General features: G+C 36.9%; 3 protein-coding genes, 4 long non-coding RNA genes and 3 pseudogenes across 21 annotated transcripts; 7 read left to right on the plus strand and 3 right to left on the minus strand.

The window, feature by feature from the left end:
- Positions 1 to 48914: 48914 nt before the first annotated feature.
- Positions 48915 to 91072, plus strand: LOC101084640 (annotated as a pseudogene).
- Positions 91073 to 309227: 218155 nt separating this feature from the next.
- On the minus strand, positions 309228 to 318449 carry LOC109502494. The gene is made up of 3 exons (XR_002161111.3): positions 317773 to 318449; positions 314003 to 314222; positions 309228 to 310928 (listed from the first exon to the last, which is right to left on the minus strand). It is a non-coding gene; the product is annotated as an uncharacterized LOC109502494 (long non-coding RNA).
- Positions 318450 to 369980: 51531 nt separating this feature from the next.
- SNX7 (sorting nexin 7) lies at positions 369981 to 681889 on the plus strand. 12 transcript variants are annotated; one of them, XM_045036260.1, is made up of 18 exons: positions 369981 to 370108; positions 370931 to 371015; positions 468041 to 468223; positions 474114 to 474224; positions 474748 to 474912; positions 476978 to 477176; positions 482869 to 483068; positions 485828 to 485914; positions 523150 to 523302; positions 553220 to 553292; positions 567620 to 567694; positions 597985 to 599307; positions 604117 to 604253; positions 606012 to 606127; positions 621014 to 621139; positions 647645 to 647714; positions 666767 to 666857; positions 680594 to 681889. In XM_045036260.1, exons 3-11 carry the CDS (start codon positions 468053 to 468055, stop codon positions 567658 to 567660), a joined length of 1200 nt encoding a protein of 399 aa, XP_044892195.1. In that variant the 5' UTR covers positions 369981 to 370108; positions 370931 to 371015; positions 468041 to 468052; the 3' UTR covers positions 567661 to 567694; positions 597985 to 599307; positions 604117 to 604253; positions 606012 to 606127; positions 621014 to 621139; positions 647645 to 647714; positions 666767 to 666857; positions 680594 to 681889. The 12 variants fall into 12 exon arrangements, with proteins under 12 accessions (XP_044892195.1, XP_044892186.1, XP_044892185.1 ...); XM_045036251.1 differs by lacking the exons at positions 369981 to 370108; positions 370931 to 371015 and adding exons at positions 441635 to 441853; positions 662338 to 662414; XM_045036250.1 differs by lacking the exons at positions 369981 to 370108; positions 370931 to 371015 and adding an exon at positions 441635 to 441853.
- LOC101084892 lies at positions 399442 to 400605 on the plus strand (annotated as a pseudogene).
- LOC123379725 lies at positions 617453 to 617545 on the minus strand (annotated as a pseudogene).
- PLPPR5 (phospholipid phosphatase related 5) lies at positions 652631 to 871631 on the minus strand. Of its 2 annotated transcripts, XM_045036261.1 has the most exons (8): positions 871468 to 871631; positions 867040 to 867114; positions 778066 to 778254; positions 735757 to 735889; positions 731282 to 731532; positions 692852 to 693028; positions 682779 to 682913; positions 652631 to 653360 (listed from the first exon to the last, which is right to left on the minus strand). In XM_045036261.1, exons 2-8 carry the CDS (start codon positions 867106 to 867108, stop codon positions 653328 to 653330), a joined length of 987 nt encoding a protein of 328 aa, XP_044892196.1. In that variant the 5' UTR covers positions 867109 to 867114; positions 871468 to 871631; the 3' UTR covers positions 652631 to 653327. The 2 variants fall into 2 exon arrangements, with proteins under 2 accessions (XP_044892196.1, XP_023114701.1); XM_023258933.2 differs by lacking the exons at positions 867040 to 867114; positions 871468 to 871631 and having other exon boundaries at positions 778066 to 778365.
- LOC111561782 lies at positions 795014 to 809262 on the plus strand. The gene is made up of 4 exons (XR_002744621.2): positions 795014 to 796001; positions 798018 to 798073; positions 806378 to 806464; positions 807610 to 809262. It is a non-coding gene; the product is annotated as an uncharacterized LOC111561782 (long non-coding RNA).
- An 86-nt stretch (positions 871632 to 871717) lies between the features above and the next one.
- On the plus strand, positions 871718 to 883495 carry LOC109502496. Its single transcript, XR_002161114.3, has 2 exons — positions 871718 to 872012; positions 881913 to 883495. It is a non-coding gene; the product is annotated as an uncharacterized LOC109502496 (long non-coding RNA).
- Positions 883496 to 999334: 115839 nt separating this feature from the next.
- On the plus strand, positions 999335 to 1042017 carry PLPPR4 (phospholipid phosphatase related 4). Of its 3 annotated transcripts, none has more exon segments than NM_001128199.1 (7): positions 999335 to 999594; positions 1022573 to 1022758; positions 1030161 to 1030290; positions 1032354 to 1032549; positions 1034175 to 1034232; positions 1034998 to 1035171; positions 1038130 to 1041119. In NM_001128199.1, coding segments are annotated over 7 exon segments (2292 nt in total). In that variant the 5' UTR covers positions 999335 to 999372; the 3' UTR covers positions 1039456 to 1041119.
- LOC123379713 lies at positions 999601 to 1002300 on the plus strand. Its single transcript, XR_006584585.1, has 2 exons — positions 999601 to 999845; positions 1001213 to 1002300. It is a non-coding gene; the product is annotated as an uncharacterized LOC123379713 (long non-coding RNA).
- Positions 1042018 to 1153433: the final 111416 nt, after the last annotated feature.

Genomic DNA, 1153433 nt, shown 5'->3' on the forward strand with positions numbered 1-1153433 from the left:
GTGATTGGAAGGCTAATTTGTTCAGGACTTGTACAATGATGAGCTTTTCTCAAAACAGAAGCAGCAAGCTGCTTCACACCAACGTATACTTGGCCCCTCTCCTGTCAATCCATATGTAGCAGATGCAGATAGAATCTGTTGGTTGGCACAAGAAGCTCTGTGCACATGGCTCCTATTTTTAAGCCTCTGTTGGTATCCATGTGCAGAGAATGCGGCCTGTTACTGACGGACTCTGAATCACTCCGAAAGGAACCAGACTCAGAAATCCATGCAAGCAACCTTGAAATGAAGAACTTCCTAGTGTGTGTGTGTGTGTGTGTGTGTGTGTGTGTGTGTGTGTGCATGTGTGTATGTATATTGACCAGGAAAACATGAATAATTCAACCCTCTCATACCCAGCCACTGAGATCATAGTACTCTAAATAGAATTGCAATGATTCCATGTAAATCATATCAGTCTGGAAAGGTTCAATGATTTTATTGACAGATTTTCTCTCACTCTCCACCTTTTAAAACAATACTATTACAGATGCACAGATATATGAATTAATGGCTTTTTGATTTTAAATAATTGATGCAAAAGGCCATAAGGGCAGCTTGCTATAATATGTCATTGTATGGAAAATAAAGATCCCAAAGATAATTTCAAAAACATGTTGTGTCCTGTCATTAATGATAAAAGTGCATTAATTGATTTGGCTGTCATCAAAACGAGAGAAGTTAGATGAGAGGTTTTCAAACTGGTTCCTAGAAAGTGAGAAAATGGTTACTTGATATTTTTTGTCGATGATTATAGTAATTCCTTATTATAAGTTAGCTTTTTAAAATCATAGGATAACTTTCAAAATACACTAAAATTCCTAAGAAGTATTCTTAGAGGAAAAAGGATTGTTATTCAAAAAACGTTTCATTTAAAAAAAAAATCCCTTCCCATATCTGAGCTGACACATTGTACTTTTATCTTTATCCCATTCTTATCCATACAAACAGTACCCACCCTTCATATTTTACACGTCCTATTACCCATAATACCTGGATTACATTAAGGAAGACCTAAGGTATTTCAGAACTAGTGAGTGATATGATGAAATAGAAAGATATTTTTGGAATAAGAGATCAAGAAAAGCAAGAGAGGAGCAAACATGATAGAGGAGGGTTTTTTAAAAATAATACACCCTATTCCACAACAGATGCATCTTGGGGGGCCCAACACCTGTAGTGTTATCCTTAAACTCACATACACTCTCTTGTCTCAGACTTTGATTTATAGATTGTATGTCAGTTTGGGAAGATACTGTCCAATAACCTTGACTTCTGCATCCATCTGTCAACCACCAGTCCTTCCCTAAAACCAATGATGTCCAGATGGAATTTATCATCTGGGTTGTAAAGCATTATTTTTCAAATGATGAAAGGCTTATAATATCAAATGAATGGATCTTGACCAGTATTTTTTAATAAAATAGAATAAAATAGAAAACATCAGCTTGTATATACAAAATATGGGGCGCCTGGGTGGCGCAGTCGGTTAAGCGTCCGACTTCAGCCAGGTCACGATCTCGCGGTCCGTGAGTTCGAGCCCCGCGTTGGGCTCTGGGCTGATGGCTCAGAGCCTGGAGCCTGTTTCCGATTCTGTGTCTCCCTCTCTCTCTGCCCCTCCCCCGTTCATGCTCTGTCTCTCTCTGTCCCAAAAATAAAATAAACGTTGAAAAAAAAATTAAAAAAACAAAACAAAATATGGAAGGGTATTAGTTTTGTGAAACATTTCTTTTGGTTATGTGTGTGTGTCTTTGTGTGAGTTTGTGTCTTATGGGTCATGATTCACATATGTTACCACTATGGGCAGTTGTCAAACAAGTTTGAAAGACACTGTATCAGCCTCTTATATTCATGAGGTGGACATGGCTAGTCCTCCCATCAAGCTAGTTAGTAATTGGCAAGTAACAACCAACCTAATCTCCCACTCAGAACCTTGCTACTTCCTGACTTCCCAGTACCAGAAGCACTCTGAGCCTGACCAGCTGCTAGATCAATGACTATTTAAGTGGAGTCTTTTGACATCATCTCCATTCTACCAGGGGATAATAAAAAAGAAGATCCAGATGTTCCTACCTCAGGGCATCTGAGAGGAAGAGAGATGATGACAGCATGCTCACTTCTCAGTCTATGCGTAGCCCTCACAATAAGGGAAAAAAGAGCATACCTCCTTCCAGAACTCTCTACCCAGAACCACCTGTTGAAGATAACCTGTAATCAATCCTATTTCCCCATAAATCTACCTTCACCCCTTTCATATGCAGTTGAGGATAAAAGTTTTGGCACAACCACATATATTCTAAATCAAGAACAATAGAATATGCTACAGTATTTGGCTAAGCGACCATAGTAAAAACCTGGCTCTGTCTCATTCTGGAGAAGGGGGTTTCTACAAATCCACCTCATGTATCCATACCAAAGAGGATGAGGAATGTATGAAAACCCATTCACTTTCCTGACTCCCATTTTTTCAAGATCATCTTTAGTTCATTTTTACCAACTTGTTATTACTCCTTTCTGTAATCTCAGGCTGTTTGACTCACCTTGGCTCTGCTCTTTGGCCTCTAGTCCTTATGTCAGATTCTACCTATCATTAAGCATCTTATTTGGACATGTTTCTCTGACCTGATCCCCAGCCCTCCCTTTAGGACAGAATTTTATGCTTAATGTCTGTCTCCCTGTGCTTTCTACCTTCCTACTGCATCACCTAGGTCAGTTAGATTATACTCTACAGCTGTTCTGGAAGAGGATAGGAAATTATATATAACTCTTTTCTGCCATTGAATTACCAGGACATATCCTAGCTCTCTTAGCCTCTGCCCATTACTACCTGTGCACTGGTGGAAGTTTTGCAAGGAGAAGGAAATCAACTACATGAAATAGGAATGAAAGACAGAATTAATGAACTGATGACTCTGTAACCTTTGCTTTTCCCAAGTTGGAGTATATATTATCTTCTCTACTCCTCTCTCACTTGTCATTTTTCTCTCAAGATTATTTCTAATGAGGGCTGTCTGAGATCATGGTCTTCTAGCAGCAGATCCTGAGCCCAGCAAGGCTTGAGGTGCAAGTCATTTTATTTCTCTGGAGAAACCCCTAAGGAAATGGGGGCAGCAGGATATAGAAGGGAAGAAGCCAAGCCAGGGGCACCTTTTTCATCCCAGTCCCGGAGTATAAACTATGTCTCAGAGTTTGAGAGTATGTCCCCTACAAGGCAAAGGAGCAGGATTTCTATACTTTCACACCAGTCGGTCTGTTGGGAACTGCACTGAGAAGGGAAGAGCCTGGAAGCAGTAAATGCTAAAGCCTAGGCACTTGTGCATCTCCTCAGTGTGAGGGGCAGGCCTCTGACGTTCAGGTGGTACTGGGCTAGGGGCGCAGGGAACTTGTGAAAGGGATCCTCGGGAAGCTAGGCAAGGCACATGGGTGTGTACTACAAAGGCCTATGCTTATAGCCTTAGTCTGAAAAGTTGAAGCCATTTTCTAAAATCACATAAGCATTTTGACTAGAGCTTCCCTTCCAATCAGAAGGAATCATGCTTCCCATCTGCTGATATTAGGATTAGAGAGAATGGTGTTGCATAGCCTCTGATGGGCTTGGCCAGTATTGGATGAAGTGGCCTAAAATTATTTAATGCCACTGAATGCTTCTTCTGGCCTATGCACTATTTAAAAAAAATTTTTTTAATGTTTATTTTTGAGAGAGAGAGAGAGAGAGAGTGTGTGTGTGTGTGGGCAGTGGAGGGGCAGAGAGAGTAGGAGACACAGAATCTGAAGCAGGCTCCAGGCTCTGAGCTGTCAGTGCAGCTCTCAGACTCACAAACCGTGAGATCATGACCTAAGCCGAAGTCAGACACTTAACTGACTGAGCTACCCAGGCACCCCCTTATGCACCATTTTAAATCTGGAATATGTATTACTTCTTTTTAACACATTTAATCGTCACATCAACCCAATACAATACATACCAGTATGTGGTTGAGCCAGGCAGTCTGACATTGGGTCATGTGCTTCCCTTCAGATAAGGTGGGTTCTGCAGAATTAGAAAGAAGAAACTCATGATTCCCAGGCCAAAATTCTATAAATTACACCTCTCCCTGACTCCCACACCCCAAATTAAAAAAAAAAAAAGAATCCTGAGTTAATGGATTGAGAGCCCTAAGCCTGACCTCATTAAGCTGGATTCTTTCTAATGTGTATAATCCATGACGGCACACACAGTGTTCCTACACTGGGGATGTCATAGTCAGAGGATGATCTCCAGTGTTCTAGGATGCTTTTCTCTCCCCTAAGGGAAAATCTTCTATTCTGATGAGGCTTCAGAGCAAAGGTATAGACCTTCAGAGATCCTGACTGAACCTTAACCAAGATTATGACACATTTTCAATGTGGAATTCACAATAAAAACAATGCCAAACTATAAATAAATATACTGAAACCTAACAATTCTTGGAATTTAGCCATGATGATCATTTCTTATTTAAAATATATCCAATTCTTTCAGAAAGGTATTTAATCTCCCTTTTTTTGGTGGTGGTGGTGGGGTGCCCCAACTCTTGGTATCTTAAGTACTAGAGTCTGACTGTTGAATAGTCAACTCTATCTCTCTTCTCTTCTCCCCACCTCACACTTTAGTACACACACACACACACACACACACACACACACACCCAACTTCACACACACCCTATACATATGCCCATTTCACACCAAAGTTAGTCAACTTTTTCAGTGTGCAGTTCATGGGCTTCATTAATCTCACATTGTAAGAAATAATATTTCCTCCTAGAAATAACAGAGTATGTCCCTTAGGAATAGATTTAAAAGCACATAGGTTTTTCTTTCACGCAGCTGCCAGTCTTTACAAAGAATAAGAGGCATGCCCTTTTCCCCTTACTGTGCAGTTGTTTTCTCAGGTATGATGCTCTTTGGTGTTGCTACAGTTTCTACTACAAACTGAATTTTCCCCCTGTTACTGCTGGTTTATAGTGTTCTCCCCTGCAGAGTTCCTTACCTGGTTTACTTCCATCAACAGCAGTTTGTGAGTCTCGGATGCTTTGCTGTTTATATTAAACTGAGTTTGTGTCAGAGAAGCTGTGAATTCACTACCAGAAGGCTATGATTCTGTCCTGAAATTGTCGTAGTTACCTGGTTTCTCCTCCATTATTAGTCAGTTACAGTTTGGAATTTTATTATATTAGCTATTTTATTGAGCTGTTTTCCTAAGTGCCATTTGGACCAGAATGGAATGTAAAGTATTTAACAAAAATACATGTATGAATGTAATTCTTTATCTTTCTATTTCAAAAACTGTTTTTCCAAATGTAGGATACATATTTTCTCCAGATCTTCATTTTAGGTATGCTTGTTTCTGTATTAATGAATTCCCTAGGTTTTAGATAACTAACTATTGGTAATATTTTTACATCTGTTCTCTTTACTCTAACATAACAAATTAATTTTGAATAAATGCCATCTCGTAATATAATGGAAATTGAGATTGCATTGCCTCTCTGGCATTGACTTTTTGTTATATGAGGGGCAATTCTATTAAAGTCACACCATCTTTGTCTTTCTAAGCCTTAGTTTCCCCATGTGCTCAGTGAGAAATAACATAAAAGTCCCCCTTAGTACTGTGTAGAGTAATGACAAAAATTATTGGATTAATGTTTGGAAAGTGTTTCAGAATTCTCTCAAGAAAGCTATTATGTAAGTAGCAAGTACTATTATTATTTTGCTATTTCAGCTTCCTTATTTTTCATTTCTCAAAGTCATTTGGGTCATTTACTATGGAATTTTCTGATTCCTTGACAATTTTTAATGGCTCTTTGGAGAGCCTTTTGAGGGCTGTTTAATCCCCTTGTTGATGATCCATCTGCTTGTGGAGTTCATGATTTTTTCACAACACATTAATATTCAGGATTAAAAAAAATAGTTGTAGCTATTTTGTACCTAGATGAAATTGCTTATCTTTTGGAGGAGAAATTTATGATCTTGCTTTTCAAATTGGATTTTTTACTTCTTGTAGGCTTTTTTTTTTTCATGTGGGGATAGGTAGAAATGGAGATTGGCAATGCCAATTATTAATGACACCATTTTGAAGAAATATAATTGAGGCAATGGTCCCCATATTATTTTCTGAAGCCACTCAAATGCTTTCTTCCTGTAGTATGGCAGTCTTTATGCTTTCTAGATTAGTCACAAATTAACAATGCCAATTCTTTGAGTTTGGAGCACATGCTATGAATTCCTATACATATATTATAAAATTTACATTTTCTCACAATTCCCACAATGGAAGAAAAGAAAAGGACAGCATATTTTCTGGCTTCCATATCCTCTAAACTCCTTTGAACAGGAGGTGGGACCAGGGGCTGATTTCTTCCATGGAATCTTATCATTGTAAAAGTTCTAGAATGGGTGAGAATGCTCAAACTGGTGATTTGGAGTGTACTGCTGCTTAGTGACAAAACTGTGTCTATAAAATGGCTTAAAATTTTATTCAGAGTTTATTTACACATGTAATTCCACTAAGTTTGCTCCCAAGCAAATTTAATAGACCTAAGTTTTACCTTTAGAGGTATTAAATACAGAAAGGGAAAATAGTCAAACTCAAGTTTCCTTGTTTAGGTAGTATTCTGAAAATAATTTTTTTTTTTTCTGAATGGACAATGTTAAGTGATTCTCTTTTCTTTTTTTTAATTTTTTTTTCAACGTTTATTTATTTTTGGGACAGAGAGAGACAGAGCATGAACGGGGGAGGGACAGAGAGAGAGGGAGACACAGAATCGGAAACAGGCTCCAGGCTCCGAGCCATCAGCTCAGAGCCTGACGCGGGGCTCGAACTCCCGGACTGCGAGATCATGACCTGGCTGAAGTCGGACCCTTAACCGACTGCACCACCCAGGCGCCCCAGTGATTCTCTTTTCAAAAAGTAAGTAGTACTAAGTTCTTATTCTGATAATCAGCAGTTGAAAGGAAATAATTAAGCATTACTCTTACTCTACTAACTACATTTTTTGGGTAAGCAGATAGCTCCAGCTGATGTTAATTATTCTTTTTTTTTTTCTCCAGAAGAATGACAGCTAATAAATGTGGAAAGAATTAGAAAGTCATAAACGTTCAATCCCCGATGAAATAATTCTTTGGGACAGTGGTTTCCACTGGAATAGACAATTAGAGGAAAGGTTGTTGGGGAAATTTACAGTGAGAGTTCAGCTGATAACACCTGAACTGCTAATCAGCTATCACTTTTATAGAAGGACCAACCAGTGTGTGTCTCCTGAGGAACACCACCACTGATGGACTGTTTTTAACACAAAATAAGTGGACTCTGCATTTAATCAAACCTCCAGAGCTAAATTCCATTTACTAGAAAAATAGAAAATAAAAATTTAAACACAAATAACATGACAAAAACGCACAGATACATCCAAAATGTGAGCCATTCTACAGTGTAAGTAGCCAAGTTTCTGTAATGAAACAATGATGGGGAAATAGGTACCAGAGACAAGGGACTCCTTTGTTTTAAAGCAAAGAAAAGGAATGTGTACATCTTGTATGAACCCTGATTCAGTTAAACTCATAGCTAGGGCATTTTTTAGAGACATTCAGGGAAGATAATTATGGAGTGTACATTGAATGATGGCAGTGACTTATTATTAATTCTTAGGTGTGATAATGGCATCATAATTGTTAAGGAAATGTCATATTTTTGAAAAGTTATACACTGAAATATATGAGTGAAATGCAAGGAGGTCTAGAATTTAGAATACTTCAGTGAAGATTTAAAAAAATGGCTACATCCAATGGAGAAAAATTTTGAGGCTTATGTGGAGAAACCATTATACTTTCTTCTTTTGCATATGTTTGAAAAGTTTCAGGATAAACTAATTTCTAAATGAATAAAAAGACATGTGCTTGAGAAAACACTTTATATTTCCTATTGTTTCACTGGCATAACAACGTCATTGAATTTTTATGCATTGTCACTGCTAATCAGTTTCATGAAAAATTGAGGGGTTGGGATATTCTCCCCCCTCCACCCCTTGGTAGCATCAGAACCACAGAATAGGGTTTTTTATTATTTATTTTTAAATATTTTTTATATTATTTATTTTTAAATTTATTTTTGCCACAAAGTCACATTAAAATTTTTTAATAAATATAAGACAGCAAGCAGTTGTTTAATAAAAACTGATAAACACTCATTTCCTTCACACTGTCAAAGGTTTGGTCTTCTGCCTGTTTTCCCATAGTTCTGTTTTCCAGTCTTACTCATCTGTTCTGGGATGAGCCAGGCAGCCTCGTCCTTCTGTACTTTGGTACATGTTAGTACCTTTGACTAAAATGCAGTCTCACTTTTCAACAGCTAAGCACATTTCTGCTAACATTTAAAAGTCTCAGTACAGGTACTCCATCATCTCTGAAAGTCAACTTGACTTCTTCCATCAGTTTCCTCAGTCTTCAGTGCTCCTTAGAACATTGCCCTTTTTAACTTTTTTTTGTGTATTAGTTTCTCTGCTGAAGGGTAAGATCCTTGAAGACTGAACAGGTACCTTGTCTTTTAATCTTTGTGTCTTCACCTAGCACAGGGCTTCACCTGTATTAGAAACTGTAAATGTTTTTTGAATAAATAAGTAAACGGACAGTTTGTTACTGTAAACCAGCTTCAAACGTAGGAAGTCATACCACTGAGATGTCCTTATCCTGAGAAATGTTTTTCAGTTTCTCTCCTTGCAGTCCCCAGGGTTTGTACTTATGACACCCTAGGCAGGAACACCAGAATTTGGCCGGCTTGGGTGTCTGGGGACTGGCTTTGGATGCTTTCAAATTTGTGCCTCTTTTTCTTTTAAAACTCAACAACGTTGACTTAGGAAAGGGGACGTATTTCCATTGTTTCCATTCCATTGCAGGCACCTTCTTTTCCTTCTTCTAGTTTTTACAACCAACCAGAGCATCACTTCCTGACAGCCTTTCTTCCCTGTGGACTTTCCAAAATTCATTTCTGTTTATTGTTTATTGTTGCATTATGTTAGTCTGGAATGGAGGGTGAACTTCATATTATTTCTCTCACCATACCATGTTATGCACATATCAAAGGCAACTTTCCCTGAAGCTGTGTCTGGCATCTGGGGACCGTGCTTTGTAGAATCTCTCTTTGCAGAGTCAGAGATCTGAGCCCAATGCCTATTCACAGACTATTTCCATTGCTGCTGAATTCCTATAGGGAAAACAGTAAAGATATTGAAGCCTATTGGCAGTTTTTAAAGCTGTCAGTTTCCCAACCCTCTTGGCTTGTTTCTGTTTCCCCAAAATGTGCTATATATCTTTCTGAAATTCAGGTGGGAGGTTCAGTCTCCCTTTGGGGCAGGAGCATAAACTTTTATGACTTTTTTCTCCCTTTAGATGAACAGATGTCCTCTGTTTACCTGAGAAACTCAATTTAATTCACATGGGTTAACTGAAAACTCATAAAATCCATAAATTTAGAGAAATCTGATAATAGTTCTTTACCTCAACTGATATTCAAGTAATTCTACAACTTTGAGGTGTTCCTTTCCCTTTATAGGTCAGGAAGAGCAGCATAAAGTTTACACAAGAGGATTCAGAGCCGAAGGATTTCAGTGAAAAGTCATAGAAATTATTTAAGGAGCCACCAAGAAGTGGTTCATGCCTCATTCTCAAGGTCCTTACAAAACAATTTAGATTTATATTCAATTAGAAAGTAAGAGAAATGTTTTCAGGATGAGGTGGAAAAACCGAGAAGGTATAATAAATTAAAACAGGCTCTAGACAGCATGAGAAGAAGTAGAGGTTGTGAGATAGGCAAGAGAATTGTGTCCAGTGTCCTCTACGGTATGGAGGCCAACATGGCAGCACCGATTTGTCCCTAGTACAAATAGCCGGAAGTGAGTCCAATAGGTTAATAAGCATTTGTTACTCAGCTTTTGGAATTGTTGCCAACTCCCTTTCAAACTAAAATTTGGATCACTGCAGATGACCATGGAAACACTTAGAAGAACAAATGTTATTTTCTCAAAGCACTTTAGTCTTGTAATTCACAAGAACAAAGAAATAAATAATGTCAGGAACAAAAAGCAACAGTCATGGCATAAAGACAAAGGAAAGAACACATATCAAGGACACACTCCCAGCACTTTTGTGGTGATTAACAGGGGGTCTTTGTTGCATCATCTAACCATTTTTGGATCTACATTGCCAGATTTCCTAGTAGGAAAGTAGAGTCTAAAAGTAAAATTCTAATTAGTCTGACTTCCCATCATGTGTGAAGTATCAAGTTCTTTGCTGGAGAAAAAGAAGAAATATCTTGAGGAACTCATGTTAAGTTGTCCCAGAGACAGTGTAGTCAGGAACAGTGGAAAGATGTTACACAGAATGTTGCCCACTGGGTTTCTTCTTAATACACATGCTAAGAACAGTCCACCAAGGAATGCCTCCATGCTTATATTTACAGTGATATACTGGAGGGTTTTCTTCCAACTGCTTTTTCCCTGCACTAATCTGACTATTGGAGATCTTATTAATTGCTTTGTCAGTGCTGTGGGAGAGCCTTACTTCTGGTGAGACAAGGAGAATTTAATGCTCTTGTAAGCAATAGCGAGTAGGAGAATGTAAAATAAAGTATAACCTAAAAAAAGGACATTTAAATTATGGAAAGATAGTTGCCAAAGGCCACAAAGGCACCTGGGAATTTTGGATTGGTTTAACGATGAATGACTTTTGAGATAGATGATTCTTAATAAGAATAGAGTAATAGTTATTATTGTGCCTGGATTAAAATTTTGGCAGTACTACTTCCTAGCTCTATGATGTTGGGCACATTATCTAACCTTCTATGTGTCAATTTCCACATATGTGAAATGGGAATAACAGTACCTGTCTCCCAGGGTAGTTAGAGAATTACATGAGTTAATATTTGAAAAGCATTGGAATGGTGCTCAATGCATAGTATGATACATGGTTTTTGTAATCAAATATTACCTGAAATTAAGTAAAAGTAGTCTCTGATCAAGGATATGTAGAGAAAATAAACTTTAACTTATAAAATTTTATTTCACCCTTCAAAACTCCAATTTTGTATTTGTATTAAAATGTGCTTTTTAAGATAACAACTAATCTGTGTATGTAATTTATAAATTTTAGGGGGCCTGTGCAATTATTTTTTGTGCTGGATCACAACAATTTGACAACCTGTGTTCCACATTAAGAATCTGTCTGTAGGGGCGCCTGGGTGGCTCAGTTGGTTAAGCGTCCAATTTCGACTCAGGTCATAATTGCGGTTCGTGGGTTCGAGCCTTGCATCAGGCTCTGTGCTGACAGCTCAGAGCCTGGAGCCTGCTTCAGATTCTGTGTTTTCCTCTCTCTCTGTCCCTCACCCTCTCATGCTCTGTATGTCTGTCTCTCAAAAATAAACAAACATTAAAAAATTAAAAAAAAGAATCTGTAAAATTGAAACATATTGTATAGGAACACGTTATGTATAGAGCATCTCTATGTTTTCAACATGATTAGTATTCTGGAAATGTTAATGTGTCTTGTCCATTTTTAAGAGGTGTTCTAAAAAATCTGAACTTCACAGAACCTCTCTAAGGGGAAACCTGATGTGCCATGTGATCACTTTCAGTTACCTCTCTTGGATAATAAAAGGGTTAACCACTTGACCAGCAACAAATCAGATTCTTCTCTTTCATGAGATGTGGAAAGAAGAGATAGAAGCTTTTGTTAGTCAGTGATTAGATCCTCAGCTCAAGGGTAATAGAACATTGGGACCAGTGTCAGAGTCACAGGTATACAAAAATCATGTGCAAGTTAAAGTTGGAAAGGAACAAATATTAAATATTTGAGATTTTTTCATTATGACAAATCTTTTTAGTGATCTTCCCAAGTTAACTTTTATGATCTCTGTTCCTCACAATCTAATGTTTCTAGGTTAGAGTTTCTAACCTAGGGTTTAGGTTTCTAGGGTTGGATGTTGGAAATTAAAAATATTAATAAAAACAACTAAGACTAGAGATTAATAAAGGAGCAGTTATATCATTGAGACAGTGGGAAAACTAGAGGAAACAAATTGCCATGGTTTGTGTTTATATGAATTAGAACTGTACATTGTAGTCACATATTTACTTTATATTTACATTATTTACATTACATGTTTACATTATTACTTTTTATTGAAATTACATATTTCCAGGTGTTTTCCTCAAAATTAATGACTGGACTATAATCTTTTCAGTTATTTTTAGGTAATATCAGTAGACCCATAAAATTCCATAAACATTTTTTAAGAAGCTATTTTCTACTAAGCGGAAGTTTTAAAATTCACATATATTCTACTCAAGCACAAAGAGAGATTTATAGGGCTTCAGAAAGATTTCCACAAAATTAGGCAGATGCTCACATATATTTGTGTGCATTTTTAAATGAATGCACCTTGTTGTACTCCATCTGTTTAGTACTTTAAACTCTTTCCAGAAATGACATCTCAAAGACTCAAGGAGCCTCACATGCACATATACACAGTAATACTTCAGACTTGTTTCACAGTGAAATAAAAGCAAAGTTGCCCAGGCAGTCCAGCTTAAATGTTTCTTTTATTAAGATTAAAACATTTTATAGAATAACACTATAATGTATTTAGGATCATTTTTCTTATTTACATGTGTTGTTCTGTCTTTCTCAATGTCTTTGGTTATAAAAATGTCCTATTATGTTTTAAATATTGCAGACCATCAGAGGGGGAAATGGCAATGATTTGTGCTTATTACTGCACAAAGTCCAGTAAAGGTTAATGAACTTCTACTAATAAAGGAATTAAATATTCAATTTAAACACAGGCCAGGTGAAGAATATAGTGATTCTTTTAAAATCTGCTATAATTATATCTAGGCATTTCAACCTCGGTTTCTTTCTTTCTTTCTTTCTTTCTTTCTTTCTTTCTTTTTTCTTAACTGAAAAAATAGTTAAATAGAAAATCCCAGATAAACAAGATGGTCTTGTTTGAACTATAGTCATTTGGTATCCATCTAGTAAATTTCATTCATCATCACTTTCAGAGAGTGAACAGGTTAGGATTTTGTGCACCATAAAGAAGAGCAAATAGCTTTGTGCAGCTGTTTGATGGAGACTATAGGATCACTAAAAATAAAATGATTTTCAGTTATGAAACTGAGATGTGGAGTAAAGGGTTTGACTTCTGTAGTATATAATATACTAGAGCTTAGGCCACAGGGCTAAGAGTTTGAAAAATAACACTGTCTCATGAAAATCACAATTTCCTTTAGTGTAAATCATGCAACACAAAACTCAATTTGTAAGAAATTCTTTATATAAAACCATAACAATTTACCTACTTAAAAGATGGGCATATATTGGGTTAGCATTTTAAATGGGATTCTAAATTAAGATGTCTCAGTTAAATTCCTCTAGATTAGAATAAGATTGACAGCCTTATTTTGTGTAAAAACTGCCAGTTTTGTGTTTCCTAGGAAAAATCTCCCATATTGAATTTTCTCCATAGAAAGCATGGACATCTGGAGAGGAAAGGATGCTCCCTGGGGAAAAAAAATTCACAGATCATTCTTTATGATTCTATTTTAAATAGAATAGACATCAAACCAGTACATGTATTCATTGATTTATTCACTTAATAAATATTTATTGGCTAAACATCTCTTATGTGTCAGACACTTCAAGAATCTTGTCATACAGTTTTGAGTAAAATAGATCAAGCGTTTACCCTCCTGGAGCTTATATTCTCAGAGAAAAAAGTAGAGAATGAATTTGTAATCTCAGCATAGTTATGAATAGAACCCTTTCAGTCTCAGTGTCCCATTGCAGTTTATAAACATCAGGTTTTTAATGTTTAGGTTTAGGTTTATGTTTAGGTTTTAATGTTCAATGTTTATAAACATCAGGTGATGATAAGTACTGTTGAAAATAACTAAGGAAAAGAAAAAGAGAGTGTGGTAGAAGGAAGGCTGTTATTGTTAATACAGAATGCCAGGGAAAGCCTTTTAATGAGAAATGAGCGAGCAAGGCCTGTAGGTAGTCCAGGGAACAGTGATTCAGGTAAATGCAATAGCAAGTGCAAAGGCTTTCAGGCCAAAGTGCCTTTGGACCATTCAAAGAGTAGCCAAGAGGCCATTGTGGGTTGAGTAGAGTGGTAAGGGGTAGAGGGGCAGGAGAGAAGTCAGTGCAACTTTTAAAGACTTGGGCTATTACTCTGAGTAAATAGAATTCACTATAGAAATTTGAAATGAGAATTAATACGATTTGACTTCTGTTTTAACAAATAATGCTTGTTATAAGCTGAAGGAGGATGGGGGTATAAGTAAGAAGAGCAGCTAGAGGGCTACTTGGGCAGTCTAAGCAGAGAGGAAGAGTAAATAAAAGAGGTTGATAGTGGTGTTATGTGGAAAGAAGTGGTTCAATTTTGAATATGCAGGCACTTCCTATACAAAATCTCCATAATAAATATTTTCCCACTAGAATACCTCTTAATTTTTTAATACCCACATTCCATACTATACACATGAAATATATCCCAATACATTTTTAAGACTATGTTAACGTACAAAAGATTAATATTTATGTTCCCAAAACTCAATAAAACATTTTTAGAAATATAATATGCATGAGAAATCTCAACTTGAAACTCAAAAACAGTTGCTAGAGTGTTGGAATCATGTGTAGGTATTAGAATAACAACCAAATATGAAAAAGAGGATGTTAATCTCAGTTGTTGCTGATGCTGAGAGGCATTGTAGAACCATATTTAGAAGGAATGATAAACATTGTCCTTAAGCATGAGGATGATAGGATGAGAAGCTTTACTTTTTTTAAGGGGTCCACCCTTTTTACTTATAGATAGAAAACATTAGAAATGTAAGTAATACTCCATTTTGAATTTTTTATCCAAGCATGTCAATTTTTTGTAAGTCTTCACTCTTCAAAGGTCTCTGCAAATACCCTAATGACAGGGAATCTATCAGTTACTCTGAGTCTCTTAACTTGTCAGGAATTGCACCAAAAGTGTCAGCACTATACCTTCCACAGCAAGTGACAAAGATAGCTTTAACCTTTTTCCCTTCTTCCTTCTCAACTTTTGTCAAGCTTTAAGTGTGTACTTTACTTGGTAAGTAAAGGTACTATAGGGAATTCTTGGATTTTTATCATAAAATTTTGCCTGTATTTTTTTCCTGACCAATATTGTTTACTGTTAACTATTTAAAGCATTTTACAATCTAATCAAACTTTTGCCGTGTTATAGGTACATTCTAGAAATTTAGTGGGGGGGCTTTTGGTTTGACATAATTTATTATAGTTTTTTTACAACAAAATAATATGAAATAGACTCCTGGTTAGCTTTTTGTGTGTGTGTTCAGAGCATCTAATGCTCAGAAACACTAATGTTAAGTGGAAAATGCCTGTCTTTCGAAAGTAGGGTCTGTAGGAAAGGATGGGTCAAGGGTGATTCCAAGGTTTTTAGCCTGAGCTAACTGAAGCAAAATTACAATTATTACATTGTATAGATTGCAGTTGGAGTAGGTTTGGAGGAAAATCAAGATATTCTTTTAGACATTTTGAGTTTGAGATGCCTCTCAGATATCTTAGTTGAGATGTGAAGTAGGTAGTTGAATAAATGAATCTGTTGTTCAGGAGAGAGAGCCAGGCTAAAGATATTATTTTGAGAATTACCAGTATGAAGGTTTCCAGTACTGAGACTGGGGATCATAATTTAAAAAATGAGTGTGAATAGAAAATAGGTTTAAAAAGAAAAGAGCCCTGGGAACGTTCATCATTTAAGACCAGAAAGATTAAAAAAAAAAAAAAAAGCCAGAGAAGGAGGTGAATATGAGTGGCTAGTGAGAAAGAGGAGATCCAAGGTAAAGGGGTCTGAGAAGCTGTGGGTACAAAGTTTCCTTCCTTTTCTTCCCTTCTATAGAAAGAGAAAGTAGTTAACTTTGTCAAATGCTGCCAGTTGATAAAGGCTGAGAATTGACCATTGATCAAACTTAGCAACTTGGAGGACATGATTTGGTAAAGGCTAATTCAGTGGAGTGGAGGGGAGGGGACCTGAACCCAGGAAGAATGGAAGGGGAAGAATTGGCAACCATGAGTACAGAGAACTCTTGAGCCATGTCATGAAATCATGACTTTCATTACAGAGAGGAACAAAGAAATGCAATTGTAGCTAAAAGGGCATAATGGGTCAGAAACGGTTTTTGTTTTTTAAGATAATAGATTCAATAACATACCTGTAATGCTAGAAGAAATAGAAAAATGGTCGGTATGAGAAAATATTGGTTATATCCTTGAGTGGGTTAGGATCTAAATTAAGTATGTGGGGTGTGTGTGTGTGTGTGTGTGTGTGTGTGTGTGTGTGTGTGTGTTGGGGAGGTGAGAATTTGCCTTGATAGGAACATTAATAATTCATCTGTAGTAACAGAAAGAAAGGCAGAACATCTGGGTATAGATGTAGGTAAATAGATAGATGTAGTGGTGGGAGCTCATGGAAAGTCTTTTCCAATTACTTTAAGTTTTCTCAGTGCACAAAGAAGTAGGTTCCTTGATTGAGTGCTGAGATAGTGCAATGGGTTTGAGGTTATAAAGAAAATGTGTTATCTGTAGGTTGGGAACTATTGGTGATGCCAAGGAAGATGGAGTTAACATGAAAACAGAAGTCATTGAGAACAAGGAGGCAAAATAAGTATGAGGCAAAGGTGTTGCAAAAGACATAAAAATAGAAATGGATGTTTTTACAGAGACTTGCCATAGCAAGCAGAAGAGTACTTTTTAAAACCAAGATGCCACAAGCCTTCCAAAGTGTGCTACCAAATGATTATCAATGTTTACAATGCCTTTACAGCAGACAAGATGGTAAAATGGGACTCTTTATGTTTTTATTTTAACTCAAATCCTAGAGGCTGAGAACAATACCAAAGGTACGAAGTTACCCTGTGTCCTAAATTAAAGAGCTAGTTCACCAAATCAGGACATGCTAAAAGGTGGTGAGGCTAGTTTCATCTCCCACCTCTAGTCTGTATAAATATAAAAGGTTGAAGAGGAATGAGAATATTGTAGAAAGAGTTTTTGCACTGCCATAGTTTCATCTCCTCCCTCAAGTGAAATAGCCTTCAAGGGGCCCTTCTCAGGGGATTTAAATGTGTTCCTCATAGTTTTGGCTTGGGATGGAAGGGCAAAGAAAAAGAAGATTGCTCTGGGAACAAGCTCTACTCATATCCCAGCAGCACAAGTGTACATGAGTTTCCCATAGGTCAAGCGGTCCTTGGAAGAAGGTTACCCCAGTATAATTTTAAAAGGGACCCCTGAGGTCTTCCAGCCTAGAGCAAGATACTTGAAGAGAAAAAACAAACCAATCCACATAAAGCTGCAGGTGAATTGTAGGATTCAGCAACTCCTGAGGACAGGAGTGGGTGGCAGAATGGTTAGTGTGTAGTGAGACGAGCAGCATTGCCTATAATATCCAAGAACTTTGGACAAGGCTTCCAGGAGGAGAGTCTCAGAAAGAGCAAAGAAGAGCCTGCTTAGGAAAAAAAGAGTTGCATCCAAAGAGTCCTGACACCACTACCTCAAGTAAGACTGAATATTTTCTTCCTAATCCCTTTTCTCCCTTGGCTGGAGCCAAAGGGGTCTGAAACTCTTATTACTGGAGTAAGCTAGGAAATGAAAGAGAAGAGAGAACACCATATTACCCTCCCCATAATAACCTTTCAAGCCTGAGACAGGCCCTACCTGGGGGAGGGGAGAAGACTTTACTTGGATTTAATGTTAAATTTAGGGTATGATATTTATTTATTATTATTTTTATATAATTGTTTATTTAATATTTTATTAAATATTAATTCATTAAATATTTATTAAAATATTTTATTATTTTTATTTGTTTAATATTATTTTATATAATTGTTTATATAATTGTTTATTTATTTTTGAGAGAGAGAAAGAGAGCACGAGCGGGGGAGGAGCAGAGAGAGAGGGAAACAGAATCCAAAACAGGCTCCAGGCTCTGAGCTGTCAGCACAGAGCCCGACGCAGGGCTCAAACTCACAAACCATGAGATCATGACCTGAGCCAAAGCCGGAAGCTCAACTGACTGAGCCACCCAGGTGCCCCTAGGGTATTATATTTAAAGGGACTGGCTCTTTCAGTACCTGTTCTTTATTTGAGGAGACTGGTTATCACCAAACCATCCTACATATATATATGGTGACAATACCTACTTCATAATTGTAATCTATATGTGTAATTATAATATGTAATAATTATATATAGCATACATATATAACATGTGTTTATATAATATGTAACAACATTATTATATAAAATTATTTAATTTTACATATTATATAATTATAATTGTAATGAAGATTAAATGAATAATGGATATAAAGATCTAATTCTCTTCCCTACCTTAAGATCAGGAACCTTTTCATGTTTCCTGTCCCAGGATATCACAGAGTAGCTCTCAATAAATAACATGCAGCCTGCTCTCATTTCACATTCATGACCACTAACCTTTAGAAGGTGATCCTAAGGGGCACTTTGGTGGCTCAGTTGGTTAAGCATCTGACTCTTGATATCAGCTCAGGTCATGATCTCAAGGTTCCTGGGATCAAACCCTGCATCCAGCTCTGCACTGACAGCATACTGTCAGTGGGATTGGGATTCTCTCTCTCCCATTCTCTCTGATCTCTGCTCATGTGGTGTATGTGTGTGTGTATATTTATATTTATATTTATATTTATATTTATATTTATATTTATATTTATATTTATATATGTGTGGGGAGAAGTATATACATATATATGTATATATATATATACATATATATGTATATACTTCTCCCCACACATAAATATATATATGTATATATAAAAGAAGGTGATCCTAAGACATTATCCTAGCCCATTTACTCCCCTTCTCTGATAGGAGCCATTCATACCCTTTTCCTTCTCCTTAAGTATCTCACAGTTTTTCCCCCTTCCTCCTCTGTGAATGTTCCTACAACCTTGGCATTACTCCTTTCTCATTATGGGGAAAATTTGCCCATGAATTCATTCCTACCTCAAACACTAAGCTAATGGACTTCAGAGTGTTTTTAGAAACAGAGTCCCATGGGTTTTTTTCCTAATGAAATCTTATGTAGAACACAAAATTAGAACTGTTCTAATTCAAGCACAGGGTAGAGTTGGAATATGTTGAGGTCTCAGAGCTCTGAATGCTGATCCATCCACCCCAATGGTTGCCAGACCAGGAGGTATTTCTAAAGAGAGTCGTAGAGAGCTCTCCCTTCTTGCTACTCTGTTTTCCATGCCTTCCAACCCAATCCATCATCCATGAGTTGACGTATGTAGAATAGATAGACTCATGCCTAGAATGTACTACATGCTTGATAAGTGTTATGCACCATTATTATAGCCCTTTCCTCTTCTTTCTTTCTCCTAACATTGGTTTTCCATAAAGTTTTTGGTCTCAGTCCCTTTATGTATTTATTTATTTTTAGTTCACACTCCTGCCCCAGTGATCTTATCATCTCATCTAGTGCCACCTGTCATTCTTCACAGATGACTCCCAGTTATTCACCTTTAGTCTCATCTCTCAGATCATTGATCAGCCTCTCTATTGATCAGCCAGAGGGTTGTTGCTGAATACTCTAACTCAAGTTTCTCCTCTTGTCTGGTTCCTCTTCCCTATTCCTGTTCATGATCACATCATCTTTTTCCCAGAAATAAAACGTGATGGTCATCTTTGAGTTCTTCATCTTCCTGAACCCGGTCAGTTGTTACATCATATAGAATCTGCCTCTGAAGGTCCAACTAACATACCTCCTTTCCTTTCCATTTATAGCACCACCAGCCCAGTTCAATTTATCATTTCATTGTTTGAGTGAATGCAATAAACATTGAACTAGTTCCACCACCTCCAGCCTTCCTGGCACAAATCCAACACACTCACTGTTGCCAGATGGATCTTCACAAACACTGCTCTGTTTATTATCCCAAATCCCTTTACCACTTAATTAAGAACATAGTCTTCTACCTAGGATTTCTGGTCTTCCACAATGTGTTCCTAACCTACTTTTTTCTTTAAAGTTAGTTATTTTGAGAGAGAGAGAGAGAGAGAGAGAGAGAGAGAGAGCGCGCATGAACAGAGGAGGGACAGAAATAGAGTGTGAGAGAGAATCCCAAGCAGGCTCCACACTGTCAGCATAGAGCCTGATATGTGGGGCTTGAATCCACAAACTGTGAGATCATGACTTGAGCCGAAACCAAGAGTCAGATGCTTAACTGACTGAGCCACCCAGGTGCCCCCCTAACCTACTTTTTAAAAAGTTTTATCCTATTTAATGTTTCATACAAATTTCACATTAAGACCAAATTAAGAAATTTGCTCTTTTATAAAAATACCTTGAACTAGAAATATATTCTTTTGTACTTTCTCTTTCTGCATCTAGAAACCATGTCTACTTCTATTACATTTCTAGATGCTCTTTAAGGCAGTGTAATGCAGGAAGTTATAACATGGACTTTGGGTTCAAGTACTGCCATATGAAGGCTCTATGATTTTGGGTTAGGTGCTTAACCTCTCAAGGCCTAAATTCTACATTTGTAAAGTGGGAATGACAGTATTTTATATATCATAATATTATTGGCAGAATTAGATGTGATAATATATTCTTCTTTAATGTTTTTTTATTTATTTTTGAGACAGAGAGAGACAGAGCATGAGTGGGGGAGGAGCAGAGAGAGAGGGAGACACAGAATCCAAAACAGGCTCTAGGCTCTGAACTGTCAGCACAGAGCCTGACACAGGGCTCGAACCCACAAACTGTGAGATTGTGACCTGAGCTAAAGTCGGACGCTTAACTGACTGAGCCATCCAGGCACTCCGATAATATATTCTTAATGTTTAAACCTATTAAGCAATGATACAACATTGTAAATACCAATATGTTTTCTCTTAAGACATCAGGCACAGTTCTGACTCAGGACCTCTATACCTGTCTCTGCCTGTAATGCTCTTCTCCTAGACCTATGCGTAACTTATTCCCTTAGGCCCCTACAAAATATAACTTCTTCAAAGAAGTCTTCCCTAATCATCCTAAGAGTACTCATTATTTCTACTGTTCTCTATCCCTTTGCCTTGCTTTTTTTTTCTTTAATGCAACTGACATTATATTATGTAGTCATTTATCTGTATATTGCCTGCCCCATTAGAACATAAGCTGCCTGAGTATAAGGTCTTAGTTCATTCTTTTTATTACCTAAAACAGTGCCTGGCATATGGGAGGCTATTAATGGATATTTATTAAATGAACAAATAACCAAATGAAATCAGTAAGTCTTAGCTTTAATAAGAGGCAGTTCCAAATGCTACTGCTGTAATATTTTTTTAATATTAGTTCTACTGGATTAGTTACCTCTTCTGTGGAACCTGCATATACTACTCTAATGAAATGGATGTTCTGACTTAGATATTTATGTCCATTTAGTACAGTGTGCCAGATCAAAAACTTCTCTAGGGTAAGAATACTGTAACTTAGAGGTTGGCATACATTTTCTGTAAAGGGCTATATAAAAATATTTTAGGTATTAGGGCATATAGTCTACCACAGCTATTTAACTCTGGTGAGGTAGCACAAAATCAGCCATAGACAATACATAAAAAATAGGTGTGGCTGTGATTTAATAAAATTGTATTTGTAATAAGAAGTGTCAGTCCAGATTTGACCTACCAAACAGTTTTCCAGAAACTGCTCTATTTTATCAGTAGCCTCCAACACAATGGCTTTTATATAGAAGTCACTCAATAATATTAAAATATTATTCAACAATTATGTCATATGTATTATGTCATATATAATGACATATTAAATCATAATTATGACATTTTATGTCACATATATCAAATGAGGTGGATAGTAGAGACATAAAGATAGTAAAGAAATTGTAATAGAATAATGGAAACAGCTATAATTTACTGAGCACTTGGTGGTACTCAAAGTTATTTCACTTGATTTTGATAATAGCCAAAAAAAAAAAATGGGTGTATGATGCTTTAGGAAGTAGCTTCTCCAGTTCATCAACAGAGAATAATAGTCATAGCAATAATGGTAGCTAGCAGTTTTTGAACATGTATTAGGTATTGGGCTGTAAACTATATGTACCAAAAATTCTGGTAACCAATTCCATTGTGTGTGCAGGTGCAAGTGTGCATGTATATGTGTGTGAATAGGGGGTGGTTTCCACACATATCCAATCAATTCTTAGATACAGGCCAGGTGTCCCGCAATTCAACTCAGTTTTGACCCTATCCACCTGGAGATAATGTCAGATTATACAGGTTAAGGGTTTTTAGTCCTAGAAGACTGTCCCCATCCCTCACTTCACATAACAGTCAAAAGCCAAGGTTATCACCTGTGCTTCTGACCAGTTGGCTATGGATTGAAGGTTCCAACATCCCTTTCCTTGGGTTTTATTAATTTGCTAGAACAGCTCACATAACTCAAATAAACATTTTACTTACTAGATCACTGATTTATTACAAAAGGATATAACTCAGGAATATCCAGATGGAAGAGATGCATAGGGCAAGGTATGAGGAAAGGGCACTGAACTTTCATGCTCTCTCTGAGTACAAACTCCCCAAATCTCCATGTGTTCACCAATCTGGAAGCTTTCTTTCTTTATTTTTTTAAATAAAAATTTTTAATGTTTATTTATTTTTGAGAGAGAGAGAGAACATGCGAGTGGGGGAGGGAAATAAAGAGAGAGACACACAGAATCCAAAGCAAGCTCCAGGCTCTGAGCTAACAGCACAGCCTGACTCAGGGCTTGAACTCACAAACTGTGAGGTCATGACCTGAGCTGAAGTCAGATGCATAACTGACCCAGGTGCCTCAATCTGGAAGCTTTCTAAACTTACCCTTCCCTTTGGGTGTTTATAGAGGTTTCATTATATAGGCATAGTTGATTAAATTATTGGCCATTGGTGATGGATTCAATCTCCAGTCCTTCTCCCCTCCCCAGAAATCAGAGAATGGGACTGAAAGTCCAAACTCTCCATTTAAGATTGGTTTCCTAGGCAACCAGCCCCCATCCTTTCCTTACTTGGGGGCTTTCCAAAAGCCACCTAAGTAACAACAAAAGACACCTTTATTGATCTCATCACTTAAGAAATTCCAGTGGTTTTAGGAGCTCTGTTCAGAAACAGACCAAGTATGTATTTATTACAAGTCACAATATCACAACATCATATAATTTAATTTGGTCCTTATAACATGCTTTGAACTAGGTAATACAATCACCATTTTGTAGATAAAGAAAATGAGATTCAACAAGTTTAAGTAATTTGCCTGATATCACATACTTGTAAGTAGTAAGAAATAGAGCGAAATCTGCCTGACTCCAAACCCTAGCAGAGTGATCACTATATTCTACTCTGAAGCATTTAAGAGAGGTACCTGCAATGATAGTATCATGATGGAAGAATGTAATATTTATGCTGGGAGGCTGGGGTTATTTGATTTATTGAGTAACATTTAAAATAAGTCAATATTAGAAGTCCTTTGTATTCTAGCCTCCTAAATCAACCTATTTGCTGCTTTCCCATCAAAACCTCCCAGATTACCCCAGCTGGATGGGAGCTCATGACCTTTCCTTTGCCTTTACTTCTCCACACCCCTCTCACTTCCTCTACTCCCTCAGAATCCTCTAACGTCCCTTTCTACTTACTCAGTTCTTGATCTGCTCAGTTATCACCATGCTCATGAATTCTTGCTTTCACTGATTGGCTCACAATGAAATCTATATTCTATACTCACAAAAATTCAGAAATAACAGAAGTAAAAACAATGAATCATCAAAGTAGTAATTAGTCAAAGTTTATTGTGCATGCACTAAAAAGACAGTTTGCCAATAAGATCACTGAAACTGAAACATGGAATGAGGCTCAGGGCTATATTGTTATATATCAGATTATATAGTGAGAAAGCAATGACTGTTACAGTGATTGGTTATAATATTACAGTTTCTTTAAATGATAGAGAATTGGTTAGTGGTTATGTCCTATCAACCTTGGGAAACAGTTTAAGTTTTGCTTACGATTTTCATAGGCATAAGCAAGAAATGACCCACGTTAAGTTAACCTTGCAAAATAAGCTTAAATTAAGCTTTGTTTGGGTGACTGAACTGGTTTTTGTCTGCACAGAGACTATTCAAGGCTGGTCTCTGTTTTTTGATTGTAATAGTCCTCCTTTTGGTCATTCCCTCAGCAGATTGAGAGAGTATGAGCAACCACTATAGTGTTATTCTTGGTTAACACTGTTGATTTAGTCAGGCTGAAGAGTCACATATTCAGTGTTTTTCTGCCATTTGAGTTATCAGATAAGGGAGCCATGTAGTCACTGTCTTCCATATTTCTGTGGTTATTGTTGATTTCATCCAGTTGTCTGATTCTGATGGATGCCATTTGGTGTGAAAGTGGCTGCCAACAGGCACTTAAAACCCTCAAGAGTAGGAGGAGGGGGAGCTAAGATGGTGAAATAATAGGAGGTCCCTAAGTTTGTCTTGTAACTTGAATATAGCTAGATAATTATCTAATCATTCTGAATACCCAAGAAATCAACCTGAGGACTGCCAGAGCAAACTGTACAACTAGAGGGAGAGAAGAGGCCACATCGAGGAAGGTAGTAAGTATGGAGATGTGGTTTGGGGAGAAACAGATCATGGGTGCTACAGAGGGGAGGGAACCATGGTTGCAGAGAAATGTGAGAGAGAGTGGAGTGCACAGGGATATGCACAAGGAAAACACATCCCAAAAGCTATTGGCTGGGGAAAAGAGAGGGGCTGATTTTCATGAGTTTTTACAACCAGAAGGGATCAAAGTCTGGAGTTCTAGGGTTGGTGGGCTTGGCTGGAATAGAGACCTGAGGGTGTTGTTCTACTCCTGGAGAGAAGGCAGACAAGTAGCACTGGGGCCAAGGGCACTGTCTGAGGATTGCCTCAGGCACACAGGGAGAGACTAATGGATCTTCTACCATCTGTGAGAGGTTGGCATTTGCAGAGATGCTTCTCCAGGGACAAAGGAGCAGGTGCCATTTTCCTCCCCCACCCCTCAGCACAGGAGCAGAGATAGCCGTTGAAGGTGGCTAAACTGGACACTGGTGCTTTAGCCTGCTTGCTCCAAATCTAATGTCCCCGTGTTCTGGCATGACTGCCCTTCTACGTCAAACCTGCGTTCATCCCAGTGTGGCAAGACCACCAGAAGACCAGCACAGCTCTCCCCCCACCCCAACCACAACACATCCCTAAAGTTTGGAGTTTTTAAAAGTCAGCAGGATTGTCTTGGATGGAGCCCAAAGTGCACTGTGCTGCTTCAGGCAGGCAAGCAGCCCAGAGACAGACTGCATGAAAACAGTGATCTGAAAAATATCTGGGACTCAGGAGGGGAAACTATTCACTCTCCTGGGGGTGCTTCCCTGAGAGCAGCAAGCAAGGAGACCCATCTCTAGGGACAAAGGAGCTGGCTGGTGCCATTTCTCTCCCCTGCAGCATAAACTGACTTAATAAACAACACAGTGCCAATATTGGCTGCCTAATCTGTTTACACCAAGCCCCACCCCAGTGCACTCTGCTGGTACTGCTTTTCTCAGACATGTGTGCCTAAAAACCAGTGCAGCAGGATTCTTCCCCAGAACACCGGCAGAAAACCCTGCCCATGACACATCTCCTGACCAGAGAGTTCTATAAGTCTTCAGTTCTAGTGGAAGTAGCATCAGGTCTCATTTAACAAGCAGAGCAGAGCACACATATTTAAAACTGACTACACTGACCAAGATCCAAATGCTACCCACTGCAGGCAAGGGGAGCCTCTGCAGAAGACTGGCCTGAAGGATAGAATAGCCAAAATGCAACAGCAGAATACAGGCAGCACACACCAAAGACACTCTCTAAAGCACAAGACCCTGGACACTGTATGATCTCTTCATAAAGTCATTACTCTCAGAGCAGGAAATACAACAGAAACACACAGAAGAAGACAGAGATGTAGATAAAATGCCATGATGGAGAAATTCATACCAAAAGAAACCACAAGAAAGATCATAGCCAGAGATCTAATTGAAACAAATATAAGTAATATGGCTGATGGAGAATTTAAAGCAACAATCATAAGGATACTCGCTGGGCTTGAGAAAAGAATGGACGCTATCAGGGAGACCTTTATGGAATAAATAAAAGAGTCAAAAAAACAATCAGACAGAAATAAAAAAAAATAAGCAACTGGGATTTGAAACAGATTGGATATAATGGCCACAAGGATAGAAAAAGCAGAGGAATGAATAACTAATATAGAAGATAAAATAATGGAAAATACTAAAGCTGAACAAAAGAAAGAGAGAGAATTATGGATCAAGAGAGTCGACTTAGGGAATTCAGTGAATCCATCAAATGTATAAAGAATTTCCCTGACAGCTAGTATCCAAAATCTATAAAGAGCTCACCAAACTCCACACCCGAAAAACAAATAACCCCGTGAAGAAATGGGCAGAAAACATGAATAGACACTTCTCTAAAGAAGACATCTGGATGGCCAACAGGCACATGAAAAGATGCTCAACGTTGCTCCTCATCAGGGAAATACAAATCAAAATCACACTCAGATATCACCTCACACCAGTCAGAGTGGCCAAAATGAACAAATCAGGAGACTATAGATGCTGGAGAGGATGTGGAGAAACGGGAACTCCCTTGCACTGTTGGTGGGAATGCAAACTGGTACAGCCACTCTGGAAAACGGTGTGGAGGTTCCTCAAAAAATTAAAAATAGACCTACCCTATGACCCAGCAATAGCACTGCTTGGAATTTACCCAAGGGATACAGGAGTGCTGATGCATAGGGCCACTTGTACCCCAATGTTTATAGCAGCACTCTCAACAATAGCCAAATTACGGAAAGAGCCTAAATGCCCATCAACTGATGAATGGATAAAGAAATTGTGGTTTATATACACAATGGAGTACTACGTGGCAATGAGAAAGAATGAAATATGGCCTTTGGAGCAACGTGGATGGAACTGGAGAGTGTTATGCTAAGTGAAATAAGCCATACAGAGAAAGACAGATACTGTATGTTTTCACTCTTATGTGGATCCTGAGAAACTTAACAGAAAACCATGGGGGAGGGGAAGAAAAAAAAAAAGAGGTTAGAGTGGGAGAGAGCCAAAGCATAAGAGACTCTTAAAAACTGAGAATAAACTGAGGGTTGATGGGGGGTGGGAGGGTGGGGAGGGTGGGTGATGGGTATTGAGGAGGGCACCTTTTGGGATGAGCACTGGGTGTTGTATGGAAACCAATTTGACAATAAATTTCATGTATTGAAAAATAAACAAACAAACAAACAAAAAAACCAAAAACCAAACAAACAAAAAAGAAACTGTAAAAAAAATAAAAAATAAAAATAAAAAAAAGAATTTCTCTGACAAACAAAATCTAAAGTAATTCATGGCCACTAAACCAACCTGGCAAGAAATATTAAAGGGGACTCTTTGAGTGGGAAGGAAAGACCGAAAGTGACAAAGACTAGAAAGGGACAGAGAAAAATCTCCAGAAACAACAAGAAAGCAAGTAATAAAATGCAACTAAATACATACCTATCAGCAATTACTCTGAATGTGAGTGAACTAAATGCTCCTATCAGAAGACATAGGGTGTCAAAATGGATTTAAAAAAATCAAGACCAGTAATATGCTACCTACAAGAGACTCTTTTTAAACATAAAGACACTTACAGATTCAAAGTGAAGGGATGGAGAAACATTGATTATGCAAATGGATGTTAAAAGAAAGCCAGAGTAGCAATACTCTTATCAGACAAACTAGATTTTAAACCAAGGAGAGTAACCACATGGAGAAGGGCACTATATCATATCATTTACTATATCATAGTAAAGGGAACTGTCCAAAAAGATTTAACAATTGTAAATATTTATGCCCCCAACTTGGAAGTACACAAACACATAAAACACTTAATAACAACCATAAAGGAACTCATTGATAATAATACAAAAATAGTAGGGGATTTTAACACATTACTGATATCAATGAACACATCATATAAACAGAAAATCAACTAGGAAACAATGGCATTGAATGACACACTGCATCAGATGGACTTAACAGATATAGTCAGAACATTTCATCCTAAAGCAGCAGAATACACATTCTTTTCAAGTGTACATGGGACATTCTCCAGAATAGATCACCTACCAAGGCACAGATCAGACCTCAACAAGAACAAAAAGATTGAGGTCATACCATGCATATTTTCTGACCACAATACTATGAAACTTGATACCATGCATATTTTCTGACCACGATACTATGAAACAGCCATAAGAAAAATGGAAAGACCACAAATACATGAAGGTTAAACATGCTACTAAAGAAAGAATGTGTCAGCCAGGAAATCAAAGACGAAATTAAAAAAAATATATATGGAAACAAATGAAAACAATGGCTCGAAACCTTTGGGATTCAGCAAAAGTGATCATAAGAGGGAATTTTATAGCAGTACAGGTCTACCTCAAGAAGCAAGAAAAATCTCAAATATATAACCTAACTTTACACCTAAAGGAGCTAGAGAAGGAACAACAAATGAAGCCTAAAGCCTAAAGAAGGGAAATAAAGATTAGAGCTGAAATAAATGATATAGAAGCTAAAAAGTAAACAACAACAACAAAATGGTAGAACACATCAATGAAACCAGAATCTGTGTCTTTGAAAAAATTAATAAAATTGATATACCTCTAGCCAGCCTTATCAAAAAAGATAATGGACCCAAATAGATAAAATCATTAATGAAGGAGGAGAAATAACAACCAACACCACAAAAATACAAAAAAATTATAAGAGAATATTATGAAAAACTATTTGCCAACAAATTGGACAACCTGGAGGAAATGGATAAAATCTTAGAAACATATAAACTACCAATACTGAAACAGGACAAAACAGAACAAGAACAGATTAATAACCATAAAAGAATTGAATCAGTAATCAAAAATCTTCCAACAAACAAAAGTCCAGGGCCAGATGGCGTCCCAAGGGAATTCTACCAAACATTTAAAAAAGAGTTAATACCTATTCTTCTCAAACTATTCCAAAAATTAGAAATGGAAGGAAAGATTCCATTCTAGGAGGCCAGCATTACCCTGATTCCTTAAACAGACAAAGACTGCAGTAAAAAAGAGAACTACAAGCTAATATCCCTGATAAACATGGATGCAAAATTCTCAACCAAATTCTAGCAGATTAAATCCAACAGTACATTAAAAAGAATCATTCACCACAATCAAGTGGGATTTATTCCTGGGTTGCAAGGGTGGTAAAATATTTGCAAATCAGTCAATTTGATACACTACATTAGTAAAAGAAAGGATAAAAATCATATTATTCCCTCAATAGATACAGAAAAAGCTATGACAAAGTACAACATCCATTCATGATAAAAACCCTCAACAAGATAGAGGGACATACCTCAACATCATAAAGACCATATACGAAAAACCCAAACCTAATACAATCCTCAATGGGAAAAAAAAAGTGAGAGCTTTTCCCTTAAGGTCAGGAACAAGACAGGGATGTCCACTCTCACCACTGTTATGTAACATAGTACTAGAAGTTCCTAGTCTCAGCAATCAGACAACAAAAAGTAATAAAAGGTATCTAGTTCACAAAGAAGTCAAACTTTCACTATTTGCAGATTACCTGATATTCTATATAGAAAACCAAAAGATTCTACCCCAAAATTGCTAGAACTGATATTCAAAGTAAGTAAAGTTGCAGGATACAAAATCAATGTACAGAAATCAGTTGTATTTCCATACACTAATAATGAAGCATCAGAAAGAGAAATAAAGGAATCCATCTCATACACAATTGCACCAAAAACCATAAGATACATAGGAATAAACCTAACCAAAGAGGTAAAAGATCTGTACTCAGAAAACTATAGAACACTTAAAGAAATTGAAGATAACACAAAGAAATGGAAAAACATCCCATGCTCATGTATTGGAAGAACAAATATTGTTAAAATCTGTAAAGCAATCTATAAATTTAATGCAATCCCTATCAAAATATCACCATGATTTTTTTCACAGAGCTAGAACAAACAATCCTAAAATTTGTATAGAACCACAGAAGGCCCTGAATAGCCAAAAGCAATCTTGAAAAATAAAATAAAAGCAAAGCTGGAGGCATCACAATTCCAAACTTCAAATTACATTACAAAGCTGTAGTGATCAAGACAGTATGGCACTGGCATAAAAACAGGCACATATATCAGTAGAACAGAGTAGAAAACCCAGAAATGAACTCACAGCTATCTGGTCAATTAATCTTCAACAAAACATGAAAGAATATTCATGAGAAAAAGGAAGTCTCTTTAACAAGTGGTGCTGGGAAAACTGGACAGCAACATGCAAAAGAACAAAATTGGACCACCATCTTATACCATATACAAAACTAAATTCAAAATGCATTAAAGAGTTAAATGTGAAACAGGAAATGATGAAAATCCTAGAGAAGAACACAGGCAGTAACCTCTTTGACATAGGCCATAGCAACTTCTTACTAGATATGTTTCCTGAGGCAAAGGAAACAAAAGTAAAAATGAACTACTGGGACTTTATCAAGATAAAAAGCTCTTGCACAGTGAAGGAAACAATCAACAAAACTAAAAGGCATCCTACAATGTGGGAGAAAATATTTGCAAATGACATATCTGATAAGGGTTAGCATCCAAAATATATGAAGAACTCATAGAACTCCACACCCAGAGGGGCACCTGGGTTGCTCAGTCAGTTAGGCATCCAACTTCGGCTAAGGTCATGATCTCACAATTTGTGAGTTTGAGCCCCTCATCAGGCTCTGTGCTGACAGCTCAGTGCCTGGAGTCTGCTTCAGATTCTGTCTCCCTCTCTCTCTGCCCCTCCCCTGCTTGTGATCTCTCTCTCTCTCTCTCTCTCTCTCTCTCTCTCTCTCTCTCTCTCTCAAAAATAAACATTAAAAAAAAAACTCCACACCCAGAAACCAATAGTCCAGTTAATGGGCAGAAGACATGAATAGACATTTCTCCAAAGAATACATACAGATGGCTAACAGACACATAAAAGATGCTCAACATCACATATCATCAGGGAAATACAAGTTAAAACTGCAACAAAATATCACTAAACACCTCTCAGAAATAATAGGTGTTGGTAAGGATGCAGAGCAAGGGGAGCCCTCTTACACTGTGGTGAGAATGCAAACTGGTGCAGCCCCTCTGGACAAAGTATGGAGGTTCCTCAAAAAGTTAAAAATGGAACTACCCTATGATCCAGATACTACTGCACTACTAGGTATTTACCCAAAGAATACAAAAATACTGATTCAAAGGGATACGTGTATCCCAATGTTTATAGCAGCATTATCAACAATAGCCAAACTATGGAAACAGCCCAAGTGTGCATTGAATGATGAATGCATAAAGATGATGTGATATATGTATGTATAATGGAATAGTACTCAGGTACAAAAAAGAATGAAATCTTGCCATTTGCAACAATGTGGATGGAGCTAGAGTATTACACTAAGCAAAACCAGTCAGTCAGAGATAGACAAGTACCATACGATTTCACTCATACATGGAATTTAAGAAATAAAACAGATGAACATATGAGGAAAAAAAGAGACAGAGAGGCAAAGCAGGAAACAGATTCTTAACCTTAGAGAACAAACTGAGGGTTACTGGAGGAGAAGTAGGCAGGGGCATGGGTTAAATGGGTAATGGGTTAAGGAGGACTCATGTAGTGATGAATCACTAAATTCTAAAATTGAAACTAATATTACTGTATGTTAACTACTGTACTTTAAATAAGAACTTGAAGAAAAATAAATAAATAAAACCCTAAAGCATATATATCACACTAGAGGGGTTAACATGAGGACTATAAGGAGAATAATAGCCAAGAACTGAATAGTTCTCCAGAGTGGAGATTCCCTGGAGTCAAGATTTAACCAATTAAATAAGTCAAATACACCATAATCAGATTCAGGTTTTCCCTTATGTCAACCAAGAAAAGGAGGGGGACATGAAAAGTACAAAGGCCTTTATTTGGGGTTTCAGAGTTGCGGTTCAGTGAGTATAGATTTTAGCAGCACCCAGAAAAGTGTTCTGCTTGTGGGGTGAAAGGAAGGGGTTTTTATGAGAAAGAAGGACAATTACATGACTTGGATAAAAGAGGAAAAGAAATTGTGGATTGGTACTACCAGGTGACCTACTTCTAGTTACAAATTGATCAACTATTCTATTGATATTAACAAAGGCAACTATTCATGGTATGCATTAGTTAACTTCTGTCTTCAGAAAGTCTATACCGTCTTATGGTCTGGATGCCAGTTGTCTTGTTGATTTTTAAAAACAATAACTTTAAAAAACAATTGTAAAATAACTGCCTCTTCTGGCCTAGTCCAAGGATCTTTTTGCCCAGTTTCAGAGTTCATTAGCCATTTTGTTTAGAGAGCAAAATGGCGCTTTTTTCAAAATGGAGTCTCTCAAGTGCAGAGGTTTTATACAATCCTACACTCTCTAAATCAATCTGCATTTTTTTTGGTAATATATAATTGGATTTTAATTTTTTCTGACTTATTTACATAGGCACAACATGATGTATTAGCAAACACATATCCTTATGATTATTTAGCACAGGATGAATATGAGGATGTTTTATTTCAGAAGGCAGTATTGCACATAAGCTTCTACCTAAATTAGGCCTCTATATAATGTGAGCAATCAGGTAATTTAATGAGAGGCATTTCTTTGGAAACAAAAGAAAAACACAAGTTAATAGTTCAAGGAAATTATAAATTCAGTTTCTGAGTTTGGAGAGCACCCAGTTGAGAAAATTTCTAGGTATCAGGTTTTAAGTATCTTCAGACAGAGTAAGGGCAGGCAGTGACAATCTGACAGATGTTCTTGGTTTTCAGTCTGAATGTTTCTTGTGATCCTTCTGGTCACATAGTCACATAGAGTGGTCACATAGCAACAGGCATGAAGATATCCACATGTGAGCTGTGATGATTTCTCAGAAGTTTATATCAAGTTGTCCAGCTTCAGCTTGCAAGGCTTGGGAAAAAGGTAGTTTTAGTTTCATAGTGACTCCAACTCAATATAGTGGGAGAAATTTAGAAATATTAGTTTGGAGAGTTCTAGCCAGTTGTAGGAGGAAACTAAAGGAATTCAAGATCCAGCTCAGTTTACACGGAGAAAACAGAACCTAAAAGACAATTAACAGCACTAAATTCTGATGTCCACAAAGGTATATCCTGAAACATAAGTTTTCTGTCTATAATCATCCCCATTTCTATCAAAGATAACCACAATAAGACTAATTTGTTTGCAAATTAAGATTAGTTTCAATAAACTTGCCCTAATTATTTACAGAACTGCAAGAATGGAGATTGACCGTACGGGCTCTTTTAAATCTGCTTTGCCGAACTTCTCAGAGGGAATCTCATATTGGACTTTCAAAAGTTTCTGGAGGCTAGGAAGGACATGTTCAGTTGTGCCTTGTTACAAGGAGAATAGATTCTTAATTAACTTACGAAATACAAAAATTGTCATGAAAAACAATACTATTTAATCAGAGTTTCTGAATTCTGGATGATCAGGTAGGAAGAAAGAAATAAAGGTTTCAACCTTTGTTGTAAAGAATTTACCAAATTTACCAAATTGCTATTACATTATAGGTAGCTTCAAAGAGAGGAGAAAAGGGGGTCCTTTAAATCTGGAAAACAAAACATTAAAAAAACAGCAATGTTTTAAATAAAGTATTAAAATTATAATCATCTTCATTGGTTCATTCATTGTTATATAATTAATTCTTATTTAACTTGCTCTTGGGTTAACAGCTTTATGAATCAGTTTTCTGTTAGTTTTATTAATTTTACCTCGTTCAGTGTTATGATCTTAAAGTTATCAGAAACCTCCTTTTTAGAGTATTATTTGTCAGGGTCTTTTCCATGAATCTCTTTGAAGATGAAGCGTGGCAGGAACACTTTTGTAAAAGACTCGGAGTAAAACAGTAACTGTTTGCAAATGACAAAAAGACTTAAAAATGGTCCCGATGAAAGATATGAGTTCATTATAATGCAGTTGACAAGGGAATTTAGTTATTTCTGTCATATAAATTTTAAAATTATAACTGATATCATTACACTAGGACATACCACATTTTAAGGAATTTCTTATAAACAAACTCTATATAAAGCTTTCTTATTTGACATCCTTTATTTTCTTATTTGATATCCTTTTTTTCTTTATTTTTTTAAATTTTATTTTATTATTTTGACATCTTTTCTTTTTTGACAGTGCTGCCAATGAAATTTAACATACACAAAAATTACATTATTATAAAAATTTTTAGTTCTTTTAATAGGGAAGACAAAATTTTCTTAAGTAATCAAAACCTGATAAAGACAAAACACAGTCTTTGTTTTCTAGATGTGTTACATTAAAGAACCTTTGTTTACAGTGTCCTATTAAGAGCAGACCAATAATTTGAGAAATCTGCCCTTTTAACATAGAGGAGATCAAATTCTAATTCTGCACCAGTATACTTTAGATACTAAAATTCTCTCTTTTTTTGTAACTTACTTAAATCCATTCCAATCTTAGCTTGGCCACTCATAAAAGCCCTTTCTTAAGATTTCTTTTCCACAAACCTAGAACCTTCTATATCCATTCAGCTTATTTTTTTTTCTTTCTGATTTTTGAACAATCATTTTACTTTAGAACAAAATTACTTTTTTATTTTCCTCTTACAAAAAAAAAAAAAAAACCCTGAAACAAAAAACAAACAAAAAACATATCCTTCATACCTTTCCTTATCTAAAAAAAACATGTTACACCAAATACTCAGCACACAGGAAGAGACAAGTGACATGCACTAGGAGAATCAGGAAAGACTGTTTATTCTGCACCCGTGCTGGCCCAGTGGAGTCATTCCCAGAGGCCGAGCCCCCAGCCCTGGCGCTGGCCTACTTTTCTGCCTGGCCAGCTTCTGGGTACTTGGAAACTTTCTATCAGCTGCACAGGTGGGCGGAATTGCCAAGGCTCAAGGAAAAAAAAGTGGGGGAGAGCACTTATTGGTTGTGCTATGTGAGCAGTCAGCTGATCGAGAGGCAAGCAAGATTTAGAAGCCAAAAGCATGCAAGGGGAGTATCCAGCCGTGGACATCTGGCTGGCTCCTTTTGTTATCTGCTTTCGCTGGCTTTCCTTCTCAAACATATTCTATTTTCTTTACCCTAATTTTAATATACAGTAATTTTCTTTTACCCTTATTTCTAGTTTTATTTTTACATAAAATGTTGTAAATGTTAACTATTAGTAATCTTTGCTTATAGTGAAAATTAGCAAGCAGGCAATTGTGAACTGTCATATACTAACATCCTGTAGTAGGTGAGCAACTGTATAAATATATTTCATAATTTCTAGAAGTATATTCTTTCTCATAGTTAATTTTCAGTGTGGCACAAAACATATTTATTAACACACCCAAATATTTTTTGTCTCTTTGTAAAAAAATTAAAAAGCCAAAAATAGATAAACTTAGTTTTATGTTTAACATTAATATTTATCTTACTTGGAAATGATTTAGATATTTAATGAATACCCCTTATATAGTTTAATGACATAAACTTTTATTTACATTTATTTCAATTACTTGCTTTTAACAGTTATGCTTATATTAGACATCAAACATCTGCACATCTTCTTATTTTTCTTGGCAAATTTTGAAGATATGCCTGCTTTTATTAAACCAACAAACTTGACTAGCTTTTATTTATCAAAGATTATCCCTGATTTTATGAATTTGAAAACCATTTTGGTTAGCTTCTGTATTTCTGAGACTAAACTTGATTTACATAAATGCTTGATTTTCTTTAAGCAATTAAATAGAGCTCTTTATAAAATAATTATGGCAGTGCCACCAGGAGGTAGAAAAATGTTACATATCTATGATATACATACATAAACTTACATAAACATACAGAAAGAGGTAAACAGACCTGATAGCTGTTGTTTTAAACATCTTAGCCATGTCTCAGTTATAAAACTGAAAAGAATGGTCGGATCTAAATTGTGTTTCTGGCAGATGTACTAAATTAAGATTACCTGCTCAGATGGCCGGAGAGTTTTACTCAAGACTTTTTTGTTTGTTTGTTTTTATCTGCGTGCTGTAAAGATCCTATTAGAGCTATTTTTAGAGTCATTTTGCTTTTTGAAGCTTTGTCATAACAATCAAAGAATGCATTCCATTGTTTCGGAGATGTTTAGAATCCTCTTTTTTAAGGGTGCCCCTTAAGGTGTATTTATTTAAGCTAATGGGTTCTCCAGAGTGGCTAGTATAATTCCAAAAGTTCACTTTACAAAAAGGCACAAGATCTTAATCAGAAGCAGGAGTTTTTGAGAGAAGTGGAGAGAGTTTTAGACCAGGTCCAATCCATCTTTGCCTTTAGATTCCTTAAGATGTCTTAACTATGAGGGAACATGTTTTTCAACAGGTGTTCCACAATACAGGGAATTACATGTTTCCTCCTTCTCTTTTGCACTGAGTAGAGTGACTTACTGGGAAGCCTTAACAAACAAATACGGATATGCACAGTAAAGTCACAGAGTTCAAACTGAAAAGAGCTGAGCTGGGATCGAAGAGTCTTGCTCTCAAACTCCATGTTTGATGAGATGAGAAAGAAGTGAGCTCAGTGGGTGCTTGTGGGTACCAGCTCATGGAGATCTTTGGAACCCACCTCTTTTTTTTTTTTTCAAGTTTATTTATTTATTTTGGGAGAGAGCAAGAAAGTGAGAGAGAGGGACTGTATGAGGAGGAGGGAGAGAGAGAATCCTAATGTCAATGCAGAGCCCGATACAGGGCCCGAACTCATGAACCTTGAGATCATGACCTGGGCCAAAACCAAGGGTCGTTCGTTTGCTTAACCAACTGAGCCACCCAGGCATCCCTGAATCCCACTTCTGATGCCAGTAAATGTCAAAAGTTCAGCAATAACAGAAGTAAAACCAGTTAACCACTGAAGTAGTAATTCATACAGGCTGATTGTGCACATGCCAAGAAGACTGTAAATCAGGAGCACTGAAAACATGGAATGGCTTTGTCTTCTCAGGGAATTTTCAAATCTGGTCCCTGTATGTTTTTTTATTTTAATAATATAATTCTGGTTGAAGAGGCATTTTGGTGCTTTTTTATTTTTTGCATAGCACTTGATAATGATACTTAACTTTATTTTGAATGTTTACATGTCTTATTTTCTCATGACTGAAATTTTAAAAACCAGATTCTGGCATGTCTTCTGTTTCTCCATCATAGTAACAAAATAATGATGCAAAATAGGCTCTGAAAGAAATGTATTTAATTGAGTTGAAAATACTACTAATAAATAATGCTTTAAAATACGTGATTTTTTTTAAAGAACAGTGCTTGGTAAATTAATGTATTTCTGTGATCTCCTAAAGGCATAAATTTAATGAGATAGAAGGGTCCGAGAAAGTATAATGGGACCAGGGATGCTTTATACAAGGGTCAATGAAGTAAAAAAAAAAAAAATCTCTGGCTCAGGATTCATTTTCTGCTTTTTGTATCTTAAATGAAAAAGCTCAGCACCAAAATAAGCAACCGAGTTATATTACTGCTTTAGAGATCCAAATAGCAATGTATAATGCTTGCCTTCATTGTTCACTCATAAAACTGTTATTTAACAGTCATCCCAGCCAGAACTGAACATCAATTAATAGTAAGATCTTACTGTGCATATGGCACTGTGCTAGGCATTTAGAAGGAGGCTGGAGGTACTTATTTTTACTTAATCTCTGCTCTTACTAAGCTTATAGTTAAGATAAATGCATTGAAAGGGGACCTACATATCCATACATGTATTAATGAGAGGTCTAAATGATAGGATACAGAATATGGGGGAAGAGAAGTACAAAACATTTGAAAGTGTTCCCTTGGTATTCTGTGTTTTGATGCCACTTTGAATAGATTTGTAGAAGGGAGAGAAGATGAGTGGGACTGGAAGTGCTGAAAAGAGAATAAAATGTAAATGTCCTTAGTGGGAGGGCTCAGATCTTGAACTGTTCTTGTATTTTCTTGCATTACTGGCATATAACTGGAAGGATCAGTAGGTGCTTCATAATCCTCTGGTAACTTTCCTTACAGTAAACCCATGACTCCCCAAAAACTACTTACCTTATTTCACTGACCCTATCACCTCTTCAGACTTGCTTTCTTTTTTCTCTCCCTCTTCTGTAGAGACTTAATCTTCTGCAAGTGTCCTCATTTCTCTTTCTAGGAACACTCTGATGACCTCACTAAACTGTTGAGATTTCATGCTCTTCCTGACTCTTTTTGGCCTCTGAAAACCTAGTTGCATTTTCTCAGCCTATAAAGAGGCACATAAAGTCCAGCCAAGAGTCAACAAGCCAAGATTCCCAATCTGTCTTCCTGGCTGACCTGGGCTGACTTCCCCAGAATGCTAGGGCCCTGCTCAATGATCTATGGGATTTGGCACAGGCAGTGAAGATTTCCAAACCAACACAAAGGAAAATCAATTCTGTTGGGAATTCCGTATCGAGACTCAAAGGTTTTATTTCTTCAACATATAAAATACTGTTGCATTTGTTTATACTTGAAGCAAGAAGGCTAATCAAAAGTCATGGAATTGGTGATTGAATCCAAATAGTAATTGTTAAGAAGTGGGGAATTAAATGCTGTGGTGAAGTAACCTTAGAGAGTTCACCAAAAGGTGAGAAGCCAAAGTTGAGGGACAAACTTCACACGTAAATTTTTGATATCGGTCCATGTCTTCAGTTAAATCCTCTTACATTTAAATTATTGCTCTTTCTCACTCTTTGTATCAGGTGAATAACAAAACCTGTTACTTTTATCTCAGAAATTACTATATTAATATCCTTCTCATCCGTGTTGACTTGGTTCACTTCTCTTAATTATTCACTTAATAAATACTCATTCAAACTGACTTTACCAGAGTCCATTTACCTCATTTACATCTGTGTTCCACATCCCTACAGGAGTTACTGTTAAGGACTTCATTGTGTTGTTTCCCCCCACCTACCCAATTCATTTGGACAAGCCCTGACTCCCCTTTGGAGATGGGGCCTTTGGGAGGTGATTTCATTATGAAGTCATGAGGGTAGGGCTTTTTATGATGGGATTATCATGCTTGGAGACATCAGAAAGCATGCTTGCTCTCTCTTTCTCTCTCTGTCTTTCTCTTTCTCTCATGTGAGGACACAGCAAGAAGGTGACACTGTGCAAGCCAGGAAGAAACCTCTCATCAGAACCCAACCAGGCTGGCACCATGACTGGGACTTCTAGCCTCCAGATGTAGGAGGACATAAATTTCTGTTGTTTAAACCACTCAGTCTATGGTATTTTGTTTTGGCAGCCTGAGCAGACTAAGAGTTACATTACTAAAAAATAAATATCGGGGGTATAAGTAATAAATCTCACGGTTTGTGAGTTTGAGCCCTGCATCGGGCTCTGTGTTGACAGCCCAGAGCCTGGAGCCTGCTTCAGATTCTGTGTCTCCTTCTCTCTGCCCCTCCCCTGCTTGCACTCTGTCATCTCTCTTTCTCTCTCTCTCTCTCTTCTCTCTCTCTCAAAAATAAATAAACATTACAAAATAAAATTAAAAAATAAGTTTTATTATGTTGCTTACTTGCTTATAAACCTTTGCTTGTTGGGGTATGGTTCATATTCCTAGACATCTAATATAAAGCTCATAACAATTCAGGTATTTACTCAGTGCTCCATTCACACTGAACTTTTTACTACTACCCAAACAATTCTTGTCCTATTACTACTCTAGGCATTTGCACATACTATACTGTTAACTCTGGATTTCCCTGTGTCTTAGTTAAAACAAAACAAAACAAAACAAAACAAAAAAACTCCTTGAGATCAGATTTCATAACCTTAATGAAATATAATATGTGATCACTGTGTACCCACAGTGTTTTCTTTGCATCTCAGTTGTAGCAGTCCTGGGTGCCTGGGTGGCTGATTTGGTTGAGCGTCTGACTTTGGCCCAGGTCATGATCTTGCAGTTCATGTGTTTGAGCCCCAAATCGAGCTTGCTGCTGTCAGTGTGGAGTCTGCTTGAGATCCTCCGTCTCTCTCTCTCTCTCTCTCTGCCCCTCTCCCATTCATGCTCTCTCTCAAAAGGGGGCACCTGGGTGGCGCAGTCGGTTAAGCATCCGACTTCAGCCAGGTCATGATCTCGCGGTCCGTGAGTTCGAGCCCCGCATCAGGCTCTGGGCTGATGGCTCGGAGCCTGGAGCCTGTTTCCGATTCTGTGTCTCCCTCTCTCTCTGCCCCTCCCCCGTTCATGCTCTGTCTCTCTCTGTCCCAAAAATAAATAAAAAACATTGAAAAAAATTTAAAAAAAAATAAATAAACCTTAAAAAAATAATATCAATTGTAACAGTCAGTCCTTAGACTGCTGGGGTACATCATTACTGTGTGTGGCCATAACTAATTGCTCTGTTGGACTCTGAGAGCTGGAAAGCAAAGTGCCCTTCCTTACTCATCTTCATGTTTATAATCCCCAGGAAAATTCCTGATACATATTAGGTACTCAATAAATATTTACAGATGGCTGGATGGAAGGGAGAAAGGAAGAAAGGGGGAATGAGTAAAAGAAGGAAGGGAGGAAGGGGAAAGGAATGATTTGGGATTGGCAGGTAAAGTTATAAGCTATATTAATTGATTTTTTTCCTTTCTTTCTTAGGAAATTTCAGATTTCCCTTCCCCTCCCCTCCCCTCCCCTCCCCTCCCCTCCCCTTTAGAGAGAGAGCATGAGCAGGGGAGGGGCAGATTGAGAGAGAGAGAGAGAGAGAGAGAGAGAGAGAGACTCCCAAGCAGGCTCTGTGCTGTTAGCACAGAGCCCAATGCAGGGATCAATCCCACGACCCTGGGATCATGACCTGAGCTGAAGTCAAAAGTTGGGTGCTCAACCGAGCCACCCAGGTGTGGCTTTTTCAGTTCCTAAATCAGCAATTTTACTTTCTAAATCAAAAGAGGAAAATAGTTTATTTCTTTAGTGGATAATTAAGATATATGTCTCCAAACCGTTGTCATCCTCAGTCCCACCCTTCTAATTCCCTAATTTTGGATAGCTGTGGACAAGATGATTTTTAATTCCTACTGTTTTCTACATACCAAGAAAGTGCATAGGAAACACAAATTTTTAGGTGGAAACAAGTCCACTGAACAATTATCAGAGGAAAGATACAATAATGCATAGTAATCATTCACTCACCTTGGCCTTTTGGGGCTCTTTAGTCAGAACAGATCTTGGATATTGTCGTGAACAAAAGAGCCAAATCTCTGTGTTGGGAAAAGATGAAGGAGGGATTGATTGGCATTTTTCTTTTAATGTATTTTGACAAACCTCTTCCCACATCATATATAATAAGGCTGTCTCTAAGATTTTCCATTTAGTATAAGATAAAATGTAAGAGGAAGGAAGTGATATTTAAAACTCAAACCACCTGTACCTGTGTCTGCCCTCTAATAGAGATGGTGTAACTTGTACCATTGGGGATGGAACAGTTTCTCTCCTTAGCAGAAGCTGGTGAGGGAGGTAGGCAATGTGAGATGGAGTATAAGTCTCATTGAAATTTACAAGAGAATTCTGTCTTTAGAAATGCAAACAAAGGCCCAGGGCTCTGGATAGGGGCTAAAGAAAGCACAATTTGTTGACACAGAAAAGAAAGAGGCTGGCTGGCTTCCTTCTTTCCTTTTTCTTTCTTCTTTTCTTTTCTTTTTATTTTCGCTTTTCTGTTCTTTTCCTTTCCTTTTTTCTTTTTTATTTTTCTTTCCCCTCTCTTTTTAAAATCTTATTTCCTTTTTTTTTTTTTTGATGATAATCAGTGAATAGAAAAAGAGTTTAGGGGGAGAGGTCGAAGAGCCCAATCTGTGGAAATATGTAACAGAACATTTCAAGAACAGAAGGTCAGGTATGAAATGACAAATTGAACATTTGGGTGTACTATCTGTCCCCCAAGTTCCAACAGAATGAAAGAAATACACATACACATATGATTGATACCACAAAAGTGCTGGAAAAAGAGAAAACAGTACTTGAGGATTTCAAGGAAATCTTCACAGACTAAAGGAGAATGATGAAGAAAAGTGAGAAGAGTCATTCATTGGCACAAAATAGCAGAATAAGATCAATTCTAAAAGAAGGACATCTAGAGGGGCACCTGTGTGGCTCAGTCGGTTAAGTGTCCGGCTTTGGCTCAGGTCATGATTTTGCAGTTCATGGGTTCGAGTCAGGCTCTGTGCTGACAGCTCGGAGCCTGGAGCCTGCTTTGGATTTTGTCTCCCTCTTTCTCTGCCCCTCCCCCACCCATGCTCTCTCTGTCTGTCTGTCTCTCTCTCTCTTGAAAATAATAAACATTTTTTTTTAATTTTTTTTCAACGTTTTTTATTTATTTTTGGGACAGAGAGAGACAGAGCATGAACGGGGAAGGGGCAGAGAGAGGGAGACACAGAGTCGGAAACAGGCTCCAGGCTCCGAGCCATCAGCCCAGAGCCTGATGTGGGGCTCGAACTCACGGACCGCGAGATCGTGACCTGGCTGAAGTCGGACGCTTAACCGACTGCGCCACCCAGGCGCCCCAATAATAAACATTTTTAAAGAAATTTTTTTTTTAAATGACTCCCAGAGAAGCTTAAAGTTAAATCAGAAAGAGCCTGAGTAGACTGGGGATGGTTGGCAGTCAGAAAGGTTGGGCCCAGATGGCATCATCATCTCTGTCCTGGACATTCACAATCATCATAATCTTTTTGCAGAAAATTTCACCAGGTGGAAAAGATTCTGTGTAGTGTAAGAAAGGAAGAAGTCAAGTCAGGATGGAAGTAATATTGCATTCCCGAGTAAACACGGAGTAAAGTATGAAGGAAAGGCAGTTCTCCCTATATAGCAGAGAAATATACTAAAATTCTCCATTGCCAGAGAACCCTGAGCCTTCCTGTGAACTTTGTGCTCATGTACCTGCAAGTCTACACAGAGCTTTCCTTCTGCCATTTCATTTAAGTGAGAATGCTGTTAGGATAAAAGGCCTGAAACAACTGCAGAGGAAAACTGAATAAAATAAAATAAAAATATTAGCAGCTACACTAATCAACCCCGTAACCATCAACTAATAAGCAAGCATTCTAATTATGGAATAAAGCCAATAATAGGAAAGAGAAGACAACAATAAAAAATGGGATAACTGATACCTGAGGAAACAGATAATTGAAGACATAAAAGAGAATTCTGTGAATGCCAGTGGAAAAGTACTGGAGGACATTGGGGAGGAAGTTGGTGAATGTGATTAGGGCATCTGTGTTGCTAATTGGTGCTTATGGAAGTTAGGTTCCTACTCTTGCATAGAGACTGGTAGATAGGGGCACTATTTCCTTTGGTGTTGGTGATTGCAATTCAAAAGGGTAGCTGTTAGGTGTTTGAAAAAGACATTTTTGTGTTATAAACCTGGTAAGAGGCTGGGAGAAGATTCACATGTCAAAGCGGCAGAGAGAGTGTTTACAGTTGCAAATTCTCTAAAGTAAATGCTCTTAAAAAAGGGAGGTCAAGAAGAAACATATCTAAAGAGCTGAGTGGAACAGTAAGTCCAGTTGGTCACCACTGTGTATAGAAAGTGGGCGCTGGGTAAAGGTTTCTTGATAGAATATAAGCTGCCTCTTTTTAAATTGCCATAAAACATCTGTACAAATTTCCACAAATTTATCTATAATTCTGAAGATCAGATGATTCACTAGTGAGATGTCAGCATGACTGATTCTTTCTGAAGTCTCTTGTGACGAATTACTTCTTTGCCTTTTCCCGATTCTAGAGACAGCATACACATTCCTTGGCTTGTGATTCCTTCTTCCATTTTCAGAGTTACCGGTATAGCATCTTCTCTCTCTTGTTTCCACTTTCACATCTTCTCTGACTCTGACCCTCTGGCCCCCTTTTAGGGACCTATTTATTGGGCCCAGCCAGAGAATCCAGGATAATCTCTCCATCTTAATTATATTTGCAAAGTCCTTTTTGCCACTTAAGGTAACATATTCACAGTTTTTAGAAACTAGGACATGGATGTCTATAGAGTGCCATTATTCGGCCTCCTACAACTTTGTAGCATGCTCCTTGCTTGCTGCTGTCAATTCAGGACCATTGATCTCACACTCTGCATCTGTTTCTACCCAACCTGTAGGTCTAGGAAAAAGGCTTGGGAAAAAGGGTCTACACATACATATGTAGACATGAGCACACACCACAGAATCACTAACATAGTCCCTTTGACCTGAACTGACAGTTCTCTTCATTGTATATCCGAGTCCATGTCTGAAACCCCAGAAAGCGTGACTTCCCTCGTGCTGGGGACTTCCTGGCCTCCCTAGTTGGAGTGTTATCTAATAGTCTTACCTATCCAGATGTGTTCCTGATGATGATGCTGGTTTCACTTGCAAATTCCCATGTAATGCTGAGCCCTCTGGTTTGGGATTTTAATTTCACTGGATAATGATCTTGGTGATTTTAAACATTTCCTGTTGCTTGTTAAACTGCCTGCCCGATTCAGCTCCAAATAACAGCTTTAAGTACACAAGTGAAAATTTAGCTCCTAGTATTTTACAACTACTATAATTTTAAAATCTGCTTTCAATTAAGTAACCTTGTAATTCTAAAAAGTGGTTGTGTTCCAAAGAAGTGCTGAAATGCCAACTGAATACAAGTCCACTTTATGTCTGGCAGAAACTGTATAGTTGTCATGTGGCTTAGCATTGAAAAGCTCATTCAGTAGTGGTTCTGACATGACTGGTATAGTGCGACATTTAATATTTGTCTTTATACATCTCCGCATGATGTCAGAACAATCTCCAGTAATCAAAAGAAATGAAAAGAGCTAGAATAAAGTATTTGTTAAATCTAAATATACAGAATTGACATTTTCAAGAAAATGTGCATAAGGAATGTATTGATTTAGGAAATGAAGATCATTTATGATTCTGGAAGCAGGGTAGCTTTGAGAATATGACAGTAATCTCTTTTATGTTGCCAAAACTCCATTTAAATGGAATCAGTTTTTCAATAATCTTGAAGGCAGTACCCCTTTTAGAGATATAGCCTAATAGGACTCAGTCATTAAAGAATCAAGTCCAAGTTTCATATAAAATTTCCTTCATATTAAAAAAAAATTAAAGTTAAAATTAATGCAGATAGTTGACCTTAGAAGTGAGATGTAAACTTACATAGAGTACTTGGAGATGCTGTTTACTGCAAAATATGCCTGAAATCTATCAGTTGATCACTTACTGGACTCCAGATGTGTGCAGTCATAAGAAAAAGCAGAATTGCTTTATAAAGAATAGAATCTGTCACAGTTTTATATATAAAATGTGAAGCCATATCTATGTTTTAAAATGAAATAAAGAGCAATTTATCATGAATGCTATAGCTTTTGTTCCCTTGGAATTGTTTATCCCATAATTGAGTCTTTCTTTTCTTTTTCTTTCTTTTTTTAAATAAACATCATTGAAACATTTTATCAGAGTTTCATATTTTTTGTTTATTTGTAAGACATTATATTTCAACAGATGCAGGTCAAAAATGTGCAAGTTTGGATTTTTTCTCTTTGTTATTTTATCTTATTTTTTCCCCCCAGACCATCATTCAGCCTTGGAGAATTGTTTTGATTAGAGAGAGGTCTTTGAGAGGGTTTTCAGTGCTTCATGGCTTGTGAAGGCAGGCAGGCAGTTTTCTTTTTGTCTTTTTATCTGGCCAAGGACATCTACATATTATGTCAATAGGCATACAGAAATTTGTAGGCTGGGGTTGAGCATAAATTTCTTTTTCTCCATAGACACAGAACTAAAAGTATCAAATTGAACACATTTATACATGAGAGGCCTCAGGATTTGTCCTTAGACTGCATTGGTGTATATTCTCCTTTTCAATATGTACTTTTTTAAATGCCAGGAGAAGTTTGAACAACGTTAAAGCAAATGCATTGATGACATCCACAGGTTTTATTTCAGTCCCTGGAGTTCTAGCTGTGGTTTACATCTAGCCCATGAAGCCTGATTTACTCACTAACCTTTCTGTTAGATACCTGGTGATTTTATTTTTCATCAGTGTAATGGTTCTATTGTCCCCACTAAAAGATACATGTTTAATTGAAACTTCTAAAGAGGATGTGAAAACATATATTTAAATATGTTTATCAGATATTGCAAAGAACTTTTGAGGTAGTCAAAAAATGTTTCAAGTGAAAAGAAAAAAGCCTTTATTTATTTATTATTTTTATTTTTTTCACTGTTTGTAGTGATACTGAATGGCATTGTTTTGATTGATGTAAAATAGTGTGATAAAGGCTGTTAGATGACTAGCTGGGATCTATCAACTTGAATTTATATGTGGAATAATTAACTTGATACTAAGCAAGAGCAATCCTCCAAATTCCAACATAAAGTTGTAACACCAAGCCTGGTATGAGGTCGTTCAATCAAACTCATTGTAGCAAATAGGTTTCTGAATGTGGCTTCTCCTTTCTTGCAGAGAATGGACTGATTATTTTCCCAAACAATAAACATGTTTGGTTTTTGAAACTGATTACTCTGTTGTCTCTATTACTCACAGATCAGCTGGCTCTATTCGGTAACAGAGGTAGGAGCTAAACTCATCTTAGTTGTTGCCCACAATTTATGAAGAGATAATCCAGTTCATAGGAAATGAGGTACTTCAAGTATTCGGCGAATAGAAAGTATTTCTCTGTCAGCATGGATTCAGGTTCAAATATGTCTCATACTGATCTCTGGACTGTTGCTGTATGCCACGTTGATCCATGCAGGAATAATTGTAAAGAGCTTCCAGGATTTCTTTTACTATCAGAAAAAAACACCCTCGAATCACTTTGCCCAAGGTGTATAGTGAAAAACATGAGTCTGAGCATTTTGAGCTTATAACCATGGATAAGGTGTGTAATTTGTTTGGTGCTGAGTTCTGTGACACGAAAAGTAAATTACTATTGGGAAGGATATGGCGGGGGAGATTCTATTATAAAAAAAAAAAAGATTTTTTTTTAGCAGCAAGGGTTTTTAAGGTTTAAATTTTTATTTCAAATGTGCTAGCTTGAATTTACTGATCAGTCCATTGTCATCCCTTAAAAGCATGTGGTTTTTAAATTGATGAAACTGGTGAATACAGGTTATGCCTTTTTCTTCTGTCAATGTTATGAAAATATCCTGGTGGACTAGAAGAATTGCCAACAAATTAAAATAAATAGAATGTCGTAATTTTTATTCACATTGAATAGCAAATGCATATAAAACATCCCTAAGATTGTACATATCCTTTGACCCAAAGAAGTTAAGAATGTGGAAAATAATCATGTGTCTGAGCCAAGATTTTGCTGCATAACCTTGGTAGATTAAAATGGGTAAAGTTAGGTAAAACAACTTGACTGTCTGTCTGGTTATGGTCTGAGTATATATATTGAGGCATATATAATCTAGCAAAGATTTAGGTAAGGTAGATACTTTACAGCAATGATAAACTGTTATATTCAGTAAAAATGTATCAAGCACCTACTATATGTCAGACACAACTCTGGGTACTGATGATAAAGCAATAAAGAAGACAAACAGGGTTGTGATCTTACTGAATTTCCATTATATATAGAAGGATTGACAATGATAGAAAAGCATATTTAACATATATTTTAAGGGAAAAATGAAGTGTCTTAACTTGGTTCCCTGGAAGCAAATCCAACAGCAGATGATTTATGTGCTATTATTTTATTAGGGAGTGCAATCCCAGAAAACAGAAATGAGGCACAGAGAGAGTGAGGCCAGGGAAGAAGGGAGAGTCAATAGTTAGAGAAGGCATTACTGATATGGTCCCCACTAAGTGAAACCAATGATTGGACCAGTGAGACTGAATCCTTCTCAAGAAGCCATATAAACTATATAACCAGACTCTGGAGGATGAGGGTTGGGAATAGAAAAGGGGCTGAATGTATCTACTGGCATCTCGGTTGATCCATTTTCCCCTGTAGGAAGTTAACTACTTCATACTTCCTGGTTACTCATTAGTGAGGGTGGACACTAAGTGGGTTCATCCGTAAGGATCCCCATGTCAAGTGTGCCTATGTGAAGCAGATCCGAGACCACCCAGGAGAGGCCTGAGCATCTAGGCATGTAGAACACTGGCTGAATACCTTACAGAGTAGTATGACTACTATGATCCTATCTGTGATATAGAAATTCTTATAATATTAACAATGATTATAGTTGGGTTTTGAGAATATGGTTTGTATTGATTTTATTTTATCTGTTTTTTCTATTTTTTCCTGTAGCATGATTGATTTTATAATAAGAAAAAATTAAAAATTCATTTTCAAAGTGTGATTTTATTATTCTCCATATTTAACACATTCTCATTTTCTCCAGTAGTTGGTTATTTACTTAGATTTGGCTTAATTTACCCAAATTTATTTTGGTAAATAAGATAAAAAAGGATTATCAGCTCCAGCAAGCTGCCAAATTAATTAATAATTCCCTGTAATCTGTATGTATAAAAAATGCTAATGATCCCACTGTCATAGGATATGATCCTGAACACTAGGAGCTTGCAAGTGATAAGTAAGATAGGAAATACATGTCAACAAATATATAAAACATATAAAATATTTAGCATGTTAAATGGTAATGAAACATTTTCTATGGAGATAGATGAAGTATTGAGTGGAGAAGGAGATGTGCGTGCAATTTTAGACCGGGTGACCAAAGAATGTCTTACTGTGAAGTCGACATTGGAGAAAGTGAGGAAAGTGAGAGAATGATCCTAGAGATAATTTAGGATTGGAAGAACTTCCCCAGGGAGGAAACAAGTGCAAAGCTTTGAGATGGGAGGGTGCCTGGCATGTTCAAGGGACAGCAAGGAGGCTGGGCTGGGGAAACTGAGTGAGAAGAAAAATAGAACTACAGTGTTTAATACAGTAAGTGCTCAATAAACTTTAGTTGAATTGCAATAAATCTAGTTTTGAAATTGTGTATATATAATATATAGTTCTAGGTCTTAGTATAATGTATGGCAGAGAGTAAATTGACAGAATTAATGAATTCTCTTATTCTTGCAGTTTCTAAGAATCTAATTTATATTTTGGAAATATTTCATAATTTCACAGTTTTATGTATTGACGCTTGCTGTACTTTGTTTGACTCCTTGTTAGATGATAAGTTTTATGAGAGCAGGACTATGTGTGTTTTTATTCATTAGTGTAGTTCCAACCTGGAACGCTTTTAAAAGAATAACTTGCTTGGGAATTTCAGGGACAAGTAAGTTCAAGGTGTACATAATGTAATTAGTTGGATTTAAATTCACTGTAGGGACACCTGGTTGGCTCAGTCTGTTAAGTGACTGACTCTTGATTTTGGCTCAGGTCATGATCTCCCATTTTGTAAGATCAAGCCCCATGTCAGACTGTGTGCTGACAGCATGGAGCCTGCTTGGGATTCTCTTTCTCTCTCCCACTCTCTACCCCTCCCCCACTTTTGAGTGTGTGTGTGTGTGTGTGTGTGTGTGTGTGTGTGTGTGTGTATACCTACGTGTGCACATGCTGCCTCTCTCTCTAAAATAATAAATAAATAAAATAAATAATAATATTTATTAAATTATTTAATAAATAATTAAATTCACTTTAAAAAAATTTTAAAAAGAGCAATCGTTGGTCTTCTAAGCAGAAATATTCTGAGATAAATTGTGGGAAGGATAGGGAAAACCATGTGAAAACAGGCAAAATGGCAGCATGATGAAGGCTCTCCAGATCAGATACATTGATCTGGCAACAGTGGCCAATTTAGAGGAAGGTGAACAATGCTCCTTCTTCATAGCTTCCTTCACTCTGGTGTATTTTATTCAGATATGTAGAGTGAAAATAAACCCATTTTTATTTATTTTTTATTTTTTTAATACAAAATTTATTGTCAAATTGGTTTCCATACAACACTCAGTGCTCATCCCAAAAGGTGCCCTCCTCAATACCCATCACCCACCCTTCCCTCCCTCCCACCCCCCATCAACCCTCAGTTTGTTCTCAGTTTAAACCCATTTTTAAAGGAACACAGAGTGCCAGCACGATCTTATTCCATATTCATATTTGGTGCCTCAAGGCTTTCAAGTAGAATTGTCCTTCTACTCTGAATGTTTTCCTCATTACCCCTCCTTTTGCCAGCTAGCCTACTCAGTTTTCAGGTTTCAGGACAAATACCATTTCCTCTGAGAAACCTTACCTGTCTCCAAGACTAGTTCAGATCTGCCTTCTTATATGCTCTCTTGGCACCAGGTTTTCTCCAGGATACCTTTCAACTGTGCTGCAATTAAATAACCACTAGGAAATTAAAGGTTCAGCTTGGTCTTCCCCATAGAGATACGTAAGGTCTGAAGCACAGGGACCATCTCTGTCTTGGTCATCTCTTTGTCTCCAATGCTTGGCACATCTTTGAAACATAGATGGTCTACAGTTAAGAGAGGTAAAAAATTAATTGTTCAGATAAGCATAATTTTAACAAAGGTCACAGAAAAGATCCAGTCTCAGTTACTTTTCTAAAGAGTCTTAATTTAAGAATATAAACTGAATCAGGTTATACAGAAATAAAGTGCCTATAAATGGGAAGAAAACAAGTTAAAGCTCTGACTGCTGGAGGTACTTCCAGTTACACTAAAAATATCATCTAGTATCTTATAAATACTCTGTCATGCAGATATGATCGAGTTAACTTACCTCACAGAAATAATGAAAATCTGTCATATATCAGCTTCTGCTTCTAGTAATACTCTGATGCCAACTATGTGTCTCTTTTTAAAGATTGTAATGCTTTATTTTTGATATTGGTTCAGCATGAAGTTATAGCAAACTACAGAATTCTGTTACAATTACCAAACACTGCATAATTTCTGTCTAATTATACAGAACTAATGTGCAACCTCTCTGTATTAATAATAAAGCAATTAACCTAAAATACCAAATTGGTGTGAGTTCCTTGACTATTTTCTTATTACCACAGTCTGTTCCTGGTTTTGAACAATTGTACATTGTACTTTATAAATGTTAACTGCAGATAAAGTTTATCTTTATATCTATTACAATAGCCTTCACACTCATCACCTCCAATGTTCTCACCTTTCCCATTCCCTAAATTTGTGTGTATGAAAAAGCTGACGTCTGCAACAGGAGTTCATTATAAATCAGATGAATTTATGGACAATTAGAAATGTTAAGAGACATAATATTATATTACCATAATCTTTTGCATTTATTTTTCTCCTTTTTTTTAAATACCAATAGATCTTGTAGGAGACACTTCCATTGTGTCTGACACTTCTGATGTTATGGTGTCAATGTAAGTATGTGTGAAAACCATTACCTTGTCAATTCTGTGATGTCAATGGCAACTTGATGTCAATGAAAATGTATAAGGTTCTTCCATTATCATTGTAACAGCTTCTGTAGTCTTTTAAATATATCAAAAGACACTAGTCTGTAAGAAAGACTACCGAAAATTGCTGCCTGAATTTCTTAAATTTAAAGCTGGGGTATTGCATTATGATTTCTCTTTGCAGACAGCAGTAGAAAAAATATGTAGAATCACAAATAAATAAAATAATAAGTAGGTTATTTTGTGGCTAAGGTTGTAAAATGACTTACTGTTTTGAATTTTTAGAATTCAAATGGCTGGTGCACATAACAGGGAAAATTCTTATTTATAAGTGGAAATAATGAAGAGAACTTCAGCTGTAGACAATGCTATGTTGAAAATATATTATGAAATACACAAAAAAGTAGGAAGGTCACTGGAAGCAATTACCTTACCTAAAATTATGCCCATCAAAAGCAGCAGTGTCCCTGTTGTGGTATTGAACTGTTCATGTAGTGATTTCCTAGGCAGAGAGTAATCACGGCATATCACTAATCTTAGGTAAATAACACTTAGGTCCTTGTGTAATAAAATAAGTATGGATTGCTTTGTACTTTCACACCATTTATGTTTCTTTCCCATATGTATCGTGTTGTTTAGCAAGGCTCACTCATTTTTTAAACGACTCTTTAAGCATAAATTTTGCCCCACTTTGCTTTGGCAGATGTTGAGTACTTCTAAAAGTACTTGAATGGGTACTTTTGCCATACAAAATGCACATGCACATGCACATGCACACAAATAGTGGCATCATTTGCTTTAGGTTATAATCATTGGAGATGATAGGATTTGGGAACTTATAAAATATTAGGAATTTGTTTAATTATTTTTAGCAGTTTGCCTATTAGATCCTTGGCATATAAAATTCTTAGAGTGAGAATAAATTCATAAAATTTTAGGAATATGTATTGTGTATATATACCCTGTCCTTCAAAAACCTGACATTGTGAAGGGGGAAGAAATTAAGTATATAGGTTGATTACAATTCCAAGAGGTACTTTTTTTTTTTCTAGATTTTTCATCCTGAAGTCTTGGAGACTTTGCAAAAGATAGCTATGTTAGTCAAGCTGTCTTAATGTAAGTGTAGGGTTTTCTAGGTAAAGAGTGTATGGAATGACATTATTAGAAGACGAAGTGAACTGATACATAACAAAAATTCTATCAAAATAGGTGTATAGGGGCACCTGGGTGGCTCAGTCCATTAAGCATCCAGCTTTGCCTCAGGTCATGATCTCATGGTTCATGGGTTCGAGCCCTGTGTTGGTCTCTGTGCTGATACCTCAGAGCTTGGATCCTGCTTCACATTCTGTGTCTCCCTCTCTCTTGGCCTCCCCCTCCCCTGGTCATGCTCTGTCTCTATCCCTCAAAAATAAATTTTAAAAAAAGTTTAAAAAAAAAAGGTGTTAGTGTAAATGATGTGTGTTTGTGTATGTATATATATAATCATATAGCCATGCTATAAGTTGATTCATAGCCATAAAAATACATTTTTAATTTAACTTTTAGAAATTTTATACCTTTATTTGATAATCAGCTGTTAGTTCTCATCTACATTAACTGTAGATTTTTGAAAATGGTGACAGGTACATAGGTAACCAATGTATAGAGCTTCATCCTTGTTAGGTTTTCTGGACCACCACACATGGGTACGATGTGGAACATCCCTTATTCCTCTGGCCCAGGCAGCTTTGTTATGCTTGGTGTCAATGCACATTTGGAGTTCCCATCTCCTTCATGGCAAATTTCCTCTGAGTGCCCATGAGCATGCTTCTTGAAACCCACTCTGTGGATGCGATTGTGAATGTTGATGGTATTTTCTCTGGTCAGTACCTCATGGATGGCAGAACAGCCCTTCTCACTATCCTTCCTTGAAGAAGCCATTCTGCCAGGCCCTGATTGGAAAAGCACATCTCATTTTTAATTTGGGGTCAAAATCTGTTGTCTTTATTATCTGGGTCTAAATTTAGCATCCCCCCTGCAAATCTTTACTGATTATTTGGGGGGGGGCATTTCAGAATTTGTAAAAAGGACAGAAAATAATCAAAGCTTTTAGATTTCAAATGAATTAATTTGCTATTTGTGAGCAACTTGATGAAAATTTGAGAGGAAAATTAAAGTGATTGAATTAGATAAGACTTTTAAAGATTATCTATGGATTTCAATGAATGTGTTGAAATATATAATGTGTATATTCCATGATTTCCCATTTGCAGAATAATCAGGAGTTGAATACATCTTAAAGCAGATGTGTGTGTGTGTGTGTGTGTGTGTGTGTGTGTGTGTGTGTGTGTGTTGCAGACTATGGAAACTTTTCTGAAAATGCCATTTTCTATCTTACGGCATGTACCAAAAGAAGATAACATTAAAAAGGAAACCATCAAGCTTAATAGTGTCTTTCAAAGATGAAAGCCCTGTAGATTAATTCTGGTGGATATATAATGTACTTCTTTATCTTCACCCATATACAGGATTGGGGTTGAGAGTGAGAGTGAGAGAAAGAGAGAGGATGAGAATGTGTGTGTATCATCTATCTATCTATATATCATCTATCATCTCTCTAAAGACGAAGGAAGCAATAAAAAAACAATTAATGGAAAAGAGAACAAGAAACTGTTGCTACCTGGAAGAAATAATAAATATTAGGCTGAAAAGCTCTGCTCTCAACCATGGGATTTGGCATCTCTCCAACTGGAGAAGACCCTTTTAGAAAACATATTCTCCTCATCACGGTGCTCTGTTTTCCCATTTGTGAGAGTGAAAGAGAAGGCATCACTAAGAAATATGTTCTCCAAACTTTTTTAAAACAATTTTCCAATTCTGAATCAGATACATCTTTACACAGCTTGAATCACATGCCAGCAGCATAGTTCATATCCCAAATCTAAGACATTGTAGGAAATTCAAACCGAATTTTCATTCTAAAGACAATAGTGACACTGAAAAGAAACCAGAGCTGCTTACCTCAAAATGTGAATCAAACTGTGCAAGTGGGTGGTGGTTAAAAATATTCACTAAGCCTGACTTGATTTTCTTTAGGATGGGTGATTGTAATTCTTCCCTAGCATGAACAGTTTAAGTAAATTTGGGCACCTTTGTTTGCATTAACTCATTGTATGCTTTCCTGAACTTTCTGTTTTATTGTTGTCAAAAGGCAAAGATGCTGAAAGACAACACACTCCAAACTAAAAGTTGGCTTCCTCAGCTAGGGCAAGCGTTATCCCTGAGGTCAAGGACTGTCTGAATCAATAACACACCATTCTGTATAGTTGAATTTAAATGGTGAGTCAGTTCACATAATCTAAATTCTTGTCAGCTGCAGAAGAACTCTTTAAAAATACCTTGCTGTCATCTATTTCTTAAAACTGATTAGCAGCAAATTACTAGAGACCATTCTATCAATGCATCAATATATCTTGATGCACTAGCGATTTGGGCAAGGTGGTGTTTTTCTTCATATTTAGCTGCTTATCAAGTACTTTTTGATACATACATATTTATTTTCAAGCACCATTTAGAAAATATTAACTAGAGTTGCTGCATCCACAGAAATTTTAAGCCACTTATTTTGTTTCCAATTAACAAATGTATTTCAAAGGCGGTGAAAGCTGATTAAAAAACCTGCCACACATCCACTTTATAATACAAAATAATTTATCTCAAATGAAATTCAAAATTTAAAAATAGACTCCCTTTGCCAAGCATATAACAGTTAATAATGCCTTGATTTTTCTTTTTTTTTAAAAAGGCATTTGCTTAAACTTTGACATATTTAGCACACTAAATTCCAACTTAAAAATAATTTTGTATAATAGTAAGTAATTCCATTGAGCTGAGTATATCTGGTCATTATTTCCCACCATTTATGAAGAACTTATAGTATCTCAGGGACTATTTTGTGTTATTTTATTCAGTTATTGTTTTATTTTTATTCACAAAAATCCTGTGAAGTGGGTATTATCTCCACTCTGTGGATGAGAAGACTGTTGTGAGGTTGAATAACTTGTCTTAAAATCTGCCTGGCTATTAAACTTTTAATTGGAATTCACACCCAGTTCTGTATAATTACACAGCCAGTGTATGTTTAACCATACCATTCTTCCTTAGAAAAATTATAGAATCAAATACTTCTTGCGGTATTTTATAAGTGTGATTCATCCCATGTCAAATTATGTTTTTTTTAAATTTTTAATGTAAACAGAGTAGTAAAAATGTGGAAATCTAGGAGAAGTGGGAAAGAGAATTAGAGAAGCAGGTCAGTTGATGGTGTAAGTAGGGTTGTATAGATGGTATTCCTGGTCCTTCTTTCTCAAATTGTGGTCTAGGACTTCTAGTTAGAAATGCAGAATCCCATCACTATGTCAGGCCCACCCAATGAGAATTTGTGCTTTAAACAGATCACCAGGTGATTCATCACATTACATTTTCAGCAGCACTGGGCTGGGTCACTGATTTGACAGAGTAGAAACTGAGTTGGTATTTTCACTCACTTTGGAGAGCTTGAGTTGACCTGCAGTACTGTCTGTAAACCGGGTTCAGTACTCTAATGAAGAGGGAGAATGCTCAGGAGGGCTTACCATGGGATTTAGATTGGCTAGGCCACCAGCAGTCTTTCTAGCCAGGCTCAGGGGAAATCATATGAAAATAGTAGAGACTTGGCAAGCTGCCAGCCTTATCACACTAGCTTCTTTTTCTTTTTTTCTGCCCAGACCCATGTCTTATGTCCATATATGTTTTCACTTCAGCTCCTGTCTGAGCATGAAGAGAACACAGCTGGATGATGTCAAAACAGTAAATGTGAAAAGATAAATAACTGGTGAGGGAAATTTGCCCCCCTTGGTGAAGCAGTGAACAAGTGTTTCAGAGAGGAAGAGAGGGAATGAAAGTGCATGGGTGGGGACCCCTGGAAGGCTCAGTCAGTTAAGCGTCCGATTTAAGCTCAGGTCATGATCTCATGGCTCATGGGTTTGAGCCCCATGTCAAGCTCTGTGCTGATACCTCAGAGCCTGGATCCTGCTCAGGACTCTGGGTCTCCCTCTCTCTCTGCCCCTTCCCTGCTCACACTCTCTGTGTCTCTCTCTCTCTCTCAAAAATAAATAAACATTAAAAAAAATTAAAAAAAAAGAAAATGCATAGGTGAAAATGTAAAGGATTTACTCAAGACCTCTCAGAATTAATATCTGTTTGGAATCTAAATTTAATACCTAGTTTGTCACTCAAGCCATGGGTTTATTTTTTATCTGAGCGTATAATTTTCATATCATCAAGAGAAAGGGAATCTTGGCTAGATGTAAACCTTTACTAGCAAAAGATTTTTAAAGTATTAATAACTTTTATTGAATTAAAAGGGTGTAACATTAAATTATAACCTTAACTGTCATAATAATATGGCATAATAGCATAATTATGATTAAATTATTATCACTATTACATCTGTCACAGATGAATCTCCTAGATAGATGAAAAAAATCTCACTTGTTCATTATTTTATCTTCCCAGCAAGTGTCCTACTGTCATGTCACAAATTCACATAATGTCCTTGAGAGCTGGATTTTCTGTTAGAAATTCAGAGTTAACACTGAAGTATGTGAAACCCACAGATGGCAGAGTGAAATTCCTACTGAATATACATTTGATGAGATTATGTGTCTCATTTATTCCAGCCACAAAAGAAATACTTTGTCCTTATGAACTGTGCTGCAGTTAAACTTGTTTTGGTGATAGTATGTGAATAAGGATGAACTGGGTTGAAAACTTTAAAGCTTAGGGAAGTCTTGTCTTTTTTACTCTGGAAACATAGATATTCTACTGCCCCTTGAAGCACACTGCTCTTGATGAGGTGCTGTCTCATTTCCTTTTTACTTTTAAGTTTAGAGAATACATGTGATCAAATATATACCAAGGTTATCATTAATGATTTAAAGAAACAAAAAAAAAGAAAGCTTACCTTTATATAGCATATACACAGAAAAACTTACTTCTATGTGTATTACTCTCTTTATAATCTTTATAGTAGATTTTTAACTGTGTATTATTATGATTTGCAAATGAGGAAGTCAGAGTGGTTAAATGATTTGCTCAAGGTCGCATAGCTAGTAAGTGGCAGACCTATGTAAGACTTACCTAGATGTTGGATGTTTAGACTATTTTTAATTTGTTCATTCATAAAATATTTATGGAACACCTATTATATTCTAAGTATTGTACTGCATACTGGTGTACAATAACAAGGAAAGAGAAAACCTGTCATTTCTTGAAGTTTGCAGTCTAATGGCAGAGGAGAAAGGCATGTAGGGACAGACAATTAAGTATGGAAAACTGAGTAAGTTCTCTAAAGGAGAGTTTAGGCAGAGGATCTCAATGTATTGAGAGTCATCAATATCTATCCCCAAACCAAGTCCTTGAGCTGGGGATTGAAAGAAGAAAAAGGAGATACTATCATGAAGCAGAAGGTGTGTGTGTAAAAGGGATGTGGTAACTGGGATAGGGTAATATTTTGAAACAACAGGAGCAGCATATATTCAAAGCCCCAGTGTAGCTGGGAGTTTGGTATTTTCCAATTACTACATGGTCAGTGTGGCTGAAGCATAGATGGCAAGGGAAAGAGTGGAGTGGTAAGTGATGAGAGGCAAGAACTTGACTATGCATGACCTTCCAACACCCTGTGAAAGATTTGAGTCTAAGGCAATGGGAACCCCCTGGAGAACTCTGTATGTTTTAGGAGTTGGGTGAAAATGGCAAGATGTACATTTTGAAAACTCACAAGAGCTGACATGAGTGGATTAAAAGGGAAATAAGCAGTGGTGAAAATCAAGAAGAGTGAAATTTGAGGCAGCTGGATTATGACTACTAGATACCCCAACTCTTTTTTTTAATTTTTTTAATTTATTGCTATATTTATAAATAATATACATATCTCATTATTTCCTGATTTATCAATTTCAGGCATTGACTTCCTGCTAAGATTGGTGAGCATTTTATACTTCCCATTTTATTTCCCAGTATTTGCACATTTATATTTTTACTTATTGTTACTATTATTTTAGTTTTGAATATAGTTGACACACAGTGTTATATTATTTTCAGGTGTACAGCATGGTGATTTGACAAGTTAATACATTGTGATATAGTCACCACAAGTGTAGCTACCATCTGTTACCATATAACATTATTATAGTATAATCGACTCTATTCGTTATGCTGTGCCTTTTATTCCCATGGCGTATTCCTTCCATAACTGGAAGCCTGAATCTCTCACTCTTCTTAACCCATTTTTCCCATTCTTCCACGCCCCTCCCTTCAGACAGCCATCAGTTTGTTCTGTATATTTATAGGTCTGATTTTGTTTTGTCTGTTTATTCATTTGGGTTTTTTTGTTTTTGTTTTTGATTAAATTCCACTTATGAATGAAATCATATGGTACTGTCTCAATCTGACTTATTTCACTTAGCACAATACCCTCTGGGTTCATCCATGTTGTCTGAAATGTCATGATATCATCTTTTTATGGCTATATATAGATATATATACATATATATGAATTATTGCATCATATAGTATTTCTATTTTAAATTTTTTGAGGAGTCTGCATATTGTTTTTCATGGTAGTTGCACCAATTTACATTCCCAACAACAGTGTATGAGGGTTACTTTTCCTCCACATCCTTACCAACACTTGTTATTTCTTGTGTTTTTGATTTTAGCCATTCTGACAGGTATAAGGTGATATTTCATAGGGGTTTTGATTTACATGTCCCTGATGATTAGCGATGCTGAGCAACTTTTCACATGTCTGTTAGCCATCTTTATGTCTTTTTTGGGAAGATGTCTATTTAAGTCCTCTGCCCATTTATTAACCAGATTGGTGTGTGTGTGTGCGTGTGTGTGTTGATTATGTACATTCTTTATATGTTTTGGATATTAACCTCTTCTTAGATACATCATTTACAAATATTTTCTTCCATTTAGTAGGTTTCCTTTTTGTTTGTTTAATGGTTTCCATCGTGGTACGAAAACTTTTTATTTGATGTAGTCCCAATAGTTTATTTTTGCTTTTGTTTCCCTGACTATAGGAGATTTATCTAGGAAAATGTTGCTATGGCTGATATCAGGGAAATTACTGTGCTCTCTCCTAGGATTTTTATGGTTTCAAGTGTCACATTTAGGTCTTTAGTGCATTTTGAATTTATTTTGTGTACAGCATTAGAAAGTGGCCCAGTTTTATTCCTTTGCATGAAGCTGTCCAGTTTTCCCAACACCATTTATTAAAGAGAATGTATTTTCCTCATTGTGTATTCTTGCCTCCCCTTTGTCAGAGATTAGTTGACCATATACTTGTGGGGTTTTTCTTTGAGTTCTCTATTGTGTTCCACTGATCTGTGTGGCTGTTTTGTGCCAGTACCATATTGTTTTGATTACCTCAGCTTTGCAATATATCTTGAAATCTGGAATTGTGATACCTCAACTTTTGTTTTTTTGTTTTTCCTTCAATATTCCTTTGTTTCTTTGGGGTCTTTTGTGGTTCCATACAAATTTTAGTATTATCTGTTCTAGTTTTATGAAAAAAATCCTGTTGATATTTTGGTAGGGATTACACTGAATCTGTAGACTGCTTTGGGTAATAGGGATATTTTAACAATATTAATTCTTTCAGCCCATGCGCATGAAATTTCATTGTTTGTATCATCTTCAATACTTTCATCAATATTTTAAAGTTTTCACCTCTTTGGTTAAGTTTATTTCTAGGCATTTTATTCTTTTTAGTGCAATTATTTTCTGAATTTCTTTCTGTTACTTCATTATTAGTGTGTAGAAACACTACTAATTTCTGGGTAGTAATTTTGTGTCATACAACTTTACTGAATTTATTACTTCCAGTAGTTTTTTGGTGGAGTCTAGGATTTTCTGTGTTTTCTATGTATAGTATCATGCCATCTGCAAATACTGATAGTTTAACTTCTACTTTACCAGTATGGGTGCCTCTTCCTTATGTGATTGCTGTGGTTAGGATTTCCATTAATATGCTGAGTAAAGTGATGAGAGTGGACATCATTGTCTTGTTCCTGATCATAGGGGAAAGCTCTCAGTTTTTGCACCAATGAGTATGATCTTAGTTGTCGATTTTTCATATATGGACTTTATTATGTTGAGGTATGTTCCCTCTAAACATACTTTTTTGAGTTTCATCATGAATAGATGTTGACTTTTGTCAAATGCTTTTTCTGCATCTACTGAGATGATTTTATGATTTTTATCCTTTTTGTTAATGTGTTGTATCATGTTGATTGATTTGTGAATTGAACTATCCTTGCATCCCTGGAATAATTCTCACTTGATCATTGTAAATGCCATTTTAATGTATTGTTGTATGCAGTTTGGTGTCATTTTGTTGAAGATTTTTGCATCTGTGTTCTTCAGGGACATTGGCTTATAGTTTTTTCTTTTTTGTGGTGTGTTTGGTTTTGGTGTGAGGATAATGCTGGCCTGGTAGAAAATGTTTGGAAGCTTTTCTTCCTTTTCTATTTTTTGGAGTAGTTTGAGAAGGATAGGTACTAACCCTTCTTTAAATGTTCAGTAAAATTCACTTGTAAATACATCAGATCTTAGACTTTTATTTTTTGGTAGTTTTCTGATTACTGATTCATTGTTGTTACCAGTAATTGGTCTGTTCAGATTTTTTAATTTTTTTTTGCTGATTCAGTTTTGGAAGATTGTATGTTTCTAGAAATTTATCCATTTCTTTTAGGTTGTCTGATTTGTTGGCATATAATGTTCTGTCATATTCTCTTATAATCCTTTGTATTTCTGTGGTGTCACTTGTTATTTCTCTCTCATTTCTGATTTCATTACTTGGGTCCTTTCTCTATTTTTCTTGATGAGTCTGGCTGAGGGTTTATCAATTCTGTTTATCTTTTCAAAGAACCAGCTCTTGGTTTCATTGAGTTTTTTCTGTTGCGTTTTTTTATTCTCCATGTCATTTATTTCTGTTCTTTTTAAAAAAATCTTTTTTAAGTTTATCTATTTTTGACAGAGACAGAGTGCAAGCATGAGCTGGAGAGGAGCAGAGAGAGAGGGAGACACAGAATCCGAAGCAGGCTCCAGGCTCCAAGCTGTCAGCACAGAGCCTGATGTGGGGCTTGAACTCACAAACTGTGAGATCATGACCTGGGCCATAGTCAGATGCTCAACTGACTGAGCCACCCAGGTGCCCCCGTTTATTTCTGTTCTAATCTTTGTTATTACCTTCCTTATACTCACTTTGGGCTGTGTTCTTTTTTCCTTTAAGTATTGAATTTTATTTTTATTTGAGCTTTTTCTTATTTCTTGAGATAGGCCTATAACACTGTATATTTCCCTGTTTTGCTTTATTGACCCATTCGTTGTTTAGTATTATATTGTTTAGCCTCCATCTGTTTGTGTTTTTTCCAGTTTTTTTCCTGTGATTTATTTCTAGTTTTATACTATTGTGATCAGAAAAGATGCATGGTATGATTTTCAGTATTATTAAATTTATTGAGGTATGTTTTGTGGCCTGACATGTGATCTATCCCAGAGAATGTTCCCTGTGCACTTGAAAAGAATGTGTATTCAGTTGTTTGTGGATGGATCTTAAATCCATCTGATCTAGTGTGTCATTCACTGATACTGTTTCCTTGTTGATTTTGTGCCTGGATTATCTATCCATTCATGAAAGTGGAGTGTTAAGGTCTTGTACTATTATTATATTACCATTAATTTCTCATTTTATGTCCATTAATATTTGCTTTATATATTTATGTGCTCCAGTGTTGGGTGCATAGATATTTATATACCTTTGTGGGATTAATCCCATTATCATTATGTGATGCCCATCTTTGTGTCTTGTTACACTGTTCGTTTTAAAGTCTATTTTGTCTTATATAAATAGTGCTATGCCTGCTATTTTTCCCTTCCATCTATATAGTAAATGCTATTTTTGTTATCCCTTCACTTTCAGTTGGTATGTGTCTTTTCATTTTTATTAAGTAATCTCTGTGCCAACATGGAGCTTGAACTCATGACCCCAAGATCAAGGCATGCATGTTCCAGAGACTGAGCCAGCCAGTCACCTCATCAATTTGTATGTGTCTTTAGGTCTGAGGTGAGTCTCTTGTAGGCAGCATATAGATGGGCTTTGTTTGTTTCTATCCATTCCACCACCCTAGGTGTATTGATTGGAGCATTTAGGCCATTTACATTTAAAGTAATTATTGATAGGTATGTGCTTATTGCCATTTTGTTATTTGCTTGCTGGGTGTTTTTTTTTTAGTTCTTGTGTACTAACTTTTTTTTTCCCCTTGCTGTCTTTTGTGTGTGTGTGTGTGTGTGACTGATGAGTTTTAGTGTTATGTTTGACTTTTTTACTCTTTATTTTTTTGTGTGTATCTAGTATAGATTTATGGTTTGTACTTACTATGAGGTTTATATAAAATGTCCTAAATAAATAGCAGTTTATATTAATCTGATGCTCATTTAAGTTCAAATACATTCCCCCAAAAAAAGAAGATGGGAAAAGAAAAGAAAAAAACACTTTGCTTTTCTTTTTCATTTTTTTCCTTTTTATTCCCTCTTCCACATCTTATATGTATGCTGACATATTTGACATCTTTTTATTCATAATTTTCTTACATTAAATGTGTCCATTTCTTTTCCACTTAAAGAAGTCCCTGCAACATTTCTTGTAAGGCTGGTCTAGTGGTGATAAATTCCTTCATCTTTTGTTTGAGAAACTCTTTATCTCTCCTTCAAGTCTGAATAATAATATTGCCAGGTACTCTTGCTTATAGTTTTTCTTTTTTTTTTCTTTCAGCACTTTGAATATATCATACCACTTCCTTCTGGCCTGCAAAGTTTCTGCTGAACAATCAGCTGATAGTCTTATAGGTTTTTCCTTGTAGGTAACTTCTTGCTTTTCTGTTGCTGCATTTACAATTCTTTAACATTTGACATTTTTTAATGTTTACTTATTTATTTTGAGAGAGAGAGGATTAGCAGGAGAGGGGAAGAGAGAGAGGGAGAGAAAGAATCCCAAGAAGGCTCTGTACTGTCAGCACAGAGCCAACGCAGGGCTGTCTCATGAACCCATGAGATCATGACCTGAGCCGAAATCAAGAGTTGACCACTTACTGACTGATCCACTCAGGCACCCCAGTATTTGATATTTTAATTATTATGTGTCATGGTATGGACTTCCTTGGGTTCATCTTATTTGGAACTCTTTCTTCGACCTGGATTGGATGTCTGTTTCCTTCGCTATGTCACAGAAGTTTGAACTACTGTTTCTTTAAATATGTTGTCTATGACTTCTCTCTTCTTCTGGGAACCCTATAATGTAAATGTTTGTTAACTTAATGTTATTCTAGAGATCCCTTAACCTGTCCTCATTTTATTTTTTTCATTCTTTTCTCATTTTGTTGTTGAGCTTGGGTGCTTCCCAGTTTCCTGTCATCCAGATCACTGATATGTTCTTCTGCATCTGCTAGTCAACTGTTGATTCCCTTTAGTGTGTTTTTTATTTCAATTATTGTATTCTTCAACTCTGATAGATTCTTTTTAATATTTTCTATCTCTTTATTGAAGGTCTTACTGAGTTCTTCATTCTTGTCTCCAGCCTGATGTATCTTTACAGATCATTGCTTTAAAATCTTTATGAGGCATATTATTTATCTCCGTTTTATTTAGTTCTTTTCTGAGGTTTTTTGCTTGTGCTTTCTTTTGGACCACATTCCTCTGTCTCCCCATTTTACTTGACTTTCTGTGTTTATTTCTATGGATTAAGTGGAACAGGTACTTCTCCTAAGCTTGAAGGAATGGTCTTGTATGTCATCTTCCTGTATGAGGACTGTGTGTGCTTAGTGACTTTTGCTGACTTGGTTGGAGCTGTGCCTGGCATGGGCTTTTGGTCGTGGTGATTTCCACATAGTGGGTGTCCTGTTAGGACAGCTAAAGCTCAATTAGATGCAGGCCAGGTGTCCTGAGATTCTATGCACTGAGGCCACCCTGGAAAGACATGTGAAGCTGATATGGGAGCAAGCTGGAGCACTCTGTGCAGGGAGTGCCTTGGCAAGGTGGCTGGAGAAGATATGGCATGCAACCCTGGAGGTTCCTGAGCTCTCTGCACAGAGGGTGCCCTGGAAGTATAGCTGGAACTAAAGTGGGTGCAAGCCAGGGGGACATTGGCTCTACACACAGAGGGCATTTTGGCAGGATAGCTGAAGTTGAAGTGTATGTAAATGCGGATGTTCCAGGACTCTCTGTACAGAAAGTGCTCTAAAGGAGCAGCTGTTGCTGAGGCAGGATACAAGCTGGGGGGATCATATGGTACTCTGTACAGAGGATGCCCTGGCAGCACAGCTAATGCTAAAACGGGCATGGGTCATATTGGTCCCTGGGCTTTCTGCAAAAAATGTGCCCTGACAAGATAGCTAAAGCTGAAGTGGTTGCATGCCATGTTGTTTTGGGGCTCTGTACACTGAGGGTGACCTGGCAAGACAGCTGATGCTGAATAGGGTGCAGGTTGGGGTGTTTCATGGTGTTCAGCATAGAGGGTACTCTGGCTGGAGGATTGGAGCTGAGGCTGATTCTGGCAGGAATGTTCTTGGGTGCCCCTCACAGGGGGCACTCTGGCTGGGTGGCTGGATCTGAAGAAGATGTCAGCTGAGAAGGTCTGGAGCTCTGCACTAACAAGCCGTCTGAAGCCAAAATGGTGTAGGCTTGAAGTGTTCTGGAATGTTTTGCACCTGTATCACCTTGGTGCAAAGGCTAGAACTATAGTTAGCACTAACCAGGGGTGTGCTGGTGTATACCACCCTGTCGCCACCTTAGTGGGATGGCTGGGGCTGATTTGGGGTAGGGGCCAGGGCTCACTGAGGTGGCAAGCTGGTTAGCACTTGCAGACTGTGCGTGTGTCTGTGCTTTCAAGGTGGAGGGGGAGTGTAGACCATGTGTGTTACCCCTTCCTACTGAGAGAGCTTTCCAGCAGCTACCCCCACTGCTTGGTAGAGGTCTAGGGCTGGCTCTTTTATATGCTAGTTGCTGTTTTAAACTGCTGCTTTTTAAACAAGAATTTAAAAAAAGAAAGCAAAAGGATTGGAGGGGCACCTGGGTGGTTCAGTTGGTTAAGTGTCTGATTTTGGCTCAGGTCATGATCTCACGGTTCATGGGTTCAGGCCCTGCATCCAGCTCTATGCTGATGGCTCGGAGCCTGGAGCCTGCTTTGGATTCTGTCTCTCTCTGTCCTTCCTCTGTTCATGTTCTCTGTCTCTCTCTCAAGACAGATAAATAAAAACATTAAAGTTTAAAAAAAAAGAAAGAAAGAAATAGAAAAGAGAAAGTAAAAGAAAAGGGAAAAGGAAGGAAGAAGAAAAGAAAAAGGGAAGGGAAAAGAAAAAGGGAAATGGGTTAGGAAAGGAAAAGAAAGAAAAACCTGGGCCTTATTTTCTGTGCCCCAGGATGACCAGGGCTGGTATCAGCTTCGGGGCCTGGGACTCATTATAGGGACCAAATCTTGCTCCCATCTGTACTTTTAAGGAAGAGGGGGTGCATAAGCAGTGTCATTTTCCGGTCCCTCTGACCTGGAAAGCATTGCTGCAGCTTCCCTGCTGTTTGGCACAATTCTAGTGCTGTCAGTTTTATGTTAGTTGCTCTTTTAAACTGTAGTTTTGTTGTTGTTGTTGTTGTTTGTTTGTTTTTTGTTTTTTGTTTTTTTCCCTGTGCCCACTGACAGAGGAATCCATTACAGTACCTCAGCACTGTCCCTTTTCACTGAAGTTCACAGGGTCAGGGGTGAAGTTTCCCATTGTTACCATGTCTCCATCTCTCTTGCTGTTGTCTTTTGCTCTTTTGTCTTTTGTTGTGCCCTCAGTTCAGTCAGCCCTTAGTTCTTGAGGAGGGGTTGTTCTATATATAGGTATGGTTTAGTCTGTTCCATGGGTGTGAGTTCAGAGTCTCCAGCATTGCCATCTTAGACCAGAATCCACGATTTACCCATTTTAATAATAATACAATGTTAGTTAAGCCAGTGTTTGCATTATTACATTATGATGATGATGTAAACATTATTGGCTGATCATGTAAATTAATTATGATTATAATTTTTGTTTCATACAACTTTTTGTTTTCTTGAGATCAGTAATTGTCTTCACTTTTCACTTGCTTAGATTTCTGTAGATCTCCTTAGGTAGTTTGCCAAATGTTTAAATGCATATCTTTATGTTTTTCCAAATTCACAAATGTATCAAGTGGATTCATTAGTTTCATTTTTCTCCCACACACCTTCCTTTAATGTCCCTTCGTCTCTTCTTCCCACCTGTATTGGTTGTTCTCTGTGCCGGCTGCTTAACTACACCTGCAGTCTCCCTTTACTCTTGTCATAGATTTACTTTCTTTGCTCTCCTCTGGGAAATTCAATGCCACTCTGACTTCACCAGATCATTTGTACTAATTTTTTTCCTTCTCTTTGCAATTCAATTCATCTGAGTTTGGTAATTCAAAACTCTGTGGGGCTAGGTATATTAAAAGTATTACTATATATTTTTTTGAATAAACTGGATACTTTGAATGTACAGATTCAGTTTTCTATAGTATTTTTCTAATACTATTTTTTAAGAACTTCTCCCTCTGCACCCTCTGACCTCTACTTTTAGACTTTATTAGTTGGGCATTGGTCTTTGTGGCCTCTACACTAAGCCTCCATTTTTGTTATATTAGTCTCTCGTTTTCTTATCATTTCTATTTTATATAATTTTTATTTTTCATTGAGGTAAAATTGGTATATAACATTGATATATAACATTATATTAGTTTCATATATACAACATAATAATTAGATTTTTCTATACACTAAAGTGATCACCACAATATCTAGTTACAATCTAGCACTATACAGCTAACCAACCCCCTGTACCCATTTTGTCCATTCTTCCCTTCTGATAACCACCAGCCTGTTCTTCTTATATGAGATTGGTTTTGTTTGTTTTGTTTTCTCATTTCTTTTGTTTTTTGAATTCCATATATAGGAGAGATCATATGTTTTTTGTCTTTTTCTGTCTGACTTATTTCATGCAGCATAATACCCTCAAGTTCCATCCATGTTGTCTCAAGTGGAAAGATTTCAGTCTCTTTTTATAGCTTTTTATTTCATTGTATTTCTATACTTCATCTTCTTTATCCATTCATCCACTGATGGACACTTAGGTTGTTTCTGAATCTTGGCTATTTTATTTGAGAGAGAGAGAGAGAGAGAGAGAGAGAGAAGGGGAATGGAGCAGAAGAGGAGAGAATCTTATGTAGGCTCCAAACTCAGTGCAGAGCCAGATGTGAGGCTGGATTCTACAACCCTGGGATCATGACCTGAGCGAAAATCAGAGTCAGATGCTCAACTGACTGAGCCACCCTCCATATCTTGGCTATTTTAAATAATGTTGCAGTGAACATTGGACTGCATATATCTTTTTAAATTAGAGTTCTTCTTCTTTTTTTTCCCTTGGATGCACAATAGTGGAATTGCTAGATCATTTGGTAGTTTTACTTTTGATATTTTGAGGAAATCCATACTGTTTGCCAGAGTGGCTGCACCAATGTACATTCCTACCAACAGTGCACAAGGGTTCCCTTTTCTCTACATCTTTGTCAACACTTGTTACTTTTGGATACTAGGCATTCTGACAGGTGTGAGGTGATATCTCTTTGTGGTTTTGATTTACATTTCCCTGATGTTTAGTGATGTTGAACATCTTTTCATGTGCCTATTGGCCATCTGTATGTCTTCCTTGAAAAATATTTATTTAGCTCCTCAGCTAATTTTTTAACTGGATTGCTTGTTGTTTTTTTTGTTTGTTTGTTTGTTTTTGTTTTTTTGTTTTTTTGCTATTGAATTGTTTGAGTTCTTTCTATATTTTGGATGTTAGCCCCTTGTTGTATACATGATTGGCAGATATTTTCTCCCACTGGTAGGTTGCCTTTTCATTTTGCTGATGGTTTCCTTTGCTGTGCAGAAGCTTTTTTGAGTTTGATGTAGTACCACTTTTTTATGTTTGCTTTTGTTGCCTTTTTTTTTTTTTTTTTTTTTTGGTCAGATCCAAATATTTGATGCTAAGACTGATGTCAAGGTGCTTACAGCCCATGTTTTCTTCTTGGAGTTTTATGGTTTCAGGTCTTACATTCAAATCGTTAATCCATTTTGAGTTCATCTTTGCATATAGTGTAAATAAGTGGTCAAGTTTCATTGTTTTGCATGTAGCTGTCCAGTTTTCCCAACACCATTCATTGAAGAGACTGTCCTTTCTCCACTGTATATTCTTGGCTCTTTTGTTAATTGACTATTATGTGTGTATTTATTTCTGGGCTCACTATTCTGTTCCATTGATCTGTGTATCTGTTTTATTTCAATACCAGGCTGTTTTTATTACCGTATGTTTTGATTTTAGTATAGTTTCGAATCAGGAAGTGTTATAGCTCCAGATTTGTTTTTCGTTCTCAAGATATCTTTGGCTATTTGGGGTCTTTTGTGGATTCATACAAATTTTAGAATTATTTGTTCTCGTTCTATGAAAAATGCCATTGGAATTTTAATAGGGATTACATTGAATCTATAGATTGCTTTAGGTATTATAGATACTTAATGATACTAATTCTTACATTCCATGGGCATGGAATATGTTCCCATTTTATTTGTATCTTCTTCAGTTTCTTTCATCAGTCTTATACTTTTTTGTGTACAGGTCTTTTACCTTCTTGGTTAAATTTATTCCTAGGTATTTTTTTTCCTTTTGATGAAATTGTAAATAGGACTGTTCTTTTAATATTTTCCTTCTGATAGTTATCAGTATATAGAAACACAGCAGATTTTGTATCCTATTTTAATTGGATTTATTTATTAGTTCTAATAGTTTTTTGGTAGATGTTAGGGTTTTCTATATATAGTATCATGTCATCTGCAAATAGTGAGTTTTAAGTCTTCTTTTTCAATTTGGATGGCTTTCTTTTCTTTTTCTTCCCTAATTGTTGTGGCTACGACTCCTAATACTGTGTTGAATACAAGTAGCCAGAGTGGACATCATTTTCTTGTTCCTGATCTTACAAAGGAAAAGCTTTCAGTCTTTCACCATTGAGTATAATGTTAGTTCTTGGTTTGTCATATATGGCTTTTATTATGTTAAGATCTTTTCTTCTATACCCACTTTGTTGAGATTTTTTGAATCATAAATAGATGCTGAATTTTGTCAGATACTTTTTCTGCATCTATTGAGATGACTGTATGATTTTCATTCCTCATTTTATAAATGTGGTGTGTGACATTGATTTGCAGATGTTGAACCATCCTTGCATGTGTGGACTAAATCCCTCTTGATCATATGTATGATCATATGTATAATCTTTTAAATGTATTTTTAAATTCAGTTTGCTAGTATTTTGTATAGAAATTTTGCACCAGTGTTCACCAGGGTATTGGCCTATGATGATTTTTTTTTTTTTTTTGGTGTTTCTGTCTGGTTTTGATATCAGTGTAATACTGTCTATGTCAAATGAGTTTGGATGTGTTCCATTAATATTTTGGGAGAGTTTGAGAAAGAGAGATATTAAATCCTTGAATGTTTGGTAGAATTTACTCATGATCCCATTTGACTTATTTCTTGGGAAGTTTTTGATTGCCAACTCAATCTCCTTACTGGTTGGTCTATTCAGATTCTCTTTTTCTTGTTGATTGTCTTAGATTGTTTCTAGGATTTTACCCATTTCTTTTAGGTTGTCCAGTTCATTGGTGTATATTTGTTCATAGTAGTCTCATGATCCTTTGTATTTCTGTGGTATCATTTATAGCATCTGTTTTCTCTCAAATTTTATTTATTTTAACTCTGTTACTTGCTCTCTGTCTCTGTCTCTTTGTTTAATTTGGAAGTCTGTCTAGAAGTTTGCCAAGTTTATTTATCTTTTTAAAGGATCAGCTCGTAGTTTCATTGATCTTATTTATTTTTTTTAATTTTTTTGTCTTTCATTTATTTATGCTCTGATCTATATTATTTTCTGCCTTCTATTGATTTTAGACTTCATTTGTTCTTTTTCTAGCTTCTTAAATTTAAAGTTCATTTGAGTTTTCTTGTTTCTTGTGGTAAGAATATCTTCATGAACTCCATTCTTAGAACTGCTTTTGATGCCTCCTATCACTATTATAATATTGTATTTACATTTCATTTGTCTTAAAGTATTTTTTGATTTCCTCTTTGATTTTTCAGTTGAGCCATTTTTTTTAGTAGCATGTTGTTTAATCTGCACATTTTGGGGGGAATTTTTCCAGGTTTTTTTCTTATAATTGTTTTATACATTCACACCATTATGATTAGACTATATCCTTGGTATAATTACAGTCTCCTTAAATTTATTGAGACTTTTATGTGGCCTAACATGTGATCTATCTTGGAGAATATTCTATGTGGAATCAAGAAGAATGTGTATTCTGTTATATTTGAATCTGGTGTTCTGTACCTATGTATTATGTTCATCTGGTCTAAGGTGTCATTTAAAGCCCATGTTCCTTATCAGCTTCTGCCTGGATGATCTATCCATTGGTGTAACTGTGGTATTTAGATCTCTATTATTATTGCATTGATGTCGATTTCTCTCTTTAAATCTGTGCATGTTTGCTTTATACATTTAGATACTCTATGTTAGGTGCATAAATATTTACAAGTGTTATATTCTCTTCTTGCATTGACCCCTTTATCATTATGTGCTCTTCTTTCTCTTTTATTAGAGTCTTTGTCTTAAATTGTGTTTTGTCTAAGTATGGCTATATCAGCCTTCTTTTCGTTTCCATTTGTATGGAGTATGTTTTTTCCCATCTCTTCACTTTCAACTTGTGTTTGCTCTCAGATCTGAAGTGAGCCTTTTTTAATCCATATACAGATGGGTCTTTTTTTTACCCCATTCAGCCATTCTGTGTCTTTTGATTGAAGAATTTAGTCCATTTGCATTGAGAGTAACTATTGATAGGCATGTACTTACTGTCATTTTCTTAATTGTTTTCTGGATGTTTTTGTAGTTCTTCTCTGTTCCTTTCTTCTTTCCTTGCTCTCTCCTGTTGTGGTTTGTTGACTTTCTTTAATGTTATGTTTGGATTCCTTTCTCATTATCTTTTGTGTATTTTCTATAAGGTTTTGCTTTGTGCTACGAGGCTCACATATAATACCCTCTATATATGATAGTCTACTTTAAGTTAATAGTAATTTAAGTTTGAACACATTCTAAAAGCTATGTGTTCATTCTTCCCCTATGTTTTATGTTTTTAATGAGTTTTTAATATTTTTTACTTAAAAAAATTTTTTTAACATTTATTCATTTTTGAAAGGCAGAGAGAGACAGAGCACGAATGGGGGAGGGGCAGAGAGAGACGGAGACACAGAAACAGAAGCAGGCTCCAGGCTCTGAGCTATCAGCACAGAGCCCGACGTGGGGCTGGAACTCACGGACCATGAGATCATGACCTGAGCCAAAGTCGGCCACTTAACCGACTGAGCCACCCAGGTGCCCCTGCATTTTTAAATTTTGTGTAATTATCCTTTAACTAATTATTGTAGTTATAGTTAATTTTACTACTTTTGTCTTTTAACCTTCATACTACCTTTATAAGTGGCTACCTTTATTATATATTTATACTTTCCAATGATATATTTTTAATTTCGTATGTTTCTTTGTTACCAACTAGTATCTTTTATTTTCAGCTTGAAGTCCCTTTAACATTTCTTGTAAGACTGGTTTAATGGTGATGAACTCCTTTAGCTTTTGCTTGTCAGGAGAATTCTTTATCTCTCCTTCAATTCTGAATGATAGTCTTTCAGGTAGAGTATTCTTGGTTTGATTTTTTTTTTCCTTTTAGCACATTGAGTATGTTGTGCCACTCTCTTCTGGTCTTCATAGTTTCTGTTGAAAAATCAGCTTGTAGTGTTATGAGGATTCCTTTGTATGTGACAAGTTTTTTTTTCTCCTGCTGCTTTTAAGATTCTTTAACTTTTGACATTTTAATTATGATGTTTTTTTGGTATGGTTCTTTTTGTGCTCAATTTATTTAGAATTCTCTGGGCTTCCTGGCCCTGGATGTCTGTTTTTTTCCACAAGGTAGAGAGGTTTTCAGCTATTAGTTCTCATATACAGTTTTTGTCCCTGTCTTTCTTTTCCTATCTGGGACATCTGGGACCTCTATAATATAAATGTTATTCTACTTCATTTTGTATAATAGGTCTCTTAAGCTTTCTCCCCACTTTTTAAAATTCTGTTTTTCCCTGGTCTGTTTGAGTTCTACTGCTCTTTCTTCTCAATTGCTGATTTTCTTTCTTTCTTTCTTCTTCTTCTTCTTCTTCTTCTTCTTCTTCTTCTTCTTTTCTTGCTTCATTTAGTGTGCTGTTGAACTACTCTAGTTATTTTTCATTTCAGTTATGGTATTTTTTATTTCTGTGACTTTTCTTTGGTACCCTTATATTTTCTTTTTGTTGAAATCATTACTTGTTCATCCATTCTTCTCCTGAGTTTGGTGAGCATCTTTATGACTATTACTTTGAACTCTCTATCAGGTCAATTACTTAACTCTATTTCATTAAGATGTCCCCACCCCCCGGTTTTCTTTTTCTCTTTTTCTCATCTGAAACCTATTCCTCTGTTTCCTAACTTTGTTTTCTCTCTGTTTATTTCTAAGTATTAGGTGTACCAGTCACTTGTTCCAGTCTTGAAGGAGTGCCCTTGTGTAGGCAATGAACCTTATTATTCAACATTGCCCTAGCTTTTGGTCCCTTGAACTGTTGTGATTGTCTAGACAGTCTGATTTATTCTTGATAGTTTCCAGTTGTTTAGTTTGTGCCAAGCTCTGTCAGTGTTTGAAAAGGAGGATCTTAGCTCATAGTTTAAGGCTGACTTGAAGCCAGACCATCAGGCAACAGCTTCCAAAATATACAAATATATAAAATCCTGTGGGACTCTAGTACTGACCCCTGCTGGGCTCCAGACCTGGTGATTTGAAGATGTCCCCTTGAAACATTTGCAAGACATTTGCAAAAATTGGGACTCCAGATGAGTGTATAAGCTTCTTTCAGCAAAGGAACAGGCAATGTGTATCGACGCCAAGGGAGAACACAAAGCTGGTATTTTCTGGTCTACATTCTCTGAGTGCTCTCCCATAGTCTCTAGTAATCCTGAAGTGTGCCTCTCAGGCTAAAGCTCTAGTTTGAGTAAATAGACTGTTTTCAAAGAATGACTGGGAGTTTGTTTTGTCTGCTGTTTGTGCTGTGCCATGGGGTTGGTAGCCTGCCAATGCTAGCAAACTAGAAGGAATGCAAAATGGTGCCTGCTGTCACCTCCTTCCCTAGAGAAAGTCCTAATAGACACCTGCATCTCTGGCGGATGATCCTAGCCAGATCTGTGTAATGAATCTCTTAAACTTGGTGAAGGTGGTTTTCAAATTACTTCTTTTGTACTGTGTCCTGGTGTGAGTGAGATTGTATGTGAGACTTTTAAGAGCAAAATTTCCATTCCCTACAGTCTTTTGGGTCTCCTGGATATAATCTTTGTTGGTTATCAGAGCCAGACATTTTGGAGGCTTGTCTCTTCAAGGTCCCAAGGGTTGGGGTGTTGATGTGAAGTATGAACCCTTCACTCCTCAGTGAAATACTCTGTATTTGTGAGATCCCTCCCAATTGTGGGACAGCATGTGTGTCACACACCATGGGAGTGGTTTTTTGTGTTTTTTTTTTTTTGTTGTTGTTGTTGTTGTTTTTTTTTTTTTTTTGGCAAGACCATTTTCAACCTCTCCTACCTATCTGGATGCAGTCTTTTTATCCTTGTGGAGGAGCTTTTCACCTAGTTTTCAGGTCTTTTTCAGGGAGAACTGATTCATATGTAGGTATAGATTTGGTGTGTCCATGAGAGGAGGTGAGCTCAGGAATATTTCTATGCTGCTGTCTTGAACCACTTGTATATGTTTTCTTTTTTGTCCTCTTTGTAAGAGTTCCTGATTTTTTTTCCAGTTCCATTCTTTGTATTAATTTGATTGCCATGTTCCTGATTTTAGAGATCAAAGATCATTCTCTTTTTCTCCTATTTTCTTTGATTTATGTTTTCTTCTGTTTTATTTGGGCACAATATCTCCTTATCTCTTTATGTCACAGAGAAAATAGATTATAGAGATTTAATAAAAGAATTTTCCATTTTCTTACGTCCCCTTCCCCACTTTTGATTATTTTTACCTCTAAATCTCAATCAAGAAGCTTTACTTAAGTGTCTTTTGATCTGGGCACCTGGGTGGCTCAGTTGGTTTAGCATCCAACTTCAGCTCAGGTCATGATCTCACAGTTTGTGGGTTTGAGCCCCGTGTCCAGCTCTGTGCTGACAACTCAGAGCCTGGAGCCTGCTTTGGATTCTGTGTCTCCCTCTCTCTGTGCACCTCCCCCACTCACACTTCATCTCTCTCTCAAAAATAAACAAACATTTAAAAAATCTTTTTAAAAAAAGTATCTTTTGCTCTGTGGACACCCATTAACATTTCAGTGGTTCTATACATGTAATGGCAGCATATGTGATTCGAATCAACCTTCATATTGAGAACAGCTGTAAGGAGGGATATGTCAAAGTAATAAAAATTTCAACTACACGGAATTAGAGTAACTTTGAGCTTATATCACCTAATTATATTGCCTCAAAATAATTCAAGGAAAATTAAAATAAAATAATTATAATTAGTCCATAGTCAGAGTGAAAAAAATTCACACCTCTTTCAGGAATTAACAGGAAAAGTAGATGAAAAAATCAAATGTTGATTATAGAATATTTTTTAGTGGTATGTAGAATATGATTTCACTAATATGATTAAAAAATGGACACTGTATATATCATCAATAAAGTGACATAAGTAAATTTTATGTATCTTTAAATTTTATATAAACTATATATATATATATATGTATATAATTGTACTCAAGGGCTGAAAAATATATTATTTAGAAGTACACATAGCATATTTACAGAAACTAACAACATACTGAGACATAATTATAGTTTCAAAATTGAAGCAGAGTGTATAATGTTAGTATAATGAAATTATGGTAGAAATAAATAGGAGGAAATTATTAGAAAGCTCCCCATCAGGAGATTAAGAAAATGAAAAAATAAAAGTAGCGTGAGTAGAATGATAGTGAATATTCTAAATATCAAATTTTAGGAAATTCACCTGAAGTCATAGTTAAATAAATGTTTACAGCCTTAAATTTATAAAATAGAAAAGAAGAAAGAGAAAATGCAATATGGGTGTGAAGTTCATGAAGTTGTCAATAGAATAGCAAATTTAACAAAGAATTTTAAGAAAGAAAAAACAAAGAGCAGATTACAAAAATAGAAACAAATATATAATAGTATGTCAATAAACTCAAAGAGAGTTGCAAATAGGTTTTCTCAAGTCTTTGCCTGAGTACTGATTGGCACATGTGTGAGAAAAAACTATCTGAGGCTGTGGGGAAGATCTGGTAAAGGAAGAGAGAGAATAATTCATTAGCTCATTTTAGATTGAGAGTGGTTTGTATTCCCACTAACCAAAGTGGAAAAACTCATAAACAGAATTTCATAGAGATTTGGTTAAATATTCAGAAGGTTATTGCCTTAATAATGAGTCTAATCCTAAATAACTAGTTTTTCAGATCTTGAAAGACTCCAACTGATTCTAAGTAACTAAATGGATGCTAGGAAGAAATATGATATCATTTAGAGAAATACAGCAAAATCCAGAAACTAAAAAGGTAAAATTGACAATCTTTGTGATCCAATAAAAATGACCAGGAATGGAAAGAAGCCTGAAAATAAAACCCATAATCAAGAGAAGAAACAACAATAAAAACAGACTTACAGATTTCAGAGACAATAGAACTACTAGAAGAGGACATTAATACAGGTATCATAAATATTCTTCATTGTTCAAGAGGTAGAGGGAAATATAAGCATGGTGTCATCAAAATTAGAAGATTTTTTAAAAAGTAAAATTAAATATCTAAAATAAAAATACACTGAATGGAATCAAAGTATATTAGACACTGAAGAAGAAAAGGTCAGTAAATATGAAGGTATACTAATAAAAAGTAACTAAGATGAAGGATAGAGAGAAAAAAGAATGGAAAAAGAGATGAACATAGCATCAATAACCCCTGGAATAACATCAAGTTATCTGATAGATCTAATTACAGTCACAAGAGGAGAGGTAAGAGTGGGAGAGAAAAAAATGCGTGAAAAAGAAATGTGCCCAGGTTTTCTAAATTTGAGGACAATTATAAACTTACATGAATTAGTTTCCTATTGTTTCTGTAACAAAATAACACAGAATTAGTGGCTTTAAATAATAATAATAATGATAATTTATTACAGTTTTGCATGTCAGAAGTCTGAAATGGGTCACACTGGGCTAAAATCAAGGTGAAGGTAGGGCAACGTTCCTTTCTAAAGAATCTAGAGGAGAATTCATGTCTTTTTCAGAATCTGTAAATTTTCTGCATTGCAGTATCTGGTTGAATCTCACAAGGCATTACTCTGACACTGACTCTTTGCGTCCCTCTTTCACTTACAAGGACCCTTGTGATTACATTGGACTCACTCAGAAAATCCATAATCTCTTCATCCCAAGGTGACTTGACTAGCAAATTTAATTCTATCTGCTATGTTAATTCCTAGTTGCTATATTATGTAACACATTCACATGTATTGGGGGTGGACATGGATATATTTAAGGAACAACTATTCTGCCCACAAAACACGTATCCAGTAAGCTTAATCAATCAACAGCAGAATAAACATAAAGAAACATAAACATAGCATCATAAGACAATTATTAGATGCAATCTGTGAAGGAAAAAATATTAAAAACAGCTATAGAAGGCACATGCAGAAGAACAAAGATGTGAATGAAAGAACACTTGTTTTCAGAAATTATGCAACTGAGAAGATTATGGAGAGACATCTCTAAGATAATGAAAAAAAGAACTGTCCACCTAAAATTCTATATCCAGCAAAATTATCTTTCAAAATGAAGACAAAACAAGACTCAAAAATTAAACCTGATATTTTCAGTAGCAGATTTGTATTACATAAATAAATACATACATACATACGTACAAAATTATTTAAAGAGAAGGAAAATGATACACGTTAAAGATTTGAATCTATACACAATAATGAATAGCACCACAATTTACCAATATAAAGTATATATATATATATTTTATTTTAAAAAGTTTCTTAGGGGTGCCTGATTAGCTCAGTTAAGTGTCCGACTTTGGCTCAGATTATTATTTTGTGGTTCACAGGTTCAAGCCCCCCATTGGGCTCTGTGCTGATAGTTCAGAGTGGAGCCTGCTTTGGATTCTGTGCCTCCCTCTCTCCCTGACCCTCCCCTGATCATGCTCTGTCTCTCTCTCTCTCAAAAATAAGTAAACATTTTTTAAGTTTTTGTAAACAGTAACTATTTAGACAAAATAAAAACAATATATTTCTAGGTTTATAACATAAATAGGTGTAAAATGTGTAGTGATAAAAACCCAATGGGAAGATGTAGAGGAATGGAAATATATGGTAAGGTTCTCATGCTATATTTGTACTGCTGTAAGTACCATTTGAAGGTAAACTGTAATAAATTAAAAATATATTATGTGATCCTTAGAGGAACCACAAAAGTAAAGGAGAGGTATAGAAAATAAGACAATATTGGAGATAAACTAAAATTATAAAAAAATATAGAAAATGATAAAATAAAAATGAACAAAAAACACATGGGACAGCTAGAAAACAAATAATAAGACAATAGATTTGAATACAACAGATTAAAAGGCAGAAGTTTCCAATTTCAATAAAAAAAGCAGTAACCAACTCTTTTGTTTACAAGAATCCCACTATACATAAAAATACATAGCTAAATTAAAAAGAAAAGAATATAAGAAGATATACTTTGACATACTAACCACAAAATCTGTAGTGGCTATGTTAATATCAAACAAAGTATACTTCAGAACAAAGAATATTACAAGACATTTCATATTGATAAAAGAGTGAATTCACCAAGAGAACATAAACTCTAACCTAACTCTAACCCTAATGCTAACCTAAGTGGTTTTGGGAAATTCAGATAGCAACATGCAAAAGAATGAATTTGCACCCTACTCACTAATTAACTCAAAATGGATTAAAGAGTGGACTTCTGGACCTGAAACCGTAAAACTCCTATAAGAAGACATATAGGCAGTAAGGTTTTTGACATCATCTTGATGATGTTTTAGGTTTAACATCAAAAACAGAGGCAGGAAAATAAAAAGTAAACAAGTAGGACTACCAATCTTAAAAGCTTCTACACAGGAAACCATCAATAAAATGAAAAATCAACCTATTGAGTAGGAGAAAATATTTGCAAATCATATATCTGATGAAGGGTTAATATCCAAAATAAATGAAGAATTCAGACAACTCATCATCATCAACAATAACAAAAGAAAAACAATCTAATTATAAAATGGGGTGGGGGGCGCCTGGGTTGCTCAGTTGGTTAAGTGTCCGACTTCAGCTCAGGTCATGATCTCTCACTCTGGGTTGAAGCCCTGTGTTGGGCTCTGTGCTGACAGCTCAGAGCCTGGAGCCTGCTTCAGATTCTATGTCTCTCTCTCTCTCTGCCCCTCCCCTGCTCATGCTCTGTGTCTCTCTCTGTCTCAAAAATAAATAAAAACATTAAAAAATTTTTAAAAATGGGTAGGGGAATTGAGTTGAGACGTTTACAAGGTAAACATCCAGATGGCCAAAAGTTACATGAAAAGATGCTCAATATCACAGGGAAATACAAATAAAAACCACAGTGTAATATCACCTTACAGCTGGTAGAATGTCCATTATGAAAAGATAAGGGGTAACAGGTGTTGATGAGGATGTGGATAAAAGGGGACCCTTGTTCACTGTTGGGGTAGAAATGTATATTGGTACAGGCACTATGGAAAACAGTATGGGCATTTCTCAAAAACTTAAAAATAGATCTACCATATGATCCAACAATTCCACTTCTGGTTATGTATCCAAAGAAAACCAAATTTCTAACTTGAAAAGGTATTTCCACCCCAATGTACATTGAAGCACGTTGATAATAGCCAAGATACAAAAAGAACTTAAGCATCGTCAATGGATGAATGGATAAAGGCTGGTATTTTATTTATTTTTATTTTTTATTTTTTATTTTTTTAACATTTATTCATTTTTGAGAGACAGAGAGAGACAGAGCATGAGTGGGGAAGGGGCAGAGAGAGGGAGACACAGAATCTGAAGCAGGCTCTAGGCTCTGAGCTGTCAGCATACAGCCCGACGCGGGGCTTGGACGCACAAACTGCGAGATCATGACCTGAGCCGAAGTCAGATGCTCAACCGACTGAGCCACCCAGGCGCCCCTGTTTTTATTTTGTTTTATTTTTTTTTTGAGAGCGAGAAAGAGAGAGGGTGGAAGGGAACGAGGGGCAGAGAGAGAAAGAGAGAGAGAATCCCAGGAGGGGCAGAGAGAGAGAGAGAGGGAGAGAGAAACAGACAGAGAGAGAAGTGAGGCTTACCTGAAGCAGGGCTCATGCTTACCCCAGGTGGGTTCAAGCTCACCAGATGTGGAACTTGAACTCGTGAATTGTGAGATCATGACCTGAGCTGAAGTCAGATGCTTAACAACTGAACCACCCAGGTGCCCAAGAATGGTATTTTATATACATATAATAGAATATTATTCAGCTATTAAAAAAATGAAGTATTGCCATTTGCGACAACATGAATGATGTTTTTGGTATTATACTAAGTGAAATATGTCTTACAAATACTGTATAATCTCACTTATATGTGGAATCTTAAAAAAAACAAGCTTATAGATTCAGAGAACAGATTGATGGTTGCTGGAAGTAGGAGTTAAGGGTAAGTGAAATGAGTAAAGGGAGTTAGAAAGTACGAACTTCTTGGGGCACCTGGGTGCCTTAGTCAGGTAAGTGTCTGACTCTTAATTTCTGCTCAGGTCATGATCTCAGCTTCTGAGATCAAGCTCTGTGTTGGGCTCAGTGCTGACAGCATGGAGCCTCTTGGGATTCTTTCTCTCTTCTCTCTGCCCCTTCCCTGCTCATGCATGCTCTCTCTTTCTCTCAAAATAAATGAATAAACATTAAAAAAAAAGAAAGTACAAACATCTTGTTATAAAATAAGTAAGTTATCAGTAAGTAGTGTATACCATGGCCACTATAGTTAATATACTGTATTGCATATTTGGAAGTTGCTAAATCTTAAAAGTTCTCATCACAAGAATAAAAAATTCTATAAGAATGTATGATGATGGATGTTAACTGCATTTATTATGGTTATCATTTCACAATACAAACTTCAATCAATATGTTGTACAACTGAACAAATATAAAGTTGTGCATCACTTATATCTCAGAAACAAAAGCAAAAACAAGTAATGTATGATTCAGCAATTCACCACTGCGTCTAACCCTAAAAGTGAAATCAGGGACTCAAACAAATGTTCATAGCAGAATTTTCACAAAGCCAAAAGATGGAAAGAGACCAAACATTTGTCCGTGAATAAATGGATAAACAAATATGGTATGTACATGTAATAGAATATAATTCAGCCTTTAAAAAGGAAGGAAAATTTGACATGCTAAAATATGGATGAAACTTGCAGACACTGCATGTTAAGAGAATTATGCCAAACATAAAAAGGACAAATATTTTATGACTACTTTTATATGAAGTGATTGGAATAATAAAATTCATAGAGACAGAGAATAAATTGGTGGGTGCCATGGTAACTAGAGGGAAAATGGGGAACTATTAATGAGTACAAGAGTTTCAGTTTGGGAAGATGAAAAAGTTCTGGAGATGGTTGGTGGTGATGGTGTAGCCCAACAATGTGAAAGTGCTTAATGTCACTGAATTGTACACCTAAAAATGGTCAAAATGGTAAATTTTGTTATATTTTTCCACAATGAAAAATACGATGTTACTAACATTAAAATAGCTCTAATTTACAACCATAATTATAAACGAGGTAGTATTTATTATTTGATATTATTATTCACCATTGCTTGAATGCAATTGAATATGAGCATCAAATTTATGAAAAAATATTACAAAATGTGTATATTATCTATACATGCTAGAGTTCCTTAGAAGGAAGTATGAATAGAACAGACAAAAAGATTTCTTGTTACATTTACAATTTGCATGTATTTGTTTCTTCACACATATAACCAAATTCAAAGACATAACCTGAAGATCAATTAAGCAAAAGAAAGTTAAATTTATTCTAACTTACTACTTATTGATTAATCAGACATACGTAAGATGATAGTGCTATGGCTCAAAATACTTATTTTTTCTATATCTGAAAATAGAACATCCCCCGTTCATGCTGTCTCTCTCTGTCTCAAAAATAAATAAACCTTAAAAAAAATTAAAAAAAAAAAGAAAAGAGAGCTTCAATCAAAGAGAATATAACCCACTATTCCTTTGTAAGTATATTGCAGAGTTTAATATTGCAAAGGACAGGAACTATTTTCCTTATGTCGGCATTGGGCACTCCTGTTTCGAATTAGACATCCTTAGTGTTAAGCATTAATTTTTATTAAGTGGGATATTATTTGGGGTGCTTTTGTTAGTAGTTCACTACCCTCTGCATTTGATTAGGTAGTTTATTTGCCATCAGTTGCATCTGTAACACTTCCCAGTCAGCTTCATCAATGAGTTACATTAGGAACTTGTTTAACCCTCTTTTCAAATCATTAATAAAGTTGTTAAATAAAATCAAGCTAAAAGAAATAACTCCTTGGCAGCCTATGAGGTGCTAAACCTGAACTGAAAATAGAACTGTTTATGATTTCTCTACACACAGACTTTCATCCAGTATTCAATCCATTTGATGATACTTTTATGTAGGACAATTGGAATTAATTTTGTTAGTTGCATTTCATGATGTTTTAAACTCCCATTGCATTTAATACAATATTTTTTTTGAGGGTAGGGCTCTGGAAAGTAGCAGTGCAGTTGGAACAGAAAATGGCACATTTTAGAAAGACTATGATGTTTCAGTATTAACTAAGTCTATTATGGATAGGAGAAATGAAGTAGAGACATCTTACACAGACACTTGAGTTCCTCAGGCCAAATGTCACTATGAATAATTTGATGTAAAAATAAGGACATTGTAGAGGTAGGAATAGGGGAGAAGTAAAACTGGAAGAAGAGTATCATTATTTTAGGTAGGTACTTTTAGATGGGAAGTTATTGATTCTAGATGAGTGCTGACCGTTAGAGCCTTTTGTGATGGAAATATTCCACAATTTGCACTCTCCAATAGAGTAGGCACTAGTATTTGCGGCTTTTGAGCACTAACAGGGTTAGTGCAACTGAAAAAGTAAACTTTTTAATTTTATTTAACTTTAATTTAAATTTAGATAGCCACCTATGGCTACTGGCTACCATATTGGACAGCACACTTCTAGAGCATTAAGGGAGCTGTACTGGAAACCAAAGAAATAGGAACTTTATACTTAGGGAGAGTTCTAATTTATATCTTACAATAAGGGGAGCTAGGTAAAGAGTTCTTTAGTTTTCTTCTTGCATGGTCACCAAATGAAATAAAAACAAGCTTTACTCACTTTGTCCACAGCATAATTAACTGCAACTTCCTTTGTCTCAAACCCATCAGAAACTGGAACATGGTAAATGGAACATAAGAGAATTAGGATTTCTCCTCAAGTAGTATTTTATTTTTATTTTTTAATAGTTTATTTATTTATTTTTGGGAGAGAGAGAGAGTGAGCAGGGGAAGGGCAGAGAAAGAAGGAGACAAAGAATCTCAAGGAGGCTCCACGCTGTCAGCACAGAGCCCAACGCTGAGCTCAAACTCGAAAACTGTGAAATCATGACCTGAGCCTAAATCAACAGTTGGACACTCAACCAACTGAGCCACCCAGGAACCCTTCAAGTAGTATTTTAAAATATACTTGGGGTCCCTGGGTGGTTCAGTTGGTTGAGCATCAGACATCAGCTCAGGTCATGATCTCACGGCTCATGAGTTTAAGCCCCGCATTGGACTCTGTGCTGACAGCTCAGGGCCTGGAGCCTGCTTAGGATTGTGTGTCTCCCTCTCTCTCTGCCTTGCCCCCATTTGCTCTCTCCCCCCCCCCAGTATAAATAAACATTAAAGAAACAAAAAATTTAAAAAAACGTTTAAAATATACTCAACTTGGCTGTTCATTGTAATGTTTTTCACGCACCTACTAACACTTTAATATATTTGAAAAAAAATTTGCTCACTAATTCCATTCATCTAGATAGCATTCATTCATGAGTATTTATTGAAAAATTGTTATATAGTAGACATTAAATTGGCTGTGATTATCACTTTTAAGAAGTGTTCAGTTTTTATCACTAATGAGTATCTGCTACTTACTTTCTAATAAATTAGATTTTTGTTTCTTTTCTCTGATGAAGTTTCTTTCCTGTTGAACATGTTCCTAATGCTGTTCTGATCCCATCTACAGCTTCTTAAAAATAGCAAGTGCTTTATGTTTTTTATTTATTAATGGATTACAATAGGTGTAGTATGCATGAATTATGAAAGACTTTTCATCAACTAAAAGTTTTATGAAAAAACTTATGAAAAATGGTTGCAATTGTTGTATTGGAGAGAATCAGTCTCTTTCCATAAGAGATAATCTCAGACTCAATATTCTTAGTATTTTTATTTCTAGCTAGAAAACTAGAACTTACAACACATTGATTGACAGTGAACAGTAATTCTATGTAAGGTTTATGACTTTATGATTTTATAAACCTGTTCATTCAGGTTTTTTGTATGTTCATAAGTTGTCTTTTCTTTTGGATAAATAATTAGGAGTAGAATTTCTGAGTCATTTGGTAAGTGTATATTTAAATATATAAGAAATACAAAGCTGTTTTTCCAGAATGGCTATATTATTTTCATTCCCATGAGCAATGTATGAGATTTTCAGTTGTTCTACATCCATGGCAGTACTTAGGGTTGTCAGCTTTTTATTTTAGCTAATAAATATATTCTGGTACCTCATTTTGGATTTAATTTGCATTTTCATGTGGCTAATGATGTTGAGCATCTTTCCTGTTGTTATATGCCATCAGAATCTCTTTAATTAACTGTTAAAATCCTTTATTATTTTGTTTTATAAATAGGGTTGTTTTCTCATTATTAGGTTATGGGAGTTCTTCATGGACAAGTTACTTTTCAAATATGTGTTTTGCAAATATTTCCTTTTAGTCTGTGGTTTGCCTTTATGTTTGTTTGTTTATTTTTGGAGAGAGAGAGGGAGAGAGCGTGTACAATTTGGAGAGAGGCAGAGAGAGACGAAGAGAGAGAATCTTAAGTAGTCTCCACAACACAGGGGTCAATCTCATGACACTGAGATCAAGACATGAGCTGAAACTGAGTCTAGAGTTAGATGCTTAACAAACAGAGCCCCCCAGGTACCCCACTTTTTGTTGTCTTAAAGATATCTTTTGAAAAGAAGAAGTTTTAATTTTAAATATGTCCAGTTTATCAAATTTTTATGGATTTTTATTTTTCTATCTTATCTAAAATGTTTTTGTCTAATCCAAAATCACAGAGATTTTCTCCTGTGTCACCTTTGAAAAGTTTTGGGTTTTACAACAGGGTCTATGATCCATTTTAAGTTAATTTGTAAATATGTTATGAAGACCTAGGTTCTTTATTTTTTTAAATGTATGCCCAGTTGTTTCAATTAAAAAGACTATTCTCTATCTGTTGAATTACCTTGGCAACTTTGTTCAAAAATCAATGGCATATATGTAAGAGTTTATTTCTGTACTCTCCATTCTGTTCCATTGTTCTGTGTGCCAGTACTTTACAGTTGTATAGTAAATCTAGAAGTTCAGAAATATAGTATAAAACTTATAATACATTTCCTGCAGTGCAGTTTTGCTGGAAAAGAATTATATCCAGTTTTATGTGACTGGGAAAAACTATCTATTTTTCTTTAATTTTTGTAAAATATTTTTCCTGGATGCAGAATGATGGGTTGACTTTTTTTTTCTTTCAGTACTTTAAAGATGTCACTCCAATTACTTCTAACTTGAATAATAGAGATATAGATCCTCCTTGTGTTTCTCTGGGATCTTGTACCTGTGGGTTGATGTCTTTAAACATTTTAAGGAAATATGTGGCCATATCTCTTTTCCTTTGGACTCCAATTTCACTTAGACTGTTAGAATATTCAGTATTTCCCCACAGTTCTTGAATTCTACACCCCTACCCAGTCCCAACCCTTTGTTTTTTCTTTGAGTTTTCTGACCAAGAAAATTGTATAACTGTCCATTTATTTAGGTCTTTCATATTCTTCATTAATATTTTGTAGTTTTCAGTATACATATCTTACACTTCATTTATCAGATTTATTTTTAGATTATCTCATTAAGTCCCTGGGTATTTAATACTTTTGATGCTGTTATATATGTGCTCTCATTCTCTTCCCTCTCCTAATTCTCTACATCTCTCTGTATCTCTCAACTATTTCCTGTCTTTAAGTTTGATCATTTTTATTGACCTATCTTTAAGTTTATGGATTCATTCCTTGTCTTTGTTAGATCTAGTGATGAACCCATCCAAGGAATACATCATATCTGATATTATGTTCTTTATGTATAGCATTTTCATTTGATCTTTAACATATTTTCCATTTCTGTGCTGGAATTCTTCCATTAGTCATTTGTGGTGTTCTCCTTTTCATTGTATACTTCAATTTATAATCATCGTTATTATAAAGTCTCTTTTCCACAGTTTTGACATCTGAGTCTGGTTCTCTTGATTGCTTCATCTCTTGACAATAATTTTGCTTTCTGTGTCTCACAATTTTTATTGAATTCCAGACATCCTGGGTATAACAGAAGATACAGAGGGAAATGGTAGTTATTGTAGGCAATAACAATGGGTACAACTTTTTGGCCTTTCATTTGGGGGGTGGGTTGAATCAGTCTAGTCAGGAATTGGATGAGATTTGAGTTGTTTGTTCTATCATTACATTCAGTTCAACACAGGCTCCAAATCAATTGCTACTTACCGCCTTGTACATAGAGTGCCGTAATGGTGGTGGTATTTCTGTGTTTGTGTTCCATGTGTAGCCTTCAGATATTTATCAGATATAAATATATATGCTCTTGCTCTTCCCCTACCGGCAGATGGTTGTTGCTTGTTAGTAAATGCCCCAGTCCACCCTCAGGCTTAGATAGGCACTTTGTATTGGGGCACTGGGAGTGGCATTCTCTTAACATTCCTGACCCTTAAACCCACCTTTTAGCAGCCAGACTCTGCCTTGCGTCTGTGATTGGTCTTGGGCAGAAGTTTCACATTCTCCTTTAGAACTAGAAGATTTCTGCTTGTGTCATTATAGGAACTTAGGACCAATCTTTGAATTTACTCCAGGATGAGAGTATTTTTATTCTGACCCCTGGTTGTTCCAGAATGAGATGTTAACCTGAACTTGGCTTTTGACAACTTGTTAAAGTTTAGGTGCTTCTTTTGTATGTGTTTGTATGGTGGTTGCTTCCTCCTCCTGTTCTCTGCGGTAGGTACGGCATTTCTTTTGCCTTGTCTCCCTTTGAAGAGGATTGTCTTTCTTTGGAATTCAGGTTTCTTGTATGTGGATAAATGGGACTTCTTACAGTGGGATTCTAAGTTAATGCATAGATTGTAAAACCTCAACTCTTTGATGGACTCAAAAAGAGTTATGATATTGTAGTTTTCTGGCTGTTTTCCTGTTGTTAGTGTGAGAGTGATATTGTTTGCAATTTCCATATTCTAAATACAAGTAAATTCTGTATGATTCGAAATAGCTGAGTTTTTAGTTGAAACTGTTCAAGGCACATGAGAATCAAAAGAGATCTGGTGGCAAAAGTAATAAAAATAAAAATAATAACAATAACAATAATAATAATAATTCATGTAAACTTATCTTTTAAAAATTCTTTATCCTTCATTGATAAGTAGAAATTTACTTAGCAAATCTCTTCACATTTCCACTCTATATAGGGATTCTTAGTCTTGATGATAAATATAATTTTTCTTTTTAAGGAAATGATGACTCAGTGAAATAAAATTCTTTACATTCCACTTCCCCTACAGTGGTACCCATGTATGTGTACCTGGCATTATGGAGGGTATGTCTGCCTCACTGCCACCCTCTGGTGTTTTCTATAATTGACTGCGGTAAACTTTTCTTATGCTGGCATGTGCTGTTCACTATCCTGCCATGACCTTCAGCAGTCAGATTCTGACTCCTTCTCCCTACTTTGGTCTCTGCATGTCTGCCAGTCCCATCTAAGCATTATCATGTTCCCCTGCTTACCATGTACAGGGGTGAGGCTCAGGCACATTAGCCAAGGCCTCTTATTCAGCCATTTGCTGGTCTATTGTTCTGGCATCACAGGAGGGCTGGGGCTTTTTACAATAATTGCTCTGTCCTTCTGGCTATTCCATAGGAAGAAAAGCACATGTTCTTTATCTTCTAGATCATAAAACTAAACCGAGAGTCCTATTTCCCTGTCTCTGCCTCATCTTTACCAAGGATAAGAAGGCCACAGTTTGAGATCATCAGAGGACTTCTCCTATGTTTCATGTAATTGTTCTCTATCTATTTCATATGTGCCCTCACATGCTGTTGATTCTGTGCTTCCTTTTGAACAAAAAACTAGCTTTTAGCTCTTTCCTTTACCTCTGGTGGTAGCCATCAGCTGAAAGGGTGAGCTGGTAGCAGTACCACCAACTCTCCACTCTCCACAGGGCCACTGGCCCATCCCACCCTGATAAAGCACACAGATGGGGGTACAAAGCCAAGAAAAGTTTTGTCATTTAATGGATTCTTGTGCAGTGTGGTGGCCACAAACGCCCAGTTCCTAAGGGTGCTACCTATGGCAAGCCTGTCCATCATGGTGCTAACCAGCTGAAGTTTACCTGAAGCCTTCAGCATGTTGCAGAGAAGTGAGCTGGATGCCACTGTGGGCTCTGAGAGCTCGGGATTGGTGAAGATTACAGATACATATTCTTTGAGTTTACGCTCATTGATTCATTCCACAAAGCTATCAGAAGAAATCCTGACACCCAGTGGATCAGCAAAGCAGTCCACAGCACAGGAAAGTACTAGGGCTAACATCTGCGGGCCACAAGAGCCATGGCCTTGGAAAGGGTCACAAGTTCCACCACACTATTGGTGATTCTCACCATGCAGCATGGAGAAGACATAATATTTTCCAGCTTCACCATTAGCAGCAATATAAGTAATGTTTGTAAAATTCTTACCTAATAAATAATTTAGGACAGTCATGTCTGCTTAAAAGTGTTCTTTAATTTGTCTGTTAAAATGAGTTGTCTGCAGATCGTTCCATGAATTCACTGTCAAATCATGAAATTTAAAGTGCAATAATGTTTGAAGACTGTAAGTGATGGTGTATCTTGTGTCTAGTAAGATAAATCCTTTTGCCCTTGCTTTATCATATTAGGGAGTTTATATGCCAGTGTTTAAAATGCTGTTTGGTATAATGGTGTAAAATAAAGTCTATAAAAGTGGAATGCAGAAACTAGCCATGTAGATTTGTTGGTGTATGTAATGCAACCTACAGCTTCATTGGGACGATGTAATGCTCTGCTGGTTTACTCTCAAATGGCTATTTCTAGAGGTTTGGTAAGAACAAGCTTTTAAATTTGGATTTTGCTTGGAAATGTGAAGAATATCCTAATCTTTTATCAGGATCGTATGCAGAATAATGTTAACTAAGCCCATATTTTTAGGTTGAATCTGATGTTCCATTTATGTAACCACTGCTTCTGAGAGAATAGTTTGAAAGAATGCCACCACTTTTCGGAGAATTAAATAAACCTGTTCAAGAGGTTTCTCTTACAAAGGAAACTAAATCCTGCTTAACCTAAGCAAAATTGCCTTGGTCTCCACAGGACCATTGAAGTTCACATAAAAGATGGAGACTCCTAGTTCTATCCCATGACTTCATGGGATCTGTAAAATACTGAATTTCATGCAAAGCAGTCAGTAATGGTATTTACACTGGTCTATATTAAAACTGATGGAAATTGAACGTTAGGTAAATGAGAAAAATTTACCTTAAGATTGGTAAGCTAGTAACGATGCTAGGATTGAGAAACCATCAGATAACCTTTTAAGTGTGAGGATAAAAAAATTAAAGTTAGCTTTGATTAGAATTTTAAAAAAGAAGAAGATTTACATTTTCATGTATTCTTGTGTGTGTGTGTGTGTGCGCGCGTGTGTGCGTGTGCGTGCGTGTGATTTTTGGAATTCAAAATTAAGAGAGGGGGATAGTAATGGATATATGACAGTACACAGAATGCATTTGGAGGGAGACAAGTATCCCAAATATTTAGTATCAATCCTGCTAATAATTTCTAAGTATCAGATACTATTCCTTGTATCTTATAAAGATGTTTTCAGTTTTACAAAAAAACTCATTAAGCAATTTGTACTATTTTAGAAACAGAATTAAGCAGTTTACCTAAGGGAGAAGTACACCAACATTTCTATTGACAGACGACAACACTGAGAATTGGAGTATGAGATTAATTTGAATAAGAATCTGTTGCGTGTTAGTGACAGAACCAGGATGAGAGCCTGTAATTCCAGATGCTCTCTCTGCTGTATATTGATCAGACAGTTTAGTTCAGGTAGATCTACTTTAATTTGAATAAAGTTGTTAGTCACTTGGAGATAGGCATATGATTCAAGGTGATTTTCACGAATTAGCTATGTGATCCCCAAAAGATAGAAATAAATGCTCTGTACTAAATAATGTGATAAAAGTAAGTTATACATATGGGAACTAAATTGCTAGGCATTATTGCTTTGACTGCGTGCTTAAAATGAGTCAGCAAGAGTACTCCTATTCAAACAACTCACTTGGTTTGGGGATATATTAACAGTAAAATAACAAGAAGCATTTAGAAAGTAATCCTCTCCGAATGTGCAACACCTACTTAAATTCAACTTCTATTTTTTATGGCTTATACTATATGGAGAATGATAATAGGATGAGGTTGGTTCAGTGAAGAGCAGAAAAATGGAAGGTTACTGCAGGTAGATGACACTGATCAATTTTGACTGCAGAAGTGATGCTGGGGAAAACAATCAGCGCTTTTGAATCTGAGTATCATTTTATTTTATTTTTTTTTAATTTTTTAAAATGTTTTTTATTTTTGACTCGAAGAGAGAGATACACACACAGAGTGCAAGTGGAGGAAAGGCAGAGACAGAGGGAGACACAGAATCTGAAGCAGGCTCCAGGCTCCGAGCCATCGGCACAGAGCCTAATGCGGGGTTCGAACTCACAAACTGTGAGATCATGACCTGAGCCGAAGTTAGACACTCAACCGACTGAGCCATGAGGTGCCCCAAATCTGAATATCATTTTAAAGTGAAGAGAGTAGATTTTAACAAGTTTTAATTTTAATATTTGGAATATATGAAAGAATGTATATAAAAACAGATGTAGGTTATGATGCAGATGTGAAAATATGTGAACACTACTTAAAAATTAGAATGGTACATTGTTTAGTTTGTTATGTGATATTAGGAGATTTGGTTAGTGTTTTCTTTGATTCATCCATGTTGTTACATGTAGCTGTAGTTTGTGATTTTTTTTTGATTGTATGATATTCTAAGGCAGGAATATAGCAGTTTTTCTGTGCCTTCTGTGGATGAACATTTATTTGACTTGTTTCCAGCTTCACAAATATGAAAATTTTTGTACCTGTATCCAAATGCACATGTATAAAAGTTCCTAGCAGTGGAATTTCTGGATTGTAAGTTATGTGAATATTGAGATAGTGGCATAGCACTAAATTGTTTTATGGTGATTGCATTAACTTGGAATTTCACTGTGAGAAGTTTCCTTTATTTACATCCTTTCTTTAACAAGGCTTTTGCGAATCTATTTATTTTTTTTACTTCTCAAATTTATTAATATTCTCATTTAATGCTTCTGCATCCTGCCAAAAATTTTGTCTTCAATATTTAAGTTTTTAACCCATTGTGAATTGATTTTCTGTATTTGATACAAAGCAGCAATTCTATTTCAGCCCTTTCTTATGATTATCCTATATTCCAGGCTTATTTATTTCCCTGTAATGTGCCATATCAGCTTTCTTATATATTAAGTTTGCTTATGTGTGTGGATCTGTTCCTGGACTCTATAAACTGTAGCAGTAGTGAAATTTTCTACTACTGCATTATCAATACTAGATAATTTTAATTACTATGGCTGTATAATAAGTTTATAAATGAAGAGGAAAGTTGTCTTCACCCTATTTGTTACTAGGACTCTCCTCATTATCCTGTTACTTTTTCCCTTCTATATAAATTTTAGTATCAGTTGGTCCAGTTCCTTGAAAAAAATCTACTTGGGTTTTGATTACAGTTTATTTGAAATAATTATTTGGGAAACCCTGAAATTTTGAAATACAGAATTATCCTTTTCATGTATCTCGTATCTATTAGGCATTCTATAATGATTTTTCATAAATGTTATATTTTTTCTGGATAGCTTATATAAAATTTTTGTTATTCATTTATACTTCTTCCTATATATTTGTAAGTATTATTAAAAAATCATTATCTTAAAATGTATGCTTGGTGTATATAAACACATTTTTATCTGTTGATCATATATCCACACAACTTACTAAACTCTCAAATTATTAATTGACAAATGCACCATTTGTGCTTGAAAAAATATGTATTCTGCCATTATTAGACAGAGTTCTAGAAATACCAATTAGGCCAAGTGGGTTGATAGTCTTATTCAAATCTTATATATCCTTACAGATTTTTGGGCTTCTTTTTTCTATCAGATGTTGAGAGAAGAATATTGAAATCTTTGACTTTGATTGGATTTATCTACTTCTCCTTGGGTAGTTGCATCAGTTTGTACTTCAGGTACAACTGATGAAGCTTTGTTATTAGTTGCAGAAACTCGTAGAATTGCTATGCTGTCTTGAAGAATTGACCCCTTCCTGGTTATGAAATGATCCTTTTTTATCCCTAATTATATATTTTGCTTTGAAACCTATTTTTTTGGTATTAGTATAGTCACTCTACCTTTCTTTGGATTAGGGTTGTCAAAGTACATCTTTCCCATCATTTTACTTTTAATCTGTTTCTTTACTCTTACAGTGGTTTTTGTTGTTGTTGCTGTTGGTTTGTTTTTTGTAGGCATCATTAAGTTGAGTCTTTCCTTTAATCCAATCTGGCAAATTTTTATTTTAACTGGGTGTTTTGACCATTTATATTTAATGTTTTTTATAAATATGGTTGGGTTTAAATATGACATCTTAATTGTTTTTTTCTGTTTGTCACATTTGTCCTTTGTTCTTCTTTTCTTCTTGTTTGATTTCTCTTGAATTGAGTAGTTTTTAAAAATGTTTTTATGACTGTTTGATCTCTTATATTTGCTGATTTGCTAGAAATATTTTTTAGTTCTTTTAATGGTATATAGTATACATCTTTGAGTACATAACCTATCTTTACACATATCATATAAAACTACATGCTAAGTAGGCACTTTGTGATTATTTTTCTACTCTCAGTTTTTGTTCTGTTGATGTTAATCGATTTTTCTTTTACAGGTATTCTAAACCCTACAATTTATTGTTATTGTTTTTGTTGCAATATTCAATTATATTTTAAAGAGATTTTTAAATTTAAAAATTAAAAATTTATGCACTTATTTCCATTTTGAGTGCTCTTCAGCTCTTGTGAAGATTCATATTTACATCTGGTATTATCTTTTCTTCTGCTTGCAGGATTCTTTTTGACATTTTTATATTAGAGGTTTGCTGGTGATTAGTTATTTTGGCTTTGTATATCTGATAGTGTTTTATTTTGCTTTAGTATTTGGAAGGTATTTTTGCTAACTTAACTTGTTTTTTCTTTCATTACTTTGAAGATGTCTGTCTACAGTCTTCTGGTTTGCATTGTTTCCAAAAAGAAATCTGCTGTGTTTCCTGCTAGGATTGTACCTTTCACAGACATTAGTACTTGTCGAAGTAGAGGAGGCATATAAAGAGCAAGACATCATGTATGAAAATCAAAGACTTAAAAGACCAAGAAAACACCACACATATGTTAAAAACTTGACATATTATAATATCAAATACAGATTGAAATGATAAAGCTTGAGATTAAGAGTTATAGAAATCCATGTTTGAACATTCTGACAGAAAAAAAAGTACTGTCAGGAAATGGAAACTATATAGACTAAAATAACAGACTTGAAAAAGACCCAAATAGAAATTCCAGAAATAAAAATACAATGACAAAAATGAAGAAATCAATGGATCAGCTCAGCAGTAGCATAGTACAGCCAGAGGACAGCATTACTCAACTGCACAATCATTAGGAAGAAATTACAAAGAAGGTACGTACAATGACAAAAGAGATGAAAAATAGTAAAAAGTATAAAGGATAGTTTTACCCCCAGAAAAGTGAAGTTTTAAAACATCAAGAATAAAAAAGAATAAGGAAAAAACCAAATCACATGTTAAGGAAATCATCACAGGGTGCATATAGGATTTTTTTTTCCAGTTAATTATCTAGGAGGAACCAACCCTCACAGATCTCAGTCTTTCCTCCCACCGTCTCATTTCTTAGGTGCAAGGATTAAAAGTTGATGACAGCTCTCTCCATGTTGTATGGGGTAACAATAAAGGAAAGGTTAAATTAGCCTATGCACGATGACAACCAAGAGATTCAGATTAAATTGAACAACGACAGATATGAAAACCAGTGAAATGGGTAGAGGTTGAACAAAGCTGAGTAGAGATGCTATTGAAGTAAGAATGTGTAAAAAACCTACAATGTATCTATAAACATTGTTGGACTCTTTGGGAGTGTTCACAGTTTACCTCTTTGCCTGGGGTGCCATGCATGGGTAAGTTAGGCAGTTTACTGATCAGAGAAGATATCTTTCAGGGAAATCATGAGCAAAACTGAGTAAGATGCTAGATAATACCAAAGTTGTAAGACAAGCATTTATAAATAATGTGTTGTGCCCACGCAAAAACACTCCCATTACTGCATCAGTCTGTAATAAGAAAGTCTTGCTCTGGAAGCTTTAAAACAGTGATTAAATGGGAGCCAGGCATTTGTTTGCAGTAACACCTGACATGTTTCTTAAATTTGGGGATTTTATAAAGAGACTAGAGATGTTTAATTGAGAATAGATGAAGCCCTACTACAGAGAACTGTACATACTATTGTATGACAGTTTATAACAAATTTAAATCAATGGTTTGCTTTTAACTTTCACTTCTGACAAAATGATATAACCTTTAGGTAGATGTAGCTAAAGGAATTATTTCTATTAGGTTTATCTTCTATATTTATCTTCTTTGTTCATGGCTGTACCTAAATTCTTCAATGCATACCTCATAGAGGTATGGTTGTTTCATTTTCTCTGATGGTTGTTTCATTTCAATGGAGCTATTATTAATAATATTTCTCTACTCAAACCTAGAGATTTCTTGATCTTTTATGATTGTGCAGAAGTTCTGTTTTCCAATTGTAATTATCATCTGAACATTCTCCATGCCCTTTATGTTGGCCTATAGTTGTGAAGCCCAAGAATGAAAAAATAAATGAGATAGTCCAAGTAATTAGTCTATTATTGTCTGACCCATATTAACTAGAACATTTAACCATTTGATTATCAGAAGAATGGATGCTGAGTGTTTCCTACATCAAAACTCCTTGAATGCAGGAATCAGCTCCATCTCATTCTTTTGTGTTTCTGGAACTAAGCACAGTATGGCATATATCAGAGCTACTCAATCAGTGTTGAATAAATGAGTAAATAAATGAAGTAGGGCCTTACCAACTTTAAAATGTATAATTAATATGCATACATATGCTGTTTAGCTATATATACCAGAGATGAAGCTTTAGTCAGTATTTCCAAAAGCTGTGTTTTTATGAATGTGCCCTAGATGAATGCTGAGATATTAAAATTCATACTATATATGTACATGATGGGTCAAAGGCATTTTAGAGAGTCATATCAGCTCATTTTTATATGTCTCACCATCTCTTATACTGTGAAGGCTATAATTTTCTAAAATCTCATATCTATTTTCATAGCCACACAGATATGATGTGGATGGTGTCAACCTCATTAGCTGCTGCTTTTTGAACCTAAGTAATTCTTTCTTGGATTTAGTTCAAAAAGAACTTCAACAAAATAGAAAAATACTGATTTGAATTTGCTTTTTGATTTAAGTTAAAACTACTCCAAATCAGACTTCTGTTTCGGGTTTGATTCAACTCCCGGCTCAAGAATAAGTATTAATTTTAGTTAGTAATTTTGAATTGAATCTCAGATAGAAACCAATTTCAAAGTATTTGTGTGAGGATTTTTTTTTATAACTGTGCTTTTTCCCTTTTTCTTTCTTTTCCAATAGGCATAAGTAAAAATTCTTTATAGTCTCCAACATGCCTGAGTATTTCCATGAATTTTCTTCTGCTTAGAATATGTATTGATTCCTTTGGAATACAATTCTCAGCTTTTGTGTGAGCAATAAAGGAGATTCAACATTATATTTGATAAAGGATATTTGGGGGCTGGTAGCAAGACCATATATTGAAGATATGTTCTGGCACCGTGATCTGGAGCGAATTGAATATACAGTCTTTGTAGATATTCCTTTTCACAAAGCACTATCTCTGAAATTTCTAAAAAAAATATTTTATAGAAATGGAATAAAATGACAATCTGCATTGCTGAATAACTTCTATAGTTCTCTAATACATTTTTTCCTGAGAAATTTTATAGAACATTTTGTTACTTATTCTGTGGCTGTGTTATTTTATTTTAATTTAGTTCTGTCATGTGAGTGATAAGCAGTCAAGACTGAAAATTTCCTGCTTTGCATTTCTCTGAATGTTAATAATTATACTAATTAGCAATTCACAACAAACAGGTCTCAGTCACATTGAATCATTTCTGCCACATTCGCCACAATTTTAGCATCATGAGTAAATTTCAGGCTACTGTTGTTGTCTTGGAAATGTTCTTCCATGAAAAAAACTCCTCCCTGAATCCATTCAGGTGTAAAAGAAAGTGCAGATCACTGAGGATGTAAACAAAACCAAAAAATTACCTTCTTTTTAAGGAATACATTTCTATACTCAATTCATATCCTTTAATTATGTATCAAATGAGTTAAACCTCTCATCTTCAGTTGTAATGTAGATTATTCATTAATCTAAGTCAGTATGAAATAACTTTGCCGAAAAATTCAACAGCACATATTATTTTGGGGAGACAATTCCCATATGGCTGGAAAAGTGGAAGTGCCAAGTGATTTAGTCTTTATTATGGATGGCTGAAATTCTAAATAGCTGAGATGGATGCTGTTCTCTTGTTTGCATAGCTGGGTAATTCCTGCTGGTCCTATGCGGCAGAGCAACTATCACCCCTTCTTGAAAAAACTGTCAGCTACCCACCCTGGACTTTGCTAACTGTCCTGCTTTTCTCCCCATTTCCAACTCACATAATAGGTTACAGTTACAGCTTTCTCAGCACTTATCTCACCGCTTTTGTTAATCTTGATTTTCCTTCTCTTAGGTACTGTTAGCTCTTTGTGATCTACCTGTGTATTCCAAGCACCCAGCAGAACTCCATGCACATAAAGATTTCAATGGATGCTGATGAATAAATGAATTGGAATAATTGAACATAACTTTAACAGTGTTTTCTGTTAATTCATTTATTACCATTCTTTGTACAAATACTTGAGTGTCTACTATGTGCCAGAAGAATATTGTGCTGTATGGAAATAACGACACAAATTGTGGGTTTAAAAAAACTTTTTTTTAAATATTTACTGTTGAGAGACAGAGTGCGAGCAGGGGAGGGGCAGAGAGAGAGTGAGATACAGAATCCAAAGCAGACTCCATGCTTTGAGCTGTCAGCACAGGGCCTGAAGTGGGGCTCGAAACACAGATCGCGAGATCATGACGTGAGCTGAAGTCAGACGCTCAACCAACTGAGCCACTCAGGCGCCCCCAAAATTGTGGGTTTTGTTACCAGAAATGATATGTGAATTTAGAATGAGTCAATATTTCCACTTCTGCCCTTTCCCCTTCAGTTTAATGCCCACCCTCACCCCCAACATGCATACTGTATAGTCTTTTTTTTTTCTTTTTCTTAATGAGCAGAGTAGAACTAATTGCATTGCACATATTTGAGTAGGGCTTCAATGTTGATTAAAAGTAACAGTGCAACACCTCCCATCCTGACCTCTCAGCCAAGAAACACTGTTTACTTTATCCAGCAATTCATTGGCAGATGGTTGTTCTGTACCCACCATGGATCAAGCCCTCACTGTGCTTAGTGCTTAAGCTAGAGCAGAGAACAAGGCAGTGTGTTACAGTCTAATGGAAGAGGCAAGTATTTGACAAATAATTCTTTAATTACTCTTGTGATTAATGTTATAAAACAGAATACAATGCAGAGAACATAAAATGTGGAGCTGGTCTTATAAAGGAGGTCAGGGTCTTTGCACTATTTTCTATACCTGGAAAGCTCTTCCCACTGTCATTTGTCCAGCTTAATTTTCAGGACTCAACCAAACCATCACTTTTCAGAAGACTTCCTAAAGTTCCTCCCCCAATTCTTTCCAGGCTCATGTAAAATAGATCTTTCTTTAAAAAAATTTCTCTCTCATAGAGTTTCCCTCTTGTGTACCTTAAAACCGGGTGTAATTTGTGTTACATGTGATCATATGTAATTATCCATTGCTTTTCTTTCTCACTGGATTACAAGCTCCATGAAAGTGCAGACCTCATTTCTTATGCTCACATACATTTAACAGAGTTCTTGAACTTAGCATGTGTTCAGTACACCTATTGCTTGAATGAACAAATGAATGAATTTATGAATGAATGAACTGCTATTGAAACTAGGTTCTGGACAAAAATGTGTTGGAACTAGCCAGGTACAGAATGTGGCAGGGGCATCTGTCTTCCAGATAGATAGAACAGTAATGGAACAGTATGTATGGAAGTCCTTGAAATGCCAGAAAGAAGGCTGGTGATTTTTGAAGCGATTCCTAAAGATTGGAAGGCAAGGGGTAAAGAGGAGAGGGGTACAAGATGAGATAAGAGGAGCCAGAACATGCCCCATCTTTCAGAGTCTTTTAAGTCATGGCATGGTGTTCGTATTATATATATTATATATGTAATGTGTAATTATATGTATATACGTATGTATGGTAATTATTATACCATATTGTAGTCCCACAGAAAAGGAAAAATTCATATTTCTATATCCCAAAGTAGCTAAGATGAGTACTACTTTTTAAAAATTTATTTCTCTATTTTTGAAAGAGGGAGAGTGAGAGAGGGTCAGAAAGAGAGAGAGAGAGAGAGAGAGAGAGAGAGATATCGAGAGAGAGAGAGAGAGAGAGAGAGAGAGAGAGAGAATCCCAAGCAAGCTCCATGCTGTCAGCTCAGAACCTGACACGGGGCTCCAACCCAGCAACCGTAAGAACGACCTGAGTTGAGACCAAGAGTCAGATGCTCAACCGACTGAGCTGGTGCTCCAAGATGAGTGCCCCAAGATGAGTACTTACTTCTTAATTCAGCTATTTGGAATAGTATTTTAAAAAGCAGATTGCTACTAGATATTATAGAATAGGCAAAATAATTTAGTGAAGAGAAACATGGTACACAGTGCATTCAAATTCTGTTATACCTTCTGTGGACCTGAAGAGCCTGTTGGGAAATAGCTGTGTAATGAGAGGCTGGCTGCTCCCACCCTTCCTCAAGTTTGCTAGAGAACTATGGCTTAGTGGTTTTTTGCGTGTTTTCCTCTATGCTTATTAAAAATCAGGAATGCTGTGAACAAATAGTGATGATAAACTGGAAATAGATTTTGTACCTAAGGCTTCACCTAACTAGTTAGCCTCTTTTTCCAAAGGCTTGAATATATAGTCATATGCGTGGTCTATACAATTACTTTCAAATACAAATGAGATTTGAGATTACATTTTATTTTGTCTAAACCCTGACTTTCAAACTCAGAAAATTATACTTTGGAGTCTGAGTGACTCCGTGAATCAATGTTTACAAACACAAACACATTGGAAGTTTGGCCTTAGGCAGGAAATATGCTGCATTTACACCAGCAGCTACAACTGTGAATGCAGAAGTAAACAAAAAAAGGTGATATAAAGAAAAAGATTGGCATTTTAGGTCTTCCTCTTTGTACAAGTCAGCTTCTGAGTGAGTTCTCATAGGTCATTTTGTTAAGCTGTGAACTTTGTGTTTTCTCCTTTTTAAGTCAGTAAGAAAACAGGAAGCTTTCTGTTTGGTGAACTCTTGCAAAGAAACAAACCCCTGGACATCTTGAACCATCTCTCATTTCATTAGATACAGTCAGACAAAGGTGTGTGTGCTCTCAGTGACCTCACTATCAAGACTTGTGCCTCCTGGAGCAGTGCTGAAGTACATTTCTTTCTAGTATGGGGTCTTGCGGATGACAGGCTCTCACACACTCATTGAATATGTCAAAGAACCCAGATCTTTTTAGGGCATTATCTTCTTGGTTGTAAATAGACATTACCCCTGTGGGAGAGTATTGGTTGTTCTCAGTCCCTGGAAGACCCCCAATTTGTGGTATAATAGTAGCTGATACCAGCTAGCATTCATAAATACTTTTTACTCTACTAATAATTTATTTTTCATGAAAAACCTAGAAAGTATAGTAGAGGAAACTGAGGCACAGACGGATCGTCCACAGTCACACAGCTATGAATCATGGAGGAGCTGGAATCTGGACACAGGAAGTGTGACTCAAGGGTTCTCCATCTCAGAGTCTCTGCTGTTTTGCTACTTGAAGGGGTGTGATACAGCTTTTTAGATGACATGCTGAGGAACATTTTTTCTTTTAATACTCATGTTTATTTTTATTGTATTAGGACATGCAATTTGTACATCAAAGTCATGATTTCATGGATCTTTATTGCTCAGAATAGAGTTAAGTTTTAAAAGCAAATTAGTTTATATTGATTTAAATACAAATAATTTTATAGTACACACAGATTTAAACAAATCTGGGACAAAACAAATGACTACAAATTGTGTAATATGACCCAAATCTCCTGAAGTACAGAGACCTGGAGAGAATCTGTTTGATTAGGAACAGTATGTACTGGAAAAATCCATGCTTTTCTACACTTCAGAAGGCTGTGTTATTTGACACATGCTTGTCACTAGGCTTCGTGCTCTGTTATTCCTCAACATAATGGCAACTATAGAGGCAGGTGCATGTTTTCTGGGATGATACAGCTTTCTAATTTTTCACAAAAAGACCATTTGTTATTAGGTTTTTAATGTTTCCAGTAACTTACTGCAATTTGATGAACACCTTACATATTGAATTATAGGTTGTGATGACCAGATACTACTTTGGGGTAGGGCTTGCAGCTTATAAACCTTTGTACCCCACACCTTACAGAATTAGAACTGAATATGTGACTTCTTTTTCAAATCTGGCAGTACATAGAATTATTTCTTCTTAACCCAGTTACCATCCCACCACATGAGATATTAAATTCCCTTAAATCCATATTCCTCTTTCTTCATTGTTTTCTTCCACACTTTTATCAAAGTGTTCTACTTATGGCAAATCTTACCCTAATTATAGAGCTGATGCCAACTAGTAATATAATAATTTCTTTATCCTTCTGTAGTTGTTACAGAGTGAGTAAATTAAAGGACAAAAGAATTATAAAAATTTAGATTGTTGTGCTTACTAAAAAGCAGAGTGATCTTTTATGGCTAAAAGAACCAAGTCTGATTTTGAGTCTGCAATATGTCTTGTCTGAAAAAGCCTCCAACTCTACCACCTGCATTCAATGACCAACTCATCTTCCTATAAAAAAAACTTCCAAAGCTTTGCTTCAAATTTTCTTCTCCATGAAGCTTAAACGTTGGATAAGACTAGATTCAGATTGGGCTATAAGAAAGATCTTTGGAGAAGTTCCTAGAAGCTCCTTCCAAAGATTCTCCCCAAATCATGGTCAAGGAGTCAGAAATTTCTTTGTTAGAGGTTTATTTCTCTGCTTTAAACAATTGTGTTTTTCCAAAGTACTCTTCCAAAAAAAAAAAAAAAAGGAACCAAAAAATGATGAAGGTAACTATACAACTATTCAGATAACACTATACTTGACTATGAAGACCTTGATATTTGTGTTGGCTAATGAATGTAAGTCCTTAAGGAAACTGTAAATTCTTTTAAAAATATTTTTTCATTAGTAAATTCATTTTAAATAGCTAAAACTACTACTAAATGAACAGAAGGATGTCATTCATAATTTTGTTGTCCTTGGTAATTTTCCATATTTGATGTAAATCTTTCTAAACTTATATATCATTTATATGTATATTATTTGATAATTTTTTTTCACCTAACAATGTAGTTTGAACATCTTCCCATGACACTTAATCTTCTTCTACAGTATATTATGTTATATTATTTGTGTCTTGAATATATCATTGCACAAATCATCCTCTTTTTTAATTATTTATTTTTTTAAGTCTTTATATTTATTTATTTATTTATTTATTTATTTATTTAATGAGAGAGAAAGAAAGCACGAGTTGGGGAGGGGCAGAGAGAGGGGGAGAAAGAATCCTAAACAGACTCCACCCAGTCAGCATAGAGCCCAAGGTGGAGCTCAAACACACAAATAGTGAGATCATGAGCTGAGCCGAAGTCAGGTGCTCAACTGACTGAACCACCCAGGCACCCCAGTTCCTCTTTTTGAAATTTAAGTTGTGTCCCCATTTTTGCTCTTCTAAACAACATTTCATGAAATCCTTATAATTAACTCTGAATATTATGACACTTTCTTTAGAATAAATTAGAATTGATTATCTACCACTCCTCCATCCTCCAAAACATTGGTAGGTGTGAAGTACAGTAATTTTGGAGTGGGAGTTCCAGGTGGCACTTCAGAATAAATGGAGGAAGGGTCATTGGCAGGGATACATGAAATGATGTGATGATAAACTGCCTGTTTGACAGTTTTATCAAAGAATTTCTCGTCCTTTATAGATGGTGTACAGAGTTGAAATTTACTAGCTCTGCTAGACAATGCTTTCTTTTTAGTGTTCATTTGACTATTCCACAGTCGTTAGTCCACTCCCTCCCAAAGGACTGTAAGCAACTTATGGCCCGGGGCTGTTACCAAATAAAGATTTAATACTTCCAAAAAGGAAATAACATCAGATCTTTAAGTCAGAATGCTGTCTTTACTAGTACTCTCAATGAGCAACTTTTTAAAGAACTGAGGTTGCTGTATTTCAGGAAATAGAATGATTTTTGCCTGCTATTGATCCTGAATTTGGCACAGTGCTAGTTTTTAATAATCATTAGTATCTTAAAAGGAAGGCTGATGTTCTGTGATAGAAAAACTCACGTAAAAACAAGTTATATGACTTACATTTTTAACAAGGGATTTTGCTTCGACAAGTATTTTTGTGAAGAGTTATCATTAGGATATATAATATTTCTACAAAATGATATAAATCACTAAGAGATCCAAGTAGTGAATGCAAATAGCTTTTTCTTGTGCAATAACAATAACTCAATAGAAATATCTAACCATGGTGCTGTTCGATGCTTTGAAATCAAATTAATATAATACTCTGTGCACAGTGGGTTTTTATATACTGTTGAAGAGTTCATCACAACTATACTGATGGGTCAGTCTCAATTTAAAGGGTATGAAATTCCTGGGGGAATTGGAAATCTTAAAGGAACCTAAGACATTGGCTCAAAACCTGCAAATGTATGCCATGTTCTTTAATGCAACTTGTTGGCATTGTCTATCTTTATTTTTGAGAGAAAGGAAATGCTGGCAAGCAATGTGTTTGCAACATAGTCCCACGGTACAGGTTCAGTTCAATAATTCAAATCTATGAACGAAAAGCAGAGCTTTTTCTTGGTACATTAATTATACTTTCACTAGACTTTAAAATGGAGGAGTTATGTAGACTTCTCTCCTTAATTCAACAATTTTCTAAGAGGTCACTGAGAGCTTTGTCTTTCCTACAGTATTTTTGAGGGAAAATGTGTTTTAATAAGTAAAATTATTTCTCAAGAGCTTGAGGACTTGACACTGATAGACCAGAGCTGAAGATGCTCAGCACTGCCGGAACCTTTTGCATTAGTTCATATCCTCAGGAGTTTTGGACTGTCAGTGCTGAAGGGTTTGAAATTGGGAAATATATTACTCAAGTTTGCCCATTAAAATATTGGAGGAAAAAAGTACTGAAGTTGCAGCTGGCGTGACATGCAGTATGTGACACTGGAAAAATGCTATGAATTTCAGGGGTTGTCTGAGCTTAGAATCATGTGATGTGACAAGTTAAGGCAATATAGTAGTGTATATATATATATATATATATATATATATATATATATATACACACACACACACAGCTGATTTAACAGGAAGAGAAAATTCCATGGAAAACCATTAGTGCATAAATTGTTCCTACCTTGAACTCCATGCTATTAATTCTTTGATGCCAAAAGTCAAATTTTGTTAGAAATGGACTATGCTCTGACACTCTGCCAAATGGATAGACACCAAAAAATGACATTAAATGATAGTCATGTTCTGACCAACTTACTAAAGCAAAGCTATTCAGAATTATTGTTGGCATGGGACTTGCCTGCTCAAAGTTCAGCAAACTTCATTGTCACAAGCACATATTTTGCTATTTGGACTATTCAGCATCATTTATATTTGGAGGAAGCATTCTAACATGCTATCCTATTTGATATTACAAATATATAGAAAAAAACCCTGAAACTTCCAGAGAGGAAAATGATGATAATGGTGATTTCACTTGAGAATGGATATAGAATTAGTGATAATAATAATTATCCTATTCAAATAGATTCGCTGACTTTTTAATGCACTCAGTGTGTAAAGTCATTTAAAAATAATACAGGGACGCCTGGGTGGCTCAGTTGGTTAAGCATCTGACTTCGGCTCAGGTCATGGTCTCACGGCTTGTGGGTTCAGGCCCCACGCCAGGCTCTGTGCTGACAGCTCGGAGCCTGGAGCCTGCTTCAGATTCTGTGTCTTCCTCTCTCTCTGCCCCTCCCTGCTCATTCTCTCTGTCTCTCTGTTTCTCTCTCTCTCTCTCTCTCTCTCTCTCTCTCTCTCTCAAAAACAAGTAAACATTAATTTTTTAAATAATATAAAGTACAGGATTTATTCTCAGGAATCTTGCAGCAGTTTGTAAATACCAGGCTCAGTTTCCCCCTCTATATCAGAAAAGGATAAAGAGCTACCCCTTGCCTCTCTTGTATTGTCTTTTAATATCCAGTTGTCCTTGGGCTTTATGAGAAATTCACTAACAGACCAACACCCAGCAAGAAACCTATACAATTATTTATGTGGTCCCATTTCTTTAAATATTTCCTAAAAGATCAAGCAAAAAGTGACACATCGAAGAACACACAATTCCATCCCTAAGAGCATAACCTGGGAGATTCTCTTTCTCCTCTCTTACTTATGGTCAGGATTAATGTCTCTTCTTCTGGGATATTCTTAGAAGAATGCCCTTGTTGAATTACCAATTCTTTACATTTGCAAAGTTCTAGGACATCTAGAAAGAATGTCCAGATATATTATCTCATTTGATCTTCACAACAACAATTAAATAGGTAGAGTAGATAATAATACCTCAACTAGAACCCATGTTTTCTGATTCCCAAGACGGGACTTTCCATCTCACCTCCAAATATGAGGTCAGAGAATGGGGAAGGTTGTTTCAAATGTCATGGTAGTGCTTCTTGGTGGTATTCATCAGACAGTATAATTCAAATTGTCTGCTATCCAGCTCCTGTCAAAAGCCTGGCTGAGACATTGGGAGAATAAATTTCTGGAGATCAATTTGGCAGTATGTGACAAAAGGTTTAAAAATGCTCCGATACTTTGACATAGCAATTCCATTTCTAGTAATTTATCATAAATGTGTGCAAAGATATATGTACAATGGTGGTAAGTACCTAACTATCTATAATGGAGAGAAATTTTAAACCTAAAAATCTAAAATTAAGAAATTGGTTAAAACAGTGTAATATATACCCATATGGTGGAATATGATAGTAATTAAACATCTTGTATGATACTATTGATTAGGGATAGTATTCCTCATATATTTGTAAATGAAAAATCAGACATAAAAATAGAATATAAGGTACAATAGCATCCTTGGAAAGAAAAACATGAATTTTATGCATGAAAAAAATATTGGCTTCCTATAGACAACAACATGTAAACAGTTATCTGTGGGTGATAGGGTTAGAGGTGGTTTGTTTACCTTTTTGTTTATCTGTTTCTGCGTGTGTGTATGTGTGTATGTATGTATGTGTGTGTGTGTGTTCCCATGGGGCATGTGTTACTTCTGTGATTAAGGTTCAAATGGCTCTGCAAAAAGAAAGCCTAGCTGAGAGAAGTGATACCCACAGAAGATGGCATAAGAAACATGCTGTCTAGCCATTTCTTTAATTCACAGTTCTAACCTTCTGTTAAATTAGAGCACATAAGTTATTTAAAAATTTTTTAAATTCAATTATGGAAAAGAGTTTGTCTTTCAAGTTTGGAATGTTTCCATCTAGATTGCAGAATATATGGGAAAGTTGTAGAAACCCATTTTGATTCTTTCCTCCCTTCTCAGGTACACCAAGAAGATGTACACAACATTTAAAAATAGGGGCACCTGGATGGATCATTTGGTTAAGTGTCTGACTTTGGCTCAGATCATGATCTCATGGTTCAGGGGTTTAAGTCCCATGCTGGGCTCTGTGCTGACAGCTCAGAGCCTGGAGCCTGCTTCAGATTCTGTGTCTCCTTCTCTCTCTGCCCTTCCTCCACTTGTGCTCTGTCTCTCTCTGTCTCTCAAAAATAAATAAAAAATTTTAAATTAAAAAAAATTAAAAATAAATATAAAAATTTTAAAAATAAATCTCAGTAACCATAACTCTTTTGGTTATCATATTTTGTTTCTCCTCTTTATTGTTTCCTTTTTTTAAAATTTTCAGTTTGTGTAGCATTATTAGATATATACCTTTTATTTTAATCCTCATTGTTTTTGAAAAAAGTGGTATAAATTAGGATAAAACAATAGCCCCCAAAGTGAATTTAAGGACAATTTTTTTTTACTATTCATATGAAAAAATGTGAAACAATACCTAGTTATGTGGCTGTTGTGAGACAGTAGAAATTTTAGAGGATAAAGTCAAAAAACTTATTTAAAACCATTAGGACACTGGAAAAATCACAGTTCCTCTTTATCTGTGACCCTATCTGAGAAAAAAAAATTCTAATCTTTATTTTTGAGAGAGAGAGAGAGAGAGACAGAGCGTAAGCAGGGGAGGGGCAGAGAGAGAGGGAGACACAGAATCTGAAGCAGACTCCAGGCTCCGAGCTGTCATCACAGAGCCTGACGTGGGGCTCGAATTCACCAACCGTGAGATTATGACCTGAGCCAAAGTCGCACACTTAACCGACTGAGCCACCCAGACGCCCCTGAGAAATTTTTATAATAATATGTGGGAGTGGAAGCTGCCGTTGTCTCACCTTTAAGAGCTATTTCTAACCTCTTTTATCCTTATCTTGCCTCCCCCTGGAGATACTATAAAAAGTTAACTGCTCACCTTCTAGTCTCCTCTATGGCTGGAAATGGCCACATGACTGGCATGTCTCTTGAGAAGATTTTTTTTTTCGTTAAAGAGAAGTAATTTCTCTTTTTCACTAAGAGAAGTAAATTCTATTTGCTTCCATCCCTTGTCAGCATCTGCTCCAACTACCTGTTCCTGCCTTGTTTTGTTTGGAACTATGAGAAACATTTTGTAAATACAAGTCGAAAGTGTAAGAACAAAGTCAACATGTCTGGAATGGTGGAGGGAAGAGTAGGAAGGAGCCTAGGCTCACTGAGCCACTAATACAATGCCAGCAACCAACTATGTCTGGACTTACTCTAGGAAGGAATAAACCCCTTTCTGATTAAACAACTGCTATCTAGGCTCTCTGTTACCTGCAGCTCAATGATCCTAACTAACAGCCAGTACCACAGAATTGTTGTGAGTGTTAAATTCAGTACAATAATGTATGTGCAATTGCTTTATATACTATAAATTACAGATTTGTTGTTATTTAGCAAGGCAGTAAAGAGCAATGGAAAATATTTGGATTTGGACTCAGATTTAGGTTTAAATCCTATGTGGTCAACTCATTCACTTATTAGACCTTGTTCATAGGAAAATAACCTAAACTCTCAATGTGTCACCTATAAAATGGAGATACTGAGTATCTCCGAAGATCATTGCAAAAGTCCTTTGCACAGGTCTTGATACATCTTGCTCAATTAACGTTTGTTTGAGAGAAAAATTAGCAAGTGGCAGTGGTGTGTGGTTTGCCCTAAATGAAGAGACTTCCTTTTTCTGAGTCCGATTACACTGTCCCTTGAACATTTATATCACTATGCAAAGTTTAGGACACTAAGAGATACTTCAGGATGCGTTACTAATAAAATTCATAGAAAGAGTTTTATTATCTTACTAAGTGTAACAGAGCCAGGCACCATTCTAAGGACGTCACATATACTGACTAATGTAATCTTCACAGAAGTCCTATGTGTTATTTTTTACCTTATTATACAGGTGAAGAAAATGCAGTACAAAGAGATTAAGAAATTCACCCCTGATTGCATACCTAAATAGGTGCAGGAATGAGGATTCAAGCTAGGCAGTCTGGCTCAAGAACCTGTGCTCTTAATCACTATGTTAAATCTTCTGACAAAATGATTAAGCACATTGCACTGTGTCCTGTATCTGAACATGGAAAACTGAATCTAAGTGATCCCTGCTTGCAGGTCAGGATTGTACACAAAGAAGAGAGTATAGGCCCGCTTCCCGTAGGTGGCTTTTTGGAAAAACATTGCGGACCATTCCACCCAGGAAATGGAGAGGCATTTCAATTTCTAGTGAATTGAAATGGCAGAAAGTGCAAAGTGCAAAATCCCCCTGGGGTTTCTTCACATTAGGCCTTGCTGGGCAAAAGTCCAAATCCAGGCTCGCTTCTTGGGCTTGTAAATAATAGGATAAAATACACCCTAAATAGATAGAGAAGCACTAAGAGGAACCCAGAGAAGAAGTTCTAGAATTTGTCTAGGCTGTTCATTCTTCCTTCTTATAAAATTTGCAGGAACTATAATGGAGAAGACTTGTTGGCATTTTGGCCTACTCTCTTCAGGAAATAATATTTATCATTGTCCTTTATTCCTATAAAATGAAAATTTCTTTACAGAGATATTAGTAGTATGAGACTTCAGTTCCCATTAGGATGTCCGTAATATTCCCCGGAGTAAGCAGGCTTCTTAGCTAGGCATAAATCTATGTGAAGTTTTAAGAATGAGCATAATTAGAGACTTACTTGAAGTGGGTATGATAGTTTTACTCTCCTAGTTTGTCTTCCTGTGTTGCAGAAGCTAGAAAATTAAAATATATCATTTCCAGGCTTCCTTACTGCTAAAGTTCTGGATGCAAATCAGATTCTGCCAATTAGAGGCACTTACATGCTATTGAAAAGGTGGAAATAAGGAAGGGCTAATCTGCATGCCACGTGAATGTTTCTACTGGCTGGTGTGATGGTGTATACTACATGGAATCCTACTTCCTGTTCTGGGCTTTTGTTCTGGGAAGGGCTGGCCTCATAGGTTTCCTGGGACCAACTTGGAATAGTTAAATCAAAGTAAAATTTGCAGGCAGCAAAGGGACTAGGATTAGGCAGAAAGAGGGCCAAATTTATTCTTCACTTCTTGTATGGAGTGAACAAAACTCAGATGTTTCTACGGGAAAATGTGAGCGTAAGGGCTTGTGGCCTTTCCATTGTGTTCTGCTGAGGCATATGCTGAGGCATAATCCAGCTATGAGGATCTGGGTTGAGACGTTTCAGTAAGGAGATAGATGGAGGCCATGACAGGTGTTCCAAGTAGTCTGCCTTCAGAGCCTTCAGAACCAAGGTGCCATATTAAGAGGGAATACAGATGGATTCTAGCCAAATGAAAAAATAAAAATGGATCACAGATATAGCTTCAGCAGACTATAGCATCTGAAGTCAGCAGAAGTCCTGAGATGGTGCTTGTTCTGGTCCATGGGAAACCCAGACTGGCCATATCTGGCTGAGATGAGTGAGGTTACAAAGCATTCCGTGAGGCATGAAGCTCCAGATCACTTCTCTTCCACCACTATATGCTGTGCATGTTGCCCATATCCCAGAAAAGCAGAGCAGGGCACTGGAAAACTAGACGGTTGAACATTTTAACCTAAGATGTTTGAGTACTGCCTAAAGGGAATGTTTAAATTATTGTATGAAAGTTTAGTAGATAGGATGAAAATTTAGCTATTCCTTCCCATCTGTTTTCCAGAAGGTGCATCATGAGAACAATCAGAACAAGTGAAGGACATAGAGCATCTATATATTTTCTTCTGAGTGAAGAACATATAAGTATCTTTCTGATTCTGTAGCATTGCCTCTTTTTAGTTTACTCTGATTACCTGCAGCCCTAATTACCTGCCTTCAATCTAGGAAACACATACAAAATGGAAGTTATTCATGGGTCAAATAGGATGCTTTCTTATCTGCATGAAAGGGGAAGAACTCTGTGCAGGGGAAACACAGCAATATTTCAGCTTTCCCTATTAAGATATAATGACATAGTTTTATTATTTTGTTTTAAGTTGATGGAATTTTCAGAACCCAGACTAAGCCATATATTCAAATTTATGTACAAAGACAATCAGGTTGAATCTACATTGATTTTTTAAATAAATCTGTGACTTGACTCACATGGTCAACATGAATAATCAACAGCTCACTGTATATTTCTCAGATGCCAGCTTCCCCACCCCACGCCCCTGCACTGCCCCCACCACAAGCACTGCAGGTGAAGGATTATTGTAAGAGGCCATCTGTGGTTCACTGACTTGCCTGGAGTGGGTAAACACTAAATGAACACTTTGTCAGCTAACATAACACTCATATCTTCAGCTTAGCTTCTTTCTCAGCCTCCCATGTTGGCAGAGTGCAATACCCCTTCTCTCCTTATTTATTTTTTAAGAGTTCCTATAATACACATAGATGTGTTCTTTTCTTAAAGTAGCAGTTATTTTCCAGACCAATTAAAAAAAAGGTTTTGCCTACTGAGTACAGTAAAACTCGCTAATTCTTTTGCTGCATAGATATGTTTTAAAACATATAGCTTTGTCCTACTTTTAGCATTTCTGCCCTTATTTAATTTAATGCCCTTACAAAAGTGACTCCTGTTTTTCCTTTTGAGATGTAAATAGTTTTGATTGCTTTGTCTTGGCTTATGTTAGTGGATCCCATATGCAAAGGCACCTGTACCATGTTCAGGGACATTCAGCAATTTGTCAGTTAACCCAGAGTATTACTGAGTGTGTTTAGTTAGAGCTAGTGAGCAGAACTTAGTCCCTAACCCTAATGTTGAAAGCCAGTTTCCTGGGAATCACTTTTGTGAAAAAGTACTGTAGAAAATAGGATTTTTCGTGAGAGTTACTTTTAAAAAATATCCAAATGATGATTACTGAAGGAAAATGTCAGTGTTCAGGATCTAGCTCCCTACAGCCCCAGTGCTAGTAGGATTTTCTTGAACTTTGAAATGTCAGGAAAATGTTGTTACCTATACCATAGGTAACTTACATTACCTATACCATATGTCCCTTGGTTATGTGGTTCCTACCACTGCTGTGTTGTGAGTCCCAGGCACTGTGCACTTGTTCATTGACTGACTGATTGATTGGTTGACTCCGTCATTTATTTAGTCAATTAGTCGATTTACAAACAGCAATGACCTCCTGGGGACCATCCAGATAACATGCTAGGTACTCAAGGACTGGAGGTACAACAATGAACCATATATCTTTGGCTCTCAAAGGGCTCCACAGTCTAACAGAATAAGCAAACACAGCAGGGGTCTCCAAAGGGGTGTGCATATCCATAGCTTGTACTAAACTGTCCATTGGGAAAAAACAATTTCTGCTTATAATTTTATCTAAAAATTCAGATAAGTATTGATTTCTTGATAGTCAACATATAGATTGTCATTGATGCCATAACTTGTTTTGAGTGGGAGATGGCCACATGTCACTAAGGTACAAGTTTTCCTTAAGGAAGAGTGGACTTCGATGATAGGGAAGAGTTGAGGATTGTATTATCATTTGTTTATTCACATTCAATTTATTAATACCAGTAAGAGTTTATTTGTGCCAGGTTTAGTGGATTTGTGGGTTAAAATCTCCTAAATGAAAGATTGTTTTATAATACTTTGTAATAAGACACGAAGTGACCATGAATTCTTTTGTACACTCATTGTACACTCATTGAATATCTTTTGACAGAATTTTTGAAAAGGCTACTGACTTTGTTACCATTGGTTAGTTTTGCCTCTTTTTAAATTTCGTTAAATGGAACCTTAGAGAATGGTAAGAGTGTTCTATATCTTGATCAGTTTACGGTTACATTGCTGTTTGCATATTAAACTAATGTAGCAGTATAGTTATATGCACTCTACTGTATGTATATTATCCCTTAATAGACAAAATAAAAATAAAAATAAATGCATAATTAACTTAAATTTCTAATACTGGGATCCCATGTCTGTACTCTGCTTCTCCCTCCAAAAAGAAAAGGACAAACACAAACCAAAAATGCAAGGAATTTTTACTTTGGATAAATTAATGAAATATCTATTCCAGCTATGACAACCGTTAAAAACTGGTATCAAAATAAACTGAATTCAGAATTGTATCTTTGAATTCTTACATCATAAGGATTTTAAGCAAGATTTTTAAAAAATGAAGTATATGTTATCACATTGTGACAACAAAGATAATACTAAATTTTATGACCTTTAGTGAAATTGAAAGTGAGGTTTTTCTAACAATATAAGGAAAAGTACTTTTTAATAATGTTTACTTTCATCTTAATCTCATCATTTTGGTTTCTATTTTGAACATGTATACAGTGTGAATAAATATTAGTATGGTAGTAAATGTATGTCATTTATAATTATACAAGTAGACATATTGAGTATGCAGGCAACATTCTTCTTTTTTTTGTTTTACTGATAGGGATATGTAATAATAAAAAACCTTTAGAAATGGCTAGTGTTGATACCTAGAACAATATGATAAGGGCTACAGTAGGCAAGGGGTATAAACAAGCCTTAATGGGGGCTTAGTGGCAGACCATACAGATTCTGTCCTGAATTTTGGGAAGGATCTTTAAGCCTTGAATGATGACTAGGAGTTAACCAGACATGCAAAAAAAGAAAGAATGGAATAGCATATTTAGGGTTTTCTATATAAGTATAATGTATGTCTCTAAATGTAACATAATGCATAAAAATACATACTATATAATATAACATATAAAAATATATATGTATATATACTTGATATAATGGTACTTTTTTATACCTATAATTAATCATATATGAATTTTTATTTTGTAGCATTTACTTTATAATTTTGAGCCTATTTTTTAGGTCACAATTTTTCAATCATGAAAAAATATAAGTCATAGATCTGTAAAGCCAAATGGGTACAAAAGCTTATAGGCAGAAAACAAAATCATAAAGCAGTTTGCATCGTATAGACTTATGCTCAGTTTTAAGGAGGAGTCAAAGAGATTTAAATAATGGAGAAACATTTTCAAGTTTGTGTTCAGAAGTTTCTGATGGCATAGGAGATGGCCCATTGGCATATTGAAATAAGATAACCCATGAGAAAGCTATTAAACTGTTATTCTTAAATTTCCTAGCATGCAGCGCAGTTTATATTTATTTTATTTTATTTTTGTTGACTTGTTTTTGTTTGCTTTCTCCACTAGACTGCAAACTTCATGTAGGTAGGGACAAATTACATTCATTTTGTTTTTAGTTGTATTCTAGTACCTACCACAATGTCTGGCGCCAAGAAGGGACTCAGTCAATGTTTGGAGAATAATGTTTGAGAAATATTTAGGAAGTATAACTTGCAAATTGTATTTGAGATCCTTAAGACATTTCTGTTCCTATTCTCCCAGTCAAGGCCATCGATCATAAGCTTTAAAAAAGGCCATTTTCTATTTCTGTGTCCTCCTTGAGAAGGAAGAGAGATTGACTGTTTCTATGTAAATGTGTATAGTGTGTGTGTGTGTGTGTGTGTGTGTGTGTGTGTGTGTGTGTGTGTGTTTGTGTGTGTGTGCGCGCGCGCGCGTGGGTGATGATCAGTGTGATGGTCAAAGATTGAAACAAAGGAGCTTGAAGTTTTGTGACCCTGAGCATGTCTCTTGCTCTCTCAGTTTCCTCACCAGTAAAGTAAGTAGAGTAACCATCACTTCGTGAGGTATTCTGAAGACTAAATCTAATCACATCTGGAAAGATTCTAGCAGCTTGTTTGTAGGACATAATTAGTTTAAGCTTTCCACTGTTCTCTCCAAAGTACATTTAAAACTGCTCTAGATACTGTAAAAGTAGAGTGATTGTATAAATTTATTACCCAAACTATGATACTTTGGAGAAGTCAAACTGCTGACCTGGGAGGGATATTGAGACCAGAAGCATAACTAGGATGGTATGGTCCATAATAGATGGTTATCCTATGGGTGAAGGATAATCAATTCAAAACAACTTCTGCTTATTTGAATTAAGGACACTATGAGTCGTTCTGTTGATTAGAAAGAAATTGGAAAACATATTTTATGGGTTTACCTTATTGAAAACATAATGCACCAAATAAATGTGAAACAAAGGGATTTGCAGAGTTACTAATGCTGCCAAAAGAATAATATATGTAACTTAAAATTGTTCTTCATAGTAATTATTACAATTTGTAATTTATATGAATTTACTTGTGTACAATTTTTGCTTTCATGGGCCAGGAGGCACAATGAACACAGGGATCATGTCCATGTTGTTCATCACGACTAAGCTCTGTCTATCACAGGTCCTGGTACATGGTAGCATAGCCCAAAATAAAAATATAAAGGAAGTGAATGGAAAGAATCACTATAAGGCTTTTACAAACAGTGATTCTGCCACCTGTTGGCTTTGAGATTTGGTAAAGTTTCTTAAACTCCCTCAGTTTCATTTCTTTCATCTGCAAAATAGAGATAAATGGTCCATCATGGTCTTGAAGGATTAAATAAAGATGTTTAAAGCGTGTATCTCTAATGCAGCTACATAGTATGTGTTTAATAAATGCTACCTGTAGTAGGGCCTGTTTGGGTAAATCAAATGGAAGCTAAGGGAAAGAAATTTACAAAACACTTATATTAGCAAGAGCTTCTCAGGAATAAATAGACAGCACTGGACAATTGACTCACTCAGGGTTTGAATTCTGACTTGCTGCTTTTGTGCTAGTGACTTTTCGGTAGACTATTCATCAAAGATAAATTACCTTGGACTTCAGTTGGACAGAGTAGGGGGCTCCATAGTAATGGGGATCAATAGATGGGAGTGGCCAGAAGCGTTAGTGCTGGTCCGATTTAATGGGTCTTGGAAAGAGTTGTATTAAAAGCTTTTAGGGGAAAGCTCCCTGTTGCTGCTTTTTGTACTCTGTCTAGTACCTTAATGAATGCTGCCATAAAAGAATGTTTTATCTCTGCATTATGAGCCCAGGTTTGACTGTTTGTGCTCTCAGAAGGATTTTAGCTGTCTTGGGATAAGATTTTATGAAGGCAAGAAAAACTCATATGGAAATATGCTTTTTATGATGAGTACTAATCTGAAGAAATTAACAGCCATCACTGGCATTAAATCCCCAAATCAGAGATTTTGGATTGATTAAAAATACACACCATTTAAACAACAGAATTTCACACCAGACTCTGATAGTATAATTATCTTTATATTATTGTAACATTTTGGGCTGAAGTATGGATTTGTTCTCTCAGATACTAAAAAGAGCTTTGGAATAACTTAACATAAAATCCTAGTAGAGTTTTGTGTTTTCTTCAAGGTCATTCATACCTTTTAAATCCTAAAGCTTATCCTTTACAATTATCAAAGGGTTATATTGTTGAATATTGATTTAATTTTTAAAATATGAAGGCAATATTGTACCAAGCATTCATCAATGTAATTTGCCTGACTTCTAGAGTGGGATAACATTGCAAAATTGCAGAGCAGAAGGCACTTCCTTTATGTGTTTCTAAGCTTTCCCTATCACATATATAGTATGTAATTTGCTTCTTAAGGATTTTTCTGTCTTGTTTTAGATTTTTTTTCTGGGTTGTTTTTATGACTGTATTTATATATGGAGCCAGCACTTTTCAGAGATCATTTAGAGCCCTTTTTGATACCCACTTATGATGGAGCTTACTAAGTCTGAGAAAGGAAGTATAGTATTGAATGCATTGAAAATGTTCCCATTCTTTCCTCTCCTATGAGTTGTTTCAAAAAGCATAAACTGAAGAGCCATTAGCAGAAGCAATGCTGTTAAATTCTTCGGTTGAAATGTATTATGGGGGGATGGCTTACGAGGATGTTACTGATAAATTGAAATTCTTCTTACACTCAGACAATTTTATTTCTATTTGATTTTATTAATAGCTTGTGCAATCTAAATCTTATGAATACACTTAATCATTGCATTTCAAAATATTATTCATTTAGAAAGATCAATTTCTGAAATATTTGATCCACTTTCTAGAATGTTACTATAGTAACACATTTTAAAACAATGATTCATTACATTATGTTTTTAAAATTATCACTGTTCTATAGAAAGTTGACTATATAACTTTATCATTTAAAATTTGTTTACCCATTAATTTTATTTATTTTATCGACTAGTTTCTTATGCTTTTATTATGAGCTTTGATTAATACCATAAAAATGAATAAAACTGACTGCTTTTGATAACTCACAGTATGTGTAGTGAGGAGAGGGTCACTGAAATAGCGAATATTATTAAAGACTTAAGTTTGTGTAGCTTCAAACTACTAGTTTACTGGACTGACAGGATATTTGATGTTAAAAATAGCACTTTTCATTTTTGTTTTCTGAATAGAAACTTACATACCTATTTAGGAAATTCACATTGTTAGTATTTTTGTGTATAAACTTTATCTTTTTCACATAAATTTATAATCTGCAACTGTTTTACATATTGGGTACATACTTTTTGTGCTCTTTTTTTTTCACTTACTCCTCTACCATAAATATTTTTTCATGTCAATATTTATATGGTATAATTTTATTTTTAATAACTGCTCATTCCTCTATTATTTATGTATGTCATGATTTAGTTAGTTGACTAAGGATATTTTAATGTGAACATAAATAATATTTTAATGAAAATTTTATAGATAAATCTGATTACTTTCTTAAGAAATACTGGAAATAGAAATACTGAAAAAGTTGGTTATAAGCATATTTTTATTTTAGAGAGAGAGAGAGAGAGATCTCAAATGTCCTTCAGAAGTTGTGCACTATACCAGGGTGTGCCCATGGTTTTTACACTTTACTATTCTTTTTACTGTTTTCTGTTTTTGATGAGTGAACAAATAGCATTTTATTTTGTCTTTATTTGGTTAATAATGGAATAGAATTTTCCATATTTATTAGTCATTTGTACTATTAGTCATTTGTACTCATTAATGACCTTTTCCTGTGTCCTTCTTTAATTCATAAAGTCTCAGAATTCTATTTCATAAAATGAATGACTACATTAGCTTTGCAAACTTGCTGTCTCGATATTTAGAATTAAACAAACAAATAAAATGGCTGAACCTATTAAGCATACAAAAATGGGAAACCCCATGCACCAGGAGCAAAGAGGTAGCTGAGAGGCAGAACTCTGGCCGATGATGATATGGCAGGCTACATGTGATGGAGATGGTGTACAGGATACAGTATTGCTACCCAGCTTGACTTCCATCTCCCATGGAAAGGCTGGATGTGAATGGCTATAATTGAGCCAGCCTTTGTTTTGACTCTGGGTGACACAAAACATTTCCTCTGAGAATTCAAAATCTACAACCTGTGTCTCCAATTAATTGGAGTTCAGTTTTACACTTTTCAGGTATTTCAAGAACCCCATGCTGAGAAATAAACATGAAAATTAGTCTCTGGTCATTGACACATCTCTGGTGTCTGTTGGAAGCAAATGCAGAGCTCTCTGGAGAGAGATTTCAAAAGCTGAGATGCTTGGAATTCCCATAATAACACCATGCTTTACGTAAGATAAGGCAATATCAAAGAAATTACAACACACAAGATGAAACAATTCACCATGAATAAGATTTAGACAAAAAAAAGAATTAACTAACACCTGCAGAACTTGAGAACATAGAACAGTACTATTAAAGAGACTATAGAATAAGTGTATTTAAATTTCTTAATGTGATAAAGTATAGAAAACAAGAGGACAAAAGACTGATTAAAAACAAATAGATGCAGTTTTGAAAAGGTACCAAATACAAATTCTGAAAATAGAAAAACATAGTCATAAATTTAACTTAATGCATGATTTAAAAAGCAGATCAGATGTCCCCAAAGTATGAGAGACTAAGCGAACTGGAAGAAGAATGTGGGAGGAAAATATCATAATTCAGCACAGAAAGACAAAAGAGATAGGGAGTATGAAACAGTGCTTTCAATATGCATTAATAAGATTACCAGAAGAAGTAAAAAGAAAGGCTCAGAATTTTCCAGAATTGATAAAAGTCAATTTCCAAGCCTAAAATGCACAATTTCCAGGAATCAGGAATAATAATAATAATAAAATGGTAATTCATGCCTAAATATCATAATTAAGTAAATGACATCAAAGACAAAGAAATTTTGGTATCAGAAAAATGTTAGTTAATTACAAATGCCCAACAATTAGACTAAAGTATTCCTTCAACCTCAACCATAGAGACTGAAAATACCGGAGTTACAACTTCAGAATACTAAAGTGTGAAAAACTGTCAACATAGAAACCTAAAATTAAATAACCTATCCTCAAGAATAAATTTAAAATGACATTTTAGGGAAACAAAGGCAAGGTGACACTCACAAGACTTACTAGAAAAATTATAAAGTGCATTTTCATTAAGAAAGACTTGAACCCAAAAGGAAGAGTGTAAGAGTCAAGGGGCAATGATGAGCAAAGAACAGATAAACATGTAGGCAAATCTAAGTTGATATTGGTGGTATAAATAATAATGACAGTAACTAATTTGGGTAATTAAAAAGGAAGATTAAATTATAGACAAAAATGACACAAAAGATGACAATGAGGAAGACTTGTATTATAGGGAGGTAGGTAGAGGATCAATTTTATTTTCAACATATATCAAATATATAATGTTAAAAATTTAATACTGGAAATTAGAAGTAGAATGCAGAACATCCTTACTAGTAAAATAGGAGGAAAGGATTAAAGAAATTTCATTGATCCAAAAAATTGCAGGAAAAGAAACAAAAAGAAGCATGGGGAAAGTATTGTAAATAAAATCACAGCATAATATGATAAGCATATATCTAAATGTCTGCAATCACATTGACATAAATAGAAGAAACTTACTAGTTAAAATATTAAGATTGATTGTATTTGTACATGAATATATTCAATACTCTTTGCTATTAACAAGAGATACAAATTAACAATAGTGACTGGAAAGACTGAAATGAAAGTAAAATAATGGAAAAAGATTTGTATGGGAAATGTTAATTAAAATAAAGCAGGTGTGACCATATACACAAAACAAAAAGAATGAGAGTTCAACTTTTTATTACGAATAAAAAAGTGTGAGGGTGGACACCTGGGTGACTCAGTCGGTTAAGCATCCACCTCTTGGTTTTGGCTCAGGTCATGATCTCATGGTTCATGAGTTCAAGCCCTGAGTTGGGCTCTGTGCCAACAGCACGGAGCCTTCTGGGGATTCTGTCTCTCTTTTCCTCTCTCTCTGCCCTTCCCCCATTCATGCTGTCTCTGTCTCTCTCAAAATAAATAAATAAACGTAAAAAACAGGAATAAATAAGTGGGTCACTGAAATATAAATTTATCAGAAAGACGCAACAGTACTGAGCCTATGGACATTTCATAAATATAGCCTCAAATATAGAGCATAGAGATTCTGTAATTGTTCTAAGGATGTTCATATATGCCCATTATATTAGGCTTGTTAATTGTGAAAGAAGGGAGGGATAAAAAAAAGAAGAAACAAATCTAGCATTGGAAGCACATTCTAGTAGCACAGCACCCTTCAGCTCAATCCATGCATATGTTTATTATTTTTTGTTTTGGCTAGTCTCAGAAATTTTCTCCTGAAAAAGCATAAAGTTATTTTTTAGGTTCCAAATTAAATATTGAGATTATGACTGGAATTGCATTGAATTTGTAAGTTAATTTTGGGGAAGAATTGACATTTTTCCATGAGTAACTGGATTTCCCATTAAGTAACATATTTCAGTATTTATTCAAGTTTTATTTGTGTCTCATATTTTTCTCATTAGTTCTAAAAATATCCCTAAATGTTAATATTTTTCTTACCTCTTTAGCATTTTGTTGTTCTGTTAATTTTTTATTATTTCTTATAATTCATCATAGCATAAGTGAAAGCTATTGATTTGTATATTTATATCTGGTGGCTGTTACATGTTCTCTAACTTCTAGTCACTTTTCAAGTATCACTCATGGTTTTTCTAGTTAGGTTGTAATATCATTTTGAAATAGAATTATTTTATTTTATTCTTTCCTATTGTTATACTCTATCCATATTTCTCTTTAATAATGCAGTGTTGAGAAATTTTAGAACAATAGTAACTTTGGTAGTAATAGTTGGCACCCTTCTTGTGTTACTAGTTTTTACATTGATGTCATCTATCAGTCTGAAATATATGTCATTATACTGAGAAATTAATATGCAATTCATGGTTTACAAAAATATTTTTTTAAAGCAGGAATAAATTAATTAAATTTTGTGATGGTCATTCACATTTTCTAATTTTGACTTTGAACATATGGCCAATCAACCTGCTCTGCCCCTCTCCCTAGATCACAATATAAAATAGAAATGTTTTCTTTTCTCTGTTCTTTAACAGTGCAGATATTATATTTGATGTGTCCTCTCCATACTAAAACAGTAAGTTCATCATTTTGAAGAGAAATATCTGACTTATTATTGATTAACATTCTCACTTAGTAACTCCTTTGGTTTGTTTTGTTTTTCCTTTGATTTTTGGTTACAAAAAATAATATGTATTTAAAGGGGAAAATAGGCGAGAGGTTTGCAAGATGGCGGCTTAGGAGGATGCTGGGCTCACCGCACGTCCTGCTGATCACTTAGATTCCACCTACACCTGCCTAACTAACCCAGAAAACCGCCAGAGGATTAGCAGAACGGAGTCGTGGGAGCCAAACTCAGACCAGAGGCCCACAGAAGAGGGTAGGAAGGGCGGCAAGGCGGTGCGCGCTCCACGGACTGGCGGGAGGGAGCCGGGGCAGAGGGGCGGCTCGCCGGCCAAGCAGAGCCCCCGAGTCTGGCTTGCAAAAGCGGAGGGGCCTGACAGACTGTGTTCCCACAACAAGCGTGACTTAGTGTCTGGGAGGTCATAAGTTAACAGCTCTGCTCGGAAAGCGGGAAGGCTGGAGGACAAAGGGAGGGAGAGCTGCTGAGCCCCCTGACAACAGAGCTCAGTTTGGTGGGGAACAAAGGCGCTCGCCAGTGCCATCTCCCCCGCCCATCCCCCAGCCAAAATCCCAAAGAGAACCAGTTCCTGCCAGGGAACTTGCTCCCTCTTGCTTGTTCGGCGCAAACACCCAACTATGCGCTTCTGCTGAGCCAAACCTCCGGCAGTGGATCTGACTCCCTCCCGCTGCCACAGGGACCCTCCTGAAGTGGATCACCTAAGGAGAAGCGAGCTAAGCCTGCCCCTCCTGCCCCTGTGCACCTTGCCTACCAACCCCAGCTAATACGCCAGATCCCCAGCATCACAAGCCTGGCAGTGTGCAAGTAGCCCAGACGGGACACACCACCCCACAGTGAATCCCGCCCTTAGGAGAGGGGAAGAGAAGGCACACACCAGTCTGACTGTGGCCCCAGCAGTGGGCTGGGGGCAGACAACAGGTCTGACTGCGGCCCCGCCCACCAACTCCAGTTATACACCACAGCACAGGGGAAGTGCCCTGCAGGTCCTCACCACGCCAGGGACTATCCAAAATGACCAAGTGGAAGAATTCCCCTCAGAAGAATCTCCAGGAAATAACAACAGCTAATGAGCTGATCAAAAAGGATTTAAATAATATAACAGAAAGTGAATTTAGAATAATAGTCATAAAATTAATCACTGGGCTTGAAGACAGTATACAGGACAGCAGAGAATCTCTTGCTACAGAGATCAAGGGACTAAGGAACAGTCACGAGGAGCTGAAAAACGCTTTAAACGAAATGCATAACAAAATGGAAACCACCACAGCTCGGCTTGAAGAGGCAGAGGAGAGAATAGGTGAATTAGAAGATAAAGTTATGGAAAAAGAGGAAGCTGAGAAAAAGAGAGATAAAAAAAATCCAGGAGTATGAGGGGAAAATTAGAGAACTAAATGATACACTAAAAAGAAATAATATACGCATAATTGGTATCCAAGAGGAGGAAGAGAGAGGAAAAGGTGCTGAAGGGGTACTTGAAGAAATAATAGCTGAGAACTTCCCTGAACTGGGGAAGGAAAAAGGCATTGAAATCCAAGAGGCACAGAGAACTCCCTTCAGACGTAACTTGAATCGATCTTCTGCACGACATATCATAGTGAAACTGGCAAAATACAAGGATAAAGAGAAAATTCTGAAAGCAGCAAGGGGTAAACGTGCCCTCACATATAAAGGGAGACCTATAAGACTCGTGACTGATCTCTCTTTTGAAACTTGGCAGGCCAGAAAGAATTGGCACGAGATTTTCAGGGTGCTAGACAGAAAAAATATGTAGCCAAGAATCCTTTATCCAGCAAGTCTGTCATTTAGAATAGAAGGACAAATAAAGGTCTTCCCAAACAAACAAAAACTGAAGGAATGTGTCACCACTAAACCAGCCCTACAAGAGATCCTAAGGGGGACCCTGTGAGACAAAGTCCCAGAGACATCACTACAAGCATAAAACATACAGACATCACAATGACTCTAAACCCGTATCTTTCTATAATAACACTGAATGTAAATGGATTAAATGCGCCAACCAAAAGACATAGGGTATCAGAATGGATAAAAAAACAAGACCCATCTATTTGCTGTCTACAAGAGACTCATTTTAGACCTGAGGACACCTTTAGATTGAGAGTGAGGGGATGGAGAACTATTTATCATGCGACTGGAAGCCAAAAGAAAGCTGGAGTAGCCATACTTATATCAGACAAACTAGACTTTAAATTAAAGGCTGTAACAAGAGATGAAGAAGGACATTATATAATAGTTACAGGGTCTATCCATCAGGAAGAGCTAACAATTATAAATGTCTATGCGCCGAATACCGGAGCCCCCAAATATATAAAACAATTACTCATAAACATAAGCAACCTTATTGAGAAGAATGTGGTAATTGCAGGGGACTTTAACACCCCACTTACAGAAATGGATAGATCATCTAGACACACGGTCAATAAAGAAACAAGGGCCCTGAATGAGACATTGGATCGGATGGACTTGACAGATATATTTAGAACTCTACATCCCAAAGCAACAGAATATACTTTCTTCTCGAGTGCACATGGAACATTCTCCAAGATAGATCATATACTGGGTCACAAAACAGCCCTTCATAAGTTTACAAGAATTGAAATTATACCATGCATACTTTCAGACCACAATGCTATGAAGCTTGAAATCAACCACAGAAAAAAGTCTGGAAAACCTCCAAAAGCATGGAGGTTAAAGAACACCCTACTAACGAATGAGTGGGTCAACCAGGCAATTAGAGAAGAAATTAAAAAATATATGGAAACAAACGAAAATGAAAATACAACAATCCAAACGCTTTGGGACGCAGCAAAGGCAGTCCTGAGAGGAAAATACATTGCAATCCAGGCCTATCTCAAGAAACAAGAAAAATCCCAAATACAAAATCTAACAGGATACCTTAAGGAAATAGAAGCAGAACAGCAAAGGCAGCCTAAACCCAGCAGAAGAAGAGAAATAATAAAGATCAGAGCAGAAATAAACAATATAGAATCTAAAAAAACTGTAGAGCAGATCAACGAAACCAAGAGTTGGTTTTTTGAAAAAATAAACAAAATTGACAAACCTCTAGCCAGGCTTCTCAAAAAGAAAAGGGAGATGAGCCAAACAGATAAAATCATGAATGAAAATGGAATTATTACAACCAATCCCTCAGAGATACAAACAATTATCAGGGAATACTATGAAAAATTATATGCCAACAAATTGGACAACCTGGAAGAAATGGACAAATTCCTGAACACCCACACTCTTCCAAAACTCAACCAGGAGGAAATAGAAAGCTTGAACAGACCCATAACCAGCGAAGAAATTGAATCGGTTATCAAAAATCTCCCAACAAATAAGAGTCCAGGACCAGATGGCTTCCCAGGGGAGTTCTACCAGACGTTTAAAGCAGAGATAATACCTATCCTTCTCAAGCTATTCCAAGAAATAGAAAGGGAAGGAAAACTTCCAGACTCCTTCTATGAAGCCAGTATTACTTTGATTCCTAAACCAGACAGAGACCCAGTAAAAAAAGAGAACTACAGGCCAATATCCCTGATGAATATGGATGCAAAAATTCTCAATAAGATACTAGCAAATCGAATTCAACGGCATATAAAAAGAATTATTCACCATGATCAAGTGGGATTCATTCCTGGGATGCAGGGCTGGTTCAACATTCGCAAATCAATCAACGTGATACATCACATTAACAAAAAAAAGAGAAGAACCATATGATCCTGTCAATCGATGCAGAAAAGGCCTTTGACAAAATCCAGCACCCTTTCTTAATAAAAACCCTTGAGAAAGTCGGGATAGAAGGAACATACTTAAAGATCATAAAAGCCATTTATGAAAAGCCCACAGCTAACATCATCCTCAACGGGGAAAAACTGAGAGCTTTTTCCCTGAGATCAGGAACACGACAAGGATGCCCACTCTCACCGCTGCTGTTTAACATAGTGCTGGAAGTTCTAGCATCAGCAATCAGACAACAAAAGGAAATCAAAGGCATCAAAATTGGCAAAGATGAAGTCAAGCTTTTGCTTTTGCAGATGACATGATATTATACATGGAAAATCCGATAGACTCCACCAAAAGTCTGCTAGAACTGATACAGGAATTCAGCAAAGTTGCAGGATACAAAATCAATGTACAGAAATCAGTTGCATTCTTATACACTAACAATGAAGCAACAGAAAGACAAATAAAGAAACTGATCCCATTCACAACTGCACCAAGAAGCATAAAATACCTAGGAATAAATCTAACCAAAGATGTAAAGGATCTGTATGCTGAAAACTATAGAAAGCTTATGAAGGAAATTGAAGAAGATTTAAAGAAATGGAAAGACATTCCCTGCTCATGGATTGGAAGAATAAATATTGTCAAAATGTCAATACTACCCAAAGCTATCTACACATTCAATGCAACCCCAATCAAAATTGCACCAGCATTCTTCTTGAAACTAGAACAAGCAATCCTAAAATTCATATGGAACCACAAAAGGCCCCGAATAGCCAAAGGAATTTTGAAGAAGAAGACCAAAGGAGGCATCACAATCCCAGACTTTAGCCTCTACTACAAAGCTGTCATCATCAAGACAGCATGGTATTGGCACAAAAACAGACACATAGACCAATGGAATAGAATAGAAACCCCAGAACTAGACCCACAAACGTATGGCCAACTCATCTTTGACAAAGCAGGAAAGAACATCCAATGGAAAAAAGACAGCCTCTTTAACAAATGGTGCTGGGAGAACTGGACAGCAACATGCAGAAGGTTGAAACTAGACCACTTCCTCACACCATTCACAAAAATAAACTCAAAATGGATAAAGGACCTAAATGTGAGACAGGAAACCATCAAAACCTTAGAGGAGAAAGCAGGAAAAGACCTCTCTGACCTCAGCCGTAGCAATCTCTTACTCGACACATCCCCAAAGGCAAGGGAATTTAAAGCAAAAGTGAATTACTGGGACCTTATGAAGATAAAAAGCTTCTGCACAGCAAAGGAAACAACCAACAAAACTAAAAGGCAACCAACGGAATGGGAAAAGATATTCGCAAATGACATATCGGACAAAGGGCTAGTATCCAAAATCTATAAAGAGCTCACCAAACTCCACACCCGAAAAACAAATAACCCAGTGAAGAAATGGGCAGAAAACATGAATAGACACTTCTCTAAAGAAGACATCCGGATGGCCAACAGGCACATGAAAAGGTGTTCAGCGTCGCTCCTTATCAGGGAAATACAAATCAAAACCACACTCAGGTATCACCTCACGCCAGTCAGAGTGGCCAAAATGAACACATCAGGAGACTATCGATGCTGGAGAGGATGTGGAGAAACGGGAACCCTCTTGCACTGTTGGTGGGAATGCAAATTGGTGCAGCCGCTCTGGAAAGCAGTGTGGAGGTTCCTTAGAAAATTAAAAATAGACCTACCCTATGACCCAGCAATAGCACTGCTAGGAATTTATCCAAGGGATACAGGAGAACTGATGCATAGGGCCACTTGTACCCCAATGTTCATAGCAGCACTCTCAACAATAGCCAAATTATGGAAAGAGCCTAAATGTCCGTCAACTGATGAATGGATAAAGAAATTGTGGTTTATATACACAATGGAATACTACGTGGCAATGAGAAAAAATGAAATATGGCCTTTTGTAGCAACGTGGATGGAACTGGAGAGTGTGATGCTAAGTGAAATAAGCCATACAGAGAAAGACAGATACCATATGGTTTCACTCTTATGTGGATCCTGAGAAACTTAACAGGAACCCATGGGGGAGGGGAAGGAAAAAAAAAAAGAGGTTAGAGTGGGAGAGAGCCAAAGCATAAGAGACTGTTAAAAACTGAGAACAAACTGAGGGTTGATGGGGGGTGGGAGGGAGGAGAGGGTGGGTGATGGGTATTGAAGAGGGCACCTTTTGGGATGAGCACTGGGTGTTGTATGGAAACCAATTTGTCAATAAATTTCATATAAAAAAAATAAAAAAATAAAGGGGAAAATAATGATTTGGGGAAATCGTTTTAGCGATTCTCTCAAAATATTTATTATGTGTTATACATGTGCTAGACACTATGAGGAACACACACATAAAATATTAAATTGTGAAATGATAATGAAAATTCTCAGACTTTGGCCATAATAATAAAAAAACAATTATAAGAAAAAAAAAGAGATTATTTGCACTGAATTGGACTAAAAACCCACTTACCTTTCCTTTAAAAATGTTTTCTTTATATACTACACTTTGGTTATAAGGGTCTTGTTCCTTATGCAGAGAAAACCAGTAGAGATAGTAATTCCAAATATAGCATAAGTATCTACTATTTTCTAAAACAAAAAGAATAATACATGAAAATTTTATACAGTGAATTGTCTATTTCCTGCTATCACGTCAGTTTCCTGATTTTTTTAAATGTCAATGCTGCTTTTCTGTATAGTAATGTATGCCTGACTTTTCTTTGCTTGATTGGTTGATTCATTGTTAAAATAGTCCAAGAGGACTGAACTATGATAGACTGTCTGGAGAGTCTGGTCATTCTCAGTGTAATGTCATCCAGTAGCATGGGGGAATTTTTCCACTTTCTCTCACACACATATAAACTGTTCCTTATTAAAGAATACATTTCCAAGTACGATACTGAGTTAGCATCATAGAGTTATAGAATTATAAGCTATAGTAATGATCATCATATTCAACAACTTCACTTTGAAGATATGGAATCTGAGGTTCAAGGTTAAATAATATTCCTAGGGTGATATAGATACATAGAAGCTTCCCTAGAACTGAAACCTCTCCCTCACTGCCTGTCCACTGTTTTTTCCACCACAACATGCTGCAGAATTTTAAAGGCAGGCTATCAGTTTTTAAAATTTAAATTGTAATTCAGAAAAGAAGGAAATAGTTTTCTTTATTTTTTTCTTTCTTTATTTTTTTTAGTTTTCTCTGTCTCCTAACATAACAAATTCCATTCTGGTGAAAGCTGTGTAAAATAAGGTTAGTTAAGTTACTAGAGAGTATCCAAGCCACTCAAACTTTGTGAAGTGATGGGGCGCCTGGGTGGCGCAGTCGGTTAAGCGTCCAATTTCAGCCAGGTCACGATCTCGCGCTCCGTGTTCGAGCCCCGCGTCAGGCTCTGGGCTGATGGCTCAGAGCCTGGAGCCTGTTTCCGATTCTGTGTCTCCCTCTCTCTCTGCCCCCCCCCCCCCCCGGTCATGCTCTGTCTCTCTCTGTCCCAAAAATAAATAAACGTTGAAAAAAAATTAAAAAAAAAAAAACTTTGTGAAGTGAGACTTGATCTCAGACTTGAATCTACTGAATTTGACAGATGCTTTTAATTTATGTTAAAAGTCTGGAGAGAGAGAGGAAAGATGAGAGACAGACGAAGAAAGGAAGGGAAGGGAGGGAGGAAGGAAGGGAGAAAAGAAAAGGAAAACTAGCATTAGAAGTATTATCAGGGAATGGATATTAGATGTAATATTTTACTTCAGAAATTATTGGAATTTCATCTAATGCATGGTGATGGGGGCATGTCAAACTATATTTACCTTAAACTTCATATTTTAATCATTTTGAATTTTTAAGTTTTATTTATAATTTACTTTAGTGTGTTCTCTTTTGTTAGGAGGCTGCCAAACTGTCTTCATTCTCCTAATATTCATCTAAATACTTTCCCACTTTCAGTGTCCTCTTGATTTTCAGCTCAGGTCATGATCTCGTAGTGTGTGAGATTGAGCCCCTCATTGAGCTCTGCACTGACAGCGTGGAGCCTGCTTGGGATTCTCTCTATCCCTCTCCCTTTGCCCCTCCTCTGCTCTCTCTCATACTTAAAATAAATACATTTAAAAAAATTCTGAATTTTTAAAGAAACCTGCCAGCATTTTTTATACACATTTTTTTGAGTGGGCAAGTGTACATTTCTTAATAGCTTAAAGGTGAAAATATATTTTCTTTCTTTTATTTTCTATATAATCTCAGCTGGACAAGTGTCAGATGGAAGCTTCTGGGATTTTCCTTATGTAGGATAAATCTATAAGGGAAGCTTCATGAGGGCAGATATCTGTTTCTTTGTTTTTGGCTTTTTTGTTTGTTTTTTGTTTCTGTTTCTTTGTGTGTGTGTGTGTGTGTGTGTGTGTGTGTTGTATTGCCAGAACCTGGAATAAGGTGTAACACATAGTAGGTACTTAAGAAATACTTGGTGAATTAATGAAAGAGAGCATGTGAATGTACATTTGCCCCTTCTTGGCCACTTTTTCCATGCAAGAATTTGGAACATGGGTATGGTGCTGGAGTCCATCCTGAGTCATGGATACTTGAACCACAGAATGGAAAGTTGGGAGAAACACAAATCTCAGAGTCACAGAATAGCTCTTCATGGCCTCCTTCTGACTTTGTTTCTTTTCTTTTTTTAAACATAACAATGTTTATCAGTTTCAGGTGTACAATATAGGGATTCACCAATTCTATACATCACACAGTGCTCATCATGACAAGTGCACTCCTTAATCCCTACCAACTATTTAACCCATCCCCCCACCCACCTCCGCTCGCTTTTTCCCTTTCCTTGTTTGTTTTATTTCTTAAATTCCACACATGAGTGAGATCATATGATGTTTGTCTTTCTCTAATTTTGCTTAGCATTATACTCTCTCACTCCATCCATGTCATTGCAGATGGCAAGATTTAACTCTTTTTTATGGCTGAATAATATTCCATTATATAGATACAGAGAAAGAAAGAAAGAAAGAAAGAAAGAAAGAAAGAAAGAAAGAAAGAAAGAAAGAAAGAAAGAAAGAAAGAAAGAAAGAAAGAAAGAAAAAAGAAAAGAAAAGAAAGATCTACTTCATATCTTCCTTATGCATTTATCAATCTATGGACATTTGAGCTGCTTCCATAAGTTAGCTATTGTAAATTGTAAATAATGCTGCTATAAAACATAGAGGTGCATATATCCTTTTAAATTAGTGTTTTCGTATTCTTTGAGTAAATACCCAGTAGTGTAATTGCAGGATCATAGGGTAGTTCTATTTTTAGTTTCTTGAAGAAGCTCCGTACTGTTTTTCACAGTAGCTGCACCAGTTTGCATTCCCACCAACAGTGCACAAATATTCCCTTTTCTCCATATCCTTGCTAACACCTGTTGTTTCTTGTGTTGTTGTTTTACCTATTTTTTCAGGTATGAGGTTATATCTCATTGTAGTTTTGACTTGCATTTCCCTGATGGTAGGTGTCTATATGTCATCTGTATGTCTTCTTTGGGTAAATGTCTGTTCATATCTTCTGCCCATTTTTTAATTGGATTATTTGTTTTATGGGCATTGAGTTTTATAAGTCCCTTATATATTTTGTATATTAACCCTTTATCAGACACAACATTTAGAAATATCTTCCCATTCTGTAGGTTCTCTTTTAGTTTTGTTGATTGTTTTCCTCACTGTGACGAAACTTTTATTTTGATATAGTTCCAATAGTTTATTTTTGCTTTTGTTTCCCTTGCCTCAAAAGACATCTAGAAAAAAGTTGCTACAGTCAATGTCAAAGAAGTTACTGCCTATGTTCTCCTCTAAGATTTTTATAGTTTCAGGTCTCACATTTAGGTCTTTAATCTATTTTGAATTTATTTTTGTGTATAGTATAAGAAAATGGTCTGGGGGAGCCTGGGTGGCCCAGTCGGTTCAGTGTCTGGCTTTGGCTCAGGTCATGGTCTCACGGTTCGTGGGTTCGAGGCCTGCGTCAGACTCTGTGCTGACAGCTCAGAGCCTGGAGCGTACTTCAGATTCTGTGTCTCCCTCTCTCTACGCCCCTCCCCTATTTGCCATCTCTCTCTCTCTCTTTCTCTCTCTCTCTCTCTCTCTCTCTCTCTCTCTCTTTCTCTCTCTCTCTCTCTCTCAAAAATAAGTGAACATTAAAAAAAATTAAAGAAAAGAAAAGAAAATGGTCTGGTTTCTTTCTTTTGCATGTAGCTGTCCAGTTTTCCCAACACCATTTGTCAGAGACTGACTTTTCCCACTGGATATTCTTTCCTGTTTTGTCAAAGATTAGTTGACCATAGAGTTGTGGGTTTATTTCTGGGTTTCCTATTCTGTTCCATTGATCTATGTGTCTATTTTTGTGCCAGTACCATTTTGTTTTGATTACTACAGCTTTATAATGCAATTTGAAATCCAGAATTGTGATGTCTCTACCTTTTTTTTTTCCTTTTAGTTTTCAAGATTCTTTGGCTATTTGGGGTCTTTTGTGGTTTTCAATTTTAGGATTGTTTATTCTAGTTCTGTGAAAAATGCTGTTGGTAGTTTGATAGGGATTGCATTAAATGTGTAGATTGTGTGGAGCACCTGGGTGTCTCAGTCAGTTAAGCGTCTGACTCTTGGTTTTAGCTCAGGTCATGATCTCATGGTTCGTGAGTTTAAGCCCCACGTCATGCCCTCTGCTGTCAGAGCAAAGCCCGCTTCGGATCCTCTGTCTCCCTCTCTCTCTGCTCCTTGTATGCTCTATCTCTCTCTCAAAAATAAATAAACATTTAAAATAGTGTAGAGATTATCCTGGGTAGTATTAATGTTTGTTCTTCCAATCCATGACCATGACATGTCTGTCCATTTCTTTGTGTTGTCTTTATTTCTTTCATCAGTGTTTTATAGTTTTCAGAGCATAGGTTTTCCACCTCTTTGGTTAGGTTTATTCCTAGGTATCTTATTATTTTTGGTGCAGTTGTAAATGGGTTTGTTTTCTTAATTCCTCTTTCTGCTACTTCATTATTGGTGTATAGATATACAACAGATTTCCGTCCATTGATTTTGTATCCTGCAACTGTACAGAATTCATTTCTCAGTTTTAGCAGTTTTTTGGTGGAATCATTTGGGTTGTCCATATAGACTATCATGTCATCTGCAAATAGTGAAAGTTTGACTTCTTCCTTGATAATTTGGATACTTTTTATTTCTTTTTGTTTTCTGATTGCTGAGGCTAGGACAGCCAGCACCATGTTGAATAAAAGTGGTGAGAGTGACCATCCTTGTCTTGTTCCTGACCTTAGGGGAAATGTGCTCTGTTTTTCCCCATTAAGGATGATGTTAACTGTGGGTTTTTCATATATGGCCTGTTTAATGTTGAGGTATATTCCCTCTAAACCTATTTTGTTGAGGGTTTTATCATGAATGGATGTTGTACTTTGTCAAATGCTTTTTCTGCATCTAGTAAAATGATCATATGGTTCTTATCCTTTCTATTATTGATGTGATGTATCACACTGATTGATGTGAGTACTGAACCACCCTGGCAATCCAGGAATAAATCCCACTTGATCGTGGTGTATGATTTTTTTTTAATGTTAGGTTGAATTCAGTGTTCTGGTGTTTTGTTGAGGATTTTTACATCGATGTACATTAGGGACATTGGCCGAGAGCTCTCTTTTTAGTGGTGTCCTTACCTGGTTTTGGTATCAGGGTAATGCTGGCCTCAAAGAAATAATTTGGAAGTTTTCCTTCCTTTTCTGTTTTTTTTTAAATACTTCAAGAAGAATAGGTATTAGCTCTTCTTTAAATGTTTGGTAGAAGTCACCTGTGAAGTCATCTAGTCCAGGACTTTTTTTGTTGTGAGTTTTTTGATTACTGATTCAATTTCTTTGCTGGTTCTGGGTGTGTTCAAATTTTCTATTTCTTCTGTTTCAGTTTGGTATATGTTTTTAGGAATTTGTCCATTTCTACCATTTCTACCAATTTGTTGGCGAATAATTTTTCTTAATATTCTCTTATAATTGTTTGTAATTTTGTGGTGTTGGCTGTTATTTCTCCTCTCTCGTTTATGATTTTATTTACCTAACTTCTTTCTCTTTTTTTCTTGGTAAGTATGACTGGAAGCTTATCCATTTCATTGATTTTTTTCCCAAAGTACCAGCTTCTAGTTTCATTGATCTGTTCTATTGGTTTGTTTTGGTTTTTTTAGTTTCCACATCATTTATTTCTGCTCTAATTTTTATTATTCATTCCTTTACTGGTTTTGAGTTTTATTTGTTGTTCTTTCTCTAGTTCCTTTATATGTAAGGTTAGGTTGTGTATTTGAGATTTTTCTTGCTTCTTGAGGTAACCCTGTATTGCTATAAACTTGCCTATTAGATCCATTTTTGCTGCATCCTAAAGGTTTTGGACCATTGTGTTTTCATTTTCATTTGTTTTCATGTACTTTTTAATTTATTCTTTTATTTCCTGGTTGATGCATTCACTGTGTAGTAGTATTTTATTTAAATTCCATGTATTTGTGGTCTTCCCAGATTTTTTCCTGTGGTTGCTTTCTATTTTAATAGTGTTGTGGTCAGAAAAGATGTATGGAATGACTTCAATCTTTCTGAATTTGTTGAAGCTTATTTGTTAGCCTAATATGTGATATTCTGGAGAATGTTCCATGTACACTTGAAAAAAATGTGTATTCCCTTTTAGAATGGAATGTGCTGAACATATCTGTTATATCCATTTTTTCCAATGTGTCATTCAAAGCCATTATTTTCTTGTTGATTTTCTGTCTAGATGATCTGTCCACCAATGTAAGTGGGGAGTTAAAGTCCTTTACTATTTTTGTATTTTTAGAAATTATTTTAATGTTTATTTTAGTGAGAGAGAGAGAGAGAGAGAGAGAGAGAGAGAGAGAGAGAGGATGTAAGTGGGGGTGGGTCAGACTGAGGGAGAGACACAGAATCTGAAACAGGCTTCCGGCTCAGAGCTGTCAGCACAGAGCCCAACGCGGGGCTCCAACTCACAAACTGTGAGATCATGACCTGAGCCAAAGTCGGATGCTTAACTAACTGAGCCATCCAGGTGCCCCACTATTATTATATTATTATCAATTAGTTCCATTATGTTTGTTATTAACTGTTTAATGTATTTGGGTGCTCCTAATGTTGAGTGCATAAATATTTACAATTATTACATCTTCTTTTTGGATTGTCCCCTTTATTATTATATAGTGTCCTTCTTTGTCTCTTAGTACAGTCTTTGTTTTAAAGTCTTTTGTCCAATGTAAGTATTGCTACTTTGACTTTGCTACTTTGGCTTCCTTTTGACATCCATTTGCATGGTAGATGTTTCTGTGCCTCACTTTGAATCTGCAGGTGTCTTTAGGTCTAAAATGAGTCTTTTGTAGGCAGCATATAGATAGATGGGTCTTGTTTTTTTTATCCATTCTGTCATTCTGTATCTTTTGATTAAAGCATTTAGTCCATTTATAATCAGAGTAATTATCGATAGTTATGTGTTTATAATCATATTATTATTTGTTTTGTGGTTGTTTCTGAAGCTTGTGTGTAATCATTTCTTGTCTTTCTTTCATGGTTTGCTGATTTTTTAGTGATATATTTGGATTTCTTTCTTTTTATTCTTTGCATGTTTATTAGTGGCTTTTGATATATGATTACCATCAGTTTGTATATAACATCTTCTGCATATAGCAGTCTATATTACATTGAACTCATTCTTCTTTCCTTCCCACATTTTAGGTATATGTTGTCATATTTTGTGAGTTCTTTGACTGATTTTTTTACATAAATAGCTGTGGCATTTATTCTGCCAGTCTTCAGGTCATTTACTGAGGTATTTAGGATGATTTGATAGTTATCTAGATGGGTCGATGGGACCAGGCGAGCCTAGGGTCTTCCTACTCTGCCGCTATCTTCAAGCCTACTCCTCTTTCTGACTTAGGATGAAAGAAAAATACAATTCTTTCTTTTTAAGAGATTTAGAAGGTCAGTGTTATTTGGAGGTTTCTGTAACTCACAGGTGAGCCTCATGCAAATCAATGAAGCATTGCCTTTTCTTTTTAATGTTTATTTATTTGAGGGAGAATGAGAGCACAAGTGGGGGAGGGGCAGAGAGAGAGTGAGAGAGAGGGAATCCCAAGCAGGCTGTGCGCTATCAGTGCAGAGCCTATCAGGGGGCTCAGTGTCACAAACATGAGATCATGACCTGAGCCAAAATCAAGAGTCAGATGCTTAACAAACTGAGCCACCCAGGTGCCCCTGAAGCTTTGGTTTTTAAAAACAGTAATCAGTCAAATTTGATGAAAAAGTCTTATAAATCTAAGGTAATACAGTTTTTTTCCCCCTTAGGTCAAAAATGAGTGATATAGACTTGATGAACCTTGTCAATTTGATATTTTCAAAAATGAAGTTAAAAGACCATACCATGTAGTGTTAAGCACTACATTTTTGGTATTTGATATAATAAGTGTGTGTATGTGTATTAAACCTAAAATATACTCCATATTCAAAGAGGAAAATATATTGCATTATATTTGAAAATATATTGAATATATAATATATATTGAATATAAATTGAATAGATATATTGAATATATAATATGTATTATGTATATATAGAGAGAGAGACAGGAAGGGACAGAAGGAATATATTTCTGTTCAAATGGGTGTATGTTGTGGCTATATTTGAAAAAATTAAGAAAGGAATAGTCATAATATTTTAGTAACAAGCTTAATGTCATTCAGGTGGTAAGAAGCAAATTTAAATCCTGACCTTAAGCCATGCAGTTTCCTCTCATTCATGCTAAAAGTGTATGGTAACCAGTTAAGGGAAGACATTTAGCCCCTCTAACCCCAATCTTCACCTTGGACACATAACATACTCAGATTAGACCACAGTTAATAGCCTTTGGGATATAAAAATTATATGATTTTAATTCAATATGTGTCATTGACAACATATGAAATGTATTAGTTTAGTGGCAAAATGTTTCATATAAAGATGAAAGGCCATTCACATTATCAGACCTCAACCTGTTTTATCAATGGTCAGTAGATTCCAGAATGAATGAATGAATAACTTTTTGGCAAGTACTTTAGTGAGTACTAGTATGGCCTAACTAAAGAATTGAAAACAACTCATATTACACTCAACACATTTTGTTGGTGAGGATGACTACATTTGTAGATAGAAAATTCTGTATACCCAGAGTATCTGGATTTCAGCAAGTCACAGGGCAAGTGTGTGGAAAGGAAAAAATAACAATGAAATAGTAGTATAGAATGGATGAGGCCAAACATAATAAGTGAGCTATCTCCAAACAATTGATTAGCAGATTGATATAAATCAGAACCAATACCATTGCTCTGTAGTCACATTCCACACTTCCATATTGTTCCAATTAGTACAGAAAATTTAAAATTAATCTTCACAAGTGATGTTACAAGATTAATAATGTGAGTCTAACTTATGGGTAGAGATGGTTTGCTCTTAAACTATTTTATATTTTCAACTTTAGCATGATGAATAAATAATCTTTTATAGCATGTGTCTTTGGAAACAACTACTTGTACCAAAAGAAAATAACATTTTCCTTAAAAAATTGTATGGCAAATTATAAAAAGATTGGAATTCTTCCCTACTTATACATTTCATTCTTCTTAAAGGTGTAGATAGTGTGATCTCTGACATTGAATACCAGTGACCTGGTACTGTGTACACATTTTGCCTCTTGAATGTCTAGCTAAGGAAACATATAGAGCAGACGTATGGGTTGGAAATCACGTGAGCTTTTCCTAATTGCTAGAGCTGGTGAATAGCATGTTTCTATAGGTGCTAAGATTTGGACCATTGCAGACTGATCAATCTTGCTTTGTCTGTTTTGTTTTAGTGACAGTCGGAGCAACACCAGAAACCTTGAACATTGTCAGCATTGTATAGCACAGAGCAGACAATTGTCATAATGTTTCCAGCTGTCACTGGGACTCTAAGCTAGATTTAGGGATAAATGATCATAATCATTATAGTCTTATATTTATTCCAGCCCCTTCATTATTAGTTCTGGATACGGCATGTTTATCTCTTAAATTAAGAATGATTTGTTCCCATGTAGTGCCTATCACTTGAGAATTTCAACGTGCTTTATGAGCGCTGGGCTGAGTTTATATCTAGCCCGCAACTTCTGCCAGAGCTCTTCTGAATCCCTTCGGAGCTCTACTGAGTGTGCTACTATTTCCTTAATGGCACTTCTCACTCAGATCATCTCTGTGGGGATGACAAGGAATTCTGCTGAGGTTTGGAGGAAAACGTGAATTTGAATTTGGAGCACTACCTCTTTAATCCTTCCAGCCCTCTTTGAAGTAGAGAAGTGATGAGAATTATTGCATCCATTTTCTAGACTGGATTTCACAATGTTGCCGTTGAAAGCATTTCTGCAGGAGTGACTTGTGACTTGCAGGCCTCCGGCCATCCTCTACCATATGCCATCTCCCTGATGTAAACTGAAGTGGGGAGAGAGCAGAGACACTCAGATCCCAGAGCTTGTTTCCATAAAATTACGTAACATTTGATTTTTAGGCATTTAAAATGGATGACTTAGTTTCTTCTTTGTAAGTTATGTATGTAAGGTGCTACACAAAATCCTTTGAAAGCAATTGTTTGAACTATGTCCATTTCACCGATCATTGTTGGGTTTCTTTCTTTCTTCCTTCCTTCCTTTCTTTCTTTCTTTCTTTCTTTCTTTCTTTCTTTCTTTCTTTCTTTTTTAGTATCTTTTATTTTGACTCTCTTATTTTTTTACTTTTGAGCCAATTTGTTATGGTATCTTTACTTCATACTTAGATTGTTATTGAATTACTACTTCATATCCATCTCTTCCTCAACAAATCCTTTTGGAACAATTGCATGGAACATACTGCCCTGCGGGCTGTGTTGGGTGAATAAGGGAAGGCAAAAGTGATTAATTAATTTATCTGGGAATCTGAAGCCAGTGTATGATTTAAAATAATGCTTTATATGCCATCTCAAAAATGCATCATAAATAAGTTGAAGTTTATATTTCACACACTTTTTCATCTTTGAAAAGATTTCAAATATATCTTCCCAACATAAATACACATGCACACACACACACACACACACACAAAGTTAAAGGGAAAAAAAAACATTCTTGGAACTATAGAGATAATCAGCACCAAAATCCTGACATTTTTTCCCACTCTTTCCTTGTGTTAAAAACATACCACTTCTGTCAGTTATTCCTAGATATTTTTTTAAATGCAGACTTATCCTTCTACCAAAATGGAAATGCCATTAAAAAAGACTTTAAAGTAGTTTTTAAAAAATCAGCATGATGGATTTTTAAATGTTTGTTCATCAATAATATCCCATCACTGAGACTACACTGAAAAAGCATAAAATTCTATTTGGGACTGCCGGATGCTATAATGGCCCAATGGCTACTTGCTCCATAAAACCCAGAGGTAGTATTTCTTATACACCTCATTCTCAGAATGCAGAAGTTGATTAATTGATGCTGGATAGTTGGCTATCATAAGCTATGACATTTAGTTCAGACAAATGAAAACAGGTTGAAAAAAATTGTGTGCAAAAGCATTGAAAAATAAGAACGGGAAAGGTCAAAGGGCAACAGGAAAAAAGCTATTTGACAGTTAGCTCATATTTACCTTATAAATGTTTTAATAATGGTTGATGCATTTTAATCTCTGACTGTCTTACACTATAAAGTGTAAGTCAATGTATAAGCTAATTGCAGCAAGCAAAAGTGGTATTTAATGCACTGGACACTTTCACTATCAAAGTATTGCATCTCTAATTAGTGTTTGTAACTGATGTGACAGCAGTTTATAGAGCACCAAAATAGTTCCTAATTTGTCAAGTGGGTCTGAAGCTTATGGCAGCTTTCTGATCATCTCCCTTGCCGCAGGACCTGAAAGCACCTTCAAAAAGCTTTCTCTCATTGATCTTTAGTCAGATGCTGACCGAAAAGCAGACAGCCCTGCCAGAAAGAAGATAGATAGGTGCTGCACTAGCATGAAAAACACCGCACCCTTAATGAAAAAGGTTCTTGCTTATAACTCATGTGTGTGTACAAACACATCCACACAGGGGGTTTCGATGGGGATAGCAGTCCTTCAAAATTAAGAGGGAATGCATTTGCTAGTTGTTTTTTCACTCTTCTCACATACAATTGCCCACCTTGGATGTCTGGAGTGTACTAAGCAGGCTATTTGTTTGTTCCCACATCGTTTTTTTGTTTGTTTGTTTGTTTGTTTTTTGGGTTTTTTTTTTTTTTTGGTCTCTCACTAAGGTGGAATGCTTTAATGATTAGCATATAATTTTCAGAAAGTCAGTGAGCTAATGCAGGCACATAAGATAAATACCAAGTTGGGGTTGTTCTCAGGATAAACAAAGGATTATCTGATACAAATTTTGAATTTGTAAGAAGATGTACACTACAGATTAAAGCCTCATTGGTGTTCTGTGACAATTCCCCCGCTATCCTTCTGATGCAAAGAGATGCTGTTAACCAAAATATATCAATACTGTATTTGCATTTTAAAATAGTTTATATTCTATGAAAAATATCCAAGAAAAGTTACTAGCCTTATGCATTTGTCAACTAGTTTTTAATTTGTCAAGTTAACAGAATGTATCACCAAAGATAACATGATTATTATCCCACCCACATCATATCCCAGCATCAGTGCAGGGCAGTACACCATTTAGCGATTTGAAAAGGGCACACTCTGAGCAGTTATGGGGACTAGCTCATTGAAAAATGCAATCATCCCATCAATAAGGAGAGAATGTTTTGTGGTTAAGCAAGACCAACCACCAAATTTTGCCTTTCTATTCAAATATTTTTATGCCTTCTAAACAGATCTTCAGAATTACAAATTGCTTTGCTCTACGTGTTAACTCAAAATCATTTCTGAGTCAATTGTAGTTTGAGATAAATTATGGGGGGAAACCGCATGCAATTTAGCTGACCGTAACAGGGGAAATTCAAGCCCAACATGACAAAAAATCATCACCTCACTCTCCATTCTCCTGTCTTATCTTCTTGTGTTTTATAGGTTGGGAGATGACCATTCTTTTACAAGAATCAGAAACTTGGGAGTATTCCTTGACATTGTATCTTGCTCACCTATGCTTCCCTAATCAACTCAGACCCAGTCCTTCTCCAAGTCTTAGATTTATCAGTTAATACTTCTCAAATATGTTTACTACTCTCAATCTTCACTGACACCAGCTTAATTTACCATCATCTGTAGACTGGTACTGCAATGACCTCTTTATGAGGATCCCTTTATCCTACAAACTGTTCTTAATGAATAAATCCCATAATGATACTCTTGCATAAAACATTTGGTGCAGTGGTTCTTAAGCTATTTTGGCTTAGGAGTCTTCCTTCATGTTCTTAAGGTTATTTAGTCCCACCCCCCTTTTTTGTTCATGTGGGTATATCTATTGATATTTACCATATTACAAATCAAAACTGAGAAATTGAAAATATATTTATTAAATCATATGCAATAGTAATTATTAGCACATTATAATGTACATAACACTTTTAGATGAAAAATAACTATTTTCCAAACAAGTAATGGCAAGAGCAGCATTGTTTTACATTTTGCAAATGTCTTTAAGGTCTAAATTAATAGAAGACAGCTGGGTTCTCATATTCCACTTCTGCATTCAATCTATTGCAATATGTTTTTTTTTTTTCATGGAAGCACATGAAGAAAATCCTGTATCTGAGAGATAAGTAGTTTGAAAAGGGAGACGTATGTTAATAACCTATTCAGATCATCTTTTTTGATACTATACTAAAACTTTTGTTCAACAAGTTTTATTTTTTTAAGGATAAAAAGTACTTATTTTGGGGGGGAAAGGTAGTTTTTGAACTTTTATTACACCAAAATGTTTCGTAAAGGTTAGTTGCATTTTGGAATCTGAAAACAGACCCATGAACTTTTTGCACCCTGATACATTAAAATTCATTGGTCTTTCTAGCCTTGTGAATGGATCTTTTACCCATAAGTGATTTTAGACATCATGCATTCATTTGGAAAATATTAGTGCACTGAGTTATGTAGATGTTCCCAGTGTTGACACATTACATTACACAGTATCAAAATACCACATTTGTTACTATCACTACTATATGTTTCAAAAGTGTTCAAGTGTTAGGAAGCTGGGAAGCTCAAGGTAGTGGGTATAAATTTTCCCAAATTCACTTGCAACCTCTAACTTTATCATTTATAACCATCAGCATTTTGCTTGAAGTGATAGGCTCACTTAGTTCATTTTTAATAAAATAATTGCCACATAGCAAGTCTGAATAACCCTAGTTTGTCCACAAGTCTTTCTTTCAAGTAAAAATGGTGTCCTGTGAAAAGGCAGCTAGTTCAGCTTGCAACTCAAATAATTGCACAATGCTTTTCCCTGAGACGACTACCATACTTGGGTGTGTCCCTGAAATGCTGTACTTCTCAGTTCATATATAGAATATTTAAAAGATGTATACTCAAAGGTTGATATTTAGCATAAGTGATCATTTTTCCTACTTTACCAGGATATTCTTAAGTAAAACTGCCTCTCTTTCCCTCCCCTCCTGGGGAGTTCAGTGGAGAATACAATATTAGTATAGTTTGGTGCCATAGCTTTGATTCATGCTAAGGTACCAGTAGTTTTCCTACTGTGTGTAGGAAGTAGTTCTCCAGTGTGTCAGTACAGCTTGTTCCAGAATAAACTATTAAATTCACAAAAAGTATTCAACTCTGAATATATTAGTACCACTTGTGTTTGTGATTAAGGATTCACATAAAATAATTTTTTTTCAATGAGTAGTTGGTGTATCACCAGACACACACGAACAAAATGACAAACAGTCCAAACACATCTGTGTATTGGTTCACTTGTAAGGCAAAAATACTATTCTACAGAGCATATATAAACTCAGTTTTTAATTTTTTTTTATTTTTTTAATGTTTATTTTTGAGAGAGAGAGAGAGAGAGAGAGAGAGAGAGAGAGAGAGAGAGAGCGCGAGAACATGGGGGAGGGGCAGAGAGACAGGGAGACACAGAATCCTAAGCAGGCTCCAGGCTTTGAGCTGTCAGCACAGAGCCCAACCAACGCAGGGCTCAAACCCACAGACTGTGAGATCATGACCTGAGCCAAAGTCAGACGCCCAACCAACTGAGCTTCACAGGCGCCCCTAAACCCCAGTCTCTATGTTTGCAGTGAAGTCTTTAATTCAACACTGTACCGTGTCATTGGAAATTGTCAGCGCCATGATTTCTTTTACCGCCTTTTCATCCAACAGGTATTCAGCAGTGGCAACTCTATAAGGCTTTATTAGTTCTTTTAACTATTGTGTGCATGCCTTCATCCGATGCGAAATATAACGTAACCCTAATGCTTTAGTGATTTTTTTCAGTTCTGGTGTGTAAAGTGGTGAGCCAATTTTGTCTCTAAAAGTTCATTTTTCTTATATATAAAATATTAAATTCCTTTTCCTTTCAACTCTAAATGATTGATCTAAAAATGATGCCACAGTTTCACTGGCACCATAATACTATTCCAGAAGTTCTGTTAACATCTATAAAGCTGAGAGAAATATAACTTCTGTCATATTTTCATTTCTTATTTACAATTTTGCCTAGTTTCTTTGGAGTAGATTCTTCTCTTCCATGAATCAGAGAACTCTCTGATATGTCAGCTTCATTGTTTTTGGCATCTTTAGACTTAGATGGCATAGTTGTAGGTTAACAAAGCAAGTCTTCTAATCTCTTTTAAAGTCAATGATGAGTCCTAAAATATAATAAAAATATATTGTAAATAAGCTATTTTATTTTAGAAGAAAATATTTAGGTATATAATAGAAACACATCTGGAAAAAATCAACAACTTAGAAAAAGTTTCAAAATTTAAATACACTGTAAAACAAGACGTGAAAGTATGCTTACTCGTTCTTTATGTGTTTCTGCACCAGTTGAAAGAAAACTTAAGGTTTTCAAAATAACAATTTGTTGAAAGATAATGAGGTTACAGAATTGTAGCCAGTATAACCAAAATAGCTAGTTAATGCCCAATAGAAATACTGATAATGTACTGAATTAATCTCTGAAAATACGCATATTTACATCTTTAACAAAACACAAAAATACACACAGACACCAGAAAAATGACATCATCATAGTCTTTGTAGCCTCTGGAAATCTCCACTCCATACTGTTAAAGAAAGGCTGTGTGAAAGGCAAATGGCATTTTAGAATTATGAAAATTGTTTTGATCCCTGGGACTCCCTGAAAGAGCCCCAAGGACTTTTAGGGGTCCTCGGACCACATTGTGGATTACTTTTTAATGGATGTATGCTTACGATTACAATAGAAATCTTTACATGTTTGAATAAAACCCTCCAAGATGTTACATCTCTGTAGAGTTCCATCCTCACCTCAAACCAGGCTGCCCAGATGCCACATCCAATCCTCTCTGGCACGGGGCCTTACGCCAGGCTCACTCTGCCTGACACACTCTCCACATGCCCGCATTGCCCCACCTTCCACCTAGTCCTCACTGCTTGGCTTCCTTCAGCTCTTCAGGCTTTTCTGATTCACAGCTATAAGGTGCAAAAGGGACTTTGTGCTCACAATTATACCCTATTTATTATTTTCAGATACCATCTGTGCTTTTCTTGTCATGGTGGATGACGACTTAGTTCTCCTACGCACTCCAGCCTACTCACTTGTCCTCTAGAGTTGGTACTCTAACAATTTTTCATTAAAACAGTAGTGTTGACATTATTTTGTCTATGTAAATATTGTTTACTGCATAGAAAAGTAATGTATTAAGAATATATTTCATGCCTTACAATTTTTCCCTGAGATTACTAAGACTTCTTTTTCCACATGTGTACTATACTATAAATATATATTAGAACATTTAAAATTTCTTTATCAGACCTAGCAGACATTTATCATTGAATTATTTTTTTCCAAATGTCAAAACATGTCATAAATCTGTCAGTCCAATTTCACCCTTTTTTATGCTTATTTAATTATTTTGGGAGAGAGAAAGAGAGCACAAGCAGGTCAGGGACAGAAAGAGAGGGAGAGAGAGAATCCCAAGCAGGCTCTGCACTGTCGGCACAGAGCCCTGTGTGGGGCTTGAACTCATGACCTGAGCTGAAACTAAGAGTTGGATGCTCAACCAACTGAGCCTTCCATCCATCCCCAATTTTTCCCTTTTTGAAAAAGAATTTTTTTTTTTTTACTAAAATCTGTACTGGTTAATTTTTAGGCCTGCTGCACAGCTCTTATCTTGGCTTCCTTTCATCTTAATCCTGTGTCGAATCTGCTGCTCCCTGGATCCCGCGTTTTTCCTTTTTTTTTTTTTTTTTTTTTTTTTTTTGGTGAAAGAGAAATTTTGATTTTCTTTATCCCTGTGAGCTAAATTGATTTGATTTTTGATTTGACTTTCTTTATCCCTGTGAGATGTTGCCTTTTTAAAAATTAAAAAAGAAAACTCTTTTGGGATCTTGGGAGAGAGAAAAGATATATTCATCTGGCTAATCTGGCATTTTTCTAAAAGAATCTTGACCCTAGAAAAATAATTTTGGACACTTATATGTAATATATAGGTCAGATATAGGGTGACTGGCTGTCTTGGTTTGCTCAAGACTAAGAGGTTTCCTGGGATGCAAGATTTTCAGTGCTAAAACTGGTAACGTTCAAGGTAAACCAGAACTATTGGTTACCCTAGAAATAGCTTCATGTTATGACTTGTGCTCCATCCTTCTAAATGGGAAGCACTTCTGTTATTAACAGTATTTCCCATGGGTTCCCATATCATCCCCAGATACATATTGGGTACTAATATGCATAGTGCACTACTCCAGGTTCCAGGCACTTCAGAGGAAACATGTCAAATATCAACCCTGTGAACTGTTCTGGTTTTTTGTCATATATACATCAGTTGGGTAAAGACACACATTCTAGAAAAGGATCTTTCCATTTGTCCTACTATGGCAGATTTTGTCCTTGAGAGTTTTCCCCCATGTCTCTCTGTATCTCTCCTGAAATGTGTGTGTGTGTGTGTGTGTGTGTGTGTGTGTGTACGTGTATATATATGTATACACACACACACACACACACACACACACACACACATTAGAAGACAGGACATTAAAATGCAACCAACAGACATTGTCTAATTCAGTGTCACTTCTGGGGGTTAACTGTATTCCGTGGAGAAACAAGCCAGGCACCACAGGCTTTAGAAACAGGATTGAAACCTCAGGGGTTGGAGTTTATGAGCTTGTCAGTGCCTCAGAAAAGGGGTAGGAGTACAGAACAAGCTCCAGTTCTTTTGGAGGAGAAGACTAATCAATGGGAAATTCTGGCAGAAAAACAACTATACAGACTGAGCCAACATGACTTAGTGAGCAGTTTTGGTGTGGAGGGCTCAAAGGCACATAGAATTAGTGAAGTATGGCTAATTCTTTTTTTCTAAACATTTATTTATTATTGAGAGATAGAGACAGAGCATGAGCATGGGAGGGACAGAGAGAGGGGGAGACAGAATCTGAAGCAGGCTTCAGGCTCTGAGCTGTCAGCACAGAGCCCTACGTGGGGCTTGAACTCACAAACCGCGAGATCATGACCTGAGCCGAAGTTGGACGCTTAACCGACTGAGCCACCCAGGCATGCCAGTATGGCTAATTCTTAATAACATGATCCTGGATGAGATAAAATGTTAAAGTATTTACTGTCCTGAGCAGTGTGGTCAATAACAAAAATAATGCGCTTACATATTACTTACCAGGTTCTAGATACGGTTTCTAGTGTTTCCTATGTATTAACTGATTTAATCCTCATGGTAACTAAATGAGGTAGCTACTATTATTGCTGTTTTTCAAATGAGATGATTGACACTTGATGAGGATGCCACAGAAAGCAAGTGAGAGAGCAGGGATTTAGCCCAGGGAAGATTGGCTCTGCCATCCACACTTTTGAAACTGCTGCCCCACCAGGAAGTGAAAGTAGCTGAATGGTCTTGGGGAAGGCTAGGGCCAACATGGCTAAGAATAGGCACTCTACTCAGGAAAAGAGGTGGGCCATGATGTCACCTCTTACCTGACCTCTTTCTCATTTTAGGCTCTTTCAAGCTTCAGCATATAAACGTATTCCAAGTTAACCCATCCATCCTTTGACTCTGTGCTCCCATTTATCCATCACCCCACCTCCTTTTTACCAGAAGAGATTCATTTTTACCCTTGCCATCTCTACTTGTTACTCTCTCATTCTTTCTGAAACTGCTTTCAGTCTCATATTCACCTCCAGCCCTACTCAGAACATTCTCTCCTGTTGATGAAACCAATACCTTAATAGCTGCCAAATTCCACAAACACTTATTTTTTTTTATTATGGAGAGCCTTAAAAACATTCAGAAGTGAAGAGAATAATATAATGCTCTCCTCCTATCAACATATAGACAATCCTGTTTCATCCATGACCTCATCCATTAGCCTAATCAGATTATTGTAAAGCAAAATCCTATACACCAAAACATGTCGCACATAATTAATACTTTTGTGTGAATCCCTAAAAGATAAACACTTTTTAATAATCATATTATCATTATGACACCTAAAAAATGAACAAGAATTTTAATATTATCAAATAATCTTGCAACGATGAACACTTCATCTTTCACGTGACATTCTTACCTTTTAACCCTTATCTTACACTTGACATCTCTGTAGCAATTTACTTTAATATCTTGAAATCTCTTTCTGTTGCTGTGCAAAAAAACAAAACAAAACAAAACAAAACAAAACAAAACAAAAAAAACTTCTGAGTTTTCATTCTGCTTATTTGATCCAATGCTACCCCTAGACCAGGCTTTTTGGGGCATCTTGCCTTTGCTTTTGAGCATTAGAGGCCACTCTTTGTGTCTTTTAATGTTTACCTCTCAACAGGGATGAAGAGTATCAGGACCAAAGGGACACATCCACTTATCATAACTTCTTTCCCACCCACTTATCCCACTCTGGGTACTTGGGCCACCATATTTTATTTGCCAGATGACTCTGAGACTGTTGATGTGACCAAACTGGGCCTCTTCCCTGTGCCTGTCCTCCCTGGGGGACATCCTACCAGAATGCACTCCCTCTAGGCCCAAAGAGTGGCAAAACAGTGGCATATGTAGGGGAGCAGGTTTTGATGGAACTTGGATTTGCAGGCAGAGGTGTCTGCTATCCATACACATGCACAAATCACAGATGGAGCCCAGGATTGAAAGAGAAAGTGTAAGATCTTATACAAACTTATTCTGTACTGTTCTGCAAATGTTAGAGGCAGGTACTCTCTTGTCATTACTTGTCATTAGCAGCCCCCTTTTTATCCAGCAAACACAAATCCTGTTCCTCAGGACTGTGTACATGGCTCTTTTCTCACTAATAAGTTCCCTGGATTTTCTTTTCTCATCTACTCCTGACAGTTCCCAGAAATGTGTCTGTGCCAGACTCTAACATTCAGATACTTTGAGTAGATTTGTTTCTCAGGTTTACCAAGATTTAGATCACTTTGGGGTACCTCAAGAGTAACTTGCTCACAATGGAATGTGGTACTACCAGCTCTTTTCTCCCTCTGTTGTACCATAGCTAACCAGAAATCTAAAATGTTCATAAGTGTCTGTCCAGGTATCCCTTTTCATCTATAAATATCCACTCAGTATCCAAATCCTATGTGCTGTAACTTTTTGACATCTGCGAAATGTGTCCACTCTGTAATCTTTTGACCTCTTGCCTTCATCCACACTTACTAAATTTCATTATCTGGTGTCTGTATGCTTTTAGCTTATCTTGTTTTTAGCTCTTTCCCTTGAAAACTATTTTCCATACGGTTATGACCGATTAAAATCCATCAATATCTCATCATTGCCTTCCAAATAGCATCCAAATTGATCATCATTGTATAAGACACTCATCGGGATTGACCCTAGGCTGGCTTTCCAAGTCAGTATTCCAACTTGTACCCACTGCTCTTCTCATACAGAACTGTTTGCCTGATCTGCAAGGCCTCTGTGACTCCGTCCTTTTTTTTTCCTCCCTTTTCTTCCTCCATGCCAATGTCTTCTCAATCTTTGAAGACAGCTGGTACATCCTTCAACTCTCCTGTCTGAGTTGCGTTCTCCTTCCGTGGAGCTCCCTCCTTCATAGCCCTCAGCACACTGTGATGGAAATTGCTTTGCTGACTGTCTCCCCTTCTAGACTTTTATCTCCTGAAGGGCAGGGATTCTGTCCTGCTTATCTTCATAGTCTCATAACTTAGTAGAGTTCCTGTAATTGAATAGTACTCTATAATTGAGTAAGTGAAAAAATGAATGGCAAAATTACAGTCTGGCTGAAAAATTAAAACTGTGAATTAATTAGACTTCTATTAGAATAAGAACTCTAGCATTTTTAGCTGTGTGAGTTGAAAGAAATTCCTTATTCTATCAGATGCCCAGGTCCTCATTGCTCAAAACAGCACATATGAAGATCCAGTGAGTTCGTCAGGTTTAATTGATTCATATGCCTTACCCACTGATATAAACAAAAGAGAAAATTAAAATTATTTTGATGTAGTGGGGTCTATGGAAGTGGAAGAACTGTTGATAATTCTACAAGAGTTGGGAACTCAGTACCTAAATTTCCATTTTTTTAATCATTCCAAAAACGTTATAGAGAGATTTGTTCAGTAGTATCTTTGAAGCTGGTTATTTCAAGAAATTTTCTTACTTATTTAGGCTTAAACCTTTGGTTTGGCTAGGCTTAAAATTATCAGTGACCAAAAACAAGACAATTAAATACTGATAGTGATAATGCCATTAGTAATAAGATTAATGTAACATCTCTAATAAAAATGGTTTAAAATCACTTTGGGACACAACGAAAAACTATTTCCAATCATGTAGTAGCTTTGGGCAGTTACAAACAATAGCTTTAGACAGATTTACTTGGTGGTCAGTAATAGAAGGGTGAGGTAGTTCATACTGTTGGCAGAAGTTACCTTCAGTGATAAGCTCTGCAAATATGGTTAACCTTCCTCTGTGTTTGAAAAGGGTTATTGAACACATTTAGATAATTCCAGTTTCCCATCCAGAGAACATAGCAATCACTGTCAGTAGCACTCTCTTCAAACACAAAGGATAGTGATGGCTGTAATCACGTTTCTAAAAATTTCAGGCCATGCCTGGATTTATTTGGCTACACACACTCAAAGGAAACCTTTGATGTTTCTGTTCACCTCTAAGGAAGGTCTACTTAAATAGGCCCTTTTCTACCAGTTCAGTTCTTATGACTAATCTTAACCATTGGTACATAAGCACAAAAATCAAAGAACTTTGAAAATGGGGAGGAACCTCATTGAGAATTTAGTATTTATATGGATGAGGAAATTGAAGCCCAAGAATTTTATGGAACTTGCCTTAGATTATACAGTTGATACTAGGGTCAGGATCAAAACTCAGTTCAACTGATTTTCAATTTGATATAGCTAGGCTGACTCTGACTCCAAAGTGTTTGGGAAGTTCCCAGTGACTGGATGAAGAAAGTTGATACTTTTCTCAGGAGGAACTTAAAAAATACTCTTAACAGACATATAAACCTTCTAGGGACCAGTAGTCCCAAGCCAACAGTTCCAAGGCCCAGATAGCAAACTTGACAAAATTCAAGGCTAGAGATGTTCTCCAGTGGAGAGGCCAGTCTGAGGAGGAAAGTCAGGCACAACAATTGGGCTTCCGATGGATGGCTGATTTCAGCCTCACATTGGTGCCTGAATAGCTGCAAAAACATGAAAAGCAGATACCAGATTGAGAAAAGGAACAAGGTCCAGGCTCCTCGTCTAGTATGGATTGGTTTGATATCTAGAAGCTAGAGGCTTAATAGAAGATGTTAGATGGATCAAAAAGATGGGACAGGTATTAGTTTGATGGCCACACCCAAAAAATCTAGGACCATCAAAGCTCTGTGCACCCTCCACGTAAAAGGCATCAGGGCAGTGGGGCAATTTCATCCTTTAACAATTATTAGAAAGGGCTCCCAACCTATCGTTGAACAGGATTTGATTCTCCTAAACTGGCATAATATGAAACTTTGAATCCTGTAATGCATACCTTCCACAAGTTAATGTGGATCCAAAGTTGATAATCTCTCTGGGAAATAAAGTCCACAGTGTGTTGTTTGCTTCTAAACTCTAGACCTGAGTATAATGTAACTTTCACAATCTAGTTACTTGGCCTAGTGGCTTTGAATGAAAGTTTATTATGCCATCACGGACATGTTTATGACCAGTTTTAGCCAGTGCAGGCTATAAAGGTACCTTTCCCTTGACCCAGTCAGTTAATTTTAAAATGCCTTGGGCCAAAACTCTCTGTGGAAAACAAGCTTCTGGAAACACTAGGTATAGTCTTAGTTTACGTCTCTTGTATCATGCTATTTCCCTCCATAAACAATAAATGTGGCTGACTTTTTCACAGAAATAGATGTGTGTCCTGAATTTCAAAGAATTCGGTACCTTGGATAAAAAATCAAATGTGTTCCTTAACCTTTTCTGTGGCATCAACGTGAACTTATTCTTTACTTGAGAATCCTCTAAGAAAGTATCCTTCTCATAGGTCATTTCAGTATGACCATTTTCTAAGTCATAGACACAAAGAAAAAAGATCTCTAGAATTACTTACCATCTGGTGACTAGTTCCTCCTGAAATGCCTTCCACCCATCCATATTTTAATATATTTTCTTTTAATCGTGTGAAATACCTCAGCCAAATATATTGGTTTATCAGTTATTTTCCCGGCTTCTCTAGGCGGCATTTGTCATATGAATATTCATTTCCCTTCCTTCTAGGTCTCCCTCTCTTGTTGATGACAGCTCCACAGTTGCTGAATTACTAGGTCTATATTTTACAGGCAGCGCAAAAGAATCGTGGACGTAATGTCCCCAGAGATCTGAGACCCTCCCTGTGTGAGAATCTGAAAGCTCATTTTATGGCTGTTGCTGTAAAATGGCAAAATACCAGACATAGACACCAACCTGGCATTTGAAACCAAATTGACAGCTGTAACGTAAGGAGAAAAAAATGTGTAAAACCTTTTTTCTTAGTCAAAAAAAAAGCTATGTCTATCTATATATAGATAGATACGCACACATAACAAAGTTTGCACATACTAGTGCTTATAAATACATAAACTACATGAACTGTGAATGTGATTCTAAGCCCCAGAAATACCTTTCTACAACCCACATACACAATCACTGTATCTTATATTCGTAGGCACAGGATCAAGGCACAATTGTAACGATAATGTCAGCCTTTGGTTTCAGTTAACAGCCACCTGCTACTAGAGCTGAGCAGTGAGCCTGTACTGTGGCCAACTGTGGCGATGTGGTTACATGGCAGGTTGTGGTGCTTTGAGGATGTGATAAGACACAAGTGCAAGTCTGAGCTTTCTAGGTTACCCCAGAGCTGTCAGTCACTCATCAATCCTCCAGATTTCATTTTCAGGACAAGTGGATGAAGAAAAGGAAACTTTAAAAAAGGTGTTTTCTTATTAGAAAAAAAAAAACAGAGTTGCCAACACAGATAAGTGATTTGGCAGCATATTGGACTTGGCATCAAGCTACACATTTCATTATGAGGTTTACACCTGACAAAGCTTTCATTTTAATTTCTTGAGTTTCTTGTCTTTAAAAGGAAAACGCAATCTGTATATTTCCACTTTAAAAAGTGTGCATATATATATGTATGATTCTCTTCTCCCTTTTTTATTCTAAAAATATTTATTGAACCCCTAGTATATGGTCACCATTCTATCAGAAATAAATGGAAATGCATTTAGAGCACCCTTTAAGAGCTAGAGGTTATCAAATGTGAATGAGGCCTCTCTGACCCAAATGTCATTTTACTATCTGTTTAAGAGACAAAGTGAGGCGATTCCAGATATATCACCTCAGTGTCATTTTTAGTTGCCACAACTTTTTCTTTCTACTATTTTAAATCAGTGGCTTTTTAAAATATTAAAAAGTATAATATTAAGGTTGGCAGTATTTCTAGTAAAGCATTTCTAAATTCAGCTGTACAAATGTGATTCACCAGAAAGAGGAAAAATGCCAATTACCAAACAGAAGTTGTTGCTCATGTACAAACCACATTTCTGAATATTTGTGTTTATTAAACAGAAATCCAAACATCTAATTTTAGTTTCCAGAGAAAAATAAAAGGAGAACTTGACTTAAAAGTGGGTCAAACTTGCTAAATTTATTTAAAAAAATAGCCCATAAGAAATAATTTTTAAATTTTTTTTAATGTTTATTTTTGAGAAAGAGAGAGACAGAATGTGAGCAAGGGAGGGACAGAGAGAGAGAGAGAGAGAGAGAGAGAGAGAGAGAGAGAGAGAGAGACAAAGAATCCAAAGCAGGGCAGGCTCCAGGATCTGAGCTGTCAGCACAGAGCCCAACATGGGACTCAAACTCACAGACCATGAGATCATGACCTGAGCCAAAGTTGGACACTTAACCAGCTGAGCCACCCAGGCCAAAGAAATACTTTTTAAAACTTAGGAGGAATTACAACAAAAGAGGGAGAAGTATATCTAAAATTATAAATTACCAAATATTAATCAAAAAGAAATATATACCAGAAATAAAATGTTTCCTTTTTTCCCCCCTATTTTCTCCTCACATATACTGATCTACCTTTCACTGGAAATTTAAGGTAAATTCAATGCTAGTGAAAGACTGAATAGAAACTCTAGGTTTAAGGAAAGAATAGAAGTCCATCAACTACTCCATCCCTTGGGAATATAAAGAGAGAGACTGGACAGATCTCCCAGTATCAGGGTCCCATCTGCCCTAAGCCAATGTACTGAATCTGGGGCTTCCTGTACCTCACACACCCTCTAAGAGAGGCAAAACTAAATTAATTTTTCCACCTCAGTTCCAAAACTTTCACACTGAAAACAGCTTTTCCTGGTCTTTCCCCCTTTCTTGCTGCCAACTCCTTCTCCATTCCTCTGGATCAAAATACAATAAAGGGTTTGTATCCTTTCAGTAAATATGACTTAGAAACTTCTATGCTGCATTCAGATTTGTGACCTCTGCTCTAGCAAATTTATTCTAAGGAAAAATCTTGTAAGCCTCCCAGAATACTATACAATTTTACATATGTTTCTGCTGTGATAGAAATTGCCATTTGCCCAACTACTTTTTATATAAATGCCCTCGAATTCCTAAGATGGTACAGTATGTTCCACCCACTTTTGTGACAGATGGAAGAGACATTTGGAGTTGTAAAATGTCTGTATGAAGAGCAGAGCCTTCTAATGTTGTCATTTTACCTCAAACTAATATAGTTTTCTCTACCCCAGTAAGGTGCTGAAAAATAAATCAAATTTTGATTGAGCTTCCAAATGCTTATAGAATTTGCGCTTTTCTACTTTAGAAGCCCCCTTTCTCTTTCCAAGTACTTTTCTCCAAGGCACTTTCAGTGGTCTACTAATACTGTCTTCTAGATTCTACTTCAGCTAAGAGCTCATTTCATCTCAAATCTGTCTTCATCCTTGTTATTCTTTTAACCTAGCTCACATTTCATACTGAGTGTGGCAAATGTATCCCAATCAAAATATGTCAAAAACAAATTCACCATCTTCCTGACCATTCATAACCAAATAGATTCTTGCTACTTTTGATCCCATAGCATACTAACACATATATATTTATATATTCACTAGTATATATATTTTTAACTTGAATTTGAATTCCCGCTTCTCTTGATTTCTAATATCCAACTAATTCCCGAGTATTACAGGGCTTATAGATGTATTTCTTGTATTTTATCTGCTCTTTTTTCAACATTTGCAACTTCCACCCTAGTTAAGGCAAATACCATTTCAGACCTGGACGATTACAAAATCTTCAGAGGACTCTCCCTGACCCTTAAATGCCAGAATACCACTTTCAGAATAATCTAACATAAAATTTTCATCGTATCACTGTGGTGCTCTAAAATATTCAGTGGTTCTCCATTAGTTAAAGAACAAAAGTCAAACTCTTTATCTGCTTCAGCAAGTGCTACTCCTTCTCCTGCCATTCTTTATGTCCAGCTAAACTGAAAGTCACGTAGGAAAGTGGACGAGGCATTAGAGTAGGAGTTAAGAGAAGTGGATTATATTATTTACTTGGTTTCTGACTGGCATACAATCACTGTCAAATAATGCAATCTCTCTGATTTTCAGACTCCTTCATAACATCAGGAGATGGGATCAAGGATAATGATCATAGGGCATGAAATTCCTCCTCAGTCTTAAATTCTATGATTGTAAGATCTAGAGTTTTCATTATTCTAAGAGTATCTTATTTATTTTAACTTTACAGAGTGGAATTCACACTAGACATACTACATGCCACTTCCTTCACCTGGAATGTCTTTCTTTTTTTTCTTATTTCCTATTTGAATAATGTTTCTCTTTCAGGGTCTTCCTCAAGTTCTAGTATACCCTTATGAAAGCTTTTCAGATTATCACGACGAGTTCTCCATTTCCTGAACTTCACCATATTCTGTTGCGCTTATTTTTCTTATCACTGATTTTCAATCTGTCTCAACTTTAACACGTATAACATATAATATTTAACATAGGTTTCCCGTTTTACATAATTTATAGCTGTTAATATCTTTCCCACTCCTTAGAACATCTCAACCATGACATTTCAGTATTCCAATACCATTTGATTATTATTCCCATTATCTCTGTAGAGTCCGAATGATTATTTCTTAAATCTCTTGGTCACTAAGTTTACTTGTTTTCATTTCCAACAAATGTGACCCTATTTTTCGGCCTTAGTCGTACTCTTCTATCTAGTTGCACTGCTTTTGTTCCCTTCTTTTTTAGATGGATTTGAATTCTCAGTAGTGATCACATATCACATCAGTAGTGATTGCTGGAGTTTTGTTAGGAAGGATTCTGAAGTTATTTCTGGGTTCCGCAGGAAAGAGTACCACAATGGATCAGTCGTTTCTTCTGTAGTGCAGATGTGGGAAGTGGCACCATAACTGCCATTCTTATGCCAGCCCTTGGCTTTCAGTATTCCACTGTATTGTATGGCATTGTCTAGAAAGCAGAGGGGTAAAATAGGGCTTTGGAATTGCAAACACAGGAATCCAGTTTGGTTAGAGTGTGGGCTCTCCCACTGCCATTGCATGATTTTGGCAACTAACAAGCTCTCATCTTGAGTTTCTTGATTGTAAAATGGAGATTTCGTGTATAGTTCCAGACATACTATAGGATTATTGAGTATTATTTAAAAATAATAGGGGCACCTGGGTGGCTCAGTCAGTTAAGCGTTCTACTTCAGCTCACGTCGTGATCTCACAGTTCCTGGGTTCGAGTCCCGTGTCCGGCTCTGTGCTGATGGTTCAGAGCCTGGAGCTGCTTCTGATTCTGTGTCTCCCTCTCTCTCTGACCCTCCCCTACTCACACTCTGTCTCTGTCTCTCAAAAATAAATAAACATAAAAAATTTTTTTTAAATAGTATTTGTGAGGAATGCTGGAGTGGCTCAGTCAGTTAAGCATCTGACTCTTGATTTCGGCTCAAGTCATGATCTCACGGTTCATGGATTTGAGCCACACATTGAGCTCTGTGCTGACAGTGCAAAGCCTGCTTGGGATTCTCTCTCCCCCTCTCTCTCTGCTCCTCCCCTGCATGCACATGCTCTCTCTCTTTCAAAATAAATAAACATAATAAAATAAAATAAAATAAAATAAAATAAAATAAAATAAAATAATATTTGTGAAACTATTCCATAAACTGATGATGTAAACAATATTAGACATTTCTATTTTGCCTTTTATTCTTACAAAAAATGTAGAAAACAAGAGAAAATATCATAATTTTATGATTCCAATAAAGCAATACTAGCATATTGATACATTTCTTTTCCCTTGCTTTCTCATATATCTTTTTACAACCTAGTCAGAATCATATTAAATATATTTTACCTTTGTTTTAAATTTAACACTATTTCATAAGTAGTTTCACTATTTCCATATGATTTTTTTTATAAAAGTCATTATTTTAATGATTACATAGCAATCATTTAGTGGATATGCCATAAATCTCTGAAATCTCTGCTATTCCTATTATAATTTTAAATATATCTCCTCTCTATTTTTTTTCCATGTGAAATTAAGCTAATTATTTGGTATAAATTCGTTCGGTTTAGGAATGTCACACTCATTCATGGATGCTGCGCGCATTTATTGACTACTTACTTCCAGGTACTGAGTTAGATTCTAGGTATATAATGGGAACAAAAATTATGACTCCTGTCCTTATCAAAATGTATAGTCTGATGGGAGAAAGCAGGGGCAGATATTTAAAAAGTGGATACAAATTACTTTAGAATTACAGATTATAATAATATTATGAGTGAAAAAACACATAATGTTATGAAAAAAAACATTTGAAGAATTGGAAGGTAGTACTTATTTATAATTGTGTGTTCAGGGAACACTACTCTGAGAATGTGTCATTTCTGAAGGACTAAAAGACAGAATAATGAAAATCTGAGAGAATTCAATTACTGGCAAAGTGAATTGTATGTGCCAAGGCCTCAAGTGGCAACACACTTAGAGGGTTTAAGGAATGAAGCAAGAGAAAACTGGTGTGACCAGAGCTTACTGAACAAGGAGGAAATGACCTGAGATGAAGCCTGAGTGAGGTCATGTGGCATGTTAGGCATTGTTGTTGCCATGAAATGTGGATTTTATTTTATGGATAAAAAGAAGATTTGATAGGTTTTAAAGAGGGCAGAGGCATGCCCAGCTTTGTCTGGCTACCTTTTAGAGAATAGTTGGGGACGTGTAAGAGCTAATGAAGGCAGAACAATAAAACTGTTTGCAGGACTCCAAGTGGGAGAAAATGGTGGCTTGTTTTAGAAAGTGGAAATGGAGATGGAAAGAAAAAGACAAATTCAGAATATGTTTTGGAGGTAGAACTGATAGAAGTTGTGTTAGATTGGATGTGGGGTTGAGCAAAGTGAGACTACAGAATGGCTCATTTGCTAACTGTTGTGGCTTTGTCATGTATCAGCTTGGCTACCCCAGGTTCTCCTTTGTGTGTGTTTCTAGTTAGGGTAGTCCACAGAAAGACTCTTGTTAGATTTGGAAGACAGAAACGAAGCAGCAGCCATTTTATAGCTCATATGCTATCCCTAACCTGCCGACTCACCTTCTTGGCCTGAGGCAGGGGCCTGTAACTGCTCAACTTGCCTCTAGATCCGTCTTCAGCTTCTGCAACCATGGGCCAGGTCTGTAACAATATGACACAGGGCCCTGGCTTCTGCAGGTCACCGCTACCGTCAAAGTCAAAGGTAACAAGAAATGGAAGGTTTCACTCTGTTCTTGAGGGTTTCATGTTAATGTCTGATTTCGAATGTTGCACCCTTCTTCCCTTCATGACTGCTTGACCTGTGGACTTGAAGCCCTAACATCAGACACAAAGACAGCCTTATGGAGAATACTGGACCAGCTCTCACAATTGTGTAAGGTTAAATCTCTATTACACTTCCCTTTATATATATGTAAAGATATGTGAGAGATACATATATATTCCCTAGTGATTTTACTTCTCTTGCTGAATCCTGATTGCCACATATAACAAAATACTTGTTTTCATTTGTAGCAAATTGCTTTGCTTCTGAAAAATTACTGGGTGTTGAGGGGAACAAGTACATCTTTATTTGTAGAAAAAAATGCCCTGTGAAAATAACGCTTTAAAGATTTTAAAGAAAATTGGGCTCTTACTAGAAGTGCAGGAAGAGTAGGCTCAGGTTCATGGGCCTGTTGTATTCCTAGAAGTTCAGAAACTTTGTAACACCGGTATGCTAGCAGAATCTGTGCATGATAGGAATAAAAGTAAAAGAAAAGAAGGAGGGGAGGAAGGAAAGAAGGAGAGAGGGAGGGAGGGAAGGATCAAGGAAAGGAAGAAAAAAATGTTTTGAAAAAGAGCAACATATTTAATAAGTAACTGATTTTAAAATAGACCAAATAACTAGTTATAAAATATAAAAACATATTTTGAATGAGTGTTTTCTTTTCTATATTATTTTTTAAGGAAGAAGTTATCTTAGTCTAAAAAAGAAAACACTTTCAATTAACTAACTATTACAATTTGAGTCCTGTTGACTCCACAGGCAGAAATTGTTGCATCTAAGACGATTAAAGAAAAACACACCATTTCGCTAAAATGTCATTTCAGTAAATCGATGTCAGATTTCATAGCCTTTAAAAGGCATCACTGATGAAAAAAAGCCCCTAGATCTTTAGACAAATGATCCTTCTGTCAACAGTCTATGGTAACTTTAGACAATACGTTAGGAAAGTGAATGCAGCACAGGTTAAAAGCAAACCAAAGTTATACTCAATGCCACTGTTACTTTAGCAAATGCATGCACCAGGTCTGTGCTTAGATTAGATGGAAAAGCATTTACTTTTACAATCACAGGAAGACAAGAAACATTCCCACCCATTATAACTGCAATATCTAGGATTGATAATAATAAAAATAAGTCTTCTCATAGATTAAAGGGCCAAATAAAGTGTTTCTTCATTCTAAAGTACGCATAGCATGTAATAACTAAGCATCTTTAAAAAAAATTTTTTTACTGTATTTTTGTGAGAGAGAGAGACTGAGGGCAAGCAGAGGAGGGGCAGAGAGAGAGAGGGAGACACAGAATCTGAAGCAGGCTCCAGGCTCTGAGCTGTCAGCACCGAGCCCAATGCAGGGCTCCAACTCACAAACAGCGAGATGATGACCTGAGCTGAAGTCGAACATTTAACTGACTGAGCCACCAAAGCACCCAAATAATTTAGTGTATCTTTTATTTTTTATTCTTTTCAACTTTTTTATGTTTATTTATTTTTTGAGAGAGAGACAGAGACAGAGTGCAAGTGGGGGAGGGGCAGAGAGAGAGGGAGACACAGAATCTGAAGCAGGCTCCAGGCTCTGAGCTGTCAGCACAGAGCCCGATGCGGGGCTCAAACTCACAAACAGGGAGATCATGACCTGAGCTGAAGTTGGACACTCAACCGACGAGCCACCCAGGAGCCCCAGTAATTTAGCATCTTAATAATGAATCAGCATACTGATATTTTAGCAACTTTACTGCGTATAGAATAGATTAAACACGAATCGGAAAATAGTATATACTGCTAACTTTAGTTCATTCACACAAATACTTATTGAGAACCTATGCATGCCAGGTATTGCACTAGAGACTGACTTCAAAGATGAATAAATCTACTCCTGGTCCTCAAGTAGCTGATAGATTAGTGTTAGCTAACTGAGCCATTCACTGAGTAATCCTAAAATATCTGCTCTTCTGCCTAAGTCTAATTAACCTGTCTTCAATTTCTCACTAGAATTTTGAAAAATAAATATGATTTAAAATTGGTTGTCAAGGCTTCCATGGAAACTGAAGTATTCATTCTACGTGCAAGGCAGGATTGCATTCCCTGCTCCCTTTAAAGATAGGAGTAGCTGCACTTGCTTTCTCCAGTGAAGTGGACCCAGTGGTATCCTGAAGGTTATACCAACTCCGATCACAAATTTGGTGAGCCTATAATTGAAAGTAGCCATTATTAACGACTAAATGATATAAACTGAGAAATGATTTGTATTTAAAACAGAGATAATAAATACTCAAAAGCATCAACTAAATTATATAAATTTAAAACATGCGGTGCCTGGGTGGCTCAGTCGGTTGAGCGTCTGACTTCAGCTCAGGTCATGATCTCACAGTCTGTGAGTTCGAGCCTCACGTAGGGCTCTGTGCTGACAGCTCGGAGCCTGGAGCCTACTTCCGATTCTGTGTCTCCCTCTCTCTCTGCCCGTCCGTCCCCTGCTCGTGCTCTGTCTCTCTCTGTGTCAAAAATAAATAAAAACATTAAAAAAAATTTAAAACAAATATATTAAATACTCAAAAGCATTATTTCACTACATTTTACTCTCATGTGTTTTTGAGGGTATTTCTATTATCTATATGGTGAAAATTCTGTATGATGGTATGTATTTCTTCTTTATTCCATAGTGATCATGTTAGTGACTTGAAATCAATCACAATGGGAGCATTTATACTCAGGTATTTGCAAACAGTACATACTAGTGGGTTTTTTTTTTTTTCTCAAAAATCTGGCTGATGAACATTTTCTAGAATACTACTGAGTAGGAGCATGATGTGTCATTTCTAGGAAGAATCTTCCTGGCCAGTGTGCATCCTTCTCCCTGCTGAAGAGAGCATTGTGGTGTGTATTAGATTAGAGCTTCATCAGTCTGGATGGGTCCCTGAGTGGAACCTGTGTCCTCCAACCCCAATCCACAGACCCACACCGGACTTGTTGCATGAAAAAGAACTCATTTATTTTGTTTCTTCTTTTTGTTACCATAGCCAGTCTTGACTGGTAAAAAAAAGAAATAGTAAAGTATTTCCAAAATCCTTTTTTTTCTTTTTTTTTCCAGAAAGTGGAGCCATTACTATAGTATAATACTAACTGCTGTGCCCACAGTTGCCTTCTGCTCCATAATACTCATCTTTATTTTTTTGTTGGCAGTTATCATCCATAAGGAGAAAATATTTGCCAAAAGAGAACTTTTCCTAAAAATTTTGTTCTTTTTTTAGGGTTATTTATTTATTTTTGAGAGAGAGAGGGAAAGAGAGAGCCCGTGAGAACAGAGGAAGGGCAGAGAGAGGGAGAGAGGAGTCTCAAGCAGGCTCCATGCTTAGTGCAGAGCCTGATGCAGGGCTTGATCTCATGAACAGTGAGATCATGACCTGAGCTGAAACCAAGAGTCAGATGCTTAACTGACTGAGCTACCTAGGCGCCTCTAAAATTCTGTTTCTTTAAATTCAGCTCACTGAGTTGGTCCTTTAAGTGGCCTCCTTTTACCTACTGGTCTGATTGTAAACAACTTATTTCTTAAAATCTAACAAATAAGAGTTTGGGTGTACTTATTTTCTTCCTTGTTAGTTACACTTACGTAGAACTCAGTTTGCTCATTAGAAGGCTGCTGATTAAGATGGGTGTAGTCACCACTGTGAAGAAAAATTCAAAATTCCAACATGATCTCACCCTTCATACCTAATGTTGAAATTTGAGAGCCAGAAAATTAAGACAGTGAGAAATAGAGATGAGACAGAGAGGGAGAGGGAAAGGGGGAAAGAGAGGAATGTGCTTTCAAAGAAGTTGAGAGTAATAATAACTCAGGGTTGCATCAGAGACAAGGTATATAAAGACATTCCATATTAGAGGCCTTTTTTCTTATGAAAAATGTTTTATTTTATAAAAAATACAAATTTAAGCCATTTTAGTCAATATTCTTAAACTAAAAAAACTTCCAAGATCTGAAAGCTATCAAGATAGACCTAATATTACAAAGACAATGAAAATACAAGGATTCCAAAAGCATGAGTTGGATGAGCTAGAACTAGAGCTGGTTGGCTAGACCAGTCTAGTTTCTTATATACTGGGTATAGAAAAAGTCTGGGCCTGACTGAAAGTGTAGGAGAAAATAGGAATACTGCCTACAGTGTTATTTACTGTGGACACAGGCTTGTCGTTCTCTCTCATAACTGATTGTAGGATGGAGACAGCTATCTAATTTATTCTGGAAAAAAAATTCTAGAATTACCTAAATAACTAAAATTATTATTATATACATGAATAGAGGGAAAAAATTGAGTTATTTGAATTATTTAAAAACAGGAAATGGAGCCTAACTTGGCACCAGTTAAGCCCAAGCCCCTAAATATGACTTTGGTGAGCCTTTTGCCTTGTTAAAATACATTGTTTTGTTATTGAACTCTAGTCTTTTGAGAGGCAAATACTCTCTCTGCTCACTGGTTCCTTTTCTTCTTCTACAGTCTTCCTCAAATGCTCAGATCTCCTCTAACCCAACTGAATCTTCGACTTGTACTGGGTCCTACAAAGAAATGCTGTCTTCTTCCACTGAAGTATCATGGTTTTCCAATAAGAATCTGTTTTTCTTCTGGTGCTTTCTAATCCTGACTGGATTCAATAATTAGTTGTTAGGCTCTCTACCAGATTGACAGAGTAGTCTGGAGTTGTGGTGCCTGAAGTGCAATAGTTAAACAAGTTATTGCAGTCAGTCTGGTCAACCATTTGGGTATCAAACAGTATCCATATATTGACAGAATTACATTTCATACACATACACTGTTTCCCATATATTCATATCCTATTTAATTGAGAAATTAGAAATTTATTTTGAAATATTCCTGAATTTGAACTAACCTTTTGAGCATGTAATCACTCAAAATTAAAAGTGTGATTTTTACTATACAGAACTTCTCTATTTAAAAATAGTGTGTTTTTCTTTTAATATAATTTTTTATTAAAACAATATCTATTACTTAGTTGCTTAGAAAGCTAACTGTTCTTATCAGTAATTATCCTTCAAACCAGTCTCTAGTTTCCAGAATTTGGTGAAATTCTGTCATTCATTGATACCTTCTTTTTCTAAACTAGGTATTCTGGACTTACATGTTTATATTCTTTATAATAATTTCAGATAGATTTTTATTAGGAAAAATAGATAGACAAATGTTCTTAAGCTACCATATCTAACCAGAAGTCTCTTTTTAAAAATGGTAACATCAAGAAGGGGTTCTCATGCTTGGAAACATTAGGAACCACTGGTGAGGAGGAAGAGTCACAAGGGGGAATCAGGAGACCTAGATTCTACCTTGGCCTTTGCTGCATGGATGCTACCTCTGCTGCAGCTGCTCTAGGATGACCGTGAAGCAGCTACCTGAGCTTCCTGTGCCTGTTTGCTCCTCAGTGAAATGAACACTCATGCCAGATGGTCCCTAGGTCTCCTATACAATGGTACTGTATTCCACTTGACAAAAAGAATAAGGGTGGACAGACCTCCTACCTATGTAAGATACCATTAAATTGGGGAACAGGAAGAAAGACAAGACTGGGTACTGAGGAACTAATGCCTAAGTTGAATGGAGAGGTAGAAAACAAGGTGCTAGTAGAATAAAGGAATCTTGAAGCTGACAGAGTCCAAAGTTGAGGCATAAATATTAAAGAAGCTTGCGTCAAGATCCAAGGAATACACCGACATGGTCCCAAGCGTGAAAGGAAAATTGACTTGGCAGGAATGATTTAAACAGAACAAGAAGGAGAGAAGATGGGAAACAAAGGCCGAGAAGTAGGTGGTTGTGGTAATTAAAACAGGAAATAACTGAAGCCTGGATATGTATCCTGGCAGGGGGAAGAGCAAAGACAGATTATGTCTCACTTAGAGTGATAGGGATGAATACAACCATATCCCTTCATTAGTTATCTGTAAAATACACTGGCATGCATGCAATATAGAGAAATGTAAATGTTTTGAATAAAGGGAAATTCTAAAAAAGTTCAGTGAGAGATGAGGCTAGGGGTCTGAAATAAGAGTTCCAAATGAATGCAGATGAATCTGAAAAACAAAAACAAAAACAAAACAGAAAGAAAACTCTGAAAAAGGCTAAGCAAAATAAACAGCGATTTTCAACTGGCTGGCTTTCTTCCTTGCGTTTGTGAGTCTAGATAAGGAGCTTTGTGGTGGTGGGAAGGCAGTGAAGCTTTAATTGCCTATTAACTGGCTCCTTCTGTTTATACCCTTTCTCTACTCTGTCGTCTATCCCCTGACTTGGCCACTGCCGCCTATGCTAAATGGATTCTGATCAGCTAAAACTCACACAGTAATTTAAGCTGGAAATTTTAGTTAAATCCAGTCAATTCCCCAACATCTTTTCAAAAGGATGAAGGTTTTAATCAGTACAATACAAGCCATGGGGAATATGGGAGAGATCAGGTCAGAATGTGGGTCAGAAAAACTATAGAGGAAGTGCTAATGGGATAAGGACGCCTGAGCTTTTTATCTTATTAGCGCTTCCCATGTCAAATTAGCAAAATGGTTCAGGCACTAAAGTGTTGAGATAAAATGTTCATATGGTATGTGTTCCCCAGAAGGATTCTCTGTGAGCCTCTTCTAAGGAGATTGAACTTTTCTTCTCTCTTCTTTTTTATCTTCAGAGGTAAGTGCAATTAGGTAAGCCAGACACATCTACTTTGTATCCCAGTGACCTCTGTGGAAATACAGCTTAATCAGCAAGACCACTGCATTACAAAATTCCAGGGGGCACCATTCACAAAGAAGCTGATGTGAATGGTGCCCCCTGGAGTTGTGCTATGCTGTGGTCTTTTATCCAGATAAATTTCCTTGTTGTAAAATGAAGTAAAAGATACATATTCCAGAAGCTGCACCTTGAAAATAGACTCCTTGCTTAGAGTAGTGCTATTTTTTTATATAGCAGGGGTGCATGTCAGTGTCATCTGAGTATCTTTTCCTTCTTTTTTTCTATTGAGATATTATTGACATGTGACATTATATTAGTTTCAGGTGTATGATATTATGATTCGTTATTTGCATAAATTGCAAAAGGATCACCATGATAAGTCTAGCTAACACCTTGAGTATCTTTTTCAATATTCACATACCAGGTCCCTTTCCAATCCTGTATTTTGAGTTGCATGGATAAATAATTAGACTTCTGTAGGATGTACACAGTTATTTTTAAAATCTGTTTACTCAAATAACATATATTAAGAACTTTTCATGTGCTAGACACACTGGCCTTTTCTAAGTTAAATGACATAAAAGAAGTGAAGCCCTTGGAACAGTATTAGCTCTGAATATCACTATTATTATTCTCAAACATACCAAGCTCCTTTTTGCTCCAAGACTTTTTTTTAAGCCACTGTTTCCCTCTGTTTTAACATGTGTCTCCCTCTTCCCACCCCCTTACCCTCCATGGCAAACCTTCTGAACCTCCAAGCCCCAGCTTAAAAATCACTGCCCAATTTTTCTATCTAAAGTAATGTCTCTGCCCTCTCTCTATTTTTACCGGTCTCTGCTCCACATTGGTTTCCCACATAGCACTTATCACCATTTGTCAGGATCTTATTGATTTATTTACTTATTTACTGCCTGGCTTACCCAAGGATGGGTAATCTACAAGGTAGGGAAACGTGTGTAAATATGGCAGAACCTCAGACAGTTTATTAAAAGAATACGCGAATAACTGATTGATCATGCCACTTTAATTTCCCCAAGAAAAATTCAGTATTCAGTTCACCTAGGAGTCTACTCAATTTGTGTGTGTGTGTGTGTGTGTGTGTGTGTGTGTGTGTGTGTGTGTTCTTGAGTCAAATTGTGAAACTGATTTTGATGGGGTGCAGTCAGTGTGTTTATTGATTTCTTCTCAAATTCGAGAAGGGTTTGAATTCAAGAAAAACGTACTGGCATATAAGTGGCAATCTCTTAATACTTTGTGGGAGTATGACTCTGTTGGTACCAGCTTCTCATAGTATCACAGCAAATACTCTGAAGCCTAAAGTCAAAATATGGAAAGTTCAATTATTGTATGTAAACATTCCTGATTCAATCACACAAATACAGTTTGTGTAAATGACAATATAAATATACATATGTTCTAATTTTTAGAAAGAGATGGTTTCTAGGGTGTTTCATCTACCAAATTGCTTAGACACTATCAGATACAATAAACAAAGACTATTATGCCCTGTGTAATATATTAAATGTATACAGAATTGTTTTGCTGCCACAAAAATCAAGGCACTCATATCGGTTGAATTTTTACCACTGACTGCTGTTCAAATCTGACTTAATCTGTAGCAGCCATGATGGCAGAGTCAAGTGGTGGGTGTAAGGTTGTCTAATACAGCCCCTTAGGAGACAAATGGGGAGAGGAACTGATTCCAAGAGAGGATTGTTTAGGCAGTCACACACCTCAAAGTTAATCTTCATTTACCAGCACAAAACAGTATCTGTGGAAATGAAAATAAGAGCAGAAAATTTAAAGTAGCTTTCACAAAAATATGAAATGATGATTTTGAGAAAATACATCTTGCTTCATGTAAATTTTTAATCAAAATTCACACTATTTTACTATATATAGGACTATATACATTTCCTCTTGTAACATAGTATTCTTTGAATTTATGAAGAGCAACAATTTTATTCTAAATAATCTTCCTAGTTTTAATTTTTTTTCTCTGATGTATACATAGGAATGCATTTCTGGGGTAATATGAGGAACATTATTTCAATTCTACTCTCTCTTTTCCAGCTTTCAAAATGTCTAAGTCTCCTCAGGCATGATTTCCCTGACTTAAGTTTCACTGGATAAGTAAGAGTCATTCCTTCCTTGATTATCCTTGGTCTGCAGTAAATATCTTTCTTTTTCTTTCCCTTTCTTCTCTTCCACCTTTTCCTTTTATCTTCCAAAAACCCATTATGATTTTCTCTAAACAACAATTCTCAGCTTCTTTTGTAGTTACACAACTGTTGTGAATATTAATGGTATCCTTCAAGGGGTATTATTTATAGAGGAAATATGGGTCTTTGATCAGTGTTTTTTCTTAAATAAAAACCTCATGCATTGTGGGTAGATTGTATTTCTCTTATGTTGGGCATTTCATTGCTCATTTCCATCTTTCCTTATATTACAGAGTTGCAGGCCGTTGGAGACTTTTAAGTTGTTCTTTTTTAAAAGCCTTTTTCCCCTTTATTATGTGATCTCTCTAATGCTGGCCCTGTGTATGGTGATGTCTGCCCTGGTTGGAAATCCTTTTGCTACACTCCCTAAAGGCAGCAAGTGATTCAGGGGGGAGTGTGTAATTTGTTTTGTACCGTGGAATTCCTGCCATGCCTATATGTATTTAGACCACAGGCAAACCAATAAAGTTGTCATAGAAACAAAGCATTTCATGAATAAATCAATCCATAACAAACTTGTAAACTTCAAACAACCCACTGTGCCTTAACAACACATCCGTTACATACACAAAATAATCATGTTTGTAATGAGCAATGCACAATATTATTCTTTCCCATACATTTGGTCCTGTTTGCCATCTTATAAATATTTCTTAATGTATTTTTATGCAGCCTGTGGATTCCTACTGAGCCGGAATGAAATAAGTAACTCTAGCTGGGCATGATAATACTGGAAAAGCAGACTTTTAAAAATGTAGCTCATGGTGAACCCCAGTTCAAACAGTATGCTTAGAATATCTACTCAGATGACCAGAGGGGATTGAAACCATGCCTAAGCAAAGTTTCCTCATTTTGATCAACTCCAGTGTTCTTTTTCACTTTTCAGTCTCCCTGTTTGGCTCTTAGTACCCTGTTCTGCATACAGTGTCTTCAGAGAATGTGCTTGACTGGCAGTGGCAGGAAGGGTAGGGATAAGGGAGCTATTTGAAAAATGACACTGATATTTTTTTTTTAAAAAAAGGACAAATGGTCTCTGCCAGAAACTATCATGACTGGATTGGAGAAAGAGAGCACTTTGAAGAGGAATAGAGAATATTACTGTGTAAAACTTAAATTCTTTTGCAGATGGTAAAAGGACAAGAAAAAGGCACATGTAGAAAAGGAGGTCAGTATAATACAAGTCCTCTGGGGCTTGTTTTGGCTTCCTGAAAACAACCTTTCTTATTTTCATTCTGAGTGAAATTCTCTCTGTGGCTTCATTTAGGTTCTGCTTCCCAGACATGGTATACTAGATCGCCTTGTAGAGGTATCTTCTATTCCCATGAGTTCTGTTACGGCCTTTGACCATGACTTCATTGTGAATCTCAGCCTAATTAGACACCTCCAGAGTGCCTGTAATCAGAGGAGCCTTCTATCCATACTTTAGGTATAGATGTGAATTTTATTTTCTAATAATTGACTTCTACTTTACTATGTTAATCTCACTTTCTGCTCACTAAGGACATCTGAGAAGATTCCATAACTTTTCAGTCACTGACAATTAATAAAATTTAGTCTAATCTATTTATAACCTCAATACTATATTTAAATCAAAACTCTTTCCTCTACCATCTAAGTGAGGAGGGTGGCTTCAGTTAACCCTCTTACTTTTCCTCTCCTATTCCAAAAGTTTATGTAGACTTCTGGGACATCTCAGTCCTTAAGGTCTGCTCGGTTTAGGCAAGAGGATGAACAGGAGAGGCTGAAGTTTTCTTAAGTTATTGGGCAGGCTCTTGCTCTTTCTGGTCTCTGTGCTTCTGGTGACCTCTACTACCAAGTGTTAGTCTTGTGAGGGTGGTTTTGCATGGTATCCTTCAGTCTTCAAAGCCCATCAGCTACTGATGACACCCTCATAAATGGGATGTGGAGGTTTTGTTGGGTAAAACAGTGTCCCCCTGAAATGTATGTTGATCTGAACCTATGAATGTGACCTTATTTGGAAATAGGGTCTTTGTGGATATAAGCAGATTTAATGAAGTCATACCAGATTATGGTGGGCTATAATGCAATGACTGGTAACTTTGTAAGGAAAGGGAAATTTGGACACAAAGACATAGGAGAAGAGGTGCCACATGAAGGTGGAGGCAGAGATTGGAGTGATGCATCTACAAGTCTAGGACCGCTGAGGATTTCTGGCAACCAATGGAAGCTAGGAAAAGGCAAAGAAGAACTCATCCCCTAGAGCCATCCCCATGCTCCAGAGGGGAGGATGGCCTGCCAACACATTGATTTCATACTTTTAGCTTCAAAAACTGAGAGATAGTAAATTTCTATTGTTTTAAGCCACCCAATTTGTTGTACTTTGTTACGGCACGCCTGGGAAACAAATAATGCGCTCTATACCTCAAACTCCCCTTTCAGATGGACGAAAAGAAGAAAATCCCTCTCAGTAGCCTTACAAACCTCCAGATCAGTGTTCCAAACTGAAGTCATTCTCTTTCCCTAAATCTGCTCTTCCATGTGGTGCTCCCCACCTCAGTGATGCCTTGAAAATTATCAGTTCCACTCCTCCTTCTTCCTTCCATCTTTCCCTCCCCACATTGTTGATTCTTCATTTCCTTCAGAGTGAAATCCAGTTTCTTGAGGTTCATTATGCTTTCATGTTTGTCCTCTGGCTACCTTGCTAGCTTCACCTGCAGCCACATCTGTACACGATACTTTGCTTCTTGTGTCAGACTTCCTTTAGTTCTTCACCCGCGCCAGGTAAGGGGGTGATCTCTGCTCCTTCTCTGGGCCCTGATAGCCCACCATGTAAAATAATCATGACGTTTTCTGCTCTGTCTCACTAACATTGAGGTCATCAGGTAAGGTGCTTGGCCTTATTTATCTCTTTCCCTTAATGCTGAGCAAGAAGCCTCTTCTGTTTGGAGCAATGAAAGGAGAAAATGCACAGTATGGGTGGAAATAAAGCCAAGGGATAAATCTTGAGAAAAAGGAGATAAAAGTAAAGAAAGACAGTGTCGCCTATCATAATGGGTTACTTCCACCTCCTGGAATGTCAGTTTCCACAAACACTGAAGGGATTATTCATAAGAGGTATGCAATATATACATGATAAATGGCAGACCAAATGATAACATACACAGATGGTTTACTATGTATCAGACCTATACTAAGCACTTAACCTGCATCTCTCATTTGATCTACATGACAGCCTCATGAGAAAGAGGTTTCCTTCTTATTAATGAAGCAAATGGGGCTTTGAGACATTAAGTAAATTTTCCAAGGTCACACACTTAGTAAGTAGCAATGGGATTTGAAGCCAGGTGTGTCTGAATCTGAAGATTATGATTTTAACAACTAAGATTTGTCCTGTTGTGTTACACGGGTTCTGATCATTATGGAATATTATTCTGTAACTGAGAAAGTGCAGCTGCTGAATGAAGTTTTTTTCTTATTGGCACAACATCAATCTAAAGTCAGTAAGGAATATCTTCATTAAGGAATATTCTGCTCGAGTTTCATACCTCAGCAATTTGTTTAATCTTTGCATCATGGAGAAGTGTGATAAACATTTTCAGGATATTAAGGAGAAACTTTTAAACATTTATGATGTGTATTTCCCTAAATATAAAGCAGGAATTGTTATTGAGGGTTGCTATATAGTATTACATGAAATAATGGAAAATGTTAATTTCCTTGTCTTTTGTCCACTTTCTCTTGAAATAAAAAGTTCAACGGGGTGCCTGGGTGGCTCAGCTGGTTAAGCAACCGACTTCTGGTTTTGACTCAGGTTTGTCAGATCAGGCTCCACCTTGAGTTCTGCACTAACAGTGTCGAGCCTGGTTGGTATTCTCTCTCTCCCTCTCTCTCTCTGCCCCTTCCCCACTCATGCATGCTTTCTCTGTCTCTCAAAAATAAATAAAATAAACTTAAAAATAGTTCAAGGAATTTTAACTATAGCTTGCATATAGTACCTTATAATTTATAAAAATGACTTCATATCTACTTAATCTCATGGGAGTAAAAATTCACATTAAGATATATTTTATATAAGATATACTATTAGCAGTAATTTATCTGACCAGAATATGTGGAGGGATGAAAAGATACAGCTTCTGAGGCGTCCTGACCATGAGTCTGGGCCAGATATCACAGGGCAGTGAGTGCCAATTCAATTCTGAGCAGATGCTGTGCTCTTGGTATCCCCAGCCACCCAGTGATCACTCACCAGCTAGCTGTGGACCACTGAACACATCAGGGTCAACTCCAATCCTCAGGGAAGCCTCATGAGCTGAGGATAGTATAAAAAGACTTGCTCTGGCTTATAGTTATCTTGGATTTAGGTTTCAAAGAATCAAACTTAGACTTTAAACTCCTAAAATTCACTGGGTCAAAGCAAAATCCATACTGGATTCTTAACCTGAGTACATATGTGCTTTTTTTTCCCCCTCAGTAGAATATCCATAGGATTCATTATCAGAGTGGTTTATGAACCAATAATGGTTAGGGATGTTTCACCTTAGGACTATTCTGAGAATTCTTATCAATCCTGGGTGCCAAAGAGTCTATCACAGTGATTCCCTCCTGCCTAGAAGCATTATGAAGTTCAGTTAACTCTAAAAACTTTTGAAAGCATTTTAAAGCTTTGTACAATTGTCTTTATTGTAGTTTTACTACCTGGATTCATTTTTGGATGATAATTGTGGCTTTTGACTCATGAATGGGGCTGTAGGTTTTGAGCAGTGCAAAGCAGGCATTTAAGATTATGGAAATTCAGGCTGCTTTGAGGGTCTGTTCATTGAAGCTCTTCCTTTTTGAAATTTCCGTGTAGCCATCTTTCCCACTTGAATTTCTATAAACCCTAAGTTGGAAACAAAATTGACCCATTAAAGAGGGGAGTAAATATTTATTTAATTATTCATCTGTTTCAGGGGGAAATGGTCCATTTTACACATCTAAGACATAATTTTGGTTCAATGTTTGTAGCCTGAGAGACCCAAGTTCACATTTTTGTGTTCTTTGCATTACTAGCTGTTTGAATTGGGAGATAATGATAGTGGAGATAACAGTATCTCATTCTCAGAATTGCAGTGACAATTAAATAACTATTTGGTAATATTTAGTGCATGATTTTTTGGTTGCAAGCATTGTACTAAGTGCTTTACATGAAGTATCTTAAACTTGAAATAACCCAGGTGAATAATGGCTCCAGGCCCCAAACATGGTCAGTGACTGAGCTGTAATACACATTGCCTAGTACATTACCTGGCAGATGGCACATTCTTAAAAAATATTAGCCCGTCATCCTCTTATCAGTTGAGGGGAAATAGAAGCTTTGAGGTCCAAAGTTTGACTTGCTTTTCGTTTCTCCTGGCTCCACCCAACCAGCCTCTAAGCTGCTCCTTGGGGCCTCACCCCCTGGCTTCCCCTCTTTCCAGCTCTCTATCAGAAAGGCGGATAACTTACTGAAAGGCATCTGCAGACATTATCTGGTAATTAGGCTCATTAATTTTATAGGAAATTCTTTAATTTTCTGTGGGGCCATGTTCTTGAAATGCATTATCTCCCTTTTATGACTTTGCTTGCCTCAGTGTCAGTAGAGATTAAAGGTAACATGCTCTGCTGGGAACAAACACAATTTTCCAGCAGCTGCATTTTGTTTTCCTTAATAATTAACAATTGCTGCTGACTAACCCTTGCAGCATAAAATGCCCACCTTCTCACAAAGGAGTGGGCATTGGTTTGAGGAACTCACAAGGGATATCAGAAAAAGAAGTGTGATTAAAGCATTAAAGATTTAGAAGTTGACATTAGGATGAAAGGTAGAATTACAGTAAATATAACGCTGTTTAACATTAAATAGAATGTGTTGTACTTGAAACAGTTGTTCATTTCAACATTAATTATTAAGGGAACCTGACAACTCATTTTTAATTCGCAACTAAAGGCACAGTTTCTTAAGATATAAATACAACAAAGGAGCTCAGAGGGTTGGTTCTTCTTTATCTTTAATGATTCCATGCTTTTTTTCTTGATATAATCTATAAAAAAAAATCATAATGGAATGTGCCTAAATTGTATAAACCAGGAATAGTTTGTGGTGAGCTGATATTATGCCACTGGACAGAGAGATTAAGAAATAAGTTAGGTTATATTGGAAATTGCTTCACAGATTAAGAAATAGGTTATATTGGAAATTGTTCCACATATTCCTCATGATTTCCATTTGAGGGTTTTCTTGGAGACACTAATTTAAAGGGCATTTGAGGCAAACTTTGTACTTTATGTTTTAAATCAATTTTCTTCTGGGGGCAAGGAAACATGTTCATCCTTTGCTTTTTAATGAGAGACAAAGAACAGATAATAGTGTGATCAAATAATGCACTGCCAGGGTTTCTATGTGAAATTGATAACTATTCAAATTGGATTTTAAATCTATGATCCATTAGAATCTGCATGCTGTTATGAGTAAAACTTTGGAGGAAGTTCTTGATGGCCAAATGACATTGGACAAATATACTTGCAGGAGAGAAGAAAGACAGCCCAGTGAAGGAATTTATGGTGGGGGAATTCACAAGGGCAATTTCAGTTACTCTTTCTGGTAAAATACAATAAAAGTCAGTAGTGCCACTGAGTGATTATGATTTATTTTTCACTTTAACAAATGCCGATGGATTGGTATTTGAGTGTTCAATTTAGCAGGGCTTGGGATAGCTTTATTTCATGACAGGAAGTTGTAAAATATTTAGGATCATCATTAAGAATCTTTGAATTTCATCTATTTAAAAAAAAAACTGAAGTATGAAAAGGACCAACAATAAGTCATTGACACACGTGTACTTTCCTTAGAGTATGTTTCTGTATTTTCCTCTCGTTTGAGTTTCTCATGCTATAGTTGCTCTATATGTACTGAGAGGGAAATATCTCTGATGTATGGTAGTGCTCAGTGTATTTAACGTATCATCACAGACTGTGTCTGTGAGCTTAGGCTAAGTTACACTTCAGTAACAAAAAAAACCTCAAAATATAGAGGCTCACGTTAATATAGGTATATTTCTCAGTCATGTTACATCTTTATCGAGGGTTGGCTTTGGCACTTCACTCTGGGACTCAGGCTGAAGGAGCATCTTCAGTATGAGGTATTGTTAGTGTCATGGCAGAGGGAAAAAGAAAGAGGGCAGAATCACTTGATGGTTCTTGAAGCTTCTGCTTAAAAATGTCATGTGTCACTTCAGCTTAAAATTTTTTGGTCAAAGAAAGTCACAAAGTAAATTAATTCCGATGTTATTGGTGTAGAGAGGAATAATCTGCTGTAGAAAAGGCGACTGCTTTCAGAAACAATAATAAAATTTGCTGTGGCACCAGAGTGGTTCATTTGGTTAAGTATCCAACTTTGGCTCAGGTCATGTTTTCACGGTTTGTGGGTTCAAGAACCGCACCAGGCTCACTGCTCTCAGTGCAGAGCCTCTTTCAGATCTTCTGTCCCCCTCTCTCTCTGCCCACCCCTGCTTGTGCTCTCTCCCTGAAAAAGAAAAAAAAATTAAATAAATAAATGAATAAATAAGTAAGTAAGTAAATAAATAAATAAATAAAGCAAGCCAGCCTGTCCTGGCTTTGTTTAAAAAATAATAATAAATTTGCTTCCTCTCCACATACACATATCCTGAAAAATTTCTAGGATTATACAACTTGAGATCTATGACTGAAAGTTTTTCTAGGGGATTTTAGGTTGAGGGCATGTACCCCATCCTCCCTCTGATAATCTTAAGAGGAGGATTATCATGCTGATTTTATAATAGAAAGGATTTCAGTAAAAATGATTTTTTATTTAGAAAAATTAAGCCTCAATCGGTGTGCTAGAGTTGTTGAGAAAACAAAATTCTGTCAATTGACCCTGCCCTCAGGAATATGGATCAGAAAAATTGGATAGGTCCTATCAATTGTAGCATGTGTTTATACTACCATCCTGAAATGCACATCCAGAATTAAGCATACCCTATGGCTATTAGGTTGGCTGTATTTCTCAGTGTGAGAGTAAGATGAAATAGTTACTACAAAATATAAGGTCATTACCCTATGTGGATAAAGGGGTAACTGCCCCTGAAATGAGTTATAAAAACCTCATTTTACAAAATAAGAAAATAAAGCATATTTACGATGACAGAGAATAAGTTTTAGAATATCTTTTGAATAGTGTCATAGAGTTTGCAAAGTGCTTTTACAAAAATCATCATTTAAAATATGCAGGGTATATATTATTAGCCTCATTTTCTGTGTAAGGAGAACTCGGGTTCAGTGAGGTTAAGTAAGTTGCCTAAGGAAATGACAGACCTGGGATTCAAACTCACACTTTCTACTCTAAGTTCAATATTCTCTCTACGAACATAAACAGCCTCCCAATACACAGTGCCATAACCTACTCACTCTCGCTATGGAAGGAAAAAAAAAAGGACAAAATTGGAAAATACATTATAATGGAAAAGAACATGGACTTGACTGTAGTCCTGGTTGTGGTACTTCAGCTGATGTTACAGTTTTAGACAAGTCACTTCAGCTTTCTATGCCTCAAGTTTTTTCACCTGCAAAATCAGGGAGTTGGATTATATTTTTTTCTCAAGGTCTTGTCCTAATAGTACTATTTTATAAATTTAAAAACTTACAGGGGCGCCTGGGTGGCGCAGTCGGTTAAGCGTCCGACTTCAGCCAGGTCACGATCTCGCGGTCCGGGAGTTCGAGCCCCGCGTCAGGCTCTGGGCTGATGGCTCGGAGCCTGGAGCCTGTTTCCCATTCTGTGTCTCCCTCTCTCTCTGCCCCTCCCCCGTTCATGCTCTGTCTCTCTCTGCCCCAAAAATAAAGAAACGTTGAAAAAAATTTTTTTTAAAAAATAAAAAATAAAAACTTACAGTATCTTGTCATTCACACTGACCCTAAGGACGCAGATACTTACCAAATTAAGGGAATGCATTTTTTTGGCACACTATGTAAAACCACCCTGACATTGACCAGCTTTGTCTTTGCTGTTAGCACCAGTAGCTTAACTTAAGCTAATTAAGGGGGAAAAAAAAGATTCATTGAGTCATGTCCCTGAAGTCCAAGGTGAAACATGCTTCAGACATGACCAAAAGCAAGGATCCAGGAAAATATTGTCCAGCTCTTTTTCTTTTGCTCTCTCGCCCATGCTTGCTCCTTCTCTCGTGTTTGCTCTCTCCTGTTCTTTTCTCCTTTTGTCTCATCACTATTTGTCTCTGGACAGCTTTAGTTTTTCTTATGGTTAGCTATCTTTTTTCAGTTGTTGATATATGGAGCATGTGGTCACTGGTAGCTCAAGAGGCATAATCTTCCAGCTTCTAGAACATAGCATGAAGGACTTCTTCTCCAGGTCCAAATTGGGAGAGCTTTGGGAAGGACTCTGATTAGCCTGGCTTGGACTATATGCCCTCCACTAGACTAATTACTGGCCAGGTGAATGTAAATTCTCATTTGCGAGGCCTGTGTCACAGCCCATGGCCGTGTATTTGGCAGGCCCTATAGAATCACATAGGGATGAGAAATGGCAGTCTCCCAAAGAAAGTGGATGCTGATTCCAGAAGAATGGGGAAGGGGCTATTGTTGGAAAAGCACAATAAATATTCACTGCACACAGTAAACATATATCTGAACTGTCTCACTTGAATCAGATTCCCAAATAAATGGAAGAGAACTTGATAATAAAACAGAAAATATTAAGCTCCAACATATGAGAGTAGAAACATTATCATGTACTAGACCCAGGCCATACTGCCCAATTCCTCCAATAAACTAAAGAGCACTTAGAGACAACCCATTTTTGACAGCATTCTTAATTTGAGGAATTGATTGCAACACACCCAGACTTCCTTTAGGATCCCATAAGAAATATCTCATACATATTTTTGTTTTACTTGTAAGACTGTTTCTCAAAGCTTGTTTTGGAGTTGTGAGAGAAAGGGTTCTATGGCTAAATGCTGTTGAGAAATGCTCCTTATTATGTTCATCCCTGGAGAGGGATAGGCTTCATAATCTATCTTAGTACATATAAGTCATAGTAAAGAGACTGTTTAAGCCAGCATTTCCCAAACACATTGGATTGCAGAACACCCAACCACACACACAACAAAGAAAGAGTGAAAGAAAGAGAAGAAATAGAACACTTAATGATATCCTGTGGAAGTTCCTTGGAACTTGGAACAACCCTGTTGTCTAGAGCTAATTCTTCCAAATGTCATGAGAAGCAAAACAGCTTTAAGTTACTTCTTCACAACAAATATCTTAGAATTTGCCAAATCCATAAACTCTTTGATATCATAGATATAGATTGTGGGATTTAGAGGTAAATTATACCTCCAACGTTATTACAAACTTACTGCAGAGAAATTATTTATGTGCAAGGGAATGTGTTGGACATTTGAAATCTAGAAGGGAACAAGACAGATACAGTGTCCTTTGAATTTTGTAAATACTAGCATGTCCCTTTATCTCTCTGAGCCTCACTTTCCTCATATGTAAAATTGAGATAATATTACACACTCCTCGGAGCTGTTTTGGAAACTACATGAAAAAGATGGTTGTCAAAACCGAGCTTAATCATTATTAAAAATGTTTAAATTAATTTCTTCCTGCGTATTATTGAGCGTCTGTTAAATGTAAGAGACTATTCTAGGTTCTGGAAGGAAGGGAATTAACACCAAAAAAAGAAAAATGATAATCTTGAGTAGAAAAATGCTTACAAAAATCTTAGTAAAGAAAATAACTATCTACACAAAGATAAACAATAAAAGGCAGCAAGTGGCATGAACCAAATGAGGGTCTCAGACATTAAATACCACACAAACTCTGAAGTGGGAGAAACCAGTGTCGAGGTGGTGAGTTCACAGACTTTATGGAGTCTTGGCACCCTTGAAGGAAGTAAAGGGGAGGGTGAAGAACAAATTAGGAGAGGAAATGGCATAAAGAAAGGCTTGGAGGTGAAAACAACCTGGTTTTCAGGAAACAGTGAATAGATGAATATGATTTGAGTGTATGAATTTGGGTAGCACAGGTAGAATATAAAGCTCAGTGTGTAGATGGTCCTGAGAATGAAATGCTTTGAATGCCAGACTGAAGCATGTGCATAGCAGATATTAGAGATTTTTAAGGCAGGAAAGTAGCATAACAAAGCTAATTTTTCCAGTCAGGTAATATGACAGTTGTGTGCAAGAACTTAGTTAGGTTTGGAAGGAAAATTTTAATATTTAAAACATTCTGGCTGATATACTTCTTTTTTTTTTCATTGAAGCATGGTTTATAATTAAAAACAAGTGGAAACTAAATGCCCCACAATGGAGAATTGGTTAAATAAATGGACTATCCAGTGGAATATAGCATAGCCACTAAAAATGATGTTTTAGAAGAAAGTAACAGAAAAACGTTCACTAGACTGAAATCAAGTTACAGGACCACAGTGTGTGGTGTGATCTCATTTTTTAATAAAAATATATGCATATATAAGCAGATAAAAAGAGGTAATACCACATAGCTTATCTTTGGGTAGTGGTATTATGGCTGCTGTTTATTATTTTTGCTTATCTACATTTTCTAAATCCTCTACAGTAAGTTATATTACTTTTACAGTTAGGACAAAATCTATTATAATTTTATAAAAGCTGACCTAGAAAAATCCCTGTGGATTTCTAGACTGTGCGGAGTGGGGGAAGCAGAAACGGAAGTAGCAAAGGAAATAGAGAATTCATGTAGAATCAGGATTATATACCAGTTCGTCAGGAAGGGGCTAAAAACTGTAGCATCTGCCAGAAGTGGAGCTGTCTGAACTCTCAGAAAAGACCTCTGGATTTGATGATATGAGTCATTAGTGGCGGCTCTTGAGAAGTGTGGCAGAAAGAAGAAGGAGAGAGGGTAGTTGCATCCCTTGCTTAAGATGTCTCATGACCATACAGCCAGCGCCTGAGCACAGTCCATTTAGGACAGGGACACGATCTCCCCAAGCACCTTCTGCGCTGGGCAGCTATTTTCTTGCTCCTGTCTTTGCAGTGGATGTCCCTCAGGACGGTTAAGACCGTTGCAAACTCCCTTAATGCAGCAGGTGCCTGCAGAGCTTGTTAAATGCAGATTCCTGGGCCCAGTCCCAAACCATCTGAATAAGAGTATCTGGGGAGTCTGCATTTTAAAAAGCCTCCAAGGTGATTCTTATGCACAGTCAAGTGGCAGTACCTCTGCGTTAGAGTGTGCTACCTGCCATGGATCTGGACGCAAAGTCAGAGAGGACCGAACCCGGAGTTTCTGTAAATAGCTCAACTGGGTGTTTTAGTCACGAATCAGTAAGTCCAGGATGTGGAGAAAATATCTTTTGGAATCCAGCAGACACCATGGCTTTCTTTGCATGTTTCCTAGGAGCCTGTTGGGGCTGGGCAGCAGTACACATCCAGAAGGTACGAAAGGGCTTGGCTCTTACGAGTGACAATCTGTTGGAAGAGGCTTGCAGTCACGTTTCCCAACTGGCCTGAGCTGGGAGCTGTGCAACTCTGCTACTTACAGGACACCAAGCGGCAATAACAAAGAAATCAGTGCGCTGAGGCTCTCTACCTATGAAGCTAAGAGCTGTCGTAAAGTGGTCAGGATTAAATCAGCCAAAGCAAGGGGCCTCTTGACAGGCCCATCAGGATTCAGATACCAAAAGTTCTTACCCAATCAAGAAAGGAGACAGGGGCACCCATCCATCCCATTATAAAACATATATAAAAATATGTTCTGTATTGTATTATGGCTTCCAATGACTTGCTATCCCTCTCGTAAAAGCTTTGTGTTCTCCATGCACTGACATCAGCCTTGCCTATGTGACTTACTTTGGCCAATCACATCTAGATGGAATTCATGTAAGCCACTTTCTTACAGAGATGTTAAGATCTGCCCTCTGATTCTGCCATCTCTCCTCTTTCCTTTCTGGAAAATATGCTTCTAAAGCATCCTGGGGAATGCATATCCACCAGGAAATCTGGTTATTCTTACTCATTCAGCATTGTCCACATACAGTGCCAAAAAGGTGCTTGTCTGCCCTGCTCTTGTCAATTAGAGCAGTAACTCCACTCACCTGAGAAGTGGGTGAACACCAACTAGTTTCCCTTTCTGCCTTCTGCACCACAGGTAAGGATCTTTGGGCAAGGGCTCTGACATTCCCAGACTCCTCTTTTCCTTCCTCTGACAGCAGCAGGTGCACATTCTTCAATACAAGGGACACACTACTTGGCATATCAGAGAAAATTCTTCAGTTTACTTAACAAAGCAATCTACCCTTTGAGATATTGCTCATTTTGAAGCACAGACCTCCAAATGCCGCTGGTAGGATCTAACTCCTAAAGTTAGAGATGACAAGGATCAAGTCCTCTCTTCACCTCTTGTTACCTGTCCGGGTAGAACAGATTTTCATCACATTGCTAAGAGTTGGAAGCAGTGTGATGGCTCCTTGGTAGCCAGATGTCATCAGAAGCTGTGAAACTTTTACTAAGTTTATGAGGTTGCAATGAGGAAAATAATTAGATTTAAAATAAAAAAGACATCTACCAGCCTTCTTTTACAAATTCCAGAGATGGTAAGAGCCTTGCAAAAACACCCCATTGCATTCTAGGCCAGTTCCAGGAGTGTCCTGATGATGGCTATTTTTGAACTAGTGGCGCATGCAAGGAAAAATCTGCTTTGAATGTAGATGAGTAAACAACTCAGTACATAGAAATTTGAATTACTAAAGAAACAATTTCTACATATTTCACCTTTCCTCCCATATTCTCACCCAAAGCCACATGGTTAAGAAAACAATCTGAATCTGAATACAGATAAGCTAACTACTCTAAACACATACAAAAAAGAAAGAAAAAAGAAAAATGTGTAAGAAAAATATTATTTAATTAGAAAGTCTTTCTTTAAATTAGGAAATTTCGTAAGATGTGTTGCCTTTTTTTTCTATTTTATTTTTGTTTGTTTATTTTTGTTTGTTTTCACCATGTACCATAAGCACCTTGTTGGAAGAAAACTATCAGATAGGAGCACCAAATAACAACTCATCCTTCCTTTTTGATGTAATGTGTAGCAGCCAGCCCGTCAAATAAAGGAAAGTGAATGAACTTGTCTTCCCACTGCTCTCTGGACCAGACAGTTAATGGGAGGCCCTGCTCCTTCTTTAAGAGATCTGACCTATTCAGAGGGAGACCATGGGACCACTTTCTCACATCTACTGGAAAGTGTAGCATAGGAGAAAGACATGGACTTTGTACCTAGATACTTGTAAATTTAAATCCTGGCTCTGATTCTCATTAGCTATATGAGACTAGAAAAATTAATTTCCCTGGACTTGTTTGACCATGTGCAAAAAATGTGACTGATATGTAATTATGAAGGTTAAAGATTATGTATATTACACATAGCTCAAATCTTGACCCATTAGATGCCTAACAAATGGTACTTATTTCTTTTTGTAGATTGTTTTTGTCAACAAAGAGCATCTATTTGCCCATTCATCTATCCATCCATTCGTCCATCCATCTCGAAAATCAGAGAGACATATAATATTAATGCTGGATCTTTGCCTTTTGCATGTCTCTTACTTACTGTGTTTACTATATATGGATTGTTGAAATTAAGCACATTATTATTTTTGTTCCTTCTGGGAAAAAAATACAGTATAAGCTTTTTAAAGCTTAGATATAAGCCTTAAGACCTTCACTTAAATGGACTAAGTTTTTTGAGGCATACTTATAAAGAATAGAGAAAAAAAACATACACTCCTACATTTTAGGTAAAAATGTGCTTAACATTGAATTTTTCAAACTTGAAATTCCTATTAAGTTTCTTTGTACTGCTGCACTAACAGTATTTTACATAAGATCATTTGTCTACACAATATGTCCTTATTAAATTTAATTGACAACTGAGAAAAAAATGTGGGTTCCCAATTTGAGGGAATTAACACTTTGAGCAAATAAGAATCAAACAAAACAAACCAAAAAAATTTTTCCAAAAAACCCACAGTCAAAACAAGATTATTAAAGTACAAAATGTACCTTGGTTATTTATTTTGACCAGGATTGTTTGGGTTTAATTATTTATGATAATAGTATACTTACAAATGTACTGTAGGCTATTTTGTAGAGTAATGAAGTTTTAGTAATATGAGCAGGCAATGCATTACTCTGCTTGCAAATCTTTTCTGAGAAGCTAGATATAATCTCTAATTTTTTAAATTGATAATTATGTTTGAGACTGAGTAAGGTTTGAGTGTATACTAGTTTGCAATATTCATATCTCAGTATTCTGTGTTTATTTTATGTTACCATATTTGTGCACGTGAGTTGTGTATAACTAAACAGAAGGAAATCTGTCTCAAAGTGTACATACTCTCGTGATAAAAGGCCTTACTAGTCCATAAAATCATGTGGTCTGTTCATTTCCTGCTACCTAATTGTGTAGTTCATTATATCTATGATCATTCTGTACCCTGGGGTAGTGGAGGGAGAAAGGGACAGACTATGGTTACTATTTTTCCCAGACCCCATTAGTACCCTGTCACACTTGGATAAAGTGCTGGGCATCTTCAGTTATGTATTAAATAATATTTGTAATATCTTTAGGGAAATACAGCCTCATCCAGAAAATGTAATAATTTCTAATTATTACATTATCATTAGAGAGTGTTTACTGATGGTACTGTTACCTATATTTCATTGATTCCCCATGAACCAAATGTATGTTAAGTCTTCATAGTTTTGCTCCTTCTGTAGAGTTCTCACTTCACACACCTTTTCCACATACCCCATTCCAATCCTCACCAAGCCATCAGTGTGGACTCCAGTTCTGAGGTCTTTTGGGTTTCTGTCAAGTTTAAAATTCACCGTTATCTAGATGTGATAGGAGGGACTTGAAGCATTTTCCAGAAATGTGTACACCAAAGGGATAATGGGAAGCAGGTGAGCAGAAGCCATATCAGTGACCTTTATCCACCACTGGGAGATGATACCATAAAGAAAAAAATAAATAAATAAGCTAGGGAGTTTTAGTGTGTAACTTTATTGAGGAATTCCATGATTTACTGTTCAATATAGCAAGGCTTATCGTGTAACTTAGCTGTAGAACTCCCTGATTTACTGTGAAGCACAGTGGGGCTTATCATGTAACTATTATATGAGAGTCTTGGCAAAGACATGGTTAGGGTATTGCAGGGCCCATTAAGAATGACTGACATGCTTTTCTCAAATGGACCAAAGCAGACTCTGACTAGCAAACACAATTGTTATTCTCAGCATCTGAAATTCCAGTATTTTAACTTTATTCGGCACAGATGTTAAGGGTAACTTATGTGCCTATTTTATCTCCCTTCATTTTATATCTAAGCTTCTGTTTTATAGTAAATTGCTATATGAGGTTTACTGTTTTATGATTCTGATATCCATTTTGCAGAATTTAAATTCTTTTTAAGAGAGACATTATGGCTAAAGAAGCAGCACATTAAAACACATAAAGCATGAGACATTTCCATCTCATGTCAGTCCCAGATTTAAGTCCTTCAGAGTCTCCTCTTGCCATTAGGATGAGATAAAAGCCCCATAGCCATTGTCACGGAGTCCCTGCAAGATAAGTCCTTGTCTGCTTCATGTCTTGGGAAGACCACTAAGTGGAAATATGAATATTCTCCAAACAAGGACTGCGTCCTCAAATATACTGATTTTTGCTACTCAAAAGAAGCTAGTATTAAACAGGAACAACTGAAAATGTCTTTATGCTAAAAGACACTATGTCCCTTCTGAAGAGTTACCCATGACTTGATTATAAATTTCATGAGGATGGGGACTGTGTCTTAGTGTTTAAATCTCCAATATTTAGCATGGTGTATGGCACCTAGTGGGTACTCAATGATTTTAAAAATATGAATAAAGCTGAGCTATTTGGGACTTTTCTAATTCACTGTAATTGTTTATCATTCCATATCTTTGCTGACTCCATTGTCTTTGCCTATACTTTATGTTTCCTCCTTCATCAAATGACTGACTCTTCTCCTAGTTCTAAGATTGGGATTGGAATAATTCATTCTTGTCCCCCTCTTTTTGATCCCAAAGGATCCAGTGTTAGATCGTTATCACTTGTCAAACTAAATTCCAGTTACATTTACATGCCTAACACCCCTTTACATTATTATTTTGACTGACAAAATCTATTACCTAATTTAATTTCTGCCACAAATTGGATAGTCAGTATTTCTTTTAATTGGATGAGTGAATGAAGTTAATGAATCATGGCCAATGGACCCATCTGTTGTGACAATGAATGACAAAAATACTAGAACTCTTTCAAGAAAATCTTTGTTTTAATTAACAGGTAGAAGTGATTAAGTCAAAGAATAGGACTAAAAAATGGGCAGTAAGTGAAATAATGAAAAACCTGACGATAATGATGTCTCAGAGGCAGCATATCATGGAGGATAAAAGCTGGGACTTGGGAGCAAGACTGTCTGGTCCAGCTCCTGATTTCTTACTAGCAGTGGGATCTTAGGCAGATTACTAAACCCCTTTGTGCCTCAGTTTCTTCATCTGCAAAATGCAGATCATACTTGCTTGTGGAATTATTATAAAGATTATATTAAATAGAAAGTGTTAAGAAAAATGCCTAATTAGAAAACATTATGTAGTAAATATTAGCTATAATAATAATAATACTCTTACCAAGAGAAAAATACCTAACCTATAGAAAGCATTATGTAAGTACTAGCTGTAATAATATTATTGTTACCTACTCTTCCCAGTCTCTTTTTAAGTTTATTTAGTGATTGTATCCTTCTTTGTGATTTAGTGTCCATAGAATTTTCCACGGGTGTTAGTGACTTAAAATTTCATTAATTGGAGATAGTAAAGGAAGCCAGAAAAATATGTGATATTTAGGAAGGAAAATAGAATTTGGTCAAATGAATAGTTAATAGGATTCTTTCAGATTGAAGTTTTTTAAAATATTTTTATTATATAATCCCATTTATATGAAACATCCAGAACAGGAAAATCCATAGACACAGGAGATTGGTGGTTGCCAGGAGCTAAGGGGACTGACTGCTAACAGGTACAAGGTCTCTTTTCTGGGGCAATGAAAGTGCTTTGGAACTAGATAGAGGTGATGGAGGATTGAAGTCTTTAGACTGGAATTCTCTAAATTTTATAGACAGTGATTTTATACTTATATCTCTGCCTGGAAAATCTGTTCTCCTCTTCATTCAGATTATGGCATCATAGCAAATGAATGTACTGTAGTATCCACCTGGTGGAAATTTGCCATTTTCATAGTGGTAAGCTAGTATTGGGAAACTCCCTGTTGGTCTAAATAAAAATGGATCAATAGTAACTCATTGAAAGTCATAATTTGTCAGAACTCTGAATTCCTTAAATAAAATGAAGTCCAAGAAATTATGTATCTATACTTAATTGTATGTATTCTAACATTTACAGGTTTTCCAAAATAATGCATATAATTCACTTACTTTTCTTAACTGCAATTGTTCTGAGTACTTTTTCTCAAGGATGGGCCTGTTGTCATGATGTCAGGAACTTTTGGTAATTCCAAGTCCACTTTTCCAGATATTCACAATGAGATGAGATACATATTCTGCCATTTGCTCCACTTTCCTGGCATTGGTGCACTTCCTGGCTGAGCCCTGGATCTCCTCCTTCACCACTCAGCCTGTTGGTGATTTCATCCAGTCTCATGGAAGTCAATATCTTGTAGAACTTGGAAATGCCCAAATTTTCCAATTGCTCTCCCCTGAACTTCATATTTATACAACCAATTTGTTAGCCTGCATCTCCACTTTGATGATGAATACCCATCTCAACATGTTCAAATAGAACTTTTTATATCACTCCTCAAACCTGGTTAAAACCGCTTTCCTCCATTCCTCAGTGGCAACTTTGTGTCTCAGTTGCTTGAGACCAAAAATCATTTTGACTCTTGTATTTACTTCATGCCCACATCTAAATGCTCAGAAAATTGTTCTGGCTCTGTTAACACATGGCCAGAATCCAGCCACACCTCACTACAGCTTATGCTGGAAACCTGATCCATACTACCATTACTGCCTGCCTGATTATTTTCATACTCCCCTAACTACTCTACAGGCGTCTACCTTGTCTTGCTTTAGTCTGTTTTCAGCTCTGCACCCAGAGTGATTCTGTTAAAATGTAAGGCAGAGCATGCCACTTTTTTGCTCAAAATCATCAAACGAACTTTTACCCTGGAGTCAAAGCCAAAGTCCTTATATAGGTATAAGACCTTCTGATCTACCCTCTTTCTATTGATGAACTTATCTCCTTGAACCTCCTTCTTATTTACTCCACCCTAGCCACACAAGACCTCTTTGCTTCTTGTAGATACAAGCTACACTTCCACCATTACATGAAGTGCTCTTGTCCTGATAGCACATGGTTCTCTCCCTAATCCCCATCAGGTCTATTCAGTTAGCACCTTTTCAGTAGCCCTTCCTGACCATCCTGTTGAACTTCACTTCCCACATTTCCTATACCTTTTCTCCACCTTACTTTTCTACCATGTACTTATCTCTTTTAATTCTACTATAGAATTTACTATAGATATTCCTTACTTTATGCTTATACCCTACTAGATACAAGCTTCATGAAGGGTGAAATTTTTGTATATTTAAATAATATTGTAGATAGCCAACCACCCACCAGAATCTCTGGTTTCCTGTGCATGCTATAGAAGAATCTACATTATAGACTGTACACTACAAAGTTGTTACTGAAATGCAGCTGCCCAACTAGGGACTGTAATTCCCAGCCCCTCTTGTATCCAGGTATGGCCAAGTGATGACTTCTTATCAATGGAATTTATATCTGTCACTTATAGTCAGGGATTTTAAGAGTCAGGTAATGCCTTCTCCTCGTTTCTTTTCCTATTTTTCCTCCTTCCCACATAGAACCACTGCATAGAGTGACAAATACACTTTTACAATAGTGTTCGGATATTTTCAGTTTCGGCTCATAATTATTTATGTACTTGGGGATGTCTATGTATAGTGTAAGGAGGTTTTAGTTTGAAGCATAGGGGCATTTTTCTTTTTCTTGAAGGGGCAATGGGAAAGATAAAAGCCAAGAAGATAAATTTTGACCCAATGATGAGATAACAGAAGATATGGAATATAACCGCCAAAAACAGCACTTCTTTCCTGGTTATGAATTTTTACTCATCTCATGTCTGTCTTGAAGAAATACAAAAAAACGGAGGGAGATAACAAGTGTATGATCTGAAAAGAGGTGTCTGTGTGTTAGGTAACCATTGCTGAGAGATAAAACCAAGAAAACCAATTAGATCTCTAAGCTTTAGAGAAAAAGGTCTTGTCCAAAGATTTAATATTTCTAACTTTAGCCCCTAGTGCCTTCCCTTTCTTATTGATCTCTGATAGTCTCAGGCTCACTTTCTTTAACAGTCACCCTAGCAACCCTATATCCCAGCAGATCTAAGAATTCTCTTTATGTTTTACACATAACTTAGTTGGGGAAAACAAGGCAGCTGGGATTTCTAACATGAAGAGATTTTCTTTCATAAGGGCTAGTTCCACTCTTTAGAACTAAGATATTGGACTCAGGATGGAGGTCAATAAAAATTGTAACCTACTTGTAAAATCGCTTTCCCTCTTTGGGGTTTCCGAACATCTTGCTGTAGTTCCAGGTATCATGAAGTGCACTGATGGCAGCGTTTCTGCCATTTTTATCAGATTTTGTCCATTGCATATGCTATAATATTTGTCAAGGTTGTTATTGACTTTAAGGTTCAATAAATGAAGGAAGGGAAAAGCAGGAGTTTGGGTTAGGGAGAGGCAGGAAAGGTTTCATTGAAGTCTGTAAGTCATTTTTTGTAATTTTAAAGTAATATCCAGGAGACTTTAGGCGGAAATTAATCAGGCAGTTGAAATACTCTAGGTAATATTATATTTTGCAATAATAAACAACAGAATGAAATGAAATATTATTCCACAGAGCTTAAGTTATGAGATGAAAACTTAAAAGTCAAATGCCTGAAAATATGAAAGCCTGGACAAGACTAGGATAAAAAAAAGACAAGTACCGTGTAATTTCTCTACAATTACAATCCCAAGATGATTAATTACTTTCTGTTTCCCAGAATTGATAACGTGTGTAGAGGTTGTGCAGCTCTAGCCATTTCTATTTAAGTGGTAAGTTACCATTTTTCTTTTCACCTAGTTGTTTTTTTTTTTAATATATGAAATTTATTGTCAAATTGGTTTCCATACAACACCCAGTGCTCATCCCAAAAGATGCCCTCTTCAATACCTATCACCCACCCTCCCCTCCCTCCCATTCCCCATCAGCCCTCAGTTTGTTCTCAGTTTTTAAGAGTCTCTTATGCTTTGGCTCTCTTCCACTCTAACCTCTTTTTTTTTTTCCTTCCCCTCCCCCATGGGTTCCTGTTAAGTTTCTCAGGATCCACATAAGAGTGAAAACATATGGTATCTGTCTTTCTCTGTATGGCTTATTTCACTTAGCATCACACTCTCCAGTTCCGTCCACGTTGCTACAAAGGGCCATATTTCGTTCTTTCTCATTGCCACATAGTACTCCATTGTGTATATAAGCCACAATTTCTTTTTCCATTCATAAGTTTATGGACATTTAGGCTCTTTCCATAATTTGGCTATTGTTGAGAGTGCTGCTATAAACATTGGGGTACAAGTGCCCCTATGCATCAGTACTCCTGTATCCCTTGGATAAATTCCTAGCAGTGTTACTGCTGGGTCATAGGGTAGGTCTATTTTTAATTTTTTGAGGAACCTCCACACTGTTTCCCAGAGCGGCTGCACCGGTTTGCATTCCCACCAACAGTGCAAGAGGGTTCCTGTTTCTCCACATCCTCTCCAACATCTATAGTCTCCTGATTTGTTCATTTTGGCCACTCTGACTGGTGTGAGGTGATATCTGAGTGTGGTTTTGATTTATATTTCCCTGACTTTTCACCTAGTTGTTTAGCAATTGTGAAGACACAGTTTGATGTCTAAGTTGAATATGAAGGTAGTTGCTCTCTTTATTTGTTCTTTGTTTCATTTCCTTAGCAAACTCAATAAGCTTTACAATAGGATTTGAGTTAGGAAAAATTAGGACCTGCACATTTACCCCCTAGTTTATCTCCCTCAAATTTAATTTGTGCAATATAACTTGGCCTTTATTTTTTATAGGGGAAAGTGCTTTCAAAACTTCAGAATGTGGCATATATAGATGGAAAAAAATTGGAAAAAGAAAATAGGTATAAAAGAAAAATAGAAAATAGAGAGGTTGAAAGGTTGAAAGGAAAATAAAGAGGTTGAAAAACCTTGAAAGGAAAGGTTTTATTGACAGCCTCTGGTTTTAATAAACCTGGGCTTAAATCCAGTTTATGAGCTCTTTTGATCTTGGTCAGTTACTTGTCATTTGTAAGCCATAACTTGTCATAAGCTGGATCATAATATGTTATAAATATAAAACTATATAGTGTATGTTAAGCAATTGCCATAGAGCTTTGCAATCAATTTAAATTATTGCTAGTTCACTATTATTGTGATGAAAAGTGAAATAGAGAAAAATGTTTGCACCATTCACGTATAGATCTTTATTATCAAATTTAAAAATATAAGAAGCAAATGCTCTTTCTTTCACAGTCTTTTTTCTCCTATGTTCTATATATTCACATTCTCCCTCCTTTTTTTTCTCAAACCACCAAGTGCCACTAAGGGTCATTGTAGTTCATTCCTGTTCTTTGAACTACATATACACCATTAAATTGCCAAAATTATGTTTAATATACACCTTCTTCTCTATTTTCAAGTCCTTAACAAATTCCCAGGTTATTGTATTTCCTTAATATTATCTTGACTTTACTTGGTTGAGAAATGCCATAGTTGGGGTACACCTGGGTGGCTCATTCAGTTAAGCGTCTGATTCTTGATTTAAACTCAGGTCATGATCTCACAGTTCATGGGATTGAGCCCCACATTTGGCTCTATGTGCTGAGAGCATGGAGCCTGCTTGGGATTCTGTCTCTCCCTCTGTGTCTCTCTCAAAATAAATAAATAAACTTAAAAACAAATAAGGGGCTACAGTTGGAAATGCCTTTGGTTCCCTGAAGATATCATTCCTTTATTCAGAATTATCCAGTGATTCATCATGTGACATCAAAACTTCTCATGAGGAAACTAAGGGTCTAAGATGTTGTATTCAATTTTCATTTTTTCTTTATTCTTTCAAGAAGACCATCTTTGTTAATTAGTTTATTTAACTTACCTTTTCCATGGGTCTGGGATCTCAGATTGATATTCTTTCTTTCTTTAACTACTTCATTTTCTTCTATTACTTTACATCAATCTCCTATAATAACTATGGCCATTGTGTTCCCTCTTCAGCCTAGACAGAATTTCTTTTTAATCCTGAGACTTCATGACATTCCTCTTGTGAAGTCATGCTCAAATTCTTTTAAAAAAAAAAAAAATTCAATCAAAGTTTGCCATCTGGTCAATCTTATATTGTACAGACCTGGCTAATGTAGTGTAACAAATACAGTAATGCTTACTAAATATTCCACGTGCTCCCTGCTTTTCCCAGCATCCCTTGAAATTAGCTTGAAGTTGGATGATGAGTTCTGGCTGGCAGTGGAAATGATGTAAGTCTGAGGTACTTAGAGGCAGGCGCTGGAAGCTACTTGGGATAGCAGCATCACCAGACAGTTGTATCAGTGTCAGCCTGAGTCCCTTAGTGGCCCACTGTCCACCCATCCCTAATCAGAGCTGTACATCTAGCATGAGTGAGACGTATATGCTTTTTCTGTAAAGTGGCTGAGATCTCCGAGCAAATATATTTCTCCAGCATGTCCTAGCCTACCCTAACTAATGTCCTTGGCTAATTAGACACAGTAGTAATTAACTCAATAGGACTAAGCCAACAATACAGGTGGTAGCACGGATTAACTGGCTATAGGCCTACGCTTCTCAAAGAGTAAAATTGTTTCTAGAAATGGAGACGTTATTAACAGGGTCAGAAGAAACATTAATAAAAGTGATGGTAATTGTACACAACTTTCCAGTATTGCATAGCCATGCATAGCACATTGTTGCCAATCATGAAATGGTGCCACTGATGGCTTTTGAACACTTGTAATTTTAAGGCAAATAACACATGCATTGGCTGGTGTTTTTCCCATCGACTTGTTAATGCATTCCTATATTTTGTATTAGTATCATTTTTCATACCATACCCTATAGAGTTTTTCACATTTGACCTAAGTTCTAAATAAAAATGTGCGATTTGCAGATGCTACTGTACTGTTTTCATCTTTGAGTGTGCTGCCTACTTTTCACTTCAGAAAAAAATGAAATCAACTCTCTTTTCTTTGATTCTTCAAGCTTAATTGGAATGAAACGCTCATGCTCAAATTAAGGGGCTTTCACTTAACTATTCTGCCTCATTTAAGAAAAAAAAAAGCCTTGTTAGCTAAGCTAAGACATGGTATTTGTGAATCCATAACTAGGAAAGCATGTATCACACAGCTGCAAAGCACAATAGGTATTTTGGTAAAGTTATATCTGTCCTAGAGATCTGCAGTGTGAGAAAAGAAGATGCAAAAATAGGATCCACTAAATAAAAACCAACCTTTGGATAACTACACCTTTCTTTTCTCTCTTACCTTGCAGCGGCACTAGAACATTGGTTAACATGAAAAACTTTCACCAAATATTCAACACTATAGTCACATTAAGTAGTGCTGTCTACCAAGTCCACAAAGTATATCTGGCCATCAAAAAACATTTAATTGTCATAGGAAGGAATGTATCTGAAATTCAGAGTAATTATATGATTTTGACAAGGTTTTAACTGTATCTCAGGGCAACTTTGTATTGATTTCTGTCTCAGTAACACATGATTTTGTGTCTCGGTAACACATATTTTGGAAAATTCTTAAAGGAAAATGGTCTGATTTTAAAAGCCAGATATTGTAAAGAAGGAGAGAAAGAAACTCTCCTTGTAAACCTGGTGGAGCAGATTGCCGGATTATCTCTCTCAAGTGAAACTGTTTTGAAGCAGACATGCTTATGGTTATCTTCTAATGGAAAGAGTTTGGATTTGTAAATAGGTGCACCAACTTCTTGACCCTTGGCTAGTTACCCTGTCCTCACACCCAAGTGTCACCTGACACCTTGGTTTCCTCAGGCCTCATATAGCATCCATTCTATCCTTTACATAGTTTTCTAATTTATACACATCTTTCCATTTCGGTCACCAGCTTTTCTCACATGGGTGCTGGCAAAAGTTCCTTAACTCATAAAAAAGCATGCATTCTGACTTGTACTCTGATCTACTCTCCAAATTACAGTCAGAACAAGCATCACTGCATCACAACACATTTGTAAACCACTCAATGGCTTTGAATTCCTTTTAGAATAAAACAAAAGTGCTTTAATGAGCCTAAAAGCAGAAGCTGGCCCCTATACAGTCTGACCTTGCTTCTCCAGTTTTCCTCTCATTTATTCCAGCCAGAATGGCCATTTCAAAGGATCCTCTGTATTCTCCATACTTCCTTCTACCACAAGGGCCTTTCTACATGCTACACCTGCATCTGGAAGTCTCTCCTCTCCTGCCACTCCCATCTCCCAACCAACCACTTCCTCTAATTGTTTCTCATGCATGGCTCAGAACCCAGTTTTGTCATTGCTTTTTCATTTTTCATCATGCATATTGTACGCTGTGTCTCTCATGCATGCCACTAATTGCTATAGCAGTTTTGTGTTTCTTTATATGAACAATTGATTAATATATGTCTCCAGTTAAACCCTATATTACACGAGGGTAAAACCTGCCTAGTTTTCCATTCAGTACTGCACATAGTAGGTAGGCAATAAACATATGTTGAGTAAATCGGTGTGTCTTTAGAAATAAGTCTCAGCTTGCTTATCTGTAAAACTCTCAAGCCTGCTGTAGGGATGATGTGAGATATTGTTCACAGTGCTTAACACAGTGCCTGGAATACCCTATGATCTCAATAAATTATAGCTATGGTAATAATAAAAGTACAAGGACCACGTGTAATTTTTTCTATTTAAATAGCAGCAAAGAGCCTATAGAGAAAATGATGGTTGTTTCTTACTTTATGTTGAATTTTTTTAAAACATTTTATTTTTATTTATTTTGAGAGAGAGAGAGGGAGAGAGAGAGCATAAGCGGGGGAGGAGTAGAGAGAATCCCAAGCAGGCTCCGTGCTGTCAGTGCAGAGCCTGACATGGGACTCGATCTTAGGAACTGCTAGATCATGACCTGAACTGAAATCAAGAGTCAGTTGTTTAACCAATTAAGCCCCCCAGGCATCCCTCTGTTGAATATTTAGTGAGCTAATGAGTCAACTCTCTTTTATCCAGGAAAAGTTCTGCAGTAGACAGAGAGGAAGGCAGGTGGAAATAAAATTATCAATTCCTACTGATAAAGCAGATACTGGAGAATGTAGTTTAATTCCAAGGCAATGATAGACCTCATAGTACTCAACTTCAGAATGAGGCTGCCACTCTCCCTAGTCATAGCTGGCACCAGGCAAGCAAAGGCCTTCTAGCATCTTCAGTGGCAGGGCCTCTACCACCAACTCTCCTGTGTGGCCCCAAGCTGCACAAAGAACTTTCTGCAAACAGGCAGATTACCAAAAAATGTGGGGATGTGGCTAAGCCACATACTGCCCGGTCCCTTCATCCACACTTACATCTCAGATAAATCATGTCTCTTTCCATGGAGATCAGTAAGTGAAAAAGTTGGGAGAAAGGCGAAAACTGTAATTCAAATGGAAACTTTCCACCGAAAAGGGAATCAGGAATGGACACTGAAAATTAGATTTCTTGTCTTGATGTATTAGGTGCACCTTCTTAGAATCCTTCAACTGCCTCTCTTTTCCCATCTTTTTTTTATTGCTAACCACACCAAGTTGGCTCTCACTTTTCAAGAGGCCAAATGACAATATTTAGAAATTCAGGAGCATTAGCTCCCAGTGGGTTAAACTTTGACTATTGGAAAGTGAGAAATGAGCAGGAAACAATTAGGTAGTATTTCTTTGCTTCCTCCCATTGTGCACTGCCCTGAGATGCAATGTCTCCTTGTCAGTTCTTTGGAGAAGTCTTGCATAATGAAAACATGATACATGTTGAGCCATTGTGCTGCATCAAATCACATTGCTTTCAGGTTTTTCTTGCCTCATTTCATCATTTTTGCTTCATCCTCAACACCCTTAGTCAAGACCTTCTGATTCAAGCATTTACACTTTAATCCTTGCCCTGGGCTTTACTTTCTGGAGGACCTATTCTAAGATAGGTATGCTTTGGAAATGAAATTTTGTAATAGAGGTGTTTTTTTTAAGTCTTTGTATATAAATGGGAGATGGCTAGTTGTTCCCCTATTATCCATATGTTCTCCCTTTCCTCTATCCTAATAAGACTTTAGCTGAGCACATTTCCCAAACTCCTTTTAAATTAGCAGTAGCCATGTGACAAGGTTCTGGCCAATGGAATGTGAACAGAAATGATATTTAAAATTGTTGATTCACATACTTAAAAAGGAGAGTCTGTCTTCTCATTCAAGAGAATTTCATCACTTCTCTTAGATCAAAAGGGGGAAGCCCTGTGTTAAAGATGGCATAGGACAGAGAAAAAGGAATTTATTAGTTCCAACTCTGTGGAGTGAGCCGTCAGTCAGACCTGGACTATTGAAGCTCAGACTGCTAAGTGAAAGAAACAGACTTTTGTTCTGCTTCAGTCACAGTTATTTTGGTCACAGTGGAGCAGCCAAACCTGTAACCAATCCTAGATGTATATATTATATTCCTTTTTTAAGTGCTTTTTTTTTTAAATTTTTTTTCAACGTTTATTTATTTTTGGGACAGAGAGAGACAGAGCATGAACGGGGGAGGGGCAGAGAGAGAGGGAGACACAGAATCGGAAACAGGCTCCAGGCTCTGAGCCATCAGCCCAGAGCCTGACGCGGGGCTCGAACTCACGGACCGCGAGATCGTGACCTGGCTGAAGTCGGACGCTTAACCGACTGCGCCACCCAGGCACCCCTTTAAGTGCTTATTAAAGCAGGGTAATTAGAGATACAAATCCTGCTGCTGCTCTGGCCACTCCTTCTCTTCCTCATCCTCTTCCTCCTCCTGCTCCTCCTCCTCTTCTTCCTCCCCCTTTTCATCCTTGTCCTCCTCCTGCTCATCCTCCTCCTCCTCTTCTTCCTCCTCTTCCTTCTTCTTCTCCTTCTTCTTTTAAGAATTCTAACCCATGTTGTTGAACAGGAGCATTTAGGAGGAAGTCAAAGTTGTTTCTCAGGAGGCATACAAGAAATTGCTCAAAGAGCTTCCTCATTAGACACTTCTAAGCCAGTTGTACATGCTATAGATAGAAGATTGAGCACATGGGCCAGGTCCTATGCGATTCTGGGACTGTGTGTACTTATGATTGTAATTTTTTGCAGCTTCATACTTAGCACCTGCAGTAAGTCAATACACTGTGAAAATGAAATTTTCATTGTGGAGAAAAATATTGTCATGGCTTCTATAGTATGGGTACAATTGAGAGGGTATACAGAGCAAATTATGAAAGAAGAAAATCTCATCCCTTAGGAAGAAACAGTATGCTCATGCACTAAATACTGAACAAGCAGGATTCCTAGGGAGTAATCACCTTGTCCTCACCTTGCCATAGAAACTTGGATAACCTCGTAAGTTCTCCATTAATATCCAAGTAATAAAAAGTCCTATATAGTCTCCTTAAGTATAGTCTCAATTAAGTAACTTTAATTTTTTTAATGTTTGGTTATTTTTGAGAGAGAGAGTGAGAGAGAGAGGCAGAATGCAAGTTGGAGAGGGGAAGAGACAGAGAGGGAGACACAGAATCTGAAACAGGCTCCAGGTTCCAGCCCCAAGGTGGCACTCGAACCCATGAACCGCGAGATCGTGACCCAGGCCTAAGTTGGACACTTAACTGACTGAGCCACTTAGGCGCCCCTCAATTCAGTAATTTTAAATGTCTAGTCCAATGTGTTAATCAGCACTTCAACTCTAGTCCCCTTCTCCCCCACCTGGGACTGGCTGACCTGCAGGCCTTCTGGGAAGAGGGCATGGTTGCCCTCCTCACCTGTTCTCTCTTCTCAGCCCTTTGTACTAGCTGCTCTCTCCTTCATCATGGTTGTGGAATGGCTATCAGGAAAATACTTCATTTTTGAGAAGTGCTATTCTAAGATGACTTCATACTCTCTGGACTTGGCTGGTGTTTAATACCACCACTTTCTCTTACAGAAGCTTTTGTGGTTTAACTGGAGGCAGTTGTGTGCCGTCCCTAATTGTGACTCTCAACATGGCCAGTAGTTCTTCTATGGATGACTGTCCCCAGTCCACCTTTAGTGATTTTCTCTGATAATATACATGACAGCTTCTTACTCCTGGGGCCTTTAGAAAGTGACTAACACAGGAGCCCTTTTAATACAACCACCAAGGTTAAGTATCCAGGATTTACCTTCATTTACCTAATTCCTTAATACAGATAAGGAATGCTTCTTCATCCTTGTCTTACTCTAGGATCAAATATGTTAAATGGAATATAATAAATTCAGTAGCTCTTTATTGAATGAATGAATGATTGAATAAAAAGCTTGTTCCTCTAAAATACAATCTTCTAGAACTCTGACCTTCTATAATTTCTTTGTTCATCCATACATCTAATACCCTTTCTCCCAAGTTCATTGATAGGATCAATCAACCATCAATCAACCATCAAGTATCTGGTCAGCATGTGCTTTTTAGAATCAATTACCTTGATGTTTAAAAAAAATATAGAGGATGCCTTTGTAGTAGTTTACTAGCATAATTAATTTACAATTTAACTTGGCAACTAAGACTACCCAGGAAAGATAATATAAGAACCATACTGTGTTTAAAAGTATGGAATTCACTGTATACACAGTAATCCTCACAAGACATAAATAAGGAGGCTGCTGTTTTCCCCCTAGAACTCCACTTTTATCTTTTATAAGCAGCCTTGCTTCCTTATTCATACCCCTAATTTTATACTTACTTCTTAATTATACCACATTCAGGTGTGGAAGCAGAATCAAATAGTAAGAGAAGAAGGAAGAGGGGGGAAAAAGGCATGGTCATGGTCACTGCTAACTTAAAAGGAGTTTGGGAAATGTGCTCAGCTAAAGTCTTAGTAGCACAGAGGAAGGAGAGAACAAGAAATGGAAGTGGAAAGAAGGAGGAGGAGGGCATGAAAAAAGACTACTGATTGCTGTCTATCACTTAACCTTGGTGCAGTGCATGTGTCTGTGTGTGTGTGTGTGTGTGTGTGTGTGTGTGTGTGTGTGTGTATAAATTAAAATTTCCAAAATAAGAATAAAGTACTGTTCCTTTTTTGCTTCTGCCATTTGTAAACATGGAGCAAGTTTCATTTTTAAGAACTTTCAAGTGAAAATGTTTGAGTGAGAGAGTAAATGATGCTCAACATTCATTCCCTGATCACAGTATGAGGACATCATAGAAAATATTTTCTCGTGTAATTTTCCTTCTTGTCACTTCGAAATAGTAATCATTGTTACTAAGTGAGGCTCCTGTAAGACAATGTGCTTTTGTCTTATCAAGGCAACAAGTTTTACATTAACGCGGTGGCTTGTTTCCTGCCACTAGCTGGGGTCAAGGGAAAAGTGATGTAGTGGTCACCTCTATCCATGTTCTGTGACTTTTTTCTTCCCCATTCCTTACACCTTCTACCACCACTCATGCAGGTTAAAGTTTGGATGCTCCCCTGGAGTCTAGGTATTCATAACACTTCCAAACATGTTTTAAAAAATGGTAGGAAATGTTATGGAAAAACTCAAAATTCCCTTTTACGAAAAATATAATTTGTCTATACTGATTTGTACATTTAAGATCATTATTATTGAGTTATTACATGTAACATGTAAACATAATACAACTGCATGTTCTGTGTTAAAATATTCAGAATGGCATTAAAATAACTCACATATCAAACTCCAACATGGGGATGCATTTAGGGATTAGAAGTGCAAGGGTGGCCTATTGTTCTTTCTTCCTTGAAATAGCTACAGAAGCTTTTGAAATGTGGCCCAGTGAGCCATTTTGCCAATATTGTCTTAGGAATTTCCTGAAGAATAATGTATTTATTATATATTTCTACAAACTATATTAAATGTGTTTCATAAGCTGTTCTTTTAATGCTAACTGAGCAGAGATTTGTTTGATTTTTATGGATTTTTATGGTTAGCTCCTCCCCACTTCCCATCTACCACTCTAAATCAAAGATAGGCAAGAGTTTTCCAAGTATTCTCCGAATTGTAATTCAATGCCACATCAGGGAACTTTAATTTCTGTTTAATATTTTCACTTCCATTTTCTAGAAGTATTGAATCACTCGGAGTTACACAGCAATTAGTGGTACAGTTGAAAGAAATTTAGAGTTTCTAAATATTTTCCTTCCTTAAGCATTTTTTTTCCAGGAAAAAAAATGTCATTTAGAGTAGACCTCTCGAGTCAAACTTAGGGAGGAAGAGATAGAGAAAGCAATTACAAGAGTGTGTTTAAGGTCAGAATTTCATTTTCTTTTGTGTTTTGGGCTTGGAGCTTTGAAGAGTAATTTTGACCTGCCAAGGTGGAGGTTTGGTGAGAACACTCTCAGTAGAAGGAACTCCAACATTCCCAACACTGGGGAGATGATTGGAGGACAGGCATGAGGAAGGAGGGTATTGAAATGTGGGTGAATATGGAAATAGCAATAACCACTGATAAGATTTCACCTTCTTGGCCATAGTGGCTGGCAACAAGCTGCCACTTGGTTGCAAGTTACTACTACTGAATGCCATATTAAGAACCAAGAATATCCTGCTAGCAACTCCTGGTAGTGTTTGAAGAGAGAAGAGATATTTACACAGTAGAGCACATTTTTCCATGAATTTTTTCTTATAATTTTATGGGGAAGCATAGAAATGTATAGAGGTTGCTAGCCTGAATAGAGAAGAGCATGAAAAAATGTCTCACCTCTGTGTGCTAGTTTCTTCAGTCACCAGATGAAAGTGCCACTGTACCCATTTTTTTCCCTTCATCACGTACACATACACATAGACACACATGCACACACACACAATTTCCCTGAGAGTATGGTCAATTCTTCTCAACAGTTTTCAGCAGCCAACTTGGATCTGCCAGTTGGTTTTCCTCTTGTAGCAGGAAAAACTGATTCTGGCTAACTTAAGCAAAAGGGAATATTCTTGAGGGATATTAGAAGATCACAGAATCTATAGAAAGCCAGATACCATGCTTGGGAGTGAATCTGTGCTGCAGTGTTTCCAGTGGCTGTGAAGCTGCAAATATGGAAATGGTCTCATAGCAAAGCTGTACACCCAAAGCCTGCTGCTGGGATGCCGGAGTGAATGACTCCGCCATGATTTCTTTCATGTGTCATGCACTCATGTTCACATTCTAAGCTAGAATCATTTGATAGACTGAGCTTGGGTCAAGTGGCTGCCTCTAGGTGAAGAGATGACTGGACAGGACACCTGATTTCACCCACACTGGAATCTACCCTCTGGAAAGAAGCTATTCCTCGCCAAATAAATGAAAGTGCTGGTAAGAAAGGAAAAGGGAAGCCAGGGGATTAATGAATGAAGTTACAACACATTGGACTGAGGAAGGAAAGCAGCAGCGAGGGGAACAGGGGCCAAATCACCATCAGGGACACCATGCCTCCACTCTTGTGCTGGAGTGAGTGGCCCTTCCAGTGAAGTGCTTGTGACCTGGAGAGGCACCCTTGATTTGGGAACTTTGAGAACTGTTAATCTTCCTTTTTGTTTCACTGCTCTGAGCCCTTTTGGCCCAGCAGTCTCTGTGCTCTGTGGTGCCTTCCTCAGCTATCACCTTACAGAGAAAGGTCTTAGGGTGTGGATGAGGAGTAGGACCTGATTATATGATGGCTTATCTCCTTCCAAACCTTACCTTGAGCAGATGAAGACAATTGGACTCCTTATTGCTGAAATAGTCTGAGACCCCACTATTAAAAATTGTAGGTAATGGCGAAACACTGTGAAGATTTCATTAAAGTGTGTTTAGGACAAAGAGTAATGCGCTGTCCATGGAAAAGTGCAGCCATTTGAAGACAGAAAAGGAACATAACAGGCAAGGTTTTAAAACCAAAATGGAGACTCCCTGGGCAATATTTGTTGTATAATTTATGTTGCAGACATTTTGAGCTACCTAATTGAACCATTTCAAAATGTCATGTAATCAATGCTTTCTAAGTGGTGTGGAGATATAGAACACATGCACACATTTGGCAAAACTTGTCAAAGTCTTAACCTATATTTCTGGAGGAAAAATAGATTTCTATATTAGAAGTTTGAACTTTATCTACTCCACATCCCACTTTGTGAAATTTACTTTCTGATGAGGAGGATTATAGATAATGTTTTCAATCCTTGTCTCACTTGAGACTTTGGAACTATATGTCTCTCGCTCTTTGTGGTGATTGTTGTGGCAATCTTCTTCCCGGCCTCATCTTTTCTTTAAGTCACATCATACTTCTTCCAGGCTGGCTAAAAATTACCTTTGTATTCGAGCCTCTATCTCCCTGCTCTTTCTGTTTCCCCATCCCCGGAATCTATCTGAAGTTGACTCTTAAGTAGAATTCTTCACTGATGATTTAGAAGCAGCTTATCCTAGAAATTGTGCAGGGGATATATACTTTCATACTTGGGCCTTATGCTTAAACTCCCAGAGGCTAGAAATGCCATAAAATGCTAACCATCTGACAGAGGGGAAGGAGTTAATTATTGGCCAGGCCTGGACCTAGCCTCATCTCATTAAAATGTCTGGTAATTCATTTGGGGCATCAAGGAAGAAATGAAAAGAAAACATCAGAAGGCTAAAGATGAAAGGAGAGCAATACAATAATAAGAGAGGGCTTCTAATTTCTCAACTGTTATGATTTTTTTTCTTTAAAGAACCCCCCCCCCCCGCTTCTGGTTTTAAGCCTGCTTTGTTGAAGAGCTATTAGTGTGCTGAGCCACAAGTCATTCATTGACAACAGCAATCAGAGTGGAATCAAGAGACATGAGGCCAAATTGGGTCTTAGTCACATTGGAATGTTATTTCCCAAGCATTGGACAAAGAAGTGATATGACTTCAAAGTAGATGAAGAGAAAGGTACAAACCAGTTGAAATACACACCCACACACACACACATACACACACACACACACACACACACACACACAATTATTAAACAAGCAGAAACAACCTCGAGTGTTTTTTTTTTTTATTTTTAACAACTTGATCTTTCTGTTTCTACTAATTCTGTGAATATACAATCTGTCAACAAGAAGATAGGGGATAGAGAGCATATCGTCATAAAGGAAGAACATGCAGAATCCATAAAGATAAAAGGCAGGGGAATGTTCAGTGTATAGCAAAATTGTCCAGGTAAATTGCAACATAGGAGACTTGCAGGGGACCACGGAAGAAAGGGAAAGATAATGCATAAAAGTAAAATCTATTAAAAATAAGAATCAAGAAATTTTTATTAACCTACTTTATGATGCTGTTGTGAAAATTTATATAACATATATAATTAGAATATCACTATACATATCCATGTGAAATGCTTTAAAAATGAGTCACATTCTATTAATATTAGATAGTATTAGAATTATTAAGTAGTAAGTGATAGTGGTCCATCAGAAGTTTCTTTAAAATAGGAAATTTATCATGAAAGGGGATGAGGACAGTAATAAAAAAGGTGGTGGATACAATATGGGGTAGTAGAAGAGTTACTACAGGGTTTTAATCTAGATCAAAGCAAACTATGGGCTACAGGTCAAATCTGCCCACTGACTATTCTCGTAAGTAAACTTTTATTGGAACATGACCATACCCATTTGTTTAGGGATTGTCTATGGTTACAATGGAAGAGTCAAGCAGGCAGCTGCGGCAGAGATCATATGGTCTGCAGAGTCCAAAATATTTACTGTCTTGCCCATTACAAAAAAGTTCGCTGATCCCTGCTCTAGATGATCAGAAAAATAAAATTCACTAACACTTACCATATGCCAGTTCTAATGTTACACTGAACAGCCCTATTAGGAAGATACTGTTATTATACCCCTTTAACAGAAGAGCTGAGTAACTTGCCAAGGTTAGATGTTGGTGGTAGAATCTAGGATTGCCAAATTTAACAAATTAAAATACAGGACATTTAGTTTAATTTGAATTTCAGATAAACATTGAATAATTTCTTTGTAGAAGTATGTTCTTTGTAATATTTTGGACATGCTTGTACTAAAAACTACTGATAATTTATATGAAATTCAAATTTTATTAGACATCCAGGGTTTTATCTAGCAACCGCAACCCAATCCAACTGGCTCCAGAGTCCACTCTTAACAAATAGCATACTGTCTCTCTCTTAGAAGGATGGTGGGATCATTTTAACAGTAATGGGGAGTCTCACAGGACACAGGAGGTGTTTTCTAGCTAGCAAGTGACAGAGTTAGTCTGTAATTTGAGAGACAGAATTGGCTTTTTTCCCAGGAACATCTTAAAGATGCAGTCTGACTTTGGGAAGAGATTAAATCGGCTATGCATTAGTTTCTTTATGGTATTGTCCAAATTTAGCCTAGTGCTCAGAGAGTAATTAGAACAAGACACATAGATTGAGTCACCTGAATGCAAGTGGTAGTGGAAACTAGAAATAAATGCTATGTCTGAGGAGTTCAGAGGTGGGTGTTGGCTTAAATCAGACTTGAAAAGTCCTTCCAGATCTTTTAGCAGTGCCAAGCTGCCAGTACTTAGCAGAGCTTTCAAAATCCATTTCACTTCCATAGTGAAGGCCCAGCCAGAATTACACCACAATTTCTCATCAGCATATAAGAAACAACTAATAGAAAAGAAAAGCTCAACACTTTCTCACAGAGTCAAAGGTCCTAAAATTTGTAGCTCTGACTAGACTGAAAATAATATTTCTGACTAAGAAAGTAAGTGCTGCATATCCTTTCTGTTCTGAGAGATGGAGCCACAGATGTGGGACGTAGGATATTGAATAGTGCACTCCACCGGGAGCAATAAAATGCAGCATGGGCAACAACTCACAGTTGACTTGGAGGTGTGGTGTATTGCTGTTGGATCACTAAGCCTGCTCTAATGGGTTATTTTTGCACAAAGCAGCTTGAACACTGTAAATGTTAGGTATCGTTATTGCAGTTGTTACAGGCAATAGTCCATGAGTCCAATTATATGCAGGCAGTGCCCCAGACACTGATTTTGCTAATTGCTATCCCTCAGACTTGGAATTCACTTTTATCCCAAGTGCATGTTTTTTAATGAAAGAATGAAATTTCTATGGAAGATACTGAAATGCTGGCACTTCGTGACATGATTGATTAGATTATGAGCAAGTTGTTGATTTTGAGGAAATAGCAATATAAGAAAAGTGAAATTATATTATTTGAAATGATAAATTCGTGCTTTATAGTCTGTCTCTATAGCCTGTATTTTGTATCCCAGGTAACACTCAATGATTTCTGACAATTCAGCAAACATTTATTGAGTACCTACTGTGTATTAGGCATGTGCTAGGTAATGTAGACATGGAAATGAGTAAGATCTGGTTCTAAAGGCATTCAGTCTAAAACCAGAGATGGAAATTTACTCAAATACAATCCATCATATAACAGAACCACCATGGTTGTCCAAAGGACAGAAAGGCAATGCTTCTCAAAGAGGTGAAGAAATATTTCAGGAAGTAGTGGCTGATCGAGCTGAATCTTAAGTTATGAAAGTATTTATCAGATGAAAAACAAAGGGAGAATGAGGCCAGAAACTCATTGTAGCAATGGGGAAACACACTGAAGGAAGAAGGAAAAATGAGGACAAAAGATTAGAAGGATTAGCAGAGGTTGACGGACTATAGCTTGCAGGCCAAATCCAGCCCAGTTTTTGTTTTTGTAAATAAAGTTTCATTGGTGCACAGCCAAGCTCATCCATTTAAGTATTGTCTATGATGGCTTTTGTGCTACAATGGGAATTGAATAGTTGCAACAGAAATGCTAAATATGGCCTACAAATGCTAAAATATTTCCTCTCTAGCCTTTTATGGGTAAAATTTTCTGACCCCTGGAATATAGCATCAACCCATATTAAAAAATACTTTGAGGATAAAACTAAAATTGTGGTATATTCAATAAGTCAGTCAGATTCACTATGTGTCTTCAGATTCACTGTGTGTCTTCTATGTGTTAGGCAACTGTTACCACAAATACTAATAAATGACTTAATCTTAAACTTTAAGTATCGCCAATGTAAAAGGAGAGAAAGACATTAGATAAATAGCTGCATAAAGACCATGATTAGTAAAAATACAAAGAATAGGGACATCACAAAAGAGGAAGTAATTATCTCTTCTTAGGTCCTCTGCTTTAGAAAATGGGCCAGGGCAGGGTGGCTGAGTGGCTTAGTCTATTAAGCATCTGACTCTTGATTTTGGCTCAGGTCATGATCTCTTGGTTCATGGTTTTGAGCCCCACATCTGGCTCAGGTCATAATCTCACAATTTGTGGGTTCGAGCCCCATGTCAGGCTCTGCACTTTTGGTGGGTTCAAATCCCACGTTGGGCTCTGCATTGACAGGGATTCTCTCTCTCCTTCTCTCTGCCCCAACCCCAACTCTTGCATTCTCGCTCTCTCTCTCCCCCTCTGTCTCTCAAATAAATCAACATTAAAAAGACGGGGCGCCTGGGTGGCGCAGTCGGTTGAGCGTCCGACTTCAGCCAGGTCACGATCTCGCGGTCCGTGAGTTCGAGCCCCGCGTCAGGCTCTGGGCTGATGGCTCAGAGCCTGGAGCCTGTTTCCGATTCTGTGTCTCCCTCTCTCTCTGCCCCTCCCCCGTTCATGCTCTGTGTCTCTCTGTCCCAAAAATAAATAAACGTTGAAAAAAAAATTAAAAAAAAAAGAAAAGGAAAGAAAATGGGTCTGGGCAACAAGTGGGCCTTAAAGGATGAGACGGAGTTGTTGACACAGAGAAATAGCATTTGCTCTGTTTCTATAACATAACTCCGAGTGAAACTTTATGATTTTTTTTACATTAGCATTTAACTCACACTTTTAAAGTCTATTTTGTGTTACTTTAAATGCCCTGAAACATAGTACAGAATGGGCTTATACTATTCTTTTGGCTATGGCCTTGTTCCAACATCTATGATTTTTCACTCACAGTTGTATACTACGATCACAGAAAAGTCAACAGTATGACATTAGAGATTTGAGTATTGCAAATTTCCAGTAGAGGAGGACTTTTGTTCCCATTGCTCCCAATCATAAACACACTGGTAATAATCTGATACATCTTAAACAGCCATTAAAGTGAGTATATTTAGTCTTTTAAGTCTTATAAAACTTTTTTTTTTTTATTATGGCAAGAATTGGTTGCATTGGTGTCAACCAGAATCTCATCACAGAACTCCCTTGATTCAACTTTTGGAATTTGTTTAGCAAAAAGATTAGGCATTAAAATAAACTGCAGAGGTGACATACCAAGACTGCAGGAAAAATTACATAGGGTTCTTATTTGTGAGTCAAGTTCCTTAAGTACTAGACTGTGATCTCAATCTCCTTAATAAAGAAGTAGGTTTCTTTACCACATGTTAAATTTAAACTTTGGTTTCAATTACTGTAATAAACTAATGTGACCACATGGAAATATATCTAAAATGTACCAAGTTAGACATCCCAGGGACTCTTCACATACACACACTGCACAAAAGTGTTTCAATAAAATACAAATACTAAAGTGTCATATATCCTTATATGCATTAAGGAATTGGATATTGCATTAGAAGATGTAACTTTAAAAAGCAAATATTTCAAAGATTTATCATGAGGTTTATATATATTTTTAAAATGACGTTCTGTGGTTCAATTCATATACATATTGTTTTTTTCAGTGATATAAATATCCAGATTATCTGGGCTGAGAACTTACTATGCAATTTTTAAATAACGACTGTGTTAGTGGCTTACCTCTAATTCCTTCAACAAATACCGTACTTCACTGGTAATTTTTGCTTTCTCAGTAATGCTTTAAAACTCATTTGTGTGGTTCAAAAATACAATGTGATCTTGCTATTTAGTTTTTTCTCTTTATCCACATTATGATCAGTGAAATCATAAGATACAGCTTTTACATTGCCATGCCGTAGAAATTAATGGGGCATGCCTATTTAATAACAGCAGGATGGAACATATAGGAAGAGGCTAAGAACTGGCACTTGATCCACACTCTTAGGAAAATGATAGTTTATGTTGACTCTGAACTCCAGCTTCCCACTTCGAATAGGATTCATTAGACTGCTCTCATCTCTGCTAGGCAAAACCCCACCAGGCTCACCTTGGTGCAGACCATCTGGGCTGGCATTATTGCTGAGTCTTCTTGGGAAGACTTGTGGTCAACTGATCCTAAGGGTGCTTCAAAAAAAATTTTTTTTTGAGAGAGAGTGCACGCAGAGGAGGGGCAGAAGGGGAAAGAGAGAAAGAGCGAGAGATAGAGAGAGAAAGAGAGAGAGAGAGTCCCAAGAAGTCTCCACACTGAACATGGCTTGATATCACAACAGTGAGATCATGATGTGATTCTAAATCAAGAGTCAGATGCTTAACTGACTGAGCCACCCAAGTGCCCCCTAAGAGTGCTTTTAATAATTTAGTCCTTAAAAAATATTTTTTGACTGCCTACTCTGTGACAGGCACTGTCCTAGAAACTGGAGAAACAATGAGGATACTGAGGAACTAAGGACAAAGTCACTGCCCTCACGAAATAGAGATTCTAGTTGCCTGAAATCTAAACTGCAATCTTTGTTTGTCTGTTTAGTTGTAATAGAAATGTGGGAGTGCAAAATATAAAATGAAGAAATGAAGAAAGGACAGTAATCAAGAGAGTTTCTCTGGAAAGTGGAAAATGAAAAGGCATGGTTTCTAAGAGTCCTTCAGAATAGCAACAAAACCAGAAAACGTGAATTACAAAAAAAAAAAAAAAAGGTTTAGTAGACCAAGTTTGGCTTCAATGTCACACAATATCAGCAAATGAATAGAACCTGAGCCTCTTTGAAATTAAAATAAACATTAAGGAAAAGGTGCAGGGTTGTTTATAAAACAGTTTACAAAGAAAATGTAAACATTTACATAAGAAGGTGCATTTGATAAGAAACATATGAAAAAATAAATTTAGTAATATATAGGTCATATTTTATAGGCTATATTATGATGTCATATTTTGTTATGAAAAATCCATAGGACATCATATATTTTTACCTCACAGATTCAGTGTTAGAAGAACTCAAACATGGCAAAGTATAGATGTAACAAATACAATGCAATCAAAAGAATAAGGTGACTGGAGCACCTGGGTGGCTCAGGTGGTTAAGCGACAGACTCTTGGTTTCAGCTCAGGTCATGATTTTGTGAGTTCAAGCCCAGTGTTGGGTCTGTGCTGACAGTGCAGAGCTTGCTTGGGATTCTCTCTTTCCTTCTCTCTCTGCCCCTCCCCCACTCATGCTATCTCTGTCTCTCTCAAAATAAATAAATAAACAAAATTAAAAAAAAAACAGTATCAGGTGACTTCAAATACAATGATTTTATATGAATATTATTTCATTCCTGTAGACTACTAGATCTCCTTAATATTGTCATCACATTTGTCTTTCCATTTGGTATTGAAACCAGAGTTCCCCATTACAACCCACAAATAAGAGTTCCCAAGCAAGGTTCTTTTTTGTTGAACTTCCAAGGAATATTAGAACACGGATATTTCTACTCCATTTGCCAAACCTCTTTCCATTTTCTCAGTATAAAGCTTTAAATGTACCTTCATTTCTTCCCAAACTCTCTTGCCCCATGTCAACCCCCTTGGTTCAGCCAAATGTCCCACACCTCCTATAGGAAATGCCAGGAATCTCTGGTGGGTACTTCGGTAGTTCTTAGATCCTCTTTGCCATCTTTTCCTTCTGTGAGATAAACACTTCTGTTGAATTGAGTTTGGGGAAAATGGTGTGTTTGCACTTTCAATTTATGATTCGATTTCACTGCCTTTAAGCTAAGACAAACACTTCCGAAGCCATTTTAAATTTTGAAGGAGGGTTTGTTTGTTTGTTTTTCCATAGCTGTAAGTAGATTCAAAAGTATGTGGTTATAATAGTTTAAAGAAACTGGAGTTCTAACAAGCAAAGCACCGCTTTCTGAACTCTGGAGTCACCCCCATTATATCTGGGGTCCTCTGGCCTGGAGATAACAATAAGAAAGATAAGCCTGGAGAAAATATACTTCCTCATTCCTGAGCCACAACAGGGGCATTTAGAGAGTAGAGAGAGCAGCTTTTCTTACACAGTACGCCTCATTAGAATCACCTTAGGCAACTTCTTTTCAAAACTCCGGTATTTGCCATTGGTATAGTTCCCAGAGATTTTGATATATTGATATTAGGAGCTTTCGGTGGATTTGTGGAATAGTTTTTGTAATGTCCAAGTACCATGATTTGAAAAAAAAAATTCATTTGAATGCAATCATCTTAAGACCACTGTGTTTGCAAGCAGCACCCCTGGTTCAATGGAATAATTTTTCTCTGTTTATTCCCTTAAAGGTTCACAGAAATAGAAAAACCATGTGAGATTTCTTGGTGCAATTTCTTCAAATATTGAAGTCTCAAATTTAGGAGGCAATATAAAAGGAAGAAAAGGAGGAATATGTTGTGCTGATTAGGTAACAAATTGAAAAACCATGGGGCATTTCTGCTTTGGAGAATGAGGCTTGTAGCAGTGGGAAATAAAGCCCTATGTAAATCAGTGATGGAATTAATACATTTTAAAGGTTATCAGAGCAAAACTGCTGAATTCTGTAGTTTGTCATCAGTAAATTAAATGCAAAATCACTAATTTAATTTGTGTGAATTACCAGTTGACTTCTAATGTATGGAATAATAAGAACTAATGCTACTTTATGAGCTGGAAATAAGATTTTTTATTTTCAAAAGAGCAAAAAGACAAGAAATAAAGTTGATTCAGAGCCCAAACAGTCTTTTAGTTATAGTAATTTGTTGACTTCTGGCAAAAAAAAATTCTGAGTTTTATTTTGCAATGTTTTCATTCAAATATAACTCAGATGAAATGTAGGGATGCAACTGACTTCCTTCAGAACTGGTCTGGTTCTGACCCACGAGAAGAGGATTCCAAGTCAGGGGAATGTGGACATACTGCAGTTTACCGAGGGGGAACCATCTGCACTCTAGTTTCTCATCCTTAAATTCGATTGAGAAGAATAAAAGTTGGGTGTTTCTTCTTTCATATGTTTTTCAGTAAGCATGAAATTCTGAACTGCATGAAATTGACTTAATGAAAGAGACCTTAGTGGCAGTATCTGGGATAGCAGGAAAAATTCAAATTCTGAACTCTAGAAAAAAATCAGAAGTACAGAATGTTAGAACTACAAGGAATTTAAGGGATTATCTTTGTCCACCTACCCACTTTGTAGATAATGAAGCAGAGACTCCAAGAGATGAGACATGGGAAGCTGTGTACCTAGTAAGGAGCAGAGCCTGAACTTAAAGCCATGGTTTGAAGCCAGGGCTCCTGACCTTTACTTAATTGCAAGTTTAAGAGATTTCTATTGGAAGGATACCCTCTTGTGCATAAATGTAATTTTCCCTTACACACACAAGCACACACACTCACTTATTCCTACTTTTGGGGGTTACTTGGGTAATATTTACAACTATGATCTCATACCTATGGTGACTGAGAAGAAACATACTGTGTAACAAAGGCTGCTTTCTCTTGGAGTCATATTTTTCCCTGAATGCATCCCTTGAGATGTAATGTGTTTAGTATCTTCCTTAGCTGAAGGGAATGGGGCGGGGGGGGGGGGGGGCAGGGGGGACTTGCTTTCAGAGAAATGAGCTACAAAGTGGCTTCCCTCTGCCTGTTCAGACACCTGAAGGATGTGCCTGAGCAGCTCTGGAAAGTAACTTTATTTATCTAACTGGCAAAAGAAGTAAAGGATAAAAACCCAAGAGGGCCTAACAAAGGATGAAAAGTAATTTTATAAATTGTTCCCATAATCAACTGATTTAAGAAGTGATGATGAATTCACTTAACAGACACTGATATAGAGGGTCATTTGGGTTTTAGTAGGTGGTGGGCAGCCTTGCGCTTCACTGGTCAGTTCTGTGGTACAAGGCTTTTTTTTTTCACTTTTTGCAAATGGATATTTAGCCATCAGAAATGCAATGATTCCCTTTCCCATTGAGTTATTAAAGCTCATTTGGATACATGCGACAGAATTAACAAAATAGGAATCAGAAGGGACCACAGTGAACATCAGAATCAAACACCACTCTTCATTTCATAGGTAGGGAAATAGTCCCAGTGACAAGGCAAGGTTCTCTAGGTTGATAAAAATAAGCAGGAATGAGAACCCATGTTTCCCGATGTCCATATTTTCTTGTGCCTTAAACCAGTCATCTGGCTGCAGGAATGGTATGTTGAGTGGTATGCAGGCTCTGGTAGGTGGGAGTCTCTGATGAAATCCCAGCTCTGACTCTTACAAGTATTATCCAGGTGAAGTTACTTACTTTCTCTGTGCTATAGCGTCCTCACTGTATCATGGAAATAAAATAGTTCTATCACATCAGGTTGTATGAGAATTAACAGGTTTAGCTCAGTAGGAACACAGTAGTAACTCTTAGCTCTTAGGAGGAGGAAGTCCTAGACCAGTAGCAGAGAATGATGGAAAGGAAATCTCTAGTCAAGAGTCCTCTACCTACAAAAGAATTCTTCCTAGATGTCTCTCATAATATGATGTTGATGATGATAATGTATTAAGCCACTTAATCTCTCTAATATTAAAATTTATTTTATTAAACTGAAGTTACCACGCAGATGTTTTATTCATTCAGCAAACATTCATTAAACACCTTCTACGTGCCACCTACCAGAGAATCGAAGGTACATAATATGGTGTCTCTGTTCTCAAAATTATTCACAATTCTGCAGGAAAATAAAATCCCAAAGGACGAAACACCATAATAGAGTGTGTGGCAAGAGCAATGTTAGGATATAATGTGTCTACATTGTAGGAAGGGGACTGAGTGAGTTTAGGTTTCATGGGAAAGATGATCCAAGTCTTGCAGCATGAGTAGGCATAACCCTGGAGAGGAAGTGAGGGGAGGGGGGCATTCTAAGCAGTAAAAAGAGCATGTTCAGAGGAAGAATGGCGTAACAGAACATGACATACTGGGGGAAGTACAGATAGTTCAACATGACTAAACTTGAAGTTTAAAAGGAGGAATGGAGTAAGGTATGACAAGTGGAAGTCAAGTCCAGATCATGAAGTTTCTTGACTGTTATGCTAGGGACTTCCAATCTTATCCTAAAGGCAGTGAGGAATCTGTATGCAAAAGGACATGGACCTTACTTGATCAGATCCTTATGTAAAAAAGGTAAATCTGGATGTCTGTGAAGCATTGATTGGAAAAACTGTTAAGTGGAAGAATGGAGAAGAGTTAACAGAAAATAAAAGCCAAATGAGGCAGGAGAGGTGAGAATGGAAGAGAAAAGATGGAGTTTGGTGACTTTGATGTGTCAAGAGTAGTGAGGTTGGTAGTGAGGCAGAGAGAGGAGTCAGGGATGACTGTTTGCTTTCTGGTTTGTGGTTCTTGGGTTAATGAAATGAAATCCTGTAGGAGGAATAGATCTTGGGAGCAGAAAGTTAGAAAAGATGTTGAATTTAACATTGCATATGTTTAGTACAAAGAACATATGAGACCTCTGTTTGAATTGGACCCAGAAGAAGGGGTGAATGGTAAGTATCAATTTGGGAGTTTTCAGGATTTGGGTAAAGAGCAGTCATATTCTGTGTCCCTGTATGGATTGGTAAGGCTGTGGTTCTCTGCATCCTCTGATTTGTATTTAAGTCACTGTTTTTAGTAATTTGTTACAACAGCCATAGAACACTAATAGATCTGACAACACCCAAAAGGTCTGGAGGACACAACTCTTTGTGGAGGTGTTGGTGCCCACGGGGCAGACTTTGGTCAACTGGGAAAGGAATTAGTGGGCAAATTCTTCTTCTCTGCTCTTCAATCTCTTCTGACACACTAGGATTTTATATGGTCTTTTTGAAGCCAACAGTGAGATAGCGAAATCAGCTGTATTGTACACAAAACTGAAGGAGCAATCTCCTTGTATTCCTACTCCTCACCCTCTGTGCTCATTCATGCTTCTCTGAGGTTGCACTTCCTACAGAGGTAATGGTGTGTAAGGGTTTGCCTCCCTCAGGCTGCTTTCTAAATGGTGTGGGAAAGTGATGACCGCTCCCAGGCATTTGGATGAGGCCAGCCAGAAAGTGTGTGCAGGGTGATCAGAAGAAGGGTCAAGGCACAGATTTCTGGGGAACCAGTATTTAAGATCTATGTGAGATGCAGGGAGCCTGAAGGAAGCTAAGGACGGGGCAGAGAGGGGGAAGTAGGAGCCATCAGTGGAATCAGAGACGCAGTGGTGGTCAGTGCGCTCAAATAAAAGAAGAATGGACGTTTTAAAATTAACACCTTGGAGGTCATTGCTGACCTTGGCCAAAACTAGAGACAAAGCCAGGTTACTGGAGATTTAGGAATGAATTGGAAGAGGTGGAATATAAGCAGCAGGTGTTGACAACTCTTCAAGGGTGTTGGTTATGAAAGTAAGAAGACAGTGGGATAGCTAGAAAATTATATTAGGTGGAAGGAAGGATTTTTAATTTCAATTTCCTTTTGTTTTGTTTTAAGATTGGAGAAACCTGAGCATATTTATATTATAAAGGAAATGAGCCAGCACAGAGGACTGCTTAAAGATTCACACAATAAACAAGGAGACCACACAGACATACATCTACTAAAAGAGTGCAGCATTTTTCTGTTACTTCCCTTGAATGCTGACCCAAATGCAGAAATGTGTTTCCCTCCCCCAAACTAACATCAGAAGTTTGGACAAAATATCTGTTTGAGGAGGTGGGCAGCTCTGTTTCTAAGTGAGTCACAGGAAAGCAACATGGGCCTTTCAGGGCTACTCTGTAGAGCAGATATAGTCAGTGGACTTGGCCCTTTGGCCTTCTGGCTTGAAACCAAGTGATCTGAGCACCCAGTGAGTTAAAACCAGCAGAAGGCAAGGTGCACTTAGGCTTCTGGAATGGAAAGAGATTTTTATTTATAAACTCTTCAGAATTCTCCTGTAGGTTATTCCAGAGGAATAAAGTCACAGAATGTGATGATTCTAGGGTAGGACAACCCAAGAACCTTGTTTCCATTAATGCTGTCCAAAACATACACACTCACACACTGAACAAGGATCAAATGAAGAGAAAGGTTGTACAATTCTCCCCTTTTAAGAACCACAGATTTTTAGTGCTTGGAGGACATTTTTAGAATGATTTAGTTCAGTACTCTCATTTTACAGTTGAAGAAATTGAGGCATAATAACAACATAATAATAACAGCATAAAAATAATAAATCATAGTTATAATGTGCTTTCACATAAATGAACTCATTTGATCCTCAGAGAGATTTTGAAAGAAAGGGAACAAAACCAAAGCAAAATAGAATGCATTGAAATTGCACCTTAAATATGTTACTTTTTAATCCTCACACTTTTATCAAATGGGAGCATTTATCTTTCTCTTTTTCCTGCTTGATAAGTTGAATAAACTGTTTCCATTTTACAGGTAAGGAAATATGGTGAAGAGATATAAAAGGATACGCTTGATGGCAGACAAATTTCCTGCCTCTAAAACTCATGTCTTAATCTACAATAGACCTCAGGATTCCTCGATTTCAGGGACTTAAAAAATATATATTTTATAACATTTTATGCTTGTCAAGATAGTTTCACTTACATAGTTTAATTAGTCATTATGACAACTCTGTATGATAGATGAAACCACAAAGGAACTGAAAAACTTGTTCAGTCTCATAAGTAGTTAACCATGTGCTAGTATTAAAGCAACAATTGGACTCTGAAGTTTCTTTTTTTCCGTAACAGTTGTTCTCAGTCCTGCCTGCAAATGGTAATTATCTGAGGAGCTTTCAAAAAAAAAAAAAAAAAAGACAAGTGTCTGGGCCCCGCCCCAGACTAACTGAATCAGCATCTCCCGTGAATGAGGGACCTGAGTGTCTGTATTTTTTTAAAACATTCCAGGTGATTCTTATAGCCTATGTTGAGAATCACTGCAACACATCATACATTTAGAGTTATTTTTTGTTCCACACAGTCTGATTTCCTCTTCTGCAGTAATAGCTAACATTTTAGTAGCATTGTAGAGGGAATGTGAGATTCACTGCATTTTAGCTCTCCACTGAAGAGAAACAGTGCTACTGTGTGTACAAGCATCTTGTAACATAGGTTACCAAAGTCCTATGGAATTGCCCACTCTAACAGCAAATAAGTAAGTAAGTAAGTAAATAAATAAATAAATAAATAAAATAAGATAAAGTAAAAAAATAAAGGAAAACAAAGTCTTCAACCTATGCTACTCTAAGGCAAACACTTTATTCATATGGCACTAGATGACAAACATCACATTGCATAGGTAAAATACAGAGGAACAAATATTACAAACAGAATACTTTTGTTCTAATTGCTGATGATGGTGGCTATGGCGTGAGCAGAAACTCCATTGCAGGATGAGACTCAGACGCAGATGAGCACAGAGCTTGCTGCCTCTTATGCGGGAGCCCCTCGTGTATTATTGCTGGTATCCATGTGTAACAGATAGTATTGTGCACTGAGCTGGAAGATAATAAATAGATGTGAGATGATGATTTACAGAAGGGTGCTTAGAACTCCTTGAACCAGCAGGAGAAGAAACTGGTGTTGCTACAAGGTTGTACTGTCAAACTCAAAATCTTTTTTTTCCCCCTTTTTCTCCAGAGGGTAATTTCTCCAAGAAATTACTTGCTTTCTTCCATATCATCTGGAAGTTTGGTGGTTAATTACTAAAACGCCTGATCCACAAGTCTCTATCTGTCCTATTTTTTTTTTCCTCCTTTTGGTTGACTTTCTTAAAAGAATGTCTCATTTTAAAAGAAATAATTCTCATTAAAACTGCCTGTACTTACGGGTTTCTATATAACTATTTCCACTTCCTTTTAGAATCCTCCCTTATTTAAGCTAGTGTGGCTTAAAGAAATTGTATATCTAAAATATATGATTTGAGATCTTAACGACAGCAGCCAAAAAAAAAAAAACAAACTTGAAATAGAAACAGTGAATTCTTTGCATGATTTCTTATGGCACAGTTGTTTTATTTCCTATGATTCTCCTTGACAGAGAAAGAAGCAATTCTAGAGAAAGTGATGGTGGTAGATATATTAATGTGATTAATGATATTGTTAGCTTGATGGCTCATCTGTATCAAATGAAAAATAGATTATTTGCCAAGACTCTGCTTTTTTAAAAAATCATTCTAATATTAAATATAATCACGAGATGAAAGCACTACGTAACATTGCCAGAAATGGAAGGTGATTTATTTAAAAGCTCATCTCAGACCAGATGTTCCATGGAAAAATGAGTTGCTGTTAGAGGTGAGTTTTATATATAGGCTAAGCCAACTAGCCCTTGCCTCTCCCTCATAGTGGCTTAGTTTAACACAATGATTAAGCACACTGGCTTTCTAGTCACACTAGTGACTATAAATGCCAGCTCCAACACTTGCTAGCCATGTGAGTTGGGCAAATAATGAAACCCCATCATGCTTCCGTTTCCTCATTTGTAAAAATGAGAATAGAAAGAGTACCCATTTCACAGAGTTGTCATGAAGCTTCAAGGGGCTAACATGCAGTGTGTGCTCCATAAATGTAAGCTGTTATTATGATCATCAATCTGGCATGTTCCCTTGTCAGTTATTTTGTATTCAGAAGGCTTGTGATAAGATATATACCTTCATGGGAAAACATGAGCATGATCTACCTGATTCATATCTCTGGTAATTCAGTCAATTCATCACCCAGGATAGGGGGTGCCAGTGTAGAGAAAAGGGAAGTCAAGGTTTGCTGAAGCGAGACTGTGAGTCACTGTCTGCAAGAGCTTGGCTATACAGAAAGCACTGGGGTGCAGGAGAGAGCATGGGTCTCCGACCAACATGCATTTGAGAATAAGCTCTGCCTCTGGGGGTGAGAGCTTTAAAAATTATTGGATCTCTCTAAGTCTCTGTTCACTCGAAATTAAAATGTTCTGAAGATTTAAATGTGATCATGTATTGTGAAATACCTAGCTACATGTTAGTGCTCACTTATTATCACTGTTACTATTTTTAATCTTAGGAGAGAAGATAGAGGGCACTGGACAGCTGGTATAGGGAAAGATTAGGAGCCATTGTAGGAGGGCAGGGGACAGATTTGGGACAGTTTACCAAAAGGGAAGTAGTCAAGGTCTTTAGACACCAGCTAAGCCCTTCTGTCCCTCTGCCACTCCCCGTGAGCTGCCAACAGCCATCATTCAGACAAGTATTACTGAGTCCCTGCTATGGGTTGGGCATTTTTCTAGGTGCCAACTTTAAAGTAGTGAACATGACAGGCAATTTAATAAGCACTAAGCTCTTAGGGAGCTTGTGTTCTATGTGCACTCACAACAGGTAAACAAATAAGTGAGGCAGACAATTTCAGAGTGTGAAAAGACAATAGGCAGAGAATGTTGTGGGACAGGACACCTTAGCGAGCGTCTAAAGAAGACCAGTTGCAGAGGTAAAATTTCACTGGTTTGGAAGGAGGAGGTGCCAGCCACATAAAGACCTGGGAAAAGAGCATCCCAGTCAGAGGGTCTTGAGCGTAACAGGCCTTGAAGTGGAAATGATCTTGGCCTATCCCCAGGCTAGTATGACAAACTGGATCATAGTGGAGGGAACAGCAGAACCCAGGTTGTGGAAAGACTTGAAGGCCCTGAACAGAGTGCTCTGTGAAGCCATGGGGGGCCTCCATGGGAAGCAGGGGAATGAGACCATGGATTTACAATACAGGCTCTTGCCCTGAGATCAAAAATAGCATCAACATGTAGCCATGTAGAGTTTACAAGACTCATCTCTATTCATTTGTTCATGGCAACAAACAAGTGGAGGTGGTGGAAATAGAGATTTTATTCTCCCAGTCTGAGAAATAAGAAAACTAAGGTTCAGAATGTGCAAGTGCCTCCAGCTAGATGCCTCATCAAGGCAAAGTAAAATTAGTTAGTGTCGGAGCCGTGGGGTCCAGTTTAGATTTTGGGATTCCAATCTTGAGCTGTATCTCTTACAAGGAATTCAGATCCCACTTGGCTTAGCAATCAGATTTATTATATTAACTATATATTTTAAATTTTGATTATTTTTATCCTGTTTGTTTTTCACACCTTTTGATTTCTATTCGATTTCCCATTAGATCCTGCCAACTAAGGGTAAACTCCTTGGATGTATGTGTTAGGCTTCTGTGAGTGGTAATAACCACAGTGCTACAAGAATCACTAGATGCATAAATATGACATGACTCTTTTCTCGCCATCTCCATCGTAACAGTGCAGACTGAGCATAACGGGAAGCCTAGTGAGTAGTTCAGATGGGTCTGTAGACAGAACCATGTCATGGACATCAATGAAGATTGGCCCTTCCAGACCGTTCTCACAAACTGTGCCTCTCATTAAAATGTAGGCACAGTAATTTGTACTATTTGCTAATCCCAGCATTTGCGATTCAGTATTTGAAGTGTTTACAGTTTTCCATTTACTGATGAAAAAATGCACGCAGCCCAGATTGACAGCAGTCAAAGACAGCTTTACATATGTGCTCCGACCAGGAAAATGAAAGGAATTTCTTTAAAATTTAATGAGAGGCAGAAAGAAACACTGGTTCCTTTCAAAACTGTAGGATTGGCAATACTGGTGATGGCACTTGTAGGGATTTAGCAACTGAAGGTATATATACACTTGTCATAATGGTAAAGAGTTAGGAAAATGAAGCTGTATTAATCAAACAAAGTAAAGAAAATTTTCATTAACGCATAGTTTGTAAGCGCCACATTTTTTTTTTCTGTTGGTTAGGAAGATGGAGGCATGCACTGGAAACACTAATTCTAATTATTACTGTAAGTGGGAGTTTTTGGCACAAGGTCAAGAAATAATAGGGGAATGTGTGAATCTCACTATTGAGCTGCAGTAAGCCTAATCATTTGAATAAAGCCAGTTGTTTTTTCTTGGACCGTCTCTGGGCTGTTCAGTGTTCTGGATGAATCTAACACAATCAGGCTGTTCTCTGGTGTATAACCACTTCCTGCTGACTCAGGGCAACTTGCTTCCTCTGTCGTTTATTAAAATGAAGCATTCATATTAAAACCCCATTTTTTAGTGATGACCAAATATACATTAGTAATGACATTATTAAAACTATTTTGTTTAAAATGAACTTTCACACTAACGTGTTGCAAAGCGGCACAAACAAATCTATCTAATTTCGCTGGAGATGGTTTTAAAAAGCTTGCAGATCTTTCTGGCACTATTACAGAAGGGGATTTGATGTGTGTTTCAGGAGACAATCTAAGTTTTTATGGCCATAAAAAATGAATACTGTTTCCACTACTCCACACAGCAAATAATGTATAATTCATGATTTTTCATTAACATGCAAATGTGAAATAGTGTCTTCTATGTTTGTATCTACTAATAATCTATTAAATATTTAGAAGCATAGTAAAGAATACTAAAAATATTTGGTCTGGATACTGTTTAAGTAGTTTTTCTCCTCATTTTTTATTTGTCCATATATTTACACATGTAAAAATGTAGGAGACACAGAGAAGCAAATAATCAATTCAGTATCTGGCATTTGTAATATAAGACAACAACTCTAATGTTTATATAGTTGTTAGTACTTTTAATAGCATTTTCACATAGAGTGTCTTGGCCAACCATAGCAACAACCACATGAGGCTGACATTATCCCCATTTCATGGATCAAAAAACTAAGACAGTGATTTCCTGGCTTTTTTGGGTAAATATTTGCCCACTCAGCCAAGAAAACATGCCAAGTGTCTTGATTTATAATTTGTTGCACCTCAGGAACTCAATAGAATTTTGGGTATTAAATCAGAGTTCCAAGTGTTTGATAAATATATTTGGCTAAGACCATTACTTATAGCTCACATTGGCTGAAGCATCTAAAATTTTCAGTATTCTTTCTAGGCTGCCAAGATTCTTCATTGGTTCATTCTACAAATGAACATTTGAATAACACACTATGCTCCTATGTGTTCAACATCCTTCCAGGGGCCCGATGGGAGCTGGAGTTGAACACCAGCCACAGGCACACCATTAAGGGTAGAACTGTAGAGTCCAAAAGGCAAGCCAATAACTTGATAGAGCCCATGCCATCAAGGAATTCATCTTTAGTCACTGTGCTGGAATCTCCATTTAGAAGAAGTGAAACTAAGGACAGTATCTCTCCTCTACATGCAGACCTGGTCAGCTGCTCCTTCTGCCAACACAGGAGATTGGCTTCCATTATAAATAGTAAGCATATTAGAAACAATCTATCAAGCTGAAATTTTAGCAAAAGAATGGAGAAGTAGCTGCAAAGATTATACAAACAAAAGCAAGCACTATGGTTTAAAGTCATCCCAGACTATTTTATGAATATGCTTCAGTGACAGAGTGCATAGGCAAGGTTGGGAACCACAGGTATGGGCCATGTAATTCTTTTACCCAGGTGTGTTGCCATTCCAGCAGGTGTTTTTTTGGGGGGATCCTTTTGTTGGGATCCTTTTGTTGGGATCCTTTTGTTGGGATCCTTTCTACTAGAAATCTGGCTCTGAGAATGTCATTTCCCCTTTGCTGGTGAATAATTTTATGCTCTAGTCTATTTTTTGCTGAGTACATTTTTAATACTTTTCGTCTCCAGGCCTCAGCGAAGCTTCCATGCTATATTACTCCTCCCAGATGTTGTATCACATCCACAGGTACCATGTGGTATTTTGCATGGAAGCTTAGGAATTTCTTCTCAGACTGGCAAGGGCTTCTTCTGCTCAGTGGCCTGAGTGTAGATTGGTGAATTCTTGGTATCTAAATAAAGCCAAACTTTTTCTTTTCCTGCTGGGGTCATTTCCTGTATAGTCACTGTGATTGGTTCCTTTGTGTATTACTGATGTCTCTCCCTCTTGAAGTGAGCTCTCAACCTTTATAGAATTCTCTAGGGGGCCACACCCTACATATGTAGGGTCAGACAACTGCAGTAGACCTGTTACAATGAAGGATTTATTGTATTATTTTCATTTTTATAAAATAAATATTTGTACTTCGCTAATTTGATAATATCAAGAACGTCTTCACATTTCATTAAAATATTCCAATTATTTTTGCTTTGGGATTTACTTGTATCACTAATTCTCAATCATACATGACAATGTATATATCAGTCAGTGTTCAGCAGGAGAAGCAGAACACCTTTAGAGTGCCTGGTATAGAGTAAGCTCCTGGCAAATAATCACTTATTCTGAATAAATGATCCTCTCATACTTAGAAAACAAAACGGATTGCTAATTTCTGTGACCAGAGAAATAACAGGAAAATCATCACAAAATGAATTTATGGGTGTAATTACCATCTACTATATCCTTAGCAAACATATAAAATCTCCTTTCTTGACAGAGTAAAGTCCTATAAAATGAACAGGAAGCACAGCAATAAGCTACCTTGGCTTTACCAAAGGACTGACATCTTGTCCTACACAGGTTCCTTGTCTTTCAAACAGGGTAAGTGCAGTTTAAATGGTGGTCCTCATATCAGCCTATCGGCACTCTCAGGCTGGGCTGGCTGGAGAGGGAACTTGTTTAAAAGATTTTTTTAGGGGCGCCTGGGTGGCTCAGTCGGTTGGGCAACCGACTTTGGCTCAGGTCATGATCTCGCAGTCCGTGAGTTCGAGCCCCGCATCGGGCTCTGTGCTGACAGCTCAGAGCCTGGAGCCTGTTTCAGATTCTATGTCTCCCTCTCTCTGTGACCCTCCCCCGTTCATGCTCTGTTTCTCTCTGTCTCAAAAATAAATAAACGTAAAAATTTTTTTTTAAATAAAAGATATTTTTAAATGTTAACAATTTTCTCATCTGAGAATTGTTTCCCTTAGCGCTGCCGTGACCATTCTAATTCAGTAAGTTTGTGGTAGGAGATGAGAATAAACAGTTTAATATGGTTTTCTGGATAATTCTGCCACATGATCCAGGCCTCTAGCATGCATAGATGGCATCAGGATCATTCATGGTTAGCAATAGATCCATGGTGATCTGCGTGGAGATATTCAGGGAATCCATGGGCAGTTCAAACCCAGAAAAGAACTTTTTTGTATGTTGTAAATAAGAGTTAAGCAGAAGAAACTATGGCTATTATAGCCACAGTAATAAAGCATTGTTTTTATAGACCAACTTGGAGTTTGGGAACAAAGCTGTTTATATGGGAGCCCTTACCACTACAGTGTTTCTGTTGTGAGTCACTTGTCAGGCTAGGACACACAGCAATCTCACAGAGGAGCTCGAGGGATCTCAGGAGCATTAGGACAAGCAGGAGTACCTGCTCAGTGGCAAGGGGAGTCAGCAAATATTTTTAAATAAAATTTTTAATGCTGATTGTTTAGCATTTTAGAGGATCTTGAGTATGAAAGCACAGGAGATATGACAACCAGTACTTCCAAAGATGGTACACTTCTAGAGAAATGTACCATTAGGTATAAAAGAAGGCAGTGCTAACTCAGTGGTGACTGGTAATGAGCGTAGATTCTATGGTAAGATACAGTAAGACCAGAGAAATGGAGATCTGTTCTTTTTGTTTGTTTGATTCTGGTTTGTTTTGTGACTCCTCGGAGCCCAAAAATGTTTTCCTGCTTGGCTAAAAGAGCAAACAACAAAAAAACAACCAACCAAAAAAAAAAAAAAAAAAAACACTCAACGCTAAGCTATTGGCATAGAGAAGAGAATGAGCTGCAGGAATTCAGGTGTTCTCCTTTCGCGCTGTGAAGTCTATACTGTGTGCAGGATCCATGTAGTGAAGAGAGTAGTCACAGCTAAGGCAATCCCAAAGCAGCTTCAAGGCCCCAGAAAGCCGAGAAAACTGGAATATATACCCAGGATGACTTAGAGTAGTACAATAAAGAGTATAAATATCAAAGAGCACTATAGTGAAGAATATCAGGGAACAGTCTCAAAGCCAGATCATTTCTCTCATGTGTAGACACTGTGAGTGAGGTGAAGGACACCCTAACTACTGGCAGTCAGGTGCAAGCAATGGCACAAGAGACTAATTGCCTTGTCCAACAACTTCCACCTAACTCACTCTTATGAAATACTTTTTTGTATTTAGTTCCATTACATAACACTGTGCTAAGTGTACATCAAAGAGGGTGAAAAAAGAACCCTGCACGGTTCTGGGGATTGCTCTGGCTAGTTAAACAGAAACAGAGGTGATGTTCCTAAGAATCACAGTCTTGGCACTTAGAGGCAGTGAAATGATCACAGTAATTATATAAGAACTACTGATGGCTATTCGGACATGGGGGTACCAGAAACCAAAAACTACGTCTCAGATAAGATGAACAACCTAGTAGATAAGTTGAAAAATATTTCTATTCTCTGTCTCTCTGCTTTCATGTTCTGCATCTTCATGATAGTGTACCTAATAGCCATAAATATCGATAGAATAGCACTTGAGACTGTGAGGCACAATGTTGCTTAAACTCTTACTTTCAAAGAGCATGATTTCTTCCAGACCTGACCTGATTTTTGTTGTTGTTCTTCTTCTTAGCCCAGAGCTTGTGCTGATTTACATATCTCTACTAGCTGAACCACATCTGTTTCTCAGGTCCAATTTTCAAGTTCCAAGCATTAGCAGTGTGACCACAAAGATCTGTGATCTGATGCTTTATTTGATTTTTATGTGTTTGTTTTAATGGAAGAGTAGAAAAGGAGGGGGAAGGAGGGGGAATATTTGATTTGCTGTCTAGCCGACACAATTCCAAAAAGCATTAAGCTGAAACTGCTACAAGTGTTTATTTTCTAACTCTTTCTTGTATAATGGGAACAGTCAAGATCTGAACACGAGTCGATACAAGGTTTGTGGTTTTATGATAAGCATATCAGCCAGTGGATAGAATAAACCCCAGTGACAGCTGTGATGGTTCTTGGAATCAGACATCCTTCAATAACATGTTCCCCCCATAGCTTATAGACACTGTTGTAGAATAGGGTCAAGGCTTATGGCAGATGTTGAATATCTCTGAGCTATGTGAAATTTCTCTCTGTGGATCCGTGCCTAACAACCATTACATCAAACCACAGGTACAACGAAGCCTATTTCCCTCCTTGACATGCTATCGTTGTTACTCTAGAGGCAGAGCCTTATGCTATTGCTAGCTGAAAAAGACACCTCTCTAAAAGCTGAAAGAGTGCAGACACAGAATTGGGAACAGTTGGGCTATTCCCAGCCATCAGAATATAAAGAAATGATGTCATCCATCACAAACCCCACACCTCATTACAGTGTGATGTCTTGGAATGATACCTGAAATAATAATGACAATACAAAAAATAATAAATTCTGTGGAAATTTCTGTGATGTTAGCATGCTTCACAACTGCAGTTTTTGTCACAACAGTAAATATGTGTTCTTTTCATACAAAAAAAACTGCGTCGTTGATTGATTCATTGAACGAAATTTTTCACTGAACAATCACATTCGGTTTACTCTAAGCATCTGATAAAAGAAAGTTAGGAATCCTGTGATTAGCATGGGTCAGAGAGCTTCCAAATATCAGTGAATTTTCATAACACCTGTTGAACTACTTATCATTCACCAAGAAATGCTGAGTGAATAAACATTCTCTAGGTTCTGTGGAGAAAGTTAGAGGAAGAAATAGTAAAATTTTTATACTCACAAGACATCCTGGAGAAACTAAATATATTTTAAGAATAGTGGCAGGAGAGCATCTGGGTGGCTCTGTCGGTTGAGTGTCCGACTTCAACTCAAGTCATGATCTCGTGGTTTGTGGGTTCGAGCCCCACGTTGGGCTCTGTGCTGACAGCTTGGAGACTGGAGCCTGCTTCATCTGTGTCTCCCTCTCTCTCTCTCTCTCTCTGTCCCTCCCCAGCTCGTGTGCTTGGTCTCTCTCTCTCTTTCAAAAATAAATAAATAAGCTTAAAAAAAAGAATAGTGGCAGGAAAAATGCAAGAAACAAAAATTACAAAGATCACTCTCGATGACTGATAATTTTAATACATGAAGCTAGTAGCATCTTAATAGTTTACAAAGAATATTATACTTCATCTCATTTGATAGTCAAAATAATATGGTGCCATTCTTAGAGTCAACAACATTACTCCTAGCAGATCATGGACTATATGATGTCTTCTCCTCCCCACATGTCCCCCCATATCTACCCCGGCCTGGGAATGCTCTTCTTTCCACACTTTTAGTGAGCTGCAGAGTGAATTTAGAAAAGTTCTATAGAAAAATATGCTTGAATTTGGGGACAGTTTGTAAATGTCTCTGACCTTGAATATCAGATATTATTCGTTCTTCAATAATTTCTTACCTTTCGGTGGGAAACATTCTACGAGGCCTTGGGAAGAAAATTAGTCTGGAGAGTTTGAGATTATCGTCCAGGGTCCTGTGAAAAGAGCATTAAGACACCCAGTTTCTTGATTTTCCCGGTTCATTAAGTACTACTTCAAGGAGGAAGAAGAGCTTTCTTGAATAACTGGCTACAGTCCCCAGTCTACAGAAAACCCTTTGTAGGTGGCTCTCTTTATCTCCTACATGGAAGGAAATCATCATGTATTCTCAAACTGCCATCTTCTCAGTTTGCAAGATATAATAGATATCAAGAAAAAAAGAAATGAATATCTTAGAAACTGACAGAGAATATATGTCTTAAAAATGCAAGTACTTTGTGTGATATATTTGTTTTAGTGTTTCCTGGTGCTATGGTTTGCTTTTGGTTCTGCAGATTCACAAAACACATACAGCCCTGTGTCTATTCTCACTGGCCAAGAACATTAACTATTGGAGATATATATATCTATCTATATATATATATATATATATATATATATATATATATATATATCTCCAATTCATCTAAGCAGAAAGGAATTTTTAGTTTTCTTTACCAATCTGTAATATATTTCTCACAAAAAGGTCTATATAATAGTTTATCTTTTAATTTTCTTTGTATTTTATTTTTCTAAGCATTTGTCATTCAGGGTATGGCATTCTGGAAATGAATCATTACAAAGCACTGCATTTGAATAGTTTAACAACATTAACCAGTTGTCTCAAAATATTATTATAAATTGAACTTTTATGTGACCATTTAAAAAAGAACTATGCATTTAAAACTACTTACATAGGGAACTCTATTTAGGTCTGCTATATTCCCATTAGTGAAGTTTTCTAATTCTAGAAATTAATGGACTTAGAAAATAGCCTAAAATTTAATTCTCTTTTAAAAACGTGATATTACATATACAAAATTTTATCATACTTCATCTGATTAGCTAAGTAGAATGTTTTAATATTATCTGTGGTTTCACAACTTGTCACATGATAATTTGGGTTGGAGCTAGTCAGTCTGTTCTAAATCCAGTTGTTTTTTATTCTTGCTTTGTTTTGTTTTGTTTTGTTTTTTTATATTTTTCCCCAGTATCATAGCAAGACTCCTTTCCTCTGAGGCATATTTTATTATCTTCTTCCCAGTGATGAGCCTTCAGGAAAAAGACTACCCATTTAGACAATGAATCCACAAAAAAACGAAGTGAAAGTTCAACATACATCTCATTGATTTGATCTATGAAAACATAACAGAAGGAGAGCTCATTCTGAGCTATCTGAGTATCCACATGATTTCCACATATTTCATGTTTCTTAACGAAACATAAATATGAAGTATGATGTCAAATAAAGTCACTTATGTCCTCTACTGCAGAAATTAAATTATTCGAGTTGGTTATCTACACTGATTTAGTTAATGGTCAAGTGGCCAAATCCCCACTTTGCTTTGTGTTGCATAAGGTCTTAGTTTTTATTATGTACCCCTGGGAATTATGGTTGAAAATGAAAGCAATTAAAGAGTTGCTGGGAATTATTTTATTATTAGGAATAACGTGCTCATCTGCCTGAAAGAAAAAAAGATGGTAGAACTCTAAGTAGTGATGGCCATAAGCACAGAGGTGGAAATGAAGATAAAATGGGGAGGAGAGAGGTGTGTGATCATCAATTAAACACATGTTTATTTTCATCTGTTCATTCAACAAACATCTATTGCATGCCTACCAGGGTCAGACACTATGCTGAGCACTGGGAATACAGAAATGAAAAAGTTAAAGTCTCTGTGATCGTGGTGCTTATATCGATGGAGGATTCCAGAAATGGTAGAGTGTTATGAGAGATATAAAATAGGTATTATGGGAAAAGCATGGAGAAGCAGCCCTAAATGGCCTATAGAGGCTTAGGAAATGCTTCCAAGAAAGTAATGCTCTGTTCATGACAGACAGTGTCATTAGCTGGTTTTCTCTGACTAAAGAGAACTCCAGGTAAAGGCAATAAGTTTTATTTTCAAGAAGGGGGATATGAGTTAGAACATGGTATATTTAGTGAAATGCTAATAAGGGTGCCTGTGAGGTGGTCTTAACACAGGAAACTGTAAGTCAAGAGGCAGATTGTAAAGGGACATCAATGTCCAGCTTTGTACTTTATGCTGAAGGCAATGAGAGGAGGCCATAAAATGATTTTAAGACATAGAGTGACGTGGTTAGATTTCTGAAATGACATCTAATGCATACACACGTGTCTTAATAGTAGGTCTACTTTGCTGCTGCGGGGATTCTGTTTCCTAGGGTAAAGACAGTGACACAGCACAGTATAGTTGGAAAGCCTTGCCTCAAAGTACCCATGGGATCCTAGACAATGCTCTAAAACTCTCCAGAGTAATTTTCTTCATTGAAAATGAAGAGACTAGTTACATGTACTTTCAGGTCTCTTAGGCTTGAAATTTCTGTGTTCTCTTTCTGCATTTTGAGCTCTGCTACCTTGTAAATATAACTAATGAGAGGCTGCCCTTACCCTACCTCAATACTGAAGAGAGGGCCAGCCAGTCACGTGACTCAAATGAGCCAGTCGCCAAGTAAGATTTGGTGATATTATTCACTTAACGAGGCATCCTTGGAGGCAGAATTCTGATTATAAAACCCCACAGTGTACTGATCTGTGACAGAAGCCACAAGAGGATGGTACACATGGGAGGAAAATAATTAATTTCCACACCTCCTACTTAAGCAGGAGTCCAGCTATGTAGAATAAGAATAAAAGTGAAATATTATAAGTCCATCTGTAGATTTTGTTTTTTTACTGAAGTGGGCCAATAAATTTTAACATCACTGCCAACTCAACTTTTACTTTAAAACATTCAAGTAAAACATTCACAATTCCAGCTTTGTGGTGGTTTCAATTAAAAAAAAAGACAGGGGAGGAATGGAGGAGTGAAGGACAGTTCTAGCCTCTGTGAGGGTGAGGTTTATTTAAATAGAATTGACACTTTATCTGATCTGAAATGAAGACATGTCAATGCAATGATAATGCAAGGTAATTTCAATTCTGCATTCACAGGAGTGTTCAGGGCACTTCTAACTATGGTTTGGCACTCTGACAGAGAGCCTTGTGAGGCTCCTGTACCGGCAGATAGCCATTTCACATTAATCATAAAAGGCTTTCTGGAAAGTTAGGGTCTTTGCTTTTTAAAGGACAATTTCAAAAGAGTTATGTACCACAGTTAAACTATGAAGTGATCTAGTAAATTCAAATGGAAGAAGAACTACTGTCCACAGAAAGAGCTAACATTTTAAAAGCAAAAGAAAATAAAACAAGATGTATTTGAATAGGTATTTCAGTTAGGACTAAGGAGAACTCTCAAATGCAGGGAGTGCATCATGTGAGTCACTCATAGACACCCACACAAGTGACAAAAAGTGAACTACTCTAGAGGAGGATGGAACAGTTAACTCTCAAACTACTATATCCTATACAGCCTAGAACGCTCTTCTAAAAGTTAAATACAGGGGGGTGGGGGTGGGTGGCTCAGTCTGTTACGTATCCGACGCTTGATTTTGGCTTAGGTTGTGATCTCACAGTTCATGGGTGTGGGTGGATCAGTCAGTTAAGCATCTGACTCTTGATTTTGGCTCAGGTCATGATCTCATGGTCCGTGAGTTTGAGCTCCTCGTGGGCTCTGTGCTATCAGCACAGAGCCTGCTTCGAATTCTCTCTCCTTCTCCCTGCCCCTCCCCTGCTTGCTTTCTCACTCTCTCTCCCTCAAAATGAATAAATAAACATTTCATTTTTTTTAAAGTTAAATTCAAGCAATAGTGCAAATGTTTATGTTCTTCAGGTCATAAGGATGATCTAGTGATATAGGTCAAAATTAATTCTACTATCTGTTCATATGGAAATGGCTGACTGAATTAGAAACTGTAAAAGAAAACCGGGTGCCCAGGTGGTACAGTTGGTTAAGTGCCTGATTCTGGATTTTGGCTCAGGTCATGATCTCATGGTTTTGTGAGTTGAACCCCATGTGGGGCTCTGCACTGACAGTATGGAGCCTGCTTGGGATTCTCTCTCTCCCTCTTTCTCTGCTCCTCCCCTCCTCACATTCTCGTGTTCTCTCTCTCTCTCAAAATAAATAAACTTAAAAAACAAAGAAAAAAATTCTTGAGATGATCTTGAATAAATAAAATCTGCCTCATTTCAGACTTTTAGATAATTTGCACATAGCAATATAGTCCAGTGTTAACTCTCATCTCAGTGATCCATCAGCTTAAAGCTTTATCTTGATCATGATGTGGTCAAAGGAATCAGTATAGTCTTTTTTTATATTTGCTTATAACAAAGTAACTGATTGTTCTAAGTCCTGACATTAAGTAGATGGGCTCCAGATTCCCATTTGCTTTTGTCAAAATAACTCAGAAGTTCTGGTACCAAAAAAAGTGAACTAAAATCTATTTGAATTTTTTTAATGAAAACAATTCCATTTCATTATAGTGATATTCCAACTCTTTCTCTGTCTCTCTTTCTCTCTCACACACATGCAATAACACACAGTTTGCACTAAAAACAAAAGAAGATGTATATATTTAAAGACAGTATTAAAATATACTGTTAGAATTCTGGTATAATCAATAAGCATAATCTTTTTTTAGCATACTAAAAGATTCATTTTGATAACTTTTTAAATGATTTTTTAATGTTTATTTTTCAGAGAGACAGAGAGTGCAAGCAGGAGAGGGGCAGAGAGAGAGAGGGAGACACAAAATTGAAACAGGCTCCATACTTTGAGCTGTCAGCACAGAGCCTGTCATGGGGCTTGAACTCATGAAACGTGAGATCATGACCTGAGCTGTAGTTGGTTGCTTAACCGACTGAGCCACCAGGCACCCCCATTTTTATTTTTTTAACTTTATTTTATTTATTTCGAGAGAGAGAGAGAGCACGGGAGGGGCAGAGAGAGAGGGAGAGAGAGAAAATCCCAAGCAGGCTCTGTACTGCCAGTGCAGAGCTCAGTGTGGAGCTTGAACCCATAAACTGAGATCATGACCTGAGCTGAAATCAGGAGCCAGATGTTTAACTGACTGAGCCACCCAAGCACCCCAAGATTCATTTTTAACTATGAACATAGCAAATGAGTTAACTCTTTGTGTACCCAAATCTGTGATCTATTCAGTTATTTAGAAAATTTTATTGAGTGACTGTTATGTGCCAGATATTATGTTATCCCCTAAATGTATTATTATAACATTAGATTGCTTGCTTTTGCCCTCACAAAGGGTTTAATAGTAAGACCATACAATTGTAGTGGAAGCATCCACATAAATTATTTTTTAAAGAGTCAAGTAAAAACTAATTGAAACAAAGCTATTATTTTATCAATCTTACCCTACTGTCTCAGAGACTGATCTGTGTGCTGATGTTTATTTGTAGATTTGTTATTTACCAAACAGTTATTGAGTGCCTGTTATGCACTAGATATTTTTTAAGTTTATTTATCTATTTATTTATTTATTTAGAGAGAGAGGCAGAGAGAGGGGGAGAGGAAATCCTAAGCAGGCTCTGCATAGTCAGCACAGAGCCCGACACGGGGCTTGAACCCACAAGGGGCTTGACCTGGCTGAAATCAAGAGTTGGACACTCAACCAACTGAACCACCCAGGTGCTCCAAGTCCTAGATACTTTTTAAGGCATAGGGATGGAGTATATCTGTGAACAAATCCATCAAAACTCATTCCTTCACAGAGTTTATGTTCTAGATGAAGAGACACAATAGATTTTATAGTGGTTAACGGTGGCAGTGCTGTGGGAAAAATTAGAGCAGATTGAAAATGAGATGCAGGTAATGGATACAGAGATGGCAATTTAGAATAAGGAGTCAGTAGGGGTAGACATTACTGAGCTGATACTTGGGCAGTAACAATATTACTGATTGACTTTTATCTCACTTATACTTGGTTAAATGGTTAAAATACCTGATATTGAGCAATTGGATAGATATTATTTGCTGTAGTCTTCCAAAGATCTTCACAATCGAATCTCCAGAACCTATTAATGTTACCTCAGAAGGTGAATGACACTTGGCAGATGTGATTTAAGTTTATTAAAAAGAGCAGTTTATCTTGGATTATCAAGGTGGGCCTAATACAATCAGGAAAGTCCTTATAAGAGGGAGGTAGAAGGGTCAGTGTCAAAAACAGAAATTACTGTCTACCAATTTTGAAGATAAAGGGAGGGACCACAAGCCTAGAGATACACTGGGTCTCTAGATGCTAGAAGAGACAGTGGAATTAACTCGATCCTGGGGATTCCAAACAGAACTAGTCTTGCTGACCCCGTGATTTTAGTCCCATAAGATTTATTCCAGATTGCTGATCTCCAGAAGTGTAAAAGAATAAGTTGGTGCTATTTTAAGTCACTAATTTGAGGAAGCAAATAATGTTTCTGATTGTTCAAATCCAAGAGTCTCGTGGACAGGTTACGTCTTATAAATACAGCATGAGGTACTGGTTAAGAACAAGGACTCTAGAGCCCTAATACTTGGGTTTGAATCCAAGCTATGCCACTGGCTTTTCATGAGACTTTGTGCAGTTATATGACCTCTCCTGTACCTCACTTTTCCCACCTATAAAATGATAATAGTAGTATTTATGGTACAGAGGCTTTACAAAGAGCTAATATTTGTAAAATGTTAATAGAGTTTTTGATAGATAACAAATGTTAAATAAACTGGGTTCAGAGACATACATTGAACTTAAAGTTATAGTTATGCCATTTTATAGCTCAGTAAATGTGGACAAATCATATAACTTCTATGAGAGCTTGTTTTATTATGTGGCAGTAATACAATCCTTGCAAGGCTGTTCTGAGCAACACAAAAGAAGATGTATGAAAAAGTTCCATAAGGTTCATTCATTTATTCATTCACTTAAAAATATTTAATGAACATCTGCCATGTGTTAGTCACTTCTGTGAGTCCTAGAATGTAGTGAGGACTATCACAGACATATTTATTTTCCTTATAGAAGTTTTATTCTAGTGAGGGAGATAGAAAATAAACAAGTGCATGAATAAAGTAAATTCCAACACTAATGAGTGTGCTATGAAGAAAGGGAAAAAAGGAAGGTGTCTCTGATGACCTGAATATTGAAATGAAGCTAATCGTACCAATATATGAAGAGGTGGGTTTCGTGCAGTGATGATAGTTTGTTAAATGACTTTGGTGTCAATTTTAGTGCTCAAAAAAAATCAAAAGGCCAGTTTGGTTAAAGTGTAGTGAATAAGGGAGAGAATGGTAAAATGTGAAATCTGAGAGTTAGACATGGTCCTAAACTTTGAGTTTTATTCTGCTTGTAATGGGAAACCATGGAAGGGTTTTAATCATAGGTTCTGATTTATATGTTTAACGTTTTTCTGGCCATGGTATGGAGTTTATTTGGAGCAAACATGTGTTCTTTATTTTTAATAGGAGTCTATATTCCTCCATCATTCTTAGATTGTATTTAGATACAACTCAGAAATAGGTAGGTGTGTTGCTTATAGAGGAAAAAGAATTTACATCACTAACTCTCTCTCTCTCTCTCTCTCTCTCATCTATCTATCTATCTAGACCCACCTTTCTATCTAAAACAAGCATAGACAAAATTATAGTCTGTAGGCCAAATCTACCTGGTGCTTCTTGTTATAAATAAAATTTTATTAGAATACAGCTATGCCCATTTTATATATTGTATATGGCTGACAAAGTGGAGGATATAACTATATAACCTTCAAAGTCCCAAATATTTATCATCTAGCCATTTACAGAAAAAGATTGCTAGCTCCTGATTATATATTTTGCTCATTTATACCTAGATTCTGATTTCCTACAACACGTAAGTCATCACTTATCTTGTTTTAGCCTCCTGGCCTACCTTCTCCTGGTTGCTCAGTTACTGCCAAACTTGACTCCAGTATTCCCTCATCTTTCTTGTCAGTGTCTCCGTTTTAGTTTCCATACCTTGGCCTTTTTGGGTGGTTGATATCCACATTCTTGCTTTGTCTGCTGATTCTTCTGACGTATTCTAATTAACGGTTTGCCCTGGAACAATATATATTGCATTACATATGCAAACACAGTGGGACTCCCTTCTGCCTTTTAACTTCATGGATTTTCAATATTTGAGCAGGTTCGAAATGCAAATAAAGTATTTTCTTTCTCCCCTCCCCTTCATTTTCTGCTACATATAAGCCCTTTCACATTCACATTGAGGATAAGGAAATCACATAGCTGGCAGGCAAGTAGCTTCAAGCAGAGATCTCTTGTATTGGCAGCAATAGCGTAAAATGGTCTCAGAAAGAACACTGTTCGCAGTTCCCTTCACTGATATTTCCCACATCTTCTTTTCACATTCCTGGTTTTAAATAATCGACATCCTCATTTCCCTTTGTTCTGTTATCAATCATTCTGCTGCATGGCTATGAAAGAATAAATGTGTTACTTAATTTCTCTGGATCTCAGTTTCCTCTGTCACAAAATGAGTAAAATCAAATTGTCTCTAAAATTCCTTTGGACTCACACATTCCCTAATATATTTCTAAGTCCTTCTGAAAAGATGCCTTGGCAAAAAAATGATCCTTGAGCAAATACACAGCAAATATGAAATTAGCTTACTTCTTTTCCAAGCTCCTGGGCAAGATAAAATGTCTGCACCACCCTCTCATGCCGGTGACACAAAGCTGCTGTTTTCAGGGGTCGTTGTTGAATATAGATTCACTGTCTTGATCTCTTTGGCTAGTTCTGTTAAGCACACGTGCTCCGAAAGAGCCGGAATCACATCTCATAATTGTGATTCTTTCAGAAATGAAAAATGTTCGCACCCTGAAACAGCTCCTTTTTCCTTCTGACAGAACAGCTAGGTCTCTGTAAATTCAGGAAGTTATCGAGTGTGCCTGCCAGGAGGTAGGGGGTTTTGAAAATATTCTAAGTCAGATAATATTTTCTCACAGGTATGGAAAGTACAATCCTTAGTTTATAATACGTGGTCTAGAAAGGGAAAGGAAAAATAGATCCAAATGAAAAAGTGGCCTTAAGAAAATCAAAACAACAACCAAAGCAGCCTTTCAGAAGCACTGGATTCATCTTTCTACTTTGCCATAGATTTCTTTAATCAGATGAATGTAACAAGTTGATTAGGCTTTACAAGCTTTAAGAAAAGTCAGAACCACTTATACTGAAAAATAGGACTCGGGATGTAAATTATTCACAGTTCATTAGACTAAGACAAGCATTTCTCAAACATTTCTCTATGCTTGAGAAAAGCGACATATTGAACTCTATTTTACTGTGAGGCTCAAAATGGCAATTAACAGTCTTAAGCTGCATATAAAACCCAATATGAACCGCATTTACAAGAAAATTGTGTGAGAATCAAATTATGTTATCTTTGGTTTGAAGAACTAAGAAATAATTGCCAATAAGTATTCATGTATAGGACCAATTTTTTTGAAACAAGTTATTTTAATTACTACTAGTGTCAGGAGTACGTGAGGGTGATTTTATTAGATTTAATGTGTTTAGTGAAGCTGCCTGACTGTAGCTGCTATTCTTGACAAGACATTAGAATTTATTTTATACTTGCATTGATCACTGCAGACCAAGGCTGTAATAAAACTATATTTTATTTTAAGTCTATCTCTCATGTTGCAGTACTTTTAAAAACTTCAGCTAAAAAAGCAGAGCTGAATGATGAATTGCACGGTATTATTTTTAAAAGCTGCAGAACATTTACTGATACCAGTAAGAAGCAAATAAATGGATTTAAAGACTGTGAACTCTTCCCTGTATTTGTATTAGATAATGCCTGCTCCTGTTAGATCACCTGATGAAGAGTCTCCTGTTGTTTCTGTCTGTGTTCTCTGCTTTGACACAGCTTCCAGGCATTTGAAACTTCCTGATCCTTTTAAGAACACTTCTCCCCCTTTAAAGGCCCTACCCTTCCATGGCAAACAAACAAACAAAAAATGTTTCTAAGAAAAATGAAACAAAACCCAAAGCGTATCCCAAGCTACTGAAAGCAAACAAAAGAAACTGGAAACTCTCTTTCACCATATGCTAAGTTCTCTGGAAATTCACCCAGGAAGAGACCATCATTCTTTGTGGAGAGCAGATTGAAAATTCAGTATATCTGAGGTTGACATATGTGGACTTCCTTTCGCCCCATCTAAAAGTTAACTGCTTTCTCACTCAGGGTTATTTTCTCTTTTCAGTCCTTGTAAATTTTCTTCACTCTGAACACCTAAAGGCTTGGCAAACATGTCTAGATTAATGTATTTACTTGCAGCTGTGGATAGAGCAAAACTCAGAGGAGACTATATCTCAATGTTTATATTAACATCATGTGATATAAATTAACACTTTACAAGGTTTCCATTGACTATTAATTTGCAGTTATTCCACAATGAAAGAGCTTTCAGATGGTCTGGGGAAAGAGTCAGAACCTGAAATAGAAGTGTGCAGTTATAAAAATAAATCTCGAGAAAGAAGAGAAGAGAAAGAAGAGGAATGTTCTAATCTTACCTTCATCATAATCTTATTAGCATTTCTAGTGAGTAGTTCAAGTATCAGTCTATAGTCTTATGACTCTGTCTCATAAATATGTCAAGAGCAAAGTATAGTTATTTTAATAGTCTGTGTTGGTGGACCATCATGGATTTAATTAAGAGACAACTAGTGTATGAAATATGACACAAAAGCACAAGACTTAATGGAGAAATGTTTTACTGCAGATTTAAATCAGGGCCACAGACTTAATGATGATCCAGGCTCAGAAATCCTACTTAAATTTAATTAATGCAGACTAGTGCAGACCTGTTCATATAGAAGAAAAAAACACAGGCATAAAATACATTAGTGATTTAAGATTCTCAAAGTACACTGCCTTATTTATAAGGTTATGTGAACATGGGTTATTAATAGCTTATTGTTTTGAATTTTATTATATGAGATATTTAGAATGTAAGCTGTATAAAAGTCTTTTAAAACATTATTTCCAGCCTCTTCATTTTTTGTGATGAAGCGCCACCTCCTTCACTTCTTAGCAAAAACACCAAAAATCACAGAAAGCGATGTTAGCCATTTTGATCAGAGAGTGACTGAGGGAAACGTGACTTGATTCTGTGTTCTTTCGGAAGGGACATAGGTGTCATTTCTTTAGCCGAGCCACATGTATGAACACAAACAGAGGATGGACAAAATAGTAGATGATCTTCATATTTCACTCAGCAGTCCTTGTGTTTTACATTAAAACACTGAGTTGGAGGATCTGACATCTGTTCTATCCCTAAACTTTACTATTATCCCAGGGAGAAACCATCACCAAGAACTTTTTTAAATCTATTGAAAAGATACAATCCTTATTACTCTTAAGAACTTAACTTATGAGGTATAGCCTCATAATATTTACTTTTTCTTAGCAGACTTACATTAAGCCATATCCAAGATTACTTGACTCAGTTTTTAAGTCAGTTTTATATTTTATGTTCTATTTTTGCTTTTTAATTCCTCTCAAACATGTCTTGTTCTTAAGAATATCTTAAGAATAATTTTAAGGGAGTCTGTGAAAATGATTGCAAGTTCCTCGTGAAGTTTTCATAATCTGTGGCATCCGGATTTGGAAATTTGTGTGTGTTCAAGTTGTCTCCTCGTTCCCCTGGCATTTCTTTTGCCAATGACCCTTTTTAAAGAATCTGTGTATTTCTCAGTGAATCAGATGGTCTCTCTTAACTCAGAACAGTAACCATTAAAGGTATGATTTATTTCATGTCTCTGTTTTTATTCTCATTAGCAGTACGTATTTTACCTTTGGCTAATCTCATCATTTCCTTTTGCTATATCTGGGGGGACAATTCTCATTCACTTTATGTTTCTGTACAAGTAATTCATTGTGCTTTATGTCTTTGCTTATTTTATTTGTATACCTTACTTGAAACAACCTATCCTCATTTGAGTTTCGTTTCTGGTGCGCTGTTTCATGTGGAGAAAGAATGGGTTATTTCTTCTTTTTCTTTTTTAAAATCTATTGTTGGCTTATGCTTCTTTAGAATGTGCTTTAAATTTGCATAAGGAACATTCTGTTTTATTTTTTTAAATAAAAATGATCTTAGGTGACTTTATAAATAATATCTACATTCAAATCTTTAGCATTCATTTGTCTGATCTTGAGCTCTTCGAAGATCCAAATGCCACCCGATGTGTCAAGTTTTCACTGTTGATTTGAGCAGCTTTTTGAGATTTGATTAAGATAACCTTTAAGAGGTTGGTTGTTTTATAAGGCAGTTAAACAAAATAATCATAGTTTGTACTAACCCTTTATTACTTTAAAAAATAGTCATTGCAGTGGGACTTTAATAATTAGAGAGCAGGTTTTTAGCAGAATTCACCTGCCTGGCATGAAACAACCAGAAATCAATTATTCTGCATCATTAGATATCTAATCAAAGCTATAAAATAATACAGAGTGAGTTTGGATGAATATTTTTAAGTAATCTAAACATTTATATGAAAAATATCAAATGGTTGCAATTCATATACAAAAGTGTATATGTATATATATACACATATATACATATATCTGTATCTATATCTATACATACATATATATACATATATATACATATATATACATATATATATATATATATATATATATATAGAGAGAGAGAGAGAGAGAGAGAGAGAGAGAGAGAGGGTTTTAAAGTATGTTTTAAAATGTAGTGGTCAAGGGGTACCTGGGTGGCTCAGTTGGTTGAGCATCTAACTTCGGCTCAGGTCATGATCTCCTGGTTTGTGAGTTCAAGCCCCGCATTGGGCTCTGTGCTGACAGTTCTCAGAGCCTGGAGTCTGCTTTGGGTTCTGTGTCTCCCTCTCTCTCTGCCCCTCCCCCACTCACACTCTGTCTGTCTCTCAAAAATAAATACATGTTAAAAAAAGTTTAAATGTAGTGATCAAAAGTAGAGTAAATATCTTCTAATGAGACCCTGCTTTAGGAAATAGTCAAGCTATGGATTTCTAGCATGTTTGTATGAGATCTATTTTTCATCTGTCATTTGCATAAATTATCTAAAAGTTCATTCTACATTTCATTTCTTCTTTTTTTCTTTTCATATGTATCATTAAAGCAAATCCAAAAGTCACTTAAAATGACCAATATCTATTCCATATGAAGATGTGTGACTAAATCTCTATCAGTACAACGTACTTTATAGTTCACACACAAAAAAGTGCTTAGTGGGATGAGTTTAAGCATGAATGCCACAGATTTTAAGACTCTCTTCCTTATTTGGAGAAGAATTATGTTTCCTACAACATAGTAGACTAAAACCTGCATACTACAAAACACGTAAACATGCTAGATAAACTGTAACACATCCTTTATTTATTTATTTTTAAAGTTTATTTATTTTGAGAGAGAGAGAAAGCATGAGCAGAGGGGCAGAGGGAGAAGGAGCCTGGGGATCCCAAGCAGGCTCTGTGCTGTGAGCACAGAGCCCGATGTGGGGCTTGAACCCACAAACTGTGAGATCATGACCTGAGCTGAAGTCAAGAGTCAGACACTGAACTGACTGAGCCACCCAGGCACCCCTGAATATAATACATCCTTTTTATTGAATGTATGAAATTGTAATAAATTAAGTGAATTCATCTGTGGCCAGCAATACACTAGGAGGAGAAATCCCTGGAGGTAAACCAGTGATGAAGCCATTGAATACGTACAGGGTGTGCAGTCCCTAATAGTCATAGTCTTGCTATTCAATGCTGCTTCTCAGACCAGCAATATTGGCATCACCATTGGACGTGCAGAGTCTCAAGCTCCACCACAGACCTGGTAACTGAGAGTTTGTCTTTTAACAAAATACCTAAGTGACCTGTGTACATACTAAATTCGAGAAGTAAAGTTTGAGAAGTCTAAACCACTGTTTCAATTACTGTGTATGGCCAGGTAGCAAAAGACAAAGCCCTGGCTATAACAGTGTTCACAGGTCATATCAGAGACCTCTCCCACTAATAAAGCTAGGGCTCAGGAAAGGCTGTACTTCAAGAAGGGATAAACTGGGGTGGTGGGGGAGCATCTTTCCTCAGAGGTAGACATCAAGAGAGGCTATTGCTCTCAGCTTTGATTCTGAGAGGAAAAGGGGCAAAAGTTTGTCATGAGAAATCATAGCCTTTAGTAGGCTTGTTTGTGGTTTAAAATTTTGAATCTTTTTTAATTTTGCAACTCGAATGTCATGGTTGAGAATTTTATAAAAGTCAACAAAGGTTGATAGCATCTCAAGGTATCTGGCAAAAGCAAACAGAAATCATTTAACACCTAAAACTAATATAACATTGTGTGCCAACTATATGCAAATAAAAAATTAAAAAATAATAGGAATGAATAAAAAAAATATGAATTAGCTGCAAGAGACTATCAAAATGACCAGGTAAATTTGAGGGGGGAAAAACACAACTTCTACAAATGGAAAATACCATAATTAAAATTAAAAACTCAAAGAAAGGATTATGGGGCACCTGGGTGGCTCAGTTGGTTGGGCATCCGACTTCAGGACGTAATCTCACAGTTTGTAGGTTTCAGCTCCACATCGGGCTCTGTGCTGACAGCTCAGAGCCTGGAGTCTGCTTCAGATTTCTGTGTCTCCCTCTCTCTCTGCCCCTCCCCCGCTTGCACTTTGTCACTCTCTCTCTTAAAAATAAACATTAAAAAAAAAACTCAAAGGAAGGATTAAAGAACAGATTGAATATTGTGAAAGGGTAAATTAGTGAACTAGAAGGTATATATGAAGTAATTACTCAAAATTGTGGCTAGAGAGACAAAGTGACAGGTAAGATGAAATTAAGCATAAGAAACATGAGGGAAGGTACGAGGCACCAGATTTCCAGAGGAGATAATAGAGCAAATGGGAGAGACATGTAGCTGGAAAAAACAAATCTAGAATTGATTATAGCTAGCAATCTTCACATTTAGGAAGCAAAGAAATCCCAAACTACAATAAAAAAAAAAAAACTCATTTGTACACTAGTCAAAATATAGATTAACAAACATAAGCAGACAAAAAGACAAATTATGTAAAAAGGAACAATAATAAACTAATAGTTAGAAATTCAAGTAGAAAACAGTGAAATAATATCCTCAAAGTACTCTAAAAGAAAACAATATTCAACTTACAATGAATGCTATACTGAATGAAATAATGACAGTTTCAGATAGATTTTCTCATTTTAACCAACAGTCTGCCACTAAAGAACTTATATTTTTAAAAAAGGCCTTCATATATGAGGAAAAACAGAAAATATGAAATAGAAAACCCAAAGAAAATGATAGAAAAAACCGATCTATATTAGTGATTAAAATAAATAAACTAAATGTTCCATTTAAAAAGCATGTCCTCAAAAGCCATTCAGCCAATTGGGGGTTGTAAGATTCGGATTCACACATAAAACATAAGAAAAAAATAACAATTTAAATTAAAAAAAAGATACTGGGAAAACAATATTTTAAAGATGATATAGTAATTTTTAATAATACACATTTTTCTCTAGGATAAAAAGCATTTCTAGCTATAACTAAATGGTGAAGTTTGAGTTTATCAGATGCATATAACAGTTCTAATGATATATAGCTGTATTATTTTTAAATATATAAAGCAAAAATCGGCAGAAGTAGGAGAAATTGATAAATTAAAAAAAATGTTAAAGTCTAGAAGATTTGAGCAACACAGTTAACAATCTTAATCTAGAACTTGTTCATTCAACAAATATTCATTGAGTGCCTGTTAAGGACTAGACACAGTTTAACATACATGCAGCATGGACTACAACAGAAAAATAAAATCCCAGTCCTGATGGAAATTACTTATATAAAGATATTAGACACTGAACTCACATGTTGAATATACATTATTTTCAAACATAAGGAATGATTACCAAAATTCAGCAAATAAGCCTCCAAACTTTCAAAGAATTGGTATCCTACAAATCAAGGTTTTGGGTTTTGTCTTTGTTTTTTTTTTACCAAAATGCTATCAAGTTAGAAATTACAAATAAAGACAAAACTAAAGAAAGTGTACATTTCAAAATTAAAAACATGTTCAAAAATATTATAATGAAATATGACAGAACAAAAAAAACTGCTCTAAAACTTAAGACCACTCTAAAAATTAAGACAATTAAAAAGAAAAGAGTAAACCAAAGGACTTCAGTGCACAGCAGCAACACCCAAAAGAAAACTATAACCTTAAATACTCTTATTAGAAAAAAGTTGGGGTTGCCTGGGTGGCTCAGTCCGGTATGCATCCGATTCTTTGTTTCAGCTCAGGTCATGATCTTATGGTTTGTGGGTTCAAGCCCCACGTCAGGCTCCATGCTGACCGTGCAGAGCCTGCTTGGGATTCCCTCTCCCTCTCTCTACCCATCCCTGCTAGAGCACGTTTATACGCATGCACACATGTGCTCTCTTTCTCTCTCTCTCTCTCTCTCTCTCTCTCTCTCTCACACACACACAATAAATAAACTTAAAAAATGGATTAGTAAGCTAAGCACACACTTTAAAAGTTAGAAAAAGAAGGAAAAATCACTAGCCTAGAAGAAAAATTAATAAGTAGCAGAAATTGATGTAAATGAAAAACAAAGAAGTAATAGATGGTCAACGATGGAAAAATTTGACAGTGTGTCTAAAGACTAATGAAACAAATTTCTGGCAGGAATGGTCAAAAATTAAAAAAAAAGGCAGACATAGTCAATAATAAAAAGAAAAGAATGCATAATAGGCTTGAAATTGAGATAAAATATTAAGAAAATGTTTTTCCTGAAAAAGACTGTATGAGAGAAAATGTAAGAATTCCTGGAAAAATACAATTTGCTCTAAAACAGACTCAATATGAAATACAAAATCTATTTTAGTTACCATGAAAAAAAGAACACTGCATTGATAATTAAATTTTTTTAACTGAGGTATAATTGACATATAATGTTGTATTTGACTTAGGTAAACAATGTACTAATTCAACATCTGTATACATTGCAAAATGGGCACCACAATGAGTCTGGCTACATCTGTTACCTTACAAAGTTAATACAATACTATTGACTAGATCTAGATCTAGATCTAGATCTCTAGATATCTAAATCTAGATATCTAGAGATCTAGATCTATATCTGTATACAATTGACTGTATTCCTCATGCTATACATTATATCCCCAGGACTAATTTTGGAAGTTTATACTTCTTAATTCCCTTCACCCATTTTGCTTCCCTTATCCCCCTCCCCTGTGAAAAATCACCAATATGTTCTCTGTATCTGTAAGTCTGGTTTTTGTTTTGTTTTGTTTGTTTGTTTTGTTTTTTAGATTCCACATATAAGTGAAATAATATAGTATTTATCTTTCTCTGTCTGACTTATTTCACTTAGTATATACCATCAAGTTATGTCTATGTTGTAAATGGCAAGATTCCCTTCTTTTTAATAATTGAGTAGTATTCCATGTGTGTATATATGTGTGTACATATACATATTCATACATCTACATATGATATATACATATATATCACATCTTCTTTATCCATTCACCCATCTATGGACACTTAGGTTGTTTCCATATTTGGCTCTTGTAAATAATGCATGAACATAGGGATACGTATATCTTTTCAAATTAGTGTTTTCATTTTCTTTGGATAGATATCCAGTAGTAGAATTGCTGGATTATATGGGAATTCTAATTTTAATTTTTTTCAAGAGAAAGAGCAAGTGGGGTAGGGGCAGAGGGATAAGGGGGACAGGGAGAGAGAGAGAGAGAGAGAGAGAGAGAGAGAGAGAGAGAGATTGAGGATCTAAATAGGCTCCACACTAAGCACTGAGCCTGATCTGGGGCTTGATCCCATGATCCTGGGATCATGACCTGAGTGAAAATCAAGAGTCAGTCTCTCAACCGACTGAGCCATCCAGGAGCCCCTATGGTAGCTCTATTTTTTTTTAATGTTTTATTTATTTTTGAGAGAGAGAGCAAGTGAGAGCACTAGTGGGGGAGGAACAAAGAGAAAGGGGACAGAGGATGCGAGTGGGCTTCACTCTGACAGCAGTGAGCCTGATGCAGGGCTCGAACTCATGAGCCATGAGATCATGACCTGAGCCGAAGACAGCTGCTCAACTGACTCAGCCACCCAGGTGCCCCATGGTAGCTCTGTTTTTGACTATTTGAGGAAATTTCATGCTGTTTTCTATAGTAGTTGCACAAACTTACATTCCCACCAACAGTGCATAATGATTCTCTTTACTCCATATCCTTGACAATACTTAAAGCCATTCTGACAGGTGTAAGGTGATCACTCACTGTGGTTTTGATTTGCATTTCCCTAACGATTAGTGACATTGAGCATCTTTTCATGAATTTACTCACCATTTGTATGTCTTTTTTGGAAAAATGTCTATTCAGATTCTCTGTTTTTCATAACTGATTGTTGTTTTTGTTTTTGTTTCTTTTGTAATTGAGTTGTATGCGTTCTTTATATATTTGGATTAACCACTTATCAGGTATATGATTTGCAAATATCTTCTCTCATTTAGTACGTTGCCTTTCTGTTTTGTTGATGGTTTTCTAAGCTGTGCAGAAGCTTTTTGGTTTGATGTAGTCCCAGCTGTTTACTTTTGCTTTTGTTTCACTTGCCTTTGGAGTCAGATCCAAAAAAATCATCACTAAGACTGATGTCGAGGAGCTCACACATACCTATGTTTTCTTCTAGGATTTTTATGGTTTCAGTCTTAATGGAAGTCTTTTTTTTAACGTTTTTATTTTATTTATGAGAGAGATACAGAGAGCGAATGGGAGAGGGGAAGAGAGAGGGAGACACAGAATCTGAAGCAGGCTCCAGGCTCTGAGCTGTCAGCACAGAGCCCGACACTGAGATTGAACTCACGAGCTGTGAGATCGTGACCTAAACCAAAGTTGGACCCTTAACTGACTGAGCCACCCAGGCACCCCTTAACTGAAGTCTTTAATCAGTTTTGAGTTAATGGTTGTATATGATATAATATAGTGGTCCAATTTCATTCTTTTGCATGTAGTTGTCCAGTTTTCCCAATGACATTTATTAAAGAAACTGTAATTTCCCTGTTGTGTATTTTTGTCTCCTTTGTTGTCAGTTAACTGACCATATATACATAGGTTTATTACTGGACTCTTTATTCTGTTCCATTGATCTGTCTGTTTTTATGTCAATACCATACTACTTGTTTACTATAGTTTCATTTTATGGTTTAAAATAAGAGAGAATGATACCTCCAGCTTTGTTCTTTTGTCAAGGTTATTTGGCTATCTGGGATCTTTTGTTCTATACCAATTTTAGAATTTATTCTATTTCTGTGAAAAATGTCATTGGAATTTTGATAAGAATTACATTGAATCTGTAGGTTTCTTTTGGTACTATGGACATTTTAATATTAATTCTTCCAGTCTGTGAGCACATAATATCCTTCCTTTTACTTTTGTCTTCCTCACTTTCTTCCCATTAATTTCTTTTCATCCATATCAGTGTGCAGGTCTTTCACCTCCTTAGTTAATTTTATTCTTAAGTTTTTTTATTCTCTATGATACAATTGTGAATGGGATTGTTTTCTTTATTTCTTTCTGATGTTCATTATTAGTGTATAGAAATGCAACACATTATGCATATTAATTTTATACCCTGCAACTTTATTGAATTTATTATTAGTTGTAACAGGTTTGTGGTGGAATTCAGGGTTTTCCATATGTGGTATAATGTTATCTGCAAATAGTTACAATTTTACTTCTTTTCCAATTTGGATGCCTTTTATTCCTTTTCTTGCCAAATTGCCCTGGCTAGGACTTTCAGTGAAATGTTGAATAAAAGTGGCAAGAGAAGGCATCCTCTTGGATCTTCCTTATCTTAGAGGAGAAGCTTTCAGCTTTTTACCATTCAGTATGATATTACTATGACATTTATTATATTGAGATATAGTCCCTCTATATTCACTTTGTTGAGAATTTTTTTTTATCATGAAAGGATGTTGAATTTTTTCAAGTGCTTTTTGGGCATCTATGAGATCGCCATCTGATTTTCATCTTTCATTTTGTTAATGTGGTGTATCACATTGATTGGTGGGCAGATGTTGAACTATCTTTGCATTCCTGGAATAAATCCCACTTGGTCATAGTGTACAATCTTTTTAATGTATTGTTGAATTGATTTGTTAATATTTTGTTGAGGATTTTTGCATCAGTGTACATCAAGAATGTTGGCTTATAATTTCATTTTTTTTGTGTGTGCTGTCCTTGTCTGGTTCTAGTATCAGGGTAATGCTGGCCTTGTAAAATGAGTTTGGAAGCCTTCTTTCCTCTTCAGTTTTTTGAAAGAGTTTAAGAGGGATAGGTATTAAGTCTTTTTTGAATGTTTGGTAGAATTCATCAGTGAAGCTATCTGGTCTTGGATTTTTTATGATGGTAAGGGGAAAATATTAACAAATATAAATAAGCTTTGGGGCACCTGTGTGTCTCAGCCGGTTAAGCAACCAACTTCAGCTCAGGTCATGATCTCACAGTTCATGAGTTTGAGCCCCACATAGGGCTGTGTGCTGACAGCTCAGAGCCTGGAGCCTGCTTTGAATTCAGTGTCTCCCTCTCTCTCTGGTCTTCCCCTGCTCATGCTCTGTTTCTCTCTCCTTCAAAAATAAATAAAAGTATTTTAAAAAATTAAAAAAAAAAGAAATTAAATAAGCTTAGAGGGAAATGCAAATAAAATATGTATGTGCAGTAATACTGAATTTTATAAAAATCTTAGCAGTACAAATTGCTAAAGAGTCTAATTTTAAGCCATCTGTTACTGAGACAAGCTTTTACTTTCTTTATCTCATTTACCTCTGTACCTCATTAATCCTCGCCATAACTCAGGGTCAGACCTGACAACAGAGGATCAGTAGTGCTTGATGAAACACTTCAACAATGATGAAATCAGAAAATAACGTTGAATCTTACACCAAAGGTGGGAAAGTCATCCCTCTGGTCTGTCATAAAGTGCTGGGAAATTAGTAATTCCATTCAGCAAAGAGGACATAAGAGGCATTCGGCAGTAAAATAAATGTTAACAAATAATAAAACAAGAAATGATTCCGCTTCCTGGTAATTAAGTTAAAACATTACTTAAAATTATTTGTCACCATCAAAATGACCCAAGTTTTTTTTTTCAAGAAATAAAATCCATTGTTAGTGGGAGTCCTAGAAACAGATATTTTCATATACTGCTTGAAGAATGTAATTGTAAAACAATTTAGATGGCAAACTTAAAAATTCCCGAATATACTTCTATTTTGAGCTTGTAATTCTACTTTTAGGAATATATACTAGAGGAATAATAAAAAAAAAGTGAGCAAAAATATAAATATAAGAATTTCCCCAACATTGTTTGTAGTATGAAGCCATTAAAATTAGCCTGAAAGTCCAAAAATATGCTACAAATGATTAAAAATTGTTACATATGTATGAGGCTATTTAAAGTGTGGTTTTAAAGAAAATTAATAGTACAAAAATTATTAATGATTTAGAATGAAGTTCAAAGGGAGATTACAAAATGATATGTATTTTATAATACTTTTTTTGTAAATATGTGTAAATAATTATAAGGCTGAAAGGAGGCATATGAATATATCATCTATTGTGGAATAATGAGATATATTTATTGCTTATTTAAAATTTTGAAGATTTCAATAATAAGCATATATTATTTTTGGAATAAGAAAAAAATCACAAGAGTTAAAAAATAGATTGAGATAAACCAGTTTGTTTTAAGGAAGATTAAAGCCCTGTAAAATAAATTGTTATAACAGATGATGAAAATTGTTATAGGTTGAAATAAGTAAGGAGACCATTCACAGGGCAAAGATCCAAATCTCTTTTCAGGATTTTACTAGGCAGCAAAAAGTGACACTGTTTAGCATCAATGTGCATGTTTTTTATTAAGTTTTTATGTATTCATTTTGAGAGAGAGAGAGAAGGAGAGAACAGAAGTGGGGGAGGGACAGAGAGAGAGGGAAAGAGAATCCCAAGCAGGCTCCGCACTGTCAGAGCAGAGCCCGATGCAGGTCTCAAACTCACAAACTGTGAGATCATGACCTGAGCCAAAATCAAGAGTCAGATGCTTAATCAATAGCCACCCAGGTGCCCCAAGTGTGCACATTCAAAACACAAACAACAGGGTGTTTGAGTTTATGGAGATTATGGCCATGTCCATGTAACATGAATAGTTTCAAATTATGGTCAATTTTTTGTTCCAAACCACTGTGCAGCTTAGCTCTGTGAATCTACATGAGATCTTTACTGTGAGTCAAGCATTATGCTCACTACTGAAAACCCATGAAGTCCTTGCCTTCAAGAAGCTCCCTGTTAGAGTTGGCATAATAGTGCTGTGTTTCTAAAAGTGTGGTCCATTGGCAACTTCATCAGAATCACCTGGATGGTACTTTTTTTTTTTAATGTTTATTTATTTTTGAGAGAGAGAGAAAAAGAGAGACAGAGCATGAGTGAAGGAGGGGCAGAGAGAGAGGGAGACACAGAATCTGAAGCAGGTTCCAAGCTCTGAGCTGCCAGCACAGAGCCCTATGTGGGCTGGAACCCACAAGTCGTGACATCATGACCCAAGCTCAAGTCGAATGCTTAACCTACTGAGCCACCCAGGCACCCCATGTATGGTACTTCTTAAAAATGCAAGGCCTCAGTATATTAACTATAGTGGAATTAAAAATTTTTTAAATAATAAGAATTTGAAAACAATCTATAGATTTTCTGTTTGGGACAGGAACCGCATTCACAGAAATATCTTTAGATGCTTCCTTTGCATACTGATATTTGAGAACTACTAGTACAGAGGAAAAAACCCATGAGCTTTTCAAATCAATTAGATCTAGATTTGAATCTTTACTACTTCTTTACATACTGCCTTTTTATAGCACAATTTAGATTCTGCCACCAACACCACACTAAAACTAGACAATGATAATTATTGCCCTTAGCTCTTATTTCTCCTACCTTGATTTTCTTCACTATACTTTCCTTCTTGTACTTCTTTTTCTTTTGACATCTGAGACCAAACACTGTACATAGTTCTCCTCTTGTGTCACTGATCATACTTTCTCTTTGTTATGTATTAATTAACTTTGAGGGTAAATTAATTTACTTGCTGAGCCTGAGTATCTTCATTTGTTAAACAAACACCACCAGCAGCAACAAAATTGTCTCATAGATTCGTTGAAGTTTAAATGAGATAACGTACTTCAAGAGCTGTGCCTGCCACACATAACTCTTGTTATTATAAGAGCAATAACAGGGATAAACACAAGATGCTATTGGAACCCTTGGGAAAACTGGGAGTAAAATGATAAAAGGATCAGTCCACTGCCTTGTGAGTGAGGTCACCTGTCAGCTGGCTGCGTCCTAAATAAGTAAAAGGCATGCAAGAGAAAGATTTCTATAAATCAAACTGGGTTACTATTTTTACTAAATTGGCCAACCCATTTAATTAAATAATTGGTTGATTTTCAGAAACAATTAGTTGACCCAGTTAAGTCATGTAACTGATTTATTATTCCGCAATTTTTTTCATGTGAAAATACTACATTTGTTTTCTCTTGATTTAGATTTTTAGATTTAGATTCATGGAGTCACTTTCCTGTGAAAAGAAAATGATATGAACTGTAATATTACATTTAACTGAATATAAAAATAGCTGTTTTAAACAACTGAATACATTAAATTGGTGTAGATGGAAAATAATGGAAATTGCTTTACAAAGAACATCTTATCTCAAACCATTATCAGCTACTGAAAAGATTTCTTGAACTGCATTTTAAATAACAATCATACAAAGAATTGCAATAAAATGTTTATAGTGTTCTATACTCCTTTCTATATCAAGTGGAGCAAAATATCTCCATTACCTTAGAAAATTCTGGAGAAATAATTTCCTCACTTAGTTTTCCTTTACAGCTGTGTGTGCTGATCTTCCTATGATGTTAGCTTCTCTCCATGAGTTAACCTTATTGTTTGACAGCCACAGGCTATGGGTCACTTTCTTATTACTACATGAGATTATTTAGGATATTTGGGATGTGTTTAGAAGCACAAAGTATTTCAAATGAAGTTTAGATTCTGTTAGTTATACAAACAATCCAAGTAATTTGGAGGGCCTACCATTTAAATCTTAGCCTAACTTGAGCTTTGTATCATGCCTTAATTAGGAGACTTGAAGTTGCAGTGACATAAAACCCATCTTAAACTGACTTAACCAAAACAGGGAATTGTTTAGTTCTCTTAACTGGGAAGTATCAAAATAAGTCATTTCAGGTGAGGCTTGATCTCAAGCAGCTTGATGACTTTATGTTCTATTATATATTGAAAAAAAAAATCTGAATGATACAGTCTTATGTGTTTTAATACTCCAAATTATCCACAATAAACCCTTATCTATACCATTTATAAGAAAAATTACCAACTGGGATCGATAATCCTGTTAATACTATTATGTAATATTTTTTCTTCTAATTAGAAGAGAAGATACTATAATATTGCAATCACGATCTTTTACTGGAGATCTCCCTGTGTTAGATGGACAAGTTAGATTTTTCTCTGAGCAAAACAAATATAGACATAAGAATCCAGTTGTAAAAGCATTCATACTTAAAATATCTACTTTTTAAAAAATTTTTCAATTCTAACAGAATATAGTAATGGGTTAATGCTTAAGTATATTAAGACTAAGAATTTTTGTGAATAAATTTTGCCATTCAGTTGGTCTAAGAAAATTTGTAGGAAAAAAATCAGGAATTCTTTCCTGTTTGCTGAAGCAGTTGTATGAACATTTATTGAAGAACTTTGGCTATAGGTATATGCCATATTTTGATGTCTGTGCTCATGCAATTTAAGGCTTAGAAAGTGGAGGGTCCTATCTATGGGTAGAGAGGTCAAAGTGCTATAAGTAGTATCTAAATATTGCTTGGATATTGTGTATATTAGGGAATGAAAAGAATGTGAACTTTTTACACAAATTTCTACTTTATTGTAGGAGAATAATGGCATTTCCATTTTTGAAAATTCCATTTAAGCTGGTATTATTGGAAGAGTCAACATTTTAAAATATGGAAGATTAAGACAAATAGGTTTACTTTTAAAAGTTAGTTTTGTTTATTCATTTAACTTTTAAAAGCCTGACACTCATTCTATTACATATGAAGACATTACAGAAAGACAGGGTAATATGAATAATCATTCCAATACAGGTAGTAACAATTTGGGCCACATCAAGTGATACAGCATTACTTCTGCTACATTCTATTCTTTAGAAGTCCAGCCCACACTCAAGAGGAGAAGTAAGCAACACTTCTTGAGGGGAAGAGTATACAATGATTTGTGGAGGTATTTTTTTTAACCAACGAAAAGGAAAACACAAGGAAAAAGGGCATCGAAAATGAGCAGTCATTTTAGAAGAGAAAGTCCACATGACTTATAGGTATGTGAAGAAGTGGTCAAACTTATTAGTCATCTGAGGAAAGCAAATTAAACCAAACAAATACCATTTTACATGCCCTAGGATGGCAAAAGTTAGTAACTCAGGTGGTACTATATAATGACAAGGAAGTGGCACAAAAAGAGCTCTTATAAACAGCTAATGTGATTGTAAATTATTTCAGCCCTTCTGGAAGGGGAAATGTCAGTATTTAGTAACATTTCTGGAAGAATGTATATGCTCTTTACTCCAGACACCTCATTCCTGGTGATGTATTTCAGAGATACGCTCACCAAGTATGGAAATGGACATGTATGAGAATGTTCACCCAATGTTATTTGTGCTGATAGAAAGTGGGAAGTAAAATAGGTTGCAATGTGGTATACAGTGAATAGCATTGAGGAGAAATAACTCACAATCATTCCAAGTGTCCTTTTAAAGAATCTCTCACTTTCATGGGCTTTACCTCCAGTTACCATACCAGATTCTCATAATGAACATCTGAAGAAAGACCCCCTTTTATGGCTCTATCAGAGGGAGGGAAGGAGCAATCCTTCTCAAATATGTCCAGAGCCTTCTCCATAACAAAGCCATGGGGGAAGAACATCCCTCTCACTTCAGTTCCCTGGAGCTTTCGTGTCTCCCCTCAGAGGGTGAGAGGAGCCATATAAGTAGAAACACCGTGAAGGTCACAGCCCAGAAACACAAAAGGTTCAGATTTAATCAATCATAAGATTATTCCTCTCCTCCACACCTTACTATCCTATTAAAAGGGCTCCAGTACAGTAATAGAGGATTACTCTTGGAAGAGATGCAGGAAAAAGATTCTTAGACGGGGAGTGTTTAGTGAAACCAAAAGCTAAGAGGGGAGATAAAATCAAAGATAATATAGGAATTTGAGCCCTCTGACACTTATAGCAATCATTAAAACCCAACTTTTAGCCTGATTAATATAAATCCTCACACTAGAAACCTGTTTTCTTCAATTCCTATTATGCAGTTCAATTTATGAATCTTGCAACAACAACAAACTACCAGTTATGCCTAAAGGAAAGAAAAAACACAATCTGAAATGATGACCGAAAATTATGAATAGATTCATGTATGACACAGATTTTGGAATTATCAAATAGAGAATTTTAAATAATTAATAATAATTAAGTCATATGGTAAGGACTTTAAAGGAAAAGTAAATAACATATAAGAACTGATGGATAGTGTAATTATAGCAGTGGAAATCTAAGGAAGAATCAAAAGGAAATGCTAGAAATAAAAAATAATGCCATAAGAGAAATGAAAAAAAAAAAAGCCTTTTATAGGCTTATTAGTACACTCAGTGTGGCTGAGGTAAGAATCAGTGAACTTAAAAACAGGTTACTAGAAACTTCCCAAACAGAAATGTAAAGTGGAAAAAAGAAGGAGAAACAAAATGTTCAGGAATTGTGGAATGATTACGCGAAAGGTGTAATTCATAATTGGAATATTAGAAGAAGAAAGAGAAAAGAGAATAGAAGAAATGTTTGAAGTAATCATGAGTTTTCAAAATTAAAGGCAGACACCAAACCACGGATACAGGAAGCTTGAAGAATACAAAATAGAAAATACCAAAAAGAAAAAGAAGTTCATCAAGGTATTTCACATTCAAACTGCAGGAAACAAAAGAAAAATAGTACATCTTGTAAGATAGAGAAAAAAGGAACACGAAAAGATAAACATTGATAAGAATTACAGAAGACTTATTGTCAGAAATCATGAATAAAATAAGACATGGGATAAAGTATGTAAAGCGTTGAAAGAAGAAAAATCTCAACAACCTAGAATTCAGCATCCAGCAAAATTATCCTTCATGAGTGAAAGAGAAATACTTTCTCAGACAAAGAAAACCTAAGAGAATTCACTACCAGTAGATTTTCTTTACAAGAAATGTTAAAAGATTTTTTTAGGCAGAAGAAAAATTATATAGGTCAGAAACATGGACTTATATTTTGAAAAAGGAAAAGTATGAGAGAAAAATTCTATGAAGGTAAAATACAATATTTTTCTTACCCTTCTTTTCTTGATATCCCCATTAATAATAAAAACCAACATTTCAAATTATTATGGATGATTAAAGTTATGTTTATTTTCATTCAGAAAAAGAAACTTTGCATGATTTTTATTTTTTAGCAGTAGTTATACATTTATTTTTCATTATAATTTTTATTTACTTATTTTTATTTTTTATTGAGGTTATAATTGACATATAAAATTATGCTACTTTCAGTTGTACAACATAATGATTTTATATTTGCATATACTGTGAAATGATCACAATAAGTCTAGTTTTACCATCTATCTCTACACAAAATTATAAATTTTTTGTGTCTGTGATGAGAAATTTTAAGATTTACTCTATTAGCAACTTTCAAATATGCAATACAATCATTTTACATAATGCTGTACATTATATCCCAGTACTTATTTATTTAATACCTGAAATTGTGTACCTTTTAACCCCCTTTACCCATTTTACCCATCCCTCAACCTCCCTCTCTCTGGCACCCACCAATCTATTCTGTGTATCTATGATCATGAGCTTTTTTTTGTTTTATTTTTGTTTTCTTTTTTCAGATTCCACATATAAGTGAAATCATATGGTATTTATCTTTTTCTGTAGGACTTATTTCACTTAACGTCATACCATTAGTGTTCATCAGTGTTGTTATAAAGGACAAGATTTCCTTCTTTTTTATGAATGAGTAATACTCCATAGTGTATGTATACGACTTCTTCTTTATTCATTATCCATCTCTGGACATTTAGGTAATTTACATATGTTGTCTAATGTAAATAATACTGCAGTTAACACTGAGGTGTATATATCTTTTTGAATTAGTTTTTTTTGTTTTCTTTAGATAGATACCCAGAATCGGAATTGTGGAATGATACAGTGGTTCTGTTTTTAATTTTTTGTGCAATCTTTGTACTGTTTTCCCTAGTGGCTGCACCAATTTACATTTCTGCCAATAATGTATGAGGCTTCCCTTTTCTCCACATCCTCACCAAAATTTGTTATCTCTTGTCTTTTTGATAATAGCCATTCTGACATGTGTGGGGTAATCTTTCATTATGATTTTTTATTTATGTTTCCATGATGATTACTGATGTTGAGCCTCTTTTTATGTGCCTGTTGGTCATCTGAATATCTTCTTTGGAAAAATGTCTATTCAGATTCTCTGCCCATTTTTTATCTTATGTTATTTTTAAAATATTTATTTATTTATTTATTTATTTTAATTTTTTTCAACGTTTATTTATTTTTTGGGGGACAGAGAGAGACAGAGCATGAACGGGGGAGGGGCAGAGAGAGAAGGAGACACAGAATCGGAAACAGGCTCCAGGCTCTGAGCCATCAGCCCAGAGCCTGACGCGGGGCTCGAACTCATGGACTGCGAGATCGTGACCTGGCTGAAGTCGGATGCTTAACCGACTGCGCCACCCAGGCACCCCAAAAAATATTTATTTATTTTGAGAGAGAGAGAGACACAAAGAGAGAGGAAGACAGAGAATTTCAAGTAGGCTCTATGCTCAGTGCAGAGCCTGATGCAGGAGTTGATCTCACAACTGCAGTACTGTGACCTAAGACTATATCAAGAGTTGGACACTTAGCCAACTGAGCCACCCAGGCACTCCATATCTGAGCATTTTTTAATTGGGTGGTTGTTGTGGTGGTGGTGGTGGTGGTTGAGGTGTGTGTGTTCTTTATATACTTCATATATAAACCCCTTATCAGATACATAATTTGTAAATATTTTCTCCCATTCCCTAGGTTGCCTTTTCATTTTGTTCATGGTTTCCTTCACTATGCAAAAGCTCTTTAGTTTGATGAAGTCTCACTTGTTTATTTTTGTTTGTTTCCTTTGCCTTTGGAGTCAGGTCCAAAAAGTCATTGCCAAGAGTGATGTCTAGGAGTTTACTGCTTACATTTTCTTCTAGGAATGTTATGGTTTCAAGTATTACATTCAAGTCTTTAATCAATTTTGAGTTTTGTGTGTGATAGAAGGTATTAGTCTAATTTAATTCTCTTGCATGTCCACTTTTCCCAACACCATGTATTGAAGGCACTGTTCTTTACTATTGTATATTCTGCCTCATTTGTCATAAATTAATTGACCATATATGCATAGGTATATTTCTGGGCTCTCTGTTCTGTTTCATTGATCTATATATCTGTCATCATACCACTACCATACTATTTTTATTACTATAGCTCTCCAAAATAGTTTGAAATTAGAGAATATGATGCACCTACCTTTTTTCTTCTTAAGATTGCTTTTTGTGGTTCCATACAAATTTAAGGATTGTTTGTTCTATGTGAAAAATTCCTTTGGAATTTTGATAGGAATTTTATTAATCTGATGATGGCTTTGAATAGTATGGACATTTTAACAATATTAACTTTTAATCCATCAACACGTGATGTCTTTATATTTATTTGTGTCTTCAATTTTTTTATCAATATCCATAGTTTTCAATGTACAGGATTTTTACCTCCTTGATAAAATTCATTTGTAGGGTTTTTCTTTTTTCTTTTCTTTTTTTTTTGAGAGAGAACAAGTACATGAGTGAGTGGGGGAGGGGCAAGGGGAGGGGAAGAGAGAATCTTAAGCAGGCTTCATGCCCAGCATGGGGCCCAATGTAGGGCTCGATCTCACCACCATGAGACCATGACCTGAGCCAAAATCAAGAGTCAGACACTTAACCAACTAAGCCACCCAGGCACCTCTATTTATAGGTACTTTATTCTTTTTGATGCCTTTGTAAATGAGATTGTTTCCTTAATTTTTCTTTCTGATAGTTCATCCTTAGTGCATAGACAAACAACAGCTTCTGTATATTGATTTTGTACCCTGCAATTTCACTGAATTCATTTATTAGTTTAACAGTTTTTTGACGGAGTCTTTAGAGTTTTCTATTTATAAACTCATTCCATCCACAAATAGTGACAGTTTACTTTTCCTTTCCAATTGCATGCCTTTTATTTATTTTTCTTGCCTACTTGCTCTGGTTGGGATTTACAGTACTGTGTTGAATAAAAGTGGCAAACTTGGGCATCCTTGTCTTATTCCAGATCTTAGAGGAAGGACTTTAAGCTTTTTGCTGTTGAGTATGATGTTAGCTGTGAGCTTGTCATAGATGACCTTTATATGTTGAGGCAAATTCTTTCTATACCAATTCTATTGAGAATTTTTATCATAAATGGATGTTAAATTTTGCCAAATGTTATCTCTGCAGCTGTTGAAATGATTGTATGAATTTTATTCTTTATGTAGTCATATGGTATACCATGTTTATTGCTTGGTAGATGTTGAACCATCCTTGCATCCCTGGAATAAATCACATTGGATCATTGTATAATCTGTGATCCTTTTAATGTGTTGTTGAATTTGGTTTGCTAATATTTTGTTGAGGATTTTTGCATCAAAGTGCCTCAAGGACATTGGTCTGTAATTTTCTTTCTTTCTTTCTTTCTTTCTTTCTTTCTTTCTTTCTTTCTGTCATGTCTTTGTTGGTTTTGGTATCAAAATAATGCTGACCTTGTAAAATGAGTTTGGAAGCTTTTCATTGCCTTTAGTTTTGGGGAGGGTTTGAGAGGGAGAAATATTTGAATATTGAATGTTCTGTATGTATTTAAGTCCACCTTGCCTAATGAGTTAAGACTTATGTTTCCTTTTTGATTTTCTATCTGAATGATCTATCTGCTGATATGTATGGGTTTTGTTGTCAATTTCTTAATTTAGGTCTATTAATATTTGCCTAATATATTCAGGTACTTCTATGTTGAGTGCATAAATATTTACAAATGTTCTACTTTCTTGTTGGATTGACTTTTTTATCATTATGTAATGTCCATTGTTGTCTTTTATTATGGTCTTTGTTTTAAAGTGTATTTTGCCTGATTAAAGTATAGCTAATTCACTTTGTTTTGATTTCTATTTGCATGAAACCTCTTTCTTTTTTTCCATTACTTCACTTTCAGTCTGTGTGTCCTTACATCGTTTTGTGTAGGTAGCATATAGATGAGTGGGTTTTTTAATTGACTAGGCCACTTAATGTCTTTTGATTGGAAAACTTAATCCATTTACATTTAGAGTAATTTTTGATAGGTATGTACTTATTGTCATTTTGTTAATTGCTTTCTGGCTGTTTTAAGAGTTTTTCTCTGTTCCTTTCTTTTTCTCTTGCTCTCTTCACTTGAGATTTGATAGCTTTCTTTAGTGTTATTCTGTGACTCCTTTCTCATTATCTTGGGTGTATGGTTGCCATGAGGCTTATACATAACAGCTTATTTATGTGTATATATGTATTTGCATATATATGTATGTATACGTATGTATATATGTATGAATGTATGCATGTGTATATTTTAAGTTGCTAGCAAGTTAAGTTTGATGGCATTCTAGAACTCCACATTTTTACTCCCCCCCTGCCCCACATCTTATATTTTTAATGTCACATTTTACATCTATTTTGTATATCACTTAACTAACTATTGTAGCTGTAGTTCTTGTTACTACTTTTGTTTTTAACTTTTATATTAGCTTTATAAGTGATTACTCCACTACCTTTACTGTATATTTACCTTTGCCAGTGAGATTTTTAATTTCATGTTTTCTTATTACTGATTATTGCCCTTTTGTTCAGCTCAAATAATTCCCTTTAACATTTCTTGTAAGGACAGTTTAGTGGTGATTAGATTTAGGTTTGTTTTCAAAATAACTCTTAATCTCTCCTTCAATTCTGAATGATAATCTTGCCAGGTAGAATATTCTTGTTGTTTTTCTTTGTTTGTTTGTTTTTCTTTCAGGGCTTTGACTGTGTCATGGCTACTTCATTCTGGCCTGCAAAGTTTCTGCTGAAAAATCTACTTATAGTCTTATGGGGTTTCTCTTGTTTTTTGTTTGTTTGTTTGTTTGTTTTCTCACTACTTTTAAGATTCTGTCTTTATCTTGGGGCGCCTGGGTGGCGCAGTCGGTTAAGCGTCCAACTTCAGCCAGGTCACGATCTCGCGGACCGTGAGTTCGAGCCCCACGTCAGGTTCATGCTCTGTCTCTCTCTGTCCCAAAAATAAATAAACGTTGAAAAAAAAAATTAAAAAAAAAAGATTCTGTCTTTATCTTTTAACTTTTGGCATTTTAATTATAATGTGTTTAGTGTGGCTATCTTTGAGCTCATCCTTTTTGTAACTTTCTGAACTTCCTGGATCTGGATATTTGTTTCCTTCCCAAGGTTAGGAAAGTTGTCAGACATTATATCTTCAAATAATTTTTCTGCCCTTTTTTCTCTCTTTTCCCTTCTGGTCCTCCTCTAATGCAAACATTAATCCACTAGATGTTGTCTCATAAGTCCTGTAAGCTATATTCAGTTTTTTTAATTACTTTTTTTCTTGTTGCTGCTCTGTTTGCATAAGTTCCACTGCCCTGTCTTCTAGTCACTGATCTTTTCTTCTGCTTCATCAAGTCTTCTGTTGAACCTCTCTAGTGTATTTTTCATTTCAGTTGTATTCTTTAGCTCTGTGACTCCTGTTTAGAAATTTTAAAATATTTTTGTGTCTTTGTTGAAGTTCTCACTGAGTTCATCCATTCCTCTCCTGAGTTTGGTGAGCTAAGAAGCTCACCCCTACTGTTTACTCTTTATCAGGTAGATTACTTATCTCTATACCATTAAGGTCTTTTTTTTGAGGTTTTGTTTTGTTATGTCAGTTGGAAAATATTTCTTTGTTTCCTCATTTTGCTCAACTTGTGGTGTTTGTTTCTATGTTTTAGGTAAAACAGCTGCATCTCTTGGGCTTGATGGAGTGGCCTTTTGTAGGAGATGAAACTTCTCCTTCCACCTTGCCCTAGCTCTTGGTTTTTCTCTCAAACCTTTATTATTGCCTGAGCAGCCTGATTTATTCTTGATAGATCCAAGTTGTTGAGTGTGTGCCAAGACCTGTCAGTGATCCAAAGGGAGGGATCTTAGACAGGAACTAGTTTCAGGCTGATTGGAAGCCAGATCCTTAAACAGTAGTTTTTAAAGTAAATAAAACTGTACAGTGCTATTTTATTTCCATTGTGAACCCTGCTGGCTCCAGACCAAGTGATCTGAAGATGTCCCATTGATGATAGTTACAAATATTGGGGTTCTAGACAAGTGTATAAGCTCCTTTCTGGGAAGTCTTATCAAACTGTAGCAAAGACAATGGAGAGAACTAAGATGACATCTCTTGGCCTATGTTCTCTGAGTACTACTCCATAGCTTCTAGGTGTTTGTCAGACTTGAAGCCTGTCCCTCAGGCTGAAGCTGGAAGACAAGTAAATAGGCCTTATTCCCAGTAAAACTGGGGTCATGTTTCAGTGTGCTGTCTGTGCTGTGTTCTGGGGGGTGATAGCCTGCGAAGAAATATTTCTCAGATTGTTTTAGTTCTGTGGGTCCAGAAACACAGACCCCACTGGCCACCATAGCAAAGACTCAAGGGAAGCTTGCATGTGTCCTCCAGCTTTAACAAAGGAAATTGGGAACACAGGGCCAGGGCACACTGGCCAATAATTTTAGACACACAACAGGAGAGTGCAGGGCCAGGGTGCCCCTACCAACTTAGTAAGGTAAGGTAGAGTACAGGGACAGGTGTGCCTGCTGGTTTTAACAAGTCAGCAGGAGGGCACAGTATTTTTCTTATTCTTAACTGGCAAAAAGTTGAAACTAATAATAGTAACAGTATGTTGGATAACTATAGGATATGGATAAAGTAAATGAATGACAGCAATGTTATAAGATATGGAGGGACAGATTGGGTATATCATGTTAAAAGATACCTACACTACACATGAAGTGAAACAGTGTTATTTCAAGGTGGGTATTTCATGCTGTGATGGGTTAGAGTTGTAAACATCAGTGTGAACTCATATTTAGCTTACTGTAGATACAGATGGTTACATATAGAACTGTTTGTAGATTTGTTACTGTATATGGTTTCTACACCATATACATGAACACTTATACACAAAATATACACAACATATACATTAACATGTATAAACAAATATATATCCTTGTTTTTTTTCAGCTATACTGAAAAAAGACCAGGCCCGTGCCTAATTTCCATGAAAAGGAATCAAGGGTTCTTGGAGAAATAATTGATTCTAAGGCTAGGGTAGGAAATATATAAAATTCATCTGGTGCATCTGGTAGTGGCAGAAAGTATTGAAAACAAATGAACAGATAAATTCACAACAGTGAGGATATATCAAAGAGATAAAGGAGCCAATGAAAGAGTTATCAATGGCCAAAGCAGGAAAAAGTTGAGATAAATAAATAAATAAATAAATAAATAAATAAACAAACCAGATTATATCCCAAAGTATAAAATAAATACCCATGAGTCTATGTGTTAAAAATACACAATTGAATACATAGTATTGGATTATATCCCAAAGTGTAAAATAAATATCTATGTGTCCATACATTAAAAATAAAAAGTTAGATAAATTAATAAATAGTGGGAAAACAGACAACTCTCTCATACAGAGGAGTCCCAAATAATGTATGTAGATTCTCTGCCCTGTAGAAAATAGAATATAACTCTCCACTCCTTAAGTGTGTGCTTCACACTGTCACTTGCTTCCAAAAAAAGGCAGGGTGGAAAAGGGAAAAAAAAGTGCCTTGGCAGTGGAAAAACCTGACAAACACTACTTTAGGCCAAGCAATCAAGATTAATATTAACAGTGATAAGTCAAATTGATAGTATGTATCCTTGATATGATGTGATAACAATGGCACTTCACCTCTGTGTGAACACCTCTGTGTTCTTCTTCCCTAAAACACATTACCCAGTCTAATCATGAGAAAAACATCAGACAAATCACAATTGAGAGACAGTCTCCAAAATACCTAACAGGTAATCCTCAAAACTGTCAAAGTCATCAAAAACAAGGAATGCCTAAGAAACTATCACAGCCAAAAGTTACATCAGTAGACATGATGACTAAATGTCATGTGTGGTCCTGGATGGGATTCTGGGACAGAAAAAGGAGTTAAGAGAAAGATCAAGGAAACTGAATAAAGCATTGACTTTAATTAATGAAAATTTACCAATATCGAATAATGAAATAATGAAAATTATACAATATTAATTGTGATAAATATACCATACAAATTTAAGGATTAATAATACAGGAAACTGAGTATGGAGTATAGGGGATCTCTCCATAGTATTCTTACAACAGTTTTTTAAATCTAAAACTGTTATAAAAGAAAAGCTTTTATTTAAATTTAACCAATATTTCCAGAATTTTTAAATCATTTATTATTTTGAAATCTAGAATGATCAAATAATAAAAAAAAGAAAATTTTAATATCCTAGGTTTTTTTTTACAGGAGAATAAAGGAAAAATTATTTCAGAATGGTGGTTTACATGTAATAAAAGATCTATAGCTGAACTTTTCTAGGTATTCACCATGCAGAATTCAGAAAGGAAAGAAGGGTAGCTGCAGGATGAGATTAAGCATAAGAAAAGAAAGAGAATATCAAGATAAAGTGTAAGAAATTAGAAATAGTATACTGAAAACTGTATTGACTGGAGTGTGGAATTTGTGATCTAGCTGTAACAAAGATTATGTCTATGACTTTGTATAAGAAGTGTCATTTCATGGGCCTGAGATTTCTTGGCACCATTGTCTTTATGTCAAAGGATTAATGAGTGAGTCAACTTAAATAGTACTAATAAGGCACTGAAGTCAATAGTAATGATTATAATATTAGCAGGAGCCACTGCTATTACATAAATACGTACTATATGCTGTCATATTACATGTATTCCTTCCTTTTATTCTCATAAGTTTCCTTGTGAGAATGGTAGGTGTTACTATTCCCATGTTTTGATGGCAAAACTTATGTTTATAAAATACCAAAGTCACACAGTTAGCAAATGCAGAGCCAAATGAGATCTGTCTGGCTTCCAAATCTAAGCACTTTTCATGATACTAGAAAGTCCATAAAAGTGTAAAGTATTAGGGCCCCAGATATGAGTCAGATGCATGATGTCAGCATTCACAGAACAAGAGTGTGAATAATCTAGTCTGGTGTATCATCTACAATACATTTCTCCTGGACTGGTAATGCGGTGTTTTTAGGATATCCATGTTTGTGACATATTTATCTAATTTATATTTCGTACAAATAAATGTTAAATTTTATGTGCATTTTTGAACATTCTTCAACTAATGATGCCAAATTGGAGAAGGCAACCCAGAAGTGTACTCACTTGCTTACAGGATAAAGATTTATACTTTATCATTTATTTATTTGCAAGTAGATAATTGAGAGGCTCTCGGTGTTAAATTGTTTGCACTCTGTTAAATGATTTGATGCTGATGGGCCCCAGATGTACTGAAAATGTTCCCACACCACTGATGGCTTCCTCCATACACTCATTACTGCTTTAGCATGGCTGAACATATTTACAAATTTTAGGTCACCATCTGCAAAGATGTTATGTTGTGTCTATTTCAAATAAAAAGTGTACTCATCACATACTACAAATAATATGCTCTTTGAAAAATGTAATAATAGTAGAGTATAATGATCATTAGTGTATCTTTATGGTTAGAAGTTTCAGCCTATGTGTCAGACAGACCTGCTGACAGTCTTAGAATTCTGTTTGTTAGTTATTTGACTTTGAACAAATTACATAATTTCTCTGAGCCTCAGTTTTCTCATCTGCATAATAGGAATAATAATACCTCTCCAGGTTGTCATAAGAATTACATCCAAGGGCCAGTTCTGAGCATATAGTAAGTGATTAATAAATGATTGGTGGTGCTAGAAAACCAGTATAGTAATTTTGCAAATGTTAGACAAATTTTGAATTTAATTTTAACTTCTCTGCAGACAATGTTTTCCATAAACTACTCACCTTTGAGATCACTCTATTTTTCCCAATGGGGAAAAAATGGATGTGGAAGTCAGGAATTGTATAGAAGTGATTTCTTACTAAATTTTTTCAACTCTCATTTAACATAACATGCTTAGTTATCCAGAATATTGAATTTAACGTGTCACAGATATGAAAAAAAAAGTAAGAGAGAATCTACTCACTTGGGACTTTGGAAGTGATAAGACGAAGAAATAGTGGGAATTACGGGTGAGGGTAGTTTTCTTTCACTCCCAGTTGGGACTCTGAGAAGGCCCAACTGCTTAGGAACAGACGCATCTAAACAAATCTGGTACAAAGTGGTTGGCCTGAAGAACAACTTCCTGCTCAGCTTTTTTGAGCTGACGTGGACTACTCAGTAGAGATAAGACTTAGAAGGTCATCACTGCCTCTTCTTTTATTATTATTATTATTATTTTAATTTAATTTATTTTTTTAATTTACATCCAAGTTAGTTTGTATATAGTGCAACAAGAGTTCAGGAGTAGATTCCTTTGTGCCCCTTACCCATTTAGCCCATCCCCCCTCCCACAACCCCTCCAGTAACCCTCAGTTTATTCTCCACATTTATGAGTCTCTTCTGTTTTGTCCCCTTCCCTGTTTTTATATTATTTTTGCTTCCCTTCCCTATATTCATCTGTTTTGTATCTTAAAGTCCTCATATGAGTGAAGTCATATGATATTTGTCTTTCTCTGACTGACAAATTTAGCTTAGCATAATACCCTCTAGTTCCATCCACGTAGTTGCAAATGGCAAGATTTCATTTTTTTGATTGCCGAGTAATACTCCATTTTGTGTATATGTGTGTGTGCCACTATATATAGGTATAGATATAGATATAGATATAGATATAGATATAGATATAGATATACACACATAGTGGTGTATATATAGATACACACACACACACACACATAGTGGTGTGTATATATGTATATATATATACACACACATACACAGTGGTGTGTATATATATATATATATATATATACACACACACATAAGTGGCATATATATATATATATATATATATATATATATATATATACCACATCTTTATCCATTCATCCATCGATGGACATATGGACATTTGGGCTCTTTCCATACTGTGGCTATTGTTGATAGTGCTGCTATAAACATTGGGTGCATGTGCCCCTTCGAAACAGCACACCTGTATCCCTTGGATAAATACCTAGTAGTGCAATTGCTGGGTCGTAGGGTAGTTCTATTTTTAATTGTTTGAGGAACCTCCATACTGTTTTCCAGAGTAGCCGCACCAGTTTGCATTCCCACCAGCAGTGTAAAAGAGATCGTCTTTCTCTGCATCCTTTCCAACATCTGTTGTTGCCTTCGTTGTTAATATTAGTCATTCTGACAGGTCTGACGTGGTATCTCATTGTGGTTTCGCTTTGTATTTCCCTCATGATGAGTGACATTGAGCATTTTTTCTTGGGTCGGTTGGCCATCTGGATGTCTTCTTTGGAGAAGTGTCTATTTATGTCTTTGTCCCATTTCTTCACTGGATTATTTGTTTTTTGGGTGTTGAGTCTGATAAGTTATTTCTAGATTTTGGATACTAACCCTTTATCTGATATGTCATTTGCAAATATCTTTTCCCATTCCATCGGCAGCCTTTTAGTTTTGCTCATTGTTTCCTTCGCTGTGCAGAAGCTTTTTATTTTGATGAGGTCCCAGTAGTTCATTTTTGCTTTTGTTTCCTTTGCCTCTGGAGACATGTTGAGTAAGAAGTTGCTGTGGCCAAGATCAAAGAGGTTTTTGCCTGCTTTCTCCTCGAGGATTTTGATGCCTTCCTGTCTTACATTGAGGTCTTTCATCCACTTTGAGTTTATTTTTGTGTAAGAAAGTGGTCCAGGTTCATTCTTCTGCATGTCACTGTCCAGTTTTCCCGCACCACTTGCTAAAGAGACTGTTTATTCCATTGGATATTCTTTCCTGCTTTGTCAAAGATTAGTTGGCCATACGTTTGTGGGACCATTTCTGGGTTCTCTATTCTATTCCATTGATCTGAGTATCTGTTCTTGTGCCAGTACCATACTATCTTGATGATTACAACTTTGTAATACAGCTGGAAGTCCATGCCACTGCCTCTTCTGAGTTGAAAGTTAATGAGTATAGCATGGGAAGAGGCCAGATGACCCTGAAGCAGAGTCTGAGATTATTGTACCTGATTAGGGGGCTCAATGGAAGATGAGACATAAAGATTCAGGTGGTCCAAGAGCTGCAGAAGGGCTGAATTAGTGCACCCAACTGAGGTAAGAGGTATCACAGCATCAGAAATGACAGAGTTTTGTTATTAGTATCCATAAAATAATCAGCAACCAGGTAGACCAGAGAGACATCATACCTGAGACATGAAGATCCAATGATACTGCCCTTGAGGTCTTCCTCTGCCTCATGTAGTCTGAGCCTCAACATTCTCCACTTGGAACCTGGATGCCTTCTGGAACAGGAGCTAGTTAGAAGGGCAGAACACATAGAAACATGAGAAGCAACGGCTTTTTTTTTCTAAGTTAAACTGAGCATTATCTAAAAGAACATCTTAATTTTCTAGATCAGACTAAATTTTAAAACAGATATAACCAAATATTTTGGGGTTTTTTTCTCCTTCAATATCCAATATGTTGGGGCTTAGGAAGAAATTCAAATTAATGAGTCCTAAAATTAAGGTGCATTTTTTTTCTATACTTCTAGGTTGTAGTATAAGGAAATCTGTGGCCCCATTCTATTATTACTATTATTATTATTATTATTATTATTATTATTATTCCTACTACTATAGCTAGGGTCATTGATACCCCTTACACCCTTTAACCAGCCCACCTCTGAGTGCAGTATTCAGAAATAATGATTGGTTTGCATTGAGAACCCTCTCTTTTACTCACACTGGTGTCTACCACATGTTTAGAATTTGTCCTTTCATAGCCTTTGGAAGTAGAATAGTTTTTTAATCTCAACAATCTCCAAAAATCTTTCTAGTTCAAAGTGGATCAAAACCACAAGCTTGGTTTTCTTAGCACTGGGTACTAACCAGCTGAGCCAACTAGAACTGTAGGGAAGCCAGACAAATAAGCTAAGCAATCCATGAAGACTTTCAAATATCATTCTTGATGTTTCTAACTACTCTCCTCTTTAGGGATATTGAAAATTCCTGTCCTTTTCATGTACTTTTTCCTAGATTGTCAACAAGTAAATGAACAGTAGTAAAACAAATAAACATAAAAGGGCTTCCATGAATGGATAGTAAATTTTGAGCATAGCATAAGAAGGCTCATTCACAGCTCTCACTCTGTATAGGGACATTGATATATTTAAAAAATGAGAGAGCAACCAACCAATATGAAAAGTCCATCTAAGGGTTTTCATTAAAGGAAGTGGGAATAGTTAAAATTTCAGATTTTCACATGCCTGCTGGGCTGCTATCTGATTGTGTGGTTTGCACTTTAAACAGCCCAATACCTTCTATGCTTTTTTCAGTCATGTTTTGCATATGTGTCAGTGAAATAATCTGAATTTGACATCAAGAGACTTATCTGTACAGACTTATATAATGTCTAAAGTTTTTGGAAATCATTCGACCAAAAAAGAGCCATTTCAGCCTCTCAGATTCACATTGCTTCCACCTAAATGGAGTAGTGCTCTACTTAATTCAGTCAAGGAAGCTACAGAATACAAACACTGACTTCAGATTACTTCCACATTTTAATGTAACAATATAATATAATGGTATATAATAAAAAGTGTGTATATATATTCTATAACATATATACTCTAAGGTACATAATAATAAATACTGTATAATATCATCATCATAATAGTGCACCTACTGTATTTAGGCTCTATTCTTGGCATATACAGGTAAATAAGGCATAGCCCCTGCTCTTGAGAATGTTATTGGAGAAAAGTTACCCAATGGAAGTTGGAACCAAAGGAGGCCTGTCAGGCAGGAGTTCAAGTCATGAAGGACATGCTGCCACAGGCAGTGTGGCAGCTGGGGATGAAATGTCCTAGTATTCATGTTAAGCTTCTCTTCTCCTGTTCAACATAAACAGTTTTACAGAGTACCAGAATCAGACCATTCTGTGATTGTAATAAATCAAGACAAAAACAAGACCATTGTCTAATCTTGTATATACACAGACAAAACAAAATATTATTCCCACCACAGAAATACACCAAATATCCTATCCTGGCTAACATGAGTGTCTACAGCTTTACTACCAATCAAAATTTTAGCTTCATTCCATTCTTCTCACCTTCTAGATAAGAGGTGTTAAGATACCTAATCATAGAATTGCCTCTGCTTGCTCTTAACGTCTGATGCAGGATAAAGCCCCAGTTCCTCAAAGCCTCCCCCAAATCACCTAACTTCAGACAAATCCTAAAACAAGTCATTTCTAACTCTGTCTTATTGAGTCAATAATGCAACAAGTCAATAAACCCTACTCAGGTCAAATGCAGTGTGTCTCTGGCTAAAGGAAAATGACACCACTTTGCCTCTTTTTTTTTAATTCATAGAAGTGTAGACTCATAAAAATTTGAGGCCATATAGTCTGAATTCAATTATGTATGTAAAAATTTTATAGCATCCTTGTTATCTTATTATGTATCCTTTAATAAACATCTCTGCCGTTAAAAACATATTTCACAAGGGATTCTCTTCATGTATTATTACATAAATAACTATAATTATTAGGAAATTATTACTTACATATTGAACCACGATTTACCATTCATTAACTCTATCAAGGCTTTGTTCTTATATTCATGCACAATGAAACAAATCTCTTTTCTATGTGACATAGATTCCACTCTTTTAAGATAGCTATTATAGTCCCCATATTTTCTCATTTTCAGATTCAGTATCATTGGTATGTTAACAGTTCTTTTGACTATTGATTATTTCCTCTGATTACACACTCTATCCAGTCCCAGTTCTTCTCTGAACATACTTGTTTGCCACTGTTCTCTTAAGGAGTGTGGGCCATAATTGAGAACAATATTTCAGAGACTAATCATTGCATAGCCTCTGCCTTGGTTTGGATCTGTAGAATAAGATCAACCCAAAAGCACATTACATGGTCTAAGTGGTTTTACCACACTGTTGAATCCAATAGATGGATAGAATATATTCTGGAGCCGGACTACTTATTTTCTTATCCAGTCTCTGTGGTTTATCAGCTCTGTGGTACTTCTCAGTTATTTTAAATTTAGGTGCTTCAGTTTTTCCATCAGTAACTGGGGACAAAAATGACACATTATAGGATGGTTTTGATGAGTAAATATAAGTAAACTAGTTACAAAAGTATTTTTCACTAAGTGCTATATAAGGGTTTTCTCTTACTATTTGATGTTATCTTTGAAATATATCTTTGTATCTATAATTTTGTCTATTCTGGGTTCATCTGTGCCTTTGAACTCTAAGTTTTTAAGTTTATAATTATCCTTATTAGATTTTTTTTAGGTTTGACTCATAACTCTACCCTTTTGGGGACATTCCTTTTTTTTAATGTTTATTTATTTTTGAGACAGAAAGAGACAGATCATGAATGGAAGAGAGACAGGGAGAGAGGGAGACAGAATCAGAAGCAGTCTCCAGGCTCTGAGCTGTCCGTACAGAGCCCGACGCGGGGCTCGAACACACAAACTATGAGATCATTACCCAAACCGAAGTCAGATGCTTAACTGACTGAGCCACCCAAGTGCCTCTACCCTTTGGGGGATATTCTTTACCTTGAGCCTCTAACCTACTTTATTCAATATCCATCTCAGTTTTATGTCACCTAAAAATTAGATAAACTCTTTACTGAAGACAGTGAACATATATTTGAGTAGGAAAGAGGTGAGGACAGAGGTCATTAACATGTCCTTAGGCATCTCCCTCCAAATTAGTGGATTTATTAGCAATACTCTTTATAAATCATCATTACAGAAATGATGAATCTACCCAATAGTACAACTACAAGCCCAAATTTCTTCATTTTTTTCAAATATATTTTAAGAAGTTCTATCAAATGAGTTTCTGACATCCTGATATAGTCTTTAATGTAACTCTGAGCCAATATCTAGAAATACCGTTATAAGTAATATATTCACCTGACATAACTTAATCAAAATATTCATGCTGTCACTTCTTTAAATTTTTTAGATATATCATTTTATGATATTCTCTGTCACAATACCAAACTCACTGGCTCATAGGTGTCAACGACTTTATCCTGTGTTGTTTTGTTTTGTTTTGTTTTAATCAGGACAATATATACTAATCTTTATTATTCCTTATAGCTGCTATTTGACATAGCTTTTCATATATTATCAATATTGTTTTATCAATTTCATCTGAACTCAATAAAAAAGTTGATAAGCTCTTCATTGAATTCTGTGAACAAATGTTTGAACAGGAAAAGTTTGAGAACTGAGCACTTTGACGTTAACAGACCACAAACCCTTTGGGGATGGCCTTTCATATCTAAATTCAGTCATTCAAGTGTTCCAATTAATTAGGTTTTATCAGTAACTCTCAAACTTTTAATGGCGAGTCACACTAAGAAATATACTTTATATCGACCTCTGCTTCTCTTTTATACACACGCACACACACACAGAGATCATGCTTTAATCTTTACTATATGATATTTTCTATTCTGTTCTAGAAAAGGCTACACCCTAAACCCACCAAATTGATTTTACAGCTCACTAATAAACAAGCCACAATCCATGGTTAAAGAAACACTGCCCCTAAACATCATTTTTGCATCTTTTTCTGATTGAACCTACTATAACATTAACTATCCCTGTAAAACTGGTTTTGATTTCTCTCTGTCAAAATTGGATAACTATGCTGCAGTAACAGACAACTCCAAAATCTTACTGGCTCAAAACTGCAGTGGTTTATTTGTCAATCTTCATGTCCATGGCAGGCTTCTAAGGTATCCTCATGTAAGGGCCCAAACTGAGGGAGGTTACATCTCTGTGTTACTACTATTGCCAAGTAGGAAAAAGAAATATGGCAAAGTCATCAGCCAGTTCTCTATGTTTCCCCTGGGAGTTGGCACTGTGGTCGTGTCCACTCCCATTTTATTTGCCAAAGCAAATCATGTGGACACCCTCAGATCGAAGAGGTCAGAAATATTTTAACTTACCATATGTCTAAATGGAAGAGAAATAGAAAAATCGTGAACAGTGGTAATGACTACTGCAATCCTTGTGATAACCACTGAGTACAGATACTCAATTCAGTATATCTCTTCCATCCAATCAAGACATCAGACTTAAAGGCCAGGATATCCAAGTGATGCTCAGTGTTCTCAGTGGCCTTTATCCCTGCCTTGTATGCTTTGCCTTCTCTGTTAACCCTCTTGGTCACCTCTGAAATAAGTGTTGAAAATTTTAGCTTGGAGGTTGGAAAGTCAGTGGTCATCATATGTCAGATTCCCTTTTAATACAGCCTGATAGTCTTTTTGATAGTATGAATTCCTCAAAAAAAAATGCTCCTTATTTATAACAGTAGATGTATATGCAAATGATCACATCCATTGTTCTGTTTTTTTAACATAATTGTTATTATTTCTCCGTATTTTTTACTTTCTCCATGTCCCCACACCATGTGTCTCACTCTGTTTAAACACATAGTGATTTTTAATCTCTTTTCTCTAATCAATGTTTTTTTCTCCAATTAAAGGGATTTACCAGTTGCCAGTATTGTAATTGGGTCTTTGCTTTGAGATTAATTTAATTCATGGGTGTGAGAACCATATCCTTGATTTGATCCTCCTCACAAGGCTTAATTTTAATAGGCGTTTGTTACCCAAAAGCTTCCTCAGTTTTATCTGTTACCATGAGGGTTGAAAAGCACTTATCTTTCTAACCTTATGAAAATACTCGTCTGGGCTCCCTCTAACCCCTTTCATTCTTGCTTGCAAGCCAGCCAATGCTTTGTTGTGCTTATCTTGTTTTTGTAATGCCTTGTCAAATGCAACCATGATTAACTCTAACATACACTGACATGCTTTTCCAGTCTCTTCTCCCAGAACTCCCAAGTTCATTAGGTACTTGTTTACCTTTTAAATCATTGCAGCAACAGGTTTAATAAATAGTTTGTGACTTCATAACATGGGTCTCCAGCTTTCCAGCCTGCAATAATAGTTTACTTACTGACTGTCAACTGAACGGTAAGCAAAAACAGTATTTGAGTACGGTTTAGGTTCACGTTATGGCACAGCGGTAGTGCTGGCAACCAGTATCTAAGCCATTCAGTGAAGGCCACATTAGGCCACATTACACCACAATGGTTTATTTTTTACTCATGCTGTGTGCTCATGTGGGTACTCTGGAGTCCCCAGGTCTCCAGTTGTCCTTGTTCTCTTCCAAGTACCAGGGGAAAGGGGATCAATTCACCTCTGCACTTTTTAATTGCTGAGGTAGGAAACAGGAAACATGAAAAGTGTGTACTGGTTTGTAAAACTTTGGCCTAGAAGGTCACATGACAGCTCCTGATTTCAAGGACATAGGGACATGAAATCATAATATGTGCCCAGGAGGAAGACACATAAAAATATTTGTGACTAGCATTAATGACTACCACTTTGTGTGCATGTTTCTAAATACACATGTGTATATGTGTGCAGTACACATATGTACTGCATATGTCTTCTCATGTAGTTCTTAAAATAATTGTGTAAGTTGAAAATCATTATCCATTTTTTTTACCGTGTGGAAACTTGAGACTTGGCAAAGGAGAAAGACATACTAGTAAGTGGCTGAGCCAAATATTGAAAGTGGGTTTGTTTATTTCCAGTGCAGGGGCTCTAAGTTACTTACATAGAGTGAGAAAAGCAAAATTAAATGTAGGACCATCAGACCCTGGCTGTCTTCTCTGCAGATACTTACTGCTTAAGTCCCTCAGGTGTGTGATGCTCTTAAATGATTCTCTTCATTCGTTCCCAATATCGTCCCAAATGTTATTGCTCACCATCTCCTCTCCCAATAGAATATTAATGAGGTTAGACTGAAGCACTATAACAAATGGATCCTAAAATATTTCTCAATATAAGAGTTCATTTCTCATTCGTGTAGTAGTGCAAGTCTTTGTTTCTGTTTATCAAAATGGTTGTCCTCTACATTTGATTTAAGAGTCATACTAATACACTGTGGCCCTAGAGGACTTGGTGTCATCTGTATTCTGTGGTAGAAGCCTTAGCCAGAAGTTATATGCCTCAATTCTGCTCATATCCGGTTGGCAAATATTAATCATATGGCCATATCCAGCTGTAGGGGAAGCTAGAAAATGTCGTCCTTAGCTGTGAAGCTGCTTCCTAGCTATGACTCTATAATTAAAGAAGATGATAACAGATTTCTTAGACAGTTAACTCTAACACTCGCACATACATGGAAACACACACACACGTAAATACACACACATATACCCATACATTCCTGTGCCCTCAAAATCTATCTCTAGGGAAGGCCTATAGTCATCATTTATACCTTAATGTATGTTTCATTCAATGTCTCTTCTAAAAGGTTTTCCATGGAAAGTTCTTATCTTCCAATCTGAGATATACTGTATAAAACCTCTTCTAAATGGGGCCCCATGATCAAGAAATTTTGGAAGTGCTGGTTGAAAGAAAGAAAAACAGGTCTTTTTCTCGGGATTTTTTTCCCACAGTTTTTAGTGTGTTAATAGGAGTTACAAATCTTTAAGAAATGAATATTACAGGGGCGCCTGGGTGGCGCAGTCGGTTAAGCATCCGACTTCAGCCAGGTCATGATCTCGCGGTCTGTGAGTTTGAGCCCCGCGTCGGGCTCTGGGCTGATGGCTCAGAGCCTGGAGCCTGTTTCCGATTCTGTGTCTCCCTCTCTCTCTGCCCCTCCCCCGTTCATGCTCTGTCTCTCTCTGTCCCAAAAATAAATAAACGTTGAAAAAAAAAATTAAAAAATAAAATAAAAAATAAAATAAAAAAAAAGAAATGAATATTATATGTTGATTTTCCCCCAAAATAACGGACCACAAAAATTTTTGAAGACTTGCTTTTCTCATTTAGAGTTGGTAGGGTGCTGAGGGCACCCAGTTTTGGAAACACGGGTTTAGCAGAATTTAAAACTGTAGTGAGCTTAAATAAATCAGGATCTGGGTTGGTTCCCAGCCCTAAAATCATAACATATAGGGAGTTATTACTCCACCTATGTGTAAACTCGTCCTCTCTAAACTGGTGTCTGTTGTTTTGCAGTAGATCACTCTGGAAAGAAGTGCCCCAGAGCCCTGACTCTCTGAACTGCAGAATACCTTCTGCTCTGACAGATGGGGGCCTAACAAGCTGTTGTTGCCATCAATACAATGCAAATGTGAATTCTCTTTACAGCTTTGAACAGTGTTCTTTTATAGCACCAGAGGACTGGTCTTAGGCCCTCAGGAGTGCTACCAAAGGAGTAGATGTCCTCATTTCTGTGAAGTCTCCACCCCATTCTGTGCTCCCTGTCTGGAGCCAGATAATAAAAATAATCCCAAAAACAAACAAAAGATTTTGCTTGCTGGCCAAATTTCAGATCAATAGAGCAGTTGGGAAGGAGCCAAGATTCAGAAGCTTTCATGGTGAGAGAAGCTACAGATCATTAAAGACAAACAGAGCCATAAAACACCAACACAATTGGCACAACCAATCGCAGTGCTTTTGGCAGGCTGTGCACGGAGGCCACAGATTGAATATTCCTGGAAACTAGCACAGCCCTCTCCACAAACACTGTGGCTGAGGCCCTCCTAAGTCACCTGCAGGGGGGTGCTGGGGTCCACACAGGAAGCTCGCTTTGCCCCTCTGGATGATTGAGGTGTATGTTGCGTAGTACTTGGGAGCTGTGTACTTGTCACAATCTGGCACTTCCATAAACACAGAATCCTAGGGTTCTTTTCAAACTTTCCATGCCTGGAAAGAGTTGGCAAATAAGTTTAATATCCTGAAGGAGTGGTTAGAAATCATAGCTTAAAGCCAATGCTAGTCTTTAACACATGTTATTTTCAATTTGCTGGAAAATGGCAGTCTCCACTCATAGGTTATTTCTCATTTGTCAAAATAAATGTATGAATGCGTTTGTAGATGAATGAGTAAAATCTATTCTGAGCTTGAACTTTAGAGTGTAGACGGATAGATTGAAAATCTGTGTCCATTAGGGCTCAACCAGACTTGTCTGCTTGGTATCCTTTACTTTAAGAAAACATTAAATTTTAAAATTAATTATTAACATAACCAAAAAAAGGTGGAAGTTGCTTACAAACAGATTGTTTTCTTTACAAGAGATTTTTTAATGTAATTTATTGTCAAATTGGCTTATATACAGTACCCATTGCTCATTCCAACAGCTGCCCTCCTCAGTGCCCATCACCCATTTTCCTTCTCTCCCATCCCCTGTCTACCCTCAGTTTGTTTTCTGTATTTAAGAGTGTCTTGTGGTTTGCCTTCCTCCCTCTCTGTTTGTCTTTACGAGAGATCTACCACGAATTTACTTTTTTTAAACAAAAGTTGAGGTTCAATTTACATAGAGCAAACATGCAGATCTTAAGTGACCAATTTGACAAGTTTTGTCAAGTGTGTATATGTACATAGTCAATGCAAAAGTCAATATACAGTACTTAACCCCTTATCTCTAGGGGATATGTTCTAAGACATCAGGTAGATGCCTGAAGCTGCAAATAATACTGAACCCTGTGCATACTGTTTATTTTCAATGCATACTTACTTATGATAAAGTTTAATTTATAAATTAGGTACAGTGAGATATTAGCAACAGTAAGTAATAATAAAATAAAACAATTATTAACAATATACTGTAATAAAAGTTATGAGAAGGTGGTCTCTCTCTCAAAATAATTTTATACAATACTCATCCTTCCTGTGATGATGCGAGATGATAAGATGTCTATGAGATGAGATGAAGTGAGGTAGACGTTGTGATGAAGCATTAGGCTACTATTGACCTTCTGATGATTTACCAGAAGGAGGCTCATCTGTTTCCAGACTGTGGGTAACTGAAACTGCAAAAAGTGAAACCATGGATAAGGGGGGACTACTGTATAGCCACTTCCATCATCCCAGAAAGTTTCTTCATGTCCCTTTTTAGTCACTTCACCCCCACCTACCGCAGGCAGTCACCATTCTGTTTTCTATCCCTGTGTGTTAGTTTTGTCTGTTCTGACCTTCATATATTAAAATCATACAACATGTAATCTTTCATGTCTAGCTTCTTTAGTTCTTCAGTTTTGTGAAACTCATTAATCTTACTGAGTGTTATCAGTATTTCCTTCTTTTTTTATTATTGTGTAGTATTCTGATGTATGAATATAGCTTCCACTGATGGACATTTGCTTCCTGGTTTGGTTTATTATAAATAAATTTGTTAAAATATTATTCTTTATTGATATATAATCAACATATATTGTATTAGTTTCAGATGTGCAGCATAATGATTTAATATTGTCTATATTGTGAAATGATTTCCACATAAGTTTAGTTAACTGCCATCACCACACAATTTTTTCTTCTGATGAGAACTTTTAAAAACATTCTTATCCAAATCTTCTTGTGAACATATGTTATTGCTCTTAGATAAAAACCGAGAAGTGGAATTTCTTCCTTAGAGTGTAGTTGTGTGTTTAATTCTCGAAGAAACTGCCAAATAGTTTTCCATAGTTGTTGGATGTATTAGAGTACATGTTCATCCATAATCTCACCAATATTTCCAGTGTCAGTTCTAACATTTCCAGCAAGTGTGAAGTGTATCTCATCATGGTTTTAATATACAATTTTCTGACAGATAATGATGTTGAATATGTTTTTATGTGCTTATTGGCCATTCGTATATGTTCTTTATACTGTAGAGTTATTTTTTAAAAGACTTCTATGAGAAATCATTGTAGTATCTCCAGCACACAGGAGGTACTCAATAAATGTGCACTGAATTGGGGTACCTGGGTAGCTCAGTCACTTACTAATCTGACTCTAGATTTTGGATTACGTCACAGTTCATGGGGTGAATCCCATATTGGGCTCTGTGCTGATAGCATCGAGCCTGACTAAGATTATCTCTCTCTCCCTCTCTGTCTGCCCCTCCCCGCTCACACGTGCTCTCTCTCAAAATAAATACATAAACATTAAAAAAATAAAAAATGTTCACTGAATTAAATAGAAAACTAGCATTTTCAAAATGCAATATGATTTTGAAATTTATTTGGTTAAATATTTATCCATATATAAGCTGAGACATATTTATGAGTGAGTTTAGCAATAGGTGTGCTTTCTGCCATTCATGCCCTGTCAGAATGGGTTTACTCAGTATCTTGATTTGTCCAAGTAACATAAGGCACAAAGAAATCCATATTTATGACTCATAACGAAATCTCTGAGTGGGGCAATGGAGTAGTCAATACTAGATATTCAACACAGAGTAAAGGAGAAAGAGACTGAACTCAACCATGAAAGGTCTAAATCCAAGCCCACGCTCTGCAGTTTGCTAGCTGTGTGAATCATTCAACCCTTCTGAGTCCCAGCTAATCATCTGTATAATGGGTATAAAAATACCATCACCCTCAGAGATCTACTGATGAGAAATCAATTGCACAAATGTGAAGAAACATAATCCTGGGTTTGCATAGGAAAAAGGGTGTCCTTAGACACAACGTATGTAAAGAATTCCTGCGTTCATCTGATTATATAGATCCCTGGACAGCTAAAAGACTGAGAGGCTCCAGAATTATATAAAGTGTCTCAAATAGTGCCAGACTTTTAAAAACAGACTGTGAAGATTATTTACTACCCATGATAAGATTATATTAGGTCTTCAGGTACAGGTCTTGGGTGAATGAAACAAGATTATTTAATTAAAAGCAAACATCTCCCAAACTACCAAAGCCTATAGAAAACTTGTAGTAATTAGTACACAAACCATATATATAATGAAGACCATTCAAACAAACAAAAATAATACAAAAATACACTTACTGTAATTACAGTCACTGATTCAAGGCTTGTTTTTATATGAATAGTAACATTCTCTTGAATCAACATTGAAAAAATCTTTTCATGAAAATGATACACAAACTTGCTTCACAGGTTGGAAAAAGATGTTGATACTAATAAATTTCCAGTGTTATTATTGCAAAGCATATATCCACATTTCAGCATCAATCTTAAAATAAAGCCTCTTCTTATAATTCTGTCTAAATACTTTTCCTATACTTATATAACAAATTAAGAATATAATAATGAGAAGACAAAATGTTGATGATTTACTTACTGAAGGCAAATTTATATCAGTCACAATTTAAAAAAAAAATTTTAATGTTTATTTTTGAGAGAGACAGAGCATGAGCAGGGGAGGGGCAGAGAGAGAGGGAGACACAGACTCTGAAGCAGACCCCAGGCTCTGAGCTGTCAGCACAGAGCCCGATGCGGGGCTTGAACTTGTGAAGTGCGATCATGACCTGAGCTGAAGTCAGACACTTAATTGATGGAGCCACCCAGGGACCCTTATATCAATCACAATTTTGACTTAACATTTTGATCATTTCAGTATTACCACCAATGTTCTTCAAATTATGAAAGTTTCTTCTTTTAATAAATGCATTAGGATGCAGTTCTGAACTGTATTTTGTTATTGCGAGGAGATGGAGGTAAAATTTGTTTTTCAGATTTTTTTGTTTATGTAAATAACAAAAACCATAGCAAAAGTGATTTAATTATATTATATTCAGAATTTAACTATACACACACACACACACACACACACACACACACCCCTAGGTATAAAGTTAAAATTTACTCTATCATAATTTCTGTTTCTTTAAGATATGTCTCTAGATGTTTCTATTTTTGTTTTGTTTTTTTTTTACTCTAAGAGATAATCTTTTAGCTAAAACATAGTCATAAGTCTGACTGCAAATAAAACAAAATTGTATGTGTGTGTGTGTGTGCATTTTCACTTATTATAAAGAACTAAAAGACAATTGGAGAGAAAAAATCAAATAGTTGTCTCTGTTCTGAAAGTAAATGCAATATGACTAAGAAATTGATGTAATTTAATGATAAGTTTGAATTCTCATTGTGTATCTGATATTCAGGGAATTCTGTTCATGGTTTATAGAATGTTTTAGGTGGCTTATGTTCTCTCTGCAATTGTTGTATTGCTGAAAAAGATACTACTTGGAAATCAAATCCATATTTGATACTTGGAAATCAAATCCATATTTCCATATTTTACATTCATTAGGTGGGTTAAAGAACTCCAGTGAGGGGCGCCTGGGTGGCTTGGTCAGTTAAGCGTCCGACTTTGGCTCAGGTCATGATCTCACGGTCCGTGAGTTCGAGCCCCACGTCGGGCTCTGGGCTGATGGCTCAGAGCCTGGAGCCTGCTTCAGATTCTGTGTCTCCCTCTCTCTCTGCCCCTCCCCTGTTCATGCTCTGTCTCTCTCTGTCCCAAAAATAAATAAACGTTTAAAAAGATTTATTAAAAAAAAAAAAAACTCCAGTGAATTCTGTCAAAAATCATGTCCGTCTTTTATAATCCAAATTCTTTCTTCCTAATTTATCAAGTTTAGAAACTTGAGTTCTTATAAAATTCTTATAAAGTGAGTGCTAACTCTACATCTTCCCTCCTCCACAGTGTCTAATAAGCTATAATTTGTATTATTGTAGTATGCAACACCGTGTAATTTTTGTATTGCCCAAGCAATAAATAATATCCATTAGCTGCTGTATACATTTGTTCCTATTCCTCTAAAATTGGATTTGTTTCTTGTATTCAGGGAGGAAGGGCCAGAGTAGTATAATTAGCATAGGTTTGGAGGAAAATTATATTTGTTTAAGCCATATGTAATCTTATTGACATGTTTCATAACATATAGGAAACATAATTTGAAAATTTAGTCAGAAAGGATTCTCAACGTCCAAATGTAGCCCAGAATTAGAGAATTAGTAGTAGAAGGCAAAAGGAGGCCTCCATGATTTTCACTGAATCCTCTTTAATAGGAATATTCTCAGTAACTCAGGGGAAAGGGGAAGGAAGTAATTTATGGGACAGGCGGAGGGGATGGGAAAGATAGTACAAGTAAGAAATCCAAATATCCTGGCGTGCCTGGGTGGCTCAGTCAGTTAAGCATCCAACTCTTGATTTCAGCTCAGGTCCTGATTACATGGTTCATGAGTTTGAGCCCCATGTAGGGCCCTGTGCTAACAGTGTGGAGCCTAATTGGCATTCTTTCTCTCCCTCTCTCTCTGCCCCTTGCCCTCTCGAAAGAAAGAAAGAAAGAAAGAAAGAAAGAAAGAAAGAAAGAAAGAGAAGGAAAGAAGGAAAGAAAGAAAGAAAGAAAGAAAGAAAGAAAGAAAGAAAGAAAGAAAGAAAGAAAGAAAGAAAAGAAATCCAAATATCCTGAGGTGGTTTAGGCTGAGTTAATCTGTCCTCTTGAGGATGATTGCTTACCCAAGTGAGGAACACAAATATATAAATAAGTAATTAACACTTGCATCTTAATTAACACGTGTGTGTATAGACTGAAAGAAATAAGGCTGGAAGCAATGCAAAGGGCCCGGACAATAGCCTGGGGTCAAGGAAAGAGGTCAGGGTTTCTTAAAACACAAATCCATTGTGGTACTCAACCGGGTTGTCAACAGGAATCCAGAGAAGCAAATACACATAAAAAACAATAGATACCCAGAAGCCTGAGCTTCTACGCAGCTCCACTCTGGGAGCAGAGGCAGACAATAGGTAGACGTCCATGCAGGCTGGCTGGCCAGTCTGTAGGGTAAAGCCATAAAGAATTGGATACTAGGCCTGAATTATGTACCAGTTAGGCTACAAGTCAGGTATGTCCGACCCTACTTCCAGGCTAGTTTCCTAAACATGTGAACACTACCTTCAGCTCAAGATTCCTGTAAAAAGCTGTTCCTAGTTATCCAAAAGTATTTCTCTAGCTTTGGCATTTATCTCTGCCTTAACTTTCCATACACCCACTCTGTGATAATCAGAATTTGGCTTTGTCCTTTGATTTTTCTCCTTTGCTTTGCCTTAATTTAGATTTGGTTACTCAGCTCCAGCCTATTTCATCACTGACTCAGAATTCCTAGAGGGTGCTTTCTCTTGTCCCTAACTCTATGCCAAGAAACTGTACCAAAGTATTACCCATTATGCTCAGATCTATTACTGAATACCACCAGTCCACCCAAGATTCTTTGTTGTTGTTGAAATATACAATGTTACATTAGTTTCAGGTGTAGGACATGGTGATTTGACAACTCTATATGTTGTGCTATGCTCACTACAAATGCAGCTACCGTCTATCACCATACAATACTATTACAATACCACTGTCTGTTTTCTCCATGCTGTAACTTTCATCCCTGTAACTTATACATTCTACAACTGTAAGCCTGTACCTTCCACTCTCTCTCACCCATTTTGCCCATCTGACAACCATCAGTTTGCTTTTTGGTATTAAGAGTCTGTTTCTGCTTTTTGAAAAAGTTTTATTTGTTTATTTGTTTTGTTTTTTAGCTTATACATATATGCGAATCATATGGTAATTGTCTGTCTGCCTTATTTTACTTAGCATAATATTCCTTAGGTCCATAGTTGTCACAAATGGCAATATCTCGCTATTTTTTTAACTAATTTATTTTTTATTGGGGCGGGGAGGCAGAGAGAGTGAGGGAGAGAGAATCCCAGGCTGTGCTAACAGCACAGAGCCCGACACAGGGCTCTATGTGACGAATTGTGAGATCATGACCTGAGCCAAGATCAAGAGTCTGACACTTAATCAACTGAGCCAACTTGGTGCCCCTCATTATTTTTTTTTACAGCTGAGTAATATTCCATTATATATACCTACCACATCTTCCTTATCCATTCTTCTATCAATGGACACTTAGGTTGCTTCCACATCTTGGCCACTGTAAATAATCCATCTAGTTTTTTATTTAAGAAAGGAAGTTGAGGGGCGCTGGGGTGGCTCAGTCGGTTGAGCATCCGACTTCGGCCCAGGTCATGATCTCACGGTTCGTGAGTTCGAGGCCTGAATCGGGCTCTGTGCTGACAGCTCAGGGCCTGGAGCCTGCTTCGGATTCTGTCTCCCTCTGTCTCTGCCCCTCCCCTGCTCACACCCTGTCTCTCTCTCAAAATAAGTAAAGATTTAAAAACAATTTTTTTTAAAGGAAGGAAATTGGTTATGGATTTGCTAACTTGGTTAGAACTGGCCTGGTTAAGATTGAATCTAAAGAGTAAATATATCAGCTAAATACCAAGAAAAACTTCAAAAATAAAGGATGAGAATTTTTGTGGTACAGAGTTTTATACACATTATTTAATTTAATCCTTGTAACAGTACCATAGGAATTATTATGTCTGTTTTGCAAGTGTGAAAATTTAAGCTCAGAGAAAATAAGTAGTTGAATGTAGGTTGTAAAACTGCTAAGTTGTGAAGCTGGCTATAAAATCCAGGGTTTCAATTATAAGATGACTAAGTTCTGGAGATCTGATGTACAACATGGTGGTTACAGTTAATAATTGTATACAAGAAAGTAGCTAAGAATATAGATATTAAGTGCTTTCAGCACACAGACACAAAAGATAACCATTATGGATGTGTTAATTAGCTTGATTATGGTAATCATTTAACAGCATATACATGTATCAAATCATTACATTATGAATCAAATATATATACATTTTCTGTCAATTATACTTTAATAAAGCCTGAAAAAAATCATATAGAAAGGAAATAGTGTTCTCCTGTTGAGTCCTATTCTATACTATACCTAAGAGGAAACAAGGAGAAGAGGAATAAAATCTGTGGTTATTGAGTTCAATAAAGTTTAGTTATTTAGATGAGGAAGTTGAGGATGTATAATATCAAGATGATTGAGACCAGTCATTACCATCAAAGTGACCAGTTTGGTGTCTGGGGCACCTGGGTGGCTCAGTTGGTCAAGTGTCCGACTCTCGGTTTCAGCTCAAGTCATGATCTCATGGTTCATGAGATTGAGCCCTGCATCAGTCTCTGTGCTGACAGTGCATAGCCTGCCTAGGATTCTCTCTCTCTCTCTCTCACTCTCTCTGCCCCTTCTTATGGTAGGGTCCCCTCCCTAAGGAAAGAGAAAAAAAGGGAAAGAAAACTCTGCCCCTCCTCACCTTGTGTGCACGTGCACCACCTCTCTCTTTCTCAAAAATAAAGAAATAAAATAAAGAAACAAAAAAAGTGGGGTTCTGAATATATCAGTTTAAGGTAGGGGATTCAAATGTCATATGTCTGATTTGACGAATGGATGGCTTTTGTTTGGCCCACAGTGACTTATTTGATTTTTATTAAAATGTCTTTAGGCAGAGTATACATTCGGCAGCTCACCACAGTTTCTGTAATTTTCTATTGCCTTGCTCTGACTACTTAGTTCATTATTTATTACCTATGGACCTGTTCTTAAAGGCATTTAAGATTGCACCTCTGGAATGGAGACTCAGTAGGAAAATGATTATAGGAACGATAAAGAGATGGAGAGGATATTCACTTGTACCTCTAGTCCCATTTAATCCCTTTAAGTAAATTTATAAGGGTGTGTGTGACTACCATTTTACAGAGGAGAAAACTGAGGATCAAAGAAATAAAATCATTCTTTTTGAGCACACAGGCCAGAAAGAATTGGACAGAAGTCCAACTCAAGTCTAATGCATCTGAAATCAATATTTTCGGTGATACTGTGCTGCCTGCCTGCCTCCCTTTCATACCTGATCACCTGGGCATAGCTCTTTAAAATCAAAACATATGGTCTCTGGGAGATACAGTAGTTGGCCTTTTATTTTTTCTTTTACAACATTTGCTCAGCAATTTCAAACCTTAGCAGTGGTTCTCAACTTATATGCTACATAAATATTACCTGGATAATTTATGAAAAATACAGATTCATCATCTGACCACACTTGGAGAAACCACAATATAGAAGTTGAAGCATATAGTAGAGTGAAGCATTGTCATAGACATAACAAAGCAATGAGACCATCTACTCTGAATATTAATGGCAGCCCCTTTTCTATGTGGGTAGTTAATGTTTCCAAACATCTAATGATATATACAGGCTGTGTTGAGTTCAGTGAACCCAGAATTCTTTCTTTAGCAGTACATTATCGAATTCTAGGACTTTCTCTATTCAGCTAAATTTTTTTGTTAGTATATATAATTGCAAATTAAGTCAGTGAGAGTCATGCCCAAATGCTTCAGAATTGATATAAATACATTTGCTGGAAGAATTAAATATTTGAGCTAAGTATTTCCTTTAACTGATTTTAGTGAGAGAATATGTGGTCATACCAAGTTAGTATATACTGTTATAAAATCAAGTTTATTATCAATTTATCAGAACATGTCTGTTGAGTCCCAGATTACTCTTTAGGTTAATGCCTGACATACAGCGAAATTTCTATACACTTTTGTAAAATGAATATGTACAAGTATTGGATCAAAAGGTCATGCACTTATTACAGTATTTTTTAATCAACAAACATTTGGGTACTCCCTTTTTGGAATTTATTTTCATTTCAGTTAATAAGTGTACTTAAGAAAACACTGTTTTATACCAAAAGATTATCTATCATCTTGCCTTTTTCATCATATGGTACAAAATAATTTTTCTCAGTTTCTAAACATCATAACCTATATTTACAAGAAAACTTAAATGTGTGTGTGCATTTGTGTGTGGTAAATCCACCTGTCTCTGAGGATGAACTCAAGAGAGGGACATTCCTAAGACATTTGAAGCAACTAAGCCAAATCGTAATGATTTTATAACTATCTGATGAGACAACTTTGAAAAGGCAATACTTAACTTTATGTACAAGTTCTGATTTCTTTCTTTCTTCTGATGTCAGAGGCTCGTGTGATCCTAGTCAAAAAGCTAGTCACTCTTTATGTGTTTTTATCTATGCTACAATACGATGCTCCTTCTTCAGCACTTCTTTCTCAATTTTTAGCTGGCTACTTGCATATTATCTCCCTCTCTATCTCCGTTTTTTCTTGTCTTAGCCAAGATTCTTGGTAAAAGTGTCTATAGACACTGTGTCCACTTGCTTACTTCCCATTCACACTTCAAGCAGCTGCAGTCTGGGTTTATTTACAGAGTCTATTGACAAAGTCGGTGGACTTTGGCAGTCCTCATCCTGCTTGATTGCCCCATTGCATTTGACCCTTCTGACAGTTCCTGTTTTCTTTAACATTTCACTCCTTTGGCTTCAGTGACGCTGCTTGTAACTGGCTCTCCTCCCACTTTTTTGATCCCTCTTTTCTGTTTCCTTCTTGCTCCTTTTACTCTCATCTCCACTAAACCATGGTGTTTCCCAAAATGATATCCTTCACTTTTTCTCTTTTCACTCTACACACTTCCCCTAGGTTACTTCATCTTAGTGAGTCCCAAGTTTATATCTTAAGACTCAGCTCCTCACTTGAGCTCTCTATACACACTGGATATATCCACAAGGGTTCATGACGGGCATCTCAGAACAGCTTCTTCGAAATGGGCTCTTCTTTTCCTTAACAATCTGCTTTGGCTCACATAATTTTTATCTTGGGGAACAGTATTACCAGGGAAGGATAGATAATGCCCACCAAGAAACCCCTTTGATACTTTCTTGCTCATATATTAATATGAACATTATATAAGTATATATTAATGTGTGGAATATAATCATAATCTGAACCTGTATTAGCTTTCTGTCCTTGTTATATCCCATACTGAAACCCTCTTCTGTACCTCCCCTAACACTTCTAGGAGGTAAAAGATAATGAGAATTTAAAGTCAAGTACTGGCAGGCCTTTTCTTCCTCTCTACGCTCAACACTCTGCAGTCCTATTCTCTCTGCCATGAAATCTCAGACTCCCAGTTCCCTATAATTCCTGTGGTAGAATTTATTATTTTCTGAATTCTGTTTCCTCAAATTCTTTACAAACTACTATGTTTGTAGCTCTTACACATCTGTTTCTTTGGTTTTAATTAAGGGATTATGTTTTATTCTTCTCTTTACACCAACCACAGAGACTTTGTAGAGTCTCTATAAAGACATTTAATACATGTCTTAATTTTGTTGAGGATTAAACACTAGAATTTGAATGAAGTACAGGTGTATAATCAATGCTAATATTATAAAATTAAGACCATATAAAATATGATCCCTGGCCACAATGGAATTGAACTAGATATCAAAAAACAAAACAAAATACTAAGACAATTTCTATATATTTGGAAAATAGACAACACACTTCAAAATAATCCATGGGTCGGGGCGCCTGGGTGGCTCAGTTGGCTAATTATCCAAATCTTGATTTCGGCTCAGGCTGTGATCTCATGTTTGTGAGTTGAGCCCCGTGCTTGGGATTCTCTCTCTCCCTCTCTCTCTGCCCATCCCCTGATCTCTCTGTCTCTCAAAATAAATAAACAAACATTTTAAAAAAATAATCCATGGCTCAAAAAGGAAGTTTCAAGTGAAATTTCAAACTATGTTGAAATAAGCATATGACAAGATAGATGCCCAGCATCATATGTCATTAGGGAATTATAAGTTAAAACAATAATGAAATACCACTACACACCTATTAGAATGGCCAAAATACAAAACATGAAACTAAATGCCCGTGAGGATGTAGAACAACAGGAACTCTAATCATTGGTTGTGGGAATACAAGTGAATACAAATTCATTTCCACTTTGAAAGTAAGTTTGACAGTTTCTTACAAAACTTAACATATTCCTGCCATACAATCCAGCAATCACACTATTTGATATTTACCCAAAGGAACTGAAAACTTATGTCCACATCTACACACAGATACTTATAGCAGTTTTATTCATAATTGCCACAGCTCGGAAGTAACCAAGATGTCCTTCAACAGGTGAATGGATAAACTGTGGAGGGAGGGAGGGATGAATCAGCTGAGCACAGAGGATCTTTAGATCTCTGAAACTACTCTGTATATACGTATGTATGTATGATACTATACCAATGGTTATGTATCATTATACCTTTTTTCAAATCCCATAGAATGAACCCTAGGGTAAACTGTAGACTTTGGGTAATAATGATTTGTCAGTGTAGGTTCATTGATTGTAACAAATATACCACTCTGACACAGGATGTTGATAGTGGGGGAGAGTACACATATTTGGGGGAATATGGGAAATCTCTGTATTTCTGCTCAATTTTGCTGTGATCCTAAAACTACTCTAAAAAACATGTTTTAAATAAATAAAATAACTTGATTTCTAAAGGTAATTTTCTAAGAAACTAGAAAAAGAATCAAAATAACCCAAAAGTGGAAGATACAAGAAATTAAAATAAAAGCTAAAATTAATAAAAGAAAAAAATCACTAGACGGAATAAGTAAATCCAAAATTTTGTCCCCTATAAAAACTAAGATTTTAAATGGAGTTTTCTCAAAAAATTAAACATAGAACTATAATATAATCCAGCAATTTCACTTCTAGGTATTTATCAGAAAACAAAAACACTTATTTTTAAAAGGTAAGTGCACCCTCATGTTCACTGAAGAATTATTTAAATAGCCAAGACATGGAAATAATCTAAATGTCCATCAATGAATAAATGGATAAAAAAAAAAACGTGGCACACACACACACACACACACACACACACACACACGAGTATTATTTATTAGGAAAAAACAACTGATATCTTACCATTTGCAACAACATGGATGGACCTTGAAGGTATTATGCTAAGTGAAATATATGAGACAGAGAAAGACAAATACTCCATGATTTCACTCATATATAGAATCTAAAACAAAACAGAAAAAAAACAAGAAAACAGAAAACAAAAAAAAGCAAGTTCATAGACATAGAGGAAAGATTGACGGAGGTGGGGCTGGGGCATGGGAGAAATGGGTAAAGGGGGTGAAAAGGTACTAACTTCTTGTTGTAAAATGAATTAGTCATGGAGATATAATGTATAGCATGGAGACTATAGTTAATAATACTCTACTACATATTTGAAAGTTGCTAAGAGACTAGATCTTGAAAGTTCTCATCAAAAGAAAAATAATCTGTTACTATGTAAGGTGGATGTTGGCTTATTTTGTGATCATCTTGCAGTATACACAGATATAAAATCATTATGTTGTCCACCTGAAACCAATATAATTGTATATGAATTACACCTCAATTAAAAAATATTTTAAGTAACGTCCTTATGCATTTGGTGTTTTCTAAAGTGATAATATGCACAATCAAGGAGAAAAATGTAATTACGGATTACAAGAAGTAAAAGAATTACAAAAAGTATTATGTTCCTTTATAACAGTAAATTTTAAAATCCAGATGAAATAGATGTTTCCTTAGTAACATGTAAATTCCTAAAATTTAATGAAGGAAAAACATAAAAAACTGAATCAGTTATTTACTATTAACTATTGAAGAGATTGGAAAGGTAATTAAAAGTCAGTCATTATATAAGATAGTAGGATCAGATAGGCTCACAGCTAAATTCTACATCACCTTTAAAGAATAAAGAATTCTAATATTATTCAAAAAACCTGCACAAAAGAAGGAAAGTTCCTAATTTCATTTTTTAAAATGATTATTTGTTTATTTTGGGAGAGTGAGAGCAGGGGAGAGGCAGAGAGAGCTTGAGAGAGAGAATCCTGAACAGACTCCATGCTGTCAGCAAAGAGCCCAAAATGGGGCTCGACCTTATGATAGCAAGATTATGACGCAAGCCCCTATCAAGAGAACCATGCTTAACCGACTGAGCCACCCAGGTGCCCCACTCCTAATTTCATTTTATGAAGCTACCATAACCTTAATAAAAACTGAATAAAAAAGAAAATTATATTTTTAAAAAAATCAGTGGTTGCCAGAAGTTAAGAGAAGAGAAAGGATGAGTAGGTAGAGCACAGAGGATTCTTAGGGCAGTAAACTATTCTGAATGACATGATCATGGTGGGTACATGTCATTAAAAAAAAAAAGAACAGTCCAAAAGGATTGATGTAAAGAAAAATGAAAACACAACATATCAAAATCTGTGGGAGATAGTTAAAGCAGTGCTTGGAAAGAAATTTTTGTACCAAATGCTTCTACTAAAGAAGAAAGGTTTAAATCAGTCATCTAAGCTTCCACCTCAATAAAACTAAACAAACCTACAGCAAACAAAAGAAAGACAAAATTAAAATAAGATCAGAAATCAATAAAATTGAAAACAGAAAAACAATAGAGAAAAATCAATGAAAACACTTATTTGTTTAAAAGATCAGTGAAACAATAAACTTGTAGAGTTTATACTTCAAAAAAATGAGAGAAGATCTAAATCATTAATATCAAGAATGAAAGAGGAGGTGTCATTATAGATACCACAGATGTTGAAAGAATAATCAGAGGGTACAACGAACAACTCTGCACACATTAGTTCAACAACTTAGATGAAGTGGACCAGTTCACGGAAAGACACAAACTACCAGCTCAGTTTCACAGAATTTTAGTCCAGATGGCAAATATATTCAGGAAAACCATGGCTTGTAATGCTTGTTTATCTATCTAGGTTCAACTTTTTCTCAGATCTAGAATTTTTAATAATAATTTCTCATTCTTAAATATATGTATTATAAAAATATATGCTACATATATATTTAAAGTACCATGTGCAAGTATGTAGCAATAAATTTTAAAATCTATCTTCTTTATATGTGTATATAGAATTTATGTTATATTTATATAATATTATGTCATATTTGTATTATTATCTGTGTTTATATTATTTTATTATATATATTTAAATTGTATGTCATCTAGAATTTATAGTTGGGTCTTTGTAGGAGAATTACTCCAATTCTGCCAGCAACAGCTGCCACATCTGCTTGAGCACTTAACTCTGTTCTACTGTGGAATCCTAAACTCAATAAAGGCAGACACTATGTCATGTTTATTTGTAAGCCTTAGAGCTAACACAGTTTCCTGAACACACTGAATGAAGAGGTTTAACAGGATTGAATTCTTTAATACTCTTGTTACAAATTATCTAATCATCTTCCAGAAATACTACAGAAATTTACATTTCAACTGGAAGTCTATGAAAGTTAACCTGTAATTTGCTTTAGGACTGTGCATTATTATTATTTGGAAATCATTTCTGCTCTTTAATATTTCATTTAAAAAATTTCTTTCCTTAGCAATCATGTTGAACCTTTTTACCTTGTGTTATTTATACATTTATATTTCTTCTTTGATAGAGGACCTATTTATATGTTTTTATCAGAATATTTTTAAAATAATGCCACAATATCAACAAAATTAAAGGAAGAATGGAGAAACGGTATTTACAATATACTTGACAAAAGGTTAATGTCACTAATACAAAATATTCTTATCAATTAATAAGAATATGATGCACAAATTAATGGAGAAAAATCATCAAGGACAAAAACAGCCTATTTTTGGAAGAATAAATACAATTTACAAATGAACATACTTAAAGTGTTTAACAGAGAAATACGATTGAGACAAAATTTTTTCCTTCATTCTTTCTCACATTATCTATGCATCCTTAATTCTTTTCTGTTTTCTTCTTTTACTTTCAGGCTTCACCATCCTGAAGTCATATAGTATATCTACATTTGATCCTAATATTTTATGCTTTAATTTTTGTCACTAACCCTTTAATCTAAATGGAATTAAGTTTTTCCAGCATATAAATTATGGGGTGGGATTTTATAAATATATGGTGGAAGCTTTTCTTTTTCTTAATTACAGTGACCTTATTATCAATGTGCTTTGCTATCAAATACACAGTATTTAAATTTAGAGCAGGTGCATGAAAGTCAATGCTCTTTGAATTTATTTTAGTATCTGCATTATAATCCTAGACCTTAAGCATTCCATTTAAATCTTATTGTAAAAATTGGATAAGGCAGCACTCACGTAGTAATAAATTAAATCACTTAGATCCCTTAAATAATCAGTACATTGTTGGGGTGCCTGGGTGGCTCAGTCGGTTAAGCGTCCGACTTCAGCTCAGGTCACGATCTCGCGGTCCGTGAGTTCAAGCCTCGCATCGGACTCTGGGCTAATGGCTCAGAGCCTGAAGCCTGCTTCCGATTCTGTGTCTCCCTCTCTCTCTGCCCCTCCCCCGTTCATGCTCTGTCTCTCTCTGTCTCAAAAATAAATAAACGTTAAAAAAAATAAAAAAAAATAATAATCAGTACATTGTTGAGAGTCAGTAGACTGCAATAGTAACATTAAGATCTAGGTGTGGGAATATCCCAGCTATCCCAACATATCGCTTAATGTTGGATAACTTACTTTCCCTGAGCCTCTATTTGTTCATGTGCTATATGTGATTTGTATAGGTTTTTCTTTTTAATCACAGGAACGTTGATCTGCTGTGATCTAGTACATCCTCCACAGACAGAAACATTTTATTTTCCCTCTTTTTAATTTTTGCCTAAATAATAAGTAAATATAAGTATTTTCTTACTCCTTTATTTGTATTTTATGACTAACAGTAAGATGAAGAATGCTTTCTTAAATGTATTGTCCTTTTAACTGCCTTTCATGTCAATTATTTTTTATCGCTTGCTCGATTTTCTATTGGGTTGTGTCCTCTATTTTTTTTTCCTTTGAAAATTAGAGGGTATGAAGAAAACAAATAGTTCTCACCTCACTCTTGGGTCATATGGATATGAAATCCTTTCTCTAATCCAAGGTTTAAATGTATTCCTTTTAAATGACATCATTCCAAACAATTTCCGTGAATAAAAATATGACAGTTGTCCTCAAATTTTTGTTTGAAATTAGTTAGGGTATTTATGTAGTTACATGAACTGGGCAAAGTCTAGATCAGTGCTACTCAAAGTGTGATGTGTAAACCAGCAACATCAGCATCATATGGTGCTTCTTTGAAATGCAAAATCTTAGGAACAAACCCTGCTGAAATACAATCTTCATTTTAACAAGATCCCGACTGACCTCTACGTAAGTTGAGAAATGATAATATAGATAATGCATTAAGATAAAATCCCAATGTAATAAGTAACTTATATCTGCTAATATATATTAGCCCTTTCTGTGACATATGGGTGGCAAATGTTTTTCCAGTCCATAATCTGGGTGTATTTTTTTTTTAATTTTTATTTACTGAGAGAGAGAGAGAGAGAGAGAGAGAGAGAGAGAGAGAGAATGAGTGGAGGAGGGGCAGAGAGAGTGGGAGACACAGAATCTGAAGCAGGCTCCAGACTCTGAGCTGTCAGCACAGAGCCCAACGCAGGGCTCGAACTCACTGACCGTGAGATTATGACCTGAGCTGAAGTCGGACGCTCAACCCACTGAGCCATGCAGGTGCCCCTGGGTGTATTTTTAATCATAGTATCTTTGTCATACATTTAAAACCTGCTAGGTATTCAAGAATACTTATCCTGTTCTTTATTAATTCTGAGTTTTGGCTCCCTTAGAAGAAGCTTACCCAACTCAAAATCATACAAATATTTTGCTGTATTTTCTTTCGATGTTTCCATTTTTAAAAACCCCACTACTTCTGCATGTAATTAACTCTTTTACAAGAAGCAAAACATAAGAAATTTTAAGAGATCTGAATGTGGATTTAATTTATTATACTTGAAGGGCACGTGGGTGGCTCAGTTGGTTAAACATCCTACTTTGGCTCAGGTCACGATCCAGCAGTCCGTGAGTTCAAGCCCTGCCTGGGGCTCTGCACTGACAGCTCAGAACCCAGAGCCTGCTTCAGATTGTGTGTCTCTCTCTCTTTGCCCCTCACCCACTTGCACTCTGCCTGTCAAAAATAATAAACATCAAAAAATTTTAATTTATTATACATGGTAGGCTATTTTATAATGAGGCAACTTTTTTATACCTCGTGTTCACTGGATTATTTGGGGGTATTTTTCCAGATGCTTTCCAGCCAAGAATCTGAAGAAGAGCTATTAGAATGAAGCAAAGTATTTTAAATTAATAGATCCACAAACTAAATGTCGTAGTATGGTATTAGCAGGATGGGCTCTGTGTTTTTTTGTTGACTAGGTCTAAGGTAAATGTGACAATTTTATATGCTTACCAATAGTAACCACCATGATATTGTAGAATCATGATTTGCATGTTCCAAATATGGACGCATGATTCATTGCTATTGAATCATTCTTGAGCAAACTGAGACCTGATACTTTATGTACCATAATGCTGTGCAATATGTCTATCCTCAAAGGCAATATATTTTAATATGTAAGAGCTCAGATTCTGGACTCCAACTGCCTGGGTTCAAATCTCAGCTTCACCGTTTAATAAAGCTGTGGCACTGGCCGGTTATGTAAGTCTTCTGGTTTGTTTTCTTTATCTGCAAAATGGAGATAATAGTACCTACACCACAGTGTTGTTAGGAAGATTAAATCAGTTAATATTCACAAAGTCCTTAGTTCAGGAACTGACATGAGTATATGCTAAGGACTATTATTTTGTCTAAACAGAAATGCAAAACCATATGGAGACAAAGATAGTTATTTAATATGAAGAAGAGGGGTGTTGTTCTAGAAATTTCCTGTGTTAGAAATTAATAGGTAACAGTTTATTTTCTTTTGGGGTAAATTCATATAGAAATAAAAAGATGTGAGGAATTTCTTTAAGTATCAGTTACTAGTTTCTTTATCCATCTCCCCAGTCCAGATGCAATTTGTATTAGGTCTTTTCTCCCTCTGTTCAGTGTCCCTCCTTATGAAAAACAGAGACATTCAAAAACATAACCTCCAATTAAATCTCCTGAACTTTGTTTGTTACATAACAAATAGGTTTGGGTATTCAGAACATATTCACTTATTATATTGTACAGTCACCAATATAGCTCCGATAATAAAAACAAATGAGGGTTTTACTGTTAAAGTGAACATTACTTTTTATAATGAGGAGACATAGTCTTCCTTTGACTTTAACATTTTGTCTTGTTAACATCTCTGTTTCCCCTCCTTCCACTCTATCATAATAAAGCTTTTACTGGAAAGGGGGAAAAAAAACTAACAACAACAAAGAATCACTGCTCTTAAGGGAAATAGGAGACAATGACTGTTAAGGATATCAAACTGGATAGCATGTTTTATGTCCAGCTTCTTCCTGCTGCATTTTATTGTTGCCGAAATAAATATTGGCTACTGAAGCCTTATGAAAGTATATAAGTAGCCACATAAATCTGGCTATGACTATGTAATCCATCTCTTTATAGAGAAAAAGAATAGTTCTCCAAGAGTTGTACAAATATTCTGCTTTAATATCTTCAGATTTTTGTAGAATACTTTAGCAACAAATTTGAAAATAGTTTTGTGGCTATATTTAAAGTTTGAAATTGCACCCACTTTTGTTTCATTTCACAGTAGTTACTGTGCAGATTGTTCCATTATTTCTCAAGTTATAAAGTAATTTTACTGAAAATTCTCAAAAACACTTCATTGGCGCAAGCTAAAACTGCATTTTGCTTACAACCAAACGAAGCAACATTTTTGCCATCAAAACCCATTATTACTCTCTTTCCTAAAACTGTGAGAAAGAAATCAGAATATATATTTTCCTTTTTGAATAGGAAACTTTTCCCTTAGGTATATATCTAATGTTTGTGTCTGATTTTTCAAGCAGAACACTCCAATTGCAATCCCCAAACCAAGTGGAGAGATAGATTATGTAATTTCTTATCTCTGTGGCATAGGCACTATACACCCAAACCAAGCATAAAATAACAAGATGAAAATATTATCTGGGTGGCTCATTTAGTGAATAGAAAACCCATCTTCTAGCACCATATATGTTTTCATGGAAATAAAATTGAAAAGGAAGACTAGATTTCTCACAATGTGACTAATATGGAAATACAACATTGATAAAGCTAGAGAGAAGAATGTCATTGTTTCCAATACCTCATATTGGCTAGCTGTTTGTTATGTGCTTTTTAACACCATGAGTGTAGAAGACATGGGAAAATGTATTTTTTAAAATAACATGGTTAGATTTAGATAGTTTTGCTGTGTGAACTCTGGAGATCCTTCTGGGTACAGACAGCTTCTCTAAGAACAATGATTTTATAGAGCCTCTTGTGCTTTCCATTTTTTTTCTTTGTCCGGGTTATTTATTTTTTTTAACTATTTCCTTTTTTTTTATGATTAGCTTATAGCTCTGTAGTTCCAGCTGTTTCATTCTGTAACTCTAAAACCCTATCGCTGGGGAGTTCTGTGTAATTGCCCATAATATGTACCACATTATCCATTTCAGGAACTGTGCTGAAAGACAGCAGCAATAAGGGGGTTTCTAAAGGCAGTCTGGTTTACACTAATGGACCTAACAGGAAGGAAATGCAATTTGAAAGAAGCTGATGCATATGTTCTATTGCTGAATATAATGTTTGATTTAATTATTAACTGTCAGTGATGGAGAGGCAGATCCTGTTCAGGCTTACTTAGAGGGCAATGCTTTGCATTCAAAGAAAATAAATGACAAAAGTTTTGTCTTTCAGTCCATGACTTAACAAAAGAATATGATATTTCTCTCCACTGATACATCATAGTTTTCAAAATTACCTTTACTTTAAGGTATAAATTGGACAATGAAAATTTCTCGTTAGCACTTGTTTTTAGTTTCTTTTTCCTTGTTTACTTGTTTCTTTCCTTCTTTTTCTTTCTCTCTTCTTGACTAATATTGTACATGAAAACTTCCTCTGTTAAGTGGTTTTGAATTAAATACTGAGTGCTGGACTGAGTAACTTTCTAAATCTCCTTCTAGTTGAGGGTTCTATCATGTGTTGACTGGCAGAAGACATTTCAGTGAAGAGGGCTAAAATGCATAGCTCTCTTTGTCTTCCTCTTTTTCCCAGAATGAGTGATTTGGCGCTCAGCTTCTGTCCATTTCTTTTAATTGGCATTTTGTGACTTCCACTAAGGCTCTCCCTTGCTTTAAAAGCCCATAATTGTGTGTGAAAGGCAGAGAGCAAGATGTAAAGAACAGATTCATTAGAGAGCAAACATATTCATGCCTCTTCTTAGTTACTTTATTCCTACATTGGTACAAAATGACCTAATATAGACAAAGAAATGGGCATCAGCCCACCAAATTTGCAAGGGAACTCAATGGACAAATGCTCTGTTGGGTCAGTCAGCTGGAAAAGAGTGGTTTAGTACTATGTGTAAACAGAATAATGGGGCCATGTAATTTTAGTTGTGCATTTTATATCTATCTGGTGAGATTATTATCTTTGACACTAGCCTAGGCAGATGCATAACTGGAGCTGAAATTAAACAATAGTGATGATATTTGGAACTCTTCCAAAATGCTCTCTATTGTTTGTGTAAGTGGCTCCAACATCATTATTTGATCCATAATTTCTCATTTTTTATTACACATATGTTCTTGCATATAACAGCACACAGCATCAACTCAGTGGGAGGCATTTTTTCTCTATGATTTCAAAAGGAATTGTTTATTTTTGTCATGAGGATAATAGAAAGCAATGACGCTTCCTGGAAATACAATACCACAATTCAAATGTCTAATTGATTTAGACAGATTAAGAAAAAAATAATATAGGGCCAGTCTATATTTTTGTTCTTTGTAGCAGCCCAAATGTCTTATTTGAGTGTTTCCATTCTTATTCTGGGCTGATAGAGTCACTACTTTAGTTATGAATGACTGGGATCTGGCTTGTGTAGAGTTATTACTCAACTGATAGAGTTCAATTCCACTGTTCTGAATTCTAAGGAATTTAGAAGACTATAATTTATCTATGCATTGCCTATGAGCACAGTGTTTGATGAACTTGAAAAGGTTCAAAAGCTCAGTTCCTAGAAGCTTATCAATCACAAATACTGAATTATGCTACCCAATTCTATCATTTAAATCAAACTGCAGGATAGTCAGGCTTTCGTTTCCCCCATAACTGTATTGTTAAATAGATTTGATGCATTCCCAAAGATGATTTTAATAGGACCTCAAATCGTCCACACTTTACTCTTGTGGAAAATAATTTTCCGGTAGGCACTGTTGTGCTTAAAGAGCTACCTAATCCATGTACATAAAACACATCCTATGTGCACTTACAAATTTCTATATAACACTTAAAAATAAAGTCATTGTGAATAATGGTTTTAAAAAGTATAGTTGTCATTGTATTTTGAATAGTCACTTGTAATTTTTAGCAATTACCCTCTTTTTTTTTTACTTTTCTCTTAGAGATGATTATTTCATATTCATAGTTATAAGTTTAAGCTTAATTTTCAGAGATCTGTATTTAAAATATTTTTAAATGCTCAAAGAAAAGTGTATATTTTGACAATGGCCTGCCTGTCCTTTTCAACATTCAAAACTATCATGTGTGGAATCTGTCTTATCCTATTGCCAAAGTGGGGTATTTGCCCCTCGATTTGGATAGTCACCCCTTCTACACACACACACACACACACACACACACATACACAGAGTAATCTCCATGGAAAGCGCCAACACTTCAAATCTGCTTACAAATGCAGTTTTTAAAAAATGGCCCATCAACAAAATGGGACTGAGGTCATTTCAGAGGGCAGAGTCCCACACCTTTGGACTGATGGGAGCATATTCACCCCAATACTAAGAGCTCTGTTTATAAACGCAATGAAAATATTTGAGTGTGCAGGTGTATCTTCATTTTGAATATGATTCCTCCAGGCAGCAAAACAGGTGTTCTGGCTGCATGCTAATCAGGAAAAGGAACGTTTGAAATATGCATCTGCACGCTGGCATCTGGGCAGAGATTGTCCGAACACATTCTCAAGTGCAGAGTCTTAGAAAACAGGCCTCTTTTGCTTTACTCAGTACTGTGAGGCATATTTTGCAGGAAGAAAAACTCACATTCTCCAGCCATTAGGGACTGCTTCTGTGTATGGCAGATGAGGCAGCCAGAACACAGACACGGACTAACAAGCTGGCTGAGTTTAAGACAAGTTGGTAAAAGTTTCTAGGTTTTCTGGAAGAGTAAAGTGTTCCTTGACAATGGGATTGGATCTCCAGGAGGGTAGAGGTCAAGGGTGGTTGGAAGGAAAGCAGGGACATGAATGATGTTTATGCAAAAATCTCCTGTTCAGGTTCCTTCATTTAGTTCTATTCACTTTTTTTTTTATTTTAATTCCTCCTTTTTTCCTCCTCAGGGACACCTCTGCTCTTTTCCTCCTTCTTAAGACGAGAACTGAATTTTAGTGGATGGGATTTTCAGAATACAAAAATATGGTGAGTTGGATTAATTAGAATATTTCACAGAAACCTCACTGCCTTCAGTTATCCTCTTGACAAAGATAAATGCAAATTCTTACCGGATTTATAAACTCAAGTCGCATTTTCTAGATACATTCCTATAGGTGCTAGACAACTAAAGTAGCATAATAAAGAGGGAAACAGCTGAAAAAATGAACAAATAGAAGACATGCTGTAAAATGTATTCACAGATCCTGTAATTTGTTCAGTTCTGAATTTATATTTGGTCCATCTGCCCTACCATATATTAACACCATAACTTGTCTCAAAGATAGGCATTCCTATATCTAAATATTGAACATCAAAGTGGATTACCTTGGATTATTATGTTTTGAGTGGGTGTTTGTACTTGTTTAAGTTTCAAATTAAAATTATCCTGAGAAAGAAATAGCCGAACCCTTTAGTTCATAAAAATAAACTACAAATTTTACCATATATTAAATTCTCTGACTTTCACTCATTAACGAAGGAAGAAGGTGGGTAGGAAACAGCCACAACCAAAACAGTCTCTCCCTACCAGAGGCCACCTTCATCCCAAAGTCAACTCCAACTGGGCCTCCGTTAGATTTGTGTTCTGTCACATCAGTGGCTGAGAAAAAAAGATCCAGTGGGCAGTAAAGTCCACATTTTAGCAACATTTGTTGGATTTATCCAAATTCAGTGCTGTTTTTTTTAAGAATTCTAAGCACGGTGTGCTCTAGCTAAAGTCAGTATTTCCTCTATAATAAGCTGCCCATTTTTAATTATCAGAGAAGATGAGATCTTAAAGAAACATCTCCTAAGATTCTACAGTTTTCCAGAAGTCCACCTAACAGCATCAGCAGTAGTAAATTGTAGATGTTGTAATGATGTGAGGTTTGACAGAAGATAAAAAGAAGCCTTTCATCACTACCTTTCCCAACACCCCCCTGCCTGCACCTCTTGCCATCTGCTTCTACTTCAAGGCCACTTCAAATGACACCAGCTCCATAATTCTTCTCATCATAACTCTATCTAGGAATCAAATCAGTTCCTTCTTATTTGAAAACTATGGTATTCAATTTATATTCTGAGAGAGAGAGAGAGAGACAGAGACAGAGACAGAGGAGAGATTAAGAGATTGAGCGAGAATAAGAATCATTGCTTAAATGACCCTAGAGCATCCAAAAGACAGACTTTAAATGTACAGATTAAAAAGAAGAAGAAGAAGAAGAAGAAGAAGAAGAAATTAACATTACAGTAAATTAGAATTACAATTAAGCTTATTCAAGCTTCAAATCTTCTTCTTAGAACAAGGTGAACAAAAAATAATGAAAAGTTTTATTTTACTAATTTCATCCTGAAAATGTCCTATCCTCATTATTGATTACAATTTGTAAAGAGACTTGAAATGAATGGGCTTTAATGGGGTGTAAACAAATCCTCCCTATAGAAGGTTTCCTGTGACCTGTCTTGACTCTCCTTTGCATACAACTTCTAGATTCCTTTACAGAGAACCAAATATCCTGGGTATGACCCATGTAAATATCTTGAGATAGGTTTGTAGAAAGGAAATCCTTTTCTGGGTCATTTCTTATAAGGGCTATAGTCACTTGTATTATTTGGCAGCAGATGGAATTGGCATATAGTAAGAAAAGTTATTATCTGCAAGTAGAATAAATTGATTGGGGCTGTTTTATTGGTAAAAGACACAACTGACATGATTGGAGCTCAGATTTAACAAAATACAATTTTTAGCTTTTGTATGAGGAGCCGAAGTTATAGTGGTAAAGAAATATTAAGCTTCTTTGGGGTTTGTCATAGGGTTTCTGAAATACATTTCGTAAATGAACAAATTGTGTAAAAGCAGACATCACAAGTATATCTATGCCTACTTATTTTAGCCATGTCTATTCATATAAATTAATTTGAGTAGAGAGAAATTGAAATCAAATAATAATTTTGTTTAAAATAGCCAATTAGTTTTTGGCTGAATAACTTAGCCTCCTCACCCCCCCCCCCACCTACCCCCAAACTGCTTTGCCTACTTTCTATCAGCCAATTTAAGTTAAAAAAAAAAAAAAGAGTGAAGTGCAAGAAAAAGAGGAAAACAGTCATCATTCCAGAAATTCTGTAAGTCTACATGGTACAAGAAAATTTGTGTTGTTTGGAGCTTCAAAGAAGGAAAAAAGAGTAAATTAAGAGTCTCCGAGAAAGGGGAAAATATCTGAGTAGTCCTGAACACTTCTTGCCGTGAGCACTGCTTATTGAGCAAGTGACCTTTATGAAATTATTGTTTATGATCACTTGGTGTGTGCCAAGAGTATCCGGAAAGAATATTCCAATTTATTTCAAAGGTTACATATCAAAATTGAATATGCAGTACAACTGCATTATCATATGGTATAAGTTTACATAAGAAGTTGGAGTCGAATCGTATCATTGTTTCCCTTCAACCCAGTGTGTTTTGATTTATGTCTGCAAGACATATTCCCCCTAATTCCTAAATAGAATATAGTACGGTGATGCAAATAAAGGACAAAATGTTGTTTTGTTGTTTTTGTTTCTCCAACTGAGAAACTTAGTTCAAGTGTGAAAGATCTATAGGATTATTTCCTCAAGTGTATTCCATCCAAAAGTAATAAAATTTAATACCAATTTCATTTTTTAACCCAGTGATCACTGTCTTCTAGCAAAGTGCATATGATGATTGAAATAACAACATGAAAAAGTCACATGGGGTGCAGCAGGAGGGAATTCTGCATCTAGGAGGGAAGGGAAACTGACCAACAGGGACATTTTTTTTCCTGCCCATAAAAGGCTTTTAGAGAGAGGCAACTGCACATTTCGCTTTCTTCAATTTTCCTGTGCATACAACTTAACGTTTTAGTTCAATAAGCCTCAGCCTCAACTTTATCACTTTGCACAGAGTGAAACATAAACCAGGAGATTCACCTCTCCTCTTCCTTTTCTTTCTCAGTTGTCAAACTCAGTTGTCAGAGAAACTCTCGTACAGCTTTGCCCATAGCTAACCTTATTTCTTTCTTTAAATTTGTAATGTGGAAAAAAGAATATCACTGCCTCACAGGGTAAAGAAGCATTTCTTTAAATCAGCAGATCAATCTGCAAATATTTACTTAATGTCTGCCAGACCTTCAGCACATGTTGGTGTCAAAGTTCAACAATGAGGCAATGACTTTATCTTGGGAGCAAGAAAAATACATAGAGCAAACGTCTTCTCCTTTTCCTTTTATCTCCTGCCTCCTAAATCCTCCCCAGGAATTGCAGACCTGGTGGAACAGTATGGCATATGGCCCTTCAGGAAGGGCTGCTATCTAAGAGCCCTAACACAGAAAACATTTGCCCCTCCCCACCCCAAAACTGGGAATTTTAAATCAGGATTCTCTATGATTAAACTACAAATACATTTCAAACCAGTAGCACAGAAGAGTCCCTCAACCATCTTCTGGCATCAGAGCCCCTTTAAAGAAGAGAATCTGAATAGCTCCTGCAGCTTTTGAAATGCCCTCTGATCTCCACCACCTCTAATGCCTGCTTTCACGTGTACTTCCGTGGGTTCTGGCGGTAACTGACAACGTGGCTTCCTGCGACTTCAAAGCCAAACTTTTCTCTTTGTCTGGTGAAAGGGAATTTAAAGAAGGACAACAATGAAGCAGACATAATGCTGGAAACTGGATCTTGAGGTAAACAAACCTGAAAGACTTTATACAGAAATAGAAAGTTGCATCATCACAGGAGAGAGAGGACAGGGACACTCAAACCATGTGGCTCCTCCTATGTGCAACTTCTAAGTTTCACAGGCCTGTCATTCAACTTGCAGACTGGCACTGATCTTGTAAGAGACACCTTGTTAGAGTGTTTTCTCCTTCTGTATCTGAAAAGCAAGAATGAAGGATTCCATTTTTCCCAGAAAACAGTCAGAAGGCTGTATCATTATAGAATCCATCAATTTATTTTCTTTCTTCATTCATTCACCTACTCAGTAAGTGCTCGTCGAGTATCTCCTCTGTGCCAGGGACAGTACTGAGGGCTTTTACATACTTTATTTCATTTAAAAGTATTTTATTTCCATATACAGTTTAAGACATTGAGACTCAAAGAAATTAACTTTTGTCCCAAGTCACAATAGATGAGAGCTAATCATGAACTCAGGACTTTGGACCCCAAAGTGAGTGTCCCAAATGAAAATCTAGTGACAGACTGCTATGGAAGCAGTATGGTGGGGGAGGTTAAAGGAGAAGAGGGTCAGGAAGTCTGAGAAGAATCTCTAGAAAACCAGCTGTATTAGGGTTTGAAAGATAGTCACTGGTTCCTTATACACCCAAAATGAAAGGGCAGTTTACATTGGTAGGTGAGAAGGCATTGAAATAGAAGAATGCGGATTGAATTCTGAAAGTACCGAGAAACAGGTGTTCAGAGTGAGGAGCGATGTGGTAAATTCGGGGCTGGATGCAAGTTGGGTTCAGATAATGAAGGGCCTTGAAAACCACACAAAAAGGCTGACATGCATGTTGAAGCATGATGAAATGCTTCTGAGCATAGGTAGGTGAGGTCAGATTTGCTTTAGGATGATTTTCCAGCACCAGTTTGAAGCTGAAGAAAGGAAGACATGGGAGGCAAAGGCTGCTGTGCTTAGAACGCCACTGAAATATTTCAGGCTGGAAGTAAAGGAAACCCAACCTCAAGGCTGGGATGTGGAAAGAAGAGGGTGCATCATCAGGGACTGCCACAATGGTGTTGTCCTCTTCTGAAAACAATCCTGTCTGTGCATACTGATGAAGGTCAGTGTAGGTGAGATAGCTAAAGCTCAGGATACGCAAGCACCTGGGTCAGAGAGCCTCCCTGGCTAGTTTCAACGTCTGTGAAATGGGATCAGGATGCCTTCCTTCCCTCACAGCACCCTGGGTGGGACCACTGCCATTCTTCCAGAGCCTGTTGGTATATTGTGACCAGCTCCTTCTTGGTTTACACATACATCAATGGCTCTGCTTCCCAGCAGTGCTCAGATAGCTCGTGCTAGTGTTTTTTTTTTTCCTCTGCCCTCCCCACTTCACCTGTTCCACCTCATCTCACTAGTTCCCAGATGCCTAGACATGCCTCCTAACTTCATTGCTCTCATCTCTGCAGCTTCTTTTAGCACATCCAGGCACAGGGAAGCAGTAGTATATATCCCTGGTTGGTGTTAATAGCACCACCTCAGTCCAAGCAAAGAAGTAAATTGGAACTGACACTATCCACTTAGAGTTTTAGGTATTTGTTTCTGGACTCTCTCAGAGCATTTACTGGGTAAGATCGAATAAAATATATTGTGGGGGGTTTTTTGTCTTATCTACAGCCTTTCTTCAAAGGATCTTTTAAAGACTTTAGTAACAACCACCTCATTAATCTTCACAGCATCTCTGTGATGAAGGAGGGACGTGGTCACCATTAACAACCCCATTTTACAGAAAAGAATTCTAAAGCAGGAAGAGGTTTAGTGACTTGCCCAGAGTCACCTTGTGAATCAGTCCTCTGGGGGCTAAGGGGGCAGGGAAGTCAATACAAACATTTCTGTTGCCCTCAAGAAGTGTCCCTGCTTTCCCAGAGGGAAATTTAATTCAAAACTGAGATTTGAACCCTGGATGTCATATCACCTCTTGTAATTACATATTCTTTGTATGCCTTTGAAAAATTTTGTTGTTGAACTCTAGTTGATGCACAATGTTACATTAGATTTGGGTGTACAGCATAGTGAGTCAACAACTCTCTGTGTTGTGCTGTGTTCACCACAACTGTAGCTACCATCTGCTACCTTACAATGCTCTCACATTACCATTGACTATATTCCATATGCTTTAACTTTCATCTCCTTGGTTTATTCAGTCCATAATTGGAAGCTTGTACCCTCCACTCCCCTGAATCCATTTTGCCCATCCCCCCATCCCCACCCCTCTGGCAACCATCAGTTCGTCCTCTGTATATAATTTCCTAAACTTGAGGTCAGTGATTCTAAAACTGTTGCTCTAGGAAACTCAAGGGTCCACGATAGTGCTACAGGATTTGGGACAAGTAATAAAATATTTTCTGCTGAACAATGAAGATTTAAACTGCTAAGGAACTCTAACTCTTACCTCATTTATATATTGAAGTTCTGTGTAAGAATTCATTGTTTTAAAGTTTGAAAATCACTGTGTTGCCCAGAGTAAGCTAGGGTACGATATTCACAAATCCACTCTTTATGGTAATGCTACATGCATAAGAATCAGAACTAAAAGAACCAAGATAATTGTATAATGAAGAAACAGTTTCTCAGTCAAGAGAGGTACAATCCACCATATTCTGAAATAATTGAGATGGAAGCCTTTTGTGTGTTTGTTTTTTTGACCATCTATTGTTGACTTCTGTTGACCAACCAGGTACTGAAAGAGTTTCAATCTATAGCACGTGTCTAAGTGTCCATCCATCACTTCATGATTTCATATCATACAATAAAAATAACATTATTTCCAGCTATCAGCCCCACCCTAGATCTGACTAAAGGTATTCAACTAGTCTCCTAAAATCTCAAGATCAGAGAAGTGCTTCTGCTGGTATTTAGTTTTAGTTAGAGGTTTTAGTTCCAAAATTTTGAAGACCCTCTTTGACTCTGTTAAGTTTCTTTGCTATAGCTCATGGCAGTAAAAAGTATATTCAAGGAATATCCTCCCCAAATAACACAAAGTTTGCATTTTCCAATCTTCATAGACCCCCGCCCCCACACCACCACCAGTAAGGCACTCTTCAAACATCATTCCTTCTCCAGAGTGACCCAGTTAATCTAGCTAATGAACTCCTCGTCAGCCTTCAAGCCCCAGCTCAAGTGTGTCCTATGATCCAAACCTTCTCCACTGGCTATTTTTTGTTCACCTTACATTGACTCATGGTTCTTCTCCTTTTTGATCTCTGGCTCAGAAAACTAACCTGTATCGACATCATCAATGGACTCATTTGCTCTTTGCCTTCTGCTTGGGATCAGCCAGTATGAGTGCCAGCAGAAGATCAGAGGAAAGGAGGAGAGTGAGGTGAGGGTTTAATCTCCTCAGCTTCCTTGCTGGGGTTGGCGAGGGCTGGCTTCATCCCTGAACTGAAGACCACAACTCCTGTTAAGCAGATTTTTTCCAATCAACCCTTTCAATTCCAGGACACAGGAATTTCTATCTCCCCCTACTCCATGAAGGCTGGGAGTATAATGACCTCTTGCATATTGCCCTATCTTGTTTCCGTACCGTTACTCACCTTTCAGTAAATAGTTACTTTAAAAGCCGTTTCTATAATTATTCAATCTGAGGGTGCCTGTGCTTTCTTGTTAGGATCCTGACTGGGATGCTGTCCCTGACCCCACTCTCTGAATCAGAGTGGACCTCTGTTTCCATTCCACTTCCACTGCAACTTGTGGATAGGTGCCCGTACACCGTTACAATGATCTGTTTACAAGTCTGCATCCTTTCCCAGAGTTTGAAGATACCCTTAAATCTTTGCAGTGTTTGGCATATTATAGGTACTCAGTTAAAGTCTGTGAAGATATTTCAGCCACTGCTTATTTCATCAGCCTACCAACGTGCTAGCAAGCCTTTTGAAGGAGCAGAGCTTCGTAACACAGCTACATCTAAATGCACATGTCATTTCCATTCTGAGCTCTGAGAAAAGAACATATAAAGAGGCTTAATAGCATCTGTATCTCTCATGTGTAACTGAATTCTTCCAGGACAGATTTTCCTCCCAGTGCTTACCAAGTGCCTGACAGAGAATGAGTGCTCAGTAAATGTTTGTGGAGTAGACAAAAGGGTCTCCATTTTCTTTTTACGGGAAATCCGAATAGTCAGGAAAGAAACAAAGTAAATGCTCTTTTGTTTTCTTTTCTTTTCTTCTTCTTTTTTTTTTTTTTTTTAGCAATTGATATTTTTCTTTATACCTTAAATCTGGGAACTAGAGTGCAATGGCACTGTTGATGCCCAAATGCTCAAAAGTTAAATCAAAGAAGTCCAGCAAGGATAGTTAAAGATTCCTTTTCTGTGTAAGATTTGCATGTTATTTAATAAAATCAGTAACCTTTTTATTAATGTATAGGATTACTACATTTTTTTATAGTTTCTGAGAACTTGGAAATAGAAAACAATCTTAGCATCTCATCCAGTCTTTCATGTTAAAAATATTTATCGTACACCTACTATGTGCCTGGCACATTTTTACAGGAAATAACACTGATGAACAACATAAACTAAAGTCTCTGCACCCATGGAGGTTACATGTTAATGAGAGAGACAAACAATAAACCAGAAAAATAAGCAAAATATATAATGGATTAATTAGAAATAATTATTAAGGGAAGGACTAGGAAATATCAAGGGGTTACTTCTTTTGGACCAGAAGGTCTACCACCAGGATTGCCTGTGTGGCTCAGTTGGTTGAGCATCTGACTCTTGATCTCAACTTGTGTCTTGGTCTCTGGGTTGTGAGTTCAAGCTGCCAACACTTGACCTTGTCTTGCTAGTTTAATAAGAGCAATTTATAGTCATATACATCTTCTGATAATTGATAAAAAGCTCCTTAATCATTTCCTTCCTGTTCAAATTAGACACATTACCAAGAAATTAGCAATATGTGTATGAAAGAGCAAGATAAAGCTTTAGTTTCTAAAATGTTTTAACTTTTTAAAAAAGCACGTCACCATGTGTTTTGAAGACAAAGACCGGTCCATGCTCATCTCTCTGTATTTAAGTAGGATTACTTACTCATTTGGACACTTGTGCTGCTTTAAAATCATTAGCATTTTGCTGAAAATAATTTCTCTTTCACGTAAAATCTGAATTCTCTGACTGCAAAGATCATGGAATAATGTCATTCTGAACAAAGAGATGGAAGAACCTATTTAATGTCCTAGGATATAATTGGCCCTAGAAAAGTCTCTCTGTAAACACAGAGCATTGTTTCTTAACCAAAGGCAAAAGCATGGAATCCAGTCCTAGGAAATGCCTTGTTCAATACAGAAGGTAGCTAAAAGCCCACATTTACAAGCAACTGTAGTTAAACCCTTTCTATGTCCTGGACAACATCTCACCTCTAGGTTCAGCAGCTCAGAGATCCTGTCACATATACTAAATTATAATTTGTAAGTCTTTAGGTAACCTAGTCAGAAAATAATAGGCAAGTGGGAACAGAGCCACATCTTTTAGGATTACATAGCTATCCTTATTATTTTAAATTCCCAACATTTTGTTGGGCCTTGTGGCCTTCTAGATAGGGAGAGAAGTGAAAATTTTAATCAGAAAAATAAATGATCATAGACTATAGGTAATGTCAGAAGGAAGGATACAGCAGAATGAATGGAAAATGTTAGTGGAGGCTGGAAAGTGGAGGAACGAGATGCATTACCAAAGATATTTGGCTGGAGATAGAAAAAAAATTTAAGTAGCAAATATCAATTAGCTTTCCTCTCATGTGCAATGATAGTGAACAGTGGACTGAGAATAAATGATGAACCCAAGCCACTGGTGCAGTCATCACCATTGCACAGGTCTATCATAAGAGGAAGAATATGTCAGGGCATCGCTATAAGAGCCACAGAATGGAGTAAGTCTTAATGAAAATACTTGTCCTATCTCCAAGCCTGTACACTAAGCTGGTGGACACATTTAAGATCTAAAATTTGGCACCAAGATATATGTGTGGGGAAGAGGAGGACAATATGTTCAGTTTTATAAACAACTACTGAATTCATGTTGCCTTTTGCTAAATGTGTTACAGTAATTCAATGGTAAGAAATCCAGAGTTCATATTTCAGACATGTTCATGCAGGCTAGGAAAGGGGGAAAGGCCAAGCCGAGACATCTCAGATCTCAGAAGGGACATTGCATTATTATGGGAACTAAATTTATTGTATCTGTGTATTTAATTGAATTTCTGAGTCTCATGGAATATATGTCTGCCAAAATGTGCCTTCATTTTCCATCACAAGGTCACCCACCTAACAAATGGCTTGCAATTAGCCATGTGTGGTGATGGGTAATGCAGCATCCCCTACATATTTTGAGAAGTCCATCCCTCACCTTCACTTTCACATATCTTAAATCTATCCATGGGGTGAGGATTAGAGACATGGATTCTCTCCATTGTGGTTAAAGTGGTAGAAAGTAGTAAAAGTGTTAAAGAGTGGTATACTTTTAAATTTCTCATTTTAATTAATAAAGGATAATTTTCTATAGACTGTCTTGTGCTACTACAGAATACAGGTGCTGAACATGTAGATCAGCTACATTTGAAAATAAATAAGCTTTTGATTTAAAAGGTTAAATAACTACCCAGCATCACAAGCCTTATTCCTGGAGGAAAATGCATTATGAATGTTCATATAAAATTTCCAAACGCCACATTTATCAGTATGGGATTGCAGGAAGGTGGAAATTGGAGTCCCTTCTGCTCTCTCTGTAAAGTGTTGGTAGAGAGGGGTGGTCTGATGGCAGTGTAAAGTACTTTGGAAATTTCACAGTCTTTACCATTTAGGAGCCAAGAGTACCTTAGACTTGACACTTGAAGTCTATGAGCCTGTGTTGCCACCAGTAGAAAAAACTAGGTGCTAATAAAAACTCTTGATAAGAGTTTTGTGAGAATTAAATGAGAAATGTGCCTTAGTATCCAACATGTACTCAAAAAATGGTAATGCCGTTTGTCATAGTGTTACCCCTTCTTCGTTCTGTTTTCCTGTAACACCATTTCCAGATCCTCTTCTCCCCAGCTTGATGATACTTTCTAGTTTCTTCCACACCTGTCTCTACATCCTTGCTTTCTATCTAGACTTGAAGCAACATTACTTTATAGTCTACCACTGAATTGGATTCTTTCCTTAACATCCACTTCCCCTGAAAGCACTTTGTTTTTTAAGGAAGCTTTCTATAGGTCAGCACACCTCCTCTCTGTCAAAAGTTGCCATGTAGTTCACAAATATTATAATCTCATTTGGTCTTCTCAATAAGCTATGCAGAATTTTGTGGGGGCAAATCTGAGGCTGGCTGTGATTATATAATGTGCCTATGGTGGAAGAGCTGGTTTTATAAAAGTCCCTCTATCTGTAATATTATAGTTTTCAGTTAAGGTTAGAGGGAACAGTTTTCCTTTTGGAGTAAGCAGAAGGAGAAAAAAAGCAGGAAAGAAATCATAGAAGAGAAGTGAATCGGAGAAGTGAAAAAAAGAGGAAGAAAAGGAAATGAAGTATGTGTGAGGTTCACCTGATCGAAATTCCCACCGTCCACACATTGAGAGGATGTTCGGGTGTTTAAGCATGATGGCCGTGTCTTTGCAAACAAATTTTAGTGTGCGGGTCCCTTTTCTATACCTTGTCAGAGATGTAATGGCATACTCTGGTATTTTTGTTCACAGATCATGTTGGCAAAACATAGTCTAGTGAAAACTCAGAACTCCAGGTATGTAGCCTGTTTTGCTGAGTGCAGGTACTACAGCGGGTTGTGGCCTTTTCACAGAAGGGCAGGGCAGCTCTCACTCTGCTTTCCTAGCTCCAGCCTTCCTGGCTTAAAACAAGGGGAAAAACAAACAAACAAACAAACAACGTGACGTGTCTGTTGATTCCCTCTGAGACACACCATAAAACACTTCTATCACCACTCACACTTGGAGTAATTTCCTTTTAGGCCTGGCCCCTCCTCTGAGATTTTCAGGTAAAGAGCATGAGATTAGTATATGTGATGTATAGTAGAGAGCATGAATGCTTTTTACTTCAACATTCTTATTAAATTAAAGCCACAGAAAATAAACTTAATGTCACACTGATTTTGAGCATCACTATAAGAATAAGTTATTACAAAGGAATCCTAATATCAGGGAAAATCTCGATCAAATACATTTTATCTTCAAAGAGTGGATTTTACAGGAAAACCTCTATGTCCTGAAATACGTGTACAATTCCAGGCAGTTTCCTTCAATGGCTCTGTCTACACAAGTGCATCAAGATTGTGGGTTTTTTTTTGTTTGTTTGGTTTTTGGTTTTTGGTTTTTTTTTCTGAGGCTGAAGTTTCCTGGCTTGGCAACAATGTGGCATAGTGGCTGTTAGCTTAAGACTATTGATTCTTCCCCTGACTTTGGCACCGCACTGGAATGGCTCCCAGTCCAGAATCAAGAAGGGAAGAAAAAGAGAACTGAACAGACACGAAGGAAGGGAGAGAGAGAAAGAGAGATTACTGACAAAACACTACTTGAAAACCAACGTTGTCAGTCCAATCATTGTCACTCGATTTAAAATGGCACAATTTACAATTCATAATATAGTCTATTTTAACTGTGAAATATACAGGTTTTGAAAGATTTTATTGCAAAAATGCATGCTATGAAATAGATGTTTCTTTTTTTCCCTACGTTTTAACCTTTGAAGGTAGCTTTACTCTAAATTATATGAAGTTGTAATTATCAGCCACATCCAATTAAAAATGCTAAGCCAGCTTCATCTTGAAAAAGAGACACTGACAATATCTAAATATATATATATATGTATGTATATATATATATATATATGATAAATTAGTTATTGTCAAAGCTATGGCCTCTCATTGTGCTTATACAACAGTGTCATCTAGTGGACATTGGTCAGGCAGGTTGTAGCCAAGATTCCTAAAGGAGCTTGTTTAAAATGAGATAGTATTAAATGAAAATATGCTTTGTCTTTTTCAATTTCCTGAAACTGAGGCAATTTAAATAATTATTTCTAATCTAGGCTATCATTTTGATTCATTTTTTTTCCAGAATAGTACAGGAACTGAAAACTTTTTATGCCTACAGAAAGAAAAATAATTTTAAGATAATTTTTCTTTTTTTAAGATAGCAAAGAACAAAAGAAAATAGCTAAATTACAGTAAAAGGTAGATGTCAGTATATGTATAGCAATTAGGAGAAGAATCTGAAGCTGAAAGATTATTGGGAAGTATTTCAGCCTTTAAATCTAAATGAATAGTGGCTTACAAACAAAATGACAAAACAAAGGCAATATATGGGGATTCTGTTGTCTTATTTCCAAAGCTTTGCCATTTTCCTAGTATCTTTTTTGCACATTTAAATAGAAAATATATCTCTTTTAAAACAGAGCTATTCAAAAGCTCATCATTAAAAAAAAAAGCATAAAATGGCCATTCATTCTGAGTTAAATTTCTGTTTTATCAAAGCCACTTGGCTTTAATTTTTCTCTAAATCAAATCCTGGAAGTACATAATGGGCACTGTAATACACTCCATAATTTTGCTGATTCCCCGTATTTTTTATTTAAAAATATGGAAAAACTGCCTAGTCTAAAAAACATCCAAAAGTTAGGCCTTTCAGCATTTCATCAACATAAATATGGACAGTCATTTTTTTAAACCACAATACAGTATCGTGAATTTTTTTATTGCTTAAGCAACTATTAGCACCCCCTTGCCCATCCCCTTGCCCTCTGTTTTGATACCACTAAGGTAGGATGCTGTTGTAAAGCTTTTTTCTTGCAGAGAAAGAGAAGGAAAAGGCATACTTAAGGCTGTTGAGTATAAAGTTTCTGTTTTTCAAGTCTCTAATTCTAGTTTCCTATTTCAGTTCCTGTAAATGAATGGTTTACGCCAATTTGATATCTTTGATTGCATAATATTATTTGGCTTGAAAATGTTAAAATGATACTGTAAGAACAAATTTATCACTCTTTGATTGGACACAATATATTTTTTTCCTGTCTGCTGGGATTAAATGCCTCACCTGATACAGTATGGCAGCTGCCTTACAGAACTATGGCACAATGCTATATTGGTATGTTGTACTTGAAAGTTCTTGCCTGAATGCTCCTCTACATTAGTAAGAAAATACCTAATTGTTAAGGTAATTTGCCAGTTGGACATAAAGTAAGCATTTAGCAAATTGACTATTTATTTGAAACAGACTATTTTTTCTTCAGTAAACGGAAAAGACTCAGCCCTGCCCTAATACTATTTGGTTTTACCTTTAGCTTTTACCCATATAATGCAAACAAACTAATTAAAAAATTTCATCTGTCTTCTGGATGTAATTTTTATTGAATATTAATTCAAATTAGGAGGCTGTTGGTACTTAACACTGATGGGTTCATAATTCTCATGTAAAATTCACTAATTCCCTGTAGTGTAAAACCTGTCCTAACTAAGCAGAGATGTCCTATTTTAAAACATATTTGCAGGGTATGTGTATTTGAAATGTTGCTTTAAAATTACAGTTCTTGTAAATTAATGTAGTAGAAATGTGCAAATTATTTGGGCCTTTCAGAGAGAAAGAAAATCTAGAATTTTGATGTCACCAGCAGAAGATAGATTCTTTTCAAATATGCACAGTTTTTTATTTTGCAGAGTAAGTGAGTACTTTGTACTCACTCAAAATTAAATTTGCAAGTCATAGAACTGAACCGAGAGCTGACAGGCAAGGCCCAGGTTTGGTATTTTCAGCTGAATCTTATCCTATCCATCAATATTTATTGAGTACCTACCAAAGACTATGAAAGACACGTGGGCAGAATAGAAAATAGGATATATGTTCTATGACCTTCCCAAACCTTACAATTCAGTTGCAGAGATAAAACATACATAAATGAGAAATTAAATGGCAATGCAAGATTTAAATAACAGTTCAATTCGATAATAGACATGTCACGGAGAGGTTCATGCTCATTTATCACATAAATAGTCCAGGAATTGAGAAAATCCCCTACCTACAGAAGCAGGAGATTTTGTGATAAATCCTGAAGAACAGATTACTAATAAAGGTCTTTGTAGGGCAAACGTACGATTAAGAGAAAGTAAAAGGTACCTGTGACTTCACCATCCATTCCTCCTTTTGTTTTCCACGGGAATTTTAGTAATGAGTAGAAACCAACTTTTCACTGTAGATGAATGGGATTTATTCCATTTCTATGAAAATATCAACTTTCTCAGGAAATTCAGTCTCAAAATCTACCCCTCTTGTAAATACTACTCAGCAGATAAGGAACACAATCGGTTGGTTTGCATTCATAAGTGGTAAGTGACGTCCCTGACACCTTAACAGGACCTTGATGACTGAGCAACCAGAAATCTGATGAACTTGAAAGCAGGCATCCTGATCTAGTTTCGAGTCATAGATTCCTTGGAAAATCAGATCAGTACCAGGAACACTTTCTGAAAAAAAGGAGACATCCTCATAAAATATTGTTCTGCTGCTCAAATTACTTCTTCCTGGTGTTGTTTTATTCCTGAAATACTAATACATACCTGATGTTGCTTTCTTCTACTACAATTGGATAATAGATAAATAAATTTTAAAAAGTGAACAACTCTGAGAAAGAAAGTGAATGACTCTATGTATTATTCTATCTCAATTACCTAATATTATGTAGATTTTTATTTTATTTTTAGTAATTCACCTATTCCTTGAAGATCTCAGATTTTAATTGTATATGGAAAACACTAATACAGTATCTTATTAAAAAGCTGACTAATTTTTATATCATTACATCATTGGCTCTTGGTCCAAGATATATGATACAATTTCTTTTTCCATCTACACTGACCATGACTATTTTGATTCATAAGACAGACTGATTTGATTTTATAAATAAATTTTCCCAAGTGTAATTGCTGTCATCTAATCTATACTCTCAGTCAAATAGTGCACATTTTCCTACAGTGAAAGTTACTGCATACTTTACCAGAAACTTCTGTTTCAGGTAGATGTAATAGAAACTAAGAACAGATAATGTGTACTTCTGAGAAGGAATTCAAGAAATCAAAGAAATTAAGAAACACCAACTCTGCATTTTTCTAAATCAAATTGTGAATGTAGAATCTGCAGTTGTTGGAGGACAGAGGGTAGACATTTAGAAAACCTCACCTGTGGTTGTTGGGAAATTCAGTCATTCATTTATGCTTTCAATTCATCCATTCCTTCAATCGTTTATTAATGAATATGCATTGATTAGTACTAGATCTTTACTAGGGCTACAAGTTTATCTCAAGGAGACGAAAGACAAATAAGAAACACATGAGTCAATATCTAGATTTAAGTTAACTCAGTTGCTACATTTTGTACAGCAGAGGAAGGGTACAGAGCAAGGATTCTCTCACCTCTCCCTGCCTTTCTGGAACACCCCAATCGTGACCTATTTTAATAATGTTGCTGTGAGCCTAGACAGGTCCACAACTACTGATCATTCCCCAGAGTTCAAAATAAAATCTCTAATAACTCATTTGTTCATATTTTTTTATTTTTTATTTATTTTTTTTAAATATTTATTTTTGAGACAGAGAGAGACAGAGCATGAACGGGGAGGGTCAGAGAGAGAGGGAGACACAGAATCGGAAACAGGCTCCAGGCTCTGAGCTGTCAGCACAGAGCCCGACGCGGGGCTCAAACTCATGGACCGCGAGATCGTGACCTGAGCCGAAGTCGGATGCTTAACCGACTGAGCCACCCAGGCGCCCCTGGTTCATATTTTTTTAATAACAGTTTTGGTTTCACTTCTGTTTGTAGAAGTAATATTGATGTATAAAATTGGAAAATTATAGATGGATTTAAGAAAAAACTTCATGTTGGGACACCTGGGTGCTCAATTGTTAAGCTTCCAACTTTGCTCAGGTCATGATCTCGTGGTTCATGAGTGCAGTCCCTGCATCAGGCTCTCTGCTGACAGTGCAGAGCCCACTTCGGATCCTCTGTCCCCCTCTCTCTCTGCACCTGCCCTTGGCCTTGCACTCATCTCTCTCAAAAATAAACATTTAAAAAAAAGAATAAAATTCATGTTGATACACTCAAACAAGAAAGAAGAATCCCTGGGTGTATTTTATTTCTTTCTTTAGTGTGTGTGTGTGTGTGTGTGTGTGTGTGTGTGTGTGTGTGTGTGTTCCTTTCTCTAAAACTATATAAATATATAGTTTTTGTTTTTCCATAATTGAGACTATACCACAAAGTAAGTTTATTTTTAACACATCCTTCAAATGAACCTAAGAACTAGTGTTTATATGATTTAGGGCTTAGAGAAAGCAATCCTCCCTAAGGCAGTCCTGGGACAGACTATCCAAAAAGGCACAGAGGAAGCACTTTCTCTTATATGCTGAGGGAACATCCATTTCCAAGACTCAAGGGAGAAGAGGTTTGTTCACTTTGTGCCATTAAGTTAATGTCGTCATATTATGTTACTTGAGTGCTTGAGCTCAACTGCATATGGTTCTTTTCTTATTATGCCCTGGGGATGCTCATCCTAAGGCCCTGTTCCCATCCTGACCAGACTTCTTCTCTACCATGACTCTGGGAAACTGAGTCCTTTGGAGTTTTGATGGGATTCAGCCTGTTGATTTTTTGAAACCAAAATAAATGCACAGTTATGGCCAAATTCTACTGTTCTTGGAACATTATGCAATAATAGTATGGCCTCTGAACATTCTACTTTATGTGAGAGAGCAGTTTTTCTCCAATACTAGTTAGAGTTTCTTGAGAAGAGAATTTTTGTTAAGGGAATTGTTTTGGTTACAGTGAGAGGAAAGATAAACAAATGGCTTCCTGAGCTGATACCAGAGTAAAGACAGGAATGGCAAACTATTGAAGCAAGTAACCCGTAAAGGAAAGCATTGCCTAATGAGACCCAGCCCGAAGTACTGTGTAAGGCTCTGGGTGATGAGATCCTTTAATTTAGGAGATTAAACTGATTCTAGGGCAGACAACTGTTTAATAGAGTGGGGACCCCTCTGTTTCCAAGAAAGAGGATTTGACAAAGGGCATTACTTTTTCATCGAATCATAAAGAAGGCATTTCTGAAAAATAGTGTATCATATTCATGAGTTTACACTCCTAGTCCCCAGTGGCTATTCTGCCTCTCAGAGACTATTGACCCACCTTGCTTATTATCTCTGTAACCTAGAAGACTTTTTACGTGCAAGCTCAACACCAGGCAATCCCACAGAAAATTACTCCCTAGCAGCATTCTTCTAGCATTGTATAACTTCTCATCCATATGAAAGGGTAGTTTTAAAACTCAGCCATGATGCACTTTTCTGGTCACCAATTACCATGGTAGTTACTCCAAAGAAGAACCCGAGGGTGTTTTGCCATCCTGCCCATTGCCAGCTTTTCTCCTTGAACCCATCTTTAATATGATCTAAGAGGCTTCTATCAGAGAGAAGATTACAGAGATCTACATCTATCCATGAGATAAACTTATCACAATAATGGAGATGTAAATAGCTTTCTTTCCACCAACCTGAAAGAAATGTATTGTTAAAATCATGCATTTTTCAGAACCTCAGTAGTGATTCCACACTTTGTATGAAGCCAGATGAGAGATTCCTTTTTTAAGACTCTGCTGTCAGTCAGAGCTCATTTACCATCTACTGTGTCCATAGGTATTTGGTTATGTGTTACCTCCTCCACGAGATAAGCTTCTGGAATCTCAAGATTATGTCTTCTCCACCTTTGTAACTCTGAGGAATTAAGAATAGATGCTTTTTTTAATGTAGTCATAATGCATGCATTGTGTAAGCAGTAAGTTTTAAATGTAGCAAACATTCCAATTATTAAAAACAGACAAAAGCTGGGGCACCTGGGTGGCTTAGTCAGTTAAGCGTCCGATTTCAGCTCAGGTCATGATCTCATGGCTTGTGGGTTCAAGCCCCGCACTGAGTTCTGTGCTGACAGCTCAGAGCCTAGAGCCTGCTTTAGATTCTGTGTCTACTTCCCTCTCTGCCACTCCCCCACTTGTGCTCTGTCTCTCTCTCTCAAAAATAAAATAAACATTAAAAAAAAAACTTTAAAAATACAGGCAAAAGCTTATCTATGCTTTGACAAGTCTGGAATGTGGTTAATTTCACAAGAGGTCTATGGACAAAAGAAGAAATAAGGGGCTTTGGAGAGCTGGTGGTAATGTATTTTTGACTGGGGAGCTACTTATACAACTAATGTGTTCAGTTGAGCTATAAACTTATGTGCATTTTTTTTATTGTATTTCAATAAAGTCAAAAAATATATATGCCAAGTGCTATAGATAGGACTTAACAATTGTTTTTCCTTTTTTTAGTTAATATTTTAATGATGATCTCTTTCAGAAGAACATGGTAACTTTGGTGGGTGACTGGATAGAGGAGGTATATTTGGTAAATTTTATAATGAAATTAAATGCTTATTTAGTTATGTAAATAAATTTCACTCAGATGCTCTCCAGAGTGTCTACTTTAGTACCCCTGATGAAGAACACATTCAACTAATTATAGATACATATATATAGATATGGGTGTATACACAAACCACATACACACGACTTCAGAATGTTATCACGATTTTTATCAATTGGATTAATAATTACATATGTAAACTAGTCATTTTGAGTGAAATGTTGGCTTCTTAAGATTATGTGATTAGTCAGTAGGTCAAGAAAATTGTAATGAAATACTTTAATCTGGCTCCCTTTTGAGAATGTATTTATTTACTTATTCAACAAATATTTATTATACCACGCTGGGAGATAGAGATACAAAGATAAGTAAAACATGGCACCTTCCCAAAAATTCAAAGTCTGCTAGGGAAGACAGGCATATAAATACATAATTTCAATGGGATGTAGTTAAGTCTAATAAATGAAGCATATACAAGGTGTTTTTAATGTAAAGGAATACATTATTTTTCTCTAAAGGGCAACAAAAATGCTTAGTAGAATATGAGCCTCTTGAACCAGGTGTTAAAATGTAAGAGTAAGAGAATATCAGATGGATTAAAGATTTGCAGAGAAAGAAGTCATTCCAAGCAGAGATAAAAGCAAGAGAAAAAAAAAAAAAACCTCATAGTCCATTTTATCAGAAGCTACTGGATGAATGGTGGAAAGGGCCAAGGCTTTAGGCAATGCTTAAGGACTTGAGGAGCTATAATCTCACAACTTTTAAAATCTCTCCCCCCATCCATACCTCTCTCTCTCTCTTTGTCTCTCTCTCTCTCTCTCATTTACTCATTCTAACTCTCTATTCCATCTTATTTCATCTACTTAATCTGACTCTCCAACTGGAATCTTCTTTGCACATAAATTGTGCCTGCTTATCTGAAATGTTTATACATCACACCCACACCTGGGCATCTTTTTTTTTTTAAGTTTTATTTTATTTTGAGAGAGAGAGAGAGAGAGAGAGAGAGAGAGAGAATGAGCAAGGGAGGGGCAGAGAGAGAGAGGGAGAGAGAGAATCTCAAACAGGCTCCGAACTGTGAGCACAGAGCTCACAGGGCTCAAACCCCCAAACCGCACGACAGTGACCTGAGCCCAAATCAAGAGTTGGATGCTCAACCAACTCAGCTACCCAGGCACCCCCATACCTGGGCACCTTAATGACCTACATCCTCTCCAGATTAGATACACCAAAATAGTTTTGCAATAAATCATACCTCTGAAAAAACTCAGTAGTAGTGGCAACTTCAATTCATATCCCAGTTCTCATCTCTAGCTATTCAAGTACATCCATAGAATATCACAAAAGCACATAAAAAAGACCACCTGAATGGTGTTCTTTTTGTTATTAACTATTACTCATATGTATTTCAAATACCTTTTGGTGTCCTTACAGCAAAAGTCACCACCTCAAAAGTTTATACAGGCCAGGTAAGCAGCATATATAAACAGACATAAGAAAGACAAGGTACAAGCTTTATGATGAATGACAGTTGTCACTGAACTTCAGTGTCAGGGAGAGAGTAGGGGTGGGGAATATTGAAAACTAGAGACTGCAGACCACTCTTAAAGCAGACACTTTCTATGAGCTCCAGCCAATTATTGCCAACTAGGAATATGAATTCTGTGTTCACAGATATTTGGATTTTTTAAAGAGAAAATTCAAATTTTGTGTGAAATCTCTCAATTTTTAAATGTGGTCATTGAATAAAAATGTTCAAAACCACATTGGGTGGGTCAAATTAAACATGTCTGAGGGTCTTACCAGCCATCGTGCCACTAATTCATATCCTCTGTCTTACAGGTAAATACACTACGTTCACTTCTAATTGGTTCACTTCTAAACCCCTACTTTATTTGTTGACTGTGTTCTCCCAGTAACTGATAAATTCTTCAGAGGCAGGAACTGGTGTCTTAGAAGTCTTTTGGTGCTAACAGCATATGGTAAAATCTCCATAAATTATTACTGGTGAATTATAATTGCAAAGTGAATTTTTAAGGCACAAGATACATCACATGACACATCACCTCCTTAGCCTTACTTGATTGGTTGTATTTTCTACCTTGGAAAAGGATGTTTTCACAGTAATGTAAAAATTCAGTTTTTCCTACTCATTAGTAAATTGCCTAGGAATCCCCTCCCCCATCAGACTGTGGCACAGTCCGTTCAGTTTAATACCACATAAGATCTTGGTTCTGCATTCAAATTCTTGATGTCCTTTTTTCTAGATGGTTGACCTGAGCCATTACATTTTTGCTTTAAATCTCCTTTTCTTCATGTGCAAAATGGAGTTGATAATAAATCTACCTCAGAGGGTTGTTTGTGAAGAGTTTAAGTGATAATTAATCAGAAAAAAAGTGCTGGAGACAATGCCTGTAATGAGATTCTGAGGTTGTTGTTATAAACAGTTGGATTGATTATAACCCCTGAAAAGAAGGTCTATCTGGAAAGAAATGACATCAGGTGAATTAATAAATCTCCCTCTCCATCAGAGATATCGCACGATTCATTCACTGTCGATGCTTGGATTTAAATGACATTTTAACATATCAAACCTCTGCTAAAAAGTAAAAATAATAATAATAAAGAAACAATATAACCACCACGACCTAACAAAAAAACAGATCTTCATTCTTTCAGAAGCCAAGGCTTCTGTTTCCTCTTTCAGTTTAATCTGAGCATCCTTCACCTTGTAATTTTGCTCATAACCTTGGCCTTGCCAATGTGACACCTAAGTGAAAAAGAAATACACCCCAGGGTTTCAGTGAAATCTCAGAATGACACCTCCTAAGCGAGCCCTCTGACTACATTAGGGTGGCATTACAATGTGACGATATTGTCTCTTTTGGGGAAGGACAGATGAGAAAGCTCCATCTTCTCGGCCTCACGTTTGTCTTCACAGCCACCACACCTTTTCATACGATTCTTTTTAGAATGTAATGACAGAGTGAAGCCAACAGAGAAAAGTTCCAACGAATGGAATTGCCATAGCAACACCCTACATTTTCTCATCAGGTTTGGTCTTGTGTGGATCATCACATTAAAGCTTGTTTTTCAGCTTGGTGAAAGCCATGGCTGTAATCTTCCGTGTGAAAATCTCTTCGGCCCATCCAGAAGTTAAAAATAGAAGACAATAATTTGAATTATTTTGTGAACATAAAAATCTGGAATTGCAGCTCTCCCACAAATGGAATTAACTCCTAGAATGCAGACATTTGGGGCCACTTAAATATCCCCCTACAGTTTCAAATTGGATTCAGTACTTGTCATCATGACTTATTATTTGTTGAGTGCTGACCAAATACATGGTTCCTCCTTTCTGAGCAAAACAAAGGGTACGGTACTCATCTCATTCAAGGGACAAAATGCAGAAGCATAACACTGAAGAAGAATCTGTAGGAAGGCTGTGTGAGAGAGAGAAGGGGGATGGAGAAAGAGAGATTGAGATTTGTTTTCCTAATAGCTAGAAAATTAGTGTATCTTAGGTCTTCTGTAGCCAATAAAGCATTATGTTTAAAAAGCTTTGCATTTGAGAGTTCTGCTCCGTGATGACTTCACAGACAGAACAACAATGACAACAAATTAAGAATTCTCGGAAAAGTAACTACATTAAGTGGTTTTTAAAACAATGTTCTTCCAGGATTGCAAACTAGTCTTTGTTGGGAAGCCTGATTTTTCACTTCAACTGTGAAGATCAGGACATCTGAAATGTAGGGAATATGAAAAGTAGCAATACTTTTTCAAAGTGTCATCTGTAGTAGTTCTAAAAATCAGATGAATTCTCAGAGAAACGAATCACACATTCTTAATTTACCCCAATAAGTTGTCTGTCATATGAACATTTTACATGTTGCAATTTAAGGATATATACAGTTATTACTTACAAAAACCTAACCCATAATAAAAAATATTGAAAATATACTGTGCCATTTTTTGTAGCAACGTGATATTATAAAGTCAACATCATTGTCAAGGAGTATAAACTTGAACTACAAATATTAATTCAAGGACTAATTAAATTATAATTATAGAATTGCTATCTAGAATTTATAGTATTAGTAAGAAAAAAAAAGATGAACCTGTAGATATGCAACATTAGGTTGTTTTTTAAAATAAAAAAGAGATTGAAAAACCAAACTACTTACCAGTACATAAAAATATTTGTACTATTAAAGTTGATCATTTTCAAAAACAGATATCCATGAAATTCATTTAGTATCAGTAAGACTCTGGAGTAAAGACTTTCCTTTGTTTTATGCAAGGAAACAGAGCAATTATTATTACATTTTAAACATTCCTTCTCCGGAACTGAAACAGACATAGTCATGCAATTGACATATTTTCACAGCCGTTGGCAATGATACATGCAATTTTAATCACGGATATTAATTCTCTTCTTTAAACCTCTAGCCCATTCCTCTAACTACTCTATTACTTCACCCTGGTATTTATTTCACTGCCACAAGCAGTGATGCATGGAAATTAAACTATAGATATTCATTATTTTCCTGCTTTTGCCTCAGTGCATAAAATTTTCACTTGTATGTTGTTAAGAGGTAAAAATTTCATCATAGGTTTACCATCATGTGATCTCGGCCTGTGGTGATTAAATGTTATGAGGGTTTGGCATAAAGATATCAACCAGTAAGGATGAGCTACAGTAACTGGTGACAGGGAAGATGACAGCTGTGAAATAACCTATGATCTTAAGGAAAAGTCAGCATTATACACTATAACCCTAACTATCACTTTCCAGGCTAAAGTTCCCCATTGAAAAGACCAGAAATTCAATTGTTTTCAAATGACATATTGGGTTACAATATTTTTGTCAGCAATTACTTTGTCACAAAATCGTTTCTTCTTTTTTTTCTCCTGTAGAGTTAGTGATGGGGACGCTGGCTTTTCCCAAAATAACCTTTAATTATAGTTTTTGATCTTGACATTCTTGAAAAATGCCCTACTGGCTAGTCTTCTGTAAGTACCATCTGTAAGTTTTGATCATAAACTAACTGGTCCTAGAATCTGCCTGGCAAAAAGCATTACGAGACAATTTGGAAAAAGTCAGGCATAGTCAATTTTCACAGTCTTGAAACTTGAAATGATTTCTTCCAGCTTCAGGAGAAAAAAATTTTTTTCTGGCATGAAATTCTGTGTTAGAATTTTTAAACAGAAATAGAGAGGAAAGCTGGAATATAGGAAAAACAACAAAAAAAGATACAGTAGAAATCTGAATATACTAGAAATCGTATTTGACAAGAAAATAAGAATTTGCAAGTTTATTTTCACAGTTAAACCTAATTATGTACACCTAAAATGTGATGAATTTATATTTCTGAAGCATGCATCTAAAATGGAAACAATTTTTTTAAAATATAATATCAGTAATTATTAAGGGAAAGTACATAACATCTTTGAATCAATTAGTGCCTTAATAAACATCTAAGAGATGGTTTCAACCAAGAAGAAAACCAAAGGAGGGTTGAAAAATCATGTGCATGCTTCTCTATGCTAGATGGTGCTAACTTGCCTTTACCTGGTCGTTGGTTAGTGTTGTTAGAAATAATAGCATTGCACATACACCTTAACAGTGAGACATTTAAGACATTTAATTCTTTGAATAATTGCATGACTAATTGAGAATTTGACAAAAAGTTCTTCTTGCAAAGATGGGCTGGCCTCTGTCATAAGTGGTATTCATAGGTAAGGTGCTATTTGTGTTAAACTGTGTCATTTGCCTTTATTGTTTATTCTGTCAACTATAGATTCCTTGAAGTATGGGGTCTGTTATGAAGTATTCTTTAAATACCAAAACTTCTTTATGAAATAAAAACACATCCCCGGGGCACTTGGGTGGCTCGATCAGTTGAGTGTCTGACTTTGGCTCAGGTCATGATCTCATGGTTCATGGGTTCGAGCCCCACATCTGGCTCTCTGCTGTCAGTGAAGAGCCTGCCCCTCCCCTGCTTGTTCTGTCTCCCTTTCTCTCTCTCAAAAAATAAATAAACATTAAGAAAATTTCAAAAAAAACTCCCCCCAAAGAATCCTGGGGTTTATATCTGTACCAATCCAGAGAACAATTCACATTTACGTTTTCTACAGGGTCAAAAGTCTTGTGGAAGGTTTACCTTTCACATCCTAGCTAGTCATAGAATTAGCATGGCTTGATATTTGATAATAGTTCACACTTGTATTTACCAGAAAACCATGTCCATGTTCATTACAAATAATTTTAGGAGAAGTAGTTTATGGGTCACATTATCTTCTGACCTCAGTTTCCTAATGACTCCAGTATATCTTTCTGGAAATGCACAGAGTGCTGTGATTATAGCCCCTCTTTCAAATGTGAGTTTTATCTCTAGTTGCCATTAAGCTTGCTAATTTAAAGAGATGGAAAAAAAATGCACCTTTGTTCTCTCATACTTTTTTCCCCAATTTTATTGGGAAGTGATTGACAAACATCACCATATAAGTTTAAGGCATACAGCATGCTAGTTTGATTTACATATATTGTGGAATGATTACCACAATAGGTTTGCTAACATCCATATTCTTGTATAGATACAGTAAAAAGAAAAAGGGGGGAAAAATTCCTCCTTATGATGGAAACCCATAGGATTTACCCCCTTAACAACTCACCTACACATACTCACTTTATCTTTTTCTTTGTGTGAACATATGTCAGCATAAAAACCTTTGCTTTATATTGAAATATTATGCTATACTAACGTTAATAATGATTGTGCTTGTGTGTGCTAACTTGAGAGCCTACAACCTGTCAGCTACAGGACGAGGTGGCTGCTGCTGCTGCTGCTTCTCCTTCTCTTCCTTCTCCTTCTCCTTCTCCTTTGCTCTTTTTCTTCTTCATCATTGTCCTTACAGGTGTTGTTTATTGAATGCTTACCTGGGAATGTACTCCACATGTGCTATGTATTCAAAATCCTGCAAATAGAAGCTCAAAAAAGCCTGTAACTGGTAAGAAGTGGAGTCTGGATTCAAATCCAGGTCTGTCTACTGCAGGATAGTAGCCCCCTGTTCTCCCAGAGTTGGGAGAGCAGCACAGTGTTGCCTGGGGAATTTAATTCATGACGAATAGATTTGAACGTCTGCTCATGATCACCATATCAAAGGCAAGGCATTCAATAAAACTCTAACTCCCATGAGCTTGTTGAAAGTGGATTCTTTGTGGAAACAAGTGAAGAGACTTAATTGTGTCCTAGTACTGGAGGCAAAAAAGAGCCAGTCCACGTGAATGCAGGGTAAGCGTGAACGTGGTTTCCTACACCACTGAGAAAAGTAGTACTTTGGAAAAATGTAGGAGCAGATCTCATTATTGCCTTCTTTGTTTCAATTATTGAAGAAGAAAAGTGCAGTCTCTCATTGATTAGACTCATTATGCCATTTTTTCTCTGAATCCCATTCATTGTAACTACCTTAGTAATGATTTCTTTTCCCTGCATCTTAATTCTCCTGTTCTCTGCTGGTTTTACCTCCTTTACCTACATAGGTGATCTGGAAAATTTTTCTTCAGTCATCCTGCTTTATCAAGCTACTGTCTTGTCTTCCCATTCCTGTCTCTTTCCTTCTCATTGTCACCTGACCTTTCAAATGAGTATTTGGTGTTTCTACTACTATCTTCTTCATTTATCCCTTTGCAGTTTTGTGACTCTGTATACCCATGACATCCCTGTTTTGAAGGGTAACACTACCTTGCTATTCACCACGTCCACTGGCCTTTGAAAACAAAATAGCTTAATCAAGGTATCATCTATACGCAATAACATTTTTCAATTACAGGTGTATATTTTGATGCATTTTAACATATGTGTATAGTTGTGTCATTACAACCACAATCACTATGTTGAACATTCCTAACACCCCCAAAGGTTTCCCTGTGCTCCTCTGCATGAGGAATTCTCCTTTTTATTTTTAATTATCAAAATTCTTAAGACTACTTCGAACAACAGCAACAGTAACTCTTAGCATTTAGTAGTGCACAAGATTCACTTGGCATGCTTAGTAAAACTGCAGATCTCCAAACCCCATTCCCAGAAATCTGATGTGTTATAAACTTGCAGAAATCAGAATCTGATCACAGCCCTTCACTGCTTAAAACAATACAGCGATTCTCCATGGCCTCTGAAAAAACTACCAGCTACACAGTGTGGCTTCAAAATTGTCTCCTGCCTATATTCTCAGGTTTATCTCGGCATTCTCCATCTCCCCTACCCTCAACCTAAGCTCCTGAAACATCAGTCTGTCTCATGTATCCTTGACTTTGCTAGTGCTGCTCCCTCTACCCAGAATGTTCCTGTTCCACCACTTCCTAAGCACAAAATATACTCACACATTTCCCAACACTCAACAGCTCATTCCTTTAACCAATGGAGTGATGTAGCTATCTTTCCAACGCAGCTACATCACACATGACCTGGGGCTGCCCCTATTCATTACAGATATTCCCCTTAAACCACAATAAACAACTTGAAGCAGAATTTTAGGCTCAATTCCCTTCTCTTCATTCTTTAAACCCACCAGGCCCAGTACTACCTTGGAGCCTTGTCTCCCTAGACACTTCCCTTAGGCAAGTTCAGCTTGCTCAGGTATCATTGTATTTGTCACTTCTTTTAAGAGGTCTTGCCTGCTCCTCTAATCTAAATGAGTACCACTGTCCATTGTCCACAGGACCATTAATCGAAGTCTATTTATGTATTTGTTTATGTATTTATGTATTTATTTATGTATGTATTTAATTATTTATATTTATTTATTTATTCTTATTTGCTAAAAGTCTGTCTCTAACACTACTTGGTGTTCCCCTTCCAGGAGGGGAAGAATTCTTACCAGTTTTGTCCACGTCTGAACAGAAGTATCTGGTCCATTGTAGCTACTTAAGGATGTGCCAATTGAATGAATTAATGTGTTTTGATACAATATGCTCAGTGGCAAAAGTGAAAACTGGATTCTGATGCTGATAAATATAAAATGTATTGTCTATAGTGCTTATTATCTATACTACATTATCTTATATTTGACAACATGTCATTTCCTGCTTTTTTTCTTAATATTTTCTCCCACTGTTTAGAGGTAATTTCCTAACATAGCAAACACCATGTATTCTGTATCATTTATACCCTCCACAACATTGACCAGTGCTGGTCACAAAACTAAAATAAAAATTATAATAACAACAACAATATATTAATAATGTCTAATTTTTTTTGAGGATTGTTATCACTAGGCAATGTGCTAACTGTTTTAAATTAGTCAAAAAATCTTAACCATTGGAACAACTGCACCAGGTAGCTGTGAGTATTATTCTGATCTTACAGATGAGAAATCTAAAGTTCACAGGGTTGCTACATGGTTACTAAGTGGCTGTGACAGGAGAGAGATCCAAGCAATACAACTCTGAATATTAAAGCTACACTTTGTGTAATTTATTTCTCAATCATTTTAATAAAAACAAATGTGTGCACTTATATTTATTTCTATCCATGTCCATATCTACAAGTTTCATGATGATATTTTCATCTTTGAAATGTACTTTAAAAGTTGTGAAAAAAGGCTTCATTAAAGGGGCACGAAGAAGTCAGTGAAAGTTCTATATGAGCTTTTTACCCCTAGAACTTCACTTTGTAAAAAAGTGAATTTCCATCACTTCTCCCTAGTTCATAGCTGCCTTTTGATAACAGTTAAAATACTGGAGTAAAAGATTCATAATTTAACAGAAAATAAAAGTGCTTTATAAATGTGAAAATGTTAATATCACCTAGTAAGTCCACCAGAAATAATTACTACTAGAATATGTACTCAATAATTTATACTTATTAGATTCAAAGACACTTTAACCATTTTTACTATATAAAAAAGGTACATCCATTTTGTTTAAATAACCTCAATAATATCTGATTCTTTGAAAGAAAACCCTTCTCAAAAATTCATTAATTTAATTTTGTTAATTTAATTTAACTGACTGTAGAACAGAGTTTGAGAAATAATTAGATAATGCTGAACAAAATGGCATTTTGGCCTTCTCTATTAAAAAAAAAATTAGTTCAAAATCCAATAATGCCTCCAGCCTATTTAAATGTTATGTTGTATCAGTGAATATATAATCCGTTAAATGAAGAAAATATATTTCCAGAGAAAACAGCAACTTTTATTTACCTGATATGGCAACAGTCTGATTTGTCTGAGACACTGTAATCGGCCCAATAACTTGGCATGTTTCAGAAGTGACCATGAGATAGCTGACTGTAAATAAATGCAAAAAGAAGAAGTTACTGTATTTCATATTTTAATGGTAACTCCCAACCCTTTTCCCCCCTTCTTTTGGCCACTGAGGGAAATGTAATAACTCTGCTGATAATGAAAGTCTTACCCATGGTGAGAAGTCCTATCTTTACTATACATCAGGGACTAGTTTTTATATTGCTTCGATAACTCTAAAGCTTTAAACTGCTCTTTCTAGGGCAAATTCTGCCCTCCAAAACTTAATTGGGCAGAATCCTATGTTGACTCAGAGGGAATAAATGCTCTCAAAGTAAACCACTCACCCATTAATTTTTCCAAGGCATCAAGGTATCATTTAGTACCTGGAAGGAGGTAATTTACCACATGGTACTTCGTAGGAGCTACTGACTGAGCAGTTTACTCCTAGGGAGAATGCAACTCACCCTGGGTCACTATAGAAACAGCTTCCTATTATAATCAGGATTATTATCCTCCGTTTACTCCCGTTTTCTGCCTGAGTCTCTCAGTAACAGCTGGGGGCCTCATTTATAAACAACCTGTGCTGTAAAATGCCCGTGATGCTCACAGTATGAAAACAGAGGAACACAGTTTATCCTTGGGCATATTATTATTTTATTATTATTTTATACGTATTTGGTGCGTGTTCTCCAGGGAGCTGAAGGCATTTCATGAACTTTAAATAACAAGTTGGGTATAAATCTAGGCCACTGTCTGTAAGTTATAGTTACTTTAATAATAATAAAAACAATTTGAGAATGGAAAATTGGTATTATTTATTTATAGTTAATGCATGAGAAGGAACAACCATTTCAATAATCACAGAAAAAATGGCATTGTGAATTTCCTTATTTTATTTTATATGACAGAACTAACTAAGTTTGTGAGTATTCGTTGCATAGAGTATAACAGTTCTGTTTGGAATGACTTACTTAATAAATGTTACTGACTGATCAATAAAATTATATTTTAATTGTATAAAATTGTGTAAAATGTATCTCACCTAGATTTCCACAGCCTAGTTATTTCTCGGTTTCCAGGCATGGGAGAACAGCCTTTTCTTGAATATTTTGGTAGATCTGCCAGAACCCTAATTTTGTGTGTAGAAACCCATACCCACCCCCTGTACCCACAAATAGCTCCTAAATTCACAAGGGGCTTATTTTTTCAAGTTGTATCTTTCTCTGAGGTCTTGCTTCTGGTGGATTTTCAATTTCCACTAAGTCTTAGTTCTTAGGTTTCATGAGCGATTTTCATGCTGCATTGGCTTCACCCTTATTGCAGACAGTTCCTATGCCTTCATTCCCTCCCTCACATCCACCAAACCAGTAATGGAAGGACATTCCAGATTTTCCAGAGGCTTGGAATGCTGGATATGGATAGATATAGTAGCATAGCAAAGTTCAGATGAAATTTAAAATCCATATCAGCTATAAGTATCCTTGCAATGTCAGTTTCTGGCCAGCTGTGTCCCTCCCCACTCAAATCTAGTTTCTAGTTGCTAAATTACTATTTTCTCAAGTATCTCTTTCCATTAGAGAACTCTTCTTTTGTCCACTTTTTAGCCAACTTACATCCACTGAATTTATGTTTATTTCTTAGAACAGTTTAATTCTTATTTGTATAAACTGTCTTAGCTAAGGAAATATCAGTTAAAATATATATATATGTGTATATTTATATATATATACATATATATATATGTTTTTCAACGTTTATTCATTTTTGAGAGAGAGAGACAGAGTGCAAGCAGGAGAGGGGCAGAGAGAGAGGGAGACACAAAATCCGAAGCAGCCTCCAGGCTCTGAGCTGTCAGCACAGAGCCCAACGCGGGGCTCGAACTCACAAACTGTGAGATCATGACCTGAGTGGAAGTCAGATGCTCAACGGACTGCGCCACCCAGGCGCCCCTTTTTAATTTTTTTAAAACAAATGTATATATTAAAGTAAAAGTTTTGGGGCGCCTGGGTGGCACAGTCGGTTAAGCGTCCGACTTCAGCCAGGTCACGATCTCGCGGTCCGTGGGTTCGAGCCCCGCCATCAGCTCAGAGCCTGGAGCCTGTTTCCGATTCTGTGTCTCCCTCTCTCTCTGCCCCTCCCCCGTTCATGCTCTGTCTCTCTCTGTCCCAAAAATAAATAAACGTTGAAAAAAAAATTTAAAAAAAAAATAATAAAGTAAAAGTTTTCTCTCTCTTCTCTCCCCAGCACCCCCAAAATTTTTCATCTTCAACAGAATTCAGCTCCTTTTATACGATGTGTCCCAGATGGCATGGGATAGTTTGGTTTTTGCTTGCTATGTTGGAGTAATTATTAATAGTACCCTTTCTCTCAAAGGTCCTCCAGTTTTGATGACTGTGCTTTACCCACCCACTTGGCAAATATTTTCTTATAATCTTTTAAGAGAAAAGTCTTAAAAATGCATGTATAACATGTGTTCATCTATACTGACTCACACAAGTGTAATGGGACAACAAATGATGAGGGAGCAAAGGCAAGCTGAGGACAAAGCACAGGCTAGCAAGGCCACCACCTCCACCACAGGTAGGATATGTGTGACAACCCTCAAGCTCTCCTGGCTGCCCAAGAACAAAGGAAAGGAAAAAACAAATGGTAAACTAATAGAGATCACAGTCACTCAGGACATGAGTCCCCATCAGTTTACAAATGTCATAGTAAATTACAAGAAAAAGGTAATCTTATCAATAGCCTAACCTCCAGAAAGCCATAGACTCATCTTCCTGGAGCCCTAACATCACCTTCCCCTCTGTGGTGATGTGGGGAACAAAGCAAGACAAAAATATAAATAAAATTAAATTTCTTTATAACCTGCAGCCCACTGGCAAGTGCTTGAGATAGGCAGAGTAAAACATTCCTCCAGGAACTCCCTACTGTCTTAGTGTTAATACCTTACTAGAGGAAAAATAGCTCAGAAATAACAAGGCCTCCAGTATCTTGTGAGTCCACTTTAGCATATGAAGGCCCTTTTGGAAACTTTCCTTTTGCCTTTACCTCCCCCAACTCCCAAGTATATAACCAGCCCCTCCTCACGCTTCTAGTGCAACTCCTTCTGCCCACAGGTCCTGTCCCCATGCTTTAAGAAAATCACCTTTTTTGCACCAAAGATGTCTCAAGAATTCTTTCTTGGCTTTTGGCTCTGGACCCCCCTCCACCACGCCAAAACCCCATCACAGATGTGAGTGATTCTACAATGCAGAACATATGTAGCACCTCAAACTTAGCCTAGTCTTATAATGTAAAATGTTCCTTTGGTTTCATATTACTTGGTATTGCTTACCTCCGAAACACTCTACCCCTAACCCAAGAGTTCTTCAAGATGGCGTTTAAGTGTTCGCAATCTCATGGGACAGGTGAAAAGGTTCTCGCAAGGCATGTTTGCAGGCTCCTCTAGACCCACAGAGGCATCCTTCCCTGTCTGTGCACTGCTTGGCAACCAGCACTTGTGTCTGTGTTGGCTGAAGTAATCTAAGGTAGGAGCCTCTCTCAGATTGGTTGAAGCTGCTCTCACTGGCTGGCTTGGCCTGATCTTACCTCATGTCAGGGACTCTGTGGTCTGACAATACATAATTCAGTCTCTTCCTGGATTGATCGCCCTGTAGTCTCTCTAAAGAGGCATTTCATCTCTTTCACATGTCTCCCCTTCCCCGCCCCCACCACCACCACAAGCACTCCAGGTAGATTCTCTTATATTGGGCTCCTTTTATAGACACAGGAGGCACCTCATGAAAGCTAAAAAGCATATTCATATCAGGTCAACTCCAAGCCAACCACTTCCCAGAGTCCCAAATGAGGAGTTAGGACAAGAGCTTTCCATTATCCTCTCCCACTGAGTTATTATCACATTTTTGTTCCCCTTTTGCTCTCCTCCCAGCGCCCCCCACCCACCAACCCCGTGCACGCGCGCGCACGCGCGCGCGCGCGCGCGCACACACACACACACACACACACACACACACACACAATTACTCAGAGCTGAAGCTCTCCGAGGCAATTATCAGTCACAAGTCTGACCACTCCCTTCTCCTATCACCACAAACTTTTGCCACACAATAGGATGCCTCTTGGCCTTGCTGTCCCAGTTGATATTAGTATCTTCCCCTATACTTTGGGAGAAACCCTCCAGGCTTAAACTGGGATTGCTTAAAGATAAAGACATTTAGAAAATGTTCCCTCAGGGGAGTAGACTGGATTGTAAGAAAATTGATTTATTACATAATCTATTTTGAATCCTAGAGATGAGTTCCTTCCTTCTCTTTGCATTCCTTAAGTAGCATTTTTTTTAACGTTTATTTATTTTTGAGACAGAGAAAGACAGCATGAACCGTGGAGGGTCAGAGAGAGAGGGAGACACAGAATCTGAAACAGGCTCCAGGCCCTGAGCACAGAGCCTGATGCAGGGCTCGAATTCATGGACCACATGATCATGACCTGAGCCGAAGTCGGGCGCTTAACCGACTGAGCCACCCAGTCGCTCCTTAAGTACCATTTTTAATTTCCCCACCCTCTACACACTCCCACCCCTACCTTCATCTTCACTAAAAGCAAATGATCCTTTTGGAAAACGATAGCAGGTGCATTGAAGATGAGGTGTTGATATAATCCTAGTCTTAAATTCTCATCTGTCTCTCTCCTAGACTTGAGGAAACAAAAGGCACAAGATCCTGGCCTGGATTGCCATCAGAACTTCTGGTGCGTTGCTTCCAAAATTTTAGAAATGCTTATGAACAGACTACTGACAAAATGTGGCTGTTTTCTAGACCCAGCAGCCAATTACAGAGTTTTTGACCATTAAGGACAGTATCAGCTCCTAAAACCATAGCAGTCATGATGTTTAATTGCCCAGAGAAAGAGTGAACAGGTTAGTAAGTTTTGTTTTCTGCCAGGTCAGCAATTACTCCTGATATAAAAGTTTCATGATGGTACCCATGGTACTCATCTTTAACTGTAGAATTACTATTCTATATACTATTATAAAAAGTTGCTGTGGAGTTTTATACCAAATCTTCATATATCTACTATTTTTATCATTATCATTATTATTATTTTGCTCAAAACTGTATTCAAAAAACATTCTTCAGTGGACTAGAATAAATTCTCAGGGTGCCTGGTGGCTTAGTCAGTTAAATGTCCGACTTCAGCTCAGGTCATCATCTCTTGGTTCATGAGTTTGAGCCCACTTTGGGCAAATTGCTGTCAGCAGGGAGCAGGCTTCAGATGCTCTGTCCCCCTCTCTCTCTGCCCCTCCCCCACTTGCACGCATGTGCTCTCTCTCAAAAATAAATAAACATTTAAAAAAAGAAAAGAACAAATTCTCATAAACTTTCTGATTCCATTTATGACTTTCCCATATGGAAAGCCCAAGAAAGAGAATGTCTGCTCTACTCAGAATTCTCTGGCCCATCCTTTCAGTACACTGAGAAGGATGGATGAATAATAATTTTTTTAATGTTTATTTATTTTGAGAGAGAGAGAGAGTGGGGAAGGGACAGAGAGAGATAATCCCAAGATAATGGAAATTATCCATCAGACAATCCCAACCTGATAGCACAGAGCCTAATGCGAGGCTCTGTACCATGAGCTGTGAGGTTGTGACCTGAGCCAAAATCTAGAGTCAGAAACTTAACCGACTGAGCCCTCCAGGCGCCCCGGATGAACAATAATTGTAAGCAAATGGTAGTGTATTTCAGAGGAAATATTTGAAATAAGCAGTAGGGAAAGGAGAGATTGCTAAACAAATTTTTACAAAAAAGATGGAGAGGGCAAACCTGCAACCCAATACAATACTTTTCATACAAGAAAACTAATAAATTAAGCATTCTTTTTTTAACACAAGAAGAGGGAGTAGCAGTAGTAACCTGTATGATAGATTTTTATGCCAGTGAGGTTGAAAGTATCTTTAATTGAAAAAAAAAAGCAGTTGAGATAAGTTATTAATTAAAGGTATAAAATGATATTCTGACAAATTGCAGTAGGGAGTGTTGTTAAAACACACAAATCCATGAGATGACCCTTGGAATGAATTTGGTTTCTTTCAAGTTCAAATCAAAATCACCACCTTTATCATTAAATTAAGGTTCTCTTTTTCTTTTGTTATCCCTGGTACCTAACACAAGAGTCAGCCTAAATTGAGTTCTTAAGCCATGCATACTTATTTAATTACAGTAGGAGAATCTGAAACAAATTTTAAATTACAAATAGGGAGGCTGCCTTGTTTTTTATTTATTTATTTTCTCTCCTGCTGTCCCCTGAAATCAAATGCAAACTGCCTATTAATATGAACAAAGCATATTTGAAGGTGGTTATGCCTTTCTTTTCTCACTCATTTCTCATGTATTCACTCATTTATTCAAAACTATGTGCCTATTCTCATTTAGAGAATGTAAAAAATGATGCATTTTCCCCTGTGATATTCCCGAGGGCCTCCAAGTTCTGAGAGTTAGGCATACACAGGGGAAATTTCCCTGAGAACCAAAAACCAGGCTCTAAATACAGTGCATCATCACTCATTCACCATAAGGCTGACCTCATACTAGGGGATGGAAATAGAATGACAAGCAGGGAGATAGTTCTTGCCATGAAAAGGTTTGGTCTAGGAAGGTCAGGAATGACTTCTCAAACGTGGCAACAGCCAAGCTCACCAGTTATGGAGAGTACATTACTAAATAGTCCATTTCAACTACATGATGGTGTAATAGTTTCAAAAACATTTTGAAAGATGAAGCCAGAACTGTTCAGGGGTGGAGTGTGATTTACACTCAAAGCTTGAAAGTTCACCCTTTATCCATCTGACTCTAAAAGGCTGGCTATTCAAAGTTTTAGTCAAGCAAGAAAAATGACCACAGATGTACTGCCTCCAGGAAAGCAGTTTAGTCAAGTGGTGGAACAAAAGACATCACCAAGGGTTGAGCAAGTCAAGGGTGGTAGGCATAATGAGAAAGAATATAGAGGTTTTAAGGCACTATATGGATTTCATGGAGAGGATTTCCCCACCCCACCCCCCACCATGAATGTTACCCAAGCATATATGTTAGGCAGCCCAGAAAGTGGGAATAAAGAAATTGAGCAAATATAAAAGGATAATTGATGAGACATGCTCCAGAAGGCAATGGCAAAAGTATCAGACCAAGAACATTGGTGGATGACTTTCTCTTGGAAATAAATAATTCTTTTTCCTGAGAAGGAGAAGGTCTCAAGTGAAGAAACAGTGCGACACTTCAGTTGCATATAATTTCTCACTGTTCCTACACAGGTCATGCTTTTTATGCCTCTATGCATTTACACAGAATGTTTCTCCTGCCTAGAATTTTCTTCACTGTCTTTTCCACTTAGCTCATACAAATCTGTACTGAACTCTATCCCTGCTTCTGTTTTAAGGAGATTTTTTTTCACTACTTCACATACTCCCACATACTTTATATATGCTAAAATTATAGCCATCATTTGCTCACTCAATAATTCAAAAATATTTATAAATGTCTACTATAGAACAGACACTGTTTAAGTCTGTGGAATCACAAGGATTTACAGGATTTGCATAATCTCTGCCTTCATTAAGCTTATATTCTGTTGGGGGAGACACTATAATCAAGAAAGCAGACAAATACATGAAATACTTCCAGTTTTGGTAAGTGTTGTAAAGGAAATAGCAAACAGAAGGGAGAGATAGACAGTATAAGGGGTCAAAATGTGAAGAGATTTCTGCTTTAGATGAGAAGTTCAGGAAGAAGAGGAGAGCACCCTTAAGCCAAGTTCTCACGGAAGAGAATGAGTACCATGTGAACAGTTTTATAAGAGTGCAGGGGCAAACACAAGGCACTCCAGGTAGAGAAAATGGCATGTGCAAAAATCTTGAGAATGAAAACAACTTGCTATGTGAAAGAAACTAATAGAACTGATAAAACAGCAGAGTGGCTAGAAACATCCTAATAGATTAGTAATCCACATGTGTATTTAAATTTAAATCTAAACTTAAATTAATATTAAATAAAATTTAAAATCCAGTTCTCAGTGTCACTAACCATGCTTCAAGTGTTGTATGGTCAAGTAAAGGTGGTGGCTATTGTTTTAGATAGCACAAAAAGAAAAGATTTTCATCCTCTTAGAAAGCTCTAGTGGGCAGTGCATGGATACTACATGGACTAGGCCATGGGAGAAAAAAGTTGCATACAGAGAAAAGACAACAGGCGGAGGGCCTTGAACATGCAGTTACTACAGAACATGACCCTTCTATGAGCTTCTTAATGGTAGGGATAATCCCTGTTGTCCTAGACAAAGGAGCATCAAAACATTTTTGATAAATGAGCAAATAAGTGAAATGAGTGAAAGTTGAAGTTATTATATCAAATTGGCTTCCACTTTCCTGCTCATTTAAAGAGAATAGCTCAAACAGACAAGACTGATGGTGGAAAAATGAAGAAAGCAAAACTGGAAGGAATTTGAAGGAGCTCATTTGGATCTTAGCAAATTAGAAGTCATTTGGTGGAAGGGAGAGTGGCATGAATATTTCTAGGAACAAATGATGTAGGAGAGGCAAAGGAGACTTAGTAGGTAGACTTAAAAAGAAAACTGAGTTACCTGGCTGAGAGGAGATGACTTACATTTATGGTACTCTCAACCTTCAACCTTCTCCACTTTCTCTGTGAAAGAATTAAGGAAAGAACATTCATTCATTCATTCATTCATTCATTCATTCATTCATCCATTCATTCACTTGCTTAACAAGTATCTAGTGATTACATACTGAATGCCAGGAAGTATTATAGATGCTCTTGAATCCATATTAAATAGGATAAACAGATTTAAAGAAAAGGTATTTTTAGACTGTGACTTACTGTGAGGAAATAGGCTGGCATAATAAAGAGTAATTGGGGGCAGGGTGGGTATATTAGATAGGTTGAGGAATTTGGAGATTGGCAGGGAGTTCATCCCATTGGGACAGTCTTTCATGTAATATGACATTGTTAACAATAGAGGCCAATTTTAGATGGTGAAGCAAGTGGGAGGTATATAAGGAAAGCATAGAGAAGTTCTGGAGTCTGAAATAAAAACAAAGATTTGGTAATTAAAAAACAGTGCCATTAGAAGGTAATATATTACTGTAGTCAATTGGAAACTCACATTTGAGATAATGGAATTGGAACAATAGTAAATAATAGCAAGGTGTAATTTTTCTTCCCATTTTTTCTTCTAATGTTAGTTTAACCATGCTTTCACTGGGAAACCCTCCTTTGACCTCCCTAACTAGGTCAATTCCTTTATTATACACAATTACAGCAGAATACATTTATCTTTCATAGCAGAGTTGTAATTTTAAGTGGCTTTGTTGGTACTTTGACAGGAGGGTTGAGGGTATGGTCTCTGGAATTGAACGAAGATGAAAGTAAATCAGTTAAATTTGAAGAAGATGGAGATTTGCAAGGAGCTATAAAGTCTTGATACTGGTAGAAATGATAACATTGATGTGAGAAAGAATGATACCTGAGCTGATTTGGACAGGAAAACTGTATCAGGTGCTAAAGTCAAGAAATGCCTAAAGTACATCAGCTAGGAATATTGTACCAAGTCAAGATTATTGAGAAATTTACTCACAATAAAAGGTTGCATTTTAGAGAATCATTTCAGGCCTAGTAGAAACGACTAACACCTAGAGCATAGTGGGAAAAAAACATGGAAAGAAGTAATTTGCACTGGGTAGTATTCAAGGAATCACCAAAGACTTATGGAAAGAGACATTCCAGGGAGTAGTGTTGGTTTTCTGGAAGGGTTAAGAATTAATTTACCCCATCTAAGGAAGAGTTAACACTTATACTCTTGAAGCTGTTCCAAAAAATAGAAATGGAAAGAAAACTTCCAGACTCTTTCTATGAAGCCAGCATTACCTTGATTCCAAAACCAGACAGAGAACTATAGTCCTCTGTTCTCTGTTGGAGAACTACAGTCCAATTTCCCTGATGAACATGGATGCAAAAATCCTCAACAAGATATTAGTCAACTGGATCCAACAATACATTAAAAAAAAATTATTCACACTACCAAGTGGAATTTATACCTGGGATGCAGGGCTGCTTCAATATCCGCAGAACAATCAGTGTGATTCACCACATCAATAAAAGAAAGGACAAGAACCATATATTCCTCTCAATAGATGCAGAGAAAGCATTTGACAAAATACAGCATCCTTTCTTGATAAAAACCCTCAAGAAAGTAGGGATAGAAGGATCATACCTCAAGATCATAAAAGCCATATACAAAAGACCCAACACTTAATACCATCCTCAATGGGGAAAAACTGAGAGCTTTCCCCCTAAGGTCAGGTACAAGACAAGGATGTCCATCCACTCTTGCCACTGTTATTCAACATAGTATTGGAAGTCCTCGCCTCTGCAGTCAGACAACACAAAGAAATAAAAGGCATCCAAATTGGCCAGGAGGATGTCAAACTTTCACTCTTCACAGATGACATGATACTCTATATGGAAAACCCAAAAGATTCCATCAAAAAAACTGCTAGAACTGATTCATGAATTCAGCAAAGTTGCAGGATATAAAATCAATGCACAGAAATCGGTTGCATTCCTATATACCAACAATGAAGCAACAGAAAGAGAAATCAAGGAATCGATCCCATTTATAATTGCACTGAAAACCATAAAATAACTAGGAATAAATCTAACCCAAGAGGTAAAAAATCTATACACTGAAAACTATAGAAAGCTTATGAAAGAAATTGAAGAAGACACACAAAAATGGAAGAAGATTCCATGCTTCTAGATAGGAAGAACAAATATTGTTAAAATGCCAATACTACCCAAAGCAACCTACATATTCAATGCAATCCCTATCAAAATAACACCAGCATTCTTCACAGAGCTAGAACAAATAATCCTAAAATTTGTATGGAACCAGAAAAGACCCCAAATAGCCAAAGCGATCTTAAAAAAGAAAACCAAAGCAGGAGGCATCACAATCCCAGACTTCGAGCTATACTACAAAGCTGTAATCATCAAGACAGTATGGTACTGGCACAAGAACAAACACTCAGATCAGTGGAACAGGTAGAGAACCCAGAAATGGACTCACAATGTATGGCCAACTAATCTTTGACGAAACAGGAAAGAATATCCAATGGAATAAAGACAGTCTATTCAGCAAGTGGTGCTAGGAAAACTGGACAGTGACATGCAGAAGAATGAACCTGGACCACTTTCTTACACCATACACAAAATAAACTCAAAATGGATGAAAGACTTCCATGTAAGACAGGAAGCCATCAAAATCCTCGAGGAGAAAGCAGGCAAAAACCTCTTTGATCTTGGCCTCAGCAACTTCTTACTCAACATGTCTCTGGAGGCAAGGGAAACAGAAGCAAAATGAACTATTAGGACCTCATCAAAATAAAAAGCTTCTGCATAGCAAAGGAAACACTGAGCAAAACTAAAAGGCAGCCGATGGAATGGGAGAAGATATTTGCAAATGACATATCAGATAAAGGGTTAGTATACAAAATCTATAAAGAACTTATAAAACTCAACACCCCAAAAAACAAATAATCCAGGAAAGAAATAGGCAAAAGACATGAATAGACATTTCTCCAAAGAAGACATCCAGAAGGCCAACTGACACATGAAAAAATGCTCAACATCACTCACCATCAGGGAAATACAAATCAAAACCACAATGAGATACCACATTACACCTGTCAGAATGACTAACATTAACAACTCAGGCAACAACAGATGTTGGCGAGGATGTGGAGAAAGAGGGTCTCTTATGAACAGCTGGTGGGACTGCAAGCTGGTGCAGCCACTCTGGAAAACAGTATGGAGTTTCCTCAAAAAATTAAAAATAGAACTACTCTATGATCCAGCAATTGCACTACTAGGCATTTATCCATGGGACACAGGTATGCTCTTTCGAAGGGATACATGCACCCCCATGTTTATAGCAGCTCTATCAATAGTAGCCATAGTATGGAAAGAGCCCAAATGTCCATCGATGGATGAATGGCTAAAGAAGATGTGGTATATATATATACATATATGTGTGTATATATATATACATATGGAAAAAGCCCAAATGTCCATCGAATGGAGTATTACTTGGCAATCAAAAAGAATGACATCTTGCCATTTGCAACTACGTGGATGGAAGTAGAGGGTATTATGCTAAGCAAAATTAGTCAGAGAAAGACAAATATATGACTTCACTCATATGAGGACTTTAAGACACAGAACAGATGAACATAAGCGAAGGGAAGCAAAAATAATATAAAAACAGGAAGGGAGACAAAACACAAGAGACTCTTAAATATGGAGAACAAACAAAAGGTTGCTGGAGGGGTTGTGGGAGGGGGGATGGGCTAAATGGGTAAGGGGCATTAAGGAATCTACTCCTGAAATCATTGTTGCACTATATGCTAACTAATTTGGAGGTAAATTTAAAAAATAAAATTAAAAAATAAATAAAATAATAACATAGAATAGAATAGAATAGAATAGAATAGAATAGAATAGAATAGAATAGAATAGAATAGAATAGAATTAATTTACCCCAAAGCTCTAATGGGGGCAATAGTTACATTGGGAGAATAAGATCCAAAATTAGGCAGAGCTTCAAGGTGATGCATGACTCAGTGTGTTATGGATTGACCTACATTTGTATCATGTTTTAAAATCAGCAAAATAAATTTTAGATGTAGGTACATAGAAATCAAATGATATGCCCACTTTTATGTAGCTGGTAAATGACCAACTTCAGACTCAAACACCAATTCCATTTATTTCATATCATATCACAAGGGTATATGGAGACAGATGGCCAGCAGTATGCATGCCTAAGAGTAGACCATAGCAGATGCAATAACCATAATGATAATGGCTGCAACAGTTATTATTTGTTGAGTATCCACTTTATGACAAGAAGTATATTGGGAGCTTTTCATGAGGTGGTAGTCATTTGGATTGATCACAAATATTTATTTCTCTCCTTCTGAATATGAGATAGGATTGTACTTTCCTACTTTGTTGAATTCAGTTTGCCCATCTCCCTTTCTTTAGTTAATGACTTATGAGTGGAAGTGACATGATGTGGGCTGAGCATTAACTGCCTGTGTACAATCCTGTAGAATTCTCTTTTCTTTCTGCCACATGCCAGCAATATTCCAGATATTGGCTCTTCCAGATATTGAGGACCACGGTGATGTTGGCAGAGCCCCCAACCACCTCTTGGTTAGAAAGCATACTAGAATAAGAGACACATCTTTATTGACAGGCTTTTTGTGAGAATCAAATGAGATGGATGTCGATGTAGCACACAGGAGAGTTTAGACTGTGCTGTAGCAACATACAACCCCAAATCTTGGTGGTAGGTGGAAACTACACAGGCCCTAAGGAGACCACGAACTCTTGAGCAAGACAGTGAGAAAATTGTTATTGGAGGCAATGAGGCCATCTTTTTGATTAAGTGCCAAACATTTCAGTAGCATTACAAATGGAAAATATACCTAAGAATTGATAGTTTTGGGTAAGGAGACTTTCCAGCTTATGTTGAAAATGCCAACATTTTTAGCCATAGATAAGGTGTGAATATAGAAGAGATGAACTAAGATGAATATTATTCAATTTTCTAACGCAGATTGTAGAAAATATAAAGGACTTAGGACTTGCTGGGTTTAAACAAATATATTTTTCATCCTTTCTTTCTTTATAACCGGCAGAAGATTCTCAAAGTAAGAAATGCCTTAGGGCATGTATCAAACCCAGAGCATTGCCAGTAAATTATAGCCCCAAGGGTATGGCTGCAAGCTCTTTTAGAACACATCAAAAAAAAGCATCTTTTAAGGCATGCTTTAAAAGAATCTTAGGGGCGTTGCCCCTACTCCAATGATTTTTAGCCAAAGATAGAAAATAAACTACTTTGAAAAGATTTTGTAGTTGAGGCTTTTCCCCCCCAAGACTGAATCCCAGTAATATTCATAAAAAACTCACAGAGTTTTAAGAAAACTGTATTGGCGGAAGCACCACCAACTTGGAAAGGACAGTTTAAAATGAAAAGAGCTTTTAAGGCTCCAGCCTTTCATGGGCAGAAGCAGGCTGAGAACGATATTCAGTGGCAAACACAGGCCATTTATAACAAAGAATGAAGGGTGATTCATAATGAAGAGTAGAGAATCACTCTCAGGGACCATGACTGGGTCCTAAACAAGGAACTGGTGATGTGTGCTTGCCAGGATTTCAGAACGGTAAAACAGTGATAAATTCTCTCTCCCACCCCTTTTTGGATGCACGTTTTTACTGTGGGTATCTCATACTTGTCACCATTTTATGTTGAATTAAGTTATTAGTTGGGGAGACAGGGAACTTGTGTCCTTAGTTCAGAAGACTTAAAAATTAAACAGGATGATGTGCCTAGACCTAATTTAAATGATAAGCTGCTCAACTTCAAGCTTGAACCAATACAGTAATAGGATGAAACTTTGCAGGTCTTCAGTGGGGGATGAATAGATTTAACATTTATAAAGGATATAAATTGCTGGAAAACAAAGACCAGACAGTAGTTTACAAAAATAGTCTGAAAATGAGCTACACGTCTCCATATTCACAACACCTCCACTTGAATCTGAACTGGTTCAGAATTTTGACCAATAGAATATACAAGAAATAATTCTTTGTTATTTCCAAAGGTGAGTCTCAAGGAGTCTTGTAGCTGTACCTGGGCCTCTTGAAACATTCACTCTTGGATATTCCCACTTGGAATCCAGCTGCCATGCTAGAAAGGCTAAAGAAACATGGAGAAGCCATGTGTAGGCATTTCTGTTGATAGCCCCCCTGAGCTCCCTAAAAGTAGCCAGAATTAATTGGTAGCCATGTGGATGATGCATCTGAAAACCCAATAGATTGTAACCTTTAGATATTTCCAGCCCAGCTGATGACAAATTGCAAATGACATCACAGATCCCAAGTCAGAACCACCCAGCCGATCTTAGTTTACAAATATCACTGTCAGAGAAAATAATACATTTTTGTTTTAAGTCACTAAAAGTCTCCAAGTTTGGTGTGGTATGTTACACATGGGGATATGATCAAAACAGACAGTTAATATTTTCTATAGGCATGTTCTAATTCCCGTTGTAGATCATAAGCACCATGACAATATGGTCTGTATCTGACTCATTTTTAATCTACTATAGTGCTCAGTGTGTTTTGCATTATGAATTTAGTAAATATTTATTAAGTGAATAAATAGATCCTTCCTACACAGCTAGTATCCTATAGAATCTTTACTTAATGTTTAAACAGAGTACAACAAAATAAAAATAATTCAGTAGAAGACATGCATGTTATGTTATGTTATGTTATGTCGTGTCGTGTCGTGTCGTGTCGTGTCGTGTTATGTTATGTTGTTATGTTATAATGTCTTTGTTTCACTGTGTTTTCTAATTTGTGAAAGCTTAAGATTTTCCCCTCCATTTTGGAAGTAAACCACTGCTTCTAAGTAAATAAATATCATCATATAGAAAATAAGATTTTGGAATCAAAAAGATTTTGGTTATATTCTGTTGTGAACTTTGTAAATCATTTACTAAACTTTAGTAAGGCATTCAGCTATAGAATCTTTATCACCTGTGAAATAGAGAAGAATCTATATAATTCATTAGATTATTCTAAAGACTATACAAAACAATGTCTTAAAAGTGCTCGGCATACAACAAGCATTAAACATATGACTATTATTTTTAATTTTGTCTTTTAAATTGGATATAGTAAAATTGACTTTTTAAAACATTTTTTAGTATAGTTGATACACCATTTTTCATTAGTTTTAGGTGTGTAGCATGGTGATTCCCCAACTTTTTGTGTTATGCTATGCTCACCTCAAGTGTAGCTACCATCTGTCACCATACAACACTAGTACAACATCAATGACTATATTCCCTGTGCTATATCCTGTAGTTCCCATGACTTATTCAGTCCATAACTAGGAGACTGTATATCCCATTCTTCTTCACCCATTTTTCCCATCTCCCCACCTTCCTTTCCTCTGGCAACCATTAATTTGCTCTCTGCATTTATAGGTCTTATTCTGCTTATTTTGTTGTTCTCCTTTATTCACTTGTTTTGTTTTTTAGACTTCACATATAAGTGAGATCATAAGATATTTGTCTTTCTCTGCATGACTTGTTTCATTTAGTATAATAATCTCTGAGTCCATTTTGTTGTCTCAAATGGCAAGATCTCATCCTTTTTATGGCTGAGTAATATTCCATTATATATTTTATATATATATTATATATAATGCCACATCTTCTTTATTTATTCATCTATCAGTAGACATCTGTTGCTTCCATATCTTAGCTATTGTAAATAATCCTGAAATAAACAAAGGGATGCATATATCTTTTAGAATTGGTGTTTTGTTTTCTTTTGGTAAATATTCAGTGGCAGAATTATTGAATTGTATGGTATTTCTACTTTTTTTAAGCTTATTTATTTATTTTGAGGGACAGAAAGAGAGCATGAGCAGAGGAGGGACAGAGAGAGAGGGAGAGAGAAAGAATCCCAAGCAGGCTCCATATTGTCAGCACAGAGCTCCATGTGGGGCTTGATCCCACAAATTGCAAGATCATGACCTCAGCTGAAATCAAGAGTTGGACACTTAACCAACTCAGCCACCCAGGTGCCCTCGTATTTCTATTTTTAATTTTTTGAGGAAACTCCATACTGTCTTCCACAGTGGCTGTACCAATTTACATTCTCATCAAGAGTGCATGATTATTCCTTTTTCTCCACATCTTTGTTAAGACTTATTATGTGTTGTCTATTTTATTCTAGCCATTCTAACAGGTATTAGGTGATGTCTCTTTGTGTTTTGCTTTGCACTTTCCTGATGATCAGTGATGTTGAGAATCTTTTCATGTGTCTTTTGATTATTTGCATGTCTTCTTTGGAAAAATGTTTATTCAGGCCCTCTGTCCTAATTTTTTAATTGGATTTTTTTGTGTGTTGAGTTATATAAGTTTTTATATATTTTGGATATTAATCTCTCATTGGATATATCATTTCCAAATATCTTCTACCATTCAATAGGTTGCCTTTTTGTTTTATTGATAGTTTCCTTCACTGTGAAAAAGGTTTTTATCTTGATGTACTCCAAGTATTATTTTTGCTTTTGTTTCCCTTGCCTTCAGAGACCTATCTAGAAAATTTTGCTGTGGCCAGTGTCAAAGAAATTATTGGGTATGTTCTCTTCTAGGATTTTTATGGTTTCAGGTCTCACATTTAATCCATTTTGAGTTTATTTTTGTGTATGGTATAAGAAAGTGGTCTGGTTTCATTCTTTTGCATGAAGCTAATTTTCTCAGCTTAATTTATTGAAGAAATTGTCTTTCCCCATTGTTTATTCTTGACCCCTTTGTCATAGATTATTTGACCAGGCAATCCTGAGCTTATTTCTGTGTTTTCTATTCTGTTCTATTGATCTGTATGTCTGTATTTGTGCCAGTACCATACTGTTTTGATTACTATAGCTTCATAGTATATCTTGAAATCTATAATTGTGATACTTCTGGTTTTCTCTTTCTGTCTCTAGATTGTTTTGGCTATTCTGGGACTTTTGTGTTTCCATACAAATTTTAGGGTTATTTGTGAAAATAACCCTAAATGCTGTGAAAAAATGCTGTTGGAACTTTGATAGGGATTGCATTGAATCTGTAGATTTCTTTGGGTAATATGGACATTTTAACAATAGTTTTTCAATCCATGAGCATGGACTATCTTGTCATTTATTTGTGTCATTTTCAAATTCTTTCACCAACATTTTGTAGTTTTCAGAACATAGGTCTTTCACCTCATTGGTTAAGTTCATTCCTCAATATGTTATTCTTCTTGAGGCAAAAAGATGTAAATAGAGTTGTCTTAATTTCTCTTTCTGTTACTTCATTATTAGTGTATATTTAGTATATATTAGTATATATTATTAGTGTATATTAGTGTCTATTTCTTCTACTTTATTGTTAGTGTATACAACTGATTTCTGGTTATTAATTTTGTATCCTGTAAGTTTACTGAATTTATTAATTACTTCTAATCGTTTTTTGGTGTAGTCTTTAGGTTTTCTATATATAGTTTCATGATATCTGCAAGTAGTGGCAGTTTAACTTCTTCCTTACCAGTATTAGTGCTTTTATTTCTTTTTCTTTTCTGATTGCTGTGTCAAGGACTTCCACAACAATGTTGAATAAAAATGGTGATAGTGGACATCCTTGTCTGATTCTAGATTTCAGAGGAAAAGCTGTTTTTCACCATTGAGTATGATGTTAAAAATTAACTTTTTTCATGAGTAATTCTATGAGTGCTAACACATGTATAGATTTATATAACCCCCACAATTGGGATACAGAACAGATCCAGCACTCTCCAAAGTGTTATCCTTTTGTAGTCACATCCTCCCCTGATGGCTATCCCTTGTAACCACCAATCTATTTTTTTAACATGTAGTTTTGCCTTTCTGAGAATGTCATATGAATGGAATCATACAGCATATAACTTTTGCAAATGGCTCCTTCATCCAGGAATCTGTCTTTTTCATTGGTGTGTTTAAACCATTTACATATATTTATTGATATGTGTTTTGATATGTTAGAATTTAGTTATATCATGTTGGTATTTGTTTTCTGCTTATTTATTCTCTTTTCCTTTCCCTGTTTCTTCTTCCTTGCTTCCTCTCCTTAATAATGAAAAAAATATTTAATTTTTTATATTTCAATTTTTAATTTACTTATTAGGTATTTTACTATTTCTCTTTGTGGATATTTTTTTTCAGTGATATCCCTAGAGATTATAATTGACATACTTACATTTTTAAATTCTATTTATAGTTCATATTTATCACTTCAAGTGTAATATAGAAAACTTAACCACCATGTAGGACCTTTCAACCTTCCCTTTATGTTGCAATTTTCATATGTATTACATCTGCATATATAGAAAACCTTATTTGACCATGTTTTTGCTGAGATTTCTATTCTTCCCATTTGTTTCAAGTATTCTTGGGACATAGTTATAACAGCCTCTTTGAAGATTTTGTCTGAAATTCCAGGATATGTGTTTTTCAGCATTGACATCTATTGATTGTCTTTCCCCTTGTGAGCTGATATTTTCCTGGTTCTTTATATGCCTGCTTCTTCATTTGGATTGTATCCCTGGACATTTTGAATATTAGATTATGAGACTCTGCATCTTGTTTAAATCCAATGTGATAGTTAATTTTTTGGTTTTGTTTTGTTTTATTAGGCAATCAACCTACTTAGACTCAGGCTACGATTTCCATCCCTCCTCTCATAGGCTTTGGTTCTAATGAAAATCTTTTGCACAACTAATTCAGTAGCCAGTCTAGGGCCGTAGTTCTCAAAGCATTTGTTGTGCTTTTTTGGACCAGATCCTTGAATGTGCAGCATGGGGAGGTGAGCCCAGAAGTTTATACACCAGTTTATGCAACAGCTCTCTAGAGTTCCCTTCTCTTTTGTAATCTCCTCAGCGCTTCTGGTTCTCAGGGTCCTCATTTTATGGTCCTCTAATCAGAAACCCAGGCCTTTAGTTTCTCTATTTTTCCACTTTCTGCAACTGATACTGTATCTGGAGCCAAGCAGTGTGAGAACAGACAGGAATAAAAAGCAAAGTAAATTCCTCCCTTGCTTTTTGATTCCCAGTCTCTTTGGTCATAAAGTAAATTTCCCTCCTTCAGTATTTAAGGTGACTTCCCAGTCTCTGTGTCACTGAGGTATTACCAGGTAAAAAAAATGGGAGAAAAGAAGAGAAGGGAAGGGGAGGGAAGGGTGGAGAAGAGAAAGACTGGACTTTGGTGTCTTTTTTCTGGCTTCTCAGTACAGAAAATAAGGCCTTTTCTATATATAAGGCTTTTTGTATATATTTATGTGTATATATATTTTTATGTATATATTTTTCTCTCTAGGTGGCATTTTCTAGGTTTCAGGTTGCCTTTCAGTCCATGTCCAGTGATATAACAAAAGGTGGAAAAAAACAATATTCACCATATTGGTGGTACATCCAATTCTGCACTCCTTCCCAAATCTGCTTGCTACCATTTAAGTCCTCAGATACTATCTATTTATGTCTTCTGTTCAGAGTTTATATTTGCATTCAATTGTAGAGACAGATAGAGTGTGCCTACTTCATCTTGCATAGAACTGGACTCAGTATACAAATTACTTGAGCAAATATTTACATAATATAGAAATAACTTTTTATATGCTATAGCCAAGTCTAAAAATAATTCTTCTTATTAAATGAACATATAAAATACTTTGAATATATTTGATATAATATAGAATCATTCATAAAAGCACTGTATAATAATGTAGTCATTTTGAATAATAGGATCTTTATATATTTAAGTAATCATATTTTTAATTACACCAACCATTTTCCTGTGATAGATTTCAAGTTTATAAATGTTAAAGGCATTTGTGTTTTTAAATGTCAAATTCATATTTCCCAAAGGACAAATAAAAGTATTTGATGAAATTACAGAGAAAAAGAACAGAAAAAAATGAGAAAAAAAGAATCACCAAGGAAAAAAAGTAAAATGGTAATAGGGACTAAAATGTTCAATAATTTGGCCATTCAACATATTTGGATATGGCAGTCTATTAAGCATATTGCCATTTGTTTTCCTCAATAACCTGGATTCTTCATTGAAAGCTTCATTTTTCACTGTGTTGGGGGCATTGTTCCATTCCTTCAACTCAGAAAACGAACTCATATATCAGAAAACAAATTAAAATTTAAGGAAAAATGGCCCCAACAGTACACTCTCTTGAAAGCCAAGAAAGAAAAAGAAATGTAAGGAAATGTAAATCAGTCTGTCTTGTTAAGCAAATCTAAAGCACTACTTAAAGATTCTGCATAAGGGAAATACAACCTTCATGCCAGCTGTGGTTTCTGCCTATTGTTGAGTCTAATGAATGGTTATTTTCCTTCAGATGTTTATTCTAGAATAACAATAGAGGTCATTGATCTCAAATTTTAGGTTGTTTTTGCCATTCATCCACCTACAGTTTTATATATATTTTTTATGTAACATTAAAATTTTTTCTCTAAATTTGCTAACAATTTTTTGAAAGGAAGATTTCCTAGGTTTTAAAGTCATCATTTGTTAATCTAAGCAAGCTAAAAATCCAAGGCAGCACATTTTCTTAGGTTGTCTTTTGACATTGTGTTAGAAACTTTTTTGTTGTTTTATTTTTAAGTCATGTGCTCACATTCTGTTTTTCTCTGCTCAGTTTCAGAACATCTCTAAGGAGAAATAAAGCATGTCTTTGGAAATAACATTTTGTTTAAAAAAATAGAAGAAAATGTTCTCTGACAATGATAGGTTGATACCTAGTTCAGAATGCCCATAGTAAAAAGCTTTTTTTTTCTTGCTCATTTTTTCATCTGAATGAGAAAGTATGATATTCCTTTAAGTGATAAAATGCTTTCATTGGATTTCAAGGAAAAAGGAGATGTTAGATTAATCTGGGCCAACATTCTTATCACCATAAGCTTCAATGAAACAGAAGCTTCACATCAATAATCCAAAGAAAGTGTAAGAAGCATTGGCAAAGGGTCATGTTGCTCAACCTGGCTCTGAATAAGAAATTCATATCCACATACGCCTATTCTGTGCTCTATCAGCAAATGTTCCAAAATATCCCCATCTTAAACCTTTCTTTTCATCTTGTTCTTGGTGTTGCCTTATCTTTGGCTCTCTACATCAGTAAGAACATTCTAACATGCTGGAATGGAACTTGTACACACCTTTGAACATTTACATCAAAAATTCTATGTCATCAATGCAAAGATTACATTAGTTTTAAAGGAAGCTAGTGAATCAAGGGAGTTTGATTCAACTATGGATAATATCAAGCTTGTTTAAAAATTTTTATCGACACTTCTGCCTGAGAAATCTTTATACATATACATATACATGTACATATACATATGTATATATACACATATACATACATATGTATATATACACATATATACACATATGTATATATACAGTATATACAGTATATATACCGATATGTATACACATATATACATACATGTGTATACATATACATACATGTGGGCATACATACATATATACATACATGTCTACATAGATATAGATGTATCAGTAAGAGTTTTTCTTCATTCAGCAAATATGTTTTGAGTACCTACTCTATGCCAGGCAGTATTCTGGATTTTAGGAATACAATAATGGATAAATCATATAAAAATTTCTGTTCAAAGAACTCACATTCTACTTGAAGAAGACAACCAATTGACATAATAAATAAATTATAAACATGTTAGAAAAAGTTAAGTACTATAGAAAAAAATAAACCAGGATAAGAACATTAGGGAGCCAGAGTTGGGGTTACAGTATTAATATTTACAAATTTAAGAAGGTTGGGGTGCCTGGGTAGCTCAGTTGGTTAGATGTCCAGCTTTTGACTTTGACTCAGGTCATGATCTCACATTTCCTGAGTTCAAGCCCCATGGGCTCCATGCTGACAGTGCAGAGCCTACTTGAGATTCTCTCTCTCCCTTTTTCTCTCCCTCTCCCCTGCTAGTGGTCTCTTTCTCTCTCAAAATAAATAAAATTTAAAAAAAAAATCCAAATGTAAGAAGGTCACATTTGGACAAAGACTTGATAGAAGTAAGGAAACTATTCTTTCAGGTTATCTGGCTGAAGAGCCTTCCAGACAGAAGACACTGTCAAGGCAAAGGCCCCCAGGCCAGAATTTGCCTGTTTTTGGAGAAGCAGCCAGGATACTAATGTATAGTAAGGAAGAAAGCAGCCTGAGATAAACTTAGAGAAGTAAGAAGGGCCTGAAGGAATATGGCCCTATAAGGCCATTGAACTGACCTTGACTTTTTACTCCAACAGGGAAGGTAGGTTCTGAGCAGAGGAGAGAACTGAGTATAATTATTCTTCAGACTACCCCAAGCTACTCTATTGAATATAAATTGGAAAAAGGGGTGGGAGAAAGGAATGAAGCAGGGATGTCAGAGAGAAAGCTTTTGCAATTGTCTCACTAACTAAAAGACGATGATGATTTTATGACCAGGATAGTGACCATGGAAGAAGTGAAAAATTGATAGGGTTTTGGGTATACTTAAAAAAGTGAATCCAGAGTTTACTGACAAATTTTTACATGTGTAGAGAGGAGTCATGGATGACTCAAAGATTTTAGCACATAAAACCTGAAAGAATGAAAGGCCTATTAACTGAGATATGGAAGACTAAAGAGGATAAGGTTTCTGAGAGAAGATAAGGAGTTCAGGAATCTGTTTTAGATATGATAGATTTATATTATGTATTAGAAATCCCAGTTGATATGTCAAGGTATTATTAGAAATATACTTTCATAGATAAGGTGAGCAGTTTGGGCTGGGTTTATGCATTTGGGCATTTTCAATATCTAGATGATATTTATTGCATTTAGACTGGTTGTAGTCACCAAGGGAATTATGCAAAGAAATTAGAGAGAAAAATGCTTGGGAAGAGTTATCTGTACTCAATGAATCTACTTCAGACTTCTCATTCTCTCCTGAAGCCACACTCCAATCTGAATTTTATCCCAGTACCCCAGCAAATAAATTCTTGCCACGAATGCAATACCTCCATACTGACAAAATGGTCAAAAGTCAGTCCTCATCAGACTCAAGCTTTCAGTAGCATTTGACACATTTAAACATGCTCTCCTTAAATTACTTTCTTCCCTTGGATTTCAAGATGCCACACATTTTCTTGGTTTTTGTCTTATCTTACTAACTACTCCCTGTTAGCCTCCTTTTTTGCTATATTTTCTTGTCTTGTAAGTTTTGAATAATATAGTGTCCCAACTCTCAGTTCTCATACCTCTTTATGTACTCTCATTCTCTAAGGCTTCTTAACTAGTCTCGGGGCTTTAAATTCCATTTATATGCTAACAACCCCCAAATTTCTATTTCTAGACTTCTTTCCTAAACTCAAGACACGTATATCTAGTTGCTTACAAGACATTTCCATTTGGGTGTTGTCTTAACCTGAGGCAAGGAGCTTGTTTTCCATTATTTTATTATGGAACACTATCTTAGGGATAAAGAATGAGAGATAGGAAAGTGAGGCCAGATATTAGGGAGAGCCAAAATGAGGATGTATCATGGACCTGACTACTTCCAAGTTCGACTAATTATTGAGTCCTTTGGGATATTCTGCATTACATGGAGAAAGAGAGAAGAATATATTTATCGGTTCCTGCCCCTCATTGATCAAGGATTCCAACCAAGAGCTAGTTCTTGCTTCTCATATATAATCTGTGCTTTATTCCATTTTATCACCTTTTATGCTTTTGTAGGCCAATTCCATAGTTTTTATTTCATTTTATCTCATTTTTTATTAGCTACAATTACTTATTCAGTAGTTGTTAAAGGCATATAGTATACACGTTTAACTTATTGCATCCCCCTTCAAGTAATCTATCATTTTGCATATAAGAATTTTACAACAGTATTTTCTTTTCTCCTCTCATCTCAGATTCTGTGCTATTGTCATATATTTTACTTAAATATACATTATAAACCCCATAATGCATTGCTATTATTTTTGCTTTAAGCAGCTATCTTAAGTAATAAAATACGTATTTTATATTTACCCACATGCTTTGCATTTCCAGTGCTTTTCATTTCTTTTTATAGATCCAGTTTTCTCTCTGGTATTATTATTATTATTTGTTTTCTGCCTGAAGGACTTCCTTTAACATTTCTTGTAGTGCTAATTCATGGTAATGAATTCTTTCAACATTTTTATGTCTGATGAGGTCTGTATTCCACCGTTGTTTTGCTTGGTGTAGATTTCTAGGTTGACTATGTTTTCCTAGCTGTTCTTTAAAGTTGTTGCCCCACTATCCTTGCCTTGTATTACTTTTGACAAGAAGTCGTCGTTATACAGTATCTCTGGTCTCTACTCACTAGACACCAGTAGTGCATTCATTCTGTCAGTTTCGACAACCAAAAATGTATCTGAACATTGTCTAGTGTCGTCTAGGAAGGGTAAAATTGTCGGCAGTCCAGAGCCACTGATTTAGATTTATCATATGTGTCGTTCTCTAGCTGTTTTGCTTTTTATAATTTGATCATGAAGTACCTTGCAGTAGTCCTCTTTATGTTTGCTTGGTTTTTTTGTTTCTTGCAACTTTAGGTTTATAGTTGTCATCAATTTGGAACTTTTCAGTCATAACTTTTAAAAATATTTTCCTATTTTCTCTTTCTTTTGCCATCAGTAGCCCCTGTTACATGTACATTAGCCTGTTTGAAGTTGTCCTACACCTCACATTCTGTTCATTTCTTCAGTCTTTTTTCTCTGTTTTATTGTGGATAGTTTCTGTTACTATGCATTCAAGTTAACTAATCTTTTATTCCACAGTTGCTAATCTTCTGTTAATCTTATCTATTTTTTTTTTCCCTAAAGAAATTGTGTTTTTCATCTCTAGGAGGTTGATTTGGGTCTTTTTTTTTTATCTTACATGTATCACTTAATGTATCTTCCGTATTTCACTTCCTTTACATTTTTTTGACATATAAGATTCAGTTTTAAAAACTGTTTTAAAGTCCTTGTCTACTGATTCTAGCATCTGTTTCATTTTAAGTTTAGTTTCTATTACTTGATTTTTTTTCTCCTTCCTATTATGATACTTATTTTTGTTTCTTTGAATGTCTAGTCATTTGGGGTTCAATGTTAATCATTATATGTTTTACTTTTTAAGGTCCTAGATATTTTTGTATTTCTATAAATGTTCTTGGGTTTACTTTGTGGATTTGGTGTTCTAATAATCTTATTCAGTCAAAAAAAATTTAGTGCTATGTTTAGAGACATTATGTATGTGTATATATACATATATATGTAGATACATATATATAATGTATTATATATAATATATATTTGGTATATTAAAATTTATATGTATTATATGTATATTAAATATATATTATGTATTATAATATATTAGTGATCTAATAATCTTATTCAAACATAATTCAGTGCTATGCTTAGATACATTTTATATAGAGAGAGACATTTTATAAAAATATACACACACACACTATTTCAGGACAAGTCTGTGGAACATATTCTTATAGTTAAGTTAAATTATTAAATATGAATTTAATATAAATATTTTGTAATATTTTATGTAAAACTTAGAAATCAAGAAAATTATCCTTTCTCAGATAATTCATCACATTTTTAAATTCATTCACTGATACATATAATAGATAGTTACCTATGAGCCTGGCACTGGGCTAGGCACTAGGGATATAGCAGTGATTATCAGAGACTGAGTCATTGCAAAATGAATTTATGATCCAGAAAAGAAAATGCACAGGGACAAGAAACTTCAGTTGTATATGTATATATTTTTAAGTTTATTTACTTATTTTGAGAGAAAGAGAGTGAGAGCATGAGCAGGGGAAAGGCAGAGAGAGAGGGAGAGAGAGAGAATCCCAAGCAGGCTCCACACTGTGTGGAGCCCCATGTGGGGCTCAAACTCATGAACCTGTGAGATCATGACTTGAGTCAAAATCAAGAGTTGTACACCTAACCAACTAAGTCACCCAGGTGCCCCCAATTGCACATTTTCTTACAAAATATAAATGCAACATGTTTATAACAGGGAAGCCTAATCTGCTTAGATATGTCAGGGATGGTTTTCCTAGGGAAGTGATATTACATTGAGTCAAAAGGTGAGGAGGAACAAACTAAATGAGGATGAGATTGGAGATGGAATAAAGGACTCTTTAGGCCACTAATGTACATATCTCACATTATCAATCAGTATAGGCTAGAGAGCAGGTGGTATTGTTAGTGTTGTTGGAATTCTACTTTTTTACAATTATAAAATGATTTTGGTTTGGTTTAAAATGCAAATAGTACAAGATATACAAAATATAAAGTACAATCTCCCTACAATCACTATGCTGTTAACAATTTAGGGTGTCTGACAGAACTTTTTCTATCAAATATTATGAATACACATAAACATTTCAGATAAATTCATACCATAATAATGTTTTCCATGTATACTGAAACTCCTAATGGGCCTTTATTTATACCAAAAAAATATAAATATAAACACACATTATATTTATGGAGCTCAATATTGGTTAAGTCAATTTCCATGTCAACATTGTTTCCATTTCTTAAAATATTACTAACAATGCTGGAATAAATATTCTGTGCATACATTTTATTCATTTTCCTGATTTTGTCTAGCCTAAACTATAAGAGTTGAAATTTCTAGGTGAAATTTTACAATTTGATGTTTAGAAAAGGCAGTTCATAAATAATATAAGTGCTATAGTCAGTATGCTTACTTTTTAGATAATAGATTGTCATCCATTTCTTACCAAGAAATATATTAAAATATCTTAATGCCCTTCAGTTGTAGTCCACATTTACTCAGAATATCACCTCATTAGAACATATAAATAAATAAGAGATCTTTTGGCCAAAATGAAACAAAAACTCCTAAATGTAATTAATAAATACTCATTTACTTAATTGGAAAATTGCAGAGGAAAATAATAAGATGAAATATAAACTTTTTCTCTTTTTTTTTTGAGTGATAATTACTAACCAAATAGTAAAATGTGAATTTATTGTTTCAATTTTAAGATTTGCTTTTTCTGCATTTAGTTTGGTGTCTTTGGTTGTCTGATTCTTTTGGTATAACTTTGGATAATATTGACAGAGTTTGATGAAATTTGGCACACTAAAATATAAACTAAGATTCATCTTGATCTGACCTACCATATTAAAAGTAAGATATACACAGTAAGTTGTAAAAAAGACTATTTGTAATTTAAAGAAATATCATCAGATGACTCAAATCTTTATTATTAGCCAATGTTGAGCTACATTTAAAACCTGTAATTGATTGTTTGTGGATAATGGCAGTGGTTATTTATAAAAAAGAATGTAGTTCAATTTCCTTTATCATGTTGTTGTTACAGTCTAAATGTTTGTGTCTCTTGAGGCACCTGGGTGGTTCAGTAGGTTAAGTGTCTGACTCTTGATTTTAGCTCAACACCTGATTTCACCATTCGTGGGTTCAAGCCCCACGTAGGGCTCTGTGCTGACAATGTGGGAGCCTGTTTGGGATTCTCTGTCTCTCTCTCTCTCTGCTCTTCCCCCACTCATGGTTGCCCTGTCTTTCTCTCAAAAATAAATAAATATTTGTGTCTTTCCAAAATTAATATTTTGAAACCCTAACCCCAAAAGTTGATGTTATTAGGAGGTAGGGCCTTTGGGAAATGCTTAAGTCGTAAGGGCCAATCTTTCACAAATGAGATTAGCGCCTTATAAAAGAGGCTCTAGAAAGATCCCTAGCCCCTTCTACACAGTGAAAAGTGCCAGCTGTGAACTAGGAAGAGGTCTCTTACCAGAGAACACAACTATGCTAGTGCCTGATCTTGGACTTCCAACATCCAGAACTCTGAGAAATATATTTTGTGGTTTCTAACTACCAGGTTTGTGTATTTTGTTATAGCAGCCCGAAGAGATAGACTAAGACACATATAAACATCAACTCTAAAGTCTGATCCTAAAAGTAGAAGTTCTCTTGTGTTTTTTTTTTTTTAATGTTTATTTATTTTTGAGACAGAGACAGAGCATGAACAGGGGAGGGGCAGAGAGAGAGGGAGACACAGAATCCGAAACAGGCCCCAGGCTCTGAGCTGTCAGCACAGAGCCCGATGCGGGGCTCGAACTCACGGACCGTGAGATCATGACCTGAGCTGAAGTCGGACGCCAAACCGACCAAGCCACCCAGGCGCCCCATAAGTTCTCTTGTTTTTATTTAAACAAGAATTTTCATCTTGAACCAGAATCTCTGGTCCATAAATAGGTAGAATTTTTCAACTAAGTACATGAACACTATGCTCCCATTTCGGTAAATTCATAACCATCTTTTATTCGTGAACCACAATCCATCCTTTGTCTCTGACTGCACATACAAAGTTGAACTTATTCTATCAGCAAAGATATTAAGATAAAAATGATCACTGTAATTGATTTCAAATTCATTGCTCCAATTAAGAGGGAAAACTTGATGACCACAGAGCTTTCACTGGACTATGAAGGACAATCTGCTAATCTACTTCTCACCACTGCCTTTGTAAATTAGCCACTGTCACATACTGATATTTTTTTTTGGTTACGTTAATGGCAGTGAATAGTTAAGGTACAGTGAAGAGGAGTTTCTTATTTCCAATAGATTATTGTCTAACTGATTTAATTCTCAGAGTAAAATATTATTCAGCCTAATATCAAGTTCCAGATATCTCTCTGTACAGCCTCCTCACAGCACTTGCTGGCTTTTTATCACACATAAACTTTCACAAACTGATGGAAAAGTTCATGGAAATGTGACTTCTCAGCTATGGCCATTAGGCTCTCACAAGCTAGAGAGTGGAAAATGGTTTATCACCATCCTGTTTCAATAAAATATAATAGGTATGAATCAGGAGTGCAAAGATTCCAGATGGCTTGGTGCATTTAATTTCAGAGTTATGTTTTTTCTTATTAGAAAAGTAATATTTAATCATTGTCAGAATTTTGGAAGATAAAGCTATATAGAAAAATAAATAAAAATTATCCAAGCATCTAACTTCCAGAGATAATCCCTCCTAACAGCTTGGTATATTTCTTAACAGTCTTTTTCTATGCATATATGGTTGTCAATTATTTTAATAACTGTAATGATACATACTGTGAATTGTTTTATATGCTGCCTAAAATTTCCTCCTGTCGCTAAAACTTTCTCTGGATCATTTTTCCACAGCACTTGTACATTTACTGAGTAAATGTAGTGGGTGCTCAATGAAAGTTAAAAAGATTCACTAGCCTGACCTTCTTTAACTGCTATCTGCTGTATCTCTGCATTTTAATTGTCCCTCCTTATTACCCTTATCGTTATTCACCCTCTTCTCCCCACCAAGACAGTTTATTCTGAAAAGATTACAAACCTATTATTTTGAGCAATAATAGTACAATAAACACCCATATACCTTTCACCTATGTGCGCTCATTGTTATCTTCTGCCATACTTGCTCTTTTTTTTTAATCTGTACACACTTTTTATTCTGAACCCTTTGAAAGCATGTTAGAGACTTCTTGATATTTTGCCCTTAAATACATTAGCACAAAACTCCAAAAAATACAGAGCATTTTCCTACATAACTACAAACCATTTCTACACCAAAGAAATATAACATGTATGCAATACTGGTATCTACCATGCCTAGAGTTTATATCCATATTTTCCCCACTAGGCAAACTATGTCCTTTATAGCTATTTTTGTTATTTTTTGTTCTGCTGTTGCAAAATTCAGTCACACATCATTCATTGCATTTAGTTTTATGCTTTTTCCTGAACGTTTTGGTTGCTGTGTAATAGATCATGTAGTGCCTCAATTTAACATTTCCTCACTGCTGAATAATTGTGCTGCCATAAGTAAAATTTTAAATTCAAATATTTTTAACATACAATTAATGTTTCATAATATAGAAATCAGAAAATATAGACAAAAACTAAAGAATAGCTCTGCTTACATGTTGATGTATATTCTTTCTGCTATGCTTTGTGTGTGGTAGAGATTTATATAAAAATGTTTATGAAAACATAGTAGTAAATATACATGTATATTACACACATGTATGTATGTGTGTATATATTTTTAACAGTATTTAAGAAAGTATTTCTTCATCAATAAATAGTCTTTGATTATATTATTCTCATGGCTGCTTAGAACTTTTTTACTTATTTCACAATTATTTAATCAGTCTCCTCTTTTTGTATAATTAAAATTTCAGCATTTTAAGAGAGAAATAATAAGTATTATTTTAATTAAATTACTTTAGTTAATTAATCATTATTTCTTTAAGATATGTTGCTAACCTTGAAACTGATAAATTAAATAGAGTCATTTTTAGGCTTTTGTTCTTTATTGCCAGAATCCTCCAGAGAAGGACTGTTGCCAATTTCTACTCCTATCAGAAGTTTGTAGACTGTTTGGAAGAATACAACTTTTAGTTTTCAAAATGGTTGAACCATGTGTTCATTAAACTGTTCAATAAAACTTTCTCTGCTGTGTAATTTGAAATGTTTAATTTAGCACAGCAATTTTCAAACATTTTGGTCTCAGAACTCCATTACACTCTTTAAGTATTTTTGACAACCTCACAGACCTGTTTATGGACCCTAAATAACAAAAACAGGTCGCATCTCTCAATATTTACTGAGTTAGAGATGAAAACTCAGAAATTTGTATAATATTTATTTATTGAAAACAATAAAAGATCCATTACATGTTAATATAAATAACACTTCATAAAAATAATATTTCCAAAAGAAAAGCATTCAGTGAGATGAATGGCTTTGTCTTACATTTTTGCAAGTATCTTTAATGTCGAGCTTAATAGAAGGTAGCCTGATTCTCTTACCTGCATCTGCATTGAATCTGTTGTAATAATACATGCCATGTAGCCTCTGGAAGCTCTACTAACTATATGCTTGTAAGAGAATGAGAGTGAAAGAGAGAATAATACTTTAGTAGTATTATAAAAACACTGCTGATCTTATGTTTGGAAAAGTCTCAGGGACCCGAGAAATCCTCAACGCACACTTTAAGGACCTCTGTTTTAGCTTTACAGTAAAAGCGGTTTAATGCAGTGTTTATGAGCATGGACTCCAGGAACCAGACTGCCTGGATGCAAATCGAGTCTCCATAACCAAGTTGTGTGGCTTCAGGAAATTTATTTGCATCCTACCAAGCTATATCTATAAACAAGGGGCTAACAGTGCCTATCCCACAGAGTTGCAGTGAGAAGGAAAGGAATTAATATAGTCAGAGGCTTAAAAACATGCCTGGTTTAGGATTAATGCTGTATGTTTGTGCAAGCTGTATATTGGAGTGTGATTTTGTATTTTCCATTCTTTCCTATATATCTTTCTATATCTGTCACAGTCCCAAGCTGTGTTAATATTATAACATTAAGATACATTTTTAATATCTGGTAGGACACAGCCTCCTTCATTAATCTTCATTTTCAAAATATCTTGGCTGGTAAAGCATGTTTAGTCTTTCAGATCATTTACCAAGTTCTAATAATATTGAGAAGTGATCAGGATTACATAATTAAAATTAATTTGGCTGGAGTTTATGTCATTATAATATTAGGCTTTTAAATTGTGAAACAGGATATTTATTTGTTTATTTGAACAGACACATTGAAATCTCAGTAACTTGTAAATAACTCAAGCTCTAAAGTTGCTAGGAAATCATCAGATAGTCTTCATCATGAAAAGATTTCCATTTTTAAAACTAAGAAATAAAACTTTAGCTTAGAAAAGATTTAATAATTTGAATGTAGCCTCTAATAATAATGGTTTTCATAAACATGAAAATAAATATGTTCAATGCCTTCATTGGGTCTGGATGCTTGGAGGCATGATCAGCAGCATTTAATTTGGGTAGATAACTCCTTTTTGTGAAATAATTCACAAATAAATACATTTCTATGATCAAAATTTTCTTATATCAGTAATAGGAGCAGATTTTCTTTCACACTAATTTTTTTTTATTTCAGCAATCATAATTAAAATTACATATAAATCTCTTATGTCTATAGACTTACCTGATTACAAAACTAACAAAGAATGATATTGTTAATTGCACATGTGGTCAGCAGAAGTTGGAAAATTTTTCATCAGTGTAGAAAACAGCCCAGAACCACCTGAAATAAAATAAAACTAAATCAGAATATGTAAAGGAAAGTTCTATCTATAGAATGTAAAGATGCTGTTTTCAGTGGAAATTTATATGTAAACACTGGTTAAGTACACATTTATTAAATGCCTAGCATTTTACGAGTAAATATCTTAGGCCATTCCATATGACATGTAGTCTCCTCTTTTGAGCTCTGAATGGTTACATCATTCGCTAGAGATAAATCATACAGCTATGAAGTAACAGAGTCCAGTTTTCAATCCAGATCTGTTTGGCTTCAAAAGACTGTGTATATCCTATTTACATTTTTTTTTACTCCTGGGGAATCGGGAGCCTCTGACACTGAGACAAATCTCCTGAGGATAAGGAGAGCCTGTTCACAAGTGTTATTCCCGTATAGGCCTCTAAGACCCCTTTATTTTTGAGGTTTCCCCCAGTCCTGTAGAGCCTCTTTCTCACCAGCTTTAAAGTACTCAAGTTAGGGGCTCAGTGTGTTGAGCCTGTGACTCAGTTTCAGCTCAAGTCATGATCTCACAGTTTGTGAGTTCATGCCTTGTGTCGGGCTCTGCCCTGGCAGTGCTGAGCCTGTTTGGGATTTTCTTCCCCTCTCTCGCTGCCCTTCCCCTGTTTGTGCTCTATCTTTTCTCTCTCAAAATAAATAAATAAATTTAAAAAAATTAAAAAATAAGCTAGTACACCAGGGACACCTCGGTGGCTCAGTTGGTTGAGCGACCAAGTTTGGTTCAGGTCATGATTTCAGTTTGTGAATTAGAGCCCTGCATCAGGCTCTGCGCTGACACAGAGTCGGATTCTCTGTCTCCCCCTCTCTGCCCCTCTCCCTGGCTTGCAGTCTCTCTCAATCTCTCTCTCCCTCAAAAATAAATAAATAAAACATTAATGATAATAATAATAATAATAAAAGTACTCCACTGAATGCCGGTAGAGTCCCTGCAGCCAGTATGGTGGTCAAAGTTCCCTTTGTAATTGCTGTTTCTTCTCAGAACACATTTTCCATCAGCCCTCATGGCCACTCTCTGTCCACAACCTTTTCCTTTTTTTTTCTTTCTTTTAACTATTATTCTTCCATTCATGTATTTATTCACTCATGCTCAAGTATTTATTGAATGTCTACCATGTGCCCTAGTGCAAAGTTCTAAGTGCTGGTACCTTCCTGCACTCCTGTCTCTTAGCCTTTCTTAGTCTTCTCTTACTAAAGTCACATTTTTTATTCCAAGGCTCCGTAGTTTATGAGTGATCTGAATTAATCCTTTGAAGTGAAGCAGAGCTAAAAATATTGCCTGGCAAAATGCCATGAAGGCCTAAAATAAAGTCTTCTTTTTAATTATCCTGTTTAGTGACCTTGGTAAAAACTTTCCTTGTCTGACTTCAGACTTTCTTTCTTTCTTTCCTCTTTCTTTCTTTCTTTCTTTCTTAAAATTCTTGTAAGTGTATGTAGCTGCTAAAGCTGGATATTGATTAACTTCACACCTGTCAGTCCTGTAGTCTCCACATAGCCGGGTCACTTAAACGCTTATGAGGTAAATAGTGACATTACATAGTTATACTGAGATTATACTTCCACTCTTCTTTATGAGGAAAATTTGAATCATTTGTTCTGCCAATAAATGGTATTCTTTAACAGTAACCTCCTTGTGGAAAAAAAATATATTTTTCATATTTAATTTTTCCAGGCAAAAGAGCCCCCCAAAACACAGCTAACCTTTTATAATTCAAAGTAGAGCAGATTAAAATCAAACCCTTTATGTAGATTATAAAAAAATTCATTTTTTGACATAAATACCTGCTTTCAATTCACCTATTAATGGATGCCACAAGGCATTAATTAGAAATGATGATGTCACATTTACCGCCAATTTAAAAAATGTCCAAACCCTGGGCATTTTTAAATGTCTTGTCGCAAGACCCAAGACCCTGTCGCAGTAGCAACAAAATCTTACACTGAGAAAAATTGGTCTTTTAAAGAAGGATCAGGTGAATTGGTCAGTGTCCCTGGACAGCAAATAGGCATTTGGCTTTATAAACACAATACATTTCTACACACTTAAGAATGTTAGCATGAGGGGATAAAAGAATTTATCCTAAGAGGCCGAATTAATCATACATCTAACTTTACTCCTTTACTAAATTTGAATAAAACTCATGAGTTTAATTTTTGGAGAAATAGAGATTCTTGTACTTTTCCTCCGACCACCACTGTAAGGTGTTGGTTGGAAAATAGTAGAGATGATTTTTCATGTGTTAAAAAAATCTTTAAAGAGCTGCAAAAATTAGGACAGAAAATGACAAATAAACCAAGTGCTTGTTATGTTACAGTGTTTAATAGGAAGTTATCTTGGCACTCTGACAGTCCTAGTATCTTTTGCTGAACATCTAGCTATTAAAATATAAAGTTCTTTGATTTTTAATCTGTGCACCTACAAATATAAATAATACTAAGACCATGAGACTTGACCACATAAACTATGTCTGAGAAAGTTGGCCTCTGGTAGAAAAATTTACAGAGACTGCCACACAAATACTGTCTCATGATAACAAAGCAAACACCATGTATTCAAGGAAAGCCAACCACCAGATCCTACATGAAGCAGGACTTCCAGAATCTCATGGGATCCCTCATCAGCCCTCTTTCATCCCAGTTAGCTCTATTACTTGCTCTCACCAGTGGGCTCTAGCCTGTCTAACACCTGAAATTGATTTACTGACTGACATTTATTTAAATTCCTATTTGGTACAGAACAGTGCCTTACGTGCATTTTTCTTCAACATTATCTCAAAGGCCCTCATGCTTCTTATGGACATACTTGCCTACTGGCCTTGACCTCTCATCAGTGTTCTTTCAGTTTTTGTCTTGTCCACCTCATTTCCTGAGCCATGCATGACTCTAATTCCCAGTGTCCACCCGCTTGCCACTGGTAAGCTCTTGCTCTGTCCTTTTCTACTATCTCAATCATTCCTAGATTTCCTCTAATAACTTTGGTTTCTGAGTACTCTTATGTGTCTGGTAACATTCCCACCACCTGTTCTCAGTCTTGTTAGCCCACATGTTTCTAGGCTTTGCCAAAGTTCCCATGAGTGATGGAGCAGGATGATTGGATCAGAGTTTGTTCTATATTGTACTTTCCTTTGACGACATGTATTTAAAACAAAATAGCATTGGAAACTTAAAATGGATGAAGGAATGAGTAGCATACATAAGGTAGAAATCCCAGAAAGTTGTTGTTGTTTGGTTGGTTTGCAGTAAATCTCTCCCTTTCCCTCCAACTCTCCCTTCCAGCTTAGCAAACAATTTGTTCTTGCTTTTAAGAAAAGTATTACAATCAAAGGTTCAAAATAGCCAAAGTAAAACCAATGAATCACTGAAATAGTAATTAGTAAAAATTTACTGTGCATACACCAAAAAGTTTGCAAACTGAGAATACTCAGACCAGAACATGCAATGAGGCTCAGGGGTATATCGTTTTAAAGCGGCTTGTATCATGAGAGAGCAGTGGCCATTTATTCTTCATGGTGATTGGCTACAATATTAGAATTTTCAGTGATTATCTCATATCAGCCTTAGGAAAGGGTTCAAGTTTTGCTTATCATTTACAGAGACACAGCAAAAAATGACCCAGGTCACGTTAGCCTTGCCAAATAAGCTAAACTGAGCTTTGTATGATTACCTGGTTTTGTCTACTCAGAATTAAAAGGATTGAGGGAGAGAAAAAAGTGTTAAGATCAAAATAAAACCCATTGTCCCCAGGACCAAAGATCTCAACAGTAAGTGTTCAATAAGTATTTGTTATTGCTACTAATGATTGCCACTTTTGACATTTCGGGAATCAAATGGCCCCATTAAAAACAAATTCGATCATATTTAAAACATTTTAAAAATGTAGAAAAAAAGAAGTCACTTGATGCCCTAAGTGACTTTGCTCTTTTCTCATGGATAAAAAGAAAGAACAGAATAGCTTTAAATCAATTTTAGGATTTTTACTAACTTTCAAGTATAGCAGCCCTTTAAATTGATCCCATCATGCTGTGACCTTGATGAGCCACATAATGTCTGTAACCCTCAGTTTCTTCATTTAAAACACAGGAGATGGACAGTAGGATTATAAAGAAGCATTTCCCCCTATAATACCACAGATGTATGATTTTAAACACATGGGTATATTAGATATATTGAAATGTGTTGCAGTGGCAACATCATCCCTTATATTATTCAAGGATTTTTTTATGCAACAAGTTCAGTTTTTTAAAAAAATTAGTCATTCAAACTGACATTTATGATTTTAAAATTTTTTTTTCAACGTTTTTTATTTTTTATTTTTGGGACAGAGAGAAACAGAGCATGAACAGGGGAGGGGTAGAGGGAGAGGGAGACACAGCATCGGAAACAGGCTCCAGGCTCTGAGCCATCAGCCCAAAGCCTGACGCGGGGCTCGAACTCACGGACCGCGAGATCGTGACCTGGCTGAAGTCAGACGCTTAACCGACTGCGCCACCCAGGCGCCCCTGACATTTATGATTTTAAAAATCCTTAGTATTGAATGGGTACAGGTTTTAAATTGATAGAAATTCAGTTGGTAGAGTGCCTTTGATGAGGTTTAAGATTTTAGGATGGATTTTGATGTTGTTAGGGAATTAAAATAAAATCAAGCACAAGTTTCCTACATTAAGAGAAAATAGTATATTGCCTGAGCTTTAGGTAGTGTCAAAGATCATAAATAAACACCTGAACTTTTAAAGTGTATTCAAGCTGAAAGTTGAAAACCTAATTAATTTTTAAGCTTGAAAACTTTTTATAAATTTGTAAAATTGAAATACCACTTATCTTTTTAAGAATCACTTTTTAAGAATCACTTCTTAAGAACCACTTATCTTTTTAAGAAAACTTATACAGTTTTCATTGAAATATTTGTCCTAAATATATTACATTTCAAAGTGGAAATATAATTCTAAAAATGAGTGTAAATATTTTTTCTTTGTAATTTTGGGCAATTCTTGAATAAAGGAGAAAATATCACAGAAAATTATATTAATCTATAAACTGTGGTTCCAATTAAAACATTCCCTTAAAATTTAACATAGTTCAATCATGTTTTACAAGAAAGAGCACAGAAAAAGGATTTCCACTGCAATATCCAGCTTTTCCACTAATTTATACCTGTCTTTTGTATATCAGTTCACTCCAGTGGACCTCAATTTTATCCTATATAATAAAGGTGTCACCTTAGATCAGTTGCCTAAGTTGGGATTCTGAAACAGTAAGTTGAGACTGTATAAAAGTTCAGACTGTATAAGACAATAAAGGTATCTATTTCAATTTTTATGTTTGAAAACATCAATGAAACAACCATTCAAACTTTGCTCTTTAAAGTGAAATTGTCAGAGCCTGTGTAGTTGCCTACTGGCAGAATGTCTCCACATTAATATTTTCCCAGTAAAACCCTTCCTAACTTCAACACACAAACTTCCCGGAATGTAAATATTCTTCAGTAATTTTTTCACTTAATGTTTACATATGGAAATTATATATTGACATCCTTGGAACTCAATACAACATTAAAAAAGTTTTTTATGGGAAAAGTCTTGAAATACAATCCAATTATAATTAGTAGTAACTATAGATTATTTGAAAAGTGTCAACAAAACATCAGTAAAGTGATTATACATCTCAAGTGCTGCCGGTATTAAGGGAGTCCATTGTATTACATACACAAAGATGTTTTTGTTTTGTTTTTTACAAGCATGTTGTTTGACGGTTTCAAAGTGATGGTTTCTGTATTCTTAATGTAAGAATTTGTTATTATATACCATCCTTTTTTCCCCCTCGCTCTGATTAGGAGTTTGGAGTTGACCAGCAACATTTTTCCCTTTTAAAGAAATGCCTCCTGGCTAGATTTTTTTTAATTAAGTTTTTAATTTTAATTCCAGTGTAGTTAACATACAGTGTTATATTACTTTCAGGTGTACAATACAGTGATGCAACAATTCTATACATTACTTGGTGCACCTATTTCACCCATCCCCCCCCAGTAACTACTGGTTTATTCTCTATAATTAAGAGTGTTTCTTGGTTTATCTCTCTCTCTTTCTCTCTCTCTCTCTCTACGCACCCCCCCCCCCCCCATTTTGCAAAGAGTGTCTGAATGGATTAGTAATGTTAAGCTAGAGATTCCTATATGTAACTTTCTACTTTGTCACATTTTGGTTAATTATACATGTAATAAAACATTAGTTAAAGACAGAAAATATAGGGGAAAGAAAGAAATATCTGATGGAAGAGTGCATAAATTAATCACCAATAAGTTCTCTCTAGTAATGGGAAAGACTTAACAATAATTGTTTCTATTTTTTATTTTTATTTTTTATTAAGTTTTTTATTTTATTTCCAGAATCGTTAACATACAGTGTTATATTAGCTTCAGGTGTGCAATATAGTGATCAACAATTCTATACATTACTCAGTGTTCATCATGATAAGTGTATCCTTTATTGTTTTTAATAAGAGGTATGGAATAAGGTTGAAATAGGATAATAAGACATGTCAACAGTAAAGAAAAAAAACAAAGATGAAGGGGCAAAACTTCATATTTGAGTTCCAACTATGAGCCAGTCAATGTATTGGGCACATGTGTATGCTGTCCTTACACATCTTTCCCAGAATGCTATCAGATAATTAGTAGTATTTTTATCTTACAACTGAGAAAGTAGCCTTAGTGAAGTTATGTAATTTACCCAAACCTACCTGGCTATTGTGATGTAGAATTCAGATTTGAGTCTCAGTCTCCAAAGTTCATTCTTATTCCTCCATAAAAAATGCTACCTCTAAGAGAGCAAATTTAAAGAAAGAAATTAGAATAATATTTTAGCTAACTTGTATTAAGTGTTCATTTGCTGCACACCAAATGATAAGCACTTTGCTTACATTTAAAATTTTTTTCTTAACAATTCAGATTTGGGGGCACCTGGGTGGCTCTGTTGGTTGAGCATCTGACTCTTGATTTTGGCCCAGGTCATGATCTCAGGGTCGTGGGATGGAGCATGGAGCCTGCTTGGGATTTTCTCTCTCTCCCTCTGCCCCTCTCCCCTGCTTGCATGCTCTCTCTAATTTTAGTATATGTGCTGCTGAAGTGAGCATGCTGTCTCTCTAAAATACAATACAATACAATACAATACAATACAATACAATACATTCAGATTTATATTCACTACATTTATCTCAAGTAAGACATGAGAAATGAACAAGTCCCCTGGGATCCTTCTAAACCATACTATGTGTGATATGCCTATTCCCTATGTGCCCTCCATTCCATTTCTGCTTCATTTTTATCTAGAGTTCTCACCATCTAGCATAAATTACTCATTTTGTTTATTTTCTGTCTCTCATATCTAGAGTATAAGTTTCATGGGACGCTTGGGTGGCTCAGTCAGTTAAACGTCTGACTTCGGCTCAAGTCATGATCTCACAGTTGGTGAGTCTGAGCCCCGCGTTGGGTTCTGTGCTGACAGCTTGGAGCCTGGAGCCTGCTTCAGATTCTCTCTCTTTCTTTCTCCTTCTCTCTCTCTCTCTCTCTCTCTCTGTCCCTCCCCCGCTCATACTCCGTCTCTCTCTCTCTCTCAAAAATGAATAGACGTTAAAAAAAAATAAAGTATAAGCTTCATGAAGGTAGAAATGTTTATTTTATTGTTTGTTTGATTTCTAATTAATGCAACTCCCATCCTTGTTTATGTTTGTTCACTCTGAAAGCTATTTGAATCTCTTTAACTTTCATGTTCCAAACTTTGATGATGCTTTAGCTTTGGGGGTAGTGGGGTGATATTCAATGGTAGCTTTCAATTTGATGATTTTGATCTTCACCTCTGGAGAATTTTCCTCTATTATTTTTTTTTTAATTTTTTTTCAACGTTTATTCATTTTTGGGGCAGAGAGAGACAGAGCATGAACGGGGGAGGGGCAGAGAGAGAGGGAGACACAGAATAGGAAACAGGCTCCAGGCTCTGAGCCATCAGCCCAGAGCCCAACGCGGGGCTCGAACTCACGGACCGCGAGATCGTGACCTGGCTGAAGTCGGACGCTTAACCGACTGCGCCACCCAGGCGCCCCGATTCTTTATTTGATAATCCCCAACACCACTCTCCATTTTCTCTTGTCTGCTTTTCTGGACCTCCCTTGGTCAAAGAGTTAACAGACTTTTTTCCCTTCTATGGTCCCTTTGTCATTTTCTCTTTCTCTCTGAGAGATTTGCTTAGCTTTATCTTCCACTCTCCTTTTAAAATTTTGGTTTGTCTATCTCCCTCATGTTTTCTGATTATTTTTTCATGGCTTCATGTTCATCTTTGATGGAAGTGGTATTTTACCATCCTGATGTCATAGTCCTTATTAAGTTTGTTTGAAATTTTTAGCTTTTCCTATCTCATCTCTATTTTTTCAGAAATCCTTTTATTGTATGGTTTTTTTTTCTTTCTTTTTTATTATCCCTCATTCATTTGGAGGTTCGCTTCAAATATCTGATTATCTCTGGCTGTTCATTCATATTTTATTTAAATTTTTTTTTAATTTTTTTTTTCAACGTTTATTTATTTTTGGGACAGAGAGAGACAGAGCATGAACGGGGGAGGGGCAGAGAGAGAGGGAGACACAGAATCGGAAACAGGCTCCAGGCTCTGAGCCATCAGCCCAGAGCCTGACGTGGGGCTCGAACTCACGGACCGCGAGATCGTGACCTGGCTGAAGTCGGACGCTTAACCGACTGCGCCACCCAGGCGCCCTAAATTTTTTTAAAAAATATTTATTTTTGAGGGAGAGAGAGAGGGAGAGAGAGAGCAAGAGGTAGAGAAAAAGAGGGAGAGAGAATGAATGGGGGAGAGGAGGACAGAGGATCCAAAGCGGGCTCCACACTGACAGTAGCAAACCCGAGTCGAGATCGTGTCCTGAGCCAAACTCAACCAACTGAGACACCCAGGTGCCCCTGTTCATTCATATTTTAAAATGTAGCTCTTAAAAAGCTAATTAAGTCAAGGCTGGCCGGTCTCATCCTAGCATGACCAATTAGGCAGCAAACTGACCATTTAATTTAGTGCTAGTCCCACTTTACAATTTGTTAGAATTGGAAGATCCTTTCTCTTAGAACTTTTAGTTTCTTCAGAAGAGATTAAATGCCCACACTGTTTTTTCTGGAAGTAGAGACAGGTTGTCTTTCAGTATACAGACTTTTTACTTGGTCCCTAGATAGTACCCCATCCCTCTGCAATGCTTACCGTCCTGTAATCCAGGCATCTTGATCTCATATCGAAGGAGATGCAGAAGCTATGTTAAGTAAAAAGGCTGGGGGAGGTACTGAAGTTAAAGTGCCAGTACAGCAAAGGCATAAATGTCTAAAACAGCAAAGTATATTTGCAGAAAGGCAAGTAGTCTGGCTTGGTGGAGATCATAGTTATGTTTTCCAAACCTAGTGATCTGCATCTCAGGTTTCTGATTTTTGGCATATTTATGAAGCAAGTATTAAAACTTTCATGTGATTTTTTCCATATTTGCATATCATTTATATTGATTCCTTAGTATCATCATTAAATCACTCAGTTCACCTCTTAAATGAAATAAATGTATTTTGAAAGGAAATTCTATTTCACTGTCCTAAGTTTTTTTTTTAAAAAATCACTTTTTGAAAATAAAAAGTAATACAATAAAACCAAAACAATAAATTATTTAGTTCTAGCTACATAACATTGACAGTTAAAAGGCTGTAAGAGGATATCCACAAGCTTTTGGTTCAAAGGAAATTAGTGTTAAAACAAAAATGAGGTTTTTCTCTTGAATTAGTCTCAGTATGTGAAAGAGAATTGAAAGAGTAGTATTTTCTTGCTATGTGGTTCCATCTTATTTAAGACCATGTTCATGTATTTTCCAAAGTCATTTCAAGTACTACCAGTGGGACACATTTCTCACTTTAGAAAAGCTGGCTTACAGAATTTTGGTGGTGGAGATAATAACAAACAAGAGGGAAGACTTCAAATATTTAAGGCCTATGGGGCCCAGCCTACACAACTGTTAAAATGTAGTACAGATTCCTTACACTATAAAAAACAGTTAGGAAATGCGTCAGGACTTAAAGGAGAACAGGGCTGTTAAGGCAAAGAGAGAAGCAGTTGATACAAGAGACAGTGCTTTGGCAAAATATATTATAGATGCTCAAAAAATGCTTGTTTCATGGTCCACTAAGTCAGGGGTCAAAAAGAACACAAGTGTTAGACAGTAAGGAAAGAGTCTTTGGAAGAAGTAAGAAATCTGTTTAATAAAGAGGGCATGAGTTATTGATTAGACTGAATTAGCACTGTTTCCCTCTAAAGTCTGTTCTTTCCCTCTTTCCTCTTTCGAGGAACGGCACTACTTCTTGGACGTGAATTTCTCTGGTTACAGAACTGGAAGTGGTTATGAGTTTCTGTAGCAGTAGATTTGTTGCTACCTTCCAGGCAGTTGCCTGGATCTTGTAACTGGTCATGTTCCTCTTACTGAATAACCTACTAAACATCTTGTGCTAAATTGATTTGTGGCCCATCTCTAACAAGTTTATAGGTGTTCATTAAATTTGTTCGTGTACTCATGCCACTTCTGATTTTATTTTATTAAAAGACCATATTTTTCTATTTGGATCTTTTATTTTTCTTTTCCTTTTCCTTTAAAAATTTTTTTCCGCTCATATTTAATCATCTTAATTATGAATCTTTGTAAGCCACCTTAAACATTTTTGAAAGATTGTGTGTTAGTATACAAGATAAACAGACTTCAAATTCCATTCAATTACCCAAATCAGAGACTGTAGTCCATTTTATTATCAACTTTTTTCTGTATCTCCATATCTAATCAAACAATAAATGTTACCTATTCTATTCTCAACATCTTTCCAATCTTTTTTACATCAATTCACAGTTGCTGCTTTCATTATGCATTCAGGTTTCTTAAATAAGTCAATTGCAGAGCTTTCTAACTGGTCAGATGGACTCCAGTGCCTTCTGATCTAAGCTTTTCTTTGTAGAGCTTCCAGAATGGACATTTACACCACAAATAACACAACAAACAAAAACCACAATTCATTAATATGTTACTCTCTTGCTGAGTGTCACTTCAGTGGCTCTCCAGCTTTCAGAATCAAGTCCAGCCTCTTCCCCAGAGCATATATATGATACCTAACAATTTGCCTTGCATCTTTTGCTGACCTCTCCTTCAAACTTCTCCAGCTTCATCTCTCAAAATGAACCTCTTAAATGCTATGGTTTAGATCCACTGACTTTTTTGTGATTTTCTACCATACTGTGTGGTCTCAACTCTCTCTGGTTGAAATACTCTTTCAAAACTGTGTAGTGCCAGAACAAATGGTCCTTCAATTAATAAAGTGTCAGATGGCTTTTTTTTCCTTTCCTTTTCTTTTTTTTTAAAGAGAGAGAGAGAGAGAGTGCAAGCAGGGGAGAGAGGCAGAAGGAGAGTGAGAATCTTAAGTAGGCTCCAGACTCAGCACAGAACCCAACGTGGGGCTTGATCCCATGAGCCTGGGCTCATGCCTTGAGCCCAAATCAAGAGTCAGTCACTCAACTGACTGAGCTAGCAAGGCACCCCTCAGATAGCTATTTTTTACTTAATGAATATTGGCCAGTAGCCCAACTCTATGAGCAAAGCCATGTTAGGAGGTAGATGTCAAAATGATGGATGATCTTGTCCAGAGTTGCTAAAGGAACTAAGAACAGACAAGTCTCAACTCCACATTGCATAAGACAATAAACTTATTGTAAATTCAGTCACCGTCTTCTATCACCATCTACCATCATGCATTTTAGATTATTGGCGGATGGCCTAGTGATTATATGAACAATGCAAGTCATTGAAATTTGTGGTCAACTGGATACCATGACTCTCAAGATGCTTTTCTTCTTTTTTATAAAGGTAAAGTAAGAAATCTTAATTTATGACAGTCTCTGCAATCCTTCACTTCTTGAAAGAATCTGTACATGGTGGGCACTTATGTACCCCAATCTGAGGAGATACACCCACCTGATCTCAAAAGATATAAGGTATGTTTTTTATAGAATGAAACTCAAAATTTTATGTTACAAAAGTCTGTATTTTAAAATTCTTTGTTATAACTTTTATAATAATAAATTATTAATATCCAATTGCATCTTTGCTTTCTGGAATGGAAGAACAACTTTAAATTTCCTTGAGAGAATATATAGATTCTTAAACACAGCAATATCAATGGCAATAAGGGGAACAGTAATTACTTGGAATCAAGAAACTGCTCCTTCAATAGAGGAGCGGATGTTAGATTTAAGCGATGGACTCCATTTGAGAAAATTGTACCCATTAAAAAATCAATACTGCTAGCTCTAGGGGGTCAGAGCAAATGTTTTCAGATCCTGCCAAAAAATGAAAAGAAAAAAAAAAGGACTTGGGAGCATTTCACCTGGCCAACATTTTAAGCTTAAGTTTTGTCAGATTTTTCCATTTAAGAAGATGTAAAACAAAACCTCTAAGTATTGATGTCAAAGGATTTGCAGAATCAAAGTATCAAAAAAGTAGTATCTATACAAATGAGCTGTACAATCATACTTATGAAAGAACTGCCTAAGTCAGAAGGCAGGATGCATATCGTCTTCTTATGCTAAAAACGAAATAAGAAAATGTGAACTTAGCTTCTCTAATAATACAAGTTGAATGAGTTCTTAAAACTGATTGGCACTGATTTTATGTGTTCGGAGTTTTTGAGGGGATTTGCAAAAATTTTAGTCTTGCCATTTTGAGGGTAATATTCAACTGCTAGAGGTTTATCTATCATCCCAGTGGCATATTTGATAATTTGGTTCAAAATCAATGACAGTCACCATTCCCCACAGGGCTTCAGTGTTTCTCTTTGGAATCTACAGGAAGTGAAGGCAAGAACAAACAACAACAAGGACAAACAGCTGAGATAATTCTGTGGTAAGCTAAAGAATGAAAAGTCCAATTCTTCTAAGGCTCAATCAAAATATCTTGACTTTAAAACCAGGGAATCATCAATGAAAATAACACATTTGGAATCAGTTAAATGTGTTCATTTTTTTCGCCTGTCAGCTCACCATATATCAACACAGATCTACCCCCTCACAATAAACTAGAAGGGAACTTGCTACATTCTCCCATATCACTATTTTATGACTTACAGGAAATAAAAAACAAGTAGAACACATATGTGAACTCTGCTTAAAAAGGTGAGTCACAGAGGCAAGGTAATGTGAGAGAATTACATGGAATTTCCCCTAGGGTGCAGGATTATTTTATTCTGATTGGACACCTGCACAATTTATTTGTTCATGAAATATGAAAGGGATTATTAGCAACACTAATGATATCTTTTGCTTGTAAGTTAAGAAAAAAACCTGAAAGTAACTCTGATGTTTTTATTCTATGAAACAATTAGACTGGCTAAGAGGAACAAAGGAAAATGCTGGGTAGGTGTGGCTATTTCAGCTGCATGCAAAAAGCCTCATTCAATCTGTGCATTTAATTTCTACTCTAAAATAACCTAAGAGATTCAGGGCTTTCAATTCTTTTTTATTTTTCTTTTTCCATATCCTTTTATAGATACTTATAGACATCTAACAAATTTATATCCTTTCAAACATTGTTTTCTTTTTGCAGGGGAATTTTTTTCTAAACAACTAGTAAATATTAGGTCAAATCCTAACATCAATTTGATTCCTGATTTGGGTCAATTTTATAAGTCACCTTTGTATTTCTCCTTGACTTTGCTTATCTTTCCTTGAGCCTTTCTGTCTAAATCATTCTTTCTTAGATTGCTTTCCAATAAAGAGAGCTCTGTATCATTCTGTTGATATAAAGGGCTACATTTTGAAGACAGCAAAATGGCAGTTAGATATTGATTTGTTGATACACTGGAACTTTACTACCACATATCCTACTAATCTTAGACTTCTGGGACATGATGGATTCCAAATTTGATGATGCTGTTTTGAACTATTCAAAAAGTAACACCGTAAGAGGCAAAGAGTCTTATAGGGTAAATGCACAGATGGGACCTCAAATCATCCACTCAAATCCCTCAGGTCTACAAATGAAGCAATGAACCAAGACACATTAAGTTACGCACCTAAGGATGCACATTTACTAAGTAGCACTAGCAGCACTTGAAATTGGGCTTTGTGATTTCCTCTCTAGGGAGGAAATACCACCAATAACTTCCCTATGCTAAATATGGGCATGTGTTAGTACTCTAATATACTTCCTTTATCAGAGTTAATCACTCATTTGCATTTAGTTAAGTAGTTCTTCATTTACTAAAAGTAAAACTGATATAAGAGAGTATAGAAAATTAAATATTTGTATGTCCAGTAGCATCTGGAATCCCTATGTATTGAAGTCTAAGAACTATCTCAATTAAAAAAAAAATAATAGTTTTATATTTTGTTCAGTGTTTTTTTATAATTGTTCTCATGTAGACCCCAAAACTACTCTATGAAGAAGGTATAAATAGCATCCCTATATAATATATGAGCAAATTGAGGCTTAAAAAGGTTAAGTAACTCACCCAAGACCACACAGCTATTAAAACTGTAGCCACTGGGGAGCCTGACTGGCTCAGTCAGTTAAGTATTCAACTCTTGATTTTGGCTCAGGTTATGATCTCACATGTTTGTGAGTTTGAGCTCCGCATCGTGCTGTGTCCTGACAGTGTAGAGTCTGCTTGAGATTCTTTCTGTCCCTCTCTCTGTGCCTCTCCCCTGCTGACACACACACACACACACACACACACACACACACACACTCTATTTCTCTCTCCCTCAAAAAAAAATTGTGGAGCCACTTAGAAGAGGTAGAAATTAGGTTGTTCTGCATAATAGAGTTTTCCCATTGCCTTTAGTTTTGGGACCATTGTTCAGGAACCACAATAATTTTATCTCTTGAAGAATTACTCCTTACTCCTAAGCTGTATTCCATGTTATGGCCTTGGCCTACATATCTCAGGGCCTATATGTATAGCTGAGCACCATGGGTTCTGCCCAGTGTCATTGAGAGCCACTGGCATAGAAGGCATTGCAAATGATATCTCCTACAGACATCAATTGCAGAAGCCTTTGCATAGAAGCATGGAAATAGAAATATGATACCATTACTAAATTTATTATAGGGAAGTTGTTGAGGAGCTCATTTATACAATGAAATTGCCCCTTTTGTGAAAAATTTTTTGAGACAAGTAGTTACCTAAATACTGGGAAAATCTTTTCTAAAGAATAAGTTCCAGGGCACCTGGGTGGATCAGTTGGTTAAACATCCAACTTCAGCTCGGGTCATGATCTCGTGATTTGTGAGGCCGCATGTCAGACTCTGTGCTGACAGCTCAGAGCCTGCAGTCTGCTTTGGATTATGTGTCTCCTTCTCTCTCTGCCCCTCCCCACTTGCACTCTGTCTCTCCCTTTCAAAAATAAACAAACATTTTTAAAAACTTAAAAAACAAAAGAATAAGTTCCTATTTCCCTCATGGAAAATTTAGATTAGTGTTCACTATTTATATTTTGACTACCATGAAGTTCAGCTTTAGGATGACAGCTAGGACATTGACAGACTAAATTTTTTCTTAACCTAATTTTTTATTCTATTTTTGTATTTCCTAGCTTCTCCTGTGTTTTATTTTATACCTTCTCACTAACTTGAATATGAATACTTGGTGCATCTATAATAGAAGACTGTAATTACAAGGCCAAGTTTGCTACAAAGAGAATATATAAAACTGGCTATCATTTTCAGGAATTATGCTGTGTAAATCTCATTCCCATTGCTAACAGGGACCCCCCCCCCCTTTTGTAAGTCTCAGCAACATTAAAAAAACCCATTTGAAAGTTACAATTATAATGTTACAACTTAAAGAAGAAATCTTAATGGAAAGGAGTTTTAAAAAATGGTAATGGAGTGATGCCTGGGTGGTTCAGTCAGTTAAGAATCCAACTTCAGCTCAGGTCACGGTCTCACAGTTCATGAGTTCAAGCCCTGCGCCAGGTTCTCTGCTGACAGCTCAGAGCCTAGAGCCTGCTTCAGATTCTGTGTCTGCCCCCCTATCTGTCCCTCCCCAATTCACACTCTGTCTCTGTCTCTGTCTTTCTCAAAAATAAACATTAAAAAAATTAAAAAAAAAAGAAATGGTAATGGAAATGAGAAAACTCATGGTAATGGAAAATGGTAATGGAAATGATGAAAGCATTATTATCAAAACTTGCAGGATATAGATAAGCATCTCTTAGAAGAAGTAGTATTAAATGCATTTATAACAAAAAAGGATTTTTTTTAATGAGGAAAGGATTCCATTCAGTAAACTAGAGAGTAAAACTAAAGACAATAGAAACAATAAAATAGTGATGCAAAATCTCAAAATAACAAAATAGAGATAATAGAAAACTTTTTGATTTTGTGAAATAGAAATAATTATGAAACAAAATGACTCTCAGAAATTTCTGATTAAAATAAAGAACAGAGAAGTTGTTTTTTCAAAAGTACAAATAAACAGGACAGTAGTAAAATGTAATGGTTAGTAACACAGGCAATACAGCCTCTAAGGCCTAGGAACAGAGCAAAACTAAGACTCATGTTAAACCAGCAAAACAGAAAACCTTCCTTGTGACCACAGTTAGGCTTTCAAAATTGGAGTAACAAAAGACAGTAGTCTACTACTAGGGAGAAGCAAGACCTTGGAGAAACCCCCTACTCCACCCCTTCCCATGATTCAGATGTATAGGGATGCATAAATACTGAGGGTAGTGCACAGACATTGAGGAAAATCCACCAGCACTCCAGCCCGCTCCCTAAGTACAAGGTATTGTTAGACTAACGTGAAGTCTGTGGTGCATTGTAGATAACCATGGCAGTACCAAAACCAAACTCATTTTCATGACTACATTTACTCATTCCCCCACACTAACTGACAGAAGAAGAGTGTCCATTTATAATCATAAATGCTATTTACATGGTCTTTACTGTTCTGCTTATGATATGTGTCATTACATTTTTAAATTTTTAATTAGTTATGAGACACACTGAAAAGGAAGATAAAACAACTCATTGTCAAGACACAAAGCAGCCAACAGACCGAGACTCAGGAAAGCCACATGCTAGCATCAGGAAGCAGGGGCTTCAAGTTAGTATAACTCTTATAATAAACATTTTATAGAAATGTGGACAACATGTATAAACAGGTATGGAATTTGGCATAGAAATAGAAACCAAACAAAGAAACAAAACAGATCAAATGGAATTTCTAGACATTAAACACACAGCATTAGAGATGAAGAACTTCTTTGACAGATCCCTCAACAGAATGGAAATGGTTGAGGAAAGAATCAGAGAACTTTAAGAAAGGTCAGTAGGAATTATTCATTGTGTAAAAAACCAATAAAGCATTCAAGAGTTGGAGGTTTGCAAGATGGCGGCTTAGGAGGATGCTGGGCTCACCGCACGTCCTGCTGATCACTTAGATTCCACCTACACCTGCCTAACTAACCCAGAAAACCGCCAGAGGATTAGCAGAACGGAGTCGCCGGAGCCAAACGCAGACGAGAGGCCCACGGAAGAGGGTAGGAAGGGCAGCGAGGCGTGCGCGCTCCACGGACTGGCGGGAGGGAGCCGGGGCAGAGGGGCGGCTCGCCAGCCAAGCAGAGCCCCCGAGTCTGGCTGGCAAAAGCGGAGGGGCCTGACGGACTGTGCTCCCACAACAAGCGCGACTTAGCGTCTGGGAGGTCATAAGTTAACAGCTCTGCTCGGAAAGCGGGAAGGCTGGAGGACAAAGGGAGGGAGAGCTGCTGAGCCCCCTGACAACAGAGCTCAGCTTGGCGGGGAACAAAGGCGCTCGCCAGCGCCATCTCCCCCGCCCATCCCCCAGCCAAAATCCCAAAGAGAACCAGTTCCTGCCAGGGAACTTGCTCGCTCCGCGTAAACACCCAACTCTGTGCTTCTGGGGAGCCAAACCTCCCGCGGAGCGGATCTGACTCCCTCCCGCTGCCACAGGGCCCCTCCTGAAGTGGATCACCTAAGGAGAAGCGATCTAAGCCTGCCCCTCCTGCCCCCGTGCACCTTGCCTACCCACCCCAGCTAATACGCCAGATCCCCAGCATCACAAGCCTGGCAGTGTGCAAGTAGCCCAGACGGGCCACACCACCCCACAGTGAATCCCGCCCCTAGGAGAGGGGAAGAGAAGGCACACACCAGTCTTTGGCCCCAGCAGTGGGCTGGGGGCAGACATCAGGTCTGACTGCGGCCCCGCCCACCAACTCCAGTTATACACCACAGCACAGGGGAAGTGCCCTGCAGGTCCTCACCACGCCAGGGACTATCCAAAATGACCAAGCGGAAGAATTCCCCTCAGAAGAATCTCCAGGAAATAACAACAGCTAATGAGCTGATCAAAAAGGATTTAAATAACATAACAGAAAGTGACTTTAGAATAATAGTCATAAAATTAATCACTGGGCTTGAAAACAGTATACAGGACAGCAGAGAATCTCTTGCTACAGAGATCAAGGGACTAAGGAACAGTCACAAGGACCTGAAAAACGCTTTAAACGAAATGCATAACAAAATGGAAACCACCACAGCTCGGCTTGAAGAGGCAGAGGAGAGAATAGGTGAATTAGAAGATAAAGTTATGGAAAAAGAGGAAGCTGAGAAAAAGAGAGATAAAAAAAATCCAGGAGTATGAGGGGAAAATTAGAGAACTAAATGATACACTAAAAAGAAATAATATACGCATAATTGGTATCCCAGAGGAGGAAGAGAGAGGGAAAGGTGCTGAAGGGGTACTTGAAGAAATAATAGCTGAGAACTTCCCTGAACTGGGGAAGGAAAAAGGCATTGAAATCCAAGAGGCACAGAGAACTCCCTTCAGACGTAACTGGAATCGATCTTCTGCACGACATATCATAGTGAAACTGGCAAAATACAAGGATAAAGAGAAAATTCTGAAAGCAGCAAGGGGTAAACGTGCCCTCACATAGAAAGGGAGACCTATAAGACTCGTGACTGATCTCTCTTTTGAAACTTGGCAGGCCAGAAAGAATTGGCACGAGATTTTGAGGGTGCTAGACAGAAAAAATATGCAGCCAAGAATCCTTTATCCAGCAAGTCTGTCATTTAGAATAGAAGGAGAGATAAAGGTCTTCCCAAACAAACAAAAACTGAAGGAATGTGTCACCACTAAACCAGCCCTACAAGAGATCCTAAGGGGGACCCTGTGAGACAAAGTCCCAGAGACATCACTACAAGCATAAAACATACAGACATCACAATGACTCTAAACCCGTATCTTTCTATAATAACACTGAATGTAAATGGATTAAATGCGCCAACCAAAAGACATAGGGTATCAGAATGGATAAAAAAACAAGACCCATCTATTTGCTGTCTACAAGAGACTCATTTTAGACCTGAGGACACCTTTAGATTGAGAGTGAGGGGATGGAGAACTATTTATCATGCGACTGGAAGCCAAAAGAAAGCTGGAGTAGCCATACTTATATCAGACAAACTAGACTTTAAATTAAAGGCTGTAACAAGAGATGAAGAAGGACATTATATAATAGTTACAGGGTCTATCCATCAGGAAGAGCTAACAATTATAAATGTCTATGCGCCGAATACCAGAACCCCCAAATATATAAAACAATTACTCACAAACATAAGCAACCTTATTGATAAGAATGTGGTAATTGCAGGGGACTTTAACACCCCACTTACAGAAATGGATAGATCATCTAGACACACGGTCAATAAAGAAACAAGGGCCCTGAATGAGACATTGGATCAGATGGACTTGACAGATATATTTAGAACTCTACATCCCAAAGCAACAGAATATACTTTCTTCTCGAGTGCACATGGAACATTCTCCAAGATAGATCATATACTGGGTCACAAAACAGCCCTTCATAAGTTTACAAGAATTGAAATGATACCATGCATACTTTCAGACCACAATGCTATGAAGCTTGAAATCAACCACAGAAAAAAGTCTGGAAAACCTCCAAAAGCATGGAGGTTAAAGAACACCCTACTAACGAATGAGTGGGTCAACCAGGCAATTAGAGAAGAAATTTAAAAATATATGGAAACAAACGAAAATGAAAATACAACAATCCAAACGCTTTGGGACGCAGCGAAGGCAGTTCTGAGAGGAAAATACATTGCAATCCAGGCCTATCTCAAGAAACAAGAAAAATCCCAAATACAAAATCTAACAGCACTCCTAAAGGAACTAGAAGCAGAACAGCAAAGGCAGCCTAAACCCAGCAGAAGAAGAGAAATAATAAAGATCAGAGCAGAAATAAACAATATAGAATCTAAAAAAACTGTAGAGCAGATCAACGAAACCAAGAGTTGGTTTTTTGAAAAAATAAACAAAATTGACAAACCTCTAGCCAGGCTTCTCAAAAAGAAAAGGGAGATGACCCAAACAGATAAAATCATGAATGAAAATGGAATTATTACAACCAATCCCTCAGAGATACAAACAATTATCAGGGAATACTATGAAAAATTATATGCCAACAAATTGGACAACCTGAAGAAATGGACAAATTCCTGAACACCCACACTCTTCCAAAACTCAATCAGGAGGAAATAGAAAGCTTGAACAGACCCATCACCAGCGAAGAAATTGAATCGGGTATCAAAAATCTCCCAACAAATAAGAGTCCAGGACCAGATGGCTTCCCAGGGGAGTTCTACCAGACGTTTAAAGCAGAGATAATACCTATCCTTCTCAAGCTATTCCAAGAAATAGAAAGGGAAGGAAAACTTCCAGACTCCTTCTATGAAGCCAGTATTACTTTGATTCCTAAACCAGACAGAGACCCAGTCAAAAAAGAGAACTACAGGCCAATATCCCTGATGAATATGGATGCAAAAATTCTCAATAAGATACTAGCAAATCGAATTCAACGGCATATAAAAAGAATTATTCACCATGATCAAGTGGGATTCATTCCTGGGATGCAGGGCTGGTTCAACATTCGCAAATCAATCAACGTGATACATCACATTAACAAAAAAAAGAGAAGAACCATATGATCCTGTCAATCGATGCAGAAAAGGCCTTTGACAAAATCCAGCACCCTTTCTTAATAAAATCCCTTGAGAAAGTCGGGATAGAAGGAACATACTTAAAGATCATAAAAGCCATTTATGAAAAGCCCACAGCTAACATCATCCTCAATGGGGAAAAACTGAGAGCTTTTTCCCTAAGATCAGGAACACGACAAGGATGCCCACTCTCACCGCTGCTGTTTAACATAGTGCTGGAAGTTCTAGCATCAGCAATCAGACAACAAAAGGAAATCAAAGGCATCAAAATTGGCAAAGATGAAGTCAAGCTTTCGCTTTTTGCAGATGACATGATATTATACATGGAAAATCCGATAGACTCCACCAAAAGTCTGCTAGAACTGATACAGGAATTCAGCAAAGTTGCAGAATACAAAATCAATGTACAGAAATCAGTTGCATTCTTATACACTAACAATGAAGCAACAGAAAGACAAATAAAGAAACTGATCCCCTTCACAATTGCACCAAGAAGCATAAAATACCTAGGAATAAATCTAACCAAAGATGTAAAGGATCTGTATGCTGAAAACTATAGAAAGCTTATGAAGGAAATTGAAGAAGATTTAAAGAAATGGAAAGACATTCCCTGCTCATGGATTGGAAGAATAAATATTGTCAAAATGTCAATACTACCCAAAGCTATCTACACATTCAATGCAATCCCAATCAAAATTGCACCAGCATTCTTCTCGAAACTAGAACAAGCAATCCTAAAATTCATATGGAACCACAAAAGGCCCCGAATAGCCAAAGGAATTTTGAAGAAGAAGACCAAAGCAGGAGGCATCACAATCCCAGGCTTTAGCCTCTACTACAAAGCTGTCATCATCAAGACAGCATGGTATTGGCACAAAAACAGACACATAGACCAATGGAATAGAATAGAAACCCCAGAACTAGACCCACAAACGTATGGCCAACTCATCTTTGACAAAGCAGGAAAGAACACCCCTGGAAAAAAGCCTCTTTAACAAATGGTGCTGGGAGAACTGTACAGCAACATGCAGAAGGTTGAAACTAGACCACTTTCTCACACCATTCACAAAAATAAACTAAAATGGATAAAGGACCTAAATGTGAGACAGGAAACCATCAAAACCTTAGAGGAGAAAGCAGGAAAAGACCTCTCTGACCTCAGCCGTAGCAATCTCTTACTCGACACATCCCCAAAGGCAAGGGAATTAAAAGCAAAAGTGAATTACTGGGACCTCATGAAGATAAAAAGCTTCTGCACAGCAAAGGAAACAACCAACAAAACTAAAAGGCAACCAACGGAATGGGAAAAGATATTCGCAAATGACATATTGGACAAAGGGCTAGTATCCAAAATCTATAAAGAGCTCACCAAACTCCACACCCGAAAAACAAATAACCCAGTGAAGAAATGGGCAGAAAACATGAATAGACACTTCTCTAAAGAAGACATCCGGATGGCCAACAGGCACATGAAAAGATGTTCAGCGTCGCTCCTTATCAGGGAAATACAAATCAAAACCACACTCAGGTATCACCTCACGCCAGTCAGAGTGGCCAAAATGAACAAATCAGGAGACTATCGATGCTGGAGAGGATGTGGAGAAACGGGAACCCTCTTGCACTGTTGGTGGGAATGCAAATTGGTGCAGCCGCTCTGGAAAGCAGTGTGGAGGTTTCTCAGAAAATTAAAAATAGACCTACCCTATGACCCAGCAATAGCACTGCTAGGAATTTATCCAAGGGATACAGGAGTACTGATGCATAGGGCCACTTGTACCCCAATGTTTATAGCAGCACTCTCAATAATAGCCAAATTATGGAAAGAGCCTAAATGTCCATCAACTGATGAATGGATAAAGAAATTGTGGTTTATATACACAATGGAGTACTACGTGGCAATGAGAAAAAATGAAATAGGGCCTTTTGTAGCAACGTGGATGGAACTGGAGAGTGTGATGCTAAGTGAAATAAGCCATACAGAGAAAGACAGATACCATATGTTTTCACTCTTATGTGGATCCTGAGAAACTTAACAGGAACCCATGGGGGAGGGGAAGGAAAAAAAAAAAAGAGGTTAGAGTGGGAGAGAGCCAAAGCATAGGAGACTGTTAAAAAGTGAGAACAAACTGAGGGTTTATGGGGGGTGGGAGGGAGGAGTGGGGGGGTGATGGGTATTGAGGAGGGCACCTTTTGGGATGAGCACTGGGTGTTGTATGGAAACCAATTTGCCAATAAATTTCATATATAAAAAAAAAGCATTCAAGATTTGTGGGACCATATTTAACAAATGTGTACCTCAAGTCCCGAAAGAAGAAGAGAGAAATTAGGGCAGAAGAAATATGAAGGGCACCTGGGTGGTCAGTCGGTTAAGCGTCCAGCTTCGGCTCAGGTCATGATCTCGCGGTCCGTGAGTTCGAACCCCGCGTCGGGCTCTGTGCTGACTGCTCAGAACCTGGAGCCTGTTTCAGAGTCTGTGTCTCCCTCTCTCTCTGTCCCTCCCCTATTCATGCTCTGTCTCTCTCTGTCTCAAAAATAAATAAACTTTTAAAAAAATTTTTTAAATAATAAAAAAAATTTAAAAATAAAAAATAAAAAAAATATATGTAAACAGGTAATAGTCACAAATTTTTCTGAAATAGGAAAATAGCGCTAACAGCATATCCTGGAATCTCAGAGAAACCCAAACAGTATAAATAATTTTTGAATCCCCAAATTAATACATATTCAAATTGTTAAAAGAGAAAAAACAATAAAGATAATGAGAAAATGTGAAGACTGGCAGTTGGAGGGGGGCAAGGAGACACATTACAGAGAGGAACAAAAATTAAAATCACAACAGACCTTATTAGAAACTATACAAGCCACAAGACAATGTCATCTTTAAAGTACTAAAAGAAAGACAGGAAGAAAAGAAACCTGTCAGCCCAGAATTGTATATCCAGTAAAAATAAAGATTTTGTATTATACACAAGAGATAATAGAATTTACTACCAGCATTTATACACTTTAGGGAATGTTAAATTGAGTCCTTCAGACAGAAATTTGGAAATATATAAAAAAATGAAAAGCTTTAGAAATAGTAGAAATTAGGATCAATATGAAGAAATATATTTAAATGTTGTAATCTAAAATTACCTAAAGTGAAAAACAAAACAAAACAAAAAAACACTAACTGTATTTTTAAATTCATAGCATAGGTAAAATAAAATGTATGGCTATAATAACACAACAGAAAGGAAAGAGGAATTGAAAGTATATTGTTAAAAGTTTCTTACAGGATAAACAAAGTGATATTTAATATTTGAAGTTAGATTGCAATACATTAAGGATACATACTCTAAACTCTGGGGCAACCACTAAAAACAAAATTAGAGAAAGTAGTTTAACTAATAAAACAATTGTGGAGATAAAGTATAATCATAGGAAATATTCAACTAATAAAAAAACACAAAAAGAAGACAAGAGAAACAGAAGGGCAGTTGAAGCTGAAACAGAAGGGCAGTAATTCGTACAGGAAAACATAAGGAAGTATTAATTTCACTGGTAAAGGTAGATGTATCATAAAATCCAGAATAATCTAATGTTGCAAAATTTGTGGGTTAATCACTTAGAAAGCTAGTATGAAGGTTAAGAGACAAAAGTAGTAAAAATAGCTGTAACTACAATAATCTGTTAATGGATACACAAGATAAAAAAGTTGTAAATTTTGACATCAAAAACATAAAGTGTGGTGGGGGGATAAAAATGTAGAACTTTAGAATATGTTCATACTTGTTACCAACTTAGACTGCTGTAAGTATAAGTTGTTTTATGAAAGTCTTTTTTTTTTAATTTTTTTTAACGTTTATTTATTTTGAGACAGAGAGAGACAGAGCATGAAACAGGGGAGAGGCAGAGAGAGAGGGAGACACAGAATCTGAAACAGGCTCCAGCCTCTGAGCAGTCAGCACAGAGCCCGATGTGGGGCTTGAACTCACGGACCGCGAGATCATGACCTGAGCCAAAGTCAGACGCTTAACCGACCAAGCCACCCAGGCACCCCTATGTAAGTCTTATAATAACCACAAAGTAAAAACCTATAGTAGATACAGAAAAGATAAAGGGAAAGAAACAAATAACAGATAAGAAAAATAGAAAAAAAAAACTAAAAGTGTTGATTTAAATCTAACAATAACAATAGTTACATTGACTGTAAATGGCCTAATAAGCACTCCAATTAAAAGGCAGAGGTGATGGGGCGCCTGGGTGGCTCAGTCGGTTGGGCACCCGACTTCGGCTCAGGTCACGATCTCGCGGTCTGTGAGTTCGAGCCCCGCGTCGGGCTCAGGGCTGACTGCTCAGAGGCTGGAGCCTGCTTCCGATTCTGTGTCTTCCTCTCTCTGCCCCTCCCCCGTTCATGCTCTGTCTCTCTCTGTCCCAAAAAATAAATAAAACGTTAAAAAAAAAAAAAGGCAGAGGTGCAAGAACCTAATTTTAAATATAAAAATAGTGATAAGTTAAGAATAAAAGAATAGAAAAAGAAGACATACCTTGTAAAATTTGGTCAAAAGAAAAATTCATCGGTTACATTAATATCAGACAAAGTGGACTTCAAAACAAGGTTACCAAAAATAGAAAGATTACATAATTGTTAACTGTTATCATTGCTAATAGTAAAAGAATTAATTCATTAAGAAGGTACAATAATGCTAAATGTATATGCATCTAACAACAGAACTTCTGGAAATACATGAATCAAAACCGACAAAGCTGAAAGTAGAAATTGACGAATCTACAATTATGGTTGGAAATATTGGACATCTCTCTCTCAACAATTGGTAGAATATATATCCCAGATATCAATAAGGATATAGAAGAATTGAGCAATACCATCAACCATCTTGACCTAATTAGCATAATAGAACACTATACTGTACAAAAACTGGTTACATATGCTTTTCAAGTACATAGAGACATTTTTCAAAACAGAAGATATTGGACCATAAAACAGACTTCAGGTCTGTTTTCAGGTTGTGACTTAACAGTTCATGAGATCAAGCCCCAAGTCAGGCTTTGTGCTGACAGTGCAAAGCCTGTTTGGGATCCTCTCTCCCTCTCTCTCTGCCCCTCTCCCACTCCTGATCTCTCTCTCTCTCTCTCTCTCTCTCTCTCTCTCTCTCTCTCTCTCCCTCCCTCTCTTCTCTCACTTTCAAAATAAATAAACTTTAAAATAAAAATAAAAACAGTTTGTAGATTTATGAAGTTAAAAACAATATGAATCATCAATCCGCAAAATAAGTGTTAAGTCAAATGAAAACATATTTTCATATGAAAAACCTGTATGAGCATAATTATGGTGGCTTTATTCAGTCATCAAAAACTTGAAACAGCCTAAATGTGCATCAACTGGAGAATAAACATATGCAAATTCATACAATGGAAGCCTACTGAGTAACAGAAAGGAATAAAGTATTGATACATGCAACAAAATGGGTAAATCTCAAAAGCATTATGATCTGTAAAAGAAACTATACTCAAATGTTCTATATATTTTATTATTCCATTTGTATGATATCCTGGAAAAGGAATGTCTGTAAGGATAGAAAACAGTCATTAGGTGTGCCTAAGTGGCTCAGTCGGTTAAGCATCTGACTTCAGCTCAAGTCATGATTTCATGGTCTGTGAGTTCGAGCCCCTTGTTGGGCTCTGTGCTGACAGCTCAGAGCCTAGAGCCTGCTTCAGATTCTGTGTGTGTCTCTCTCTGTGCCCCCCCCCAACTCATGCTGTCTCTCTCTCTCTCTTTCTCTCTCTCTCTCTCTCAAAAATAAATACATATTTTTAAAAAAGAAAGAAAGAAAACAAATCAGTCATTGTCAAGGACTATAAAGCAGGGAAGGGATTGACAACAAAGTGTCACAAGTGAACTTTTTGGAGCAATTAAATGTTATATTTCTTGATTATAATAGTAGCACCATTTTTGCATTTTTCAATATATTCATTGACCTGTACAACCAAGAAGGGTGAATTTTATTAAGTGTAAATTGAACTTTTTAATAAATTTTACTATAAAAAAGAAACTCTAGTCTTTAAAATGAGATTTAAGACAAAATATATCAAACCATTCAGTATAGTAACATTCTCATCTCATTAAATTCAGAAAGAGTATTTACTAAAATTCAAATCCCTTTTATTTCATCAAAAGACATATAATGTATAGATATTTACTAGCATCTTAGTTTACATTTCCTTTGAAGAATCCTGAGACAGATATTTTAGTAGAAATCTGTTGTTTAGTAGATGACCTCAGAAAACACCAGTAGAGGAGTAGGGAAGTATGACAGAGAAGGAAGCAAGCCAGTAAATTATGCATTATCAAGAAAGTTTCTGCTGTAGGCAGCTTGAATTGAATTTCACCAGGAAATTCTAGGAAGCATGACAGAATAGCCATCTCAAAGCCAGCCCACTTAAGGAGCAAGAGATCAGGATATTTATTCAACAATCCCTATCAGTCATTGATAGAAGGTTGCTTCTAGATGTTTTCAATGTCCAGTGATCCTGACTTGCCATAAACACTGGAAAAAGAGAGAAAGTCCTTAGACAAAGGGATGTATATGCTGGAAGCTGGAAGTACTGCTGATGTGACTAGAAATTATAAGACCCAAAGATATAAACAAGACAGGTCTACCACTTTTAAAAAACTAGGAGAAGAGAACATTTCTACAACTTGAAAAACATACAGCCAATATTATTCCTATTGGTGAAATTTTGGAAGCAGTTTCCTTAAATTAGAAATAAGACAAAAATATCTACTATCACTGATGCAAATCAATATTATATTGGTAGACCTTATTGATGTAATAAAAACTGGATAAAGAGATAAGTGACATAAGGACTGGGAAGGAAAAGATGAGATCACCATTATTTGAAGATTTTATATATATATATATATATATATATATATATATATATATATATATATACATATATACATATATATATACACACACACATATATATACATATATACGTATATGTATATATATATATGTATTTCTACATAGTGAATGCTAGTAAAGTCATAGACAAACTATGAAATAACATTAAGAGAGCTCTGCATGATTTCTGAACATAGATCAGTATATGAAAGCAAGTATTCCTATATACTAGCAATAACCTAAGAGAAAATGTAATATAAACATAGATCATGTACTCACTAGCAATAAAAACTATAAACTAACTAGGAAAAAATAATAACATTATAAAGAAAGTTATAAAATTTTACTAAATAATATTTAAAAATCTAAATAACTTGAATGAAACATTTTTTATGAATGTGAAGATTCAATACTGTAAAGACGTCAGTTCGCTCAAATTAATTAATAAATTCAGTGCCATACCAATGGAAATTCAAATTATAATTCTAGGGAACCGAAAAAATCATTCTAAAACTTACATAAAATTATAAAGTTCTGAAAGGACTGTAGAAAAAGATCTTATATATCAAGATACATTACAAAATTACAAGCATTAAAACAGTGTATTTTTGGCACAACAGTAGGTAGGTATATCAATAGAAGAGAATAGAGAACCCAGAAAGATACACAACCCTTGCAAAACCTGTTCTAAGACAAATGGGACATTTCAAATTAATTAAGAATAGACTATATTCCATTAAAAGCATTGGCCCAATTGGCTTTTTTCTATGGAAAAATAGTGAAATCATAGCATTACTTCCACTATGCAGAGAAATAATTTCCAGTTGGATTAAAAAGCTAAATATAAGAAAATTTTAAATAACTGAAAAAATATGAGGTTAATTTTATGCACCTAAAATAGGAAGCTTTCCTTAACTAAAGTAGCAAAAACTAAATTATAAAATAAGTATTGCTTAAATTTGACATACAAATTATTTTTTGTATAAAGCATAGGCACTATAATATTTTATAAAGAACAGAATGGGAAATATCCCAACTCATTTACCAAGCATGTAAGTCAGATGGCTGATACATAGATTAGATAGGTAGATAGATAATAATAATGATAGATAGTTGGATAGATAGATAGATAGATAGATAGATAGATAGATAGATAGATGATAGATGATGACAGATAGATAGATGATACATAGATAGATGATAGATAGATAGATAATTTCTTTAAGAATTCCCACTAGAATTCAGTTAACCACTTTCTCTACATCTAGTAGACTTAAGTTACATATGCCATTCACGGGCACCTGGAGGACTCAGAGGTTAAGCATCTGACTCTTGATTTTGGCCGAGGTCATGATCTTACAGTTTTGTGAGTTTGAGTTCCATGTCAGACTCCTCACTGATGGTGCACAGCCTGCTTGAGATTCTCCCTCTCTCTCTGCCTCTGCCCCTCCCCCGTTTGCACTCTCTCGGTCTGTCTCAAAATAAATGAACTTAAAAAAAAAAAAAAACTTGGGGCGCCTGGGTGGCGCAGTCGGTTAAGCGTCCGACTTCAGCCAGGTCACGATCTCGCGGTCCGTGAGTTTGAGCCCCGCGTCGGGCTCTGGGCTGATGGCTCAGAGCCTGGAGCCTGCTTCCGATTCTGTGTCTCCCTCTCTCTCTGCCCCTCCCCCGTTCATGCTCTGTCTCTCTCTGTCCCAAAAATAAATAAACGTTGAAAAAAAAAAATTAAAAAAAAACAAAAAAAAAAAACCAAAAAAAATTATATATACCATCCAAAACAAAACCACTCTTCAAATTGTGCATTCAGGCCCCAGAAACATAATCCAGATACTCACTGTTACTTTACTTGTGCTAACTTTTTTTAATGTTTATTTATTTATTGAGAGACAGAGAGAGAGAGGGAGAGAGAGAGAGAGAGAGAGAGAGAGAGAGAGAGAGAGAGAGAGCGCTTGCAGGGAAGGGGCAGAGAGAGAGAGGTAGAAAATCCCAAGCAGGCTCCACACTCAGCACAGAGCCTGACATGGGGCTCAATCTGATGACTGTGAGATCATGACCTGAGCTGAAATCAAGACTCAGACACTTAACCAACTGAACCACCCAGGCACTCCATGATTCCTAAGTAGTCACCTAATAATATTTTTCTGTTTTCAGTTTTCAAGATATTGTGCAGTTCAATATTCTACTTTCAGTCAAGATGGAGTAATAGGGACTAGATTTCCCCCCATTTGAAACAAATAACAGACAATGCATATAAAACAAGGGTTTACACCATACAACAAAGGCTAATGATCTCCAAGACATGGGGAACAGAAGAGATGAGCCCCACAATTGCTACAGCTTTACTGCTTTGAATTTCTGGGAGACAGTGCTAGAAGAGGGAATGGAGACAGAGTCAGTTGACTCCCTGAGCTGAGGAGATAGAGCTGAAGCTTGGAAACACTAAGGCAGCTGGAACTGTGGGGCAGAATGACAGACAAATGAGCACTGCACGGATAGGGAACACAGGACATCTACAGATGGTCCCACAGCAAATTCTGTGGACTATAGATCAATAAGTACACATGAGGAAACACCCACAAGGCTGGGGAGAGAATTATCTGAAAGGAGTAGAGGGAACAATGCCCAGCTCTTACACTGCTTTGCCCCCAACCCAATTTCAGCTAACTGTTCTCTTGTCTTTACCGATAACTGTAGTCCTTCCATAACCCCATTTCAAACCTTTCCATTCTCTAGCCACCACCTGTTACCTCTGGACTTACTCTCTTAGTATGTTGACCGCAGCAGTATCACAGGGAAAAATAAGAAAACTTTGGCAAATCACTAAATTAATATCACCAAAACAGATAAGATTTATTTCATTTCTAGCACAAAAGAGATGCTATGATAAAGGGACACCCAAAAAATACTTTGAAGCTAAAAATACGATAACCAAAATTTTTAAATTCCATGGAATGGCAAAAAACACCTTCAAAAAAGTACGACTAAGAAATACACTTTGTCAGGCACCATTTCTCTGAAAGCTAGTGAAGAATGTCATCTAGAAAAAAAAGGCAACAATCCATAAGGAGGAAACTATAGGATCCAGGAAACAGGGGTCTAAAGCAGAAGAGTACGAAAAGAAGTCCCCAAAGGGATATCTGTGCAATAGATGAATCCTGTCCAGAACAGAGAATAAATAGAAGAGTCTAGAGGACATTCTCCACAAATAAAGTGTGTGTGTGTGTGTGTGTGTGTGTGTGTGTGTGTGTGTGTAAGGAGAGAGAGAGGTTAGTTGTATGAGCATTTGGAAAGCCATAGGAATTTGTTGGTTCTATTGGAAAGAATTAGCAACACAGGCTTAAAGTAAATGAAATGAAAAAGCAAGAGAATTATTTATTCCAGGCATGTGGAAGATAAAGAAGATTGTACTAGAAAGGAAACAATCATGATATGCTACTTGGCTCTGCCATGAATAATATCCATATGAACATGAGGTAAGCACCGCCGATTGACTTAAATGTTGTGATACAGCTATTTTTAAAAAGACGCAGAGGAGAATCAATGGGGGATAGGAGAACGAGTATAAAATAAAGCAAATAATATATTAAAAATTAAGCCAAGTGACAGCAACAGAAGTGTATTATATACAAATACAAGGAAAAAATTAGAAATAGTTGAAAAATTATTGTTTCTGAGGAGAAAGACTGAAGGATAAAACAGAGAGAGAGCTTTTAATCCGAACAGAGGATCCAAAGCTGGGTCTGCACTGACAGCAGTGAGCCCGATGAGGGGCTCAAACTCACAAACTGTGAGAGCATGACCTGTTTTCTGAAGTCAGACACTCAACCAACTGAGCCACCCAGGCGCCCCTGTGGCTTTCCGTTTTTTAATCAAAATTGTTTTAGTTATCTTTATGAGAGTTATATGTATGTTTTCTCTCCAACAGACAAAAGACAGATATTCTCCTTTATACTGATGGCATGGACTATTTCTATTAAATGAAACATTTTTAGAAATTGCTGTAGGTGTTGACTAAGTGTGCAGCCCATTCTCTCTTGTACCAGCTTCTGTTTCAGCTTTGCAAAAAGTTTCGCTAATTGTGGCAACTGCCTTCCCCAGGGTGCCACTGATTAGCTGGTGTGCACTGAGTGTTATTGCTGCTGCTGATTGTCGCCTCTTGGCCAACTCAGCTGATACTCCGTGTTTGACTACAGTCTTAGCAAATGCCTCTTTTCTGGAAATTTTATGGTGCCATGCTGGCATGCAGAACCTTACTGACCCTAATTAAGGACAAACCCAAAGTTGAAATGTGATGTGTTTTAAAGATACTGAGAAGCCAGTAGGCCTGAGTTCAAATGTCTGATTGCCCTCTGAGCTATTCTGATCTTGAATTCAGCATGGAACATTACTTAACTCAAAGAACATGTGTTTAATCCTCTTTCTGTGAATGATTACTGACTTACCTCTCTCTATCAGCTGTCTGGTTCTCCTCCAGAGCTCTGGGCCACTCCAGCGTTTGTCCTATGTCATCATTTGAAAGCAACCACAATGACTCTGCTGCAGCTTCTTTAGTCTGTAACTTATCTTCTCCTTCATTTATTCCTAATCTTAGTCAATGTGCCGTTATTTATGTGACCCTCATCCTATTTCCTGAGTGCCTACTTCTCAGAATCACCCATGAACACCTTACAAAATGCACATGCTTAGTACCCACCCAGACCTTTTGAATCAGAATTTCCAGGGATGAGGTTAACTATGTGTAATTTTTACAAGCACCACAGTAATTACGCTATGGAATTAAGTTTGAGAACTACGATATGTCTGTTATCTCCTCTTCTATTCCCTCAGTCACTGTCTGCATTTAGACCCCATCACTTCTTGTCTAGATCATTGCTGTAGTTTCCAACTGCCTTTCATGTATCCTGTTTCAACCCTTTTCATACACTGTCCTTTTTTAAAAATTTATTTAACAAATATTTATTGGAGGCCTTGCTTGGCAAAGGGTTTTTCTCCACCATGTTGCTAGAATCATTTTTCTAAAACATGTCTTTTTTTAATGTTTATTTATTTATTTTGAGAGAGAGAGAAAGAGGGAATGGGGGAAGGACAGAGAGGGAGGGAGAGAGAGAATCCCAAGCAGGCTCTGTGCTTTTACTGCAGAGGCTGAGGGGAGGGGAGGGCAGCAGGGGTGGGGGTTGCCCATCTCATGAACCATTAGATCATGACCTGAACCGAAATCAAGAGTCTGGCACTTAACGGACTGAGCCACCCAGGTACCCCCTAAAATACAGGTCTTATCATATGAGATTCTGTTGCTTAAAATCCTGTGATAGTTCTTTCTTCACCTCAGGATAAATTCCAAACTCATTAATAGAGCACCGATCTCGCTCCATTTCTTTACCAACTCAAATCTATTCAGTGCCTTGTACATGGTATTTGCTGGTTTCTAAATAGCTTAAAATCTAATGGGATTGTATAATATAATATTTAAGAGCTCATGCATGGAATCATTTACATCTGATCTCAGTATGCCTGTTTGGTACTTACTATCTACATGTCCATAGTAAGGTACTTTCTTTTTTAAGTCTCGATTTTCTGCTCTGCAAAATAGATATAATAATGACTGTCTTATATGGATGATTCGGATGAGTTAATTAAATAATTTATCTAAAGTGCATAGCACAAAATAAGTACTCCGTTTTAATGACTATTATTGGCGGCTATTATTTACCCACGTTATTTTCTGCTTAGAATGTTATTCCTTCACTTTTTCACCTGAATCATCCCTACTCAATATTTAAACCTCAGCCAGTCATGCTTTTCTCCAGGAAGACTTTACTTACAGCCACTTTTCACAGGAACCTTAATCTTTCTTCTGTCTCAGGGCTCCCTAAACTGTGGTCTACAGACCAAATATGGCCTACTACCTATTTTGTATAGTCCAAGAGAAAGATGTTTTTTATATTTTCAAACGGTTTAAAAAGAAACCAAAAGAAGATGCAAGGGAATCATATAAAATTTAAATCTCAGTGTCTATAAAGAGACTTTTAGGGGAACACACCCATGCCTATTTGCTGACAATTGTCTACGGCTGCTGTAGCACAACAGCAGAACTGAGTACTTAACAAAAACCGTGTGACCCAAAAAGCCAAAAATATTAGCTATCTGACCCTTTTCAGAAAACAGTTTGCAGATCCCAGCTCTGCCTCATCCTAGAAGAGACCATCCTGTATTGTCTTTTCAGTTGTCTGCCCACAGCCAGTGACCTCCTTTAGGTCAGAAACAGTGTCTGATCCTTTCTCCAACGCTTAGTACCTGCCCTGTGTGCTCTCAGATAGTAAGCTCTCAATATTTCCTTACTGAGTGAATGAAAGAATTATTTTCCTGTGTTTTTTTTCTTTGTCAAATATGGCAACAATGTAGAACTAAACATTTTTTATGAATTCAGAGTAATATGAGTTCCTAATTTATTTATTTATTTTTTTAATTTTTTTTCAACGTTTATTTATTTTTGGGACAGAGAGAGACAGAGCATGAACGGGGGAGGGGCAGAGAGAGAGGGAGACACAGAGTCGGAAACAGGCTCCAGGCTCCGAGCCATCAGCCCAGAGCCCGACGCGGGGCTCAAACTCACAGCCGCGAGATCGTGACCTGGCTGAAGTCGGACGCTTAACCGACTGCGCCACCCAGGCGCCCCTGAGTTCCTAATTTAATTTAGGTGTTATCTCTGTGTCAATTTTATAACCCTGACATAAATTACTTCATAAAGTACAGCCCTAAGAAAGGAATCCTATTATCATTACTTTTTTGTATGTAAGGAAGCAGGAGCACAAAGAGCTCAAGGAACTTGACCAAGGTCCCAGAATTAGGAAGTGACAAAACCAGAAAATCTCACTGAGACCCCTCTCAATTACTATGTTGTAAAGTCTTCTTACAGTGAAAGTGAAGAGGGGGCTGCAATAAGATGAGGTGTTTGTTTTAATAAGCACTATTTTAAACAGCAATGTTCTAAAGTAAGTTCAAAATAATATGCCAAAATGTAGACTAGCTCTCCTGGACAATCCTTTGTAATAAAATACAAAAGAGTACCTACTAGATCATAGTACCTGCTCGAATCTTAATGATCTGTTCTTGTTGTCACTTTTGTGAGGCAAATACTGGAAAACGTTCAAAAAACCTTATTACTTCTCTATTATAAGCTGTATCTTAAAGGTAGACTAATGGTTTTACTTAACATTAAAGTAAACAGCAAGAATACAGGACAAATGCAAACCTTTAGAAATATAATTCTGTCAGCCTCCAGAATTTACCTCACATCTGAGATGCATTTAAAGAAACATTATCAAATAGAAATCCTCAAGAGTCATGTCAAATTCATAAATGATCATCTAAGTGCTATAGTAGAGAAGAGTTCAGTTGAATTCAAACATGTTGACAGCATTCACTTAAACATTGATAAAATATGACAAAAAGAAATAAGATCTTTAAACACAAATTGAGATTATATGCCAGTATAATTTCAGTCTTTGATAATATATCTCAAGTTGCTTTACATTTATTAAATAACTCCACTGTTATTGTTTTAGCAGGAATTCTCATTGTTTAAGCCCTTTTCATAGCAATTAACATCATTATTACTACTTTTGTATAGCATGAGTTCATCTACACACAAAGAATGATTATATTATTTTCAACTCTTTGCAACTCATATTAGAATAAAATAAAAATTGAGGTGATACATCACGTACTTATAGAAATAAAACTTTCCCCAGTAGTGTTAAACTTTTCTGCATATTAAGTAGAATTTGTAAGTTTAATTTTCATTAGAAAATAATAGGCAAAGATGGTGGGTCTTTATGTTTTTCTTTTTTTTTTTTCTTTTTTTTTAAATTTTTTTTAACGTTTATTTATTTTTGAGACAGAGAGAAACACAGCATGAACGGGGGAGGGGCAGAGAGAGAGGGAGACACAGAATCGGAAAACAGGCTCCAGGCTCCGAGCCATCAGCCCAGAGCCTGACGCGGGGCTCGAACTCCCAGACCGCGAGATCGTGACCTGGTTGAAGTCGGACGCTTAACCGACTGCGCCACCCAGGCGCCCCTCTTTATGTTTTTCTGTTCTATATGTAATTTATTTATTTTTTCATTGAATTGTAGTTGATACACAATGTTACTTTCAGGCGTACAACATCGGGGTTCGACAAGTCTGTATACATCATGTTATGCTCACCACAGGTGTAGGTGGTGGATCTTTAAATGTGCAGAAAATGCAGTGATTTCCAATGCTTCAACAAATATTCAAATAGCCTGCCTCGCATAAGGTGGATGAGAAAATACCAAGCTTAGCCTTTTGGTCCTCTCTGATGGCACTCTTGATTACGTGCCAGACAAAATATAATCTCTGAATGAAGTTCCTGAATTTAGCAAACATATTCTCATTCCTTCTCAGAAGAAACGGGTCAAGAAACTAGAGTAAAAGAAGAAGGAGAAGGGAAAGAAGGAGGAGGAAAAGGAGAAGAAGAAGAACAAAACCAAAACAAGAAGAAAAATATTTTCTTAAGGATGGAAACATAAATTTGTATTTATTTAGAATATACCTTTTCTTTTTTTCCCCCCCAAGATCAGAGCTGAGAAGTTGAACCCTCTTCTTTTAAAATAGGAATTATTACAATAGGGGCAATAAGTTTAATTTTCCATCAGAAAAAAAAGATAGGCAGTTTTATGTACATTCTCATGTCATTTGTGAATGAAGACACTTCTCTATCATCCTTTACAATCTGTGTGCCTTTTGTTTGTTTGTTTGTTTTTCTGTATATGGCACTGAATAAGATTTCCAGTTCAGTATCAAACAGCAATGGTGAAAGGAGACATTTTTGCTTTTGCTTTGTTCCTAATATTAGGGGGAACCATTCTTTTTTCACTCCTAAATATGTTAGAGATAACATTTTTTATTTAATTTTAAAAATTGGGGCACCTAGGTGTCTTACTTGGTTAAGGGTTCATCTCCTGACCTTTCATGAGTTGGAGCCCCACATCGGGTTCTGCACTGACAGTGCTGAGCCTATTTGGGATTCTCTCTCTCTCTCCCTCTCTCTCTCTCTCTCTCTCTCTGCCCCTCCCCTGTTTCTCTAAATAAATAAATAAATAAATAAATAAATAAATAAATAAAATTTAAAAAAATTAATTTTGAACATAATTGATAGATTCAAGCAATAATAGTAACAATGTAGTTTAGTAGGACTTAGTATGACAAAAAAATAACACAAAAGACTATAAGAGGAATGGAATTACATGCTTATAAGATTATTAATTATATTTGAAGTGCCATTATATTGTTTGAAGGTAGATTGTGAGAAGTTAAAATGGATATTATAAAACTTATAGGAAAGAGGGTAAAAGGGATAAAGTACATACAAGAAAATTTAAAAAATTCATAGCAATATGGCAGATGTAAACCCAAAGATAACAATAATTATATTAGTGAAAATGGTAAACATTGAAGGTAAAAGACAAAGATTATCAGAATTGATTTAAAAAAAAAACAACCACCAAACTCCATGCTGATTTAAAGCAATCTATTTAAATATAAAGACTCAAATAGGTAAAAGTAAAAAAAAAAAAAAAAAATAGAAAAAGATATACCATGTTAGTGCTAAGCATAAGAAATTTGGAATGGCTTTATTAATGCCAAAGTAGATTTCAAAACAAGAAACATTACCAGAGAAAAATATATTCATTTAATTATGACAAAAGGATCAATTTACCAAAAACATACAATCTTAAATGTTTATATACACAATCATCAAACCTCAAAACAAATGAGGCAAAAATTGACAACTAAAATGAGAAAACAGGCAAATCAATTATACTTTAAGTTCAACTATATTCTCTCAGTGATTGATAAGACAGAAAAGCAAATGAAGTTATGGAATATTTTAATAACACCACCAACAGTCTATTGGACCTTATGAATACATAAAATAGGTGGTATAATAATAAATAATATAATTATAATAATAAATAATTATATGAAATTATTATATATCTAAATAATCTACCCAACAACAGTTAAATATAAATATTTTCAAGTGTAAATAGGACATTCACCAAGATAAAACATATTCATGCTCATTCATAAGATAAATCTCAGCAATTTTAAAAAGAATGAAGTCATAAAGTTTTTTTTTTTAACCATAGCAAATTTAAGTTAAAAATCAATAATGGAAAGCTTCCTAGAAAACCTCAACATTTGGAGATTAAACAATACATTTCTAAAAATTTGTTGATCAAAAAGAAATTAAAAGAAATCAGCAATTTTAAAAAGAATGAAGTCATAAAGTTTTTTTTTTTAACCATAGCAAATTTAAGTTAAAAATCAATAATGGAAAGCTTCCTAGAAAACCTCAACATTTGGAGATTAAACAATACATTTTTAAAAATTTGTTGATCAAAAAGAAATTAAAAAGAAAATTATTACATATATATATTTTTTTTTTAAATTTAAATCCAAGTTAGTTAAGATAAAGTGTAATAATGATCTCGGGAGTAGAATTTAGTAATTTAGTGATTCATCACTTACATACAACACCCAGTGCTCATCTCAAGTGTCCTCCTTAATGCCCCTTGCCCATTTAGCCCATCCCTCCACCCACCTCCCCTCCAGCACCCATCAGTTTGTTCTCTGTATTTAAGAGTCTATTATGGTTTGTATCCCCCTTCTGTTTTTATCTTATTTTTTCTTCCCTTCCCTTATATTCATCTGTTTTGCATCTTAAATTCCACGTTTGAGTGCAGTCATATGATATTTGTCTTTCTCTGACTTATTTCGCTTAGCATAATACACTCTCATTCTATCCACATTGTTGCAAATGGCAAGATTCCATTCTTTTTGATTGCTGAGTAATATTACATCATATATATATATATATATATATATATATATATATATATATATATATATATACATACCACATCTTCTTTATTCATTCATCTGTCGATGGACATTTGGGCTCTGTCCACACTTTGACTATTGTTGATAGTGCTGCTATAAACATTGGGGTGTATGTGCCCCTTCAAAACAGCATACTTATATCCCTTGGATAAATACCTAATGGTGCAATTGCTGGGTCGTAGGGTAGTTCTATTTTTAATTTTTTGAGGAACCTCCATACTGTTTTTCAGAGTGGCTGCACCAGTTTGCATTCCCACCAGCAGTGCAAAAGAGTTTCTCTTTCTCTGCATCCTCACCAACGTCTGTTGTTGCCTGAGTTGTTAATGTTAGCCATTCTGACAAGTCTAAGGTGGTGTCTCTTTGTGCTTTTGATTTGTATTTCCCAGATGTTGAGCATTCTTTTCCGTGTCTGTCAGCCATCTGGATATCTTCTTTGGAGAAGTGTCTATTCATGTCTTTTGCCCATTTCTTCACTGATTATTTGTTTTTTGGGGTGCTGATTTTGATAATTCTTTACAGAATTGGATACTACCCCTTTATCTGATATGTCATTTGCAAATATCTTCTCCCATTCCACTGGTTGCCCTTTAGTTTTGCTAATTGTTTCTTTTGTTGTATAGAAGCTTTTTATCTTGATGAAGTCCCAAAGTTCATTTTTGCTTTTGTTTCCCTTGCCTCTGGAAAGAAGTCAAGAAGTTTGCTGTGTCTGAGATCAAAGAGGTTGTTGCCTCTTTTCTCCTCTAGGATTTTGATGGCTTCCTGTCTTATGTTTAGGTCTTTCATCCATTTTGAGTTTATTTTTGTGTATGGCATAAGAAAGTGGTCTAGGTTCATTCTTCCACATGTCGCTGTCGAGTTTTCCCAATACCATTTGCTGAAGAGACTGTCTTTTTTTCCATTGGATACTCTTTCCTTCTTTGTCAAAGATTAGTTGACCATACATCTGTGGGTCCATTTCTGGGTTCTCTATTCTGTTCCATTGATCTGTATGTCTGTTTTTATGCCAGTACCACACTGTCTTGATGATTACAGCTTTGTAATACAGCTTAAAGTCCAGAATTGTGATGCCTCCAGCTTTGGTTTGTTTGTTGCTGTTGCTGTTGTTGTTTTTGTTTTCCCAGGATTGCTTTGGCTATTTGGGATCTATTCTGGTTCTATACAAATTTTAGGATTGTTTGTTCTAGCTCTATGAAGAGCTAGAGAATGCCACTGGTATAGGAATAAACCAAACAGACAAAGAAGTGGAGCGCTGTTAAGGAACAGACCCATAAATTTTTGCAAATTGATGTCAAAGTAAAGGAGGCATCCAAAATTATGAAGATAGAATTGACTATTTCATAAATAGTGTTAGACAGCTGAAAAAAAACCAAACCCTGAATTATGTGAGTAATGTTTTCAAATTAAGTACCTCAAAAGCAAACTCACACTGGTTTCAGATAATTTATTGGCTTACCCAACAAATGTTTAGGGGAGTACTGAATTCATGTGTGGCTTCCTGCCACAATGCATACAATATTATCAGGATCTGGTTGTCTTAATCTCTTAGTTTTGTTCTGCTATTTTTCCGTGTATTGGTTTCACTGTTAAACAAGGTCTTTGCCCACACTACAGCAGCTCTAAATGTCATATTTCTCTCTTCACATCCAGTGAATAGTCTTATAATTTAAAATAAATTGAATTTAATCAATTGTAATTCATGATATTAATAGACTAAAGAGAAAAAATTATGTAATTTTTACAATTGAGGCAAAAAACATATTTGATAAAAGGCAAGCTGTCATTATCTAAAAGGCATTATTAGCAAATTAAGAATAGAAGAAGACTAACTTGTAAGATATATATACCAAAACCTACAACAAATTTTGTACCTAATGGAAAAACTTTTAATGCATTCCTTATAAGATGAAGAACAGGACAAAAAGGTCTACTAACACTGCTACTATTTAACATGCTATTGGAGGTTCTGGCAAAGACTATAAAGAAAGAAAAATAAATAATATATGCAATAGAAGATGAGATATAAAACTGACATAGTTTGCAGATAATGTGAACACCTATTTAAGAGAAATTTGGTTCTCTAGACCAACGATAGCCAAATAGAAATTAACTTTAAGAGGATAATGCAATAGCAACAATAACAATAAATTGCTTTCTTAAAAGAATACATAAGACCTCTGTGAACAAAACCTCAAAGCTGTAAATAACATAGAAGATGATTTAAATAAAAAGGTGTTCCATGCTTTTGCATATGTCTCAATATTATAAGAAGTCACTACTGTCTAAATCAACCTAAATAAATATTCAAGGGAACCACAAACAAAATCTGTTGTATGTTTTGAAGAATGATTACTCTAAAATTTATTTCAGAAAAAGAAATGAGCCACAGATAGTTAACCTGTAAAAGCAAAAGAGAGTCTCTGGCCTCCCTTAGCTCGTGGAGGAACATGGCTGATAGGCTCACACAGCTGCAGGACGTGGTGAGTGCCCTTGCAGATCAGTTTTGTAATGCCATTGGAGTGTTACAGCATTGTGGCCCTCCCGCCCCTTTTCCTGATGCTCAGACAGCAATGAACGAAGATCTGCCAACTAATCCTACAGAAGAATACGTCTAGCTTTTTGCCGCACTGATCCCAAGAACAGCAAAAGACATGGATGTTTTGGTCCATTCATTACTCAGTGAAAAATCTACAGCTGCTTTACATACGGGCTGCTAGCTTGTACAAGCTGGAAGAAGAAAGCCACGAAGCTGCTACATATCTGGAGGATGTTATTTATAGAGGGGATGGGCTTCTGGAATAGATACAAAGCACACTTGCTCCTGTTGCATAGTCACAACTGGAGACGAGGAGTAGTACCCATCCCCAGTCTCTCCCAGACCCACAGTACCAGTACATACCTTGCGGTTGAGAAAATAACTATTTCAGTGTCATTAAGAATTCTGCATCAGACGTAGGTGTAAGCCTTACCAACAGTTACAGAAACATTAAGCACTATGACACATGTTACCTTTTTAGCTATTTTTAATAGTCTTCTGTTTTCACTCTTGATAAATAAGGCTTTAAAATTGTGATTGAACCAGCTTTAAAACCATCATTATGCCATCTTTTTTTATTGTCAGAATGAAATTATTGAGGCAGATATTGCATTAATGGTTATAATATAATTAAACAGATGTACTTTAAAATTCAAAAAACATAAAAGATTAAAAACAAAAGACGGAAACTTGTTCTACCAGATATATTAAGATATTCTACAAAAGAGTAATAACTGTTATATGCTATTGGTGCAATAGCATGTAAATGAACCGCTGACTATTCCAATGAGTCCAGACACACCTATATATGTATGAGAACTCAATGTATGATAAAGGCAGCACTACAAAACAATCAAGAAAGCTGTCAAGACCAAATGTTGCAGAGCATTTGGTTCAATGGGAATTCTTATACCGGAGGGAGTGTAAATTGCTACAGCCACTTTGGAATGAACATTACTATGATACAACTTTTGCATAGGTGCCCTGAGATTCTTATATAACTATGTTCATAGTAGCACTGTGTTCATAACAGAAAGAATAGGGAAGCAATCCAAATATCCATCAGTGAATAAATAATGAGAACCAAAAAAAATTATGTTGATTCAACTTTATTCACAAGACAGTATACATAGTAATAAAATTAATGAATTACAAATATGCCAAAAAAAAGATGAATTTTGGAAACATGATGTTGAGTGAAAAAAGTGAGTCAGAAAACTATATAATATATGATATCACATATATAATACCACAAAACTGAACAGTGTATTGCTAAGAGGTGTATGTGTGTGTGTATGTGTGTGTGTTAAATGATACTAAAAAAGATCAAAAAGCAAGTTCTCTGGAACTTCTAGCCTGCCTTATCCACTCCAAAGAAATCCCCTAGGCATGGTGTTACATATTCACTTGCAGGAATACTCCATCTGCATTTACAGGAATTGTGAATACCAAGGGAATGTAGGTGGGCACTGACGGTGTCTGCTACACAATGATACTTGAACACAAATTGAAGAGAACAATGACTTCTAGGGTAGAAACAGGTATGTGCAATAGGGGAGAGCACTTAGTAGATAATATCTGTGATCTTCTAGTTCTTAAATTTCAGCTGGTTTGTGTTGTGAATTTTATTATTATGCTTCACATTTTACATATATTTTTTCAACACTTCATTAATATGGTAAAAGGAAAATAAAGCCTTTTTTTTACATGAAAAAGTTAAAAAATAAGAGTTCCCGATTAGGAAAAAAATGTTTCCAGTTACAAAAACCTGTTAATTGCCCAGTCTGTTTCCTGCAGAGTACAAATATGAACATGTTATATTTTTTCTTCAATAATTTACTTTTCCTTTTTGGTCTCTTAAGACATTTTGGGTAGGATATATAAGCTTGATTTTGTTTTCAGGTATTAAAAATCCAGTTGATTCTATCTTATAGATAATTCAGTGCTCACCTTCTCACGGCCAGTGCCTGCAAGATAGCAAATGGAAAGGAGTTGCCATGTGGTGGACATTTTCATTCCTCTTGCCCCACAATGTCTCTCCTCCTTCCAGCATCTCCTTGGTTGGGAAAAGAAAGGAAGCATTAGAGAGAAGGGGTAAAGGAAGGTCTTACTAGCTGTTATAGTCCACTTTGGGTTGATAATGTCCTCAGCACAAGCAGGTGCCCATTTGCTTCTCACTGAGCCATTTGGGAAGCCCCAGGAGAGGAGTCTAATTGCCACTGTTCACTTTCCTCATGTAGAAAACTCTCCATGATCTCCAGCCCCCCTATGCTCCCACAGTCCTTGATACGGGTTAGAGGAGGTAACTGTTATGTGATGTCAGTTGACTGAACAACTGGACCCAGGCAGTAAGAGTGTCCTCATCCCTCCCCAGTGTTTGAAATGTAAGCTGCCTCCCCTGTTCCCACAATGGGAGCCATTTTCAAGGACATAGCCTTAAGAGAGCAATATGTTGCTGAGACCATTTGGGTAGTATACATGACTGAATCCAGTTAAGGCCTCTATATAAACTGTTAAGATTTGGCAGGCAGGTGTGGAAATCTACTCATCTCTAGTTGCCCAAGATGAGCCTCCTAATTAAATTCCCTGACTTATTAAACCTACCACCTACCAATCTTGAGTGGCCTCTGTCTTTGGTGTCTCCCAGCCCTCTTTCTACCCTTATGGGATTACACCTGGGAAGCTACTGGGGTTTATGAAGCAACAGTATACTCCATAGCCTCTGGCTACTGGGGTTTTCTGATCTGGCAGTGTTTTTAAGATAAGTGCCAGGAAAAACAGTGGAAACTCAGATATCTGCCATGTCACTTTTACTTAGGAATGCCTGCTTTAGCAAATTGGCCTGTATTATTTTATTTAATTCTCATGACAATCCTATGAAGGAAGTGCTGCCTTTACCTTTATTTTGCAAATGAAGGAAGTAGAGCTTAAAGATATTGAAAAGCCTGCAGCTAACCTTTGAATGCTGGGGCTGAAGAGAACCAAAGCACTCTGACTTTAGAACCTGAATGAACCAAAATATGATGTTTGGAGGAAATGAAATCAGACAAATGGAGGTATTTTCATCCAGGCCATGCTCAGATATGATGGGTCATTCCTGTCTACAACAGAAACATTACTCATTTTCCTTAAAATTCAGTGTCTATCATCCCTGAAATGTGGTGGTTGTTTAATTCCTAGTCTCTAAATGTCGACACTTTGCCCTTTGGCTTATCTTTTCTAAATTTCCTGTCTATTAACATTTTCTTTAGATATGTTTACAAACATCAGTTAAGCTACAGTTTTATCATGATTAGAATTTTGTATGTATTTTTTAAGAGGATAATTTTGTCTCTTCCAAATATGAATTATTTAGAAGACATAGTACTATGTCTTACCTTTGTAACTACATAGTTACAATATCCAAGTATATGATTACATATGTAGGAAAACCACAATGTCTACAAAACAGATCTTGGAACTAAAGACTATTTTTAGAATGGCCTCATGATACAAAATCAATATACAAAAGTCAATCACAATCTTAATTATCAGCAAAATTGGAATTTTAAATTTTAAAAATACCATTTACACTGGCACTCTAAATATGAAATCTTAGGAATAAAGCTGACAAAATTTGTACAGAATTTATATGCAGAAAACTAAAAAAAAAAATCATTGATGAAAGAAATCAAAGAAGACCTAAATAAATGGAGAGATACACTATGTTCATGTTTTGAAGACAATATTGCTAAGATGTAAATTCTCTTCAATTTAATCTGTAGGTCAATGCAATTCTAATCAAACCCCCAAAGTTTGGGGGGTTTTTTTGGTTTGTTTTTTTGTTTCTTAGTATTTACAAATTACTTCTAAAATACGAACAGAAAGACAAAGAAACAGGATAATCAAAACAGTTCTGAAAAATATTTACATAGAAGACTGCCACTACCTGATTTCAGGACTACATATAAGTTATGATAATAAAGAGAAGAACGAATATATGACATTGGTGAAAGAATATGCACACAGATCAATAGGACAGAATGGATATTGGTAATTTGTGTCTTCTATTTTTTTCTTGATTGATCTAAATAGAGGCTTACCAATCTTATTGATCTTCTCAAATATGAGAGCAGGACTAGCATTTGGATCTGATTTATATTTCATTGATTTTTCACTATGACCTTTATTATTTCTTTTCTTTTGCTTGATTTGTGTTTCATTTGCTTTATTATTTTTTTCTTTTCTAATTTGTTAAGGTGGAAGCTGAACCAATTGATTCAGGATCTTCATTCATTCCCAATATAAATGTTTAGTGGCATAATATTCCACTGCTTTTGGTTCATCCCCCAAATTTTACCATTATGTGTTTTAATTTTCATTCAGATAAAAATATATTTTTAATTTCCTTTTTGATTTTTTTCTTTGACCAATAGGTAATTTAGAGATGTGTTATTTACTTTCTGTGATAGTAAATTTTATATGTCAACTTGGCTAGACTATGGCATAGTGACCATAGTCTGTTTGGGCAAACACTAGTCTAGATGTTGCTGTAACGGTATTTAGATGTAACTTACATTTACAATCAGTTGAATAGAAATAAGGCAGATTGAAGAAGGCACTTGTTGGAATGAGTACTGGGCATTGTATGTAAGTGATGAATTATGGGAATCTACTTCCAAAGCCAAGAGCACACTGTATGTATTCTGTATGTTAGCTAAGTTGATAATAAATTATATTTTAAAACAAAACAAATGAATAGATTATCCTCCATAATGTGAATGAACCTTACACAATTAGTTGAAGGCCTTAAGAGAAAAGACAGGTATCCCAAAAAAGGCATTCTGCTTCCACATTGCAACATAAAAATTCTTCCTGAATTTCCAGGCTTCAGACTCAATAATGCACTATGATCTCTTACCTGAATTTCTACTCTGCTGGCTTGACAAACAGATTTCAGATTTGCCAGGCCCCACAATTACATGAGCCAATGAGCTAAATCTTTAAAACCTCTCTCTCTTTCATCTATCTATCTGTCTATCCATATGAAACCATATATATATATATATATATATATATATATATATATATATATATATGAAACCATATATATGAAACTATATGTATGTGTATACATATATATATATATTTCTCTGTGACTATATCCCTTTTTTTTTCCAAAAGCTATAAACCCATTCATAAAGTTAACTGAACCAAGATATCCCAGTGTGCCTGTACCTTTTATAAACATTTTATATATTATATTAAGATGCAAAATAGTTGACATTAGCTGTTATACAAGGTAAAATCTGAATACTGAATTATAAAGACCATATTTATATGTGCTCATAAACATAATCACCTATTTATTATCAATGTTAGGATATAAAATGGTGTGTATGCTGTAAATTATGTGTATATGGTTTGTGTTTTCCCCACAAGATCACTAGATGCTAGTGCAATTATTGCTTAGCACCATTAAAAGAAAGCAACCTCAGCTAAAGTTTGGTAAAACACACTTAAAGTTAAAAATACTTATTTCAAAAAGAATATGGTTTCCTGAAAGCATTAAGAGACATTACTTTGTCCTCTTCTAACCTGGATGTCTCTAGTTGTAGGCAGAAAGAGGCCATCTTTTTTCATTTATAGAGAAAGGGGACCATTTTCCCAGGAGTGTAGTAATCTATTGTGTAAGTCAGCTTTGGATGAATAACAACATGGGAGGGCAGCAGTTTTTCTTTGTGTGCTGGGGTTTATAACATGCGTGGAAGTAAGTGTTGGACAACAACACAAATGCCAGAAGGGAGAGATCAAAGGATACTCTTGTAAGGAACTTATGCTCAAGGTAAAGTGGGATAACATTACTTACAGGTAGATGGACTAGGATGAGTTAAAGATGTACTCCATAAATGCCGATCCAATCACTAAAGTAACAAAAGACAATGTTATAACTAGTAAATGAACAAAAAAGATAAAATGAAATAATAGAAATAATAAAAAATACACAATGCAAAAGAAGACAAACAGAGGGAAAAAGGAGAAAAAGCAGATGAGACAAATAGAAAGCAAATAAGAAAGAAAAAAGAAGAGATGGAATAAATAGAAAGCAAATGCTACTGCTACTCAAAAGTAAGCTGAAGAGACTATACTAATATCGGAACAGGTAGATTTCACATCAATAAAAATACAGTCATGCATAAAGTCATCTCATAAAAATAAAGGGGTCAATTCAAATATTAATATAGTAGTCCTAAACATTTATAAACTTATGAACAGATTATATTATATTAAAAATCAAACATAGAAAGATCTCTTGAAAATCCCCAAATATTTGAAAACTTTTTTAGTCAAAATTCTCTAGAGAAATAGAACCAATACACTGTATCTATATCTGCACCTATCTTTGTATCTATCATCTGTGTATATCTATCTATCTATCTATCTATCTATCTATCTATCTATCTATCTATCATCTATCTACCTATCTATCATCTAAGTGTGCATCCATGTTGTACCATGTATTAATACTTCATTCTTTTTTATTATATTGATGATTCTTGACCTTTTTTCGAATTAAGGGGTCCTTTGAGAATCACCTGAAAGTTGAGACTCCCCTCCCCTGAAAACACACGTATGTAACAGTTTCTAAGGGTTCCTGAATCCCTTGTGACTATATATATATATATATATATATATATATATATATATATAGTACCAAGAGAAGTATAGGGCAAACTCTCAAGTAATAAATCATTGGGTTCATTAATTACTACATGAAAGACAGTGAGATATATGAATAAGTGAATAAATCATTTCACTATTTTAGTGACTAGAAAGATGTAATTGCATGGTATATGTTGTCCCATTTATAGGCACTTTAATGAGAAAACTACAAGCTATTGAAGAAAACTATGAGATTTTTTGAAAATCATGCAATATAATCTGAATAAATTCAGAAACATGCTCTTTCAGTACTTGATTTTAGATAGTCCTTAATAGTCCTAAAGTATCAATCCTTTCCAAATTTTTGTGTACTTATCTCTATCTACGTCTATCTATCTATCTATCTATCTATCTATCTATTTAATGCAATTAAATCATATTTGGTGTAATGCTTAACAAAATTTTTTGAACTGGAAAAAGTCATTCCAAAATTCATAGAAAAAAATAGATGTGTGAGAATTTTCAAGAGAATTGCATTACCAGAGAATAAATATTATTAAAAAGCAATGGTGATTAAAAAATATATAGTGATGAAAAAATATATACAGAAATATCAGTGAAAGATAATAGAAGTCCTAATAATAGATTCACATATGAAATTCAATGAAATTCAATGAAATTCAAGAATACAAAATTCACATGTGAAAGGGGGAAAGAAAGTGTTATAATTAATATTTTAGGACAATTGGCTCTTAATTCAGAAGAAAATGAGTATATAACCCTATTTTATACTACACTTAAAAATAAATTCCAAATTTAGTAAAGAAAAAAAAAGAATAAAGTAACAAAGCATGAAAAATAATATGGGCAAGTATATTTATAACCTGAAGTGAGGAAGATCTTCCTAAGCATTAGAGGAAACTGGGAGTCATAAAGAAAAACAATACTTGATTTGAATACATACAAATGAAAATTTCTGTATGACAAGAGAATATTTACTAAAGTTAAAAAAAAAAAAAACAGGAAAAAGGAGTAACACAAAAAGGAAGAAGAATCAATATTCCAAAAATTAATTTTAAAGAACAATAAAAGTGGGCCATGATTATGAATAGGTATTTGATAAACAAGGAAATATAAATGGCCAATCACCAAAAATAATCTATCAGATAGTGTTCAGAGAAGGGAAGCAGAAATCACGACAGGCATTTCTAACAGGAAGGAATTTATTACAGAAAATCAAGTGCTTACACACTCACTGAAAGAGCTGAGAGAGTCAGGAAAGGCCACTCAAGGCTCTGAGGTTCACCGCTAGGCTCCAGTGAATGAGGAAGTTGCTGCTGTTGCCAAGGCCAGGACTGTGGTAATCTCTCTCTGATAGTCACAGCTGCCATGGGCACAAGTGAGAGATTTGCAGAGGATGCTGTGGTTGACTTCAAATTTCTTAGCATTGTGGTCTAAAAATATGCATGGTATCATCTCAATCCTTTTTCCTTGTTGAGGCCTGATTTGTGACCTAGTGTGTGATCTATTCTGGAGAATGTCCCATGTGCATTTGAAAAGAATGTGTATCCTGTTGCTTAGGATGAAATGTTCTGAATATATGTATTAAGTCTATCTGGTTCAGTGTGTCATTCAGAGCTATTGTTTCCTGGTTGATTTTTTGTTTAGATGATCTGTCCATTTCTGTAAGTGGGTGTTAAAGTCCTGTATTATTATTGTATTATTATCAATGAATTCCTTTATGTTTGTTATTAATTGTTTTATATATTTGTGTGCTCTCAAGTTGGGGGCATAAATATTTATAATTGTTAGATCTTTTTGTTGGATAGTCCCCTTTATTATGATATAGTACCCTTCTTCATCTCTTGTTACAGTCTTTGGTTTAAAATCTAGTATGTCTGATATAAATATTGCTACTTCAGCTTTCTCTGGACATGCATTTGCATGGTAACTGTTTCTCTATCCTGTTAACTTTCAACCTGCAGGTGTCTTTAGCTCTAAAATCAGTCTCTTATAGGCAGAATGTAGATGGGTCTTTTTTTTTTTAATCCATTCTGACATCTTATGTCTTTTAATTAGAGAATATAGGCCATTTACATTCAGAGTAATCATCTGGAGATTTTATGTGTTCCTTTCTAGTCTTTGTCACTTTTGGTCTTTCTTCCTCCCTCAAAGAGTCCTCTTTAATATTTCTTACAGGACTAGTTTAGTGGTCACAATCTCCTTTAGCTTTTGTTTGTCTGGGAAACTCTTTATCTCTCCTTCTATTCTAAATGACAATCTTGCTGGATAGAGTATTCTTGGCTGCATATTTTTCCCATTCAGCATATTGAATATATCATGCCACTCCTTCTGCCCTGCCAAGATTCTGTGGAAAGATCTGCTGCTGGCCTTATCTGTCTTCCCCTGTAAGTTAGGGACTTCTTTTGTCTTGATGCTTTTAATATTTTTTCTTTATCTCTATATTTTGCAAATTTAACTACAATATGTCTTGGTATTGGCCTGCTTTTGTTGACTTGGATGGGAATTCTCTATGCTTCCTGGATTTGAATGTCTGTTTCCTTCCTCAGATTAGGGAAGTTTTCAGCTATAATTTCTGGGAGTAAACCTTTTCCCCCCTTTTCCTCTCTTCTTCTTTTGGGACTCCTATGATACAAATGGTTATTATGTTTGATGAAATCACTGAGTTCCCTAAGTCTATATTGGTGATCCAAAGTTTTTCTTTCTCTCTTTTGTTCAGCTTAATTATTTTCCATAATTTTATCTTCTATATCTCTTATTCATTCCTCTGTTTTCTTCCATGCTTGTGGTCATTCTATCTAGTCAGTTTCAAATCTCAGTTGTTGCATTTTTCATTTTCACCTGACTAGTTTTTAGCTCTTTTATCTCTACTGCAATGGACTCCCTGGTGTCTTCTATGTTTTCCCCAAGTCCAGGTAGTATCCTTATGATTGCTGCTTTAAATTATGGACAGGAATATTGCTTATATCTGTTTTGATTCAATCACTGGCCATGACCTTTTCTTGTTCTTTCTTTTGGTATGAATTCCTCCATTTTGGCTTTTTGTGTAGGTCTCTGTCTTCTTCTCTGTGTTAGAAAAGCCTGGTATGCTTCCTGCTTCTGAGAGTAATGGCTTTATGAAGAAGAGTTCATATGCTGTCCAGGGCTTGGTGCCTCAGGAAGTATCTCTGGTATATGCTGTGTGCACTCTTCTGCTGTATTATGGCTGCTCTATCCCCCAGGTTAGTCCTCTGCATAGTTTCTCCTGCAGTGGGGAGTTTTTGGACCTTGTCCAAAGTGTGGTGAGTTTTACCTAGGTGTGCTCTTGTTGTTTGTTAAAAGAGATCAGATGCTATTTCCAGATGAATGCTATTTACAGCTGAAGATTTGCAGAGCTCTGTGGTCAGTAGACACAATGTGTGTCGCGGGGGGGGGGGGGGGGGCGGGGGTTGTGCTGGTCTTCTGGGGCATGGGCCCACAGTGCTGGTTTTCAGGCATACTTGCCCAAGAAAAGTGGTACTAGCAGAGCATAGAGGGATGGGACTTGATGTAAACAGTTTAGGCAGCTAGTATTTGTGCTGTACTGTTTACTGAAGTTGGTTTATGCTGAGGGGCTGGAGAGGGAAATGGCACCCACTGGCTCCTTTGTCCTCAGAGAGGCAGTGCCCCCTCTCTCAGATGTGCTCCAAGAAGAAGCAACTGTCTCTCCCAGTGTGTCTTTGTGGATTCTCAGATTGCCCCATCTATCTCTGTGTAACCTGCCTGCCTTCTCTACAGGAGCACTGCAATGCCCTCCATGCTGTATTCCAACCACATCATGGACCTCTAAAACTCTAGTCTTTGAGCCCCATGAGTTGCAAATAATCACAAAAATCAGCCCCTCTCATTTCTCCAGTCAATGGATTTGGGGAAGTGTTTTCCTTGTGCAAAACCCTGCATGCTCCTCTCTCTCTAGCCTCTCTCCACAAGACGGGCTCTCTCCTCTCCACAGCAGCCCCAATCCATTTCTCCCCAAAACCACATCTCCACACCTCCTACCTTCAATGATGTGGCCTCTTCTCTCCCTCTAGTGTGCAGTTTGTTCTGTCAGTCATCAGATCAATTTCTGGGCATTCAGAATGATTTGATATTTATCTAGCTGTATTCAAGGAATGAGGCAAGCATAGGGTCCTCCTACTACTACAACCCTTACTTTGAGTTAAGCTCATGCATCTGCCTACCGTTGGCCAAAGAACAACTTCTGCTTACCTTACACCTTCCAAATTCTCAGAATTACAATATCTAGTGTTACAAGGAAGAAAATAGAGGGGCACCTGAGTGGCTCAGTCAGTTAAGCCTCTGACTTCTGCTCAGGTCATGATCTCGTGGTTTGTGGGTTGGAGCCCCACGTTGGACTGTGTGCTGTAGGCTCAGAGCCTGGAGCCCATTTCAGATTTTTGTCTCTCCCACTCTTTCTGTCTCTCCCCCCATTCGCACTCTGTCTCTCCCACTGTCTCTGTCAAGAATAAATAAACATTAAAAAAGAAAAAAGAAAAAAAAAGAAAATAGAATGGGGAGAAATGGTAGTAAGTGCCAAGATCATTTTCATCTGAAAATGTTATGAATGCAAAATAAAACGAACCAGATACTATTTTTTATCAGGCTGAAAAACATTTAAAAAGTTGAGTACACCCAGTACTAGCATATAATCTCAAACATAATTACTGAGAGAGAAAATTATAAAAATTGTTTTTGCAAAATACTGTGACAACAAACACTTGTAAAAAAAATCTAATTTATTTATATTATTTATTAAATTATTTATTTAGTCTAGCAATTCCATTCTGAAGTACTCTCCCTTAAAAACTATAGAAATAATATATAAAGATGCATGATTTCAACATTATGCAAAATATCAAAAAAATGTAAGCAATTCCAAAAGAAAAAAATGTAAGCAGTTCCACTAGGTGGAAGTTAGTGCATATATTATGGAACATTCATTCCATGGAATAGTATTCAGCTATTAGAAAGAATTAGGTAGATCTAGGGGTGCCTGGGTGGCGCAGTCGGTTAAGCGTCCAACTTCAGCCAGGTCACGATCTCGCGGTCCGTGAGTTTGAGCCCCGCGTCGGGCTCTGGGCTGATGGCTCAGAGCCTGGAGCCTGTTTCCGATTCTGTGTCTCCCTCTCTCTCTGCCCCTCCCCCGTTCATGCTCTGTCTCTCTCTGTCCCAAAAATAAATAAACGTTGAAAAAAAAAAAAGAAAAAAAAAAGAAAGAATTAGGTAGATCTACACATAATGACCTAAAAAGACAAATATGACATATTTAAATGAATACTTTATACCTATATACACATATACCAATATGTATTTATATATTAATATAATATTCTCATATAAAAATACATGCACATTTCTCACATAAAATTAGGTGTATTTGGATATGTCTTTATATATTTGAGAAAACTTAACAAGGTTATAGGCCAAACCAACACCAGAAGTTACATATGTGTGATGAATGTGTATGGCAAATTGAATAAGATATTTTAAAAATTACTTTGTATATTCTTTTAAAAAGCTTATTAACATTTCAGTGACTTGGTTGCTAGTGTGATACATTCCAGGCCCAGACTGATGGCATAATCAAAGAAACAGCAAAAAAAAAAAATATTTTCAAAATAACTCTTTCTTATTTGCTTTTCTTGAAAACTGAACGGCAGACAGAGATCAAAATCACACTTCTTAAAATCTCTTATCACTTCTTCAAATGCAAGTGATATCATGGTTCTTTCTTTTAAACTATCCCAAATAAGCCTGTGCACAAAAACCTTGACCTTTTTTACTCAAACAGCCACACCACACCACGATTCTATATAACCAAACCCCAAAGAGCCAATCTTGCAAATGGTGGTTTTACCAAGTATAGTGTATTTGATAATATTTCCAAAATAAGTGTTCCTTACCCCACAATTACATGGGAATTGTATATTTCCCTGACATGTTGAAGTTGTATTTGGCCATGTCACTTGTTTTGGCCAATGGAGGCACCCTCATGTTTCCACTTGTCCTTCTGAGTACTTCCATTTTTGACCATAACAAGACCAGGCTGGTGAAAATTGCTACCCCTCAATCAGGGTCCCAGTTGACTCACACATTGTTGTATTGTAGATGTTGTCCTCCTTACTTTACCTGAATTGAGCAAATTCTATCCTCATAACAACTTTTTAGGTAGGTCAGATTATTGCCTCTATTTTACAGATGAGGAAGCTGAAGCAAATTTACAGTAATAGATGAGATTTAAATATACTCTGTTTCAGATATTGCTCTTTGACCAATGATATATTTATTTTATTATTTTAATTAACCATTTTATTTATTTATTTTTTAAATATTTATTTTTAGAAAGAGAGAGAGAGCAGGGGAGGTGCAGAGTTAGGGGCGGTTGGGGGGGGGGGGCTGCAGAGGATCCAAAGCGGGCTCCACACTGAGCGCAGAGAGCCCAGTTCAGGGCTTGAATTCATGCACTGTGAGATCATGACCCGAGTTGAAGTCAGATGCTCAACCAACTAAGCCAGCCAAGCACCCCTGACATACTTATTTTAATAATGCTTTTATTTTTTTTAAATGTTCCAAAAAATCATTCTAAATTTAATCCTAAAAAGTTTTAAAAGTTTTGTGTTTCAATTTTCAATCTTTCAGCCATCTGAGAAAAATTTGTTTTATATGGATGTCCCTGTTAGCCTGAAAATGCTGATTAAAATGTCCTCAGTACCAGGTACTTTTTTTTTCTATAGATGAGATACATCTCTTTAGACTTTAATTTTTTTCGGTGTTTATTTTAGTGCCATCATTTATAATTTAAATCAAAGCAGTTGGCAGCTGTCTACTCCTGATTCTCTAGGCACTATTGTAGCAATATGTATCCATATGTAAATAACTGGATAATAATATTTATACTATAGAAACAGAAACATATTCATACTTGATGCTGAAAAATTTGTTTCAGTTTGACAGGCTGAAAGCTCCCTAGTAGTCTCAAATTTATCATAAAACCAGACCACAGAGTTTTCCCATACCCATATGGCTAACAGAACCCCAACAGGAGGCACCAATGAGGAAATGTATCCGTAAGTTTGACTGAAGATCATTAAGAACTTGGAATGAAAAGGAGGAGGTAAAAAGAGTAACTGAAATTGCTGACATGACCAGTGTGCTTTATAAAACCCACTAACTAGAAGTTTATACTTACCTGTTTCGCTTTTGGATGACAATATAAAAGATAGAAAAGTATGATATATAATAGATTAGAAAGAGTTCATCTGTCACTAAGTTTTAAAAATACATGAAACTAAACCTAGATTACAGTCTGAGAAGAAAATAATTCACTTTGAAAATAAAAAGGTGAGCTAAAATATAATTTAGGTAATTTTTAAAAATCTTATTTTATGCAGTGTTTTGTGTACAACATATCAGTATTTTTATTGTGTCTGCTATATATAAAAGATTAATTGAATTGTTCATGGAATATTCAAGGCTTGAGGGAACATAGCCTTTAATGGAAGTATAAACCCAATACTCTTTATGGATTATTCATTGCTTACAGCTTCTCATAGCATTTATATAAAGTTATATATTTGAGGCACTATGCAATTATTTCTAAGTTTTGGATCATCACTTGCCAGTGACCTAGCTCCATATTCTTATATCCACTTAATTGGGAGAAAATGTGAAGTTGGAGATTGAATGAAATAGGCTTTTCACACAAAATTAAGAGATGTGATAAGTTTATTATTTTTAGATGTCATAGACTAAGCTAACAACTTCTTTCTTTGAATTATAATTAACTGAAGTATAATGTGTTCTAACTCTGGGTGTTTCTAACATTGGCACAGCATGTTCTCAAATAGGAAAAAAATACTCACTTTTGTGAGGACATATTAATAAATGAAGGCCAAATTGTGCCTCTAAACTTGTATTTGTGTGTGTTTGTGTGTATGTATTCATTAACCACCCATCTCTCAAGGATTCATTCCTCTTGATGCCCCATGAATAGCACTTTTCCTAATAAGACAACATTTTCAAGAACATAATGCACAGCGTATCATCTATTATTTCCAGCATTTGCTTCCTGGAAATTGTAGTCTTCTAATGGATGTACAAATAGAGTAGATGCTGGTGCAATAAGGAAGGAAAGGAAAGGGAAGAGACTACATGTTGTTATGGCAAAAGAGGATAGGTGAGGGAAGGACACTGTTTATGCATAGAATGACTTCTGCAACCAAATGTTAGATGCTATCTCCAGAGGTCATTCAAAATTTTATATATCTTTTTTTGGCCAATAATACTTTTCTGGCTCAGAATGAAGGGCATACATACTACTAGTTTATTCTTACCAAAAAAAAATCCTCAATGAAAATACTGCAAGTAAAAAATTTCCAAGGAGGGTCTATTTTTACTCTTTCTTTTCAAGTGCACATGCAGTGTGTGTGTCTGTGTGTGTGTGTGTCTTTAAGGACATTCCTATGGAAAGTCAAGGAAAGTGTTACAGGTCTCCAAGTCTGCTGTTCAAATTATCTGTCCTCTAACTTTCTGACATTGGAAGGTAGCTAAAGACTGACTGTATATGAATATGAGCCTAGTTTCTGGGTCTAGATCTAAGAAGATGAAGTATGCCACTGTATCAGCAGAATATAAGGGGCTATAAGAATATTGCATCTATCTTATCTGACAACAAATGTAAGACCTGCATAGATCTCTTCTATTTGAAAATAAGTAATAAAGAAACAGAAACAAGGATAACAATACAGAGACTTGGAAAACATTTTGCTGCCAAGGGGAAAGAATCACTGAGGAGAAAACACTAACTTTGAAAATGTCTTAACATAGGAAACAGAAGAAGATTTTATAAATATGCTTCGTGTCTTCCAAAACTCAAATAGGTTTCTTCACAGTGTACTATAATCAAGGAACACTTGAAAGTAAAGGCAGAAATGAAAAGGCATATGGCTGAAAGAGAAATAATGCAAGGGAATGAGAATGGGTTAGCAGAACTAGGCCTGCACTTTAAAAAGTAAAATCATGGGGGTGCTTGGGTAGCTCAGTCAATTAGGCGTCCAATTTCAGCTCAGGTCATGATCTCATGGTTTGAGCCCTGCGTCAGGCTCTGTGCTGTCAGCTCAGAGCCTGGAGCTTGCTTTGGATTCTGTGTCTCCTCCTCTCTCTGCCCCTCCCATCCTCATGCTCTGTCTCTCAATGATAAATAAATGTTAAAAAAGTTAAAAATAAAATAAAATAAAAAGTAAAACCGTAGACATTATAAAAATAAATAACTGATATCAGGGGAGGTGAGAGAGACTAATAAAATAGAGCAAATGCAAGGAAGCATCATCTCCATCAAAAAAAAAGAAATAAAGCCAGCAGAATGGGAGAATGGGGCTGAAATCATGTGTGGCAAGGTGGTTCTTGATGCCTGCTCTCCCCTTCTTCAAAGACACAAAGGCTGAATAACAGACGGCCTCACACAAAAACAGCTATACCAGATTGACCTGTGTGATATTGCTCTGTTCATAGCAGCCAACAGGGAGGGAAAATGCTTCCTTTTGTTATTGTCCAAACCAGCCTGACACAGTAAGTTTAAGGACTGATAGTACCATGAGATATCAATCCAAAGGAAATTCTAAATAAAATATTAGCAAATAAAATTGAAAGTACATGTTTGCCATGATTAAGTAGACTCTTGCTGGGAGTGGAAAGATGATTTAATGTAAAGCAATCTATTAGGATCCACCATTTAGTATGTCCAGACTGGAGGAAAATTATTATCTTCATAGACTAAAAAGTATTAGATAAGATTTAAAACATTCATTTCAAATATTCCCATTAAAATAAGTACACAGAGATAGCTACTTATTATGATGAATAAATATACTAGGTATATGTATGTAAAATATAAAACACTAACATTAATATGTGTGTTTGTATATACATCGGTCCAAAAGTTAACATCAGATTGAATGTTTCAACAATAGAAACATTCACATTAAAACCAAAAAGAAGAAACATGCTCATTATTGCTACCATCATTAATTATTTTGGCAGATTTAGCCAAGGTAAATAGCAAGCGAAAGAAATATGAAGCATAACATTTAAAAGGAGAATGCAATATTTTCATTCATGCAGATAACTATTATTATATGCTAAAAATTATAATAATTTGTCAAGTTATTAGGCACAAAGAAATCAGTAAGTATGCTAGATATATAAAGATGTATGACATTTCTATATATAAACAGCACACTGTTAAAAATATAATAGAAATAAAAGTCAAATTTAAAAGAAACATTCCATGCAAAACACTAAAGAAAGAACTTAATGAGAAAGGTAGTATATTTATATAACAAAAAATTTTTAATGTTGCTAAAGGACATTAAAAAAGATCTGAATAAATGCCAAGATTTATTATAGTCTTGGATAAGACGAGACAAAATTGTAAATATGGCAGTTCTCTAAATTTTAAAATCAGGAAAGCTAATTCTAAAGTTTATTTAGAAAAACCAAGTTGCTGAGAACACCCAGAAACTTTGAAAAAAGGAAATTAAGAAAGACTAATCCTACCAGACGTTATAATATCACAGCAATTAAAATTCCACTAATATAAAAATATATGCAATAAAGGTGGAGAAAGGATGGATTAAAATAAACACTGCCACATTCCTTTTATCAGATAAAGCTTGAAATATCAATGATTTAGTAAAACCATAAAACATCTAAAATGAAATATGGGGAATATTTTCCCCAATCATTGCAGAATTAGGAATGCTTTATGAGGTATAATCCCCAGACACCATAGGTGAAGACTGATTAATTTGACCATATGAAAATTAAAACCTGCATAAAAACATGAAGTCTAAGGAAGAAAAATAAGAAAAAGTACAATACATTTGACTAATGGCTAATTTCTCTCATCTTTGTAGAGATATTTCAAATCAATGTGATAAAAACAGCAGTAAAGAATATGGACAGAGGACAATTCTCAGAAAATGAAAAACAGTAGGTGTTTAAATATTTTTTAAAAGTTGCTTTATCATATAAAGATATGCTAAATGGAAGTGATGATATCACTTCTTAATCTATTATTTTAAGAAATGGAAGAGATATTTGAAAACTCACACTGTTGGAGAGCAGATGGGAGAAAAGGCATTCTCAGACACTACTAGTAGGAGTGTAAATTGCATAAACTTTTTGGAGATCAATTTTGTAAGGTCTGTCAAAATTAGAAATGTGCACTCTTTTACCTAGTGGTTCAACTTTGAGTAATATCTACAGTTATACTGGCAAAATTGCCAAATGACACATGGACAAGTTTACTGAAGCGTTGTGTTTAATACCAAAAGACTGGATTATATAAATGTCCAGCATTGATTTCTTAGCCAATTCGGGCTGCTATAAACAGAATACCATAGACTAGGTGGCTCACATAACAAGCATTTATTTTTCACTGTTCTGGAGGCCAGGGGTCTTGAGATAAGGGTGCCGGTGTGGTCAGGTTCTGGTGAGGGCCTCCTTCTGGGTTTACTCACATGTCAGAGAGCAAGAATTTGGGTCTCTTCATCCTCTTAGAAGGGCACCAATCCCATCATAGTGGCTCTATCTCCACCTCCATGACTTATCCAAATTTAATTATCTCCCAAAGGTTCTACCTCCAAATAATATCACTTTGGAGGGTAAGGCTCCAACATATGAACTTGGTGGGGGGGGGGGGGGGGCATAAAAGTTCAGTTCATAGCAATGGTCAAATAAATTGTGGTTCACCCATGTAATGACATACTTTGTAGTAGTGAAAAAATTTTTCAACATCTTTATGCAGCTTTTTCCTTGGCTTACAGAATTTAGTTACCAGTTTTTTGTGAATCTATGAGGAAAGAATTCTCTCAGGTTTTGTTTGTTCAAAAATCTTAAACTTACCTTCATTTTTGAAAAATAATTTCATTGTTCAGCAGCAGATTTCTTTCAACATTTTAATATTTTGCTTCTTGTTTTGGCTTGTTTGTCTTGAAGCTCTTATTTTTCTGTTGCAAAGAATTGCATCCATTTCCTTTTGACAATTTACAATATTCTCTTTGTCTGATATGCCTCAATACCATTTTCTTTTTATTTTCTTGCTTGGTGTTTGTAACAATTCTTAAATCTATCAGTGATGACTCCAATTTTCAATGTGTAGAATTCTTAGCCATTACCTATTTCAAATATTGCCTATTTTTCATTCTCTCCTCTACCTGGATACTTTAGTACAAATACTTTAGGATTTTTAAAAAATCATTTACATATATCTTGCATGCTTTTTTTTTCTGAATTTGTCATCTTATTTGCCCTCTCTGTGCTTCAATCCAGATGTTTCATATTGACCTTTCTCCAAGTTCACTAATGTTCTCTTCAGCCGTATTAATCTGATATTAAATCTATTAATTTCTTAATTTGAATTATTTTATTTGTGCATTCTAGGGTATCCATTTTGCTTATTTATGGATTTCAGCTATCTACTGAAAGTATATATTTTAATATATATTTTTAAAAAGATATTAAAGTTATTTTGGGGCTCAGTCAGTTAAGCTTCCAACTTCGGCTCAGGTCATGATCACACGGTTCATGGGATTGAGCCCTGTATTGGGCCCTGTGCTGACAGCTCAGAGCCTGGAGCGTGCTTTGGATTCTGTGTCTCCCCCTCTCTCTGCCCCTCCCCCACTCTCACTCTGTCTCTCCCTCTCTCAAAAATGAATGGACATTAAAAAAAATAAAAACGAAGTTATTTTAAAGTCTAAGTCTAGTTACTCCAATGTATGTATCACCTATGGGTCTGTTTATATTGCCTATTTCTCTCTTTCTTTCAGTTATTTAATACTGTATCATATCTTATAGGAATTTCACTTTATTTTGCTTTTAATGCCAGACAATGTGTATGCACATTGAGGATCTGGATGATGTCTTCTTTCTTCATAGAAGATTTACATTTCGTTTCTGGCTGTCAGCCTGATACAAGAGTAGATCACCTTAATCCAGTGTGGATTGAGCTGTTGAAAAACCAGGTTTCAATCTTTGGGAGAGATAATCTGTTTTCTGTTTATCCTGATTTGCAGGATGTAACCCTTCAAGAATCCCAACCGAATATCTAGGGTACCTTCCAGGGACTTCATCTTTGGCAGGTCCTGAATTGAAGTTTGTCTTCCTCATACCATGAGTCCTGAAAATTTTGCTAGGCTTCTCAGCTTTTTAGTTGCTGTTTTCTGCTTGATTTCTCACTCTTAACTACAATTTAAAAACAACAACACTTCAAGGAGAATAGTGACACCAAATGTTAGGCTGAGCTCAATGCATTTTCCTTCTCTCAGGGATCCTGGTCTGTCAGGATCAGTTCTGAATGCTGTCCATGGCTGTTTCCTAAAGATTATGAAGAGGTTTTCTTTTTTATCTAGAAAGCTTTTACAGTTGTCCATTGTGGGAATATTGGTCTAATGCAAGTTAACTCTTAACAACCAAAAGTGGAAATCTGAGTTAGCTGAAGTGTGGGCATTTTGAATAACTTTTTATTTACTATTGTCATCACATAAACACACACACACAAATATTAAATTCAGTTTCTTTCACATATGTCCATTATAGAAAACATGTTTAATTTTTACACATAAGAATTCATTTGCAGATGAAAAAAAATGAATACATAGAAGGACAAAAGTAAAACCAAGAGAATGTGAAATAACATGAAATAATGAAAGTCAAAGAAGATTATTCAAGACTATATAAGAGAACAATTTGTTGACTAATCCTGGGAGGTTAAATAAGAAAGAAAAGGGGACATGTATAAGGATATCAATGTTGATTCCAGATAGTGATATTAAGACATAAATATTGCAAGTGTGGTATAGTGTCAGATATATCAGTTGAATAAAATAAAAAGCCCTTAAACAGACACAAAAATCTACACAACTATGTCATTATTTTATTATAAAGGTAGTGTTTCAAGTCAGTAAAGAAAATTACTGATTAAGTAAATAGCATTGCAACCCCTTGGTACACTTAGTAGAAAAAAAAAGTTAGATACTTAATTCATAACTTATATCAAAACAAATTGTAGAGAGATCAAAGACAGAAACCATATAAAATACCATACAGTGGGGCGCCTGGGTGGCGCAGTGGGTTAAGCGTCCGACTTCAGCCAGGTCACGATCTCGCGGTCCGTGAGTTCAAGCCCCGCGTCAGGCTCTGGGCTGATGGCTCAGAGCCTGGAGCCTGTTTCAGATTCTGTGTCTCCCCCTCTCTCTGACCCTCCCCTGTTCATTCTCTGTCTCTCTCTGTCTCAAAAATAAATAAATGTTAAAATACCATACAGAAATATATATAAGCTTCAATTCTTTTCTTTTTTTTCTTTTTTAACAAAGGGAAAAATTTCTTCATAAATATTCAGGAAGACACGTTATTTTTAAAATGTAAAAAGGCTCTAGGGAAATATTTTTTTTTTAATAAATTAAGATTTGGACATATATATAAAAACTAGAAATCATGAAAACATTGGAATTACTAACTGTGAAACAAGAATATTGGAAAAAACTCAAAAGAAAAATCTAATTGAGAAAAATGAGAAATTTAAAAGTAATATGAAGGGATGCTTGGGTGGCTCAGTCAGTTAAGCCTCTGACTTTGGCTCAGGTCATGGTCTCATGGTTTATGAGTTCAAGCCCCGCATCAGGCTCTGTGCTGACAGCTCAGAGACTGGAGCCTGCTTCAGATTCTGTGCCTCTCTCTCTTTCTGCCCCTCCCCTGCTCACACTGCCTCTCTTTTTTCAAAATTAAATAAACATAAATAAATACATAAATAAATAAAAATAACATGAAAAAGCAAGTAAGTTAACAATAGTTGGTTGTTGTTTTAATTTAAAGGTATGTTACATACAAATCCAAGCTAGTGCATCCTAATGAGATAGATATTTTTGTAGAAATTTAAAAATTACCACAATTGACAAAGAAAGATAGCTACTAATTGAACAGACCACTTAAGGAAAATTTGAGGAAAAAGTATTATATAATTATAGTTATCACTGTCCAAAGATTTTGGGCCATATGGTTTTATGGATGTGAGTTTTTAACACAGTAAAACCTTGGATTGCAAGTAACTTGTTCTGTGAGTGTTCCGCAAGACAAGCAAACATTTCTAATAAACTTTAATTTGATAAACGAGTGATGCCTAGTACGTGATACCAAATGGCACATAATCACAGGCATGTTTCTGGAACCAATTATGCTCACAAACCAAGGTTTTACTGTATTTTAAAGGTTAGGTTTTTCTGATCCTAGCATAATTTATTCCAGTCTAAGGAAAATAATAAAGAACTGCCCTATTAACTTGACAGATCTAGGATAATCCTAAATCCAAATCAATCAAGAATGTAGAAAAGAATAATATACACAAGTTTATTTACATAAATATTTATACATCTTAAATTATTTTAAAGATATATTTAGCAGTTTGTTTTTAAAATTTTTCTACAACCAATAGGTTGTGCTTTAACAAGTATTAAATACAATGCAACAGCCACTGCTTATTTTTAAAATGTTTTTGAGAAGTATGTATTAAAGAATATATCTCGGGGCGCCTGGGTGGTGCAGTCGGTTAAGTGTCCGACTTCAGCCAGGTCACGATCTCGCAGTCCGTGAGTTCGAGCCCCGCGTCGGGCTCTGGGCTGATGGCTCAGAGCCTGGAGCCTGTTTCCGATTCTGTGTCTCCCTCTCTCTCTGCCCCTCCTCCGTTCATGCTCTGTCTCTCTCTGTCCCAAAAATAAATAAACGTTGAAAAAAAAATTAAAAAAAAAAAAAAGAATATATCTTACCCCAATGGTAAAATGGTAATTTTAGTAGTTTCTAGCATTTATTTGGGCATTTATTTCAATTAATCATTCAGCACTAGAAATAAAGAAACGTACTTTTACAGAGAGTATATGGAGGAACTAGGCTAGGATGCTTCTTAACCATTATAGTAGAACAATAGAGGCATTACCATTTATTGTGAGTATAAAAGAGATTTGCTTTATAAACCATAAAAATGTCACACCAGAGGCCACCAAAAGCCAAAGTCAAAAGTCACCTGCATTCTGGGAAAAATACTTCAACTCATCCAATAGAAAATGTGTTTAATGCCATTAATATAAAATCAGAAAATGTGTGTTTTCAATTTAATATATTTTTTAGAAGAGCCATCAATTCAAATCTTCTTTACTTTGGATGTTGTAACTGTGTTCTTTCTGATAACAATTATAGATTTCTCTCCTTCTTACCTAAGCTTATTGTCATTTCTGGAAATGGAGAAAAAATAAGCATTAGTAAAATTCTTCATAAAAATTACTCTGTATTTAACTTCTATTAAAATGCACTATCTTTGATGATTCAGTCCACTTTGACTTTAAATATATTCCTGGGCTTCATAGTAAGATACTATCATCTTTGTGTTTTTTTTTTTTTGACTCTTCAAAACAAGTAATTAAATTTTCTCACTTTCTTATATTGATTTTATTTTTAGCCTGAATATGTCCTAACTATATATTTCAGGAGATTTCTGTCTTTAGTCATTGAAGAAATTTAATTCCCTATGATCAACTAACCAGGTTAAACAACTTCATCAGGAGATAAAATTTTAATTAACAAGGAAATACATTGGAACTAAAAGAAAAAAAAATACTAAAACAAGCTGAATGCAAAATATTATCCATTTTTATTTATTCATGAAAAAATTTAAGCCGAACTTTTATGAGCGGTGAGGTAATTACCACATTCTCTCTCTCTCTCTCTCTCTCTCTCTCTCTCTCTCTCTCTCTCTTTATCTTTGTCCATGTATTTTATTTAAATGTTACAAATGGTTGGCCAGAGAATTAAAATGTACTTAATTTTCAAAAGAGACTTTCCTAAAATAATTTTCATTCTAGTTTTCATGGGAATTACCTGTGAAATAGCCAAATACAGGCAGATCTATCTATCAGGGTTTTATGGTGCAGTAGGTCAATTTCACTTTTCTGTTCTCTCATCTGCTTAAGTGGACGTCAGTGGGCATCAGTCTGAGGTACTGTTCCAGGCTTCACCTGCAGCCTCAACCAAACTTGGAGCCAATGTCAGAAGAACATTTTCTAATATTCCCTTCCAGTTTGCTCCCTGCTTACTCTTTCTGTTCTGGACAGAACAGTGGGTTTAATGTTAAATCACCTTCCAGATGTTAGCTGATTGTCTGGAAATTGGTCATAGCTATCTCTTAAGCACTTTCATTTTGAGAAGAAGTTTATGAGTTTGAAGTTTATGTTTGCGATTCCACTATACTTCTTTAGCTATCGCTTCCCTAGGTATTTAATGATGAGCTATAATTCTATAAATGGTCCTTCATTATTCCAATGTCCACCAAGTATTTATTGAGTGTTCACTATGTGCTTGACATTACACTAATTATTGGGGTTCCATGTGGAAATAAGGCACAATCCATTCCCTATCTCTCCAATCTTATCTCTTCTCATTTCTTAGGTTACGTCTTATGCTTTATAAAAGTCACATTGCTCAGGCTATTCACATTTGCATCTCTCCTCATTTTTTAAGATTAAGCTCAATCCCATTCAAGCTTCCCTTTCTCATATCTTCTTATTCCTGTTAGAGGCTTGACAAATTGGTCCTCTTCTGGATCTCTTGGTGTCTGATGGATCATTGTGTTTGCTTCATTGTATTGAAAATCTGAAAATATCAGGTTATAAGCCAAGATTATAAGAACAGAATTGCATTATATTTATATCACCCTCATTTGTCTGGTTATAACATAATAGCCACTCTATAAGTGTTCTTTGAACTCATGTAAACTGTACTGAACTGAGTATAGTGAATAATATATCTAGAGATATGATATGGCAAAATAGAGATGTTAACAAGAAAGGAGCAAAGTGTTGCAGAACTAGAATGTAAAGAAGGAAGAAGGAACTAATTCTGTGTGCAAGTTTTTCAGTTATTACCTCTCAGCTCCAGATTCACCCTTTTATACTTTTTCTGTGACTCTGGGACTACAACTGTGTTTTGCCAAAAAAAAAAAAAGATTGGAAGGCAAGAGGAGTTAGATAAGGGGCTTCCTCCCTAATGTCCTGTGTGCTGATCTTGACAGTGTTTCTCGGCCATGGAGTGATGCCACAGCCAGGAGTAGTTGGTTTCAGATTCCAGCTTCTTTCAAGACTCCCGGCATCATCCTTACCTTGGGCCTTCCTATGAGCCATCAGTAGCAGCCATGACTCCCTCCTTAGAAGGATTTGGCTCCATAGGACGTCATCTCTGAGCTTCTCATTCTGATAACCCCAACCTCTTCCCTTTGTTACCTGGCCTTTGTGTGCTAGCTACTTCCTGCAGGTGTTATTTCTTCCTTACTCGTGTCTTGTATTTTGATTTGCCAGTCTCCGAACATCTGTGTAACTAGTTCTTTTTGCTAAGTCTTTTTTATGAAATACGTTAGTTGGCTGATTTAGAAAAGATTTATTTTTGTTGACTGGACCCGTGATTATTATGTACTGCCTGGAGATGGTGTGGAAAGACTTTACAGAAAAAAAGTGGTATTGGAGCTAATTTTTAAAGGATATGTAGGAAAACTAGAGGGAACTTTATGGACCTTAAAAAGCAAAAATGAGCTAAAACAACCCATTTTAATCAAGTGACTAATGACTTACAGTGATCTACTTCTAACTGTAGTTTTGTAAAATTTCATTTGAGCTGGGAATTCTTCAGCCTAAAAGAAGATAAGTTTAAGAAGTAATACCCTAATCCAAAGATATGAGTCAACCTGATTGGGAGCTTGTCTGTGACCATTATGTCCAACCCTATTAATAATAAAATCCTTTGTGGTTCACATATATGATCCACTTTGATCTTTTCAATAACACTGTAAATTAACCTGTGCAGACATTTTCAATAGGTTTCCCAAAGTCATATAGTTTGTAAGAGACAGATTCCATTAACATCTGAGTTTTCTGATGTAGTCAGTGTATTGTTCATATACCATGTGGCCTTTAGTTGCAGCCAAAAGCTGTTTGGAGGTAGAAAGGGCTTGTAACGCTGTGAGATCATAACATGCTCCCAGGGGGCCCTCTAAACCTAGGCATGTTAGTATTCTTTTGGTACTTACTATTTGCAAGGCATTTTACGAAGTGTTTCTTATGGGTTATTTCATTCAGTTCTCACAACTATTACTACACTTTAGAAATGAGAAAACTAGGGCTTGAAGGTGTTAAATAATTACCACATAGTTGGTAAGGGGCAAAGTCAGAATTTTAAGGCAGGTATTCTGAATCCAGAGCCCATATGTTTAATCACTATACTCTCATGTCTCCTATGAAAAGGTATTCTTAAATAGTTTTGTGGGGAAGGGTGTTTTCATCCTAAATGTATGAATGAATAAATAGCATTTTTATGTTATGCGTTAAAATGGAATGAATGGAAGTTCCATGGAGTGAAACTTGAATGTCGCTGTAAGTTTGAAACAAGATGAATTGTTATAATAGAACATTGTAAAGTTGGAAGAAACAATTGGACTCTAACACTAAACTGAAACTATTTTTACTGAAATATTATCAAACTTACTAACAATGGAAAATTGAAATTGCCTACATATTAATTAGGTGGATACACAAATATATACATAAATTCATAGTTTTTTGAATAGTTTTTTTCTTTTGTGAATTTAAAATATGATACCATGTTCAAAAGTAAACTTTGTTGAGAAGACTGCTATTATTTTTCAGACTTGGATGTTATTATATATTTACATAATATATATATTATATACAGACTCTATACCACTCTTGTATGCTCCTCCCCCCCCCATAGGTACTAATGAAAGGCAAAAGCCACTTTAATTTCTCTCACATGATCTGTCCACAATATTTCAATTCCTAAAGAACTAACATTAATTGCTTTTTAAAAGCTGTTCAAGGGGCGCCTGGGTGGCTCAGTCGGTTGGGCGTCCGACTTCGGCTCAGGTCATGATCTTGCTGTCTGTGAGTTTGAGCCCCATGTCGGGCTCTGTGCTGACAGCTCAGTGCCTGGAGCCTGTTTCAGATTCTGTGTCTCCCTCTCTCTCTCTGACACTCACCCGTTCATGCTCTGTCTCTCTCTGTCTCAAAAAATAAACATTAAAAAAATAAAGTAAAATAAATAAATAAAAGCTGTTCAATTGTCAAAGGCAAATAAAATCAAGATAAAATACGTCGCTGCTTTTACAATCTCAATTGATTTTTTAACTAATGAAACATTTATAGTAAATTTCTTTTTGAAATACAAACGAATGCCTCATAATTGCATTAAATGACAGTGTGAGTCATGAAAATGTTTTTGATAAAGGTTTTTTAATCATAATGGAAATTGTCATATATGGAATATGTTGATGTGAAAAACTTTCAAAATTGGTTTTAAAGGGCATGAGAATAAAATTAGTTCACTTTATCTGTCCAGTAAGCTGACCTTTAAATCAAACCCTATCCAGCGATTCTCAGCTACCTTTTCTTCTCCTAAGGCCAGTGACAAAGCAGCTGCTCAGCCTAATAAAGCTGCCCCACAAGCCAGCAGAGATTGTAAATTGCCATCACTCTTTCTGATCTAGTCTAAAGCTTAAACAACTTAATCAAGGCAGTTTCCCACCCAAACTCCTGCAAGACAGCTGGGCTATCTCGCTGGATGCTTTGTCTGGATCCCTGAGGTGTCTCATTTGCCACCTCTCCCAGGACTGTAGGAGCTTCCTCAGTCTCCAGGTATCTGGCTTCATTTCCTGCACACTGTCTTGTTTTTTCTTTCCTTAGTGTTCTGTCTTGACAGAATATTTGCCATGACATTCCTAGCCCTGTATCTGACACACTTACAATCAGGAAATGTGCTTTTGTCTTTTTTTTTTTAAGTTTATTTATTTGTTTTGAGAGAAAGAGAGCAGTGGAGGAGGAGGGGCAGATAGAGGGAGACACAGAATCCCAAGCAGGCTCCATGCTGCCATGAGTTAGAGCCCAATGTGAGTCTCAAACTCATGAACCATGAGATCATGACTTGAGCCAAGATCAAGAGTTGGATGCTTAACTGACTAAGACTTCCAGGTTCCCCCAAATGTGCTTTTGTTGTTAAGGCATTTGGCAACCCAGAAAAACAGAATTTTAGTCTTTCCAGTCTCATAGAAGAGATAAGAAATCTCATGTCCTATATAATATGAAGGGTTTAACAGGAGCACCCATCTCATGTATCTCACATTCCATAATAATTGAGTGGGTAAGAGTAGACTGGAAGTGAAATCCCCATGTAGCCATTTTCAAGTCAACTTGAACTTAATATTTTTTCAGAATATAGAGGGCTTTGGAATGTAAATAACAAGAGAAAAAGAATGACTCACATAACTTAAGCAATTAGACATCTATCATTTCAATTTGCATGCACTACCATGGAATCTTTGATAAGGACACTTCTGAATTTGCTTGATAAAAACTTAATACTATCATTATGGATCCAAATATTTTCCCATCTCTGTCTTTTAACTTTATACTGTGGGTTTTGTTTTTAGGGTATATTCTCCTGTACTCCCAAAATGGGCTCAACATTTCCAGATGTCAAATCGAGACCCAGTAGCTTCCAGGGCTTCAGTAGTAGGACAAGTATTTCAATGGAGAGGGAAGGAGGATTGCATGTAGGGAGAAGTGAGTGAGTCTGTATGTTTGACACTATTTTCTTTACAAAGTAGGAGATAAAGTCGCCTGCTGAGAATAAGGAGGGAGGTTATGCAAGCAAGGTTCAGAGTCTTCTCTGAACTTTTGAGTTCTATCCAACTTTTGAAATAGTCATAGCAGGGAGTAAGAATGGGAGTTGAACAAAGAAATAGTAGAATAACTGGGCATCGGTGAGGACCCAGTTGAGGTAGGTAATTATGAAGTTACACTGAGAACAATGTGTCATGTTCAGTAATTCTCATTCAGCTACTCATGTGTGAATATTGGGAAAATGAATAGCTGTAATTATCCAGGTTGAGGGCATTAGAGGCCCAGGCAAAAGAAGAAAACAGGGGTGGGAGGTATAAATACTAGAATGACTGAAATGAAGGAGCAGGGAATCTCAACTGAATGGTGATGTATTAGAGAGGTAGTAAGAGTGAAGAGCTGAGGGCCCAGGGAGACATGAGAATAATCACAGAAGGAACAGTGGAAAGAATAAGCTAGAATAATAGAAGGTTGTATTTAGGAAACGCAATGCTTGAAGTAGTGTTTCGGTGGCAGAGGAGCTTTTTAAAAATTAAGTCTTCGTAAAGCATGGAAACAGGTGTGCATTCCCCTTTAAATTTTAGAGAAAAACCAAATGTCTTGATGTATTTGAGTAAAAGCTAAAGCCATTTTTGGCAACCCACATCCTTTCTCCCTTTCTGCAAAGGTAAACCATAATGACAGTTTGATGTGTGTTCCATGTACAAACATACATATCCACAGAATATGTATTATTGGTTTGTGGGTATATATGTAGGTATATGGCTATGTATTTGTTGTATGTACGTTTCATTCTGCTACTTGTTTTTCATTTAATAATGTTTAACAATAATATCTGAGTTTATTGATACATGGAGTACTCGTTCATTCCTTCAACTGGCATCGATTATTTCATTATTTGAATATATTATGCTTGATTTTGTCGTTTTCTTACTGGAGGTACATCACCCCGTGTTGGGTTTGGGAAGCAGGCAGAGATAACATACAGGGAATTAGGACTTACCAAATCATTAGAAAGGCTACAAAGAGGGTTCTCAGCAGGCCCTCAAAAATATCTTCCAAAACAATATGGAATTGACCAACTAAAATAGCCATTACCTTTGAGACCACTTCTGAAGCTCTACCCAAATCAAGATGCCAACACTGCTTCTATTGCTTCCACCACAACCTCCTTTTAACATCCAGGAAGCTGGGGAATGGATCCTGGAATGCTACTGCTCTGGGAACAGTCAATAAACCAACCACAGCAAGAGCAAAATGACTGTACATTTCTACCACCTTGCTGAGCTTTGGAAATCACCAAGTGAAAGCAAGAAGACAATATCCACCTCCCTTCCAAATGCCATATGAATGCATCTAAGTAATTGACCTAATGTGTACCCAGAATCCTAGCTGCTATGGTCTCTGGAAAATAAAGTTCTTAGGGTTCCAAATTTGAAGAATAGGTGATAAAATGAAATGTGAATGAGCAGATTCACAATATTTAACACAGAAGGGCGGCACTGGAATTGTTTCTAATTCTTTGCAATTACAAACATGTTGTAATGAGCATCCTCCTTTGTGTCTCCATGTCTTTATCTAGAGAAAACACCTACAACTGGAATTTCTGAGTCAAAATGTATTGTGTTAGTTAGCTCAGGCTACCACAATAAAACCACAGACTGAGTGATTTAACAGAAATTTATTTTCTCACCATTCCAGAGGTCAGAAGTCCAAGATCAAGGTGCTGTAAGGCTTGTGGTTTCTTGTGAGACCTCTCTTCCTGGCTTGTAGATAGATGGCCTTTTTCTCATTATATCCTAAATGGTCTTTCCTCTGTGCGTATGTGGAGATGGAGAATGCTCTAGAGTCTTTTCATACTATTGTAAGGACACCAGTCTTATCAGCGTAGGGCCCCACCTTGTGACCTCATTTAATCTTTGTTACATCTTGATAGGCCCTGTTTTCAAATACAGTCACAGAGGGGCTGGGAGAAGGACACAATTTAGTGATAAAATCTATGTACAATTTTTATTTGATAAATATCACCAAACTTCTTTCTTTCTTTTTTTTTCAATATATGAAATTTATTGTCAAATTGGTTTCCATACAACACCCAGTGCTCATCCCAAAAGGTGCCCTCCTCAATACCCACCACCCACCTCCCCTCCCTCCCACCTCCCATCAACCCTCAGTTTGTTCTCAGTTTCACCAAACTTCTTTCTAAAGAAGCTTTATCGAATTCATCAAATTCTCCAAGCAATAAAATTTGAAAAAGTAAACTTTGAGATCTTGCACAATCATATAGATAAAAAACTGGAACTTACTGTGAATTTTATCTATATCTTTTAGCTTTGGGTTTGAGTATCTTTTTTTATGCTTAAAATCAAGTTGTATATATAATATATGTATATGTATTATATATATATATTTTTTTTTTTCTGACAGTAGGTATGCATAACTGAGTCAAAATGGTCAAGAAAACCTTTAGAGTTGAAGAAGAGAAGGAATTTAGAGGTAATCATGCTGAATAGATTTACTCAGGATGAGTGTAGGATTTTGAGCATAAAGAAAGTCAGTGCACCTGATGCCCAAAAAAAGTTGTATATTAAAAGGAGCAATGGAGAAGTAAGTAGATGGCATTACCAAAAATAGGGAGAGTATGCTTCATCCAAAGGGGGCAAATGCCTCAATGGAATTTGATATGCAAGATAACATGGCTAACAAATACTCTTTAGATTTTTATGAAAGACTATATGCTAGGGTTTCTACCCTCAAAGATGTAGGGTCACCTGGTTCTCCCATATCGTAAGACCAAACTTCTATGTAACATGTTTGGAGCAATATTCCATCTCATGATAAGGACTGCAGTTTTTCAAAAGGAGATGGTGGAGGTTAAAACTTGTGTTTCATAGTTTCATACGTGAGAACATTAAACACTGTTGCCTCGGTTCTTAAAGTACATTAAATATTCGCTCCACATGTTCTTCTTCCTGAAGATATTAAATGTGGGAGTTTTAATGGACTTATTTATGTCTTTTTTATATGTTTATTTTGCATCGGCATTACTTACAACCCAGTAGGAATTTTAAAGCGTTGATTTTTTAGACAAGAACACTTTAATTTTCTTAAACTGTATCTAATGTAGATCTTTAAAAATATTTCTCCAGGCCAACGTGTTGATACTAAGTTCTGATATTAAGGAAATTGCTTGACAAATTCCTTTTTTGAAATGAAAATGCAAGTTTAATTAAGAAAAATCAAAGAAATAGAAGTTTTCCCTGGGATCATGCCACATTACAAAACGCATGTCTTCCAAATAATGAATTCCATCATAATGAAGAGGGTGAAAACTACTCTTGCTCTGAGCAATTTTTTTGACTCTGTTATTCACAGAAGGTAAGCATTAGAGACAACTTCCCGAATAGCTGAATGAGGACCTCTACAGGCCTGCTCTCCTAGCTCCCAAGAGGCAACCATAAATGGTAACTGACCTAGGAGCATATAGGAAATGCAAAAACATTTATTCAAGAAAATCTCTAAATCTCTGTTAGAACAGTGAGAGTCTGTTGCACTTGAGACACAACATGCTCTCTTTTCTTCCTCCCAGCTCATGGTGATGGAAGCTCTACTCCAGGTGAGTGTACCTCAGAAGACAAGGATCCCTCTTTCCCCAGCTACAATTAAGAGTTCAGTATAACTCCCTGTGAGGTATGTCATTTCCATTCCTCTCCTCCCCTTTCTCATGTTACAGAGGTTAGATTTGAGGCAGTGCAGCCAATGTACAGGGGTCCTTTCTCAGGAATGAGAATACAAAAGGAATACAGAATGAGTAATAGAAGAGGGTAGTTATAAATATCAGCTCTGACCACCTGACCTGTTACAAAAATGAGGACTCTAATTGTCATGAGTATTCCATCCTTATTCCTTGTTTTGTTATGGTTATATTCGTGTCTGTGTGTACATGTATATGCATATATAAAAGAAACAAAGATGTTTGCCATTTCTTTCCTCTCTAGGTGTATTGACTTTATATCACAGTATTTAAGCATTGTTAATTTTAACATTATAGTATTTAGGTTATGGAACATCAAGGAAAGGAGTAAACATCACTCAAGGACTTTACTTCCTCTTCAGGAGGAGGGGCATTTTTGGTTGTATGCAAGATAGTTGTACCACACTGGGTGGAATTATGACCCTGTTATTTTCTTGATTTGGATATGAGATATCGCTTAAAGAGATGTGAATGGATGCCATATTGATAGGGAGTGAACTTGTGATCGTCAATTTTATGTGTCATACTGACCAGGCTGTGAGGAGTCCAGATATTGGATTAAACGTTATGTTTCTATGAGTGTGTTTCTAGATGAGATTAACATTTGAATTGGTTTACTGGGTAAAGCAGATTGCTTTCGCTAATGGGAGTCTGTCTCATCCAATCAGTTGAAGGACTGGGGGGGGGGGGGGAAGTGTATTCCATTGAGTAAAATGGAACTCCTGCCTGACTGCCTTCAAGCTGGGACATTGGCTTTTTCCTGCTTTTGGACTTGAACTGGAATGTTGGCTCTCACTGGGTCTTGAGCCTACTGTTCTTCAAGCTGGAGCTATACCATGGTCTCTTATAGAACTCCACCTTGTTGATTGCAGATCTTAAGACTTGTCAGCTTCCATAATTGTGTGAGCCAATTGCTCATTATATAATTGGTTTTGTTTCTCTGGAGAACCCCGACTAAGACAGGAAGCAAATGATATAAAAGCAACCATATTGGACAGGAAGATGGGAAACTATCTCTATTTGAGGATTACTTGATTGTGCATATTGAAATCTTAAAGAATTCACTAAAAAATATTAAACTGAATAATCAAGTTAAGCAAGGTTATAAGGTACAATAGCAAAATTAAAAACTTGATTAATTATATATAATAATGATGAAAAATATGTAAATGAAATTAAGAATACAGTTCCATTTATAGCAGTATAACAAAGAATGAAGTATCTAGGAGTAAATTTAATAAAAGAAATTCAAAACTTACATGCTAAAAACTATTCAACATTGTTCAAAGAAATTAAAGAAGACTTAAATAAATAGAAAGAAACTCCATGTTCATGGATAAAAGATTTAATAGTATTATACGATTCCACTTATATAAAATGAGCAGAACTAAGTAAATCTGTAGAGATAAAAAATAGATTAGTAGTTGCCATGGGCTGGGGGCTGGGCTAAAGGGGAGTGCCTGCTAATAGAAGTAAGGGCTTCTTTTGGGAGGTTATGGAACTGTCTTATATGTAAATATATAAAAAAACATTGACTTTTATAATTTAAATGAATGCATTGTATGGTATGTGAGTTATATCTCTGTAAAACTATAGTATTTAAGTTATTTCTCTTTAAAAAAGAGAAAGAAAATGTCTGAGTCTTGCTTTTAAGATATGGCTTCTGTATGTTCCTTCAATAACCCTTTTATTCAAAAGCATTACCAAGCACATGTGACTTGTTGGAACATTTTTTTCTAGTTTCCTTAAAGCAAGTATCTTCAAATAAACTTTTCCTTCTAGGATTGAAATGAGCTGGAGATAAATTCCCATTATACTGGGTACCATTTAAATGAAATTCAGTGATAGCAATGATCTGTCTGATGCGTCTGTCCATAGGAACAGAGTATGGTAGATCTGAGAAACTGATCATTGGTTAAAACATCAACATTTAAAAAAAAATTGGCCATAATCTGTTTTTAAATCAGTTTATTCATCCAGTTAATTAGGTAACAATTATTGAACAATTATCTTACTATGCATCTTACCTCTGTATTTCTAGTTATGTTAGATAGTAAATTTGCTTCTTGTTTTCAATGAAATCCCACCTTTGATAGTGGGATCACTGATTTACATTCAACAGAAAAGCAGTCCATTATTAGTCATGGAATTACATACCTACTCCATATCCTTTGGGTTTTGATGAATTAAAGATGTTTAAAATCATGTTGCCTTATTATTCTAACACATGTATTTGTTCCTTTGTCACAATAAATGACAGAGAACTTGAAAATTGCCAGTGCTCCTAAATAGTAAGAGAAACCTTAAAAACAAAAATCAAACCCACATATTCTAATCAAACTGCAAAGCATTATGTTACATTATGGGAGCTAACCCAAACATTACTAGTTGGGTGTCTAAATGAAATTATGGGCAAAATATGGCAATCATGTGCTACTGCTTACATTAATAACATTAATAGTAATGAAACAATTAAGATTTGTATATGTCTTTATTTCACAAATTATTTCACATATATTAGTTTCTTTGATCCTCATAGCCTTTGAAGTATATACTAATTACCCCACTTTGTGGATGAGAAAATTGAAGCTAATAATTTAAAATACTTGCTTTAGTTTTTTAAGCCAGTAAAGAATTCTCTTTAAAGAACTGTATCTTGCAGAATAAATGGGTTTAATCACAGAATTGGGTTATTGCTTTCCATCATCTTGTCTTTGTCTCATGTTAATTACCTAAAATTAACCACATGTAGGCTGTAGGCCATGACTGTAATTTGTGCTATTCATCAAGTATCTTTGACCCTCTGCCTATTGAACATACGATTGTACTTCATGATCCCTTGGGGTTAGATGGAGCCATGTGACCAGTTCTGACCAATTAGTTGTGAGCAAAAGAGATACGAGTCACTTTGGGGCCAGAAGTGATGGGATGGAAAACATACAGTTTATGGGGTACATGGTAAGAACAGTTGATTCCAAGTGAATGAGCTTATGATTTCCTTTGTTGTGAAATGAGTTTTTAAATTTTGATCAGGTGGAATGCTGTATGGAATGCTATGATGGAATGATACTCTATGAATTCATCAATGGTGGTGCTGGCAAAAACATGGCAGGAAAGCAAAACTCATCCAGAATTTCTGTTTCAATGAGGACAAATCTCCATCTACTCCATGAAGGCATATATCCATTGTAATCAGCCTGCCACCAGATGACTGGCTTGCCTTCACATATCTCAAGAATGGTGCCATATTAAAGATTCAGTGTTGGTCTGTGCTGTTAGCAGATTAGACATGAAACAGCAAGACTAGTCAGGTCAGCTTTGGAAAAGGAATGTCCGTGTGATCAAGCTCATGCATAGATTCCGTTCTTGCCACCATGGCCACTTAGTTCACATGCCCATTAAGTTAGGAATGTGATGGCTAGGGAGAAAGGATAATTGATATTTCTAGAATCTATAGTTTTTCCATCTGATCATTAAGAATCTCCTCTGCAGTAGAGATCTTTTGGTGGACATTTCACATTCACTAATATCATCACAATCTGTGCCCATTATGAAAAATCCATTGACCATATATTTATTTTTAAGCTCCCTTTTCATCAGTTTACCATTATTGTTCTTTCCAAGTCCGTAACCATCCAACCAAACCATTTACAAACTACCCATGAATTAATATAGAGCTGTATTTCTGGACAGTTCTCACTCCATACATAGTAGATGACCAAATTTCATACCTGAGGTTCTGGCCACTAAGAGAATTTTCCTTCAGCACTGTCCTCCAGGTTTACCCTTGAGTGGGGGTATAGTGCTAACAGCTGCTACTTTGAGGTAGCACTAGCATATCATGAAGACCCATCTGTAGACCAGGCTCAAGTTTTTTTGTTTTGTTTTTTTTTGTTGTTGTTGTTGTTTTTTAAACTCATTCAACTGGTTGTAAGAAGATACCCAGAATGCCATTTTTGTAGGTCTCTCTCCTAGGAACATTCCTAGTACCAAGTCTGTATTGTTCACAGTCCAGTTAGGAGATAGGACCACATGGTCATTTGAAAGGGGAAATTTAAAATCTTTATTTTTTATTTTTTAATGTTTATTTATTTTTGAGAGAGAGAGACAGAGTGTGAGCAGGGGAGGGGCAGAGAAAGAGGGAGACACAGAATCCGAAGCAGACTCCAGGCTCTGAGCTTTCAGGCCAGAGCCTGACGCAGGGCTCGAACTCACGGACTGCCAGACCATGACCTGAGTTGAAGTTGGACACCTAACTGACTGAGCCACCCAGGTGCACCTGAAAGGGGAAATTTAATATAAAGCTTTATTTTTGAACTGGGATTGGAGCAAGAAATGAGTGTTTAAAGGAATGGTAAAGAAGTAAGTATAGCAGATGTATAAGATGTGACCACTACCCCTAGTGTTGAGATAAGTACCCAAGTAAAGGTCTTCCGCTGTTAGGGTTCAGATCCAGATATCATTGGAAAGAGTACCATGTTGGCTTCCTGAATGGTGAAGTCAGCAAAGTGCTTCATTAGCAGAACCTGCTGAAAATCCACACTCTGGGAAGTGCTAAGCCTTGAACTTGTTAAGCACCAAAAGCTGCTGGACACTGTTGGAGTCAGGAGCTTGGGAGGTCCCCCTCTTTAGGAGTCAAGTGCATGTCCATGCTCAGTTCAGACTGGGTCAGCTCTGGACTGGCTGTGCAGGACAAAGGTCAGGGGATGGCAGAACTCCAGTGCCCCTGGATTGTCCATGCCTAGGACTGAGAAGACGGTATTGGGTGTGGCAACCTGGGCCAGGGGCAGGCTCACAATATCTGGGTCTCCAGACTATGCCACCACAGCTGTGTGTGTTTGATAGTGGGTAAAACATCATAAAAGCTGTGATGTGCAGGAAACTTAACACTAGAGAAACTTTGTAGGGGGTAAACAAAGGAGGAAAAAGCGCTCTCCACAGGACACTGGTAAGAGAACATACCAGTAAAAGGAAGGAAAATCCTTCCTTCTCCAGTGCCCTTCCAGGTCCTCTATTGATAAGGCTTAACATCATGCCAGGTGGCAAAGCAGAAATATTGATAAATGTCAATGCCATTATTACAGAGCAGGGCAACAAGAGATGCTTTGGAGTGAAGAGGCAAAAATTTAACCATCAGCACAATGACTGTATTTTTCATTTCTCAATATTTAGTTATTTTTATAACATCTTTATTCTATTTTTATAACATTTTTATTCTTTTTATTTATTAAAGGATTTATACTTTTCTGTTCCTTAGACTAATCCTTTTAATAGTTTTATGTAGTGATTCTGGCACATGGTAAATTTTTTTTTTTTTTAGAATGTTTTTAACTTGAATTGTGATCTCATCTGCAGTACAGTTTTATCTATAGAAACACTGTCAGAAGTGGTTTGAAGAGAGAGATTTTGTGTTTTTTGCACCAGAGGTCCCAGGTATATATCATCAACCCAGGGACACTAATTTTTTGAAGTGTGACTTGCTGACTTGCTGAACCATGGTTAGGATATTGGAGGAGATATCTTTCCCACGTGGAGCCCAGGCTGATGAAGAGAAGTTTTATTATTGAGTGCATATTTTACAAATTTTCACTTCCATTATTCTTTCATGATAATTCAAACTTTTAGATTATACAGGTCAATCCTACCACCCCACCTGGGGGCAGGCAGAGTGTCAGCTCAAATGTTTAGTCTTATTCTTTCAAGAACCAAGAATCCCAAAATATCTTTATAATTCCTTGTTTCTATTTTTTAAGGCAACATACATAATGCTGTCTTTCAGTGAGAGTAAATTACCACTTACTCCTTACTTTGGGTAAGTTACTAAACCTCTTTGGTCTTCAGTTTCCTTGTCTATAAAATGGGGATGTTAACAATAGCACCTCTCACAAGGTGTTTTTGACAATTAAATAAATTAATACATAACATACTAATAACAGTGTCTGACTCAAGGGAGGTACCAATTAGCTACTATTAATTTTATTGATGAGCCTGTGGAAACAAGGATGCTCTCTGGAACCTGTGATAAGTTCTGAAAGAGAATCAAAAACACTAAAGTTTTAAGGCAAAACATGCCCTCCTTTTTTCATGTGGGAAACCAGCCCTTGGCTTGCTGTGGGATTTTGACAAACACTAAACACCTAAGAATGGGACATTGTGCGACTGTGTGACCTGAGCAGCTCATCATGAAATAGGTGCTATATTAAGCCAAAAAATCATAAAATTAGATAAGCCTTCAGCAAACCATACTTTTGTAGAAATGGTATGTATAAAAATAGTCCTAAAAGTATACATTGCATGAGTATTTGGCTCTTGCTCCCAACAGGCATACTGTTAGGATCACATAGGGAGTTCCATTTGAACAGTTAACTAGGGGGTAAAAATTACAAATCTGAATTACAGATGGTTCCTTATCATATTCAGGAATCAGTGTATTCCTGTGAAAAAGGGAAATGGAATAGAGAAATCCTCTCCATGGTACATAGCAATGGCTACTAATCTTCAAAGGAGAGAGGCTGGGATAAAGATTCTATATTGTTTCAAGGACATGGGCTAAACGGTTGTTGGGTGGGAACCAACGGTTCTTGGTTGTTAGAAGGAACAAGGTAGGATCCAGAAGTCAAGGAGGTTTGAGAAAATGTCTGTGGATGGACCTCTTGGAATGGTCCTAGAATAAAAGCATATTTATAGCCCATGGCAATGTTTTTCAAAACTCCATTTGATGAATTTATATGATCAAATAGTATGTTTGATAAGAATTCTTGTTCTGTGGAGGCTAATGCTGTTGCTTTTCCAGGTACTGCTGTGCTTGTTCCGTGGCCTCACATACCAAGTAGCCATGATGGTAGGGATGCATGCTATGCACCAGCTTAGTAACATGGATTTCCCATGCACTAAAGGAGAACTGGCTACTTCCATGGCTAAGTGTTCATCTTGCTACAATAGCAATTACTTTGGTCCACTCTCTGCTACCTTTCTAGAGCATACCATGATTTGTCCTTAGTGGCAAGGATACATCGGGTTTGCTTTTCCTGCTCAGTTTCTCCCAACATGATCATCCATGAACTCACTGACTGCTTTCCCATCAGACTTTGCACATAGCATTTTTCTTCTAATCAATTAAATCATCTTCCAGCAGAAGAAACAAAACCACTGGGCAATGCCCAAGGCATGACTTGTCTTATCGTGAATTCCATTACCAGAACCAGTTGACTTTATGGATGATTGAATGTAGTATGAAAGACTCAGTTATGGTCTCAGGAGATTCCACCTGGAGGAGGTGAGAGAGAGAGGAAGGTTTTTGACAAGATATACTTTCTCAGAACCAAAATTTAATATATGATACTATTTCTCCTATAATCAGAATAAGAGCCCAGGAACCAAGGGACAGGACCGGGTAGGCCTCCTTTTAACCGACTGAGCCACCCAGGCACCCTGTCCTCCTTTTAGTATTATACCGGTACTTAAAATTTTGAAATATGCTATTTTAAAGGCTTTAGCACCCAAATAAGAATTCTTCCATTATAGAGCCCAGTGATGATCCCATTTAACGGGAAGCTTAGACTGTTATGTATCAGTTTAGGATTTTTCATGCCATTGAATAAGCAGACATGGCATGTTGGTAATTAAATTAAAAAACTTAGTCCATGAGTTGCAAAATATCAACAGGATTGCAGAACTGTGGAAGGAATAGACATATTAGACTTGGAACAGCACCAGTAATGAATAGATTTGGGGAGCTAAGGACTATATTCCCGAGTGCTTGAGGCAAAGCTGAGCTATATTAGAAATCTCTGCGGGACTTGGGCAGGTGGGCCCAGCAGATCCTTCCTCCAGGGTTTTGAAACTAGAACTATTAACACCAAGAAAGAGGACTGTGGGGGCATTTGTGTGTGTGTGTGTGTGTGTGTGTGTGGCAGCAACAGCAGAGGTACTTCTTAGAGGCAGTTGTGGTACTCATGTTGGTGACAGTACTCAAAGTCCAGTGACCTCAGTGTTCATGGCAGTAGGTACTATAGCATCCAGAGTTCAGCAATGGTGGCAGCAATGTCCTCACATTAGTTCTCTGGCATGGTTTTGGTTGTGATCCAAGCTGTGTAGTCTTGGTTTGTTCTGCCCATTTTCTGAGCCTGTCACTATGCTTTCTGGCAATTGTGTGAGTCACAGTATCCTTAAGAATTTCCTGGTTCAGACTGCAATTAGAAAACCTTGAATCTCGGGGCGCCTGGGTGGCGCAGTCAGTTAAGCGTCCGACTTCAGCCAGGTCACGATCTTGCGGTCCGTGAGTTCGAGCCCCGCGTCAGAGCCTGGAGCTTGTTTCTGATTCTGTGTCTCCCTCTCTCTCTGCCCCTCCCCCATTCATGCTCTGTCTCTCTCTGTCCCAAAAATAAATAAACGTTGAAAAAAAAAAAATTAAAAAAAAAAAGAGAAAACCTTGAATCTCTCACTAGCCAGAATGAGCTTAGAGAGGAAAAAAATGGTCATTTAATAACTTGTATTCCTTTTAGACCTTGGGATAGAGCCTTTTTTGAGTATATCTGATACTGTGGCTTATTAATAAATAATGTGATCCCTACCCTTGAAATGTTATCATTTACTAAGGAATGTAAGACATTTACATGAAATAAATAAATACAGTCTATAAGATGGCATAAAATTAAATGCTAAACTGGGAACAGGCTGTGTTATTTGGAAAGTCTTCCTGAAAGAGATGGGACTCTAGTTAATTCCTCAAGGATGAGCAGGAAATAGTATTATGGGCACAGGAACCATAAAGTGTAGGAAGAAGACTGTACATTTACAGGGCAGCTGAGCAGCCTGACTGAAGAAGTACAAAGGGAGGTACATTTGAATGGCTAAGTGAGCACATATTAAGGCCTTGCCCCCTAATAAGAAATAGAGAAATTCTCTACTTCTCCCAAATATCTTATATATACCTTTCAATTTTATGAATTTAAAAATTCTAAACATTGGGTTATTTTGCCAGGAGTCAAGTCTGACCTAGCCTCCTCCTTCACTATGTGCAAACTTACTAGACATTCTTTCCAGGGCAGATGGAGAATAGAGCTGGCTGGGACTGAGGGCAATAAATAATAAAACGTGGAGATGGTCCCAACATACATCAATTTGTATTCAATTTTCCATTGTTTTTGGAACGTATTTTTAAAAAAAAATAATAATAGGCAGTCAACAACTAAATTATAGCTTCGCCTTGGCAGCACAAAGTTTGAAGATTATTTCTTGGTGGCAAGGTCCAGTCCTGCTCGCTGTCCTCGGCTCTTAGAAACGTTCCTGCTCATTAACTTCAGGAAGACTTCCAGAAGTAAAGGCACATTGGAAAGTGGCTGAAAATAGTTTTTAAATCCAACTTCCCTGGCTTGACAGCGAGATGACCACACAGTCCGGTCACTGGGTCAAAAATCAATTACAAAAACAGAGGTGCTTTTCAGGTCTTTTATTTTCGCATTAGCCTTAGTAAAAAAACAAAAAACAAACAAAAGACTCCAAAACCAGAACCAAGAAGAAAGACAACCATTTAAAATACAGGAAATACAGTATGGGCTTTTTCCCTGGGCCGGATGGGCCGGCTGCCTTCCAGCCTCCTTGCGGATTCCCTGAAGTTGATGGTTTGCTATGTCGCTCAAGCCCAAACCCCTGCCCCCGCGGAAACCCACGCTAGGCAGTCCCCGAGCCAGGGCAGTGGGAGGACGCCCCCGTCCTAGTTGGGAGTGCTCGCCTTTCCTGCAGCGCACAGCGGCCCTTTCCCCACCCTCGCCAGGGCCAGCGAGCCCCACTCCCGAGTCTCCCGCAGGCCCCAGGCCAGGTGGGGACGATCCGGCCCTGCGCTCGCCCCGGCAGTTCCGCGTCTGCGCAGCGGGCGAGGGGCTGGAGCGGGGCCGGCCGGGGAGGTGCAGGATGCGCGGGAGCCAATGGGCAAGCTCGGGGGAGAGGGGCTGGCAGCCGCGGCGGGCCGGGCGCGCACTCTCGGGATGGAGGGCGAGCGCCTGGCATCTCCGGCGCGCTCCTCCGGCCTCCCGGCTGGGGGCGCCGGTGGGGAAAGCCCGGGGGTCGACGCCCCCCTCCTGGGCAGCAGCGGCTCCTCCACCCTGCTCCAGGCCGAGGTGCTGGATCTGGACGAGGACGAGGACGACCTGGAGGTGTTCAGTAAGGTGAGGGCGGCGGCGGCGGCGCGTCCCGGGAAAGTTCCAAGTCAACTCCAGGAGTTGGCACCGCGGTGTGGCGGCCGCCCCGGCGCGCTGGCGCGTCCCCGGCGGAGGCTCGGAGCTGCAGATGGGTGGGGTCTCCCCCGGCCGCCCAGCCCCGCCAGGCAGCTGGCTGCACCCGGGGCTGCGTCCGGGCCGGGCTCCGAACCACAGCCGCTCCCTCCTCTGCACTTTGACCTTCGATTCGGCACGGCCTTGGCTTTGCGCGTCTGCAAAGTTGTGATTCCCCCCCCCCCCCTTTTTCTCTTTCCCTTTTCTTCTCTGACGCGGACACCTCATCCGGACGGTTTCCGAACCAGGGAGGCAGTGGCCCGAAAAGTGCCCCCGCCCTAGCAGCCTCTTTTCGGGCGCAACCAGCCCCGAACTCTGGGAGAGATTTCATCCTAGTCTAGAGAAATGATTCCTGATTTAGTGTTACTGATTGTGGGTCTCAGGCCGGGGTGACTGACACCCGAGGTGAGTCTCAAGCCCAGCGAGAAGAGGTGGCATGGGAATCCCCTCTTCAGAGAAAACGGTTCCTGGGTCCAACAGGAAGCTCCGCTGTTACGGAGTTGAGGATTTTTCGGCCAGCAACTGCTACCCAACCCACCGCCAGCCGCTTTCGTTTTTCCTTTCCCTGGGGAAATCTAGGACCAAAAGGCCCTCTTAACTTGTAGTATAGTTGCAGGGAAACTGATGGTTAGTGGTAGGCTTGTGGCGCTTGTAGACCGGTGGTTGTAATTTCTTTTAGGAAAAGAAAAATACCTTTCTTGCAGGGCTGTTAGAATGTCAACCCAGTTTCTTAACGTTGCTGCTGATAGAAGACTTGCGATGACAACAGTGTATTAATTGATAAGAAGTCTGTGAAGTACTTACATGTTAGTTACCTTGAGGTGTTAGGTAAAGCAGCATTCCTAACCACAGCTATGTTCTGGGAGAGTGAACTCAAAGTTACCAAGTTGAACAAACAGACGGTGGCCCCAGAGAGGGATATGCAAAACTCCTTTCTCCCCTAAGGATTGAATGCAATGGTAGGCACGATTGTATTCTAGATGTTCAGACAGAGAGTATCAGCTTTGTGCTCTTGAGAAAGTTAATTTGACCTTTCAATGTGTTTAAATCCTAAAGCATTAGAATTATTTTATGTACACTTGTAAAAAAAAAAATAACACTGCCTTTTTATATTCCACACATTCTGTATGTTCAGACCAAGGACAATTGGCCAGTGCTTTGCAATGCCTTCTAAGAAACTATGAGTCTAGGCGTATTGGTGTAGGGCTCTGCATTGTGAAACTTCCAGCATGGGGTAGGGAGAGTGTTGGGAGTGGCAGCTGTGTATCACAATCATCTAGGATTGTTTTGTCCTGTGCTTTCTCTTTCCCCAGATTCTAAGTTTCCCAGCCCCTTCTTAAAAATGCCCTCTTTGTCAGAGGCAGATCTAAGGAGAAGCTATTTGAAATTTAAACTTCAGATGTTCCTTTGGAAACGTTGAAATGTTGAAATGGCCTCTGGAAATGTTGAAAGTTACTGAAAATTGTTGATGTTCTAGGTTGCACCCAGAAACATTTCTAAGTTAGCATGTCTGGTAAATTGCCTAAAGCTATCTCAGAAGATCTCAGAAGAGATCTCAGAAGAAAGGAATCTAGATCTCGAAGGCTCCAAAGAGCTGTTGAGATTTCTTTTCTCTTTCTAGATGAACATTTGTTTTTTTCTTTCTAATTTTGTTCTGTAAGTTTTTTTTTTTTATAAGGATGTAAGCTTCAGCTCCATACACCTGGACCCGCCCTACTTGTTAGGGTATAACTACACGTGTAGACACTTAGAAAAAGTTAAGAACCACTTTTGTAGAAGCTGGCTGGCCGCATAGGTTAAGGTAAAGAAAGATATAATGTTTGTTAAAGTCTGAAAACAATACTTGGAAAAATTTTAAGTTAGCTACCTACTTGTATTTCATTTAGTTGAATTTTACAACCATTAACCACAGTTAGTTAGGCAAGCAGATTTAAGAAAGTCCTCTCCATTGGGCCTGTTGTCTCTACCACTCCCTTTTCATAGCCTGCTCCTCTGTAGAACTCTCCCACTGACCAGTTTACCCTGGGGTGCTTTCAACAATTACTTCTAAAGTATACTATCATTACCCTTTAGTACTTTGAGATCCACTACTTTCATATTTAGCGTTCATTTCCCTTAGATTATTTGTGAATATGTATCACACTCCCCTCCGGAAGTTTTTTAAAGAGTGGCGTCTTTGGCTTATTATTAATTCTTTTATTCCCACGATGGAAGTGCATGACAAATACATGTTAAATATTTTTTGTGTAAGATACTGTGCTAAGTATTTGGAAAAAAGAAATACGTGATTCAGTTTTTGCTGTCAGTCTTGGAGTCCAGGTGGAAGATGTGAAAGTTCTAAATGGCAACATAAATCAGCAGAGAGGGAAAACAAAACAATGTATTGTTCTGAGTTTTCAAGTAATCCAGTGAGGAGAAAAATGATACCAAATCTCAAGAGACCATAGGGAATGTAGACGATATTGACTTCAAAGAGCCAATATATATGTTGGAAGGTAGGGGAACATGACCAATGATTCAAAAACACAAAAAGGACAAACATTATAATAATAGTGTAATAATAGTGTTAGAGCTGAGCCAAAATGACATGCAGCTTGCAAAAAAATTTAGAGAAAAGAGTCCAGTTTCTCTATTTTTTTAAAAAAGTTATTTTTTAAAGAAATAACATATGAAAATAAAATATATAGCCTTTATTTTTATTAAATACTGTTATATGTAGAAGGAGTAACTGAAACATAGCAAAGGTAGCTAGGTCACAGTGAAACACTGAGGTACTTACCTGGTACTCAGTAAATGATAGATCTTGTTATTGGTCTTTCTAAAAGGTGTTCGGGTCTACTAAATGAGATCTATTATCATCTAAGATAAACTGCCAATTTACAGATGGAATTATCCTCACCACTAGTCATCTTTGAGGGGACATGGATTGTAGGCTGGTGCACCAAAACTAAAAAAAAAAAAAAAAAAAAAAAATCCTTTTAAAATTTTATTTATTTTTCAAAAAAAATTTAATGTTTATTTATTTTTGAGAGAGAGTGAGACAGAGTGTGAGCGGGGGAGGGCCAGAGAGAGAGCGAGACACAGAATCTGAAGCAGGCTCAAGGCTCTGAGCTGTCAGCACAGAGCCCAATGTAGGGCTCGAACCATGAACTGTGAGAACATGACCTGAGCCGAAGTCGGACGCAACCGACTGAGCCACCCAGGCGCCCCAAAAACTCTTTTTTTAATGTAATGGGCAAAAATGAAGCTCTGGAAGGTATAGGTAGGCTTAATTTCAGTCTCCAGCAAAACTATGAGAGCAATAGAACTTTTTAGTATTTTGTTTGCAAACACTTTGAAAAGAGAGAGGTGATCTGGTTTTATAAGAAGGATAGAAAATTGTTTTTATGATAAATCAGAAATACAACAATGAGCATGTTTATTTAAACAATGCTTTTGAAAGAATCACTCATTTTTGTGAAAACGTTCTTTTTGAAAGAATAATAGAATATAGCTTTTGAGACAACCAGTTCCTATGTATATTGGAAATCTGTCAATCCCAACATAGTGATAGAGGGACATAATTATTCTATTCAACAATTCTGTCAGATACATAGAAGAAGATAATGGAAGTTTGGTTATTAATTCTTCATATTTGTTCCCTGAACTGTCTCTGTTCAGTTATGGCCCTGATAACAATCAGAATTCTCGACAGTGACTGAAATGAAGAATGTTTAACACAAGAACTACTTACAGAATTTGGGGCAGGGTTCAGGAACAAACGAAGGATACTGAGGTAGTTAGAAACTTGCTGAGGCCAAAAAAAAAAAAAAATCCATTAGCACCTAGCCTTTAATGGGAAGAGGACAGATACAGTGTTGCTGGAATCCGATGAAAGCTGGATCTGTAGAAAAGGGGCCACTTTCACAGGAGCTGTATTTACAGAGAGATGTAGCCAGAAGTGTGCCTCTGCCAGAAATGTGGTGCCAAAGGAAGGAAGAAATAGGCAGTATACTCCTTGAGTTCCTCCTCTCCTGCTATTGGATCTCCTGCTTGTGACCTTCCCTGGGCAAGCCACTCAGGTGATGTTATCTGTAGGGGTTGGCCTCCCAAGCACAGAGTAGATAGATGGTGGGAGGTGGCAGATTGGGGGGTGAAAATAAAGAATAACCAGCATAAGACATAGTAGAAAAATGTGTCCAGTAGCTTTGGATAAAGATAGCCACATCTCTATCTCCTATCCTGTATGCATCCTATATGCTCTTCTGTGACCTGCCACCTTCCTATCGAGAGATGGGATCTCTGCCCCCTCCTTGAATCTGGGTGGGATTGCGACTGCCTGATGATTTAGGTGTGGTGGAGGCGATACTGTGCAGCCCCCAAGGCTAGATTCAAAAAGGCAGTGCAGGTTGTGCTTTATCCAGCGGGACACTGTGCTTTTTGGATCTGATATGTAAGAAATGTCTGTATTTGAAATCCTGGCTCCACGGCTTAATAGCTTTGTTTCCTTGGGCAAATTACTTAGCCTCTCAATGCCTCAGATTCTTCATCTGTAAAATGAGGACTGATAATAAATATGAGAATTAAATGAGTTACTATGTGTAAAGAATTTGTGAATAGTTCCTGCCTTTAGTCAGCACTGTTGACTCTTCAGCAGCTATGCACAGGCACCATAGGATTCTGTTGTCCAAAAAGAACTGCAATAATGGGCATATTCTATATCTGCCTGTCTAAATGTGGCAGCCACTAGCCACATGTGGCTTTTGAGCACTTGAAATGTGACTAGTACATCTAAGGAACTGACCTTTTAATTGTATTTAATTAAAAATAGAAGCTGTAAGGGCGCTTGGGTGGCTCGGTTGGTTGAGTGTCTGACTTCAGCTCAGGTCATAATCTCACAGGCTGTGAGTTGGAGCCCTGCATTGGGCTCTGTGCTGACAGCTCGGATTCTGTGTCTCCCTCTCTTTCTGCCCCTCCCCCACTCACACTCTGTCTCTGTCTGTCTCTCTCTCAAAAATAAACAAACATTAAAAAAAGTAAAAAAAAATAAAAATAGAAGTTGTCGACTGTGGCTAGTGACTATCAGTTTGAGCAGAAGCCTAAACAGATCATTATTTAATTACTGGCTTAACTTATGGTTACTCAAGAAATGTGAATAAATGAGTGAGTAGTCCCCTTGGTGATCTGCACTGAAATATAAAAACAACACACATATTGTACATACATATGCACACACATATGTGCATATATATGTGTGTAATGTGTGAATGTATGAATGTATATGTATGTATAGGTTATGTGTGTACATATAGTGTGCAAGAATCCACGAATATATGTGAATATTTGTGTGTATATGTGTGTGTGCATTCTCAACTGTCTAACTCACTTAAAATCTAGAATGTAGGATTATAGCAGTCAGGTCATGTATTCTCCTTTCCCTGGCCTACATCCTGATCCTGCCTCAGTGGGTCTTACCATTTTGATGGTTAAAAAAAGAGGAACTCATAAAGCAAAGGAAAGTAGCACTGATCTAGGACATTTATTCCTACCGCTACAGGTTCCACCATCTACCATCATAGCCTTCTTACGTGTTAAGTACTCTTATATTCCTCCCAGAGGAGGAAGAATGGTGAGTGAAGTAGAAAGGAGCTAAAAAATCCTCAAGTTCTGGGGAGCCTGGGTTGCTCAGTCATTTAAACATCCAACTTTGACTCAGGTCATGATCTCATGGCTCATGAGTTCAAGCCCCGTGTTGGACTCTGTGCTGACAGCTCAGAGCCTGGAGCCTGCTTCAGATTCTGTGTCTCCCTCTCTTTCTGCCTCTTCCCCACTCATACTCCTTCTCTCTCTCTCTCTCTCTCTCTCTCTCTCTCTCTCTCTCTCTCTCTCTTTCTCTCTCTCTCTCTCTCAAAAATAAATAGACATTAAAAAAATCCTCAAATTCTCCTTATGTATAAGCATGTATGGTCAGCAATAGAATGTAAATAAATAAATAAATTTCGGAGTAAGTTTAGGGAGACCTTGAATGGGATCATTTTAGGTACAAACCTTCCTAGTGGTTTTCAGTGACTGAAAGAAAGATCAGTTTACACAAATGACATGATATTGAATCTAAACAGACACCATATTTTCAAGGTTGTAGGGAGTATTAGTTGTAGTCTGTAATCTGAATTGTCCATGCCACTTCCGAAGTTTCATTCCATTCTCTGTATTTTAAAGGGAAATCAATGTCTCTATCAGAAATTGGCAGAGGGATATATTATCTCATCCAGATGCCAGTGCCCTGTTATTGATTCTTTGGAATGCTGTATTGAGACTGAGCCTGAGATCTTGTTTGGGCTGTTAGCAGACAGAGGGCTTGGATCCATCTACACTGTCTTACACTAGCATGAGCATTGGGGAAGGCTGCCCCAGCAAGTCTTGCCACACATGTGCCATTGTGAAGGAGAATAAACAAAGGGGTTTCACTGATGCTGTGTTTTGACATATGAAGAAAGGCTAAGGAAGAACAAAAAGTAGTTTAGCTTGGAAAAGACTTCGGTTAATTCTTTCTGAAGAGTTGTTATGATCTAGGTTGGTTAGATGATTGTAGTTTTGAAGGGTGAAACTAGAACTGCTAGGTCAAAAATATGAGGAGACAAGTTTTAGGTTCATTTATGGATGAATTTTCTTTTTTTAATGTTTATTATTTTGTGAGAGAGAGAGTGTGAGCAAGTAGGGGAGGGGCAGAGAGAGGGGGGGAGAGAGAGAATCCCAAGTAGGCTCTGCACAGACAGCAGAGAGCCTAATGCAGGGTTCAAACTCCAGAACCTTGAGATTATGACCTGAGCCGAAGTTGGATGCTTATCCAACTGAGCCACCTCGGCACTCCAATAGAAGGATTTTCTAATTGAAGTTTCCAAAATGAAAAGGGATTACTCAGCATGGTCATGAATTCTGCCACTAAAAAAGTTTTAGCACAAGCTGGATGACTAACTGTCCCAGAGGAGAGGAGGGTGTGACAATCGGACCATCCCTTTCCACTATTAAGAGGCTGTTACAAATGGACTTTTAACTTACTAAATTCAATGGCAAGAGCAGTGGAAAGTCTTAATTAGATGATCCTACTCCTCTCTTCAACCTAATTCCCAAATCAAACTATGTTCTGCCACTACCTAGTTTTTATATCTCTCTTCCCACATTGGTTATTGTTTCCATTTAATTCTCTGCTAGTGATGTGACAATTTCTTAAATAGCCCAGATAAAATACTTAGCATTACCTTCTACTTACCCTTTCATTCATTCTCCATGTCCCGACATATGTAAAAAGTCCCCATCAGTTTTATCTTCTTGCTATCTCTGGAATCAGTGCCTTCTTTCTGTTCCCACTGCTACAAGCAGAGTTGTTCTACAGCTGCTTCTGAGAACTGCTGAGGTAGTTTCATAAAGTCTGAGTCTTCTCATCTTCTGCCTCTAGTCTATCCCACATGCTCACAAGTATGCTGATGTTTCCAGAGCACACATTTTGCCACTCGAGGGGCTTGATCAGGCTGCACGCTGGCTCTCTTGCCTCCAGATTGTGTCCTCTACAGCCTTACTACTCAAGAGTCTATGAATCTATCACATCACCTGGGCGCTCCTTAGAAATGCAGTCACAGAACCCACTTTCCAGGCCAAATGAATCAATTTATAGGTTTCCAGGACTCCCCAGTGATTTGTTTGCACCTTACAATTTGAAAAGTACTGATCTAGAAGCACTGATGTAGGTTGTTTCACTTTGTTTCACAAATTCCTTTGTGTTTTTTATGGCCTAATGTGAAGTTATCTCTTACCTAAGAGTTTCTTCATTCTTCAGCTAGAATTAATTTCTTCATTGTGTGCTTTCCATAATACTGTTTTCAATCTCGTAATACTACATTGTCTTATGAAGAGGTATTTATTTCTTATCTGTAAAATTTTGATTGCTTGTTTGTCTCCAATAGATTACAATTCTTGATGGTAAGGGAATAAGAACTTTAAATATTTATGGGATAAATATGTTAATGAATGATATGGCCTGTGACTTTTTTTCCCCTGTGTATAGACCCAGTTATTACAGTAATTTGCCAATGATCTGTTTTCAGTAAATTCAGTTTGTATTGTGTTGGTCTTTCCTATCAGGATACTAAACCAAATAGAATTAAAACAAATTGGTCTTAATAAATGGTCAGTAAATATTATTGCTGGATGACACAGAGTTATGTTAAGTGTCACTCCTGGACAAAATATCCTGTTTGGATTGTATTAGAAGAAATAAACACAAAGCAAACAAAACAAAACCAAAAACCCAAGGGAATCATTTAGGAACCTTCTTTTACCTGGAAAAATAATTTTTTTTTAAAGCCAGTAGCACCTATCTCAATCAGGAAGCTCAGTGGCAAGCAATGGAAACTAATTATGGCAGGAAAGGAATGAAATGGTGAATATTAGCTGGCTCACAGAGTAGATTTGAAGGCTGGAAATGCAGGTGCAGAAAGGGATAGGCACCAGCAGAAACTATAGTCAATGTTATATTTGGAAAAGGGACTGGATGTTGTATAGCCAAAAGATAAAAATCCATGGGAACCTTTAGCAAAGGTTTTTATGCAGACAACAGTATTTATTTATTTATTGGTCCATGACAATGGGGAGTATTATTAAAAATATTTTTGGAAAATGATTTCAAAAGTCTCCAGATTTGAATGGAATATACTCTAAAAAGTATACTTTATTGAGTTCTTATTTTTAAAGGTTTTTATACTTTTTTAGTAATCTCTACACCTAATGTGGGGCTCGATCATGACCTTGAGATCAGGAGTCCCATGCCTTTCCAGCTGAGCCAGCCTGGCGCCCCTACTGTATTGAGTTTTAAAGGTGGAATTTTATTTCTGTATCCTTGAGGTTCTGAGAGGATATTCTAATATAACTCTGCACTGATAACCTGCTACAGTTTTACAAATGAGTGTGATCAAAAAAACCAGATTCAATAGCTCTCGGTTGTAGTGTTCAAAATTTATTTTATTTTGTATTTATTTGTATCCCACACTTTCCAAAGAGGACAGAAGAGGCTGTAATAAGACTAATTGTGAAGTTAAAATAAACTTTTACAGTTACTCCCTTTAGGAATGCATGTTAAAGTTTTCTCAATAAACAAGTGAAAATTTATATGCTTGAAAGATTTTCTGATTTAAATGGAATATTGTAGTAGCTCTGGAACTGCATATACCAATCATGCTGGATAACACAATGTTGATACCTATAGTGCTAATAAAAAAGGATAGAGTCAGGAAATCAAATTTATTAGCAAATACTGATGTAAAAAAATCAGTAAAATGCACTTATGATAAAACAGAAGGTTAAACCAGTAGTTTTAAAAATCAAAACTGAAATAATTATATATTTATATATAATGCACATATGTATGTATAATTATATATATATATACAAGTGTGTGTGTGTGTGTATATATATGTATATATATATACACACACACATATGTTTGTTTTACTTTGAGAAATGCTTTGGTATAACATACTCTTTGTGATTGTTTTTAAACTAACTTCAGTGAGGTATAATTTATATACTATAAACTTCATCCAGAGGTGAATGATTTTTTTTTAATTAAATTTAATCAGTTGTACAATCATCACTGCAAACCGGTTTTAGACCACTTTTATATCCACCCCCCCCCCACCACCAAATCCATCACATCATTTACAATTAATCTCTGTTTTTACTCCCAGTCATAGACAAGCACTAATCTACTATTTTCTGTCTCTACAGATTTGTCTTTTCAGGAAATTTCATATAAATTGAATCAGGCAATATGTGGTCTTTTGTCTCTGTTCTCTTTCATTTAGCATAATACTTTTAGGTTCATTTTCTTGTAATTTTATTATTTTTTAGTCATGGCTTTAATTTTTTGGTAGAAGAAATAAAATTTCTATTTTAAAATGAAAAAGGTTAGGGGTGCCTGGGTGGCTCAGTCAGTTGAGCATCTGACTTCGGCTCAGGTCATGATCTCACAGTTTGTGAGTTCAAGTCCCACGTCAGGCTCTGTGCTGATGGCTTGGAGCCTGGAGCCTGCTTCAGATTCTGTGTTTCCCTCTCTTTCTCCCCCTCCCCCACTCGCACTCTGTCTCTCTCTGTCTCAAAAATAAAGTAAACATTTAAAAAAATGAAAAAGGTTAATCATTTACAATAAAACATTAGAAAGAGAAATTCTACTTAATATTGAAAGCCTTATTATGTGTGATCAAAAGCAAATGGCAAACTCTTGGTATAGGAACCTTCAAAATTGGGGGAAAAAATCCCTAATTTGTTCTTTGGTACTAACTCTGAGAAAGTTAAGCGTGTATATGTACATACATAGATATATGCATACATACATAAATGCATTTTTATATATTTAATTGAACACTGAATGATTATTTTCATCAACTTTCACTAGTTATGCTGTAGTACAGACCACAAGATCTCAGTGGCTTGCTTATAATAAAAGCTTATTTCTTTCTCGTAAACCTGTCAACTGTAACTGAACTGTGAGTCTTTTCCAAGTTTTGAGTCTGTTACACATGTCTTCTTCATTTAGGGATCAAGACTGAAGGAGAGACTCCTAACTGGGACATGACATTCCTCTGGCAGAGGGAAAAGAATATGAGTGCTGGTGGAAATAGGCAATGGCTTTCAAATCTGCCCAGATATTATGCCATTATCCAAATAAGTCACTGATCAAATCCATTGCAGTGGGAAACTAATCCTTCCATAGGAGGTGCTGAAAGTCACCTGGCAGTTGAGTAGGAGATATAATCCTCTCATAGGAAGACAGAGGGTCACTGGGAACAATCATATCATCTCCCACAATGGTCTTGTGACAAAGTTATAGGCAAACGGCATGTTGGACCTCTCTGAATAAGTAAAACCATTTTTTTCTATAGGTATTAAATACAAAAAAGAAAATTGTCCACTAGGTAAGAAATTATCCAGTCATTAGTCCAATCAGCTAATGCTTATGATAGTCTCAAGCCCATATGGATCCTTAAAAACCTCTAGTTGTACAACAGATTTCTTGCTTTGGACAATGAATGTGGAACATTCATTTATCGTGGAGTTCTCCCATCCTGTTTTTCAAGACCTATAGAATGAGGATGTGGATACTTAATAATTCTGAGGCAGTTCATGTTAAAATGAGTTTTGTTGTTTATACCTTCAAAGCTATTTGCTTTGTTGCAGCCATTTGCCACCTTTCTGGTCCTCCCGCATTCTGAGTTCTTTCCTGTCATAGACTTCATTAGTTTTCCAGACCAGAATCCGTTTCCCTCAGTGTTTTTCATGATTGGCTCCTTTTCAACATCACCTCCTTAAAGACACTTTCCCTTATAGCTCTGTCAAGAGCATCCCCCTTGCTGCCTGCCTTTAACTCCTTAACCCCAGCAACCCACCCTACTTTTTTTGGGGAATTTACTCCCTTGTTTATCAATACCTACTCATATCTGGATTTTCTTGTTTTTTCTCTATCTTTACTTATTATCTCCAACCCTCCCACTTAACTAAAGTGTAAACTTCATAAGAGCCTCAGAAGCATGCCAGTCTTGGCTGCTGTTACAGCCCCAACCCAGTGCCTGACACATGCTTGACATTCAGTGAACATTTGTAGAATGAAGTAAAGCTGCTATACTGGGTGCTTTTTGTGTACGCACATGTGCTGGAAGTGATGGTTGAGCCTTGGCTCTGCCGGTTGAGATCAGCGATTTATTATCATCCCTTGTGGTTGATAAACTTATGATTTATAAAATGCAGATGATGATAATTGCACTGACTTCCATCATGTTATTGAGATGATGAAATAGAGTAAGTATATGGTGCAAAGGCACAGTCGCTGTCCTGTATTTGCTATTTAGAAAATTTCAGTATTTGCTATTATGGTATATAAATATAAGATTAATGTTTTTAAGTTTTATAAGCATCTATTTTGCACTTGTAATGAGATCTTCAGAGACTCACACACATATTTGTTCCTGTACATTTTTTAGTTACTATTGAGAGTGCTACTGGAATTCTGGTATTATCTTTTTTTTTTTTTTTAATTCTTTTTTTCTTAATGTTTTTATTTATTTTTGAGACAGAGAGAGAGAGAGCATGAGCAGGGGAGGGCCAGAGAGAGAGGGAGACACAGAATCTGAAGCAGGTTCCAGGCTCTGAGCTATTAGCACAGAGCCCGATGCGGCGCTCGAACTCAAAGACTGTGAGATCATGACCTGAGCTGAAGTCAGACGCTCAACCGACTGAGCCACCCAGGCGCCCCTGGTATTGTCTTTTAAATGCTTTATTACAGGCTTACTCATTTTGTTGCTCTTTCCTTTATTGCAGGCTTTGCAAATATGGCATTTTTTACAAATTGAAGGTTTGTGGTAACCCTGTGTCAAGCAAATCTGTTGGCACCATTTCCCAACGGTATTTGCTCACTTTGTGTCTCTGTGTCACATTTTGGAAATTCTTGCAACATTTCAGTTTTTAGCTATTATTATATTTGTTAATGGTGACTGTGATCAGTGATGTTTGATGTTGTTATTGTCATTTTTTGTGGGGTGCCACAAACTGCAACCATATGAGACGGCAAACTTAATACATAAATGTTGTGTGTGTTCTGGCTCCTCCACTGACAAGTCATTACCCTGTTGCTGTCCCCTCTCCTTGAGCTTCCCTATTTCCTGAGGCACAACAATATTGAAATTAGGCCAATTAATAACCCTACAGTAGCCTCTAAGTGTTCAAGTGAAAGGAAGAGGCACATGTCTCTCGCTTTAAATGAAAAGCTAGAAATGATTAAGCTTAGTGAGGAAGGCATGTTGAAAGTCGAGATATTCCAAAAGCTTTGCCTCTTGCACCAAATAGCCAAGTTGTGAATGCAAAGGAAAAGTTCTTGGAGGAAATTAAAAGTGCTACTCCAGTGATCACACTAATGATAAGAAAATGAAACATCTTTATTACTCATATGGAGAAAGTTTCAGTGGTCTGGACAGAAGATCAAACCAGCCACAATATTTCCTTAAGCCAAATCCTAATCCAGAGCAAAGCTTTAACGCTCTTCAACTCTGTGAAGACTGAGAGAGATGAGGAAGCTACAGAAGAAAAGTTTGAAGCCAGCAGAGATAAGTTCATGAGGTTTAAGGAAATAACGCATCTCCATAACATCAAAGTCAAGGTGAGGCAACAAGGGCTGATGTAGAAGCTGCAGCAAAGTATCCAGAAAGTCTAGTAAAGATAATTAATGAAGGTGGCTATATTAAACAACATATTTTCAATGTAGAACAAACAAGTTTCTATTGGAAGAAGATGCCATGTACAACTTTCATAGCTATAGACAGGAGAAGTCAATGCCAGGCTTTATAGCTTCAAAAGACAGGCTGACTGTCTTGTTAGGGGCTACTGCTGCTGGCGACTTTAAGTTGAAGCCAGTGCTCATTGACTATTCTGAAAATCCTAGAGCCCTTAAGAATTATAAATCTACTCTGTGCTCGATACATGGAACAATAAAGCCTGGATGATAGCACATCTGTTTACAACCTGGTTTACAGAATACTTTAAGTCCACTGTTGAGACCTCCTGCTCAGGGAAAAAAAAAAAAAAAAGAGTCTTTTCAAAATATCGCTGCTCATTGACAATGCACCTGGTCACCCAAGATCTCTGATGGAGATGGACAATGAGATTAATATTTTCACACCTGTTAACACAACATCCATTCCGCAGCCCATGGATCAAGGAGTAATTTCAACTCCTTAAGTCTTACCATTTAAGAAATATGATTCATAAGGCCATAGCTGCCATAGTGATTTTTCTGATGGATCTGATGGCAAAGTAAATTGAAAACCTTCTGGGAAGGATTCACCATTCTAGATGCCATTAAGAACACTTGTATTCATGGGAAGAGGTCATGATATCAACATGAGCAGGAGTTTGGAAGAAGCAGATTCCAGCCCTCCTGGATGACTGGGAGGGGCTCAGGACTTCAGTGGAGGAAGTAACTGCAGGTGTGGTGGAAATAGCAAGAGAACTACAAGTGAAGCCTGAATATGTGACTGAATGGCTGCAATCTCATGATAAAACTTTCACAGATGAGGAGCTGCTTCTTATGGAAGAGCAAAGAAAGTGGTTTCTTGAGATGGAAACTACTCCTGCTGAAGATGCTGCGAAGATTGTTGAAATGATAGCAAAGTATTCAGGATATGACTCAACTTAGTAAATAAAGCAGCAGCAGGGTTTGAGAAGACTGACTCCCATTTCAAACTAAGTTCTACTGTGGGTAAAATGCTATCAAACAGCATCCCATGCTAAGAAGAAATCGTTCATGAAAGGAAGATCCAGTTGATGAGGCAAACTTCACTGTTGTCTTATTTTATGAAATTGCCGCAGCCACCCCAACCTTCAGCAGCCACCCTGATAGGTCAGCAGCCATCAACATCAAGGCAAGGCTCTCCACCAGCAAAAAGATTATAATTGACTAAAAGCTCTGATGATGGTTAACATTTTTTAGCAAGGAAGGGTTTTGTAATTAAAGTATGTACTGTACATTTTCTAGACATAATGCTATTGCACACTTAATAAACTATGGTTTCGTGTAAACATAGCTTTTATATGCTCTGGGAACCACAAAATTCATTTGATTCACTTTATTGCAATATTCCCTTTATTGTGGTTGCCTGGAACCGAAACCTCAATATCTCTGAAGTGTGCCTGTGTGTGTATAGCTCCCCGTTTGAGTAATTCATGATAAATAGTATTAGTCATGTTATTTCAGGGGATAAGAATATTCTTGGTACAGGTGTTTTAACTGTCTACTGGTTTTCTTGATACATTATAAGCATAGCTTAAGTCTCTTCAGGAATGCCCTTAAGGTTGTTGATGTGGCTAGGTAACGAGGCAACTCAGCCTTTTCTCTGGAAACTATTTATAAAGATGGAGCTTTGGTGTAGGGGAGTAGTTTTAATTTAGTGTATGCCAGAATCCGTCCTGGTCATGCCTGTTAAGTGTACAGTCAATTGATAATGCTGTACCTTTTTTTTTTTTATTACATTCCTGAGTTGAATCTGCAGTGTTATCTGCCCATAGGACATATTTTCAACTTCTTCAAGGAATTCTGGTTAGAATAATTCTTTTTCCTGACTTGCTCCACTTCTGCTTAGTCATCACTGAATCCATAATAGGTAGTTGGCTGATACTGTGTTTAGTATGTTATCCAGTACCCCAAACTTATTTTAAGACAAGTTTAGGAGACCTTTGTCATTTGTGGATTTAACATTAGTGGCTTTAAATGGCTTCAGCATGCAGTAATATGACATATTGGTAAGGCACACATACAGGTACACCAGTGGTTTGGAGGACACATGTAGTGAGGGAGCCTCGCCTTTCAGCCTTATCATCTTACGTGTTATTTATTTGTCCTTGCTTATATATGCAGTATTCTTTATGAGGTGAGTAAATACAGTAAGTTTGCGTGTGTGTGTGTGTGTCTGAGTGTAAAGAATATATCCTTATTCTATTTGGACACACCTTTTATAACTTTTTAAATGAATGTTATTATGGAGTATTTTCATGCATGCAAAAATATATACAGCTCTTCTTCATTTACATTGGTGTTTCATCCTGGCAAACCCATCGTAAATTGAAAGTAGTATAAGTTAAAAATGTATTTAATACACCTAACCTACCAAACATCATAGCTAGCCTAGCTTACCTTAAACATGCTCAGAATATTTACATTAGCCTACAGTTGGGCAAAATCATCTAACACAAAGCCTATTTTATAATAAAGTGGTGAATAGCTCATTGACCTGAGATAATGAATTTGTTGAATACTGTCCTGAAAGTGAAAAACAGATTGGTTGTATGGGTACAGCATGGTTGTAAGTATATTGACTATTTACCTTTGTGATGATATGGCTAACTGGGACGCTGCTGTCCGGCAACCTGAGAGTATCATACTGCACACATATCACTAGCCCAAGAAAAGATCAAAATTCAACACCAAAGTATGGTTTCTACTAAACATGTATTCCTTTCTCGCCATTGTAAAATTACAAGTCATAAGTATTGCTATCTGGTTAAAAATAGGTGCTGGGGGGAGGAGCTGAGAAATGGAACATACTCTAAAGGGTTGTGGTAAGGTTTATGTAAGATAATTCGTATAAAAATTTCAAGCAAGTGATGTGTATAACACATTGATTCATATTTTTTAATCCTCTCCTTAATCTTCTATGATCTAAGGTGAGATATGACCTCTCTGACTTACTAGAAGCTCTTTTTTTTAAGTACACTACATTTTGGGGGAGGTGGACTGATAAGAAATAACATCATTTGTTATGTCAAATAAAATGATTTGAAAAATTTCTATGGTTAGAATATAGCTTTGTAGTGCACAAAACCTGAGGAAGTCCAAGTACATTCAAGGCAACTCTGTTAGAAAATAGAAATGCTAGAAACAGAAAAATGGATAAATAAATTATGGTATATGCATACAAGGGTATATATACTACATAGCCCTGGAAATTATGTCAAACAAGATTAGAGTGTTGTATGCCCCTTTATAGAACACGACACAGGCTGGCTTTTCCCCCAATCACATTTTCAACAGTGTTCCACAGAAGGCCTTTCTGATTTTTTATTATTATTATAAGCAGGCAGATTGGAAGGAGCTGTAAACCAAAACACAGCTGGTAAGTCTAAATTTAGGCCCATCAGGATGAGTGTCCCTCATAACACAGTTTCTCAAACTCCTTCCACTTTAAGTTGCTTTTTTACCAGATGTCTCTTGGTGTGCGTGTTTCTTGCGCATCAGCAAATTTTATTTGCATGGCCTTTTCATGCCATGATTCTGATTTATCACACTTCTCACATTGATTTTTTTCCCTCTACTTGTAAAAAGAAAATAGCTGTTTGTGCACAGATGGTGGATGGGATTTAGTATTATCAGAGTAATTCATGTTATATTTATGAGATGTTCCCAAGTAGCCTTTTACTGAGAGAGAGGAAGGACAACTCTTAGGAAGGTCATATCTAACCTTTTAACCTGTTTCTTTAGTATTTATCTCCTGAGTATTCAAATATTGGCAAGCCATTGTTTATTTTAAATTTCAGCTATATATTTTATTTATTTCAGTAGTAGAATTTTGAAACCATCTGAGAGCATTAAAGGAGAGAGGCAAAAACGTTTCTCAGAAATTATTGGAGTTGCTTGTTAACCTGTAAGAAAATGAGTGAATGGAGCAAGGATGAAATACTGTAATCATCACTCCTTCCTTCTTTTCTACCCTTGCTTCCTTCCTTAGATCTTTATTGTGTACTACTCTATGTATAGGAATGCTGTCAGTTTGCTAGGCTGCCATAACAGAGTACATAGATTAGGTATCTGAAATAAGAGACGTTTATTTTTTTCACAGTTCTGGAACCTAGAAGTCTGGAATCAAGGTGTCAAGGGGGTTGGTTCCTTCTGAGGGCAATGAGGGAAGGATCTGTTCCAGGCCTCTCAACCTGACTTGTAGATGGCTGTCTTCTCCTTGCGTTCCTTAACATTGTCTTCCCTCTGTACATGTCTCTGTGTCCAAATTTGTCCTTCTTATAAAGACACTGGTTATATTGCATCAGGACCCACCCCAATGACCACATTTTGACTTGATATCCCCTATGAAGACCCTGTCTCCAAATAAGGTCACATTCTGAGGTATGGGGTGTTAGGTCAATTTTGGAAGGACACAATTTGACCTATAACCAATGCTTATAATAAACCAAAAGTAGGGGTGCCTGGGTGGCTCAGTGAGTTAAGCATCCATATCTTGGTTTCAGCTCATGATCTCACAGTTAGTGGGTTGGAAACCCCGTCGGGCTCTTTGCTGGCAGTGCAGAACCTGCTTGGGATTCTCTCTTTCCTCTCTATGCCCCTTCCCCCACTCACGGGCATGCAGTCACGCTCTCTCTCTCTTTCTCTGAAAAATAAATAAACAAAAAAAAAAAGTAACAAGGAAAACTTATACTTAGTTGGTAAGTGATTGTGTCAATACATTTCAATATCATGTTAACACAATTCTAACTAATGTCTGTTTATTTCAGTAAAGTCATTTAAGTGGTTTCTCTTTAGATGGATGTGTTGGTTTGGAGTAAGGGTAAAAGACAGTGACTTCTTGCAATAATTTGGCTTCACTATTATACATGTTCACATCTCACCCTGAAATCATCCCAAGATTTTTGGGGTATGTGTGCATGCACGTGTGTGTTTTCACTATGCTAGCTGTAAGAAAGATATTCAATGTTATTTAAGAAGTAGAGGGACGCCTGGGTGGCGCAGTCGGTTAAGCGTCCAACTTCAGCCAGGTCATGATCTCGCGGTCCGTGAGTTCGAGCCCCGCGTCAGGCTCTGGGCTGATGGCTCAGAGCCTGGAGCCTGTTTCCGATTCTGTGTCTCCCTCTCTCTCTGCCCCTCCCCCGTTCATGCTCTGTCTCTCTCTGTCCCCAAAATAAATAAAAAACGTTGAAAAAAAATTTAAGAAGTAGAGAATTATCACACAGATAAGTTCCCTTCTGCTTTTATCTCTTGAGGAAAGAAAATGAAATTATGTACTTTCATTGTCCAAAACATCATAAGATAATGGACATCTATCTAAATGCTAAGAATAGATGAATGTATAAATAAAGTTTGGGGGTGGGGGTGGAGAGAGAGAAAGAGATAGCTAACAGGAGAAAGGAGCCCACATTATTGCGGGGGCGAGACCTTTGTTTATAAAGAACAAATTTTAATGATCCATTTCCCCTGAAAAGCATCCACTACAAAAGGTTAAATGGAGGGCTTTTTTGGTTAATTGCTTCTTTGGATCTTCTCAAACACTTATTTTCTTCTCTTATTCCTGTCCAAATGTAAATCTTTTAAGTATTGTCATTATATTTTCTTAACTTTTTTTTTGAAGTGAATATAAAACTCTTCGGATAGTCAGTTTTATTGAGGTTTTAAGAATGTTCTTGAGTGATTCATAGTAATTTAAATCCTTCTACTGAAATCTTAGATGTTGCTAAATTTCAGCCTGTAATTTTCTTCCTCTGCTCGATATTGAAGCATATTTTTGACACCACACTATGCTCACTGGAATTGTGAGCCTTTGGAAATTCATGCAGATCTTTCCCACTCTACAAAAGGATGCATTTTAAGCAGAAAGAAATAGAATGCTAAATTATGTAGTAGGTATAAGAAATGGGTTGTGGTGAGTTAAGAGGGTGATTACAAAGAATACCAAAGCACACAGTTGTGTGCAGTGTCAGGGAAATTTAAAGTACGTTTGCTCATCAAATTAAAATTTGTCAGCTTTAAAAGCTACTACAGCCTTTACCCCCACCCCCACACCCCACTATCTCAAAGTAGAGCATTCTTGTGAAACCTTTTGTAAGCGAAAATGATATAAAGCAAAGGAGCAATTTCCATTAATCTATTATGGAGAAAGTTTTTGAGCATTCCAAGACCCAAAACACAACCTCTCTTAGGCTTTTCCAAAAGCTTAAGATACATTTTGCTAAAGGATGCACAAAATAAATTGGGATAAAGCACAGATGCACATAGGCACAGTTAAAGTCATGGAGTTTGACGCCACAATGCTGAGTGTAGTTCCTGGGGAAGGAGCTTGGTGGCGCCACCCTCACTGCTTGGGATGTACACTACCTCTATGAGGGCTTGCTGCAGAACAGTTACTGAACACTATTTTCCCCTTTTTCCACGTGAGCGAAAATCCTCTTTGGATTGCAAAAACGTGTACTTAAGTAATGAAGTGGCTATACTGTATTCGATATATACTGTATATAGAGAGTTTTGTGCATGCTGATGGCACATTTATTTGGAACCTCTAAATTATGTTTTTAATGGCTGTTTAGTGTTCCATTGTGTTAGCATTCCATAATTTATTTTGATAAGCCCAGTGTGATCCCAGACATTTTAAATTTCCTATTTAATTATGCAGCATTGATGAGTTAAGAAGTCAAATATAATCCGAGTTTTTTTTGCCCAATGGCCATAGACAACTGTTTTAACTTATTCCAGTAGTTCCTACTGTCTTTGAACATATTTTGCACAGTGTTGACACTAGCAATTTTAATATCTTTCTCCACATATGTTTATTTTAGAATATTTGGAAATATAGAAACTCATAGAAAAATATTAACCTCAACAGCAATTCCAACACCTGAAATAACTTCTGCTAACTTTTTTGGTATAGCTTGTAAGTTTGTGCTATCTCTCTCTCTCTCTCACTCTCTCACTTTCTGTTTCTCCTATCCTCTCTGTCACACACACATAAACACACATATACACATAAGAATCTAACTGTACACAAATTCTAAGTTATTTTCTTTTAATAACATACTATGAACCTTTTTCCAGCAACTGTATTCTAAGTTACTTCTAAAACATTACTTTTAATCACTTTATTGTATTCTATCACATGGATAAACTTTATGGTAGCCTATCATAGGGATATACCATAATTTATTTTGCTAAACTTTTGTTGCAAAACATTTATTGTTTTTCTGTGTCTGATTAACCCACTTATTGTCTTAGTTGTCTTCTATTCCTTGGTCTAAGTCATACCTCAATGTTTTTCCTTTCACAAATCATTTTGTAATCACAATAACCTGAACTTTTTTTTTTAATTTTTCAATGCGTATTTATTTTTGAAAGAGAGAGGGAGAGAGAAACAGAGTGCAAGCTTAGGAGGGGCAGAGAGAGGGAGACACAGAATCCCAAGCAGGCTCTGAGCTCCAAGCTGTCAGCACAGATCCCGATGTGGGGCTGGAACCCATGAACTGTGAGATTGTGACCTGAGCCAAAGTCCAACGCTTAACCAGCTGAGCCACCCAAGTGCCCCTAATCTGAACGTTCTTAATTTGAGCAACTGTTGTTCTTATCTCTTCACCTGGTGTGTCTTACCCTAATATCTCCTGTATTATTGCGTTGAGGGGTTAACCAAATGCTGTATTGTAGTTCACATAACTAACTTTTTGTGTGGAAAGAGCCTTGAGAACAGGGCTCTGGATGTAACTGATGCTTCCAAAGGATTTAAGTTGATTTGTTTTGAGGGGAAAAATAAGTCCATGTTATGATTTCAATCTTTTTTCATTCCTAGTACTGCAAGAAAGTTCCTTCTCTTAAAATGTCAGGATCTGCTACAATTTCCTATATTAATGGATTTAGAAGTTGTATTATTTTAGCCTTTGAGGTGGGAGAGATTTTGCAGATTTTTAGCTCCATCTCCTCAATTTAACCTTGAAAGGCTGAATTAATTGTTCAAAGTTACCTGGTTAGTCAGTGTCAGAGAAAGAACTAGAACCTAGTTTTTGGCCTCCTTTGTAATGTAATGTAATGTAATGTAATGTAATGTAATGTAATGTAATGTAATGTAGTTTTGTTTTGTTTTGTTTTGTTTTGTTTTGTTTTGTTTTTCTGCCTAGGACTGGCCAACTCTGTTGCTAAGTTTGATGGACTTGATTGCAGAATTCATCTCTACGTGTGTTGGTTAACTTTAGTCTGTTCATAACGTAACAAAAGACAAAATTTTTGATTCTGAAATCTGGATTCTTAATTTTAGAGACTAAGAGTTGTATTTAAAAGAAAAAGTATAGAGTTGGAAACATCATTATATACTACTGAAGAAATAACTCAGATGTCATATTGATACTGTTAGTTTTATCTTTACATATGAAAAGATGTATTTAACATTTACTGCATATTATCCTTTGGTTTCATTTAAAATTTTTTGTTAAAAAAATAACATCCAGCCTTCCCTTCCCTTTCTTTAAAAATGATGCCTGAGGATGGGGCACCTGGGTGGCTCAGTTGGTTAAACTTCCAACTTCAGCTCAGGTCATGATCTCACAGCTTGCGAGTTCGAGCCCCATGTCGGGCTCTGTGCTGACAGCTCAGAGCCTGGAGCCTGCTTTGGATTCTGTGTCTCCTTCTCTCCCTGCCCCTCCCCCAGCTCATACTCTGTCTCTCTCTCTCTCAAAAATAAATAAACATTAAAAAAAAAAAATGATGCCTCAGGAAACAACCAGCATGTCCAAGGAAGTAGCCAGTAGGATTGGGGCTGAGGAGGGATCCAGTGTGGTTGTGAGTGAATATAGGCTGCCTTGGCTTATGTGGTCAGGTCTGAGAAGACAGCTGGCCTGGATAGGAGATTAGTTACAGGTAGGAAGATTGAGCATATAAGTAAATATCTTCAGGATAATGGGAGCCAGGCTTCTCTCTGCTGGAGAAGAGTTACAAATATGGGAAGAGGGGAGGCTGGAAAAGTCAAATGGTGTCAAATTGTAATTGGAGGTATCAGTGTGAACTCATAGGATTTAATATCTATTTATATTTCTATCGATCTGTATATATCTACATCCAGATGTGTATCTGCATGTGTGTGTGTGTGTGTGTGTGTGTGTGTTATACATACATTTCCTATCATTCATATCTTGGTTTCCAAATTCCAATTTCCTCTAAAAGGAACCAGAGCTCCTTGGAGAAATATCTGATTCTATAACTGGGTCAGGGAAAATATAAGGTAAACCTGAAACATCTTATTTTGCCAAGTTATGTTATATAAAGTGCTCTGGAATAATGAAGACATATCAAAAACACAGAGGTGCCAGCATTAAGGAGCTCCCACTAGGCAGGTTTGGATACTTACAACATCAAAATAAATTACAGTATTTATGGATTACAACCCATTGAGTAACATAGGAATTGTGAGTCTATACTCACATAATTAAGTAAATAAATACTCTTTATTCTCCTTGGTAGGAAACCTACTGATAATGTCAAAATTGAAAAAAAAAAAAAGCAATACGTATATTATTTTGAAATAAGAAATGTAACAAGGAAAAAGAACAGCAAATAGAGTTCTGCATTTGCTTCTGAGAAGCATGACATGGGAATAGCAATTCTGGAGAAGAAGAAGCTGCTTTTTAATTTTTAATTTGTCTTGTTTTATTTTAAACTCTGTAGAATTATTTGACTTTTAAAAACTATAAATATACTTTTTTATTTTGAAATAATTTCAAACTGGGAGAAAAGTTGCAAGAATATCACAAAGAAACTAGATTTCCCAATTATTGCCATTTCACAACTTTTGCTTTATCTGTCTGTATGCTAAATTGAGTACATTGGAGACTTGCTGTTTCATTACTCCTAAATAGATCTGTGTGTATTTAAAAAAAAAAAAAAAAAAACAGGGACACTCTCCTACTTAATCACAGTATGCATATACAAATCAGGAAACCATACTGACACAATACCACATTCCCATCCACAGATCCTTTCACATTTCTCCAGTTGTCCCAATAACAGTTCAGAAAGAAAAAAACAAAGGTTCTCCTCCTTTGGTACAGAATCCAGTTCAAGATCACATGTTGTGTTTAGCTATTATGTCTCTTTGGTCTTCAGTCTGGAATAGTTGCTCATCTTCCTTTTTTCCCATCATAGTAATTGCATTTTTGAAGCTATTTTATAGGCAATGTCTCTTCCCCTCAAACATATACAGTATATATATTTTTTCTTCTGACCATAAGTATAATTGTATCACCATTTTTAGTTAAATTCAAAATTAAGAACAATTTATTTTTATTCAAAGTCAAGGCCATAGAGTGAACTATGATTACATTTTAATTCTTGTACACCTTTTGTTTTCTTGAGAGTTCACCATTCATTATTCCTTCATTCATTCATTTTCTCTATCCCTTCCTTTCTACTTCTCTTGCATTCTTTCCATCTTGGCTTTCTTTGCACCCATCACAATTCATCTACAATATCTAACATGGCATGCTTCCTGTCATGTTTAAACATATCGGTACTCTGTCACCTGCCTTCCTTTCCTTTCCCTCCCTTCCTTCCTTCCTTCCTTCCTTCCTTCCTTCCTCCCTCCCTCCCTCCCTCCCTCCCTCCCTTCCTTCCTTCCTTCCTTCCTTCCTTCCTTCCTTCCTTCCTTCCTTCCTTCTTCCACTCCCTCCCATTCTCCCCCCCCTCTCCTCTCCTCTCCCCTCCCTTCCCTTTTTCCTTCCTTCCTTCCTTCCTTCCTTCCTTCCTTCCTTCCTTCCTTCCTTCCCTCTCTTTTTTTTTCCTCCTTCCTTTGCTCACTCCCCTGTCTCTTTCTCTCTATCCACCTCCCTTCCTGCCTCTCTTCCCTTACTCTTTTTCCCTGTTCATCTCCCTGCCTCCCTGGTGACTCTGTCTTCCTGACCCAGTCTGTATAGGTTGTTCTTTAGTTCTGCTGCAAAGCTGTCAACGTGGAACATAATTTCATGATCATCCAAGGAATTTCATGTAGTTCTCTTTTCTGTTGAATCTCCTGTTTTTAGATCCTATTTCCTCTTGTTATATGCCTTCATATAATTTTGGAAAATTAAAGAAGCTTCCAAAGAATAAATGGATGGGAAATCAGTTTTTGAAATCTTTTATATCTGAAATGACTTTAATCTACTTGTATACTTGAATGACAATTTGTTTGGCTATATAGAGTTCTAGGTAGAAGATATTCTCCTCTCAAAATTTGGAAGATATTTGATTGCCATTTAGTGTCCCGTGTTACCATTGAGAAATCTGGAGCCATTCTGATTCCTGAGATTTCTGTTGTATTTTACCTGTTTATATTCTCTCTGGAAGCTAACCTGTATTATGCAATGTCATGGTAATTGCAGGAGCACTTCCGACCCCACCACTGCCCCCATTCATTTTGAGGAGGCAGGAAAAGCCCTATCAACCTGGAAACACTTCAGTTCAAAGCACATTTTCCTCTTCATTTTATGGAATTTGTTCTATTCAGGCACTACCTGCCTGGATCCCTTAATTTTTAAAAACACTTCCTTCTCCTTTCCATCTTTTGTCCTTTTAATTCAACTTAGTTCTTGAGTTCTATCTTTCAAACTTCCTGTTGAGTTGTTATCCTATTATCATATTTCAATTTTCATGAGCCTCCTTTTTTATTGTCTTGCTGCTGTTTTCTGAATTTTTTAACAATATAACTCCTGTTTTTATTCATGAATTTGATATCATTCTTATCTCTGATGATTTCATCCATTTTTTTTAAGCATTCTGTTCTCTAACTGCTTCCTGTCTTGTGTTTGTGAATCTTTCTTTCATATCAGAGGCTTTTCGCATATTTAGATATTTCATAGTTTCTACATAGTTTCTACATCAGGTAATAAAAAGCGGAGTAGATATTCATCATGTACGGTAAGGGCTTCAGAGCAGGGTGATTATGCAGAGACCTGGCTCACTCATCAGGGACTGCAACTGTTAGTCTTTTTTCTTGGAATGGCAAGCTAAGAGAGGAACCCTCCAACCACTGGGTGGAATTTTGTGCATTGATGCCAGAATTCATAGGGCCAGATGAGGGGAGAGAGTTGGCTATCTTCCCATCTCGTATGTAGGACTTTTCTTTGCTATCTCTTCCTCCCTTCTGCCTGGCACCCTTTTCAGAGACATTTCTGAAAGTAAACTTCCACTTTTTTGCAAAACTGGGGAAGAAATGTCACCCGGTGGCTTGGGGTAGGTGAGGGAATCTAAGGTACTGACTCTCTTGTTTTATTAGCTTCTCAACCAGTCCTCTGGTTTTAGCTCTCTCAGCACTCTGTGTCCATGGGTTTCTGGTACCTGTAATTCTTAAGTCTCTCTGGGATTCTGTCTTAAAAACATGCCTTCTAGGTTTACCATTAACTCCTAGGTTTACTGTTCAGCTTTCTTTGCACTGCTATTTCAGTTACCCCTCAGTCAGATTTCTAGTTTCCAAAAAGTAGTAGCTTTTGTTTGCTTCATCTCTCTCTGTCTCCCTCTTTTTTTGCCTCGAGGGTTTATGTCTTTTATGCCTTTTTGTCTTAGTTTGCTTTAATTTGTTTATTTCTTTGTTGTCATTTTTATAGTGGGATTTTAAGAGGAAGCAGAGATAAAAATACATGTTTGACATACCATATTTAACCAGGAACCCAATTATCCTTTTTGTTCTTGACATATTTCATTAGTACTCATTGTGCCTAAGAAAAACAGGATTTTAAATTGTTTCTTCCATAGATGTTAATTTTTTAATGTGTTTTATTTCTTAGGATGCCTCGTTGATGGACATGAATTCCTTCAGCCCTATGATGCCAACGTCCCCTCTATCAATGATTAACCAAATCAAGTTTGAAGATGAGCCAGATTTGAAAGATCTTTTCATTACAGTTGATGAACCTGAAAGCCATGTTACCACAATTGAAACTTTCATTACTTACAGGATTATTACTAAGGTAAATCTTTAATGAGCACCTTCTTGAATCAGTTGTTCTCTGAACTTTTGGTAAGATGTTGCATCTAATCTGTACTTGTTCTGTATGAAATCAGTGAAATTCAAATTTCAACACTTTTTTTTTAAATTTAAATTCAAATTAGGTAACATACAGTGTAGTCTTGGCTTCAGGAGTAGAACCCTCTGATTCATCTCTTACATATGACACCCAGTGCTCATCTCAAAAGTGCCGTCCTTAAAGCCCATCACTCATTTAATCCATCCCCCCACCCACCTCCCTTCCATTAGCACTCAGTTTGCTCTCTGTATTTAAGAGTCTCTTATAGTTTGCCTCCCTCTCTGTTTTTATCTTATTTTTCCTTCCCTTCCCCTTTGTTCATCTGTTGAGTTTCTCAAATTCCACATATGGTCACTCATTTTTTTTTTTAACGTTTATTCACTTTTGAGAGGGGGGAGAGAGAGCACGTGTGCACATGTGAGAAAGTGGGGTAAGGGCAGAGAGAGGAGGACAGAGGATCTGAAGTGGGCTCTGGGCTGACAGCAGAGAGCCTAATATGGGACCTGAACTCATGACCAATGAGATCATGACCTGAGCTGAAGTCAGACGCTCAACCCCCTGGGCCACCCAGGCACCGCAGTCACTCATTGTTTTTAGCAGTGGTGCATGTTGAAACAGGAACATTTAGGGCACCTGGGTGGCTTAGTCAGTTGAGCATCCAACTTCGGCTCAGGTCATGATCTCAAAGCTTGTGAGTTTGAGCCCTGTCTTGGCCTCTGTGCTGACAGCTCGGAACCTGGAGCCTGCTTCAGATTCTGTCTCCCTCTCTCTCTGTCCTTCCTGGCTTGTTCTCTGTCTCTGTCTCTCTCTCTCAAAAATAAATAAGCATTAATTTTTTTTTAAACAGGAACATTTTGTTTTTAATTTAAAAAATATAAAGAAATGTCTTTAGAAAAGAAGAGCTTCAGGTTGCTAATAAAGAAAACTAGTTAACAACATGATGTGATACTTTTTTCTGAAGATTACAAAATATAATTTCATTTTCTTTCCAAATAAGAGCCAGTGGCCACTTTATCTTATGTATAAGATACTGCTAGTTGTCCACTAATTCAAATGCAGAGTAAATGTAGAATCAAAATCTCTCCTTGATCCTAGGGTAAGTCTCTGCAAAAAGAGAGTTACTTCTGCCAGAATAAAACAACCAAGTCAAGTAACTGTTTTTTAAAATCCTTCATGTAATAGCAACCTTTAGCAATTATATTCATAAAATATAGTATTCTCTTTTTGAGGTGACACCCTACATCCCTTTTGTAGCTGAGAAGGTTTTGGACCATCTTCCTATAATCACTTCTCCCAGTGCAAATTCTACACCACTTCTAGTTATGTGTCTTAAAAAGTGCATGTATTTGATCTCTTCACTCAGGTTCTTAAAACCCTTCTGGGTTCCTCATTTCCTACAGAACAAAGTGCAAATTCCTTTGTATGACATATCAAGAATTTCTCAGTCTGATGCTAACCTACTCCTGTAAGACTACTCTCTTTAACTCCCCATTTTTAATACCCCTGCCCTCCACTCATCTAGACCTATTTTTGTTACCTGAATACCCTAGGGTATTTCTTATTCTCATGACTTTGCATATACTTTTCCTACTCTCTGTTATGTCCTTCCTCTTCTAAACAGAAGAACTAATGTTTATTTTCCAAGACACAACTGGAGATAATGCATGCCATGGCCCTGCCCCCTGAATCTGTAGGCTGGAAGCCTCTTTCTTTCTTCTGTTTTCTCATGCTGTTCTAATTGAATTCTTAAAGGATGTAAAACACTGGAGTCAGTATAGCAAAGAAATTTTAAGCCTATATTTAATCCTTGTAAGCCTCAAGGTTTTTGTTGTTTTTTTTTTACTCTAAAAAATGGAAATGACAATCAAACCTGGTTCTGTAGAGTTGCTGTAAGAATTGATTTAGGATTGGTTATCAACATATAACACTTAGCAAAATGCCTGACACATAATAAGTCTTCAGTAATTGCCACCTACCTGTATGTGAGTAGATAACTGTGTGTTTATTTTATTCACAACAAGTATGTGAGCTTCTCAAGGAAGGTAGTTATATCTTCAGTTATCCACATTTCCAAACACAATTCTTAGGATATAGTGAGTAAGCAATTTAACTTTTTGGTCAATGGGTGAGTGAAGAAATTTATAGTATCATACTCCTATCAAAAGGTTGTAGAACAAGATAGCATGGAATTCAATCTTGATTACTCCCCTTTCTTGCTATGTCTTTTGGGCAATTTAATTAACCTCTCTATGCTTAGTTTCCGCAGTTGTAAATAAGATAACAGTACTATGCTTGGAGGGTTGTTGTGAATATTTAATGTGTTTATACAGACATATTGCTAAAAATAGGACCAGATTTCTCCTGGTATTACTATTTTAATTAAAAGCATCCATTGTCATCATCCTTCCTGGCAAAGAATTTGTGTAGCTGAATTATTTTCCCATCATTATTTGTTTCTTTTAGAAAGACACTGTTTTTATAAGCTACCCTGTGAATTTTACTCTAATCACAGACATATAATATCCGTATTTACACCATATTTTAAATGATGTACTGCCCTTATAGCAGCAGCAGCAATAGTAGTAGTAGTAGTAGTAAATATTGTTAATATTACAGTGTGTTTAACTAACATTTATTGTATGATTACTTTGGGCCAGGCAATGTTCTGACCGCTTTATGCATATTCACTTGTTTAAAGTCTAACAATGATCCTAGGACCTAGATGTTATGATTTACCCCCATTTTGTGCATGAGGACATCGAAGCTCAGTAAGTTGCCAAAGGTTACACACTATAGTGATTACCTGAGCTGGGATTTAAATCCAGACCATTTACTTTCACACTATGCGTGTTTTCTGTTATACTTTTGTGCATCTCTTTATGGTTATGACACACTGCCTTTCAGTTTCACTGTTATGAAAAAGTCCCTTTGTTCTACTTTGATTATTTTTACTGCATCCAATATATGGACTATGCCTACATATACTAAAATATGCATTGCAGATACAAATATATAAACATTTTGTGGATGTATAATATAGTCTTTTTTTTGTTAATCACTTTTTAAATTTTTTTAAATATTCATTTTTGAGAGAGAGAGAGAGAGAGTGCAAGGAGGGGAGGGGCAGAGAGATAGGGAGACACAAAAACCAAAACAGGCTCTAGACTCCAAGCTGTCAGCACAGAGCCTGAAATGGGGCTCGAACTCATCACTGAGGTCATGAGGATCATGACCTGAGCCAAAGTCGGCTGCTTAACTGACTGAGCCACCCAAGTGTCCTGATTTGTTAATCACTTTTTATCATTTATTCACTCTCTCATATATTCAGTGAAGTTTTGCTGAGTGCCAATTATGTCCCAGGTACTGTGTGTGTATATTGAGATTACACCAGCAAACAAGACAGACATACCCTCTGCCTTCATGGAGCTCTCAATCTAGGGGGGTGATGGATGTTAAACAATTACATGCTTAATTATTTAATTATAGTTATAAATGCTATGAGAGAAAAATAGAGGATTTTATGAGCATGAGCACCCCATCTAATGTGGAGGTTAAGAGGTGGCTTCCCTGAGAAAGTTTTAGTTTTATTAAAATTTACATTTATAGACATTAAGATTATATGGATAAATGCACATATACATGTGCACATATGTGCACTGACAATCTCCTACTTAAGAATACTTAAGAATGGCCTGGCTGTAAATGATTGTATGCGGAAGCCCATGTTCCTAGCATCTGTTCTCCTTATGAGAAATTGCCCTTTATTCTCCAGGTTAAAATATCTGAAGTGACTATTCTAAAGAAGTATTTTTTCTTTTGGAGATCGAGATGTGCTTTCCTTTGCTACATATAGAAACAAGAGCTTCGAGATTTAACGAGTGTCTTCTCTCTCACATCCACATCATGAAGACAAACCCATAAATGCCTGCCAGCGTGGAGTAGGGATTAAAGTATATTCCTGATTGTAAAATTCATTTTCCCTCAAAAACAGCTTTCTAAGTCCTCAGAGCCTAGAGTAACTGCCCTTGACCAAAGGTCAGTGTTTGTTGAATGAGTGCATTTTGGGGTGTAGATCACATAAGTCCATTAGTCCTAAACTTCAACTACCCAAGCTTTTATGGTCAGACATGAAAAATTAAAGACCATTTACGATATAGCTTCCATGGAAAACGATTCTGTATTAGAGGCATTATTTGTACATCTTCTGTTTTCTTCCTGTGTTACTGCAGTATGTTAGAAAACTCTTTTAAGTCAAAGACACAGTGATGCGGACAGAATCAACCAATTTGACTTGATTTTACATCTTCCTCTTGCTGGAATTTTTATCAGATTATTCTACTTAAAGTGTTGAAAATTCTCCAGGACATATAAAGCTCTGAACTGCCCAATTTTTGAGTATTTTAGTATTGGTTATGCCAATTTATACTTTTGGAAATTGGTGGTAAACCTATACATATGTGGCTGGTACAAGAAGGTGTTCAGTAAGTAAAGTTTAATGAGTGATTATAAACCATGTTTTGTGTGCGTATATATGTATGCATGTGTGTGTATTTGCATGTATATGTACACATACCAACTCATATATATGTTGTTAAACTGTGTTTCTACTAGATTTAGTTTTCCTATTTTTACCATTTCCATAACTTGTACCCATAGTTAAGATTTCAGAGTGTTTTGTGAACATTTAGTTCCTTAGACTTCTGCATATCATTTACCTCCACTTTTTCCCACTAAAAAGGAAATGTTTTGATAAAATATATTGTATGGTATTATAAACATTCATTGTAAAAGAATAAGCCTTGGAAAGAATAACTTTTATGAACCTTATTTCAAGACAATTAAGATTGCATCTATGACTTGAACTACTTAATTTTATAATTGCATTCATCTGTGTGGATGATTGATATTTTGGGTGAGTGCAAAATATGTATGCAATGTGTTATTCCATCATTATTCCTCCAGGAAAATTTCACCCTCATATCATTCTATAATTTTTAATATGCAAAAATTTAGTTAATAAGATATTGGTGGGAGTGAGTGTGCATCAGATAATGTTTTTTGTTTTTGTTTTTGTTTTTTTGGCTTGGGATTCAGGCAGTGGAAATGAGGTTGATATTGTATCCATGTTATTTTTGTCATATGTGTTGGCATAGATTTTTGGTTTGTTGAGAACAGATATTTTAATTTATTTGCTTAATTTTTAGGAGTTTAGGCATATAACTCAAAATCCCTTGAGAAATGACAGGAAGATTTTCTTTTCACATCAAATCTTCATTAATAACATTTTTTAAACAGTGGTAAAATCACTCTGTAAAATGTTAGAATTTTCATATACTAAAAGCAAATTTTACCAAAGCAATTCATTTGAGCAAATTCCAGGAAAACATTTTTTCTCAGTTATGTTCAGGTTATTTTCCAAATTACAAAAATAGGACTTTCCTCAAATTCTGAATTCTAATCATCTTGAGAAAAAATATATTTGAAACCTAAATTCAGAACACACTTTCTTGTTAGCAAGAAAGTCATGCCAAATATAATAGTAGTTAAAATCTTGTGGAAGGCAGATGGCTGCTCTAAGACAGATTTTTCAGTTTGGATTTTAAATTTGAGCATGATGTTTGCTTTCTTTCTGGAAATACTGGAAAGTTTGCTTTGTTTCATCTGCTATATGAATTGATGACTGCAAAAAAAGTACAGGCTGACAAACACTGAATAATTAGAATTTGTTAATTTTTCTTAGAGACCCATTTATTTCAGCATATCTAAAATAACATTAGGCAAATGTCTTCTGTCTTATATTGCATGTGTCGTTATTTTTTCCTACTTTCTTCAGACATCTCGTGGGGAATTTGACTCCAGCGAATTTGAAGTTAGGAGACGTTATCAAGATTTCCTTTGGTTGAAAGGAAAACTTGAAGAAGCACACCCCACTCTGATTATTCCAGTAAGTCTACATATTTTTCCCATAGAGTAGCTACCATTTTGTCTTGTGAATCATTAGAATGCTTATAACTAATGTCAGACTTTTAAATCAGTGTAATTCATTTATCCAGAAACCTTTGCTTTTAAACTTTCCATCTATGTAACAGATTTCTTTTTCTTTCTTTTTTCTTTTTTTAATGTTTATTTATTTTGAGAGAGAGAGAGTGAGTGAGCAGGGGAGGGGCAGAGGGAGAGAGAGGCCCACGTTCCACGCCGGACACGAACCATGGGTTTATGACCTGAGCCGAAATCAAGTGTGGGATGCTTAACCAACTGAGCCACCCAGGCGCCCCCAGATTTGTTTTTCTAAACTATTCTAATATGTTAAGATTTTGCAGGTTTTTGTTCTAGTGTGAATTTTGAAAAATTATTTTTATAAGAAATGAATGTAAGCTCAAATAGTCTTCCAAAAAGGAAGAGTGTAGAATTCCTTATAATCCCATGCCACATAATGCTCAGATCCTTTTAAAACTTTTTTGCCTCAGCCATTGCCTGAGAAGTTTATCGTGAAAGGTATGGTGGAACGCTTTAATGATGACTTCATTGAAACACGAAGGAAGGCGCTGCATAAGTTCCTGAACCGAATTGCTGATCACCCGACTCTAACGTTTAATGAAGACTTCAAAGTATTTCTTACTGCACAAGCTTGGGTAAAGAAATTTGATTTATACTCATATAATCCTTTAGTGTCTTTATGTATATTGGTTGTATGCTTCCTCTGGTTTTCATTTATGAATTCGTCAGCACTGTCCTTGAATTAAGATGGATTATCAAACACTGGAGAGGTATTCTTCAGATTTAAGATTTAACTCTGTCAAATCTACATATAAACGTTACAGACATCTTCTATCTTCCTCACATACACATATTCATATTTCTTTTGGTATTTGAATTTTTTTTAAATGTCAGGGTACTCCTTGCATACTTAGCCAATACTGAACATATACAATATACTTTTAAAATGGGTTAGGACTATTCAAGTTAGGATAAAAGTCTTTATTAAATGGATAGATGGTTGGATGGATAGGCAAATAGATAATACAATTTTCTTATTTTTTCTTTCAATCACCTAATGGGAAGAGTGAATCTATTTCTAATGCAGAAAATTTATATGCTCTTCTTTTTTCTTTTCACCTATGAAAATATAACTCACCAAGAAAGAAAATGGATAGGAAACATGGTCAGTATTAAATGATTACTGACTCATGTTGAGTTTTGTATCTCTCAGTTGTTGCCAAAGTGATAGAAGCTAGAAAGTGGTTCATCTCAATCTTGACAAATAGTACTGCTATTTGGAAGTCCTTTGAGACTTATGTGAAATGAATTTGTGGCCTGACTCCAGAACCTTAGAAGCTGCTGGAAGCATTCTCTATAGTCAGTTCTCAGTAATAGCTTGCCAGTTGTGACTTATGCTCTCTCTGATAATGTTTACTCTATCAAGTGATGCTGTAGCACTCCCGGATAGATGTGTTACCTGGTCAAGGGTGACATCCGTTATTATATACACATAAAATCATGCTGCCTAGGAAATAAACAGGTTTACTTTATATGTATTATTTTGTGTAAGACCTGTAGGAAAGTAAATCTGGAGAAAGATAATATATTATTTAATATTTGGATAAATAATATATAATATTTTTATCTGTGGATTTGGTAGTCGGCATTATTATTTATAGATTCTTTTTTGTTGTTTCTTGTGAGTAACCTTTTATTTGATCCCAAACCTATATTTCAACGAGTGCTATAACCATCGCCAGAGTCATGTGGTCTTCTTCTTGGTGTTCTTTTTTAATACGCTGTACTTCTAAAGGGTTACTTTTGTGTGGTGTATCCTTTTATAGTGGTTCTTCTATTTTGCTCATCTGTACTCCTCCCTCCCAGATTAACTATGAAAGAGCTAGTTACATATATTATTAAAAATATTTCTCTACAGCCAGCCAGCCAGTGGAGGTAGTGTCACAGTTTACCTACTTCACTCGGTTGGAGAGTTATGGTCAGGGAGTATCTATTTACAAACTTTTATAGTGACATTAAGAAGACAGAGCTGGCTAGTGCTTAGCAGTGAAGCCTCTGGAATCAGATCAATCCTTGTCCATAACTTAATTTCACCTGGACTTTGAGCAATCTCCTTAACTTTGCTGTGCTTGTATTTTCTTCTGTAAAATGAGGATCATAGTAGAACCTACCTCAAAGTGTTATGGTGAGTTTACGTGTGTGTGTGTGTGTGTGTGTGTGTGTGTGTGTGTGTGTGTGTGTGTGTAGTGCCTAGAAGCTCTCAATATATGCTAGCTATTATTATAACTAAAGAATTAATAAAATTTTCCTTTTTTTTTCAGGGAGCAGTTTAGACCCTAAGAGATCTTCTGTCAACCATTTTCTATTAAATCCCTGCTATAAAATATAGATTGCATCTCATATTGTCCTCTCATCTTCCCCAGTATCTCCTTAAGCACAATTCCTGCTGTTAAACCTTATTCTTTTAAAGATCCATGCTGAGAGGAAAGCTGCGCACATGTTTTACATGACTACTTTGAAAAGGAATAGTATCAAGGAGATAGAGGAAGAACTGTACCCCAATAAAATTCACCTGCTTCAAACTACATGAAAAAAAGTCTATGAAACATTTTTATCATCTTCATCCTTCCAATTACATTTCCTTTTGTTGGGAATATTGCTTCACCACAAATATTTAATTGTTTGTTTGTTTGTTTCTAGGAGCTCTCTTCTCACAAGAAACAAGGGCCTGGATTACTCAGCAGGATGGGGCAGACAGTCAGAGCTGTTGCACTGTCAATGAGAGGAGTAAAAAGCCGCCCAGAAGAGTTCATGGAAATGAATAACTTTATTGAAGTTTTTAGCCAGAAAATAAATTTGATAGACAAAATATCTCAGAGAATTTACAAGGAAGAAAGGGGTATGTAGAATAACTAGAATGTGATTACCAAGTTGTTCAATTTCTGACCGATCCTCACATTTGCTGGTGTAGTAAAGCAATGTTAAGTTAGCATTTCTTTTTGGTTCTTTCTTGAAGTTCCCATCTCTCTGCTTACAGTCCCCATCTGTTTTTGTGTGATGTTTACTTTGTCCATTAGAGCCCTCAGCACATTAATCATCATTGCTTTAAATTCCTGGTCTCACCATTTCAACACCCCTGCCATGTCTGATTCTGATGTTTGCTCTGTCTCTTTAAATTGTCTTTTTTGCCTTTTATTAGGAATTTTTTCTTAATAACCAGACTTGATACTGGGTAAAAGGAACTGCTGTAAACAGGACTTTAGTAATGTGGTAAGGTGTGGGGGAGGAGAAGCGTTCTATACTTTTAAATATAGAAAACTTATGTTGATCTAAATATAGAAAAAAACTTTTATTCCTGAAGCGTTGTACAGTTTTGTGATCAGGTCTCAGTCTTTTAGTGAGCCTGTGCCTCTGGACTGTGAACTTCACAAGAGTTTCTTAGTTTTCTCTCCTTGCTTACTTGGGTCAGAGTGGCCAGAGTCGGCTGGACTTGAGTATTTCCCTTTCTCTAAGTTAGTCTCCGACGATACCTGAGCAGGTTAGGCTCTGGTTAACTATTTTCCTCTGAGGGCAGGCCTTTGTTAAGAAGAGCAGAGTGCTCTGGCTCTTTCAAAATTCTCCTCTGTAAGAAGCAGGAGTAGTTTTTATTCCATATTTACAGTGAACCTAGTTGAGCTTCTGGGGGTAAATCTCACAATATTGACCCCATGACTGGGTTCCCCCTGGGGCTTTTAACTCTTAAAGTTGTCTACACTGAGCCTCCAGCGGTTCATCAATTACAGTTCCAGTCTCCCTACCCCAGCAGTGGGTGGTGAGAGGTGGTTTCTGCTCTTTAGTGTGTGCCCAGTAACCCACAATTCCTTGTATTCATCTGTCTTCCCAGTCGTGAGGGCAGTGGTTTTTCCTGTGTCCTCCCCTGTTTTGCAGATCCAAGAAAAGTTGTTCATTTTTCAGTCTATTCAGCATTTTACTTGTTCAGACTGAGTAGTGGTTTCCAAGCTCCTTACATGAGGTATCACATAACATTAAGATAGAATTTCACCTTCATGTGTGGCTTATACCCAGATATATTGAGAAAATTTTTGATTTCTATATGATTTTGAAGGTAGTCATGACCAGTCCCCATTTGTTTTAATCAATTATTAGCTGTTCTTGTTCCCATTTATAAGTAATAATGGCAAAGTAAGCCCTGAGCTTAAGATTTTGTAGTTGTATGAAGTTGGTCTTAAATGTACAATGTGGATCATAGCTTAAAATCAAAGGAGTGATGTATCAGAAAATAGGGTTTCCACATTTTCCATGATTTTTTTGGAAAAAGTACTCTATATTACACCTGTACAAGCATGGCAGAGAAATTTATATATTGGAAATTAGGTCCTTCTTCCTATTTTATGTCAACATTTCCTTTTTTCAATTTTCTTATTTTTATTTTACTTTAGAGGTTAGACTTCAGGGGGGCCTGCGTGGCTCAGTCAGTTAAGCATCCGACTTCTGCTCAGGTCATGATCTCACAGTTCGTGAGTTCAAGCCCCCTTCGGGCTCTGCGCTGATAACTCAGAGCCTGGAGCCTGCTTCAGGTTCTATGTCTTCCTCTCTCTCTCTCTGCTTCTCCCCTACTTGTGCTCTTTCTCTCTCAAAATTAAATAAACATTTAAAAATAAAATAGCAACATGATAATAACCTTAAAAAAAAAGAAGTTAGACTTTATTCCATGATGATTTTTTTCCAATTCCATGATGACTTTCTGCTAATTTTCTAATTGCATTTAACTACATTAGAACTAGGTGGCCAAGTCAAAGAATATACTTCCTAATATAAATTGGTTTTAGAGATGAACTACTTTAAGTCTCTATATTGATGACTTATTTTCTTTTTTCTTTTTTATTTTTTAACGTTTATTTATTTTTGGGACAGAGGGAGACAGAGCATGAACGGGGGAGGGGCAGAGAGAGAGGGAGACACAGAATCAGAAGCAGGCTCCAGGCTCTGAGCCAACAGCCCAGAGCCTGACGTGGGGCTCGAACTCACGGACCGCGAGATCGTGACCCGGGCTGAAGTCGGATGCTTAACCGACTGAGCCACCCAGGCACCCCAATGATTTATTTTTTTTTTAAATTTTTTATGTCCCCTATTAAATAGTAAATTCTATGAGGAAAAGAAGGGAAAAGATTTGTTTTATTTTTAGTATCTAGATAGTGCTTAGCACATAGTAGGTGCTCAACAAAAGCTGTTCAATGATTGAAAAAAGAATGAACATATGATTTGGTGGTAGGAAAATTCGCTTTATTATTAGTGATTGGTTGTTAAAAGAAATATAGAAAAAGTTGTCATAGCTGAATGTACATTTCCCTCTATGTTTTTTTTTTTTTTTTTTTCCATGCATTGACACTTGGTGATGTCATTGTGGTGACTGAATATAGTTTAATAATTTCTTTTAGGACTTATTGGTCCACCCTTGTTATTTATCATTTGTCTTTTTTTTTTTTTTTAAATCTCAAGAGGCTAATTGTTTTAACTGTATTCCACAATTCCAATCCTGTAAGAATATTCTTGATGCATAGTTAAGTGGAATAGCAATTCAGAGAAGCTCCTGGAAACTCTTGAGACCTACGAGTTTTGTAGAACATCAGTATGCTGCTTTACATTTGCTGGTGCAAAGAAATAGTTTTAAAATCTTCGGTATACTCTAATGTTTGTGAAATGTTCAGAAGGAAAAGTGGATTTGATGACAGACTTTGTAAATTTGAGTTCTGATTTTCAGGGCATGATTGCCACTGACCCAAACTGGAGGGATTTCTGCTTTTTGAGTGTGAAGCCCACTTGTCAGATTCCTTTGAAGATGATGGAATGTTTTATTTTGTAGCTTGGGAGCCTAAGCTATATAGGATATTTCATTCATATTCAAATCATGAAAGTATGGTGATCACAACTAGTGGTTTCTATTCAAAAATTTTTTTCAAGGTTTTTCTTTGATCTTATTATATCTTGTGCTCCCCAGTTTATTTGTCACATTTGTACTGACCACATGCTGCACTGCTTCTCTGTGCTGGAGATTAAAGGAGGAGTAAGTTGGTACCTGTCCTTGAGCTCAGAGTCTAGTTGGGGAGACATATATTAATAGACAAATTACAGTGCAACTCAGTAAGTGTTTGCATACAAATGTAATCAGAGAGCTGTGTAAGCACAGTTTAGAATTTTATAAAAGCTCTCTATGGAAAAATAAATATTGCAGGGGCACCTGGGTGGTTCAACTGATTAAGCATCCAACTCTTGATCTCAGCTCAGGTCATGATCTCATCGTTTCATGGGATTGAGCTCCACATCGGGCTCTGTGCTGACAGCACAGAGCCTGCTTGGGGTTCTGTCTCTCCCTCTCTCTGTGCCCCTTCCCTGCTCATACTCTGCCTCTCAAAATAAATAAACTTTAAATAAACAAATAAATGAATGAATGTATGTTACAAAGGTTCAATGGTACACACTTATGTATACACAAATTGAGAAAATGAGATAAGGGAGAACATTTTTCTTTTCTAGAAATGCTAGTGTAGTGTGGCCATTATTTAAAACAAAGGATAGGCCTAGATTAGGTGGGTGCAGTTGGAAAGGCTCTAGTGATTATTAAATCTGATACCTTTATTTGGTAACAACTGATATTTCCAGTGTCTTAAGTTTTGTTAATCTATTTCAGTTTATTTGATCATACAAACTTTTGACATTTTAATAGTTTAATTTAGAGGAATATGCCAGATTTCAACTAACTCTAATGAGTATTAAGATGATTAAATATAGAGAGAATTTCATCGTATTTGATGGATGTTAGAGAAAAAATATTCACTACTTCTACATTCTCTACCATAAAAAGCCATCTTTGAAAGATGATAGCATATCAGGGTGCCTGGGTGGCTCAGTTGGTTAAGTGTCTGACTCTTTACTTCGGCTTAGGTAGTGATCGCATGGTTTTTGGGATCAAGTCCTGTGTTGGACTCTGCATTGACAGCACAGAACCTGCTTGGGATTCTTGCCCTCTCTCACTGTTCTTCCCCCTGCACATGCATGTGTTCTCTCTCCCTCTCTCTCTCAAAATAAATAAACTTTAAAAAAAAGAGGGATGATACTATAAACGCAAAAGTGTAAAAATATTCAGATTTTGAAATGAAATACAAATTTTTGAATGAATGGCTTATCAAGCATTGCATAGTCTTTTGTTCATTCACTAATACAAAAATATTTATTGAATACATTCTGTATCAGGCTTTGAGATAAAAGAAAATGAGACCCAGCCCCTGTTTTAAGGAGCATATGGCCTAGGAGCATATGATTTATGCAAGCAATTATAATAGAATGGGATAATACAAGTATAAAATTATGATAGGCTTTAATAGAAGTGTAAAATTATGATCAGCTCATTGGGGACAAAGCATATACAATGTTTTGGAACAGAATCTGAAGGAATTTATTTGTACTAGTATTTACTAGTATTTGTGCTAGTATTTAAAGGATTAGAAGTAGTTTGGCAAATGGTAGAAATGGTAAAGGGCAAGGCAAAGGGGTATGTGTAATGTTTAAATGAGGAGAAATCAAGAGATAGTTATGAATGAGTAATTATCATGGCCTGAATTGAACTATTTTGGAGGAAGAATCTCAAGAGTTGGACCCAGAGAGACAATGTAGGGACTTTCTAATTTAGCTAAGAAGCTTCAGTGTTATATACTGTGACAAAAATTGAAAGAGGAAGAATAGTTATAAGTCCCTTACAGAAGTGTACATTACAGACACTGATGAGCTGATAACAGTGGAAATAAGGATAGATAGGTAGGTAGATAGGTAGAAAAATAGATGGATGGGGCGCCTGGGTGGCGCAGTCGGTTAAGCGTCCAACTTCAGCCAGGTCACGATCTCGCGGTCCGGGAGTTCGAGCCCCGCGTCGGGCTCTGGGCTGATGGTTCAGAGCCTGGAGCCTGTTTCCGATTCTGTGTCTCCCTCTCTCTCTGCCCCTCCCCCGTTCATGCTCTGTCTCTCTCTGCCCCAAAAATAAATAAACGTTGAAAAAAAAATTAAAAAAAAAAGAAAAATAGATGGATGAATGGATGGATAGACAGATGGATAGATAAGTATTAAGAAATATTGAAACTGGTGATTGGCTCTGTGCAGGTATGAGTATAGGATGATACCCATTTTTGCTTTGAGATCACTGGAAACAATTACTCTTAGGTAGGATATGTAATCAGGAGAAGGGGAGAAAGAAGACAAGCTTGTTTAGGTAATGTTGCCTATGAGACACTCAGGTGTAGTTTATTTGGTAGGCAGAGTTCCATGATAGATATGGTGATCGTATAATCTGTCTTCCAAGCCAGGATACTTTAGAGAATGAAAAAGGATGCTATTGCTGGTTGCACATAGACAGTAGTCATTCAAGGACTGACCCGAGTGGATTGGAATCGCTGCCAATTTAATGAAAGTTGATAGCCATCTTCTTATGTTCATTTAGAAGAACATATGCACGATGAGAAAAATAAGGTCTTTTCTTACTGTCTATAATTCACAGGTTTTTAAAACTTCTGTAAATTGAGGAGCTTAATTTTTGTTTTTAGAATATTCTGATGAAATGAAAGAATATGGCCCAATTCATATTCTGTGGTCAGCGTCAGAAGAAGATCTGGTTGATACTCTAAAAGGGATTGCCAGCTGCATTGACAAATGCTCTAAGGCCACTGAAAAACGGATGTCTGGACTCTCAGAGGCCCTGCTTCCTGTAGTACATGAGTATGTGCTTTATAGTGAAATGTTAATGGTAAGAACACCTTATACTTTTACCTTAGTCCCTGACCTGATTATAAGCTTTATACAGGTAGTTTCTATTTCAGTTTTTTTCACCACTATTTTCCCATCCTGCAGAATGCTTTGCATATAGATGCTCAATAAATATTAGTTCACTATGTGAATGATATGACAAGTAGAAGTATATGTTAATAAAAGACAGGAATACTCAATAGCCACAATAATGTACATTACACATAGATTTGAAACATCTTCAGTCAAGATTTATATAGAGAATATGATTCATTTTTCCAAGCCTTTAAAATTTTACTTAAAAAATTTTTAGTGCTTTAGAGATTTCTTTTCATGAAAGAGTTCTTTTACCCCTTCTAGGTACATTTGATTTAGCAATGTATTTACTATCATTATGTACAAAGTACTTGAGTAGGATTTTGATGTTTGTTCTGTCTTCTGGATGCTTCTAAAAAGAAATCCTTCAAGTTAAAATGTTTTCTTTCACTATTTGCAAAGGCTTTTATTCCTCTTATATCAAAGTTTTGTATTTAACCTCCTCAGTTCAAGTTAAGGTTTCCAGATATTTGGGATTTAGCAATGCTATCTGCAAAGTTAATGTTTTTCATCCTGTATTATGTTCTGCTCACAGCACCTTGCACAAACTGATACCCTCAGGGTTGTTGTGTTTTAGCGTGGCAATGGGAGAAGGAGCCCACTTGCATTCAGATATAGTCCATTTCTTCTGCTATTTATATTTGGAGCCGTGTCTGTTTTCATGTACTCTTGGTTTGGGGATTTTTTTTTTTAATTTTGCTTCTGTCTTGGTAAGAAAAGCTCTCTTAGCCTTTCAGCATGAGATCTGCCTCTTTCTCACGGTTAGGTTTTTCTTTTACAGTCATTAAATATTTTGTAGATATTTCATGTTGCTGCTGTTACTTGACTTTATTAGGGTCTTCTATAAACAAACACTTCTTGCTTCCCAAAGGCCTCTAACATTTCACTGCTGAGGAGTCTCCTCCTTGTCTCCATCAATTTCCTTGGCTACATTTCATTGTTTTACTTCATTATTGATAGCCCCCTTGTGTGGTTGTTCAAAGAGATCTGATTTGTATAATTAAAAATAGTATATTCTTCTCCCTTAATTAGATGTGTTTTTCTCTTTATTATGTCAAGATGAAAATTATGTAATTTAAGTCATATATCATTAAAGGTGTGGAAAAATTATAATAGCAACCAGAAGAATTATTTTATAGGTTCTCATTTGATTATATTACTTTGTAGACTCCTAAAGCATAATCAGTAGCAATTTATATTGCAGTTCTGGCTGTGTTTTATATTGGAATGTTTTCTTCAATGTGAGCTAAAATGATGAAGTATAGACCTTGACAAAATGATTAAACTTGTGTAATCTTACTAGTTGTCTTCTGAAGCAAACTCTTACTTAAAATATTTCTACCTATGTGAAGCACAGTACTTCATATTTATGAAAATAGACCTTAAATAAATGAGACTAAATTGTAGTATGTGTCATTTGGGTTAGAGATAGGAAGGGGTTCCCGATATTAATGGTAATGAAACACTGAAATTAATATAAAAGATATGTAGTAATTACCTGAACTTTCTATTGATTTCTTTGAAAACAGGAGAAAAGCTTATCTCTTTTGAGTGTTTTAGGAGTAATTCCGCCGGGCACAAAACTAGACTGAGTAACTTTGAGGATGCTTTTTATCCTTTGCCTCTCAGTTCCCACATACTCTGTCAAATTATCTTGCCTCCATTTAACTGATTTGTTGGTAGGTTCTCCCCTTCCCCTGAAAACACCTGAAAGACCTATGCCTCATAAAGGCTTTTCTCATATATGCTGTACTTTCACCCTTTCTGTTTGAATTTTTTACTTACCTGGAGTTAGCTTAACTTTTTCCTTAACCTCTTTAGGCCTCTTGTGTTCATTATCACAATTTTATGATTTCAATAATATTTTGAAAACCTGTGAAAGATGAGTACAAATAAAAAGAGTCGTTGTGTCTATAAAGCCTAAGTAGCAGGTCTTGGGAGAAAAATGAGTCACCAGGGGAAACACATTGTAAAAGGCTGGCAAACATTATAAAAGATGAAGGTGAAATCTGCACTCAAATTCCTTCACAAGGGTGTTTTAAAGTTTAAGAATACCGAAACGTGAATTCATGGTTATTTGAGAAAACAGGATGGAACTCTTCTCAGAGAAGAGGCTATAATTTCTCATCAAAAGCTTGGCTAATTGACTAATATTTATATATTTTAAGCTAAAATAAAATCTCAAAATGTGAGTTCACACTTCAGTTTTCTGATTCCCCACTGTAATTAAAAACTCTTTAATTAACCATGTCTTTGGAATCGAATAAGTGTGCTGCAAATTATTATAGACACTTTAGGTGAGAGGCCCGTGTGACCTCTCAACTGCCACCAGATTACACCATAGTATATATTTTCAGTGCTCCCACTGATTTTTTGATTGATTATTTGTTTTGTTTTTTTCTCTTTTTGAAGAACTGTATGTGTCTAGAGTGCTCCAGCAAAATGTGCATTGGGAAAACTCATAAAAAGTTTATGAAGAAAATTCTCTTACATACTTGCTTTCAGTTTAACTTTTAGAGATTAAACAAATTTGTTTGTCATTATATCCCCAAATGACTGATGAGTTGGGAAGTGATGCCATTTAGATTCTAAAATGTATATTTTTTTCATAAAAATATTATAAACAAAGTACAACTTATTCCATCCCTGTGTTTTGATATGAAGGGTGTTATGAAAAGGAGAGACCAAATACAAGCAGAACTGGATTCCAAAGTGGAAGCTTTGACCTATAAAAAGGCAGATACGGATCTGGTAAGTTTTTAAGTTTCTTGATACACTCATATAGAATTCATATTCTAAAATGTTTATTAGCTGTGTAAAGCTCCATTGTGTGTTGCTTTTAAGGATTCAGTAGATGATACTAAACTTTCTTCTAGAAAACAAATTATACATTGACTACCCAGTGAATCTACAAGTTTAACAATGATGCTTTTCTGCCTGTCTTACATTGTCTCTTATGATAAGTAAAGTATGAAGTTAATTTTTTTTAATTAGAATATTATAAGAAGGTATGGAAAGCCTAGTATTTTTTTCCAGAAGGTTAGTGAGCACTCAGTAAATAAATCCACTTTTTGCTCATTTTATAAGCAAACGGTTATATAAAGTAGGTCGGTGTTCCTATACACTTTTTTCTAGTTATTTTAAAAACCTTTATGGAGGAAGTGTCTTTGATTTCAAGTTTTGTCCTTTCCTTGCAATACATTTTAATGGAAAATTTCAAACATAAAAAGTGATATGATGAACTCGTGTACCCATCACTGGGCATCATTAATGTCCAAAATGTTGTCCAATTTTCTTCATCTTTCTCTTTCCTCACCTTTTTTTTTCTGAAATGTTCCCATGTAAATTCCAGACATTATATTATCACCCACAATATTTTAGTGTTTATATTTTATTGTCTTTGCGTCTCTTCAGGGTACTACTTTCGGCTTGGAATTATTTTTCTCACTTTAAAATTGAGAAAGAGGCTTTCAAGGTAGAGTAACTTGCCCAAGTTCATATAGTTCTTGAAGCAGAAGTTGGATTGGAGGTGGTGGTATCACTTGCCATCCTCAGAGCCTGCTGCCTCCCAGAGAGCAAGTATAGATGTGGGGAAAATTGAGTATTACTTTGATTAACTTCTCCTGAGTTCTGTATGAAGCAGACCTTCTTACTCTTTTTATCTTTAATTTAAGGATTTTGCCAGTAATGAGTATGATATTGAGTGTGCATATGACAGGTGAGTGGGGAGTTCTTGAAACCACCCATTTGTCTGTAGTATCCTAGCCCCCATCCCAGCCTGGCTTGGGACTCAGCCTCCCTCTTCTCTGTTTTAATTTTCTCCCTTACTTTAATCATTTTCTAACAGAAGATAGGATTTCATAGTTACTGGTTTTCTTTGTATTGTCTTTCTTTCTCTTTCCCCCAGTCCATTATGTATGCAGCTTAAAGCCAGGAATTTTTTATTTGTTCCCTGAAGTGCTCTCAGCCCCTAAAACAGTGCCTTATACTTGGTAATCAATCAATCAATCAATCAATCAATATTTAGTGAATAAATGAATGAATGAAAATGGCAGTGACTACTCTGATTCACAAAAACACACTGAAGGCTTAAAGCAAGAAGTCTCTACAAATTCAGACTTTGTGTAGAACACTGAGACTTCACTAAGAAGGGACTATGAATATCCTTGTTTTTCTAGACTATTTTTGTTTTTCAAACTCAAGTTCATTCTCCTGAGTGGAATGTGAATGGGCAGTGGTGGGCTGTAGTGGACAGAATAGGAGAATGGCATCTGAGAGAGAAAATGAATAATGGAAAATGGAGAGCCAATGGAGCTAGTACTCAAGATTAGGAGAAAAAAGAGGAAAACCAAGGTTAACCTTTTCTTCACAATAAGGTAGGGGTGTGTGTGTGTGTGTGTGTGTGTGTGTGTGTGTGTGTATAAATTTAAAGAGTCACTTGGCAAGAACAAAAAGTGGGCACATGTGCAGAAATTATAATTGTATCTTTTGAACTGTGGATTCTTTTTATTTGTTAATTTTTAAAGATACTGAAATTAGCTGGGGCGCCTGGGTGGCTCAGTCGGTTAAGCGGCCGACTTCGGCTCAGGTCATGATCTCGCAGTCCGTGAGTTCGAGCCCCGCGTCAGGCTCCGTGCTGACAGCTCAGAGCCTGGAGCCTGTTTCAGATTCTGTGGCTTCCTCTCTCTGACCCTCCCCCATTCATGCTCTGTCTCTCTCTGTCTCAAAAAATGAATAAACGTTAAAAAAATTTTTTTTAATAAAAAAAAAGATACTGAAATTAGCAATTAGATAAAATTTGCCCTTGACTAAATACTAGAAAAAGTACAGTATTTTAAAGTTTCAGGAGAATAGTTAAATGGCTTAAAAATCAAGCATCTGTTCAGAATGGTTTATATTCATATTTTAAATTGAAAGGAAGAGTAGTTGAGATGGTTCCAGCCACAAAAATACAGGAAAAAATAGCTTGGGCCCAAATATGGCTAGGCTTTCCCAACTCAACTAAAAAAACACATTTTTTTTTCATTTGACTTGCAAATATTTTGTCTTTTGCTCTATAAAAATTTCCTTGATATCTCATTATAACCTAATGATCCATCTGTATTTATGATTTCATTTTATGTGTATGTGTCATATCCACTATAAAGTATTTTTTACCTAGTTATCCGCTATGTTGTAAGATTGGGGAACTTTGAAACTTTAATTATCTGCATTATATTCTGTAAGATATTTTAAATGAAGATTTGAAACAGGCACATTTAACAGACGTTACAAATGTGTTTTTTTTTTTTTTTTTTTTTTGTTAGCCATCAAAACAGATCCTTCCTAAAACATATAAGGACTAATTTAATGATTTATGAATGGTACCATTTACATTTTCAAGCAGTTTGTTTACAGGCCTCACTTCCAAATCCCTGTATGTTATGACGGTATCTTTGGGAGAAACCTTCCAGGGTTACTCTCAAAATGAACCTGCCATGATTGGTCACAGAACAACCAAAGGGAAGTTGCTTAGAAATATGCAGGATAGGGTCACCATGGAAACGCGCCCTTGTGAGGTCCTTCCAAGGAGCCATCCTTTGCAGTCACCATAGCGACCCTGGCAGAGAACTGAATATAGCAATCTAGCCTGGTTGTTTACCATGGCAACTCAAGCAGGGCCATTTTGGAGACAACCCTGGGGCCATTTCTATGGAGACCTGCCAGGGTTGCCTTTAGAGGCTCCCTCAAAGTCACCTTTGGGTGGGATGCTATATGCATACCCAGCAAAGCAACTCACAATGAAAAGGTCAGTGAAATGAAGTTTTACCAAGGAGGGCAAAAACTAGGAGAGTAAATTAGTAGTGATGTAACATTCCAGAGGTCCTTTTGGACATACCAGGTGACTTCTATGTGGGCTTTGTGGCATACAAAAATAGGGTTCTGGTCTTTTACCCTGCCTGTAATTTTGTAAATGTGTAAATTGACAGTAATGGTATTACTGTTACTCTTTCTTATCACAAAAATATACCCACAAAAATGATGTGTTTTCTTGCAAACCAAAACAGTGTTTTAGAGTGAATTATTTTATTCATTATCTGGGTAGTTGTAAAGTGACAGCTTACAGTTTATGAGTTTTTTTTTTTTTTAAGTTTATTTATTTGAGAGAGAGAGAGAGTTAGCTGCAGGGGGGCAGAGAGAGAGAGAGAATCCCAAACAGCCTCCACATTGCCACCGTGGAGCCTGATGTAGGGCTTGAACTCACAAACCATGAGATCATGACCTGAGCCAAAATCTAGAGTTGGACGCTTAACCGACTGATCCACCCAGGCACCCCAGAGTTTGTGGTTTGTAGTTCTTATCTCGCACAACAATAAAATTAATGGTTGCAAAATGACCTAAACTCAGTAAAGACTTTGAGAATACCTATTCAAAGGTCGATTCAGCTGTTTATTTAGATTTTTGACATTTAGGCTTTGGAATTAGACCTAGGATCCAATCCTAGCTCATCTGCTTATTAAGTCTGTGACCTACAACATGTTTCCTACCTTCTTGTAACCTTATTTTATCATGTATAATTTGGGGAAATTAGTAGTACCTTTCTAATTAGATTTTGTTTAAGGATTAAATGATAACAATGGAAGTAAATCATTTAAATCATAGTAAGCACTCAGTGGTTGTTAGCTGTTGTTATTTTGATGACTTTATAGAAGTAATATTTGAGATGGCTCCTGTAAAATGACTTCAGCATTGTTCCTTGGAGAGCAAGGAGCATATTTCATGCAGACTTGGTATTATGAAAAGTAGTAAAAGCTCAAAAAGCATGCCAAAATGAGAAAACTAGGCTGATATATAGAGAACAGATACAGAGGAGATGAGATGTGGCTGTAAAAGAAGGGCATAGTCAGATAGGAAGAGAGACTTGCTATTTGTCAGCAGGAGGAATATGGACTTTATCCTTTGTGCAGTGTGGATCCAGTGAGAGCCTGGACTGACGAGGTAGTAGTGGAGTTGCAGATGAGAATAAATTTGAGAGAAATATAGGTGAAAGATCGAATCTGTAGCACTTAAGAAGGAAGGGAAGCCAGTGTTTCAAGTTGTTAGTGACTCTTCACATTGCTAGTTTGCAGGGAGGGCAAGGATGCCTGGCTGGCTCAGTAGGTAGAGTACGAAACCCTTGATCTCAGGGTCGTGAGTTTGAACCCCCACATTGGATAGAGAGATTACTTAAAAAATGAAAAAAAAAAAAAAGAAAAGAAAATTAGGGCAAATAAGGGCTCTATAGACTAAATTATAGCATATAAAAGGGAGAAAAAATTAGAGATCTACAACTTTATGTCATGATAAGATGAACTTTGAGATAGAGATATTCAATGAAAGCTATCCGCAAATGTGGTTGAGTATCTACTATAAGAGAGACACCATTGCAAGCATTGGGGATATAGCAGTCAAGAAAACAGGCCCGCATTCTAGTGGATGGAGACAATTGTAAATAACTAATTAATTAAAATTTAAGTTGACTGTCTTGTAGTGATAAGTGTGGAGAAGAGGGAGTGTTTGGGAATAGTGCAATTTAATATTGGGGGTCAGGAAAGGTACTACCAAGAAGTTGATTAAGTAAAACCTGAAAGAGGTGAGATGTTGAACCATATGAATATCTGGGAGAAGAGCATTTCAGGCAGAGTCAATAAGTGCAAAGTATAAATATGCTTGCATGTTTCAGGAAAAGCCTGGAGACTAGTGTTACTGGAATAGAATGAGCAAGTGAAAGAGTTGGAAGAAATGAGGTCAGAGGGGTCAGATCATGAGGTTTGGTCTCAGTGAAATAGGAAGACGACTGAACTGAGGAGAAACACATTCAGACATAAGCTATAAAACAATTTCTGTGCTTAGGAAAGATAGGACATAACGTGTATGTGGTGTGTGCATGGGATAGGAGAACACCCCAGCTGGAGACCAGCTCTTACAATCCCAGTGACACATGATAGCTTGGACCAGGGTGAAAATGGTGTGAAGTGGTCAGATTCTAAGTACATTCTCAAGGTACAGCTCTTTGCTATTTGGAGAACTGTGGATTCTGAGCACCTAAGGATGATACCAAGGTTTTGGGACTGAGTAGTTGGAAGGTAAGAATTGGCATTAATTGAAACAAGGAAGACTTTAGAAGGGACAGGTTTAGTGGAGAAGATGAAGAAATCAGATGTGGACATTTAAGATTGATGTGCCTATGAGATACCCAAGTGGAGATTTTGAATAAGGAGGTACATAGAAAAATCCTTATAAAAATCCAGAGGCCAAGGCAGGGATTCAGCTGGAGATACGTATTTGCAGATGTTAGCCGATAGTATTTAAAGCATGAGATTTGTTGAAGTCGCTAATGGGTGGGGAAAAAAGAGGTCCCAGGACTTAGTGGGTTTGAGCCTTGACATATTCCAGTATTAAAAACTGGAGAAGGAATAGCTGGTGAGGAGAAGGAAAGGGAATTTATATAGCTTTGGCTGGTGGTAAATGATGGAGCCAACAAGATGAACTCAACAGATTTATTTAGGGTCATTCAATTTTTTTTAACCACGTCTCCATTTATGAGGCATTTATAAAATCAGCCCGATGGAGAATAATTAAGATAAGTATAGCTAAGAAAATATTTCAAGAGAAATCGAAAGTTGTATTATGTGCTCCAATACAGAAGATACTCAATGAAATACATATTGTTCAGTCAAAGTAAGAGAATTTTGACTATGGAGATAAAAGTACAGCAATAACCGAGATAATGAGGACAACTCAGATATTTGGAGGAACTTGTGGTTTTTGCAGTTTAGTTATTAAGATTTCAGAGTCAGAACTTCTGTTTGAAAATGCTTATTCACTTCACTGCTTAACTGCAAGATAAATAAGGGTTCATCTGTGGTGCTAAATAATGCTGCATTTCCATTTTATTTTTGTTTTTATTTTTGAATGGATGATTTATAGTTTTCCACTCAAAGCAGCATTCAAATATAAATGAATATGAATACATTTGACATTTAGCAATATGTGCATTGAATCTGAAAGTTGGATCTAGATATAATGGCATAGCTGTTTAGCAGTATATTTATGTGAGCAAAAAAAATGCATTTTCATAAGATCATTATGATCTGCATTTGCATATAGCCACATTCAGTAGATGCAAACAGATACCAAATTTATTCAAGCTGGTCCTTGCTCTGTATGACTTGCTATTTTTGAACCGGTATTTTGCTCTTATCCCCAAATAGTGGCTATTAATTTTCAGATGTTCTTGATAGTGTACTAAATGCTGCACAAAGAAAGATTGACTTTCCTCTAAGCTTCTAGGAGATGACAGTATTGACATAGCTTTTTTTGTGTGTGGTGGGAGGGGAGCGGAGGTCACCTACCCTATTCTCAGATATTTATTGTCTTACCTCTCTCCCCTGACCTTTTTACAAATTTATTCCTTTCTATATGCCTCATTTCTTAGCATCTCATTTCCTCTCTGTCCTTCTTTTTTGGCTGTTTGCCTCTATGCGTGTGTCTCTCCCATACATGCAGGAACACAAATGTACACATACCACACTCCTCCAGTGGTAAAAGACACGACACTGTCCAGTGGAAGGAAAAGGAACGTTTTTCTTGTGTATTCACTTTATAATTTATTCTAGAAGGCATCCAACAGACTTGTCCTCATTTCTTCCTGGCCAGAGTTGTGAAAAATCCATGATCAAGTCAGTTACTTGGAGTGGGAATGTAGCCATCAGAACTGACTTAGATAAGCAACAGTATGTATGCCTACTGATGCAAGTACCTGAAAAAATTGGGGCCCTTTCAGGTAGTAAGAAGAGGAGTGCAGCATTGATTCTGGGTAAACAACTAATAAGCATGTGCCACAAATATACAGTGTGGGACATGTTGGAGTAGTATACCACAGCTGGGTGGAAGTTAGGGATGGGAGAATAGGTGAGGCTATGTAATCAAGAAGGCCCTCAGCAGCCTCTCCTCCCAGAACAAAGTACCAGGCAGTACCTAGCATTCCTCTCCCTCTGTACCTTCATTGGCAGGCCTCTCATTCAGGGCATCATTGGTTTGAGTGGGGTGGGGGAGAAACATGTACTCCTATTTATATAAACTTGTAAAGGATGCTAATGGATATTTAATTCAATGGTAAAACGGTATGTCTACCCTATCAATAAGAGTCTGTTGAGCCTAGGATCTCCATTAGAAATTCTGCCATACTACTTTTCCCCTCTGTCATTTGTTTTTATGCTCCTGCCACTTTTAAGTAGAGCTGTCTCTGCAAAGTATTTAATATGAGGTCTTCTTAAACCCGGTTGCAGAGTTTCATGTGATTTCACCCACACACTGTGTGCCTGTGTCATTTTAGGCAAGTTACTTACACTCTCCTTGCCTTAATTTCCTCAACTATAACAGTTGTGGGGAATATCTTCCCTGGAGTGTTCTTAAATCTGCATCTGAAAACTCTTAGCCCAGTGCCTAATTAGTGTTAGATTGTAAATATTTTTATAAGCAATATTAGAAGAACTTTCTTTCAAGTAGACATTGTGTGTTTTGTTCTTCTAGATCAAAGTGTAAGTGGTAGCTATAATTTTGCTTCTTAGACCTTCACAATGTAATATATATATATATATATATATACACACACACACACACACACATATATATACATATATACACATGTACATATATGTACATACATATATATATACGCACACACACACACATATATATATACATATATATACACATGTATATATATGTATATATATATGTGTGTGTGTGTGCGTATATATATATGTATATGGGAGGCACCTGGGTGGCTCAGTGGGTTAAGTGTCTGACTTCGGCTCAGGTCATGATCTTGCAGTTTGTGAGTTCGAGCCCCTCCTCGGGCTCTGTGCTGATAGCTCAGAGCCTGGAGCCTGCTTCAGATTCTGTGTCTCCCTCTCTCTCTACCCCTCCCCCTCCCTTGCTCATGCTCTGTCTCTCTGTCTCTTAAAAAATAAATAAACAGTAAAAAAAAAAAATTTTTTTTAAAGAGGCAGCAATTAGCTTGGGCTAAAAAGTGACTGCTCTCACTGGCCCCACCTAGTCACTCTAGGTAATTGAATAGATACTTTAAAATGTATCTAAATTTGTACAGACTATCAACAAGTTGTGTTTTGGACTCCATAGAATTATTTTAACTAACCTATACCTGATGTTATGCCATTTATTTATAACCGAGGAACATTCTAAGAAGAACCACAAATCCTTTATGATAAATGTCAATAGCACTAACTACATTTTATTTTTCATTTATGAGGATTCTTGAGAAAAGTTTCATTTATGTCTCAGCATCAGCAAAAGAGGATCTAATTTTCCTCAGCCATTAGCTTGTTTTCAGCATATACACATCTTGGGTTTTATACCTGATCCCATCCCACTTTTTGCCATAGGCTATTGACAGCCCCAATTCAGATCCACTTCTCTCTAGCAAGTAACTGTGCCTTTTGTGTGTCAACCTTACCCAGGCTTTACCATGGTTTTTCCCTACTCTTATTTTCCCTTTATACTAATGCCTTTATCTTCTTACTGTGTTTAAGCTAGTTGTAGAGAAAACATTTTGAAGCCATCTCAAATCTAATATGGCACAGATGAGAAGCGTATTAATAAATAAGGACTAGAGGTAAAGTATTTCAAATCACCTCAAAAATCAACACATTTTTATAATATATATGCAACCAAAAAAAACATTTTTAGTTATTTTTTTTTTGGGGGGGGGGGATCCACAAACACCAGCATGTCTGTTGTGAATACAAACTTAATCACTGACTCACGTTAACTGTTACTCAGAAAATTAGGAGATACTTGGAGGTGAAGTGAAAAACTTGTATTATTTCCAGAATTTTTACCTATGAAATTCGCTTAAGGAATGTATTGCATATTAATGTTTACTTATTTGAAAAAAGAACACATAAACTTACAGTCTTGATGAATAAGGCTTGTGTATGTTTGTGGTGGGTGAGGGTGGAAGGAGGGTAGAGACAATGGAAGACTGTAGAAAAACAGAGGCAGTGTAACATTGTTGTGGATGATTTTCTAAAGGAAGATTGTTAGCTCTGTGTCTTTCTCCAGGAACATGTTTCCCCCCACTGTCTTAACCGCAACAGAAAAAGTAACAAATGGATAAGTAAGAGAAGTGATTTAAAATTCTAGTCATTTCTTCTCAGGATTTAAGAAATTCTACTTATGGTGCCCTTGTGGGTTTGTGGTTTTGTTTGTGGACTTCTGCCCACCATAGATATAATAGTTTAAACAGTTGTCCCATATAGAAACTCAAAGTAGATTCAATTTCCTTTTAATTTAGGCTTTTTGTTAATAAGAAATGTGTCCTAAGGGTCTGTCTTACATATCTCTTTCACTCCCAGCCCTGCCTGGGCACTCAATAAATATTTGATTATGCTTAGAGCAATAACACACTGGGAGTCTGAAGCCTGGAGAGGGCTTTGATTCACTTTTACTTAACTTGTGACCTTAATCAGACATTAATTATTCTTTATCCATGAACATGCAGAAATAATGCTTACTTTGAAGAAAATTGTTTTGAAGATGAATTAATGTTTGTAAATCTAGAGCTTGTGTCAGTAAAAATTTTGGTAAGTTAGAGGAAGAAAGTATAAAAGAATAATATGTTAGGGAATATATAATGGTATCATAAAGCATATTATTCAAAGTATGAATCATTTAAATGGCACTTTTGAAAATAAAAAATATATATATATTTCCACAAAGAATAGAACCAGTAGTTTTTTCTTCCAGCGCAGTGCTGTTGTCACTAAATTAAGTGCATTTTGATTTGTTATATTTCTAGGCTTTGAAAAGTAAGCATTTTCTCACTATTAAATCATAGACAATAGGGCGGTAAATTTAGAAGGAGATACTTATTGGACTTTAAAAGAGGTTCTAGATCCAAATTGGTGTTTTCCCTTGTGTAAGTATATTTCACATCTACATGGTACCTATTGTGTGCCAGGCACTGTGTTAATCATTTGCATATATTATTCAACGTACAACACGATAAGGTAGGTAGTAGTTTATTCCCATTTTATAGATGAGAAAATCAAGGAATAGATTGCCAATCAGCCGAGAGTTACTAGCTGCCTCCCTGTCCAAGCACTTGGCTGTGGGGAAATTGCAGTGACAGACTGACAAAGCCCCTTATCCTAAAGGTAATTATGGTCTAATTGAGGGATACTGAAAATAAAAGAAAAAATAATAAATAAATGATTTCGATAGTTTAATAAACAAATTAAATAAATTTAGCTTATTTAATAATAAATAAATTATGAAGAGAATAAAGCTGGGTGATGTGATAGAGATACAAGGAAGAGAAGAGAAGGCCTTTCTGAAAGGTAACATTGAAAGGACAGCTAGATGCTGATAAGGACCAATCTTTCCAAGATCTGGACACTAGTGTTCCAAGAAGAAGAATCCATGCAAAGCTCTGAAATGGGAATGAGCCCTGCATGTTCCAGGAGCATAGTCATAGCTAGTGTAGCTGGAATAAAGCAATGTCTGGAAATGAGGACTGAAAAAGCAGGGTAAGAAAACTTAGGTCTTGGGTTTTATTCTAGTCGCCGCGAGAGCCACCGAGAAGTTCCAAGCAGGGAATACTTATGATGTGAAATGTCCTGTGCTCTTAAATTTGGAATTTTTAAAATCTTGATTTATTTGACAGACTTAAAGATAAGTTGCAAGTATAGCTCAAAAGTCTTTTTTTTTTTTCCCCCTTGAACCATTGGAAAGTACTTTGCAATCCTTATACTCATGACTCCTTGATGGTGCATGTTTCTCACAAACAAGGAAACTCTTCTACGTAGCCATAATACAACTAGCAATATGCATACATTATCATTGAAACATGACTCTCATCTAATGCTGAGACGCCATTCAAATTTTGCCAGTGTTTTATAATGTTGTTGACAGCATCTAGTTACATGTCTGCTTCAGTCTGGAGCAGTTCTTTAATCTTTCCGTGACTCTCATGACCATTACACCCTAGAGGCAAGTTATTGTGTAGTACACCTCCAATACCAACTTGTTTGGTTTTTCTTTAGGATTAGATTTAAGTTATCAGTCTTTGACGGGAATATTGCTCAAGTGATGCTGTGGCCTTTTCATTGATCTCTGTGGGGTGGCATAGGATTCTTATTTGGCCCATTAATGATGATGTCCTCTTTGATCACTTGATTAAGGTGATGTCTGCTCAGGCTCTGCACTCCTTTCCCTTTGTAAGTAATAAACATTTTGTGCGGAGCTACTTTGAGACTATATTATTACACTATTCCTTATCATACTTTAAACTTCCAGTTGATTCACATGTGTGTGTGTTGTGTGTGTGTTTGTGGTATTCTGTGTTAGTCAGTGGGTCTGTTACTGTCACTGTGTGTTTTGACACGCAGACTGCGCCCAGTTTGACTAACAGGGCAATCTTCAAGCTGTTTTTTTTTTCCCCCTTTTGACACGTTCCCATCATTCTTTCTCATACAACAAGACATTTCAGCCTCTTTGTGTACTTTTCTTGCCCCAGCCCTGGAATCAACCTTTTCTCTAACAAGCCTTGGTTACTTTTAGTGGAAAAAATTATATTTAGAATACAGGATCTTGGCGTTAGATATGTTTGTTGCTATTGAGGTGTCACTATTTCCAAGACCTGAGTTGATAGAGATAAGGAATATATCTTTGTATAATGACACACACACACATTAAAAATTTTTTTTTAACATTTATTTATTTTTGAGAGAGACAGACAGAATGTGAGTGGGAGAGGGGCAGAGAGAGAGAGGGAGACACAGAATCTGAAGCAGGCTCCAGGCTCCAAGCTGTCAGCACAGAGCCTGATGTGGGGCTCAAACCCATGAACCGTGAGATCGTGACCTGAGCCGAAGTCGGGTGTTTAACCAACTGAGCCACCCAGGTGCACCCCCCCCCAGTTTTAGATCTGTATTTATTTGTCTAATTATATATATTGAAAACAATTCATACCAATGCCTCCAATTAAAATTCGGTATCATAAGCGTTCACTCTAGTTTTCATTCTATCCTTATTTGTAGTCCCCTTTCTGACAATGAGAAACAGGTTCCCATTATCCTTCAGGTATCTACTTATTTGATCAATCCCTTGTTTGTAACCAATCTCACATGGCATCTTCTTTCCTAAGTACCTCACTCCGCTTGTTTTTTTTTTTTTCACCGTATGCTGGGCCACACCCATGCAAGAGCATCTTTACACTCCAGGATTCTGTTTCCTCATGCCAGCCCTCTTCTTCCCCCGCAATAAGGCACCGTCCTCAACCTGACTGGGCTGTTACTTCCGATTCCAGACTACTTTCTGCAGGGACTGCTTCGTCATGTTGCAGATGCTTTGATATCCTGCTCTGGGCCACCATGACTTTGTCTCCCTTCCTCCATCAGCATGGACACCAGCTTTGCTCTATCCCACCAAATAAGTTTCAGGACAGAATTGTTCAGGAAGAGAAAGGAAAAGGAAGAACCTGTAGGTGCTTTCAAATGCTCACTCTGTTTCCTGGATGGGAAACAAAAAGACCTGCAGAGCCCCGTACAGTAGGAAGATGATGATGTCATAACCTAAGGTGGTAGTAATGGGGATTTTCATAAGAAAGGTTAAGTGATTTGTCCACAGTTATATACCTAGTTAAATAGCAGATCCAGACCTATAACCTGGCACCACACACCCTGGTCTCTTGTAAACACTATTTTTTTTTTTTTTTTCTGAGAGTAGGGCAGAAGCTCAGAATATTTAAAGACAAATAACAAGCATTGTCTACTAAAATCAAAACAGAAAAGAATTTTAAGAGTTTAGCACTTTCTCCTTTTATCCCTCCAAAAAATCATATTTAGAATTCATAATACATTGGAAATTGCAACTTGAAAACACTTTGAAACATACAGAGTTGTGATGATCTCAGAAAGTTGAAATGCTTTCTTTTCTTTGAAGGAATTATCATATAGAATTTTATTTTAACCAGATCTGTATGTTACGCTAAAAATGATGATGATGATGATAGTTAACATTTTTTAAACGCTTACTGTGCTTCTAAGTGCTGTATCTGTATTATCTCACTTAAGTCTCACACAATACAGTGCAGTAGGAACTATTACTTCCTCATTTTACAAACGTGAAAACTGAGGCACAGAGAGGTAAAGTTACTGGCTCAGTATTGCACATGTTGGAGTTGTCAAAGCAGCACTCCAGAATGTGTGCTAGAAACTGTATTCCAATTAGATTATATTAGCTATAAAACTGTATTCCAGGGCAACATTTGAAAAGATGCTTATCAACATGCTTCATATAACCGATATCAATCAGTTAGAGTTTGCATGTGTGATAAATTCTATTTGCCACTCCTGCTTCGAAACGTTAGTGGAGAGTTGAAGTATTATTTCACAGCGAACCAGCAGTTTTCATGGTATTAATTGACCTGCTTTGCTTATCTCGCAGTAAAAAGAGGGTGTGAAATGAATTAAGGAGGCACAATTTCTTCCCTAATGTGTGTCCATGGTTCTCAATAGCAGTGTGTCCTGGAAGAGGTAAGAGTTCAGGATCAATGGGACATTTTCAAAATATACAAACTTCCAGAGGGTCTGCCCTTACCAGGAGACCCTCTGATCTAGAAGCTTTTAATCTGAAATGAGTACGAAAGAGGACAGAGAAATCCATTCAAAACACATCTTTAATGTATTAAAAGACCTTTTCACAGGGGAAATGCTGGATACATCATGTATGGGTAGTCCATAAATGAGGATACAAAAGGGGCGTGCACACACACCAGATATGGTCATAACTATCACGTGTAGAAATGCAAATGTAGGGCTACCCTGACACAAGTTTCTCAACGAAGACCACTCACTAAAAGGCAAGGTTTTTGTCCAATGTCAAATTTGTAGTTTAACATTTAGATTAACTTAGTTATACACATTTAAGATCACATACGTATATGAATGTGTGGTTTTCTAATATTAAGAATATTAGAATTAATAACTAACTAAATAATATGTTAATGTAGAAATATCACCCTTTTCCACTCTCACTTGCATCTTTAACATTTCTCTTGCATCATCTAACATCCCTTTTCATTGGAAGGGTTAGATAGCAATCAGGAAAAAGGAGCTTAGTGTCTGTTTCTGTGCCTTACTTTTGAATCCCTGTGTGGTATATCCCTATAGGTATTATCTCCAACTGTCAGTACTCATTTATATATCATAACGAACTTCAAAATACATGTTTTCCCAAACATGTATGTTTTTTTATCTCTAAACATAAAAAATTAGGATGTTGTTTAAAAAAAAATGAAACTGATTTATTTGAATAGGTAATACCTTCACATGGTTCAAAATTCCTAAGTCTTAAAACATACATTTAATGAAATGTCTTCTTCCCATCCTCATATCCTATGACTCCCAGGTCCTGCCACCCACGTTACAAGTACCTACTGTTGTTAGCCACTTTTCTAACCTTCCATGGATGTACAACAAATACAAGAATGCATTCTGATGTCCCTTTTCTTAATGAATGTAGTATGCTATAAAGTTTTCAGCATTTTGTTTTATGAATATATCTTGGGCATCATTACAGTCACTGACTTTTTATAGCTACATAGTATTCTGTTGTATGGAAGTATCGGAATTTATTTAATCTGACTGCTACTGGTGACCCTTTACTTCTAATCTTTTGCTGATATAAACAATGCTTCCATGAATAACCTTGTGCAAATATTATTTTGTAAGTATACCAGTTGATCTATAGATAAATACTTAGAAGTTAAATTGCTGAATCAGAGGCTAGTCAATTTTGATACGTCATTACTAAGCGTTGGAATCTTGGACAAGTTAGTCAACTTCTTTTCCTTGATTTAGTTTCTTAGTTTGTAGAACAGAAATAACAGTACTTAGCTCCTAGGGCCAAATGTATTTATTAATGTATATAATAAGGTGTTTAAAATAGTGTCTGGTACAAAGAAAGGGTTAAAAGAGTCTGTTATTATTGTTGATATTATTATTACCACCAAATTGCTTTCCACTGGGAGAGCTATTTACATTCTTTCCAGGATTTTTCTTTTTTCTTTTCTTTTTTTTTTTTAAGTTTATTTGTTTTGAGAGAGACAGAGATAGCATGAGTAGGGGAGGGGCAGAAAGGGAGACTGAAAATCCCAAGCAGGCTCTGCACCATCAACTCAGAGCCCAACACAGCGCTTGACCCCAAGAAGCCATGAGATCATGACCTGAGCGGAAACCAAGCATGCAATGCTTAACGGACTAAGCCACGCAGGTGCCCCTCTCCAGGATGTTTTTGATTGCTTGTTTACTCCTGTACCCTCCACCCTAGGCTCATCATTGTTAAACTACAATGTTCCCATTTGATAAATGGAAAGTAGTAGTTTTAATTTGCATTTATATGATGATGAGTGGGATCAAGCATTTTTATATGTTTAGTTTTATTAAATTTGTTAAATTTTATTCAATTCATGTAAAATTGTATTTCTTTTTGGTGATTTTCTATTTTTGATCATTAGATTTTCTCTATTCTTGGTATTATTAGGGAATCTTCTTAGTCTTTTTTTGTTGTCATTTATATTTTAATTTTCTTTATAGTGATTTCTGCTATGCAGAAATGTTTAGTTTTTATAAAGTCAAATTTATCTATCTTTTTCTAAAGGACTTTAGTTTTAAGAACATGTGACAAAGTCCTCCCCTACTTCAGGGTAATTAAAATATTGTCTCATGTCTCTTCTGTTAATTTTTGTGGTTTTCTTTTTTTTAATATTTGAATCTTTGAGCCATTGGAATTGAGTCTGGTTATGAATGTGAGGTGTGGATTCAACTATATACTTTTCTAAGTAACTATCCAGTTGTGCCAAAACTATTTATTGAATAATCATGTTTTCCCCAGTAATTTTTGATGCTACCTGTGAAATATGCTACCTTTGATAGTTTTTGTTTTCATGTGCACCTATTTTAAGACCTTTTTATATGTTGCTTTGATCTGCCTGTTGGTTAAGCTCCAAAACCATACTGTTTCAATAATGGAGGTTTTAGAATATATTTTATGTATGATGGGACTTGTCTCTCTTCACTCGTTGCTTTTTGTCTGTTTGCAGTGTTTTAAAAGTAGACTTTAAAATACTTATTTGTAATGATAATCAAACACTTGAATTATGAATCATTTTCTAGAAATAGTTATTGTGTTGTCACCTTCAAAAAAAAAAAAAAACTGGGGCACCTGGGTGGCTCAGTCGGTCAAGTGTCCAGCTCTTGGTTTCAGCTCCAGTCATGATCTCGCAGTTTATGAGTTTGAGCCCTGCATCTGGCTCTGTGCTGACCGTCCAGAGCCAGCTTGGGATTCTCTCTCCCTCTTGCTGCCCCTCCTCCGCTCATGCTCTCTCTCTTTCTCAAAATAAATAAAACTTTAAAAAAGAATGAAGTAGTTCAAAAAATATTCCATAGTATGAGAGGCTTTTTAGGAAAACAAGTAAAACCTTATTAAAAGATACCTTTTGGGGAGAGAACCTCTAACTTATATACTTGAGCATAAATGCTATTCCAGCTATATTAATCACAGCTTTCTGGAGCTGTTCTGTATAGTATAGTACCCAGTCACATGTGGCTATTTACATTGGAATTACTTAAAATTAAATACAATTTAAAATTCATTTCCTCAGTTGAGCTAACTGTTTTGGTAGTCAGGTGTGGCTATTGCTACTGTCTGGACACTCTAGAGCAGAACATTTCTGTCATCACAGTAAGTTCTGTTGGCTAGCTCTGGTTTAGAATATGTTGCAACTATAAGAGTTGTTTTTTATGTATGGTAGTTTTGTTGGTTGGGTCAAAGAGGAAAGGTTATGTCTAATGGAGGTTTTAGCTTTGGTAGGAATTCAAATGGAAAAGAGATGAATGTCTGAAAGAAACATCAGAATTCACCTGAGTAAAAGTGTAATTAATGTACACAATACTTCAGCAAAGATGACTTGTAGTCACTAGACTTTTTGATCACATGCTTCATCACTTAAATCTTTCTGAGCATACCACCCTGCTATATGTACATTTTAAATTCACAGATTATCAATTCATACTGCTAAATTTGTATACTGTATCTATATTATAAACTATGCACATAATTTTAAAACATTGAATAAAAGTTAAATATAAGGTTGTCAAAAGGTACAAACTTCCAGTTATAAAATAAATAAGTCATGGGCATATAATGTACAGCACAGTAACCGTAGTTAATGATTCTGTATATTTGAAAGTTGCTAAGAGAGTAGATCTTAAAAGTTCTCATCGTAAGAAAGAAAGTGTGTAACTATGAATGGTGATGGATGTTAACCAGATTTGTAATTGTGGTGATCATTTTGCTGTATGTATAAATACTGAATCATTATGTTGTACACCTGAAACTAAGGTTATGTTACAGGTCAATTAACAAAAAGAGTTATGTATAAATGGAATTTCCTGTGTGTAGGTAGCCCTGTAAGTTATTTGTACATTCTCTGAAGTTCATGTGCACGTAAACTCCAAAATAGGATTTAGTAGTATGTTGGGGGTTGGAGTTAGAGAACCTAGGTTCCAGGAAGAAGTTACAAAAAAGTCACTGAAACCTCTAGAGCCTTACTCTTGCTTGCTTAATGAGATAATATGTGAGACACTGTTTGGTTAAGCAGTGAATAAAGTAAAAGTATTTCTTGACAGAAAATTGGGGAGCCTGTAAAGGTCTGTAAAAGACATAAGTTTAGATTTTGGCTTTGAAATAACATTTAACCTCAGTAAAATGTAATGATAATATTGCATATTACTTTTATTTCTTTTAAAGTTTATTTATTTATTTTGAGAGGGGAGAGGGGAAGAGAGAAAGGGGGAGAGAATCCCAAGCAGGCTCTGTGCTGTCAGTGCAGAGTCCAACGTGGGGCTTTATCTCATGCACCTGGAGATCATGACCTGAGCCAAAATCAGGAGTCAGACACTTAACTGACTGAGGCACACAAGCATCCCTAGCATATTGCTTTTCTAAGTTTAGATTATGGTTTTCCAAAACGAATACAGGAAATTATTACATCTAAAGAGTCAAAGACCTTGACTTCCTTTTTAATTTTTAAGGAGACACATCATTCCTTTTAAAAAGATTTATATTAAAAAGACTCATGGAAGCACTTCAAAATAAATCTTCCTCAGTCCAATCTGCATTTACTATGCCTCTGTTGTGCAGAAGATTCAAAGGAGATCACTACATTTTAAAAAATAAGAATATTTAAATAATTGGCTTTGTTGCCTCTAATGTTACAGGAAAACGTATTCTTTATTTGAGGAGTATTAGAGGTGCTGGAGATGCTGACTTGAAAGGTGATGTGTCAACTACATTTGTGGGTGTTTATGACTCAAATTGTCATTTTTAGAAAATGCATTGTGTCTTCCTGGGCATGTTACACTTGCATGACAAAATTGGCAATGGGTTTTAGGGAGAAAGGTTTCTACTTTTTAAGAAACGTGTGTATTGTAAAGTATATAAAAAAGGTACTACTTAGTAATCACATGTATGCCTGAGCAGCATTATATAATCAAGCATCTAATTTCTCCAGACACATCTTACCTCTCTCACGAATCAGAAAATAATATAATTTTATTGTTAAGAGCCCTCTTATCTCTCCCCTGCAATTTAATTAATACTTGTTAAGAAGACATGGCTGTCAGAATAGAATTAGATTTTTGAATTTTCTATTGTCTTCTGATGGAGTGGCAATCTAACTCTTTTTATTTAGGTATATTATTTTCAAGAACTTTTGGAAATGATAATTTCCCAGCTTTTCTGATGATGAAGAGAAATTTTTAGCATTTGAATAAATAGATTGAATGGTTGATTTTTTTTTCCATAAAAGGAAATAATAGAGAAGCCACTTTAAAAGGAAAACAATGAAGATATCTTTAAGAAAGAATAGCTATTATTCTCAAATTGTATTTTTTTTTGTTCGAAATTTTGGTGATAATATGACTTTAGGGTTTGGTACGGGCACATTTTAGTTTTGTGTGGTATTTAAAAGTATAAAGAAATAATCGTTGGAAAGGCAGTAGGGAAACAAGCCTAGATTCATTGCTAATATTTCACTTTTCTAAAATAATTCATCTATTCTACAAATAATTATCAAATTCCCATATGGTGTAAGTACTGGGGATGTAATGGTCAAAAGATAGACACATGGCTCTTATGGTACAACTTACATTTCAACATAGGCAAATAAAAATAATTGTCAGTTCTGATAAAGGTTAAGGAAATGAACAGTAGACTGAAATAGAGAATAGCAAAAGAACCTACTTTGTACTAAATGCTCTTCTGAAAAGGATTATCTGAGAAACATAATTAAATTGAAATGAAAGGAAAGAGAACTAACTAGAACATATGAAACAGAATGATTGTTTAGATGCTCACCATTTATTTAAGTCTTCTTGGATATCTCTCAATAAAGTTCAAAATGTCTTTTCCAAAAAGTTCTTCTACATTTTTTGTTAAATTTATTCCTAAGAACCTTATTTTTTTGTTTGTATTTATCATAAATTATAAATCCAAAAAATTTTTTTTCAGCAGTATAGAAATGTAATTCACTTGAGCAGATTTATCTTATATCCAATAATCTTCTAAATTTGTTTTAATTTTAGTGATTTGTGGACTCTTTGGGATTTCCTATGTAGAAGATCCCATCATGGGTGCATATTGATAGTTTTGTTTATTTACTTGATATTTGATATTTATTCACTCATTATACTTTATATTTCTTTTTTTTCATTTCTTACTGAGCTGGCTAAAAATGCATTATAATGTTATCAGTGATGGGACATTCTTGTATTATTCCTGATTTTAAAATAAATGCTTTCAAGATTTTTTTCATTAGTAATGATGTTTGCTATAGCTTTTCCCCCTGCTATATTTTTAATCAGGCTAAGGCAGTTCTTATCCTCTGTGATGGGAGGTTGACTCATATGTGGGTGGTAAATTTTATTAAATAGTTGTCTATTATCTACTCATTCAGTTCTGTGATTTTTCTCCATTATGCACTTAATATGGTGATTTATACTAAGAGATTTTCTCATCAGAACCATCCTTGGATCCCTGGGAAAATCCAACTTGGCCATTGCTGAATTTGGTTTGCTCAGTGTTTTAGGACTTCTGTATCAATATTTCTGAATAAGAATGAGATTCATCATTATCTTGTACACTTCACACATACACAATTTTATTTGTCAATTATATCTCAGTAAAGCTGAGAAGAAAAACAATGATTTGTTATTACTATTGCTTATACCAGGAACATCAGTTTTTGTATCAAGGCCTTGCTAATCTCATAAAATTTTCCATATTGGGCTAAGTTTTGTGAGATTGCCATTATTTTTTAATGAAGAAAAAATTCTTCCAATAATGCTTTTGGAGTAGACCCTCATAAGCTGTTTTGATGTTAGGGGCCTAGTCATAATACTGGAGAGACTCTAAATTTTAATTGTGCTGTTTGTCCTTACTACTGTACTTGCAAGTGGAGACAGTGATGGGGTGAGGAAAAGGATGTTTCCTTGCCAGATTATAATGTAAGGCATGAGTGATAAAAGTTGGATGATTGAATAGTCAATGAGAGTGATTCTTAGAGATGTAAGTGAAATCCCCCCTAGACTGCTACTTAGCAGTGATAGATCACAGTGATTGAAAAAATTTTGACTAGTATTTTCTTCCATCATCCTGGCAGCTATTCCTGGAGAAATAGGCTGTGAGGAAGCTGCTTTCTCAATCTGTAATTTTAATAAATGATACTTTGACAAATTGTTGGTAATCATGGCAATTAACTCCCCTAGAATTATCATGCCAAAGTATATTAATTATTTATTAAATATATAGTTCAGCAGTCAAGCAGATTTGCTTCTAACACACATTTTAATGTAGTGTGTAATTCAAACATTTTTACCAAAAGAGTTACTTTCTTTGATGTAGAAAAGGTGGAACATATACCCCAGTTGTCTGAGAGGGACCCATTAATGGCCAATGTAAGCTCAAATCTTTTTAAGCTCTTTTGTTTTGAAGTTTTATTTGCATATCACTACTCCATATTATGTTTGTGCTAATTTAAGAATATTTTATATGATCTCCATAAAATATCTATCCACATAAAATATGATAAAAGATTGTGCCATGTTTATTCATGACTATTCAGAGAAGCAATTCTCTGGACCATCCCTGAGTATTAATGCGGATATAGGAATCCCAATTTGAGAAACATAGATTAAGGCATTTCATATTAGTCTCATCATGAAATAGTATCAGAATTGAGAGAATTTTCTGATGTCAGGTAAAGATCTGTCTCTGTGAAATCAGTATGTCAAAAAATGAGTGAGAAAAGAAGGTAAATATTTCACACAGGGGCACTGGACCTAACATACTTGGCACATAGCAAGTGTTCAACAACTAGCTGTTGACTGAACTAATACATTTCCTAAAAACTAATGACCAATATCTGATAAATAAGAAAAACTAAAGGCCTAAGAAAATGTTTGGGGCGGGGGGGGGGGGGGGGCGGGAAATGTTTGGAAATATGGTGGATCTTCTTCAGTTGCTTGAAAAGGTATTTTTGGTTAATAGGAAGTATACTCTAAAGTGCCTTCAGAGTCAGGGGAGCAAAAGGTCCGTTGGCATCTTCTGTTTTAGGATTTTATTATTTCATAATTAACAAGATACTAACATTAACCCATTAATGTGACATGGCAACCTAGTTCCTTAAAATGGAGGTAATTTTTGGACTTTTTTTGGCCCCACGTATCTGATTTGGAGAAAGGCCTGTTAGAATGGCCTTACTTAGACGTTTTGGCCTGGCTACATCGTCCAGTCCGGCCATCAGCACTCTCAGATACATTAGGTTTTGGAAGGAGCTTTCTGAGCCATTAACAAAGTGTCTCTGTTTCTCTTAGGATTGCTGTTCCTTTTGTTATGCAGGTCCTCGGTAAGGAGTCTCTAATATAGTGCACATGAGTGAGCCTGACAGATTCATTCAGGATATTTCTGAGACACTTAGACTAATCCTTTCAGAGTGCACCTCTAACCCTAACGTGTGCTAAATGCTTAAGTCCCAGGTTCTTTGCTAACACAGTATTCAAAAGAATCCTATTAAGTAGGTACTCTCTTCCTCCTCATATTACGGATTAGCAAACCGTAGACTTATTATTAAGGAGTCTATTATACATGTGTATGATTATGAAGTTTTTAGAATTCAGGACAAGAAAAGAGGAAGAGCCCAAACCAATGTATTAATACCCTCAGGCAACCAAGAAAGATGAAATGTTACTTGTTCAGAGTGAAGCTGCCTAAGTAGACAGTACTTGTGGACTCCGGGTTGATCTAGATGCAAAAGCATCTTGTTGTTAGGAAGCAAGGAACTTGTCACTAAGGCAGGTCACTCTCCCTTGTAACAGGTACATGTCTTGCTCCCCACATGCAGCAGAGCACTGGACATACAGAAATGTTCTGGAAATGAGGTTATTACCCTATCTGAGTTGATTACAATTTGATTGTTTACTTCTCTATATCAATACTTAGCTTAATTCCATCAAGTGGATATTTAGTGCAGTAAGGATAGTTATTGGATGTAAAGAAATTTCATTTTTTAGAGGAATTTTTGAATGTAGATATTCTAGATTGCTTAAACTTTAGTTTGGGAAGTACTTTCTTATTTTATAAAAAAAAGGAATAAATTTATTGATAGACTGGAAAACAATTGGTAAAATAAGAGCGGATGCCTAGTACAATGTGTGTCTTAAACCCCTACTATCTCATAAACTCCCAATGACAGGGACCTTTCCTCTTGTGTTCATGCCTGTGCCATTGGTCATGTGCCTGAGCCAATGGCTGGCACATAGTAAGCGTGTAAAGATTTTTTAAATTAATGTTTAATATTCAATTTATTTGTTCTATCTCATTGAGGGTAATAAGAAACTGCATTTTGGAAGAGAATAGAGGTTTAAGGAGCACAAGTAAATAAAATTTATGGGACAGAAATATATATATATATATATATATAAAGAAAATATATATATATATATATGTGTATATATATATATATATATATATATATATATATATATATATATATATATATATATAAAGAAAAACTTAGACTGAGTTTGCCACACATTTCAGGAGAAAAAAAATTTTTTTGAGAATTGGCCTAAGGCTATTGAGAATATAGTGTTCCAGGGATCCACATCATCTATAAATTCTATTTTTGTTAACATTACCAAAAACTTAGGCCAGCTAGATTTGGGCAAAAGAAAGCTACCTCCAAGAGTTATAGAGAAAGTTAAATGAGGTGCCGTATGTCACATATAGCACAGGACCTGATTGTGGTAGGGACTCAGAAGTGTTAAATTAGATGGCAGATATTAAGAATCTGCTGTGTGCTAGGTACTTGCAGGTACATGACTCCCTTTCCTAACTCCACTCTTCACTATGACTTGAAGACACCCCTTTGAATTCCCCTCTTATTCTTACTACCAGGCTATCCTTGATAGTGTTCGAGAAAGAAGAAAAATGGTCTAAAGGCTTTCAAGAACGTAAAGGAGTTAGGACTGTTTGTCATCCCCTTAATAACAATGGGTGATTTCACTCTGCTGGCTGGGGAGATGGTCTCCATTTTTTGTGTCCATCCCTCTAAAAGCTAATTGCTCTTTTTCATAGCCCTTGCCAAATCCAGAGCTATTCTAAAGTAATTCCTAAATAGCTGTACTTTCCTGCCAGAAAGTCCAAAGAAGCTCTCAAAGTCCATTTGTGGGAGGACATAGGCTAGCTAAGCAAATTCAGTGGAATAATGGTTATTTCTGTTAGTAAACTTAAAAGTTCTTGCCTCAGTAATGGAAATGCATTGAGAGCAACAGCATCAAAAGATCAAACTTAAGTCTTAAGAGCAAAAAGTCTACCCAGTCATCTTTAAATATGCTTTAATTTCTAAAAAGAAAAGTCCACTTATTTTCAAATGTTTAGTGTTAGATCAAATATGTAGTCTGGATACATTTTATTTACCTCTTATGTATTTGATGAGTATACAAGTAATCCCATTTTACAGAATTTATTTCCATATTTTATTTATTATACAATATTTTTAAAGATTTATATTTGTGGAGTATGTTCTTTTTAACAATATATTGTTTAAAGCTATATAGCTTTTTAGAAATTAATTTATTTTTGGAGAAAGAAAGCACAAGGGAGAGAGGGGCAGAGAGAGAGGGGAAGAGCAGATCTCAAGCAGGCTCTGTGCTGTCCGTGCAGAGCCCGATTCAGGGTACGAACTCCCGAACTGCAAGATCACAACCTGAGCCTAAGTCAGACACCTAACCAACTGAGCCACCTAAGTGCCCCATTTTTATATTTTTAATATCTTATTTGCAACCCTAACTTTGTGAGAATACATTCCTCATCTGTAATATTTTCTTTATAAATAAATATTTACATTATAATTTCCAGGATCACATTTTGTCACACAAAAAAATTATAGGATTCTAAAATGTACTGTTACGTTTTTTTATAAAGTTACCAAAATACCATTTTAAAGAATTAATTTTTTTTCTTTTTATATTTCAGTCAATAATTTGGTTACAAATAGCTAATAAACCATATTTCATGGATTTATATAGCTTCTCTAATGGTAGATCTATTTCTGATGGTTGTAATGTGTATTTTCTTACAAATTTAAATTTGTAAAAGTAATAGAAAATTACAATCCATAAAATCTATAAATAGAAATATTTAGTAATATAAACATAATTAAAATACTAAAGGGTTTCTACATTGGTTTCACGCAAAGTCAGGAGGTTTGAGGGAATAAGGAGGGAAACCTCCAATGTGGTTAAGTGAGTTTGAGGAATTGAGTGCACCTGTGGATGCATTAGCAGACATGGGTGTCAAAAATTGAATACCTTAAAGATAGTGTAGTAGTCTACAGTTGTAACAATGGTCCATAGACCTATGCCAATAGAATGTAGGTTTTATTTTCTAGCATAGTGAATGATCTGCATAGATTCACCCAGATTATTTTACCGGCTTTCCCACATGCCTTGTGACAAACATTCACAGCATGATGACCAGGGTTCAAGCTGTAGCTGGTGTTGATGGAACCCAGTGCATCCGTTCACGGCCCTTTTGATCATTAAGCTATTCTCTAGATAACCTTGAACTGAACCAAAGAAACAAAACAAGGCCAACCTAACAAAGGGAAGTTCCCTTCAGCTGAATCTAGAATACCTCCAAGTTGATGGGATATGACATGAACTTTATGCATCTTTTATTCTACCTGACATCCTTCTCTTAGACTGTACTTTTCATGAAAGGGAATTAAATATTGAAAGAGTAATTAAATATTACTTTAGCACTAATATGTTGATGTTAGTGGTAGACTATTTTTAGTGTGATTATTTTTTTTTCTTTTTCTTGTTATTTTCTTTAATTTTTTCCTCTGTGACTTTGTCCCTTCTCAGCAATCAGCACACTTTTCATTCACTTTGTAAGAATTCTGAGTGAAACATGTCACAAAGTTGCCAATGTTTGGTCATGTTCATCTTTCAGGAAAAATAGTTTTTAACTAAAAAACAATTTAGGATTTAATTTAAGCTTCTTTCTAGAACAAATGAAAACCCCAAATATAGGAATCCTGCTTTTTGTAAGATTTATTTAGCTGCAGGTGCCTCAAAGAAATTGTGTGCTCATTATGTGGTTTCTACTCTTCAAACATCTACCATGTGCCTTGCCCGTAGTAGGCAAGAAATAAACAATTATGAACTTAGTAAATAAAGACTGTCATCTTTTCAGTATGTAACTCTTAGAAGGTGTTTCTTGATGTTGAACCACTTCTGAATGGCCTTCCTTTTCTAACAGAAAACTTTTCTGTTGTTTTTTTGTATCAAATTTCTCACAGCTCTATCACTATACATGTGATATTTCCTGAAGAATACTTGATTCTTCTTTTTTTTTAAGTTTGCTTGTTTATTTTGAGAGAGAGCAAGCACGCAGAGAAGGGGCAGAAAGAAGAGAGAGAGAATCCCAAGCAGGCTCCATAGTGTCAGTGCAGAGCCCGATGTGGGGCTTAAACTCACAAACCATGAGATCATGACCTGAACTGAGAACAAGAGTCAGATGCTTAACCAACCAAGCCACCGAGGTGCCCCAAGACTTGATTCTTCTATAGGTACACTAAACCTAAAATTTCTACTTAATTCAGTTAAAATACTGAATGACATTTGAATTACTTACTTTAAACCAGTAAAATGTTTTATAGTTTTCTGAAAATCTTGAAAGCATAGTGCAATAAAACAATTGATTATATCAAAAGAGGATATGGGCAAAAAATAGAACCAGGGTTATATATTTATGTGTTTTAATGAGTAGGATTAGGTATTTATTTCGCAGGAACAAGTGTTTTTAACAGTTTTCAAAAATGAACCACATCACTATTTTTTATTCTAGAAGAATTCTAAGGCAATTTAAGCATCATTAAAATATCAAGCTAAAAACCTTGGTAATAAAGAGAAGTCTTGCCCAAAAGATAGAGAATGTACATCAGCTGCACTTAGATGCAGAGCACTTCTCTGGGTATTTTTCTTACAGTTTTATTTGTCCTTCACAAACATATAGTTCTAATTTTTCATTATTGAAAGTACTTAGATGTGTTTGTGTATAACTGATAAGTCTCTATCCCCTCCCTGCTTGCCCAAACTACCCAAGTCACTTTGGAAGTTTCAGAGCTTAAGTGTGATACTCGACCTATTCCTCCAGTTAATCTTACCAGCAAAACAGACTTTTCTCCCAGTGCCCACATATTGTCAGTTGACAAACCCTGCTGATTTTGTCTCCCAGCATTTACCTTTTCTCCTAAAGGACCCCTGCATCAGGAATCTGATTTGTTACTGCCGTCCCCAGGTCCTTTCCTTTCCTTAGCCCCTCTCAGTTATTTCACTTGTCTTTTTTAAAGGATATCCTTTTAGGACCTGGCAACTGCCTGCCTCTCTTTCCTCATCTTTTGCAATTCCCCTACTCACACTCCAGGTACCAACTTTAACGAACCACCTGTAATTTTTTAGAAACTCCCAAATAGACATGCTTCTAGGACTGCATACTACTATTTGCTTTTCATGAAATGCCTTTCACGTTTACTTCATATGATTGATTTTTTAATCTCTCCTCTTGGGTATGAGTCCTTGAGGACAAAGTCTGTTTATTCACTCTTCAACTTAGTTCTTTTTCTTTCTTTTTTTATTTTATTTATTTTTTAATGAGGTGCAGTTGACATATATCCTATTAATTTCAGGTGTACATCATAGTGATTCAATATTTTTATACACTACAAAGTATTCCCCATGGTAAATCTAGTTGCCATTTGTCATCACACAAAGTTGTTACAATATTATTGACAGTATTCCCTGTGCTGTATATTACATCCCAATGATTTATTTATTTTATACCTACAAGTTTGTGTCTCCTAATCATCTTCACCTATTTCATCCAACCCTCAATCCCTCAACCCCTCCCCCCATGGTAACCAACAGTTTGTTTCCTGTATTTATGAATCTGTTTCTGTTTTGTTTTGTTTTTTAGATTCCACATATAAGTGAAATCATACAGCATTTGTCATTCCCTAACTAACTTCTTTCACTTAGCATAATACCTTCTTGATAGTATGTTGTCCATCTCTGTTGTCACAAATGTTATGATTTCATTCTTTTTTGTGGCTAATATTCCATTGTGTGTGTGTGTGTGTGTGTGTGTGTGTGTGTGTGTATGTATACACATATATATGTGTGTGTGTGTATATATCTATATAAATATATAGATATAGATAGATATAGATATAGATATAGATATAGGTATAGATAGATCGTTTTTTTTTTTATCCATTCATTTATCTGTGGACACTTGGCTATTGTAAATATGTTACAATGAATGTAGGGGTGAATATATGTCTTTGAATTGATGCTGTCATTTTCTTCAGATAAATACTCAGAGGTGGAGTTGCTGGATTGCACAGTAGTTCTATTCTTAATATTTTGAGGAATTTCCATGCTCTTTTCCATAGTGGCTACAATTATTTACATTTCCACCAACTGCATGGTTTTCCACTATGATTTGCTCACATAACTCTTCTACCCCTTTTTCTCTCTCTTCATTGTCTGGAACCCCTATGATTCTGATGTTGTTCCTTTTTAATGAGTCACTGATTTCTCTAATTCTTAAATCGTGCTCCTTTGCTTTAGTCTACCTCTTTTTTTCTGCTTCATTGTTCTCCATAAGTTTGTCCTCTATATTGCTGATTCGTTGCTCTGCCTCATCCATCCTTGCCGCTGTGGCATCCATTTGATATTGCAGCTCAGTTATAACATTTTTTTATATTATACTGACTAGCTTTTATCTCCGCAGAAAGGGATTCTAATCTGTTTTCAACCCCAGCTAGTATTCTTATTATCATCATTTTAAATTCTGGTTCACACATCTTGCTTGTATCTGTGTTGATTAAGTCCCTGGATGTCGTTTTTTCCTGTTCTTTCTTTTGGGCTGCATTCCTCTATTTCATCATTTTGAAGGAAGAAAAGGAATAAATAAGGTAGAAAAAAATCTAAAATTAAAAAATTAAAAACAACACAAAAAAATCCAAAAAAAGGATGGTAGATCTTAGATATGTTATGGTCTGGTTGTTGAAAGAAGCTTGATAGATTAGAGGAAAAAGGGAAAGATAAGAAAAAAAAAGGAAAAGTTTGAAAATTTGAAAAAGTGAATACAATAAAATAGAATAAAATGAAATGATGGAAGTAAAAAAATAGAATTTGAAAAATTTACAAAAATGAAAAATATAGTAGAAAAAGTATTTTTAATAGAAATGGAAAATAAAAATAAATTTTTTCTTTATCTAAGAATAAGAAAAGAAAAAAATTGAATAGATGGACCAGCAAACAGACTGAAGTACGATTGAAATTACATCAGTTTCCCCTAGACGTTGAACTATGAAGCACATTATAGTCAGTAAACTAAGCAGGCAGAGAGACTTGTGTTCCTGAAGAGTGAGTTTGGCCCAGTTGGGCAGGGCTTAGTGTAATGGCTTCATTCTCCATTACTGGGGTAGATTGTTATGGCGCCTGTAGGTGTGTATGCATATGCGTGGGAGGGATGAAAATGGCATCACTCAGTTACCCAGTCTCTAGTATCAGAACGCTGTGCTCTCACTGACCAGCAGTCGCCTGTGTCTCTGGCTTCCGTCCACTCCCCGCTTTTACACTGTCTGTGACCAAGCCGTTAGGTTGCCAGGCGGTAACTCCCTCCTGAGTTTTATCTCAGATGCGGCTGTGTTTCCCAACCCCTCACTTCTGAGGGACTGCGGCTTTGACTTACTCAGACCTTCTGGGGGAGGGTCTCAGTGAGCAATGGCCAGGTGTCAGCTCACCCCGCAGGATCGTTTGTGGGACTGTGCTGCTGCCAATGCCCAGAGACTGTGGCTGGGTGCCAGCCCACCCCAGAAAAAGTTCCCGTGATCTTGTAGGAGTAGCATTTTAGGGTTCGTGGATAATTACAACACATATCTGGCACCGGGCTTTCCCTTTAATGTTCGTGTCCCAGCACCAAAGGATGTGGTTGTTCTCTGGGGTTCACTGGGACCAGCCTCTACCAAATGCCCTCCCAGCAGGGGAACTTCCTCCCTCCGTGTGGCCTGAGGACTCCGAGGACCTCGCTCTCTGTGGGGATTTGCCCTTCCCACCAGAGCACTGCCAGGTATCGAGCTGCGGAGTTGCAGACTCCGCACTCCCCATTTACAGAGTCTTAATGGAATTTAAACCCTCTCCTTTCTCCTTTCTCCCTTTCTTGTTCAGTCTCTTGTGTACTCTTTATTTTCTCCCCAGCTGCTTTTAGGCGGGGAGGATGCTTTCTGTACTCTCCCCTGTCTCCATCCTCTATCTGCAAGCCAAAGAGTTCCCCTCTCTCTGCAGCTTTCTCCCCCAGTTCACCTCTTAGTGCCTTGTGCCTGCTGAGTTCTCTGGTCCAGGTTGTGCAGATTGTTGTGTTAATCCTCAAATCAGTTATCTAGGTGTGCAGAATGGTTTAGTGTTGATCTGGCTGTATTGCAGGGACTAGAGATGCAAAAAAAACTTCCATGCTGTTCCTCCATCTTGGCCCCCCTTTATCTTTTTGATAATAACTTTTCTGACAGGTTTGAGGTCATATCTCATAGTTGTTTTGATTTTCATTTCCATGGTGACTAGTGATGTTGAGTATCTTTTCATATGCCTATTGCCATCTATATGTGTTCTTTAGGAACATATATATTCAAGTCTTCTGCCCATTTTTCAATCAGGTTTTTTTTTATATTATATAAGTTCATTGTATATTTTGGATATTACACCCTTATGAGATGTATGATTTGCAAATACATTCTCCCATTCAGTAGGTTTCATTTTTGTTCTGTTGATGATTTCCTTCACTGTGCAAACATTTTTTTAATTTGATGAGGTCCCATTCGTTTTATTTTAGCTTTTGTTGACTCCTACCCGAGGCCAAAAAAATATTGCTAAGATCAATATTAAAAAGTTTACTTCCTATGATTTTCTTCTAGGAATTTTCTAGTTTCAGGTTTACATTCAGGTCTTTAATCTGTTTTCAATTTATTTTTGTATATGTTGTAAGATATTGGTCCAGGGCCATTCATTTGCATGTGACTGTCCAGTTTTCTTAATACCATGTTTTGAAAAGCCTGTCTTTTCCTCATTGTATATTCTTGCCTCCTTTGTTATATATTAATAGGCCATATAATATGTAGGTTTATTTCTGGGTTGTCTATTCTATTCCACTGTTCTATGTCTCTTTTTGGGCCAGTACCAAACTGTTTTGATTGCTACAGCTTTGTAGTATAGTTTGAAATCAGGGAGCATGGTGCCTCTAGCTTTGTTTTTGTTTTTATATTTTCTTTTTGGTTGTTTGTTTTCCCTCCAGATTGTTCTATTTGGAGAATTTTGTGGTTCCATACGAATTTTAGGATTATTTGTTTTAGTTCTTTGAAAAATGCCATTGGTATTTTGATGGAGATTTCATTGACTCTGTAGATTGCCTTGGGTAGTATGGACATTTTAATATTAGCTCTTCCAATCCGTGAGCATAGAATAACTTTACATGTATTTGTGTTGCCTTTCATTTCTTTTATCAGTGTCGTAGAGTTTTTAGTATACAGGTCTTTCACCTCCTTAGTTAAATTTATTCCTGGATACTTTCTTTTTTCTGATGAAATTATAAATGGCGTTATTTTCTTAATTCCTTTCTGATAGTTTGTTATCAGCATATAGAAACACAATTGATTTCTGTATATTAACTCTATATTCTGAGACTTTACTTAAAGAATTTATTTATTCTAATGGTTTTTTGGTAGCGTCTTTAGAGTTTTCTATATTTAGTATCATGTCATCTGCAAATAGTGACAGTTTTACTTCTGTCCAATTTGAATACTTTTTATTACTTTTTCTTGCCTAATTTCTGTGGGTAGAACTTCCAATACTATTTTGAGTAAAAATCATATTGTGGGCCACTTTGTCCTGTTCTGATATTAAAGGAAAAGATTTCAGCTTTTCACCATTGAGTGTGATGTTAGCTGTGGGTTTGTCATATATGGCCATTATTATGTTGAGGTCCATTCCTTCCATATCTACTTTGTTGAGAGTTTTTGTCATAAATAGATGTTGAATTTTGTCAAATGCGTTTTCTGCATTTATTGAGATCATCACATGATTTTTATCCTTTGTCTTTTTAATGTAGTGTATCACATTGATTGATGCAACCATTCTTGCATCTGGAGTAAATCCATCATGATCCTGGAATATGATCCTTTTAATGTGTTTTTGAATTTGTTTTACTAATATTTTGTTAAGGATTTTTACATCTATATTCATCAGGGATATTGGCTTGTAATTTTCTTTTTTGGTGGTATTTTTGTCTGGCTGTTCAGTCAGCCCTGAGTTCCTCAGGAGGAATTTCTCTGTATATAGATAAAGATTCAGCATGTCCATGGGAGGAGGTGAGTTCATGGTCATCCTACACTACCCCTTATCTTAGTTCCTAACACAAACTAGATGGATGCTGAGTGAGTGCTGCTGGATGAGCGAATGAGTGGGGATGAACTAGATCCTCCTTATCATTTTTCATTGTTTCTTCATTATGCTAGTGCAGGTTAACTGGTTTCCTTTTTCCTCTCCTCCTTCCTTTCTCTTTTAACCATCCCTCTATATCTGACTTAGGAAATACAGCTCTGTTCTGCTCAAAAACTTTTAGTGATTTACCATTTCCTGCAGAATCCATTTCATGCTCAATGTTATTCAAACCCTGTAAGCAGTGAATCTTCAATCAGCCTACCCAGCAGCATTTCTTATTTCCACTTGCCCACCTCCAGACTCCAAACCTACCTCTTATCCATTCTGTCGTCACAGTCTGTAGCATGCCATCTCTGTGGTTTTGTTTATGCCTTACATACATCCAGGCATTTCTTCCCCAGTCCCTGCCTACTGAATTGGCAGTCAAAACATCCCCTATCCCAATCAAAATTAATCCTACATTCTGTATCTTTCTATACTACTGTATTTTCTATACTACTGTACTACTGTATTTTTTCCTCCATGTGGTATATATTACATTCTTCTTTGTATTATAGCTTTAATTTTTATTTCATTTTTGCATATGTGTATTCTTTTTTTTTTTTAGTTTATTTATTTAGAGAAAGCGAGGGAGAGAGGGAGGGAGAGAGAGAGAGAGAGAAGGAAGGAAGGAGGACACAAGCAGGAGAGGGACAGAGAGGGAGGGAGAGGGAAAGCAAATCCCAGGCAGGCCCTGCACCATCAGTGGGAGGAGCCCAATGTGGGGCTCAAACTCACAAACCGTGAGATCATGACCTGAGCTGAAATCAAGAGTTGGACACTCAACCTGTTGAGCCACCCAAGTACCACCTGCATCTGTGTATTCTAATAGATTATAGACTCCTTTAGTTAAAGGTGAATCATTTCAGCCTTGAAAGCCACAGGCATACTAGCTTGGTGCTATTTAGTCAGTGTGGAAAAAACATGGGCTTTGACTTAGGCGGACTTTCATTTGAATCTTTATTATGCCACAAAAAGCTATGAGATCTCTTTCATTTTTTCCCACTTTTCTAACTTGTAAAAGGAAGATAATAATACCAAATTTGCAACATTATTATGCAGATTAAATGAAATAATATATGTAAAGTATATAGCTTAATGCAATGGCCCATGGCAGAAATGCAATAAATGGTTATTATTATTGTTGCCATTACTGGTACTATAGTAGGAAGTTACTTTTGGAGAAAGATTTTGTTTTGTTTGCCTGAGCTCTTAGTATTAATGGTTTTCATTTAATTGCGTGGCTAATTTCTGGCTGAATATAACTGAAGCTAGAAATTACCCATTAGCCTTGCTGTTAAATATAAATCTTCCCTTTTTTTCCCCACTATCTTACAATCTTGTATTACTTATTCTGGTATTACAACATTTTCCTGGCAAAAAGGATTGCTTGCTTCTTAAATTTTTCCACTAAAAGAGGACCAAATCGCTTCCAGGATTTGTGAAAACAATTATTTAAGCTTTAATCCTTTTTAATTCCATCTTTTCTGTGCTATTTTATAGTAGAGAAAATGAATTGAATTTCCTACTTTTCGAGTTATTGAAACCTGCTGTGTGGCTAGAGGGGCTTCTTTGGCCTGCCAGGTTCTAACACCTTACCCTCCCACCTCAGTTAACTTTCATTGACTGTATATGTTCAAAGCCTGGATGGCACCCTCTGAATCCATAGTTCCTTATACCAAGAATGGTATTTAAGTCCCTGCTAAATTGAAGTCAACTAAGAAAAAGGGTATATTGGGCTTTTGTAAATTATTAGGAAAGATATAGTCCAGCTCCTTCTCCATTTGAAGTAGATATTTTGTGCTTATTATCAATTAGAGTTTCCTAGAATTGAAATTATGGGAAGATGATTCAGTGTGGGGAAATACCTAATGTCTTTTTTCTCCTTTTCCAACTAAAATAATGATGAAATCATCAAAGAAAGAAAAATCACTCATATTTGGCTACAAAAAAAGATAAGAATTGATCATATATATTTAAAGCATATGCATCATCTTCCTTACTGGTGAGAAGAGATTGAGAACTAGCACTAGAAGTTAACCTAGGACCTAGACCCTGGCAGAGGAATACAGTACTTCCAGAAATCAAAATACTGGAATAGGAGAGGGAATCAACTTGAGTTTCACCTGTTAATGATGATGGTGCTGATGGTGGTGGTCATCGCGGCGGTGGTAATGGTGGTGATGGTAATACATAACATTTAGTAGGCAAATTGTCAGGCACTGTTTAAGTCAACTAGTATTCATTATTTCATGCATCTAAAACCCCTATGTGATAGGTATTTTTTCATATCTGTTTTATAGTTGAAGAAACTAGAGCTTCAACAGCTAGTCATACCCAAGGTCACGTAACTTTTAAAGATGGAAGTGGAACTTAAACTGAAGTTTGTTTAACCTTTCATAAGTCTTCTTAATCCTAGTTCTGTGCTGATAAGCCTACAAACGTTCCTGTAGGTGAGAGTGAGGTGAGAGAACTGGACAGGACTTCTCTAGTAGCTCTGTCACAGCAGAAGCACCAACCAGGCAGGCCACCACTTCATGGGCTTTTATGAGGGGGAGTTACAGATTGATAAAGGGAAAACTATGTTGTAAACCCCTTATGGCAGGGACATCATGTTAAACTGTTATGAAGGGGAGAAAGATACAATATATGATTCAGATACTCTGTTTCCGAAAGCCAGTTTTAGTAGAGCAGTCTGCCAGTAATCCCACTCCAGTGCATAACAATTTTAGACTGAAAATGCTAAGCAGAGGAGAATAATAGTGCACTCACAGTTGGTGTAGGTACCTCCTGATCCTACATAAAAGAGACATTATGCTAATAATTTCCATCTGACTTTGAAAATTGCATGATTCCATCCAACAACCCAGAGGAGTGAATTTTTCTAACCAGCCCCTATGATTTTTCCAGCAGACCCAGAACCTGTTTAGGTTTGGCATTTTAGCAGTTTAACTCTTAGCTTATGCCCTGGCATCCACCATCAGACATCCCATTAACAACTCATTAGACAAATTTTCTAAGATGTAACAAAATAATCACTCCAAAGAGTACACATACTCATAAAATAATAAATGGCTTCCCTGAAATAGTTTACAAACAAAACAAGAAAGTAAAATAATATCTGCCTCCCTCCCCCCCAAAAAAAATCATGAAAGTCAACCTTACTAATGAAATAGATCTCTCATAATCAGAGATTTATGTAATACCAAGTGTCTATTCTTAGGAAATAAAAACAAATACGGCTCTGATGAAATAAGGGCAGAAAGGTGAAATTCCATAGCAATAATAATGATGATGATGATGGTGATGATGATGATAATGATGATGTTAGTAATAATTCACATAAGCATTAGAAGCAAAATAACCTATTTTTATTCTAAGACATTCTTGCATTTCAACATCTCTGAAATGTGGATCTTCTTGAATAATGGTCTCTTTCAAATACTTTCAGTTACACCACAATGGTAATGATGATGCCCCTTTTAAGATATGAGAGAGATGGTATCATTTCTGCATGTAATTTCCTGGCTTTGGATCTCAGTAAAAATCCAAGAACCTCACCACAGACTACATGCCTCAGTAAGATCTGGTCACCCTTTCCTTGTGTGACTTCATCTCCTAGAACCTTCCCTTTTTTGTTCACTCCACTATATGCTACAGCCGTGCTAGTCTCCATGTTCTTCTTGGACCATCGGGGCATGCTTCCGCCTCCAGTCTATTACCCTTGTTTCTTCTGCCAGGAACAACTTTTCTACTGAGAACCCCCATGGTTTACTCTCTTGTGGACTGAAGATATTTATTCAAAAGACACTTTCTTATTTAGGCTTTCCTCTGTCATCTCATGTGAAATTGGATCATCGTATGTTCCCTATCTACCTTTCTGCTTCATTTTTCTTTTTAGCATTAATTTTCAGTTGGTAGTCCCTATTTCATTTATCTTGCTTTTGGTTTGTCTCTCTCCATTTGAGTAAAAGCAGAGATTTTGTCTATTGTCTTCAATACTGAATTCTCCTAGAAGAATGCCTGGTGCAGAGAAGGCACTTAAATATATGCTGAATATATGAATAAATATATATGTATAAATATATGTATTAATATGTAAATACACAAAATATAAGCCATAAGCTGCTGGACGACATGCTCTAAGGTTGGCAGGTGAAGTGGTGAGGGGGTGTAAATATCATGCTAAGCCTGTGTAATGATGCATGGACTAGGTGTTAGGTGTCTTCAGACATAAACCTGCTTCTAGTACTAGCTTGGTGAAATTTGTCAAGTTGATCTCCTGGGCCTCCAGGTTAGAGTGCATAATCTGAATGGATGTTGTAACAGGTGAGTTAATTGATCTTTCTAGTAAAAAACAGTTGAAAAATGAAGCCCAGGAATAGGAAGCTGGTTAATGAAACCATGCCTTTTAACATAAATATTATCACCATAAACAATAGTGGTAGTGAGAGTTAGTACAAAAGAATTTTAAGATAACTTGTAGTTCAATTTCCTCTGTTTTATAAATAGTGAAACCTAAGCCCAAGGTTTGACAGACTTAGGCCAAGGTTAAATGTTAATTGATGGTTGATCTTCGAACTCCAGTTAGCATCTCTGGCTGAGCCCAGTCTTCTTTTTACTATAACTGGTTATTACACATGGTAAGTGCTGGTGACTTTCCAAAGAATTATTCTTAAGATCTTTTGATATAATGTTCAGCTTAGACTTGATGAATTCATTTAGTAACAAGAATACATAGATCAATTTATCTCTCTTTGTGATCTAATTCAGCTTACAGAAGAGATTGGAAAACTTGAAGATAAAGTTGAATGCGCTAATAATGCCCTGAAAGCAGACTGGGAAAGATGGAGACATAATATGCAAAATGATATCAAGTCAGCATTTACAGATATGGCTGAGGAGAATATCCAGTATTATGAACAGGTAATTAGTGCTATGTGATATTGCTTCATTTTATGAAAGTTGTCCTCTCTTTTACTTTCTATCTGTCCTTTGTTGAAAGAGTCTGTTAAGGAACCAAGTGTCACATTCAAAAGCCTCCTTGGTGGCTCAGTGCCAATGGAGTTGCTAGTTAATCGAGTAATGCCGAACCCACCCACTGAAACAAATATGTTTATGTGGAGGAAGGATGAAGAGTCTTCCTTCTTATACAGTATGCCCCAGGTGCCTAATTTGAGCCTTGATTGTGGGAAAGAATTATGCCACCATTTTGTTTTGTTTGTTTTCCCCACAGTTTCTTGTTTTAGAAGGATTTGAATTTTTTAAAAGCACTTGGGCAATGCTTGCTACTGATTCTCCATCTTATTCCCCTCATCCTCTCCTTTTCTTATGTTATAAAGTATTTGCAACATGAGAAAAGGACCAGAGGTTTCAATGAGCAGAAAATCAAATCAGGTCCTGTGCCTTGTTTCTCTTCCATTTCCACTTTGCCTTCTATAGCTGTTCAAAACCTCAACAAAAGAGCATGCTATTCTCTCTTTTTATTTCAGTTTAGTTTAGTTCAGCTTTTTTTTTTCTTTTTTTCCTTTACTTCAAGATAGAACCTAGTCATCCTTTTGATTTCAGATGATTGTTTTTCATCTTTTTTTTTTTTTTTTTACAACTAACAGTTCGCCAAGGTGGTTATCATTTTAAATGAATTTTATACTATCCGTTTTTTTTAATCGAGCATATTCTAAACATACTGTTTCTAGCAGGTGCATTTTCAACATACATCTCTAACCTTATCTATGACTAAATTAATGACTATATGAAATTGATACCTTTATGCTTTATAGTCTATAGTGCATGCCAGACTGTAAAATATTGTATATTTTTGAAAAGATTAACTATTTTCACTTAATAAGCATTTCTTAAGCCTCTACTTCCATCAGACACTGTGCTGGGCCCTGGAGAGACCATAGCATGCAACACAAGTACAGTGCCTTTTTACGTAGGCACGGTCACCAAGGGAAACAGTCAATTAATACAAAATATTATAATAAAGTATAATATGTTCTAGCATAGAAAGACATTACAAGGGCATCTAACCTAATCTAGAAGGAATGAGGAAGGTTCTGCAGAGGATGTGGTTAAGATGAAACCTGAATGATGAATAAGAAGTAGGTAGATAAAGATGTGAGAAAGAGTTCCAGTTAGAGAAAATACATGCAGAAAATCCCTAGAAGTGAGAGAATATGTTCAAATAACTGAGGCTCTTTTTTGGAGGTTGGAGAAGCAGGGGTAGTGTTGAGTTGAAAAATGAGGTTTGTAGGGGAGGAAAAAGTTTTCCTGAACCCTCTGACAATCCCTAGCTGGGTCTGAAATTAAAATGATAGAGATAAATTGACAGGAAAAAAAGCATACAGATTGATGTAATGTAAGTTGTTTGTGACACAGAAGCCTTCCTAAGGACATAGGGACCAAGAAGCAGATGTGAATATTTTTTGCTAGGTTTGATGACAGGTGGGCAGTCATGTAGAAATATGGTAGATTAAGGAGTATGAGGTATATATAATAAACTACAGAAACATGACAAGACCTGTGTGTTAGGTGTCTTCTCTGTGTTCCTTTCCTTTGATAAGTACCTTCCTTTCCTCCAGATATGAGGAGAACAACTCTCATTGAGGGTTTTACCACCTGCACCAGGGGCTGAGGGTTATGGAAGATCAAAGTGACCTTCCTGCCTCTGCCATAGTCTCAGACTCCTTCAGCCTAAAATATTCAATATGCCTAGATGCCTTATTTTGCTGTTCATCCTGAACCACACTGGGCTGAAGAGGGCATCGTAATATAAGTCTTTATTTTTCATTCTAAGGGAAATAGGAAAAGCCGTTGAGTTTTCATCAGGGAAGTGACAATTATTTATCAGATTTGCCTTTTAGAAAGGTCACTCTGGCTTATATGGCTCAGAGTGAAACAAAACTGGACATGAGGAGACCTAATAGGGAGCATTGTGGTACCAGACAGAGATGCAAACTGACATAGGGATTTCAAGATGGTGGCCTAGAGACTCAAGTGATTGAAAAGATCATTTTCTGTCCTTAATTTTTTTTTATTCTGCATTAACAACCTTAAGTAAATTCAAGTATCTCAAAGGAATTTCCCCTAAGTCTCAGATTTTGAAATGATTTGAACTATTTTGTTGAGGGGCACCTGGGTGGCTCAGTTGGTTAAGCATCGACTCTTGATTTCAGTTCAGGTCATGATCTTACAGTTCGTGAGATCGAACCCCACGATGGGCTCTGTACTGGCTGTGCAGAGCCTCTTGGGATTCTGTCTCTCCCTCTCTCTGCTCCTCTCCCCCTCGTGTGCACGGTCTCTCCCGCTCTCTCAAAATAAATAAATAAACTTAAAAAAATGAAAGTAGAAAATGAAAATAAATAAAATATTTTGTTGAATGATATCACTATGGTGACATTTATCACTATGGCTTAATTAATTAATTTATTTGTTTATTTATTTATCACTATGGCTTTCTTACCACTTAACTATTTCAATCCACAAAAAGACTTCCTCTCTCCTTTGCATTACAACCTGTCCATTCTGATGTTACAGAATTGTTATGACAGTCAACCAAAATAATTTATGGACAATGCCTCAAATACTAAAATATGCAATATACTATAAGTAATTATAGTTATAAAACATAAGTATATTAGGGTGTAAGTATCACATGACACTGTTTATATTTTCACATGCACTGATTATATTTTCCTTTAAATGATAGGCTCTGCAAACTTTTTTTCTAAGTTTGAACTTCATTTTTTAAGGGAAAATCTTCATGGCAATTCCACTGAACTCCCAACTGAAATGTTTGGGTTTGACTCTACCTGTCACATAAATTCACATTTTTGTCAGTCTCATAGACTGATTTCAAATTATATAAAATATTGCTTTCTTAGAAACAGTTAAATTAGCATTACTGTGTCATTTTGCCAATTTTGTTCTTCACAGCAGTTTTAATATCAGTATGTTTTTAACTCTTCCTCCAAGTGGATTATATTTATAAATGTTACTAAAAATGTGTCAAGTGTACTGCATCTTAGATGTATATCTTTGAAGGAATCATTGGTTTTCTTTAAATTCAAAAAACCCCTGTGGTTTCAATTATTTGTTGTTGTTGTTGTTGTTGTTTTCCTGAGTGAATAACTTTTAACTGGTTTGCTATATCAGTCCAAGCATAATTAGGAAGTTGGAGCCCTTAAATAATCAAGGCTTTCTAATTAGCATGCAGACTGTGTGGCTTGAAACAGTAACAGTCTGCTGTTATCTGTTAACTTCAGAATCTCTTAGATATACAGAGAAGTGAAATGTTCCAGAATCTTTCCATTTCCTTTTTAATTTAATCACATTCTTCCAGAAATACCTCTTTTTTCATCAACGTTTGCAAATATAAATTCCATAAGGGTTTGTTCCTAGTATGATAGATGAATTGGGGTATAAACATTTGCCTTTGGACTTGTTTTATGAAGTGAAATGGTCACAGCTTATTTATAACTTAAAATTTAAATATCAAAGTGACAGGAAAATCAGATTATAAATATGAGGCATGGGTCTGTATCAGAAGATAGCTATTGTCACATTGAAATGTAGTACTTAGATGTGTGAATTTATTTGGAGACAGCACCAAATATATAACAGGCACTTCCACGTAAACTCAAGTAAGTAAAATAAAGTTATTTCCATTTTGTCCTGTAAGGCCAATAATTAAGAATAAATATGAGTTATTTTATTTTTTTTAATTTTTTTTTAACATTTATTTATTTTTGAGAGAGACAGAGAGAGACAGAGCATGAATGGGGGAGGGTCAGAGAGAGGGAGACACAGAATCTGAAACAGGCCCCAGGCTCTGAGCTGTCAGCACAGAGCCCGACGCGGGGCTCGAACTCATGGACCGCGAGATCATGACCTGAGCCAAAGTCGGCCGCTTAACCGACTGAGCCACCCAGGCGCCCCATGAGTTATTTTAAAAGACAAGAATTAATAAGACACTACAGCAAAAAATCCAACTGAACATGAATAATTTCAAAGCATATTGGAACCCAAATAACCAAAGCAAATTATTTCCTGATAAAATGTGAGGGGATGCTAAAACCATAAAACATGACATGCAGCATTAAGCGCATGGACATTTTCTCATTACTCTCTATTAGGTACAAAAGAGTGTCTGTTTATATGGTTGTTTATGCTCATGGTAATGATGATTATGATGATGGTGGGGATTTGAAAGGAAGTGATGCTTGGTAGGTATTACAAACTAAAAGAATACACTCTTTGAAAGTTTAATTTTAATACAATGAAAAGATCATATGTTAACTTTTGCCACAAAAAGCAGTTTAATATTGTAAAGTGTGCAAAGGAATAAACTATATGACTTTAAGTATTACATTCACTTAAGTATTATATTCACTTAATTATTAATGTGTGGAAGTCCTTGTTGCATAGCCTTATTTCTGTCGTTATAAAATTAATATACATGCACACTAAAAGCAAACAAAAACAACAAAAGCTAGGTACATTAACATAAAATAAAGAATGCCTGTAACCTTTTCTCCTGGAGAGAGTGGTATACTTAAATGCAATTATAGAAAAATAATATGCTATGTTCAGATCAAAATATTTTAAAATTTCTACATGACCCTTTCTGAATGTGTCAGCATAAAAACATGATTACTTATCTATTTTGTGTCATGATGATTACAGTGGATATATGTTATTTTGAGCTCCATATTTCTCATTTGTTTACTTTCCTATCTAATAATAATCTTAATTTAATACATTGTGTTAGTTTACTTCTATTAGCAAAGGTAACAATGAATAGTTGAGGCTTTATGCTATTTTTTTGCTCTCACAAATAATACTATTAAAAATAATTATGAACATTAGACTTTAAAAACTTTCTGGATAAGAATTTTAAGAAATTACCGGATCAGAGGTCAGTTCATTTCAAATGATATCAACCTTATTTAAAAATGTCAGCTGTCTTGGGGCGCCTGGGTGGCACAGTCGGTTAAGCGTCCGACTTCAGCCAGGTCATGATCTCACGGTCTGTGAGTTCGAGCCCCGTGTCAGGCTCTGGGCTGATGGCTCAGAGCCTGGGAGCCTGTTTCCGATTCTGTGTCTCCCTCTCTCTCTGCCCCTCCCCCGTTCATGCTGTCTCTCTCCGTCCCAAAAATAAATAAACGTTGAAAAAAAAATGTCAGCTGTCTCATGTGAAATCATTCATTTAAAATTCTGTTAACATCAAAATCCTGTGCTAAGCACTATGGAGCATTCAGATTCAAACTTTTACTCTTGCTATTTGGGACCTTACAGTTTACTGGGGAAGAATAATATGTATATATATTTTTTACTTGATTACTACAGCTTTACCATGTATTAACTTTTTTTAAGGAAAGAACGTTTAAATTAGTTTTATTTCCTTGACTTGTAATGAACAGATTTAATCAAAGGGTTCTATCACTACTGAATAATACAAATATATATGTATATATATATGTATACATATGTATATATACATATATACATATACATATGTATACATATGTATACATATGTATATATACACATATACATATACATATGTATATATACACATATGTATATATACATATATACATATACATATGTATATATATACATATATACATATACATATGTATATATATACATATATACATATACATATATGTGTGTATATATATATATATATATCAACATGGACATCTAGGAAGCAAAAAGTGATTATAGTATAGGACATTTTCTGGAAAATAAAGGAAGAAAGAAACAAAATTACTGCAAGAGTACACCACCTAGCCAGATGAATAATACACCAAATGCTTCCGTAAAATCCAAGTCCAGTTACTTATGGACCACTTAAAAATTAGGGAAATTAAAATATGTATATATTTTAATATATTATATATATATTTTAATATATATAAATATAATATATTTATATATTTAATATATTTTATTAAATATATACATTTAATATATTTAATATATATTTTAATATATATCTATGATATATATATATATCATAGTAGTCCTATAAAGAGTAAGTAACGGATGAACGTTGAACATCCTAGAAGTTCTTGAAGTATAGTTGTATTTATTTAGAAATATATTGCTTACGTTGGAGAATGGCAAAATAAATTCAAACAAAGGAGTTGTTTTAAGTTCAGTGATGCATACATAGTTTGGAACATGTTGTAAATTTTGTAAATTTAAAACACTCTGGTCCAGGGAAAGATAGTTCCCAAGCATTGTGACTTTAAGACATTAATGTGTATTGATAGTGATTATCAAACTGCCAACTAAGCAGGATTCTGAGTGGCATTTAGATTTCTATCCAAAATTTCATTCGTCTTTTAAAACCTGGGAGTCAGAGAAGTTACGGACTCTGTGCTCATCTACATGAATTAAAAGAAACAGTGAGGGAGAATGACTTTCCTTCACTTCATTCCATCCAACACAGAGGAACTGTTATGTGACATGAGAGAAACCTGGAGAAAGTACCCTTTTCAAAATCTGGGACATAAGAGCAAAGGAAGAAAACTCTGGCCACTCTCAGTCATATTCCGTAGAATTTAGTAAAGTGGCTTAAGAAGTTACAGAAAATTTAGTTGTCATTTTAAAGTCACAGACTCAAAAAGAGAATATGATGTAAGAGGAGTGAACAATTTTAAAAAGCGAAGCAGTTAAAAAATCAGATATAATTGTACCTGTGGACCATGGACTATGAAAGGCAAAGATACAAAGAGATGGATTTGGTCAAAGGTGAAGACAGAAGCAACAGTGTCAGAAGGCACATTTCAGAATGGAAGAAGTAAGTTTTTTTGGGTGGGAAAAAAAGTGAATGACTTCCAAGTAGTATCAAAGTCACATGGAATTGGGTGTGAGGAGCCTCTTTGGATTCAAGAAAGCTAGGAATTAATAAGCTCTAATAAAATTATTAAAGTGAATAAAGTGGAAACCATGTTATGGAAGCTGAAAATACAGGACTACTTCAATTCTATTTCATTCCTGTTTTCTCCATCCAGGAGAATGAAAGTATAAGTTGAAAGATTTAGACAAATATAAATAAAAGGTAACTAAAATCCAGTATATTTGAAGAGATACTAAATCAACAGTTATCCATTGCCACAAAAAGGAGAATTCTAGATATTTTCTCTTTTCCAACGAACAATGCAAAAGCTCTTCCTTACCAGCCTCAAAAACAGTGCTCACAAAGCCTTAGTTGTAACCCTTAATCCTAAACTGACTTATTTTGGAAAGATTGGGAGACTTCTTCTGCTCACCCAGGAGAAATGCACACTACTTTTCATTGCTAGGTAAATGCTAAAATTAGCTTCAGAGAAAGCTTGGGGGAATACTGTAAAAATGACACCTGTTTGCAAAATAGTTAACCTCTGTATTTTCTGATATATACCGTGTACAATCACACAATAAAGTCTTTGTGAATAGCCTTCCTTGTAGAGAGAAGGATGGGAGTGCCGGAGGATCTACCCAGATAGAGTTATTTAATGTAATTTTGATCCCAAGGAATGACAGGTAGGTTTTGAGCTTTCCTTTGAAATGTTGACTCAGAGGCATAATAAATGGTCTTCATTGAACCATTTAAGTTATATATTTTATATTGGCAATCTCTTAGGATGAAACTGAGTAATCAGATACTCTCTTTAAAGTTAATGTGTCTCAACTCCCTAATCATAAGAATAGCTGGGAATAATTCAGTTATCTCAGAAGGGATTTTTGAATCCAAGTCAGGGGACGTTTCTTTTTGTGTTTATGCCCCATACCATTTACTCAAGCTGGTCCCTGATCTGATCTCTAGACCCAAGAAGACAGATTTCTTGATGGTGCTAAAACAGCCCTTCAGAAGTGTATGTATCTTTGAAACTCTTTGAAGAATGTTTCAGAACTACATTATAGACCCCAGGATTGAATAGATTCACGTTATACGTAGACTAGACTTCCTGGAAAGCAACACACCAGCTTGAGAAGCTAATATGCTTAGATTTTTAATCAGCCTAAACATTTTCATACCAGTTAAAATTTGCAACCCATTACATTCTTGTGCCCACATTATCTACTTATTTACCGGAAGACACTCACTGGGTGAGTCTAAAGTCTGGATTAGCAAATTCAGGCTACATCACACCACTTTTCTATGGACCATTCAGTCAGTTCATTTAGGCATGATCATCTTCATCAGAAAGAAAACACCAAGTTTTTCTCTTACTGTCATCAATGGCAATCCATTGAATACCCAGGAGCTTTCCCTTCGTATTTTTAATATATAGACCAACACTCCTGATTAATTAATGATTAATCTTGTCTTTTTACTATCTATGCTATGGAAATCAGTTTTTGGTGAGCAATCAGTCCTATTTCAAATAGAATGTAAAGCTACACAGTAATAATGATCAGAGCAAGGAAAACAGAGATGAATTACTTTGTGTTATCCTAAGATTTTATTTTATTTTTTCAATATATGAAGTTTATTGTCAAATTGGCTTCCATACAACACCCAGTGCTCATCCCAAAAGATGCCCTCTTCAATACCCATCACCCACCTTCCTCTCCCTCCCACCCCCCATCAACCCTCAGTTCTCAGTTTTTAAGAGTCTCTTATGCTTTGGCTCTCTCCCACTCTAACCTCCTTTTTTTTTTCCTTCCCCTCCCCCATGGGTTTCTGTTAAGTTTCTCAGGATCCACATAAGAGTGAAACCATATGGTATCTGTCTTTCTCTGTATGGCTTATTTCACTTAGCATCACACTCTCCAGTTCCATCCATGTTGCTACAAAGAGCCATATTTCATTCTTTCTCATTGCCACGTAGTACTCCAATGTGTATATAAACCACAATTTCTTTATCCATTCATCAGCTGATGTACATTTAGGCTCTTTCCATAATTTGGCTATTGTTGAGAGTGCTGCTATAAACATTGGGGTACAAGTGGCCCTATGCATCAGTACTCCTGTATCCCTTGGGTAAATTCCTAGCAGTGCTACTGCTGGGTCATAGGGTAGGTCTATTTTTAATTTTTTGAGGAACCTCCACACTGTTTTCCAGAGTGGCTGCACCAATTTGCATTCCCACCAACAGTGCAAGAGGGTTCCCGTTTCTCCACATCCTCCCCAGCATCTATAGTCTCCTGATTTGTTCATTTTGGCCACTCTGACTGGCGTGAGGTGATACCTGAGTGTGGTTTTGATTTGTATTTCCCTGATAAGGAGCGACGCTGAACATCTTTTCATGTGCCTGTTGGCCATCCGGATGTCTTCTTTAGAGAAGTGTCTATTCATGTTTTCTGCCCATTTCTTCACTGGGTTATTTGTTTTTCGGGTGTGGAGTTTGGTGAGCTCTTTATAGATTTTGGATACTAGCCCTTTGTCCGATATGTCATTTGCAAATATCTTTTCCCATTCCTTTGGTTGCCTTTTAGTTTTGTTGGTTGTTTCCTTTGCTGTGCAGAAGCTTTTTATCTTCATAAGGTCCCAGTAATTCACTTTTGCTTTCAATTCCCTTGCCTTTGGGGATGTATCGAGTAAGAGATTGCTACGGCTGAGGTCAGAGAGGTCTTTTCCTGCTTTCTCCTCTAGGGTTTTGATGGTTTCCTGTCTCACATTCAGGTCCTTTATCCATTTTGAGTTTATTTTTGTGAATGGTGTGAGAAAGTGGTCTAGTTTCAACCTTCTGCATGTTGCTGTCCAGTTCTCCCAGCACCATTTGTTAAAGAGGCTGTATTTTTCCATTGGATGTTCTTTCCTGCTTTGTCAAAGATGAGTTGGCCATACGTTTGTGGGTCTAGTTCTGGGGTTTCTATTCTATTCCATTGGTCTATGTGTCTGTTTTTGTGCCATATCCTAAGATTTTAAAACTTTGTATTCTTACTGTTTGATGAGAGATTCCACCATTGATTAAGGAAATAAAATCATCAGTGAAAACCTGCTTGGGATGTTCATGGGAGACTATTATAGTTCTCTAATGGTTGTGGGAGGGACATCTTTGGAGATTAGCTACCACAGAGGCCAGGAAGCTGCCTTCTCAGTTTGATAGATTCTACCAGGAATCTGGGATAAGTGAGGAGGTGAGAATCTGAGCTGAGGGAAAACTACATTAAAGATAGTTTATTGGCGCCTGGGTGACTCAGTCGGTTAAGCATCTGACCGGCTCAGGTCATGATCTTGTGGTTTGTAAGTTCCAGCCCCACGTCAGGTTCTGTCCTGATAGCTCAGAGCCTGGAGCCTGCTTCGGATGCTGTGGCTCCCTCTGTCTCTGCCTGTCCCCTGCTTGTGCTCTGTCTCTCTCTCTCTCTCTCTCTCAAAAATAACATTAAAAAATTTTTTTAAACCATAGTTTATAAATAATTTTTTAAAAATCAACTGTTGCAAATATCAGAGGACGTCTCTGGGTATAGTTCTTTGGGTCTCTAACTGTTGTATATTTGGGAGCATGGTTGATCACACAGCCATTTACTAACATTGATTTTACTTTAGCTATCATTGGGTATGACGGCTTAATAGCCAAGTGCCTTCCATCTAGTTACACTGTATCATTTTATTGTACAAGGTTGGCAATGTACCTTAGCACATTTACATTTCCAAGAAACTCTTTAGGGGGAAAAAAACCTTTTCACTTTTGTGTAATGTCTCAGATTTATTTGCTCACAGAAGCCGTTTATGGAAAACAAGTATTTTTTTTTAGAAAAAGCTATGTAACTAATAGAAATATAAGATTTTTAATGTTCATCAGAGCCTTTATTGTAAAACCATCTGAAGTTTAGGTAACCATGAACTCTTAGAATAACTTTCAATTCTACTTGGCTTAAAAGACTGCTCTGTTGTAGCCAATTACCTTTTGAACTTAGTAATTTGATACAGGTTTTTAGTGACACAGGTAAATATTCCCCTACCACTGCAATAAGATGGTAAATATTATCTCTATATTGATGACAGGGTCCTGCTTTCATATTCCAAGTCATAAATCTACCTCTAACTAGTCTTTTTTCCAAAGGCATCTTTATTCTCAAGTGACAATTGTTTTGCAATAAAATTCTCTTCAGCATGTGAAATGATAGTATACTTTGCAGAAATCAACTCATTTAATTCACTAGGTCTTTATCTTGGTGACCACATTAGAATATGCTCTCTTCAAAATTTAAGTTTTATGAGAATCATATTAAGGTCTTGTTAGGCTAGAAGACACTTATGACTAAAAAAAAGAAAAAGAGCAAAGTATCTGCATCTTTCACTATTCAAAATACTGAGTTCAGTTCTGATGATGCATTTTGAAAGTAACATTGACAAACTAAGATATAATCAGAATAAGTTTATGGTGATAATGGTCTTAGAAATGCATCTTCATCCAAAATATTAGAAAAGAAGAAAGGTATTTGGAGGGCAGTCAATGAAAGAAGGCTTACATGTTTTGTCATTGCTTCAGAAAATGTCTAAAACCAACTCTTACAAATTGTATAATTTGAACTCACACAAAATTATTTCCTATGCATTAAAATTTTCTATATTATTTTATATTGCATTATAAAGAAATGAGTTCCTTGCCACTGGGAATTTTTTAACAGCTGTTGAATAATGTAAATCAGTAATTCTGTCTATACTAGAATCTCTCAATGCATTTTATAGAAAATTAGTTTTTTGTAATGTTAATGAGTGTTAGTCTTGAAAGAAAAGATTCTGTAGTCAAGTTTGGATTAAATAAAGTTAAACAGGTTTATTTCCTAAAGAAGTTCTTAGGTACTTTATTTGCTTATATGGTTTGTGAGTCTGAGGACATAATTTCCTTGACTAGATCAGCATTTCTTCTTGCAGGTTTGCATATCATGGAACACAATTTGGGAAGACTTGGGTAATTATGTTGATCTCTAAAGTAATGCTACTTAAAATGTGGACTGATGCCCAGTCCATAAGTTGCTTATTACAGATTTGTAACAAGATAAATCAGCAATTGAAAGTAATCAATTAAAATCTTCTGCAGCAATTACACATAACCATGACTTCCAAGTAGATGATTAGTAGACTTGTTAAGTATCTGCCAGTTTGGGTATTACTTGGCTTTTGTGGGGATTCATGTGATACACACTGCAGATGAGTCATGCTCAGTAGGTTTACTCAATGGTCCTTGGAGACTGAAAGAAAAAGTTGTGTTCTTTACCATAGGTAGTTTGAGAAGCACTGCTCTGAAGTTCCATCTGTTTTCTAAGAGTCTGTTCCTCTGTTAACAGTTAATAGTGTCCTTTCTCATTTAAAAGTTTATAATTTATTTTTTAAAAATGTTTATTTTTGAAAGAGAGAGGGAAAAACAGAGGGAGATGGGCAGAGAGAGAGACAGAGAGTCACAAGCAGACTCTGCACTGTCACTACAGAGCCCGATGCGGGGCTTGAACTCACAAACTGTGAGATCATGACCTGAGCCAAAGTCAAGAGTCGGATGCTTAACCGACTGAGCCACCAGGTGCCACAAAATTTTATAATGTACTTAATATTCAACTATTACATAAAGTATATAAGACACAGTCAATTATAGAATTAAATTTAAATGCAGCAGGGTATGATTTTCATTTACCCCTAAGGAATACATTTACAGCACTGTATGTAAAAAATCTGCATGTAAGTGGACTTATGTAGTTCAAACCTGTGTCATGCAAGGGTCAGCTATATTCTCTTGTTTTATTAAGTGATAATTTCTGTTCTGAATTGCACATTCAAAAGCCATAGCTGGAGCTCATGTTTTCACATAACCATGGACATCTTTTATTATGTTTGATAGAAGTCTTGAATATTTTTGTTATTTTTAGATTTCTGCTTTCTTAAAAATTTCTCAAGATATTCTCATTAATCTCATATTCTGTGATATTATTTCTCAATTTTTTTATATAAATGAAGCTGAGTTTAGCTGTGAGATGGGCAGTTATACTATAGCATAGACAGTCTGTGCCTCTTTGCCATCTTTTGGATTAGATAAATTTTTCTGCTATTAAGGTAATCAAAGATTTGAATGAAGATTACATATTTATAATTTCTAGAAGTATCTAGTTTCTGAATCAAGGACTTTCATCTTATTCTTCATAAATGACAGACTGTAGTCTATGGGCCAATGAATATAGCAGTTCCTGTAAAGAAATGGAACAAAGAATTTAAAACACATACATGTGCATGTATGCACTGTTATGATACAACATCATGAAGTAAAGAGGTGGAAAAAAATTAAAGTTGGATATCAGGATGCTTGCCACTAGCTAATTGTAAAATCTTAATCATGTCTTCTCTAAACCCAGTTTTCTAATCTGTCAGTAGAGGTGTTGATAACCCTCCCCTTCCCAACCCCATCTACACACTGCCCTCATAAATCTCTAGGAGAATAAAAATTTTTAAAAATGTGTGAAATGCTTTAGAATAATGCAAAACAACATGGCTGTGCCTTGATAATTTTCCAGTAATTCAAAGGTAGATGTGCTCTTCTTTATAGTTTGCTGTACTTTCAAGGTATGGTTAAGCAAACACAGATGAGCTTGGTGTTTGAAGTGTCTACTACCAAACTGGACAGACTTCATGTAATTGGCTTGTTACTACTCAAAAACGATGATGTGGTATAGAAAAGTATGAGTTGAAAAGATTTGAATTCAAATTTTGGCTCTTGTATTAATTCTTCCTCTGAAGATTTCCAATTTATTAGACTTTTTGGAGCTCCAATTTTCCCATGTGTAAAAATTAGAGAAAGGGAATAAGTTATATCCAGGGCTCTTTCTATCTTTAGCAGATCTTGAGTTAGAAATCCAGACTTACTACAAAATAATAAAAACATGGACCACAAGATGGCGTTTGTAGATAATGAGTCCTTTTGCATTAACTCTGTTGGTCTTTGAAGTATTTGCAGGATTTACAAATTGAGCTTATTATATTCTTGACAGGTATGTAAAAGTTTTAGAAAAAATGGGCAAAATCTGTTATTTTTAAGTTGTTGATAGTTCTAAAATTACAAATTGGCAGATGATTCCAAGAAGCTGAATTTAGACTTTTCCAAAAATGAAATATAATGGGTACCATTAAGCTATTGCAAAATAATAGAAGTTGCTTTTCTCTAGCAACATCATCTCTAATTTCTTTCTGGATTGATTACATCCACAATGTAAAATATACACTTCTTACAACTTTTCATTACTGTTTTGAGTCTTAGGTTTAGGTGGTAAAAAAGCAGTTATTGAAATGTTGCACATCCAAGTGGCCTAGTACATAGATGTTTACATATTTGAGCTTCAGTATTTCCTCAAATGTAGGTGATGTCATTTGTGCCCAAGATCATTTGACACAGCATTAGAATACATAGAGGACACTCAGTCATATTTCTCATTTTTAATTTATTAAAAGATATGCAATTCTCATGGTACTGTCTAAAGGATATTTTTAGGGGCGCCTGGGTGGCGCAGTCGGTTAAGCGTCCGACTGCAGCCAGGTCACGATCTCGCCGTCCGTGAGTTCGAGCCCCGCGTCAGGCTCTGGGCTGATGGCTCGGAGCCTGGAGCCTGTTTCGGATTCTGTGTCTCCCTCTCTCTCTCTGCCCCTCCCCCGTTCATGCTCTGTCTCTCTCTGTCCCAAAAATAAATAAAAAACGTTGAAAAAAAAATTTTAAAGATATTTTTAGATTAGTGGGAAAAAACTAGAAGCACGACAACTTTTGGTTTAATGTGGAAATTTCTGGTTTTAAAAATATATGGTAAGATTTGACTCATCACATTTTCTAATAGCTTTCATTGTTATTTTAGGCAAATTTATGGTTATTTTACTGTATTATAGAAATATATAAATTATGTTTTCTTAATTTGACTTATGTGATAATTTGGATAAAACTAAATTTTCTATTAGCTGTTCCACAAACATGGTGGTGGCATTATGGATGGAGACATCAAACTTTATGTTGATATTATTGCATATTGGCTAAGAGCATGGCTTTGGACAGGCAGAAGTTGTAACTTCGAACTGAGAGACCTTGAGGATTTTATTTTAGTGAGCCTCAATATCCCTGTCTATGACATGCTGAAAATAATAGTACCAACATCACAGATTTGTTTGGGTATTAAAATATATATATGTAATATGTATTTTCTCATTAACTTATGAAGCATCTCTTTGGAAATTAGTTACAATGGTAATTATCTTATAAATATCAAATGCTGAGGAAAGAGGTAAAATTTTGTTTGATGCATTTCCACACTGTGTCAAGCCAAAGAGAGCAAGACAGAATTATAAATTGTATGTAATCTCATTTCTCAACATCTTGTTGGCTACAGTTAGCCCCTGGAAGAATTCTTTTTTAGTTCTGGGATGACACTTAATGGATACACATAGGCCAAGCCCCTTATTTTGTGAATGAGTAAACAAGTCCAGAGCATTGAAGATATCTGCCTGAAGTCACATTGTAGGACAGATTCCCTTCATACCCCGCCCCCCAGCTTGAGAAAATACTGATTCTTAAATGTACGGGCTTTCATTGGAAGCTATATTGTATCTATTGAAACACGATTTTTGTCATCATTTATTCTCTGGAAAAGTTGGTCACATCTGCTTATAGGATTGCTACCCACTTACAAGAACTGAAGAATCAATGATCTTTTCTAATGGCATAGTGTCATCACCATTTTGCTGAAGTAGCAACAGATTTACTTTCAAAACTAGCTTTGGAATTAAAACTTATTTTTTAAATATTCTGTGTGCGCATTTAAGAAGTTTTTAAGAATGTGTGTAGGAACAAAAAGACTTTTGTTTACCTGTTGGATGTGTTTCCCCGGGCGCTGGCTCACCTTCCTAACTACAACTTTGTTTTCCATTCATGCCCTTCAAAGACAAACTAAGGTTTTTGGCCTTTGGCTACAAACTGGAGCCACCTGGGGAAAATGTGCACTGGATCCTCAATTAATGAAGATTTGTGATAAACTTTCTTTTTGGCCACCCAACATCCTGCCTAGTAGCATGCATGCACAGCATATTTATTGGCTCACTTTCACTGCAGTGATGAACATGAAGCAGTAGAAACAAGTACTGAAATCTGTAGACACAGGTTTCTTAACTATTGCATCTTAAGATGAAATTACTTGATTTTTTCAAAATTGTTAAATCAAATAAAATGATATGTGTGGAAGATTATGACACAGTATTCAACTAACAGTAGAATTCCCGTTATTGATTCTCTGATGTTAATATGAGAATCTAAAGCTAGAATGAGCTGCTGGGTTGTGTTGAAGGTCAGGCCAACAGTGATACTGGTGAGTGTGTTTGACTGTTACTCTAATTTTGATGGACATTTGCTTGCCTCACTAATTGTAATGATTTAAAAGTGTGAAAAATCAATTTCTCAATAGAAAGCAATGAGAAGCCAAATAACAGAAATATCTTTTTTTAATGCATTTCCTTTTTAAAAAGGTTTTTATTTATTTATTTTGAAAAAGGGAGAGAGAGAGAGCATGCACAAGCAGGGGAGGGGCAGAGAAAGAGGGAGAGAGAGAGAATCCCAAGCAGGCTCCATGCTCTCAGTGCAGAGCCAGACTCAGGGCTCGAACTCACGAACCCTGAGATCATGACCTGAGCCAAAACCAAGAGTCAGACGCTCAATGGACTGAGCCACCTGAGTCTCCCCAGAAATATCTTTTAAACAACATGATTTATAGTTATAAACAAGTCTCACGATAAGTTTTGAGATTGTGTTGTTGTTTTGATGACTGTATCTCCTCCAATCATCACAGTCCTGGACACAGTAGATACTGAATTAAATGTTTAACTATTAGTTTAATGTAAACTAATTGTTTAACTATGTGGTATAAACAGTCCATTTCTTGAGTCTTGAGTCTTACTTGGTTTTTCATACTTAAAAAAGCAAGAAAGAGTAAAGAGCTTTTTAAAAGAGTTTTAGGGGTTATCTTTTTTTTATTTTAAAATAGATTTGTGTACAATAATTGGATAAGTATACAAATATCAGTTAACAGTTTAAGACTAAATTTGGTGGGAGGGGACAGTTAATACCCCATGTTTATTTAGAAAAAACTATCAAAATTCCAAAAGAGGTCTGGTGTCATCAGGAGGAGGTACCTAGTTCAGGGTCAGTTCTTCAGCCTTGTTGGCTGAGAAGCCTGATTGGTTAGCAGCCTGAGTGGGAATCAGACTTTTATGGCAAAACACAGCATTAACAACTTTAGAGAGCAATAGAAGCCAGGATGTCAATTGATAAATATTCAGATTGAAAAATGCAGTTTTTGTGACAACTAGCATATTTGAATGTGTAGTTCTTTACATTCTTTCTCCATAGTCATCTGCATTTACTGAGTATTTATTGTATGTCTGGCATGTATTAACTAAGTCATCTTCAAAGAGTATGTGCTCCTGGAAATATATAGACTCTCCAAGAGATATGTAGGGAATCAATTTCTACACGTTCAAACTGCATATGTACATTTTCCTAAAATTTGATCAGCGTGATGCCCCCCCCCGCCCCTGCAGGCATGCATTTTCTTACCTACCTCTTCTTCCAAAATTGTCCTTTTTCCACTATGCAAAAGAAAGGTATTTTGTGATGGCCCAGTGACTTATTAAATGTACCCTGGTGGTCATTCAAGAAATTGGTTACTTTCCATTTGTTGATGAATAAATAATAGTAGCTATACTACTTATCAGATTTGGAATATCACAAATGTGCTTAACCATTTGTGCCTCAGCTTTCTCATCTGTGATATAATATACATAACAGTCTTTGTTAGGTAGTAATATGAAGGTAATATATAATAAAGTAACCAGTACAATGCCTGAGCAAGTATTCATATTGACATATAGCAGGTATCATGTTATTTCTATTGTTTTTCTATGCTGATGTTCTATAACCCATATTTCAAAATACATAAATTGTTTTTCTGCCTCTAGTATGGTAGATGGTAAGGAGGTAGTTCAGTGCCTAATTTGTCTTTTTTACTAAGTTTTTCTGACCCATTAGGACTTATTTTAGAAATGAAAATGGGGACTCCTGGGTGGCTCACTTGGTGGAGTGTCCAACTCTTGTCCAACCTCAGGTGAAGATCCCAGGGTTGTGGGACAGAGCCCCGCAGCAGGCTCCACACTGAGTGGAACCTGCTTGAGAGTCTCTCTCCCTCTGCCCCTCTCCACCATTTGCACACTCTGTCTCTCAAATAAGAAAAAAAAGAAAAAAAGAAATGAAAATGTTAATTCACAATGCTAATCAGCATGGATGTCTACTGAATATCTTCCTTAGACATTTATTAAGGATGGTTGAAGCAGAATATGACAATAGAAGTTTCTTCACATGAGAATTAATGCTGTCTTTGGTGCAATTTGGATCATTTATTTGACAGGAAATCTAAATAGAACAGACTGCTCATAATTACATTTTGAATTTTACCTTGAGGACTTCAGAAGTTTATTCAAATGATAGTTTGGCAGAGTTATCAAAAAGATGTACTATCTCCTGAAAGTAGTAATTGCTTTGGGCTGCCCTGCAGGGTTAACAGATAGAATTGTGTGTGGATTTGCAGAGGATGCCAGAGGGCTGTAGTAGAAATGAGGTTCCAGGGGAAATGGGGCTCTCCCCAAATGCAAAGTATGGTCTGCTCTCTATCAGACCTTCAGTCCCAGTTAATAACTTTCCTTGTTGTGTAGACACGGTGGATAGAGCTTTAAAATGATTTATATATTGTTTTCTTTTTTAATTTCCTGACTTTTTTATACTTAAAATTTGGTGAAGGAGATTTTTGACTATCTATAAAACTGAGTGTTAATTTCTCTCTTTTTTTTTTGGCATTGAAAAGAAAATACTAATAACAGCTAATATTTAATGCATGTCTGCTTATGATGTTAACTTTAGTTTTTTTTGTAAATGTTCTTCCTGAGGTTGTAGAAGTTCTCTTCAATTCCTAATTTTCTGAATTTTTTTAAAAATCAGAAATGGACATTACAATTTGGCAAATGCCTTTTCTGTGTCTGTTGAGATGCTCTTACATTAGTAGTCAATTACATTGATTGATATTTGAATGTTAATCCAATCTTACATTCTGGGATAAATCCCTTTTGGTCATGATATATAATTCTTTCTATAGATTGCTGGATTCGCCAAAATTTTGTTTAGAATTTTTATATCTATGTTTATGAGAGATATTGGTTAGTAGTTTTCTTCTCTTACAGTGTTTTTTGTTTTTGTAAATCGAAAAGCATTACTGTGTCTTCAATTTTCCAGTAGAGTTTGTATAGAATTAAAATGATTTCTTTCTTAATTATTTGATTGAATTTGCCAGTGATGGCATTTAGGCCTAGTTTTCTTTGTGGGAAGATATTTAACAACAGATTCAAATTCATTAGAGTATCTATTTCTTGTAGGGTAAGTTTGTGTAGTTTGTGTCTTTCAGGGAATTGGTCCATTTCTTTCAAGCTCTCGGTGTATAGGTGTAAAGTTTTCCATAATATTCCTTTATTTCCTTCAGTAGAATCTGGAGTGATGTCACTTTTCTCATTCCCAAGAGATAATAATTTGTGTCATCTCTCTTTTAGATCGGTCGGGTTAATGATTATCAGTTTTATTCATCATCTTAAAGAGCTAACATTTGGTCTCATAGATTTTTTAAATATTTTTTCTCTTTTCTTTTTCACTGATTCACACTCTGTTCTTTTTAGTTTCTTTCTTTCTTTCTTTCTTTCTTTCTTTCTTTCTTTCTTTCTTTCTTTCTTTCTTTCTTTCTTTCTCTTTTTCTTTCTAGTTCTCCCTAGTTTGGGTTTAATTTGTTTTATCTATCCATCTATTAGTTTTTAGGGTAGGAACTGAAATAATTTAAGACCTTGGGTTTTTTTTTTCCTTTTTTAAGTTTATTTATTTATAATCTCTACATAACAACGTAGGGCTTAAACTCATGACCAGAGATCAAAAGTCACATGCTGTACTGACTGAGCCAACCAGGAGCTCCTCTTCTTTCCTTTCTAAGTTTTTATTTTAATTCCAGTTAGTTAATTTATGGTATTATATTAATTTCAGGTGTACAAAATAGTGATTCAAACATGTCCATGCATCACCCAGTGCTCATCATGAACCTTTCTTCTTTTCTGATAGACTTTTAGTGTTACAAATTTCTATGTACTGCCTTAGTGACCCAGAACTTTTCACATGTTATGTTTTTATTTTCACTCAGTTCAGAATACCTAAATTTACTTCTGAGTTTTTCTTTGACACAGAGGGTAATAATACATATATAAGTTTCCTGCTTAGATTTCAAATATTTGGGGATTTTTCAGATATCTCTCTATTACTGATTTCTAATTTAATTCCATTATGTTCAGGGAATAAACTTCATGTGACTTAACTCTTTTTAAGTTTATTGAGACTTCTTTTCTAGCCTGGAATATGGCCTATTTTGGTAAATGTTATATGTGCATATGAATGAATGTGCATTTTCCTTTCTATAGATATTAGGTCAACTTGATTGATCATGTTGTTTTAGTTTTCTGTATCACTGCTGATTTTGTGTCCATAAATTCTCTCAGTTCTTGTGAGAGAGGTGTACCAAAATCAATGGTAATTGTGGATTTGTCTTCTTGTGTTTATATCAGTTTTTATTTCATGTATTTTAAAGCTCTCTCATTATATATATTTGAAGTTATGCCAAGATAAACTGATGCCTTTATCAGTATGAAATAACCTTTATCTCTCATAATAATATTTGTTCTAAAATCTATTTTATCTAATATAGCCTCCTCTAGGGCAATATTTTTTATGTATTTATTTATTTTTATTTTATTATTTATTTGTTTAATATATGAAATTTATTGTCAAATTGGTTTCCATACAACACCCAGTGCTCATCCCAAAAGATGCCCTCTTTAATACCCATCACCTACCCTCCCCTCCCTCCCACTCCTCATCAACCCTCAGTTCTCAATTTTTAAGAGTCTCTTATGCTTTGGCTCTCTCCCACTCTAACCTCTTTTTTTGTTGTTGTTTTTCCCTTCCCCTCCCCCATGGGTTTCTGTTAAGTTTCTCAGGATCCACATAAGAGTGAAAACATAGTATCTGTCTTTCTCTGGATGGCTTATTTCACTTAGCATCACACTCTCCAGTTCCATCCACGTTGCTACAAAGGGCCATATTTCATTCTTTCTCACTGCCACGTAGTACTCCATTGTGTATATAAACCACAATTTCTTTATCCATTCATCAGTTGATGGACATTTAGGCTTTTTCCACAATTTGGCTATTATTGAGAGTGCTGCTATAAACATTGGGGTACAAGTGCCCCTATGCATCAGTACTCCTGTATCCCTTGGGTAAATTCCTAGCAGTGCTACTGCTGGGTCATAGGGTAGGTCTATTTTTAATTTTCTGAGGAACCTCCACACTGCTTTCCAGAGAGGCTGCACCAATTTGCATTCCCACCAACAGTGCAAGCGGGTTCCCGTTTCTCCACATCCTCGCCAGCATCTATAGTCTCCTGATTTGTTCCTTTTGCCCACTCTGACTGGTATGAGGTGATATCTGAGTGTGGTTTTGATTTGTGTTTCCCTGATGAGGAGCGACGTTGAGCATCTTTTCATGTACCTGTTGGCCATTATTTTTTTAATTTTTATTTACTAAGGGCAATTTGTGTCTTATTGGAGTGTTTAGATTATTGACATTGAAATTGATTATTGATACAGTTAGGTTTGAGTTTATTATTTTGCAGTTTGTTTTTTATTTGTTCCATCCGTTCTTTGCTCCCATTTTCTTCTTTATGCCTTCTTTTGGATAATAGACAATTTTGTATGATTTCACTTTAGATCTCTTGTTGTTATATTAGATATATCTTTTCTTTTCTAGAGGTTATTTTCAGGTTTATGGTATGTACCTTAATCTTTTTTTTTTAATGTTTATTTATTTTTGAGAGAGAAGAACACAGTGTGAGTAGGGGAGGGGCAGAGAGAGAGGGAGATATAGAATCTGAAACAGGCTTCAGGTTCTACGCTGTCAGCACAGAGCCTGACACAGGGCTCGAACCCGTGAACCATGAGATCATGACCTGGGCTGAATTCAGACGCTCAACCGACTGAGCCACCAAGGCGCCCCACCTTAATCTTGTCAGTCTGCCTTTAAGTAATATTATACCACTTAACCTATCATTTAAGAACCAACAATCATATTCTTCATTCTCTTTCTTCTGGCCCTTAAGCTCTTTTCTCATATATTTTATTTGGACATGTATTCTAAGCCTCACCAGATCTTGTTACTATTATTATTAATTAGTCAATTATATCTTAAATAAATTTAAATAATGAGAGAAATATATATGTTTCCATATCATTGACATGTTCTGTGGTTTTCATTCCTTTGAATGGATTCATACTTCTGTCTGGCTTTATTTCTTTTTGCCTGATGGAATTTTTCTTTTTTTAAAACATTTCTTGTAGTGTGGTCTGTTAGTGATAAATTCTATAGCTTTTGTTTGTCAGAAAATATCTTTATTCCACCCTTGTTTTTGAAGGATAATTTTGCTGGGCATAGAAAGAATTCTATCCTGACAGTGCTGTTTCTTTCACTCTAAAAATGTTACTCTGTCGTCTTCTCGCTTAAAGTATTTTGGATGAGAAATACTGTCATCCCTATTTTTCCTTCTTTTGTATGCAGCATTATGATTTTTCTGTCTTATTTAAAGATTGTCTTTATCAGTGATTTTGAACAATTTGGTTATAAAGTAGTTTGATGCTCTCTTCCTCATGTTTCTGATGTTTAGAGTTTGTTGAGTTTCTTGGATTTGTGGGTTTCTGATTTTTTTAATTAAGTTTGGAAAAATTCTGGCCTTTATGTTTTCAAAAAGTTTTTTGGCCCTCCACCTTTCAGCTAATGACATGTATAGTATACTACTGCAAGCTGTGTCCCATAGCTCATTGATGCTCTTTTTCTTTTTTTTTTTCATTGATCTTTTTTTTCTTTCTGTGTTTCCTTTTAGATACTTTCCATTGCTGTACCTTCATGTTGACTTTTTCTTCCTCATTTTCTTATATGTCATTAATTCCATTCCTTGTATTTTTCATCCCACATGGTAATTTTTATCTCTGGAAGTCCAATTTGTATCTGTTTTTCATATATTCCTTGCCTCTACTTAACTCTTTGAACATCTAGGACACTTTTATAGTTTAATGTCCTTGTCTGCTAACATCTTTGTCAATTCTGGGTCAGTTTCTCCTTTTTTTCTCTCTCTCTCTCTCTCCAGATTTTTATTTAAATTCCAGTAAGTTAACATGCAGTGTAATATTGGTTTCTGGCATATAATTTAGTAATTCATCACTTATATACAACACTTCGTGCTCATCACAACTTCCCTCCTTAATCCCCATCACCTATTTCACCCATTGCCCCCCACCCACCTCCCCTCTGATAACCATCATTTTGTTCTGTATAATTAAAGGTCTGTTCTATGATTTGCCTTTTTTCCCCACTGTGTTCATTTGTTTTGTTTCTTAAATTCCACATAGGAGTGAAATCATATGTTATTTGTCTTTCTCTGACTGACTTATGTAGCATAATACTCTCTAGCTCCATCTATGTCACTGCAAATGACAAGATTTTGTTCTTTTTTATGGCTGAGTAATATTCCATTGTGTGTTAGTTTCAATCGGTTGATTTTTTTCTCCACATTATGGGTTGTGTTTTTATGCTTCTTTGCATCCTGGTAATCTTAATTGGATACCAGTTACTGTGAATTTTGTTGTCTGCTGAATATTTTTTTATTCCTGTAGCACTTAGTGAAGTTGCTTGGACACACCTTGATCCTTTAGGGTTTCACTTCAAGATTTGTTAGATGGTACCAGATTGTAATAGATGGAAAATTATTTCCCAGTTTTGAGGCAAGACCCTTCTTTGTATTTTATCCAATATTTTATGAATTATTGAATTTTCCAATCTCTTTGGTGGGATTCTGTACTATTCCAGGCCCTGTGAGAACATGGACGCTGCTCACTCTAATCCTCACTGGTTACTTCTTTTCCTGACCTTAGGTAGTTTTCTCACATGCTTTTACTGATTATTACCCCCACTGAATACCAGAGGGAGACCCTCCACAGATCTCCAGAGTGCTCTCTCTTCACTGGTACTCTGCTCTACAAACTTCCCCTGCATTATTTTTCTATAGACTCTTAGCTCCATCTCTTCAACTCAGAGAGCCTGCCTGGCTACATCTAAGTTCACCCTGCTTCTGCCATGGCCTGGGAATTCTCTTACGGCAGTGAGTGGTATATTGGTGTGCTAGGGCTACCATAACAAAATACCACAGACTCTAGTGGATAAACAACAAAAAATGATTTTCTTACAGTTCTGGAGGTTAGTTGTCCAAGATTAAGGTGTTGACAGGCTTGGCTTCTTGGTTTCTTCTGAGGCCTTTCTTCCTGACTTTGCAGATGGCAGCCTTCTTCCTGGTCTTCATGTCATCTTTTCTCTCTGTTGTCATTCCTGTAGTCCCCTTGAATGACCAATCTCCTCTTATAAGGATACTAGTCAGATTGGATTAGGGTCCATCTTACCCTCATTTAAACTGAGTCACCTCTTTAAAGGCCTTCTTTCCAAATACTTTACATTCTGTGGTACTTCAACACATGAACTTTGAAGTACCTCACAGTGTGCTTCAACAAATGAATTTGGGGGGATAAAGTTCTGCTTATAACATGAGGATGATCATGGAGCTCATATTGTTTTTATCTTGTCTCTCAGGGATCACTGTCCTTTGTTGCCTGATGTTCAGGGTCTTGAAAACTGTTGTTGCATTTTATTTTTTTCTGATCTATCTATCTATCAATCATCTTTTAGCAGAAGAGCGAATCTAGTCCTTATCATACTATCTTGGCCAGCAGCAGAAGTTCTGAGCCCAAGTTCTTAACCACTTTATTATTAACCACCACACATTATTCCTCACATTGCCCTTCCACAGACATGCACAGAAATTTATAGGCTCACTCCTACTAGGAAACATTAGTTAACTCATCCTAGTCTGATCTAGATCCCACTACTATTTATTTTCATCATATGCTGTAACTTCATAGACCCTGTAGTTGATTATATTTGCTGACTTGTGTTTTTTTTACTAAATCATAAGTTCCATGAGGTCCAGGATTATGCCCCAGAACCTTCACAGTGCCTGACATAGTAAGAACTCAAAAATACTTGTTGAGTGAATGGATATTTTATGTCAATCCCCCAATTATAAAGGCCTTAAAGTCTAAAAGTTGAAACATGTATCAAATGTGAGATATTTGTCTTTAATGCCCTTTCATGAGGATAAGCATTTAGATATAAAGACATCTGGCTTCTTTTCCTGTACCATGTTAGAGGAGGCCACTCTTGGTGGTCCCTGTCCTAACCTGGACTTTTGTTTTTTCCCTGTCTTCTCCTTCCTTATCCCTCATTCTGTTTTTTTTTTCATCCCTATGAGACAGGTATCATAATTTTACATCTAAGGAAGTAGAAAATCAGAAAGTTAGTAACTTACTGAAGAATAAAGGCAGATTCCAGAACTGATTCATCACAGGGATTAAAATTATGCTTCTTGGCTTATACTTGGAAATTTATACTTGGTTTATACTTGGCTTATACTGGAACTTGGCTTCCAGTGCTCTCTAAAGTTTTTAAATCAAAAATGGCCCTTAAAATCCTGATGGACTTGGGGCGCCTGGGTGGCTCAGTCGGTTAAGCGTCCGACTTCAGCCTGGGTCACGATCTCACGGTCCGTGAGTTCGAGCCCCGCGTTGGGCTCTGGGCTGATGGCTCAGAGCCTGGAGCCTGCTTCTGATCCTGTGTCTCCCTCTCTCTCTGCCCCTCCCCCGTTCATGCTCTGTCTCTCTCTGTCTCAAAAATAAATAAACGTTAAAAAAAAATTAAAAAAAAAATCCTGATGGACTTGATTATTTTTATGAGATTTGTATTATTCCAAGCCCAACTTTCAAAATAAGTATATCACAAAATACTGAGTATATTACCCAGTAATTTACTCAGTCGTTTTTTTTTTATTTGACAATTAAGTCTTCAACAGTATCTCCTATTGTTCTCATGCAAATACCCAATTTTCTAGCCATAGTATTCATTTCCTAGGCTCTCGAGACTGTCTCAGAATCAAATCACTGCATATAACCTTTATAAAAACCTAACTTGGCAAAATGCTTCCCACTCTCTAAATCTTCAGTTTGAAAAAATATTATATGCACACACATATATGTATATACATACATAAATCCATACATACAGGCTTTTTGGAATGCAGCACGTTTATAGTTTGGGAGCTTTAAAATTTTGAGTTTGTATGGTGTTTGGGAAACCACCGGTCTGTCATTTAGTACTTGTTGTCAAAAGTGCACACAGTAAAGCTGCAAAGGGATTAGAGGATAAAGAAGTGATGTGAAAGTAGTTTAGGCAAGTAAATCAGTGTTAATCAGTCCAACTTTGGAGTGTATTGTATCAAAAATGCATACATATGTATTTGTAAATAGCAGTGTATCCTATATAGATTTGGAAAAAAAAAACATGATTTCTTTCCTAATTAATTTCATCTCAGGCTGAATATATGTTAAAGTAAGTGTGCTTTAGAAGAATCCTAAATATGTGCAAACTATTAACATTATGCTGTAGATAAACATCATGCAGATAACTGAGACAAGGCTAGTAGGCAGGTCAGTCCTAGACAACATCACAAAGGTGGCCACATTCCTGTTTTTGTGTCCCCACCACCTTTCGTCACTTCTAATCCTTTTTCATTTCCTGTGGCACGTTAGTGAGCAAGTTTCACCACCTAGTCCCAACAGACCATCATAATATAATAATTGCTCATTTTTTTTTTTGAGCACTTACTTTGGGCTGGGAATTCTGTACAGAGATTTATACAGATTATGGAAATTTAATTTTCACTGTTGCCCTAGTGGTAAGTACTATTATTAACCTAATTTATGGCTGGAGAAGCCATAGTAAAGATTCATCAACTTGCCCAAACTCACATTTGCTGTAGTGGGATTGAAATCTAATGGAGGCACGTTTGCATCCCACTGCTCTGTCTAGATGCTTAACGCCTACCTCCTCAGATCCAAATATCCATCTTTTCCTCCATAATTTAGAGCAGTTTTCTTTCCTGACAGTGGGGTAATACTGGATTATTTCAGCAAACTAATCCATGCTCATTTTTAAACCTTTTATGTTTTCCTCTTATTTAACAATAGTTTCCCACATTAGGAATTACGTATGTAGAAAACGACAAGGATTCTGGCATGCTGGTGGGAGAAAGGAGCAGGGCAAATTGCTCTAGGAACAGATACAGAAGGATTTATTAATCCATTCACCGCTGAAAATTAACAACTGCTGATTTCCTCGTGGTGTATTTCCATTATTCAGTGCCTTGCTACATGGGAATCCTTCCTTGCATCACAGACTGACCTCCACTTGGAAGAAACCTCTGAAGATAAACCTGAATCCCACTGAGGACTTCTGTGCTATCTTTGGGAGACAGCATCTATTAACCAAAGTTACTCTTTCTGGATGGACTGTGTCCTTTATAAAGTGGATGAAAAACATTTAGCACTATCTGGAAAACCAACAGCTTGAAACTCAGGTATTCCAGATCATTGACATGAATTGGATATACTCGTGTGTGTGTGTGTGTGTATATATATGTGTGTATATATATATATATATGTGTGTATATATATACACATATATATGTGTGTATATATATACATATATATGTATATATATGTAGATATATACATATATATGTATGTGTATATATATACACACATATATATACATATGTATATATACACATATATATATATACACACACAAATACATATACATGAATATATATATATAAATATTTAGCTTAGTTTTTATTTTAAATTTATGTGCCAATAATTACATATAGAAAATTTTTTGTCCAAATATTTGTTTGTGGAACATGTCCTTTTAAATATATCATGAAGACTCAGTTTTAATAAAAAGTTTAGTATAAAATGACTGGCTATGGTGTGTTCTTTTTGTACTAGTCGCTCAAGCCTCTGAAGCAGATTCTGACAAGAATTCAATGTATGTGGCTGGCTCAGTCGGTGTTTGACTCTTGTTTTCTGCTCAGGTCATGAACTCAAAGTTCCTGAGTTTGAGCCCCACACTGGGCTCCGTGCTGGCAGTTTAGAACCTGATGGAATTCTCTCTCTCTCTCCCTCTCTCTGCCCTTCTTCTGCTCATGCATTTTCTCTCTCTCTGTCACTCTCTCTTTTTCTCTCTCAAATAAATGAATTTAAAAAAAAAAAGAATTAAGCCTGTGTTACCAAGCATACTATGCATTCATCATGATTTTCTCTAAAATCCTATTCTCTCTGACATTAGAAACTTGAAGTAAATATACAAAAATTATTTAGTGTTATAAAACTTTAATGATAATTGTTCACATTTTGGTTTGGTTAAGAGTAAAGTAATTGTTTTCCACAATTAAAAAAAGTTACCAAGTTATGCTAACTAACTTGGATGTAAATTAAAAAAAATAAATAAAACACAAGCACCTCCAAAAAAAAAACAAAGTTACCAAGGTAGATTGAAATTACTATTTGAGTTATTAGTTAGTAATCCTATACAATCTAGTAATCTAGTAAGATTGACCATACAAAGTGATTTTGTATTTATTTTATGGATATATTTAGAAACTGAACATGTTATTTAATATTTGCTAATTTTTTGAAATAGATATTTTTCAAGACCGAACCTTGAGGAATGAGTATCATTTGGATATTAGCACTTAAATCTGTGTCACAAAAAGAACCTAGACATTTAAATTATTTTAATCAAGAGATACACAAATGTAGATATAAAGCTAAACGTTTTTTGTAAATACTGGCATGCATAATTATTAAACCATTTGTAATAAAGAATCTGGCTCCCATTTTGTTGACGTTTGAGCACTGGTAGCTTTTAAGCAAACTTTCCCTTTTCCCTGTCTTCCCACATCTGGGCAGCCTGCTAAGAAAGCACCAGTGTTTCCCTGCTTTGGCACTGCCATATACCTCCTCCCTGCAAGAACCCACACCCTCAACCACCCCAAGAACCCCAAGCCATTCTCCTTCTCTAGCTGTCTCAAACCATTTTCAGAGCAGCCCGAGAGGCCTGCCCTGCTCTCCCCAGAAAGCCCCATTCTGTAAGTAGTGAACCTTTTCATACCATCTTGGTGTGTTTGTGGCATTACTAGCCTTGAGGCCTGACTTCGGGTGAGAACCCTTCCTGTTTATCAGCATGACCCCAACCATATTGTTTTGCAAGCTATTTTACGACTCCAAACCGGGTTTTCGCCATCTAGAGATAATGGAAATAATAATCTCTAACTCACAGGTTGTTAAAATGATACAGTAAGCTTAGAACACCTACCAGAGGTAAGTAGGGTGGGGGAATTAGGTGGAGGTGGCTGAAAGGTACAAACTTCTAGTTATAAAATAAGTCCTGGGGATACAGTGTACAACATGATAACTATATGTTAACAATACTGTATTGTGTTTTGGTAAATTACTAAGAGAATAGATCTTGAAAGTTCTCATCACAAAGGGAAAAAAGTTGTAATTGTGTTTGTGTGATAGATGTTAACTAATCTTATTGTGGTAATCATTTTGCAGTAAATACATATACCAAATCATTATGTTATACACCCTAAACTCATAAATATTAGATGTCAATTGTATCTCAGTAAAACTGGGGAGAGAAAGAACACCTGCCAGAGAATTGGTAGCCAATAAGGTCATTAATTATTTAAGTGGGAATCACATAAAAAATGCTTTATTTTTAGTGCCTTTCTTTTTCCTCTTTAGTTTTGCATGTCTTTCCTCCCTCTTTTCTATCCACGCAACGGCCGTCCCCCAGACACACCATGCATACCCACAGGTAAGTCCTGTTAACTAGTATATATCCTTCCTTCCATTTTTCTATGCTCATAGTATTCGGTAAAGACTTACACACACAAACACTCCCACACATAGTTTTAAAATTTGTTTTTATAAAAATGAGGTCCTATTATACATGCTACTTTGCGTCTCATTTGGTCATTCTACAGTATCTTATGGAAATGTTGAAAGTCAAGAATAACTCTAAAACATTGCACAAATGGCCCTACAACATATCATGTTATGAATATGTAGTAATTTATGCAGACATTTTCTTGTTTACAGTTATTTAAACTGTATTACAGTTATATTGCTTCTAGTTTTTCATCACCTCAAAAAGAAACCCCATACCTTTTGGCTATCATCACTTTCTAACCTTCACCACCTCCCATATCCCCAGGCCTCAGGAACCACTAGTATGCCTATTCCCATTATGAATCAATGGAATCCTATAATATGTGATCTTTTTTGACTGGCTTCTTTCATTTAACATGTGTTCTACAAGTATTGTAGCATTTCTCAGTACTTTATTCTTTTTTAAAAAGTGGCAAGAAATATTCCATTTTATGGATATACCATACATTTTGCTTATCCATTATATTTGTTTATTCTTTCGTTGAAAGACATTCAGGTTATTTTCAATTTTGTCTATTGTGAATTGTGATGCTATAAAAACGGTTTATTCATTTTGTGAGAACATATATTTTCATTTCTCTTGGGCCTATACATAGGAGTGGAATTGCTGGGCCATATCACAGCTATATTTAACCATATCAGGAGTTGCCAGATTGTTTTCCAAAGTGGCTACACTGTTTTACATTTCAACCAGCAGTGTATGAGGATTCTGATTTCTGCACATCCTCATGAATGTTTGTTATTTTCTGTTTTTGTTTGTTTGTTTTTGTTGTATTATACCCACCCTACTGGGTGAAGTGGTATCTCATACTTTTGGTTTTTTCCTATTGCATCTTTTCATGTGCTTCTTGGCCATTTGTATATATTCTTTGGACAAATGTCTTTTCAGATCTGTTGCCAATTTTTAAAGTGAGGTTGTCTTTTTATGGTTGAGTTGTAGGGATTATTTATATATTCTAGATAAAAATTCCTTCTGAAAAAAAAAAAGGTTAGAGAGGGAGGGAGCCAAAACATAAGAGACTCTTAAAAACTGAAAACAAACTGAGGGTTGATGGGGGGTGGGAGGCAGGGGAGGGGGGAGGTGATGGGTATTGAGGAGGGCACCTGTTGGGATGAGCACTGGCTGTTGTATGGAAACCAATTTGACAATAAATTTCATATTTAAAAAAATTCCTTCTCAGATTATGATTTGCAAATACTTCTTTTCACTTCTTGATAATGCACTTTGATGCATAGAAGTTTTTAATTTTGATGAAGTTCATTGTTTATGTTTTTTTTTTCTTTTGTTGCTTATGCTTTTGATGTCATTTTTAGCAATCCATTCTCAAATCTGAGGTTATTTAGATTCACCCCTATGTTTTCTTCTAAGAGTTTTAACTTTTAGATTTAGGTCTTTGATCCATGTTGAGTTAATTTTTGCATATGATGTGATGGAAAGACCCAGTTTCATTCTTTTACATGAGGCTCTCCAGTTGTCCAACACTGTTTGCTGAAGGGACCATCATAATTTTCACCACTGGGGAATGAGTCCCTGGAACTCCTTATGTTGTTGTTCTAGAAGTGGATCTCCTGGTGCAGCTTTTGAACTGATTGTTGTGATGTGTGCTATGGTGGTGGTTGTTATTAATATGGAAATCTGACTCCTGCATACCTCATCATAAAAAAACTCCTTAACAACAACAAAATGACTCATTTGATTCTTACTTGGAAGAAAGACCTACCCTGAAGTTTACATGTACGTTTCATTCAACACATGCCTTCTTTCAATAACTGCTTCCCAAAACAGATTCCCTGTTTTCAGTTAATTTTCTCTGAGCCATATAGCCTTTCAAAAAAGACAAAGAAGGATTTTAAGTCGATGTGCCAGTAGCTGTTATATAGACCTGGTAATAGACTTAGTATGTTTTGAATAGTTTAAGTCCATCTTGTAATATTGCTTGTGGCCAGGTATTACTACTTTTTATTCTGAGGATTCCACCCCTCCCCCCTTGCATTCCAGTTTCCTAGAGGGAAATTAAAAGTTTTTCTTACCTGAACTGGCTATTCAAAGCAGAAGCATCAATGCTGAATTTCTCTGTAGTTTTGACTTGAAATCCTAGGGAGAAAGAAACTTATTTCCTGTGTTCATGAGAAATGAGGCTGTACTTGGATGAAATTCATCATCATGGAGGATGACTCGTGAGCTTTGGAGTCAGTGGGCACAGGTATAAGATCCGATTTGGGGATATTACTTGTGTGGTCCAGTGTGTGCTTTTGTTGTTGTATTACCAGCAGTTGATTGACTAGGAAACATATATGCTCCATTTTTAGAGAACTACAAACACACACACGGACACACTTTAAATTGGAAATCATCACTGGACATGTTTATAGTCCCTAGAAGATACAAATACAAGTCTGAGCTTGTTTTCTTTTTCTTTTTTTCTTTCTTTTTTTTTTTTTTTTGAAGACTACCTTGAAGATAAGAGGCTCTTAAACAAAGATAAGTCCATGTATGCTGTTGTTGACCATCTATTTCATAATCAATTTCTTTATCTTGTCTTTGCTTTAAATAGGTTTGTAAGTTATTGTAATTTTTTCAAAACTCAGCAGTTGAATCTATGCCTTGATTAAGCCCTATTATGGATTGATTTTTTTATTGTGCTTTAGCTCTGTTCCTCCACTTTTCCTGTTACTGTTTCAGGATTTTTATCATCTCAGTTGAGAAATCAAACTACTTTAGATCACAAGGAATTGATGCACTAATATAACCAAAAAGGAAAAGCGTATATTTGGGTATAATTGGTTCTGAACAGGTGTATTTCTCTTTCTGTCTGTATTTCCTATTTCTCTTGAAAGTGTTGACCTCTTTTTTCTCCTGTTGCTACTTTATAGGAGGTTCATTCTCTGGTTCTCAACTGGGAGATATTTAGCAGAGTCTAATAACACAGTATGGTATAATATAATATAATATAATATAATATATAATATAATATAATATAATATAATATAATATAATACAATATAATATATAATAAATAATATAATATCTGAAGGTATTTTTTCATACCACACTATGGGAGGAGGGTCCTATTGGCATCTAGTTGGTAAAAGTCAGGGATCCTGCCAAACATCCTAGGACAGCCTCTACAACAAGAAGTTGTCTGACCCCCAATGTCAAGACCGCTGAGGAGAAATCCTGGGCTGGATTAATGTCTACTAGTAGCTCCTAGATCACAAGTTCGCAACTATGTACTAGGAAAGAAAGAGCTCTTCCCTTCCAGTTTTAATTTAGGTGAAAGTCCCTAGGGAAGGCTTGGTTTGGGTTACAGCCAATGCCTCCCTATCCCACCTCAGCCCTGCCCCAGGCCAGTCTGTGGTTAGGAGCCAAAATACTATTACCAACACAGCCTTGGTCAGCTTCTCACTGTTAGACAAATCACAGCAGGCGGGGGTTAAGACCAAAGGAAGATGGCAACTTTCACTCAGACCACATGTTAGATGTTCACATGCCAAAAGAAAAGGGCTACTTTATGCAGAAGAAAGAAGAATATGGGGAAGATAAAACATTTTGTCCACACTCTCATTTTAAAATGGAGATACAATTTTATTCACTTGAAATTGTTCAAGTTCTATACATTTATATAATTAACAATATTCTGTTCTTATGCCTAAAATTTTTCAACGAGAAAGGACTGAAGTAAAAATAGCTCTTCAAAGAACATGAATTAGAGACTACAAGTGTAAATAAACCATTAGTCCAGGACATATAATTACATAGGAGGTTAATCATAATTTTATTGGCTAAGAAATAGCACAAGATTGTGAAATTGAGTCATTAGTGCACTCATCTGTATTGAAATTACAACCTTTAGATTAGGTTTGATTGAGCCCAGTGTATAAAGTATATTCATATGTTGAAATAAAGCATTGAGACTCCATCAAAGTACACTGATGTGAAGAATATATTGAGTAACAAAGCTATGATGCTTTCTTTTACAAATATGTTCAAATACACGATCATCTTACATGAATGGAGTATGGAGGGACTGTTACTAAAGATCAATTCAGTATTCTCACTGTTTCATATAGATTTGAAATTTAAGAATAATGAAATGAATCTGTTGTATAGAGATAACCACATCTTTTAAACCAGGTTAGCACCTAAAAAAAAATGGCAGTTAAGCACCTTTAATTTAAATGTAAGTGACTATGTTTATAATTGATCTTGTAATGAATCAATCTGTTCGTGGACTCCTCTACCATGTTATATTCCCCTCCCCCCCCCCCTTTAGCAGTTTACCACTTTATTCTGGCAACCTGTGACAGATAATGGATGATTGTCCATTTGAAAAGCAACTGATGTTTTCATTATATCTCAAATGAAACTTGCACAAACATACAAGACCTAAAAAGCACTTTCACAGCTAAAGCAGTAGTATCATGCCCATATATTTCATTCTCTACAGATACTTTGCAAAGGACATAATTTGCTGTTTTATTTTATTTTGCTTTTTTTAACATTTAAAAAAAATTTTTTTCATTTATTTTTGAGAGAGAGGGAGACAAGGCATGAGTGGTGGAGGGACAGAGAGAGAAGGAGACACAGAATCTGAAGCAGGCTCCGGGCTCCAAGCTGTCAGCACAGATCCCGCCTTAGGGCTTGAAATCACAAATCACAAGATCATGACCTGAGCTGAAGTCAGATGCTTAACCAACTGAGCCACCCAGGCATCCCTATTTTGTTTTGCTTTTTAAAAATAAGATTAAGCCCTATTTTCTTTCTTTTCTGAAAATAAAAGGAACAAATTATGGATTTCTTACTACTGCATAATGACTAGAGCCACCTGGTAGGTATAGTATGACTTCAAAATTTCTTGTCCATAGCACCATCATTCATTAGGTCCCTAAGCATAAGTTTTTGACAAGTTGTTTCATTTTTGTCATCTCACAGATGTACTTAGTTTCTTCATCTAGAATCATGACATTTGATGAGATCTTAATAATATCTCAGTCAACCTTTCTCATATGAGAAAAGCAAAGTTCAGAGGAGCATAGGGACTCTCAGTTGGTTGTCCTCTGAATTTTATAAAAATTAATAAAAGGAAGCCTCATTTAAGATGAAATCTGGAGGCCAGAAGGGGTAGCTTTCATGTCCTACAACCTGTCATCAATTGCAGACCCCACAAGAAGTGACTTACCTTGCAAATACATTGTGCTTTAGCTACTACTGTACTATTCCAGCCAGAGGAAGAGAGGTTTTTCTTCTCCACCTGGCAACAGCCCAGCCAATGAGAGATTGTTACAACTCAGCCAATGAAAAGCCACTATCCTTTCAATTCCCAGTTTACTTCAGTGCCCTTTTTTTTTTTATAACAGCCTTTCCAACTTCTCCCTTTTCCTCTATAAAATAGTATTCCTCTCCTTTATTCTCCAGACTTTCCTATGGTTTTGCTATAGCTTGCTTGTCCTAGATTGTAAGTCTCTGCTATTCCTGAATAAATCCTTTTTTGTTTGTCTGTTTTTTGCTGGTAAAATACTGGCATTTTTATTTTTAGGGTAACAATTTCACCACTCCTTCCATACTCTCACTAACAGAAAATCAGATCTTTGTCACATCATGCCTGGAAGATTCCCCTTTTACTCCCTTGCAGGTTCTCTCTCAGAAGTCTCCAGGCCACAATTTTCTGACTCATTTCATTCTGGCAGAGTGTTCTTTGGTTCATATTAAAATCAGAAGATTAAGAACAGTGTACTATAGTTTTCACATAGCCAAACTTAATTCAATTTGTGAGTTGTTTAGAAATTGGGTCTTTGTTAAAGTCATAAATTTGCCTCTTCTTTTATGAGGTATTGATAATTTTAATGTCCTTCATTTTATAAAATAAAAATTTAACTCTCTGTAATCATTTATTTATTTGTCAATTGGACTGACCATAGGGTGTCCAGGTAGTTGGTCAAACATTATTTTAGGTGCTTCCATGAAAGTGTTTTTGATGAGATTAACATGTAAATCCATGGGCTGAGTTAAGCAGATGGCCCTCCTTAAAGTAAGTTGGGCCTCATCCAATCAGTTGATGGCCTAGATGGAACAACAAATCTAAGAGAAGAACTCCTGCTGCCTGACTGCCTTCAGACTGGGATATTGGCTTTTTCTCATGCCTTTCTACTAAACTGAAACATTGGGTCTTCCTGGGTCTCCAGCTTGCCAACTGCAGATCTTGGGACTTGTCAGCTTCCATAATGTATGAGCCAGTTCCTTATAATAACTCTCTCTCTTCTCTCTCTCAATACACACACACACACACACACACACACACACACACACACACACCATATTGGTTCCGTTTCTCTGGAGAACACCATTATTTTTTCTTCACTTATTTTGTAAAAAATTGCACTAGTTGGGGAAATCCAAAAGCCTAGAATTTTGCTCTACTCCACCCTGCTTGATCAATCTGATTCTATTCCTGTAAGTCTGTTGTTTCTGCCTTAAGCCCATCAGGCCCTAAACTTGTGTGCTCAGTTTTCTCTGCTAACCAACCATATGATCTCATTCTTGTGGCCATTGGTGCCTAAGTCTAAATGGTGCTGAGAAAAGACTAAATACTGTAAGATGGAAGGAGATATTTTAGTAGGTATTCCAATATACTGCCCCACTATATGATTAATTATTTTAAAAGAAGAGATGTAATCTTTTCAGGTATTCTAAGCCTATCAGAAGCATAAATTAAGTGCACTTTTAAGAGATAGTTAATAATATATATCAGTTATTAAGTCCCTTATATGTGTCAGCCAAGCTTGGTTATCATTTCTTTCATTTTCTCATTTAAACTTTTTACCATTTCAAATTCAGAAGTACTATGATCTCCATTGTTTAAGAGCAGACTGGATCTTAGAAAAATTAATTTATCCATTACGACCAAGTTGGGAAATAATGAAGCAAGGATAACCCAGGTCTCCTCTCAATGTCCTTGTGTCCTATACCACTGCTTCTCAAACTTTAATGTGCATTAGAATCACCTGGGGATCTTGTTAACACGCAGATTCTGATTCAGTGGGTCTGAATGGGGTCTGGGGTTCTGCATTTCTAATAAGCTCCCAGGGGATGTTAATGCTTCCAGTCCAAAGACTGCATTGTGAATTCTCAAGGTTATATCATTATTGGTAAGGTGCACACTGTGAGAATATCTTACATGATGTATATAAAATCCTCTGTTTACTTGAACGTTATAGTCACTCTTTGGTCTGGCTCTATCACTTGTAGTTGTGTGACCTTAGGAAAATTACTTAATTTCCTTTACCTGTTCTATAGAAAGACTAATAATAATAATGCCTAATTAATATGCTGCATAAAATTTTGTATGCAAAGAAAGGTCTGTATATATTCAGGCCGCAGGTTAAGCATAAAAAAAATAAAAGGATCTTAGGATCGATCTTACAGCACAGGCTTCTTCCTAAATAGGAAAATCAATTTGACTGCTACATAATCTAAAATAGAAACATGCAACTATTAGGCACTGACAAACCCACAAGTATTATACTAATCAAGAAAACATTCCTAATTTCTAGCTTTTTGTTTTTTAACCAGACATATGTAGGGTTATAGCAACGTGATCCATGAGCAACCTAAATTCAGAGAGAAATAAAAGTTACCTGGAAACACATTCTTTCTGGCAACCCAATTCTGACATCTAGCTTACAAATGTAGAAATAATGTTCTTCTGTGTTTAATAATGGCTTTAGATAAACTCTCAGATTGTTGGAGGTAGAATTAAATTCTGAGCATACTGTAAAAAAGAAAAAAAAGGCATTTTAGCATTTAAAATTCTGAGCTTGTTAGTTAAGTATTCTAGGCCCCAATTTCCCATCTGTGGAAAGGGGAAATTAATCTGCCAAGATCTACATTGCTGGGAAGTACAAGAATAAATTATATACAGCTGACTTTGACTACTTTCTTTAAAAAAAAAGTATTAAATTTTACATCAGCTTCCTCTTGTTACCCCCAAATACCTGAAACTTACAGCCCATCCATGAATTTGGGATATCCTGAGATAAGGCAAACTAATGCCTTAGTGACTAAGGTATATTACAGTAGGAAAGATTCAGAACATGATGCATATGTATGAATATAAATAGATATAGATACATATTTAAGTTCATATTAATGTACGTGTGTGTGTGTGTGTGTGTGTGTGTATGCTCATGTGGTGTGAGAACATGTATAGTAAATTAGTGGAAATACATATGAATTTAAAATCATTGGAGCAGGAAGCCAACTGCATGCGTGTTATTGCTTATCTTCCTCCCTTTTTTCATGTATTACAATTCTCCCAGGTTTGAAAATATGTTTATGTTCATAAGGTTATGTTCATAAGGTTGAGCAATGAGATCCTTTAAAATGGGACAGCTACAGTGGTCTTGCCACCACTTTAGCATGCGTAATTTTTTCTTTTTTCTTTCTACTTTTTTTTTTGATGTTTTATTTATTTTTGAGCTGGGGAGGAGCAGAGAGAGAGGGGGACAGAGGATCCAAAGCAGGCTCTGGGCTGACAGCAGTGAGCTGGATTCGGGGCTTGAACTCACAAACCATGAGACCATGACTTGAGTTGAAGCCCACTGATCAAATGACTGAGCCACCCAAGCACCCCAGCATGTGTAGTTCTTTAAGGCTGTAACTGCATATGTTCAAGAGGAAACAAATGGAACTTCCACAGTTCCTATTTATATTTCTCTTAATGTAAGTCGTGAAGATTGAAGAGATTGTTTGTATTTCTTTCTAAAACATGACAGTTAAGGTAATCTTTTGGTAATATTAGAAGAACAATGCTTTCTCATTTTAAGAGAAATCACCCCAGAACATGCAATTTAAATAGCTGATCAGAGCTGGTTAAATGAGGCATTTGATAATTATGCATAAAAGATTTTCTTTTCCTACTTGAAGTATTATGATTACTGATGTTAAATTATTATTGCTTTAAGTGGTTTATTTGAACAATCTGAGGTTCTAAAATCTTTTGAAACACTTTGCACTTAGATATCATCATCTATGCATCCATTTATTCAGTAATTCACTAATTCCATAAATATTCCACCACTAATAGGTGCTAGACACTCTCATCTGTGCTGTTGTAAGCAATAACGGTCAATAAAATAAACATAACCTGCCCTCAGTGAGGTAAAAGTCTAACGAGGAGACAGGTGCCATATATAAGTAATGAGTAAATCTCAAATAATGTGTACATCAGTGTCAGCATTGGCGGTTGGGGATTATAGAGGCTGGAGACAGAGATGTAGCTGGGGAGGTGAACTCTGTAGCAGAAAATCCAGCAATCACCATGTTGATCTTGATTCAGGCTGATACCCACATCAAAATTAGTCCCATTCCACAGAGGAAGTATGAGAAGCTGGAGGCTTCCTACAGAAGAAAAACTGCATGCCAATTCCAGGAGAGCTGCCAAGGTGTGAAGGAGTGGATGCACTCCATGCAGGAGAGAACTGGCCCAAGTTGGATGCAGGACAGGTTCTGACACACGGAGAGGAATGGAAAGCTAACATGGACAAAGACATAGGATCCATTTGGCTGTAATAAGTAGGAAACCGACTCTACTGGGTTTAAATGAGGAGGAGATGTATCCTCACTTAACTAGGAAGTCCAGAAAGAGAGGGTGCTTTAGGACCAGCTTAATCAGGTCTCCCCACCTTTGCCTCTCTGCAGACCCTCGCTCCTGAGCACTTGGCTTGTTGGCCTGTCTTCTGCCTGCTTATCTCACAGAATGAAAATGATGACTTTGGTTCATATTCACATACACAATATCCAGAGGAAACTAGAAACTGTCTTCCCATGGTTACCTGTTTTTAAGAATAGGAAAAGTCTTTTTCCAGAATAAGCAGTAAACTTCCTTGTGTCTCATTTCTCCAAATTGGAATGTATGGGCACCTGGAACCGATCCCTGTGAGAATTTTGTTATACAACAATTTGCCTGAGTTTCTGGACCATTTGATTAGATCCTTCTCAATTTTTCGAAAACAAAAGACCAGATAGGATTTCATACCCTAATATTAGTATCAGATAAGGAGGCACGCTCCAAGACAAAATTAGAAACATCAAAGATTCAGGTGGGATGTACCTATAAGAGAGGGGAGAGGAGCAGAGAAAGGAAGGACTTCAGCCTGCAATGTGGATCTGAACCTGAGAAAGGAGAGGTGAAAGGAAAGGAAAGGAAACTGGTCTAGGTTGGAAGGGCCTCGGGATGTAGCATGGCCATGAGAAAGTCCCAGGCCAGGAGCGAGCCCCAGAGGAAAGATGACTATTAAGAGTCTTGCGTTAGCAGAAATGGCCTGGCTGTATTCCCCCTGCCAGGCTCAGCCATTGGCTGTGAGCAGCCTGGGGAAAGCATGATGTCCTTGTGGACATCACAGTGGCTCCCATTACATGGCATCTGGAGGCTGCCTGCTGACTATGCTTATCACAGGTTTTCTCTTCTAGGTGACATACTTAGCCACTGTCTGTGTTGTTTTCATACAGTCTTTCTTCACTTTTCGGCTTCTGGGAAGTGTAGACAGATTTTACCTAAACTTATTCAGTGACAGTTACTACTTTTACTCTTTCACATAGAGGCACCTTGTTCTACAGAAGGGTTTGGGAAATTTTTAATATTGCTAACTTTAGTTAACCTTTACCATTAAAATGGTTTTGATAAAGTGCTTAATCCTAGATATTTTAAATACATTTTTTGTCAGGGTGCCTGGGTGGCTCAGTCAGTTGAGCGCCCAACTCTTGATTTCAGTTCATGTCATGATCTCATGGTGAGATTGAGCCCCACAACAGGCTCTGTGCTGACACAGACTGACCTTAATATTACCCAATCTTTGATTAATGTATTATCTCTGAGTCATCCTTCTTTCCATCCTCCATGGCAGTTTATAGCTAGGTTTAATTTAAAAATATTCATTGAGGTATGGTTGACAAAATTGTAAGATATTTGAAGTGCACAGCGTGATGGCTTGATGTATGTATACATTGTGGAAGTTCCTTCTTTGAGCTAACTAACCCATCCATCACCTCACATAGTTACTCCTATTTCTTTTGGTGAGGAAGTGTAAGTTCTCTCTTAGCAAATTTCAAGTATACAATACAATGTTATCAACTAGCTACCACTTATACGTTATATTCTCAGACCTTATCCATCTTAGAACTGAAGGTTTGTACTCTTTTACCGACCGCTCCCTATGTCCCCCATGTCCCCTGGCAACCACTTTTCTCCTATTTCTGTAAGTTTTGCTTTTTTTTAGATTCCACATATAAGTGATACCATGCAGTATTTGTCTTTCTATGCCAGGTTCATTCATATTGTCATAAATGGCAGGATTTCCTTCCTTTGTAAGGTTGGAATCATCTATCTATCTATATATCTATCTATCCTCATTTTTTACATTGTTGTCTGTCAGGGAAACTTAGTCTCAGCACATGGGCAGCTTGGGCTACTAAGTCACAGGAAATGTTCAAAACTTCCCTTATTAAAAAAAAAAATTCTCAAGAATGTTCTCCATACTAACATCACTTAAGAAATAAATGCCCATACTCTTTTTTTTTTCTCTTTGAACTTACAGCAATATTTTCCCTCTACAGCCTGGTACAACTAGATATTAATTTCCTTGATAATCCTAAAGAGATTGATCAACAAATTTATCACCAATTATTAAGTATTGATCACCTAGTGGGCTGAATACAATCAAAGCCTCAGGAGTCCTTACCATCTAGTTATGCAGATAAGAGAATCAAATGCTCTGTTAATTAATGGTTAAGAGTGAGGACTCTGGGGGCGCCTGGGTGGCGCAGTCGGTTAAGCGTCCAACTTCAGCCAGGTCATGATCTCGCGGTCCGTGAGTTCGAGCCCCGCGTCGGGCTCTGGGCTGATGGCTCAGAGCCTGGAGCCTGTTTCCGATTCTGTGTCTCCCTCTCTCTCTGCCCCTCCCCCGTTCATGCTCTGTCTCTCTCTGTCCCAAAAATAAATAAACGTTGAAAAAAAAAAAAAAAAGAGTGAGGACTCTGAGGTTAAGACATGGATTTGAATCAATCATTTATTAATTGATTTAGACATATCTATTAACTTTTCTGAGTGTCAGCGTTTTGTGTTTGTTTTTTTCTCTAAGAATAGTGTATTCGTTTGCTAGGGCTACAATAACAAAATACCAAAGACTGGGTAGTGTACTAAACAATAGAATTTGGGGCGCCTGGGTGGCTCAGTCAGTTGAGTGTCCAACTTCGGCTCAGGGCATGATCTCACAGTTTGTGAGTTCGAGCCCCGCATCGGGCTCTGTGCGGACAGCTCAGAGCCTGGAGCCTGCTTCAGATTCTGTGTCTCCCTCTCTCTCTGCTCCTCCCCTGCTCACACGCTGTCTCCCTCTCTCTCAAAAATAACTAAAGATTAAAAAAATTAAAAAAAAAAAACCAATAGAATTTTATTTTCTCACAATTCTGGAAGTGAGAAGCCTGAAATCAAGATTCTTACCCTCACCATCATCATGAAAGCACATGTCATGTGTTCATGACTTTGCAAAGATAGAAAGTACATAAAGCAGCCTGGAACATCAAGATGACTCCAAACATTGTAGCTACTATTTTATTTAAAATATACATTAATGTCTATGTTCCACAGTTTCTGATTTATGTACTGTTTCATTTAGAGATAAACAAGTGTCTTTTGAATATTTGTGATGTTAATGGCAAAAAAGAAAAACATCATCTCTGCTCACAAGCAGTCACCAGACTACACATCTCTACGATGTATGAACACAGGAATGTTAGCACTAAACTACCACGTGGAGGAAAATTTAGGTAAAAGATCATTAAATCTGACAGGTGTAAATAACAGTGTTATATTTGATTTTGCATTCTTGATTTATGTTTACATGACATTAGGAAAGATTTACTCTAATACCTATTTAACAGTTTGCTGTTAGATACTATTATAATATTTAGTCTATAACAAATATGGCTACATAGCTCCCCAAATATGTATGGCATGTAACTTTCAGGGTCCTCCTTTTAGGATTATGTAAGTATCTTACCCTGGATGGGGATTAACTATACAGTCATGGAAATACTATTAACAGTAAGAGAAAGAAACTTTATCGCAGATTTGGCAAAGTTAATTTATTCTACTTTTAGCTTTCAGAAATCTTTCATAAAATTAGATAACGAAGAATCTAATGTATAATCTTGTTGTGAGTGGGTGGTTATACATTGAGATATCTGACACCCAGTTGTTAGAAGATCAGAAAAATGCAAAGCCCAACTGAAAGGCTCATTGTGTCTTGTGTCACATGTGGCACAGCAGTAAAAGAGAGGCACACTGTGTGGGAAGAACACTCTCTCTGAAGGCTGAGAGCCATTCACTTTGCAGCATGCCCAAACAAAACTTACAGAGAAGAATAGATTTGTTCCCCTTTCCTTACCTTCATTCATTAGCTTAATAATTCATTCATCAAAAGATCTTTTAAAACAAATAAGAGGGAAATGATTTATTTATATACTATTTCAACATACATTTCTCTGGTTCTAGTACAAGGAGCAAAGAGAGACTCGACATTGAATTGATTCAGGGATTCTCAAACTTTCCTCTTCACTACTTCATTCCCCCTGATGTAACAGTTACATCGAGCTTTCAAGAGCTGTTATCAGCTGGACACATGGATCCCAGTCCTTTGAATTCAGCTTGCCTGAAAGGAATAAAAGAGTGTAAGGGGTGGGGGTGGGGGGTTGAAGAGGTGGAAAAAGCTATCTCACCAATTCCAAATACTTTTGAGTGAGTGCCCTCCCCAGCACACTGGCTTTGAAGCTCCATTGTTGCTTTATTTCCAAGACCATGGTCCTTTGAGACACCTGTGGCCCCAGATGAATCTGAAGGAGAACTTGGGTAACAGTTTGGTATTGATTCTGAGATGAGGTGTTTATAATACTTCATATATGATACATGAAAGCATGGGTTGCCTCAATAAAGGTGTAAGCTATAAAAGTATCATTTTTCCCCATTATGAATATTGAGATCACAGTGCTCTTCCAGGAAAAGAAACATAGGGATGGACAATCCTGTTTGATTATATAGTAACAATGAATATTTTTTGATAGATACTACATCAAACACTTTACATGTGATTAGTCTTTACTTGATATTATGAGACCAAAACAATTATTACGTTTTTTTTCAGATAAGAAACCGAGGCCTGGAGAAATCAAACAGCTTCTATGATCTCACGTGACCATCAGTGTGATTCACATCAAAGGTCTGTGCTCTTAACCACTACCCTAAACTGTCTTCCCTATTTAAGAACTCCAGGCTTTTGCTTATTTTTAATAAGCAGAAACCACTTTACATTTCCCTGAAGCATTAGTTCTGTGGTGCTGGGAACAATGGAGTTCTCCCAGCAAAGTCCCTTGGAAAAGTGAGAGGGTATCAACCCCACCACATAGAGGGAGGAAGAGCCACGACTGTGGCCACAGCAAGTGTCTCTCACCTTTAGAAACTCTGCTGAGTGGCAGAGAGGAGGAAATACCCCTGTCAACAATTGTGGTGATTACCAGGTAAGATGTTGAGAACTAACCAAAAATAGACCTGCTTGGATGGGCCTTTATCCTGTCTCTATGTGAAGTCACTTCATTTCCTAGACTGTCTGCAAAATGAAGGAATGTACTAGCTGACTAAAAGTATCTTCTACCTCTGAAATGATGAGGGTCTATGAGACAGTGCATTCAGATCATAGATTTCCTTACCTTGACTCCAATTTCCATCTTACACCATGTTACTTCCTTTCTAAATTCAGTTCAGCCTGTGTTGGTTCTTTCTTAATGAAAACATACTGACTCAGGAGGGAACTAGAATAGCGGATATGCTACTGTCAAAGCCACTTTGAAATACAAGATTTCAAAGAAACTGTGCTGTTCTTCCATGTTAATCTTTGCCGAAGATTCTTAATCCACAAAATAACGTTCTAAGCAGAAACCCCAAAAACCTTACTATTAGGAAGAAGTTTTAAGCAAGGGCTATTGTTCCCATAATGCTTACTGACATTTAATGGCAAGAAGTGCCATGATATTCTCTGTAATTCCAGCATAAATGTACTAATCTATTTCTTGAATGCCTTTGAGGTTTCTATGTCAGCTTTACCAGGGGTCATTGGGTAAATATTAGGCAGTTTCTTAGTAGTGTATATTTAACTTATTTAATATGCGTGTTCTATGATACAAACAGGGGGTTATTCTAAGTTCTACTTATTATTTCCTCACATTGTTCTATGGTGCAAACAATGCATGCTATAAACTATTCGTAATCACTACTATTTTTTCCTCAACAAAGACCTAAGAGCTTTAATATTGTTTTAACTTCAGAGCCATTTGATAAAAATATTGCAAGAAGAGAAATAATTCAAATATGTTTTCTTGGTGCTGTCCAGAACCCATACATAGCATCCAATGTAAGACTGCTATTCCCAGATTGTCTTATGTCTCCATATACAACCAGTTCAACCATTTTTGATTGATGTGGTGAGTCAGTTCAGGGAAACAACCTGTCAGTTTCATCTTATATAACAGTCCAACCAATTAACTGAATTGCCAAGGAGTTTGAAACAACCAAGCAATCAACTCAAACAAAGAAATTAAAGTGATTTTACCTGTAGGTACAGTCTAAGTGATTGATACGAAGTTCCATATTTGGATATTTTATCCACACAAAAATTATGTTTTCCTTATTGTAAAATATTCCTATTGTTTTATTATGTTATTATATTCTTCTAAAATTAAATTTACATTGAAATATCCTGAATTTCTAGAACTGCAAAATGAATAATTTCTAGATTTATCTCTATAATCTACTGAGAAAAGCTTTAAGATGGCAGTGAAAAATAAAATTGACACACAGCACTTTAACAACTGTAGCTAGTTAAGAATAATATGAGAGGCCCCTGGATGGCTCAGTCAGTTAAGCCTCTGACTTGGGCTCAGGTCATGATCTTGTGGTTCACAAGTCCGAGCCCCATGTTGGGCTCTGGGCTGACAGCTCAGAGCCTGGAGCCTGCTTCAGATTCTGTGTCTCCCCCTCTCTCTGCCCCTCCCCTACTCAGGCTCGCGTGCTCGCTCTCTCTCTCTCTCTCTCAAAAATAAATGAACATTAAAAAAAAAATTTTTAAAGAATAATATGAATAATGTTAGTTTTAAAAAGCAATTAAAATTTTTTTTAAATATTTACTTGTGAGAGAGAGAGACAGAGCACAAGCAGGGGAAGAGCAGAGAGAGAAAGAGAGAGAGAGAGAGAATGAATCCGAAGCAGGCTCTAGTCTCTGAGCTGTCAGCACAGAGCCCAGTGTAGGGCTTGAACTCATGGGCATGACCTCAGCTGAAGTCAGAAGCTCAACTGACTGAGCCACCTAGGCACCCCTTAAAATGCAACTTTTAAGAAGATAGAGTACAAAATATTTACTGAAAGCAATGTCTATTCAATGACATCAACAATTTTGATTAAGCCATCTTTTTTTTCTTTTTGAATGAATTATTTCACAGAGGAATATTTGAGTTTCCACGATTGTATAGACATTTTAGTTGCTTATTCACTAGTCAGAATGCTGAGCTTTGCAGTTTAGATTAGAATAAATATACTTAGGTATATTTACCTCCAACTGTGGTGGAGTAACTGAGAATAGACTCTCCACTGAAGCTGAAAAAATAAACAAATGGACGAAGTAGGTGAGGGAAGAGTTATCAATACACTAGCCTCAGGTGACATAAGACAGTGATTCCTGAAAGGTGGGGGGAAATAATGTGCACCGTATGACTTCCCTAGCTTACTGTCTTGAGTGAGAGAGTTTTCATGTCATAAAATATGGAGGCAGAACCCAGTCAGAGTTTGACCAACTCCCTGAGTTGAAGAGACAGAGCTGAGAGTTTGAGGACAAAAAGACTCTAGGATTTGCCTCTGCAAGGTACTGGAGAAGAGAGAGCTGCACAGAACGGGAACTCCAGAGATCTGAGCAGGACTCTTCATGTCTTTAGCATCTTGCAGATGAGTGTGTGGTGTGAGGAAACTCCAAGGCCAGGGAAAGAACCACCTGAATGGAGTAAAGGTGACAGTGCCTGCCAGTGACACAGAGCTGAAAATAGCCCCTTTCCCCATGATTCACAGGGCATCAGGTGGAGCTCACTGAAGTGTCTTTATCAAGAATAGGAAATAATTAGTTTTAAACACTTCTCTAGTCTTGCTTAACGAATCTTAAAAGCAAGTTCAAACAGTATCCAAGTAAACTAGCTGAGGCTCAGAACAAAGCTCAAAAATATATAGGACAATACAAAAATGTCAGCATTTAACAAAGTAAATTCATAATGCCTGGTATGCAATAAAAAAATCATCAACTAGGCAAAATAATAGAAAAATATAACTCATGATGAAGGGGAAAAGATCAATCAGTTGAGAACCAGAGCTGAAAGAGATGTTAGAATTAGCAAATAAAAAAATATTAAAATAGTTATCATAGCTCTATTTTATATGTTTAAATGTTAAGTACAGACATGGAAGATATAAAACAGACAAAAATTGCATTTCTGTAAATGCAAACTAAAATGTTCAAAATGAATAATACACTGGTTGGGATTAATGACAAATGCAACATTGAAGATGTAAAATTAGTAAGCATGAAGATTTCGGGATAGAAACTATGAAAATGAAACACACAGATGAAGGATAATTTTTTTTCAAAAATGAACAGAAAATCCATGAGCTATGAAACAACAAAATCTGAGACTTGAAAAGTGGCTAGCTAATATACTGGTAGTCAAAGTGGCCAAAGAAAAGGGACAAGGACAGAAAAAAAATTGATGAAATAAAGTCTAACAGATTTTCAAATTCGATGACATCTATGAACCCACAGATCCAAGAGTCTCAATAAATCTCAAGCCCAAGAAATAAAGAAATCAACTGTAAGTCACATCATGACCCAATGGTTAAGAACTAGTAATGAAGAGAAAATTCTTAAAACCATGGATAGGAAAACTTGTATCCAGAATATGCAAAAACCTCCTAAAACTCAATAAACACAACTCATTTTGTAATTTATTTTTATTTTTATTTTTTAATGTTTATTTTTTGAGAGAGAAAGAGAGAAAGAGAGAAAGAGAGAAAGAGAGAGAGAGAGAGAGAGAGAGAGAGAGAGAGAGGAAGGGCCAGAGAGCGAGGGAGACACAGAATCCAAAGCAGGCTCCAGGCTCCGAGCTGTCAGCACAGAGCCCGACGTGGGGCTCAAACTCACAGACTGCGAGATCATCACCTGAGCCGCAGTTGGACGCTTAACCGACTGAGCCACCCAGGTGCCCCAACTCATTTTTTTTTAATGAGCAAAAATTTGAATAGACAAAAAAAGATATACTACTGTGGCTAATATGCAAATGAAACAATACACCACTCCATCTATCATTAAAGAAATGCAAATTAAAACCGCAATGAGATACCACCACACAACTAGGAGAATGGCTAAAATTGAAAGGACTGAGCATCCTGTGTGGCAGGTGTCTCTCATTGACTGCTGATGATTATTTTATTTTTTTTTAATTTTTTTTTCAACGTTTTATTTTATTTTTGGGACAGAGAGAGACAAAGCATGAACGGGGGAGGGGCAGAGAGAGAGGGAGACACAGAATCGGAAACAGGCTCCAGGCTCTGAGCCATCAGCCCAGAGCCTGACGCGGGGCTCGAACTCACAGACCGCGAGATCGTGACCTGGCTGAAGTCGGACGCTTAACCGACTGCGCCACCCAGGCGCCCCAGTTCAGCAGTTTCTTAAAAAGTCGCACATAACCCTATGACCTAGCCACTCCATGACTAGATATTTACTCAAGAGAACTAAAAGTCCATGTCCATAAAAATACTTGTCCAGGGCTGTTCAGAGAAGCTTTATGGTTAATTGTCAAAATCTCTGAAGAAATCAAATACCCAAAAACAGATGAATGGATAAGCAAACGGTTAGATTTTACACATGTAGGCAATGTTATTATTCTATGCAAAAGTTATATAAGGGAATACTGTTCACCAATAAAAATGAATGAACTAGTGATATTCTACAGTATGAGTTAATCTTCTAATAATTTTGCTGAATGAGTGAAGCAAGTAAAAATAGAGTATGTACTCAATATGATTCTATTTCTGTCAAATTCTAGGATATACAAACCAATCCCTAGTGACAGATTAATCTGTATTCTGTAGTGACAGACTAATTCAGGTAGAGAGTGTGTGGGCGGAATCAGGAGAGGCCAAAGGCAGGATTTTTAAAAGGTACAAGGAAACCTGTGTGGGTGATGGAAATGTTCATTACCCTGATTGTATTAATATTTGTATGGGTGTGTACATATGTCAAAACTCATCAAATTATGCATGTTAAACATGCAGTGTTTGTTGTGTGTTAATTTTACATAAATGAAGCTGTTTAAAAAAATGAGTACACTTAGGAATGCATACCTTTCTCTCTCTCGCCACCCTTGTTAACACTCTAGCTTGCAGTGTGCTGCCTTAAAAGACAAAGGACAGTTTCACAGCGGCAAAATTTAAAAAAATATACATATATATGTGTGTATATATATATATATATGTATTTTTCATTGACATTAGTATTGTTGACTAAATATATCTACATATAAATATTTTAATCGCTTTGGAAACCTCTTTAATGGAATGTTTCTTATGGGACTGCTATTTTGCCAATAGCTAGATACGTTGTTCCTCCTCATCTCAGCCCTGGAAACCAATAGAAGAAAAACCTTCTCTGTGATGACTCACCTACTGACATATCATTGTGCAACTAACTCTTCAGCGTAGAAATCATTCAATCCATGCTCTTACCAAAGAAATTATTCTTCAATTTGGGAAGTTTAAAACTTTTCATGGAAAAAATATTTTTCTCATGAAAAAAGCAATCCATATTTCTTATAGAAAAATTTAGAAAATGCAAAAAAAGGAGAATGTTTTATGTATACTATATAGTTATAATTGCTATTAGTATTTGGCATAATTTACCTGCACTTTTTAATGAAACATCTTATTTACTTGTCAGAATACAATGTAAAATCATGTATCTTGTTTTTTCCACTTGATATGACAGAAGACATTTTTGTACTGAACTCTGATTTTTATGGCTGTCATAAATTCAGTCATTTAGACCCACCATAGTTTATCACCCATCTGTTGTTAGACATTTACATAGTTTTAAATGGCTTACTATTATAAATAATATTGAAGCATTCACCTTTTGCATAAAACTAGTTTCTTGGGGAAGTTTCTCTAGAATGAAATTACACTTGAGCCTTGAACAACACAGGGGTTAGGCATGCCAGCCCTGCACAGTCAAAAATCCACACATAACTTTTGATTCCCCCCAAACTTAACTTGTTTGTGTTATGTGTGTTCTGCCTGAGGGCTTCTTGCATACTTTGGGTTTGTGTGTTTTCCCAGTGTCCTCCACAGCAGTCAGTTTAACTTCAACCAAACTTTCATGTGCTAAATAATAACCAACTCTTGGCATGGCTGGAATAGAAATGACTATATGTCTACCTTGCTGCTCTTAATGATGATTTCTGAGATGAAACCAAATTTAAAATTTGAGTTTGTTAATGTTAGTATGCAAAGAAAGCCTCCCTTCCTCCCTCTCTCTCCCTCTCTCTCTCTCTCTCTCTCTCTCTCTCTATGTGTACATATGTATGTGTATATATGTGTACATATATATGAGAATATCATAAAATAGTAATGGTGTCAGTAGCTTTTATGTTTAAAATGTGCATAGAAATTTTCTTCCACAAAGTTCAGATTTTATAAAAAAAAAACTTAATGGGAAAATGTGCTATTGGAAATATTTGAGAAATCAGTAGTGTTGATGGGTAGGGAAGTAGGAAGCACTTAGCAACAGATCAAAGTGAGAGTAGCCAGAGGCAAATTAAAATCTTGGCTGAACAAACACATTATGGATAATAAAGTTATATTGATGTCAATGAAAAGACAAATAAAACTTACATTGAGCACTCTTTGGTTCACTACTGTGAAACGTTTTAAAATGATTAAAAGATGGATTATTCACTCTGAATGGGATAACACTGTGGACATGATGGAGCTAAGGAAAAAATCCTGGAACTTGTTCTGTACTAGAGTAAAGGCTCAGAATTATCTAGGTGGAGAGACCTAAGACCACCTAATATTCAGTGTTCAGAATGCAGCTGGAAGCTACATACTAAGGGGCCATTAATACTATTAGTAATTTTATTTTAATTTGAGTATATTGACACAATGTTATGTTAGTTTCAGGTATACAACACAGTGATTCGATAAATCTATGTTATGCTCTGCTCACCTAAAGTGTAACTACTATCACTCACCATGAAACACTAAATCAATAACTTAATACTGTTAAGTATTTTTTCTATGCTGTACCTTTAATCCTTGTGACTTATTCATTCCATAACTGGAAACATCTATCTCCCACTCCCCTTCACCCATTTTGACTATCCCCTACCCCTCTTCCCTCTGGCAACCATCAGTTTATTTTCTGGATTTATGGGCCTGATTTTGTTTTCTGTTTCTTCATTTGCTTTCTTTGTTTTTCAGATTTCATATATAAATGAAATCATATGGAATTTGTCTTTTCTCTGACTTATTTCACTTAGCATAATATCCATTAGGTCCATCTGTATTGTCTCAAATGGTAAAATCGCACTTTTTTATGTCCGAGTAATATCCCATTGTGTGTGTGTATGTGCCACATCTTTCTTATCCATTCACCTATCAGTGGACACTTGGGCTGTTTCCATATCTTGGCTATTGTAAATAATGCTGCAATTAACATTGGGGTACATATATCTTTTCAAATTAGTGTTTTCATTTTCTTTGGGTAAATACCCAGTAATGAAATTAACGGATCATAAGGTATCTCTACTTTTAATTTTTTGAGGAAACTACATACTGTTTTCCATAGTGCCTGCACCAGTTTGCATTCCCACCAACAGTGCACGAGGATCCCTTTTTCCCCACATCCTTGCCAATACTTGTTATTTTTTGTCTTTTTGATCCTAGCCATTCTGACTGGTGTGAGGTGGTATCTCATTGTAGTTTTTTAAAGCAGCTGAGAAAAAGGACAGAAAGGATTAGCAAATGGAAGAGTTATGCTGCCACTTACTGTCCTGAGTGCCCTAGCAGGCATTTTCAATCAATGGCGGCTTTCTTTCCCGTTAAGCCTCAACATGAGCTTGGAATCCTTCTTGAACACCGTGTATGTTCAATACCAACAGATGGGCTTCAAAGATCTTAAACATGACTTCCAAATCTAAGATACATGGATAGTTCAGTTTTTTTCATTACCTGCTTATTTTATAGAATTGTGGTGAAGAGTGCATAAAATAGTTCATGTTAAAGTATGTTGTTAATAAAATGGTGGCAATTATTAAATGCAAAAATAACAGCTAAGTTGATTATTTGCCTATGTTTATGAAAATGTGGCTAACTGAATAACAGGTTAAATTCCTTTACCTACAGCCTAGTAGTCCTTACTGTATGCAGATTTGTTAGTCACAATAGACTCTATTGTATATATGTCTCCCATTAGATTTTCTGCTCTCTGGGGACATGACATGTGTATTTTATCCTTGTATTTCTGGCACTTGATGTAATATTAGGAATTATTATTATTATTATTATTATTATTATTATTATTACTATTAGGATACAGAATATATCCAATACTTGTTGAAACAAAATTAGAATACAAATTGGGATAACTGTCTGTTTCTTAAACTTCACTTTTATCACAATTTCAATTAAGGCTAGTAGTTCAGAACTTTACCTTCCATCTACATTAGGTATTTCCCAGTCACTGTGAATATGCATTTCATATAGTTTAGTCTGGATGTTTGTTTGTTTCTGTCCAATTCTGTAGTGATGTTTGTAAATCAACACATAAGATATTTGTCTAAATTATGTAATAATGTGCCTGCATTTCACTGGAGATGGCTCCTGAAAGGAAACTATTAATCCAACCACAAATATGTTTGTGTTTTGGATTCAAGAACCTAAAATAGTGATAGAGTCTTTGATTTTATCTGTGTTCATTCTTGCTACCAACTGCCAACTTGTTTTGAGATTCCAAAGGAAAATCTTTTCATATGTGCCTTCTTGAGCATCGTACACTCTATTTCTTAAGAATTTAGGATTCAACTTGCTCTGCTCTGAGGGTGGGGTGTTTTAGTTTATAGAAATATTGAGACAGCAATGCATCAGCAAATTTGTATTGGGAGGAGAGATGAATATTTCAAAGCTCATATTCATACTGCCTTGGGAGGAATTTGTAATCTGGATCCCACAGCTGTTGCTAAGTGAACCAGTGGGGTGGTTTTCCTCTGGCTAAGCCAGTAGGGTGTTCCCAATGCCTGTCTCTACCACAAGATGCTCTCTGCATTTTTATTACTTTCTGTAACCTTAATGACTGCATTTGGAAATGCATGATTTTTTAAAAATCCCCTTATAAATTATGTATGTCTCTATTGACTTGAAAACATGCTCATTCATAGGTTCTGCATTCGGGAGAAAACAAAAAGCATTTGTATGGGCTAGATTCCTAAAATATTTGTCAGGAGAGGGAGCTAAATGGAAAAGCTAATTTATCTGAATATTCTAAGAGAGGGTTTGGGGAATGATTTCATAAAATCTGGTGTGTGTGTGTGTGTGTGTGTGTGTGTGTGTGTGTGTGTGTACGTGCGCTCCTGAGTGTTAGGACAGGATCCATCTTTTTTACCTACCTCTCCCTTGGTAGCATTGTGGTGATTCAAAAATTGAATCTAAATCTCAGGGCTGTAAGGCTCTGGGATAAGGTAAGGCTGTCAGCCAGAAGAGAGAAGAGGCATCATATTTTCAGGGAAAGAATTTTCTAAAAGTAGACAAACAGGGAGGGGCAGACAGTTGGTATCAAATTTTTATACTACTATGTACCTCAGAGCAAAACAATGCTTTGCATGTAGTAGCTTCTCAGCAAATTTTGTCAGTCTGATATTATATTCTCTATTTTTACATGGAGGAATTCTTTGGGTCTGTTTAATCATTATACTTTTGGATAAAAAACACATAAACATATATTAGCAATATATGATTCACATAATATTAGTATACCAGCCTCTGAAAACGCTTGCTGCTTGTTTTCATAGAATTTGCTTTAATGAAAAAAAAAATGTTCCCAAGATTTCCCCCGGTATTAATGTTCTTATTTTAAGAGATTCTCACTTCACTCTGAGAGGAGGCATTGAGTCCTTTGAGCCACACTGTTCTCATCCTTGAACTACTTGATCCCTAAGGTTGATTTCTTGTTTTTAAAATGCATATTACATTATATGTCTGTGTGAATAATGGCACGAGAATGAACTCATGGTGAAAAATTACTTGTGATTTGGAAAGGTTGGTTTTTACAGCTTTTAAGTGCACAATACAGAGTTGATGTACATAATGAGTCATTTTTTTCCCATTCAACAGCAATATGTTTCTTTCCCTGAGCTTTGAATGGGTCTTATGAAGAGGATTTTCAAGTGGCTCCTGGGAGAGCAAGGCAGTGATTACTGACTTTACAAAAGCTACTGTGGATATATGTTGCCGTATCACCAACATTTCTGGTGATTTAAATTCAGCATTAAATTGGCTCTGATAATGTTAACCAACAAATTGGATGCAATTCCAGTAGCACATATTCTGACATCTTATCTAGGGGAATCTCAGCTGTTCTCCTGCAGAAATAAGTTTGGAGCAGGGCTGCAACGCAACCTTAATTACAGGGCAGATGGACCAGCTACAAATGGATGTTCTGCTGCTAGATGTTCTGTTCCAGAGAAGGATGCAATCAGTTCAAGCTGTTTTTGACTGATGCTTCAGATTGTGGTCTTGTAAACAGGTCTGAAAATAGCCACTTTTTAAAGACTGAAAATTCCTGTAATTAGGACATGCCTTAAAAATTAACCCTAAAAAGAATACGGGTTGGAGGATGGAGTAGCTTTTAGTTTTGAATTACTAGCTGGATGGCTGTAGCACTCTGTTCTTAAAAGAGGAAGAAGCAGGTCATTAGAGGAGATGCTTCTAAAGCTGTGTGTCAGAAATGAAAGGAAAATGGAGTTTCCTTGGTGCTAGAGAACTGTGTAATTAGCTGGGATAACAAGCATGGATATTTATTGTTGTGGAATGCAAGGAAGAAACTGAAAAACAAAACTCCTGGTGTCTCTGCTCCACATCTGCCGAACTAATTTGGGGGTAATTTTATCATTTTAATCTGCGTGATGCTCTTCCCCAGTTGCTAAAGTACCCTGGTGTTTACCAGATGTCAGACATTTAATGAGGCCTCAGAGGCTCAGGATGGGTTTGACTGCAGGTGTTTAATGCCTACCGGGCCTTTAGACATAGCCACAAGCTGGTGTTTCCTGGTATGCCTTGATTCTCAGTACTTAAACCCTTCAGAAAATGTTAGTGGCCACTCTAGCCACTAGGAGGAGCTGGAGGCTACTCCATCCACTCAGCTCCGCTTCACCCAAGACTGGTTCAGATGGAAGGGCAGAACCCTTCAAGTAAGAGGGTACAAGGACACGGAATTAGAGCTGTCACTCTAAAGAGATGTTTGAAGTAGTATAAAATGATTAAGAATATATGATTCCCAGAGTCTAGGATTTAAGTCCTGGCAGCATACTGATTTTCTGTAAACCTGTTTCCTCAACTTCAATATAAGGATAATGTTAATATTTCTCCTTTAGATTTGTTGTAAGTAAAACACAAAATAATCCAGATAAAGCACGTAGCCTAATGTCTGGTACAGTGTTAAGATTGCTCCATAAATGGTTTTTATGATGTGATTCATTGAGTGTTCAGTTAATCTTGGGAATCCTCTTCTATGGAGCTTGGCCTCCAACTTAGATAGTGACTTAGGTCACCTAGGCTATAGTCATTGGTTCCCCTTCTCAAAGTAGTTTAGCTCTGTTGCTTGAAGCACTTAGTCTAGAGTCATGCAGACCTGGGCTATGACACTTAGTGACTCTGTGACCTTAGGAAGTTTAGTTAACCTTTTTAAACCTCAGTTTTAATAATTATTTTTTTCCACCGTTACTGGAATATAATTGACATATATTAACATTGTATAAGTTTAAAGTGTAAAACATGATTTGATACACAAATATATTACAAAATGATCACAGTAGGGTTTGTCAACCCTTTGCTCACCTCACATAATTCCTCTTTTGAATGATGAGAATGTTTAAGATATACTCTGTTAGCAACTTTCAAATATGTAATATTGTTAATATAGTCATCATGCTGTACATAAATCCCCAGAACTTATTCATCTTATACCTTGAAGTTTGTACCCTTTGACCATCTCCCCCATTTGCAGAGCCCCCAGCCCCTGAGAAACACCATTCTATTCTCTGTTTCTATGATTCAGGCTTTTCAGATTCCACATATAAGTGATCATACGGTTTTTATGTTTCTCTAATTTCTCACACAACATAATATTCTCAAGGTCCATTCATAGTCACACAAATGGCAGGATTTTCTTCTTTCTCATGACAGAATAATATTCTAATATTCCGTGGAATATTATTCATGTATACGTATAATGGAATATTATGTATATGTATAATAGAATATTATACATAATATATAAAGGAATATTATAAATATACATATCATGGCATCCTTTTTCTATCTATTTACTCATTGATGGACACTCAGGTGGTTTTCATACCTTGGCTGTTGTGAATAGTGCTGGAATAACCACAGTTTTATGATTTTTATCCCTGTTAAACTTACTTTGTTTTTGTTTCCCTAATTTCATTGAATTGTCTATCTGTATTTTCTTATAGCTCATTAAGCTTCCTTAAATTTTTTTGAATGTTTATTTTTGAGAGAGAGAGAGAGAGAGCGCACGTGCGCATGTGTGGGGGAGGGGCAGAGAGAGAGGGAGACACAGAATCCAAAGCAGGCTCCAGGCTTGAGCTGTCAGCACAGAGCCCGACACAGGGCTTGAACTCACAAACTGTGAAATCATGACTTGAGCTGAGGTTGGACTCCCAACCCACTGGGCCACCCACGTGCCCCTCATTAAGCTTCCTTAGAACAACTGCTTTGAGTTATTTATCAGGTAAATTGCACATCTCCATGTCTTTGGGGTTGGTTACTGGGAAATTATTGTGATACTATACTAGTGTCATGTTTCCTTGATTTTTCACATTCCTTGAAGTCTTGCATTGCTGTCCTTGCATTTGAAGTAGCTGTCACCTCCTCCAGTCTTTACTGATTAGCTTCAGACGAAAAATATCTTTTTCAGCCTTGCTAGGGATTCTGAGGCTTTCTCAAACCTTCTATGGATATACCTGCTCCACACTTTTTGTTCCCTCTTGAATGCCTTCTCTGGATCCTGCAAAGCACCAGGCTGAATGCTGACAGCCTCCCTCTCGGTTTCCCAAGGTTGGTGCTAAATGCTCAGGTTTGTGTTGTCTCCCAGGCCCACTGAATCAATGGCTTTCTGAGCATGCCTACTGGCTGTCTGAAGCATCTTGCTCTTGCTACGTTTGGGAGCGTGCACAAGGAACCTGCCATGGGGTTGGTGTGTGTGTGTGTGTGTGTGTGTGTGTGTGTGTGTGTGTGTGTGTGTGTGTGTAGGTGAGGCACTTGTGGTTCTGGAGGTGTCGTGTAGGCCAGTTGGGAGGATCTGAAGGTGACCCAGTGGCTTGTGGGCAGACCTCCCCATGGAGTCTGTAATGTGGTTAGAAGGCTCTGTATCCCTTTGATTCTTTCATTCCAAACCCTGGCTGCCACTCTCCCTGCCCCTCCCTGCCCCTTACCCTAGCCCCATCATGTAGCTCAGGAACAAGGCAAATGGGCCTCTTTGGCAGCATTCTGCACAGCTGAGAAAGCCAGGTGTTTCCTCACATCCTCTCACTATTCTTCCGAGGAGAAATCATGGGCCTGAGAAGCACTGTCTTGGTCTTAAACTATATGGCCTTGGGGGAGGGGTGACCTGGGAGAGTCCAACAATTCCCTCTGACTCCAATGTGTCCAATCTCAGGTTATGTTCCTCTAGTGGTGTGCTGGAACTTCTCTGCTGGACTTTCACAAAGGCTCTTTTATCTGTGAGTAGCTGTCTAGAACAGTGTTTTCCAGAGGCTCCCAGACCATGGCCAAAAGGTCCTGGAGGTGGTTCCAGGCCACTTCAGGGTCCACAGCTGGGACCAAAGTCTAGAGGGTGTAAAGATGCTTCCAGGACCCTTGGTGCATGGTGCTGGACCCCACAGATCCTCAAAGGGACTTTTGTCCATAGACAGATGCCAAATTGTTGCTGTGGAGAAGGGATATCATGAAGGACATCTTATGTGGCCATCTTGCTGATATCATTCTCATGACCTTTAAATGAGTAAAATAATACCTTAATCACATAGTTGTTACTAGGATTACAGATGAAACAATTCATCCGTGCTTAGCATAGTTTCTGGTACATGGTAAGAACTAAATACATGCTTGGTGGTATTATTAGTCCTTAGTCCTCATGTGTATTTGCTTTTTAAAATTTCTATCCTTTTTTTATTATGTTTTATTTTCATTGTTGTTTGTTAAACAAATTTCAGAAATCACTGGTCATAGGAGATTTTTTTTATTGGACAAGAGGATCTTCCTATTTCCCCTGAACTTATACTCCACCTACTTACAGCTTTGATTCTGGTGGTAAATCTACCTCACTCATTTTAAAATTCTGGACTTTTGGTTCAAAATGTATGGTCATCATTCTCTCAGTCTTAGATGTCTCATTCTCCTAACTAAGAATGTATGGATTTGAAGACCAGCTAGAGGTGATATTCTGAGAAAGAGATTCTTTTGGCATGAATTTCCTCATCCTTAAAATGGGTATAAAAATATATAACTCATGGTACTGTATTTTAAAATAAGCTTACAGATAAAACACAGTGCTTGGCACATGGTGGGGTCTCAACAAATGAGCCAGACTGCTGGGGAAGGTGGGAGGGTAGAGGAAGAAAGAGGGGATCAGACAATCCAATGTAGCTTGGCTCTAGGATCTAGGACTTACCTTATCAGAAGATGGATTGTAAATGTTCACATACATATGTGAACTTTCTCCCTTCCTTTAGCATCAACCCTTTGTCCATTCTTATTTCTCCTTTTCTATGCCACTAGACCCAACTCCAAACCAACCAGTCAGTAAATATGTGCATGTAAGTTGGTGCCCTTGTATTGGTAACTGATGCTTTGGTATTTTGCCTCCTGATGGAGAAGAAACAACAATGGCTAAATTCATTGCTTAGATTCTGGAGAAAATCAAGCATGAGGGTATTGCCAAGCTAAGAAGGTAATCTGTGGACACTTTATGGATCAAAGGGCAAGGGCTGATGGGCAGGGCCCAACGAAAAGATGCCTGAGGTATCAACATGGAAGTGACTCTAAAACAACTACAGTGAATTGAATACAAAGTGTCATTTAATTCAAGTTTCTGCACACAACTCTGTTTGTAGTTGGCTTCTTTCGTAGTTTAGCTGCTGCCAAATTGAACCTCATCTTGGAGTAAAACTAAAACAAAACAAAACACTCCTTGCCACCACTGATGGATTTGTGTTGAGATTTTTTTCAACAGGTGACAACCATTCTGAGAACAGCCAATTGACAGCTGCCTAAAGTCAGCAGTTAGAGCTGAAATTGAAAAATGCATGAGATTGTGCATTTAGTGAGAACTAGTCATTTTTCCCCTAAACTTTAAACTGTTTAATATGCCTACTGAGGTGTTTCCTGACTTAGAAAATTCCAAAAGAAACTAAAAAATGAGAAAGAACTAACGAGAAAGTGAAAATTTTTTTGCTGACATAAAGGACAAAAAAAGAGAAAACTGTCAATGATATTCTGAACAGGACTTTGTAATGTATCTTTATAAGTTACTTCTATATCTGTGTATGTAAACTGTGAAACAGAAGAAAAGAAGATTCCAAATTAAGTTGGAATATTACATTGCACTCAGGGTATGTGATTGAATTGTCTTAACTATAATGACAGAGGCATAAAGAGACACTTTTCCTTTCTTTTTTTTTTAATTTTTTAATGTTTACTTATTTTCAAAATAGAGAGAGAGAGAGAGAGAGAGAGAGAGAGAGAGAGAGAGAGAATGGGTGGGGGAGGAGCAGAGAGAGAAGGAGACAGAGAATCTGAAGCAGGCTCCAGGCTCTGAGCTGTCAGCACAGAGCCCAACATGGGACTCGAACTCACAAACCACAAGATCATGATCTGAGCTGAAGTCAGACACTTAACTAACTGAGCCACCCAGGCACTTTTCCCTTTCAATAAATTATTCTTGGCAGATATTTTTTGAAATATTGTTTTAAATGTACATGAAATTATTAGTCCAACTCATCCATATGTCCAGGTGTGACTTTTCAGGGAGTTCATGATATCCTGTCATGGGGTGTATAAACTGTCTCTGCTTTTATTCTTAAGTTTGATAATAAATAAACTATTTTAGGTGTCTAATAACATAGATGATGTTAATAGTCCATCTTGGATAAAAGGAAATGGGAACTTAAATGAAAATATTAGCAAAATTGCACTCCACAAAGTTCATTTTGCATATGTCCCTTTCCATAAATGTGGATTCATCATCTCTAACAAATTCTGTAAATTTGGTGAAAATCCTTGTGTCTTTTTTTTGACGGATGTAATCACAGACAGAAATTTTATTTTATTTGCTTTAAGTAACCAATTGAACAAATGTGTTCTGAGTTACGGACACTGTACTTTTGTGGATTCATGGAGTGACAGGTGTGAAGAATAAAATTCAATCAGTGAAAATAATTGCAGTTGGAAGGAGATGACAGTCGACTTACAACGTGGAAGATAAGAAGACCAAACATGAGGCTCTAGAGAAGAAGAAACAGCAGATGCAAAGTCTTGAAGGTGGGAGTGAACTTGCTCTCTGGTTCCATTGAAAAAGAAAAAGGAGGGTCCATGAGTGGCCCATTGGTTAAGCGTCCAACTCTTCATTTCACCTCAGGTCATGATCTCATGGTCATGATCTCACGGTTGTGAGATCGAGCCCCATGTTGGGCTCTGTGCTGAGCGTGGAGTCTTATTCCAACACCCCACCCTTGCAAAAAAGCAATTTTCTTTAGGAATTATTTCCCACAAGCCTGGATTCAGAGTATGGAATCCTCTTGTATGGCTCCCCAAATACTAAACCAATGAATCCTATTAAAGTGGTTATGGCTGGCAATGCCCTGGGCACCTAGCAGAAGTAAACATAAATTTTCCCCAAACAGAGAGGCCTCGAAGTCCTGTCACAGTTAAGTTCCCCTAAACACAAAAGGAAACAAGCCACCATCAGTGACAGACAGCAGAAACTATAGTCTACAGAATCAAAGGCCCAAAGACAGCAAGTGCTAGGATGATCAGAATCAGAATTTGAAATTAACATGTTTAACATGTTTAGAAAAATGAGAGAGAGTATTTAATGTTTCTCTTTACCAATAGACATGTATATATTCAACACCTTTTTGTGTGCCAGGCAGTTTCCTAAGGGAAGATCTTAAATTTCATAACATCTCTATTCGTGTTCATTAATTGTTCCAAGTACGTGGCTGTAGCTCTGGATGTGTCTGTGTATCCCTCCTTCTCCTAGATACTTCTTCTGGGTTGCATTTAAGGTTAGTTTACCTTATTTTTCTAAATGCATGTACTCTACCTTTTGGTTGTGTGTTGTGGAGTGTGTTGCAGGCTCCCTTCCAAGGGCACACCTGTCTTCTACTCTGCTTGTGACCTAAAATGACAAAAGTGTGCCTGTTTTCTACTCTGCTTTTAACCTAAAATAAAAAAATGCAGTGGGCTTGCGCATTGTGCAGATTTGGGAAACGATGATCAATTCAATGGCCAATGCACATAATAAACACAGAATTTATGAATGAGAATTATAAAGGGTTTGAATTATTTGGAAAGGTTAGTGAAAGGTGAAGGGCTCTAACACACACACACACACACACACACACACACACACACACACAGAAAAAAGAGGGAGAAAGAACATTGCTACATTAACATTTAAATTTAGCTCTTTCATGGTTACTATAACTGATTATACTCAATCTATCCTAGAAATGGCTAAAAATGTAGGCATGATCTGGTGGCATTGATTACAATAAAATAAAAGTGTTTTAAATATGGATGAAAGAGGTTGATCAGATATAAGAATCTTAATTTTTTTGAGAAATATAATGGCCTCATTCTTTGGATATTCTTAAAAAAGAAATTATGGGATTCCTATATTTTTGAAACTGTAAAACTTCCTCTGCTGGCTAAGTAAAACTTTGCTTAACAAAAGAGAGAAGCATATGAATGACCTATTAAACGTGGCTTTCAAAATTCTGGTTTTATATTATCATCTCACTTAAGCGATCCCTTCCTAAATTCTCTGGCTATAATCTGGATTAAAATAAATTGTGTGCTTGTGTGTATGTTATAATAGAAATAATAACAATAACAATAGAAATCCACCACTCCAGTTTTAAAAAAAAGGTGATGGAAGAGCATGAAACTTTAATCATATTAATAACAAAAATATTTAATAACAGTTTTAGTAGTGCTTTATCTTCTAACAAGCCCTATTTCCCTTTGAGTCTCACAACTGTGTTTAACAGATAGTTTTCATCCTGCCCTAATTAGAAATTGTTTGGTAGCAAGAGACCTGACTTACTCAAGTAGGTTAAGTAAAGGGAGATTTATTACAAGGGGAAAGGAAATCTAACAAAACTGAGAGGCAGGATGAATGGTGAGGTCTTATAATGTACTGAAATGGCAACAGGAAAGCCCTTGGTAACCCAAGCATCTCTCCACTGCTTTGCATGGCTTTTCTTTTTCTTTTTTTTTAATATGAAATTTATTGTCAAATTGGTTTCCATACAACACCCAGTGCTCATCCCAACAGGTGCCCTCCTCAATGCCCATCACCCACTTTCCCCTCCCTCCCACCCCCATCAACCCTCAGTTTATTCTCAGTTTTTAAGAGTCTCTTATGGTTTGCCTCCCTCCCTCTCTAACTTTTTTCCCCCTTCCACTCCCCCATGGTCTTCTATTAAGTTTCCCAATCAATGTGATACATCATATTAATAAAAGAAAATATAAGAACCATATGATCCTGTCAATCGATGAAGAAAAAGCATTTGACAAAATTCAGCATCCTTTCTTAATAAACACCCTCGAGAAAGTTGGGATGGAAGGAACGTACTTAAACATCAGAAAAGCAATTTATGAGAAGCCCACAACTAATATCATCCTCAATGGGGAAAAACTGAGAGCTTTTTCCCTGAGATCAGGAACATGACAGGGATGCCCACTCTCACCGCTGTTGTTTAACATAGTGTTGGAAGTTCTAGCATCAGCAATCAGACAACAAAAGGAAATCAAAGGCATCAAAATTGGTAAAGATGAAGTCACGCTTTCACTTTTTGCAGATGACATGATATTATACATGGAAAACCCGATAGACTCCATCAAAAGTCTGCTAGAACTGATACATGAATTCAGCAAAGTCGCAGGATACAAAATTAATGTACAGAAATCAGTTGTGTTCTTATACACTAATAATGAAGCAACAGAAGGACAAATAAAGAAACTGATCCCATTCACAATTGCACCAAGAATCATAGAATACCTAGGAATAAACCTAACCAAAGATGTAAAAGATCTGTATGCTGAAAACTATAGAAAGCTTATGAAGGAAATTGAAGAAGATACAAATAAATGGAAAAACATTCCGTGCTCACAGATTGGAAGAATGAATATTGTTAAAATGTCAATGCTAACCAAAGCAATCTACACATTCAATGCAATCCCAATCAGAATTGCGCCAGCATTCTTCTCGAAGCATGGCTTTTCTAACTCCCGCCCTCCAGGTCCCCTCTCTCTCCCATTTTGTCTCTCTCCTGAATTTTACTTCTGACGGTTCTAGTGAATTACTAGAAGTCTTGTACTCCAATTTAAAATCCATAGGCATAAATGGGATGGATGGGAGTGAGGAACAGAGAAAGTGAAATGTCCTATAAGGATGAAATGGAACAAGAGGTGGAGCCATGAGTTCAATAGTTCTGTAAGAGTAACTCACAGGAGAGGGGGGTGACTTAAGGGGCTGGACACCCAGCCCCAAGTGAGTCAAAATATATTCCCTTTACAAATGAGGAAATAAGTCTCTGTTTTCTTTACTACCCAGCATCTGACTGAAATCCGAAAGCCCTCAGTGTGGCAATTTGAAATGAACGCGATAGTAATCATTTAAATACATTTGGCAAAACTGATCAATGTGCTGAGGACTACTTTGATACTCTCTGAAATATTAGATTTTTTCAAAAGGTATTTTCCTCATTTTTTTGTGCATCTGTTTTCTTATTCTCTAAACACATAAATTAGGACACAGACAAATTCTTTACCACTGAGAAGAAAATTCCACGCCAGACTGAAGGTTGGAAAATACAGGGACTGACATTGAAGGCCTTTGCAGTTTCCTGAACATAAACTTCGCCTTAGAAGGGCTTTTGTGAATTAGGAGACATTCTTTTCTGGTGGTGTATAATAAACTGGGACTTTTTGTTTTCTTATACGTAATGCCCAGAAAAGCATATTTACTCAGAAAATATAGCATGCTTTGTAATCCATTCTAAAGGCATTCAAACACAGATTTATTTCCTTGCATTCTTTGAAAATTGAAGGGTAATTTTTGTTGCTTAGATAACAGAAAACAGGTTTCTGCAAGTAATCTGCAATTTGTCAACTTGAATGACAAAAGGTGAGTCTTATCCTTGTATGATGACCCCAAGCCTTCCAACAGGTCCTTGTCCAGCTAACTTGTCAGTTTTCAACAGTGGAGCTCTTGGAGCAAAGTGGACAGGGAGTAGATGATGCAGGCTCTTCCCTGCTTTCCCAATCTGTCCATTAAGCAGACAATCCTAGGCCATGCCCAAGAGTGAGAGGGGACCAGGATTCCCATTTGTTGTCTCAGTCTCTATTATGTCTCAGCGCCTCCCCCAGAGTAGCTGCTTAATTATTATTTTAATGAATTAATTTTTCACCTTGAGATTTCATCTGAAATCAGACATTTAATTGGAAATTCCCATCACTGGAAAGTATTCAAATTAGGTGCAGTAGTCCAGGTTTGAAAATAATCTGTAAGATGAACTGGAAACTAACCCAGAATGAACACAATTCTGAGTGACCCAGAAATCATCCAATATTCACCATGACCATTTCTCTGGGATGTTCTGGAAACTAATAAATTATTCCATACTCCATCAAGCCTGAAATAATTCTAAGCCAATACTGCTTATATTTGGCCAGAATATAGGATATAGAGTATGGAATAAAATAGTTTCAACTCTGCCTCTGTGTTCTTATTCCCCTTTCTCTTCATTTCTGTTCCTTCATAAAACATTTAATAATGCTGACTGTGTTGTAGGCCAGGGAAACATGGCCACCTTCAAAAATCTTTCAGTCTGAAAAAGGCAAGGGGAATTAATAAACAGTAATGAAATATTACAAATGTGCTAAGGGCATATAGTGAGTACTGTGGTTGTAAAAAAGTAACCATTGTCATCTTGAGATTTGGGGATTGGCATCATAATGTTTTCATAGAGTTAAAATATGAATGATAATTCCTTATGTATTTCTTAAAGTTTATATGGCTTCATTTTGGAAGATAAAATAAAATCAGGTATTAACCTGTAAATGGGAACTTTCCAAAAAAATATTTTTAAGGTTATCTCCTTTTGAAAGAATAGTACATGTTATACTCACTTCCAGTGAGCCATTCTGCTGAAGAAGGTTATCAATCAGACTATGAGGTACCAGGGTATTCCCAGACACAGAGAAGGGAGTCAGTATGTTGTGCTTGGTGAATGTAGCTGTCCACTATGGAGCTCAAGGTGGGGGCATAGTTGATGCTAGAGATATATCTCTCATTTTTTGATATGAAAGTTCATGGTTTTCTTTTGTCAAATATCCTTACTGCATATCTGATTCTGGATTTGAATTTGGAAAGTTTTTGAAGATAATTTAATGGTCATTTTCTAAGTATCTATATAATTTAATAAGGGCAGATAGCGCAAAGAGGAAAGAGTAGGATCACAAAATGGTAAAGAAAAAAAATCAGGTATATATTTACTAGATCTAGGTGCTGTTTTCTAAATCCTAAAATTTCTCATGGGGTTTTAGACCATATGGATTTAATTATTTTCTTTTTCTAGCAGATGTTCAAAGACAATTTTCACTTGCCAAAGACTGTAGGAAATGTCCAACCAAAAGGATACTGGAGTGGTAAATCTGACAGGCTTTTGGTAATGAATGTATTAAAATAACAAATACAATTTACATACTTAGATGCCTATTTTTATTGCAAAATCCTTTGGAGAAAATATTTAAACCACTATTTAAGGTCTCTAACATCATAAATGCCTACTAATTGGCCTGTATCTACCCTTGCCTATCATTTCAACTCAGCCTGTTGTATAAACACTACATTTTCTAAATCCATTTCATGAAGTCTAAAAATTGAATAATGTTCAAATGAAAAGATGGAAAGGGAAGACAGAAAGCCTTCTAGAATGGGTTTCCCAAGCACTTTTTTTACATTCTGGTGGTTATTTTTTTCACCTTTAGAGATCCAGTAACTCAATGACATAACCATAGTTCATTGATCATAATAAATATTAACTCATATTAACCAAATTTAAGTAAACCAGATGCCTATTTCACTAATGAAGCCTGAGGGATTTTCATTTCCAGCAACTAGGATATCCTTCTTCTACCCAAGTCAATTCCTCCCCAGTGACAGAGTCTGAGGTTGTTGAATTGGCATTTAGGATGTTTTTCAGTAGACATAGAACCAGAGAAAGAGAAATAAAATGTCTTGTGGATGGTTTTCCTGAACCAGGGTGATGCCCTACAAACTTTCCTTGGTTCATAGCACATTCCACTTCTCCAGTGAGTAAGAACTGTTTTTCTCAGATTTTTTGCCTGTTTTCTTTAGAAAGTGCTGAAAATATACTGCCAAAATCCCTTTCTGTTTTCCATTTTCTTATGGCCCATGATGATATTTCCACCTCTGTTACTACATTCTTTGTTTAGGAAGAGTTTTATCACCCATACTTAGAAGACACTTAGCATCACTTCCACAGTTGAGACAATTACAAAGGTCTGCCCTTGTTCCCTGGGAGGGAACATAGATGTCACCACTCAATGGGAGGAGCATCAGGATGGCACTGTAAGAAGACCACGTGGGATAAGAGATACTGATGATAGCCATCTTTGCAAAATGCAGTCTGCCACAGTCTACCATCTGGCCATAACAATTCACATAGTTTTCACATGCAAATTACATCCACCTCTGGATTTCCAAAATTTCCAAAGTTTCATCCCATGACAGCATCTGCTCAAGGTCCAGTATTACATCATTTAAATTAGGTTTAGTCTCCTCATGTACAGCAACTCGGTACAGTTTGATCTAAAGAGTTATGAATTAAAAGGGACGAATTATGTCCTCCAGCTCCCTCTCCCCCAAACATACAATTATGGTATAAGAATAAGATTAATTGGGGCACCTGGGTGGCTCAGTCGGTTGAGCGGCCAACTTCGGCTCAGGTCACGATCTCACAGTCCGTGAGTTCGAGCCCCGCGTCGGGCTCTGTGCTGACAGCTCAGAGCCTGGAACCTTCTTCGGATTCTGTGTCTCCCCCTCTCTCTGAACCTCCCCCGTTCATGCTCTGTCTCTCTCTGCCTCAAAAATAAATAAACATTAAAAAAATTAAAAAAAAAAAAAGAATAAGATTAATTGTACAAAAGTGGGATATGAAAAGCACACAGTATCCACTGGCTCCCAGCACTTCTGAAATCCAGCAAGAAACATTTTGCTAGTTCTTTTATTAGGGCTCAGTCTTACCCTATAGGTGTTCTCAAGATCTCCTAGTCCTGTTCCCTAAGTTCTTTCTTTTTCACAAGGAAAAGCCTGTGGTTTTCAGTTGAGAAATCTTCACTTATTCTTGCCTATAAAATGATGTTGGTACAAAGTTTCTTTTCATTTTGTACTGTCTTTGCCCTCTTGAATCTATGAGGGCAACGGTTGTGCCAAAACAATTCTTTTTAAAATCTTGTGACTTTTCTATAATTCTTGAGGTTGCATCTAGTACACAAAAGCCACAAGTACAAGTGTCTTTAAGGCTGGTTCTTTTATACCTTGGGCTGCCTAAAAAGAAACTAAATGACCAAACACTTAATTTATATTCTTACAAGCCCCGTTTTTTTTGGTGAAATCTACAAGACATTCTCTTAAGGTAGTTAAAGTGACCTTGTTTGAACTTTTTTTATTATTTAAATCTAAGTTAGTTAACATATAGTGTAGTATTGGTTTCAGTAGTAGAATTTAGTGATTCATCACTGACATATAACACCCAGTGCTCATCCCAACAAGTGCCCTCCTTAATGCCCGTCACCCATTGATCCCATCCCCCACCCACCTCCACTCCAGCAACCTTCAGTTTGTTCTCTGTATTTAAGGCTCTTATGGTTTGCCTCCTTCTCTGTTTTTATCTTATTTTTCCTTCCTTTCCCCTATATTCATCTGTGTTTGTCTCTTTAATTCCACATATGAGTGAAATCAGATGATATTTGTCTTCACCAAACTGACTTATTTCGCTTAGCATAATATACTCTAGTTTTATCCACATTGTTGCAAATGGCAAGATTTCATTCTTTATGATCGCCAAGTAGTATTCTATTACACACACACACACACACACACACACACCCCACATCTTCTTTATCTGTTTATCAGTCAGTGGACATTTGGGTTCTTTCCATAATTTGGCTATTGTTGATAGTGCTGCTATAAACATTGGGGTGCATGTGCACCTTCAAATCAGCATTTTTGTATTCTTTGGATTAACAGCTAGTAGTACAATTATTGGGCCATAGGGTAACTTTTTTTTTTTAAATATAAGACTTTATATTAGAACTTTCTGAAGGCAACAGAAAAGCTTATAGTCCCATCCAGGATTTGATCTTTGCTGTGATACTTAATTTGAGAATCATTTGCCATCTGGAGAGACTGGGAATGAGAAATAATTTTATTTTTGAGCCCAGCAAGTCCTGAATCTTTAACAGGTTTTTTTCTTTAACTCGTTCTTTTTATATTTTATCAAAGACTAGGAGAAGAAGCCAGGTGGTAATTTTAATATTTTGCCTGGAAATCCCCTTAGCCAGAGCATTATGCTCATAGGGTACATTTTCTATTTTTTCACATTATAGTGGGCAGTAGTGTTGCTAAGCTTTCTGCCTCTACATAACAAGGAACCCATTTCTGTAGTTTCTAATAACATTTCATTCTTATTCATTCATAACATTTTTATTTTCTTTTAAGCCCTCACCAATAATGTTTGTGTTTTGAGGTCCTTTATGTACCCATTAACACTCTCCTCAAGTCCCTTTAAGATCTCACTAAGTCTTATCAAGCTCCTTCCAGCTCCTATGCCCTGCCTCAGCCCCAAGCCAATACCACATACTTTAAGGTTTTGTTATGGCAGCACCCATTTCCAGATATCAAGTTAGATATCAGCTACTTATTGCTGCATAACAAATTACTCCAAATCATAGTAGCTTAAAACAACAACAATCATTTATGTTATTCACAACTCTACTAGGGTGGGGCTTTGTGGGGATAGCTTATCTTTGCTCTATGCAGCATTGAACAAGACAGCTTGATTGTGGCCTGAAGGATCCATTTTCATGAAGATTTACTCAGTCAAGGCTATTGACCCAGAGGTGGCAGCCAGGGGCCTTAATTCCTCTTCATGTAGGTCTTTCTGGGTTTTTCTGTAGGTCTTTCTCCTCTTCATGTGTGTTTCTGGGACTTCCTCACAGCATGGTGGCTGGGTTCCAAGGCTGAGTATTCCAAGGAAGCAAGGTGGAAATGCATGGCATTCTTATGACCTAGCCTCAGAAGTCATGTAACATTGCTTGAGGAACATCAGCGTCATATTGTTGAAAGAGTATGTCGAATGGGAGATGCTGTTACAGCTATTCTTGGAACAAACAGCCTACTACTGTTGAAAAAAATCTTCCTGTTTATGGGCCCTTTATAAGTTATTTATTGCCTTTTAAGAAATCTTCGTATTTGACTTCTTCTTGACTTGTATATGTGCTTTGTATATGGAGAGTATTAGCCTATTATCTACCATATCCACAGCCAATGTTTTTTTTCCCCTAGAATATTCCTTTTGTTTGGATTTTCAATGGGCCACACTGAGGTAGCCATTCCCAGTACATGTGCTAGAAGTGTGCTGTGGCTAAGGTACATGGGCAGACTCAAGTCCTCTGGGCTTTCATTGTCACACATAGGAGAGTAAATAATAAAAGAGATCAAAGAATTTATCAACCAAAAATAAGGACATTATATTTGCCCCGCCAAGGGTGTGGGGAATAATACTGTTCTGGTGAAGCATTTAAAGGGAAGAACTTCTAGGAGTAAGTAATTCTTATATGCAAACAATGGAAAGTGCCTGGCACATAATAAGTGCTTGTTTAAATGCTTGATGAACTAGTTTTCATTAGTGATAGTCTAAGTTTGGGTTCTCCCAAAAGCAGTCTCTGAGAGGATGTGGGCCTAATAGCTTATTTGGGAAGGGATTCCAACAAGCAGAGTGAGATAGTTTGAAAGTGGGACACAGAAGGGAAGATGGTGCTACAGTGAGGTTACCAATGTGGACAAGTGGATCTCACTTTATCTGGTGTTCTTTAAAGGGCTCTAAAAAACACATCTCAGAATATTCCCACCAAGAGACGAGGAGGCTGGGGTATCGGGCCATGAAGTCAAGCCCCCCAGGGATGAGTGTTACTTCTGATGGCATTAACCCTCTGGCTCTTCCAGCCTTCCCTGAATGCAGGGGCTTGAGAGAAGCCATTGGCATGTATAGGACCTGCACACCTCTGTGGTGGGTGAAGGTACAGAGGCAAGGCTCTGGTGGCATCCACTACAGTGACATATTGGATAAAGAGAAAAGAAAAGAAAAACTAGAAAGATGGAATAGCATAACATAAATGGAGCAAGAAAAAAAGGAAATCCATTTGTGGAGGAAAATTTAATTCTTTGACAACTCCCAAGAATTCTGGAAAGCCAGCTACACTTATTATAACTTTGGGGGTCAAAGAATATAATTTAGAACTTCATATTTCATATTTAATTATTTGAATTGAATGTGTGAAGTGGCGTATTTCTGAGTTAGAAGTAACAGACTTTGGCTAAGAGTTATCTACTTAAAAGCTGCCTTTTTGAATGAAAGAGACAAGGTACTGGAAAAGAGAGTGCTAGTTTAGTCCAGAAAACGAGATGTGAGAGTTCTGACCAAATTAAAAAATAGAAATTCACCCTCCTTCCTTCACTCTCTTCCTCTCCCCTTGCTTCCTTTCTTAAAATGTACAACTTAAAGAAAATGCATGGTAAAATATACATGACCAAACACAGATTCAGCCTTCAGTACCTTTGTCTTTACCTTTTATGTCACCCTGGAACTTCGTAAGGTAATGACATGCTTGTGATTAATTGTTGCTTATCATTTCATATCTATTTGGCCCTTACAAACTGTATACTCTTTATATTAGCTACAAGCTGTCACAGTCTGATTACCATTCAGTACTGATCTCCCAGTGAATGATAACAGAATTAACTTAACAAACATACAGAGTAAAATGAAATGTCAACTTTTATTACATACTTTTCTTCCATCTGCCAGAGTGATTTTAAATGCCAGTTTTAAAAAGTAGAGAGACAACCAGCCGGCCTTTCAGTGGGGTTTGCATATGGCTGCCTATGGCGTATGGCATTTGGGTGTTCTCCTGCATGCCGGCTTGGAGCACTACTGAGCCCTGACCTGGTGGTGGCATTGGGCTGCACATGGCAGTAATCCCCTGTCCATCTGTGTACTTTCTCTGCCTGGGGTAAGCTGTTATGGTTGAACAGCTCTGTTTGGTCCTTTTTTCTGAAAATGTCTTCAATTTTGAATCTTGGCTGTTGCATTGGCAAGAGTTCTACTTTCCTCTTTCAAGAGAGATGCTACATCTTCTCTTTCTTTCCAGTCTGCTATCCTAGTTGATTGTGATCCAAAAATATGCATCACTATGTTTGGGGTTTTGGTGGTAATTGTCTGATAAAAATATGGCAGCTTATGAGATAGACTGTGGGTGATATGATGAGTTTAATTATTAAGGTCCCTGGCTAAGCCAAACAGCCTAACTGGGATATTAGCAACCCACCCAGAATAAATGAAGTACTTCAGTTACATTCTACTATAGCGTTGTGTATGTCTCTTTCATATTGCTCATCAATACTTATTTTTTTATTCCCACATCTACTTATTTATTTTAATTTTTTAAATGTTTTTATTTATTTTTGAGACAGAGAGAGACAGAGCATGAGCAGGGGAGGGGCAAGAGAGAGGGAGACACAGAATCCGAAGCAGGCTCCAGGCTCTGAGCTGTCAGCACAGAGCCCAATGCGGGGCTTGAACTCACAGACTGTGAGATCATGACCTGAGCTGAAGTCGGACGCTTAACTGACTGAGCCACCCAGGCGCCCCCAACTTATTTATTTTCTATAGTCCCGTTAGTATGCAAGTTCCGAGGCACCTGGGTGGCTCAGTCGGTTGAGTGTCCACCTTTGGCTCAGGTCATGATCTCACGGTTCATGGGTTCGGGCCCCACGTCCGGCTCTGTGCTGACAGCTCAGAGCCTGGAGCCTGCTTCAGATTCTGTGTCTCCCTCTCTCTCTGACCCTCCCCTGCTTGCACTGTCTCTCTTTTGATGGTAAGTAAACATTTAAAAAAAATTTTCAAAAGAATGCAAGTTCTAAGAACAGGAACTGTATTATTTCTATGAAAATATAATTTCAGCTTACCTGGTACATAATAGGTGCTCAATAGATACATTTTGAATAAATGAGTGACTGTCATCTTGCTGCCTACTGAATCTCTCCATTTTAAAGTGCATTGAGTTAAGAATCAGTAAAACGGGTAAAAACTGAACTTACTTCCTAACAAGATGCTCCCTGGAAGGGGCAGTTGCAAATTTACCTCAAGGAAGTTCTTCCCTTGTCACTATAGCATGTAGCGAGTGAAAAATGAACAGATCAGAAGCACCAAACTATCTAATTTCCTGTTTCTGGCAGATAGCACCCAAGTTAATCTGAGTTTTAGTCTGGGAGGTACAAGGTCACATTGCTTTAAGGTCCCATGTTTATGACTGGAAATTCCAAGATAATGGATAAGAGACTCCAGAAAGTAGTGAGGCTGGTATGAATGGAAATGCAGAAAAGGCAAGATGCCAGTATGAGAAGCTGTGAGCACTGGTGAAGGGGTGATCGGAGGGATAATCTGGGTGCTGAGGTAGCTTCCAAGCTCATCAAATGAAGTGATGAGATGAGAGGTAAATTTCCAGGAAATTTCTGGTTATTATATATATATATATATATATATATAGAGAGAGAGAGAGAGAGAGAGAATATATATAGAATATATATATAGAATATATATAGAATATATATATAGAATATATATATATAGAATATATATAGAATATATATATAGAATAAGAATATATATATATATATATATATATATATATATATATATATATATATATATATATATTCTTGCTGCCATTAAAGAGTAATAACACAGGACTTCCCAGGCAGCCTTGCTGGGGATCATTCCTCTTCTTAAAAACTATTGCTCCTTCCACAGTGATATGGCTCTCTGTTGGAGTGTTGGTCCAGTCATCTGTGAAATGCTTCAGTCCCTTCTGCAAGGTTTCCATGGTGTCCAAACACCAACATTGCTTGTTTTTTAACAGAGTCAAATTCATCTTTGTATAGCTCTGGTTATTACAAAATGGTCTGTCTTTTAAAAATATTTGTTTCTTTGTGTTTTATCTTCAGTTTTAATTCTATTCCTCAGGGATTTGTTACTTTTTCACGTGACTAGCTTCTCAGAATACTTGAAGGTAGTCATTATTCCCTGTATTAGAGTAATTAACTCTAGTGACCATATCAGAGGAACCCTGAAATCTCAGTGGCTTATCACAGTAAAGCCTTACTTCTTTCTCATGTGGGTCAGAATGCCTTTCTGAATTTCATGAACTATGCTTTCTGGAATATGTGGTCCTCATGATCACTTTGATGGAGGGAAAAAGAGATGGGAACAACAAATCATCTGTTGTTAATTGCCTCGTACTTGGAAGTGACACACACGTTGTCACTCGATCCAGTGGCCAGAATTAGTCATGTGACCGTAACCTAACTGCAAGAGACCCTGGGAAATTGAGAAGAGTGCATGGAAACTTGGTCAACTCTAATTGTGTTGTCCGCTATGTGCTACTGCCACAGTATTTTTTTCAACTGCTTGAATTTCCCCGAAAGTGTGACCCTTTTCTCTGCTTTTCTAACCTTTCAGTTATCTCTTATAGGATGGAATTTGCAGTACCCTCACCTCCCAAAACCTTGAATGGCAGCCATATAGTTCATTAACTGTGCTACATTTCCTGTACAGTCGTTTTCTCCTATCCACTGTTACAAGGAGGCACCTGCAAAGCTTAGAGACTAGTGGGCAGGTAAATTGAAAATTAAAATAGGATATTAGAAGTGTACTGCTCATGCCAGTTATAGCCACACAGAGAAGGAATCCTTCTAAATGAAAAGGTACCTGATCCAAGGTCTGAGAAATTATTCAGAGTCAACCCGGTTGGAGGAGAACTGAGGGTAGATGTGTCAGGGCAAAGAGAACGGCATGAGAGAAGCCAATGGCCCAAGTACACCAGTAAGCATGGTGCATTCAGAGACTCAGGAACTCATTTCTACCAGAGGCTGGGATGTGAATGGGCACTGAATAGGGATGAGCTGAGAGGTAGGCAATGCCCAGATCATTCAGAGCCGTATAAAATATATTCATGGTTTTGACTTTATTATGAAAGCAGTGGGATTCATCCAAGCTTTTAAAGCAGGGGGATTTAAGAATCAGACACATTTTAGAAAGATCGTTTTGGCTTCAATGTGGAAAGATCAGATTCAGTTGGAAAAAGGATTAATTCAGAATCAGAAATCAATCAGTGACTATCACCATAAACCCAATGGGAATGTATAGTAGTCTGTCAGAGGGTAATATCAGAAATATTAGAAAGCTCAGAAGATGGATTTTCAAGATTTTTTCTACCTGCTCCATCTAGAACCTGTCTCCACTGGCATTCTGACTCAACAAAGGAGCCACATCCAGCTAAGCATTTCCAACCCACCAGTGTTACAAATTACCAAACTTCCAGTTTGGGTTTAAATAAGGCATCTAGAGAGATGTGCATTTATCTTTCTTTCAGCTAAAATTTGAACTTAATTGGGAGAATCACATTTTGTACTTCATTTTATTTTTATTTTGAATTCTATGTCTTCAATAGATACTTTAAGAAAACTAGGTAGAGCATAACATATAAAATTTTTAAAAAATTGAAATCATCATTATAACAAGCACATCTACTGTCTCTCATATTATCTATTTAGTAATTCCCTGGTCTTTCAAAACTGCTTTGGAGTATATTTACAATTGAATGTTTTTACTTACCAGCAGGAAGAAAAATAACAAAAATATGGATTAAGTGGATGAAGGGGCCCCCCAACAGTGATTTTGATTGGAGGAAGATTCCCATGTGATTTTCTCTGTATGCTATTAATCTGGCACGAAAAATATTCACAATAATTAGGTTCATTCTTTGAAGATGGATTAAAAGTATTCACATTTGAAAGTAAGTGAAGCACATTTATCACAGGAAACACTGTAAGTAGTACAGTGTCTTTTTGATATGAATACAGAAAGAGAACAAAGGTTTGTTCTGAACCTTAGACTTTATGGTATAAGATGCCAATATCTAAAGAGAAGATATTAATGACTCCACCTTTACTACAAATACGGAGCTTTCTTACCCCTAGTTGGAGTATGAGTGTGGATACATATGTAGGAAGATATTTGTTAAAATTGCAAATATATGTGCCATGTTATCAAAGTAGCCTCTTCGCAGATGAGATATACCTGCAGATGAGGTACATTCACCATCTGCCCCAGATGGAGACACGTTGTGCTGGCATGGTCAGAGCTGATCACTCTGGCAAAGAAATGAACATCTCAGTGGGAGCTGAGCACCCCCACAGAGTTGAAATTCTTGTTAAATTAAGATTATCCAACCCCCCTGAGGAAGATAATCCATTTACATATTTACACCCCGAGCTCTTAATTTTCTAGACAGGCCTTAACAAGAAGGAGTATACTCTGAACAAGAAAACAGGGAAATTAAATGTTTATTGCATTCCTTTCTTTTCTCCTCTTAAATTATATAATAAGTAACAGAACTATGTGGTTCATTGGCTTCCATTTCCTAAGTGGTTCACTTTGAATATTTAAGTTTATGTGGGTAAGGATCTGTATAGTTTTAGTCTTTGTTATACTCTTACCGCATACCAAAAAAGGTGTTTTCACTCAGGGAGTGAATATATGAATGAATGGTTTACATTGATCCCATTTTTTGTCTCCTAGACAGCTCTATAGGTAATTTTATGAGGCATCTATTCTAAATAGGACTAGGTTTATAAAACAAACATTATGTTTCATTGTCAACAGAGTACAAGAAATTATTTTACTTATGAAATAATAAAGTCAGTTAAAAAACAGTACATTTGCATAGATACCTTTCTTCTTTTTTAATTCTTTGAGTATAGTTGACATAGAATGTTACATTAATTTCAGTTGTACAACATAGTGATTCATCATATCTGTACTTTATGCTGTGCTCCCCCATTTTATTTTTATTTTATTTTTATTTTTTATTTAAGTTCCAGTTAGTTAACATGCATTTAGTTAATGCATGCAGTTAGTTAATATTAGTTTCAGGTGCACAATATAGTGATTCAACACTCCCATACATCACCTGATGCTCATCACAACAAGTGCATGGATACATTTTTAATAATGTTAAATCATTCAAAGTGACTCTTGATGGTTTAAGGAAATATGTTCAAGGAAAGTATTATTATTAGTTATTGTTGTTGCTGCTGCTGCTGTTGTTGCTACTGATTCATACTTTAGCTAGTGACAAAATAATAATCCTAATAATCATCACCATAATTTAAAACATGTCCATCGGAGTTTTAAAGATTATAAAGAGATCTCCTTTCATCTTCACAGAGTCTGAGCTTGCATTGCAATCTTTACTTTTAGGAGCCTGCAAGGACAGGAATGTGGCATTTGTAGTTACAGGTACTGATTGAGGGAAAGTCACAATTCAGCACAGCCAACTCAGCATTTTAAATTGTTTGCCTAAAACTTCATCATGCCAACAACCCCGCATCAGTGATTATGTAGCTAATTAGTATTGACTTTGTACCTTTCCTTAAGTATTAGAAAAGGAAACAAACATCTTAGCTATCAACATAACTAGTCTCTTTTGAAAAGTTAGACTCATGAAAATAAGCATGGAGATTAAGTGTATAGGATATAATGTTAAGTGGAATGTATGCTATGTAAAAAATATAGATGCAAATAGATAAAGATTAGAAGCTAATTAGCAAAAACTAGAATAGATAGATTTCAGGGTTATAAATAGCTATTTTTCCTTTTACAAAATGACATACAAAACTGGTGTAGCATTATTGTTTTTCTTTTTGAAATGGTGAGATAATATAGTCTGGTGCCATTATAAGACAAAAAGATTATTTTGGAAATGTGAACACACAGTTTGGGATTACTTTACAAGAATGGATATGACATCGTTGGAATCGCTCCAGTATTCTGTGTTCCTTGTGTAGGCATTCGGTCATTCAGTTCATACTACATTTATCGTCTTGTTAAAAAAAAAAATTCTTCATTCATTCATGTTATGACAAACTATTAAATCCAGGCAAGTCTAATTTTTAACAATTATAAGCAAAAATGAGGTATAGATTGTAGATATTCAGACATGCTACAAGACTGAAAAGGACTAAAAGAGAAATAATTATTAATACAAAGGAAAAAAGAAATAGTCACAATCAGATCTATTAATCTAAGTAAATAATGATGCTTTGAAGTTATTTAAAAAATATTCTCTATATCTTATTTTTCATTTTAGAAACCTACATTTTAAAATGTTACCACTCGGTATATACTTATTAATTTGTGACATGTATATAAATAATAATGTTGTGTTGTTATAATTCTTGAAATCATGCTGTGTGGTTCAGTGCCTACCTATTGGTTATTTGCAACAGAGAGGAAAACTAATAATAGATATATGACTTATTCCATGAGTGGAATAAAACTTTTTTCTTCAAATTATATTTCTCTAAAGCAATATGAAACAGTTATAAATGAGAAAGAAATGAAAGGTTACACACATAGTGGCCTTGTCATTTTCTCTGCAGCCCTGTCATCATCTAGAACACAAAATTGCCCTTAACTTTCATTCTCAAGAAAATTTGCAAATCACCTTTATACCAAAAATGAGAAATGTGAAATAATTCCTTGCATCCACACCACCAAAAGAACATCATACGTTAAAATTTCTATGTCAGTGATCAAATGAGGGATATTGTAACTTAGTGCTTACACAAAGAATAGAGAGACAAGACAACTGGGTTTGATGTATGACTGCTTAACCTGGAGAAACTAGGTCCTGCAAAAAGAAGAGTCCTTTTGTCAGAAATACACACACAATCAGAAGAAAATGTTGATATTATTAAATACACGAGGGTGCCAAATCTGCTCATGTGTACTAAGCATCAAAATAACATTCTGAGCATAAAAGATTTAGAAAGAAAAAGAACCATGGCTCTGGAATGAGCAGTCAATAATATGACAACTGTAAAAGGCTTACTTTGGAATTCAGAGATCAAAAAGGAGCTGTAGTCTTTGCAGCTCCATTAGGAATTAGACCCAAACCACGTTTTTGTGTTTTTTTTTTTTATGACAGTATTCAACTGTGCACTTTAGATCTTCCCAACAGAAAGTCTAATGAGCCCTGTGGAGGCCATACTACCTGCCAAGAAAATAATCCATCCTCTAAAAGCCCCAGCAACAATATTCCTCAATGCTCAGAAAAAGTGCTGAAATGTTGTCATTCAAAAGACTCTACAATTCTCTCTGGCAATCCTAGAGAATCTAATGAGTGAAAAGCCAAAGGATATACAAAAGAATCATCATTTCCAGATTTAGAAAGAAAAAAAAAAAAGCAAGCACTATAAGTCAGAAAATTAACTACTGGCTGTCAAAAATGACCTTCCTGGAGTGTCAAACAATGCCTGTCATGACTTCTCAAATTACCTCAGCAGGAAGGCCCAGTAACTGAGGAGAGGCCACAGTACACTGATTCACTGCCCTCTTAATGTGCAACCTGTTCTTAGCATTCTTATTTCCATTTCATTTTGGAAATACATTTTAAGACTAAATAATTCTCAAGCTAGGGAGTGAGCAAATCTGGTAATAAGGGCATCATAAAGGAGAAAGTTGTCTTAAAAAAAATTTTTTATACTCTTCTCTCCCATCTTTTTATACCACACATTGGCTTTTTTTTCCCCTTCTTTTCTGATCAAACATCAAAATTATTTTTGATAGGATGCCCTCTGAGGTATATAGAAATCAACATTTCTGACCCTCAGGTAAGTTCTTCGCAGAGGATTGGTAGAAAAACGAAAAAAGGCACACAACCATGAATAAGGCACCATATCTGCCCTCAAAGAGTTTGTATTATAGTTATTATTCAGACAAGTATGTTTCAGTTACAATACACATTATTAACTACTGTTAATAAGACAACAACAGAGACTTATATAGTATCTGAAGTGTATACCAAATTTAGTCTTGGAGAATTGGGGAATCCGTCTGTAGAAAATTATGATTCAACTGAAACCTGAAAAATATGAAGGAGTTACCCTCTGAATGTGCTACGTTTTGATTATACAAGAAAGAATTTAGAAGACCAAAGTTGTGATTTTAGCTAGCAAGTCACTTAGGCTATACATATCTTGATTGTCCCTTCTCTGAGACTAGTTTTGCCAATCTGCATTATTGTGAAGATGAGAATGTGTCAAACCAACTAGTTAAAAATGGGTACACAATGACAAAATGTTGCTCTGTGCTTTATTAATTAAAAAAGCTTGCACGGAGTAGTAGGCAATCTTTAAGATGGCTCCTAAAGATTCCCACTTCCTGGTATTCACTTCCTTGTGTAATCCTCTTCTCCTTAAGTATGGCCTGGACTTATTGATTCTGTTGTAAAGATAGAATATGGCAGAAGTTATGAGCTATCATTTCTGAAATTAAGTGATAAAATGATTGGGCCTTTTATATTGGAAGTCAGTTCTCACTCCCATTCTTCCTTGGATTTATGACCCTAGGGGAGGCGAGCTGCCATGTGATGAGGCAGCCAAGGTCAACAATAACCATATAAGTGAGTTTGAAAATGGGTGACACTCCTGCACCCACCCAGTTGAAACTTCAGATGAGACCACAGCTCTGTCCAAAAGCCACCTCATTAGAGACCATGAGCCAGATTTAATCTGCTAAAGTGTGCCTATATTCCTGACAGGCTTGTCAAACACCTTGGGATTTCCAATGAACCTACAGAAAGGTCACAGATTTAGAAGAAAAGAACAGACCAGAACTAAGGGATTCATCATGAGATTAAGGCAAGACTCAAATAACTTCTCCCGAGCAATGTACAAAGTGAGCCTCCATAAAATAATTATTTTTTATTTACTTTTTCAATATGTCTATGTTCTCAATTTTCTAAAATAGTGGTGTGCTTATTTTATTATCAGCCAAAAATTCATTAAATATTTAGAAGTCATTGTTTTTAAAAATTATTTCTCTTGTGCAAAAGCTTGATTGAAATATCATGAATATAAATGCTTATGAGTAGGAAACAGTTAAGACCATAAAAGAGGAGAAATAAACAGGATTAAAAATACAAGTGTGCATTAATACATTTAGAAGGTACATATATAGTCAATTGGAATTTTGACTTTGGCAAGGTGGAGACTAAAATCCATAGCAATGAAAAATTATCATTACAATATCCTCCAAGGTCAAATGAGAGAGTGTGTTGCAAAGTAAAAATCTAGATAAAAATGCAGCATTATTTTTTAACTAAGCATCAAGATTATTCATTATAATTTATAAAAAGATATGTGTCCTGATTCTAGATGAGAAATATATTAGATAGTACCTGGCACTTTTATTCAGAGAATAAGGGCATGCAAGGGCGTGATCTGTTGATAATAATCAGTGTTCAAAAATTTTGACCTTAACTAATCAAAACTGAATTCAACCTGGAATTTGTGGACATGGAAATCGTTGAAACCAAATGTTTCTCAGCTTCTAAGTGGATCTCCTTCTTCATGCTACCTGTAAGAGAATATGATCTGCTAAAATAAATATTTGGTGGACTCTATGTACAAGAGCAGTATATTTTTACATGAGTGAAGAAGAAAAGCACATGATTGCAACATTGTACTAAAACATTTTTGAGTAGTACACACATTTTAATAATAATAATATGAGTACCGACTTGAAGGTTTGTAACTGAGGACTTCCCCCCCCCCCACTTTGGTCACTTTTTTTGGTTTTTGTGTTTTGTTATTTTTGGTTTTGTTTTGTTCAATGGGATATGTCTATAAGGAGAGTGGAATGACTAAGGAGAGTAGAATGACTAAATTGTTACTGAAATAATGTGTATGTCACTGAAATAATGTGTATGTCACAAATGACAGATTCTCACTACCATTTTTAAATGCATGCAGATTATTTGAGGGGATAGAGTCATGGATGCCTAGTTTCTCCCTGCTTGCTCATACTCTCTGAGTCAGCATGGACTTTACAGATGTGTGTTAGAAAATTCTTTTTAAAAAAATGTTTATTTTTGAGAGAGAGAGAGAAAAAAAAAAACACAAGTGGAGGAGGGGCACAGAGAGGGGAACAGTGGATCTGAAATGGGCTCTGCCCTGATAGTAATGAGCCCGATGTGGGGCTTGAATTCATGAACTGCAAGATCATGACCTGAGCTGAAGTCAGATGCTCAACTGATTGAACCACCCAGGTGCCTCATGTGTTAGAAATTTCTAAGTGAAGTCTTATCAACCAAACTGAGAGATATAAGAATAGAATGTTATAATACTCAACTTATATATTGCAGAATCATAAAGTATCCAAACCAGGAGTATCTATCTTCTAGCTCTTCAACCTTCTATTTTTCCCAGTGAAGAAAGAGACCCAGAGAAGTGAATGATTTGGCCAATGTTTCATACCCAGAAAACCAGGATAGAATCTTGGTCTCACTTGACACCCATCTCAAATTCATTAAAAAAAAAATCAGTTGATCAAATAACTTGTTTTGGGGGGATGCCTTATAGTTTACAAAGTATTTTCTATTTTATCTTATGTAATCCCTTAAGGTAAGATAGAGGTATTGTTTTTATTTTACAGGCAACCTGATGCTCAGACTCTTTCTAAACAAATTTACTGGGAGATCCAGTGCATAGACTCAGGTCAATGTTCAATTTGTCTACTGAGCAATTAACATGGAGTAGGCATTGCAATAGGTAAGTAGTTTCACCTCCTACTACCTGTCAGAATCACCTAAGGAGACTTTAAAGCTTATCCATCCCTTAACCACACCCTAGATAGTCAGGTTTAGTTTGATAATCAATATTTTTAGAAAGGTCCCCAGAGGATTCTATGTGGAACCAGATTGAGAACCATTGTACTATAAGAAAAAAGTATGTTTGTTCATCAACAAATATTTATTGTGTGGCTATTACATGTCAAGAATTATTCCAAATGCTAAACACACAACAGTAAATACCACAAAAATATCTGTTCTCATTGTATTTACATGCTGGTGGGAGAAACAAATAATAAGCAAATATAATATTGAAGATGGTGGGGGCACCTGGGTGGCTCAGTCGGTTGAGCAACTGACCTTGGCTCAGGTCATGATCTCGGGGTTTGTGGGCTCGAGCCCCGCATTGGGCTCTGTGCTGACAGCTTGGAGCTCGGAGCCTGGAGCCTGCTTCCGATTCTGTCTCCATCTCTCTGCCCCTCTCCCACCTGTGCTCAGTCTCTCTATCTCAAAAATAAACAAAATGTAAAAAAATTTTTTTTGAAGATGGTGATAAGTGAAATTGAAAAAAACAAAAATAAACCGAGGAAGAATAGAAAAGGAGATAAAATCCATTTTAAATAGGATATATTTTGAATAACGACCTGAAGGAGATGGGAGAGAGAGAGAGAGAGACAGAGAAGGAGTGTATCATGCTGATATTTTTGAATAGAGCCCTCTGGGCAGAAAGAAAATCAAATACAAAAACTTTGAAGCAGGACCATGCCTGGTGTACTCTAGGAAGAGCAGGCAGTTGGTAGGAGCCCATGTAGTGAGAGGAAAAGTAATAGGAGATGAAGTAGGAATAGGGAACAGATCATATAGGACTTTATGGGTCATCGTAAGAAATTTGGATTTTATATAAGACAGATGGAAAACCAATGGAGTAATTTGAGCAGGGAAGTAACAAGGTCTGATTTTAATTTTAAAAACACCATTGAGTATAGGAAAAAATGATAGGGTGGATAGAAACTGAGGGCCCAATAAGAGGTTTTGCAACGATTAGGGATACCATGATTTAGACCACCGCGATAACAGTGAAGGGGATGAGAAACAGTTGGATTCTGGATATATTTTGAAGCCAGAACAACGGAATTGACAACACTTGGATGTATAAAGAATCTCAATCTAACATGGAACCAGTGGATGAAAAAATCTTAGCACATGTGCCCTCAGAAAAACAACTTAAGAACTGAGAAACAGATGTCCTGTAAATGCCTGATTTACAGAAAACTGGTAATATTTGGAATTTTCTTAAATGATAAGGAATTGCCTCAGGTAAACTTTAGAAAGTTTGGGTTATGGTTTACAGAGGCAAGAGGAAGAAACAACCCAGGTCGGTTTGGTCTCCCGAAACAAGCTGAACTGAACTTTTGCTTGTATGACTGCACTAGTTTTGTCTTCTTGGGAAATTTTTAAAGCCGGTTTCCGTTTGTTTTTATTAACAGACTCTACTGAATTTTCCCCTCTTTACATTCCCTGCCCATAAAAACAGCCTAGCCCAAAACTTCAGCAGACTTATGTATACCTTGCTACAGTTTGCATGTTCCAAATTTCAGTTCCTCTGCTATTCCCGAATAAGTTCATCTTTTTGAGCTTGCCTCAGTTTACCTCCTTTTTTAGGTTGGCAGATGTGTGGTATGGCGTAATGATATTAGCCCAAGTGACTCCAGATTGTGGTCTGAGGGACTGGGATTTCAGAGCACCTAATAGTAAAACCTCAACATACATGAACAAAGTTGATCAAATTGAAAGACAAATCCACAATTACAGATAGAGACTTAACATTCTTCTAACAATAACTGATAGAGCAAGTAGACCAAAAAAAAATTCTTTAGGGACATAGAAGACTTTAGCAACTTAACCTGATTAATATCTTTAGAACATTACAGAAAATTGCAGAATACAGTTTGTCTAATGTAAGTGGAATAGGTACCAAGATAGACGGTTTGCTGGACTATAAAATAAGTCTGAATAAAGTTCAAAGGATTTAAATCCTACCAGATGTGTTTTCTAACTTCAATGGAATTAAATTAAAATCAGTAATGGTAAGAATATAGAAAGCCCCTAAATACTTATAAATTGAAGCACTAATTTCTAAATAATTTATGAATTAACTATTTTAATATTCCCCATAGAAATATATGTAAAACTTCTTAATTAGATAATTAAATTCATCAAAGGTTACAAGAGGTGGATGTATCAAGAAAAAGTGGTGCTTATTCCAGGAATACAGGGTTAGATTACGTTCAAAAGCCAATCAGTGTAATTCTTCATATTAACAGAATAAATGAGAAAAATCTTATGATTTTAATGGATGCAGGAAAATAATTTGGAAGAATTTAATACATATTCATGATTTTTAAAAAATTCTCAGCAAGCCAGGAATAGAAAGAAATTTTCTTAACCTGATAAAGAACATCTATGAAAACTCTATAATTAACATTATATTTAATGAAAAACTATAAAATGCTTTCCCCCTATAGTTGGGAACAGTGCACTTTTATTCAACATTATACTGGAGGTTCCTAGCCAGTGCAATATGACACCAAAAGGAAATACAACTATAAAGATTGGAAACAAATAAGGAATGATATGCTATCTTTATTCACAGGCAATATAATTGGTTATATAAATAACCCTAAACTGCATTTCTCACACACACACACACACACACACACACACACACACACACACACACCAATAAGTGTGGCCAATTTATGAAAATACATTTTATTACTGTATACTAGCAGTAATCAATGATAAAATGAGATATAAAAACACCATTTCCAATAGTGTGTAACAACATAGAATACATAGGGATAACTTTAACAAAAGAAATGCAAGTCTTATATGTTGGAAACTATAAAACTTTGCTGTGAGACATTAAAGAAGAATTAGATGGAAAGATTGTGTTCATGGAATAGAAGACTCAATATTGTTTAGATGTCAATTCTCCCAATTGATCCACAGAGTCACTGTAATACCAAACATCTCAAAATTATTTTTCATAGAATTCGATGAGATTCTAAATTTTATATGAAAATGAATGACTTAGCATAGCCAAAAAAATCTTGCAAAAGAACAGATTTGGAAGACTCGTCCTATATGACTTCAAAGTTTACTATAGATCAGTGTTTTTTGACATTTTAAAAAATTATTATTCCCCTCTTCCAGAAGAAAGTTAAATTAAAATTCTCCATAATAAGATAAATTACCTCTTAAGTAATAAAACTTTTTCAGATTAGGTTGAACTTTAGGGTGTCATTCACCATTGTAATATCCAAGATTTTTTTCATCCATTACCAAGAACTAATTTTCACCCTTTGGAAATGATGCCTCTATTGAGAACACATATTAATGAGCTATAGTAATATGGACAGTATGAGTCTACTTATAGAAGCTCTAGAACAGACAAAATTAATCTGTATAATAATAGACAAAACAGTAGTTAACTGTGGTTGGTAGGGTTTGACCCAAAAAGGGGCACAGGTAACTTTCTGGAGTGGTTGAAATATTCCGTATCATTATTGGTCTGTAATTATGGGGGATGTCCCACTTGTCATAGCTCATCAAATTTTCCACATAAAATCACTGTATGTAAATTTTATCCCAGTTAAAATAAAAGATTCATATGGAGATCATAGTTTAATTTAAAGGAATATACCCTTATATATGTCATCCAATAAATATGCAAATAAATTAGACAATAAATACATCTTGGAAAGTTATATATTATATATTACATATTACTTTATACCCAGTAACAAGCAAAATATTTTCATTTGCATTTCTAAAAATTATATGAATATTAAATTCAAAAAAGAAAAGCATGGTATGATGAAAGTAAATTTTAATATATGCCACCCTACTGTCGTTCTACCTTTGTAAATTGCCGTAAATCTTTTCAGGAAAAGATATCTTCTGTTTACAAGTGTTACATAACAAGGCACCCCAAAACTTCCCATATCAAAATAACTATTTTCTTTTTGCTCATAATTTTTCTGTGGGTCAGGAATTTGAGAAGGACTCATCAGGCAATTCTTGCTTGGTGAGTCTCATGTGATTGCAGTCAGATGTTGCTGGGACTACAGTCATCTGAAAGACCAACTGAGCAATGTCTAATGTCTAATATGGCTCACTCAAGTGAGTGTGAATTGCTGAGGCCTCACTGGGCTGTTGACTAAAGTGACTACACGTGGCCTCTCTAGCATAATGGTCTGGGAGAAATAGGACTTTTTATATAGTAGTTCCAAACCCTAAGCACAGGTATACCAGTAAACAAGACAGAAGCTATGTTATCTTTTCTGATCCAGCCTTGGATGTCTTGCAGAATCATTTCTACATTCTGTTAGTTATAACTGAGCCACAAATTTACCCAGATTCAAGGAGAGGGGACATAGAGCAGACTGCTCTATGGGAGCAGTATCAAAGAATTTTTATTCATTTTTTAAAAAAAACTGCCACCGATGAAAAGAAATTAAATGAATGAAATATTTTTGTTTTGTTTTTGTTTTGACATGAAAAGTTGAGATCCAGCTATTTCCAGCCTGGCTAGAAAATATTTTTCAGAGCTTAAGATTTCATATAGAAGTTGAGATCAATGTTATTATATTCACATAATCTCTCTTAATAGTTTCACCTAATCAGCATCCCTATCAATGGAGTGTTAAAGTCCCCTGCCATTACCACATTCTTATCAATAAGGTTGCTTATGTTTGTGAGTAATTGTTTTATATATTTGGGAGCTCTGGTATTCGGTGCATAGACATTTATAATTGTTAGCTCTTCCTGATGGATAGACCCTGTGATTATTATATAATGCCCTTCTTCATCTCTTGTTACAGACTTTAAAGTCTAGTTTGTCTGATATAAGTATGGCTACTCCAGCTTTCTTTTGACTTCCAGTGGCATGATAAATAGTTCTCCATCCCCTCACTCTCAATCTGAAGGTGTCCTCAGGTCTAAAATGAGTCTCTTGTAGACAGCAAATAGATGGGTCTGGTTTTTTTATCCATTCTGATACCCTATGTCTTTTGGTTGGCACATTTAGTCCATTTACATTCAGTGTTATTATAGAAAGATATGGGTTTAGAGTCATTGTGATGTCTGTAGGTTTCATGCTTGTAGCGATGTCTCTGGTACTTTGTCTTACAGGATCCCCCTTAGGATCTCTTGTAGGGCTGGTTTAGTGGTGACAAATTCCTTCAGTTTTTGTTTGGGAAGACCTTTATCTCTCCTTCTATTCTAAATGACAGACTTGCTGGATAAAGGATTCTCGGCTGCGTATTTTTTCTGTTCATCACATTGAAGATCTCCTGCCATTCCTTTCTGGCCTGCTAAGTTTCAGTAGAGGGATCGGTCCCGAGTCTTATAGGTCTCCCTTTATATGTTAGAGCACGTTTATCTCTAGCTGCTTTCAGAATTTTTCTCTTTATCCTTGTATTTTGCCAGTTTCACTATGATATGTCATGCAGAAGATCGATTCAAGTTACGTCTGAAGGGAGTTCTCTGTGCCTCTTGGATTTCAATGCCTTTTTCCTTCCCCAGATCAGGAAAGTTCTCAGCTATTGTTTCTTCAAGTACACCTTCAGCACCTTTCTCTCTCTTCCTCCTCTGGAATACCAATTATGCGTAGATTATTTCTCTTTAGTGCATCACTTAGTTCTCTAATTTTCCCCTCATACTCCTGGATTTTTTTATCTCTCTTTTTCTCAGCTTCTTCTTTTTCCATAATTTTAACTTCTAGTTCACCTATTCTCTCCTCTGCCTCTTCAGTCTGAGCCATGGTTGTTTCCATTTTATTTTGCAGCTCATCGATAGCATTTTTTAGCTCCTGGCTGTTCCTTGGTCCCTTGATCTCTGTAGCAATAGATTCTCTGCTGTCCTTTATACTATTTTCAAGCCCAGCGATTAATTTTATGACTATTATTCTAAATTCACTTTCTGTTATATTGTTTAAATCGTTTTTGATCAGTTCGTTAGCTGTTGTTATTTCCTGGACGTTTTTTTGAGGGGAATTCTTCTGTTTTGTCATTTTGGATAGTCCCTGGAGTGGTGCGGAACTGTGGGGCACTTCCCCTGTGCTGTCTTGAATAACTTGCTTTGGGGCAGGGCCGCAGTCAGACCTGATGTTTGACCCCAGCCCACCACTGGGGCCACAGTCAGACTGGTGTGTACCTTCTCTTCCCCTCTCCTAGGGGTGGGATTCACTGTGGGGTGGCGTGGCCTGTCTGGGCTACATGCACACTGCCAGGCTTGTGGTTCAGGGATCTGGTGTATTAGCTGGGGTGGATCTGCAAGGTGCACAGGGGCGGGAGGGGTAGGCTCAGCTCGCTTTTCCTTCCGAGGTCTGCTTCAGGAGGGGCCCTGCGGCACCGGGAGGGAGTCAGACCCGCCGGAGGGATGGATCCGCAGAAGCACAGCGTTGGGTGTTTGCGTGGTGCAAGCAAGTTCCCTGGCAGGAACTGGTTCCCTTTGGGATTTTGGCTGGGGGATGGGCAAGGGAGATGGTGCTGGCGAGTGCCTTTGTTCCCTGCCAAGCTGCGCTCTGTCCTCCGGGGCTCAACAACTCTCCCTCCCATTGTCCTCCAGCCCTCCCGTTCTCCGAGCAGAGCTGTTAGCTTATAACCTTCCAGATGTCAAGTCCTGCTTGCTGTCGGAACACACTCCGTCCGGCCCCTCCGCTTTTGCAAGCCAGACTCAGGACTCTGCTTAGCCAGGGGGGCCGCCCCTCCACCCCAGCTCCCTCCCGCCAGTCCGTGGAGCGCGCACCGCCTCGCCGCCCTTCCTACCCTCTTCCGTGGGCCTCTCGCCTGCGCTTGGCTCCGGGGACTCCGTTCTGCTAATCCTCTGGCGGTTTTCTGGGTTAGTTAGGCAGGTGTAGGTGGAATCTAAGTGATCAGCAGGACGCGCGGTGAGCCCAGCGTCCTCCTACACCATCTTCTCAGGATCCTCAGCATCCCTATCAATGGTGTAGTTGGGGTAAGGTGGTAAGGATTTGGGAGCGATTAAGTACAAATATGTCCTTTTGGATTCAGCAACTTCTCAGTGATGGAGCTCTCAGTTACGTGTTAGTTCATTTTTAGGCAAGAACATAGAGCTATTGAGGATTCTAAATTCAGAGGACTTAAGAAGAAGATTCTTTTTTTAAACTTTTTTTTTAATTTGAGTATAGTTGACACACAATGTTACATTAGTTTCAAGTGTGCAATATAATGATTCAACTTGTTTATATGTTATGCTATGCTCACCACAAATGTAGCTACCATCACCATAAGACACTATTACAACACAACACTATTACAATACCATTTAAAATTTTTTTTTATTTTGACCCGAGTTAGTTAACATATAATGTAATAATGGTTTCAGGAGTAGAATTTAGTGATTCATCACTTACCTATAACACCCAGTGTTCATCCCAACAAGTGCCCTTCTCAATGCCCCTTGCCCATTTAGCCCATCCCCCTACCCAACACCCTTCCACCAACCCTCAGTTTGATCTCTGCATTTGAATCTCTTATGGTTTGCCTCCCTCTCTGTTTTTATATTGTTTTTGCTTCCCTTCCCCTATGTTCATCTGTTTTGTTTCTTAAATTCCACATATGAGTAAAATGAGATTTCTTTCTAGATTCACATTCTAGTCACATCCACATTGTTGCAAATGTCAAGATTTCATTCTTTGTGATCACCGAGTAATATTCCATTGTGTGGTGTGTGTGTGTGCGTGTGTGTGTGCCATATATATATGCCATATACCACATCTTCTTTATCCATTCATCAATCAATGGACATTTGGGCTTTCCATAATTTGGCTATTGTTGATAGTGCTACTATAAACATTGGGGTGCATGTGCCCCTTCGAATCAGCAATTTTGTATTCTTTGGATAAATACCTAGTAGTGCAATTGCTGGGTCATAGGGTAGCTCTATTTTTAACTTTTTGAGGGACTTCCATACTGTTCTCCAAAGTGGCTGCACCAGTTTGCATTCCTACCAGCAGTGCAAAAGGGTTTCCCTTTTACTGCAAACTTGCCAACATTTGTTGTTTCCTGAGTTGTTTATTTTAGCTATTCTGACAGGTGTGAGGTGGTATCTTGTTGTGTTTTTGATTTGTATATCCCTGATGATGACTGTTGTTGAGCATCTTTTCATGTGTCTGTTAGCAAAGTGTCTGTTCATGTCTTTTACCCATTTCTTCACTGGATTATTTGTTTTTTGGGTGTTGAGTTTTATACGTTTTTTTATAGATTTTGGATACTAACCCTTTATCCAATATGTCATTTGCAAATATGTTCTCCCATTCTGTTGGTTGCCTTTTAGTTTTGTTGATTATTTCCTTTGTTGTGAGAAGTTTTTTATCTCAATGAAGTCCCAGTGGTTCATTTTTGCTTTACTTTCCCTTGCCTCTAGAGAAATGTCTAGTAAGAGATTGCTGTGATCGAGGTCAAAGAGGTTGTTGCCTGTTTTCTACTCTAGAATTTTGATGATTTCCTTTCATAAACTTAGATCTTTCATCCATTTTGAGTTTATTTTGTGTATGGAATAAGAAAGTGGTTTGGGTTCATTCTTTTGCAAGTCACTGTCCAATTTTCCCAACACCATTTGCTGAAGAGACTGTTTTTTTTTCCATTGGATAATCTTTCCTGCTTTGTCAAAGAGTAGTTGGTAATAAGTTTGTGGGTCCCTTTCTGGGTCCTCTACTCTGTTCCATTGAGGTGTGTGTTTGTTTATGTGCCAGTACCATACTCTTTTAGTCACTACAGCTTTGTAACACAGTTGAAGTCTGGAATTGTGATGCTTCCGACTTTGGTTTTCTTTTTGAGGATTGCTTTAGCTATTCAGGTTTTTTTCTGTTTCCATACACAGTTTAGAATTGTTTGTTCTAGCTCTGTGAAGGATGCTTGTGTTATTTTGATAGGGATTTCATTGAATATGTAGACTGCTTTGGGTAGTATCGACATTTTAACAATATGTGTTCTTCCTATCCATGAGCGTGGAATCTTTCTCCATTTCTTTGTGTCTTCTTCAATTTCTTTCATAAGCTTTCTACTGTTTTCAGCGTACAGATCTTTTACCTCTTTGGTTAGGTTTATTCCTAGGTATTTTATGGTTTTTGGTGCAATTGTAAATGGGATCGATCCTTGATTTCTCCTTCTGCTGCTTTATTATTGGTGGATAGAAATGCAACCAATTTCTGTACATTGATGTTATATCCTGCAATTTTTCTGAATTCATGTATAAGTTTTAGCAAATTTTTGGTGGAGTCTTTTGGGTTTTCCACATAGAGTATCATGTCATCTGTGAAGAGTGAAAGTATGACTTGCTCCTTGCTGATTTGGATGCCTTTTATTTCTTTGTGTTGTCTGATTGCTAAGGCTAGGACTTCCAACACTATGTTGAATAACAGTGGTGAGAATGGACATCCTTGTCACGTTCCTGACCTTAGGGGGAAAGCTTCTAGTTCTTCCCCATTGAGGATCATATTATCAGTGGGTCTTTCATATATGCCTTTTATGATATTGATGTATGATCCTTCTATCCCTACTTTCTTGAGGGTTTTTATGAAGAAAGAATGCTGTATTTTGCCAAATGCTTTCTCTGCATCTATTGAAAGGATCATGTGGTTCTTATCCTTCCTTTATTAATGTGATGTATCACATTGATTGATTGATTGATTTGAAGATATTGAACCAGGCCTGCATCCCAGAAATAAATCCCACTCAATCATGGTGGATAATTATTTAATGTATTGTTAGATCCAGTTTCTTAGTATCTTGTTGAGAATTTTTGCATCCATGTTCATCAGGGATATTGATCTGTAGTTCTCCTTTTTAGTGGGGTCTTTATCTGGTTTTGGAATCAAGATAATTCTGGCCTCATAGAATGAGTTTGTAAGTTTTTCTTCCACTTCTATTTTCTCGAACAGCTTCAAAAGAATAAGTATTAACTCTTCTTTAGAATTTGGTAGAATTCCCATGGGAAGCCATCCAACCCTGGACTCATTTGTTGGTAAAAATAAAAGTTAAAAATTAAAAGCAAAACAAATCAAATAAAGGAAGCTAGATCCTAGGTATGTGTCAGTCTGCTTGTTGAGAGAAACTTGATAGAAAAGAGAAAAAAGAGAAAGGAAAAAAAAAGTTTAAAAAATTTAAAACTTTTTAAGTAATAAAAGTTACCCTTACTGACCCACAATCAAGCACCCCTCCTTTGTCTAGGCCTCTGTCTGTTTCCCACCTCTACCTTGTCCATGTCCAAGCTGTCTGCTTGCCAGGTGGCACCTCCCTCCAGAATTTTATCTCAGATGGGGCAATGTTTCAAAACCTCACACTTCAGAGACCCCTGCAGCTTGGACCCACACTGACTCTCTGGGGGAGGGTCTTGCCAAGCAATGGCCAGGTGCTGGCTTGTCCCAGAAAATGTGCATGTAGTCGTGTAGCAGCAGAGGCCCAGAGTATATGGCAAATCACAACACACAGCTGGCGCCGAGTTTTGCTGCCCTCTGGTGTCTTTGTTCCAATATCAGTAAACATTACTGCTCTCTGTGGTCTGCCAGGACTTTTGCCTGTGGAGAGGCCTTAAGGCCTTTACCAAATGTACCCCAATCAGGAGAACCACTTGTCCCTGTGTGGCACACACACCCCTCAGACCATGCTGCCTGCTGCTGGGGATTTGCCTTGCTTCTTCACCAGAGCACCACCAGATGCTGAGTTCTGAAACTTCAGACTCTGTGCGCCACTGTTTATAGAATCCTGGTAGCACTGAAACCCTCTTCTTTCTCCCCATCATTGGTTTTGGGGAACAGATTTTTTTGTCCAGTCCCCTGCGAGTGTTTTCACTCTCACTCTCTCTTTCTTTCTCTCCAGCTGCTTTTCTTGTGCAGTCTCCGATGTGCTGCACTCTCCCCCTTTCTCTTTCTCTCTCTGTCCTCTCTCTGAGAAAATGGCTCCCTACCCTCCATGGCTGCACGGCTTTTCTCTCCCCCAATTCACCTGTCTGCACTACGTACCTGCCAAGTTCTCTGGCTCCAATTATGCAGATTGTTGCATTAATCCTCAGATCAATTTCCTAAGTGTTCAAAATGGCTTGACACTGATCTCTCTGAGTTTCAGGGACGAAACAAGCTTAGGGTCCTCATACTACTCCACCATCTTAACTCCTCTCTCCTAGGTAATCACTATTATGATACCAATAACTATACTTCTTGTGCTGTGCTTTTATTCCCATGACTTATTAATTCCATAACTGAAAGCCTGTACCTCCCCAAAATATGGAATACTTCACAAATTTATATGTCATCCTCATAGGGGCCATGCAAATCTTTGTCTTGTTCCAATTTTAATTGGAAGTGAGGACAGGAAGATTGTTTTCTATCCATTCTTATAGGTATTCCTAATGAATTCATTCATTTATCAGTAACCTTTCATTCCTTTTGGGAGCAAGAGGAAGTTGTGTAACCTGGAATGGTCAGACTCTAGTTCTCTGATTTCAACTCACTGTTGTGAGAAATTCTTGGAAAGGGATATCAAGACACTTTTGCAGGAAGGAAAGCAGCTTTGAGGCCTGGATGGTGGTGATGAAGGATACCCATGATGGGACAAAGGGCCCAATAATTTAGTGCCAACCAGTCATATGTAAGAGGAAAAGGTGAGCTCTGTGACATATTTGCAAATTTTCTTTCAACTCTGCCAAACCCCTTTCATCTCATAACAGGACATGGGCTGAGTGCCCATGGAGATAATGAGTGCTACAGATGTGTAGTTTTCATACAATTTATTTACTTCAGCTTCTTGAAACGTGTTGAACTGAGGTAGGTGATAGGGTATCTATATGTTTAGTCTTTACATCAAACTTCACTATTGATTTTGGAATAAAGCCTGGGAAAATGCTTACTTATGACCATCTGAATTCCTTCATTCAAGATTAATTTTACAGTAGAATAACAATTTATTTGTTAGTTTTCTTGGCTCTAACATGATAATGCATTTGGCAAACATGAAGCCATATTAATCTACTGTGCAAGAAAAAAATGATATAATATGAAATGGTTCTTCTCAGGTTCATTTTTAAAACAGGTCTCCTGGTTTAGTTGGGAACTAATGGCTTACACACTGACAATGTGTAGGAAAACTGTTACTTTATGATTGTGTGCAAAAGTGAATGAGATGTCAGTTAAGCCAATCAGTCAACTCTGTAAAGCGTCATCTATTCTCAGTAATGGATAGTTTCTCTGAACATTTGGTTAATTTTTCTTGCTGTGATCTAGAAAGTCTTTCTTGAAGCTAAACTACAGAATGATATATGGAACTGGGGATCACTTACAGTAATATCACCTTGCTGTTCTGTCTGGCTTTGAAGTTGAGTTTGGGGTACTATATGCTTTTTAAAAGTTCCTGCTTCAGTGATTATTTTGCCACAAGCTCGTGTTTCTTCTTTTGTGTTTCTGGACCATAAATGTGTCTGGGGAACCTCAGACTGCTGGACCAACCCTAGGTTGAAAGAGGTGCCTCTTCTTTATGTCACTGAACTGGGAACCCCAGCACTAGAATGGCCAAGAGGCTCAGAATACTGGAGGAAAAGACAGATTTGAGTCATTGAATTTAAACCTTCTATTTTACCTCTCAGGTAATAGAGGCCAAGGGTGAATAAATGATTTTTCCAAAGTCACATATTATATGTCTCCCAGAATCAGTAACCAGTTCCCCTTCCACTGAGCTCTTCTCTTATGTAAAAATTAAAGAAATTTGGAAAGTCAACACTAAAAAGTTGTGATGACGAAACTATTATACTCCTCTTTCTATTCCTTTTAGTTTCTAGTCCCTAGAAACTAAATATTTTTAATATTTGGAGCTCTTGGGATAAATTACTGGTTAAAGCTCTCCTGACTGTGATAATCTCTTTCATTTATTTTGTTTTGCCTTTTACTACTGGACAGAGGATTCTTTCTTAGACCTTAAATATTCTTCCTTGTAATTTATAAACTATCATGTAGATTTTCCCTTTTGGTAAAAGGTCTTCTTTTTCTTGCCATGGAAATGGCCTTTCACTAACTGCTTGGGCCCATTTAGGTAGGCCCCTGCTTTATTGCCCAAACCTGTATCTTCCTAAATACACAAGGCTTTAGTCATATAAGAGACAAACAGCATTAGATAAATTGGACTCATCTCATTTGACCTAGCAAATAAAACAGCTAGCCATTTGATGCAACTTCTAAAACATTCTCTCCTATAAGCAACTGCATCACTATCATTATTTTTGATACACCAATTTTCATGTATTAGTAGCAACCTTTTTGTACTAAATTATAGTGCTCATATTTTTCTTTGATGAACTTTAATGGAATATTTAAATAGCTTTAGAACTTCAATCAATACTGAATATTTTAAGAAGACCCTACCATTAAATATGAAAATATTCTGTAAAGCAAAGGCAGCACATAGAAATTTCATGTGTTCTCTGAGTATCATTTGACCCACAGCCCTAATATTTGCTGATAAAATTATCGATATCTTTTTAAAAAAATAACTACTCATGGAGAATAACATTTTGAATAATACAAATGAGGAAACATTTCAGCCATAGCAAGTATATGCTACACTGTGATTTCATCACTAATTATGGATATTTAAAAAGGAAAAAACTCTACATTGTTAAATTATGCAATTTTAAAAATTTACCCATGAAATAAGAGTAAACTCTGCCCTTCTGTTATGAAGACATAATTTTAATAAGAAATTAACACAATGAATTATTTTCAAATTGAATGCAAGCCTATTTAAGTCCTCTAGGAAAGCATTTTCTGTTGACTGCCTTTAATATGGAACAGTTGGCTCACAGATAAATTAATGCTAGTCGGTGCACATTTCCCTTTGGGTAGCTTTTTTTCCCCCAGCCCGAGACCAGCCATCAACCATTTGGTTGGGTTTATTAGTTCTGAGAAAATGCTTTCACAACCTGGAAAGTTTCTTACATATCTCTGCTCTATGCGTTGTATCTCCATGTATGGCATTTTCAGCATCGGAATTTGAAAACTCTTACTGTGCAGCAGAAAATTGTGCAGTAGTGCTGCTGACCTAGCTAGTTTTGGGCAAAAGATCTTCTGAAATGCTAAGTGCTGCTACTGAATGCTACTTTTGTTTTACTGATCTTTTATTAAGCAAAATAACAAAAAGCAGAAAGCTCAATCATACCTCATAAGATCAGGCCCAACGCACTCCAGCCATTTGTGTTTACTGAAGAATGATTGCACCAAGTAATAATATTCTAGCTCATGTACAGCCTCAAACTATCAGGGATGAGTGGAAGTAAAACTACATCAAAACTCTTCAACCTTAAGCTTAAATTCTTTCATTAGACTATCACTCTGGAGTCCTATCATAGTAACCAATTCCTGTAGGATTTAACAGTATTTCCCCATCAGTCTTTTTTCTTTCCTGCCTGTACCACCAAGTAGGAGTTTCCACTGTTTATTATATGACAGACAGTAGGTTTAAAAGTGCTCAGAACTCCAGAGTTCTAATATGGAGCCTTGAGAATGTCTGGTTTCACACCCAGACCATATTCTATACTTCCTCCTCACCCTGGGGTCATTCCATTTTGTCACTGTGCAAAGCTGCATCTCCCACTTTCATTGTATGAGTTGCTGGGAGTTCTTCTGGGCCAGAGACTACATTTTCTAGACTTTTCCCATCCAGGTCAAATGATTTTCATCAATGAGACATGAGCTGAAGCAGGATGGTCCCTCTTGGATCTGGGTTTTTGAAAAGTAGTTATGCTTCTCCAACATCTCTTATACTCTCTCCCTTTTCTTTTTTGCTGGCTGGAGGCAGAGGACACTGGGGTCCTAATGGAATCCAGAGCCACAGGCAGAAGGAGTCTAGTTCCTTGAATCACCGCATAAAGGGAAGATACACCTGCCAAACAGGAACAGCCACCTTGGACTTTTCCTTGAGTAGGTAGTAAACTTCTATTGGGGTAAGCCATGGGAATTTGGTGGTTTATTAGTTACAGCATCTGGCATTTTCTAACCATAATAGTTTCATACGCTTTTTTGAATTTACTAAGAAGTAAAACTTGTTCACTTTTGACACTTATTATATTTCCAACTCCTACGCAGTGTCTGGCACAGTGTTTTTATATTCATTGGGTAACAACAAAACTATCTCTTATTGAGTTCTTGCTATGTGGTCATCACTATGCTAAGAGATTTTCATATATTAACACAATCATCTTTACATCCTATTACAAAATCATTACAAGAGAACATGAACAAACATAACCTCTCCAAGAACACAGACAGATTGCGTAGGTTGCTCAAGGTCATATGGTTGGTAAGAGTTTAAACCCATAATATATAATTTTAACACATCTTTCTTTTACACTAAATTAAGCCATTATCTTTGCAAATTTCATCTCCTGAGGGCTTTCTCTGGGCCATCTATATATGTTGCAAAAATTCATCTCATTTAATCTTCAAGCATATGCGGAAGATACTTAATGGAAGAGATGAGACTATTTTATAGCTTGTGTACACTTAAGCATTTTTCTGAACACTTGCACAGTGAACAGTTTTATGATATGTGAAATACAAAGCTAGTAGGTTGATCTACTATTTTACAGAGCAGTTAGGTAGTCAAATGCTGACATAAACACAACTGAAGAACTTATGCAAGTCATATAGAACATTAAAATAAAGATAGCTGATAACTTGGATATTCAAGACATAACTGGAAAGATACTACATCAGTATGTTAGGGCTTGACAACTGGGTGGCTTAAAGAGCAGAAATCTATTATATCACAGTTCTGGAGGCTTAAATCTGAGATTAAGATCTCAGCAAGCCTGTGAGAGATAATCTATTCCATCATGCCTCTCGCCCAGATTCTGGTGGCTGGCTGGCAATTTTTGCTATTCCTTGGATTGTAGAAACATCACCTTGATCTCCGCCTTCATCAATACATGCTGTTCTTCCTGTGTGCATATCTTTCTCCTAATTTACCATTTTTAGAAGGATTCCTGTCATATTGGATTAAAGCCTACTCTTATGACCTCATTATAGTGTGATTACCTTTCTAAAGAGTCTGTCAGCAAATAAGGTCACACTCTGAGTTATTTGGGGTTAGGACTTCAACACATGGGTTTGGGGTGGCGGGGACATAATTCAAACTATAACAGGTATTCATGTGTTCCCTTAATGAATATATAACTACTAAGCATCTACTGGGTGCCAAGCACTGTTTTAGGTGGTGGGAAAGTAAGCAATGAATGGAGAAGATAAGGTCCTGCTCGAAAGTCATGTTGCCTCACTGGCACCTTCTGTGCATTGCACCCCGCTGTGCATTGCACCCTGCTGGAGTCCTTATGAATTTTCTGGATAAATTATTAAAACATTTTTTTAATGTATATTCATTTTTTTTTTGAGAGAGAGAGAGAGAGAGAGAGAGAGAGAGAGAGAGAGAGACAGTGTGCGAGTGGGGAAGGACAGAGACAGAGAGAGACACAGAATCAAAAGCAGGCTCCAGGCTCTGAACTGTTAGCACAAAGCCAGATGCAGGGCTCAAACCCATGAACTGTGAGTCCATGACCTGAGCCAAAGTCAGACACTTAACCGACTGAGCCACCCAGGCTCTCCTCTTGATAAATTATTTTAACGTCTTAACCCCATATTTTAAACAGCTAAAAGAGTGTACCTATCTCCCATTTTTCAAACCCTGCACAATAAATAAATTCTGCAGCTATATTTAATAAATTAATTTATTCTACCTAGGGGTAAATTTTGCATGTTAGAAAAGCAACTGATTTTTTTCTTTTCTTAAGTCCCCAGCATGACCCTTAGTGAATTAATTTGCACTGTTTGTTACATACAACATACAACATGGTAAACCAATGAACTGTTATTTAATATAACATTGCTTTGCATTAATTTTGCAATTGTAAGCTGTTAAAATGCTTTATACATTCTAGGCCTGATACATCTGGAGTTAAGAAATTTGCAAAGTGGTGTAGTAATGACATTTTAAGATGTTCTTATCACATCTGTTCTTTCCAGGGCAGGGAAACTGGCAAGATTCAGGGAAGGGTATCCTCATGGACAAGAGCTAAAAGTCTGAAAAGATAAGTGTGTTTTAGCAGTTCTCCTAGAAGGAATCAGGAAACTCATTTTAGATATGAAGTGAACAAATTAACATTTGATATCAGAAAGTTCTAGTGATTTCTTGAGAAAAGAAAAATAAGGAAAGAAAAACAAAATCTTTCTACTCAGGTGGCCTCCTAGAAAGACCAGTAAGACTCAACACTGTCCCATTGGCATCTGGGTAGCATCTGTTGAATAGTAAATGTGTTACCCAGTGTTGGGGGAGAAGGCAGTTCTGCCCTATTGAAACATTCTTGGAAACCTATTCCCAGCCTGCTTTATTTATTCTTCCTGAAACATCTTCTCCACCCCCATCTCCCATTTGCTGGACTAATTTTCTCAGCTACAGTTAACATATCTGAATTATCACTTTTGAGAAGTCCTCCCTGATGTCCCCAATCCTATATTAGTGTCCCTTGTTCTCTGCTCCTCTGACCCAGTATTGACCCCTATCATAGCCCCCACCAACCGTAAGGGCAAATACCACTCTACCATGTTGTCTCTTCTACACAATGAACATCTTGAGGATAGGAATTTCATCTTTTTCACTGTTGTAGACCTGGTGCCTGGAAAAAAAAAAAAAAAAAAAAAAATATATATATATATATATATATATATATATATGTATATATATATATATATCAGAAGAAAAAGTTATATATATTATTATAATTATATATATAATTATAATAATATATAATATAATATAATATAATTATATATAATATATAATTATAATAATATATATTATAATATATATATCTGATATATATATATATATATCAGAAGAAAAAGTTAGAATAATAAACATTTTATCCAGTTATTTTGCTAAGAACACATCATTGCTTTTTAAAAGAATCTTACACCAGAAAAGCACAGCATAAAATGAAGAGGCATGTGGATATACAGTGTTCATAATTAAATAAGAGATTTTCTGTTGCTTCTCTGTCATTTATAGTTGGATGACATTTGAGAAGTCAATGTTGCTTGAAACTTAGGCTTTTTATGAATAAAATAAAATAATAAAAAACAATAAAAGTCTCAATCACCTCCTAAGAACGTGGTGCTGATCACCTGAGACATGTATGCAAAACATTTTGTCAAAGGCTATAGTACGAGGCAAAGTACAAAGGCAAAGTACTAGGTTTGTTATTATCACTCCAAAAAAAAAAAAAAAAAGGAAAGAAAAGAGAAAGAAAAAGAAAACAGATCAGATCAATGCCATTGGTCAGATTGCATAAAATTCACTTATGGAAAGAACAAGTACCCAAAGATCTCCAATTTATTTTATTGCCAAAAATTCTCTTTGTAAATTTTGCTCTGTATCATGGCCAACAAATACTTATGGAATTCATGCTGGAAACAGAATCTCTTTCATTTCCATTTCGGGTGAAAGTGCAGGAGGTCTGGCATTGTCAAACAAGTTTCCTAATTAAATGATGAAAGTCATTTGAATCTTTATTTTAAGGGTTGCAACCTTTGGAGTGCGTTTATTCAGAACAGAAGCTTGACGTGTTTTCCACTAGGCTCAGGGAGTCTTTTGTAAGAGAAAGTAGTGAAATCAACCACTGTTTTGACTTCTTGGTGGTAGAGTATCAGCTTACTGTTTCAATTTCCTACTGCTGCTGTAACAAATTGCCCCAAATTTGGTGGCTTGAAACAACACAAATGTATACTTCTACAAATCTGGAGGTCAGAATAAAAGCAAGGTGTCACCAGAACTGCTTTTCTTCTGGAGGCTTCCCTGGGGAATCAATTTTCGTTTCTCTTCGTTTGTATGTTTGTTTTTTCAGTCTCTAGGGTCTGCCTTCTTAGGTCTTGCCTTGTCAGTGCTCCCATCTTGTGCTTTCATTGTGACATATTCCACATTTCACTTGACTCTCTCCTCCTTCTCCTAAGGAGGTGATTCATCAGATGTTAGGAATTCATTCCTGACTATAGTGTAATAGTCTAGTAAGTTAACCCTTAAGAAGAGTTTCCCTCTGCTGAAAAACCAACTTAAAAAGGAAAAACATGCCAAATTATGAGGGAGATGAGCGTTTGTCCATTGATTGTGTTTCTTCTTTAATATAGTCTTCTGACATTTTCCCAGCTTGGAGGGTTCACCTTTCAGAACTTTCTGGTTGCTTTCAGGGTCCACCACATAGTCCTACTTAGTGTGTTCCAGAGTATTGATAAATTGCATACTTCAGTTTTATATTTAGTGTTTCCTGACAGCATAGTTTTCCTACCTTCTGCCTGCAACAGTAGCCAAGTGTGCTTTAAACTAGCCCATCATCTCTTGGCTTATCCTTCCCCTGCAAAAGACAAGAGAGAACCTCTGTCTCATCCCATGGAAACTAATTTTGTCAAAAGGTGTGAGATCTTCAAAGTTGTGAGTGGATTGAGGGTTGGTTGAGACTACCAGAGATGCAGCAGTAACACTTTTTTTACGGCACCAAAGGAAGTGTCAAGACGGAGCAGACACTTCAACAGCCAGAAAAGCAGATTTAGTGACAACCATTTTCTCCAGGGCTATTTCTAGAAACCAGGACTGTTCTGTCATTAAGAACAAGTTTGAAAGCAGATTCTCTGCTGAGGAAATCATTTTGGGGTTGGATATCTTTGGGGGTGTCTGTCTTCCCTCCTGAACTTGTGGTACTTCAGGTATTAGAGGTGAGGCAAGAATCCTTCTTGCTCCTAAATGTCCCTTCTAGACTGTTCTCTTTCCTTTCTAAGCCAACAGATTGTACCCGTATGCAACCCATCTACCAACCCATCTGCCAGCCAACATCCTCTTATTCCTCGAAGATGTTAGCTCCTGGCTTGCTGTCATGCTCTCCAACACTACCCTTGTCATAACAGTGGGTGCTTTCAATATTCATTTGGGTTATTTTCCCAAGCCCCTAAAATTTCAGTTTCTTTAACTGCTGTCATTCAATGACTTTTTTCCTCTAAACCACCACAGACTCTCATTCCCACTGACAGCACCAATCATGAACTCCCTCTATAATTTTTCAGCCAAGCAATATGGTCTCTAAACAGCATCTTTTAGTCTTTCTGCTCACTCCTACTGTTCTGATGCTCATTCAGTCCCCTCCATAGTGAAATTCACTGATTCTACCAGCTTTTTACTTATTTTCATGTTGTCCCTCTCTTTTTTAGGTTCCATTGTCAATCATTATAATCATTTCCTTGAATACACCTTTATATTTCTTGTATTTAAGAGGCAAAAGTCCCAATCCTGGTTAAATCTAAATCTCTGCCTTATCCCTGTACCTGCTCAAATGAAAATGTCTAGAGAAAAACAAGCAACCGTGATGATTGGTTTCACTTAAGTTCATAATGAATTACTTTAACTGGCTGTTAATGTTGCTCAACGATAATAGCACATTTCCTGCTCATTTTCCCATTCTCCCATATTAACTAATTTATACTTCCTCTCCTCTCCTCACACTCCTAATCGCCAACACTTTCCTTGTCTTCCTGGTGAAGCGATTAGAAGAGAATTTCCCAGTTCTTGCCACTTCACTTCTAAATACTCTGTGTTACTCTAAGTCCATATTTTACTCTGTGTCCATTTTCTCTTGAAGTCAATAGTCAGGCTTTCACCCACAACATCCCCCTTCTGCTAATCTTTTCCAGGTCACCAGCTGACTTACACGTTCTAAATCAAAGATCAATTCACAGTTGTCATCTTACTTGACCTACAACTAGAAGTTAACAAATTCGGTCATCTCTCCTCCTTGAAACACTTTCATTTGACTTCCAGAACATCAAATCCTTGGTTTTCCTGCCATGCCATTGGCCATCTCTTGGAGGTTTTTGATGATTCTTTCTCATCTATCTGGACGCTTAATGTTAGGGTGCTTCAGGGATAAGTCTTAACTCTACTAGTGATCTCAGCATGCAAGCATATAGTGTAGAATTTATTTCAGATATAAACTATTTTATATATTTCTAAAATATATATCCTAATTGCAACCTGTCCCTTGAATAGCAGAGTCATATATCCAGCTGTCTAGTGGACATTTCTAAAATGGATAATAGGCATCTAAAGTGAGTATCTGTGATCAAAACTCAGCTTACACTATTTGCTCTCCAAACTTGTTTCTCTTCCCATCTTCCCCATTTCAGTTAATGGCAGTTCCATCTTTTTGCATACTCAGGCAAAAATCTCACATTAATTCTTGACTTCTCTCTTTCTTTTCATATTTACCTTTATTTACTTAATACTAAATACTAATCATACTAATATTAATATATTAATACTAAATATGTATGAATACATGCATACTTTATATACTTTATTTGTCACAAATTCTATTGTCTATATTTTCAAACATATTCAGAACCTGACCAATTCTCACACCTTGTTACCACCCACATCATGCCATGTGGATGTATGTAATAACCATCTAACTGCTCTCCTTGTTTCTGGCCTTGCCTTCTCCCCTATGTCTATTTTTTTAACTTTTTTTTAAATGTTTATTTCTGAGAAAGACAGAGACAGAGTGAGAGTGGGGAAGAGGGAAAGAGAGAGAGGGAGACGCAGAATGTGAAGCAGACTCTAGGCTCTGAGGTGTCAGCACAGAGCCCAACATGAGGCTCAAACTCCGGAATGGTGAGTTCATGACCTGAGCCAAAGTCAGATACCTAACCAAATAAGCCACCCAGGTGCCCCAGCCCCTTTGTCTATTCTTAAACAGCAGTCAGATGAATTCAAAATATTTCATAATTTCCAAATTAATTCCTTGAGCCATAGCTTATTTGGAAGTGTGGTAATTAATTTTCGTATATTAGGAGATTTCTACTTTTCCAAATTGATTTCTAGTTTAAATCCCATTGTTTTTAAGGAACATTCTCTGTCTTTTAAACCTATTAAGGCTCATTTTTATAGCCCAGCATATGATCTGTTTTGATGAATTTCCCGTCTACATTTGAAAGTAATATATTTTATGCAGTTGTTGGGCATAGTGCACTATAAATGTCAATTAGATCAAGTGTTAGTAGTGTTCTTCCAATCTTTTGTATCCTTACTGAATTTCTTGTCTGATTTATGTTTTAATTACTGGGAGAAAAATGTGAAAATCTCTACGTGGGATTGTGGACTTGCCTATTTTTTCTTTTCCTTTTTTCCTCATGTTTTCAGGTATTTTGAAACTGTGCTATTCACTTAAATATATTTAAGATTATTGTATCTTCCTAATAAATTGACACTTTTATCATTAGGAATTCTCCCTCTTTATCTATGTTAATACACATTGACTTTGAACCATACCACATAATTTTCTTTGTTTCATCATATCTGTGTCCTTATACCTAAAATAGATCCCTTATGAACAGCATTTAGTTGAGTCTTGTTTCCAACCTTGCAAGTCTTTAAAAAATGTTTTTTTAAGTTTACTTATTTATTTTGAGAGAGAGAAAGCAGAGAGGGAAAGAGGGACAGAAAGAGAGAGAGAGAATCCCAAACAGACTTCCTGTGGTCAGTGCAGAGCCCGATGTGACTCTTGATCTCACAAACTGTGAGATCATGACCTGAGCAGAGATCAGTCTGGTGCTTAACCAACTGAGCCACCCAAGCCCCCCTGGCAAGTCTTTTAAGTAGAGTGGTTGAGTCTACCTAGAGTTATTGTAATTATTGATATGGTTGGGTTCAAACTTACTATCTTGCTCTTTGCATCTGTTACATGTTCTTTTGGAAAAAAAAATTTTAATTTAACCTTTTATATTTGCCCTCATATTTACCACCTTCGGTGATCTTCATTACTTCGTATAGGTCCAGACTTTATCTAGGAACATTTCTCTTTAACCCAAGAACTTCCTTTTTATTTGTGTGGTGTGACTTTGCTAATGCCAAAGGCATTAAGCACCTGTTTATCTGAAGCATCTTTATTTTGCTTTCATTTTTGGATACATATTTTTGCTGGATATATGATTCTAAGTCCTTGAATATGTCAATAAAGATGTCATTCCATTTTCTTTTGGCTTCCATTTCTTTCTGATGAGAAGAGAGCATCATATTTATTGGTGTACTCATGAATATAATATGTTTTTTGTCCCTTGCTGGTTTTAAGATTTTCTTCTTTGTCTTTGATATGCTTAAGTTTCACTCTGATGTGCTCCAGTGTGGTTTTTATATTTATTCATTCTCCTGGAATTTGCTGTACTTCTTGAATTTGTGGATTGATATTTTTAATCACATTTAGATAATTTTTGGCCATTATCTTTTCAAATATTTTCTGTTTTGCTCCATATTCTGTCTCAACTCCATTTGGACTGTAGTTGCATGTATGTTAAACTGTCTGAAATTAGTCCACATGTATGGAAACTTTGGCCTGCATTTTTCGTTCTTTTATATTTCCTCTCTGGGTCATATTAGATAGCTTGTATAGATTGAAATCTGACTTTGGGATTATGAAAATTTCTGCTTTCTCAAGTCCATTAAATATTTCAATAAATCCTTTGTTTTGGAAAGACTTTCTTTTCAATTCTAACATTTCTAGTCAGTCCTCTTCTAGAGTTTCAACTTTTTGCTGAAACTCTCTATCTATTCATACATTTTGCCCATATTTTCTACTAAAAATTTTGCCATATTTATAACAGCTCTTCCGATTCCTTCACTGCTAATTTCAACATTTGAATCATTTATGAATCTTTTATTGGCCAACTTTCTGTTGAAATGGGTCTCACGGGTCATCTTGCTTTTTGCATATCTGGTAGAGCTTCTAGGTGATGTCATTTTCCTGTGAAGAGGGGGTTTTGTCCTGAAATAAAGTTAAATTCGTGGCAGATCCCTTTGCTCTCATTCGCTGTTAGTCCTAGCACGTTGCAAGAATAAGGATCTTAGGCTGCGGTCCTAAATCCTAAGGCATAGGCTTTCTGAGTTCTCAACTGAATGCTCAAGTTGTTCATCAGCATATCTCCATCTGGCTGGGATGGGAATGCCAATGTTTCCCCCGCACTCCGCGGCTCTGAAATCTCTGTTCACCTCTCAGTCCCCCAGCAGCTGTTCTTTGCTTATCCTCACAGACTCATGCCCTGCACAAGCACAGCTTAGAATCTGGCCAACGACTAGAGGGGAATCTCTATGCTAATTTCTCAGGCTTCCTCTCAGTGGTTTCATCTCTCCAGAGCCTGCCCTAACAATTACAGATGCCTTAGAATCCCCAAAGCCTAATAACCATTTCTTTTACCCACTTAGTTTTTACTCCCTCCAGCCAGATAGCAATTCTTTGCTTCTTCAATTTTCTCAGAAATGATTTGGAAATCTCTCCTGACAACAAGCCAGCATGAATGGGAAATTGACCTCATGCGCTTTCCTTCTTTCGAGGGTCACAGCCTTATACTGTCCATGTTTCAATGTTTGAAATCAGTTTGCTCTTCTCCCATTGCATAGTTTTCTATTACATAAGGGTAAATCTAATACTAGCTCCTCGATCATGAACTGAATCATGATTTTGTTATTTTTAAATATTTTCAATAGAGTTTTAATTTCTTCCCTAAGGAAAAAAATTTTAAAAGGCATACTTTCCGTCTTAGAAAAATGTGTTGCAGAAATTGTGAATAATGAATTTAGTGAAACCACATTTTAAGTGTTGGTGGTGGTGGTAGTGTTGGGGTATGTACAGGTATAGAAGGTAAGTTCTAAAGTTGGCATGCAAGACATCAACTGTATATTCTTCAAATTTTCATTGAGTGCTCCTTGGAATGGAGATTCACATACCACCTTTCAGAAAGCCCCAGAGTCAACTTCTTTGAGCACCAGATGAAAAAGTTGGTGGTTGTAAGAAAATTTGTATCTTTTTTTTTTATATGAGATTTATTGACAAATTGGTTTCCATACAACACCCAGTGCTCATCCCAAAAGGTGCCCTCCTCAAAACCCATCACCCACCCTCCCCTCCCTCCCACCCCCCATCAACCCTCAGTTTGTTCTCAGTTTTTAACAGTCTCTTATACTTTGGCTCTCTCCCACTCTAACCTGTTTTTTTTTTCCTTCCCCTCCCCCATGGGTTCCTGTTAAGTTTCTCAGGATCCACATAAGAGTGAAACCATATGGTATCTGTCTTTCTCTGTATGGCTTATTTCACTTAGCATCACACTCTCCAGTTCCATCCACGTTGCTACAAAAGGCCATATTTCATTTTTTCTCATTGCCACGTAATATTCCATTGTGTATATAAACCACAATTTCTTTATCCATTCATCAGTTGATGGACAGAAAATTTGTATCTTTAAGCTCTGGTTCCCACTTAGTGCTTTCACTGGGAGGGGAGACGGATGCCGCCTGAAGAAACATCAGATTCGTATCTACTCTTATGCTCTCCTTGAAGGTATACTCTTTGAATGAAGTGGTAGACTTGTTTTGTTTTGCTTTTTCTCCTTTTTTTGGTCTATAGGGTAGTGAATTTTATTTTCTCTCTTCCTTTTTCTTTCTCTTTCTCACCTGAGTGCATGGCTAAGGGCATTTTTCACAAGCTTAATGTGTGGGTTGGTCTCCAGCTGAGTATATGGCCAGAGGCCTGAGTAGCTAAGTTGGTTATAGCATAGAGTTACCCTTAGTTCTTCTATAAGCTAGTTTCTTTTCCTTGGTTACCTGACCACAGACACCATTCTGACCCTCATTATATATTATATTCAAGTGTTTCTGCATGATATCAATAGATGTTTGACCAGAGTCTGAAAGGTACAAGGGTCTGGCAAAGTCAGAGAGGGATGAAAACAAGTAGTCTTTGAAGATTTGGGACTAAATATTAGATTGTTGGGGAAACTATTAAAAGATAGATAGTTAGATATGAACATTTATCTGATTATGGTAAAACCACAGTCTTAGAATATTTATTTGGGCAACATTGTTAATGGCAAAATGGGCATGAAACTTAAAGTAAAGAAATAATTGGAAGCCTACTGAAATGGGTAAAAAGGAATGAAACTAACTAGAATTGATTTGGTAAAGGGGAAGAGCTGGATTTATGAGACAATTTTAACATATAATCTATAGTTCAGTTATTGAATATATAGTATGCTGTTCAAGTACAGTGAATGGGCCAAATTAAAATAATGCATTAGAATACTAGTTAAGGAAGAATGCTGAAGGAAAAAAAATACACTTCATACATTAGGTTATTGAGAATCATTATCTGATGATATGACTGGGGTATACTGGTGGCTCAAATGCCAATAAACTAAAAAGAAAGCAGGGAGGTCTGTAATAAAGAATAAACACAAAAAAAAAAACCAATATAGAAAGTGAATATGTAACTCAGAAGAAAAGCAAGGTTATTCTAATATTATTCAGTATCGTCAATTGCCAGGACTGCCTCAGGCATTTACATGAACTCGGAAAAAGTACGGTAATTATTATTAATCGAGGATGCCATGTGACATGTTGCTTCCCCCACAGTCTGGTAGAATAATGTGTCCTAACATAGATAGTTAAAGGTCTCAGAGAGCCAAAGGCTGCATGTGTCTTGAGAAAAACAACTAGAGAATCATTATCTTAGAGTCACAAACAACTGCTAGCATTGGATACACAAACATTCGTATATAGCCTAAAGTGGTTTAGAAGTTTTCTCATAAAAATCTGGATTTCTGGCTTCTCTTGAAATATTGGAAGATCCAGCGACTCAAGGTCAATGGCAATAACTGACAGGAACTGCACATTGCAGCCACCAGCCCTGTATCTAGGCATCCACCCCTCATTTATACAATGTAAATATATTGACACAAAGACCAAAGGATCATTCATTTTTATTATCTTCCTAGCCTTGTAGGCATTTGAGTTTGCAGTACTTGATTTAAGTTGCAAATAAAGTCACAAGTGCCAGAGTATTTCATATCTGGATCTAATAAAGGAAAAGCAATAGGACCCCTAAGAGAAGGCTAAAGGACTTGGGATTATTTATTTTGAAAAGTACAATGACAGATTTCCAGAAATGTCTTCAGTATGAAGACTGTTATGTAGAAAAGAGGCTCTCAATTGCCTTAGATTAAGTAGATTTTATTATGAGGACCTATCTAAGGCAAAATTATAAAGTGATCAAATTTTATTTGGGGGCAAAAAAAGCCACATTTGCCATTTTCCTTTTCTTTCTCTTCAACATTGAACGATATCACCAGATTGTTTGATCTTTATAATATCCTCTATAAAATTTGCAAATGTGTGTATTTACATATTTATAAAATATCTTCTTAGTAGCTAAGAAGAATGGAATTTTATAATTATTCCCAGATTTAATTGTGAGGTACCATCTAGAGCTTGAGGTTTAGATTTATTATTTCACCAAATATTTATTTAGCTTCTGGGGATAAAGTAGGTTCGAGGTTCTTTCTTTCTTCAAGCTTAAATTTTAGTTGAGAAGACAAATAACAGATACATTATAAAAATAAACAAATAAATGATACTGCAAATTGGTAAGAGCTATGAAGCATCAGAGGGTGGTGGGGAGGGAGAGTGAGTAATGGCTGAGAAGTTGCTGTAGAGAGGCAGGTCAGAGAAGGCCTCCTGGGAGGGTGACACTTGACTAAAATTGAATGTTAAGGAGTCAGCCTGGAGTTTGTTATTTTCTGGACAATGAAAACAACCAATATAAAGGCAAGAAGGACCTTGATATGTTCTAAAAGCAGAGTGAAAGCAGACAGCAGCAAGTGATTATGACTGAGGTATATTTCTGATCTCAGATTTCTTATTGTAAGATGAGGGACATAATAGCTCTCTCACTTGGTTGTATTAGGATTAAATATAATCAAGGATTAAATATTCACCCCTAGGGGCCATTTCTGTGTGATTGTGGAGCTTCCTGGGAGAAAATTCATTTGGGCGGAAGGAATAAGTACACATGCTTCACCCAGTAACAAATGCCTCCTTGTATATGAGAGGAGAGAGGTTTCTCTTTTTTTTCCCCAGAGAGAGAAGGAGAGAGAATCTCAAACAGGTGCCACGCCCAGCACTGAGCCCAACACAGGGCTCGATCCCACGACCCTGGGATCATGACCTGAGCCAAAGTTAAGAGTCAGATACTTAACCAACTGAGCCACCCAGGCATTCCAGAGGAGAGATTTCTGAACACAGAGTGGGAGTAAGCCAAATTCAGTCCCATATCGAATTCATATCTGACTACTGTGAATTATGTGGAATTATGTTGGTGGTGGGCCATAGGACGGGGTGAACTGGAAGCAAAAAGTTTAAAGTGCTATTTACTTTCAACTTCCAACTCTTCAAGATATGGGAACACAAGCTAAATGTTTTGAGGTTCTATGAGAAAATGCAGATCTAAGAGGTTTGGAGAGTCTTTCTGTGTATTTCTGCAGAGAACACAGCTGGCTTAAATGCTTTTTTAAAAAATGTTTATTCATTTTTGAAAGATAGAGACAGAGCACAAACAGGGGAGGGGGACACAGAAAGAGAGGGGGACACCGAATCTGAAGCAGGCTCCAGGCTCTGAGCTGTCAGCACAGAGCCTGACACAGGGCTTGAACTCACGGACTATGAGATCATGATCTGAACCAAAGTCAGATGCTTAACTGACTGAGCCACCCAGGAACCCCTTCAATGCTTTGACTTAAGTAGCAACACAGCTGGCAGGAGACGACACTCCCGAGAGGCTGCAAAGTCAAGTGGATGAGATGGTTCCTGGTGGATGTGGCACTCCTCACAGATGTCACTGTAGCCCCTGGTGTCACTCAGCTGATACCTGTTGATGCCAGAGCCCCCTAAGGAACAGCATGGTACCCAGGAGATGATGTGGCAGCTGACTGGAGTGAGGTATCAACATTACTGCCTTGATGTTGTGGCCAGACCATCCTGGCAAAAGAAGAAAACAATGAAAAAACAGAGAGAGAGAGAGAGAGAGAGAGAGAGAGAGAGAAGACAACTGTCTATTTATATAGTGTGATAGAGTAACTTTTAGCACATATGAAATGCACCCTGGAGATTTGCAGGGAAACTTGGGAATTGCATAGTAAAGGGCTGGATATCTGAATACGGGTGTAAGAGACAGGAAAATGTGTGTTTAATACTAATGCTATGCCAGATATACAAGAGATGCCCCTATAGAGTTGCCAGATAAAATACAAGTTGCACAGTTAACTTTGATTTTCAGACAAACAACAATTTTTTTTTCTGTAAATATGTCCCAAATATGGCATAGGGCATACTTATACTAAAATTTATACATTGTCTGTCTGACATTCAAAGCCAGATGGGCATCTGTATTTTAGTTTCCTAAATCTGGTGACCTTATGCCCATAAAGCAGTATTTGTTTTAATGAGGCACTATAGCTTGAATAATTGCTCCTTACTATTTGGAAGCCATTATCCGTGTAGCAAACTTCCCAGCAAGCTTATTGTAGTTGCATTAAAAATTATTTACTTAAAACACAGTGCCACCTAGCTGGGACTTGCTATTTAACTATTTCATACCCCTGTTACATGTAAGGTTTATCCAAGCAGTCACAATCTGCCCTGTATTTCTATACAAAACCTCACAAGATTCTAATTCATTACCTACTGGGAGGAACCCCTTGTATCTAATGGGCATTTTTTTCTTGGCCCTCCCAGCCCCCACCCCCCAATCAGACAGCCAGCCAGCCAGCATTTCTCAAGTACCTAAAATGAACTCAGGCTAAGAGCTTACTTTTGAAGGAACGACACAATTATTTATTAACTTTTGAAGTGGAGCAAGTTGTTAGAAGAAACAAAAAATGCCAGGGAGGACCTGGTGAGGGACTCTAGGCAGCCTGGGTTGTGAAGAAACTAAAAGGGAGACATGGAAAGAAACTTGAATTTTAGTCTTCTGGGCAATTTTGTCTGATCAGTCCTGGCTATGGCTCAGGATATACTGGCTTTCTACGTCTGTCTCTAGAATTAAATTTTCCCCTCCCATAGTTGACGTAATGTCATCAGAGTAAATCACACTGCTGAGATTCTTGCTCCTCTGGTAATGGGGAGGAGAGATTCAGCAGATTCCTAGCCCTGAGAACATAGTCCCCTCCCTATCCACTCTGGGTTGCCAAGTTAAGCTTGCTTCTGAAGCTGCATCCTGGTTCAGTGAAAATGCATTTGGTGATGGATTAGCAAAGTCTGGGTTGGGGGAGGGTCTATAGATGGTGGGAGATAAAGTTTGGCAACTTGGACCAAGAGGGATTTATCATAATGCTACCTTTAAGGGTATTATCTTGACCTATTTGTTTAGGGCAAGAATAGCAAGAGATAGGCAAGTTTTAGGCCAATGTTCCAGGACACTTGGCAGATCTTGGAGTAGGCTTATCTCACTGACAAAAGCAAATGGAAGTGAGATAGCTCAGGGCTATCTCAGGGCAGGTGAGGGTAGCTCAGGGCAGAAGGGGCCTGGGTTCACCCTACAGATATAAGGAGAACTCCCAGTCTATGTGCAAAAGAGCAGGTTTCCAGGGCTGGCAGAGGATTGGTGAACTCATCCATTGTTTTCAGTGTACGTGTATGAGAATCACACAAATAGGTCCTTGCTAGGCTGTGCTAGAAAAAGAAGCCTCAAGGGGACATGGAGGCCAGATAGAGCAAATAGTTCTCCAGTCCTCCCCTCAGCATCCTGGTCTACATTGCTGATCGATCACTGGATTCTTTCCTGCCTGCACAGCCTGGATACTGCTTCACAGCCTTCACTGAACAACACTGGTAGCAATTACTAAGAAATTGGGCTGGATTTGACTAATCTGGTCTGAGACCAGATTCTGAGATAGCACAATTTCCACACCAAGTTCAAAAGAGTGACGCTAACAACCCGGCTCTGGGACTGAAACAAAGATTGGAGAAGAGCTGAAGTTCAAGGACGAGGATACAAGAAGTCAGGGCACAGGCCATCTCCAGAGCTTCATGATTCTGTCCCCATTAATGCATCTTGAGACTATTAAAGATGGAATGCTCTGAATAAAATGCCTACATTTTTGGTTCTGGATTAAAGGGGACCTTATACTATCTGACATTTTGAGCTCTTTAATTTTGGATCAGTTAATATTTTACTATTAAAATGCACCCCCCCCCCCAGGTCAAGGTATTGCTTGAGGACAAAAATCATTTTTTTTTTTTTTGGACTAGAGAATAATTGTGTACAAGTGTGCATTGTGTTTGAATTGTTCTCAAAATTCCTGCCATATAAAGGGACTCATAAAATAGGCTATTTCACTTGCTGTTGTATATATCTGACTTACATCACAGAGTTTGTTTAGTATCTTCTGCCTTTCACAGTCATCAGCAAGATTTTAAAGCAGATATTGATTTATATGATGTAAATGCCAAGGCCTTTTGTCCTATCCTCTCCACCCTCCAACACCTCCCTTCTGCACACCATGTCCCTGTACACCCTTCTGACTCATTTTCACAAATGCTGACTGTATTGACTCCATAAAACATGCTTCTTACACTTACAAGTGGACCTGATTGCCTAAAACAGGCGACACGATTGCTTCAAAAATGAGCCCACTCTTTGATCTACTTTGTCAGGATCTGCCTGTGCCTAGCCTAGATTTTACACAGTGGTAAGAGCAGAGAATAAAGCTAGGGTTTGAGTTTCAGTATTGAACCTTAGCACCAGTGTTACCTAGAGTAAGGTATGGAATGTGTTACTTTCCTTATAACATGGGTGATAATAATATTAATAATAAAAGTGATTTGTAGGGGTAATCCATGCACAATGCTGGCACACAGTGATCAATAAATGTTAGCCATTTTGTTATTATTGTTTTCTCCATCCCCTCCTCAAAGATACCATAACCTTCTCAATCCCCCCACGTGCTCCATTCTCTGCTAAATTTAATTCCCTACAACCAGTCTTGATTTGGACAAGAGATATTTCAGATATTCAACCCAGACTTTTAGGGGCAGTGATCTGCTCCTTCTTCCTTCTCTCTTTCCCTTCCCTTCCCTTCCTCTACCTCCCTTTCCATCTTTCCCTTGTTCTCCTCCCTCCCTTCCCTCTTACTCTCTTTTCCTCTCTTCCTCTCCTTTCCTTTCTTTTCTTCCTTACAAAACACATTTACTAATGGCCTATTATGATCCATGTTCCATCCCAGACATTGAGAATAAAATGGTAATGAAAAGTTATCTTATTTTATAAAGATATAGTGAATTAATACTTTTGAAGTGCTTTAGAATAGCCTGACACGCAAGTGCTCTGTTTGTTAAGTAAACCTGGGTTTCTGCTTCATTCCCAGTGTCTGATCTTAATCTTATATTTCCACTGGTAATCAAATTCTTGTCTTGATGCTCATGTTTTCATGCCTATTCACATCCAAGGAGAAGGATGTCAGAGGCACACTCCCAATATCCCACCTAGCTCAGTGGTTTCTGAACCATTGCCCTGATGGTAGATTTACTCATTGGCAACTGCCTGTTCATATCTACCGTAACAATTACTCTTGAATCCTGTTCTATTGGACTCTTCTGAGACAGACTAACATATTAGATTACCCCTTATTTTCTATTTCCCTGCTTTTGAGGGGTTACTGTATTATTACCTATCAGAATGGCATTCTATCTTGGACAAGCACTAGCCATTATGTCTGCTCCCTCAGCCCCCATACTTCAGTCAGATCCACCTTGTTGCAGCCCACCCAGTAAACTCTGTTCCTTTAAAGAAGCATGAAGCTTTTCCTCTTTTTAAAGAAATCAAATATCTCTAGTTCTTAATTGATATGTAGACTAATATACATAGAAAGGCTGCCAAGTGAACATTATTCATAATATGAATAACTTGGGGTGCCTGGCTGGTGTCTGACTTCATCTCAGGTCATGATCTCAGGGTTCATGAGTTCAAGCCCCAAGTCGGGCTCTGTGCTGACAGCTTGGAGCCTGGAGCCTGCTTCAGATTCTGTGTCTCCTCTCTCTCTGCCCCTCCCCAACTCGTGCTCGCTCGCTCTCTCTCTCTCTCTCTCTCTCTCTCAAAAATAAATAAACGTTAAAAAATAATTTGAATAACTAGTAATAGGCAATACATGAAGTCAAAGTCTAAATAGTAAGGAATGTGGATTTCATCTTCTGTCTATGACTTTTAGTTAGTTCAGCAAAGAAGATGCACTGACTAATCTCTGAGAACAATTTAAAACAAAACAAAACAAAACATTATTTTTAAATTTAAACTTCATTTCAGAATACCTAGGCTTACAGAAAAGCTGTGAAGATGGTACAAGAGAGTTCCCATATACCCACACCCAATTTCCCCTATTATATTTTTTTAATTTTATTTTTATTATTTTTTATTAATTTTGTAATGTTTATTTTTTAGAGAGAATGAGAGAGAGAGAGAGAGAGAGAGAGAGAGAGAGAGAGAGAGAACAGGGAAAGGGACAGAGAGAGAGGCGGACACAGAAGCAGGCTCCAGGCTCCGAGCCCCGATGCAGGGCTGGAACTCATGAACCATGAGATCATGACCTGAGCCAAAGTCCAACACTCATCCAACCAAGCCACCCAGGTGCCCCCAATTAATTAACATCTTTCGTTAGTATGGCACATTTTCACACTTAAAGAACCAAAGTAATGCATTCTTAACTGAAGTCCATACTTTATTTTGATTTTCTTAGATCTTACGTAATGTCCTTGTTCTGTTCCAGATCCCATCCAGAATACCATATTGCATTTACTTGTCCTACTCCTTAGACTCCTCTTGGCTTTGACTGTTTTCCACACTTATTTTGTTTTTGATATCTTGATAGCTTTGAGGAATACTCATTAAGCATTTTGTAGAATGTCTCTCGATGGACATCCGTTGATATTTTTCTCATGGTTAGTGTAGGTTAATGGATTTTGGAAGACCACAGAGGTAAAGTGCCATTTTCGTCACATCAAATCAAAGGTAAATACCATAAAATGATTTAGGACTGTTAATTTTGATCACCAGGCTGAGGTAATATTTGTCAATTTTCTTAACTGTAAAGTCACTCTTTTCCCACTTTTTCCATACTGTCTTCTTTGGATGAAAGTCATTTGGCTTAGTCCCCACTTAAGGAGTGTGGAGTTATACTCTGTCTCCATGAGGGTGAAGTTTCTACCTACTGGGGTGTCATTTCTTCTAGGCATTCTCTTTAGCTACCAGAAATCCATAAGGGAGGTTGAGGTGAAGCGGAGCAGTTGCAGTGAAGAAACGCATGGGTTATATATATACCAGTTGGTAGTGGAGTGTAAGGGAGGTGAGAAATTGGTTGGAACAAGTAGTAAATGGTAGAGTGGAAGTGGTAACCTGAAGTGGAGTCTTGATCATCCATCAAGGATCCTGGGCACGTTTGTAGCTAAAGTCAAGAACCCAATGACAATGAAGAAATTCAAGACATTGGATGGGGACAGACAATTGATTAAGGAAACTAGATTATTTTATTTGGAGAGTATTGGTAAAGTGGCAGTATTTTGTTACGGTTTTCATTAGTATTCTCTGGGGAAACATGACAAATTAAAAATGTCAAAAGCAGTTATTCATAAGCCATTGAATAATTGTTTCTACCTTTATTTTTTGTAATCAAAGAGATTTTTGAAACATATAATGATAGAATTTATATGGTACACTTCAACTTCTTAAAGCACTATCACATTATGTCTCTCATTTTACTCTCAGAACTGTCCCATGAGGTAGGATAAATATTTACTTTCATTTTGCTAATAAGTAAATTGAGGGACAGAATTTATGTGGCTAGCCTCAAGGTCAACTTTTGAGTAGTGAAAATAAAATTAAAAGTTGGGTTTCTTAACAGTCAAGTTTGTATTCTTCCCACTGCCTGTTCCAGATTTTCTTAACCTGGGTATTAATGACAGCTAATCCTCTGTTATGCGAGCTGTTCTGTAGCTGTTCTGTATGTTGTAAGATGTTAAGCTATATCCCTAGCCTCTACTCATTGGATGTTAGCAGAATAATCCCCTTCCTTAAGTTGTGACAATGTTTCCAATTATTAGATTAGAGTGCATAGATATTAAGATTTCAGTCAAGATCAAATCCAATGAGTGGGGAATCATTGTTCTCCATGGCTTTTTTAATTATAATTTTGAATCTGTTATTTAAACAATACTTTAGAAGTACTTGTTAAACATTTGATAAAGGTAACAAAATGAATGAAGTACATTTTTTAATTCGTACAAATTTATACATTCTAGACTTCACTTTTTCATGTTTTCTTTTAATCTTATGCATTTTTTACATATATGATTTTTACATCACATAATTATAGGGTATAATTTGCATCCTTTTAAAATTATATCATAAACATTTTTCCTATTGCTACATAATGTGCATAATTATCATTTTAATTACTACATAATATTCTATATAGTTGGTAAGTCATACTCCATTTAACCATTTCCCTATTGCTGCATATTCATGTTGTTTTTGATATCACAAATAACACTGCAATAATCATCTTTGTGATTATTAAATTATATTACTTTTGGAGACAGATTCATAGGAATGAAATTACTGAGTCAGGGTTATGAGCAATTTAGTGGATCATGAAATGCATTGCCAAATTGCTTTCCAAAGGAATTTATACTGCCAGCAGAAATGTATGCTTGTATCAGTTACATTGCATCCTTGCCAGAATTGGGCATTTTAATCCCTTTTCTATGTTTTATAATTTAATAGTCACAAAATTCACTTTGAGTCTTCTGTTGTTGATGCCAATGATCTAGGGTGCTGGGGGAAAAGAAACATTTCTTGGGTGCCTATACTTGCTATGGACCATGCTAGGAAATTTGTACTCATTGCTTAAAATATCGACCTTAACTTTTTACTCCAGTGTCTCTCAGTAAGCTTGCCCTCCTTCACTTTTCTTCGTAACATTTATAATTATCTGAAGTTGTATTACACATTTATCTTCTTCTTTATTTTACTAACTCCTCCAGTAAAATGAGAACTTGTTAAAGGTGGGGGTTTTTGTCTTGTGTGTTGCTCTCTTGAAAAGTTCCTGGCATACAGAACTCATTGTTGAATGAAAATATGGAGGATTTAATTAATCTTAGTTTATGATCATATCAACCCTGACACATGGCCATTGGGACTGTTTACAGATATTTGGTGCTGTTTCTTCTTTCTGAGTACTGCTCCACTCTCTCATATTCAAACAATGGTTGATTTGCTTTTGCCAATGAAAAGTGAATAGAAGTGATGTGTGTCTTTTGGGGATAGACTGTTGAAAAGCCAGGCACACTCACCATTGGTTTCTTTCCTCTCTGCCAGAGTGAATACATATGTTCCAAATAAAATCTCCTCTGCCAGCCTGGATCTTGCTTTAGGTTGGTCATTAAATAGATCAGAGCCTCCAAGTGACCCTTCAGTGGGCATGTATGAACCAGAAACAAACAGTAATTACTTCGGGCTGAGATTTGGGAGTTGACTGTTTGTGTAGTAAAATTTAGCATAACCTGACTGATACAGAGGTTAGTAGTTTATATAACATGGCCTAAATCATAGAACTGGCAATGGAAAAGCAAAGATTCAAGACTTTCTGTCTGCCTTGTCCACTACTGCAGAAAACCGCAGGCAGTAAATAGGGTATATTAGTTTTTTAGGGCTGTATACTACCAACTGGGTGGCATAAATAAGAGAAATTTATTGCCTCACAATTCCAGGGTCTAGAAATCAGAATCAAGATGTCAACAGACTTGGTTCTTTCTAACGGCTGCGAGTAAGAGTTTGTTCCATGACTCCTGCCCAGCTTCTGCCAATTTGGCGACAGCCTTGGAATTCGCTGGCATGGAGAAGCATCACCCCAGTTTTTGCCTTCATCTTCACATGGTATTGTTCTCTTTGTGTGTATTTGTGTCCAAATTTCCCCTTTCTATAAGGACACGAATCCTGTCAGATTGGAGGCCCACTCTCCTCCCATATGACCTCATCTTAACTAATTATATCTGCAACTACTCTATTTTCAAATAAGGTTACATTCTGAGATACTCGGGATTAGGACCTCAGGAAGTTAATTTTAGAGGGACACAATTCAATCTAGAATAATCAGAACAGAAATGCTTTCTTGGTCTATTATCCAAAATGAAATTATATACATACAATGTATATATATACAGTAATATTTATTATTATTATTATTATTATTATTATTATATTTAACATTTATTTAATATTACTAGAGTAAATATTTTATGTTTCTGTACTTTATATGTATATGAATTATATATGTAATATATTATAATATATGCATCATCATATAATTGGCACATGCTATTAATTTATTTCAGGGTATAAACAGTATACAACAATTCTGTAACTACATCTAGATTAACCTAGATAGAAGAGAAGTTAGCTTACTATTCTTCTGCTATCTTTCCAGTGTTCCTGGAAATCTGTTGAATTAGAAAGAGGCAGCAATAATGGAGGAAAAAAATGGAGTTGAAAAATAGCAATGCTATCTTTTTAAAATATATATTGTTAAAGTGAACAATGTTAGAGTCTCAATTGATGGTGGCCCAGCTGGTAAGTCCATATGTCTTCAGCATTTTGAGATTAAGACCAAGTATTCAGAACAAATATAAAAGCATCTGAAATGGTATGGATATGATCCCAGATGCTGTCACCATATGTCTTAAGAATTTCTCACTTAAAAATACCAGGTCTATATTATTTGGCTTATCTAGTCTAACATACAAGGTGATCTTCCTTAACACAAAGCACCAAATCACAAAGAAAGCAATCTGGCTAAAACAGCTTGAAATTTTCATAACATTGAAGTTTTACATTCAATCATTGCAATTTAGGATCTCAAAAGTTTAAATTTCATTTATAATCAAATTGTATTAACATTGAACCATGCACTAAAAGCATTCTCTAAGAGAGCAAATATAATTATTTCACATCTATTTGGGTTCTTGCAGATCATGCCATAAGATAACATCTGGGAATCTCAGGTTATCTTTCTTACTTTCAGTAGTGGGGAAAAAGTACACTATTTTAAATACACTTACCCACAACAAATATAGAATCATGGCTCCACTTCTGATGACCAGATGAGTTTAGTTTGAACCACAGAAGACCATCTGGAATCAGTAGCACAGCAATTAAGTCAGAGTAGCAGCAGTGAAAACATTTATCACAAAGCCTATACATTTTATCTTATGAGAGAGGAGTAGAGTCCACTTCATCCTAATTGACTTAATTTTACATATAACACCTTTCTCATCTGTGTTCCATTGGCATCCTTCAGTTACTCAGTAGGACTTAACTATAGAAGATGAAATTTTAACGGAGTGGATAGCTGTTATGGACTGAATTTGTCTGTCCCCCAAATTCATATGTTGGAGCCCTGAACCCCAATGTGACTGTATTTGGAGATAGGGCCTCTTGGGACATAACTAAGGTTAAATGAGGTCCTAAGAGTGGGCTCTATTCTGATAGAACTAGTGTCTTTTTGAGAAGAAGAAGAGACACCAAAGCTGTTTTTCCTTGCGTGCACACAAAAGAAAGGCCATGTGAGGACACACAGAGAAGGCAGCTGTCTCCAATCCAAAGAGAGAATTCTCACCAAATACCACTTTGATCTTGGGCTTCTGGGTCTCAGAACTGTGAGAAAATTAACTCCTATGGTTTAAGCCACCCAGCCTGTGATCCTCTGTTGTAGCAGACTGACTTGACTAATATAATAGCAGACTGGAAGCAGGTCAGAAGGTTGTTAAGAGAGATTTCAAGACAAGAAATAATGAGAATAAACAGCAGAGGGCAGAGAAAATTATAAGAAGGTAAATAGGAAAAAAAATAAATAATCCTTAGATCAAGGAAACAAACCTCCTATATAACTTCATAACTCTTCATAACTCCCAAGAGGTTTACTTTATTAGAGCACCAAAAAATGATTCATGCTCAAAAGGCTAAGTGGGTTAAATTATTTATATTTATGTACTAAGGCAGAATATATGCAATATAATTTGGAAAGATTATAGTATTAAGCTTGAGTTCTTTAGAAAAAAATCACTTTTCCCCCACTCCCTTCTATTCCTTCTAATGAAGATCCTGTATAGCTGAGATGGCACTCTAATACAAATAAATTTCTGTCCTTTCCTAAGGCCAATATTTCTTAATTTGGCCATAGAAAGCAAGTGACCAAATAATTACAATAAAAAGAGATCTATATAGGGGCACCTGGGTGGCTCAGTCAGTTAAGCAACTGACTGGCTCAGGTCATGGTCTCATGTTTGAGGGTTCAAGTCCTGTGTCAGGCTCTGTGCTGACAGCTCAGAGCCTGGAGCCTGCTTCAGATTCTGTATCTCTTTCTCTCTCTCTCTCTCTTTCAAAAATAAACATTAAAAATTTTTAAAAAGAGATCTATATAATAATGAATACATATGAGACTATTATAATGTTGTGTATTAATATAAAGCATAGATAACATTTCTTTCAAAAATAAAGCTTTAATATATATATTAGGGATTATATATATGTATATATATATAATATATACATATATATGTGTGTATATATAATATATATACATATATATGTATATGTATATATGTATATGTGTATATAATATATACATGTATATGTATATGTATATGTATATATGTATATGTGTATACACATATATATGTATATGTGTATATAATATATACACATATATATGTATATATATTATATATACACAATACACACACACACACACACACACACACACAAAATATATATCCTGGGGCACCTGGGTGGCTCAGTCGGTTAAGTGACCAACTTCGGCTCAGGTCATGATCTCTCAGTCCGTGAGTTCGAGCCCCGCATTGGGCTTTGTGCCGATAGCTCAGAGCCTCAAGCCTGCTTCAGATTCTGTGTTTCCCCTCTCTCTCTCTCTCTGTCCCTCCCCACTCATGCTCTGTCTGTGTCTGTCTCAAAAATAAATAAACATTAAACAAAATTTAAAAAAATATATCCCTGTAAAGGTCTCTATATGCTTCTATATATAATATACAGCTTATATACGTATACATATATGTATACATATACATGTAGACAAGTAGTCTAATTTACTTTGTACAGAAGTGTGGGACCATAAAAAATAACCATGCAACCTGAATTTGTGCAGAAATATTTTTTAAATGCTTATTTATTTATTTATTTTGGGAGAGAGAGAGAGAGAGAGAGAGAGAGAGAGAGAGAGAGAATCGCAAGCAGGTTCTATGCTGTGAGTGCAGAGTCCAACATGGCGCTTGATCTCACAAACCATGAGATGATGACTTGAGCCAAATGCTTAACTGACTGAGCCACCCAAGAGCCCCTGTGCAAAGAGATCTTAATAAGCAATGGGAAAAGTTAAAATTTATCTTTTACCTTAAATTTTTTTGTCAAAACATTAAAAACTTTCTTACTGCCAATTTTGAATATATAAGAAATAAAAAATAACAAAACTAATATCTATTCAGTACGCTGTAATTTAAAACATTAGAAACATTGAAAATAAATTTTTTATTTCTTTATTAAAAATTTATCCAGAACAGCTTGAACAGTGCTTGCCTTCTTCCTGTCATATTAACTTATGACATGGGAGTATTATTTTCTATGCCTTGGTTAATTGTCATATTCCTTTCTTAGCTTGGATCAGCTATCCTTTGCAGATTTCAGTGTTGTGAAATATCTCCAAGAGTACCTTTTATGTGAAGTTGGGTGTTTTTGTCGAGTCGCTTCCTCTGAGACATCTTTATCTTTTACATCACAAATTCTTCTCATTTTCATTAATACACTCACTTTCCCTCAACTGTTCTGGCTGTTAAAGCGAACAGTGTTCAGTCTCAGTTGATGGTGGCCCAGCTGGTATGTCTACATGCCTTTAGCATTTCAGTAGCAAAACCAAGTATTCAGAATAAATGTAAAGGTTTCTGAAATGGTATGGATCTGATCCCTGATAATGGTGGTGGTGTCGACATTCCCGGTCAGCTAAGTCTTCTACAACAATATGTATGTTTGATGTGCATTTCATTTTCAGCATTATTGCCTTTTCTTCTTTGCTGCCTTTCCACCTTTGTTGGCTGCTTCCTTCTTTTAATTATGCATTTAAAAATGTCACATGGAATTATCACAGGGAGACAAGGAATCAACACAGTTGCATGCTTTGTTGTCTGTGCATGAACCAAATAACAAATTTGCAGTGACCATTGGAAGGCTCTAAAAATGTCACTGATGATCATCCATATGTGTACACATTGCGATCTGAGAACAAAAGAACTAGCAGCAATACTTTATGCAATAACTCATAGTTGTTATACCATGGTAACTAAAATTTGAACCCTGTTAATGGGGGAGTGGGGTAATTAAACTAAACAGTGTCTTAATTTGGGCTGCTGTAACAGAAGACCATAGACTGTGTGGCTTAAACAATAATCATTTATTGTTGTAGAACCTGAGAAGTCCAAGATCAAGGTGCTGCAGATCTGGTGTTTGAGGAAAGTCATCTTCCTGGTTTGCAGGTAGCTGTCTTCTCATATCTCTCTTCCTTAGAGAGAGAGGGGAAGACAGTTTTCTTGTCTCTTATGATAATGGCACCAATATCAAGAGGACTGTACCCTCATGACCTATGACTTCATGATCCAAAATCCCCATCACAAAATAACATCACACTGGGGATCCAAGCTTCAACATACAAATTCTAGGTGACACAAATATTCAGTCCATAGCACCATGGTAACTGAAATTTGTGAAAATAAAAATTGCACGAGTAGGTGCATACACAATACACATACACACAATCACTCATAACCTGGTTTTCATTTTCACTTATTCTTTTTACTTCTTCAGGTTTTATTCTTTTGCTTCAACTTCTTTTTTATTCTTTCTGCTCATGTGCTTTTATTCTCTCTTCATTTTCTTATAAAATTATGACTACTTCCTTTATTACTGTCTACAGGAGAAGACCTAGAAAGTCTTTCTGGGAAAATCTAGAAAAGCTTCAGCAAGATCCCCATTGCTTTCAGTTAAGAACTGGGTGGGTAATTCTCTAGCCAGTTTATCACAAAGACATTTTTGGGGTGTAGTGGGTGACTGGTGACCAACAAATGGGTGACCAGTTTTGCTCACATACAATGAGCTTGCTTTCTATTGTTATTTGGGGGTGTCTTGTGCGTATCTTGTTAGAAAAAAATCTTCCCTTAATAATTTCAAAAGCTCGGCTCAGGGGGGCACTGCTTAAACATTTTTAAGGTTTAGCTGTGTTAAGAGTTTATGGTATATTGAATGCTAAATGGCCCTTATTCTCCGCCCATCTTTGTATCCGCCTCTTTGCAATGTGACTTGCCAGCTGCTCCTCCAATCCTTGTATATGGGCTGGTCTTTGGACTTCCTTGGCCAACTAAATGAGATGGAAGTGACAATGTGTCAGTGCCTGCATGCTTCTGCTCTGTCTTGGCCCCCTATGTGAAGGACCTTAGCTAGTCTGAGGCAGGTTGAGAGACCACAGAGAGAAAAGTTCCGTTGTCTCAAATGAAGCCACCCTAGACCAGCCTACAGATGACCCCAATGTATGTGAGAATGTCTAGCCAAGGTCAGCAGAGCTACCAGTCTGGTCACGAATGCATGAATGAGCCCAGGTGAGATTAGAAAAAATGGACCCACTGAACCACAGATTTGTGAGGGGTAGCAAATGCTGATTATTATAGCACTTTACATTTTTTTAAATTCAGTAATAGTCACGGGCGCCTGGGTGGCTCAGTCTGTTGAGCGGCCGACTTCGGCCCAGGTCATGATCTCATGGTCCGTGGGTTTGAGTCCTGTGTTGGGCTCTGTGCTGACAGCTCGGAGCCTGGAGCCTGCTTCGGATTCTGTGTCTCCTTCTCTCTCTGCCCCTCCCCCACTCATGCTCTGTCTCTGTCTCAGAAATAAACATAAAAATTTTTTTTAATTTCAGTAATAATCAAGTTATACAATGTTGTTTATGGAGGCAATTCTTTTTTTATCCACCTTAGCTGTTGCTGTAATCTATAAAAGTGTTCTTTGCTTAGTCCTGAGAGTAGGTAGCTGGCTAACCCCAAGGCAATTCTCCCACCCTAACTTTAAGCAGACCTCTTAGGGTAACATCAGTGTTGGTTCTGCTGAACTGTTCAATCTGAAGGGGCAGGGACCAGGTCTGTCTTTCCAACCACTGTTTATTTGGCATATTGCCAAGTATCTGGTGTACAGAATCAGTCACTATTTGCTGAATGAAAGAAGGGTGAAAGGCCTTCTTGAGTAAGAGCAGTACCTCTAGAGAAGCTTGATTGATACTCAAAGTGTCTCACTAGTTGGGAAAGATATTTTTTTCTGTATCTAATATCATTTAAAAATATACCTTTTTTATCCTCCTGGGAAGAAAGGTTTTTTTTCCCTCTTTTGTACAAGTGATAGTATTTCAGAGCAAAGTGAAAATGGACACACATTTATACATGCAATAATATGAAGGTAAATAGGACACAGGATGGCGTTTGTGAGGGATAGCATCTTTGAGACGTGAACTTTGAGTTTTCGTCTGAACGCTAAAGGTGGTTGTGTGTCTACTCATCTATATTTTCTTACCTGGAGGTCTTTGTGAGCAAGGCCACAGATCTGAAAATGTCAGTCTGAGTTTAGAACTTAAATCCTGTAACCATCCATGGCTCATAAAGCTTGGCGTGGGGGGGAGACATAATTTTTTTTTATTAAACCTTGACCGTGTCCCAAGGTTTATCAGACTAAGAACCAGCTATAATCTAAAGGGGATAGAGAAGAACATAAATACTCTTATTTTTTCTTCTTAGATGAGAATCACTCACTTAAAATTGGAAGAAATTTCCTTCACTGATATTTTAAAAGAATCCAAAGTTCCTAAATTCATTTCAAAGCCTATGTCTGGCAAATTGTGAGATTAATGTTTCTAAGGCATAAACAGAACCATTTGGCATATGTCCAGGGAAACTTTTTTAAAACATGCAATCAAAATTTAATAAATGGTGCCCTAGAGACAAGAATAAGATCATTTACATCTATTCTTTAGCAACCTGCTTATATATAGGAGGCAGATTACATAGTAGATCGTATACCTGCTCAGTGTCCCAGATAGTTTCTAGCGGGTTCTGATTTGCAAATAAGGAAGTTGCTAAGAGAGCCCAGGATAGCCCACGAGATGTAGCTGCCCAGAGAACTGGTCTAATGTCAGCCATTGTTATCCCTTTGCAAACATTCTCCAGTCACTCTGACAATCTGACTTCCATCACATTAATAACATCATATTCTTTATTCATATTACCCTTAAGAAAGAATTTACAAAAAAAAACTTAATTTTTTTAATTTTTAAAATTTTATTTTAAAAATACAATACACAGCAGAGAATTATGTCTTCCCCTACTGCTCTTTCACAAAGGAAACTATGGTAAATGTAACTGTGATATTTGGCTAGGATAGATCCTGAGAAAAGAGAGGCCCAGTTATAAGTGGAAAAGACAAACTCTGTCAAAGAAGGTTCACCTCTCTTTTAACATAAAAGAGCCTTTTAAATGATCTTAGGAATCAGATAAAACATGTGCAGAATTTCTGCCATGCAAACAGAGACTACTAAAATTTTCAGGCTGACCAATTTATACTGACCTGGGCCCCAAGTAAGTAGAATAAAAAGATGTCTTTATCAGAAAAGTATGTGTTTGCCTACTTTTACTAAACTACATATGTACATATTTACAAAATAATAATTTATTAAACATATTTTTCATTATTTTCAGTTATAGCATCATGGTTCAGGGCTCTTGGCCTGCTTTTGCCCTGTGCATGTGTATCTTTTTATTCTCCCGGATTTCCTTCATGGCAGGATCATTCAATGTCCAATCTTGGGCCCATGACATTTAATATTAGAGATGACTTTATTCTGATCCTGGATAAAATCTGGGTTTCTGAGGAAATTATAACTCTTGCATTTGGACCAGGTTTAGCAAGGTGCAAAGACACAACATTTGCATATGAATATGTAGCTAAGGCTTCCAACAGGAAAAACATGCCAAATTGGCTACTTGAAAAACTGATTCCAGAACCGATAGAACTGATTTAACTCCAGAAATCTTACTGGTAATCCTGCCTCCAAAGACATTATAATCATCCTTTTCATATCCATTTCCTGTAAGTGAATTCCCCATTACTGTTATTGCCTAAAAAAGCCGTTGAAGAGAATGAAGGCATTCTAACCGTTTTCGTGTTTTAAATTTCCAACAAAGTTGAATTTCTATAGAAGTCTGAATTTGGTAGAAATATTGATTTTTTCTGCCTTTGGCCCTACAAAAGTGTTTTAATTCCCCTAGTGATGGAAAAGAGCAAGTAAAATCTATTTGGGGAATAATGGACAAGTCTTTGGTTTTATTTATTTGCTGATTTCTGTTGAAATTACAGAGAAAATTTGAAGTTTATTTCCTTTAATACTGTCAAGGTTAGGAAGATTCATTTCAATCAATTAACTACTGCTCATATACGACAAAGCTACCCAGGGTCACTTTAAAGATTGTGAAGTTATTGTAAAGGAGTACATTTAATGGTGTAATTCTAGCCCTGTCATCTTTCCTATATTGACGTGATCTCATCCTTCATTCCATATGCTCAGTGTGAGTATGTCCTCTGGGCCTCTCCTGTGGGCTGGGGTTTAGAGCACGGGGTAAGGATCGCAGGAGAGATATCTGATTTAGGTTTTGATTTTACAAAGGACCTCACATCTAGATTCTTGACATTATTTTTAAAGAAAATTAAAACTAGGTTACCATATAATTGTATATTTGAAAAGTGTTCATTCTTAAAACATAAATATTTAAAATACAACATAGCTCTTGTAACTATATTTTGGTATTTCTTCATTTTTTTTTAAACATAGGTAGTTATCCAGGACTCTGAGAGGTTTTGATGTGTCCAAAATGATACAATAGCTGTGGTATATTTGAAATGAATATGAGTTCAGGGTCAGAAAACCTGAATTTAAGTTTTAACTGCCTCCTACTAGTTGTATGGAATTGGGCACATTATTTACCAAACTAAAGCGATTTTCAATGATTACACAGGGTTACGGTAAGGATTAAATAAAATTATAAATGACAATGTACTTTGTAAACTATAAAGTACTATAAAAATGGAAAGTACAGTGCGTTAACCACATTTCTGGAATTTATAGATTCTAAATTTCGTGTCAGAGTGTGGTTCCTTCCTGTTTTAAATTATGTGGAATCTTGACTAGTAAAAAGCCTAAGAATGGAGACTTTCACCCCTCTTGAGATGCTTTTATCAGTGGAAAATTGCTCAATATGAAGCAACCATTGCTGGATTTAGTCACTTAAAATATCCTAAATACTGCCTGCATTATTCAAAAGCTACAAGTCAACGATTAAACCACAACTGTCAGGAACAAAAGTCCAAATAAATAATTTTTAATTATGATACATTACTTATTACAGTAAAAATTGGCATTTTCCCCTTCAAAAGCAGAAGCACCAGTCTTAGAATGTATAGTATGAATGGTATTTTAAGTGAAATATAGCATAATATTATGTGCAAACATTATTTTAGTATAGAACATATTTTCTAAAAGTAACTTCACACACTGAAATCTGTTAGGATGGAAATAATGTCATGCTGAATAATAACATAAAACCCCCATGACTTTCAAAGTCCACTTCAAATGAAACGTGGTATACTGCTGAATAGGTATAAGAACTAAAAAAACTTAACTAGCCCCAAATGGAGGGACTTCTTACACAATATGATTTGTGTAAAGGTTCTTTTCACATAGTCTCAGTGATTCTGTGAGAAACTAAAGTGAATGTTTTATTTAAGAATTAATTTTTTCATTCGGCCATCACATTTTATTTAACACCTACTTTGTGCGAGGCTTTGTTGTAGGTGCTGGGGATATAGAGAAGACACAGCCCTGCCCTTGAGGAGCTCACAGTCTAGTGGGGGAAACAGATAAGTTGACACTGATTTTAAAATTATAAAAATTATTAGACAACTTTATAAACTTCTTTTGTAATCAAACAAACTTTGGGTGTTATGAATGGATGGTGAAAAGGGATGATGTCCAATGCAGTGACAAACCGTCTGCTTCAATATCATGTGACTTCTGCAAAGGCGGTGATGTGGTTCTGAAAAAGAAGGAATTACAAAATCAGAGTCCTGGGAAAGCTGGCTTTGTAAAAAATATAGTGCTCTTACAAACAATCATTAGCTTAATATAAAATTGCAGCCCGGATATGTTTTAAGTTGCAGAAACATACATTTAAGTTCTGTGTATTATTGTGTCCATGTAATTGCTAATTATATATTTTATTCAATATTCTTAATTAACCAAATAGATTAAGGTGTTATATTGAAAATTAACACTGAAATTTGGAGAGATAAAAATGGCAACCCCAGACACATTAATATTCTGCTCACTGTTAATGGAATTTTAATGTTGTATGTTGGAGGTTCAGATTAATTGCTCCCTGTGAGACAGATGGAATACAGCAAATTGGTGAAATGCTCAGACTGAAAGGCTTATGCTGGTTGACAAAGATCTCCTTAAATACTTCATTTTTTTTCTAGTTTTATTCTAGTGTTTTCTAGAAATAATTGGCATACATCACTGTATAAGTTTAAGGTGTATAGCATGATGGCTTGATTTACATGTTGTGAAATGATCACCACAATAGGCTTAGTTAACATCTACCTTCTCATATAGGTACAACTAAAAGAAAAAAAGAAAAATTTCCCTTGTGCCGAGACCTCTTAGGGTTTACTCTCTCAAGAACTTTCCTGTGTATCATACAGCCATGTTAGCCATAGTCAACATGTTGTGCATTTCATTCCCAGTACTTATTTACCTTACAGCTGGAAGTTTGTATCTTTTTACCACCTTCCTCCCATTCCCCGTCCCCCACACTCTTCACCTTGGATAGCCCAAATCTAATCTTTTTTTTTCCTGTGTGTGAGTGTAGTTTTTCTTTAATTTTTAAAATTTTTTTAGTTCTACATGTAAGTGAGATCATATGGTATTTGTCTTTCCTATCTGATTTATTTCAGTTAGCATTATGCCTTTAAGTTCCATCCATGTTATCACATGGTAGGGTTTCTTCATTTTTAAAGGTGAATAATACTCCGTTGTATGCATATACCACAAGTTGTTTACACATCCATCCATCAATGGGCACTTAGGGTTGTTTCCATGTCTTGGCTATTGTAAATAATGCTGCTATCGATGTGGGGTACAGATACCATTTTGAATTAGTGTTTTTGTTTCCTTTATACGTATTCTCAAAAGGGGAATTGGTAGATGATGTGATAGTACTGTTTTGAATTTTTTGAGGATTCTCCATCTTGTTTTCTTTCCATAATGGCTGCAACAATTTACAATCCCATCAACGGTGCACAAGATGTCCCTTTTCTCCACATGTATGCCAGCATCTCTTGTCTTTTTGATAACGGCCATTCTAACAGGCATGAGGTAGTATCTCATTGTTGTTTTAATTTGCATCTCCCTAATGACTAGTGATGTTGAGTATCTTTTCATATATATGTTGGCCTTTTGTATATCTTCTTTGGAGAAATGTCTATTCATGTCCTTTGCCCATTTTTAAGTTAGATTATTTGTTTTTTGCTTTTTAAGTTGTATCAGTTCTTTATATATTTTGAATATTAACCTCTTATCAGATATACGGCTTGAAATTTTTTCCCATTCCATAGGTTTTCTTTTCACTTTGTTGACAGTTCCTTTTGCTGTATGGAAGCTTTGTAGTTTGATGTAGTTGCACTTGCTTAATTTTGGTTTTGCTGCATATACTTAAGGTGTCATATACAAAAAATCATTACCAAGACTCCTCAAGGAACTTTATTCTTATGTTTTCTTCTAGGATATTCATGGCTTCAAGTCTTACATTCAAGTCTTTAATCCATTTTAAGTTACCTTTTGTAAGTGGTGTAAGTATAGGTCCAGTTTCATTCTTTAACATGTGAACATCCATCATCATTTATTTAAAAAACTATCTGGGGTGCCTGGGTGGCTCAGTCGGTTAAGTGTTCAGCTCTTGATTTTGGCTCAGGTCCTGATCCCATGGGTTGCGAGATAGAGTCCCATGGTGAACCCAGTGCTGTCAGGCTCTGTGCCAACAGCGTAGAGACTACTTAGGATTCTCTCGCTCCTCTCTGCCCCTCTCCTGCTCATGCTAGCACATGCGCATGCTCCCTTTCTCTCTCTCAAAATAAACTTAAAAAAAAAGACTATCTTTTCTCCATTGACTGTTCTTTTCTCCTTTGTCAAGTATTAGTTGACTGTATACACTTGGGTTTATTTCTCAGCTCTTGGTTCTGTTCTATCGGTCTATTTGTTTTTTTGCCAGTCTCATACTGTTTTGATGGCTATTTCTTTATAGTATAGCTTGAAATAAGGATGTGTGATGCCTCCTGCTTTCTCAGTATTTCTTTGGCTATTTGGGGTCTTTTGTACTTCCATATAAATTTTAGAAGTGTTTTTCTAGTTCTGTATAAAATGCCATTGAAATCTTGATAGGGGTTGCACTGAATCTATAGATAGCTTTTGTTAGTAGTATTCACATTTTAATATTAATTCTTCTAATCCATGAACATGAGATACTTTCCCATTTGTGTCTTTTTTGATTTATTTCATCATCTTGTAGCTTTCACAGTAGAGATCTTTCACCTCCTTAAATTTATTCCTAGGTATTTTATTATTATTTTTTGATGCTCTTATAAATGGGATTGATTTCTTTTTTAGAAAATTCATTGTTATTGTATAGAAATCTACTGATTTTTATATGTTGATTTTGCATTCTGCAACTTTACTAAATTCATTGTTTACATCTAACAGTTTTTGGTTGAGTCTTTAGGGTTTTCTCTGTATAAAATCATGTCATCTGTAAATAGAGTCAATTTTACTTCTTCCTTTCTAATTCTGATACTTTTTATATCTTTTTCTTGCTTAATTGCTCTAGCTAGAACTTCTAGGACTATGTTGAATGGGGATGGTGAGAGTGGGTATACTTGTCTCACTCCTGATGTTAGGGAAAAAGTGTTCAACATTTCTACACTGAGTGTGACGTTAGCTGTGGGCTTGCAATATATGGCCTTTATTATGTTGAGATAGGTTCCTTCTATACCTAATGTATTAAGAATTTTATCATGAATGGATGCTGAATTTTGTCAAATCTTCTTCTGTGTCTATTAAAATGATCATATGATTCTTTTCTTTCATTCTATTAATATGATGTATCATTCAAGTTACAGATTGATTCACATATGTTGAATCATCCTTGCATCCCAAGGATAAATCCCACTTGATCACTGTGAATGATCCTTTTAATGCACTGCTGAATTCGGTTTGCTAGTACAAGCATACCTTGAAGATATTGTAGGTTTCGTTCCAGACAACCACAACAAAGCAAATATCACAATAGAGTGAGTCAAATGATGTTTTTGGTTTCCCAGTACATATAAAAGTTATGTTTATACTTTACTGTAGACTATTAAGTGTGCAATAGCATAATGGCTAAAAAACAATGTACATACCTTAATTAAGAAATAATTTATTGCCAAAAATGCTAACCATCATCTGATCTTTCAGTGAGTCAACCACCAATTGCAGATCACCATAATAAATGTAATTATAATGAAAAAGTTTGAAATATTGTGAGAATTATGAAAATGTGAGACATATATATGCTGTTGGAAAAACAACACTGATAGACTTGCTCGATGCAGGGTTGCCAATAACCTTTAACTTGTAAAAATAAGCAAACAATCCCCTAAAAAACACAGTATCTTTAAATTGCAATTAAGAGAATCACAATAAAATGAAGTAGGCCTGTATTTTATTGACAATTTTAGCATGTATATACCTCAGGGATATTGGCCTTGAGTTGTCTTTTCCAGTAAATCCTTTTCCGGTTTTACTACCAGGATAATGTTCACCCCATAAAATGAGTTTGAATGTTTTTTCCTCTTCTTTGATCTTTTGATAGAATTTGAGGACTGCTGTTAATTCTTTAAGTGTTTGGTAAAATTCACCAGTGAAATGATTTGGTCCTGGGCTTTTCACCATTGGGAGATTTTTGATCAATCTCCTTACTAATAATTGGTCTGTTCAGATTTTCTATTTCTCTCTGATTCAGTCTTGGCATACAGTTGTTCACAGTAGCTCTTATGGTCTTTAAATTTCTGTGGTATCCATCGTAATGTCTTCTTTTCATTTACAATTTTGTTGATTTGGGTCCTTTCTCTTTTTTCTTGGTTAGTTTAGCTAAGGACGGTCACCTTTCTTTATCTTTTCAAAGAACCAACTCTTAATTTGGCTAATACTTTCTATTGTTTTTCTGTTCTTTATTTCATTTATTTCTACTTTCATCTTGATTATTTCCGATCTGTAACTTTGAGCTGTTTGTCCTTATTTTTCTAATTCCTTAAAGTGAGTTAGGTTGTTTATTTGGAATTTTTCTTAACTCTTAATGTAGGCATTTATTGCTGTGAACTTCCCTCTTAGAATTGATATGCTGCATCCCACATATTCTGGTATGTTGCAGTTCCATTTTCTTTCGTGTCAAGAAACTTTTTTACTTCTCCTTTAACTTCTTCTTTGATCCATTGGTTGTTCTGGAAAGTGTTGTTTAATTTCCATGTGTTCATGAATTCCAGTTTTCTTCTTGTTAGTGATTTCTGGTTACATGCCATTGTGGGTCAGAGAAGATACTTGGTATGATTTCAAGGTTCTTGAATTTTCTAAGACTTGTTTTGTGGCCAAAATATACAGTCTATTCTAGAAAATGTTCCACGTGCACTTGACAAGAATGTGTATTCTGCTATATTGTTGGATAGAATGCTACGTATATGTCTGTTAGGTCCATTTGGTCTGTAGTATTAAAATCTGCTGTTTCCTTATTTATCTTGCGTCTGGAAGACTTATCCATTGTTGAGAGTGGAATATTTAAATCCCCAAATATTATTGTATTGCTGTTTATATATACTTTTAGCTTTTTTAAATTTTGCCTTATATATTTGGGTACTGCAATGTTGGATATATAAATACTTAAAATGTTTATATATTATTGATGTATTGACCACTTTATATAATGACCTTTTTTTGTCTTTTTTAAGCATTTTTAGCTTAAAGTCTATTTTGTCTGATATAAACAGAACTACCTCTGCTCTTTTAAATTATCATTTGCTTGAAAAGTCTTTTCCCATCCTTTCACTCTCAGTCTGTTAGTGTCTTTTCTTTAAGTTTATTTATTTTGAGAAAGAGAGAGAGAGAGAAGCAGAGGGAGAGAGAGAGGGAGAGAGAGAATCCCAAGCAGGCTCTGTCCTGTCAGTGTGGAGCCTGATGTGGGGCTCAAACCCACGAACCATGAGATCATGACCTGAGACAAAATCAAGAGTTGGATGCTTAGCCAACTGAGCCACCCAGGTGCCCTGAGTGTCTTTGAGGCTAATGTGAGCCCTTGTAAGCAGCCTATGTTTAGATATTAAAAAAAAAAAAAATCCACTCAGCCCTCCTATGTCTTTTAATTGTAGAACTGAATCCATTTATACTTAAAGCAATTGTTTATAGGTAAAAACTTACCATTGCCATTTTGTTAATTGTTTTAAATAGATCCACTGTTCCTTGCTTTTACCTTGCTACCATTTTTGTGTTTTGACCTCTTTTGGTATCAGTATGCTTTAACTTATTTATTGCATTCCTTTGTGTAATTTCTACAGAACTTTCTCTTACAGTTACCTTGAGGCATGCATAAAATATCTTAAACTTATAACTTCTTTAAACTGGTAACAAGTTAACTTGAATAGAATTTATAACCTTTATACCTTTATTTCTCCTCTCCTTGACATTTTAGGTTATTGCTATTACAAGTTATATGTTTTATATTTTGTAATAAAAGATTATAGTTATGCTTATTTATACTCTGTTCATTTTTTAACTTTTAAACTAGAGTTTTGAATACACCACTATTACCATATTGCAGAATCTATGACTAGATTTAATTATAATATGTAGTACACTAACATTCTTAGGAGGATTATTCTCAATTCTTTGGCAGTTTGTAGATTTCCATTTCTTTAGAGTTATTTATTCAAACTTTATGAGTTTCCTTGGTGGTATCATATATATACCTGATTTTTTGTGATCCTTGATTCCTGATGTTGGTATCTGCACATTTGAGTAACTGGGCTCCTCTTCCAGAATTTACAGGTTTGTTTTGGCAGAGACAGTTCTTCACCAGTCAGCTCAGTTTGGATTTCTGGTTCTGTCTGATGGTAGGTCTTTGGGCAGGTGGAGCTTGTTATTATGGTCTATCTGGGGGCAAGGCAATTGAGGACATGGATGGAGTGGTTATGCCACTGGTGAGAACAGCTGGATAGGATTTCTGGCTTGGGTCCCTACCCAAGTGAGGCTGTGGGTAGGCTCTGCTGGTCAGGCTTTCTAGATGGTTGGGACTGGGTACCATATTCAGTAGCTGATGGGGCTAAGAAGTAGCTTCCCACAGCCTACACAACTAATTGCTTGGGAACCTGAATCAGGCCAGAGTGTGCACTGAATTCTCTGGTCAGCTGAGACCACTAGTTTTGTTCTGCAGATGGGGCAAGCCACAGGCTGTGCACTCTGTGCACAAGGCTACTGAATAGGCTATGCAGCTTCCCATGTGCTGTGGTTAGGTCTCCTGGTTGGACAGACTAAAGGCTATATTCAGTGATGAGTGGGGTATGAATGAGATTCTCTGCCTGGGCACAGCAGGAGAAACAGCTCAAGCTGACCTGTACCCCCAAGTTCTCTGACCTAACACGCCAGTGGCTTTGCTCTGCAAACTATTGGCTCTCCCCACATGCTTCTTGGCCATAATGCTACTGGGCTGTACAGCTTCCAGGAGTTGTCTCTAGTCGTTCTGGGTAGACAGAACCAAAACACACCCTTCACAGCAGGTGAGGTTATTTTGCGGCTTCCTTGCCTACATAGGAGGGGGAGGGACCATTGTAGGCTGCTCTTAATTTCTTAAACATGCTCTCTGGTTGTGAGGGACCAGGAGCAAGCTACCCTCAGTCTCGGCTGTGAATTAATCCCCCTGCCTATGCAGAGCACAGGAATCCTCCATGCTCAGTGCTGGCTTTGTGTCTGCTCTGCCTGCCCACCTCTCGGAGCAAGCACAGCTGGGCTGCACTGCTTCCAGGAGTTGTTGCCACCTTTCTGGACCAAGGGGGCTGGAAGAACTCTCTGTAATAGGTGATGCTATCACTTCGTTTCTCACCTGGCTGTGGAGAAACCAGGCTCCAGGGCTGGCAAAACTCCTCAACTGAGGATCTGTATCAGGCAGATCTGCACTGCCAAGTTCCCTAGTCAGAATGCGTCCTCACTTTGGTTCTGTAGGTTAGTAAAACTGCTGTTTGGGATTACTACCTGGGCATTGCAGGTATGAATTTGGTGTGCTAAGATCCGTGAGCTGGTTGCTACCGGTTGTTGCAAGCCCCCTGCCCCATCTCTAACACATGAAGACCCCCAGGGGTTGAATCTGATTCCCCTGCAGTTTCCATGGTGTGAGATCAGAGTAGGGACCCCTGCAAAGCAGCCCACAATGCTGGGGGCAGCTGGTTGTCCCTTTTGGGTTCTCTGCTCCCTGGGAGAACTGAAGGCTCAGGGGAGACCTCTCCAGGTGGCGCTGTGCTGGCCCGTAAAAGGAGCAGCGGGGCCAACATGCAGCTGCTTTTCTTACACTTGTAATGCAATCTATCTTGGTCTCTGTGGCAAAGCAGGGGTACTTCAGCCTCACCCCCATGTTCTGGGATTCTCTCAGTGGTGTCTTGTTCTTAAACGGTTGTCGGTTCTTCTCGGGGGGAGCAAGATCAGAAACAACCTGTGTTGTCATTCCGGTGATGTCACTCCAAATGCTTCAGTTTTGATACATGAGTCCAGACTATAGACTGCAACCTCGGTTGTTCACTTCAATCATAAAATTCCTTACAGGGCCTAGACTTCTTCCTCTTCCCCTTCCTTCTCCTCCTCCTCTTCTCCTGCCTCCTTCTCCTCCTCCTTTAAAGCAACAGAGCTATGTACAAAAAAGGCCTATGGAATGGCTAATATTTAAATGGATTCAAACATGTAGCAGGCCAAATCATGGCTGCTGTAATATGACAGTGGACAATTGATATGACATAATTATGCTACCTATAGGGTTATGTCAAGATGTAACATCCCTGACAGTCCTAACCAATAACTGCAACATTTACAAAAGAATTTTATCATATTACCTGCTTTAAGTGTTTTTCATAGCAGTTTCTGTATTGACTCTTTATATGTGAAAGACATCATAAATAGAATTTCACGTAATGAATGCATGTCATGAGATTGCTTCCATGTATATGTAGTTCTTTTCAGGTTAGTGTCTAAACTAGTTAAAACACTTAGAAAATGTGTGTGAAGAAATTAAAATTTATTGTCACCAAATGTAGGCATATTAAACCAGAACTAGAAGGTTATCACTGACTAGTGCTTACAGCATTATGTTCTAGGTTTGACCCACTTAAGCCTAGAGAAAAATAGTATCAGTAGGAATCAGTCGTGAGCAGAACATGCTGCCTTTTCGCTAACAAGAACACCATAGAAACTGTAATTTCTCATAAAAAAATGCATTATGAAAATGTTGGGGAACTCAGCAGCTCCTCTCTGAGTTTTCTTGATTTTTTTCCTTACAAAAGTACAAGCATGACTTTAGGACAAAAAAGATTGTCACAGTTTACATAATGTACTCTGATTGAATAAAAGCCATCAGAACTGTGGCAATAGTACATCGTAATTGTATTTCCAGTGGCCCCATGGGGACTTGAATCTTGTGAACTGATAAAAAACAATCTGATACACATGTTTTAGTATAAAACTGGCAGGATTGTCATACCTCTGGACAGGACCTAGCACATAGTAATTGCTGGAAAGATGTTAAGATATAAATTGAAGATTAACCACTCAATGGCAATGGTGGTAGGGAAGGAGTGAAAAAGTGACAGAAGTAAAGGACAGGAGATAAAAGAGAGAGAATGGATGGTGTTCCGAAGGCCACTGGCCTAAGTGTCATTGTTCCCTTGACCTAGATAATCAAGTGTCTGCATGGCTCATTAAATTTGCTGAAGATGATCCTAAGTGAAGGAGACACCCATCACCTTGGAAGGTAGAACTGAAATATTAAAAGACCTTAATAAAACAAAGAAAGTATTGGAAATAAATCACTGATAATCAATGCAAGGCAGGACAGAGGCAGAGGAAAAACCAAGTGACAAATACAAGCTGAAGAGAGTGACAAAGAGTGTGCAATGACTATCGGGCAACCTGTAAATTACCATCTAAACCCAGACATATTGAGGGAAAAGAGTTGCTAATAATACACAAGGAGCAGCAGGCTGAAACCGGGACTGCCCCAAACAGGGGCGTGAGAACATGTTAGAAATAAGGCATCGGATGTGTAACTCTAAGTGTGCTATGGAGAACTAGGAAATATTGGGTTCAGGGTGGGAGTTTAAAAATCATGTTTTGGTGGCCATGAGATTCTCTTTCATCGCTTGTCAAGTACAAACAATATTACCCTTTTCATTACGCTAAGTCATTACCAAGTTAAATTACAGTTTCCAGACGGACTACATTTTTAGATCCCAAGTCTCCTGCTTTTTTCCAATTAGCACCCTTTTAGCTTTACATCACACTTAAGTTTTAACTTTTGAGATGACTTTTTTTTTCTATTTGACTGGAATTAGAAGGATTCTGCTTGGGGCTTATCATCTGAAGGTTGTCATTAGCACACAGATTAAACAGATGAAAATAAAACATTAAAGTGACTGTGCATAGGGAGGAGAAAATTAAGGGGAAATTTAATAACAGGTTCTAAGTACATGAAAGGAGTATACAGAGAGCATGGGGCCATCTGTTCATTAATTTCACTGTCTAAGAGCAAATGAACCCACACCATAGAATGAAGGAGATGGATTACTTATTTCAGTGAGATTTAAAAACTAAGATTAATTCTCTTCTAGCATAGGGGTGATTTCCCCTGAAGGAATCCAGAGAAAGAATAAGGGTAATTATTTAAGGTCCTTACCATCCATAAGACACTATGATTCTGTTATAAAAATTACATCCACAATGTATGTAAATGGGTAATTTGAAATATGCAAATGGAATAATTCCTATGCAGGAAGTTATGGCAGTGCTCACTTTCCCTCAGCATCTTTCTTAGTAACATAAAAAGCCAGAATTGCATCTGTTATTATCAGGTTACCTGTCTTGAGAAATGGACTTCTTATGAGGCAAACTAGGTAACAATGGGTTTTCTCCTTTTAATCTGTTTGAATTCTTAATCTGCAATACTAAAATACTAGTAAGAGATAATACTGCAAACATGTAGTACACAAACCAGAAACTCATGCATAGAAGTTGCATTCACAGTCACGCGAAGAAAGTGGTCATGTAACTGATCAGTGCAATTACTGCCTTTCACAACTACACATGCAGAGTAGAGATGGCAGAATTGGAGCCCAGAGAGTTGAAGATTAAAATGTGCTATATCCATTAGAAAGTGATCACTCAAGTCCACAGCAAATCAACATGCCAAATACTGAATCCAGTCCTTGAGTGCAGAGGTCCCATGGAAAAACAAGCACTTATTCCTGAGAACAGTAGTTTTGGATTCTTCAATTTGGTAAATTCTAAAGTCTATAGAGTATGTCAACTTTTGAAGCTCTAAGTTCTACAGAAGAATTTCTATTTTTTCTATTTATTGTATCCTTCCTTTTGTAGAATTATACTGATTTTTTTTAAACACCATTTAAAACAAATGATCATTTGCTTATGACAATGTGGCAATGACTTGTCACCTGACAAGATGTGCCACTCACCATTTCGCTTTGAAAAACTAGGGGGAAATGCCAAAAGAGCACTTCAGATAAGAAAACAACCCCCAAAACCCCATTATTATTAAGGGCTATTTGGTTGAGGAATGTCAAATTCCCATGAAGTGAAAAATCAATTAAAAAATAAAATACATTTGAGGGGTAAAATAATAATAATAACAACAATCAAGTACCTAGAATTTTGGATGTACTAGAACCTGCACAGAAGGACATTTTTCTGTATTTGCCTTAGCTTTGCAACCCAACTCCAACACCAGTGCGCTGTAGCGCACATACGTTTATTGCCTTAATTGAAGATGTTCACAGTGGCTTATTCCCAGCATCCAGCTGAAGAGCCTTGCAAGACAGTCTTTAAAGGACCTTCCCTGTGAATTTTCTTCTTGACCATTCTCAATAGGTTGAATTTGGGACACCTACAAAATGTGTTTCTTTCATTATTTAAATGTTTATCTAATATTGACTTATTTACTTGGACAAAGTACTAGTTTCCTTAAAGTTCTGTGTTATATTATTGAACCAAATGCTGAGGTTCAATACTGTTCAGTTTTTCTTTTTTTCAAGGTGATTATAAACAGCTTTTGTGTTTTAATAGGAGGTTGTCAGCAGTCAGCTTAGGTTTTTAACCTAAACGTAAATTGAGGTTGCAACTTGAGATCTGTGCATACAGTGTCTTTAATTCAATGATTCCTGTCTTCAGGTCTACTGGTAAGGAAGCTGTGAGGTACAGTGGATGCTGCAGTCAAGTAGTATGAATGTCAAGTGTTGAATGTGGGCTCCATAACATTGGAGGTTCTCACAAGCAATTTAACCTTTCAGAGACCCAGCTTTCTCATCTGTGAAAGGGAAATAATAATGCCTATTTGAGTGGATTCTTGTTAAGATTAAATGAGATTATATGCACAAAGGTCCTTGTCTCTACTCAAACATATATAATTGTCTATAAAAGCTAGGGCAACAAAAGAAAAAGAAAAAAGAGAAAGAAAAAATACAAAGGAAAAAATATACATGATAATTGGTTGGAATTTCACAGTGCTGTAGTCTACAGTTCTAATGTCCGCACAAACTTTAAAACCAAATGTTATCTTACAAGATTGGTGCAAACCAATGTGAATTGGTGGGCGAAACCAAATGTGAATTGCTCTGAGGTGATATATACCCTATGTTGTGCTATGGAAATATTTATCTTTGCTGCCCAAGACCCTGCTTGTGTAACTGAACACACAGTATTTTGCCCTAAAATAGAAAATATTTTGAATCCTGGAAAACATATCTCACCAAGGTTTAGGACAAAGAATCATGGTCCTATAATAATCAACGATTCTGAAGCTATATAGATGCAGCCTACATTTTATCAGGGGAAGGTAGGTGAATGCCAGCCCCTAAATATTGTAGTTCGCTACTTGCGTCCTTTGTTTGTTCATTGTATCCCTTGAGGAAGGCAAAGTGGGCATAAAAGAGATGGAGGAAAAGGAGTAATGCTTGGAGTGTGTTCTCTAGAACCCTACTTGGTCATATTCAGTTTTCCTTCTGGTGGACTGGGAAGCTGGTATTTTTAGTAAAAGAGAAATAATGTTAGGTCCGCCTGAGAAAAAATTACTAGAGAATTTCAAACTTAGCCATGAAACGGATTGAAAAATTCATTTTAAACCATTTCATGTTTTAAGAAGTTGGGGTTATGAAGGCATAAAAGTTGAAATGTGATAAAACCAGAGTTCTTTTGGGAAAGAGGATTGTTTTGAACCATTTCTTCCTTTGCCATAGTTCTTTTTTCAGTTCAGAGTTTAACATGAGCTCAGAATTTTGTTTCTCTTCAGGAATTTCTTTTTTGTACTATTTGGAGACAGGGGCTAAAAGCTACTTTCTGAGAGAATCGTAACCCTCCAGAGAAAGGAGAACTCTCCAGGCGGCTTTCACTGATAAGCTAATTAAACCAGAGGCAGGCCAGGCTTTTACTGGAGCATTAGCTATAGATCATATGACGTATTTCCAAGTCCCGAGGAGCTAGGGAGTTTAAGTCTTTCCACAATGAATATTTAGAAGCATGGGTTCTCAATCTTGGCTGTATTCTGGAATCACCTGGGGGGCTTTAAGAAAAAATACTGATACCACACCAGAGACTTGGATTTAATTGGTCGGAGGTGTGGCCTGGTCAATGGTAGTTTTAAAGACTCTCCAGATGACTCTAATGTGTAGCTAATATTGAAAACTACTGTTTCAGAAGATTGGCAGGCCCAGCTGGATCTAGGCCAATGCTGGGTCTGTATCCACATCACCTGAGGTGGCTGATACACTATAGATTCCCAGGCCCACATTTGCCCAGGCCTTCTGGGCATGCTTCTCAGAAATGTGCCCTTTTTGCAAATGGTGTAAGGTAAGGAATCTCTTTTATACCAGTCTGAGAACCACTGCCTAAAGTTGTAGAAAAGTGATTGGTTAGCAGTGTAAACACTGTTAGGTATATAAAAATTCTGTTTAAAAACATTACCATTTCTCTGGTAAAAAGTGCACTGCCTTTAAAAAAAAAAAAAAAAGCAGTAATCCTGAATGATTTCCCCCAAAATAAAATCTTTGTATTCAAACACTTCTGGGAATAACTGCTCCCTATATTCCTTGCCTACAGCCTCACAGTACATAAAGGTGTTGAGATCTGCAGCAAAGACTCAGTTTCACTTGAACTCAGTGTTTTCCAGCACAATGGCATGAAACTCCAGGTGAGTCTATTAATGTTAATGGGTTTACGTACTTGGTGGATGTGGGTATCTGTGTTCTCTAGCTGATGTTCCTTAACCTCCCTAACTCTAATGACCTGTCCACCATACTGTAGGATACACATTCCCGACTATATTCCCAACCATCAACCACATCAGAAATGTAAAATCCCAATTTACCTCCTGTCCTACCTCCTTCATACTACAAAGTTTCTTTGGCCATTTTTGAAATTTCTCAACCATTAATCTGTCCATCTGGCCCAGCCCACTTGCCCCTTCTTAATTCTATTTCTTTTACCCTCATTCTGGACCCCACCTGAACACTCTTTAACGGCACCCTCAAATTTCTTGCCTCTGTTCTTATCTCACCTGCCAAACAAAATCTTTGTGCAAGCTGATTCCTCTATTTGGAACATTCTTCTCATCTCTTCACTTAGCTAACAGTTCTTCAGATGTCCCCTTAGAAGACGCTGCAAGCATTGCTATGTTTGGGTAGATCTCCCTTTATGTCCTCCTCCAGCATAGCCATCACCACCCTGTTCTGTATTTGCTTATAAGATTATCTATCCCCCCATTAGACTGTAAGCTCATGAATCCTGGGAAATGTACCATAATGCTCCTTATTTGACATTTGTTACATATTTCATATATTACAAATCTAATTGCAAATAAGATTTTACTATATATAACCGATGATGATTAAAAAAAGGTAACTCATCCATTGTACCCAGGCCTTATTTTACACTGGTATTTTAATCTACCTAACTAATTGGATTCTTATTTATTTCATTTCTTTTTAACTTTTTTAAATGCTTTAGATTTGCTAAAGCAAATCTACTTGATGGAAGAATCAGAGGATGTGGGTAGTGGATGAAGTGTATGATAAATTCTTGTATAATCAGGATCTAATTAAAACTCCTCATTTTATTTATGTATTTTTAATTTTTTAATGTTTATTTATTATGAAGAGACAGAGCGTAAACAGGGGAGGGGCAGAGAGAGAGGGAGACACAGAATCGGAAGCAGGTTCCAGGCTCTGAGCTAGCAGCACAGAACCCCACGCGGGGCTCGAACTCACAAACCACAAGATCATGACCTGAGCCAAAGTCAGACGTTTAACTGACTGAGCCACCCAGGGACCCCAAAACTCCTCATTTTAAAACCTGCCTATTCTGAGGGCACTTGTGTTGAGCCCTGGGTATTATACATAAAGTGATGAATCACTAAATCCTACTCCTGAAACCAATGTTACATTATATGTTAACTAACTAGTTTTTAAATAAAAATTTGAAAAAAAAATACAAAAATTAAACTTGCCTATTTTCACCAGAAGGTACCAGTTAGTGAAAACTGGATGAGCCACATCAAGATTCATTTCAGACCCATTCAAAACCATAAATACCATGAACCATGACACGGATACTTAGGAAATTTTTGGTAAATGTACATATACATTTACCCTAAAACCACAATTCCTATTCCTAGGTATTTATCCAAGATTTGGAAAAATACATATACACACAAAAACCTGTACATGAATTTTTATATTAGCTTTATTTATAATTGTGAAAAGCTTTAAAAAATTCAAATGTTCTTCAAATAGTGAATGTATTAAAAAATTGTACATAAATAAGGCAGAATACTACTCAACAATAAAAAGGAAAAAAAAAGACCCTATTGATGTAGGTAATAATAGGAATGAATGTCAAATGCATTATGCCAAGTGAAAAAAGTCAGACTCAAAAGGCTACATAGTATATGAGTCCATTTATACTATATTCTGGGAAAGGCAAAACTGTAGAAACAGAAAACAGATTAGTGATTGCAGAGGTTAGGGGTTGAAAGAGGGGTTGACTACCAAGGGAAAGGAAGAAACTTTTTAGGGTGATGGAAATGTTGTATAACTTGATTATGGTGGTGATTATACAATGGCATGCACTTGACAAAACTCATAAAACTGTATGCTAAAAAAGAGAATTTTATAGAATGTAAAGTATGCCTTTAATAAACCCCAGTGGGGGGGGGGGGAGTATATTGAGACCATTAGCTACATTGTGAATTAAGTCTAAAGGCCAAGTGGTATCTAGAGTTTGGTTTGTCAATTCTTGAATTACTGCTTCAATGTTTGTTTCAAAGGAAAAATATCAAATAAATATATGGGAGGGTATTTAAAAGATACAAATTAAATGAAGTACTTCATATATTTTTGACCTATGAGATTGGTAAAGATTATTAAAAATAATATTCTCCATTGTTGGAGAGGACATAAAGATATGAGTCAAACCAACAGCCTGAAGAGTACTCATCCTTGCTTTTCCAGCATTTCTGACTCTATGAATATATCTTTAATAAATTATTAATGGCAACTGCCAAGATATCTGTTGTAGAGATGTTTACCCTAGTACTGTTTATAATTATGGGAAATTGGAAGTGGAAAGAATTCTCCATGCCTAACAAAGGTAATGGTTAGTTTGTATGAATTAGAACTTTTTCAGTGTAATTGTATGATATTGTATAGCACAGTGATTATGAGTTTTAGCTCTGAAGTGATAAATATGAAACATATTTGGAAATGGAAAGTTGAAGATACAATTCTGTATTCTTGTTTCAGAACACAGACTAGGTGTGTGACCTTGGGCAACTTAACCTTTCTATGTCTCTTTTCTCTGTAAAATAGAGAAAAATAAGATATACTCAAATGGTTTCTATAAAAACTAAAATGATGTTTTATGTGTGAAGTTCTTTGCAGGCACAAATTAGGCTCCCCTTAAGATTAGCTTTTGCTATTATGCTGATACGAGTATTATATTTATTGACTCTAACCATATCTATGGTTGTGCAAGCAAAACCAGGCTACAGAAAAGAACATCCAGGGAGATCCTATACTATCCACAAATGCACACATACACTTATGGATGGGGTCATCAAGGCTACTTTTAGAAAACGTTTCCAGTGATCATTGTGGTTAGTATATGGATACTGTTACCCACTTTTGTCTTGCTTGCCCAGACTTTCACATTTTAAACAATATATACAAATTACTTGCTTCTTTAACAGAAACAACAAAAAATTATGGTTGTTTCATAAGACTGTGAATGAGTTCATTATTTATTTTCCTGGTTTTAGCAAAATAACATTTTACATTTTTCTGTACAAAAAACTTTCATAATGTCATGGCGCTCCTGCTCCATTTTGAAGGCCTCCATAAATATCCCTAGGACAGACCACCATACAGGAATGAATCTGAGAGAAGAGGGGAATGAATGGATGGGAGCAGTTCCCCATGTATAACTGTGTGTGTCAAGAATGATTTTTTGATCCATCATGTTTTAGTCTCTCCTTAACTGATGACTATAGGAATCATTTAATTTAAAAATGCAGTCATCAACTTTATATTCATTCACACAAATGAGATGAGGAAGCATGTTTATATTCAAAAGTAATTTACTGAAAAGATGCTTTTATAAAAGGCCATTTATATAACTGAAAAAAAAATCTGGCTTTTATTCCTGGTGTAATATATTAGTAATTATTAATAGTGTGGAAAAAATACTAAATATACGGAAGCACAAATAGGAAAAATGACAATGCCAAAGTAATAACAGAATATGCTAGTTTTTCTGACCTAAAATGTTGATGCCTGATGGAATGTCCATCCTCAATTGGCTTTTTTTTAAAGCAAATTAAACTTAACAAATGAGGACAGAGTACAGCATGCAAACACTCATTTACTTCAAATATTTTTCATGAGTGCTCAAAGCTTAGATTGAGGAAGAAATGCCTAAAATATGAATATATTTAGTTTCACTAACTGTTCCAATATCTAATCACTAATAAAGTTGTTTTGACAAGGTCTTATGTAACATTTATACTACAGTTCAGCAGTTCTGTAAAACAAAGATTTGCATTATAGAAAAGCAACTAAATCCTAAATTAGATTGCCATAGTTATTCATGCATAGCATTCTGAAACCTCGAAGGAATTTATCACAGAGAGCATGGTAATGTATAATCATATCTGTCTTGGCAAGAAACCACAGGATTGTTTGGCTATTTGCTATGACACTAATAGATGCAACATTTTAAGCTATAATATTTTCTGCCACATGTGCTATGTATGACATAGATAATCTGTATAAACTTTTAAGTCCGTGAAATACACCTGTAGGGATTTCTTAGTCTGAGAAAAGATGAAAATCCAATTAAGGGAATCACTGTTGCAGGGGGGAACTAATTTGTGTTAACCACCCACAATGTGCCAAGAAGTTTATTTGTGATCTGTTAATTCCAACAGTTACCCTAAAAGGGAATCATTATTGCACCAATTGTTCAGGTAAGGAGGAGTAATTTGTTTTATCCCACCTAGTTATTATGTGGCCACACCAGGCTTCAAACTCAAAATTTCCAGCTGTAGAAGCCTGGCTTTCCATCTGTCTCCCACTCCCATTCTGCCTAAAATTCAAGTCAGGCTCTCCTCGACCCTTGTGATTTTATTATCTGCAAAACAGTAAATGTAAAGGTCAATGCATATGCTTCTCTGGGTCATTGTGAATTCCCTTAGGGTTTTCCTATCCATATTATTTCCCTTTGAGATAGCCACAGGAATTAAACATGGTAATTTCTACCTGTAATAATATCCACTCATTATGACATTTCTAGATGTTTGGAACTGTCACCACTGCTAACCACTTTTGTTCAAGTGAAGCTTCTGTTACAGTGTGCTTTTATAGTATGAATTTCTTGGGTAGTACAGGTTGGTGAAAAGCCCTTTACCTAAAAGGCAAAACTGTAATCTTGTAAATTACCCCTATAGTTATCTTCCCTTTTGTGTCGTTGGCAAAAGGGAATTCCTTTTGATCCACTTGATTAGATCATATAATCTAAGAAAAAATAATGCCTAGGTTTAGATAGAAATAAAATTATTTTCTCAAAAAGCATCCTTTATACCAGGTTATATTCACTAAGTTAACTCTAGAAATTATCCCAAATTAGATATAAGTGATTATCGTGGCTTGTCTAACTGCCTTAATAAAACTATGTAGACATGAATTCTTAGATCTATTAGAAGTATACCCTTTTCTATCAAATCCCATCTATCTTCATATTTATTTAAAAATGTTTTTGTTCTTTTGCTAAAGTATTCCTCTCCTTAGATTTTCTGTATAGCATCAGTTAAAATCAATAATGCATATGCACACATTATTATTTTCATGTGCTTGCCTACGCAAATCTGAATGCCAGCATTTTACTATGAGAAAAGCAGAGGGAAAAGACAAAAGGGCTCAGAGCTTTGCTACTATGATGAATGCAGCCTGCCCCAGGAAGATCCTTGGAAGGAATGCCAATCTACTCCTTATTCATTCATTATAAATAAGAGAAATCTCTGAGGAGAAGACAGGCAAATGTCACAGATGAGAGGTCAGCATGTTTCTGGGGGTGACAGTAAGGGGACAGTTTTCTTAGTGATGCCTGGCTAGCAGTTAGCCCTTTTCCACTGTGAATCATTGGGATAGTTAGATAACCCGTGCTATAGGCAATGCTTGTGTCCTCCCCAAATTCAATGGTGAAACCCAAAGTGGTGGCAAGTGGAAGTGCTGTCTTTGGGGGTGAGTAGGTCATGAGAGCAGGGCCCTCATGAATGGGATTAGTGCCCTTACAAAAGGGACTCCTTCTGCCATATGGGACACTGGAAATGGGCCACTGAGTTCGCTGACATCTTGCTCTTGGAATTTCCAGCTACCACAACTTTGAGAAATAAATTTCTGTTGTTGATTAGTCCATTGGTCTACGGCACTTTGTTATAGCAGCCTGAACAGACTAAAGGCAACTCCTCTGATCAGAATCAGCATCTGACTGAAAACAGACGTTGCCAGATGATGCCTGGTCAGTCAAAATGAGATGACATGGCTGTCCTGAGATCCAGTCTGTGTCATCTTAATAATTTATCTGGATTTGTACAATAACCTCCCAGATTGGTTTTTGTTTTGCTCAGTGTTGCTCTTATTTAATTCATTCTCCATTCTAAACATGGCATTTCCTTTCTTAAATTCCTTAATGGCTCCCCATTGCTTACAGGGTGAGAACCAACTTCATAAGCATCCCATAAAAGACTCTTCATGAATTTTCATCACAAGTGACAGAACTTTGAAAAGATAACAAATCTTTAGCTAGACTCATCAAGAAAAAAAAAGGAGAGGACTCAAATAAATGAAACCAGAAGTGAAAGAGATGTTATAACTGATACCACAAAAATAAAATGGATCATAAGTGACTCCTGCGAACAATTATATACCAATAAATAACAACCTAGAGGAAGTGGATAAATTCCTAGAAACACACTGTCTTCCAAGATTGAATCATGAAGAAACAAAATCTTACTAGTAAGAGATTAAACCAGTAATTAAAAACCTCCCCCGAAACAAAAGTCTAGGACTAGAAAGCTTCACTGGTGAATTCTACCAAACATTTTAAAAAGAATTAATACCCATTCTTCTCAAAGTCCAAAAAAACAGAAGAGGGAAGAACACTCAAACTTATTTCACAAGGCCAGCCTTACACCCTGATACCAAAATCAGAAAAGGATACTACAGGAAAAGAAAATTATAGCTCATTATCCCTGATGAATATAGATGCAAAAATCCTCAGTAAAATCTTCGCAAATTTAACAACACATTCAAAGGACAATTCAGTACAATCAAGTTGGATTTATTCCGGGGATGCAAGGATTGTTCAACATCCACAAATCAATGAATGTGACACACCACATTAATAAATTGAAAGATAAAAAAATATGATCATCTCAATAGATATAGAAAAAGCATTTGGCAAAATTCAACATCCATTTATGATAAAAACTCTCAGCAAATAGGTATAGAGGGAATGTATCTCAATATAATAAAGTCCGGATGTGACAAGCCCACAGCTAACCTCTAACTCAATGGGAGAAGATACTTGCAAGTCATATATTAGATAAGAGGTTAATATCCAAAATATATAAACTCATACAACTCAACAGCAAAGATCACAATCTGATTAAAAAATGGGCAGAAAATATGAATGTTATTTTTGTAAAGAATACATACAGATAGCCAACGGGTACATGAAAAGATGCTCGACATCACTAATTGTCTGGCAAAATCTAATTAACCATAAGAAACTATCACCTGACACATGTTAGAATGGCTATTATCAAAAAGACAAGAAATAACAAGTGGTGGCAAGGATGTTAAGAGAACTCTTGTGCACTGCTTACGGGAATGTAAATTCTATGATGTTTCCTCAAAAAGTTAAAAATTGAACTATGGTATGATCCAGCAACTCCACTTCTGGGTGTTTATCTGAAGGAAATGAAAACACTAACTTGAAAATATATATGCACTCCCATATTCACTGCAGCATTATTTACAAAGTAATCATTGATAGGTGAATGGATAAAGAAGATGTGGTAAGTTTATACACAACAGACTATTATTTAAACGTAAAGAAGAAAGCTTGCCATTTTCAACAATATGGCTGGACCTTGAGGGCACACTGTTAAGTAATAAGTTTACAGAAAAAGACAAATACCATATGATCTCTCTTACACATGGAGTCTAAAAAAAAAAAAACAAAAACAAAAACAAAACTCATAGATACAGAGAACAGGTCAGTAATTACCAGAGGCAAGGGGTGGTGCATGGGCAAAATGGGTGAAGGGAGTCAAAAGCTACAAACTTCTAGTTATAAGTTATAAGTCATGGGAACAATGTGCAGCACTGTGACTATAAATAATGTCTTCATCATAAGAAAAAATATTAGTAACTCTGGTGACAGATGTTAACTCATTGTGGTAATCATTTTGGGATATACACAAATATCAAATCATTATGTTGTACAACCTGAATCTAATATAATGTTATAGGTCTATTATACCTCAACAAAAGAAGAAAAAGGGGAAAAAAGGAGAAAAAGGTGACAGAGAATACTTTTCCATATATTTATTTCCCATTTGTATTTGATCTCTAATAACTGCATATTTATAAACTTTGCCCATTTTTCAATTAGGATGTTTCATATATTACAGACATTAACCTTTTAACACATATGTTGCTGATATTTTACACTTTGTTACTGGCATTTTATAGGGTGTTTTTCATTACTTTTGATAACTTTTACTTTTAAAAATGCTTGAATCTATATTTTTCTAGGTAGCAATGTCAATAACAAAAGATTGATGCTGAGTCCCTCCTTCATAAAAGCTAGAAATTATCATAATTTTACTTTTGTTGACATCTAGGATTTCTATCTCATCTTGTCATTGTTATATTATTTTCTTTTTAAATATATTTTCCGTTTAAAAATTATAATTTTCTCTATGTTACTATATTTACTATAGTCAATTCTAATTAATTATGTAAATGGTTTCCATTCTTTTTGCCCATTCACTCCTATAATGACTTTTCCAACTTGAGAGCTCTAGATATTGGTGTGCTGCTCAGTTAACTGGTAAAAAACCTTCTGGTAACTTTTCATGAGTAATATAATTTCTGAATTCTTACATATCTGATATTTTATGGTTGTCTTAATACTTAAATGACCTTTTGGGTGGGAATAGAATTCTTTTTTTTTTTTAATTTTTCTTATGTTTTACTTATTTTTGAGACAGGGGCAGAGCATGATGGAGGAAGGGGCAGAGAGAGAGGGAGACACAGAATCCGAAGCAGGTTCCAGGCTCTGAGCTGTAAGCACAGAGCCTGACATGGGGCTCGAACCCACGAACTATGAGATCATGACTCGAGCCAAAGTTGGATGCTTAACTGACTGAGCCACCCAGGCACCCCTGGGTGGGAACAGAATTCTGACATCACAAACTTTTTCTTTGAAAACTCCGAAAACACTACTCCTACTCCTTTCTATTCTGGCATCTACTATTATAGAGAGAGAAGTCTGAGCCCAGTGTGCTGTCAGACTTTGGTAGGTAACCAACTTTTTCTGCCTTGGTGTGTGTGTGTTAGTTTTCACTAGGTATACTATATTAAAACCTCAAGAGCTCAGTGGCTCCAACAACAAATATGTATTTCTCCCTCATACCACATGTTGGTGGGCAGGTTCTATAGATCTGTTCCAGGTTGCTGGCTGGGTACCCTTCTGCTTCCCTTGTCTTCCCGTTTTAGGATCCAGGCTAAAGGAACAGCCCCTATCAGGAAAATGAACTTTTCCTGGAAAGAGGCCCAGAAGCAACAAAGTTGACAAAACTCTTGATGTCTCTACAGGTTTGTGACTAATGGGGTAAAAATCAGGTTCATTCAGATGTTATTGACCAAATCCTAGATAATTGGAGCAGGAAGGATACTCTGCCTAAGGAAGGGGGTAGTTAATAATTGGGAATAATAATAACATCTCCCACATAATTTATAGGACTCTTTCTTCAGTAATGAAATACAAAAATTTCACTGAGAAATACAATCTAAGTTTTAGTATATATTTTAATTTTACCTTGTATCTAGTTAACTCTTCTAGACTGAAGGTATTTATTTGAAGGAAAAGTCTCCTTGATATATATCTCTGAATATTGCTATACTTCTATTTGTCCTTTTCTTCTGGAACTACAATGATTCATGTTAGATTTCTGTGGCATGTCTTCTATATCTGTTACCTTTTCTCTGGTCAATTTTACATTCTTGTTCTTTTACTACATATGCTGAAACCTGTCCTTAATATACTGATAAGTCTTTCTCCAGTGTGGATTTTGTTCTTTATGGTTTCTACTATTGGTTTCCATCCTGTCATAATGTTATTTGTCTTCTTACATTAGTTTCCTAATTGCGCCATTGTGTCACCTACCTTTCATCTCTCATTTCACATATTTTCTTTAATTTCCTTGACATTGGAAGAAAATACTATTAATAATGAATTTAGTTAAATTTTTTGTAGTTAATTTTTTTCAAAAACATATTCTAACTCGTAAAATGTGTCTATCTTTCTCATCTATGTCATGATATCATATAAAGGATTTAAGTAATTGTCCTGATTATTTACACTGGAAGAACAATAGATTTAGCTATCCCCAGATTGTTCCACAAATAGTCAAGGAATCCTTACCTTAGATCTTGAGCTGAAAAGATGGAGGGTGTAGTTTTATAATAGAATTTTGGTGATTTGATGAGTGAAATGGTAGAAAAAGTTGAGACTATAGGATTATCACTTTATTCCTATACAGTTTCATTCTCATGGTTGTTGGACCATCAGAACTATTGCTAATCACTTCAGCCTAACCTCTACTCTAAGTAGATGGTGAAGTATTGGAGCTAGCTTTTTGTTTGTTTTTTTTTTTAAATAAAGACAACTCTCCCCCCTAGCTATAGCACCCGTTCAGTTGAGGAAAAGTACTCCTTCATTTGCCATGAACCAATATTAATGAGAAGCTTGACCAGAGGGAAAGCTTCTTGCCTGAAGACTTTCTTTTGTTGTGTATTTGCCTATTTGCTCATCCAGTCTCCAAATGGTGTTGGTTCAAGGTGCTGAATTATGCTTTAAATAGAATACACTCCTCCTTCTCTCAGAGATTGCTCTTATCTCTCATCTTTACTCTTTGACATTTTGGGGTATTACTGGGATTCTATAGGATTTTAGCCAATTCTGCAATATTGAGCTTCTTTATTGACAAAGAAACATTTTAATTGCCCTTTGGTGACATCCTTCAAACTGGATCGATTTATACGATATTTAGTAGAAATGACTAAAATTTTACTCTATCTAGTTTTTCCTAGTAACACAGCTATTAAGATGTTAATTCTTTGTTCTTGCTAAAATAAGGAACTAAAGACAATGAATATGTAAATGTTTCCATCTCCACTTCCTAGAAGGAGAGTCAGACTTTTGGTTCTTGGACTCCCAAGAGTAATTAAGAACATCTTCATGTATTTGGAGACATCCTGAAGCCAGCACCACTGAGGCTTTTGTTTGAGATGCATGGGCCCTCAAAGGAAGGAGCCAGAAAAGGATGAGTCTGAAAGGAAAGGGTGGTGCAACCTATGACAAAGTTGGTTTTCTGGGGCCTTGGTGGGGTGTGAATTTGTGGATCCCATAAATAAAAGGCATATGCACAGGGCTTGTGTGCGGTTTCTCAGGACATACAGTATCTGAAATGGGGATGGCTGGCTGCAGGTGTGCCAAAGGAAGCGGGACCCTGGGCATGAGGGCACAAAGGCATCTGAGCCACAACCAAGGCCTCCATGCCCAATTCAGCAGATAAAAATAAACCAAACACTTTAAAAAGGATCATGTGAGTCATGAGGAAGGAGCATAGGATTTAAATTGCTCTGAGGGAGTCTTTCCAAGGGACTTTGGTAAATCTGAACACAGTGGTAGTCAATCTGAGGAAGCATGACCAGAACCTCCTTAGAGCAGCTTAAGAACACTGGATAATTTTTAAAAGTTGTAATTGCTTTTGTTACACAATTATTCATTACAGAAAGAAAAAGAAAGAGAAAACAAATGAAAAAGGAAAGGAAGGAAGGGAGAAAGGGAAGGAGGGAGGGAGGGAGGAAGGAAGGGAAGGAAGGAAGGAAGGCAAAGAAAGAGAAGAAATCAGATCCACTCTCTCAGTTGCCTCCTTAGGTTTAAGCATTGCTCTCAGGTTGGTAACTAGTCTCTCTCTTTTTCTCTCTCATCTATGTGCTCTTTTCTAGAAATAAATGATCCTACTAGAAAGAAATTATCTTGTGTGGTAATCTGCATAACTGGCTTCATTATACACACACACACACATTTTATAACACGCATTTTATATATATCAACTTAAAAAATAAACTTTACAATATGTATCAGAAAACTTTCCACATCTTGATTTTCCTTATCCATTTCAACTGCTAAATGGTAATAATAATTATCACTGGCAATGGTTAAGGGCTTTACAGGTTCCAGACACTGTTCTCAGTGCTTTACTATAAGCTTGCTCAACTCTCACAATGACCATTTGAGGAATGAGAACACTGAATCACAGAGTATTTGAATAAGCTGCCCAAGGTCAGAATTGTCCCAAATTCCCAGCTAGTCTACCTCCAGAACCTGTGAGCTGAAACACCGCATTATAATGCACCAGATTCCATTGTAGGATGTACCAACATTGATTTAATCATTCACGGCTGATACACAGTTAGACTTTTATGATTTGCTATTATAAACAGCAGTAATGAAGTTATTGGCAACTTAAAAATCTACTGGACTATGAGATATGATGGGCCAGCTTCCATAGATGATTAATTCTTTTCATAAAACCAAATGTAATGAATGTTCAGATTTACTTAGCTTTCAGAAAAATCATGACTTTTCTCATAAACTGTGGTAATTAACTATATGACAAACTCCCTATAATTAAGGGATAAATCGCTGGCATAAAAATAAAGAATGCTGGCATGCTGTAATTACTCTGTAGCTTACAGTTTATCAAACATGTACTTTGAACATAAGAGGTTATATAAGTACACAACTTCTAAAGGAAAGAAACCCTTTGCCTTCCCCGCACAAAATGACAAGCAGAAAACGACAGCTTGGCGTAACAGTGCTTAAACGACTGGCGTGCCTGCAATTGGAACTTTAATACTGGACTCCCTTTCTCTCCTCAGAGGGCCAGCTTTAAGAACCTAATGCCACCCTCCAACTATCAATTCCTAAGATCAAACTATCGGGAAGAATTTTGCATTCACTTGTTTCCCATCGTGAGCTATGATGAAAAGCAATATATTTACTCCAAGTACTCCTTATCATAAAAGAAAGAGAAACATTGTGGGCTTCCTTAAGTGATGGCCTTCCTCCCTTTCCAGCTGATGAGCACAAATACATGTCCTCTTAGCAGCAGAGCTCCACAGGGAAGCCTGAGATGTGTCCCCAGCACCTTGATTCATGATCTTCCTGTGTGTGATCTGTGTGATGCAGGAGTAGACCCTGCCCTGTGCACACAGCATTCTGCCTGCAAACAGGGGGAATAGAGTGGGGAGCAGAGTCGGAGCTCAGCAAGGCATGTGACAGTGCACTTCGGTGGGCAAAGGGGAGAACCAAATCAGATTCAAATCATCTTTGTTCCCTAACTACCAAGGTAAAAACAGAGCACATGAGTTTGTCATAAACAAACAAAAACTGAATGAAAGAAGTAAGTGAATAAACACAGATATCTTGAAATCCATAGATTCTAGTAGAATATTTTTGCTTTCATATTTTAAAAATCACTATAAATGAAAATCAATTTGCATAAATTCAACAACAGGAATTATATATATACATATGTATATAATATACACTGTATATATAGAAGGATGTAATGGTGTATCAGAATATTTGGCAATGCTAGGAGGCTACCAAAGAATCCTTATACAAATAAATATGTTAAACAACAGAAGATAGTAATTAATGTTCAAGTTAACTTCTGAGGTATATAAAATGAACACTAATTGTTACCCAGACCATTGTCTTCCAAATATGTCTAATATTTCTTCCTAAATTCTGCTGCTTTCTATCTTTATTTCTTGAGCTAAAAAAGATCTAATTTTGTACAATACATGTGTCTTGAAATGTCACACTGTATAGTTTTGTTGCTCATCAATGATGTGGACTTTTACAAACTGCTTAACTAGTTGGGAGTTCAGTTTCTGTAACTCTACAATGGAGACATTTATTGTCATATGGCATCAGCTAAGCCACTGTGCAAAAGAGATGAAAGCAATCCAATGGTTCAGAAAGGAAAGAAGTTTATTTCTTTTTCAGAACCATCTAGAGGGTGTATGTGGACTGTTTCACGAGCTCAGCCAGGAACCTACACTGTCAAAATGGATCGGTCATTTAAAAAAGTTAAAGATTACTTCCAGTCACTACCTTTTCCACTTGATGAGAAGAGGGAGAAGAGACAGAGACAAGAATCTTCAAGCGACGAACCAGAGGCTGTGCTTACCACTTCTGCTTACATCCCACTGTTCTAAACTTAGCTGCATGGTCACGTCTGACTGCAATGGTAGCTGGGAAATACAGACTATGGCTGGGCAGTGGTGGATGTAGCTAAAATTGGATTGGGGAATTCAGTTACTAAAAGAAAGAAGGGGAGGAGGTCTTCTTTGGACTATTAGCATTTGCCACTATAATGACACCCAGCTTTAAAACTGTTGTAAGGTTTGACAATAAATTTCATATATTAAAAAACTATCAAAAAAAATAAAAAAATAAAATTGTGGTAAGGAATGAAGTTGTATTTGCAGAGCATAGGAGTATATTTGTTGAATTTACATAAGCAATCTGCATAGTACCTGACACATGATGAATGATAATTAAACGGTAATTATTATATTATTATTATAATGATGATCCAAAACCTCTATCCTCACTGTGATGCTTGAATTCCCTCCATAGTACAATGGACAAGTGATTATTTAACTGTTCTTGGATCCTTATAATAAAAGGAAATTTTGTTGCTCTTAAGGAAGCCATTCCATTTTTAGGAAGTTTTTCCTTCTTTCTTGACATTATTTGTCTTCTTACACTTTCTTTTCTTTCAATCTAATTGTGACCTCTGAGGCCCCAGCAGAACAAATCACATCCCTCTGCCATACAGTAGTCCTTCAGATATATATGGAAAGTTACTGCGTCTTCCATGAGTTCTCTTTTTCTCTAATCATGTTCTACTCCTTCCACAGGCTTTCATAATCCATGACTTTGAGTCCACGCACCACCATCTTGGGCACATTCATTTGCTCATTTAACAAATATTTGAGTACCGACTACTCTATTTTATGATGCCCACCTTAAAACTATGTCACCAAGGGCAGTATTCAGTATTCCAAGTTAGTCTGAGCACAGCAAACTATTAATGCTCTCATTCAGGATATTATTTTCCCTAAATGGGACGTAAGATCATATAACTTGGCAGCAATAACATGCGGTTGACACATGCTGAATGGTAACCTACAATACCCTCTGAGCCTGTTTTTGTTTGTGCAGCTAACCTAGATGTACCCTACCCTACATGAACTTCTTTTTAAATCCAAATACAAAACATGTGCTTTATTTCTAGTTGTTAATTGCATCTAGTCTCTCTTTTATTCTTTCAACTGATGTATTAATTATCCCTCGCTGATTGACACCATCTAAGCTCCTGATTAGCATGTAATTGATCTCTTCATCTAATGTATTGATCAAAATGTGGAGATGGACAGGGATGAGGTTACTTTTAGTAACCCTCGGAGCGATCTTTTAACCAATTACCAATGTACATAACTGCATCCTCATTTAAGAAATATAACCCTCTCTAGTTCACAAGATTAGTCTCAAGAAAAAGTCTCAAGAAAAATTTTTGTCAACTATTTGGCTTCTGTGTTCATTGTCATGTCTAATGAAGCCTTGACTTGCCATTCAAAGAGCAGCCTGGTCTGGCTCCATCCTTCCCAATCTTTCCTTCAGTTCCTCCCTGATTAGGAAGGGCCTGATCGGTGTTTTCCTGTCATTAGACCTTTCTATAATGAGACCAGACCTTTCTATAATGGGATTCAACAAAATTCACTGAGCACTGTTATGTCCTAGGCATTATACTAAGCAGTTTCTCACATAAATAGAGCCTGGAAAGAATGAAACATATTAAAAAATGCATGTATTCTCAAATAAAAATATATTGTAATTTCCCCCTGTATGAGACCATTGCACAATGTTCCTTATCTCAAAGTTATGGCAAAGTACAGAACATATTCCATGTATACTCCGCTCTTAGCATGTGGTATTCAAAGAAATATTTTCAATGTGATATGCATTCTTCTATGATGATGTCTTCAGTGACTAAACTCTTGCTAAATACCACATTAGACTCTAAATTTGTTTCAGTAAATCAAAAATGTGCAGAAACTCGCAGGAATGATTATTCATTTGCTCTAGATAACAATCACATTTGAGAATTTAAATTATGAATCACCTGTACAGATGTTACCTTTTCCAAAGGACTTTCTACGCGAGGAATGCTGATCATTGGCATCTGTGCCAGGTTATCCATGTGGAGATGTTCATTTTCTGGTTGTCTTCCTTTGAAGTTATTTACCACACACACAACCTAAAATTTCAGGAAAAAAATATAGTTGAAACAAAGCCACACTCCTGGTGACTATGACCCTTTTGAGTAGCTTAATATATCTAATCATGGTAATAAAATATTAAAATTACTTAAATATTACATATATAACTTTACATCCATATTTATCTTACGTAAATTTCAATAGTTATTCCAGTGAAAATGTGTTCAAGAAAATTTCAAAATTAATGTGCAGCTCAGTTAATAATGACAATTTTATTATTCCAAAATTTTCATTAAATTAGGTTATAGTCAACGCTCAAATCAATCCATAAATAACATCATAGCCTTATAAAAATTCATAGCAAGCTAACCTTTCCTAATGTGGCTAACCTACAACTTAATTTAAATGCTAATTATTTCCAATGCTTCAAGATCATTACATTCATAATAAACCTTTTACAATTGGCACTTTCTAATTTAGTAGCATCCCTTTAATTAACCTAGTTTATTGTCTATTATTGTATCCCATGTATACTTGGCATTTTAACAATAGCTTACCGGGGCTACCAGTGAAATAGAAGACCTTTTACATAAAGGAAATTGACCCTTGTTTCAACTGATTATACCAGACAGGTGACAGCATTTGAACTAAATCAGAGGTTCTCATACTCCAGTGTACATAAAAATAAAGTCCCAGCATGTTAAAAATGCACATTCCTAAGCCTTCCTCTAAAGATTCCAATTTTGTAGATGAAGAAGGGGGCCTAGGAGTTGCCACTTTTTGAAATATATTCTAAAATCTCCTGATGCAGATGAATCATACTTTAAGAAATAGTGAATAAAACAACAAAGGAAAGTTTCTTGCTATTATTTGCTCATATTACGTAGTGGGTAAGATATTCTTCAGCCTTTTTTCTGGGTTTTATAGTCTATTATCAAAATAAAATACAGAATTTACTTGCAGTTATCACCTAACATTCATTTTTTAAAAAATATTTATTTATTTTTAGAGAGAGCGAACACAATCAGGGGAGGAGCAGAGAGAAAGGGAGAGAGAGAGACTCCCAAGCAGGCTCTGTGCTATCAGCCAAGAACTGTGAGATCAAAACCTGAGCTGAAATCAAGAGTCAAATGCGTAACCAACTGAGACACCCAGGCACCCCCTAATATTAATTTTTTTAAAAAATAAATGCTTACTATATAATTACATATTTACATTGTATATTTGCACAAATGCTCCATTGGAAAGCCTTTTCCTTAGTAGGGCTCATTACTGAATAATTTCAAAGGCCAATTCGACCTTGGTTATTCTCCAGGTTTTAAATAAAATTTACAAATCTACAAAATAATAACAACATACTATGAGACTTTACCTTACAAAAAAATATTTCCTTAGTTGTGGTATATTTATTATCCTTCCATTTCCATGGATAATTACACATCAGAAACACAGATCAAAGCCTGATAATTTGATATATCAACTTTATCATGCCATCAAGATCTTTAAACTAAGGAATGGCACAGTCTTGGAGATAGGTACTTGATAAATCCAGTATCAAATGATGACCCTACAAAAAAGTAATAGTGATTGTTCTAGAGGAAGGGTCAGAAAATTTGGGCTGCAAGGGACACACAGTACATGGTTTTTGTTTTTTTTTTTTTTAATGTTTATTTACTTTTGAGAGAGACAGAGCCTGAGCAGAGGAGGGACAGAGAGAGAGGAAGACAAAGAATCTGAAGCAGGTTCCAGGTTCTGAGCTATCAGCAAAGAGCCTGACATGGGGATGGAACCCAGGAGCTGAGCTGTGAGATCATGACCTGAGCTGAAGCAGGAAGCTCAACTGACTGAGGCAACCCAGGGGCCTTTCCCCTTCCCCTTCCCCCCACTCCCCTCTGCTCTCCTCCCCTTCTCTTTTCTTTTCTTTTTCTACATAGTACACATTTTTGGCTTTGTTGGCATGATCCCTGCAGCAACTTCTCCACTCCACTGTTTTGGTGTGAAAACAGCCATTGGCAATTCATAATCTAGCAGGCATGTCAATGTTCCAATATAACTTAAAAAAAAAAAAATAGATAGCAGGCCAAGTTTTACCTAAGGGCTGTAGTTTGCCAATTGACCACTGCCTAGAGTACAAAGGATATAATTAAGAAGTTTCACCAATAACAACATAACAAGCAAGCAGTTTCACACTAACTTCATGAAATATATACACACATTTCCCTTTTCATTAATGTTCTAAATTAATGAAAAATTGGGCAGATGAAAAAAAAACTGATACAAATTCTTATGAAGTGAAATTTGTTGAAATAACTATATTTTAGATATATGGATATATGGAAGATATACGGAAGTCATGAGATGAAGAAAAGTTGATCTAGAGTTAGTATGGGCTTCTGAAATGAGTATCACTGCTTTTTCTGTGATTTAGGTTTGGTAAACTCTTTGAAAGGTTTTATCAGTTATCTCTTTGCCTTAATTGAGGGTTAGGACAACACCACTGAAGCAGCTGAGAATTCATATGCGAACTATTTAAACACATAGTAGATATTCATTAAATAGTATCTATTAGCATAATGATTATTCTTCATTACTGTTATTATTTAAATTATAAGGCAGGAAATTGCCAAATCTTCCTTGGAATCATATTCAAATATTTAACAAGTCTTGCTTGCTAACATTCACAAGTATGGAACTGATTTCCTATTAGAAAAATGCTCATAGGTAAAAGCTCGTAGGTAAAAGAAATTTGGTTTTTAATCCCAAGTCTATATCTTCTTGGACAGTCTCTGGGTCTGAGTTTTCTCAAATTGTAAGTGAAAAGATTGCAATATCTTAGCAAGTTAGTCCACTCTTTTGGTTGTCAAAGGTATGAAACATTCAGCAAATGTTCAAAATGAAACCCAAGATCTGCCCGCCTTTCTTTCTTTCTTTCTTTCTTTCTTTCTTTCTTTCTTTCTTTCTTTCTTTCTTTCTTTCTTTCTTTCTTTCTTTCTTTCCTTCCTTCCTTCCTTCCTTCCTTCCTTCCTTCCTTCCTTTCTTTCTTTCTATTTTGAGAGAGACAGAAACAGTGTGAGTGGAGAGGGGGCGGAGAGAGAGGGAGAGAGAATCCCAAGCAGGCTCTGCACTTCCTGCAATGAGCCCAATGTGGGGCTTGAACTCACAAAACCGCGAGATCACAACCTGAGCTGAAATCGAGAGTCAGACACTTAACCGACTGAACCACCCGGGTGCCCCAAGATCTGCCCATATTCTTACCCTACCCTAAAGCTTGATTTTTTCTGGATCTTTTCAGGAAAACCACCCCCACATGTCCACTTCCTTAACTGCACAAGGCTGAAAACTTAGATTTACCCTTTACAGGTCCTACACACAACCCTTTACTCAATTTGCTCAATTTTCCTTCCTAAAAATTCTGATTTCTTGTATCTGCTTTGTTCTACCTCCATCACCAACTCCAAAGACTAAGCAATCACCACCACTTTCCTGGATTCCAGCATAGCTTTCTAAAGTCTCCCTAAATCCAATCTTGGCTCCCTCCAATCCATTTTTAGAGTGGCATAAGAATGCTCTTTCCAAAATGCAAATTGGATCATGTCACACTCCTTAAAACCATTGTGGCTGGCTCCCCATTTCTCTTAGAGTGTAAATAAACCCTGCCCACCTTTGCAGCCTTCCTTTGTTGCACTTCCCAAACACCCTGTTCCTTTTCACTGCATTTTGGTTGGAATACTCATCTCCACACTCTTTAGGCACCATATCCTACTCATCTGTGGTATCTCATCTCAGTATCACTTCTTCACTAGTTTTCTCTGACCCCAGGTTGTTTTTGTTTGTTTGATCACATCAATCTCTGATGCTTTTCATCAAAGCACCTATTCCTAATGAAATTATACAGCTGTTAGCATATAACACCTTGGTTGACATGGATCTCTTCTAAGGTGGTAAGCTCTATGAAAGCAGAGATGCTGTCTCTCTTTTTTTGCTCACCATTGTATTCCCAGTGCCACAGTGAATGAATAGACTAATGAACGAGCAAGTGTCTAGGCCAAAAATTCTCACATTTTCTGATATTCCTATATAATTTAAAGTGACATTCCTCTGAAGCATTTTATTTTTACATTAGTGGCTTCTATAATTCTACCCTGTCCTACAAAAATGACACTAGTAAGTCACCACTACACATATAGTTTTGTTTTCTTTTTCCAGTAGTGATAATAAATTAATCTGATCCATTTGTGGTCATTTTCCCTCTTCCCTTGTGGCAAGTAAAACATTTATTGCATGGGGTGAAGTGCATGGTCTCTGAGGGTCAAATAGGGCTGAGCCTTAATCCTGGGCTCTCTGATTTAGTCACTCTGTGAGCCTGGGCAAGCAACTCAATAAAACTAGACTTCTTCTTCTACCTGAAAAATGGGGACAACAATACTCACATCTCAATGTGCTGTTGTGAGGAATAATTGAATTAATATAATAAAGACTACTCAAATAACTCGCTACATTACACATAGTTCTATGGCTCAGTAACTTGAACTGCATGACTTGATGCAGTCCCTCATTTTTGAAAGCACTCTGAAGCATACATTTGTATAAAATAATATTAACCAATCTACAACTTTTGTTCAGCTAGTATTTGTTTTGTATTTTCTTAAGCATAGGGATTCTATTCTTTAACTTTAAAGAAAATGCACACGGGAAGAGAGTGATAAGCAGGACAGATTATAATTCCTTGTTAGGATGTAACAGGCCAGATTTTGAGTACAGTGGAAATTCAGGAAAAATGGGAAAACTGGGTAGTCAGGGACACTTTCTGGGCAAGTTGGCCCTTGTTTAAGAAAAATCTCAAGTGCAAAAAGGATTTGAATAGTCATCAAAGGTGAGGACCAAGGCACCTGGGTGTCTCAGTTGGTTGAGCATAGGACTTCAGCCCAGGTCATGATTTCACAGCTCATGATCCCACAGTTCTACCACATTGGGCTCCCTGATGTCAGCACAGAGCCCACTTCGGATCCTCTGCTTCCCTCTCTCTCTGCCCCTCTCCCGCTCAAGCTCGCTCGCTCTCTCTCTCTCTCTCTCTCTCTCTCTCTCTAAAAAATAAATCAAACATTTAAAGAAAAAAAAAAGGTGAGAGCTATGATAACCAGCATCTTCTTCTCTGCACCACACGCTTCACTGCACTTCTGACATATGGGATTTCACTTAACCCTCAAAAGAGATGTGGGAGATAATAAAACAGTTCCCCATTCATTTATTCATCCATCAAATATTTCCTGAGAAACCCTATATACCAGACCCTGTACTGGCTACTGGAAATACACAGAGAAGAAAATAAATAAATGCCTTCTGCATGCACAGCTTACATTCTAGTAAGCTTGACAGCAAAAAACCCACAAAAACAAAAATATTGTATACGGTATATAAAAGTTGGAACATGCTATGGAGAAAAGTGAATAGGGAATGAGGAAGGGATTCCTTGGGGAGGGAAAGACATTTTATTTTTTTTTTAATTTTTTTTTCAACGTTTATTTATTTTTGGGACAGAGAGAGACAGAGCATGAACAGGGGAGGGTCAGAGAGAGAGGGAGACACAGAATCGGAAACAGGCTCCAGGCTCTGAGCCATCAGCCAAGAGCCTGACGCGGGGCTCGAACTCACGGACTGCGAGATCATGACCTGGCTGAAGTCGGACGCTTAACCGACTGTGCCACCCAGGCGCCCCGGGAAAGACATTTTAAATACAGTTCAGGGAGACCCCGCTATGTTAGAAAAAAATGAGGAGCTAAAGTGTGACCTGTTCAAGGTCACACACATAGCAGGTGGCAAAAGCAGGACTCAAACCTAGGTTCACATGACTCCCAGAACTCTGTTTTGCTCTCCAAAATATACAGAGGAGGGGCACCGGGTTTTCTCAGTTGGTTAAGTGTCCAACTTTGGCCATGGGCATGATCTCATGGTTTGTGAGTTGGAGCCCCACATGAGGCTCTCTGCTGATAGTGTGGAGCCTCCTTAGGATTCTCTCTCTCTCTCTCTCTCTCTCTCTCCCATCCCCCCTCCCCTACTCACTTTCTCTCTCTCTTAAAATAAATAATAAATGAACTTTAAAAAAATAAAATAAAATTGATACAGAGGAATGGGCATTCTTGCTGAGGCAAACATAGACTTGACAGAACCTTCTGTGATGCAAAGAAAACTGAGTGGATATGAAGTACAGGATTCCACTGCAAGGAGGGAAAATAAACTTGGCTGGGAAGAGCACAGCAGGAATGTTTTGTTTTGTTTTGTTTTGTTTTTTGTCTTGTTACTAGCAACAGATTATGTTCTAATAAGGAGAGAAGCAGAATGGGAGGTATTTGGAGGAGAGTCTGAAGCGAGGCAGCTAGGAACCGAGAGACAGAGGAGGGGTAAAAAGTGCTGATCTTGAAAATTGAGAGGTTATGGTCAGAATGGCCAAGAAATAAGATGTGGAGGAGGTATTTTGTAAGAAATAAACTGAAACCAGATGAATCACCGGGCGTGGGGAATGAACGAGAAGAATGAGTCAAGGCAGATGCTAGACATTGGGTCTGGGTGACTGCGGGATGTGGATGCTTTTAACTGAAACACAGAGGCTTGGAGTACGTTAGTGTTCGTTTATTCTGGAATACTTTCAGAGTTCTGCACACACTGCAAGAAAACTGGAGACACCCCAGGACATTGCAGGCCAGAGCTGTAGACACTGCTCAGAATAAACGTTCTACTTGCCTAAATGAGAAGCTCAGGAATCGTCACGGACTGCTCCCTCTTCTTCGCCTCCATCCTCTCTAGTGTGCCATCGAGCTCCAAACCTTCCACCTCCACAAACCTCTCAGATACCCTCCCTTTTCTCTGTGCTCACACAGGCCCGATTTGTGCCATCTTATTTCCCTGGTTCTGTACAATTTACCTCCTCTATCCTCACCTGGAGTTTCACTTTCCAGCAAACCTATTTTCAAGGCACAAATTGTATCATAGAGTAAAAGAAGCTGAAAAGAAGCAAACTATCATTTATGGAACTAATGTCAGTCATTCGTGTAGCCATTCGTTGAACATACACTATTTTATTTAAAGTTTTAAATCCTCATAAGCTTTAAGGAGGCTTTCACTGGCCTCATTTAAAGAGGAAGAGGGATGCCTGGGTGGCTCAATCCGTAAAGCATCCAACCCTTGGTTTCGGCTCAAGTCATGATCTCACAGTTCGTGATTTCAGGCCCTGTGTCAGGCTCTGTGCTAGCAGCATGGAGCCTTCTTGGGATTCTTTCTCTCTCTCTCCCTCTCTCTCTGCCCTTCCCCTGATCGTGCACTCGCTCTCTCAAAATAAATAAATAAACATTAAAAAACTCAAGAGGAAGAACCTGAGGCTCAGAAAGGTTCAGTAAATTGCTTAAAGGCACAAACCAAATAAAAAAAAGAAGCTGGGATTCAACCAGCTTTAATTTACCTGAATTCTGACAGTGGTTCTCAAATCACCTACATTAAAAATAAAAAATAAAAAAGCCCAGCTTATTCTAACCTACAAGGCCATTCAGGACATTCACCCGGTGTTTTTGTATTTCCCACTCTTGTCACTGACACTGGACAATTGGTGCCACTCCAGGATGCCACCTCCTCTCATGTGCATGTTGTGCCCAGGCCTACAACTGACTAATAGCTCCATAAATGCCTCTTTTATGAAGCATTTTATATTGCTTCTATGCACTGTGCTTTTTGCCCATCATTCCTTATGCCATCATTTAGACCTCTCTATTTTACAAAGCTTTCTTTTTTAAAAAGTGTTTATTTCTTTATTTTGAGAGAAAGAACACGCATGTGTGTGCACATGTGCAAGCGAGGGTTGGAGGGCAGAGAGAGCTAGAGAAAAAAATCCCAAGCATCAAGACTTGGAACTTGATCCCACGAACCACAAGATCATGACCTGAGCTGAAATCAAGAGCTGGATGCTTAACTGACTGAGCCACCCAGATGCCCCACAGACCTTTCAAGTTTATGTATCACCTCCCTTTTCTAACTTTCCCTAATCCCAAAAGAGATCTCTCGAGTATACACACTGATGTCATTACATTTAACCCTCTATAAAACCCTCTGTGTCTATCTTGTTCCACCCAGTTGTGATCTCTTTAAGTACATGGGCTCTAAATTTCTCATGTACTTATCCCCAGCACCAAGCACAGTGCCTGCATTATAACAAGGGTTCAGTAAATGTTTATGCTATGAAGGAAAAGAGGAAGGGAATATTTGATGGAATAACTTATTACTGTCTGACCCCTGAACCAGACTGTAACTCCCACAGGAAATAGATCATGTTTATCTGAGCCTCCTTGCACCCCCAGTTCTTAGCACAGGACTTCACACCTGTAGACACACTCAGAAGTGGTTGTGCATGAAGGAACAAATGTTTTTTAGTTACTACAGTTAAAGCATTATTTTCACATGACCTTTTCATAAGTTCATTGTCTAGGTGTATGGGGATGTCTGAAGGGCCATTATGGAACACTCTGAATAGGTGCAGTAGGCGGGTTTTGAGCCCAAGGGGATCCACAGTCCAACTCGTTCATCACATGCTTCTCAAATGAGGAAGTCACTAGGGTTCTAGATTTGGTCTTGCAAGGTGTTAATATAGTCACTGGAAGTAAAGGGAAGTTGGCAACAGCCACAGGAAGATAAAGCAGGAAGACTGATAAGATGCCAGTGAAGATTCTCTGGACTCATGAGGCTGAAATGCAGTTACATGTGACACTAGTGTTTTGAAATTTTGATGTTTGGTTATTTCTTTTCACAGGATTTATGTAAGGTGTTGGTCTGGTTTTATTTTGTTTTAAATGTTTCAATCTGTGTCAAACTGTGGTGAGTGAAAGCAAGGAAAAGGCTCTGGACCAAGTCTGGGCCCCAGTTTTCCTGAGGCTATAGGATATCTCTGAGAGAGAGACTGGGGTGGGCCTGAGTCTTCCAGGTACCTGGGGAACCAGAGGGGGTGACATCAGGAAGAGAAGTAGCACAGAGTGTGGGGCAGAGATGAGGTCATACTCACCACTCTAACCACAGGAGGTTCTACAGAAAAGAACTGCTTAAAATGCCTGGCACACAAAATTGTTAGCTGGAAAGGTTCATACAAGTTTCTGCTTACTGGTTCTAAACTAGGGAAAGAAGCTGAAGAAGAGAAGTTAAGCGCGAGAAGCAATTTAAATGTAATCAAAATGGAAATAAAGTGGGTTTTTTTTTTCTATTATAATGCGTCAATGCCAAAATATGTTTTGATTTATAGTCTACACATTTTCCCTCTGGGTTAAATGTTATACACTCATACTTATAATGGATTAGTTATTTCTAAAGCCGGACTAAAATGTATTTTCCAACAACCAAAACCTATAGTCATATTCCAAGGAGATTTTATAATAGGAGTAGAGATGGCATGCTCATTTCATTAGAAATCACTACATAGTCTCTTTACTACTTGACAAAATCTGGCTTGAGATGGTACTGTTTTGGAACCCACCCATGGACTTCTAGTTACTGAAGGGAACCAATTCATCTCTCAAACAAGGTTTACCTGTTACCAAGTGCTGTCACACGGCAGTTCAAGGAGAAGACTGTGCTGGGACCCTGGGGGCACTTTGGGATGCTCTAGATACTCCGGGATGAAAAGTGGCCTGAGGAAATTTTAAAATATCCAAGCAATCCAATCTTAAAAAGTACCCAAGGAGGACTGAGCATTTTAGCCCCATTCCATTTTATATGAAAATATTTTGTTCACCTTTAGGTGCAGAATTTATATATTTTTCATCTCCAAATTTGACTTTAGGCAGGACAAATGAGGGAGGAGGAAGAAATGAATGACTTCAAATGTACATATTATAATTTGACCTACCACATTTAGACAAACCCGGTGACTCACACTGGTATTGTCGTAGATGATTATAGAAGGTTCATTAAAAATGCAATGAAATCCAAATAAAGTTCTACTTACCAGAAATACTGCTATAGATATTCCAACCAGAAAGCCTGCTATCACATCGGACCAATGATTTCGATATTCTGCTACTCTGTTGAGTCCAGTAAGAAAGGCCAAACACATTAAGCCCAAACATAAAACGGGCTTAGCAAGTCTTGTTCCTTTGGCTTTGATTGTGTTGGTGATGTACATCTGAAACATTAAATGAAAAAGATAACTTTTCATGAAGGTCTTTTTATGATATACATCTGATATATGTGTGTATGTACACATATATATATTTACAGACATATCTAGGCCTACATGGTCCAAATAATTAACTACAGTTTATGAATTTTTTGAAGGAAGTTTCACAGAAGTAAAACTTAAGAATGGCGATTATTTGGGGTGCTTGGGTGGCTCAGTTGGTTAAGCATCTGACTTCGGCTTAGGTCATACCTTGCAGTTCGTGAGTTCAAGCCCCGTGCTGGGCTCTGTGCTGACAGCTCAGAGACTGGAGCCTGCTTCAGATTCTCCCTATCTCTCTCTCTCTGCCCCTCCCCCACTCATACTCTGTCTCTCTTTCTCTCTTAAAAAAAAAAAAAAAAAAAGGAATGGCCGGGGCGCCTGGGTGGCTCAGTCGGTTAAGTATCTGATTTCGGCTCAGGTCATGATCTCACGGTCTGTGAGTTCAAGACCCATGTCGGACTCTGTGCTGTCAGTTCAGAGCCTGGAGCCTGCATCGGATTCTGTGTCTCCCTCTCTCTCTCTCTCTGCCCCTCCCCCACTCACACTCTGTTTCTCTGTCTCTCAAGAAATAAATAAATGTTAAAAAATATTTCTAAAAAAAGGAATGGTGATTATTTCATTTTACTTACCTGATATTTACTAATGGTCAATTCTTATGTAATATTAATCATCTAGAAACACTCAACACTCATATTCCAAGTGATTTTTTTTTAATTTTCAATGTACCTATTAAACTATTAATATTTAATGATTAATGTAACTTGTTTTATCTGAATTTACATCTTAGATCACTACTGTTAGAAGGGGCAAACTGGTGAACAAGTGTTTTTAATGCTTACATTTTTGTATGCTGTATTGGTAATTCTGTATTGCTGAATTGATAATTCAGAACTTGTGAATGTAGCTATAAAAAATAAAATAAGGTTGATTTTCACTAAATGTCTAGACAGTACGTTGACGAAGGAATTTGAGGCTCAGTGCAGGGCCAGTATTTGCTCTTATGTTGTTATTAGAAATTGTGGAATTACTTTGTTTTAATTAAATTTTATCAGCCAGAATTAGGACAAGAAAGAAACTTAATTACAACCGGGGAAGTGTCTCCTTAAAACAAACAAAACAATTAATAGATACCTGTGTTTTTGGTGTCTTCACATATGCTAATGACGAGCGTATAGTGCCAATTGACTGCACTAAATGAAATGTCCTCAAGTTGCAAAAGTCACCACACTCAAGAATAATTTTGTCTTTCTTTCATTCTTATTTATTGTATAGCTCAATTGCTGATAATTTAAACCTTGTGTTACTACATAAGCAAAGCTGTTGACTGCACGGGAAGTGTGTCAGTTGATACATCAAGTCATTAGTAAAGTAATTATAAAGGAGGTAGCTTTTACAGTACAATACATTGTTATGTTGTTGATGTCAGTGGGTATCTAACACTGATGATATACTCAGAAAAAATACTTAGAGATGCATTTAATCACTTGCCTATTGTTCTGTGTTGAATAAAAAAAATACACTTGCCTAAGAGATTAAACCAAACATCAGCGCTTAAGTTTTTACTTCACAGCAGCCATTTCAGAATGCTATGAAATCCAGTAATTATCTCTCCCCCCCCACCCCGCCTTTTTTTTTTTTTCTGGGCAAAGTTTGCAGCCCTGTTAGCTGCCAGAAGAGGCTGCATGAATATTTAAACAGCCCATGTGATACAAGGATTCTATCTATCCAAGTTCTAGCCCTTTGCAGTCGCTCTCAGGTCCCAATATTCTGGGGCGGCGGGGGGGGGGGGGGGTGAAGAGGAGGGTGGGAAGCTGAATTGTTCATCTTGGCCTTGCAACCTTAGGTCTGTATATTCTAAGCCTGTGCTTGGAAGAGCTGAATAATTTCAGTTACGAAAGATAAGTATACATGAGACGGAAACAAAAAGAGACAAGAAACAGAAAATGATACTCTGCCATCCCGAGAGAAGGTATTAAAGAGTTCTGCCCACACAAATAACAAGGGAGGGATATCACACTACTTCAGGTTTCCAGTGATGCATCTAATGGAATAATTCCTTATTTGACTAGTGCACCCAAATAGGGAGTGAAATTTGGGCTGCTCGTGAGATTTTCTTTAACATAGCTATACGGCTGATTAATTATTTCTTACTTTTGCATTTCTTCACATTTGTCAGAACTCTAAACATACCCTATCCTTACTAAGACAAAATAAGGTGGAATGACAATTGATCAGTACTAATATTGCTAATAATCATTGTAGCTTTGATTTAATGAGTGATCCCTGTTCAAGGCAATGTTCTAAGTATTTTACATTAATTATCTTATTAAATTCTTGAAATAGCAATATAAGTCAGATCTCATCATTTCCTTCATGTTATAGATGAAAAAATTGAATCAAGATAAAGCTTATAATGAAGAAAACACAATCTGACTATTGGGGTGGCACTGTTGAGAACAGAGAATGTAAATGAGAAATAAGGCACCTCTTAGTCTCTCTGTCTTCTTTCTTTACTGATTTCTTGCATGGAGGAAATGGCCAATGGACATAAGCTGAGTATGAGTGAATGCAACAGAGGTGAAGTCAAAGATAGGAGAAAGGAGGCTGCTTTCGTATCATAAGGTGAGGCTACGTCTATACTCTGCTATTAGGGAGAAATAAGAAATAATGTAGGGGTGCCTGGGTGGCTCAGTTGGTTAAGCATCTGACTCTTGGGCTCAGGTCATGATCTCACAGTTTGTGGGATAGAGCCCCACGTCAGGCTCCATGGTGACAGAGCAGAACCTGCTTGGGATTCTCTGTCCCTCTCTCTCTCTCTCTCTCTGCCCCCTCCCCCACTCATGTTCTCTTTCTTCCTCAAAATAAATAAATAAACATTAAAAAAAAGGTAATGTAACTATGGTGTGTATGGAAAATCTACAGAATCTATATGGTTTTGGAAAGCATTTGTCTTCCCCTTCATCCTCAAAGGCCATCTCAGATACTTGTCCAAGTTGTGTACACTTATAGCAATCTATAAGCTTGGGAGATGCCTCTCTGAAGTCTCTTTTGAGTGTTTGCTCTAATTGCTCTAATGACTCAGCATTGGTTATAGGAAGTCCAAAGATATAGTCAAGCCATTACGCAAACTCACGAAAAAGCTTCTTTATGAGGAATAGCCTGGGAATTTGGCTCTTCCTCCACAGATTCCCACTTAATGACCAGACTCAGAATGGAAAAAGATTGCATTTTAAAGGTTATGGGAAAAGGTGACATTTGTTCAAACACATTCAACTTTAAGGTGGATTATAGCATTGCTTTATAATACATAGATTTTTCTGGCACATAATCAGCATGGATGTCACAAAAGAAAAATTAGAGAGTTTTCACTTCTACTCAGCAACTCTTTGGTACTTTATGAATGTAAGTGCCTTTTACCCAGTCTAATTGTGTTATTCTTACAGAAAGTCTATTATTCCTAATTTGCAGAAGAGGAAATTATGGCATAAGAATCTATTAAGCAAGTTGGATACAGTACAGAAATTGATTATTTATGCTCTCTTGGTCTTTAATTCACTTATGAAACCATCTAGGTTAACCAGATGTCAACATGTAGCTAAAATAAAACACAAACAGAAGACTATGATTTGAGCAAGATGAAATCCACTCAGTCCTTAAGGGTCAGTGGATGCTCACTAGCTTGCAGGTGTCCCCATTATCTAAACATTATTAGCAGTCCTTGTTCGTCCATTCCATGAGTATTTATTAGCACAAAGATGCAGAAGCCAAAGCTGATCATTTGCTCTCTGCTAACAGCCTGATATATATTCTTCTACACCTTTCTCTTTGCCTATACAAATAGACACAATAACTTACACACACATATAGAGGGGTTGTGCTTGTTTGCTTTTGCTAAAATGTAATCATAATGCCCATGTTATTCAGTAATGTGAATTGACTCACTTCGGATAATAAACATCCATCTGTTGGGTAAGTTGAGAAAGTACCATATAATATTAAAATGACTATTATAGGGGCACCTGGGTGGCTCAGTGGGTTGAGTGTCCGACTTTTAATTTTGGCTCAGGTCTCATGGATCTCACGGTTTGTAAGATTGAGTCCTGCATTGGGCTGTGCACTGACAGCATGGAGCCTGCTTGGGATTCTCTCTCTCCCTCTCTCTCTCTCAAAATAAATAAATAAATAAATTTTTAAAAATGATACTATTATATAAGTAAATAAAAACAGACAAACATTTGTGTTTGTTAAGCACCTACTTCCTATACACCTGAAACTGTTACTTCAAGAGGAGACATCTATGGTGAGATCCAGAAGGATGAGTATGAGAGTTCCCAGTAAAGGGGAAGTGGCGGGGGTTGGGTGGGGGTGGGGGGAGGTGTCCTAGACCCAGGGGACAGCAGTGATACCCCTGCTATGTGCTCTCCAAGAATCTTGTCTGTCCTTTCTCAGAACACTTACCACCATGCACGGTGTTTATTCATTTTAGTTGTTTCCTTCACTAGAGTGAAGATACAGAAGTGAAATCTGGGTTCTGCATTATAAACACTGTGATAAGTTAGCACTTTGCCTGACACACAGTGAGCACTCAATAAAGCCTTACTGGACTTTCTGAATAAAAGAATGAATAAAATGAAAGTGCAAATGTGCAGGGAAAGGAGAATAGGGTATTTCAATCATAGCATTTTTTACTATCTGAAATCATGTTATCCATTTCTATGTATATATGTTTATCTGTTCCCTCCATTAGAATATTCCATTAGGATGGAACCTACATCCATTCACCATTCTGCCTGATATGTATAGATCACCTTCTACATAGTACGTATTCAAAATTATTGCATGAATGAATGCTTGAATGGCATGCTTGGGGAAAAGTGAATTTCTGAACTCTTATATAGTCTGAAAGTACATATCACTAGCTGAAATTGTCTGGTGCATGTATTTGTTTACTTGCTATTGTCTTTCTCCTTCTTGTCTATTTCATACTTCCTGGAGCCATACCTGGTGCAGGGAGGCACCTATGATAAGAGAAATATAGCTCCCTGAAGGTTCCCACACACTAATCCTATGAAACAGAGGAAGGGAGCCATAAGCTAAGGAATTCCGATAAACCCTAGAAGCTGGAAAAATCAAAGAATGAATTCCCCCCTAGAGCCTCCTGAAGGAGTGCAGTTGGGCTGAACCCTTGATTTTATCCCGGTGAGACCCATGTTGGATTTCAGAACAGCAGAACTCTAAGATGATAAATTTGGGTTAATTCACTAAGTTTGTGGTAATCTGTCATGATGTCAAAAGAAAACTACTACTTTCAATCAATATCTGCTCAGTGTGTGAATCAAAAAATGTACTGGGATTTGTAAAACTGATCCTGAGGAGGAGAGAACTGTGGCCTAGTGAGTAGCTCATCTGTTTTGCAACCAAAAGGACGCGGTTTAATTACTATCTCTGCCACTTACGTAGATAAGCCTTGTTTAAGCCTCGGTCTCCTTATGTACGAAAGGTAAATGCTAGTGAAAGTATCACCACACAGTACTGAAAGGAGTAAACGACATCATATAGGTAAAGTTCTTAGCACAGAGCTTGGCCCACAGTGAGTACCTAGTAACTGTAGAGGTGAAGTCAGGGCGAGGCTGAAGAACACAGGAAGCCCAGGACCTATCGTGCTGTGTGACGGTGAAGGCAGTGCCTGGTGAATGGGCATAATTGGGTTTTTGGTGTCACTGTGATCAAGCATGTGGAGAACTTGGTTTCTTCTCTTGTTTCTATACTTCTTGCACTTTTTCCATATGCCATTTTGCCATTTTTCCCACTCTTCTAAGTTTTCTGTCTAAAGAGAGCCACTAATTATTTCTTTGCAGGTAGTTGCCACCTACTTTATCCTTTGCCTCTTCTTTCTCATAGACTAAATGGCCTCAATTCCACCCATCAGTATGGAAATAACTCTGTGGCCAGACCCCTCAGCAACATGACATTTTTTTTTTAATTTTTTTTTTCAACGTTTATTTTTTTTGGGACAGAGAGAGACAGAGCATGAACGGGGGAGGGGCAGAGAGAGAGGGAGACACAGAATCGGAAACAGGCTCCAGGCTCTGAGCCATCAGCCCAGAGCCTGACGCGGGGCTCGAACTCACGGACCGCGAGATCGTGACCTGGCTGAAGTCAGACGCTTAACCGACTGCGCCACCCAGGCGCCCCAACATGACATTCTTTCTAGTGCTTTTGACATATTCTAGTCCTCCTCCCAAAATGCAGAGTCCAAAATTAAGTCCCCAGTGCATATCCACTCTGATCAGCCTGGAGTGCAACTGTAACTTTTCTGGATTGCATCCTATGGTCTTACTCGTAGATCTATATTTCACAATTAGGTTAGGACTGGATTATCTTCAAACTGATTTCCAGGTTTTGACTATTTTGATTAGTACAATCTAAAAAAGGAATTGGTTTTTTTGCTTTTCTTTTTTAACAACAATATACCACTACTGGTCAGAGTGTTTGTGATTTACTAAATTGTTTGTGATTCTATCTTACGGACTGATGCCCTAGCAAGTTCCCCTCATTGTGGACTCCTGGGATTACTCAAAAAAATCAAACTTCTTAACTGTTTGCAAAATTACATTCTGCCCTGTCAAGACCAGTTTGAACTTTTAGGATGCCATCTATCATATTAGTGCTTTCTCTGAGCTTCTCATTAGCTCCATACAGATCATCGCTAACAAGACAGCATCAAAGGTGGAACTTCATGGCACTCCACCAGAGATTTAGTAGCAAATGTGTACAGGGACATTGAACACCATCTTTTAGGTTCATTTATTAAGCCAGCTGTGCAATGTCCTGAAAGTCTTATTGTTGCATCCATACTTATCCACATTCATAGATTTGCCAAGCAGCAATGTGAAGCTGCCTGACAGGGTATATAACAGAATGGTGATGGGAGGTAATGTGATCATGGAAAGGCCATAGACTTTGCAGCAGACAGATTTGTGTTCACATAATTCAGACCTTTCAGGGCTGTGATAGGGGACTGCAATGAACAGTAGTATATTGAAGCCATAAATTTTATATACAACAATCTAGATTGTATAAAGCATACAGCTACCTTATTTTCCATCACTGACCTAAACTTCATCATGAGCATCCATCCAAGACTGAATAGGAATGAAATAGGGGAGGGAGGAATGTTTAATAAACCCTCAGTTGTTCTCAGCTTCTCACTCTTCCCTTTCCAGCAAAATGGCACTCCAGCTGCAGGACTGTGTGGCCCAAGTGGGGAGGCAATCTCAGAGCAGCCACAGGGCTGTCCTACAGAGTGGCCTCTTCATCTTTGCTGGTTCCCACTGCCCTATGCATCTCCTACTTGGTCTCCACAGTTTGCTCTAATGACAACTATTGCTAATGTCCTTGTGAGCCCATACTGACTTGTTCCATCGAGGCTCACATGCAATAAAAATCCTCTGTATCTCCAGCACATCTGCTTTCTAGCCCCAGGTGGGTTATCTGTCCTCCCCAGCTATGTTACACGGTACTCTGGTTTCCATGATGCCTATCTTTTCTGCTGCCTGCACTACCTGCTCTAGAGATGCATTGAGAATGAATTCTTCCAGTTTTAAGCCAGAAATGAGGTATAAGCGCAACTATTTTTTTTTCTTCAACTTTTCTGGAGTTTCTATTATCTGTTATCTATTAACTGTAATCTGTTATCTATTATCTATTCAATTTCCTTCTCAGGCTTTCTAGCCTAAGGGCACTCACCCAAATGATCACATCTGCCATTCCGTCCTTTCTCTCCTCCAGTCTTCCCACTTCCTAGGCCCAGAAATGCACCTTCTCCTCACCTAGGTTGACAATAACATCTCTTACATTATATCCTATGTTCTCTCTATTACTGTCTTATAATACTCAGATCTTCAAATTTTGCTTTTGGTATGTAAAGGTAGCTTTGGAATTTAGAAATTCCTTTTCTCTTTTGACAAAGAGAGATTTGATTATTAAAACCAAACAGTGTCTTCCTTTTTGATCGATACTGTCTCATCTCTTTCCCACCTTCCCCCAGATTTACTGAGGTATAATTTGTAAATAAAAATGTATATACTTAGTGTATACAACTTGATGTTTTGATATATGTATGCATTGTTAAGTAATCATCACAATCAAGCTAACTAATATATCCATTATCTCATACAGTTACCATTTTGTATGTATGTGTGCAGTGGGAACATTTAAGATCTACCTGCCCTCTTAATAAATTTTAAGTATACAATACAGTATTGTGAACTATAGTCACATTGCTGAACCTTAAATCTCTGTGTGGTACATATAGTACATATACAATGGAATACTATTCTGCCTGGAAAAAAAAAAGGAAAAGGACATCCTACCATTTGTGACAACATGGATGAACCTGAAGGACATGATGCTAAGTGAAATCAGCCAGGCACAGAAAGACAAATACTGCATGACCTCTCTTTGTGGAATCAAAAATAGTCAAACCCACAGAGCAGTGAATAGACTGGTAGTATCCTGGAACTGGGGAAATGGGAGATGGGGAGATGTTGGCCCTTGTCTTATGGTCCATCCTTCTCAAAGGCACTGAAGAATAGATGAGAAATCCTAGAGCCATATTGTTCAATATGGTAGCCACTAGCTACTATAGCAATTTAGCACTTGAAATGTGGCTAGTGGAACCAAGGGATTGAATTTTTATTTTTAATTAACTTTAGCTAATTTAAATTTCAAAACTGGCACTTTATTTGATTAGAAAAAAATTTTTAATTTAAAAAAAATTATAAATTTCTAATTTTAAATTAGAAAAATCACAATTTTTTTTTTTTATTTTTAGAGAAAAAGAGTGTAAGTGGGTGACAGGGCTGAGGAAGAGAGATAGAGAATCTTAAACAGGGCTCCAATCCAACTCAGGGCTCAATCCCATGACTTTGGGATCATGACCTAGGCCAAAATCAAAAGTTGGATGCTTAACCTACTAAGCCACACAGGCACACCGCTGAAAAATTCCAAATTAAAAAATTTGGAGCAAGCTGGGTATGAGCATCTAGTTTTTACACTGTAAATTTTATGAAATCTAAATTACAGATAAAATATTTCAGATGAAAATTTAGTGTCTGAATAGAGATGTACTGCAAGTGTCAAGTATACACTGGATTTTGAAAACTTTGCCAAAAAAGGAAAGCAAAATATCTCATTAATAATTTTTATGTTAATGTTGAAATGGTAGTAAATATGGATACACTCAGTTATACAAAATATATTATAAAATTAATCTCATCTTTTTAAAAACTTCTTAAATGTGATTACTAAAACATTAAAAATCCTATATGTGATTCATTTTGTGTTTGTACTGGATAATCTGTATAATCTTGGATAATGCTGACCTGAATAAGAGTGTCATGATTTAAGGGAAATGAAAATATACCAGTTAATTATAAATAAAAAAAAGATTGTATGCTTTTCAGCATTTATTTCTACTTTGTTATTTCTATTATTGCATTGGCTGGGCTTGGGCACTGAACCTAAAACCATTTTTTAGGGCACCTGTGCTTTGTCAAACAATAGTTATTTATATTTCTGTACCTGTATTTATCTTGTATATCTATTAATATATTACAGCTTAAGTAGCATAATGTAGTAAAGTGATATTTGGGAATTATTTTGAATTTCAGAGTCTAGAATTAGAATTTCAGGTTCTAATTATCTTAACAGCTACTTTTTAATGTTTGACCTCATCAAGTTATTCATTTGTTTCGTATTTTACAGATACCCCTTAGGTACTTGAAAGATTCCATAGGAGGAAAAGCTCAACTTTATGAGTGTAATATTCTAGACTAAAATGTCAATCTACCTTTGATTATTTCTGTGACTTTAGACAGATACTTAACTTCCCTGAGTCTTATTTTTATATCCTTTGTAAAATGAAAATGACAATAACAGTTTGTAGGATTTAGCACAGAAACTGCACAAAGAATATAAGTTTTGGCACCATGAAGATTTTTGTTTATTTTGTGGCTCGAATATACCTAAAGGATTAAAAAGATATTATTTAGATTAAAACTATATATTTGCTGGGAGAACTAACAAATTCAATTACCTCCCATATGGGCATGGGGGTAAAGGTCCTCAAACATATTGTCATTGAAAAATGAAGGGCAGTCACCCATTTCCTTACAATATACTTAGTGGGTACCTAACAAAAGATTACATAATCACGAACACAGAATTGATCATGTAGTTGATGCCCTTGAATGGGCAACAGTAGGGAGTTACAAATGTGGTGTAAGTAACAACACCCTCAGTGTTCAGGACCAGCTGGTACATGCAGTTAAGATCAGAATATGCTCAGTGACTCAGCTGCCCCCAGCACAATGGCCAATTGATGGTTTGGTTGTAAATAGCAGCCCCTTCATCACTGACACATTTACCTTATCCCTGAAGTGCAGCCGTGGCTGATTTTACATGGAGACCATTTCTGTGATCCCCTGATAAATATATTGTATGCGTCGCACTTCATCTATCAGCTAGAAAAATAAAAAACACTTTTACCTGACATTTTCTATGTCATCTATAAAATTAAGAACTGTACATATTCACCATTTAACATTTGTTTTCCATAGACCACATTAAAAGTAAGATGGTATTTAAATAAAGATGTGGGGGGGGGGGGAGGCGGGGTGCCTCAATTGGTTAAGCATCTGACTTCAGCTCAGGTTATGATCTCACGGTTCATGGGTTCAAGCCCCGCGTTGGGCTCTGTGCATAGAGCTCAGAGCCTGGAGCCTGCTTTGGAGTCTGTGTCTCCATCTCTCTCTTCCACTCCCCCACTTACTCTCTGTCTCTCTCAAAAGTAAATAAACATTAAAAAAAATTAAATAAAGATAGGCTGCCATCTTATTTCTGATTGTGATGCAAGGAAAAGAAAGCTATGCCATGTGTGAGGAGTTACATGCAAGAAAAAGATATTTGATTCCTATGATTTGAAAAACTCTGGCATTTGTAAGATTTAAAGTTTGCTGGCTAATAAGTAAGGAACTAAAATTAATACGTAAAAGACTGATCTGGAGATCTTTAAATACTACAAAAGTGTGCATTTGACTGCTAGATGAATTTAAGAATCAGTTTTAGTTAACTTAAAGGCAAATGAAGAAAACAGAACCTGCAAGAGTCTTAAAATACACAAATAAACTTCAGTTTAATGTCAGGGACAAGAAATCAGTGGTAAAACAGTGAAAGCCCATCTCAAATATCTCTGCCTAATCCTCAAAAGTGTTTGAATTTGTAGATCTTAGGATTCACATGGTCTTTCAGACTTTCTTCGGTTAAGGAAAGAAACTATAATTACGAATGTGTGATTGGTTATTCATATATATGATCTCTGTATGATGTGCGCTATGTATGTCTATATAACATAAAGAATCAGACAAATTTTAAATGTTAAGAACTGGATTCGCATCTTGAGATATCATCTTAAGTTATACAATAACAGGAAAAGATTCATATCATAAACAGATAAATGTCCTATCACAATGAGGACAAGAAATGTGTGCCACAAGACATGCACACACACACAGTCTCATGGTCATTGTGTTTATGTGAATTGAAAAAAAATATATACATATATGCAACCAGCATATATATAATATATTATATATATTGTATATATATTACATTGCATATATATATATATATATATATATATATATATATATATATACACGCAACCAGCAACAAAGTACTTTATCAATTTTACACTAATTTCAATAAACATCATAAATATTAACCACAGCTTGATATTTCGAGGTAATTGAACAGTGTACTTGTAGGATATCACTGACCTAGTTCCTAACACTCATCTGTGGCTAAATCACAGGAGTCAGGAGATTTTCTAGTTGGTCACCCAGGGATCTTGGGAGGCACCTTCTTTACCCCGCTCTCAGTGTTGGAGGTTTCCCTCCCTCATTCCCTCAGTTTTCATTTAACTAAAAGCTGCCTAGATCCATCCTATCGTACTCTAATCCCATTTCCAGCTTTCACCTCAGTCTCCCTCAAGAAGAAGATAGGAAGTGGAAAGCATGAGCTCCTGTGTCTGGTTACTCTTCTCCCACATCCTCCAGCCTCTACCCCTCACCCCAAGGGTCTAGGTTTGGGGCAACCAAGTTGTCACATGTCAAAACATCCCTCTCTCCCAGGTGCCTGCTCTTCATCTCAAATCACATTCTCAGCCTGGGTCCCAGGTGTTGGGGGAGAGTGATCTTCTCATCTTGCTATCCAGCTTTAGGTTTCATAATAACTACTGTGAAAAGACATCATTTTTGTATTGAAACGATATATTTTTCCTCTCCTTTGCTAGCTTATGAGGGGTAGAAACACCCTTTCTTCTTTGTCATCTCAGCGGCCAGCGTGACTCACTCTCAATAACTAACTAATCATAATGAAAGTTAAAACTTGGCATCAGACTGTGCCAAGAGCTGCACATGTACCAATTATGTAATCCAAATAAGCCCGTGGGATTGGTACTCAACAGGAGAGGTAAGTAAGACACAGAAAGGTTAAGTAACTTGCCCATGGACTTAGGGCTAATAGTGATGAAGCAGGGATCCAAACTCAAGCAGTTTAACTAGCAGTCCATGCTCTGACTGCCCTGAGGTTGTATGAATGAATAGAGAGGTCTCTGCCTCAGTCTGTGGGGGATGGATGGGGCTCAAGGAGTTCTTTAGAGCACACACAAAGGAGACACTGGAGGAACTGAAAGGAACTCCCTGTGTCAGACAGAAGGCTCTGTGGGTGGGGCTGGGGGTGAGCCCTGGGAAGTACCTGCAGAGAGGGGAGTGGCAGAAAATTTAGATAATAAAGAGGTTAACAGGGGCCAGGTTACCAAAGGATTTGTGGGACAAGTGAGGGAGTTTAGATTTTTAGGAAAAGGAAGTGGAGGACCATTAAAGGCGACACGAGGAGAAGATCTGAGTTTTAAAGTGTCACTTTGGCTCAAGTGGTTCCAGGTGTTGGAGTCTCATGTCCTGAACTGGAGTTATGAACAGATTGGGTAAATATTTAGTATGCTGAATTGGTAAGACTCATTGGCTAATTAGGTGTGTGTGTGGAAGGAGGGTGGTGGTGGTTGTGTACGCATTCAAGTAGATGAATTTGAACTGAATGGAGATCAGTGGGGGTAGAAAGTAAGGTGAAGGAGGAGTAAAGTACAACTAGTCCCCAGCTTCAAGAGCCAACAAAAGTTTCTAGTGAGAAAATCTATATACCCACCTGGAAGGATAATTATGTGCACTTACACACCAATAATCAAAATGTTTTACTTGTTTTCTCATGGAAACACTGTACTCCATGGGAGTCCTACGGCACTATTAGTAATTACATGTTAAGTATATTAATTAATGAGCTATACAGGTTTTTGAAGGCTGATCTAGGCACCAAAACTCCATGCAGGACATGGCAGCCAACACGCACATCACTACAGGGGCTGGGAACATAAGAAGAGTTGAGAGTTTAGGAAGCACTGAATGAATGAATGAATGAATGAATGAATGAATCAACATAATACTTTGGAAACTAGACTTGTGTCTATATTACACTGGTAACATCTAACTGGAACAAAAATATATATAAAACTTACAGCAAATTCCACAATAAATAATCTAACTCTGACTTTTTTTACCTTATGTGTTACTTTAGCTATTTTCCTATGTGCATAGTAGTTTTTATATTTCAGAAATGATCTCCAAGAAGCTGTATGTTTTCCACAATTCTATTGGCTTTCTGAAAAATTAATGGCTATGGTAAAAGAATCTATTTTCTCTCCTATCTTCACGTTGCAGGAAGCATCTGCATTTGGTGGCCATAGTGAGAGGGTCATGTCCCCAGTGGACTCAGAGCATCTGAGTTCCAGTCTTAATACTCCAGTAGATTGGTGATATGACATTACTGAGTGACTCTCTCTGAGCCTAGTTTAATCATTGGTCAAATGTGAAAAGCAGCAGTGTAATCCCTCATATGAACCACTGAGTCATGAAGTATTCCAGAATTCAGAATATTTTCAGATTTTAGAAAGGTAAAGTGAGGCATGTACTGTTCATTACACAATATCCACAATGGGGTCAAATGCCACACCCACAATGAAATATATTCACACTTCTACATTTAAATATATGGACATTCACAGTTAAGGAGAATACATAAGACTCTAAGTAGCTTCACATTCATTCACCAAATTAATTCAGGGCAGATCAGGTTTGCCATTAGAAAAGGTTCAGGTATGAGCACCAATTCCATTGGTGAGTGGCTGAGGAAGGGCTGGCAGGGAGATTTCCCCACACCAGCAACAAGAATTCTCCAGACAGCAAGCGTCCTAGAATTCAACTCAATTCTGACACTATCTACCCAGAGACAGCACCAGATTCCACAGGTTAAGGGCTCAGTATTTCAAGACTGACACTTTTTGCCACTTCAGGATACAAATTGCAAGCCCAGGTTATAGCCTGTGCTTCTGACCTACCAGCTGCAGATTGGAAGTTCCAGCGACCCCCCTCCTTGGGTTTGATTAATTTGCTAGAGTGGATCACAGAATTCACAGAAACATTTCACTTGCTAGTTCACGGATTTATTATAAAAGGATGTAACAGCCAGATGGAAGAGTTGCATAGGGCAAGGCATGGGAAGGAACACAGAGCTTCCATGGCCTTTCCAGGGGGCCTCTTTCCCCAAACCTCCACATGTTCATCAACCCAGAAGCTCTCTGAACCATATCCTTTTGGGTTTTTAATGTAGGCTTCATTACATAGGTATGACTTTTTAAATCATTGGCCATGGCAATGACTGGACTTCTAGTCCCTCTTTCCACCCAGAGGTCAGGGGGTTGGACTGAAAGTTTCAACCTTTTGGTCACAGGGATGGTTCCCCAGGCAACTAGGCCAGGTCTTATGGTTACCTAGGGTTTTCCAAAAGTCACCTTACTAATGTAACAAAGAAACATTTATCGGTCTTGTCACAAGAAATTCCAAGAGTTTTCAGAGCTGTGGGCCAGGAACTATGGATAGAGACCAAATATATATGTCCTAAAAATCACAACCACCCAAAAAACAAACAAAATAAAAAAATAACGTCGCTTTTATAGTTTTTTGTTTTTGTTTTTGAGAATTTAGAACCAATAATAAGGGATTATGAAACTGTGAGCTGTTCTGAAGACCAGAATCAGATGCAATAATGATATTACTAATGGCCAAGTGCAGAGATGAGGAAATGAGCTTCACATAGCCAAAGCTGGTGCTCCAACTTCTTGGTAATTCCAGCTATAGCAACTGACAGGCTGTGACTAAATATGGGATAGTTCCCATCCAGCTTTGAAAAATGAAAAAGTACTAAAAACACATTGACCTTTCAAATAGTGGAAATATATTGGATGGTTTAGGAAGGCTTTTCATTTTAAAGAAACAGCCAGAGTCGGGAGTGCATTTTGATGCATGCAGGGAAGTGAGCAAAGGCACCAAGGGCTACAGAGTAAGGCATGGTCTCAGAAGAGTGAGCAGATATATCCGGATAAAATTTGAGAATTAGGTTGACAAAACCAACCTGGCCTTGAAAACTATGTGAAGGAATAGGTTACTCAACCTGAGGAGAGAAGACAGGTATCATAGGTGCCTACGGCACTAGAGGAAGATGTGCCTGGCAGGTGGTACAACAGAAGCTCCACAGGGGTTGGAAGATAGGAGGCAGACATGATGGACTCTCGGCAGAATCAGGGGCACGTAAGTTGGAATCAGGAGCCGTGGCAATCTGACCACACTCAGGGGATAAACTTCAATGGGAACATGAGAGACAGGAGATTATTTCACAGGCATGTTTCTGAAACTCTTTCACTTTTCTGGGCGTGGAACTTCAGTGGCAACAGGACATAGTGAAGAGGACAGAAGAAGGAGTGGACAGGTAGGCAGGAGTGTGCTCCTAGGTGGGTAGAAGCTGGTGTCCAGCAAGTATGCTGTCCCCAGGGCAAATGTGGCAAAGAAGGGAAATCAGGCTATGTTTCTGGGTAGGCAAGAAAAGATTTCCTAGAATTCTATTAAAAACACATTATCTGCCAGAAAAAGTTGTAAGTAAAAGTTTAAAAAGGAGGTGAAGCCTCAAGACAAGGAAAGAGATGTGGATGGAATTCATTCATTTATTCCCGTGTTCATTTTTTTTCAATGTTTGTTTGTTTATTTGTTTGTCTGTTTATTGAGAGAGAGACAGAAAGAGCACAAGCGGGAGAGAAGGAGAGAGAATCCCAAGCAGGCTCCTTGCTGACAGCATGGAGCCCAATGCAGCGTCAATCTCATGAACCGTGAGATCATGACCTGAGCTGAAATCAAGAGTTGGACGCTTAACTGACTGAGCCACCCAGGAGCCCCCCCTTATTAATTTTTAATTAACATTTACCATGCCTTTACTGCATTCTGGACAATGTGCTTGGGGTAGGGATATAGAGACAGGGAAGTCTTTAATTGCTGACATCAAGGAGCTCTTAGTCTAAGAAAAAAGAGAAACATGTAAAAAGATCATTATAATACAAGTCAATAGTAAGAATAATTGAGGTGTGGATACACAGAAAGAATGAACAGAAAATAGAAGTCGAATTGATCAATAGTTTTTTTTTTTCTAGATCCTGACTATAAAATGGCATGCAAAACCTTTTGCTTGCCTCCAGTAAAATTGAAGCAACAACCCAGGCAGACATGGAGGGAGAGCCAGGCAGTTTCCTGTGAAGGCTTTTTTTTATAAGACTTAAAGATAGGAGATAGGAGATAGGAAAAGGAAAAGGAGGGGAAGAGAATTTAAGGCAGAAAAAAAGGGAGGAAGCCTTGTGCAAAGAGGTTACTTATGCATCAACCTGAAGAGCAAGTTTGGTAATGTAAATGAGTCACAATGCCCAAGTAGAGAAAAAGCCAACAGCAACAGTGTTTGAGGTAAATGGGCTCAGCCTTATGCAGAGAAGACAATGAAGGAGAGGAACTGAGGCCAACAGAAGAGAACATGTGCCTTCTAGAGTGGGGAGCTGTGCTGAGAGCCAACCAGTGTTATTGGTGAATATGGTCCAGGGCTATCATACCACTAGTGTTTAAAAAATAAGTAGCTATATTGTTCTGATATGAAATTCTCCAAGTAAAACTCTTGGGGAAGTAACTGCATTTTTAAAAAACATACTGGACAAAGACAGATACATCTGCTAGCTGGATAAGGTGTGCACCACCAGTATACATCTCTAAATGGGCAAGCAAGAATGGCAGAAAGCTCACAGTGGGGGCAAGTAATCAAACAGCTCTCTACTGCATTAGGAATAAAGCTCCGATTTTTAGTGACCTTTTCTTGTTTCTCCAGCCTTGTCTTCTCATTCTCTTCCCAGAGTCTATGCTCTAGCCATGCTAAACTGCTTAAAATCCCCCCGCAGAGCACCACATTCGCTGTCATCCCATGTCTCTGAGTCCTTGTAGTAGGTTGAATAGTGACCCCTAAAAAGATATGTCCAAGTCCAAATCCCTGGAACCTGTGAATGTTAACTTATTTGCAAAACAGGGTGTCTGCAGATGTTATTAAGTCAGGAATCTTAAGATACGACAAATGTCTTCATAAGAGGAGGAGATACAGACAGGTAAGAAAGGGATACACTCAGGAAAAGGCCATGTGAAGGCAGAGGTCGAGATTAAAGGTATGCTGCCACAAGCCAAGGAATGTCTGGAGCCATCAGAAGCTAAAAGATGTACAGAAGGATTCTCCCCTAGAGACTTCAAAGGGAGCATGGCCCTTAATTTCAGATTTCTGGCCTCCAGAACTGTGAGAGAATGTAATTCTGTTTTAAACCCCCAAGTTTATGGCAATTCATTATGGCAGTTGTAAGAAACTAATACACTCCTCAAACACCTACCATCCTTCCCCGCTTCTCTTCCCCTGAGAAATCACTTCTGTTTCCTGGAAACCTTCTGGCCACCCCACCACCTTATGTCCATTTCTATCTATGAAAGCACTCAGTATACATTTTATTGCTACTGTGGGGTACTTCACTGGTTATGGACTGAATTGTGTCCCCTCAAAATGTATATGTTGAACCCTAGCCCCCAATGTTTAGAAATAAGATGTTTAGGAAGATAACTAAGATTAAATGAGGTCATAAAGGTGGGGCCCTAACTGATATGCTTGGTGTCCTTATATGAAAAGGAAGAGATATTACAGAGCTTTCTCCACACTAGCACAGAGAAAAGACCATGTGAGGACACAGTAAGAAGGTGGTTATCTGCATCCCAAAAAGAGGTCTCACTAGAGGCAAGGCTTGTAGCACTTTGATCTTGCACTTTGGTGTCCAGAATTGTGAGAAAATAAGTTTCTGCTGTTTAAGACAATAAGTTTCTGGGGGTATTTTGTTATGGCAGCTCTAGCAGATTAATATACCCCTCCACCTCCCAGCCACATCTAAGTGTTAAGCATGCACCCTGAGACCAGGGGCTGAGTGTCATTGTCTTTGAATGAGATGAATTGGGCACATCATAGGTGCCCAATAATTTTCTGTTAAATGGATTAATACATAATTGAACCCAGTTGTTATTTTCAGTGTTTTGGAATTAAACCAACTTATAATTGTTTGATTTTTTTAATCTAAATTTCTTCTTTAAAATGTGATACATGCACCATGAATTAAGACAAAAATGGAGTGAATCAAGGTTTTTTTGTTTGTTTGTTTGTTTTTTGGGCCCTTTCAGACATTTCTCATCAGACACTAAGATAATTGATGACACTGATAATTACTGGAAAACTCAATATAGGTGTGTGAATTTAAAGGAAAAGATAAAGGTCACTGCTTAAAAAAAAAAAATCCTAAGAACTGTGTGACCACTGGGTCAATACAAGTCAATATTGTGATGTGTCTGATAAAACAACAAGTAGACAAACCAAACCAAATAAAGAAAATTTAATGCCATCTTAAGTTAAACAGTACTAGGTCAATTTCTGGGGTGTTTGGGTAAATATTAGATCTCTGACATCCCTTAATAATTACATTTGTAAAGTGCTTTATGGTCACAGAATCATAGAACTGTAAAAGAAGGAAGTTTACAGAAAGTCCAGATGCTTCTAAATGGTATTTCATGAATTCTTAGGAAATTCACAGAGGAGCTTCTAGAGCTTTTATGAGGAGGGAAGTGGGGAAGGAGGGTGGATTGCATGATTATATGGTACCAGGACTGCTTATCTAATTTGCAGGGTCCAAGGCAAAATGAAAATGAGAAGCCCCTTGTTGAGAAATCATTAAGAATGTCAGGAGGGTGACAGTAGGGTATTACACCAAGTGTGGGGCCCTCCTGAGCTTGGAGCCTACATGACAACAAAGCTCATATACCCATGAGACTGGCTCTGCATGTTATCATTCCCAGTTTAGACAGGTACTTGGAAAATTACCTGAAGAATGTGTGGATCACAAAAGGTAAGTAGAGAGGATACTAGGGAAATTTTATTGATTATCCCAGCAAGTGAGGATGAGGGGCTGAACCAAGTTTGTATAGTGGGAGTGAAGGGTTATCATGCTAACATTAATACCTCCTATGACTGTCCAATTTTGCTATTTAATTCCCCCTATCTTGGGGCGCCTGGGTGGCTCAGTCGGTTGAGCATCCGACTTCAGCTCAGGTCATGATCTCACGGCTTGTGAGTTCGAGCCCCGCGTCGGGCTCTGTGCTGGCAGCTCAGAGCCTGGAGCCTGCTTCAAATTCTGTGTCTCCCTCTCTCTCTGCTCCTCCCTGGTTCATGCTCTGTCTCTCTCTCTTTCAAAAATAAATAAAAACATTAAAAAAATAATAATAATAATTTCCCCTATCTTATTCATATTTGTAAATGACTCCAAAGCTATAATCTTAACACTACATTAACTCCAAGAAATTAAAGTACCCAACAAGAAAACTTTATGGAATAAGAAAAAATCAATTACAGAATGAGTTAAACCTGTGACTTTAAAAAAAAAAGTGATTCCATGTTAAAAAACGGTCCAGATGAATTAGTGGGTGGCATCGTAAGTAAGTTAAACATAATAGCAATTAATATATAAGAGCACTTAAATATAAGAAATATGCCTGATTTATGTGTGGTGGCTCCCTTTAGTGTTCTTATCTGATGAATGCACTGTGATTTCTGGCTCACTCTAAGAAGCCAACAGCACTAGAACATGGCATTATGCCATTGCCATGTGAACAGCAAGGGACCATGACGTGAGTCAAAACTCCACTCCTGGGAAACTACAGAGACGTTAGCCACACAGAACCAAGGTTAAGAGACCTGGAATTCTGCATGGTCAGCACTCCAGGGTGTGTACTTGAGTTACTGGGGAGGCAGTGGAAGACAGTGGTTTAGAGCACACTGAAGGAACATTCTGGATTCAGATCCTGGCTCCAGCATATACCAGCTGTGTACTCTGGGCAAATTATTAAATTTCTCTGAGCCTCAATTTTCTCATCTTTAATTTGGGAATTGTATAGTACCTATGGCATACAAATTGAGGACTGAACAAGATAATCTATGAAAATATTTAGCACAGAACCAACACACACAGTGAAAGGATGTTACTTATTATTCAGCTGTTCACACAAATACAGTATTCCCTTTTTTAGGGAAAACAAGAGCCAAGGGTCTTAAGTTTTAGGGCTTTTTAGGGTTCCTTATACACTAAGAGGGTCCAAAGCGGAGCTGTGCAGGATGGTGGGAACACAGCGGTGAACAGTCATAGGCTCAGCTAGGGACAGGGACCTTACCAGCCACCATCTCTGTGAATCTAATACAGCTGCCTCCATGTCCACAGTCATGGAGAACTAGGGTAACTAGGATCATTTATAGCTGTGCACCAGGACCTGTCCGCCCACAGGATGTGCATAGATCCCATTCAGGCATCATCTCCAATTATGAGGCTGATTAAAGATTTTCCCAGTTGAGGTTAGAGTGGCAAAAAGCCTCAGTGGGAGGACCTGTGGGCCTTATATAAGTGCCAAGCGAGAAGACCTCACTTCTCTCTTGGCTCTAAAAAAATTTCCATAAAATAATGCAAAAGCTTAATTTATTTAAGGAATTAGACCCATTTATCAGAGGAATTGATCCAGTGCTTTGAGTAAGCACAGCCTCTCAATCTGAGTACCATTTTCTGCATCACTATACTTTGAGATTATAGATTTATTAGGGGACAAGGACAAGTCATCTACTTAAATTTCCTAGTTACAAATAGTGGGCATTTAAGATACAGTTGTCATCGTTTGAACCAATCAACATACTTTTGTAAGTCTGTATTATATTCATGCTACTGCTGGCATTGTGGTACTATAAAGAAATGGTCTCTAACCTCAGCGAACCTGTACTCTACTGGAGGCAGAAATACATAAATAATAAAACAACAATGGTAATCTTGACCCTTTTTAAATGCAACATTACTAAGGCCTTCCCAGATTAGACCACCAGCAGTGGCACACAATGGGTGGGGCAGTGGTAACATTCGGCCCCAGATGCAGGCAATAAAGGGACGCAATAAGAAAGCCTACTAAATCTCTATCTGCTCCTTATGATTGCCAGGCAATTGTAAACAATAGTAGTAATAATACACTCCTGCCCCCCAGAATCTTTTGTTGGGGTGGCTGATTGTATCCTTCAAAGATGGCTGCAACAGTCTCCCAACCCCTTGCTCCCTTACTTTTCCCCCACTAAGGTGAAGTCAAATTCTCCTCCCTTTGCATCTGAGCAGACTTGTGACTTGCTGGTCACCTGCAAAAGGCAGCAGATGTGACACTATGAACTCATAAAAGCCTATGAACTTCTGCCTAGTTCTCTGAAACACCTGTGCTTGGTGTTTTGTGAAAAATCAGACCACTGAGGCTGCCATGCTGGGAGGAAGCCAAGGCTCATGGAAAGGCCATGTGAGGGCAGCCCTAGTCTTCAAGTCCCAGCCCAGATGCAGACACCTGAATGAACAATCTTCCATGCCCCAGATATCAAGACACAGTCTGTCAGACTTTGAGTCTTCCCAATTGAGGCCAGAACATCGTGGAGCAGAGACAAGATAGCCATGCTGTGTCTTTTTCATGCATCCAACCTGCAAATCTGTGAACATAGTAAATCGTTTTATGCCACCAAGTTTAGGGTGATTTGTTATGGAACAATGGTAAGTGGGACATTGGTCTAAGTTGAGCTAATTGCCGCAATTACCACTGAATGTTAAGAACATATATGTAAGCTTCAGATGAGCACATTTTATTGCATAATCTCTAATAAATATTATTTTATTGTACATGGAAGTTAATTTGAAGAACTCCAAACTATACATCTGACTTCTGGCATGTGGACTCAGCTACTCATATTTGTCTACAGAGTACATCTGTAAAGGTTGGGAGCCACTTAAGCATGCTTTGGCCACAGAATATCTCCAACCGCAATGCTGCTACATTTAAACAGATTTGAGAGGGAAAAAACCCATAGTAGGATTGTAATTGTAAAGATGAAAAAATAGAACTTGGGTGATTTCAAATTCTGCCAATCTGTGTGACTACTTGGGGTTTTTTCAGTGTATTTATTTGAAAGAGAGACAGAGAGAGAGAGAGAGAGAGAGAGAGAGAGAGAGAGAGAGAGAACGCACATGCAAGCAAGAGGGGAAGGGGCAGAGAGAGGGGGTGAGAGAATCCCAAGCAGGCTCCATGCCACCAGTGCAAAGCCTGCCACAGAGCTCGATCTCATGAACCATGAGATCATGACCCCTGCTGAAATCAATAGTTGGACGCCCAACTGACTGAGCCCAGGTGCCCCAGTACTTGAGAGTTTTTTATGTTTAACTTAAGGAATAATATAATGAAACAATGAAATATTCCATTACAATGAACTAATGAAATAATATGAATGTATGGTATTTTTGTTTCTAAGTTCTAATTTTAGAAATCCATGAAATACTGTTCTAAATTTTTATGTGTTTAAAATTAAAATATACTCTTGCTTATTTTAAAACTGAAAAATGAATCAATAAAATAATGATTACTACTGTTATCACATAACTATAATTGAAAATACTTTTTCCATATAGAGGAAAATATATAAACATTATCTGCTTTGGTGTCAAATATACTAGGTATGCCACTGAAGATGGGGAGATTAACTTCAGTTGAAAAGATGACACAGTACATCAAAAAGACCAACCCTGATCTGGGTCACAAAGGTGAAGAGCATTTTTTTTTCTCACTACAGAGCATCTCAACCCTTTATTGGTACTAGGACATACTCCACAGTATGAGAAGCATATACTCCTTCCCACCACTAAAACCACACAAAGGTGGATGTCTCCTTCTTCCAAGCCCTGGCAAGCAGCTGCTGCTAGCACATGATGCACACACAGTCAACCAGACATGCCTGCAAGTCACACAGAGTAGACAAAGTGAAACATCCACTCCACTGGCAGCCGTGCTGGCGGAGGCATCAAGAGGTGCAGGAGTGGAACTGTCCGTGGTCCTGCGGTCAGAGCAGCGTATCCTCCCCACACTCTTCCTGCGGTCTGATTCTGACTGCGGTTCTGGCTGCTCAGACCCCATCAGCTCCTGCTCATTGTCTGAACCTCGATTCTAAGCCTGCCCTTTCACTTCATTTTGTCTAAAGCCAGACTCACTTTCTATTATTGATAGTAGAGAATTTTGACAAATACATAACAGGTGAATAGAATTTTGACCAGACTGGTATCTGCAGGTACTGGAAATACTGTGGATGGAGAGAATAGCAAAAGTAAAAGTACTGGAGTAGATGAAACTATTGTGGTTCGTGTCTGGTAATGGTCCAGTGTGAATGGAGTTCCATGAACTGAGAACTAAACTCATGAAAAAAGGGATTATGGAGGTAGCTGGGTGGCTCAGTTGGTTAAGCATCCAACTCTTGATCTCGGCTCAGGTCATGATCCCACAGTTCATGACTTCAAGCCCCACATTGGGCTCTGGATTCTTTCTCTCTGCCTCTCTCTCTCTCTCTGCCCCTCCTCAGTTCTCTCTCTCTCTCTCTCTCTCAAAATAAATAAACATTAAAAAAAAAAAGAGGGGATTATGAAATAAGAGAGGTGTCTGAGCTCAAGCTACCATAACAAAATACCACAGACTAGGTGGCTTCAACAACAAGTATTTATTTCCCACAGTTCTGGAGGCAGGAAGTCTGAGATCAGGGGCACACATGGTCAGGTTCTGGTGAACGACTTATTCCTGGTTTACCGATGGCTGCCTTCATGCTGTGTCTTTACATGGACAAGATAAATAGACAGATTGCTCTCTGCTATCTTTTCTTATAAAGGCATTTAATCCTATCATGAGGACCCCACCCTCATCACCCCATAGACACCTAATTACTTCCCAAAGACTCCCTCCCCAAATACCATCAATTGGAGGTTAGGGGTTCAACATATGAAGTTGGTGGGTAGGGAATTGGGGAGTGGGGCAAGAAACGCAATTCAGTACATACCATAGGAAAAGATAAATTTTAGCCAGGACCAAGAGGGCCTCATCTGCCACATGTAAGAGTGTGACCCTTGAAGGGCTGGTGAGGGCAGGCTACAGAAAGCTTTTATGCAAAGAGAGACTTGCTTAACACTCATGCTTTAGGAGTGTTGACTCCAGGGGCAGAATGTAGTATGGACGGATGAGAGTAGGATTTTCTCAGGAAGCCTATCTGGGAGGCTCCTGCAACGGTCAAGGCAAGATGACACAAAAGAGCCAAATTCAAACAGTAGGAGTATGGGGGGCAGGGTGGAGAAGAGTTTGGATTTGAAAGATATTCCAAATGTGGGACCAACAGAATTAATGAGGCATCTGGATGTGGGGGTGTTAAAGTGGGAGAGGTTGAGGGTGACTCAGAGATTTCAGGCTTGGGTAACTGGGAAGGTAGGAATGCCAATAATCAAATCAGAAGAGACAAAAGCAGGAGCACATTTGGAGCAATGGCAAGATCATGATTATGATTTTGGTTTCTGAAACGTTGAGTGTAAAGAGTTGATGGAACACCACATCGATCTGTTCAAGTTAGGAACAGTCTGGAGTTCAGGAGAGATGTTAAGATCAGTGAAGGAGTTTGGGGTTCGCCTGAAGACGTGGAGGGGTTAATGAATGAGCTCGCACTTGGGAAGGATAACAGAAGAAAGAAAAGGTCAAGAACAGAGACTTGGCAAATACTGGTAGATGGTCTTCTAACATTGCAATAAAGCACTTAATAAAGGAAGAAGCAAATTGGGACATAACGTTCTCAAAGTCTTACAAGAGAAAAGTTGGGATAGGTGTGTGTGAGCTAGAGTCTCCATGTTGTTGAGACAGTCAGCAAGACAAAGCCCAAGCCCAAAGCCCAAGAAGAGGCTTTTGATAAGATCACTGTGGATGAAGTCTAAGGAGTAGTATTATTAGAGTGTATGTGGCGGCAGGCAGAGGGGTGGTGGGTGAACAAAACCCATGTTGAAACTGGTTGATAAGGTGAAGAAATACAAACTAATCTTTCTAGAGGTTTCTTTCAGAAATGGAATGGTGGCTCAAATTAATGGAAGGTTTTTGTGTGGTTGTTGATTTTGTTCTTTGATAGTGGAAATTTTAGCAAGTCTAAGGAAATCACATTTCCCTACATTGTACATAAACTAATAGCACACATTTTTATATATAGAAAGATGCCTGATTAATATGTTTGACAAAGGAGAGAAAGCAATAAATACATGTATGTAAAGTGCTTAGCACAGTAAGCATTCAGTAATAATAGTTATTTTTATATTCTAAATTTCTATATTATTATAGAGGGATTTCTCCTTGCTATTTGAAATACTTTGTTCCCGTTCCAAGGTTTTCTTTAGATGGCATAAATAAACAAATGGCTCAAAGCAGACTGTGTTCACAGGAGAAAGTAACTTCTTTTGTAAGACAGTGGAAAAGGTGCCAAGAAATCTCCTTGATTTAAGCTATATCTTCAATTTAAGGGTGGGGGGAGCTGATGACTGAAATTACAGTGCCATAATTTTTTTTTCCTATATGTTAAGGCACTCAAAATATTTTTGGCACAGAGAAAATCACAGAAGATAATGCATCACAGTAGTAACCCCTTGCTGTGCATTAGCTTATAGAACCTCTCTGAGAACAAGATGAAGGCAGTGCGGCAAGCCACAGAGGTAAGTTGCTCTCCTCTTCCTTCAGGGAAGAGCCAGCCATTCTGCTGTAGGGAGGACAGTGAGCTGAGAATGTCCACATGTAGTTCACAGTGCTTGAGCAGAGGCCACAATCTCTCTGGCCAGCCCCCAACCAGTGATGGAGCACAGCAGGGGTACTAAGGTTTGGCCATGTATGCCCAACATGAGGCTTTTCCAATGAGCAACCTCTGGTGAAGATTGGTTGAGACTTTGCCAAATATGCACTGCACTCTGAGACTCCTCCTCTCCAATCTCACTTCTCAGAGAGGTTCTATCTTTTACAAGTGTTACCTCCCTCCAAGCTTCCCATAAATTGTAGCTTCCTAATTGTATTTCTAATACTGCTCCTAATTCTATCTTAGCCTTCCACTTTGTGGAGGATCCTAAGAATTGGGATGATCTAAGAAAACAGGTGATAAGATGGGGTTTAGGGACATGTCCTTGCTGGAAATGAGGACCCCATCTTGTGAAGTATATGGAGGCACCGGGTAACAATCCAATTGCTAAAACCCACCAATAGTGACTTGGGAGAATGTTCTGGTGGAGACACGGTAATCAACGTAACCTGGTTTACACTAAACTTTCCTGATTTTAGCACTGGAAGTATGAAGTCTGATGGCTGGCCACCCTAACTGCGAGGAATGACTTAACCAGGCCAATGACATGGGAAGCTGAGAAGTCCATGGAAACAATGACTAACTAGAGGGATAATGAAATTGGCCAACTCTTACTAAGTTGTGTTGGCACCCTACAGAAGAAAAATGAAAAGCTGAGGAGAGTTAATGAACAAATGAAAACTGAGTGTGATGGCCAGAGTTCCTCTTTGGGAACTTAGAAAAAAAGCTCTTATTTCTGGAGTTTCAGAGTAAAAAAAGCTGAAGTCCAAACTTATCACTTACTAGCTCAGAGTCAAGGGACCTTCAAATATCACTGACTGCTCAGCTAAGGCAGGTCCATTATGCCAAGGTCAGGACTTTAGTTAGAAAAATCTAACACCTTGACATGGAGATGGGGAAATCTGAGTGGATGTACATGAGTATTTTGGTTCATCAGATTCCTCTAAATGCTCAGAGCCTTCAGACGTGGCTACCACCCCTACCTATTTAGGGCAAGCACTCCTCCCAGCCCCACCCATACCAGGGACTTTTGAGTGGGGAAGTGAGAAGCCTCTTTCCCCCAGTGCAATAGGGGTCCGCTCATGATCTGCTCCCACCTCTTTTCCTGGCTGCCAGGCCAACCACTGGGGCTTAGTTGCCAGGATGTGATAAACGGAATAAGGAAAGAAAGCGACTCTGCCCCAAAACTGCTGCAAGAATTAGCCAGCGCATACCAGTTGGAGCCAGGGGAGACCTACGTGGTGGGATTTTGAGGGTGCTTTATCAAGGATGCTGGAACAGAAACAGGATAAGGGAGAGTTTGTGGACATGAAGACACTCTCCCTGGGGATATGGGATTTAATACTCTTGCAAGGCCCCTGGGGAACAGTAAAAACTCCTTGCTGCGCAGGCTCCTAAAAGCTTGGAGAAAATGATTACTTTTTCTCGATGAAGCTGACATGCCTGAATTGCTTCGGCAGACAGTGGAAGAAGGAATTAAAAGGCTCTGAGAAGTGACATTGCTGGACATGTAACATGAGCCTCAAGGACCCACCAGAGGATGATGTACCATGGGAGGACCTCATGGATGTACCATTCACTGAGGCACGAGGAATGTGCTAGTGAGAGGGGCAGTAGCAGGGTACAGGAGTTGAGGGGTGCCTCTCCTCCATAAGCCAAGGTCATTGGTAGGGGAGGTTACCACAGAGCTGGGTCCTTTATATCCATGCAGACCATGGAGTGCCTGAAGAAACAGAAGCCAGTGGCCAGTGCTTAATCGTAAGAGCAATGGTGGGGGTTAGGGGGCTGTGTCTCAATTATCATAACAATGCATAAGGCCCTGAGTGACAGGCAAGGTGACTTGACCTGCAGAAAGTTTTGGAGATGATTTATAGAACATAGTGTGCCCTAGAGGCAAAATAGATAAGGAGCCCAGAAGACTACTCAATACATACCCACAAGATAACAAGAATGCAGAGCTGAAAGTGGATGCCCCAATGAAAGTTTCAATCCTTTGTGCAGTTACCAAACTGGAATGAAACTCACTGACTGAAGAGGCAGCAGGTCTCTAGAGGGAAGGACCCTACAACACTACAGAAAGTATGTATTGTAATGATTTTCCCAGTCCTTCCCCAAAAGGACCTATGACCATTTATTCAGGTGACTACATATTGGGGGGAGGAGAATATCCAGGCATTCTGAGGACTATTGAACAAAAAGTCCAAGGGGACACTGATTGCCTGGAGACCTGAATTAGCATCATCATGGCTCCCTGCTTTAAGGTCCCATGGGGACTAGGTAGTAAGTGAACCTGGGCCAAAGTCTACTAGGTCTATGAACACATCTAGTGGACATTTTCCCCTTGGCAGGTAGACTATTGGGGGAATTTAATAGGAAGCTTATGAAACTATATCCCCACTCCTGCCAAGATAGTGAATCAAAAACAATACTGCATTAAGGAAGGGGGGATGGTGGAGATTTATCTACCTCTTAGGATCTCAAGAATGTAGAGGTAGTGGTTCTTATCATACCTCCATTTAATTAACCAGGCTGGACAAATCCTGGAGAAAAACTACAGTCTCCTGAATCTTAGCTAAGTAGTAGTGACCACTGATTTGTCAAATACATTCTTTTCTATCTTGTTCAAGAAAAAGAATGAGAGAGGCGCGTGGGTGGCTCAGTTGGTTGAGCGTCCGACTTTAGCTCAGGTCATGATCTCACAGTTTGTGAGTTCGAGTCCCGCATCAGGCTCTGTGCTGATAGCGCAGAGCCTGGAGCCTGCTTTGGATTCTGGGTCTCCCTCTCTCTGCTCTTCCCCAACTCACTCTCTGTCTCTCTCTCTCCTTCAAAAATAAATAAACATTAAAAAAATTAAAAAAAAAAAAAGAAAAAGGATGAGAAACAGTTCACATTCACATGGAACAGGCAAAGTTTTACATCATGGTTTATGTCAGTCCTATGCATTAACTCTCCTGCTCTTTGCCAGATCATAGTCTGAAGAGACCATCGTATTGATTCTTTGTATCAAAGATATCATGCTGATCAAGCAAGATAAAAGATGGTCAGCACACTGGAGGTCTTGGAAAGATACACGCATTCCAGATCTTGGGAGATAAACCCTGTAAGATTCAGGGGCCTGGGAAATCAGTAAAGTTTTTAGGGATCCATTGGCCAGGGGTATGCTAAACATCCCCTCAAAGCTTTAAAAGACAAATTATTGCATCTTGTACCACTACCGCAAAAAAGGAAGCACAACACCCTCAGATCACTATGTGTCTTGGGGAAACACATCTCATACCTATGAATATTGTTCTGGCCTATATACCAGATGATATGAAAAGCTGCCAGCTCTAAGTGGGGCCTGGAGAAGAAAAGGGCTCTACAACAAGTACAGGCTGTAGGGCAAGCAGCCCTGCTACTTGGGCCACAGGATCCACAGGTTCTATGGTGCTTGAGATGTCTCGGCAGAAAGCATACAGTCCAGAGCTATGAGAATCACCGTGTTGGCTCCTGGAGCTCAGGAGCAAGGCCATGCCTTCTGTGACAAAGCTTGATGCATCTTTTGAAAAATGGATGTGGGCGTGTTATTGGGCATGAAAGAGATGCAATGCTTGACCACACATGTAGAGTTCCCCATTGTTAAACTGGGTTCTGTTGGACCCCGTCAAAGCGATAGTGCCTACCAGGGAGGTCTAATGAGCATTAAACACCGCCAATGCTGGTTAGGTTATTATGTATACGATTACTGTACATTGTAAAGAGGTAAAAGGTAACATAAAAGTTGTCATTTCTGGGGCGCCTGGGTGGCGCAGTCGGTTAAGCGTCCGACTTCAGCCAGGTCACGATCTCGCAGTCCGTGAGTTCGAGCCCCGCGTCGGGCTCTGGGCTGATGGCTCAGAGCCTAGAGCCTGTTCCCGATTCTGTGTCTCCCTCTCTCTCTGCCCCTCCCCCGTTCATGCTCTGTCTCTCTCTGTCCCAAAAATAAATAAACGTTGAAGAAAAAAAATTAAAAAAAAAAAGTTGTCATTTCAAAAGCAATTAAAGTTCTTTAGCATCTCAAATGATGTGTAGAACACAGGATATTAAAAATTAAGAATCATAAGAATAAAACATTCACTTACAATCAAAAGTACAATTAAAATCCAATAATCATGACCATTTATATTACTTTTAGGGTTTGAGCAATTTGGCTATCTGGAAAATAGGACATGGGACAGGAATTTATGGAGTACAGTTTTTCAACAACCTTCCTAATTCATATCGTGTGATGTTCAATTAAAATCAATGGATTAGGGGTGCCTGGGTGGCTTAATTGGTTGAGCATCCAACTCTTGGTTTTGGCTCTGGTGATGATCTCATAGTTTGTGAGATCTGTACTGACAGCACAGAGCCTCCTTAGGATTCTCTCTCCCTCTCTCTCTTCCCCTCCCTTGCTCATGCTCTCTGTCTCTCTCTCCCTCTCTCTCTCTCTCTCTCTCTCTCTCTCTCAAAATAAATAAATAAACATTTAAAAAAGTCAATTGGCCAGTTTTCTTCATGACTGGGCATGTGGCTGCTTCCTTTTCACCGGGGCACATGCCGGGAAGTAGTGTGATATAAAAGACCAAATACTGGCTTTGGAGTCAATACTGGCCTGCACTGTATTTCTGGTTCTAGCAAATACTAGCTATATAACCTTGGGCAAGCTAATTAGCCTCTTGCATCTTCAGTTTTGTTACCTGTAGAATGAAGACAGCCATACTTTCATTCCAGCCACTGTGAAGACTAAGGCCTATGGAAAAAAAGTACTTAGGATGAGGCTAGACTGTTACTTTCTCATAAATGGAAGCTGGAGGACTGAGGGCTGAAATCTAAGAGCAGGACACAGTACTAAACTCGGGCCCAGGGATTTGGCTAAGTTTAGCCAAAGCATCGAAGTAAGCGGTGACGGTGTGTAAACCCTGCAATGCAAACAGGAGCACTGGTTGTGGGTCTAGGTCCGGCTTTCCTATTCCTGTGCTCTAAGAGAAAATGCTTAGGGATTCCCAACTACTCAAAGCTATACTCAGTCTGCCGTGGCTCAGGCTGATAGCAGCTCATGGCGCCCAAGCTCATTCCATTTCTCAGAAATCAGGAATTTCATTTCATCTCACTTCATTTCATCTGACTCTGGTCTCATCAGCACTGGGCTCTCAATCTTCAAATCCTTATTTCGTATCTGAGATTCTTTGACAATCTCCTTATAACATTCCCTTTACTTTTAGTTTCTCTCCCTTTTAATTCCCTCTTTATGCTCTATCGGACCATTTTAAACTTCAGAAGGATTTGATATCAGTATGTTCAGGCTTAATTCATTATAGGTATTCCATATATATTTATGGAACTGAATTAAGTAAAATAATTCGGAAGCACTGCCGTAATGTCAGTTTTCAACCCTGTCTTACTTATTAACCCAATGTGAAGCCTCAGGTTGGTTTACAGTGACTTTCTGATTTATTTATTCTTGCTAATCCTTAAATCCCATATATACGCCCCATCTGAGGTTTCCCCTCACTAGTTCCTAATTGTATCTGCTGTTTCTTGCTTGCTGTCTTTGCTTTCATTGTCCCCATCTCTGGAATGCCTCTTCTTTACCTATTCAAATCATATTCATCTTCAAGACCCAGGCCAAGTGCCACTTCCCACTGAAGCACTCCCCGATGGTACTTGTCCACGGTGATCTTTTCCTTCCTGGATACTGAATGGCTCTCACTGTCATCACCAGATACACTAACATTCATATTCCATCTAGAACTTTATTATGCACTATCTCTAGGGCAAACTTATCCAGTAGGCATGGAACTTAGATCCCAGATACTTGTAGGGACCAATAAAACTGTTTTAATTTCCTTTAAAATCAGAAGGAAAAGTGAACATTCAGGTTGAAGAAAATATTTAATATACATTATTTATTAATTTGTTTTTATAGCAATGAGGCTGTAAAGCATATACATATTTTCAATGGCAGAGGAGGTCCTGAAAACACAAGTGCCTAGGGCCTACAAAAGTCATAACACAGGGCTGACTCTGTCTTATATTGTCCTATACGAGTAAGTCCTGTTTTCCTAAATAGAATGTGCTAGTACTGCCAGAAATCCCGAACCTGGAGTTGGTGAACACCTAGGAAGCCCCAGACATATTAACAGAATTCTATGACATACTTTTCAATATTTCTAAGAGCTTAATAGAATAGTATATTTACCCACAAGAAGCCCACCCACAGGCACTAACTAAAATGTCAGTACTCTTTGCTGTTGGCCGGAATTGTATTAAGTCAGTTGGCAGCAATGGTGATCTCATGCTGCTTACTGGTTCTGATACATTGTGGAAGACACAGGAACTTGTGGGATGTGACTGGGGAACCAGAAACCATTATAAAGTGATGAGTCAATCCCAGAATACCCAGTTATAGTGGCACTTACAGAAGCCAGATAAAACTAAGGTAAAGATGCAGAGTATCCAGGCATCTTCAATCATTTACTGCTTTATATTTAATAGCTGTATGTGTGCCATTTTAAAAATTGTATGTGTACAATTTCAAAACAGCATCATTATATATTTTTTATCATGGGCCACTGTTTAATATCTAGGCCTACGCGTGCATGAGTGGCTCAGTTAGTTAGGCGTCTGACCTTGGCTCAGGCCATGATCTCACGGTTGGTGAGTTCGGCCCCGCATCCAGCTCTGGGCTGACAGCTCAGAGCCTGGAGCCTGCTTTGCATTCTGTGTCTGCCTCTCTCTCTGCCCCTCCTCTGTTCGCACTCCCTCTTTCTCTCTCAAAAATAAACATTAAAATTTTTTTTTAAATAATATTTGGGCCTAAGTTGAGATGGGAAAGCATCATATTAGACAGAAGATTTAGAAATATAAAGTTCATGGAGGAGTGTGGTAGAAGAAGGTAAATTATAAAAGGGGGCCATGGTAACGAAAACATTGGCACTAAATGGGTACTTTGCAGATGTCTTTAGTAACCTCCCCATCCCCTATGACACTTGGCTGAAGGCTGACAGGAAAAAATTGTCCATCGACTAATACCAGTGGTCCCGGCAACAGTAGTCACAGTAATAGTATAGCAGTCACTTTATGAGTAAGTGCCCACTAAATACCTTTTAATATATTATCTAGTAGACCACAGATTTGCTCATTTGAAATCTAGAGCACAGGGATCGTACACACTTCAGCGTTAAATTACTTCTGAGCAGGGAAGATTTAGAGGAATGGCCTTCTGATAGCAGCCAGATCTCATCAGTCACCTAAGGCAAATACATGAGGGCAGCCCAGAGCTTTATCTTCCACCCACTTTGATGTTTCACCTTCAAACACAATCCCTGACCAGTCTCATGAAATCAAAGGCTGCAGGAAAACTGCCATGCATCCCCCAAATTCCTGTACCCCACACTGAGGAGCTGTTCATGACCCTACACAGATTAGGTGAAATATTACTAAACGAAGGGCAAACAGATACCAGTGGGTCGTGTTTATTTAACCCTCGTCTTGGCAGCCTGTGGCAGCCCATGTGCACATGGGACCTCATGAGATTATTATAGAAGGTGGCTGTGTGGGCAGCAAGAGCATGTAGATGCCAAAGACTGGACATCAACAAGGTGGGGGGTAATGATACTTCAGAGCTTTCCGCTAATATTCTGGGAAAAGACTGCAGTGAGCTGTTTAATATCCACAAATTCCTCTTTTCCTAGTGCATCAACTTCTTTACAGTCTGATTGTACTGCGCCTCCCATTTATAGGTGGAGTCTGTTTCTCTGCTCCCATCAATCTGGGCTGGCCTTGTGGATTTGCTTGGACCAACAGAGTCCAGAGATGGGGATGGTGAACAAGTTTTGGAGCATAAGCTTCAAGACGCCCTGTAGCTCAGGTCTCTGCTCTCTTGGAAAGCTGCTCTCAGATGCTCTCGGATGCTCTCAGAGAAAATCTCTTGAGAATGAGAGAGGCCCAGCTATTGAGCTGTCCCAGCCCCATCTACCCCTAGCTGAACACAACACATGAGAGAAACAAGGTTCTAAGGACCAGTAAAACCCACAGAATCCTGAGGACAGCAAATTCTTGTTTTGAAGGGTGGTTTGTTCACAACCAAAAATAATAACAGGCCAACAAGTGTAGCTGACCCCTTCTTTCCTTCTTTCCTTCCTTCCTTCCTTCCTCTCTCCCTCCCTCCCTCCCTCTTTCTTTCTTCCCTCTTTCCTTTCTTTTCCTTTTTCCTTTCCTTTCCTCTTTCTTTCTTCCTCCCTCTCTCCCTCTCTCTCTTCCCTTCTTCATTTTCTTCCTTTCCTTTCCTTTCTTCTTTCTTTCTTCCTCCCTCTCTTCTTCTCTCTCTTCCCTTCTTCATTTTCTTCCTTCCTTCCTTCCTTCCTTCCTTCCTTCCTTCCTTCCTTCCTTCCTTCTTTCTTTCTTTTTCAGAGAGTCAATATAAGGTCATAATTGGAAGTAACCTAAAGAGATCATTTTATGTCTTCCTGTCTCTGATTTATAAGGTCAACTGGAAAGTCATGAAACACTGTTTCTCATTCTCAACTTTGAAGTTCATTTTACAATTAGAAAAACTGCTCGTTTTATATGAAATGAATAACACAAAGCTAAATTTAAATATTATTCCAATGTGACTTAACACTGAATTATAAATGTAATGGTTGAGGGTTAAATAACCTTCAGAATGTTTTCCTGGGAAACCAACAACATTTGCAAAAATAGGCATAGGGATTTTTTTCCCCTGAAAGTTCTCAGTAAAGCAAAAGAGAATAACTCTGTTATCAAATTATCCCCAAAAGCCTTAATTAAAGTTAAATGCTAAAGGAGACGTCAAGTTCCTTAATTTTATTTACTAATCCACAAAGAGTAACATCAGAAAAATATTTCTTAGTTCTTATTCATATACTTCATAATATGGCTTATTTATTTTTATTATGTATGTACATATGTTTATCACACTTACACAACATTAAACAAACATGTATCTAAATACAGCAATAAGCCTGTTTCCACAGAAAATACTGATTATATGGCTATTTTCTCCTATATACCTACTCATCAAAATTCTGGCAAGCATTTCACGAGACTGTATTAGCTCGAAATACCCCGACACTTCTATTATAAAGTTTTCCCAAGGTGTCTCTAGTGAAACTGGGAAGAAATATATATGTATATGGGATCAAATATAACAGCAAAACCTGACTGTAATGCCTACATTTGCAGCAGGAGTTATATTCAGAGTTGCCATGGCAGCCACCCACACTCACATACTCATAAATGGGTGTAGGGAAGAGAGAAAAGGAGTTAGTAGAGAACAGAATCTATTGTTAAAAATACAGAGGTACCCTTCAATGTAATTACAAGTAGGAATCCTGACTTTTAGTCTGAACCACGTTTTAATGTTAGAAGATTTCCAAGAGTTGCAGTGTTGTTAAATGTTTTTTTCTCTAAACATATCTACCATCTGAACCCTCAACCATAACCTTGATGGATGCTGAGATTATGTGGCAGCAGGAGGAAATTCAGCTGATCGTGCATACGTTAGGGCTAGTATGATTCAGTGATTCCTTCTCTGGAATACTCGGAATCATTGTAGCCAGGAAAATGTGTGGTTCTATGGATCTGGACGAGTTACTTCACTTTCTGAGTGTCCTCATCTATAAAATGGGCATAATAATGCCACATACTTCAAGGAGTTTTTATGAAGATTCAAAAAATTAGTACCAATAATCAATCGTTACCTAAATAGTAGTTACAATAAATAAAGAATAAATTTTAAGACATCAGTAAGAATTAGTAATACATTAAATGAATTAGTAAAAGTGAAGAACTTGGTGCTTGACACATAACAAATTCTCAATGAATATTTTCTATAATAATAATTATATAATATACAGATGATTATGTATCTATTATATATATGTATATGTATGTATGTATGTGTGTGTGTGTGTGTGTGTGTGTATATATATATATATATATCCAAGAAGTTGCTAAAATACATGCCAGCTGACTAGAGGCAAGGTAAGATATTAAGATTTCGCCAGTACCTAAAAAGATAATGTCTTGTCCTAAAAGCAATGCCTTTGAACACACAATTTTGGCAGAACAAAAAGATCAAGTATTTACAATACTAGCACATTTGCCACCATTTGCAAATGCTGGTTATACAGCAAAATCTACCATCTATTAAGTGCTAAAATAATGTAACAGGATTTGTTTGGATTCAGAGAGTATTCTAGAATTTGTCTCAAGTCATTGGTTTGATCACATATGTATATGCAGGTACATTTGCAATTCATACTCAGATACAAATACCAGTGTCAGATTTAGACGTGATGACAATGAATGAAAAGTATTTTCTGACTTCTGATTCACTCAAGTTTTAAATCTGCATTTTAAGGCTGAATGCTTCATATTCTAAAAGAGGTGTAACATGTCATCAAGCAGGTTAGCATAGGAAAGAATATGCATGGATTAACAGATTTCATATCAAGTCTAGAAGTACCTAAGAATGGGAAACAGAAAGTAAAGCTGATGGAATAAAGAAATCAGGGGAAATTAAAGGAATGGAGTTGGGAGCACACCGAGAGGGGAAAAAGGGAGTTGTAACTAACAAACTGTACAGAAGTCAGAAGACAGTGGAAGAGAAAACGGATAGGATGGGATTTGATCTTTAACTCTATAAAATCCTGTTTGATGGGATTTTTTAAAAAGTCCAGGCTGTGAGGGATAGAATTAGCTTGGCCTGAAAACTTTAGAAATGTTAAAATGCATACATTCATGGCCTCCAAAATTACCCTGCCACTGCGAATGTTATGTACAATGCTAAATTTCCCCTCCTAAATTGTTGCTTATTTAGTAATTTTATTTCTGATCTCAAGTAGAGGTGTCATGGGGTATTTTACTGCTTGGCTCTTTGTTTGTTTTTAGAGATAAGCAGACATGATTGCATTAAGAATATCAGAGATATTTCCATAATCAAATACCTCTTTGAGGGTAAAAATAAGTCTGAGTTTTTTCAAGTCATTAGCAGTGATAAAATTTGGTTTCAAATTTTGTTTGTGATCTCCTGTCAATGAGCTAAAATCAGAAGAAAGTAGCTATGGGCACCATTAGAAAGGAGAACCCCTGAAGGCATTTAAATTCTCTGAACCTCTTACTGTAGCCATGGAAAAGCCTACAGAGCACGCTTTCTGGAGCCCAGCTCCATAGCTGCAAGGCAGATCGTGGTGATGGAGGAAAAGGCTGATGGCAGGAATGCAGGGGCCAAGAGCTACCTGCCAAGGTTCCCCTTGTTTCTGCTCCTGCGTCTCAGTAAAGCACTCGACCATCACCACTTACTTCCACCTAGAGGTCCCGGATAGCTACACCAGGGGCCTGGCTCTCACTACTAAAATGAGGGCAAAGACTCAAGAATAAAGGAAAAAATAATTTATAAGGACATTTTGGCTAGTTCTGTGAGAAAATATTAAAACACTGGTTGAGATATTATGATGATATAGTTACCAATAATGAAACAAAAAAATCTTTCTAAAAAAAGAGTGCTCCCTTCCCCACCACCACCAGAGAATATTAGAGCTTGAGTAGGCAGCTGAGAGGCCTGGGTAGTTTTCTTAATTGGGCTATTGCAAGATTATGGGGACTGCTATGGGACAAATTTGTTTCCATTAAACCCTATTTAACATAAAGACAAACATATTCTCAAATAGAAATGCTAATGGCTATATTTTTTAATGCAACCACTACCCACACATAATCTCATGAGAGTCAACTGACTTAATTTTATCCACAGTACAAACAGCTATTATTAAAAATAAATTAAATGGCCTACAGAAAGCTGTTAATGTGACTTCCATTATGGCAGAGAAAAATAATTTCTTCATTGGGAGAATTAACAGAAGGACAGACTAAGACTGGTTAATAATCCTTACTTACTGTCAGATACATAGCTGCATAGACACTGAGAGCCGCTTCTTTGGATGGAAACGTTTTCCTTGCTCTCATGATGAGATCTGGGTTGCCCGTGCAGGCCTCTTCCCCGCTGATGAACTGTGTATACTGCTGACATCCAAGTGCTGTATAGTTGGGCTTACACAGGGCAAGAAAATGTGGAGCCAGATTCCCGGTAACTACTTGCCCAGCATTTACAAAGATATCTGTAGCAAATAGCCCAAATGTATAAATACCTGAGGAAGAAAACAAACCATTTTAACTCTTTGGGGTTTTGTTTTTGTTTTTGTTTTGTTTTGTTTTTGTATTTCAGTTTACAATAAACCAACATGGAAATATTTTAGAAACTATAAAATACACTTACAAACATATGGTTCCCTCCACTTCCACTTCTCTCCAGTTCTTTGCTTTCTGGAGTGGTGGGAGAGCTAAATTATTTAACATATTGAGCTGTCTACCACTGGCTACAGTTTTATGCATGGCAGGTTTATAAGATAAAAGAAGAAGATATATTCTAAGACTGTGTTTGGATAATGTGATTTTTACAGTCTCTCACCTTCAACTAATGTTAGCAATCTTTATTTTTCCCTATTTTGAAAATATTTCGCACCTTACAAACATAAAGCAAAGCAGTTGTCTCCCTTTGATTATGCCTCTTAAACCCATTCGGACTAATATTAACTCTGCTGGAGATGCCATTTAGCAGTAAAATCCAACACCATTAGTTTTCATTTAAATGTCATGGAAAATCTTAAGTAAAGAAGAATGCTTCAGATTAATCTCTACACTGCTTTCACAACATCTTAAAACATCTTAAAAAGCCACTTAACAGCTAGTAACTTAGTCCCACCTTCTCTTTTATGGTTGGAATTTAGTTTATCAAATTTTGGGCAATTTAGTAAATAATAATGCAAACAAAATTATAATTTTTCAATTATCTTCACAGCATTAAAATGTATTTGCTTTGGTTATCTGAAGGTATAAAATTAAGTATCTACAGAATTTTTGTCCCCTTTTGTGAGAACTTGACAATTTATTCAAATTAAAAAATATTCCACATTCAATGCCATTGGTCATTAGAACCAAAACCTATTTTTCTCCTCAGGTAGCATAGGCAAAATACATTCCTTGGCATCGTTTTCAATTAAACTTACAGCTACAGCCTTTGAGAATGTGGTACCAATGTGAAGAGATTTATTCTTTTATAATTTGGGGAAATAAAATTCCATCAGGTATTTTAAAATTATACCTAAAGAATATTTCCCAAACAGTTCATTTATTAAAAAGCCATATAGTTCTATTATAATAATCAGACAGCTTTCTTCTTAGTTCTACATTTCAGGATTGTTTGTTTGCTAAATCTTTACATAATCATTGGCTGTTGTGTAGGAAGTCACCAGGAAAGTTGTGCAGGATCAAATAATTTTCCAGTATCAGATGCATGGCTATCCTTTTAATTTTTGAAATATTATATAAGATTATAAAAGGCTCACGCACACAAACCTGCACATAGCAAACTCTATGTGTATACAAATGGCAATGAGACAAGACCTTAGTTCTCCCTTTGTCTAAAAATTCTAAAAGCAAATAATAAAAAGCTTTTTCTTTACATCTTCCCAGCATTTCATGAGTCATACAAGTAAATGTTAGCAAAAGAAGAAATTTAGGAGAAGCAGAGAAATGAAAGAAAATGGAACTCAATAAAATGTTAATGCACATAAACTCTCCTTCCAACCATCATGGCCCAGCATGGAAACCTAAATGGTAAGTCTTCATCTCTACTCCCTTGGAATCTAGGCTAAGATGTACTCATTTTATTTAACCAAACCATTCTCTTTATCTGCTGTTTTCCTGTTTAAAGGAAAGTTTTCCTGTTTAAAGTAGAGAAAAGTATTTGATACGGATATGGAAATGTCTCTTCATGCTTGCAAAGTTCCCAAATGTGCTTTTGAATTAAAATATTCAGTGCATCAGGCCCAAGACCAGTATTGTAGTTGACTATAAAGATACTTTAAAGTGAGATCCCATGACAGTATCCACTGTGCTGATCGCCAGAATAAAATCCGTACAAAGAACAATGCCCTGGGGCACCTGGGTGGTTCAGTTGGTTGAGCCGCTGATTTTAATTTCAGCTCAGGTCATGATCACAAGGTTGTGGGACTGAGCCCCACATCAGGCTCTATGTTAAGCGTGGGACCTGCTTAAGATTCTCTCTCTCTCTCTCTCTCTCTCTCTCTCTCTCTCTCCCTCTCCCTCTCCCTCTCCCTCTCTCCCCTGCTCATGCTCTCTCTATAAAATCAAATCAAATCAAATCAAATCAAATAATACTTAAAAAAAAGAATGATGCCCTATGATGCAGTAATATTTTGCTTATAAACTTCCCATTATAACAAACTGGAAACATCCAAATCATAATGAACAAGGGAAAAGAAACAAATCAAGCAATCCTAAATATTTCATAAAATCATATAATAAGAAACATACAGAGATTTAAAGCATGCTTTACTGTGTATAGTCTTTCAAATATGCTTTACTGTATATATTCCTTAGTAATATGTGTGCAAATGCTGAAAAATATTTACTTAAGTAAGGATAATAAAATTTGCTTTAACAGTATTTTGGACCGTGTCAATTTCATTATTTTTAGTTTGGAGTATATTATTGCTTATTTTGTTATTAAATGTCTCTCATGCAAAGATAAACGAGTCAAGAACATAGTATTGATGCATGCAAAAAAAATAACTGTAAAGTTTCATAGAAAAGTTATCACTTAGTATAAATGAGGGCTCTGGAGATGTATAACTTGATGGCAATAAAAAGAACAGTCTTAGATATGAAAACCTCCCATCTTTAGAGAGATTCATAGGCATGATGACATTTGATTAGTCCTTAAGTAGGATTATATATAGCTTTGCTTATCTGTGCATAATATCTCCAAAGTCTTCATCTTGATCCCACTTCTATGAGAAGTATATTGAAGGGTACACTATTCTTAATCTTAATCTAAATACAGATCAGAATTTATCTTAAATTTTATCTAGTATAGTATATACAGAAATAATTTTTAACCTGATAAATACAAGAAATAATAATTTATATTAAACTTTACTGTGTCAGTTAAAAATTTGTCTTGGCAAGGTCACGATCTCGCGGTCCGTGAGTTCGAGCCCCGCGTCAGGCTCTGGGCTGATGGCTCGGAGCCTGGAGCCTGTTTCCGATTCTGTGTCTCCCTCTCTCTCTGCCCCTCCCCCGTTCATGCTCTGTCTCTCTCTGTCCCGAAAATAAAAAAAAAAAAAAAAAAAACGTTGAAAAAATTTGTCTTGGCAAAATTTCTACTGAATTGAAATGATCTGCAATAACTTATCAATACTTATATGTATTAGTGCTAGAATTTCAGACTGAAGGTTAACGTCATCAATAAATGCTTTTTAAATTTTTTTATATTTTTTTTAACTTTAACCCCAGTATAGTTAACATACAATGTTATGTTAGTTTCAGGTGTCCAATATAGTGATAGTGAATCTTTTCCTCTAATAAAATCACCAGTGAATTTTTGTTGACATTTAAAAAAAAAGCTCAGAGGTAATGCAACATGGAGAGCTACATATGGTAATTAAAAATACAACATATGTTTTGTTATTATTTTTTTAATGTTTATTTTTTATTTTTGAGAGAGAGAGAGAGTGCATGTGTGTGGGGGGGGGGGGGGGGGGGCGGTGAGGGAGCGTGGTGCAGAGAGAGAGAGAGCAGGAGAGAGATCCAAAGCAGAAACTATACTGAAAGCAGAGAGACGCATGCGGGGCTCGAACTCCAACTCACCAACCGTGAGATCACGACCTGAGCCAAAGATGGACACATAACCAACCAAGTCACCCAGGAGCACCAAGGTGTCTTTCTTAAGTTTATGTATTTATTTTGAGACAGATGGAAAGAGAGAGAATCCCAAGCAGGCTCCACATTCAGCATGGAGCCCGATGCAGGGCTCAGTCTCACAACTGGGAGAACATGACCTGAGCTGAAATCAAAAGTCGGACACTAACCGACTGATCCACCCAGGCGCGCTATACAACATATCTTTTATTTGCCAATCTATTTTTCTTGTCTTTCATGATGCTCAGCAATATGACTAGATTATCATTTCTCTTTAAGCATTGTTTCTGAAGTTTCATAAGCCCAGTAAATAATTTCTTTTAATTATATAATTTTTAGTTTCTTAAAGAATATGAAAACATCCAAGTGTGGTGTTTTTTCCTTAAAATAATATGGAAATGACACCTGAAGTAGAGTCATACAATATGAGAGAACGTCATATGCAATATTATTTTTAAAATCAAACTGAAACATTTCAAATAAAATATAATCCAATATTTACATAGGGCTAAAATGCTGATCATTTTAAGGGTTAGCTTATACATAAACATGGTTTCGGCAACAATAAAAATAATTCAATGAACACATACCCAGAAATCGTACAGTTCGCCGCACCAGTGGGTTTATATAGCAACAATCTCCAGTTAAAATAGTTTTCTCCTGGTTTTCAAAGTCCCGTGTGGCTAGTTGTAGGCAAAACACAGCAGTTTCTCCAACTATTATCTTGCAAGGAAATAAAAGGTTAAAGAACATTAGAATTTAACAAGTATACTGTAGAATAATCTTATTTTTAAAAAAGGCAGAAAAGTAACTCCTTTGAGTGGTAACAATCTCAATATAAAACTGAATCATATTTGCTTAACTAAACTCTCTTATTAGAACTTTATATACACAAGCCATCTTTCTCTTAATTCAAGAGAGTATTAAACCGATAAATTATGAATACAAATGGACCATACCATTTTTGTCTTCTAAAAGACTTCATTAACACACACACACACACACACACACACACACACACACACAGGATCTTTGCTTTAAGGACACACTCATTTATTTTTGGTATGTAAATGAATTCCATGTTTTATTTTTAAGTGATTATGTCTTGTTTAAATTTGTCACTGCCAAAGAAATCACAATGATTTTCTGTGAAAATACTCTTGAAAGGATTGGATAAAGACATCCTAAGGTAAAATTATATTAATACTTTTATAACAAGAAAAAAAATCAATTCACATATGTTTGGCCTTGAGATTATCCTTCACCAAAATCTCATTATTCTATTCTGAGACAGTATTAAAAACTATAGTCATTAATATATTCTTTATACTTTAGTATATGTGTCATTATAATCTTCATAAAAAAACATTAAACAGAAATATTATCATACTTCTTTTATAATTGAAAAAAACAAGATTTGGAACTCAAATGAATTGCCCAAAGCCACAGAGCCAGTAAGGAGAAAAATTGGGTTCTGGTACAGATTCTTTGCTCTACGATGCTGATTTATTAAAGGACCTGCTAATTTATTAAAGAAGCTGCCTATTTTCCATTGGTGTTTATACCATTTGCAGTGGCCTGTAAAATCACCCAGAAAGGTATTAAAGCCTGTGTTATTACTCCATTTTATGGATGAGGAAATGAAGGCTTAGGGATGTTAAATAATTTGCACCCCATCAGGCCAATCAGAGGCTAAGCAGAAATTGCTGACTCAGCTCCAGATCTTTTGATGCTGTGTGTGTGTGTGTGTGTGTGTGTGTGTGTGTGTGTGTGTGTGTTAGAGAGCATGCACATATGAGCAGGGGAGGAACAGAGAGAGACAGAGGTAGAGAGAGAATCCCAAGTAGGCTCCACGCTGTCAGCACAGAGCCCGATGCAGGACTTGATTCCACCAACTGTGAGACCATGACTTGAGCAGAAATCAAGAGTCAGACACTGAGTCATCCAGGGGCCCCTTGACTCTACTTAACACTATGGTCAACAACACTAGAAATGTGATTAGGAGAAAAGAAACTGGAGCCAATTGTATGTTCCTTCATTTGTTATTGTCAAGTTTAGTTTTCAGTACATCTTGTCTAGGGTAAGTAAAGGTAATATATGAGGAGTCCCTGATATCTTCTGGAAAAATGCTTTTGAGGTCTTGATGAAAAGTAATATCTGTAATTACAAGATATTCAAAATTACAGGTGAGAGATAAGGAAGGAAGTCATAGGAGATTACATGTTGGACCTAATTCTACCCCAAAATAAGTATTTATAAAGCATTTCTTAATTTTTCTTCTAACTTTTCCTGTTTTCTTACTATATCTCTTCTTCCAAGGAGGTCAGGGTTCAAGGTAAAATCAGGGATTGAGCTGAATTATATTAAAGGAATCTAGTCTTGCTTATCTGGTAAGCCTGGATTGAATTAGGAAAAAGACTGGAGTTTATAGCCTTGCAAATTCCGAAATTTTTAACTTTGGTAAAGTAGAGCAGGTGTGTGATAAAATGGTTCATCCGGCCTAAAGAGCCACAAGAGGTATTTTCTATGGGTTCCTTAGCTGCCACCAGAGTCCTAGGAGAAACTGACAAATAGACAAGCTGTGTGCCTGACATCTTCTTATCTTCCTTTCTGAATCACTCTTCTGCTGCCCTTTGAAAGAAGTTACTTTCTGAGTTTTCAGTTTCAGCTTCTTTCAGGTGTGTTTTGCCCTAGAATGCTCCAGACTTTAAGAACCTATCATCTACTCCACATCATGTGCTGCCCAGCTCCGTGCTGGATTCTGTCCTCTCAGATGTTTTTCCTCGCAGCAGGTATCAGTGGGGTCTCCACCACCAGGCTGGCTCTACCCCCTAGTACACTGACCCCCTCCAACGAGGTCTGTTAATACATGAAACTCCCCAGAATGTAATAGATACCCAATAATTCTTACTAAATGCATGCATAAATTTCATCCTCATTAGATCAGAAAGTCTCAGTTAGCCTCTGACCTTCTCTGCCTGATTCCCAATAACCAACTTCTGCCTCAGTGCTGTGACGAAGGCTCTACCCTACAGCTTAGTTCCTTCCTATGATCAGATCCTTCATGCTCAGGCCCTGACTTGATAACTCGTTTGGTCAACAGGTTCCTACTGGACAAAGAGCTGCCTTGTCTGGGCCCCTCCTCCCAGGGCTACACTTCCCGGTTTTCCTAATGCTAACCCCTTGCCTGGTTGCATGTCAGCACATCATGCACTTCCGAATTTCCTATTTGTGTCTTCAGCATATCTGCCAAAATGCTGTCTCAGTCAATATTGTTTGGCTGCTACTAAAAGAAACTCTTTCAAACTGGATTAAGCAAAACTGAGAATTTACTCTAGGGTTGGAAGGTTATCTCAGAACTCAAGGGATGGGGCTCAGGATTAGGTCCAGGAATAGAAATTCCTCAGGAGTCCAGGCAACTATTCTCCTAGCCTCCCTCCCTGTCTCTGGAGTCACACTGCCTCTTACCTCAGCTCTTCTCCCAGTGCCTGACTCATTCTTTCTGCAAGCCAGTTCTCCTTACTTCCTAGCATATATGATGGCCCCAACGGTTTCCAAGAGCCCTGTTTTGAACATATCAGCTCAGTTTAGGGAAAGTTCAACTAATTAGATTTAGTGAACCCCAACTCCAAATTCTAAGAAGGGGGTCAGCTTGGGATGGGTGTTTCTTCTCAAACAATTAACCAAAGTTAAGAAGATGTGTCACGGTGTATGAAAACTGCCTCTGTGGGTAGAAAGCATAGTTCTCAAAAAAAAAAAAAAGAAAAAGAAAAAAGAAAAAAAAGGAGTTGCAGTGATGTCTACTTCAATTCTTATCCATCACATCTTGCTGGACTTCACCCCATGATAGTTCTTGCTCTAGACTAGCCCCTTCCACCATGTTCTCTGGATACTGTATTCTGTGTGCCTACAAGGACTTCATTTCATCAAACGGAGGTGCCTAGACCCCAGTGTCTGCTTTCCTCCAGTGGGTGTGTCTACTTCACATGCTCTAGCTCTGCCCCCTTCCTTATGATACCTGTGGAACTCCTCATCCAAATCATATTCTCTCTTAACCTCCCCCCATGCCAATTTCCTTAGTCAAAGCTCCCACTGTTTACTACTATCAGACAAATTCATGTAATGAAAAGAAAACAAGTTTTATTAGAATGAATACTTAGATGCCTTCTGAGGTAAAAACTTAGTGCTTCTCACTGCTATTTAAAGGAAGTTTTATAATCTACTTGGGTGGACACAAATGAAATAACTAATAATGGTACAAGCCTGAGTTTTAACTAATTTGGACAATAACCACCAGTAGCACATTTAGGAAGAAATGTTACTGAGTCACTGAGGGCATGTGAGGTGGTAGTGAAATGTGCCACTCAGATTCTCCTCCTGCAGGGAGGCTTTCCGGCACAGGGGCCCGGCTGCTGCTCCACTATGGCCGCACTTCCTGCAGGCTCCTCCTAGCAAATGGCTAAGTAGGCGTGGTGGAGGTATGCAGGAAAGCCTATTCCTCAGATGTGGGATACCTCCAGTTGGCAATTTTGATTTGAAAACCGCCTATCAGCCTGGCTAAGTCTTTCCTGAAACTGTGCTGTATTCTGAGGTGCTTGCCACCCAATTCTCCTCCCCCCCACCCCCACTTTCTTTCACAGGGGTCACACCTCCATCATAGTCTGAAGGCTCTCCCAGCCTTCTCTGGCCTACCTCTCCCCAAACCTTTATCTTCTATAGGTGTTTCCCCTGACAAATCTCTTGTGCATCTCATCACCGGTGTGCTTCTAGGAGAATTCAAATTAACATACCATCAAAGAAAGGCAGGTGTAATTCTGATCACTCCTTTTTTTTTTTAATTTTTTTTAAACGTTTATTTATTTTTGAGACAGAGAGAGACAGAGCATGAATGGGGGAGGGGCAGAGAGAGAGGGAGACACAGAATCGGAAGAAGGCTCCAGGCTCTGAGCCATCAGCCCAGAGCCCGACACGGGGCTCGAACTCACGGACCGCGAGATCGTGACCTGAGCTGAAGTCGGACGCCCAACCGACTGAGCCACCCAGGCGCCCCATAATCCTGATCACTCATAAAGAAAGGGTGGACAGATGTTACCTGATAGATGAAGAGGATTTAGACACAAGCCTAACCAGGAAGGCAGTGTTAGAAGAGGCATGAAGGTAGCCCCTCCTAGTAGCTCTCAACATGGCCTGGACAGAAGCTAGAGAAGACTGAGTCTGCCTTGAGGGCAAAAGGTCTCATCAGTAAATTACAAACCTAAATTCTATTTTCCCTGGTATTTTATTTTGGTTCTTTTTCTCTTGTCCTGTCAGAAGCCTTCCTTGGAGGACTTTATTCCACCTAAGGTATTACTAACCCCTGACACTCCAAGGAATCCTAGATATTTCTCTTTTCCTTGACCTCCAGACAAGGACAGCAGGTCTCCAACTACTTATTCAAACGGCAATATCTCAACATGCTCAGATCTGCATATTGAAGTTCTTAAAACCTTCCCATCCAAAATGAAATTAATCTCTCCCATCCTGAACCTCCTGCCTCTCCATGTCACCATCTCAATTAACCCATAGTCCTTCAGTGGGACACTCAGGCTAAAACCCTCATACCATTACACACCATGCTGACACCCATGTCCCCCCTCATTTGCCTCTCTCCATCAGTTGCTAAATCCTGTTGCTTCTGTATCTCAATTATATTTCGAATATGTCCATTTTTATCACTATTGCCACTTTAAAATTCAGTCCCTTATCACTTCTTTCCTGCATTAACAGCATCCTCAGACTCACCTCTGTGCTTCCATTTTTCTGTGGTCTTCAAGCCATCTACTGCCAGACTGATGTACTGAAAACAAATTTGTGCAATCCAAATATCCTATTTAAAATTTTCAGTGTGTCTTCACAGCCAAAGGAATAACAGGAATTGTCATAAAATATTGTTTACAGCTGAGCCTAAACCCACTTTTTCATCTTCTGCAACTCTTAAAGCCTGCACACATGGCATGTTCTAGCCATAGCTAAACATTTAAATTCCTCCAACATACCAGGCATTTCCATACATCCAGGCTTTTATACTTGGTCTATGGCTTAGTATACCTTGTTAGGCAAGGCAATAATTTAGATATTGCCTTCTCTCTTGCAACTTTATGTCTATTCCTGGTACAACCCATCCCTCCTTCTGTGTGTTCCAGCAGCACTTTGTACATTTATTATGGTACTTTTCACATGATTTTATAATTATCAGTAACATCTGTCTCTTCCACTCAACTGACAGCTTCTCAGAAGCAGGGACTGTATAATGTTTATTTTTATACTTTCGTATTAAAGCACGGTGACTGGCAATTAATGTGAATGGCTGTAGGAATGAATGAATGAAATCCAGTTCGATCTGCCCATATTATAGATAAGAACACATATCCAGAGAGAAATAAATAGAGAAGTTAAACATGCTTGAATCACACAGTTACTGGCACAGCCAGAATCTGAATCCAAGTTCAGAGCTATCTTGGCCACAGCCTCTGCCCAGAAACTTGTAAGCATTTCTTCCAATTTTTCCAGGTTAAGCCAGCTTAGCCCCCCTCCCCATTCTAGGTCACACCCTGGAGCTCCACCCCATCCCTAGCATTTCTATAGTTTTAAGGGGATGTGTTGGGGCACAAAGCACCTCATAAGGACCTCTAGAATCCTGGGGTCTCCAGATATAAACGAATTGAGCTTAGAAAAAGACTTTCCTCATCCTTTTGACATACCTACCAAACTTCCAACAAATTCCAAAGGAGCTTTTTGCTACCCTTTCTAACTTTTCTGTTTTCAGAAAAGTTGAGATTCCGTTTTCAATGAAATTTCTTCATGTTTCCTCCGCATACCCTTCGTTCTTATGTGGAATCAAAGACTGGTGGTTTGGTTATTTTCTCACCATTATCAAGAAGGAGTTCTTAATCTGGAGTCACTTGAGTCCTACTTCACTTACGAAGCAGGATGTACACACACCCTCTTTCTAACTGACCCATCCACATGTTCATCCCATCTTTGAAGAGAGAACTGGTATGTGGCCCGATATCTTATCTATTACCCTGCTTGGCAGTGAGTAAAAAGCCCCATCTTGCTGATGAATAGCAACCTACAAAAATGCAGAAGCAAATCATAAATCCTCAAATACAAATGTTTATAAACATAACATTGCTCTCGTATCTCAATTCCCAGAGGCTGACCTTCTGTTATCTACATTCCTTAATGACAAAATACTGAAGTAGGTTTTTTGTAGGGAGATGAAATCACTGTAGACTTTCATCAAATGCCAAACTCCAAATAGCTTTACGTTTTCATTTATAAAAACACAATTAGAAATTCCTCTCTCTTTCAACTGGTGATAATTCAAAGATACCCGTGCATCATTGGTTTGAAATTGGTACCAGAACATTTTAGATGTAATGTAGCAGTAGAGTCCATGCAATCAGTGTGATGGTACTTGGCATGTCTCATATTTCAGGTGAGAAATAGTATCTATATGTGAAATAGTATCTGAAAAGCAACTTTATCCATAAAAGTATAGTCATGGGACACACTTAAGTAAGAAGGCATTGAGTTTATATTTAGGTTCCTATCAAACATATTATGCATTCTTGGTTATTACACAGGGACATGTAAAGAGAGATCTCATTTCCCAACACCAATTTCAAGCTAGCCAAGGAAAGTTCTAAGCCATACCAAGAAGTAAAAAGCTACACTGGGGGGGGGGGGGGCACCTGGGTGGCTCAGTCAGTTAAGCATCCGACTTTGGCTCAGGTCATGATCTCACAGTTGTGGGTTCGTGTCCCGTGTCAGGCTCTGTGCTGATAGCTTGGAGCCTGGAGCCAGCTTCATATTCTGTGTCTCCTTCTCTCTCTGCCCCTCCCCTACTCGTGCTCTGCCTCTCTCTCTAAAATAATCGCTAAAAAAAAAAGCTACACTGGGTACTATCTAAATTGTGTTTTGATGCAGAGAATTTAAGATTTATCTAGTGTGTATATGGATTCCCAAACTCTTGCTAAGGTAGCTGCTAACTTCTTGAAATATAGTTTCTGAATGGAATTGAGGTTAGGAGAGAGGAGAATTATAGTAAAACCTTGGTTTGTGTGCATAATTTGTTCCAGAAACATGCTTATAAATCAAAGCACTCATATATCAAAGTGGATTTCAAGAACCATTGGCTCAATTGTGATCATGTGACATTCGGCGTCCCGTACTACTTGTATTGCAAGACATAGCTCGTTTATGAAGTTAAAATTTATTAGAAATGTTTGCTTGTCTTGTGGAACGCTCACAGAACAAGTTATTCATGATCCAACATTTTAATATAGTTGAATTCAGAATTACTGAAGAAGTAATATAGCTACTGATACAATAGTTGCACAATCCTTACCAGTAAGTAAGAAACTATGGTTATGTTTTTCTATAAATATATATATTTCATAATTTGACCACAAAAACTTGTGTTCTTACTTTCATATGATAAAGTTGCTGTTGGGAAGTGGCTACCTAGTCCGGACCAGCATTCTCTGCAAGCTTGGTGCTGGGTGACTTCTACCAAAGGAACATTAGGATCAATGGTGTATGTCAGCTTCAGATCAAAGAGGAAAAATCATGTGTATCTTCTCCATGTTCTCTCCCCATCTGCTGGCTGGAAGCAGGGACTTCTCTGGGTCCAGGGGTTGTTGGTGCCATAAGATGGAAGGAGTCTGAGTGCCTCAATCAGTAGCCCTACAGTGGACTATTACATGAGTGAAAGATCAACTCTAAGGTGTGACAACAGTGAGATTTGGGGGTTTACTTGTTAACAGCAGTGAGAACTTGCTAATGTCTTTTTTTTTTTTTTAATAAAGAGGGAGCGAGTCTCAGGCTCAGTTTTCATTGAAAATTATAACTGGCTAGAATTGAAAAACACTCGTTTTCAGTATGTTTATTTTATGGTTACTTTCTATTTCTAAATTGATATTGGTATTTCATTTATGGTAATGATATATTTTCTTTTACAATTTGTTGGTAAAGTGGATTGATTTAAAGAAAAGGTAAGTGATAGTTGAGGTGGTATGCAACTGTGAGAGAAATCATGAATAAAAGCTAACTTAAAGCTTCTGCGTGGCAAAAACAAAAAACCAATAGGCTAACAAAATGAAAAGGCAACCTATCAAATGGGAGAAAATCTATGCAAATCATGTGTCTGATAAGGGGTTAAAATCCAAAATATATAAAGAACTCATACAACTCAATAACTAAACAAAAAATGATTGAAAATGGACAAAGGAATCAAATAGACTGTTTTCCAAAGAAGACCTACAAATGGTCAACAGGTATATGAAAAGGTGTTCAAATCACTAATCATCAGGGAAATTAAATTAAAACCACAATGAGATAATCACCTGAACACCTGTTAGAATGGCTATCATCAAAAAGACAAGAGATAGGTGCACCTGGGTGGCTCAGTTGGTTAAGCATCTGACTCTTATCACAATCTCGGGGTTTTGTGGGTTTAAGCCCGGCGATAAGCCCCACATTGAGCTTCGCATAACTTGCTTAGGATGCTCTCTCTCATTCCCTTTCTCTGTGTCCCTCCCCCACTCGCGCTCTCTCTCTCTCTCTCAAAATAAATAAAGGAAAAAAAATATAAGAAATAATATGTGTTGGTGAGGGTGTGGAACAAAGGGAACCCTTGTTGGTGGGAATGTAAATTGGTACAGCCCCTATGGAAAAAAGGATGGAAAATAGCTTAAAACATTAAAACCAGAACTACCACATAAGCCAGCAATCCTGCTTCTGGGTATGTATCTAAAGGAACTGAAATCAGGATTTCAAAGAGATATCTGCACTCCAATGTTTATTGCAGCATTATTCATAATAGCTAAGATGGAAACAACCTAAGTGTCTGTCTATGGATAAATGGATAAAGAATATGTGGTGTATACAATGGAAAATTATTCAGCCATGAGAATGAATAAAATCCTGCTGTTTGCTACAACCTGGATGAACCTTGAGGGCATTATGCTAAATAAATAAATCAGAGGGCCAGAAGGACCTATATTGCATAGTATCACTTATATGTGGAATCTAAAACAAAAAAAAAAGTCAAACTCCTAAAAACAGTGAGCAGAATGGTGGTTACCAGGGGTGGGGGTTAGGGGAGGAGTAGAAAGATACTGGCCAAAGGGCACAAACTTCCAGTTACGAGATTAACAAGTTCTGGAGGATCTAATGTACAGCATGGTGATTACAGCTAATAACACTGAATTGTATACTTGAATGTTGCTAAAAGAGTAGATCTTAAATGTTCTTACCACACATACACACAAATGGTAATTATGTGAGAGGACAGAGGTGTTACCTAATGCTATGGTGTTAATATTTTGAAGTAATACATAAATCTATCAAATCAGCACATTGTACACCTTAACGTTATGCAATATATCATTATATCTTTATAAAGCTGGGAAGAAAAACGATTGAAAAGGAAACTAATTTACATGGCATTTACTAGGTATTAGAGATTGTTCTAAATACTTTGCAAATACTTACCTATTTAATCTTTAAAACAACCCTATAAGGTGGGTATTGTTATTAAAATCCAGCTACAGATGAAGAAAATCAGGCCTAGATAAAGTAAACTATCGAGGGCTGGGTGTGGAGTGAACAGCTAGCATCTGAACCCAAGGCAGTTCATCTTCTGAACCCATGCTCTTAATCTGTACATGGTAGTGGAGGTGGTTAAGACTGTAGACATGTGGCAACCAGAAGGCCCCCACATTCGGGGGGCGTTAATGAAGCAGTGGGTCAAAAGGCAGCTTACAGAGAAGGAAATGAGGCCAGGAACTGGATTTATTCCCTTGAATTAAGGTTTGCAGTCTTCAGGAGACTCCTGCTAAAATATACATAGTAGGGGATAAGAAACACACAAAGCTGTTATCCCCACCACTGTGTGGGACAAGCTTATTAAATCATTTTTAACTTGTGAAGCCAGAGGATAGGTACATGTCAATTTTAAGAATGCTCTATAGGCAGTGGTTTTCCAGTGAGGTCCCCAGACCAGCAGCATCAGCAGCACCTGGGAACTTGAAAGAAATGCAGACTTGCAGGCTTCCTTGCAGACCTACCATCTCAGAAGCCTTGGGTGTGGGGTCCAGCCATTTGTGTTTTAATAAGCTCTCTACTGGATACTTCAAGGGGTCTAAAAGTCCTGATTACCACATGTGTTACATTTTTCAGGGATATTTTTAAAGGAATTTCTAGATATTTATTTGAACAAATAATTATTATATATTTGTAGGGTGCAAAGAGCTGTTCTAGGCATTGTAGTGAAGGGTGGGGTTATAGAAGGCAAGGTTAAATGAAACCTAAAATTAAAAAAAAAAAAAAACCCAAAGTTCTCACTTTCCACATGTTTTAAGTGAGACATGGAGAGATGAAGTGTCCTGACAAGGCACTCGCTGCTCAGCGCCCCAGCACATGCTCGTCCTCTGGCTTACTTCTCACCATGCCAAATCGTGCACTTCTCACCATGGCTGAAATGCTAGGAGTGTCAGAGAAGGTCACTGCATATCTGCCAGTACAGACACACTCACTACACTGATGAATGACTAAAGAAGGCAGGAGATTAGAAAAGTAAGTACTGACTGAGGACTGAGTATGCAAGTGGCCAAATTTAGGGTTCCTTTCTGGAATAATCTTACAGAAAGGGATCCAGTCTTCTTCAACCCCATCTAGGTAGTGTGGTCAATGTTAAAAGCCTCCCAAGCCCGAGGAGTTGGCTGGAGCCCACCATGGAGAAGGACCACCTGGAGTGTTTTTGCTCCAAGCACTTGTCTCTCCACAGTAGGATAGTATGAACCATTGCCTCAGTGTCTTCATCTATAAAATGAAGATAATAGAAATAATGCCACCATGGGCTGTTTTAAGACTTCAATAATAGAATTGTTATAAAATTTTTAGAACAGGAGCTAGCACAGATAGAATAAGAACTCTGCAAATTTTAGCTGTTATTAGATGATCCTGAATGTTCTAGCCAACTCAGATCTGTGATGGCTTAGTGTTCGTGGTAAGGAAATCTGTGATGCTTGGAATAGGATAATAGAGTAGTTTGACACGTTGGGATAATGTGAAAGTCCTGACACTAATTTTGTACTGCATGCGTGTGTGTACATGTGGCTGGGGGTGAGGGGGGAAGTAGCATGATCATACAGAAAGAGGAAGCATGGTTGGTCTAATGACAAGACACAGATTTACACTATGCACGTTCTTTATTTTTAATGATGAGAAGTTTGTGCAAACCAATAAAAAACTCCTTTGCTAGTTAATTAAATTGTACTCGATCTTTATATTTGCCCAACCATTTACATAAATGTAGTGAACATGAACTATAAGAAAAATGAACTGGGGCGCCTGGGTGGCTCAGTCAGTTGAGCATCCCACTTTGGCTCAGGTCATGATCTCGTGGTTCCTGAGTTTGAGCCCCGCATCAGGCTCTGTGCTGAAGGTCAGAGCCTGGGCCCTGCTTCAGATTCTGTGTCTCCTTCTCTCTCTGCCCCTCCTGCACTCATGCTATGTCTCTTTCTCTCAAAAAGAAACATTAAAAAAATTAAAAAAAAAATGAATTATGAGAACACTATAATTCAAAGTCACTTTGCATACTTGCAGTTTTAAAAAATTTAATATAGAACATCAAATTCTTCATGGTCAAAAATCTAAGGTAGGCCAGTACTGTTATGATGTATCTGTCATTCCTCAAAATGACATTCATAATTACTGAAAACTAGTATACAGCTTATTGGCTTGCTTTCTAGCTCTTCTAAAATGCGCATTCAAATTAATTTCCCCTGTTCTTTATCAACAATAAAAAAACATGATAAAATTTAAATATTCTTTGGGAATTTGAGATAATGGAGTTTTCAGAAATAAGCCTTTGAAGCACAAGCAGTAATTAGATGTCCCTATGTCAGTGCTTCTAAAACTATTTGCAGCAGGATGTTAAATGGATTTGGGGGGAGAGGAGATACTCCTGGTCCAAAAAAAAAAAAAAATCAGCTAAAAGCTACAAACTCTAATCCTCCTCAGAGATTCACAGTGCATATTAGCACATTAAGATTCATAATTTCTGGCTGCCCCCTGACAGCATTATTTTACTGTCTTTATTTTACAGATGAGGACACTAAGGCACAGAGAGTTTACATGACTTAACTAAGGTCATTCAGCTAATAAGTTATAAAGTCAGGATTCAACTCCATGTAGTCTAGTTGTGGAGTTAAACTTGACATTACAATGTATTTTTTTTTAATTTTGCTTTATTTTAAGAAAGGTCTGGCAGTCTAAGCCTTCTTGTGTGAACTTCTGCATTTAAGGGGGTAATTTTCTCCCAATCAGCTTTCCCATATGACCAAAAGCATGACAATCTGTTAAAGAAAACTGTTAACTTTACTGCCCAGTGTTTCCCAAACTCATTTGATCTTAGAAATCTTTGTTCCAGGGGCAATCCTAAATATTTGGTGAAGCTAGTATCCCAGAAACACTAAGGAGAGTAAGTAAAAGCAACTCTTCGTTTTCAGAGGAGAGAAATTCACATGTAGGAAAGATTAGTATAGTTATTTATGATAACTAAATGAAAGCATTTGGGTTCTTCAGAAAGAAAAAGGAAAGTTGAAGAAGGCTAACTTTATAAAGTGATGACAAACTCATTCACCATTTCTCTGGTTATTAGGAAGAGGCAAAAATAATAGCTCATACAAAAGAAGACAAGTATTAAGTCACACAAGAGAGAAAAGTATTATTCTAAACAGTGTCACAAGTGGGAAATAAAAAGGCATTTAAGTGCAGCACAAAGTGGCTAGGGAACAACAGTGGGATTTACCTGACCTTTCCAATCCAAGAATAACATTCCTTTCCTACAGCACAGAAGAGTCATACTTTGCCCCGCTGGACTTCCCTGGGGTGTCTGCTGGCAGCTGAGTCTGGGGAGAACCACCAAAGGGACCTGAGCCAGTGTGGTAGCTCTTCATAATTGCCTTGTGGCAGACAGTATTTCTATCTCTATTTCACCACCCCCTCTTTTTTAAGGAGAGAGAGAGAGCGAGTTGGGGAGAAGGGTAGAGGGAGAGAGAGAGAAAGAATCCCAAGCTCAGCTCAGAGCCCTTGGCAGGGCTGAATCCCACAACTCTGGGATCATGACCTGAGCTGAAATCAAGAGTCAGAGCAATCCAGGCGCGCCCTCCACCCCTGACTTTTTTTTTTAATGTTTATTTTTTTTTGCTAGTTCAGAAAACCTATACTGTTGTATGCTTCAGATTTCTTCTGCATTGAAATATAAGTTTCTGTTGTGCAACAGGACTGAGTTATTAGTGGTTATCTTCAAGCACCCTACCCACATTAAGGGAATATGCACCTGACAGACTAAACTGTGATACTCCGATAACACTCCTTTTCATGAAATCAGGCTTTCGAGGTGACAGCTCTGTCTGGGAAAGCAGAGAGAGCATTCCTTGCAATTTCAAATTCATCATACAGATCTTTCCCTGGAGGCCATCTTCTTCCGGTTTTCTTGGCTTTCATTTCTCCCATCTTTAAACAGATTGCCAGAACAAATGTCTTTTAAGGCCACTCATTTTTACTGGAAAAAATGACTAGACATTTGAAGGACTTTATTTTTAAAACACTTTCACAGAAAGAGTAAATGTTGATTACATAGGAAATCCTTATACTTTACTAAGCCATTAAAAATGTTTGATGAGAACGCACAAAGAAAAGCATGATTGAGACCCAAAAATAAATGAATGAGATGAATCTTGGAACATAAACTCATTTTGCAGTCTGGTCTCATTTGTTTTTGGTATGAGTGCAACTTTCCAGCTTACTGCTCATGGTGTATTAGGAAAAGGTATAATTATAATTTAAATGTGAAACCCTAATAGCTCTGGTTCAGCTGAATTTATTAAGCAAGCCAATTTAAGGGCTTCCAATATATAATGGGAAGTACATTTTAGAAAACAGATTATTATTTATCTCAAATGCCTTTAATTTAAGCTTATGATACATGTTTATTATATAAATTCATTAATATATTTCCTTTGTTGTCATTTTTTAAAGTGACATATAGCACTTACCACAGACCAGGTGCTATTCTAAACACCTTATGTATATTGATTTGATTTGGTCCTCACAACCACCCTGTGAAGTAGGTATTATTATTCCTTTTTACAGGTAAGGAAACTGAGGCATGAAGAGGTTAAGTAATTTCCCCACAGTCTCATAAGTAGTAACTGGCAGACCTGAGATTCAAACCCAGGCAGTGTAACTCTACATTTAGTATTATATTCATCATCAAAGATTTTTTCAGGAATGCAGCCAAAGCACTTTATGAAACACGTATTAACTTACTTATCATTTGATGTCAACCTTGATATTATTTTATTAATTTCCTTTATTTTAGGAAGGAAAGTCTAGGAGTTAAAGCCTTTTTATCTAAACTTTTGTACTTATGGATATAATTTCCCCTAATATGCTTTTCTATGTAAAGCACAAAGATAGGAGTCTCTTTAAAAAAAAAAAAATAGCCAGAAAAAGAGGGCTTACAGATAAGACTGTCCAACAAACAGTAACACTTATTCAAACAAAAGTGGAGGACAGAGTTACAGAGGACAGAGTGCAGTGGGGCTGGGAATATTAATTTTCCAAATGTGTCCTCAATCTGCTGCAATTTATTTTTACAATCAGCCTGTTACCCCAAAATGTTACTTTGAAGGCTTGGTGATGGGATAGTTTGGTGGGATGTTCAGATAACATTAACAGGAAGTTCATTTTAAGAAAGGCAAAATTTTGAAGAAAAGTTATAGATTTATATTATTTCTCAAAGGCATAATGATTAAATATTTATTTTCAGAAGCTGAATAGACTAGTAGAAGCCTACAGAACTGATGTGAAAGCCTGTTGATTTGAATTATTAAGGGAAAAGAAAGTATGACTTTGAAGTCCACTATCTGTTCCATATATAACTTACAGCTTCTGTGCTATTTTCCCACTACCACTCCTTACAAGATTCAGATTATCTTACACATGTATTTGAATGTGCATGTAAAAACCTGCCCTCAGGTAAGACTGAACCCTTGACTTTTACTCTTGGATGGAATTCAATCTTATCTAGCCCCTTCATCCTTTGGAAAATTTTTTCAAATGTCCAAACCATGCATAATCTTAGATTCTGCTTCTTTATTGAGTCCCATTGTAGGCTGTCAAAATATTTGGAGTCATCACATCTCAGCAGTTAGCAAGAGTGTTGCTGAAAACATAAAATGCCAGCCCCAACCCTTGGGCACCAAGGTCCATAACTCTGAGCAGTGATATCCAATGAAGGGTTTAGAAATGGTATTTCTCTGTTCTATTTTATTCAGAAACCAAATGAGTCTTTCTGATCCTTTATTGCATGGAATATTTTCATGTTAATAGTGTTGGCTCTTTCTGATGTAGACCCAGGGGGTGCTGGGACTCCTGTGGTCCCCCCATTGAGACCATCTGTGTTGTGGCCTGGTGACAACATTTCAAAAGGTAGAGCAAGCCCCCATCTGTACAGTCCGCTCCTAACCACTGTGCAAAGTACACAAGCACTGCTCTGAACGCTTTGGCTTCCACCTGACTTTCCCACAGAGGATCTTGGGAGGTGCTGAGCCTGAATAGACCCTGAGTGGGAAGAATGAAAGTCCCATCCTGGGCATGAAAGAAGATCCTCCATTAGCAGTCTTTTTGCAAGCCCCCCTTGGTGTCATAGCACATTTCAAAATCACAGTTTTTTGATCTACTGTTTCTCACATTTCACAATTGGCAGACATTTTGAGAATTCCGCAATTCAGTACCAAAAGGTAAATTTGTAACAGGTAATTGAAATCCTGTGAATATTTGAGTCCTAGGAATATGACTCAATGAATATAGATAGGAGTCCAATGAATACAGGGCTCAAATACTTGGAAAAACATTCCCTCAAAAAGCAACAGGAAACAATTCTACTTAATGAGCAATTCTGAGCACAGTTTGCTGGCCGGCAGTTTTAGATGGCTATTAAAATCTCAATCAAGTTTTCTTTCAAAATCTTAATTATAATCTCTCCATATGAACTCAAGCAAAATAGTATTGAAATGAACCTGTTACGTGTGGGGCTGATCATTTTAAATGTTTATTTAATATCAGTATTTATAATTCATGACAGTATTAGAATATTCAAGTGAATTCAAATTCCTCATATCTGAAAGAAAACTAAACCCCTATTTAATGAACAATGATTAAACCCAAACTTACATGTAGCAGACTTTGTTGTTTGTCTAATCAATGTTAACTGTCCATCTTCCTCACAGAGTCTTGATTTTGTTCAGTTATCAACCTTCTCTATTATAGCCACAGTCTTCAGGGAATCATGGCCATCCTTAGCCTCAAAGGATGAATGATTTGTCAAGTCCTGGTGGCTCCATCTGTTACTAACTTATGCCTGGGCATGAGTTGAAATTGTGCTCAAGGAAGATGAGGAGATCTTTGCTAGGAATGGTGCCTCCAAACATGGGTTCTTGCTTTTATCCTTCTGCTAGACATCATCATCGTTGCATGTGATTTCCAGAACAAGGGTGGTCATTGTGCAATCATGAGAGGAGCCAGCCAAGAGCAGAGCAGACACATATTATGTCAGGGTGGAAAGAGAAGAGAGATCTGGATCTCTGATCTGTTGTTCAGATACTGAATTAGTCATTTTTTGAGCCATCCTAATGGCACTCCCTGTGTGTGACATAATAAATTTTCCTTATTGTTTAAGCAGTTAAGTTATGGAGTTTTCCATTATGTATAGAAAAAGCAATCTAATTGATACAAAGAATATGGCCTTGATCTCGATGACAGTAGGGTAGAGAGTAGAAGGAAAATCTCATGGAAGTGGATGTTATTGATATGGCACACAACTTAAAAGGATAGAGCTATGTTTCACAAGCAAACTTAAATAGAGTGCAGACTGGGGAATAAGACTGAAAGAAGGAACAGGAAAAAGAGCTTTACAGGTAGCGTGACAATATAATTTATCATCCCAACTATTACACTTTGGAATGTGAAATGAAAGCTTAGTAATATTGATATCAAAACAACAGGAATAAACCGGGACTGACCTAGGCAAACCAGGACACATGGTTGACACAATTACAGACCAAAGGAGACATAAATAAAGCCTTGGAGGAGGAAAAGTATAGGATGTCCTTGAGAAACAGTAAATGGCCCAATTTGGCTTGAGTGTAGACTAGATATGAGGACTGGTGGGTGATTATCTTGGAACAGTTATGTAAATTTCTTGAGATCCAAGTGAGAAGTTAGTACTTCATTTTGTCCACAGTGGGAGGCTCTGCAATTTCTGGGCAGGGGAGAGGTATGACCAGACCTCTGCTTTGGGAAAATCAATCCAGAAGCAGAGGAGACTAGCAAGAGGGGGAGAAGTCCGGTAAGTCACTATTGCAGTAATCCTTCCAGGTCATGATCCGGGCTTATAGCAGTGGAAAAGCAAAGGGACACATGCCAATAATGAGGAGAGGAGAGGAGAAGGAAAGAAAGGCTTAAGGATATATTTTGAGATCTCCTACAATTGGAGAATGGAAAAGAGAAGCAAAGGAAGGACATGGAGCAAGAGTGTCAGCGAGATGGAAGAAAATGATCACATCAACTAGCCCAGGAGAGGAGACAATTTCAAGGAAGGGTGGGAAGGTGATCCTTGAACAGAGCTTCGGTGTTTCAAAGAAGTGGAAGAAGTGAATGTCCAAGCAAGAAGGTTGTTGGTTGGTGACCTCCAAGACAAGGCTTAACAGTGATGAAAGCTGGCACAAAAACAGACACATAGACCAATGGAATAGAATAGAAACTCCAGAACTAGACCCACAAACGTATGGCCAACTCATCTTTGACAAAGCAGGAAAGAACATCCAATGGAAAAATACAGCCTCTTTAACAAATGGTGCTGGGAGAACTGGACAGCAACATGCAGAAGGTTGAAACTAGACCACGTTCTCACACCATTCACAAAAATAAACTCAAAATGGATAAAGGACCTAAATGTGAGACAGGAAACCATCAAAACCTTAGAGGAGAAAGCAGGAAAAGACCTCTCTGACCTCAGCTGTAGCAATCTCTTACTCGACACATCCCCAAAGGCAAGGGAATTAAAAGCAAAAGTGAATTACTGGGACCTTATGAAGATAAAAAGCTTCTGCACAGCAAAGGAAACAACCAACAAAACTAAAAGGCAACCAACGGAATGGGAAAAGATATTCGCAAATGACATATCGGACAAAGGGCTAGTATCCAAAATCTATAAAGAGCTCACCAAAGTCCACACCCGAAAAACAAATAACCCAGTGAAGAAATGGGCAGAAAACATGAATAGACACTTCTCTAAAGAAGACATCCAGATGGCCAACAGGCACATGAAAAATGTTCAGCGTCGCTCCTTATCAGGGAAATACAAATCAAAACCACACTCAGGTATCACCTCACGCCAGTCAGAGTGGCCAAAATGAACAAATCAGGAGACTATAGATGCTGGAGAGGATGTAGAGAAACGGGAACCCTCTTGCACTGTTGGTGGGAATGCAAATTGGTGCAGCCGCTGTGGAAAGCAGTGTGGAGGTTCCTCAGAAAATTAAAAATAGACCTACCCTATGACCCAGCAATAGCACTGCTAGGAATTTATCCAAGGGATACAGGAGTACTGATGCATAGGGCCACTTGTACCCCAATGTTCATAGCAGCACTCTCTCAACAATAGCCAAATTATGGAAAGAGCCTAAATGTCCATCAACTGATGAATGGATAAAGAAATTGTGGTTTATATACACAATGGAATATTACGCGGCAATGAGAAAAAATGAAATATGGCCTTTTGTAGCAACGTGGATGGAACTGGAGAGTGTGATGCTAAGTGAAATAAGCCATACAGAGAAAGACAGACACCATATGGTTTCACTCTTATGTGGATCCTGAGAAACTTAACAGGAACCCATGGGGGAGGGGAAGGAAAAAAAAAAAAAGAGGTTAGAGTGGGAGAGAGCCAAAGCATAAGAGACTGTTAAAAACTGAGAACAAACTGAGGGTTGATGGGGGTGGGAGGGAGGAGAGGGTGGGTGATGGGTATTGAGGAGGGCACCTTTTGGGATGAGCACTGGGTGTTGTATGGAAACCAATTTGTCAATAAATTTCATAAAAAAAAAAACAGTGATGAAAGCATAAAACTTTTTCACGTTTCCTTTGCCTTTCAGAAAATCTTGTTAGTTGAATCAGTGCAGCAATTCCCCAAACAGTTCAACCTTAAAAGACCTGACAGTGGATTCAACTGAAATAATGAAATCAATTCGGTGAGTAGCAGGTGGGGCTCTGACACAGATTACAGGTGTGTCATCCCACTTCACTGTCTGCTCGCATCACCCCCTTCACAAAGCCGGAGTCACTTAAATACTTCTATCCCTTTTGTCCCCAAACTAAGCTCATATCTACCTGATCTCTGAAAACCCTGACCTTAGGCAGGAGGGATTGACACAACTATAGCCCAAGGTCTGTGATTCAGTATCAAATCTCTGTTGCTGATTCAGTGGAAGTAGAAATACAATTCCTACTTTGGGCCTGGTTTCCACTAGCTGATCTCTGTTCCTGAGGCTCTGCTTTGGTCACCTAATCAACACCCCTAGTCCCTCTAAGGATGAGACTACCTGTTCCCATCTGTCTTCCAGGCATTGGAGTTCTTTTGCTTACCTCCATACAGTGGCAACAGATTTTCCTAACACCCACTGGCTCCTACATTTGCGGACCTGTGTTGTGTCCAATACCATGCTACTACTCCCCACTGGCCTCCCTGACACACTTTCCCAGAATACCTGTCTTCTGTAGCTCTTCCTTCCATCGGCCATGTTCTGTGGCAGGAGAAGATGCCCAGAGCACCTTCAAAGGAAGTCTACCCTTCTGTGTCCACTCCTCAATTTCTATGCTCCAGCTCTTCCTGACTTAATCTATCCCATTGGGTTACACAGTGGGTCTCTGCCTTACCTGATACATGGTAATAGGTTTTTGTATCCAATCTCACCTTTGCAAAGGGCATCCACGCAAGAGGGAGCACTTGTAAATTGGTACCAGAAGAAAACAGATTCTGCCCTATCCTCTTCCATTAACAAAAATCATGGCGTGTGATTCATGTACTTGGAAATGTACAGGAAGCAGGGAGAAGCACTGATCCATGAACACAGATGCATTCAAGGTTGCAGCAGTATTTCGGTGCCAATATTTGCAGTACGAATAAAGTTGTCAACAATGATATTTTGGTGACAATGCTTGAAATAAAAGCACAAACACAGCCCATGCATAATGTCAAATAGTAAAGTGTTAAGTTCTCCGGGTGTGTACCTAATCTGATCTGATGCCTCTGGTAACTGAACACAAAAACAGACATAAGCTTCTCTTGTATTTTCTTGGAAAAAAGATTGGCTGGAACCCAAGAACATGAACATAATCAATATCTTTCATAAAATGAAGGAAGAGAGGAATGCTTCCCTATTTCTAAAACACCTGGGCCCAAGCTCTACCACACCAACAAAGAATAAATAATATGTCTTCTTGAGGACAGTGATGGACATCATATATTAACGTCTGTCACTTTCCTACACAATTTTCCCACTGCATTTGTGAGATCCTTTCTATTGTTTAACCTCCACGTCTAGCAAGTTGCCTAGCATATAACAGATATCCACTAAGAGTTGTGTGAATGAATGAGGAATGAAGGAAAGAAGAAAAAAGGGAAGGAGGGAAGGGAGGGAGGGAGGGAGGGAAGGAGGGAGGGAGGGAGGGAGGGAGGGAGGGAGGAAGGAAGGAAGGAAGGAAGGAAGGAAGGAAGGAAGGAAGGAGGGAAAGTAGGTAGGTATATATGACTATGATAGAACTGCAGTCTTTAAGGCACTTGCTGCCACTATTCATGCTGAAGATAAGACATAATCCTATTATTTAAAAAAAAAAAAATCAAGAATGCCTAACAGGTCCCATGAATAACCTTTCCTCACAGCTTCTTTAACATATACAAAGAGTGAGGAAAAGGAAGAGTCAATGGGGAAGAATCCACCACAGCCATGAATCTTTCCCTCCCATAGCTAGACAATATGGAAAGGAAATCTGTAAAATGCCCTGTTCCAAGTTTAAGTTTCAAAAGTATTCTAATATTTTCATATCCCCCTCTCTTTCCTAACCTTGAAAAAAAAGTATTTTATTTAAAATGGTGTTTTGGGTGCCTGGGTGGCTCAGTCAGTTAAGCATACGACTTCTGATTTCGGCTCAGATCATGATCTCTCAGTTTGTGGGTTTGAGCCCCCCATCAGGCTCTGTGCTGACAGTGCAGATCCTGCTTGGGATTCTCTCTCCCCCTCTCTGTCTGCCCCTCCCCTGCTCGTGCTCTCTCTCTGTCTCTCTCAAAATAAATAAATAAACATGAAAAATATTAAAAAGAACAAAATGGTGTTTTAAAAATCATATTGTAAATAGTTACAGTAAACCAAGTGTTTGTTAATTTGAGAAAACACCTGCAAAAATCTCTTCAGGTGTGTCTTCTCAAGGACAGATCAAAATGGTGCATATCAGTCCAACAGTTTTCCCTCACTTAGAGAAAAAAGTAGACTAGGAAATGACTAAGTTTCTCTAAAATAACAGGGGCAAAAAAGGCTATATTTGTACCCTGTAAATACAGTTGACACTAGCCTTGAGCACTTGGCTACTGATCACTCAAAAAATGGCTGGTACAATTTGAGATGTGCAGTAAGTATAAAATACGCACTGGACTTAAAGACTGTACAAAAAGCCATGGGAAATCATTTATTGGTAAATTGTTATATTTGTTACCTTTGAATAGTTTGGATATATAAGATTAAGTAATATAGATTATTAAAATTAATTTCAACTATTTTTAATTTTTAATATTTAAAATTGTGGCTCCTATAAAACTTAAAATATGGTTTGCATTATATTTCTATTGGATACTATGGAGCTAAGTTCTACTTTAATATCCCTTGGCCCATCATTATTGCAGATGGCTCACCAAATCCTGGGTTTTCAGAGGAACCAGAGCAGAGGGAAGAGCTACACAGGCATCATGGGTACAGATTTTTAAGTTTTTACCTACCATACATATCTAATTGATCTTGTAAGGTAGAAATATAAAACTAAATATGAGCAGAGCTTTTAGAAAACTTTCTATCATGTTTCTTTATTACAGTGTCTTAATCTTTAAAAGATAAAATGGTCTATGACACAGGTTCCACTAAACAACTGAGCATACATTTGTCAATGGATTAAATAAATACATGTGAAACTCTAGTTGTTGTATGGGTATTTTAGTGAAACTGTCCTGTTGTTTATCATGTTCCTGGATTAGATACAGCTCTGACATGTCAATCACATCTGCAACAACCCATTTACTATCCGTTATTCCTATGTATTCTAATTAAAACAAACAGATCAAAGGAATCAACTCACAAAATTTGTATCCTTTATTTTTTTCTACCTGAAAAAAAACATTTCTGAAAGCAATGTTACTATTCTTTCTATGAACATGTGCTAATATATCTACAATTTGGTTTTTCTTGGCCCATGATTTTTTGCTGATCAACTAGGATTCTTAAGTAACCTTTTTATAGACCCAGCTATTTAAATGCAGCAAGTTCAATAAACTGTTCTTTTTTAAAACTTTTTTTAATGTTTATTTATTTTTGAGAGACAGAGAGAGACAGAATGTGAGCAGGGAGGGGTAGAGAGAGAGGGAAAGACAAAGAATCTGAAGACGCTCCAGGCTCTGAGCTGTCAGCACAGAGTCTGACGTGGGGCTCGGACTCACAAGCTGTGAGATCATGACCTGAGCCAAAGTCAGATGCTTAACCTACTGAGCCACCCTGGTGCCCCTCAATAAACTGTTCTAAGTGAACCAATTCTTCCTTTATCTAGTTCCTCACCTTGACATTATTTAAGCCTACCTTCTTCCTAGTATATTTTTAATCAGGTTAGTTTCCCTATAAGTGGCTAATGCTTGCAGATAATTTGCTAAGGAAGGGATGGCTAATCCTCTGATAGGGAATTGTTTTCTGCATAGAGAGAGCTCTTACAGAACATTGACATCAATATAGTATATACATTTACTGTAACAGATGAAGCTTTTGGAAAGTACCTGTAAATCAGTCTTACAAACCAGTAACCAAAAATAACAAATGATAAGAGGATAGTGGAAGGGCAAGAATGCTCTTTCAAAATGCCTGTGCAAAACTCAATCAAAACTACCTCTGATGTTACAAGCTACAAAATAGGTCATAAATATAACTTTGAACAAAGGTTGTAAAATCTTTTGATGGCCCCAAACTTTTGTTTATCAAAAGCAAAAGGAGAAAAGCAGAAATGAGTTTAAATTCCTCTAAGGTCTACAAAGCCCAAGTCTCAACTATGAATTCCTGACTCTTATTTCCTGGCACAGAGAGACAGACAGTAAAGGTTTGCTGAAGAGAGGAAGGAGGGAAGGAAGGAAGGAAGGAAGGAAGGAAGGAAGGAAGGAAGGAAGGAAGGAAGGAAGGAAGGAAGGAAAGAAGAAAGAAAGAAAAAGAAAGAAAGAAAGGAAAGGAAAGGAAAGGAAAGGAAAGGAAAGGAAAGGAAAGGAAAGGAAAGGAAAGGAAAGGAGAGAGTGGGAGGAAGAGAGAGAGGTACGGGAAAAATGAAAAGAGGCTTGGACTGGTTGAATCACAAACAAAATAGCTGCCATCTGAATGAATGGTGTTAGCTATGACAAATGTAGGATCTGACTGGGACACTTGTGTACCTGACATTATGGCCATGCCTCAGTGTCAGTGTTTCCTTACCATTCCACACATTCATATACAGACAATCTTTATGGTTTTGCTAATACTTTAATATATTAAAAAATCTTTATTCATATCACATATCCAGTAGTATGACAGCTTTCTCTTTTATCGTACTATGAGAATCCACAACCCTCACATTTACATTTTCATCATTTCTGTTTATCTGGGATCCTACATTAATTAAGAATAACTTGAGGGGCATCTGGGTGGATCAATTGGTAAAGAGCCTGATTCCTGATTTCGGCTCAGGTCATGATCTCATGGTTCATGAGATGGAGCCCCTCACTGGGCTCTGTGCTGACAGCACAGACCTGCTTGGGATATTCTCTCTCTCTCTCTCTCTCTCTCTCTCTCTCTCTCTCTCTCTCCCCCACCTCCCCAAAATAAATAATAAAATAAACTCATTTAATTTGGGAAAAGCAGAATTTAAAAAAGGAGATATGAAAAAAAACAGTTTCCTTTCATCTCCTTCCTATTTAACGTGCTTACTGGTCTAGCTCTTTTCTCTAATTCAAAACACCCACAAGACATACATTTTTCTGCTTGTTTATTTCAATCCAATATTATCTTGATTCACTAGTTGAATATGTTTATATTTTTAGAACTACCTCATGTTACTTTACAATGCTACATTTTCAGTTGGCATCTCAGCTACTTGATGTTCATATGGAATTTTTATCTCATCCCCTAAGCATCCTTTTCTCCATCAGTGATGGTTCATTGTTGTATTCAAACTTGTTCCAATTACACATAAATTATTGCTCTTTTCACTTGTTCCTAACTCTTTCCTTCTACAAACTCCTTACACAATCAAATGGACTAAAGGGAAGAAAAATTCCCCCATGATCCCCCCAATACATCACTTGCATGTCACTGGAGGGTGGTAGAAAAAGAATGGGTATTAGGGGTGCCTGGGTGGCTCAGGTGGTTAAATGTCGGACTTCAGCTCAGGTCATGATCTCACAGCTGATGAGTTTGAGCCCTGCTTTGGGATCTGTGCCGACAGCTTGGAGCCTGGGGCCTGCTTTGAATTCTGTCTGTCTCTCTCTCTCTTTCTCTCTGCCCCTCCCCTGCTCATGCTCTGTCTCTCTCAAAAATGAATATTAAAAAAATTTTTTTTTAAAGAATGGGTTTTGGAACCAGGAAGACTTTCTGGTCTCAAATTACGTAACTTTAATGCAAATCACTTAAGGTTTTTTGAATCTCAGTTTCTTCTTTTGCAAAAGCATGATAATAATGCAAAATGATAAAACTGTTGTGAAAATTAAATTAGCTTCTCCCAAAATTACCATGCGCAAAAGCACTAGCTTTTATACCATGAGCACCTACTAAAAGAAAGCTGAGGGGGCGCCTGGGTGGCGCAGTCAGTTAAGCGTCCGACTTCAGCCAGGTCACGATCTCGCGGTCCGTGAGTTCGAGCCCCGCGTCAGGCTCTGGGCTGATGGCTCAGAGCCTGGAGCCTGTTTCCGATTCTGTGTCTCCCTCTCTCTCTGCCCCTCCCCCGTTCATGCTCTGTCTCTCTCTGTCCCAAAAATAAATAAACATTGAAAAAAAAAATTGAAAAAAAAAAAAAAAAAAGAAAGCTGAGAATCAATGAGGTCAAGCAACTGGTCCCGTGTTATACAAATTAGTAGGAGATCCAGGATCCAAACCCAGGTAATGTCTGAATCTAAATCTACCTCAATAAATATTAGTTCTCTGCCCTTTCCAACCAAATCCAAACACACCTGCCTCTCAAGGAAGCATCCTGTCAGTGAATTGCTAAAATGCCATGTTCTCAGAGAAGCCTTCTCTATGGCCTAAGTCCAAACTGATTTTTCTCTTCAGTAGGCTACCACAACACTTCTCTAGATATTCATTAATACATTAAACAGTGACTGAGTGCCTCCTAAATCTCGGGCACTCTCCTAGTCCTGGAAGGAGTTTTTGAAATGTTAAAGTTACTTCCACAAGAGTATGGATCCTTGACTGGACTGTAAACTTCCTGAGGTTAGAAGAGCCCTTCTCATTATCTTCACACTTGTTGCTCTTTTCTTTATTTACTGCAATGTACGTTACAAACAAAGGTTGAAAACACCAGGAACAGGCTCTATTCTAAGCTGTGCTACTGTCTGGCTGCAGGACTGTGAGCAAATCTAATTTTTCTGAGCCTGGGTTTTATCATCTCTAAGTGATTATAACCATCTTGCATGATTATTGTGAGCCATCCTGTGGATGACAGAGCTTTACACAAATGTAAGGGGTCATGTTGTTGCTATTGTTGATGTTACATTATTATTAATGAATGCATGAATACCAGAATGAACGATCTGCAGATCACTTCTGCACTCGCAGCTGTAAGGTCCAAAGTTTGGTTCTACACTAAGGCTCTCTTAATTCTATTACCCCATATCTGTTGTTAGACTCTGCTCAGAACTGGTTTCTGAGCTCTGATTACTGCCTGCTGTGAAGGGATCCTGATTTGAGCTGTTGGTGATCCTAATGTGGGCTGCCAACCCTTAGCATTGTAGACTGTGTGGCCTGGAGCCTCATCTCACCACCCTGTTCTGTCCCTCGGTCCCCTGGACTTGCTTATTCTGACCAGCCTGCCCGGTCTCACTCATGTGCCTTCACATGAGGCCTCACCATGTCTTTGCCTCCTCTATTCGGCCCTGCTCTGCCCTACTTTTCAGTGTCCCAGTTCTAGGCTGCCATCTCTTCTGTAACCCTGGGGCAGCACTGGTCTCTGATGACCAAGTGACCCTCTATTAGACCTACTTCCCAGAAGCCTGACTGCCCACAGTCCAAGATGCCATCCTTGCCTTGGCCTTCTCAGTCTTAAATGCACCAACAGCCCCTAGTCCCTGTAATCAAACCCATGTCAGGTGCAAGGCCTACCCATCTTCTGACGAGAAAACAAAAAACAAAAACAAAAAAAACCAACAACAGCCAAATTTTGTGGTCTGTCTGAATCTCCCACCTCTTTTTCCTGCTGCTCAGCTTTTCTAGGCTTGGCCAGTTTCTATATTGCTAAAGCTTGGGCTGCTTTATCTCCTTATGGTTTATTCTTGCCATGCCATTAACCTGACTGCTTTTACATGCTTCCTTTGCAACCTTTAATGTGTTTCCTCTTTCCAATTCCTTTAAGTTATCCCTTCTAAGTGAATGAAGCCAAGACACTAGCACATTCACATCATAAAATTTATGCAAATCCAATTAATCCAATCAAAGCTTGTTTGTATAAAAGCCTGTCTTATGTGCTCTTTAAAGTCACTTCCCATGAATGGAAATCTTAATTAGATGACTAAATTTAGAAGGATAGAGCATCTTGCAAGAAAACCAAGAACATTTAATCCTTAATACCATAAACTGGAAAATATGAATTTCACCTACCAAGAATAGTATTGTGCGGTTTCACATAAATTTCAATCCATGCTTTCTAAAAGAACCAGAATATCATGCCCTCAAATTTCTAGAGCAACATATAGATGCATAGATTTCACTTCAACTTCCAATTTAAAATTAAGAAATTAAAGATATTTACTACGTAGGTAAGCACACCTGCTATGTAACTTAGAAAATGCAAGTCAAGATGTCCTATTATGCATAGCAATAGTAACAAAAATATCCTTGCCATTTTAAATTTTGATTGTATCAACATAAGCTTTCATAATTGTACTGTCGATCTTTCACCATTGTCCATGTTGCACATAATGATTTAAAGTCATGTAATATGTGTGTCAGAGGGGTAATCTTAATAACTAATTAAAAATTTATTGGGGTACCTGGGTGGCTCAGTCAGTTAAGTGTCCAACTTTGGCTCAGGTCATGATCTTGCAGTTTGTGGGTTCACGCCCTAAGTCAGGCTCTGTGCTGACAGCTCAGAGCCTGGAGCCTCCTTCAGATTCTGTGTGTTCCTCTCTCTCTGCCCCTCCCCTACTCTCACTCTCTCTCTCCTTCAAAAATAAATACACATTAAAAAAATTTTTTTAATTTATTTCACGGCAGTATTTTTATTTTAAAGTAGGGAAACGTAAGCCCTCTGGAACACACTTGATAGCCAAGATTGATGTGAGGAATATTTCCCTAGATTCCTTAAAACTCTAAAACAATAGTCTAATGTTTTTTCCTAAATTAAAATCAGTCACAGAAGTAGAATTATTTGTAAGACAGGCAGATTTAGATGTCTCATTTTGCAGGTAGCAAAAGTGAGGCTTAGAGTTAGAATGTGTGTCAAAGGTTTACCTCTTCAGGCTGGTAAGGGAGTCTCTGAGAATTATTGTAATGTATTTTCTACTAAGCATCCATCCTTATGTTAAGAACCTAATTACTTCTGTACTACACACCTTTCCATTCCAGACATTCTTGGAGTTCCTTCAACCTGGGAAGGTTTCTCCAGCCTAAATGACTTTGTATATGTATGCTCTTGCCTTTCACTTCCCTGACTAGCTAACCGTCACTTCCTCTCAGATGTCTCTCATCCTTCCTTCTATCTTCCACCGCCAGGCTCACTGCCAGCTTTTAGGATTAGTATATTTTCACTCTTCACTGACATTGAACTTTGATTTCTTTGAGGACAGGGATCCTTTCCGCCATCTTTGAATACGTAGCGCCCATTACATACACAAAGCCTTGTCCAGGGAGGACTCAGTAAATGTTTTTTTAATGGATAAATGAAGGAATGAATTACTGAATGCCAGGTCATTGTGCTTTAATGTGATTGCTTGCAGGCTATGTCATTTGCACCCATTGGCTAATTGGAAAATCCCAAATTTCAACGAAAAGTATCCATAAACAATAAAATCCTAATTTCATTTTCCCGCTTCCTTCTGAAGTTAATTGAAGTTGTAAGTGATTTGCCTGCCCAAGCAGCATTAAATCGTTCTTTACTCATTAATGTCATTTTCTAAAGTACCACTAATTTTTATCACTCTCTAAGGAAAGAAACTCTTCTCAAAAATAGTTCCATGTATTGAGTCAAATCTTTCAACTCTTAATTTATGATTACTAATGAAAATGTACAGAGTATGATTCAGAGATCTAAGTGACAATAAAATCATGACTTATCTCACTTAGAAACTCTGCCAGCTAGCTGAATCCTACACGAGAATATCAAAAATAGTTTCGTAATTTACCATATAGACAAATTTCCTATGTAAAATGTATTGGTCGTTGATTTACAAAACAGAATGGAAGATGATGTGCTCTTTAAATCCACCAATTCATTCTTAAAAAAAGGCAGGAAGGGGGAACATAATGAAATATAGAATGTGTCACACCTGCTGAAGAAAGAACATATACTACATAAATGCTTACATAGTGACAATTTAAAGTTATACAAGTATGTGCTATGGACAATGAAAGACTGAAATGGTGGTTACAGAAGCAAAATACAATGACGTTAAAGATTTTTAAAACAAAACAATAAGTGTTTGACATATTCTTCGTTTGAATTAAATATTTTGGACTATATTTTATATAACTGATTAAATTTTTAAAAATGAGTGTACATGGGGAAAATATCTGAAATCAGAGATGACTGGTAAGTAAATTAAAATATTAAGACTTGGGTTTTAGAGAAATAATTTCAACTTTATAGCCTAACTATCTGTGAATGGTTACCGCAAATAATTGTAATTCCTGCTTCTCCAATTCTGTTCTCTTAAAATACATTACTAATTCCTTATATCTACCATTTGAAAGGCATTATGTTAGGCACTATGTGATGAGCAAGAGGCAAAAATATACAAGACGTATTTGCAGATCTATAGGAATTTATAATTTTTTGATGGCCAAAATATGTATGTATAATTATAATACATACCTATGTAGTACACTACATTGTGTATGCTACATACAATTGGAAGCATTTTAGTAATCTTCTGATTGCGCGACAGCAAATCCAATTAGAAGATGTTGCCTGGAATTCTACTTCAAGGACTGAAACCCAGGTCAGTCTCAACTGGAAAGAAAATGCCATAAACTTTAACAATGTCTGCTGTGGTCATGGGAGGGAGACAGTGTACATCATCATGCAGTGTTTTTGTCTACTTGAAGAAAAGTTTAACTTACTCCCTTTACAGATGAGATGATTGACTACGAGGAGACTTTATACTGACCCCAAGGCTAATGCATTAAAGAAAACACTATGCAGAACTTCCGGTGTATTTGCCAGGGGTGAAAGTACACCTGAAATTCATCATTCAGGGCCGGTGCCATGCCTTAAAAATAGCACATCTCCAGTGAGGTCAAATGTGAGAGCCAGAATGGCAAAATGGACTCAAATCAATGCCATATGAAGACGAAAACTCGTAATTCTCAAAAAAACAAGAGTCAAAAAAAGTGAAAAATAACATCATACATTGGGAGAACATCTAGGTTTTTCTGTATGGCTTCAAATGTTGAGACGCCTGTGAGCAGACAACTCAGAGAAACAGACTTTATTGCATTGTAAGGTAAAGTGTTCTAGTGACACTTGTTTCATACACATAAAAGGCTATCTGAGGAGCCATGAGTCAGTCGGTCTCCTGCCCCAGGTGGAGTTCAAACCCTTCCACACCAGATATCTAATGATACAGAGGTTGGAGAGCTACTTGAGTTTCTCAAGGTCTCAAGGTCAGTAAGCAGCAAAGTTAGGAGCAAAGGCCACAGCCTGTCAGGCCAGTGAGTCTCCCTCCCTCCCTTCTTCCCTCTTTCTCTCTCTCTTTTCTTTCCTTCCTTCTTTCTTTTCTTTTTCTCTTTCTTTTTCTCTTTCTTTCTTTCTTTCTCTTTCTTTCTTTCTTTTTCTTTCTTCTTTCATTCATTTTAATTTCAGATCATCATAAAACCTGCATACACAAAATTTATTACCAATCCTACCAATAGCATTCACTCTTTCCAAACAGGAATACCTTCATTATTGCTACTGTTCCTTTTATTTCATTTTGCTTTCTCTGCAGCGCCCCATCCCACGTGGGAAGATGTAAGAGGACAGACTATTATTCAAAAAGGATTTTAAAAGAAAGGTAGATCCCTATTGATAAGAAGGCATCAAAGGAAGAGTCATGAAAAAAGTGGGATTTGAGTCACCCAAAGTAAAGGCTGGGAAGTATTTAAGCAAATGGGAATGAAGAGCAGGGAAAATATCATAAAGCACAGCAGAGAACTGATTTCTTAAGTCACTGCTGTTTCGCAGAAAAGGGCAGTACAGGATCGGACCCAAAATTTCTACAATCATTTTAGGAGTATTTCTAAGTCCCTTCAAAGAAAAAGGACTTCAAAATATATAAATATATAAAGTCTATGTTCTTCCTTGAAATATACATACTTAATTTTTTAAAATAAATGTATATACATACATACATACATACACACACACATCACTGAGTATTTCTTCCATGCCTCTAACTAGTTGCCTAACTTAACGTAATGACTCTGCCTTGAGTGCAGTAGATAAGCTATATGTTAATTACATTTAGTGTTATAATTACATTATATTGTGTTATGTTAAAATCACACAATAAGAATTTGGAATCTGTGCATCAAAAACGTGTAGGTTTCGGATGTGAGGGCGATCTGGCTGCGACATCTGTCACCCCATTGATCGCCAGGGTTGATTCAGCTGATCTGGCTGGCTAGGCGGGGGTCCCCTTCCTCCCTCACTGCTCCACGTGTGTCCCTCTAGAAGCTCACTCAGTCGAAGAGGACAACCTTCCCCGATAGAGGAGGAGCCTTCTTCGGTCAAGGGTATATGAGTAGCTGCGCTCCCCTGCTAGAACCTCCAAACAAGCTCTCAAAAATGGGTAGTTTTCTGTTACATCTACTTGTAGCAGGCTTCAAATGTAGTTTTACTTTTTGTCTGAAAAGATTTGATGTTAGGAGCACAAAAGAAGACATCATAGAACCAAATGATTTGAGAACTAAGCACTCTTTTCCTTACCTGTTACAACACCTCTTCACTATCGCAGACTTCATCAACTGTAACTATAATATTCAGTGAAATCTTTTCAGTCAACAGTTTAAAGCCACAAGGAGAAAACTACTGTAATAATCACATACGCTTAATTTCTCTCTCCCAACTGATACTGCTCTGCAGAGCGATTACTTGCAGATGGACTTAGCCCCCCGCCCCCACCAAGAGATGGCAAAAAAAAAAAAAAAAAAAAAAAAAGGTAAGGGGACAAGGACCATCCCTATGTTAAAAACACATATCTGCCATTCTGCTGAGTTATGCCAGTTCCTTACTGGGGGGGGGTCACAGGCTTAGTTGCTTAATCTTTTTGTGCCTCAGTGTCCTCATCTGCAAACTGAGATAACAAGAGTCTCTATCTCCAATGACGTGAGGATTAAATTAGTTAATACATGAAAAGTACTTACAGCAATGCCTGATATATACCAATATGACAGCTATTTGTGTAATTCCTCATTAGTTGCATGGCCTAGGGCAAGTCACTTAATTTATCTGGCCATTCATTTGAAAATTAAGAGATCAAACTACATGATCTCTAAAGCTGTTTTCATGACTAAAATATTCCAGCTACAAAGAAGCATCTCCTAACACTGGATTCACAAATCTTTTCCAAAAATAGAATGGCAGAAAGAACCTGATAGTGTGGCTTGAATAAAGTGTCTACTGGATTCCTGTATCTGTATTCTAGACTTAGCCCCAGGAGAAATAAAAAGGGGACCCCAAATCATCATGTGATTAGGAGCCAGAAAGAAGAAGAAACAAAGGTCTCTTTGTGAAAGACCAAAAGGGTTGTCACGTAGTTTTGACTAAGTCTCTTCATTCAGTTTAGTAACTGAACGAACCCAACACTGTAAAGGCACTTGTGAAGGAAGAGGTCATTGTCACCAACCCAAAGATATTGTTTTGTTTTTTAATTGGAAATGTCAGGACTTCATTTTAAATTACAAGATGAGGCTCCAGGTGCACTATCTCTATCCAAGACTGCTCAATTTTGGTGTCTGTGAAAACTTGGCATTCTGCTTTGATGAGATCTCTGGAAATATAAGATGCTTCTCAGTGTGAAAAGTGCTTCTGTGCACCCCAGTGTGAGAAAATGCTAACTCTGAAATCTCAATAAAAAGTCTTGATAGAAAAGTACAGTTTTTGCTGGCATGGTTTAAAGCACTCTTTAAAAAGGGGGGATCATCACATGAGAAACACAATACACAATTTACTCAGAATAGAGGTTCTGGTTATATCAACACAAATCCTGCTTCTCTTAGAGAGGAAATGCCACAAGCTATTTTGGTATTACGTAGATATGTCAGGACTACATTTGTATTTAACTGACCTATGATTTCATAAGTCTTTTATTTCACGATACTGCTTTGAAAGATTTGAAGAAGGGAGAGATGAAATTTAATCCTGGTTCTGGGATTTGCAGCCAAGTCAAGTAAGCTCTTTTAGCCTTATTTTCAAGGTATACTATACATGGAAGGTGGCCACCAAATATTTGTTCAGGGAAAGAAGGAATGAGGAAGATAGGGAGGAAGAAAGTCCTGGGAAGTCACCAGCATTTTACCAGAAAAGTCCCAATCCAAAGAGGCTGCTACAAGTCTTTTTGCTATCTGTATGTTAATTAATAACTGATTTAATTAACATTATGGATATAAAAATGATTTTTTATTGATGAAAGCAATTACTTTTAATTAACATGATGAATGCTAAAAATAGACTCTTTACTGATGAAACTGAATATTTTCAAGCTATGTGGATTGACTAAAATAGTTCCCCAATCTTGAATGAACAAACTATAGGCCTCCAGTGAGGCCTATAACCTATATCCCAATGGCTTATTCTCAGTGCATCTAGAGTCCAGCCATTGGTTTAGGAAGATTTCTGCATGAAGTATGTCATGACAGGGCACAGAATTCCACCTTGTCTGTGCTGAACCTTTCATACAGGGTTTCATACACTTAAAACACCTCAAAGGATAAAAAGCTGCCAGTTCACTAAACTTACAGGACAGGGCATATGGACTACTTTGCCTATTTTAATGAATGGTTACGTAACTACGTGCTCAGAAGAATTTGGTCATTATAACCTCATCATTGTAAACCTCAGTTGGTGCCTGGATACCTTATCTACCAAAAATAACCAAACAGATTGGGTAGGATGAAATTAGCTTGAGTCAGATTATAATACCCTGACTTTGAGATGTTCAAGGCTAGTGATGGAAACATAAATAAAAATAATGCAATATAAAGAAAAATATTAGGTTATTTTAATATTATAATTTGTTAAAGAAGCTAAGGAACCATAGAGGAGAATGCACCTATTTTATCTGTGGGTGTCCAAGAGATTTGCTCAGAAGAGGCGGTGCTAGGTCCGAACAGATATTGCAGAATGTTCCATAAAGTTTGTTTTTTGTTTTTTTTTTTTTTAGGGGGGAATGGATGTGGGAGCATTATATAGGTTAGAAGCAAGGGAGATAAAAATTAATCCATGTAAGAAATTCCAAGTTTATTACAGACCATGTGTGTGTGTGTGTGTGTGTGTGTGTGTGTGTGTGTGTGTAATAAGCTTGGAATTTCTTATATATATTCACTACACACACACACACACACACACACACACACACACACACACACACATTCACTCACACATGTTGTCTCATTGAGAAATGTCCACCAAAACACTGCCTTTAGAATTTTAAACGCACCTGGATGGGAAAAAATCTTTAGGACTGTTTTTCACAGCAATAACAATAACAACAACAACAACAACAACAACAACAACAAAATGGTGGTTTTACTGACAGATTTTCAAACTACATCTGTCATAATAGGACTAAAAACATAACCAGCCTGCTGAGTGACAACTGGCATTCTGAGAAATAGTTTCAATAGTACTGAAAATATAACTCCGTTTCACATATTTTAAAATATCTTCCATCTAAAGGATATTCTTTATGATTTTCCAAAGTCTGTTAAAAGGATCCTCCTAACTATAGGTTAAGATCTCTGAGATCAGAACTTGTCTCTTGCATGAATGGGAATGTTGAGCTGTTCTATTGGTCACTCCATTGATTCTAAAAGCCAGTGAAGTTTTGTCTTTGAACATGTTTTTGAACATCCCCTTTTCATATCTGGTTGTACATTAACAAACATATGGATACTGTAAACAGCACATTGATATATAATCTATATGCTTTAACTCACCCCTGCCTTCTGGGAATGCCGCCATTTTATGTTGTGAATCAAATTAGTGGAAAACTGCATGTAGTCAACAGAGCACTGGACTTAAAGTAATAGATTCAGATCCTGGATGTGTCATTTACCAGCTGGAGTAAATTGCCTAAGCTCCCTAGATGTGTTAATGCATATACTTTATGAAAGGGTTAAAGTGAAAAGTAAATGGTTTATCTCATTCATTCAAAAGAAATAATTGAGTATGATGTCATTTTGCTGTGCACTATCAATAAATACTATTAGCATTTATGCTAAAAGAGCAGCTATCAGTTATTGAATGCTTATATTTAATTCTTATAAGGTATCATGTTAAGTATCATTACTTCAATTTCACAGACAAGAAAACGAAGGCTTGAAGCTGTAACTTCACACATAATATCTGAACTCTTGAAGGTCAGTAATATGCCTTACTCATTATACAAGTTCAAGCAAGAGAATTATACATAGTACATAGTAGGTGTGTTATCACCATTTAAAACTTTTCTAAATAATGTCTTTTTGGGATGATGCAAGTTTAAACATTAATATGATACAATGCCAACTTAATAGATGGTATCCATATTGCTCCCTGGAAATATTTGTTTTGTAATCATCTCCAGTGACAAACTGGGTATGTAACTCATGTAATCCACTGACATTATGTTTTCCTCATATTGTCTCCAAAGTGTATTCTCACCTATTTGATACTCACAACAGCTGGTAGGAAGAAATGAGTCAACATTTTTCAGATAAGGTAACTGGCTCAGAAAAGCCACAGGATTACCAAGTGATAGGCATTGGCGGGGGCAAAGAAGACAGGAAGAGAAAAAGGGAGACAGGGATGGGGAGGAGGAGAGGCAGAAGGAAAAGGGGAAGAGAGAGGAGAAGGAGAAGCAGAGGAAAACTAGCTGGTTTTCATACCAGCTTCAGCCTTTCCCTCAGCATCACCATCTCTTCATCGGTATGCAAAGTGGAGGAGATCTGTGGAAAAAGGGAGACAAAAAGGAATACAGGGAGGGAGGGAAAATATGAATGAATGAATATGAATGAGAATATCTAAGTGAAGCAAGGTCCTAAGAGACATAAGGAGGAGTTTAACCAGATTCATAAACCCTCAAAGTGTGGATCCACCTTTCAGGGAATCTTGGATATCTCTGATAATCTGATAAAGCTATGGAGCCTCTTACTAGGAAAACGTGTGTGTGTGTTTGTATACAATGTGCATATGTGTATACATAGTATTTATACACAATTTCACTGTGTTCACTGCACCCCAAATCTAGTGGTAGGTCCCATTTTAAAAAAACATTCCTCAGAAATAAGGCCGCCTCAGCCCTCCATACGCCAGGTCTAGAACTGGAGGGTGGTTTCACCTAAATGCAGATGCCTGCAGCACTGTGTCAGTGCATGCTACACAGATAAGAAAGATGGCTTCAGATCAGAATAACAGAAATATCTCTGAATCCCTTCTGCCACCACCCACCTCTCCACAACATTTCAAGCTTCACAGGAAACAAAACAATCTCCTACACCACACATTGAAACCATTATCTACACTGGAACACAAAGCTTCTGATCAAACCAGAAAAGCTGAAATTGAGGATAAATGATTTGAGAAAATGTTGACTCTTCTAGTATTGAATCACTATGACTCAAAAATCTGTAACGATTTGTTTAACGTGTTAAGGTAAAGAACTAGAGGCACGGGCTTCCATGATTCTGGCACTGTCACCGTGGGACTCCTGGTTGGCACTCCAACCTTTTCACTATCCTTCATAAGCTGAAGGTAAAATTAATGAATGGATTTAAATAACTTAACACAGGTCTGATACATAATCCCACTAAACATCCTATTTCTCATTTTTAAGTGGATTCAATGACAGTGCTTGTGTTTAAAGAAAGTACTACAATAGTGAGCATTAAACGTATATAGCACAGTTTCTGGTGCATAGGAGATATTAGCTAGTGTCAGCTTACTTGAAAAAATAGAGGAGTCATCAAAGGTAGGAATCATTACTTGAGGTCAATAACAGAGTTCTGATTTTTGCTATTCTTGCAATTCAGACACCCCAATTTTTGTGGGTGAGTGGACTGAGCTAGGTGGCCTCTGTCCACGTCTAATATTTCATCAGCCCTGGAATCCACTAACAAACGTATTTTGCTAGGTGCCTTAGATTATCTTGATTAATCAGCACAACCTGGAGAGGACTAATGGTAGGTGACATGTATTTAGCTGGGCACTACTCTGACATATATGTTAACCCTTTTCATACTCTTAATAATCCTATGAGGCCAATACTCATATTATCTCCATTTTACAGTGGAAGAAACTGAAGCCTAGAAAGACTGGCTCAGGTTCACACAGCAGGAAAGTGGCAGATCTGGGCTTCAAACCCAAACAGTCTGACTCCAGAGTCTGTGATCTTAACCTTTACAAGCACTGCCTTCCAAGAGGTAGGCATTTTTATCTCCAGTTTATGAATAAGAAAATTTTGCCCAAGGTCACACATATAGTAAGTGAGAGAAATGCAGGTAAGAATCTAGACTTGTCTGACATCCATATCCATGCTGCTCCTGCACCAGGCCACAGGCATGAGTTCTAGGAGTAGAAATAGGAGCGAGCACTCAAGGTAAGGTTCACAGGAGAAGAGGTCTATGGGAAAGCTTTAGGCACTCTGATCTAACAAGATGGAGCCCTGGATACAGAATGCCTTTCTGTCATCATGTATCTCGGCCACATTTAGTGATGCGATACCCTTGGGATAGCAGCAGTAGCTATATCCCTCGGAACCTCAGAGTCCAAAGGGAGTTTCCTGAGAATGCAGATATAGGAATCAGAGATACTCCCTAACCCTCAAACCCACCCTGCTCCCTGCTGGATTTTCTCTGCCTTGGTTCTGGCTCTATGAAGAACGCTCTAGCTTTGGTCTCCTTCAAATCACCCGTGTTGCTTAAGATCTAAGGAGCAATAAATAGCTGCTCATGGCCACTGTATCCAAATTTGGGGAGCAGAAACCATTGTCACCACCAGTTCTTTCAATCAATGAAAAAAATCAAAGATCACTAATTAAATTTGTATCTATAAATTCCATATGTGGTGCTTTAGCAAATGCTACACAGATCAAACTGAACAGGACATTTTCAAAGAGCTTATACAATATGTCTTTGTAAATGAACCCAAATTATAGGCATTTTCTGAAAAACACAATTAAACTAATATCTCACAACACAAAATAGGCTTGTAGGATAAGAGTTCAAAATTCTTTTTTGGTGTTTTTACTGTCCCCAAAATGTCTTAAAACACCACCCATCAGACAATGTCCCTAGTCCATTCCCAACAGATTGAGAAAAACTTTCAGCCTGCCATTCCAGGACTCACTAATGAGACCCTAGTCTTCCTCTTCAGCCATATAACCTCTGTGTTCCCCACACAACACTCTGAGAAACAAGACAAACCAACTGCTGCTTCAAGAGTACAGCCTGCATTTTCTGCTACCAAGTGGCTGTCCAGGTAGCTGCTTCTGTGATGTCCCAACTCAAACTCCACTCCAGACTCTTCTTCAAGTCACATCACAAATGCCACCACTTTCTTCATGAAGCCTTTCCCCACCCCTCCAAATAAAAATGATCTTATCTTCTTTTGAACCACCGGAAGTCTTTGTGGCGTGTGTATGTGTGTGTTTGTGTGTGTGTGTGTGTGTGTGTGTGTGTGTGTGTGTGTGTACACACTTCTATTATGGTGATTTATACTATGACCTTGGCATATTTACTTGCTTTCCCAAATTAGGCTGTAAACTCCTTAGGAGTTTGGTTTATTTTTGAAGTTCTCTTTATAACCTCTACTCTGTCTTGAAACACAGGAATTCAATAAACATTTACTGAATTATCACTTCATTAATAATGCTGATGATTTACTGATCTCTTATCTCTTATGAAGTATCCACTATGGGCCAAAGGATGACATTCATGTATTACATCTAATTTAATATGCACAATCCTGAGACTTAGGAAGTTGAGGCTTAACAAGATTAAACAAAGTTGTTCAAGGTTACACAGCAAGTAGGTTTCCCAACAGTTAACACAGCAGCAGGAAGCACTTTGAATCTGAATCCAAATTTGTTAGATTCCAAACCTGGGCCCCAAAACAATACTACATAAAAATGATAAAACTGAAAATACATATTGCTTTTGATTTTTAGATAAATGAATTTAGCAAGTGTGAAACAAAGCCAATGATTGTGGTAGTGAGGAGAGCTACTTTTCAAATTAATCTAAAGATTTAAAAATGATGTTTGAAGGGTAAAAAAATATACAATATGAAGAAGCTTCATCACTACAGTCCAAGAAATGTAAGAGATGGGGACAGAGACTGTTTAAGGCATTTATTCAGAAGCATGACTTATGAGTAAGCTGAATTTGTATATTATAATAGAAAAGACTCCAGCTGGGGAGTTCAACAAAGTAGGGTTACAATTCTGAGTATGACATTTTTAGCCCTGGTCCTTGGGCAATTAGTTTACCTTTCTAAGCCTCAGTTTTTGCAAATGTTAGGTGACAAGAATAATAATTGCTTTCATAGATAATGCAAATATTAAATGGGTATAAGGTATATAACGCGACAAATCATGGGCATTACTAGTATTATTACTGATAACATCATTTCCACGTACAGTGACTGTGCCAAGCCAGTATTCTCAAGAGGAATGGAAAGGCAGGACTGCCATTACTATGAGAACGTACTGCTTGGAAAAGCAGAAGGGAAAACAAGGGCCAGCAGCGAAGGTAGCCTCTAAAAGCCAACACTTCCTTCCCTTCAGACTGACCCCCCCAAATTCTTTCTCTTGCAACTAAAGGACTGAACGTCAAAATATGATGGGAATCAAGTGAGATCCTCCCTTTTAAAACCTCTCAATTTTTATTCTCCATGCCTGCCGCATCAGCCCTCTCATCCTCTTTCTGAGAACATGCTCTCTGGAAGCAGTAGAAGTACCATGGCATTTGGTGCCAGTCCCATGGGCATAAAAACACCACACCTCCCATTTTTATTTTCAGCTCCTTCCATTTTATTATCTGATCCTCAGCGTCCTCAAATGTTATTTGGAGAGGAATGCACTGAGGACTAAATGCTATTATGACTCTTCAGTGCCCAGCACAAAGTAGGCACTCAGTAATGACTAATTCCCTTTCTCCTCCTAGTAGGAAATAATCAACATCTTTGGGCCAATATGTTCTTGTCTCTAACTGACACTTGCCACCAAGGATGGGTGGTCAGGATCTGAAGAGTGCTATCTCATTTAAATAAGACACAGAACAGTAATTACCAAGGGAAGCGTTACAGACATTATTGATTATGGTTGCAACCAAACAAGTGACCTAAAAGTGACAGGCTTTTTTCTTAAAAAAACAAAAACAAAAACAAAAAACCCTGAGCTATTTAGTCACCCAGAAAACATGTGCCTGAAAACCCAACATCTGCAGAAAGCAGAAAGAATCCCTCCAACGACTACATTTTCTTTCTTTTTTCAGTTTTTCAAATGGAAGAGAACACAAACATGAAGCTGGATTTCTAGAAAATTACAACACTAAAACAAAACAAAACGTTTTCTGGTGCAAGTCAACTATCACGGTACCTGTGATAAACGAAGTTACTTTGAAGTTATCAAGAAGTTCCTTGGTGGGATTCCATTATGTGTGTTAGGAACTTCCCATTATTTGGAAAAAATATTAAATGATTTCCCCTAAAATCAAAGCAAACATGAATATCCAAACCCAGGATATACCATCGATGTTCTCAACATTCATTGTTAAAATGTACACATTCAGCCACTAAAATAAAACTTCCTTTTCCCTGTCCTCTTCATTTTCCAATTTCCTGTTTGCTATCTATTGAGAGTTGAAAGAGAGAGAGAGAGAAGCGGTACCACTGGAAGGAAACCTCCAATACTTTGACAATAACAGAGGAACCATAATGTTTTCTTTAAGAAACACCACCAGTTCTACCAATAACTTTGCACCATATTCACATATGTAAATTATTATGTGGTAATCCTTCTAATAATTATACGTGTGTGTGTATATGCGTGTATGTCCTTATACACACACACACACACACACACACACACACACACACACACACACACAGAGTCCCAAAACCTCCAAGGCATTCTAAGCAAAGCTATCAGAGATAAGGACTTAAGATGCCCAGAGACTAGACTGGAGCAGCCTTTAAATGAATCTTGTAATTTGGACACAGCTCCTGCTTTTCAGCAAGCACTGCTGCTGGACCCTTCCACTTAGCAGTTTTCAACATTCTTTCTTAGCTATTTGTTCCCTGGTCAGCTTAGTCCCACTGGCACTTTCATGTGAAAGGGAAGGCGGTGGTAAAATGGGAATACGCGCCCAGACTCAGGAAGCAGGAGTCCCCTCCACACCCCAGCAACTGATGCCCTCTCCTCCTCGCCGGCCCGCCGCTGCTCATCTTCCAGGGACAATCTCAGAGCAGGCGGCCAGCGGAGCAAGGCCACTGAGTGGAGGAAGTAGAAATTCATCCCGAGGGCTCACCTCCTCCCCAGCCCCGACCCCCCAACCCATCACCTCCCACGGCCCCCTTCCCTCTCATCCTCCTCCCCGCCACCCAATACTGCAGCCGCAGCAGGGGGTGCGGGGGTGGCATGTGGGGAGAGGTGCGGGATTCCTTCACACCCACCCCTGACGCGCCCTAGAAGAATGTCCTCTGGGGAAGGGGCTGCCCACAACTTGGAGGAACTTAGAAGGCAAAGCTGCCGCGCCCCGACCCTCAGCGGGGCCTCCACCCCGAAGGTGAGGGGCGACAGAAGGGAGTCCGACGCCAGGGCGGGCCCCCCCCCCAGGGCTTACCACGAGCACGGGGACCCCGGCGGCCAGCGAGTAGAGGAGCACGGGGGGCACGGCGCTGCTGTCCTCCGGGCCCGGGTAGGGCTTGCGGTAGGCGCTGTCGTGGCAGAAGAAGCCTTGCACGTTCACGGTGAACGTGTCGGTGTACTCGAAGTAGTACGCCAGCATCACCGTCCCTGCCATGATCACCATCTGGAAATAGAGCATGCTGCTGGTGAGCGCCGCGGGCAGCAGGGGCATGCACGCCTCCCGGGCCGGGCCGAGCCGAGCGGGCGGCGGACGCGGCGGGCCCCCTCCCGGGTCCGCCGAGGCAGCCACCGGGGGCGCGGCGGCGGGGGCGGCGGGAGGATGAGGCGCGGGAGGAGGGATGGAGTCGCTGGAGGAAGAGGCGGAGGCAGGTCCGGGTTTCGAGGCGCCAGCAGGCTGCAGAGGAGGCGGCTACCCCCAGACGAGCCCCCTCTCCCCTCCCCGCCCCCCGCCCGCCGCAAGCGCCGCCCGCCCGGGCGCGGGGTCGCGCGGGAGGGCGGGGAGTCCCGGGCGCCGGGCAGCGGCCGCAGCGCCCCTCGAGAGACCGTTCGCGATGCAGCAGCGCCGGGTGAAGCCCCCAGGCCCGCCCGGAGGAGGCGGCGTCGGTAGACGAAGAGGCAGAAGTCGGGACAGCGGCACCTGTACCCCTCGGAGGGCGGACGCAGTGGAGCCGGAGAAGCTCCTCGCGGGGGTAAAAACCCAAAAAAAAAAAAAAAAAAAAAAAAAAGGTTGGGGGAGGGGAGGCAGTAGAGAAGGAGCTTCTAGAAACTCCTTTCTGAGGCAGCAGCTGGGCTGTTTAAGAAACCCGCACAACGCCTGGGAAAATGGTGCGTGGACGCGTCTTCGGAGCGCAAACGCCACCGAAGCTCAAAGTGCCGGATGCCGCGCGGCGAGTTTCAGCCGGCGCTCGCTTGGATTCTTTAACCCCGCGCAGGACACACGCCAAGCGGTGGTTTCTAGGCACAATTAGAGAAATGATCTCAGAGCATTTTAGATTCGGAGTTTCTCTGCCTCCCCTCTAGCTTCCTAGGGCTTTGTAATGTAGAAACACAATCATAGTTCGGTAGCTCCCGAAGCATCATCTTTCGTACAACGGCCCTTTCCTCGTTCATGTATTCTCCACTTGCTCATCTTCCCAGTCTCCTTTTATTAGCTGCTTGTGAGAAGAGGCATTGCAGATTCCTGGCACCCAGCGGTGCCTGCCACCAGGGAAGGGAAAAGAGCTATTTACCTCATCTCACTATTCCCTGAGTTCCGGGGAATTGCTGGGATTCCCCACCGGTCAGGTGGAAAGGAGAGGGAGACCAACGTGGGTCCCATCACAGGCGTACGAAGCACACCCATACATGGGCATACACGCGTGTGCATAGCTCTGTAAGTAGCTATGGCACTGCATATATGTAAAGAGCCCATTCCGTGATGCCATGTGGGTCCCTGCGTGCAAGCTTAGGCAGCAAACTTGGGGGTGGGGGTGGAGGTGGGGGAGGATCTTAGCGGAGCCTGACACTGCTCACATCCTCCACTCTAGAGGGCAGGTAAGGAAACATATGTAAGAGACAAGGGAATGGAAATATTCCTAGAGCCCTTTCCGTCTCATTAAAATGTAGATTACTTTAGCAGGTTTCTAGAATATTCATTTTAATGGGTTGTACTTGATGATTTTTAGAGGTGGGTCTTTGTAATAGGAAAAAGCAACATTGGTAGGCTACTAAGGCCATTTAAATTTGGCAAATGATTGGTATTTTGGGGAAGTAATGGCAGCGTGAATTTCTTTAATGTAGGATACCTTATTCTCCACATGTTATTAAACATCCTTTAATAGCTACTTACTGGGTAAAAGACACTGAACAACATGTATAATAAGCAGTTTGGAGCAGTGGGAGGGAATGGTTCCTTAAGTGGACAAGAGTGGCATATCTTATTATGAAAATATAACTACTACAAAGGTACATGATTTAATGCCCCATTCAGAGAATCATTGTAAGACTGTAGGAGTGTTTTAACTACTCCTCTGATTCTAAGTAGGAATCCCCCAAACCTTTCTACTTAATAGAAATTTGGGGAACATGGTACTAATTTTTTAAAGGTAGATTTTAAGGGTAACTTGGATTAAGGAAAGTGATGTAGGTAATTTATCCAAGCCAATGAAAACATACATTATTTTTTAAATTAAAATGCATTGTACTACACTGTTAACATGTATTGAGTGCCTGGTACTGTAAGTGTAACAGAGCAGGGCCCTTGTGTGTCCTGTTCACTGTTCTGTCCCCCCACATGAGGAGTGTATGCCACATTGTAGGTATTCAGTAAATATGTTGAATAAATTAATGAATGTGTTCCTCTAAGAACAATGGTGAAGTATGTTCACATGTAAAATTTATAGTAAGGGTTAGGGAATCCTAATCTTTATGTCCTAAGATAAATATAGACTGCTTACTTACATGGCATACTGACATTGAAGGTATAAGGTGAATGTAAGAGCAGCAACTTTGGTACTACCTCAGTTTAAATCCCAGCTCTGCCACTTACCAGCTCTGGAAACCTGACCAAGATGCTGGACTCTTTTTTTCTGCTTTAGTTTTGCCACTGGTAAAACCGAGATAGTATTAGCACCTACTTTACAAGGTTGGTATGAGGATTAATGATGGTCACTTATGTCTGGCACATAGTGAGCACCTATATCACATTTAAATTTATAAAATTTGATTCCTAGACATAAACATATCTGGACTACTTTAACTCGGGTCACTCCAGCATTTATCACCAGTCACTTCCTTCTGATTTTTGGCTTACAAAATGATTCTGGGTGTATCCATAATTCTGTAGGTGTATATATTTTTCCATAGATTTATGCACATCTGAAAGAGATGCCATCCATCTCAGGAATAAGATATTATTTTCCTTCAGAATCTTCAATATCTCCATCATTTGTCCACATTAGACATAGACAGTCAAATAGCGTTATTGATTGATTTATGGTTGACGATCCAATGCTGAAATTCAGAGTTAATACTGAATCTTAACTCACTTTATAAAGATACCAACATTAAATTCAACTTCCATGAATATTTGAGCAGATTGGTTATTCATAGAAATGATGTGAGGTGGATGAAAGAGCGTGAGCTATGTACCCTTGGGCTGGTTACTTTACTTTCCTGAGTCTGAGCTTTTTCGAGGACAAAGTGAACTAGTCTTTCTTATTTATTTTGACAATTAAGTGAGAATATATAAAGTACCTAGCCAAAAGAAGATACTTGTTTAGTATGATTCTTCACTTTATTTTCTTATAAATTATTTAACCTAATTCTTTTCCAAAATATATCTTTTCAACTTCAAAGAATCCTTGGGAATCCTACCATGTAATCTATCTTTTACAGTTTCTAGATTAACAACAGCACTGCTCATATTTAATCCTTGGGAATCCTTGCCTAAATTCTTAGTTTAACTTAATTCTTAAGCACATCATTGTGTTTTCAAATATATTATAGCAGTCAGTCTTTCTTAAAACATTGTACTGTCCTGCAAATTCTCCCCATCTCAGCCCCTACCAAGGAGGATAATCTAGTAAAAACTGTGGTATTTATAACTTTTATTTTCCAACTTCCAGTGACTCATTATATTTATTTGCATGTCTTAACAACCACTACGATCTTACTGTGTTTCTTCACCCATAAAACATGAACCATGATAAATACTGAGACAAATCTTGTGGGAGTCATTTATCATTTGCAATATCTCTCATCTTTCCACCTCAATACTAATGTTCTAATAAGAACTAGTAAGGTGCTAGACCAGCAGGAAGATGTAGTCCTTGTCTATATGGTTTATAACTTTTCGTCCACAGGCAGAAGACAAATGCACAAAAATTGGGGGTGGACTTTTATGCTGGTAGCAGTGTAAAGACCAACTGAATGAATGGTCTTTGGGAAGCCATGCATTGACTATTTTGGGATAGCTAGATAAATAAACATATTCTTCTTTTACTTTGAATATCTAAGGGGCTTGCTGGAAGGGAACTGGAAATGTACCTAGGTCCTCAAAATTATTACCAGTTGGGTTCTGTACAATAAATCTGTGACTATCAAGAGAGGCAGACTGAGATTTTCCACTAACATCCAAGGGTTTGGCCCTCATTAGTTCATAGACAGAATGATTTTGCCAAAGATGACTGAGCATTTCCAAGGACAAATGAAGATACAGAATATTAAACATTGGGTTTCCATGTGTTTCAAGTAACTCGGAGGTAAGCTGAGGCATTTTCCTGAACTTTTCTCATTCCGTGGTACAAAAATAGAAAAAAAAATAACATTACTGTCAATGCATAGCTGAGATGGTGAGGTATGAAGGATTCAGAAGACTTTACATAAGACAGACTAGGGCACCCTCTCCAAAAGAACAAAGTCCTCCTTTTGACAACAACAATGACAAAATCAGTGACAATAACAACAAGAATGCGCATAATGCTAAACTTGAGCTGGAGATGTTGGAGGAGATTCATGAGCATGAAAAGTTAGATGACTTTGTACTAATGAGGAACTTTAAATATTAACATATAGATTGGTGGAAAGTCTAACGGGAATAGATTTGGAAAGTGATTTTTTTAAATAGGCCAGGTAATTGCTTTCAGAATAAGTAAAGGCATCTGGCAATTCATTCTAATAGTTATTAAACTATAAAAGGCAATATCTTGACAGATCTTTATTGAACTGGATCCAGAGAAGCAGCAAATACACGAGTTTACTAACTCTCAATTCGATACAGAGGACATCCCAGAAACTTGAATAAGAGATACGATGGAGATGTAAGACTGGTTAACTCAAGAAATGTGCTTAAATGTGTTCATATAAATTCAAAGATACAGCATCCTCAAAGGCAAACTAAAGAAAGCTAAGGACATTTGGGATTGCACCTTGACCTCTTATTATTGACATTATAGTGCACTGCTTCCTCACAGAATAATCCTCAGTGCTTGCTGTAGGAGGTAGCTGCTTTCTCAAGAAAACAGAAGGAAAAACAAGCTAGTGTAGTAATTTGTATGTCTGTCTTTGAGGTTCCAACTGTAATGGGATGTTTATCTCAAAGGCCAGAAACTTCTGACCTGGTCGAGAAGTATTTATCTTCAGTTAGACCCCTGAGGTATCTTTAAAGTGCCTTACTCTGTGACTATATCACGGCTGATCCTATTATTCTACATTTCCAGTATTATTTTAAGTTTTCCCTTTAAAAACAGTTATCACAAACCAAGTACATATTTTATTGGAGCACATATTAAGTGTAGTTATATATCACTGAAATCAATGGCATGAAATTGATGGACTAAATTAAAGAGTTAACATCTATGAGACATTACGGCTGGGAAAGAATAGAAAAATTTAATATGTTACCAACTGAACACTCCTATATTAAAATAAAAAAGTTACTGAGTTAGGAAGAGTTAATTGGAACATGATGATAATACTATGTGGCCGTGGCAGTCAGCCTATCTGAATCTCAGTTTGCTCATTTGTAAAATTGGGTTAATGAATCTTTACAAAGACATTGAAAGGCTTATATTAATAAAATGCTTTGAAAATATCAAAGCATTGGGCCACTCTGCATTAGAAAGTATATCATAATTAGGAGGAGAAAATGCCTAATCTAAGTGAGAGCTGAATTTTCTCCCCAGTACTGAGTTCCAACTCAAAAAACTCTGATTATTTGCTATCTGTTCTGTTTCCACATCTGTGAATATTGGATTATTTACCATATGTTTCCATCATTTAAAAAAAAAACTCACATTCCTTGATTAAATATAAATCCATGGGTCCATGACATTGGGGGAAGTTTCAAAATGTTCAAGTTCCCTGAGAATAACTTTAAACAGTTATTAAGGATAAGGACATAGGCGTATGTCAGTGAAGTGATGGGTAAGCAAGCCCAAGAACTGAGGACTCAACAGAACCGAGCTCATATCTTTGTTCTGTAGATTCATAATTATGGGACCTTGGTGAAGTCATTTTAGTTTCTTAGTTTCTGTAAGACCCTAAAATGAGGATAATGCTGCCTACTTCACCAAGTTGTAGCACAGAGCCTGGGCCATTCATGACAATAAATGATCATTATAGTTATTATTACTCTTCTGGTATAATTAATCCTGCCACTGCTGGATCAGCAAAACTTTCATTGCGTAAGATTTTGCTGTGTAAGATTTTGCTGAACTGTCTATGTAACATCATGTTACTTGAAGACACCTGAAAGTCCTTACTTGTGCTGTGATAAATGAGGACTTTCCTAAATGAAATCACAAATTGTGCTAACACTGGAGTTTCTTTAGAGGTGTTATGGAAAATGTGGGGCAAACTATGCTGGTGACAGCTGCAGGTCCTTTGTCAAAGGTACAGATTGTGAATGGTAATAAGCATTTGTTTAGTTGTCCTTCAGTGTACTGGATAATGATTGAAACAAAGATACGGTGAAACAAAAACGGTTCCTTACATTCATATGTGAACCATAATCAATTATTAATTTAGAATCAGACAATTTTTAGAATGCTATTTTAGTGAGGGCACGAAAACTTCTGGCTTAATGAATTTCTGGTATAAATTTAGTCATACTTGATTGGATGGATTATTAAATTACTGGATTGTTTTCACCTTATGGGTTTACAAAATAAGCTAGTAAAATAAAGTTTTGGTCAAGGAAAGAAAAGAAAAGAAAGACAAAGAACTTTTTTATAAGATCTTAATTGCTGCAATGGAAGATAGTAGCAGAAAGCATTACCTCTAAAATATAAGTATTATATGTTGTAACACCTTGAAAGAAACTTGGGGGAAGTTTTTGGAAGAGAGACATATCACTGTGCATGTTGTTATGTGTACTCTTCTGATTATCACTTTTTGTTATTAAATCAGGCCTTGATTAATCATATTTTATTACATCAACCTTATCCTTATTATAAGCAATGCTTCAAATGTAATGATGTCTTCAATTTAATGTAATGGGTAAGAATAAAATATTTTAGTTTGTTTTCCACTCACTGATGGCTTCCTTTAATATTCTTCTGGCTCATGTGGATCTCTAATAAAAATAGAAGAACATGAATAGTAAAATCTTAATTAACTTCATAAAATTCTCATAAAATAGGGTATCTTGGGGGAACTACTGCTTTTATTAATAGAAACCCTTCACATTTTTTGGAGGTACTCTTTTTTTTCCAGTTTCACTGAGAAGTAATTGATGTACATCACCGTTTAAGGTATACAGCATTGTGGTTTGATTTATGTATATTGTGAAGTGATACCACAATAGATTGAGTTAATATCCGTCTTCTCATATACAATGAAAAGAAAAGAAGAAAAAATTTTCTCCTTGTGATGAGAACTCTTGAGATTTACTCTCCTAATTTTCCTATGTATCATGCAGTTGTGCGTTTCGTTCCCAGTACTTATTTGTCTTCTAACTAGTTCGTGCCTTTCAACCACCTTCTTCAATTCCCTCTCCCCACACCCTCCATCCCTGGTATCCAGAAGTCTGATCTCTTCCTCTATGAGCTTGTTTTTTTGTTGTTGTTTTTGTTTGTTTGCTTGCTCTTAGATTCCACATGTAAGTGAAATCATACAGTATTTGTCTTTCTCTGATTTATTTTGTTTAGCATAATGTCTTCAAGGTCCATCCATTTTTTTTTATGGCTGAATAATATTCTATTATGATGAATATTCATTAATCAGTGGCTACTGAGGTTGTTTCCATGTCTTGGCTATTGTAATAATGCTGCTATGAACATGGGGGTACAATATCTTTTCAAGTTAGGTTTTTCATTTCCTTTGGATATAATCTCAGAAGTGGAATCGCTGGATCATATGGTTGTTCGACTTTTACATTTTTGAGGACCCTCCTTACTAGTTTCCACAGTGGCTGCACCAATTTGTAATCCCACCAACAGTGCACAAGGATTGCATTTTCTTTACACCCACAAACTAGCATTTGTTATCTCTAGTCTTTTCGTTGATGGCCATTCTAATAGGCATGAGGTCATAGCTCATTGTGGTTTTAATCTCCATTTACCTAATGATGTGTGATGTTGAACATTTTTTTTTTATGTACCTGTTAGCCTTCTTCTTTGGAGAAATGTCTGTTGAGGTACTTTGCCCATTTTTAATTGGATTATTTGGCTTTTTGAGTTCTTTGCATATTTTAAATATTAATGCCTTATCAGATATATGGTTTACAAATACTTTTTTCCAATTCCGTAGGTTGTCTTCTCACTTTGTTGGTGGTTTCTTTTGCTGTGAAGAAGCTTTTTAGTTTGATGTAGTCTTGTTTGTTTATTTTTGATTTTGTTGTTTGTGCCTGAAGTATCATGTTAAAAAATTCATTCCCAAGGAACATACTAAGGAGGTTTATTTCTAACTTTGTTTCCTAGGAATTTTATGGTTTCAGATCTTACATTTAAATCTTTAATTCATTTGAGTTCATTTTTGCAATGGGTAGGATATGGGTTCAGTTTCATTCTTTTACATGTGAATATTCCATTTCTCAGTACCATTTATTGAAAATACTGCCTTTTCTCCATTGGTCTGTCTGTTTTTATGCCAGTACCATACTGTTTTCATGACTATATCTTTATAGTCTATTTACATTTCTTTGATTGTTCACAATTCAACTATAATGTGTCTCAATATTGTCTTATTCAGGTTCAACCTATTTGGGGTTCTTTGGGCCTCATAGATCTAAATGTGCATTTCTCTCCCTGGGTTTGGTACATTTTCAGCCATTATTGCTTTAAATATACTTTCTGTCCCTTTCTCTTTCTCTTATCCTTCTGGAATTTTCATGATGTGAATGTTGGTTCTTTTCATTGTGTCCTATAATCCATAGCTGTCTTCACTCTTTTTCTCTCTTTTTGCTCTTCTGGGTAATTTTCAATATCCTATTCTCCAGGTTGTAATTCTTCTGCATGGTTGAGTCTACTTTTGAAATTCTACTGACTTTTTCATTGCAGTTATTTATTTTGCAACTCTAAAATTTGTTTGACCTTTTTTTTTGATGGTTGCTTTTCCCTTTTCAAACTTCTCATTTTGTTCATGCATTTTCCTAATTTTGTTTGGTTGTCTGTGTTTTCTTATTCACTAAACTTTCTTAAAGAATTCTGAATTCTTTGATAGTTTATAGATCTCCATTTCTTGAAGCAGTTAGTGGAGCTTTATCAGTTTCCTTTGGTGTTGTCATATTTACTTGATTTTTTGTGATCCTTGATTCCTTATGTTGTTATCTGTACATTTGAGGAATTGGGCCCCTCTCCCAGACTTTACAGGTTTGCTTTGGCAGAGACAGTTCTTCACCAGTCAGCTCAGTTGGGTTTCTGGGTGTCTCCTGGTAATGTCTTTGGGCAGGTAGAGGCTGCTATTATGGTCTGTTTTGGGGTGAGGCAAAAGTTTGAGTCTGAAGATGGGAATGAGGGTGTTGTGCCACTGGCTGAGAATAGTTGGATAAGACTGCTGGCTGGATCTCTACCCAAGAGAAGTTTAGGCTGGGCTCTACATTTTCCTGCATTCTCTATTCAGGCTTACTAGATATCTGGGATTGGATACTATTTTCAGTAGTAGATGGGGCTGTGAATTAGCTTCCCTGCATTGGCAGGTCAGCAGGATACAACCCAAGGTCTGCAAAGCTCATTGTCTGGGGACATGAATCAGGCCAGAGTGGGCACTGAATTCCATGGTCAGCTGAAGCCATTGGTTTTGCTCTGTGTAAGGGGGAAGCCAGGGACTGTCCTCTCTGTTCAAGTGACACTCTGTGTAGGCCTGTAGAGTAGGCAATACAGCTTCCTGTGTGCTCTGGTTACGTTCCCTGATTGGATAGGCTGAATGCTGTACTCAGCATTGAGTGGGGCTACAAATTAGATTCCCTGTGCAGGTGCAGTAGTAGAAGCAGCTGTAAAGCCAGTAAAGCTCTTTGTTGTCTCAACTCGAGCTGACTGGCACCCCAGGTTCCCTTACTGACCAGGCTACTGGCTTTGCTCAGTGGACTATCATCTCTGCGTGCCTGCCTCTTGGCTCGAGTGCCCCTGGGTCACACAGTTTCCAGTAGTTGTCTCCAGCCTTTCTGGTCAGGTGAGGTGAAATATAATTCCCCACAGTGTCTCCACAGGTGGAGCTGTGTTGTAGTTCTCTTGCCTGGGAGAGGGAGGAGCCGTTCCACTCTGCTTTCGGTTTCCCAAACTGGCTGTCTGGTTTGCAAAGGGCCCTGAGCTGTCCTCAGCCTCCACTATGAATTAACTCCCCAGCCTGTGCATATCATGGGGGTACTCCATGCCCAGTAGTGGCTTTTCTTGAAATGTGCTTTCGTTTTATTGCAACAGCAAAACTATTTATTAAGCAACTACTCTATGCTAGAAGCAAGGGGAAGTGTTTTACTCTCATACCTCTGAACCTCACAACTACTCCTCATTTACTGGTGAGGTGTGGCAGCACCAGTCATAGTTTGCCTAAAAAGTAGTGTGCAGGGGCGCCTGGGTGGCGCAGTCGGTTAAACGTCCGACTTCAGCCAGGTCACGATCTCGCGGTCCGTGAGTTCGAGCCCCGCGTCAGGCTCTGGGTTGATGGCTCAGAGCCTGGAGCCTGTTTCCGATTCTGTGTCTCCCTCTCTCTCTGCCCCTCCCCCGTTCATGCTCTGTCTCTCTCTGTCCCAGAAATAAATAAAAACGTTGAAAAAAAATTAAAAAAAAAAAGTAGTGTGCAGATACTACCACTAGAACTATTCCACCTAATTGAGGCTTTCAGGGTGTGTGGGGTCCAATTTGAATAAGTCAGGTTTTTACTAATCAAGATACCTATTTGTAATTCTACAATAGCAATTTAAAATGGAAGCTGCTCTGTAGTGGCACAGAGTTTTCACTTTGGTGGTTAGTGACCCTGGAAATGAGACCATAGGCTTCAGGAGTATATGCCCAAAGATCCCTTTAACATTTGACGATCCGGTTTAGCTACTAAACTAGGAGTGGAAGATTCAGGGAGGATTGGGAATTGGTGCTTGTATCAGTCTGCTTGGGCTGCCATAACAAAATACCATAGACTTTGATAGCTTAAACAACAGAAATTTGTATTTTTACACTTCTGGAGGCTAGAAGTCTGAATCAAGGTGCCACCACAGTTGGGTTTGGGTAAGACCTCTCTTTCTGGTTTGTAGACAGTGCCTTCTCACTGTGGTCTTACATGGTCTTTCCTCTGTGCTTGCACAGAGAGAGAGAAATCTGGTGTCTCTTCCTCTCCTTATGAGAACAACTATCCAATCAGATTAGGGTCCCACCCTTATGACCTCATTTAACCTTAGTTATCTCCCTTAAGGTCCTATCTCCAAATAGAGTCACATTGAAGGCTAGAGCTTCAACATACGAATTTTGGAGGGGCATAATGCAGTCCAGAACAGACTCCTGTTGCTCTCCCAATTCAATACATTGGAATGTTTTATTAGGTTGAACCATATGAACTTGCCGTTTCTACAGATGCCAACTAATTGATTATTGGCAACTTCAAATGGATTAACCTATACAAGGTCAATACAAATATGTTTGATTGTTGAACTATCCAGATGATTATCCCATAAATTATCACATTAAGAAATAATAAGCTACATTTACTCATTTTTAATGATATCCATGCCCTCCCAATCTGATAGATTTCCAGTTGAACTCTTTAAAAGTTAAGTTTGAGACCAAGTGTATTTTTATTAGCTCATTGTAAAAGTCAGAAAGCATGAGTTAAAATGACATCAATGGCACATAACTTTAACGACTTACTTGGCAGTACAACTGTACTAAAACTGAAGGACAGTCTTACTCAGTTGTGCAGCCAGAAGTACAAAATGAATAAACATTAGGGAGTTTGGGCTAAGCACACATATATTTTTTGTCTTTGGGTCAGAAATTTAATTGCTTCTTCTTGCTCATATAGATTAGGATGCCGAATGCTATGCTCCAGGAATTGCAACAAATCAATTACTGACAAGTAATGGAGTCCAGTATCAAGTGAGATAAGGATGCTTAGGAATCATTTTCGTCAGAAGGCTTACCAGTGCTGTCTGAATCACCCAAGCCTTCTTTGTGTTTAAGTATTGCCTCCTTCTCTCCAGCTGGCTATGACTGCATACAAGGACCAGAGAAAATAATGCATCTATCATATATCATCCTCAGATTACATGGACCCCCAGTTCTGTCAGTGTTGCTCAAAACAAGTTTCCCAAATTCCTTGCCTGTAGACACTTGCCCCGTAAGATAACGTTGTACTGGAAAAGCATGCAAGTTTGTGTTTTCATTTATTTAGAAACATATTTATTAAGAATTTACACTCTACAAAGATCTGACCTAGGAATAGCAGAACAGATTATCTCCCATCTGCTCGTAAAACAGATGATAAGAAAGTCAGTGTTACAAGTTCCCACACCTGAAAACCAGGAGAATAAAAATTTCTAAAAATATATACTGTCCTACCTTAATGTGATTGAAGATGGGAGGGAAAACAGACATGATTTATTATTATTATTTTGCTAAACACTTTTCATGCTTTAATCTTATTTATTTCTAGAACCTTGTAAAATAAGTATCATTCCCCCCTGCCTTTGCCAAATCTCAATCTCAGAGAGGGTTTCCCACTTTCCCATGATTAATAAGTAGCAGAACTGATGTTTGAATCTAGATCTGGCTGGATTGCATCATATTGACATATGCTGTGTCAATTCTTCAAATACCATTTATCTTTAATATAAATATATTAAAATATATATTTGAATAGATAAACAAGATATGGTATATCCATATTAAAGTATACTACCCAACCGTAAAAAGGAATAAAACTCCATAACTTGGATGAATCTTAGAGGCATTATGCTGAGTGACAGAAGCCAGTCTCAAAAGGTTACATACTATGCAATTCTATTTACATGTCGTTCTTGGAAAGACACACCTACAGTGATGGAGAACAGATCAATGGTTGCCAGAGACTAGGACTGGGTGTGTGGTATGATATAAAGGAGTAGCACTAAGGAGTTCTTTGGGGTGGTGGACCTGTTCTGCATCCCAATTTTGGCAATAATCTGAACTACACATGTGATGTAATTCATAGAACTATACACTAAGACCTCAAAAATGATTGAAAAGGAAATACTCAAAGGGTGAAAAATGGCAGATATTTTTCTAATAAGACTTCTGGGTTTTTTTTTATAGTTTTATTCTTACACATAAAGGTGGTATGTTTTATGAGAGTTTTAATCCCATAGAGAAAAGTATATATTCTGACTTACCTGTATCTCAAAGACAATAAAATGTGATGCTTAGGAATGATGGAGACTGATATGTACTTGCAAGTTTCTCGGAGTTGGTATATATGTTTTATATCTGAAGGAATAATGTGAGCATTTCAGATAAGAATTCAGTGCATTAAGGGGTGCCTTGGTGGCTCAGTTGGTTCAGTGTCTGACTTCAGATCAGGTTGTGATTTCGTGGTTCATGGGTTTGAACCCCTTGTCAGGCTCTGTGCTGACAGCTCAGAACATGGAGCCTGCCTCAAATTCTGTGTCTCCCTCTCTCTCTGCCCCTCCCCCTGCTCTCACTCTCTCTCTCTCTCTCTGAAAAATAAATAAACATTAAAAAAATTAGAATTCAGTGTATTGAGAGGAACATCCCATCCAATAGAGGAGTGAGGGGGATAATGTAGATAAATCTTTCTGCCAGAGCCATTTCCCACAATAGTTGGTGGCAGAAATAGGCACCCTATCCCAGTGATTAGAGGAAAGCACACTGATTCTCATGGAGAACTAGAGAACTATGAAAGAGACATTGGAAAAAACACAGTTGTGCCAGTTAAGCCTAGCAAATGGAGTTTGGGAAGAGGCTGGAGCTGGTGGAAGGAGAGAGTACCAGGCCTTCACCTGGTCACATCAGGTAACAGGTCATCCTCTGACCATATCCACTGACAACATCCCCTTGCTATACCTAAAACTTATAGCTTCGTCAGGATTGGCTTAGGAACTTGCATCCTTGAAGGTTAGGGAGGCTGCAGAGGGTGAGCTGGCCCTTTAAGCAGTTCTGCTGTAGCTTCAAAAGGTTACCGTGCTTTCCCAAGACTTCGGGCATGTTATTAAATGAGTTAATGTATGTGAAAAGAGTACTATAAATTGTAGGGTACCACAGAAGCACTAGTTATTATTAACCTTGAGGCAGGGAGACTGACTCAATGGAATATATTAAACTAGAGGATTAATCTGTAAGGTAACCAAAATACCAAATGCTCGGTCTTCCCAATTTTTAAACATGCACTTCAGGTAGACATAATCCATATGTGCCCGCACATTGTGCACATATTCATACTGCACATTAATAAACACATATAAATGAGCTGAAAATTGTGAATTACTCAGTAAAACCACAGCAGCCCATCTTGATAAGATTACCCCTTCAGAAAAATCCATTAAAATGCAAATATGTTAAATAAATCAAATTTGGGGGGTCAAATTTTCTAGGGAAGTACAATCTGTTAGCAATATTGCATCTCTATGGAATTTCCATCTGAATTGTACTAATGATGTGCAGACTGAGAGTGCAGTGAAAGAAAAATTTCCAAGACTATGGGCTTCAGCTCTAGCAGATGTTGTATGTTCTGATAACTAAATCAAAATGAGATGGATAAAAACCATTGCACACACTTTACATATATTTTCTAAAAGAGAGATACTCTATAATGAGCAATTCAGAGAGGAAATAAGGAAGTATACACTATCTTAAAATGACATAATTCACATATATCAAAATATTAAATATATTTACAACATTACACCAATCTCTTTTATAGGCATACTGGGTACAGGCTTGAATTCTGTAACAATGAATTTCCTAGGCAGAGCTCCTTTCTATCCAAGTGATTCAGAAGGGAGAGTGAGGATGTCACATTTGATGCATCTACGGCCCCCAAGCTTCTCTAATGAAAACTAGGATTCAGACTAAGATAGTAAATAGCTGTTGGTTTTATCATCATTGTCTTGTTCTGCCCAATGTTTCATCATATCCCTTTGAAGTCATTCAAGTAGGACTGCTCAAAGCCACTGTCTGAGGTAACCTAGTGCAGAGGAAGTCTGCCAGACTCAAAACATTGTGGTTGTGTGTGTGTGTGTGTGTGTGTGTGTGTGTGTGTGTGTCTTCTTTTATACACTTCAGAGCACTTGCATCCCTGACCATATTCTGTGACTCCATCCTTCTTTACTCTGACATAGTTCCCAAACTTTGCTACACACTGGAATCCCTAGAAGGCTTTTACAACTGTTGCTGTCCAGGTCATACCCCATACTGGTTAGATCAAGATAGGAACCAGGCAGTAGTGTTTTTTGTTTTGTTTTGTTTAATAATCCTTAGGCAATCCCAATGTGTAGCAAAATTTGAGAACCACTACTTTATGGCCGATCTGACATAAGACATAGTACTTGATACTCTATGTATATTTGACACTCCGTGTATATTTGTAGAGTAAATGAAAGAATCTAGCCTCAGATCAAAAAGTCTTCCACTTACTGGGGTTCAGTTGCACCTTTTTTTTTACAGTCATTTCCCTAATACTCCCTCAAATAACAAAGAGACAAGTGACACATCTCATTATTTACAAATATCCAAATCAAAACAACAACATACTGGGATGTTTGTTTTTTTTAAACATTGAATTACAAATGACATATGCAATGATAAAAACCCATGCTAGTGAGAATGTGTTGTGAACATTCTCGTACACTACTTTGTAGTACAGCCTTATTGGAAGCCTTTTAGCTAAGATGCAACAACAACAACAAATGGATCCTTGGTTACATATTTTTAAATCTATCCCAGGAAAATAAGTGGAACTTAAGAATAGAAATAATAGTTTGCCACGTTATTTAAAACATGATGAGATGGAAGTATTTAAATCTCTAGCAACAGGGCATTTTTGAGTGAATGATGAAATAGCAACTCAATAGCATAAAAATGTTACTGAATAATTTTTAAGAATATTGAAATTATTTTATTAGAACTAGACTCAGATTCTCTTATGATGCTCCACTTTTTCTCTACTTCTAAATCTTTCTTTAGAAAAAAATCACTTAATGGAAAAACAAAGCATAACAAAATAATATCACTGGGAAGGCTATAATCGAGGTCTAAATGAACACATCAAACCAAGATGATGATACCTAAAATGAAAAATGAATCATGTCCCATGAAGGAAATTGCCTATGCAATGCTCATTCTTATTTAACTGTCACAACTACACAAATACTATCAGTTTAGTATGAGTGAACTCATAACTCATGGTCCAGTGTAGCTAGCAATCATTTTACAGAGGAGGTAGAATTTCACTGGAACCTTGATTATGTTTGGAATTTTGTAAGAGGAAAAATTTTAACAAGAGTTTCAAAATCTTAAAGAACATTTCTTTCACAAATAGGGGGCAAGAGCAAGGCTGGTGTGTTTTGGAGGCAGGTGGAAAATCAGCTTATCTAGAAGGGAGGGTCAGTCTTGGGGAGAAGTGGGAAACTATTTTGGACAGGGAGATCGAACCCAGATGGTAACAAGCCTTAGAAAAAAGCATATCTAATAGTCTGAGCTTTATGTTAAAAACAATGGGGAATATCTATACCATTTTATTAAGAAGGAGACAAATTTCAAACCGCACAAAGTGAGGATTATTTGAACGTTGGTTTGGTTAATAATTCACACAGTAGGGGAATGGGAGACACACAAATGATCACTTGAGAAGCAAAGGTAATGATCCAAAATATAAGAGTGATCTTTTCAAAACTCCAATGCTAATCGTGTCGCCCTGTTTAAGCACTTTAGTCACTTTATTTGATCTTAATATAATATAATATATATATATATATATATATATATATATATATATATATATATTCCTTAACATGATGTATAAGGCCCTACATGGCATAACCCCTTAATTACCTTTCCAATTCCCCTATTCGGTACCACATTACCCCTAAATCTACACACTGTTTATGTCAACCTCTACTCACCATGCTATCGTCAATCATCAGGCATTTGCACATATAGGATGCTGCCTAGAATGTTTCTCTCTGCCTTCTTTGCCTAATTAACCCCTGCTTATACTTCATATTTCAGTGTGAGTGTCATTTCCCAGAGATCCTATTTCCCACCTCCCGAATCCTCCCATTACAGGCTCACATGCTAAGCACCAAGTGCCTTTCAGGTATTACAATTGTCCATGTTGAGGTCATGCATTTGTTTGGGTTATAGCTTGATAGCCCTTTGTTCACTCTTCTCAGCCCCATGAGGGCTGAATCAATGTCTCATCTTTCTTTTATATCTCCACTGCCTAAAAAATGTCCCGGCACCTGGTATGTACTTAATAAGTAGTTGTTTAAGGCACACATGATAAATAAGAAGTAGAATAGGGTGGTGGTAGAGGTACAAATTGAAGAGAAAGAGTAGGATAGGCATTTTAAAAGAATAATCCATAGAAACAAAGGAGAGTGATGAATAAAAGATGATGCCAAAGATTTTTGTTTGGAGGGCTAGGAGAGCTAGTGCCATTGGCCATAGCAAAGGGGAACATGAGGTGGAGGGGGCAGGTAGATTTAACACTGTAAAGGTAGAAATACAGCAGACTCAGAGACACAGATGTGGGACTTATCTACATAAAAAGGATGATTAAGAATGAAGAATATCCCACACTGCTTGTGTATATATAGCTTCCTGAGCTTAGAGTAACACTCATGATGTATCGTACTGACTTCTCCCCAAGCAGGAGCATGATTTATCTGACTTCGTGTGACAGTGACGTTCACTGGTTCATGCCTTTCGACTGGGTAAATCTTATCTATTTAAAGGCTAAAAGATTCTGGAGATTCAGCACCCTCTATTTTTTGGAAGACAGCAATTCTGGGTAAGTCTGCTCTTTGAGTCTAATTTGTCTCCTTAAATAGGTTCTTTCAGTCTCTGAGTTTGGTATAAGTGGAGAGGTAGAGAATATTAGCATCCTTTTTTGGTCATTGATCTATAGAAACAGTTAATATCCATTTGCTGATCTCCTAGTCTAGTTTTCCAAGTGGTCCAATATTATGCAGTAGAATCAAATGGGTGTTAAATATTAGCCCCCTAGAACTCCAATATTCTAGAAATGTTTAGAAAGGGAGTATAAGGTGAAGGATAATAGAGCAGCCAGTGAAACAGAGAATTCATCATTGAAAATGCTTGAAGATATTGAGGATTTCCCAGTGTCAAGGAGACCAGGGAGGAAAAGTTCACAAAGGACATGGAAGAGGAGCACAGATGAAATCTGCCAAGCACACAAGGGGATTTAGGGAAATGTTTGAGCCACTGGATGTGGTGATTAGGTACCCGGTCACCTGTACAATTTTGTTCTACATTGAATGGTCAAAGAGGAAGCCAGATTTCAGAAGGCAGTAGAGAAACAGAGGCAGCAGGTCCAAATTATTTGTTGTAGTAGTTTGAGAATCAGAATTGTGAGGGTGATAGAATGGTGGCTGGAGAAGGTCACAAGGTAAAGCCTATTTTGTTGTGTTTTTCTTTCCAAATAAAGGACAGATCAGTGCACACATTTGATGATTAAGAACCCATAGGGGTATGAATGAATGAAGAGGCCAGAGCCGTGAAAATCTACTCATGGGGATAGATTTTTTTTTTATTTTTTTTTCAACGTTTATTTATTTTTGGGACAGAGAGAGACAGAGCATGAACGGGGGAGGGGCAGAGATAGAGGGAGACACAGAATCGGAAACAGGCTCCAGGCTCTGAGCCATCAGCCCAGAGCCTGACGCAGGGCTCGAACTCACGGACTGCGAGATCGTGACCTGGCTGAAGTCGGACGCTTAACCGACTGCGCCACCCAGGCGCCCCTCATAGGGATAGATTTTGAGAGAGACAAGAAAGTGAGAAGGTAAGTTGAGCAACAGGATCAGCCTTTGTGGAGCCATCTTCCTTCACTGAGACCAGAGGGTGAGTTTAGATATAGCAACCCCATTAGAAAACACAGATGAGAACCTAGTGAGGTCCTCTACCAAAAGGAAGCTGAGAGAGAAGAGCCAGTGAGAAAGTAGATCAATGAAAACATAATGTTCTCAAGAAGGCTGGTAACTCTCACTTTATCTGAAAACAAGCACTGTTCCCTCTTTAATTTAGCTCTGGTATCAAAGTCTCTCTTTTGGATTATTGAGTGAGTGAGAAGTGTTCTAAAATAGAACACACTAGCGCAATTGAAAAGCAGAGTTTTAGAAGGATATATATATGTGTGAAAGGACCTTGGCATCCCAATTTGGAAAGCCAAACTCCTAAGAGTACAAAGCTTATTCTTGAGGTTGAGAGGCAGACTTGAAGGCTCTAGGAAACATGGCTTCCATTCCCTTGACTCTTTCTGTTCCCCCTAACACCAGTTCTTCCCTTTCCCTTTGGGAAAAAACAGCAAGGACACAAAACACTTTTATTTTTTCTCTTTTAGCAGTTAAATTATCTTATGAATATGACTTCTTTCTAATGAATCCTATACCAGAACAACTAAAGTTGTGCCAAACCCACTGATTGATCTGGTGCCATGTTTTGGGGCTGAACTAAGTCATGGGCCACGTCCAATCAGCATAGCATGGGAAAAATGCAAAACAGAAAATTAATCCCACAAGGTTTTTCACATAGTCTAGCACCTGTCAGTGAAAATCAGTAATGTGTTACACTACCCTCTTCTTTTGTGTGAGAAAGATGAAAACATTTCAAAATGTACAGTAAAAAAGTTTTGTATTAAAAACAAAAGGCCAAAGCAATATAGTTGGTGTGAAGATTGGTCAGGTATAAAACCATTCCTTTTTAATAATGATTTGTTTTCAAAGAACATGAAGCACAGAAAAATAAAGTTTATTAATTAACAATTTTCGTTTGTTCCCATCCACAGGAAAATGGATGACCAAAAAGAATTAAATAATTCAATGATTTCCCTGGAATCAGCAAGTTAGTATCATTTGAAAATGAACTTCTTAACATAAAACCATAAATAAAATGTGTCATAGAGGGGTACTGGCTACTTTCAGAATGTGATAAGAGCTCCAATTTCCTGTTTTTTCCTGCATTATGAAACATTTCAGACATTCAGAAAAGTACAAAAATAATATTTTTAAAAACTGTGGACCCACTACTACTCAGCTTAAAGAATTTCTGTGGAAAATTGTAAAAGTATATATATTTTTTAAAGACAGAGAGAGAGAGAGAGAAAGCTTGTGCATGAGTGGGGGGGGAGCAGAGGGAGGGGGGAGAGAGAGAGAGAGAGAGAGAGAGAGAGATAGAAAGAATCTCAAGCAGGCTCCACACCCAGCACAGAGCCCAAGTTGGGGCTCTACCCCACAACTGAATTTGAAATCATGACCTGATTCAAAATCAAGAGTCAGACAGATGCTTAATCAACAAAGCCACTTAGACACCCCAACAAGTATGTAACATTACAGAGAATAGTATAATAAACCTTCTGTCTTTGTTCACCTTTAGTAATTATCACTTCAAACTTGTTCTGTCTTTGCTCTAATTCTCCATTCCTCTAGATTATTTAGAAGCAAATTCCCAACATGTCCTTTCATTCATAAATAATTCAGTACATATCTCTATATAATGATAAGTACTTTTTAAAAAAAACAAACCAAAATTAGAATAATGACACTTAATAACTGTTTAATATCATCCAATATCTGTCCACTCAGTAGTCAAATTGCCCCTATTGTGTAATTTTTATTTTTTATAGTTTATTCAAATAAAAATGCAAATAAGATTTAAAGTTTGCAATTGGTTATGATGTCTCTTATTGCTATATTAATTTGTAACTTTCCTTTCCATAACTTTTTTCCTTTGAATTTATTAAAGAAATCAGTCATTTAACCCATTAAGTCCCTATAGTCTAGATTTTGATAATTGCATCTCTGTAGGGTCAGTTAACATGTTCTTATCCCGTGTATTTCTGTGTATAGGAAGGTAGATCCAGTTTTGGTTTTTTGGGTTTTTTTTTTTTTTGCATGAATATTTCATAGGTGTGTACATGACATCTGTTTTGTTTTGTTCTGTTTTATTTTCCTCTGTTAGTGCTGTTATCAACCATTGAAGATTATTACCTAGATATGTTAGTTTTTTTAGGTACTGAAAAATATTAATTTTATCATTTCTTCTTTATTCATTATCTCTAATACCTCTATAAAGAGAAACATCACCTAATCAACTATTTGATTATTAAATAGTACAATTTATGCAGAAAAGGCAGGATACATTTTCGATTAGTTCCCTTTACTTACCAGTTTAAAAACATGAATTGGCTTCTTAGCATATTCCAAAGGTGAAGGAGAGTTTAACATATATTATCTATATACTATTAATATATTGTTATACTATTAATATACTATTTTAATATATTGCAATAGTATATTATTAAGATTATACTCATCCTTATATATTATATTATATATATTATATATAATATAATTATAATATAATATATACAATATTATATAATTATAAATATATGGATTTAAACATATTTGGTGTTTCAATTCATTACATTATTATTTTTATTTGTACTACAGGTATCCTATTTTTAGCCAGCAGGATTGTCTTCACATTAGTTTCATGGATTTTTTGATGTAACTCTATCATGGTTAGTTTCCTCACTTCTGGTATGATAAAATGTTCCAGGATCATTTCATACATGTTTTGCCCTAGACCTAGAATCAGCTCTTTTTCTAAGTTACTTTGGTCCCTTCAGGAGGAAATGATACTTAGAGACCAAAATCTGGTCAATAAACTTTGCTTTATTGCCACCCGATCTGTTACTGCGTATAGTCTTTTTCAATGGATAGAGCTATTGTTTTTTTCTCTTAGAGAAAATATACCGTGAGTTCATACTGAGATTCCAATTCTGAGTCAGGAATACAGGGTTTATATTTAAGCTCTTTGGTCTTGCATCTATACCTCATCTCTTTGGTCCTGAAAATCCTGTTTCATGAGCACACCTACATAATTATATGCATTTTTCAACACTGTCAATAACTAAAGGTTTTTGTTGTGTTTTTTTTTTCCTTTTGGGTAGGGTCAGTCTTGTTTGTGTGTTTGTTTGTTTTTAGGGTATTTCCCATCAACTGTGGAGACAAATTCCTGTGTTTTAAAGTCATTTTAGGGGCGCCTGGGTGGCTCAGTCGGTTGAGTGTCGGCTCAGGTCATGATCTCACAGTTCGTGGGTTCGAGCCCCGCGTCGGGCTCTGTGCTGACAGCTGAGAGCCCTGAGCCTGCTTCCGATTCTGTGTCTCCCTCTCTCTCTGCCCCTCCCCCACTCACACTGTCTCTCTCTCTCTCTCTCTTCTTCAAAAATAAATAAATATTAAAAAAAAATTTAAAGTCATTTTATTTTAAATAGTTCCTCCCTATTTGGTTATACCACCAACTTGAAACCTAGTTAGATTCTTTCTTTTCATTTTGCTTTGAAGTTTTAGAGATTGCTTTCTCCCTTCTGATTTGGTTCATAGCATATAAACTATTTACAGAGTAAATTGTAAGAGAATCCTTCCTTCATGGAACCTTGAGGTGACAACCTCCCCAGCTGACACCTCGATTGACCTTGTGTGGGAACCCGAGCTGAGGACTCAGCTAAGCTGTGTCTGAATCCCTGACCTACACAAACTGTGAGATAATAGATGTTCATCATTTTAGGCTGCTAAATTTTGTGTTGCTTGGCAATAGATTATTAATACACTGCACTTCTTTTCTTGTTTCTATGCCTAGCCCAGTTTTCTATAAGTTCCGTGGCAGTTTTCTATTTTTAGAAGCTCTTTTTATATTAGAGTTACTATCTCTTTGTCTGTAACTTAAGTACTTTCCCGATTTGAAATTATTTTATTTCATAAAATAAAATACTCAAAATTTTCCATCTTTTCCCTTATTTTTCTCAATTTGGATAACAGGAAAGTTTTGTTTACTACCAGGTTATAGAAGAATTTACTCATGTATTCATTCTAGTACTTATATAGCTTAGTTTTTTACATTTTGGTCTATGACTCACTTGGAGTTATCCATAAGTTGGATGAGTGTAAGATACTAAAGTGCTGTTTAGCTTAGGTGGCCTGGTGTAGTGGAATCATAAAGTTGAGAGTTAGATCGTGTTTGAATCTCAGCTCTGCTTTTTTTGTAAGCCCTATAACCTTGAGCAATTATTTAACATCTCTGAGCCTCAGCTTCCACATCTCAAAAGTGAGGACAAATAAATTAAACACGCTTGTCATAGTATTTGACCCCAAGTAAGTAATCAACCAATGTTAGCTGCTATTATTATTCTTATCGTTAATACATACCTTGTAATTGACCTGTGTTTTCATTAAATCTCTGGGTATAATTGGACTTGCAACTTGTTGAGCACAAATCCTGGACCAAACTTTCATAAATATACAAGCTTCTGGGAACTTTGTTTTCTTTGAAAATTAAGATTACTAATGAATGGGGATATTGTGTTTATGTGTGTGTGTGTGTGGAATGTATATATGTGGAGTGCGTGTGTGTATGTGAGAGAGAGAGATAAAGTGAGCTATCTTCAAGATCCTGATTGTATCCAAAATAGTTCTAATACAGTTTTGATGGGTTCCTCTAGCTATTTTCTTAATTCTTTTATCTTTTCTTTCTTTTTTTAAATTTAAAGCAGAGCTTGTTGAAAAAGAGTGGGTCATATCACCTTCTATTGATAGTCTCATATCCCCATTCTCTTTTTAGCTCACAGTAATCGTGCTTCTTATTTCATTGTTCCATTGAAACTAATCTTTGTAAATTCATATAAATGCCAAATGCTAACAAATACATTCTGTCCTTATAGGTCTTGACCTCTGCAAGTTAGATGTTTGATGTTATTGATTATTCTTTCCTTCGTGAGATTCTCTGCTTCCTTGACTTTCATGATACCACACTGTCCTGGCTTTCCTTCCATTTCTCTGTCATTTCCTTGTTAGATGTCTTCACAGACTTCCCCTTCCTTTACTTATATCTTCAATGTTTATGTTTCCTCACGTCACAAACTATGTATGATCCTCACTTCACATGGGACTCCAACATTTTATGTTCGTGATTCTGAAATCCATCTTCCTTAGCTCACTATTTCCCCCCTAAATCTTGTCACCATCTGGTATCCAGTATATTTAATTAACTGTTTATTTTTGCTCTTTCTAATTAGGAAGTAAGCTCCATGATGGCAGACATATGATCTATTTTGTTATTTTCCAGAACTTAGAACAATGTTTGGTACATAATACAGATTTTCAAGAAATAATTTCTGAATGAATGAATAAAATCTATATTTTGATCATATTTTCCTACATAATCATTTAATTATAAATATTTATAGCAGGCATACTCTGTGCCAATAACCATCTAAACACTGGAGTTACAGCATTGAGCAAAGCAGACAGAATCCCTGCCCCCATGAAGCTTACATTTGAGCAAATAAACAAGGTATGTAAGTAAATTTTAGTGTAGGTTAAATAGTAATAAGTACAAAGGAGAAAAAATAAAGCTGAGAAAGGGGATTTGAAATGTTAGTTTGTAGGAATTGAAATTTTAGATACAGTGGTCAAGGAAAGCATCACTGAGGAAGTGAGGGAACCAGCCATACATATATCTGGGGGTAAGAACATTCTAGTAGAAGAAACACCAAGTATAACGGCCCTGATGTAGAACTTGCTTGCCTTGCAAAAAAGCAAAGGGGGCTGGTATGGCTAGAGTGAAGTGCAGGAGTGGGAGAGAGGTTCATAGGGCACCAGATTCTGTCTTGCCTTGTAGGTCACGGTCAAGCCTTGGGTTTTGTTTTGGATGAGATGAGAAGCCATTGCTAAGAAACAGAGAGGTGATTCAATGTAGCTGTATAGCAAATAGACTGTAGAAGGATGGGGAAGGGCAGAGGCAGAAGCAGGGAGACCAGTTTGGAAGAGACAGTAGGGATCCCTTAACCTCTGGGCCCATATATCCAACTGCCTCATTGTCATTTACATAATCTAAAGCATCACACAGAACACATTTGCAATTAAAGCTATGATCACCTCCCACCTTCCCCACACCTGGTTTTCCTTTTCGTCACCTATTCTAGTAAAAAGTATGACTTTGTATCCATCCAAACACCAGACCAGAAGCTTGGAAGTTATTTCATTTTGCAACGGATTATGCCTGCTCTCTCTTCCATTCCCTCAGCCTCATCATTTCTTGTCTATTTCATGTACTTTAACCTCTCTGAACCTCAGTTCCTCATCTGTACACTGGCCAACGTACCATATAGGACTTATGTGGGGATTACATAATGCAATGCCTGTGGAGTGTTTGGTATCACCCCTGCCTCCTAAGAGCTTTCAATAAATACAAACTATTACCGCTATCATCTATGTCAATAGAGGATTACTGAAGGTAAAATGAGGACAAGGTCGGTCTCCAGGAGAGGCAATCCTATCACCAGAGACAGGTGGTGATGCAGGAAAAGCAGAACTAGGGGCCTACTGGGGACGGAAGCTTCAGGTCAGCAAGTGGCTCTCCTAATTAGACCAGGAGTGACAGTTAAACCAGACCCAAGAGGCAACTGTCAATTGAGGCTGTCAGGAGATGGCTGTGAAGCTAGGTGAAGAAAAGTAGGACACACAAGGGACAGTCCTCAGCGAAGTGCTTTTTACACTCTTCTGGGTCAGGGGATTTCAACGTACCTGGCTCCTTTAAGAAGCAATATTAAAAGTAGATGCCTGGTCTGATAGATAGAACTATGTCCCCCTCAAAAATATGTTAAAGTCCTAACCTCCATTACCCCAAAATGCAGCCTGATTTAGAAATGGGTGTGTACAGAGGTAAGCTATTTAAGATCAAGTCATTACAGTGGGCTCTGATTCGGTGTGAATTGGTATCCTTATAAAAAGGGGAAATTTGGACACAGTAACAGACATGCACAGAAGGAAGATGATGTGGAGAAGATGTTCATGTGACTGGAGTGATAAATCTATAAGCCAAGGAACGCCAAAAATTGCTAATAAAACCCAGAAGGCGAAAGAGTCAAAAAAGGAGTTTTCCCTAGAAACATCAGAGAAGCATGGCCTTCCAACACCTTGATTTGTGACTGGTAGCCTCCAAAACTGTGAAAGAATAAATCTCTATTGTTTTAAGCCACCTGGTTTTTGGTGCTTTGTGATAGCGGATCTAGGAAACTAATACACCCAGCAATGCAAAATAATAGTCAGTTCTTTTAGACTATATAATAAATGCATCAGATGCTGTGCTAAGCACTTTTCATGGATTTTCACATTCAATCCTCACGGTTCTGTGGGTACTATTATAAGTTTATTTTATACATGATAGCACTGAGGTTTAGTGAGGTTAAACAACTTGCCTGGTATCACACGATAAGTAGTAAAGGACAGAACCTAAATTTGAACCCACTCTGCCTGACCAGGAACTCAGAGTCTCAGCCACTATATACTGCCCCCTAGTGCAAACAATAGCACACTGAAGCTTTAGAGTAGATGTAAGGCAAAAGCTGAGCTCAAGGATATTATCATCTTAGTAAATAACAGGTGTCATCTCTGCATCTATGTGCCATCTTCCTGAAACAGTGCCAAAGGCAGCCGTGGTACCATGGAAAAGAACAGAGTTAGAACTGAATGGTCTGGATTCAACTCAAGACATTTTGATTAGGTAGATGTTCGGCATTGGGGTGAACATCTAACCTCTCAATTTCTTCTTATACAAAAATGTCTCCTGATGCTTCAGTTCCTCCTTGTATCTCTTTGTAGTCATTCATTTGTTAATTCAATAAATATATCCTAAGCAATTATTACACATCAACAAACAAGGTGAGATGTTGGGATTTGAAAATGGAAAAGACAGCCTCTGCCTCTCAGAACTCCCAGTCCCAATTTCAACACTTGGATTACATTTCTTGTTGTTTCTGTTATATGTTGGTAATCCTGGTTGACATTAAGGTGGAATCATATTTTTTCTTACTATTTCCTATTTAATATGTATAGCAATAAAGAACACTGATTTTGGAAAAGACAGATCTGAGTTTGAATCTTGTATTTCTACTTTTTAAATTGAAGTGTAGTTGATACACAATGTATATTAGTTTCAAATGTACAACATAGTGATTCACAACTGTATATATTGTGCAGCGCTCACCACTGTAAGTGTAGTTAACATATATCACCATAAAAAGTTATTACAAGGTTATTGACCATATTCCCTGTGGTGTACTTTCCATCCCCATGTCTTATTTATCTTATAACTGGAAGTTTGTACCTCTTAATTGCCTTTACCTATTTTCACCCATTCCCCACAACCCCATCCTCTCTGAACCTGTTTGTTCTCTGTATTTGTGAGTCTGTTTCTGGTTTGTTTTGTTTTTTAGACATATGTAAGTGGAATCATACAGTATTTGTCTTTTTTCTGTCAGATTTATTTTACTTAGCATACATAATCCCCACATAATTTTTATGTAACATTGAGCAGGTTACCTAAGTTCTCTACACTTAAATTTTCTCATTTGTAAAATGGGGATAATAATACTTCTCTCATATTGTCGTTTTGAGGATTAAATGAGATAAGGTGTACAAAGCAAACATTTCACTGCCTGTCAAATTAAAAAGCTTAATGAATCTAATATTATTATTAATGACTTGGCACATTTTCTCAAACACAATAAATACTCAAATGGTTAATAAATTATTGAAATATGATATAATGAAAACATTTTATCAACTTCTGGGTTATAAAATGTAACATATTTTCTGCAAAATATGTATGTGCACTTAATCGCTCTGTTACCACTTCTTTTCTAAAGGATAAAATTGGAAAACTGTTTGGAATGCTGCTAAATTTTAATTTTCTGGTGATTAAAAAAGAGACTGTCAATATTTGTTCCACAAGTCAGAATAGGTAACTAAATATGAATAGCTGATGCATTGAGAGCTCATTTGTATGCAAAATAAATTCAAGGTTATCTGATTGACTGTTTTACTTGAATCAGCTTCTTAGTTAAAAATTAGTCTGTCTCATAATTTTGACAGATTAAAGTAAACAATAACAATAAAAAACAAAATTGAACAAATTGTTTGGAATAGGTATTGCTGTTTACCTCATTTACTTTGACTATCTCTGAAAGTCTAAGCTATATCTGTCAAGAAACCAGCCTAAACAATACCTATTCCAGAAGCCATTTATAACCACTGACCTCAAAATAAGCACCAATCTGTTTTTCTTTTATTCCTGTCTCCATAGACCACATTGGAGTAACTGTTTGAGTATGAGTCTTAGATCTTTGGTTGGACCCCAGAGTTCCTGCAGGAAAACAAATCTGTATTACAGGTATCTTTGCTTCTCATGTCATTTAATAAGTGCTTTACATAGAAGATACATCCCTTGCATGAATGAATCAATGAAAACAAGTCAATGGATGAATAAATGAATGAATAGCTGCCTTTCTAAATCATTACTTCATTTAGGAACACTCAGTATAAACATTACCAACAGTTTGAATGTGTGATATTTCCAAATTTTTGCAAATTTAATTTCTAATTAAAAGATTGTTTAATGTATTATAGTGAGACAATCTCACTTTACCTTACACGCTACCATTTACTTATTCATTCAAAATTTATATTGAGTGCCAACTATGTACCAGGTATTGTACTACGTAGTGGAGATTCATTCTTCACCCTCCAACAGAATGTTCTCTGTAAAGTGGAAAGACTACTGTGCTTCACCATTATCTCTTGGATAAAGTTGACATTTTTAACATGGCCCACATTTACCTGCCTACCTCTCTCACTTTATAATTTGCTGTGTGGATCCTTTGCCCCCACAAGGGTAGCCTGCAGCCACTTAGAATTTGAAATTTCTCACCATCATATAAACTCTCATATTCTATATTTGGGAGATGGTATTTCCTTTGTCCAGATCATCATTATCCATACACATTTTTATTCAGTATTTAAAACTCTGTCAAAGTCACCACTCTGCAATCTCTCTGGGTATACAGAGTCATCTTGACCTCACTTTGTGAAATTTCTCTTTTCAGTAAGTTCTTTGCGTCCTGTATTTGTTTCTGTCATCACATTTAATGCAATCTACCAAAAGCATTGATTTACTAGTACCTCTTTTCTATTGGATTATAATTTCCCTGTGTGTCTCGTTTATCTATGTACCTAGTACCAAGAAAATAGAAGGTACTCAATAAATTTGTATCAAGGCAAAAAAAAAAAATCAAGGAACACTTTAAAACTAGCTATTTATCATAAGCATCCAATTCTCCATTCTAACGATTATATTATCTAAAATATGTTAATTATAACACCTATATTTATATTGCATTTTATAATTTCCCAAATGCACATGAGCTAATTTAAGCTGAAAATGTATATTAAAAGTAAGTTGTATATGCATAAGTTTTGTTTATTTCAAGGTGAGGGACTTATAAGATGAATTGTGATTTGTAATTTTCTTCTTTCCAGGGCCCTAATGGATCCATATTCCCAGCCCCTTGAGGTTGAGCAATGCAGCGTGAAGGGAAGCTTCCAGATGGAAGCCCTTAGGAGATGGTGCTGACTCCCCTCAGCATGAAGCAATACCTTGCACTCCTAAGTAAAGACAACACAGAACAGCACTCACCACTGACATGGACATGTTGCAGGAGCAAGGAAGACAAACAAGCAAACAAAATCCAAACCTTATGTTGCTGAAAGCCTCTGAGATTTTTAAGGATTTTTGTTACTGCAACACATTCTACTCTATCTTAAACAATAACCAGAGTCTATTTATATGTGAGAATCAAATGATGCCATTTCTTTACATAACTTACTCTCATTCCTACTTATTATTTAATCCACAGAAAGATCAAAGATGTGAACAGTAATATACTGTGATGATCCTGCTGGCTCTGCCTGTATCTTCAGCAGGAATGTCTAGGGAAAGGAATTTAGTCCATCAGCATTAAAATTGTGAATTTGGGTGAGAAAAAAAAAAAGAATAGCTGAGACATGGTGAAGAAAAACATGAGAAATGCATTTAGTTTGGAAGAGGATTCTATCTGAAAAGAGTTAGTGCCTAAGGCCCGACAGACTCATGTTGCTGTTACTTTATTTTTTTCAGAAGATAGGAAGAAGCAGAAATGACTACATCATATGCAGTCCAATAAATCTGATCATTTTTGGAGCAGAGGACTTATTAGTTATTGAGTCCCAACTGCACACTTTAGTTAGTGCTGTGGAGATCTAAAAGGGAGGCCTGGGCAGGAATTCCTTCTCTCCATGTTCTTCCCTCTCAGGTTGGTCTTGAGGTCACTGATTTCAGATACCATTAGGCAGGTTCAACGTGTATTCAAATTTGTTTCCCCCATGTTTTCATGTAGATGGTGTAAAAAATAATTTCTTAAAGATATTAATTAGCTCAAGTGGATTCAAACTATGCACTATAGGTGTTCTCAGGAGAAAGAAAAAGGAAGGTAAATTGAGTAGTTACTTATGTGTGTGTATATACATTATATACTGAAGGCACATCCGACAGATGCACATAATTACAATAGTCCCATTATAAAAATATTCACCTTGTCTTCATATTAAAGAGAATGAAAAAAGAAAAGTATCAGTGGCATTTCCAAGTTTTCATATCAAGTCCCTAGTTTTGGAAAATTTGAAATCAAAGATTTAATAACTGGTCAAATTCTCACAGTGATTAAAAATATCATATACCTTACTTTTAATTTAATGAACTAGCTCACATCAACTCTTATATTCTATGCTTTATTTCTATTTATGATACTAAAACTGAGACTTTATGATATATGTTCCTTGCTCTTTATAAAATTCAATATATCCAAATATGTTTTTCGCATATAACTAAAACATTTATTACAAACATCCTTTAAATAGTAAGCCCTCGATGAATTTAAATGCTGATGGTCCATCAACTGATTCACAGAGAATCTTGAAGGGCAAAAACTGATGAAGGTGTTATATGGAGCAGTGCCAATTGCAAATCAATCAGAAATGCAAATAAAATAGCTCTCCTACTGCAAGTCAATGTAATTAGGTTTACCCTTATTTGATTTGCACAAAACTTTTCAGAAATTTGCCTACTGAATAAATGACACGTATGCATAAAATTAATCGAAAAGTCTAGTGTTTGTATCCTCTCCCTCCAGGCTGCAAATTTCTCAAATTAATTTCTAAATTTGCCAAGACATGTTTTCAGTCAATGAGAATAACCATTCTTACACAAAATTGCATGAACATGTTAAACTATTTATGCATTTCCAATTTCGGAAAACTCCTCAGCCACACCCTATCATCTAGCTTCCAACTTGAAACTTCTCATCTATCCTTCCTATTTTTTTCCTGTACTTCAGTCCTATCTTTCTGACTCCAAACAGAACACATTTACTAATTCTCAATCTTCAAATAGCATGTATTCTTTCAAAGTCTTTTTATGGAATACTTATCTTGTAGGCACTGGGCTAGGTGTGGGAAAGACAGCACTAACCAAATAATACTTTCCTAATATCATTTAGGTTCCAGTCTAAAACCAACTCTAGGGGCGCCTGGGTGGCTCAGTCGGTTGGGCGTCCGACTTCGGCTCAGGTCATGATCTCGCGGTCCATGAGTTCGAGCCCCGCGTCAGGCTCTGTGCTGACAGCTCAGAGCCTGGAGCCTGCTTTGGATTCTGTGTCTCCCTCTCTCTCTGACCCTCCCCCGTTCATGCTCTGTCTCTCTCTATCTCAAAAATAAATAAACATTAAAAAAAATTAAAAAAATAAAAATAAAACCAACTCTAAATTTCCTCCATTGGATAAAAACTCTCCAATTGTTCCTGTGACTTGAAAAAAAATTTAGGCACTATTACCTGAAATTATTATTTTACTTTTTTCTTTCTCTCCAATCTGCCCCTAAGTAGTACTTTTTTCAGCATTTTTATCTTTGTCGTTAATATATGAGGAAAAAATGCTATTGAACAGCTATCACATGTCAAGAACTGTTCTAGGTTGTAGAAATATAAGAATAAAAACCAAAACAAAAAAAGCTTACCTATTACAGGGAGAGAGATAGACAATAAATAAAAATAAAGTGGTTAAGAAAGCTATGAAAAAAAGAAATGCATGAAAAGACTAGGGAGGGTGATTGTGGGGGTTAATTTTAACAGTCAAAGAAGACCCTCCTTGCCCTTTGTATAATGTAGAGTATTTCTGGTGCCTTATTACCTTATGCTTGAATGAGTGTAATCTGTGGTCTCCCTGACTTTCCTATCTCATCCTCCTAGCTGTCTTTTTTAATCCTTCCAGACTACTTTTCAGAAGACACTGGGTGTAATTATCACATTTCACTTTTTATAAAATGACTTCCAATTGATTCTATGCTAAAGATATCAACTCTAAAATTTTATCTCATTATCTGATCCTCCTTAAGTTATCTCAACAACTTCCCACTCCTCCCTGGTGCTGACTCCCAAGTCTGTCCTCTTCTTCCCATGTCTTTATTCAAGCTGATCTCCTGTCTTGGAATTCTCTACCCTTTCCTTTCCAGTATCTCCCTTCCCTTCTCCTAAACCTCCACTCAAGCCTCAGTTTTCTCCTGAAGTCTTTCTGTCTAACCTTGGATTTGGAGAGAGTCTTTTCTCCAAAGTTCTATAAAAAGAAGATTGAAAACCAAAAATTTAGATCTTTATCTTACCCTAACTTATATCACTCTTTAACTATTGTATGACAGTCTCCAGTCCTGCTTCAGCTGGTAGGACTTCAGCTCAGCACTGACAAAGACCAGTGCTCATCACTTGGTATCTTTGTCCCCTGAGAACAGGCATAACGTGTTCTCATGCTCTTTTAAATATCCCTCATTGTCTACAACAAGAACTCCATAAAAACAGTATTTTGATTATGAATACATTTCTTGTTTGTTTATGTTTTTAAAACAGAAAATCTAGAGACTATTTCTTAGGTTTATAAATTTCTGACCTCCTTTTTCTAATTAACCTTGAAGTCCCACTTGAAATATTCTGCCTCTTAGAGGTTCCATATATCACCATCTATCTCCAGTGAATAATTTGGCTTCCCACATCAGAAGATTCCACTAAATAATGAAGTTACAAAAATGTAACCCCAGAGAGCACTTACATTATTTAGATTATTTTCTTTTATTCACTGTTGGAACTTCCTTTAATCCTGCAGTGCCTCCTAGAATGCATAGTTCATTTTAAATTATAACACATTATGTAAGTCATACCAAAATCCACCCATTACCTTCATATGCCAAAGATCCTAAAATAAATTTGTTTTTTGAAAACTTTTCATAGAAAATTGTGATGATATTTTGTCATCCTTGATACTCAGTCTCCTAGTTCCCCCACATCCCATGGTGTAAAACTCTGGGCAAATATCTGCCTACTACTCTTCACTTTGTGAGAAAGATGAAGGCAAGACAATCTTCATGGGACCCAGCTTCCTGTAACCACAGAGACCAAAGAATCTGAACACTAAAGTGCCTTCTAACTGGGTCCGGGTGCCGCGTTTTGTGTAGCTGATCTGCCCATGAGTGATTCCTCTTTGCCTAGTGTTTAAGATGCACGCAAATAGAAAGCCAGATTGTTTTTGTTGTTTTCTGTGCTCTTGGCTACTTCATTCTAATATTATCACATATAGAAATAAAAGCTTTAAATCTTTTTAGGACTCTGTCTAGGGATATTTTGCATGCTTCTTTTGCAAGTCCGCTGCCACCGCTTCAGAAACTCCCCTTCATTCGGGATATCATACACAGACCGAGAGAAAAAGCGGATTCTCTGCTTTACTTACATTAAACCCTTCCAGGTATTAAATAAATTAAATAAAAGTCTGTTCTTCCGTATGCCAGTATAATTGCACTTAATTTTATTGCTAGTTTAACATTTGAATTATTTTAAAAAGGGGAAAAATACAAGTACTTATAAAGCATGTCTTTATTATTGCAAATCTTTTTTCATTTTAATTCTATGCTGAGTGTACTAGTAAAAAGAATGTGAGTGACCTTGTGTCAATCATGTCTCCCCTGCGTCTCGTATCTTGCCTGGAACACAACAAATCCTTGAAAGATAAATGTCAAACGAGTAAATAAATGAATAAATGTGAATTAGTTTTGTTTAAACTTAATATTTCCATATATGGTCTTTCATATTGTTTTGTCAGATATATGCCAATGTTTTAATCATTAATGACAGTACTTGAGATTGGGGGAATATTTTGAAGCATTTTACCATTAGCAAACAAAATAAATCATGAGTTTTCAGGTATCATAGGTACGTTTCAGAACCCAAGGCTATATCTACATTAAAAATAAAAGGAGGAAAAGTGATCAAATCATAAAATTAGAAAGAAGTGTCTTTATTAACGTCCATACCAACTGAGCAATTAGATTTTCGTCTGAATAACATTAAGGTAAAATTTTTTACTTAGTATAATCTTATGCACATTAAAATAATTATTCTGATTTGGTCAAATTGAGTTAATTCCTATTTCCTATATAAACTTTCTACTACTCTGCTCATAAGGCTTTGCCTAGGATTCCCTTACCCCATTTATCCAGACACAAACTCTATCTATCCTTTACTGATAATTTCAATGGCACCTCTTCCATGAAGCCTTTCCATAAATCTCAACTGAAAGAAATATTTTCTTCCTGAAATTTTAAACTATTTGGTTATGCTACTTGGTATAATGACCACTAATTTAAAATGGATAAAGCCTATTTAATGTTCTATTTCAACATTACCGACTACATGAGCAAGAACAGGGCTCTGTACCTTTATGTGCCTCATTATACTGATAAGAGGAATATTAGTATGGATAGCAGAAATAGTGCTTTTTGTTTATTACCTTATTTTCTTTTTTATGGGGCCACAGGAAAACATTTCCCAACTTCTCTTGGATTTGTATTCAGGTCATATGATTGGTTCCAATCAAGAAAATGTGAGCAGAAATGACTTGTGTTGAATTAGACTGAGAGAGTTATGAGCTGCTGTGCCTCTTTGGCTGTACCCTATCCCTTGCTCCAGAGCCATGTGTTGAGATGGAAGAACTAGGACTGAGGCTTCTGGCTGATAATCATGATCAGAGATTGTAATCTCTCTGATCTGTGCTTGAAAAAGAGCCCTTGTTGACCCACATGGCACCTTTCATGGGTGAGAAATAAAGTTTTGAATATGTCACTGGACTTCCCAGGTTAATTTATGATCATGGAAAGTTTATCTCATCCTGATATCTACACTTTCTTATTTCACAGAGCTGAGCTTAGGATTCAGTGAAGAAGAACACGTTTTGAACATATATCCTATATACTATTATGCTCATTTTTTTTTTACCTATATGCATTAATGTAATAATATATTAAATTATTTTGAAATTATAAATATTAATTGTATAAAAGGATTAGTAATTTGTTTCTGCACATCTTCTATTTTACTAATGTGTAAGTTCTTTAAGAATGGATTGAAATGTAATTTAATAGAGGCAGTATTGTACAATATTTAAGGAGGTTTTAGATTCAAATCTTATTCCTGATACTTACTAGCTATATGACTTTGTACAGGTTATGTAAAATATCTCCATGTCATGTTTGCTCATCTGTAAAATAGGGTAAGTAGTGCTACCCACCTCAATGAATTTTTGTAGTGCATAAGTGATTTGGTGCATATAAAATGCTTGGAAAACTCTCTGTCATGAACAAACATGTTAAAAAAATGTTTAACTTATTATTTTCTCCATGTTCTTCCCAGAATTCAGCAACAGTTTGGAAAAGTGAATAGATGATAAGTCTAAATGTTATCTTATTTCTTACATTATAATGTCACTTAAATCTGTCTGTAGTCAAATTTCCTACAATTTATTTTCCACATTATTTTGTATCCTGTGTTTAAGCTTAAGTTTTTATATTAAAATTTCTCTTTAAGAATAAAAAAAACCCCACATTTTTTGTGCCATCTGGATGTATACATGATATGAGATCTAGTTGACCCTAAACCAAGATTCACATGTATCTATGCACTGAGATGGTGGAGATGGACCTGGCTGCTTTTAGACATCTGTTTGCATGAGTTGATTTGAATCATTGCAGAATTTGAGGGCAATGCAGGTGGGCAATGTGGTGTCCTTTTCCCAGAGCTGTACTACAACATAAATAAATCCTAGCCCTGTGGAGGGGAACAAAAGTTATCACTGAAGAAGATACTTTCATGAGGGACATTGAAGGCACTCACGGTGCTGAGTCAGCTATGCCTTCACTTTTAATTAAGGAGCCCAACGTTTATAGTCTGCTGATAACTAATGTTTTGTTGACAAATTTACTCATGTACTATCAAAAATGTAAAGAACTATTGTAAAAATACAACTGTATATAATTTAGTTTTATCTAATAATTAAGCTTATTTGGCTTAAACGTCTTGTAAAATAGTCTGAACCAAATAATGGTTAGCTAAGTTTACCAAACAATTCAAGTAGTAGTTCATGTGAGAGGCTAAGAGAAAAATTACCAGGTGTACTCACAACTGCAAAGAAAAGATCTTTCCCCTCCCCCCGCCGTTCCTGAAACCAGCCAGGGCACGCCCTGGTTGTAGTCTGACCTAAAGGCGGGAACCAATCAAGTTCTGCTGAGTGGTTTGAAATAAAGGCGGGAACCAAACAAGTTCTGCTGAGCGTTCAAATTTAAATGTCAACCAATAACAGCTCTGTAACCTCAAAAAATCCCTAACTTGTTTGTGCCTGTCTATAAAAGAAGCTGTAAGATCCTTGCTCGGGGCCTCTTAGCGTCACTGGCAACGAGTACGTGGAGGACCGGGTTCTAACCTGCAATAAGCGACCCTTGCCGCTTGGCTTTGACTCTGGAGTCTGGTGGTTTGTTTTCGGGGGGGTCTCTCGAATCGGGGCATATCACATTCATTCATTTAACGACTATTTAGTGGGAAGCTACCACATACCAGCCACCATGCTAGGCCCTGGGTATACACTGGAGAACAACATCATGAAACTTACAATCTAATGAGAGACACGTGCAATCAACAAATAAACACATCATTGTGAATGCAGAAAGTATTACAAAGAAAATGAATATGATTTTTTGACACAGAACACAATAAAAACAATTACTTTACTTGGGGTGGTCAGAAAGCCTGTCTGAAGAAAAGTAATTTAAACTGAGACCTGAAAGCAAGAAGCCAGCCATGAAGAATCTGGGAAAGAGCATTCTAGACCCAGGGAAGTCTATCTGCAAAGTTCTGATGGAGTTCCATGTGTAGGATGGTAGGTAGTAAGAGAGACAACGGTGTTAGCCAGGCTAAATCAAAAAGAATATTGCAGTTATAGAAAGGAGTTGATTTTTTTTCTAACTGTAATGGGAAGACATTGACATAGATATGAGTTGATTTTGTTTAAAATAAATCACACTGGCTGTTTATTTAAAGAGTTTGAAAGCTGGAAGACATGTTTGAAAGCTGTTGCCATGAGCCAGAGGCTTGGACCAGGATTGTGACAATAAATAGGGAGAAAAGTTCATACATTAGAAAATTATTTAGGAAGTAAAGTCAACAGGATTTAGTGACGGATTTGACATGGGGGACAGAAAGCCTAGAGATGGAAAAGAGATGCCCAGGGTGATATCTGGGCATTGTAAAAATAGACATCCTGCCCCTGGGTAGATGGCACAACCATACGCAGAGATGAGTAAGACAGGGAGAGGCAGAGCAGTGCAGAAAAGATACTCTATGTGGAGTCCAGCTTCTTTCACATGTCTGCATCTTCATACATTGATGCTGGAGTGCTAGCAACATCACTTCCTGAACTGTAATTAATTTGGGAGCAGAGAAACACATCTAGAAAATTACAGAAAGGATCTTATAAAGTGAATTTTTATTTTTCTTCCCCATCTATTTGTTCTAAGCTACAGTGTATCTGTCACAATTAAAAATATATAAAGGCCTGGGGGAGGGGATGTGGGAAGATGAGTAGAAAGTAATAGAAAATTAGTAACATAGAAATACATCTGAAAAAATCTTAAGGTTAGTTTATTTTTAAAAATTTAGATCAATGAATAAAACATTAGGCTCAAGTTTTCATGTACTTCATCAAGCTTTACTCTCTCCAAAAATGTTTCTAAAAATAGAAATGTTGGTGTCCTACTGAGCTCAAAACAGCACAATTTTCCAGCCTTTCATGTCCAATGGTTTCAACTCCATTATTTCATGGAACTTAAATGTTCCTTCATTAATGAATGAAGAAAATAAAGGAAAATGGGAAAATAGTTCTTGTCAAATAGTTAATTCAACTGCTATTTCTATAGATCCAGGTTTCAAAGGTACATAAGTGATACTTACATGTAATTGACCTGTTACTTAATTTAATTAAATTTTCAGCAAATAGCACTGTTTGGACTAAATGTTAGAAAAGCAAACTCAAATGTAAAATAATAGGGAAAGCCTTCAGTTTGGGGATCTAGGGATGGGGTTTGTGAATGGTGACCACGTTCAACAGTTTTCACCTCTTTGGATTTGTTTTCATATCTATAAAATAAGAATAACATTACCCTTGTCTATGAGGTGTCCTAAGAGCTAAAACAGATAATGTACGTAAAATCCAGGTGCAGGGTTAGGCATCACTGGTTGCTCTCAAAATACACTTTGTATATGGAAACAAAAGTGTACATATCTATTATATAAATAGTGCAAATAAAGTATAATAAATTATATAATGGAAGATTAAGTGTGTGCTATTATGACGCGAAAAGATAGGATAAAATAGACAAAGATGGAAAGATTAGGACCCGAGGTTCCTGAATATGGAAAAACAAAAATTTTGGAACAATGCTGGGAGTGTCTGACCACAGGAAACGCCATCAGGCATAAGGTTCCCCTTAAGAATGTAACAGACCCCACCTACTCTCCCTTAGGAATTTGACAAAAGACCTAAGTATGGCCATAGACCACCCCTCATTATAATGGAAATGAGCTAATCAGGAATGGACAGTGCAGCACCTAGAGTTATAAAACCAATAATGGTAAAACCTGAGAAGGAACAAGGGGAAGGGAGACAAGACCAGAACCTTGTAAAACAAGGACCCTTGCCTATAGTCACGGCCGTTTACTTTCAAATGCCCCCTTCTGTAAAGAGAGTTTTCCTACTATTTTTACTTTCTAATCTTATACTCTAATAAAAATTTGACTGCTGCTCATTTTGTGTCCACCTCCTCATTCTTCGAAGCCACAAGACAATGAACCCTAGGTATTGAGGTAAAAAATCCTGCAACGTTATTATTGTTTAGCCAATAAATATTTATTGAGCGTGATTACATGAAAGGTACAGTTCTGGATGTCGAAAATAGAGAAGTGAACGGAAAAAGTATGCTGTAGATTACATTCTAGCAGGGGAAAACTAATGATAAGCGGATACCTATGCAATATTCAGGTAGTGAAATGAGAATAAGGCAGGGAGAGGGATAGAGATGAAACAGAGTGGTTAGCTAAGGCCTCTCTAATCAGGGAGTGGCATTTGAGCAGAGACTAAAGGAAATGAGAGGCAAACTTTTTCAGATAAGGGCAGAACAAGTGGCGAGTTCTGTAGCAGGAGGATGCTCTGCGTGCTCCAGGATCACCAAGCAGGACAATGTGGCTGCAGTAGAATCATTGAGATGAGGTCAGAAGGAGAAATTAGTCGGAGATGACAGCAGGGAGTTTGTGGAGGGCCCGATCATGGGAACTTTTCAGACCATGTTGCAGATTTGGACTTTATTCTGAGTTAAACGCAAAAACCCTAGTGGGTTTGGGCAGAGGGGTGTCAAGATCTGATTAACTAAATGTTTTAAATGCATCACTCAGACTGCTTGGGGGCTGGGAATGAAGGAAGGAAGAAGGCAGCTGGGAGGTAGAAACACTAGTTCAGGTAAACAAGCATGGCTGTTTGGAAAAGGGTGAAGGGGGTGAAAAGTTGTTGAAATTTGGATATCTTTTGAAAAGAGAAACTTATCTGAAGGAATTTGCTATAAAGAGGGACCAAGGGGCGCCTGGGTGGCGCAGTCGGTTAAGCGTCCGACTTCAGCCAGGTCACGATCTCACGGTCCAGTGAGTTCGAGCCCCGTGTCAGGCTCTGGGCTGATGGCTCAGAGCCTGGAGCCTGTTTCCGATTCTGTGTCTCCCTCTCTCTCTGCCCCTCCCCCGTTCATGCTCTGTCTCTCTCTGTCCCCAAAATAAATAAACGTTGAAAAAAAAAAATTTAAAGAGGGACGGGAAATTGTAGTATTAGCTAGGAGGAGATGTGTGGTAAAGAAAAGCCCTTTCTTAATATGGAAGATGTTGTAGCTGTTTATGCTGATAAAAATTATCCAGTAAGAGAGGAAAAATGACAATGCAGGAGAGAGAGGACCAATTGCATTTGCAGGAATAATCCCTTAGAGTAAATTAGAGGAATGGAATCCTATGCACAAAGGAAAGGCTTATTCATAGATAGAGGCACCATTAGTTCATCATTGCCAGAGGCAGGAAGGATGGTTATATGAGTACAGATTCAAGTAAACTGATAAATTCAGTAGTAAGAGCATGTGGACATTTTCTTCTTGTTGATTATATTTTCTCAATGACACAGGAATCAAGGAAATTAAATGAGAGAAGGAAAGGGGTTACTGGAGTTTTATGAGAGAAAAGAAAATGTGAAATCTTTACCTAAGAGAACGAGAGAGGGATTAACTGAGGAAATGTGGTAGAACTCCTGGCAATTTGAAGCAAGTGTTGATGACAGTTTAAAATTATACTCAGCATGGATGCCTGCCTTGTTCCAGCCAGGTTCAGCTGCTTGGGGCAGAAGAAGAGAAGTCAGAAAATTGAGTTTAACCAGGGCTAGGATTTTCACAAGTAATTACAATGAAGAGATATTAATTCCAAATGGAGAAATCAGAGATGATTTCTTGGCAGGAAATGGATTGAGAGATGCTGGGTTTGTATAGACCTTGCTATGGGGGACAGAAAGCCTAGAGATAGATTTTGTCTCTGTCCCCACGAAACTTACAATGTAATGAGGGACACACGCAATCTTGAGTAGCCAGAATGTTTGAACAGTCTCTCCAAATAGAAGGAAATTATGAAAAAACAAGTTTTAAGGAGATAAAGAACCACAGACTACCAAATAGAGGGATCTAATTGACCTGTATATCATATGGAAATATTTTCAATGGAGTAGACAGGGATGGGTGGTGATAAAAAGGAGGGAAGGTAGGGAAAAGTGTACTTACTGAAAAGGAATGAATTTTGGTGACATTTGACTGCTGTCTAATGTAACACTTGAAAAAAACTGTAAACTCTTAATCTAATAGAAAACCCCATTGGATACACCCCTTATGTACATATTACTCAAACATTTTCTGGGTTTGGAAAATTTGAGCTAAATTTAAGAACTAAACTAAGATTGGGAAAAAGAATCTTTATCTGTTTGGGCAAGATTTCAATTTTTAGAGTTCCCTGTGTAATGCCCGAAGTTCCGAAACCTCCCACAAAAGTCCACCAGAGTCGTAAGTCAAAGCCAAGCGGCAAGGGTCGTTTATTGCAGGTTCGAACCTGGTCCTCTGCGCACTCGTCGCCGGTGACGCAAGAGGCCACGATCAGGGTTGGTACAGCGTTTTTATAGACAGAGACAAATAGCACAGGGGAGGTTTCAAATTATGAGGGGCCTGATTAGTTGATTTTAAAGTAAGGACATTTGTTGTTCTCTGATTGGGCGTCCTTTGTCTGTCCTTCGGCGGGAAGGCTTTGTCCGTTACTTGTGGCGGGAGGAAAAAAGGGGGAAGGGGGAAGGGGGTAGGCTAGGTGAGGAATGTGCTAAGCAAGCAGGTTTACAGAAGCGAGAAATGCCGGTTAGTTTATGTACAATCACTCATTCCATTACATATCAGACTACATTTAGGAAGGTTTACAACCCATTCTACTACACAGCGGGTTACATTCAGGAAAGGCCTCACAATGCTCGTAGCAAACAGCAAGCAAAACAGACTTCTCAGCAATTGTATTTCTTATCAAAGATCCATAATAAGCAGAAAAGAGAACCTAGCTTTAAACTAAGGCAGGGCTGTCATTTGGATTGTTCCTTTCACCTGAAGGAAACAAATCAGTAGAAAATGATATTGATTAGGCAACTATGTGATCCAAGATGTATTCTAGTAGGTTTCTTCTTCTTCTGCTTTTTTTTTTTTTGTTTAATATAAATACATTGTGTACTTTCTCTATTTGATGCTGTGGAGGAGTAATAATTCTAGCTTATGTCTTAGAAGAACCTAAAACTATATTCTTATTCGTCTCTTCCCATCCCCCCTCTCACTCCTCACACCATCCCATTAAAGAAATTAAAGAAATATTGAAATAATAGCAAAAGGTTTTCCTCTAAATTTTCAAAATTTGTGTCAAATTTCTATTTCTAAGTGTCTCAACAGAGGACGGACACATTTATGATTTTATTTGTTGGGATGAATGAAAATGATTAATGCTCCCAAGTACAGAGAATAAGATGACCTGAATTGCATTTGATGTCCTTTAACTCTTTCTTCCTTCTAAAATCTTGTATCTCTGCATAATTATATCAGCATAATCAATAACACATGAATATGCCACCATTAATAGCCTCGTTTTTATTTTCTTTGTTTGACATTTTTTTTCTATTAGGTATATATAATGCATAATGTCTTTGTCATTAAGTTGTGGGGAAAAATTTTAATTGTATTTCTTGTTTTTTCCTCCCAGTTTTTATTTAAACTCTGGTTAGTTAACATATAGTGTAGTATTGGTTTCAAGTGTAGAATTGAGTGATTCATCACTTACATATAGCACCCAGTGCTCATCCCAGCAAGTACCCTCTTTAATACCCACCCCTCATCTAGCCCCTGTCCCACTCACCTCCCTCCATCAGCCCTCAGTTCATTCTCTACCATTAAGAGTCTCTTATGATTTGGGAAGTAAATTATATTCTTTTATAAACGATTTTCTCTAAAATTTTCCTCTAAATTATGAGTGGAATGAATGTTCTGACTAAAGCAGAAAAAGAATGTCTTGACTAAAGAATTATTACTACCCAAATTTCTTACTATTGCCACTATAATGTCATAATAATATATAACTCATAAGGGGTACATATTTCATATTTTAACGTTTGTCCTTTTTTAATTGTTAAGGAAAACCTAAGATATACAGTGTGTATACCATGCATCAGGCACTATGTCGAATATTTAGATTGTTGTCTTTTGTAATTCACAGAACATCAATATGAAGTGTTGCTATTGAGTATTACCTACAAAAAAAATTCAGCCTCACAGAAACAAAATATATTTGCAATATTGTATATATCCTTGGGCAAATAATTAGATGCATAGATACATAAAATATTGCCTACATTAGCTATGGCCAGTCAAAAATTTAAGGAGAAAATTTTAAAGAAAAATAAATGATTCCATATATTGAAAATATATATTATAAACAGTGGGTACATATTTGCACATTTGCTGTTTACTTATAGAGTAAGTTATAAAGTGACTTTCAGCATCAAACATTTGACTAGCTGAACATCAGAGTCCCTTATACATGGAAGATTCTATCATCTTCTGATGTTTATATGATGGTTTTGATATGGGATAGATTCCTGAATTGAGTAGAAGAAAGTTATCAGATGAAAAGTTTGCCTTGCAGATGTTTGTGCCCTGTACAGAGGTAGCAAGGGGACGCACCAGGAGAAAAGGCTGGGGCAGGGTGGGGGGAGAGTTGGGGGTCAGGAAACCATCTGTAAGAGGGAAGGCAATAGTTAGCTATATATAGCATGACTAGAAATCCTTCTTGAAGAATTTGGTGTTTGCTAGTGAATTGAGAGTTTACAGTGAGTTATCATTTGGATTATTGGCAAGAGTTCCAGTCAGAGGAGAATCAATAGTCCTAGGATTAAAGCTATGAGGTCTCATAAACAGACTGGGACTCTAATACTGACTTGCAAGAAGTCATTACCATCACCTCTGTTGATTCTGTGACACCAGGACTCATAAGAAGTCCACGTATTCTTAGGAATGAGGGGTGTAAATGGAGAGAGAGGAAACTATTTTGACTGAATTCCATTAGATTTTGTTATTAAGCTAGATTAAAAAAAGTTTTTTTAAACATTTATTTGTTTTTGAAAGCGTGCGAGAGAGACAGAGTGCAAGCGGGGGAGAAGTAGAGAGAGATGAAGACCTAGAACCTGAAGCAGGTTCCAGGCTCCAAGCTGCCATCACAGAGCCTGATGCCGGGCTTGAACTCACAAACTGTGAGATCATGTGACCTGAGCCAAAGTCAGATGCTTACCTGACTGAGCTACCCAGGTGCCCAGGAGACTGTTTAATTGCCCTCACACAGGTTAGACAGGAAATTAGGGACTAATTACTGTACTGGAGAACATTTATGACCTAGAAGTTATCATACTTTTGGAAATTTTAATATCTGCTTTAATTTTTAAGTTTGCCTTATCTTCCTTGCATCTGCTTTGTTATTCTTTTTGAAGTTCTTGAGCCGAATGATTAGTTTATGTTTTGTTTAACAATGAAGATATTCGTAAGATGTTTTCTCTGAGAAATACTTTGTTCCTATTCCATAATTTTTTAACTTTTTAATTTTAGGAATATTTAAGCATATACAGAAGTAGAACAATGTAATGAACTCCCATGTATACCTATTACCCAGTTTTCACTGTTTCAACAGATGGCCAGTCTTCTTTCATTTATAGATCTCCAGCGGGACCTTCCCCTGGAAGTTTTGAAGTAAACCTGAGACAGATCATTTCATCCATACGAACCTCTAAAATTTAAGTATTCTTAGGTAACTTGATAAAAGTGTCTTATACTCTACAGACCACTCTCTCTCCTTCCTTTTATTGAAGAAACCTGAATTTTTTTTATTCCTTAATTCTGTAGTTTCCCAAAGGGATTTTGATGATTATTTTTGTTGGGTATCATTTACCATGTTTTCTCTGTCATTTTCCCTGTAAATTGGTCCTTATCAGAGCAGATTTTATTTCAATCAAAGGTGGAGTTATATACTTCCATCGAGAGACATGTAGTGTCTATTGTCTTCTTGTCATACTGTCATTTTGTGCCTATCGTTGTTCTTGATGGTTGTGTGGATCATTCACCTTAGGTTTACATTAGAGGTTGAAGAATGGTTACTGACACTTTTTTTACTTCTTCATTTATTAGCTGCAGAATTTCCATAAAGTGAAACTTGCACCCATCAATTATTTTGTTATTCTGAGGTATAGTTCCTATGGGAAGGGCAGAATGAATCATTAATTATTTTCTTTTTTTATATTTTTAAAAATATTGAGCCGGTTCCCTAGTATCTTTATAAATCTCCAGTGATTTTTTTTTTCCTGGGCATGTGAGTAGTGGGGAAGTTATTTATCCTTATGAACTCATGGACTCAACCACATGGGATTTTTTTTTTTTTAATTCTTACTGTTTTTCAAAATGTTCACCTTTGTCCAGTGGAAATCTCTTTTTGTTCCTGATTCATTATGACACTAATCCAGTATATTTTGAGAGCTTTCTTACTTTCTGTTATGAAAAATGTTCTAGATTCATACTGTACATTTCCTGACCTAGTCTTGCAACATGCTTTCTTCAGTGAGTCCTGATTCCTTTCAGTAGACAATGCCACCCAGAGACCACAATCACAGTGCCGGAATCCTAGTTCGAAAGTTTTAAAAGAAACTTCTTGTTCTTGTATTTCTTGAATAGTCTATAATTACAACTTTCATTTCTTCTATGTCCTAAGAGATATATTTACAAATCTTCCAAGTAGTCTAGGGCACCTGGGTGGCTTAGTTGGTTAAGCATCTGACTTTGGCTCAGGTCATGATCTCCCAGTTCATGGGTTCAGCCCCAGCATAGGGCTCTGTGCTGACAGCGTGGAGCCTGCTTGGGATTATCTCTCTCTGCCCCTTCTCTGCTCTTTCTCTCTCTCTTTCAAAATAAATAAGCACAGAGCCTGCTTCAGATCCTCTGTCCCTCTCTATCTCTCTCCCCCACTCACACTTGCTCCCACTCTCTCCCTCAAAAATAAATAAATATTTAAAAAAATTTTTTCCATGTAGTCAAATGTTTTTTGACTATTATTCTTTTTTGTTGTTGTTATTGTTTTCTTGATCAAATAAAACTATATGCACAAACTTTACTATTGGTAAAGTTTTAAAAAGTTTTCTGTGACAATATAATATTTGAAAATATTTCATCAGCTCATGAAGAGAAAGTATTGCATCTGTTGTAGGATGCTTAAGTTTGTTATACATCACTTAAACAAATTTATATCTGTATTATTAGATTCTGATGCTTTGCAATTTGTCAACCTGGAAAACTGTATTAATGAAGACTCTAAAATAAAAGGAGCTTAAAGAAGTGGAAAGTTTCTTTTTTTTTTTGTAATAGTCTGAGCATAATCAATCCAGGGCTTCCATCTTGCTGTTCTGCCATTTCTGGGTGGTTGTTCTCACCCACATGGAAGATGGCTCACCACCATGCTCATATTTCAGCCAGCCGGAAGGGGAAAAGGGGCAAAGGAGCGAATATGCCTCTTCCTACTAAGGGTAGGAAATTCTATCCATGTCCTTTAGACCAAATTCTATCCATGTCCTTTAGACAAATTCTATCCATGTCCTTTAGACCAGAACTTAGTACATGGTCACACTGTAATGCAAAGGAGGCTAGAAAAGGGAATGATTATCTTACCATTAATGTTATTATATTTATTGTTAAAATACTCTTTTTATTTTATTTTAAAAAAAAATTTTTTTAACGTTTATTTATTTTTGAGACAGAGAGAGACAGAGCATGAATGGGGGAGGGGCAGAGAGAGAGGGAGACACAGAATCTGAAACAGGCTCCAGGCTCTGAGCGGTCAGCACAGAGCCCGACGCAGGGCTTGAACTCACGGACTGTGAGATCGTGACCTGAGCCGAAGTCGGCCACTTAACCGACTGAGCCACCCAGGCGCCCCATTAAAATACTCTTAATACAAATGAAGATGAGAAATAATAATGGATTGAGGGTTTCAGTTAGCAATCTCAGATATGGCCTGAAAGATACCTTATCTTTGAAATTACGATTTCCTCACATATGTATAGCTTTGGTCTCCTTAATTAATTTTGGCTACTGAAACATGTTTGCCTTTGGTCCAGGTATAGTTCTTATTCCTAATTAAGTCAGTTTTCTTCTGTTCTATCTGGAACCATTTATTCTGTCGCACATGTACAGTTCTTTTCTTCAGGCCCACTCATTTCTCTAAGGTCTGGATCTGTTTTGTTTTGATTATAAGCATATAAGTATGTAATTATAAAGTACATAATTCCTTTATTAGTAAAAGGGTTCAGGCTGAGTGATTTCTATGGCTGGGAAAGTATCTCTAAATTTTGGTAGAAACTTGGCCTGATGACCTCTAAAATTCTTTTCAACTCTAGGATTACCTGATACTGTAAAATGTTTATTAAATGTTGAGTTTATTTTCTCATTTGTGCATTTCATATGGATTTTATATAGACTTTGTGAAATCTGCAGGGTATTCTCAAGGAAACTAAAGTTGCAATGACCAAAAGCAAAATACAGGTATGTTGTTTGCAGGGAAATGTTTGCCTACACAGATCTTTCAATCTTGAATGAGTTTCCTCCTGACTGATGTTCTTAGGGCAGAATCTTCACAGGCAGGGTCCTTTAGAGTCACTGTTCTTTTTCTTTCCCAAGGTGATAGCTCATGAACACATGATTGCATGTTTCTTATTGCCAGGAGATTTCAATGAGGTATTTATTTGTTCATATTTGGTTGTGTTCTTGACATGTGCCAGACTCTGTTGTAAATCAAAGATGGAAAAGGTGTGGAAGTACCCTCATGAGTATTATAGTCTAAATAGCACAATATGGGCATATAGTTAGAAAATTTCTCCTGAAAAATATTTTACCTCTGAGTATATATATGTTTTATATATATATGATACAAATAGTCATAGACAGGGGCACCTGGGTGGCTCAGTTGGTTAAGCGTCCGATTCTTTATTTTACCTCAGGTCATGATCTCAGGGTTTAGGACATTGAGCCTGGCCTCAGACTCTATGCTGACAGTGGGAGCCTGCTTGGGATTCTCTCTCTCCCTCCCTTTCTGCCCCTTTCCCTGCTTGCACTCTTTCTCTCTACCTCAAAAATAAACATTTAAAAAAACACACAAATAGCTGTAGAGAGTAGAAAATGGTTCATTCTGATAAAAATTTAAAAGTTAGCTATCAGTGAAGCACAATAGTAATGTTTACACAGACCAATGTTGTATCAGTTCAACCTATTAAAGAAGTGGAAACTCCTAAGGGAATCTTGAGCTACTGATTAAACAGCTGAACAACTAATAAATCAGTCTACCAAACTTTGGATGGAAATAATACAGAATAATTTTTAAAAATGTCTTTGTATACACATAGAATTATAGAGTCCTACAGGGATCCAGTAGTCTAACAACAATGTAATGTATGCAGGTGTCACTAGAGTTTTTCCTTCACCGTTTAAAAAAAAAATTATGGGGCGCCTGGGTGGCTCAGTCGATTAAGAGGCCGACTTCGGCTCAGGTCATGATCTCACGGTCCGTGAGTTCGAGCCCCGCGTTGGGCTCTGTGCTGACAGCTCAGAGCCTGGAGCCTGTTTCAGAGTCTGTGTCTCCCCCTCTCTCTGACCCTCCCCCGTTCATGCTCTGTCTCTCTCTGTCTCAAAAATAAATAAAACGTTAAAAAAATTATGTAACAGTTGCAAAGCACTTTCTTAAAGTTAGAGACCAGTTTTCAAATCGAGTGCAAGTATTAGTTCCACAAATCATGTGCTTTTATTTCCATAATATTTAAGTGGTGATTTGCATACCACTTTTTGAAATTTAGTGGGACGAAATTTATTGAGATTAAAAACGCACTAAGTCTTAAAGAAAAACTTAGTAAAGCACTCACAATCCATGCCCAGTGGGTATGCAACCTAATTAGACCGATTGGCCTAATGCAGTCCTAGGAACTCACACTACATTAACAAGTCAGTTAACTACATTTTAAAACTGGGCCGATGATGTTAAAATCTCATGGGCTTCATTATGCTTTAGTGCAAACTGGGCATCTCTAAAATTGCAAATGACTTGAGAAAATACAGAGTGCTGGCAACCACATTTATACTGTAATGCTGATCCAGATACCTTTTTACCTGCCAAAGGATATATCTCTCTTACACTTGTTTGTATCAACCTCCCCATCAGCTTTAGCCAAATGTTTTTGTAGCCACTTGTTGGTGGTAGTTCTGCTTTATGGACTGTGACTTAAGATCATCTAGCCTACGTACCTCACTAAGCTAGGTCAATTTTTAAATGGAAAAATCCTAAGGAAAATCAAAAACATTTTTGGCACAAGCTGGGAATATGGGGTTTGTGCCATACGTGACTCATGTATACATGTCTGTCACACCAAACAGGAAACATTACAGTGAGATGGAGAAAAAATCAGCTGGAACCGAGTCCTGAGTCAAGAACTGTTTGAACAAGTCTGCCTTGAAGAGGACATAGCTGCAGAGTGCCCCTCCTACCCTTCCCTCAGTCTTTAGGCAGAATGAGAGCCTTAGACAAAATTCCTGAGCACTTTTGACTCCTGTGTGCCGTAGAAAGGACCTGGAAGATACCACATACTCTAGAGTGGAGTTGATGTGGGGATGGAGAGATAGCTGGGAGTCCAGCAGTGGTAACTTCCAGAAGCTCTGCAGAGGCCTGGCTGGGACTGAGTGTACTGTGGCCAACTATACCCAACTACAGGACCCTGCAGCCATGACCACATAGCACCAACAAGTGAAGGGAAGTTGGCTGAAGAGAGGAGAATCTCTAGTCTTGATCAAACCAAAGAGGATGCAGGAAATTCCCCAACCACAAACTTTAGCATAATGTGACAGCAGCTATATGAGGACCTGAACGTGGAGCTGTCCCTTCTCTCCTGCCAGTCACAGTGGGTGTAGCCGTCTCTACCTTGAATGAGACCATCTTGGATATATGGGGAAGGGGCAGGGGGGAAGCACAGGAAATCTGAATGATGGACAATTTACTTGAATAAGACTGTCACTTAAAGGAAAAGTTTAAATTATTTGATCAATATAAATATTGGATTAAACCAAATTATATTTTCCCTGCTCCCCAAAGTTGGTGAGGGCAGTAGTAAGATGGTTTTAAAGAAATATTACATCAGTTATTGGAAGTAAGCCATTTGCTGTGGATGTAAATTAGGACTCATTTGTAAATATCAAAAATTTGATTGAGTGCACTAATAAAGTAGTCATGTCTTTGTTATCGATGGCCATGGTGGGGTTTGTCCATGTTAGGACAGTCAGGAGTCAAACATAAAAACCAAATTATCAAGTCTGGAGGAGGTCAGGAAACCCTATTATGTTAGAAAATTGGAAAGACTGAATTATATGTATTAGATATCCAGGCATGTCTGAGACAGTTTACTGAATCACAAAATATTCATCAATTAATTGTAAGGACAGAAATTTCTTTTTCTTTTGTTGCTTATGTCTGTCCAGAATCTACAGTATAACCTGGACTATAATAAATGCTCAATAAATATTTATGGAGTGAATGAATGAATGGATGAATAAATGAATAAAATTAAATATAGATGTTTAAGTTAGACACAAGAGATCAAAATTAAGAATTAGAAAATATATACTTTGGGGCATCTGGGTGGCTCAGTCAGTTAAGAGTCTGACTTCAGGTCATGATCTCATGGTTCATGGGTTTGAGCCCCACGTCAAGGCTCTGTGCAGACAGCTCGGAGCCTGGAACCTTTTTGGATTCTGTTTCTCCCTCTCTCTCTCTGCCCCCCCCCCCCCCCATTTCATGCTCTCTATCTCTGTCTCTGTCTCTGTCTCTTTCAAAAATAAACATTAAAAAAACAAAATATATATATACTTTAGTTCAGGTTTATAGGCTAGCCATGCTACATGCCTCTAAGAATTGTTACCTCGAAATACTAAATGTCTAAAAATTCATAGCTATTTCTTTTCAACCTTCGAGTTTGGTTTAGTGGCTTTCCTTCTGTTCTTAATTTGTGTTCTGAACAGAGTCCATAGCAAAACATGGGCAAGGGCAAGGCAACAAGCTCATTCTATGTTACAGGAATCTACTTCTATTGTCCCACAGGAAAAGGCTACTTCTATATCATTAGAGCACATACTTCTACCCTTTAAAAAGTATACAGATCTTCTTCCTTGTGACACAATCCAGGAGAAAATTGCTCTCCTTGACCTCATTGCTTTAACTAGTAGTTGATTAACCTAGAGATAGTTTCTAACCAAACTGAAAATGCTTTAGAATATAACAGATTGTTCTTAAGAAGTTAAAGACACCACATACTTTTTGAATAATTTCAAAAAATCGTTATATGTGTTATCTTATTTTTAATTCTATTTAAAACCACATACTTTTATGAAAAAATAATTTAAAAACCTGTGAAAGCAGAGAAATAATAGAAAAGTTTATAATGACACTAGAAACTGGATTTATAATCAAACTAGTTCCAAAATCTTATAAGAAATTCTGCTAATTACAATCTTAGTGAAGCTGAATTGAGTAAGCAATTCATGACTAAGTCCTCTTTGCCTTGAGAAACAAAATAGCTCCTTAATACATGTTGCCTCTGACAAATTAACATAGAGGTTGTATGTAGCAGAAAATGTCCCAGAATTTTAATACACCTGCAAAAGGTTAAAAGATGGCAAGGATATTCATCTTAGCACATATTTTAATAGTGAAACACTGGAATGAACTTAAATGCCCATTCATGGGGGAATAGGTATATAAATGAAGACATAGCCATACGATGGACTTTTTAAGAGAGAGCGAGTTTGTGTGACTGGGGGAGAGCAGAACAGAGGGAGGGAAGGAAGGAGGGAAGGAGAGAGAGAGAGAGAGAGAGAGACAGAGAGAGAGAGAGAGACAGAGAGAGAATAAATGGCTCCACGCTCAGCCTGAGCCAGACGTAGGGCTGAATCCCATGACCCTGGGATCATGACCTGAGCCAAAATCAAGAGCTGGATGCTCAACTGCCACCCAGGTGCCCCTACCTACAATGGACTATTTCAAGATGTTTAAAATGTTGATGTATTCATGTGTTAACATGGATTGTTGCCAGTGATATATTATTAAGGGAAAAATTACATTCTTACAAATTAGAACTTGTGGAATGGATGCCCCACTTTACCTTTTGTTAAGGTTCTACATTTATATAAACAGAAAAATCCTTGAGAAGTTGCCACAAATGTTAACAGTAATTGTCTCTTGGACGTGGAATAACTGGTGATTTTTATTTTCTTTCCCCTGTTTAAGTGTTGCATATAATATTTGCAATGACATGCTTTATATTTGTGTTTTGTTGGTTTTAAGTTGTTATTTAAATTCCAGTTAATTAACATGTAGTGTAACATTAGTTTCAGGAGTAGAATTTAGTGATTCATCACTTACATAAAACACCCAGTGCTCATCATAACGTGTGTCCTCCTTAACACCCGTCACCCATTTAACCCTCTACCCCCAACCTCACCTTTAGCAACCGTCAGTTTGTTCTCTATAGTTAAGAGTCTGCTTTATGCTTTGCCTCTCTCTTTTCCCCCCTATGTTCATCTGTTTCATTTCTTAAATTCCACATGCTTTATATTCGAAATAAAAACAATCAAGCTTTTTTTTAGGAAAAATAAAATCCTTGAAGTTTATATGTAACACTGCAAGTAAATGACTGACTGAGAACCATTGTCATAACACATAAAAGAGACATAATCATCACAAGTTAAACACTAACCAGCGTCCTCTTCTTCCGTGCTGTAGGATAGAGAGAAATACTCTTGGAAAGAAGCAACAAGTTCTCCTCCCACTCGAATTGTAAGTAGTCACACCCTGGGCTGAGTGTCCTGAATTTGGGTATTAGTGGAGAACACAATTATTCCCTCTTTCTCACGTCCAGAGAGGGGAGATTTTGCAACATTCTTGAAAAAAGGAGCAGCAATAACTGATTTTAGTAATGTGCGCTAACTTATATGAAATCATTTAGTCTCTACAAACAACTCTATTAGGGACCTTGGGCTCTTGACCACAAGCGAAGCATTAGTTTTCTCCAGCACTGGAATAAGTATTTCCTGACAGTCTCTACCCCCTCGCTTCTTCTTCTCTATTGGAGAAAGAGTAAATTAACTGACTGGTAAGGGGAGGAACTTAGGGCACATTTATTAGGGCTAGAGATGTTCTACTGAAATGTGGACAGTGGATAATTCATGTTTTTCTTCCTCTTCTCTCTCTGCCCCTCCCCCTCCCTCTCAATTTTAGGTTAATTTAAATTTTATAAACTTCAGAAAATATCTTAACCTCATTAACCCTCAAAATTGTCATTGTGGGAAATAAACACATTTATCTTTAAATATCTTGGCACAGGATCTGGCACCCCATAAGTATTTAGTAAGTGGTGGTTGTTATAATTAATATTGTGATTGTTGCTTTAGAGGAAGAAAGAGAATAGTTTAGGGAGCGAGTACAAATTTAAAAGCTCACCTGGGCCTGGCTGGAAGAGTCGAACACTGGAAGCAAATGGAAAATGACGAGAAAAGAGAGGCCACGGAGCAGTGTTTGGGATACTATGGAAGGGGTTCAGGTGCTACCAGCTTTAAAACCCTGGGAAGGCAGCACTGGATGAAGTACACATGGAAAGGATGTATTTTTCCCCTCTTCATCCACTAAGGGTACATAGATTGGAAAAATTAATAGGAGCTTCAGCTCAGGAATATTTTGAAGCGAAATCTCCAGCTGAGGCAGATGTGAAGACAAGGGAAAGATTCCCCCTAACACTCAGGGTTCCCAGGCTCAAGGAATTCCAGAAGAGGCAGGAGCAGCAAATGGCACACAGCTAAAAACGCCCTTAGATGTTTCTGAAGTTGAAGAAATCCAGAAAAAGAGCAGAAGATTGACATTGTGGAGGATGTGATGTAATGCAATGCACTCTGGAGCATTGGCTCTTTTAAAATGTAGGGCACCCAGCTCTCAAGGGGAAATGGAGATTGTATCCCCAGGCAGCGAGGCAGCTCTCACTCCTCAGCATCCATATGCCAGCATCATGCCAGAATCCCATGGCTCAAAGGAGATAGGGAAATGAAAAGAGGGGAAATGCACATAAAGTGAAAGAAGAAAGCTTCAAATAAGGCCTGGAGGCTGGAGAGGCCACCACAGCAAATTTACAATTTTTGCAAAATGTAGAAGTATATCACATGTGGGAAACAATGTCACAATTAACCTCTTAATGGAAACATTCTCATAACTGAATGTAAGTCCCTGGTTTAAGGGCTCAAAATGAACTGGCCTAGACTACTGGGGCATTCTGGTAAGACTGAAGTCAAATCTACTCTTTTTTTTTTTTTTTTTCTGCTATGGTTCAACGCTGGCAATTGCACTGTGACATTATATTATGTATGGGGATGACTGTTGTAGGAGTATTGAAATTATCTTGTCTCTTCTAAATTGTATGAGCGAGGGCTTCAGCTGAGATCATTTTACATGTCCTATAGACTCTTTGGATTCTTTGTCTGATAACATGTCACACATGAATGTGACTTGAAATTGGAGTAATTAAATTCTGAAGTTGCCAAAGGGGCTACTCCTATACCCACAGAAAAAGGACAATCTGCTCTTGAAAGAACCCAGATTGCATATGGCTGAGCTCCTTCTTCCTGAAAATAGAAACATATTGAATAGCCAACATTTTGGACTTTTGATTTCCTTGAAGTTTAATTAACTTGAATCAGATTTTGCTTTTGGTCTTTAATTCCTTTCTAATAATAGGAGGAATTTCAATTGTGTCAGATACTGTAAAGCTATACTGTATTATTGGAGGTACTCTTGCTTTTGTATGGATTTTTTTGTCTAGTTTCTAATAGGAAATATTTGACAATGAAGCTGGGCATAATTTGAGATTGCAAATTGAATGGGCCTTGAGTTTTTGGCCTTGAGTACATTGTATTCTGTGAGTTACAGCACTTAAAGGTTTATTTGGAGCTTTGTTGGAGCTTCCTGGGTACAAAAACTGAACTATTCACTATTGACTCAGAAGGAGAGTGACCAGAGGGGCAGTGATGGGGAGTGGGATGTCTCTGATACTCTACTAGACTGTCCTCCAAAGAGGTAGAGCCACAACCTTTGCTGACCACAGGCTTGGTTGTTAAACACAATTAAACGAGCACAAAGTTTGGGAGTATTGGGGAAGACTTCTTTTTACCCTTTTCCTTGGAGAGAGGACAGTCTATACATACTCCACACATTGGAGCAGAGGTAAAATATCCCAATGGTGAAGTTAACATCTGTTGGCTACATTTATTGGAAGGCAGGGCTACTGTGTTGAAACGTGGCATTGCTAAGTAATCCTCCTCAGCCACCAATTCTAATTACCCATGTATTCTCAAGGGCTGAGAGTCTGACCATCTTGCACTCCCACAACCTTTGTGATCACCAAACCAAAAAAGTGTCCTGGTGGATCCTGCATCTAATGAATCCAGCATCTATGAATGTGAATGAATGAATATTGCCTGTGAATGAATGAATCCTTCCCTGTGATACGGTTTTAGAGTGGTGGGGTCCAGAGCTGATGGCCAAGAAAGAATTTTTGAGATGTCTTTGGTACAAAAAGGTGATTTTATTAAAGCACATGACTGGACCTGTGGGCTGAAAGAGCCGCACTGGGGTGGTGAACAGTGACCCCTTATAAAGTTGGGGGAGATAAAGACAAAAGGGAGGCCTCCAGAAGGACTTTCAAATGCTAAAGAGGACTTAAAAGATACTGGAGACCTTGTTATTGTCAAGCTAAGGTGTTTTCCCTCTGGTAAGGCATTAACATGAAGACAATAGGGAGTTCCTGGAGGAATGTTATACTCTGAGTGTATCTCAAGTATCTGTCAATGGGTTGCAAGTTATAAAGAAATTTAATCTTACCTACCATTTCCTTCTTGCCTTTGTTCTCCACATCACTGTGGAGGGGAGGGTGATATTGGGGCTCCAAGAAACTGAGTCTATAGGTTTCTGGAGATTAGGCTGTTGACAAGATTGCCTTTTTCTTATAATTTACTGAGATATTTGTAAACTGATGGAGAATGAGTCCTGCATGACAGTGATCTCTATCAGTTAACCATTTGTTTTCCTTCTGTTCCTTTGCTCTTGGGCAGCCAGGAAAGCCTGAGGAATATCACACATATCCCATCTGTGGTAGTGTTGCGGGGGGTTAGAGGGGGAAGTTATTTGTACTTTACCCTCAGTTTGTCTTATGCTCAGGAATCTCGGTTCATGGGGTTGACCATGAGAAGTGCCATTCTGGCCCCCGATCCGGGTTGAGTTCTCAATTCAGCTCTACCAGTAAAAAAGTTGGTACTTAGTTTTGTTCCTTATTTAGTCCCTTGATTTTATTCTCCATTAACTAGAATCAGGAGGGAAGGATGGTGAGCATTTAGTAACTAATAATTTATACAACAAATATGCCCATTTTTGTTGATATAGTTTTTAAAAAAACATATAGTTACTTTAAGGTTCTAAGAACAATTTTCAAAATTCAACCAAAGAGAGATGGGAACCTAAGAAAAAACTTTAGAATTGACTTTAATTAAGACAAAGAACCAAAAAATGGCAGAAATTTTGTAACAAGCCCAATTGTGGTAGAGGTCGAGCCCCTCCCTAAGGAATGTGGTGAAAGCCTTCTCAGATAAAAGGGGGCCAACATAGCCCAGTCAACTCCTATACATGTATGCATAACTCTGACAGGGTTTTGTTACTTGAACGGTGTCCAATCAGAAGATATGTGTCACCATATATGGGAGACAAAGAAATAGAAATTGCATAAAAGGCTACACTCTGCTGAGTTCCGGCCTCAGCCTTTTGGGGTCTTAGCCTGTTGAGTCCTTGCTAGCACAAATAAATCTGCTTCCTGGAAAAAAAAGGCCTCAGTGTCTGGTCCCTCTGAGTGAGAATCCTGCTACACAACCACAATGACAAATATTTTTGTTTGTTTGTTTCTGGCTTCAGAGGGAAAAAATAAAGGCAGTCAATGAATGTGGATAAAATGTATAAATGTGTGACTATATAGATGGATAGTTGCACTTATGCAGAGAAAAATTTCAAGATTAGAGCTAATATAAAATTTGTTATCTTATTATAACTTAAATTATCCTGTCTCTGGCTTGACCTGCTAAGTATAAGAAAATCCAACTTCTGCAAAACCCTTTCGCCTGTAGTTTAACCACCTCCTTCTCTACTACTTTCTGTACACACCTGGCTACAAATAAGTCTGAGATTCCCCACCCCTGGAAGTATTTCACAAATTGTCAGGAAGAGGACGTAACATATGGCGTCCGTACTGTTCCATAGGCACTGTGTGCTCCACGTGATGCTCCACCAGCATCCATTTCCCTCCTACTGGCCTTTGCCATCCTCAGGGATGCTGAGGTTGCTGACCACCACGGCAGTCTTTCCTGCAGCTTTCCTGGGCACCCACGGCTTCTGAAAATCCACTCTGAGCCCTCAGTCACAACAAAGGTGTCTGTGGTCTATGGAGCTAAAAATATTCCCTCTGAATATTTTTAAACAAATTTTTGTTACGGTGGTGAAAATTAGTGTTGTTTATGCCACAACTTATTAGCACTTAGTAAAAGAAGTCTTTCTGTTTTAATTTATAGGTCCTTGAAATTGAGCCTGGAATGAAATCATGTATCGATCAGCTAAAATATTACACTAAGTTCCTCCTCCTCTGATGACTAAAGGCTTTGTTGTTGGACCTCAGCCAACTGCCTGGTTTCTTCTTCCTTTGGAATGAACTCTTTCCATACAGTTCTTAATCTCCTGCTCATAATTTGACTTCTTTGGAACCAGAGCACTGATTCATCAGGCATTATCAGATATGCTTGAAGTTCAGCAATGGAGACAGTTTATGTTCTTTTGCAGAAATCTTCTCAGTCACTACAGAACTCCAGCAGATCTATTCTATAATTTATGCAACCATGCCTAGAACCCAAGAGTGGACAGTAAAAAGGTAATAGCTTAATCTGAGATTTGTGCTATGCAGCTTATAATCATATAGAAGTAGAACATAGGGGTACATGGGTGGCTCAGTTGATTAAGTGCTGATTTCGGCTCAGGTCGTGATCTCACAGTTTGTGAGTTTGAGCCCTGCATTGAACTCTGCGCTGACAGCTCAGAACCTGGAGTCTGCTTCAGATTCTGTGTCTCCCTCTCTTTCTGCCCCTCCCCAACTTTCAGTCTGTCTCTCTCTCTCTCTCTCTCTCTCTCTCTAAAATAAACAAAACAAAACAAAAAAGGAAGTAGAACATAGAACCATGTAACAACAAGGACTCAAGAGATAGCACCTCAGTATCTCATTAACTGGTGGCAATATCACACAAAACATGTTTTTACAGACACACATACAAAGGAATTCAATTGGCCTACTAGGAGATCTTTACTGTCCTTTATTTTCTGAGTCAATGGCTATTCCCACAAGCACCACTGTGGATCCAATCCTAAATTACTATGACCATAACTTTCAGTTGAACTAATTAACCTTTTGACATGGTGCCATGATTAGCAAAGTTCCAGAAACATTAATCATTTTGATTGGCTACTGTTTGTAAGGAAGTGTTTAACTCTTAGGTCACAAGTTACTTTAGGAACGAGTTGGTCATAATTCTACCATATTTGTGAAAATAGTCTTCAATATTGTTGGTTGTTGAAGACCTCTTTCTTTCAAAGCATTTAAGAATAATTTCCATTCCATGATCCTTTTTTTCTCTAGGTAAAACAACTCTTCTAAAATTTCTGGGAAATTAAGTTCATGTATAAAATACAACTTCATACCAAAGTAGAAAAAATGCCTAAGAGTTACTTTGGATCCTAGACTAGATAAAAATGGGTGGAGGAAGGGGGAACAAATACCATTGAGGCAGAAACAAGTAGAGATTGGTTTAAAGGGAAAATGGGCTCACAAAAACAAGGAAGGATGAAAATTATTCAAATAGAATAATAATTGAAGAGATAAGAGACTTTGAAACCATCTATTGATGACACTTTGGTGGAATTCACAAAATAATGATTAGAGTCTATGATCACTGTAAGACAAAGTGAGATTATTGGAAATGAAATATTTTTGTATTTCAATGGTAACAAGGCATATGAACGCACAATCTGAAAGCAAGTGTTTTCTTCTGTCCGGCAGCACCGACTAACAGAGGATGACAAGCCTATCAATGAAAGGAAAGGTATTCAGATTTGGAAGGTACTGTCTAAACATAAAAGAAATAAAGAGAGTACAAGCCAAGGGCCTAAAAAGCTTTAGAAAGTAAACACACAGAACAAATATATCAAAGAAAATAAAAATTGATGCCTCTTGCACCCACCAGAATGGCTAATTTATAAAAACACAGAAAATACCAAGTAACTAGAATTGCTAGTGAGACTGTAAACCTGTGCAATTACTTTAAAAAACTAGAACTATATTCTAAGCTAGCATATGTATATCTTATACCCTAGTAATTCTACTCCATGTCACCACATAACATGCACTAGAGCGTTCATAGCAGCACTATTAGTCATAGTCCCAAATGTGGGAAATCACTAACATGTCATAAACAGGAAAATGAATTAATGTTGATAGAATCACATAATGGAATAATACACAGCCATAAGATTAAATGACAAATGCATGCAACAATGTGGAAAAATGTGAAAGATACAAGAGCTCATACTACGTGATTCCTATCACATAAATTACAAAACCAAACAAACACCTGTCTATGCTGTCAAAATTCAGTAGTTTCCCTATAGGGGAGAGAGTAATAACTGGAGAAGGAATGAGGGGGATTCAGGAGTGCTGGTATGACCTCAAAACTATAATAAACCTCTTCTCTCTTCCCCACCAGGTTGTCATCACTATGACATAAACCATGTCATAAACTATGAAGATAGCATTATAACTGGCTTCTTTCTATTCTTGCCCGCCTATAAACTATCTCTACATTGAAACCGGAATGACCTTTTTAAATAAAATTTTAATTGTGTCACTCTTGTTTTAAACCCCTCCTGGGGCTTCCCTTCATACTCAGAATAAATTCTGAATGCCCATTATGGACTGAATAGTCTTGCATGAGCTGGTTTCTGCCTACCTCCTCAACTTCATTGTTAATCATCATAGCTCATAATGACCTTCCATCTGCTCTCCAAACATACCTACTTTTCTCCTATGTTTATAATAGTTATTTGCTCTACCTGGAATGCCCTTCTTTCCTGGATGTTCACATGGTTGGTTCATTCATAGTATTTATAGCTCAATTCAAATCTATTTTCTTGGAAAGATCATATCTAATCCATTAGTCAAAGGCAGCCCCATTTCACCCCATATCACCAGTGTATTTCTACCACATCACTTTTTATATTTTTATACTACTTATGACTATCTGAAATCTTGTTAATTTTTGACTGTCTTCAATAATAGAATATGAAGTCCACAGAAGCTAAGACTCTGTCTCTTCATCTTGTCTACTGTTTTTCTTCCAGCTCCAAACACAGTGCCTTATATACAGGAGATGCTCAATAAATAATTGCTGAATAAAGGCTCTCAATAAATAAATTGTTGATGGCCTTGAGGGACTTCAGGGAAATAAGTCTAAAAGAGTGGAGCTGTCAGAGGTTGCTGGCAGTAATTAGAACAGAGAGACCCAGAGGAGACATTGAACAACAGGACTCACCAGGTACAAGGAATGATGGAACAGAATTATTCAATTGCTGTTTTCCCATCCTTGATATATTTGCAAGATGTACACCTTATGTGGCAGAAAGGAGGAAATATAACAGAATATCTAGGTTTTGTGTATATCTCTCCTCAGTTTGATCATAAATTGAAGATAAGATTCTGACCCTTATTCAAAAATATGTATCAAGCACCTACTGTGTGCCAAGCACTGTGATGCTCATTAAGTGTATATTTATAAATAATGGTGTAATAACCCTTGTCCTCATAGTCCATATGTCCTTGTTGAAGAAATAAATATTAAACCAACATAAACCAAATTTGTAGCTCCATACTGAGGTAAGAACTCTGAGAAAAATAACACAGTGGAACAAGAGGGAATAAGTGGGAGTTAGACATTTAGACTAGGGGTATAGGGAGGTCTTATGAAGAACCTGAAAGATAATATTTGAGATTCTGCATTCAAAAAGAAGTGGAAAACATTGAATGGGAATTTGCCAGAGAAGGGTAATGAATGTTCAGCCTGAGAAAACTATGTGGACAGAGAACTCAGGGTAGAAAGGAGGTTGAGGGTTTGGACAAGTGGGAGAAGTGTAGAGATTAGAGAGTAGAGCGATACAAAATAGAGTGGAAAAAGAGACAAACCCTTGAGGTCCATGATGAAGAATTTGCATTTTCTTCTTCATGTATAAGAAGCCATTGGGGGATTTTAAAGAGGGCACTGACATGTTTCTATTTACATGTTTAAATGATCACTTGGTTGCTGGTTAAGAGAGGAAGCTGAGAGATCATCCTGAAAGGTGGGTAAAAAGCCCAGAGGAAAGATGTTGGTATAAATATGGAGACAATTCTATGGATTCAAGATCTAATTTGGAGAGAAAATTTTAAACTTGTTAATGGGTTGGGAGGCAGTGGGGTTAATCAAGAGGGTGGAGTCAAAGATATATCCAAATTTTTGAAAAGGGCCTTTGGGTAAATTCAGAGGTCATCTCCTAAGCTGTGTAGGAAAAATGGGGTAAAAACATACCTTAGTCTTTATATCCCTAGTTTTGGGGATTATATGAGGTAGTCAACAGACATAAATCAAATGAGAGAGTGAATAAATGAATGAACGAATGAAGAGTGCAATGTAGTAAAGAGAAATTTAGTGAGCCAACTTTGGACATTATCTTCCATTGTTTAATGGATCACCACAACAGGCATACAGATGTGAACATGATATACTAAAGACAAAAACATTCATTTGATCTCATCATAGATAAACTCCTTAAGATGGGATTTCAGGTGATTTTAAAATTTTGCATACAGTTTTCTCCTATTTTTGGTAGTTATTTGCTTTGCTTAGAAATCAGCAACTACAAATCTCAACAAAGATACAGAAGTCGTAACAAGAACCAGATGAAAATATAGGACTGAAAAATGCAATAATAAAGTTTTTTTTTTTTTAATGTTGGATGGGCTCAATAGTAAAATGGAGATTAGAAAGGATAGAATTAGGGAACATGAAGCCAGATCAATAGTATTTATACAACCCAGGCAGTAGAGAGAAAATGGACTGAAATTAAAATGAACAGAGTCTTAAAGACCTATGCAACAATAACAAAAGAACTAATATTGATATCATATAAATTCTGGAAGGAGAAAAGAGAGAACAGGACTGAAAAAGTATTCAAAGAAATAATAAGGTAATAATTGTCCCAAATTTAACAAAAGAAATAGAACTACAGATACAAGAAATTGAGTACATCCCAAATAAGATAAACTCAAAGAAATGTATGCCACTCTAAAATGGTGAGTTTTATGATATATGAATCACTTCTCAATAAAAATTAATCAATTGCTTTACTATATCCTAAAAACGAATATGTGGCAACTGAAATTAAAAGTATAATACCACTTATAATCTCTTTAAAGAGAATGAGATATTAGATATAAATTTAACAAAACATGTACAGGAACTATGTACTAAAGATTCCAAAATGCTGATAAAAGAAATTAAAGAAAACTTAAACAAATGGAGAGACCTATCATGTTCATGTATGGAGATATTCAACATAATAAAGATGTCAATTATCTCCAAAGTGATCTATAGTTTTATTAGTGTTTCTATCAAAATCCCAGCAAGCTTTTTTGTAGATAGGGACAAACATATTCTAAAATTTATTTGAAAAGAAGCAGGCTTGGGCGCCTGAGTGGCTCAATAGGTTAAGCGTCAACTTCGGCTCAGGTCATGATCTCACGGTTTGTGAGTTCCAGCCCACATCGGGCTCTGTGCTGACAGCTCAGAGCCTGGAACCTGCTTCGGGTTCTGTGTCTCCCTCTGTCTGCCCCTCCACCACTTGCACTCTGTCTCTCACTCTGTCTCAAAAATAAATAAATATTAAAAAACAAAAAAAGGAAAGGAAAGGAACAGGCTCTTGAATAGCTAAAACAATCTTGACAAAGAAGAATAAAGTGAGAGTACTTGCTCCATCTTCTATTAAAACTTACTGCATAGTAATAAAAATCAGGGTACTGTGGTATTGGGGAAGGGATAGACACATAGATCAATGGAACATATTACACAACCCAGAAATAAACTCACACAAATATGCTCAACTGATCTTTGGCAAAGATTCAAACACAACTGAATGAGAGAAAGGTAGCCTCTTCAACAAATGATGCTGCATGGGATGCCTGGGTAGCTCAGCCTGTTGGGCATCTGACTTTGGCTCAGGTCATGATCTCATGGTTTGTGGATCCGTGCCCTGTGTTGGGCTCTATGCTGACAACTCAGAGTCTGAAGCCTGCTTTCAGATTCTGTGTCTCCTTCTTTCTCTGCCCCTACCCCGCTTCTGCTCTGTCTCTCTCTCTTTCTTTCAAAAAACAAATTAAAAATAAATAAAATTTTAAAAAATTATGCTGCAGCCAATGGACAACCACAGGGAAAAAAACAAAAACAAAAACAAAGGATCTTGGCCTACACTTAACACCTTTTACAAAAATTAACTTAAAATGGGTCATGAACTTACATGTGAAACATAAAACTATAAAACTTTTTGAAAAAAAATTGGAGAAAATACTTGGATCTAGGGGGAGACAGAAAGTTCTTGGACTTTATATTAAAAACATAACCTATAGAAGAAAAAAAGCTGCTAAGTTGAACCTCATCAAAATAAACAATTTTGCTCTGCCAAAGACATTGTTAAGAGAATGAAAATGTTACTACAGACTGGAAGAAAATGTTTTCAAACCATATAACCAACAAAAAACTAGTATCATTACAAATTAATTTTAATGAACACTAATATGGTAATGAATATTAATACAAATAGCTTTTAAAACCCAATGTTAAAAAAAAATAAATCCAAATAGGAAATAGGCAAAAGGCATAAAGAGACAATTAACCAAAGAGGATATACAGGTGGCAAATAGCAAATGAAGAAATGGCAAACACATATGAAAAGATGTTTAACATCATGGCCATTAGAAAAATGCAAATTAAAACCACAAAGAGATATCATTATGTACCTACTAAAATATCTAAAGGAAAACACCAAATGCTGGTGAGAATGAGGAAAAACTGGAATTCTCATGCTGTTGCTGGAGGGCTTGTAAATGTTGCTGATAGTAATATTGTGGCTATAAATGAAAGTGATAGTTTCTTATAAAACCAAACACGGAAATGGCCCCAACATTGTCCTCCCGAGAATCTATTCCAGAGAAATGAAAATGTATGTAGAACAATAGCCTATACATGAATGTGCAGTTTTATTTGTCATAGCCAAAAACTGGAAACAACCTTGAAACAACCAGTCAATGGGTGACTGATTAAACAAACCATAGTGTGTCCATACCAAGGAATACTAGACAGCAATATAAAGGAATGAACTATTGATATATGCAACAACCTAGTTGAATCTCCAGGGAATTATGTTGAATGGAAAAGCCAATCCTGGTATGTCACATACTGTATGATCTCATTTTTATGACATTCTTGAAATGACAAAATTAAGAAGTGGAGAATAGATTAGTAGTTGCCACCTGTCAGGGATAGGGTTGGGGAAATGGAAGTGGTTGTAGTTTAAAAGGCAACACAAAGAATCCTTGTGATGAAACTGTTCTTTACCCTGACTATATCAATATTAAAATCCTAGTTGTGATGTTGTACTAGAGTCTCAAAAGATGTTACTTTTGGAGAAAACTGGGTAAAGGATATTAGGTATCTCTCCATGCTGTTTCTTACAATTGCATGTGAATTTACAACTATGTAAAAGAAAAAGTTTACTTTTTGAAGCAGCCCTTCAAGAAGTTTGTTTTGAAGCAGCAAAACAAAACAAAAAAAAGTTTCCTACTGGATGTTCCAGAGTTCCAAAGTCAAAAGGATATAATCTACTTAAGGGAGGGGGTTGCAAGATTGGTTCTTCCTAAATGCCTAGGAGGGAAAGACTAGGAGGGACCCAGCAACATTTAGGATGAAAAAGGTTGCACACATTATAGTTAAACTTTTTATATGTGCCTTTGGTATAAACGAATCAGATAGGATGGAAAACAAAAAAATATTTGGGGTACATCCTGGGAAAGCAAATATGCTATCATGTATGAACACATGGAAAGAAAAAGTGACAAAACATTTTATTGAAACAGGCAGAGACAGAAGGGGAAAGAATTGAAAAAAAAATACTTGCTGTGATTATATAAAATGCATTAGCTGAGGCTTAAAGGATGAGGAGAAGTTAGCTAGGCTCACGAGGAGACAGAAATAAGGGGGCGGGGAACATGTTCCAGTTAGAAGTATAATGTATACAAAGGCTCAGGGCAGTGTATTCGAGGAATTAATATTAATTGGGTGTGACTGAAGCTGAACATGAGGTATGTTTATAGAGGTTATGGAGGTTTCCAGGACAAGCAAGAACTGTCCTGGAAAGCAAACTATGGAATTGGATGTTTATCGATAATCCTGAAAGTGGCAGGAAACTATTGGAGAAATATAAGCCTGTTTACCTGTTTGATATCCCCCACCTTCTCTTTTCCTCCCTCCCTCCCTCCCTGCCTCCCTTCCCTCCCTCCCTCCCTTCCTTCCTTCCTTCCTTCCTTCCTTCCTTCCTTCCTTCCTTCCTCCCTCCCTCCCTCCCTCCCTCCCTCCTTTCTCCATTCACCTCATACCCTTTCCTACTGTTGAGCAATGCATTGAGCTAGGCACAGAGAGTGCAGGAAGAAATATGATAGTGTCTGTTCTAAAGACTTCTAGTCAATTAGGAAAAAAAAAATGTCCATGCAATGAACTTACTATCTTTGGAAATTATTTATCTTTGTTTACTTTTGGTGGCAGAAAAAGAAGTAAAAGCAAAACGTATTAAATTCTGTAATGTTTGACTCTGTGTTCAACATTCTGCATGTTATCTCATTTTATCCTCATATTGCTATATAAAGTAGGAAAATCATGTACAGGCATATTAATGCATTACATAAATGGTTTTCATAATTAAAACTGTGGAATTTTGTCCCTGGGGTGTTCGAAAACAGTCTAGACATCCATCTGTTATGAGTATTCAAGTGAAACCCTGAGGGATGCTGTAGCCCTTGGCTCAGTGAATTTGTCAGCTTCTGTCTATTTAAAAAAAAAAATTCTGGAATTCTATATTCAGATGGAAGTAGTGGCGAACTCTTGCACTATTCTCAAAGGATTTAAATGTGATGATTTTTTGAAGGAGAAACTAATGTTTTACTATATCCTCTTACTAAAAATGTCATGCAGTTCTCCCTGAGGTGCTGGTGGCTATTCTCATGCCAGGGCCAACTTCCAAGAGAGTAATTTTATTTGGCTTGCCTAAGGTTCCTGGGGATTTCAACTGCTTAAGACATTCTTCCCTTCTGATTACAGTAGCTGCAGAGTTGTTAGTCCTAATTATACTTAAGTTCAAACGATGGAGTCAAATTCCTATTTGTGTGTGTATTTACATATATGTATACAGAATTGAATCATAATCCTCACATACCACTCATACTATTTTTTTAATCTTTACTTATTGTTGAGAGAGAGAGAGACAGAGCATGAGCAGGGGAGGGACAGAGAGAGAGGGAGACACAGAATCTGAAGCAAACTCCAGGCTCTGAGCTGTCAGCACAGCACCCAATGCAGGACTCAAACTCATGACCCGTGAGACCATGACCTGAGCCAAAGCCGGCCGCTTAACCGACTGAGCCACCCAGGCGTCCCACATAACACTCATACTAAACAAAATGATAGAGTTTGAAGGAAATCCACAGCCCTGCAAATGGCTTCTCATGAGCCACATATGGAATTCAGAAAGGAAGGGACAATGCCACCAAGGAAGCCTTGAACATTTGTACTTTCACAATCATGTTTCTGCTTTCAGAGAACTGTTTCCTCAATGGGAAATTTCGATTAATCTTGCTACAAAATGTTTTACTATATCTGGAATATTACCTCCAAAGAAACATTTATTAAATCTTGGCTTATGAATCAATTGTTTTTAACTTATGAAAATAAGTTCATTAGAGACTACGTCACTAATTGGAACATTGGAAATAATTTTGGAATAAGTGTTCCTGATTCTGCTGTTCTAGCAAAATCTTTGCCTCTCCTTAGCCAGCTGACCTGAATCACCTCTGCAGATCTCTGTTTCCTTCTTATAAAATAAAGGAGTTGGAAATATGCGTTTCAAGTTATGTTTGGTGCCTCAGGAATCACTGGGTCAGAAGGTACTGTGCTCAATTGATCCTGTTTTTGAGGTCTGAGACTCTCTAAGCTCTGAGTCTAGAGCCCACTTGTAAGAGGTGAAGTGCAGAAGGCAAGTCTGGGGGGAAATTCTCTTTGGCCTACTGGCTGTGTTGTGACTAGGGAGGGGTTCATGCCAGACACAATTTGTATAAGTCTTAAGATAAAAATTTAAAAATATATCCAGGTTTTGAGGACAGTGAAACTATTCTATATGATATAAAAATGGCAGATACATGCTATTATACATTTGTCTAAAGGCATAGAATGTACAACAGCAAGACTGAACCCTAATGTAAATTGTGGACTTTGGGTGGTAATTATGTGTCAAGGTATACTCATCAGTTGTAACATGTACCACTCCGGTGCCAGATGTTGATAGTGCGGAAAGCTGTGGGTGTGGAGGAGCAAGAAGTATACAGGAACTCTCTGTACTTGCTGCTCAGGTTTGCTGTGAACCTATATCTGCTCCACAAAAGCCTAGTCAGGACTGCTTCATTGTTTATTTGGCAGGAAATAAACTGCTTTCATTGATTGAACAGATACTTATAGAGTACCACTTCTAAGTATATAGATCCACCAAGGCAGGAACCAATTCTATCAACATTGTTTCTCTGTGTTAAGAACAGTGTCAGATACAGAGAAAGTATGGATGTGTTTAACTGACTAATGAATAAATAAATAAACACATGCATGCATGATGAATACAGGCAGCATGACAGGTGCTTAGGATATAATGGTGAACAAGAACTATAAGGTCTCCGTCCACACCTTCTTGGTAGAACAAATAGGGGCAAGTACACTTTGGGTTGTGACCAACAACTTGAACGGGATTAAAAAGTGTGGTGTGTGTGTGTGTGTGTGTGTGTGTGTGTGTGTGTGTGTGTATACACATGCACAACTGGTTGACAGATTATCATATTGAGGCAAGTCTTAGGCACAGATGGGTTCCTAATTTTTCAAGAGACATCACGAATACAGGGATGAGATACCTCGAGTTAAAGAGGGCTGGTTTAGTTCAAAGTATCTAGAGAAGATTGCTGAGATGAAGAGTAGAACTCATATCCAAGGCAGGTAAATTCCTCTTATCTCTACGTTCTGGGACTACTTATATTGCTGTCCTGGAAATGGGTAATCTCTCTCTAATGGTGCCAAAGGGAAAACTGTATCTGAATTATGCCAGTAACCATAAAACTGTCAGACTCTGTCCTTTCCATGTGACAGATTCCCAGGAGGTGAGTCTCAGAGATGTCAAAGTCTATTAAACAGTGTACAACTAGGTATATAGTTCCACTTTTAACAACTGTATTTGCTTACGCTCCAGCTTAAGATTTCATTTGAACATGATTACAATTTTTTTTAAGTTTGAAAACACTAGGTTAGTTGTTCTTGTTAGGATTGTTGGGATTCCAGCTCTAACAGATATTCTAGTTCTAATAGATATTAGACAAGACTCCGCTTTTTTAAAATTTTTTGTTTCACACAACCAAAATACTCTAGGATATACGGATATACTGACCTAACTTGTACCTTACTAACAAGTTCAAACTCTAAACATTACCTCAATATCCTCCACTATTTTTTCCTGACAGTGATATTATTAGCTTTATTTTTCAGCTGGGGAAACTAAGACGAAGATTGACTCAGCTGGAAACAGACCAAGTGTCATACCCAGAAAGAGACCCAATTTGTACTAATGTTAGAACTGACAGACTCTTTGAAGGCAGGAAATATGTCATTTCGTTTGGAGAATCTCCACATTTCCTAGCACTGTGCTCTGAATTTAATTGACATGAACCAAGCACCAGATAACGCCACATTCTTGGAATAGAGTAAATAACGTTGACCTGGACTCTCATGATAAATGACGACAAATGAAGTGCTTGGCTGAATTTCTATAAAATCCATATATACCAGCCATAACTTTAAAAATAATTTAAACTGTACATGCTGTTCTGATTTAACACAAAGCTCGAGAAAATTTCTCAAGCCAGGGGTAGAAATATAAAATATAAAATTCTGGAAAAAACCCTAGAATTTAGGAATGAGACCACCAAAGACATTTCCTTATGTTTGTGAGAATCCTAAGTTCACTGTCCAATTAATATTTGATCAGTTGGCTATTTAGTCACTTGATCATTATTTAAATAATATCTATTGAATGTTTTGTCACTAATTATTTAGTCACTCCCTCACTAATGTGCAGACGTTTTAGAGTTTGTCAGGTGTTAGGCTTATGCTTCTCTCCAAGATTTTATGTTTAAGTCCAGTTCCAATAAAACAATTTGTTGCAACAGTGGGAAAGAAAGTCTGACATTCTATACAACACTTTTCTTCACTCACCTGACACCCACTCTGAACTGAACTGTTGTGATTTATTCCTTCATTTAATACTACATGTGTTGGGCACCTGACTAGGCACTGGTAATTATACACACACACACACACACACACACACACACATATATATATACATACATATACATATATATATACACATATATATATGTATATATACATACATATATATGTATATATATATACATATATATGTATGTATATATATATTAGAGTCTCTACTGCCCTCATGAAGTTCACATTCTCATGGGGGGGGGGCAAATAAAAATTGCATAATATCAGATTATAATAAAGATCATGAGGAGAAAATAAAGTAGGATAAGGTTAAAGGAATGATAAGTGTAGTCATTTAGAAAGGTAGGTGAGAACAATCCTTGCTGTGGTGATGGTGTTGGAACAGAGATCTAAATTAAGGGAGTGGATGAGTTATGTGAGTATCTGCAAAAGAAATCCTCAAGTCAGAGAAAATAGCAAATGCAAATACCCTGCACTGGAGCTTTGTTGGATTTGGTAAAGGAACTGAGCAAAAGGGCCAGTGCGGCAAGATGGGAAGTCATAGGAAATGAAGTCAGAGAGGGAGTCATGAGCAAAATAATGTAGAGCTTTGTAAACCATGGTGAAGATTCTGCATTTTCCCACTAAGTTATGCTGAGATGCCACTGAAAAGTTACTTGGAAGATAGCTTGTATATGTGGGAGTTAGGTAGGATGGGCAGGAGAGGAATCAGGGACCAGTTACATGACTACTGAGTCACCCTTGGAGAAATGATGGGGGTAATGTCAGAGTGGAGACGTGAGGATTGGTTGGATTTGAAATTGTCATCATAAAAACGATGACAAATGGTGTTATGATATCCATGTTTCCAAAGATGAATTTTCTACTTTAAGTGCAGACTTTAAACTAGTTACTCCTTTTGCCAAAAGGTACAAAATTTATCAGCCCTATTGCTTCAGTATAGGAGAAACCACAGTATATAACCTATATAGAGGGCTTATATAGAACAGTAAATTTCAACGGAGAAACAGAAAAACCCTTCCTGAGGTTTACCAAGTAACAAAGTATGTACAGAGCAAAGTGAAGAGAGGCAACACTTAACCTAGTTTTATCACCAACACTTTTCACAGATCTGTTATAAAGTATAAACAAGAGAAACCAATTCTAATTCATTTAAGCAGAAAAAGGACTCATTGAAAGTAGATTGGATTTTCTACAGAATTTCTGGCAAGTCTGGAGAAATAGGCTTGAAAAATGTGCAGAAGCAGAGGAAGCTAGGCAGCAGCAAGAACTCCTGCCAGAATCATATCACAGAATACCACGGCTGCTGCCTCTGGTCACCAGGGACTACAGCATGTATTACAGATGCCACTGCCCCAAAGACTAGCATGGAACACTAGACGTTGCCGCTGGATCTACTGCCAGAGCCGCTCTTGGAAACGGACTGCTACTTCCATTGTTGCCACCATCACAGTCTCCATATCATCCACCTCCATTGGTCATTCAGTCCCGTTTGAATGCCTGTAGTATTTGGCTACTTGAGCCCAGGTCAAGTGCACATACCTATGCCGTAAGAATCCAGGATAATGAGCATCTAGCCACTTAGCCTTCTAAAATGGGAAGCAGGCTTCATTTACCACCAAGACCAAGGCTCATACACACAGCATAGGGAATTCACACAGCATAGGAAAGGGGATCTGATGCCAGGAAGTAAAAAATATGAGGACAAGAATTTATTGCGGGAAATGCCAAATATATAAGCCAAGACCGAAAACTGCAAGAAGTAGTAAGGTATTTTTTTGCAAGAACATTTTATTCCAGGGCAAACCTACATAGGAAAATAATGACAGGGGTTAAATACCTTTTTTTAAAAAAGGATAAAGAGAACCTAAAAGAAAAAAAATTAGACTGAAGATAATTCCCTTAATTGAGGATTTTATCAGTTCCCAAAAGGGAGGAATCATAAAATTGTGTCTGAATCTCCTCATCTTTTAAAATCTAGTCCAGGGCTGGCAAATGCACAGTATGTGAACCTTCACTTCACCTGTTGAGCCGGTGCAGACAATGCTAATTCAAGAACCTTTTTCTTTCAGGTATTATGCTAAGTAAAACAAGTCAGTCAGAGAAAGACAAATACCATATGATCTCACTTGATTTCACTCATATGTGGGATTTAAGAAACAAAATAAAGGAGCAAAGGGAAGAACAAGAGAGAGAGAGAGAGAGAGAGAGAAACCAATAAACAGATTCTTGTTTTTTTTTTTTTTAATGTTTATTTATTTCTGAGACACAGAGAGACAGAGCATGAATGGGGGAAGGTCAGAGAGAGAGGGAGACACAGAATCCAAAGCAGGCTCCAGGCTCTGAGCTGTCAGCACAGAACCTGACATGGGGCTTGAACTCATGAATCGAGATCATGACTTGAGTCAGTTGGACGCTTAACTGACTGAGCCACCCAGGTGCCCCTACAGATTCTTAAGTATAGAGAACAAACTGATGGTTACCAGGGGGGAAGTGGAAGGAGGGATGGGTGAGATAGTTGATGGGGATTAAGGAGGGCACTTCTCGTGATGATTACTGGGTGATGTATGGAAATGTTGAATCACTCTATTGTACACCTGAAAACTAACACAACGTGTATGTTAACTAACTGGAATTAAAATAAAAGCTTAAAAAAATCTTGCTTTTCAATGTTGCGTGCAATCTTGACTTTAGATTTCTTGTCACCACAATGCTCCAGACATCTACTACCAAGGGACTGGTGGTGAGTTGGTTGAAATTCATTTTCTTTTTTTGTGAAAGTACCTGTTTGGTAAAATGTCTATTTTTCTTTTCTCCATGAAAGTGGGCTTGATGTAGTAGATATACATTGGAGTGATCCTAACCAATTGCTACAGTCAAGAATCACTACTTTCAGTAGCAGTGTGCAGAGCAGCGAAATAGCACTCTTTAGACAATTTCGTTTAACAAGATTTATTTCTCTCCTTGTTAAAGGGGTTGTTCTATGTTTACATTAGTAAATACCTCATTGTATTTTATCAATTATTAAAAATCATAGTACCTATTCAGATACAAGATTGGGAGGTCTTAAACCTCTTAATGTCTGCAGGGAATAACTCTGTGTTCTATGCAGTGTCCTGCATTTATCTTTATCTGCATAGATAGATACACACCTTACGTATTCACTCATATTATGTGTATATGTGTTTATACTCTTTAAAAGTTCCACATTTCACATTTTGCTATTTGTCAACTATTGCCTTTTTACTCTACCCTTTTGTAAGAGATAGGTGCAAAGGCCTCAGGGGAAAACTTTTCCCCACAGATAACCTTTTTATAAGCACTGCACCTCCAGAAAACATGGAATGAATCTCTTGGAGTAATAGCTCTAAAAGCCAAATACATTGACAGGTTGATAGAGTGCAACCTTTCTATGATCCACAAAAGTCAGAGTCTGAACATGTTGATACAATGTCATGGTAGATTTAGTGACTGTTAGGAAAAGCTGTAGAGGAATTCAAATGGGAAACCTTTACAATAGATCACTAAAATTTTCATGCTACCCATATGAAAGCAAGTTCTTTGTTAACTAAGTACAATTTTCTGAGGCAGTTTATTGACTTGAAAAATGGTTCTCTTAATTTATAAATTGAATAAAAAGGTCAACATTTTTTTAAATTCATTGATCGAAAAGATAAGAGCTTTAAAAGAAAGCTTTCTCCTCACATGAACAAGATATGGAACAATTCCAACACCCCAAAGATTCCATCTTGCTGCCCCTTTGTAGTCAGACCCTCCCCCTCCCAAAATTCTGGTAACTACCGATCTGTTTTCTGACCCAATAGTTTGCCTTTTCTTGGAATTCTGTATAAATGGAATTTTAATGTATGTTATCATATTTATGCCTTTTTCAGAATGCCATTTAAATGGCATCATAGTGTATTTAATCTATTGAGATGAGCTTCCTCATTTAACATAATGTCTTTGAGATTTATCCGTGTTATTGTATATATCAATAGTTTTAAAGGCTGAGCAGTAATCAATTATATGGATACATGATAGTTATTTGATTAAGGATCTGGAACAAACTAGCCTCCATTTCAAGGCCCTATTTATTGTATGAAGCTGAATACTATGTATTTCTTACAAAAGTTTTTAATAAAAAATGGTAAGGAGATGGACCATGCCTTATTTGTCTATTCATCAATATTCATAAAATTAAGTAAATTGTTTTAATTTGATTTAAAAAAGACAAAAGAAGCTTTTGCCTGTAATATCTAATACATAAAAGGATAACCTCATCAATAAATGGCATATTAATAAAATATATTCTGCATGTATCCAATCAGTTGGTTATTTGGATCAGTTTTTTGTATTGAAGTATAATTAACATACAGTATTCTATTAGTTTCAGGTATACGATATAATAATTCAATAATACATTACTCAATGCTCAAGATAAGTATACTCTTCATCCCCTTTATCTATTTCACCTTTCCCACTACCCACCTTCTCTCTGGAAACCATCTGCATATTCTCTGTATTTAAGAGTCCCTTTGTTTGTTGTTTGTTTGTTTGTTTGTTTTGTTTTGTTTAATTCCACATATGAGTGCAATCATATTTGTCTTTCTCTGACTGACTTATTTCATTTAGCATTATATCTTCTAGGTCCATCCATGTTGTTGCAAATAGCAAGATTTCATTCTCTTTTTTTTAACATTTATTTATGTTGGAGACAGAGAGAGACAGAGCATGGATGGGGGAGGGTCAGAGAGAGAGGGAGACACAGAATCGGAAACAGGCTCCAGGCTCTGAGCTGTCAGCACAGAGCCCCACACGGGGCTCGAACTCACGGACCACGAGATCATGACCTGAGCCAAAGTCAGCCGCCCAACCGACTGAGCCATCCAGGCGCCCCTCATTCTCTTTTTTTTAATGTTTCTTTTTTTTTTAACGTTTATTTATTTTTGAGAGACAGAGTGAGACAGATTGTGAGCAGGCCAAGGGCAGAGAGAGAGGGAGACACAGAATCCGAAGCACATTCCAGGCTCTGAGCTGTCAGCACAAAGCCCAACATGGGGCTCAAACCCACGAACTGTGAGATCATGACCTGAGCCAAAATCTGACGCTTAACCGACTGAGCCACCCAGGTGCCCCCATTCTTTCTTTTTTAAGGTCAAATAATATTCCAGTGTGTGTGTCTGTGTGTCTGTGTGTGTGTATGTACCATATCTTTTTTATCTATTCACCTATCCATGGACATGTGGGTTGCTTCCTAATTTAGCTATAGTAAATAATGCTACAATAAACATAGCAGTGTATATATCTTTTTGAATTAGCATTTTCATTTTCTTTGAGTAAATACCCAGTAGTGGAATTACTGGATCATATGGTAATTCTATTATTAATATTTTAAGTAAATTCCATACTGTTTTCCACAGTGGCTGCACCAATTTTCAATCCTACCAACAATGGACAAGGGTTCCTTTTTCTCCACATCCTTGCAGACACTTGTTATTTCTTGTGTTTTTGATTTTAGTCATTCTGACAGGTGTGAGATGATATTTCATTGTGGTTTTCATTTGCATTTCCATGATAATTTTTATTTGATCAGCTTTAATTTAAAATACTGTGCTATTTTATATGTAAATGAATAATGAGGCAAAGAACATAGATTTAAGTAATAAAGATTGTAAGTAATTTAGGATTAGAGGTAGTTATTACCCTGAAACAATATTGATGTATAATTAATAGCATAACTGCTATTTATATTTCACCTAAAGACATATAAGATTGTTTACAGATGTTTTAATGTAAATTGAATTAGATTGCTTTCTTTACTTAAAAATGTCAAAATGCTAAGATATTCAATATTTCAAAAGACTTTCTTTTTAAGGTCCTTTTTAAGTTTTATTAGGTAAAATTGATATAATTTTACTACACATATACAATATATTGCCTCCCTATACATATATATAATACATTGCACATATTTAAAATATGCAATTTGATAAATTTGGGCAATAAAACACTCATGAAACTGTCATCATAATCAAGATAATGAACAAATCCATAAGCTCAAAAGTTTTCACATGCCCTTTATAAATCACTTCTTCCCTTTGCTCCCCTGTGCCCCCACCGTCTCACCCTCCCCATGCTCAGGCAAAGACTGATCTGCTTTCTTTCACTATATATTATTTTCAATATAAACGCATTCATAGAAGAAATAGCCCTTTTTTATTTTTATTTTTTGCTGTAGCTCCTTCCACTTGTTACAGCTGAGATGTATCTGTGTTGTTACATTTATAAATAATTTATTCCTTTTTATTACTGAGGAGCCTTACGTTATATGGATATTCAATAATTTGTTTATCATTCACTTGTTGGTTTATATGTTTTCCCAAGTGATTGTATCCATTGTTTCATATCTTCCCCATAATTTGGTCAGTCTTCTTAGTATCAGCCATTTTATTCAATAGGTAACAGTATCTCACTGTGGTTTTAATTTGGATTTCCCTGACAACTAATAGGTTGAGTTTTTTCCTGTACTTTGCCATCCATATATATTCTCTGGTGAAGTGTCTATTCAAATATTTTTTTCCTCTTTTATTTGCTTTTTTTTGGTCTTATTAAGTTGAAAATGCTTCCTATGTATGCCTGATCAAAAGAGCAATTATTACAGAAAAAAAAAAAAACTTCCTGGGCTCACAACAATGGGTCCTGCTAGTTCAAGTGACTTGACTATTAGCTTATCTCTTATATTAAATTGCATGGTCCTTGAGTGCAGGAATTGCTTAGTTTGAAAAACTCAAAAAAAGATTAGGACATGGAAACAGCACAATAGACATTTGTTAAATAAAGGAAACACATTAACAACTAACATTAAGAACAAAATATGCACAAAGCATTATGCTGAATATATTATAGAAAATAATATAGTTATTTCTCACAACAATCCTGTGAAGTAGCTCTTCTAATTAATTTTGTACCTGTGGAAAGTGAGTCTCAGAGAGAGATAAAAGTAAGTTCCTAAGCTTTCCCTTCTATTAAGACATAAACTTGATCCCAGGGATCTGACTCCAAAACATGGTTATCCACTAGATAAAACTTATTCTGCACCAAGTGACTCACTTTTCTCAGGGATTATGAGCATCTCAGTTGAATGGCCTTCCTTTCTACCATACTGCCTGCTCATCATTTTATTAGTATTTAGTAGCCTCAAAGTAAGTTCTTTGTTTTTTCTGCTTAAAAATGAACCTAGTGAGAAAAACAAGCACTCATGAGACTATCTACCTACCAGCTACTCATACAAGGCTTGACAAATTGCCTTTCATTGGTGAAGCAGATTTCACAAGGTAGATTGTTATGCCTTTCATCAGTAAGAATTAAAACTTTTCTTTAGAAGCTGTTGTCTGTGCTTGTTTTTAATTGGACAATTTTTACGGAGACTTAAAAGGCCAAATCCTGTAAACATTTCTGTTCTTAATTCTGTGGAAAGTTGGCTATGTCAACCATCACACTGTCTTGCAATGGATGTGAGCATCACAGCAGGGCGTTACTGAGTCCAGGAGTCGTGACTGGGTGAAAGGCCTGGGTCTGAAGTTATCTCAGCACAAGACTCCTTAGAAATGAAAAAGCAATAGGCCTGCTGGGGGAGATGCCTTTGCGGAGTCTGACTGGTACCTGAAGGGAGTGAATATAAATTGCCAAGTTACCAAAGTCATTGAGATTGTCTGATGGAAAGAGTATTGTACAAGGCAATAGCACTGCTCTGTTCCTTTGGAAGTAACTTTTAAAAAAAAAATGTGCATCTCAAAAGATAAAAAGAAACGAGAGGGAGAGGTGAAGAATCAGCAGGATTCATAAAAAAATTCAGAGCCAACTGACTTTAAATGTGACAGATGGAATGTGAATTAGATAAATGTCCTATTGTTCGATAGCAAATTCTAATAAAAACCATTATTTACTTTTCATGGTGAATTTTTGAGGCAGTACGCATTCTCATTACCTAGTAAATTGTGTAAAAATAAGACAAATTCAAATTCATGAAAGTAGTCTGTTGGCAATGTTGCTCCATTTCCTCGTTTATTTTACTTGCTCACACATTCCTCTGTGCTGACAATTTTGAAGAATTAAGATATGTATGGTTTCGCTGGTAGACTTATAGAGCTTTTAGTTAAAGCTTGGTTTTAAAGGTCCATCAACTAATGAATGGATAAAGAAGATGTGGTTTATATATACAATGGAATACTACTTGGCAATGAGAAAGAATGAAACCCTGCCATTTGCAGTAATGTGGATGGAACTGGAGGGTATTATGCTAAGTGAAACAAGTCAAACAGAGAAAGACAGATATCATATGTTTTCACTCATATGTGTAACTTGAGAAACTTAACAGAAGACCATGGGGAAAGTGAAGGGGGAAAAAAGTTACAAACAGAGAGGGATGGAGGTGAACCACAAGAGACTCTTAAATACAGAGAACAAACTGAGGGTTGATGGGGGGGAGGGGAAAGTGAGGAGGGGAGAGGGGAAAATGGGTGATGGGCATTGAGGAGGGCATTTGTTGGGATGAGCACTGGGTGTTGTATGTAAGTGATGAATCACGGAAATCTACCCCCAAAACCAAAAGCACATTGTACACACTGTATGTTAGACAACTTGACAATAAATTATATTAAAAATAAATAAATAAATAAATAAAGACTGGAATTTAATAGAAGTCTTGAAATGAAATATTGACCTCAGGCAGCTGTAAATAGCTATTTGCCATTGGGGCATAGACTTTTCCTTACAGTCAATTATAATCTTTTACTTGCCGTTGAAAGATCTTACACCTGACTGTACCCCTAGAACCTAGTGCAATGCCATGCATTAATGGGTGTTCTGGTCATGTGCATCATTGCTGTGGGGTGATTGTGGGGGGTCATCATACACTAATCTACAGTCTTTGTTGACATTTAGGTGCTGATTCTACAAATGATGATTACATGGGGCTAATGAAATTGGCCATAAGACTTGTTATACTTGCTGAAGATGGCAAGGTGGACTTAAGGTGGGGGCGTATTGCAATAGGTATAGGAACACTGCAATGGGGTCTTGCAGTGGGGGAGAGATGGAGTTCAACTTCCAATATAGCATGGGCAAGTGAGAACTGATAGCCAAGGAGAAGGGTAGAGGGTCAGTGGATGGAGAATTAGTAAGAGGAAACATCAGGGCTAAGGGGAGCTTCTGGCTTAACCCACCTAACAAGATGCTTGCTGAAAGCAGGCCTGGGTGATCAGACACCACCTGGGGAGGATGGGGAAGGATGAGGAATCTATTTGGATATCAAGCGTGATCCAATAGGGAGGATGGGGATTCTTGTTAAACTGACTTAGCAGAACTCTTGCTAAAACTTAATGATGCAGAGATGAACACCAGGGTCCAGAAGTCAAGGTCTGATTGTAAAATAGCTCAAGGGAGCCTGAGTAGAGTTTGTTCCATAAAAGAATCTTTACATTATTTACTCATTTTACCCATGTTTAAAATTGAAGGGAAAAATATGGATTTTTAAAAATTATCAATTAAAAAACTTAGATAATAAGACATATTTCTTCAGTTTGGGGAATATTCCACATAATGAGACTATGCTATAATATTTAGATTACAGCCACATGATGAATTTAGATTACAGCCACATGATGAAAATAATAGAAACTACATAGGCATTTCATTCATATGGGCACACAAAGTGTGAAGTAATTAATTAAAAAAATTTTTTGGAAACAGGATGCTTTTCTGGAAGGAGCCAGAAGTTGGTTATAAAAATAAAGAAAATAAAGAGATAACACTCTAAACACAGAGTGAATACAATTTTTTAATTTTAAGCAGGAAACACTCAGGGCTTATACTGAAAATATTTCTTACCACACAAATTATTTAAAGTTCCCTAGACCTAACAACTTCATCATCTCTTCTTTAATATATTTAATCATGGAGCAGGTATTGACGCTTTCCTCAAAAATATCTCATGTTAGTCATTTCCTCTTCATACTCAGTGCCACTCAAAAGTTTAGGGTTTTGTCACCACAAAAGCCTAATTAATAAAATGTCCTCCAGTGTGGTCTTCCTGCCTCAAAATATCATTTAAAACAAAACAAAACACAAGAAAAGTTATTTGGAATACTACCATAAGTTTAATTTTTTAAAAAATTACTTATGCATAGAGTTTCTGTCATTAAAAGTAAAAAGTGTATAATGGTTTGTGTTGTCTTTCAAGACTGGAAATGAAGATCCATGAGAACTGGAGCTACATAACCTATATATTTTAAAATCCACTTCTCCTCAACAGGAATTTTTAATAAACCACCTGGATTGTGGTTCATTAAGCTAGAATGATCTTTCTTCCTCTCTTTCCAAAACAGATACTATATACATTTAAGGAAAACCTTTTTCATAAAGGCTTCACAGCCCAACTTTCACACAACAATCCTTTTTTTTTCCCAGTTTCCACATTTATATGATCGCATTTAAGGCATCATAATATGATGATAAGCAACTTGCTCATGAAACAGTTCTCAGTGTAAGAAAGAAAGGGACTTCTATACGTGAAAGGCTTCTCAAAATTTATTGTGCCAGGTGGGGTTGGGTTTGAGTAATACCTGTAAACAGACCAACAGAAAGCAGAGGAGGAATTCTTTTTCCGGCTTGTCCTCAATAAAATGTAGATATTTTTCACAACCTTAGTTATGATTTATGTATTAGTGACCACAATCAGTAATGCTTGAATGAGACTATTTGAATAAAATGGTCAAATGTAAAAAAAACAAAAAAACAAAAAACCAAGATAAAATCTTCATCATAAGTTTTGAAATGCAATAAGATGACTTTTTTTTCTGTTTTATAAGGAAAGTAAAAAGCAGGATATTTTGGGGTGCCTGGTTAGCTCAGTCAGTTAAGCGTCTGACTCTTGGTTTTGGCTCAGGTCGTGATCTCGTGGTTTGTCGGTTTGAACACCATTATCGGGGTTGATAAGAAGGCTTCCGAGAAAGCTTTCTGAGAAGGCTTTCTGAGAGAGGTGAGGGAGCTACAGAAGAAAGTCTGAACTAGCAGAGGTTGGTTCAAGAGGTTTAAAGAAAGAAGCCATCTTCATACCATAAAAATTCAAGGTAAAGCAGAAGTACTGATATAGAAGGTGCAGCAAGTTATCCAGAAAACTAGCTAAGATAATTAATGAAGATGTTTACACTAAACAATAGATTTACAATGTAGATGACAGTCTTATATTGGAAGAAGGTGCCTTCTAGGACTTTCATAGTTATGAGGGGACAAGTCAATACTTGGCTCAAAGCTTCAAAGGACCGGCTGACTCTCTTGTTAGGGGCTAATAGAGCTGGTGACTTTAAGTTGAAGCCAATGCTCATTTACCATTCTGAAAATCCTAGGGTCCTTATGAATTATGCTAAACCTATTCTGCTTGTGGTCTCTAAATGGAACAAAACATCTGTTTACAATATGGTTTACTGATATTTTAAGCCTACAATTGAGATGTCCTGCTCAGAAAAAAAAAAATTCTTTCAAAATTACTGCTCACTGATAATGCACCTGGTCACCCAAGCAAGAGCTCTGATGGAGATAGACAACAAGATTAATATTGTTTTCATGCCTGCTAATACAACCTCAATATCCATTCTGCAGCCCATGGATCAGGAAGTAATTTCAACTTTTAAGTCTTTTTGTTTAGGAAATACATTTTGTTAGGCTATAGCTGCCCTAGATAGTGGTTCCTCTGATGGATCTGGGAAAAGTAAATTGAAAACCTTCCAGAAAGGATTCACCATTCTAGAGGCAATTAAGAACTTCATGATTCATGGGGAGAGGTCAAAATATCAACATGAACAGAAGTTTGGAAGAAGTTGATTCTAACCCTCATAGATGAGTTGGAGGATTCAAGACTTCAGTGGAGGAAGTAACTGCAGATGTGGTAGAAACAGCAAGAGAAGTAGGGTTAGAAGTGGAGCCTGAAGGTGGGACTGGATGGCTGCAATTTCATGATAAAACTTCCATAGATGAGAAATTGCTTCTTATGGATGAGCAAACAAAGTGGTTTCTTGAGATGGGATCTACTCCTGATGAAGATGCTGTGAAGATTGTTGACGTGACAACAGAGGATTTATAATATGACATCAACCTATTTGATAAAGCAGCAGCAGGGTTTGAGAGGATTGACTCCAATTTTGAGAGAAGTTTTACTGTGGGTAAAATGCTATCAAACAGCTTCCCATGTTACAAAGATTGTCCATGAAAGGGAGAGTCAATTGATGCAGCAAATTTCACTGTTGTCTTATTTTAGGAAATTGCCACAGCCACCCCAGCCTTCAGCAGCCACCCCCCTGGTCAGTCAGCAGCTGTCAACACCGAGGCAAGATCCTCCACCAGCAAAAAGATTATGACTTGCTGAAAGCTCAGATGATGGTTGACATTTTTTAACCATAAAGTATTTTTTAATAAAGATACATACATTGTTTTTAAAGAAATGATACTACAGCACACCTAATAGACTACAGTATCACGTAAACATAACTTTTATATGCATTGGAAACCCAAGCATTATTTTGACTCATTTTATTGCATATTTGCTTTATGGTGGTGATCTGGAACCAAACAGGCAATATCTCCAAGGTGTGCCTGTACTCTGATTAACGTAAGGAGGTTCTGCAATATGGTAATGAAGTAAAATAAGAGAGATGTGACCTTTAGTCTTCATGTGTTGGTTATGAATCCTGTGGGTATTAGTGACAATGGATTTAGTTCAGCCACAGAACCATTTGCAATCAATAATCCCTAAGTATTATTTCTCCACTTGTTCCCTAACACAAATATCAATAAATCTGACTACTACATGCAAAATTTCCAGAACTTTTTGTGTCTTTTTCTTATATGTGATGGATATCCTGGTATCACCAAGTACTGGGACAAATGAGAAAGGGGCCAAAAATCACTAATAAAAGAAATTAAGAGAAAGCAGAGGCAATGCAGGAAGCAGAAGGAAACTTCAAATAAACCATTCTTTAAAAAGAAAATGTACAGAAAATAGAGACAAAAAGGCATGAATAAGAGAGTTTAGTTTTTAAGAATTAAAAACTTTACAGGTATTTTTTTTTTACAAATTCAATGAGAATGTTGGAAAATAAAATTGAAGAAATGTCCCAGAAAATAAGATAAAAGAGTGAACAAAAGGACAGCATAGAAATTATATAAACATATATATTAATAAATATATTAAATTTAAATTTTATATTATTTAACACAAACATAATTCCTTTTTTCTCCTTTTATGTATTGTCCAAACTATAGAAGTTTAATATCCAAACCACAGGAGGTCCACATAAAGAAAATAGAAGAAATGATGAGAAGGAACACTATAATTTCAAGTAATCAAAAAAAAAAAAAAAAACAGAACTGAAGGATATGTGTCTCTAAAGTGAAAAGACTCTGCCGAAGTGCCTAAAACGGTAAATAAGATATGTAAAACTAAGACACATGACTGTATGATTTTGTAATACCAGTGATAATACGTTCCTTAGGGCTGTTTGAAACTCAGAATCTCATTTGAATTGACGATAAATTTGCAAGCTATAAGAGAATGAAGTAATGTTTTATAAATTATGAATGGAATCATTTGTTTTTAATTGTTTTTGATGTTTATTTATATTTGAGAGAGAGAATGTGTGAGCAGGGGAGGGGAAGAGGGAGAGGGAGACACAGAATCTGAAGCAGGCTCCAGGCCCTGAGCTGTCAGCACAGAGCCAGACGCAGGGCTCGAACCCACATGCTGTGAGATCTTGACCTCAGCTGAAGATGGATGCTTAACCAACTGAGCCACCAAGGCACCCCTGAAGGGAATAATTTTAAACCTAGAATTCTATATCCAGTGAATTTATTGATCAGATGTACATGCACAGCAAATACTTTAAGATGTGTTTCCCGTGTATCTTGAGGTAGTCAGGATAATAAATCCCTTAAAGGTGTACACATCTTGGGGCCCCTGGGTGGCTCAGTCGGTTAAGTGTCTGACTTCAGCTCAGGTCATGATGTCACAGTCCATGAGTTCGAGCACCCCGTCAGGCTCTGTGCTGACAGCTCAGAGCCTGAAGCCTATTTTGGATTCTGTGTCTCCCTCTCTCTCTGCCCCTCCCCTGCTCATGTTCTGTCTCTCTCTGTCTCAAAAATAAATAAAACATTAAAAAGAATTTTTTTAAAGATGTGCACATCTTAATCCCTGGAACCTGTGAATATGTTACCTTACACGGCAAAAGGAAATTAAGGTTACAGATAAAATATGTTTACTAATAAGCTAATCTTAAAATAGGGAGATTATTAAAATGGATCTAATATAATCACCATGGTCCTTAAAAGCAAAAAGATGGGAGAAGAGGGGGTTACATCAATGCAGTGTGAGAAGGATTCAACCCACCATTGCTGGCTTTGAAGATGGAGGGGGTCACAAGCCAAGAAATGTTGGCAGCCTATAGAAACTAGAACAAAGGTTCACCCTCAGACCTCTAGGAAAGAATGCAGCCCTCTGCACACCTTAATTTTAGTCCAATGTGATCTGACTTGGTCAGACCTCTAATCGACATAACTGTAAGGTAATATGTAATAAGACACTTTTAACAGGGCTATTATTTTGTGTGCCAAGATTTAAATAAAACTAAGCAAATAAGATAATGAAGCCATTATTAACTTCAAAAAAAAAGCAAAAAGTTGTGAAAGAAAAGACATGTACTGTTAGTATATTACTTGAATAGAATCTGCATAGCCATAATAACAATGAAAATGTTGTGAACAGGCTTTTTCTAACAACTATGATACATCTATTGCACGAGAATCAAGGGGAGAAGAAAGAATAGACAATGTAAAAGCTGAAGATTTCAGTCCCTTAAGAGGAAGTCAATTGATGATATCTAAAATTTATGAATCAAGACAGCAGTATACACGTATTATTTGGAGGAACAGGTAAAAAAGTTAACTCACGGCAGGGGGAAACAATTAGTAGACAAGGATTTTTTGTTATAACTTTTTAACACTTTTTGACCTTTTAAACTATGTGCTTCTGTTTATAGATTAAAAAAATGAATTAAAAAGAGAAAATTTGGGGTGCCTGGGTGGCTGAGTCAGTTAAGCTTCAGACTTGATTTTGGCTCAGGTCATGATCTCACATTTGGTGGGTATGGTGCTGACAGCATGGAGACTGCTTGGGATTCTCTCTCTCCTCCCTCTCTCTCTCTCTCAAAATAAATAATTAAATTAAAAAAATTTTTTTAATGTTTATTCACCTTTGAGAGACAGAGAGAGACACAGCATGAGCAGGGAAGGGGTAAAGAGAGGGAGACACAGAATCGGAAGCAGGCTCTAGGCTCAGAGCTGTCAGCACAGAGCCTGACATGGGGCTCATACTCATAAGTGGTGAGATCATAATCTCAGCTGAAGTCGGACACTTAACCAACTTAGTCACCCAGGTGCACCTGTACATTAAATCTTCATTTGCATGTCTTAGTGTTTCCTTAGTATAGATTCAAAACTATTTTTCCAGAAATTGAGCATCTACCAATGTGTATTGCTTTTTAAAAAATTTTTTTTAATGTTTATTTATTTTGAGAAAAAGACACAGATCATAAGTGGGGGATGGACAGAGAGAGGGGGAGACGCAGAATCTGAAGCAGGCTCCAGGCTCTGAGCTGTCAGCACAGAGCCCGATGCGGGGCTCAAACTCACGAACTGTGAGATCATGACCTGAGCCGAAGTCGGATGCTCAACTGACTGAGCCACCCAGGCGCCCCAATAATTAAATTAAAAAAAATTTATGGAAAAGAGTATGCTAAAATATTATCTATGAAAGCAACATTATAAGGAAAATTATGGGGTCGTCTGCTATCAGCCAACCCCATCTTCATTCCCTGCTTTTGTTGTCCCCATAACACTTAGCCACAACGGACACTTAAAATATTCTGCTCACCTATGTGTTAGTTGTTTTCCCAGATTATTAGAATGTAACACCCATGGGGTCTGTGGGCAGCTCAGTTGGTTAAGTGTCCAACTTCGGCTCCGGTCATGATCTCACAGTTCGTGGGTTCAAGCCCTGCATCAGGCTCTGTACTGACAGCTCAGAGCCTGGAGCCTGCTTCAGATTCTGTGTCTCCCTCTCTCTCTCCTCCCCTCCCCCCCTGCTTGTACTCTGTTTCTCTTTCTCTCTCTCTCAAAAATAAATAAACATTAAAAAAAAAAAAAGAATGTAACAGCGATGAGGAAGGAGATAGTATCTATTTTCATCACCTGTGTCTCTAGAACCTAAAACAACGCTTGCTAAAAGAAATTCAGTACACAGAAATGAAGAAATGAGATTTTTAGAACTCTGCAAAAATAAATGAACATTTATTACTTTAAATTGGGAAAAAAGAAGAAAGTCATTTCCATTTTAAAGAGAAAGAAACAAGTGCCGTGTAGGAAAAAAAAATAGGCAAGTGAAGCGGCTCAGCAAGCAGGGAGAGGTGGTTTTGTCTTGCTGCTCTGAGAGATCAAAGGAGGTGAAGCTAAGTACAGGGAGCATGAAAACTACATTCAAGCCTGTGAAAGCACAGGAGTTGAGCTATCAGAGGGTCAAGGAACCGAGATCAGAGTCTCGTTTTCAATTCTGACCTATCTCATTCAGTGTAGGGTGAATGGAGCTGGTGAAATGGTGGAGGCACACGACTGGCTTTTTTTCCTTCAGCTATGCAAAAAAAAAAGTAGATTAGTGGATGCTATGCAAAATTTTTTTTCTGGTCTCTAGTTTACTGACGCACAAGTTAATTGATTAACAATCTCTGTTCATAGCCTAACATCAGTTAAAATACTATTTACAGTTAACTTAAACCATCTAGTCACCTGTCGTTCATACCTTCCCTCCTTCAGCCTCAACTGTGTGCTATCTCTGTTTGTCTGTTTTCCCGGATTTACTCCGTAGATTTATACACAGCAAGTGTTCCGGCTCACCTTAAAGCATTTTTTTTTGCTTGTTACAATCCTTGTAAAGAACATCCATTGCTCCCCAAACACCAGAATTGTTTCAGTTTAAAGAACAACGTGATTCAGCTTCAGAGGCTGTCATTTATCCTGCTGTGCTCCAGTTCTCTCACGCTATGTAATCTCAAGAACTTTTGTGAAAAACTCAATCTGTGCCTCCCATCACCAGCTTTATTTAGCTGCCTTGATTGGAACTTCTACTTGTTTTTATGTGTAGTCTGACTGAGTTTTCAAATCCATCCTACTGCCATCCATGATATTTCTTTTCCCCACCATAAAAGAAAAATTGGTAGAAATAAGCATGTTGTATTTCTCTCACCCGACTAGAAAGGAAGCATTGTCTCTAGTTCATCATTCCACAGCTTATTTATCTTTATGTAAATACTGTTCATGCTTAGGCTAAAGTTCTTTGCCATGATTACTAAACATAGTTCATTTTAGCTTACTTTTGTATTTTTACTGGATTTTTTTCAAAACCGAGTTTCTTTAACGAGCTTAGCATCTTGTAGTTCTAAAGCTTTAATGCATATTTTTAAATACTTGAAACATTTGAAAGTTGATAACCCATTTGCTGGGTTATTCCATCATCCTCCCTCCCGTAATATCCTGATAACCTTGCCTCTCATTACATGTGGTTGCACTGAGTCCTTTATAGAAGAATATTAGAAAACTTCACTGCAGTCATAGAAAAGGAGACTGACTCCAAGAAAACAATTGCAATGTCTAAGCACTGAGCCATAATCTTGTTATAGCCATCATTGAAGGAAGCTATTACCAAACTAGTATTTCTGGCTTAATTAAAATATTAATTTTACTCATTATATCATGGAAATTATGTACATAATAAAGATGAGGTCACTGTGAAATATGTTTGTGATATTTCTTAACAGATTTTATTTTTTTAAGTTTATTTATTTATTTTGAGAGAGAAGGAGAGAGAGAGAGAGAGAGAGAGAGAGAGAGCGTGCACACATGCACACACACACACAAGTGGGGGAGGGGCAGAGAGAATCCCAAGCAGGCTCCACGTTGTCAGTGCAAAGCCCAACACAAAGGTTCCAGCTCATGAATCATGAGATCATGACCTGAGCCAAAATTGAGTTGGATGCTTAACCCACTGAGCCACCCAGGCACCCCTGTGATACTTCTATTAGTTTATATACACTTAATAAAAAAATAAATAGCAGTTTGAGATGGCCAAACAGGTTCCTACTGGGAGCTCCTTTGTTGATGCACAATGGCTATGTTGTTTATGTATATATAATTCAGAATGACCAATATGAGTAATGGTTTATCCAGATGCCATTAAATCTCTTTCATGGGAGCACATGATTATCTTGTGTGACATGAAAATCTCGGCAATGTACTCTAACTTCTCATCATCTCAACTTCCTTATAATCCTTGACAGACTTAATGAGTCTGAAAGAAGAGCTCAGAGAACTTGTCAAGGTAGATGGGGGAAAAAGGTGAGAAAAGAAGGTGAGGGAACAAAAATAGGTGATCAGTGTTGGTCCCTGGAGAGAGACAAAAGATCCTGAAATTCTTGACATTAACCTTAGGGCTTGCTGGCTAACTTAAGGGCAGATGAAAGCTATATTAGCCAATCAAGTAAAGTCAACACTGTATAGTTCCAGAACAAGGCTGAAAGATCTGGGGATAAGAAAAGCTTGTGAAGAGTAGGGTGGATATTAGAAAATAGGGTCAGAGAGAAGAAGATACATCAGTGAGGTAATGAAACTATAACTCTGGATCTAGGTAGGTGTTTGTGCATGACACAACTGTGGAACCCGTATTTGTAATCTCCATAACCATGAAACATTTCAGATGAAAAGAAGCCCATAGCTTTACAGATTTCTACAATTAGTTTCAACATGCACAGAGGAGGATACATGGAGTTATTTTTGAAGGGATAGCATATTTTTTTAAATAATATATATTTTAAAGGTGGATTTCCAGAATGTTCTTACCTCTACGAAGATGAAGCAGGGGAAAATTGTGTAGCTCCTAAACTCTTGACTTTGATGATTCGGAAACATGTTTTCCTGTTGGGACATAAGTAAAGAATACAGTAATTTAGAAATGGTATATCACATGGTGTGCCTGTGGAAACTCTGTAAATTCTCATTATAGAACTTAGTTTTTACTGGGAATTGACATTTTGCATCCTGAGTTATTTCTTTAAAATGTTAGAAACATTAGTATCTTTTACTTGTATTGCACCTGGCATCCACAAGCATCTTTCTTTTTGAAATGTTACTGCTGGCTTGAGAGATCATCAAACACTTTCACCTCTACTCTGGTGCAGGCACAATCCAATATCCAACATCTGACCCTATCTGTCACAGAGATAGACACTATGGCCATGGAAATAGTGCCTTGAAGTTCACAGAGTACCATAGCCACACCTTTCCTGCAATTCTGTGCATGCTCCTCCCCAATTCCGTCACAATATTAAACATTTCTTTAGATGATCTTTGTCAATAATCTGACAAGATACTCTAACCCCAGGAATATGGTGAAGGAGGAAGAGGTCCTGAACTCTGGTTTGCAGCTGGAGCTCAAATTCCAAGAACATTCCACATTATCCCCACCACCTAGTTTGGAAAATTTACAAAATAAAATGTTTGTAATATGAAAACTACCTTACTAGATGTACATCAATCTAAACAGTGGAAATGTTCATGAAGAATTATTATACATTTTGATTGTGATCCTTATTAAAAAATAGATAGCTGAACCTCTTTCAGATAGTTAAGAAGGCAAAAACTTACAGAGTCAAGACCTTATGGAATCAAAATTAAATGTGTATTTGGAATTACTGGCAGAGAATGATATGCAAAAATAAATGTGCATACAGCAAAGGAAACAATCAACAAAACTGAAAGGCAACCTATGGAATTGGAGAAGATATCTGCAAGTGACATATCAGATAAACTGCTAGTATCCAAAATCTATAAAGAACTTATCAAACACAACACACAAAAAATAAATAATCCAGTTAAGAAATGGGAGAGGACATTAATAGACATTTTTCCAAAGAAGACATCCAGATGGCTAATAGACACGTGAAAGGTGCCCAACATCACTCATCATCAGGGAAATTCAAAATAAAACCGCAGTGAGATACCACCTCACATCTGTCAAAAGGGCTAAAATTAACAAATCATGAAACAGCAGATGTTGCGAGGATGTGGAGTAAGGGGAATCCTCTTACACTTCTGGTGGGAATGTGAACTGGTACAGCTACTTTGGAAAACAGTATGGAGGTTCCTCAAAAAGGTAAAAAACAGAACTACCGTCTAACCCAGCAATTGCACTACTAGGTATTTATCCAAAGGATACCAAAATGCTGGTTCAAAGGGGCACATGCACCCCAATGTTTATAGCAGTACTATCCACAATAGTCAAATTATGGAAAGAGCCCAAATCCCTATCAACTGATGAATGGATAAAGGAGTATATATACACATAATATATGTATATATATATTACATACATATACATATATGTATATATATATTACATACATACAATGGAATATTACTCAGCCATCAAAAAAGAATGAAAGCTCACCATTTGCAAGGATGTGGATGGAGCTAGAATGCATTATGCTAAGCAAAATAAATCAGTCTGAGAAGGACAAATATCATATGATTTCACTCATATGTGGAATTTAAGAAACAAAACAGATGAACATGGGGGAAGGGAAAGAAAAATAAAATAAGGTAAAAACAGAGAGAGAGGCAAACGAGAAGAGACTCTATACAGAACAAACTGAAGGTTACTGGAAGGGAGGTGGGAGAGGGATAAATTGGGTGATGGGCCTTAAGGAAGGCACTTGTTGGGATGAGCAGTGGGTGTTGTATGTAAGTGATGAACCACTACATTCTACTCCTGAAACCAATGCTACAATATATGTTAACTAACTTGACTTTAAAAACTTGGAAGAAAAAAATGTGCATAAACAACTCATCGAAGATAGAAGAAATATCTAAATTACTACATTCCTCCATGGATAAAGCTGAAGTGGTGGTCAAGTGCGATTTTTTCTGAAGTGTGATTTTTTTCCTGGGTTGCAGTATCATGAGGAAGCCCCAAAGTTGATATGTCCCATATTCTAAGTTGAATTGTTATAAGTGGTTGGGGTCTGCTTCCCTGCTGAGGGGAGCCAAACCAACTCATTACTTCCACTCTCTCTGCACAGTTCAGTAGTTTTCAGTAGAATGCCTCATTTCAAGAGATATTTGGAAAAAGTATATGGGAATTGAGTTGTCATAATGGGTTGGACCCTTTCTTGACATTCAGGGACAAGGACCAGGGATTCTACAGCATGTGTGGCAGTGCATAGGATGGCTCTACACCTAACAAAGAATCATTCTTGCACCCAGCTCCACTTTCTAATGTTCCACTTTAAACACGTCCATTGTAGTTTAGTTGAAATGATAAAAAAAAAAAAAAAATACAAGTTACGTGAAAATTCCCTAACTTCAGACAAGGGTATTATAGATAGGGAAACTTCAATGGAATAAAGACAGTGTTTCCCAATTATAAAAGTTTTACTTATGTAGAGAGTTTTGTTCACTCAAGATCATTTCTGACTACATCCAATTTATTTACTTATTTTTTAAAAAAATTTTCATGTTTGTTTTAGAGAGAAAGAGAGAATGAGAGACAGAGTGCGAGCAGGGGTGGGGCAGAAGGAGAGGGAGACACAGAATCTAAAGCTGGCTCTGTGTCCGCACAGAGCCTGTCGTGGGGCTTGAAACCACACACTGAGATCATGACCCGAGCCAAAATTGGATACTCAGCCGATTGAGCCACCCAGGCACCTCCTGACTACACTCAATTTAAAAGGTTTTCATTGTATGGATTAAATTGGTGGAGATTCATGACATGCAGTGATCTCATTAATCTTATCTTAGCATAATGATAAAAAAAAAACTGTGTGATGAAAAATATACATATTCAAATTATTTATTTATTTTGGGGGTCCTCATGCTTTTCAATTCTGCTCTGAAATGTTCAGTCTCACAAAGAGAGAGTAAGGCTGAGGATAAGGGGTAGCAGGAAAGTAGCCTGCTATTTGACAAGGAAGGGATGGCTTACGAGTCAAGGAGACAAGGTTGCATGGCTTACGGCTTTCTTGACAGCACCACACTCGAGAAAGCCACCTTGTCAGGCTAGGAAATCCAAGCAGCAAGACAGAGCAGGGAGGACTCACTTTGGTGGGGGCTGAAGGCATCTGGGGGAGGGAGTTCTGAGCTGTCTGCAAAGAACCTTCACAGGAACCCTGGGAGAAAATCAAAGCTGATGGTGAATTAGTTCTACCACGAAAGATCAATCCTAATTGACAATTACAAAAAAACAAATTAAATGGCATCCGCCAAACTTAAGAGGAGAATGAAAGAAAGAGAGAGAGAAGCTGATGGCTGATGGTTGGGACTATTGCTTCCATCACAGGTCTTATAGCCCTTACTCACCAGCACACTACAAGCACAACCAGCCAGGAGGGTTACCCAGGGCAGCCATTTCCATGTGAATCTCCCTCTCCTCTCCAAAATATAACATAATGTAACCCTTTATGAAATTTAGACTGTAAAGTGAAGGAGTGATGTAAAAGAAAATGTGATCTTTACTAAACTAGAAGGAAAACAATCATTAGCATCACAGTGGCATATTACAAGCATCATTTAAACCATTTTTCAGTCTTGGTATAAGTTACCAGAGCCTTCCATTCAAAATGAAGACATTATTCCTTCAGCTCTTGATGCTCTCCCTTGGACACCAGGAGAGAAGGTAAAGAGGAGCGTTTGACAACTTTTACATCACACACTGACACTCATCATAAAACTAATACATTTATGCTAATTTTATTTGAATTTTGTTGAAGTCATCAATTATTTTAGATTTAAATAAAATCAGAAGCTGAGTAGAACTACCATATGGCAGTTATAGGTGAGCTAACCACAAAGCACTGGCCTATGTTATATCACGTATACTAGGCTTTAGAATCAAAGTATCTTGATCTTTTTAAAAATTTTTTATTTATTTAAAAAATTTTTTTTAACATTTATTCATTTTTGAAAGACAGAGAGAGACAGAGCGCAAACGGGGGAGGGCTAGAGAGAGAGGGAGACACAGAATCTGAAGCAGGCTCCAGGCTCCAAGCTGTCAGCACAGAGCGTGACGTGGAGCTTGAACTCACGGATTGCAAGATCATGACCTCAGCTAAAGTCGGCCACTTAACCAACTGAGCCACCCAGGCGCCCCAAAGTATCTTGATCTTTTAAATAAACTAAGGCAAATTTCTGCTGGGATGTTCAGTTTTGTAAATTATTTTGCAGAAGTATTTAATGCTTATTTAACCTATTTAATGGATTCCATCATATACCTACAAGGCTAAAGCCTAAAAATTCCTGTGCTGAACTTCAATTACTGTTTGAGAGCCATAGACTAGTCATTTGAGTGCTTCTTGGCACTGTATATACATAGTGTGGTAGTTTTAAAACATGCCCACAAATTCTTTGATGTTCCTCTTTTTAAGAGGTTGAGACTAATTTCCCTCCCTGACTTGTCATTTCTAGTGAGTGGAATATAGTAGAAGGGATGGTTTGTGACCTGTGAGAGTAGATCATAAAAAGTACTATGACCTCATGTTACTCTTAGATGCTGGGTCTAGACCAAGTTGGTTACCATGCTATGAGGAGAGGCCCATGTGGCAAGGAATTTGGCCTCCTGCCGCAAGCCAATTAGGAACTGAGGCCTTCTGCAATAACGAAGTTAAGTGAAGCATTTGGAAATGGATCTTCCTTCTACAACCAACCTTCATATAAGCTCCCACTTATATGTAGCTCTCACTAAGTCTGACAGCAACAAAATGAGACATTCTAAGCCAGAACTACCCAGCTAAACCACTCCCAGATTTCTGGACTCCCAATCTGTGAGATAATAATTGTGTATTATCTTAAGCCACTAAATTTTGGATTAATTTTTTACACAGTAATAGATAAGTACTACAAGTATTAACAGATTTAATTGCATATTAAATAACAGTCATGATGAAGGGTTTTGGGTATGTGCTTTTGTGGTTTGTTTTGTTTTTTGTTTTTTCTTGTTTTTGTTTGTTTGCTGGTTTGCTTTTGTAAAGAAACATTATCTGTCTTGGGGAAGGAAATGCCTAACTTTAAATGTTCGTGGAACAGAAAAATAAGAAGTCAATTATTTGAAGTGATTATTTTGTTTTCTTACTCATAACCCATTCACTTATTTAGTCTCCAATGTACATATTTCCATGTCTGCCCTGACCCTTCCAGTTTGTTCCCAGATTGCTATGATGAAGGGCACAACTGGCTGATAAACAGCGCTGTTTGGGATGGGGCAGATGAGATGCAGAAGTGGGGGTAAATCTCAAGTGAGAGAGTTCAAAGGAGATGCAAATAGGAAAGTGGGTGTTGTTCACTGTGTGTTATTTCTTGATTAAGCCACGTAAAATTGCTGCTTTTGCAGGTCACAGTTGGTTGAAAACTGGCAATTTCATTTGACATAATATGTACAATATATATTTGGTTTTATATATAATATGTATATATTAAACACCAATCCTTATTGCTTCTATGGCAAAAAAAAAATTTTTTTAGTTAAATAGAGTAGCCAAAACAAAACAAGAAGGAAAAATGAAAGACAAGAAGAGAAAAAGGAGGAGAGGCGAAGGAAGGAAGGAAGGAAGGAAGGAAGGAAGGAAGGAAGGAAGGAAGGAAAGGAAGGAAGGGAGAGAAGGGAGGAGGGAGAAAGACTTTTGGTTAGTTACTTTCATGCAAGTGGTATGATTTGAGGATTCTGTTTGTGTTCTGCCTTTGTCAATCACTGTATAACCTTGTGCAAGTCACTGAATCCTCACAATCTCAATTTTCTCATCCATTTCATGGGTGTAATAGCAACACCTACCACAAAGTTTGTTTTGAGGGTCAAATGAAATACTGTATGAAGAGAACTTTATGAAGTGCTATTCACTCCAAACACACTGTGGATATGGGACTTGGTACTCCAATCCTCAGATCCCAACCAGATACATGCGTTGTGCCTTTTTGTATACTGAAACAATTATTGGGATCTTTGCAATAAGCAAAATAGATTATATTTTCTAGGTGTTATGAGCTCAGAAGTATCTCCCAAAATCCATATGTTGAAATCTTACCCACCCCATAACTCAGAATGTGACTATACTTGGAGATAGGGCTTTTAAAGAGGTAAATAAATTAAAATGAGATCATGAGGGTAGACCTTAATCCAATATGATTTATGTCCTTGTTAAAAGAGATTAGGAAACAGATACACACAGAACACAGAACATGTGAATACACAGGGAGAAGATGGCCATCAAGCCAAGAAGAGAGGTCTTGGAAGAAACCAACCTTACTAACAGTTTGATCTCAGACTTTTAGCCTCTGGAACTGTGAGAAAATAAATTTCTTTTGTTTAAACCACACAGCCTCAGCAAGCTAATACCCTAGATAACACCCACCAGGGTGTTAGAGTGGGATCCCATATGCTATTTGAGATTCAATCATCATTTAGGACTGGCTGGTATCTGAGTAGCAGTTTTGTTGTATGAAAAGATTATTAGATTTTCTGAAGGGTTTTTTTAAGAACTATAACAAGTTGTATAATCTTAAAAAAATGTCTATATAGCTATAGAAAAGTTGAAATAATTATTCAAATGTAAGTTATTTTGGTAGTTTTTTTTCCCCTCACTTGGGAAATTTTAAAATTTTTTCACAAGGAAAGTGATATACACAGAAAAAATCTACTTTATTTGAATATGGCTTAACTGTGGCAAATTTAAATTCTAGAGTGATTTTCCTTGTGGGTGCAAATGGAATGCTAATTAATGTTAATATTTAGTCTTGCAGAAACATAATTAGAGAGGTAAATCTGTTACATTTTTCTCTCAAACCAAATAATGCACCCCATTAGAAATATTTAAGGACAATCAGAAATTTGGCTTCACTTTGCTACATCTACTCATCATTAGTGCAAAACATTGAGAGGGGACTAGACATTATTGCTACTTTTGTAATATTATTGAGTTCTTAAGGTATATGAATATCACTGGAAAAATCCATGTAATATTTTCAAGGCAAAATTAATATAATTGTGTTGCACCAATGTATTTTGTTGTTGCCAGAGATCCCTACAATGTTATTCTACATTTTATTACCATTTTATATATTGTTTTAATACCTTATTCCATATTAATTGATTTACATTATTGTCCCTCTGTGCCTCAAGCAGTGCATAAATATAAACTCACCCTCCTTAAGATAATAACTGCATTGACTATTGATTACAGCTTCTATTGAAAACTTCACAAAAATATTAAAATCTTCCATAACACAATAGCCTTGTGTGCCCTAGGGTACTGTCATAATGTATTGTGTTTAATTTCAGGGAATGTTTGAGTAAATTGTCTTTTCATCAACCCATAGTAACTTAGCTGGTAGTTATATATGCTGCATTTTCTCTTTTTTTTAGTTTATTTATTTATTTTGAGAGAGAGAGAGAGAGAGAGAGAGAATCCCAAGCAGACTCTACACTGTCAGTGCAGACCCCAATGCAGGCCTCAAACTCATGAATGGTGACATCATGACCTGAGCTGAAATCAAGAGTTGGATGCTTAACCAGCTGAGCCACCCAGGTGCCCCTATTCTGTATCTTTTGAGAGAGAGAGAGAGAGAGAGAGAGAGAGAGAGAGAGAGAGAGAGAGAGAGAAACATTAACATACAAAAAGTTTCTTCTTTGTCAAGCTCTAATCTTGATTTTTTTTAAGGTATGTTTATTTTTGAGAGAGAGAGACAGAGTCCAAGCAGGGGAGGGGCCGAGAAAGAGGGAGACACAGAATCTGACACAGGGTCCAGGCTCTGAGTTGTCAGCACAGAGTCTGACGCAGGGCTCAAACTCACAAACTACGAGATCAAGACCTGAACTGAAGTCGGTTGCTTAACCGACTGAGCCACCCAGGTGCCCCTCTTTCTCCTCTTCTTGTGTGCTCCATCACTGTCTCATATCTAACCATACCATGGTGGTATGTCACCTTGATTTGAGATGCTTAAAAGTTTTATGACTTTTCTTACATTTTTATGATAGGTTTCATACAGAAACTCTCTGAGAAGATCTGCTTTCCACCAACATTTTAATTCATACCTAACTGGTAATGGGTCTTATGAAGCAGTAACTGTCTTTCTCCCTTATGCTCTGAGTGCATGCTGTGATGTTCACCTCTGGCTGAGATGCAATCCATATATTATCTATGTAGCTACACTCTCTCTGGCAAGTAAATGAAGGATTTTATTTTCCACCTTTTAACAGGAAAACCAATTCTTCATTAGGAATTGAGCTGAAAACATTTCCTTGTTGCTGATGCTTAGTTAAGTAAGGTGTTATAGAGAAATTTTATGACCACTCTTATGTAAGTTTCATTTTCCTAATATTCTAAAATCTTTTCAATGAAGTATGTTCCATTGTCTTTTATTATCTAGTATTGTTGTTGAAAAACAAGTGTAACCCCACTTCTCACTTCTCTGTAGGTAGTTGATTTTATTCTTTTAAGTTTTTAGAATCTTCTCATTATTCCTGATTTGAAAAAAATTAGAATTATATGCCTAAGTGTGGGTCTTTTTAATTTATACTGCTTGACACTTAAAAAAATTTAATGTTTACTTATTTATTTTTTTAGAGAGCGAGAGCAAGAGGGAGAAAGTATGGGGGAGGGGCAGAGAGAGAGAGGGGGAGAAAGAGAATCTCAAGCAGGTTCCAGCCTCCACACTGTCAGCGCAAAGCCCAATGTAGAGCTTGATCCCACAAACTGTGAGATCATGATCTGAGCCAAAATCAAGAGCTGGATGCATAACTGACTGAGTCACCCAGACACCCTTGCTTGATACTTTTAATCTTAAAATTTGTGGTTTTTCTTAACTGTGGTAAATACTCATATTATTTATTTGATTAATGTCTCCCATGTCTTTCACTGAAAATACTTTTACTGTGTATTTAACCTCTTTATTTGATTTTCCATGTCTCATCACTCTCTTTTGTATTTTTTATATTTTGAGGCCTACATTCTTGGAGATATTCTTCTATCTCATTCAGTATCCTTGTACTTTAGAAACATCATACCATAACAAGGAGGTGTATAAGTTATTATACCCCTTTTTGTCCTCATATACATTGAAAATTAGATATTGTAACTTTCACAAGTAACATCAATTTGTCATCACTAAATTTTAAGTAATTGCTTACCACAATTATATAATCTCACAGTTAGAATGGGCCAAGATCCAATATCAGGGCAGTAAAATAATCTAGAATTTAATGAATGATTGCTAAGCACATGTAAGTAGGCTAATTTAAAATGTTAGAAACTTACGATGAAATATGGACAATTTAAATTCACAATTGAGGTCATAAAAAGCAGAACTGAAGCTATAGAAAGGCAGTTCAGTGACTGAGAGAAAAATTTCCTTGTTCTTCTAGAATACAGAAATAAAAAAAGGTTAGAAATATGTATGTGGAATAGAAAATGGAGATGTACAATACACATCACTGTAGATTTTTTTTTTCAAAGGGGAAGTAGATTCAAGTCGAGGCCCCAGATTTCTTATTAGATGTAGTTCTTCCCAGGAGCTGGCATGGAAATAAGGCCAATGCCACTACTTCTTGGAAAAAGGTCCAGCCAGCCATTACCATGTATGTTTCCTTTCATTGTCAACTTACAGGATGTTTTTCCAAAGTCATAGCTGGTTAAAGGAGGTGGGCTCTGGGATTGCTTGTGACTGCCCAGTAGAGGAAAGCCTAGGGAGAGCAGTCTTGGACAGTACACTCTAGATGTTGAAGTCAGTATGTTTTTCTTTTCTCTCTGATGTGTGTGTTCTGGATTTCTTTTTCCTTGCTGTTGGGATGGTGAGATGCAAGACCTTGGGGAAGACAGAGGAGGCCATTGACTTGTTGGGTCCCTACACTATCATAGGGAACAAATTTAATTCTTTGAAGAACTAGAACTATATAGGAATAGAGGCCTAAATTTAAGACAATAGTAGAGTGTTTCTTTGCCAATATTGTTTCCCCTGAACACTCCATCTCTCCTTCATGAAATTGGTAAGGGTGTAGTCACTGTTTATTTAGGATCCTGGTTCCTTTAAGGACTCTTTCTGTCTTAATTAATAACTATCATTTACTTTTTACATACTATTTAAATAAGGAATGGATAAAGCAGACCATACTGCCATACAAACAGGGGTTGATATTAGATTGGTTAAGTGTTCACTCAAGAGACCAAGTTTCTCTGGAAATAGGGCAGACTTTTCAGACACTTTTCATTAAAATGGTAGATCAAATTCTATAAATATGGAATTTGGGGCTTTTGAATTTGTGATTACTTCATTTTGTTTTTCCTTCATCTTTAAGAAGAAACCACATGCCTTAGGTAGCAAAGTTTTATTCTTCTTTATCTGCTTATTTGGAAATTCATAAATTCTATTACTTCTTCCCTCTGGATCTCTGGTATGCACAGCCACCAGCAGGGGTTATTTAATGTCCACCAACAACCCTAAATAGGGAAATAAGGCAGAATGTCTTCTTAGGTGTCCCTCATCCAAGCCTCACAGCTCACAAGTGGTTGGCTCTTTTGCTCTTATAAATTCCATAAATGAGGATTATCAAATATTTAAACCAGAGCCAATCTGAGAGCATAAGGAAGGTATGCATCAGAGAAATGATGAATAAGCTACATTTTCTGGAAAGAAAGTATGACTATGATGTCCTGTTTGGCCCCAAAGAAGGCTTAGAAATTGGTGAATTAATATGGGAAGGAATATGAAACAAGATAAAAAAGAAAAATCCTAAGACAGCCCAGTGTAGTGCCATCTACTTCTGCTTGACACTAACTCCCTTCCCCTAAAAATTTGGAACAGAAAGCTTATTATTACATCTATTTTATAAGTAAAGGGAATGAATCTTAGAGTAACTTGCCTAACGTCACACATGTAGTATCAGAGTTGGTATTGTTAATAACAAGGCCCATGTACTTTTTTCTCTAGCCTGACATCTCCCAATTAAAATGCAATGTGATATGTGTCGGGATTCAGGTAAGTTAGGGGAGTATGGTTTTAAGTAGACCGAGGAGGGTAAGTTATGAAACAGCTACCAAGGTCAGTGGTCTATAAATTAATTAAATACTCAAAACATATTTGTGCTTCCTAGAGTAGTGATTGCCTCAGACACACTAGCTAGAAGTGATATGTGTAATTGAAAGAGCCTTTGTGGTATGATATTCAGCAAAGAAAATCATGCAATCAAGAGACTCTTAATTCCCCATTTTAGCGAGTTACACAGAGATACACGCTTCTGATGCAATGTTTCCATCCATGGAATTACAGGAAATTAAGGAGGAGGAAAAGGATATAAAGTGGCTGCAGCGCAGGATGACACAGCATAACTCTCACGCATGAAAAAAAAAAGTGCCTTTTGGATAAATAAAGTATCTGGCCTTTATGCACTTTAAGGTATATGTGCATATAAGTATATGCACTTTAAGGTTTGTTCGGTTTTGTTTTTAATCAAATGCTCCCAGATCCAGCAGGAAATTGTAGAAGGGACAATGCGAGCCCAGCTGCTGCCTCTGGAGAGCAAAGACTGATGTCTCCTGCAGCTGGGAAACCTCATAGCTGATAGGTCAAGATTGCAAACGGATAAATTCTGTCCTGATCCCACTCCCACAGGATTTCAATTCATTGAGCTTTTAGTTTGTTACTGACCCAAATAAAATGTGCGAGACTCTCTTATTTTTTTTTTCCTTTGCTTTTTTATTTCCCTGTCCTTCTTTGGTTTCTGTGAATCATGTATTCACGGGGAAGCTGGATGGTATGAAATTCACACACACCGACATGTAATTCTTTCGTTCCACAACAACCTAATACATAAAGGTTTACTTCATCTTCCTATTGGGGTCACCCATCTGGCTATCCCGGAGAGAGAAAAGCAGTTTGAACAAAAAGACTCTTTTTGGTCTGAGCAAATCCACACCATCAAGAGAAAGCAGGCAGGATTAGATGTAACTGACAATGCAGCCTCCCCGTTTCATCTTTCCCCCACTTCTCAGTAAGCCAATTCATCCATCCAGGTGTGGACCGCTGACGTGAATCCTCACTGATCTATAGCTCTTTTCTAGTACATAACAAGAAGGTGTTTATAAATTCGTTTCCTTCCTTGAGACACAAACACTGTCAGCTATTGTCTGCTGTCCTTGATTGTGGAGAGTCTTCCTCCCCTTTAATTTGCCACCCATTGTGCTTGTTTAGCTCCTTAGTTTAGTTTTCTCTTTATCAGATTCTGTTATGTTTCCACAACTCCCACTTCATCTCCCATTTCCTTTTAAACAAATACCTAAGTGAAAATAACCATCTTTGTTTCTGTAGAATATAATGGATACATTCATAGGACTAAATAATAGATGAGCACAAGATCTCTAGTTTAGAAGTCTCTTTAAGGATGATCTATACCATAAGCACAGTCCATAAGAATGCTTTTTATAAGTATTGGTTGAAAGAAATAAATGAAGCAGATAAAAACTCAGTTTTTATTATTCCTTTCTGTCATTCAGTCCTCTCTGTCTTCCAAATTTAACCCCTTCCAAATACTATTCAGGCAAAACCCACACAGCTGTTCCTTTTTTTACTTGGCATCCCTTGATATCCAACTTAGTGGAGAAAGGACATTAATATTTATCAAGCCCTTACCAATGTCAGACACCATATTAAGTAGATTTTTGCGTGCTATATGTAAATCTTCATAAAGATTCCCTTTCCAAAGATGACTCAGAATGGTTAAGGTAAGATTTCTTCACTCAAAATGTAGAAAAGTCACGAATTTATTGCTTCAACCAGAACAACAAAAAGGATGAACTATAAAATTTATATCGTTTTTTTACAACCAAAAGGGAGGTAAAGTACACAAAAAAATTAATGGAACTAAATTTCAGAACTTCATAAGCTCCTCCTAAGAGAGAAGAAATTGCCTATTATGTTCATCTCAGGAAACAAAATGGGAGAAGATGTTAAGTCCAACATAGTGCGATTTACAGGGTAAGGAGAAAACAGCCAAACTTTTAAAGGCCACATATAGTTTGGCATAGCAGATTAGAACCTTGAGGAGCTCCAGATACAGAGAGAGTCTGTACCCACCTGTCAATTCTTTCTCATGAGATCTTCACCAGTATACAGGGCAAAGGCTGAAAAAAGTAACAGCAGGGTCTAAAGAAATCCCACCAAGTTAATGGAGCCTTCACTGAAAGCATAGCAGAGCTCACTAAAGGCTGAAGAACAGAAGGAGGACAGAGAGATCTCTGGACTACTAAAAGGTGGGGTAGAGTGCAGAGAAAGCCTTTTGGTGACTTAAAAACATGACTGTCAAGCCCTAAGACATCTCAAGATTTTTATTGGTGCTTAAATCCCAAGTACTACTTGAGGGAGAATTCTAATTGGGTCATCAAATTATTTGGAACCAGTGGTGGCTTGTAATTTACCCAAACTGTAACCTCTTCCAGAACTCAGTTCAATCATGGATTACAGGAAGGAGCATACCCTTCAATTGGGGTAAATATCATTTATTCAGTCTCTACTATTGTTTGCTTATTGTACCAATATCTCAAGTATAAATTACAAGACATGCAAAGAAGCACAAAAAGGTGAACCATTCTCAAAACAAAGAATGGTCAATAGAAGCAGACCCAAAGATATTCCAGAGATTAGAAACAACAGACAACTTTAAAATAACTACTATAAATATGTTCATGTGTTAAGTGGAAAAGGTGAACAATAAGCATGAATACATAGAGAATTTTAGCAAAAAATTAACAATGCAAAATAATAAATGAAAATTCTACAACTGAAAAATACAATATTGAAAATGAAAATCATTTCATGGGCTTAAGAGCAGAAAGGACAATTCAAAAGAAAAAAAAAACACGGTGAACTACAAAAATCATAGTTTCTATATCTGTCAGAAAGTTAAGGTACAGGGCCGCCTGGGTGGCTCAGTCAGTTAAGCGTCCAACTTTGGTTCAGGTCATGATCTCCCGGTCTGTGGGTTTGAGCCCTGCGTCGGGCTCCGTGCTGACAGCTCAGAGCCTGGAGCCTGTTTCAGATTCTGTGTCTCCCTCTTTCTCTGACCCTCCCCTGTTCATGCTCTCTCTCTCTCTCTGTCTCAAAAATAAATAAATGTTAAAAAAATTAAAAAAAAAAGAAAGTTAAGGTACAAAAAATTAAATGAACTACATTTCAGCATTCCATAAACTCTTCCTAGTAGAGAAGGAATGTTCTGCTCTTCCCACCACTCTATAGGCAAAAAGTAAAGCAGAATGGTTAGGGTGTTTCCCAGAGGTTAGAGTTATTAAATAGAAACTCTGAGATTTTTATTTAGGTCATCCCGACACCAAAGCGTAGGCCTTTTCTATTATAAAGCTCTGTATCTCAAATTATACTTGCTTTTCTTATTATAGTGCTTTTATTCAGTTGCTCCCTACCAGATGTCTCCTAATCCAGATCACAAAACGCCTCTGTGTCCTCTAAATCAGTTCCATTTTCTGTAATCCCAAATTGAGGTATCTGCATACAAAAAATTGCTACCATTATCAAAACTAAATGAGGTCTACACTAAATCCCAATTTAGATGGAATTGTTGATACATACATAGATATAGACACAGACGTTATTTAGAGCCTTAAAGTGATACTTGAGCTGGATTTCCAACTAGTCTTTTTAATCATAGGCCCTTTCATTTTCCCTCCTAGACTCCAACATTTACTATTCTCTTGGACCTCTTTGATGTGATAGAAGAGGAGTCTCAAAATCAAATGTCTTCTGTGGCCAGGAAGATGAACTAAATGTACTAAGCAAAATCATCTGAGTAATCAGGCAATAGAGAGAATGAAAAATGCAAAAATGCAAAGAGCTATCAAGTGATACCATGCCAAAATGTATTCACATTCAAATGTATTTTTAACCGTCTCTGGATCAAGTTTTCAGCCAGATCTGTTCCTTACATTAACAGTTTGGTTTACAGAATAGAGCACGGTGGTTAAAATCTACTGTGACAGTCAAAACAGACTCCAAGCTCCAGCTCTGCCACTTGCTGACTTTAGTAACACAGGCCTTGTCATACGTGGATTAATGTGAGCCTTAGACCCCTTTCTAATCAGAGGGTAATAATAGCAGTACTTCTGCATAGGTCATAATAAAGACCAAATAATGGGGTAACCTGTGTAAATTGATTTGAACAATGCCTGATGCACAGTGATTTCTCAATAAATATTAACTATTATTAGTATTAATGAATCTTAACTAAGTTTTCCAAAGAGACTTACAATTTAGTGTTCAAATTTATTCTTAGTAGGATCTAGAAAGGTTTATTTCAAATTAAATGTTTACTGGGATATTAGTATTACAATCTATGCTTGCAGTTAATCATACAAGGATAATATATGTGATCATGTATTAAGTACAATGTATTATACATTAGCAATGGTAACTTCCTGATGACTGATGGCTAGTCCGTTATTCCATAATGGCATCTATATATTTTCCATCATATTCACAGAGTGCCTGTGATTTCTTTATTTTCAGAATTACTTTCCCTTCAAAGTGTGCTGCTCTGGATATATTTCCCTGGAAAGTCATTTTAAAAATATTTGATGATTCTGCAGACCCCTCTTTATTAAAAAAAAACTATAAATATTCAACTCTAAATGTAAATAAACATTTAAATGCAATGATGGCAAAGTTTCTTCTGGAAGTGACCGTTGAAATGAAAATGACGCAGGATTATGGTTCATTTTATATGTTATTTTATCTATTTGCCATGTTAATAAATTTCTGTTGACAGGATAAACCTGTTGGCTGCTGTTTCTCTTGCTAACAGCCTATTTATATGCACCATATAAATGTTTTATGGGTAGATTTCCCATCATAACTTGACTTAGAGCAAAATAAAGATATTACATTGCTGAAGGACATCTTCTATGGTCACAGTCTCTTGATGACTTTTAAAAGAAGGAATTTAATTTCTCAAAACATCATAAAATGGTATTTCTTTTCCTGAAATATCTGTTGATCATTTGTACAGCAATTTCTCTATGCAAACCTTTCATATGAATATTTTATATAGCCTCATCATAATATTAATATGATATTATTAATTTATAATATTAATTTATTCAATAAATATTTATTAATGAACCACTCTATGCCAGACCCTGAGGATACAATGGTAAACAATACCGTCATGGTCTCTGACTGTGAAGTGTGCTATCTAATGGGGAAGGCATTCATTAAAAAAAAAAAGAATTATGCCAAATATGATTTAATTATTTTCAATTATAATAAATATTACAAAGCAAAAGCAATTTTCATTCATTGCATTTATTCATTTACCAAACACATATTGAAAGCCATGTCATATCATCAGGAAATATGCTGGGTGAAAAAAAAAAGATGAATATCACAGTCCCTCTATCAAGAAGTCTAACTTAGTAAGTCTAGAAGAGATAACTATATACACAGTAAAAGATGATAAAGGACATAATAGAGACTTACAGGTAGTAACACGGAGACATAGAGGAGAGACTGAGACTCTGACTGGGCAAGTATAGTGTAGGCTTTCCACAGGAGGCAATGTTTTAGGTGGGTTTGGACAAATAAACAGAATATAGCAAAAGACAAGGTGTGAAAAGAGAATCCAGGTAGAGGATACTTTCTTTCTTTCTTTCTTTCTTTCTTTCTTTCTTTCTTTCTTTCTTTCTTTCTTTCTTTCTTTCTTTCTTTTTCTTTCTTTCTTTCTTTCTTTTTCTTTCTTTCTTTCTCTCTCTCTCTCTCTCTCTCTCTCTCTCTCTCTCTCTTTCTTTCTTTCGTAAAAAGGGCACTGATGTAAAAAGAATCATGTATTTATAAAAAGCTTATTGCTCCCATCACTTAACATATGTAAAAACTGTTGTATGAAATGCAGAGGTGCAAATAAGTGTTCCTCGCTCTTTTGGACTTTTAAAACCTAGAAGTTGCAAGAAAAAAATACAAATAAGTAAATGGTATAAAATGTCTGATCATTGTATTAGAATTCCATGCCAAATCTATAATGTGATTTCAAACACTGAGTGATATTTTTTAATCTGGGGAAATTAACATATTAAAAATCATTAAAACAATGTGAGGAAAAGAGCAAGAGGGGAGACAGACCTAGTTAAATATTTGAAAATAAGTACTTAACACTTCTGTAATTTAACTGGTTTGGAATTAGTGAATGAATAAACAACCACAGGTCCATGAATATATGTAAATTTAGCAATGGAAGAAATTGTACATCCAGTCAGTGGAAGAAAGTGGTTTTTTTTAACAAAGGATGCTAGGAAAAAAATAAACATCTTTAGATTCTTGCACCATAATTATTCTTCCCTTCCTTTTGGACTTCCCAAGAACTCTGCTCAAGGCAACTCCTCTCCACTATCAGTGGGTTGGGCAGAAGAACTGGGTTTAGCTCTGCCCATTTCTCTCTCGCTCCCCGCCCAGGACTGGCTTGTCTGCAGAGAGCATGTCTCTGGTCTACACTCAATACACAGTGAACTTGTACTAAACACTATGTCCCTCCAGCAGGCATCTGCTGTCTGGCGAGGCTTTCTGGGATAAGGCTTTCTGATTTGAGGCAATGTGGGAAGGTGGTGTGGTGTTCAGTGGTAGAAAACCCACTGTGGTCTCATAAATAAGCAGTGTTTTGGTACATGGGCCAAATCTCTGAAAGATCAACAAGGTTTGGCAGTTAGCTTTAAAAAGAAAAAAAGGCAGACTTCTAGTCTAGTTAGAGTGGGTGTCTTCAAGCTTTGCTGTCGCTTGACTAAGTGTAGACTATTTGGGTTTCTGACCCTAGTAGGTGGTGCTGGTATGTAGCTCACTATATTTTTACAGGTGTACCCATGGCTGTTAATGGCGACAGCCTGAGCCAATAGCTTTAAGACATAGACATTAAGCACCTGAGCCATGCAGGCTTCTGACCTTGGTGCCTTTAGAGGTTACCCCAGGTTTGCCCAGAGGTAAGTGGCCTTAACCAAATAGAAGGAAGTCTTCACAGGCCTTTGATGCTGCAGCTTGATTCTGAGATATGTGGGGACAGCTTAGCCTGGCATTGCAGGGTAGGCTGATTTGGGATTCAACTGTTTTCATGGATTGATAGGCAGCATAATATTTGCTACTTTTAACTGCAAACTGGCAGATATCCCTGTGAACCAGTGAATTTCTGGCTTTAAATTGCTAGTGCTGGGCCTAGAGAGGCAATGTTAGAAAACTGCTCGGATCCTATTCTGCATCTGTGGCCCTGTGCAGGGACAAATCTTGGGTCTATGTGACTGGTTTAGAGGCTCCAGAGTCACATCTTGCTCTGTGGTCTCTAATTGGTCCGGATTCCTTAATTATGTCAGCTCTCACCATGGCTTTAGGTTTCTCAATTCCAATTTTTATATAACCTAGTGAAGCCTGGGGAGAGGTATTGGGCCTTCTCAGCCCTTGGGGATACAAGCTTCAGAAGCATTCGTAGCAGCTACAGTTCAAGGATCCATGGAGGGATTTCTCCATTTGACCAAATGTAGGAATGAAGAGAAAACCTTCCTAATAGATAATTTTGTAGGTTTAAGCAAGTCCATGGCAAAAGGCAGGGTAATGGCCACAATGCCATAGGACCACCAATGCTCACAAGAGATTGTATAGATAGAACTCACCATCCACACATCTTGATGGTGCCAGAAACTCAGTGTTCAAAGGCAAAATGGAAATTAAAGGATTTTGCACAAAGGAAGACTTTTTTCTAAAAGATGATAACTGCCCAAATGAAACTCTTTCTAGGAGATTTTTCCCAAATAAATTTTAGGTCACTGGTCATTGACTCTGGCAAACACATACAGAATAAGGCTAACATCAAAATTTTCCTTCATCCACCCCCCTTTGCCCAGACACCATCGAGCCTGTGCTGATGTTATGATCACCCTGAAAAAAAGCAGAGAGAGTGTCACAGTGCTGCCTGGAGAGTTCCTTCAGGGACTCCTGGAGTCAATCATTTTTAAATCTTCAGTGTAGGAGCACAGTTATAAAATCTGATGCATATACTTTGAAATATTTGGGCTTCTTGGATAGTTCAGTTGGTTGGATGTCTGACTTCGGCCCAGATCATGATCTCATAGTTTGTGGGTTTGAGCCCCACATCGGGCTGTGTGCTGCCAGCTCAGAGCCTGGCGCCTGCTTCAGATTCTGTGTCTCCCTCTCTCTCTGCCCCTCGCCCACTTGCTCTCTCTCTCTCTCTCTCAAATATAAACAAACATTAAAAAAAATTAAAAAAAAAGAAATATTTGGGCTTCTTTAGACTAAGGTCAAGGACTATATAGTTGCCTCTGAGGCCCTGAAATAATCACTCATTCCATTAACTCAGCAGCTGAGGGGACCCCAGCTCCACCCAATGTGGAAAACTTCCCCAGCTGATCCTGAGCAAAATAGGGCACTTTAGAGGATGGATTAAAGACTTTTATTTCTTTGAATATTTTATTCATTCGACAAGAGACTTTTATATCAGACTTGGATTTATTTTTGACTTTAACTTTGGACTTAAAAAGATTCCAAGTTGAGAGGTATTTTCTCCCTGGGAATTTGGTAAAATGACAGGGTTTATAGTAGAAATTTTGCAGCATCTCTGGGATGTTTTCTTTATTATTGGAATATCTTAATTTCATTACCGCATTGGATCAGATGGGTAGTTATAATCTGAAATACGACATAAAGAAACGCTTTTTGGCTTTGAGCACAACATTACCTTGGGTTCAGAGTCATAATGTCAACTAGTGACTCATTTTAGAGTCATCCTGGACCAAACCTCTACTGCCCACCAGAAAGATTAAGGGAAGGGCAGTGGTGACATGCAGGGGAATGGTTATATGATGATGAAAGTATAGGAAAGGAGAAATATCTTTTTCCTGTACCCTTCTAAGTGCATAGCTAGGGGCCCTATACTAAAAGATTAACAAGAGAAGAGCATACATATTTATTTAATATAAGTTTTGTGCAACAGGAGAGACTTCCTAAGCAAATTAAGCCCTGAAGAAAACTGTTTTTATGCTGGTTTGACAAAGAGTGGAGAGTTGTGAAAAAATGTGGTAGGATGAAAAGGGGTCTGAGCTAAGGGTAGTAAACTGGGGAAACAGCAAGGCCTGCCCCTTCCTCTTGGGACCCCTCCATCCTCAGAGATAAGGATGCTCCCTTCCTCCAGGTATAAGGAGGACATCTCTCACACGAGGAGCTTATGACTTGCTTCAGGAGAAGGTCAGAAAAATCTTTCTGGCACCTGCCATTTTCCAGATTCCTTCAGCTTGAAGTATTCATTATGCCAAAGTGCCATATTTGGGGGTAGTATGTCCTGAACCCTGCTAAAAGCAAGACTGCCTATAAACTGCTGACTTTCATCTCCCAGGTACATAGCCACAGCCTGCTTGGCCATAGGCTTAATAGTCAAGTCCAGTGTATTAAGGACACAAAATGCATGTGTGTGTTGTATACCTTTCAACTCTTAATTATCTAGTTTCCAAAAAGAAGGATGGTCCCTGAACACTAACAGCTGCTTGCTTCACCCCCTTCATTCCTCCCCTCAGAGGGTAACCTGATGTTTTGCCTGGTGTTTTTTCTCAATTCAGTGGCTTTCAATTACTTCAACTTCTAAACCGGGGATATTTGGTCTTTTTTTTTTTTCCTTTACCTCTTGCTCCCCAACAGGATAAGTGGTCTGGGTACTAATGTTCTACTCTGGAGACTCAAAATTTCCCTCCAGTGTGCTCTCCAAAGACTAGATTGGGGAGAAGGAGTCAGCAGGCCCATTTAGGTCTTGTAGTCCCCAAAAGATTTCTCAGTAAGTGCTAGTAGTAACCAGCTATAATAATTACCTGTTGCCCTAATAACGTAGCCTAACAAATACCCTACAACTCAGTAGCGTACAACCACAGCACTCATATTCACAGGTGGCAAAGCAGCTGGGGACGGTGCTGTGCTCCATGTGTCACATTCTAGGCCCAGACAGGAAGTGCAGCATATACCTGGGCATATAATTCTCGTTTGAAGATCAGAAGCTCCCAGAGAGGCCATCATAAGAACTGTTTTCTCTTAAGGACTAATTTTGGAATGGGCACACTCTCACTCCCACCAATTGGATGGAACATGGAACAAGTGCCATGGCAACATTTGAGGGTTAAGGAAATGCTCTCCCCATAGAAGTCTTGGGTGTAGGCAGGGAGTGAATAAGTGTTGAACAATAATATATACTATCTGGAAATATTAAGATAAATTACTGCTTCTGATGCAGTTAATGTGAAGAATAATTCATCAGGAGGCTTGCCTTTTATCTTTCCTATTCTGTCCACAAGAGAAAGATAAATAGATCTCTTTTTTTAGTTTAAGAAGGTTTAATTTAACTGAAATATGCTAGAAAGAACTAAAACAAATTGTGTACAAATTATACAATCAAATCCAGAAGACACTGTGTGAAATTTTTATCCTTCTAAGTTCTGACAATTCTATCCTTTTTAAGGGCGATTTGTTAGTTTTTTTTTAAGTTATAATAAACAGACAAAATATATTAAGTATTTTGGTGGTTTCAAGAGTTTTTTGCATCTGTAATCCATTTGATTCTTATATCAATCCTATGAGATGTATGTATATATTTATACATATCATATACACACATATATGATACTAAATTTATATATGCATAGGTCCTTTAAAAATAAAGGACCAAGAATCAATGAAAACCTAAATGATTGATCAAAGCCATACAATTAGGCTTAAACCTATCTTTTTGCTCTAATCCTATGTTCTTTTTCTAACTAGAAATCTTTAGGATAAGTAAATAGATTCAATAATATGCACAGGCTATACACATGAAGATAATTTACCATAATATTGGCTTTTGTTACTCACAAGGCCTTCCAAAGAATGGAAAGTTTATTCTGACTTTCCAGTTGTGTTTTTTGTCGAGTTTTGGGTGCTGCATTTATTGGCAAATGGATTAATTTTCTGTGGTAGTTTTTCAATGGGAAACATGGAAATAGAAGTTTGCGTACCTATACTGATTCTTCTACTGATCTGTATCTTGATTCCTATTTTTATACCCCACCCTCCTCCCTCCCCACTCCTAATTGTATACCTCTATCATCTATGATTGTGTTTCCTGGAAAAATTATGGAGTACCTGGAGTAGTAACTGTCTATTGAAAAAAATTACTCGGCAAGCAGTGGGACTAGAAATGGAATATTTGCAGCTCCAATTTTCACTAAAAGGGAGGCTGTAGAGAAATGAGAGTAGTTTGGTGACAAAGTCAGAAAACTCAGGCAGTAACTGAGTCATTTTAGTGAAATTTGGGAAATGGCAATTTTTTGGAAGTGTGGTTTCCTGTAACATAGAAGTCTCAGTGGTAAATACTGTGAAGATGAGGTGGCAGGATGAATGCCAATGAGTGCCAAGTAGCTACGGAAAATAACTTCTAAAATCATCACCAGCTACTTTTAAAATGAAGGGCAAATGAGGTGACTCTATTTTGTAACAACAGAACTACTTGCAGTTCTTTAAGCTGTGTCCAAAATAATATTCTTCACTGCAGCTTTCCCTGAACCTGGAACTTTGGAAGATCATAGGTTTGGCTATGTGTGGCATTTAAGCTAGCCCTGGATGAAAGCTTTTGGACTGTATCAGATCTATGTTAAAGATAGAAAAAGAAACAACTGAAGAATCCTTTCCTTGTCCACCTTTGCAAAACACTGAACAGAAAAATAAGTATTTAGAGATAAGAAAGAGCAACCTTTTATAAAAGTTGTCATATTTCAAAATTTGAATAACTACGTGAAACAACCCCAACACAATAGCTTATGGCTTCCATGTATTTATGATTGTGTCCTCAGCAACCTGTTAAAACCAAGTAGCGCAAGTACTAATGTGCTATTTAAAAATTATTGGCTTGGGGAGCTTGAGTGGCTCAGTCGGTTTAGCATCTGACTTTAGATCAGGTCATGATTTCACGGTTCATGGGTTCAAGCCCCACATTGGGCACTATTCTGACAGCTCAGAGCCTGGAGCCTGCTTCAGATTCTGTGTCTCCCTCTCTCTCTGCCCCTTGCCTGCTCATGCTCTATCTCTAGAAAATGAATAAATGTTAAAATAAATAAATGAAAATTATTGGCTTATACTATATTTTTCTTAAACTGGTAATGTTTTCATAAAGTTTATAATAAAATGTTCTTCAACCCAGCTTTTTGTTTTCTTTTCTAGTTTTCTGAGGTTACAGCTCTCCCTAAGCAAGGTGCTTTTCACTATAGATGCATGCATAAAAGGAATCTGGCCTGGGAGAAATTATGTTTCTTTACTTGCCTCTGTGCAACAAAGAAAACTCTGTACTTGTGAAATAAACAAGCAAAATTTAAAATACTTCCTTGTGGGGTGCCTGGGTGGCTCAGTCAGCTGAGCATCCGACTTTCACTCAGGTCATGATCTCACGGTTCATGAGTTCCAGCCTCACATCAGGCTCTGTGCTGACAGGTCGGAGCCTGGAGCCTGCTTCAGATTCTGTGTCTCCCTCTCTCTCTGCTCCTCTTCCACTCATGCTCTGTCTCTCTCTCAAAAATAAATAAACATTTAAAAAAATGTTTAAAATACTTCCTTGTGATTCCTGGCATTCCAGCCATTTTCTTTCTTTTTTTTTTTTTTAAGATTTATTTATTATTATTTTGTGTGTGTGTAAAAGCAAGCGGGGAAGGGGCAGAGAGGTGTGGGGACAGAAGATCTAAAGTGGGCTCTGTGCTGACAACAGCGAGCCTGATGCAGGTCTTGAACTCTGCACTGACAGCAGTGAGCCCTATGTGGGGCTTGAACTCACAAGTGATGAGATCAAGACCCACACTAAAGCTTAACTGACTGAGGAGCCCCTAGTCCCATCCATTTTCAAGCACCAATAACCATGCATCATTGTCAAGTAGGACAGACCAGAGCCTGGAGAAGTTCATTTTTTAAAAAGTTTTGGTGGGAATTGCACTTTGTGGGCCAGTTGTTTCTTTCCTCCTTTTCCTGGATCGAGCAATAAATAGGGGGAAATGTTCAAAAGTAACCTGTGTTTCTTGGGTTGCAGTGGAGAAAAAAGAAAGTATAATGATAATGTTTCACATTACCATTGGTAAATAAAATTTGTAGAGTTGTATTATATTTCACCTGAATTATTGCAGTAACCTTCCAGCTGGTCCCCCTGCTTCATCTACCCATGCTCTCCATTTTCCATAGAAGAGCCCAAATAGTTTATTTGAAATATGTTGTTCTATGTCACTTCTTTGCTCAAAACCCTCCACTGGTTTCCCATATCTCTCGTGGTAAGATCCAAAGTCCTCATCACAACCTATAAGACCTTCATTTCTCTGTCCCCCAGCCCCACCTCAACTTCCTCTCTGATCCCATTTTCAAACTTTGGTCATTCTGCTTCAGCTCTTCTGGCTTCCTTACTGTTCCTAGGTGACACCAAATGTGCCCCCACTTAAGAGACTTTTTATCTGTCATTCCCTTTGCTGGAAACATTCTTCCTCTGGAAAATTGCATGGCTTGGCCCATGATCTTATTGAAGTCTTTGCTCCAATGTCATCCTTTTTGAAGCCCTCCAGATCACACCCTTACCCATGGTTCTGCCCAAGCAAACCATCTTCCCTCTCCCTTTATTTGATAACCTGTATCACCAGTTAGCATGGTATACATTTACTTGTTTATTTTTTCATTGTTTTTATTCCCCAACTGAGCATACGCTCTATAATGCAGCCTTATAAACCAAGTGTTATTATAACATCTCTTTTGCAAATAAGAAAAGTGAGGTTTGGGGTGGCTGGCTGGCTCAGTCAGTCAAGCGTCCGACTTGGGCTCAGGTCATGAACTCACAGTTCACGGGTTTGAGCCCCACGTTGGTCTCTGTACTGACAGCTCAGAGCCTGGAGCCTGCTTCAGACTCTGTGTCTCCTTCTCTCCCTCTCCCTCTCCTGCTCAAGCTCTGTTTCTGTCTCTCTCAAAAATAAATAAACATTAAAAAAATAAAAAAAAAGAAAGGTGAGGTTTATAAAGGTAAAAATTTGTCAAATATCACAGCCATTACATAGCACAACGATGATTAAACCCTGGTTTTCTGACCCCAGGCCCTACTCACTTTTCTTCCCCTTAATCTTAGATATTGCTCTTGAAAAGGAAAAGCATTAATAGAATGTCAAAAGATGGAGATTGTGATTAGAGGATATTGTAGGAAAGTTCTATCTCTACATCTCTACATATGCTTAATTTTCATTCATACTCTTCCCTTTGCCTGGAGTTGTATTTCCCTTTTTGCCATCTGTTAATTCCTGTGTTTTTCAAGGCCTATCTCAATCTCTTCTTCTATCAGGAAAACTTCTGCAACTCTCTTCTTCCTTATGATCTTGACTATTTGTAGCAGCAGAGCCCTTTCTTTAAGCTAAACCTGAAGCTTAAACCAATAAGAAAAACAAACAAAACCAGAGCTGTATTGTTGAAGCAGGTTTCAGGGTCCCTTGCCTCAATCTCTGTTTCTTGCCATTACTTCGGTACTATCAGGCTTTCAGGAGGTAAAATGGAAACTGTTCAGGCCCTTTTCTAGGTCTTGAGTTAAAGGAACAAGAAAGATGATCTAAGATTGCAGATCATACTGCCTGGGTCATGTGGGTAGGATATCAGATCATGCAGAAGAAATTAAGACTTTTCACAGAAGATCAAAGAATATGATTGGTATTTTGTTTAGGAATCACATTTGTTAGTCCAGAAATCTAATGTCTGAAACTTTGCATTAGTATTCTTTTATTATTTTCTAATTTCTAAAATAGATAACTATAATAACAGAAAAAAGCACAGCTAGAATGCATTAAAACATTTCATTAATTATAGTTTTGTATTTCTGAGAAAATTGATAATTGTGTGAAGTAGTTTTGAAGCTGTTTGATTTTGGTTTTCCTTGTCTGATAAGTCACTTAATTGCAAAATGTGGTTGTCTGACCCTTCTAATATCTCATCCTTTTTCAACAATATATTTTCCAATGGCACATGAAACAAACACTAATATCTTTATAATAGATAACCTCTTGAGCAATTTTTCCTACTGACATTATTTCCCCTTTTCTGGAAAAGACTCCTGTCCTGGGTGGAATATTCCCCCAAAGCCTTTCCATTCTCCTTGTTCTGCTAAGCCTCACCATACCTGATCGGTCCACTGGCAGACACCTGACCCAAGAGAGGCAAATCAATTTCTCCTCCAGGAGTTGAAAGTTTAGAAAGGAGAGGTGCAGAGTCTAAAAGTCCTTAGATTTAAGTGATAGGATTCCTCAGCTTTTTAAAAAATACTGGAGATACCTAGGATCTTGTCCATATCTTATTAATCAATTTCTCCCCCCTCCTCTCTATTTTTTCAAAAGTGACAAAGTAGTTGTTTGCAACTACAAAGAGAAAGATATTCTCTTTCTGTTCATATCTATCATCTGTCTATCATGTATCATTTATCTATCTCCATCCATCTATTTATCTGAGAAATATGTACTTCAATGCTCCTACTTTGAAATGCACTCTTCTTGAAACAACATTTAAGTGTTATTGAGGATGTGGATTATCCCAGTTAAACCACTGAAATTATCCCATTAGACAATTATATCCCCCCCACCCCTGCCCCAGTATACTGATCATGCTCATAGCAGACTGTAGAACAGTTTCAGTCCATTGAACCTTTTCTGTTGTGTACACTCAATAATAACTCCAACATCTCTGATTAACAAATGCCTTCTAGTTGAGACAGTGCACAACTTGGAAACATTTCCTAGAATCCGGGCCTCAGTGTCTTTACCTGTGGAATAAGAGGGATTCTGAATTTAAACTTACTACTGACTGAATTTAAAGTGATTACTCAAAGTAAATTTACTGAGTGCTTGCTTCAGCAGCACAGATATGAAGTAAATTTACTGAAATTTATATTCTGGATACAAGGACCATGTGTTATATTATTTTTTTATCCTAACAATCCCTAACATATAGATGTCAGTTAATGTTTGTTGAATGAATTTGAACATTTAAAACAATTGGTAGATTTAAATTTGTGTATTCAATGCGACTTTGCAGATTAGATCTCAATATTAATTTTATGCTGGAGAGGTTTTCAAATTTTATAGAGCAAAATTTTCATATTATTAAATGTTAAGTATATTCTGAGGAAATATAATAATTTTTACAATTAAAAGTGGGTGTTGGGGCACCTGCATGGCTCAGTCCACTAAGTGTCCGACTCTTGATATCAGATCAGGTCATGATCTCACAGTTGTGAGATCAAACCCTACGTCAGGCTCTGCACTGAGCACGGAGGCTGTTTGGGACCCTCTCTCCCACTCTCTGCCTCTTCCCTACTCTCTCTCATTTGCACAGGCACACACATACAGGCATGTGTTCTCTCTCTCAAAATAAATAAATATTTTTTACAAAAAGTGAGTGTTAGTAAGAACTATTAAAGTAACATGTTGTCAATAGAGAGGAGATTAGTGGGTGCCAGGGGCTGGGAGGTGGAAGTGGGGAGTAACTGCTTAATGTCTGTCAGGCGTTTTTTTTTGGGGGGGGGTTGATGAAAATGTTTTGGAAGTCAATAGAGGTGATGTTTGTACAGCATAAATGCCACTGTGAATTTCACTTAAAAGAAAGATATCCTATCAGGAAATAATGTGAAAAAGTGAGATGGGAAGAAAGAATCTTGGCATCCTTAAATTTCCATTATCTGGAAATGAATGTGTGAAAGTGATAAATGTGTACCACTCATTCAATAAAATTCCCCTTTTGCACTTCAAGTATACAGATGGCTTATAGAGTGAGAAGACAAAGGTTAGATTTGAGGCAACAACAACAACAACAACAACACACTTAGTTGTCATCAATTATAATTATTAGGTAAGAAGAAAGTTTTCATGGTAAGAAGGTATTGGTAAATATGTATTTGTGAGGAAAATAACAAGATTAACTTGCTAAAGGTATCAAATAAGTATATAAAATCAACCAAGAGTTTTGTGTTTATAGAGAATATCTGTGGCTTAAATACAAAAACTAAGTCTTAAAACATAAGTCCTTAAAAATAAGCAATACCTGTAATACAGTGTGGTCTTTAAATCTTCATTTGACTTTACAAGGCCACCATGCAGAGACTAGAGCAACATACTGTTTTAGAAACCAACACGATATTACGCAGTGTCCTATCTTAGTGAAGGGCACTATCATCTTTTGATTGCACAAACACCCACTGGTCATCTTTGACACCCGCATCTTCTTCAAGCCTTCATGTAATTTTCCACAGAGTCTGGATGATTTTAACCTACGTAGTCATCCATCTACCTCTGTAATCTTGAATTTACATACTCCCAACATCCCCACTACCAGCATTCCATTCCAGTTTAAACTTTAGCCCTCTTTAGTTTGATGTGCATACAAAATATCCATATAAAGAGGACACTATAAGAACCTCCAAAAAACATGGGGCGCCTGGGTGGCGCAGTCGGTTAAGCGTCCGACTTCAGCCAGGTCACGATCTCGCGGTCCGTGAGTTCGAGCCCCGCGTCAGGCTCTGGGCTGATGGCTCGGAGCCTGGAGCCTGTTTCCGATTCTGTGTCTCCCTCTCTCTCTGCCCCTTCCCCGTTCATGCTCTGTCTCTCTCTGTCCCAAAAATAAATAAACGTTAAAAAAAAAAATTTTAAAAAAATAAAAAAAAAAAAAAAGAACCTCCAAAAAACAAACAAAAACCTCCTACAACTATCAAGCCTGCCCTACTTTCACCCAAACCTATTGCATACATAAGAGCCAGAAGGATTTTTAAAATGCGAGAATCTGATCATGGCATTCCCACTTTAGAATCTTTCATCGCTTTTCCATTGCTTTTAATATGACTTATAAGGATATTAGGCCAACCTCTACCTGACCTTTCCTTCCCTACTGAAGCATCTCTGCCCTCCACTCACAGTGGCTTTCCATCAATTTCTCAAAGACACCATGCTTCCCCCAGTTCAGGGGCTTCATGCATATTTCTCTGTATGCGATGATTTTCCCTCCACTCCTATCTCCATCATCTCATCCCGTTCTTCATTCAGATTCAATGTAAATAATACTAGAGCACAGAAGTTTTACCTGATAACACAGATTAAGTCAGCCACCTCAAATGTTTTCATAACACCTTGGAATATTCATTTATAATAATCATTACAGCTTTAAATCATGGATTAAAATTTTTTTAATGCTTATTTTTGAGAGAGAAAACAGAGTGGGGGTGTGGGAGGGGCAGGGAGAGAAGAAGACACAGAATCTGAAGCAGGCTTCAGGCTCTGAGCTGTCAGCACAGAGCCTGATGTGAGACTTGAACTCACGAACTGCAAGATCATGACCTGAGCTGAAGTCGGACACTTAACCGACTGAGCCACCCAGGTGCCCCTAAATCATGGATTTTTGAGGAAACATTTTAATTCTATCCTTTACTAGATGACAAGCTCCTTGAAGAGCAGAACTATGTCTATTTTTCTCATTATTGTGTTTCAATGACAATGAATGAGTTTACAGTTGACAGTAATTAAACTAGAAAAGATTCTAGCAAATGATCATGAATTTTTATTTGACAATTAACATTCACATTGATCATCTACTTTTCCCAGTTCTATTGGCAAAGTCATCAAATGTAGCCCTATGATCAATTTATGACTTTAGTAATACTGCCAGTTAACTTTCACCTTCATAAGGAAAGGAAGAGGTCTACTATATCTTTATGGAAGAATATCTATGTAAAGATATATAAGGTGTCCCTCTGGTACCTTACATAATGAAGAACATATTGAAGATAATAAATAATTCATGCTTAATTGATAGCTTTCAGTTTGTTTAGATACTAAGACAACATTTTAGCCATATTTTCCTACAACATCAGACTCATTTAATGTCTACATATAGATATTTTATATACACATCAAACTAAAGAAAGCCAAAGCAAAAGATTTAATTTCTCCCCCCTGAACAAATGCTTCATCTAGTCTTCCTCATCGCTGTAAAGGGCACTATACAGTGACTAAAGTGATTCTTTAAACATACCACCACCTTGCTTGAAATTTTATGATGTGCTCTCATCAGATATACAATAACACCTAAACTGTTCACTGCAAACCAAAGTTCTTACTTGGTCTGGCCCTTGCCCACCTTTGTAACCTCATCAAAAACTTACCTCACCTTTTCCTCTTTGCTCCAGTCACATTGACCTTTTTTGTAATTCAAAACTGTCAAACTTTAGACTTTTTGCATCAATTTCCTTTTGCCTGGAAAGCATTTCTCCTGCCATTCACATGACTGAATCTATCTGTGTAATTTTGTTCTCAGCCTAAGGGTCACTTACATGGAGAGGTTTTACATGGATTATTCACTTTAAGGATGTAAATATTCAGTCTCTGTTTATGAATAGAATTGAGACCCAGTAAGAACAGATTTATGAGGTTGGAGGGATATATTTTAGTTAGGAGGCTCAAGAAAGTCTTCTCTGAAGATGTCATTTTGAAGAAAGACCTGAACTAAGAGAACAAGCCATTTAGATACCTGGAGGACAAAACTACAAGGTAAAGGAAGCAGCCATGCAAAAGTCCTAGCATGCAAAAGGAATAGCAAAGAGGCCATGGTGGCTGGAACTGAGTGAGCAAGGAGAATGGTAGGCGATGAAGCCAGTCAGCAAAGGACCAGATCATGTAGCAATGTTATAGGCCATGGTAAGGATTTTGGATTTTACACTAGGAAAGATTATAAGCCCTTAAAGGGTTGTGAGAAGAGGCATTATACAATCAAGCCTATATTTACAAGAAAGGAAAAACTCGGGCACCTGGATGGCTCAGTTGGTTTAGCATCTGACTTCAGCTCAGGTCATGATCTCACAGTTTGTGTTTGATCCTGGCATTGGGCTCTGTGCTGACAGCGTGGAGCCTGCTTGGGATTCTATCTCTCTCCTTCTCTCTGCCCTTTGCCCCACCCCAGTCATGTTCATTCATTTTGTCTTTCTCTCTCTCAAAAATAAACAAACTTAAAAAACTTTTTTAAAAAGCTGAATGGGAAAATGAACAAAAAATGAAAAAGAATTTAATCTTGAAACACAGAACTCTATGTCTCTTATTTTGTCAGCATCCATCTCACACAACAGAGAAGATCTCTGAGAATGAGATAGTGTTGAACTGATTCTTGAAGTGTGACTAACTGCTGTGTTGAGAGAAACCCCTCTTAATGTGCCTTTCCTGCTTTACTTATTTTCCCACAGCATGTATTACCTGATATTCTACAAATTTAATTTTTTCCCACTTATTTGTGTCTTCTTCCACTAGGAGAACAGCTTCTTGAGGACAATTTTTTCTGTCTTGTTCAGGGCTTTGTCTCAAGTACCCAGAATGGAGCCTGGAACAGTGCAGGTGTTCAATACAGAGTTGCTGAAAGAATGAATGGAGAATTGGGGGTAGAATGTAATCATGGAAGTTACATTGTCCATGTGTCTTCAAAGCATTGACAGCCTTGTGGGTGATGCCATGTCCTTCCTTGGATTCGCCCAGTGCCCCCACCCTGTGGCTTGGAGACCTGCAACACTAGCTGCCTTCCGCGCTCCAGAAAGTCCTTAAGCCTCCAGGAATTACTCAATCTGAACTTTCCCTTTGGAACAAAAAGAGAATCTTCCCCCTTTATACAGCCTAAGAATACACACTGAGAAAACTCCCCAGTGTTGAAAGAGAGGTATTGTTATAAGAAATAAAAATCATTGTGTATTTTGAGGCTCAAAAGAAGAACATATACACATCTTACTTTTACCTTTGGCAAATCCTTGATATAATGGCAGCTTGGATAATTTTGTAGGTACCTTACTTTCACAATATGTTTTTTTGTTTATGAAATTGTTTTAGGCTACCAACATATGGCCAAGACTTATCTTATTGAGTAGATCATCTACTTTTAAATGAAATATATGATACCAACAAGCAATTTCCTGCTGTGACAACAGTAGAAAGATTAGAAAATGCTTATCCCTCAAAAGGACACCCATAATTATTGTCCAAGGTTACTTCAAGTGAAGAGATAAAATGAGATGAAAAAAAATGTTTTCTGAGGGAGGAAAAAATATATATATTTAAATATAATAGACACATTAAAGCATATTCTCAGAATTTAAGACATAATTCATACTTACACTATGTTCAAGGTCATTCATAAACGGTGAAATCATAGTTGCCAATAGAGATTGTAGATGTCATAGGGAGGAGCACACTGACATACTGAAACAAGTTGTTTCAATGTTTTCCTGTTTGTGTAATGCTTTGTACTGTAAAATATTTTTTTAAAGTGCCATTGGCAATGGGAGAAAAAAATCCAGAGTTAGCAATAAAATATAGCTTGAAATGATTAAAAGTAAAATAGAGGCATGCCTCTTTTTATTGCACTTCCTTTATTGTACTTTTCAGATATTGCATTTTTTACAAATTGAAGGTTTTTGGCAACCCTGTGTCAAGCAAGTCTGTCAAACACCATTTTTCCAACAGCATTTGCTAACTTGGTGTCTCTGCATCACATTTTGGTAATTCTTGCAATATTTCACAATTTTTCATTATTATAATGGTTGTTATGGTGATCTGTGATCAGTGATTTTTGATGTAACTATTGTAATTGCTTGGGTGCCATGAACTGTGTCCATGTAAGATGGCGAACTTACCAGATAAATGCTTTATGTGTTCTGATTGTTCCACTAACTGCTATTCCCCTATCTCTCTCTTTGAGCCTCCCTATTTCCTGACACACAACAATATTGAAATTAGACCAATTAATAACCCTACAGTGGCCTTTAAATGCTCAAGCAAGAGGAAGAGAGGCACATCTCTCACTGGTAACCTTGCTTCCAAATTCCTCAGAGACTTACCTATCCCTGACCTCTACTAACTAAAAAGTATATAATCAGTCTCTCATCATAATTCCAGTACAGCTCTTTCTGCCCATGGGTCCTGACCCAATGCTATAATAAAAGCATCTTTTTGCACTGAAAAAATAAATAAATCAAATGCTAGAAATGATTAAGCTTAGCGAGGAAGGTTTATCTAAAGCCAAGATAGGCCAAAAGCTAGGCCCCTTTTGCCAAACAGCCAAGTTGTGAATGAAAGAAAAAAAGACCTTGAAAGATATTAAAAATGTTACTCTAGTGAACACATGAATGATAAGAAAGCAAAACAGCCTCACTGCTGATATGGAGAAAGTTGTAGTGGTCTGGACAGATCCAACCAGCCACAACATCCCCGGAAGCCAAAGCCTAATCCAGAGCAAGGATCTAACTCTCTTCAATTCTCTGAAGGCTGAGAGAGGTGAGGAAGCTGCAGAAGAAAAGTCTGAAGCCAGCAGAGGTTAGTTCATGAGGTTCAAGTAAGATGCTGTCTCCAGAAAATAAAAGTGCAAGGTGAAGCAGCAAGTACTGATGGGGAAGCTGCAGCAAGTTATCCAGATGTAGCTAAGATAACTAATAAAGGTGGCTGCAATAAACACATTTTCAATGTAGGAAAAAATAGCCTTCTGGAAGAAGACGACATCTAGGACTTTCATAGTTAAGAAGGGAGAAGGCAATGTCTTCAAAGCTTCAAAGGACAAGCTGACTCTCTTGTTAGGGGCTAGTGCAGCTGGTAACTTGAAGTTGAAGCCAATGCTCATTGACTACTCCCAAAATCTTAGGGCCTTCAAGAATTAGGTCAAATCTCCCAGCAATTTCACTACTAGGTATTTATCCAAGGGATACAGGTATGCTGTTTTGAAGGGACACATGCACCCCAATGTGTATAGCAACACTATCAACAATAGCCAAAGTATGGAAAGAGCCCAAATGTCCATCGATGGATGAATGGATAAAGAAGATGTGGTATATATATACAATGGAGTATTACTCGGGAATCAAAAAGAATGAAATCTTGCCATTTGCAACTATGTGGACAGAACTAGAGGGTATTATGCTAAGCGAAATTAGTCAATCAGAGAAAGACAAATATCATATGACTTCACTCATATGAGGACTTTAAGACACAGAACAGATGAACATAAGGGAAGGGAAGCAAAAAGAATATAAAGACAGGGAGGGGAACAAAACATAAGAGACTCTTAAATATGGAGAACAAACAGAGGGTTATTGGAGGGGTTGTGGGAATGGGGGTGGGCTAAATGGGTAAGGGGCATTAAGGAATCTACTCCCCAAGTCATTGTTGCATTGTATGCTAATTAACTTGGGTGTAAATTAAAAAATAAAAATAAATAAAGGCAACCTACAGAATGACGAAAAAAAAGAATTATGTCAAATCTACTCTAACTGTCCTCTATAAATGGAACAAAATGCCTGAATGACAACATGTCTGTTTATACCATGGTTTACTGAATATTTTAAGCTTCCTGTTGATAACTCCTGCTCAGAAAAAAAGATTTCTTTTAGCATATGTCTGCTCATTGACAGTGCACCTGCTTACCCAAGAGCTGTGATGGGGATGGACAATAAGATTAATGTTGTTTTCATGCCTACTAACACAGCATCTATTCTGCAGCCCATGGATCAAGGAGTAATTATGACTTTCAAATCTTCTTGTTTAGGAAACATTTTATAAGGCAATAGCTGCCATAAATAGTGATTCCTCTGATGGATCTGGGCAAAGTCAACTAAAACCCTTCTGGAAATGATTCAGCATTCTAAATGTCATTAAAGAACATTCATGATTTGTGGGAAGGAGTAAAAATATCAACACGAACAGGAGTTTTGAAGAAATTGATTTCATTGGAGAGGCTCAAGTCTCCAGCGGAGGAAGTAACTGCAGATGTGGTGGAAACAGCAAGAGAACGAGAAGTAGAAGTGGAGCCTGAAGATGGGACTGAATGGCTGCAATCTCATGATAAATCTTTCACAGATGAGGAGTTGCTTCTTATGGATGAGGAAAGAAAGTGGCTTCTTGAGATGGAATCTCCTCGTGGTCAAGATGCTGTGAAGATTATTGAAACTACGACAAAAGATTTAGAAAAGACATAAACTTAGCTCATCAAACAGCAACAGGGTTTGAGGGGATTGACTCCAATATTGAAAGAAGTTCTACTGTGGGTAAAATGCTAGCAAACAGCCTCACATGCTCCAGAGAAATCATTCAAGAAAGGAAGAGTCAATCAATGCGGCAGACTTCATTGTAGTCTTATTTTAAGAAATTGCCACAGCCATCCCAACCTTTGGCAGCCACACCCTGATCAGTCAGCAGCTGTCAACATCAAGGCAAAACCCTCCATCAGCAAAAAGATTACAACTTGTTGAAAGTTCAGAATTTTAAATTAAGATACGTACACTTTTAACAAAAAGGTATTTCACACTTAATAGATTTGCATGCACTGGGAAACCAAAAAATTCATTTGACTTGATTTACTTCAATATTCTCTTTATTGTGATGATCTGGAACTAAACCCATAATATTTCCAAGATATGTCTGCATAGTTTCTTCTAGAGAGAAGAAAAATATACTGCTTCTCGTGATATTAACATTTGTATTTGGGATGATTACAGCTGATCCTTGATAAAACTTGATATGCTAGAAGAAGAGGGGGAAGCTCTCTGTCAATTCTCATTTTCTGTTATGTATATAAATGTCTAAATTTGGTGAAAAAATAAAGAAGAAAAGAGGTGGGCATAAAGACACACTGAATTGAGTACCCTTTGTGACTTTATGTGTTGTAGAAAGAAAATATCAAATAGCAGATTAATCTGGAATTATCCCAGAAGATAATCAAATTATTTTATAATTAATATCTAATTATTAAATGTTCTCAAGAACATCATGAAAATTTTCTAAAAATTCGAATTCTGATTCATGGGTTCTGGGATGTTGCTTGGGATTCTGAATTCCATAAAAGTCCCCAGGAAATGAAACAGCTGATTGGAGGACCATATTTTGTGATTTTCAAAATCTAGCCCCTCATCCAGGAAATTCAATAAATTTTAATGTGACCCTATGTAAAATGTGATTATAACAAAGAAAAACCTACTTTCAAAAATAGCATATAATTTTTCCAAACCAAGATAAATGCTTCTGTATCATTTACTATTATATGGTATCCACACCAAAGTTTATTTCTTATTGTGAAATCAGACAACGATATTTTTAGCGTAGAAGCCTTTTTATATCACATATTGAAATTTCACTCTAGGTCTGAAAATTTAATAGATGAGATGTAATTAAAATATTGTCCTTGTAATATACCATAAATAAAATTATAGAATGACTAAAATGTCTCAGAAAACTGTTTTGAAAGTTCCTATGAACATAAACTTCATGAACATAAATTTCTTCCTCTGAATTTCTACCTTTTAAAATTCTGAATTGTTAATTTTGATATTTATTTAAATATAAATTAATACAGAAAAATGGAATTCAGGAGAGGAGTTAAAAGACTATTTTAATAGTTCTAGAGAGAACTGATGAAGGCTTCACTTAGATACTGGTAGTAACAAAGGAAGAAGAGGAAGGATTAGAAAAAAACCCTAGAAAGCCAAATCAATAAGCTTTAGGTACATGGTATTATAGCCTATTTTTTTCTATTATACTAGGTAGTTATCTCAATGCTGTTTATTGAATAATCTATCTGCCACAGATTTGAAATGCCATTTTTATTATATTCTTTATGATAAATTTATCCCCTAGAGACTAAGCCTTACCTCTTACACCTGGTCCTTCTATTGATTTGCCCATTATGGGCCAGCACCACACTGCTTTATTATTACATAGTACCTTACTGTTATGTTTCAAAATTTCTCCATGATTGCTCTTGCAGAGAACTTTAGAATAATTTTAATAGAGTTCAAAACATCCTGGTGGGATTGCCTGGAATGTTTAAATTAATGTTAGAGTCAATATCTTTTAAGTGACTCGATGAAGAATATAGGATATCTCTGTTTTTATTTAAACCTCCTTTTATACCTATTAATAAAGTCTGCAGTTTGTATATATTTATGAATGTTATACATTTATTTAAAGTCTTTTTTCCCTTGGAAATTTATCTTTTTATTATTATTATCGATAACCATCTTTTTTCCTTTATTTTCTTTCTATGTGGCCATTAGATTTTTAGAGTATTGTGCAATTTATTTAGAGTATTTAGATTATTTGCAATTTACTGAGCTCTCTTACTGCTTCTATTGGTTTTTCAGTTAATTTCTTGGCATTTCCAAGCCAAGATGATACAACGATATCATTTATATACATTCATGTATCTTCATTTTCTTTTCCATTGCTCACATATTTTATTTTCTTCTCTAACTTCTTTGGCATTTGTATGACAATATTAAATCGTAGAGATGACAGCAAGCATCTTTGTATTTCTAAATCCTGACTTTAATAGAATACTTTCACACTTTACCATAAAGCATTTTGCAAACTATGAGATATATGTCATCATTTGTATTTGACATTTATATAATGCTCTTTTTAAACATAATAAGATTTAGTATGTAAGAAAGTACCCTTCTACCGCTATTTTCTTCATGGCTTTTAAAAAGGAGTAGGCACTTCATTTTAGCACATAATTTTTTTTAATGTTTTTTATTTTTTTAAATTTTTTTAGCAAATACTTTTTAGTGTCTATTGATAAGATCATATGACTTCTCTTGTAACTTCTTAATGCAATTAATCATATTAATAAATTTCTGAAAATAAACTGTCCCTTCACCCAAAAGCTAATTCTATTTGCAAATGCAAAATTTTAAACTATTATATTTTATATTTATATTCCATTTATGATATTAATAGTTTGGAATATGTCATAATTTTTGCATCAATACTCATAGGAAATTTTTAAAAAATTCTATGTTATCTTTGTCAGTATCCAGTGTATACATGTCATTGTCACTGTACAAAATAACTGGAAAGATTTACTTCTTTTTCTGAGATCAGACACAGTTTAAATAACAGAATGATTCTATTCCTACTGAGGTTTTTGAAAGAATTCACACTTGAAATTATATAGATAGAAATACTGTTCAAAGATATCTCTCCACAATTATATCTCTCCACAATTTTCTGAATTTATTGTACAGTTATTCGACTCTAGAGCTGTTTCTCTTCTTGGGTCAAATGACATAATTTATATTTCACCAACAATGACATTTTACCTTGGGTTTCAGATATTACTAATTAGTTGAGAGAAGTATGAGTGGTTCCTAATTTCTTTTTAATTTTCCTGACATATTTTATGACTTAACTTTCTTAGTGTTCATTTGGAGGATGGGGGAGGCGGGAGGTTTCTTTATTTGAATTACCAAATTCTTTCTTGCCCTTGCAATTCTTTCTGCTACTACTACTTGCTGTTTTCCAAGAGCTGTGTCTGGGGAATTTGTGACTGATTCTTTTTTTCCCCATTATTCCAAAATTCATTAATGCCTTTATTAAATTATTCTTGTTGCTTTCATCACATATATTTTAGTAATCTTTCCTAGTGACATGGCTTGGATGTTTAATTAATCGATTTTAATACTTTCATATTTTGTAGTGAATCTATTTAAGACAATACATGCTACTCTGTGCACATCTTTGATTTCATCACCCTGTTTTTGTGGTATTTGACTCATACAGAATTACTCATACTTTAACTCACTAGATAAGTGTGACTATTCCGATAGCATGTATTGTAATTGTGGTGGGTTCTTTTTTTTTTTTTTTCTGTAATTGTTCCAATACCATTTTTTTGCACTTAATTCTGGCTTTATGTTATTTTCCAATCAATATCTTCTTAGGATTATGTTTGGCTTTATTTCCCTGTCTAATCCATTCTTCTTGCTTCTTTCTTTGCTTTTGTGTTTCCTCACTGCTTCTTTCATACTGTTATTTGTTCTATTGTTTATGTGCTTTTCCTTAAATAATTTGGAAGGAATTCTTATTTTTAGTTGTATCAATGAATACCTAAAACACTTTTTTTTTAGTTTATTTTACTTATTTTGAGAGGGAGGGAGGGAGGGAGGGAGGGGGGGGAGAGAGAGAGAGAGAGAGAGAGAGAGAGAGAGAGAGAGAGAGAGAGAGAGAGAACGCACACAGGAGCAGCAAAGAGGGAGAGAGACAGAGTCCGAAGCAGGGTCTGTATTGTCAGTGGTGAGGTCCCATGTGGGGCTAGAACTCACAAAAGTGAGATAATGACGTGGGCCTGAATCAAGAGTTGTTCACTTAACTGACTGAGCCACCCAGGTGCCCCTAAAATACTTCTTAATGCTAATCAATTAGCATAAAATAGGAAGTCTATAATACACATTACTGGTGTTCACCAATAGACGGTTCTTCCTTTTTTCCCTGCATAACAGAAACTGGTCTTCCCTGAGACCTTGTAGTTAAGTGGGCCTCTAGCAGTCAGGTGGTCCTGGTCAATGAAATGTGAATAGAAATGACTTCTGCCATTCTAGGCTAAAGTACTGAAAAGTCTATGCCATGCTCCATTCTCTCTCTCCGTCTTATCTTTCTGCCCCTTGTGTGGCACCTCTGAGTTTCCGTGTGGTGGTGCCTCTGTCACACTGGGGCCGTTAGTGACCTGTGGAGCAGAGCTCATGCCACCAATCCAACAGTATATGTGAGCGACTGAGAAGTAAACTTCTGTTGTGTTTAGGCATGGATATTTCAGAGTTAAAATTGTTACCCAAGCAAATTCTAGTGTCTCCTGACTGATCCATGTAGAGAACAGACTATAAGCAAATGCAATGTAACCCAAAATTAACACTGAAATAGTTGGCACTGGCAGAAAATAAGCATTAAGGGGCGCCTGGGTGGCGCAGTCGGTTAAGCGTCCGACTTCAGCCAGGTCACGATCTCGCGGTCCGGGAGTTTGAGCCCCGCCTCAGGCTCTGGGCTGATGGCTCAGAGCCTGGAGCCTGTTTCCGATTCTGTGTCTCCCTCTCTCTCTGCCCCTCCCCCGTTCATGCTCTGTCTCTCTCTGTCTCAAAAATAAAAAATAAAACGTTGAAAAAAAAATTAAAAAAAAAAAAAAAGAAAATAAGCATTAAACTTAGAGGAAAGACAGTTTAGTGGTAAAAGCACAGGCCTTGAAATCAATCTTGGGGTTGATTCATGAACTGCATGACTTTAGCTAGTTACTTAATTTCTGCTCATATTTAGTTTTCTCATTTGTAAAATAAGGTCAATAACTACCTTGGAGAATTTCTCTAAGGATTAAATAAAAATGTTTATTTAAATGTCCGGGGTTTAGTTGTAATGAAAGTAGATATAATAATTATTGAGTTTCCGTTATTGCTTAGTATTATAAAACAAAGCATTACTAAAATTTTTGCTAATAAAATCTTACCGATATCAATGGAACTTAAAAAACAAAGTCAATAAGGGGCTCCTGGGTGGCTCAGTTGATTGTCTGACTTCACCTCATGTCATGATCTCTTGGCTCTTGAGTTCCAGGATCGCACTGGGCTCTGTGCTGACAGCTCAGAGCCTGGAGCCTGCTTCAGATTCTTTGTCTCCCTCCCTATCTGCCCCTCCCCTGTGTGGGCTCTGTCTCTCTCAAAATAAAGAAATATTAAAAAATAATAATAAATAAATAAAGTCAATAAAATTATTGGTCCAACTCTCATTATGTAATGATTAACTCCATATGCACAAAAAGAACCAAAACTTTGGGGTTTTTCAAAGAAACAATATCCTCACATATGCAATTTGTTAGATTCTCTTTGTTGACGTAAATGGAATTTGAAATTTGAGTTTTTTATATTACAAATAAGTTTATGCTAAGGTATTTTCTCTTCAAACAAGTACATATATAAAGAACAAAAAAAGGCAGGATTTATTTTAAAATACAAACCGGACACTTTTGTTCTTTTTCCACAATACAATATCAAACAACCTAGTGAATATATTAAAAAGACAAAAAAAAAAAATTCTTTAAACACTCCGGGCTTAAGTGGTGAAATACTTTTATTGTTTTGTTATTTTTAATCCCTGAGAGTTTTATTTTTGTTGGTCAATTTCAGAAGCTATTGAGTTCATTTTTATTTGTTTATAAATTAGGATTGTGTCTGTCTCTGCCCCTCCCCTGCTAATACTCTGTCTCTGTGTCTCTCAAAAATAAATAAACATTAAAGAGGGGCGCCTGGGTGGCGCAGTCGGTTAAGCGTCCGACTTCAGCCAGGTCACGATCTCGCGGTCCGTGAGTTCGAGCCCCACGTCAGGCTCTGGGCTGATGGCTCAGAGCCTGGAGCCTGTTTCCGATTCTGTGTCTCCCTCTCTCTCTGCCCCTCCCCCGTTCATGCTCTGTCTCTCTCTGTCCTAAAAATAAATAAACGTTGAAAAAAAAATTAAAAAAAAAACTGCTGTTAAAAAAAAAAAAAATAAAATAAACATTAAAGAAAAGTGTAGGGGGGGGCACCTGGGTGGCTCAGTTGGTTAAGTGTCTGGCTTCGGCTCAGGTCATGATCTCATGGTTCATGGGGTCAAGCCCTGCGTCAGGCTCTGTGCTGACAGCTCAGAGCCTGGAGTCTACTTCGGATTCTGTGTTTTGCTTTCTCTCTACCGCTCCCCTGCTCACACTCTGTCTCTGTCTCTCTCAAAAATAAGCAAACATTAAAAAACAAAAAAGAAATTAAGAGTGTGTGTGTGTGTGTATACATCAAGATTTTATTTTTCTTACATCATTGACAAGAGAAATCTCTAAAATATGATTATCTATCACCATGCCTTATTTCTTTCCTCAAACAAGACATTTTGTAGTTTGACAAATAGCACAACTTAAACTGTGAAGGACACATATTAACTCACATATTCCCAGAGTGGACTTTGAGAAATGTAACTTCTGTTTATCTGGTGAAAATTATAAAATGAACTCAGTGCTTTAAAAGTTCCTTGAAACCAAAACTAAAGCCAATGAATATGGGCTTCACAAATATTTCTGATAAATATTTTCATAGAAAATATTTGGCTAATGAAATTATTTAAATATAATTTTCTATATTTTTTACCCCTAATATCAGAAACAGCTAATGTTGTCTTAGCAACTTCAATAGATAATTTGCTTCAAGGGTACAAATTTGATTCTATAAATGTGATTCAAAATATATTGATTTAATCTTTAAAATCAAAACACACTCTAAATAGCTTCTATTACTAACAGTTAAAGAAAAAAAAGGGAAAATATAAAAGTAATAAATATAAACCTATTTATCATGGAAAACCAGATGCTATATTACATCAACTTGAATTTTCTTTCCATTTCTAAAATATGTCGCAGAAATAGGTCAAGTTGAAAAAAAGCACACACATGATAAAAAGAGAAAAATGCAATTATGACTATGGCAACAGGACAGAAGTATTTTGCCAAGAAAAAAAAATTTTTTTTTTTACTCAGATAATACAAGTTTCAGAACATGCACTCCAGATGGCAAATCCATGGTTTATGTGAGTGATCTTATCTTTACTACCCACAAGAATCTTGCAGGCTGCACTTCTGAAATTTACATCTGCTGTGAATGAAAGTGATTTGGATTTGAAGTTGAAGCCCTCTTGCTTCCAGCTCTCTTGCCTGTCTCCTGTGGTGTCCCAAGGCATTTGCAAGGAGTCTGTCATCCTGGTTACTTTTCCAGGTAATAACTGGCAATAATATATTTCTCACCTAAGAGACAATAGTTCCCTGTCCAGGAGTTGAAAGTGATAGTTAAATTTGAGCTTCTGTAATTCCTGATGGTAGCATTGGTAATGGATGTTCGTAAGGGATAGAGGCAGAGAACACACAAAAACAACCTGAAAAGAGACATTTCTTGGAGATAGGAGGTGAGTAGTTTGTTTATTTTTGTATAGCACACAAAAGACCAGGCTCCTGTGGCTCATCTAGATAGCTATGACCACACTTGTGGCAGTTTCCAGAGGCTGCACAGCTAAGGAAAAAGTTTGGGGGTTTATTTAATTAATTTATTTATTTATTAAAAAAAATTTTTTTAAGTTGTTATTTATTTATTTTGAGAGAGCAAGCACACATGCACACAAGTGGGGGAAGGGCAGTGAGAGGGATAGACCGAATCCCAAGCAGGCTCTCTGCCGGCAGCACAGAGCCTGATGTGGGGTTCAAACCCATGAACTGGGAAATCTTGAGCCAAGATCAAGAGTCAGAGGCTTAACCAACTGTGCCACCCAGGGCCCCCGAAAAGTTTAGAGATTTTAAGCAAAACAGATAAGAGGACTGACAATCATCTCCAACACTTGTTAGTACTGTGGCTGTGAGAGCTACCTGGCTCGTTTGAGTCTCAGAGGTTTTTTTCTATCAAATGGAAACAAAAATAATGAACTTGCATCCTTGTTGTAAGATCAAAGCAATACTCTTGAAGATACGAGCACCTAACAGGTGCTCAATAGTGAGAGCAATATTAATATTTATTTTTGTAATTGCAAAGCTTCCTATGGACTATGCCGATCTAGGGCAGGACACTTGTAATTTTGATGTAGTATATAAAAATGGAGTTTCTCTTCCCTTCCCCTTCCTTTCTTCTTCTTTTTTCTTTCTTCCTGCCTCTTTTCCTACCATTTCACCCTTCAGTTTAATAAATCGTCCTTGGGGTGCCTGGGTGGCTCAGTCGGTTTAATGTCTGACTCCTGATTTTGGCTCAGGATGTGATCTCATGATTCATGATGTCAAGCCCCACAGTGGGCTCTGCGCTGGCAGTGAGGAGACTGCTTGAAATTCTCTCTCTCTCTCTCTCTCTCTCTCTCTCTCTCTCTCTCTCTCTGCTCCTACCCCATTCATGCTCTCTCTCTCTCAAAATAAATAAACTTAAAAAAAATTAATCCTCCTTACCATATATTTTGGATGCATTTAGTCCCATTGCTAGCAGTAATTTACATTGAGTGGTAAGCTCTCCAAACCACCTTAACCAGGTCATCTTCCTGCTTATCTCTCTAGCTTTATCTCTTTTGACAGAAAACAGGAAGAAAAACTATAGCTGTGAGGTTTTTCAGAAAACATACCATTTGTTTTACTCAGATTTATCCCGAGAACAAATTGAGCTTTCAAGCAATAAAACTGCCTTGCACAAAGTTTCTTTAAGAGAAATTCTACTCAAAGATGCACTGGGAACTAGAATATTAGAAGAAAGTGACAGGCTTCTGAACACAAAAATAACTATGTTCTTCAAAAGAGAGAAATACAGTAACATTCCCAAGCAAATTTCCATGTCATTTCATTTAGAGCAATATTGAACCGTGCCTCTGTGGTGTTTTTCTGTGAGCATAATTAGGCACTTAGCCATGGAATCATATTTTGTAAATGAGAGCACTGCCAAAGGACTTCGGAGGTTCCTGGGGTTTTGGGGCAACACTGGTGGCCTAGAGGGTGGCATTGAGCAGGCCACTTAGCCTCCTTGAATTTCCATTTTTACATTATCGAGTAGTTGGGTTTAGAATTTTCCTTTCTTTCAGGAGTAGAAAGTTTTTATGTTTTTTCATTTACATTAGGGCTAAATCAAGTTAAAGGATGCAAGAATATGATTCTGGAAAGCTTCTTAGGATAAGATCCAGATTCTTCAACATTGTCACCCACATCTTGCCTCTCCCACCAGCCTCATTTCCAGCACTGCCATGGCCATGCCTACCCCTGGCCCTAAGATTTTTGCACCAGTAATTTCTCCATAAACCCTTGCCTCTCTTTGATGAACTCTCCCCACTATAATCCCAGCTGTTCATTTATTCATTACATGAATAATTACTGAGTATTTACAATGTTCCTGCTATGGTGCTAGTGGCTAGAAATGTATTGGTATAAGACGACAAAATCCTTGTCTCCATGTATTTTACATTCTAGTGGGAGGAGCTAAAAAAAAAAAAGCCAACAAATAAACAGGAAACTGCAGAAGATAGTAAGTTGTGTGAAGAAAAAATAAACATTAGTCAGTTGTCCACTGAAGGATTACACTCCATTTCATACTCATGATATGAATTAGGCCATTCTGTTATAGTATTTGATCACACCTTTGTGTTCTTTCTATTCTTGTTCACTTTTGTATCCCCAGCCCCTATCATGGTCTTTGGTATATAGTAGATATTCAGTGATACAATTGTCCAACTGATTAGTAAATTTTGGTTAAATGATCTGGGGCAAATCAGAATTATCAAGTATATGTTGCCAGATATTTATAGGAGGTCATGTTTTTATGGTGATGAGTACTTAATTCACTCATAAAGGAAATAATATATAAGTGGTCTTGAAGAATGAAGAAGAACCCAAAGATGATCAAGAGCATTGGAGAGGATACAGGTAGAGAAAAAGCATGTTTTAAGATACAGAGAACTGATTGGGAAATTACAATCAACCTGACAATGCCAGGGAATGGGCTGCATGGGTGTAGTTTTCAATAAACCATTCAAATTTTGAGTAAATCACTCATTTGTTGTTAGAAAAAAGAGAGAGAGAAAGAGAGGGAAGAGAATTATTATTTTAATCTTGGTTAAGCACTTCACTTGATGCAATTTATGTAGTAACCCATTTATTTCTCAAAACAACATCAGTGTCATTATCTTCATTTTTTTTAGATGGAAAATTGGGTCTCTAAGAGACAATTTACTCAAGATCAGTAGTAACTAGGTATTTCAATTGGTCTTGGAACTCAGGCGGTTTGGTCTCTAAAGTCTATATATACCCTTGACTAGAAAACACTGTCATCCAGTTAATGTTTTATATTTTAATTGACAGTTCCCAAATTATAATCTGGGTCCTAAATAAATAAATCTATTTGGCTTAGATGACTCTTTTTCTAGTCTCAGTTCTACATCTACTTGTCTTAGGACCTTGAGCAACTTAATTACTCTGATTGATGGTGTTTCCTTATTGTGAAGATTAAGAGAGATAATGGCCATAAAATATTAGTGCATTACCTGAGTAATAGTGTCCATGATCAATAAATGTCTTTGTTGGGAGAAAATTCAGTCAGAAATTAACACTGAGCTCTTCCTAATAAGTTAAATGGTTGAGGTTTAGTGATTACTTAAACAGTAAGCTTGTATTTAGAGGATACTTTGGCTATGTGTATTTTTATTTAAAAAGGATCTTAAGTGCTTCATATCATCTCTGTTTTCAGAGTGTATAAAAACCCAAGAAAGATGCATGGGGCCAAGACCACTCATTACGATTCAGAAGCATAAGTTAGAAAGTATAGCTGTCTCCTTGCTTTGACAGCAGATAACAGCATCATTTTTGTAAAAGAAAGCAGAAATAAAGTCACTGTGAAACACATTTCTGCAATAACAAACCAGAGAACATCAGAGACACATAAATGCTTGCTGCCAAAGGAATATTTTCTCCAATAAAGGTATGCATTAGAGTTATCTAATAAATAGAGTCATCAAGTAGAGTCACCTAATAAATGATTCATCCAGATACTAATATTTAATCAGTTCATACCTTTAATTGCTCTGAGAACCTTTTAAACACTGTAGCATATTTAAACATATTCAGGGTTATTCGTTGTTCAAGGTTAATTTCTTAGTCAAATTTATTTTAAAATGAATAAATGACACAAAAGGAAAGCACATTATCACTTCATACTAAATGCCAATGTAGTAATTATTTTCTTTAAGTAAGTAGATTTTTTTTTTACCTGCAATGTTCTTAGAATTTTTCTGACAATTTGAAAGATTAATAGAAACTACTTGTGAAGTCATGGAAAGTTTGCTCTGCTATGGCTTATTAAATAAATAGACTTCAATTTTTCTATGGAATTGCTTTTTAATTTTTTACAGCATGGCGATGTTTTACCTACTTAATTTCATAATGTGAGTCATCAATAATGAAATACATTTTCTGCATTCAGTGAAATGAAATGTGATGCCAAATTTAAAAAATATTAATGGATTTTCTTTACATTTAGTATTTCTTTCCACGTATATGATAATCTTTACATAAATAAAAATGGCACCCTGAATTATTACACTTTTCCACAAGAGGGCTCTTGAAAGGCAAAAATACTGCCCATGATTAGTGATCTGCTTACATCTATTGGTAAAAACTAGAGAAACAAGTTTTTTAAATATTTCCTTGAGAATTCACTAACTGTTAAAAATTTCTTCAAATTAAATTAATATTTTCACTAATCAGAATTCGCTAACAGTAATGAAAAAGCTACAATTTATCGAATGCTTCCTTTGTGCCAGACCACATGTTAAATGCTGCATATATAATTATAATTAATTGTTCTTTACACAGTCAGTTAGGATAAGCATGGGCTTCTGGAATTGGATTGCCTGGATTTGAGTCTCAGCTCTGCCATTTTTATTATTCCTGTGACACTGGACAAGATATTTGTTACTTATTTCTGTCCTCAGTTCCTCTTCTGTAAAATAAGGCTGTTGTAAGCATTAAGAGAGTGAAGAGACAAGTAAAGCATTTAGAAGGATGCCTGGCACGCAGTGAGTGCCTTGTAAATTTTTGCTACTACTGTAATTATGGCAGAAGACAAAACAGGTACACAGATTAAACTGCATGCCCCAAATCACACAGCTAGTAACTCAGCCAGTGTGCGAGGGCATTAACCAATATGCCTCTACTGTCAAAGAAAACTTCATCCTCCATTCTAGCCCTCCTCTGCCAGCACTAGGGGCCTCGCCCCCGTGCTTACACATGCTGCCAGCCTTATCTGTGCTCCTGAATCATCATGTTCTTCTTATTGTTCCCTCCCTCTGTAATTACTGACACCGCTTGGCATTATCACTAATTTATGGATTGAACTACCGTGAAGCTACTTGAGTTCCAGGACAATACCTCATTTGCTTTTGCTTTCCTAGCACACAGTATGTACTTACCTTGGTTAGCAAAGATTAACAAGGGTGATTAAAAAATAAGGATATGCTGGGGCACCTGGGTGGCTCAGTCGGTTAAGCGTCCGACTTCGGCCCAGGTCATGATCTGACGGTTCCTGAGCTCAAGCCCCATGTCAGGCTCTGTGCTGACGGCTCAGAGCCTGGAGCCTGCTTCAGATTCTGTGTCTCCCTCTCTCTGCCCCTGCCCCTTCCCTGCTCACACTCTGTCTCTCTCTCTCTCTCCTTCAAAAGGAAATAACCATTAAAAAAAATAGAAAAAATAAATAACAAATAAGGATATGCTAATCTCTGCAACTGTCCTATAAAATAGTTTTTGTTAATTCCATTTTACAGATGAGTAAATTGAAATTCTTAGAGGCTACCTCACCAAGATCTCATAGCTTGGAAATGGCCAAGAAATCCAAACTGGACCTGACTCTAATATCTGTGTTCTTTTTGCTATAATGCTCCCTCCACACCTCATGGTTGTATGTCTACTGGCTGAAGGGAGCCTGTGAAAAACCCATCAGGAAACACAGTTGAATGTTATGAAGATGATAGATAGATAAAGATGGAGAGATAGATAAATAGATATAGAAAGATGACACATAAATAGTTTATTTTTTCATCCTGCAATAACTTAGGTATTCAGATGAACATTGCTCCTTTTGAGTAAATTTGGTCAAATTGTTCACTTTTTTCAGTAAGGTTAAAAATTCTCAAGTCAAGTGGACTTTATAACTCTTCTTTTAGAATTCTTTTTGTGAAACATTTCAAAAAATGTAATCATGAGATGGACCTTGAGGGCATTATGCTAAGTGAGATAAGTCAGACAAAGACAAATACTGTATATCACTTTTATGTACAATCTGAAAAACTGAATCTGTAAAAAAAAAAAAAAAAAAGTAGAACTATGGTTATCAGGTGCTGGGGCAAGGGTGTAGGAGGGCAGAATTGAGAAGATGTTTTCTAAGGGTACATACAGACTTGCAACCAGTAGATAAATAAGTCCTGGAGATCTAATGCACAGTATAGTGGTTATAGACAACAATGATGTATTATAAACTTAAAAGTTGATGAGAGGGGCACCTGGGTGGCTCAGTGGATTAAGTACCCAACTTTGGCTCGAGTCATGATCTCATAGTTCGTGGGTTCGAGCCCCATGTTGGACTCTGTGCTGACAGCTCAGAGCCTGGAGCCTGCTTCAGATTCTGTGTCTCCCTCTCTCTCTGCCCCTTCCCTGCTCTCTCTCGTTCTCTCTCTTCTCTCTCTCAGAAATAAACATTAAAAAAAATTTTAAGTTGATGAGAAACTAGATATTCACTGTTTTCCACAACAAGAAATAAATGAAAATTATGTGACCCTATAGAGGTGTTAGCTAATGCTACAGAAGTAATCATCTTGTGATGTATAAATGTATCAAATCACCTTAAACTTACACAATGCTGTATTTCAATTATATTTCAAGGAAAATAAATATTAAAATGTAGTAATGAGCTAATATTTAATATAGTTATAATTAATAACTAATCCAGATAATTTTTCCCTGGAAAAAATAGAGATGCCACAGTGAACCAAAGCATGTGTGGTTATAACCTTTAAAAGGCTTCCATACTACTGGGGGAAGCAGACGTGAGTTAAATTGTTGCCTAGATAATATAAGATCACAACTATGAAAAGCACTAAGAATATGAGTATACATATTCTTATATATGGTACATATGTATGATACATACATACATATAATACATAAGATATGTATGATACAGTGAGAGTGTATCATAAAGAGAATCACTTGATCGGGGACTCAGGGAAAGCTTCCTCCCAGAAGAGATTTGTGAACTGAGATCTAAATGATGAGTAGCTTTCAAGCAGATGGGAAAAGGAAGTAAGAACATTATTCCAGGTAGAAGAAACCACATGTGCCAAGGTCATGTAGTGGGAGACACCACGGTGCTAAGGAGGAGCTAAAAGAAGGTCAGTGGAATAAAGAGAGTAAGGAGGAATATGGTTCAAGAGGAGGCTGAAAGGTAGAAGGCAGACAATTCAGCAAATACTTACTGAGAACCTACTACATCCCTCCTAATACCTACAGAGAAATCACAAAGTAGTGAAGCATTTTTCTCTCAAAGAACTACTTAATCTGGAAGAAGACAGACATACACACACCCCTAGATATAATGTAATGTAATCAGTAAGAACAAAATACTAATGGGAGAGCAATAGAAGGAGCTATTAATTTTGATTGAGGAGGAACGGTAAGGAAGCAATTGGCAAAGGCTGCAGTGAATAATTGACATTTGAGCTGAGGCTTAAACATATTCTAGGCAACAGCATGGAGAGAGGCACAAGGTGTAAACAGTGGCCATAAATCTGTTAAATGATGATTTATTTGGAGAATCAATTTATGGAGACAGTTATTCTCTTTTCTTTCTCCTGCCTAGTATCAGAAGCATTAAAATGTTTACTGTATCATTCAGCATTTCTCAGCTGCCGCCACTAGGTGGCAAACGTTTCCAAACTATGGCATGAAACGGTACTGAACATCAGAGCCTGTTGGACCTTTTCTGGGCTCTTCAGCTATCACAAACAGAATATTCTAAAACATTCTCATTATTGTCATTTTGAGCACTCTTGCTGTGTTTGTGAAAGAAGAGATACCAACGTGAACAAAATTATAGTAAAAAATGTAAACACAGGTTTTATTGGCAGAAGTTAAAATTCTGCTCTTTTGACAATAGAACCTTCCACTTCAGGCTCAGAACAAGGCCAGAGAAGTGGAGCAGCTCCATCACAGATTCCCATCTCCATGACAACCTTTTCAGTTCCATGCACAATTAAAGCTACAGTATCATTTTGTCAGCAAGAAAAAATATCAGAGTTTTGGCTGGTATTCATTTTTGAGAAGGGGTTAAAGAAATTAAACTGATTCTAATTAGTGCAGCTGAATTATAGCGGGGAGGGAATAGATTTGAAAATGTTTCACATAGGCAGGCCCACCTCTCTCCCCCATTAGCAAACAAAAATACATTATCTTATGCAATTTAATACACTGACATTATCACTATCCTCTTTAGCTTTCTTTGACAACAGCTCTTTTGTGCCAGGCATTCTCAAAAATCCTGGCTTAATTCCCATGTAGGCTATATTTGTGGATGAAAAAAATCTGTTCATTCCATTAGCAATTAGATTTTGACCAGATGGTCTGGAAAGTGTTGGGACTCCCTCAGAATCCTGGAATAACCTCATCTCCAGGCTCTGTGTGCCTCTTCCTCTTCTGAAAGCATTTTTGGGCTTTTTAGTTGTCAGTAGGAAAATCTGTAGGGCTTATGTTCCCTCTGACCTGAAGGGGATTGTTCAGAATTCCTGAAGGGTTCAAAGAAAATATTTAAAGAGTTAGAAAGTGAAACATATAAAGAAAGTTTAGCAGAACAGGAGCTTGGTAAATGAAGAAAAAATATTGATGAAGCGTTTTACGACTTAATGCCTTTTCAGAGGTATATATGGCATTTGAAATAGAGTGAAGACCAGCTCCTTTGCTCCTTAAAATAATTGTTAATATAGAATAAAGATACCAATGGGATTTGAGCTTTCATGTTATTTCATGAAAGTAATGACATGAAAGACTTAGTTGACTTTAAGGAATTTCTGAGATTCCTGAGGAGGAAATCGAGGTGGTAATATATTACCAAAGGTTATAATAGAATATTATTCCAGGAAAATTATTAACATCTAAACTTTTTCTTCCCTTTAGAACTGAACAAGTATAACCCTGCCTGAAATCTGAAGGATGTGATAGATGCCCCCTCATGGGTTCCAGCATCCCACGCATCTATAGGCATGAAATGCAGGCACTATTGTATTGCTGCTTCATTCATTCTAATCATCATTAAAATCCTCTAAAAATGGATGGGAGAAATAGGAGCCACTCTTTGATCTGGCTCACTTGCAAATAGACACTATCATTGTCGAGAGAAGGTACTATTATTGTCCCCTTTTTGCATGGGCCAATTGAGACAAGAGTAGTTAAATGTCTTTCCCAGCACTAAATCCACAATAGATGGCATCTGGTTTTTTTTCTGCCTTTGGTTAACCATATTTACTTCTTTCTTATCTAGGAGTGAATGGGGCTGCCCCAGCCCTAGCCCAACAGCAGACATGGAATTGAGGCTTGAACAAAAAGACACTTCCATCTCCCAACCTAGATGATGCATTCAGGAATGGACATGTCACATACACTTTGCCAGTGGAAATTGTTTCTGCTGCCTCAAACTCTCTCACCTTCTTGTTGTCTTTCCTTCTGTCACTTGCTCGTCTGTGGTGTCTGTCTCTCTTTGTTGGCCAGATTTATTCTTTTTAATTTTTTTATGTTTATTTATTTTTTTGAGAGTGAGAGACACACACACACACAAGTGTGAGCAGGGGAAGAGCAGAGAGAGAGAGAGAGAGAGAGAGAGAGAGAGAATGAATCTGAAGCAGGCTCCAGGCTCTAAGCTGTCAGCACAGAGCCCAATGTGGGGCCCACACCCACAAGCCAAGCCATGAGATCATGATCTGAGCCAAAGTCAGACGCTTAACCAACTGAGCCACCCAGGCACCCCTGGCCAGATTTATTCTATCACCACAGAATGGATACTTCTAGATAGGAAATATGGTTGTTAGACTTTACATTTGTATATTTTCTACCATCAAAGGACTAAGTCTTTTTCTCAATCCAGTTTACAAATTCTTAGGGAAAATTCTGTTTGTCCAGATTTGGGTCCTTTCCAAAGATTGGGTAAATCACCTGTTGTTACTGAGGTAAGGGAAGGTAAGAACATGCCAACTCTCCCTGAAATCACATTGGTAGAGGAGGGAGAGCACTTCCCAAAGAAGGAGACTTGTCATTGTAAAGGCTCTAGGAACACGGTGCATGTAGGAGTAAGCGTAAAACAGCTGATGTGTGGTAAGGTGAAGTCTCTATAATAAACCATCATTAAAAATAATCACTGCTATAATAATTTAATATCTACACAGTGCTTTGCAGTTTAAAAATATCTTTATCTTAGTTTGTATCACTTTTATCTTCACAAGATTTTTAATTGTGTAAGAAATTCATGACGAAGTACCTTCCTGAAAACCACACACCTACTATGAATTAGATTCGGAGCTTCTGATTCCAAATCCAAATCTAAAAATTGTCCATTTCGTACCTACTTACAAATTCTACCCTCCCCCCAAAAGTATGAATCTTAATTGGCCGCCTCTTCAAAAAGATACATATTTGCCTTTCCCTAAGGTGAGTTACATATGCATCCAAATGTGTGCTTCTTAATGGCTACATTTAAATCTCATCAGAATAGGTGACTTCTTAGAATGCTCATTACTTAACATGGAGATCACTCTTCCATCAACTTCTAAAATGAAACAAAGGGGGTATCCTGGGAAGATGGCAAGTAGGAGGACACTGGGCTCACCACGCATCCTGCTGATCACTTAGATTCCGCCTACACCTGCTTAAATAACCCAGAAAACCGCCAGAAGACTAGCAGAACGGAGTCTCTGGAGCCAAGCGCAGATGAGGAAGAGGGTAGGAAGGGCGGCAAGGCGGTGCGCGCTCCACAGACTGGCAGGAGGGAGCCGGGGTGGAGGGGCGGCCCCCCTGGCCAAGCAGAGTCCTGAGTCTGGCTTGCAAAAGCGGAGGGGCCGGACGAAGTGTGTTTTGACAGCAAGCGGGACTTGACATCTGGAAGGTTATAAGCTAACAGCTCTGCTCGGAGAACGGGAGGGCTGGAGGACAACGGGAGGGAGAGTTGTTGAGCTCCAGAGGACAGAGCTCAGCTTGGCGGGGAACAAAGGCTCTCACCAGCACCATCTCCCTCGCCCATCCCCCAGCCAAAATCCTAAAGGGAACCGGTTCCTGCCAGGGAACGTGCTTGCAGGAGCAAACACCGAATGCTGTCCTTCTGAGGATCCACCCCTCTGGCGGCAGGTCTGACTCCTTCCCGGTGCCTCCTGAAGCGGATCTCTGAAGGAAAAGCAAGCTGAGCCTACCCCTCCCGCCCCTGTGCACCTTGCCGATCCACCCCAGCTAATATGCCAGATCCCCAGCACCACAAGCCTAGCAGTGTGCAATTAGCCCAGACGGGCCACGCCACCCCACAGTGAATCCCGCCCCTAGGAGAGGGGAAGAGAAGGCACACACCAGTCTGACTGTGGCCCCAGCGGTGGGCTGGGGGCAGACATCAGGTCTGACTGTGGCCCCGCCTACCAACGCAAGTTATTCAAGACAGCACAGGGGAAGTGCCCCACAGTTCCGCACCACTCCAGGGACTATCCAAAATGAGGAAACGGAAGAATTCCCCTCATAAAAACGTCCAGGAAATAACAACAGCTAACGAACTGATCAAAAATGATTTAAACAATATAACAGAAAGTGAATTTAGAATAATAGTCATAAAATTAATCGCTGGGCTTGAAAACAGTATAAAGGACAGCAGAGAATCTATTGCTACAGAGATCAAGGAACTAAGCAACAGCCAGGAGGAGCTAAAAAATGTTATCAATGAATTGCAAAATAAAATGGAGACAACTACGGCTTGGATTGAAGAGACAGAGGAGAGAATAGGTGAACTAGAAGATAAAATTATGGGAAAAGAAGAAGCGGAGAAAAAGATTAAAAAATCCAGGAGTATGAGGGGAAAATTAGAGAACTAAGTGATGCACTAAAGAGAAATAATATACACATAATTGGTATTCAAGAGGAGGAAGAGAGAGGGAAAGGTGCTGAAGGTGTACTTGAAGAAATAATAGCTGAGAACTTCCGGGATCTGGGGAAGGAAAAAGGCATTGAAATCCAAGAGGCAAAGAGAACTCCCTTCAGACGTAACATGAATCGATCTTCTGCACGACATATCATAGTGAAACTGGCAAAACACAAGGATAAAGAGAAAATTCTGAAAGCAGCTAGAGATAAACGTGCTCTAACATATAAAGGGAGACCTATAAGACTCGTGACCAATCTCTCTACTGAAACATGGCAGGCCAGAAAGGAATGGCAGGAGATCTTCCATGTGATGAACAGAAAAAATATGCAGCCGAGAATCCTTTATCCAGCAAGTCTGTCATTTAGAATAGAAGGAGAGATAAAGGTCTTCCCAAACAAACAAAAACTGAAGGAATTCGTCACTACTAAACCAGCCCTACAAGAGATGCTAAGGGGGATCCTGTGAGACGAAGTACCAGAGACATCGCTATAAGCGTGAAACCTATGGACATCACAATGACCCTAAACCCCTATCTTTCTATAACAACACTGAATGTAAATGGACTAAATGCGCCAACAAAAAGACATAGGGTATCAGAACGGATAAAAAAAAACAAGACCCATCTATTTGCTGTCTACAAGAGACTCATTTTAGACCTGAGGACACCTTCAGATTGAGAGTGAGGGGATGGAGAACTATTTATCATGCGACTGGAAGTCAAAAGAAAGCTGGAGTAGCCATACTTATATCAGACAAATTAGACTTTAAATTAAAGGCTGTAAAAAGAGATGAAGAAGGGCATTATATAATAATCACAGGTTCTATCCATCAGGAAGAGCTAACAATTATAAATGTCTATGCGCCAAATACAGGAGCCCCCAAATATATAAAACAATTACTCATAAACATAAGCAACCTTATTGATAAGAATGTGGTAATTGCAGGGGACTTTAACACTCCACTTACAGAAATGGATATCATCTAGACACGTTCAATAAAGAAACAAGGGCCCTGAATGATACATTGGATCAGATGGACTTGACAGATCTATTTAGAACTCTGCATCCCAAAGCAACAGAATATACTTTCTTCTCGAGTGCACATGGAACATTCTCCAAGATAGATCACGTACTGGGTCACAAAACAGCCCTTCATAAGTATACAAGAATTGAAATCATACCATGCATACTTTCAGACCACAATGCTATGAAGCTTGAAATAAACCACAGGAAAAAGTCTGGAAAACCTCCAAAAGCATGGAGGTTAAAGAACACCCTACTAAAGAATGAATGGGTCAACCAGGCAATTAAAGAAGAAATCAAAAAATATATGGAAACAAATGAAAATTACAATACAACAATCCAAACACTTTGGGATGCAGCAAAGGCAGTCCTAAGAGGAAAATACATTGCAATCCAGGCCTATCTCAAGAAACAAGAAAAATCCCAAATACAAAATCTAACAGCACACCTAAAGGAAATAGAAGCAGAACAGCAAAGACAGCCTAAATCCAGCAGAAGAAGAGAAATAATAAAGATCAGAGCAGAAATAAAAAATATAGAATCTAAAAACACTGTAGAGCAGATCAACGAAACCAAGAGTTGGTTTTTTGAAAAAATAAACAAAATTGACAAACCTCTAGCCAGGCTTCTCAAAAAGAAAAGGGAGAGGACCCAAATAGATAAAATCATGAATGAAAATGGAATTATTACAACCAATCCCTCAGAGATACAAGCAATTATCAGGGAATACTATGAAAAATAATATGCCAAAAAACTGGACAACTTGGAAGAAATGGACAAATTCCTAAACACCCACATGCTTCCAAAACTCAATCAGGAGGAAATAGAAAACTTGAACAGACCCATAACTGGTGAAGAAATTGAATCAGTTATCAAAAATCTCCCAACAAATAAGAGTCCAGGACCAGATGGCTTCCCAGGGGAGTTCTACCAGACATTTAAAGCAGAGATAATACCTATCCTTCTCAAGCTATTCCAAAAAATAGAAAGGGAAGGAAAACTTCCAGACTCATTCTATGAAGCGAGTATTACTTTGATTCCTAAACCAGACAGAGACCCAGTAAAAAAAGAGAACTACAGGCCAATATCCCTGATGAATATGGATGCAAAAATTCTCAATAAGATACTAGCAAATCGAATTCAACGGCATATAAAAAGAATTATTCACCATGATCAAGTGGGATTCATTCCTGGGATGCAGGGCTGGTTCAACATTAGCAAATCAATCAATGTGATACATCACATTAATAAAAGAAAAGATAAGAACCATATGATCCTGTCAACTGATGCACAAAAGGCCTTTGACAAAATTCAGCAACCTTTCTTAATAAAAACCTCGAGAAAGTCGGGATAGAAGGAACATACTTAAAGATCATAAAAGCCATTTATGAAAATCCCACAGCTAACATCATCCTCAATGAGGAAAAACTGAGAGCTTTTTCCCTGAGATCAGGAACACGACAGGGATGTCCACTCTCACCGCTGTTGTTTAACATAGTGTTGGAAGTGCTAGCATCAGCAATCAGACAACAAAAGGAAATCAAAGGCATCAAAATTGGCAAAGATGAAGTTAAGCTTTCACTTTTTGCAGATGACATGATATTATACATGGAAAATCTGATAGACTCCACCAGAAGTCTTCTAGAACTGATACATGAATTTAGCAAAGTTGCAGGATACAAAATCAATGTACAGAAATCAGTTGCATTCCTATTGCAATAATAAGAATAACTAATAATGAAGCAACAGAAAGACAAATAAAGAAACTGATCCCATTCACAATTGCACCAAGAAGCATAAAATACCTAGGAATAAATCTAACCAAAGATGTAAAAGATCTGTATGCTGAAAACTATAGAAAGCTTATGAAGGAAATTGAAGAAGATATAAAGAAATGGAAAAACATTCCATGCTCATGGATTGGAAGAATAAATATTGTCAAAATGTCAATACTACCCAAAGCTATCTACACATTCAATGCAATCCCAATCAAAATTGCACCAGCATTCTTCTTGAAACTAGAACAAGCAATCCTAAAATTCATACGGAACCACAAAAGGCCCCGAATAGACAAAGTAATTTTGAAGAAGAAGACCAAAGCGGGAGGCATCACAATCCCAGACTTTAGCCTCTACTACAAAGCTGTAATCATCAAGACAGCATGGTATTGGCACAAAAACAGACACATAGACCAATGGAATAGAATAGAAACCCCAGAACTAGACCCACAAACGTATGGCCAACTCATCTTTTACAAAGCAGGAAAGAATATCCAATGGAAAAAAGACAGTCTCTAACAAATGGTGCTGGGAGAACTGGACAGCAACATGCAGAAGGTTGAAACTAGACCACTTTCTCACACCATTCACAAAAATAAACTCAAAATGGATAAAGGACCTGAATGTGAGACAGGAAACCATCAACACCCTAGAGGAGAAAGCAGGAAAGACGTCTCTGACCTCAGCTGTAGCAATTTCTTATGTGACACATCCCCAAAGGCAAGGGAATTAAAAGCAAAAATGAACTACTGGGACCTTATGATAATAAAAAGCTTCTGCACAGCAAAGGAAACAACCAACAAAACTAAAAGACAACCAAGGAAATGGGAAAAGATATTTGCAAATGACATATCAGACAAAGAGCTAGTATCCAAAATCTATGAAGAGCTCACCAAACTCCACATCCGAAAAACAAATAATCCAGTGAAGAAATGGGCAGAAAACATGAATAGACACTTCTCTAAAGAAGACATCCAGATGGCCAACAGGCACATGAAAAGATGCTCAACGTCGCTCCTCATCAGGGAAATACAAATCAAAACCACACTCAGATATCACCTCATGCCAGTCAGAGTGGCCAAAAGGAACAAATCAGGAGACTATAGATGCTGGTGAGGATGTGGAGAAACGGGAACCCTCTTGCACTGTTGGTGGGAATGCAAATTGGTGCAGCCACTCTGGAAAACAGTGGGAGGTTCCTCAAAAAATTAAAAATAGACCTACCCTATGACCCAGCAATAGCACTGCTAGGAATTTACCCAAGGGATACAGGAGTACTGTTGCATAGGGGCACTTGTACCCCAATGTTTATAGCAGCACTCTCAACAATAGACAAATTGTGGAAAAAGCCTAAATGTCCATCAACTGGTGAATGGATAAAGAAATTGTGGTTTATATACACAATGGAGTACTACGTGGCAATGAGAAAGAATGAAATATAGCCCTTTGTAGCAACGTGGATGGAACTGGAGAGTGTGATGCTAAGTGAAATAAGCCATACAGAGAAAGACAGATACCATATGTTTTCACTCTTATGTGGATCCTGAGAAACTTAACAGAAACCCATGGGGGAGGAGAAGGAAAAAAAAAGAGGTTAGAGTGGAAGAGAGCCAAAGCATAAGAGACTCTTAAAAACTGAGAACTGAGGGTTGATGGGGGGTGGGAGGGAGGGGAGGGTGGGTGATGGGTATTGAGGAGGGCACCTTTTGGGATGAGCACTGGGTGTTGTATGGAAACCAATTTGACAATAAACTTCAAATATTGAAAAAAAGTAAACGTTAAAAAAAATTTTTTAAATAAATAAAATAAAATAAAATAAAATAAACCAAGACCAAGAAGCATCTTGCCTGAATTCTTATTGGCAAATAATGCTTCTTAATAGTCAATTAAATCAAATGTGTTATTTTACAAACACCACTCTCAAAATATACACTTCAGAGCAAAAGACATTTTTTTGATGCAGCAAAAACCTCTTTTAACTTTCTAGCATTTTCCCCTACATACAAAGAACTATACTATAATACAGTTTGGGATCCTGAATTTAATTTTGCTTAAGATTAACTTGTGTATTTTTTATATTTGTATTTATATTTTAATTGAGTCATGACTTAATAACTTAGATAAAACAATGGAATTCTTTACAGAGTGGTGCTGACAAAACATGTGTATTCTTAAATGAAAAGCTTGATAAATTTATATTATATTACCATTAGTTCATTCATTTTTACTGCTGGGTAGAATTCCATTTACTAACTCATCGCAATTTATTTATCCATTCTTCTATTGATGGACAATCTTTAGCTATTATGAATACAGCTGCTGAATGTTTTTGTCCTTATTCTCTCTGTGTGTGTATATGTGTAATATATACATAATACAAAATAAAAATATATATAATATATATAAAAGTATTGACTTCTTATCTGAAGTCTATACCCAGGGTTTGAATTTCTGGGTCATAGGAGAAATTTATGTTTAGATTTAGCAAAAACAGCTAATATTTCAAAGGAGTTACATCATTCTATATTCTCACCAGTAAAATATGAGAATTCCAGTTGTTTGTTACCTTCATCAACAGTTGGTATGGTTGGTATTTTTAATTTCAGATATTTGGTGAAAAGAAGAATATCACAATATCACATTGTTATTTTAATTTGCATTTCCATGATGAGTGATGATGTAGATCACCTTTTTATATAATAATTGATTATTTGGATATTCTCCTTTGCCAAATGACTGTTTAAGATACTTGTAATTTTAAAAATTTAAATTGTCTTATTGATTTGAGGGAGTTCTTTGTATATTTTGGACACTTGTCAGACATACATGATGCAAATATTTCCTTCCACTCTGTGACATAATGTTCCCCTTTAATGAAAATTTTTTGATGAATGGAAGTTTTACCTTTCACATTTAGGTGCACAATCCATCTCAAATTAATTCTTAAGTGTAGTATATGAAGTAGAGTTTAATTTTCTACCCATATAGTCAATTGATCTACCTTTAATTACAGAAAAGATCACCCTTTTCTCCACTAAATGTATTGATGCTTTTAAGTCAAATGACTTGATAGATGTTAGTCTACAACTGGATCCTCTTTCCTATTCTATTGCTCTCTTTGTCCATTCTTGACCTTATACTATATTGCTTATTAGCTGTCTCTTCAATTATTGGTAGTTCCCCAACTTTATTTTACTCCCTCAAGAGTGTATTGGTTTGTTTGTATCCATTGCTGTTTTGGGGAAATTTTACAACCAATTTTTTTAACTTACACAAAAACTACTAGAATTTTTATTGGGATTGTATTAGCATGTATGTTATTCGTGAACATGGCACACCTCTCCATTCATTTGACCATCCTATGATTTCTCTAAGCAGTGTTTTGTGATTTCAGTGGTCAGACCTTGCTTGTCCTCACCCTCTGCAGATGAAGAGCACACTAATGAGCTAGGCTGGAGAACAGCCTCAGAGCAGAGAGGGGATCGGAAGATAGCGAGGTATCTGTGAACTCCAGAAAAACCAGTGTCACCTGGGAATTCAGCATCCTTCTTCCCAGGTCCATTTATTGTGACAATCTATTTTTCTAATTAACAATAATACTATACCTGCATAATAATTCCCTTTAACTTACAAGTGATTGATTATAGATGTTAACCTATGATTAGGTTAACAGCAGCATCTAGATTAGTGTTTGGTTAAATCTCTGGAAACTATAGTCTAAGTTGACACAGAAAACTAACTATCATGTTAAGAAATGCCAACAGTCACCAGAAGATGAAAGAAACAAAGAACAAAATCTCCCCCAGGGCCTCTGGAGGTAGTGGTTCTGCCAACACCTTAATTTCAGACTTCTGGCTTCTAGAATGTAAGAGAAGAAATTTCTGTTGTTTGTGGTAATTTGCTAGAGTGGCCATAAGAAATGAATACAGGTTGTTTGGAGCTATGGATGTTGGAATCAAAGGCATAATGGAGGGAGAAAGAATGAGATGGAAGGTGTGGTATCACAGAAATTCAAGGGAGGGGCACCTGGGTGGCTCAGCTGGTTAAGGATCGGCTCTTGGCTTCAGCTCAGGTCGTGATCTCACAGTTCATAGGTTTGAGCCCCACGTTGGACTCTGTGCTGACAGTGCAGAGCCTGCTTAGGATTCTCTTTGTACCTCTGTCTGCCCCTCCCTTTCTCTCTGTCTGTCTCTCTCTGTCTGTCTCTCAAAATAAATAAATAAACAACAACAAAAAAAGAAATTCAAGGGGAAAATATGCTAAAGAAAGATCAAGTAAAATAAAGATTAAAAGGCTTTCATTAGATTTAGCAACAAAGATAGCAATGAGAATCTTTGTGAAAAAAGTTTTATTTTAAAGCAGATTTTAACATGCAGGATGGCTAATGGTTTTTTTGTCTGTTTGCTTGTTTATTTTTAATTTTTTTAATGTTTATTTACTTTTGAGATAGAGAATAAGAGACAGAGTATGGGTCGGGGAGGGGCAGAGAAAGAAGGAGACACAGAATCCAAAGTAGGGTCCAGGTCTGAGATGTCAGCACAGAGCCCAACATGGGTCTTGAACTCATGGACTGTGAGATCATGACATGAGCGGAAATCAAAGTTCAGACGCTTAACTGACTGAGCCACCCAGATGCCCCACGATGGCTAATGGTTAAATGAAGACTTACAAATGGCAATTCTAGATCTCTTTTTCCCAAAATGCTTTATTTTGAAGAGGACAAAGGAAGTAGTGTTGTAGGGACGGAGATAGTGGGGTGAATGTTTGCCTCCTTGTTTAAGATACAAAAGGCCATGAAGTGTTTCAATCCTCTTCAACCATTGTAAATTAGATAAAAGAGTTGAAAACGGATAAAACACAATCCTTGAGGAAAGAGACAGGCTTAGCATTAAAAACTTTAGGAAACAGAAAGTACCCCTTCCAATGTAAACACAAACATTGGGGAAGAAGTGATTCAGACAAATTGTATATGGAGTTTAAGGAAGGTGAGGAAAATCTGGTGTGATGGTTTCTGTTTTCTCTGCAGGTTGAGGATGAAGTTAATTACTTAGAACAAAGGGTGAAACCTGGAGTTACAAAGTTTTGAAACAAATAGAATTGTTTTGAAATAGTCAACCTGGACAATGGGAGAGAAAGCTAGTTAGAAAGAAATAAGAATATTTCTGACAGCCTTGAATATGCGTTTTTGGCTGGAAGCTATCAATTTATAGTGGCACCAATCTGCACATTATAAAGGTTCCTGCTATGGTATTCAGATTTCAGGGGAAAGAAAGGGAATATCTGGATTGATCCAGGCTTTGCATATGATCAGTCAGGAACAACGGAAGGAAGAACAAATGAATGAGGATAAGGACAGCAGCAATAGAATGGTTGAAATAATGGATATCTTATTCCTGGGCTCACGAGGTTTTCTTTTTTCATATTTATTTTCTGTCCCTGTACTCCAGCAACCGATCTTAACATATGAGAAGCCATATTGCTTAAGGAAGAAAAGCAGTCATAAAAATAAAACTTCCAAGAGGAAGCAGAGGACAGAAAGAAATGAGTTTGGGTTGGGAGGTAGTAAAGTAGGGGCCAGCAAGAAAGGATAAGTCTGATAATACTGGATTGTGGGTGTGGTTATGCTATTTTCTTCAGCAAATTTAAATGTTCAAAAGAATGATTGCACATAACGCTTTTAGAGAAAGAGTTCTAAAGAGTTGAAGAGGGCAGGGTGAGAGAGAAGCAGGACAAAGAGACATAATAACATGTGGAAGCATTCCCAGGCACATATGAGATGTGTTCCCCCCACCATCCCCAGTTGCCAAATAAGACACATGGTTCCCAGCTAGGTAAATTTTAGATAAACAATCAGTAAGGTTTTTTAAAAACCTTATAGGGGCGCCTGGGTGGCGCAGTCGATTGAGCATCCGACTTCAGCCAGGTCACGATCTCGTGGTCCATGAGTTCGAGCCCCACGTCAGGCTCTGGGCTGATGGCTCAGAGCCTGGAGCCTGTTTCCGATTCTGTGTCTCCCTCTCTCTGCCCCTCCCCTGTTCATGCTCTGTCTCTCTCTGTCCCAAAAATAAATAAACGTTGAAAAAAAAATTTAAAAAAAATTAAAAAAAAAAACACCTTATATATTGCATTTATAATATCTGTACCGTGAAGTTTCTTAAAGAACTTATTCAAACAAGACTTGGATCAGAAATGTGTATGTTTGTGTGTGTGTTTTATTCTGAAGTCTCCTTCACTTTATTTATTTTCTTTCTATGAAATAAATTGTATTTGAGTGTCTGTTTCAGAACTAAATCTGGTGCTTATTAAGGTGTAACTGGATTGAAGCTATTTTCAGATTATAACTGTTTCCCCTCATCCTAGAGATACCTAAATGAAATCTATCTTTAAGTTGTGAGTGAGTGAGTACAGTGGCCAATCTTCATGGCACTCCATGAAATCCACTCTAAGAAAAAAGGTTAGACATCTAGAACTGAAGGCAAAGAGAAAATGCCTGATGAGATTTAATAAATTGAAGCCACTAAAGGTGACATCATAGTAATTAATACATGCAGACTAATGACTCCATGTCAGACATTTTTCTAAGTGCTTCATGTGTATTAATTCTCAGCACAATCGTATGGGTTAGATACTATAAATATCCACATTTTATAGAGAATGAAACTGAGAGGTTAAATTCAAGATCACTCAATTAGGAAAGAACAGAAGAAGGATTTGAACCTAGACAGCCAGGCATGAGAACCTCTGCTCTTAACCACTTAACCAGAAAAAAGCTTTAGGATTAAAAGAGATTTAGGTAGGGTTGCCTGGGTGGTTCAGTCAGTTAAGCCTCCGACTTCAGCTCAGGTCAGGACCTCACAGCTCTCAGGTTCAAGCCCCTCATCAGGCCCTCTGCTGTCAGCAGAGAGCCTGCTTCAGATCCTGTCTTCCTCTCTATCTGCACCTCCCCTGCTTGTACTCTCCCTCTCAAAAATAAATAAATATTTTTTTTAAAAAGAGAGATTTAGGTAAATATTTTACGGTTACAAAAGATGAAAGGTCCACGCGACACCATCACCTAGCATGGTGTTTAGCACATATAGGTGGTTAATAAATAATGGTTAATTGTCTGAAACATCCCTCTATCCACAGTGCAGCTATGGTCTTGTTCATCGGTCTTGTGCAGCTTTTAAACACTGTGTTGAATTTATTTGTTAGTTAGGTGTTTTCATGTAGTAAACCATGACTTCCTTTGGCTAGGGGTCAGGTATTTACATTCTCATTCTTAGATGTTAGAAAAATGCTTCATACATAGCATTAGATTAATGTTAAATGAAGGTATAAATGAATGAATACAAAAAAAGAAAGTGAATTCTAAAGGATTAAGATTCAATTTTTTTTCTGTTTCAATCTATCTTCTAAGAAATTTTTTAAATATGCCATGGAAATAAGGTAAAGAAGAAGGTAGCTTTTCAGTGTGTAATGTTAGGTAGCTAGAAGCATTACAGTGATAACTTCTGGTTTGCCACCTCTAATATTTATGCAGCAAAACTAACTTAAGGGCCCATTTGTAGGTTTCCTGATAGTACTAATCTTATTTGATTAGATATACCTTAGAAATTCATGGGGGAAGACCAGGCAAAAATAGATGTCTTAGTACAAATTGTAGAAGAAATCTTCAATTAAATTTCATCTGTAAGTGCTAATATGGAAAAATTGTCCAAGGCACTGAAACTTAAAAATGGAAATTGTATTATGTAAGGGTATATAAGAAAGTATATAATATAATAAGGTATATAAAATATATCTAAAGGTATATATATATTATATATATATTATAAATATGTATTATAAAAGAACCCAAGAAACAGAGGAATACCTACCACACTGATAGCTATTATTACCTCTGAGAAAGGGATTAGAAGTGGAGGTGGTGAATAAATAAAACTTGAGTCTTAGTGACAGCTGTATTTTTTTTAAACAGGAATATATTTGTCTTATGTAATCAAAAATAATTTTTAAATATCTAGCAGTACTCTCAGCAATAGTATAAACATTATGTTTAATGTCATTAAATTAATTTATAATTATGGGAAACAGGTGATATACTCAGACTTTAAATACAAGTTCACATAAAAAATGTTTGGCAAAGTAATACACACCTATAAAATTTCCAACATTCTGAGGATAAGCAGAGTAAAAAATGAAAGCCGTCCTAAACTTGGGGGTGAGAGATGAGATGGGTAAAGTGTGAAAGGAGCATGAGTCAGAGTTGTCTGCTGTAAATATCACTTTAATAAAATACTCACATTTTAGTCAGACCACTTTGACTTCCATTCTTCAAAAGGTTTTTCAAAATTACCTATGTCCCTTCAAAGGAAATTATAGTATATGACTGACCTTTCTAAAGAAAACACTTTGCCTAAAACCAACTTAGTTCTAAAACTAATATCATGCTGTGAATTCTTCTCTATGTACAATGAACACTCTTTTTAAATATTTTTTTCTTTCTATTGGCAGCTAATACCTATTGCAAGAAGAAACGTCACTGTTTTGTTTCCAAACTGAGTAACTAGAAGCTATTAGTGCAGATAACTTTCATTTAACTTTTTATTAAACCTTTGGAAAACTAATAATAAGCTGTTCCAGATTTAATGTACCTTCTCTAAATTATTTATGGGAAATATTATGTTTGAATCCAGAGATAACCTAATGCTGTCAAAAGTCATCATCAAAACTACCTGTTAAATTCTTGCGTTAAACACAAGAAGCGTCTATTCATTGGATTTAGTTTAGCTCACAATCTACACCAACGGGGCACTGTATTCCAGAGTCATTTAATAAGGACCTCCTCTATACTAAGCACTTTATTTATTCTGGGGAGATAGCAGCAAGCAAGACAAAGCCACCATGTGGGTATATTAATCTAAATCATCTTGTGTGGTGTCCAGGGGTTGACTCAGTGCTGGAATGAACAGTCTCAAAATCATCCTTTTTATTGGTACCAAGCCTTTTGTACCCATTGCCTATCACTTCTCAAGGCTGAGTCTGTCATTCTTAATGACGTCCTTTTTAAAGTCTTCAGTCTTAAAATGAAAGCTTTTCAAACTCTGGATTGAGGTTTAATTCTCCCCAATAAATTATAATATATAGGAAGAGTTATATATACAAAGTTATAGTTATGGTTATAGTTATCAAAGCCTAAAGATATGTCTTAAAATGTTCACCATCAGTATGCAGTATGTCAAACATATGCAAAAGTTTATCAGCAAGAACTATACCATGAACACATACGTTGATTCTTTAATTCAACATTTAGCCAATATCTATTAAATACTGGGCTGCGTATGGCATGGTGAACAAATACTACTGATCCCTACCCTCTTGAGCTTACAGCTTAGTGAAAGAGACCATCTTTAGAAATATAAATCCACAAGTAAACATAAATCTACTTGTGAAAACAAACAGATCACAGTTATAAAGAATCATAGTAAGGACCAGTTTAGACTGTGTCAAGTGTTCATAGGAAACTCACAATTATGTCTGACCCATCTTTGCAATAAGGGAATTTCTGCAGAACTCTGGCGGAAACTCACCATGTTAACGTTATTGCCTAGTTATGGTTTTTAAAGTCATGTCTCAAGTGACACACTCCAACTAGGTGCTTCACTCTCAAAATTACCCTAAAATCTGATATATAGCATGGTCACAACAAATACAGTTTAGTATTTTAAAATGTGAATGTGAATGTGAACATACAACACATCGCTAGAGTTAATTAGTGATATGAAGTGAAATACAAATGATCACTCTTATATGTACATGAATGTCCTATAAGTTAAAATGGTACATAAATATCAGTCTAAACCTGTGGGTAGGGATTATCCTGTTAAGTATCTTTCTCTTCTGTCTTCTGGCAGAGAAAGCTTTCCCCAGGAAAAGTTGGGCCAATATATGGGGATTTTAGGCCTAGACAGATGTTTATATTCCTTTCACTCTGACTTGACAAGCCGTAAAAAACAGAGGGGAGGCTAAAATGGTGGACACAAAGTGATAAACAGGTAGAATAAGAGATCAGTGAATATTTGGGGGTAATTGAGTTGTTGTGACTAACTGCTTTGGAAAATTTTCTAGAATTTTCATAACAAAGGAGTTTCTTTTTTAAGTTTATTTATTTGAGAGAGAGAAAGAGAGAGAGAGTGTGCAAATGGGAGAGGGGCAGAGAGAGAGAGAGAGAGACACAGAGAGACAGAGAGAGAGAATCCCAAGCAGGCTTCACACTCAGTACAGAGTCCCATGCAGGGCTCCATCTCAGAACTGTGAGATCATGACTTATGCCAAAATCAAGAGTCATCCACTTAACTGACTGAACCACCCAGGCACCCTTGAACAATAATAATAGCAACAATAACTTCCATTTCTTGTATCCTTGCAATGTGCCTGGCCTAGTGCTTCACAAAGAGTATCACATTCAATTTTCTTGATAACCCTAAGAGGTCAGAATTATTATCCTTGCTTTACAGACAAGGGACTGGAACTTAGAGAGGGGAAGTGCCTTGCCTAGTGTCGCACAGCTCATAAACGGAAGAGCCAGGATCAAACCTATGTGTATTTGACTCCACAGCCTTTTTGGTATATTGCATTGCCTCCTTCCTGAAGGAGAAGCACTTACAATTTTCCTAGGCTTCCATGGCAATGGGAAACTAGTTTTGCTGATCCTAGATGTGGAATAGGTCATTAAAGGTGCAAATTATTTATGTCAAAATCAATGAATTTTTAGTAAATATTTCACTAATGGCTTTTTACTAGGTGCTATATTTGGGATTTTCATAGCACTGTGCCATATCATACTTTGGGATAGAACAAATGTATTTCCATAGAAAACATTTATTGAACACTCCAGAGGCAAAACTCCAAACTATTTTTACTTTCACTGGTGATTCTAAAATAAAGATTTATACTTTTCACTGATTTGCATAGGAGCATAAATATACTTTTCCTTTCTAGCCCTTTCCAGTTTATTCTGACCTACATGGTAGAGGTTTAGCTAATAATAGGAGTAATTTAATATGAAATGTTCAGAGAATCCTTAATGAATATTGTTAAAGTTTTGAGGAAGAACAGTATCTGTTCCCACTTCAAGCTGTCCAAATCCTTTGGTGATACTGAAAAAAGGAAGTTTCATTACAAACTCACCTGAGTTCTTCATGAACCTGCAGCAAACTGTCACATCCAAAATGTTTTATGTGATGTCTCAGGTATATTAGTTACCTATTGCTGGATAACAAATTGCCTCCAAAGCCTTGTGTCTTAAAGCAATATTTACTATCTCAAAATTTCTATGGGTCAGGAATCTGGGCATGCCTGACTGGATTCTCTGGCTAAGGGTGTCTGTCACACAACGTGGCAATCAGGGTGTCAGCCCAGGTTGCAGTCATTTCAAGGCCTGACCATGGGCAGGACGGCTTAGAAGCTCAAGGGCAGAACTATCGGCAGGCCTTAGATGATCCACTTCTAAGCTCACTTACACAACTGTTGGCAGGCCTGATATCTTCCCTGGCTGTTGGATGGAGACCTCTTTTCCTTTCCACATGGTATTCTCCAAAACAGGACTGGTTGCTTCTCCCAGAGCAACGTCTCAAGCAAGAAAGAGTGAACGATGGCGAGCAAAATGGAAATTATAGTCTTTTTGTAACCTAATGTCGAGAGTGACATCACATCACCTTTGTGCTATTGAGTCACTAGCTCTGGTCCACACTCAAGAGCAGATAACTATATAAGGCTGTGAACATCATGAGGCAGAGATCATTAGGGTTCTTTTAGAGGCTTCCTACCACACAAATTAGGACTAGACCATAAGAGAAATATTATTATTATCCTCATTATTATAGTCATACAACATTAATAACATATTTTTATAGTAATTTACATTTTTCAGAGTGTTGTAGAAAAAGCTTACCATACTAAAATTGGATGAAACTTTATCAGTAGATAAATTGGGCATATGTGAAATTCATCAGTGGAATAGACTGGCGCCTATGAATCTGATAAATGCTTATGCCTTGTGCCTAAGTTGGGAGGGGCAGTAAAGTTGTAGTGAATTCATCTTAATATGATGCAAGGAAGTGCTGGTGTTCTTGTATATACTTTTGCGATATGACGTGGCTGAAAGGTCAAGTCTGTGACCTTGGGCCTGGATAAAGCTAACTTGACCTCAAGGTGGTTAAGCCAATGATCAAGACCTCATAAGCCTAATCACCTCAGTGCTTGATCCCAATGCTAACAATGCCTGAGTACATTGTGATTGTATGACCTCCAGGTTAGGGGCTGCTAATATCAAACAGTAAAAAATGTGGAAATGATAAAGAACAGTTTTTGATTATATTTTCTTTGAGAAAATATTTCTTAAACCTATTAAATAAACTCTTCTGAATACCTGAATTCTAAATATCTGATAAATTAAAACCACTTTTCAAAATTGTCTTATTCATCAATTTCATGATGAATCCACTGGTTCCAGCTAACAATTCCCTTTATACAGATAAAGGGAATTGGCTGAAGCTACCACAGATGGACACGTCTCCTGAGACTTTTAAAAAACCCTGTCTGATGAATAAGTAGCTTGTCTGTTAATATGGTGACATATTGCATGGGGGTATGAACAAACAGTTTTAATACTGAATTTCCAACTCCTCTATTTGTTAGCACTCTCACTCTGGGGAATTTCCCTAAACTTTCTGAAATGCAATTTCCTTACATCCGAAATGAGGATGACATTCTGTGGCAGCCAGAAGAATGTGCCTCCCAAGACTCCCTCCTACAGGAAGCACAGCAGACTGAAGGCCCCTGCTGCTACACTTTGGTACCCATGGCTGCATTCACACTGACCCATGCCTCCTATGTGTTATTCCCATTGAATGACAGAGGGTGATCAGGCACTAGGTCCTATTCCTAGGGGACATGGGACTCCTTCACTGGCAAATTTTGGCATTCTTCCCAACTGCCTTGTTAAATCCTCCTCAGACTATTTATCATTCTAGGATGCTTCTACTCAAAGAACTTCTCTCCCTCTTCCTTCTCTCAGGCTCCGATTTGCATGGTAGTCTGTTGGTCCCCAGCCTTTGCATACTCCCTGTATTAACCATGTCTTTTTATTTTCTGTATTCTGATGTTTTGACATCTTAGGACTCTGGTGACTTTGGAAGGAATGACCTTCCCAGGGCTAGCCATTTCCCAGAGATAATAAACAACTTGCTCCTGAGCATGCCTTTCAAATGCAAACCAACTGATCCAGAGCCCCTAGACCCAACCACCTTTTTATCTCACTTTTATATTCCAGGCCACTATTCCCTTGCCTTAATCACCTGAAGACCAGGAACCAAAAAATTAAGGTCATCCCCTATTTTTAGAGTCCACTGAAATTGTTCAGACTCACCAATCCCAAACCTGCATATCCTACCTCCACCTATCCCTTCTTTCAGAAACCACATTGAAGGTTTTTGCCCACATTCTCTTCAGTTCCCTATGTCTCCTGACCAACGCTGGTATACCACCTATTTATAGGAAACTGTATCATTTCCATGTCTGTGTTTCTTACCACACATGATTAAAACAAATCCTAGGTACCCTTAAAATGTCTTTCTATCTCCTTTCATATAGGCATTTTCCCTGATTATATTCTTACACATTTAATCCTCTCTTGGCATCTGCTTCTTTGAGGACTTGGACTAACTCACACTGCTTGCTAAAAGTGGTTTTAGCAATCAGTGAGAGAAGGGGGTCTGTAGTAGGGGCCAGAGCACACATTTTGTGTCTCCAGGGCAGAGGAACAACTCCATTTTGCCCCATCTTTATTTAGATTGTTCCATTAGAGGAAATCCATATTTTTTAAGTGTTCATTCAAAATTTTCAAAAAGGCTGTGGAAATTTTGAAACAAAATTTTGAAAGGCTAAATGTGACTCGTGGGCAACATGGAGTCAAAAAAAGGTTGGCAGGGAGCGGCACAGAGTGAGAGTGTAGAACTCCAGGCAGAGGGGAAAGCCTAAGCAAGGCTGGCAAGTGAGAGCAGCCATAATTCACATATAGAACGTCCCCCAGAAAGACCAGAGATGGGAGTTGTTGGGAAAGCATAAGTAGGAGTGGCCGGAGAGATCAGCAGAGCCCAGATTAAGAAAGGTCTTATGGGGCACCTGGGCGGCTCAGCTGGTTAAGTTGAGCCACTTTGGCTTAGGTCATGATCTTGCAGTTCATGAGTTCAAGCCCTGTGTCATGCTCTGTGCTGACAGTTCAGAGCCTGGAACCTGCTTCAGATTCTGTGTCTCCCTGTCTCTCTGCCCCATTCACACTCTGTCTCTCATTCTCTCAAAAATAAACATTAAAAAAAAAAAGGTCTTGTCAACCATTTATGGAGTTCTTTGATCTTCAAAAGGTTTTAAGCAGTGGAATTGGATAGTAAAATTTACCCTTCATAGAATGCAATACGGAAAAAGAATTTTTCTGGCTGCAATATGTAAAAAGAATTTGAATATGGCATAACTATTAAATTGGAGATCATTACTTTCATCTGTTCAAGATATCAATTTTCTGTGACAATTGATAATAAAATGTGCTTCAGCTTGTACCTCTGGCCCATATCTTTTCCAATCCTCTTCTCTCAAACTCAATCCCCACCTCCAACGTGGCAATTAGCTGGAAAATATTACAAGAGTACTGCAGACAATCCACCATAAGGAAGAGAAAACACACAGACACAGACACAGGCACACACACACAATCTTGGGCTCTGCATTAGTTATTTATTGCTGCAAAATGGTTATCCCCAAATTTAGCATCTTAAAAATAGCAACAAATATTATCTCACAGTTTTTGTGAGTCAGAAATTCAGAAGCAGTTTAGCTGAATGGTTTTGGCTCAGTGGTGTCATAAAAGGTTGCAGTCATGGTGTTAGTTGGGGATGCAGTCATTGGAAGTCTTGACTGGGCCTCCCTGGGGGATCCACTTCCCAGATGGCTCATTCACTAGCTATTGGCAGGAGGCCTCCGCTCCTTCCATGTGGCCCTATTCATAAGACTGCTGGAGTGGCCTTGTGACATATTTGAAACTGGATACCACTCCAGTCTTGAGATGCCTTGTTATTGTTAAAAAAAAACCTTTGTAGCTTTAGAATATAATCAGAGAAAGGAAGGACAAATTCAGAGATAGAAATTTGAATGGCTTGACAATGACTCAATAATCCTAAATTTGGCCAATAAATCATTGTGTTTGTCTAAACTCACATGGAATAATCTGAACAAAGTTATTTAGCAGAAGATAATATGGGGTCTCAGAGTCTGAAATCAAAACCAGTTCTAGAATAAACTTCTATGTTATAGAAGTGAGTCTTATTAGCTGTCATAATTGGTGAAATAGATGCATGGTACTAGGAAATTTCAGCTAGCTAAAGCTTATACTTGGTCCCAAAAAGATTCATAGGAGACTCAGTTTTAGCTTAAAGAATTATCCTAAAGCCATCTGACTTCTAGATATAATATAATCTACTACTCATCTACTTGGGGAACCAAGAATGATCCAAAATGTTATAGTGATACCAATATGCATGAATTCCTAGAAACCCAAGTGAAAAAAACCCAAGGGAACCAAATAATAACCTGAGTCATTTACTTAAGATAGTTACCTAAATAATATATAAGGAAATTCCCAAGTGTATTATGATTCCTTACTTAAAGACAGAAAAATTAACAGACAATAAAACCTGTGTAGAAGAGTATAACTCACAATGAGATTCTGAGTTCAAAACTAATATCTACATTGATAAATCATATGAAAGATTAATGATGAATTAATAATTTAACATTATAAATATGTTTAACCACCAGGATAATGCCCCCCCCCCCGACAAATAAGCAGTTTACAGACAGATACCATATGTTTTCACTCTTATGTGGATCCTAAGAAACTTAACAGAAACCCATGGGGGAGGGAAAGGAAAAAAAAAAAAAGAGGTTAGAGTAGGAGAGAGCCAAAGCATAAGAGACTCTTAAAAACTGAGAACAAACTGAGGGTTGATGGGGGGTGGGAAGGAGGGGAGGGTGGGTGATGGGTATTGAGGAGGACATCTTTTGGGATGAGCACTGGGTATTGTATGGAAACCAATTTGACAATAAATTTCATATATTGAAAAAAAAACAAAGCAACATAATTTATTAGCAAACAGGCATACTACTCAGCTAAAGAACCAATAAGGAGAGGACACAACCAACCATTTTTTGACTCAATGATCTGTTTGCTGTTAGGATACAGAGAACTGTCACTGGGGGTCAACAACCTTAGATACAAAATAGGGTTAATTTTTCCAGAAGACGAGGATGGCATCAAAGACTTAGCAATCTACTGGGCTGATAGAATTCCAGCACATCTCCTCCTACATGCTACCCTATGAGTGCAATTTACGAGCTCACAACACAGAGAAGAATCCCTAGGGAACCCCAGAAGATAACAAACCTCTGTCCACTTGATAACTCTTGTGTAAACAGACTTCAGAAAACAGCAAAAGGACTTCACTTGGGAGCCAACACAAAAGAAGAGGTTGTCAGAGAGATGCACCCTAATGCCTCTCCTCTTTAAAACAGTCTCTGGATGTCTATGACCTGGGGGAAATTCTCACAATGTAAGCTAAGTTTTAAAAAATCAGGACACAAAACTACTTATAGAGAATGGTGCCCTATGTTCCATTAAAAAATGTTACCTGTTGCTATATTTAGCTATAGAGCCAGTCATATAGATATATTAGCAAAAAAAAAAAAAAAGAGGATTGGACACTCAAAAAACAAAACAAAAAACAAAAAAACAAATAAGCAGCTTACAATGTAAGAAACTTAGAAGCATGAAAAAAAATTACCATTTCTCAAAAAAGCCACTCACATTAAGTATAATGGGATTGTACATCTTTTTTTGCACAAAACCCAGACAAAACAACATGTTAATATTTGTAAAATATACATTCTTAGTTAAAAACTAAATGAAAAATAAAATACATGTAATAAAGTTTACAATTTCTCCCTGAAGACTACCTAAGGAATCACATAAACATTTAATTATGTTTTCTGCACCAACTGAAAAATACTATACTTTATGTCTTAAATTGCTGCTTTTTTCACCTTTTCAAAAATGCTTACCATGTAACTGAGGATATATTTATAATATCTGTTGAGGCAAAAATTGCACTGGACAAAGTTAAACAGTCAAAGAAGATTTTATTTGAGGCTATTGCAATAAAGGAGAGAGGCCAGAACTCAGTTTGGACTCAATCAATCCCACTAAAACAAAGAGCTAGAGAGTTTTCAAGAACTGGGAGGGGTAATGGCCATCTGTGTCTTCTAATTAACTTTACCTAAAGGACAAGCAAACCTTTTCTGTTCTTTGTAACAGGAGGTAGTTTTACAATTTTACAATTTGAAGCAATATGCTGACTGAAGTTGGGCTTCTACCCTCTTGAAGCAGTAGGAGATAGGGGCACTACCTCCCTTGATAATTAATTTCAAAGCGACAATATCCATGTCCTTGAGAAAGACAGTCTTGGGAATAAAACTGGCAAAAGCTTTTAAAAATTTGCATCTCAAAAGAGCAGAGAAAAAATTTATAAGTGTTCTAAAGTAACTTAGTAAAGCTCTTTAAAAAAGAGAGGTCAAGTCAGGAAGAAACTAGTCTAAATTTTAGTCAAGCTGTGGGGAAGGTTAAGGTTGTCTTGATCATACCGAATCTATATCTATACATGTGTATTTGAGCTAATCTGTTGGCCTTTCACAAATGGTAGATTCTACTTCTGCCCTAGAATTCCAGTCTTTTTTCTTTATTCCAACTAAGAGTTCAACTGAGTCAGTTGTAGGGATAAGGATCAAGTATCACACATGGAAGCTCTGGATAGGGTAAGCATCCTGACATTCATCAGAATAATCCAATAGGTGAGGGCCCCTTCTGTTCTAAGAACTTATAAAAAGGCACACCCCACCTCAATAATCTGATACAGTAATTACAGCCCTCACAGGCAAGACTGTCTTCCATAAATCTAATTAAAATTCTTCATTTCCTACTTTAATGTTCCCTGGCCTGCCCTTAGAGATCTTCCCTTTAATATCCTCTGTGCTTCTATTCTTTGTCTAGCTGAAACATGAATTTCCCCAATGTATTCAATTTTGAGGGTTAAATTATCCCAGCCTTATCCATGACTATCCCTTGGTTGAATCATGTTAGTGCCATCATAAGTTGTTAGAAATACTTGAACACCAAAGAAATCCCATTTCTAATCCTGGGTCCCTCACTCTTTTTCTGGCTAGAAAGTCTTAGACACAATTTGAGAGTCTCACCTTCCTCATTGTAAAATAGAGTCAATAAAACTTATTTTGAAAGAAAAGGATTAAATGAGACAATGGGTTGAGCACACAGATTTCTAATAAATGGTAGTGCCTTTCACCTTCCTTCTTTTCTTAATGGCCTATTCGTTTTTCACCAAGCACACTGGCCACTCATTCCTCTATACTGAGAACAGAGAAAATACAATTCATCAATGCGTATAGTTTTTGAGTTACCATATCACTGATGGTGATGAGCTTCACATTAAAATTATAGGATGTATCGTGAAGTATTGGAAATATTGATCCATCCTTTAATTTATTAGAGTAATGGAGCAATAATGTCAGAAACCAAATTAAGAGTTGGTATGATTGAGAGAGGCTGCTGAGGACCAATCAGACCAGGACTGAAAACTGTCCTTTGTGTTTAACAGCAAGGACAAAACTGTCCTTTGTCATTGGTGATTTGACCTTGTTAAAGAGTTAAGTGGAGAGGAGAAGCGAAGATGGCAGAACAGCATGGAAGTTCTTTGTGTGTCTTGCGCCCATGAAATACAGCCAGACCAACACTAAACCATCCTACACACCTAGAAAACTGACTGGAGGATTAACACAAGAGTTGTTATGATTGATTTTAAAGGGGCATTAGAAAAAAAACATTTTTCATTTAATCTCTCTTAAAAACCAGTTAAATCAATTTCCTTAAGTTCATGGAAGCCAAAGGGCTTGCAGATTCATTTCCACTCTCTGATTAAGAAAAATGTCATATATAAATGTGAGGATATTTCTTTTAGTACAAGAATGTGGAAGAAGAAACTAGCTGATCTGCTATATTACATGCAGTAAAGACATCAGTTTTAAAAGTCCCAAGTGATCATTCAACTCTTTCCTAAATCTAAAACAAAAATAAAACAAATTCTCTCCTAAAAATTGAATGATTTCTGTCCTCAAAAGACACATGAGAATTTTTCAGTCAACTATTTAGTATTATATTAGCACCAGGTCAAAACACATAGTCAGCTGAGTAAAATTCAAATAAGCCTGGAGTAATTGAAGTTTATTCTTTTTCTTTCTCTGTCTTTCCTGGAAAGCCAGACGATAGAGGAGTATACTCATTCATTATGTCCATAATAGAACACATTGCCAAGTGCTCTAATAAGCTGATTTAATTCATCTTAATGAATTAATTATCTTAAAAATTCCCATCTCACTTTTTTGATATTCAGAGTCATGTCCTCCTTATAATGTAGGGTTAAGCTAGGGATCTGTTTCTGGCACATTTCTTCTTTCTGTCAACAGGACATTTATTGGGCATCTACCTGTGCAGAGCAGTGCCTCAGGCACTTGAATAGTCACTGTGAGAGATGGATATGGAAAACCTGGACGCATTATTAGGACACTTAAAATCTATCTGAGGATAAAAAATATACAGAGAGACCTAGAATAGCAGGCATCTTTCACATTTCATTTCTTGTCTAAAATTCCCAGATTATCGCTTCATTGCTTGATAATTAATTATTACTTTTTATTAGGTAGGTCAAATACAGAAAATGACTATGTGTGTGTATGAATGTTATGAATTGCTAAAACTACTCTTCAATGACACAAGAAGTCAAGGGTACATTGATTAAAAGGCACAGTTAGTGTCTAGGAGAGAGAAGATCTGGAAAGGGAGCAAATGCAAATAAATTTCTGATGAACTTTATAAATGAATAAGAAGAAAGTGGTTCCCAGTGAGGAAATAATGTAAAGAACATAATTACATTTTCTAATGCCTAAACCTAAAATAGTTTGGAAATGTAATATTGTCTCTTAAGACTTGGTAATTAAATACCTGCTCACTGCTTGAAGCTTTTGCTAAATGAACTTGACACATGATAGCACAAAGTAGTTAAAGCCCTAACCAGTTTTATACTAACATATATTTGTTTCATACTATGAAATTCAAACCAATCCCGAGTGTAGACCTTCATAATGGCTGTCCCCTTAACCGCAGCTTTTCCCATTCAGTTGGGCTTTGCACATTGCAATTTACATTGTCATTCCAACACAGCTGTCATTCACCTTCGTTTGATCTGTAGGAAATCAAGAACCAATAGTGGTGATAGCTAAACAAAGTAAAGCAGAGTTTGATATGGGGGTGATGTTACTTGATCTTGTCTTATGATACACACACCTGCTATTATCACTTGGTCTGGGTTAAATGCTTTTAATGAGCAACCGATCCAGTACTGTAGTGTTGTATAACAGAGAAAGTTAGGACGGAGACAAGGCTGTTACCTACCCTCATCTCAAATGACAGCTAGATTTATTCTCACAAACTCACTGAAAAAAAAAAAAAATCTGCTCCAGTAAGTGGTGATTTAAAAGCCTATGGCCTAGGATTCAGCTGTTTGATTAAGTTGAGTTTAAAAAGAACTAGTTAGAAGAAGTATCACTTTTTGAAAAAAAAATCAAACTTCTTATAAGAACAGTTTCAGGTAGGATTCAAAACTAGTGTTTTTTGAAATAAAAATCATATTAACTCACAATGCACATCCGTCAAAGTTAAGGTTATTAGAAAGAACCCTTCCCAAAGACCTAGGTTTATCTCCATAAAAATCTCTCTCTCTCTCTCCCTCTCTTTCACACACACACACACACACACACACACACACACACACACACACACACACCACTATTAACAAAATCTCTTTGAGCACAGCTAGGCCTCAGCATCAGACACTGCATAAGATTCTGAAAGCCGTGTTGAAGAGATGTAGGCAGCTAAGGGCAAGAGGCCTCCCACATCTTACCCCAGGACCCAGCTTGGTTCTTCCCATGGCTACAGTGGGACTATGGTGCTGCCTAGACCCCTCCACCTTACCCCAGTGAGGCACGTGGGCCCTTCTGAATTCTGAGGCTCAGCATGATCCCCAAAAACCCTGCAATACACGGGGCTTCCTTTGAGAATTCCAAGTTGCCAATTCTAATATAAGAACAAATACACATTAAAAATAAGAAAAAATAATTCTTCCTGTTGAGAACAGTGATGTGGGTGGGGGGGGCAGATTTCTATACCCTCAGTTTCCTTAGAGCATTTACCTTAGGAAGCTTATAATTGTAAGTGTTTTCTCATCTCTTTGAAATGTACAGAAATCCTTTTGAAGACTAGATAGGCCTCTTGCCAGCTTTATAACCTAGGATCATCTTTCTCAAGGACCTGGGAGCCATCCCTGAGATGTTAACATCAAGGGAGGTAGTACCTCTGTCTCCCAGTTTCTGTGGGGCAGTAGGAGTCTAACTGTAGCAGTGCCTTGCTCCAAGTTGCAAAACAAAACTACCTACAATCAGAGAACATAAAAAAGTTTGTTTTTCCTCTGGATAAAGCCAATTAGCTAACAAAGATGTTTGCCCCAATTTCCAGGAGAATTTAGGATGAACTACATGTGGCAAATAGTGATGTCAAGTCCTCTTGAGTACTGGTCATTGTTTAGCTTGAAAACATGTACCCGATGGGTTATATCTGCTAGGCTATATGAAAGGGGGAGATTTCTTTCTGTCTTTGCATGCTCTTAACATTTGCCTATGACTGCACATCACATTCTGATTTAATGCTTATTCAAGAGAAAAGTGTTTTCTTTCTCTACTACCTTCAGGGAGAGGATTTCTGGGTTGGGAGAGGATTTCTGGGTTGGGAGAAGATTTTGTTTTTGATTATATTTCCCTAACACAGGTAGAGTCCAACTGACCACCTAGGGAGCCCGAGTTTCAGCGGGGAGCCATTAGCCATGATTATAGAACTAAGATATTTATTTATTCCTGTCCTGAACCCACCCCACTGTTTCCTGGCCTCAGGGTGGGGGAGATTTGGAGTAGTTCCTCTTGTCCTAAAGATGTACGAATAGTCAGTGGCTTCCTTGTTGCCTTTAGACAATAGCTGTGTTAGTCTCTTTAATGTCAGCTTTTGCAGACTCACTTATGAACAAAAAAAAAATATATTGTTTTTGAACTAAGAGGTTGCTATTGTTAAAATTTTTGTGAAAATAGAATTTTTGTTCTTGGTAAATCATAGTACCTCAGATTTTAAAACAAAACAAGTCTAACAACAACTACCACCCCAACCAGTTTTAGATCTATTTCTCCAATCAAATGTAGAGATGAATTTTCTTTCTTCTTCTTTTTTTTTGTAATTGCAGTAAAAAAATCTCATGATATGAGATCTACTGTCAACAAATTTTAAGTATGAAAGGAAGTATTATGCACATATTGTTATTCAGCAGATCTCTAGAACATTTTCATTCTACATAACTGAAACTCTATACTCCTTGAACAGTGACTCCCCATTTATCCCTTCCCCAGCCCCTGGTGACCACCATTCTACTCTGCTTTTATGACTATGATTACTTTAGATACCTCATGTAAGTGGAATCAGGCAGTATTTATCTTTCTATGACTAGCTCATTTCACTTAGCATTATGTCCTCAAGATTGATTAGATGACAGGATTTCCCTCTCTTTTAAGGCTGAATAATATTCCATGCTATTTATATACCATATTTTCTTTAGCCAGTCATCCATCAATGGATATTTCAGATTTTTTTCCACTTCTTGGCTATTAAGAACTATGCTGATGGGGCACCTGGGTGGCTTACTCAGGTAAGTGTCTGACTTTGGCTCAGGTCATGATCTCACAGTTCATGGATTCAAGCCCTGTGTCAGGTTCTGTGCTGACAGCTCAGAGCCTAGAGCCTGCTTCAGATTCTGTGTCTCCCCCTCTCTCTCCCTTCCCCCACTCATGCTCTGTCTCTCCATCTCTCAAAAATAAATAAACATTAAAAAAAATTTAAAAAAAGAACAATGCTGCAATGTACATGGGAGTGCAAATATCTCTTTGAGATCTTGTTTTCAATTCTGTTGGATAAGTACTCACAAGTAGGATTGCTGGATCATATGGCATTTTCATTTCTATTTTGTTGAGGAACCTCCAGACTGCTTTCCATAGTGGCTGCATCATTTTACATTTCTACCAACAGTGCATAAGGGTTCCAATTTTCCACATCCCTCCCAACACTTGTTATTTTCTGTAATGTTGATAATGCCCATCCTAAACAGGTAAGAAGCAATATCTTATTGTGGTTTAATTTGCATTTCCCTGATGATTAATGCCGTTGAGCATCTTTTCATGTGGTTATTTGTATGTCTTCTTTGACAAATGTCTATTCAGGTTCTTTGCCTATTTCCTTAAATTGAGTTATTTATTTATTTGTTTGCTTCTGAGTTATAGGTGTACCTTATATATTTTGAATGCTAGTCTCTTATCAAATATATGATATACAGATATCTTTTTTCCCATTCCATAGGTTGTCTTTTCAGTCTGCGGTTTCTCTCCTATGCAGAAGATTTTTGGTTTGATGTAGTGCTACTTGTTTATTTTTGCTTTTATTACCTGTGCTTTAGGTGTCATATCCAAGAAATCATTGTCAAGACAAACGTCCTCAAACATTTCTCCTATGTCTTCTTCTAGGAGTTTTAGAACATCAGGTCTTACTTCTAAGTTTTTAATTCATTTTGAGTTGATTTTTTTTATATACCTTAATGTAAGGATCTAGTCAAGGTTTATCCCTAAGATGCAAGGATGGTTCCAAAGTTTTTAATTCATTTTGAGATGATTTTTTTATATACTGTGACATAAGGATCCAATCAAGGCTTATCCCTAGGATGCAAGGATGGTTCCATGTGTGCAAATCAATCAATATGACATGCCACATTAGCAGAATATAGGATAAAAATCACATTATCATTTCAAGAGATACAGAAAAAGTATTTGACAAAATTCAACACTCTTTTATGATAGAAACACTCAACAAAGTAGGAATAGAAAGAAATTACCTCGACGTAATAAGGATCATAAATGAAAAACTCACAGCTAACATCACACTCAATGGAGAAAAACTGAGGGCTTTCCAAGGTATGAATACCCACTCTTGACATTTCTATTCAACATGGTATTCTGCTAGCTAGAGCAATTAGGCAAGATAAAGACATAAAAAGAATCCAAATAAGAAAAGAAGTAGGGGTGCCTAGGTGGCTCAGTCCGTTAAGTGTCCAACTCTTGATTTCAGCTCAGGTCAAGATGTTGAAGTTTGTAAGCTCCAGCCCTAAACTCTGTGCTGACAGTGTGGAGCCTGCTTGGGATTCTCTTTCTCCCTCTCTCTTTGCCCCTTTCCCACTCATGTGCTCTCTCTCTCAGAATAAATAAATAAATTTTGAAAGAATACAAAAAAAGAAAATTAGAAGTGAAATTATCTGTTTGCAGATGACATTACATGTGGAAAACCTTACAGATGCCACACACACACACACACACACACACACACACACACCCTCTTGGAACTAATGAATGAAATCAGTGAAGTAGCAAGATAAAAACCAACATACAAAAAATCAGTTGTGTTTACATATTTTAACAACTATCCTAAGAGGAAATTTTTAAAAATGAATCATCAAGAATAATAAAATACATGCAAATAAACTTTATCAAGGAGAAATAAGACATAGTACAATGAAAACTACAAAATGTTTCTGAAAGAAAGTAAGGACACAAATAAATAGAAATAAATGTTCTCCCTTTTGAGTGATGCATGTTGGTATGCTACATGCTCATTAACCCCACTGCAAACACATCCTTAGCTTGTTCTGACCAGAGTTATCTACATGTTAATGGAATCACTTTGCAATTGACATTGGATAAAAGAACAACCTCTGGATGGATGCAGTAGGTTAGGTGAGTGGGCTTGAAGAGAACCTAAAAGGCACAGTGGAGAAGAGTAATAAAGAAGGGACTCGGAAACAAAGAATCCGGGGAAGGTATTGAATCTTAGGAAAAAATAGAATTAATAAAGTAATACGCCTGCAGAAAAGTAAGATTTTCAGAACAGCCTGAAACAAGGATTCAAAGATAAAAATAGCTAATTAGAGGTGTCAGGGATAGATTATGAGATTTACCAATTACTTGAATGAGGAGTTATCACAGTAACCAATTTAGAAATGGTCCTGGATGGGAGAAGTAGCAGTGATAGGCATTACCTATAAAAGTAAAGCCCAGGAGCACCTGGGTAGCTCTTGATTTCACTTTAGGTCATGATCTCAGGGTTCATGAGTTCTAGCCCTGCATTAGACTCTGTGGGGAGCCCACTCGGGAATCTCTCTCTCCCTGTGCCCATCCTCCCCACTTACACACTCTCTCTCTCTTTTTCTCAAAATAAATAAATAAATATTTTTTAAAAAGGGTCAAGCCCGAGAAAAGAAAATCAACCTTACATAATAACATTAACTCTGATAATACTATGGATCTAAATTGCCTGCTTCCATGTAGTTTGCACACAAAGAAACTTTACTCGATTGCAAAGTAATTACTATGCACTGTACAATTAACTGGGATTGTGCTGACTTCAAAAAGCCATTCAAGAGGAATGCTGGGGCCCGGTTCCTCAGATCTGTAGAAGCTAGGTATTCTTAGCCCTTTGAATGATACTTTTAAAGGAAACCAGCAGCAAAGACAGATGCTCTCTGTTAAAGAAAAGTGTTTTCTGACACTTCTTTATCTATTATGCCATATTTGTATCCACAGTGTCCATGGTCTTAAACACAGATTTGATTGTTAACCACAGAACTCAGTGTGTCAGGAAGAGAGCGTGAAAGTCAACCTCTCTTATTGCCATGTCTGATAAGGAAGGGACACTGTGTGAGGAAAGGTAACATAAGGAGACCACACCTCCAGTCAGAAACATGGTCTGTCCTTCTCCTACACCTCGCAGAATCCCTCAGTAGGAAAACAAAATGGATTCTCTTTAACTGCTCTTTCCAGCATGCTCAGAGCCAGGGAAGATAATGGAGGCATTACTTACAAAAACAGTATCACATACATGCTTCTCAAAATTGGAGGTTAGTCTGACTTAGGAAACTATGAAGGTAAATACTGAATAATCAAACCAACATTTGTTGTTTATGTTTGTGGAAAATTGAAGTCTATTCAAGAAAGGATTTTTTTATCTCCCAAAGAATCACTGATATGCAACTGAATTTCTTATATGTGTTTGTTATCGATATTGTCTGACTTCCTAATTCCTCCTAAGAAAGGCCCTAGAGAAAACACAAACTGCCCTACTTGAAACTCTCCAACTGTGCTTTATTCATTGTTCTAGCTACTTTACTATTTTCAAAGTTCCAATTACAGTGACTTATGTTCTAAGGAGAGAGCTTTTGCAGTTAGCAACTCTTTAAAAAATGCAAGTGATGCTAAGAAAACAGGTACCTTATTTGACATGTGGGTTTTATAACTCTGACGGCATTTTTTAAAATATCATGTCCATTGGTTCATAGAGAATGGATCCTAAAGAAGCAGTTTACAGAACTCAATCAATGAGCATGTAATGGTGGTAATTTCTGTCTGTGCTGGTACCATGGACCTCTCTAGAAAGAACTACCCTCATTTTTAGTTGTGAGAAAAAGATACTGATGTCCTTGATGAGGACATTTAAATAATAGTTTCATTCTGCAGTTGAAAAGTATCTTGTCCTCAAATATTTTCCCATATTATCTCATTTGACTCTCAAACCAACTTTTTAAGATAGATGAGTAATTGTGACCTCTATTTTATAGATAATAACTGAAACTGATTTTATGCTGCACTTTCTAGTTTATAAAGTGTTTTAGTGTCTCCTTCAAAATGCCATCTGAGGTAGGCACTATACTTTTTATTTTCTCAGGCTTAGGTTTTATTTTCTCAGGCTCAGACACTAGGGCTCAAAAAGATTGCTCACAGAACAAGTCACCTGGTGTTTGTCCTCATCACTGCTCCTACAGGGGCACCATCATCTCCTCTGGGAATTCTTTGAAAGATGACAGACATGCTCATCAACAATAGTTTACATGACTTCAAACCTATTGGAACTCTTAAGCAAACATTATCAGAAACTCCATGCATTATCTCAGTAACCCATGGCAAGATTGATGAACCATTCCAAGTATAAATGTATAAATGCCAAACTTGTATGATGTCAGTCCTAGGCAGAATTCTTCTTGGTATCCAACTATGGCTTCTCCAATCTTAATGCTCATAAATATATGAATAGTACAAAAAAAAAAACCCTATCCTTCCAGCAACCTCTAGAGAAAGACCTATCAATAATAAAGCCCAAGATTGGCCTAGGATCATAGTTTACATATATTTAAGGTAAAATATATTATTTTAGGAGTGGATGATATTTGTTCCCTATAGAAGGTGGTGATTTATTGGTTGATGGTCATGCTGTAGGTATATGTTCTGAATTCACCTAGCAGATGTTAATACTTGCCCTACTAATCCCTCAGCCAACAAATATTTGCTAAATTTCTACTATTTACCAGATGCAACACCAAGCACATAAAAGATTTAAGCATGAACAGGACGGAATCCTTGAATTGTTAATAGGACCAAGACAGCATATGTTTGAAAAACATTTAGAATTCCTTAAACACTTATTAAGTAACGATTAAACATGACCCCTGCCTTCACAGAATTTATAATCCCTTGGGGCACTTGGGTGGCTCAGTGAGTTAAGCGTCTGACTTTGGCTCAGGTCATGATCTCACGGCTTGTGAGTTCAAGTCCTGCACTGGCCTCTGCGCTAACAACTTGGAGCCCGGAGCCTGCTTCAGATTCTGTGTCTCCCTCTCTGTCTGCCCTTCCCCCGCTCATGCTCTGTCTCTCTCTCTCAAAAATGAATAAACATTAAAAAAATTTTTTTAAGTAAATAAAAAAGATTTTATAATCCCTAAATAAATAAGATGCTACTATTATTAGTAGTAGCAATTCTTATTATTATATTATCATTTATTGTTAAGTCATATATATGACAATAAATTAGTTTAGAAACTAATATTTATATATATTTGTTATGTTTATTTCTTTTTGACAGAGAGACAGAACATGAGTGGGGAATGGGCAGAGAGAGAGGGAGACACAGAATCTGAAGCAGTCTCCAGGCTCTGAGGGGTCAGCACAGAGCCCGACACGGGGCTCGAACTCTTGGACCGCGAGATCACGACCTGAGCCAAAGTCGGACGCTCAACCGACTGAACCACCCAGGTGTCCCTAGATACTAATATTTAGATTAATACTCCTTTTCATCAGTATTTTTTTAAAAAATAGTAAGGAAGTGGGGCTCCTGGGTGGCTCAGTCGGTTAAGCGGCCGACTTCGGCTCAGGTCATGATCTCGCGGTCCGTGAGTTCAAGCTCCAAGTCGGGCTCTGTGCTGACAGCTCAGAGCCTGGAGCCTGTTTCAGATTCTGTGTCTCCCTCTCTCTGACCCTCCCCTATTCATGCTCTCTCTGTCTCAAAAATAAATTTAAAAAAAACGTTAAAAATTTTTTAAAAAAAATAGCAAGGAAGTAACTAATTGATGTCATCCATAAGATTTAATTCAATCTTTTCAAAGCACCAACCAATGCCCTGAATCTGTATCTAAAGGTACTGACTTTTTTTTTTTTAATTCAAAAGGAGGTATTTTGCTGTGGATCCTTGGATTAAATTCAATCTTTTCATTGCTGTTTTCATAATGTATTGTATTAGAACTTGAAAATACATTTATTTAATCTCTTGGCTATTGTTTATCAGCAAAAAACTTTTTCCCTGCTATTGACATTATTTGCTTTGGCAAGCATGCGTATGAGAGCACTGAGTGAAGAATAATGGCACCAAGAGTGGGGACATGGGTGGGATGTAGGAGTTAAAGTTCACTATTGGTTAGGAAATGTGCTTGTGCCTAAAAGCAGGTGTAAGGATTAAAGCTGATGGTAAATGCACAAGTGAGTAGGAAATAAGCATAAGGGAAAACAGCTAAGAAGAGATGAGAAATAGAGCAGCTATGTCTCCCCCAGTACAACACCACACCCAGAAAAATCGAAACATTCAATCAACTGATTATCATGAGACTGGTTTTATAGGTGACCCTTGACCACCACATCCCACACAGACCTAGTCTTCGGATCAACCAGTTATGTGGGTGGGTGCCAACTTTAAAGCTATGCATGATCTCTGTGTTTCTAGCTGAGTTGTGTAAGAGCTTGAGGTCAGTGTGTGGGCAGGGTGTGGGCCACATGGGGACAGAGGAATGGAAAAGGAACCTGCTTTCCTTTATTTGTTGACGGGGGCTATAGTCACTGTTAGATGAGGCCAATGTACTTTTTAGGTGCCCCCAAATTAATTACAAACTTTCTTCACTTAGTGAAGGAGAAACAGGGGGATCATTTTTTAGTCATACTCTATACCACATACATATGCACATACACACACTTTGACCTGACTGGAGGAGATACACACACACACTTTGGCCTTACTGGAGGAGATCTCCCCTCTTCCCTGGCTGTTGTTTCCTAATTGACAACCCAGACAAGACTGCTCCTTCACTTAAGCGCTCTGAGCTTTATCCCTCCTGCCCTGCTCTCACACTTACATCTCATTTACGTCTTTCCCATTTGGAATTGCATCCTGAATATGCATTTAACTCAGTCTGACCTTGTTTGACATTTATATCAATTCTGACTTTCTGTTAGATGTCCTGAATTTCCTCTGACTTCTTGTCCATCTTTACTACTAATAAATAACTTCCTCTCCCCAAAACGTACATACACACACACACACACACACACACACACACACACACACACACACAATATCCACATAGACACACCCAATACATAGACCAAGGCAGTCTCAAATTTTTGAATTCTGAGTTTGTTTTTGTGCCATTAATGTCCTCCTTGCCATCTTGATCTGAATGTGACCCATTTGAAGTGCTAGCCAATTTTACAGCTCCGTTGAGTCACATTTTAAGCCTCATTACAGGGCCTAAAATGATTTGCATCGCCTCCCACTCCGAAATACAAGCTTTTTAAAAATAAAGTCTCACTATAAATAGAACTGCTCTGAAATTACATGTGGCACATAATTAAGTGGTGCACATTTAAGCACTCAGCTGTTTCATAATTCTCCAGGACCTGATGGCACTGCATTAGAATCCAGAAAATACACTGCCCTTCTTTTGGGCACTGTCAAACCAGAGAGCGAGGTAGCCACAGATTTAGTTCATCAGGACGTGGTGTGAATTAGTAACATTTGAAAGCAGGGGGCCCCACACCAAATGCGCTCCTTTTTCCACCTCAGAATCATGGAGACATCAATACCCAGAATCTTGGCTGCCCAGTTGCCCCTCCTGATGCACAGGGCCTGACCTTTCCTCCTGCTGCCAAGGTAGCCTATGCATCTGCTGATAAGCATCAGAAAAATTTACAGCTCACATGGGAAGTGGAGTTTCTCCCTAGACAGAAAATCTACTGAAACACACATGGGTTTTTCTGTCCTTGGCAAGCTTGAAGGGCAGGGACTATAGAAGAGCAAGTAACAGATAGAAGGAAAAGATGTCTAAAGCCTCTTACCTATGACTGGATCTGCAGCTCTCCTTGCATCTGCAGAGTGCCAGCCAAAGTTACATTAGTAGGCTGTTAGTGTGATACCATCAATATTTAAAGGGGGGAAGGGGATGGGAAGGGGGGAGGGAGGCTTGAGAAGTTATCTTTGTTTCTGAAAGAGGCCAGAGAGTATCTTCTTTCCTTCTCTAATGACTAAGAGCTTCTGAGCCTTGGGACTGAATGTCAAGTCCTAAAACAAGCCTTCCCAGGCAAGTATAGGAATGCAGAAAGGAAGAAGAAAGAGTGGGACAAGGAATAAAGGAAAAGAGATGAAAAAGAGAACAGAGCAAGAAGAGACAGGGAAGCAGAAGAGATGGGCCTGTGGCAAGAAAAGCGAACAAAGCAAAGGAAAGGAGAAAGTGCAGAATTGATGATAAAATGGAAAAGCAGAACAGAAAAGAAAATGGAACTAACGTGAGCCAAATCCAGTACTTGTTCAGTTGTCCTGGAGGAAGACTTTCCCACCTTCCCAAACAAGGGATGGGGTGGGGGATCCAGACATGAATGATCATTTACCGTTGTGAACACTGCTGAGTGGTAGGGCCTCATGGGAGGTTCCCTGACCTGTTCTGATCAAGGAATGGAATTAAGGAAATAATATTTTCATGCTGAAGGGAAATTTAGAGGCCACTTAACTCAATCTTCTATTTAATGTAAGATTTCTCTACAAATTTTCAGATAAGCAGTTTCATCCTCCTCTTCTGTATCTCTTAACGAGAGAGGGTCACTCCTAGAAAAGTTGTTCATCTATTTCAGTTAATGCTCCGATTTAGAAAGTTCTTTCTTCTTTTGAACAGAAAACTGTTTCCTTGGAGGCTTCCAATGGTCTTATTTCTGCAGACACAAAGAGAAAGAATTGAAAAGAAACAAATAGGAAGATGAGAGAGGAGGAAGGAGGGAAAGAACAGTGCAAGATCTCATGGTAACTAAAAAGAATGCATAAAGAAAAAATGAATGAATAATAAAAAGGTATAGAAATTGTGACATTGAAGGAAAAGGAAAATTGGAAACAAAAGGAAGATATAAGAAGATCCTTATTGTAGAAGAGAGAAAGAAACAGAGACAGATGTGTTGTCATCTAATTAATTTTATTTTAATATTTCTCTGATGACTTTTGTGTCTTCTCCAAAGTGGAACTTTATTGTTCTGGAGAATAATGGTAGTAGCTTAATTGTTTTTTTGTGTTGTAATTCTGAAAGTGTTAGTTTTCTCTAATTTTCCAAACACAGCCATAATCTCTACAATCCAGCTTTTGATTTAAGAATGATGAAGCTAAATTTGTGATTCTTCTGTCTAACATGGTCATTACATGGTTGGAGATACAGTAATTGCTTTTTGTTTTTCAAGTGTTTGATTTCTGTACTATAAATAAGCTGAATGTTCTAGTTGTTCATAAACAACTTCCATCTGGGGTTCAAAATTATAATGGTTTTGGCTTGATATGTATTTATGTATTGCCAAGATCTGAAATCTATTAAAAAGAAAGGTTTTATATACTATTGACTTGTGCCTAGCCACATGTTCCTGAATTTCCAAATATGCCATTTTTTCATATTTTCTCAGAGAAAATATATACATTATAGGAACAATATTTTATTAGGGCACCTGGGTGGCTCAGTCAGTTGAACATCCAACTCTTGATTTCAGCTCAGGGCATGATCTTGTGGTCATGAGGCTGAGCCCAGTGTAGGGCTCCAGGTTAAATGTGAAGCCTGCTTAATATTCTCTCTCTCTCTCTCTCTCTCTCTCTCTCTCTCTCTCTCCCCCTCCCTCCCTCCCTCTGCCCTTCCCCCCTGCTCGTACTTGCTCTCTCTCACTGACTCTCAAAAAAGAAAGAAACAATATTTATTTTTTAATTCACTCCTCAGACCGCAAAAAGGAAGCCATAAGTATATATTATTACTGCGGAGGAAATTTCACATATATTAGATTAAAAGAATTATGAAGACAATGACTGTATTTAGAGGATTATTGCCCACTTGTGGGGTTCAAATAAGTTTGGTTTCCTATCTATTTGTCAGAAATCTTTGAACTAAAGAAACATTGAGAGACTAATACCGCCAATGAAAAAACAGAATGTTTTCAAAAACATGTTATTCAAAATAAATGTGTTGCTTTGAAAGTCTTCTAAATTTTATATAAAATCCTCTCTAATAGGCTTGAATAGACTCTTCAATGTGAAAATTATACAGAAAGTTCCATGTGGTTGTATCACTTAGATGTTAATTGAGAAAATGCCTCCCGGTGGTCTTTAACACTTAAGCATTTTTCACCATTAGTTTTAAATTTTATACTTCCTTATGAATAATAGCAACATATTGAGAAATGCCCCCCAAAATTGCTTTCTTCTCCAGTGTTCTGAGGACATATTTGAAATCCAGAAGGGCAAAACCTTTTTTTCACCAAATCAATATAAAAAGCAATGAAATGTTCTTGTCTCAAGAGATGTAACTAACTTACATGAATGTGAAAGGTAAATAAATGAGTATTGTCATCAGATAAAGAGTTGTTCATACACTGTGATGCTTTTTGAGACAGTTCCTAAGATCTTATCCATTGTAGTTGCTGAAATTTTTCATGTTAAAGAATACCTATACTACTGAAAACTACCATTCTCAATAACAAGATGTGAAAGTAAGCAAAGTCATATTCTCCCACCCCAGGATTCAGTCTCTTTGCCCCTTTCTATATTTCTGATACCCAAATTGTAGGTCTTATTTATGAAGTGGAGGATGATTAGTACAGGAACTAAATTAATCCATATCAACATGGATGTTCTGGCAACTTTTTCTTCTTCTCATATATTCTTTTCTCTGAGAGTATAGTTGAGTAACATGTAGGGAAAGATCTATCTTTATCTTATTCAATTTTTTACCTCTGACACTTTTTCCAAATTTTACAAAATTGTTTTTGTTGCTTTAGCTTTATGGCCCTCATATACCTACCCTGTGACCTTAGCCAGGGTTCTAGTCTTCAAAGGAGACCTTGCTTGAGCCTGGAGCCTACTTCGGATTCTGTGTGTCTCTCCCTCTGGCCCTACCCTGCTTGTACTCTGTTGTTCTCTCTAAAAAATAAACATTAAAAAAAATTTTTAACATTCTCCTTCATTCATTTAATCGTTAGTTCCACAAACATTTATTGATATCCTACTGTGATATCCTACTGTGAGTTGGGCACTATAGTTGGCATTAGGAATAAAAGATTTCAAAGGACTCAGAAGAGAGGTGGAGAATTGAATAGATGTGGTAGAGATGATGGTTAGGCTGAGTCTTACAAGGTGATTGAGAAAGACATCATATTTCTACATTGCTTTTGTAGGAATGAAAATATCAAATGGCCGGCACCTGGTGACCAGAGATTCTGGGGAACCTAGACCACAACTGGAATTTGGGCCTGGAAGAGGAAGGGACTAGACACCAAAATCGGGACAAAATCCCTGAAATTGTGGGTGCTGCTAATTTGTTCGGCAAAAGTCTTTTTTCAGTGAAAGCCATAACTGGGAGTGAAGTATTCAAAAAATGAAAACTTACCAGACTTTGCCTGGAAATATGCAAAGCCTTCCTCTATCAGATGGGCTGGTCTTTTGCTACCCACTCCCAGCTGCTGTTGCTTGATCCCTAACAGCCTTGACATAAGCAGAGCTCCAACCTACCAGTTCAACTGAAGACTGAAATGTCCTTCTTTAATCATGGGTTTCTTCCGACCATCCAGGGGTTTGTCCCAGGGAGTAGCACCTCACAAGAACTTTGCCCACGTGCTGCCTATCATTTAGCGAGTGGGCAGAATGGGGAAGAAGACCCTCTTGGTGTGTCCCAGGTGCCAGATGTCAGATGCCCTGAAGGAGATCTTGTGAAGTGGTATCTCTTCATCCCAATCCCAATGATGGAGCAATAGGGTTGCATCCAGCAAAGAAGCAAATGATCTTTTAAAAATGACTGGATGGGGGCTCCTGGGTGGCTCAGTCGCTTAATTAACCAACTCTTGATTTCAGCTCAGGTCATGATCCCATGGTTCATGAGATGGAACCCCATGTCAGGCTCTGAGCTGACAGGGCAGAGCCTGCATGGGATTCTCTCTCTCCCTCTCTCTCTGCCCCTCCCCTGCTCACTCGCTCTCTCTCTCTCTCTCTCTCTCTCTCTCAAAATAAACAATAAAAACATTTTAAAAATAAACAGATAAGTAGAAAAATAAATAAATAAATGAAGATCAAGTTTATAACATCTAGTTATAAAGTTAATTTCTAAACATATTGATATAAAAGTTATAACTAAATATTTATGGTCATGGGGAAATGTCCATACTATATATTAGTAAATGGAGAGAAGAACCTACAAAGTAATATGTAAACAATCTTTTCGGGGGGAAATGTACCTATAGTACACATATTTACATATGTGTAAATATATGTGATACTAAAAGGACTCATCAAAATGTTTAAAGTGATGATCTTTTGGCAATAGGAGTAAGGTACTTTGTGATTTTCTGTATTTTCAAGTGGTTTTTGTTGTTGCACTGAGCATTTTATGTCAAAATGTTACATATACAAATAATTCAATAAAATTAAACAATTCAGATTGGAATCATGAGCAGGAGAAGTATGTATCTGCATTTTGGTGATGGTTACAGAAAAGTGGTCACCTGACACCTTTAGTGTCATAATTTCATTTGGAATTGAAACTTTTTTAACATTAAGATATAAAATATATGTGGAAACAGCATGTTTGCCTTCATCAGGTGAGAAGAAAAGTATTTCTAAAATTTTTTAGACAAAATGAAATTATATCTTGTTCAGTCTGGTGTCCTTTGCTAATAGGTATTGTAATACAACAAAAATATGAATATGTATTATCTTCTGATTTTCTCATTCTCTAATGTGCCATCAAGCACGTTTTGTGGACCTCCCTGGCTTTTCTTTTTTCAGAACACCAGATGGACATGGATCACACAGTGTGCTATGAAACGTTTACTCCTCCTACTCAAGATTTGTGCAGACAGATTCTACTCCATAATTTCCCTTCAACTGCATAATGGCCAACACCATTATGGATTTAACCCACTTCCAGGAAATATCATGGTGGGTAACTTTTATCACAACGGAAACTAAGCTACCAACATTGAATCACTGTTCTCAGAATGCCAGTTTGGGTCAGTTTGGACACTTCTTGTATTTTCTACTATTAAGAATCAAATGAAATAAATGATCATCATTTTGTGAAACTTAATTTGACTTGAAAACAAGGAGAGGTTAACAGGTTTCTTGCTCCAGGTACACTTGTTGAATCTTATTAGTGTATGCTATTGGTATAAATACTCACACTGCACCAGAGGTTCTATTCAAAGTTATATTTTTCTGCAGCTCCCTTGGATGTTGTTAAAATTCCACTTTGTTTATATGGTACCTTCTGTCATATTTTTAATGCAAAATCATACATGACATAGTAAGAAATTACTTTACTTTTTATTTTATTCATTCTCAAAGAATGCATTGTTCTTTGAAACCAGGTTTGAAAGGAATGTAGTATGTATCATCTTTTCCTAGGAAAGTGTAAAATTTTAATCTCGGTGTTAAATCTCAGCTATGGTTGATGCAAAATACTCTAATCATCCTTCCCTTCAACATTAAAAACAACAGCTACAAATGCAGGTAATAATTTAAAGAGTGGAACATTATTATGTTTCTACTACAAATGTTACCTGAGTGATTATTGATGCTTTTTATGAACCATGTTGTAAGTACTTTTGCATACCTGGAATTATCATCTTTAAGTCTTCACATATCATATGTAATCCATGTGGCCTTTATATGCACTGTGAGCTGATCTGTGAGACATCAGGAAAACAGCTTCCTGATAAACTAATTACTCAACCCTTGGGGAAGAGAAGTTTTGGAGCAGCTTATAGTGGGCGCATTCTCAGAAGCTCAGCCCAGTGATAGAAATAAAAGAAAAAAAAATATCAAGTCTAGTTTTTAGGCAAAATGCCTCTGGCAACCTGTAGAATACAGGGTAGTACCCTCAGTGCTTCCAGAATGCTTGTTAGCAGAGCTGGCATTACCAGGAGTCATCCAGGGAAGGACAATTGTGTTACAGTGTAAAGCACACATTTATGAAAGGCCAGTGATGGAGTCTCCTGAGTGTACAGACACAGGAAATGAGTTAAGCTCAATCACATGCAACTTCCTGGAGGGGAATCTCAAGAAAAACGGCAACATCAGTGAAATTTATTAGTGTGGACAGTCTTTTCAGAATGTCGACTTGAGGTCCTCAAAACCTAAGAAAGTCGAGTGACTCCCTAGGTTAAGATTTAACCATAACTTATTGACTGAGTTCTACATACTTTATTTATTTATTTTTATTGAATTCATTATAGCCATCCCATGGGTCTCAAATCTGTTTTGACCTTGCCACCCTCAAGTCTTTGATCCATGATAAGTGATAGAAGGAACCAGTCTGTGATGAATGAAAGAACTTCCTATCTGTAAAGATTCTTGAAATAAGCAAGAAGCAAAGAACAGATCCATGGAGGAATACTGTGAAAAAAGAGCTTTAGAGGGTCTATATCATATAATAACCCACAAATTGTGACACTTAATTGACTGTGTTATACAGCAGAAAGTGTTTTTATATTCCTATGTGCATATATGTATTTATACATATACATTTTGTACATGTTATATATATATATGTTTTATATGATGTATATATGTTATATACATATATCATGTTGAACACAATATATGTATAACAGAATACATTGTCACAATTTATTTGTGGGTTATTATTTGAGACATGCCCTCTGAAAAATGCTCTTTTTTCACAATATTCCTCTATGAATCTGTTCTCTACTTTGTATATGTATCCCCTCCCTGCCCCCTTCCCACCACACACACATACAGCATTGCCATGTAACCCTTTAATTTCACTATTAATGCTGAGTCTTTTTTGTTAATCACGACTTTTGGAGCAGGAAGGGACTCCTGGGGATAATGTGATCCAGTCCTCTTATTTTCAGATGCAGAAGTTGAGAATTGGAAATGTTAATGATTTGCCACCGCACACAACCAGTTAATGGCAGAGTCTGGTCTAGAAATCACAGAGCTTGACTCCTAGACAGAGAGCTGGTAGGTAAGTTCTACCCTGCCTGCAAGTGAAACACTCCTGGATCACCAAGGTATCATTTCTTAAGCTATTACTTTAAGTCATTAAGTCTCTTTATTCCTCAGCTTCCGAGAAGCAATTTCAGGAGAGGTGCCCTAATAGGCTTTAAGAGTTAGTGGTGCTTCCCAAAGTACCCCTTTTGCCCCGAGGGAAGTTTATCAGCAAGGATGCTCTAGTTCATTGTGTTCAGAGCAACACAAAATACCATATATCTTGAAAATAAGAAAATCATCCTACAAATGAATGCTTCTGAAAAAAAATAAAAAACCTAAAACACAAACAGATGGTTGGTATATCTTAAAAACACAAAGAATGACAACCTGTTTTCTTTGTGGAATTATTAAAAAGCAATCCAACACTATAATCCTTTCTTCTCTTAGAGAGTATCTAAAGTTGTTGATGAGGGAAATGTCGCAGAAGTTCAAATGTTTGTAGGTTCAGGAAAACACTGCATGGTCTTTTGTGATATGATGGAGAAAAATAAAAACAAGTAATAGTGGAGTTGTATGGAGATGCAGTTGATGAAATAATGCTAACCGAGGAAGTAGATCTATGTCACTTAAGGAAATCACTCATATCCACCAAGACTCTCTTTTTGGTCCAGGCTTGAACATGTGAAGACACTGTCAGACACTATGATTATTTTTACTCTCTTGTTCCAAAAAGAAATTTGACACAGCCTGTAATGATACCTATACTAAAACATGAAATCATTATTTAGAGCAAGAAAAGAGAATTGAGACAAAGTGAGAAAATTTAAGCCAGGAATGAAGTTAGTACTCAAAACATGTGCCACTATTGCCATTCATCCCCCACAGAGCACTGGAAATTTCACCTCATCTCCTTCGATTTCGTGATTAGGAGAGAGAGATTTAGAGTCAGCCAAAAAGACTCAGTTTCCTCCTCTCTGCAAAGGGGATAGTGATAGCACCTACCTCAGAGGGCAAGATGAAGATTAAATGAGATAATACTTTCAAGAGATTTAACAGAGTTGTAGGTACAGAGTATGAGTTCAGTTAGTATCTGTTCTATCAATAACTCATTTACAACATTTATTGTATTTGTTTTAATTCTATCTTTCATGTCTGTTTTAGTACTTGACTCATAGAAGATGCTCCCTAAATGTGCACTGAAAGAAAGAAATCTGCAGATTCCATAATGGCTTCAGGAATAGCCAGTTTAGAAGATGATAGATCAATATCCATACACTTTTAAATATATGGCAAAAAAACCCAAAATGGAATCAGAAAACTTGTAAATCCATTTTTATAAATTAAAAACTCTATTTCAAAAGTGCAGGATGTAAGATAGCTTGAGAGCAATTCACATGAAAAACGAGGAGGTTTAAATAGACATCAAGCCAATACACGCTGACAGTGTTAAACTGCTAAAAATGCAGTGGTTTATTATTAATAATAACAGTACCTATTGTGATACATATATTAGGTCATTCAATCTTTAGGATGACATAGATATATTGACAGTTTGTAGATTAAGAGTGGATTAGAAAAGATCATTTGCTTTTTTTTTTTTTAAGGACGCAAAGCAAGTATGTGGCCGAGCTGTCTTTCAAATTCTGAATCTAACACCCACTACCTTAACCATGTACTATATCTGCTTTTGCTTGTGATGTGGTATTTGGACCAAGGTGAGAAGGACTGATTGCTTGCTATACTGGAAGGTGCCATCTAAAAAAATATTAACATACTGAACGATCCCAGAGAAAGGGTTACATCACATGAGGACATTTAATGGGATGAAGAAAGCACTTAGAAGAGAAAATTTTAAATTGATCTACTCTAGCTGCCATCAACTATTGAAGATCTATCATTTAGGAAAAACTTTCAGATACCTGGTCCACTTTCAGATACCTGGTCCACCTCCCCACTTGATGGGGAGAAATTCAGTTCAATACAAGGGAGGTATTATTAAAATTAGGTACATCCAACAATGGGCAACATTTCTTCATAAAAAAATGCACTTCTCATTATTGGAAATGTTTCTCCCCTGGGGACTTTATTTTTATATAATATATAAAAAGCTATTTCCTACCAGAAAATGTTGCTTACTTTACAACATTAAGGTGTTTTTTTTTTTGTTTTGTTTTTTTCTTGCTACCAGGTTTTACATGTGTTGTCCTCTCACATATCACTTTATGGAAAATACTTGAAAGCCAACCTTGGCTACAAATGCTTGATCCCTGTTAAAACTTCAGATTTCTCTTATTCATAGCTCCCTGGTCCTTTCTATTTCCTGGTTCCATCCTATCTTTTGGTGAACAGTTCAGGCTGATTCAGGTGAATCAGTTTCTCTGATTTATGTTTTCAGTTCCCCAGTCACTCTAGCTCCAACTCAGAATTATTTATTTAGTATCAGCAAATCCCTTGCCTACAGGTAAAAGGCAAGCAATTTACTTAGGCACTTAGTCCCCTATTGTTCCACCAGATTCCCAAGAGCAGATTAGGCTTCCATTAACTTATCTCCAGAGCCCACTGGAAATTCATAGATGACACAGAACCTGGACACCGAGGGTCAAACAACTGTCAACTTATAAGAGTCTGAGATGGATAAATCTTTCTGGTAGCAGGTTAAAACAAAAAAACAAAACAAAACAAAAAGCCGTTTAACAAAACAGGATTGAAGTAGCAAGTAAACCAAGCGATTTATGTCATATTAAAGTGGCCTTTTTTTTTGTTTAAAGGCCATATTCTCATCTCTGCTTCCGCTCAGGCAAATAGTTTGAATTTCCATTGGAGAACCTGACTACCCTGTTGCCTTCAGAGGAGTGAATGAATAATCTACTCCAATAGTAGAAATTAATACCATAAATCAGCAAGACCATATTCCAGTCAGACCATACAAACATAAGCACTTACGTGAGAAGCTACAACTGATTTAGCTTTATAACATTTGTTTTCCATTGTTATCACCAGGAAATGCATTTGTAATGACTTATTTCAATTATTGACCAAAGGGAAGTTTTAGTCTCTAGGCCCCAAGGGTCACACAGCAGAAGGCAGTAAGCATGGTTCTTATTTAATGTCTGACTCAATCTAAGCGTATCTGCCAGGAGATTTTTCAGCACCACACCTTCTAATCAGGTAGGATTTAGAATTAACCTAAATACTAAACTTTGTTTGGTTTTACCTGAAATAGTTATTACTGACTTTGGACAAGTCAGCTAGACTTTCTGGAGCCTTTCTTCAAATGCACAATAGACATCATTGAAGCTCATAGACTTCCAGGGATAACTAAATGATATGACAGCCAATAAAAAGCACTCTAAACAAATGTAAAGGGTCAATCAAATACCAGACATTATATCTATTTGAATGTTTCCGTACATCTTTAAGTTAAACTATTTTCCCCTAAATAGACCCTCTTCTTGAATGTCCTCATTTTCGGTCTAAGGGCTTAGATTAAAGGAAGTCTAACTATTACCATGGGTCCCTGCAAGTTTGCTAATTTCCTTCTGTTTTTTAATTATTTCTTTGCTTTATACTTAGTCACAAAATTCTATGAATTGCTTACTTTGATCCATATTTTAGATTATTCTCCTGATCAGTTGTCTTTCATTTCTACACCTCAGATCCAGGTATCTGGTTCTCCTGCTGTCAGGCTCTCTCTTTTTCATCATGAACATAACGGGGGTTCCAAATTAACCTATCTAAACAATATTTTTTTCTTGTCATTCTTGTACTACCCTCTCTTGTTCTGGGCTCCTGTTCATTTTTAGATAAAGTTCACATTCCTCAGACAAGCAAGAAGCCTTGTGCTGATGGACCCATTGAATCTATTTTACCTTCTCTGTAACTATTATTTCATGAACTCCAAAATATTTATCAAATACCTATTATAGATAAGTTTTTGTTCTGTCTAAACATGTCCCATCAGTACCCACCAATGAATGCATGCTCCTTTCCTTCTTGTGTGTTGCTTTTTCAGAAATAAAGCTCTCCACCAACCCATTCTCTACTAATAACTATTGAGCCCAACTCAATTCCTATTTCCTTCATTAAACCTCCATAAGGCCACATAGGTCTACATGGACTTAATATACATTCTTGTAAAATTTACATTTATATTTTTGACTAGTCTATCATACACTTGCTTGTAATCTTTTTTTTTTTTTTTTTGTTAGTTGATCTCCAGTAAGCTGTAAGAAAAGCATAGACTCTGAAATGAGTAAATTCTTGGGTAGAACCCAAACTCTAACTTTGATTTGCTAAGGAGATGGTCACGGTCCAAATTCAACTTCTCTGAGCTTAAATTTCTCCACATGTAAAATGGGAATATTATTCATACCTCATTGCTTTTAGAAAATAAATAGTGTCTATGAAATTCTTGTCTCACAGGATATCTATAATAAAAATTAGTTAACTCTGTCTCCCTTTTTCAAATATTTTATGAATATCTTTTGAATCATCAACTGAATTGTTAAATATGTAGGTATACATGTAGCATCTTCTTCTTTCATTGTATAATCTTTATTAGTGAATGAATGGCAAAGGTAGTAATAGCAATCATGACAATAATAATAACAGCTGTCTCTGATACCCTTTGTTGCATAACAAACACCCCCAAACTTAAAGGCTTAAAACAAACATTGATTGGGAACTACTAACAGAATGGAAGTAACAACGTTTCCCTGGTGAAACAACCATAACTAGGGAAAATTATATTTTAAAACTCATTTAAAATTTCTAGAAACTGTCCTTAGGGAAGAATCAAGATGGTGGGCTGAAAACTTGCACTTGATTTTTCCTGTTGACAGGATTCCATTAAGATTGCAAAGGCTAAATAAGAAAATAATTCTATATTGGTGTTTAAAGAAGGTGCTAAAAGTTGGTAACAATTTTTCTAATGTCTGGAAATATTAAAGCAAATATGATTATATTTTTAGATTTATTTATTTTGAGAGTGAGAGAGAGAAAGCACAGGTACAAGTCAAGGAGGGGCAGAGAGGGGGAGAGACAGAGAATCCCAAGCAGGCTCTGCACTGGCAGCATGGAGCCCAATGTGGGGCTTGAACTCACAAACCATGAGATCATGACTTGAGCTGAAACCAAGAGTTGGACACTCAACCAACTAAGCCACGCAGGTGCCCCCAAACATGATTGTATTAAGAGAGAAAGTAGGACAGAGGAAACTGCAATGGCAACTGTGTCCAGGAGAAAGCTGAAGCACGAGTAAGAGTCATTATTTCCACCAGAATCCCAGAGTCACAGATCAAGGGGCACTGGGACAGAGAGCAGAAATGCAGAAATGCGCTAATGCAGGTAGCTCTTCCATCAAAATAGTCAGGGAAGACTTGCCACAAATTGGCTATGCCCATTCCAGTTGAACCAGTGCTCTTCTGTAAATAAAGAGCAAAGGGGTATAGATTTAGCCCCAATAGAATCTCAAGAACTGAGACAATACTTCAGTTAGGAAACAGGAAAAGCAAAGATTTAAAAATGAAATAAAGGGGAGGTACCGGAATTTTCTGAATTACTCTGAGTGAAGTCCTCTTTACTTTGGCTATTGTTGGAAAGCCTGGCCTCCTTACCTGTTTCCAGTTCCAACAATCTGTATTCCTTTCTGCCTCCAAAATCTTCTCTCTTATCAGAACTCTGAGTAAGCCCTCTCATTTAAGGAAAATGACATTTGAGTATTTGAGTATCTGGACCAAATCAACAGACCTCCTTATTACCAAGGAAGAAGAATTTGAAAAAAATCTATAGATGAAAGAAAAAGATAAACAGAAAAATTGACCTTAGAAGTAGCAGATTATGCAAGGTAAAAAAAGAATATAAATTGTATATAAACATCTTCAGAAAAAAGTGAGGATATAGCGTTCACAAAATAAAAAGGGGCATTGATGGTAAATGGGAAATTTGAGAAAAACAATTAACTGCTTAGGAATTAAAAATGGCATTGATGAAATTTAAAAAACTCAATAGAACTGTTAAATTATAAAAAAAAGGACATGGCTGATGGCTAAGTTAGGATTGTGAGTATTAATACAGTTAAGGAACTCTCCCAGAATTTTGAGCAAACACTGAAATATAAAACATGGGGGAAAAAGATTCAGGTCACCTTCTGTGTAATAGGAATTTCATAAAAAGAATAAAAACAAGAGAATGAAAGACATCATCAAACAGCCTGTAGAAGTAAAAGTGCCCAGATTTGAAAGCTTTTTTTTTTCAGATGGAAAGAGTTGGGGAGATGAAAAGATATATCATATAATATATTATCGTGAGAAAGGGAGCCAAATGGCCAAACAGCATGGAAGTTTTTTGTGTGTCTCATGTCCATGAAATACAGCCAGACCAACACTAAACCATCCTACACACCTAGAAAACTGATTGGAGGATTAACACAACAATCCGCACAACCTGAACCACAGAATTCAGCAGGTACGTGGCGCGGAGAGGTGAACTTGGAGAAGCCGGCGGCAGGCAGGGGGCGGCCTTTGCAGGTGGAGAGAGGACGGAGACTACAGCAGGGGAGAATACAGGAAAAGCACCTTTCCCCAAAAGCAGCTGAAGAGAAGGTGGAAAATTGGAAACAGCCGCAGGGACTAAACTACAAAGGGAAAAAGGAGAGGGTTTACATTCCAATAAGACTGTAAACAAGGGGAGCACAAAGGCTGCAACTCTGCAGCTCCATACCTGGTGGTGCTCTGGTGGGAAGGGCGAATCCCTAGGAACAGAGTGGGGTCCGGGAGGTTCTCAGGCCACACAGGGAAAAGCGGTTCCACTGCCGGAAGGACATTTGGTAGAGATTGTCGAAGACACCTGGTCCCAGCAGACCCCAGAAAACAGCCACATTCGCTGATGCTGGAACAAGGTCGTTAAGGGTGAAGCCTGGTGCCCGATGCGTGTTGTGATTTTCCATAGTCCCCGAAATGCTGCTGCTACACTATCTCGCGAACTTTTTCTGGGGCGGGCTGGCACCTGGCCACAGTCTCGGGGTACCAGCAGCAGCAGCAGGGTCCAGCAAGCGTTCCTGGGTGCAGCTGACATTCGGCCATTGCTCGGTGAGACCCTCCCACAGAGGGGCGGAACAGGTCAAAGCCGCAATCCTTCCGAAGTAAGGGGCCGGGGAAAACGGCCGCATCTGAGACAAAACTTGGGAGAGAGGTACTGCCTGGGGCTTGGTCACGGACAGTGAAGAAGCAGGAAGTGGACGAAAGCTGAAGACACAGACTGGGTGTGTGATAGCTGATGGGGGAGAACAGAATTCTGGTATTAGAGACCTGGTACCTGAGTGACGCCATTTTCACCATTACCGCGCATGCGCCTACGCACCTACAAGCGCCGCACACTCCACCCCCAGTAGGCTAGCAGCGCCATCTAGTGGAGAACAGAGACGTTACACTGAGTCCCGCTCAACCGGGCCAACTTTGCTCTTCAAAAACACAAATCTCACCGCCGGCTTAGTTTATGGACTATAAAGCGCAACATAGACTGACTTCTAGGGGAAAACGAAGTAATTTCAGTCCTACTTCAATCTGTTAGCAGGTCCACCTATTCAATTTTCTTTCTTTCTATTTTTTTTCTCATTTACACTACTTTTATTTTTCTTGAACACAGAAAGAGAAAAATTCATTTTTATTTTCAATTTTTATTAAAAATATTTTTCTTTAAATTGTTTTACTGTATTTTTTACTTTTGTGTAAATTTTTTCAAATTCTATCTTATTTCCATCATTTTATTTTAGTCTACTTCAGTGTATTCACCTTTTCAAATTTTCAAACAATCTCCTTATTTTCTTTCTTCTTATTCTTTTTTCTCTTTTTCATTTATTTTTCTTGAATGCAGAAAGGGGAAAACTTCATTTTTACTTTCGATTTCTATTAAAAATATTTTCCTTTAATTTTTTTACCATATTCTTTGCTTTTATGAAAAATTTTTCAAATTCTATTTTACTTATAGTAAATACTTATTTTATTTATAATATAATATAAGTATTTACTTATAGTAAATACTTATTTTAGTCTACTATAATGTATTCACTTTTTCAAATTTTCAAACGATTTCTTTTTTCTCTTTTTTCTCTATTTCATTTCTTTTCTTTTTCTTGAATACAGAAAGAGAAAAAATTCATTTTTATTTTTAACTTTTATTAAAAATATTTTTCTTTAATTTTTTCTACTATATTCTTTACTTTTGTGTATTTTTTTCAAATTGTATTTTACTCCCATCATCTCATTTTAGTCTACTTCAGTGTATTCAGTTTTTCAAATTCTCAAACGATTTCCCTTTTTTCCCCCCTTTTTTTTCTCTAATCTGTCAAACCACTTTCAACACCCAGACCAAAACACACCTAGGATCTAGCATCATTTATTAGATTTGTGTGTGTGTTTAATTTTTTAATTTTAATATATTTTTAATTTTAATTTTAATTTTAATTTTTCTACCTCATTGATTCCTTTTCTCCCTTCAAAATGACAAAACGAAGGAATTTGCCCAAAAAGAAAGAGCACAAAGAAATGACAGCCAGGGATTTAACCATCACAGATACAAGCAAGATGTCTGAACCAGAATTTAGAATCACAATAATAAGAATACTAGCTGGAGTTGAAAATAGATTAGGATCCCTTTCTGCAGAGATAAAAGAAGTAAAAAATAGCCAGAATGAAATTAAAAATGCTATAACTGAGCTGCAATCATGGATGGATGCAGTGGCGGCAAGGATGGAGTAGGCAGAACAGAGAATCAGCAATATAGAGGACAAACTTATAGAGAATAACGAAGCAGAAAAAAAAAGAGGGAGATTAAGGCAAAAGAGCACGATTTAAGAATTAGAGAAATCAGTGACTCATTAGAAAGGAACAACATCAGAATCCTAGAGGTCCCAGAAGAGGAAGAGACAGAAATAAGGGTAGAAGGGTTATGTGAGCAAGTCATAGTGGAAAACTTCCTAACCTGGGGAAAGACACAGACATCAAAATACAGGAAGCACAGAGGACCCCCATTTGATTAAAAAAAAAAAAACCTGACTATCAACAAGGAGTATGATAGTCAAATTCACAAAATACTCAGGCAAGGAGAGAATCATGAAAGCAGCAAGGGAAAAAAAGTCCCTAACCTACAAGGGAAGGTTTGCAGCAGACCTATACACAGAAACTTGGTGGGCCAGAAAGGAGTGGCAGGATATATCCAATGTACTGAATCAGAAAAATATGCAGCCAGGAATTCTTTAGCCAGCAAGGCTGTCATTCAAAATAGAAGGAGAGATAAAAAGTTTCCCAGATAAACAAAAATTAAAGGAGTTTGTGACCACTAAACCAGCCCTGCAAGAAATTTTAAGGGGGACTTTCTGAGGGGAGAAAAGATGAAAAGCAGCAAAGATTAGAAAGGACCAGAGAACACCACCAGAAACTTCAACTCTACAAACATCATAATGGCAATAAATTAATATCTTTCAGTACTCACTCTAAACATCAATGGACTCAATGCTCCAATCAAAAGACATATGGTAACAGAATGGATAAAAACACAAGATCCATATATATATGCTGTTTATAAGAGACCCACTTTGGACCTAAATACACCTTCTTATTGAAAATAAGGGGATGGAGAACCATCTATCATGCTAATGGTCAACAAAAGAAAGCCAGAGTAGCCATACTTATATCAGACAATCTAGACTTTAAAAGAAAGACTGTATCAAGAGATGCAGAAGGGCATTATATCATAACTAAGGGGTCTATAGACCAAGAAGACCTACCAATTGTAAACATTTATGCACCAAATGTAGGAACACTCAAATATATATATCAATTAATCACAAACATAAGAAAACTCATCAATAGTAATATCATAATAGTAGGAGAATTCAACACCCCACTCACAGCAATGGACAGGTCATCTAATCAAAAAATCAACAAGGAAACAATGGCTTTGAATGACACACTGGACCAGATAGACTTAACAGATATTCAGAACATTTCATCCTAAAGCAGCGGAATATATATTCTTCTCCGGTGCACATGGAACATTCTCCATAATAGACCATATACTGGGACACAAATCAGCCCTAAGTAAGTACAATAAGATTGAGATCATACTGTGCATATTTTCGGACCACAACACTATGAAACTCAAAATCAACCATAAGAAAAACTTTGGAAAGGTAACAAATACTTGGAGACTGAAGAACATCCTACTAAAGGATGAATAGGCTAACCAAGCAGTTAAAGCGGAAATTTAAAAGTATATGGAAGGCAATGAAAATGATAACACCACAACCCAAAACCTCTGGGACACAGCAAAGGCGGTCATAAGAGGAAAGTATATAGCAACTCAGGCCTTCCTAAAGAAGCAAGAAAGATCTCAGATACACAACCTAACCTTACGCCTTAAGGATCTGGAAAAAGAAGAGCAAATAAAACCCAAACCAGCAGAAGACGGGAAATAATAAAGATTAGAGAAGAAATTAATGCTACTGAAACCAAAAAAAAAAAAAAAAAAAAAAAAAAAAAAAAACAAAACAGTAGAACAGATCAATGAAACCAGAAGCTGGTTCTTTGACAGAATTAACAAAATTGGTAAACCATTAGAGAGTTTGATCAAAAAGAAAAAGGAAAGGACCCAAATAAATAAAATCAAGAATGAAAGAGGAGAGATCACAACGAACATAGCAGAAATAAAAACAATAATAAGAGAATATTATGAGCAATTATATGCCAATAAAATGGGCAATCTGGAAGAAATGGACAAATTCCTAGAAACATATACAGTACCAAAACTGAAACAGGAAGAAATAGAAAATTTGAACAGACCCATTACCAGTAAAGAAATCAAATTAGTAATCAAAAATCTGCCAAAAAACAAGAGTCCAGGGCCAGATGGCTATACAGGGGAATTCTACCAAACGTTTAAGGAAGAGTTAACACCTATTCTCTTGAAGCTGTTCCAAAAAATAGAAATGGAAGGGAAACTTTCAAACTCTTTCTATGAAGCCCACATATCCTTGATTCCAAAACCAGAGACCCCACTAAAAAGGAGAACTATAGACCAATTTCCCTGAAGAACATGGATGCAAAATCCTCAACAAGATATTAGCCAACTGGATCCAACAATACATTAAAAAAATTATTCACCACGGCCAAGTGGGATTTATACCTGGGATGCAGGGCTGGTTCAATATCTGCAAAACAATTAACATGATTCATCGCATCAATAAAAGAAAGGACAAGAACCATATGATCCTCTCAATAGATGCAGAGAAAGCATTTGACAAAATACAGCATCCTTTCTTGATATAAATCCTCAAGAAACTAGGGGTAGAAGGAGCATACCTCGAGATAATAAAAGCCACATATGAATGACCCAATGCTAATATCATCCTCAATGGGGAAAAACTGAGAGCTTTCCCCAAAGGTCAGGAACAAGACAGGGATGTCCACTCTTGCCACTGTTACTCAACATAGTATTGGAAGTCTTAGCCTCTGCAATCAGACAACACAAAGAAATAAAAGGCATCCAAATAGGCCAGAGGAGGTCAAACTTTCACTCTTTGCAGATGACATGATACTCTATATGGAAAATCCTAAAGATTCCGCCAAAAAACTTCTAGAATTGATTCATGAATTCAGCAAAGTTGCAGTATATAAAATCAATGCATAGAAATTGGTTGCATTCCTATACACCTACAATGAAGCAGCAGAAAGAGAAAGCAAGGAATCGATCCCATTTACAGTTGCACCAAAAACCATGAGATACCTAAGAATAAATCTAACCAAAGAGATGAAAAATCTATACACTGAAAACTATAGAAAGCTTAAGAAAGAAACTAAAGAAGACACCAAAAAATTGAAAAAGATTCCATGCTCCTGGATAGGAAGAACAAATATTGTTAAAATGTCGATACTACCCAAAGCAATCTACACATTCAATGCAATCCCAATCAAAGTAACTTCTTCATAGAGCTAGAACAAATAATCCTAAAATTTGTATGGAACAAGAAAAGACCCCAAATAGTCAAAGCAATCTTGAAAAAGAAAACCAAAGCAGGAGGCATCACAATCCCAGACTTCAAGCTATACTACAAAGCTTTAATCATCAAGACAGTATGGTACCAGCACAAGAACAGACACTCAGATCAATGGAACAGACTAGGGAACCCAGAAATGGACCCACAAACATATGGCCAACTAATCTTTGAAAAAGCAGGAAAGAATATCCAATGGAATAAAGACAGTCTCTTCAGCAAGTGGTGCTGGGAAAACTGGACAGAGACATGCAGAAAAATGAACCTGGACCACTTTCTTACACCATACACAAAAATAAACTCAAAATGGATGAAAGACCTAAATGTAAGATAGGAAGCCATCAAAATCCTCGAGGAGAAAGCAGGCAAAAACCTCTTTGATCTTGGCCACAGCAACTTCTTACTCAACACGTCTCCAGAGGCAAGGCAAACAAAAGCAAAAATGAACTACTGGGACCTCCTCAAAATAAAAATCTTCTGCACAGCAAAGGAAACAATCAGCAAAACTAAAAGGTAACTGAAAGAACGGGAAAAGATATTTGCAAATGACATATCAGATAAAGGGTTAGTATCCAAAATCTATAAAGAACTCATCAAACTCAACACCCAAAATACAAAGAATCCAGTGAAGAAATAGGCAAAAGACATGAATAGACACTTCTCCAAAGACGACATCCAGATAGCCAACCGACACATGAAAAAATGCTCAACATCACTCATTATCAGGGAAATACAAATCAAAACCACAATGAGATACCACCTTACACCTGTCAGAATGGCTAACATTAACAACTCAAGCAACAACAGATATTGGCGAGGATGCAGAGAAAGAGGATCTCTTTTGCATTGTTGGTGGGTATGCAAGGTGGTGCAGCCACTCTGGAAAACAGCATGGAGATTACTCAAAAAACTAAAAATAGAACTACCCTATGACCCAGCAATTGCACTACTAGGCATTTATCCACAGGATACAGGTGTGTTGTTTCAAAGAGATATATGCACCCCCATGTTTATTTATTTATTTTTTTTAATATATGAAATTTATTGTCAAATTGGTTTCCATACAACACCCAGTGCTCATCCCAACAGTGCACCCCCATGTTTATAGCAGCACTATCAATAATAGCCAAAGTATGGAAAGAGCCCAAATGTCCATCGATGGATGAATGGATAAAGAAGATATGGTACATATATATAATGGAGCATTACTCGGCAATCAAAAAGAGTGAAATCTTGCCATTTGCAACTATGTGGATGGAACTGGAGGGTATTATGCTAAGCAAAATTAGTCAGAGAAAGACAAAAATCATATGACTTCACTCCTATGAGGACTTTAAGAGACAAAATAGATGAACATAATGGAAGGGAAACAAAAATAATATAAAAACAGAGAGGGGTACAAAACATAAGAGACTCTTAAATATGGAGAACAAACTGAGGGTTACAGGAGGGATTCTGGGAGGGGGGATGGGCTAAATGGGTAAGGGGCACTAAGGAATCTACTCCTGAAATCGTTGTTGCACTATATGCTAACTAATTTGGATGTAAATTTTAAAAGAAATAAAAAATAAAACAAGTTAACATAAAAAAAATACCTTGATTGAAAAAAAAAATACCATGGCATATAACAGGTGCTCAATAAATATTTTTCTGACCTAAAAAAAACCATACTGTTGCAAAAATTGAAAATGCTAAGGAAAAAATTACCTATATTAGTCAGCTCAGACAGCCATAACAAAATACCTCAGACTGAGTGGCTTAAACAAAGGACATTATTTTCTCATAGTTCAGGAATCTAGAAATTCAAGATCAAGGTGCCATCAGTTTTGATTTCGGGTGAAGTCTCTCTTCCTGGCTTGTACACACCATCTTCTCTCTGTGTCCTCACATAGCCTGTTCTCTGAGTGTACAAGAAGGAGAGATCTGTGGTGTCTGTCCCTCTTCTTATAAAGATATCAGTCATATGAGATTAGGGTTCCAACCTTATGACTTACTTTTACCTTAATTATCTCCCTAAAGTTCCTATCTCCCAATACAGTCACACTGAGCTTTAGAGGTTCAACATATGAATGTTGGAGGGATGTGACCCTGTTCACAACATCAACAAAAGAACCAGAACTATCATTGGTCATAAGCAACACTGCACGGAGCAGTGATTCCAAAGTTCCAATAAAACACCATTTCCACACTTCCAAAGGAAAATGATTTTAAACAATATACATTGAATTATAAATCAAATATTTTAAAAAATTCATTGAAAAAGTTTACACAGAAGGTTTATCTCAGAACTCTTTTTGGGAAAAAAAATTACTTTGGGATATATTCCAGCAAAATAAGAGCTATATTTAAGAAAATGCAGGATGTGTGCTATAAGAAACAATGTAATTAACTAAAAATGTGAGGAAAAGAAATTCCAGAAATGGTGCCGAATCCAGCCTAGAAATTAGCTTAAATTAAAAGAGAAAGTCAGAAAACCCTCAGAATGACTTAAAGAAAAAAGTGGATTTGAATAGCAAATTATACGTTCAATTAAGAATCTGAAAGTATCTTAATGATAGGACAAAGGTATATTTTTATTTAACATACTAAATAAATCTTGTCAGCAATAAAATATGAAATTTAAAAAAATGCTGAGAAATATGACAACTGTTAAATAACTATTATTCAAAAACATAAACCAAAATAAAGATTTTGAACAAAATTTTGAATAAATGAATGATAGGGAGTGAGAAAAGATAATTCATATGAAATTGTTCTTCAGAATATTCTCCTTTAGCAAAAATAAAATGGTATAACATAATGTTTTCTTCTTCATAAACACAATCATTTTATTGATTCTTCAGTGAATAATTATTTATGTGGTGAGAATATTTAACAGTCTGTTTATTGCATCTCAACTTTTAGAATTAATCAATGAGCAAGTATTAACATTTCAATGTGGCAGAATAAAATATAAAAGTAGTGGCAGAATAAAATTTAAAAGCAAATATAGGGGCGCCTGGGTGGCTTGATCGGTTGGGCGTCCGACTTCGGCTTGGGTCATGATCTCACGGTCCGTGGGTTCGAGCCCCGCGTCGGGCTTTGTGCTGACAGCTCAGAGCCTGGAGCCTGTTTCCGATTCTGTGTCTCCCTCTCTCTCTGCCCTCCCCTGTTCATTCTCTGTCTCTCTGTCTCAAAAATAAACGTTAAAAAAATTTTTTAAAGCAAATATAAATATCTGTCTATATAATCTATATCTTAACAAAGAATCCATCTGTATCCTTCTGGAGGAAGGCATCAGGAATTTATTAGAATGGATCAGCTTCAACCCTCATAAACCCACTTCCTAAATACAAAAATTCTGTGACCTCTGGGAAAATGGAATGGATTTCAGAAAATCTAATTGGGTGAAAAATTAATAAGGTTAGTTCCAAAGGCATGCTACAATTATTATGAAAATTCACTCACTGTTTTATTCCCCACATAATATGTTGCTCTGCCATGTTTTCCACCATAGGGAGATGATTGCTCAATCATTCTTATCCCTGATTCTATCCTTGTAGTTTTGAGGTTGTGCCTCCCAATAATTTCCTGTATCTGATTCCTCCTGAGAGTCATTTGTTTCTAACACGTTGCCTTGTTTCTCTTAGGTTATGTCACACTTGGCTTTAGCCATCCTTTCTGATTTATTAATGAATACAATCTCCTCTTTTTTGAAATGTCATCTTTGGAAGCTTTTTGATTTGGGTTTATCTTCTTTTCTCTTTCATTACTTATAACTTTGTCACTTCCAAAATTCTAACCTGGTCATTAAAATTTTTAACCCTTTCAGAAAGGAAACTACTTTATTGTTCGTTTATTCACCCACTTCCATCCTTGCTTTAATTTCAAATTTTCACTTTTTTTCCCCAAAGCAATCTGGTTTCCCCTGGAAAATCTAAGCAAACTTGATTCCTAGAGACACTGTCCAAATTACAGCCTGTTTATATTCCTTTTCAGTCTATCAGGTATTATAATAATTGTATCAACTTCATTCTGTCTCTGAATCTAAAAAATATCTCTTTGGTCCCCCTTTTATGATGTTGTTAAATCCTGTTGTGATAGAACCCAAATTCTACAGACTGAATTTTGTCTCCCCAAAATTTACATATTGAAGCCCTAACTCATAATGTGACTATTTTGGAATAGGAAGTAATTTGGGTTTTGTGGGTTTTTTTAAGTTAATTTATTTATTTTGAGAGAGAGAGAAATAGAGAGAGAGAGAGAGAGAACAGGGGAGGGACAGAGAGAGAGGGACAGAGAGAATCCCAAGCAGGCTCCTCCTCACTGTCAGCAAGAGCCCCATGCAGGGCTCAAACTCACAAGCCCTGAGGTCATGACCTGAGCCAAAATCAAGACTCAGCCACTTAACCAACTGAGCCATCCAGGTGACCAAGGAAGTAATTTGGAATGAGGAAGTAATTAAGGTTAAATGAAGTCATAAGGGCAAGTTCCTGATCTTATGAGATTAGTGCCTTATAAGAAGAGACATCAGAGAGTTTTCTATCTATCTCTCTCTCTCTCTCTCTCTCTCTCTGTCTCTGTCTCTCCCCCTTCCCCTCTCTCTCCACCATGAGAGGGCACAGAAATAGGTAGCCTGTCCATATCTCAAACAGAGGGCTCTCACCAGATTTGAGTCTGCTGGACATTAATCTTGGACTTCTAAACTTCTGAACTATGAGAAAATTAATTTCTTCTGTTTAAACCAGCCAATCTATTTTATTTTGCTATTGCAGCCCAAGCTTACTAAAACATTAAACTTTGGGTCCCTGATATACAAAACATAAATGGAACATATGAAATTAAAAACCAACCCATAGCCAGCATGAGCCCACTACTGATGAAGTTAAGAGACTGAGAACAAGACCTTAAGGGTTTAGCCCTTCTGCAAAAAGGGTCCCTTCTTGACCCTGAATGAAGTTCAAAACAGGGTAAAAAAGAATAGAATTTGGGTTGCAATCCAAGTTGCAACTACTTATGCCTGGCCTTCCACATTTAAGTTAGAATCTCATGCAGTAGGGCTCTGAGAGCTATGTGACTCTTATCTGTCTTTATATTATAAAGTTTTGGCCTGAAGTTCTAGATAAGAATCAAATAGAGCAAATTTGATTCCACCTACCAGTACCAAAAAGATAATTAAATTTTTTTTTCAACATTTATTTATTTTTGGGACAGAGAGAGACAGAGCATGAACGGGGGAGGGGCAGAGAGAGAGGGAGACACAGAATCGGAAACAGGCTCCAGGCTCTGAGCCATCAGCCCAGAGCCGGACGCGGGGCTTGAACTCCCGGACTGCGAGATCGTGACCTGGCTGAAGTCGGACGCTTAACCGACTGCGCCACCCAGGCGCCCCCCAAAAAGATAATTAAAAAGCCAGGTCACGATCTCGCGGTCCGGGAGTTCGAGCCCCACGTCGGGCTCTGGGCTGATGGCTCAGAGCCTGGAGCCTGTTTCCGATTCTGTGTCTCCCTCTCTCTCTGCCCCTCCCCCGTTCATGCTCTGTCTCTCTCTGTCCCAAAAATAAATAAACGTTGAAAAAAAAATAAAAATAAAAAGCCCTTCATAATGATATAATTCCTGATGTTCAAACCCATCTCCACTGGCCTTGCCTGCTATGCCCATTGTATCATTTTTGGTACAATAGAATGAATGGACTGTACTTGCTGAGATCCACTGGGCTTTGGCTTGTTAAAGCCAAAAGCTTGTTACAGCCACTGCCTTACAGACTCCAGTCACCACAGTGGCTTTAGGAGGCTGGATAACTTCATATGGTATTTGTTCATCCAAAATTGTGAGCACATCAAACTTTCTAAGAACCATGTACTGTGTTTTCAATCTACTAGATAATCAAACCCCTCCTTATTCCTATAATTAATTCTAAAGAAATAATTGCAATAATAGTGTTTATGATAAAGAACATTTGATAATTCAAATATCTAACAAAGTAAAAGAGTATATATACTAATATGTTAATAATTGTAATATAGTGCACTGTTCTGTTTTTTCCTAGATTTGTTAAATTTTACGTACTAAATACTTATTAATTGAGCATATGTTTTTTGAATAAAGAATATAAGATGCCTAGAAAAGGAGCCATTAAAATTTTTGGTGCATTTTTTTTTTTTTTTTTTTTTTTGCCCCATACCTCTTGTTGCCAAAACTGAATTCAAACACTCTACTTCCAATGGTTTTAACAAACAACTTGAAAAGCTCTTTAGTTGGCCTTGGGAAAACAATGGACCGTCTGTGTCTGGCCAGATGTATGGTTTTACAATTACAATGTCATCTTCTTTTAAAAGAATGGCTACTTAACTCAGATGAAAGGCCATTCACAAGCATGCTTTGAATAAGTGGACACAACTGTTTTGAAGCTGTTTTGGCCATTGATGCTTAATTATATTCTGTCACATGTTTTAGACTCAGAAATATGTGGACCAAAAAAAAAAAAAAGGAAATAAGGCTTAACTAAATTTTAAATTTATTGAGTAACTTATCAATGATTTATCTAAGACCGAGGAATGACCGAGGATGACTAATAGTCTATGCATGTCCTCAAGTAACCTTCGACCTAATGAGAAGTCCCAATATGCATATAAACAATTATACCACAGGTGCTGGAATGCATCATGAAAATAAATACCAAGTGCTACGGGGAAGAGAAGTGAGAGAGTGACAAATTGTAAATGTAGGACAAATTGTGTATGGCTTTTTCTGTCTTTGTTGTGTCATTGCATAATAATGCAGTGGGCAGAGAGCCGTCTTGCTGCACACTTCTGGTCAGGACATAGAATACACTATGAATAGTGTTCCCTGCAGTTATGCAGCATGGAAGCCCTACAAAAGGAAAACATTAGTGCCTTCAGAGGTTTACAAAGACCCGCAGGTGGTGGCTTTGAATACACCACTTCCTAGCCCTATCATTCAGCAGTGCTTTGGGTTGCAAGAACTTAAGTTTATGATTTATGAAACAAAAACATCATTATCTCAGATTCCAAAAACTGAAGACAGACATTCTCCATTTCTTCTTGAGAAACCTATTATCAGTGCTCTGATTCTTCTTTGTGTACAGATGATCTGCTTTCTCATCCTGAGAGCTAAAGACGCGGAGGGAGAAAACATGCAGGTAATTTAGAGAAGAAGAACATGCCAGGTAGAGAGAGAATTGGCAAGTGCAAAGTGCTCTGGCTTCCTCTCAGCATACAAACTAACCTGGGCCACTGGGTGTCTTCCTGTAAACTGCCTACTCAAATGTACTTTCTCAATTCACCTTCCCTGGTACCCATATGTAAACGACTCCCCATTCAGCCCCGCCTTTCTTCTAGCATCTCTTTACTTTTTACTCCATCACCTTCAATACATGCTATATTTATTTTCGTATTTGTCCTTATCCCTCCATTAGAATGTGGCTTCTTGAAGGGCAAGGACTTAGTCTTTTTGTTTACAGCTGTATTCCCTACGCCTAGTCTGTTCTTGCTTGTGATAGATGTTCAGTAAATATTTGCTCAATGAATGAAGGAAGGGAGGGCTAGTATAAGTGCATGGCTACTATACTGCTGTCATTGTGCAGGAGCTGTCTGATTCTCTCCCATAATAAGGTAATCAAATCCAGGAAAAAACTGCAGTCCTCAGCATGCACTTTTATCTAGGCTTTTTCAACTTCCTCTGTTTCTGCTCACAGTATTTTATTTTGGGGAATTGGTTTCCTAGGACGCAGTGCACCATTGCAAATCTCTCCCTGTTGCATTTTGGGAGTTGTAGTCTCCTAAGGAATATAAGAATATGGGGACAGTTATATAAAAAGTAGCAATTCCAAAGAAATGGTATAGCCTCTCAGTTTCCTGGTTTGTAAAAACAAGACAAAACAAAACAAAACAAAAACTATTGCTTTAGCCAGGAGTCATGCAATTAAAGAAGAATTTAGTTTCTTTACATCTTTCAAATGGGAAGAATTACTTGATTTCCTGAGACAAAGCAATACAATGTAAGTAAAGTACTGATAACTTTTCTCCGTTAATGGTAATTTCACCTTGGTTCTAATGAAAACTTTCTAACATTTCCAATGTTATGTGTTTTCACGATTTCACCATTTATTTTTTGGTTCTCACAGGTATGTTTTCTTAAAAATATGCTAAGCTATGTTATAAGTCATTACCCAGATGCTTTTCTAGCCCTAATGTTAGAAATTATAAAGTAGAGGCTAGTAAACATGTCAGAAATGCTAAAGAAAAAAATCCTTCATCCAGTTCCTAGATTGAATTAGGTAACATTTAATTTTTCTTCCAATTTTATATCCTGTTGGCAGTAAATACATCTGATATTGATTCAAAGAAAGCATATTTTACAAATATAAAAACTTTGTCTTACATTTATTTCTTGCTTAGAGTTCACAAATTGCCTGCACACTTGACAGAAACTGCTAATTGCTTACCCAAATATCAGAATTGTGATTTTGTTGGGAAATGCAATGTGCCCACCTTAAAAACTACATTACCCAGACCCCCACACAGTTAGAGCTTTTGCCCTCCTTTTGGATAGAGAAACCATGCTGGTTATGGCTGGGCTGTCCCTTGTATAAGAAGAACATGAGGCCTCTGGAGACCTGCTTGCTCTTCTGCCATGTCTGAGCTGTCCTGGACAAATGAAAGCCATTGATTTCTCCTGCAATTCATAGACTGAGAAACGGCAGTTTTGTGCCTTCCCTGATACACAAGTTTACCCTTGTGCCTCAGTAACATGAGGGATTGGCAATTTCTGGGTGACTGTATGAGACTGTCGGACTCATTTCTTTGACCCATCTTATGCACACTTTTGTTGCTCCTGGGTTGACTATTGAAATGCTGAAATTTTAATACCCCTCTGAGCTTTGCAGGTAAAGTCTGCTCCCAGATTGCCAACCCATGTGAGTTTTTATTAACCTATAACCCCATAAGTGTCAGTCTAGGTGCAAGGGGTCAGAGCTCAGCCTCTTCATTGAGATCCACCAATAAATAAGCTCACTTTGCTCCATTTCTAATTTTTTTTCTTTCTCCAAGACCATAGAATCTTTCTCTGGGCTTGGTAGGAGCACCAAGCAGGATAGAGAAGTCAGGGGAAATGAGACACTTTTTCTTACTCATTCTAAATTTCTTTTCTATACCAAGAATCTCCTTTTTGTTTCACTGCAATTTATTATATCTGTTCTCCAAATAAGTTAGGATATAATAGATTAGCTATTCTGAATAAAAGAATGGGTCATGAGATTATATAAACTACTGGAAATGAAAAAATGCACTAAAATATCAAAAGCCTATCTTATTCCACGTGTATTAGTCAGAGTTCTTAGGTGCAAGCAACAGAGACCCTTCCTAGCTAATGTAAGCAGAAAGGAACTTATTTAAAAAGCTGCAAGCAGACTTGGGAAAGAAGAAAGATTTTGTATACAGAATCCCAGGCAAAATCATTCCAACTGAAATAGCTTTTGCTGTAAAATGAATCATTCCAAAATTTAGTGGCAACCATTTGTTTTGCTTACAATTTTGCGGTTTGACAATTTGAATTGGGTTCTCTCGTGGGTCTGTGATCAGATGCCAATGACCTGGGTGGCTCTGTGTCTGTTTGGCTAGGGACTGACTGACTGACACAAGAGGTCTATGTGATTCTCATCAACCAGTACATTAAGCCAGGCTCATCTACATAGCTGCTCAACATGGTTCCAGAGGATGAGAAGTGTACCATTCTTTCAACCTTACAAAAGACAGATATAATTTTCACCCAACTTGACTCTTGTAATGTATCAGATCCCACGATACAATCTAGAATTTAATATGATGAATCTAAACAGTTGGCTTCGATTAGTTAGGATCATTTTAACTTCATGGGGTGATGTGCTGTTCAAATTCATAACTGTAAATGTAATCACTTTTAACCATTAAAAACTATTAATCCATTTGTGTGTAATAATTCTCATGTCCATTTCTCTGTTCATTTGTTTTATATTTTAAATACTCTGAGTGGCATTGAAAATTGATTTGGCACAAACATATAAGTTTTTACTTGAAGTTAATGGGCAAACTCTAAAAATAAATAATTTCTAATTTTATAGAATTCCTTTTACTGTACTATATTATTTAAAATTCACTTGATAAGGACGTTAAGCCTCTGACTCTTGATTTCGGCTCAGGTCATGATCTCAAGGTTTGTGAGCTCGAGCCCCACATCATGTTCTGTGCTGACAGTGCAGAGCCTGCTTGGGATCCTCTCTCTACCTCTCTCTCTCTGCCCCTCCCCTGTTGTCTCACTCTCCCTCTCTCAAAATAAATAAACTTAAAAAAATTTTTTTAAATAAAAAATAAAATTATTTTGATAGACAAAGTGCTTCTAATTAAATGAATAAGGTATAGTTTGGTAATTTGCTATGTGTTGATAATTATATTTTGATAAACTCATAAGAAATTGAGAAAACAAATAACTCTAATGTCTAGTTAACAAATCATTTTCAAGATAGGCAAAATTCTTTTCATATAAATTGTAGAATCAAATTGTCAAGTTCCTCTAAGAAATATTTTGGAATTGTTATTGGGACTGCCTTAAGTTTATAAGCAGCTTCAGAGAGAAGTGACAATTTTGTAATATTGAGTGTCCTGCTCCATAAACATTGCATAGCTCTCCATTTATTTAGGACTTTAATTTCTCTCATTAAAGCATTTTAGCTTTTAATGTAGAGATCTTGAAAAACTCTAGCTTAATTCCTATAAAAACTTGATAACTTTTTATTCCATTGTAAATTAATACAGCTACATCAGTTTCTTTGGGCAAGTTTTTATATGGTGTTCTCTTTCTTGTCTTTACCTTTTCAAATTTTCAAAATCTTCTGTAAATAGGACATAAGTAATTTTTAAATCTGATGTACCAGTCCTCATATTTAAAATAAATAACAGTCAACTTGAAGGCCTTCAATTATGTATAAATAATTATGTAGTATATACATTATACATTGTATGTTATGTACTTTTATCTTCAATTTTCATATGTTGTTTTTATTTGTTCTGCCTCGTATACTTTTCTTCACCTGATACATTGTTCTTTCCTCTTTTTACCCTCCTTCAATACAATGAAAGAACGTTAGAACATGAGAGACATATTGACTTTCATGCTATTTTAATCATGTTTCTTTTTCCATCCTTATACTTTCAAAAGGGTCTAATCTGCTGTTAAACCTATCTGTATAATTTTTCAATTATATAACTTTCAGATAGTTCCTCTTCAAATCTGCACACTTAAATCCCTTGAAGAAAATTTAAGTTTGGCTTTTATCTCCATAAGCAGAATAAGTGTCTTTACCCAAGGATGTGTCTGAGAAATCCAATATTTGGAGTTTTTTGGGGTCTATCTATTGCTTCTGCTGATTCTGGCTCATGCAAACTTATTATATGTATTGACATTTCAAATTATTTGATGGTCAATTTTATTGGAAAAAAACATCTTTTAGACAAAGTTTGCCACTTTGTGTGATATCATCTTCTTCAGAAAGGATTTTATCTCCTTCTTCAATTACCTATGGACACTTGAAATACAGGATCAATGTTTGAGGAATCTCTATGCTGTCTCTGGGGTCCCTAGAGCAATCTTTACATCCTGCTTCCAGAATTCAGCTCTCTGAGGTGTTTGCTCATAACAGGGATAGGTTATTGCCAACTTTAGCAGTTGCTGAGCTCAGGCTCAATTTCCCATCTTTGAAAATCTGCCCCAAATCACAGCTTGCCTCCCAGATGTGTTATTGGGTGTTCCCACCCAGTCACCCTAGTCCTCTTCACTGAAGGCTGAGTTGCCTCCTCTCCGTGAGCAAATGCCCCCAGTGTCAACAACTCTAGTTCACCTTTCTGTGGCGTTCACTCTCACTAGTCCAAGATTGGTCATTTTTCACTAACTTCTTGCATGTTCAATGCTATTAGGAGGGTATTTTCTGTATTTTGTCTAGCTCTTTTGCTTATTCTCAGCAAGTGTTAGTCAAGTCACCTAAGTAACCATCACCAAAACCATCTTTTTTTCACTTATATTATAAATGAATGACGGTAGATATCAAATCACAATGGCATTTTATGCCAAAGTTTTATCATTTGTACTAATTTAAACATACCTTAAATTTTAAGATACTAATATAAAATGGACAACGAAAAGCTTTTTTTCATATTATTTTAAGAAGCATGTGAGAAAAAATCGTGTAGACTAGTGTCTGTTTTCTAAGTATTTGATTTCACATAACTTCCCTTAGTATAGTGTAAACTTGTTTAAAACAAAACTGTGCTCATTTATCTCTATGCCTTCAGTACCTGGTACAGTACCATATATAGAATAGCCCCCTTCAATAAGTATTTCTTGAATTGTTACATTTAAATTTTTTCCCAAATTTTAAAATTGAGTTGTGTATGCTGTCAATGAACAGCTGATCAGCAATAGAAAACAACATTATTTTCATTAAATCTAGTAAGTTTCCTTTCTAATCAATACAACAGTTGGTTTCAGTATTCAAATGGCATTAAGACCAAGGTTCCATCTGCTTTTTCTGAAATATTGGTTAATTTACTCTAATTTGCATGCCATTTTAAATAACCTTGAAAGAACTCAGCACAGATTGAACAAATTAAAGATATTTGTATAATGTGGCTTTTGCCATTTTATGACATTTGAAGGTTTAAAATTTCCTCTGAACAGTATTTACAAAGGCAAATGGATGTCTAAAATTTAAATATTACATTAAAATTCTCTCTACTGTATTTTATGGCATATTAAGGAATATTTTTAATTTCTGTCAAATCTTCTGTGAAAAATAAACTATACATCATTCTGTCTGCATTATTCCTGTGTATATGAAGTCATGTCACAAATTCACTGTGCTCTGTGAATTCACATCCACAGATATGACATTAAAGAGTCAAGACTAGATATTTCAGTGGGATAGAGGGTTGTTTAAGAACTCTGCCATGAGAGCGATTGGTGAGAAATGGTATATGCCGGAAAATGTCACTGTTTATTCTGGAGACAGTAAGATCAACCACGTGGGTTCAGAGTAAATTCAAACTAAAATTTAGAATTAGTGAGAATTAGGATAGATGGGGTGAAGGGAAATTCTGAAAGCTGTTGAACATCAGGGGTCAGCACTGCATTCCATTAAGAACCCAAGAGAATATTTTACATTTTGTGAGCTACATAATCTCGTGTCACAGCTACTCGACTCTGCCACTGCAATATCAAAACAGGCATAGACAACACAGAAAGGCTGTGTGTGGTTGTGTTTCAGTAACACTATTTATATTATTTTTTTAAGTTTATTTATTTATTTATTTATTTAGAGACAGCATGAGTTGGGGAGGGGTAGAGAGACAAGGAGAGAGAATCCCAAGCAGGCTCCACACTGTCAGCACAGAGCCTGATACAGACCTCCAACCCACGAATCAAGTAACACTATTTACAAAACCAGGCTGGATTTGGCCTGTGAGATGGTGGCTCACCAACTCCTGCTGAAGAGGGTTCCAGGACCCCAGGAGCTAACTTGTTGTTTGAAGGAACAGTGCTGGAAGACAGAGAACCAAAAGCCTTACCTTTCTCTGTGGCATCCTGGCTCCGTTTGCTGCCAGATCTTGGTCCTCCACAATCCCATGCAAGTTAGCCCCAGGCCTATGAGATTCTCATGGTGACTTGGAATCCTGCACAGTCTGCAGCATTGCCCACTTGGAGACTAAGCAAGAGTTTTCTCATTTCATAATCCTACACACATCCACTGTTCTTAAAGCACAGTACCATGCCAGGGCCAAGTCCAGAGGGACTTCCAAACTTAGTTACATATCCCTCCAGAACTAGCTCTTCCTTAACAGTTCTTGGGTCCTATCATTCTAGATTCGGGTCATGAAACCAGAAATACTTTTCCTTCTGGAGAGTTCCTCTTGAGAGTCTTTATGTCTCCTCCTGCCAGAAGATCTCTTGTTTAGGGACACCGTAGGTCACCTTGAGAGTTGCCCTTAATTTTGATTTTTTTTCACCCTTAATTGTTAAATTGGGGTCAGAGTCTGGGTCTTTTCTTCCACAAAGACCCTAGCTTTTTATAAAACTGATTCATCTGTCAACATATCAAAGAAAACAGAAAAGTAGTCCCCTGGCAACAAAAGTATGATACCCTTCTCTAAGGATAGTGAGTCCTATTCAATTTACATTTCCCTATGCCAACCCTTTTCAAAGCAGAGATCTGCTCCAAGGTGACTTCTTTCTTCTCCTATAGAATAAATATGCAGTTTCACTTTACAAAAGGAAAATTTAGCCCTGTTTAAAAGAAGCTCTTATTCAGGTGTGAGATCATTTTCTTGGGATGCAAGAAGCTTTTCCTGGAAGAGCTAGACTTTCTAAATTGAATGGAAGCTAAGTTATCTAAAATGCAAATTAGACCAATACTGCATATCTCGATTCTTTTACATTGTCAGTACCCCATACTTTATTCTATCATCACCTCACATGTGCTGGTCCATCACATGATCTGAAGTTCACGAATCAATATTTGTCAATCCCAGTTAACCCCAGTGAGTCGTGTACATAGACAAGATGTGCATAGTTGCAAGTAGTGAAGCTCCACAATCACTGTATATGAGGGGTTCATGGACACCTTTGTCATCACTTCTTCCTGAAAATTGTGGGTGGCAGCAAATTATGCAGTGGTAAACAACTTGTGTTGAGGTTTAATTTGTAGTATATTAGGATACATTTCAGGATGATGGCATGGTAGGATTATGGCTGGAAATCAGTTAGACACTGACTAGTAACACCTCATACTTTATTCCCAGAGAAATGCTCTTACAATATCATTAGTATCAATCTTACAGAGTGTGTATCACACAGAAACTTTGGGTTCTAAGTGACAGGAACTCAAAGAAAAGCGACAGGCACAAGTGGCTTGGAAAGGAGGTGATTATCAACTCACATAGCTGAATCTCAGAGAAGCTTTGTGTTGCAGCTGTCTTTGTGGCCATTGAATTCAAGAACTCAAAACTCTCAGGAATCTGTGTCTTTTGTATCTTCTTCTCCCTTCATGTCAACTTTATTCTCTTCTACTACTAGGAGACTTTCTTCATTTGGCAGAAGGAACAGGACCATGGGCAGCTTGGGACTTACACTGTCACAGCCTTGCTACCAAAAAGGGGTGAAAGGGAACATTTCCCTCTGACTCTAGTTAGAAAGCCCCTGGGAGGGTACTCTGATAGGCTCCTGTTGGTTTTATGATCATCTCTGGGCAAATATCCACTGGCAGACCATAGGGTATCATACATGATAGGACTCACTTCAGTCATGTGCTTACTCCATAACCAATATGTGGTGAATTCTGTGACAGTAAATGCCTCCATGCCTCAGGACAACATATTGGCTTGTATTTGGAGAAGAGGTCCTACCTCAGAGGAAGGGATGGATGTAAACCAAAGAACCAGATGTTTCCAATGCCTGAGATCTACAAAAGACAAACAATTGATGAAATAATAGTTTACTCAATTACAAATCAATAACTTATATAATTCAATCTAAAGGGTGAACCAATGAATCTAAGGATTCTAGACTTTATGAGAACCATCTCCACATTTGCAAGGATCTGTCACTTGTGACTCCATACCTGTGTGAAATTAACTTTGCATTAATTTTGTACACCAGAACAAAGTCCAGAATTAATATACCTATTTTCCAATTACTAATGAGCAAATTTTTATCAAAGATGTAATTAACTAAAGGGGTAAAAATTATTTTAAGTAAATAATTTTCATGTAGTTTATATATTACTTTGAAATTAAACTGTAATTCTATTTGTTTTAGTTTAAAGTTATGCAACATCTTAATTTTAAGAACTCTATTGCTTTCGCTCTTTTCATAAGTGTTCGAGAGCACACTGTAAGGATAAAAGGGGTGTGAGTGGCAGCAAAAGTTAAGAACCACTGCTTTACATCATCTTACATTGGTTCCCATGTCTTTTAATAATTTTTTCTAAAATCTTCTGAACTTCTGTCCTAATTTTTCTTATAATTGTTTATAAAACATAAGTGTGGTGACTGTAGTTAATAATACTGGATGGAATATTTGAAATATTGCATATTTGAAAGTGGCTAAGGAGTAGATTTTAAGATTCTTCATCAAGAAAAAAATTAATTATGTATAGGGATGGATGTTAATTAGAATTATTGCAGTGATTGCTTTGGAATGCATATGAATATCGAATCATTACATTGTATACCTGAAACTAATCTAATGTTATATGTCAATTACACCTCAATAAAAAAAACCATAATGATTATATCATAACTTCAAATTAAGAGGGAACAGAGAAAACTTTTAGTTTCTTATGACAAATAAAATGAAATTCCCAGTCCACAGAGGAGTTGAATAGCCAAGGAAACCAAGATAGATGGAAAGATACATTCAAGAGGCACTTAAGTGCACAGGTGCTCAGAGAAAAAAAAAGACCACTAACATTTGGATTCTAGAAAATTTTTGGAGCTGCTAAAGCCTAGAGACAAGGCTAGAAAACTTCACAGGGAAAGTGAGTCTTCAGTAGAATTTAGGAGAATTTCAGATGCAGTATTTACAAGAGCGCATGGTTGGCTACACACTGGGAAGAAATCAGAGGATGCAGATCTGCTTGATTGGAGCACATTTCTCCGTAGCTCCAGAGGGAGGCTCAAAATTTTCATGTTGGACTAATTATTATAAAAAATGTATGCAATCAAAGGGTAATCACAGAAGGATTGAGAAAACAGGAGTCATTCTGGACTAATTAAAATAGATTCTTATTTGTGTGTCAGACACTTTTCACACTTCTTGTGAAAATTGCCAATGTGCTGAAAGTGTTGAGAGAGAAGAGAAAGGAGAGAGAGTGTGTGCTTATCCCAGCAGGATCATAAATCATAAAAGCCTAAATTAATGAAAGCACTTACCCAGAATCTTTATTGTTCCAGGGTTATACCAATCACTGTAGGGGAGAATAAAAATTATGGAATTCACTTATTCAAAAAGTATTCACTAAAGTCTTGAAATGTACAAAACACTATACCAAGGATTGTATGTTGGGTCTACACAGGGGACAGTGGAGGCTTAGACAGAAAGATTGGTGGAGGCCAGACCAAAGAAGCCCTTAAATGCCAGCCAAGAGACTGGAGAACATTGGAGCGTTTTTAAGCAAATAAGTGACATGATCAAAATTGTACTTTGGGAGAAATAAAATTAAAATAAAAATTAAAGAGTTGATCATAGGGGCTCCTGGGTGGCTTAGCCAGTTAAGCATCCAACTCTTGGTTTCGGTTCAGATCATGATCTCATGGATCATGGGTTCAAGTCTGGTATTGGGTTCAATGCTGACAGTGCAAAGCCTGCTTGGGATTCACCCTCTCCCTCTCCCTCGGCACCCTCCCTGTTTGCTCTCTATCTCTATCTCTATCTCTCTCTCAAAATAAATAAACAAACATTTTATTAATTTAAAAAAATGAATAGTTGATTATAAAATGAAGATACAAAGCCAGGGAAATTGACCCAGAAGCTATTATAACATCATAGAAATAATTCTTCATTAAGAATTGAACAAAATAGTGAGAGCAGAAATGTAATGGAGAGGATGGATAGAAGAAATATGACATATGTCATTCCCCCAATTCACTCCTACAGGTGGGAATACAATATTAGATTAAAATATAACAAATAAAATAATCAAGGTCATAATCAAATGCTACATTGTGCAGTACAAAATAAGGTCCACTGTTGTTCAGACAGAGGTCTAGAAGAGCATGTGAGATGTATGTGTATTCCAGGAGATGGGAACAGCATGTGAGAGGGTTCAGAGGCAGAGTGAACATGGTCCAAGTATGGCTCAAACAAGTTCATCAGAAGAGAGTACACAGTCTGCAGAGGGGGAAATGAGGCTGTTCAACAAAGATAAAAAGTGTCTGGTAGATCATTTATTTAGAGGGGTGTTGTATGGCAAAAAGAGCTTGGGGGACACAGCAAACTTTTGCAGGAAACCAGGCATTAATTGATGCCAATGGAAATAGGGAAGACACACATATGAAAGAACAAATTTTCACTGGAAATTCAAAAGGATTTGGACACTAAATGTAAGGGATGAAAGGCATGAATAAATCCAAGATGATGGCAAGATTTTTATATTGAGTTGTTGGCTCTATCTTATACTTTAATTAGTTGTTGCTTGTTACTTACCAGTAAGATAGTAGAAAACATTTTACCCAGTGTGACACTGAAAGAAAAGGAATAGTCAATTTATGTTCATGTATTTCTCAACCTTTTCATACATAAAATAATGTATTAATACAGCACAGTATGGTAAAGTAAAAGAAAATTAAGGGCAGCTATAGAAAACTTAGTGGGAAAAATTAATTATATTTTTACAGTGTGTAATCATGAAGACAAATCAAATTTTAGGGGAATACATTAAATATAAAACTTCCAAATAAAATCTATTCAATTTTTTTAATGAGAAACTTGAGCTTACTTCCAAAAATATGATTTTTGTAACAGGGAATGGATGCATACATTTTCTGATCAAAATTTTTCATTTTGATCTCTCTAACTTTGTGATAGTTACCACTGAAGAAAATCTTTGCACAAGTAGCTGTTACAAACCTAAAATCATTGCTTTACAAGCGTTGAAAATATAACAACCTTTGAAATTAGATTGGACAAATCCAACAACTCTGCTTTCATTGACCAAAGTAATGTCTAAACTATTTGTGGTCACTTTTTTGAAGCTTATTTATTTATTTTTGAGAGAGAGCGTGAACACAAGTGGGGAAGGGGCAGAGAAAGGGGGAGAGATAGAATCCTAAGCAGGCTCTGTGCTGTCAGCACTGAGTCTGAAGAGGGGCTTGATCTCACGAACCATGAGATCACAACCTGAGCTGAAATCAAGGGTAGGATGCTTAACTAACTGAGCCACCCAGGCACCTTTCTTGTGATTGCTTGGATATTTTAAATCCAATTAAAATGTTTATATCAAAACATTTGTCAAAACATTATGTCAAAACAAAAATGGTGCTCTTATTTCCAAAATGTGTATGTGTGTGTTTAGGGCATTTTCACCCCATGAAAGTTACATTGGGGTGAGAAAGTCTGTGGCTCACATGCTCTGCCACTGACTGTCTGGATGGTATGTCCAGTTGGTTTCCAGTTCTTGGCCATGTTCAGTGCATTGGGGTGGAACATCGATTTCTGATGGCTTGCAGCTCTCTGGGCATGCTGTTATATGATGCTCCACCCTAACCAGAATGCTTACAAACAGAAGCAACGTGCACTGAAGGACTTGCACAGACCCTGCCATACCCCTAAAATATAAGTATTTGGGGGGATAGTTGTAACCCATTCTCAACACATCAGTATGTCAATGCACACCCATAGCAAAGCTCCACAATGCAACTTTTTGTTTGGTTCCTGCTGTCACCACTATGGGATATCTTGGGATTACCACTACTCTCAGAGCAAATGTATATTCCTGTGGAATGGGACTCACTAGAACTGGGTAAGTCACCTTTTATCATGCCCTGGTAGGGAACCACAAGGGACCATGGTGGGCAAAAGTCATTGATAGTAGAAAATGTAAAACCCAATTACAAATTATCTCCTGCCAGAGAATACTGTTAGGTGTTATTTTTTAAGTTCTTAAGTTAATCCTTAAGTTAATAAGTGTCTTGTGATCCCTTTGTCTTATTTAGGGGTTTTTGGTTGCAGCCACAGACGTGGACTCTGGCTAAATTTATGAAAGAAAGAGAGAGGGGATGAGGGAGAGAGACAGAGGCAAGAATTTATTTTAAAGGATATGGGAAATTTTCAAAGAAACAGAAGAAAGAAGAAAGTCATACTTCTCAAAGGAAAAGAACATGTCACTTCTGAGAATTGAAAGACCAAAAGAAATTGCTGTTCTCTCTGCAGTTGCCATAAATCAACATCAAGAGTTTTCCATCTTGCAATCACTCCCTTCAAAATTCCAATTCTTGGGGAATTTATTCCATTTGTTTTCACTTGGCGCCCCATCCCCACTCCCCTAGTTGACCTGGAGAGGACTGAACACCTAAATTACAGCTTTGACTGCAGGAGTGGACAGCTCTTCATGAAAATTCAAGATACTATCACAAGAAGGAACAATGGATCTTGGACAAATAAGATGTTTGTTAGATGTTCATTTTACCATTCTGACTCTCTTTTTTTAGGTGAGGAAACCAAGTCCCTGAGGTAAGATATTCTCTTCAATCAATGATGAGGCCAGAATTAGAACATCACTTTCCCATCTGTCAGAACTTTCCTCATTTTGCTTCTTTTTCTCCTTCATACATTCAGTTCTTTTAACCTTCTCTCTTTTAGAAAAATGAAATAATATCTTACATTGTCTCCTGAAAATGCTATGAAGTGGGCTGGTGTCTGAGAAATACATTACTAAATAAAATATACTTTTTTTCAACCTTAAAGATAAATGTCAGACAAATATCCCAAGGATGAATACTTGCCAAAGAGCTGAAAAAGAGTTTGTATTTGGCTGTGAGCACCCAAAACCAACACATAGGAAAACTACTTCTTTCTTATCTCAGGAGTCTGACAGTTTTAATAATCATGTCAAATGCATTTTCAGGCATATTTTTTTCCAGGTTATTTGTGCCGTGAAGTACTCTGTCTTGTGAAATGTCAGAGCGCTGCATGTTCAATGGGTGCCGTTTTTCATCTGAATGCACTGAAATAGGATTTCCAATGAAAAATATTCAAGTTCTGTGAGGCATGTTAAATTGTTTTTAATGCCGCCATTATCATGAAGACTTACAACTAGCAACATTCAACACACAAGTTCTGCACTTGGCCCAAATATGGACGTACATGGTGAATGTGGAATAGAGCATTCTTTAGTTCAGGATTGTCCTCTAGTAGCTGGAGGTCCAATCACCTCTAGTAGCCTCAATGCTGGAAGTGGCTCCAAGGTCCATTCTTCCCAAAGCCTTCCTTGGCCACCACACTTAAGAAGTTTCTCCATAGTAATTACAACCGCACCCTAATTGTTTCTTCAGTAGTGTACATCACAAGAGGTAATTATATGCTTGTTACCAGAGGCAGAGTGTGTGGCCCTTAAGATCACAGAGCTTGGGGCAATCTACTGGGTTCAAAAACTCAGCTAATTTCAGTCATTGCTCTTTAATAGCTAACCTCTCTGAGTCTCAGGTCTTATAACCGAAAAACATGACACAATGGTATCCAGTTCTTAAAGATGTTGTAAGCTTTAAATGAGGTAAAGGGTGCAAAGCATTTTTAACAGTGACTTGTCTGTAGTGAGCATCATGTAAGTGCTTTCTACTGTTTTGGCGAATTTATTATCCTGTGTCTTCTCCCTTTTCACGTGCATTAGACCCTGGTTTCTGTGAGAGCAGGAACCGTATTCTATTATTTTATCCAGTGGGTATCCAGGAAGAAAAGTGCCTCTTGCATAGTGGTGGGGAGGGATTAATCAATATTTGTAGGTTGAATGGATGGACAGATGAATGGATGGACCAGTTTGATAACATCCCAAGTGCTCTCACATATATTGTCACATTTGAGCTCCCAAGTGCTGCTGTCAGGTGGCACCAACACATCTCTCATTTTATGTATTAGGAAACTGAAACTTGGAGTGACTTGCTTGAGAGCAGACTTCAACTATAAATCCTGGACTTGAGCTCAGGTCTCTGACTCCAAATCTCATTTTCTTCTGGCTCGACCTTTTACTACTTAATGTTTTCCATCTCTAAATCCTCTCTACAAGATTATTCTATAAAAGAATTTGCCTTGTTCATTGCATTGTTTTCAACATCAAAAGTTAAAGTACATAAAAGACATTTAAAAAAAATACATCACACTCTTACTTCAATGTAAAATTATTATTGTGTTTAGTATTTGAGGGATTGTATGAGGTAGCTGGATTGTTTTGTGAAATGATTTTAGAGGGGAAAGAAAATATTTTAAAAGAAGTGGGATAGAAGAAAAGAGCATCTGGTCAAGGGAGGGATAAAGGATTTACAATAGGAATTGGCTTTGAATTCTGAAGCATTTCCTGATCCTGTACCATGTGGTCAGATCAAGCTGGTCCGACGACCTAGAGGAGAAGGAAAGTACCTTCCTAATGTTTCAATAATTTATTGAATTATTGAGGTGTGGTCAGCATGCATCTCTGACATTTTCTCACACGCTTTCAGTTCTTGGCTAATAAAAATAGGGGGCTATCGTTTCAACCTTCAGTTTTACCTCCTCTTTATATAGAAGAGCTGAGTTTCCAGGATGATAAATTAAAAAATCTTCCAACTTATTTTTTACCGCCACCACAAATTGCAAATTCTGTTGAGGTACTAAGAAAGTTGAAAACAGAAAACACACGCAGGAGAATTTTGGTAGTAATGAGAAGTATAGTCACTGATTAATAGCAAGATGACTGGTAAACAGGATCAACTAACAATTATTGAACATTTAGTATGTGGATGAAACCATGTTAGATGGTTTTATATGCGTTGTTTATTTCTTTTCACCATACCCCCACTCACCTCCATCATTTAATTTAATTGGTTCATGCATTCCTTCAACAAATATTTACTGAACAGTTATTTGCCAGGCACAATTCCAGTTACCAGACAGGACATATTAATCTTTTAGAGCTTACACTCTAGTGGGAGATAAAGTCAATAAAAATTGACGAATAAATACTTGCTAAACTACCAGATAGTGGTAAGTCCTATGAAGAAAAACAACATAATGAGTAAGGATAAAGAGTAATGGAGACCTGAGGTGATTAGTGCTATATAGGTGGAGTGAGTAGTCCTAAGGAGTTTAAATTTGGGCAAAGGTATGAATTAAGTAAGAGGTTAAACCACACAGTGTTGACAGAAGAGCATTCCTGGATGAAGAAACAGGAAGTGCAAAGTCCCTGAGGGAGTACAAAGCTAGACTGGGACTATCAGACCATTAAGGCATAAAGCAACATCAGTAAGGTCCATGAATCAGGCAGGGCCCCTGGATAGGGCTTTAAGAAAAATGTGAGGAATTTAGATTTTTCTCCTGGGTGTGATGGAGAGTTCTTAGAGGGTTTGGGCAGAAGAATGACACAATTGGATTTACTTTTCAAAAGATCATTCCAGCTCCTGTAAAGGAAATGATTTGTAGGACATAGGGCTATCAAGAGTAGAAGCTGGTAGAACACTTAAGAGGCTGTTGTGCCAGTCCAGGAAAAAGATGGTTGTAGTTGTGGAGGGTGAGGGATGGGGCAATTCATCAGCTTCGGAAGATAACACAGCTCTCTTCTGATTACTTCTGCTTTCTGAGTGAAATGAGTTAAGTCATGAGCTGAGAATGACAAGATTTGAATAAAGAGGAGAAGGTGTGAGTTGTTCCTCGGAGAGTAGAAAGTGAACAGACTATGGAAAAATACTAGGATTGTGGGATATTAGGGCCTGTTTGAAGTTTGTGGTCATCAGTCTAATGTGAGGCAAGATCACATGGCTGTGTGTTCTTCCCTACCCACCTTCAGTTGTTCCGGTGAGAGCAGGTAATTGGGTTTAGTTTGGGCTGGGATTCTGCGAGTGAAGTGTGGTGCATAGGTAGGTGGAAATGGAGTTTTGTACAGTGGGGCTCTGGAACCCAAGCCCGACAGAAGAAAATGCAAAAAAGAAAATCAGACTGTCTCCACATGTCAAAGATCTACTGGAGTGTGCTATAGACTGAATATCTGTGTCCGCTCGAAATTCCTATGCTGAAACCCTACCCCCCCCCATGTGATGGTATTTGGAGGGGACATTTGAGAAGTAACTGTTCAGATGAGGTCATGAGAGAATAGGAATTGGACTGAGAATGTTGGCATTGGTGGTCAGATGCTTCAAATAGAGACTTATAAGATATTGGAAATGACCAGAGGCACATCGTCATGGAAGTGAGCTATCTTTCTTATTACATAATACAGTGTTTTTTTTTATTTGCTGTGTGTTTCCCCCCTCTGTATTACTTGACCTTCTAAGTTGTCAGAATCATCACAAAATTGAGACCAGCCAGGCACACTGCCAACAAGGTGAAGGACTTATTTTAGATTGTTGATGTCTGAAGAGGTGCCTCTGTGATGCTGGCTTTGTTGGGGAGGTGTGATGCTAAGGTCAGAACATGTCCTGGCCTCTGGGCTCAATGGGTATGCCCACACATCTGCCCCATCGTTGCAGGGAACCCTCACCATCCCCAGACGGGTGATGGTGTTCATCAGCAGGAAGAGTCGCTGTTGCAGGGAGCCAGGGAATCTCCTAAGCAGAGAATCCTCAAAAGGGGTCGTGCCGTCCTTCCTTGATAGCAGCCAGCCTTCAATAAGTTTCCACCACGGCCTACTTTTCAGTATGGGATCCAAGTTTTAATTTCACGCAGGTAGAGGTCTGTGTTGATGCCGTGGGCCAGTGCACAAGAGCTGGGCTTCTGCTCTCCAGCAATCCTTAAGTAAGCGTTCCTCGAGTGGCCCAGGGGGCTTTCCAGGCGGGTGTGGGTGTCTGAGCTCCTCAGCCTCTCTGCTGCAATATCCAGGGGTGCGTCCCCCCTTTTCCGATTCTTGACGTCAAGCTCTGACAGCGCGAAGCCTCGCAAGGGCGGTGGAGAGCAGAGGGAGGGTGGCAGGGAGGGGAAGCCATTGCAGCAACAGCTTGTGGGAGGGAGCTGGACGTCTCTAGGTGGAGAAAAACCGGGAGCGAGGGCCAGAGTAGGGGAGGAAGGAGACCTGCCGGTTTAGGGAGCCTCTTGCTGCAAAGAGGGGCGGGGAGAGGCGGGGGCGCTGCATGCAACGCGCTGGCTCCAGCGGTGCCCGCGGGGAATGTGACATCAGCGGCGCCGGGCGCTTGCGGCTGGAGAAGGCAGCTCGCCTCGGCTGCGCGGTGCACACCTCGCCCGGGGGAGGACGCGGACTCCGGCAGGCGGCCGGGATGTCGGCGAAGGAGAGGCCAAAGGGCAAAGTGATCAAGGACAGCGTGACCCTCTTGCCCTGCTTCTATTTCGTGGAGGTGAGTTGGTGCAGCGCCTTGGCGTAATGCAGATCTCGCTGGCAGCTCCGGAGCGAATTCGGGTCCTGGACGGTGCTGGAGGCGCGGACACTGTGCCGGGGTGCGCGCCGCTGCCCTAAAATGCCCGACCCTCCCCCTTCCCCTAGGTTTCTCCGGAGCTCCCCCGAGTGTCCCTGTGAGTGTCTGCCAGCCAGGGGCGATTATCACTAGCGGTGTCGCTGCTAGGTGGCCTGCAGGGAAGAGATACCTGTGTGAGTGAATATGGGGCTAGTTCCCTGGCCCTCCTGTAGCGCCTGTGTGCATAGCGTCCGCGGCCCACAGGGGCCATGATGCCGATATTTTGGGATGTGTGTTTTGCGTCTGCAAGTACGTATCTAGAACTCTGTGAGCTTTTGCTAAGAATGCAAATGCACACAGCCATGCTCAGAATGTATGAGGTCTGGGGATGTTTATAGAGCATTAGAATCACTGATTGCTTTATTAAAAAACAAACAAACAAACGTTCCCCTGTTATGATTTCTATGGTGCTCACATCTGCTTCTAAAATTGGGTCTGCATCCCTAGGCATCAACCTATCAGCCCTTTTCCATGGTTAACAAAAATTACACATATACGTGTATATATGTATTATGTATATACATATGTGTGTATATATATCTGTAGTATTTTTAAAATCATCATCTGATTTTGCATGATTTGTACATGTGCACTTTTTCTGTGCTGAGCAGTATTACAGATAAGCGATTGACATGGAGCTGTAGTGATAACGAACCTCTAACTTACCCAAATGCAGTATTTAAGAAAGGAACAATTTATGGGAGGGTTATAAAGATTGACAGGTACAGTGATTCCATGCACGATGGTCCATTGCATTAGGAAGACATTTTTTAAACAAGAGGTTTATTAAGTCATAGGTAAAAAAAAAAAGATGCATTGGGTAGGTTTAGGGAAATTAGATGATTTTAGGCACAAATGTATGTTCTGTAATTGAAGCCTGATTGCATAGAGAATTATAAGACTGTTGCTGAATTAAAAAAATCCTTCATTGGCTGTCTTTTCAGCCAAATATGGAGGTTTAGCACTTCCAAGTACAGACAGTAGACTCTGTATTTGATGATTGTGAGGCTTATCTATATTGAGGGACAGCCACAGCCTTGAAACTTGGGGGAAGGGACACTGTCAGATTGTTTCTTGTACAAAACAGTATATTTGCAAATTTGTCTTGGGTGTCCTAAATTTTAAAAACGGTTTCAGTTATCAGAAAGATGTATGTGACTTGCATAAGTCTCAGAAAAATGATGGGTGACTCCTTCATGATCCATAGGGGGAAAAAAAAGGTATCTTGTTTATTTAAAGTAATTAGTTGAGTCATTTATTTTTGGCCTTTCTCTTTCACAAGGGATTTTGAGGCCATGGCTTAGACAATTTTGTTGAAATATAACAGAGAGTTTTCTCAAAAAAAATGTGGGCAGTAGAGGATTCCATGATGAAAAGGGAAAATAAATGGAAAATGGGATAACTGACTTTAAGCTAAATCATGTCAGGCCACTTGTCGCATTGCTAATCCACTGTGGTTTAAAGCACTTTCATTCACGTCTGGACCCCTTATGTGTTCTAGGAGAAATCAGTTCATTTCTGGGTTCTACCTCCAGGATGGAGCACACCTGAGGTCAGCTACAAGCTGACTACATACGGATTGCGGCTGTATGGCTTCAAGGAAAATACTTCTTTGAAAGAGGATGCAAACCAGAGAATTAAGAATATGCCTTTAAAGAGTCTGTGTGTGCACTAATGCATTTGAAATGTGTCTATTGGGACAGCTGGCTGGCTCAGTTGGTAGAGATCACTCTTGATCTCAGGGTCCTGAGTTCAGGCCCCACATTAGGTGCGAAGCCTACTAAAAAACAAACAAACAAAAAACCAAAACCTGAAAATGAAGTTTGTCTCTAGGAACAAACATCTCACAATTGTTACTTTTTTTCTATGAATGGAAATAGCCCCCAAATCATTACATTCCCTTTGACCTATTCAGATACTCTCTACAAATTCCTTAGCAAGGCAAGCTATAAAACAATTACTTGAAGACTACGCATGGAGTTGGACTGAGCATTAATGACATTACATCTTGGGGGTAACAGATTTCAAAGGGAGAGCCACAAAATTGGATTGCAAATTATCTCCCTGAAACTTCAATGCATGATGAACCACTAAAGAGCCTCTAGAAAATGGGAGAAGACATTAGCACACCAATTATTTAAGGGGTTGACAGGATGCCCTACCAGGCTTCTTTGGAATGACTCATTTTGAAACCAGTGAGAATGAGCTTTATATCTCCTTTGGAGGATGAATAAATAGCACAAATTAATATGTCAGTGAAATGCTCTAGAATAATGACACTTTGTTTTACAACATAGTTTCCCAGGACCTTAGTAATTAAAATAGAAAAGTGAAACATGAGTGAATCTTCCATCACAGATCAGTCCAAAGCACTTATTTCAAGCCTTTCTCTGTTACTTCAGACAAAAATTTAAGCCACCTCTTTGCCAATTTCCAGAGCTGGTTTGGATTCCAGAGCATTCCTGAAATTGACCTGTCTGAATGGAGAGAGTAACTAACTGAGTGCTATTTACAGTTTGTACAAGGACGATGGCAACCATTTACGAAGCACTTAATAGATACTAAAAATAAAGAAAGCTAAATGCTTTACGTGCATCATCTCATTCAATTTTTAAAGGTTCTCATTAAGAAAGATGCCATTATTATGTCTGTTTCAGAGAAGAAGAAACAGAAACTCAGGACATTCTACAACTTGCCAGGGTTTAAAAGCAAGGTCAAAGGTAGAGCTGAGTGTTGATTCAAAACACGTGTTCCTAACCACTGCACCACCTGTCTCTCTCAACATGTTGAAAGAATATTCACATAGGTAAAGTTACGGCCTATGGTCTCCCACTAGTAAACATCGGAATATGTAGTTTAAAGTAACGGCATGTTGATAAAGATGACAGTTTTTCCTGATAACAGACCAGCTTTCCCAGCTCAGGCTGCCTCTAGGTGCAAAGGGTTGATGGACAGTGTATACTCCCCACACTGACTCACTAATTAGTGGCTAGTGTCCCCACAACAGGGGAAAGAGTGGAGACCCTGGCAGACTATGTGCAGAGTGTCAGAGCATGGAGATTATATCCCGTGGATGCTGGCTTGAGATGTTCAACCTCTAACATCACCACCAGACTCAATGTTAAGCAAACATTAAATTACTGGAGAGCATTAATTTTTTGTACACCTTTGGTTTATACTGCCAATTGTCTGCTGATAAAGGAGTTTATGGTTGACGGTAACTAAATACATGAATATTACATGATGACTTTAAAAACACATGATGATTTCCAGCAGGATACCTCACTTTATGAACAAGTTTGTTTATTCGGTTTGGCATTGTTCAACTTGAAAGGAACTCTCAAACAAGCACATCCAAAGCCTTATCAGGTTCAACAGAAAAGCAGGTTAAAAGAGAATGTTCCACTGAAGAAAAGGTTTCCTTTACCTTTAAAGTTCCAAAGCACTCTCCAACTGGTGGTTGTATCACTTACGATGACAATTGCAGCCACAGCATACCTAGAATTAGTAAAAGGTCTTTCAGGCTTCATCACCCAGTAGTACATGTGATAAAGCTGAGTGTGTGCCTAATGCATTTTCTTTATGCAAGCCATCATAATGGCTGTACCTATGCTCAGACTCACCATTTTGTTCTCATTAGTCATCCTATTTAAAGAAATGGGTTCACATCCATTCAGCATGTAATGGCAACAAATGACAAATACTTCTAAGCCCACAAGATATATTTCTTAATAAGTAAATGGGAAAGAGATCCTTTTCATTTAAATGTTCTGTTTTATGACATACATTTTTATTATTAATCTAATGTTTATTTTATGGAGATAGAAGAGCTATGTTTAACCAACATGCAAAGATATTTTTATAGGGCTACAGATACACATAGTTTCAAATTCTTGTTCTTTGTACACACACACACACACACACACACCTACACACATAGTCATGCACAAACATAGGTGGAGTGAAAATATCATCTCTCTCCATTAAGCATAAAGTAATAGTATCTGAAGCCTTACATATTCGAATATTTTAAACATTGCAAACTTGAAATTGTATGGATAGTTTTCACTAGTTTGAATGTTGTACTTAACAATGGGTATGTTTCAGGATTTTGTTAATGCAGGCTAATTACTATAAGGCTGGTAACCAGACAACGTGTTCAGGAGTAAAAGCCATTGTTTCTCAGTGGCTGTCCTACCTGGAGAAGTTCCAAAAGCCTTTGTTTGAGCACAGATACCCTGTATCAGTCAGAACACCATGGTCAGTCTGAACACCATGTGCAGATATTCTTGTGCCCTGACAAAACATTAATCTGATTTTTTTTTTCCTGCCCACTGGAGAGTGTCCACAGATTCTTAGTTGTAGCAAACCTTAATTCACAAGATTTCTGTTCTAGCTCATGATCTATCTGAAAATTATATAACTCATTTGATCCCCTTGCTGAGAAATATAGCTAACTTATTTTCTTCTACATAAACTTTGGCATCCGTAAGAAGTACAAAATCACATTTGTGCATTGCACATACCAAAATAGTAGCTGTAGGTTTCTCCCTTTTCTAGATGGCATGGAGAGAGAGTCTGCTCAAAAAAGTACTGCAAACATTGCCAACAGAGATGAGCTGACAAATCGTTCCTCCTCTTTTAGAGTCACAACGTGCAAAGTCTTTTGATGAGAAACAAGAAGGAAATGGAGAACATAATAGATTCCTAAGTTTTAGAGAGATTAAATGAGGACATTCCCACAAATACCAAGTATTTGGAAATAGGCAGAATCTGCTATTAGGAAAATCTGTGCTATTCCTAAGCACCAATGCCATCCTACTGTGTCTCCATGGCCAAGTCACTCATAATGTTCTTTGCCCTACTTTTCTCTAACAAGAAAAAAAAAATTTGGCTTCTACAAACCTCAAAGGAGATTGAAAATAATGATAATAATAATAGTAATAAAACAGAATAATCAACTTCAAACCTCCTTTATATAACAGACCCTGTCCATATGATACCTTTAATACTGAGAACTACCCTAGGGGTTCCTGGGTGGCTCAGTCGGTTAAGTGTTCGACTTTGGCTCAGGTCATGATCTCATGGTTCCTGGGTTCAGGCCCTGCATCGGACTGTGTGCTGACAGCTCAGAGCCTAGAGCCTGTTTTTGATTCTGTGTCTCGCTCTCTCTCTGTCCCTCCCCCACTTGTGCTCTCTCTCTCTCTCAAAAATAAATAAACATTTAAAAAAATACTGAGAAGTACCCTAGAAGGTAGTATTAATATTGTATTAAGGTAGTACCAAGAAAGTATTATTATCCCTATTTTTAATTTTTTCAAAGTTTATTTATTTTGATAGAGAGAGAAAGAGCGAGTTGGGGAGGGGCAGAGAGAGAGAGAGAGAGAGAGAGAGAGAGAGAGAGGAAGAAAGACAATCCCAAAAAGGCTGTGTTGTCAGCATAGAGCACAGCACAGGTCTCGAACTCATGAACAGTGAGATCATGACCTGAGCCAAAATCAAGAGTCAGACACCTAACCGACTGAGCCACCCAGGCACCCCTGTTATCCCTATTTTTCAAATCAACAAACTATAGCTCAGAGAGCTAAATATTTCTGGAGACACACAGCAGTGAAGTGAAGCAGCCAGGATTTGAGTGCTGGTCCATCTCACTCTCACATTGCCATCACACTGCCCTCTCACACCTGCTCTCATGATAAGGCTAAATGTGAAAATGCAATGGGATGGGGATACTGGGCTCTGTGATGCCTGGGCTAGCTTCATGGTGTCTGAAGGCAGGTACTTGGAAGATGTCTGGTTGGGGTTCCCTTTGAGTTGTAGAAGAAAGTTGTTCTCTTTATTCATCTGCTACACTTGGCTCCGTTAGTGCTATCTCCTTTTCATAGTAAGTTATTTCATCCAGACATGGAGGTGTAGATGACACAGTATCTGTCCACCTACAAAGGTGCTTCCTTTGGGAAGGCACAGAGGACATCCATGAGTCTCCTGTGGAGACCGTACAAGCAGCTGTGGATGGAGTGACAGGGAGGAGTTGGAACTGAAATAAAGCTTAGAAAAGGAGAGTATGCAGTTCTTTGGAAGAAGGGATCCCCAAAAGAGAACAGAAACAGAGAGAGGCCAGGCCAAGGGGGATTAGGAGAAAATATAGACGGTAGGAGTGAAGTGCACGTGAGGGTAATGGAGATCCAATCTGTGAGCAAATCATGGAGACTCCTTTAGGCATTTGGGTTGTCTAAATTGGCTTGTTAATAAAAAGCATTTAAGGCACAGTTGTTACTATTTATGTTGGGAATGTATTACAAATATTATGCACAGCACAGGCTTTTTTTCAGGCAACTTCTCTTTAAAAAACAAAGTTAAAGCAATGTTGTATTACAGAATTAAGTCTAATAATCATGCACTCCAAGAACATCTGGTTTGATTCCTCTATCACAGAGGAGAACATTGCGGCTTGTAAAGGTTAACTGAGTTACCTAAAGACACGCTTTGGTTAATGTAAGGTCAGGAATAGAACGTGAGTCTCCTGACTCCTGTTCTAGTGCTCAGTCCTAATTATTACTATTTCTAGAATTCCTCATATTAGAAAATTTCCCCCTGGATTATAACACTTAAAATACAGGTCATTCTAATTCTGCATGTGAGCAAATTGTGCTAGCTGTTTGAAAGTTGTACCTAAATACTTAGGGCACACATTTCATGATACTGCATTGCAATAATCAATATGTTAAAGCCATTATGGATGATGGATCTTCTGCTTTTTTCAAATTGTTAGCCTCTTTGAGAAGCACGTTTATAGCTAGAGGCATCTGGGTGGCTCAGTTGGTTAAACATCCGACTCTTGGTTTTAGCTCAGGTGATGATCTCACAGTCCACGGGATCAAGCCCAGAATTGGGTTCAGTGCTGATGGTGTGGAGCCTGCTTGGGAGTCTTTCTCTTCCTCTTTCTCTCTTTCTGCCCCTCCTCCATTCATGCTGTCTCTCTCAAAACAAATAAATAAAACTTAAAAGAAAAGAATACGGACATTTAAGAAAAATAAAAGCATGGGGCGCCTGGGTGGTGCAGTCAGTTGGGCGTCCGACTTCAGCCAGGTCACGATCTCGCAGTCCGTGAGTTTGAGCCCCGCGTCGGGCTCTGGGCTGATGGCTCAGAGCCTGGAGCCTGTTTCCGATTCTGTGTCTCCCTCTCTCTCTGCCCCTGCCCCGTTCATGCTCTGTCTCTCTCTGTCCCAAAAATAAATAAACGTTGAAAAAAAATTAAAAAAAAAAAGAAAAAGAAAAGCATGGTTACAGCTATAGATCATAAGATTGGAAGTGATATTTTTCCTTCTCATTGCCTAACTCCCCACTGATAATTTCACAATTACTTGCTTTACATGAGGTCTCTGACAGAAAAGGAAAGAGGATACATTGAAGAGTAAGAATATAATCTATATCATCAATAACAAAGTAACTTTGAATTTTCTATTATAGCGTAATGTAATTTTTCACATATATTGTCTCATTTGATCCTTTAAATCCAACTGAGGAGTAGATATTAACTCTGTTCTACAAATTAAGTAACTGAGACTCAAGAAGGTCCAAGAATGTGCCTGAAACCCAAGTAGTCCTATTCTCCTACGCTGGCCACAAGAAAAGAAAAGATAGTTTGTATTTAAAGTGTGAAATGTCTGGGGTGCCTGGGTGGCTCAGTCGGTTAAGTGTCTGACTTTAGATCAGGTCACAATATCATGGTTCAAGAGTTTGAGTCCTGCCTCGGACTGTGTGCTGACAACTCAGAGCCTGGAGCCTGCTTGAGATTCTGTGTCTCCCTCTCTCTGTCCCTTACCTGCTCATGCTGTCTCTCTCTCTCTCTCTCTCTCTCTCTCTCTCTCTCTCTCTCTCAAAAATAAACAATAAACATTGGAAAAAAATAAAGTATGAAATGTCTAATTATGAGCATCTTAGCTTTCTATGGTTTCTTCTAGAATTAACTAGCCGAGAAATGTACTTCCAGGTAACTATGCAATGGAATAATCTCCTCATGGTCATGGGTTTTGGAATGTGGAAGCCAAGGATAAAGATGCTAATTTTGACACAGTTAAGGTGGAGGTGTTTTTCCTGATCAGTAATTAGATACTGAATCAATCGCCCTATAGGTCCATTACTCTTTTGTTGTTTTTAAATCGCAAAGCATTTATGTTAATTAACATAAATAGGAATAATTGCTTTCTTATTTGCTGTAACAAGATGGCTTCTGTACATTTTTCTAGAACTGACATTAGACCCCTTAGGTATAGAATAAAGCAAAGAAGAAATATAGGTAATTAAAATCAGTGTATTTTAGGGGCGCCTGGGTGGCGCAGTCGGTTAAGCGTCCGACTTCAGCCAGGTCACGATCTCGCGGTCCGTGAGTTCGAGCCCCACGTCAGGCTCTGGGCTGATGGCTCAGAGCCTGGAGCCTGTTTCCGATTCTGTGTCTCCCTCTCTCTCTGCCCCTCCCCCATTCATGCTCTGTCTCTCTCTGTCCCAAAAATAAATAAACGTTGAAAAAAAATTAAAAAAAAAATCAGTGTATTTTAAGGAAAAGGTAAATGAGGTATCAGTTTATTTAATAGAGTATTGTTTGGGAGTGGGAATAACAGAACTATGTGTGAATATGTTGTCTATGATATAATGTCCTCACCAAAAGCCTGGGCTGTTCAATTGCCTTAGCAGTAAAACTGCCATTTTATAAAGTCTTAATCATGCTTCAGAAACCAGGTCCACATACACAGAATCCAAAGAGACCGATCTTAGAACAACTACTCTCCAAAAAGGGGAGCTACAATGAAATACCAGGGTGTAATCTGTTTGTACCTTCATGACATTTATTCATTTAATAAATATTTATTGATTGCTTGTTATGTGCCTTTTAGTTAAATTAGGGGAAATAATATGGAACCATTATTGGCATACTTCCTAGGCCATAGTAGAATTTCAATAAATTTTCACTGAATAGATGGAATAAAACAGCATTAATATGAACATAAATTCATCTTTAACTTTCTCTTTCCTGCTAGGGGAGACATTTTTATTTGTAAAGTAAGTGCTGATGAATGTCGCATCAAATATGTTGCCCTGTCTCATGGATTACTGAACAGGGAAGGATTAAATCAGTCTCCAAGGTCTATGAGTCCTCATCTCTTAATTATACTCATTTTGTGATCTAAGGCATACCTATGGATTTTTTAATATTTGAGACTTCAAGGAGAGGTGATATTTAAACAAAGAATTCATTGTTTTAATTTTCAGAGAAAACACTTTTAGTTACATAAGGTACCCATGCTAGCAAAGATTGGGCCAGTAATTCACTTCCTCCAAGCCTCAGTTTCCACCTTTGTAAAATGGTGAAAATACTGTGGACATGTTAGTTTTTGTGACTGTTTGGTTATGTACAAATTATATAATATGGCTAACAATTTCTAATGGAAATGCAATGCTTAGTAAATGAGCTTTGTCTTTCCCATTTGCCAACACCTATCAACTCATCATCTTATCTAAAGTAAACTTTCTATGTAGCTTCAGACATTACTAGATTCCTTGGAAGGAATTTATTTTTCTGATTTTTCACACCACATATTTTGGTATATTTTATAATGTGCATACAGTAATAATTTGTTTCAATGCATAAATACATAAAACGTGTGCTTATTGGATTGCACACTCATTTTTATTGATAGAGGCGTGCACACACACACACACACACACACACAACACATACACACACAAAATGGAAAGCATTTGCTTTGATTACCCTTACTGAACCTTGTCAGTGGAAGAAAATTCACATTTACTGAACAACTTCTATATACTAGTTTAACACTCTATTGTAAGTCCTTTCTCTAAGGATGTTGTTGGTCAGTCCACACTCTCTGAGACCCTGCCATTCTTGACTTTTCGGAATTCTATGGTACCATATATGAACTCAGCAGCAGCAGCTATCGGGTGCAAATTATACATCTTCCCATGTTTCAATTAGGCCATCTATGAAATTTTAAAAAATCATGTCCTACAAGAAAAGATGAATCAAAGGATAATCCAATCTTTGGAAATAAGTGACCTCATTTAGACTATTAGGGTGAAATTCATGGGAATTTTTATTGAGACAGTTGGGTATGCCTTAAAGTATTAATAAGTGTTTTTGCCTCCTGTACAATGATCTAGAGACACTTGCATTGTAGCAACTGAGATTTGCATGCTTCAAATATAAAGAGCTTCCAACTATAAAGATTTGGGGTTCTCAGGAAAACATAGAAAGATAAGTAGTTACCTATTGGGTAACGTATACTAGAGAGACAAACACTTGAAGCTTTTCCACCCTAGGTTCTCATTAGGTGTCTAGCCTCCAGTTGAAGTTCATACATGTAGGAAAAAAATTTATTCACTGATGCTAGATTCAATGATGTTTAAGTCTCATGGACAATATTGGTTCTAGTGACACTTTAGATAGTTAAACCAGGAGATAATTGAGATAATTTTTTTTCATTTTTTTTTAACTCCACCATCTAGAGCAATAGAAATAGCAAGGAGCAGATAATAGGCTCTTAATAAATTTGTGCTGTATTAATGTTACATTGGTCAAGAAGTCTGTCAACTTAATTAATGGAGATAGAGAAATAGAGACTGTACGGAGCCTCAGCTTTGATCTTAGCCTTGGCCGCAGGCTTCTCTGGCTGATTTGGAAGGCTAATGGTCCTTTAGGTCTAGTTTGAAACAGGGAAGAAATTGCTAAGACTTCATTGCTCAAATATGTGTTCCAACATGTCTAAGAAGGACCCAGAGCAGCACCTCCCAGAAGATGCCCGCTCTGTGGGGCTATAAGACTACAGAGTGCTCATTCCAAAACCCCCAGCCCACCTGACTCAACAGGCTGTGTCCCTTCCTCCACCACCACCCTTTCACTTTAAGATTGCAGAGGTCAACACAGCAGAGGAGAGGAAAGATGGGTAATAGGAGATGACCCCAACAAGCACAAATACCTTAGTGAGCTGTGCTGCAGTCTCACATTCTTTTCTGTGTTGTTTCTTCATTTTCCGGGCCACATGAAAAATCATAGTAAGGACAGCAATTTCTAATCTAAGCGGAGGCTGTTAAGCATAACAGAGGGGCAGAGACTGAGTTTGGGCAGTGAGGCAACAGCATGATAGGGCTGCTTAGCTACACATCCCAGATGGCTGGGTTGCCATAATCAGAGGCTGCTCAAATCTTGGCATATGAGTAGGGTTAAACAAATCTCTAATGGATGGCTACTTCTCAAAATGGGTGGGGAGGTTGCTTAAAAATGTCATTAGCCACAACACTGCTTCAAGATCCCTCCAGCTCAGAGACATTTCCATCCTCCTGGGCCACCTTCAAAAGATCTGTGCATGGTTATCAGGTGAAACTCTATAAGTCTGCAAAAGGGCACACAAACATGTACACACACACACACACACACACACACAAATGATCTCATTTGCTTTTTGACTTTTGGTGCAAACCACTTACCTTCCTAGGTTTTCGTGTTGGTCAAGAAATTCGGCAGTAATTAGATTAATTCATTTCCAAGTTTAGTAATAAAATGTGCCTCTTTGTCAGATGTACTTGTATCCCATGTTACAGTGTATTTGACTTTCGATGCATCTAAAAAGAAGCACATGATACAATTACATTTAATTTAATCACAGCCTTAGAATGTTGGAAGGTAAAACTTATCAGTGTTCTGTCTCACATTAACAAAACACCTTCAGTATTTCTTTTATATTCATTGGTGTCTTTCACAGGTACATTAAAGTAAATAAAATCTTTAGCAGCTTTGGAAAATCTTTAATCTTGAAGGTTGACTCATAATGTGCAACTAAGTATGCATCTAAGTATGTAAGAGACAAGCTTGAAGGAGAGAGAGTCTCATGAGACATTGTTAAGTTCGAATCTAAAAAAATAGATTGGAAATCCCTTTGCTGGATAATTGATACATCAAATAAAACATATCAAGCACATAGTATACACTCAATAAATGTTTGTTAAATAGATCAAATAATTATTACATAATAGAAAATATAAACTTTTATAGTGCTTAAATAAAATGGTTTAATGATAAATTGATACGTCAATTTAGTAAGCAACTAAATTTTTTTTTCAAAATACTGATATCTCTAATTCAATAATGTCTATGTATATAACATAAAATTGTATGTCAGTAAAATTATATGTCAATTTAGATCTCCAAATCAGAATTTTGGTTTTATTATTCCATAGCTCAAATGTGTCATTTTTAGTTACATTTCATTTCCCTGACATTATTGCATGACAATATTTACATATTTTTCTTTTACCCTGTGTAGTTTCATATTAGGAAGTATTTATTGGACCCTAAATGTACTATGTACTTCCTTTGTAAGACTGTTCAGGTGAAAATAGGTATGCTTTTCTATATGAATAAAATAAGTATTAGTAAAAATGTCATTTAATGTAAGTATTTTAAGATTTTAATTTTTCAAGGAGACATCAAAAAATACATGCACAATTCCCAGCAGAAATTGTAAGGTGGCATCCATAGTAGATAAAGATAAGATGTACTTTATATTAATGTATTTTTTTTTATTTCTAAACATCTTTGTGAAGGCAAAGGTCAGATGTGGTAGTTTTAGCAAAAGGCAGTGGGTATAATTAGGTTGCAAACATGAACTAAGGTGCTATGTTTCTTGAGTTTATAATCTAGCTAAACAGCTGTATAATCTTGCACAAGTCTTGTAATCTGTGCCTCAGTTCTCTCATCTGTATGGTGGGGTCAGTAATAGTGCCTAACAGGTTTTGTGAAGATTGCATGAGTTCAGAAATTTAAACTACTTTAACTGGTACCTGGAAAATATTAGTAGCATTAAATTGCTACTTGTATCCATATTTCTAAAAGTCAGGTATATGTTCTAAGGGAAAAGAAATTACAACTGTAGAAAGATTTAAAAGCAATTACTTTTAACAATTGAAATACAGGTCTCCAGCCTCAGGTCTTAGTCTAATTTGGTTTAAAAGACAAAATGCTTTCCAAGACAATGCACATACTTCACTGTCTAATTATGTAAGGGGAACAAATCTTCAAAACCTAAGGTTAAAATCGGTGATTACAAAGCTTACTGCCCCAAGCCTAATGCTGAATCAGTATTCAGGTAATGAAACAGACATGTATTATTATTTTAAACTTTACTAATTGATCACTGAATGATTGTAATTAGTGCTTTTAGAGCTATAAAGATGTAATTGATATTTGGATATAAAGACATAAGACAGAGTTTTCCCATTAAACCTAACATATATATTGGGTCTGGTTGCTCTTCCCTATTAACTGCGGTTGCTAGTTGAAGGACTTAGTTTAATTTTCTTGTGCTCTTTAATGTTTAAAAAAATCATTAGAATGCTAGAAATTTGCAGTAGGAGCATGTTCTGTGGTAGAGGTAGGCAAGGATCTTTTAACATGGGGATTTTTCTTTTATTGTATTAGCCACATGACAAGATCTATGTAAACACTAACATCTCTTTCAAACCACCCATACATGTATGTATTTATTCTACATTGAGGCTACTGAATATGTCCTTTGCTATGCTAGGCCCTGGGGATAAAGAAGTGAATAAGAACATTTCTCTGTTCTCAAGGGTCTTATCATTGAATAAAAGAGAAAAGTGAAGGAACAACTGCTATCCCATAAGATAATCACTGTGACAGAAGCAGTTAGCAAAAGAGATCCAAAGGAAACATAAAAGACAGGAAAGCATCTGGAGCTTTAAAGGTGGCCAATTCTTGGAATTTTAAACTAGAAGTTACTTACAAGGGAAAACAAAAGTGAAGATAAAAGCAGGCAACATCCAAGATACAATTAAAGGTTCTTAAGATACTGCCAAAAAAAAAAAAATTAAAATTATATCAGAGAAACTGCACAGGGAAGAACATTTAAGACCCTGGAATATCATATGATTAAGAGCGTGGTTTGAAAAGTGCGTCCCACCTTTCACTCTTGGTGCCGTTTAAACCCCTTGCACACATGGCCATCTCTGGCCTCTGTCCTTAAGTGGCATTTCCACTGAAGCCTGGGGCTATTCTTTCCTGAAAAGCACTAGGCTAATGCCAGATGGTGACATGTGCCAGGATGGCAGCAGGGTGTAGTGGGGCGTGTGCATCTAGGAATTTAACAGATTAGGTTCCCCACTCTGGCTTTGTACTTAGAAGCCAGGCATGCTGTTTGGCTTATCTAGGGCGGGGTCTTTTCTTAAAACTTATCTTAAAATTCTCAAAGAGGTTATGAGTATTATATTAGATAATTTATGGGGAATTCCTAAATAAAAACCCAAGAGATGCTCTTGTCTTCTTAGATATGTGTTGCTACTCCATAAATTCTATTTTTAGTAACTGAAAGTGAACTGAGTTCTAGAAAGGATGAGTAGTAGATTTGAGCCTAAGAGGCAATTTTCGTGTTTGAGTGGTAAAGAAACTGGTAGAGAAACTGTTTAAGAGGTAAGGGTTAAGAACTGGGTGACTTTTTTTTCAAAAAGCACCTATTTCCTGCAACACCCTCCTCCCGTTTGCCAATTGCAGCCATGGTAGCAATGTTGAGCGGGAAAGCAATTTGTGACGCATTAGCAAAGAAGTTGTATATATAGCATGTTTCCTGGACTTAGGCACCTGGGAAGGAATGTGGGTACTCCCATTACCAGCTTTGTGACCCCTGGACAGTTTATGTAACCTACTCTGTCTCAGTTTTCTCATCTGTAAATTAGGAATACCAACAGTATACCAAGGAATACCACCTTTACAAGGTGTGGACTGAATGGAAACTATCTATAAAAGAACTATAAGAGAACTTAGCACAATATCTGGCACCTACATCCTCAACATATATGCTATGTGATTGTTAATAAATTGGCCATGCTTCGTGTTTATTTAATACTAATGTCCCGATTTCTTTTGATTAAATTCAGCGAACATTTACTGGACACCTAAAACACTGAAAGCACTGTGTGAATACAGAGATCTCACTTTTAAGTACCTAATCTTAAAATTAGGGCTGGCAACATACAAGCATTGTAATTCAAGGCAGACACACAGGTCCTAAAATGAACTAGATATGGAGTACATAAGTCAGAGTCTTCAGTTCTGAATGAAGAGCATGGAGACGTTTATGAGGAAGGTCATCTCGACCTTTATGAGGAAAATTTTTATGGGACACAAACGTGAAATGTAAGAGAAAGCAGAGACCGGAACATGTCCTTTGAGATAAAAGTGTGATGGAAACAAAGGTTTTTCGTGGATTAGGAGAGGGAAGAGTAGGTATGGAGCAAAATTAAACAAGAAAGCAGATTAGGCTATAAGATAAAAGGTCGTAAGTGCCATTCTAAAAAAATTTTTGCACTTTATTCTATTATTAGTGGGACACTCTGAAAGGCATGATCAGACATGAACTCTAGAAAATCCGCCTAGAAGCATTGTGCAGGATGAAATGAATCGTGCAGGATGAAATGAATTGTGCAGAGACCAGAGGCAGAAGACATAATACTTTATAGAGGGTAGTGACCATGTAAAAGAAATGGTTGGAATGTTTCTGAAATCATGCCAGGATGTAGAGAGTTCTAGAACTAAATGGCAATGTAAACAGACCCTCAATTCACTGAGAACAGAAGAGATCCAGAGAGGTTAAGTGACTTGCCCCAAATCCCAGAAGCTAGTGGAATAAATGCGGAGAGGCTGGTTTCTCCTGGTGGTGAGACTGGCCTCGGTTTCCCTCTGTCACGCTGCCCTGTTTGAATTTGTACCTATGCATGCCATTTAAGCCACAGCATTTTATCTGTGAAAACTAGCTTAGATACCTAGACCTTGAATGACACTGTAGACTCATTCTTGACCTATTCCTTCCTTTAACAACACTATGTGTTAGTGTGTTTTTTCATAATTCATGTTTTGGAGATTCATTGTAGTTCATCTGAATATACTACAATTAAGATAGTTTTGGGGCGCCTGGGTGGCTCGGTCGGTTAAGCGTCCAACTTTGGCTCAGGTCATGATCTCTCGGTCCGTGAGTTCGAGCCCCGCATCGGGCTCTGTGCTGACCGCTCAGAGCCTGGAGCCTGTTTCAGATTCTGGGTCTCCCTCTCTCTCTGACCCTCCCCTGCTCATGCTCTGTCTCTCTCTGTCTCAAAAATAAATAAATGCTAAAAAAAAATAGAAAAAAAAAGATAGTTTTATAAACTATGAAGCCCTATACTATATTATAGTATATATTATTAGTTATTATTATTGTCAGTATTTGAAGGAGACATTTATCTGTATTACCTACAAGGCAAAAGTTACTAAGGAATATCATTATACATATATATATACGTATATACGTATATATACATATATATGTACATATATATACGTATATATACATATATACGTATATATATATATATATATGTATACATATACTGTAGGAAGTGAAAAATTCCACTATCACCATGTTGACCTATGACAACCTCCTTTGTGGCACAAGCTTTAGTAAACTTCCTTTGATCTGCTAGTATTTCTTCAGTTTTAACTTGATTTCAATATATTTATTAATGTTTTAATTTTCACATTTTATATGATTTTGAGATACTTTACCAGAATTGGTTCCCAGCCTCCCACTTAAAATTTGTTATTCACGCAAGAAAATGTTTCTTTTCTTGTGGATTATGTCCTGCATATGAGTGGTAGGAATATACACAATACATTCTTTGACTTCTTGTGCCATCGGTCATATTAAAACCAAAGTAATTTAGCGCTGAAATTTCTTGTGCATGTGTTCAAAAGTGAGTGTGATGTTTAAAGCATCCTGTATCAATGACATGCACCTTTCTACCTGCAGCCTTGGTCTAGATAGGCATCTTATTCTTTTCTGACAGCTACATTTTGATAACTAAGAGGGATCTCAACTCTCATATTCCCCAAACAGAACTTTATCTTTCTCCTACTTAAGCTTCTTCCACCTTTCCCTCTTCTAGTAAATGATGCTACTGACCCAATTGCTCAAGCCTTAAATCCTTGAATTCGGCCTTTATTGTTTTTTCTTCAGTGACCAGACCATCAACAAGTCTTGTGTGTCTCCAGAATCATATCCAGATGTGGCAACTTCTGTGTATCTTCACCACTACACCTGAGTAAATGTGCCATCGTTTCTTGCCTGGGTTACTGCAAGTGCCACGCGTCCACTAGCATATGGAAGCTTCATGAGTGCAGGGAGTTTTCTGTTTTGTTGACTGCTATTTTCCTTACATTCAGAGCAGTGTCTAGCATGTACTAGGTATTCAATAAGTATTTGCTGAGTTTTGGTGAGCCTTCTAAATTTGCACCCTGCTTCTACTTTTGACCCACCTCAATCCATCCTCAACCCAATAGCCAGAGTGATGTTCGTAAAATAATATTTTAAGGCATATTACACCTTTGCTTAAATTCTCTAAAGCATTTCCAAATGTACTTTGGATAAAGTAAGTATTAACTCTACCCACAGCCTTCAATTCTCTGCAGAGTGTGGCCCCAAATGCACCTCTCTGACTTCTTATATCACTTTTCCCTGTTGACTCTGCTTTTACCTGGTTTTTATATGATTAGTTCTTTCTTGCCCCGTCAAGCCTCTGCTTAAATGGCACCTACATAGGTAGATCTTCTCTGATCTAAAATAGCAATCCAGGCACTGAGTTACCACAGCCTTCTCTTTTATCTTCTTTAGAGTATATGTTCTTTCTCATATTGTAATTTTTAAATTCTTATCTTCCTTCCTCAGCTAGAATGAAATCTCCATCAGAACAAGGACTTTGGGGGTGCCTGGGTGGCTCTGTCGTTAAGTGTCAGATTTTGGCTCAGGTCATGATCTCGCAATTCGTGAGTTCAAACCCTGCGTCCAGCTCTGTACTGACAGCTCAGAGCCTGGAGCCTGCTTCGGATTCTGTGTCTCCCTCTCTCTCTGCCCCTCCCTCACTCACACTCTGTCTCTCTCTCTCTCTCTCTCTCTCTCAAAAATAAATAAACATTAAAAAAAAAAAAAGAAAAAAAAAACAAGGACTTTGTTTCATTCCATCCATATTCCAGGACACAGGACAAGGCCTAAGCTCTAGGAGGCTCTCAGTAGCTATTTGTTGAATAAATAAATAAATAAATAAATAAACATTTAAAATATAAATAAAATAAATAAACATACAATAACATATTGTATGTTAATTGGCCCTTTGTGACTATAATTCCACTAGTTTAAGAGGATCTCTTGAGACTCTGCACTCACAATGGCCATGAAAAAAGGAAAAGAATGGAACTGACCTGTATTACTCTAGGCCAAGAGCAAAGTAAATTATCCCAAATAAGAAGGAAAGTTGTTGGTTCTTATGATCAACATGCTAAAAGCAAGTAAGTTATCTGAACTAGATAAAATGTCATGATAGATTCCATAAAGTGTTTTGCTAAAATTGATAGACTGTCAATTTGTGTTTTTTAAATTGACCCGAAAAAAATCAATATTATCTAGCAACTGTAATCTTTTGAAACACAGTTCTTTTGTTTGCCTTGTCTTCTAAAACTGTTATAATTTACTCTTAAAAATTGCTTCTATTATTTTTACTGAAAGTTCCTTAGCAGATGGCAATTATAAGAATGAATCTCTTATTTTTTAAAAACCATTTTGCTAATCGTCAGGTAATTTCCCTTCTCTGTATTGCTGCATAAAAATAGCAAGTTCATGTTTTTTTTTCTTTGCTACATAATAACTAGTGACTAAAATTCCTAATGCTTGCTTATACAGATCTTTTAAAATATCTTTTAAAATCTCATTTTAAATGCAATCAGAAGATGCCTATGCTTTTATATATCAACTCTGCATCTATGCCCAAATTAGTACATACCATCTGCTAAAGTTCTTCCATTCAAAAAGAAGTTTTGTTGATGAGTATTTCAAGAGATGAAGGATACCTCTGAAGACAAGTATTTATAAGTGAGCATTATAAAAAAAAGAAGTAATGATTTTAATTTAATTCATTACATTGTCTGGCAGTAAAATACCATATGGGACAACAATGCATAAAATTACTATTTCCTCAAATACAAATATTTTGTTCAAATCACTCTTTCTTAAAAACAAATTTGAAGTAGAATACAAAGAATAAATAAAATACAAAGAATACAAAATTGAAGTAGAATACAAAGAGAAAGAAACACCAAAAAGAAGAAAAATATGACTATCAATATTTTGAAAACAGATGAGGGTCTTGAAACATGTTTCTATAGAACTGTAAACAATATTAATACATGGGGAGAAAAATGGTGTCACTGGAAAAATTGATAGTTTCAGGAAGGCTAATGTCTGAAATGACTAAGGTACATAACATTACTGAAGGAAATTATTTTCACTCAAAAAATGAATTTATTATATTCATATATATACATATATATTTGGAACTCACTCTGATATATATTATTAGTGGAAATACAGAGGTGAGTAAGATTAGACCCCCACTTTAAGATTTTCATTTGGGGGGCACCTGGGTGGCTCAGTCAGTTAAGCGTCTGACTTCAGCTCAGGTCATGATCTTACAGTTCGTGGGCCCCCATGTCGGGCTCTGTGCTGACAGCTCAGAGCCTGGAGCCTGCGTCAGATTCTGTGTCTCCCTCTCTCTCTGCCCCTCCCCCACGCATGTTCTGTCTCTCTCTGTCTCTCAAAAGTAAATAAATGTTAAAAAAATTTAAAAACAAAAAGCTTTTCATTGGGGAAACAGAGCAAAGGCTCCAATTAACCTATAGCAGATAACTGTAATAAAGAAGAACACATACAAATTTCCTAAAAAGAAGTACTGGGGAATTAAGAATGAGGAAATTACTCTCAAAAATATTACCATGTAAGGCATTATGGAAAAGGTGACATTTGATAAGTATAACAACAACAACAACAATAATAATACTAACATTTATAAAATGTTCTTCATTCCATATATTATTGAAAATTACTTTCAATACTTCATTTAATTGTTACAACTTCCTGTGATGATGGCTACTATCAGTGTACCTATTTCATAGAAAAAAATACTGAGATTTAAGAAAAACATTTCCAAGGTCCTATTGGTAGTAATGAGTGGAAGAATGGATATTAGAACCTCCTAGGTGCCTTGAAAACCATATGACCCCATTGGGTTTGACCACAATATGTTGAATTCAGAGTGTCCACACTATTTACACACACACAGGTACACACACAGACACACACACACACTATAGGAATAGTACTTTCATTTCATGGTTATGTCTTTACTGGTACAGTTAAGCATACTCTAAAGTAATCATCCACAAAATTCAATGGCAAATAATATCTGTAGTAGAGAAGATTTACTTAATTTTCAGATTGGACATGTTAAGTTTTGTTCACCTTTCTGCAGAAGACATCATCAAATTCACTTTACTGGGTCATTAGTATATTAAACTGAGAAAATCAAATGTTATTTAGGTAAGTGTCAAAGGTTTCAGACCTGATTCCCATTTACAAAATATCTGTATGAGACCTAAAATTTCATTATCCTAAAACTTTATTACCATTTTTGGGAAAAAAAGCATAGAATAGTGGTTAAGAAATAAGACCGGAGCTATGATTCCTGGGCTCAGAATCAACCTCTGCCACTTACCAAAGGAGACTGGACTTCTTCACCTGAAAAACAAAGATAATAATAGCACCCATGTTATATCATAATAAAAAGTCTTAAGTTAAATGAGTTAAAATTAATTAATAAAATTACTTAAGATTTCTAAAACAAAAAAGTGACTGGCACATAGTAAGCACTATATGAAATACTGTTAAGTTAAAACTAAAATATATTTAAGTGGATTTAAGTGGAAAATCTCAATCACACATATGCACATGAAGCACTGCTTTATTGGTCAAGACTGAAGCTACCATTCATGCATTATGGGAGAGGGGAGTGGTGAGGAGAAATGATCACATATTTGGAGTGATCAAATGATCATGTGTTCTAATGCAAGAAATAGAAGTGATTTGATGTACTTTTTGTTCTCTCTACTGAAAAGCATCAATCTGAAAAACAGGAGGACAATGCCAGATAAATCTCTATACATAATTAGTTGTTCTAATAAACGTAATTCTCACCTCATTACAAAAAGACCCTTGGGAAAAGAAGGCATAATGCTATTTTCTACACTTATATTTTTAACTGGACAACCAGAAATAATGGATGATCAATAATGTCTTTATCAAAAATCTGCCCTGTTTAGTCAAATAATTATTGTGTCTTCTACAAGTAACAAAGCCTTAAGCTAAACAGTTCTTTTTAAAAAATGTTTATTTATTTTTGAGAGAGAGAGAGGCGGGGTGGGGGGTGTGGTGTGGGAGACAAAGGATCCAAAGCAGGGCTCAAATTCACGAACTGGGAGATGATGACCTGAGCTGAAGTGGATGCTTACCCGACTGAGCCACCCGTGTGCTCTAAACAGTTCTTAATAATAATGTGACATAAACTGAATTTTCAGATTCTGAAAGGCCTAGCATCAATATACATGCAGTATTTTCTCTTAATCTTTGATCCTTGCTGGCCAAGCCCATGTCCTGTTCACCATATTGTAGTTAGCATCGACATAGTACTTGGCATATTGTAGGTTGAGTGAATTAATAGTTGAATCCCTAACACAAAGTCTAGAAAGTAAATTGTGTGTAATTTAGGTTTACCAGACAAACTAAAGGGTATCCAGTGAAATTAGAATTTCGGGTAAACAACAATTTTTAGTATAAGTATCTTCCAAATATTGCATGGGACATACTTATACTAAAAATCGCTCAATGATTATCTGAAATTATAATCTCACTGGGTGACCTGTAATTTCATTTGCTAAATCTGGTAACTCTAGTCTAGTTATTATAATAAATTAAGATTTATTAATTTATTCAATTAGTCATTCATCAACAAGTATTTATTGCTGTATTAAATTATTAAATGATGTACTACAAGCCCACCCTGTGCCAGGAACAATTCTGTGCCCTGACTCAGCAATAAATAAATAATACTGGCAGACTCTCACTTCATGGAGCGTGTATTTCAGCACAAATGGAGGGAGGGATGATGAAAAATACATAAGTGAAGTATTAAATTGACAAGGTAATTTCAGTTAATGATTGGTGCCATGAAGAAAATCAAGCAAGATGATAAGGGTCAAGAGAGAAGGATGGATCAAGGGCTACCTTAGTAAGAAAGTACAGGAAGTCATCATTAAATGATGAGAAGAGGCCAGTTGTACAAAGAGCCAGAGGAAGAGCAAATGTAAAGACCCTAAGTAGAAATGAATTGGACTGTTTCAGGAAAAGTGTGAAAAACAATTAGAATGTGGTGGGCAGGGGCTTGGGGAGTTGTATAACCATTGTACAAGAAGAGGTAAGAAACTGAAGCAAGAGCCAGTTCATGCAGAAACTTATATTCCATGATGTGACATTCAGATGGTATTTGAGTAGAATGGAAAGCACCAGAGTGGTTGAAATAGGGAGTGATATGATCAAAAGTATTTTCAAAAGACCTGTTGGTTTGCTGGGGGGAAAATGGATAGATGGGGTGTGGAGGGGAAGAGTGAGAGTACAAGACCAGGAGGCAGTCCAAGAGCAAAAGTGAGGGACAACACAGGCTCATAGGCTGGTGACAGAGGTAGGTGAATTGGAGATATGTTTTGAAGGAGGAAGCAAGAACACTCATGAAGGGCTTTGACTCTGAGACCGGAAAAGAGTGGTGAGAGAAGATAGCCATTTGTTTCCACTTAAAGATGCACTGATCCTATGTATGACCCATGCACAATAATAAACTACTCTTCTATATCCTTCTTTCTCAGTTGCCTATATTGGCATCATCGGTGGTTAGCCTGTATTTCCTTGAACTCACAGATGTCTTCAAACCTGTGCACTCTGGATTTAGCTGCTATGATCGGAGTCTTAGCATGCCATATATTGAACCAACCCAAGAGGCAATTCCATTCCTCATGTTGCTTAGCTTGGCTTTCGCCGGACCTGCGATTACGGTAAGAATTGCCCCCAAATTATGTTTGTCAGTCCCCAAAATTAAGAATGGCCACATTTGTGTAATAAATGTGTTAAAAATAAACAAAAGGTGAACTCTAAATCTTGGAACAGAGAGATCATGTCTTTGACATATTTTGAAAATATCATGGGACTTAGTAGTTGAAAATTACTGGCATTCAAAGTTATAGAAGATTATATGATTGCAAAATTGATGGGTCTCTAATGTTTAATTTTATAAATGATTCTAAAAATGTTAATAACTGTATAATTCCTCTTGAATGGCTAATATGATGTTTCTGATATACCTCCTAATTAATGTGTTCTTTTGGTATCTGAAGTCTGGAAAACTGGAGGGGAAAACCAAATAATTATACAGCCAAGAGACTTTCTTCTCAAAATGCATGTAGATATCGCTTACAGTTCCATGTTTCCTGGGTTAGCACTTTCTATTGATTAGGAGCATTGAGCACTAGCAATTGTAAAGTAAAAAGGTCACAACTCACACTTCTGGCATACTGGCTCATGCACACATGCACACACACACATGCATACACAGAGACAAATAAAATACTTTAGATTTAAAACAGGCATTTGCATTTTTAAACATGTAATATAAAATAATGCCCTAACCTACTGGAATTGAATTAAAAACATAGTTTAGTTTGCTAACTTACACATTATGAATAAACACACTTTTTCTTTTTTAAAAAAACTTTTTTTTTAAAGTTTATTTATTTTTGAGAGAGAGAAAGACAGAAAGAGCGTGAGCAGGAGAGGGCAGAGAGAGAGGGAGACTCAGAATCCAAAGCAGGATCCAGGCTCTGAGCTATCAACACAGAGTCCGACACAGGGCCTGAACCCATGAGCTGTGAGATCATGACCTGAGCTGAAGTCGGAGGCTTAACCGACTGAGCCACCCAGGTGCCCCAACACACTTTTTCTTAATTCATTAATACATAAGACTAGACAGAGAAAGACAAATATATGATTTCACCCACATGAGGAATTTAAGGTACAAAACAAATGAACATAAGGGAAGGGAAACAAAATAACATAAAAACAGGGAGGGAGACAAAACAGAAGAGATTCTTAAATATAGAGAACAGAGGGTTGCTGGAGGGGTTTTGGGAGGGGGGGATAGGTTAAATGGGTAAGGAGCATTAAGGAGGACACTTGTTGGGGTGAGCACTGGGTATTATACATAGGGGATGAATCGCTGGAATCTATTCCTGAAATTATTGTTGCACTATATGCTAACTAACTTGGATGTAAATTTAAAAATTAATTAATTTATAAATAAATAAATAAATAAATAAATAAATAAATAAGACTAGGCAAGCTTTTCCAGAAGGCTTCTTCTTGAAGAAGATTCTGCCCCTAGAATCCTACATAAAGAACAAAAAACAGGTTTCAAGGTTAATAATATTTATTTCTACCAGTAGGAACTTTTAATTTGCCTTTATCATGCCCATGAATATCAGAGGAAGTGGTTTTTGAATGACAAGCTGTATTTGAATGGAGTTTTTACAGGATTCCCTAATGAACTGACCTATTCTGGTTCAGCACATCAGCAATTTTAGAAAAAGAATCTATGCATAAACCTTCAAAAGTCTATACTTTTATGTAGCCATGAATTTGCTTTAAAAATTTTCCCCTATATTAAAAATCATAGCATATGTTTACACTCTAAATAAATTATACAAAATATTCTCAGAAGGTAAGGTAGAATCCGAAATTAGTACTCCATAGAACTTTGTCATACTCAAAATACTTTGTAAGTTAATGAATTATTTGAACTCTAGTAATGCCAGGGTAATTGGAACTATTCATGATGTGCTTAGAAATAGCTGAGACTCAAACTAATAAAACATATTTAAAGTGCAGTATTACTCAGAATAATAGCATTTTCCTGTCATTTCTCTAACGACTTATTAAAAAATTCATATCATCAGTCATTTGATAAGAGCAAAATGGATATATGCTTTACACTATTACACCAGGAAGCATTTCTCCTAGTTAGGGTATAATCCCCAAGTTTATTATAATAGAATATTTGAAATTAAATTCTGTACAAATGTTCAGGACTCTGCTGAAAAGATTGTGTTGATATTCAGTCATTGAAATAATTTGTTTTTTATATATCCAGAAGCCTTCCTTCCCCAGGGTATTTTATTAAGTTGCTAAGAAAGCAAGTCTAACTCTGGCACTTGCTGCTGGCACCGTTTAGCCCACATTGATCCCTTTGTTGACACTGTTACATGTCCTAAGGACAATGACCTTGGCCTCATCATGGTGTCCCTGCATCTGTGACTCCTTCATTTCCCATAATAAATTCTCTATATGCAATTTAGAGATGCTTTCTGGGGATTCTAAGCCAAAGCTTGCTTTCTTGAGCCCTGAGAAATGACAGGGCAAATCTGTCATGGCTGCCTCCCACCAAAGTTGACCTGGGGAACCCGGTGCCAGTTCCTCCCACAAAGAACCCACTGGATCTAGGGGTCTTCACAGGGCCTCTCTAGTGGCTGCATGCCTCTTAATGGAACAAGAGGCAAACTAGGGCAATATTTATACCCTGGGGTCCCTAAATACCCCCATATCACTTGGAGTTCCATGATATTCCAGGGTGTCAGTGATTCTTACACATGGTTTCATAGCTTTGTGTAAACACTCAAAGGTAAAACAAATCTTGACTTTGCTGACATCAAACATTGTTTTCACACCTTTCTTTTCAAATATCATGCTTCTTCTAGATTTATTTCAAGTTCATTTTCCCTTCTCTATTTTTAGGGCCTTCTCCCAAAACATTCATTTTCTCAACATTGGTCTTATGTCTATAGTCATCTTGTTCTAGACTCATAATTCTGCCTCTAATCTTCCTACATAGTTAACAATTGTAACCTCCTTCCCCTCTTTTCCTGAAGGTGAAAAATAACAAGTAGACTGTAACCGCCAACTCTCAAGGATACTGTTCTCCTTTTACCTCTATGGTAGCGTAAACCTGTTGCAAATGCGGTGGTGAGCACAGGAGGGGAGGCAAGAGCAATCTTTCATTTGAAAATGGCTTTTAAAGCCCACTTCTGTGAAGAGAAGCACTTCTTGTTTTCACCCATTCACCTGGAGAGAAGATCAAGAAAAACAAAGACCTCATGTCCTTGATATTCTTCCAAAGAATCTTTATATGAACAAAAGAAGATCGACTGATTTTTTTATACAGGGGTGCCTTGGGTGGCTCAGTCAGTTAAGCGTCTAACTTTTGATTTCAGCTCAGGTCATGATCTCGGGGGTCGTGGGATCAAGACACAAGTAGGGCTGCCCTGATAGCACAGATCCTGCTTGGGATTCTCTTTCTCCCTCTCTCTCTGCCCTCTCCTGCTCTTGCACACGCACATTCTCTCTCTCTTTAAAAAAAACAAACAAACAAAAACAAAAAAACAAAAACAAAAAACAAAAAACAAACCCAAAACTCATGTCCACAATATTCTTTTTTTTTAATTTTTTAATCTTTATTTATTTTTGACAGAGAGAGAGAGAGTGCAAGTGGGGGAGTAACAGAAAGAGAGGGAGACACAGAATCCAAAGCAATCTCCAGGCTCTGAGCTGTCAGCACAGAGCACGACGCGGGGCTCAAACTCACCAATTGCAAGTTCATGACCTGAGCTGAAGTCGGACCTTCAACCGACTGAGCCACTCCAGGCACCCCCACAATATTCTTTAAAAGAATCTTTATATAAACAAAAGAAGATCGACAGATGTTCTTATATAGGCATTCAACTATAAATCTTTTAGTGTTTGCTTTTCAGATTTTTAAAATGCTTTGAGAGGTTTTAAAAATAACTTGGCTTCGTGATGTTGAATGAGAAACTGTAAAAGTTCCTTTCATGTCTGTGAAATACATTTTATGTCTCTGAAATTGCCCTTAAATTGGAAAATTTCATCCTTAATATTCACTTTTCGTTTACTTTAAAGTGATAATGAAACCAGCATTTTGTTCAGTCCTTTGGAGACTGTGTCCCAGGGAAAACAACAGAGAGTACCATAAATCTTCATGAAATCTATATGAAAAGAAAAGGATGTATATTTTCACTTCCCTGGAAGTAAAATTTTATTACATATTCTTAAAGGATAAGTATATCTAACTTTATAGAAGAATTCTATTGGAATTGGATTATGTTCCTAGAGGGTAACCTTAGCTTTGGGAGACTATACAATCAAAAGATAGAATATTAAATGTATTAGGGTTTCCAAAAGACATTCACTGCAAATTTAAACACTGAAGATACTATGATAAATATTATATTTTTGTCATTGTGCTTTGTTTTTTTCACAAGGAAGACTTCTTTGATTGGAGTGCTTCCTCTGGTGGCTATTCTTAGGGCACTGCCCATATGATTAATAAAAAGCAATATAGTTCTCACTATGCCTTTTCTGAAGTAGAGTCACTTCAGAATCTTTTCCAAAAACCTGCCCTTGATATTAGACAAGCCAAAAAAATTATCATTTCTTTTTTGGCTTGTGTACAGGCTAAACAGAATATTGCGAAAAGACGCTTGTCACAAATTGTTTTCTATTTACAAATGACAAAAGCAACAAATAATTTTACTGTCAAAGGCTAAACTCTGAAACCATATTTTAGCACAACAGCATGCCATTCAGAATGAGGAAACAAGTAGGTGCATTTAGAAATAAGTCAAGAAGCATCTCCCCTCCCCCTGAGGAGAATTCCATCTTTAAACAGAATTGAACCACTTTGAAAATTCATGCAATGACATACAGCTCAAGGTTAAATGAATAGAAGTATGAGGAGAAAATTGATGTGTTTCTTAGAGAGGACCAGTGGGTGATGTCAAAATAATGACAAGAAACCTCTATCCATAATCAAGCCAAAGAGTATTAAAGTACTCTCTTGACATACGAGTTTTGAGCATATTACACAACTAAAATAAAACCCCTGAAATCTCAAGGTCATTTGAGATAATGACTATTGTTTTGTATGATAAGATACATTTCCCTAATAGCACTATACAAATAAATGTGTGTATAATTTAGCTTTCATGGGCAAAATGTGAATCATTACATATAATTGAAAATAGGGGAAAATTACTCACAGAATTATTGTTGAGAAAGTGAGGATGAAATCAGTATTTTTTAACCATACAATAATGCACTTCAGGAATGAGTGGTTGATGTTCTTGAAATGATGAATTTGAGATACCCATTATCTTATGCTTTGCGTGTGGAATATCATGTCACATCTATCTGTGCAGAATATAGAACTTGTTGTGTTTCTGTGTCTAACTTACAGTGATAATGTAGGATGACATTTTCCAAGAAGTATAATTAACTCACTGTTCAATTATTTGAGAAAAAAAACCCTCCTTTTGATGATTTCTGTAAGATTGATTTTAAAGATGTTTATCATGTATGCCACATGATCTTCACACACGTGTGATTATTGGTAGAGTTCCATTAAGAAAATTATTTTTATACAAATTAAGATTCTTTGTAATTGTACACATACCATAATACCTAAGGAATTAAATATAGCAGATTGAACATTCAAAGCAGAAGGTCGTAGGCTTACTGTCATTACTTTTAAAAAAAAAACTATAGTTCTAAAAACTTCATAAAATAAATGTTACACTAGTAATGAAAACTGAGAAGTTTCCCTTGGGAAATCTGTTTGAGCCCCTAATCATGACCATGACTTTTAAAGTGACACCACCACTTGTATCTAAGAGACTTCTGGTGTCTCATGTAACTCAACTTTCCTCAGCTCCACACATATCTACAAATCAATATCGCATTTCATAATAATCTCTTAGGCACAATAATCTTAAATATTTGAAAATTTTTTTCATAAATAAAACTCATAATTTCAAGTCTTCTCTCTCTTTTTAAAATTTATTTAATGCTTTTATTTATTTTTGAGAGAGACAGAGACAGAATGCAAGTGGGTTAGGGGCAGAGAGAGACACACACACAGAATCCAAAGCAGGCTCCAGGCTCCGAGCTTTCAGCACAGGGCCCGATGCGGGGCTTGAACTCACAAGCTGTGAGATCATGACCTGAGCTGAAGTCGGATGCTCAACTGACTGAGCCACCCAGGCACCCCTCAAATCTTACTTCTCTTGTATAGAATAACCAATGACCTGAATGCCCAGGGTAATTAGCCAACAAGAATCCCACAATGAGGGTAACAAATGCAAATCCCACAATGCCAGGCATTGTGCTAGACAATGAGAATTAAAGGTAAATAAGAAATGTCTCATCCCTCAGAGACTTGTAGTCAGGTAAAAGACAAAAAAATGAACTGTTCAAGTGCATTTTAACCAAGCTTTGCTAAGAGGGAAGGATGAGGTGCTGAGGAAGCCACAAAGAAAGGGACCTAATTCAGTTTAGGATGCTGTGGGGTATTTCAAGGAAAGCTTCTTAAAGGAAATGATGCCTAAATGCATTGGGTACCTTCCCTGATGTCCTATGTCTTGGAATCCTACAGCAAGTATACTTTTCTTTATCTTAACCTAATCCTTCTGATACTACAGCATGGCTCACTGTCCATTGTAAACACGTTTTGCAATCTTATACCTAGGGAATAACACCCTCCTCACCTAAATTCTCTTGTAATCTGCATTCTCCAATAAAGTAGCTACCAGCCACATCTGGCTATTTTATGTTAAATCTAAATTGATTTAAATTTTAAATACTGAATTAAATACAGGATAATGAAACTAAAAATTTGGTTCCTCAGCTGTGGTAGCTAAATTTCAAGGCCCAGTAGCCACATGTGGGTAGTGGCTACCCTACTGGACAGGATGGAAAATATTTCCATCATCACAGACATTTTTATTACGCTGCTCAGCTTTAGATAGCACCTTTCTAACCCTGTGCATACTTTCCAGGGATTGAACCTTCTACTCAATCCCAAATTGGTTTATTGAAATAATATGCCAGTAAAATTTCCTAATCCTAACTTTGGTACTTATTTTGTTCCTCATCATCCCCACCAGTCATCTTGTTTTTGTGCTTTTAGCAATGAAATGCCAAGACTCAAAGGGTTAGAGCAGGATCAGTCATCATGCAATTAATCAATTAGGTATCGTCCCTGGGTGTCATTGAGCAAAAAGGCCAAAGACTGAGTGCTCCAACTGCATGAAAATGCCAGGATGCTACCACAGCCTTGACTGGTACATAGGCACCCAGAAGATCCAACCAGAGCTCTTTACAGTGCCCTGATTGCTTCTTCTCACTGCTCCCTCAACTACTCAAGAGAACCTGCTCACATCTCTAAAGCTTTTAAGAAAACTACATCTTTACCTTGTTGAACTGATGATGTGTTAAGAGATAAGGTAGAATTCATTTGTACCCACTGAGTCCATTCCGAACACTGCCCTGTCTTTACAGATTATGGTAGGGGAAGGAATTCTCTACTGTTGCCTGTCCAAAAGAAGAAATGGGGTTGGACTGGAGCCCAACATTAATGCCGGAGGCTGCAACTTCAACTCCTTCCTTAGAAGAGCCGTCAGATTTGTTGGTGAGTGTGGGGAACCACAAAGAAAGGAATTTTTTTCAAATAGAAATGTTATATTTAATTACAGATATTAAGTCTCTAAAGCTATAATTTAGATGTATAATTTCGGGTCCATGATGAGTTTTACATTATACGAAAAACTGTTAAAACACTAAGATTTGGGCTTTGTATCTGTAATGGGTTATTTACAGTTATAGTGCTTGTTCTGAGAGCTAACATGCCATACATTTCAGTATATTTTTGTCTTAGCTGTGGCTGAAGCATAAATTTACCTTAAAATGTTTTTTCTGGATCTGTGTTCGTTTTTTAAAGTGGAGAATAAATGTCAGCAGGCCATTATGAATAGATAACTCTTCAGAAATTAGTTTAGCCACATCAGTGATTCCATTTCAATTCTCCTGGAGTGTTTTCATCCAGAAGTTACTGCACATGGAAATGTCACCATAGAGAGAGCTGAATCATGGCTATTTATCCTTGGTTATATCCTCTAACTTTGCCTCTTATTTTTTATAAGGCCTATAGAAAATCAACATCTGAATCTAACCAGTATCTAAACCTTCATCTCTTCTGATTAGCATGAGACTATCCTAATGTTTGAGTCACAGGCCTTTTTGTTCTCCAATAGGTCAGTAAAAAATTTACCTGTAACCTCTCAGCTTAAAGGAATAGGTCATTTCATTTAATAGCTAGAAGATAATGAAGTACAACCTTCTTCCCCACTAGAAGAAAAGTCCAGTCTAAGTCATGCCCTAGACTTGCTCCACTAAGCAAGGCACTTGGAGATGGTAAGACAAAAAAAGGCCCTTTAGCAGGGTCACAAACTGAGGCAAGGACAGAAATCTTAAGGACACGTAGCTGATCTGAGAAAAATATATTTTTGTAATGTAACAAAATTCTGTGGACAAGGGGGCATATGACCTCTGTGAAAAGCCTCATGCCTTTGAGGATGGTCCATCCTTCCCTAGAGAACAGTGCCCAGAGTCAGCAACCTCATCCTCCATGGGTCAGGAGATTCTTATTCTCCTAAGGCAGACATGGATGGGCTTCCCCACTGAAGCGAACTCCTCTCTAAGACCTTGCATACTTCTGGGAATTAGAATGCAGAAATTAAGGTTGTGTCATGAACCCCAGTCGAGAGGGTGGAGAAGGAATTGGGAGAGTAGTTGCTAGATGGGGATAAGCAGAAAAGGAAAGTGGAAAACAAGGTAACGTGCAGGCCAGTGACCGTGGTCTGGAGGAGTCTACTGATGAATTGCCCAGCTGCCTCTTGCAATGATTTCTATGAGAAAATCACGAATAAGAATCCAGGATGTCAATTCAGAGTGAATCCAGGGTGTCAAGACCATGTAGAGGAAGCAGGTGAGTGAGCAGAGCTAGACTCCCAGGCAAGGGACCTGCATCAGAATTTGTGAGTTTATGGTTTGAGACTGGCCACAGGACACAAAAGAAAGATAGGATTTGGGTGGGGAGATACAAGAACATCATTTCTGAATTCCAAACACGCAGGAAGGCTCCCATAGCCCCGGACCCAAGATATGACTGTTTTTGCGACAGGACCCACCTGCCCTCTTCTCTGTTTTAATTAGCATTCCTGATATGACTACAGCTTGTAGGGAGTTGGAACCAGTTCTGTAGGGTTTAGGAACTACTGGAGAGAGCGAGCCCTGAAAGCTCAAACATGTGAAGCAATTTTAAATCATTTTGAATTCTGCTTCATCCCCTGTATTTAATCCTTCTCAAATCACACAGTTGGTCACCTTAATATGTCCTGGGGGTCTTACAAGACACCAATGGCAATGATATTGAGAATAGGTCCTGCTTAACCCAAATGACAAAAATACCTCAAATGACTAACTTGGAGATCCTAATTGCCCTTATTTTAGCAGCAAGTATCTGTTTTAAAGGTTTAGGAATTTTCTATACTGTTTTCTCCAAATTAACTCAGAGAAAATAATCACAACAGATTTGAAGGTTGCCACACTAATGTGTGATAAACATGGCTGATGATGGCACAATATCAGCATTAGGCGCTAACTTGGTAACAATTTCTTTCCCTCTGCTTGTAGGCGTTCATGTGTTTGGACTGTGCTCTACAGCTCTCATTACAGATATCATACAGCTCTCCACAGGCTATCAGGCGCCATACTTTCTAACCGTGTGCAAGCCAAACTACACCTCCCTGAATGTGTCTTGCAAAGAAAATTCCTACATTGTGGAAGATATTTGCTCAGGATCTGACCTCACAGTGATCAACAGTGGCAGGTTAGAAATTGAGACTTAAAAACTTTCCATGTCAGTGTTTTCATTGTTCATTAATAGTGTGGGGTATCATTTTAGGCCCACATTTTTCAGTCATAATGACTTTGGTTTTATTTATTTATTTTTTTCAATTCTGTGGTTTCTTTAGTGGTTATACCATAGAAAGCCCATTGGTGGTTCTTTCCAAATCCTCCGTCTGTCTCCAGATTTCAGCCTCACATTGCTGCCACTAATATTCATATCACCAAATTCTGCTCACATTTTGTGATCTACCCTTTACTCATTATGGTTTTAGGTTATCACAGTTGGTTTATTTGAGGATATTATAGTTAGTCATGATTTACAGTTAATACGTGTCCTGTATTGACTTATGTGGTAGACTAAATATCTATATTTACATCTCCCTTATATGTTTTAGTTTTTAAAAACTATGTGAATTTTCTGTTTGGTAGAGTTTTATACATACATCTTCTTTGAATAAACCCAAAAGATCACTATAGCTCCTAACCTTGCATTTTAGAAAATAAAAGACAGGAAACCTCAAGAAAATACCAATGCATTAAGGTTTTTTTTTTTCAGTGAATAAAGTAAAAAATAAGCTTTTTGGCAAGAGATAATGTTTTGGAAGTTCAAAAGAAATAAATTGCAGAAGGACAAAGGGCAATGAACGATTTTGCTCTAAGAATTTCATGTCATTTAGTGAGTTCCTAAGATCAATTTAAGAGTCAAAAATAAGCTAGTAAGTACTCTTGAAGAACACAGCCTGATATTATGTAATTATATACATTCAAGTTCTCATGGCCCATTCAGTAATTTTGAAGCTGCTTTTAAGACCTGTGTCTTCTTCTATTCTTTCTCAATCCTTTTTTACATATCTTGTCTGTATTAAATGGTAATCCTTTTTATTGGGTACCAAATAATTAGGAGGATTTTAATATAACTGAATTTTATCTTTAATTTTTTTTATCCATTAAAATAAATCTCTATTTTTTTCTTCACCTGTCCTTTTCAGTGTCTCTCATATCCTGTGTTCCTCCTCTCTCACCTTGCTTCTTAAATTTAACTAGATTCTCAGCAATTCTTGAGATGATAATTATTTTAAAGTGGAAAATGCAGGGAAACATTTTGTTAAGATTGGACTTCTTGTGTTTTCTAGAGTATAAAAAATACACTTAGATTCACTGCTGTGAGAAAATAATTTTGCCTTTTAAAGTTTTATGTAAATTAAACCATATATTTAGGAGCATAGAAAAAGTTTAAAAGCTGTAAAGTCCTAGGTTTTATGGACCTTTACTTTAAACTGACATAATTGTAATACCAAAGAACAAATATAATGTTTTCCAATCCATTTCAACTCTCGACCATCATTCCAGTGGTGTAACAAAGTGATCATCTCCAAAGCTGGCACTTGATATTGAAAAGTGTATTACTACTATTCTTTCATTCTAATGGTGATTAGCAGTGTTTATCACTCAGATCTTTCTCCAGAAAACTAAACAGAAATTAAAGTTATCACTTATTGCCTTGAGGCTTTTAAGTTGAACGTTTTAACCACCCAGTGTTCTCAAGATGATTGTTAACAGTGGATCTGAGATAGAAGACATAATTTGACTATCTTCCTTTGGCAGAAAATCATTCCCTTCTCAACATGCGACCCTCGCTGCCTTTGCTGCTGTGTACGTTTCGGTAAGTCACTGGCTCTTTTTCATCAATCTGTGTCCTAGAGAAAATTAGAGAAATGAGTGTGGTGTCCAAGTGACTAATTAGATTATATAGCCATGTAATAAAAGAACAGTAAACTTTAGTACAGCAGTCCTGCAACACAATTGCATCGAGAGCAGAAACTGGGTGATACTGGAAACAATATTACAGTAAAAGAACTTTCCTACACAGTCATAATATTTATTCATCCCAGTATTCCTTCAATGTAATATTGTACCTCATGGCAGGGTACCGTGAGCTACATGAATGTTATAAATCTGAAACTGAAAGAACTGTGTTAAGCACAACACACACACACACACACACACACACACACACACACACATGCATGCTTTACTTTCAGCATTTATGTAACAGTTCAAAGTCAGTGTAAATTTGATAAATGATATGCAATGAATCATCATCATATCTGATTAATACAATAATCCATCAGGTCTTATGTGAGAAAAGTAGACTGAAATTATGTGACAAGTAACGTGGAAACTAAACAGTTATCTGGCTAATTTTACGGCTTCAATTTATTTTTCAAAGTTTCATGTAAGTCTGTTTTTTACTAGATGAATTTGCTATGTATTTCCTTTTTTTCAGGTAACCATTACAGGGCAAATGGAACAGTAAAATTGATGTTGAGTGTACCAGTTAGGCTTTGAGTTTAAGTTTTTATTTGATTACAATTTAATAGTAAAACGACCTTTCTAACATACTTTACACATCTCTTTCATTTTTAAGATGTACTTCAATTCCACATTAACGGATTCCTCTAAGCTTCTGAAACCTCTCTTGGTCTTCACGTTTATCATCTGTGGGATCATCTGTGGGCTAACACGGATAACTCAGTATAAGAACCACCCAGTTGATGTCTATTGTGGCTTTTTAATAGGAGGAGGAATTGCTCTGTACTTGGTAAATAATTTATTATTCTTACTTGATTAACCACAGTTTAAATGGAAAACTTGCACTGAACATTTTGTACTGTAATAATTTACTTGCAATATAGTTTACATTCATGAGAAAATGTTTGGGTGCCTCTCCATTCTAAGCCAAAACACACATCCTACTTTCAGCAAAATAATTTTTTTAACTTTTCCCACGGACTAGAAACTCCACTTTTAGGATTATTGCATTTTATCCTCATCCACACACACCCCGAAAAGAATCAAGGATTACTTTTGCTAGTATAATTTTATAGATGAGGAAAGTAAGTATTAGTGAAAGTAAGGTTCATGACAGTGAAGGTTTAGTAGAAGTTTATATAATATGCCCAACAACACAAATGTAGCATCTGGATATATAGGCACCAATTAATACTGAATTTTTTAGCAGTATTCTATTTTCAAGCCTGATCTTCTTTCAAAGGAAATATTCTCAGCATAAGGAAACTGAGATTATCCATTTCATGCATTAATTCTTTCACTCATTCATTTTACATTTATTCAGTATATGATCTGTGCTAGGTACTATACTGAGCATCAGAACAGTGAGAATATATAGTCTTAAGAAGTCTTCAGTGTAAAGACTAATAAAAATACAGATGGTTACAATATGTTAAATGATATAATAGGGTGTGAACAAAATGCTTTGGAATAGCAGACTGAAGAAGGAAGTTAGGGAAGCCTTCAGAGACATGATGTGGTTTTTAAGAAATAAGAAATTTTTTTCTTAGGGTAAGAAAAGGAGGAAGGACTTGCAAGCAGAAGAAACTACACAGGCAAAAAGATGGACGCATGAAAAAGCAAGTATAAATGGAAGATGAGGGAACAGGAAGTATGAGAGATAATGGCCAGTTTCCAGCTTGGAAGACTGGGCAGATGGTGACTTCTGGTCTAGCAGACCAGGTAAACAATGGAGGGAGCAGGTTGGTCAAAGCAGCTCAATGTGAGGATCCACAGGCAGTTGAAGAGTTGGGTCTGGAGCTCAAAAGAGCAATTGATAGTGGAGAAATAGACTTGGAAGTCATGGATATTATTGGAGGAAGCACCATTATAGTTATAGGGGTATATAAAATTGTTAGGTAATAAGAATAAAAGCCAAGAGACACCAACATGCAAGCAGCACAGAGAGGAAGAGGCAATAACCAAGGAAACTGAGAGAGGCTGGTAGAGAAATGAAAATCATCTATAGCAGCAGTTCAATCACGTGATCTTGGTGCACTGTGGAAGGTGTTACAAGAAAATGATTACAAAAAAATAGTAAAAGTCCTGAGGCAAGCAGTGATTAATTTTCATTTTTATAAACTAGCATGGTCAGGATTGTTACTTCAAATCTCATGCTTACTCACATGCTTTCTTCTGTGGCAGAGAATATGATCCAGGTAAAGATAGTATTCCAGGAATTGGGCATAAGCTTGGGTTTCTCATGCGAATGTTGATTGGTGATGTGTGTTACAGAATAAGGAGACTGAGAACTGCATCACCATAGTTCAAGAATTGCCTTCATACGTGTGTGATTTCATGGTGTCCTGGAATTAGCATGGGCTCCATAGTCTGAAGAATTTGGGCTTGAATCTCAAATATCCTTGACATTTGGCCAAGTTACATGGTCTCTAAGAAGCTTGTTTCTTCACCTGTGAAATGAGAATAATAGCTACTTACTTCATGGTATAACAAGGATGAAGCAACTATATTTATTAAGCACAATGCTAAATAATTACAATTATTAATACAACATTAGGTAGGCCTGCTCATCCTGGGAAATCTGGCAGCGAGAGCATAGATAGATATTATTTAGAAGAAAATTTCAACTGGGAATTAAAGTGGTTGGATAGGCAGAAGCTTGACTTTATTTAATTTCTGTTTGCATGCTATGCCCTGAGGTTGCATATTCATCAATTCTAAGCCAATGCTGTTTTAAATTGTTAAGCATTCTATAAAATGTTGATTCCATGGGATTCTTTTGGCTTGATTTGAAATGGTAGACAGTGGCTACCATTCATGGAAATTAATACCCAAATAGGTATCTGTTCCTTGCTCTTATCTCCAAACTAAGCATCTTAGAAATTGAAAATCCATCAGGGATTTGGTCTTCTACGTGTAAAAAGTAAAAATTCTGAATCTGAATTTTTACTTTATCCAAATTTGTATCCCCCAAATCTAAAATAACAAAAAATTGGTAGGTTAAGTATGAAAGCAAGATTAAATAAAATTTAGCTCAAATTTAGTGTCCTAGCACTAAATTGACCAAATATACACTTCCAAACTTGAGACCAAGTTAAAAAAAAGAATGTGGGTGCCCCAAACTAGTGACAATTTCTGCCCTGTCTTCTGAGAATTCTGCACAATACTGAACACACAGGGCTGTGCTCGATCTGAGTCATAACAACATTTGTATCTGACCTCACTGCAAAACCTGATGACATGTTTCATGAATGATTTGGTGTTTCATATTTTTCACACCTCTCCTGCTTTCCATCATAAGGTGTGATTAAAAAGGAAGGTAAAATAAATCAGTTAAGCTATTCAAGGTGTCGCTCAACAAGAGGTTCCTAAATCCAGAAAAATGAAATGCTTTGAAAAGCAGAAGAATGTCTTACTTCTCTCATTGTCTGTCTTTTTGTTTTCTCTCAAAACATACAGAGGATAGATAAGATTCACAAAAACATCCAGTGGGATGGAGAAAGGAGAGGAAATCCAACTAATAAAAAATAACGGGCTCCTTATTTCTGAACAGTTAGTTCAGCGATTTATGATATAACTTACAAACTACTTCCTGAGTAATTGTACGTTTGGTTTTTTGTTATTTGTATTAGTCAGCAGTGTATAGACAGCATATACCTTATTTATATGCGTCAGTGGGTCCTCTAAGACAAACTCTTAGTAACCATGTCTTCTAGTGCATGATGTTCTTGTTTCTTTCCAATACCAGGGCCTGTATGCTGTGGGAAATTTTCTGCCTAGTGAAGAGAGTATGTTCCAGCACAGAGAAGCCCTCAGGTCTCTGACAGACCTCAACCAAGACCCCAGCAGAGTATTATCTGCTAAAAATGGCAGCAGCAGTGATGGAATTGCTCACACAGAAGGCATCCTCAACCGAAATCACAGAGATGCCAGCTCACTGACAAACCTCAAAAGGGCAAACGCTGATGTAGAAATCATCACTCCACGGAGTCCCATGGGGAAGGAGAACATGGTTACCTTTAGCAATACCCTACCTAGAGCCAACACCCCATCCGTAGAAGACCCTGTCAGACGAAATGCCACCATTCATGCCTCTATGGATTCTGCTCGATCAAAGCAGCTTCTCACCCAGTGGAAAAATAAGAACGAAAGCCGCAAGTTGTCCCTGCAAGTTATAGAGACTGAGCCTGGACAGTCACCACCCAGATCCATAGAAATGAGGTCAAGCTCAGAGCCCTCCAGAGTAGGGGTGAATGGAGACCACCATCCTCCCAGCAATCAGTACCTCAAGATCCAGCCTGGCACTGTCCCCGGATGTAACAATAGCATGCCTGGAGGACCAAGAGTGTCCATCCAGTCCCGCCCTGGGTCCTCCCAGTTAGTGCACATCCCCGAGGAGACGCAGGAAAACATAAGCACCTCTCCCAAAAGCAGCTCTGCTCGGGCCAAGTGGTTGAAAGCTGCAGAGAAGACCGTGGCCTGTAATAGAAGCAACAGCCAGCCCCGAATAATGCAAGTAATAGCAATGTCCAAGCAGCAGGGTGTCCTGCAAAGCAGCCCCAAGAACACCGAAGGCAGCACTGTCTCCTGCACTGGCTCCATCCGCTACAAAACCTTGACAGACCACGAACCCAGTGGGATCGTAAGAGTTGAGGCTCACCCGGAGAACAACAGGCCCATCATACAGATCCCATCTACCGAAGGCGAAGGTAGTGGCTCCTGGAAATGGAAAGCCCCTGAAAAGGGCAGCCTTCGCCAAACTTACGAGCTCAACGATCTCAACAGGGACTCAGAAAGCTGTGAGTCCCTGAAAGACAGTTTTGGCTCTGGAGATCGCAAGAGAAGCAACATAGATAACAATGAGCATCACCACCATGGAATCACCACTATCCGTGTCACCCCAGTAGAGGGCAGCGAAATTGGTTCAGAGACGCTGTCTGTTTCTTCTTCCCGCGACTCTACCCTGCGGAGAAAGGGCAACATCATCTTAATCCCTGAAAGAAGTAACAGCCCGGAAAACACTAGAAATATCTTCTACAAGGGAACCTCCCCAACACGGGCTTATAAGGATTGAGTTATGGGATTCAATCCCTTGAGCGACCCCCCCAGAATACCATGTCTTGATTCTCCCTCTGTGCTCTGTTTTCAGTGGATTGGGAAGCCTTCTCATCAAACTGGGTCATCTTACCATCAGCCCCAGCTCAATGACTCTTGAGAACTACTACAGCAAAGCTTGTAGATTTCACATCAAGGGGAGGGAAAAGCACAATGCAAGAACCTAATTAATATGATAAGGTGAAGAATCTTAAGACCTATCTTCAAACTCAAAAGGTTTGCAGAAGGCAGGATCAGAAGAAAGTGGTTTCCTTCAGTGTATACTATTTTACTTCCTGAATGTGCCAACTTTAGGGATTTTTCTTTATAATTAGCTGTGGGAATCCAGAACACGGTTCCCTACAGCAGAGGCCATGCAGTATTATATATTCATTTTGCAGAATCTGCGCCTACAGCCCAGTGAGGGTGGTGCTGATTATTATAGTACACATACCATGTAAACTCTCAAATTCTATTTAGCTGTGAAATAGTGGCGTGCAATTCCTTGTCAAAGAAATGCTACTGTATTAAGAAGATGCTGGCTGCTTTGTGTTAGAATAGGACACCCCGCAGCTTCTCTGTAGTGGCTCTGTCACAGTCAAAAAATGAAAAAGTTTTGTGCATTTCCTCAAAATTATGCTTTCTTCAACAACAAAAAATGTGTAGGAATATTTTCAGTGAAAGGGAATAACTAGTACTTTTCTACATAGTTTTTTTTTCTTGCTGCTTACTTTTTATTTAAGTGTAGGTACTACTAATGATTCTGTTTTTTAGTGAGTAAATTTGCATAACTTAAAAAATACATTGTTTTAGAGTTTTTCAAAATTGTTGTGATCATATTTTGCATTTTATGGCTCCTTTATTTATTAATTATTTTTTTGATGTCATAGATATGTTTTTCTATTTTTAAAGCAAGAATAACAGTTGACATTCCTTGAGCAAAATATACTGCTGTGAATTTATAAACAAGAAATCTGAACCAACACTTGACATTGTGGGTTACATTGCCAGCAATGTTGGTTGAGTCTACCCTTGGACATCTCCAACCAGCTGGTTTAGGTTGCTATCTTAATCAGTAATCCAAAAACTCTGTTTTGTTCCAGATTAGTAATTTTTTGTATTCTAATAACCAGTAAATCAGAGCAACAGTAGTTAGGTTTTACCTTCTTCCCTAAGATATTTTTGTCAATTGGACATCAACAGGAAGAATCTGGAAAAAAATGCAAATTGATAAGTGAAAATATCTCACAATATAAATTAAGAATGTATTTCTTCAAAATATCTAAATAGACACAGTTTTTGTGCTTAATATGCAAACAACAATTTTGCTACCTATCCTGAATAAAGCCTTCAGCCTAAATCAAAGGAAACAAATATTATCAATAAGAAGAAGATAAAACCAAAACATTTGGAGGTGTTTTCCAACTTAAAAATTTAACTGTGGAGAAATATTTGGTTCTTGGAATTTAGTATCAAACCTTTTTTACACCATTTCTTAAGAATTCTAATATACACTTGATGATTGCCAAGGGGATAAAAGGTAACAACAAAGCTGGTTGATCTGATCTGTTTTCAGTGAGAACAGAAGGAAGGGGTTGTTAAGAGATAAAGACTATCACATCATTATCAACTTCTACAGGAAAAGGGCAAAGCTTTCTAGAGTTAACCAACCTCCTAAGAGCATTAGGGATTTAGCTGAAACCAGCAGAATTGAAAACTCTGGCAATAAAATATGATTCAACTATATCCCTTCTGGCAATTTCCTTCTCAGAGAGGGGAGTGGGAGTAAAATGTTGCCTTCCCCACTTCTCACCACCGCCACCATCACGGCACTCCTACTGGCTTTTGCCATTTCATAGAGAGGAAGGTGGACTGGTTTTAGTACTCTGAAGAAAAAATAATAAAGCTGCAGCATTTCAGGTGCAGTATGATATTTCCTAATCTTTCCTATTTCTTAACAAAAGATTTTAAAGTACTTCTCTAGTCATTGAAGGTTTTTTTTTTCTTTACATAAATATTGATATATTCTTTTTCTACTCAAAGTGCCAAAGGCTACAGTTTTTAATGACTGAACAAATTGTACCACATTGTTAAGGAAATATAATGATAGTCGCTAGAACTCAGACCTCTGCATGTATATTTGATAATACATCTTTTGTAAAAAAAAAATTACAAAAATATTTGTTTACATTCCACTGGTACCTTAATTTAAAATAAATGAGACTAACAGGTGGTATCTCTTCTTAGTGTTCTATTTATCTGATTTGCTAATGAGAGCACTTCTTCCTTTGTTAGGCTGTGCTTTACTGATAAAACCAAGTATTGAATAAAGAGAGTAATTATCTTTTTAAAGTAAATAAAATTATGAAAATATATATAATATATATAAAGTATTGTGTTTAATAAAATGTTATGCAATGTTTTCCAAACTGATAAAGTTTGTAAAGTGCTATAATGTATTTTGTTAAGTACAGATTAAAGCTATTGTGTGAGTATATTGTGCTAACATCATAGAAATAAAGATTAGATTTCTTCATCAAAATTGGAACATTTTGATTTTTTACTTCAGAGTATGAATGGATAATAACTTGGCTTATAGGAAAACATCTGAAGAAATAAGAATGAATCAGAACTGATTATATTCATAACTGTTTAGAAGAAAGAGAGTTGACTAACAAAAGTTGGTCAAACTATGCCATAATTTTCCCTCATCATTTAGAATTTTTATTTTATGCTTATTAAAGGAGCTCTTTTAGATTTACTTAGGCATAGATATTTTACATATCAATGTTATAAAGTATGAAAACAAAAATACGTCAGGGCCAATTGCTCTGAATCAATTTTTGACTAAGAGTAGTTGATGTGCCTCTTTTCTTCCATATTATTACCCCCCGTGCCAGATTTTCTCTAAAGAATGCTCTACTATTAATTCCAGGATTGTTTTTCCAAGCTATTAGCATCTGTTTTATGAGTTTTACTGCTGATACTTTATATGTTTCACTAGAAGGTATTAACAAACGTTTTTAGGCCACAATAGGACTCATGCTTTAGTCAAATGATCTTGAAGTGGCCCACTTACTGAAGTGAAGTTACAGTTGTTCAGTAATGCCTACAAGTTCATGCATAAACAAGCAACTACATCATGATTTCCACCTGGCAAACAACCATGGTAAGACACTATTCATTATAGAAAACACATTGATTTTAGAGATGATCATATGAATTACAATGTGCATCTTATAATAGTTGAAATGCAATGTTAATATTCTCTAGGTCTTGATTTTTTACCTCTAATATGGGGATGTTCAGCTCTACTATCCCTTCTAAAAGATATCCTAAAGTCTTTTCTAAATTTCTATGGATTATTATTAAGTATTTTATTTAGAGAGCAAAAACTAATGACAAGAGAATAGGAAATAACTTGCTGGTTTAACATGACTAACTAATGAGAATTGTCATCTTTAATCATAAAGCTAAAATAAGCAATACAATGGGGTTGCTAAGAGTCTACATCAACATTTCATAATATGTTAACAATATATAATGTGTCAAAATAGGTGATTTGTACCCCTGATCCTAGTACCTTTCTCATCAGGTATCAGGTGAGTGCATTCTGGATTATATACATAAGAAGCTATCAATAGGGGGTATATCATTTCTGTCTTTTACAGATACTTACTTGATATCTATGGGTCATTCCATGTTACAGTTCAAAGGAAATATAAAAAATACATGCATGGTTCAGATAGTAATTTAATTATAAGGAAATCAAAAGGAATTAAAATGGTTTACTCTAAAAGGAAAATATAACCTGGAAAATGGATAATAGTCTATTTCTGACTGTACATTTCATTGCCTCTGTTTATTAAATGTGTCTCCTGACTTTAACCTGTAGAAAGCTTCTAAAATGTTCTCAGATCAAATGCTCCAGTTGGATGAAAATATAGCTTTCAGTAACAGTATGATATTTCAGATAAGATCCAGTTACAGGAAATCCCCAGTGACCATGCTTTCTAATTGCAAAAGAATATCTAAATAAGTCCCTTGATCTAGAAATGACTTTTATTTCACTGTCCATACAGTTGTTAGTCAATGAAAGCTCTTAATTATGTGTGATTGTGTGCTATAGTCCATGATAATGAGGGGAACTGAGTAAAATTCCATTTAACGAATTTGTTGAATGCCCATTTTATCTCCTTTACTCCCCCTACCTTAAGATTCTCAGCCATTGACTTTGAGAAAACCCTATCTAAACTTTAATGTTAGCTTTACAAAATAGTACAATTGACAAATGGGAAATGAATTTGAAAAAGACAAAGTATGAGAATTGTATTCCCATAAAATCTCCTTTTTCCCTTAATCACTTCAGGACATTTTGCACCCAGGTACTGCCTTTTAGGAAGAAAGCTAGATATTTATTTTCTGTACTAGGAACTCTCTCTCCCCCCTTCCCTCCATGTTGTGGTTTATACCTTCTAGCTTGAGATGCCCCTCTGAAAAAAGATGCTCCATCTTTGAGCAGTAGGAAAAGCTAATTCACTCCACTCTCAGCTCAATCTTTCCCAATCTGCATCTAAAGTTAATAATGGCAGATATTTCCACAGATACTTCTGGAAGTATAAAAAGTCTTTTAAAAAATTAACTCAAAATGGGTCAAAGACTTAAGTGTAAATGTAAAACTGTAAAACTTTTAGCAAAAAATATAGGAGAAAATCTTCAGGACCTAGGACTAGGACCAGGTTACCAGTCCTTGGTTAGGTATATGGCTTGCAAATATCTCTTTCAGCCTATAGTTTATCTTTTCATCCTCTTAATAGGATCTTTCAAGGACCAAATGTTTCACATTTTAATGAGGTCCAATGTATCCTCTCCCTTTATGGGCCATGTTTTTAGAGTCAAATCTAGGATATATAATAAATCCTCAGAACTCAACAAATAATAATAAACACAGTAAAAATTAAACAACAGTAAAATAACAACAGTAAATATTAAAGACCAAAAGAGTAAAACCGTAAGATAAAAAAAAAATGAACAAAGATACGAAGAGAGGGGCTCCTGAGTGGCTGTTGGTTAAGCGTCAAACTCTTGATTTAGGCTCAGGTCATGATCTCACAGTTCGTGAATTCGAGCCCCATGTGAGGCTTTGTGCTTACAGCATGCAGCCTGCTTAGGATTCTCTCTCTCCCTCTCTCTTTGCCCCTCCACCACTCTCTCATTCTCTCTCAAAGATAAATAAATAAACTTTAACAAAAAGGATATGAAGAGACATTTTACCACAGTGGATATAGAGATAACAAATAAGTAATGAATAGGTGATCAACATCATTAGTCATTTAGGAAATAGAAATTAAAACTGCAATGAGATATTACTATACACATATAAGAATGACTAAAATAAAAAATGGTAAGAATACCAAATGCTGGCGAGAATGTGGAAGAATTTGATCACTTATCCATTGGTAGTGCAAATGTAAAATGGTATAACCACTCTGGAAACAATTTGTCAATTTCTTTAAAAAAAAAAAAACAAAACTTTTTTTGTATACATTTATACGACCCAGGAACTACACTCTTGGGCATTTTCCCACAGAAATAAAAACTTATGTCCACATGCACACACAAAATGGTACCTACATATTCATCTTCATTTTATTACTAATAGCCCAAAACTGGAAACAACTCTGATGTTTTACCATGGGTAAATGGTTAAACAAATCATGGACTACTACTCAGCAATAAAACTAAACGAACTATTGACAGCACACTACTTGAATAAATCTCCAGGGAATTATGCTGAGTGAAAAAGCCACTACCAAAAGCTTGCACACTGTACCATTCCACCTCACAAGACAATACAGAGTTGAGTAGCCCATATATGGAGACATGGTTTTGCCATCTGTAACATACAACTTCCATAGTGTCTCCATTTGCCATAATTCCCAGCAGGGGTGGGGTGGGATGGAGGAATTAAAAGATAAGCAGCTTTAAGAAGAAGACATAGAAGTTTCATATGTCATGTGTAATCTACCCAAATGGTGCAAATTAGATCTCCTTGGCAGGAGGAGAGGCAGGGGATGTAGTCTCTAGGTGAGAGGCCCCGGCCCAGCTAAAAATTTGTGTCTTCTCTAATTAGACGAAAAAGGATGAGAATGGCTCCTGGGGGCTAAGGATCAGTTCTGTCATACCAGCTTCAAGACCCTTCACAATAGGACCTATAGAGCCTTATATATCACTGCTTCTCCATACAAACCTATCTGCTGCATGAGGCCTGGCTTCCTCATTTGTGTGTGTGTGGGGGGGGGGGGGTGGAGGGGTGGGCACCTGAGTGTGAGTGTGTGTGTGTGTGTGGTTTATTTTTAACTCTCTGGAAAGTCTTTGTGCCCCGTTTTAAAATCCCCTTCGTCAGGGCTAGTATCCAAAATCTATAAAGAGCTCACCAAACTCCACACCCAAAAAACAAATAACCCAGTGAAGAAATGGGCAGAAAACATGAATAGACACTTCTCTAAAGAAGACATTCAGATGGCCAACAGGCACATGAAAAGATGCTCAACATCGCTCCTCATCAGGGAAATACAAATCAAAACCACACTGAGATACCACCTCACGCCAGTCAGAGTGGCCAAAATGAACAAATCAGGAGACTATAGATGCTGGAGAGGATGTAGAGAAACGGGAACCCTCTTGCACTGTTGGTGGGAATGCAAATTGGTGCAGCCACTCTGGAAAACAGTGTGGAGGTTCCTCAGAAAATTAAGAATAGACCTACCCTATGACCCAGCAGTAGCACTGCTAGGAATTTACCCAAGGGATACAGGAGTGCTGATGCATAGGGGTACTTGTACCCCAATGTTTATAGCAGCACTCTCAACAATAGACAAATTGTGGAAAGAGCCTAAATGTCCATCAACTGATGAATGGATAAAGAAATTGTGGTTTATATACACAATGGAGTACTACGTGGCAGTGAGAAAGAATGAAACATGGCCCTTTGTAGCAACGTGGATGGAACTGGAGAGTGTGATGGTAAGTGAAATAAGCCATACAGAGAAAGACAGATACCATATGGTTTCACTCTTATGTGGATCCTGAGAAACTTAACAGAAATCCATGGGGGAGGGGAAGGAAAAAAAAGAAAACAAAAAGAGGTTAGAGTGGGAGAGAGCCAAAGCATAAGAGACTCTTAAAAACTGAGAACAAACTGAGGGTTGATGGGGGGTGGGAGGGAGGGTAGAGTAGGTGATGGGCATTGAGGAGGGCACCTTTTGGGATGAGCACTGGGTGTTGTATGGAAACTAATTTGACAATAAATTTCATATAATAGATAGATAGATAGATAGATAGATAGATAGATAGATAGATAAAATCCCCTTTGTCCTTCAAGGCTAAATGTCAATATTCCTTTATTTTCAATTTTTCCTTTATTCTAATTTAGGGCTGGAAGGGACTTGACATATCACTCATCCTTCTAGGTATAATAACTGTGGTTACTATGTTTCACACATGAGAAATGTAGAATGCACGAGAAAGACTTTACTCAAAATCACACAAGTTGTAGATGTAAGGATGCTGAGGGCAGAGAAGAATACCTCCTGCTCATTTTTTATTACCTAATCTTTAGCACATCACCTACCATATAGGTTGGACACTCAGTAAACATTTGAAATGAATGAATGAATGAATGAATGAAATATTTATATTTATAAATGCTTGTTATGCATGACCAATGTATTCATTAATCATACAGTTTGTATTATTAATCAATTTGACTGATGAGGCATTGAATATTTACTACACATTAAATTGTAAGCTTTTATAAGCAGCTCTTAGCACAACAGGTGCTTGATAAATATAAGGTTCATTGAATGAGTACAGTATGTTCCATTTACTATAAGTGAAAAATTATGAAAATAAGTAAATAACAGAATTCATCATGTGAAGGAAAGTATGAGAGGATTTGGAAGAGAAAGAAATGGTTGTCCATTTGATTGTGCCCCGAAATCTTACAGTTCTCAGAAATTGCCTCCAAGACTCTAAAGCCAAATATATGTTATTTATATTTTTCTCCTTTTTCTTATTTGAAGCATCTTTTTCAAATGTTGACATTGTATAAGCCAGATCTCTTGGAACAAACTGTCTCCTCACAATAGATATGATTTTGCAACAGTTGTTTGTTCAAATGTTTCCCACCTCCACAGAAATCTCAGTGCAGGAAAGTGCCAATAAGGAATACTTACTTCTTCCATCATTTAGAAAGAAAGCAAGAAAGCAAGAAAGGAAGGAAGGAAGGAAGGAAGGAAGGAAGGAAGGAAGGAAGGAAGAAAACGAAGAAAGAAAAGAAAGAAAGAAAGAAAGAAAGAAAGAAAGAAAGAAAGAAAGAAAGAAAGAAAAAAAAAAGAAAGCCCACTTTATCGTCAGCATTCTAAATTATTTTTCAAATTCAAAATCAGACATTAGAGTCCAGGGACTTTAGTAATTTCTTTATTTCATGCATATCTACTGGTCTCTTATTCCCACCTAATCCGCCACTTAGGGTATCACAATTATTTCCAGAATTATGGAGTAATGAGTCTTTGGGATCAGGCTGACCAGTGTTCAGATTCTAGCTTCAACTATTGTGTGCCCCAGTTTTCTTGCCTGTATAATAAGCATAATAGTTTAAGGTTGTTATGGAGATGAATAAATAAATACAGGCATATCATTTGAAACACTGTATGGCAGTATATATGTATTGGTTCCTATTCTTGGGAAATGTTGTATGACTTCCTTATCTCTATTCTTCACTCCTCTCTAGAAATCTAGAACTAAATACACGACTGCCTGTTTGATTGATATCTATCCTTAAATATCTATAGTTATCTCAAATTTAACATTTTCAAAATACAATTCCAGGTTTCTATTCCCGGATGTATTTTTCCATCTTAGTAAACCATTGACCCCACTACAGTTGCATCTCTACCTCAATGGCATTATCCATGACCTCTAAGAATGTCTAGTGACCTTAATTAATCCAAATAAAGTCATCTCTAATATTATTGGTACACCAAAATAATTCCTTTATTTATTCAGTTGGCAAGTATTTGTCAATTACATTCAACATGTCTATCTTCCAGAAACAGATTTTAGAAATGCAGAACACTTGAGTGCAATCCCGGCTGGATCACTAACCAATTCTGTGACCTTGAGCAACATCCCTACCCTTCCTGAAAAGCTGGGCAGGTTGCTAACTCAGATCCTATCTTGAGTTTTCCACCCACCAGCTGCTTCTCAGCATGTTGTACTGATATCTGCTTCTTCTAGTCTCACAGTGGCCCACCACTGACTTCTCTGCTTGTCACCATCAAGAACTATTAGGCATGGTAGCTTAATAGGATGCTGTTCCTTTCACATGGATTTAATGAGGAGGAAGATGAAGAAAAGTCAAAAGTTCTTGTTACTGTCCCTTTCTTTTGTTCTCCATACTACCACATATATGCATCTATATAGATGTATTCAAGTAACCACAGGAGATGATAAACATAGGAGGTGAAAACATTAAAACTTTGTGCTAAAAATTAATTTCCTGCAATTAAACAAAAAAGCTATCAAGCATGAAAAGACATGGAATAAACTTAAATGCATATTACTAAATGAAAGAAGTCAGTCTGAAAGGTTTCACTGTATAATTCCAATTATATGACATTCTGGAAAAGGCAAAACTATGGAGAGAGTACAAAGATCAGTGGGCAACCATTTTATAATATATTTCCGTAGATTTTCAGTACTTCTTTTTACCATTGATCATTCATCTTCCAGATCAAGAGAGAAAAATACTAACAAAAATGTAGTAGAGATCTCTCTGCTAAGATCTTAAAGTGTGTCCTTCCAATTAACTTTCCAATCCAAATGCAGTTATTGAAATAAGACATATTATTAAAGGGTGCTTTTATTCTCTTGCCTCTCTAATTAATCCTTCCTCCCCTATCAATTTTTTTTTGCTTTGCTTATATTAGTCAGTGTATATTACCAAATGTCTTGAATCTTCCAGTCTTAAATTTAAATTTTTACCTGTGTCCAAAATATATACTGTTACTGATGAAATTTTGTTTGAAAGTAGTCAAACTTTTCTCTTTTTTTAAATGTGTGTTTATTTGAGAGAGAGACAGACAGAGAGAGAGAGAAAGAGAGAGAGAATGAGAGGGGGAGGGGCAGAGAGAAAGGGAGAGAGAATCCCAAGCAGGTTCAGTGCTGTCAGCTCAGAGCCAGACGTGGGGCTTTATCTCACAAACCCTGTGATCTTGAGACCATGACCTGAGCCAAAATCAAGAGTCAGATGCTTAACTGACTGAGCCACCCAGACGCCCCAAAAGTAGTCAAGCTCCTCTTGATCAATTTTTTAAAAATACATGTGCTTAAGTTAAAGGGCTTTAAATAATTTCATATAAAACAGTGATCATTTCATAAGAAATGAAATGTGGTCCATACTTTAACAATTACACCTTTTAGTAAATACCTCAGGTGATGATTATTCTCACTAACATTTTGGAAACCATTTGGAAACCATTGCAATAGGCCATACTCACCAAGTGGACAGGAACTGTGTTTTACTCACCATTGTATTTCTAGTGCTCACTACAGGGCCTTGGCATTGAAAAAAACTATCTATCTACATGATTTTATTAAATCCTCCCAACTTACTAGATATTACTATTTCAATTTGAAAAATGACAGGCAAAAACTCCAAGAAGTTCAAGGACTTTGTCAAGCTCACTAACTAGCTCTTGACAGACCTGATTTTAATATCCAGGGTTCCTGGATTGCAGCTGTATCTTTGATGGTGAGCCACACAAAAAAAATTGGAATTTTCCCCCCTTCATGGAGAATTATCAGGCTCAAAAATGTGCACTCATTCAGCTTGGAGGAGGCATCCAGATTTGGAGGGAGGTGGAACAATGCGTTAAATTCACCAAAATTCCATCATGGGAATTTAGCCTGGAAAACTCTTTATCAGCAGCAAAAAAAAATACTGATTTTTTTTCAATAATACATTTGATCAGAAGCCTTGTTCTAATATGAGTTCACTTTATCTTTTAAGATAAAGGTAAATCAAATTACTAATTCTGTTTTTTTTTAATTATTTTTTAAGAAACACTATAGTTTATTTAGAAACTTTAGATATATCTTAGAGAAAAAAATAAGGGCCTCTCCCAAAATCCATGACCAGCTAGGTCATGACTACTGTCTCTAAACTGAGCTTTTAATGTATTCTAAAAGTTTTATTAATCAATAGACACCAGGACCGGGGCAGGAGCCTACATACTCATTTTGTCCCCAATCTAAAAGGTTCCCAGTAAGCAACCATCCTCCTTCAGCTCTGTTAACCCTGCTCTGTCAACTTCACACATGGCTTGCAAGACCTTGGAACATCATCGTTACGTGGCCTCATTACCAAGTCGGAGAAATTCTTTCAGTTCCTGTGTTCTAGGTTGTTAGGCATATATAATGCGTGACATGCGGGTTTATGTACACTGACTATAAGAGAGAACATACACCTGTATGTTAGTCAAAGCTTCCAAGTAGTGGCTATATGAATATTTCATGTTTCCTCCTGGCCAATGCTTCTGTAACCTGTTTTTAAGTGATACAAAGAGAGAGAGAAGAGTACAGGAGAGGTAAGTTTCCATAGGAACAAGTGTCACAACAGAAAAACCTGTTCGAGCTAGAGCTTTGCCTCCAGCTCAACTGAACTCACACCACCAGTGTGTTATGAGCAGCACAATTCCCTAATTTAATTGCATTCTACAAAGCCATCTCTAAAATCCTTCCATAAGCAATAAGTATTTACAACTTTCCTTTTCATTAGGCATTTTGCTTTATTTTTTACAAACTGGACTTTTGAATGTCTTTAGCCATGAAGTGAAATAAACTCACCAAAGTCTGAATCCTGTCCTATGTCCATATTGACAAGTTCTTAGGGAATAAACCCAGAACGCAGCCTTACCAGTAAGAGAACAACCACTAAAAATACTCCCCCATATCATAATATACAACATTGCGTTATTATATTTAACATAAAATATGTAAAATAAGTGTTATAAACATGGACTCTCTGGCCTCTGAAATAGAAATGTTTTAAATCAGAAAATTAGCTATATTTTTTGTTTGGATTGGTATTATTTGAATATAAGAGGAAAAAAGCCAGCTAAAGCATGAATATCCTAGGAGAAAATTAAGGCAATACAAAATAATTACTTTTTCTTAAATACTAGTTGTAGTAAATATAACTGTTAAAACACACTGGCTACTTGACAGAAGGCATTAAGAATCAAAAATAATAATAATAAATTAATAAGTAACTTATAAAACTTTTCTAAATTTGCAAGATGAATTAATATTAAATAATTCAACTTAGAAGAAAAATTGGTAATTTACAAATTACTTCTCATGATCAATATAAGAAAGCAGTATTATTCTGCACTATATTTTAAGGAATCAAAGGAAAAATTCCATTTTATAAAGTCCATAATTATCATGTAAACTCTAAGACTTCTGTTTATAGCTTTTGAAAAGGGGTTTAAGTATTAAAATAGCAACAACAGATAAGTTCTAGAAATCTATTATCTTTGAATTCTTATTTCTTCTCTCTCCACATACACTTTATCATAGAACTCTGTGTTCTGTCACTTCTTGTCCTTTACCCATGACCTCACTCTAGCACTTCTTTGGCCCCCAAAGCTCTAGGTGCCCACCCTGCAAGCTTCCAGTGCTCCAATGCAGAATCACTCTTCCTTTTTGTATTTACCTGTCCACATTCCCATTCCTAATGGGCAAGTTTCTCAGAGGTTTGCCAGAAAGGTCTGATTAAATTATTTTGCAATATGATGTAAGTGACTGATGGAAATGTCACTGTGTTGTACTTCCCAGAGTGATATGCATTCAAAAGGGAAATTGATAATCCTCCACAATTAATTTGTTGATTCAAATCCTTTGGAAATGAGAAGAAACATTTTTTAATTTAAGTAAACAAATGAATACTCAAAGGAAGAATGAATCTATAATGTTAGAACATCAGCAGTAACACAGCTGTAGACACCAACAGTCTCTTAATTTGCATAGTTTTTAAAACATTTTTTAAGGTTATTTATTTATTTTGAGAGAGACAGAGACAGTGTGACTGGTGGAGGGGGAGAGAGAAAGGGGAAGAGAGAGAGTATCGCAAGCAGACTCCACACTGTCAGTGCAGAGCCTGATGTGGAGCTGAAACTCACAAAACATGAAATCATGACCTGAGCTGAAGCCAAGAGTCCGATGCTTAACCAACTGAGCCACCCAGGCACCCCTTAATTTGCATAGTTTTGACAACTAACTCCTTCACATACAACTATTAGCTCTGCAATAAAATTTTGGAAACTTAGAAGCTACCTGATTTATTCTTCACCACCCTGTCCCACAATTCTGAATTTGCAGCACCAATTACCTTTAAAATGGAAATAAGGATGAGGTTAAAAACAAGAGGCTGTTTAAGTCACAAGAGCCTTCAGATTTTCTTCCTCATTCTCCGTTCCCTACCTCTTCAGAAAACTGAAGATATGTCCTTGAAATGATGAGACAGAGATTTATTTGAGAGGGTAAGAGTTCTGTCCCTTGGAAACATACACCAGAATGGGGCAGAAATCCATATTAAAACTTTCAAGTTCAGTGCGAGTGTATCAGTCACATACTGAATTTTGAAAACCCAATCTTTTTGTTCATTGGGATCTCAGAATGATGACAGGTAGGCTACTAATCTCAGGTCAATGGTAGAAAACTTCATTTCAGAGAATTTGACTGGCTCAAGGAGAAAAGGACTAAAGATACTGCTATTAGCCCAACTGGATTAACCAGCCCAGAGATCAATGAATCAGGAAGATATAATAGTCCTAAACGTAAATGCACCTATTAACAGAACTTCAAAATATGTAAAGCCAAAATTAACAGGACTGAAAGGAGAAATTAAATCCACAATCATAGGTGGTGATTTTAACATTATTTTCTTTGTAGTTGATAGAACAGGCAGAAAAAAGTATTAAAAACATGGACATTTTGATAAACACTATCAAAACTTGACCTGATATTTATACTTTACACACAACTGAAGAGTACACATTTTTCTTAAGTGCACTGGGAAACACTCCCTATGCAGATGATATGCTGTGCCATAAAACAAGTCTCAGTAAGTTTAAAAGGATTTGAAATCATATGCTTTGATACCTTAAGTGCATTTAATTAAAAAATCAATAAGATATCCAGAAAATCTCCAAATAGTTGGAATTTAATCAGCTTATTTCTGAATAACTGATGGAGTAAGGAAGAAATCGCAAGGGAAATTAGAAAATATTGCTTATTAAATGATAACTAAAACACAACATACCAAAACTATCAGGATATAGCCAAAGTAGTGCTGATGCAGTACTTAGAAGGAAATTTATAGTTTTAAATGTCCATATATATATATGGCAAAGCCAGTGATCTAAAACAAGGGACTGGGCTAGACGCCAGAAATTCAGTGGTAACTAAAACACTGCCCATCTCCTGATGGTGAATACGGCCTAGTGCAATGGTTGCCCTATATTAGCATGAAAAATCACCACCAGGAGTATTTACTAAAATGTAGAATCATTAGAATGTAGACCCAATTACAGTTTCCCTTATGAAGCAATCACTGTTTCAATATGTCCTTCACAATGAGGATTTCCATGTCACTAACAAACATATGAAGAAATCCAATTTCATTACATATTAGGGGAGTGTTAATTGGAAACAATGAGAATTCACTACACACCCAACAGAATTACTAACGAAAAGGACAGAAAATGCCAAATGCTGCAAGGATGTGGAACAACCAGAGAACTCTCACACACTGTTCGTGAGAATTTAAATCGGTAAAACTACTTCAGACAACCGTTTGGCAGTAATGGCTAAAGCTGAATGTGTATAAACTCCATGACTCATCCAAATTTCTTTCCTTAGTATATACCCAACAAAAATGCTTACATATGTTGACCAAAAGCCATGTACAATCATATTCAGAGCAGCGCTATTTGTAAATAAAAACTAATAAACACTACCTAAATGACTGTCAAGGTAGAACAGATTTTTAAAATGGGGACATAGCCACATAATTAGATACTACATAACAAAAAATAGGAAAAACTACAAATATATGCCAAATTTGGATGAATATCTTTAAGGAAACATGGAATAAAAGGAGCAGCATCGATAAAATAGTATATACAGAATGATTCTATTCATATAAATTTCAAAAACAGACAGAACTATTGCATGGGGGTTGAAGTCAGAATCATGTTTAGCTGTGGGGGATGGGGAGTGGGGGTGACTGGTAAGAGACATGAAGCTAACTTTTGGAATGCTGGCAATGTTCTACTCTTTGATTCGTGTGTACTGCTGACATTTGAAGGTTCACATGGTAAAAACTCACTGGGTTGTAGACATAGAATTTGTTCACAGAAAGTTCCTGTTTATTTTAATTAAAAGTTCAAATAAAAATAGAAGAAATATTTCCCATGGTTTTTAGTTTGATTCATGAAAGTCATCACCAAAGTATCTTCACTATCAGGATTTCTTATGCCTACAATTGCCAGCCACAGTTCTTTTTCTCCTTACATTTAGTTAAAATGGCTTGGACTCTTCATTCACACTTACTATGTACTCTTTGTGTGTTCAAATGAATGGGATATCATTAACATTTTCAGAGTCAAATAATAAGTTTAATGTTTCATTAAGAGGATAATTTTTGAGGTTAATAATTGACCATGTAATCCCCGTGTATTCTTATGTAATCCTTTTTGAATCAGGCTAGTGAGGCTTACAACTCCCTGAGAGTGGTGGTAGCTACTTGAGTTATGTCCTTTTGGGAATGGAAAGCATTGCTTTCCGAAGCTGAACAAATCTATATTGAACCATAATCCTCCTACTCTGGACCATTGGAGATATCTGGTATAATTTAAAATCTACTTCTTGCACTCTAATCATTTTCTTTTTCTTTTAATAGACATACAGGAAAACAAGTAAACTTTTTGCAAGTTTTGCAAGTAAACTTTTGAGAAGCCTTTAAACAAATATTCATAGAAATATGAATTATCTTGTGTTCCTTAGTAAGTTATAAATGGTTTTTTTTGTTTAGGAAAATATCCATTTACTCACATTGGTTTATGTTAAGTTAAATTGCAATTTGCCTTGGAATTTAGTGCATAACTGATATGAATTTAGTGAATGAAGGATCTTAAATTTCTGACATTCATTTTATACAACTTCATTGTAAAGCACTAGATATCTATAGATTTTCGAGAAAAGTCCATTCATTAAAACATTTATCAATGGAATATTTGCTTTCTTTTGTTTTATCTTTGATAAATTAAAACATATTTTTTAAAAAAAGATTAAGAAGAAAACTAAATTCCATTCCCACCAGCATTAGCTGTAATTCTTACTGTAATCTTATCAGTGAGCCAATCATGAGTTCAGGAATGACTGCATTAGTGCGCCAAATGTGTCAGCTGAAAATAACTACACAATTAATTGTCAAGGGATTTTATCACTTTGATGGTCATATAATATGATTCCTGGACTCTTCCAAAGGTGTACAAAGTTTGTGCAGTGGTAGTCGTGGAAGACATGGGTCTAGGTCAAGATATCTACCAAATCAAAATGATTTGGACATTGCATTTGAAATAGGTTTAATATTGTTTGCCTTATTATACAGGCTTCTCAAAGTACATGAGTTTTATATTTATCTAGTTTTCTTAAAATAACTGATTTCTTCACAGCATCTTTTAAAATGAGAGCATGCCTAGCTTCATTACAGCTACACAAATTTAAATAAAGTATAATTGTAGATTGTTTTTCCCTCTGTTACCATCTTTTGAAAAATATCCTATTCTTCATTTTTCCCTAATAATTATGAGATATTTTGTATTTTATTGCTTTCTATTCATAATACTCACATCTTTACTTACACTTTCATGGTTTCTGAATTGATTGCTGTTTCAGTTTCTATGGTAACTCTGCCAGTTGCCTACCTATAAATAGTCATTTTATAATAGGCTCATGAAAGTTCAATTTTTGAATACCCTTCTGCAATAAGGAGAATTTCTAGAATAATAACATATAAATCAAGATTTAGGAAAACAGACATCTTATACTTGTCAGGGTGTAAAAATAGATGACTAAAATTGAAAGTTCAGTTAAATACATGCTGGCAAGCACATGGCAAAAGGAGAGAATACTCGAATATTTAAACGGAAAAATGTACAATTGGGACATACTTTTCATTTCAGGCTCCAGTGAAAATTCATGATACCTTTTAAATAACATTTATTAACCACATACAAACTCCCCAGACTGCTTTCCTTTTCTTATACTACTTTTCAACATGATTTTGTAGAAATTATTATTATACCTATGGATATTATTCCTTGGTTTTATTTATATATATAATAGATTTTTATATTTATATATATTTAAGATATATACAGGGTCCATGTGTAAAATAGATCCATGTATATTTGAAATTTAATATATGATATGATGTATATATACATCTCATATATCTTCCAATCTATTTTTTTTATCTTTTAATGTTTTTTATGTTATGGTTTCATTTGCCAAACAGGTATTTTAATTTATGTAGTCAAATATGTCAGTTTTCAAACAAGAATTTATAAAACAGTGTGCCTGGCTGGCTCAGTCAAGACAGCATGCAACTCTTGATCTCAGGGCCACGAGTGTGAACCCTACATTAGGCCTAGAGTTTACCTCCCCTCCAAAAAATTTAAAATAGGTCAGTGGTTTCTGTGGATTCTGAGTTTGTGTCTCACTTAGGAATCCTGTCCTATTACAAGATTATAAAAACATTCCCTTGTATTTCTTTTTTATTCTTAAATAATCTTAAAAGTATATTATGCTATTAATCTATTTGGAAGTTATTTTTGTGTTTATTGTGGGGTGAGTTTCTATTTTTTATAGACTGTCAATTGAATTATAGGTAGTTATCATTTCCTTGATAATTTTAATGCCCTATTTATCAAATATTAAATTTCAAATATACATGGATATATTTTACACATGGACCCTGTATTATGGTCCTTCATTTATTTGTTTTATTCCTACACTGATATCTGCTTGTTTTAACATATAGTAGTATATTTCAGGTGTGTGCTAGTATTCTGTTTATTTACCCCTCTGTTTGAACTTTAGAATCAGCCTGAAGTTCCATAAAATCCCCATTACTGTTTCCACTTAGTTTATTATTTAATTCAGGAACAAGGTACATCTATATAACATTTAGTCTTCCCGTTCAGAAACACAGGAAATGTCTACATTTACTCTGCTCGGTTTTATGTTTAACAGTAAAGTCACATTTTATTCCCTGCTCAGAAAAATTGCAGAATTTTATAGTTTTTGTGCTATTGTATGTGGAATATTTTTTCAGTTTTTTTCTGTTTCCTTCTTGTAATTAATGCTGCTAATGCTAGTTTATTTATCTAGCATTTAACCCCCTACCTGCACTATTGTATTAGTTCTATTGGCTTTTTGGTTCTTTAATATATATTTAAAGACTTACTAATATATGCTTTCATTTTCTACCCACATATCTTATAAATCTCATAAATACAGTTTTGTACACTTTGGGGAATAATCTAAATATGTACCAAATCTTTGGGAGAGACAATAAATGTATATGAGTCTGTACATTTCTGTCCCAGTTAATGCATTAATACCTAGAGACAGAGTGCAGACTCTAAGTCCACAAAATAACATATTAATATTTTTAAACAAAAATTATCAGCTTCAACTTTTCCTTGATTTAAGATGTATTATAAATTTTCACATGATATAATCTTCATTGAATTATGAGCTCCTTAAATTCTGTAGGTCCACCTTATTCAAAATATCTTTCAGTCACCAGGCCCACCCAGTGAACTCATTCTGTGTTGTTGGATCAATCAATCAATCCTTAACACCCTAATTACTTTTAGTCAACAAAGAAAAGCCTACAGCTTGATTGAAACCTATGAAATTTTCTCTGCTTTGAAAATATTGTAATTTTATACCATATTTGGTCTCATTCCTAAATGCTTCTTATTTGTAAAAATGATTGTGCATTCAACAGAAAAAGGGGCTCTTTTCAGTTTAATCAGAATCTGCAGGTATCTTGCACATAAAGGCACAGAAAGATAAAAAAAAAACCATTATGCTCAAAAATGTCTATTTTTCCAGAAAAGAATATTTGAAATGAAATACTAATATCGTCTGAATACTTGTCAAGTTTTCCTTTTCTTCTAGAATTTGATTGTGACTATCATTAGCATTGTACTTTCTGGGTGGTTTTCATGACACAAATCAGTAAGTTGTATTGTCTGTGCCCTTTTAATATAGCAAATGTAAGTTAGATATTCCTGACAGTGTGTTAGGATAGACACATATAAATTACTCCTAAAAGTTCAGATTCACAAGAATCACTTCTTTTGAGGTTTCTTCAGAGAATGATTGCAATCACATAAAGAAGATTCAAGAAAGTAACTTCATTTTATTGCATTCAGGACAATGTTCCATTGATGAATGGATTTTGCATTCATTGCAGAGGAGATTGTGTAATGAAATGTATGTCAGACATTTAATGTCTGTCAGACTATTCATTTCCTTCATATTTAAAAGCATAAGCTGACCTTATCAGATGCCTAATAAGTGAAGTAATTATACCTTGTACTAAACAAAGCATCTTTCATTATAACAAAAATGAGATTTGGTTACATCATAAAGATATTATTTTTGATGTTCAGTAGTTTATGCTTAAATATATATTTCTGGTGCTAAAGAAACTCAGCCATTTATTCAAACAATAATATTTGGAAAGCCTACAGCAGTGTTTTTAAAATATATAGTTGTTGGAAGTATGGCAAAGAAAACACAGTATCAATAATCAAATATTAGCAATGCTGTGCATTTCTTGATCTGTTCAGACAAGTGGTAGATAGCTACAGCAGAATATATTCCATTTATTTCCATACAAATAATATTTCATTTGAAAATTATCAGAAGAGCAATGACTAAAAGAATGGGTTGTGGTTGTGCTGCAAAGCAGACCTTCATATCTGTGAGGAAATAAGTAGTTCTAGAAACTAGAAATCACAAGACATATCCCTATCGTAAATTAGATTATTTCCCTAGTGCTCTAGTTATGTAAATGTTATCTCTGATGCCATATTTGCAATGTTGTCAACTTCTAGGTAGATCAAAAGGCTCCCATTTACTTTCTCTCCAGTTTGCTTTTTGACTGGCTGCACCCTGCTCCTTGGTCTGTGCATATGCCAGTAAGAGTGGCCTTTTGGTAACTATGCATTGCTAGGACTTCTTTTAATGATTGACATACTCTTATCTGTACATGGTCCAGCCCTTTATCTCTCTGAGCATTTTAGAGTACAGAAATATTACCTTCTCAGTGAAAATAACAGCATTTTCACTGGCCCAAAAGTATGTCGTGTACTATGGGAACCCTCTTTAAAGTGAGGTTTTATTTAATATTAAACTATTTGCTTCCCATAAGGCTTAGAAGTCATAGAAAGCTTAGGACATCTTTCTTGAATAGACTTTATATGCCTTATCCTATTTGTGTCTGTCCTAAGGCCAAACTCTGTTCCACGATTTGTATTCCACTCATAGTCTTGGTTCTCTTCACCCTCCTCAGGTAGTGTTCCCCTACAGGATAGCTTTCCCATCTTGACCATCAGAATCCATCCTATTATACAGATGCCTTTGACCTCTTAGATGTCCGAGTAGAAAGTACAGAAGAGATGTTACAAATGTCAGTCTTCACGCTTCACTCTGACACATACAATTTGCCATCATGTTTCTCCCTGCTCTGCATTATTTATTTCCATGACAGTATCGCCTTCTCAATCACCCAGGCTCTTTGTAGTTTGGGTCCCCTGACCACTATTTTCTCTCAAGATGTTCCCAGTTTCTCTAAAAGAGAAGTCTCCTGGCTCTGTCTTGGAACCCTGGATTCTGCTTCTGCCAACGTGTGGACCCAACTAGGTTTGCTGAGCATATATTCCAGATCCCAATTTCCCTATAGAATAGAACATTGATTAAATAATCTGAACTTTGATGCATTCTAAGTTCTATTTTGAATCTCATCACATGGCTCATACATCTCTGCTTTTTAAGATTTACTTTCAGACCTATGAATTACTTTTATTCTCCCACCCTCAATTTCCAAAGTATTTTCCCATTTCTCTTTCTATTTACTTTATATCATCAAGAATTTACTGGGCAGCTCATGTACCTGGAACGTACTTAATACAAAGACATGGGCCCTGGCCCAAGAAGCTAACTTTTCAAAACTTGTCTTTCCTTCAAAGCACTCTGAAGTCCAATTTATGCAGGTTTAAAGAATCGGAATGACAGAAAAGGAAATGGAGAGATGTGAACCAATAATTTTTGTTTTGTTTTTTAATGTTTATCTTTATTTTTGAGACAGAGAGAGACAAAGCATGATGGGGGAGAGTCAGAAAGAGGGAGACACAGAATCAGACACAGGCTTCAGGCTCTGAGCTGTCAGCACAGAGCCCGATGCAGGGCTCGAACTCATCAACTGCGAGATCATGACCTGAGCTGAAGTCGGACGCTCAACCAACTGAGCCACCCAGGTGCCCCGAATTTTTAGTTTTTTAAGTATGACTATCATGTACTTGAGACTGGTAAACATTCAAGTTCCTAGAAGAGTTTTTGAATACGCTATTCTTAGATTGCATGAAAGAAGCAGAACTTAAATACAAACTTTATCTATAGATGTAATATCTAAAATGGTATCTGATTTTACTTAAATTTGACCACTGCTAATCTGAGTCAGCATATTGTATAAGCTTCTGAGAGCACAGAGATAAATTATATATAAGGGAAAATTAGAAACTGCTTACATCAGAAAGTTCCAGTAATAATAACAATTTGTAAAAACCATGGGAGAATCTAAAACAATACAAATTACAACACAAAGAAAATATGGGAATCTTACCAGGAAAGAGGTATAAGCAAACAAAATAAAGGAAATCTGTTCCCAACCCTTATCAGATTGGAGGTATGAGACAATCTTAAATTACAGTGTGGCACTATTGATTGTGGCTGCTTGAGAAATTTTCATCTGCACAATGAGAGAATTTTAAATAAAGGATAATTGCATATCCTTCCAAAACTGAAGCACTTTTTAAAAAAAGAGCTTCACGTGTCTCATGATATTTTTATAAGAATTTTAACAGAAAGTTCTCTGTCCTGAGTTTTATATTCATTTTCTACTGAAAAGGAAAACTTTCCTAACAAAGGGCTTGAGGGAGAATGGAGACAAACTTCTCTGACCCCACAATTGTAACCAGGGGTCCTCAAGTTGTAATATAATTATAGGGAAGCCTTTGGTAGGAGTCCACTAAGAAGCAAGGAAAAAGCATTACCGGATGCTTTGAACTAAGGGTACTTCTGCATAGACTTTATAGACCCTTAAGCATAATGAATGCCTGATATTTGCTTAGCTAGTTTATTATACACTTTCCTAGTTTTCCTAGTGTGTTTTTATGCACAGATCTATTTCATTGATCCTCTCAATAGGTTTGTGGGAAGGAAAATATTCACTACTTTTTTTGTCCATCCACTTTTTTCTTTTAATTTTGTAAAATTCCTGTATAATTAACATACAGTGTTTGTATCAGTTTCCGGTGTAAAATATAGTGATTCAAGAATTCTACACATTACTCAGTGCTCATCATTAGTGGATTCTTAATGCACTTCACCTATTTCACCCATCCCCCTATCCACATCCCCTCTGGTAACCATCAGTTTGTTCTCAATAATTAAGAGTCTGGTTTTTTGTTTGTCTCTTTTTTTTTTTTCCTTGTTAATTTGTTCTGTTTCTTAAATTCCACAAATGAGTGAAATCATATATTTATCCCTCTTCCACTGATTTATTTGACTTAGCATTATGCCCTCTAAACTTCTATGTCATTATAAATGGCAAGATTTCACTCTTTTTTTATGGATGAGTAATGTACACACAGTGTGTGTGTGTGTGTGTGTGTGTGTGTGTGTGTGTGTGTGTGTGTGCCATCACATCTTCTTTATCCATTCATCAGTCGATGGACATTGGGCTGCTTCCATAATTTGGCTATTGTAAATAATGCTGCAATAAAGATAGGGGTGCATATATCTTTTTGAATTAGTATTGTCATAGTCTCTGGGTAAACACCCAGCAGTAGAATTACTGGATTATACGGTATTCTATTTTTAATTTTTTGAAGAACCTCCATACTCTTTTCCACAGTGGCTGCAGTTTGCATTCCAACAGTGCACGAGACTTCCCTTTTTTCCACATCCTCACCAACACTTGTTGTTTCTAGTGTTTGTCATTTTAGACATTTTGATAGGTGTGTGCTGATATCTCATTGTGGTTTTGATTTGCGTTTCCCTAATGATGAGTGATGTTGATCATTTTTTCATGTGTCTGTTGGCCATCTGTTTGTCTTCTTTGGAGAAATGTCTGTTCATGCCTTCTGCCCATTTCTTAATTAAATTATTTTTTTGTATGTTGTTTTGTATAAATTCCTTATATATTTTGGATAGTAACCCCTTATCAGATATATCATTTGCAAATATCTTCTCCCAGTCATTAGGTTGTATTTTTTGTTTTGTTGATTATTTCCCTCGCTGTGCAGAAACTTTTTATTTTTATGTAGTCCCAATAGTTTATTTTTTCTTTGTTTCCCTCGCCTGAGGAGATCTAGAAAAATGTTGGTACAGCCAATGTCAGAGAAATTACTCCCTTGCTCTTTTGTAGGATTTTCACAGTCTCAGGTCTCACATTTAAATCTTTAATCCATTTTGAGTTTATTTTTGTGTGGTGTAAGAAAGTGGTCCAGTTTCATTCTTTTTGCACATAGCTGTGTAGTTTTCCTAACACCTTTTATTGGGGAGATGGTATTTTCCCCATTGGATATTCTTTCCTGCTTTGTCATAGATTAATTGACCATATAATTGTGGATTTATTTCTGGGCTCTCTATTCTCTATTGATCTATGTGTCTATTTTTGTGCCAGTACCATACTGCTTTGATTGCTACAGATTTGTAGTATATCTTGAAATCTGGGATTGTGATACTTCTATTTTTGTTCTTCTTTTTCAATATTGCTTTGGCTATTCAGGGTCTTTTGTGGTTACAGACAAATTTCAAGTATGTTTGTTCCAGTTCTGTGAAAATGCTATTGCTATTTTGGTAGGGAATTCATTGAACCTGTGGATTGCTTTTGGTAATTTGGACATTTTAACAATATTTGTTCTTCCAATCCATAAGCTTATTCTCTCATCTTTTCTATTTGTGTCATCTTTAGTTTCTTTCAACAATATCTTATAGTTTTCAGAGTATAGGGTCTTTCACCTCCTTGGTTAAGTTTTTTCCTAGGTATTATATTATATTTGGGGCATTTGTAAATGAGACTGTTTTCATAATTTCTCTCACTACTACTTCATTATTAGTGTATAGAAATACAACATACTTCTGTATATTGATTTTGTATCCTACAACCTTACTGAATTCATTTATCATTTCTATTAGTTTTTTGGTGGTGTCTTTAGAGTTTTCTATATGTAGTGTAATGTCATCTGCAAATAGTGAATGTTTTACCTCTTCCTTACAAATTTGGGTGCCTTTTATTTCTTTTTCTTGTCTAATTGCTGTGGCTAAGACCTCCAATATTATGTTGAAAAAAGTGGTGAGAGTGGTCATTCTTGTCTTTTTCCTGATTTTAGGGGAAAAACTCTTGGTTGTTTACTATTGAGTATGACATTAGCTGAAGGTTTTTCTTATATGGTCTTTATTATGTTGAGGTATCTTCCCTCTAAACCTACTTTGCTGAGGGTTTTTATCATGAATGGATGTTTTACTTTGTCAAATGCTTTTTCTGCATCTATTGGAATGATCCTATGGTTTTTATTCTTCTCTTGTTGATGCAATGCATCACATTGATTTGTGAATATAGAATCACCCTTGCATCCCAGGAATAAATCCCACTTGCTCATGGTGAATGATTTTTTTTAACATATTGTTAGATCTCGAGTGCTAATATTTGTTGAGGGTTTTTGCATCTATGTTCATCAGAGATACTGGGCTGTAGTTTTCTTTTTATGTCATGTATTTACCAGGTTTTGGTATCAGAGTAATGCTGGCCTCACAGAATGAATTTGGAAGCTTTCCTTTGTCTTTTATTTTTATTTTTTGGAATAGTTTGAGAAGAATAGGCATTAACTCTCCTTTTTTTGTTTTTGTTTTTGTTTTTGTTTTTATTTAGAGAGACAGAGACAGAGTGAATGAACAGGTAGAGAGGCAAAGGCAGAGAGAGAGAGAGAGAGAGAGAAAGAGAATCTCAAGCAGGCTCCACACTCAGTGGAGCCTGATGAGGGGCTCAATCCCACGACCTTGGGATCATAACCTGAGTCAAAATCAAGACTGAGACGCTTAACTGACGGAGTCACCCAGCCACCCTAACTTTTTAAATGTTTGGCGGAATTCACCTGTCAAGGCATCTGGTCCTGGACTTTTGTTTGTTGGAAGTTTATTGATTACTAATTAAATTTCATTGTTGGTAATCAGTCTGTTCAAATTTTCTATTTCTTCCTGCTCCAGTTTTGGTAAGTTATATGTTTCTAATAATTTATACATTTCTTCTAGGTTGTCCAATTTGTTAGCATATAATTTTTCATTATATTTTCTTATAATCCTTTGTATTTCTGTAGTGTCGATTGTTATGTCTCCTCTTTCATTTATGATTTTGTTTATTTGAGTCCTTTCTCCTTTTTTAAATAAGTCTGGCTGAAGGTTTATCAATTTTGTTAATCTTTTCAAAGAACCAGCTCCTGGTTGCTTTGATCTGTTCTATTGTGGTTTTGTTTTGTTTTGTTTTAGTTTCTATGTCATTTATTTCTGTTCTAATCTTGATTATTTTCTTCCTTCTACTAGTTTTGAGTTTTGTTTGTTATTCTTTTTCTGGCTTCTTTATGTGTAAGTTTAGATTGTTTATGTGAGATGTTTCCTGCTTATTGAGGTAGACCTGTATCACTATAAATTTCCCTCTTAGAATAGCTTTTGCTGCATCCCAAAGACTTTTTTTAATGAAATTTATTGCCAAATTGGTTTCCATACAACACCCAGTGCTCATCCCAAAAGGTGGCCTCCTCAATGCCCATCACCCACTTTCCCCTCCCTCCCACCCCCATCAACCCTCAGTTTATTCTCAGTTTTTAAGAGTCTCTTATGGTTTGCCCCCCTCCCTCTCTAACTTTCTTTTTTCCTTCCCCTCCCCCATGGTCTTCTGTTAAGTTTCTCAGGATCCACATAAGAGTGAAAACATATGGTATCTGTCTTTCTCTGTAGGACTTATTTCTCTTAGCATCGCACTCTCCAGTTCCATCCATATTGCTACAAAAGGCCATATTTCATTCTTTCTCATTGCCACATAGTATTCCATTGTGTATATAAACCACAATTTCTTTATGCATTCATCAGTTGATGGACATTTAGGCTCTTTCCATAGTTTGGCTATTGTTGAAAGTGCTGCTATAAACATTCAGGGTAGAAGTGTCCCTATGCATCAGCACTCCTGTATCCCTTGGGTAAATTCCTAGCAGTGCTATTGCTGGGTCATAGGTTAGATCTATTTGTAATTTTTTGAGGAACCTCCGCACTGTTTTCCAGAGTGGCTGCACCAGCTTTCATTCCCACCAACAGTGCAAGAGGGTTCCTGTTTCTCCACATCCTCACCAGCATCTATAGTCTCCTGATTTGTTCATTTTAGCCACTCTGACTGGTGTGAGGTGGTATCTCAGTGTGGTTTCGATTTGTATTTCCCTGATGTGGAGTAACATTGAGCATCTTTTCATGTGCCTGTTGGCCATCTGAATGTATTCTTTAGAGAAGTGTCTATTCATGTCTTCTGCCCATTTCTTCACTGGATCATTTGTTTTTCAGGTGTGGAGTCTGGTGAGTTCTTTATAGATTTTGGATACTAGCCCTTTGTCTGATATGTCATTTGCAAATATCTTTTCTCATTCTGTTGGTTGCCTTTTAGTTTTGTTGATTGTTTCCTTTGCAGTGCAGAAGCTTTTTATCTTCATGAGGTCCCAATAGTTCATTTTTGCTTTTAATTCCCTTGCATTTGGAGATGTGTCGTTAAGAAATTGCTGCGGCTGAGGTCAGATAGGTTTTTTCCTGCTTTCCCCTCTAGGTTTTTGATGGTTTCCTGTCTCACATTCAGGTCCTTTATCCATTTTGAGTTTATTTTTGTGAATGGTGTAAGGAAGTGGTCTAGTTTCATTCTTCTGCATGTTGCTGTCCAGTTCTCCCAGCACCATTTGTTAAAGAGACTGCCTTTTTTCCACTGGATATGCTTTCCTGCTTTGTCAAAGATTAGTTGGCCATACTTTTGTGGGTCCAATTCTGGAGTGTCTATTCTATTCCATTGGTCTATGTGTCTGTTTTTGTGCCAATATCATGCTGTCTTGATGATTACAGCTTTATAGTAGAGGCTAAAGTCTGGGATTGTGATGCCTCCCGCTTTGGTCTTCTTCTTCAGTATTACTTTAGCTACTCGGGGTCTTTTGTGGTTCCATACAAATTTTAGGATTGCTTGTTCTAGCTTTGAGAAGAATGCTGGTACAATTTTGATTGGGATTGCATTGAATGTGTAGATAGCTTTGGGTAGTATTGACATTTTAACAATATTTATTCTTCCAATCCATGAGCATGGAATACTTTTCCATTTCTTCATATCTTCTTTAATTTCCTTCATAAGCTTTCTATAGTTTTTAGCATACAGATCTTTTACATCTTTGGTTAGGTTTATTCCTAGGTATTTTATGCTTCTTGGTGCAATTGTGAATGGGATCAGTTTCTTTATTTGTCTTTCTGTTGCTTCATTATTAGTGTATAAGAATGCAACTGATTTCTGTACATTGATTTTGTATCCTGCGACTTTGCTGAATTCATGAATCAGTTCTAGCAGACTTCTGGTGGAGTCTATTGGATTTTCCATGTATAATATCATGTCATCTGCAAAAAGTGAAAGCTTGACTTCATCTTTGCCAATTTTGATGCCTTTGATTTCCTTTTGTTGTCTGATTGCTGATGCTAGCACTTCCAACACTGTGTTAAACAACAGCGGTGAGAGTGGACATCCCTGTCGTGTTCCTGATCTCAGGGGGAAAGCTTTCAGTTTTTTCCCACTAAGGATGACCAAAGATTTTGTACCATAGTGTTTTCATTTTCACTTGTCTTCATGTATTTTTTATTTCCTCTAATTTCTTGGTTGAGCCATTCATTGTTTAATAGCATGTTATTTAACCTCCATGTATTCGGTTTTCTTTCCAGAATTTTGCTTGTGGTTGATTTCTAGTTTCACAGCACTGTGGTCAGAAAAGATACATGGTATGACTTCAGTCTTTTTAATTTGTTAAGATTTGTTTTGTGGCCTAATGCAATCTATTCTGGAGAATGTTCCATGTGCACTTGAAAAAAATATGCATCCTGTTGTTTTAGGATGGAATATCTGTTATATCCCTCTAGTCAAAATGTGTCCTTCAAAGCCATTGTTTTCTTGTTGATTTTCTGTTTGAATGATCTATCCATCAATGTAAGTGGGGTATTAAATTTTCCTACTATTGTATTAATATTGATCACTTCCTTTGTTATTAGCTGCTTTATGTGTTTGGATGCTTCCACGGTGGGTGCGTAAATACTTACATGGTGGGTTGTTCCCTTCATGATTATATAGTGTCCTTTTTTGTGCCTTATTTTAAAGTCTTTTTTGTCCAATACATGTATTGCTAGCCCAGCTTTCTTTTCACTTCATTTGCACTATAAATGATTTTCCGTCCTTTCACTTTCAATCTGTATATGTCTTTAGGTCTAAAATGAGTCTCTTGTAGGTAGCGTACACAGGGGTCTTGCTTTTCATCCATTCCATCACCCTATGTCTTTTGATAGGAGCATTTAGTCCATTTATATTCCAAGTAATTATTGATAGGTATGTACATATTGCCATTTCGTTACTTATTTTGTGGTTATTTTTGTATTTCTTCTCTGTTCTTTTCTTCTCTTGCTCTCTTCTCATGGTTTTCTGGCTTTCTTTAGTGATATGCTTGGATTCCCTTCTCTTTATTTTTTGCATATCTATTACTACTGGTTTTTGATTTGTGGTTACCATTAGGTTTATATATAACATCTTATGCATATTGCAATTTATATTAAGTTGATGGTTGCTTAAGTTTGAACCCATTCTAAAAGCACTTAATTTTCCTGGCAGAAAATAGTTGCCACTTTTTAAGCAGTGGAGAGCAGCAGGTAAATCCAGGGACTTGAACTTCAAAGTCTTGCTTTTTGCTACTTTGCTAGGGGCTAGTAGGAAAACACAGGAAAAAAAATGTGTTCGTTTATAGCCCTGTGGACACAGGATTTATTGCATTGTTTCTTAAGTCAAATAGTCATGAGATTAATTTTCTTAGTGTCACAATAATTGAATTGAGTCTATATTTTGAACTCCTCTTTTTTCATAACTAAATTGTCATCTTGTTATTTTAAGCCACAGTGACACTCATTCCTCCTTACCAGAAGGACTCAGCAGTCAGTGGAAACCCCACTGTTGTTCTTTTATCATCTTCTTTTTTCTTGACAGCCAGTAAGAAGACCTGAGCTTTAAGTTTCAGCTCTACTATTAACTAATTGCCTGATTGAAGACAGAAGATTTTACCTTTACAAGCATTCATTTTCTGATTATTGAAATGAGGGAACTAAACTAAAAGATTTTCAATGACTTTTATGTTTATTATTTTATAATAATATCACTTTAGGGCCTACGTTGCATAAACAAAGGACTTCGTCAATTTTGTTCATTGTTGTATCCTCTGTGGTTAGAACAGCATTTGCTAAAAGATGCTCAATAAATGAATAAAATGAATAGTATCTCACTTCAGGTATAGAGAGGACACATTCAGTAAACAGATGGTTTACCACTCAAGGAAGGCCTCAGCACAGAGCAGCATGGTCTAATAAAGAGCTCACCACTTTGAAAGCTCAGAAAATTAAGTTAATTTGTTCATTAAAGGTGACCAGGATTAGTGGAATTGATGCAAAACAAATTTCACAAGTGACTGATTGATAAATTGCAACTATTAACTCATAACTTACCACAAAGCACGTTTACTCAGTGTGCACTAGGATTTATGTTCTTTCTGATGAATGGGTTCTAGGAATGAGTCTAAATCAACTCAAGTACCACAAGATTGCAGTGGCAACCCTGCTTAGCTCACATTAAGAATTCTGAATTTACAAGAAACTTTCCAAACTCAAATAGTTTTTATATTTAAGAAGCTACCTCCAGTGCTGCTCATTCAATTATCCTGTTAATGCATAATCAGCCAGCCAAAGTTTGTTACTGAAGTCAAACCCTTTTACCCCATACTCTGAAATGCCCATAGAGAAGTATTTCTTTTCTTTGAAAATGTGTATTCCTCCAATGGGTAAGTGAATACCAAAAATACTTGAACTCAAATATTTGAGTGAATATGCTCATAGATGAAAGTCTTTACACTATACGTATAATTCCGTATCCTATAGATACTTAGAAAATTCCAAACAATGACATTTCATAATCATTTTTCATTTGAAATGAGGGAATGTGGTTACATTAAGCACAATCAACTAGTATGAGCTGTCTCCAAATGGACCATATTATTAAGTGTCTAAAGGTATCAAGTACAGTGATGGTAATATTTCTTATAAATTGGTCACTGAGGTAGGAGTTCATAACAATAAATGTACAGACTTGTAAGATACTTATCCATCTTTTTACATTTCTCTTTATAGCAGTGTTAGGAAGTTATTTAGGCTGTAACTGAAGTTTTAATATGAGTCTGAGCTCCCAGATAAAGAAGATCAAGAGATTTCTCAGGCCAATAATTAGCTAGAAGATGAAAGAGATTATATATCCACTATTTCCTCCTGCACTGGACTCTGTCTAATTCTAATTATTGGATAATATACTTGATTCCCTAATAAGTTTAATATGACAAGTCTGAAAATATTTTCTTAGTTTAATTTCTTGGAAAGGCTTTGATGAGTCATTAATTTCTCCAAATCTATATGAACACTCAGTTAAGAAAAATGTATTTGTAACTAGGACTAAGAAAGTATATCCTTGTCATATTCTACCTTTAATCAGTATTTGAAATAAAATCTGATGATGAATTTTTTAAAATTTCAATAATATCTAATAGCAATGCTGAGCACTATGGGGTTACGATGATTTAAATGGCAGTAGTATAAACCCCAATGTTAACAGCAGCATTATCTACAATAACCAAATTATGGAAAGAGCCCAAATATCAATCAACTGGTGAATGGATAAAGAAGATGGATAAAGATATAGATAGACATAGATATAGATGATATAGATATAGATATATAGATAGATATAATGGACTATTATTTAGCCATAAAAAGCATGAAATATTGCCATTTGCAATGACATGGATGGAGCTAGAGTGTATTATGCTAAGCTAAGTAAGTAGTCAGACAAAGCCAAATACCATATGATTTCACTCATATTTGGAATTTAAGAAATGAAACAAATGATCATAGTGGGGAAAAAGAGAGAGGAAAGCCAAGAAACAGTCTTAAGTATTGAGAACAAATGGTTCTCTGGTAATGGTTACCAGAGGGGAGATGGGTGGGGGAATGGGTTAAATAGGAGTTGGGATTAAGGAGTGCATTTATTGTAGCGAGCACTGGGTGTTGTATGTGGGTGTTGAATCACTGAATTGTACAACTAAAGCTAATATTGCACTGTGTGTTAACCAACTGGAATTTAAATAAAAACTTAAAAAAATTAAATAAATGTTAGTAGCATACATCAACATATGCAAATAAAATAGATTTTCACTCTACCCCTAAACACTAAATCTGTTTAAGGTTTGAACAATATTTTGAAACAATTCGATTTTCAAAAAGTAATTTCTATTACTAGGAAATAAATTCCCCTTAAAAATCTTCCCATTTAAAGAAATATATATAGCAATAGCTAGATGACATCTTACAAAATATGAGCAAGACTAAGCAAGACCAAAGAAAATGAAGTTTATCAATGCCATACGTATCACATTTGGATTTCCAAGTGCTTACAAAGTGCTCTTTCTAGTTAGGCCTCGAACATGATTATGAATCAATAACCTAGGGGCAACTGGGTGGCTCAGTCTGTTAGGCATCCCACTTTGGCTCAGGTCATGATCTCATGGTTTGTGGGTTCGAGCCCCGCGTCAGGTTCTGTGCTGACAGCTCAGAGCCTGGAGCCTGCTTCAGATTCTGTGTCTCCCTCTCTCTCTGCCCATCCCCTGCTCATCCTCTGTCTCTCAAAAAAGATAAATAAATGTTAAAAATTTTTTTACAAAGAATAAATAACCTAGACTTTAGCAAAAGATGTTAGCAGCAGAAAGAGTAAGACCCACTTTCCTTTTCCCCAAGCCCCAGCCTACAGGAACCATTGCTTTTCTCAACCTACTACTCATAATCTAACTCCTACTGTCTATAATGCCTGATGAATTATAATGACCAATGATGTATTCACTTGTAGTCGTTGTTTCTTTGAATAACAATATCAAGCATATCAAATTTATTTCTTTATCACAGTAATTCCAAAAGGATATAGAATATAAAGACCAAACAGTTCTATGATGACTAACAAGAAAGAAAGTTTATAAGAATGCAAGAGGGGAAATGTTATTACTCATTAATTAGTTCACTTAAGCATTTATTCTAATGTGCATTTCAGAAACACTTAGAAGTAAGTTGCTCTTTATCCTGACCTAAATCCAAATGGTTTTATAAAGACATTACAGTTAATAAAAAATAAAAATAAAATTACTTTTCTCCCAACAATGAGAAATGACTTAATTGCCAAACAGGGTAGTTGTCTCTAGGGTTATTTTGCTTCTGCCCCTACTCTCCTTAGGTTTATCTCCTTTTCTGCCTTTTTCAGGGCATCTTTTCACAATATTCTTATTAACATAATAGACCTTTTTAGTAAAAGTTTAAAATTATTTTAATTTTGATTACTTCATGCTGTGTATTCTGCTGTGTTGCAGATATTTACCTAAATTTTAAAGCCATCAATAAAATGGGGCCCCTGGGTGGCTCAGTTGGTTGAGTGCCCTACTCTTGATTTCAGCTCAGTCATACTTTCACAGCTCATGCGATCAAGCCCTACATCACATGAATGCATTCTCTCTCTCCCTCTCTCAAAATAAATAAATATTTTAAAAAATAAAAAATAAAATCATCAATAAAACATTTCAAAACAATGTTTTCTCAGTTACTTAACATGTCTAAATCATGTTTTCTTTAAAGATATATGACAACAATCAAAAGGAAAAATGGGAGTTTCTTTAAACCCTTAACCAAAAAGGGCTACAGGGGGTTCTAGATCACTATATCTTTCTGTAAACACAGCTATCTACAAATGCAGAAGTCATGACCTGCTAGCTTCTCCCCTAGGAGGAGTCTCATAAAATGGGTTTACTGTAATCCAAAAATTTTAAGATGAAATGCAGCAAAAGAGAATAAAGAAGCCAATTTCTCTTATCACCAAAAACATTACTTTTTTAGTCTGCCAAAGGCAACTCAGATTTTAAAGAAAAAAATTCAATAAATGTCAATTTAACTCCTACTCTATGCCAGGATCCTTTCTGGGAAACATGGTATTTAGTTTGCTAATATTAACATGCAAGTGGCAGGCAGTGTAAAGTCAAAAGGAAGTAGAAACTAAAACCTTATGGTATTGATTCAGGAAGAGATAAATGGATTATTGTAACAATAGATTTCAGAAATAGGCCCACGTATAGATAATTGCACAATAATTGATAGTGCTAATAAAACAACTCAGTGGGGAGGGGATAGTCATGAATAGATTTTTTTTCTCAGTAAATTGAGAGAAAAAATTAAGTTGAACATTTTATACCTTTGCAAAAATAAATCCACTTGGATTAAAAATATAAAGGTAAAAGTCAAAGCCTCAAACACATTATAAGAAACATAGGAATCCATGTTTATAACTTTGGAATAAAAGATGCTTTCAAAAATAATATGTAAAACACAGAAGCCATAAAGAGAAAGTTCATAATTTTGACTACAATTTAAAATTTTAAATAAAATAAGCCTGTCAGAGAAGGACAAATACCATATGATTTCACTCATGTGGAATTTAAGAAACACAACAAATGAGCAAGGGAAAGAGAGAGAGAGAGAAAGGGAAAGAGAGAGGCAAGCCAAGAAACAGATTATTAACTATAGAGAACAAAATGATGGTTACCAGAGGGGAGGTGGATGGGGGGATGGGTGAAATGGGTGATGGGGATTAAGGAATGTGCATGTGGTGATGAGCACTGGGTGAGCAAAATAAAAAGTTTTAAAAATAAAAATATGGGGCACCTGGGTGGCTCAGTCAGTTAACGCCCGACTTCGGTTCACATCATGATCTCACCGTCCGTGAGTTGGAGCCCAGTATTCGGCTCTGTGCTGACAGCTCAGAGCCTGGAGCCTGCTTTGAATTCTGTGTCTCCCTCTCTCTCTCTGCCCCTCGCCCACTCACATTCTGTCTCTCTCTCTCTCTTAAAAATAAACATTAAAAAATTCTGTAAAAAAAATAATAAAATAAAAAGTAAATTAAAATAATTTTTAAAGAATATTTTAAAATTTAAAAGAATCAATAACCTAGACTTTAGCAAAAAACTTTAGCAGCAGGAAGAGTAAGACCCGCTTTTCTTTGCTCAAGCCCCAGCTTACTTTTTCACTTAACTTCATATCCTTCTTTTTCACTTAACTTCATTCATATCATAAACTTTTTAAATCACATGAACTTCATTCATATCATAAACTTTTTAAATTATATGCATAATATTTTATATTTTGTTATTTGTAAACATTAAATGATTGCATAGCTTTGAAAAAAATTAAAAATTAGGAAACAAAGCTACAGACTGAGGAAAATGTATTATCAACTTATATAACAAACAGACAGGAATTAATATCCAGAATAGATAAGCTACAGATGAAAAGAGCATATTTTTCAGTCTTTATAATGGGACAAAGATTATTTCCCACATTAGATACAAAGCTCATACAAATCAATTTAAAAACCATAGTAGTTAGAAAATCATTTTAAAGTTTGATACTATTATATGTTGGGTTTTGGGGGTATTTGATATTGTCATACACTATTGATAGGAATGTAAATTGGCACAGTCCTTTTAGAGAATAATTCATCAGTACCACTAGAAGTTCAAATATGAACACCCTATCACCCAGCAATTGTACTGTTTAATATCTTCCCTAAAGAAATAACTATCTGTGTGTGGAAGAAGGCATATACAATGGCATTCTTTGTGACATTGTGACACTGAAAATTGAAAACAGGTTAAATCCCCATCAACAACAACAACAAAAAGATTATGAAAAGTCATACAATGCAACTCCTGAACAGAATAAGATATATTCATATTTAGACAATGTGGAAGGATCTCCAAGGTATAACTATAAGGTAAAAATGCAAATTATAGACCAATACTCACAGTGTAATACCATTTATTTTACAAACTAGTTACCCAAACTATATATTCTTTATGTACACGTATATGTAACAGATATATAGAAAACTAAACTAATTGTGGCAACTGAAACTATTATTTTATTTGAATATTCTGAAAGTATATGAGAATACATTTATTAAATGTTTCTACAATTACAATATTTACCTTTAAAGAGATTATAATGATTATAAACACAGGAATTTGAAAATGGTATATTAATATGAAGCTGTCAGGGCCATCTTAAAAATGACACTAAATGAAATAAAACTATTTCTACTCAAAGATGGCTTTAATTGTATCAATAATTAGAATTCTTCTTACTATTAATACTATTTAGATGATATTTCAACTGCTAAGCCCTCTTATTTTCCATTTAAGCTTTATTTTTATAATACTTCTCACACTCTGAAATTAAATTTTCTATGGAAGTCTATACTGGCTCATCACTTTTACCATTAAACTAAAGATCTTCTGCACACACTATATAAAAAAGTATATGCTTTTATATACTCCTCAAGGGTTCCATTTCTTAAGGGACCATTTGTATTTTTGTTTTAATGTCAAATGAAATTTTCAAACATTTTCCTTAAATAGTAGCACCAAATGAAATCTCTAGAACATAACCCCTAATTAATCCTATTATTCATTTCTCAACCTAGAACATGAACACCTCTATAATTGTTTCAGCACTTATTCAAAATTCCTGGGATATGATACATAATCAATAATTTGGAATGGATGGATAGATGGATGGATGGATACCTTGATATTTGGATGCTTTGGAAAACTAGTATAGAGATAAATGTATCTGACCGCAGTCTTGCACTCTAAACCTTTCCTTAAATCCTTTACAAGCACTATGAGAACACTTACTTCCAACGAAATAGTTTTATCACTTCATTGGAAGACCAGGGACCAGGGTGCAGAGATCCTTGGTGAGTATACAATGCTCAGCTAGGCTGTTCTGTCCCTTTGTACTCTTTTCATTACAAAATTACATGTTCCCACCCTGAAAAACAGATGCCTATATTGTGATTCTCCCAACTGATTAAAACAAGTAGACTTTGTGTGATGCTTTGCTATGTGCAAAGTAATTTTGCTTTATACATATATTACCTGGACAAAAACCAGGTATAATTGCAAACCATTTCTCTACATAGCATTAATCTCCCAGCTTTGCTTTAATTTCCCCCCATAATATATATCACCTTCTGGCATATTATATAATTTACTTACATGTTTTGTTTATTGTCTGTCTCTTTGTCTCCTTACTGCCAACCACCCCTACCCATATACACTAAATATAAGCTTTATGAGAGAAAGGAATTTTGCTTAATTTCTTTCACTACTAACACCTCAGTATTTAAAACAGAGCCTGGTACATACTGAGCATTCAATAAAATTTTGTTGAATAAATGAATGAACGTAGTGTTTACAATATTTTGACATTGCTTGAATGGATGAAATTTAATGAGAAAGTTTGGCTTTTTGAATATTAAGAGCACACCTCCAATTTCCCCAGTTTTATTGATCTTACTGCTTTGGTGAATATATTAAGTGGCAGAGCAATAATGATAATAATTCTTCGAGTCCTACATAGACTCGGTTCTCCCAGATTCTAGGATGAATAGCTCGTGAGCACAGATCAGGCTGTTTCACTTCACTTTACCTTTGTCTCCATCAGTTTGGGCTCGTTGCAGATTGAAACTGAGGATAGACATAGGGAGCGACATTATACAGTGAGCAGAGCCACAAATTTTCATTGAAGAGATTTAAAAATCATGGCAAATTTATTTGCAAAGAGAATTTATATGACATGACTTATAGTCAATACTACCACCAAAGATGCTCTGCCCCAACTTGTTTCATGAAATTCTTTTGCAGCAGTGCTGTAGAACAAGAACTATTTATTGGCATTATTCCATAGTAAAATTGATTCACACTCTCTGAGTAAGTGATGCCTTTGTAGGAAAGAAATTTGGGCCTCCCCTCAGCTTGGACAGGCTCAGAGACAATGTAAAGGAACTAAAGTGAGAAGGAGGCTGGTTTTATCTTTCCCATCTTTTCCTACCCTCATTCTGTTTCTGCTTCTCTCACACCACCAGTTTGCACCCCCACCTTGCCTACCCCCAACAACCCAATCTTGCTTGCATTACATTTATTTCACTGTTGGAGGTGAGGTGGGGGTAGGAAACATGTTCAAGAAAAAGAGACCCCTTTTAAAAAATACCTCGTGTTACTAAACACCATGGCTGGTGTCCTAGTTCTGCCCCACCCCCTAACAAGGGCACATGTGTGGGTTCTTCAGAAAAATATATAGGAGTTTCCACACTGCAGTTTGCTGATATAAAAGATACTCTCCAGCTTAACCTCCCCCAGTTCTCTCTCTTTACCTCTTGCTTTTTGGATCTCAATCTCAGCAGGCATCTCTGGCATCAGGTCCTCACAAGATAACTATAACCCAACTTTCTTCCACAGAGTCTACATAACCCTCCTCCATCCTTGTAACAGTAAGCATTGAAAATGCAGAATTCTCTCACACTTCTTTTCTCTATCCTTCCTGCCATCTCTTCCCTACTCCTCTCCCCTTGTTCTACTAGGCAAGGGGGCCGTAAAACAAACATGCCTCAGAAGATAGCCATCTAGGACTTGAGCTAACTGCCTCCCTTGTTTATGGAGGAGAGAGTGTAGCCTAAGGGCTAAGTATTTGTATCAGACTGCTTGAGTTCAAATCCCAGTGTCTCTATTTACTGCTCCTATGACACCAGGCAAGTTTTTAAATTTCTCTGTACCTCAGACACCTCATCTACAAAATGGAGATAAAATAGTTTGAACCACTTAGGGTTATTCTGAAGACTGAATAAGTTAATTCATGTCATACTCTTATAACAGTACCTGATAAAAAGAACCATTTGATATATGTTGTCTATTATCAACTCCAATTTTTATTAGTGGTTGTTTTAAAATCTCTTTTTCAGATCAGGGAATATGACTCTCATCCCACACCCCCTTTTGCCACGGAGACATGGAAAAGACTCAGCATTCTCTTTTTAGGCAGAGGACACTCTGACTCTCCTGCTCATTTTTGAACACCATCCCCTCCCTCCTAAACTGCTACATTAACATCTTAACCTGATCCCTCACCTCCCTACAACCACAATGATTTCCTTAAAGCAGCAGTCATAACACTTTTTTCCATAAAAGGTCATATGGTAAATATTTTAGGTTTTGTAGGACAAAACCTAAAGATATTATGTAGGCACTCTTATAAGAAAAGACACATTTTGACATAATTTTTACTGACAGAATTCAAACTATAATAATAACTGAACACAATTTTCTTATGATACAAGTACACTAATGAAAAGAAAGTAATTATTTTGAGGGAATACGTTTTCTTCATTGGGATTCAAGGTAGTGTTCTCTATCATCAAAACTGATGGCAAATGTTCATTTGTCAAACTGATCTGAAATAGAATTTCAGATGTTCCATCTTTGAAAATGCCTTTTCACAAAAATTAAAACTGAAATGACTACTCAATGAATTTACATATATTGAAGCTTAAAGGTTATTTAAAGGACACATGGATTTTTCTTCTTTTAACATTCAGTCATGTATATTGAATGGACAGACCAGAGAAACCTCATAGTAAAGGGTACGTTTCTGCACCTACTGGTGCCTCAGGCTAGAATCTATGACAGTACTCACAGTGAGACTGATTACCACACCTCCTGCTCACTCAAGATGCAATATAATGCTAAAGAAGAGTTAGATGTTTCCAAGAATTTTTACAAATACATTTTATAAAAATCAAGCCATTAAAGATTTGGGGTAACTTGTCAGATACAACACAAGAACATTAAAGTAAGCTTGATGCACATTTTTTAGTATTAAAAACTCAACAATGCTCTTTTCAAAGTATTTTCAGTTAAGTGTCATAGATACTAGAACTAAAAGGGATTTCAGAAACTATTGAAGTATCAAAAGCAAAATCAATCAATTTTAGAAATCTCCTTTTGGAGCTAGAAAGTTGAGTCAATAATAGGAAAATTTCTTAAACCAAATATATTAGGAACATTTTTGCAACATGAAGGAAAATATGTTAGGATATATTAATAATGTATATTATTATTCAAACTAAATTTTATCATCTTAATACTATTACATATGCCCAGTTGTTTAGTAGAGCAAAGTTCAATTAGAAAACAATCTTCAGTTTCATAGATCTTTATCTAAAAGTGAGAAACTTTAATGATTGTTAAAGAAATTTAAAAAAACAATGGAGGAAGTAAAAGTGTATACACAAAGAAATGCACTAAAAGCATGTAACAGTAGGAACTGATCTAAAAGGGGAATTGTTTCCCAATATCTCAGTATCTTATTAGAGTTTAAAGGAAAAAAGGCCACTTGCAATAAATAAACAATGCTTGCCAAAAATTTAATGTGCTCTAATAAAAAATTTTATAGGAGTACTCATAATTCTCTTTTTAAACACAGGTTGCAAGTAAAAAACATGTTTTTCTTCTACCTCATGAAACATTAGAATCAGTCCTTGAAAGATAATTGTATAAGAACACAGGGTTTTAGGCTCATGCGCAAAATATGTGGTATTTTGCTGTAGTAATTATGATGAAATCATTGAAGCCAAAGAGAAAAGCATAAAATACCTGAGAGGCTGTTAGCAATGTGACAATACCATTCACTTCAGAGTTATTATTTCGCTCATAGACATACAAAATAAGAGCCATTTTCATAAGGACCTTATTGCAATGATAATACAACAGTAGCAGTGTGACATTTTAATCTAAAGACATTAAAGTCATAGAAAATATAAAATTTGTATCACAGTAGTAAAGGCAGGGCTTTCTACACTAAGGGCTCTTCCAAAGTTAAAAGTTATTCCCAAGTGTTATCTTACATGCTTATTGAAATATTATCAGAGGATCACAATGGAAGAAGAATGAACTAATGAGAACGATGGCTAAAAGTGCATATCAGAGTAGCTCCTGCTGCTATAAAGCATACTATATGTCACCTACTTACCTGTATTTAGTGGATAATATAGCTCATTTCTCCTAAAATAACCCAGTGAAGTAGGCACTATTATTAGCTCCCTCTCCATAATAGAGAAAAGAAAACAGGAGTGAAGTAACTTGCTCAAGGCTATTCAGAGGCAAGCACTGAGGCCTGTATTTGATTCGAGACCTTCTGCTATACTGCCTTCCACTAGCCCTGTTAAAGCAGCAGCTGTATATACTAAAATAAAATGAAAGTCCCTGGGCAATAATCCATCTTAAAATTCATCAGTTTTCATCTTTGATGTATTAGAAGATCATAATAATGTTGATAGTACCTAACACTTGTATTGTGCTTACCATGTGTCATGCACTGTTCTAATCACTATTATAATATATAGTTATAGTTGTTTCACATGAGGAAACTGTAGCATTTATCAGCTCCAAGATCTCTTCCTTGGGGAAGACCTTTCCTAAGTCCAGTACATGCACACACAGACACACATACAAATTGTCTTAATGCGCAATACTGTCACAATTGCAATTTTACAATTATGATGTAATGACTTGAGTAATGTCTTTCTCCTCTACTAGACCCTTAGTGGTAGGAGGTTCAAAACTCTAACTTGCTTTGTCACTTGTCTTGGGTTGGGTTCTTTGAGGCAAAGAATTGTATAAAAATAATTTGCTGGGGAAATGATTCCAAGGAGCACCAATAGGGAATGAGAAAGTAAGACGGGGAAGGGAACAAAGCCGAAATAGGGTACATTACTGAACAGTTCACTATGGTGAGCAATTGAGGCTCTCTCTTAGGTCCTCTGAGAGACTCTGTAGAACACCCCTCAGAGTTGTTCTATCTGAGACGTGAGGAAACTATGGCGTTTCTCTACCAACTCCATCCACAAGTTGGTTGTTAATTTGAGTCATTTCCAGCCTATTTTGCACACAAGCCAAGCACATTCCTTCAACCAGAAAAAGTACTTGGGCAGATTGCTGACAGATGTTTGCAGCCATCAATGTGTATAGAGTTTGTGCCAGGGAGACATAAATGTCGACTGACAGCTTTTGCTACAGTCCAGCACTTGAAACACTCATGATCCAAATTAAATGTACTCAATCCTCAGTCCACCACAGATATTTAAAATGGATAACTGTCACAATTTCGTTTGGAAAAAAAAAAAAAAGACAGTAGGAAGATTAATGGTACAAACTACAATTCTTGTTGCACTGTTGTATTTGTTGAGGCTGTAATTTACACTGATTACCTATCTCCTCCACCACCTATTTTAGGTTATAATCAAACTCAGACAGCACTTTGACTAGTCCAGGTCTACTGCCTCTGTGGCATGATGCCAACCTATCTCAAAACTACGGTGTCTAAACCCCTAAATATAAAATCCTTGTCAAGGCTGTGGTTGCTGGAGTAGCCCATTTGCTATTATCACTGGGCATAAAAGCATCAAGAGACACCATAATGACTCCCATTATCTGCCAGTGGAGCATCTAATTTCTTTGCCTGATAACTTTTGGTATGTGAGGCCCTAAATAAATAGGCATAAGCCATAGCTTGGGGTTTAGTGGGCCCTTTGTTATGCCCCCTGGTTAGAAGTATCACCCTCAGTCCCTTGGGAACCAGGACCTCTAATCACTCAGAGAAGACAGGAAGCACAAATTCTATGAGTGAGTCCAGGAATGATAGGAAGAAGGACCACATCTCATGCTATAGTGCACAGCAACTCAACAACCCACTCCCAGTACGGAAGGAGCACCAGGATCATGGCTTTGGTGATCATAGTAATAGACTGCCATTGGCAGTAATAGTGGGAAAGTAGCATTAAACTAATGCTGACAGATGCCATGGAGGGAACAAACATGAAATAGGATGGTAAGTACTGGATGTAGCCAGGTTTGCCTGTTTCCTTGATTCTGAATTAATTTTCTATATAATACTTTCTGTGCAGTAACTTTATAATTTCAGATTGCTACAGAAGAGCTGTACAGATCTCAGGAGTGATCTGTGACACATTTTTTAAAACTTAATTTAACACATTTAATATATGTTGACAGAAATGGTAGATATGGACTATGCTAGGATTAAAAACTGATAACAACAACAATAATAACATCAACATCTAGTTCTTAACTGCTTGCTAGGTGCCATTCCCGGACTATGTTTTTTATATGCATGTCTCGGGCTTCACTGGTTAGTGAAACAAATAGGGTCACATTTATAAGGAAATGCAATTCATGATGCTAAAAGAATTCTAGATACCTTTCTAAGAGTTCTTTCCACGATGATCACCAGGAACTTTCAGTGGCCCTTCCATGAGCTGTCCAAATGTGACCTACTGTAGAATGCTAAGCCCGGTCATTTTTTTTTAAGTTTATTTATTTTGGGGGGTGGGGGCAGAGAGAGAGGAAAAAATGGAGACAGGGAGAGAGAGAGAATCCCAAGCAGGCTCTGCACTGTCAGCACAGAGCCCAGTGGTGGGTTGAAATAACCAACTAATTGTGAGGCCATGACCTGAGCCAAAATCAAGAGTTAGATGCTTACCTGCTTAACCGACTGAGCCACCCAGGTGCCCCACTAAGCTCAGTCATTTAAATAGTTTTTCCCTGCATCCACTTAATGATAAGTTCCAGCTGCTGCTCCCCATTCATCTAACTGTCTTGGAGCTTCTAAGGAGGGCAGGTGAGCAATGCTTGTGGCTCTGTGCTCACTGCTGTCTTTGTCAACCTCTGTACCATTATCTGCAGCCAGAAGCTGATCCTTGCTTACTGGTGAACCCACGACACTCTTGTTCCACATCAGATATCCACATCTTCCTGGCTCCTGCCCTACAGCTTCCCCTGGAACCAAGGTCGAGCTTGTTTGGTATACATGCAGGACACCTCAGAAGGTAGAGATCCGACTGAAACCATCAGATCTCTACCTCATTCATGAGGACCTCTTCCAAAGGGCCCTGTAATAATGCTCTGCTATTTATTCATAATACCTTTGTGTCCCCCTCCCCCCTCACCCATATATATCAATTGGACCTACATAAGCCCAAAGCTAAATTGTAGCAATCAGCAAGTTTTAAGTTCTTCCTCAGCAGTCTGAGTGGTCATATGCAAAGGATAGGATGTAACCAGGCCTCAGACATTTTCAGTACAGTAAATTAGACCGTATAGAATGCAAACATCTAATGGAGGTGGGGTGATGACATAATATCGCCTACGCACATAAAATCTCATGCAAGTCTTAGCTTCAGTTTCTGCTACACACCTCTTTTCTCATGTAATCCTCAAACAACACTCTAGGATAAGTGATATCATCTTTGTTTAGGAATAAGGAAGCCAAGACAACTTAACTTGTTTGAAACAATATACTTAGCAGTGGTAAAAGGTGGATTTGCAGTTTGGAGGGGGGAAAAGAAAGATTCCATCTATCTTGTGTCACTGTCATCAAAATCACTAACTAGGAAAATATTCAGAACAAGAATTGACTACGAATTTTAGCAAATTTCGGATACAGCATAGCTCCACCTTCTTCAGCACTAACCTAATGTCCTTAAAGACACTTTACTACAACTTAATGTATTCTTTTTTTAGTATACCCATAGGCATTTTGAATATACATCAATATACTCTTAAAATTCTTACTTCTCCCTTGGGCCAAAAGATGATAATCTTTTATTCATGCTGAAGACTGTACACATTTATAATGCTCATGCTAGAAGTTGTTGGGGAAAAGCCCAGATAAAAGTAAGTCATCTTTCAAATATTGAAATTAATTCCAATTTCAGCCTTTCAAGACATATGTCCAACAAAAGGCCCAAATGCTTTCATCATCTGCATCTTTAAATAGTATTTTAAGTACTACATGCCAAGCTAACAAAATCCTTGAGTTTAAGACTCTAATCTAGAGCATTTTAAATCAGTGGATCCTTGTAGTAGTATTAAACAGACTACTGTTGAGGTTCAGAGGCCCATTAACTCCAACGGCCAAAGATTTCCCATGTGAAAGACAGAAAGAATATGTGATTGTTGCCTACTTCAAAGACCCACATGCAAAGACTGATAAAGCTGTCCTGATTCCCTAAAGGAAACAAAAGTGGTCCATCCTTTTTGTACTTAGAATCTTCAGGGGAGCAAACAAAATGCTCTTTGATGGGCGGTTTGTTTATTTCTTACCAAAAGGAAACTTTCATTTGCAGAATCAAAGTTAATGTATAAATATAACCCTCTAGTCCTTTTCAGTGATGAAGCTTGAAATTTGGGAGATCATTTCCCTTGGCGTGTGTAGCATCTGAGCTCAAAGAAAGAGAACTGTGTTCACTTTTTAAAATCAAATTATATCCTTCAGTCTGTTCTTGAGCTGTCCTCTCGCTATCTTGCACTTGGCAAGGATAAACTCAAGATTCAGTTTCTGTTTGTGGCAAAATAGTATTTTATTTCCATAGTTTTTATTTGTGCTTTACTTTCTGCACAAACAAGCACGTGGTTTAATATTCATCTATATGCTGGCCTTACTAATTCCAATCCACTATCTCCTGCCTTGTTTCTCGTGTCCCCGTCTTCCTCTGTCTCAGCCAGACTGTGAGCAAGGAGTCTTTGGCTCTATCTCATGCTCACTGATAATAATCCTGTTTGGTGCTGGGTCTGGGCCCTGAGAGCAATCCTTTATCTTATTATAGCAGTCCCTTTATTTTCTTATTTTTCTGTACATTTTCAGCAGCATGCTACTTTCTCTTTTCAATAATTTATTGCATTCATGATTTCTGCCACTGGATTGAAATAGATCTCTTTAAGTAAAGAATGGTAGATTTCTGAAAGACTTTAAAGTCTTTAAATAAATTTCTAACTGGCATGAACTGCCATTCACTTTTACTTGGTAAGCAGATGTGTCATTCTTTACAGTGACTCAAAGAAAGTGAAAGGTATTGACACAAAGCAAGCTTCTTAAATATCACTAAATTGGTGTCAAATTCAGCAACATTTAAAGTTGGCATCCCAAACGAAATTTAGTGGAAGCTACTGTTGGTACCGCACAGAACACTAGCCTTCACTCTACTCCTCCCTGAATATGAGACCTGGCATGGTTCACCGTGGGTCCCCTAGCATCAGATACAGCCAAAAATAAAGGGAAGAGTGCTAATTATAGACCGTAAATTGTCTGCTCTTTTTGTGACTGAACTTTCTTCAGGAGGATGACTCTAGAGCCATAAAATCTTGGCACCATTGTTTCACAATGAAAAGTGTTTTTGCTTTTCTCTTATATATTGAAGTAATTCATGATCTTAAAATAGATTTAGTGAAAAGGCAACAGCTTTCTCTTATTTTTTCCCATTCATTACTACAAGGTCACAGGAAAATATTGAGATAAACCTGTATTGGTATTTTTACTAATTTGGTTTGCCTTGCGTTATATAGATGAGGACTTTCAAATATATAAATTGATTTTCCTAAATCTTTTCTTTCTTAGTAATTAACTGAGATCATCAAATGTAAGCATACAGTTCAATCTTGCCAAAGGGCTGCTTGAGCCAAAACCTACTTATTCTTTCTGGGCTTCCCTTGTTCTTTCTAATTCCAGTTTACCAAGACTAAAATGCAGGAAGATAGTGTCTTTCCCTGGAGGGTTGGCATTTAACTAGATTAGGACTCCAAGGCAAATTAAATGCTTCATGGCCTGAGAGCTTAATTCCACTCTTGTTAATTAACTAGTCAGTGGATTGATTACAGAAGTTTAGTTTTACTGGGAAAAAGAGACCTTGGTTTTTCATATTTTGTAGTATGTGCACTTTAGAAAAATGACAAACTGCTGAACCCAATCTGAATGTTAACCTCCTAAAACATCCACATTTCTGAATAATGAATGTCAAGGTTAAGACTGATGATACAGGAGTGTCTGGCTGGCTCAGTCAGTTAAGCAACCAACTCTTGGTTTCAGCTCAAGTCATGATCTCATGTTTGTGAGATTGAGCCCCACTCTGGACTCTGTGCTGACAGTACAGAGCCTGCATGAGATTCTCTCTCTCTGCCCCTCCACATTCTTTCTCTCTCTCAAAATAAATAAATAAACTTAAAAAAAAAAGGTCAATGGGGTGCCTGGGTGGCTCAGTCACTTAAGCATCTGACTTCAGCTCAGGTCATGATCTGGTGGTTTGTGAGTTTGAGCCCCGCGTCAGGCTCTGTGCTGACAGCTCAGAGCCTGGAGCCTGCTTCCGATTCTGTATCTCCTCCTCTCTCTGCCCCTCCCATGCTCATACTCCGTCTCTCTCTTTCTCTCAATAATAAATAAACATTTTTAAAAAATTAAAAAAAAAACTGATCCATGTTGGTGTGTTAAGTACGTTGTATGATTTGAGGAACAACACAAGTTCTCTCACTGGTCTGCAAATCCTTTTCCCCAAACCTCTATGATGCCACCTAGTATAGTTTGATTTACATTATGACCTCCACATGTCTGACACCTTGAACTGCAGCACAAATATGTTGTTTCCTGAAAAGTAACTTGAAGTACCATGAGAATACATTACCTCTTACTTTAATGAACTACTTGTCAGTGAATTCCCTTAGTGGATGGTAGTGAACGAAAGGGAGGACATCAATACCCAAGCCCTATATTGTGGTAAACCACAAGTTTACTCTCAATATTATATATGGGGTGCTAATCTGTTGGATGTTAAAGAAGAATGATATAAGGTGAATGATGTCTAAAAAATTGAGGAAGGCAGTTTATAGTGGTTATGAGGCTGGGCTCCCAAAGGAGCTAAAATATATATACATATTGGGACTAACTACCATATTTAACCTTTTTCCCTAAAGAACCTTTCTTTTTCACCCATTCAACAAATATTTGTTGTGTGCCAACTATGTGTCAGAAAGTACTCTAGGTACTGGAGATTCAGCAGTGACATGATACGATCTCCATGTTAGAAGTGTCACTCTGGTTTCCATGAGGAAATAAGACATCAGGGAAACGAAGTCAAAAGCAGAGGAGTGAGTTAGGAACCTATTACAGCAATCTAGGAAAGAAATTATAATGGCCTGAAGGATGACAGTAGTTGCACAGTTAGAAGCGTAGAACTAGGGATACAATCTGAAGGTAGAGCCAACAGGGTTTGCTGATGGATTGGAAGAGGTGTAGGAGGGACCTAACCAAATAGAGGAAGAGGAATGACATTAACAAAAATGAAAAGACAAAGAGAGTTTTTGGAAAGAATCAAGAGCTCTGTTTTTGAGAGGAATATGTGTTACGGAGTGGACAGTTAAACATATGAGTCAGAAATTCAGATAGGAATGGTTGGTAAGTGGATGGTATTCAAAGTTGGGTGTCTACATGTGATCAACTATGGAATGAATTTAGAAATAAGAAAAGTTCTAAGTCATGGGGGCACTCCAAAAATTAGAATTGGTGAAGAGAGCAGGAGCTGGAAAAGAATATTGAAAAAGACTGGTGAGATAGGATGAGAACCACCAGAGTTGAGTGTCCTGCAAGCTGAGTAAACAAAGGATTTCAAGGAGGGAGTGGTCAACTGTGTGGTTTTGTGTTTGTTTTGTTTTGTTTTGTTTTGTTTTGTTTTTCAGAGAGAGCAAGCATGTGCAAAAGATGGGCAGAGGGAGAAAGAGAACTTCAAGAGGTTCCAAATCCAGCAAGGTGCCCAACATGTGACATGATCTCACAAACCATGAGATTATGACCTGAGCCAAAATTAAGAGTCAGACACTTAACCAACTGAGCCACCCAGGTGCCCCTCAACTGTGTTGAATGAAACAGAAAGTAGAGCAAATGAGAAATTAGACTTGATTTGGTTATATGAAGTCATAAGAGAGGCTGATGGATGACAGCAACTTCATGCCACCTTCGAAAGCCTATGTGATGGTTTTCTCAGAGAGTGAGACATGAACTAGTGACAGCAGGAAATATAAGGTGACCAAGAAATTTTCAGTAAAAGAAAACAGAGATCTGAGGCAGAAGCTGGAAAGGGAAGTTTGGCCAAGTGAAGTGTTTGTTGTTTGTTGATATGCATTGAAAAGAGGTTGGGATTCTTTAGGTGGAGAAAAGGAACAATGGGCTGGAAGTAGAGGAACAAGAATTACTATCCTGCTTCTAGTTAGGGCCAGTGTAGGAGCAAAGAGGCACCACGGGAAGTCTGTGTGCAGAAACAGTGTCCTCAGGGAACTGACAGGTTGGGGTTGGGAGGGATGGATCTGTGAGCCATAAGATGATGGGCAGACTTATAGAACAAAGACAATAGAAGTCTGAGTCTCTTCTGTTGAGTGTGGTCCACAAGAGTGTAGGAAATGTTGACATTATATGACATTATATTCCTTACTTTCTCACACTTAGGCTCCCTTTAATGTTTACTTTATTATATTTTATAGTTTAAATACTCTTGGGTAAAAATAGTAGACACAGAAATATGATATACAGTGTGATACAGCAAGAGCCCCAGATGGCACTAAGAATTTAGAATATATTTGTATTTAGATTGGGAGAAGGAAAGAGTCTGAAGGAGACTGAGTTCCTCACTAGGCATGGATGTGTAGCGTTCTAAGAGGTAGAGGCTGAAGGATACTAGGAAGCTACCATTAAGGCAGAAAGAACATCACACATACTTTTTTTTCTCTTAGCCATCTACCTTTTCTAAGAATAGGGGGGTTAGGCAAAGGGTTGGAAAGTAGACACTTAATAATCAAGAGAAACCAGAATATAAGAACATAAATTTTAATATTCCCAATGATTTTGACTCATTTTCTTTTACTGCCAATAATTATCCATTTGAATTTTCCATGTTTATTCTATCTTTTAAAACTTTACTATTAAAATATGAAAAAGGAATTACATTTGGACCTGAGACCTTACTGAATTCCTTGTAACAATTTATTTCATATTTCTTTTGCTTTTCAACTCATCTTTTCTACTTGTTTCAATTTCTCACTTCAAATAGAGTGAGTAGAGTCTTATAAAGCTGTATCACTGGTTTGGATAAAGAAGTATAGTACGTATATGGACAAAGATTTTTAAAAACAGATTACTCACAAGTAGAGCAGAACTCACAAGTAGCACCTAGAAAAAAAAAATCAATGCTACCTTTTCTATTTGGAAACTTCTCAAGAGTTTACGTATGCTTCATTTCTCTGAGTTTTATTATGTATAATTTGATGAAAACTTGACTGTCCCTGGGGTGCATGAATATCTCTATAGTCATTTACTATATACATCACTTAAAATTCTCAGATTACATTTTACTTCTGATGTTCCAGTATAATATAACTATTTTTTCTTCCAGTTACTAAGGTGTTCACTGAAATGACATCAAAAACTAATGTGTTTTCTCTTAAAGTAAAGGTTAATGTCGAATGTTAACAAATTGTCTTTTTACTCAGACACACAACTTGTTCCCAGTAGCATTGTAATGCTACTGGAAAATAGCCACACATCAGTACCTCAGGCTCATCTCCTTCCCTGTGTCACCAAATGGAGTTGCAACTTGCATATTTTAGATGAATGATCACTTGCTGCTGAGCCAGATTGATAGCATTTTCTGGTTGAGATAAATATAGAAACCACCTCATGTTTAAAAACTCTGAACAATGTCAGAGCAAGAAGGAAGGTGAGGCCAGATATCAATTTTTCTATTTCTCCAAAATCTTAGGGAACTGATAGCAACAACAAATCCTGCAAAGAGGAAACTGGCACATCAACTCCAACTGCTTAAAGAAAGGAACACCAACTCAGGCTAATGTCTTTGAAAAGTTTAGCCAAAAATATCGGTATGACTCAACAGGCTCCTAACCTCACTTCCCCACTCAGAGATAAAAATTATAAACAAAGGAAGAAGACAAATATGCCACACCCTAAGAAACTCACTTAAAACACACCTCCAACCAATTTGTAGAAAGTCGGGTGGAAGGGTAAAAAGCCCAAACGAATAACCAACTCCACACTCAAGAATTTGTCTTGTAGTCATTTACAATGGAATTTTATTAAGTATTCCCTTAATAAGGCAAATATCTATCAGGGGCTGTCATAGTGACCATATGAAGTGGGGGAAAATTCAAGGTAAAGGGCAATTAATTAACAAACCGAAAGAAAATGTAAGTATGAGAAAACCTTAAGAGAAGTTAAATTCTGGTGGGTAAACAGAGGATTATGAGGAATAGGACACTGATATACAAAGATCTCCAGGTCAGGTGTATCTCTGCTCCATCCCACTCCCCAGTGACTCCAGGAATAGAACAAATAACTATCACTTAGCTTTATCCTATCTGAATTTTAGGGGAACAAAACAGAGTTAAGGAGAAAAGATAGACAGATGAGAGGTATAGACTTGGTCCTGACATTCTGTTGAAGCTAAGGTTCAGGGCTGCATTTTGCCTTAGGAAAAGGTAGGAAGCTTGAACCTTTCTACCAGAGAAAATGCATATGAGCCCAAAATTGGCATAGACAATTATAGGGAGTGGGACACACATTGTTTTTATATCAAAGCTGAAGGAATATCTTAATAAGACTATTTGTGTTATAAATGAGTAAGAGAAAAAAATGGCAAAGCCTCAATTTTAAAAATGTCAGCACACAACAAAAGAAAAAATAGAATTAAAGAAACATATGATTTAAAGGATGAATATAGAGCCTCATATGCAAGCAATCATAACCAAAGAAATAGAACTTTCCCTACAAGTGCTTTCTACAATAGAAGAATATAAAAAACAACAGTAATTCAATGAGAGACTTCAAAGATGGGATGAAGAAACAAAAGAATTAGTAAGACTATAGAACTGAGAAAACCAATTAAAGACCAAAATAATACCCACAGAGAAATAAATGCATTGCAAGTAGCAATAAGCACACTAAAGCCAACTGAATCCTTAAGAGTACAGAAAATTTATTTAAGAATATGGGGAAAATGCAAGTCAGCCCTGAGAATGGTGGTATAGAAAGAATGGATCCCTCACAAGAAAGAAGCAGTCTTCTTTCTACATAAGAATGTACATGGCGCCTGGGTGGCTCAGTCAGGCATCCGACTTCAGCTCAGGTCATGATCTCACGGTTCATGGGTTTGAGCCCCTGCATCGGGTTCTGTGCTGACAGTTCAGAGCCTGGAGCCGGCTTCGGATTCTGTGTCTCCATTTCTCTCTGCTCTCACCCCCAACCCCGCCTTCTCAGATGAATAAACATTTAAAAAAATTAGAAAGGATGTTAGGAAGGCAAAACATTAGACAACCACTAAGATAAATACAGAGGGTAACTGCATAATGATACAAGTTTAAATTCGCTAAGAGGATATACCAATTTAAAAGAGAGTAACTCCAAAGTATACAAAGTGAACTATGAGAAAATATGACAAATTCATGATCATAGTGAAAGTTTTCAAAGTGCTTCTCTCGGTTATCAGATACAACATACTAAAGTATACTATGTACAACATACTATAGTATAGTATAGTATAATATAGTATAGTGCATTATAACATAATATAGTACAAAAAATTTCAAAAATATGCTATCAACCATATTCTCCAATCACAAAGCAATTAATCGGTATCAAAAAAGTAAATGAAAATTCCCATATACTTGGAGAATTTTAAAAATTACTTCTAAATATATCATGGGTGAAAAAATGTTCATAGATATTTAAAAATAGTTTGGGATAAACAGTGATGGAAATATTATATATCAAAACATATTTGATATTAAAAAGCGGTATTAAAAAGACCTTATTGGGGCACCTGGGCGGCTCAGTCGGTTAAGTGCCTGACTTCAGATCAGGTCATGATCTCGCAGTCCATGAGTTTGAGCCCCATATCGGGCTCTGTGCTGACAGCTCAGAGCCTGGAGCCTGCTTCAGATTCTGTGTTTCCCTCTATCTCTGCCCACCTCCCCAGCTCATACCTCTGTGTGTGTGTGTAAAAAAAAAAAAAAAAAAGACTTTATCAAAAGGGTTAAGTTAGAAATAACAAAGGCCAGAAATTCATGAATAGTGATCTAACTAAAGAATGCCTAGAGATGAAGGGTGTTACAAACAATAAACATAGATTTATGACCAGTTACAAATATTAACAAAAGCCTCATAAAAAAAATTACAGAAATGAGGACTATGAGTAGGCAACTTTTACTTTCTTCCTAAAGAAAGAAAAGAAAGATTTTATTTTTCCTGTATACCTTTCTCCTACTAATTTATGTAGGAATTTATATAGGATAAAGTCTTTGCTGGTAATATCATAATTTAGTCTATAGCTTACAAAATACCAAGATGTGATTGTAACTGCCCCAGAGTAGAAATAAACATTACCCAGAAAGATATGCAGAAACACATGAGATTTGGGGCTTCCCCTTTGAAGAGAAAAAAGTGAGTTTTCATTTGAGCAGATTGTTGAATTACATTAAGCATATTGTTCTTTTATGTCATTCTTGTTCTTGTTTGAAAGTTTGGATGTGGGAAAAGTTTGAGTGGATGTTGAGTGGCAGAAAGTGTACTTAGTTGACTCATTCAACACCCATTCCAACTCACTTCCATTTTGACTTCCTAGTTCTCTAAACTGTAAAGCCAAAGATTATATTTCTTAGACTCCCATCCATCTGGCTTCAAGTAAGTAATCTGTGCTCTGTATCTATATAAGACTAGGGCTTAGTATTAGCAACAAAAAAGGCAGCAACATGTGGAGGAGGAAGTTGGTTCTACTTTAGTGGGGGTGATGTTAATTTTATGTGTCAACTTGGCTAGCCTATGATGTTCAGTGTTTGGCAGTCTAGATGTTGTTGTGAAGATATTTTTTAGATGTGATTAATATTTATAATCAATAGACTTTCAATGAAATGGATTACTATCCATAATGTGGCTAATCTTCATCCAATCAGTTGAAGGTCTTAACAGGAAAGACCAAGGTTTCTCATGAAAGAAGCAATTCACCATTGAGACTTCAACATAGAGACCCACCTGCTGGCCTGCCCTGCAGATATCAGATAGTACTGTAACATTAAATCTTACATGAATTCCTAGACTGCTGATCTGACTTATAGATTTCAGAATTGCCTGCTTCCACAATCCCACAATTACATGAGCCAATTCCATAAGTAGATTGAGAGAGACAGAGACAGAGACAGAGAGGCAAGTCACAGCAGATAGGGTGTTTTGCCTAGAACAGTCCAAGATGTGCATCAGTGAGTATTTTTATCCTTACACTTCAGCCACACTTACACTCTCCAGATTCCTTTGCATAATCGTATATTCTTTGTGGAGCGCCCATCACCTCACATCTCTCCATGTCAGCTGAAGGACTCCATCTCACACTCAACTATAACTTTTTCTAGAATAATTCCTTGAAACCATAGCATTTAAACATTCTCTTCTACGTGTGCACAGAGTACTTTTTTCATGTTTTTATTATGGGATGTATCTTATTATTACAATTATTATTTTACATACCTACCATTCTTCTCTTGCACTACACACTAGAATATAAGCTTGTAAAAGACAGAGAATTTATGCTGTCCATTTGTGTGTGTGTTTTCTAAGCCTAAAGCCTTACTTGGAATATAATAGTTTCCTGATGCTTTGTTGAATTAATGAGTGATTTAATTTATGTAGCAGCATCAATTTTCATGCATCCCAATTTCTCTTAGTCTGGGCGTTCTTACTGACTCCATGGCAACAAAGTGCTTAAGTAACCTCAGAGGCTATTATTCACTCCCAGTAACACTCACCAGCAGAAAGGGTCACACATAAAAGCTTTCAGAGAAAACATAGAGGTAAATAGTTTACTAAATCCGTGTTGCTTATGTTAATCAAATGCTCACAAAAATACATAAAGGAATAGTATTACTTAAAAACACTCAAGCATTGGACTCCCATCAGCTTTCCTCTGCTTAGTTGCCAAGATCAAAGTCTTTGGAACCAAGTGAACTTGAACTCAAAACACACCTCCACCATATACTAAGCTGCAGAAATCTTGGAGAACTTACCTAACCTCCCTGAGTTTCACTTTCCTCATCTAGAAAACACACTTATACATACTTACCTCAAAAAAAACATCACTAGAGTTAGGTGTGTAAAGATAATTAATTACCACAATATCTGGCACAAAATAAGGACTAAATATTTGTTAACTGTTTAAGTTATTGTAGTATTTAAATCAAAGAAGAATTATTAGAGGTTAATGCCTGTGAAGAGAGATTTTTTAGAGCCCACTGATACATCTTTAAAGCACATACGTATATTATTTTATAGTGGAAACTACACCCATATCTTAATTATGTGTAAAAATAAAACAGTGTAATGGGTAACACAAGGTCAAAGGGTAATGCCTTTATCATATGCTGGCTTCATACTTACTAATTATTTCTTCTCTGAGGACTACTTCATTAATTTTTATAATATTCTTGATTGGTTGATTAATAATCATATGCTCCATCTTTACTAATAAATCCATTCTACAATATTTCATAATCACTTGCTAAAAAATAGGCATAAAAAGACAATGGTTATGGGGTGCCTGGGTGGCTCAGTTGGTTGAGCGGCCATCTCTTGATTTTGGTTCAGGTCATGATCTCACAGTTCCAGAGAGCAAGCATCACATCTGGCTCCATGCTGACAGCATGGAACTTGCTTGGGATTCTCTTTATCCCTCTCTCTATCTCCCTCTTTCTCTCTCCCTCTCTCTTTATCTCTCTCTCTCTAAAATAAATAAATAAAATTAAAAAGAAGACTATGGTTATTTTTTTAATTGTTGCTTCTAATTATTTCTTCTGTTTGAAATTTAAATGTTCTTGCTATTCACATTCATAGCTCAAACACATGATAAAAATATGTGCCTGGAGTTATTACCAAATATCGATAACACCATTTGATTGGAATACATTGCATAAAACTTCAGATGATATCTATATATCATTTCTACTGGTCATATTTTTTAAATTTAAATCCAAGTTATTTAACATAAAGTATAATAATGATTTCAGGAATACAATTTAGTGATTCATCACTTCAGTATAACACCCAGTGCTCATCCCAACAAGTTCCCTCCTTAAAGCCCATTGGCTGTTTAGCCCATCCACCCACCCAACACCCTGCCAGCAACCCTCAGTTTGTCCTCTGTATTTAAGAGTTTCTTTTGGCTCATCTCCCTCTTTGTTTTTATATTATTTTTGCTTCCCTTCCACTATTGTCATCTGTTTTGCTTCTTAAATTCCATATATGAGTGAAATCAGATATTTGTCTTTCTCTGACTTATTTTGCTTAGCATAATACACTCTAGTTTCATCCACATTGTTGCAAATGGCAAGATTTCATTCTTTTTGGTTGCCGAGTAATATTCCATTGTATATATATACCACATCTTCTTTATCCATTCATCAGTTGATGGACATTTGGGCTCTTTCCATACTTTGGCTATTGTCAATAGTGCTGTTATAAACACTGGGGTGAATGTGCCCCTTCAAATCACCACTGCTGTATCTTTGGGATAAATACCCAGTAGTGCAATTGCAGTAGTGCAATTCCACCAGCAGTGCAAAAGGGTTCTTCTTTCTCCGTATCCTCACCAACATCTGTTGCTGTCCAAGTTGTTAATTTTAGCCATTCTGACAGGTGTAGGTGGTATCTCATTGTGGTTTTGATTTGTATTTCCCTAATGATGAATGATGTTGAGCATCTTTCCATGTGTCTGTTAGCCATCTGGATGTCTTCTTTGGAAAAGTGTCTATTCATATCATTTGCCCATTTCCTCACTGGATTGTCTCATGGGTGTTGAGTTTGATAAGTTCCTTGTAGATTTTTGAATACTAACCCTTTATCTCATATGTCATTTACAAATATCTTCTCCATAAGTTGCCTTTTAGTTTTGCTGATTGTTTCTTTTGCTGTGTAGAAGCTTTTTATTTTGATGAGGTCCCAATAGTTCACTTTTGCTTTTGTTTCCCTTGCCTCCGGAGACACGTCAAGTAAAAAGTTGCTGTGGTAAAGGTCAAAGAGGTTGTTGCCTTTTTTCACCTCTAGGATTTTGGTGGCTTTCTGTCTTACATTTAGGTCTTTCATCCATTTTGAGTTTATTTGTGTGTGCGTGTGTGGTGTAAGAAAGTGGTCCAGGTTCATTCTTCTGCATGTCGCTGTCCAGATTTTCTCAACACCATTTGCTGAAGAGAATGTCTTTTTTCCATTGGATAATCTTTCCTGCTTTGTCAAAGATTAGTTGACCATACATTTATTGGTCCATTTCTGTTTTTTCTATTCTGTTCCATGGATCTGTGTCTGTTTTTGTGCCAGTAACATATTGTCTTGATGATTATAGCTTTGTAATACATCTTAAAGCCCAGAATTGTGCTGCCTCTAGCTTTGGTTTTCTTTTTCAACATTATCTTGGTTATTTGGCATCTTTTCTGGTTCCATACAAATTTTGGAATTGGAGGTCCAAAGACAAAGCAGGCAACCAGTAAGAAGGCCATTTTATTTAGTACTCTCTCCTAGGCAGTAGGTCATGGTAGCTGCTACTAAGGTGGTGGTGGGAGTAGAAGGAGAAAATATTTAAGAAATGTTTAGTAGGCATTTAACAGATGATAGAGTGGATGTGAGGGTAAGAACGCAGAAAGTTCAAGGTGAACTCCCAAGTTGTTGGCCTAAGAGCTGAGTGGAAGATTTTCTTTATAAGATAGAGGAACTGGAAGAGGATCATTTGGGGAGTTAAACCATTAGCTTTTGGTGTTCAGATTGAGACATAAAAAGAGAGGTCAAGTGGGCCACATGAACATATAAATCTTCATCTCGAAGGAAAGGAATATGTGAGCCATGATTACTTGGAAAAAAGATGCAAAGTTATATATTTGATGTTTTTACATGTATTTTGTAACAAGGCATTTATGACAAGAACATTCATTCATATATCTTATGTCAAATTAATTCAATTATTTTCCAGCCAATTTCATTGATGACCCTTTGGAGATGCATTTGGTTCAGGTCCCATGTCTCTCTCCCCTCAGTCACCTTCACTGCCTTAAGAATAAACTCTCTCCTTAGTGTCCATGTTAACTTTAACTTATAAATGGCTCTAACCCTCTTTGTTTTAAAAAGTTGGCTGAAGAATGAAGGGGTACTAATAAGACATGAAATAATTTCTCTAAATTAGAGATTAGTTATTCAAATTATGGTTAAAGAAGACTTTCAGGTTTAGATGCCAATTATCAAACATTATGTTTCTCTCTCTTCAGGAATGTTGGGGTAACTTACGGCCTAACTCATGGTTATCATCCAATATAACGTATTATTATCCAGATATAATTTACATCATTTAAAAATATTTTATGTTTATTTATTTTTGAGAGAGAGACAGAGAGAGAGAGAGCGAGCATGAGCAGGGCAGGGGCAGAGTGAGAGGGAGACATAGATTCTGAAGCAGGCTCCAGGGTCTGAGCTGTCAGCACAGAGCCCAACGCAGGGCTCAAACTCACAAACCACAAGATCACGACCTGAGCCAAAGTCGGACGCTTAACCAACTGAGCCACCCAGGAGTCCCTAATTTACATCATTTTTAAATGATCGGGCTGTATGACATTCTCTGTTACCAGTATTCCTTTGAATATCCATTTTTGCAGGCTTCCAATTGCTTTTCATATATATGTGTATGTGTATATATATATTATATATATATTTGAATGTGTGTATGTGTATATATGTTATGTATATACATATGTAAATATGTATACATTACATAACATATATACATATATAATGTATACACATATGTAACATATATATACATATATACTTATATAATGTATACAAACATCACATTGATAGGATTATGCATTTGTTATTATAATTAGTTGAAATTAACTTTTAAGATTACTAATTTGGAAATACTATCTCCCATTTATATTTAAGTTTTAAACTTCAACCTACCATTTCCTCTATTATTCAAAAGAAGCAAACTTTGGGTAGAAAAAAATATGGAAAATTTTCTCTTAGACTCCTTTAGAGGGGAAAAGGAAAGGCAATTCAGAGAGATCTATAAAATATCATTGAATAATTTTGGTTTGTCTGGAGTTTTCACTAACCATAAGAGCCTCAGAGGAAAGGCAGTTTTAGACCTTTGGGTTATCATGAGAAAAATTGTTTTTTTTAAATCCTAAGTATCATCCATAAAATAGGATGATCTTGCCACAAAGCTCTAGGGTAAAGAGCGATTAAACACACACCATGTTCTCTATTAATCATACATTTTCTTAGGTCTCATCTTGTCCTAATTTTATCACCATAAAGCATTCTTTACACACTTGTAGGCTGACAACCCCTGAGATATTCTTTGAATTCAAATAAACACCAAGAATTGTCTAAAAAGAGGGAAAGCTTCCTTTAAAGGCTACTACCTAAACATATCACTTTAAGGAAATTGCAGGCATTTCCAGTACCCCTTATAAGATGCTATAGGCAGCAAGAGATACCCTGCCTCCCCAGCCCTCCCCCTTCACCTTCTATTGAGTTCTCACAACTACCAATATTTATTAATTCATTTACTATTTACTTCATTCATTGATATTCCCAGCTAATGTTTTCTCTGTACACATGATGAGATGGCCACACATGAGATTCTGGTACTAAAATAGTGAAAAAGACATGATCCCTCAAGCATCAACTAGAAAGAGAGACAATGAACCAACAATTATAAATACTGTGCATAACACCATCTGAGAGGTATGCACACGCTTCAGCTGGAGCAGAAAGTGGTCTTCTCCCCATGGGGAGCACGGCATGGCTGAGTATTGAAGGATGAGTTTACTGTGCACCAATTTTAAGCAAGGGGATAAAATGAGGAGATTTTCATTTACAATAGATCAGTCTGTCAGCAGTGTGGAAAATGACAAGAGCAGAAAAAGACGGGAGGGAGCTTCGCCAGGAGATAAACAATCCCGTGAAATCACAACTAGCATAACAAGAAAGGAAATACTAATTTTAGCTGGAAACATCTTAACAGAACAGGCTGTTTAATATGTTAATCTAGTCAACTGAAGAAGCAGAATCTGTATCTTAATGTCTTGGTAGATGCTGGCATTCATCTCTTCTTATGAAGTACTACATTGTGGGCACTCATGGCAGGGACATAGGAGAAAAAAGGAAAACAGGCAAACTCAAGTGACAAGGCATTCGTGCCTCACATCTTTTCGACTTCAAGGCCATCTCCTGGATGAATGAGCTTACTCAGCTTGGCAAATGCTCAGCCAGGCAGGCAGGCAACACAGAGAGCTCATCAGACTCACACTTAGAAGCTGCCACCCAAATCCAAAACACCTGTGGCATTGCAACAAAAGTGAATTCCAAATCAGTCCTTTGTAAAGGAGAAAGTAGCTGTTTGGGATAAATACCTATGTGATTCACATACTGCAGAAAATGAGCCTTTTTTTTGTTGTTTATTTTTTGTTTTTTGTTTTCGTTTTTTTTGTTTGTTTGTTTTTGTTTTTTTGTTTTTTGGTTTTTTGGGTTTTTTTTGCCAGCTCAAGAAATACTGCTATATTCAAACAGCTGTGGGCTACAATAGGGAAATATCAAGGCTTTCAAAGCAGCAAATTTCTACATTCACATCGCAGTAACAGTCCCATAATGGGTGCTAAATAGGACAGAATGATCTATAAAGTTTTCACATGCATATTTCCTTCCTCTTTATTTGTTTTTAACTCCAAATATGCTGAGTTATTTGGTGGTGATCTGTGTGGGAATGTGTACCACTGTTTGTTGTACTATGAGAATCAGTTAGGTATTTCAGGAAGACTGAGGGAAATGGAAGGAAAACCAGTTTGGAGAGTTGTATGAACCTTGATTGAACCCTACTGCAGCATTTCATCTTTCCGGGAACTAGGCAGATGTCAGCAGATTCCATTTCCTCATGTGTAAATTGAGAATAATCCACATTTTAGGGTTGATATCAGGATTAAATGCAACAATAAATATAAAAGCATACAATAGGAACTCAATAAATGCTGCTTTTCTTTCTGCTACAGACTTTAAATGACAGAAACAATCCACTATTATGTTCAGAATTGCAATTTTCAGATTTCATGTCTTTTTTTAGCCTCTTACATCTCGTACTTAGATAGCTAAACATTTGCACTGACTGACTTAGCTCCTTCCACACCCCCTCATCTGCACCCTATGACACAAACCTACCCACACCTCTGAATAACTGGTATTCCCATGGCACATCTCACACTCTGACTGTTCTTCTGCCCTCACCGTTCCATGTGACTGGAAAGCCCCTCCATCAATCTTCACCTAGTAAATCTTACTCATTCTTTGAGGAACTCAAATTTCACCTTTTCAAAAAGTGAGATCTCCCACACATCAGGTAGAATTCATCCTGCTAGCTCTGTGCTCCCACAACACTTAGTCTAAACCACTGGTACTGTACTTAAAACTCATGAAGTTCCAGGGGTGCCAGTGTGGCTCACTCTGTTGTGCACCTGACTCTTGACTTCGGCTCAGGTCATGATCTCATGGTTCGTGAGTTGGAGCCCCACATCTGGCATCTGGCTCTGTGCTGACAGTGCAGAGCCTGCTTGGGATTCTGTTTCCCTCTCTCTCTGCCCCTCCCCTGCTTGCTCTCTATCTCTCTCTGTCTCTCAAAATAAATAAAAATAAACTTAAAAAAAATCATGAAGTTCTGGATGTTTCTTTCTCTGTTGCTAGATAGTGAGATGTCAGAGGTGAGGCATCCTGTCTTGTTACATAGCACCAAATCTAGAACATGTCACTTAAATGACTGTCAAATTGCTTTAAGAAAAAAGTCATTTTAAAAAAAAGTTCATGCATGGGGTGTCTGGCCGGCTCAGTTGATAGAGCGTGCGACTCTTGATCTTAGGGTTGTGAGTTTGAGCCTCATGTTGGATGTAGAGATTACTTAAAAATAAAATCATTTAGAAAATAAAAATGTTACATGCTTAGATGAAACGCCATCATGTCACACACTACATTTACTGCTCCTTTTCATAGCTTGGCTTTTCGATTACGGAGAATATTAACAATATACTTTTTTATTTACATAATATTTAATTTTCCTTAAGAAATATTAGAACATAAGTAGTTAAACTTAGATGCATTCTATTAACCATATACTTATTAGTGCTATATAGCATTCTGTCCTTTAGAGATTTTCTATAATAATGTTTGGCTGGATCAGTTATTAAAATATGATAGTATGCACCTATAAACAATATTTTCATTATAGCTGTGGGTTTTTCCCCCCACTTTCCAAAAGCTTTACTTCAATTTCTGCAGTACTGTAGGGGATATGATTTCTTTTACAATTACTTATTAATTAGGCAATCATTAATTATAACAGTTGTCAGAATTATTATAAATTTTAGCTGAGTAATCCATATTTATTATTAAAAATAAAATAGAGAGAGGCAAAATGAAAAGGTATCCATAATTCCAGATTCTAGATAACAAGTCTAAATATTTTGTTATATATCTTTTTAGATACTTTCAATGGAAAAGTAACATAAATATAAATTTTCAAAAATGGGATTATGATGTACATGCCATTCTATAACCAGCTTTTTTCACTTAAGAATATACCATGAATATATACATTACACGTACAACATACATTGTAGGGATTTACAAACATGTAGTTAGCCAATCCCCTGTTGTTGATATTTTAGGTTCTTTTCTATTTTTTTCTATCATAAAAATAGTGCTGCAATGAATTTCATTGTACATATATCTAAGCAGTATTTATTATAATTTATTTGAGCTATACCAGCATTTCATTTCCATTGTAATTTTCATAATGACCCTGATTTTTAATATATGAACTGCTATTAATTATAAGAAGCTTGAGCCCCAGGGGTGCCTGGGTGGCTCAGTTGGTTAAGCGTCTGACTTCAGCTCAGGTCATGATCTCACTGCTCATGAGTTTGAGCCCCGCATCAGGCTGTGTGCTGACAGCTCGGAGCCTGGAGCCTGCTTCATGTTCTATGTCTCCCTCTCTCTCTGCCCCTCCCCCACTCATGCTGTCTCTCTCTGTATCCCAAAAATAAAAAAACATTTAAAAAATTAAAAAAAAAAAGAAGCTTGAGCCCTGGAAATAGCATCACAGGTAAGATTTTTTAAAAATGTTAAGCATTCATATATAGCTCTTAGGCCCCTCCCCCCTTTACTTATAATTAAAAACCATGGCTAGTTATGAATGCTATAATTAACTTCGACAATGCATTTTTAAAACATATAGTTTCAATTGGCTCTTTAGTGTCATATGGGTTATAAAAACTATTCACACAATGGTAACCTAGAGGTTCATTAATTTTTATCATTTAAAATGCACAGGGCTCACTCAGAATGTTTTATGTAATCTTTTTCTGTTTCCATTGACTAATCTTTAATGTTTGTATTATAAATACAAAGTATTAGTAGTTTTAAAATATCTGTATTATTAAAGTTCCTGTCGGGAATATAATCTTGGAATTGTGAATCTGAAATTGGTTAGGTTCTGACTTCTATTCCTTCAATCATTCTTACATGTGAGTCTTAACAATGGAAGATTCCTTGGAAACACAATTGTATTAAAACTGACTTTATTCCCAGACATGAAACTACTAGTTAATGACTAAGCTCATTTTAATACTTTCAAGATGTAATAATGATTTATCTCTAATGCTGCTCCAAGAACCGAGAAACACCTGTGAGGGAAGTATAGCATCTTAAATCAGCAAACAAAATATGGCAGAAAGGAAGTACAAAAGTGGGAAACCTATCACTTTCACTTATGGAAGGGAAGGAAACAGTTCTCAGAGAAAAGATAAAATTGTAGGCAAAAATCACAATGATTTTAAAAGTCCAAATCATTGCTAATTGTTTCTTCAAAGACAGTAGTTGTGTAATCATTTGCATATTTTAATTTGGTCACATGTTAAATTATCTCAGTATTATATTCTAGGAAACCTTATTTTGGTGACATAATTTTCAGAGAAGTTATATTCAAGATAATCTGAAATATACCTTAAATGGAGATAATTAGAGCAGTGAAAGTAGTCTACAGAGGGTTACTGGGTATTTTTCCAGAATACTGGTGGTATTCTGGTGGTTGCACAAGGTCTCTGATTTGCATTTACCTAGCATTACACTTTAGCAAAACTCCCATCTGAAATGTCAAGTTGAGTAGTATGTAAAATCCCAAACTGACACTCATTTGCATAATATGACAGAGATGAGTGCAGTGATAGAATGTATGGAAATTTCTGGGTCCTCCTTTTCATACCGGGGACCAGATGACATAATCTTAAAAAGTAAACAAAACAAGGATGCCTGGGTGGCTCAGTCAGTTAGGCATCCAACTCTTGATTTCAGCTCAGGTCATGATCTCATGGCTCCTGAGACTGAGCCCTGTGTCAGACTCTGCACTGGTAGCATGGAGCCTGCTTGGGATTCTCTCTCCCTGTCTCTGTGCCCCTCACCCACTTGTGCACTCATTCACTCTCTCTCTCAAAATAAACAAACAGGAGAAAATTTAAAAAAAAAAAAAACAGAAAAAGTTGGAATAAAATTCCTGATACTGCTATGGATTTTTATAGTACTGTTGACTTCTTGAGTATCACTGTAAGAATAAATAAAATAATATGTCCAAAGAACCTAATGCAGGGCCTGTTACAATATAGTAATGATATAGCTCTGTAGTTAATGCTCTTTTCCTACACTACAGGGAATCATAGTTACAAGTAAGTGTATCAGCATATCTAGATATATGTGTTGGGGTTCTTAGAGAGTCAATGAATTTTCAATAATGTCTCTATTCTGCAACTGAGTACTGAGCCATTGGAGAAACAGACTTGACAGCCTAACAGATGGAGGTAATGGTGTCAGCTTTATTACTGGTAATGTTGTTTGGAGAACGGCTTAGCTCTGTAAAGGAGACTTCCCTGGCCAGTCTGGCAGCTGAGGATGACAGACAGAGGCCCCCAGAGGCAGAGCCTACTGACAAAAACTCTCCTCCACGAAACTTAAGTCAGGCGCCTGGGAGCTCCCTTCTCAGCTAGGTCTCAACCTTGGCCCCATCTTTGCTAGCCTTGTGTAGCTGCTTTAGCAAGAATTCTGTTAAGTCGGCTTAGAGAGAATTGCCACCCTCAGTATCTGACCAGATTCCTCATCCTCCACCATCCCCCAGGCGATATCTGATCCCACTGGCCTGCCTTCAATGGGACTCTTAACAGGAGAACTAACAGAAACTAACAGATTTAGCAAGAAACCCCCTACCCTTAATGTCTCCCCTTAGAAATTTTCCATCTACTGATCACTTCAGGTGCTCCTTAGCTATAAATCTTCATTTATTCTTGCTGTATTCAGAGTTGAGCCTGATCTCTGTCCCCTATTGTGATAGTCTGGACACCTATCACAATATTCCTGAATAAAGTCTTCCTTACTGTTTCAATAAGTATCAAAATATGTTCTTTTTTCTTTAACAGTGCCCTGCTCAGTATAGAGTGGCAGAAAAAGGAGATGAGAATAAATCCTCTCCACAGTCAGGCAGAACCCAAAAGGAGAGAAAGGAGCAGCCATAATGTGCATGCATGTCTAATTTTTGCTCTGATGCACATTGGGATTCATGAATGTTCTTTCTTCTGTCCCACCGTTAATGTTCAATTAGGACAAATAGTGAACACGAACTTCAAATTGAGGTGTCCAGATGTTCACTAAAGCCTTACCGTTGTGCCCACCATTAGGAAGAGTAAAAAACACTTGTAAAACATAATCCTTACCATCAAGGAAGTCTTTAAGCAATCCATTGCAATTAATTAAACCATACTAGTTAACCGAAATTAACTTAGTAAGCATCTACTCTGTGCTGAGAACAACACTTTAAGATGATTCAGAAATGTGAGACTTGGTCCTGGGGATGTTCCTCCCACATTCTTCATCTACCTAAGACTTATTTATTCCTCAGGTTTCAGCTCACATGTCACTTCTCTTCAGAGGCCTTCCTTGACACACCAGTCTAAATCAGCCACCTTTATTTTACTCCCTCCTAATAACCCTGTATTTTTTCTTCTTGGAGCTTATTCAGACTGAATTTTTATTTTTATTTACGTGACTTTTGCTTAGCATCTAGACTATAAGTACCCTAGACTATAAGAACTATGAGATCAATGTCTTCTTTACTATTTTCCTAAGTATAATAATACTGAAATATAGTGATCAATAAACACTAACGGAATAAATGATTAACTCTTCTTAGAAGCAGAGGTGTGAATGGGCAATAGGGGGTCTTTTTTGATGCTTATGCCTCAAATAATAACAACTGGTAACAGTCTTGGGGTAATTTATAAACTTAAATATTTATGATCCTAAATAACCAAGAGAAGGTTAAATTATTTTGATACAGGTGTTTAATTAAGGAAGTGTGTAACATCTTTTGCAAAGGCTTTAAATGTTAAAGTTTTTAAAAATGTATCTATGAAAATGGCTATTTCAGTTATTTTTAAGTTAGTTAAGTCAAATAACTTTTTTGTTTAATCAACACAGGATTAATGAGATATTTGGGAAGTGAACGTTTATGTATATGAATCGATCCATATGTCATAAAATGTATATTACAGACATTACAGTCCAATGGGAATAGGAAAGTAAAAAGATCATTTTGGAAGTGATCTACCTAGGAAACTCCTTGGGTAGGATTAGTATAGGTAGAGAGGGTCTACGGAACGGATTCTAGTGAGATAGAAGAGAACAGGCAAAGATTCAAAGATGGGTAAGAATATGTGTATGTGAGAATTATGGGGAATCTGCATGAAATGGAGCAAAAGGTCCACATTATAGCAATAGGTTGACTAGATGGGTTGAGGGTATTTGTGAGTATGAAGGTAGGAGGAACAAATGTCAAAAGCCTGATGCTCCAAGAAACAGGACTATGCCTTTCATTGTAATAGGGATCCCAGTAACTTCAAACTAAGTAGGTACTCTTTCTCACTCCCTGAATTTCCTCTGGTAACAAAGTGACATAGCCTCGGGGGAAGTCTTTCCTGATGCAAAATGCCTAATACCAAGTGCAAATTGGGTGATTATGGTTTTGGTGGAGGTTTTTTCCTCCAATTAATACCAAAATCCTCAGTAAATATGAGCAAGAAGACTGAATGCAGCCACTCTAAGAGTCACCTGGGTTCTAAGGTCTACAGTTGATTCAGATATTTAAAAGGCCAGCACCTTCCTCAGTCTCCAGTATGAGCTCAGCATCCCACACATCAGACTGCTGGCCAGAACAACCCAGACAGGAGATAACCTTTATTTAATCATCACAACAACAAAGGGTTTTACATAGGTTTTAGCCTGGTCTTTTGCTCCTGAGGGTCTAAGGCACATAAACAAAATTCCTTCCCCAACACAATGGAGAGATTGTCTTACATAAAGAAAAAAAGTAAATTGTCCAAAACAATTAATTAAATAATTGTTTGGTGATAATATGGAGCTGTATAAATCAACAGGATTATCAGTGGCTTAGATATATTTGTTACATTTATAAAACACACAAAATGGGAAAAAAAGAACTAATACATTCAGTGTTAAGGTGAAAAGTCAGTAAGGTATTACGCTGAAATGATGGGTTAAATATAAAATTTAACGACATAGATGTTCAGATCTATATGCAGTTTCCAAAAAAGAAATTGATTTCATAAATAATGAATATGCTTCCAAGTAGAATCATATACAAAAAGTATTCAATTAACTGCAATTACAACCTAACACTACTTAGATTTAACATACTGGCACCTCCTTATGTTTTAATAGTGCTGTGCACTTTACAAAGTGCTTTTATTTGATGTTAACAACAAGCCTGTAAAATATACAGCAGCAGGAAACATTTAATGAGCACGTAACTATGTGGCAGTATTTTATATGCATTAATTCCTTCAACACTCAGACCAAAATTCTATGTGATAGGTGCTACTATTATCTCCACTTTACACACGAGGAAAGAGGTTTCAGAGAGTAACTTGCTGAAGGGGCTTCTTTTATTCCTTTGAGTCTTCCCAGTGCTAAGCACACTCTATACCACAGAGAAAGTGCTAAAAATGATTGTGTGTGAGGGTGTGTGTGTATGTGTGTGTACTTCAGCTTAAAGAAAGGCTTCTCCAACAGAACATAAGAAAGAAAATTGGAATAAAATGAGTAATTTATTATACGGTTTTATATTAGAAAATAACTATAATGATTTCTAACCCGAAAATCTATTGTCTTATCATTTTTAAATAAAGAGGAAGCATATTGATTTCAAATTATCTTAAAAGTCTCCCTCAAAATTTATTATAAGCAAGATTAGGAAAATATTAACTATGTGGAGAAAAGTTTTTAAAAGTTCCAAATAAGCAAGTAATTTAAAAAGTTTGTACACCTTTTGTCTGTAGGGATTAGAAACACCTAGAAATAATTCCCCGTTTCAGTGGATAAAAATATATGTAATCAATTATTATCTACTTACTTATACCCTTCCTTATTTTGAACAGATTTAATAAAATTTATAAAATTTGATGCAACCTATGATAAAAATATGTGATGAAATGAAAAAAAGCAGAAAATTGGAGGTAGAAAGGATAATGAAGCATGGGACACAAATTAATAAACACGATACATATTCAGAGATCCTGTACATTTGCTGCAGATGTGAGAAAATTTTATATCTGAATTTTCTAAAACCCTACAGAGAAACACTGTCAGATTTTTGGTTTGCAATCTCATAAAATAAAGCAAACAGCTTGTTTGGGAGAAATAAACAATATCTGATACTAAGAAGAGAAAAAAATTCTCCTGCATAATGTTATGAGCGACATTCTCAACAACACTTAAACAAGACCAAAGGTTTCATTGATATAGGCAGATAGTTCCATGTTGATGTGCAGTTTCGCATAAGAAACTCTTGTCCATTGCCACAGTTTTTGCTGAGTTGCTTTAAAGGAAAGATATACTTTAGAGAAGATTCCAGAAAAATTAACTTGCATATTTTCCTATAGTCATTCATATATGTTATTTCTTTTAAAAGTTTTTTATATTGGGCGCCTGGGGGCTCAGTTGGTTAAGCGTCTGACTCTTGATTTTGGTTCAGGTGATGATCTCACAATTCATGGGTTTGAACCCCGCATCAGGCTCTGCATGTTCAGTGCGGAGCCTGTTTAGGATTCTCTCTTCCTCATCCCCTCTCTGCTCCTACACCCCTCATGCTCTCTATCTCAAAATGAACTTTTTAAAAAAAAAAGGTTCTTATATTTTATTATTATCAAAGGTATATGTTTATAATGTGGAGGCAGATGGTTAGAGAATATATTAAGGGTACTTATATCAGAGGTATCTACTTTAATAAATCAACTAGTTTTTGTCCTATTTATTATAAAAATGTAGTCCTCTATACCCTCTCCATCACCTTCTTCCTGATTTCTCACAGACAACCATTTTCATTTTCTCTATTTCTTTTTTTTTTAATTTTTAAAAGTTTTTTAAGTTTATTGTTGACAGAGTGACAGAGCATGAGTGGGGGGAGGGGCAGACAGAGAGGAAGAGACAGAATCCAAAACAGGCTCCAGGCTCTGAACTGTGAGCACAGAGCCCCATGTGGGGATCAAACCCACGAACTGTGAGATCATGACCTGAGCTGAAGTCAGATGCTTAACCAACTGAGCCACCCAGGTGCCCCTCTGTCTATTTCGTTTGATGCTCAGCTTTATAGCATAAAACAACAACAAAACTTTTTCAACGTCAAGCATTATCTACTGATTTTGTCTAAAAAAATAAAGATTTAGCTTTTATCTCATACATATATACCCTTCTCTTTCTTCCATCTTCACAATATACTTCTATCATAATTTTATTTATATCAATATTCAGTGTTAACTTAATATAGTTTATAACTATGGAAACAGTATTTACAATGGAACTATATTATATAATTGTATTTTCTTTCTTGCACAATTTTTCTTTTCCCCAGAATGCATTTATTTATTCTTTCATTCACAAATAATGACTGAACCCCAGGATGGTTCTTGTTGCTTGGGATGCATTCATAAACAAAGAAAATGAAAAGTTCCCATCACTGCATATTGTACATTCTACATTCTAGTAGAAAAAAAACCACAAATCTTATATTAACTAATATTATAAGTCATAAAATATGTACTATATTAGAAGTTAATAAATGCTATGCATAAAAGGGAATTAGAAATGAAAGTAGGATATAAAATTTTAAATGCATGTATGAGAATATTCATATGCATATTCAATTTACTAATTCTGTCACCTGAGAAGGACTAAAAGCCAAGACAACCCAGATGCAATTAATATACCTGACATCCAGATCTTGGCCTCTAAACACCATTCTCCATTGAAGGGTACCAGGAGTCCTTGGAGAAATGGCTGATTCCAGGGCTAAGGCAAGAAAAACATAAGATAAGCCAGGAACACCTTATAATGGCAAAAATTCTGAAAGTGTTCAAGGAAATAGTGAGGATATGTCAAAAGGACACAAAAGCCAGCTTAAAATGGCTCCCACTGGCCAAATCTGGGACAATGTGAATATCAAAATAAATAAAAATAGTACTACATGCAGTAGGGGTCCATGTGTCCTCACTGATGGAAATAAAGATGAGGATAGGGGTCCTTTCTTTCAATAGAAAACCAACTAATAATGTAGACAGAATGATGTAATTAGAAAATTGCCATTTGGCACCTGTCATAATAACAGTTGACTCAAGCAAGATTATCAGTGGATGCTAAAACTAGAAGTTAGAGTTTAAGGGAAGTCAAAGGATATTTGCATAGTGCCAAAGTGTCTACGCACAAGATACCTACTAATTACAAAGGGTAAAATAATAACTTTGCGGGACTATAACCTGGCAAACACCACCTTTACCAAATGATCAAAGTTAATATCTTTAATAATGAGACTAATTGATAGCATGTGTCTCCTGACATAAGGCACTGGGAAGAATTCAGCATTAGATCTATGATACTCCCACCAACAGATCATAAACTGAATCTCATCCTGAGGAAACATCAGACAAACCCAAATGGAGAGACATTCCACTAAATAACTGACCCTACTCTTCAAAAATATCAATATCATTAGAGACAAAGACTCAGAAATTTCCAAAATAAAGAAGATTTAAGATATCTGAATACCAAATACAACGCATAACCTTGGATAGATTTTTTGGGCTACACAGGGCATTCCGTGTTTAAAATCTCAATAAAGGCTATTTAAAGAGGAATCTGAATAAAATTTGCAGTTTATATAACATATAATATAATTATATTTCATCCATGTTAATTTCCTGATTTTGATCATTACACTGCAGTTATATAGTACTCTTTCTATTTTTAGGAAATACACACTAAAATATTCAGAGACAAAAAGGAATCATCTCTGCAACTTACTCTTAAATGGTTCAGGAAAAAAATAAGTAGCAGTTACACCATTGAAAGGACCCATCACACAGTGTATTCACGTAAGACTACTAAAAGAGTAAAGGATGTGATGCATCAGGAAAAAACAAGCACAGGCCAACATCAGAGAGACTGAGGCTTTCGTTGTAGCTCTAGGGGTCCTTTCTTGGTCCCACAGAACACACCTCACCTTCCGATTATGAATCACCAAGATTGTCACTGTCTTATCTCAGGAAGGGTTTTGAATCACCACTGACCACAGAGCCAAAAGCAGGTTGCCTGACCAGTCTCAACAGTAGAAACCAAAGAACAAAACTGAAACCAGGTGCAAACCATCAATCTGTACAATTTCTAAAACCAATGCTGATAAACTGCCAAGGTTTCCCCTGATGTTCTGCAGACCCTAACGCAGATCTGTATCAAGCACATTTCATTCAGGTTTGGCCTGGAGTCAGCACCATGCCCCTGCTGTCTCAAAGATAATCACAGAATTTAAATAGCAACTGAGATTAGACCTAAACTTCCAGTCTAAGCCCCTAACCCTTAGTTAACCATTCTGAATTACAAACCACTTATCACTATTCTTTCTGCATTACTCAAAAGTAATAGAACAAAAGAGGAACACCTGGGTGGCCCATTCAGTTGAGTGTGTGACTCAATTTCGGCTCAAGTCATGATCCCAGGGTCATGGGATAGAGCCTTGCCTCAGACTCCATGCTAAGCCTAGAGCCTGCTTAGGTTTCTGTCTCTCTCCCTCTGCCCCTCTCCCAACTCGCATGCTTTCTCTCTCTAAAATAATAATTTAAAAAAAAGAAATAGAACAAAAAAATAGAAATATACACACCAAAATACTAATCATTTGTATTTTCTATTGAGGGGTAAGTATTGCTTCAAAGAAACATTTCAGTTTACCACATTTCCAACATGGACTTATTCATAACCATGTATGTACAAATTGAAAGCTCTTACCTCCTTCCACGGCTAAATATGAACTTTGTGGAAAGTTATCAACAGACTGATTTAATGTAACGGTTAATTGATCCTTAACAAAGTCTCTTCTTTCTCAAGGCAATCAGATTTCATTACAAGAACAGCTTATAGAGTTTTCAAGTTCATCCTCTCAATACATTTGATCAGTACATAATTATTAACCTTACCGATTACCTCAGTGTTACACCAAAATGAAGTTACATTACAACTGTAGTAAAATAACTATAAAAACAAGATCTCAATAAAACACACAGGGACCCTCATGAATACCTGACAAGCTCTAATATTTTGGTATACACCTAAAGATAAACTGGTTGCAAACACAGGCCTAAGTACCTAAACAATCTGGAATAAACTAGTTAAACTTTATAAATATGAGAGCTTTTGCTTAGAGTAATCACCACACCTCCTTTGTGAGAAAAATCTTTTCTGACCTTCTGAAACCTCAGTAATCAAATGAATTCAAAGTTAGGGACCGTTAATAGTACACATATCTGGCTATTTCAAATTTAAGCAATCTAATAAAAAAATGTTGCACTGTTGGTAAGCTAAATAGTATTTATCACAATATATTATATAACTTCAATGGATGAATATTTTAATGTAATGAATTACAAGCTAATAACCTTGATTTTAACTACTTTTTATTTTTTTCTGTCTCAATATATTATTAATTGATTGAATATCACTTCCTGAAAGGGAAACTAAATTGCAGAACACAAAAAAATCACAAATTTGAAAATGTTTAAATTTTTACAGATTCTAAAATAACACTTCCACTTAAAGGTAGCTTAAAATATCAGTGAAAATCAACATCACTTTACTACCAAAGAAAAATTTTAACCTATATTCATTTAGGCAACATATTTTTCAGCAATAAAATTCTAGACTAGGTAATGGGATGATAAAATTAATAAATCATAGTCACCAATCCCTAGGATATTACAGGTTTCTGGGTAAGTCAAATGGGAAAATAAACAAGCAGTTACAATGCAAAGGTCTCTTCATCACCTTAGAAACAAAACAGGTATAAGGAAAACAATTTTTGCCCTCAGAAATCAATACTCAATCAAAGCAGAGATTTGCAAATTCTACTCAAAGAGACTGGTCTGCAGGCCAGTAAAGTTTAGATTATAATCTTATTTAAGTGCAATAAAATAAGAAAGAATGGGTCAATTAGACAAGGGGTAGTTCAGCCACTTAAATAGAGAAAATGAGATTCATGTACAGAAAAAAAGGCAAATTTGGGAACTCTTGTCCAAATGCCATCCAGAAAAGAGTTTTATCAGACTGGCAGGCTTATCTGCTTTGCCTAAAGTACATCCTTTTGTTGTGATCGTCATGTCCAGTTAAGGGAGCCTAATGCCATAAAATATTGAAATTATACAATGTATAAAAATTCCCTTGTTCTGATTTCATATTTATCAAGACTCTCTGATAATCTGGCTTTTTCAGTATAGCTTATTTACAGGGAGCAAATGTACTTATCAGACAAATGTGAATGTAAATCGGCTTCCCAGATGTTTCTCATTTTAAAGTCACAAAATGGCCTCTGTTGGGTCTCTTACTGTGAGTTAACATATTTATGTCCAATTATTCTTATTAACTGAGACATGGCTGAGGCTAGTTTCTGAGCACACAAGGCCAAGAGTCTGGAGGAGATCAAGACTGGATATGGTGGAAATGGAGGGCATAGCTGACAATCAGGAAAAAATTCAAAAACAATACTCAGAATATTTTTAATAAGCTACTGGATAAATAGTATTATTATTAAGCAATATTTTTTTAAATTCTGAGAAGAAGCAAATTTGGGGAGAAATTATTTACATTTTAAACCTAGTGTATTTAAATTAGTTGTTCAATATCCAGAGAGGACAAATTAATAGGTAATAATAAACTTGGGCTTAGAAACCAGGACAGGGATATTGACTAAAGATACATATGTAAGTCTCATTGGAATGTAGGAAGGTATCTATTATACACCCAAGGAATATTTATAAAGTGAAAAGAAAGAACTACAGAGAATATCAACATTTAAAAGGTACATGGAAGAAGACGATCCTACAGAAGAAATATGATTGTGACAAACTTCGAAGAGCACTATTGAATGCCAAAGACAAGTCCAGCATGGATATATCTGAGCATTGCCCATAGGATTTGCCATACCGAAGGTCTCTAAAGACCTTGGAGGGAGCTGCTTTGCTAGTGTATGTGAAGGAGCATAAAAGAGAGAGAAATCAGGTTAATGAGTGAGTAGGAAATAAGGAAATGAGGACCCTCAAAATAATTAAGATAATTCCCTGAATCCCAGAGGTAGAGGGCTTTTTCTTTGCCATTACACATACATATATATGTGTGTGTTTTGTGTATATATTTTTTATTCGTATTTGTATATGAGAGTCTTGGACATATTTAAAGTTTAAGGAGATAAAACTAAAATTTAAAAAGTGTGAAAATACAGGAGACCCAGTTAAGCTGCTAACATATGGCTGTATTCAAGGGCTCCTGGATGGGTCAGTCAGCTGAATGTCCAACTCTTGATTTCAGCTTAGGTCATGATACCAGGTTCATCATATTGAACCCCACATCAGGCTCTGCACTGAGCATAGAGCCTGCTTAAGATTCTCCCCCCCCCTCTCCTTCCACTCACACATGCTCTCTCTCTCTCTCTCTCTCTAGAATAAAAAAATATATATGGCTGTATTCTTACAGATTATCCTAGTTCTTAACTGACCAACAAAGGACAGTTGAATCGTGCACCTTGGAGGTCCTGTGTGTTGCACATGTTGATACACTGGACATCCAGCAGGGTTTGTGTGGTTACAAATATAAAAATGAAGGTATATAGATGTGAACCCTGTCCTATTAGCCCATTCCAATCCTAGGCAATAGCAAGTCTACCAATGAAATATGTTCATTTCCTCATTAGTTTTCACCTTCCCCAAATCTCTTTGGTCCTAAAATTCCCATTTTGCTCACCCACATCAGGTCCTTAATAGCTTCCCTGTTCATAGATTAGCAGAAAATAAACACAGGTATTCAACAAGTGCATTCAGAACTCCCCACAAAATAGATGAGAGTTGAGATTTAGGATCTAATAGCTATTTTCCTACCTGCATTATAGGAAATAAAGTGTTTTAAATCATAGTTTCTGAAAGCTTAATGAGATTCATTTCATTAAATTCAATCATAAATCCATGAATACTATGATCACATTGACAGGATTTTCCAGAACAGAATATATTTCACATATTTTTATCCTTTTCCCCAAAATTAAAGTTAAATAAGTTTATAATTAAATGTAATTTACTATTTTTCCTTTATAAGATTATTCATATAAATAAATAAATGCACAAATAAAAATGTAAAATATCAGACATTGAGCATAAAATAAAGTCACTGAATGTATAAAATACTGATCACACTTCATTTCTGTCAGAACGTGGAATGAGGAGCAGGTAGAGGCTAAGAGGTCAAATTCAAATTAAAATGACCTCTAGCTAAATGGCAAAAAATGGTAAAATATAACAAAACAAAACAAAAAAAAAAAAAAACACCTACTCAGCTGCCATTACTAGCTAGCATGAGCTCTTAGAGAAAGTACCCCAGTCTCTATGGTAAACTGTTAGCCATTTGTAGAGGAAAAACTAGAATGTTAGTTATCACCTTCTCAGTATCACATGACCTACTTGTTGTGCCCATGCTAATAACAAATTAACAATAGCTAATATTCATTATTTATTATATACCAGGCACTATAATAACCACTTTACAAGGCTTGTCTCATATAATCCCAGAATCAACCTGAAGTACGGATACAATCAATATCCCAATTCTACAGATGAGGTAACTGAGGCTTTGGAAAGGTTGAAAAACTAATTCCAAGATCCCCTAATTAGTAAGCAAAGAAGTCAGGATTTGAACCCCACAGTCTAATAATTTATCCCTTGCCAAGTCTCATGACTGCAAGATGGAAAGTGTTGAGATTTTCCTTGGCCTGGCAGGACTGAATATTTATAGAAACCTATGAGGCATGCTTATAGAGAGAAGGAGTGAGTTTTAGTTCAGTGATGTGATTTTATAATTACCTGTCTATAGTGCTTTATAGTGTACAAAACCCTTGACATATTCTCTACTTACCAAACCTCGCAATAATCCTATAAGATAGATAGGACAGGCCTTAACTCCATTCCACATTCCACAGATGAGGAACAGAAGCCTGGGATTTGGGTTATTTGTTTGAAGTCGTGTTGATAAGAACTGGCAGGACTGAGACCTTTGTTTCTAGAACAATGCCATTTCCATTATAACACACTACTCAAATGGACACCTATGGATAATTAGGATAGGATAAGCCAGACATCCACAGTGTACATATGCATTCAACTCTGAAAGAAAACTTACTGATTAGCCCAAAAGGAAATGTCAATGTTCAGTGACAATTTTTCAGCTGCCTTGGAGAAATGCAATGTGCACTGACTCTCTGCCCATAAATGCTTCAGCTTTTCCTGCAACTCCTTGGAAGGAATCCTGAGCTTCCCACTCTAGGAAAGTGCTGACTTAAGCTTTGCAAGTGATAAGAAAGGCCTAAGGGATGTGCTCTAGTAAAGAAGTCAAAGGAGAAAGGGCTGGTTGGCACTCAGAGACACAGGAGCTGGCAGGAGTTGGGGGAAATGATGACGCCTCATGATTTCCCACAAATCCTTTTCAGGAGTGATGGATAATTAAGAATGGCACCTGTAGACAGAAAGCCAATCTAAATGAAGTGGTTTATTCCTGATCTATAATGCTCCAGTTGAGCCCAGATTTAAAATATGGCTGTGCAATTGATAGGTAGCTTTTCTCCTCAGCATTTGATCTCAAACCAAATGTAGGTAAAAATACATTTTGCCCCTGAGCGCTTTTCAAGTTACATTTTAGAAATGAAAGAAAGAAAATGGGGTGGGGAGAAGAAACCTTTGAAGTAAATCAACCAAAAGGATTTTGCATGTAGCTATAAATAAAAGGATTCATTTAAAAAATAACTAAAATAAAGATCTAATAAAAAAGGAATTCATTATATTGTTTCTTTTTTACTAGTGAAGATGGAAACCCTTTTACTCCTTTATGCAAATGGATTTCTGGTTTGATAACCAAAATTTCTTGAAAATAGTAAATGCACAGGTGTCAGAAAGCCACAATTCTACATTTAAATGACACATAGATGCTACTAAAACTGGTGTGAATGACATCAGAAGCCTGAACCACATGTGTTGTTGGAGCACCTACTGAGTATCCATCACGATGATGGACATTTTAGGGAGGAAAGGCTTTTCTACCCTTTACAAGCAGAGGGTTGGCTCTCCCCTCACAATGAGCCTGCACCTGTGAATTCAAGTTAATGGAGAATGGATACATTCAACCAATGGAGGAAAATGTCTATAAGGAGTGACAAGACTGAATTTGGGGGCAGAAACTAAGCCACACATTTTATTTGTCAGAAAACTGGGCTTTGTACTGTGGACAACCTCCTAGATACTAAAAATACGAAAGTCATCAGTGGTGGTCCGTGCAGCCACTCTAGGAGATAGTGGGCACCCAGAAACTTTATATGGTTATAGAATGCATTCGGCTGTGAATAATAGAAGCAATCCCTTAAACCCCTCACCAAATGTAACACTGGCTTAAACAAATTTAGGCAGTTTTGCCTACATAACAAGAGGTTCTCAGAAGGAAATCTGGGGCTAATTTAGCAACTGCACAATGCCACTGGGAGCCAGGCTCATTTCACCATCCCCATGTTCGCTTTTGTTTGTATGGTTACTTCATTATCATAAGATGGCTGCTTCACATCCAGCATTGAGTTCACATTCTGGAGAAGGGAAAGGGTAAACACTGCAGGGCAAAAGGCACGTGTGAGCTGAGTCCCTCCCTCTTTAGAGACCTTTCCTAGAAGTTTCATCCAGTAAATTCTAATTTCATCTCATTGAAATTAGCCAGGAATGCTGGCAAGTGTAGTACTTTTCATTTAGTTGAAGCATGATAACCAAAATAAAATTGGGGGCAAGAAAGGAAAGGAAGCTGGATACTGGGAAGGCACGTAGAGCTTTGCCACAGACAGGAAGAAGAATGTGGAATGGCTTGGCTGCTGCTCAGTGTCAACCACAAAGTTGAGGACTAGACTTTGGACTGCCAGACATTTTCATTTCTCTTCATTAACCTATTTTGATGTAATTAACCATTACTTTATCAACCTCCTTTGTATTTTAGGACTGTAACACAGATTGTTTCCCATAAAATAAGTCAATTCAATTCAACTACCTTTAATCAGGGATTTATATTCACCAAGCACTAGTTTTAGCATATAAGAAACGTATGGCTAACATTTATTTAGTAGTTACTGTGCTCAGGCGTGGTACATATAATCTTACGTCCTTAAAACATTCCCATTAACTACATATTTTATTTTTGTCTGTTTTGTTCACTGTTGTATCTCAAAATACCTATGAGAGTGCCTAGAAATAGCCCAACAAGTATTTGTTGAAGGAATGAATCCTCATTTTACAAATTGGAAATTTGAAGCATAAATAAGCATAAATTGTGTAACACTTAATTTAGTAAATGGCAGAGCCAGATTATAAACCCTTGTAGTCTGATTCCAGAACCTATGTTCCTACCACTATGACAGCTGGTCTCAAGTAGGAATAAACTACTTTCTGATGGCAAAGACCATGGTTTACTTGTCCATTAGTATCCTCAACTACTAACGCAGTGCCTAAAGTATCTTGGGTACCAGTAAATACTCTTAATGAATTAATGATAGCCAGAGGAAGAGAGAGTAACCAGCAGATCTACAAATCCCAACCTTATATTGGCTCCAGGACAATGTAATGGGCCTGGCAAAGCCTGACAAATTCTTTCCAATATTTAAGCAACCTAATCTTAGAAATCTCCAGGGAGAACACTCTTCCTCTATATCTTGATATAAAGCTTTCCCTTGCTACATTTTGAAATCTCATTTCCAAAAGAAGAAACACAAGCAAAACAAAACAAAACAAAACAAAACAAAACAAAACACCCAAACATTTAAAAACCAACTAAAGGAGTAGGAAATATTACTTGAGCTAAAGCTTTGGGTTTATTTAGGCTTGCTATATTTATTGAAAGTAATTCAAACTCCTTAGCTTGCCGTTCATAACTTTCTTCCCGTGAGCTAGTCCTATTCCTATTTTTCATCACTGATCAGGACTTCCTGTGGCCACAGCCATCCTTGGCTTCTTGCCATTCTTACTGCCTGATTGCCATGTGGATTTGCACATGCCGTTCCCTTAGCATCACTTATCTACCTAGGCTCTCCAACTTTGCTTGCCTGAAAAATTTTGTCTTCCAAGTTGAGCTGAAAGTTTTAAAACAAAGTTGTTACTATTTCAGGCATTGACATTTGCTGTTTCTTCTGCCTGCAACTTTCTCCTACCAGATAATATATATAACTTGTTCTGTTATTTCAATTAGATCTCTGCTCCAATAATGTATCATCAGATATACTACCACTGATCTTTCTATTCAAATAATTCCTTCTACTCTCTACTTAACTTGATTTATTTTTCTTTATAACACAGAGCAGTACTAGACAATGTATTTTATATTCATGTTTATATTGTCATCTACCACTAGATAGTAAGATTCTTAGAATCTCGTCTCTTTTGGTTACCATCGTAACCTCAGAACTTAGAATGGTACCTAACATATTGTAGGATTTCTCTCACTATTAATTCGCAGAATAAGTGAATCAATTAAATTAATTCAAAAATGTCATGAAAGAAAACTGGCAGAGATCAGTGCAATGTACTCTTAAGAAAGTGACTAAAGCCATGCACAAAGATGACTAAGACAGATCAGCTCCTATACTAATGTAAACATCAGTTGAATCAACTAAAATTGATATACTTTTGGTTCTTGTCCTAAAAGAAATTCTTCATATGTGCATTTTCCTTCTGTGGAGGAAGAGGTTTATGCAGTTATGACTTTTATCTTGTGGGTTCCATGGGAACAGCATGCTTTATGTAACCAGTTATCCAATTTAAGAAAATTTCAAATATATCCTAAATGAAAAAAATTCCAGAGACCCTAATTGCTATTACTGGTGATTTTGGATATAGTCCTGAAAATCATAAAGTTGAATATCAACAAACACAATGAGGAGAGGAAGTAATGATATGACTATTCTGCAACCAAGAAATGAAATTTGAGGTGCCTGGGTGGCTCAGCTGCTTGAGAATTCGACTCTTGATTTTGGGTCAGATCATGATCCCAGGGTCACAAGATAGAGCCTGTGTCAGGCTCTGTGCTGGCAGTGCAGAGCCTGCTTGGGATTCTCTCTCTCCCTCTCTCTTTCTCTCTGCCCCTCCCCTACTCATATGCATGAGTGCATGCTTTCTCTCTCTCTAAAAAGAAAGAAAAAGAAAAAAGAAAAAATGAAATTTTGATACTGCACCATTCATTCCCTGACTGTACAGAAGAAAGTATAAGTGTTAAATTGAATTGAAAGAATTTAAATTCACAAATTGAAAATTTGTAAGCAAACATAAGCAAGAACCTACAGACTCTAAAAGAAACAAATTATTAACACAATAGTTGTTGAATCATCAATTCCAGGAATATTTTAAATAGAATTTTTATCCCCTTTGTTAGGAAAATCTAGATGTAGACACATCTTACTTAAAGGTTGAACAATACGACCTCTTTAGATAAGCCTATGGACTGAATTGTGTCTCTCCCCACCCCCCAAAAAATTAATTTATTAATCCCTAACTCCCAATGTGACCCGGATTTATTCACATGTCAGTGACATGGTGGTATGGTTTCAAGAGAAAAAGCAGAAGCATGTATGACTCCCTGAGGCCCACACTCACAAGTGACATAGGGTCACCCGTGCCACATTCTATTGGCCAAAGCAAGTCACAAAGCTAGATCAGACTCACGGAGTAAGGAATTAGGGAAATAGATTTACCTCTTGATGGAAGAATCTGCAAGGTCACACTGCAAGGCCATGGATACAGGGAGGCTGCTAATTGTGACCTTGAATGCAATTGATTCACATTAGAGTACCTGAGAAAGCAATTTACAGAGTGAATATGTGAGTGGAAATGGAGGGGGGGTACCATATGGGGATAAATCAGAGCTGACATTACTTAAACATAGTTATCATAATTTAAGCAATAGTACTACATATAGAGGAGTGGGAGTAGAAAGAGTATTATAATTTTCTTAATGAAAGAGAATTCACTTCTTTAAAAAAAAAGGAATTTAAATGAGAAAGATTTTAATTACATAACCTTAACATGGAGATTTTCACTCTCTAAAGTAAATCAATTCATGTTGTGCTGAAATCTAGGAGATTCATTTCCCCCTTCCTGTTGAATGAATATTTCCTTGTAATAATTCTCTTTATAGAGCACAATAACTACCCAGCCAGTCTGTCAGTTCTCTCTGAGTGGGAGAATGTCAAATAATATACGAGAGTCAGGAAAAATGCATCCATCTTTCTGCATGGTGACATTCATGAATCAGACAAAAAGCTTTTAGTAATATGGAGAAAATATGTGAGTTTTAGGCCTAAGTGCACAGAAACAGAATAGAACTGTCATGATTACAACATGTTCCCGGATAGAGGAGGCAAAAGACAAAAAAAAAAAAAAAAAAAAAAAAAGTAAGCAGCCTTCAAAATGATTTAACCTTCAATTTAACCTTAAATGATTTTAAACCTTCAAAATGATTGGGTTTTCCTTTTTTTTAGGTTTTTCCCCTCCTGGTTTGACAATGGTTAAACATATATATTTTTTCTTGGACAGCACAATCAGAATTACATTATGGTAGTCTCATCCCAAACATAGGTCAAAATTAATTCATGGAATACTTGATAGTTGACACTAAAGCAGGATAGTAAGAGGAAGCAATGCATAGTTTGGGGCTTAATGGAAAAAGGAGCTGACTTCTTGAAAAAGAAGTACGAACTTCCATCTTTATTTAATTCTAGTATAAATATATTTCGTGGTATTTTAATAAAAAATTAGGCAAAGCGATAGTTATCTATCTACTCCAAATGGAAAAAAATGTGACATCTAGTATTCTTAGTACTGACATCATTAAATCATCTAGATTTCTTAGTATTGATATTCATTAAACATAAAAGCTTAACTCCTTTCTTTTTTTTTCTATATTTTCTTTTTTTTCTTAAACATATTTGACCAAGTTGGCCACACTGCTTTAATGTTTTGAGACCATTTAGGTACAGTCACCATCTTTGTTGAGGGAAGAAATCCTTACAGAATTGAGGCACAAAGTTATAACCTGTTAAGGTTTAGGCTACTGCTATGAATGTTCCTCAAGGGAGATAAATGGAAACTGATAGCAAGAGAAGATTAAAGTGGAAAAAGAAGATATTCAATATTTAAGATTTAATGTCTGCCCTTGTAGTTTATGTTCACTTCCTTTATTGTCATCATTATATAATCTATAGAACATAAAATGATTTTTTTCACCAAAATTCAAAATTTTACCAAATAAATATTTAAATGTTATCTCTAGTTTTCAATCTGGGTATGCATTCTGAACTTTAATGTATCTGGGGTGGGGTAAATCTTACCACGCCCCAGGTCTTGGCCCCAGGGTGAGGTAGTGGTGGACCAGGCTTCTGTTGGATCTTTGTGCCTTAATATAAAATAGGAGACTCTCAGCAAGGTTCTCCAGAAGAATGGTTGGTGTCAACCTAGTTAAATCCAGAGAAGTCATTTTGAAAATTGTCTCCTAAGATTTGCTTACCAGAAGTACCTAAAAATGGAATTAGTGGGTTCTGCTTTCTTCTACTTTTAAAGGGATTCCATTTCCCAAATATAACATTATAGGTCTACCAGGTTCCAGCAATGGGGCATTATTATAGGTTGGGACACCTCAACAAAGCAAACTTTGTTGTTGCTGAACAAACTAACAAAAAGTTGTTAGATTTGATGGTGATAGTTAAGCAAATTAAACACTTCTAGATGTTTGTTTAACAAAATCACAAAAATTGCATCAAAGTAATCCCTGAAATACCTTCACACCTGCTTAGTTTAATGACAGCTACTCTCACCTTTAAAGAGTTAAACCTCAGATTTCCAATAGTTCACAAAAGCAATTTTGAAAACTTTCCTCATAAAACATGGGAACACACTGCCCTTGAGCTCTGAAATAAGAAAATTTCCCTCCAATGTAATTGCTCCGTGTGAACTACTACACAATATTAACCTACTTGGACATCCCAAGAAACTTTCAAGTGGCTCATTACCTCTGAAGATAGCAGTGTACTTCCTAACGTTTTCCAAACTCACTGGAACAGGAAATGGAAGTGGAAAGCAAGGTCTTCTAAAACAGTCATAATATTCATGCTGGCCCTAGCAGAATCAAGCAGTTATTATTCATTGAGTGATCACGAGGTGCCAAGTGCTTCACACTTATTAATTCATTTCATCTTCACAAAACATCATTGTTTTCTCTTCTTACAATGAAGAAAACTGAGGCACAGAGTTAGTAATATGTCTGGTGTCACAGGAAGGAAGGAAGGAAGGAAGGAAGGAAGGAAGGAAGGAAGGAAGGAAGGAAGGAAGGAAGGAAGGAAGGAAAAGAAAGAAAGAAAGAAAGAAAGAAAGAAAGAAAGAAAGAAAGAAAGAAAGAAAGAAAGGAAGGAAGGAAAGAAAGAAAGAAAAAAAAATGGCAAAACCAGAATCTAAATCTCCATAGTTTAATATACTACATTATTCCTCTTCTTTAAAATAATTCTGGCTTCCTGAGAATGATTCAGGTGGGTTTGCTCAGCAATTTTTACTCTGTTGAATTGCATCTTTATGTGGGAAGAGGACAGGCCAGCTCAGAACAGCTAATGGGGACTCTGCATCCAGGAAGAGAAAAATGGTCCAGGAACTGTGTCAAGCACAGTATTTCATATTGTACTGTGTGCACTATAGGTCGTAAGCACACCTTTACTATATGTATTACAGTATCTTTGGCTTCTGCCTATTGTTAAAGGTGTGAATGTGTTCAAGGCCCCTGTTGATAATGGAACATGAGCAACATAAAGAAAAGCCCAGCACCTTAGATTTAGAAGAAACTTAACAGGTACATTTCTTTTGGTTGTGAAGTGAACCCCCACTAGAGAGGCCCTATTGGGGTCCACTGTGTTATAAAAATATTGCTAATATATTTTACTAATAATCTATGTGGGAACAATATTATGCATTTCATATGCAGTATTTTAATTTTTAGGATACCTCTACAAGATTTTAGAGATGTCCCTATTTTAGAGATGCCAATCTCAGTGCTAGTCAGTGACAGAGATAGAATTTTAACTTGGGTGTGTTTTAATCCAAAGCCTATATTTTTCACTGCTACTCTAGTTTTTCACAAAAGGGAGTCTAAATGTATTTTCTACACTCATTCAGGAATTGCTTTTATTGTATTGGTAATGTGTCTTGAATACAGATCCCAGACAACACAGTTGCATACAGGCCTAGGGTCTCCAAAGCAGGTGGTCAGGAGCCAGGAAATGCCCAGGGACTTGAATTCAAGACAAAGTGGCAGTGGGAAAGAGACTCAAGGGAAGAGGAGGATCAAGGCAGACAAAATGGCAGAAGCATAGTCCTCAAAACTGAAGTTATCCAGACTTTGCTGAGATTGATGTTTATAGCTCCATGTTACCACAGGGTCCGGTAACTCTTTTCTTACACTCAACCTGGATTCAATCCCCAAGTTACAATTAATGTTCTTTCTTGCCAGAATTTGAATATCATCCCTAATAGGATGCCATTAAACTCATAGTAAGTTCAGTAATCAGTATTTCAGTACCCCACAAGGGCATACCTGGATGACAATCATGAGAGGCTTGACATCACTTGGTATATCCCCTGTTCTTGTCTCTTTCAACAAATGAAACTTTCCATTTTCACCAAAATATGTCAACAGTAACAGAATATATGCCCATCTGAAATGTTTATGAATAGCTACCTTATTTCAAGATGGCAAACTAAACCACAACTTTTACCACTCAATGTGTACCTTTATGCCATCTCATCATAGGCACACAATTATTTAACTCCATTGAAAGTTGTAGTGGAGTAGGCACTAAATGATTGCTGCTAAATGATCAATGCATTTGTTAGTACTTCTTCCATTGCAAGTGCAGAAACTCTTCCAAAACAAGATTACATTGAAACAGGGAAATTTTTGACTCACATATATAAAATAGGTGCTGGCCTTAGGAATATCTGGTTTCTTGGACTCAAGTAATGTTATCAATCCACCTCTAGTCTTGACACATCTCTGTGTGTTGTTCTTATCCTCCCTTCCATGTGGTGGGTGTAAAGTGAATGAGGTGGTGATGGGGTTCTTTGTGCAAGCAGCAGCAAAATGCAAGTTCTTCTCTTCTGCTTTAGAAGCGCTCCAGAGAAGGACTGGGTTTGATCCAGTCGATCACTTGCATACAACTTTGGACCAATGACTACTGAAAAAGGCATGGGTGTCATAGTCTACAGTCACTCTGTTGCTGGTGCAGTGGAGTAGGGCCAGATTCACATGGTAGGAATCTCAAACAAAAATGGAAATGATTTTGCCAGAAGAGGAAAGACATGGTAGGATGACTAATAAAAAAATCTGAAAAAAATAAAAATAAAAATAGATACTTGCTTTCCATCAGTCTCAAAAGAGCGATCTTATCTGATTTAATGAAATATCCATTCTAATTGTGTCTGAAATTCCCAAATACTTTACACTCAAAGATATTCTATGCATTTGACCTCATTGTTAAGAAAAAACACAGACTAGAAACTGAAGTCTTGTCTTTGGGTCAGAGTCAAATGGAATAAAAATTAACAACCATGTGCTACCAAAAATTTGTGGATCTTTATGAGATTTTGTTTGGGGTTTGTTTTATATTTTGTTTTTTTTTTTTGTCCTGAATATTAGAACCTAAAGTGAATTAAACATCACAGAATAAGACATAGTCTCTATTTGAAGAAATCATTTCAGAAACTAAGATCAATTCCCACAAAAACATTGCATGTGTTTCTCATATTGTTTCTATAATTTATTTTCTGAAGGTGGTTAATGACTAATTCATTAACTTATCAAGCTTAAAATTTTTTATTCTCTTTTAAATCCTCTCTCTTGCAAAAGAAGGCATTTCTATAGGAATCATTTTCCTTTTCAATTTCCTTTTCAGTTTTATATACTTAGCATTCTGAAAAATATAAAGCACAGAGATTAAGGAGGAAAATCATCCTTTTATTATCTCACATATATAGCCGCTTATATAAGTATGGTGATACTATCCTTTCAAAATATACAAGAATGTAAAGGAACTTGGCTGAACTCTGAGTCTTGTAATTAGCATGGAAATTTTTGCTGAGGAAAGAGAGGCATTTGAAATATTGCTCTTACACAAGCTGGTAGTAATATTTCGAATAAGAATTTAATTTATAGATGCATATTGTAGAACCTCAAAACATAGCAATCCACATGTAAATGTATTTTCTTTATTTCAGAGTTTTTCAGAAGCTTTCCATGAACAATAATATTCTGGGAACTTTTTTATGAGGCATATGCCTGAAAAACTGTGTGGGTGGCTCACTGTTGAGTGGAAATTCTACTGCACTTTAATGCTCTGCAATCTTAGAGATGTTGGTAATTTTCAAAAGCAGATGTTCTTCTTTGCATCTACAGTAATATTTAGCATATATGAAATATATGCTATACATGAATAGCATGTATATATGAAATATATATGAAACATATGAATACATTAGGATGACCAAATGATAGGTTTTACTGTTTCTGTAGTCTATTTAAAGCTTGGAGAAGAAAAAAAAAATTAAACTAAAAGGAACAGTTACTTAGCTCAAGGCTAATAAAAAAACAACAGAGCAAATTAAATTTATTGCTCTCTAGGTTTAGAATTCCATGGCAGCCTTTATCTCATGGTAATTTTAGAAATGGCAACCATCAGTAACATTTTTCCCCAAAGTGTTTCTTTGTGGATATTCCCAATGTGGTCAGTAAATACTCAAAAAGAAACTTAGAAGAAAAAAAAAAAAGAAGAAGACGTTTAGGTGATCATTTTTGCTTGTCGGTTTTTATGAAATGGGGAGGAAAAGGAAACACATGATTTCTACCCACATGCAAAAATGAAATCAATGTTCAAGAGTCAGGCTTAAATGACATTGTTACGTCTCCATCTTAACAAATAAATAAAGATCTTACTATTTTTTTTGAGCATTAAAAACTAATTATCCACATGTAAATAAAAGAATCCCAGTTTAAAAAAGAGATATATCATTGCTTTATGGACAGAAGAGGAGAATTTGATATCAGGATTTCATGAATTTATAATATTCACTCAGTAACTAGTCTCTGAACTCCTATTACACATCAAGCACTATTCTAGGCACTAGGAAAAAGTATGGTGGGTGGGATAAAATCATTGCCTTCCAGGAGCTATCAGTGTCATTCAACTGTCATTGACCCCCCTTTGTCAAGTGATTTATCCAATGATCTTAATAAAATTCCATCTTATTGGCTGAATAAGGAGGGTATTGTATATGAAAGATAATCCTTTGGTCCTTAAGTAGAAAAGATTCAAAGGCCAAGATATCTGCTGTAAATTGAATAATGAGATGCGGCATACCAACTTGATCAAAACACTAATTGCCAAGTTTGATGTGCTTCCTCTAGGTTGAAGATCCCTTAGGAATGCCCGTGGAAGTATAAAAGAAAAGAAATATGAGAAAATCAATTCTTTTCATCTGCTTCAATAAGTTTAAAAAAGGAAGCATGGTTAGACCCTCTATAAACGTCCTTAAGGTAGATCAATTTACATAAACCTTGATATCAAGATATCAAGGAAAACTTTCTCATGTTGTGTTGGGAGGGCAGTAATATCCGTGACTTTTATTTCACCAAGTTTCGTATGCGTATTTGGAAGGTGGAAGATTTCATGAGACATTTTAAGTTTCTCATTTTAGAAGTTAGTATTTTCTAAATCAAAGGCCACATATTAAGACTGCAGTGTGCTCTGACCAGAGTTTTATAGAGCTCTCATGGGTTCCAGTGGATAATTCCTTTGCTAATGTCTCTGAAGATCACTGAAAGAGGTATGCCATCATTTCCCAGTTTCAAAAAAATATTCCCTGTCCTAAAAGTGTCATAGAATATGATGTCTGCCCCTTATCCATTCTCTATTCAGTCAACCATCTGTGCTAGCTCAGCAACAACATCCCATTCTGCAGTGACGAGTCTATAGGGACTGAGAGATGCCAACTCAAACTTCTGCCTGACCCCCCCCCCACCCCCAAGCCCCTCTAAAGAGCCATATGCAAATCAGGAACAAATGAGGTCATTGAAAGGAGAATTTAGACTTATTTAGTCAACAATCTGCCTGGGATAACTCCTTTGTCAGTAAAGGAGACATGAAGAAGAATATGTTTTTCAATTGCAGCACAAATTGCATTTATGTTTCATATCACACTTTCCTATGTCATTATGAAATAATACATTTTTAGCTGCATGACCATAGGCAAGAAGTTTTATGAACTAAGTACTATCTCAAAATACCTAACCTGAAGGGACGTTGCAAGAATAAAATGAGATGATGTATGAAAGAATTTATCACAGTGCCTGGTAAACATGGAGACCATACTGTATCCTCCAGAAAGAACTATTTGCATTGACTTCTATGGATGGAGACCCCTGGAAGTGGGTGATAATGATATACTGGCAAATATGCATATTTTTAAAAATAAGCACATGAACAGGCACAGAGTATGCACTATATAGATATTCTTTTTACTTTTCTCTATGCATCAGTTAATAATATTAGTGATGAGGCTGTTGTCTACTAAAGCTACCAGTCTCTGATGACACACCTACCTGTTGTGTTATCATTGCATAGGGACTGTGCTCAGGGTGACCTACTCTGGACATTTCTCTTTCCTCTCTTCAAATCCTCTCAAGTCATGGCAGGCCTCCAGGAAGAACTCTTTTCAGCTGCTATTCATACACATTTTCTAGCACTTTCAGGATGCTGGATGTTTCTGATGCTCTTCAGAATGTGATCTTTAATTGCTTACTGATATTTACTCTCTGTTTCCTTTACTATTTCCTTGAAAGAACTATATAGCTTCCCCCAAAAACCATAATAGTTTTTTGGGTTTTTTTTCCAGCAAGTATAGCACTATTATTTACATATCTTTTTTTTTCCAGGCTTTATAGGTCAAATCTACTCATTACAGTATAATAAATGAACAAAATAAAGACCACAACAAAGGAAAAAAATTACAGAAAACACTCAACTCAGGATTGTACATTACAATGCTAACTACTAAAGCACACAAAGAGCCAGCCACACTAATGCTCAGAGAATGGAAAATAAACATAAATTAATAATGTACTGACCATGGTTGGGAGAACAAAACAGTCAAGCACTTTGGAGAGAAATTTGACAGTGCCTGTTAAAACTGAATTTAAATATACCCTACAATTTAGCAAGTCCACTCAGTTACACACCTTGGAGAAACTAGCACATGTGCACAAGGATAAATAATTAGAATATATATTTGAGCATTTCTCCTATGAGTGAAAAACTGAAAAGAACTCAAATATCTACCAATCAAGAATGATAAATTGAGATACATTCATACAATAGAATACTACACAGCAGTTAAAAATGAACCAACACAAATAAACATGAATAAATCTCAAAAATAGAATCTTGAGTGAAAAGCAGCTTGCAGTATTCATCCAATTAGTATTTTCAATAAGTATTTATTAAACATTATCTATGTGTCAGATATACAAGATTATTGTGAATAGTAGAAATTCAGTTGTGGAGAAAATAGACAAAAATCTGTGATCTCAAGAAACTCACATCCTCATAAGAGAAAAGAGATAAGGAGAAAGTAAATAAATATACAATATATCAAGAGTGAAAAGTGAGTGAAGAAAATTAAAACAGAGTGAGGATATAGATATTGAAGGGACTGCTTTGTAATCTCAGGGAGAGATTCTAATAAAATGTTTGAGCAGAGACCTGAAGGAAATGAAGGAGCAAACAGGGAAGTGCTTTCCAGGTAAAGAAAACAAGCATAGGGGCTACTGGGTGGCTTAGTCAGCTGGGCATCTGACTCTTGATTTCAGCTCGGGCCCTGATCTCCAGTTCATGAGTTTGAGCCCTGCATCTGTCCCTGCACTGACAGTGAGGTGCCTGCTTGAGATCCTCTCTCTCTCTGCCCTTCCTCTGCTCGTGTGTGTTTTTTCTCTCTCTCTCTCTTTCAGTCTTTCTCTCAAAATTAAATAAAAAAATTTTTAAAAAAGAAAAAAAAATAAGCATAAGCCCTGGGTAGGACCTGGCTATGTTCCAGTGATAGTAAGGAGACCAGAGTAGCAAGGGAAAGAGTGGTAGGAAGTGAGTTCAAGGGGCAAGAGCACATAGCAAGATCAGAGGAAGGACTTTCCTTGTGTTCTAGGTAAGACAGAAAATCATCAGCGGATTTTGAAAAGAAGAGTTATTTACATAATTTACTTGTCTTCAAAAAAATCACCCTGAGTGCTGATTTGAGAATCTACTGTACAGGACCAAAATGGAAGCTGGCAAACGAGTTTATTTTACTTTCTGAATGATTTAACTATTCCATAATTTTGAAGATATGCTAAAATGGATTGGTTTGTATTTATATGCATCTGTGTATAAAATGTATTTGTGTCTGCACATATATATTTATGTATATAAAATATTTCAGAGACAAATAACCTAACAAATAATAGAAGATATGCCAGGGGGTACACGTATAGTGTATACTGGGTAAAGGATAGAAATACTACTTTGCAGCCACCTCTGGTCTAAAGGCCAACAAATAAAAACTTTGGTGCCCAATTGGGAAATCAATGCTGTTTCAGGAACAAGATGTTTTCAACTATGCAGAAAACTAGAGTAAAAAAATTAGATCACATATGACTATAACAATTAAACACAACATAGCAAAGAACATAGGGAACAAAAAGATAAGTCAAGTTTTAGAAGAGTAGTTGGAACACATGATCTTTATGATTCTTTCCAGTTGTAATTAGAATAGTAATGGCAGGGAAAAGTGCAACTCGGTCACCTGGTGTCAGGTACAACAGCCCGAAGCTTAAATATCTATGTGTGACATTTAACTGTCATTAATCATTAGGCAAATGCAAATTAAAGCCTCAATGAGATATCACTGCATCAGGGGTCAGCAAAGTTTTTCTGTAAAGACCAGATCATAAGTATTTTAGGCTTTATAAGCTAGATGGGTCTCCATCACAGCTACTCAACTCTGCCATTGTAAAGCAAAGATAGCCAGAGAAAACATAAGTAAATGTGCACCACTGTGTTCCAATTAAATTTTATTTGCAAAAACAGACGGTGGGGCAAATTTGGCTCTTGAGCCACAGTTTGCTGGCTCTTTCATTATAATCTCTAGAATGGCTGAAATTAAAAAGAGTAACTGTACCCAGTGTTGGTAAGGATGTAGAGCAACTGGAATTCTCATGCACTACTGGTGGGAGTACAACATGGTACAACGTTTTAGAAGACAGTTTGGCAGTTTATTAAAAGAATAAACTATACCTACCACATGACCCAGCCATTCATCTCCTGGGTATTTACCCAAGAAAAATGAAATCATAGTCTTTTACATGACTTTCAGTAACTTTATGTACAATAACCAAAAACTGGAAACAACTCAAATGTTCATGAACAGGTAAATGGGTGCACAAATTTCATCTTATCCATCCAATGGACTCACATTCAGGAATCAAAAGAACAGACTATTGATACAGCTTCATTGTGGATGCATCTCAAAATAATTTTGCAGTGTTAAGCAACTAAGAATACATACTGTGTTGTTCAAATTTATATAAAATTCTAGAAGCAGAAAATTAATCTGTAGTGACAGAGAAGAGATCAGTGGCTGACTAAAGTTCAGGGTGGATGCAGCAAAGGGTGGAGAAGAAGGATTACAAATGGGAATAAGGAAACATTTGGGAGTGATGGAAATGTTCATTGAGTTGACTGTGATCAGAGTTTCATACGCGTAGACATATCATTAAAACTTATCAAATTCTAATACTTTAAATATGTGCAAAAACAATTGTGGCTGAGAGGTAAAAGGAATGGTACAGAGAAATGATTTCCCTTGAAGAGGACTGTGGATCAGGCTACACTTGAAACCTTTCCCATGAAGTCTGCTTATGGATAGGCATCTCTGCTGAACTACAAAGGTATCAATGTTCAGGTTTAATTTTTAAAGTTAATAAATTCATAAGCAAAAATGAATTATACAAGATCATAGTAATGAATTTCTCATACACAGTCACATATAAGGAAATTCCAGCAAAGCTGATGAATAAAATTTATACTGTAACGAAAGTTTTAATCAATGTCAACCTGGATGCATTAATAGGCTGAATTCTTTGTGGGCTTTAAATAGTGGCAATGATGACTCATAATTCAAGAGTTAAAATCAATGTTTTAATTATGCCGAGGGATCCAATGAAGCTATCATAATTAAGATGATAATAAATCAGTCATGTAGACTTAAGTAAACTTGAGAAAGTGGATATATCTGTTTTATAATAAGTGATATATAGTAGCAGGTAGATTTGGGGATTTTTCCTGCCCAAAGTCCATGTTCTCATATTCTTTGAGCATGAATATTGAAAATTGACCATGTAGCTAATATTAAAAAAAAACAACAACAATAGACATCATAATCCTCATCCCATTGTTTTCTTAAAGAAACAAACAGCCTGTGGCTCCCTGAGGATAGATATTAGGTCCCTACCCCTTGGCCCTGCCACAATGTCTGACAATATGTGGAGGTGCTCAATTAATGAAACCAGTGGTCTCCTCTTCAGCTGTCACTTAAAAATACCATATTGAACTTGTAAACTAATACTACCTTAAGGCAGCTTCAAGAAATGTTAAATTATGCTTAATAAAAGCAATCAGTAAATGCATAATCTTTGAACACCAGTAGCTTTGAATAAAGGGATAAGCCTAAATAATAATAAAAATAGTAATAACAGCACTATAATAATAGTAAAACCAATAGTAATAAGAGTAATATTGGACACTTACTACATGCCAGGCACTGTGTTAAGTACTTTACAGTTATTCCTTTTACTTCTCACAACAATCGTGAGAGATAGGTATTATTGTTATCATCACTTTACACTGTACTGACCTATTAGTTACATAGTTGTATAGGGAAGGGACCACATCTTTCTTGTGTTCCACTGTGTGCCCAGCACCAGGCACAGTTTCTAACACAACAGATATTTGTGAGCACATTATACTATTGAATAAGGAAGATATGTACCTAGCCCAGGGTTCCATACTTTTTATATAGCAAAGTCAGGACTTAGCATTAGATCACCCAAACTCCAAATTCCATTTGCTTATTGCTCTTTATTTTTTTTAAGTAGGCTCCACACCCAACTTGTGGTTTGAACTCATGAACCTGAGATCAAGAGTCACATGTTCTACCAACTGAGCCAACCAAGTACCTGTTATTGCTCTTTATTTGTGCCAGTAAAAAGTTAAAAACAACCTAAATGTTCAATGGTATAGGAATAGTTACATACATTTTGCTCTAGTAACTATATGCAGTAATATACAGCCATTAACATGTTAATTTAAAAACACTAACTAGCTACATGGGAAAATGCTCATACATTAATGGGGGAAAAGAAAATAAAATTATCTCTGCTTTGATTACAATTATGTAAAAATGATGCATATATATTAATAAGAACTATAAGGGAGTAAAATATTAAGCCATCTTTTTTATGGAAGTTGGGGATAATGTATTTAATTTTCATTATTGTTATTTAATACAGCCTTCTAAAAATTACTTTAAAACAGAAGAAAAACAGTAGCATGGAATATGCTTGTATTATGTGCAAACTGCATTTTAACCAGCATGTTTGCATTTAAACACCACCTCAAACCATTCCTATTTCAAATAAATGTGATGTTAGCATTGAATAAGTAAGAATTCAGTTAAAATCCTGGTAGATGGTTAATGTATAGTTTGGGGCAGGCAGAGAGATTATCATACACCTAAAGCAGAAAAAAGAAGCTACGAAGCCTTCAGTGCCTTCTCAAGAGGTCACCTTCATAAAAGTCTTCTATTTCTTTGTACAAGATCTAGAAAATCTACAGATCATTATGTTGACAACCCTTTGTAAGATAAGGAATTCTAGTCACCAAATTCCCCGTATGTATCCATCTTCTTCAGCAAATTTAACACCAAAATGATGTTTCCTTCATTAATAATCTTTAGGTAGAAGTATTCAGGCATTCTGGGGGTCATTTCTGCAGCTTTCTTCTACAATTTAAGAGCCTTCACTTCCACTCTAGGCATCAGAGCTGAGATTACCGGATCTTCCAACAGGATAGATCACTGCCAACAGCTACACAGTCGGTTTGGGTTACAGCCCCCAATCTAAAGCATTTGAGTCTGAGTTCTACCACTTACCAGCTGGGGACCAGAATTAAGTTGCTTAACTTTTCTGAACTTCAGTGTCCCTGGTTATAAAATGGAAACCATATGGCCCTCAACTCATTGGTTTATAGAAAGGATTAATTGAGGAAATGTAAATAAGGTGCCTAGTCCATAATTAGTCCTCATTAATATTAAATATTACTATAATAATACCCATTAGTAGTATTGTATTTCCTTAACAAGTACCTGCAGTATTCCTTATCAAATACCTCCAGCAACTTCTGGATGCTTTGCATAGCCCTTCCACTGACTCTTCACCATATCTTCACTGTCTAACTTCTATTTATATCTTCTGTGTGTGTGTGTGTGTGTGTGTGTGTGTGTGTGTGTTCTAAGGTTACTTCATTTCTCTCTCACCTCTAAGAATCTTGAAATCCTTCACCGAGATTTAATAGGTATACAAAAATTATTTGTTTAATGAATGGATAAATTCAACATCTTTTGCTCAATCTATAAATCTTAATTTAAAATTTCAGCATTTTTCCATTAAATTACAAAGCCTTTCTCTTAGTGTTTGATAATGAAAGCCACTCCAGTTGAGGTAGTAAATCAAAATAACTTCATCTTTTGTGAGGGAGAATGGACTATTGCCACAGTCCAGACTCGAAGGATACAAGAGTGATAGTCCCCCACTTAATTCATTAGTCTGGCCTGTGCATAAACCAGATGGATTTTGATGGATGACAGTGGAATAACACAAACTAACACAAACTAACCAGCACTCGCCCCAGTTACAGCTACTGTCCCAGATCCGGTATCTTTACTAGAGCATATTAATAATGCCCTAGGAATGCCATATGTGCCTTTGATATGGTGAATATGTTCTATTCAACACCCTTCAGGAGATTAGAAGAACTTTGCATTCACTTAATATGAACAATTAAACATTAAAAATCTTGCTGCAGGGCTATGTTAACTCTACTGCCCTCTGTCACAATATAATCTGAAGGGACTTGAACCATCTGAACACTGCAGCACATCACATTAATACCCTATATTGATGACATCACTGTAATCAGACCTGATGAGTAAGAAGTAGCAAGTACTCCAGAAGTCTCAATAGGAAATATGCTCCCCAGAGAGAAATAGAAACCATACACAGATATTGGAGCCTACTATGCCCATGAAGTTCTTTGGGGCTCATTGATCTGAGGCATGCCAAAAGATCTTCAAAATAAAGAATGAGTTATTGTATCTCTCATCAACTATTCCTATGAAATTCAGTGTGTAAGAAGGCCTCTTCATGTTTTAGAAGCGGCAAATTCTACATTTGGCAATACTGATCTGTCCCCTTATTAAATGATGAAGAGACTATAATTATTGCAATGAGATGACAGAGGCTAGGTAGCCAGATCATTTTCTTTAAAAAGGAAGTAGGATATAGGAATTAAAAACACACTTTGAAATCACCATATCCATATAGAACACAGCTCTACTGCTCACTAGCAGTGTGACCTTGAGCAAGTTACAATGCCTCTCTGTTCTTCAGCTTTCTCACCTGTGAACTGAGAGTAATAATAGCGCTCACCTCATAGAGCTGTCGTAAGGACTATTATGATTCAATATGTCTAGTGCCTCTAATATAATGGACTGGATAGTCAGAGAAATGGAGGATAAGAAGAAGAAGCCCAAAAAATGATTATAAACATTTATGTTCATGAGCTGTTATTTTTAGTGAATGGGGTAAAGAAAGTTAAGGATTACTTTGACAAAAGAAAAAGTGAAGGGTTAGCTCTTATGCATAATGCACAGAGAAGCAAGGTCAGAGCGTGATGGGGAAAAAAAAGATGCCTAGAGATGGGGAAGAGGACCCACACAGAGAAGAAGTGAGGGTGACTGGAAGACATGGGATGAGTAACCACAAAGGACAGACAGAAAGGACAAATTAGACTTTAGAGTTGGAAGGAGTGGGGCACCTGGGTGGCTCAGTCGGTTAAACACCCAACTCGATTTTGACTCAGGTCATGATCTCACGGTTTGTGAGTTCGAGCCCCATATTGGGCTCTGTGCTGACAGCTTGGAGTCTGCCTGGAATTCTCTCTCCCTCCCCCTCCCCAACTTGGGCTCACTCTCTCTCTCAAAAATAAATAATAAAATAAACTTTAAAAAAATTTAAAGTTGGAAGGAGTTAGGAAATATAACTCAGGTTGTGGAGAGTATGCAGCAGTAAAGAATAAATATCAAGGCCTTTACAAAAGAGACAGAACAGTTGACAAAAGATTTGAACACTCTCCATGTTGGAAGAATTATAATTGAGAAGAGAAGGTGGGGCATTTCTGTTCTTGCAGATACAACTGTCAGCACTCTGGTAAAATCACCCAAACTAGAGAGGGTGATTAACAAAGAGAGGAGGTAATCAGAGTTATTGAGAAAATAATTGCAAAAATAGTAGGTGAAATCACATCCATATGATCAAGCAATCAGTGGGAAGCAAATAAAACTAGAGATATTAAAGCCCCAAGCACCTAGTCAATAAATATAATCCTTCTCATGTCATTTGTTTAATGATTCCCACTGGCATGGATTTCATCAGCAACAATGTGCCCAAGATTGACAGAGAAGCTTTGAAGGTGCATAGAAAACCGATAGTTGGTTCATATGAACCAGAGAACTGTATCAAAGTCTGAGCCCAGCACAATCAAATAAGAGTTTGGGCTCCCTACTAGAGAAAGACTCCTTAGGTTGATATCTCACCTCCAATGATGTGTTGCAAACTTGGACCACGTTTAACTTCTCCAGGCCTCAATTCCTTCATCTATAACATTAGAAGAATAATGTACCTATTTCATATGATTGTTATAAAAATTAGATGAGTAAATGCATGTCAAGTTCTTATGCCAGGTACTAACTAAACAGCATGTAAGTGTCCACTAGTATAATCTTTGCAGAGGGTGTCCTTTCCCTTTCAAACTCACTGATAGGATCCATTCTATTAACTCTTTGTTTTGACATATTTAAAGAAGAAAGATTTAAATTATTTCCAAGTATTTGTTTCTTAAAAACTGTCTTATTTATTTACAAAAATTGGTAAAAATAGGAGAAGAGGAGGCAAAGTACTAAGCCATCATAACTGTCCCCAGCAGTAGCTGGGTGTGGTTGTTACTCCTAAGTCACCAAATAAAAAATATTTCAACACACACAGTCATATGCGCCATATTCCCCACGTCAATTATAAAGACCATTAGGTCTCTTCACATAAAAGTCTTTGTTTTGTGTTGATTCCACAATGGCTAACACATATTAGGGGCAGCTCAGAATATCATTTTTAATTAGGATGAAATGGGTTTCTGGAAAAGAGAGTCTTGAAAAGCTAAGCTTTTGAACTTTCCAGAAGAGTTATAAACAATGAACTATGGTGTCTCATCAGAGGACCCAACCTCTAGGGTAGTAGAGACTTCCAAAATAGCAAAGACTGTGAAAGCAGAATATACTCTCTGAAAAGGTAGAGACGGAGGCTCTGGGATGGCTGCTCACTTGGGAAAAACCTTCAGCCAAACTTTCTCCCCTGATGAGCACCCACCTCAGGGACATAGCCCTGTGCTACTGCAGCTGAGTAGGGGTTGTGGCTAGAAATATGATATTTCAGTAAAATAACTTTCTTATCAACAAATACCCTCCAGGGGCGCCTGGGTGGCGCAGTCGGTTAAGCGTCCGACTTCAGCCAGGTCACGATCTCACGGTCCGTGAGTTCGAGCCCCGCGTCGGGCTCTGGGCTGATGGCTCAGAGCCTGGAGCCTGTTTCCGATTCTGTGTCTCCCTCTCTCTCTGCCCCTCGCCCGTTCATGCTCTGTCTCTCTCTGTCCCAAAAGTGAATAAACGTTGAAAAAAAAAATTTAAAAAAAATTAAAAAAAATTAAAAAAAAAAATACCCTCCAAATCCCAATGGTCATGAGGAAAAGGTACTACATTTCCTCTGAACAAGATAGAAACCCCTGTTCCAAGGATGGAAAGTATTCAAGCAAAATTTTCCATGGTTATTTATAACATCAAATGTAAAAAAATACTGTTTTGTGTGGCCTAAGTCAGCCTCAATTTTTCTTTCTCTAACATGGCAATTATCATTTCAGAATATTTCTCTGTTAGTTGTATAATCATTAAATAATTAGTGAGGATCTAGCCTTAGAGGAAAAATTCATCTAAATAGATATTTACCCCAAGGACTCAGAAACAATCTAGATGAAGTACAATAACAGAACTCAATCTAGATGAGACAGGAGCCAGAGTACTGGCTGGTTTCAAAGAAAGTATTTGAAATAGTTTGTGATTGTTGGAGAGACTCTGCTGTTTTCCTCATAGCAAGACCACTTGTCAGGGAAGCACATGATAGGGCAACAAAGCTCCCTATTAGGTCAAGTAAGTAGTCATTTCATTACATCCTTTTTAAATGTAACACACCTCAAGAGTTAGAGCCATCCCAGGATAAGAACTACCATGTGTGTCTGCCCACCAATGCTCCACAGCACCCCACCCCCTTCTCTCATCTTTATTCCACCACTTCTCTAATCTCCTGCCTCTCATTTTGCCTCCATACATTGGGTCTGATTCTCCATTAAGTCCCTTGGATTGATGCTCCAGTCACAGACCATCAGTCGATTTCCAGGATGCCACTTCCTGTTTCAGTGCCCTGGCTTCCTACAGCAGCACACCCAGCCAGGCTGTACCTTCCCAGGTTTAGCCTAACACAAGCATGACCTGCTGGCCAGGAAAGTAAGAAGGAAGTTTCAAACAAACTCTGGAATTACAGCAGATACAGTACAGTGCCTGAGCAATAGACCCATCTCCAACCAGATTTGAGACAAATTATCTGTGACCTTCAGCCTTCAGAGATGTTGACCTTTAAACTGCAGCTCACAAGTGTTAGGTAGTGTCAGTCTTTGTGCAGAGGATACTAAGCAATTTGATGAGGGTCAGGGGCAAGGCTTCAGTCTTTTTGGAGAAGGAACAGTCTAGAAAAACAGCCCTAGATCCAAGGAAGTAAGAGATAAGATGATTACAATAACTAACTGGTTTTGAGGTTTTGATCCCAATGAGAATTGAGGCACACAGGCCTGAGGTCATTCGGAGCTAGAGTAAGTCAGCAAACATGGTCCATTACTACATTAAGGAGAGAGCAATCCCGTTGCAGTGGAAGTGATAATAGAGACAGGATGAGCTGTTCCCAAGTCTGACTGTGCCAAGATGCTTTCCCTCCAGCCCCACCCTGCTTCCTCCCACTCTTCATTCTGAGGGTAACATCTAGAGGAGAGAAAGATTTACCGAGCACTGCCATCAAACTCCCACCCAAGCGTAGGCTGCCAGCAGGCAGATAGACTTAGCACTGATACAATTCCCATGAAAAGAGAAGCCTCTGTCTGTCTTATTGTTTGGTTTAGTCAGACAGATAGAAATCTCAGATAATGCTGATATGAGTAATGAAGTAATTTATAAACTGTTTGCCAGCAAATTGATCTTCATGTAATCTGCCACATTACATACATAGACATGCTCTAAGTAATCAGCACACAGATAATAAGTGTCATGGGGAAAATTCTTCATCTTATATTATCTTTCTTTTTATTTGGTTTTAAACTCTCCATGATGGTGAGTAACACCTCTGGTTTGCCTGGGACCTTCAACTTTGAGCACTGAAAGCCCCACACTCTGGGAGAACGCCCCAGTCTCATGCAGACTGGGATGGTTGGTCACTCTAGTGGGAATTCAAAAAGCCAGACTGGAGCCTTTCTGTACCACAGATTAAATATGTGGTTTGGGGCATATCAGTTGACATATCCTATCCTCAGATATAATGTAAGGCAACATTAAGACACACACAAAGCATTCCCTTAATCTTTTTATTATATCAGAGGTCCTAAACCAAGGATAGGCATCAACACCAAGTAAAACAAACCCTGAATAGTGTCAAGTTTCCCCTCTCCCTTCTGCCCTTTGTTAAGAACCACAGACAGAAGGTTCCAGATACAGTTGAGTATCTTCAAACATTTCAGTATTTATTAGGCAATGTATTCACTTTTAGTATGAATTTAATATGTATTCAAATAATAATCATTTACTTAAAAATATATTTGCCTTCCTGGAGCAAGCATTTCTCTTACTCCAGGCACCTCTAGCCTTTCTGTCTTACTGAAGTGGGGTAAGCAGTAAAAAAGCAAAGGAACACTTAGTAAGTTTACACTTGGTAAGAAACACTTAGCCCAGGAGCTCAGGCTCACTAAAAGACTTATATTTATTCATAAAATAATGAAAGATGTCCCTTCCCCATGCCTTATGTGATGGTTAATTTTATGTGTCAATTTGACTGGGTTCAGGGTCCAGATGGCTGGCAAAACAATACTTCTGAGTATGTCTGTGAGAGTGTCTCTGAAAGAGATTAGAATTTAAATCAATTGACTGAATAGCAACTGCTCTCACCAATGTGGTGGGCATCATCCAATTGGTTCAGGTCTTGAACAGAGAAAGGTGAAATTCCTTCTCTCCGCTTGGGTTGAGACATCCAATTGTCTACAATAACCTTGGGACCTGGGTGCTTCTGGTTCTCATGTTTTTGATTCAGAATGGGACTTAAACCAGTGCCCCTTCCCCACATGATGATACCTATTTCCTAATAGTCCCTATTTCCAAATAAGATCACATTCACAGGTACCAGGGGTTAGGAGTTGATTTATCTTTTAGAGGAACACAATACAACCCACAAAAGATACTACCAGAAAAAAAAATCCAGTCACAGAGTGAGAACTGGTCTTTTCAACAAAAGTTTACACAAAGTCTCTCTTCTCTCTTTTGCTCCTTTCTCGCTCAGTTCCAGCACTGATAGCAGAGTTCTATCTTGAAAATACATGTTCCAAAAAATAAGTTGTAGTTGTTGAGAATGACAAAGTTACAGGAACATACAGTTCTGAACATAGCTCTAAAAACTAGCTTAACAGCCGAAAATGTCTGTATTTTCCACTAAAATGTTTTTCAGTTTTTGTAATTTCTGTGATATACTAAAGCAAACTCCTCCTTGCCATCTTATTTACATTGTCATTTTAAAATATTGTTCTAAAATGTTTTTTTCCACCCCCAAAGGGCTGATTTTAAAAATACAGAAAGGGACTGCTTTTCTGTACTATTCTCCATTTGGATGTGGCCCACATATGAAGACTAGAGAAAAATAAAAATCAACATATGTGGTAAAAATCAAAGCAAGGAAAGGCTGTTGAAGGGGGGAAATCTACCTCAGGGGGAAAAATGTGTGTTATTGTGACAGAGTAATTTTTAAGAAAAAAAATTATTTATTTGTACTTTCTGTGTCTTTTTCTCTTTTTTCCTTCTCTTCTTCTCCTTCTTCTTCCTCTTCCTCATCCTCCTCCTCTTCTTCTTCTTCTTCATTTTTTTTTTAATGTTTGTTTAATTTTGAGAGAGAGAAAGAGAGAGCACAAATGGGGTTGGGGCAGAGAGAGAGAGAGCCTGATGCAGGGCTCGAACTCCCCAGCTGCAAGATCATGACCTGAGACGAAGTCGGACACTTAGCCAACTGAGCCACCCAGGTGCACCCCCACCCACTGCCTTTTTCTTTTTTGGTGTATTCAACTAGTGAAGATTGTTTAAAGAAAGGGGAAAAGTACCAACTGCCTCTGTTTATACAAAATTATTTTTTTCTGCCTAATATCAAAACTGTGTAAATGTGACTATATAATATAAAATGAGGGACTGTATATTTGAACACTAAAAATATTTATTCATATTATAATTAATAACCATTAAAAATGTGTTGCCTAAATGCTCATACATTACAGAAATTCAAAAACAAAAGTTATTATATGTCAAGGTAAATAGTTAAGTAGTTTAACATAAATAGCTTAAATGTTTTTGACATTTTATGATCTGCTACCTCTAAAAAATCATCTTCTACTTACCATGTTGTTAACTCTATTCCAGCCACATTAGTTCCTTGTTATTTCTCCACTATCACAGACATATTTCTGCCTCAGGACATTTGCATTTTCTGTTTCTGCTATCTGAAAAGCTCAGCCCCAGACATCTACTAACGTTAGGATTTTACTCAAAAGTGGCCTCAGTGAGGCATTTGCTGGCCTACCTAAAATTCCAGCATCCTATATAATACCTTTGTCCTCTTTTTCTTTTTTATTTTTTTAGTTTTAGTTAGAAGTAATGGCTGAAATTTTCTTTCCAGATCATTCTGATCATATTTTTCATATATATAACAGCCAGGCTAGCTTCCCTAAAAGTTTTATATATGTGTGTGTGTGTGTGTACACACACACACACACACACACACACACACACACACGGTATATATTATGTTTAGTATATATATTTATTTATATTTTTATATATTTATTTATATTATTATGTTATACATAAGTGGAAAAAATATGAACTATTTTGTGGGAAACTTGCTTACACTGAGCTTTCCCCCATATCATTAAGTTCCTAAAGATATGACATTATGAAAAGTTATCTTTTCACTTAGGCTACTAGGCAACTCAGTGCCAAAATTGTTCAATTATAATTGAATTCATCTATAGGTCCTGAATTTCTTATTAATTTTTCCTAATCTTGATCTCCCATTCAGTCTGTTTCCTTATTCTATTTTTTTCATTTTTATTTTAGAGAGAGAAAGAGAGCATGATCAGGTGAGAGGGGCAAAAGGAGAAAGAGAAAATCTCAAGCAGGCTCTACCCTCAGCACAGAGCCCAACCCTGTGCTCCAACAACTCCAGGATCATGACCCGAGCCAAAAGCAAGTCGGTCACTCAACCAACTGGGCCACCCAGGCAGCCCCCTTTATTCTATCTTTGCCTTTTAATCCTATATTACACTATGTATTTTATGTGTTTCCTTAAGTTGTTTCAAATCATTGTGGAGTGTGCTTTGTGTAAGTAAATACCAAATAAGTAAATAACAGATAAAATACTAAGACCTTATATGGAGAGAAGATGAAATAATTCTTAGGTCTTATTCCTTCCAAATAGCATGAGAAAAAGATGGTCTTTGGTAGCTATTGTGGCTTTTTCTCCCCAACAACTCTCCTGCTCCAAAGAGTGTATATAACACGGTGGACCTAGCCTTCACCATGAAAAATAAGAGGGCAGTATGAGTTAGGGGCTTCCATTTGCTTCATTGTTTTTTTCTTTTGAACAGTTAAGGAAAGATACTTCAGGACTAGAATACATACAGTCTAGAACATAGCATATTCCAAACACTTGAAAAATATTTGCTTGGTCAGTAAGTCCATTAATGATTGAATTAATTAGCTGCTAGATGAATATTGTCCTCCTTGATGAACATGTTACTTACTTTAGGGTAAATTATAATAATTGGTGACAATTCTTTCTTCTTTCTCTGTCATTTCAAGGGTTTGGTGGGCAAATTTTGATAAAGTTATCAAACTTCAAAAACATTTTTATACATGTATATGCATTATATTATACATATATTTAAACATTAATATACATATTAACTCGATTACACTGTGTGTGTGTGTGTGTGTGTGTGTGTGTGTGTGTGTGTGTGTGATGAAGCCAGGTTTGCTGCCAAGGGGTTGGAGTCAGGGACAATCTTCAATGACATTAATGCGTGTGTGTGTGTGTGTGTATGTGTGTGTGTGTGTGTGTGTGTGTGTGTGTGTGTGATGAAGCCAGGTTTGCTGCCAAGGGGTTGGAGTCAGGGACAATCTTCAATGACATTAATGCATGGAAAGACCAGACAAACCATGAGGAAAAGACTCCGGAATCTATGAGAATCTACGAGGTTGCTCTCCTCTAAAGAGTTGAGCCCTCTTTCTGCATGCTTGTCCCTAAGAACTGAAAACAAAGTGCCCCAAACAACAGAGCCCACTGAGACAGGTCCCTTCATGTCTATCTCTTGGCAGCTGCACCAAGCCCTGAAGGTCTGCATGCTGGGCTCTGTCACAGCTTCTTAAGACCCACTAGGGAAGGAGTGCATGAAGGTAAATTCAGGTAGCAGCCACTCCCTCCACAAATAAGAATTCATGGTGGAGGTCTTTGACTGCTTCCTGGAACTTTCCTACAGTTTAAAATCCTGAGCCTGATCCAATTTTAAAACACGCAGGAACACACAGTTTCTAAGAGCTCTTCAGCTCTGGTGGGGGGTTGGGGGCGGGCAGGTCCATATAGAAGAATCAAAGGTATCAAGTCCAATGGCACAAAGAGCAGCCAAGCCTGTAGAATGATGCTGTGAGCCCAGCAGTCCTGAGCCAAGACCCTGTTGACCAGCCTGTCTCTCACATAAACCCAGGCATCCCTCTCAGCTGGTGTTACTTCAGAATCCAAGGTTAAAAGAGACTTTAGCAGTCAGCAGTCTGGTCTTGGCATAAATCCATGATATAGAATTCCTGCCAGATGGTCATCTAGTCTCTACTCACTTGCTGTGAAGAAGCACAGCATTCCTATCAAGGGAGTCAATATATAAGTCCTTCCATATGCTAAGTCAGGCTCTATGCTTCCTGTATTTCCTCCTACTGGTTCTGGTTTGTCTTTAGTATGGCCACACTCTCTTTCCCCAGACAGCCCTGTGCAGATGTGAAGACACTAAGTCAACACCCCCTAAGTCTCATGGGCCTGGTTCCTGGATTTGAAGATTGTCTAGACTGTAACAGTGTTATTCAGTGCATAGCTAAGTTGTAAGCATATGCTCATGTTCACAGTAGTGAATCCATCATTTGGAAAATTTATTACCAGGGACCTTACTTCACTGTCCTTCTGGAGTCTGGAATTCTTTGGAAATGAAATTTGGTATCTTCAAAAAAAATAAAAATAAAAATGAAAACACAAATAAGGAAAAGGGGATAAGAAGTATTGTGTTGGGTGGGGTGATGGAATTTTAGACAGGCCAGGGAAGGCCTCATCTAATGAGACAGACTCATCTCATAGTATGAGGGAGGAGAGAAACAGATGAGTCAACAATGACACCAAGATCTTGACTGAGCAGCTAGAAGAATGAAGAAGACACTGACTAAATGAGGAAGTTTCAGGAGCAACAAGTTTGCAGGAAAATGCCAGGAGCCCTACTTTGGACATCATAAGTTCAAGGTACCTACTAGACATCCCAGTGAAGCTGCTAGGTAGGCAGCTGGATAGAGGGATTCCCAGTTGCAGGGGGAAAAATTCTTACCTGGAGATATAAATTGGGGTGTCGGTAAGTGTACAGACAGTATTTAAAGCCATTGGTCTGGATGAAATTTCCACCAGGAAGACAATATATTGAAAAGAAAAGAGGACTCTCCTTTGAGTCACCTCCAACATTTAAAGATTGAGAAGATAAGAAGGAAAAGCAAAGGGACTAAGAAAGAGAAACAGTAAGGGAGAAAAAGCTGACGAGGGTGGCTTCGTGGTGGTGAAATGAAATGTTTCAAGGAGAAAGTGGTAAGTTGCCAAATAGTACTATCTATCAAATAAGATAAAGACAAAGAGATGGAATGACCATGGGGTTTCAGCCAGAGGTTACTGGTGATCACAACACGAACACTCTTTTACTTATATTAGAACTTTGTTTTCAACTTCATTCGTTGTCTTTCAAAGGCACTGAAATAACGATCTGTTTTGAGCTTCCCACAGTGATGTCAGGTAGCAGTATTGTGACCCCATATTGACAAGCGGACTCAAGATCACACAGTTCTGAAAAGGCTAAACCAGATTCACAACTCCCTGAGTCACAAGGGTCTTTCCACTTCCCCCGCCTGGCAGTCTGTGGACATGAAATAATAGAGGACATTTTCCAAGTTGTCCTCTGTCCTTTGAAAACTATCTCCCAAGAATAAATTTATTTAAGCCTCTCTACATTACTAACTTGGCTTATAACACCCATGGAATAACAAATGCCATTAATTTGCTGTCCACTTAGCACTGTGATGTGCCCTTTTTACCTCTGCCTACCCCTTCCCACCTGTGAGGGTTGTCTCCAGTATGGACTGTCTGGGTTGTTTAACGAGACCATGTTGGAATCATACAGTCATATTCTTATTTAATCTGCATTCCTGTTCACCACTTCCCCTTTGCAGACAGCTTTTATGCCGACTTTCTTTTGTCTGTCTCTTAAGGAAGGTGTTGAGATGCTGTGGTGGAGAAAAATTCTTAAAAAGGAAAGTGTTTTCCTAAGTTCCAAAATGCTTGCTTCTTTCGATGGTTGTCACACTCAGACAGCTACAGTGCTCTCTTCCGGTGGAGATGCACAATTAATTTCGTACATGCTTTGGATGATAATCTCTGTGCTTATTTTCTCATGATGCAAGATGATTTGGGATGTCTTACATTAGAACTCCAATACGAGAAAATTTTAAATAATCTTTATTATTCTGTTCTAAATGCATTAAAGAATTATTGCAATATATGGGCCATCTAAAGAAAAAGGTTTGCAAGTAAAAAATAATCCTACTTCAAATTTAATTTTACTCCCCCCCTGCCCTCCATTGATCTCCACCCTTGGAAGTGTTCATCAAAACCTTTTCAATTGAAAAGGTGAGAAACAAATCCAAACTTACTAAAGCAAAAAAAAAGATAATTTCTTGGCTCCTTTGATGAAAAATCCAGGGCATACAGGGTTTAGCTCTGGGCATGCTGGGTTTAGGGGCTCAAATAAAGTCACTGAAACCCATACCTTAGCTCTGCTCTCCTCCACAGATTCCATGGTCAGTCTAATCAGAAAGGCAAGTCTCTTTTGGGCTACAGCATCTCATATGCCTGCAGCTTTGGCTGAAAGACCAAATCGGGTGCCTGAAGCAAACACTGTGGCCAGAGGGACTATATATGTGCTGTTCTTAGGTCGGGAAGCATTACATGTGGTAATAGTAGGTACAGGTCATCTCCTCAAGAGCAATAATAGTAACTACAGCTGTAAACCAGAACAAGAGTAGAGTTTTGTTACTAAAAAAAAGAGAAAGAGAGGAAAGGGGGAAAATAGGAGTCAACTCCATTTGGGCACCAAATCTAAAGAAATCTTTCTACTGTGAGTGGAGTATTTTGCAAAGGATAGCATGTTTAGCTAACTGATGGGAAAGGGTAGTAGGAGTTAGCATTACTGAGCATCTTATTTAATTTTTTACATCTCTGTGTGGTAGCTGATGCTGTCCTTATTCTACAGATGAGAAAACTGAGGTATGGAGATGTGCAGTAACTTGCCAACAGCCTTGTAACTATTTAGAGACAAAGCCAGCATGGAACCAGAGCTTCAAGCTCGGAAGTCTATGCTACCCCTCACCACGAGGCCCTGCACTCCTGCCGCTGAGAGGTGGTTAATAAATGAGAGTTACATTAGATGCAGTTGACACAGAATGCCAGCCATGCAGGCAAGGTAGAAAGCCATCTGTGTGAAGGGGCCAGCTGTACTGTCCTTGATGTTTGTCACACTCTAAACCATGCCTGTTGCCAGAAGCCTGGTCCACAAAATTAAAATTTAAAAAATTTCCCAACACTGAATTGAAGGAAGCCCCTTTTATAATCCAGGGAGTCCACAAAAATGGTATTATTTTAGGATATTTTTGTATGACACAATTTCCCTTTAATGTAAAAAAAAAAAGGTCTGTCCATATCAATTCATGTTAGAATCATGTATGTAAAGGAAATAAAGTAGAAATTTTCCAGTTTGAAATTGGAAGAATAATCATGCTGTCTTCTGTCCTTGGCCAGCGTCCTGAAAGCCTTTTCAAGAAGAGTGAACACAGAGGTGCCTGGGTGGCTCAGTCAGTTAAGCATCCAGCTTTTGATTTCAGCCCAGGTCATGATCTCATGGTTTATGAGATTAAGCCCCACATTGGGCTCTGTGCTGGCATCGCGGAGCCTGCTTGGGACTCTCTCTTTTTCCCTCTCTCTCTGCCCCTCTCCCACTCATGCTGTCTCTGTCTCTCTGGAAATAAATAAACTTTAAAAAAATGTTTTTAATAAAAAAAAAAAGAAGAGTGAATGCAGATGTGCATGTAACACTAAATGTTGTTGTTACTTGTTGGGATGAGCACTGGGTGTTGTATGTAAGTCAATTTGACAATAAATTATGTTAAAAAAAAGATGCAGACCATTCTTTGCTTCTCAGCTTAAGTGCTCTGAAAATACGCAGCCTCCCTTGGTATTTAGAACTCCCTCTTGGCATTAAATAATTTCCTTGGGAACTGGGGCTAAAAAGAACATCTTAGAGTTCATTAAGTATCATGCCACTTAAACAAGATTTTTAATTTCTCTTGTTCTTCCTTTTGTTAGATAATCAATAACTGCCAACACGTATTTCTTAATGATGTAACTCCCAGAACAAGCCTGGAAAATGATGTCTGATGAACTCACAGAGGTTCCTCCTTATATAGAATGCAAGTCTATGCTTTAAAAGGGATGCTTTTCTGCTTGGATAAACAGAAAAGAAAGCTAAATGTTTCCAAAGTAACTCAGCCTTTTAGCCACAAAGGAAAATCCTGTGCCGAGATTCCAGAATTTCTCTTTGTCTTGGTAATTTTCCAGCACATGTTTTTACTCTTCCAAATGCCACATCAGAATCACAGATGGCAGCATGACTCGAGCAGGTTTGAGCTTCTCTGTTCTTTAATCCAAATCCTAAATTAGACAGAAGTTGATATTAACCTCTCAGCCTCCCGCACCTTTGTCTTTCCCTTCTTGTTCCCGGTTGTTTTCATCTCATTGAGCTTTCAATTGTTTGACCCCATTAGTATTTTTTGCCAGCACAATTAAAGCACCAAAGAGTCTTAGTAATGTCAATACCACTTCCTAGCAGCTCAAGCATTTCGTTTCTTGTTTCAATTTGTACTCCCAAATCTAAACTAATTGAGGTTATCAGAAGAATGCTGGGTGGCTGGCTTTGCCCAGCTTTAAAGGTAGATGTAATGTTGATAGTACATTTGAGTTTGGGCTTTAAAAATTAAAATATCATACTTTAGGCTGTTTCTATATAGCACAAAATATTCCTCTAACATCCCAACATTTGGCTTAGGATGTTTTAAATTTTTCACTTTTTATCCAGATGCTGTATATGGTTTAGATGGGACCTTAACTCTTAAAACTACAAATTGCAGGGGCGCCTGGGTGGCGCAGTCGGTTAAGCATCCGACTTCAGCCAGGTCACGATCTCGCGGTCCGGGAGTTCGAGCCCCGCGTCAGGCTCTGGGCTGATGGCTCAGAGCCTGGAGCCTGTTTCCGATTCTGTGTCTCCCTCTCTCTCTGCCCCTCCCCCGTTCATGCTCTGTCTCTCTCTGTCCCAAAAATAAATAAACGTTGAAAAAAAATTTAAAAAAAACCTACAAATTGCATATATGTTTCATGTACTAAGATTTAAAGACATTAATGTCCCAAATTTCAACAAACTACCCAAAGATATGAATCTCATGCATGATACTAAACTGTTAACTTCTTTTTAGAATTAAGTAATTTTTTACTGAATGTCGACTACGTGTAAGACTTTGGCCTGGGAAGACTTTGAGAAATACAATAAGTAAGAAGAGATCTGCTCTCAAGTTAATGTCTGTAACACTCTGTTTAACAGGTTAACCCAAACATATGAGAACATATTACTTTGCTGTAAAAAGATTTCTGCTTACAGATGCCACTGATTCTGTTTGTGTTTTGTTACCAATTTCCATGCATTCGTGTGCTGTAGCATGCAATTCTGGGCTAGCTTTAATGAATTCATTAATTCAACAAATATATAAGCACCAACTATGCTCTAGACATCCTACATGGCACTGAGGATAAAAAGAAAGTTATCTCTTGACTCAAGGGGAACATCCAGTGCAATAGATTTGGCTATCCAAATGGATCCCTAAGTATAATGCAGTATGGAATGGGCCATGGAGGCATGCCCAGGGTGTTCTGGGAGCACTGAATAGAGGCCACTATGCTTACATTTTTAAGTTCCTCTCTGCCTAGTTTCCAAATTTCAAACCTTCTCCTTGCTAGCCCTTCTTCCTCTAACTCACCTCTCCCAGTACTCTAAAAACAGAGACCACTGGGAGAAACACATAATGAGATAGACTTTAAATCTGGCTCCATCGTTGATGAGCTATGTATCTTTGTATAAATTGTTTTAACTTCTCTGAGTCTGAATTTCTCCCTCTCTAACATAGAGATGTTAATGCTTCTGCATAGATTTGATGTCAGTGTGAAGGAGATAACTTGTACGAGGCATCTAGCAGAGAAGCCACATATAATAAATGTGAGTACTCTCTCCCAACAGCCACACCTTCAGTGACCTTATTGGCCATATCATTTTAAATTTTTTTAATGTTTATTTATTAGTGAGAGACAGAGAGAGACAGAGCATAAGCATGGGAGGGGTAGAGAGAAGGCGAGACACAGAATCTGAAGCAGGCTCCAGGCTCTGAGTTGTCAGCACAGAGCCTGATGCAGGACTGGAACTCACAAACTGCAAGATCATGACCTGAGCCAAAGTCAGACGCTCAACTGACTGAGCCACCGAGGCGCCCCACTTATTGGCCATATTTCATGTCTGGCCTTGTTAACCAGCCTGACTTATAATGTCCACAGCCAATGTTTATTGAGTCACAATGAGCCAGTTGTCTCAGTTCATCCTCACAACCACCCATTGAGTAGATACAGTCCAGCCAAGTGTTCTTACCTTCTCATTCCCACCAAAGCCAGCACACTGTTCTTCCCATACATTCCTACTACTATCTATGAGTGGTCTATGCTCCCAGCCACCTCCTAGCTTTGTAGGCTCTTTCATATTTGCAGTCTGACAGATCCACACTACCTTCTTGGACTGCCTCTTCCTATGCATTACCCCCTATTTGAGGCCTTTTGCTGTACAAGTGTTCAAAGAGTTCCCAGGCACCAGGCCACAAGGAAGACCATATTGCTGGAACAATAGGATTCCTTCTTCATAGTCTTTTCCTATTTCCTTGTCAACACCCCCCCCCCACCACCACCACCACCTCTGGTCCTGGCCAAATGCCTCCCAATTGTTGTAACCAGCCTTGTGATCAATTTCTGCCAAAGTGATCCTGGCTGGGATAAGCACATAGAAACCCTTTAAGGCTTTCCTGTCTGCTAGTTGCAACGTAGACTTATTTAGAAAGAAGAAAACTTGCCATTTAACTATAGCAAAAGGTAGAGTCTGTTTAATGTTACTAAGAAAAGCACAAGATGCTTTGGGAAACAGATGCCACAGAACCTCGAGGAACTCACCTGGATCCTAACTATGTCTTTCATAAACCACATGAAGAGAAATTTAAGCCAGGAGGCCTTGATAATCTCAATAATCTCTTACTGGTTATCTCACTATTTTGCTTCCTGAAGCATCTATTCAGTTTCCATTTCCCTTTTCTTTAAGGAAAAGCTTTTGTTATGTGAACAAGCAATCTCTACCGTGATCCCCCGCACAAAGGAAAGCAAGGACTGGCTAGAAACTACCTGGATTCTTCAATCTGTGGCAAGCTTTTTGATAAAATTGATGCCAGAAGCCAAACATCTCAGTTTGATAATGATAGCTCTTAATCACTAACATTATAATTTCAAGTTGTAAAGACCCTTCTGACCAACAACCACACATTTTCCACTCGGTTCATGGTTCCTTGGAGGTGAGGCACTTGGAGGGTCACCACTTGAGGTGTGCAGACTAAGCTATCTTCCTAGTGGCTTGATGGCATATCTGCTGTTTATGTTAATGACTGACATTGCCTGACAATCTGAAATTAAAGAAATCAGTATCTCATGCATTTCAAGGGTGGTGTTAGCCACTTCAGAATATTTCTTTCACCAGCTTCTTGTCATCTGAAAATCTGAGGAAATTTTATTTGGTCTACAATCTATCTTCAGTCAGTCTTTTGGTCAAGGTTGTTAACTTTTTCATTAACATTTCATAAAATGCTCATCCATTTTAATTCTTTTTTAAATATTTTTAACATATCTAACAACATAAAATCATTTATTTGTAACTTATTATTATCATAGCACTCATTACAATCACTTTTAGTCTAATAATAAATTACTATTGCATTCAGTAATGTGGTTGTTATAACATGTATATAAAAGCTTAGATATCTTACTTGTCTCCAAAGCCAATCAAACTCATTTTCTCAAACCCAAATCTAAAATGTATTCTTCAACCAGTGTTTGTTAACTCCATAATTTCCCCTCCTCTGTTTTGTTACTCAAGCTGGAAATGTAGGAACTTTTCTCACTCTTGTAACCCTCTACGTCAGGCCCCTACCTCAATATTAGTCATTAGGATCTATTGATTCAATCTCCCAAATCTCCCAAAAATCTCTTTATTTTTAACTTCTCACCATCTTTCCTGCTGCCATCTAGGCCAACCAACTATAATCATGAGGCCTACTCATTGGTCTTCTAAATCCTTTTTGTCACTTTAATTTATTTTCCAATCTGCAGCCAAAGTTAATCTTAGAAAATCTCAAATCTTTTATTTCACTCCCTTACTTAAAATCTTCAGTGGCTTTCCATTTCTATTATCTGTGTTTAATACTAGTAGGCCCCAAACAACCTGAAGCCTGTCCCCTTTTTGTTCTTTGCTTCTGACATTTCTCAGCCTTGTGCTCATTTCTTGGCCACATTGGTTGCTCCAAGCTCTTTTCCACATCAAGATATTTTCAAATATTTTTCACTTCCTGGAACATTCTCCAACATTCTCTTATGTCCCCTTAACCAAGCTAACTCTTATTTGTCTGCAGGATAAATAAAACAGCTAAAATGTTCACTCAAGGGGGGAGGGGGGGGCTGGGTGGCTCAGTTGGTTAAGCATCTGACTTTGCCCCAGGTCAAGATCTCATGGTTTGTGTGTTTGAGCCCCCTTTTCGGCTCTGTGCTGAAAGCTCAGTGCCTGGAGCCTGCTTCAGATTCTGTGTCTCCCTCTCTTTCTCTGCCCCTCCCTCACTCATGCTCTACCTCTCTGTCTCTCAAAAATAAATGAATGTTTAAAAAAAATTTTTAATGTTCACTCATGGAATATTTACGTCCTTCATCCATCCTATTCCACAAACACACTCCCAACTAAGCTTCTAGTTCTGTTTCTACAGTACCCTGCATTTTTCCCTCATAGATCAGTCTAGTCACAATAGTAATCACTTGTTTATACTTGTGTTCTTTGTGGAGTGGTAGCAGGTAGAGACCTTAATCCACAAATCCAGATGTGCAAGCAATAAAGCATTGCTTTGTTTTCTTTAAATTAACTTAAATCCAACACTGCTTAAACAACTTGATTCCAAATCCCACCAATCTGCAGAGCTTTTAATCCCAATAATTATTACAAGTATCTGTCCTCTTTTCCTTAGTGTC

The sequence above is a fragment of the Felis catus genome, chromosome C1 (genome assembly GCF_018350175.1).
Source record: "Felis catus isolate Fca126 chromosome C1, F.catus_Fca126_mat1.0, whole genome shotgun sequence".
Classification (NCBI taxonomy): Eukaryota; Metazoa; Chordata; class Mammalia; order Carnivora; family Felidae; genus Felis; species Felis catus.

Bases quoted from the DNA above. Each gene is read 5' to 3' on its own strand.
- SNX7 (XM_045036251.1), top strand. From the start codon at position 441,674: ATGGAGGGCGAGCGCCTGGCATCTCCGGCGCGCTCCTCCGGCCTCCCG. The intron at 474,225-474,747 runs GTAAGTCTACAT...TTTTTGCCTCAG, and splicing joins ACCCCACTCTGATTATTCCA to CCATTGCCTGAGAAGTTTAT. The intron at 477,177-482,868 runs GTATGTAGAATA...TTTTGTTTTTAG, and splicing joins AATTTACAAGGAAGAAAGGG to AATATTCTGATGAAATGAAA.
- PLPPR4 (XM_045033197.1), top strand. From the start codon at position 1,015,431: ATGCGGAGAGGCTGGTTTCTCCTGGTG. The intron at 1,015,458-1,022,572 runs GTGAGACTGGCC...CTTCTTTCTCAG, and splicing joins GAGGCTGGTTTCTCCTGGTG to TTGCCTATATTGGCATCATC. The intron at 1,032,550-1,034,174 runs GTTAGAAATTGA...TTCCTTTGGCAG, and splicing joins ACAGTGATCAACAGTGGCAG to AAAATCATTCCCTTCTCAAC.
- PLPPR5 (XM_045036261.1), bottom strand. From the start codon at position 867,108: ATGTTTCCGAATCATCAAAGTCAAGAGTTTAGGAGCTACACAATTTTC. The intron at 731,533-735,756 runs GTATGTGTTCAT...TTTCTTCCTCAG, and splicing joins GCGAACTGTACGATTTCTGG to GTATTTATACATTTGGGCTA. The intron at 693,029-731,281 runs GTAAGTAAGGAT...TTAATGTTTCAG, and splicing joins ATGCAGCTATGTATCTGACA to ATGTACATCACCAACACAAT.